The 974,013-nt window shown below is 41.8% G+C and overlaps 8 protein-coding genes, 3 long non-coding RNA genes and 10 pseudogenes across 176 annotated transcripts; 14 read left to right on the top strand and 7 right to left on the bottom strand.

The window, feature by feature from the left end:
- Positions 1 to 403: 403 nt before the first annotated feature.
- LOC147359625 (uncharacterized) lies at positions 404 to 96,030 on the top strand. 17 transcript variants are annotated; one of them, XR_015141056.1, is made up of 8 exons: positions 404 to 694; positions 44,017 to 44,154; positions 56,704 to 56,962; positions 61,863 to 61,919; positions 61,998 to 62,056; positions 63,733 to 63,791; positions 64,955 to 65,177; positions 66,396 to 66,645. XR_015141056.1 is itself a non-coding variant. In XM_086337338.1 (7 exons), exons 2-7 carry the CDS (start codon positions 60,188 to 60,190, stop codon positions 93,586 to 93,588), a joined length of 333 nt encoding a protein of 110 aa, XP_086193464.1. In that variant the 5' UTR covers positions 56,829 to 56,962; positions 60,161 to 60,187; the 3' UTR covers positions 93,589 to 93,813. The 17 variants fall into 17 exon arrangements, 1 of the variants encoding a protein (XP_086193464.1); XR_015141055.1 differs by lacking the exon at positions 404 to 694 and adding an exon at positions 36,458 to 36,641; XM_086337338.1 differs by lacking the exons at positions 404 to 694; positions 44,017 to 44,154; positions 61,998 to 62,056; positions 66,396 to 66,645 and adding exons at positions 60,161 to 60,279; positions 64,646 to 64,670; positions 93,578 to 93,813 and having other exon boundaries at positions 56,829 to 56,962; positions 64,955 to 65,043.
- Positions 96,031 to 154,858: 58,828 nt separating this feature from the next.
- On the top strand, positions 154,859 to 397,887 carry LOC147359626 (uncharacterized). Of its 46 annotated transcripts, none has more exons than XR_015141018.1 (9): positions 155,061 to 155,545; positions 155,948 to 156,045; positions 182,550 to 182,710; positions 330,744 to 331,002; positions 335,903 to 335,959; positions 336,038 to 336,090; positions 337,773 to 337,831; positions 338,993 to 339,215; positions 397,422 to 397,887. XR_015141018.1 is itself a non-coding variant. In XM_086337333.1 (5 exons), the coding sequence occupies exons 1-4, from the start codon at positions 155,314 to 155,316 to the stop codon at positions 335,935 to 335,937; spliced, it is 471 nt and encodes a 156-aa protein (XP_086193459.1). In that variant the 5' UTR covers positions 155,061 to 155,313; the 3' UTR covers positions 335,938 to 335,959; positions 367,609 to 370,061. The 46 variants fall into 46 exon arrangements, 3 of the variants coding, with proteins under 3 accessions (XP_086193459.1, XP_086193458.1, XP_086193462.1); XR_015141043.1 differs by lacking the exons at positions 155,061 to 155,545; positions 397,422 to 397,887 and adding exons at positions 318,057 to 318,194; positions 367,609 to 367,732 and having other exon boundaries at positions 155,599 to 156,045; positions 336,038 to 336,096; positions 338,993 to 339,081; XR_015141040.1 differs by lacking the exons at positions 155,061 to 155,545; positions 397,422 to 397,887 and adding exons at positions 318,057 to 318,194; positions 340,434 to 340,572 and having other exon boundaries at positions 155,599 to 156,045; positions 336,038 to 336,096.
- Positions 161,535 to 163,822, bottom strand: LOC147359627 (serine/threonine-protein kinase MARK2-like; annotated as a pseudogene). Its single transcript, XR_015140979.1, has one exon. The product of XR_015140979.1 is annotated as a serine/threonine-protein kinase MARK2-like (transcript).
- LOC147359628 (serine/threonine-protein kinase MARK2-like) lies at positions 197,458 to 199,651 on the bottom strand (annotated as a pseudogene). The gene has a single exon (XR_015140977.1). The product of XR_015140977.1 is annotated as a serine/threonine-protein kinase MARK2-like (transcript).
- Positions 216,111 to 891,530, bottom strand: LOC147359629 (uncharacterized). 50 transcript variants are annotated; one of them, XR_015140994.1, is made up of 10 exons: positions 890,842 to 891,020; positions 864,186 to 864,346; positions 731,485 to 731,622; positions 718,677 to 718,935; positions 713,726 to 713,782; positions 713,589 to 713,647; positions 711,854 to 711,912; positions 710,974 to 710,998; positions 710,470 to 710,692; positions 708,233 to 709,250 (listed from the first exon to the last, which is right to left on the bottom strand). XR_015140994.1 is itself a non-coding variant. In XM_086337297.1 (10 exons), exons 1-4 carry the CDS (start codon positions 891,491 to 891,493, stop codon positions 731,582 to 731,584), a joined length of 477 nt encoding a protein of 158 aa, XP_086193423.1. In that variant the 5' UTR covers positions 891,494 to 891,528; the 3' UTR covers positions 710,566 to 710,692; positions 710,974 to 710,998; positions 711,854 to 711,912; positions 713,589 to 713,647; positions 713,726 to 713,782; positions 718,677 to 718,935; positions 731,485 to 731,581. The 50 variants fall into 50 exon arrangements, 32 of the variants coding, with proteins under 32 accessions (XP_086193449.1, XP_086193450.1, XP_086193447.1 ...); XM_086337297.1 differs by lacking the exons at positions 708,233 to 709,250; positions 864,186 to 864,346 and adding exons at positions 752,449 to 752,554; positions 891,262 to 891,528 and having other exon boundaries at positions 710,566 to 710,692; positions 890,842 to 890,939; XM_086337301.1 differs by lacking the exons at positions 708,233 to 709,250; positions 710,470 to 710,692; positions 710,974 to 710,998; positions 731,485 to 731,622; positions 864,186 to 864,346 and adding exons at positions 682,024 to 682,081; positions 752,449 to 752,554; positions 891,262 to 891,526 and having other exon boundaries at positions 713,595 to 713,647; positions 890,842 to 890,939.
- Positions 231,759 to 234,638, bottom strand: LOC147359630 (MAP/microtubule affinity-regulating kinase 3-like). Its single transcript, XM_086337225.1, has one exon. The coding sequence runs from the start codon at positions 234,017 to 234,019 to the stop codon at positions 232,094 to 232,096; it is 1,926 nt and encodes a 641-aa protein (XP_086193351.1). The 5' UTR covers positions 234,020 to 234,638; the 3' UTR covers positions 231,759 to 232,093.
- LOC147359631 (uncharacterized) lies at positions 408,564 to 413,322 on the top strand. The gene is made up of 2 exons (XR_015141074.1): positions 408,564 to 408,691; positions 413,269 to 413,322. It is a non-coding gene; the product is annotated as an uncharacterized LOC147359631 (long non-coding RNA).
- LOC147359632 (uncharacterized) lies at positions 427,835 to 530,693 on the top strand. 50 transcript variants are annotated; one of them, XM_086337268.1, is made up of 9 exons: positions 427,835 to 428,214; positions 428,457 to 428,554; positions 444,499 to 444,604; positions 477,176 to 477,434; positions 482,363 to 482,419; positions 484,238 to 484,296; positions 485,102 to 485,157; positions 485,407 to 485,629; positions 530,228 to 530,693. In XM_086337268.1, the coding sequence occupies exons 1-4, from the start codon at positions 427,983 to 427,985 to the stop codon at positions 477,214 to 477,216; spliced, it is 477 nt and encodes a 158-aa protein (XP_086193394.1). In that variant the 5' UTR covers positions 427,835 to 427,982; the 3' UTR covers positions 477,217 to 477,434; positions 482,363 to 482,419; positions 484,238 to 484,296; positions 485,102 to 485,157; positions 485,407 to 485,629; positions 530,228 to 530,693. The 50 variants fall into 50 exon arrangements, 39 of the variants coding, with proteins under 39 accessions (XP_086193394.1, XP_086193390.1, XP_086193393.1 ...); XM_086337264.1 differs by lacking the exon at positions 485,102 to 485,157 and adding an exon at positions 486,827 to 487,004 and having other exon boundaries at positions 484,243 to 484,296; XM_086337267.1 differs by lacking the exon at positions 530,228 to 530,693 and adding an exon at positions 523,174 to 525,992 and having other exon boundaries at positions 485,102 to 485,126.
- LOC147359633 (uncharacterized) lies at positions 433,376 to 441,786 on the bottom strand (annotated as a pseudogene). Its single transcript, XR_015141353.1, has 2 exons — positions 441,762 to 441,786; positions 433,376 to 435,380 (listed from the first exon to the last, which is right to left on the bottom strand). The product of XR_015141353.1 is annotated as an uncharacterized LOC147359633 (transcript).
- Positions 541,363 to 546,141, top strand: LOC147359634 (uncharacterized). Its single transcript, XR_015141075.1, has 2 exons — positions 541,363 to 541,490; positions 546,088 to 546,141. It is a non-coding gene; the product is annotated as an uncharacterized LOC147359634 (long non-coding RNA).
- On the top strand, positions 560,701 to 624,540 carry LOC147359635 (uncharacterized). The gene is made up of 6 exons (XM_086335655.1): positions 560,701 to 560,719; positions 561,133 to 561,306; positions 561,419 to 562,383; positions 611,680 to 611,841; positions 612,006 to 612,155; positions 621,878 to 624,540. Exons 1-3 carry the CDS (start codon positions 560,701 to 560,703, stop codon positions 562,084 to 562,086), a joined length of 861 nt encoding a protein of 286 aa, XP_086191781.1. The 3' UTR covers positions 562,087 to 562,383; positions 611,680 to 611,841; positions 612,006 to 612,155; positions 621,878 to 624,540.
- Positions 568,733 to 570,761, bottom strand: LOC147359636 (serine/threonine-protein kinase MARK2-like; annotated as a pseudogene).
- LOC147359637 (uncharacterized) lies at positions 589,836 to 627,470 on the bottom strand. The gene is made up of 2 exons (XM_086337234.1): positions 627,337 to 627,470; positions 589,836 to 595,574 (listed from the first exon to the last, which is right to left on the bottom strand). Exon 2 carries the CDS (start codon positions 591,760 to 591,762, stop codon positions 590,980 to 590,982), a length of 783 nt encoding a protein of 260 aa, XP_086193360.1. The 5' UTR covers positions 591,763 to 595,574; positions 627,337 to 627,470; the 3' UTR covers positions 589,836 to 590,979.
- Positions 620,058 to 626,572, top strand: LOC147359638 (uncharacterized; annotated as a pseudogene). Its single transcript, XR_015140981.1, has one exon. The product of XR_015140981.1 is annotated as an uncharacterized LOC147359638 (transcript).
- Positions 622,766 to 623,793, top strand: LOC147359639 (uncharacterized; annotated as a pseudogene).
- LOC147359640 (serine/threonine-protein kinase MARK2-like) lies at positions 624,352 to 626,471 on the top strand (annotated as a pseudogene).
- Positions 808,345 to 815,099, top strand: LOC147359641 (MAP/microtubule affinity-regulating kinase 3-like). The gene has a single exon (XM_086337227.1). The coding sequence runs from the start codon at positions 812,841 to 812,843 to the stop codon at positions 814,764 to 814,766; it is 1,926 nt and encodes a 641-aa protein (XP_086193353.1). The 5' UTR covers positions 808,345 to 812,840; the 3' UTR covers positions 814,767 to 815,099.
- On the top strand, positions 830,529 to 837,784 carry LOC147359642 (uncharacterized). Its single transcript, XR_015141073.1, has 2 exons — positions 830,529 to 830,660; positions 837,699 to 837,784. It is a non-coding gene; the product is annotated as an uncharacterized LOC147359642 (long non-coding RNA).
- LOC147359643 (serine/threonine-protein kinase MARK2-like) lies at positions 847,260 to 850,431 on the top strand (annotated as a pseudogene). Its single transcript, XR_015140978.1, has one exon. The product of XR_015140978.1 is annotated as a serine/threonine-protein kinase MARK2-like (transcript).
- On the top strand, positions 883,060 to 885,242 carry LOC147359644 (serine/threonine-protein kinase MARK2-like; annotated as a pseudogene).
- A 16,539-nt stretch (positions 891,531 to 908,069) lies between the features above and the next one.
- LOC147359645 (serine/threonine-protein kinase MARK2-like) lies at positions 908,070 to 911,415 on the top strand (annotated as a pseudogene). Its single transcript, XR_015140391.1, has 2 exons — positions 908,070 to 910,155; positions 911,395 to 911,415. The product of XR_015140391.1 is annotated as a serine/threonine-protein kinase MARK2-like (transcript).
- Positions 911,416 to 974,013: the final 62,598 nt, after the last annotated feature.

A 974,013-nucleotide genomic window follows, 5' to 3' on the forward strand; every position in this document is an offset into this window, starting at 1 on the left:
CACAGGGTCTGTCACCTCTGTTACCCTGCTCATTGATTTTCTGCCTTTACTTATAAATGTATATTTAGACCATGATGAAGTTACTCTTGGGGCTTCTCAGGTATCTTAGTTCAGTTCAGTTGCTCAGTCGTGTCCAACTCTTTGCAACCCCATGGACTGCAGCACGCCAGGCTTCCCTGTCTATCACCAACTCCTGGAGCCTGCCCAAACTCATGTCCATTGAGTTGGTGATACCATCCAACCATCTCATCCTTTGTCTTCCCTTTCTTCTCCTGCCTTCAATCTTTTCCAGCATCAGGGTCTTTTCCACTGAGTCAGTTCTTTGCATCAGGTGGCCAAAGTATTGGAGCTTCAGCTTCAGCATCAGTCCTTCCAATGAATATTCAGGACTGCTTTCCTTTAGAATTGACAGGTTTGATCTCCTTGCAGTCCAAGGGACTCCCAAGAGTCTTCAACACAACAGTTCAAAAGCATCAATTCCAGGTGCCTCAGTAAAGAATCCACTTACTGATGCAGAAGACACAAGAGACACAGTTTCGATCCCTGAGTCAGGAAGATCCCCTGGAGTAGGGAATGGCAACCCACTGCAGTTTGCCTGAAAAATTCCATGGACAGAGGAGCCTGGTGAGCTACAGTCCTTGGGGTTGTGAAGAGTTGGACATGACTGAACACACACGCACATTACTCTTGCCCTGTAAGTAAATAGCTAAATCAAATCTTTTTCTTTTAGGAAATAAATATTGTACTGTTAGACAGCCTGATTTACGGGAGTAGTAAAGGTGTTTACTTTTAAAGGTGTTTAAAAGGTACAGTCTGTCAAGCAGTTGATTCTGCAGGGCAGCTTCTTCTGCAGGGGTGTGGAAAGAGGAGTGTCACATTCACCCCACCCCCAACCTCTTTGTCTTCCTCCTCCTGGGCAGTGCTTCTTCCTCAGCCTCTGGATTTATAAGACCATTGTGCTAACAGTGTTGTATGCAGTTTACAAGCCTTTGCTCAATTCTCGTGGTCCTTATGGAAGTGTAATATTAAACTAGTCACATAAGACTGAGACAATGAAATGCAGTAACATACATTAAGTGTTTAGCACAATGCCAGGTATAGGGTAGATTCCCCCAAATGGTAGCTGTTATTATCACAACATTACTTTATTTAGTCCTCCTACATACCCAAGGAAAGGGGCATTATAATCCTCAAATTATAGGCACAGACAGGTTAAATAACTTCTCCAGGGTCACTCTGCTAGTTTCAGTCCAAGATAGGGTTTAAATCTCAATCTGTCTAGTGCTAAAGACTGTGTTCTTTTTCTTCACATACTACCTCACTACTCTTTAATTTCCTTATATGTATAAAATGGATATAATATATATATGTGCATGTATATGTATATTATGTATGCATATGTGTACCCATATGTTATAAAGGTATTTCAATACTAAGTTATGTGAGTATATATATATATATTTATAAACTATATCAATATAAAATGGATACTTAACATGTGTTTATTTTATAAAGGTATATGTGTGCCTGTACATCTGTGTTCTTGAGATGGCATTGAGTAAAATTAAAACATTATTATTTGTTGAAATAATTGTTCATTTGAATCTGTCCTTAGGCTATTGGAGCCCTGACCAGGAAATGATATCTGGTAATGGAGGGTCTGGGCTTCCCTGGTGTCTCAGATGGTAAAAAATCTGCCTGAAATGCAGGAGACCTGGGTTTGATTCCTGACTCAGGAAGATCCCCTGGAGAAGGAAATGGCAACCCACCCCAGTATTCTGAGGGCCTGGCAGGCTACAGTCCATGGGGTCACAAAGAGTCAGGCATGACTAAGCAACTGACGATGGAGGGCCTAACCAATAGCTGCTGGGTGTTGGGTAAGTAGCCCAGCCTCCTCAGGCCTTGGCTGGAATATTCCTGGGGCAGGCATTGTTCACAACTTCCCATGTATTTCTGGAGGAATGATACTCTGGTTGTTCTCTGTGGTTACTGAGTATGTACCAAACCCCTCTTTGCCTTCCTCCTCCCGTGTCACCGTGCCGTTGCCCTGCCAGCATCTCTGACCCCTCTAAAATAAACCACATGCTGTTGCTTCTCTGCTCGGGGCCTGCTTCTGTAGTTGTTCAGTCACTCAGTCATGTAACTATTTGGGCCCCTATGGACTGCAGCGTGCCAGGCTTCACAGTCCTTCCCATTTCCCAGAGCTTGCTCCAACTCATGTCCATTGAATCAGAAATTCTCTCCAACCATCTCGTCCTCTGTCATCCCCTTCTCCTGCCTTGAATCTTGCCCAGCATCAGGGTCTTTTCCAGTGAGTTGGCTCTTCATATCAGTGGTTAAATATTGGAGCTTCAGTTTCACATCAGTCTTTCTAATGAATATGCAGGATTGATTTCCTTTAGGATTGACTGGTTTGACCACCTTGCAGTCCAAGGGACTCGAGAGTCTTCTCCAACACACCACAGTTCAAAAGTATCAATTTTTCAGTGGTTCAGCCTTCTTTATGGTCCAACTCTCGCATCCATACATGACTACTGGAAAAACCATAGTTTTGACTAGACAGAGCTTTGTTAGCAAAGTAATGTCTCTGCTTTTGAATATGCTGTCCAAGTTTGTCATAGCTTTTTTCCATGGAGCAAATGTCTTTTAAGTTTGTGGCTGCAGTCACCATGTGAGGTGATTTTGGAGCCCAAGAAAATAGAATCTATCACTGTTTCCATTGTTTCACCATCTATTTGCCATGAAGTGATGGAACCAGATATTATGATCTTAGTTTTTTGAATTTTGAGTTTTAAGACAGCATTTTCATTTTCATCCTCCTCATTCACCTTCATCAAGAGGATCCTCTTCACTTTCTGCCATAAGGGTTGTATCATCTGCATATCTGAGGTTATTGATATTTCTCCCAGAAATCTTGACTCTAGCTGTGCTTCATCCAGCCCAGCATTTCACGTGATGTACTCTGCATATAAGGTAAATAAGGAGGGTGAAATCATGCAGCCTTGACATACTCCTTTCCCAATTTGGAACCAGTCTGTTGTTCCATGTCCAGTTCTAATTGTTGCTTCTTGACCTGCATACAGATTTCTCAGGAGGCAGGTCAGGTGGTCTGGTAGTCCCATCTCTTTAAGAATTTTCCACAGTTTGTTGTGATCCACATAGACAAAGGCTTTGGCATAGTCAATGAAGCAGAAGTAGATGTTTTTTTGGGATTCTCTTGCTTTTCTGATGATCCAACAGATGTTGGCAATTTGATCTTTGGCTCTCTTGCCTTTTCTAAATCCACTTTGAACATCTGGAAGTTCTTGTTGAAGCCTGGCTTGGAGAATTTTGAGCATTACTTTGCTAGCATGTGAAATGAAAACAATTGTACATAGTTAGAACATGCATTGCCCTTCTTTGGGAGTGGAATGAAAACTGACCTTTTCTAGTCCAGTGGCCACTGCTGAGTTTTCCAAATTTGCTGGCATATTGAGTACAGTACTTTCACAGTATTGTCTTTTAGGATTTGAAATAGCTCATCTGGAATTCCATCACCTCCATGAGCTTTGTTCGTAGTGATGCTTCCTAAGGCCCACTTGACTTCGCATTCCAGGATGTCTGGCTCTTGGTGAGTGATCACACCATTGTGGCTATCCGGGCCATGAAGATCTTTTTTGTATAGTTCTGTGTGTTCTTGCCACCGCTTCTTAATATTCTCTGCTTCTGTTAGGTCCATACCAGTTCTGTCCTTTATTGTGCCCATCTTTGCATGAAATGTTCCCTTAGTATCCCTAATTTTCTTGAAGAGGTCTCTAGTCTTTCCCATTCTATTGTTTTCCTCTATTTCCTTGCACTGTTCACTGAGGAAGGCCTTCTTTTCTCTCCTTGCTATTCTTTGGAATTCTACGTTCAGATGGGTCTATCTTTCCTTTTCTCCTTTGCCTTTAGCTTCTCTTCTTTTGCCAGCTATTTGTAAGGCCTCCTGAAACAGCCATTTTGCCTTTGTGGGTTTCTTTTTCTTGGGGATGGTTTTGAGTACTGCCTCCGGTATAGTGTCACTAACCTCTGTCTATTGTTCTTTAGGCACTCTGTCTATCAGATCTAATCACTTGAATCTATTTGTCACTTCTACTGTATAGTCATAAGAGATTGATTTAGGTCATACCTGGGTGGTCTAGTGGTTTTCCCTACTTTCTTCAATTTAAATCTGAATTTGGCAACAAGGAGTTCATGATCTGAGCCACGTCATCTCCCAATCTTGTTTCTGCTGACTGTATAGAATTTCTCCATCTTCAACTGCAAAGACTGTAATCAATCTGATTTCGGTATTGACCATCTGGTGATGTCCATATGTAGAGTTGTCTCTTGTGTTGTTGGAAGAAGATTATTGCTATGACCAATGCATTCTCTTGGGAAAACTCTGTTAGCCTTTTCTCTGCTTCATTTTGTATTCTAAGGCTAAACTTGCCTGTTACTCCAGGTATCTTTTGATTTCCTACTTTGGAGACCTGGCTTAAAAAATGGGTCTGGAGGCACAGAATGTTAGAGGCTGTCCATCTCTTTAGAGAAATTATGTGAGCTACCCACATTGCCACTGTTGGCTCCTCCACCTTAGTCTCCGTTGCCTCAGTGTCTGGGATGGGACTGTAATACCCACTTTTCACAGGTGCTCAGGAGGTCTTGGAGAAAATCTCATAAAAATGCTTTGCACTTGCGCATCACTGGAAACAAGTGGAATTTTCTGCGACACCGCACCTCTTATTAGCTCTGTTATTGAATACCAACTCCTGCTGGTCTCTGTGTTATAAGCTGGTATTAAAAGCACTCAAAGAGAAGTTTGGCTGCAGAATACTTCAAATATATATCTCCCTGCTGTTGCTATACTGACTTACGAAACACATCAAACAGTCCTACCACTGCAGTGCCTGTTGAAAAAGAGGAACAGGTAAGCTCCCCTGGGCATCAGTGACAGGCCTAATAGCTCCTGTTTTTGCTGCCATCCAGCTGGTTTATGTGTTTGGCATTTAGCCTCAGCTCTTTATATGGTATTTATCACTGTGATTAAGTAAGGGGCAGAGACATTTGGAATGGCTTTGCCCGAGAAGTCACCTGAGCCTTGTTGTTTTATGTTGCAATAATGGAGCACAGGCATTGTGTGTTCCTGCTAATCCTGGGCAGGCCAAGATATGCCATTCAAATGGCAGGAAGGAAGCAAGTCTATGATGCTAACAAGAATTTATCTCCAAGATTAGAGTCCTCACAGTGCCTTTTCCTCACCCTGCTGTCCACTGAACTCTTTATGATGGTGTCTATTAATTGTAATCCCTCGTGGAAGGCATTCTGTGCATTGCTGTTGTTCAGTCTCTCAGTTGTATCTGACTTTTTGTGACCCCATGGACTGTAGCCCACCAGGCTCCTCTGTCCATGGGTTTTCCCAGGCAAGAATACTGGAGTGGGTAGCCATTTCATCCAGGAGATCTTCCCCACCCAGGGATCAAACCGACATCTCCTGCATTGCAGCACTGAGTCACTGAAGAATCCCTCTATGCATTGAGTACTTACCATTTCTTAACCTTCTCAACATTTCTATGCAATGAGAAATAGAAAATTATTTCTATTTTGTTTAAATGAGCTAAAGGACTCTCAAATAGTCTAGGATTGTTTACTAAGGGATTTATTAGATCCTAGATATGTGGACATGTATGGATGTGAAAGTTGGACCGTGAAGAAGGCTAAGCGCCGAAGAATTGATGCTTTTGAACTATGGTGTTGGATAAGACTCTTCAGAGTCCCTTGGACTGCAAGGAGATCCAACCAGTCCATTCTAAAGGAGATCAGCCCTGGGGTTTCTTTGGAAGGAATGATGCTAAAGCTGAAACTCCAGTACTTTGGCCACCTCATGTAAAGAGTTGACTCATTGGAAAAGACTCTATGCTGGGAGGGATTGGGGGCAGGAGGAGAAGGGGATGACAGAGGATAAGATGGCTGGATGGCATCACTGACTCGATGGACGTGAGTCTGGGTGAACTCCGGGAGTTGGTGATGGACAGGGAGGCTTGACGTGCTGCGATTCATGGGGTCCCAAAGAGCCGGACACGACTGAGCGACTGAACTGAACTGATGTGGACAATGGGCTAGATTTTGTGGGAGAACTAGGAGTTGACAGGCTGAGGGGGATCGTATCGGACTCTTTGTGACCCCGTGGACTGTAGCCCACCAGGCTCCTCTGTCCATGGGATTCTCCAGGCAAGAATACTGGAGTGGGTTGCCATTTCCTCCTCCAGTGGATCTTCCAGACCCAGGGATCGAACTTAGGTCTCCTGCATTGCAGGCAGACACTTTAACCTCTGAGCCACCAGGGGGTTTTATGAGGGGGATGGAGAACCTTCAAATAAAGTCGCTGACCACACTCTGTAAACTTAAAGGGTCAGGCAAATAAAAGGCATCTCAGGAAGAGAAACAGTGTTCTCTAAAATCTGTGAGACTCAGGTGTCCTGGTGTGTCGTCCTGGCTTTAGTCATGGTTAGCAAGTCTCTCATCTTTTTTAATCCCACCTCCTTTTTATTTCTTTCCTTTCCTTTCCACCTCCTTCCTTTCCTTTCAAAGGAGAGAACATGCCTGTTCTCCCATCCTCTGGGCATGATGTGCTATGCTCACTGCTCACATTGTATAGGTTGAAAGTGTTATAAAAAGCAGAGAGCATTCATTAGTTGTGGCTAACATATCTGGCTGTGTATTGGCACCGTGAACCCAGTTGCATGATCTCATTATTCATGTATCTATAAAAGAAGGCTGGGATTTTCCCAATAGTCATGTTCAAATGTGAGAGCTGGACCATAAAGAAGGCTGAGCGCTGAAGAATTGATGCTTTCGAGCTGTTATACTGGAGAAGATTCTTGAGAATGCCTCAGACAGAAAGGAGATCAAAGCAGTCAATTCTAAAGGATTCAACCTTGAATATTCATTGGAAGGACTAATGTTGAAGCTGAAGCCCCAATACTTTGGCCACCTGATGTGAAGAGCTGAGTCATTGGAAAAGACCCTGATGCTGGAAAAGATTGAGGTCAGGAGAAGGGGGCAACAGAGGATGAAATGGTTGGATGGCATCACTGACTCAATGGACATGAGATTGAGCAATCTCTGGAAGATAGTGAGGGACAAAGAAGCCTGGCACGCTGCAATCGATGGGGCTGCAAAGAGTCGGACAGGACTGAACAACAACACCACCTCATCAGCTCTGGCTCTGTGTTGGCACCATAAACCCAGTTCTATTATCTCATTATTCATGTACCTATACAAAGACCTCTTTGATGGACAGAGTCCTGCCATCTTTAATGCTGAGACAGCTGGGTGGAAACTATTTGCAGGACTGTTCTGTCAGTTCAGTTCACAAGTTTTCTGTCAGTAGCCTACTAGCTTTTCCAGGATTACACTAAGTGCGTTTATGGGTAGGGAGATGTGTGAGCATACAGGAAAAATAGGGTAGCATTTAAAAGGAAAAGGCAGCTGCTTCCATGAGATGACCAGCTCCTTGTGTTCCGCCTCCTTTCCTCACTGTTTTCTCAGCCTCTCACATCTCTCCGTTCCTGCCCACACTGAAATGCTGCAGCTCGGGGGTACCACCATTTTGGAACATTTTCTGTTCGTATTCTAAACTTACAGCCATTACCTTGAAAGAGTGGATTTCCCTGGAGTACAAGAGAAGAGAACTTTATTTCCTTATGCTTTCATATCTGCTCTCTGGGGCTCATTTCTCCTAGCCCTGAATGAAATCCAAGGCCATCCCACGATTTTTCTGATCACTCTGAGGTGGGGCTACGTGTTAGTCCTTCAGTCATCTCCTACTCTTTGTGAGCCCATGGATGTAACCCACCAGGCTCCTCTGTTCATGGAATCCTCCAGGCAAGAATATGGGGGTGGGTAGCCATTCCCTTCTCCAGGGTGTCTTCCCAACCCAGGGATCAAACCCAGACCTCCTGCATTGGAGGCAGATTCTTTACCATCTGAGCCACCAAGGAAGTCCCATAGCATCCATTAAAACCAAGCATCAAAATTAATTGAACCTAGAACCAGACATTTAAAGTATTGTATCATAAAGAATTAAAGCAAGATTTTTTAAAGGACACATTTGTTTCCATTCATTAAAGGATAATTTTCAAAAAATATAAAATCATACAAAATGAACATGTGTCAAAGATTTTATCTACTTTATTAATTAAAACAAAAATCCGTAAGATGATTAATACAATTCAAAGGAAAATCTGAAGAGCACACATATTTACAGTCAATCAAAAATGCTAAAATGAATTTGCTAATGCTTACAAAACTGGTTGATATCCTGTAAGGCAGCAAACTGTAGAGTTTCGCTGGTGGCTTAGCAGTAAAGAATCCGCCTGCCAATGTAAGAGACTCAGGTTCAATCTCTGGGTTGGGAAGGCCCTCTGGAGAAGAAAATGGCAACCCACTCAAGTATTCTTGCCTGGGAAATCCCAGGGACAGAGGAGCCTGGTGGGCTACAGTCCATGGGGTCGAAAAAGAGTCAGACATGACTTAGGAGTAAAAAACAACAACGAGGCAGCAAACCAGTTTTCTATGGGGCAGGAATCAGGTGCACCTCTGCTAGAGGCAACTCATTTGCATTTCCATGGGTAAAAATAATTTGAATTATCATCATATCCTTGCTATTAATCAGTTCAGTTCAGTTCAGTCGCTCAGTCGTGTCCGACTCTTTGCGACCCCATGAATCGCAGCACGCCAGGCCTCCCTGTCCATCACCAACTCCCAGAGTTCACCCAGACTCACATCCATCGAGTCAGTGATGCCATCCAGCCATCTCATCCTCTGTCATCCCCTTCTCCTCCTGCCCCCAATCCCTCCCAGCATCAGGGTCTTTTCCAATGAGTCAACTCTTCACATGAGGTGGCCAAAGTATTGGAGTTTCAGCTTCATCATCAGTCCTTCCAATGAACAGTTCTTCTTTGGAAGAACACCCAGTCCTTCCAAAGAACATCAGTCCTTCCAATGAACACTTCAGCATTAGTCCTTCCAATGAACAGCTTCTAATGAACACCAGGACTGATCTCCTTTAGGATGGACTGGTTGAATCTCCCTGCACTCCAAGGGACTCTCAAAAGTCTTCTCCAACACCACAGTTCAAAAGCATCAATTCTTTGGCGCTCAGATTTCATCACAGTCCAACTCTCACATCCGTAGTACTGGAAAAACCATAGCCTTGACTAGATGGACCTTTGTTGGCAAAGTAATATCTCTGCTTTTCAATATCCTATCTAGGTTGGTCATAACTTTCCTTCCAAGGACTAAGCATCTTTTAATTTCATAGCTGCAATCACCACCTGCAATAATTTTGGAGCCCCCCAAAATAAAGTCTGACACTGTTTCCACTGTTTCTCCATCCATTTCCCATGAAGTGATGGGACCAGATGCCATGATCTTCGTTTCCTGAATGTTGAGCTTTAAGCCAACTGTTTCACTCTCCTCTCTCACTTTCATCAAGAGGCTTTTTAGTTCCTCTTCTTTCTGCCATAAGGGTGGTTTCATCTGCATATCTGAGGTTATTGATATTTCTCCCAGCAATCTTGATTCCAGCTTGTGCCTCCTGCAGCCCAGCGTTTCTCATGATGTACTCTGCATATAAGTTAAATAAGCAGGGTGACAATATACAGCCTTGACGTACTCCTTTTCCTATTTGGAACCAGTCTGTTGTTCCATGTCCAGTTCTAACTGTTGCTTCCTGACCTGCATATAGGTTTCTCAAGAGGCAGGTCAGGTGGTCTGGTATTCCCATCTCTTTCAGAATTTTCCACAGTTGATTGTGATCCACACAGTCAAAGGCTTTGGCATAGTCAATAAAGCAGAAATAAATGTTTTTCTGGGACTCTCTTGCTTTTTTGATGATCCAGCGGATGTTGGCAATTTGATCTGTGGTTCCTCTCTGCCTTTTCTAAAACCAGCTTGAACATCTGGAAGTTCACAGTTTACATATTGCTGAAGCCTGGCTTGGAGAATTTTGAGCATTACTTATACTAGCGTGTGAGATGAGTGCAATTGTGCAGTAGTTTGAGCATTCTTTGGCATTGCCTTTCTCTGGGATTGGAATGAAAACTGATCTTTTCCAGTCCTGTGGCCACTGCTGAGTTTTCCAAATTTGCTGGCATATTGAGTGCAGCACTTTGACAGCATCATCTTTCAGGATTTGAAATAGCTCAACTGGAATTCTATCACCTCCACTAGCTTTGTTCGTAGTGAGGCTTTCTAAGGCCCACTTGACTTCACACTCCAGGATGTCTGGCTCTAGGTGAGTGATCACACCATTATCATTATCTGAGTCATGAAGATCTTTTTTGTATAGTTCTTCTGTGTATTCTTGCCACCTCTTCTTAATATCTTCTGCTTCTGTTAGGTCCATATCATTTCTGTCCTTTATCGAGCCCATCTTTACAATTAATAGAGTTGTAAAATAGCCTGCTCCAACCCTGGTGGCTCAGAAGGTAAAGAATCCACCTGTAATGCAGGAGACCTGGGTTCGATTCCTGTGTTGGGAAGACCCCCTGGAGGAGGGCATGACAACCCACTCCAGTAATCTTGCCTGTAGAATCCCCATGGACAGAGGAGTCTGACGGGCTATAGTCCTTGGGGTCACAAAGAGTCGGACACGACTGAGTAACTAAGCACATTCCAGCAAGACAATCAAAGATGCAAAGCTCTATAGAATCAGATAACCCTAAAGAGTTTCCTAGATTATGCTCAGCATTCCACCGAAAGGATACCTAGTAATCTTTTATGCATTTCAAAGACTTTCATAATTTTCCTAATTGCAGTACTCTCACAGGAATATTTGTAATATTATTTTTCATGGTATATATGACTGACAATTTTGGTGGTATTACTAAGCAAATTTAAAGTTATTTTAAAGCAGTTTTCATTTCATTTCCATTTCAAACCATTACATTTTGCATTTTTGTCTGTGCTTTTTAGTGTATATAAAACAATAGAACTTACAAATACCTTATACAAAAATAAACATAAATATATATTAAATATTTAGAATTAAAAAATATTTTACCAATGAAGTACCAGTGAAGATGTACTGTTGCAACTTTGAAGATCACTGTTCTGAGACTAAAAATTCTCAGTATCTTCAGAGACACAGTCTTTTAGCGAGAGTTCTCAGTCCTTTTTCCCCTTGTCAACTACACTGGCTATATCCCACACTGTTAGCTGACTTATTAGTCAGAATGGTTAGCTTGCTCAAGAACCACAGTCTCTAGCATTGAAAACTGGCTGCTTGAACATATTTCAGTAAGGGAGATCATTATATTGATAGAGTCTTAGTAGATTTATTGGAGGAGAGAAGGCAAAGGAACAAATGTGTGAGGCTACTGGGGTCTGTTTTAATGACGAGTCATTAATGAGTCATTCAATGGTTTTCTTGGGTTGGGCAAAGAGGTGACAGAATAGTTCCGGATCCGTGGCCAGAGCTAGGTGGTGATTTCTAAGCAAGTATTGAAGAGACAGTTGTTTGATGTTATTTATTGCACCAAGAAGAGTGTTTTCGCTCGAATAAGGATAAACTGACAGTAGAGTAGGCAAATTAATGGTTTTAGGAAGTGCCTTATAACAGTTTCTTGAGGCTGTAGAACAAACTGCCACAGACTTAAAACAACAGAAGTTTATTCTTTCAGAGTTGTGGAGGCCAGAAGGGTAAAACCTATGAGTTGACGGGGCCACACGCCTTACAGAGGCCCTAAGGGACACTCCTCTCCTCTTTCAGTGTCTGGTGGCTGTTGGCTTTCTTCAGCCTGTGGTTGTACCTCCCTCTGTTCCATCATCATGTCAGCTTCTCCTCCATGCCTGAATGTGTCTCTTCGCTCTCTCTCTCTTTTCTCAAAACATATTTTATTTATTTATGGCTGTGCTGGGTCTCCCTTGCTGCATGGGCTTTTCTCTAGTTGCGGTGAGCAGGGGCTACCGTACTTGCGGTGCAATAACAGAGGCTCCTCACTGAAATGGCTTCTCTTGTTGTGGGCCAAAGGTTCTAGGGCACGTGGGCATCAATAGTTGCAGCTCCTGGGCTCGACAGCAGAGCCTCACAGTTGCGTAACTCCATGGTTGTGGAAAAAAGGCTCTAGGGTGGGCGGGAATCGGTAGTTAGGGCTCCAGGCTCTAGAGCACAGGTTCCATAGTAGTGGTGCACGGGCTTAGGCGCTCCACCGCATGGGGATCTTCCCTGATCAAGGATGGAACCCATGTCTCCTGCATTGGCAGGCAGATGCTTTACCACTGAGTCAGCAGGGAAGCTCTGTCTTCTGTCTCTGAAAATCCTTAATTTAATTACATCTTTGACCATCTAACATATTATCCATTCCTTTGGTGTGAAGGTAATATTCCCAGGTTCCAGAGATACAACATGGATGTCTTTTGGGCGATATACTGGGTTGAACAGTATCCCCTCCAAACATCATGGCCACTTGGAACTGCAGAATATAGCCGTATTTGAAGTAGGGTCTTGGCAGATGTAAGTAGTCATAATGATGTCATACTGGGCTAGGGTGGGCCCTAATCCAGGGACTGGTGTCCTTATAAGAAGAGGAAAAAGACACAGAGCACACATGGAGGGGAGAATAGGACAGCTTGTGCTGAGGAGGGCAGAGACTGAAGTAGTGTGTCCACAGGCCAAAGAGCAGCACAGATGCCAGCGCCACCAGAACATAAGACCAGTTCATAGACATCTCTTTAGAGTTGGAGGCAGCACACTAAGAGAGAGATGGCTTTTGAGGAGTCATGCCTGTAGCACAAAGTTCATGCCCCCATTTCCCCTTTTCCTTCTGTTGGAGCCAATCAGGCAGAAATTAAAGATCCTCTCTGATCGGGTGACATTTCCAGCCTCTTGGCCCTGCTACAATCTGTGTATTCTTTGTGGCTTTCGGGAAGTCCTATTTGTCAGCTTTGTCCCATCCTTTTCCCCACATCCCCATAAACCTAACACTACAGAGCAGAGGCTTGGGTTGCAGAAGGTGGCAACACACTGGTAATTCTGCTCCTCCACCCAGATCCACCTTCCACCCTTGTCCCTGCTCTGTTTCCCCAGAGCCTGAGCACACGACTGAATGATCAGAATTAATGTTGGTTTTCCTTCTTTCTCCCATCTTTCTGGCTCTCATGGAAGGAGCCTTGGGTAGAAGAGGATTCCCAAACATTGAAAATAGGCCTATATCTTATCCTCTGGCTTAGACAATGGCATTGTTTTTGCATATGAATACATGTGTTTGGTTTCCTTTCAGCAGGAATTGTTTTGACATCTTCTCTTGCCCTGCCTCAAGTCAATATTTTCAAACTATACCTAACCCTGATCCGTTTTCCTTTTGGTTGGCAACCTGTCCTTTTTCAACCTGGTGCAAAGTTTTAGAAAAGAATGCCATTCTCATACATTCCAAGGAGCCACATGGAAGTGGGTGTCTATTGCTCTGTTCACTGTGGAGGGTCAAGAATGTGTGTCTGACACACCAGCCTGCTGGACATAAGTTACATCCTAAACCCTCTGTCTCCATAAATAACCCCTGGCAGTTTCATTACAGCCTGGGGTACCCCAGCTAACACTGGCAGCTAACTTAACACCAATCAATCTTTCTAATGTCTTTCATGGTTTGGTTTCATTAAGAGCCGAGGCCATCATTCACCCATGCCTGCTTGGCCACCATGTTGATTTGTGTCTCCTTACTGTGTGAACGCATATGCATCCCCGAAGACCCGAGATTTCCTCAGAAAGACAGTGCTGCTGAGTGCTCCCTATTTATGGCTTAGCATAAGAATATATATTGCCTTTTATTACATGGCCATTAGAGAGTAAAATCTGGGGAGAGATTTCCATTGGAGTGTAGTGAGCATAATTATAAACTTGGAGATGATGTGAAATATGCCCTTGCTAGAATATTCACTGAGTTTTCAAAGAGGGTTTTCTTCTGGTGACACCAATTAATCATGGCCCATGTGAGCCCATGATACTCCCCCCTCCTCGTTATTCCTGTTTTCCAGGCTTTGTTTAGCCCTTATTTCTGTCCCTGTATCTAGCCAAGAATTGGCCAATTTGAATGAAAAAGAGACCATTGATAGGTCTCTGGTAAAACCTCAGCAAAAGGAGTGTTTCTCTGTCAGTTTTGTGTAGGATTCTGAGGTGAAAATCTAGGTCTTGGGGGAGAGAGGAAGTAAAGGGAATGAAAAAAAAAAGCCTCTGTAACAGAGGGTCCAGGAACCACTTTATCCGACTCAGCACGAATACCTGCAGCATGGGCACAGCCTGCCCCCCAACCCCCCAGAGCACCCTCTTTTAGTGAAACTGGGGGTGAGGAAAATTGGTACTTAAGTTAAAGCTTCAACCAAGCAGTTTTTGATTACATAGCTAGAATTTGCTCACCAGATCCTCATGGTTCATACTAACCTTGGCAGGGTCTCAATGGCCATTTTTCACACTTGACTTATTCTTGAATAATTTCTGAAACACATTAAGCCTAGAAAGCTTTCCCTCTAACCTCACTCACGCATATTTTTCTTTGCCTCTCTACATTATCCCTAAGCCTCTTCGGGATTTTTATCATAAAGGCCACAGGAGAACCCATTCATCTTTTCTGCCTACATTTGTGTGTCCACTGCGGACATCAATGGGTGGGCTGAAATGGGCTTACTAAGGCATGCAACTGAGGGGTGGATAGAACCTAATCTTCCCAGTCTTGTCCTTTCCACCCACCTGCTCCCTTAGCCTGTGTCAGCAATTAACTCCCCCTTCCCCACACCTCCATCCCTTCCATATCCCTAGTGGCTTCACACAGCCAGCTCTCCTCTGTAATCCCTTGCTTCTCTGTCCATCACACAAGCACAAACCTTGATTAGTCTCTACACTCTCTATGACAGAAACAAAACTAAACTAAACACAAACAATTACAGCAACAAACCCTTCTGGTCCCTTTGCTTTCTGAATCAATGATTTGTGACTGAGTGTGTGTGTGTGTGGGGGGCGGGTGTATCTTAGGATGATGCTGAAAAAGTAAAATCAGAATCTGTAGTAAGGGAGTGTACCTTGAGGCCACATTCAGCATTGTGATTTTACATTTAAAAGATACAGCCTCCCTAGCAAAAACCTGGTTTTATTATCTATATTACACAATGTAAACAGAATTCGATAAGACCTGGAGAAGACTCCAGGAAAATGTCTTCTTTTTTCATTTTATGAAACAAGTTATACAATGTAAATATGACTTGGAAAAACTGGACAAGAAAGAAAAGTCGTTATCTGCCATTACCTGAGAGAAGGTTCACACTGCCTTGATGAAGGGATAAACACTTTGAGAGAGTGTATAAGGATTGTGTTTATCCATTTGTTTCACTCGTTGGGTCTGTTTGGTTAATGAGTTACCCCTCACCATATCCCCTCACCAGGATTGTTTGTAGTGAAATCCTGGTAACTTCTACTAACAAAGCAGTTTGATAGTAAGGGCTGAAAAACCAGAAATGGTGGCAACTTGAGCACTGAGCAAGTTTTCTGATTCATTTCTTCAGGGGTTAAGAAGTTTTCTATCCCATGCTCAAAAATGACCAAAACGTCAATGCGTGTCTTCCTTTCCTTGGTTTAAGATATTTGCCCCTGCTTGAAATGGAAGTATCAGTAGGAGATATTGTTCTTTTAGCCAAATTTTAGTCACTATCAGCTCAGAGTGACTGGGTTCCGTCCTAAGAACAAAAGGATGTGAGCAAAGCATGGAGAGGGTGTTAGTACAGTGAGCAGTTAAAAGAGGGAAGGGAGGTGTCCAGATTGATTTTGTGTGTGTGTGTGCCAGTACTTCTCTGCTCCTTATATCCTTATTCTTTGCCATGTAACAAAGTTGTTCTTCCCTTGAAAGGATAGGGTTGTGGGTCTGCAAGGAGATCAAACCAGTCAATCCTAAAGGAAATCAACCCTGAATGTTCTTTGGAAGGACTGATGTTGAGGCTCAAACTTCAATACTTTGGCCACCTGATGCAAAGAGCCGACTCACTGGAAAAGACTCTGATGTTGGAAAAGATTGAAGGCAGGAGAAGAGGGCAGCAGAGGATAAGATGATCAGATAGCATCACCAACTCAATGGACATGAATCTGAGCAAACTCCGGGACATAGTGAAGGACAAGGACTTTGGTGTGCTGTAATCCATGGGGTTGCGGAGTCAGACACAACTGAGTGACTGAACAACGACAGAGGAAAAGTTTCATGACACTGGATTGGGCTACAATTACTTAGATATGACACTAAAAGCTCAGGCAACAAAGGAAAAAACAGATAAATTAACCTCATCAAGATTAAAAACTTTTGTTGTATCAAAGAACAATATGATAAGATCAGGCACATTCAGGGTGATAGGACCTTAGAGACAAAACATAGTATGGACAGAGTGAAAGGCAACCCATAGAGTGGGAGAAACTATTTTCAAATTAGATACCTGATAAGAGATTAATTGGGAAAGGAAATGTCAACCCACTCCTGTATCTTGTCTGCAAATTCCATGGACAGAGCAGCCTGGCGGGCTACAGTCTATGGGGTTCACAAGAGTTGGACATGACTTGGCAACCAAACAACAACAGATGAGATTATTATACAGAATATTTAAACAGCCCCGCAACCCAAAACAACAACAAAGCAAACACCCCTATTAAAAAATGAACACAGGACTTTAACTGACATTTTTTCCAAAGAAGATGTACAAATAGCCAGAAAGATGCTCAGAATCACTAATCATTAAGGAAATGCAAGTTAAATCCACAATGAGCTACCACTTAATACCCATTGGGATCATTATTATTAAAAAAAAATAAAATAACAAGTGTTAGTGAGGATATGGAGAAATTGGAACTTTTATGATGTGCTGGTAGAAAGGTACTGTTATAGCCACTTTGAGGAACTGAAAAATGGCAGTTCCTCGAAAAAATTAAATTGAACTACCATATGATTCAGCAGTTTTTTTAACTATGTACACCAAAATTGAAAACACGGATTCAGATACTTATACACTCATATCTGTAGCATTCAGTTCACAATTGACAGAAGGCAGAAGTAACCAGTGTTAGTTGACGGATACATGAATAAACAAAATGTGGTATACACAAAGAATGGAATATTATTCAACTTTATAAATGAAAGAAAATCCGATACATGCCAAACATGGATGAACCTTGAAAACCTGCTGAGATAAGCCAGTCACAGTACTGTGCACTTAAAAAGGTAAAAGTTTATGTTATATATAAGAAGAAAAGTGGAATTGCTCAGTCATGTCCGACTCTTTGTGACCCCATGGACTGCAGCCTGCCAGACTCCTCTGACCATGAAATACTCTAGGCAAGAATACTGGAGTGGGAAGCCATTTCCTTCTCCAGGGGATCTTCCCAACCCAGGGATCAAACCTGGGTCTCATACATGGCAGGCAGATTCTTTACCATCTGAGCCACAAGAAAAATATACATAACATATATATATATATATACACACACACACATATGTTATATACATATATGTATATAGTGTGCATATTATATATGTATATATTATGTATATTTGCCACAACAAGAGGTGGGACTAGCCATAGAAGAGGAGGAAGTGATATTCATTGGAAGGACTGATGCTGAAACTGAAGCTCCAATACTTTGACCACCTGATGTGAAGAGCTGACTAATTGGAAAAGACCCTGATGCTGGGAAAGATTGAAGGTAGGAGGAGAAGGGGACAACAGAAGATGAGGTGGTTGGATGGCATCACTGACTCAATGGGCATGAGTTTGAGTATGCTCTGGGAGATAGTGGCAGGCAGGGAGGCCTGGCGTGCTGCTGTTCATGGGTCGCAAAGAGTTGGACACAACTGAGCAACTGAACAACAATAAGCCATAGAGAGGAGGAAGTGATAGTGTGCAGGACTGACCCTAGACTTTGTGAGGCCTCCTGTGCTTCTGCTTGCTGTTTTGAGCCATAGCCAAAACATAGCCATTGGGATGTTCTTTCAGGCTAAACCCTAGAATGACTAAGCACGCATGGAGCGAATTGAATCCATGCCTCAGCTAGGAATCAGGATATCTGTATCCACAGTTTAAGGTGGAACCATCTAGATGAATGCTGCCTAGGTTGGCCAACTCTTGATGACCTGCAATTGGTTAAATGAGTTTAATAATTATTATTGAAGCCTCTAATTTTGGAATAGTTGTTACACAGCCATGTTGCGAAGCAAGAATTAAGGTGGAGAAGAGAAAGTCTAGTAGAGTACTCCATGAAAGAGCAATACTTTTAGCCTCATAATTGTCCCAGTGCCAGCCATTTCTCCTCTAGTGAAGGTATGTTTAATCAGGGTTATCTCTGAGGATCACCAAAATTTCCCTTGCTGCTTCATCCATAGACTAAAAATAGACTCAAGTGCGTTAGTTCTGTTCGATGCCTATGTATCAACCACTAGCTTTGTCAAAACACTATTTATGTTGTCTTATGTGGCTCTTCATTGCTCTTAGGATAAATTCCTAGTTTCCTGATACAGCTTTTACATCTTACTTGCCTGGTAACTTCCTCTCCAGTGTCACCTCTTACTCAGTCCCTCTCATTTTTATCCCTCCTGTCATCTCTTAGTCTCTCTGTTTGTCTCTCCTTCCCTGATTTTTTTCTCTCATTCTTTCTTTGGGCTTTCAGATTTGGTACCCCTCTAACTGGAACATCCATCCACTCTGATATTTTTTCAAACTAGTTCCTGATCATCCTTCCATTAGGTCTTAATTTCAGTGTTACTTTCTTCAAAGGGTCTCCCATGAACCCTCAGAGCAGAGAAGATGGCACATACTCTGCACTGCCGTTGACCCCTGTAGCATCCTAACTTTACAAAACACATGCTTGTGCTCAATGTGTCTGTCTTCATCACCCCATCTTCTCAATTTAGCTGGTACCAAAACATAGGGGAAATGCAATATACTTTAGTTTAAAACACTATAATCAGATGAATTAATGAACCAAAGTTATGGCTCTGAGATCGCTGTGTTCTCTTGTCAAGATTCACTAATGGATTCTATTGGTCAAAATTCTTCACTCCAGCTTATAGAAATTTAAATTGAATAAAAACTTAAAGATCATATAATTCAATCCCAAATAAGCAAGCTGAAATTTCTTCGAAGATAATTTCCTGGGAGGTATTTCTGTGGTATTTCTAAACTGGCTGCTTCAAAGAGAATTATAAAATAATAAGTATTTTGCCCCTAACCTCTGGATTTACTAAATAGAGCATTTATTCTTGAACCTGCCTTTTAACTGAGTAATACAAGTCAGGGGCCCATCCATAGAAAAGGAAATTTATGGGCTTATGAATCTTCATTTGCAGTTCTTGAGAGTATAATGATGACTTCTGATTTAGACATTCCCCAGAGATGCGGCTGAGCTGGTGCTAAAAAACCTCAGCTATTTACTAGGATATCAATCCCTCTCATCAGGACATTAATTCCTAGGAATGTTTTAGTCTCTCAATTCGTAATTTCCATTACTCATTCCATGACTAGCAATTAATATTCATTAAGGGTCCATGCTGCTGCTGCTGCTGCTCCTGCTAAGTCGCTTCAGTCGTGTCCGACTCTGTACGACCCAATGGACGGCAGCCCATCAGGCTCCCCCGTCCTTGGGATTCTCCAGGCAAGAACAATGGAGTGGGTTGCCATTATCTTCTCCAATGCGTGAAAGTGAAAAGTGAAAGTGAAGTCACTCAGTCGTGTCCGACTCTTCGAGACCCCATGGACTGCAGCCGACCAGGCTCCTCTGTCCATGGGATTTTCCAGGCAAGGGCCCATAAGACACCTAATTCTCCCGTGTACTGGGCATGTATCTACTGGGGGTAAGAGAATTTGATCAAAGCACCAAATCTTCCTAGGTCATCTTATTAAATAGTCTTTTTTTTTTTTTTCAATTTAAGCAAGTTGTTTTACACTGCGACTTGATACACACACACACATTTCCACTTCAAGGGTCTAATTGATTCATCATTGTGTTACATTATTATTCACTAAGTAATGTATTATTTAATTATAATACATACAAATGAGATTATTAAATATTACTCACTAAATAATATAATAACTTATGAGAAAGTAATTTATAAATTCTGAAGAATAACATACATATTTCATAAAAGTTCTTCTAAGAGCATAAACTTGTTCATCAAATTCAGAAATATGAGGAAAAGTGGGCCTTCACTTTTCTGATCTGACTGCGTCACTCTCTGCTTGAGAATTCTTCAAGGGTAACCTTGGCATTGTAGGTGATACCCAAATCATCTTTCCGGGCCTGCTCCTGCCCCACCCCTCACCTTGTACCTTTGAGTTCCTGCTCATCCTCTCTCCTCAACCTAGGCAGCTTTTCCACCTAATGAACCCTTGTACTTTCCTCAAGGCCTAACCTGAAGTCACACTGTTCACAGGCCTTCCCTACCCTGTACTCCAGGTAGAAGGTATTCCTCTCTGTACACGTTCATAGCATAACACATGCAGTCTTGGGACAGCCCCTCTCCATAGTGACAGACGTGTCTCATTCATCTTGCCATTTCCCAGCCCCTCAAAAAATGGCTACTCACAATGCTTGTCGCCTCCCATCTTGCAGCATTATAACCAACAAGGGCGTCCTTTTCCTTCCAGAAATGGTCCCTTAAGCCTATCGTTGGTTTCAGAACAATGGGCTGGAGGGATGCTGGCCAGGGCTTGATCTAGGTTGGCCATTTCATATTGCAGTGGCTCCAGGAATTGGGGGCTTTAGGAAATAGACAATTCCAAGAGACAGGGGAAGACCCTGTATCCCACCTGGATATAGATTCCCATGCAGTGCACATTCACCATCATCCCCCAGAGAGATTTGGAAAGATCTGCTGTCATCCTGGGGCTTCCCTGGTGGCTCATCGGTAAAGACTCCTCCTGTCAATACAGGAGCTGCAGGACATTCAGGTTCGATCCCTGGGTCGGGAAAACCCTCTGGAGAAGGAAATGGCAACCCACTCCAGTATTCTTACCTGGGAAATCCCATGGGCAAAGGAGCCTGGCAGGCTATTGTCCATGGGGTTGCAAAGAGTCGGACACTGCTGAGCATGCATGCAGGCATGCCACGATCTTCCTAGTGTGGATAGCTCTGTTTCTGCAGGTACCAGACCCTCCCCTCCTGGAACACAACCACTCTTGCAATGACAGTGCTCTGAGCCCTGCTCAGAAACGAGGAGGAAAGGAAAATCTCGTCTGTGGAGCACATGCTGTGTGTTTATGAACATCAGCTCGTTATTCATAACATTCGACAGATGAGGTGACCAAAGTGCCGAGGTAAAGGCACTTGATTAGGATCACATACCCAGGGAACTGTGGGAACTCCAGTCACTAGAACTCAGTCTCATCTTTTTCCACCTCCTTACCTTTGGAGAGATCTCTTATAAAATTCCACTCCAGTCACTTGATTAAATCTCCCTGGAAACCTACCCTAGACTTGTATGCCCCTAAGCAAAATGACAAATGACTAAAGGGGAATAGAAATCATCTTTTAATCATCTTTAAGGCCATAGATGCACATAAATGACTTTCTGGGGGGAGTAACAGTGCTTTCAGAGGGCAATCTAAATTCTGGCTGAATACCATCAATAACAATAACAATAGAATAGAGAAAGCAGGGACCATGTGGAAAAGGCTGGTAAGGGCTTTAACACAGTCAAAAGTTTATATTCAGTGAGGGAAATTAATATTTCACATTCACTTTCTTTATTAGCTTAGACATCTGAAGGTCATGGGGAGAGTTTTTCAGGTTACCAGCCTGGCAGTCTTTATCTGGAGATGAGACACTGGGGACTCCGAAGGTGAGATAGAAGATATCCTCCAGGTAGCCAGATGAGATGACTAGCAAGGGATGGTACATAATAATTAGCAAGCTCATTACCACCTGCCATTTCAGAACTGCCTGTCAACCCAGATTCATCTGATGTTCAGTTACTTTTTGTGAAATGAAGGAGAAGGGTTTTGATATTTTTCTGAAGGTCCACCTAACATTGGGAGATCAGTGTGTGTGTGTGTGTGTGTGTGTGTGTGCGCCTGCGCACGCACGTGTGTGTGAATTCCTGATCAATTGAGAGCTGCTCCGGTGGGGGCTGTCTTATTTTTAATTATACTTTGAGTGAAGATTAATCAGTTAAACAGGATTTCCCGGGGCTCTTCTGGAATGTGGAACATTGAAGAAGACAGTGAAGCGGGTCAGGAAGCTCAGCGTGAGCCTTTTAAATATTTTATAAGGAAATAGGAAATAGTCTTTAATAGCAACACCTCTACAAGTATTGAATGGGTGAGATACACACGTGTTCATATGACTTTGCTCATGGTTGGATTGTCAGCTGCATAGTCAGAGTTGGATGAGATACAGCCTTTCATGGAGTATTTGTTGAGAGCCAGGGAAACTTGGGAAGATGACTAGAAGATGAACATTAAAGATGAGCAGGGGTGCAGGGGAAGAGTGGCAGCTCATAGGTCTGCTTGTCTGTTTATCCAGAGACAGAAGGTTAAAAGTTGGTTGGCTTTTGGACCCTCTGTGTTGGGAAGTTTGGAAGACTGAATGCACTGGCTTCAGCCCCTGAGGTAGTAGAGGCTGGCATTTATTCTATTAATAGCTATGCTTTGGTCTTTGCATAGATGAAAAATCACAATGCCCTGCATGTCACATGTTTCCATCTTGTTTCCTTCCACCCAGATAAGTACTCTGGGTTACAAGTTCAATAGTAGGGGGTTCATTTATTCTCTTGATCATTCATTTACTTACATGTTCATTCTATTTTTCAGCATATATTTTACTCAATAAACTATTTTGGACAACTTATTCTGTGCCAGGCATAGCATTAGCTCCTGAGGACACAGAAATGAAAATACACAGTCTTGTCCCACAGGGAACACAGAGGCTCTGCAGATAGTATATGAATTTCAATCTATCTGGGGAAAATCTCCGTAAACAACTGTTCTTCTGGTGTCTTCTGTAATAAAGGCATATCAAATATGCTTCAAATGCATACTTTCTATGATCACAGGCCTTCACTGATGCTGTTTCCTGCCTGAAACATCTTAATCATCCTACTTGTATGCCAGGATCCTCATCTGCCCCCGTTCCCTCCACAAAGCCTTCTGACCACTTGGGTAAGACTGTTTCCATCTGCATTCACTGAAACTATCTCTGATCTGTTTTGGATGTGAACTGCCTTGCGTGTGACTTAATTGCTTTAGAGGATTGTATTCTGGACAGCAGAAATGTTATATTTCTATGCCTTATAGAGCAAAGAGCTTGTAACACATTCTGATGCTTTTAAATGGTTAAAATTCTTTGACCCGCCTCATTTCAAGAGGTGATGCCTAATACCCTTACCCTTGCATATGGGCTGTACTTTGCCACTTGCTTCTATTAAACAGAATAAAGCTGAAGTGATGGTGTGCAGTATCAGAGACCAGGTACCAGAAGACACTGTGGCTTATTGCTTGCTGTCTTTCGAGTCTCTCCCTCAAGGAGAAAGCAGTGACTACGTCATGAGGAAACTCAAGCAGGCTACAGAGAAGCCAAAACAGAAACTGTGGGCTCCTACCAACCATCAGACTAATTTTCCACTGATGCGAGGGGGCCACATTGGAAGCAATTCTTCCAGTTCCATTCGAGCTTTCAGATGATGGTGCCTGAACTGATAATTTTTGACTACAGTCTCATAAACAATTCTAAGGCAGACCACTCAGTTAAGTCATTCCTGGATTTCTGACACTCAGAAAGTGTTGAGATAGTAAGTGTTTGTTATTTTAAACTATTCTCTGCAACTCTGCATTCAGTTGGGTATATCTTTCCCTTTCTCTTTTGCCTTACATTTCTCTGCTTTTCTCAGCTATTTGTAAGACCTTCTCAGACAACCACTTTACCTTCTTGCATTTCTTTTTCTTTGGGATGGCTTTAGTCAACAATTTTAAGCTATACAATCCTGACGTAATTTGGTATACAGCAATAGATTACCAATATCCAATACTCATGTATTGTTGTTGTTGTTCAGTCAATAAGTTGTGTCCAACTCTTTGTGACCCCTGGACTGTCGCTAGCCCTCGCTGTCCCTCATCATGCCCCAGAGTTCACCCAAGTTCATGTCCATTGAATCGGTGATGCCATTCAACCATCTCATCCTCTGCTGCCCTCTTCTCCTTTTGCCTTCAATCTTTCCCAGCATCAGGGTCTTTTCCAATGAGTTGGCTCTTCACATCAAGTGGGAAAAAATTAGAGCACCAGCTTCAGCATCAGTCTTTCCAATGAATATTCAGGGTTGATTTCCTTTAGGATCAGCTGGTTTGATCTCTTTGCAGTCTGAGGGACTTTCAAGAGTCTTCTCCAGCACCACAATTCAAAGGCATCAAGTCTTCGATGCTCAGCCTTCTTTATGGTCCAAGTCTCACATCCATACATGACTACTGGAAAAAACTATAGCTTTGATTGATTATAAGGACCTTTGTCAGCAAAGTAATGTATACTTGCTCATTAGAATACCAATGACATCCATGTTGCTGAATCCTATGGATACTTTTGAGTGTTCATTTTACTTGTATCAACGTGGCACTCAACACAGAAGTTGAATATGTCTTCCTTCTCTTTGAAGAAATTGTATGAAATATTCCTGGTATATAAGTCAAGGCTTTCATTAATCCCATTCTCCTTCTTACCTCCCCAGAGGTAATCATATCTTTCTACAGCTTTCTTTCTGTGAGTGCAGCATTGTTAAGTTTATTCAAATTTATTAATGTCTATGTTGACATATGTAGTACTAGAACATTCACTCTAACTGGTGTCCACTGTTCATTCTATGACTATGCCATAATTATTTATTTGTTCTCCTATGAAGGCATTTAGATGATTTTCAGTTTTTCACTCTTATTAATACCACTGTGTTATCATTCTTGTAGATGAATCCTTAATTCCACATGTAAGATTTCCCCAGGGAACACATTCATCTTTAACTTTCTAGTTATTATCAAAATAGTTCCCAATATGGCTGCGCTAATTCATGCTTCCATCTGATGTACATGTTAAGTCCTATTTTTCCTCATCCTTACAAGACTTTTATATTACAAGGCTTCTTTTTCCCCCCTCTTCCTTCCTTACTTCCTTTGAATCTAAGTTATAGTTCTTATTTAATCATTCATTTTGTGTTTCTTAGCTAGTTACATTTCTTTATCTATGACATTTATTTATATATATTGCCCATTTTTTGCCTTTGGTCACATACATTTTTTGGATTGATTGATGAGAGTTATTTACATATTTTATATACTAATGTTTTCTTAAATAAATGCACATCTTGTCTGAGACTTGCTTTATTAAAACTGTGATATATTCTATATGTGGAAATTAAGGATTTTATGATATACTGCTAAGTCACTTCAGTCGTGTCTGACTCTGTGCAACCCCATAGACGGCAGCCCACCAGGCTCCCCTGTCCCTGGGATTCTCCAGGCAAGAACACTGGAGTGGGTTGCCATTTCATTCTCCAATGCATGAAAGTGAAAGTGAAGTCGCTCAGTCGTGTCCGACTCTTCGCGACCCCATGGACTGCAGCCTAGCAGGCTCCTCCATCCATGGGATTTTCCAGACAAGAGTACTGGAGTAGGCAACTGTAAAATCTTTTGTAGTTTATGCATTTTGTGTCCTGTTCATTCCATGGCATGAAAAGAAATGATGGTGTGCAGTATCAGAGGCTAGGTCATACTTATAAATTTTTGCATACATACATTTACAATTGTTACACATTTTTGTATATGTAAATTTTATTTCTTCATATTTAGGTCTTAACATATAATGTTGACATAACTGACAGATAACATTGTGGAAGTTTAGGTATCAGATCGAATCAGATCAGTCGCTCAGTCATGTCTGACTCTTTGCGACCCCATGAATCGCAGCACGCCAGGCCTCCCTGTCCATCATCAACTCCCGGAGTTCACTCAGACTCACGTCCATCGAGTCAGTGATGCCATCCAGCCATCTCATCCTCTGTTGTCCCCTTCTTCTCCTGCCCCCAATCCCTCCCAGCATCAGAGTCTTTTCCAATGAGTCAACTCTTTGCATGAGGTGGCCAAAGTACTGGAGTTTCAGCTTTAGCATCATTCCTTCCAAAGAAATCCCAGGGCTGATCTCCTTCAGAATAGACTGGTTGGATCTCCTTGCAGTCCAAGGGACTCTCAAGAGTCTTCTCCAACACCACAGTTCAAAAGCATCAATTCTTTGGCGCTCAGCCTTCTTCACAGTCCAACTCTCACATCCATACATGACCACAGGAAAAACCATAGCCTTGACTAGACGGACCTTTGTTGGCAAAGTAATGTCTCTGCTTTTGAATATGCTATCTAGGTTTGTCATAATTTTCCTTCCAAGGAATAAGTGTCTTTTAATTTCATGGCTGCAGTCACCATCTGTAGTGATTTTGGAGCCCAGAAAAATAAAGTCTGACACTGTTTCCACTGTTTCCCCATCTATTTCCCATGAAGTGGTGGGACCAGATGCCATGATCTTCGTTTTCTGAATGTTGAGCTTTAACCCAACTTTTTCACTCTCCTCTTTCACTTTCATCAAGAGGCTTTTGAGTTCCTCTTCACTTTCTGCCATAAGGGTGGTGTCATCTGCATATCTGAGTTTATTGATATTTCTCCCGGCAATCTTGATTCCAGTTTGTGTTTCTTCCAGTCCAGTACTTCTCATGATGTACTCTACATATAAGTTAAATAAGCAGGGTGACAATATACAGCCTTGACGAACTCCTTTTCCTATTTGGAACCAGTCTGTTGTTCCATGTCCAGTTCTAACTGTTGCTTCCTGACCTGCATACAGATTTCTCAAGAGGCAGATCAGGTGGTCTGGTATTCCCATCTCTTTAAGAATTTTCCACAGTTTATTGTGATCCACACAGTCAAAGGCTTTGGCATAGTCAATAAAGCAGAAATAGATGCTTTTCTGGAACTCTCTTGCTTGCTCCATGATCCAGCGGATGTTGGCAATTTGATCTCTGGTTCCTCTGCCTTTTCTAAAACCAGCTTGAACATCAGGAAGTTCATGGTTCACATATTGCTGAAGCCTGGCTTGGAGAATTTTGAGCATTACTTTACTAGCGTGTGAGATGAGTGCAATTGTGCGGTAGTTTGAGCATTCTTTGGCATTGCCTTTCTTTGGGATTGGAATGAAAACTGACCTTATCCAGTCCTGTGGCCACTGCTGAGTTTTCCAAACTTGCTGGCATATTGAGTGCAGCACTTTCACAGCCTCGTCTTTCAGGATTTGGAATAGCTCAACTGGAATTCCATCACCTCCACTAGCTTTGTTCGTAGTGAGGCTTTCTAAGGCCCACTTGACTTCACATTCCAGGATGTCTGGCTCTAGGTCAGTGATCACACCATCATGATTATCTGGGTCGTGAAGATCTTTTTTGTACAGTTCTTCTGTGTATTCTTGCCATCTCTTCTTAATATCTTCTGCTTCTGTTAGGTCCATACCATTTCTGTCCTTTATCTAGCTCATCTTTGCATGAAATGTTCCTTTGGTATCTCTGATTTTCTTGAAGAGATCCCTAGTCTTTCCCATTCTGTTGTTTTCCTCTATTTCTTTGCATTGATCACTGAAGAAGGCTTTCTTATCTCTTTTTGCTGTTCTTTGGAACTCTGCATTCAGATGTTTATATCTTTCCTTTTCTCCTTTGCTTTTCACTTCTCTTCTTTTCACAGCTATTTGTAAGGCCTCCCCAGACAGCCATTTCGCTTTTTTGCTTTTCTTTTCTATGGGAATGGTCTTGATCTCTGTCTCCTGTACAATGTCACAAACCTCATTCCATAGTTCATCAGGCACTCTATCTATCAGATCTAGGCCCTTAAATCTATTTCTCACTTCCACTGTATAATCATAAGGGATTTGATTTATGTCATACCTGAATGGTCTAGTGGTTTCCCCTACTTTCTTCAATTTAAGTCTGAATTTGGCAACAAGGAGTTCATGTTTTTGCTGACTGTATAGAGCTTCTCCATCTTTGGCTGCAAAGAATATAATCAATCTGATTGGTGATGTCCATGTGTAGAGTCTTCTCTTGTGTTGTTGGAAGAGGGTGTTTGTTATGACCAGTGCATTTTCTTGGCAAAACTCTATTAGTCTTTGCCCTGCTTCATTCCATATTCCAAAGCCAAATTTGCCTGTTACTCCAGGTGTTTCTTGACTTCCTACTTTTGCATTCCAGTCCCCTATAATGAAAAGAACATCTTTTTTGGGTGTTAGTTCTAAAAGGTCTTGTAGGTCTTCATAGAACTGTTCAACTTCAGCTTCTTCAGCATTACTGGTTGGGGCATAGACTTGGATTACTGTGATATTGAATGGTTTGCCTTGGAAACGAACAGAGATCATTCTGTCGTTTTTGAGATTGCATCCAAGTACTGCATTTCGGACTCTTTTGTTGACCATAATGGCCACTCCATTTCTTCTCAGGGATTCCTGCCCGCAGTAGTAGATATAATGGTCATCTGAGTTAAATTCACCCATTCTAGTCCATTTCAGTTTGCTGATTCCTAGAATGTCGACATTCCCTCTTGCCATCTCTTGTTTGACCACTTCCAATTTGCCTTGATTCATGGACCTGACATTCCAGGTTCCTATGCAATCTTGCTCTTTACAGCATCGGACCTTGCTTCTATCACCAGTCACATCCACAGCTGGGTATTGTTTTTGCTTTGGCTCCATCCCTTCATTCTTTCTGGAGTTATTTCTCCACTGATCTCCAGTAGCATACTGGGCACCTACTGACCTGGGGAGTTTCTCTTTCAGTATCCTATCATTTTGCCTTTTCATACTGTTCATGGGGTTCTCAAGGCAAGAATACTGAAGTGGTTTGCCATTCCCTTCTCCAGTGGACCACATTCTGTCAGACCTCTCCACCATGACCCGCCTGTCTTGGGTTGCCCCACGGGCATGGCTTAGTTTCACTGAGTTAGACAAGGCTGAGGTCCTAGTGTGATTAGATTGACCAGTTTTCTGTGAGTATGTTTTCAGTGTGTCTTTCCTCTGATGCCCTCTTGCAACACCTACGGTCTTACTTGGGTTTCTCTTACCTTAGGCGTGGGGTGTCTCTTCACGGCTGTTCCAGCAAAGCGCAGCCATTGCTCCTTACCTTGGACGAGGGGTATCTCCTCACCACTGCCCTTCCTGACCTTCAGTGTGGGATAGCTCCTCTAGGCCCTCCTGTGCCCGCGCAGCCACGGCTCCTTGAACGTGGGGTTGGTCCTCCTGGCCACCGCCCCTGACCTCAGATGCAGGGTATACAGTTTGTTAATTAGTTAATTTTGGCCGCACTGGGTCTTCGTTGCTTCGTGCAGGCTTTCTCCAGTTGTGGTGAGTGGGGGCTATTCTTCGTTGCGGTGCACAGGCTTCTCATCATGGTGGCTTAGCTTGTTGCAAAGCACAAGCGTTAGGTGTGAGGGCTTCAGTAGTTGCAGCACATGGGCTCAGTAGTCGCGGCTCCCGGGCTCTCGAGCAGGGGCTCAGTACTTGGGGTACAGGGGCTTAGTTGCTCTGTGGCATGTGGAGTCTTCCCAAACGAGGGATCGAACCTGTGTCCCCTGCACTGGCAGGCCGATTCTTATCCACTGCGCCACCAGGGAAGTCATTGCTTTTTGCTGCCTCAGGTCTTAGTGCAAGGTTCAGTTTTTCTAGGAAATCTCTCATGACATGCTTATGTTTGACGTGTCCATGAAACCTGTGCTTCTCCTATGATAGCACTTATTCTGTTTTAAGCTGGTACTTTAAAGATTATCTGCCAACACACTGGACTTGAAAATTCTGTGTGGAAAGTTGCCACACAAATCTGACTCACATTTATTTTCCAAGAACCTAGCCCAACATTCAGTGCTCAGTCACTAGGCTGGCAACGAGCATCCTTTCAATCAGTGGATGCACATCCTTTCCCTTATAAGCACAAAGTGTCTGTGCTTCCATTAGACCAGGAGCTACTCACAACTTTGGATGGAGATCGAGGTGGGCTTCGCTTGGTATAGTAAATGTGTTTCTCAAGGAGTAAATTGAATTACGTTTAAGTGTTCTAAAAGAGATTGCTATTTAAAGGGTCCCTTTAGTAGATCTTTTCATAAAGTGAAGAATGTGATTACAAAAGCATTGCTTATCCTTTTGCGTCTCCAGGCTTTTAGAGTCTGCAGAGCCTTGGGGTGGGGCGACTGTGCCTGCATGTGGTTGTGGGGTGTGGGGGTAGCAGTTCTTGCTACACCTGAGATAAGTTTAAACACAGCTTTGATCATTAACCTAAGTGGTGCATTTTAATGAAATCAGACAGAATTTTCATCTCCTGTAACAAAGAACCTGCAGGCCAGTGCAGGAGGCATAAGAGATGACATGGGTTCAATCCCTGGATCAGGAATATCCCCTGGAGGAGGGCATGCAACCCACTCCAATATTCTTGCCTGGAGAATCCCATGGACAGAGGAGCTTGACGGGTTACATTCCATAGGGTTGCAAAGAGTCAGACATGGAATGCACCCTACTCCAGTACTCTTGCCTGGAAAATCTCATGGATGGAGGAGCCTGGTGGGCTACAGTCCATGGGGTCGCTAAGAGTCGGACACAGCTGAGCGACTTCACTTTCACTTTTCACTTCCATGCATTGGAGAAGGAAATGGCAACCCACTCCAGTGTTCTTGCCTGGAGAATCCCAGGGACGGGGGAGCCTGGTGGGCTGCCGTCTGTGGGGTCACACAGAGTCGGACACGACTGAAGCGACTTAGCAGCAGCAGCAGCAGAGACCTAATATTAATATTTTAATCTTTTAATTTACTGATGAGAAAACTGAGACCACTTACTTTTTTCTTGCAAGAAATCTAGTATTTATGGGTAGTCCCTAGAATGACCACATCCCAGAATATCAGGACTGAAATCAACCTGTTCAACCCCCTCATGATACAAATGGGGAAACTGAAGCCCAGGTGGTAAGGAACCTTGTCAAGTCCAAATGATTATTTATTGATTAGCTGGACTGCAACATAGATCTTAGATCTCTTAGCCCAAGGCTTTCTCTAAGAGTTGATTTTCTATTCAGAAGTTACAGTCCCAGGATTCAGACCCAAGTACACATCCTGGTTGGGAATCCACAATTTGAAATCAGAAAGACCTGAATTTCAGTCCAAACTCCCCTACTAAACATCTCAGTGATTTTAGGTAGTTTACACTCTTCTGTTAGTGAGAGCCTCAATTTATTTGTTTGCAAAATAGAGACAGTTATAATGTTACCCACAAGGGCTTCCATTGTGGCTCAGATGGTAAAGAATCTGCCGGCAGTGCAGAAGACATGGGTTTGATTCCTGGGTTGGGAAGATCCCCTGGAGAAGGGAATGGCAACCCGCTCCAGTATTTGTACCTGGAGAGTTCCATGGAAAGAGGAGCCTGGTGGGCAACAAGTCCATGGGGTTGCAAACAGTCAGACATGACTGAGTGACTAACATACACACACATATAATGTTACCCTTTAGAGTAGTTATGCTGCCTCTTGTGAGGCAATGCATATGGGAAGCTTGTATGAGGGCCCAGTGTACAGAGGGAGCTCAGAAGCAAAGATAATGGTAACAGTGACAATGATGATGATTTTAATGATGTTGGATCTCTTGTTACTTCTTCTCACCCTTAGATGAAAGGACACAAGTCCATTTTCTGTAATCTAAGATTACAAAATAACTAAATAACTAAAAAATGAACCCTGAATTAAAACAATGAGCTAGAAAGAGATGGTTCTTATTCTGGAATAGAAAGATATTGACTGCATTTAAACTTGTTAAAAGTTAATGTGCTTGCTAACAGCCTCCAATCTAACAGAGCTGCTGTCTAGCTCATGCATCAGAAAAAGGACTGAATAGAGACTTACATGTTTTGTTTTGTTTTGTTTTGTTTTGTTTCTCTTTTCCAGTTCTGTTTTCACTTCTGCCTTAAAAATAAACAAATATCCAGGCCTCAAATTAGTAAGTGGTTCAGACGGTAAAGAATCTACCTGCAATGCAGGAGACCCGGGTTCGATCCCTGGGTCAAGAAGTTCCCCTGGAGAAGGACATGGCAACCTACTCCAGTATTCTTGCCTGGAGAATTCCATGGACAGAGAAGCTTGGCAGGGCTTCTGGGAGGGATCCATGGGATCGAAGAGTCGGACACAACTGAGTGACTAACACTAGTACTACAAATTAATAAAGCAAAGCCTTACTTTAAATCCAACTCCCAGCAAAGGTCAGAGAAACATTCTCTAGGTTCCAGAGTTAAGGATGCTCACATTCTGACTGTCTTCTCTTCCTCTGTCTGCCAGCTTTGAATGCTAGGAAATGTGAGAGAAGAGAGTGAGTTTTGCAGCTTCCAGGCAAGCTGATGCCTAAAGCTTTCTGGTTCCCAAGAGAACATATTCTAAAGATCACTGTATTTTTCTTACACAATATCCCTATTTCTGCCTCTTTACATTTAAAAAGAAGATTTACCCTCTTGGCTGTTTCCCTATAGACTATCAGCTCACAACACGGAAGGGGAGGGCACTGTCTTGTATCATGAGATGAAATTTGAGCATGACCACGGTCATTTGGAAGAGTGTCACAAAGTATTGGAGTGATCAGTGATGGCACTTAGGCTATGGTAATGGATTTCTACCTCGAATCTGGAAAAGGTTCTGAAGCATTGAACGACTTATGTTCTCTCTACCATTCAGTGTGACCTCCGATGAGGCAGACATCATTCAGGGTAAATACCCAGCAGTCACATTGTCATTGATCACCTGGCTGAACTGAGTGGTACTCACTCCTCCAGCTTTGGCATCACCCTTGCTTGGATCTTGGCATCTTCTTTTATTCTTTCATGTTGTCCTTGACTGTCTATAGTGACACTGCTACTTGGATGGAGGACTGGTCCCATTGCTGTCTTTTAGACGCTGATACTGATGTTGCTCGGTGGTTGTTTGATTCCTTAGTCCTTCAACATGGTGAATGAAACTCTCAGTGCCCAAGCTGCCCCATACTTCTCACCATTCACCAAGCGTGTTGTTTTAACTCATCCATCAGGTTACCATCCCTTCTGCTGTAAGGATGCCAGGACAGTCCTCTTTCAGGGCCTCCACTAAACAGACAAAGCATACATCTCAGTTTAAGGGAAACAAACCATGGGGTGAGCAGCAACAAATTGGATTTCTTTTTAAAGTTTGCAGACCAAAACAGACTGTTTGTTTTCCCTAGAGAGTTTTGAGAAGAGAAAGGCTGTATGGCATAAGAGGTTGAGGGTTTAGTGTAGAGGGCCATTTTAAACCATGTGCAACTGGTGAGTAAATGGAACAATATTTTGAACAAAACCAGAACAGAGAAGACACATGTAAAAAGGCAGAGATGACATAAAAGAGGAGTGGAGACTGCCCCTTGTGTACTAGAGAGTGAACATGGCCACACTCCCATGTGTGTGGAGCCCCCTGGAGGCCTGGGAGTCAGACGCTACACTTTGAGACTCTCTTTTTCCTCCCCTACTCTCCCTTCCCCTGATCTCCCCTCTCTTTCGCGTCTTTCTTTTCCTTCTCTTCCCCTCTTTCCCTTCCTTCTTTTTCTTTTGGTTTGGATAGATTAAGTAGGTTTGTTTTCCTTACAATTACAACAATGAGATGAAATTTCAGCAAATTTCAGTTGTCTTTCCAAGCGCACGTGACATATGCTTCCCTGTGCTTTCTCTTTGCATGTGCCAGCTCTCTGACATTTCTGCCTGTCCGCCTTTATTACCTGAGAAACCCATATGCACCCAGTCATTTTAGCCATTTAGTCAAAAAGAGTCCCCGGTCATTTTCTTGCATATTCTCCAGAGAAGGAATCTGACCGATGGGCAGTGGATTGGTTCCCACTCGTCAGATTTCACCCCTAGCAGTGTGTCCTCTCCTGTCTTCAGTAAGCTCTTCTTATCGCATCCCTCTCAGGATCATCATGCCTAACACCGGGATTAGCAGAGCTCAGGTGCTTGCCACATGCAGTGAATGACTGCTAGGACCTGAGGGGGAATAAAAACAAGGTACCTCAAAGTTACCATTTTCTTGCAGTTTAAAATTTCATTTAGGGAAAAGTCTTTGCCTATATTGATTAGAAATCAATACAAACAGTGAAGAGAAGCATATGATAGATGATATTCATACAAGGAAAACATTGCCATCCTTACAATGATAAAACTTAAATACTGGCAAGAGAATCAATTTTCACGGTTACCTGTATTTACCACATTGGTGAAACCATTTACGGCAGAAGCAGCGACCTCCTGGATCGTTTTTCTTGGGTCCCGCCACAGCTGTGTGGTTATAGTGGTGGCCTGTGCTGACAGCACCTAAGTTGGCTAACGGGGCTGGGGAGTGTACGGTCAGCTGGGCTGTGTGTGCTCAGTGGCTTCAGCCGTGTCTGACTCTTCCACCCCATGGACTGTAGCCCACCAGGCTCCTCGGTCCATGGAATTCTCCAGCCCAGAATACTGGAGTGGGTGTCTGTGCCCTCCTCCAGGGGATCTTCCCAACCCAGGGATTGAACCCACATCTCCTGCGTTTCCTGCATTGCAGGTGGATTCCTAACTGCTGAGCCACCAGGGAAGCTAGGTCAATCTAAATTTTCCTCTGAGAGTATTTTGACTTCCCAAGAGAGGGAAAGCAGTCATTCTTTTTGGGTCAGGTTATAAGAGGTGGGTTCTGAGAGTACCCAGCCACCGTATTTCATCTATATTTTACCTCTGCCCAAAAGATAAAGCCAGTATGAGAGACTAAGCATGATTCTATTCCAGGAGAGAGAAGCAGAAATGAGAAATGGATGGTGGCTTGGCTTCTAGTTATTTCTGAGACCTGCTGAAGCTCAGCCCTTCATGCATTTAAATGAAGTTTGCAATCAGTTGCCCTTTGTGTTAAATGTAAACCTACCTAAAGCTGGGTTTCTGTCACTGGTCACCAAGTATTCTGATTATATAGATGCTAACTATACCACTGGCTCCTTAGGACTGGCTATGCCTGATCTCTTTCCCCAGCATCTTAATTCATTTTTCACCAACTCAAGAATACACTTTAGACCCTAATATTGGTAATACATTGCTTTTTGAAACGCTCACTATTGATCATGATAAGCCGTTATGCTGTGGCTATAATGGTTTAGACCCTAACCCTAACCCTAACCTGGGCCAAGTCACTTCTCTTACCTGGGCCTCTGTTTCGTCTGTAAGATGAAGTATGAGAATTAGATGCCATATATCTTCAAGTACAAGTTTTCATGGTATTAAATGAAAGTATTTAGAGACTAACAAAGGTTCAGAATCTAAACCAAGGATTGCCAATGGTCAGGCACAGTGTTCTCCAGGCTGGAGCTATGGAGGAAGCACAAAAAGGAATCTGAAATATTTGCTTTTTCAAGCATGCCTTCCTCTCATCCCTTACCCATTTTGATATACCCAGTGCTGGATCTTGGGAGAGAAGTTTGAAATAAACACAAAAATTACAGGCTAAAAGCACATTTATGGAGCAGGGGCCGAAGTGGAGGAAAAGGCTCTGGAAGCGATAAAACCAGATGAAACAGCCTTTCTCAGCCCAGATCCATGTTGCTCTGGCCTCTTGGTGTATCAAGTTACTTTGGATCTCTCCATCCTAGTTTATCCTTCATATCGTTACCAGGGTGATACTGCTGAAACTCAAATCCTACTGCAGCATCATTTCTGCTTAAAATTCTTCTGAGATTCCTTTTGCCTTCAGGAAAAGCCCAGACTTCTTTATGGCACATTCAAAGCTACAAGGCCCCCATCACCGTTCTCATAGCTCAACGTGCCTGCCCACCCCGTCCAACCCCAATGCCTTGTGATTGCAGGACCTGCTGGACAGCTCCCTGCTTATGAACAAGCTAAGCTGTTCATCACCTCTGTGCCTTTGAACAAAGCAGTTTCCTCTGCTTGAGGCTCTCTTCCTCCTTCCCACCCTTCTCTCCCTTTCCTGCCTGGCAAATTCCTCTCCATCTTTTTTTGCAGCTAAAATAGCATCTTCCCCATGGAACAATCCCTCACACTCTCCTCTCTCAGGCATTCAGTCTCTGCTTCTGTTTTCACACTTTCCCTGGCTTATTGTTTTTATTTATTTGCATCTCTGCCTCCCTGAGAGACTGGTAACAACTTGAGGGTCTCGTTCATAGTAGGTCGTCAGACACTCATTGATAAATAAATGCTTCTGAGATACAGGATCAACCTAATTGTCTTCTTACTTATCTAAAAGGAAGGAGGCTAAAAGGTAACAAACATATGGGTTCCCTAAGGAAATCTCGTGAAGAAACATAAGTAAATGTCGAGAATTTGGCTTTGGGGTCATGGACAAAGCCCAGAATATATGTTTTTGGTTTCTGGTTTTTCAGACTCCTGGGGCCAATGACTTCTAGAAGCTGAGCTATTTGACTGCATTAGTCATGACGGCACATCACCTGGTGAAAATCAAAAGGCTGCAAATAACCTGTGTAGTGTTAGAAGCGTTCTTACAAGTATGATTTATGAAAATCTTAAAGGACTGTGGAAGAGGCACACTCATAGAGTGTGTGATATTCAGGTAACATTTTCAGAAGATTATGGCACTTCTATCAATCACTCTGACACCGAGTGTAATGGCCTCCACCCTCTCCTTGCTACATTCTTGTCTGATACACAGATAAAATACAGGATGGAAACGAATAATAAGATGTTTCCATGGTTCTGAAAAGAGGAACGTGTCTCTTACCTAAAAATGTCCAGTTGTTTAATGGCACCTTCCTCCTGACACGCAGGGCAGGCTGGCCTGCCTCCCTGTGTGCTCACAGTCCTGCGTACCTTTCCTTCCTGGCGGTGTACTCAGTTTTCAGTGTACGCTGTCAGCGCAAGTGTTTGCGTATTGCTCTTCTCTTTCAGTGGGTGGTACGCTCCGTATGGGCAGGGGTCACAGTCTTAATACCAAGCGCCGAGTCTACCACTCAGTCGAGTCTTGCTGAATAAAGACGAGTAGAAGAACCTGTCCATGTAGCATGTGCGTGCATGTATATGTTGTGCGTCTGTGTACGTGGCGTGGGAAGTAGGGACTTGGGAGGTGGAGTACATGCAAGTGATCTGAGGAGCCGGATCTGTTAATTCTGGCCCCTTGATGCAAGTCAACAAGCTTCTTCTCCCCAACCCTGCCTGTTTACAAAAGCAAGCTGCAAATGCTCGTTAGTATTCTTGGCAAATATTCCTCAGACTGCCTTTTCTGCATGAAGACTACCCCATGCTTTACTTTCTGTAGTTTATGTTATGAGAATAATGGATTTTGTCAGCAGCTGTCCAGTAAGAATGTACAAGATCATTTGGAATGTGCTTTTAAAAAAATATGCAAGTGTCTCTTCCTTGTTTCCTTAACAACATAAAACAGGTTCATAGCAAGGGATGCCATCTGCTTTACTGATTGAGAATCACTATTCCAGGTGATGGCTAAAGGCAAGCTCCAGATTCCTTGGGGGCAGAGACCACACTGCCTCTGCTTACCATCTCATCCTCACTGTGGTATTTGGAAGAGTGCCTGACACGTGGCAGATGCATAGTAAACATTTGCTGGATGAATCACTGAATCTCCCTTTAGAGTCTGTATTTGTACCTGCTTTGAGTGGTCTGGTTTGAACTCTTGGCTCTGTACCTTAATGCCCCTCTCTGTCTCCCGAGGACGTGACTCTCATCTCGGTTTGTTTCTTATCAGCTTACACCTCAGTGCTCTTTCCTGTGGTTTGAGCCATCTGTTTGTATCATCTTGGCATCTTCCATCATTTCAGGAGAGCACCCCCTGCCTCAGCACCCTGACTTCCTGGAGCAGGTATTTGCTCCTGCCTTTTGGCTATGGTCTAAGTCTGATTATCTCCCTCTTCTCCTCGGGGTGTGAGATCTGGAAATGTTCAAGCTCCTGGAGCTGTGCAATGCACACAAGTGATGTTTGCCTACTTAACTAATACACTTGGTGGCATTTGCAGTCAGGTCGTTATTTGTTGAAAGGACACTAGATACAAAGGCTCAGGACTCACATCCTAGTCTAAAACCTTCTCCTTAGATGGTGCAGTAGTTAGAGTTCTCCAGAGAAACAGAACCAATAGTATGTGCACATGCTGTTGTTCTTCTTCAGTTGCTAAGTCATGTCCGACTCTTTGAGACTCCATGGGCTGCAGCATGCCAGGCTTCCCTGTCCTTCACCATATCCCTGAGATTGCTCAAACCCATGTCAGTGATGCCATCCACCATCTCATCCTCTGTTGCCTCCTCTTCCTCCTACCTTCAATCTTTCCTAGCATCAGGGTCTTTTCCAATGAGATGGCTCTTCGCATCAGTTGGCCAAAGTATTGGGGCTTCAGCATCAGTCCTTCCAATTAATATTTAGGGTTGATTTCCTTTAGGGTTGACGGGTTTGATCTCCTTGCAGTCTAAGATACTCCCAAGAGTCTTCTTCAACATCACAGTTTGATTTCTTATAAGGAAATGGCTCATGTAATTATGAAGGATGGGAAGTCCAAAATCTGCCCAAAGTAGTCCAAAATAGGCCCCAGGCTGGAGACAAGGATGAGCTGATACAAATCAAGTCCAGGGTTGTCTGCTGCGGCCTTCCTTCTTGCTTGGGAGAGGTCAGCCTGTTGCTTGATCAGACTTTCAGCTGATTGGATGAGGCCCACCTACATTATGGAGGTCAGTTTGCTTTCTCAGAGTCTACAGATTGAATGTTAATTTCACCCAAAAGCACCTCAGAGAAACATCCAGAATAATGTTGGGCTATGTATCTGGGTACCATAGCTCAGTCAAATTGACACATAACATTAGCCATCACAGGAAGTCTCCAAGTAATCCTGGGTCTCAGTTCTTTTGTTGAAAAATAAGAAAGTGGAATTATATGTCTTCCAACTAAAATAATGAATTCTATGTTTAGGAACAAGGCTAACCAGACAGAGTTCAGGATTCAAGGGCAAAGGATGCTCAAACAGTTCTGCCTCTTTTGATGTCTGATGTGTAACACTACCTGATGCCTGGCAGGGAATCACTAATAATTTGAGGATGGGGCCAGAAGACCTGACTTTGAAAAGAGCCCACTCACACTTTTTGCTAAATGTCAGTGGCTATCACCTTCCCATATCAAATGAGAAAAAAAAAAAATCCTAATTTTAATTTTAGACACATTGCAATGATTACATTGCTATTATTATTCCTTGCCTTTTATTTTGCTCATTAATTTCCACATGATTTCATTGGCCTTTTGGGCTTTGAAATCAATTTGGTGTCTGTATCCTGGCATCTTCAAGAAGTGTTTTTTTCTGGTGCAGTTGACTACAAATCATCCCCTTGGGGCCTGCCACCTTTTGGTCAATACTACCCCATTCAATAGAGAGGACACATGTTTTATTTGTTTTGTTTTTTTCCCTTCACACTTTGCATTTTCATCGAAAGTCTAGTGTGTGACAAATTGCCGAAGCTATGTGGCTTCTATTAAAGTATGGGCCTTGTACTTCTCCAAGAAAAGAAAAATGACCCATGATAAATTGGGGAGTGTTTGTCCAGAATTCAGAAGAGGCTGGAAGAGAAGTTAAAGTGTAAACACCAATGTCCATTGAATACTTGCGCAGCCTTTGTAGTCAACTGATGCCACAGGGCAAGTGTGTAGATTTAGATGCTACGGAGAGGACTAGGCCAGGAGGAAGAACTCCTGGCTGGGTGTGGTCTTCAGCAAACTGTAAAAGCAACCTCTAAGCTGAAAAAACAAAAACAACAAACAAACAAGCAAACAAATAACTCCTTTGTTGCCACGTGGAACACAGTGCTACTGGATTTTTCAATCAAAGCCTGAAATCTGGGGTTCTATGTAAAGTGTACTTTTTTAAAGGGCTAGCAGTTCATTCAAATTGAATGTGGGAATCCTGTGAAAACCAACACATCTTGTCTGCAAGCCTGGTCCCAGCCTGCCAGTGGCTGGTTTGTGGCCTCCCTCTGTCTTAAACTTCACAAAATTAAGAGAATGTACTAGACTGAAAAGAGACATTCCAAAGGTGTTTGTTCCTTTTCAATATATAAACAGGATGCTAAACTCAGGACTCTGCCATCCACCTCTGTGTTGGCAGGCAGGGAAGACAAGATTCATCCTGAAGCTGGTAAAGCAGAAGCTTCAGGATTCCTCAGTCGCAGGGCCGTTTCCAAGGCCATGGGAGAGCCTAGGCAAAGAGGTTATATGATTTTCTGTTTCTGTAGAATTTGCAAGAGTATTTAAAATATTCTAGCTGCAATGCTTTAGGACCATGGTCCATATCCGCTCTGGGTTTTCACTTTTTCACATTCCCCCGAGTGGGCAGTGGTGGTATAGCAGCTAGGGGCATATTTTGGAATTCCAGCTAGCAAGATCCAACTTCAAGCCTTCTCAGTCTTGGCACCCTTGACATTTGGGGCTGGATAATTCTTTGCTAGGGGTGTTGTCCTGAACACTCAAGGATGTCTGCAGCATTCCTGGTCTTCATCCACTGGGTGTCAGTAGAAACCCCCTTCCCTACCCACTCCTATAATTGGGACAAAGTCCCCTGGAAGGAAAAACTGAAGCCCAGCCATTGCAAGCACTGGCCTTGTGCTGTATCTACCTTGCATTAGAGCATAACCACGTGGCCCAGGGTCATACTCGTGTCCAGGTTTACAGTATTGCTAACAGTGTCAATACGGGCATGGCTTCCACAAATACCTGGACTCCTCTTAGTGTCAACTCACCCACTCTCGTGACACAAGAGTGCAAGACCAGGATGCCAGTATGGAGGCACACAGGACGGAGCAGAAAGAGAGGTTGGAAATGATGGCGTTCGAGGCCGTTTAGAAATTTCTTCCAAGTCTTACAAATCACGTATGCAAACAACTTGATGGAGATTTTCCAATGATGACAGCAAGTCCCTAAAAATATATGTGGTTTATTATGAATTTGAAGGTAAATGATCTAACCTATAAATAATAAAAATAAATTCCAGAGGTGAGACTGAATTATATTTCTTTTTCACACTGTTGAAAATAGTATAAAGTTGTCTTATGTAGAGGAGATAAAAGAGTCTATGGCTAAAAACAGAAAAAAGTCTTACACAGAAGGATCAAGTAGTTAAAAACAATATTATTTTCTGAGTTTTATGTTTGTAGTATTTGTCAGCTTTTTAAATATTTTGTTGTGATTTATTGTCTCGGTTCAGTTCAGTTTCAGTTCAGTCGCTCAGTCGTGTCCGACTCTTTGTGACCCAATGAATCGCAGCATGCCAGGCCTCCCTGTCCATCACCAACTCCCGGAGTTCACTCAGACTCATGTGCATCGAGTCAGTGATGCCATCCAGCCATCTCATTCTCTGTCATCCCCTTCTTCTCCTGCCCCCAATCCCTCCCAGCATCAGAGTCTTTGCCAATGAGTCAACTCTTCACATGAGGTGGCCAAAGTACTGGAGTTTCAGCTTTAGCATCATTCCTTCCAAAGAAATCCCAGGGCTGATCTCCTTCAGAATGGACTGGTTGGATCTCCTTGCAGTCCAAGGGACTCTCAAGAGTCTTCTCCAACACCACAGTTCAAAAGCATCAATTCTTCGGTGCTCAGCCTTCTTCACAGTCCAACTCTCACATCCATACATGACCACAAGAAAAACCATAGCCTTGATTAGATGAACCTTTGTTGGCAAAGTAATGTCTCTGCTTCTGAATATGCTATCTAGGTTGGTCATAACTTTCCTTCCAAGGAGTAAGCGTCTTTTAATTTCACGGCTGCAGTCACCATCTGCAGTGATTTTGGAGCCCCCAAAAATAAAGTCTGACACTGTTTCCACTGTTTCCCCATCTATTTCCCATGAAGTGATGGGACCAGATGCCATGATCTTTGTTTTCTGAATGTTGAGCTTTAAGCCAACTTTTTCACTCTCCTCTTTCACTTTCATCAAGACGCTTTTGAGTTCCTCTTCACTTTCTGCCATAAGGGTGGTGTTATCTGCATATCTGAGCTTATTGATATTTCTCCCAGCAATCTTGATTCCAGCTTGTGTTTCTTCCAGTCCAGCGTTTCTCATGATGTACTCTGCATATAAGTTAAATATGCAGGGTGACAATAGACAGCTTTGACGTACTCCTTTTCCTATTTGGAACCAGTCTGTTGTTCCATGTCCAGTTTTAACTGTTGCTTCCTGACCTGCATACAAATTTCTCAAGAGGCAGATCAGGTGGTCTTGTAGTCCCATCTGTTGAAGAATTTTCCACAGTTTATTGTGATCCACACAGTCAAAGGCTTTGGCATAGTCAATAAAGCAGAAATAAATGTTTTTCTGGAACTCTCTCGCTTTTTCCATGATCCAGCGGATGTTGGCAATTTGATCTCTGGTTCCTCTGCCTTTTCTAAAACCAGCTTGAACATCAGGAAGTTCACGGTTCACGTATTGCTGAAGCCTGGCTTGGAGAATTTTGAGCATTACTTTACTAGCATGTGAGATGAGTGCAATTGTGCGGTAGTTTGAGTATTCTTTGGCATTGCCTTTCTTTGGGATTGGAATGAAAACTGACCTTTTCCAGTCCTGTGGCCACTGCTGAGTTTTCCACATTTGCTGGCATATTGAGTGCAGCACTTTCACAGCATCATCTTTCAGGATTTGAAATAGCTCAACTAGAATTCCATCACCTCCACTAGCTTTGTTCGTAGTGATGCTTTCTAAGGCCCACTTTACTTCACATTCCAGGATGTCTGGCTCTAGGTCAGTGATCACACCATCGTGATTATCTGGGTCATGAAGATCTTCTTTGTACAGTTCTTCTACTTAGTTTTGTATTCATAGTTGTATGTGTGTGTGTGTGTGTGTGTGTGTGTGTGTGTATATATATATATATATTTTTTTTTGGTAAAGGCACATCTCCACTTGAATTACATATACTTCAGACCCCTTAAAACCTGGTTTTGTATCTGGATTTTGGATATCAACGTGAGTGGAGAGGAATCTCTGGAGTGTATATGGAAGTAATTTTCTGAGATAGTTGTTGGTGTGTCATGGATCACCCCTACTATCCCCTGCCAGCCCCACTCTCCCCAGTCACCAAGGTGAGGGAAAAGGGTGTTCTGCTTTTCGTGACAAACGAAAAGAGGATGACTCAGAAAGCTTGATGTTTAGCTCCTGCAGCTGATGTAACAACAGGACCAGTGTGTGTGACAACAGGACCTGACTCTGTTTGTTGTATGTGTGTGTGTTAGTCACTCAGTCATGTCTGACTGTCTTAGCGACTGTATTGACTGTAGCCTGTCAGACTCCTCTGTCCGTGGAATTCTCCAGGCAAGAATACTGGAGTGGGTTTCCATGCCCTTCTCCAGGGGATCTTCCTGACCAAGGGACTGAACCTGTGTCTCTTGAGCCTCCTGCACTGACAGGCAGATTCTTTACTCCTAAGCTACCAGGGAAGCCCACTTGACTCTAGGCTGGAACCTAAAAGGGAGAGTCAGGTAGCTAGCTGTTCAGGAAACTGAAGCCAAGGAGGGGTGACTGCATTGATCCATTTACACTCACAGAGTTTATTAGGGGTAAAAATTTTCCATGGGCCAGAGAGAGACCAAGTGCACCTCTCTCAAATCCTGCCCAGGAGGTCACTGTAGAGAACGATGGAGGCCCATGTGGCGACAGAGTTCATGTGGTTGATCTATGGAAGAATTAGGGGCTGCGGGGCCACTTCTGGCCAAGGAAAATGTGGCAGTGCATCACAGGAAGTCCAGCTAAGTGTTCCCAGGGGAGAAATCAGAAGATCCCTAAGGGTGCTCAGTCAGTCATGGCCAACTCATTTCGACCCCATGTACTGTAGCCCACCAGGCTCTTCTGTCCATGGTATTCTCCTGGCAAGAATGCTGGAGTGGGTTGCCATTTTCTGTCCAGGAAATCTTCCCGACCCAGGGATTGAACCTGTGCCTCCTGCATTGACAGATGGATTCATTACCCCTAGCGCCACCTGGGAAGCCCTCTAAAGAGGAGAGACTCCCCCAAAGGAATACTAAGACACAGTGACAACCATTGAACACCAGCCAGTCCCAGATGTGTGAGGCAAGGGTAAAATGGTGCCAGGTAAGTAAAAATTGTCCTGTTCCCCTCCCTCCCCTCCCTCTCCCCAGTTGCTCTGTACTCAAGGTCAGCTAATAGTTGGGAAGGAGTTAAGAAGAAAGAAAGAGGGGGACACATTTCTTTCTACACTCAGGGCAGCTAGCATTTAGAGTGACCATAGAAGCTGCTTATAAGGCCGGTCTTTGGCTGGTGTCTGGGAACTTGGATTTCAGGAGGGTTCCCGTACCTCCATCTCCTTGGAGTAGCTCGCTGGGCCTAGTCTGTTTGTGCAAACAGTACACTTTATGCTGAACTCCTGCTTTCCTCCTGGGACCCCTGAATTTTGCTACATGTTAGGCAAGGGTACCCATGAGGCAAAATCCTGAATAGTGTGTCTCTAATGAACTTCCTCAGTTGGCAACCTTTCACATATGTCATCACAGCTCATTGTTGGGAGGATTAATTTCATGCTGTGTGCCTCCACCAGGAGAGGACTGTGGAAGCTTGTGTCTAATTTACCCCAGATTTTTGCTCTGTGTGCCTTTCCCTTTGCTGATTTTGCTTTGTATCCTTCTGGGTACAGCACAACTATATGCAAATCCTGTGACAGATTCTAGGAAATCATTGAACCAGAGAGGGTCTTGGGGACCTCCCAATACCAGGTCCTGGGTATGGAAATAGAGGGAAGTTTTGCTTGTGAATGAAGCTCAAAGCTCCGCTTATTAGACAAACTAGAAGCTGAGTGACTGAACTGACAGTGTATTTTTGGCTTGAAGTAAACAGGAGTGTCATGAGATCAATCAAGTTTTCATGCAGAGATAGAACAACCAGCCCTATAAGCTAACAAAGTGGTAGAAAACAAGAATAAAATTACATTCTGCTTGCATCCTGTAAGGTAGGTTTGTTCCATATGTCGATGCTGTGCCTATTACCCCACTGAACTCTCCTAGTAACCAATGGAGACAGGAAGGACTTTACAAACAAGGAAACCAGTATAGCTAAGGGTTGAAAAGACATTCATAAGCTCGCGTGGCAGTGGAAGTATGACCCAGATATTGCAGTTTGGCCCTCTGCCTCTAAGATTTGTTTTTTTTCCCCACTTGGCCACATTGACTTTGCTGTTTAATATAGAGTGATGGGATCAACCAAAAATCTATAGTTCTCTCCTCTAAAAATAAAACTGACATTACTACTCTGTGGACTCTCTCTGTTCACATCCATTAAACATGTGTCCTTTGACATATATTTATATCCTATCTGGGAGCTTAGTTTGAACAGGCTCATCTGTCCTATTTGAACTGATGACCTTGGAGCAAACCAGCTCCTAAGAGAATACAGCCTGCACCTTTAATCTTGTAGACTGGTAGATCCCGGTAGTAGCCTGTTGTGTTTGTGTTTACATGCCTACAGAGTGGGGTGTAATTCTGTCCCACCTGAATGATATACTGAATGTGTCATGTCTGCTGTAATAGTCATCAATACACAAAAAATCTAATCTTTCCTTTAATGCTATCAGTTATGGCCTCAGCTCGATGACTTCAACAAGAGCAAAGTCCAAACCAACTTTCTCAAACTTTAACCTGTCTAACAATTGACCAACCATTTTACTAGATATTATGCTAGATATGTGAGATGCAGTAATGAACACAACAGAGCTGCTGGCCCGAGGAAGTTCAGGCTCTAGTGGGGAAGACAGGCAAGAGAGTCAGATAAAATTTCAGTGGGATATACTGTAGCAGAGTCAGGTGGACAGATGGGTCATTTATTTGTTTAGTCTTAAATGTTTATTGGAGTACAGTTGATTTACAATGTATTAGTTTCTGCTCTACAGCAAAGTGAATCGGGTATACATATACATGTGTATACGTGCTTAGTCTCTCAGTTGTGTCCAACTCTTTGCGAGCCCATGGACAGTAGCCCGTCAACGTCCTCTGTTCATGGGGATTCTCCAGCCAAGAATACTGGAGTGGGTGGCCATGCCCTCCTCACATATGTATATACATACACTCATATGTTGTCCAGTCACTCAGTCATGTCCAACTCTTTGAGACCCCCAAGCAGCTTGCCATGCGTCCCTGTCCTTAGCTGTTTCTCAGAGTTTACCCAAAGTCATGTCCATTGAGCCAGTGATGCCATCCAGCTGCCTCATTCTCTGTTGTTTCCTTTGCCTCTTGCCCTCAATCTTTCCCAGCGTTAGGGTCTTTTCCAATGAGTTGGCTCTTCGCATCAGGTGGCCAAAGTATGTATGCATATACATACACTTTTTAAAAAGTTTTTTCCCATATAGACTATTGCAGAATATTGAATAGAGTTCCTTGTGCTATACAGTATGTCCTCATTAGTTATCTATTTTATAGATAGTAGTATGTGTCAATCCCAATCTCCCTTTTTCCTTACTGGTAACCATAAACTTGTTTTCTACATCTGTGACTCTATTTCTGTTTTATAAATAAGGTCATTTGTACATTTTGGGGGGAAACAGTGGCTGACTTTATTTTTCTGGTCTCCAAAATCACTGCAGATGGTGATTGCAGCCATGAAATTAAAAGATGCTTACTCTTTGGAAAGAAAGTTATGACCAACCTAGACAGCATATTGAAAAGCAGAGACATTACTTTATCCACAAAGGTCCGTCTAGTTAAGGCTATGGTTTTTCCAGTGGTCATGTATGGATGTGAGAGTTGGACTATAAAGAAAGCTGAGGGCCGAAGAACTGATGCTTTTGAACTGAGATGTTGGAGGAGACTCTTGACAAGAGTCCCTTGGACTGCAAGGAGATCCAACCAGTCCATCCTAATGGAGATCAGTCCTGGGTGTTCATTGTTAGGACTGATTTTGAAGCTGCAACTCCAATACTTTGGACACCTGATGCGAAGAGCTGACTCATTTGAAAAGACCCTGATGCTGGTAAAGATTGAGGGCAGGAGGAGAAGGGGATGACAGAGGATGAGATGGTTGGATGGCATCACCGATTCAGTGGACATAGGTTTGGGTGGACTCCGGGAGTTGGTGATGGACAGGGAGGCCTGCTGTGCTGCATTTCACGGGATCACAAAGAGTCGGACATGACTGAGCTACTGAACTGAACTGTACATTTTTTTTAGATTCCATACATAAGCACTATCATGTACTCTTTGTTTTTCTCTGACTTACTTCATTCAGTATGATGACCCCTAGGTCCATCCATGTTGTTGCAAATACCATTATTTTGTTCTTTTTATGGCTGAGTCATACTCCATTGTATACATGTACCACATCATCTTTATCCTTTTCTCTCTCAATAGACATTTAGGCTGCTTCCATGTCCCGGCTATTGTAAATAGTGTTGCAATGAACACTAAGGTTCATGTATCTTTTCAAGTTATGGTTTTCCCCAGGTATATGCCCAGTAGTGGAATTGCAGGATCATATGGTATGTCTATTTTTAGTTTAAGGAACCTCCATCCTGTTCTCCATAATGGTTGTACCAATTTACATTCTCAGCAACAGTGTAAGAGGTTCCCTTTTCTCCACATTGCCTCTCCAGCATTTACCATTTGTAGACTCTTTGATGATGGCCGTTCTGACCGGTGTGAGGTGATATCTCATTGTTGTTTTGATTTGCATTTCTCTAATAATTAGTGATGCTGAGCATCTTTTCATGTGCTTTTTGTCCATCTATATGACTTCTTTGGAGAAATGTCTATTTAAATCTTCCACTTATTTTTTTGATTGCGTTGTTGGTTTTTTGATATTGAGCTACATGAGCAGTTTGTAAATTTTAAAGATTAATCTTTTGTTGAGTGCTTTGTTTGCAAATGTTTTCTCCCATTCTGTGGGTAGTCTTTTCATTTTTGATAGACTGCTTGCTTTGGGACATATCCTGTCTCTATTTTCTAGCTTTGTCAACTTGGGCAAATTGCTTAACCTTTTTATACCTCAGGTTTATCATCTATAAATATTCAACCAACACTGACTCTGAGACTGTTCAACTGTATGTGAACCAGTGATATGTGAGACTCTGGGTTATAATTGTGATGGGATCAAGTCTTTGCTTTTGGGAAGTTCCCCTTCTGTTGGTGAGATGCACAAGCAAATAGGTAGCCATTATAATCAATAATAAGACTCCCATGGGGGAAATTCAGAGCGGTGTGGAAGCATATCCCTATTCAGTTGTAAAGGCTGCTCTTTGTTCACGAAGAGTTCTGTCAAGTTATAGGCAGAGAGAGAGACCGGGCACCCTCAGTTATATTCAAAGGAGAATCGGCAGGATGGTGAAGGGTTGCCGAACTGGATGACATGAACAGCAAGGACATGAATGAAGGAAACTTGTTGAACCTGAGAAAGATAAGATTCTGGACACATAAGGGCAGATTTTCATTATCCAAAGGGCCTTCATCTGAAAGTTTCCTGGTTTGGGCCCTATTCCCCATGCTCACATACGGCGGTTCCTGGGACACTGATCTCACCACAGCCCTCCCTCCGTTCTGTGTGCCCATCCCACACTGTTGCCTCTCGGCCTTTCTGGCTCCTCACTCACCCTGCCCTGGCCACACAGGCACCTGTTGCTCCTTACGCACTCCAGGAGCGTTTCCTCCTTCGGATCTCGGTGTTTGCAGGAACCGCCCTCTCCCCAGCTACCTGCCGACACACTTACCTCTTTTGGAACTTGCTCAACCCTGCCGGTCTCCTTGTTGCCCTCATCTGGTTTTTCCTCTGTAAAGCGCGTCTCTTCCAACCCAGACCAGATATTTCCCATAACTCTCTTTATTGTCTGTCTTTCCCAACTGGAATGTAGTTCCATGAGGGCAAAGATATGTGTAATTTATTTAATGCTGGGTCCCAGAGCCAATGGCAGTACCTGTTGGTGGGAGATGCTCACGTCACATTTGTTAGATGAAAACACATGAGAATGGATGCTCTGACAGAGCTTTTGAAAGGCTAACTGAGAGCTTTGGGATAAAGCGAGAACACTATCATTGGAAGACTTCAGACTTAGGCTGGACAAACCTTGGCAGTGACCTTGTAGAAGTATTGAGAATTAAGTGGTAATTAAGTATTTTGTTCTTTTGAAGCACTCACTGTGTCTAGTTTCTAATTAGATGAAGGATAACTAGTAACATATTTTATTAATAAAAGAGCAATGCTCTTCCTGTCCAGATCTAAGATTGTGCTGCTAACAGAAAGATACCTAATTGCTTTTTCGGTTGGATTTAAAAATAGTTAGCAGTGATTACATATTTATAATTTATGTTAATACATGTCAATTATTAAATTATGTTTAATAATTAAATAATTTCACTAATAAATTTTTGTTAATAATTAAAAAATTAAGTTGTGCTGGCTTATTTCAGGTAGCTCATACCATCTTAAACCCAATCTTTTGGGCCACATGATCCTAACACAGGCATTACTTACCCCCAGTGGTATTTTACCTTAAGTGCATGACCCAGTCTTAAATAGGCATCTTGAAATCCAGAGATATAAATTACACTGGCAAAATAATTACAAATATATCAATCTGTGTTGTGTATTCTGAATAGCCATTCTTTTACATATTTGATTTTCTTAATGGACAGGCAACACTCAATTTTAAAAGCATATTACATTGTTAGGAAGATAGGTCATTTACTCAAATTTTTTTCTTAGTTTCAAATTACTTAAATTTTCTTCTTTTCCTATACTTGCAATGGTCCTAAATCTCTGGCCCCTTATCTTATACACTTATAGAGATACCAAGTCTTAAGCATTTTGAGTTCCTCCCAATTGAAAAGCTTGAGCATTTTCCTACACCAAATGACAATAAAGTCTGTAGTTGGTTTCCTAGGGCGTGGCTCATATACTGTATTTACAATAGGCACCTTACCCCCATATCTCACCTGTAAACCTGTATGAGACCTCTTGTGTGCAAAGACAAGAAGTATAGAATTTTGGAATTTTCAAGAGTTTTACACTATGTGTAACTTATTGTTGTTGGTGGTGTGTGTATGTGCACGTGCAAGTGTTTTAATCCCATTCTAATTAGTTGAATGTTTGAAGCATCGTAATTGTCAATATAAGCTCTAAATTAGTTAGCCTTTGAAACACTAATCAGAAGCCCACAGATTAGTAGTTCTGTTGGAAGGATTCAATTTTCTTTGATCAACACCAGAGAGTCTGTTAATTAGTACAATTGATGTTAGGCGTGATTTTTAAATTGGTGAAATGACCGGGTCCAAGATACATAGTCTAGATGGCTTACAAGGCCTTCTAATCTACTGATACAATTGCTTCACTTTGAGATAAAGCCCTGTCCTCGGGATTCCATCCAGGTCTGCGTGTAGCTTCCAGTGTGGGATTCCATCACCTCCTCTCTACTGGAGGGACAGCTGAATCCTGCCGCTAGAGTACTGTGCAGGTGTCTCAAGACAGCCTTTCATCAAATGCATGAGCTGGAGTATAGGAAAGATAAGAGAGCTGAGATTTTGTCAAGCTTGCCCAATTTGTTATATGAGTCTGCCTTGTTGTTGTTTAGTCTCTAAGTCACGCCCAGCTTTTTGCAGTCCCATGGACTGCAGCATACCACGCTTGCCTGTCCTTCACTGTCTCCCAGAGTTTGCTCAAACTCACGTTCATTGAGTCAGTGATGCCATCCAAACATCTCATGCTCTGTCACCCCCTTCTCCTCCTGCCCTCAATCTTTCCCAGCATCAGGGTCTTTTCCAATGAGTCAGCTCTTCGCATGAGGTGGCCAAAGTGTTGGAGCTTCAGTTTCAGCATCAGTCCTTTCAATGAATATTCAGGGTTGATTTCCTTTTTAGTTGGCTGGTTTGATCTCCTTGCTGTTCAACAGATTCTCAAAAGTCTTTTCCAACTCTGGTTACTGCTACATTAGTAAACATTTAAATACCCAATCGAATCTGCTCAGAGACTAGCTTTTGTGTGAATATGCCAGTTGGTAGAAAAACTGTCAAGGAGTATACCCCTCACTGCAGACTCCAACCAGGGAAGTCACTCATGTCTAATTGTTAATTGTCAACAACCACATTGGCTAATGCCAATGAAGGTATGCCCTTCATGGTTATTGAGAATTTCAAGATGTTAAAAGTCCCATAAAAGTAAGTATATGATAAATTTACAAATATTTCCCAAGAAATAAGTAAAACAACAAATCATATGATTTATACTATATCAAGTGAACTAAGAATTTTCTAAATCTGCTACACTAATAGCTTGTATCCAAGTAGAAATGATCCTACAAACGAATTATGTCCTTTAAAATGGGAGAGAGATTTTTTTCTCTCTGTTAATAGACCTACTCTTACAGAAAGCCCAAGAAATTAGGATCGTGTGGATGTTCAGAAAAGTTGCAAGGTGAGGAAGGAGATAGAGGTTCTTTAAATAACTGAATACATTATGGAGAGAGGAGAAAATAAAATTAGCTAAGGGGAATGTATATAGTTTGGACATTTTAAACAATGACCTAGGGTGGTGTTAACTTAGTGATGACCAGAGGTGAACAGTGGAGAGGAGCAAGGGAGTAGTATGACCTGGGTGATTTATCTGATGGGGAAAGAAGAGGGGAGGTTGGGGCAGAAGAAAATCTTTCTAGGGAATAGGTTTCCACACTCATCACCGGGGCACGGTTAGCTGGAAGCAAATGTTCACTTTATAGCAGTGACGACTGAGTCGTTGAGCTGGGGCATGGCAGTGCTTGCAGTGGTCCTATCTCCTTTCCATTGCTTGGGTTTGTAAGTCAGGGACTTTTAGTATTCCTAGAGCAAAACTTATTCTCTGCTTTCAAAACATCAAGTTTAAACCTGGGGGTCCTAACTTTTAGGCTTAATACTCATTTAAAATAGGTTCTACTTGTGACCTAATTTGCAATTAAATACAGTCAAATTTCAGTAATATTTCTGAGACAGCCACTAAGCAATGCAAAGCAAAACAAAAACAACAAAACTATTGACGTACAGCTAATTTATAAACTGATGTTAGTCCTTGTTTCCAAAAATAATATCTGAAGACAGAAATAAGGAACTGACAGCATTTAGAGCAATTAGGTACAATTAAGTACTGTAACAGATGCAGTCCAAGGGATGATGTAAATGCCGATTCCTTCATTTTAAATTCTCTAACAAGGAAAGGAGGGTGTCAGAGGTTGAGATGGCTGGACAGCATCACTGATGCAATGAATATGAACTTGGGCAAACTCCAGGAGATGATGAGGGACAGAGAGGCCTGGCATGCTGCAGTCCATGGGGTCGCAAAGAGTCGGACATGACTGGATGACTGAACAACAACAGCAATGAGGATATTATTTTTTTCTCCAATATAAAAACAAAAATCAGATATGGAACGTAGAAAGCAACACATACGGGTGAATGGAAGTTCTTGAATCTAGCACCCAGAGTCTGTGCCATGAAGACATGCTGTTCTTCACTGCATTAAGTTCTTAACTTCATCACCAGACAGGCATTACATCCAAAGGAAGAAAGGGTCTATCACACTTAACCTCAGAAGGCCCGAAAATCAGTCACTTTTTAGCTTTGGCAAGTGAACAGTGAGTGGGGTGGCAGTTGTTGATTGCTGTCTTTGTCATTGTTGCCAAATCCCACGGACAGACTGAAGCTCCATTCTAAAGGACCCACGAGTCCAATTGAAACAGAGGATGACCTTGTTATAGGCAAGGCTGGGAGGAAGTTCTGTGCCTGCCGAATGAGCAACGGATAGTTCCAGTCATGGTTGATGTCAAAAGCTCTATGAAACCAGGGGATGTCATGCCAACCCTGGTGCTCACATGGGGAACTCATTAACGCACCAATGGTTCTGGGCTTTTTTTTTTCATGAAAGAAAGTGCTAAAATTCAAAACAAATGGCCAAGTGCATTTTGTATTTATATCAGTCTAGTTTTTACTTGAGCATAAACGAAATCTTTCCACATATGCTAATGGAAACCAGTTTTGATTTTCTGTTTGTCTCTGGGTTTGCTTCCTAGAAAAGAAAAAAAAAAAAGGTTCATTCTCTGTCATCAAGGGTAGTGATTATAGGAAATCAAATCTGAAAGTTAATAATAGCAATTCATTGCTATAAGTATGTATTGAATGGTGTCCATTCTTTCAACAAAGATGTCTTAAGCATCTATTTTATGCAAATCCCTCAGAGGATACAAATATGAATAAGACATAGAGTGTGCTTTCAAGAATTCCAGACTTTAGAAAAGAAGATAAAGAAATTCACATCAATAGCTCTAACAGTGGGTAGAAATGATATCTGCATTATAAAGGAAGCACAAATAAAATGCTAGTGTTTGCAGTGTACTTGGAATTTAAAAAGCAGTGTGTGGGCTTTGGGATCTAAAACACCTGTGTTAGTCTCTTGCCTTGGTCATTTATTGTGACATTGGGTATATTGTTGTTCAGTTGTTAAGTCGTGTCTGACTCTTTGCGACCCTGTGGACTGCAGCATGCCAGGCTTCCCTGTCCTTCACCATCTCCTGGAGCTAAAACTCATGTCCATTGAGTCAGTGATGCTATCCAACCATCTCATCCTCTGATGCCCCCTTCTCCTCCTGCCCTCAAACTTTCCCAGCATCAGAGTCTTTTTCCAATGAGTCATCTCTTCCCATCAGGTGGCCAAAGTACTGGAGCTTCAGCTTCAGCTTCAGTCCTTCCAGTGAATATTCAGGGTTGATTTCCTTTAGGATTGACAGGTTTGATCTCCTTCATTGTAATCATGCTGCACCTGAATCCCCTATTTGTATTTAATAAAATGGTCTAGCAACACTTGCCTCAACAATGAGTTGAGGTTTAACTCAGGGTTCAAGTGCATAATGTATGTAAATTGCTTACACAGAACTAGGCAGAGATTGGTATTATAAAAGATAAAGAGGTTATTTCATGCTGAGACCATTAGGAAACATTTTATCTGAGTCTTAGAAGCTGGATAGAAAGAATTACATCATCAAAAAAGCTGGGGTGGAAGGACACTTGGCCCATTCAGGGAACAAAATGTTGCTCAGTTTTTCAGGAGTACCTTGGTGGCAAGGAATTCTGTTTACCCAGCAGTGGAGAGGATCTGAATGGGTTTGTTGGTCCAGCTTGGAGTACAGGTATATAGTAATGACCCTAAGCAAGGGGAAAGATTGGGAAATGGTCCAAAAGTTGGATTACCCGGCTTATTTCCCTCTGCATAGCAACCTGGAGCTAGTTCTCTAAGCAGATTTGCTGTCCTGGGCTGCCACTATCTGTCTTTCTTCCTCCTAGGACAAAAATCCTTTGTGAAAAGCAAATATTTATTTCGATGGAACCCTGGATGAAGAGGGAATATTTTGGGATCTAGGTCTCAGCTAAAAAGAGGCCAGCACCTTGCCAGCTCATCTCTGTCTCAGTGTTAAATATTTCAGAGACACCAGACACTGGGCAGCATTATTTACAGACCATTATCAGTAGCAGCCAGAAGAAATTAGAGGAGGCTTATCAGGCTGAGGTGTTTTGTTTATGACTAGTCATTAAACAAATTATAATTGCTTAAAAACTTTCTATGCCTTTTGCAGTTTTTAGATACACCAGTGCTGCTTTGCCATAAACAAATATTAATAGTACTAAGATGGGTTAAATGGCACGTGGATATTTATTATGTGCAGATACTGTTATTATTATTTATAACACAGTTGATTCTCATTCAAAGCAATGGCTTCTATTGGCATGGAATTCATATGCTTGGCTATTCCATGAATTTCTGGATTTCAAATGCTGTTTTCAGTTGTCTTGACAAGTTCTTTCGGTAAAGTGACCTGACCTTTTTGTCGGGTAGATAGTTATCGTGCATCTCTGGGGTATAGTTGTCAAAACTGATTTGTTGGGTTGTAATATGAAGAATTGCCTGGTAACGTGGTTTTCTAAGTTGCAGAAATGGGTCCGAGGTTCTCCAAATGTTTTAAGTAGTTCGGTGCTGGCTTCGCCACTTGCCAAGCATTGAACTTAGAGCTAATGGAGTGGACCCACTGGCTGTCTGTCTATTTCATCCCTTCTCTCTTCTTCCATCTTATAAGCACCTAACTTTTGTTCACATATACACCTCTCGTAATCACATTCAGAAGAAACTGGAGCCATCCCCAGCTCTAGGAATGGTCCTTATTACTTTTAGCATTCTAGCACATGACATTCCTTAGGAACAGTTATTGACTCAGGAGTTATATGACCTAAGTTGTCCCCGTCAGCTTGAGGGGAAAAACAGAAAAGAGAAGGGTTGTCTCTCATGTTGAGAAACAAGGAAACACGTTGCTCCAATTGTCACTGACGCATGAGGTGGACATCAGGTGGTACAGGTACAGGACGGAGCTGCCACTGAGGACAGAGAAAACAGGTCCTTGTATGACACCCGGACGACTTCCGGCCACTGTACTCTCAGTTGCAGCAGCGATGCATTTCCTTGTTGATCGGGGGTTTCTGATACTTGTGGCCAAAGCATTTTAGTGGATGGTTAAGTGTCCTGGAAACTAAGTTCACTCATTTCTAAGCATTCACCTCACAGGCCTTTTGTGAGGACTATTTGAGAATAAGTGCTCAATTAATTTAGCAAGGACTCTATTGTGTCCCCTTAGTAGATAGTATTGTTCTGGGCCCAAATAATAAATCCTTCTTCACATTTGTTGATTCACAGTTTATGTGAAACCTGCTCCACTTGCCAACTGCTCACTTGGCTTTGTTTTGATTTTATGTTTGTTTCTACATTTGCTTCAATAAACGGTGATGTTTAAGACTGGCTTTTAGAAATTAACACTCCTCCTACTTCCCAAGACTCTCTCTTTTGTCCTTTTTCCAATCTTTAAAATGAGATAGAAACTCAGAAAAGAGGTTGATTTGTCCAGAGTCTAGTGAAAGAGCTAGTCTGACGAGAAGAAGATAATTTTTACATTTTGTTTCTTATCGTGAGAATATTTTTATTTAGATTCACTATTAGCAGCAGAGTTAAAGTTAGAATCCAGCTCACACCCCTCCCCCTGTTTTTTGGTCCATTTTTATTTTCTTGTTTGTTTCCTACCTTATGGATTCTTCAAATAAGTCAATGCTGTCAGGATAGTTCTAAGAATAAGCTACTGTTGTTAGTTTTATTAATTTGCAGAATGTACAATTTGTTAGCTTGCATTTGTTAATCTGCCATTATAATTCTCTCCTGTACATATCATCTTTCTTGTATTAGCATTTGTTTACTAACCCGCATCTGGGGCTAACTGTGGGTGTGTAATTGAAATGATGTTGCTAGTCTTTGCTGGTGTAGGCCACAGGAACCCAGGTGGCACAGTCCTGGGTAATGTGTTTAATTGCCTTGTTAACTGATTATATCTCTTAGACCTTTCATTAAGTAAGTTCCCTTTGTCACATGCTTAGGACAATTGCTCTAGGCCAGTAGATTTCAAATTGCCATTACTCTAGGGAACTTTAGAGGTGCTTTGGGGAGTCATAGACTAAAATGAAGAGGAAATCGAAGTTGTGGGATGCAAGCTGGTCTCTGATAGTAGTTATGAGGGGATTGGAAGATAAATTCTCTTTATCTTATTTATAAATTCTCTTTATCTTATTTATAAAAGATAAATTCTCTTTCTCATCCTAGGTATAACATCATTTTCAAAAGTCATCTTGGAGGTTGGTTAAAGGTCAGAAGGAGAGGAGTAGGAGGAAAACGAGGATTCAGAGAAATCTGGCTGAGTTCTGACTATAGGGGACAGCATCTAACCCTTATAGTTAATCAGTATTAATCATGTGGCAGACATTGCACCGCTGCTGCTGCTAAGTCACTTCAGTCGTGTCCGACCCTGTGTGACCTCACAGACGGCAGCCCACCAGGCTCCCGAGTCCCTGGGATTCTCCAGGTAAGAACACTGGAGTGGGTTGCCATTTCCTTCTCCAATGCATGAAAGTGAAAAGTGAAAGTGAAGTCGCTCAGTCGTGTCCGACTCTTAGCAACCCCATGGACTGCAGCCCACCAGGCTTCTCCGTCCATGGGATTTTCCAGGCACTGTGTTCTAAACATGAGAGATGGAGTTTGTTGGCTTCTACTTTTTGTTCAGTTCAGTTCAGTCGCTCAGTCGTGTCTGACTCTCTGCGACCCCATGAATCGCAGCACGCCAGGACTCCCTGTCCATCACCATCTCCCGGAGTTCACTGAGACTCACGTCCATCGAGTCAGGGATGCCATCCAGCCACCTCATCCTCTGTTGTCCCCTTTTCCTCCTGCCCCCAATCCCTCCTAGAATCAGAGTCTTTTCCAATGAGTCAACTCTTCACATGAGGTGGCCAAAGTACTGGAGTTTCAGCTTTAGCATCATTCCTTCCAAAGAACACCCAGGGCTGATCTCCTTCAGAATGGACTGGTTGGATCTCCTTGCAGTCCAAGGGACTCTCAAGAGTCTTCTCCAACACCACAGTTCAAAAGCTACAATTCTTTGGCACTCAGCTTTCTTCACAGTCCAACTGTCACATCTATACATGACCACTGGAAAACCCATAGCCTTGACTAGACGGACCTTTGTTGGCAAAGTAATGTCTCTGCTTCCAGTATGCTATCTAGGTTGGTCATAACTTTTCTTCCAAGGAGTAAGCGTCTTTTAATTTCATGGCTGCAATCACCATCTGCAGTGATTTTGGAGCCCAAAAAGTAAAGTCTGACACTGTTTCCCCATCTATTTCCCATGTAGTGATGGGACCAGATGCCATGATCTTAGTTTTCTGAATGTTGAGCTTTAAGCCAACTTTTTCACTCTCCTCTTTCACTTTCATCAAGAGACTTTTTAGTTTCTCTTCACTTTCTGCCATAAGGGTGGTGTCATCTGCATATCTGAGGTTATTGATATTTTTCCCGGCAATCTTGATTCCAGCTTGTGCTTCTTCCAGCCCAGTGTTTCTCATGATGTACTCTGCATATAAGTTAAATAAGCAGGGTGACAATATACAGCCTTGACGTACTCCTTTTCCTATTTGGAACCAGTCTGTTGTTCCATGTCCAGTTCGAACTGTTGCTTCCTGATCTGCATATAGGTTTCTTAAGAGGCAAGTCAGATGGTCTGGTATTCCCATCTCTTTCAGAATTTTCCACACTTTATTGTGATCCATACAGTCAAAGGCTTTGACATAGTCAATATAGCTGAGAAATTAATGGGAGCAGGGCCTGAAAAATTGCAAAATAGAATATAGATATCAGGCACTATAGAGGTTGACTTAAGTTGAGAAACAGCTTATCTGGAGACTAAATGCAGTTTCTCTTTTCATATCAGTCACAGAGCTGGTCACTTTGTGAACTAGCTCTTAAGCATCACTTCCATGTTGAAGGCTCCCATGGCCATTAATTCACAATTAAAAATAGACCCAGGTCCTAGTCCTTGGCATTGGCCCCATCCTCCTGCCTCTTCTCTGGACCAGTCAGGCTTTGATCTTTAACTTTTCTCCTTCTTGTGGCTCAGCTGATAAAGAATCCTCCTGCAATGCGGAAGACCTGGATTCGATCCCTGCATTTATCCCCTGGAGAAGGGAAAGGCTACCCCCTCCAGTATTTTGGCCTGGAGAGTTCCATGGACTGTATAATCCATGGAGTCCTATAGAGTAGGACACGACTGAGCGACTTTCACTTTCACTTTCCTGCCTCTTCTCTGGACCAGTCAAGCTTTGATCTTTAACTTTTCTCCTTCAGACCCCTGACCAACCAGCTATGTCATCTACCTGCCCACGTATCCATATATTTCCTTATATCGGGCCACATCTCTTCCAACACAAAGTGGATCGTCAGGTACATGTACTAAAGCTGTGCTCACATAGAACCTTAAGCTCCCCGCTGTTCCCAGGGGGCACCCTCAGTGTGTCTTCAGGTTAGAAGTAGCCCATTTTCAGCCTCAAACCACATACCAAGCCAGCCCACATTGAACCAAGCCTGGCTATTTTCTTCCTCAGTCTGCTGGTCATATAGTATGAGCACCAGTGCAGGAGTGGTGGGCGCCCTGAGGAGACGGACCGCCTCCTTAGAGAGACTACCAGAACCTCACGAATGTGTCTTCTTTGCTTGTCTTTCTCAAATGGTGTGCTCGTTGAGAGCAGAGACGGTGACTCTGAAAACCTAACCCCCAGAAGAGATCCTGACACACAGTGGGTCTTTAATAAATGCTTATTGAAATGAAGTTAATGATTAGTGGGTGACAGAGATAGGACAAAGAGCCACGTGTACACACTTAGTTCAAGGTGTCTTCCACCACATATTCAGGAATAATCTCCCAGGAAATTCTTAGTGAAAGGGCTGAGGGGCAAAAAGGGGGATGGATATAGTGGAAAGTGAAAACGTTAGTCCTCAGTCATATCCGACTCTTTGCAACCCAATGGACTGTGGCTCCTTTGTCCATTGAATTCTCCAGGCAAGAATACTGGAGTGGGTTGCCATTCCCTTCTGCAGGGGATCTTCCTACTCAGGGATCAAACCTGGGTTTCCTCCATTGCAGGCAGATTTTTTATCATCTTAACCACAGGGAAATCTAGATACAGTAGGGGCAGGGGTGTTTCTCTGTGAGGCCTTGGTGATCATCCTAATTGATCAAATGACCTGGTTTTAACTCTGCAGCTCCTATTTCTCTCAATAACAGCTCAAATAAATGCACAGAATGACTGTAACTTCTGCTTTTTTCAGCTCTCTTTGGAACCTGATCTGTGAGAAGCTTCAGGCCCCAAAAGAACCCAAGCCAGGCCTTCCTCCTTTTCATTTTCTGTTTACTTCTTCCCTCTTTTTAAAATTTCTTCCCTTGTGAAGTATTGCTGAGAACACAAAGACTGAACAAGTTGTTACATAATTACATTAAATGCTCTTAATGTCTGTAATAGAGATTATTTGATAGTGCATAGTGAGAGGAACTAGGATTAGAGGAGTCCTCCCCAGGGAGACTTGAAGGTTAAGACTTTATTAGAAGCGCAGCCACACCCTGCAGTAGGAAAGGAGTGTGGTATTTTTGAGAAAGTGCTTTAAAATAGCTGGAGTCTAGAGATGGAGGAGGAAAGATAGTGAAAGTTGTGTCTGACTCTTTGCAACCCCGCAGACTGTAGCCCACCAGCCTCCTCCATCCATGGGATTTTCCAGGCAAGAATACTGGAGTGGGATCTTCCTGACCCATGGATCAAACCTGAGATGGAGGAGGAGATGTACCCAGTTACAATGGTGAGTTAGGTTGATGTCAGATCATGAAGGGCTGTTGCAAGCTGTGCGAATTTTTATCTTTGTTCTTAAGAGTGTTGAAGAGACATGAAAGTATTTTAAGGAAGAAGTTACATTTTTTAAATGTCAGATTTAGAAGTTTTTATCCTTGTAACTAGTCAGGGGAACAGACTGGAGGGAGGCTAGAGAAACTGTGGGGGGGTCAAGTTAGGCGGCTGTTGTTACAGGAACAAGATGGCTTGGATTAAGTTGGTGGCATGGGAGAAGTGGAGTGATTTGAGAGAAATAGATTCAACCTGCTAATTAATTGGAGGTAAGGCCCAGGGAGAAGGAGATGCCAGTTTTAAGTTCCAGTTTTCTGGCTTGAGTAGTTGGATGATGGTGCCAGCTACTGAGCTCAGAATGTAAGGAAAAGGAGCAGATAGAAGGACCAAAACCTGATATTCTGTGTCTTGCTCATGTTTACCTGTTCCAAGGTTTGACGCATAGACAGATCTTCCTGGAGGTCATCGTTAAACCCACTACAGTTTCCCTAGAGAATTCCTAACTATCTTTCAACTCCCACTCAAAAGTCTTCCTGCAGTGAAACCTCTGGACCTCGTCAGACCACGAAGCCACAGAGCCTTCTCCCATCATTGGTGCCAGTGCTGTTCTTGTAGAGTTGTCTGTTACAGCACTTGCCATATTTGACTGCAATTTTTGTTTTTCTGTCAGTCTCTCTATAGGCTTTGAGCTCCATGAGAGCAGAACCTCATCTTTTTTTTCTCCATGGTCCCAAACCAGCCATTGCATATGCTCAGTTAGTACTGAATCAGATGATAAGAGAGGTGGGCATTGGTGTCTAGAAGCTATGCTCTCAGGCAAGAGTTAAATCTCTTGTGTAGAAACCTCACTGGGGATGAGTCATATTTATACTTTTTGTACTCAGTACCTGAATTTGTCATTGTAGTCAGACAATCAGAGGTTTGAGAAGAGGTCTCCCTGGAATCCTCAGTGATTAACAAAAAAGCATTAGTTCATCTTCAGTCACTGTATTGCCTGGAGGAAGTCATTCATTATCATCTCAGTTTTTCTATTTAAAAAATGGAGAGAAAAAAAAAAACTTTTTTTTTTTTTAAACTTAGCTCTTTGTATCCTAAGAGCTTTATTAAACAGTCTTGACTACCTACTATATCACACAGCCAGGAAGTGACAAAGCCAGACCTTGAATCCAGAGCTATCTGATTCCAGCCACTAAACCGTATGGACTATTTTCACTCATGGTCTAGCAAACATAACAATGAAGACATCTAGTGGACGAGATAGTTGAAATGCAGCTCAAGAAGAGCAAGTAGAGACCACCAGCAGAGTCACAGACTCACATAATACAGAGTATGCTGAAGGAACAATGAGTTAAAAAAAAAAAAAAGAAAAGAAAATCATCAGGAAATGTTCTATCCAATCAACCCTTGAATTTGGCATTTCACGTTTGTGTCTAACAGATTTGCCTGGATTCTATTTTCGAGTACCCTGGGAACACTGGGGCTTCTTGCCTTGAAGGGCATTACAATGATTTCTGGTTATGTTATTTGTTTCTCACTGTTCAGGTGTGATCTGGCCATGTGCTTCTGTGGAATTATAGCATCACATCTGATTACAGGAAGGTAAGTTCTCAGTCAGGCACTGTGTACAATGAGCTCAATTTGTTTTTATTCAATAATTATTGCTTTTGATTTCCATAGGCTCAATTGTCAGACGTGACTGAGTGAGCACACACGCACCACGGCAGGAGCAGGTGATGGTACGGCAGGGCAGCAAAGGGAGGGGAGGCTATATGGGTGTATGATTTGCCTTGAAATTTGCTTTGCTTTCTGAGTTTAGGTGTCTAGTCAGTCTACATTTCAGGGCATAATTGATGGCACCATGAGTAATAGGGAGATAATTTCTTAACACCAGCACAAAGGTATTAGCAAACAGGTAGGACAAAAATAAAGCAAAGGGGACCGAAAACAACTTCAGACTATGTCTATTTTGGAAAATTCAAGTTGCTTTGTAAAACCCCTGATGCTATGCTATGCTAAGTCACTTCAGTCATGTCCGACTTTGTGTGACCCCATGGACGGCAGCCACCAGGCTCCCCTGTCCCTGGGATTCTCCAGGCAAGAACACTGGAGTGGGTTGCCATTTCCTTCTCCAATGCATGAAAGTGAAAAGTGAAAGCGAAGTTGCTCAGTCGTGTCCGACTCTTAGTGACCCCATGGACTGCAGCCTACCAGGCTCCTCCATCCATGGGATTTTCCAGGCAAAAGTACTGGAGTGGGGTGCCATTGCCTTCTCCGAAACCCCTGATGATATACTTTCAATTTTAGGCTAGAATAACCTCCTAAAGGGCTTCCCTGATAGTTCAGTTGGTAAAGAATCCACCTGCAATGCAGGAGACCCCAGTTCAATTCCTGGGTCAGAAAGATCTGCTGGAGAAGGATTAGACTACCCACTCCAATATTCTTGGGCTTCCCTGATAGCTCAGTTGGTAAAGAATCTGCCTGCAATGCAGGAGACCCTGGTTTGCTTCCTGGGTTGGGAAGATCCGCTGGAGAAAGGATAGGCTACCCACTCCATTATACTTAGGCTTCCCTTGTGGCTCAGCTGGTAAAGAATCCACCTGCAATGCGGGAGACCTGGGTTCAATCCCTGGGTTGGAAGAATACCCTGGAGAAGGGAAATACCCACTCCAGTATTCTGACCTGGAGAATTCCTTGGGGTAGCAAAGAGTCAGAGATGACTGAGTGACTTTCACTTCACCCTCCTAAAAGTGAAAGCAATAAAAGTCAATAGAGTCATAGATTTTGAAAGGAAAAAATGTTTATTTATTGACTTCTCCAAAAATCATACAAGTATTTTGGAATGTGTTCTGAGATTGTCACTGTATATGACACTTTGAATACATTGCATTCAAATGTATGGGAAGGCATTTGAAAATATGTACAAATGCATGTAGAAAAAGGTGGGTCTCTGCTTCTGGGGAGTGTTTACAATGTGTTTTTTCTTGCACATTCTGATACTTTAAAATTGAGGTAGTATTAATAATATACATACATGGGCTTTCCTGGTGGCTCAGCGTTAAAGAATCCACCTGCAATGCAGGAGAAGCAGATTCAATCCCTGGGTCAGGAAGGTCCCCTGGAGGAGGGCATGGCAACCCACTCCAGTATTCTTGCCTAGGAAATCCCATGGACAGAGGAGCCTGGTGGGCTACACTCCATGGGGTCAGGAGAATGTATATTGGACAGTATCAACAGCAGATGTTTGTGAAAGCTGGAGCACTGGAATTGGAAACTGGATCTGTTTGATACAAAGAACGATGACCTTTCCATTATTCTGGGCTGCCCACAGTAACTGGATCCCCTAAGATTAACTATCTACTCTAGAGTTGGACACTCCTGTAGCTGTACCTCCTGATTATTTTTCCTTTCGTAGAATAACAAACACACCAAATCACCCGGACCAGGTTATGAATCTGCCCCCAGAAAATCCAGGTCAGTACCTTTGTAGGATGACACAGAGATATCACTTATAAACCTAGGTAGGTGAGTAAATATTGCCTATTTCTTTCTCAACGGTTAATGACTAACCAAGCAGCATCCCCAACCAAATGTTGGTGTGACACTCCCTGTCTTTCAGGATTCTCAGGGACTTAAGGGTACGCACAGGATCAGAAGAAATGAATGTATAGTGCAGACTTTTTTTTTTTTTTTTTAGTGCAGACTTTTTTATACTACACTGTAATTTTCATTTATTTATTTATTCACTCATTTATTCAGCTAGTATATATGGAGCACATATTATGAACCAGAAATGGCTCACATTTATTCAGATAAATTAACATCAAAGCAACATTATATAAAATCATACTATATAAAAATTAATTTTAATATATACTTTTAATGACATAATATACTTTATAATGAGGCTTCCCTGGTGGCTCAGATGGTAAAGCATCTGCCTGCAATGTGGGAGACCCAGGTTCGATTCCTGGGTTGGGAAGATCCCCTGGAGAAGGAAATGGCAATCCACTCCAGCACTCTTGCCTGGAAGATCCCATGGATGGAGGAGCCTGATAGGCTACCTATTATGAACCAGAAATGGCTCACATTTATTCAGATAAATTAACATTAAGGCAACATTATATAAAATCATACTATATAAAAATTAATTTTAATATATACTTTTAATGACATAATACACTTTATAATAGTTATATAATATTTACCTATATACTTAACTTCTTATAAACAAGCATTGACTTTAAGCTCTATTTATCGCTAATGCACAGGTGGCATGTACACACTTTATCACTAAATGTATTTTTATTATTATCTCCATCTTACAGACAAGGACACTGAGGTTCATGGACTGTAAGTCGATTTCCTGATCAAGCTATTATTGTTGACTAAATTCAGCCTTTTTTTTTTTTTTTTTTTTACTAAAGTTTGTCAGTCATTTCCTTATCTGAGGTCTATAAAGTTTAACACTGAACAAAACCCTAGAGCTGTCTAATTCTAAAACAGCCCTAAAAATGCCCTTCAGTCAAGAAGTGGCCGTCCAGTCTCCAAGTTCAGGCTGTTGTATAATTCTCCTTCTCTCTCCCTCATTTATTCTTTTCTTTCTTTTCCTCTTTCCTCTTACTCTAACTTCCTAGGTGGCACAGTGGTAAAGAAGCCACCTGCAAATACAGGAGACACAAGAGACAGGGGTTTGATCCCTGGGTCGGGAAGATCCCCTGGAGGAGTAAGTGTCAACCCTCTCCAGTATTCTTGCCTGAGAAATCCCATGGACAGAGGAGACTGGCAGGCTATCGTCCATAGCGTCTCAAAGAGTCAGACACGACTGAAGCAACTTTGCATGCACACACACTCTAGCAGGTTTGTTGATATTCAGAGTCCCCAGAAGTTCCAAGGCAGATTTTATTTCTGTTAATGAAGCAGTCTGGAGTTTGAAATGATTTAAAAGATAGCTGGCATCTTGCACAGAGAGTGTAAGAGGATAAAAACATCTGGGATGTGTCTATACGAAAAGGGAAAAACTCGATTTTGATTTCAAGTTCACTGTGTTTAAGGAGGACAGTAGTTGTCAAACATCCACTTCCTGTCATTAGCTGTTGTTGCCCAGTGACATAATTCAGTGGCTACCATCAGGCACAAGTTAAGTTCCCAGAAGAGAATCAGTGGCTTGAATGACAACACTGTAGTTCAGGGGTTGGCAATTTTTTTTTCTGTAAAGGGTGAGATACAAAATATTTTGGTCTTTGTAGGCCATGCAGTTTCTCTCAACCCCTCAGCTCTGCCACTAGAGCTCAGAAGCAGTCACAGAGGGTGTGGGAAAGTGTCTTATTTCCGCAGAGAACGTCAGAGGAGGCCAACGTGCCAAGAACAGGGCTGTAGTGGGTGGTTTTTGATGGGTAACGCATCTGAAGAAGTACGCGTTACAGGATTACAGGAGATTTTAAAGGAGAGTTTGGGTAAGAAATGTTTACATTCTCTTCAAAGCAATGGGAAGCTACCCAAGGTTTTTAAGCAGCTATGTGACATAATTGGGTTTGCATTTTAAAGTAGTTATCTGGTTGGCAGCAGGGAGAGTAGATTAGACCAGAGAAGGGTAGACTCTGAGGAGTCTTTGGAAGGCCTGTTAGTAGCTTGTCTAGACAGTGGTAGTGAAGATGGAGAAAAGCAGGTAAATTCAAGAAGAGGTAGGAAGCTAGATTTGATTGGACTTGGTGATGGATGGATTCATTGTAGGGGGTGAAGGAGGCCTCAGTGAGGGCAGGGCCAGGTTTCTGACTTGCAAACTAGATTGTGGGAGGCAGGGGATGCCATTCACTGAAAAAAGAGATTTAAGGTGGGGTTCGAATATGCTGATCAAGAAAAGTGGAAGGGCTTGCTTTTGCCACATTTGAGATACTAAGTGAGTGTGCTCCTGAGTCAGGTGTAAGTCTAGTATTCAGAGGTATATTCTATGCTAAAGATAGAAATTTGCCAGTCATTGGCATGTATTTGGTTAGGGAACCGAGATATTAATAGATGGAATTTCTTGGGGAAATAATATAGAGAGGAGAATATACACATTTGTTCTTCTCTAAACAGGGTACAAGGACCCCAGAGGAATATCCTCTGTGTCCAAAAATGCTCAAGAAAGGTAAGCAGATTTCTCATTGTAGGAACCACTCAAATTCCTACAGCAACAATTTCATTTGCATCTTTGGAGTGGGGAATCCTATGGGGCCGAACACAAAACTCACAGACATCAGGCAACCAAAAGAAGGTAATTAAACGATGTGTTTGAAGCTGTTGCCTTAGGCTAAAACCTCAGTTCCCCAGCCCAGGGTGTGAGAAATAACCAGCCAAGAAGTTGGATCACAATTATAGCTGCTTATTAAACAGCTATTCCTTTTCTTTCCTTTCCATGTATACAGTTATTGATTTAAAAGGGAGGGAAGAATGTCCTGCATGTGTGACACCTGCTTGGTGACTCCAAAAATAGAGTTAGTGCACTTTAGTAGATGAGAGAGGGGGAAATTGACTGAAACCCTGTGGTCTAGCAAATGGAATTGTAATCCAAATGCTTCACAAGTAGCAAACTGAAATGTAGGATCCCAGCGACAACATAGGAGGGCTTCCCTTTCTCCCCATTTGGGTCAGTGGTTTCTTTTTCCAGACTTTTTCATGGTGGCCATTCTATCTGTTCCCTAGTGATTGCTTGTTGTCGCTGTGAATTGAATTTCTCTACCAATAATCGACATTGAGCATCTTTCCCTGTGCTGCTTGTTTGAAATCTGTATGGAAGAAATTTATACCTGCAAATGGTCTTCTTGAAAGTCCGCCCGTTAATGAATTCTCTACTATGTGCCCCAGGATGTTTGTTGAGGGCAGGTGTCATTCACAACAGGAGAGGCCTTTTGAATGTGAAGTGCCCTTTGTTGTTGTTCAGTCGCTCAGTCGTGTCCAGCTCTGCAGCCCGATGGAGTGCAGCAGGCCATGCTTCCCTGTCCTTCATCATTTCCCTGGGTGTGCTCAAACTCATGTCCATTGAGTTGATGATGCCATCCAACCATCTGGTCTTCTGTTGTCCCCTTCTCCTCCTGCCTTCAATCTTTCCCAGCATCAGGGTCTTTTCTAATGAGTCAGCTTTTCGCATCAGGTGTCCAAAGTATTGGAGTTTCAGCTTCAGCATCAGTCTTTCCAAGGAATATTCAGGACTGATTTCCTTTCGGATTGACTGGTTTGATCTTGCAGTCCAAAGGACTCTCAAGAGTCTCCAACACAACAGTTCAAAAGCATCAATTCTTCAGCATTCAGCATTTTTTATAGTCCAACTCTCACATCCATACATGGCTACTGGAAAAATCATAGCTTTGACTAGAAGGACCCTTGTAGGCAAAGTAATGTCTGCTTTTTAACATGCTATCTAGGTTTCTCATAGCTTTTCTTCCAAGGAGCGGCTTTTAATTTCATGGCTGCAGTCACTGTCTGCAGTGATTTTGGAGCCCAGGAGAATAAAGACTGTCACTGTTTCCATGAAGTGATGGGATCGGACGCCATGATCTTAATTTTTCAATGTTGAGTTTTAAGCCAACTTTTTCACTCTCTTCTTTCACTTTCATCAAGAGGCTCTTGAGTTCCTCTTTGTTTTCTGCCCCAGGGGTGGTGTCAACTGCATATCTGAACTTATTGATATTTCTCCCGGCAGTCTTGATTCCAGCTTGTGCTTCATTCAGCCCGGCATTGCACATGATGTATTCTGCATATAAGTTAAATAAGCAGAGTGACTGACAGTTAAATAAGCAGAAATGCCATTAGGCACTGGTTTTCATGGTGTAGTTATGCCAAGCAGCCACAAGGCAGCAGGATTTCCTCATGCCCCACCCAGCTTGCTAGGGTAAGCAGAGCCTTGGTGAAATTCCGCCTTCTGGCTTGTAAAGGAGAGCTGAATGTGCCAGAACAAAACGCCAAGCCCTGGTGTCCCATTTCTCCCTCCCCCGTATTTTTTACCCCATTGGAGAAATCCCAAACCCTGCAGAAGCTCTGCTGAGGGTGCTGTGTTCCGTCTGAAGTTTGGGCAACTCTAAGGAAGGAAGCAGGAGGTGAGAGCCCCAGCACCAGGAGACCTGGGGACCAGCTGGCTCCTCCGCCTTGGTTTAGTTGTAGGAGGTTCTGCATATTCTGGACACTGTTATCCAGTCCACAGAGGACCAGGCATTATAGGTCCAAGGGGATCTCACTTGCTTGCACATCCTTCAAAGCTTCTTCAGCCACATGATAGTCCAGACTTGGGAACCAAGCCTGTTCAGGCGCCAGGAATGTGAACTAGCCTGGGACACTGAAGTTTGAAGGGAATATATTAGGCATTCCATTTTTTAAAGTCAATTATTAGGTAATATTGGAGTATAGTGGATTTATTCTGTTATGTTTGTTTAAAGTGTACAGCAGGTTGTTAAGTTATATGCAGACATAGCTGTACTTGTTTTCAGTTATTTTTTTATGTAGGTTACTACTGTGTTGTGTCTAGGTCCCTCTGATATATAGTAGGTCCTTGACGATTATTCATTATATATATATATATATATATATATATATATATATTGTGGGTATGTCTCAATTCCATCCTCCTGACGCATCCTTGGCTTCCTCCTTTCCCCTTTGGTTAGAATAAGTTTGTTTTCTAAATCTGTAAGTGTATTTCTGTTAAGAAAATGTACTCCATTTCCATCAATGTTTAGTTTCCACCTGTCAGTCACAATCGGGCTTCCCAGGTGGCACCAGTGGTAAAGAACCTGCCTGCCAGTGCAGATGATGTAGGAGACATGAGTTCAGTCCCTGAGTCGGGAAGATCCCCTGGAGGAGGAAATGGCAACCCACTCCAGTATTCTTGCCTGGAGAATCCCATGGACAGAGGAGCCTGGTGGGCTACAGTCCATGGAGTTGCAAAGAGTGGGAAATGACTGAAGCCACTTAGCACAGCACAGCGTATCAGTCACATCACAGGGTGTTTGTCTTTTTCTGAACTGCATCACTTCGTGAGATCATCTCCGAGTCCATTTCTGTTGCTGCAGATGTCAGTACTGCATCCTGTTTTCTGGCTCAATCATATTCCCTTCCATATATGTACTGCATCATCTTTATCCATCTGTCCATGGACACTTTAATTATGTGTATGTTCAGGTATTGTAAGTATTGTTGAATGAAGGTTGCATTTGTCATTGAGAGTTAGCATTTTCTTCAGATATACATCGAGGAGTGGGATTAGGGGATCATTTCGCAGGTTTTTTGTTTTTTCAAATAACTTACATATGTATTAGTGGCTCTCCAGTTTACTTTCCCACCAGCAGTATGGGAAGTTTCTCTTTTATTTACACTGTCTCCAGCATTTGTTATTTGTAGTGTTTTTCATGATGGCCGTTCTGATGTGTATGAACAGATACCTTCTTGTCATTTTGATTTGCATTTCTCTCATACTGTGTGATGTTGAGAATTCTTTTTTATATGAGCTGCATGAACTGTTTGTATCTTTTGAGACTGATCTATTGTTGGTCACAAGTTTTGGAAGTGTTTTTTCCCGTTCTATAAATTGCCTTTTAATTGGTTTAATATTTTTAAAATTTTATTGATAAAAAGAATAAAATCAAGGGGAGTCATCTCTTTTTCCTCACTTAACTGATTAAGCATGTTCACTGTGATCATCAGTGGAGTGCGTCTATATATCATATGTTTATAAAAACTGGAAAGAAAATACCAAACTGAATAATTATTATTTGTGATTGTGGAAATGTGGGTGAATTTCCTTTACCTTTGTACTTTTCTGTAGTTAAAAGAAATGTTCTTTAGTAAACACATAATGCCTTTGAAATCCCCAAAAAAATGTTTACAAAATAACGTATAGGTTCTTTTTGCACCATTGGAGGGCACGTTTATCCCTTTTCCCTGACCTCAATCTCCTCTCCTGGCTCCTCAGTTTCTATAATTTTGTGTATCTTGTACAAAGCATAGTTTTATATGACTTGGATTTTTAAAGAAGAATTATACTGTAATATTTTTCTTACTTCTCAGTTATAAGTGATAAGAATGCTAATAGTTTTAAGTCAGGAAGGTTGATTCCTCCAGCTCCATTTTTCTTTCTCAAGATGGCTTTGGCTATTTGTGTTTCCATATAAACTGAATTTTTTTGTTCTAGTTCTGTGCAAATTACTATTGGTAGTTTGGTAGAGGTTGCATTGAATCTGTAGATTGCTTTGGGGAGTACAGTCATTTGCTAAGCTTCTGTTTGATCCCACAACCGTGGCTAGTAGCAGAGCTCTAGGGTCCAGCTAAGGGAAAATCAGATCTTCTGTATGAGTTTAGGAATAAAGCCACCGTTTATCGCAATGCCTGGCACACAGCACAGCAGACACTGAATCAGTGTTTACTGGATAAATAACATTTTTCTGTAAAGTTCTAAGCTGTCCAGCCATACTTCCCCCATTGCACTCCATATCATCTATAATCTCTTGCTGAACTGACTCCTCACTATTCCCCATGCTTACTGCCTCCAACCCCACACTTTGCTTCTCTTGAAACAACTTCTTCCTTGCCTCCTCATAGCTAAGTTCAAATGTCACCTCTTCCATGAAGCTCTCCCTGATCCCTCCAATTAGTAACAGTCCCTGACTCTGAGACCACTTTACAATGCTTTTAAAGTAATTCTGTACATATCTTGTATCTTCCCTAATGGCTCAGACAGCAAAGAATCTGCCTGCAATTTGGGAGACCCGGGTTTGATCCCTGGGTCAGGAAATCCTCTGGAGAAGGGAATGGCATCCCACTCCAGTATTCTTGCCTGGAGAATTCCATGGACAGAGGAGCCTGGTGGGCTACAGTCCATGGTGTCACAAAGAATCAGAGTTATTGTTATCACAGTCACATTCACCTCATTTGCCAAAGCAAAAGTTCCCCAGTGAATTGCCACTGATCTTTTTGTCTGAACATCAATGTCAGTCTTTACAGCCTCTTCTGGGACTACATGTTGGTATTTCATAAACCACCTGATGAAACATAGTAATTAATTTATTAAATATGGCCTTTGAAATATACACTAAATTCTAATTACTGCATTTAATCAGCCTTTAAGATTCTGCAAAGGAATAAGCCACAGAAAGGAAAACCATCTCCCTCAATCCACTCTTCTGCTGGAAAAAAATAAGAAAAATCTTTCTCATATAAACTGCTATCTAGTAGATAAGTCTCAAGCAAAACTCATGTAACAACCCTATGAAATATATTCTATTATCATCCATATTTTCCAGATGGCTGAGACACGGGGAGGTTAAGTGTCCAAGGTCACACTATTATATGTCAGATCCAGGACTTGAACCCAGAATATCTGGTTCCAGGGTGTATTCTCTTAACTATACCAAGCAGTATCCACGTTGGTCATCCTATGAGGTCAGCCCCCTCTGGATAACTCAGGATCAGACTCTCTTCCCAGAAGGAAAGAAGGGCAAGACAGTTCTCTACCAGCTAAGTGTTATTGCCACTGCCCCACCCCCACTTAACGATCTCCATTTACAAGGAGTATGTTTATGCTCCTCTCTCTAGTCTGCTTCTTTTTTTTTTTTAATTTAATTTTATCTTTAAACTTTACATAATTGTATTAGTTTTGCCAAATATCCAAAATGAATCCACCACAGGTATACATGTGTTCCCCCTCCTAAACCCTCCTCCCTCCTCCCTCCCCATACCATCCCTCTGGGTCGTCCCAGTGCACCAGCCCCAAGCATCCAGTATCGTGCATCAAACCTGGACTGGCATCTCGTTTCATACATGATATTTTACAAGTTTCAATGCCATTCTCCCAAATCTTCCCACCCTCTCCCTCTCCCATAGAGTCCATAAGACTGTTCTATACATCAGTGTCTCTTTTGCTGTCTCGTACACAGGGTTATTGTTACCATCTTTCTAAATTCCATATATATGTGTTATTATACTGTATTGGTGTGTTTCCTTCTGGATTACTTCACTCTGTATAATAGGCTCCAGTTTCATCCACCTCATTAGAACTGATTCAAATGTTTTCTTTTTAATGGCTGAGTAATACTCCATTGTGTATATGTACCATGGCTTTCTTATCCATTCATCTGCTGATGGACATCTAGGTTGCTTCCATGTCCTGGCTATTATAAACAGTGCTGTGATGAACATTGGGGTACACGTGTCTCTTTCCCTTCTGGTTTCCTCAGTGTGTATGCCCAGCAGTGGGATTGCTGGATCATAAGGCAGTTCTATTTCCAGTTTTTTAAGGAATCTCCACACTGGTCTCCATAGTGGCTGTACTAGTTTGCATTCCCACCAACAGTGTAAGAGGGTTCCCTTTTCTCCACACCCTCTCCAGCATTTATTATTTGTAGACTTTTGGATCGCAGCCATTCTGACTGGCGTGAAATGGTACCTGATAGTGGTTTTGATTTGCATTTCTCTGATAATGAGTGATGTTGAGCATCTTTTCATGTGTTTGTTAGCCATCTGTATGTCTTCTTTGGAGAAATGTCTATTTAGTTCTTTGGCCCATTTTTTGACTGGGTCATTTATTTTTCTGGAGTTGAGCTGTAGGAGCTGCTTGTATATTTTTGAGATTAGTTGTTTGTCAGTTTCTTCATTTGCTATTGTTTTCTCCCATTCTGAAGGCTGTCTTTTCACCTTGCTAATAGTTTCCTTTGATGTGCAGAAGCTTTTAAGGTTAATTAGGTCCCATTTGTTTATTTTTGCTTTTATTTCCAATATTCTGGGAGGTGGGTCATAGAGGATCCTGCTGTGATGTATGTCAGAGAGTGTTTTGCCTATGTTCTCCTATAGGAGTTTTATAGTTTCTGGTCTTATGTTTAGATCTTTAATCCATTTTGAGTTTATTTTTGTGTATGGTGTTAGAAAGTGTTCTTTTGTGTGTGTGTGTGTGTATTTATTTTTTTTTAATTTTATTTTATTTTTAAACTTTACATAATTGTATTAGTTTTGCCAAATATAGTTTCATTCTTTTACAAGTGGTTGACCAGTTTTCCCAGCACCACTTGTTAACGAGATTGTCTTTAATCCATTGTATATTCTGGCCTCCTTTGTCAAAGATAAGGTGTCCATATGTGCGTGGATTTATCTCTGGGCTTTCTATTTTGTTCCATTGATCAATATTTCTGTCTTTATGCCAGTACCATACTGTCTTGATAACTGTGGCTTTGTAATAGAGCCTGAAGTCAGGCAGGTTGATTCCTCCAGTTCCATTCTTCTTTCTCAAGATCGCTTTGGCTATTCGAGGTTTTTTGTATTTCCATACAAATTGTGAAATTATTTGTTCTAGCTCTGTGAAGAATACTGTTGGTAGCTTGATAGGGATTGCATTGAATCTATAAATTGCTTTGGGTAGTATACTCATTTTCACTATATTGATTCTTCCAATCCATGAACATGGTATATTCCTCCATCTATTAGTGTCCTCTTTGATTTCTTTCACCAGTGTTTTATAGTTTTCTATATATAGGTCTTTAGTTTCTTTAGGTAGATATATTCCTAAGTATTTTATTCTTTTCGTTGCAATGGTGAATGGAATTGTTTCCTTAATTTCACTTTCTGTTTTCTCATTATTAGTGTATAGGAATGCAAGGGATTTCTGTGTGTTGATTTTATATCCTGCAACTTTACTATAGTCATTGATTAGTTCTAGTAATTTTCTGGTGGAGTCTTTAGGGTTTTCTATGTAGAGGATCATGTCATCTGCAAATAGTGAGAGTTTTACTTCTTCTTTTCCAATTTGGATTCCTTTTATTTCTTTTTCTGCTCTGATTGCTGTGGCCAAAACTTCCAAAACTATGTTGAATAGTAATGGTGAAAGTGGGCACCCTTGTCTTGTTCCTGACTTTCGAGGAAATGCTTTCAATTTTTCACCATTGAGGATAATGTTTGCAGTGGGTTTGTCATATATAGCTTTTATTATGTTGAGGTATGTTCCTTCTATTCTTGCTTTCTGGAGAGTTTTTATCGTAATTGGGTGTTGAATTTTGTCAAAGGCTTTCTCTGCATCTATTGAGATAATCATATGGTTTTTATTTTTCAATTTGTTAATGTGGTGTATTACATTGATTGATTTGCAGATATTGAAGAACCTTGCATCCCTGGGATAAAGCCCACTTGGTCATGGTGTACGATCTTTTTAATGTGTTGTTGGATTCTGATTGCTAGAATTTTGTTAAGGATTTTTGCATCTATGTTCATCAGTGATATTGGCCTGTAGTTTTCTTTTTTTGTGGGATCTTTGTCAGATTTTGGTATTAGGGTGATGGTGGCCTCATAGAATGAGTTTGGAAGTTTACCTTCCTCTGCAATTTTCTGGAAGAGTTTGAGCAGGATAGGTGTTAGCTCTTCTCTAAATTTTTGGTAGAATTCAGCTGTGAAGCCGTCTGGACCAGGGCTTTTGTTTGCTGGAAGATTTTTGATTACAGTTTCAATTTCCGTGCTTGTGATGGGTCTGTTAAGATTTTCTATTTCTTCCTGGTCGAGTTTTGGAAAGTTGTACTTTTCTAAGAATTTGTCCATTTCTTCCACGTTGTCCATTTTATTGGCATATAATTGTTGATAGTAGTCTCTTATGATCCTTTGTATTTCTGTGTTGTCTGTTGTGATCTCTTCATTTTCGTTTCTAATTTTATTGATCTGATTTTTCTCCCTTTGTTTCTTGATGAGTCTGGCTAATGGTTTGTCAATTTTATTTATCCTTTCAAAGAACCAGCTTTTGGTTTTGTTGATTTTTGCTATGGTCTCTTTTGTTTCTTTTGCATTTATTTCTGCTCTAATTTTTAAGATTTCTTTCCTTCTACTAACCCTGGGGTTCTTCATTTCATCCTTTTCTAGTTGCTTCAGGTGTCGGGTTAGGTTATTTATTTGACTTTTTTCTTGTTTCTTGAGGTGTGCGTGTATTGCTATGAACTTTCCCCTTAGGACTGCTTTTACCGTGTCCCATAGGTTTTGGGTTGTTGTGTTTTCATTTTCATTCGTTTCTATGCAAATTTTGATTTCTTTCTTGATTTCTTCTGTGATTTGTTGGTTATTCAGCAGTGTGTTGTTCTGCCTGCATATGTTGGAATTTTTAATAGTTTTTCTTCTGTAGTTGAGATCTAATCTTACTGCATTGTGGTCAGAAAAGATGCTTGGAATGATTTCTATTTTTTTGAATTTACCAAGGCTAGCTTTATGGCCCAGGATGTGATCTATCCTGGAGAAGGTTCCATGTGCGCTTGAGAAAAAGGTGAAATTTATTGTTTTGGGATGAAATGTCCTATAGATATCAATTAGGTCTAACTGGTGTATTGTATCGTTTAAAGTTTGTGTTTCCTTGTTAATTTTCTGTTTAGTTGATCTATCCATAGGTGTGAGTGGGGTATTAAAGTCTCCCCCTATTATTGTGTTATTGTTAATGTCTCCTTTCATACTTGTTAGCATTTGTCTTACATACTGCGGTGCTCCCGTGTTGGGTGCATATATATTTATAATTGTTATATCTTCTTCTTGGATTGATCCTTTGATCATTATGTAGTGACCATCTTTGTCTCTTTTCACAGCCTTTGCTTTAAAGTCTATTTTATCTGATATGAGTATTGCTACTCCTGCTTTCTTTTGGTCCCTATTTGCATGGGAAATCTTTTCCCAGCCCTTCACTTTCAGTCTGTATGTGTCCCCTGTTTTGAGGTGGGTCTCTTGTAGACAACATATGTAGGGGTCTTGTTTTTGTATCCATTCAGCCAGTCTTTGTCTTTTGGTTGGGGCATTCAACCCATTTACGTTTAATGTAATTACTGATACATATGATCCTGTTGCCATTTACTTTATTGTTTTGGGTTCGAATTTATACACCGTTTTTGTGTTTCCTGTCTAGAGAATATCCTTTAGTATTTGTTGGAGAGCTGGTTTGGTGGTGCAGAATTCTCTCAGCTTTTGCTTGTCTGAAAAGCTTTTGATTTCTCCTTCATAGTTGAATGAGATCTTTGCTGGGTACAATAATCTGGGCTGTAGGTTATTTTCTTTCATCATTTTATGTATGTCTTGCCATTCCCTCCTGGCTTGAAGAGTTTCTATTGAAAGATCAGCTGTTATCCTAATGGGAATTCCTTGCTGCTTTTAATATTTGTTCTTTGTGTTTGGTCTTTGTTAATTTGATTAATATGTGTCTTGGGGTGTTTCGCCTTGGGTTTATCCTGTTTGGGACTCTCTGGGTTTCTTGGACTTGGGTGATTATTTCCTTCCCCATTTTAGGGAAGTTTTCAACTATTATCTCCTCAAATATTTTCTCATGGTCTTTCTTTTTGTCTTCTTCTTCTGGAACCCCTATGATTCAAATGTTGTAGTGTTTAATATTGTCCTGGAGGTCTCTGAGATTGTCTTCATTTCTTTGAATTCGTTTTTCTTTTATCCTCTCTGATTCATTTATTTCTAGCACTCTATCTTCTAATTCACTAATCCTATCTTCTGCCTCTGTTATTCTACTATTTGTTGCCTCCAGAGTGTTTTTAATTTCATTTATTGCATTATTCATTATATATTGACTCTTTTCTATTTCTTCTAGGTCCTTGTTAAACCTTTCTTGCGTCTTCTCAGTCCTTGTCTCCAGGCTATTTATCTGTGAATCCATTTTAATTTCAAGATTTTAGATCAATTTCACTATCATTATTCGGAATTCTTTATCAGTAGATTCCCTATCTCTTCCTCTTTTGTTTGGTTTGGTGGGCATTTATCCTGTTCCTTTATCTGCTGGCTATTCCTCTGTCTCTTCATCTTGTTTAAATTGTTGAGTTTAGGGTGTCCTTTCTGTATTCTGGCAGTTTGTGGAGTTCTCTTTATTGTGGCGTTTCCTCACTGTGTGTGGGTTTGTACAGGTGGCTTGTCAAGGTTTCCTGGTTAGGGAAGCTTGTGTCGGTGTTCTGGTGGGTGGAGCTGTATTTCTTTTCTCTGGAGTGCAACGAAATGTCCAGTAATGAGTTATGAGATGTCTATGGTTTTGGGGTGACTTTGGGCAGCCTGTATCTTGAAGTTCAGGGCTGTGTTCCTTTGTTGCTGGAGAATTTGCTTGGTATGTCTTGCCCTGGAACTTGTTGGCCCTTGTGTGGTGCTTGGTTTCAGTGTCGGTATGGAGGCGTTTGATGAGCTCCTGTCAATTAATGTTCCTTGGAGTCAGGAGTTCCCTGGAATCAGGGTTTGGACTTAAGCCTCCTGCTTCCAGTTATCGTTCTTATTTTTACAGTAGTTTCAAAACTTCTCCTTCTATACAGCACCATTGATAAAACATCTACATTAAGGATGAAAAGTTTCTCTACTGTGAGTGTCACTCAGAGAGGTTCACAGCGTTACATGGAGAAGAGAAGAGGGAGGAGGGAGTTAGCGGTGACCCAAATGAGATGAGGTGGAATCAATAGTGGAGAGAGTGGGCTAGCCAGTGGTCACTCCCTTATGTGCACTCCACAACTGGACCACTCAGAGATGTTCACGGAGTTAAACAGAGAAGAGAAGAAGGAGGAAGGAGACAGAGGTGGCCAGAAGGGTAAAAGAGGGGAATGAAAAGGAGGGAGACAGATCCAGCCAGTAATCAGTTCCCTAAGTGTTCTCCACCGTCTGGAACACACAGAAATTCACAGAGTTGGGTAGAGTAGAGAGGGGTTAGGGAGGAGACACAGGCGACCTGGTGGAGAAAAAGGAGAGTCCAAAGGGAGAGAGAGCAGTCAAGCCGGTAATCTAGTGAAAAATGGGTCCTGAAGATTGGGTTCTTAAAGGTACAAAATTGGTAACAAATACATAGAAGCAAAAATTAAAAATCTAGAGTAGAGTATGGAATTTCAAAAATATGATGTTAAAGAAAAGAAGAAGGAAAAGAAAGAGAGAAAAAACAAACAAAGAAAAACAAACAAGGTCACGAAAATTATAAAGAAAATATAGGTACAAAATCGATAACTAATACCAAACAGCAAAAATTAAAAATCTAGAGTAGAGTTTGGAATTTCAAAAATACAATGTTAAAAAAAAGGAAGAAGAAAAATAAAGAGAGAAAACAAACAAACAAACAAAAACAAACAATGTTGCAAAAACTTTAAAGAAAATACAGGTACAAAATTGATATCAAATACCAAAAAGCATAAATTAAAAATCTAGAGTAGAGTTTGGAATTTCAGATATACAATGTTATATAAAAGAAGAAGAGAAAGAAACAGAGAAAAAAAAAGTTACAGAAATTATAAAAAAAACTATAGGTACAAAATTGATAACATATACCAAAAAGCTAAAATTAAAAATCTAGAGTAGAGTTTGGAATTTCAAAAATACAATGTTAAAGAAAAGAAGAAAAAGAAAAAAAAAAGGTCAAAAAATTATAAAATATATATATATGAAGTTTGCTGAAGAAGAAAAAATAGGGTTTTTTTTTTTTTTTTGCAAAGTAATAGGTTATAAAAGTGAAAATTAAAGGAACAATAGAGGACTTAAAATTTTTTTAAAAAAATTAAAAAAAAAAGAAAGAAAGAATGATTGTAAAAATAGTAAAAATATATCTAGGACTTTCTCTGGTTTTGTTGTGAGTATTGTGGGTTCAGTTCATTTTTGGCTAGTTCCTTGGTCCGACTTATATTTCTCAAGATCTATAGGCCCCTTCCTATGTAGTCCGTAGTAACCACAGGGTTTTAATCTCCGAGGCATTTCCCTCTGTTATAACTTCTTCTGTTTGCTGGTCTCTTCAGTGTCTGGTTTCTGCCCTGACACAAAGGGCACGGTGGAGGACACTTTTTTTTTTTTTTTTTTAGGCTCACTTGTTCAGTCGCGCTGTGGGGAAGGAGGGAGGGATGCTGCAAACAAGTAACACTGGCGTGCGCTCTCAATGCCTTAGCCACCCTGCGTCTGCCCCCGCTCACGGCGCGTGTAGCCTCCCTGCCCACACTGCTCAGGCTCTAGGTTGCTCCACCGGGAACAATCCGAGGCCAGCCCTGGGCTGCATGTACCTCCCAGGTCCAAGCCGCTCAGGTTTAGGCACTCGGGTAGTCCTCAGAGGCGCAGACTCAGTTGGGCCTGCGTTTTGTGCTCTTCCCAGGTCCGAGCAGCTCAGGTGATGAGGTGTTTGGCGAGCGCCAATGCTGCGACTTACCGCCTCCCCGCCACTCGGTTATCTGGGTGTAAAACCGGCACACCTTCTCAGGCAGATGTTGACCGTCCAGACCCCCAAGAAGTTTTAGTTAGCAAAGAAGCCTGCTTACAGTTTTATAGATAATGTCTCTCTGGGGCTGTGATTGCCCCCTTCCGGTTCTGGCTGCCTGTCACCGGAGGGGGAAGGTCTGCAGCCGGCTATCTCTGTTCAGTCCTTTGTTCCGTGCGCGGGCCTGGGGGTGTCTTAGGTTAGGGCTGGCTTTTCGCATGGTAGATATCCCACCGTCTGGTTTGCTAGCCCAAATTATTTCGCTCAGATAGCACTCAGGGTATTCAGGCCAGATTCTTACTCTAAGCCATGCAGCCCGCGCCGCGCCTCCCTGCCCAGCCCCCGCTTGCCAATGGCGTGTGCAGGCATCTGCACTGCTTCTCTGCTGGGGGAGTTACCGTAGGGCTCGCAATCTGCGAGTTTTAATTGTTTATTTATTTTTTCTCCCTGTTAAGTTGCCCTCTGTGCTTCCGAAGCTCGGCACATATTCAGCACTGAGAAGGTTTTCTGGTGTTTGGAAACTTCTCTCTTTTTAAGACTCCCTTCCTGGGACGGAACTCCATCCCTCCCTCTTTTGTCTCTTTTTTTGTCTTTTATATTTTTCCTACCTCCATTCGAAGAGTTGGGTTGCTTTTCTGGGTGCCTGATGTCCTCTGCCAGCATTCAGAAGTTGTTTTGTGGAATTTACTCGACGTTTAAATGCTCTTTTGATGAATTTGTGGGGGAGAAAGTGTTCTCCCCGTCCTACTCCTCCACCATCTTCTCTAGTCTGCTTCTTGTGTTCTCAGTAGTTACAGTTCCACAACGCCATACCTTATACCTACTGCATGGAAAACCTCAAACAAAATGAGAAAGAAAAGCATGGCTTTGGATATGAAAGCCAATTCAGCAATTGTCATATGACACAACATGAGGCTTCCAGTGATGGTGGGTAATTTTCTGGGCGGAGCGAGGAGAAAAGACTAGGAGCCTATGGACACCACCTGGCTGTGTCCTTAGAACAAGACCTTTCTCAGAGGAAGACCAAAGCCTAATCAAGGTACATTGTCAAGATTCCGACAAGCAGCTTCTGTATCAGGTTGTTGCAAAAGAAGTGAATTGTTTTCTGCTGCCTCCTGGCACTTGACTCTGGGCTAAGGTGGCACATTAACAGACTGTTGACAGATAGCAGGCATTCACCTTCTGCTGCCAGTGCTCCCACTTCAGGCTCCTTTCCCACCCCAATATGCACATTAGCCCTCTCATGTATAAATTTGATTCCAATCACATAAAACTGTAATTCCTAAAAGCAACTGCTGTGAAGAGCAGAGACACAAAGCTGCCCCCTATGCGATGAAATAGCAGAAGTGGACATCAAAGATACTCATCTGGAGCCAGGTAACAGCAGGTTCAAGAGTTTTTTTTAAGGCACTACTTTCATAAATCTAATTCAAAAGACAATAGGGAATTTATGCCGGATCCAAAAATGATGTTCTTGAGGCGTGTTCTTCAATCAGGACAAAGTCAAGATGATATGGTTCAAATTCAAATTGTGATAACAGTCAGTCTATAGCTATAAGTACGTCTGTTGACACTCAGTTCAGTTCAGTTCAGTCGCTCAGTCATGTCCGACTGTTTGCGACCCCATGAATCGCAGCACACCAGGCCTCCCTGTCCATCACCAACTCCCAGAGTTCACTCAGACTCACGTCCATCGAGTCAGTGATGCCATCCAGCCATCTCATCCTCTGTCGTCCCCTTCTCCTCCTGCCTCCAATCCCTCCCAGCATCAGAGTCTTTTCCAATGAGTCAACTCTTCCCATGCACTGGAGATTCAGCTTTAGCATCATTCCTTCCAAAGAAATCCCAAGGCTGATCTCCTTCAGAACGGACTGGTTGGATCTCCTTGCAGTCCAAGGGACTCTCAAGAGTCTTCTCCAACACCACAGTTCAAAAGCATCAATTCTTCGGCACTCAGCTTTCTTCACAGTCCAACTCTCAACATCCATACATGACCACAGGAAAAACCATAGCCTTGACTAGACGGACCTTTGTTGGCAAAGTAATGTCTCTGCTTTTGAATATGCTATCTAGGTTGCTCATAACTTTTCTTCCAAGGAGTAAGCGTCTTTTAATTTCATGGCTGCAGTCACCATCTGCAGTTGACTCTAGAGTTAGAGTTTTCTGAGTTTGTCAAGACTGTGGCAACAGCCACTTAATAAGTTTCTTATCAAGACTCTTGTTTCAACCACATTTTCCACCTACTTTAAGCTTGTACAGTTAAAAATAAAAACATTATAGAGTGGTGATATATGTATCCTTAAGGCTAATTCATGTTGTTGTATGGCAGAAACCAATACAACACTGTAAATCAATCACCCTCCAATTAAAAATCAAGTACAGAGTGGTGAAAGTATTCGGCATGATCCTATGTGACATTGTCATTTATGAAACCTGACAGTAGGCCTTGGTAAAACCCATAGAACTGTTCCACACAATGAGGGAATTGAAATGTGAACTTTGGACCTTAGCGATGATAGTGATCAATAGTAGTTTATAGATTATAAAAAATGCACCGCATAGTGCACGAAGTTACTAGCAGGGGAAAGTGTGGGGAAGGAGGGAACCAGGGATTTAAAGGAATCTGCTCTACTTTCTGTGGGATTTTTCTGTAAGCCTAGAAACTGCTCTAACAGATACCACTCCCCTTTGCAAATTAAACACTCAAGTAACCTTCCCCCAGAACAGCTTGACATCAGGGTCCTACCAGAGGCTTTTTGACCTTGTCCTTTTGGGGGCTATGGCTCCAACTTGGGGAGCTTCAGCTCCATTTGTGGGGCTCCAATTTGGAGTGTTCTCCCTGTGAAGGGAAACTCTGTATAAGGCACTTCAGACAAGGGTCACAGGTCTAGTAGGACTTGGAGGTCACATTTGGGGCCATTTGCCATTGACTTTGAAGGTGACTTTCTGGTTGGTGAGGTTTTGGTTCGATTTGATTACTTTGGTTTGATTGGGCTCCCAGGTGGTGCTAGTGGTAAAGAACCCACTTGCCAATACAGATGCATGAGATGCGGGTTTGATCCCTGGGTGGGGAAGACGCCCTGGAGAAGGCCATGGCAACCCACTCCAGTACTCTTGCCTGGGCAATCCCATGGACAGAGGAGCCTTTGGACTCCTACAGTCCATGGGGTCGCAAAGAGTCGGCCACGACTGAAGTGGCTTAGCGCAAAACTGCTCTAAAAAACTAGTCTGTTCACTTAAAAAAAAAATCTGATTATATTCCTTCTCTGCATAACATTCTTCAGTAGTCTCCCACTGTTCTGAGAATAAAGCCTGTCTGGAAGAGGTCCTGTCCTGGTGGTCCAGCCCTTGCCCACACCTCCAGGCTCATTTCTCACTCTTCACCACCCTGATGGTGTCTCTGACCATAGAAGCCTTAGCTCTGTTCCTCAGAAGCAGCCAAGATCTTCAACCTGTGCCGGGCACCTGACATTTCTCTGACTGGGCGTTTTATCTCCCTTAAGTCCCCTAACTAACCCTCATCCCCTCAAACTTTGGCTTTCAGATTCAATGACACTTCTTCCAGAGAGGTGTTTCCTCACCATTCAATGAATAAAATCACTCCACAGCCTCATTCTTTTCTCTCACATCCCCCTAATCCATTCTATCATAATATTTATCATGATCTAATGAGGCACAGCGTCTATCTTATTCCCTCTCCAGTACTCAGCACTTCTTGTGGGGTTGGAATATGCAGATGCATGGGGGGAAATGACAGTAAAAGTAACACTGACCTAGTGTTCACAGTGTGCCAGGCACAGTGTTAGTCATCTTATCTACAGCTCATTAAATCCTCTTTGCAACTTAATGAAATAGACACATTATCATGCCTGCCTGACATGAGTAACCTGAAGCCAGAGAGCTTAAGGAACTTGCCAAAGGCTTCACAGCTTGGCTCTGGTGGAATGGAATTCGATTCTAGTTCTCTGGCTACAGTGTCTACACTTTGAACCAGTATGCCATGCTACCATTGTCAAGTGAATTAAGAAACGAATGAACTAGTGAACTTTGGTACATCTGACTCAAGACTGTGAAGTGAACGTCACTTAGTCATGTCTGACTCTTTGCGACCCCATGGACTATACAGTCCATGGAATTCTCCAGGCCAGAATTACTGGAGTGGGTATCCTTTCCCTTCTCCAGGGGAATCTTTCCAACTTAGGGATCAAACCCAGGTCTCCCGCATTGCAGGAGGATTCTTTACCAGCTGAGCCATAAGGGAAGCCCAAGAATAATGGAGTGGGTAGTCTTCTCCAGTGGAGCTTTCCAAGCCAGGAATCGAACCGGGATCTCCTGCATTGCAGGCAGATTCTTTACCAACTGAGATATCAGGGAAGCCCAAGGCTGTATCAGGGCCATGAAAGTGAAGTCGCTCAGTCGTGTCCGACTCTCTGCGACCCCGTGGACTATAGCCCACCAGGCTCCTCTGTCCATGGGATTCGCCAGGCAAGAATACTGGAGTGGGTTGCCATTTCCTTCTCCTGGGGATCGTCCCAACCCAGGGATCGATCCCAGGTCTCCTGCATTGCGGGCAGATGCTTTAACCTCTGAGCCACCAGGGAAGCATTACACTGTTTTTGTACTATACTTCCTGTTCCCTGATAGTCACCAAAACTTTCTTCACCATTTCTTTTTTTTTTTCTCTCTCTCTCTCTCTCTCATTTATTACTTCTCTTCTGAGTTCACAAAACTGAAGTGTCTTCATTATCATCACTTCAAATCTTCATCTTATCTTCTTTTCGATTTTTACAAAGGGCACGTGCTTTTCAGGTTGTTTGGTTAAGTGCTAATAAAGATAATACTTTTTTGTCAGCAAAGAGTGGGTGGTGTTCTGATTTTAGAAGTGATCAGTTGACTTCAGAAAGTACTGAAAGAAAATTCAGTGTGTCCCTCATTCAACTACTCTCTTAGTGGGTTTTTAGTGAAAGATCCAGCTGGATTAATGAGGGAAAATCCTCTCTAGAGAAATACTGCTGTGTTATCACATTTTGAGTCAATGGAATGCATTCTGCATTTGTTAGCTTTGGGGCTTTCTGCTCATAGTCTGGACCTGACAGTGTGGGCAAAAAGAGAGAACAGAAATAATCAAGAAGATATACAAGAGTTGGTATAGTACTATTGCAAAGACTCCTCTATAAATTTAGTTGTGGAAACACAGGCAGTAGCATTCGGAGAGATATCAACTGACTCAGAATATGATCCATGGGCTTAACTCAGAACTTTGCCAGAGGGAAGTCATACACTTAAGTGGCTGCTGAATAGTCATGATTTGAATCGTTGTTCTGCTCTGGGGGCCCAGATGACTTTAAAAAGAAACTGCAGTTCCTTTCCATTAGCTTACAGCATAGCAGCAACTGCTTCTTTAAAAGATATATCTAAATAAGATGCCAAGATGACACATGCTTTTCAAGGAATGTCGGTAGAATGTTCAACACAGCTACGGCTCTGTCTGGCACAATTCAATAGAAGTTCTCAATTTTCTTTGAAGGGAAATATTCCATATGCAAAAAGCCCACACTCTATAGAAATGACAAGTGCAGTTGTCAGATTGAAGCAATGTTTTTAGTTATGGTTTTAGGATGTTAATTTAGCTTTTCAGTGGTGGGATTACTCTTCTGGTTAGTTCATTAAGCTTGCATTGTTAGGATGTAGACTTATTGTCTGAATTTCCCTTTGGGCATCTGTGCAATGAAGATGAAGAAGGGAAGGTCAAACACAAACACATTGGGGTTAATATTTTTTAAAAGAAAATGGACAGGGAAGTAGGAGCTCTGAGCTGTAATTTTGGTACTAATCAGTGAGCTGTTTGATCTTAAATAAGTGACAACTTTTCTAGCTGTCATTTTCATAATTTGTAAATAATGAAAAATGACCTCTATTGTTGATTGGATTTAATAAAGTTCAGTTCAGTTGAGTTCAGTCGCTCAGTCGTGTCCGACTCTTTGTGGCCCCATGGACTGCAGCACGCCAGGCCTCCCTGTCCATTACCAACTCCCAGAGTTTACCCAAACACATGTCCATTGAGTCGGTGATGCCATCCAACCATCTCATCCTCTGTCATCCTCTTCTCCTTCTGCCTTCAATCTTTCCCAGCATCAGGGTCTTTTCCAATGAGTCAGCTCTTCACATCAGGTGGCCAAAGTAGTGGAGTTTCAGCTTCAACATCAGTCCTTCCAATGAACACTCAGGACTGATCTCCTTTAGAATGGACTGGTTGGATCTCCTTGCAGTCCAAGGAACTCTCAAGTGTCTTCTCCAACACCACAGTTCAAAAGCATCAGTTCTTCAGCACTCAGCTTTCTTTATAGTCCAACTCTCACATCCATACATGACTACTGGAAAAACCATAGCCTTGACTAGATGGACCTTTGTTGGCAAAGTTAATAAAGTTATATATATTATATATATATATATAAACTTTGTTAATAAAGTTACATATATATAAACTATATATATATATATATATATATATATATATATACACACACAAAAAACTGTGTAACTTTGATATCAGGGATATAATAGTGAGCAAAGAAATACATAATAAGTCCTATTATTGTGCTTACAGTCCTTTAGGGTGAAAAATCTTAAACGACTAATCCTGCTGTGTGTGTGTGTGCTCAGTTGCTTTAGTCATGTCCAACTTTTTGTGATCCTATACACTGTAGCCCCAAGGCTCTTCTGTCCATGGGGATTCTCCAGGCAAGAATACTAGAGTGGGCTGCCATGCCCTCCTCCAGGGAATCTTTCTGACCTAGAGATCAAACCTCCATCTGCTAGCCTCTCTTGCATTGAAGGCATATTCTTTACCCACTGAGCCACCTAGGAAGCCCTAATCCTTGTAATAAAGGTGTAACTATATTCTGAGCTCAGGGCTTGACAGTAAAGGAGTGTGGTCCTATGAAGCATAACTAAGGGTACTGACTGGTACAGGGAAGGCAGGGAGAGCTTGTCTACAAAGCTATCCTTTAGTTGAGATCTAAAAGAGATAGCAAAGTGAGAGAGAAACAATGTCCAACTGAGGAAACAGTCTGTGCAAATATCCTGGGGTCTGAAGAATGGTGGCTTTGGTAAACTGGAAGAAGGCCAGGGTGACTGGAACAAGAGAATGAATTGGAGCAAGTTTCTGGAGGCAAAAAGAGAGGAAAGCAAAGCCAGGATAAACAGTTTTACAGCATATTTTCAGAGTTTTTGTTTTCTTCCCAGTGACAGGAGGAACTCAGTTTTTTCAGTTAGATGTTGGGAAGATTAAATGGGACACTGTATGCAAAATGCACATTTGTGGACATAGAATAAATGTTCATTAAATGAGACCTAATTGTAATCATTTCAGGAGAATCTTTATCTAAAAAATTTAGACAATGGAGGAACTATTGTAAGTGGAAATACTGCCTTGATAAAAAATGTTCAGAATAGGTCTAGAATCATGAAAGAATCAAGCCAATGTAGGTATTTACTATCTGCTGCTGCAAAGTCACTTCAGTCGTGTCCAACTCTGTGCAACCCCATAGATGGCAGCCCACCAGGCTCCCCCGTCCCCGGGATTCTGCAGGCAAGAACACTGGAGTGGGTTGCCATTTCCTTCTCCAATGCATGAAAGTGAAAAGTGAAAGTGAAGTCGCTCAGTCGTGTCCGACTTTTAGCGACCCCATGAACTGCAGCCTACCAGTCTCCTCCATCCGTGGGATTTTCCAGGCAAGAGTACTGGAGTGGGGTGCATTGCCTTCTCCGATTTATCTATCACAACCCATAACTTGTAAGCAGGTTTTACCCATCCAAGGATCATGTCCTTGATAAATAATGAAGTCAATACATGGAAGCTTGAGCATCGTAGTTACCCTGGGCCCCTGACGCTCTCCTCCTGGCTTTACACCTGTACTGTCCTGTCCTACTTATGTGTTCACCCTTGGCATTCTCTCGTGATTTCTGAAACTCTTTTGCTCTTTGGGTTTGCACATTGATTTTGATTTTTACAAATTGACCCTTGCTGTTTTCTGTGCCTAAAACTGCAATTTTCTCTGCAAGTCTCTTCACTGCCCAGTCACCTTGTCTAGGGTCCTGTCCTTTATTTTTAGCCTACCACATCTAAAACTCGAAAGAGATTCAGATAGTCATTGTGCTGAGCATATATGGGGCATTCAATATTCAAAGATATTAATTGGCATATTGGCTGCAGATTGTAATCATGGTAATCAGTGGAAGCCTAATAATAAATTAATGCAACAAGGTCATTGGAGTGACCCTCAGAAAACTATTTGCTTGCTGCATCATTGATTACAGAGGGGAATTATAACTGCCCCAGGGTAGCTGTGAAGGGCTAATTCGTGTAATACTGTCACAGTTCTCTGACTCTCCTGCTCATCGACAATATTCAATCAAAATTCTTGCTGCACTACATGCTGATGCCAACAAGACCTCTGAGTTGTCACAGAGCTCTCCTGTGAATACAGGGAACTCGGTTACCTGGCGTCCATCACTACTCAAGTGACCTACAAACAGATGGAACTTAACATGTCCAGGGTACAACTTATTACCATATCCTAACCATTTCTCCTGTGTTTCCTAACTCCTGTCAGAAACCTGGGTATCATCTTTGATACTTCTCAACACTCACCTACCACGTTCAATCAATCTCCAAGACCTGCCTGTCTTATCAACTAGTCTCTTTAGAATTTGCCTACTTCTCTCCCTATCCACTCAGTTTTCTTAGAATGCATAGTTTCTAGTCTATAATTAACACACAAGACTTCCAACTGACATGCTTGTTTTTTAACTTGATCGCTTCATCCCCACCCATGCATTCTCCATCCTATATGTATTCCAGGAGGTCTTTCTAAATTTTATACTTGATCATGTCACTTTCCTGCTGAAAAATGCTCACATAGTTCCTTTTTGCTATTTGAACGAATTCAGGCTATTTAACATGGACTATAAATTCTTTCATGACTTTTCCCTCAGGGGGTTCATCACTCCTAAACTTTTCCTTGCCAACCATTCTGAAATATTTGCTTTTCCATGAATATGTCATTTTCTCTTCCATTTCTGGACCTTTGCTTATACTCTGACTTCCCCCAAAGCAGTCTCCCTCTCATTAAACCTTTTCTAGGCTGGCCTGGCCCCAGTTATCCTCAGATTTCCATGTCAATGTCAGCTCCTCCAGGAGGGGGATAGTTATCCTCCCCTTCTACTAGTATCCTGTACTTACTCCATCCAACCAGTTGTTGACTTTGTTGACATTACTTGTTTACTTGTCTTATCTCTCTCTCTCAAATACAAACTGGTTAAGAGTGGAGATAATCTATGTTATTTTCATTTTATTACCAGCATCAAATACGACGCATGGCCAAGTACTAACTTAAAAACACATTTGTTGAATAAATCAGTAAGTGCATGGAAAGTTAATCAAAGGCGTGCTTATAGAAAGACATCCATAAATGCCATTTTATTCTAAGATGATTGTATACTAGATACCAAACCAAAAGCATCTCTGGATTTAAAAAATACACACTTAATTCAAATTTGTCCCAGAAGAGACAGATAATCTGGCAAATGCTAGATGCTAATGGGCTGCTTTGAAGTAAATACCACATTCCAGGCAAGTCATGTTTTCTGCATGTCATGTAGAGAGGACATCGCTGACCCAATAGCATTTATTTTATTCTTTCCACAGATGTTTACTGTTTTCAACAACAACAACAAATCCAAAGATTATAAAATTGAGTTGTTTCCCATTTCTTGAAAGGCACTGTTAACTTATACCTGGAGTTATTTTTGCTATCTCAGTATCTAGTGGCTAATAGGTAGCTAGGTTAAATAAGAATGTAACTATAAATGTATGTTAAAATGTATTTGATTTGGAATCAAATGACTGGGCTTTGCCACTTACTAGCTAAAGAATATTCTATCAATTCCATCACCAAAAGACATCTTTAAATCCTTTTACTTCTCCTATCTTTCTGTTACTAAGTCCAGACCAACATTATCTATCACTTAGTCTCCTCAGTAGCCTCAGTTCCCAGTTTTTTGCTTTTGTTTTTTTGTTTGTCGTACGTCAATCCATTCTCCATTCTTCAGATGGCCAGGACTCTCTTTTCAGAGGACACACTTGGTTCTGCTCTCTCTCTGCTTAAAACCCTTCAGTGACTTCCCAGTGATTTCAGGATAAATTCGAACTCCTTATCATCATCTAGAAGGGTTTGCCTGATTTGGCCTCTGCTTACACTTTCCCACCATTTTTGTTCCATGTGATACCACATTTCCTCCAGCTCTTTTTATTTTTTTATTACCCCCACTACAGTGGCTTTTCTTGGGAAGTCATTTGAGCAATGCTCAGAGTCATTAACATCCCCTGTTGTTTGTGAACAGGTCAAACCCCTTGCTATATAGTCCACTGTCTTCTCCAGGCAGGACTTGGAGCTTCTGCTGCTCTCAGAACAAGGCCTATTTCACCCTGGGAACATGGTGAATTGTAGAATGCACAGCTCTGAACACAGACAGGCCTGGGTTCAAATAGCCAAGTAAATCACGATTTAACAATAAGAATAAAAATATTCACTTATTATTAGTGTAGATACCATATTAAGTTGGTTTTCATGTATCATCTCTTTTAGGCTTCAAAAAATCATACTATATCATTATTCCAATTTATGCATAAAAAAGTTAATTTTTAAATACTGTTTTCTCAAGTCTTAAGTGGGGATTTAAAGCAAAGTCTGGAGACTTTAGAACCAGAACTTAGCTTCTGTCATATACATCATATACAGAAATATGATATAGTCAGTACTTAGCACAGCGCCTAGCATATGTTAACCTTTTATGATAAATAACTTTCTTTGTTATTTCTCCTTTAGAGGAGGAATCACCCCTTTCCCCTCTCTGTCTAACCATATTCTTTTCTGTTCTTCGGCACTAGGTTCAGTCATGCTTTTCTCAACCGCTGGTGTGCCCTGAATCCACCACTCGTTTTGACTTTTCTCACTCACTGTGCAGGATCATAAACTCCTGCAGGGCACCGGTTGTTTTCCATGTTTTTGTGGCATTCCTCTCAGCACCTTGCACAGTGCAATGTAATTGTAGGCCAGTCAATAAATGCTTGTTGAATGAATGCGTTAAACCTCATGATCGATCTTCTGACCTTGAACTCACTACAATGTCCTAAAGAGCTGAGCTAACTTGTTAGGCCAAGCACAATTAAAAATCATATGTATATATGCATTTCTTAAAGGAGAACTTTGTGATCCCAAATTATTGGCGAGCCCAGTGGTTCTTGACTGGGGAGATTTCCCCCCAGAAGACATTTGGCAATGTCTGGAAACGTTTTTGCTTGTCGCAATTGTGGGGTGTACAACTGGCTTTCAGTGTGGAGGGATCCAGGATGCTGTTAAATATTCTACAATACACATCAGCTTCCCACACAAAGAACTATCCGGCCCCAAATGTCAACCGTGCCAAGACTGAGGAAACCTGGGTTAGATAAGATATCAAAAGAGATTATAGAATTTACATAGAATTTATCGAACACTTTATAAATATGTACTATGCATCTATGTTGCATGTGATTTTGGATCGTGTATAAATGCATGAGGGCTGCTCTGGTGCCTCAGTGGTAAATAATCCTCCTGCAATGAAAGAGACATGGGTTTGATCCCTGGATTGGGAAGACCCCTTGGAGAAGGAAATGGCAATCTACTCCAGTATTCTTGCCTGGGAAATGCCATGGACAGAGGAGCCTAATGGCTACAGTCCATGGGATCCCAAGAGTTAGATGTGACTTAGCAACTACACCACCACCACCATAAATGCATGGAAAATAGGAAGAAATCTCTACTGTTAAATTCTTTTTGAATCAAAATTTCAAAGCTACTAGGAAAAAATCATATGTTGTTAAACTCTGCTAATTCAGAAGAATGTAAGGGAAAGTCATTACCTACCATGTGATTTATATAAGAACAGCCAAGTTTATTATTTGACACAATATACAGTAATTAAATGTGGCAACTAACAAATGATGCTCATAAAGAGATTCTCAAAATGGCTATGAATTGCCTGTAATTGATGAGTTTATATTCAAAGGAGTGATGAAAAATAATTTTTTAAATTTTGGAAAGTTTTTGAAATAGCTTTTAACACTTCCCTTTCTCATACCTTTATAATCTGAACTAAAAATTGCAAACTGTGCATAAAATTCCCATCGTTGTTGTTTAGTTGATAAGTCGTGTCTGACTCTTTTGTGACCCTATGGACTGTAGCCTGCCAGGCTCTTCTGTTCATGGAATTCTCCAGGCAGGAATACTGGAATGGGGTTGCCATTTCCTTTTCCAGCAGATCTTCCTGACCCAGGGAGCAAACCCGTGTCTCCTGTACTGCAGGTGGGTTCTTTACCACTCATCCCCCAGGAAGGCCCCCAAATTCACATTAGAAGCATCCAAATTAACTAATCTTTTGATGAGAAAATCATAATCACATAGTTCTTAAATTGAAATACTTTAAAACACACACACACACACACACACACTCATAGCAGCCAGATCTTTTCATGGAAGACAGTAACAGAGATATGGGTAAAGCAAAAAGAAAAAAAAAAAAAAGCTGTAATAGAAGTCAGGCTTATTTGGTATACAGCTTATGTGTCTGCAAGAAAGATGTTTTATGTCAACTATTCTAACCTATTTTTTCAGTAGATTTTATTTTGGGGGCTTACCTGATGGCTCAGAGGTTAAAGCACCTGCCTGCAATGTGGGAGACCCGGGTTTGATCCCTGGGTTAGGAAGGTCCCCTGGAGAAGGAAATGGCAACCCACTCCAGTATTCTTGCCTGGAAAATCCCATGGACAGAGGAACCTGGTAGGCTACAGTTCACAGGATCACAAAGAGTTGGACACGACTGAGGAACTGCACTTCACTTCACTTCTTCATTCTAATCTATTTTTCAGTAGATTTTATTTTTTGGAGCAGTTTTAGGTGGACAGCAAATGAACATAAAGGATAAAGATTCCCCATATATCTTCTGCCCTGACCCCTGAACAAGGCTCTGCATCATCAACATCCCCCAGCAGAGTGATGACCTTTGTAACAACGGATGAATCTGTAGTCATACATCATTATCACCTGAAGCCATGGTCTACTTCAGGGTTCACTGTATATGTAGGATATTCTATGGGCTTTGACAAATGCTTACTGAGATGTATCCACCATTATAGTATCATCCAGGGTAGTTTCACTGCCCTAAAAGAATTATGTTTAAAATAAAAACCAGAACAAATGAGGGCTCGTAAAGTTACTAGCAGGAAGATAGTTTTCATGCTAAAGAAAAGCCCGTCTTTCTTAGGTTATTTACACAAAGAAATTTCATTTCCAAAAGAAAACTGGGACGTCTATAACTGGAAACCAGACATAGAAATGCTTGCACGTTCAACCCTAACTTTTCTTTTTACCCACATTGTCTTTTGGAATATGAAGGAATTTGCTTTATAAAAATTTCCATTCTTGGAGTATAGAGAAACTTGTGAAACTTCAGACAATGAGGAAAAGACTGGTTATAAAAGAAACTTCTTGTAAAACGGTGAGTTATAACCATAAATTCTTCCAGTTCTGAACCCTGAAAGATCAGGGAAAACTTGACAAAATGAAAATGTTAAAATTTTCAGGCAAGCCAAATGAACTTGTAAAAGCATATTTGCATCCATGTAAAAGAACCTGGTACACGAAGGTGTAACGGGGGCAGTTTGGATGAAACATGAAATTAAACACATGCATGACTGTTACCAGCAAAGCTAAAATAAAATGAAGCAGATGTCTACTTGCTTAAATAGGTGATTTCTGTGTTAGGAAGTAAAAACTGAGCTTGAGAAATAATAGCATATATATCAGGTTTAATCACTAATGACTGTATGGTTCAAATAATTCCATCACTCCTGTGAAAAGTAGACTTTTTAGTAACTTTGCTCGAAACATCTGAGACTTTTGAAAGTGAGAGTAATTCTGATAGTATGAAAAACACATTTCCAATGTCATAGTTTTTTTTTGTTTTTGTTTTTAACAAATATTAGGAGAGGCATGAGTTGGACACAACTGAAGCGACTTGGCATACATGCATGCATTGGAAAAGGAAATGGCAACCCACTCCAGTATTCTTGCCTGGAGAATCCCAAGGACACAGGAGCCTGGTGGGCTGCTGTCTATGGAGTCGCACAGAATCGGACACAACTGAAGCGACTTAGCAGCAGCAGCAGCAGGAGAGGCATGCTGGTGCCATGTAATGAGTAATGGATTAAGGGTGTAGAGGTCAGACAATCTGTGTTTTACTCAGCCTTGCTATTAACTAACTGTGTGGCCTGTTATGTAACTTCTGTGATCAACAGTTTACACATTTAAAATGTCATTGAGTATGGGGGCTCACTTCTGATTTTCTTGACTGGGAGAATGCTTGCTTAAATCCTAGGGACAGGAAAATGGAAGACAGTTGGGGATGAGGGATTGACAGGAAGACAAAGACAAGCTCAGTGCTGGAGGTGACATGTCTTTGGTTAGCAGGAGGATTAATCCACGAGGAGTTTCATTTCCTCATAAAATACAATTTTGAAACGTGCCGCTATTATGAAGGTATAGAGGTAAGACCTTCACTGGGAAAGAAGTACATGCCAGGCCTCAGTAGACTGCCTGATGGAGGAATTAAGCAATGAACGATAGATGTGCCATGTCCGCCTATACTCCCCATCCTCAGCATTGCCTGTCCTCGCATCTTTGAGTGTAAGTGGCTGTAAGCCACATGCCTTTATGAACACGGTTGGGTGGGGAAGAGAGATGAATGGGTCCTTTGATTTGGATCTTGTCTTTTAATTATTTGATGACTATCTTCTATTCCAAAACTTATGAGCCTCTCTCCCATTATAAAAATAATAATAATTGTCATCGCATGTTGGGCATAATTCACATATAAATTCAAAATTTTATGAAGTATATATTATTACTTGCATTTTACAATGAGCAAATCTATATTCAGATAGGCCAAGCAATTTGAGCAAGTCCCCACAACTGTTCAGTAAAAGAAGAAAGGCACCATCTCTTAGGTCTGATTGGATGAAATCTGAATTTTCCTGGTATTCTTTTTATGAAACCCTGTGGCTCTCTTTTATAAAACTGGAGAGGTCCTTCATGCCCGGGATGGACTCCAGGTCTATCGTTGTTTCTAATGATGAATTATGGCCTTGGTTGCCTTGTAACCCACGCTTCTCAGAACACTAGCTTTGGTGACCACCTGGCTAGAGTGATTTATTGAAAAGTGACTGTTCTTCCTTCGATGCACACAAGTGCATCGCCAGTACACCTTGGGGTAATTATATCATGGATGAAGGACTGCAATGGCAACCACCCATGGAGTTGTTTATGTCCTGGAGCTGCAGTGCATGGCACCCCAGAGGGCTCTTCCTCCTGCTGAGGTTCAAAGGCTGTGGGCATGGAGGTCAGGGTGGGGGTGGGGGATGAGCACTAACCTATTACCATGGAGACAGGGATACTGATAAAGAACAGGCATCCTGAGGAAGAAGCATCTAGAGTAGCCGTATTGCACTTCTCAGAAGGTCCTGGTGGAATTAACAAAAATGCTGACCTTTTTCAAAAGGCCCATGCATAATTTATAACCCACCTCCTAAATTGGTTCCCTCAACCTTTTTTGCTTTAAACATTCAATGGTTTATGCCACATTCAAGTTCCAGTTCAAATATATAATCAAATTCTAAAAACATTTTCACCTTAATAGGCTCTTTGGTTGAAATGAGGTGATGATGCGGCTCATCTACCTTCAATAGCAAAAGTGGACATTGGCAGATTTAGTTTTGCATTTGAATTCCCTTTGAATAAAAGCTTCACCAAAGAGCCTCTATTTTTAGCTGTATTTAATTAAAATTTTAAGAATAGGCCTTTCCTTCCACACTGAAATCCAACCAAATTTTGTGGATAAAAAGTGAAGAAGAAAGTTAACTAGTATGTATTAAGCAACATTTTTAAAAATCAATTTTATACAAGTAAAATTGTTCTCATGAAAAGGCAATACTTGCCTCGTAAAGGTGTTTCAGGGATTAAGATGTGACACAGGTATGGCAAGTTCAAAAGCCTGCAGGGAACCAAGAAGACCAAGTATTCCATGACATCCCTTGTGTGTGGAATCTAAAAAGAAATGATACAAATGAACTTATTTACAAACAGAGACTCACAGACTCAGAGAACTAACTTATTGTTGCCTATAGGAACGGATAGTTAAGGAGTTTGGGATGGATATGTACACACTGCTGTATTAAAATGGGTAACCAGTAAGGACCCACGGTATAGTACATGGGACTCTGCTCACTGTTATGTGGCAGCCTGGATGGGAGGGGAGTTATGGGGAGAATGGATACATGTATATGCGTGGCTGAGTCCCTTCACAGCATTGTTAATACCACAACATTGTTAATCAGCTATATCCCAAAATAAAGTAAAAAGTTTAAAATTTTTTTTAAAAAAACAGCGTCTTCTCTTCTTCTTAGTCTGATTTAATGAAATTTCAATGTGTTGCTTGAACTGATGTGCAAGAAAACGCACACTTCAACCTATCTCTGAAAAGAGATGTAGTTATGTAACCTGCTAATCTGCATAAAGTAGATGTCAAAAGAAAAAAAAAAAGTCTGCAGGAGCCAAGAAGACTGTATACATAGGAGAATGGGCTGAATGCCAGGCAACAGGGCAGGGTAGGGCCTGAAGCAGTTTGGAGAGTGCATGTACAATCTGAAGTAGGCATTTGCTATTCAGCTTTGCCATTGTTTAAAAAAAGAATAGCCATTAATGGAGAAAATGGTGAAATTTCCTAAGCTTTAAATAAAGGCAACTGATTCAAAATACTAAAACATCCATCAGTTAAAAAAAAATACAAATACACAAATAAATATGTCATAGACTGCCAGTGTGTGAGGCCTCAGATGATGTCTACTAAAAGCTTAGCATAGTGCCTAGCACCTAGTAAGTCTTAATAAAGGCTAACTATTCTTATTTGTTATACTTGGAGATATGCTGAGAGGTTTGAGCTTTTTTCTTGTTTATGGATCGGGAGTTTTAAGGCTCCATAACCTGAGTTGGTGGTGACAGAGCCTAGCCTAGGTTTCTTTGATCTCAAGTCTCAGTTACCTACCCAGTAGTGAGTGGTTAGGAGTGTTCTTTAATAGCTTATAGTTTTTTATGTTGACCTGATCCCCATGATATTTATGTATGCATGTATGTTTGTGTTTAAAAGGAAGAGGACTCATACACAGATGTCTCCATTAAAAAAGTTGAGTGGTTTTCCAGACTCACTGCTTCTGGGCGGAATTACTCTCATTGTGACAACATTCCAACAGGGTCTGAATTCATAGTTGTAACACCCCTTTATTATGTTCAGAGAATGAGTCTTTAAAGACCCTTTGCGGCCGCAGCCTAAATGTTAGGTTCTCTAATATTTTGCCACTTTGAAGACAAAGAGATTTCAGATAGACGGAGGTCTCTTTCACTCTTGATAACGCTCATAAGGCATGAACTATGAAGGTGATAGTCCTTATTTTCCCTGCTTCGTTTCCCAGGCTCAGTGGGAACCTATAGAACGTCTACATTCTAGTCAGGAGAGCCAAAAAGCAAATGAAAGTCAGTGAAGAGACGTGCGCTAACGATCCAGGAAGTGGAACAGTGAGTGGAAAGGTGAGCTTTTGATGCAGGAAGTAGAACTAGATCAATAAAGTGAAGGTGAACTCCTGTCCCAGGAAGTAGAAGGTGATCAGTGAGTAGAAAGGTGAGCTTGTAACCCAGAAAGTAGAATAAGGTAGGCAAATTAAAAAAAAAAAGAGAAAGTAGCTCTTAGAAGCCAAGGATGATTATTTTTTAAAATTTCTGTCCTTATGCCAAGGAAAGGCCAATAGCACCAGGGATTATTTGAAAACAGGAAGCTCAACCCAGTGTTCTTGGACAACCTAGAGGGGTGGGACGGGGTGGGAGATGGGTTCAGGAGGGGTGGGATGTATGTATACCTGTGGCTGATTCATGTTGATGTGTGGCAGAGGCCAACACAATATTGTAGAGCACTTGTCCTCTCTTAATTGTATTTTATTCTGTACTTATCAATATCATACAATTATAACCTTTGATGAATAAAAAAGAAAGAAAATCAAAGCAGAAAAAAAAAAAAAAAGAATGACTGATTACCTTAAATCAGACTTTGTAGGCTTTCTGCCTCTGCAGCTGTGAGGTTTTTACTTAACCTTTCTCTGACTCAGCTTCCTCATCTGTAAAATTGAGATAATAATACTGCTTGCCTCTCCAGTTGTTCTGAGAGTTAAAAAGTCTATGCAAGTGCTTAGTATGCTGCCTGATATATAGTAAATACTCAATAAATATTATTATTATCGGTATTATTCTCATTTTAAATGTTACAGATTGTCTTTCTCCTGCTTAATAAGCACATGCTTTCATCTACTGGAGTGTCTCTCTCACTTACCTACTGGTTTCTTTATTGCAGTGAAGCATCTATAGTTATTTAATTAATAGTTAATGAGAGAGTTTTTGGCGAGACAGGCTCTTTGCACTATTTAATGCTACTGAAAGCACATCTGTTAATTCTGTAGCACAGAGTCCCACGGTCCCAGGGCACTCTCTCAGTGTCAATCTATGATAAATTGATAACAAGTGAGTTGTTTATTTCCTGGTAAAATGATTGTGCAGGGGGTGGAAGGTGAGAGAGATTGGTTTGTACTGTAGAACAGCTTTTCATACAAAGCATAGCTTCAAATCAGGAAGGCTGGGCTTGGTACACGTAATGCCTCAGGAAGGAAAGAGAACCCAGTCTTGTTTTCTCAGGACCACCTGTCAGTTGAGTGGAAATTTCCTCTCTATTGTATAGACATAAGTATGATAGAATCATATCTACCTGGCTGGAATTCTTACAAAGATGAGTTTGGGCAAGTGCTACATAAGTATTAATAAAAAGCATACTGAATTTCTTCCCCCTATCCTCATAAAGGTGTGTGTTCCCTTCCAGTATCTCTTTTGTTATTTCCTTCTCAGTTTTCATTGCTTGTGGATGTGCATTTTATTAAAATGCTGCAAAATATATATTGGATGGGCATTTTATTGTAATACTGCAATATATATATATATATATATATAATATTATAAGGTATAATTATAGGTCTCTGGCAAAGTAAAGGTCCATATTAATATGTTGTATTTGTCCAGTGTTCATAGCCTGATTTCCACTGATTTGCTGGCTACTTAAACCTCTGCACTGTATCAAAGCAGGGCCACGGTAACAGTGTGTGCCTATGTCCTGACCCCAGTTTCCACGTCTCTCATAAAATGACTTGGGGATGTCGTTTCTGCGAAACAGTAGCCAGTCTTCCTGTGTGCCTGGTGCTCTACAGTTCCAAAAGCACTTTCCCCTGCATTTTTCACTTGATTTTCATAACAAACCTGTGAGCCCAGAAGAGCTTTATGAATTCTATTTTGTATATAGGAAAATAAGCCTGAAAGAATGGAATCAGTTCATAAAGGAACAGGGTAGGGATTTGAACTCAAGAATACATGACTCCAGGGTCCTTGCTTTGTCTTCTAGTCACAAGCAAGGAGAGGTGATTTCTCAGAAACCTCCCTATTAGTTAGAGTGCCTCTTTTTTTTCTTTTTTTAAAGGATCTGTATACCAAAAGAATGCTTAGAGGTGCAATCAAAGCAAGGAAATGAACATTTTTTATCTTCTGATCCTGTTCTGATTCTTTACCTCTTCAAAATTTTCATGATAAGGTCACAAAGGAGGGTAGATTCCTTCTGAAGTTCAGGTCTTTAGGGAAAAGAAAATCATCCATAGGTCACTGATGTCACTTGACACTGGTGAGAAGTATCAAGAAGTGAAGGGGAATCAGACGTGGGTGTGGATACTGGATCCACCGATTTCTAGTTGTAGCACCGTGGATGTTCTCTCTTAAGTCGCTATGTCTTCATCCGGTAAATGGGAAAAATGAGAGTATATGCCTTTTATGGAGGGCATAAAGATTGAAGAAAACATAGTTCCTTTAAACTACTTAGCAAAGAATTGGTGCTGTAGCCTCATAAATGGGAGAAGGCAATGGCATCCCACTCCAGTACTCCTGCCTGGAAAATCCCATGGATGGAGGAGGCTGGTAGGCTGCAGTCCATGGGGTCGCAAAGAGTTGGACGCTACTGAACGACTTCGCTTTCACTTTTCACTTTCATGCGTTGGAGAAGGAAATGGCAACCCACTCCAGTGTTCTTGCCTGGAGAATCCCAGGGAGGGGGAGCCTGGTGGGATGCCAGCTCTGGGGTCGCACAGAGTCGGACACGACTGAAACAACTTAGCAGCAGCAGCGGCCTCATAAACAATAGCTATTGTCACTATTACTTATCCTAATTTTACCTTTGATATTTGGATGTTGTAATCAGATAACACATAGGGAAATCAGACTATTGGAAGTTTCTCGAGTATATTTTGCCTTAGAGATCTTCCAGGTCTTTGGTTCTTCAGACCCAAAAATAATGAGTAAAGAAAATGATGAATAATATGTGTTCTGCACTCATGCCCTCTGTATCACATTTCAACTTCTGCAAAGAATGATCATATCACTTACTATGTCCCTTTCCAAAAAAATTCAATCCAATTTAACAAATGTTACCTGAGGGCCTACTATGTGTCCAGTACTGTGCTAGGCATTGGGAAGAGAGGTGGACACAACATGGTCTTCAGCCCCAAGAAGTTTTTGGGTGAATGAGGATGATGGAAACAGATGCTTAAAAATTGTGTTGCAAGGTCTATGATGGCTGTAAGCCCAGAATGGTATTAAAGTTATACTAGGGCCACTTAGGGAAGCCTAGAGCTTAGAAGGCAGTCAGAGGAGTCCTGGGAGCATTTTGGTATTACCAGATAGCAAACTTAAAATCAGAAGAGGTGGAAAATAACTTTTAAGAAGATTTCTGGAGCCAAGTCACGAGATCCTATGGACAAGGTGGTGGGCTTTATCTTGGAGGTTAGAAGTTACAAAATAGCATACCATAAGTCATATACACCTTAGATAGCCCATACAGATTATTTGATATCCTGGGTCTTTTAAAAAATGAATTTACATAAATATAAAATACGATTTTCTTACAAATACCGATGGCTACCTCATGGTGAAATCATTCATCCCACATTTCCAGGGAGTATCAACTAACTGGAACTGAAGTATGGATGCCTGTAAAATGCTAGGCAGGTGCTTTCAGATTTTCCACAGTCCTTACCAGTCCCTTTGAATTGTATTAGCCTAATGCACTCGTTTTTGTCATGTTTGACACCCACAGGCATTCTAGACTGCTTTCTGCTTCTTCCATTGTCCATCCTTAACAAAGGTAGGAAACTGTACCTGTAAGAAAACTGGGTATCAGTTTCTTTAATGCATGGATAGTGTCTTCAGACTACAAATAGTTTGTTCCCTGGACACCAAGTTCATCAAACCATTTCTATCCAGGTTAAGGTCAGAGCAGGAAGAAGGAGACAGCAACTTAACAGCCAAAATATTGGTACTACTAGTTATGTCTACAAATAACGGGTTCAGTTCAGTTCAGTAGCTCAGTCGTGTCCGACTCTTTGTGACCCCATGAACCGCAGCACGCCAGGCCTCCCTGTCCATCACCAACTCCCGGGGTTCACCCAAACCCATGTCCATTGTGTTGGTGATGTCATCCAACCATCTCATCCTCTGTCCTCCCCTTCTCCCCTCCTGCCCTCAATCTTTCCCAGCATCAGTGTCTTTTCAAATAAGTCAGCTCTCTCCATCAAGTGGCCAAAGTATAGGAGTTTCAGCTTCAACATCCGTCCTTCCAATGAACACCCAGGACTGATCTCCTTTAGGATGGACTTGTTGGCTCTTCTTGCAGTCCAAGGGACTCTCAAGAGTCTTCTCCAACACCACAGTTCAAAAGCATCAATTCTTCGGTGCTCAGCTTTCTTTATAGTCCAACTCACATCCATACATGATGAATGGAAAAACCATAGCCCTGACTAGACGGACCTTTGTTGGCAAAGTAATGTCGCTGCTTTTTAATATGTTGTCTAGGTTGGTCATAACTTTCCTTCCAAGGAGTAAGCGTCTTTTAATTTCATGGCTGCAATCACCATCCACAGTGATTCTGGAGCCCAGAAAAATAAAGTCAGCCACTGTTTCCACTGTTTCCCCATCTATTTGCCATGAAGTAAGTGATGGGACTGGATGCCATGATCTTAGTTTTCTGAATGTTGAGCTTTAAGCCAACTGTTTCACTGTCTTCTTTTACTCATCAAGAGGCTCTTTAGTTCTTCTTTACTTTCTGCCATAAGGGTGGTGTCATCTGCATATCTGAGATTATTGATATTTCTCCCGGCAATCTTGATTCCAGCTTGTGCTTCCTCCAGCCTAGCGTTTCTCATGATGTACTCTGCATAGGAGTTAAATAAGCAGGGTGACAATATACAGCCTTGACGTACTCCTTTTCCTATTTGGAACCAGTCTGTTGTTCCATGTCTTGTTCTAACTGTTCTTTCCCGACCTGCATATAAGTTTCTCAAGAGGCAGCTCAGGTGGTCTGGTATTCCCATCTCTTTCAGAATTTTCCAGTTTATTGTGATCCACACAGTCAAAGTCTTTAGCATAGTCAATAAAGCAGAAATAGATGTTTTTCTGGAACTCTCTTGCTTTTTTGATGATCCAGTGGATGTTGGCAATTTGATCTGATTCCTCTGTCTTTTCTAAAACCAGCTTGAATATCTGGAAGTTCACGGTTCACGTATTGCCGAAGCCTGGCTTGGAGAATTTTGAGCATTACTTTACTAGCGTGTGAGATAAGTGCAATTGTGCGGTAGTTTGAGCATTGTTTGGCATTGCCTTTCTTTGGGATTGGAATGAAAACTGACCTTTTCCAGTCCTGTGGCCACTGCTGAGTTCTCTAGATTTGCTGACATATTGAGTGCAGCATTTTCACAGCATCGTCTTTTAAGATTTGAATAGCTCAACTGGAATTCCATCACCTCCACTAGCTTTGTTCATAGTGATGCTTCCTAAGGCCCACCTGACTTCACATTCCAGGATGTCCAGCTCTAGGTGAGTGTGAGTGATCACACCTTCGTGATTATCTGGGTCATGAAGATCTTTTTTGTACAGTTCTTCTGTGTATTCTTGCCACCTCTTCTTAATAATGGATGATGTCTACTTCTATGTGCCAGCAATTCTGCTATTAAGTTTACACACATCATTTCAAGTAATAATCTTACAAGAACAGTTCTTTAGTATCCCTATTTTACAAATAAAGAAAATGACATTTACAAATGTTGATAGAATGGTCAAAGTTGGACTACCGTAAACATAGTCTTAAACAGTCTGTATTGCTGCAAGCGGGTAGTGTAATATTTCTAAGTGGCTTTATGAGTAGGAAGAGCAAGGTAAAAACAGGAAGAATATTAAAATATACTCAAGGAAAGCCTACTAAGAATTGCCTAAAAGTTGTGCATATCAAGTTGCCATTCAGGTATAGGTCTCAGTCTAACACTTGACCAGATTGTAGCTAACAGGAAACAGCGTAATAGTGATCTACTAATTTTGTCAACACATTTGGAAAGATTTTCTCCTTAAATAACAAATAAAGTGAAAAACCAGTTTTAAAAACTTTTTGGAAAATTGCAGGATAAAGAAAAGGGAACTTTGTCCAGAAGAATAGAAAGAAAATTTATTTCTTTCTATAAATAGAATAGAAAGAAAAATTATTTCTAATTAATAGAAATAAAACTATCACTATTTTAGAAACCAGTTGATATAAAAGTAAAGAAATAATGCCTCTTGGAAACAGAAGCAGATCATCATAATAAGGTAACATAAGCTGAGAGAAACAATATTAGGATAAGCTGAAAATACATATAAGTGTTGTAAAAGATGATAAGGAAACTAAAAAAGCAAAACCAAAACTTCAGTTGCATAATTAAAATAATTTGTGGGGGGAGAAAAAGGAAGGAAGTGTCAGAAATCATTCTTCCTGAATGACAGCTTATATAGTTCCAACTGACTTGCTGCTGAGAAAAAAAAATGGACAAAATATTTACAAAGCTTAAAAAATACACACTTATACACATACAAGGTGGTAAGACATAATATCAAGAAAAACAACAAATACCAGAATAAAGCATATAAAGACAAAAGAATGAAAATACAGAAAAGTGTGTAACATATATAAGCATCCAGTAAGGAAGTCTAACATGTATATAATTGGAAATCCAGAAGGAGAGGAGAAAGGGGAAAAAAGGCAAAAAGCAATACAAATTTCCAAAAAATAGTAAAGAAATTGAGCCATCAATTCCAGAAGTCCTATAAACACCATGAAGGAAGAATATAAAGAAAACTATACTGAAGAGTATCATAAAAAACTGCTAAAACTAAGAACAAAGATAAAAATCTTAAGGAAAAAGGGAAAGTGGGGAAGGCATGTTATCTTCTGAAGAGCAACAGTAAGACAGACAGCCGATTTTATCAATAGAAACTATAGGAAGCAGAAGACAAAGGAATGGTATCTTTAAAGTGCTGAAAGAAAATGAGAGACAATCTGAAATGTTAACACAGAAAAAAATCCCTGCAAGAATTATCGTGAATTTAAGAGATTCAAACAAACACAAACTAAGGGAATTCATCACCAGCAGAGCAGCTCTAATGAAACACTAAAAGGAGTGATTCAATGCCAATGAAATATCTGCCACATGGAAGCTAAGGAATGCAGGAATGAATAAAGAATATCAGAAAATAGTAAACATGTGGGTAAACATAATCGCAACATATACACAGAATTTATAGGAAACTTTTACACAACAACGAGAAAAAAGACAATCAGCGGGAATATGTACACCGTTCTCTAACCAGTCCCGTAGGAAAGTCTTCTGTGGCCAAAACCATGTGGAAGTGTTCGTCTTCGTTGGTAATCATGTGGTACAAATTGAAATAAAAACAAAGTACAACTAAATGCTCACCAGAGTACTAAAATTAAAAGACTGACAATACTGAATTGATAGCAAAGTTGTGAAAAAACAGGAGCGCTCATAGGCAGTTGGTGGAAGTTAAATTATTATAGTTGTTAAATCACTGGAGTTAAGTTAAATTATTAGAGTTATAAAAATTGAAAATTAATATGCCTTATAGCACAAAAATTCTACTTCTTATATTTATATAAGATAGAAATAGCAGCATGTGATCACAAAAAGACATTCTCAAGAAGTTTCTTAGGAGCATCGTTTGTAAAAACCCCAAGCTTGAAACAACTCAAATGCTCATCAACAGCAGAATAAATAAATTGTGGTACTCAATAAGGTACTGTAAATTAAACAGTTCTGCAAATTATAGCCCATGGGCCAAATCTGACTCACTTGCCTGTTTTTTCAAATACATCTTATTAGAATACAGTCAATCTCATTCTTCTATATATTGCTAATAGCTTGTTTCATGCTATAACAGAGTTGAGTCATTGCAGTAAAGACCATCTGTTCTTCAAAGTCAATTAAAAAAAAAATATATATATATATGTATGTTGCCTTTACAGAAAAAGTTTGCCAACCCTTCTGTAGGTCAGTGAACATAAGTGGACTACAACTATGTTTGTTAACATGTATGAATATTACAAATAAAATCTTGAGTAAAAAGAAACCACCCCTCCCCAAGAAAAAAATTACACAGATAACATTCTTCAAACAGTGTTTTTGAGCTCCTTTCTCTACCTCTCCTAGAATTTTCTCTGTTTTAAAATTTAACTCTGTCCTTCCAGTTGCCCAGGACAAGAATCTACATTCTCACTTCCAATCTATCAGAAAGTCTTATTGGTTTTTTAATGTACCTTACCTTTGAGGTACATTAAGTGTTCAACCACATCACCACTTCTTCCCTCATCATTCTGGTTCATGGCACCATCACCTCTCATCAGGACTATGGCAATAACCTCACTGGTGTCTCTCCTTCTGCCCTTGGCCCTATTCACAGCAGATAGAGCCATTCTACTAAAAAGCAAATCAGGCTTCCCTGGTGGCAGAGTCATTAAGAATCCTCCTTGCAATGCAGAGGACACCAGTTCAATCCCTGATCTCGAAAGATCTCACATGCCTAGGAGCAGCTAAGCCTGTGAGTCAACTACTGAGCCCATTCTCTAGAGCCAGTGCTCAGCAGCAAGAGAAGGAACTGCAATGAGAAGCCTGCACATCACAATTAGATACTAGCCCCTGATCACTGCAGCTAGAGAAAGGCCATGTGCAGCAAAGAAGACCCAACACAGCCAAGAAAGTAGCTAACTAGATGAATAAAAACTTTTTAAAAGTCAGCTCACTCTACTTCTTTGCTCATAACTTTTCACTGGCCTGTCTTCTGAGAGCAACTGCTAAGATTCTTACTCTTACCATCTCTTCACATGGCCTTACCTGATCTGCCTTTGTATTACCCCAGTGGCCTCCTCTCCTGCTACTCCCCTCAACCCCTCCCCTCTCCCTACCCTTGCTCACTCTCGCTCACTCTAGACCAGGCACACTGGTCTCTGCTCTTCTTTGAAACCACGCTAGTCAAGGTCAATGAACTTGCTGTTCTAACCAGTCTGTTCTTCTTTTAGATATCCCTTTGGTTCACTCCCTCACCTACTTCAGATCTTTACTCAAATGTTTCCTTCTTAGGGCTTCCCTGGTGGCTGAGATGGTAAAGAATCTGTCTGCAATGTGACAGACCCAGGTTCAATCCCTGGGTCTGGAAGATCCCCTGGAGAAGGGAATGATTACCCACTTTAGGATTCTTGCCTGGAAAATCGCATGGACAGAGGAGCCTGGTGAGGTATAGTCCATGGGGTCACAAAGAGTCAGACACAGCTGAGCAACTAACACTCTCACTTTCACTTTTCCTTCTTGGTAAGATCTTGCTTTTCCTTCCTATTTAAAAATGCAACTTTCCACACTCCTAGCACTCACTTACCTTCCTTATTTGTCTCCAGATTATTTACAAATATCTGAAATATTCTATTTTCTTTTGTAGTCTCCACAAAGGTGGGGATTTTTGTTTCTCTTATTCAGTCTTGTATTCTAAACACTTAGGACAATGTGTGGCACAGAGTAACATTTAATTAATGTCTGTCTTCTAAAGAAATAAACTTTAGGAGGAGTTCTGAAATTCTCAGAAAAATAAAAGTGAGATAAATAACAGAAAAGATAAATATGGAGGACAGAGAAAGGAATTTTACTTAAAAGTAACTAGTGTTCACAAGGAAAAAAATCAGAGTAACTACAACATAGGCATCAACAATATAATTTTTTTAAATCCTGATAAGTAATTAGATTAGAAAGTAAAGACAAAAGGGTTCTTGCTGCTCTGATGAAGTCAGGGGAAAAGAACTGACAGAAACATACCTTGGCAAAATTTATGATGGGTCAGAACAAAGAAAACTGTGACAAGTGCTCAGGTAAGAGGAACATTTTAAAAAGATAAACAGTTTACTAAACACACACACACACACACATGTCAGTCTGGCTTAGACTCCATTGTATCAGAAGTTAGGATGTAAGGAGTGACAACTGATGGATTTTAATGGAGGAGGTTTGGATTCAAAGTCTTTACATACATCCCAGTTATCTTTCAAGTATGTGACAATGGAAACACAGTCTCAGATGTGCAAAAACAAAGATATGCCACCTGTGTTTTTTTTTTTTTTTGAAAGAAATTACCTGAAAAGATACTCTGACTACAAAATAAATTCAGATTTAAACAAAATCAAGAATGGATAGGCCACAAGTTAAACATACTACTATACTTTGTTTTTTATCATTGAGTGCCTAATACTGGAGAAAGAATATATGGAACAGCAGAAGGAACTTACTATGAAACATCTGGATGTAAATCCCAGCTCTCTCACTAATTAACTTTGTGACTTTGGGCAATCACTCCAACTCTTTGAGCCTTAATTTCTTTATAACCTTAAGATAATGCTACCTAACTGTCACAGGTAGGGTAAGCTGGATGAAACTAGATCATGGATGCAAGAGATTAATAAACAACTCTAAAAATGCTAGTACTCACTATTATTCACTTAAGGGTTTATTCAGCTTCCAGATAAATTATCAGAGTAGCTTTATTATATGTGTCCCCCCCAACATCCATATGTTACCTCCCGATGTGATGGCATTAGGAGGTGGGAGGTAATTACTTTGGCAGGTAATTAGGTCATGAGGGTGGAGCCCTTATCAGCAGTATTGGTTTTCTCATATGAACAGACAGGAGAGCTTGGCTTTGCTCTCTCTCTCTGCCATGTGTGGATACGGCAAGAATCCTGAAGCAGGCTTTCACTAGACATCAGATCTGCAGGCTTCTTGATCTTGGACTTCCCAGCCTTCAGAACTGTGAGAAAAGAATGTCAGTTGTTTAAACCACCCAATCTATGGTATTCCTCCATAGCAGCCTGAACGGACTATGACAGGCTTTCAGTTTTCTTTTCAGGGGATAACCATTTCTATGAATAAGGGATTGGTTGTGACACAGTGAAGACAGCTCACTGTATGTGGAAACATAAATCTTTTTATTATAGGTCTCAGTAACCATAGTCCAGATCTAGCTACATAATGACAGGTGTTGCTTCCTTCTACAAAATTCTGTGGGCTTCCCTGGTGGCTCAGTGGTAAAGAATCTGCCTGCCAATGCAGGAGACAAGGGTTCGATCCCTGAGTTGGGAAGATTCCCTGGAGAAGGAAATGGCAACCCACTCCAGTATTCTTGCCTGGGAAATCCCATGGACAGAGGAGCTCATGGGCTGTAGTCCATGGAGTTGCAGAGAGTTGGACACAACTTAGTAACTAAACAGCAACAGAACTGTTGTTGAACTCTGTAAAACTGCATCTCATCCTCAAGTTTTTGTGATTAATCAGTCGGGTTATTCTCTTAATAGAAGCTAGAGTCTGTATCCTGAGCTCATTTCTTACATCCTTTCATTCTGACCAGAGCTGCCTTGATTTTGTGTTTTCAAATTCCTTTTCTGCATGAAGGCTTTCCACCTGTCTCCAGACACCACCATCTCTGGTCAGTCCCTTTAAATTTTTTAGTGTGAATTACACAAGTACATGATTTATAGGTTAATTACATTTAGGATTGTGATTTTAGGATTCTGTTGGTTACATTTTGCATAAACATTTACACTGGAATTCCATGAAAATCTCTTCAATGGTAAAACAATATAGCATTACAAAGGAAAAGGAAGTAAAAATTTTGTGTACCATATGATCTACACTATGTACAAATGGTAGCAAAAAGATTAAGAATTGGTCTTGAGAATGGTAATGTCTTGGGAGTTGGAATAGCAAGTTATTTCAGAAAATTGACTTTATGAAGCAGTGGTTCCCTGAGATATTCCAGCTTGTCAAAATATTCAAGAAATTCTATAAGTGAAGGCGTCATCTCAGAAATTCACATCACAAGTAAAATTATTAAGTCATATGATAAATAATTTAGTGGAAAAAATGCTGTTTGTTGTTTTTTGTTTTTTGTTTTACCCCAGATTCACAAACTTATTTGGAAGAATTCTTTAAATTTACCATCAAATACAATTCCCTGGAACACACTTTGGAAACTAAGCATTCTAAAATGTCCCCAGTGGACATAAAGTATTTACATATTTTCTTCTTTTCTCTTTTTTGTATTAAGAAAGTAACATACCCTCTTCTGAACCAAGAAAACAATGTAAAATTGTATTTAAAAATTAATGATCCTATCCCATAACATTTTCATTTCTGTCTCCCAAGATAACACATTAACAAATTGATGTGCATTAAGAACAAGTGTATACGCTCATATGCACAAATGCTTAGGGCTAATGATATTCTGTTAGACATCAGTCTTTTACAGAAGTAATATCATACTCACGTTATTCTGCCATTTAAAATTTTCACCTAAATACAGCTATCTCCCATCTGGAGATATATGAGATATGTATATGTACATGTATTCTCAAGTATAGGCCATTCTCAAACATAGGCCGTTCCTCCTGACCCTGCTTTGGTCTGACTCTCTTTGACAAGTCTTCTCTTCATCAAGTCCCTCTTACAAAGAAGACCTTACTTTGCTCAGGTTCTGGCACTCCATACCAAGCCACTCCTCAACAGGCGTGCCTCCCTCACCCTGCTTGGGATCTCACTGTCAGAGTCGCCTCCCCTCTCGTCCTGCATGGACCCCCAGCTCTCCTTGCTCTTGTTCTGATGCTCCATGCAGCAGTCCTGCTCACTATTGTCTAGTTGCTCTGTCTACACTGACGGCTTCACAGCTACATCATTCAGAGAAGGCACATGAAAGGGAAAGAAAGCATGAGAAAAAGAGGGCATGTTTTCCGTATTTTCTGGAGAGCAGATGTTTTACATGCGTTCTATTTCTTCACAACTTGTGTGTATGCTACCTTCTGGGTAATGTCCTTGATTTTATGTTTCTCTTCTTTGACACTTTCTTCAGCTATGTCTCTCATGGTAGCTTTTATATTTGTTGCATTATTTTATTTTCAATTTCCTGAACAACCAGTGGGGCTGACTACATTTTATTATGTGTTTAATACTTACTGAATTTTTCTCTTCTGTGAATTGCTTACCTATATTTGTTGCCCAAGTTTCTGTTGAGTCTAACAACATTCTAACAGTGGTTATCTCTGAATCATTGCATTCTTGTTGATTTTATTGAATTATTTATGTGTCTATTTTCTAAATGTTATTTAATACTACATTGCATTCAGCACCAGAAAATCAGTTTCAGAGCAACTAAAAAGTAGTTCTGTGATTTATGTATGTATTATTTATGTGTGTTGTTATTGTTCAGTTGCTCAATCACGTCCAATTCTTTTGCGACCCCATGGACTGCAGCCTGCCAGGCTTCTCTGTCCATGGTATTTTCCGGCAAGAATACTGAAGTGGATTGCCATTTCTCCTCCAGGGGATCTTCCCGACCCAGGGATCAAACCTGCATCTCTTGCATTGCAGGTGGATTCTTTAGCACTGACACACAGCCCAGGTGTGTGTGTGTGTGTGTGTGTGTGTGTGTGTGTTTTACCAGAAAATGACAAATGGTGAGGAGTGCGATGGGATGAGAGTGATGTTTTATCTCCTAACTGGATTATCAAGTAAGACCCATTTCCTCCATAAGCTCCCATATTTCTTCTTCAAACCCAGTAATTTATTTCTATTACGGCTTTTGAGTAATAATTAAAGCCACTGAAATATTCTACACCTGGGAATGGAGGAGGGTTAATTTTCATGAAGCCTTAGGAGAAAGCTGCTGTCAGATTGCCAATGAAGTGTAAGCCTGCTCATGAAAGGTATTACTTTATTTCAAGAATTCAGTTTCTTGCCCTTATATTTAATAGATTAATTTTGCTTTTATTGTTTTGTCACCAACACCATCCTCAATATCTGTAGCTACATGCTGTTCATAAAAGGATTCATCTTACAGAAGAACATCACTAAGCTTTAAAAGCAGAGGTGTTATGGAATTGAGAGGGCTGACAAGCCACTGTTAGGGCTCCAACTGAGATAATCAATATTCACCTACTTACTTTACTTCTTTTTCTTCTTGCTTGCTTCACTGCCCTGTCATCTCTACAAATATCTTTGTAGATTATAAACTTTTGCTTGATATATAACTCAAATCTTGAAGGTGATTTTAGCTAAAAATAACTCGAGCCACATGGAGCCTATGTGTTGTGTACTATGCTCCTGGGAAGTCAAGGACCGATCTTGGGACCCAAGAGGTGAAGAGACAAGGAAGAACAGGGCGTTGACACGAGACACACCTGAGTCTTAGCCCTACTTCGGACTGCCGCTGGAAGCCACAGTGTCCTCATCTATAAAGTACTGACTGTAAGTAACTGATTAATTCATTTGTTAACTCAGTAGGCATTTACTGTGGGTGAGTAATGTGAACCACCTAAAGTATTAAATCAGAAGACAAAGCCTCACTTTTGAAAGTTAATAAATACGAATTTCCTCCCCACATGTGAGAAGCGTGTGCAGAGTGTGTTGCACTATAAGTGTCCAGATTCCTGACGACTGTAAACTGAGGCTACCCCACTATTGGTCCATCAACTTCAGCCTTTGTCGTGAAAAGTGATTATCTCATTACTTGCAAATTGACTTGTGAGTTTAATAACTAATAACATTCACCACCCTGTAAATCCAGGAGAGAAATGATGCAGAATGTAATTGAGATATTCTCCTACAATTTATCTAGTGGCCATTGAGGAGTGAGTACAAATACCTTATGCATGAGCAAGAACTCAATATTTAAAATCCTAATAATCATCTTCATCATTTCAAATGAGATGTTTTACACTGAGATCTGGGATGGTAAAAGGATCAGAATCACACAATCAGTGCTTCAATTAATTACTCTCTTCTACATTGTGATAAACAACAACATACCTGAGACTCATATATTCAACACACACCACATACCTAGAGCTCCTTAAATGGTGGCGTATTTCCTTGGGAATTGAGAGGGAGTGATGGTTAAGAACAGGCTCCATGTATAGTCACTGTATTTGCCATAGTCCTCCACCAATCAAAATATATAGTTTGCTATTTTAAAATGATGGCTATTTTTGTTTTTCCAAGTATAAAATTATATCAGAATATTAATCCAGTATTTTCTCCAAACATGTACTCTGGAGAATTACTGATGTAGCTAATTTATAGGTTTTTTAAATTCGTAAGTTGAAGCCAAGAGAGGGGACACAATTTGCCCAAAGTACACACAGCTCGTGGACAGAGTCAGAATAAGACATAGGCTTCTTTTCTTCCAGCCAAGTGCCACTCCTTCTGTTCTTCATTCTGCCTTCTTTAGAATCAAGGGAAATGATAACAGGGTCTAAAATAAAGCCTATCTCAACTTCAGAAGTTTTCTTCGATTAATTGAATCAGTAGGCTTGAGGCTTCTTGGGAATCATTCTGTTAGACATGGGCTAGAAATAGCCTATCCCTTGGCTGAAACAGGTTACATTTAAATTGACATGCTTTCTCCAGTGTGCAATTAGCAAAGAACAGAAGCCTACTTTTGTAAATGCTGTTCAGGGAACATGGAGCAGCTGTGTCATTTCTCTAGGTCAGTCATATTCCTGAAATCTCTCTTTGTCTGGATGCCTATGGTTATTCTAATTGCCAGGAGTAATTCTCCTGGTGGCAGTTGAGGATTGCTTCCGGTGAAAAGACAGATTCACAGGGCTATAGAAAGGAGACACCTGGCATTATTCTCTACACTGGCTGTTCAGGCTTCACAATCACCCTGCATGCCAGGCAGTGTCATTCCATCATGTATTCATCCGTCCATTCCCCTAATACAGCATTATTAGCATCTGCTCTGTGCCAGTACCGTGGAAGCGATACGGAAGAAAATAGACATTATTCCTGAGTTTGTGGACCTTGCTCTCTAGCACAATAGTCAGATGATAATGAATAATTAAATATAATTATCAATATCAGCTCCATTTTAAAGATGAAGAACCTGAAGTTTAGTCCATTGACGGGACTTACACTTTACACTTATATTCACCCATCAATCAGGAGAGTTCAAAATCCACAGCTTGCCCATGTTCCACCCACTGCCTCTTAGCTGTATGCTTCCAGAGAGGACGTGTGAATGTGTGAAGTCTCAAGGGAAAATATCCTTTCACAAAACAGAGGGCTGAGGCTTCATCAGAAAAAGCGGACAAATACAAAGGATCCACAGACTGAGGGACACACCGAAGGGGGATATACCATTTTTTCAAACAGAACTCCTCAAGCAGCCCTTTCACTTTAAACAGATACATAATAGTGTGTGTCTGCCATTATTCTACGGCTTGCCAGGTGGCTCGGTGTTAAGAATCCATCCCCCAATACAGGAGACGTGGGTTCAATCCCTGGGTGGAGAAGATCCCCTGGAGGAGGAAATGGAAACCCACTCCAGTATTCTTGCCTGGAGAATCCCATGGACAGAAGATCCTGGCAGGCTACAATCCCTGGAGGCACATAGAGTTGGACGTGACTGAGCATGAGCATTTAGCATTACCATTATTCTATCCGACAGAATAGTGTCACTGCCCTAAAAATCCTCTGTGCTCTGCTGATTCATCCCTCCCCATAAGCCTCGGCAACGACTCATCCTTTTATTGTTGTCATAGTGGTACCATTTCCCACAATGTCACGTGTTGGGATTAGACAGTGTCTAGCCTTTGCAAATTGGCTTTCTTTTACTTAGTAATACATATTTAAGATTTCTCTATGTCTTTTCATGGCTTGGTAGCTCGTTTTCTTTTTAGTGCTGAATAATATTCCATCATTATTGGAGTATTCTTGCGATCTTATTCCATTAATAGTCTGATTGTATAACTGCACGATTTTAGTTCTCTTTTCCCCAACAATCATTTTTTGACATTTGGAACATAGGCTTAGTTAACAAAAGCAGGTAAAACCACAAGCATTAATAAGGGAAAACAGTCTGAAAGGGAGGGTGCTAGGATCTGTAAAGACATACTCATGTATTATGCAACTTCTCTGAGTCTCAGTCTTCTCACCTGTGAAGTGCCTATGGTAATAGCTCGCTCTGCTTTTGTGAATAAGTGAGTCGGCATACGACGGCACTAGGGGGATGCTAGGCACAGGTGCTTCTTCCTGCCTTTCTGAGCCTAGAATGCAATCCATAGTAATGTTCTTCCAGACTGTGGTGGAGGTATATAGCTGCATGTTTTTCTGGGATAAAGAAAGATCTGTCTGCCTCATAGACCGAGTATCTGCCAGACTAATATTCTGGAGACATGTTTTGGGGAAGCAGCAACCTTATTGCAGTTTCTCAAATTTACATAAAAGCACGTTTTCTTCCGTTTACTTTATTCTTGTTGTTTAGTGGCTCAGTCGTGTCTGACTCTTTGCGACCCCATGGACTGTAGCCAACCAGCATCCTCTCTCCATGGATTCTTCAGGCAAGAATACTGGAGTGGGTTGCCATTGCCTTCTTTAGGGGCTCTTCCCAACCTAGGGGTCAAACTCTTGTCTCCTGCATTGGCAGGCAGATTCTTTACCAGTGAGCCACCAGAAGCCCACTTTACTCATCGGTTGCTTTTATCCAGACACTTTTACACTTCTGTGTCCCCTGGTAGGCTGAGCTTCTGGAAATACCCTACTGTATTTTGTTCCTCCTCTTGTTTGTGCCAACAAGTCTCCTACACATTAGATGCTCAGTAAATGCTTGCTGAACAAATAAAGAAATCAGATTATCAAAATCTAATGCAGACGATATACAAATTCTAAAAACATCCTTTTTACCCCTTCCTCTAACGTAGGGTCTCTCGACTTCGCTGCTATTGACATTCTGGGTGGGATAACTCTTTGTTGTGTGTTGCAGGGTGTTCAACAAATCTCAGGATGCTTACCCAGTAGATGTCAATAGCATTTGCCTCCCCCCCTCACCCTACCTAAATTGTGACAATCAAAAGTGTCTCCAGATATTGCCAGATATCCCCTGGGGGCAGAATACCCTTGCTTGAGAATTACTATTCTAAGATAACGTGATGACTATCTCCCTCACTAAAAATTCCCAATTAAATGTTTATCCTCTCCACAAAATGCCTTTACTTCTCCTTCTTATATATAGTAGTATCCCAAGGCTCCCAGCGACTCAGGCTAACAACCTCAGAGGCATCTGTAACTTCTTTTTGCTGATGTTTTTCTCACATCAAATCCATAGTTAAGTCTTGAAGTTTCTACGCTCCAGTTGCCAGACAAAAACACAGGACACTCAGTTAAATCTGAACTCCAGAGAAGCAACAAATAATACATTTGCATAAGTATGTCTTGAATGTTGCCCAACACATATTTATACTATTGCTTGGGCTTCCCAGGTGGCTCAGTGGTAAAGAATCTGCCTGCAATGCAGGAGATGTGAGTCCAATCCCTGGGTCTGGAAGATCCCCTGGAGGAGGCAGTGGCAACCCACACCAGTATTCCTGCCAAGATAATCCATCCCAAGGACAGAGGAACCTGGCAGCTACAGTCCATGGGGTTGCAAAGTGTTATAGGCGACTGAGCACACACGATTCACTGTTTTTCTGGAATTCAAATTTAACTGCGTGCCTTTAGTTTTATTTGCTAAATCTGAGAATCTGACTCTATGCTTAAATTGCCTTTCAAATGTATTCAACTCATTCTGTTCCTGAGGACACTGTCTTTACTCAGGCCTTAATTACCCTTTGCCTGGAGAGCTGTAATGGTCTCTTATCCATCAACAAGTGTTTGGCTTTAAGTATTATATAACTTTGACCCTACTGGCTTGAATAATAAGTCCATGTATTTCTCCGTAATAAAGAATCTGAAGTGGTTCCAGAGCCAGTAGACATGGGGCCACTTCTCTGCATTCTTTTGGTTCTGTACACCTGATTGGTCAGCCTTACCCTCAGCCTGATTGGAGGATGGCGGTAGCCATTCTGGAGATCGTGCCCATGTGCTAGGTCACTTCAGTCGTGTGACTCTTTGTGGCCCTATGGACTGTGCCCTGCCAGGCGCCTCTGTCCCTGGGATTCTCCAGGCAAGAATCCTGGAGTGGGTTGCCATTCCCTTCTCCAGGGGATCTTCCTGACCCAGGGATCGAACCCACATCTCTTACATATCCTGCCTTGGCAGGCCGGTTCTTTATCACTAGCGCCGCCTGGAAAATGCCTAGACATCATACACAGACACGAAAATATCCAGAGGCATGAAAAGGGCTCCTCCTGTTTTCTTTGTGTTTCTCTAGCAGAATCCCCCTATGTCTCCCTAGGCAAGTGTTCCAGTACACACCCATGCTGAAACCAACCCCTGGAAGGACTGCCTGAATTATTCTGGCTGCTGCTGCTGCTGCTAAGTCACTTCAGTCACGTCCGACTCTGTGCGACCCCACAGACGGCAGCCCATCAGGCTCCCTGTCCCTGGGATTCTCCAGGCAAGAACACTGGAGTGGGTTGCCATTTCGTTCTCCAATGCATGAAAGTGAAAAGTGAAAGTGAAGTCACTCAGTCGTGTCCAACTCTTAGCGACCCCATGGACTGCAGCCTACCAGACTCCTCCGTCCATGGGATTTTCCAGGCAAGAGTACTGGAGTGGGGTGCCATTGCTTTCTTATTCCCTGGTGTTGGAGCCAAACTTCTCTGAAATACATTCCTTCATGGAGGAGGGAGAAAGCCAAGTTCTGTTTGAAAGGAATGGGGTGGGGTGATGGGTTTGAGTGTGTGACCAACAGTGTGTTACAGCCTCTAACTGGATTCTCTACTCGCTGCTTCTGTTTTTTCACAGCATGTTTGACTTTGCTGCCAGTCATCTAGAGAACATTTGTTGAGTATCTACGCTATGCTAGATACTGATGGATGCATTTTCCTAAGACACAAATCTGAACATATTCTCACTCAGCCTGAAAGTTTCTGTGGCTCCACTCTGTTGCCTGATTAAAGATCCACTTGTAGCTTGTCCTCAAGGGCCTAATCCTGTGTTCTTGGCTCACACTGTGCTCAGCCAGGATGCACTCAGTGTTCTCTCAGCCCTTACATTTTTCTGATCCCACTGTTGCTTATCACGTTTTCCCCTGCCTTGACAACCTCCATTCACCACGCCCATCTCCTCTGGTCAGAATTTGAAGTCATCTTTCAAAGAGTAACATGCCACCAACTATATAACAATCATCCAAATTTGCTCAGCAACAAGATCGACTATTTTCTATTTTGCCTGCTAGATTAGTGGTATTTTGTATGGTATCATTTATTCCACACAAAGAGCACAGGAAATGAATATGGTTTTCCCCACTTTCTAAGATGCTTACCTGAGATTCACATTCTTGGCAAGGTGGTGAGCCTGAACTCGCACCTAAGATTTTTTATTTACAAACTACAGTTATGTATCATAATGCTTAAACACACACACACGAGAGACAGATCTAGTTTCCAAACTCCATTCTCTCTAGCTGTGTGGCTTCAAAAATCACTGACGCCTTCTGCTTATCAGTAGTCCATTGGTTCCCTGGGCCCTAGGCAAACTGGAATTCTCTTAATTCTTAACAAAGTGCTCTTCAGAGTACCAGGTCACACACAGCCCGTCAGTTGGTCATGACCAATAATTTTTAACAGGTTTCTTTAGATATAATTCACATGTCACCCAATTCACCCATTTAAAGTGTAAAATTAAATGTTTTTAGGACATTTTCAGAGCTGAACAACCTTCATCATCGTGTAATTTAGAACTATTATTACCTACAAAAGACACCCTTTACCTTTTAGCCATCTCTGCTCCCCTACCCTTCCATCTTCCCAACCACAGACAACGATTCATCTACTTTCTGTGTCTATAAATTTGACTATTCTGGACATTTCATATAAATGCTACCATACAAGGCAGAGCTTTTTGTGACTGGTTTTTTTCACTTAGCATAATGTTTTCAAGGTTCATTCATATTGTGGCATGTATCAGAACTGTATACTTTTCTCTTCTTTTGGCCACAGAATATCCTGTTGTAAGGTTGTACCACATTTTACTTATCCATTTATCATTTCTTAGACCTTGGAGTTGTTTCCACCTTTTGGTTAGTATGGTAATCCTGCTCTGAAGATATGTATGCCAGATTTGTGTAGACATATGTTTTAATTTTTCTTGGGTATATTACATAGCTACGAGTGGAATACTGCGTGAAATGGTAACTCTATGTGAAATTCTTTAAGAGACATCCAGATTATTTTCCAAAGTAGCTAAATTCTTTTTATATTTTCTACCACTCAAGTGTGAAGGTTTTGATTTCTCCACATTCTTGCCAATACTTATTGTCTTTTTGATTATAGCTGTCTTAGCATGTGTAAAGAGGGTATTCCATTGTAGTTCAATTTGCATCCCCCTGATGTTGAAGCTGAAACTCCAATACTTTGGCCACCTGATGCGAAGAGCTGACTCATTGGAAAAGACCCTGATGCTGGGAAAGATTGAGGGCAGGAGGAGAAGGGGACGACAGAGGATGAGATGGTTGGATGGCATCATCAACTCGATGGACATGGGTTTGGGTGGACTCCGGGAGTTGGTGATGGACAGGGAGGCCTGGCGTGCTGCAGTTCATGGGATCGCAAAGAGTCGGGCACAAGCGACTGAACTGAACTGAGCTGATGACTAATGATTTTGAGCATTTTTCAGATACTGTCTTCTTTGGAAAAATATCTATTCAGTTCCTGTGCCTATATTTTAACTGGATTGTCTTTTTATTGTTGAGTTGTAAGAATTCTTTTTTTTTTTAATTTTATTTTTAAACTTTACATAACTGTATTAGTTTTGCCAAATATCAAAATGAATCCGCCACAGGTATACATGTGTTCCCCATCCTGAACCCTCCTCCCTCCTCCCTCCCCATACCATCCCTCTGGGTTGTCCCAGTGCACTAGCCCCAAGCATCCAGTATTCTTTATATATTTTAGATTCAATTCCCTTGGCAGGTATCTGATTTATAAATATTTTCTCCTGTTTTGTGATCTGTCCTTTCATATTCTTGATAGTGTCCTCTGGCAAGATCATATTAATCTACTTTCGGTTTTGGGGGTATTTTGGTGTTATAAGTAATAAATCATTGTCTAATCCAAGGTCATAAGAAGCTAATTGTATGCTTTCTTCTAGACTTTTGTAATTTTGGCTCTTAGATTTATGTCTCTGATCAATTTTGAGTTAAAGTTTTGTGTGAAGTAGGAGTCCAACTTCATTCTTTTGCATGTGGGTATCCAGTCATCCCAGGATCATTTATTGAAAAGAATATTCTTAATCAATGATTTTGATGCCTCTGTCAAAAATTAATTGAAAAAATATGTACCTATTATATATATATAAAATAAGTTAGCTCTCACTTCCATTCTGTGTATCTTGTGCCAACAATACTGTGCCTTAATTACTGTTGCTGTGTAGTAAGTTTTGCAATCAGAAAGTGTGAGTTTCAATTATACTCTTTATTTTGAAGATTGTTCAAGCTATCTTGTGTCTCTTGAGTTTCCATATTAAGTTTAGGATCAGTTTGTCAATTTCTACAAAGAAACCAACCAGAATTCTGACAGAGATTATACATAGTCTGTAGATCAGGGAGTGTTGGCATTTTAACAATATTAAATCTTCCAATCTAGAGAGCTAAGATGCTTTTCCGTTTATTTAGAACTTCTTTATTTTTAATTGATTTAAACACCATTTTATAGTCTTCACAGCATGATATTTTGTACTTTGTTAAATATATTACTATACATTTTATTATTTTTGACTCTAGTAAGCAAATTATTTTCCTAGTTTTGTTTTTGGATTTTTATTGCAAGTGTTTAGGAAATACAATTGTTTCTTATGTTTTGACCTTCTCTCTTGCACCTTTTCTGATCTTGCTTGTTAGTTCTAATAGGTGTCTAATGGATTCCTTAAGATTTTTATATGCAAGATAATCATCTGTAAAAGGAGATAGCTTTATTTCTTTTTTTCCAGTTGTATGACTTTTGTTTCATTTTCTCACCTAATTGTCCTGACTAGAACTTCCATCAAGTACAGTACTGAATAGAAGTGATGCATGCTGATCTTAGCGTAACAATATTCAGTTTTTGTTTTTTTTTAACCAATAAGTTTCATATTAACTGTGGGTATTTAATAGATGTCCTTTATCAGGTTGAGGAAGTTTCCTTTTATTTTTATTTGTTTAGTGTTTTTATCGTGAACAGGTACTGGATTTTTGTCAAATGCACCTATTGAGATGATCATGTAGTTTTTTTTTTTTAATTCAGCTAATGATATATTTTATTAATTGATTTTGAGATTTTTAAGCATATCTTGTATTCCTGGTATAAATTCCATTTGGTCATTACAACTCTCTATATAAATTCTGGATTTGGTTTACTGGTATTTTGTTGAGAATTTTCGTTTGTGTATTCATAAGATACAATGGTCTGCAATGTTCTTGTAATGTTTTTGTTTGGTTTTAATATTAGAGTCTTACTGATATTAGAGTGATACTAGAATGATTTGGAAATTTTTTTTTTAATAAAAAAAGTTTTATTTTTTGAAAGAGTGTAAATTTGGGGCATTATTTTTAAAATTTTAATTTATTTATCTATTTTTTGCATTTTTTAAAAAATAAATATTGGTGCAGTTCACTAGTGAAGCCATTTGGCCCTGGTCTTGGTGCCTTTGGACTTGCACAGACTACATTAAAGCCCCACCCCCTTCTTCTCTTTACTTGGCTAATCACTGCTATTTTTATCAGCTTAAGTTCAGATAGTACTTTCTTGAAAGGGACTTTCCTAATTCTAGCTGACAAGAGAAGTTATCTTTGCTGCATGTTCCCATAGTCCATGTAGATCTTGCTGGGATGATTTATCCCCCTCTTCCTTCCTCTACTGTAAGGCTTGTGAGACCATGGCTTGCATACACTGTGTTCACTGTTCCATCTATATCAGTAAGCAGTTGCTTGGAAAGTTGTCCATGTTCAGGAAATACTGACCATACCTAATATTATACTAAAGACTCATAAATAAATATGCCTATGAGAATTTGTTGTGTGTTAGACATGAGTGATGTACTATAGCGGTTTCCATTATATAGAGGAACAAACTGAGCCTCAAGTTAGGTAACTTGCCCAATGTTATACTGTCTTGTTTAGTAAGGAACTAACAAAAGTATTACAAGGATTTAGGAAAAAATAGATGCTCGTAGACTAGAAAGATCAGTGATGGCTTGTGACAGGAGAGGAAGCCACCCTAGACCTTGCAGAATGCTGGAATCTGGGTCAAGGTTGATGGGAAGGCAGGCAGCCAGTGTTCAGAGCTGGGGAATGGGAGAATTAAAATTCATCTCATGATCTGTGTTTGAAAATACTCAAACTCTTACCACAGCATCAACAGAAAGAAAAAAAAAATTAGAAAGCTCTCTTTCAAGTTAAAGCAAAGCAAAGATGTATTAGACTCAGTTCCTTCTCACAAGATCATCAGCAAGTAAGGCAGGCAGCCAGAATGACAAATTAGGATAGCTTTCCGGTAAGAGTCCCTCGTAAAGGACTAAATTCCCTTCTGGGCTTTTAGTGTTGTTAATGAAATGTGAAGATATTGCGCCATCTAGTGGTCTTATTGAACACACATCTCTATGACGCTGCTTTCTTGGTTGGTTGTCACTAACATTACTATATACAATGGAGACCAGTTTTCTGCAGGTTTAAGATAAAATGTGGCCTTCAAGATTCTCAAGGACTGAGATGTAGTCATACATAAACAAATGAATCAAGACTTTCAGGCACTATTGTGGATGGAGATGCCTTAAGATCTGTTTTACTGTTCCAAACATAGGGAAAATCTTGGGTTGATTAACAAAAAATTGATTGGAGATGTTATTGATCTTGAATTCCAGAAAGATAAAATTTCCAAATATCCCAACAAAGATATCTTAAAGCCAAAGCCTTTAGCTTCAAGTTCAAATCAAAGTCTCTCAGGTTATGAAAACAAATTCCATTTTCTGTCATTTCTGAGTCAGTTTTGGTTTGTTGATTTATATCCTCATTGTAGATATTATGCTGCTTTTGCACACCTGGTCATTTTTTATAGGATGCCAGACGTAGTGAATTTTGCCTTATGAGTGTTGTAATCTTTATATAAATTTCTTTGAAAATATTAAGGGATATAGAACAGTCTTATGGACTTTGTTGGAGAGGGAGAGGGTGGGAAGATTTGGGAGAATGGCATTGAAACATGTATAATATCATGTATGAAACGAGTTGCCAGTCCAGGTTCGATGCACGATACTGGATGCTTGGGGCTGGTGCACTGGGACAACCCAGAGGGATGGTATGGGGAGGGAGGAGGGAGGAGGGTTCAGGATGGGGAACAAATGTATACCTGTGGCGGATTCATTTCGATATTTGGCAAAACTAATACAATACTGTAAAGTTTAAAAATAAAATTAAAAAAAAAAGATTTCAGAGCCCACATTTACATTCACAATTCCATACTTTTGATGAGAAGGGATGTACAAATATATTTGGGTGTCTATGATCTTTCAGACACTGTGCACAATCTGTATATTTGTTCCCTCTTTTCATCCTCATCAAAGCTCAATGGTAGGTACTATTAACCTTGATTGATGGACAAGAGACTTGAGTTTTACGATAACTAAGCTGGTCATACTTCAGAATGTCAGGGATTAGAGCTCAGGTGTCTGACCTCGAACCTGTCATCTTATGTGTCATGATATACAGCTCCCCACAGCAATCAAGGAAAAACCTAGTCAGCTGCCATGCACAGTCAGCAACTTATACCTCCAACAATCTTTCCCTATTCATTCATGCGTGGTGGCCATTAGGAGCTTGAGATCATTTTTGATGAGCAAAGTCTGAGACTCCTGGCCCACAGTAACTCAGGAGTTTCCTGGGAAGAGCAATCCAGATTTGATACTTTACACATCTGATTTACTAAGGCTGAGAGCAGTGCTTTGGGGCTGGTGCCTTGATTAACACAAATGTTACTGTGAAAAATTAAATGCTCTGAACTGATACATAAAATTTGAAGATTCTCAGCAGAAATAATTGCATATGAATATTTTAAATTGATCTAGTTAAATGGCAGTTACTCTTGCTGTTAAAAAGTTTAAGCATAAAGCATAATAATCCTTTGTGTAGTCTGTCCCTGGTTTATTCATTCAGTCATCTATCGATGGACATTTGGGTTGTTTCCAATGACATGCTGTTTATAACAAACAATGTTTCCTTTGTATCAGCTTTTGCTACAAAATGCCATGTAGTAAACAACCACCAAGACTTAGCTGAATATAAAAATAATCATTTATTGTTTTTGTCTCTTAAAGCTTAGCTTTGGGGCTAGCACACTGTCGTTTCCACTGACATGGCATCATTTCAAAACAAGCCTCCAGGTCAAGCCCAACATCAAAGATGAAGAATCGCTGCACCTGCGATGAGGCCATGGCAGAATGTGGGTACTAGGAAGGCTGGAGAGAAATATAATCTACTGCTGCTGCTGCTAAGTCGCTTCAGTCGTGTCCGACTCTGTGCGACCCCAGAGACAGCAGCCCACCAGGCTCCCCCATCCCTGGGATTCTCCAGGCGAGAGTACTGGAGTGGGGTGCCATTGCCTTCTCCATAATCTACTGCAGTCTTGGGTAAAGTTTTGTCAATGTATCTTTGAAACACATTCCTAGAAGTGGGATAACTGGGATACAGATTAAGTACACGTGTAATTTTTCTAAATACCACCAAATTCTCCTTCATAGTACTTTAAACATTAAAAACATTAAAAACAAAATCAAGAATCAATATATGACGTTGTTGGGACTTCCCTGGTGGTCTGGTGGCTAAGACTCTGTGCACCCAATGCTGGGGGGCCTGGCTTGGGTTCTGTCCCTGGTCACGGAACTAGATCCCACATGCGGCAACTAAAGATTCCACAGGCTAAAAAAAAACTAAAAAAACCACAACTGAAAAAAAAAAAAAAAAAAAAAAGGTTCTGCATGCTGTGAGTAAGACCCAACACAGCCAAATAAATAAACAAATATTATATAAAAAAAAAACTGTCTTCCCACAGTCTGCTTTGTCAGTCAGTGTAGTTTTAACTGTTATTTCTCTTACTATAAGCAAGGATAAGGGTCTTTTAATGAATTGAAAGCCCTTTGCATTTCTTTTTCTTCTGTGAACACTTGGTAACTGTTGAAGGAAGTGATTGAGAGGATGTGACTCCCAGTTGACCTGAGCCCTGGGCCAGGCATTTGGAGGCTCCTCCCCTCCCCAGACCTTGGGATGTACTTTCTGCCCTCCATTCCCACTGAGGGGGCTCTTTTCAGGAGGCAGCCTGGAGAGAGTGGGGTGTGTTGAGACCCTCTGGAAAGTGTCCGTGACCAAACCCGGTTAAAGCCTCTACATAAACTTGTAAGATTCTGGTGGGTGGATGCCAAGGTCTACTTGTCCGGTGTCTGCCCCAAACGGGTCTGGTGTGTAAGTTCCCTTACTTATTAAACCCGCCACCTACTAGCTTGGAGTGGATGCCCCTGTCTTTGCTTCTTCAGGCACTCCTTACCCTCTCTGTATGGGGGTAGGTTTCAGATTTTACCCAGCAAACTTCTGGGTTTGTGAATCAACAACATTGCTGCTTACCTCCACCCCCTTTTGGTAAGGTTTTGGCCTTTTCTCTCTCTGCTGCTGCTGCTGCTAAGTCGCTTCAGTCGTGTCCGACTCTGTGCGACCCCATCGACAGCAGCCCACCAGGCTCCCCGTCCCTGAGATTCTCCAGGCAAGAACACTGGAGTGGGTTGCCATTTCCTTCTCCAATGCATGAAAGTGAAAAGAGAGCATCAAGTCGCTCAGTCGTGTCCGAATCCTCCCGACCCCATGGACTACAGCCCACCAGGCTCCTCCATCCATGGGATTTTCCAGGCAAGAGTATTGGAGTGGGGTACCATTGCCTTCTCTGTTATCTCTCTCTACAAGTTGTTTATACAATAGGGAAATTACAAGTTTGTAAATATTTTTTTCCCCTAGTTTTTTAGCTTGGCTTATTGTGTTTTGGCATTTGACAAGTGTTTTGAATTTTTATTCAATCAAATTTACCAACCATTTTCCATTTTGCTTCTGGATTTGGAGGTATAATTAGGAAATATTTCCCCCATTTGTGAAAAAAACCTACTTATGTGTTTTTCTTGAACTCATGTCATTTTTTTCCCATACTTAAATCTTTTATTCATTTATACAATATATTCTGTTGTAGGCAGTGGTTCTAATTTTAACTTTTTTACACAGGCATACCTCACTTAATTGCACTTCATAAATATCACCCTTTTTACAAATTAAAGTTTTTCAGCAACCCTGTGTTGAGCGAGGCTGTCAGTGCCACTTTTCTAAGAGCGTTTTTCTCACTTCCTGTCTCTGTGTCAAACTTTGGTAATTCTCACAATGTTAGAAACTTTTTTGTTATTATTTTAATTGCTATGATGACCTGTGATCAGTGATATTAGATGTTACTGTTGTAATTTTTGGGGTCCCATATAAGATGACAAACTTAATATGTATAAATATATGTTTTGACTGCTCCACTGTCCAGCTGTTTCCCCATCTCTCTTCCCCTCTTTGGGCCTCCCTAGTCCCTGAGATATAACAATTTTGATATTGGACCAATTATCAGACCTCTAAGTATTGAATGAAAGGAAGACTCATACATTTCTCACTTTAAATCCAAAGCTAGATATGATAAGGCTTAGAGGGGAAAGCACGGTGCAAACTGACCCGGATTGAAAGCTGAGCCTTTTGACCCGTCTGCCGAAGGCTTGCTCAACACAGGGTTGCTGTAAACACAGAGAAGTTCTCTTGAAGGAAATTGAAAGTGCTACTCCAGTGAACACACTGGTGATAAGAAAGCAAAGCAGCCTTATAGCTAAGATGGAAAAGATTTGAGTGGTCTGGACAGATGATCAGACCAGCCATAACATTATCTTGAGCCAAAGCCTGAGCAAGACCCTAACTCTTCAGTTCTGTGAAGGCTGAGAGAGGTGAAGAAGCTGTAGAAGAAAAGCTTGAAACCAAAAGAGGTGCTGGTTCATGAGTTTTAAGGAAGCCATCTTCATAGCATAAAAGTGTCAGGTGAAACGGCAAGTGCTGATACATTCATAGAAGCTGCAGCGAGTTACCTAGAAGACCTAGCTAAGATAATGGATGAATGAATGAAGCAAAAATGGTTTTCAGCGTAGATGAAACAGCCTTATGTTGGAAGAAGATGCCATCTAGGACTTTCATAGCTAAAGAGGAGAAATCAGTGCTTGACTACAGACTTTCAAAGGACAGGATGACTGTCCCGTTAGGGGCTAGCACAGCTGGTGATTATGTTAAGCCAGCGCTCATTTGTGTGTGTTCTCGGCTGCTCAGTTCTGTCTGACTCTTTGCGACCCCATGAACTGTAGCCCACCAGGCTCCTCTGTTCATGGGATCTCTGGGCAAGAGTACTGGAGTGGGTTGCATTCCCTTCTCCAGGGGATCTTCCCAACCCAGGAATCAACCTGAGTCGCCTTCATTGCAGGCAGATTTTTTACCATCTGAGCTACCATGGAAGCCTTGCATATTTGCATATGTAGGATATGTAATTATGTATAATTAAATAGAAAAGATACAGTATTTTATATGTTTAATTTGCTCTCTCTTTCAATAAAACTTTCGTTAGTTAGTAATGTGTATTTATTTGTGATATGGGCTTCCAGGTAACTCAGTGGTAAAGAATCCACCTACCAATGCAGCAGATGCAGGAGACATGGGTTCGACCCTTGGGTTGGAAAGAGTGACAACCCACTCCAGTGTCCTTGCCTGGAAAACCGCATGGACAGAAGAGCCTGGCGAGCCACAGTCCATGGGGTCACAAAAGAGTTGGACATGGCTACGCACGCACAACCCAATCCAATTCGTTTGTGGTAATGATTTCCTTTTGTATTCACAATTTTGCATGAATTTTAGTGCCTTCCTTTTCCCTAGAGTCTTCCTTTTCTCAGGTGTTATCCATCGATTTTATTATTGAGTTTGTCCTGTGACACTGTTTAACTTAGCTGATGCCCTCTTCTTTTCCCCGGCATCTGGATTGAAATAATACTTTTACCCCAAATACTGTAAAAGACTATCAGCAAGCTTAACCTACATTCTGTACATGCTCCCGTCTCCTCTCATTTTCTGGTAGTTGTACTGTATCTATCTTGCCAGAACATGAAGTCCATACATGTTCTACTGTCTCATTTAATTATGTAGTCTTACATCTACAAGCATGTATGTGTATATTGTATGTGTGTGCAGATACACACATGTATGTGAAGTGAAGTTGCTCAGTCGTGTCCGACTCTTTGCGACCCCATGGACTGTAGCCTACTAGGCTCCTCCGTCCGTGGGATTTTCCAGGCAAGAGTGCTGGAGTGGATTGCCATTTCCTTCTCCAGGGGATCTTCCCGACCTAGGAATCGAACGCGGGTCTCCCGCATTGCAGGCAGACGCTTTACCATCTGAGCCACCAGGGAAGCCCACACACATGTATACATGTACACAAATGTACTATATGTGCATATATACACACATACATACGCATATACTATCTCTTGAATCCATGCATTAAGGACCCATCTCTCATTTCCTGAGCTCTGTCTTTAGCTGCATAGAAGTGTACTGATATTAATTTGGAGAGTAAAACTGAAATTTTTTTTCTGTTTTCAGAATTTTATTCTCTCTGTCATATTGCCCAGATAGCACATTCCATTCCTGTCCACTAAATCTCAGGGAATTCCTTCTAACCAACTGGGGTATGACCCCCTTTCTTATATTCTTCCTTCATTTAGCTGAAATCCCCTAACGCCTTATTTAAAAAACCCAAAGAAAGTCCTTTGTTTTCTCACGTTTGTTGTTCAAGGTATCCTATTTCTTGCATTTTTGTCTGTAAAGCTAGATAACTTTTGGATTACACAAGGATATCTGACTTTTGCACAATTACTGGTTAAATTTAGTCACGGCCATTATAATTGCTAACCATTAAACAAAATCATGATTGTGGCATCTGGAAGCTATAAAGGTTGTGAGAATGGAAAGAGAATTAAGTAATCTAGAAAAGAGCAGACGAGAAAGCAGTAGAATGTTTTAGAGGGGATGATAATTCGGATGTGAATGGAAGTGGGCAATGCATATTTGCACATTCCTTTAGAGAGAAACTGTTGTTGGGAAACATGACATCTACTCTTCTGTAGAACTTTATTGTTTGAAAGAACAAGTTCAAATATTCAAATGTAGAAATCATCTTTAACATGCCATCAACAAACAGATTTGAATGCCAAGTCTGATGATTTCAATGTGTCAACTTTGGAGAATCGAATTTGCAGTTTTTCTTTTTCTTTTTTAATAAAAGCCCATTAATATGAGAAGCATTATTTGCCTGTATGTGTGCTGAGTGATACAGAAATGTCAGAAAATGCTACTATATCCAAACCCTTATCTGTCTAATTCAGCACTTGTCAAAAGATGGAACACAAAAATAAAAGTGGGTTTTATTGCTCTGGGTTTTATTACACATTGATTCAATGGTTATACCAAGTATACCACCTTTGAGAAATACATGCGTATTTTTAAACCAGTGATGTGATTTACCTGGGAGTTTCATTTCGGATGATGATAAGGGGATGAAAAGATTTTGGTGGCCACAAGGCAGATTTTCCTTTTACTTCAGGAAAGAACTTTTGGACCAGATGAAGTTGACTACACTCAAGGGTGAGAGATCATTACAGAATGGACCTGCTCCACTTCTCAGACCTAATCCTGGCAAGGCTCAGTTGTGTCTCTTTGTGACCCAGTGGGCTATATAGCCACCAGGCTCCTCTGTCCATGGAATTTCCCAGGCAGGAATACTGGAGTGGGTTGCCACTCCCTTCTCTGGGGGTCTTCCCAACCCAGGGATCGAACCCATGTCTCTCGTGTCTCTTGCACTGGCAGATGGCTTCTTTACCAGCTGAGCTATCAGGGAATCCCAAAGATCTATATGCTGTCTAGCTTATTAGAAGCCACAACGTCCCATTTTGCTCTCATTGAATCCAGGGTGTCTGGAAATTTGGAATCCCAACTCACCTAAACCCAGACATCTGTTTGTTCACCAGGCAGTGGATAAATCCTTCAAGGAGGATGGAGGTGTTTCTTCTAAACTCATGTAGGGCTTTTTGCTGTCTGTCATTCTTATCATCACAATTACTGTTGAAGGTATTATCATTATCTTCCTTTTGTGAATGAGACATGGCTACAGAGTGGTGAAGTGAGCTGCGAGGTGAACCTAGAGGGTCTGCCTTCTTTGCTCTTAACCACTATTCTGAATGGAGAATCCCGTGGACAGAGGAGCCTGGCAGGCTGCAGTCCATAGGGTTGCAAAGAGTCCCACACAACTAAAGGAGCTTGAGCACATGCATATCCTGAATCGCCATGGTCAAGTGCCCACAGGGTGCCTGAACAGAAGATAGCCAGTAAACCCAATACACATGCGGCTCCCAGAATCGTCGCTGAAAAAGTACTGCTGAATAGTTAGAAACCTCCATGCCGCCCTGCAGTATTTCTCAGACTTCTGTCTGTAGGCCACACACGTCAGAATATTGGACTTTACATCGCACGTACAGAATCGGAAATGCAGGGACTGAGACATACGAATGCTCAGTTTTAGACTCTTCCCTCTGGCAAATGTTTTGAACACCAAAGCTTGAAAACGCCAGTGGAGTAGGACTTGGGAGTTAGAATATCTGGGACATTCATGTAATATCTAGGGCATATTATGTTACAATCTGGGACAGCTGTCTATAATTTACTACTTATTTCTGTGTGTATATTCAAAGTCATTAAAATATGTATATGCTAACCCTAACCCTAACCCAAATAGGAAAAGGAGTATGTCAAGACTGTATATTGTCACCCTGTTTATTTAACTTATATGCAGAGTACATCATGAGAAATGCTGGATTGGAAGAAACACAAGCTGGAATCAAGATTGCTGGGAGAAATATCAATAACCCCAGATATGCAGATGACACCACCCTTATGGCAGAAAGCGAAGAGGAACTCATAAGCCTCTTGATGAAAGTGAAAGTGGAGAGTGAAAAAGTTGGCTTAAAGCTCAACATTCAGAACACTAAGACCATGGCATCTGGTCCCACCACTTCATGGGAAATAGATGGGGAAACAGTGGAAACAGTGTCAGACTTTATTTTTCTGGGCTCGAAAATCACTGCAGATGGTGACTGCAGCCATGAAATTAAAAGACGCTTACTCCTTGGAAGGAAAGTTATGACCAACCTAGATATCATATTCAAAAGCAGAGACATTACTTTGCCAACAAAGGTCCGTCTAGTCAAGGCTATGGTTTTTCCTGTGGTCATGTATGGATGTGCGAGTTGGACTGTGAAGAAGGCTGAGCACCGAAGAATTGATGCTTTTGAACTGTGGTGTTGGAGAAGACTCTTGAGAGTCCCTTGGACTGCAGGGAGATGGAACCAGTCCATTCTGAAGGTGATCAGCCCTGGGATTTCTTTGGAAGGAATGATGCTAAAGCTGAAACTCCAGTACTTTGGCCACCTCATGCGAAGAGTTGAGTCATTGGAAAAGACTCTGATGCTGGGAGGGATTGAGGGCAAGAGGAGAAGGGGACGACAGAGGATGAGATGGCTGGATGGCATCACTGACTCGATGGACGTGAGTCTGAGTGAACTCCGGGAGTTGGTGATGGACAGGAAGGCCTGGCGTGCTGCGATTCATGGGGTCACAAAGAGTCGGACACGACTGAGCGACTGATCTGATCTGATATGATGCATATTCAAAATATTTAATAGAAAATCACAGGGAACTAGCTTATGGCCAGCTCCACAACATAGTTACTACAAACAGTAGGAATGGTTTATGGTGACAAGGAAGAAATAATCCAATGATACATCACTGACAACCATCCTTTCTGCTGGACAATAGCTTTGTGGAGCCATGATCAATCCCTCTTGCTCTCTGTGTACCCTATATTAAGAACAATATTTTATGCTTCTCTGCCCATATAATTCTCCAGGTAAGAGTAGTGGAGTGGGAGGCCATTTCCTTCTCCAGGGGATCTTCCCTAACCCAGGGACTGAACCTGGGTCTCCTACATTGCAGGCAGATTCTTTACCATCTTGCCACCAGGGAAGCCCCCATCCTATATTAAGAACAATTTATATTGCCCACATATATCTGACATTTAATAATTTGAGGGAAAGAATTTTGTACAATGGAGAAAAAGTTTTTCCACCAATACCCAATCCAACTATTACACTTTTCTTGCCTAACGCCAGGAAGGTCTGTAAAACGCTTTTTACCAGAGCCAACATTTTTGTAGTGGCTTTCACAGGCAAAAGGAATTTATCAGATCAAGTTCACACTGGAGGACCTCCATGCCTTCTGACATTTCAGAATTCATCCAGGTTTTGCATTGCCAAATTAGTTCAAACTAAGGCGTACAATTACACAAGGAGATTACAAGAGCTCCCTGTCATCAGCATATTACTTCTGAGATAAGGAAGAGGCAGAACAGATGCTGAATTAGGGAAACAAAAAGAAGAGAGGGTCTTCAGTTGTTCTCTGGAGGAAAAAGGTGATATCCTAATAAAATTGATCAGGACAGTTGGTAGTGGACGCCGTAACTACACTTCAGCTAGTTTTCAAGTTGTATGGATTATAATTTGTCATGAATATAGGCACAGATCAGATGTCTGCAGGAGCAGTTATTTCCATAACTTCAACCAAAGAACTGCCCATGTTCTCATTAGCCTAACTCATAGAACAGTAAGTAAGAAATGGGAACCCATCAGCCCTGATAACTTGATTATCCCAACAACCTTGATGATCAGTTGGAGGAAGGCAATGCCAGCGAAATACTACCAGGTAAATAGCGCAGTTCAAAGAATGGTCATTGGATCTGTTCTTGCTGAGATGGGAAACCGAGACTGGAGGGGATCAATAATTTGTAGAAGGCCATACCTAGGGAAGATATGCATAGTATTCAAAAAAAGAGGTTTCCTGACATGGTACGGTGTCTTTGGGCCGCATACACTTCCTATTAACAAGCTTCACTGAGTGAGGCTCGTCATCCCCACCTTGTTCATTAAATGAATGGAGTGGAGTAGATAGATAACACTAATACTCAGTGACCTTTCTGTGTTACTGGTCTCAGCATCAGTTGCCAGCAGAGGGCGCCAGAGTCCTTTGAAAGTAGGTTTTTTGTGTCTTGTCGCAGTCTCGGCATTCAAATTAGCCAGCGTGAATCAAATTATTGCTTGGGGGTTAGAGGTGGGGGCGTCTTGGAGTTATCTGACTCCCTCTTTCACTTTCTTAAGGAGGGAGAAAAAACCCTTTTCATTAAATCAGAAGAGATATGCCGTTACAGTGTAACTTGTTAATCAAAACAGGCTTCCCAAATCCAAATGCAATTAAAATTGAGTTTTCAGACCTTTATCTCCTTCCTCCTGAGTGTGTAGTCTGCTCTGGGAACTCCTGCTGGGAATATTGCTTTGAAAACACTAATGCTGTAGCAGGCCCCTGGATATGGCACCAGGGAAGGAGCGGGGAGGATGGTGGGGAGGTCTGTACTGTCAATTAAAGTGAAAGGAATCTGAAAGATGAGGACAGACACAGTGGCGCTCTGCAGGGACAGACGTCTCTGCAAGGCTTGCCCCAGAGACCAGTAGCTCCATCATTCTGTCTTGTGGTCTTGGGTTGAAGAATTGCTATCCCAGAATCACATGTCAAAATCATGGGGAGTTATTTTGCGGGGGAGGGGGGAGAAGAGAAGTGAGGTACCCTAAAAGAGAAGTGATGTATTGGATGAATTCATGTCTGATTCCTTAGAAAGCCTCTACAGCACACTATTTAAGGACTTTACGTAACTGTGGCATTCCCAGTGATACAACTCCCCCACTGTAGAGCAATTATACTTGCAGCATCTTTGACCATCTTAGTAGCTATTTTGACTCAGTTGAGTATTTCTGAGAAGAATTGTCTGAGAAAATAAAGGTGCCAGGCTCTCCAGTCTTTGCTAATTTAAAGTCTTTTTCTTCTAAAAATTAGACTGAACTGGGGTAGACCACCTCAACATGAAGGCATTCTAGTTGCTCTGCTCACTACCAAGTTAGGTATAACTTGACATGTGCATTCCTATCCCTTTTCTTTCAAACACTGGTTTTCAAGGATACTATGGGAACAAGAAAGAATGTTATCTGTCCCAGCTTGGGGAACACAAAAGGGGTGCCAGGGAAGTGGTATCTAATTTGAAACTTGAAGGGTGTGTTAGTTCTAGCCAGACATGAAAGGGCTGGGATATGTGTTTTGGACAAGAGGAAGGCTCAGAAGGGAGACTGTGTTCTTAAAGCATGCTGTGCATTTTTCCAGACAGCAACGCAGTGGAAAATGATGACTGATCATGACACTGCTGTGACACAGAAGAGGAGTCAAATCGATTCATTAACAATATCAAATATAAGCAATGTAAGAATTTCATCTGATAGAACTTGTTTATTCCAAATCGAGAGTCAGATGTTGGATAAGGTCTAGAAAGAATTATCTATTGCTTGGAAGTCTTGTGGATACAAGAGACTTGGATCTGATCTGAAAACAACAAAAGAACAATTGATCTAAAAGGAAAATATATTTTAACCTGTATTTCCGTGAAATCTGTCAGAATGGAGAGAAGAGAAGGATCTCTGACCTCAGTAGATGTAATGGGAACTTCCTGGACTGGATTACCCACAAGACCAACTCATTTCCAGTGTAATGTGTTTGAGATGTTCCAGATCTATTGTTTCATATGTGAATGACTATCAGATGATCTTTGCCAGGCCTGTGAGCGTATGCCCTGTTTTTGTTGAAACATGCCTTTTCTTGTCACCTCAATTTCCCAACAACACCTAGTGAAGACGTCAGGAGAAAAAAATCCAAGTTTGAAGTTCTTGTTTTATTTCTGTTTTATTCACCTGGCTACAAGCAACTGAAAGATCATTATCACTAAAAAGATGTTGATATCAAGAAAGACCTGATGAAAAGTCTCAGGAAAACAGAACTACGTACATTCCTGTGGTTGTCAACTTTTGTGTTTAGAGTCTGAGGAATTGGTATGGGGTGCAAGAGAAGGGGGTAATAAAGACCATCTTCTAGGGGCGTCTGGAGGAAGTGAGTTCTGGTGATGTGAATTCTCTGCCTCTTGAGGACAATGCACATGCGTATATGCTCAGGCGCTTCAGTTGTGTCCGACACTTTGTGATCCTATGGACTGTGTAGGATGTGAGCCTATGGACCAGGCTCCTCTGTCCATGGGATTCTTCGGTCAAGAATACTGGAGTGGGCTGCCATTTCCTCCTCCAGGGGATCTTCCAGACCCAGGGATCAAGCCAGCGTCTCGTGTCTCCTGCACTGCCAGGCACGTTCTTTGACCAGGCGCGCACCACTTGGGCAGCCCCTAGAGTACAGTATTTGAGGTTAAAAGGCAATGCAGGCATCTTATGGTTCAAATCCTAAGTGTGATAAAAGGAGAAATGGAAGCCCAGACAGATTAACCAAGAGTGTTAAAGATGCAAAAAATAGGTATTTATATATTTATTTTTGGCTGTGCTGAGTCTTCGTTGCTGTGTGGGTGTTTCTCCAGTTGCAGCGCTCGGGCTTCTTCTGGCAGTGGCTTCTCTTACTGTGGAGCATTGGCCCTAGGGTGCGCAGGCTTCTGTAGCTGTGGCGCAAGGGCTCAGTAGCTACGGCTCCCAGGCCCTGAGCACAGGCTCAGTAGTTGGCGCACATGGGTTTACCTGCCCCTTGGCATGTGGGATCTTCCTGGACCAGGGATCAAACCCGTGTCTCCTGCGTTGGCAGACAGATTCTTTACCACTGTACCACCAGGGAAGCCATTTCACCCATCATTATCAGTCTTAATTCCAACTTCAGTCCCTCATATGTTCACAGCCCAGAGGCTTTGGAGACTCAGAGATGCTCCAGACATGGCCACTGCAAGCAGACAATACACAGACAATTCATGAGACTGGCAAGCATTTGATGGTAGGAATTTTGTCTTATTCTATTCATCCTGAATTTGGCGTTGCAAAAAAAAATTTTTGAGTGACTGAATACTGGGTAGTGCAGAAGGGCACAAGGAAGGTTTATGTGCGCTGGTGACCCCAAGATGACATCAGACATGCCTTCATAGGAGTGGTTTTAGCAAAACAGTGGGCTTCCCTGGTGGCTCAGATGGTAAACAATCTGCCTGCAACGAGGGAGACCCAGGTTCAATCCCTGGTACAGGAAAATCTGGAGAAGGGAATGGCAATCCACTCCAGCATTCTTGCCTGGAGAATTCCATGGACTACAGAGGAGCCTGGTGGCCCATAGTCCACGGGATTGCAGAGTCAGATATTTCTGGGAGGCTAACACTTTCACTTTCTTTTCAAAAGAGGAGAGAAAGCTTCCAGATAGACAAGGCAGGGAATGGTGTGTCAGAAAGAAGAATTAATATGTGTATAAGACTAGAAGAATTGTCAAGGTGCCTCACAGAAGAGGGGTGTTAGGTACAGAAGTCTAGAAGACGTTGGAAGAAACCCAAAGATCAGATCATGAAGGATGTGGGGTAGTCTTTGGACTTTATCGTGTAGCACCGGGCTTCTTGAACCATCTATGGTAAGAGGCAGTTGTTGGTTTTTATTCCCCAATATTTCACAGGCCAAAAGGAGGATGGGGTCTGTGATTCGTCACGTGGGTTCGGAAGCATCCTGTATTTACCCTGTTCAGTGACACAAGTCCACTCATGACACGCTCAGATATCATGGCGATGTCAAATGTTTATAGTCTCCAAATGCTTGCTCTCCGTTTCTGCACTTACTTATCATGAACAGACTGGCTGCCCCTGCCTCTGGGCCACATTTGAATGGCACAGTTGAGGATGAGAAACCACCAGGAATGATGTCAGCAGGGAAATGCTTCAATCAAATGTGTGTCCTGGGAATGTCACGCTGGCAGCAAGGTGGAGAAAGACTTACTGAGTCAGGAGATGAGGCAGGAAACGGGTGCAGAGAAGAGATGGTAAGGATCTGAACTGGGGTCGTGCCTATCCTAACGGGGAACAGATCATGCGTTTAAGAACCATTTCCGAGACAAAAATGCCAGGACTTGATGTTGGAAATACGAGATGAGGCAGAGGGAGATTTAGAGATTTCTGAAAAAACTAGGAGGGTTGAGATCCAGTTAAGAGTTTTGAGCTTTAAACTTGAAAGGGGATCCTGAAGACTGTCCCAGGGAAGAGGATGTGTGTATTCAGTCATGTCTGACTCTGTGAGACCCCATGGACTGTAGCCTGCCAGGCTCCTCTGTCCGTGGGATTTTCCAGGTGAGAATACTGGAGTGGGCTGCCATTTCCTCCTCCAGAGGCTCTTCCTGACCCAGGGATCAAACTCATGCCTCCTTCACTGCAGTATGATTCTTTACCACTAAGCCACCCGGGGAAGAAGACAGCGTCACTAAATAAGGGAACGGAGTTTTTCTTAGGCCAAAACAAAGATAACACTCAAACTTTGAGAATAAGAACCAGCACTAAGCAGCCAAATTGGCCTAAACATATATATATATATATACACATACATACACACATATACATACATACATAAAATTTAGACTTTGTTGCAGCAATGCTGTTTCCCAGCAGAACATTCCTCTGCTCTAAAGTCATGAACAAAATTACAGATTTCTCACTGTAACCAGATCCCAACTTCCTGTTTGAAAGCTTCCTATCTTTCCACAGACTCAAAAACAAGCTCCAGCTGGCCTGATAAAATTACAATTGCTCTTTAGGTGCAAAGAGTCACCATTTTTGCTGTGCTGCACAGAATGTAGTTTTGCTGCTGTGATTCATTGAGCAATTTGCTGGAGACTTGGGGGTGGGGGGACTTGTAACCCAGGACACTAGCTTTGTGTCTCCTCTATGGGGAGAAAGAATTCTGGTCTTTCCAGTTTGCTGGGCTTCCCTGGTGGCTCAGACAGTAAAAAAAATCTGCCTGCAGTACGAACGACCTGGGTTTGATCCCTGGTTTGGGAATATCCCCTGCAGAAGGAAATGGCAACCTACTCCAGCATTCTTGCCTGGAAAATCTCTTGGACAGAGAAGCCTGGTGGGCTACAGTCCATGGGGTCACAAAGAGTCGGACACGACTGAGTGACTAACGCACACTTCCAGTTTGCTAGTACATGCTCAACTCTCCCACCCATTTACACCTCTATAGTCCACACAGCTCAGATGTTCTACCCACTCGCTAGTTTCCAAATGCATGTGTGTTTCTTTCCTATGATAACTCCCAGGCTCCCAACCCTATTGCCAACATAAGGCCTGTTTTAGACAGACTGAAGAGGGCTAGCTTGAACTTCCAGTGCTATGATGAATAAGAATGGTGAGAATAGGTATCTTTGCCTTGTTCCTGATCTTAATGGTGAAAGTATTCAGTCTTTCACTTTTAAAATAATGATACTAGTGACAGGGATTTTGGTGCATTTTATTTATGAAATTAAAGTAATTCTCCTCTATTCCTAATTTGCTGAGAATTTTTATCATAAATAAGTATTGGATTTTGTCAAATGCTTTTTCTGCATCAATTGATAAGATCGTATGATTTTCTTCTATAGTCTATGGACATATTGAATTACATTAATTGATGTTTGACTATTGAACCAGACCTTACATACCCAGAATACATTGTAGTTGGCCATGACATGTAATTCTTTTTATCCATTGCTGGATTCAGTTTACTGATATTTCACTAAAGATTTTTGTATCTCAATTTATGAGAAATATTCGTATGCAGTTTTCCTTTTCTTGTACAGTCCTTTATCTGGTTTAATATTTATCATAGTAATACCACATAAAAACACGTTGAGAAGGGTTTCTTTCTATTCTATTTTTCTGGAAGGGATTATGTAAACTTGGTATTAATTCTTCTTTAAATGTTTGGCAAATTTGTTTACTGAAACTGGGCATGGAGATTTCTTTGGGGGGAGCCTTATATTACAAATTGGAGTTTCCCAGGTGGTGTGAGTGGTAAAGAACCTGTCTGCCAATGCAGGAGACATAAGAGACGTGGGTTCGATCTCTGGGTTGGGAATATCCCCTGGAGGAGGGCATGGCAACCCACTCCAATATTCTTGCCTGGAGAATTTCCATAGACACAGGAGCCTGGCAGGCTATAGTCCCTAGGGTCTCAAAGAATCGGACACAACTGAAGCAACCTAGCACACACATATTACAAATTAAAATTTTTTAGTGGTTATAGGAACCTTTACCAGCCTATTAAATCTTGACTGAATGGTGGTAGTTTGTGGGTTTTAAGGAGTTAGTCCATTTCTTTAATGTTGTCAAACTTATAAGCACAAAGTTGCGTTATTCTCCTATTATCCTTTTAATGGCTGCAGGATCTATAGTAATATCCTCTGTTTTATGCCTGATGTTGCTGATTTATGTGTTTTCATCTTGTATCTTTGTCAGTCCTGATAAAGGTTTTATAGCTTTATTGAAGAAACCAGCTTTTTGTTTCACTGATTTTCCTGTATTGTCTTCCTGTTTTGAATGGTATTTATTTCTGCTCTTATCTTTGATACTTTATTTTTCCCTCTTGCTTTGTGTTTATACTGCTCTTGTTTTTCTAGGTTTTTATTGATTTATTTTTGATAAGAATCCAGATTATTGATACCTATTATCATCTCTGATGTTTTAGGTACTATAAATTATCCTTTAAGCATGGCTTAAGATAGGCCTCACATATTTGCATATGTTGTATTTTTATTCAGTTCTGTGTATTCTTAAAAGAATTTTGCTTTGAGACTTCCTTTTTAATCCATGTGTTATTTAAAAGTGTGTGTCTTAATTTCTAAGTATTTTGAGATTTTTCCTACTGTTGTTTACTGTTGATGAGTTTTAGTTTGACTCCATTATGATTAAATAATACACCCTGTATGATTTCAGGTCTTTAACATTTGTTGAGGCTTGTTTTATGGCCTGCCATATATATGTGTACTGGTGCTAGGTCACTTCAGTCGTATCCAACTCTTTGTGACCTCATAGACTGTAGCCCGTCAGGCTCCTCTGTGCATGGGATTCTCCAGCAAGAATACTGGAGTGGATGGCCACGCCCTTCTCCAGGGGATCTTCCTGACCCAGGGATCGAACCCACATCTCTTACGTCTCCTGCATGGGTTCTTTTACCATTAGCGACACCTAGGATGCCTGTACATATATATATATATATATATATATATACAGTAAATATACAAATATTAGTAAAATCAAAAGCAACTAGATAAACTATATATGATACTCTGTTTTCATTTAAGATATTATTATCATCAATGTTTCAGTTGATATATGTCTGTATAACTGGATTTTTTTTAATGCTTTTGGTTGCAAGAGTTACACGCTGAATGGAAACTAACTTTAAGCAGCAAAGTCCGAGTTAAAAAGTTCGCATAACTGAGAAGTTTCAGAATGGACATTCTACTTTTGAATGTAGCCGAATCAAAGGAGAGAAAAGTCATTCTCTCTTGCTTTTTCTCCTTTGTCCCACCTCTGTTTTCTGTATTAACTTTATTCTCACTCATACTTTTTCCACACAGTGTCTAATATTGCTACCCACATTTCTTCACATGATCTAGCTATTTCAGATAATCTAGATAGCTTATTATTTCAGATAATCTCCCCCTCACCCGCCCACAATGGCTTCAGGGAAACATCCGAGAGTGGCTCTGATTTGCTGGGGCCTGTGTCATGTCTTCATGCCTCAGTCAGTCACTGTGGCCAGGGAAGAGATACCCTAATTGAGCAGATTGGATTGCGGTCTGACTCGATGCGCCATATGATTGACCAGCTCAGAAAGAGTAGAGTGGTGGTGGTGGGAAAAACAGTGGTGGGTAAAGAGCAACCCAAATCTTCTACAGCATCCTGAAGTCAAAAGATACTGTCACCCAAAATATATCTCCCCTTTTGTATACTTCAAGTAGAAATGATTTGAGTATGCTGCTGCTGCTGCTGCTAAGTCACTTCAGTCGTGTCCGATTCTGTGCCACCCCATAGACGGCAGCCCACCAGGCACCCCCCGTCCCTAGGATTCTCCAGGCAAGAACACTGGAGTGGGTTGCCATTTCCTTCTCCAGTGCATGAAAGTGAAAAGTGAAAGGGAAGTCACTCAGTCGTGTCCAACTCTTAGCGACCCCATGGACTGCAGCCCACCAGGATCCTCCATCCATGGGATTTTCCAGGCAAGAGTACTGGAGTGGGGTGCCATCGCCTTCTCTGTGATTTGAGTATGTGATGAGGCGATAACAGTGTGAAACCAAAATGAATCCCCTTTTATATAGGCATCTTTAACAACCATATTTATTCTCTTGTGCATTGTTAAACAAGCAGAAATTAGTTGGTGCAAAAATCTTTGCCCCATGTGTTGAAAGATAAGTGAAAAATGTTAGTTGCTCAGTTGTGTCTGACTCTCTGCGACCCCATGGACTGTGGCCTGCCAGACTCCTCTGCCCATAGAATTCTCCAGGCAAAAATACTAGAGTGGATTGCCATTTCCTTTGCCAGGGGATCTTCCTGACCCAGGGATTGAACCTGTGTCTCCTGCATTACAGGCAGAGTCTTTCCATCTGAGCCGTCAGGCAAACCCAAACAAGCAGAAATTAGTGGATGCAAAAATCCCTGTGCCATGTGTTGAAAGGTAAGGATTATTTAAAAATATTTATTTATTATTTGGCTGCACCGGGTCCTGGTTGTGGCCTGTGGAATCTTAGGTTGGGACACTTGAACTCCTAGTTGTGGCCTGTGGGGTCCAGTTCCCTGACCAGGGATCAAACCCAGGCCCCTTGCCTTGGGAGCGCAGAGTCTTAGCCACTGGACCACCAGGGAGGTCCCAAAAGATAAGTTTAAAAATAGGCAGTAACAGGAAGATAGGACTTTAATGGCGGGTGGATGAATATACTGAAAGCACTGGAGAGGGCATACCGCATGTCAGGAATGAAGTAGGTACGCGTGTGAACAGGCAGGAAGTCCATAGTAAGATGGAGTAAATTGGAAGTGGAATTGTTGAGAAGAAAAAAAAAGTTGAAAAAATTCAGAAAAGGAACAGAATACCAATTAACATTTATATGAGAAGTCGTGAAAGACCACACAAGTACAAATGCAAAAAACGGGGGGCAAAGAGACCACTGCACCCGGGCAGCCTGAGCTTGCTTTCCCATTGCCGCACGAGCCTCCCCATCTTCTTTATTCCCCATATTCAGCCCTAATCTCACCTCTCTTGGCTTCAGCGTCTGCTCACAAACCTCCACTGTAGCACACACGCCCCTGTGTTGTAGTCACCTGTTTACGCGGCGCTCTCCACCTTCTTACTGTTTGCACACTTAGTCTTGAGCTCATAAGAAAGGCAGCATTGGGGTCTGAATAGGATTTGGAGAGGTAGAAAACATGAAGAGGTAATGATGTAAAAGCCAAGAGATAGGAAAAGCAAAAGCAAGTTTGCGGAAGATGAATATAGTGTTTTGGCTGAAGCAGAGCTGCCTTAAAAGATTAATCGTGTTGCGGATTTACCTGGTGGTCCAGTGGTTAATGGAGAAGGCAATGGCACCCCACTCCAGTACTCTTGCCTGGAAAATCCCATGGACCGAGGAGCCTGGTAGGCTGCAGTCCATGGGGTCGCTAAGAGTCGGACACGACTGAAGTGACTTAGCAGCAGTAGCAGCAGCCAGTGGTTAAGACTCTGAGCTTCCAATGCAACGGGCGTGTGTTCCATCCCTGGTCAGGGAACTGAGATCCCACATGCTGTGTGTCCTTGCCAAAAACCAAAAGCATCCACACAAACAACAATAATGAAAAAGATTAACAGGGATGTAATTGGGTAGAATTAGAACAGGAAAAAATTCAAGAAGTGAGGAGGCAAAAGAGAAGTTTGTTGGGGTTATCAGTCCATGGGGTCGCGAAGAGTCGGACACGACTGAGCAACTTCACTTTCACTTTTCACTTTCATGCATTGGAGAAGGAAATGGCAACCCACTCCAGTGTTTTTGCCTGGAGAATCCCAGGGACGGGGGAGCCTGGTGGGCTGCCGTCTGTGGGGTCGCACAGAGTCAGACATGACTGAAGCGACTTAGCAGCAGCAGGCATGAGTGGTAAGGGTCAGAACAAAAGGAGCCTTGGAGGGAAGGAAACAGGGAGTGCAGATGAAAGCCTTCAAAAGAGAAATCAGCAGGGCTTGGACAGATTAAATGACAGGTGAGTAAATGGAAGAAGACAGAATAACAGCAGTATTTTCACTTAAGTTGGTATGGCATGTACGATGGCATTAAGAAGAGCGAAAGAAATATTTAGAAGGGCAATGATAGGTGTGAGTTTTTATGTTGAATATGAATTAATAGAGAAACATTTTAAGTAAAATGTCCGGGGCATTTAGAAAACTTAGATTGCTCTGGTCCACAGATGGAGTTGGAAGTCATCTGCATGGAGGACAGAACTGAAGGAGGTCTTTATTTTCCAGAGATTTAAAGTGGAAAGATCATTTAAATAACTTTGTAAAGAACAAGGCTACATACCTGTAAATAGTGGAAAAACTTAAAAGGGAAAAAGTAATTACAGTTATTTGCATCTTATATTTAAAAAAATGTCTATTCTAATTCCATCTGTCCACTAATTCCTAGAATGAGCAAAGAATTAATTTCTTATTGTCACTGTTTTGTATACCCAGTGAATCTGAGCACTAGTCTCTAGGAATCTGCACTCTGTCTTACTTTCTAAAAAGTTGTGTAAATGTACATTTATTTTCTAATCTTTTTGTCATCACAAAGTTTAAAAAAAAATGATTGGTATATTGATTTGAGTTTTGTCTGGTCTTTTATGCACAAATTTCACACATGGTAAAAAAGTCAGTCTTGACTCTTCGACATGTAATGAAATTTTAAAGATTCTTTTAGCAAGCAATCTGAATGCAAGATTCTTTGACATTTTTTATTATTGTTTCCCTTGAACTATCTTTTTGATATTTTTTTAAAAAATGTGGTAAAAGACATGTAAGATAAGTGTATTAATACCATAAAAATGTGGTAAAAGACACGTAAGATAAGTGTGTTAATACCATCAAAGCATTTTCACGTGTGCAGTTCAGTAGTGTTAATTATACTCACGTTGTCATGCAACCAATCTTCAGAAATCTATAGTCGTGCAAAACTGAAATTCCATCACCATTAAACAACAATTCTCCATGTCTCCTTTCCCCTAGCTCCTAGAAACCACCACTGTGACATTTTCTTTTCTTTCTTTCTTATTTATTTATTTATTTATTACTGTTTAACCATAGTACAAGGCATGTGCGATCTTAGTTCCCTGACCAGGGGTTGAATCCATGCTCCCTGCAGTGGAAGGGCAGAGTCTTAACCATTGGACTGCTAGGGAAGTTCCCATTATATTTTCTGTTTCTCTGAGTTTGAGTACCTAGATACTTGCTGTAAATGTAATCAAACACACAGTATTTGTCTTTTTGTTACTCGATTGCTGCTGCTAAGTCACTTCAGTCATGTCCGACTCTGTTCAACCCCATAGATAGCAGCCCGCCAGGCTCCCCTGTCCCTGGGATTCTCCAGGCAAGAATACTGGAGTGGGTTGTCATTTCCTTCTCCAATGCGTGAAAGTGAAAAGTGAAAGCGAAGTTGCTCAGTCGTGTCCGATTCTTAGCGACCCCTTGGGCTGTAGCCCACCAGGCTCCTCCATCCATGGGATTGTCCAGGCTAGAGTACTGGACTGGGTTGCCATTTCCTTCTCCGTGTTACTGGATTATTTTAGTATTCTGTCCTTTTGGTTTGTACAGGTTATAACACGTCAGAACTTTCTTTTTATGGTGAATACTATTCTGTTATATGTTTGCATCAGATTTAGTTTATCCATTCATCTATCAGTGGACCTTTGGGTGGCTTCCACCTTTGGGCTTCTGTGAGTAGTGCTGCTAGGAACACGGGTGTACAAGCATCTCTTCAAGACCACGCTTTCAATTCTTCTGAGCATATTCCAAATGTAGACTTGGTGGACCATACAGAAATTTAATTTTTAATTTTTTGAGGAACCACCATGCTCTTTCATGGTGACTACACTGTTTTACATTCCTATAAATAGTGCAAAAGGGGAGTTGTCTGGTGGTCCAGTGGTTAGGAATCTGTCTGCCAGCACAGGGGACACGAGTTCAACCCCTGGTCTGGGGAGATTTCAGATTCTGTGGGGCAGTGAAGCCTGTGGCCACAGTTACTGGGCCTGTGTGCTCTAGAGCCCGTCCTCTGCACCTGCTGAGGCCACACACTGCATCCAGAGGGTTTCCTCCACTTGTGGCCACTGGAGAAAGCCCGCATCCAGCAGCAAAGACCCAGCGCCGCCATGAAGAAATACATTTGAACATAGTGCCCAGAGACTGCCGTTTTTAGCATCCCTGCCAACAGGTGTTCCTTTTTCTTTTATTTCTGTTTTCTTTTTATAGCAGCTACTTCAATGGGTATGAGCTGGATGTGTCACTGTGGTTTTGATTTGTATTTCCCTGTTGACTAGAGAAGTGGTACATCTTTTCGTGTGCCTATTGGCCATTTGTATATCTTCTTTGGAGAAACTTCTTTCGAATCCTTTACTCATTTTTTATTATGTTCTTTTTGTTTCTGTTGTTAAATCTTAGAAATTGCCCTTATATTCTGTATTTTAACTCATTGTCAGATACATGGTTTGCAAATGTTTCCTTCCATTCCTTGGGTTGTCTTTTCACTACTGATTGTGTCCTTGATGCACAAACGTGCATCCACGTTTGTGGATCGTAATTACAATATTATATTGTACAATATTAATTGTACAATATTAATAATTACAATATTAATTATAATCCAATTAATCTCTTTTAATTTTGTTTGTCTGTGCTTTCGGTGTCATATCTTACGGAGTTCAGACCACGCTACACTAAAATATGACTCCTTGGCATATTTTATATTTTAAGTTGAAGGACTCTGAGAAAACAGCAGAAGTAGGAAGGTTACTTTGTCCCTCTGCTCACCCTTCACCCCTAAAGTAGGTCATAATACTCTTAAGTGAGAAGTGCTTTCCCTATAGAAGCAAAGGTGCGTCCTCATCTCCAAAGACAAAAGGATGCGAGAAAGACTCCAAATAGGCCTTGCTAAGTTTCCCCCAGTATACTACACTCCCCTCATGCTCCTTGGCCTGTTATATTTCTTCATGACTATCCATTCTTCATCAAATCTAGTGTGAAAACACTCAGGTTTCACTGTTTCTTCAGATCTTGGTTTTCTTATGAAGGCTCCCATGTTGCTTAAGACTTATGTTAATAAATTTATATGCTTTCTCCTATTACTCTGTCTTGGTCAATTTGATTTTCAGAGTTAGCCAAGGAATCAAAAAAGGTGTTGTAAAAAAAAAAATTACCCTGAAATTTCTAAGAAATTACGATGAAATATGTCATGAAGCTTTTCTTCTTTGTTTTCTTCTAAGACTTTTCTAGATTGAGGTCTTGCATTTAGATCTTTGATCCATTTTCAGTTCTTTTTGTCTACAGTGTAAGGTAAGGGTACAATTTGTTCTTTTGCATGTGGATATCTAGTTTTTCCACAACTGTTTGTCCAAAGGGTTCCCCCGCCTCCATTGAATGGTCTTAGCTTCCTTATCAGGAATCATTTGGCTGTGATTGTGAGGGTTCATTTCTGGGCTCTCTGTTCTATTCCATTGTTCTGTCTGTATTTATACACATACCACACTGTTTTGATTACAATAGCATTGTGATAAACTTGAAATCAGAAAGTGTGAGACATTTAACCTTGTTCTTTTCCAAGATTGTTTTGGCTATTGAAGCTCTCAGCTTTACTGTTATGGCACAGTTATAAAGAGGACAAAACATAAAATTTGCAAAACATACGTAAGGATTCATCATTTTTTTTCGAAGTCTCCTAATTTTTTGATATTCAAGTAATTTTCTGTGAAGTCTTTCAAGTCACCATTCTGTCATCAGCCTTGTAAGTTTATCTTCATTTGGTCAGTAGAGTAACTCTTCCATACGAGCGCTTTTCTAAGTATCTGAACTGTGTTTTGACATCATGAAATCCTGCATCATTTGCAGGAAGTGCAGTTCTGTTCTGAAATAGATTTGCTCTTGTATTTCATAGTGAAAATAGTTGTTTACATGTACTAACCAGTGAATGCTACCTCACTTGCCTCAATGCATTAGGAGATCTTTGTGTTAAGTAGGGAGGGATGTGAAATGGAGACTAATTTTAATAAATTGTCAGTTGTGTAGTGAATATATTTTACAGAATTAAACTGTGAATTTGGGGTTTCTGATGTTAAATAATCAGATAAAGATAAGTTGTCACTGTTAAGTCCACGAGAATAGGTATGTTCTTCAGAGTAAAGTGCTTTGTGAGAAGTGGAAAGAAAACCAAAGTACACATGAGGCCCCTGACTTTAAGAGTTGAGGACAAAAACATTGAATGTTCCTGGGTGGGGGAATGAATTTTCAAAGAATTATGAGAAGAATTTTACTAATGAAAACAGATGTTAAATAAAAATTTTCAGCTTAGTTTCTCAGGAAGACTGATTAGGGAGGAAAGAGAACTATGAGATGTGGTGTAATTCTCTAAGGAAAAAAGAGGACAAGAGGCTGATAGACAGAAAGGGAACTTGGGTTTCAATTTCTTTTCAAATGAGAGGTAAGAGATGTGTCTCCCATTGGGCTCACATTGTCACACATGTTCTTATTTTTGTGTGCAGATTTTTTGCAGAGAGACAGTTAGAGACCATACAAAGCTTCTCAGTTTTGAATTTATATTGAACACTACAGTCTCTCCATGTTTCCTGTCCCGTGAACTACTCCTGAAGGGCTTTTGTCACAGCTGGCATCCACCCACCTTGATGTTAGTTAGTAACAGCTGAGAGTATTTCCCCTTGGCTGCTACTGAGGCTAAGTCGCTTCAGTCGTGTCCGACTCTGTGCGACCCGACCCCATAGATGGCAGCACACCAGGCTCTGCTGTCCCTGGGATTCTCCAGGCAAGAACACTGGAGTGGGTTGCCATTTCCTTCTCCAGTGAATGAAAGTGAAAAGTGAAAGTGAAGTCGCTCAGTCGTGTCCTGCTCTTCGCCACCCCATGGACGGCAGCCTACCAGGCTCCTCCGTCCATGGGATTTTCCAGGCAAGAGTACTGGATGGGTTGCCATTGACTGAACTGACTGAACTGAACTGAATCTAAGTTTTCCAAATGCCCCCTGACATTTTTACTTTAAACTGTTTCTCTATTAATTCAAATTCAACATAAAAATGTCAAACCTATCATTGCCCTTCTAAATATTACTTTCCCATTTCTCAATGTCATTGTACAGGCCACACCAACTTAAATGAAAATACTGGTGTCATTCTGTCTTCCATTTGCTCACCTGTCATTTAATGTGTCCAAGCCCTGCTGACTTGTCTTTTGAAGGCTATCTTTCATCTGGACTCCTTTTTCTTCCCTCCAAGTTTCACTCTTTCTGGCCCTTACCTCTTATGCCTAAGTGAGCACCATAAACTTCTCTTTTGCCTCCTCACTTCTTCAATTTTTTCCTGTTCTAAGTCCACCCAAATACATCCCTGTTAATCTTTACAGTTGTTGTTGTTGTTGTTTATGTGGGTGTTTTTTTTGGTGTGTTTTTGGCAATGTCACACAGCATGTGTGATCTTAGTTCCCTGACCAAGGATCGAATGCATGCCCTTTCCATTGGAAGCTCAGAGTCTTAACCACCGGACCACCAGGTAAATCCCCAACACTAAAATCTTTTAATGCAGCTCAGTTAGTTCAGTCACTCAGTCTAGTCCAACTCTTTGTGACCCTGTGGACTGCAGCATGCCAGGCTACCCTGCCCATCACAGGGAATATCCACTCCTGGAGTTTGCTCAAACTCAGTTCCATTGAGTTGGTGATGCCATCCAACTATCTTATCCTCTGTTGTCCCCTTCTCCTTCTGCCTTCAATCTTTCCCAGCATCAGGGTCTTTTCCAATAAGTCAGTTCTTCACATCAGGTAGCTAAAGTATTGGAGCTTCAGTTTCAGCATCAGGCCCTCCAAAGGATATTCAGGACTTATTTTCTTTAGGATTGACTGGCTGGATCTCCTTGCAGTCCAAGAGACTCTCAAGAGTCTCCTCGAACACCACAGTTCAAAAGCATCAATTCTTCGGATTAAAGATTTACTGAACATGGCCCAACCCATCAGAACAAGATCCAGTTTCCCCCTCAGTCAGTCTCTCCCGGTCAGGAAGCTTCCATAAGCCTCGTATCCTTCTCCATCAGAGGGCAGACAGACTGAAAAACCACAGTCACAGGAAGTTAACCAATCTGATCTCACGGACCACAGCCTTGTCTGATTCAATGAAACTATGAGCCGTGCCATGTAGGGCCACCCAAGATGAACGGGTCATGGTGGAAAGTTCTGACAAAATGTAGTCCACTGGAGAAGGGAATGGCAAACCACTTCAGTATTCTTGCCTTGAGAACCCCATGAACAGTATGAAAAGGCTAGCGTGTAAGATGAGTGCAATTGTGCAGTAGTTTGAATATTCTTTGGGATTGCCTTTCTCTGGGATTGATATTAAAACTGACTTTTTCCAGTCCTGTGTCCACTCTGAGTTTTTCAAATTTGCTGGCATATTGAGTGCAGCACTTTCACAGCATCATCTTTCAGGATTTGAAATAGCTCAGTGGAGTTCCATCACCTCCACTAGCTTTGTTCGTAGTGATGCTTCCTATGGCCCACTTGACTTCCCATTCGAGGATATCTGGCTCTAGGTGAGTCACCACACCATTGTTATCTGGATCATTGAGACATTTTTTGTATAGCTTTTCTGTGTCTTCTTGCCACTTCTTCTTAATATTCTGCTTCTGTTAGGTCCACATCGTTTCTGTCCTTAATTGTGCCCATCTTTGCATGACATTTTCCCTTGGTATCTCATTTTCTTGAAGAGTTCTCTCATGCAGCTCTGCTTTAGCCAAAACGCATTATTCATTCTTCTACAAACTTTTTTCCTTTTCCTATCTCTTGGCTTTTACTTCATTGCCTCCTCCATGTTTTCTATCTCTACAAATCCTATTCAGATCCCAAAGCTGCCTTTCTTGATGAGCTCAAGACTAAATGTTCTCTCCCCAGGAACACATGTTTGCCTACATCCCTCCGAAGGCAATTCTCCATGCATGTAAACCCAGAAGTAGGCGACCAGGATACTTCTTAATTGTATAATCATGTCGAATGTGCTCAGTGCATATAATGACAACAAACAGTTGTTATTTATTGAATACCTGCTAAACACTTTGTATTTACTAATAATAGCAACCATTTGTTGAGTTTTTCTTGTGTGCTACATCCTAGACACGTTACATCAATGAGTCCACATAAAAGTTCTGGAACGTAGGCAGGATTATTAGCCCATTTTTTCCAGATGAGGAAACTAAGGTAGAGAGAAAACATACAGCCTAACAAAGAAAGTTGTTAGTAATAGTGGGCAGAGCTAGAATTCAAACCCAGACAGTCCAGCTTCTCAATCCACATTCTTGACCACTACCCTGTGTTAAATTATAATGTGTCATTTAATCCTACACTAACCCACAAGGATAAATATTAGCTTGCCCACTATGAAAATTAACAAAATGAAATCCAAAGAAGACACGAAATACCTTCAGTCACACATATGGTTAAGTGGTAATGTTCAACTTTATACCCAGGTCTGTCAGACTCCATTAAACATTATTTTATATGCTTATGCTCTTGAGATCAACACAACTATCTTAAAAGGTTACTATGGGATTTAAATAAGACCATGCCTATGTTTTACAAATGCTAATACACTATACTGATGTTGGATTGAATTTCCTGTGAGCATACCCTTATGTCACCACCATACCTATTAAAATTAGGCATATAGTCTCTAAATTTTAATCCTATATGTCTATTGGTCTGTTCATTGGTCTTACAATCTAATAGCTCATGTATATGCATTACTATACTAATACATCTTCAGTCTGTCACATATTAACTAATTGTTCCTAAGCCAGTTTCTTATTCTATCTCTGCTTGAGCTTCCTAATTCTTTAAATGGGAACAATAGCATATATATTAGCTGTTGTGAGAGTTTAATTAATATAAGTAGAATATTTGTAACAGTACAGGGTACACAATAAAATGTATAAAACATCAATTATAATTATGATCATGTCTATAAGAAAATATATAAAAATAAACCTTAAAGAAATGAGAAAATATGAGCTAAACAAATTTTATTTTAGTGTATTGATTAATGATATGCAATTTTTTGCTTTTTGTAAAAGTATTACTAATATCACTAATTTTAGCAAAGAAGTATGATTGAACATATACCATGCTTTTTAAAGTCTGGATATAACATTTTGTGATACAGTGATTTGATGGCCTGGTGATTTTGATGATTTTGATGGCCAAAATTTATTTTGGTTTTTTATTTTAATGACAGTCTCCTTGAAAAATACACTTCACAAAGAAACACAGGTCCTTATGAAAAAGCTTATTCATATACAAGTCTTATTTTTGATCAATACATTCCATCTTATATAATGGTAATCTCTTTTTTTACAAATTAAAAGAAGGTATATAATGCTTATATTTTTACAGATGATCCTAAAACCTACCTAAAGTCTTCACATGGACAGGCTTTTAACAAATTAGAAAATTTATTTTCAAAGTATTATTAATATTGAAATATGAGGGTTTTACAGGTAAAATAAATCCGTCTTAATCTCAGGAACAAAAATCACATAGTGATGGAAGCATTCTTAAACATATGCTTTCAAAATTCTTTCTCCAAACCATGAATTTTCTTCAAAGGCCATTATTTTCTCATTTATTATCAAAAAGTATCACTTTCATTCAAAAAGATTGACAAAGTGGGTATCTTTTGTCAAAAAAAAAAAAAAAAATGCTGCTAGATAACATATCACCAATAGCCTTTGTTTTTAGCTCATGATACAGCCGAGAAAGAGTTCAAACCAGGAGGGGGCATACTGTTTTTCCATTTTCTCGCTCTTCTTATTGGCTTGAATTATTAGGATCATCTTGACCAGCAGTTTCTTTGCAGAAAATATATTAAGTCACTTGTACATTTTAAGAGTGTTAATTTATCATCATCATATAGTGTAGAAATCCCTTTCACCAAGAACATGTAATCTACAACATGTCACTGTATGTTCAGAATGAGGTAGCTGCCACCAACTCTGAGTTACAGAGCTCCCATTCCTCTTGCTGGAGAAGGAAATGGCAACCCACTCCATTGTTCTTGCCTGGAGAATCCCAGGGACGGGGGAGCCTGGTGGGCTTCCGTCTATGGGGTCACACAGAGTCGGACACGACTGAAGTGACTTAGCAGCAGCAGCAGCATTCCTCTTGCAGACCATGTGACCCAGAATCATCCACCCTAGTGATTGAGTGATGGAGCCAGTATCAATCATATATTCAATACTAGCAAAGATTAGTGTATTTCTGTTTTCTCAAGATTAAAAACTAAATAGAAATTAAAGTTCTAATAACTAGTGGTTTGGTGGTTAAAAAAAAAAATCTGTTTACCAATGCAGGAGACACCAGTTTGATCCCTTGATGAGCAAGATCCCCTGGAGAAGAAAATCACAAGCCACTCCAGTATTCTTGCCTGGGAAATCCAAGGGACAGAGGAGCCTGGCGGGCTATAGTCCATGGGGTTGCAAAGAGTCAGACCTGACTTAACAATTAAACAATAATAACAAAATATTTTCTTCAGGCACCTTAAAGGACAGCCTTGCACATCCCTAGAACGTACAACCTTATTTTGGAAATGACAGTACTAAGCTGTGTCATGGCAACAGTGACAGCACATGGTCACCAAAGAATAACAGGATTCCTTTTTTCCCCCTCAGACCTCTATTCTTCCCTTTAAGGAGACTCAAGCACTCACAGCTCTCCTCTTTCTGTTCTTCACTATCCTTAGTATCAAACTCACATGTATTAACACACACACTTTTAAACTCCATTTCTCTCTTGTTTCACTCTTATCTCTCTCCCCATCCCCCATGAATGTTCCTATTTCCCACTTTTTTTTTTCCCTTTATCTGTGAACTGAAAAATTACCGAACTCATCACATGGACCACAGCCTGGTCTAACTCAGTGAAACTATGAGCCATGCCATGTACGGCCACCCAAGATGGATGGGTCGTGGTGGAGAGTTCTGACAAAATGTCTGCCACTGGAGGAGGGAATGGCAAACCACTTCTGAATTCTTGCCTTGAGAACCCCATGAACAGTATGAAAAGGCAAAAAGATACAACACTGAAAGATAAACTCCCCAGGTCGGTAGGTGCCCAATATGCTACTGGAAGAGTGGATAAATAACTCCAGAAAGAGTGAAGAGACGATCCAAAGCGAAAAAAATGCCCAGTTGTGGATGTGACTGGTGATGGAAGTTAAGTCCGATGCTGCAAAGAAGAATATTGCATAGGAACCTGGAATGTTAGGTCCGTGAATCAAAATAAAATTGGAAGTGGTTAAACAGGAGATGGCAAGAGTGAATATCAGCATTTTAGGAATCAGGGAACTAAAATGGACTGGAATGGGAAAATTTAATTCAGATGACCATTATGTCTACTACTGTGGGTTAGACTCCCTTAGACGAAATGGAGTAGCCCTTATAGTCAACAAAAGAGTCCAAAATGCAGTACTAGGGTGCAATCTCAAAAATTACAGGATTATCTCTGTTTGTTTCCAAGGCAAGTTTATTTCAGTTCAGTGGTGTCCAACTATTTGTAACCCCATGGACTGCAGCACGCCAGGCTTCCCTGTCCATCCCCAACTTCTGGAGCTTGCTCAAACTCATGTTTATCAAGTTGATGATGCCATCCAACCATCTCATCCTCTGTTGTCCCTTTCTCCTCCTGCCTTTGATCTTTCCCAGGATCAGGGTCTTTTTCAATGAATCTTTTCCAAGGCAAACCATTCAATATCACAGTAATCCAAGTCTATGCTCCAAACACTAATGCCGAAGAAACTGAAGTTGAATGGTTCTATGATAACCTGCAAGACCTCTAGAACTAACACCAAAAAAAGATGTCCATTTCATCATGGGAGACTGGAATGCAAAATAGGAAGTGAAGAGATACCTGGAGTAACAGGCAAGTTTGGCCTTGGAGTTCAAAATGAAGCAGGGCAAAGGCTAATAGAGTTTTGCCAAGAGAAAGCACTGGTAAACACCCTCTTCCAACAACACAAGAGACAACTCTACACAGGGACATCACCAAATGGTCAATACTGAAATCAGATTGATTATATATATTTTTTTCGCCCAAAGATGGAGAAGCTCTATAGAGTCAGCAAAAATAAGACCGGGAGCGGACTGTGGCTCAGATCATGAACTCCTTATTGAAAAATTCAGACTTAAATTGAAGAAAGTAGGGAAAACCACTAGACTATTCAGGTATGACCTAAATCAAATCCCTTAGAATTACACAGTGGAAGTGACAAATCGATTCAAGGGATTAGATCTGATAGACAGAGTACCTGAAGAACTACAGACAGAGGTTCATGACATTGGACAGGAGGCAGTAATCAAGATCATCTTCAAGAAAAAGAAATGCAAAAAGGCAAAATGTTTGTCTGAGGAGGTCTTACAAACTGAGAAAAGAAGAGAAATGAAAGGCAAAGGAGAAAAGGAAAGCTATAGAAAGGAGAGATAAGAAAGCCTTCCTCAGTGATCAATGCAAAGAAATAAATGAAAACAATAGAATGGGAAGGACTAGAGATCCCTTCAAGAACATTAGACATACCAAGGAACATTTCATGCAAAGATGGGCACAATAAAGGGCAGAAATGGTATGGACCTAAAAGGAGAAGATATTGAGAAGAGGTGGCAAGAATACACAGAAAAATTGTATGAAAAAGGTCTTAATGACCCAGAAAACCATGATGGCATGATCACTCACCTAGAGCCAGACATCCTGGAACGCAAAGTCAAGTGGGCCTTAGGAAGCATTACTATGAACAAAGCTAGTGGAGGTGATGGAATTCCAGTTGAGCTATTGCAAATCCTAAAAGGTAATGCTGTGAAAGTGCTGCACTCAATATTCCAGCAATTTGCAAAACTCAGAGTGGCCACAGGACTGGAAAAGGTCAGTTTTCATTCCAATCCCAAAGAAAGGTAATGCCAAAAAATGTTCAAACTATGACAGAAGTGCACTCATGTCACACGGTAGCAAAGCAATGCTCCAAATTTTCCAAACCACGCTTCAACAGTACGTGAACTGAGAACTTCCAGATTTCAAGCTGGGTTTAGAAAAGGCAGAGGAACCAGAGATCAAATGGCCAACATCCATTGGATCATAGCAAAAGCAGGAGAATTCCAGAAAAACATCTACTTCCACTTTATTGACTATGCCAAGGGCTTTGCATGTGTGGATCACAACAAACTGTGGATAATTCTTCAAGAGGTAGGAATACCAAACCACCTGACCTTCCTCCTGAGAAATCTGTATGCAGGTCAAGAAGCAACAGTTAGACCTGACATGGAACAATGGACTGGTTCCAAATTGGGAAAGGAGTATGTCACAGCTGCATATTGTCACCCTGCTTATTTACCTTACATGCAGAGTACATCTTGTGAAATGTAGGGCTGGATGAAACACAAGCTGGAATCAAGATAGGCAGGAGAAATACCAATAACCTCAGATATGCAGATGATACCACTCTAATGGCAGGAAGTCAGAGGAACTAAAGAGCCTCTTGATGAAAGTGAAAAAGGAGTGAAAAAGCTGGCTTAAATCTCAACATTCAAAAAACTAAGGTCATAGCATCTGGTCCCATCACTTGCAGAGATGGGAAACAACGAAAACAGTGAGGGAGTTTATTTATGGGCTCCAAAAATCACTGAAGATGGTGACTGCAGCCCTGAAATTAAAAGATGTTTGGTCCTTGGAAGAAAAATCTATGACCAACATGCTGCTGCTAAGTCACTTCAGTCGTGTCTGACTCTGTGCGACCCCACAGACGGCAGCCCACCAGGCTTCCCTGTCCCTGGGATTCTTATTATTTTCTACATCAAGTATAGAAGATTTTCGACATCAAGAATAGAAAGTATCACTACTTTCTACTTGTTCAAGTGATGCTTTCACTTGACTTCACATTTCAGGTCACATTCTTTAATGGCTGGGACGGCGCGCAGGGCGCGGGCGGCTGCGACGGCGCGCAGGGCGTGGCCGAGAGGAGCTACCCCACGTCCGAGGTCAAGGGCAGAAGCCTGGAGGACCCCATTCCCGAGGGGCGGCAGCGAAGAGGAGTTACCCCATATCAGAGGTCTGGGGCAGCGTCCCAGAGTGCCAGGCGGCGACGGCGCAGTAAGGGCCGGGAGGAGCTTCCCCGCGTCCGCGGTCGGGGGCGGCGGCAGGGAGGAGCTACCCCTCGTCGGAGGCCAGGGGCGGCGGCCGGGAGGAGCAGCCCCGCGTCCGAGGCCAGGGGCGGCGGCCGGGAGGAGTTTCCCCGCGTCCGAGGCCAGGGGCGGCGGCCGGGAGGAGTTTCCCCGCGTCCGAGGCCAGGGGCGGCGGCCGGGAGGAGTTTCCCCGCGTCCGAGGCCAGGGGCGGCGGCCGGGAGGAGCTACCCAGTCCGAGGCCAGGGACGGAGTCTGGGAGGAGCTACCCAGTCCGAGGCCAGGGGCGGCGTCTGGGAGGGGCAGCCCCATATCCAAGGAGCGCTGGCTGCACGGGCGCCGGAGGGCCAAAGGAGCTCTTCCACGTTCAAGGTCGGGAGGGGTGGCGGTGCGGAGATACCAGTCGTCCAAGTAAGGAGCAGCGGCTGCGCTTTGTTGGAGGAACCCTGAAGAGATACCCCACCTCCAAGGTAAGAGAAACCCACGTAAACTTAGACTGCTCTGGTCCAAAGATGGAGTTCAAAGTAATCTGTACAGAGGACATAACTGAAGGAGATCTTTATTATTTAGAGCTTTATAGTGAAAAGATCATTTAAATAACTTCATAGAGAACAATACCACTATTTACCAGTAAATAGTGAAAAACTTGAAATAAGTGATTATAGTTATCTGTATCTTATATTTAAAGCAATTTATATTCCAATTCCAACTGGCCACTAATTCTTAGAATGAACAAAGAATTAATTTCTGGTTGTTGCTGTTGCCATATACCCAGTGAATCTGTGCACTAGTCTCTGAGAATCTACAGTCTGTCTTACTTTCTGAAAAATTGTATAAATGCATATTTATTTTTTAATCTTTTAGTCATCACAAAGTGTTTTGTTTTTTTTTTAACAAATCATTGGTATATTGATTTGAATCTTGTGTCGTCTTTTATACACAAACCTAATACATAGTAAAAAAAAGTCTGTCTTGGACTCTTTATCGTGGAGTGACACTTTAAAGACTCTTTTGGCAAGCAATCTGCATGCAAGGTCATTTAGATTTCTGTCATTGTTTCCTTTGAACTATCTTTTTGATATTAAAAAAATTGTGGTAAAATACACCTAATGTAAAATGTATTAATATCATCTAAATCATTTTCAAGTGTGCAGTTCAATAGTATTAAGTTTGTTTACATTTATGTGCAACCAATCTCCAGAATTTTTTAAACTTGCAGAGTGAAACTCTATAACCATTAAACAATGCTCCATGTCTACTTCTTCTTAGTTCCTAGAAACCACCATTGCCATATTTTCTTTCTTTTTTCTTTTTTTACTTTTTGCCCCTGCTACAAGGCATGTGGGAACTTAACTCCCTGACCAGGGGTTGAATCTGTGCTCCCTGTAGTGGAAGGGCAGAGTCTTAACTGTTGGACTGCTAGGGAAGTCCCATTGTATTATATTTTCTATTTCTCTGGGTTTGAGTACCTAGATACTTCCTATAGGTGTAATCAATCACACAGTATTTGTCTTTTTCTTACGGGATTATTTTAGTATTATGTCTTTTAGGTTTATACAGGTTATAGGACATGCCAGAATTTTCTTTTTTATGTCTCAATGATATTCTGTTGTATACATGCATCACATTTTGTTTATCCAATCATCTATCAGTGGACCTTTGAGTTCGTTCCACCTTTGGGCTTCTGCCCAGCTAAGCCCGAGGGCCACAACTGCTGAGCCTGTGTGCTCCGGCGCCCATATGCTGAAACTACTGAGCCCACACAGTGTATCTAGAGAGTATTCCCCACTTGCAGCAACTAGAGAAAGCCCATGCCCAGAAACAAAGACCCAGCGCAGCCGTAAACATAAAAACAGTGCCCAAGGGTTCCAGCTTTTTCACATCCTTGTCAATGGTTGTTTCTTTTCTTTTCTTTTTATAGTAACCACTTCAATGGGTATGAGCTGGATATCTGTGGTTTTGATTTGCATTTCCCTAATGACTAGAGATGTTGTCTATCTTTTTGTATGCTTCTTGGCCATTCATTTATCTTCTTTGGAGAAATGTTTTTTCAAGTTCTTTGCTCATTTTTGATCAGGTTGTTTTTGTTTCTGTTGTTGAATCTTAGAAGTTGTCTGTATATTCTGGATTGTGACTCATTGTCAGATACATTGTTAGCAAATATTTCCTTCTGTTCCATGGGTTATCTTTTCATTCTGTTGTGTCCTTGACGCACAAGTTTTACATTTTGGTGTAGTTCAATTTATCTCTTTTAACTTTGTGTATGCTTTTGGTGTCCTGTCTTACAGAGTTCAGACCATGCTACACTAAAATATGACCCCTTGGCATTTTAAGTTGAAGGACTTTGAGAAAACAGCAGTAGCAGGAAGGTTACTTTGACCCTCTGCTCACCCTTCACCTCTGAAGTAGGTCATAATACTCTTTAAGTGAGAAGTGCTTTCTCTATAGATGGCAAAGGTGCATCCTCATCTCCAAAGACAAAAGAATGCCAGAAAGACTCCAAATAGGCTGTTTCCCTCAGTATACTACATTTACCTCTGCTCTTTGCCATATTATATTTCTCCATGACTATCTCCTCTTCATCAAATCTAGTGTAAAAATTTTCAGGTTTCACTGTTTCTTTCAGATCTTGATTTTCTTGTAAAGGCTCCCATGTTAAGACTTACATTAAATACATTTATAATTTTCTCCTATGTTTTGTCTTATTCAATTTTCAAAGCCAGCCAGGGATTACTAAGAAGGTGGAGTAAAAAAAGAAATTCACCTAAATTTCTAAGAAATTACAGTGAAATATGTCACGAAGGTTTTCTTCTGTCTTTTAAGACTTTTATAGATTTAGGTCTTGCATTTAGATCTTGATCTGTTTTCAGTTCCTTTTTGTGTATTGTGGAAGGTAAGGGTACAACTTGTTCTTTTGCATGTGGATATCTAGTTTGCCCACAACCCTTTGTTGAAAATGCTGTCTTTTTTCTCACTGAATGGGCTTGGCTTCCTTATCAGGAATCATTTGCCTATGATTGTGAGGGTTTATTTCTGGGCTCTCTATTCTATTCCATTGTTCTGCCTGCATTTATGAAAATACTACACTTTTGATTACAGTGTGAAAGCGGGATAATCACTCAGTTGTGTCCGACTTTTTGCTGCCCATAGACTATAGCCCTCCAGGCTCCTCTGTCCATGGGATTTCCCAGGCAAGAATACTGGAGTGGGCAGCCATTCTGTTCTCTAGGGGATCTTGTCGACCAAGGGATTGAACCGTGGTCTCTTGCATTGCAAGCACATTCTTCACTGTCTGAGCCACCATGGAAGCTTTGCAAGAAGCTTGAAATCAGAAAGTGTGACACCTTTAACCTTGTTCTTTTTCAAGATTGTTTGGCTATTCAAGCTCTCCAGGTTTACTGTTATGACACAGTTACAAAGAGGACAAAATCTGTAAAACATTTGTGAAGGTTCATCAGTTTTTTCTAAGAATCTTTCTTAATTTTTTGATACTGAAATCAGTGTGAAGTCTTTGAAGTATCTGTCGTGTCATCATCCCTGTAAATTTATCTTCATTTGTTCACGGAAGTAACTCTTCCATATGAGTGCCTTTCTAAGTGTCTGAACTGTGCTTTGATATCATGAAATCCTGCATCTTTTACAAGATGTACAATTCTTTCCTGAAATGGATTTGCTCTTATATTTCGTGGTGCTAACAGATGTATGCATGTGCTAAGCAGTGTATGCTGCCTCAGTTGTCTCAGTACATTAGCAGATCTGTGTGTTAAGTGGGGAGGGATCTTAAAAGTAGACTAATTGTTATAAATTGTCAGTTGTGTAGTGAATCTTTTTTACAGAATTAACCTTTGCGAGTTTGGGGTTTATGATGGTAAGTACTCAAATAAAGGTAAGTTGTCATTGTTCAGGCTATGAGAATGGATATGTTCTTGAGAATAAAGTGCTTTGAGAGAGCTGGATAGAAAACCAAAGTGCTCAGAAGTCCACTGGCTTTTAGAGAGTTGAGGGCAAAAACATTGAGCATTCATTCCTGGGGAATGAGTTCTCAAGGAATTATGAAAAGAATTTGACTAATTAAATAAAAATTGGTATTAAATAAAGAATTTCAGATTAGTTTCTCAGGAAGAATGATTACCAAGGAAAGAGAAATATGGGATGTGGTGTAATCCTGTAAGAAAGAAAGAGGGAAAAAGGATGATAGATGGAAAAGGACCTTGGGTTTCAATTTCTTTTAGAATAAAATGGAGGTAAGAGATGTGTCTCCCATTGGGCTCCCATCATCACACATGTTATTTTAACACACAGATTTTTGCAGAGAGACAATTAGAGACCATACACAGCTTTTCAGTTTTGAATTTATATTGAACACTACTGTCTCTCCATGTTTCCTGTCCCGTGAACTACTCCTGCAGGGCTTTTATCACAGCTGGCATCCACCCACCTTGACGTGCGTAACAGCTGAGAGTATTTCCCCTAGGAACTACCTGCAATTTAATGAGGGATCCTTGACATTTAGTAGAACCATATACAAAACAAAAGTTATAAATATATATGGAGGCATTTCAAGCATATGTATAAAGCCATATTGTTTTATTCATTCTCTACTTGTTTCTATTGAGGGTGTTTATTGAGTTTTGTGCTCATCACGGTATTAGACTGAGAACACGAAAATTAACCAGTCCTTAAGAAGTTTGCCATCTAAGTTCTCAACCAGGAGGCATAATAGTTTGTTCTCCATGTTTGAACATATCTGGGGACAGTTTGGTTTATTCCAGTGACTTGAGGGACGTTACTGGTATTTAGTGGGCAGAAACACTCTAGAAAAGATTTGCATAGAGCAGAATCATCCAGCCCTAAGCAATGGTGTCTCCACTGATAAACAAATGCTAGAAAAAGTATAATACTCGTAGCAATGATTTATTATACCGCACTGTCTTAAGCTTACCTTACCTGCCCTGTTTAATTTAACTTCACCTTGACATTTTGGGCTTCCCTTATGGCTCAGCTGGTAAAGATTCCGCCACAATGCGGGAGACCTGGGTTCAATCCCTGGGTTGGGAAAATCCCCTGGAGAAGGGAATGGCAACCCACTCCAGTATTCTGGCCTAGAGTGTTCCATGGTCACGACTCAGTCGGACACAACTGAGCAACTTTCACTTTCACTTGACACTTCGGAGTAAATACTATCTCCACTTTTTTGAATAGCTGAAAGGATAAACAAGTCTTTCATGGCTATGCTGCTAATTAGATGGTAGATGTTAAACAATGTTATAGATTAGACCCCAGGACCTATAATTTTAATGACAATTAAATAATTTATTATTATATTATTATTTGAATAATTTAATAACAATTTTAATAACTGGCACATAGAGCTTCTTAAGGTAGAGGTAAAACAGAACATGAATATCTGCATGCATGAGAATGCAGAACATGCGTGAGCAAACCCAGAGGGCACAGACTATGATTCATTCATCTCTCTTCCTTCTGCCTAGTGCAAGGACTGCCAAAATTCCTCTCCTCTACCCGTCATTTTATTTAGTTCAATAGACTTTAAAAATGATCCACATCAAAAAAATTTTAAAAACGCCACACATCAGGGTCCCTCCCCATAGGGGAAGGAGAGAGCCCAGCTCCTGCAGGATATTCAGGAAAGTCATCCGCACAGGAGCCTGACCACACAACACACTGGCTGGTTCACAGGACTTATTATCCTATCCTAGACGTCCCGGTCCTTTTAGCCCTAGCGCAGGGACCAAAAGTTTCCTTTGCCCCTTCTGAAAATATTAGGTAATGTTAGTGCAGGGGGATAATACACTCTTTCTGCATGTCTGGCCTGCAGTGCAGGGCAGCAATATTTGCTCTTGGGAACGATTGCACTAATTCTTAGGTCATTAACGCTAAGTACTACATGACTACACACTTCTCTAACGAGAGAGAACGCAAAGCAGTGCAATACGTATTTTTGGAGCATAAAGTTTAGTAAGACTTAACCAAGAGAAAACCAAGGAGTTGGCAATAAGTATCGCCTCCCCCACCAACATGAAAGACAGAAGTGTGGAGGATGGGGGACATGCCCCAGGGGACAGTCCAGTCTCTGAAGTTTCACCCAGCAGGGGAGGAGGGGCAGCCAGGCCAGGGTGGTGCCTCTTCTGGTCGCCCAGACCACTCCAGAGCATCATCTGAGCTGGCCAGGGTTTTCTATAGGAGGCTTTTCTGAAGGCGGTGGAGGTGCTGGATTTGAATCCCATCATCCGGGTGGGAACATGACCAGGTCTCAGGGAGCTTGGCAGGTCATCCATTGGCTGTTTCTTGTATCACTTTATTATTAGCCCTCATGCTGGGCAGCCCACAGTAAAGATATTTAGGTAGACATCTCCAGATATTCCCAGCCACCCCCTTCTTTTTCTGGGTGAGGCCAGAGGGAGTGACTGGGGACATATTCTCAGGCTGCCCAACAAGGGTGGAGCTTCCCACATCAGGCACGTCCGGGAGGCAGTGGATTCCTTCTGGGACTTTACCACCAATGTCATGGGTGCCATTGGTGTTGGAGGTGTCACAGGTGCCATGAGTGCCATCTGTGTCACGGGTGCCCCTGGTGTCACGGGTGTCTCTGGTGTCCCTGGTGAGGCAGGTGTCACTGGTGACTCTGCTGTTACAGGTATCGCAGGTACCACGGGTGTCATCTATATTGCAGGCCCCAGTGGTGTCCTGGGTGCTTAGGGCGTCACAGGTGAAGCTGGTACTTCTGGTATCGCAGCTGTCGCAGGTGCTGATGGTGTTGCAGGTGCTGATGGTGTCACGGGTGTCCCTGGTGCCACGGGTAACGCTGGTATCACGGGTGTGGCTGCTGTCACGCCTGCTGCAGGTGTCGCAGGTGAGCCTGGTCCCGCACGTGTCGTGGAGGTCACCAGCGTGATTGGTGGCTCAGGGGCTGCTGTCATCGCGGGTGTTGCAAGTGGTGGGGGCTGGGCTGGGCGTGACGGTCCTCGCTTCCGGGCAGGGTTGGGGAGTGGCAGGCTCTCTGGTCTTCTCCCTTGACTCCTGCTTTTCCTGCTGCTGAATGGTCTCCCAAAGCCAGGCAGGAATAAGCATGGACATCTCAGGGCTGGGGGTAGGCTTATGTTCTTGGCTGCTGAGGTTGGAGGTCATGGCCGGCCTCACAGTGATGGTGTGGGCCCTCACCTTGGGTTCATTCACGTCACTGCCGCTGCTTATGTCTAAGCCCTGGAGTTGGTCCCTGCACCAGCCAGTATCATCTCCACTGTCACCCCAGGGTGCTCTTCACAGGCTGGCAGGAGTGACTTCTGGCCCACTTTCAGCCATGGATGCCGCCAAACATCTTCTAATGTACCTCTGTTGGTAGGTGAGTGTTAGCATTATTTCTAGAAGTCTGTTATCTCATTAGATATTTGGGCACATGGTACTGCCCCCTAAGCACAGGCTGCCACAGCTCCCAGAAATCTTGTCCCCTGAAGACGAGGGATCCAGTTACCATGGTGTATAGGACGCCGCCACGGTTCCACACATCCAGCTCTGGGCCTGTGTAAGGCCTCCCCAGGAAGAGTTCTGGGGCCATGAACTGGGGCCGCAGATAGTGTCTAGCTTCTTTCCTGGGGGCCACTGGTCGCTAAGGCCGAAGTCGGAGATCTTGACGTTGTTTTTGGCATCGAGGAGGAGGTTGCCCAGCTTCAAGTCCCAGTGCACCTCGCCCCCTTGTGGCAGTGCTGCAGAGCCGAGACCACCTGGCGGAAGAGGCCTCGGACCTCCCCATCCGTCCTGCGGCCTCTGGCCTCCAAGTGGGTGAACACATCTCCCCCGCTGAGGTACTCCTATAGTATAAACAGAGTCTCCAGTATCAATCACTTCCAGGAATTTGACAATATTTGGGTGGTTTAAGATTCTCATGCTGTTAACCTCTGAAAACAGTTCCATTAGGCTGGAGAAGCTCTGATTTGTCTTGTTAATGGCGTTGATAGATACCTCTCCCCTGGTCAGAACATGCTGGGCCAACTTCACCTCGGCGATGTGGCCTTCACCAATTGTCTGAAATATCTCATAATAATCAATATGAGCAATCTTGTTAGCGGAGATGGCCATGAGGTCTTGCATCCGTAACTATACTAAATACCACTAAGCTATACTAATTACCTAACTATGCTAACTATACCACTAAGTATACTCACTACCACTAAGCCCTCACTAAGAATCCTAACTGTTCTAGCAATACTGCATATGCAAACAGTGCTATACAACTATATTAATGCTCACTACTGTGCTAACAGTGCTAACACTAACTATGCTAATAAAGTATTAACTATACAAACTTTTGCTAAGTATACCAATGGTACTAACAGTGCTAACACTAACTATACTATCTATGCTAACAATATTATCTATACCAAATATTCTAACTATATCAATGATACTCTCTCTACTAATACTAGCTACACTAACTAAAAAAAATAAGATAAAATGAGAAAAAGAACTAAGGGGAAAAATGGGAAAAAACAAAAAAAAATGAGGAGAAACTAGAAATGAAAGAAAAAAAATGATCAGACACAAATTTAAAAAATGAGAAAATAACAAAGGAAAAAAAGAAAAAGAAAAAAGAGAGTAAAAGGAAAAAAATCAACAAAATCACAAAATCACGGACAAAAGCTCGCTAACTGTAGGTCCAGCCATCAGGTCACCAAAATCAGCTTCCTGGGCTCTGTGGACAAAATCTGCACCCAGCTGGGGGTCTTATAAAGGGTGTTTTGTGAGTTTCATCACAGTGATTCCCTGTGCGGTCAGAGCAAGCAACAGACCAATCATGGCTAGGGATAAACCCAGGGGTTTTCTCCCTTTTCAGGTTGAAGGCCCCTTTACATTTAGGAAAAAGGTCCCAAGGAGATTTTTCTTTTAATATATTAGAGACTGGCATTCCCTTTGATAGAAATTAAAACCTGTAGGAGGCTTCAGCAACTTTTTCATTTCTAGTTTGAATAATTAATAATAATTTAAAGGACCTCATCGGAGAAGGCAATGGCAACCCAGTCCAGTACTCTTGCCTGGAAAATCCCATGGACAGAGAAGCCTGGTAGGCTGTAGTCCATGGGGTCACGAAGAGTCAGACACAACTGAGCGACTTCACTTTCACTTTTCACTTTCATGCATTGGAGAAGGAAATGGCAACCCAGTCCAGTGTTCTTGCCTGGAGAACCCCAGGGATGGCGGAGCCTGGTGGGCTGCCGTCTATGGGGTCGCACAGAGTCAGACGCGACTGAAGCGACTTAGTAGTAGTAGTAGTAGTAGTAGTAGTAGTAGTAGTAGTAAAGGATCTCATAATGTCTATACTTGAAATATTCAGTTCTTTTTCCTTAATCTCTGGTCGCAAAGTGATGATTTAACTGACTTGATGAAACTGTAGGAGAATGTCCTATTGTGTGAGACACTAGTAAAGCACATTATTAATGTTTATGAAGCTGAGAGAAGATTTTCCAGGAGGATCAAGAGCAGATTTCTCATCGGGAGCCTCAGAAGTCAGATGACACGGGTCAGTGTCTTTGAAACGTTGAAGGAAAGAAGCTGTTAACCAAGAATCCTATGTTTAGCAAAACTGTCCTTCGAAAATGAAACAGTGATTAAGGCATTCCCAGTTCATGAGAGGTGCGAGCATTCTCCACCACCCGACCTTCCTGAGCAGGGAGTCCTTCAGGTTGGAATGAAAGATCCTCAACAGTAACTCTAAGCCTTATGAAGAGATGAAGATCTCTGGTAAAAGGAGATAAATGGATGATTAGAAAAACTAGTGCTACACTGCTATAATTAAAATGGATAACCCGCAAGGACCTACTGTATAGCCCAAGGAATTCCACTCAATGATATGTGGCAGCCTGGATGGGAGAGGAGTTTGGGGGAGAATGGATACATGTGTGTGTATGGCTGAATCCCTTTTCCGGCCATCTGAAATTATCACAGTATTGTCAATCAGCTGTGTTATTGTTGTTCAGTCATCTAGTCATGTCCCGCTCTGCAACCCCATGGACTACAGCACTCCAGGCCTCCCTGTCTATCACCAACTCTCAGAGTTTACTTCAACTATTGTATCAGTGATGCCATCCAACCATCACATCCTCTGATGCCCTCTTCTCCTTCTGCCCTCATCTTTCCTAGCATCAGTGGCTTTTCCAATGAGTTGGCTGTTTGCATCAGGTGACCAAAATACTGGAGCTTCAGCTTCAGCATCAGTCCGTCCAATGAAAGTTCAGGGTTGATTTTCCTTAGGATTGAATAGTTTGATCTCCTGGCTGTCCATAGGACTCTCAGGAGTCTTCTGCAGCACCATAGTTCAAGGACATCAGTTCTTTGGTGCTCTTCCTTCTTTCAGTCCAGGTCTCACAAACTTTGGGAAGAGCAGAGCCTTTACTATATGGACCTTTGGTGGCAGAGTAACGTCTCTGCTTTTCAACACACTGTCTAGATAAAAAGATATGACCCTGAAAGATGAGTATAAAATTAGAAGCTTAGAAAAAAGAAATTGAAAAGCTAGTACTATTGTAACTGATTTGTAGCTCCACTTTTTGTTTTTAATTTGAGACTAACATATAGCAACCATTTCTAATACTTTTTGTTTGTTTGTTTACTTTGGGGGAGAAATGTGATTGGTCTCTAAAATGGTCTCTAAAATTGGTCTCTCAAGGATAGCATTTGGAAATCTTTGTCCTCCAATATGAAGGTAAACCAGGGTCAGGTCCCTTTGAATGAAGCAGCTAAATAGCAGAAGCTACAAAATAAACTCATGTGAGGCAGTAACATTACAAGCAGGCTTCAAGAAAAGGAACTGAGGAACACTAGTAATAGGTGCAGAAAAGTCTCAGAACCGGAATTCCAGATACTGCCTGAATAATATTACAGTACAAAATATCTTGGAAAAATTAAGAAATGTGTAGAACCTTGTATTAGTAAATCTGTGTGCATATGTGCCAAGTTGCTTCAGTTGTGTCCAACTCTGCAACGCTTTGGACTGTAGCCCGCCAGGCTCCTCTGTCCATGGGATTCTCCAGGCAAGAATACTGGAGTATGTTGCCATGCCCTCCCTCCAGGGTATCTTCCCAGCCCAGGAATTGAACCAGCATCTCTTGTGTCTCCTGCGTTGGCAGGCAGGTTCTTTACCACTAGTGCCACCTACTAAGCCCTAATAAGCAGGGTACCATAACAGAAAAGCACACACTTTGTGCCTTAAACAGCAGAAATTAATATTTTTTCACAGTTCTAGAGGGTTGAAGTCCACAATCAAGATTTTTGTCAAGGTTGGTTTGGATCAGACTTACTGTCTTGTAGACAGCCACCTCCTATTGTTGTTGTTGGTCAGTCGCTGAGTCATGTCCAACTCCTCTGCAACCCCATGGACAGGACTGTAGCCCCCCAGGCCCCTCTGTCACGTCCTCACATAACCTCTTCTCTGTGTACACATAAAGACAGAGTGTTCTGGTGTCTCTTCCTCTCTTTGTAAGGACACTTCCTATTGGATTAAGGCCCCACCCTTTGGCCTCTTTTAACTACTAACCTCCTTATAGACCCTATCTCCAAATACAGTCAAATTAGTGGTTAGGGCTTCAGTATATACATTTTGAGGGGGAACAGTTTGGTCTATACATTCCATCTTTTGTCCACCCCCGCCCAGATTCATGTCCTTGTCATGTGCTATTAAAATACACTCACCTCATCTGGACATCCCTAGAAGTCTTAAGCCATTCCAACATCGATTCCAAGTCCAAAGTGTCATTAAAATGTCACCTGATCAGGTATGGGTGAGAAGTGATGCACAAAATTAACCCTCACAGAACCCATAAAGAAAAATATAACACATTGTTGAAAAACAAATAACAGAAAAGTTGAACAAGTAAAGGTATTCTCAGTGCTATAAAGGAGTCCAGTCCCTTAAATGAACGGGAACATGTACCTCCAATTCAGATTGCTGTGGAATTCTTTCTTTCAGAACTTAAGATAACTTTGACATTCATATGGGAGAATGAGTGAGGACAAGAGATTTTGAGAAAAACGGATTATTACAAGTATAGAAAGACTTTCCTTTTCTGATTTCAAAGTGTCCAGCAAAGCTGTTGTAGGTAAAATAGTGCAGCATCAGTGCAGAATAGACATAGGTCGTGGAGTATAATTAGATACAGAAACAGATCCATGTTAAATGAGTGAAGTTCAAAAGAAGTTAATCATAGAGGGAGGAAGAGTTTTAAAAAATGAACAGTATTAAACCAGAGAAAGGTTTTTTATGGACATTAAAGAAGACCTAAATAAATGAAAAGGCATCATATACTGATAGATCACAAACTTAGTATTATTCACATGACAGCAAATTGATGTACAGATTCAACACAATCCCAGCATCTTTGCAGAAATTGATGAGCTGATCCTAACATTCTTATGGAAATACAGAGACCCAGGATAGCCAAAACAATTTAGAAAAAGAACAAAGTTGGAGGACTCAGACTTCTCAATTTCAAAAGACATTACATAGCTGTAAAAACCAGAACAGTATGGTACTAATGTGGGCTTCCCTGGTGGCTCAGTGGTAAAGAACCCAGCTGCCAATGCAGGAGATATGGGTTTGATCCCTAGCTTGGGAAGATTCTTGGAGAAGAAAATGGCAACCCACTCCAGTATTCTCCAGCCTGGGAAACTGCATGGGCAGAGGAGCCTGGTGGGCTACAGTCTATGGGCTCACAAAGAGTTGGACATGACGTAATGATGAAACAACAGCAATAAGACCATTTTGGGATTTTGGATATGTATGTATTTCACTTCTTATTTTGAAAGAATTTAGAACTTATAGAAACTGGAAAAATAATACAAAAGTCTGACATGCCTTCAACCAGCTTCTACTAATGTGAATATCTTATATATTACAATGATTAAAATCAGGAAACTAACAGTGAGAAAGAAGTTATTATAGACAATATTTGAATTTTATCAGTTGTTCAACTAGACTGGATCAGTCCTTTTTGCAGTCTAGGATCCAGTTTAGACTTCTTGATTAATTTGGTTATCTATCTTCTTAGTGTGCCCAATCTGTGAAATCTTTGGTCTTTTGTTACTTTCTTTTCTGCCTTTCCTTTCTTGCCTCCTCCTTCCTTCTTTCTTTCCTTTTTCACGATGACCTTGACACTTTTGAGAAATACTATCTAGTGCTTATTGGGCTTCCCTGCTGGCTCAGTTGGAGAAGGCGATGGCACCCCACTTCAGTACTCTTGCCTGGAAAATCCCATGGATGGAGGAGCCTGGTAGGCTGCAGTCATGGGGTTGGGAAGAGTCAGACACGACTGAGCGACTTCCCTTTCACTTTTCACTTTCATGCATTGGAGAAGGAAATGGCAAGCCACTCCGGTGTTCTTGCCTGGAGAATCCCAGGGACGGGGGAGCCTGGTGGGCTGCCGTCTATGGAGTCACACAGAGTCGGACACGACTGAAGTGACTTAGCAGCAGCAGCAGCTGGCTCAGTGGTAAAAAATCCACCTACCAATGCAGGGGATGTGGCTTTGATACCTGCGTTGGGAAGATCTCCTTGGAGAGGGACATGGCAACCCACTCCAGTACTCTTGCCTGGGGGAATCCATGCACAGAGGAGGCTGATGGGATACAGTCCATGGGGTTGCAAAGAGTTGGACACGACTTAGCAACTAAACAACAACAATCTACTAGTTACCTTATCAAGTGCCTCTCAGCCTGGATTTGTCTCATCAGAAGGGATAAAGGATTTTTGGCAAGATCACTACTGATGTTATGACCTTTATCCTTGTCTGTGCGTCACTTCAGAAGGTGCATGAGTGCAGTTTGTGCCACTAATGATATCGATTTTGATCACTTGGTTAAGGTGCTGAATGATAGAATTATCCACTGTAAATGTGTTTTCGCATTTGTCATGAATAAATATCTTGTGGGGAGATACTTTGAGACTATTCAAATACCCTGTTTCTCATCTCACTTTTGCCCATTAACTTTAGCATCCTTCAATGATTACTTCTCTGCAACAGTGTTCACTGTGGTGTTTTCTAATGGTCGTTTTTAATATTCATCATTCCTTATAAAATTATTAACTGAATTATACTGTAAGGAAGAGCAAGTCCTTCATCCCCACTTATTATTCATTTATTTTTTGTATTAGTATGGATTCATGGATTTTTTTTTTAAATTTTATTTTATTTTTAAACTTTACAATATTGTATTAGTTTTGCCAAATATCGAAATGAATCCACCACAGGTATACCCGTGTTCCCCATCTTGAACCCTCCTCCCTCCTCCCTCCCCTACCCTTCCTCTGGGTCGTCCCAGTGCACCAGCCCCAAGCATCCAGTATCGTGCATTGAACCTGGACTGGCAACTCGTTTCATACATGATATTATACATGTTTCAATGCTATTCTCCCAAATCTCCACCCCCCTCCCTCTCCCACAGAGTCCATAAGACTGATCTATACGTTGGTGTCTCTTTTGCTGTCTCGTACACAGGGTTATTGCTACCATCTTTCTAAATTCCATATATGCGTTAGTATACTGTATTGGTATTTTTCTTTCTGGCTTACTTCACTCTGTATAATAGGTTCCAGTTTCATCCATCTCATTAGAACTGATTCAAATGTATTCTTTTTAATGGCTGAGTAATACTCCATTGTGTATATGTACCACAGCTTGCTTATCCATTCATCTGCTGATGGGCATCTAGGTTGCTTCCATGTCCTGGCTATTATAAACAGTGCTGCGATGAACATTGGGGTACACGTGTCTCTTTCCCTTCTGGTTTCCTCAGTGTGTATGCCCAGCAGTGGGATTGCTGGATCATAAGGCAGTTCTATTTCCAGTTTTTTAAGGAATCTCCACACTGGTCTCCATAGTGGCTGTACTAGTTTGCATTCCCACCAACAGTGTAAGAGAGTTCCCTTTTCTCCACACCCTCTCCAGCATTTATTGCTTGTAGACTTTTGGATGGCAGCCGTTCTGACTGGCGTGAAATGGTACCTGGTAGTGGTTTTGATTTGCATTTCTCTGATAATGAGTGATGTTGAGCATCTTTTCATGTGTTTGTTAGCCATCTGTATGTCTTCTTTGGAGAAATGTCTATTTAGTTCTTTGGCCCATTTTTTGATTGGGTCATTTATTTTTCTGGAGTTGAGCTGTAGGAGTTGCTTGTATATTTTTGAGATTAGTTGTTTGTCCGTTGCTTCATTTGCTATTATTTTCTCCCATTCTGAAGGCTGCCTTTTCACCTTGCTAATAGTTTCCTTTGTTGTGCAGAAACTTTTAAGTTTAATTAGGTCCCATTTGTTTATTTTTGCTTTTATTTCCAATATTCTGGGAGGTGGGTCATAGAGGATCCTGCTGTGATGTATGTCGGAGAGTGTTTTGCCTATGTTCTCCTCTAGGAGTTTTATAGTTTCTGGTCGTACATTTAGATCTTTAATCCATTTTGAGTTTATTTTTGTGTATAGTGTTAGAAAGTGTTCTAGTTTCATTCTTTTACAAGTGGTTGACCAGTTTTCCCAGCACCACTTGTTAACGAGATTGTCTTTAATCCATTGTATATTCTGGCCTCCTTTGTCAAAGATAAGGTGTCCATATGTGCGTGGATTTATCTCTGGGCTTTCTATTTTGTTCCATTGATCAATATTTCTGTCTTTATGCCAGTACCATACTGTCTTGATAACTGTGGCTTTGTAATAGAGCCTGAAGTCAGGCAGGTTGATTCCTCCAGTTCCATTCTTCTTTCTCAAGATCGCTTTGGCTATTCGAGGTTTTTTGTATTTCCATACAAATTGTGAAATTATTTGTTCTAGCTCTGTGAAGAATACCGTTGGTAGCTTGATAGGGATTGCATTGAATCTATAGATTGCTTTGGATAGTATACTCATTTTCACTATATTGATTCTTCCAATCCATGAACATGGTATATTTCTCCATCTATTAGTGTCCTCTTTGATTTCTTTCACCAGTGTTTTATAGTTTTCTATATATAGGTCTTTAGTTTCTTTAGGTAGATATATTCCTAAGTATTTTATTCTTTTCGTTGCAATGGTGAATGGAATTGTTTCCTTAATTTATCTTTCAGTTTTCTCATTATTAGTGTATAGGAATGCAAGGGATTTCTGTGTGTTGATTTTATATCCTGCAACTTTACTATAATCATTGATTAGTTCTAGTAATTTTCTGGTGGAGTCTTTAGGGTTTTCTATGTAGAGTATCATGTCATCTGCAAACAGTGAGTTTTACTACTTCTTTTCCAATTTGGATTCCTTTTATTTCTTTTTCTGCTCTGATTGCTGTGGCCAAAACTTCCAAAACTATGTTGAATAGTAATGGTGAAAGTGGGCACCCTTGTCCTGTTCCTGACTTTAGAGGAAATGCTTTCAATTTTTCACCATTGAGGATAATGTTTGCTGTGGGTTTGTCATATATAGCTTTTATTATGTTGAGGTATGTTCCTTCTATTCCTGCTTTCTGGAGAGTTCTTATCATAAATGGATGTTGAATTTTGTCAAAGGCTTTCTCTGCATCTATTGAGATAATCATATGGTTTTTGTTTTTCAATTTGTTAATGTGGTGTATAACATTGATTGATTTGTGGATATTGAAGAATCCTTGCATCCCTGGGATAAAGCCCACTTGGTCATGGTGTATGATCTTTTTAATGTGTTGTTGGATTCTGATTGCTAGAATTTTGTTAAGGATTTTTGCATCTATGTTCATCAGTGATATTGGCCTGTAGTTTTCTTTTTTTGTGGCATCTTTGTCAGGTTTTGGTATTAGGGTGATGGTGGCCTCATAGAATGAGTTTGGAAGTTTACCTTCCTCTGCAATTTTCTGGAAGAGTTTGAGTAGGATAGGTGTTAGCTCTTCTCTCAATTTTTGGTAGAATTGAGCTGTGAAGCCATCTGGACCTGGGCTTTTGTTTGCTGGAAGATTTTTGATTACAGTTTCAATTTCCGTGCTTGTGATGGGTCTGTTAAGATTTTCTATTTCTTCCTGGTCGAGTTTTGGAAAGTTGTACTTTTCTAAGAATTTGTCCATTTCTTCCACGTTGTCCATTTTATTGGCATATAATTGTTGATAGTGGTCTCTTATGGTCCTTTGTACTTCTGTGTTGTCTGTTGTGATCTCTCCATTTTCATTTCTAATTTTATTGATTTGATTTTTGTCCCTTTGTTTCTTGATGAGTCTGGCTAATGGTTTGTCAATTTTATTTATCCTTTCAAAGAACCAGCTTTTGGCTTTGTTGATTTTTGCTATGGTCTCTTTTGTTTCTTTTGTATTTATTTCTTCCCTAATTTTTAAGATTTCTTTCCTTCTACTAACCCTGGGGTTCTTCATTTCGTCCTTTTCTAGCTGCTTTAGGTGTAGAGTTAGGTTATTTATTTGACTTTTTTCTTGTTTCTTGAGGTATGCCTGTATGGCTATGAACTTTCCCCTTAGGACTGCTTTTAAAGTGTCTCACAGGTTTTGAGTTGTTGTGTTTTCATTTTCATTCGTTTCTATGCAAATTTTGATTTCTTTTTTGATTTCTTCTGTGATTTGTTGGTTATTCAGCAGGGTGTTGTTCATCCTCCATATGTTGGAATTTTTAATAGTTTTTCTCCTGTAATTGAGATCTAATCTTACTGCATTGTGGTCAGAAAAGATGCTTGGAATGATTTCTATTTTTTTGAATTTACCAAGGCTAGATTTATGGCCCAGGATGTGATCTATCCTGGAGAAGGTTCCATGTGCGCTTGAGAAGAAGGTGAAATTCATTGTTTTGGGATGAAATGTCCTATAGATATCAATTAGGTCTAACTGGTCTATTGTATCATTTAAAGTTTGTGTTTCCTTGTTAATTTTCTGTTTAGTTGATCTATCCATAGGTGTGAGTGGGGTATTAAAGTCTCCCACTGTTATTGTGTTATTCTTAATTTCTCCTTTCATACTTTTAGTCTGTGGGTTATAACCCATTACTATACTTGTATTTATGTTGTTGCTCAAACTGTCCCAGATTTAGTCAGTGGGAGCTTATTCAATTTAGTCCATGTGTCTTTCTCAACGTGTTCACATCATTTGTTGAACATTTCCTTCCTAATTTTTGGTTCCATAAATATTCCAGGCTCATCTTACACATATAATTTTTAATGCTTCTGTCCTCCAATTTCCTATATCTTTAAGGATCTCTATTTCCTTTTATCCGACAATGATATTTATAAACCAAAGGATGGGCACTACTTATAGTTATTGCTACTGATATGTTAACTGCTTCTAGGATTTCTCAGCAAAGATAGCTATGAAATGATTTATTTACTAATGAAAAATATACATACATATTCATTTCTGTATCTATTTACGCACACACATATTACAACTATGAGTTCATGCTAATAGTCCTAATCCCAGTCCCACATCAGTGGATTTATTGTCACTTTCTTTCCTTATTTATAGCTCCTTTCTCTGACTGGGAGAAACTTGGCCCACATTTTTCACCACAGATTTACTTACTATAATCCAAGTATACACGTAAACTAGTTTCCGAATTTCTAACTCACAGTCTTGCACCAAAAACAAATTTGCTAATCTTAAAGAAAAAAATACTCCATGATGTGTGTTACAGATGGTAAGGCAGACTTTGTTCAGGACCATCATGGTAGGTGGAGGGACCACTGTAGTGGGATTTTACAGTGGAGTCATGAGATTGGGCTCAGCTCTGTATACAACCTGGACCAATGGGGATTTATAGCCAGAGACTAAGGCAGTGGGTGAGAAAACATTACAGGGAGAAAAAGGGGATCTGGCTAAAATGACCTAAGAGGATTCTTGCTATAACATACTCTACAGAAAACAGTTTAGACAGCTCTTTTTCACTTAAAAATCAGATCATTAAAGTCATTCCATACCAATTTGGGGAAGTTGTCCCCCCCACCCCCACACACCTCTTTTTTAACGGCTATCTACCATTCAGTGTATGGATGGAGTATAGTTTATTCAGTAACTCTTCAATTTATGGACATTTAGGTTGTTTCCAGTATTTTGCATATGCAAGCAATGCTGAAGAAATGTTCACATTTACTTTCATATTTTTGAAGGTGTAGCTGCTGGATTAGAAGTGAAATTGCTGAGTCAAAAGGTCGGTGTGTATGAAATTTTGCTAACTATCTCCAAATTCCCTTCCACATGGAGCACACCAATTTTCATTTCCACCAGCAATGTATGAAAGAAACTATCTCCTTTGGGGATTTATTTAATGGTCAGAGACTGGGCCACATAAACTTCTGGGATGCAGAGATTTTAAAATTCAATTTAATATTTGTTGAAATACTTTCTTGCTATGCTCCTCTGTATGTGTAAGCCAGCAGTGTATTAACTGTGACTTTGGGCAAGGTACTTAAACAATAAAACTAGGCTTTATTGTTTATAAATATGTACAATAATAAAACTTGCTTTTAAAAGCTTTTTTTTTTCATCTTTTTTTTTTTTCACGGCAGTTAATTTGTTGCTTTGAATATAGTACCTTTTTTTTTTTTTTACTTTCTTTTTTTTTTAATTTAATTTTATTTTTAAACTTTACAAATTGTATTAGTTTTGCCAAATATCAAAATGAATCCGCCACAGATATACATGTGTTCGCCATCCTGAACCCTCCTCTCTCCTCCTTACCCATACCATCCCTCTGGGTCGTCCCAGTGCACTAGCCTTTTTTAAGATAGTAAATGAGATTATGTATGTAGGGAGTGTATTACGGTGCCTGTCAATCAATGAGAATTTGGGATGAGTGAAGTGCTTCATAAATACATAGGGAAATAAAGTATTTAATTTTCTCCTGGCATCTTTGCACAGCACAAATGCCTCAATAAGGTGGCTCTCTTTCACAGTAGTTCATCTGTGTCTGTGCTGGGAGGTATTAGGACCCGTCCTTTGCTTTAATTGTTGGGCCCTCAACAGTAGCACAGTGTCATGTTCAAATATTTACTCAAGAATGTGGTACATCTTGATTTGGCTACATGTCCAAAATATCTACCAAACCCACCATCTCTTCTCTATCCCTAAAGACACGGCCCTAATCCAGGGCTCCATCTGTGACCTGGTCTCATGTCTTCTAACAGCTCTCCCTGACTCTGGAGTCGCTCCTCCACCTCCTTCTCTACACGGTTCTGGAGGATTCCACTTAATCTCTTGTGTAATTTCCGTGGTTAAAAGCCTTTCTTTGACTCCACATGGTTTAGGGGTTTTAAATCCCATAGGTATATTTGCCTTTTCCTTGATAATCTTTGGGCTTTCCCACCAGTAAGCTTTTGGGCATGTTATTCCATTGGCCTGGAATTCCCTGCCTGATCTTTCAGCCTGGTGAAATCCTTGTGAAATTTTAGTTTTGAGCTGTCCGTGACTGCTTGCTACTGCCAATGGCACTTTGAATGAAATCTCCACCCTAGCTCTTAACAGCTGTTCTGGCCCCCTGCTTAGACCTTAAGTACAAAATCTAGGTTCTGCTTATCCTTGTTACATGTACTAGGTTATATTGCCTTAGTCTTACTTGTTCTCTAACAGTCTCCTCAGTCAGACTTCCAGCTGCTTGAGAGCAACAGTGATGGTTTAATCACCTTACCATCTGTAAGACCTCACACAGAACCTGGTCCAGAGTGAGGGGTCAATAATGCATGCTGCTGAGTGTGTTTGCTGTGGGCCGTGGAGTCAGGGAAGAGAGACTCCCGTTTTCAAAAGCAGAAGTCTGTTCTCCACACTGATGGGACAGGCATGACGTGCTCCCTCCTGTTTTCTTTCTTTCCTCCTATGGGAGGCCAAGGGTCCCAAGACCAGGCTGCTTGTACTGAAAACTGCTCTGCTCTTTTATGCACTGCCTTAGAGAGAGCTTATCCCTGCCTCTTTAACATGAAGTGTTGAAGTTATTTTAATCTTGTTAATCGTAATTTATTTTGGGTAGTCAGCCAAACACTGATACATGTGTCTTAAACCAGTGGTTCTCATTTTTTTTTCTCCTAATGCCTTGTCCTAGAGTACACTTGAGAATTTGTCAGACTAGCATGTGGAGGAATGCAAAAGGGTTCAGAAGTCTCTAGAGGTCAGCAACAGAGCCCCTCTCTTCCGCTTAGCCAAATGAACTCACTCTGTAGGAGTAAAATACTCAGAACTGCATTAGTGAGAGCCTAACCCTCACCATACACAGGAATATGGTTTTATTTTAAAGACCATTTTAGGCATCACAGTGCATGTATTAGGAATTGCAAAGATAAGTGCTTTGGAAAATATGTTATCTGAGGAGGGTGATATTTAATGTTCTTTAGCAAAGGTAAGACTTGTGGCAACATGGTTTCTATCTTCTAGTATTTGTCTTAGGAAATTGGTATCAAACATGCCCTGTGTGTTTTTAGGAGATGAAATTTGGTCCTATGGATGAGTGAAAAAAGCACGAAGATTTTGGCTGCAACCAAGAGGTGGTGTGTGTACCCCGTGCTAGGCCACAGTGGGTGTGTGTGCTGTCACTTCAGTTGTGTCTGAGTCTGTGCAATCCTGTAGACTGCAGCCTTCCTAGCTCCTCTGTCCATGGGATTCTCCAGGCAAGAACGCTAGAGGGGGTTGCCATGCCCTACTCTAGGGTCTCTTCCTGACTGAAAGATCAAATCCGTGTCTTCTGTGTCTCGTGTGTTGGCAGGCGGGTTCTTTACTACCAGCACCACTTAGGTAGCCCAGGCTACAGTGGGTAGGAGGTATAATTTTGTTATCACTACATCTCTGTCCGTTGAAAGTTAATATTCACAGAGAAAGGCACCAAGACCCAGAAAGTATCCTGCCTGAGGTTGCTCTGCTCACTGGGCAGGAGGGACGGGTGCCCAGGCCTGAGGTCTTTCCCCTGCACCTCTCTGTCTGCTGTGGAGCTGAGCTCTTCACTAACCCCTTGGGTCATTTCTGTGTCTCCCATTACTGTCTGGCACAGGGTCCAAGGCTGCACCAAGTGACCTTTAAGACCCCTTCCAAACATCAGACCCTACTTTTAATTCAAACCAAGGAGAAAATGAACTGGTCTTAGTTAGCTTCACTCTGCTTTTAGTCTCTTCCCTGCCCTGAACCAATCGACTCATCTGTTCTTCCTAGAGTTGCCAAAGAACCGTCTGGAAAGCACATTTCTCAGTTTGTATCCCGTACTGCTCCAAAATCTTGAGCAGTTCCCATCTGCGTAGGGGATAAATAAAATAATATGGAATAAATTAAGAAAAAAACAAAATAGGTACATTTCTCTTTTCTAAGCCTGTTTGCTTTTATCTTCAGTCCCATTAGGCCCCTTTGCAGAGCCTGCCCTCCTGGGAAAGCATTTTTCTTAAATTCCAATGCTCTCTACTTTCTGGAACCTGGCTCTTGTCTCCTGCTGAAATGTGTTCCTCCCTGAAAACTCTCCTTGAATGCTATTCATCCTTGAAGGGTGTCTAACTCCAGCGCATGTGCCCAACCACTAGTGATGCCCAACTGCCCGCCCGTGATCCTTAAGGGTGTCTAAGGTCAGCGCATTGGCCAAACTGCAAGTGACGTTTGAGGCTGTGTGTAACGTCAGCGCATGCGCCCAACCCCCCCCCCTCCCCACCCCCCCCCCTCCCCACCCCCGCCCCACCCCCGCCGTCATTCCCCAGGGCCAAGACTCCTGAAGGGTGTCTAACGGCAGCGCATGCGCCCAATAGCCAGTGATTCCCAAAGGCAAAGACTCCTGAAGGGTGTCTAACGTCAGCGCATGCGCCCAACCCCCCGTGAGTCCCAAAGGCAAAGACAGGGTGTCTAATGTCAGCGCATGTGCCCAACAGCCAGTGATGCCCAACGGCCAGGAATCCTGAAGGCTGTCTAACGTCAGCGCATGCGCCCAACCGCAAGTGCTGTCTGAGGAGGTATCTAACGTCAGCGCATGTGTCCCGCAGCAAGTGATGTTTGAAGGGTGTCTAACGTTACTCATTGGAAAAGACTGATGCTGGGAGGGATTGGGGGCAGTAGGAGAAGGGGACGACAGAGGATGAGATGGCTGGAATGCGGACGACAGAGGGTGAGGTGGCTGGATGGCATCACCAACTCGGTGGATGTGAGTTTGAGTGAACTCCGGGTGTTGGTGATGGACAGGGAGGCCTGGCGTGCTGCAATTCATGGGGTCGCAAAGAGTCGACACGACTGAGCGACTGATCTGAACTGAACTGAACTAACGTTAGTTAGCACATGCACCCAGGCACAAGTGGAATCTGATGTGTGAAAGTGTGGAAGAATTATCTGTCTCAGGCATGCATGCACCCCGTTGTTCGTGGTTTTGGATTGTATGTGCTCTCATCTTGTCTCTTCACTAAACTGTGAGTTTCCTGAGAGCAGGGTATAGATCAGAGTCTTCCTGTCGGTCCGTCCCTCCCTCCTTGTGAATGTCTAAAGTGAAAATGAAGTCACTGAGTCGTGTCTGACTCTTTGTGACCGCATGGTCTGTAGCCTGCCAAACCCCTCCATCCATGGGGTTTTCCAGGCAAGAATACTGGAGTGGGTCACCATTTCCTTCTCCAGGGCAGCTTCCCGACCCAGGGACTGAACCCTGGTCTCCTGCACCACAGGCAGACTCTTTACTGAGCCACCAGGGAATGTCTAGTGCAGTAACAAATCCACACTAGATAATCAGTGTTAACAGATCTATGGAGCCGGTAACAGACAAAAGTCATCAGGTTAGCTCCCAGAGCAAACTGTTCAATATCATGTTCTAGTGCCTGAAGAATTTAGCGTTACTGACTGGAGAGGGAGAGGACGGGGAGGAATATATTTTAGCTACTAATTCTTGGCTTGGTATTTTTAGTATTTTGAAGGATGAAAAGGAAGAAAAAAAGTAAAAGCTCTGTTGACAGTTAAAAGCAGACATCTGTTCTCTTTACCAAGTAAGTGCTCAGTCTTTTCAGGAGAAACTTAATTCATCTTTACATTTTAAAAAATATCCCTATAATTGTTTTTCCTTTTTTATTCTTCTTTTTTTTGTTTGGTTCTTTTATTTATTTATTTGTTTTTTACTTTACAATATTGTATTAGTTTTGCCATACATCAACATGCATCTGCCACGGGTGTACATGTGTTCCCCATCCTAAACCCCGCTCCCACCTCCCTCCCCAATCCATCCCTCTGGGTCATCCCAGTGCACCAGCCCCAAGCCTCCTGCATCCTGCATCTAACCTGGACTGGCAATTCGTTTCTTATATGATATTATACATGTTTCAATGCCATTCTCCCAAATCATCCCCCATCCCTCTCCCACAGAGTCCAAAACACTGTTCTATACATCCTTTATAAATTTTCCATTTTCATAAGAAAATTCAGTTTCAGAGAGGCTCTTGAGTTTGCCCGAGTAAGTGGCAGAGGTGTCTAGACCCTAAGGTTTAGCTTCTGCTTGTCTTCCACTCTGCCTCCTCCTGGAGCCTGAGAGCACTTGTGAAAACAAGGCAGCCAGGGGGATGGTCAGCAGCTTCAGGAGATGCTTGAGCTCAGGTCGTGTTGCTTAGAGTTTGAAAAATACAAAAGTTAATAGTGCAACTACTGTTGAAAGTTAGCAGATTTAACTCTTTTCCATTTGTTCCTCTTTTAAGAGAATGAGAGAGAAAGAGCTCAGGAGTCACCTTCTTGTCTTTAATTTTTCACCCTTTAACCAACCATTGGGCTTCCCAGGTGGCCCAGGAGCCTGGTGAGCTATGGTCCATGGGGTCAAAAGAGTCAGACACAGGTGAAGCAACTTAGCACAGCACACAACCAGCTATTAACCCATCTTTAGAAAAATGAGTGATAAAAAAACCAGTGTCTCCACAGTGTAGTAAAATAAGCTATGTAGGTTTTTTTTTTTTTTTAAATGAAAATAGCAGGGAATCATGCTATAATCTAAGATTGTCTTTTTAGCATGAGTTTGTTTGGCCTGAGCAACCACACCAGTGCTCTGAAGAGACTTGTCCTTATTTCTGGAGTATTAATCAGTGAGGACACGAGCCTGATCTGGGAGTCAGGCCCCGGGTCTGACTCTACCACTGTTTTGGTGGGCAAGATTGAGTCAGAAATATCATCTCTTCAGTTCTCAGTTTTTTCATTAATCAAAGGGATGCAGTGAATCAGAACAGAGATTGTCAGCCTCAGCAGGGTTGATTTCTTGAGAAATTCTTTGTTATGGAGGCTGTCCTGTGTATCCTAGGCTTTCCCAGCATCCCTGACCTCTACCGGGCAGACCGCAGTGCCTCTCTTCTCCACCCCCTCCTCACGAGGTGTGATGACAAAACCTTCTCCAGACACTGTCCAGTGTCCCTTGGGGGACAAAAACATCTTCGTCTGCACCACGGGCTAGAAGCAGACTTTACGTCCTCTGGGTATTTATTGAGAATACCTGACAGGAGAGGCTCTGAGCTGTGTGCTGGGGCTATGACAATGAAGAGAGTAAATGTCCTTCTGTCTTCATGGAGCTTTGGTCTGGTGGGGAAGGGAAGTCTCCAGGCTGTGGGGAGACACTGGAACGGGTGTTATGCTCAGGTCCTGGCAGGAGTCAGGGGTCCTCTGGACCTATTACTCTGAGGACATGTAAACCTTGGAAGGACCCAATCACTTCTCAGTACAATGTGTTATCTTGACCTCTTGGCCCCTCAGATAAGTGGGGGAAATGAGCACTTCCACTTGGGGATAGCTTCTGCAGCACAGGCTCATAAGGAGGTGGAGAAATGAAGAGTTGAGTATAAAATGGGCCCCAGAGCAGAATAAAATAATTCTTCGTGCTTACAGACCATATACCTCTGGGGTAACGATTCGGGCCCGTTTATTTTCCTGTTGGTTACCATATGCATGGATAGAATGCTGCAGGGTGAGCCAGACATGGTGCCTGGAGTTACCTTTCTTAGCACTTGATTTTCTTTTGCAGTTCCACTTTCTATTTGAATAAAATCAGAATAAGCACAGCACATGCAGTGCTATTAGCACTCAATATTTCACATTTCTCTGAGGTGTTTCTATTTTCATGGGATTATGAGGACATTCTAAACCCAGTTTGAGAGGGGTCCAAAAATGAAGAAAGTGGTTCCTGCTTTAAAGGAATGCATTGATAAGGTGTAAAGTTGTAGGCACTATACCTGAGAGGGTCCAGGTCACAGGGGTGGACTGTTTGGGTCCATAGTGCTCTCCCAGCTACTTTTTAGCTGTGCAACTTCAAGAAAGTCACTTGATCTCCCTGTACTTTTTTTTTCCACTGGTAAAATCATAATCCTGATAGTATTTACCTCACCAGCTTCTTGTGAGGATTAAAGGAGTTTGAACAGAAACTGGCACATGGAAATCACTTATTAAGTTTTGAAATAGTATCTGGGAATCACTGGGTCACTTGGATAAGGTCCTAACTTATCCAAGTCACGAGCATAATTGTGCCAAGCACTCTGTTTAATGGACCTGGTGTTCTTGCCTGGGAAATCCCATGGACAGAGGAGCCTGGTGGACTACATAGTCCATGTGGTCACAAAAGAGTCAGACACAGCAACTAAACAACAGCAGGATTTCACCTGCAAATCTTTTTATTTATACAAGTGATGATCACATGCTACTTGCTCACCCTTGCGAGTAGATCTCCTCCCCTGCTCTTCAAAATCTCAACTTTATAGAGAAGTTTGAACAATTCAAAGGGTCTCAACATCACCCCAATCTCTCAAAACTACCTCCTTGAAAATGGCTCCCTTCCACAGGGAAGGACCTGTGGGCGTACATTTTAAAGCTAGAGGAGGGTGAGGAGCCTCATTGTCTGGACCAGCTCCAGGGTCAACCTGTGGTCACATCCTCTGGATGTTCAGGAGATATTGATGGTCTGTGTGGGAACTATAGCATTTCCGCTGGGGTTTCGCTGTGTCCTTTGGCCAGGCCGTGGGCTGTTGCCTCGGCGACTTGGACTGAGACAACAGCCCCTGTCACAAATCGCTTCTTACTGTCTGATTTTCCACTAGGACCCTCAGAGACCTGTCAGACTGGACAAAGGCCTCTGGAGCCCTTCCCAAGAACCTTCTTGCTTGGAAGATTAGCAGTTTCTTCTCAAGCATCGCTCTCAACTTGCTAAACACCTTGAAACAGTTCCAGCAAGACGTGTCTCCCTCAGATCCCAGGGCAGGTAAGCGCTTTGCGTGTCCAGCGCTTCTGCTCGTAGCCATGTGGTCCTGACCGTCTGGCACATACTTTGTATATTACTTATATATGTGTGCAATTTTAAGTGTGTATGTGTGCTGTGCTTAGTTGCTCAGTCATGTCTGACTCTCTGCGACCCCTTGTACTGTAGACTGCCAGGCTCATCTGTTCGTGGGGGTTCTCCAGGCCAGAATACTGGAGTGGGTTGCCATGCCTTCCTCCAGGGGGATCTCCCCTACCCAGGGACTGAACTCAGGTCTCCCACATTGCAGGTGGATTCTTCACCATCTGAGCTCCAGGGAGTGAGTATATGTGTATGTGCGTATCTATGTTTATATGTCTGTGGTTAAAAAAGTGTTGTTTCTAGAATTTACCATGACTACTGCTGTGTGCGTATCCCCAGAAGTCATAGGTTGAAATCTTAACTGCATATTAAATATATTTATAAAATGCATGTATTACAGCGAAGGGCAGGAAATCTGGTGTGCTACAGTCCATGGGGTCACAGTGAGTCCAACAGGACTTAGTGACTGGCCAACAACAATGCATATGTATGTGTGAGTGTGTGTGTCTTTGCATGTATATGTTTATATATCTGTGGTTAAAACCCACTCTAGCATTCTTGCCTGGAGAAGTCCATGGACAGAGGACCCTGGCAGGCGATAGTCCATGGGGTCTCAGAGAGTGGGACACGACTGAGAGACTAACATTTTACTTTTCATTGTTTAATTTTAGATGAAAATGGAGAGTTTCTATCTTTGGCATATGACTAATGACTATCTTTATGCTTCTAAGGAATGATTAATTTTTCAGTTCACAGAAAAATAAGCGTGGGGGAGAGGAAGATTCATGGAGGAGAGATATAAGAATGAAACGAGAGATGGAGTTTAAAAGTGTGCCTGTGTGTTAATATATTTGAGTTTGATAATAAGGATAGTGAAGAATAGAAAGAGAAAAGCTGTGAGTGCTTGAGTGCCCTTAATGGGAAGAATAGAGGTCTGAGGCAAAAATAGGACTCATGCTACTCTCTGATGACCATGCAGTGGCACTGTTGACATGAGCCAGCTTCGTGCTGTCACTTCCGAATTATGGTGTGTGCATTCTAGGGAAGTGCAAGACTGTCCCTTAAGATGCCTGAAGAAAATATTTTGTTGTTGTTGTTTAGTCGCTAAGTTGTGTCTGACTCTTTGGCAACCCCATGGAATGTAGCCTGCCGAGCTCCTCCGTCCATGGGATTTCCCAGTGCTATTTCCTTCTCCTGGGGATCTTGCCTGCCCAGGGGTCGAACTAGCATCTCTTGCATCAGCAGGTGGATACTGTACACTGAGTCACCAGATATTAGAACTCCAAACTCTATTAAGATTTTATCTTGAGAAAAGAGAAATACACTAAACTTTGCTAGTAGTGAATATGTGATTGATACTGCTTCCATCACTCATCACTCAAGTAGAGCATTCTGCATCACATGGTCTGCAAGAGGAATGGGAGCTCTGTAACTTAGAGTTGGTGGCACCTCCCTCATTCTGAACTTCCAGTGACGTATTGTAGTTTGCATGTTCTTGGTGAAATGGATTTATACACTATTACTGAGTATGATAAATTAACACTCTTAAAATGTATAAGTGACTTAAAATATTTTCTGGAAAGAAACTGCTGGTCAAGATGGTCCTAATAATTCAAGTCAATAATAAGAACAATGGAAAAATGGAAAAATAGCATGCTCCATCCTGGTTTGAACTTTTTCTCAGATATATCATGAGCTAAAAACAATGGCTATTGGTGATATGTTATCTAGCAGCATTTTTTTTTGAGAAAATATACATACTTAATCAATCTTTTTGAAATGAAAGTGATATTTTTGGTAATAAATGAGGAAATAATGGCCTTTGAAGAAAACTCATGGTTTGGAGAAAGAATTTTGAAAGTGCATGTTTAAAGATATTTTCATCACTATGTGATTTTTGTTCCTGAGATTAAGACTGATGTATTTTACCTGTACAACTCTTATATGTCAATATTAAAAATACTTTGAAAGTGAATTTTCTAATTTGTTAAAAAACGGTCCAAATGAAGCCTTTAGGTAGGTTTTAAGATCATCTGTAAAAATATAACTATTACATACCTTCCTTTAATTTGTTAAGGAAAGAGATTAACGTTATAGAAGATGGAAATTTATTGATCAAACATAAGACTTGTATATGAATATGCTTTTCCATAAGCACCTGTATTACTTTGTGAAGTATATTTTTCAACTAGGCAACCACTACAATGAAAAACCAAAGTAAGTTTAGAACCAGGCCATCAAATCACTGTGTCACAAAATGTCATATCCAGGCTTTAAAAAGCAGTGGCACATGTTCAGTCATACTTCGTTGCTAAAATCAGGGTTCCCTGGCAGCTCAGCTGGTAAAGAATCTGCCTGCAATGCAGGAGACCCCAGTTCAGTTCCTTGGTCAGGAACATCCCCTGGAGAAGGGATAGGCTACCCACTCCAGTAGCTTCCCTGGTGGCTCAGACTGTAAAGAATCTGCCTGCAGTGTGGGAGACCTGGGTTCGATTCCTGGGTTGGGAAGATCCCCCGGAGAAAGGCATGGCAGCCCACTGCAGTATTACTTAGAACCAGGCTATCAAATAGCTATATGACAAAATGTTATATCCAGACATAAAAAGCAGTGGTACTTGTTCAATCATACTTCCTTGCTAAAATTAGTGATATTAGTAATACTTTAGGGTAAGGCAGAAAAGTGTATATAATTAATCAGTACACTAAAATAAAATTTAACTCATTTCTTATTTACAGTTTATTTTTGTATATTTTTTTATGCACAATCATATTATTTTATGCATTTTATTGTTTATGCATTTTGTTTATGTACCAGGTACTGTTACAAATGCTCTACTTCTATTAGTTACTTTAACTCTCACAACACCTCATATAAATACTATTGTCCCTATTTAAAAATGAGGAAGCTGAAGCACAGATAGGATAAGAAGCTGCCAGGAGCAATTAGCTAATATGTGGCAGACTGAAGATATATTAGTATAATAATGCACGTATGTAACTTATACATAAACTATTACAGTTTAAAATCAACAAACAGACCGATAGACATACAGGATTGCAATTTAGAGACTATTTGTCTAATGCTAATAGGCATAGTGATGACTGAACGGTGTGCTCACAGGCAATTCAGTCCAACATTCAGTATAGTATATTAGCATGTATAAAACACATGGGTGGTCTTATTTAATTCCCATAATAAGCTTCCAGAGGTAGTTGTGTTGAACTCAAGAGCACAAGCATATAAAATAATGTTTAATGGAGTCTGATGGACCTGGGTATGAAGTTGAGCATTGCCACTTCACCGTATCTGTGACTGAAGGTCTTTCCTATCTTCTGTGGATTTCATTTTGTTAATTTCCAAAGTAGGCAAGCCAATATATATCCTTGTGGGTTACTGTAGGACTAAATGACACATTATAATTTAACATAGGGTCGTGGTCAAGAATGTAGATTGAGGAACTAGACTGCCAGGTTTGAATTCTAGCTCTGCCCATTATTACTGGCAACTTTTTCTGGTAAGTGGTATGTTTTCTCTCGACCTTAATTTCCTCACCTGGAAAAGTGGGCTAATAATCCTGCCTACCTTACAGAAATATATGTGGACTCATTCATGCCATGTGTTTAGGATCTAGCACATAAGAAAAACTCAACAAATGATGGCTATTATTAGTAAATAGAAAGTGCTTAAAACAGTGGGCATTCAATAAATAACAACTGTTTGTTGTGGTTATATGCACTGAGCACATTCAGTTAGGTTCAGTCCAGTCACTCAGTCGTGTCCGACACTTTGCGACCGCATGAACTGCGGCACGCCAGGCCTCCCTGTCCATCACCAACTCCCAGAGCCTCCCCAAACTCATGAGTCGGTGATGCCATCCAACTCTCTCACCTCTGTCATCCCCTTCTCCCCATGCCCTCAATCTTTCCCAGCATCAGGGTCTTTTCAAATGAGTCAGCTCTTTGCATCAGGAGGCCAAAGTATTGGAGTTTCAGCTTCAGCATCAGTCCTTCCAATGAACACCCAGGACTGATCTCCTTTAGGATGGACTGGTTAGATCTTCTTCAGTCCAAGGGTCTCTAAAGAGTCTTCTCCAACAGCACAGTTCAAATGCATCAATTCTTTAGCGCTCAGCTTTCTTTAAGTCCAACTCTCACATCCATACATGACCACTGGAAAAGCCATAGGCTTGACTAGACAGACCTTTGTTGGCAAAGTGATGTCTCTGCTTTTTAATATGCTGTCTAAGTTGGTCATAACTTTCCAAGGAGTAAGCGTCTTTTAATTTCATGGCTGCAATCCCCATCTGCAGTGATTTTGGAGCCCCCCAAAATAAAGTCAGCCACTGTTTCCATGGTTTCCCCATCTTTTTGCCATGAAGTGATGGGACTGAATGCCATGATCTTAGTTCTCTAAATGTTAAACTTTTATTTTTATTTTTTTAAATTTTATTTTATTTTTAAACTTTACAATATTGTACTGCTTCTGCCATATATCGAAATGAATCCGCCACAGGCATACACGTGTTCCCCATCCTGAACCCTCCTCCCTCCTCCCTCCCCAAACCATCCCTCTGGGTCGTCCCAGTGCACCAGCCCCAAGCATCCAGTATCGTGCATCGAACCTGGACTGCCGACTTGTTTCATATATGATATTATACGTATTTCAATGCCATTCTCCCAAATCATCTCACCCTCTCCCTCTCCCACAGAGTCCAAAAGACTGTTCTATATGTCAGTATCTCTTTTGCTGTCTCGTACACAGGGTTATTGTTACCATCTTTCTAAATTCCATATATGCGTTAGTATACTGTATTGGTGTTTTTCTTTCTCGCTGGCTTCACTCTGTATAAAAGGCTCCAGTTTCATCCACCTCATTAGAACTGATTCAAATGTATTCTTTTTAATGGCTGAGTAATACTCCATTGTGTATATGTACCACAGCTTGCTTATCCATTCATCTGCTGATGGACATCTAGGTTGCCTCCGTGTCCTGGCTATTATAAACAGTGCTGCGATGAACATTGGGGTACATGTGTCTCTTTCCCTTCTGGTTTCCTCAGTGTGTATGCCCAGCAGTGGGATTGCTGGATCATAAGGCAGTTCTATTTCCAGTTTTTTAAGGAATCTCCACACTGGTCTCCATAGTGGCTGTACTAGTTTGCATTCCCACCAACAGTGTAAGAGAGTTCCCTTTTCTCCACACCCTCTCCAGCATTTATTGCTTGTAGACTTTTGGATGGCAGCCGTTCTGACTGGCGTGAAATGGTACCTGATAGTGGTTTTGATTTGCATTTCTCTGATAATGAGTGATGTTGAGCATCTTTTCATGTGTTTGTTAGCCATCTGCATGTCTTCTTTGGAGAAATGTCTATTTAGTTCTTTGGCCCATTTTTTGATTGGGTCATTTATTTTTCTGGAGTTGAGCTGTAGGAGTTGCTTGTATATTTTTGAGATTAGTTGTTTGTCCGTTGCTTCATTTGCTATTATTTTCTCCCATTCTGAAGGCTGTCTTTTCACTTTGCTTATAGTTTCCTTTGTTGTGCAGAAGCTTTTAAGGTTAATTAGGTCCCATTTGTTTATTTTTGCTTTTATTTCCAATATTCTGGGAGGTGGGTCATAGAGGATCCTGCTGTGATGTATGTCGGAGAGTGTTTTGCCTATGTTCTCCTCTAGGAGTTTTATAGTTTCTGGTCTTACGTTTAGATCTTTAATCCATTTTGAGTTTATTTTTGTGTATGGTGTTAGAAAGTGTTCTAGTTTCATTCTTTTACAAGTGGTTGACCAGTTTTCCCAGCACCACTTGTTAACGAGATTGTCTTTAATCCATTGTATATTCTGGCCTCCTTTGTGAAAGATAAGGTGTGCATATGTGCGTGGATTTATCTCTGGGCTTTCTATTTTGTTCCATTGATCTATATTTCTGTCTTTGTGCCAGTACCATACTGTCTTGATGACTGGCTTTGTAGTAGAGCCTGAAGTCAGGCAGGTTGATTCCTCCAGTTCCATTCTTCTTTCTCAAGATCGCTTTGGCTATTCGAGGTTTTTTGTATTTCCATACAAATTGTGAAATTATTTGTTCTAGCTCTGTGAAGAATACCGTTGGTAGCTTGATAGGGATTGCATTGAATCTATAGATTGCTTTGGGTAGTATACTCATTTTCACTATATCGATTCTTCCAATCCATGAACATGGTGTATTTCTCCATCTATTAGTGTCCTCTTTGATTTCTTTCACCAGTGTTTTATAGTTTTCTATATATAGGTCTTTAGTTTCTTTAGGTAGGTATATTCCTAAGTATTTTATTCTTTCAGTTGCAATGGTGAATGGAATTGTTTCCTTAATTTCTCTTTCAGTTTTCTCATTATTAGTGTATAGGAGTGCAAGGGATTTCTGTGTGTTGATGTTATATCCTGCAACTTTACTATAATCATTGATTAGTTCTAGTAATTTTCTGGTGGAGTCTTTAGGGTTTTCTATGTAGAGTATCATGTCATCTGCAAACAGTGAGAGTTTTACCTCTTCTTTTCCAGTTTGGATTCCTTTTATTTCTTTTTCTGCTCTGATTGCTGTGGCCAAAACTTCCAAAACCATGTTGAATAGTAATGGTGAAAGTGGGCACCCTTGTCTTGTTCCTGACTTTAGAGGAAATGCTTTCAATTTTTCACCATTGAGGATAATGTTTGCTGTGGGTTTGTCATATATAGCTTTATTATGTTGAGTTATGTTCCTTCTGTTCCTGCTTTCTGGAGAGTTTTCTTTTTTATCATAAATGGATGTTGAATTTTGTCAAAGGCTTTCTCTGCATCTATTGAGATAATCCTATGGTTTTTATTTTTCAATTTGTTAATGTGGTGTATAACATTGATTGATTTGCAGATATTGAAGAATCCTTGCATCCCTGGGATAAAGCCCACTTGGTCATGGTGTATGATCTTTTTAATGTGTTGTTGGATTCTGATTGCTAGAATTTTGTTAAGGATTTTTGCGTCTATGTTCATCAGTGATATTGGCCTGTAGTTTTCTTTTTTTGTGGCATCTTTGTCAGGTTTTGGTATTAGGGTGATGGTGGCCTCATAGAATGAGTTTGGAAGTTTACCTTCCTCTGCAACTTTCTGGAAGAGTTTGAGTAGGATAGGTGTTAGCTCTTCTCTAAATTTTTGGTAGAATTGAGCTGTGAAGCCATCTGGACCTGGGCTTTTGTTTGCTGGAAGATTTTTGATTACAGTTTCAATTTCCGTGCTTGTGATGGGTCTGTTAAGATTTTCTATTTCTTCCTGGTCCAGTTTTGGAAAGTTGTACTTTTCTAAGAATTTGTCCATTTCTTCCACGTTGTCCATTTTATTGGCATATAATTGCTGATAGTAGTCTCTTACGATCCTTTGTACTTCTGTGTTGTCTGTTGTGATCTCTCCATTTTCATTTCTAATTTTATTGATTTGATTTTTGTCCCTTTGTTTCTTTTTTTTTTTCCCCTTTGTTTCTTGATGAGTCTGGCTAATGGTTTGTCAATTTTATTTATCCTTTCAAAGAACCAGCTCTTGTCTTTGTTGATTTTTGCTATGGTCTCTTTTGTTTCTTATGCATTTATTTCTGCCCTAATTTTTAAGATTTCTTTCCTTCTGCTAACCCTGGGGTTCTTCATTTCGTCCTTTTCTAGCTGCTTTAGGTGTAGAGTTAGGTTATTTATTTGACTTTTTTCTTGTTTCTTGAGGTATGCCTGTATTGCTATGAACTTTCCCCTGAGGATTGCTTTTACAGTGTCCCACAGGTTTTGCATTGTTGTGTTTTCATTTTCATTCGTTTCTATGCAAATTTTGATTTCTTTTTTGATTTCTTCTGTGATTTGTTGGTTATTCAGCAGCGTGTTGTTCAGCCTCCATATGTTGGAATTTTTAATAGTTTTTCTCCTGTTATTGGGATCTAATCTTACTGCATTGTGGTCAGAAAAGATGCTTGGAATGATTTCAGTTTTTTTTTGAATTTACCAAGGCTAGATTTATGACCCAGGATGTGTTCTGTCCTGGAGAAGGTTCCATGTGTGCTTGAGAAAAAGGTGAAATTCATTGTTTTGGGATGAAATGTCCTATAGATATCAATTAGGTCTAATTGGTCTATTGTATTGTTTAAAGTTTGTGTTTCCTTGTTAATTTTCTGTTTAGTTGATCTATCCATAGGTATGAGTGGGGTATTAAAGTCTCCCACTGTTATTGTGTTATTGTTAATTTCTCCTTTCATACTTGTTAGCATTTGCCTTACATATTGTGGTGCTCCCATGTTGGGTGCATATATATTTATAATTGTTATGTCTTCTTCTTGGATTGATCCTTTGATCGTTATGTAGTGACCGTCTTTGTCTCTCTTCACAGCCTTTGTTTTAAAGTCTATTTTGTCTGATGTGAGTATTGCTACTCCTGCTTTCTTTTGGTCCCTGTTTGCATGGAAAATCTTTTTCCAGCCCTTGACTTTCAGTCTGTATGTGTCCCCTGTTTTGAGGTGTATCTCTTGTAGACAGCATATGTAGGGGTCTTGTTTTTGTATCCATTCAGCCAGTCTTTGTCTTTGGGTTGGGGCATTCAACCCATTTATGTTTAAGGTAATTATTGATAAGTATGATCCCACTGTCTTTTACTTTATTGTTTTGGGTTCGAATTTATACACCGTTTTTGTGTTTCCTGTCTAGAGAATATCCTTTAGTATTTGTTGGAGAGCTGGTTTGGTGGTGCTGAATTCTCTCAGCTTTTGCTTGTCTGAGAAGCTTTTGATTTCTCCTTCATAGTTGAATGAGATCCTTGCTGGGTACAATAATCTGGGCTGTAGGTTATTTTCTTTCATCGCTTTAAGTATGTCTTGCCATTCCCTCCTGGCTTGGAGAGTTTCTATTGAAAGATCAGCTGTTATCCTTCTGGGAATTCCCTTGTGTGTTATTTGTTGTTTTTCCCTTGCTGCTTTTAATATTTGTTCTTTGTGTTTGATCTTTGTTAATCTGATTAATATGTATCTTGGGGTATTTCGCCTTGGGTTTATCCTGTTTGGGACTCTCTGGGTTTCTTGGCCTTGAGTGATTATTTCTTTCCCCATTTTAGGGAAGTTTTCAACTGTTATCTCCTCAAGTATTTTCTCATGGTCTTTCTTTTTGTCTTCTTCTTCTGTGACCCCCATGATTCGAATGTTGTAGCGTTTAATATTGTCCTGGAGGTCTCTGAGATTGTCCTCATTTCTTTTAATTCATTTTTCTTTTTTCGTCTCTGATTCATTTATTTCTACCATTCTATCTTCTAATTCACAAATCCTATCTTCTGCTTCTGTTATTCTACTATTTGTTGCCTCCAGAGTGTTTTTGATTTCATTTATTGCATTATTCATTATATATTGACTCTCTTTTATTTCTTCTAGGTCCTTGTTAAACCTTTCTTGCATCTTCTCAATCCTTGTCTCCAGGCTATTAATCTGTGATTCCATTTTGATTTTAAGATTTTGGATCAATTTCACTATCATTATTCAGAATTCTTTATCAGGTAGATTCCCTATCTCTTCCTCTTTTGTTTGGTTTGGTGGGCATTTATCCTGTTCCTTTACCTGCTAGGTATTCCTCTATCTCTTCATCTTGTTTAAATTGCTGAGTTTGGGGTGTCCTTTCTGTATTCTGGCAGTTTGTGGAGTTCTCTTTATTGTGGCGTTTCCTCACTGTGTGTGGGTTTGTACAGGTGGCTTGTCAAGGTTTCTTGGTTAGGGAAGCTTGTGTTGGTGTTCTGGTGGGTGGAGCTGTATTTCTTCTCTGTGGAGTGCAATGAAGTGTCCAGTAATGAGTTATGAGATGTCTATGGTTTTGGGGTGACTTTGGGCAGCCTGTATCTTGGAGCTCAGGGCTGTGTTCCTGTGTTGCTGGAGAATTTGCTTGGTATGTCTTGCCCTGGAACTTGTTGGCCCTTGTGTGGTGCTTGGTTTCAGTGTAGGTATGGAGGCGTTTGATGAGCTTCTGTCAATTAATGTTCCCTGGAGTCAGGAGTTCCCTGGAGTTAGGGGTTGGACTTAAGCCTCCTGCTTAAGTAAGTTATCGGTCTTATTTTTACAGTAGTTTCAAAACTTCTGCTTCTATACAGCACCACTGATAAAACATCTACGTTAAAGATGAAAAGTTTCTCCACCATGAGGGTCACCCAGCGTTCACAGCATTACATGGAGAAGAGAAGAGGGAGGAGGGAGTTAGAGGTGACCTGAATGAGATGAGGTGGAATCAATAGAGGAGAGAGCAGGCTAGCCAGTAATCACTTCCTTATGTGCACTCCACAACTGTACCGCTCAGGATGTTCACGGAATTATACAGAGAAGAGAAGAAGGAGGAAGGCGACAGAGGTGGTCAGGAGGATAAAAGGGGGAATGAAAAGGAGGGAGACAGATCCAGCCAGTAATCAGTTCCCTAAGTGTTCTCCACTGTCTGGAACACACAGAAATTCACAGAGTTGCATAGAGTCGAGAGGGGTTAGGGAGGAGACACAGGTGACCTGGTGGAGAAAAAGGAGAGTCCAAAGAGGGAGAGAGCAGTCAAGCCAGTAATCTCGCTCTCTACTGAAAAATGGGTACTGAAGATTGGGTTCTTAAAGGTGCAAAATTGGTAACAAATATATAAAAGCAAAAATTAAAAATCTAGAGTAGAGTTTGGAATTTCAAAAATACAATGTTAAAGAAAAGAAGAAGGAAAAGAGAGAAAAAACAGAAAACAAACCAAGTCGCAAAAATTATAAAGAAAATATAAGTACACTATTGATAACAAATACCACAAAGCAAAAGTTAAAAATCTAGAGTAGAGTCTGGAATTTCAAAAATACAATGTTAAAGAGAAGAAGAAAAAAAACAAGGTCACAAAAATTATAAAAAATATATATATGAAGTTTGCTTTAAAAAAAATAAGAGTCTTTTTTTTGTTGTTGTTGCAAAGTAATAGTAGGTTATAAAAGTGAAAATTAAAGAAATAATAGAGGACTTAAATTTTTTTAAAAAAATTAATAAAAAAATAAAGAATGATCATAAAAATAGTAAAAATATATCTAGAACTTTCTCTGGTTTTGTTTTGGGTACTGTGTGCCATGATCTTCATTTTCTGAATGTTGAGCTTTAAGCCAACTTTTCACTCTCCTCTTTCACTTTCATCAAGAGGCTTTTTAGTTCTTCACTTCTGCCATAAGGGTGGTGTCATCTGCATATCTGAGGTTATTGATATTTCTCCTGGCAATCTTGATTCCAGCTTGTGCTTTTTCCAGCCCAGTGTTTCTCATGATGTACACTGCATATAAGTTAAATAAGCAGGGTGACAATATACAGACTTGACGTACTCGTTTTCCTATTTGGAACCAATCTGTTGTTCCATGTCCAGTTCTAACTGTTGCTTCCTGACCTGCATACAGGTTTCTCAAGCGGCAGGTTAGGGGGTCTGGTATTTCCCATCCCTTTCAGAATTTTCCACAGTTTATTGTGATCCACACAGTCAAAAGCTTTGGCATGGTCAATAAAGCAGAAACAGATGTTTTTCTGGAACTCTCTTGCTTTTTCGATGATCCAGCAGATGTTGGCAATTTGATCTCTGTTGCCTCTGCCTTTAGTGGCTGTAGATAATTTGTAAACAAATAAACATGGTTGTGTTCCAATAAAACTTTATATGTAAGAACAGTTGGTGAGTCAGATTTGACCCATGAATCATACTTGCTGTTCCTTGGCCTATTTCCAGTGGTAGACTTTGTGCTTTTTAGATCAATTTATACTTGAATCATCGTTGATACCTTGGAATAAGACTGGTAAACATTTAGAACAGTATTCGTCAAAATGGCAGTTCACTGAAGACTTGAGAACTGTGTTAAGAGTGTAGATTCCTGAGTCCTGCTCCTAAAGATTCGAATACAGAATGTCTGGGAAAGAGCCTCAGCTTCTGTACTTCTGGCCCCTGGCTCTATATACATACAACAGAGTTTGAAAACCGTTAAGTGTATGGCTTCAATAGATAACTTTGCAAAGACATAATGTGAAATAAATCTCTGTGTAATTTGTTTCACCCACAATCCTAACTCCACGCCAGAACCTCTGGTTTAATGAACAGACTATCCATTCCATCTCCAAACCTCGTGTCATTGTACCTTTTCCTATTTTATTTAGAGGCAGACACATTTAAATGAAAATAATCACCATCAGAATACTATGTGCCATAAGCTGATGTCAGGATATTTATTCAGCAGAATGCAATTACCAGTAAAATTTTATGTTCCAAATGGCGTGACTATAATCCAGTGTAGGCTTTTTAACCCCTGGTGATTTTTGTTTCATTTGATTTGTGATGAGTGGCAACCAGCATGGTTGCTGGGGGCTGGCAAAGCAAGAATAAGGGGGAAATAGCCCCATGGCCCCTACAGGCAGCTTTCAACTGCAGTATGCCACTAAATCTCCATCACCACCGGGTGGCTCTACATGATTCCGTTGTTAATTGAATTTTTCCCCAAGTAGAATGAGGGCTTGTTTTGCATCAACACAGTTCCATTGTCTGATGATTGTTGTTGGTAATGTCAACTGAACTTAAGATATTTCAGCATCCACATGCACAGGCATCATTGCTGTGATTTGGAGTAAGAGTGGGGAAGTGCACAGGAGGACAGCACACAGGAGACGTGGTACTGTGCTCACTACGCTGTGTGGACGAGATGGTTGGGAAGGTCTCTGCACAGACACGATGGTATCCCCTTCCCGGTGCGTCGCATCCAGAGGTGCATGAGGTTGTTGTTTAGTTGCTCAGTTGTGTCCAACTCCTTTGCAACCCCATGGACTGTAGCCCGCCAGGCTCCTCTGTCCATGGGATTTTCTAGGCAAGAACACTGGAGTGTGTTGCCATTTCCTTCTCCAGGGGACCTTCCTGACCCAGGGATTGAACACTCAGACCCATGTCTCCTGCATTGGCAGGAAGATTCTTTATGGCTGAGCTACCAGGGAAGCTCCACAAAGGTATACGAGGTTGACACATTTTATTACTAGCGAGGTAGACTTTGACCATGTGTTTAAGGTGGTGTCTGTGAAGTTTCTCCAATGTAGATTTAAAGTTCAACTTTGTAATTAATAAGCATCTTGTAGGGAGATACTCCCAAGGCTTTGTGAATTAGTGAGTTGGATTTCAGGAAATATCCAAAATGAACACATTTCACTCTGTGCATATGAATGATGTTTATCAGAGAAATTGATGGCTGAAAGTGGTTATCCTGTGAACGAATTGAAATCCCTCATTTGAGATAGAAGGGTTCACCTAAAAGCCAGCTGAGAATGTCATCTCAGATGTGGGATGACCAGCAGCCCAGCCCATCTCCTCACATCAGATTGCTTTATTCCTTCCTGACTGCCGTTAGGATGTACCATGTATCCAGAGTTCGTTGCTCTCTGATTACCTTTGTTTTATAGTAGAGGAAGAATCCATTCAAGTCTTCCTCTCCTTCCCATCCAATTAACATAATTATTGTTTGGTCTGTCAGTGTCTCTCTTTCTCCCCCTCTGCAGTGAGAGATCTGTTTTCACTAACTTGGCACATGGGTTTTTTTTTCTGATGCAGAACTGAGAGACAGTAATGAAGAAATGAGAAGAAAGGGGAAGGATCCTTGTATACTGGGCCAGTTCCTAGGATCCCAGAATCCTTGCTACAGAATCCAGGTGAAGAGAAGAAAAAAGAAAAAAAAAAAGTCAGTGACTCTGTTGATATAGAAAACAAAGAGCTAAGAGCTGAGAAGAAAAACAGAAAGAGCCTGATTGTCTTAGAATCTTGTAGACCATTTTGTGACTGCGCCAGGAGGTGGCTCGCGGGCGAGCGGCCAGAATGCTCTGCGTGTGGAGGTGAAGAAATGCGCAGTCAGCAAGTGACATGTAAGCACACAAGAGCCCACAGAACGGTGCAGCTGATGCCTCTGAGAGGGTGTGCCCCCAGAGCGTGCGCCCCCAGAGCCAGGCCTCTGGGAAGAAGACCCTGTTCCAGTCACCCCTGTGTTCAGTGGCTCCTTGAACCAGGGAACCAGGGAACGCTGACAAATCTAATATTTTTGATAGTCAGCCAGTCCCTGTAGTCAAACCCACACAGTAAAAAAAAATTAAGATAAAAGAGGGACTTCCCTGGTGGTCCAGTAGTTAAGACTTCACCTTCCAGCACAGGGGGTTGCAGGTTCAACCTGGTTGGGGAGCAAAGATTCCACAAGCTTCCAGGTCGAAAAACCAGAATATAAAACAGAAGCAATATTGTAACGAGTTTAATAGACTTTAAAAATGATCCACATCAGAAAATTTTTAAACATCTCACACATCAGGGCCCTTCCCCATGGGAGAAGGAGAGAACCCAACTGCTGCAGGATATTCAAGAAAGTCATCTGCATGGGGACCTGACCACACCACACACCGGCTGGTTCACAGGACTTATTAGCCTATCCCAGACGTCCTGGTCCCTTTAACACAGGCTGCAGGGATCAAAAGTTCCCTTTGACCCTTCTGAAAATATTAGGTAATGTCAGTGCAGGGGGATAATAATCTTTCTGCCCTGGAGTGCAGCAATTGTTGCTCTTGGGAATGATTGTGCTAATTCTTAGGTCATTAACGCCAAGTACTACATGACTGCACACTTCTCAAACCAGAGAGAAAGCAAAACAGAGTGTGATGCATCTTTCTGGAGCATAAAGTTTATTAAGACTATGAAGAACCAAGGAGATGACAAGCATTATCCCCTCCCCAGCAACATGAAAGACAGAAGTGTGGAGGATGGAGGACATGCCCCAGGGCACAGTCCAGTCTCTGAAGTTTCACCCAGCAGGGGAGGAGGGGCAGCCAGGCCAGGGTGGTGCCTCTTCTGGTCACCCAGACCACTCCATAGCATCCTCAGAGCTGGCCAGGATTTTGGATAGGAGGCTTTCCTGAAGGTGGTGGAGGTGCTGGATTTGAATCCCATCATCCAGGTGGGAACATGACCAGGTCATCGGGAGCTTTGCAGGTCATCCTTTGGCTGTTTCTTTTATCACTTTAATATTAGCCCTCTTTATGGGCAGGCCATAGCAAATATATTTAGAGAGCCATCTCAAGATTCTTCCAGCCACCCCCTTCTTTTTCTGGGTGAGGCCAGAGGGAGTGACTGGGACATATTCTCGGGTTACCCAACAAGGGTGGAGCTTTGCGCATCAGCACATCCGGGAGGCAGGTGGTTCCTTCAGGGACTTTCCGCTGATGTCATGGGTGCCATTGGTGTTACAGGTGTTGTCACAGGGGATGTGGTTGTCCTGTGTGCCATGGGTTCTGTGAGTGTTGTGGGCGATGCGGGTCCGCGGGTGACACTGGTGTCATGGGTGCCTCTGGTGTCACGGGTGAGGCAGCGGTCACTGGTGACACTGGTGTCACAGGTATCGCAGGTGCCACGGGTGTCATATACGTTGCACGGCTCAGTAGTGGCCGGGGTGCTTAGGGCGTCATAGGTGAGGCTGGTACCTCTGGTATCACAGCTGTCGCAGGTGCTGATGGTGTCGCAGGTGCTGATGGTGTCACGGGTGTCCCTGGTGCCTCGGGTAACGCTGGTATCACGGGTGTGGCTGCTGTCACGCCTGTCGCAGGTGTCGCAGGTGAGCCCGGTCCTGCACGTGTTGTGGTGTTCACCGGCATGATCGGTGGCTCGGGCTGCTGGCATCGCGTGTGTTGCAAGTGGAGGGGGCTGGGCTGGGGGTGACGGTCCTCGCCTCCGGGCAGGGTAGGGGAGTGGCAGGCTCTCTGGTCTTCTCCATTGACTCCTGGTTCTCCTGCTGCTGAATGGTCTCCCAAAGCCAGGCAGGAATAAGCATGGACATCTCAGGGCTGGGAGTAGGCTTATGTTCTTGGCTGCTGAGGTTGGAGGAAACGCCCAGTCTCACAGTGATGGTGCGGGTCCTCACCTTGGGTTCATTCATGTCACTGCCGCTGCTTATGTCTAAGCCCGGTATTTGGTCTCTGCACCAGCCCAGTATTGTCTCCACTGTCACCCCAGGGTGCTCTTCACAGGCTGGCGGGAGTGGCTCCTCCTGGCCCCTGTTCACCCATGGATGCTGCCAAACATCTTCTAAAGTACCTCTTTTGGTAGTGTTCAGTGTTACCATACAGTCTAGTAAGTCTGTTATCTTGTTAGATGAATATTTGGGCATATGGTAGTGCCCCCTAAGCACACGCTGCCACAGCTCCCAGAAATCTTGTCCCCTGAAGGGGAGGGATCCAGGTACTATGGTGTACAGGATGCCACCGAGGCTCCACACATCCTCCTCTAGGCCTGTATAAGGCCTCCCCAGGAAGAGTTCTGGGGCCATGAACGTGGGGCTGCCACAGAAAGTGTCTAGCTTCTTTTGTGGGTGCCACTGGTTGCTAAGGCTGAAGTCGGAGATCTTGACGTTGTTGTTGGCATCGAGGAGGAGGTTGCCCAGCTTCAAATCCCGGTGCACCACGCCCCGCTGGTGGCAGTGCTGCAGAGCCGAGACCCGCTGGCAGAACAGGCCTCGGGCCTCCCCCTCCGTCAAGCGGCCTTTGGCCTCCAAGTAGGTGGACAAGTCTCCTCCACTGACGTACTCCATTACTATAAATAGAGCCTCCTCCGTGTCAATAACTTCCAGTAGTTTTACAATATTTCGGTGGCTTATTGTTTTTAGGCTATTAATCTCTTGATTGCATTCCTTGAGGCCGGAGGAGCTCTGATTGGTCTTTTGAATGACCTTAATGGCTACCACCTCCTTGGTCAGAACATGCCGGGCCAACTTCACTTTGGCGAATTGGCCTTCACCAATTGTGTCAAGGATCTCATGGTTCTCAATATGAGCCACCTTCCTAATGGAGATGGCCATGAGGTCCTGCATCCCTAACTCTATTACCAGCCCTCACTAACAGTGACTAACAGTGTGCTAACAGTGACGAGGATGCTAACAACACTGTAGAGCTGTCAGGTTGGTTTATTTCTCTTCCTCGTTTCCTGTTTTGTTGCAACAAAATTGTGGAGTGATGGACCAAAAGGTGTGGAACAGCAGACAAGTTACAGCTCAGTTCAGCTCAAGCAGACAGATCTTTTCCTAGTCCAGCGCTCCCAAAGGAGTCCTCCTCACCCCGTTGATCCCTCTTGGCTTCCCCTTTTTACATTTCCTTTTGATTATGCCCAGGTCAAATAGGGCTTGTACCCACCACCAGTCAATGAAAGGGAATGCAAATGGGCACATGCTCAAGGCTGATTGACAATTATAAGTTGTCTAGCAGCTGGCTGTGTTGTTTCTGTCTCCCCATAATTCTGTCTGTTAGATGTAGAATATTCATGAGTCCTTAATGGTCTCCTAACTGCCTAAGGTTACTAGGAGAAGCCCCTGTGGTCTTTTTGTCTCCACGGTGTGCCTAGGCGCATGTGCAGGAGTTGAAAAGTCTCTGTGGTTATTTTGTAATATATCTGTGCGCTCTCCAGGGTGTGTCTGGGATGGAGTTTAGAGATGAGTTTACATCCCTTTCAGCCAGGCCTCCCTTCAAGTTGCTCATGTTTAACTTCCTACGTAACAGTCCCCCCTCAAGTGTATGGACCCCAATTCATTGGGGAAATGGGTGTCATTCATTCTGGCTACTTCCTGCTGAGTTGGGGCAGTGAGGGGCCTTGGGGTGTCCATCACTTGCTAGCTGTCAATGAGGAGGGCCAGTAAGGGCTGCTGATGTCTATCCAAGGGGGAGTGGCTTGAGGAAGTCGTCAGAGGGGTCAGGGGTTGATATCCCTGTTGTATCAGAAGTTGAGCCTGTATTTTGTTGACCTGCTGCTGCTGCTGCTGCTAAGTCACGTCAGTCGTGTCTGACTCTGTGCGACCCCACAGACGGCAGCCCACCAGGCTCCTCTGTCCCTGGGATTCTCCAGGCAAGAATACTGGACTGGGTTGCCATGTCCTTCTCCATTGTTCACCTGAGAAGAAGTAAATTAAGTAAGTTGAGGGAAGAGGGAGCAAACAGAATTTTAGGCCCGAAGCACGGTAGGACTGTATCCTTATTGACTGAAACCAGGTTGCTGTGGGGACCTTGTCCAGGATTTGATTAGTGTTGAATAAGTTTTGGGTGCTCAGTCCTGACCTATTGATATAAGTCAGCTTGTTAAGACTTGGGTTAGAACATACCACAGCTAGTCTTATTGAGCATGTTCATGATTTCTGTGGTGGCTAGACCTAAGGAGTATATATAAGAGTAACAGCACCAGAGGTACATGAACCACATCGGGGTGTCCTGAGTATGGTCTTATGGGAACTGATAACAGACATGCAAAGGATCTCCCTGACTAACACAAACCAAGAGAGAGACAATGAAGTAGCTCAGACTGAACACAGGCACCGTCCCAAGAAAGCTTATCCCCAGGAGCTTAACTTTTTGGATATTCATCAGAATGACACTTATCTGTAGTCCTGAATAGATATCAGAAGTCTTCCAGAGGCTCGCAGATATATCAGGTATCTTCTCCTATTTTATTCCACAACTTTACTTGAGAGTGGTGAATCCAGGAGTCATGCCTTGGTAACTTGGGTGCTGTGGAGGGCGAGAGTATTACGGGGTAAGGGCCCTTCCGTGTGGGCTGGAGTTGAACTTTTGGGAAAGCATCTTTCCAAACCTTAATTAGTAGGTAGGGGTATACAGTGGAGGTCCGTCAGATTCCTTTGGGTCGTGGTTGACACCCCACAATCACATTTCTTATTGGAATTACCCAATGACCATAGTGTAAGTTCTAAGGGTTTGGGTCTCTGGATCTAAAAAGAGGTCATTGAAATAAACAAATGGTCTCTGATACAATATCTCATAGGGGCTAAAACCAACCTGTTCTCTCGGAGCAATGTGAGTTTGGAGGAGGGCTGTTGGTAAAGCCTCCTTCCATATGAGGGAGATCTCCTGGATTATCTTTTTTATTGCCAATTTTAAGAATTGGTTGGCTGCTTTTTAGTTGTGCAATTTCAAGAAACATACTTGACCTCTCTGTACTTTTTTTTTTTTTTTTCGCTAGTAAAATCAAAATACTGATTGTATTTACTTCACCAGCTTGTTGTGAGGATTAAAGGTTTTTGAACAGAAACTGGCTTATAGAAATCAGTTATTAAAAAGTTTTTGAAATAAATTTTGATGAGTCTGGGAATCTCTGGGTTACTTGGATAAGGTCCTAGCTTATCTGAGTCATAAGCATAGTTTTGCCAAACGCTGTGTATAATGGACCAGGTTATGCTCTTTTGAGGCCCTTCACACCTTTCTCACCGAATCTCAGTCCTAGAACTAGCTTGTGTTATCTATAAAATGGGGGAAATTAAGCGTTATCCAAAGTCAAGCATTTGAATGGGAAGATTTCTGGAAGATCCATCCCATCTCCAAAACCTCTGATGATTTGAATCATTCTGGATTCTTACAAACTCATTGTAGCTTCTTTGGCTCTATAAAATATGAAAAATTGATTTAATCCCCATTATGTTGCTCAAATATTAGGTGAGGGTTTAAGAAAGATGCTTCAGCTTATTGGTAGAAGGAGTACTTCGTAAATCAGGATAAAAATATACCTTGACTGACTGGTTAAACACATTTGGACTCACTTGTCTTTCTCCCTTAAGATTTTTCTCTCCTTTTACCCATTCCGCTGTATGTCCCTTCCTCTGCTATTTCCTCAAGTCCCAGTCAATACCCTTCAGAATACAGGCTTCTGATGCTTCTTCTCTGTCAGAAGCAGGGCATTTAATCTGCAGTGCGTACTTGCCTGCGGTATCTAGGGTGGTAGGTATCAGAGGAGCAGAACAGGGGTCTTGTAGAGTTGTCCATCACCCTTCTCCTCAACTAGTATAGACAGCCTGTGTCTGTTGGTTGTTGACTTGAGACTTCAACATGGCAGGATACCTACAACTTCCTGAGCTTCCTTGTGCATCTTATGTTTACTTAATCCTCTGAACCTCGTGAGGGAATTCAGAATCCCCATGGTTGGTATGAGCAATATAGTCACAAACTGATTCTGAAAGAGAAATTTCTTAGTGGGCAGGAAAGTAGCATCCTGTGCAACCATAAGAAGACCCATTCTCCTGTATTAATGAGTACGACTTCCCTGAGCACTGTGTGCTAGGCTCTGTGCTAGGTGCTGGGGATGTGAGTGAGCAAAACAAGTCCAAGTCTCTATGATAATAACGCTAGTTTTCTGGAGGAGGCTTATTGGGTAAGAAATTACACGGTTCAGTTCAGTCGCTCAGTCGTGTCCAACTCTGTGACCCCATGGACTGCAGCGCACCAGGCCACACATACAAGTGTTTGTCAGATTACGGTGGTGTTAGGTGCTATCAGAGAAAAGTTGCACAAATAATGATTGACTCCTATTGATGTGGGGTGCTAAAGACGATTACAGGGTGATTGGTTCATCTTGTAGTGGTACTTACCCCAGGTCCTTACACACACCCAGGTGACAAAGTTTCAATGTCATTTCGTGGTTCTGGACTTTTTGCAAAGGGGAAGGTTCAGATCATGGGTCTAGATGAAATGGCGTTTGAGGTTTCAATAAGGAAAGAACCTGGGAACAAGGGGTAGAATCTTCTACGATGAGCTGATGCCTCTAGATGATTGGCTTAGCTCCGGGGACTGGAGAAACACGGAGCATGGATTGTGACTGACATGTGGTCTCATCAGACTCATGCAAGGAGCCTGAGAAAATCTGTGAAGTCTGTTCAGGGGATCCCAGTAAAGTATACTCTTGACTGAGGAGCTGACATATAGCTGGGATGGGTATCCTCTCATACCTGGCTTGCAGCTTTCACATGGACATTTAAGGGGTTGGCGGGTGGTGCAACTTTCCAGGAGTCACACCAGGCCCCTCAAGATCTGTGGGCTGATAGATTGTTACAGCCTTCTCACCTGTCACAGCTTCTCACTCATTGACTGTTAGGAATGGAAAGGGGTGAGGTGATTCAAGTGAATGGTTCTCATCCCTGGAACTGGAATCACTCTGAAGTGTATAAAAATAGAGAAACCCAGGGCGTAGACTTACTGGGACAGATTTAGGATGATGTCAAGAGATAAGGATTGGGAATCTGTATATTTTTATATGTTCAGAGTAAATGCCAAGTAAGGGGAGTCTGTGAGCAAGCATGAGCCAGTCAGAAAGGGCCCCTGGTGGCTCAGATGGTAAGAAATTTGCCTGCAATGCAGGAGACCTTGATTTGATCCATGGGTGTGAAGATCCCCTGGAGAAGGGAATAGAAACCCACTCCAGTATTCTTACCTGGGGAATTCCATGGACAGAGGAGCCTGTTGGGCTACAGTCCATTGGGTTGCAAAGAGTTGGGCATGGCTGAGTGACTAACACATTATTCTTTTCATTAATTTTAAATAGTTATCATTACTGGAATATTAGAAAATCACGATTTAAATCTTTGCATTAATGTATGATTCCCAGAACCAGATCAGAATACTTCTAAGACTATTCCTCTTTGGGAAACTAAATGCCTCCTCCTAATCCTGAGGATGAATTTGTAGTTAAGGTGCTCACTATTTCTGTGGGGAAAGTGTGTGTGAGTGTGTGTTTGTGAAAGCATGCTCACAGAATGTTTTCGGCAGTTGTTTCCAAAGAGTAGGTGAGGTGAGCCTGGCGTTTCAGATGTCCTTTGACATGGCCCCGTGTGGGTTCTCTCAGTTGCATGTGGATTGCACGGATGAGAGGCAGAGCAGCATGTAGGTGAGCTGCTTTCTTCAATGTTAAAGGCTCTTGTCTGTATTTGCTCAGTCGTGTCCGACCCTTTGCAGCCCCGTGGCCTATAGCCCATGGTAGTCCACCAGGCTCCTTTGTCCATGGACATTTTCAGGAAGAATACTGGAGCAGCTTTCCATTTCCTTCTGCAGGGATCTTCCCTACCCAGAGCTCAAACCCATGTGTCTGTGTCTCTGGCATTGGCAGGTGTATTCTCTACCACTGGCTCCACCTGGGAAGCCCCTTAAAGGCGATTATTGTTGACCTAAAAAGGACACTGTTTGCCACCATAACTATTGTAAAAGGCGTTCATTGATTCCATCAGCAAGTAACAAATAGTTAGCCCAGGCCACGTGCCAGATAACTATTTCTGTTCTAGGGATTCAGAGAGAATTAGGGCCTGGACATTAGTCATATGGGACCACCAAGGTTTTGAGTTTAGTTGGGGAAGTGTATTTAGGCGAAAAGGCTGTTCCACTGCAGTGTGGTTAGGTTTATACTTAATTCTCTAGCCCCATCGCTTACACAGTGTTCATTGACTGCAAAGATCACACTGAGAGTAAACGGGACCTAGCACTAGGAGGTCCAATACCTCTTTCAAGTCCTCTGCTCCCCATGAACACTTTGGGGAATTATTCATTCTCCACTAGTAACCCAGTCTCTATGGCTCCTGTAGAGCAGGGCTGAGAGCTTCTAATTCAGCCACACATATGCTGTTTCCATAGTTAAATGATCAGAGTGACTAATTCATCAAAAGTAAGTTTCTAAAGCCTAATGTAATAGTATCTATGAGCTGATACACACTTCCTTTAAAAGTGATATATTTTTTCTATTAAAAAATACAAGAAATAATCTGGGAAGGCTTTAAAAGTCATTCAGTTTATTCCCATTTATTCCATTGCTATGCATGAGGAATATGCGGAGAGTTTTACATAGGTGATTTTAAGTTACAACAATTTTGTGAGATTTTTATTATCTCCAGATGGGGAAATAGAAGCATAGATAGCTGAACTAGTTTTCCAAAAAGACAAAGAGAAAATAACAGAATTAGGCTTCATGTTTAAGTGTGTCTAATTCTAAAGTCCACAGTTTAAAAAAGAAAACTTCTCTATGCTGTCTATTTTGATTATAGATATATATGTGTGTAGTATTGGAAGCTGTCATTCATCATCTGAATTTTAGGACCACTTGGAGAATATCTGATCTTGAGTGTAAAATATAAATCCTGTCTATAAAGATTTTGATTTGCCTTCAGACATATAGCAAGCATCTACTGAGCAAGTATTGGACATTGTGTGTACCCACACGCACACATGCACACACACGCGGACACAGCCATCAAAAGAGCAGCTGTGCAGCCAGAGACACAAAAGGCAGGGTACGATTCTTTTATTGCAGAAACATCACCCAGATTATCAGGCATGCCCTCTGTTGGACTTTGCAGATTATCCGGATTTCTTGTTAATCTTATTGGTCATGCTTTCCATGTTCCTGGTACAAACTGTGTATAATGTTCTACATTTTGTGGAAAACAAAGGATGAGATACACAGACACACACACACACATGTAATGAGTTTTCCCCCGTGATTTTTGCACATACAGACTTTCTGTAAGTTTACTTAAAAATTCATAAACATGGTTGCCTTGAGTTGGAACGTAAGTGCCAAAGGTGGGAAAGAGAATAACTATGCATTACATTCTCTTTTATCATATTTAAACCTTTTAATCACAGTATGGATTCCTTATTCAAAATAATAAACTATTAAACATACAAACAAACAAACATAAAAATGGACTGTGTTCCTGTGTCCATCTTACCTTCTGATGTTTCTATATTGGTTCCCGTGAGTGAATGGTTGATTCTGAATGTGATTTTCTCTGAGAGCATTTATGATACAGTTGGAGGCTGTTTATGATTTAGTGGAGAGAAGCAGATTGATGGAAGCCCGTTGAAGTTGGGGAGGATGGAAATGCTCCAGAGGAAAATTCCTCCATCCTCAGTCAGGAAAGGCCTGGGAGTGATGTGTCAGTAATTGTAGTAAATCAGTTAAGAAATAAACTGGACTCTTCATCTTGACACCTGATTGGAGTGGGAGTATCTAGGGGTATTAGGAGATTTGAACTGAATTTAGAGAATTTTTTTTTTTTTGAAGATAAGATGACTGTACACACCAGACTGACCCATGGCCACATAACTGAGATGCAGACTTTAAGAGGACTCGCTGACTTTGTTCAGTACTTGCATGCAGTGGGACAGATGAGTTGTCATTTGGCTGGTCTCATCTCACTTAACCTTTCAACAATCATGTCAAGGAATATCCCATTTTACCTGTGCAGAAATTAAGACCCCAGAGTTAGAGGTTGGTCAATTGGCCCAAGATGTCACAGATGATATGCTGAGGTCACAATATGGCACCAAGGACTCCGATTCCAAACCCTGGGCTCTACCTAACACTGCCTGGAAGAAAAGAAGCCACAAGAAACTGGCAGATAAGTATTCTAAGGTAGTGGCTGTCAGACACTGGCTACATCAGAATCTCCTGCATAGCTTTTTAAAGCACTTATTGCTACCCCCATGTTAGGGAAGTAAAATAGATAGTCTTGTTTAGGCTTCAGAGACAAAGCAACACAGGCCTCTGGCCTTGCTTCTAACCTGCCTAGACACTGCCCTGACTGTGAGTGACCGGGAGTGACTGCCTGCTGTGAGTGCAAGACTTGCAGCACCACAGATAAGATGGGAGATGAATCTTGAGATTGTTGAGCCCCTGGAGCGGGGCTGGCCATGAACCCAGGCTTGCAATTTGCTCACAGATTGATGATATCAGTTTGGGTCCTGGGATTATAAGCAGGAACCCCTGAACTACAGTTTTGGAAGTCTCACGCACTGAGGAGACTCGCTGCCTGGGACCTTTTCCCAATTGGTACTCCAAATACGCTGTGACACGGGACTTCCCAGCTCTGTTTAAGTCTGAATGTTGAACCCAATTTGGTGATGTATCCTCTGCTGTTTCTATTTCTGCCTTCTTTTAATGTTAGTATATTGAAATTAAGCTCTATAATTCTCTAATAATTATTTGTATTATTTATTTGCATAAAATGTGTGGCTTATCTTGTTAACAAAGTGTTTGAACCTGAGACAAAAAGGAGAACTTTCCGGCAAAACATTAATTGGTGCTGTGAGCAGGACTTGTGAAACAAAATGCCACTCTAATAATAATAAGATAGAGATTAAGATTGATGAAGTTTTTTTTATTCCCAGATGGGAAGATTCACCTTATTGCTCATTAGCTAACACATGAGACAGATTCACTGGATTGTGTGAGAATTGGAACTTTACATTAAAGTGGGCCAAACCTTTAAAAGTTATTGAATGTTTGTGGGTCACACTGACTGAGAAAGGATAAGAATGTGCCGTGCTGGATAAGAGGCTTGATCCTCCTTTCTGCCTCCTGTAAGGTACGTGAAGCTAACTTAAAATTGTCTAGAGAGAAGTTACAATTGGAAAATGAATTATGTGATCTGTGAGGATGGTTGTCCATGTTACCATGCCAAAATTATATTTAACTGATCAATCTTCATTTTCCTTTAGATCAGCTCTCCCTTGAGCCAGTCCACAGCCCTAACTCTCCTTTCTCTCTCCTTTCTTTGTCCACTTGCTATCTTGCTGCTGCCTTATCTGCCCCCCTTCTTCCTCTGTTTCCTTCTGTATCAGCTAATTGCTTTCTAGCTTCCTCTATTTCTCAGAGGAGAGGGGGAACCTAGCTTCCCCAACTCCTTCCCCCACTCTAGCAAGTTTCTTTTCTGCCCCTGTTGTCAGAGACAATGTGAACACCATTTGATCTATATTTTGGCTATAAAAGATGACACTTTTGGACACAGGATGGCCATGATATTCTTTAGATTCTGGAGCAAACTGATTGAAATGAAATTGTTTTTTTTTTACTTTGAAACTGCAAAACCAGTGCTTTTTGCATATGCAATGAAAGACAGCTAGCTGATCTGATCTGATCTGAGCTTGTTAAAAAGCCTACCTAGAAAAAAGCTTCCAGTTACCTTTGCCTGGGCTGTCCAGATGGTGCTAGTGGTAGATAAACTGACTGCCAATGCAGGAAATGCATTGAACCCATGTTCAATCCCTGGGTCAGGAAGATCCCCTGGAGGAGAGCATGGCGGCCCACTCCAGTATTCTTGCCTGGAGAATCCCATGGACAGAGGAGCCTGGTGGGCTGCATTTCATAAGGTTGCAAAGACTTGGAGATGACTGAAGTGACTCAGCACAGCAAGCGACCTTTGTCACGTCCTTGAAATGCACAGCCCAATTTGTCTGTCCTCAGTTCAGTTCAGTTTAGTAGCTCAGTCGTGCCCGACTCTTTGCGACCCCATGAATCGCAGCATGCCAGGCCGCCCTGTCCATCACCAAGTCCCGGAGTTGACCCAGACTCAGGTCCATCGAGTCAGTGATGCCATCCAGCCATCTCATCCTCTGTCGTCCCCTTTTCGTCCTGCCCCCAATCCCTCCCAGCATCAGAGTCCTTTCCAATGAGTCAACTCTTCGCATGAGGTGGCCAAAGTACTGGAGTTTCAGCTTTAGCATCATTCCTTCCAAAGAAATCCCAGGGCTGATCTCCTTCAGAATAGCCTGGTTGGATCTGTCCTCAGCCTTGTCCAAATTAGAATTTCAAGTCATGGGGGGAAACAAAAAGAGAGAGACATTTTAAGTCTCAAGGGGAAAACTATGAGATCTCTGTCTGGATTTATGTATTATGTCTCAGTGTACATCTTTGCTTTTGGGTCACATTGCTGAAGTTGGTTTGTAAATGAGCTCTAATTCAATTGACTTAAACAAAAGTAAGTGCTTACAAATTAAACAATTAGAAGAGAAGTTAACCTAAATGCATTTCAGGTTCACGTGAACTAGAGATATCTGTTTGCGAATCTAATTAAGACATGTCTTGAGTCATCAATATTGTGTAATACTTTCATTGTGCCTAGGCTTAATGTAAACTAACTTTGTCAACAAGGAAAGTAACTCGAGTGAAGAAACTTTAAAAACGAAAAATATAAATGAGACAAGAGCTTTTAGATAAACTCTATTAAGAATAATTCGAGTTTAGGAATGTCTGTCTAAATAGTCTCTCCAGATTGGGGTAATTTGGATTTCTAGGGTTGTGCTAAACTAAGTGATGAAAGTTTATTGAATAGCTAGGTCATTTCCAAATAAATAAGATTTTGAAACATTAATTACTGAACACTAACCTCCCCTTGGGGATTCCCAGGTGGCACTAGCGGTAAAGAACCTGCCTGACAGTGCAGGAGGAGCAGGAATATTAGGGTCAGGAAGATCCCCTGGAGGAGGAAATGGCAACCTACTCCAATATTCTTGCCTGGGAAATCCCATGGACAGAGGAGCCTGGCGGGCTACAGTCCATGAGGTCTCCAAGAGTCAGACATGACTGAAGCAACTTAGCGTGCATGATGCTATAACTTCCTCTTACAGAGAAACTAAAGAGATTTTGGACAATTAATGAATATGTTTGGTGCCATCCTGAGATGTTCTCTCTAAGAAAGCAAATGTTTTTAGAAATTATCACTGGTATTTATGTTCACTAATCTATAGAATGCTAATATAAAGGACAGTTCATGATTGCTTAAGGAAAAGAGAATGTGTTTTTAGTTAAAAAGTATGAGAAATATAATTACATTTTATTAAGAAAAAAGAAAGTAGGTCTGACTTACAGGTGGCTGTTTCTAAATGAGCAAAGTGATTAAAAAAACAAAACTAGAGAGAGACAGGTTTTATGGCAAGTAGACCCCAAGAAGAGGTTAGTGCATAATACAAATTTTCTTGAGATGTTGAACTGCCTTTGATAATGGGTTTTAAGTTTCTTTATGCCTAAAGTGATCTGTTCTATGTTTACTTTGAAATCTTTTGTTAACTTTGGCTAAGTGAATAACTGTTGTTGCATAGTGACCTAAATGATCCTATCTCACTAAGTATTATAAAACCTTTTGATGTTTTGGCAAAACTTCCTAAAATTAAATTCTAATGAAGTTCTTTTGACCTCTAGCTCACTTTGGGGTACTTCAGAGGATCCTTGAGACTTCTCAAAGAGAGATATTAAACTACATGGGTTCATTTGACATGTTAAATTACATGGGAAGTATTGTTTAAGGAGTGATAAATCTTCTCAGGTTAAACCCTGTGGTTGGTGTTACTGTGGATATGCTAAAAAATATGTGGAATTCATAAACACCTGATGTATCCTGATAAAATGTTGTCAGTTATAATTCCATTTATCATAGTAAAGTGTTGCATGTCAGAGTAGTGACCAGGTTGCTTTGTCAATTGCAATATAATGAGATTTTAAAAATGCCTTCTGTGGTTTTACTCTCATACCTTTGAAAGAACACTATTACTTTTTTAAGATTTATGAAGAAATCTTTCAAAGATTAACCAGATAAACAAATTTTGTTACTCACAGTGAGCTGGTACCAGACTGGAATTTGGTTTGCTCTCTCTGTTAAGAGAACAAACTTTTCTTAGAATGCAGCTTTTGAGCAATAGGTTGTGAATTTCTCCTCCTTGAAGTGATTTATGTTTGTTAAAATCTTCTGTTACTTTAGTAAAGTAAATGTGCAGTATTGCACAATGATCTATGAAGATTTTGGTACATGTAGCTAAAGGTCATTCTGCTTCTACAAAGTTAACCCCTCACTGCCAGATTGTTGCTATCCTGATGTCCTTAAAACATGGCAATAGTCTGTTCCTAAACTGGGGAATTTAAAATGGGTAAGAGGTAGCTATGAATCAGTCAGGGCTATGGGAAATCCAAGATGGCCGCTTGGCTTTTCCCAGCTCCCTGACAAACCTCAGTTTTATTTGATGGGATAAAGCCTTCCCTGGCTGCAAGGTTAATGCTCTCACAAGGAAAAATGTTTATGTTTCACTAAACATTAAATTCTAGTTTTGTTACTCACTTCTGAAATGGTTCCTTGTTAAGTGTTATTGTTAAAATTTTAGTTCAGTTATTAAAAGACACGCTAATTTTGTTTCTAAAGTTTATATCAATAGTCAATCTCTGGATAAAGATCAGATGTTCCGTGATGTACAACCAAGAGATTAATACCTGGCTGTAATCATTTAACTAAGTCAGATGATCTGGGGTATACTGGGCTGTACCTAAGGAAAGTTCTTGACTTAAATTCTTGCTTGTGACCTTACTGATAACTGCGATCTATATCATTGTCTATGTCACCTGTTGCAGAAAATTGTTATCTCTTACATTACCAAGTATGTGACTGAGCCACTGATAAAATATGAGATCAATGATTATTATAATGTAACGCCAGGTATGGGAAGAAGCAACAGAGGGAATCGTTTCCTGGCCCAAGAGGCTAGTAAGACAGGAATGGTCCAGAGACGTTTTCTATTCATAGGGCCTGGTCCTTTAATAGCACACTGAGTGGCCTGTCGATGGAATCTTCGCTAGACCTGGGAATGAGCCTTTCCAGCATCATGGGACCCGATGGCCATGAAATGCCCCCAAAACATGATCAAATCTATGGCTATGAAGGGGCCCTGCTCCCTGGAGCCTGGCACTTGCAGACTGCCACTGCAAAGATTAAATAATGGCTACTACGCTGCTGAACTTCAGCACCCCCTTAAAGGAATTCAGGGTCATATCAGAAATTAGGCACTCACTCTGTGCTCTGGGAAAAATGGGCAAAACAGGCCTTCAGATAGATGTTTTCAGGTAAAGATTTTTTTGTTTTTCCTTTTTTCTGAACCCAAACTCTTGCATCTTCTCATACCTAGAGAAACAGTAACATCCTGGGCCAAAGTCTGGTCCTGGTTTCCTGGCTAGCTTTTATTCTAGGCACCTTGACAGCTCTTCTACTTGTATGCCGCTTTAACCCTCTTGTTAAGTTTGTTCTTTGAGAATGAAGCAAATGGATCTCCACGTGGTCATACAAGAATATCACCTGGCCAACACCCAAGACAGCTTCACCTGCCCTACCATTGGCCAGTAGAAACACAAAGTCATAGACTCTTGCAGCGGTGGTTAAATTATCTAGGCTTTGATAACTGTGCCCATTTACTGACAGACTGTGACAAGCCTGTGAAAGGACCAACTTCTCGAGTTTGAGAACCCCACTTATTGGAGCACTTCATCAATTACTATGAATGGACTGTTTTCCCTAAAACCTACAATATGTTCTACATTGGTGTTTATAGAAATTAAAAAGACTGCTCATGTTATTTTGTCTTCTTCCTATGCTCTTTGGCCTAAACAATCCTGGGGCTAACTGTGAGGGAAATTAAATAAATGGTCTTGCTTAGGCTTCAGAGACAAAGAAAGCAGGCCTCTGACCTTGCTTCTAACCTGCCTGGACACTGCCCTGACTGTGAGTGACCAGGAATGACTGCCTGCCGTGAGTGCAAAACTTGCAGCACCGTAGATAAGATGGGAGATGAATGTGGAGATGGTTGAGCCCCTGGAGGGGCCTGGCCAACCAAGTCCCAGGCTTGACAACATTCCGAGTTGTACAAGACAAAACAAACAGCATTACCATGAACCCAGGCTTGCAGTTTGCTCACACATTGGTGATGGTATCTATTTGTATCCTGGGATTAATAGTGGAACTCTGAACTGCAATCTTTGAGGTCTCACACACAGACCAGACATGCTGCCTGGGACCTTTTCCCAAATGGGACTCCAGATGTGCTGTGACTTGGGACTTCCCAGCGCCATTTAATTTGGCATGTTGACTCCAATTTGGTGATTATCTTCTGCTATTTCTATTTCTCTTTTAATATTAGTATATTGAAAGTAAGCTCTATAATTCTCTAATAAATATTTGGAATATTTATTTGTATAAAACGAGTGGTTTATTTTGTTAACAAATCCTTTGAACCAGAAACGAAAGTGAAAACTTTTGGCAAAACACCCTACCACCATGGTTTGGATTCAGTAGGTTTGGGCTGGCCTGGGAATTCGCATTTCTAACAAGTTCTCCAGAGATACTGATGCTCCTGTCAGGGCCTCCACTTTGAGAACTAGTACCATAAAGTAAAGAGATTAGAATAGGGGCTCTTAAGCTTTTTTGGCATTTTTAGGATCAAATATGGGAACATGACATTTACATGCTCTTTGTATTTCTTATATGTGTGTTTTATTATTTTGGACTTTAATGAAATACATTTTGGAAGCATCCACTATCTCATGTATTTTAAGAAGGAAAATGGAAATGACTTTGTGTCTGCAGGCAAATCAGAGAGTCAAGAGGGGTCAGGCACCTCAAGGTGTGGCATTCAGAAGTAGCCAGAGGACTCCCCAGAGGAAAGCCCCAATCACTAGGCAGGACTCTTCTGGCCACAAGTGACAAAACTGTAACTTAAATCATTTGAAATTGTATTTGGCTTTGTATACCTGAGACTCACTCTACACAGTTGTCTCAGAACCAAGTTTCTGATTATGTTGTACAGTAATGAAACCATTTACCACAGATTGGGACTTGAACCCATGTCCTGGGACTTGAAGCCAGCCAAAACCCAGTTTGGGAAACGAACCCACGTGGCTGGAACTCAAATCCAGCCAAAACCCATGATACTTGGTTTCTGGACCTAATGAAACTCAGGTTCTTGATGTCTCATCACAGAAAGAATTCAGTGAGAGACAAAGTGATAGGTAAGAAGTGAATTTATTCAGATTCAGAGAGAAGGACACTCCACAGACAGAATGGTTTTTATAGGCTGGGTAATTTCACATGCTAATGAGTGGGAGGATTATTCCAACTGTTTTTGGGAAGGGGCGGAGATTTGGGCCAGCACCCACTCCTTGGTCTTTTAACGCTGCCTTGGAACTGTCAGGGCACCTTGGGTGTGTCATTTCACTTGCTGATTGAGGATCAAGGTCTTGGTCTTGCCATCTTGGTCCAATTTAATTCTCGTTTGTTGATGTTGTGCCCTTGGGGTATGTCATTCTTGGGGTGTATCTTGAGAAGTTGTGCCCTGCCACTTTCCCTTCTGTTACAGTAACATTTTTGGAGTTAGATGCTCATGGCATTGCTTTAGAAGCTCAACAATATCAGATCTGATGTCTTTTATTTTTCACTCATGGCTCATTTACTCTTTTTTTTTTTTTTCTCCCTCATTTAATCAAAGTGGCTGCTGAGACCCCAGTCATCACATCTGTGTTCTAGTATGAAAGAAGGTAGAAAGTGGAAAAGGTATGGTCTGTCTCATTGATTGTTCATATCCTTCTCTAAGGCTTTAACTGTGTCATATGATGATATCTACAGAAAGAGAAGTGGACAGAGTGAGTAGTTTACTTAGGTACATTGCCTCCCTACACAAAATGAAGATTTTGTAGTCAAAGGAAAAGGAGTGATTGACCATTAGGAAGGCACTTAATCCTACACAGCAAATTGGACAAACTGGAGAATATATTGCCTTTATGAGAAAAGCAAGAATAGAGTACCTTCAAGAAGGCTGTATGAGTCAGCTTTGTCTTCATAACAAGTCACTTGAAAATCGAGTGACTTTTAGTTTAAATTCAGACAAATCTGTACTTGATGAATCTGTGGATTGGTGACTTGGGCTGGGTTCATCTGGGAAACTCATCTCTGCTCCATGTGGTGTCACCTGGGCGTAGTGTTACTGCTGTGACCTTAGCTAGATGGCTGGAGTGTCTGGGACACCTGGGCTTTTCTTTTACCTTCCATCATGGCGTGACTGGGACCAAATGGTTTATGATGATCTTTCTCATGTCTGGCAACTGTTGCTGACTATTGGCTGGGTCATCTATCTCCAGCAGGCTGGAAGACCAAGTTCTGAAAGCAGCAAGAGAAAGTGTAGGTCCCATTGTGCAAGTGCTTTCCAAGCCTGTGCTTGCATTGCGTTTGCTGATGTCCTATGGCCAAAGCAAGTCACTTGGCCAAGACCCAACCAAGTTAATGTGGACGGGGACTGTGCAAGGCTGTGTGTCCCAGGAGGCGTGGCTTATTGGGGCCCATTATGTATCAATCCACCAAATACACCCGAGACCAAGGACCAGAATGTCTTCTTACCATGTCTTTGCCTTTCTCTGCAGGTCACCTTCATTCCTTTACACAAAGCACTTGTCCATATCTGGAACCCAGGGATCCCTTCTTCAGCTTCCCACCCAAAGGGAACAGATGTTTCCTCTTTAACTGTATTCTGAAAATCACTGGGAAGAACTTTGGCCTGCTGTGGGTCAGATGCAAACCCCAGGGTTAAGCAATTGAGATATGATCACTGGTGGTTCCCAACAGAGCCTCATATTTGGCCAGAGGTTGCAGAAGGGGCAATTTTCAGAGACATCATTCTAAAAGTGAATTGAGATCCCTCCTGGAATAATGGAGATATACTGACCAGAAAAGACAAATAGATGTGCAGTGTTGGGAGGAACCACCGAACAGAAGACCTCACAGACTCTCTTTTTTGGATAGTTTCTTTTAATATTTGTTTTGTTAGTTGATTGGGAGAGTCTGGATTTATAATAAGAACTTAAGCTAATTGAAAAATCAATTTCTATTATTCTCCAAAACATTAACTTATTAAACCAATCTACATGTTTTCCTTATTTTCTTTGAAAAAATGCAGATGAACATCCACCGCTGGCCCCCGTAGGAAGCTTTCCTGGCAAATATACAACAGAGATTACATTAGTTGTCACTCACCTCTCTTTGCAATTATGTTGGGAAAACAACACAGAAAGCAAAAGAAAGGCTTGGGTCCTTTAACTGGTACATTGGTCACATCAATGAGGATCTATTTTTCCCCTCCAATCATGTAAGGAGTTTAAGAGCATGCTACCGAGGTTCCAGATCGGGATCTGTGAACATACAGGACTTCTGGCAAAGTGAAAATGCTGGGATCACCTCTCCAGCAGGGTGTCTGATGGAGGCATTCCTGATGAGTGTCACCAAGGAAGAGTCCCAAGCATGAGTGGAGTGTACGGGCGCCCTCTTGCTTTTCAACTGGATTGAGGGACGGTTAAGAGAGGCAACCACTGGAAGTGTTGGAGAGCAGAGGGATGCTGGCCTTTGGGGAATGCTCCCCAGTTTCCACAAATAGTAGAGATTCCTGAAAGGCTTTGAGAGAGGCTCTGCTGGTAGCCATGGCGATGCTGGGTTTCTCGCATCCCCGCTGCCAGAGAATGAGTTTGTTCCCAGTTCCCAGGGGCCTTAGCTGGTGCAGCCGTGGCTTCTTTCAGAAACCTTGTAGACAGAACTGCTCAGAAGCACTTCATTAATTGGTGGAACTTGCTGCTCACTGTGTCGATGCCCTGCAGCGTTTCACAGGCGCCCCCTTCTGCCCAGCAAACCTTTGCCTGTAATTGTGGTGTCACCACTGGTAGTTAACACGCTCTGGTTCGCCTTCAAGGGGGTGTTCAGTTCTCCTTTGGATTCTTTGCTGGCACTTAGGGTCTGTTTATCAGCAGGACTGCTGAGAAGTCTCTGGGCTGTGACTTTGAATATGAAAACAGTCTGGCTTCACATATACCCAGTTCAAAATTCATGTTCCCTTCTGCCTGTATTCGTTAGTCCTGTGGTCTCCACTACCCACTGGCCTATGTGTGGATTTCTTTGAGTTTCTCCTGTCAGAGTTTTGCTTGATTTCTTGAATCTGTAGGTTTAAGTATTTTACTAAAGACTTGGGGATTTTTAAAGCCATTATTTCCCCCAGTATTTTTAGCACCATCCTCCTCCTCCTCTAATTTTGGGACTCAAGGGACCTTAATTTTAGGATTTTTGCCTTTTATTTTTGCCTCACAGGTCCCTGTGACTTGGTTAATTTTTATTCAGTCTCCTTTCTCTTTGTTGTTTAGAGTGGATGAGTTCTCTTGATCTATTTTCAGGTTCACTGTTTTCTCTGTCATCTCAGTGTCCATCTAGTGTGTATATGTCTATATGTACACATATGTAGATATGGTGGTTACACCTTACCTTTCTAAAATTTCCATTCCAGTCTTTATTTCTCTGCTGAGATTTCCTGTATTTCCAGTCATTGTGAGAATATTCCCTACTGCTTGCTGTGGCATTTTAAAAAGTCTTTGCAGAAAATGATGAGATCAGTGTGTTACTTTGCTCAGTTTGCCCTGACAGAGCGCCGTAGACTGGGTGCTTTAAACAACAGAAATTAGTTTTCTCGAAGTTCTGGTGCTGGGCGTCCAAGGTTAAGGCACTACCAGCAGGTTTGGTGTCTCCCTGCCTTACAGACAGCTGCTTTCCTGCTGTGTCTCATGTGGGCTTTCACATGGTACGTGGGCAGCCCTGGTGTCTCTGTGTGTGTGATTTTTTTCTTCTTATAAGGACACTGAGTAGATTGAATTAGAGCCAACCCCAATGGCTTATCTTGACTTAATCTCCTTTTAAGGACTCTGTCTCCAAATGTAGTCACACCAGAGGTACTGGTGGTTGGGGCTTCAGTGCCTGAATTTGGGGGCCACACACTGCAGGTCATAACCCCTGTCATCTTGAGGTCGCTGTCTGTTGCTGGTCTTTTCTTAGTGGATGGAGGACTTCCTGGATCTTCATATGCTGAGTAATCTTGAATTGAACAATATCCTGCACATTTCACATGTTACATTGGGAGACTCTTGACCTGACTTCAGATCAGATCAGATCAGATCAGTCGCTCAGTCGTGTCCGACTCTTTGCGACCCCATGAATCGCAGCGTGCCAGGCCTCCCTGTCCATCACCAACTCCCTGAGTACACTCAGACTCACGTCCATTGAGTCAGTGATGCCATCCAGCCATCTCATCCTCTGTCGTCCCCTTCTCCTCTTGCCCTCAATCCCTCCCAGCATCAGAGTCTTTTCCAATGAGTCAACTGTTCACATGAGGTGGCCAAAGTACTGGAGTTTCAGCTTTAGCATCATTCCTTCCAAAGAAATCCCAGGGCTGATCTTCAGAATGGACTGGTTGGATCTCCTTGCAGTCCAAGGGACTCTCAAGCGTCTTCTCCAACACCACGGTTGAAAAGCATCAATTCTTCGTCACTCAGCCTTCTTCACAGTCCAACTCTCACATCCATACATGACCACAGGAAAAACCATAGCCTTGACCAGACGGACCTTTGTTGGCAAAGTAATGTCTCTGCTTTTGAATATGCTATCTAGGTTGGTCATAACTTTCCTTCCAAGGAGTAAGCGTCTTTTAATTTCATGGCTGCAGTCACCATCTGCCGTGATTTTGGAGCCCAGAAAAATTATGTCTGACACTGTTTCCGCTGTTTCCCCGTCTATTTCCCATGAAGTGATGGGACCAGATGCCATGATCTTTGTTTTCTGAATGTCGAGCTTTAAGCCAACTTTTTCACTCTCCACTTTCACTTTCATCAAGTGGCTTTTTAGTTCCTCTTCACTTTCTGCCTTAAGGGTGGTGTCATCTGCATATCGGAGGTTATTGATATTTCTTCCGGCAATCTTGATTCCAGCTTGTGCTTCTTCCAGTCCAGCGTTTCTCATGATGTACTCTGCATATAAGTTAAATAAACAGGGTTACAATATACAGCCTTGACATACTCTTTTTCCTATTTGGAACCAGTCTGTTGTTCCGTGTCCAGTTCTAACTGTTGCTTCCTGACCTGCATGCAAATTTCTCAAGAGGCAGATCAGGTGGTCTGGTATTCCCATCTCTTTCAGAATTTTCCACAGTTTATTGTGATCCACACAGTCAAAGGCTTTGGCATAGTCAATAAAGCAGAAATAGATAAATCCTGTCAAAACATAAATATTCGTGTTTATCAGGCAAGTGACCTGGTTAGGTTCAGGCTACAAGTTCCAATCTGACAATTAGGATAGTGAAGAACAGAAAGAAGCAAGCTGTGAGTGCTTGAGTCTCTTTAATGGGAAGAATAGAGGTCTGGGAAAAAACATAAATTGTGTTATTCCTTGGTGACCATGTGGTGTCACTGTTGGCATGAGACAGCTTAGTGCAGTCATTTCCAATATAGGGTGTGTACATTCTAGGGATGTGCAAGGTTGTCCCTTAAGGTGCCTGAAGAAAACGTTTTGTTGTTGTTTAGGCGCTGTCATGTCTGACTCTCTGTGACCCTGTGCACTGTAGGCTGCCAGGCTCCTCTGTTCGTGGGATTTCCCAGGCAAGAACGCTGGAGTGGGTTACCGTTTTCTTCTCCAGGGGCTCTTGCCCACAAGGGATTGAAGTAGTGTCTCCTGCATTGGCACACGGATTATTTTTACCACTGAGGCACCAGGTTTTAGAACTCCAATTTCTATTTAGTTTTTAATCTTGAGAAAATAGAAATACACCAAACTTTGCTAGTATTGAATATATGATCGATACTGGCTCTGTCACTCAGTCACGAGAGTGGGTGATACTGTGTCAATGGTTTGCAAGGAAAGTGTGAGCTCTGTGACTCAGAGTTATTGATGGCCTCCTTATTCTGAACATACAGTGATATGTTCTAGTTTACATGTTCTTGGTCAAATGGATTTATACACTGCATTACTGATTATGATAAATGAACACTCTTAAAATGTGCAAGTGACTTAAAATATTTTCTGCAAAGAATCTACTGGTCAAGATGACCCTAACAATTTAGGTCAATACTAACAACAATGAAACAATGGAAGAAAAGCATAGCCCCTCTGGGTTTGAACTCTTTCTTGGATATATTGTGAGCTAAAAGCAATAGCTATTGGTGCTGTGTTATCTAGCACCAATTTTTTTGGACAAAATATGCCCACTTAACCAATCTTTTTGAAATAAAAGTGACATTTTTGACAATAAATGAGAAAATAATGGCTTAAAAAAAAAAAAAAAAAACAAGAAACCTCATGCTTTGGAGAAAGTATTTTGAAAGCATATATAAAAAAAATTTCCATCACTATGGGGCTTTTGTTCCTGATTAAGACTGATTCATTTTACCTGTAAAACTCTCATATTTCAATGTTAATAATGCTTTGAAAATGCATTTTCTAATTTCCTAAAAAACTGTCCAAATGAATACTTCAGGTAGGCTTTAAGGTCATCTGTAAAAAATATAAATACTAAATACCTTTTTTAATTTGTAAAAAAAGAGATTAACATTATAGAAGATGGAAATTCATTGATCAAATATAAGACTTATATGAAAGTGAAAGTTGCCCAATCGTGTCCAACTCTTTGTGACCCCATGGACTATACAGTCCATGGAATTCTCCAGGCCAAAATACTGGAGTGGGTAGCCTTTTCCTTCTCCAGGGCATCTTCCCAACCCAGGGATCAAACCCAGGTCTCCCGCATTGCAGGTAAATTCTTTACCAGCTGAGTCACAAGAGAAGCCCAAGAATACTGGAGTGGGTAGCCTATCCCTTCTCCAGGGGATCTTCCTGACCATGGAATCGAACTGGGGTCTCCTGCATTGCAAGCAGATTCTTTACGAACTGAGCTGTCAGAGAAGCCCCAAGACTTGTATATGGATATACTTTTCCATAAGGACCTGTGTTTCTTTGTGATGTATATTTTTCAATTAGACAGCTATTAAAAACCAAAAGAGATTTAGAACCAAGCCATCAAACCACTGTTTCACAAAGTTTTATACCCAGGCTTTAAAAAGCAGTGGTACATGTTCAATTATACTTTCTTGCTAAAGTTTTAGGTAAGACAGGAAAGTTTATATCATTAATCAGTACACTAAAATAAAATTTATTTAGCTCATATTTCTCATTTTCTTTAAAGTTTATTTTTGTATATTTTCTTATAGACACAATCACAGTTAATTTTGGTGTTTTATGCACTTTCTTGTGTACCAGGTACTGTTACAAATGCTCTACTTCTATTAATTAGCTTAACTCTCACAGCACCTAATATATATATATACTATTGTCCCCATTTAAAGAATTAGGAAGCTGAAGAACAGATAGGATAAGAAACTGGCATAGGAACAACTAGCTAATATGTGACAGACTCATGATTTATTAGTATAGTAATGCATATATTGAATTTATACATGAACTATTACATTTTAAGACCAACAAACAGACCAATAGACGTATAGGATTAAAATTTAGAGACTATTTGTTTAATGTTAATAGGCATGGTGGTGACAAAAGACTGTGTTCACAGGAAATTCAATCCAACATCATTATGGTATATTTAGCATTTATAAAACATATGCACGGTCTTATTTAATTCCCATAGCTTCCCTTGTGGATCAACTGATAAAGAATCTGCCTGCAGTGCGGGAGACCTGGTTGCGACACCTGGGTTGGGAAGATCTCCTGGAGAAGGGAAAAGCTTCCCACTCCAGTATTCTGACCTGGAGAATTCCATGGACTGTTTAGTCCACGGGGTCGCAAAGAGTCAGACATGACTGAGTGACTTTCACTTCACTTTCAGCCTTTGAACACACTTGTGTTGATCTCAAGAGCACAAGCATATAAAATAATGTTTAATGGAGTCTGATGGACCCGGGTGTGAAGTTGAGCATTACCACTTAATCATATCTGTGACTGAAGATATTTCCTGTCTTCTTTGGATTTCATTTTGTTAATCTTCAAAGTGGGTAAGTCAATATATATCTTGGTGGGTTACTGTACAATTAAATGACACATTATAATTTAACACAGGGTAGTGGTCAAGAGTGTGGATTGAGCATCTGAACTGCCTGGGTTTGAATTCTAGCTCTTCCCACTATTACTAGCAACTTTCTTTGTTAAGTTGTATGTTTTCTCTCTACCTTAGTTTCCTTGCCTGGAAAAATGGGCTAATAATCCTGCCTCAGTTCAGTACAGTTCAGTTGCTCAGTAATGTCCGACTTTGCGACCCCATGAATCGCAGCACACCAGGACTCCCTGTCCATCACCAACTCCCGGAGTTTACCTAAACCCATGACCATCGAGTCGGTGATGCCATCCAGCCATCTCATCCTCTGTTGTCCCCTACTCCTCCTGCCCTCAACCCTTCCCAGCATCAGGGTCTTTTCCAATGAGTCAACTCTTTGCCTGAGGTGGCCAAAGTATTGGAGTTTCAGCTTCAACATCAGTCCTTCCAATGAACACCCAGGACTGGTCTCCTTTAGAATGGACTGCATGGATCTTCTTGCAGTCCAAGGGACTCTCAAGCATCTTCTCCAACACCACAGTTCAAAAGCATCAATTCTTCAGCACTCAGCTTTCTTCACAATCCAACTCTCACATCCATACATGACCACAGGAAAAACCATAGCCTTGACTAGACAGAACTTTGTTGGCAAAGTAACATCTCTGCTTTTCAATATGCTATCTAGGTTGGTCATAACTTTCCTTCCAAGGAGTAAGCGTCTTTTAATTTCATGGCTGCAATCACCATCTGCAGTGATTTTGGAGCCCCCAGTAATAAAGTCAGCCACTGTTTCCCCATCTATTTCCCATGAAGTGGTGGGACCAGATGCCATGATCTTAGTTTTCTTAATGTTGAGCTTTAAGCCAACTATTTCGGTCTCCTCTTTCACTTTCATCAAGAAGCTTTTTAGTTCCTCTTCACTTTCTGCCATAAGGGTGGTATCGTCTGCATATGTGAGGTTATTGATATTTCTCCCAGGAATCTTGATTCCAGCTTGTGCTTCTTTCAGCCCAGCATTTCTCATGATATACTCTGCATATAAGTTAAATAAGCAGGGTGACAATATACAGCCTTGATGTACTCCTTTTCCTATTTGGAACGAGTTTGTTGTTCTATGTCCAGTTCTAACTGTTGCTTCCTGACCTGCATACTGGTTTCTCAAGAGACAGGTCAGGGGGTCTAGTATTCCCATCTCTTTCAGAATTTTCCACAGTTTATTGTGATCCACACAGTCAAAGGCTTTGGCATAGTCAATAAAGCAGAAATAGATGTTTTTCTGGAACTCTCTTGCTTTTTTGATGATCCAGTGGATGTTGGCAATTTGATCTCTGGTTCCTCTGCCTTTTCTAAAACCAGCTTGAACATCTGGAAGTTCCCGGTTCACATATTGCTGAAGCCTGGCTTGGAGAATTTTGAGCATTACTTTACTAGCCTGTGAGATGAGTGTAATTGTGCGGTAGTTTGACCATTGTTTGGCATTGCCTTTCTCTGGGATTGGAATGAAAACTGACCTTTTCCAGTCCTGTGGCCACTGCTGAGTTGTTCAAATTTGCTAGCATATTGAGTGCAACACTTTCACAGCATCATCTTTCAGGATTTGAAATAGCTCAACCGGAATGCCATCACCTCCACTAGTTTTGTTTGTAGTGATGCTTTCTAAGGCCCACTTGACTTCACATTCCAGGATGTCTGGCTCTAGGTCAGTGATCACACCATCATTATTATCTGGGTTGTGAAGGTCTTTTTTGTACAGATCTACTGTGTATTCTTGCCACGTCTTCTTAATATCTTCTGCTTCTGTTTGGCCATTTCTGTCCTTTATCGAGCCCATCTTTGCATGAAATGTTCCCTTGGTATCTCTAAGTTTCTTGAAGAGATCTCTAGTCTTTCCCATTCTGTTGTTTTCCTCTATTTCTATGCGTTGATAACTGAGGAAGGCTTTCTTATCTCTCCTTGCTATTCTTTGGAACTCTGCATTCAAATGGAAATATCTTTCCTTTTCTCCTTTACTTTTCACTTCTCTTCTTTGCACAGCTATTTAAGGTCTCCCCAGACAGCCATTTTGCTTTTCTGCATTTCTTTTCCATGGGGATGGTCTTAATCCCTGTCTCCTGTACAATGTCATGAACCTCTGTCCATAGTTCATCAGGCACTCTATCAGATCTAGTCCCTTAAATCTTATTTCTCACTTCTATATGATCCTGTATAATCATAAGGGATTTGATTTAGGTCATACCTGAATGGTCTAGTAGTTTTCCCTAGTTTCTTTAATTTAATTCTGAATTTGGCAATAAGGAGTTTATGAGCTGAGCCGCAGTCAGCTCCCGGTCTTGTTTTTGCTGACTGTATAGAGCTTCTCCATCTTTGGCTGCAAAGAATATAATCAATCTGATTTTGGTGTTGACCATCTGGTGATGTCCATGTGTAGAGTCTTCTCTTATGTTGTTGGAAGAAGGTGTTTGTTATGACCAGTGCGTTCTCTTGGCAAAACTCTATTAGCCTTTGCCCTGCTTCATTCCGTATTCCAAGGCCAAATTTGCCTGTTACCCCAGGTGTTTCTTGACTTCCTACTTTTGCATTCCAGTCCCCTATAATGAAAAGGACATCTTTTTTGGGTGTTAGTTCTAAAAGGTCTTGTAGGTCTTCACAGGTCTTCACAACTTCAGCTTCTTCAGCATTACTGGTTGGGGCATAGAGTTAGATTGCTGTGATATTGAATGGTTTGCCTTGGAAATGAACAGAGAACATTCTGTCGTTTTTGAGATTGCATCCAAGTACTGCATTTCAGACTCTTTTGTTGACCATGATGGCTACTCCATTTCTTCTAAGGGATTCCTGCCCACGGTAGTAGACATAATGGCATAAGAACCTGGAATGTGAGGTCCATGAATCAAGGCAAATTGGAAGTGGTCAAACAGGAGATGGCAAGAGTGAACGAAAACATTCTAGGAATCAGCGAACCAAGATGGACTGGAATGGGTGAATAATCCTGCCTACAGAACTTTTATTGGACTCATTTATGTAGTGTGTTTAGGATCAAGCACGTAAGAAAAGCTCAACAAATGGTCGGTATTATTAGTACATAGAAAGTGCTTAACATATTGTGTATTCAGTAAATAGCAACTATTGGTTGTCATACACACTGCACATGAGTCATGATTATATAATTAAGAAGTATCCTGGTCTCTTACTTCTGGTTTTACATGCATAGAATATTGCCTTCTGAGTAATACAGGCAAAAATGTGTTCCTGGGGAGAGAGCACTTAGTCTTGAGCTCATCAGGAAAGGCAGCATTGGGATCTGAATGGGATTTAGAGAGTTAGAAAACATGGAGAAGATAATGATATAAAAGCCAAGAGATAGGAAAAAAAATCATGTTTGTGGAAGAAAAGATATAGTGTTTTGGATGAAGCATAGCTGCATTAAGGGATTAACAGGATTGCGGGCTTAACTGGTAGTCCAGTGGTTAAGAGTCTGAGCTTCCTATTGAAAGGGTGTGTGTATGATCACTGGTCAGGGAACTAAGATCCCACATGCTGTGTGGCACTGCCAAAAAACAAAATCAAAGCACCCACATAAACAACAAGAGCAACACAAAAGGTTAATAGGGATGAATTTGGGTAGAATTAGAACAGGAAAAAATAGAAGGAGTGAGGAGGCAAAAGAGAAGTTTGTTGTGCTCACCTAGGCCCGAGTGGTAAGGGTCAGAATGAGAGAAACGAGGGAAGGACAAAGGGAGTTCAGATGCAAGATAGCCTTCAAAAGAGAAGTCAGCAGGGCTTGGACACATTAAATGACACATGAGCAAATGGAAGAAGACAGACTGACACCAGTATTTTCATTTAAGTTAGTGTGGCATGTATGATAACTTTGAGAAATAGGAAAGTAATATTTAGAAGGGCAATGATAGGTTTGACATTTTTATGTTGAATTTGAATTAATAGAGAAACATTTTTAAGTAAAAATGTCCAGGGGCATTTGGAAATCTTTGATTGCTTTGGCCCAAACATAGAGTTGAAAGTCATCTGCATGGAGGACAGAACTGAAGGAGGTCTTTATTATCCAGAGATATATAGTAAAAAGATCATTTAAATAGTTTCATACAGAGCACCACTGTATATCAGGAAATAGTGGAAAAATTTTAAAGGAAAAAAGTGATTACAGTTACTTGTATCTTACATTTAAAACAATTTGTATTCCAATTCCAACTGGCCACTAATCCTTAGAATGAACAAAGAATTAATTTCTTCTTGTCACTGTTTCCATATATCCAGTGAATCTGTGCACTAGTCTCTGAAAATCTACACTCCATCTTACTTTCTAAAAAACTGTATAAATGCAGACTTATTTTCTAGTCTTTTTGTCATCACCTGGTGTTTTTATTTAAAGAAATCATTGGTATGTTGATTTGAGATTTGTTGGTCTTTTATGCACAATCTCACACATAGTGAAAAAGTCAGTCTTGGACTCTTCAGCATGGATAAAACTTCGAAGACTTTTGGTAACTTATCTGAATGCAAGATCCTTTTAGATTTTTATCATTGTTTCCCTTGAGCTATCTTGATATTTTTTAAAATTGTGGTGAAAGACACATAATATAAATGTCTTAATACCATCTCAGTCATTTTCAAGGGTGCAGTTCAGTGGTGGTAAGTGCATTCACATCGTTGTGCAAACCATACCCAGGAAGTTTCAGTCTTGCAAAACTCAAACTCCATAACCCTTACACAACAGCTCTCCATGTCTCCTTGCCCTTAGCACCTAGAAACTACCATTGTGACATTTTCTTTTCTTTCTTTTTTCCCCCTCACTTTTGACCATACTACAAGACATGTGGGGTCTTAGTTCCCTGAGCAGGGTTGGAGCCTGGGCTCTCTGTGGTGTGCGTGCAGAGTCGTAACCACTGAACTGCTAGGGACGTCCCCACTGTGTGATATTTTCTGTTCTCGGAGTCTGAGTACCTAGATACTTGCTGTAAGTGTAATCAGTCACACAGTATTTGTCTTTTTGTTACTGGATTATTTTAGTATAATGTCTTTTAGGTTTATGCAGGTTATAGCACATGTCAGAATTTTCTTTTCTATGGCTGAATACTATTCTTTTGTATGCATGCATCACGTCTTGTTTATCCATTCCTATAATCAGTGGACATTTGAGTTGCTTCCACCTTTGGGCTTTTGTGAGTAGTGCTGTTAGGAACATGGGTTTACAAATATCTCTTCATGACCATGCTTTCAAGTCTTCTGAGAGTATACTCAAATGTAATTGGTGAACCAATCAGCAATTTAATTTTTAATATTTTGAGGAACTGCAATGCTCTTCCATTGTGACTGCACTATTTTTCATCCTATTAATAGTCCAAAAGGCACCTCCCTGGTGGTCTAGTGGTTAAGAATCTGCCTGCCAATTCAGGGGACAAGGGTTCGATCCCTGGTCTGGGAAGATTGCACCTACTGCAGGGCAACTAAGCCCAACTCAGCCACAATGAAGACTCAGTGCAGTCGTGAATAAATAAATATAAAATAGCGCACAAAGATTCCAAGTTTTTTACAGCCTTGTCAACAGTTGTTCCCTTTTTATGTCTTTTTATAATAGCCAGCTTAATGGGTATGAGCTGCATATCACACCGTGTTTTCGATTTGCATTTCCCTAATGACTAGAGATGTACATCTTTTCATGTGCTTTTGGCCATTCGTATGTCTTATTTGGAAAACTGTTCTTTGCTCATTTTTGAATCAGGTTGTTTTTGTTTCTGTTGTTGTGGAATCTTACAGTTTTCTGTATATTCTGGATTTTAACTCGTTGTCAGATATATGGTTTGCAAATTTTCCTTCCATTGCATGGTTGTCTTTGTACTCTATTGATTATGTCCTTGATGGACAAAAGTTTTACATTGTGGTGTAGTCCAGTTTATTTCTTTTAACTTTGTTTGTCTGTGCTTTTGGTGTCATATCATATGAAGTTCAGACCATGCTACACTAAAAGATGGCACCTTGGCATATTTTATATTTTACGTTGAAAATTTGAGAAAACAGCAGATGCTACTTTGACCCTCTGCTCACCTTTCACCCCTGAAGTAGGTCATAATACTCTTAAGTGAGAAATGCTTTCCCTATAGAAGCAAAGGTGCATCCTCATCTCCAAAGAGAAAAGGATGCCAGAAACACTCCAAATAGGCCTTGCTAAATCTTCCCCAGTGTACTACACTCACCTCATACTCCTTGGCCTGTTATATTTCTCCATGAGTATCCACTCTTGATCAAATCTAGTGTGAAAATACTCAGATTTCACTCTTTTTTCAGATCTTGATTTTCTTATGAAGACCCTAATGTTTCTTAAGACTTACATTAAATAAATTTATATGTTTTCTCCTATTACTCTATCTTGATCAATTTAATTTTCAAAGCCAGCCAGGGATCCCAAGAAGGTGGAGTAAAAAAAAAAAAAAAAAAATTCCCCCAAATTTCTAAGAATTTACAGTGAAATATGTCCTGAAGCTTTTCTTCTGTATTTTAAGACTCATAGATTTAGGTTTTGCATTTAGGTCTTTGATCCATCTTCAGTTAATTTTTTATATGGTGTAAGGTAATGAAAGAACTTGTTCTTTTGCATGTGGATATCTAGTTTTCCCACAACCGTTTGTTGAAAATGCTGTCTTTTTTTTCTGTGGAATGGTCTTGGCTATCCTTATCCTTGGCTCTCTATTCTATTCCATTGTTCTGTCTGCATTTATGAAAATACCACACTTGATTACAGTGTGAAAGCATGGTAGTCACTCAGTTGTGTCTGACTCTTTTCCGTCAATAGGCTTTGGCCCTCCAGGCTCCTGTGTCCATGGGATTTCCCAGGCAAGAATACTGGAGTGGGCAGCCATTCCGTTCTCTAGGGGATCTTGTACACCAAGGGATTGAACCATGGTCTCCTGCATTTCAGGCATGTTCTTTACTGTCTGAGCCACCATGGAAGCTTTGCAAGAAGCTTGAAATCAGAAAGTGTGATACCTTTAACCTTGTTCTTCTTTTTCAAGAGTGTTTCGCTATTCAAGCTCTCCAGGTTTACTGTTTTGACACAGTTATAAAGAGGAAAAAATGTGTAAAACATTTGTGAGGGTTCATCAGTTTTTTCTAAGAATCTTTCTTAATTTTTTGATACTCAAATCAGTGTGAAGTCTTTGAAGTATCTGTCGTGTCATCATCCCTGTAAATTTATCTTCATTTGTTCACTGAAGTAACTCTTCCATATGACTGCCTTTCTAAGTGTCTGAACTGTGCTTTGCTATCATGAAATCCTGCATCTTTTACAAGATGTACAATTCTTTTCTGAAATGGATTTGCTCTTATATTTCGTGGTGCTAATAGATGTATGCATGTGCTCAGCAGTGTATGCTGCCTCAGTTGTCTCAGTACATTAGCAGAAATGTGTGTTAAGTGGGGAGGGATCTTAAAAGTAGACTAACTGTTATAAATTGTCAGTTGTGTAGTGAATCTTTTTTACAGAATTAACCTTTGTGAGTTTGGGGTTTCTGATAGTAAGTACTCAAATAAAGATAAGTTGTCATTGTTGAGGCTATGAGAATGGATATGTTCTTGAGAATAAAGTGCTTTGAGAGAGCTGGAAAGAAAACCAAAGTGCTCAGAAGTCCACTGGCTTTTAGAGAGTTGAGGGCAAAAACATTGAGCATTCATTCCTGGGGAATGAGTTCTCAAGGAATTATGAAAAGAATTTGACTAATTAAATAAAAACTGGTATTAAATAAAGAATTTCAGATTAGTGTCTCAGGAAGAATGATTACCGAGAAAAGAGAAATATGGGATGTGGTGTAATTCTGTAAGAAAGAAAGAGGAAAAAATGATGATAGATGGAAAAGGACCTTGGGTTTCCATTTCTTTTAGAATAAAATGGAGGTAAGAGATGTGTCTCCCATTGGGCTCCCATTGTCACACATGTTATTTTAACGCACAGGTTTTTGCAGAGAGACAATTAGAGACCATACAAAGCTTTTCAGTTTTGAATTTATATTGAACACTACTGTCTCTCCATGTTTCCTGTCCCGTGAACTACTCCTGCAGGGCTTTTGTCACAGCTGGCATCCACCCACCTTGACGTTAGTTAGTAACAGCTGAGAGTATTTCCCCTCGGAACTACCTGCAATTTAATGAGGAATCCTAGACATTTAGTAGAACCATATACAAACAAAAGTTATAAATATATATGGAGGCATTTCAAGCATATGTATAAAGTCATATTGTTTTATTCATTCTCTACTCGTTTCTGTTGAGGGTGTTTATTGAGTTTTGTGTTCATCACAGTATTAGACTGAGAACACGAAAATTAATCAGTCCTTAAGAAGTGTGCTATCTAAGTTCTCAACCAGGAGGCATAATAGTTTGTTTTCCATGTTTGAACATATCTGGGGACAGTTTGGTTTGTTCCAATGACTTGGGGGACGTTACTGGTATTTAGTGGGCAGAAACACTCTAGAAAGATGTGCATAGAGCAGAATCATCCAGCCCTAAGCAATGGTGTCTCCATTGATAAACAAATGCTAGAAAAAGTACAATACTCATAGCAATGATTTATTATACTGCACTGTCTTAAGCTTACCTTACCTGTCTTGTTTAACTTCACCTTGACATTTTGGGGTTCCCTTATGGCTCAGCTGGTAAAGAATCCGCCTGCAATGCAGGAGACCTGGGTTCAGTCCCTGGGTTGGGAAAATCCCAACTGGGGAAGGCAACAGCAACCTACTCCAGTATTCTGGCCTAGAGTGTTTCATGGACACGACTCAGTTGGACACAACGGAGCGACTTTCACTTTCACACTTTCACTTTCACTTGACACTTCAGAGTAAATACTATCTTCACTTTTTTGTGTAGCTGAAGGGATAAACAAGTCTTTCATGGTTATGCTGCTAAGTAGATGGCAGAATCAGATTTTAAAGTGTTCTAGATTAGACCCCAGGACGTATAATTTTAATGGCAATTAAATAATTTATTTTTTAAGTAATTTTAAGTAATTTTTAAGTAATAAATATTTATTACTTGAATAATAATTTAATAACAATTAAAGTATAACAATTTTAATAACTGGCACAAAGAGCTTCTTAAGGTAGAGGTAAAACAGAACATGGAGATCTGCATGCATAAGCATGCAGAACATGCGTGAGCAAACCCAGAGGGCACAGACTATTCATCTCTCTTCCTTCTGCCTAGTGCAAGGACTGCCAAAATTCCTCTCCTCTACCCGTCATTTTATTTAATTCAATAGTCTGTAAAAATGATCCACATCAAAAAAATTTTAAAAACGCCACGCATCAGGGTCCCTCCCCATAGGGGAAGGAGAGAGCCCAGCTCCTGCAGGATATTCAGGAAAGTCATCCGCACAGGGACCTGACCACACCACACACTGGCTGGTTCACAGGACTTATTATCCTATCCTAGACGTCCCGGTCCTATTAGCCCTGGCGCAGGGACCCAAAGTTTCCTTTGCCCCTGCTGAAAATATTAGGTAATGTCAGTGCAGGGGGATAATACACTCTTTCTGCATGTCTGCACTGCAGTGCAGGGCAGCAATATTTGCTCTTGGGAATGATTGCACTAATTCTTTGGTCATTAACTCTAAGTACTACATGACTACACACTTCTCTAACCAGAGAGAACGCAGAGCAGTGCAATACATCTTTCTGGAGCATAAAGTTTATTAAGACTAAACCAAGAGAAGAACCAAGGAGTTGGCAATAACTATCCCCTCCCCCACCAACATGAAAGACAGAAGTGTGGGGGGTGGGGGACATGCCCCAGGGGACAGTCCAGTCTCTGAAGTTTCACCCAGCAGAGGAGGAGAGGCAGCCAGGCCAGGGTGGTGCCTCTTCTGGTCACCCAGACCACTCCAGAGCATCGTCTGAGCTGGCCAGGGTTTTGGATAGGAGGCTTTCCTGAAGGCGGTAGAGGTACTGGATTTGAATCCCGTCCTCCAGGTGGGAACATGACCAGGTCCCAGGGAGCTTTGCAGGTCATCCACTATCTTTGTCTGGTATAACTTTATTATTAGTCCTCATGCTGGGCAGCCCACAACAAAGATATTTAGATAGACATCTCCAGATTCTCCCAGCCACCCCCTTCTTTTTCTGGGTGAGGCCAGAGGGAGTGACTGGGGACATATTCTCGGGCTGCCCAACAAGGGTGGAGCTTCCCGCATCAGGCACATCCGGGAGGCAGTGGGTTCCTTCTGGGACTTTACCGCCGATGTCATGGGTGCCACTGGTGTTGCAGGTGTCACAGGTGCCGTGAGTGCCATCTGTGTCACGGGTGCCCCTGGTGTCACGGGTAACGGTGGCATGAGTATCATGGGTGGCGTGGTCACCACTGGTGTCACGGGTGCCTCTGGTGTCCCTGGTGAGGCAGCTGTCACTGGTGACACTGGTGTCACAGGTATCACAGGTGCCATGGTTGTCGTATAGGTTGCAGGCCCCAGTGGTGTCCTGGGTGCTTAGGGCGTCATAGATGAGGCTGGGGTCACAGGTGAGGCTGGTGTCACAGGTGCTGCAGGCATCACAGGTGAGGCTGGTACCTCTGGTATCGCAGCTGTCACAGGTGCTGATGGTGTCGCAGGTGCTGATGGTGTCACAGGCGTCTCTGGTGCCACGAGTAACACTGGTATCATGGGTGTGGCTGCTGTCACTTCTGCCACAGGTGTCGCAGGTGAGCCTGGTCCCACACGTGTCGTGCCGGTCACCGGCGTGATCGGTGGCTCGGGGGCTGCTGGCATCTCTGGTGCTGTAGGTGGAGGGGGCTGGGCTGGGGGTGACGGTCCTCGCTTCCGGGCAGGGTGGGGGAGTGGCAGGCTCTCTGGTCTTCTCCGTTGACTCCTGGTTCTCCTGCTGAATGGTCTCCCAAAGCCAGTCGGGAATAAGCACGGACTCCTCAGGGGTGGCGGGAGGCATATGTTCTTGGCTGCTGAGGTCGGAGGAAACGAACGGCCTCACAATGATGGTGCGTACCCTCACCTTGGGTACATTCATGTCACTGATACTGCTTACGTCTAAGCCCTGGATGTGGTCCCTGCACCAGCCCAGTATCAACTCTCCTGTCATCCCAGGGTGCTCTTCACAGGCTGGTGGGAGTGGCTCTTCCTGGCCCATGTTCACCCATGGATGCTGCCAAACATCATCTAAAGTACCTCTGTTGGTAGGACTGAGCATTAGCATTCTGTCTAAAAGGTCTGTTATCTCATTGGATAGAGATTTGGGCACATGGTACTGCCCCCTAAGCACACGCTGCTGCAGCTCCCAGAAATCTTGTCCCCTGAAGGGGAGGGATCCAGTTACCATCGTGTACAGGATGACGCCGAGGCTCCACACATCCACCTCTGGGCCTGTGTAAGGCATCCTCAGGAAGAGTTCTGGGGCCATGTACGCAGGGCTGCCGCAGAAAGTGTCTAGCTTCTTTCCTGGGTGCCACTGGTTGCTAAGGCCGAAGTCAGAGATCTTGACGTTGTTGTTGGCGTCGAGGAGGAGGTTGCCCAGCTTCAAATCCCGGTGCACCACGCCCCTCTGGTGGCAGTGCTGCAGAGCCGAGACCAGCTGGCGGAACAGGCCTCGGGCCTCCCCCTCCGTCAAGCGGCCTTTGGCCTCCAAGTAGGTGGACAAGTCTCCTCCACTGACGTACTCCATTACTATAAATAGAGCCTCCTCCGTGTCAATAACTTCCAATAGTTTTACAATATTTGGGTGGCTTAATGTTTTTAGGCTATCAATCTCTTGATTCCATTCCTTGAGGCCGGAGGAGCTCTGATTGGTCTTTTGAATGACCTTAATGGCTACCACCTCCTTGGTCAGAACATGCCGGGCCAACTTCACTTTGGCGAATTGGCCTTCACCAATTGTTTGAAGGATATCATAATTCTCAATATGAACACTGTTGTTAACAGAGATGGCCATGAGGTCCTGGATCCCTAACTACACTAACTACCACTAAGCTATACTAATTACCTAACTATACTAACTCTACCACTAACTATACTCACTACCGCTAAGCCCTCACTAAGAATGCTAACTGTTCTAACAATACCGTGTATGCTAACAGTGCTATAAACTATCCTAATGCTAATAACTATACTAACAGTGCTAACACTAACTATGTCAGTAACTATTAACTATACTAACTTATGCTAAGTGTAGCAAGGATACTAACAGTGCTAACACTAACTGTACTATCTATGCTAACAAACCACTAGCTATAACAACTATGCTAACTATATCAATGATACTCTCTATACTAGTACTGGCAACACTAACTAAAAAAAAAAAAAAAATAAGATAAAATGAGAAAAAGAACTAAGGGGAAAAAATGGGGAAAAAAAGAAACAAAAAAAATGAGAAACAAAAATGAAAGAAAAAATGATAAAAAAAATTTAAAAAATGAGAAAAAGACAAAGGAAAAAGAGAAAAATAAAAATGAGAAAAAGGAACAAAATCAGCAACACTATAAAAACACGGAAAAAATCTCGCTAACTGTAGGTCCAGCCGTCAGGTCACCAAAATCAGCTTCCTGGGCTCTGTGGACAAAATCCTGCACCCAGCCAGGGTCTTATAAAGGGTTTTTGTGAGTTTCATCATAGTGATGCCCTGTGAGGTCAGAGCAAGAAATGGACCAATCGTGACTGGGGATAAACCCAATGGTTTTCTCCCTTTTCAGCTTCAGGGCCTCTTTACACTTAGCAAAAAGGTCCCCAAGAGATTTTTCTTTAAATATATTAGAGACTGGTATTCACTTTGTTAGAAATTAAAATCTGTAGGAAGCCCCAGCAACTTTTTCATTTCTTGTTTGAAAAATTAATAATAATTTAAAAGACCTCATTATGTCTACACTTGAAATATTCAATTCTTTTCCTTAAACTCTGGTCGCAAAGTGATGATTTAACTGACTTGAAACTACAGGAAAATGTTCTATTGTGTGAGACACTAGTAAAGCACATTATTAATGTTTATGAAGCTGAGAGAAGATTTTCCAGGAGGATCAAGAGCAGATTTCTCATCGGGAGCCTCAGAAGTCAGATGACACGGGTCAGTGTCTTTGAAACGTTGAAGGAAAGAAGCTGTTAACCAAGAATCCTATGTTTAGCAAAACTGTCCTTCGAAAATGAAACAGTGATTAAGGCATTCCCAGTTCATGAGAGGTGCGAGCATTCTCCACCACCCGACCTTCCTGAGCAGGGAGTCCTTCAGGTTGGAATGAAAGATCCTCAACAGTAACTCTAAGCCTTATAAAGAGATGAAGATCTCTGGTAAAAGGAGATAAATGGATGATTAGAAAAGGTAGTGCTGCTGCTGCTGCTGCTAAGTCACTTCAGTCGTGTCCGACTCTGTGTGACCCCATAGACGGCAGTGCACCAGGCTCCCCCGTCCCTGGATTCTCCAGGCAAGAACACTGGAGTGGGTTGCCATTTCCTTCTCCAATGCATGAAAGTGAAAAGTGAAAGGGAAGTCGCTCAGTAGCGTCCGACTCTTCAGGACCCCATGGACTGCAGCCCACCAGACTCCTCCGTCTGGTGGAGTTTTTTCCAGGCAAGAAATGGGATTTTCCAGGCAAGAGTACTGGAGTGGGGTGCCATTGCCTTCTCCAAAAACTAGCGCTACACTGCTCTAATTAAAATGGATAACCAGCAAGGACCTACTGTGTAGCACAAGGAATTCCACTCAATGATACGTGGCAGCCTAGCTGGGAGAGGAGTTTGGGGGAGAATGGATACACGTGTATGTATGGCTGAGTTCCTTCTTTGTCACCTGAAATTATCACATTGTTCATTAGCTATGTTGTTGTTGTTCAGTCACGGCGGTGTATCCGACCCTTTGTGACCGCATGGATGGCAGCATGCCAGGCCTCCCTGTCCCTCACCATCTCCTGAAGTTTGCCCAAGTTCGTATCCATTGTGTCAGTGATGCCATCCAGCCATCTCATCCTCTGACGCCCTCTTCTCCTTCTGCCCTCAATCTTTCCCAGCTTCAGGGACCTTTCCAAAGAGTTAGCTATTTGCATCAGGTGACCAAAATACTGGAGCTTCAGTATCAGTCCTTCCAATGAGTATTCAGGGTTGATTTCCTTTAAGATTGACTAGTTTGATCTCTTGGCTGTCCACAGGACTCCCAGGAGTCTTCTCCAGCACCACTGTTTAAGGGCATCAATGCTTTGTCACTCTGCCTTCTTTACAGTCTAGCTCTCACAACCATATGTGACCACTGGGAAGGCTCTACAGACCTTTGTCGACAGAGTAACATCTCTGCTTTTCAACACACTGTCTAGACAAAAAGATATGACACCGAAAGATGAGTATAAAAGTTTAAAAAAAAGGAAAGCTAACACTATTGTAACTTTGATTTGAAGCTCCATTTTTTGTTTTCAATTTGATTTGAGACTAATATATAATAAACATTTCTAATACTTCTTTTTTTAATTTGGGGGAAAAATCTAATTAGTCTCTAAAATAAATGTATGTTTCTGACCTCAAGGATAGCATTTGTAAGTCTTGTCTTCCAATATGAAGGTAAACCAGGGTTGGATCCCTTTGAATGCATCAGCTAAGTGACAGAAGCTACAAAATAAACTGATGTGAGGCAATAAATAGCAATAAGAGCAGACTTCAAGAAATGGAACTGAGGAACACTAGCAATACTTGCAGTAACATCTCAGAAGCTGTATTCCGGATACCACCTTGAACAATATAGTAAAAAATATCCAATAGAATTTTTTATGAAATGTGTAGACCCTGTATTAGTAATGGTCTGTGTGCATATGTGCTAAGTCACTTCAGTCATGTACAACTCTTTGTATCCCTATAGACTATATAGCCCGACAGGCTCCTCTCTCTTTGGGATTCTGCAGTCAAGAATACTGAAGTAGCTTGCCATGCCCACCTCCAGGGGATCTTCCCAGCCCAGGAATTGAATCAGCATCTCTTGTGTCACCTGCCTTGGCAGGTGGGTTCTTTACTGCTAGCGCTACCTGCTGCTGCTGCTGCTAAGTCGCTTCAGTCATGTCCGACTCTGTGCGACCCCATAGATGGCAGCCCACCAGGCTCCTCTGTTCCTAGTAAGCCCAAATAGTCTGCAGGGCACTGTAACAGAAAAACACACTGGGTGCCTTAAACAGCAGACATTTATATTTTTTCACAGTTCTAAAGATTTAAGTCCAAAATCTAGGTGTTGTCAGGGTTGGTTTCGATCAGACTTCTCTTACTGGCATGTACACAGCCGCCTTCTAGTATTGTTGTTGTTAAGTCACTGAATGATGTCCGACTCCTCTGCAACCCCATGGACAGGACTGTAGCCCCCCAGGCTCCTCTGTCTACATCCTCACATAACCTCTTCTCTGTGTACACACAGAATGAGAGTGTTCTGATGTCTCTTCCTCTTCTTAGAAGGACATTTCCTATTGGATTAAGGCCCCAGCCTTTGGCCTCATTTAACCACTAACCTCCCTATAGAGCCTATCTCCAAATAGAGTCACACTGGTGCTTAGGGCTTCAGAATATACATTTTGAGGGAAAACAGTTTGGTCTATAGCATTCTGCCTTTCGTTCCCCCAATTCATGTCCATCCTCATGTGCTATTAAAATACAGTAATCTCAATATCCCTAGATGTCTTAAGCCATTCCAACATTGATTCCAAGTCTAAACTCGCATTAAAATGTCACCTGATCAGGTATGGGTGAGAAGTGATGCATAAAATTAACCCTCACAGGACCCATAAAGAAAATAGAACACTTTCTTGAAACATAAATAACATAAAAGTTGAACACATAAAGGTTCTTTCAGTGCTATAATGGACCCTATTCCATTAAATGAACTGAAACAGTTATTTCCAATTCAGATTGCTGTAGAATTCTTTTTTTTTTCAGAACTTAAGATAAATTTGACATTCATATGGGAGAATGAGTGAGGACAAAAGATTTTGAGAAACGCAAATTATTGGAAGTATAGAAAGACTTCCCTTATCTGATGTCAAAGGGTCCTGCAAAGCTGTTATAAGTGAAATAGAGCAGCACCCATGCATTTTGAGTAGACATGAGCAGACTCAAAATAGACATGAGTCATGGAGTATAATTAGAGTAAAGAAACAGACCCATGTTAAATGAGTTTAAAGTTCAAAAGCAGTTGATCATAGAGGGAAGAGTTTTAATAAGTAAAAAGTATAAAACCATAGGAAAGTTTTAAGGATATGAAAGAAGACCTACTAAATAAATGAAAATACATCATAAATTGATGGAGCACAAAACTGTATATTATTCACATGACAGCAAATTGATCTGCAGACTCAAGATAATGCCTATCAAAACCCTAACTTCTTTGCAGAAATTGACAAGCTGATCCTAACATTCATATGGAATTATAAAGGACCCAGGGTAGCCAAACAATCTAAAAAAAAAAAAAAAAGAACAAAGTAAGAGGGCTCAGACTTCTCAATTTCAGAACTTACTACAAAACCATAATAATCAAGACGGTATGGTAGTAACATGGGCTTCCCTGGTTAGTTTAGTGGTAAAGAACCTGCCTTCCAACGTAGGAGACGTGGATTTGATCCCTGGGTCAGGAGGATCCCTGGAGAAGGAAATGGCAACCCACTGCAGTATTCTTGCCTGGGAAATTCCATGGACAAATGACCTTGTTAGGCTATAGTCCATGGGATCTGAAAGAGTCAGACACAATTTAGTGACTAAACAACAAAAATAAGACCGTTTCCACTTATGGAAACTTGAAAAATAGCACAAAATTCCCATGTACCTTCAACCAGCTTCTCCTAATGTGGGTATTTTACACATTACAGTGATTAAAATCAGGAAATTAACATTGATGTACTAGTTATTATAGACCATATTTGAATTTTACCAGTTATTCCACTGGACTGGATCCGTCTTTTTTCCAGTCCAGGATCCGGTCTAGACTCCTTCTTTAACTTGGTTATCTGTCTTTTTTAGTCTCTCTGTGAAATCCTTGGTCTTTCATTCCCCCTTTTTTTTTTTTCCCCTCCCTTTCCTTCCTTCCCTCTTCTGTCCTTCCTTTTACCTTTTTTTCTTTCCTTCTTTTTGATGGCTTTGACATTTTTGAGGAGTACTACCAGGTAGTTATTGGGCTTCCCTGCTGGCTCAGTGGTAAAGAATCCACCTGCCAATGCATGAGATATGGCTTTGATCCCTGGGTTGGAAAGATCCCCTGAAGAGGGACATGGCAACCCCCTCCAGTATTCTTGCCTGGGGAAACCCATGGACAGAGGAGCCTGATGGGCTACAGTCCATGAGGTTGCAAAGAGTTGGACACGACTTAGCAACTAAACAACAACAACCTAGTAGTTATCTTATCAAGTGCCCCTCAGCCTGGATTTGTCTGATTAGAAGGGATAAAGCATTTTTGGCAAGATCACTACTGAAGTGATGTTATGACCTTTATCCTTGTCTGTGCGTCATTTCAGAAGGTGCATGAGTGCAGTTTGTGCCACTAATGATATCGATTTTGATCACTTGGTTAAGGTGCTGAATGATAGAATTATCCACTGTAAATGTGTTTTCCATTTGTCATGAATAAATATCTTGTGGGGAGGTACTTTGAGACTATTCAAGTACCCTGTTTCTCATCTCACTTTTGCCCATTAACTTTAGCATCCTTCAGTGATTACTTTTCTGCAACAATATTCACTGTGATGTTTACTAGTGGTCATTTTTAATTTTCATCATTCCTTATAAAATTGTTAATTGAATTGTACTGTAAGGAAGAGCAAGTCCTTCATCTCCACTTATTTATTATTCATTTATTTTTTGTATTAGTGTGGATTCATAGATATTTATTTTAGCCTACAATTTTAGCCTATAATTGTTACTACTTTTATTTATGTTGTTGCTCAAACTGTCCCAGATTTAGTCAGTGGGAGCTTATTCAATTTAGTCCATGTGTCTTTCTTAACATGTTCACATCATTTATTGAATATTTCCTTCTTGATTTTTGGTGCCATAAATAGTCCAGGCTCATTTTATACATGTGATTTTTAATGCTCCTGTCCTCTAATTTCCTACATCTTCAAGGATCTCTATTTCCTTTTATCAAATATACTTAGAAACTGAAAGATGTCCACTAGATATCCTATGTTTTTGCTGCTGAGATGTTATTGCTTCTCAGATTTCTCAGGAAAGATAGCTTTAAAAAGTATGTATTATTAATGTAAGATATGCATATATATGTTCATTTCTGTGTCTATCTATGCACACACATATTAAAACTATGAGCTCATACTGATAGTTCTAATCCCAGTCCCACATCACTGGATTTATTGTCACTTTCTTTCCTTATTTATAGCTCCTTTCTCTGACTGGGAGAAACTTGGCCCTCATTTTTCACCTCATAGTCACTTACTATAATCCAAGTATACATGTAAACTAGTTTCCGAATTTCTAACTCACACCCTTGCATCACAAACAAATTTGCTAATGTTAAAGAAAAAATACTCCATGATGTGTGTTACAGATGGTAAGGCAGACTTTGTTCAGGACCATCATGGTAGGTGGAGGGACCATTGTAGTGGGATTTTACAGTGGAGTCATGAGATTGGGCTCAACTCTGTGTACAGCCTGGACCAATGGGAATTTGTAGCCAAAGAACAAGGCAGTGGTTAAGAAAACATTAGGGGAAGGGGGGCGTCTGGCTAAATGACCTAACAGGATTCTTGCTATAACATACTCTACAGAAAACAGTTTAGACAGCTCTTTTTCACTTAAAAATCAGATCATTAAAGTCATTCCATACCAATTCGGGGAAATTGCCCCCCCCACACACACACACCTCTCTTTTTTAAGGGCTACCTAGCATCCAGTGTATGGATGGACTATAGTTTATTCAATAACTCTTCAATTCATGGACATTTCGGTTGTTTCCAGTATTTTGCATATGAAAGCAATGCTACAACAAAAAATGTTCATATTTATTTTCATATTTTTGAAGTTGTAGCTGTTGGATAAATTACTAGAAGTGAAATTTCTGAGTCAAAACATTGGTGCATATGAAATTTTGTTAAGTATCTCCAAATTCCCTTCCAGATGGAGCACACCAATTTTCATTTCCACCAGCAATGTTTGAAAGAAACTGTCTCCTCTGGGTATTTATTTAATGGTCAGAGACTTGGCCACATAAACTTCTGGGATACAGACTTTTTTAAATTCAATGTAATATTGTTGAAATATTTTCTTGCTTTGTTCCCCGATATGTGTAAGCCACCAGTTTATTAACTGTGACTTTGGTCAAGGTACTTAAAACATAAAACTTGGCTTTATTGTCTAAAAATATGTAAAATAATAAAACTTCTTTTTAAAACCTTTTTTAAGATAGCGAATGAGATTCTGTATGTAGGGAGTGTAATACATCCCAAATGAAAATTTGGGGTGAGTGAAGTACTTCGTAAATACATAGTGAAATAAAGTATTTAGTTTTGTCCTGGCACCTTTGCAGAGCACAAATGCCTGAATGAAGTGACTCTTCTTCACGGTAGTTCTCCTACACTTGTGCTGGGAGATATTAGTACCTGTCATTTCCTTTAATTTTTGGGACCCCAGTTGTAGCACAGCGTCAAGTTCAAATATTTACTCAAGAATGTGGTACATCTTGATTTAGCTATTTGTCCAAAATATCTACCAAATCCATTATCCCTTCTCTGTCCCTAAAGACACTGCCTTAATCGAGGGCCTCATCTACGACCTGGTCTTGGGTCTTCTAACAGTTCTCCTGCCTCTGGGCTTACTTCTCCAAGTCCTCTGCACAGTTCCTTGAGGATTCCACTGTAATCTGTTTTGTGTAATTTCCATGGTTAAAAGCCTTTCTTTGACTCCACATGACTTATGGATTTACAAGTCCATAAGTATATTTGCCTTTTCTAAAAGAAGCAATGGAAACAGTGACAGACTTTACTTTTGGGGGTTCCAGAATCACCGCAGATGGTGACTGCAGCCATGAAATTAAAAAACGTTTGGTCCTTGGAAGGAAAGTTATGACAAACCTAGACAGCATATTAAAAAGCAGAGACATTACTTTGCCAACAAAGGTCCAGCTAGACAAAGCTATGGTTTTTCCAGTAGTCACATATGGATGTGAGAGTTGGACTATAAAGAAAGCTGAGCGCTGAAGAATTGATGCTTTTAAACTGTGGTGTTGGAGAAGACTCTTGAGAGTCCCTTGGACTGCAAGGAGATCCAGCCAGTCCATCGTAAAGGTTATCAGTCCTGAATATTCATTGGATGGACTGATGCTGAAGCTCCAATACTTTGGCCACCTGATGCAAAAAAACTGACTCATTTGAAAAGACTCTGATGCTGAGCAAGATGGAAGGCAGGAGGAGAAGGGGATGACAGAGGATGAGATGGTTGGATGGTATCACTGACTCAATGGACATGAGTTTGAGTAAACCCTGGGAATTGGTGATGGACAGGGAGGCCTGGCATGCTGCAGTCCATGGGGTTGCAAAGTGTCAGACACGACTGAGTGACTGAACTGAACTGAAGCTATTTCTTGGGCTTTCCCACCAGTAAGCTTTCTGGCATGTTTTTCCATTGGCCTGGAATTCCCTGCCTGATCTTTCAGCCTGGTGAGATCCTTGTGAAATTTTAGCTTTGAGAAGGCATCCCCGACTCTGCTTGCTAATGCCAATGGCACTTTGAATTTCCACCCTGGCTCTTAAGAACTGTATTAAACTGAGCCATCTTTTCTGCTCTGGCCCCCTGCTTAGACCTGAAGTACAAAATCTAGGTTTCGATTATCTTTGTTTCATTTACCAGGTTATATTGCCTTAATCTTTCTTGTTTTCTATCAGTCTTTTGAGCCAGACTTCCAGGCACTTGAGAGCAACAGTGATGGTTTAATCATCTTACGATCTGTTAGGCCACACACAGGACATGGTGCAGAGTGATGGATGGATGGATTGATGCATGCTCCTGAGTGTGTTTGCTATGGGCCTTGGGGTCAGGGAAGAGAGACTCCGTTATCAAAAGCAGAAGTCCGTTCTCCACACTGATGGGACAGGCTTGACTTGCTCCCACCTGTTTTATTTCTTTCCTCCTATGCAAGGTCAAGGCTCCCAAGACCAGGCTGCTTGTACCAAAAACTGCTATGTTCTTTTCTGTGCTGCCTTAATGAGCGCTCATCCGTGCCTCTTTCACATGAAGTGTTGAAGTTATTTTAATCTTGTTAGTCTTGGTTTTTTTTCGGGTAGTCAGCCGAACACCAATCCATGTGTCTTACACCAGTGGTTCTCTTTTATTTTCTTCTCCTAGTGCCTTATCCTACAGTAAATTTGAGAATTTGTCAGACTAGAGCCTGGAGGAATGTAAAAAGGGGTCAGAAGTCTTTAGAGTTCACCAGCGCAGCCCGCTCTCTTCCTCTTAGCCAAGCGAACTCACTCGTTAGAAGTGAGATAATCGGAACTGCATTAGAGGAAGCCTACCCCTTCACCATACACAGGAATATAGTTTTATATTAAAGACCAATTTAGACATCAACAAAGTGCATGTATTAGGATTGCAAGGATAAGTGCTTTGGAAAATGTTATCTAAAGAAGGTGATATTAATCTTCCTTATCAAAGAGAGGACTTGTAGCAACATGGTCATCTAGGGGATGGTCAGCGACTTGAGGAAATGCTTGCGTTCAGGTCATGTTGCTTAGAGTTAGAAAAATACAAAAGTTGTTAATGCACCTACTGTTCAAATTTAGCAGATTTAACTTTTCCTTGTTTCAGATGACTCCCTTTAAAGATAGAATGAAGAAAGAGAGCTCAAGAGTCGCCTTCTTGTCCTTATTTATCACCCTTAAACCAACCACTGGGCTTCCCAGGTGGCGCTAGTGGTAAAGAACCCACCTGCCAGTACAGGAGACAGAAGAGACACAAGTTTGATCCCTGGATCGGGAAGATCCCCTGGAGGAGGAAATGGCAACCCACTCCAGTATTCTTGCCTGGAGAATCCCATGGACAGAGGAGCCTGGTGAGCTATGGTCCATGGGGTCACAAAGAGTCAGACAACTGAAGTGATTTAGCACAGCACACAACTAGATATAAACCCATCTTTAGAAAAATGAATGATAAAAAAGCAGTGTCTCAACAGTCTGAAGAAAACTAAAGAAGGAAAAGGCAGTCAAGTCTACATATATATGAAACATTTGCCTTATTTATATACACTAAGATATGTAGTTTTTTTTTTTTTTTTAAGTGAAAATAGCATTCTCTTTTTAGCATGAGCTTGTTTGGCCTGAGAAACCACACGAGAGCTGTGAAGAGGCTTGTCCTGATTTTTGGAGTAGTAATAAGTGAGGAAAGGAGCCTGGACTGGGAGTCAGGCCCTAGGTCTGACTCTGCCACCATTCTGAGGGGCAAGATTGAGTCACAAATATCATCTCTTCAGTTCTCAGTTTGTTTTTTTTTTTAATTAATCGAAGGGCTACAGTGTATTAGAACAGAGTTTCTCAACCTCAGCAGGGTTGATACTTTGGGAAATTGTTATGGAAGCTGTCCTGTCCATCCTAGGGTTTTACCAGCATCCCTGACCTCCACCAGGTAGCCCGTTGTATCGGTCCTCTCCACCCCTTCCTCATGAGGTATAACGACAAAAACTTCTCCAGACACTGTCCAGTGTCCCTCGGGGACAAAACTGCTTCCAGTTGCACCACTGGCTGCAAGCAGGTTTTACGTCCGTGGGGTATTTATTGAGAACACCTGACAGGAGGGGCTCTGAGCTAAGCGCTGGGGCTATGACAGCGAGGAGGGTAAATGCTCTTCTGTCTTCATGGAACTTCCGTCTGGTGGGGAACGGAAGTCTCCAGGCAGGAGTCAGGGGTCCTCTGGACCTATTACTCTAAGGACATGTAAACCCTGGAAGGACCCAGTCATTTCTCAGTACATCGTGTTATCTTGACCTGTTGCCCCCTCAGATAAGTGGGGAAATGAGCACTTCCACTTGGGGATAGAGAGCTTCTGCAGCACAGGCTCATAAGGAGCTGGAGAAATGAAGAGTGGAGTATAAAGTGGGCCCCAGAGCAGAATAAAATAATTTTTAGTGCTTACATATCATCTACTTTTGGGGTGATGATTTGGGCATTTTTAAAAGTTTGTTTCTTCTTGGCTACCATACCCATGAGTAAGAATGTCATCAGGGAGAGCCAGATCTGGTGCCTGATGTTATCTCTCTTACTACTTGATTTTCTTTTGCAATCCAATTTTTTACTTTAGTAAAATCAGAATACACACAGCACCTGCAGTGCTATTAGAACTCAATGTTTTCACATTTCTCTGAGGTTTTTATATTGTAATAGGATTATCAGAACATTCTAAACACAGTTTTCCTTGAGAGGGTAGAAAAAGGAAGAAAGTGGTTCCTTCCTTAAAAGGAATGCATTGATAAGACTTGCAAGATATGAACTTGCTAGGCACTGTAGCCTAGAGATGAAGAGTTCAGGTTAACAGTGTGGACGATTTGGGTTCTGGCTCAGCTACTTTTTAGCTGTGCAGTTTCAAGAAACTTACTAGACCTCTCTGTACTTTTTTTTTCCCACTCAGATCAGATCAGATCAGATCAGTCGCTCAGTCGTGTCCGACTCTTTGCGACCCCATGAATCGCAGCATACCAGGCCTCCCTGTCCATCATCAACTCCCGGAGTTCACTCAGACTCACATCCATCGAGTCGGGGATGCCATCCAGCCATCTCATCCTCTGTCGTCCCCTTCTCCTCCTGCCCCCAATCCCTCCCAGCATCAGAGTCTTTTCCAATGAGTCAATTCTTCGCATGAGGTGGCCAAAGTACTGGAGTTTCACCTTTAGCATCATTCCTTCCAAAGTACACCCAGGACTGATCTCCTTAAGAATGGACTGGTTGGATCTTCTTGCAGTCCAAGGGACTCTCATGAGTCTTCTCCAACACCACAGTTCAAAAGCATCAATTCTTTGGCGCTCAGCTTTTTTCACAGTCCAACACTCACATCCATATAGGACCACTGGAAAAACCATAGCCTTGACTAGACGGACCTTTGTTGGCAAAGTAATGTCTCTGCTTTTTAATATGCTATCTAGGTTGCTCATAACTTTCCTTCCAAGGAGTAAGCGTCTTTTAATTTCATGGCTGCAGTCACCATCTGCAGTGATCTTGGAGCCCAAAAAGATAAAAGTCTGACACTGTTTCCCCATCTATTTCCCATGAAGTGATGGAACCAGATGCCATGATCTTCGTTTTCTGAATGTTGAGCTTTTAGCCAACTTTTTCACTCTCCTCTTGTCCTTTATTATTGAGTGAAACTTCCCTCAGCACGGTGTGCCAGGCTTTTTGCTAGGTGCTGGGGATGTGAGTGAACAAGGCAAGTCCAAGTCTCTGTCCTCATAACAGTAGTTTTCTGGAGGAGACTTATTGGGTAAGAAAGTACACAAGTGTTTGTCAGATTACAGTGGTGTTAGGTGCTATCAGAGAAAAGCTGCAGAAAGAATTATTGGCTCCTATTGATGTGGCGTGCTAAAGAAGATTACAGGGTGATTGTCCATCCTGTAGTTGTACTTACCCCAAGTCCTTACACACACCCAGGTGACAAAGTTTCAATGTTGCTTCTTGGTTCTGGACATTTTGCAAAGAGGAAAGTTCAGATCATGGGTCTAGACGAAATGGGGTTTGAGGTTTCAATAAGGAAAGAACCTAGGAGCAAGAGATAGAATCTTCTACCATGAGCTGATGCCTCTAGGTGATTGGCTTAGCTCCGGGGACTGGAGAAACACAGAGCATGGATGGTGACTGACATCTGAACTCATCAGATTCACACAAGGATCCTGAGAAAATCTCTGAAGTTTGTGCAGGGGATCCCAGTAAAAAGTATACTCTTGACTGAGGAACTGACATAAAACTGGATGGGTATCCTCTCATACCTGGCTTGCAGCTTTCAGATGCACATCTAAGAGGCGGCCTAATGAAGTCAGATGCCTATTTCCAGGGAACCATACCAGGCATGTCAATATCTGTGGGGTGACAAGATGTTACAGCTTACTCACCTGGCTGACTCATTGACTCTTAGGAACAGAAAGGTCTTTGAGTTGATTCAAGTGAGTGGTTCTCATACCTGGAACTGAAATCAGCCTGAAGCTTCTAAAACTAGAGAAACCCAGGGCATAGACTTACTGGGACAGAATTAGGATGATCTCAAGGGATAAGGATTGGGAATCTATGTATTTTTATACATTTAGACTAAACCCCATGTAAAGGGAGCCCATGGGCAAGCATGAGCCAATCAAGCTTATTTGGTGAATGCCATCATTCTATTCATTATTTTAAATATAGTTATCATTTCTGGAATATTCCTTAGAAAATCATGATTTAAATATTCTCCATAAGTGTATGATTCCTGGAACCACATCAGAATATTTTTTATACTGTGCCTCTTTGGGAAACTGAATGTCTGTTCCTAATCCTAGGATGAATATTTAGTGAAGGTGCTCCCTACTTCTGTGTGAAATGTGTGTGCATGTGTGTGTGTGTGTGTGTATGTGTGTGTGAGTGTGAGTGTGTGTGAGTGTGAGTGTGTGTGTGAGTGTGAGTGTGTGTATGAGTGTGAGCGTGTGTGTGAGTGTGTGTCTGTGTAAGCATGCTCACACAGTGTTTTCAGACTTGTTTCCAAAGAGTGAGTGGGGTGAACCCTGTCATTTCAGATATCATTTGACATGGCCCAGTCTGGGGGTGTCTCAGTTCCATCTGGATTGCACAGAGAGGCAGAGCAGCATGTAGTGAGAAAGCAGTAATGAGCTGCTTTCTTCAATGTTTAAGGCTATTATCGTTGACCTTAAAAGGACACTATTTGCCAGCATGACTATTGTAAAAGATATTCATTGATTGCATGAACAGTTAAAAAATATTTAGTTAGCTCAGGCTACAGGCCAGGTACTAATTTTATTCCAGGGATTCAGAAATTATTAACGCCTGGACCTTAGTCGTATGAGGCCACCAAGGTTTTGAGTTTAGTTGGGGAAATATATTTAGGTTTAGAGGATGTTGCTCCATCGCAGTGTGGTTAGGTGTTTGTACTTAATTCTCTAGCCCCATGGCTTACAAAATGTTCATTGACAGCAAAGAACACCTTGAGTAAAGTGGACCTAGCACTAGAAGGCCGGACACCGCTTACAAATCCTCTGTTCCCCATGGGCGCTTTGGGGAATTAGTTCACTCTCCACTAGTAACCCAGTCTCTATGGCTCCTGTTGAGCTTCTAATTCAGCCACACATACGCTGTTCCATAGTTATATGATCAGAGTGATTAATTCATCAAAAGTAAGATTCTAAAGCCTAATGGAATAGTATCTATGAAGTGACACACCCTTCTTTTAAAATTGATATGTTTTTTCTATTTTTTAAAAAGATTAACAAAAATAATCTAGGTTTTTAAAAGTCATTCAGTTTATTCCCATTTATTGCATTGCTGTGCATGTGGAATATGCTATGTTTTACATAGGTGATTTTAATTTACAATAATTCTGTGAAATCTTTATTATCTCCATTTTACAGATGGGGAATTGGAAGCATAGACAGGTAAACTAATTTGCCAAAAAGACAAAGAGAAAATAACAGAATCAGGATTCAAATGTAAGTTTATCTGATTCTAAAGCTCACAGTTTAAAGAAGAAAACTTCTCTACGCTGGTTTGATTATATTTACACACGTATGGACTTCCCTGGTAGCTCAGCTGATAAAGAATCCACGTGTAAGGCAGGAGACCCCGGTTCAGTTCCTGGGTCAGGAAGACCCCCTGGAGAAGGGATGGGCTACCCACTTCAGTATTCTTGGGCTTCTCTGGTGGCTCAGGCAGTGAAATATCCACCTGCAATGCGGGAGACCTGGGTTTGATCCCTGGGTTGGAAAGAACCCCTGGAGAAGGGAAAGGCTACTCTCTCCAGTATTCTTGCCTGGAGAAACCCATGGACAGAGGAGACTGGCAGACTACAGTCCATGGGGTTGCAAAGAGTCGGACACAACTGACTGACTTTCCCTTCCTACACACGTATGTATGTAGTATTGGAAGCTGTCATTCATCATCTGAATTTTAGGACCTCTTAGAGAATATCTAATCCTGAGTCTAAAATAGAAATTCTGTCTATAAAGATTTTTATTTGACTTCAGACACATAACAAGCGTCTACTGAGCATGTGTTTGACATTGTGACAAACACTGGGAAGCTAACACTGAGAATTCACATGCAATCTAATAACAGACAATTACAAAAATCGAATCAAATATTTGCAATTCTGTGATTATTGCAAAAGATAAATCCTAACTTCTCTTAGTCCTGGGAGAACCTGAAGAGCAGTACTAACTATAAAAGCCCATGTCAGTACTTATGGGAAAAAAAACCCTGGATTGGGGGCACAGATAAAATCACACATAAGGGAAAATTTAAAACATGGTACAGCAACTACCTCCCTCTATTTCATCTTAAGCACATGTTTCATGTTGAGTGAATAAGTCACATGAACTTGAAAACGAAGCATGGGTTTTAGAAAGAAAAATGAGTTTGTGTGCAAAGGCCTCTATTGTTTCCTGGGATCAATGCTATTGATTTTGCTCTATGGCACACAGGAGTCGAGGCTTTGAAATGTGGATGTTGACTAGCAGCAAAAAGCCAAGGATAACAGCTTGATAATGAGAGAGAATGACTTAAAGTTTCTCTGTCTAATCTCTTTAACAAGTGGTGCTGGGAAAACTGGTCAACCACTTGTAAAAGAATGAAACTAGACCACTTTCTAACACCACACACAAAAATAAACTCAAAATGGATTAAAGATCTAAACGTACGACCAGAAACTATAAAACTCCTAGAGGAGAACATAGGCAAAACACTCTCCGACATACATCACAGCAGGATCCTCTATGACCCACCTCCCAGAATATTGGAAATAAAAGCAAGAATAAACAAATGGGACCTAATTAACCTTAAAAGCTTCTGCACATCAAAGGAAACTATTAGCAAGGTGAAAAGGCAGCCTTCAGAATGGGAGAAAATAATAGCAAATGAAGCAACCGACAAACAACTAATCTCAAAAATATACAAGCAACTCCTACAGCTCAACTCCAGAAAAATAAATGACCCAATCAAAAAATGGGCCAAAGAACTAAATAGACATTTCTCCAAAGAAGACATACAGATGGCTAACAAACACATGAAAAGATGCTCAACATCACTCATTATCAGAGAAATGCAAATCAAAACCACTATGAGGTACCATTTCACACCAGTCAGAATGGCTGCGATCCAAAAGTCTACAAATAATAAATGCTGGAGAGGGTGTGGAGAAAAGGGAACCCTCTTACACTGTTGGTGGGAATGCAAACTAGTACAGCCACTATGGAGACCAGTGTGGAGATTCCTTAAAAAACTGGAAATAGAACTGCCTTATGATCCAGCAATCCCACTGCTGGGCATACACACTGAGGAAACCAGAAGGGAAAGAGACACGTGTACCCCAATGCTCATTGCAGCACTGTTTATAATAGCCAGGACATGGAAGCAACCTAGATGTCCATCAGCAGATGAATGGATAAGCAAGCTGTGGTACATATACACAATGGAGTATTACTCAGCCGTTAAAAAGAATACATTTGAATCAGTTCTAATGAGGTGGATGAAACTGGAGCCTATTATACAGAGTGAAGTAAGCCAGAAGGAAAAACATAAATACAGTATACTAACGCATATATATGGAATTTAGAAAGATGGTAACAATAACCCGGTGTACGAGACAGCAAAAGAGACACTGATGTATAGAACAGTCTTTTGGACTCTGTGGGAGAGGGAGAGGGTGGGAAGATTTGGGAGAATGGCATTGAAACATGTAAAATATCATGTAAGAAACGAGTTGCCAGTCCAGGTTCGATGCACGATACTGGATGCTTGGGGCTAGTGCACTGGGACGACCCAGAGCGATGGTATGGGGAGGGAGGAGGGAGGAGGGTTCAGGATGGGGAACACATGTATACCTGTGGCAGATTCATTTCGGTATTTGGCAAAACTAATACAATTATGTAAAGTTTAAAAATAAAATAAAATTAGAAAAAAAAAAAAGTTTCTCTGTCTACAACAGGAAGATTTTGATTTACCTCTGTTCCTCCAGCCTCAGAGTTTAAAGCAATTGTACATGTAGCACTTTAAGCAGTGAGCCTCCCAGGAGTGACAAGGTTATACTTGGAATGTCAGGAGCAGTTTTTGGCATTTAAGAGGAAAAAGAGGGTGGTAATAAGGACAATAAAATTGTCCTCGCCTCGCCTGATCGTAATGCTCTTTGACCTCATATCAGTACTATGGCCATAATTTTGTTGTGTAACAACCACCTTACCAGTGGAACTTATTGAGCTTACCTGTTTTCTGTCAGTTGGGTGGGGGTCAGCCGGTCTACACTGAACTTGGCTTATAGGGTATCTGGTCTCCTGTCTCAGTTGGGCTGACATGAGAGTCTGCTGTCGCCTGGGAGTCATCTATTCTGAGCTGATCCCAGCTGGTTCACAAGTCTCTCATCCTTCTCCTGGGTCAGCAATTTAGAGAGGACACATTTTCCTCATGACAGTGTCAAAAGTACAAGAATAACGCTAAGGACTTTTCAAGCTTTGATTCTTTAGTGCCCACTGATACTCCATGGCAAAGAGTCAAGAAAGGGTGAAGAACTGGAACCATCCTTGCGCTCTGTCCTATGTTTTCTATTAAATATGTTAAATGTAATATTCTGAATCAGAATCTCTATGAAAGGTGCCTGAGTCTCTGACTTGTCATCGAGCAAATTTGGATCTACAATAAAAATCATATTAACTTTATTTTGACATAATCATGTATGTATTGTGGAGAAGCAAATGGAAACCCACTCCAGTATTCTTGCCTGGAGAATTCTATAGATAGAGGAGCCAGGTGGGTACAGTTCATGGGGTCACAAAGAGTCAGACACGACTGAGAAAGCACTCACTCACTCACTCACTCACTCACATATATGTAGAGATGAATATATGTTCAATGTATCCAGTCATTTTGGAAAAGGCAAGCTAACAAAAATTCTTTCCAATGAAGCTTTGAATCTTTTCCCAGTAATATTTTTTTTTTTTGGTGACAGTTTTTTGAGATAGAATTTACATACCATACAATTCACTCATTTAAAGTGTACAGTTCAATTGTTCAGTTGCTCAGTCATGTCCAGCTCTTCACAACCCCATGGACTGCAGCATGCCAGGCTTCTCTGTTCCTTACTGTCTCCTGGAGCTTGCTTAGACTCATGTCCATTGAGTCAATAATACCATCCAAGCATCTCATCCTCTGTACAATTCAGTGGCTGTTCATATATCCCCAGAGTTGGGCAGCCATTACCACAATCAATTCTAGAACATTTTCATCAACTCAAAAGGAAACCCATACTCTATAACTGTGACTCTTAAAAAACCTCTTTTCTCAGTTTTTCAACCAAAGGTTCCAATAACTTCCAAAAGGCAATTTTTTTTCTGGCTCCCCCAGAGTTTTGGAAATAACTGCATTATAGCATTTTTCACAGAGCATGGCTATTAGTGCTTTCTTTTTCTGTCTCTCCTATGCATCTGTAACTTCCTTGAAGAATACTGTGCCTTATGAAGCTTTACAGCTATACATTCAGCCTATATCTTCAGGTTCAAATAATGAAGGAAAGGAAGAGAGGAAAAAAGGAAGAAGAAAGAAATAAGAAGGAAGGAAAGAGGAAAGTTATAATCAAAATTTTGGTTTAGCCTATACGATATGATCCAGAGAAAATATCTCCATGACATATCTTGGCATATATTCCTGAAGTTAAAAAATATTTTTTTTTTCAAAGAGAAAAATTTTGAGTTTTGAGCAAAATTTTTTTGTACTAGCCACATTCTGGTAATTCTAGAGTTATTTCCTTCAGAACCCCCTAGGATTCTTCACTATATCATCATCATTTGTTTACACTGGTTACGGCTATATAATATATATATGTATGGATGGATTTTATATATATATATATATATATATATATATAATCTTTATGTGTATATTTAGTCACTTCAGTTGTGTCCGACTCTTTTCAACTCTATGGACTGTAATCTGCCAGGCTCCTCTGTCCATGAGATTCTCCAGGCAAGAATACTGGAGTGGGTTGCCATGCCCTTCTCCAGGGGATCTTCCTGACCCAGAGATCGAACCTGCATCTCTTATGTCTCCTGCATTGGCAGCGGGTTCTTTACCACTAGCACCACCTGGTAGGCCCCAATCTTCTAAAGAGACAAATTTCTATATAGAGAGAGACAATTTTCTAACTCGTTTATTTTGAATCTTTTTGTGATTAAACAAGTTAGAACTAACATAGCAATCCGTAAGTAGATGGTTCAGAACTGATGCAGAGGCCTTGCTCCATAAGATTGTCTAAGAAGCCTGTCCTGTGCTTCATCATTTCCCAGGGTACCACCTCCAATTGTACTGTCTAGGATGACCCTCCAGTATCTCTGTGTTCCAGTCAGTTGAGGAAGGTTAGGGACTTTAAGAACGTAACTCAGAAGTTACAGCATCACTTCCAGGTACACTCTTCTGGTGGAATTAATCATATGGTCATACCTAGGAGCACAGGTGGCTGTGAAATATGCTTTTTACTCTGGTTGGCTCTGTATTCAGCTACAGATTGAGTGTTACTTTCCTTTCTAAAGGAAGAAAGAGAGACTGGATGTTAGGAAGCAGGTAGATGTGATTTCCATGCTGCTTTTACAGATACTAATTGGCAACATAAAACTGAGGTCCTATTAATTTTCTTTATTTTAAATTTTGTATCCTTTTTTAAAATTTTTATTTTATTTTTAAACTTTACATAATTGTATTAGTTTTGCCAAATATCTAAGGCCTGAAAACTTATCATGACTTTTAAGTGTATTTTTGCTCTACCCTCCATGTTTAGACATGGTTTGTGGCATTAAAAAAAAAAATCAATGCCTTTACAGCATTGTTTTCTACTTTTTGTCGTTGAACATGTATTTCAGTTAAATTATGAAATAAATGGGTTTTGGTGAGCTAGCCTGGAAAACTTACAAACACAATATTGTTTCTATGGGAAAAAGACTTCAAATTCTTAAGAAAATCTGACAAAGAAATGTGCTTTTGAAATTGAACACATTTGAAAGGTGGGAACTGCTAAATGCACTCAGGTTTACACATATGAAATAACAGATGAGGTTTACTGGAACATTTTCCCAGTAATGACTTACACAACACTCCAACAGCCTCAGTACTTGGCCAGAGCTAGCCAAGTCCAGATCCAGTTTCCTCCTTTCTCCATATGTTCATCAGGCACAGAACTGTTGGTTTCTCTTTTTCACTTCAAACATTTAGCCTGTTACTGGAAAGTTGTTTAGTTGGGAAGTTGTAACAAGAGTATAAATAGAAGATTAGATAAGGATAGTTTAAGACCTTTGAGTTATAAATTTAACCAAGACTTTAGAGACCATTCATTCAGCTCCAATACTTTGGCCACCTGATGTGAAGAGCTGCCTCATTTGAAAAGACCCTGATGCTGGGAAATACAAAAGGAGAAGAGGGCAGCCAAGGATGAGATGGTTGGATGGCATCACCTATTTAATGAACATGAACTTGGATGAATTCAAGGAGATGGTGAGGGACAGGGAGGCCTGGTGTGCTATAGTCCATGGGGTCGCAAAGAATCAGATATGACTTAGCAACTGAAGAAGAACAATATTTAATTTTAATAAATGTAATGATGGGGCTTCCCTGGTGGCTCAAAGGTAAAGGGTCTGCCTGCCAATGCAGGACACACGGGTTCCATCCCCGGATGGGAAAGATCCCCTGGAGGAGAAAATGGCAGCCCACTCAGTGTTCTTGCTGGGAAATCCATAGACAGAGGAGCTCGGTGGGCCACAGTCTATGGGGTTGCAAAAGAGTCAGACGTGACTTCATGACTAAACAACAACAAATGTAATGATGGCCTTCTTACTCTAGAAAGAAAATGGTTATGGATTTTACTTTTTTAGAAGTAACAAAATGCTTATGGATGCTAATGTTAAAATAGCTACTTATCGAATAGTTTGATTTCAAATCTCTGAATAAGTTTGTCAAAGGAGTTCTATGCTTTTAACTGTCTTCTCTCCCCAACCCCCACTATTTTGCCTGCTGCTGCTACTGCTAAGGCACTTCAGTCGTGTCCGACTCTGTGCGACCCCATAGACGGCAGCGCACCAGGCTCCCCTGTCCCTGGGATTCTCCAGGCAAGAACACTGGAGTGGGTTGCCATTTCCTTCTCCAATGCATGAAAGTGAAAAGTGAAAGGGAAGTCGCTCAGTCGTGTCCGACTCTTCGCGACCCCATGGACCACAGCCTACCAGGCTCCTCCGTCCATGGGATTTTCCAGGCAAGAGTACTGGAGTGGGGTGCCATTGCCTTCTCCAACTATTTTGCCTAAGCACGCGCTTAGCCTGAGAATTGAATAATCCAGTGTTGACTGTGGAATTTAACTCCCAGTTCAGTCTCAACCAGACCAGAAAGTTTTCTTTCATATACTGAACAAATTATTTATTACGTGCCTGTTAACAAAGCATTTGAATAATGTTCCCGGTACTGGGAAGCAGAGGTTAGGTAAGAGTCACAAACCTTGCTCTCAGTGAAGCCTATTCTCTGTTGGGAAAGATAAACAATAAGCAGGTAGTTACGACAGGTGTGAGGAGGGTTATACTGGATGATGTGGGGACAGATTGCAGGGGTGGATGGTTTAGTTTAAGGGTCACAGGAAACTTCCCCCAAGAATGAATCAAAGTATAAAACAAGTTCCCTAAGCAGAGAGCAGGTTACATCCCGTTTTATTCAGAGATTACATCACTGGCAAGCAAGTGGCCTGTGAGAGGAAGAGAAGAGGTTCCTTAGCGCCCATGGACCTGCCTCTGGGAAAACATCGGGCAGAGCACTTGGCACATTCCTGTCATAAAACTGAATCAGTGAATGGTGGAATTTCAGCCAGTCTTGATGATGACAAGAAAAGTTTTCTTCACATCCAAGGAGGGAGTAATGACCTAACATATCACCTTCTTGCAGACAAGATTAATCCTCTTTAAGATAGCTTAGAAACAGTTAAGCTGGTCAGAGGTTCCGGAATCTAAGGGAGGGAAAAAAAAGCACTGTCGAAGAGATGGTAATGAAGCAGCTATAGGATTGTGAAATCAGAGTGTCAGAAGCAGTAGGCTCTCTAGAAGCAGTCATGGCCGCATCTTCCATTTTAAAGGTAGAAAATAAAGTCCTTAAATATGTATGCACATGTATGTATGTGTGTCGGGGGGGTGGTATGGGCATGTAAGGAATGTATAGGCTTTAGAGTGCAGAGCTCTGAAAATGTCTTCTACTCAACAAGGGGAGCTTTAACAACTTAGAAATAAAATGAAAAATGATAAATTCAAATTTTGGCCAGAGAGAAGGATATTTGAAGATGAATTGGGTGATGACTCTGAATTAAACACGAGGATGAATAAAGGACATAGATTCCTTCCTCTCTTGTAAGGCACCTAAGGCATTGAAACACTGGAGTAAACCATCTCAAAACAATATAGAAGAAGTTGAGATTTCATCTACTCATTTTTAAAGTCATTAGTTGATTCATTCCTTCAGTGGTATTTCTTTGAGCAGATGATAGCAAGGAAGTACTGTGGTTATTTGTTATTGGATAAGACAGGATTTGTATCCTCATGGAATGTTCAATCTAGTGGGAGATGATAGGAGATTGAACTCAAGTGTTAAATTCTAGGATGGAGGGCTCTGTGACAAAGGTACTTAAGGACAATATGGTGATGTGTGTATAGGGATTTCCAATGAGGGCTTCCTGGAGGAGGTCACCTATAATTGCATGTCTGAAAGATGAATCAGGCATAATCAGGTGAAAACAGGCAGAGAATAATGAGAGCTCAATGTCTAAGGAATAGCTTATACAAAAGCACCGAAGTCAGAGCATAATAAGTCAGGGGCAAGCAGAACATGCAGACAGTTAGTTGGCTCTAGGTACAGTGCTGGGTTTAGGTTCTTAAGACAGATGAGATATGATTCTTGTTTGTTTGTAACAGGCCATCTTCTCCACCCCATCCTTCCACCAGGATTTTTTATAGAGACTTGTATATAAAAGGCTTCCCTGGTGGCTCAGTGGCAAAGAAACCGCCTGCCAATACAGGAGATGCAGGTTCGATTCCTTGGCTGGGAAGATCCCCTGGAGAACGAAATGGCAACCTACTCCAGTAGTGTTGCCTGGGAAATCCCGTGGACAGAAGAGCCTGGCAGGCTACAGTCCACGGGGTTGCAAAGAGTTGGATTCAACTTAGCCACTAAACCACCACCACTATAGCCAATTAACCATGTTGTGATGAGGGACTCAGCCATACATACACATGTATCCATTCTCTCCCTAACTTCCCTCCCATCCAGGCTGCCACATAACACAGAACAGAGCTCTATGTGCTATACAGTAGGTCCTCATTGGTTATCCATTTTAAATATAGCAGCGTGTGCATGTCCCTAACTAGCTTTTCCCCCTGTCTACCTTCCCCCTAGCAGCCATAAGCTCATTCTCTAAGTCTGTGAGTCTCTTTCTGTTTTGTAAGTTCATTTGTATCATATTTTTCTTAAGATTCCACATATAAGGAATGTCATACAGTAGTTCCCCTCTGTCTGACTTATTTCACTCACTTTGGCAATCTCTAGCATTCTCTAAGCCAAGAAATTTTGCAACACAGAGCACAAAGTACAAGTTTCAGAGTCCCCGAATTTCCCAGGTGGCTCAGTGGTAAAGAATCTGCCTGCCAATGCTGGAGACGGAGGTTCAATCCCTGGGAAGATCCCCTGAAGGAGGAAATGACAACCCACTCCAGTATTCTCGCCTGGGAAATCCCATGGACAGAGGAGCCTGGTGGGCTACAGCCCATGGGGTCACAAACAGTCAGACAAGACTCAGCAACTAAATAACAACAGCAGCTATGGATGGCATGTTTGTATCCCTGCTTAATGCATATGTTGAAACCTTATCCATAGTATGATGATTTTTGGAGATGGAGGTAGGGCCCTCATGAGTAGGGATAGTGCCTTTATTAGAGGAAACCCAGAGAGATCTCTCATCCCTTCTGCCATGTGAGGTTGTGGTAAGAAGGCTCCCACCAGATCTGCTGGCCACTTGATCTTGGACTTCCCAACCTCTGGAACTGTGACAAATTTCTGTTGTTTCTAACCCACCCAGTCTGTGGAATTCTGTTATAGCAGTCTGAATGGACTAAAATAACTGTCTTGGTGGATTTTCTGTAAAAGTCAAATCAGGGCTCAAACAAACAAACCAAAAAAGATAAACATGCAACAGAAACACCTAGGGACCAGCCAAGCCAGGCTGGTAGCAGGAGCAGACTGTTGTTTGCTGGAAATCCTGTCTGGTGAGAGACAAGTGGAGCATCAGGCTTCTGTATGAGCTTCACATTCAGGCCTTAAGCATCTTAGTGGTCTCTCTTAGTGTCTAGAGAGGAAGCAGGGGGCAGCACGCCCACACGACACCACTGTGCTCGCTTCTAAAGAACAGAAAACTCTTAAAGCCGGGGTGTGTGGCTGGATGTGCTCCCAGTGATTTTTTTTTTTTTCAATAACTTTTTAAATTATTCTTGGTTGTGTTGGGTCTTTGTTGCTGCCTGCAGGCCTTCTCTAGTTGCGGCGAGTAGGGGCTAGAATCTAATTGTGGTGCGTGGCCTTCTCATTGCAGTGGATTCTCTCGTTGCGGACCACAGGCTCTAGGGGCGCAGGCTTCAGTTGTAGTGACATGTGGACTCAGCAGTCGCAGCGCGCGGGCTCTAGAACTCGGGCTCAGTGGTTGTGGCGTGTGGGCTTAGTTGCTCTAAGGCATCTGGAATCTTCCCGGCCCAGGGATCGAACCCATGTCTCCTGCTTTGGCAGGAGTATCCTTATCCACTGTACCATGAGGGAAGTCCTTCCAGTGGTTCTATAACAAGAAGAGAAACCTGATGGAGCCTGAGTTTTAACTTAGTACATGGCTGCTCCAGTTAGAGGGTCTGTTTTTGGTTATTTGAGTGTGGTGCAGAGTGTACATTTAGAACTTGTCCCAGTTTTCTTGAAACTTGCTCTTCTTCACCTCATTACCAACTGGTAGCCATGCATCCAAATGCTAAGTTTTCTTAATTAAATATATGACAGTTTATAAAGATGACTTCTCTTTCCATTGTAATTAGATGTAAGTGATTCTGCTGTCTATACTAATTACTGTGTATCTGCCTCCTGAAGACTATATACGTATATGCATATATATAAAACTATATATGTATTTATATGCACATAAGCATATATGTGTGAACATATGTATGTGAATACATGTATGTGTATATATATATATATATACATACATACACACACATATAGAATTGACATTTTAATAACCTGCCTCTTGGGAGAATGCATCATTATAAAAATATCCCTGCCTTGGGTTGGTGGTTTTCTGATATTTCAATTTCAGTAGCTTCTTCCATATTAGGCTGCTTTCACCTCAGAGGAAATAATTATATCCAGGTTTGACTCTGTTCAATGGGGCGTGACTACAGCAGAATGGGTCTCTTCCTGAACAGAAGAAGAAAATTGAAAAGAAAAAAAAATAATAATAGAAATCTGACACACCAAACTCCAAATTATCTAAATCCATTTTCAATGAAAAGCTTGGTGGCTTGGTAAAGATGATGACTTTTGAAGGAAAAAAGATCCATTGAAAAATTCCATTTCCCATGCTGTAAGGTTAGGAGAATAAATTGCACCCGGGGAAGAGGGGAGATGCTCCTTTTGACATGTAATAAAGCAGGTGGCCTCATTTGAATTTTCCCATTAGGTCTCCTGGAGTGATCTCAGAAATATGTTGGCATTGCAAACTGTAACTCAGCCTTGGCTCTCTGACTCCAGGACTCAAACAGGTTTTCAAACAGAAGAATTAGAGTCTGGATTACTTGAAATGTCCAGCAGAAAGTTGTTTGTTATTGTGCTGGGTTTCCTATTTGCCATAGAATATTAAACAGGTTTCTTCTTTTCCACAGAATATTAATAACTGGATTGCAAAGTGGACAAGTGTCTTCCCTCCCAACCAGCCTTTTCCTTCTGTCCTCTCATCCTGTTTTCCCACCACAAGGATAGGTGGGGATGGTTCCACCCCATGTCAGGGAGGGGCTTTCTAGATGGAGCGTCTGATACTGACAGGTTTGTGTCTACAGCCAGAGACTATCAATCCCAATGGAGGCTTGCCCATGAAAGGTGTGATAAATAAGTCCATGGAGTGTCCACTTCATCCCTTTGTTCATTCGGCAGATGGAATTTTTTTTTTTTTTGGCTGTGCTGAGTCTTTTTTTTACTGTTTGGGCTTTTCTCTAGCTGTGGCTGGTGAGGGCTACTCTTTAGTTGCGGTGCGCGTACTTCTCACTGAGATGACTTCTCTTGTGCAGAGCGTGGGGTCTAGGGCACGCAGGTTCAGTAGTCATGGAACACGGTTTCAGTAGTTGCCGCACGTGGGCTCTAGAGCACAGGGTCGATAGTTGTGGCACACGAGCTTAGTTGCTCCACAGCATGTGGGGTCTTTCTGGACCAGGGGTCGCACCCATATCTCCTGCATTGAGCAGGTGGATTCTTTACCACTGAGTCATCAGGAAAACCCCTTAGCAGATGAATGTTGAAGGAAGCTAAACAATACAACCAACACGTTCCCTGTCCTCATGTGGTACACAATCAGGAGAGAGACAATAAAGAAAAGAGTTAGCAAAACATTAACTAATTGAAATTTTGAAAAGTTCTATGAAAAAGAAGTATAAGATAAGCAATGAGAAAATGTATCAGAGGGACTCAAAAGTATAGTTGCCCCACACAAGCTAATAATTTGGTATGCTTACAAATGTATTTATTGGAGGTAGGAAGAAACTGACTTAGAAAAAAGTCATTCCATTTTAGTAGTTCAATTCAGTTCGGTTGCTCAGTCATGTCCCACTCTTTGCAACCCCATGAACTGCAGCACTGCAGGCCTCCCTGTGCATCACCAACTCCTGGAGCTTGCTCAAACTCACATCCATCGCGTCAGAGATGCCATCCAACCACTTCATCCTCTGTCGTCCCCTTCTCCTCCTGCCTTCAATCTTTCCAAGCATCAGGGTCTTTTCTAGTGAATCAGCTCCTCGTATCAGGTGGTCAAAGTATTACAGCTTCAGCTTCATCATCAGTCCTTCCAATGAATATTCAGGATTGATTTCCTTTAGGATTGACTGGTTGGATCTCCATGCAATCCAAGGGACTTTCAAGAGTCTTGTCCAACAGTTCAAAACCATCAATTCTTTGGCGCTCAGCTTTCTTTATGGTCCAACTCTCACATCCATACAAGACTACTGGAAAAATCATAGCTTGACTAGGGGGACTTTTGCTGGTAAAGTAATGTCTCTGCTTTTTAACTTGCTCTCTAGGTTGGTCATAACTTTTCTTCCAAGGAGCAAGCATCTTTTAATTTAATGGCTGCAGTTAACATCTGCAGTGATTTTGGAGCCCAAGAAAATAAAGTCTGCCACTGTTTCCATTGTTTCCCCATCTATTTGCCATGAAGTGATGGGACCAGATGCCATGATCTGAGTTTTTCTGAATGTTATGTTTTTAGCCAGCTTTTTAACTCTCCTCTTTCACTTTCATCAAGAGGCTCTTTAGTTCCTCTTCACTTTCTGCCATAAGGATGGTGTCATCTTCATATCTGAGGTTATTGATATTTCTCCCAGCAATCTTGATTCCAGCTTGTGCTTCATCCAGCCCAGCGTTTTACATGATGTATTCTGCATTGAAGTAAATAAGCAGGGTGACAATATACAGCCTTGACATACTCCTTTCCCAATTTGGAACCAGTCCATTGTTCCATGTCCATTTTACTAAAGATCTTTTCAGGATATGTATGTGAGTGAGAGTACGTATTAATGTGGTAGACAGGCATGGATTTATCAATGTGCTTTGTGAGATGATCTCAGATCTGTCGCTAGCAGCTTTTGCAGAGTGACAGATCCGCCAGGTCGGAGGAGTACAAGTCTGTCTTCCATCTTTGTTTAGGCTGGTGACCCAGTCCTAACATCTGCATTCTGGGTGCACCATTTCTTCTTCTACCATAGCTGGGAAGGTTACAGAATGCTTCCAAGCATCTCACACAACCTAATGGCTTTCTCCTTTTAGTTCTTGCTACATCTATGGGGCCCCCATATGACACTGCTAGGGACTCTCAGCAATTATCTTGCTATAACTGAGTGAGATATTTGGTGGTGGGAGGTGGGTGGTTGGAAATCACGCTAATTATTAAGGGAGGTAGAAAAGAGGCAAGAATTAAAGGAAAGCATTCTGTTCCTGGCAGTGCCACCCCATCTATAACCCATGGGCCAGTGAAGAGTTATACCTCAATTAACCAACTGATCTAATGGGCATTTGTGGGAGAGTCTGGGGGAACCTGACCTCATGCAAAATCTAAACACATTTGTCTTTTGCTCTGGTCACCCGTGTTCTCCAACAGTACCCTTACTCTTAGCCCTTGATGTCTTCCAGCGCCCCAGTATTGGCTTCCCCCATTGCTCAGTGGTAAAGAATCTGCCTGCCAAGAAGGCGATGCAGGTTTGAGTTTGGTCCCTGGGTGCGGAAGATCCCCTGGAGAAGAAAATAGCAACCCACTCCAGTATTTTGCCTGGGAAGTCCCATGGACAGAGGAGCCTGGCGGGACTACAGTCCACAGGATAGCAAAAGAATCAGACACGGCTTAGTGACTCAACAGTAACAACAACAACAATGCGCCTATGTAACCTCTGCCTGTGTCCAGACAGCCCAAGGCTCCGGCTGCAAGCTGACTACAAGGATGCACACGGTTCAGCACTACACGACGTAGGTGGTCCTCGTATGTGGCTGCATTCTTCAGTGCTGTGCGTCATTTTGATTCCTTTGAATTGCATTCCATGTGTGAGTGTTACCTGCCTACTTACCTGATCAGGGAGATCCTGATCGGTAGACTCAGTGTTTAATTCACCTGTGTCCCCTGACCCATAGTAAGTATCCCAGTAATGGCTGAAGCATGAAGAAAACTTCCTCTGTCTGCCTCTTGCTAGACTCCAGCAGACACTGGAAGCTGGTGGGAGGTCTGTGTATCCAAAAATAAAACTGATAGCAGCAGAGCCTGTAATTTGGCTTGCCTGAGAGAGGTGGGTGGAACAAACAGAGGGCACAGCCATGGAACCTGTGGCTTGCCTGTAGCCAGACTTCCGAGAAACTTATGCTAGATTAATGAAAATTGTATACCAAAATAGTTCCATCCATTAATTCACTTCCACTGACAAGCAGAATTGATAGTCTTGCATACTTTAAGCAAAATGTTTTCTACATTTCCATAGTTCTTATTCTCGCTTAAGTTTTCTTTTGCAATTTCCCGAGACAGCATCTTGTGAAACATGTTAAATGATCCAATATGTGTATATGAAAATAATTTGCTCCCATTTCACTCCATGAATTAGGAGTCCAGATCTCAGCTGACTGCTGATAATATGCATCTTTTTTTTGCCATGTATTTATTTATTGGGCAGCACCCTGTCTTAGCTGGGTCTTGTATGATCTTTGTTGTGACATTTCAACTCTTAGTTGTGGCATGTGGGGTTCAATTCCCTGACCAGGGTCTAAATCCAGGTCTCCTGTATTGAGAGCAAGGGGTCTTAGCCACTACACTACTCAGAAGGTCCCCCCCTTTCTAAAAAATTGATTAATTTATTTGGCTGTGCCCTGTCTTAGCTTGCATCTCTTAAAAAATATGCATCACAGGTGGGCTCAGCCCAGCAAGAAATATTTGCTTCAGTTTATACTCAACATATGATTAACATTTCTGAAATTAAGATTGGTTTGTGTGTTTTGTTAGTTTACTGTGTAAACCTGAGTTAATTGCTTCCAAAGTTCTATATTTCAGTGATGTCCTAGAGGAAAGGTCAGCAAACTATGGCCCACAGGTCAAATCCAGCCTGCCACCTGTTTTGGTGAAAAAGGTTGTTTTGGAACCCACAGCTACACCTGTTCGTTTATGTATTATCTGTACTGGCTTTCACACTACAGCAGCAGGATTGAGTAGATGCACCGGAAACTATACGACCCATAGAGCTGAAAATATTTACTATCTGGCTCTTCATAGGAAAATGCACTGTTGATGTTTGAACGGCCTATATAAATCAGTGCCCCGTGGCTGCCCAGTCTGATGAACTCACCTAATCTGACATGGCAGAACAAAGAAGCTCAAAAGATAAGTAGTGAAAGTGAAAGTTGCTCAGTTGTATCTAACTCTCTGAGACCCCATACAGTCAATGGAATTCTCCAGGCCAGAATACTGGAGTGGGTTGCTGTTCCCAACCCAAAAGACTAGTAGAGATAAGTCCAGTATTCTTGGGCTTCCCTTGTGGCTCAGCTGGTAAAGAATCACCTGCAATGCAGGAGACCTGGGTTCGATCTCTGGGTTGGGAAGATCCCCTGGAGAAGGGGAATGGCAACCCACTCCAGTGTTCTGACCTGGAGAACTCCATGGACTATATAGGCCATGGGGTTGCAAAGAGTCGAACACGACTGAGTGACTTTCACTCACTCAAATAAATGGCAGGGGGAGCAGCCCTGAGCCTGGAAAGCCATCAGTCAGGGAGGAATCTGTTGTATTTGAGGAATCAAAAGGAGGCTGCCTTGATCAGAGCTGAGAGTCAGAAAGAGTTGTTCACGGTGAGACTGTAAAAGCCCACCAAAGCCATATCACACAAAGCCTTGTAAATCATGAAATTTCCAGATATTTTGACCATTTTAGACTTTGAATGTCCTGAGACTGCATTGAAAGTTAAAACTACAGAGGTGTGGTGTCTTTTGTCACTTTCGTATCTTGTGTCCATGAGCTTGAAGTTGGAGCGCTGTCAGCTTTCCCCTTGCCAAGATGGCCGTTGATGTTTTGGGATTCACCCCAGTCAGCCTGGAACATCTCCTCTTATTCTGGATGTGCAGCTGCCCTCCAGCCCACCATGGGAAAGCGCAGTGGGGGAATCGACCATTCTCTGAGGGCCAGTGAGCACAGATCTGGCCAACACCTTCTGGCTTCACGAGTCTCCATTCCAGAGCTTCCATGAACCTCAGAGACCACGTCAGATTTGACTGGAGTGGGCGTGAGAGGGGAGAAGTCAGACCCACAAAGTCTGGTCTTACCGTGTCAGCTCTCAAGTGCTGATGTTATGGGGTCCACCGAGCACAAAAGCAGCAGGCTGAACTCTCAGAAAACAGAGACAAAAAGAAGTATATGGGAAATTAGTTAGAAGGAGATTTGAGTTTTAACTTTCAGCCTCCCAAGCTGTGTGAGATGTAGGCAACTGGCTGCCTCTCTCTGAGCCTGAGTTTCCCTGTCTATTAAAGGAGGATACCAATATTAAGCTGGTAGAATTATGGTGATTATATGAGATGAGATACTAGTGCAGAGTCTGGCGGCAGAACCACTGATTATTGATCAGGGATGATTTCACTGGCCTTTGGCTAGATTGTTTGCAGATCTCTTTCTCTTCCTCTGAAGGGACACATATTACACAGAATATTTGGCTGGACTGGGCTGGCAGTGGAGCAACGTCACATGCTTGCACTGGGCGGCCCGGGATTACATCAGAGACAGCATCCGCGCCTGTGCTCCCCCAGTGCGTCTCTCCCCGCCTTCAAATGAGGCCTCCTCCGTCTGTCACAAAGTCCAAGAAAAGGTTCCGGTCCCTTGAGGTTGGAGAAGAAAGCAGCTGCAAAGAAACAAGCTATTAATATTAATGTTCCAGGAAAAAGAGAAGAGAGAAAGGACACGAGCGCCCAGAAAGAATGACTCCATCTGGCTTTGATGTGTTCCTTTCCACAGGATGGCAGCAGCCCGGAGAATACTGAATAGTGAGGAGGAGGGAAGAGAGGAGGTGGAGGTGGCCTGGCAGCATCTGAGGGATTATGTGAGCTGTGGGGAGTCGGTTCTGTCTAGACAAAAAGTCAGCCAGCCACACCACCATCTGCAACTATCAGAGAACAAGCCAGCAAGGGAAAGGGGAGTCCCTGGGAGCCCTGTTTGTTCCAATGAGCGGGTGTAGGATATTCTTTGTAAAGGACTATTGTTGTGCTAAACCTGGGGAGAGGGGGCACCTGGTATTACTGAGACTCTTCCCAAAGGTCTGCTTTTTTTGTGGATCTCTTCAGCCAAAGGTATTCTTTCTTTGCCTCTCCATTGAGGTCCTGTGATACCTTTTAATTTCTCACATGGGTATCTTGTGTGATACTTAAGAGGTCAATCTGAAGTTTGACCTAGATTTAGTTCCTACCTGTATGTCTCTCTGGCCTTGCATGGTGGGCAAATCACTCTGAGGGCCTCTGTTTTCTCTTCTGTAAGTAGTGTAAGAAGTAGTGAGGTAGTAGTTTGTGTATAGGCTCTAACAACAGTGGCTGGTCTTACGACTGCTAGAGCCTGTTTTTTCTCTTCCCCAAACCAGAGACAGCAGAGGGCAAGGCAGTGAAGGAGTGACAGCAAATGGAAACATCTTGGGATAATCACTTACTAGCTGCACAGATGTTTCATATTCTGCTGAAGGAAGCAAGTTTCCTTGGAATACTTGAGGTAAGGCCTCTGTATGTTGAGTGAACTTTGACCCTTTTGCACAGTAGAAACTGAGACTCAACCTGCCAACTCCACAGAAGTAATAGAGATCTCAACACATGAAGAAGCATTTCAGACTAGATCAGCTGGGAGGTGTGACATTTAATTTAAAGAATTTAAGAATTGATAATTTGTGACATGTTGGAGGTATTAGCTAATATGATTAGTGTGATAATCACATTGCATAAGTAAATGTTTCAGATCAACATGTTGTGTATCTTAAACTTACACAATGTTGTTTGTCAATTATATCTCAACTTAAAAAATAACAGAAAAGGCAAAAGGAAGAGGAATTAGATGAGAGCTTAGACTATGTCTGGCTAACTATTTTCATTTCCTTTGTGATGAGGAATGATGGTTGGGTAGCAGAAACCCACCAAACAGTATCTGTAGTCTGTTGTACAATATAAAAATTTAGTCCATTGTTCAGTAAACCCTATGTACCATATTATATAGTGGCAATAGTCGTGTTCAGTTATATCTTTTGATCGTCTTTGTAGAAGCTCACATTAAAGAACCCTTTAGGTATGAAATTCATCTGGTTAGGACCATACCTGAATATTGTTGACAACATTTAGTTGCCCAGAGACAGGAAAATCTTATTAGGCAAATCCCCTTAAGAATGCAGCATTAGAGAAAATATGTCCTTAAGCAATCTTGGAATGGAGAGTTTCCTCCCAAACAAGTTGTAAAACCCCCCGGTGGCTGAGAGGTTAAAGTGTCTGCCTGCAGTGCAGGAGACCTAAGTTTGATCCCTGAGTCTAGAAGATCCACTGGAGAAGGAAATGGCAACCCACTCCAGTATTCTTGCCTGGAGAATCCCATGGTGGGATTCTGGGAGCCTGGTGGGCTACAGTCCACAGGGTCGCAAAGAGTCGGACACGACTGAGCGACTTCACTTTCACTTTTCTTTCTAAGAGAAAAGACTGAAAAAATTGGCTACATAAAATTATAACATTTCCGTCCAGGAGAAAAAGTGTAATGAATGACACTTAAAGGACTGTTTTTCTCAACAGATAAAGTGAGAGTGAAAGTTGCTCAATCATGTCCAACTCTTTGAAACCCCATAGACTATACAGTCCATAGAATTTTCTAGGCCAGAATACTGGAGTGGGTAGCTTTTCCCTTCTCCAGGGGATCTTCCCGACCTAAGGATCGAACCCAGGTCTCCTGCATAATGAGCTATTACAAATTAGTAAGAGATCATTTGGTCAAAAGAAACATGAGTAAGCTGATTGATTAAAAAAAAAAATTGGCTTATTAGCATATGGAAAAATGCTCAGCATCGTGTATAATTAAAGAAATGAACATTACACCACCAGTGAGGAGTTTGTCCAGGTTGGATTGGTTTGTCAGTTTGATTATCATCATATTGGTGAGGTGTGAAGAAATAAGAATTTTTATCAAGAACAGATACAGATTTTTGGAGGGCAATTTGACAGTAACTATCAAATTTAATACAAATGCTTGGTCAAGGACTAATATTTTATTTTTATTTTTTGAACTGCAAGAATTCCCTCATCATTTATTCTTCAGAAATCGAGACACAGTGTGGAAGAGAGGATGCATGCCTTTGCTTTCTGGCCTCCCTGGGATCACAAGAGGAAAGAGAACACAGACCGCTATCAGTACAGAAAGTATTTTTATAGAAGGGAGGAGGAGCTTTCCACCCCGTTTGTAAGACCTGGTCTGAAGGAGAGGGGCCAGACCCCAGGGTCCTCTTGAAGGACTAATATTTTAAATAAGGTATTTTACCCACGCATATGCACAGATGAACGTGTACTTGGATTGTTTTGTAGTATGTAAAGTTAACACCAAAGACTAGCGGCAAATTCAATCAGGAAGATACTGTGAAGTAAACTACTGTAAATCTATAAAATGGAATACTACACAGCTCTGACAAAGATGACAAAGAACAGTATGTGTGTGTGTCTGAAATATGTATATTTTGAAATGTGTGTGTGAAATATATATGGTCTTGAGATTCAGTTAAATTAATTATGTCCTTTTATACCCATCTTTAACCTTTCTTTGTTGCAAGTGTGCTACATATGTAAAATTGCACAAAGCAGAATACACAGCTCAATGAATGAGAACAAAATGAATATCATGTAACTGCTAATCTGATGAAGAAAGAGAACTCTGTCTATACCCTTTCTTTTTGTCTACAAGCTCATGGATAATTTCCGTCATTCAAAGCTTCTGTTTCCTTACCTATGATTGGGAACACTGAAAATAGTTAACACCACTGTTCTCTCCTATCTGAAAATGTCTTTGTGAGAATCACATGACTTAGTGTTAATGTTGTTCTTCTAAGTGACAGAGAGCTCTGCAAATGAGGATGAAGATAGCCATTCAGTCTGATAGATGTGTGAAGCCTGCAAGGACATCATGCTTGCAGTTGTCCTTAAGCCTTCCCTTCCTTGGGAAGACAGAATGTAAGGAAAAGAGTGGTATTCTGAACGAGACAATCTGTTGGTCATCATCCTTCCAGTAAATTTGACTTGAAGCCATATAGTCCAACCTGTGAATGAGAATGCACAAACTTCCTCATTGTTCTGAATCTCTGACTTTTGGCAGGACACTTCTGAACTGGAGCCATGCAAGCTTTTGGGAGACTTTCCCAGAGCCGTGACCTTGTAGGAATGGTCTTCAGTGACTAGGGGAGGGGATCCCTTACCAGTAATTGCTAGGGATGTGAAATAATACATGTGCCCTGCCAGGTTCCATTCTAGCTATGTGACCTCTGACGAGTCATTTAACCTCACTGAACCTGAATTACCTACCTTCTTGAGGATATACATAACCCCAACCTACCTAACCCTAACCTCACAAGGTGCTGTGAGTGTCCCCGTGAGATGGTTCATATAAACTTCTCACTGAGGTTCCTCACTTGACCAGTACTCAGAACTGTTTGCTGTGTAAACTGTCTTGGAATATCTAACTGGGTCATCACGGTGAGTGAGACTGCAGCATGTGGGCCTATATGTTTCTTACACATGAACACAGGCAGCCAGGTATGGACGTGGAGAGTGGGGTGATGGTTTTCTGACTCAGAAAACCACGATTTAGCCCTCAGCTCTCCATTGCTCCTAAGTAGGTCTTTCATGTATGAAGTCACAGAGTCTTTGTACATTCAAGATAGTGACACATGGGGCTTGCAGTGCAAAGACCAGGATCTGCCAGGCTTATATAGAAGAAATAAGAGTATGAAGTGAATGCTAAGGCTTCATGTTTGTGTGGGTAGGATGTGGAGAGCAGAGGGGAGAGAGAGAAAGGCACAGAAGTAGAAATGTATAAAGCTTGACTTTTGGCACCAGAAAGATTGGAATGGAATGTTCTTTAAGAGGAACACTAGAGAGCCCAGCAAGATGTATATTTGGGGGACCTCTCTGGAAGTCTTTGATGCCAGTCTAGGCACTTAGCATTGATCTCCTAGATAGTAGAAAAGAGCCACTGAAGGTTCTTAAACAGGGATGTGACAGGTCTCAAGCCCAGGAGGTAAAACTGAATTAGCAAATTAGTTAGGAAACAAGATAGTTATTATCCACAACTAAGGCATTATTATGTTCCGCTCAAGAACAATCCACTGGCACAGAGCCTCATGTTCTCAACAGATGCCTGCTGAATTTTTATTTTGAATATAAAATTGCTGTAGCCCAGATGTCATTTGGCCTCCCCAGCTTTTTCATATAAAGTGATGTGACATTTTAAATCTGAAGCACATGACTTTAAATCTTTCTCTTGCACAGACCCAGTCCAAGGGGTGAGATGAGTTTAGACATGACGGCAGCCCTCCATCCTCCTTACTCCCCCTCAAATGGGCCACGGGGCCTGGGTTAAGCCCCACTTCTTATTCCTCTGGTTCTTTCTCTGATACTGCCTATCACCATGTGCCAACCCCTCCAGGCTTTCCAGACTTCCACAGCGAGTGTGGTGCAAGGCTCTGATGTGAAGTAAATGAAACAAGACTAAAGGCCATGAAGTCAGCAGCATGCAGAGGTGCCGGGGACCAGCCCCGGCTGATCCAGGGTATTCGAAGGAGAGACGGCATAGGCGAGGATCAGGATACAATAGCTTCAATTAGATATTAATTAAAGATATAAAGAGTAATAGAATAAGGATAGCTCAGTAGGAAAATTCAGTGGAGAAAAGAGGCTGAGTAGCTTGGTTTACGCGGGAGACCAATAAAACTTCAAGACAAGAAGTTTGCACCACTTACGTAGGCCGCAGGCGTCCTTCCGTTCTCCCGAAGGAGAGGAGACACTGAGGCCTCCCCGGTCGGATCTTAGAAGCCCAGGCATAATTAGTAAGCATGGTGGGTTCCGCGCTCCAGATGGAGACTCAACCAGAGTGAGAGAGAGAGCGACATGGGGAGACCAGTATTTCGAGAAACTGATCCCAATTCTTTATTTTCCAGAGTCTGTTTTTATACACTGAGATGTTATACAAAAGTCACGTGGGGACAGCAGTCCTGACTTTTATTAAAGTCAGGTGCTTCACACAAATGTATACAGAGGTCTTAGGGGTGTTACATCATCTTCTGGCCAGGGGGGCCTGCTGACAATTTACGACCCTCTCCTTGTGACAGCGGTCAGTCAATCGGACACTTATTTCTCCAGGGCTGATTATTCTCAAAACAGACGCCACCCAAATAAAGTTACATTCCTACAGGGTGAGGGTGTAGTGGGTTTTAGTTAAGGAAAGAATTTACTTAACCTAAGGTCTAACGTGATTAATATCAAAGGTTAATACTTATTTCTTCTATATATTCATTAATGTGTGTAAGGGCAGGGGATGTGGAGACTTAGCAACAAACATTGGCTCAACAAATGAAAAACCCTTCACCAACACAATTTCTAATTAGCCCACTATACTTATAGTTTTCTAACTTCTCTAAAGAACCTGTTTTTAGAGGGTTTAAAGCATCTCGTGCCTCTCATGGTTGGGAGGCTGTGAGCAATCACATGTGGCCCGACGAGCCTGTCAGGCAGGCTAGAGAACCTTCAGAGGAGTTTGTAGGTTAAAACACTCTTGTCACACCCAAGAGTTTTTATTGACTGGAGCTCTAGGTTAACTCCTTCTCCAAAAGAGGTGGTGGGGGACAGCCCCCCGTAAAGTCAGAAGTGTAGGTGAGCACAAAGTAGTAAAGTAGGCAGGCTCTGGTTATGGGGGTAGATGCTCGAGGAGTTCCAGGGGGACTCCTGAGGCTCGATCCCGCCTTTGCGTATGTCGAGCCTCCTTCCTCATGACCTTTGTCACGGGCGGAGTACCTCACTCTGGCCCCCAACACAGAGGCACCACTTTAAGCGGGTGTCTGCCTTTGAAAATATCCACGAGGTTTCCTCTGCCATGGGCACAGCCCTGTCATAGGAACTGATGTACAAGAGAGCAGAATGCATAAAATACACCCCAGTCTATCCATCTCAAGCCATTGACATTTGCCTCATGGTGTCCTAATTAACTCTGGATGCTTTTTATGTCCTTTATGCGTTTTTATATCATAGAAAGTGAACTGTGTTGGTTGCCCCACGTCATTTGTGAGAGAATTGTGGAAGCTAATTAAAAACAAAACCAAAAGCCACAGATGTAATTATTACATAATGAGGTAAGGATAACATTATCAGATGCTATTACATATACCAAGAGCGAATTTTAATTAGAACCCCAGGTAGTTACTGAGAAATCAGGTATAAAGAAATTCTACCAGGACCATCTATTTGCAAAATAATCATGCATCACAATTATTGCTTGGGTATAAATCAAATTCCATGGATGTACTTCTTAAAAGGAAGACAGTTCTCTGGTCTTGGCCTGTGCAAAACAAATAAAACACATGCATTATCAAGACCAGTTTCCTCAATCTGATACTGCAGGCACAAAAGATTTAGGACCTTCTGAAACATGTAATCCTCTAGTATCAAAGATTAGATTCATTCTTTCTAGTTTCTATAAAGTATAAATATGAGCTGCGTCTGTAATGGCAATGAAATAAATATTTTAAGGCATATACTCCTGTTCTTACACATAATTTATAATCCTATTTTATGACTCTGTGTGTATATGTGTATAAAATACACAATTCATCCCAGCACAATATGTCACAATGACAGTAATATACTTGTACATATTGTGAAATAGTGCCAAGCAACTGGTAAACTTTTCAGTAAGTCATCCCTAAAGACCCTTTCTAGAACTTAAGCCATGTGTCGTCTCCATCTTGTGGCCAGGTGGCCAGGAGAAAACAAAAGAGGCAGTATGATAGAAGGCGGGGAGGCAGGTTAATCTCTCTGAACATCTATTGCCTGACGGAGGCTGACTGGAAGGCCCGCCCTGGTCCAGCGGAAGGAGAACCACTGGTGGATGATCACTGTCTTCTGTGATCACGAGGGTGTTGTGGCAGGTGGTGGTGATGTGCAGGGAATCAGTTTCCTATTTTGCGCCTAATGAAAACATTTGCTAGATTCAAATCCAGATTTTTGTGTTCTAACCTCAGCCACCTGTCTCCCCAACAACTAAATGGCTGCATGACCTTGGGCAAGCCCTTTAACTTCTCTGAACCAGAGCTTCTCTATCTTTTGAATGGGAACCGTGGTGCTCACTCAGTCCTAGTGTAGCATGAGGTCACCATAGGATGAGCAGTTTAAAATTAGTGGATTCAACTTCGATGGGTTCCCAGGTGGTGCTAGTGGTGAAGAACCCGCCTGCCAGTGCAGGAGATGTAAGACACACAGGTTCCGTCCCTGGGTTGGGAAGATCCCCTGGAGGAGGGGAGCCCAGTGGGCTACAGTCTGTAGGGTCAGAAGAGTTGATTATGACAGTGACTTAACAGCAACAGTAAAGGAATTCAGTGACATTTGAAGTGTCATGTAGTGCTAAATGCCACAAAGGACAGATGCAGCAGGACTGGGGAGAGAGCTTGCCGGTCGGGAGGACGTTGTTTTGGATAAGGTGCTGGAAGGGTCTCAGGATGCACATTTGATGACAGAAATGGATGTAGTCAGGGAGTGGGTCACATGGCTCCCTGGGGGAAAGCTGTTCCAGGTGGAGGGACAGCAAATGCCAGAACTGTGTTGCATGGGTTCAAGGGCCAGGAACAAAGCCAGTATGGCTTTTCCATTTCTGCATGCTTGTCCATTGGAGTTCATTTTGAGGTGTAGCCCTCACAAATAACCATGGATTTCAGGGGCCAGGAAAAGTCAGATGGTGGTGCTCACTCACTCACACAGCACAGTGCACAGGGTCTGTCACCTCTGTTACCCTGCTCATTGATTTTCTGCCTTTACTTATAAATGTATATTTAGACCATGATGAAGTTACTCTTGGGGCTTCTCAGGTATCTTAGTTCAGTTCAGTTGCTCAGTCGTGTCCAACTCTTTGCAACCCCATGGACTGCAGCACGCCAGGCTTCCCTGTCTATCACCAACTCCTGGAGCCTGCCCAAACTCATGTCCATTGAGTTGGTGATACCATCCAACCATCTCATCCTTTGTCTTCCCTTTCTTCTCCTGCCTTCAATCTTTTCCAGCATCAGGGTCTTTTCCACTGAGTCAGTTCTTTGCATCAGGTGGCCAAAGTATTGGAGCTTCAGCTTCAGCATCAGTCCTTCCAATGAATATTCAGGACTGCTTTCCTTTAGAATTGACAGGTTTGATCTCCTTGCAGTCCAAGGGACTCCCAAGAGTCTTCAACACAACAGTTCAAAAGCATCAATTCCAGGTGCCTCAGTAAAGAATCCACTTACTGATGCAGAAGACACAAGAGACACAGTTTCGATCCCTGAGTCAGGAAGATCCCCTGGAGTAGGGAATGGCAACCCACTGCAGTTTGCCTGAAAAATTCCATGGACAGAGGAGCCTGGTGAGCTACAGTCCTTGGGGTTGTGAAGAGTTGGACATGACTGAACACACACGCACATTACTCTTGCCCTGTAAGTAAATAGCTAAATCAAATCTTTTTCTTTTAGGAAATAAATATTGTACTGTTAGACAGCCTGATTTACGGGAGTAGTAAAGGTGTTTACTTTTAAAGGTGTTTAAAAGGTGCAGTCTGTCAAGCAGTTGATTCTGCAGGGCAGCTTCTTCTGCAGGGGTGTGGAAAGAGGAGTGTCACATTCACCCCACCCCCAACCTCTTTGTCTTCCTCCTCCTGGGCAGTGCTTCTTCCTCAGCCTCTGGATTTATAAGACCATTGTGCTAACAGTGTTGTATGCAGTTTACAAGCCTTTGCTCAATTCTCGTGGTCCTTATGGAAGTGTAATATTAAACTAGTCACATAAGACTGAGACAATGAAATGCAGTAACATACATTAAGTGTTTAGCACAATGCCAGGTATAGGGTAGATTCCCCCAAATGGTAGCTGTTATTATCACAACATTACTTTATTTAGTCCTCCTACATACCCAAGGAAAGGGGCATTATAATCCTCAAATTATAGGCACAGACAGGTTAAATAACTTCTCCAGGGTCACTCTGCTAGTTTCAGTCCAAGATAGGGTTTAAATCTCAATCTGTCTAGTGCTAAAGACTGTGTTCTTTTTCTTCACATACTACCTCACTACTCTTTAATTTCCTTATATGTATAAAATGGATATAATATATATATGTGCATGTATATGTATATTATGTATGCATATGTGTACCCATATGTTATAAAGGTATTTCAATACTAAGTTATGTGAGTATATATATATATTTATAAACTATATCAATATAAAATGGATACTTAACATGTGTTTATTTTATAAAGGTATATGTGTGCCTGTACATCTGTGTTCTTGAGATGGCATTGAGTAAAATTAAAACATTATTATTTGTTGAAATAATTGTTCATTTGAATCTGTCCTTAGGCTATTGGAGCCCTGACCAGGAAATGATATCTGGTAATGGAGGGTCTGGGCTTCCCTGGTGTCTCAGATGGTAAAAAATCTGCCTGAAATGCAGGAGACCTGGGTTTGATTCCTGACTCAGGAAGATCCCCTGGAGAAGGAAATGGCAACCCACCCCAGTATTCTGAGGGCCTGGCAGGCTACAGTCCATGGGGTCACAAAGAGTCAGGCATGACTAAGCAACTGACGATGGAGGGCCTAACCAATAGCTGCTGGGTGTTGGGTAAGTAGCCCAGCCTCCTCAGGCCTTGGCTGGAATATTCCTGGGGCAGGCATTGTTCACAACTTCCCATGTATTTCTGGAGGAATGATACTCTGGTTGTTCTCTGTGGTTACTGAGTATGTACCAAACCCCTCTTTGCCTTCCTCCTCCCGTGTCACCGTGCCGTTGCCCTGCCAGCATCTCTGACCCCTCTAAAATAAACCACATGCTGTTGCTTCTCTGCTCGGGGCCTGCTTCTGTAGTTGTTCAGTCACTCAGTCATGTAACTATTTGGGCCCCTATGGACTGCAGCGTGCCAGGCTTCACAGTCCTTCCCCATTTCCCAGAGCTTGCTCCAACTCATGTCCATTGAATCAGAAATTCTCTCCAACCATCTCGTCCTCTGTCATCCCCTTCTCCTGCCTTGAATCTTGCCCAGCATCAGGGTCTTTTCCAGTGAGTTGGCTCTTCATATCAGTGGTTAAATATTGGAGCTTCAGTTTCACATCAGTCTTTCTAATGAATATGCAGGATTGATTTCCTTTAGGATTGACTGGTTTGACCACCTTGCAGTCCAAGGGACTCGAGAGTCTTCTCCAACACACCACAGTTCAAAAGTATCAATTTTTCAGTGGTTCAGCCTTCTTTATGGTCCAACTCTCGCATCCATACATGACTACTGGAAAAACCATAGTTTTGACTAGACAGAGCTTTGTTAGCAAAGTAATGTCTCTGCTTTTGAATATGCTGTCCAAGTTTGTCATAGCTTTTTTCCATGGAGCAAATGTCTTTTAAGTTTGTGGCTGCAGTCACCATGTGAGGTGATTTTGGAGCCCAAGAAAATAGAATCTATCACTGTTTCCATTGTTTCACCATCTATTTGCCATGAAGTGATGGAACCAGATATTATGATCTTAGTTTTTTGAATTTTGAGTTTTAAGACAGCATTTTCATTTTCATCCTCCTCATTCACCTTCATCAAGAGGATCCTCTTCACTTTCTGCCATAAGGGTTGTATCATCTGCATATCTGAGGTTATTGATATTTCTCCCAGAAATCTTGACTCTAGCTGTGCTTCATCCAGCCCAGCATTTCACGTGATGTACTCTGCATATAAGGTAAATAAGGAGGGTGAAATCATGCAGCCTTGACATACTCCTTTCCCAATTTGGAACCAGTCTGTTGTTCCATGTCCAGTTCTAATTGTTGCTTCTTGACCTGCATACAGATTTCTCAGGAGGCAGGTCAGGTGGTCTGGTAGTCCCATCTCTTTAAGAATTTTCCACAGTTTGTTGTGATCCACATAGACAAAGGCTTTGGCATAGTCAATGAAGCAGAAGTAGATGTTTTTTTGGGATTCTCTTGCTTTTCTGATGATCCAACAGATGTTGGCAATTTGATCTTTGGCTCTCTTGCCTTTTCTAAATCCACTTTGAACATCTGGAAGTTCTTGTTGAAGCCTGGCTTGGAGAATTTTGAGCATTACTTTGCTAGCATGTGAAATGAAAACAATTGTACATAGTTAGAACATGCATTGCCCTTCTTTGGGAGTGGAATGAAAACTGACCTTTTCTAGTCCAGTGGCCACTGCTGAGTTTTCCAAATTTGCTGGCATATTGAGTACAGTACTTTCACAGTATTGTCTTTTAGGATTTGAAATAGCTCATCTGGAATTCCATCACCTCCATGAGCTTTGTTCGTAGTGATGCTTCCTAAGGCCCACTTGACTTCGCATTCCAGGATGTCTGGCTCTTGGTGAGTGATCACACCATCGTGGCTATCCGGGCCATGAAGATCTTTTTTGTATAGTTCTGTGTGTTCTTGCCACCGCTTCTTAATATTCTCTGCTTCTGTTAGGTCCATACCAGTTCTGTCCTTTATTGTGCCCATCTTTGCATGAAATGTTCCCTTAGTATCCCTAATTTTCTTGAAGAGGTCTCTAGTCTTTCCCATTCTATTGTTTTCCTCTATTTCTTTGCACTGTTCACTGAGGAAGGCCTTCTTTTCTCTCCTTGCTATTCTTTGGAATTCTACGTTCAGATGGGTCTATCTTTCCTTTTCTCCTTTGCCTTTAGCTTCTCTTCTTTTGCCAGCTATTTGTAAGGCCTCCTGAAACAGCCATTTTGCCTTTGTGGGTTTCTTTTTCTTGGGGATGGTTTTGAGTACTGCCTCCGGTATAGTGTCACTAACCTCTGTCTATTGTTCTTTAGGCACTCTGTCTATCAGATCTAATCACTTGAATCTATTTGTCACTTCTACTGTATAGTCATAAGAGATTGATTTAGGTCATACCTGGGTGGTCTAGTGGTTTTCCCTACTTTCTTCAATTTAAATCTGAATTTGGCAACAAGGAGTTCATGATCTGAGCCACGTCATCTCCCAATCTTGTTTCTGCTGACTGTATAGAATTTCTCCATCTTCAACTGCAAAGACTGTAATCAATCTGATTTCGGTATTGACCATCTGGTGATGTCCATATGTAGAGTTGTCTCTTGTGTTGTTGGAAGAAGATTATTGCTATGACCAATGCATTCTCTTGGGAAAACTCTGTTAGCCTTTTCTCTGCTTCATTTTGTATTCTAAGGCTAAACTTGCCTGTTACTCCAGGTATCTTTTGATTTCCTACTTTGGAGACCTGGCTTAAAAAATGGGTCTGGAGGCACAGAATGTTAGAGGCTGTCCATCTCTTTAGAGAAATTATGTGAGCTACCCACATTGCCACTGTTGGCTCCTCCACCTTAGTCTCCGTTGCCTCAGTGTCTGGGATGGGACTGTAATACCCACTTTTCACAGGTGCTCAGGAGGTCTTGGAGAAAATCTCATAAAAATGCTTTGCACTTGCGCATCACTGGAAACAAGTGGAATTTTCTGCGACACCGCACCTCTTATTAGCTCTGTTATTGAATACCAACTCCTGCTGGTCTCTGTGTTATAAGCTGGTATTAAAAGCACTCAAAGAGAAGTTTGGCTGCAGAATACTTCAAATATATATCTCCCTGCTGTTGCTATACTGACTTACGAAACACATCAAACAGTCCTACCACTGCAGTGCCTGTTGAAAAAGAGGAACAGGTAAGCTCCCCTGGGCATCAGTGACAGGCCTAATAGCTCCTGTTTTTGCTGCCATCCAGCTGGTTTATGTGTTTGGCATTTAGCCTCAGCTCTTTATATGGTATTTATCACTGTGATTAAGTAAGGGGCAGAGACATTTGGAATGGCTTTGCCCGAGAAGTCACCTGAGCCTTGTTGTTTTATGTTGCAATAATGGAGCACAGGCATTGTGTGTTCCTGCTAATCCTGGGCAGGCCAAGATATGCCATTCAAATGGCAGGAAGGAAGCAAGTCTATGATGCTAACAAGAATTTATCTCCAAGATTAGAGTCCTCACAGTGCCTTTTCCTCACCCTGCTGTCCACTGAACTCTTTATGATGGTGTCTATTAATTGTAATCCCTCGTGGAAGGCATTCTGTGCATTGCTGTTGTTCAGTCTCTCAGTTGTATCTGACTTTTTGTGACCCCATGGACTGTAGCCCACCAGGCTCCTCTGTCCATGGGTTTTCCCAGGCAAGAATACTGGAGTGGGTAGCCATTTCATCCAGGAGATCTTCCCCACCCAGGGATCAAACCGACATCTCCTGCATTGCAGCACTGAGTCACTGAAGAATCCCTCTATGCATTGAGTACTTACCATTTCTTAACCTTCTCAACATTTCTATGCAATGAGAAATAGAAAATTATTTCTATTTTGTTTAAATGAGCTAAAGGACTCTCAAATAGTCTAGGATTGTTTACTAAGGGATTTATTAGATCCTAGATATGTGGACATGTATGGATGTGAAAGTTGGACCGTGAAGAAGGCTAAGCGCCGAAGAATTGATGCTTTTGAACTATGGTGTTGGATAAGACTCTTCAGAGTCCCTTGGACTGCAAGGAGATCCAACCAGTCCATTCTAAAGGAGATCAGCCCTGGGGTTTCTTTGGAAGGAATGATGCTAAAGCTGAAACTCCAGTACTTTGGCCACCTCATGTAAAGAGTTGACTCATTGGAAAAGACTCTATGCTGGGAGGGATTGGGGGCAGGAGGAGAAGGGGATGACAGAGGATAAGATGGCTGGATGGCATCACTGACTCGATGGACGTGAGTCTGGGTGAACTCCGGGAGTTGGTGATGGACAGGGAGGCTTGACGTGCTGCGCTTCATGGGGTCCCAAAGAGCCGGACACGACTGAGCGACTGAACTGAACTGATGTGGACAATGGGCTAGATTTTGTGGGAGAACTAGGAGTTGACAGGCTGAGGGGGATCGTATCGGACTCTTTGTGACCCCGTGGACTGTAGCCCACCAGGCTCCTCTGTCCATGGGATTCTCCAGGCAAGAATACTGGAGTGGGTTGCCATTTCCTCCTCCAGTGGATCTTCCAGACCCAGGGATCGAACTTAGGTCTCCTGCATTGCAGGCAGACACTTTAACCTCTGAGCCACCAGGGGGTTTTATGAGGGGGATGGAGAACCTTCAAATAAAGTCGCTGACCACACTCTGTAAACTTAAAGGGTCAGGCAAATAAAAGGCATCTCAGGAAGAGAAACAGTGTTCTCTAAAATCTGTGAGACTCAGGTGTCCTGGTGTGTCGTCCTGGCTTTAGTCATGGTTAGCAAGTCTCTCATCTTTTTTAATCCCACCTCCTTTTTATTTCTTTCCTTTCCTTTCCACCTCCTTCCTTTCCTTTCAAAGGAGAGAACATGCCTGTTCTCCCATCCTCTGGGCATGATGTGCTATGCTCACTGCTCACATTGTATAGGTTGAAAGTGTTATAAAAAGCAGAGAGCATTCATTAGTTGTGGCTAACATATCTGGCTGTGTATTGGCACCGTGAACCCAGTTGCATGATCTCATTATTCATGTATCTATAAAAGAAGGCTGGGATTTTCCCAATAGTCATGTTCAAATGTGAGAGCTGGACCATAAAGAAGGCTGAGCGCTGAAGAATTGATGCTTTCGAGCTGTTATACTGGAGAAGATTCTTGAGAATGCCTCAGACAGAAAGGAGATCAAAGCAGTCAATTCTAAAGGATTCAACCTTGAATATTCATTGGAAGGACTAATGTTGAAGCTGAAGCCCCAATACTTTGGCCACCTGATGTGAAGAGCTGAGTCATTGGAAAAGACCCTGATGCTGGAAAAGATTGAGGTCAGGAGAAGGGGGCAACAGAGGATGAAATGGTTGGATGGCATCACTGACTCAATGGACATGAGATTGAGCAATCTCTGGAAGATAGTGAGGGACAAAGAAGCCTGGCACGCTGCAATCGATGGGGCTGCAAAGAGTCGGACAGGACTGAACAACAACACCACCTCATCAGCTCTGGCTCTGTGTTGGCACCATAAACCCAGTTCTATTATCTCATTATTCATGTACCTATACAAAGACCTCTTTGATGGACAGAGTCCTGCCATCTTTAATGCTGAGACAGCTGGGTGGAAACTATTTGCAGGACTGTTCTGTCAGTTCAGTTCACAAGTTTTCTGTCAGTAGCCTACTAGCTTTTCCAGGATTACACTAAGTGCGTTTATGGGTAGGGAGATGTGTGAGCATACAGGAAAAATAGGGTAGCATTTAAAAGGAAAAGGCAGCTGCTTCCATGAGATGACCAGCTCCTTGTGTTCCGCCTCCTTTCCTCACTGTTTTCTCAGCCTCTCACATCTCTCCGTTCCTGCCCACACTGAAATGCTGCAGCTCGGGGGTACCACCATTTTGGAACATTTTCTGTTCGTATTCTAAACTTACAGCCATTACCTTGAAAGAGTGGATTTCCCTGGAGTACAAGAGAAGAGAACTTTATTTCCTTATGCTTTCATATCTGCTCTCTGGGGCTCATTTCTCCTAGCCCTGAATGAAATCCAAGGCCATCCCACGATTTTTCTGATCACTCTGAGGTGGGGCTACGTGTTAGTCCTTCAGTCATCTCCTACTCTTTGTGAGCCCATGGATGTAACCCACCAGGCTCCTCTGTTCATGGAATCCTCCAGGCAAGAATATGGGGGTGGGTAGCCATTCCCTTCTCCAGGGTGTCTTCCCAACCCAGGGATCAAACCCAGACCTCCTGCATTGGAGGCAGATTCTTTACCATCTGAGCCACCAAGGAAGTCCCATAGCATCCATTAAAACCAAGCATCAAAATTAATTGAACCTAGAACCAGACATTTAAAGTATTGTATCATAAAGAATTAAAGCAAGATTTTTTAAAGGACACATTTGTTTCCATTCATTAAAGGATAATTTTCAAAAAATATAAAATCATACAAAATGAACATGTGTCAAAGATTTTATCTACTTTATTAATTAAAACAAAAATCCGTAAGATGATTAATACAATTCAAAGGAAAATCTGAAGAGCACACATATTTACAGTCAATCAAAAATGCTAAAATGAATTTGCTAATGCTTACAAAACTGGTTGATATCCTGTAAGGCAGCAAACTGTAGAGTTTCGCTGGTGGCTTAGCAGTAAAGAATCCGCCTGCCAATGTAAGAGACTCAGGTTCAATCTCTGGGTTGGGAAGGCCCTCTGGAGAAGAAAATGGCAACCCACTCAAGTATTCTTGCCTGGGAAATCCCAGGGACAGAGGAGCCTGGTGGGCTACAGTCCATGGGGTCGAAAAAGAGTCAGACATGACTTAGGAGTAAAAAACAACAACGAGGCAGCAAACCAGTTTTCTATGGGGCAGGAATCAGGTGCACCTCTGCTAGAGGCAACTCATTTGCATTTCCATGGGTAAAAATAATTTGAATTATCATCATATCCTTGCTATTAATCAGTTCAGTTCAGTTCAGTCGCTCAGTAGTGTCCGACTCTTTGCGACCCCATGAATCGCAGCACGCCAGGCCTCCCTGTCCATCACCAACTCCCAGAGTTCACCCAGACTCACATCCATCGAGTCAGTGATGCCATCCAGCCATCTCATCCTCTGTCATCCCCTTCTCCTCCTGCCCCCAATCCCTCCCAGCATCAGGGTCTTTTCCAATGAGTCAACTCTTCACATGAGGTGGCCAAAGTATTGGAGTTTCAGCTTCATCATCAGTCCTTCCAATGAACAGTTCTTCTTTGGAAGAACACCCAGTCCTTCCAAAGAACATCAGTCCTTCCAATGAACACTTCAGCATTAGTCCTTCCAATGAACAGCTTCTAATGAACACCAGGACTGATCTCCTTTAGGATGGACTGGTTGAATCTCCCTGCACTCCAAGGGACTCTCAAAAGTCTTCTCCAACACCACAGTTCAAAAGCATCAATTCTTTGGTGCTCAGATTTCATCACAGTCCAACTCTCACATCCGTAGTACTGGAAAAACCATAGCCTTGACTAGATGGACCTTTGTTGGCAAAGTAATATCTCTGCTTTTCAATATCCTATCTAGGTTGGTCATAACTTTCCTTCCAAGGACTAAGCATCTTTTAATTTCATAGCTGCAATCACCACCTGCAATAATTTTGGAGCCCCCCAAAATAAAGTCTGACACTGTTTCCACTGTTTCTCCATCCATTTCCCATGAAGTGATGGGACCAGATGCCATGATCTTCGTTTCCTGAATGTTGAGCTTTAAGCCAACTGTTTCACTCTCCTCTCTCACTTTCATCAAGAGGCTTTTTAGTTCCTCTTCTTTCTGCCATAAGGGTGGTTTCATCTGCATATCTGAGGTTATTGATATTTCTCCCAGCAATCTTGATTCCAGCTTGTGCCTCCTGCAGCCCAGCGTTTCTCATGATGTACTCTGCATATAAGTTAAATAAGCAGGGTGACAATATACAGCCTTGACGTACTCCTTTTCCTATTTGGAACCAGTCTGTTGTTCCATGTCCAGTTCTAACTGTTGCTTCCTGACCTGCATATAGGTTTCTCAAGAGGCAGGTCAGGTGGTCTGGTATTCCCATCTCTTTCAGAATTTTCCACAGTTGATTGTGATCCACACAGTCAAAGGCTTTGGCATAGTCAATAAAGCAGAAATAAATGTTTTTCTGGGACTCTCTTGCTTTTTTGATGATCCAGCGGATGTTGGCAATTTGATCTGTGGTTCCTCTCTGCCTTTTCTAAAACCAGCTTGAACATCTGGAAGTTCACAGTTTACATATTGCTGAAGCCTGGCTTGGAGAATTTTGAGCATTACTTATACTAGCGTGTGAGATGAGTGCAATTGTGCAGTAGTTTGAGCATTCTTTGGCATTGCCTTTCTCTGGGATTGGAATGAAAACTGATCTTTTCCAGTCCTGTGGCCACTGCTGAGTTTTCCAAATTTGCTGGCATATTGAGTGCAGCACTTTGACAGCATCATCTTTCAGGATTTGAAATAGCTCAACTGGAATTCTATCACCTCCACTAGCTTTGTTCGTAGTGAGGCTTTCTAAGGCCCACTTGACTTCACACTCCAGGATGTCTGGCTCTAGGTGAGTGATCACACCATTATCATTATCTGAGTCATGAAGATCTTTTTTGTATAGTTCTTCTGTGTATTCTTGCCACCTCTTCTTAATATCTTCTGCTTCTGTTAGGTCCATATCATTTCTGTCCTTTATCGAGCCCATCTTTACAATTAATAGAGTTGTAAAATAGCCTGCTCCAACCCTGGTGGCTCAGAAGGTAAAGAATCCACCTGTAATGCAGGAGACCTGGGTTCGATTCCTGTGTTGGGAAGACCCCCTGGAGGAGGGCATGACAACCCACTCCAGTAATCTTGCCTGTAGAATCCCCATGGACAGAGGAGTCTGACGGGCTATAGTCCTTGGGGTCACAAAGAGTCGGACACGACTGAGTAACTAAGCACATTCCAGCAAGACAATCAAAGATGCAAAGCTCTATAGAATCAGATAACCCTAAAGAGTTTCCTAGATTATGCTCAGCATTCCACCGAAAGGATACCTAGTAATCTTTTATGCATTTCAAAGACTTTCATAATTTTCCTAATTGCAGTACTCTCACAGGAATATTTGTAATATTATTTTTCATGGTATATATGACTGACAATTTTGGTGGTATTACTAAGCAAATTTAAAGTTATTTTAAAGCAGTTTTCATTTCATTTCCATTTCAAACCATTACATTTTGCATTTTTGTCTGTGCTTTTTAGTGTATATAAAACAATAGAACTTACAAATACCTTATACAAAAATAAACATAAATATATATTAAATATTTAGAATTAAAAAATATTTTACCAATGAAGTACCAGTGAAGATGTACTGTTGCAACTTTGAAGATCACTGTTCTGAGACTAAAAATTCTCAGTATCTTCAGAGACACAGTCTTTTAGCGAGAGTTCTCAGTCCTTTTTCCCCTTGTCAACTACACTGGCTATATCCCACACTGTTAGCTGACTTATTAGTCAGAATGGTTAGCTTGCTCAAGAACCACAGTCTCTAGCATTGAAAACTGGCTGCTTGAACATATTTCAGTAAGGGAGATCATTATATTGATAGAGTCTTAGTAGATTTATTGGAGGAGAGAAGGCAAAGGAACAAATGTGTGAGGCTACTGGGGTCTGTTTTAATGACGAGTCATTAATGAGTCATTCAATGGTTTTCTTGGGTTGGGCAAAGAGGTGACAGAATAGTTCCGGATCCGTGGCCAGAGCTAGGTGGTGATTTCTAAGCAAGTATTGAAGAGACAGTTGTTTGATGTTATTTATTGCACCAAGAAGAGTGTTTTCGCTCGAATAAGGATAAACTGACAGTAGAGTAGGCAAATTAATGGTTTTAGGAAGTGCCTTATAACAGTTTCTTGAGGCTGTAGAACAAACTGCCACAGACTTAAAACAACAGAAGTTTATTCTTTCAGAGTTGTGGAGGCCAGAAGGGTAAAACCTATGAGTTGACGGGGCCACACGCCTTACAGAGGCCCTAAGGGACACTCCTCTCCTCTTTCAGTGTCTGGTGGCTGTTGGCTTTCTTCAGCCTGTGGTTGTACCTCCCTCTGTTCCATCATCATGTCAGCTTCTCCTCCATGCCTGAATGTGTCTCTTCGCTCTCTCTCTCTTTTCTCAAAACATATTTTATTTATTTATGGCTGTGCTGGGTCTCCCTTGCTGCATGGGCTTTTCTCTAGTTGCGGTGAGCAGGGGCTACCATACTTGCGGTGCAATAACAGAGGCTCCTCACTGAAATGGCTTCTCTTGTTGTGGGCCAAAGGTTCTAGGGCACGTGGGCATCAATAGTTGCAGCTCCTGGGCTCGACAGCAGAGCCTCACAGTTGCGTAACTCCATGGTTGTGGAAAAAAGGCTCTAGGGTGGGCGGGAATCGGTAGTTAGGGCTCCAGGCTCTAGAGCACAGGTTCCATAGTAGTGGTGCACGGGCTTAGGCGCTCCACCGCATGGGGATCTTCCCTGATCAAGGATGGAACCCATGTCTCCTGCATTGGCAGGCAGATGCTTTACCACTGAGTCAGCAGGGAAGCTCTGTCTTCTGTCTCTGAAAATCCTTAATTTAATTACATCTTTGACCATCTAACATATTATCCATTCCTTTGGTGTGAAGGTAATATTCCCAGGTTCCAGAGATACAACATGGATGTCTTTTGGGCGATATACTGGGTTGAACAGTATCCCCTCCAAACATCATGGCCACTTGGAACTGCAGAATATAGCCGTATTTGAAGTAGGGTCTTGGCAGATGTAAGTAGTCATAATGATGTCATACTGGGCTAGGGTGGGCCCTAATCCAGGGACTGGTGTCCTTATAAGAAGAGGAAAAAGACACAGAGCACACATGGAGGGGAGAATAGGACAGCTTGTGCTGAGGAGGGCAGAGACTGAAGTGGTGTGTCCACAGGCCAAAGAGCAGCACAGATGCCAGCGCCACCAGAACATAAGACCAGTTCATAGACATCTCTTTAGAGTTGGAGGCAGCACACTAAGAGAGAGATGGCTTTTGAGGAGTCATGCCTGTAGCACAAAGTTCATGCCCCCATTTCCCCTTTTCCTTCTGTTGGAGCCAATCAGGCAGAAATTAAAGATCCTCTCTGATCGGGTGACATTTCCAGCCTCTTGGCCCTGCTACAATCTGTGTATTCTTTGTGGCTTTCGGGAAGTCCTATTTGTCAGCTTTGTCCCATCCTTTTCCCCACATCCCCATAAACCTAACACTACAGAGCAGAGGCTTGGGTTGCAGAAGGTGGCAACACACTGGTAATTCTGCTCCTCCACCCAGATCCACCTTCCACCCTTGTCCCTGCTCTGTTTCCCCAGAGCCTGAGCACACGACTGAATGATCAGAATTAATGTTGGTTTTCCTTCTTTCTCCCATCTTTCTGGCTCTCATGGAAGGAGCCTTGGGTAGAAGAGGATTCCCAAACATTGAAAATAGGCCTATATCTTATCCTCTGGCTTAGACAATGGCATTGTTTTTGCATATGAATACATGTGTTTGGTTTCCTTTCAGCAGGAATTGTTTTGACATCTTCTCTTGCCCTGCCTCAAGTCAATATTTTCAAACTATACCTAACCCTGATCCGTTTTCCTTTTGGTTGGCAACCTGTCCTTTTTCAACCTGGTGCAAAGTTTTAGAAAAGAATGCCATTCTCATACATTCCAAGGAGCCACATGGAAGTGGGTGTCTATTGCTCTGTTCACTGTGGAGGGTCAAGAATGTGTGTCTGACACACCAGCCTGCTGGACATAAGTTACATCCTAAACCCTCTGTCTCCATAAATAACCCCTGGCAGTTTCATTACAGCCTGGGGTACCCCAGCTAACACTGGCAGCTAACTTAACACCAATCAATCTTTCTAATGTCTTTCATGGTTTGGTTTCATTAAGAGCCGAGGCCATCATTCACCCATGCCTGCTTGGCCACCATGTTGATTTGTGTCTCCTTACTGTGTGAACGCATATGCATCCCCGAAGACCCGAGATTTCCTCAGAAAGACAGTGCTGCTGAGTGCTCCCTATTTATGGCTTAGCATAAGAATATATATTGCCTTTTATTACATGGCCATTAGAGAGTAAAATCTGGGGAGAGATTTCCATTGGAGTGTAGTGAGCATAATTATAAACTTGGAGATGATGTGAAATATGCCCTTGCTAGAATATTCACTGAGTTTTCAAAGAGGGTTTTCTTCTGGTGACACCAATTAATCATGGCCCATGTGAGCCCATGATACTCCCCCCTCCTCGTTATTCCTGTTTTCCAGGCTTTGTTTAGCCCTTATTTCTGTCCCTGTATCTAGCCAAGAATTGGCCAATTTGAATGAAAAAGAGACCATTGATAGGTCTCTGGTAAAACCTCAGCAAAAGGAGTGTTTCTCTGTCAGTTTTGTGTAGGATTCTGAGGTGAAAATCTAGGTCTTGGGGGAGAGAGGAAGTAAAGGGAATGAAAAAAAAAAGCCTCTGTAACAGAGGGTCCAGGAACCACTTTATCCGACTCAGCACGAATACCTGCAGCATGGGCACAGCCTGCCCCCCAACCCCCCAGAGCACCCTCTTTTAGTGAAACTGGGGGTGAGGAAAATTGGTACTTAAGTTAAAGCTTCAACCAAGCAGTTTTTGATTACATAGCTAGAATTTGCTCACCAGATCCTCATGGTTCATACTAACCTTGGCAGGGTCTCAATGGCCATTTTTCACACTTGACTTATTCTTGAATAATTTCTGAAACACATTAAGCCTAGAAAGCTTTCCCTCTAACCTCACTCACGCATATTTTTCTTTGCCTCTCTACATTATCCCTAAGCCTCTTCGGGATTTTTATCATAAAGGCCACAGGAGAACCCATTCATCTTTTCTGCCTACATTTGTGTGTCCACTGCGGACATCAATGGGTGGGCTGAAATGGGCTTACTAAGGCATGCAACTGAGGGGTGGATAGAACCTAATCTTCCCAGTCTTGTCCTTTCCACCCACCTGCTCCCTTAGCCTGTGTCAGCAATTAACTCCCCCTTCCCCACACCTCCATCCCTTCCATATCCCTAGTGGCTTCACACAGCCAGCTCTCCTCTGTAATCCCTTGCTTCTCTGTCCATCACACAAGCACAAACCTTGATTAGTCTCTACACTCTCTATGACAGAAACAAAACTAAACTAAACACAAACAATTACAGCAACAAACCCTTCTGGTCCCTTTGCTTTCTGAATCAATGATTTGTGACTGAGTGTGTGTGTGGGGGGGGGGCGGGTGTATCTTAGGATGATGCTGAAAAAGTAAAATCAGAATCTGTAGTAAGGGAGTGTACCTTGAGGCCACATTCAGCATTGTGATTTTACATTTAAAAGATACAGCCTCCCTAGCAAAAACCTGGTTTTATTATCTATATTACACAATGTAAACAGAATTCGATAAGACCTGGAGAAGACTCCAGGAAAATGTCTTCTTTTTTCATTTTATGAAACAAGTTATACAATGTAAATATGACTTGGAAAAACTGGACAAGAAAGAAAAGTCGTTATCTGCCATTACCTGAGAGAAGGTTCACACTGCCTTGATGAAGGGATAAACACTTTGAGAGAGTGTATAAGGATTGTGTTTATCCATTTGTTTCACTCGTTGGGTCTGTTTGGTTAATGAGTTACCCCTCACCATATCCCCTCACCAGGATTGTTTGTAGTGAAATCCTGGTAACTTCTACTAACAAAGCAGTTTGATAGTAAGGGCTGAAAAACCAGAAATGGTGGCAACTTGAGCACTGAGCAAGTTTTCTGATTCATTTCTTCAGGGGTTAAGAAGTTTTCTATCCCATGCTCAAAAATGACCAAAACGTCAATGCGTGTCTTCCTTTCCTTGGTTTAAGATATTTGCCCCTGCTTGAAATGGAAGTATCAGTAGGAGATATTGTTCTTTTAGCCAAATTTTAGTCACTATCAGCTCAGAGTGACTGGGTTCCGTCCTAAGAACAAAAGGATGTGAGCAAAGCATGGAGAGGGTGTTAGTACAGTGAGCAGTTAAAAGAGGGAAGGGAGGTGTCCAGATTGATTTTGTGTGTGTGTGTGCCAGTACTTCTCTGCTCCTTATATCCTTATTCTTTGCCATGTAACAAAGTTGTTCTTCCCTTGAAAGGATAGGGTTGTGGGTCTGCAAGGAGATCAAACCAGTCAATCCTAAAGGAAATCAACCCTGAATGTTCTTTGGAAGGACTGATGTTGAGGCTCAAACTTCAATACTTTGGCCACCTGATGCAAAGAGCCGACTCACTGGAAAAGACTCTGATGTTGGAAAAGATTGAAGGCAGGAGAAGAGGGCAGCAGAGGATAAGATGATCAGATAGCATCACCAACTCAATGGACATGAATCTGAGCAAACTCCGGGACATAGTGAAGGACAAGGACTTTGGTGTGCTGTAATCCATGGGGTTGCGGAGTCAGACACAACTGAGTGACTGAACAACGACAGAGGAAAAGTTTCATGACACTGGATTGGGCTACAATTACTTAGATATGACACTAAAAGCTCAGGCAACAAAGGAAAAAACAGATAAATTAACCTCATCAAGATTAAAAACTTTTGTTGTATCAAAGAACAATATGATAAGATCAGGCACATTCAGGGTGATAGGACCTTAGAGACAAAACATAGTATGGACAGAGTGAAAGGCAACCCATAGAGTGGGAGAAACTATTTTCAAATTAGATACCTGATAAGAGATTAATTGGGAAAGGAAATGTCAACCCACTCCTGTATCTTGTCTGCAAATTCCATGGACAGAGCAGCCTGGTGGGCTACAGTCTATGGGGTTCACAAGAGTTGGACATGACTTGGCAACCAAACAACAACAGATGAGATTATTATACAGAATATTTAAACAGCCCCGCAACCCAAAACAACAACAAAGCAAACACCCCTATTAAAAAATGAACACAGGACTTTAACTGACATTTTTTCCAAAGAAGATGTACAAATAGCCAGAAAGATGCTCAGAATCACTAATCATTAAGGAAATGCAAGTTAAATCCACAATGAGCTACCACTTAATACCCATTGGGATCATTATTATTAAAAAAAAATAAAATAACAAGTGTTAGTGAGGATATGGAGAAATTGGAACTTTTATGATGTGCTGGTAGAAAGGTACTGTTATAGCCACTTTGAGGAACTGAAAAATGGCAGTTCCTCGAAAAAATTAAATTGAACTACCATATGATTCAGCAGTTTTTTTAACTATGTACACCAAAATTGAAAACACGGATTCAGATACTTATACACTCATATCTGTAGCATTCAGTTCACAATTGACAGAAGGCAGAAGTAACCAGTGTTAGTTGACGGATACATGAATAAACAAAATGTGGTATACACAAAGAATGGAATATTATTCAACTTTATAAATGAAAGAAAATCCGATACATGCCAAACATGGATGAACCTTGAAAACCTGCTGAGATAAGCCAGTCACAGTACTGTGCACTTAAAAAGGTAAAAGTTTATGTTATATATAAGAAGAAAAGTGGAATTGCTCAGTCATGTCCGACTCTTTGTGACCCCATGGACTGCAGCCTGCCAGACTCCTCTGACCATGAAATACTCTAGGCAAGAATACTGGAGTGGGAAGCCATTTCCTTCTCCAGGGGATCTTCCCAACCCAGGGATCAAACCTGGGTCTCATACATGGCAGGCAGATTCTTTACCATCTGAGCCACAAGAAAAATATACATAACATATATATATATATATACACACACACACATATGTTATATACATATATGTATATAGTGTGCATATTATATATGTATATATTATGTATATTTGCCACAACAAGAGGTGGGACTAGCCATAGAAGAGGAGGAAGTGATATTCATTGGAAGGACTGATGCTGAAACTGAAGCTCCAATACTTTGACCACCTGATGTGAAGAGCTGACTAATTGGAAAAGACCCTGATGCTGGGAAAGATTGAAGGTAGGAGGAGAAGGGGACAACAGAAGATGAGGTGGTTGGATGGCATCACTGACTCAATGGGCATGAGTTTGAGTATGCTCTGGGAGATAGTGGCAGGCAGGGAGGCCTGGCGTGCTGCTGTTCATGGGTCGCAAAGAGTTGGACACAACTGAGCAACTGAACAACAATAAGCCATAGAGAGGAGGAAGTGATAGTGTGCAGGACTGACCCTAGACTTTGTGAGGCCTCCTGTGCTTCTGCTTGCTGTTTTGAGCCATAGCCAAAACATAGCCATTGGGATGTTCTTTCAGGCTAAACCCTAGAATGACTAAGCACGCATGGAGCGAATTGAATCCATGCCTCAGCTAGGAATCAGGATATCTGTATCCACAGTTTAAGGTGGAACCATCTAGATGAATGCTGCCTAGGTTGGCCAACTCTTGATGACCTGCAATTGGTTAAATGAGTTTAATAATTATTATTGAAGCCTCTAATTTTGGAATAGTTGTTACACAGCCATGTTGCGAAGCAAGAATTAAGGTGGAGAAGAGAAAGTCTAGTAGAGTACTCCATGAAAGAGCAATACTTTTAGCCTCATAATTGTCCCAGTGCCAGCCATTTCTCCTCTAGTGAAGGTATGTTTAATCAGGGTTATCTCTGAGGATCACCAAAATTTCCCTTGCTGCTTCATCCATAGACTAAAAATAGACTCAAGTGCGTTAGTTCTGTTCGATGCCTATGTATCAACCACTAGCTTTGTCAAAACACTATTTATGTTGTCTTATGTGGCTCTTCATTGCTCTTAGGATAAATTCCTAGTTTCCTGATACAGCTTTTACATCTTACTTGCCTGGTAACTTCCTCTCCAGTGTCACCTCTTACTCAGTCCCTCTCATTTTTATCCCTCCTGTCATCTCTTAGTCTCTCTGTTTGTCTCTCCTTCCCTGATTTTTTTCTCTCATTCTTTCTTTGGGCTTTCAGATTTGGTACCCCTCTAACTGGAACATCCATCCACTCTGATATTTTTTCAAACTAGTTCCTGATCATCCTTCCATTAGGTCTTAATTTCAGTGTTACTTTCTTCAAAGGGTCTCCCATGAACCCTCAGAGCAGAGAAGATGGCACATACTCTGCACTGCCGTTGACCCCTGTAGCATCCTAACTTTACAAAACACATGCTTGTGCTCAATGTGTCTGTCTTCATCACCCCATCTTCTCAATTTAGCTGGTACCAAAACATAGGGGAAATGCAATATACTTTAGTTTAAAACACTATAATCAGATGAATTAATGAACCAAAGTTATGGCTCTGAGATCGCTGTGTTCTCTTGTCAAGATTCACTAATGGATTCTATTGGTCAAAATTCTTCACTCCAGCTTATAGAAATTTAAATTGAATAAAAACTTAAAGATCATATAATTCAATCCCAAATAAGCAAGCTGAAATTTCTTCGAAGATAATTTCCTGGGAGGTATTTCTGTGGTATTTCTAAACTGGCTGCTTCAAAGAGAATTATAAAATAATAAGTATTTTGCCCCTAACCTCTGGATTTACTAAATAGAGCATTTATTCTTGAACCTGCCTTTTAACTGAGTAATACAAGTCAGGGGCCCATCCATAGAAAAGGAAATTTATGGGCTTATGAATCTTCATTTGCAGTTCTTGAGAGTATAATGATGACTTCTGATTTAGACATTCCCCAGAGATGCGGCTGAGCTGGTGCTAAAAAACCTCAGCTATTTACTAGGATATCAATCCCTCTCATCAGGACATTAATTCCTAGGAATGTTTTAGTCTCTCAATTCGTAATTTCCATTACTCATTCCATGACTAGCAATTAATATTCATTAAGGGTCCATGCTGCTGCTGCTGCTGCTCCTGCTAAGTCGCTTCAGTCGTGTCCGACTCTGTACGACCCAATGGACGGCAGCCCATCAGGCTCCCCCGTCCTTGGGATTCTCCAGGCAAGAACAATGGAGTGGGTTGCCATTATCTTCTCCAATGCGTGAAAGTGAAAAGTGAAAGTGAAGTCACTCAGTCGTGTCCGACTCTTCGAGACCCCATGGACTGCAGCCGACCAGGCTCCTCTGTCCATGGGATTTTCCAGGCAAGGGCCCATAAGACACCTAATTCTCCCGTGTACTGGGCATGTATCTACCGGGGGTAAGAGAATTTGATCAAAGCACCAAATCTTCCTAGGTCATCTTATTAAATAGTCTTTTTTTTTTTTTTCAATTTAAGCAAGTTGTTTTACACTGCGACTTGATACACACACACACATTTCCACTTCAAGGGTCTAATTGATTCATCATTGTGTTACATTATTATTCACTAAGTAATATATTATTTAATTATAATACATACAAATGAGATTATTAAATATTACTCACTAAATAATATAATAACTTATGAGAAAGTAATTTATAAATTCTGAAGAATAACATACATATTTCATAAAAGTTCTTCTAAGAGCATAAACTTGTTCATCAAATTCAGAAATATGAGGAAAAGTGGGCCTTCACTTTTCTGATCTGACTGCGTCACTCTCTGCTTGAGAATTCTTCAAGGGTAACCTTGGCATTGTAGGTGATACCCAAATCATCTTTCCGGGCCTGCTCCTGCCCCACCCCTCACCTTGTACCTTTGAGTTCCTGCTCATCCTCTCTCCTCAACCTAGGCAGCTTTTCCACCTAATGAACCCTTGTACTTTCCTCAAGGCCTAACCTGAAGTCACACTGTTCACAGGCCTTCCCTACCCTGTACTCCAGGTAGAAGGTATTCCTCTCTGTACACGTTCATAGCATAACACATGCAGTCTTGGGACAGCCCCTCTCCATAGTGACAGACGTGTCTCATTCATCTTGCCATTTCCCAGCCCCTCAAAGAACGGCTACTCACAATGCTTGTCGCCTCCCATCTTGCAGCATTATAACCAACAAGGGCGTCCTTTTCCTTCCAGAAATGGTCCCTTAAGCCTATCGTTGGTTTCAGAACAATGGGCTGGAGGGATGCTGGCCAGGGCTTGATCTAGGTTGGCCATTTCATATTGCAGTGGCTCCAGGAATTGGGGGCTTTAGGAAATAGACAATTCCAAGAGACAGGGGAAGACCCTGTATCCCACCTGGATATAGATTCCCATGCAGTGCACATTCACCATCATCCCCCAGAGAGATTTGGAAAGATCTGCTGTCATCCTGGGGCTTCCCTGGTGGCTCATCGGTAAAGACTCCTCCTGTCAATACAGGAGCTGCAGGACATTCAGGTTCGATCCCTGGGTCGGGAAAACCCTCTGGAGAAGGAAATGGCAACCCACTCCAGTATTCTTACCTGGGAAATCCCATGGGCAAAGGAGCCTGGCAGGCTATTGTCCATGGGGTTGCAAAGAGTCGGACACTGCTGAGCATGCATGCAGGCATGCCACGATCTTCCTAGTGTGGATAGCTCTGTTTCTGCAGGTACCAGACCCTCCCCTCCTGGAACACAACCACTCTTGCAATGACAGTGCTCTGAGCCCTGCTCAGAAACGAGGAGGAAAGGAAAATCTCGTTTGTGGAGCACATGCTGTGTGTTTATGAACATCAGCTCGTTATTCATAACATTCGACAGATGAGGTGACCAAAGTGCCGAGGTAAAGGCACTTGATTAGGATCACATACCCAGGGAACTGTGGGAACTCCAGTCACTAGAACTCAGTCTCATCTTTTTCCACCTCCTTACCTTTGGAGAGATCTCTTATAAAATTCCACTCCAGTCACTTGATTAAATCTCCCTGGAAACCTACCCTAGACTTGTATGCCCCTAAGCAAAATGACAAATGACTAAAGGGGAATAGAAATCATCTTTTAATCATCTTTAAGGCCATAGATGCACATAAATGACTTTCTGGGGGGAGTAACAGTGCTTTCAGAGGGCAATCTAAATTCTGGCTGAATACCATCAATAACAATAACAATAGAATAGAGAAAGCAGGGACCATGTGGAAAAGGCTGGTAAGGGCTTTAACACAGTCAAAAGTTTATATTCAGTGAGGGAAATTAATATTTCACATTCACTTTCTTTATTAGCTTAGACATCTGAAGGTCATGGGGAGAGTTTTTCAGGTTACCAGCCTGGCAGTCTTTATCTGGAGATGAGACACTGGGGACTCCGAAGGTGAGATAGAAGATATCCTCCAGGTAGCCAGATGAGATGACTAGCAAGGGATGGTACATAATAATTAGCAAGCTCATTACCACCTGCCATTTCAGAACTGCCTGTCAACCCAGATTCATCTGATGTTCAGTTACTTTTTGTGAAATGAAGGAGAAGGGTTTTGATATTTTTCTGAAGGTCCACCTAACATTGGGAGATCAGTGTGTGTGTGTGTGTGTGTGTGTGTGTGTGCGCCTGCGCACGCACGTGTGTGTGAATTCCTGATCAATTGAGAGCTGCTCCGGTGGGGGCTGTCTTATTTTTAATTATACTTTGAGTGAAGATTAATCAGTTAAACAGGATTTCCCGGGGCTCTTCTGGAATGTGGAACATTGAAGAAGACAGTGAAGCGGGTCAGGAAGCTCAGCGTGAGCCTTTTAAATATTTTATAAGGAAATAGGAAATAGTCTTTAATAGCAACACCTCTACAAGTATTGAATGGGTGAGATACACACGTGTTCATATGACTTTGCTCATGGTTGGATTGTCAGCTGCATAGTCAGAGTTGGATGAGATACAGCCTTTCATGGAGTATTTGTTGAGAGCCAGGGAAACTTGGGAAGATGACTAGAAGATGAACATTAAAGATGAGCAGGGGTGCAGGGGAAGAGTGGCAGCTCATAGGTCTGCTTGTCTGTTTATCCAGAGACAGAAGGTTAAAAGTTGGTTGGCTTTTGGACCCTCTGTGTTGGGAAGTTTGGAAGACTGAATGCACTGGCTTCAGCCCCTGAGGTAGTAGAGGCTGGCATTTATTCTATTAATAGCTATGCTTTGGTCTTTGCATAGATGAAAAATCACAATGCCCTGCATGTCACATGTTTCCATCTTGTTTCCTTCCACCCAGATAAGTACTCTGGGTTACAAGTTCAATAGTAGGGGGTTCATTTATTCTCTTGATCATTCATTTACTTACATGTTCATTCTATTTTTCAGCATATATTTTACTCAATAAACTATTTTGGACAACTTATTCTGTGCCAGGCATAGCATTAGCTCCTGAGGACACAGAAATGAAAATACACAGTCTTGTCCCACAGGGAACACAGAGGCTCTGCAGATAGTATATGAATTTCAATCTATCTGGGGAAAATCTCCGTAAACAACTGTTCTTCTGGTGTCTTCTGTAATAAAGGCATATCAAATATGCTTCAAATGCATACTTTCTATGATCACAGGCCTTCACTGATGCTGTTTCCTGCCTGAAACATCTTAATCATCCTACTTGTATGCCAGGATCCTCATCTGCCCCCGTTCCCTCCACAAAGCCTTCTGACCACTTGGGTAAGACTGTTTCCATCTGCATTCACTGAAACTATCTCTGATCTGTTTTGGATGTGAACTGCCTTGCGTGTGACTTAATTGCTTTAGAGGATTGTATTCTGGACAGCAGAAATGTTATATTTCTATGCCTTATAGAGCAAAGAGCTTGTAACACATTCTGATGCTTTTAAATGGTTAAAATTCTTTGACCCGCCTCATTTCAAGAGGTGATGCCTAATACCCTTACCCTTGCATATGGGCTGTACTTTGCCACTTGCTTCTATTAAACAGAATAAAGCTGAAGTGATGGTGTGCAGTATCAGAGACCAGGTACCAGAAGACACTGTGGCTTATTGCTTGCTGTCTTTCGAGTCTCTCCCTCAAGGAGAAAGCAGTGACTACGTCATGAGGAAACTCAAGCAGGCTACAGAGAAGCCAAAACAGAAACTGTGGGCTCCTACCAACCATCAGACTAATTTTCCACTGATGCGAGGGGGCCACATTGGAAGCAATTCTTCCAGTTCCATTCGAGCTTTCAGATGATGGTGCCTGAACTGATAATTTTTGACTACAGTCTCATAAACAATTCTAAGGCAGACCACTCAGTTAAGTCATTCCTGGATTTCTGACACTCAGAAAGTGTTGAGATAGTAAGTGTTTGTTATTTTAAACTATTCTCTGCAACTCTGCATTCAGTTGGGTATATCTTTCCCTTTCTCTTTTGCCTTACATTTCTCTGCTTTTCTCAGCTATTTGTAAGACCTTCTCAGACAACCACTTTACCTTCTTGCATTTCTTTTTCTTTGGGATGGCTTTAGTCAACAATTTTAAGCTATACAATCCTGACGTAATTTGGTATACAGCAATAGATTACCAATATCCAATACTCATGTATTGTTGTTGTTGTTCAGTCAATAAGTTGTGTCCAACTCTTTGTGACCCCTGGACTGTCGCTAGCCCTCGCTGTCCCTCATCATGCCCCAGAGTTCACCCAAGTTCATGTCCATTGAATCGGTGATGCCATTCAACCATCTCATCCTCTGCTGCCCTCTTCTCCTTTTGCCTTCAATCTTTCCCAGCATCAGGGTCTTTTCCAATGAGTTGGCTCTTCACATCAAGTGGGAAAAAATTAGAGCACCAGCTTCAGCATCAGTCTTTCCAATGAATATTCAGGGTTGATTTCCTTTAGGATCAGCTGGTTTGATCTCTTTGCAGTCTGAGGGACTTTCAAGAGTCTTCTCCAGCACCACAATTCAAAGGCATCAAGTCTTCGATGCTCAGCCTTCTTTATGGTCCAAGTCTCACATCCATACATGACTACTGGAAAAAACTATAGCTTTGATTGATTATAAGGACCTTTGTCAGCAAAGTAATGTATACTTGCTCATTAGAATACCAATGACATCCATGTTGCTGAATCCTATGGATACTTTTGAGTGTTCATTTTACTTGTATCAACGTGGCACTCAACACAGAAGTTGAATATGTCTTCCTTCTCTTTGAAGAAATTGTATGAAATATTCCTGGTATATAAGTCAAGGCTTTCATTAATCCCATTCTCCTTCTTACCTCCCCAGAGGTAATCATATCTTTCTACAGCTTTCTTTCTGTGAGTGCAGCATTGTTAAGTTTATTCAAATTTATTAATGTCTATGTTGACATATGTAGTACTAGAACATTCACTCTAACTGGTGTCCACTGTTCATTCTATGACTATGCCATAATTATTTATTTGTTCTCCTATGAAGGCATTTAGATGATTTTCAGTTTTTCACTCTTATTAATACCACTGTGTTATCATTCTTGTAGATGAATCCTTAATTCCACATGTAAGATTTCCCCAGGGAACACATTCATCTTTAACTTTCTAGTTATTATCAAAATAGTTCCCAATATGGCTGCGCTAATTCATGCTTCCATCTGATGTACATGTTAAGTCCTATTTTTCCTCATCCTTACAAGACTTTTATATTACAAGGCTTCTTTTTCCCCCCTCTTCCTTCCTTACTTCCTTTGAATCTAAGTTATAGTTCTTATTTAATCATTCATTTTGTGTTTCTTAGCTAGTTACATTTCTTTATCTATGACATTTATTTATATATATTGCCCATTTTTTGCCTTTGGTCACATACATTTTTTGGATTGATTGATGAGAGTTATTTACATATTTTATATACTAATGTTTTCTTAAATAAATGCACATCTTGTCTGAGACTTGCTTTATTAAAACTGTGATATATTCTATATGTGGAAATTAAGGATTTTATGATATACTGCTAAGTCACTTCAGTCGTGTCTGACTCTGTGCAACCCCATAGACGGCAGCCCACCAGGCTCCCCTGTCCCTGGGATTCTCCAGGCAAGAACACTGGAGTGGGTTGCCATTTCATTCTCCAATGCATGAAAGTGAAAGTGAAGTCGCTCAGTCGTGTCCGACTCTTCGCGACCCCATGGACTGCAGCCTAGCAGGCTCCTCCATCCATGGGATTTTCCAGACAAGAGTACTGGAGTAGGCAACTGTAAAATCTTTTGTAGTTTATGCATTTTGTGTCCTGTTCATTCCATGGCATGAAAAGAAATGATGGTGTGCAGTATCAGAGGCTAGGTCATACTTATAAATTTTTGCATACATACATTTACAATTGTTACACATTTTTGTATATGTAAATTTTATTTCTTCATATTTAGGTCTTAACATATAATGTTGACATAACTGACAGATAACATTGTGGAAGTTTAGGTATCAGATCGAATCAGATCAGTCGCTCAGTCATGTCTGACTCTTTGCGACCCCATGAATCGCAGCACGCCAGGCCTCCCTGTCCATCATCAACTCCCGGAGTTCACTCAGACTCACGTCCATCGAGTCAGTGATGCCATCCAGCCATCTCATCCTCTGTTGTCCCCTTCTTCTCCTGCCCCCAATCCCTCCCAGCATCAGAGTCTTTTCCAATGAGTCAACTCTTTGCATGAGGTGGCCAAAGTACTGGAGTTTCAGCTTTAGCATCATTCCTTCCAAAGAAATCCCAGGGCTGATCTCCTTCAGAATAGACTGGTTGGATCTCCTTGCAGTCCAAGGGACTCTCAAGAGTCTTCTCCAACACCACAGTTCAAAAGCATCAATTCTTTGGCGCTCAGCCTTCTTCACAGTCCAACTCTCACATCCATACATGACCACAGGAAAAACCATAGCCTTGACTAGACGGACCTTTGTTGGCAAAGTAATGTCTCTGCTTTTGAATATGCTATCTAGGTTTTTCATAATTTTCCTTCCAAGGAATAAGTGTCTTTTAATTTCATGGCTGCAGTCACCATCTGTAGTGATTTTGGAGCCCAGAAAAATAAAGTCTGACACTGTTTCCACTGTTTCCCCATCTATTTCCCATGAAGTGGTGGGACCAGATGCCATGATCTTCGTTTTCTGAATGTTGAGCTTTAACCCAACTTTTTCACTCTCCTCTTTCACTTTCATCAAGAGGCTTTTGAGTTCCTCTTCACTTTCTGCCATAAGGGTGGTGTCATCTGCATATCTGAGTTTATTGATATTTCTCCCGGCAATCTTGATTCCAGTTTGTGTTTCTTCCAGTCCAGTACTTCTCATGATGTACTCTACATATAAGTTAAATAAGCAGGGTGACAATATACAGCCTTGACGAACTCCTTTTCCTATTTGGAACCAGTCTGTTGTTCCATGTCCAGTTCTAACTGTTGCTTCCTGACCTGCATACAGATTTCTCAAGAGGCAGATCAGGTGGTCTGGTATTCCCATCTCTTTAAGAATTTTCCACAGTTTATTGTGATCCACACAGTCAAAGGCTTTGGCATAGTCAATAAAGCAGAAATAGATGCTTTTCTGGAACTCTCTTGCTTGCTCCATGATCCAGCGGATGTTGGCAATTTGATCTCTGGTTCCTCTGCCTTTTCTAAAACCAGCTTGAACATCAGGAAGTTCATGGTTCACATATTGCTGAAGCCTGGCTTGGAGAATTTTGAGCATTACTTTACTAGCGTGTGAGATGAGTGCAATTGTGCAGTAGTTTGAGCATTCTTTGGCATTGCCTTTCTTTGGGATTGGAATGAAAACTGACCTTATCCAGTCCTGTGGCCACTGCTGAGTTTTCCAAACTTGCTGGCATATTGAGTGCAGCACTTTCACAGCCTCGTCTTTCAGGATTTGGAATAGCTCAACTGGAATTCCATCACCTCCACTAGCTTTGTTCGTAGTGAGGCTTTCTAAGGCCCACTTGACTTCACATTCCAGGATGTCTGGCTCTAGGTCAGTGATCACACCATCATGATTATCTGGGTCGTGAAGATCTTTTTTGTACAGTTCTTCTGTGTATTCTTGCCATCTCTTCTTAATATCTTCTGCTTCTGTTAGGTCCATACCATTTCTGTCCTTTATCTAGCTCATCTTTGCATGAAATGTTCCTTTGGTATCTCTGATTTTCTTGAAGAGATCCCTAGTCTTTCCCATTCTGTTGTTTTCCTCTATTTCTTTGCATTGATCACTGAAGAAGGCTTTCTTATCTCTTTTTGCTGTTCTTTGGAACTCTGCATTCAGATGTTTATATCTTTCCTTTTCTCCTTTGCTTTTCACTTCTCTTCTTTTCACAGCTATTTGTAAGGCCTCCCCAGACAGCCATTTCGCTTTTTTGCTTTTCTTTTCTATGGGAATGGTCTTGATCTCTGTCTCCTGTACAATGTCACAAACCTCATTCCATAGTTCATCAGGCACTCTATCTATCAGATCTAGGCCCTTAAATCTATTTCTCACTTCCACTGTATAATCATAAGGGATTTGATTTATGTCATACCTGAATGGTCTAGTGGTTTCCCCTACTTTCTTCAATTTAAGTCTGAATTTGGCAACAAGGAGTTCATGTTTTTGCTGACTGTATAGAGCTTCTCCATCTTTGGCTGCAAAGAATATAATCAATCTGATTGGTGATGTCCATGTGTAGAGTCTTCTCTTGTGTTGTTGGAAGAGGGTGTTTGTTATGACCAGTGCATTTTCTTGGCAAAACTCTATTAGTCTTTGCCCTGCTTCATTCCATATTCCAAAGCCAAATTTGCCTGTTACTCCAGGTGTTTCTTGACTTCCTACTTTTGCATTCCAGTCCCCTATAATGAAAAGGACATCTTTTTTGGGTGTTAGTTCTAAAAGGTCTTGTAGGTCTTCATAGAACTGTTCAACTTCAGCTTCTTCAGCATTACTGGTTGGGGCATAGACTTGGATTACTGTGATATTGAATGGTTTGCCTTGGAAACGAACAGAGATCATTCTGTCGTTTTTGAGATTGCATCCAAGTACTGCATTTCGGACTCTTTTGTTGACCATAATGGCCACTCCATTTCTTCTCAGGGATTCCTGCCCGCAGTAGTAGATATAATGGTCATCTGAGTTAAATTCACCCATTCTAGTCCATTTCAGTTTGCTGATTCCTAGAATGTCGACATTCCCTCTTGCCATCTCTTGTTTGACCACTTCCAATTTGCCTTGATTCATGGACCTGACATTCCAGGTTCCTATGCAATCTTGCTCTTTACAGCATCGGACCTTGCTTCTATCACCAGTCACATCCACAGCTGGGTATTGTTTTTGCTTTGGCTCCATCCCTTCATTCTTTCTGGAGTTATTTCTCCACTGATCTCCAGTAGCATACTGGGCACCTACTGACCTGGGGAGTTTCTCTTTCAGTATCCTATCATTTTGCCTTTTCATACTGTTCATGGGGTTCTCAAGGCAAGAATACTGAAGTGGTTTGCCATTCCCTTCTCCAGTGGACCACATTCTGTCAGACCTCTCCACCATGACCCGCCTGTCTTGGGTTGCCCCACGGGCATGGCTTAGTTTCACTGAGTTAGACAAGGCTGAGGTCCTAGTGTGATTAGATTGACCAGTTTTCTGTGAGTATGTTTTCAGTGTGTCTTTCCTCTGATGCCCTCTTGCAACACCTACGGTCTTACTTGGGTTTCTCTTACCTTAGGCGTGGGGTGTCTCTTCACGGCTGTTCCAGCAAAGCGCAGCCATTGCTCCTTACCTTGGACGAGGGGTATCTCCTCACCACTGCCCTTCCTGACCTTCAGTGTGGGATAGCTCCTCTAGGCCCTCCTGTGCCCGCGCAGCCACGGCTCCTTGAACGTGGGGTTGGTCCTCCTGGCCACCGCCCCTGACCTCAGATGCAGGGTATACAGTTTGTTAATTAGTTAATTTTGGCCGCACTGGGTCTTCGTTGCTTCGTGCAGGCTTTCTCCAGTTGTGGTGAGTGGGGGCTATTCTTCGTTGCGGTGCACAGGCTTCTCGTCGTGGTGGCTTAGCTTGTTGCAAAGCACAAGCGTTAGGTGTGAGGGCTTCAGTAGTTGCAGCACATGGGCTCAGTAGTCGCGGCTCCCGGGCTCTCGAGCAGGGGCTCAGTACTTGGGGTACAGGGGCTTAGTTGCTCTGTGGCATGTGGAGTCTTCCCAAACCAGGGATCGAACCTGTGTCCCCTGCACTGGCAGGCCGATTCTTATCCACTGCGCCACCAGGGAAGTCATTGCTTTTTGCTGCCTCAGGTCTTAGTGCAAGGTTCAGTTTTTCTAGGAAATCTCTCATGACATGCTTATGTTTGACGTGTCCATGAAACCTGTGCTTCTCCTATGATAGCACTTATTCTGTTTTAAGCTGGTACTTTAAAGATTATCTGCCAACACACTGGACTTGAAAATTCTGTGTGGAAAGTTGCCACACAAATCTGACTCACATTTATTTTCCAAGAACCTAGCCCAACATTCAGTGCTCAGTCACTAGGCTGGCAACGAGCATCCTTTCAATCAGTGGATGCACATCCTTTCCCTTATAAGCACAAAATGTCTTTGCTTCCATTAGACCAGTAGCTACTCACAACTTTGGATGGAGATCGAGGTGGACTTCGCTTGGTATAGTAAATGTGTTTCTCAAGGAGTAAATTGAATTACGTTTAAGTGTTCTAAAAGAGATTGCTATTTAAAGGGTCCCTTTAGTAGATCTTTTCATAAAGTGAAGAATGTGATTACAAAAGCATTGCTTATCCTTTTGCGTCTCCAGGCTTTTAGAGTCTGCAGAGCCTTGGGGTGGGGCGACTGTGCCTGCATGTGGTTGTGGGGTGTGGGGGTAGCAGTTCTTGCTAGACCTGAGATAAGTTTAAACACAGCTTTGATCATTAACCTAAGTGGTGCATTTTAATGAAATCAGACAGAATTTTCATCTCCTGTAACAAAGAACCTGCAGGCCAGTGCAGGAGGCATAAGAGATGACATGGGTTCAATCCCTGGATCAGGAATATCCCCTGGAGGAGGGCATGCAACCCACTCCAATATTCTTGCCTGGAGAATCCCATGGACAGAGGAGCTTGACGGGTTACATTCCATAGGGTTGCAAAGAGTCAGACATGGAATGCACCCTACTCCAGTACTCTTGCCTGGAAAATCTCATGGATGGAGGAGCCTGGTGGGCTACAGTCCATGGGGTCGCTAAGAGTCGGACACAGCTGAGCGACTTCACTTTCACTTTTCACTTCCATGCATTGGAGAAGGAAATGGCAACCCACTCCAGTGTTCTTGCCTGGAGAATCCCAGGGACGGGGGAGCCTGGTGGGCTGCCGTCTGTGGGGTCACACAGAGTCGGACACGACTGAAGCGACTTAGCAGCAGCAGCAGCAGAGACCTAATATTAATATTTTAATCTTTTAATTTACTGATGAGAAAACTGAGACCACTTACTTTTTTCTTGCAAGAAATCTAGTATTTATGGGTAGTCCCTAGAATGACCACATCCCAGAATATCAGGACTGAAATCAACCTGTTCAACCCCCTCATGATACAAATGGGGAAACTGAAGCCCAGGTGGTAAGGAACCTTGTCAAGTCCAAATGATTATTTATTGATTAGCTGGACTGCAACATAGATCTTAGATCTCTTAGCCCAAGGCTTTCTCTAAGAGTTGATTTTCTATTCAGAAGTTACAGTCCCAGGATTCAGACCCAAGTACACATCCTGGTTGGGAATCCACAATTTGAAATCAGAAAGACCTGAATTTCAGTCCAAACTCCCCTACTAAACATCTCAGTGATTTTAGGTAGTTTACACTCTTCTGTTAGTGACAGCCTCAATTTATTTGTTTGCAAAATAGAGACAGTTATAATGTTACCCACAAGGGCTTCCATTGTGGCTCAGATGGTAAAGAATCTGCCGGCAGTGCAGAAGACATGGGTTTGATTCCTGGGTTGGGAAGATCCCCTGGAGAAGGGAATGGCAACCCGCTCCAGTATTTGTACCTGGAGAATTCCATGGAAAGAGGAGCCTGGTGGGCAACAAGTCCATGGGGTTGCAAACAGTCAGACATGACTGAGTGACTAACATACACACACATATAATGTTACCCTTTAGAGTAGTTATGCTGCCTCTTGTGAGGCAATGCATATGGGAAGCTTGTATGAGGGCCCAGTGTACAGAGGGAGCTCAGAAGCAAAGATAATGGTAACAGTGACAGTGATGATGATTTTAATGATGTTGGATCTCTTGTTACTTCTTCTCACCCTTAGATGAAAGGACACAAGTCCATTTTCTGTAATCTAAGATTACAAAATAACTAAATAACTAAAAAATGAACCCTGAATTAAAACAATGAGCTAGAAAGAGATGGTTCTTATTCTGGAATAGAAAGATATTGACTGCATTTAAACTTGTTAAAAGTTAATGTGCTTGCTAACAGCCTCCAATCTAACAGAGCTGCTGTCTAGCTCATGCATCAGAAAAAGGACTGAATAGAGACTTACATGTTTTGTTTTGTTTTGTTTTGTTTCTCTTTTCCAGTTCTGTTTTCACTTCTGCCTTAAAAATAAACAAATATCCAGGCCTCAAATTAGTAAGTGGTTCAGACGGTAAAGAATCTACCTGCAATGCAGGACACCCAGGTTCGATCCCTGGGTCAAGAAGTTCCCCTGGAGAAGGACATGGCAACCTACTCCAGTATTCTTGCCTGGAGAATTCCATGGACAGAGAAGCTTGGCAGGGCTTCTGGGAGGGATCCATGGGATCGCAGAGTCGGACACAACTGAGTGACTAACACTAGTACTACAAATTAATAAAGCAAAGCCTTACTTTAAATCCAACTCCCAGCAAAGGTCAGAGAAACATTCTCTAGGTTCCAGAGTTAAGGATGCTCACATTCTGACTGTCTTCTCTTCCTCTGTCTGCCAGCTTTGAATGCTAGGAAATGTGAGAGAAGAGAGTGAGTTTTGCAGCTTCCAGGCAAGCTGATGCCTAAAGCTTTCTGGTTCCCAAGAGAACATATTCTAAAGATCACTGTATTTTTCTTACACAATATCCCTATTTCTGCCTCTTTACATTTAAAAAGAAGATTTACCCTCTTGGCTGTTTCCCTATAGACTATCAGCTCACAACACGGAAGGGGAGGGCACTGTCTTGTATCATAAGATGAAATTTGAGCATGACCACGGTCATTTAGAAGAGTGTCACAAAGTATTGGAGTGATCAGTGATGGCACTTAGGCTATGGTAATGGATTTCTACCTCGAATCTGGAAAAGGTTCTGAAGCATTGAACGACTTATGTTCTCTCTACCATTCAGTGTGACCTCCGATGAGGCAGACATCATTCAGGGTAAATACCCAGCAGTCACATTGTCATTGATCACCTGGCTGAACTGAGTGGTACTCACTCCTCCAGCTTTGGCATCACCCTTGCTTGGATCTTGGCATCTTCTTTTATTCTTTCATGTTGTCCTTGACTGTCTATAGTGACACTGCTACTTGGATGGAGGACTGGTCCCATTGCTGTCTTTTAGACGCTGATACTGATGTTGCTCGGTGGTTGTTTGATTCCTTAGTCCTTCAACATGGTGAATGAAACTCTCAGTGCCCAAGCTGCCCCATACTTCTCACCATTCACCAAGCGTGTTGTTTTAACTCATCCATCAGGTTACCATCCCTTCTGCTGTAAGGATGCCAGGACAGTCCTCTTTCAGGGCCTCCACTAAACAGACAAAGCATACATCTCAGTCTAAGGGAAACAAACCATGGGGTGAGCAGCAACAAATTGGATTTCTTTTTAAAGTTTGCAGACCAAAACAGACTGTTTGTTTTCCCTAGAGAGTTTTGAGAAGAGAAAGGCTGTATGGCATAAGAGGTTGAGGGTTTAGTGTAGAGGGCCATTTTAAACCATGTGCAACTGGTGAGTAAATGGAACAATATTTTGAACAAAACCAGAACAGAGAAGACACATGTAAAAAGGCAGAGATGACATAAAAGAGGAGTGGAGACTGCCCCTTGTGTACTAGAGAGTGAACATGGCCACACTCCCATGTGTGTGGAGCCCCCTGGAGGCCTGGGAGTCAGACGCTACACTTTGAGACTCTCTTTTTCCTCCCCTACTCTCCCTTCCCCTGATCTCCCCTCTCTTTCGCGTCTTTCTTTTCCTTCTCTTCCCCTTCCTTCTTTTTCTTTTGGTTTGGATAGATTAAGTAGGTTTGTTTTCCTTACAATTACAACAATGAGATGAAATTTCAGCAAATTTCAGTTGTCTTTCCAAGCGCACGTGACATATGCTTCCCTGTGCTTTCTCTTTGCATGTGCCAGCTCTCTGACATTTCTGCCTGTCCGCCTTTATTACCTGAGAAACCCATATGCACCCAGTCATTTTAGCCATTTAGTCAAAAAGAGTCCCCGGTCATTTTCTTGCATATTCTCCAGAGAAGGAATCTGACCGATGGGCTGTGGATTGGTTCCCACTCGTCAGATTTCACCCCTAGCAGTGTGTCCTCTCCTGTCTTTAGTAAGCTCTTCTTATCGCATCCCTCTCAGGATCATCATGCCTAACACCGGGATTAGCAGAGCTCAGGTGCTTGCCACATGCAGTGAATGACTGCTAGGACCTGAGGGGGAATAAAAACAAGGTACCTCAAAGTTACCATTTTCTTGCAGTTTAAAATTTCATTTAGGGAAAAGTCTTTGCCTATATTGATTAGAAATCAATACAAACAGTGAAGAGAAGCATATGATAGATGATATTCATACAAGGAAAACATTGCCATCCTTACAATGATAAAACTTAAATACTGGCAAGAGAATCAATTTTCACGGTTACCTGTATTTACCACATTGGTGAAACCATTTACGGCAGAAGCAGCGACCTCCTGGATCGTTTTTCTTGGGTCCCGCCACAGCTGTGTGGTTATAGTGGTGGCCTGTGCTGACAGCACCTAAGTTGGCTAACGGGGCTGGGGAGTGTACGGTCAGCTGGGCTGTGTGTGCTCAGTGGCTTCAGCCGTGTCTGACTCTTCCACCCCATGGACTGTAGCCCACCAGGCTCCTCGGTCCATGGAATTCTCCAGCCCAAAATACTGGAGTGGGTGTCTGTGCCCTCCTCCAGGGGATCTTCCCAACCCAGGGATTGAACCCACATCTCCTGCGTTTCCTGCATTGCAGGTGGATTCCTAACTGCTGAGCCACCAGGGAAGCTAGGTCAATCTAAATTTTCCTCTGAGAGTATTTTGACTTCCCAAGAGAGGGAAAGCAGTCATTCTTTTTGGGTCAGGTTATAAGAGGTGGGTTCTGAGAGTACCCAGCCACCGTATTTCATCTATATTTTACCTCTGCCCAAAAGATAAAGCCAGTATGAGAGACTAAGCATGATTCTATTCCAGGAGAGAGAAGCAGAAATGAGAAATGGATGGTGGCTTGGCTTCTAGTTATTTCTGAGACCTGCTGAAGCTCAGCCCTTCATGCATTTAAATGAAGTTTGCAATCAGTTGCCCTTTGTGTTAAATGTAAACCTACCTAAAGCTGGGTTTCTGTCACTGGTCACCAAGTATTCTGATTATATAGATGCTAACTATACCACTGGCTCCTTAGGACTGGCTATGCCTGATCTCTTTCCCCAGCATCTTGATTCATTTTTCACCAACTCAAGAATACACTTTAGACCCTAATATTGGTAATACATTGCTTTTTGAAACGCTCACTATTGATCATGATAAGCCGTTATGCTGTGGCTATAATGGTTTAGACCCTAACCCTAACCTGGGCCAAGTCACTTCTCTTACCTGGGCCTCTGTTTCGTCTGTAAGATGAAGTATGAGAATTAGATGCCATATATCTTCAAGTACAAGTTTTCATGGTATTAAATGAAAGTATTTAGAGACTAACAAAGGTTCAGAATCTAAACCAAGGATTGCCAATGGTCAGGCACAGTGTTCTCCAGGCTGGAGCTATGGAGGAAGCACAAAAAGGAATCTGAAATATTTGCTTTTTCAAGCATGCCTTCCTCTCATCCCTTACCCATTTTGATATACCCAGTGCTGGATCTTGGGAGAGAAGTTTGAAATAAACACAAAAATTACAGGCTAAAAGCACATTTATGGAGCAGGGGCCGAAGTGGAGGAAAAGGCTCTGGAAGCGATAAAACCAGATGAAACAGCCTTTCTCAGCCCAGATCCATGTTGCTCTGGCCTCTTGGTGTATCAAGTTACTTTGGATCTCTCCATCCTAGTTTATCCTTCATATCGTTACCAGGGTGATACTGCTGAAACTCAAATCCTACTGCAGCATCATTTCTGCTTAAAATTCTTCTGAGATTCCTTTTGCCTTCAGGAAAAGCCCAGACTTCTTTATGGCACATTCAAAGCTACAAGGCCCCCATCACCGTTCTCATAGCTCAACGTGCCTGCCCACCCCCTCCAACCCCAATGCCTTGTGATTGCAGGACCTGCTGGACAGCTCCCTGCTTATGAACAAGCTAAGCTGTTCATCACCTCTGTGCCTTTGAACAAAGCAGTTTCCTCTGCTTGAGGCTCTCTTCCTCCTTCCCACCCTTCTCTCCCTTTCCTGCCTGGCAAATTCCTCTCCATCTTTTTTTGCAGCTAAAATAGCATCTTCCCCATGGAACAATCCCTCACACTCTCCTCTCTCAGGCATTCAGTCTCTGCTTCTGTTTTCACACTTTCCCTGGCTTATTGTTTTTATTTATTTGCATCTCTGCCTCCCTGAGAGACTGGTAACAACTTGAGGGTCTCGTTCATAGTAGGTCGTCAGACACTCATTGATAAATAAATGCTTCTGAGATACAGGATCAACCTAATTGTCTTCTTACTTATCTAAAAGGAAGGAGGCTAAAAGGTAACAAACATATGGGTTCCCTAAGGAAATCTCGTGAAGAAACATAAGTAAATGTCGAGAATTTGGCTTTGGGGTCATGGACAAAGCCCAGAATATATGTTTTTGGTTTCTGGTTTTTCAGACTCCTGGGGCCAATGACTTCTAGAAGCTGAGCTATTTGACTGCATTAGTCATGACGGCACATCACCTGGTGAAAATCAAAAGGCTGCAAATAACCTGTGTAGTGTTAGAAGCGTTCTTACAAGTATGATTTATGAAAATCTTAAAGGACTGTGGAAGAGGCACACTCATAGAGTGTGTGATATTCAGGTAACATTTTCAGAAGATTATGGCACTTCTATCAATCACTCTGACACCGAGTGTAATGGCCTCCACCCTCTCCTTGCTACATTCTTGTCTGATACACAGATAAAATACAGGATGGAAACGAATAATAAGATGTTTCCATGGTTCTGAAAAGAGGAACGTGTCTCTTACCTAAAAATGTCCAGTTGTTTAATGGCACCTTCCTCCTGACACGCAGGGCAGGCTGGCCTGCCTCCCTGTGTGCTCACAGTCCTGCGTACCTTTCCTTCCTGGCGGTGTACTCAGTTTTCAGTGTACGCTGTCAGCGCAAGTGTTTGCGTATTGCTCTTCTCTTTCAGTGGGTGGTACGCTCCGTATGGGCAGGGGTCACAGTCTTAATACCAAGCGCCGAGTCTACCACTCAGTCGAGTCTTGCTGAATAAAGACGAGTAGAAGAACCTGTCCATGTAGCATGTGCGTGCATGTATATGTTGTGCGTCTGTGTACGTGGCGTGGGAAGTAGGGACTTGGGAGGTGGAGTACATGCAAGTGATCTGAGGAGCCGGATCTGTTAATTCTGGCCCCTTGATGCAAGTCAACAAGCTTCTTCTCCCCAACCCTGCCAGTTTACAAAAGCAAGCTGCAAATGCTCGTTAGTATTCTTGGCAAATATTCCTCAGACTGCCTTTTCTGCATGAAGACTACCCCATGCTTTACTTTCTGTAGTTTATGTTATGAGAATAATGGATTTTGTCAGCAGCTGTCCAGTAAGAATGTACAAGATCATTTGGAATGTGCTTTTAAAAAAATATGCAAGTGTCTCTTCCTTGTTTCCTTAACAACATAAAACAGGTTCATAGCAAGGGATGCCATCTGCTTTACTGATTGAGAATCACTATTCCAGGTGATGGCTAAAGGCAAGCTCCAGATTCCTTGGGGGCAGAGACCACACTGCCTCTGCTTACCATCTCATCCTCACTGTGGTATTTGGAAGAGTGCCTGACACGTGGCAGATGCATAGTAAACATTTGCTGGATGAATCACTGAATCTCCCTTTAGAGTCTGTATTTGTACCTGCTTTGAGTGGTCTGGTTTGAACTCTTGGCTCTGTACCTTAATGCCCCTCTCTGTCTCCCGAGGACGTGACTCTCATCTCGGTTTGTTTCTTATCAGCTTACACCTCAGTGCTCTTTCCTGTGGTTTGAGCCATCTGTTTGTATCATCTTGGCATCTTCCATCATTTCAGGAGAGCACCCCCTGCCTCAGCACCCTGACTTCCTGGAGCAGGTATTTGCTCCTGCCTTTTGGCTATGGTCTAAGTCTGATTATCTCCCTCTTCTCCTTGGGGTGTGAGATCTGGAAATGTTCAAGCTCCTGGAGCTGTGCAATGCACACAAGTGATGTTTGCCTACTTAACTAATACACTTGGTGGCATTTGCAGTCAGGTCGTTATTTGTTGAAAGGACACTAGATACAAAGGCTCAGGACTCACATCCTAGTCTAAAACCTTCTCCTTAGATGGTGCAGTAGTTAGAGTTCTCCAGAGAAACAGAACCAATAGTATGTGCACATGCTGTTGTTCTTCTTCAGTTGGTAAGTCATGTCCGACTCTTTGAGACTCCATGGGCTGCAGCATGCCAGGCTTCCCTGTCCTTCACCATATCCCTGAGATTGCTCAAACCCATGTCAGTGATGCCATCCACCATCTAATCCTCTGTTGCCTCCTCTTCCTCCTACCTTCAATCTTTCCTAGCATCAGGGTCTTTTCCAATGAGATGGCTCTTCGCATCAGTTGGCCAAAGTATTGGGGCTTCAGCATCAGTCCTTCCAATTAATATTTAGGGTTGATTTCCTTTAGGGTTGACGGGTTTGATCTCCTTGCAGTCTAAGATACTCCCAAGAGTCTTCTTCAACATCACAGTTTGATTTCTTATAAGGAAATGGCTCATGTAATTATGAAGGATGGGAAGTCCAAAATCTGCCCAAAGTAGTCCAAAATAGGCCCCAGGCTGGAGACAAGGATGAGCTGATACAAATCAAGTCCAGGGTTGTCTGCTGCGGCCTTCCTTCTTGCTTGGGAGAGGTCAGCCTGTTGCTTGATCAGACTTTCAGCTGATTGGATGAGGCCCACCTACATTATGGAGGTCAGTTTGCTTTCTCAGAGTCTACAGATTGAATGTTAATTTCACCCAAAAGCACCTCAGAGAAACATCCAGAATAATGTTGGGCTATGTATCTGGGTACCATAGCTCAGTCAAATTGACACATAACATTAGCCATCACAGGAAGTCTCCAAGTAATCCTGGGTCTCAGTTCTTTTGTTGAAAAATAAGAAAGTGGAATTATATGTCTTCCAACTAAAATAATGAATTCTATGTTTAGGAACAAGGCTAACCAGACAGAGTTCAGGATTCAAGGGCAAAGGATGCTCAAACAGTTCTGCCTCTTTTGATGTCTGATGTGTAACACTACCTGATGCCTGGCAGGGAATCACTAATAATTTGAGGATGGGGCCAGAAGACCTGACTTTGAAAAGAGCCCACTCACACTTTTTGCTAAATGTCAGTGGGTATCACCTTCCCATATCAAATGAGAAAAAAAAAAAAAATCCTAATTTTAATTTTGGACACATTGCAATGATTACATTGCTATTATTATTCCTTGCCTTTTATTTTGCTCATTAATTTCCACATGATTTCATTGGCCTTTTGGGCTTTGAAATCAATTTGGTGCCTGTATCCTGGCATCTTCAAGAAGTGTTTTTTTCTGGTGCAGTTGACTACAAATCATCCCCTTGGGGCCTGCCACCTTTTGGTCAATACTACCCCATTCAATAGAGAGGACACATGTTTTATTTGTTCTGTTTTTTTCCCTTCACACTTTGCATTTTCATCGAAAGTCTAGTGTGTGACAAATTGCCGAAGCTATGTGGCTTCTATTAAAGTATGGGCCTTGTACTTCTCCAAGAAAAGAAAAATGACCCATGATAAATTGGGGAGTGTTTGTCCAGAATTCAGAAGAGGCTGGAAGAGAAGTTAAAGTGTAAACACCAATGTCCATTGAATACTTGCGCAGCCTTTGTAGTCAACTGATGCCACAGGGCAAGTGTGTAGATTTAGATGCTACAGAGAGGACTAGGCCAGGAGGAAGAACTCCTGGCTGGGTGTGGTCTTCAGCAAACTGTAAAAGCAACCTCTAAGCTGAAAAAACAAAAACAACAAACAAACAAGCAAACAAATAACTCCTTTGTTGCCACGTGGAACACAGTGCTACTGGATTTTTCAATCAAAGCCTGAAATCTGGGGTTCTATGTAAAGTGTACTTTTTTAAAGGGCTAGCAGTTCATTCAAATTGAATGTGGGAATCCTGTGAAAACCAACACATCTTGTCTGCAAGCCTGGTCCCAGCCTGCCAGTGGCTGGTTTGTGGCCTCCCTCTGTCTTAAACTTCACAAAATTAAGAGAATGTACTAGACTGAAAAGAGACATTCCAAAGGTGTTTGTTCCTTTTCAATATATAAACAGGATGCTAAACTCAGGACTCTGCCATCCACCTCTGTGTTGGCAGGCAGGGAAGACAAGATTCATCCTGAAGCTGGTAAAGCAGAAGCTTCAGGATTCCTCAGTCGCAGGGCCGTTTCCAAGGCCCTGGGAGAGCCTAGGCAAAGAGGTTATATGATTTTCTGTTTCTGTAGAATTTGCAAGAGTATTTAAAATATTCTAGCTGCAATGCTTTAGGACCATGGTCTATATCCGCTCTGGGTTTTCACTTTTTCACATTCCCCCGAGTGGGCAGTGGTGGTATAGCAGCTAGGGGCATATTTTGGAATTCCAGCTAGCAAGATCCAACTTCAAGCCTTCTCAATCTTGGCACCCTTGACATTTGGGGCTGGATAATTCTTTGCTAGGGGTGTTGTCCTGAACACTCAAGGATGTCTGCAGCATTCCTGGTCTTCATCCACTGGGTGTCAGTAGAAACCCCCTTCCCTACCCACTCCTATAATTGGGACAAAGTCCCCTGGAAGGAAAAACTGAAGCCCAGCCATTGCAAGCACTGGCCTTGTGCTGTATCTACCTTGCATTAGAGCATAACCACGTGGCCCAGGGTCATACTCGTGTCCAGGTTTACAGTATTGCTAACAGTGTCAATACGGGCATGGCTTCCACAAATACCTGGACTCCTCTTAGTGTCAACTCACCCACTCTCGTGACACAAGAGTGCAAGACCAGGATGCCAGTATGGAGGCACACAGGACGGAGCAGAAAGAGAGGTTGGAAATGATGGCGTTCGAGGCCGTTTAGAAATTTCTTCCAAGTCCTACAAATCACGTATGCAAACAACTTGATGGAGATTTTCCAATGATGACAGCAAGTCCCTAAAAATATATGTGGTTTATTATGAATTTGAAGGTAAATGATCTAACCTATAAATAATAAAAATAAATTCCAGAGGTGAGACTGAATTATATTTCTTTTTCACACTGTTGAAAATAGTATAAAGTTGTCTTATGTAGAGGAGATAAAAGAGTCTATGGCTAAAAACAGAAAAAAGTCTTACACAGAAGGATCAAGTAGTTAAAAACAATATTATTTTCTGAGTTTTATGTTTGTAGTATTTGTCAGCTTTTTAAATATTTTGTTGTGATTTATTGTCTCGGTTCAGTTCAGTTTCAGTTCAGTCGCTCAGTCGTGTCCGACTCTTTGTGACCCAATGAATCGCAGCATGCCAGGCCTCCCTGTCCATCACCAACTCCCGGAGTTCACTCAGACTCATGTGCATCGAGTCAGTGATGCCATCCAGCCATCTCATTCTCTGTCATCCCCTTCTTCTCCTGCCCCCAATCCCTCCCAGCATCAGAGTCTTTTCCAATGAGTCAACTCTTTGCATGAGGTGGCCAAAGTACTGGAGTTTCAGCTTTAGCATCATTCCTTCCAAAGAAATCCCAGGGCTGATCTCCTTCAGAATGGACTGGTTGGATCTCCTTGCAGTCCAAGGGACTCTCAAGAGTCTTCTCCAACACCACAGTTCAAAAGCATCAATTCTTCGGTGCTCAGCCTTCTTCACAGTCCAACTCTCACATCCATACATGACCACAAGAAAAACCATAGCCTTGATTAGATGAACCTTTGTTGGCAAAGTAATGTCTCTGCTTCTGAATATGCTATCTAGGTTGGTCATAACTTTCCTTCCAAGGAGTAAGCGTCTTTTAATTTCACGGCTGCAGTCACCATCTGCAGTGATTTTGGAGCCCCCAAAAATAAAGTCTGACACTGTTTCCACTGTTTCCCCATCTATTTCCCATGAAGTGATGGGACCAGATGCCATGATCTTTGTTTTCTGAATGTTGAGCTTTAAGCCAACTTTTTCACTCTCCTCTTTCACTTTCATCAAGACGCTTTTGAGTTCCTCTTCACTTTCTGCCATAAGGGTGGTGTTATCTGCATATCTGAGCTTATTGATATTTCTCCCAGCAATCTTGATTCCAGCTTGTGTTTCTTCCAGTCCAGCGTTTCTCATGATGTACTCTGCATATAAGTTAAATATGCAGGGTGACAATAGACAGCTTTGACGTACTCCTTTTCCTATTTGGAACCAGTCTGTTGTTCCATGTCCAGTTTTAACTGTTGCTTCCTGACCTGCATACAAATTTCTCAAGAGGCAGATCAGGTGGTCTTGTAGTCCCATCTGTTGAAGAATTTTCCACAGTTTATTGTGATCCACACAGTCAAAGGCTTTGGCATAGTCAATAAAGCAGAAATAAATGTTTTTCTGGAACTCTCTCGCTTTTTCCATGATCCAGCGGATGTTGGCAATTTGATCTCTGGTTCCTCTGCCTTTTCTAAAACCAGCTTGAACATCAGGAAGTTCACGGTTCACGTATTGCTGAAGCCTGGCTTGGAGAATTTTGAGCATTACTTTACTAGCATGTGAGATGAGTGCAATTGTGCGGTAGTTTGAGTATTCTTTGGCATTGCCTTTCTTTGGGATTGGAATGAAAACTGACCTTTTCCAGTCCTGTGGCCACTGCTGAGTTTTCCACATTTGCTGGCATATTGAGTGCAGCACTTTCACAGCATCATCTTTCAGGATTTGAAATAGCTCAACTAGAATTCCATCACCTCCACTAGCTTTGTTCGTAGTGATGCTTTCTAAGGCCCACTTTACTTCACACTCCAGGATGTCTGGCTCTAGGTCAGTGATCACACCATCGTGATTATCTGGGTCATGAAGATCTTCTTTGTACAGTTCTTCTACTTAGTTTTGTATTCATAGTTGTATGTGTGTGTGTGTGTGTGTGTGTGTATATATATATATATATATATTTTTTTTTTTTTGGTAAAGGCACATCTCCACTTGAATTACATATACTTCAGACCCCTTAAAACCTGGTTTTGTATCTGGATTTTGGATATCAACGTGAGTGGAGAGGACTCTCTGGAGTGTATATGGAAGTAATTTTCTGAGATAGTTGTTGGTGTGTCATGGATCACCCCTACTATCCCCTGCCAGCCCCACTCTCCCCAGTCACCAAGGTGAGGGAAAAGGGTGTTCTGCTTTTTGTGACAAACGAAAAGAGGATGACTCAGAAAGCTTGATGTTTAGCTCCTGCAGCTGATGTAACAACAGGACCAGTGTGTGTGACAACAGGACCTGACTCTGTTTGTTGTATGTGTGTGTGTTAGTCACTCAGTCATGTCTGACTGTCTTAGCGACTGTATTGACTGTAGCCTGTCAGACTCCTCTGTCCGTGGAATTCTCCAGGCAAGAATACTGGAGTGGGTTTCCATGCCCTTCTCCAGGGGATCTTCCTGACCAAGGGACTGAACCTGTGTCTCTTGAGCCTCCTGCACTGACAGGCAGATTCTTTACTCCTAAGCTACCAGGGAAGCCCACTTGACTCTAGGCTGGAACCTAAAAGGGAGAGTCAGGTAGCTAGCTGTTCAGGAAACTGAAGCCAAGGAGGGGTGACTGCATTGATCCATTTACACTCACAGAGTTTATTAGGGGTAAAAATTTTCCATGGGCCAGAGAGAGACCAAGTGCACCTCTCTCAAATCCTGCCCAGGAGGTCACTGTAGAGAACGATGGAGGCCCATGTGGCGACAGAGTTCATGTGGTTGATCTATGGAAGAATTAGGGGCTGCGGGGCCACTTCTGGCCAAGGAAAATGTGGCAGTGCATCACAGGAAGTCCAGCTAAGTGTTCCCAGGGGAGAAATCAGAAGATCCCTAAGGGTGCTCAGTCAGTCATGGCCAACTCATTTCAACCCCATGTACTGTAGCCCACCAGGCTCTTCTGTCCATGGTATTCTCCTGGCAAGAATGCTGGAGTGGGTTGCCATTTTCTGTCCAGGAAATCTTCCCGACCCAGGGATTGAACCTGTGTCTCCTGCATTGACAGATGGATTCATTACCCCTAGCGCCACCTGGGAAGCCCTCTAAAGAGGAGAGACTCCCCCAAAGGAATACTAAGACACAGTGACAACCATTGAACACCAGCCAGTCCCAGATGTGTGAGGCAAGGGTAAAATGGTGCCAGGTAAGTAAAAATTGTCCTGTTCCCCTCCCTCCCCTCCCTCTCCCCAGTTGCTCTGTACTCAAGGTCAGCTAATAGTTGGGAAGGAGTTAAGAAGAAAGAAAGAGGGGGACACATTTCTTTCTACACTCAGGGCAGCTAGCATTTAGAGTGACCATAGAAGCTGCTTATAAGGCCGGTCTTTGGCTGGTGTCTGGGAACTTGGATTTCAGGAGGGTTCCCGTACCTCCATCTCCTTGGAGTAGCTCGCTGGGCCTAGTCTGTTTGTGCAAACAGTACACTTTATGCTGAACTCCTGCTTTCCTCCTGGGACCCCTGAATTTTGCTACATGTTAGGCAAGGGTACCCATGAGGCAAAATCCTGAATAGTGTGTCTCTAATGAACTTCCTCAGTTGGCAACCTTTCACATATGTCATCACAGCTCATTGTTGGGAGGATTAATTTCATGCTGTGTGCCTCCACCAGGAGAGGACTGTGGAAGCTTGTGTCTAATTTACCCCAGATTTTTGCTCTGTGTGCCTTTCCCTTTGCTGATTTTGCTTTGTATCCTTCTGGGTACAGCACAACTATATGCAAATCCTGTGACAGATTCTAGGAAATCATTGAACCAGAGAGGGTCTTGGGGACCTCCCAATACCAGGTCCTGGGTATGGAAATAGAGGGAAGTTTTGCTTGTGAATGAAGCTCAAAGCTCCGCTTATTAGACAAACTAGAAGCTGAGTGACTGAACTGACAGTGTATTTTTGGCTTGAAGTAAACAGGAGTGTCATGAGATCAATCAAGTTTTCATGCAGAGATAGAACAACCAGCCCTATAAGCTAACAAAGTGGTAGAAAACAAGAATAAAATTACATTCTGCTTGCATCCTGTAAGGTAGGTTTGTTCCATATGTCGATGCTGTGCCTATTACCCCACTGAACTCTCCTAGTAACCAATGGAGACAGGAAGGACTTTACAAACAAGGAAACCAGTATAGCTAAGGGTTGAAAAGACATTCGTAAGCTCGCGTGGCAGTGGAAGTATGACCCAGATATTGCAGTTTGGCCCTCTGCCTCTAAGATTTGTTTTTTTTCCCCACTTGGCCACATTGACTTTGCTGTTTAATATAGAGTGATGGGATCAACCAAAAATCTATAGTTCTCTCCTCTAAAAATAAAACTGACATTACTACTCTGTGGACTCTCTCTGTTCACATCCATTAAACATGTGTCCTTTGACATATATTTATATCCTATCTGGGAGCTTAGTTTGAACAGGCTCATCTGTCCTATTTGAACTGATGACCTTGGAGCAAACCAGCTCCTAAGAGAATACAGCCTGCACCTTTAATCTTGTAGACTGGTAGATCCCGGTAGTAGCCTGTTGTGTTTGTGTTTACATGCCTACAGAGTGGGGTGTAATTCTGTCCCACCTGAATGATATACTGAATGTGTCATGTCTGCTGTAATAGTCATCAATACACAAAAAATCTAATCTTTCCTTTAATGCTATCAGTTATGGCCTCAGCTCGATGACTTCAACAAGAGCAAAGTCCAAACCAACTTTCTCAAACTTTAACCTGTCTAACAATTGACCAACCATTTTACTAGATATTATGCTAGATATGTGAGATGCAGTAATGAACACAACAGAGCTGCTGGCCCGAGGAAGTTCAGGCTCTAGTGGGGAAGACAGGCAAGAGAGTCAGATAAAATTTCAGTGGGATATACTGTAGCAGAGTCAGGTGGACAGATGGGTCATTTATTTGTTTAGTCTTAAATGTTTATTGGAGTACAGTTGATTTACAATGTATTAGTTTCTGCTCTACAGCAAAGTGAATCGGGTATACATATACATGTGTATACATGCTTAGTCTCTCAGTTGTGTCCAACTCTTTGCGAGCCCATGGACAGTAGCCCGTCAACCTCCTCTGTTCATGGGGATTCTCCAGCCAAGAATACTGGAGTGGGTGGCCATGCCCTCCTCACATATGTATATACATACACTCATATGTTGTCCAGTCACTCAGTCATGTCCAACTCTTTGAGACCCCCAAGCAGCTTGCCATGCGTCCCTGTCCTTAGCTGTTTCTCAGAGTTTACCCAAAGTCATGTCCATTGAGCCAGTGATGCCATCCAGCTGCCTCATTCTCTGTTGTTTCCTTTGCCTCTTGCCCTCAATCTTTCCCAGCGTTAGGGTCTTTTCCAATGAGTTGGCTCTTCGCATCAGGTGGCCAAAGTATGTATGCATATACATACACTTTTTAAAAAGTTGTTTCCCATATAGACTATTGCAGAATATTGAATAGAGTTCCTTGTGCTATACAGTATGTCCTCATTAGTTATCTATTTTATATATAGTAGTATGTGTCAATCCCAATCTCCCTTTTTCCTTACTGGTAACCATAAACTTGTTTTCTACATCTGTGACTCTATTTCTGTTTTATAAATAAGGTCATTTGTACATTTTGGGGGGAAACAGTGGCTGACTTTATTTTTCTGGTCTCCAAAATCACTGCAGATGGTGATTGCAGCCATGAAATTAAAAGATGCTTACTCTTTGGAAAGAAAGTTATGACCAACCTAGACAGCATATTGAAAAGCAGAGACATTACTTTATCCACAAAGGTCCGTCTAGTTAAGGCTATGGTTTTTCCAGTGGTCATGTATGGATGTGAGAGTTGGACTATAAAGATAGCTGAGGGCCGAAGAACTGATGCTTTTGAACTGAGATGTTGGAGGAGACTCTTGACAAGAGTCCCTTGGACTGCAAGGAGATCCAACCAGTCCATCCTAATGGAGATCAGTCCTGGGTGTTCATTGTTAGGACTGATTTTGAAGCTGCAACTCCAATACTTTGGACACCTGATGCGAAGAGCTGACTCATTTGAAAAGACCCTGATGCTGGTAAAGATTGAGGGCAGGAGGAGAAGGGGATGACAGAGGATGAGATGGTTGGATGGCATCACCGATTCAGTGGACATAGGTTTGGGTGGACTCCGGGAGTTGGTGATGGACAGGGAGGCCTGCTGTGCTGCATTTCACGGGATCACAAAGAGTCGGACACGACTGAGCTACTGAACTGAACTGTACATTTTTTTTAGATTCCATACATAAGCACTATCATGTACTCTTTGTTTTTCTCTGACTTACTTCATTCAGTATGATGACCCCTAGGTCCATCCATGTTGTTGCAAATACCATTATTTTGTTCTTTTTATGGCTGAGTCATACTCCATTGTATACATGTACCACATCATCTTTATCCTTTTCTCTCTCAATAGACATTTAGGCTGCTTCCATGTCCCGGCTATTGTAAATAGTGTTGCAATGAACACTAAGGTTCATGTATCTTTTCAAGTTATGGTTTTCCCCAGGTATATGCCCAGTAGTGGAATTGCAGGATCATATGGTATGTCTATTTTTAGTTTAAGGAACCTCCATCCTGTTCTCCATAATGGTTGTACCGATTTACATTCTCAGCAACAGTGTAAGAGGTTCCCTTTTCTCCACATTGCCTCTCCAGCATTTACCATTTGTAGACTCTTTGATGATGGCCGTTCTGACCGGTGTGAGGTGATATCTCATTGTTGTTTTGATTTGCATTTCTCTAATAATTAGTGATGCTGAGCATCTTCTCATGTGCTTTTTGTCCATCTATATGACTTCTTTGGAGAAATGTCTATTTAAATCTTCCACTTATTTTTTTGATTGCATTGTTGGTTTTTTGATATTGAGCTACATGAGCAGTTTGTAAATTTTAAAGATTAATCTTTTGTTGAGTGCTTTGTTTGCAAATGTTTTCTCCCATTCTGTGGGTAGTCTTTTCATTTTTGATAGACTGCTTGCTTTGGGACATATCCTGTCTCTATTTTCTAGCTTTGTCAACTTGGGCAAATTGCTTAACCTTTTTATACCTCAGGTTTATCATCTATAAATATTCAACCAACACTGACTCTGAGACTGTTCAACTGTATGTGAACCAGTGATATGTGAGACTCTGGGTTATAATTGTGATGGGATCAAGTCTTTGCTTTTGGGAAGTTCCCCTTCTGTTGGTGAGATGCACAAGCAAATAGGTAGCCATTATAATCAATAATAAGACTCCCATGGGGGAAATTCAGAGCGGTGTGGAAGCATATCCCTATTCAGTTGTAAAGGCTGATCTTTGTTCACGAAGAGTTCTGTCAAGTTATAGGCAGAGAGAGAGACCGGGCACCCTCAGTTATATTCAAAGGAGAATCGGCAGGATGGTGAAGGGTTGCCGAACTGGATGACATGAACAGCAAGGACATGAATGAAGGAAACTTGTTGAACCTGAGAAAGATAAGATTCTGGACACATAAGGGCAGATTTTCATTATCCAAAGGGCCTTCATCTGAAAGTTTCCTGGTTTGGGCCCTATTCCCCATGCTCACATACGGCGGTTCCTGGGACACTGATCTCACCACAGCCCTCCCTCCGTTCTGTGTGCCCATCCCACACTGTTGCCTCTCGGCCTTTCTGGCTCCTCACTCACCCTGCCCTGGCCACACAGGCACCTGTTGCTCCTTAAGCACTCCAGGAGCGTTTCCTCCTTCGGATCTCGGTGTTTGCAGGAACCGCCCTCTCCCCAGCTACCTGCCGACACACTTACCTCTTTTGGAACTTGCTCAACCCTGCAGGTCTCCTTGTTGCCCTCATCTGGTTTTTCCTCTGTAAAGCGCGTCTCTTCCAACCCAGACCAGATATTTCCCATAACTCTCTTTATTGTCTGTCTTTCCCAACTGGAATGTAGTTCCATGAGGGCAAAGATATGTGTAATTTATTTAATGCTGGGTCCCAGAGCCAATGGCAGTACCTGTTGGTGGGAGATGCTCACGTCACATTTGTTAGATGAAAACACATGAGAATGGATGCTCTGACAGAGCTTTTGAAAGGCTAACTGAGAGCTTTGGGATAAAGCGAGAACACTATCATTGGAAGACTTCAGACTTAGGCTGGACAAACCTTGGCAGTGACCTTGTAGAAGTATTGAGAATTAAGTGGTAATTAAGTATTTTGTTCTTTTGAAGCACTCACTGTGTCTAGTTTCTAATTAGATGAAGGATAACTAGTAACATATTTTATTAATAAAAGAGCAATGCTCTTCCTGTCCAGATCTAAGATTGTGCTGCTAACAGAAAGATACCTAATTGCTTTTTCGGTTGGATTTAAAAATAGTTAGCAGTGATTACATATTTATAATTTATGTTAATACATGTCAATTATTAAATTATGTTTAATAATTAAATAATTTCACCAATAAATTTTTGTTAATAATTAAAAAATTAAGTTGTGCTGGCTTATTTCAGGTAGCTCATACCATCTTAAACCCAATCTTTTGGGCCACATGATCCTAACACAGGCATTACTTACCCCCAGTGGTATTTTACCTTAAGTGCATGACCCAGTCTTAAATAGGCATCTTGAAATCCAGAGATATAAATTACACTGGCAAAATAATTACAAATATATCAATCTGTGTTGTGTATTCTGAATAGCCATTCTTTTACATATTTGATTTTCTTAATGGACAGGCAACACTCAATTTTAAAAGCATATTACATTGTTAGGAAGATAGGTCATTTACTCAAATTTTTTTCTTAGTTTCAAATTACTTAAATTTTCTTCTTTTCCTATACTTGCAACGGTCCTAAATCTCTGGCCCCTTATCTTATACACTTATAGAGATACCAAGTCTTAAGCATTTTGAGTTCCTCCCAATTGAAAAGCTTGAGCATTTTCCTACACCAAATGACAATAAAGTCTGTAGTTGGTTTCCTAGGGCGTGGCTCATATACTGTATTTACAATAGGCACCTTACCCCCATATCTCACCTGTAAACCTGTATGAGACCTCTTGTGTGCAAAGACAAGAAGTATAGAATTTTTGAATTTTCAAGAGTTTTACACTATGTGTAACTTATTGTTGTTGGTGGTGTGTGTATGTGCACGTGCAAGTGTTTTAATCCCATTCTAATTAGTTGAATGTTTGAAGCATCGTAATTGTCAATATAAGCTCTAAATTAGTTAGCCTTTGAAACACTAATCAGAAGCCCACAGATTAGTAGTTCTGTTGGAAGGATTCAATTTTCTTTGATCAACACCAGAGAGTCTGTTAATTAGTACAATTGATGTTAGGCGTGATTTTTAAATTGGTGAAATGACCGGGTCCAAGATACATAGTCTAGATGGCTTACAAGGCCTTCTAATCTACTGATACAATTGCTTCACTTTGAGATAAAGCCCTGTCCTCGGGATTCCATCCAGGTCTGCGTGTAGCTTCCAGTGTGGGATTCCATCACCTCCTCTCTACTGGAGGGACAGCTGAATCCTGCCGCTAGAGTACTGTGCAGGTGTCTCAAGACAGCCTTTCATCAAATGCATGAGCTGGAGTATAGGAAAGATAAGAGAGCTGAGATTTTGTCAAGCTTGCCCAATTTGTTATATGAGTCTGGCTTGTTGTTGTTTAGTCTCTAAGTCACGCCCAGCTTTTTGCAGTCCCATGGACTGCAGCATACCACGCTTGCCTGTCCTTCACTGTCTCCCAGAGTTTGCTCAAACTCACGTTCATTGAGTCAGTGATGCCATCCAAACATCTCATGCTCTGTCACCCCCTTCTCCTCCTGCCCTCAATCTTTCCCAGCATCAGGGTCTTTTCCAATGAGTCAGCTCTTCGCATGAGGTGGCCAAAGTGTTGGAGCTTCAGTTTCAGCATCAGTCCTTTCAATGAATATTCAGGGTTGATTTCCTTTTTAGTTGGCTGGTTTGATCTCCTTGCTGTTCAACAGATTCTCAAAAGTCTTTTCCAACTCTGGTTACTGCTAAATTAGTAAACATTTAAATACCCAATCGAATCTGCTCAGAGACTAGCTTTTGTGTGAATATGCCAGTTGGTAGAAAAACTGTCAAGGAGTATACCCCTCACTGCAGACTCCAACCAGGGAAGTCACTCATGTCTAATTGTTAATTGTCAACAACCACATTGGCTAATGCCAATGAAGGTATGCCCTTCATGGTTATTGAGAATTTCAAGATGTTAAAAGTCCCATAAAAGTAAGTATATGATAAATTTACAAATATTTCCCAAGAAATAAGTAAAACAACAAATCATATGATTTATACTATATCAAGTGAACTAAGAATTTTCTAAATCTGCTACACTAATAGCTTGTATCCAAGTAGAAATGATCCTACAAACGAATTATGTCCTTTAAAATGGGAGAGAGATTTTTTTCTCTCTGTTAATAGACCTACTCTTACAGAAAGCCCAAGAAATTAGGATCGTGTGGATGTTCAGAAAAGTTGCAAGGTGAGGAAGGAGATAGAGGTTCTTTAAATAACTGAATACATTATGGAGAGAGGAGAAAATAAAATTAGCTAAGGGGAATGTATATAGTTTGGACATTTTAAACAATGACCTAGGGTGGTGTTAACTTAGTGATGACCAGAGGTGAACAGTGGAGAGGAGCAAGGGAGTAGTATGACCTGGGTGATTTATCTGATGGGGAAAGAAGAGGGGAGGTTGTGGCAGAAGAAAATCTTTCTAGGGAACAGGTTTCCACACTCATCACCGGGGCACGGTTAGCTGGAAGCAAATGTTCACTTTATAGCAGTGACGACTGAGTCGTTGAGCTGGGGCATGGCAGTGCTTGCAGTGGTCCTATCTCCTTTCCATTGCTTGGGTTTGTAAGTCAGGGACTTTTAGTATTCCTAGAGCAAAACTTATTCTCTGCTTTCAAAACATCAAGTTTAAACCTGGGGGTCCTAACTTTTAGGCTTAATACTCATTTAAAATAGGTTCTACTTGTGACCTAATTTGCAATTAAATACAGTCAAATTTCAGTAATATTTCTGAGACAGCCACTAAGCAATGCAAAGCAAAACAAAAACAACAAAACTATTGACGTACAGCTAATTTATAAACTGATGTTAGTCCTTGTTTCCAAAAATAATATCTGAAGACAGAAATAAGGAACTGACAGCATTTAGAGCAATTAGGTACAATTAAGTACTGTAACAGATGCAGTCCAAGGGATGATGTAAATGCCGATTCCTTCATTTTAAATTCTCTAACAAGGAAAGGAGGGTGTCAGAGGTTGAGATGGCTGGACAGCATCACTGATGCAATGAATATGAACTTGGGCAAACTCCAGGAGATGATGAGGGACAGAGAGGCCTGGCATGCTGCAGTCCATGGGGTCGCAAAGAGTCGGACATGACTGGATGACTGAACAACAACAGCAATGAGGATATTATTTTTTTCTCCAATATAAAAACAAAAATCAGATATGGAACGTAGAAAGCAACACATACGGGTGAATGGAAGTTCTTGAATCTAGCACCCAGAGTCTGTGCCATGAAGACATGCTGTTCTTCACTGCATTAAGTTCTTAACTTCATCACCAGACAGGCATTACATCCAAAGGAAGAAAGGGTCTATCACACTTAACCTCAGAAGGCCCGAAAATCAGTCACTTTTTAGCTTTGGCAAGTGAACAGTGAGTGGGGTGGCAGTTGTTGATTGCTGTCTTTGTCATTGTTGCCAAATCCCACGGACAGACTGAAGCTCCATTCTAAAGGACCCACGAGTCCAATTGAAACAGAGGATGACCTTGTTATAGGCAAGGCTGGGAGGAAGTTCTGTGCCTGCCGAATGAGCAACGGATAGTTCCAGTCATGGTTGATGTCAAAAGCTCTATGAAACCAGGGGATGTCATGCCAACCCTGGTGCTCACATGGGGAACTCATTAACGCACCAATGGTTCTGGGCTTTTTTTTTCATGAAAGAAAGTGCTAAAATTCAAAACAAATGGCCAAGTGCATTTTGTATTTATATCAGTCTAGTTTTTACTTGAGCATAAACGAAATCTTTCCACATATGCTAATGGAAACCAGTTTTGATTTTCTGTTTGTCTCTGGGTTTGCTTCCTAGAAAAGAAAAAAAAAAAAAGGTTCATTCTCTGTCATCAAGGGTAGTGATTATAGGAAATCAAATCTGAAAGTTAATAATAGCAATTCATTGCTATAAGTATGTATTGAATGGTGTCCATTCTTTCAACAAAGATGTCTTAAGCATCTATTTTATGCAAATCCCTCAGAGGATACAAATATGAATAAGACATAGAGTGTGCTTTCAAGAATTCCAGACTTTAGAAAAGAAGATAAAGAAATTCACATCAATAGCTCTAACAGTGGGTAGAAATGATATCTGCATTATAAAGGAAGCACAAATAAAATGCTAGTGTTTGCAGTGTACTTGGAATTTAAAAAGCAGTGTGTGGGCTTTGGGATCTAAAACACCTGTGTTAGTCTCTTGCCTTGGTCATTTATTGTGACATTGGGTATATTGTTGTTCAGTTGTTAAGTCGTGTCTGACTCTTTGAGACCCTGTGGACTGCAGCATGCCAGGCTTCCCTGTCCTTCACCATCTCCTGGAGCTAAAACTCATGTCCATTGAGTCAGTGATGCTATCCAACCATCTCATCCTCTGATGCCCCCTTCTCCTCCTGCCCTCAAACTTTCCCAGCATCAGAGTCTTTTTCCAATGAGTCATCTCTTCCCATCAGGTGGCCAAAGTACTGGAGCTTCAGCTTCAGCTTCAGTCCTTCCAGTGAATATTCAGGGTTGATTTCCTTTAGGATTGACAGGTTTGATCTCCTTCATTGTAATCATGCTGCACCTGAATCCCCTATTTGTATTTAATAAAATGGTCTAGCAACACTTGCCTCAACAATGAGTTGAGGTTTAACTCAGGGTTCAAGTGCATAATGTATGTAAATTGCTTACACAGAACTAGGCAGAGATGGGTATTATAAAAGATAAAGAGGTTATTTCATGCTGAGACCATTAGGAAACATTTTATCTGAGTCTTAGAAGCTGGATAGAAAGAATTACATCATCAAAAAAGCTGGGGTGGAAGGACACTTGGCCCATTCAGGGAACAAAATGTTGCTCAGTTTTTCAGGAGTACCTTGGTGGCAAGGAATTCTGTTTACCCAGCAGTGGAGAGGATCTGAATGGGTTTGTTGGTCCAGCTTGGAGTACAGGTATATAGTAATGACCCTAAGCAAGGGGAAAGATTGGGAAATGGTCCAAAAGTTGGATTACCCGGCTTATTTCCCTCTGCATAGCAACCTGGAGCTAGTTCTCTAAGCAGATTTGCTGTCCTGGGCTGCCACTATCTGTCTTTCTTCCTCCTAGGACAAAAATCCTTTGTGAAAAGCAAATATTGATTTCGATGGAACCCTGGATGAAGAGGGAATATTTTGGGATCTAGGTCTCAGCTAAAAAGAGGCCAGCACCTTGCCAGCTCATCTCTGTCTCAGTGTTAAATATTTCAGAGACACCAGACACTGGGCAGCATTATTTACAGACCATTATCAGTAGCAGCCAGAAGAAATTAGAGGAGGCTTATCAGGCTGAGGTGTTTTGTTTATGACTAGTCATTAAACAAATTATAATTGCTTAAAAACTTTCTATGCCTTTTGCAGTTTTTAGATACACCAGTGCTGCTTTGCCATAAACAAATATTAATAGTACTAAGATGGGTTAAATGGCACGTGGATATTTATTATGTGCAGATACTGTTATTATTATTTATAACACAGTTGATTCTCATTCAAAGCAATGGCTTCTATTGGCATGGAATTCATATGCTTGGCTATTCCATGAATTTCTGGATTTCAAATGCTGTTTTCAGTTGTCTTGACAAGTTCTTTCGGTAAAGTGACCTGACCTTTTTGTCGGGTAGATAGTTATCGTGCATCTCTGGGGTATAGTTGTCAAAACTGATTTGTTGGGTTGTAATATGAAGAATTGCCTGGTAACGTGGTTTTCTAAGTTGCAGAAATGGGTCCGAGGTTCTCCAAATGTTTTAAGTAGTTCGGTGCTGGCTTCGCCACTTGCCAAGCATTGAACTTAGAGCTAATGGAGTGGACCCACTGGCTGTCTGTCTATTTCATCCCTTCTCTCTTCTTCCATCTTATAAGCACCTAACTTTTGTTCACATATACACCTCTCGTAATCACATTCAGAAGAAACTGGAGCCATCCCCAGCTCTAGGAATGGTCCTTATTACTTTTAGCATTCTAGCACATGACATTCCTTAGGAACAGTTATTGACTCAGGAGTTATATGACCTAAGTTGTCCCCGTCAGCTTGAGGGGAAAAACAGAAAAGAGAAGGGTTGTCTCTCATGTTGAGAAACAAGGAAACACGTTGCTCCAATTGTCACTGACGCATGAGGTGGACATCAGGTGGTACAGGTACAGGACGGAGCTGCCACTGAGGACAGAGAAAACAGGTCCTTGTATGACACCCGGACGACTTCCGGCCACTGTACTCTCAGTTGTAGCAGAGATGCATTTCCTTGTTGATCGGGGGTTTCTGATACTTGTGGCCAAAGCATTTTAGTGGATGGTTAAGTGTCCTGGAAACTAAGTTCACTCATTTCTAAGCATTCACCTCACAGGCCTTTTGTGAGGACTATTTGAGAATAAGTGCTCAATTAATTTAGCAAGGACTCTATTGTGTCCCCTTAGTAGATAGTATTGTTCTGGGCCCAAATAATAAATCCTTCTTCACATTTGTTGATTCACAGTTTATGTGAAACCTGCTCCACTTGCCAACTGCTCACTTGGCTTTGTTTTGATTTTATGTTTGTTTCTACATTTGCTTCAATAAACGGTGATGTTTAAGACTGGCTTTTAGAAATTAACACTCCTCCTACTTCCCAAGACTCTCTCTTTTGTCCTTTTTCCAATCTTTAAAATGAGATAGAAACTCAGAAAAGAGGTTGATTTGTCCAGAGTCTAGTGAAAGAGCTAGTCTGACGAGAAGAAGATAATTTTTACATTTTGTTTCTTATCGTGAGAATATTTTTATTTAGATTCACTATTAGCAGCAGAGTTAAAGTTAGAATCCAGCTCACACCCCTCCCCCTGTTTTTTGGTCCATTTTTATTTTCTTGTTTGTTTCCTACCTTATGGATTCTTCAAATAAGTCAATGCTGTCAGGATAGTTCTAAGAATAAGCTACTGTTGTTAGTTTTATTAATGTGCAGAATGTACAATTTGTTAGCTTGCAGTTGTTAATCTGCCATTATAATTCTCTCCTGTACATATCATCTTTCTTGTATTAGCATTTGTTTACTAACCCGCATCTGGGGCTAACTGTGGGTGTGTAATTGAAATGATGTTGCTAGTCTTTGCTGGTGTAGGCCACAGGAACCCAGGTGGCACAGTCCTGGGTAATGTGTTTAATTGCCTTGTTAACTGATTATATCTCTTAGACCTTTCATTAAGTAAGTTCCCTTTGTCACATGCTTAGGACAATTGCTCTAGGCCAGTAGATTTCAAATTGCCATTACTCTAGGGAACTTTAGAGGTGCTTTGGGGAGTCATAGACTAAAATGAAGAGGAAATCGAAGTTGTGGGATGCAAGCTGGTCTCTGATAGTAGTTATGAGGGGATTGGAAGATAAATTCTCTTTATCTTATTTATAAATTCTCTTTATCTTATTTATAAAAGATAAATTCTCTTTCTCATCCTAGGTATAACATCATTTTCAAAAGTCATCTTGGAGGTTGGTTAAAGGTCAGAAGGAGAGGAGTAGGAGGAAAACGAGGATTCAGAGAAATCTGGCTGAGTTCTGACTATAGGGGACAGCATCTAACCCTTATAGTTAATCAGTATTAATCATGTGGCAGACATTGCACCGCTGCTGCTGCTAAGTCGCTTCAGTCGTGTCCGACCCTGTGTGACCTCACAGACGGCAGCCCACCAGGCTCCCGAGTCCCTGGGATTCTCCAGGTAAGAACACTGGAGTGGGTTGCCATTTCCTTCTCCAATGCATGAAAGTGAAAAGTGAAAGTGAAGTCGCTCAGTCGTGTCTGACTCTTAGCAACCCCATGGACTGCAGCCCACCAGGCTTCTCCGTCCATGGGATTTTCCAGGCACTGTGTTCTAAACATGAGAGATGGAGTTTGTTGGCTTCTACTTTTTGTTCAGTTCAGTTCAGTCGCTCAGTCGTGTCTGACTCTCTGCGACCCCATGAATCGCAGCACGCCAGGACTCCCTGTCCATCACCATCTCCCGGAGTTCACTGAGACTCACGTCCATCGAGTCAGGGATGCCATCCAGCCACCTCATCCTCTGTTGTCCCCTTTTCCTCCTGCCCCCAATCCCTCCTAGAATCAGAGTCTTTTCCAATGAGTCAACTCTTCACATGAGGTGGCCAAAGTACTGGAGTTTCAGCTTTAGCATCATTCCTTCCAAAGAACACCCAGGGCTGATCTCCTTCAGAATGGACTGGTTGGATCTCCTTGCAGTCCAAGGGACTCTCAAGAGTCTTCTCCAACACCACAGTTCAAAAGCTACAATTCTTTGGCACTCAGCTTTCTTCACAGTCCAACTGTCACATCTATACATGACCACTGGAAAACCCATAGCCTTGACTAGACGGACCTTTGTTGGCAAAGTAATGTCTCTGCTTCCAGTATGCTATCTAGGTTGGTCATAACTTTTCTTCCAAGGAGTAAGCGTCTTTTAATTTCATGGCTGCAATCACCATCTGCAGTGATTTTGGAGCCCAAAAAGTAAAGTCTGACACTGTTTCCCCATCTATTTCCCATGTAGTGATGGGACCAGATGCCATGATCTTAGTTTTCTGAATGTTGAGCTTTAAGCCAACTTTTTCACTCTCCTCTTTCACTTTCATCAAGAGACTTTTTAGTTTCTCTTCACTTTCTGCCATAAGGGTGGTGTCATCTGCATATCTGAGGTTATTGATATTTTTCCCGGCAATCTTGATTCCAGCTTGTGCTTCTTCCAGCCCAGTGTTTCTCATGATGTACTCTGCATATAAGTTAAATAAGCAGGGTGACAATATACAGCCTTGACGTACTCCTTTTCCTATTTGGAACCAGTCTGTTGTTCCATGTCCAGTTCGAACTGTTGCTTCCTGATCTGCATATAGGTTTCTTAAGAGGCAAGTCAGATGGTCTGGTATTCCCATCTCTTTCAGAATTTTCCACACTTTATTGTGATCCATACAGTCAAAGGCTTTGACATAGTCAATATAGCTGAGAAATTAATGGGAGCAGGGCCTGAAAAATTGCAAAATAGAATATAGATATCAGGCACTATAGAGGTTGACTTAAGTTGAGAAACAGCTTATCTGGAGACTAAATGCAGTTTCTCTTTTCATATCAGTCACAGAACTGGTCACTTTGTGAACTAGCTCTTAAGCATCACTTCCATGTTGAAGGCTCCCATGGCCATTAATTCACAATTAAAAATAGACCCAGGTCCTAGTCCTTGGCATTGGCCCCATCCTCCTGCCTCTTCTCTGGACCAGTCAGGCTTTGATCTTTAACTTTTCTCCTTCTTGTGGCTCAGCTGATAAAGAATCCTCCTGCAATGCGGAAGACCTGGATTCGATCCCTGCATTTATCCCCTGGAGAAGGGAAAGGCTACCCCCTCCAGTATTTTGGCCTGGAGAGTTCCATGGACTGTATAATCCATGGAGTCCCATAGAGTAGGACACGACTGAGCGACTTTCACTTTCACTTTCCTGCCTCTTCTCTGGACCAGTCAAGCTTTGATCTTTAACTTTTCTCCTTCAGACCCCTGACCAACCAGCTATGTCATCTACCTGCCCACGTATCCATATATTTCCTTATATCGGGCCACATCTCTTCCAACACAAAGTGGATCGTCAGGTACATGTACTAAAGCTGTGCTCACATAGAACCTTAAGCTCCCCGCTGTTCCCAGGGGGCACCCTCAGTGTGTCTTCAGGTTAGAAGTAGCCCATTTTCAGCCTCAAACCACATACCAAGCCAGCCCACATTGAACCAAGCCTGGCTATTTTCTTCCTCAGTCTGCTGGTCATATAGTATGAGCACCAGTGCAGGAGTGGTGGGCGCCCTGAGGAGACGGACCGCCTCCTTAGAGAGACTACCAGAACCTCACGAATGTGTCTTCTTTGCTTGTCTTTCTCAAATGGTGTGCTCGTTGAGAGCAGAGACGGTGACTCTGAAAACCTAACCCCCAGAAGAGATCCTGACACACAGTGGGTCTTTAATAAATGCTTATTGAAATGAAGTTAATGATTAGTGGGTGACAGAGATAGGACAAAGAGCCACGTGTACACACTTAGTTCAAGGTGTCTTCCACCACATATTCAGGAATAATCTCCCAGGAAATTCTTAGTGAAAGGGCTGAGGGGCAAAAAGGGGGATGGATATAGTGGAAAGTGAAAACGTTAGTCCTCAGTCATATCCGACTCTTTGCAACCCAATGGACTGTGGCTCCTTTGTCCATTGAATTCTCCAGGCAAGAATACTGGAGTGGGTTGCCATTCCCTTCTGCAGGGGATCTTCCTACTCAGGGATCAAACCTGGGTTTCCTCCATTGCAGGCAGATTTTTTATCATCTTAACCACAGGGAAATCTAGATACAGTAGGGGCAGGGGTGTTTCTCTGTGAGGCCTTGGTGATCATCCTAATTGATCAAATGACCTGGTTTTAACTCTGCAGCTCCTATTTCTCTCAATAACAGCTCAAATAAATGCACAGAATGACTGTAACTTCTGCTTTTTTCAGCTCTCTTTGGAACCTGATCTGTGAGAAGCTTCAGGCCCCAAAAGAACCCAAGCCAGGCCTTCCTACTTTTCATTTTCTGTTTACTTCTTCCCTCTTTTTAAAATTTCTTCCCTTGTGAAGTATTGCTGAGAACACAAAGACTGAACAAGTTGTTACATAATTACATTAAATGCTCTTAATGTCTGTAATAGAGATTATTTGATAGTGCATAGTGAGAGGCACTAGGATTAGAGGAGTCCTCCCCAGGGAGACTTGAAGGTTAAGACTTTATTAGAAGCGCAGCCACACCCTGCAGTAGGAAAGGAGTGTGGTATTTTTGAGAAAGTGCTTTAAAATAGCTGGAGTCTAGAGATGGAGGAGGAAAGATAGTGAAAGTTGTGTCTGACTCTTTGCAACCCCGCAGACTGTAGCCCACCAGCCTCCTCCATCCATGGGATTTTCCAGGCAAGAATACTGGAGTGGGATCTTCCTGACCCATGGATCAAACCTGAGATGGAGGAGGAGATGTACCCAGTTACAATGGTGAGTTAGGTTGATGTCAGATCATGAAGGGCTGTTGCAAGCTGTGCGAATTTTTATCTTTGTTCTTAAGAGTGTTGAAGAGACATGAAAGTATTTTAAGGAAGAAGTTACATTTTTTAAATGTCAGATTTAGAAGTTTTTATCCTTGTAACTAGTCAGGGGAACAGACTGGAGGGAGGCTAGAGAAACTGTGGGGGGGTCAAGTTAGGCGGCTGTTGTTACAGGAACAAGATGGCTTGGATTAAGTTGGTGGCATGGGAGAAGTGGAGTGATTTGAGAGAAATAGATTCAACCTGCTAATTAATTGGAGGTAAGGCCCAGGGAGAAGGAGATGCCAGTTTTAAGTTCCAGTTTTCTGGCTTGAGTAGTTGGATGATGGTGCCAGCTACTGAGCTCAGAATGTAAGGAAAAGGAGCAGATAGAAGGACCAAAACCTGATATTCTGTGTCTTGCTCATGTTTACCTGTTCCAAGGTTTGACGCATAGACAGATCTTCCTGGAGGTCATCGTTAAACCCACTACAGTTTCCCTAGAGAATTCCTAACTATCTTTCAACTCCCACTCAAAAGTCTTCCTGCAGTGAAACCTCTGGACCTCGTCAGACCACGAAGCCACAGAGCCTTCTCCCATCATTGGTGCCAGTGCTGTTCTTGTAGAGTTGTCTGTTACAGCACTTGCCATATTTGACTGCAATTTTTGTTTTTCTGTCAGTCTCTCTATAGGCTTTGAGCTCCATGAGAGCAGAACCTCATCTTTTTTTTCTCCGTGGTCCCAAACCAGCCATTGCATATGCTCAGTTAGTACTGAATCAGATGATAAGAGAGGTGGGCATTGGTGTCTAGAAGCTATGCTCTCAGGCAAGAGTTAAATCTCTTGTGTAGAAACCTCACTGGGGATGAGTCATATTTATACTTTTTGTACTCAGTACCTGAATTTGTCATTGTAGTCAGACAATCAGAGGTTTGAGAAGAGGTCTCCCTGGAATCCTCAGTGATTAACAAAAAAGCATTAGTTCATCTTCAGTCACTGTATTGCCTGGAGGAAGTCATTCATTATCATCTCAGTTTTTCTATTTAAAAAATGGAGAGAAAAAAAAAAACTTTTTTTTTTTTTAAACTTAGCTCTTTGTATCCTAAGAGCTTTATTAAACAGTCTTGACTACCTACTATATCACACAGCCAGGAAGTGACAAAGCCAGACCTTGAATCCAGAGCTATCTGATTCCAGCCACTAAACCGTATGGACTATTTTCACTCATGGTCTAGCAAACATAACAATGAAGACATCTAGTGGACGAGATAGTTGAAATGCAGCTCAAGAAGAGCAAGTAGAGACCACCAGCAGAGTCACAGACTCACATAATACAGAGTATGCTGAAGGAACAATGAGTTAAAAAAAAAAAAAAGAAAAGAAAATCATCAGGAAATGTTCTATCCAATCAACCCTTGAATTTGGCATTTCACGTTTGTGTCTAACAGATTTGCCTGGATTCTATTTTCGAGTACCCTGGGAACACTGGGGCTTCTTGCCTTGAAGGGCATTACAATGATTTCTGGTTATGTTATTTGTTTCTCACTGTTCAGGTGTGATCTGGCCATGTGCTTCTGTGGAATTATAGCATCACATCTGATTACAGGAAGGTAAGTTCTCAGTCAGGCACTGTGTACAATGAGCTCAATTTGTTTTTATTCAATAATTATTGCTTTTGATTTCCATAGGCTCAATTGTCAGACGTGACTGAGTGAGCACACACGCACCACGGCAGGAGCAGGTGATGGTACGGCAGGGCAGCAAAGGGAGGGGAGGCTATATGGGTGTATGATTTGCCTTGAAATTTGCTTTGCTTTCTGAGTTTAGGTGTCTAGTCAGTCTACATTTCAGGGCATAATTGATGGCACCATGAGTAATAGGGAGATAATTTCTTAACACCAGCACAAAGGTATTAGCAAACAGGTAGGACAAAAATAAAGCAAAGGGGACCGAAAACAACTTCAGACTATGTCTATTTTGGAAAATTCAAGTTGCTTTGTAAAACCCCTGATGCTATGCTATGCTAAGTCACTTCAGTCATGTCCGACTTTGTGTGACCCCATGGACGGCAGCCACCAGGCTCCCCTGTCCCTGGGATTCTCCAGGCAAGAACACTGGAGTGGGTTGCCATTTCCTTCTCCAATGCATGAAAGTGAAAAGTGAAAGCGAAGTTGCTCAGTCGTGTCCGACTCTTAGTGACCCCATGGACTGCAGCCTACCAGGCTCCTCCATCCATGGGATTTTCCAGGCAAAAGTACTGGAGTGGGGTGCCATTGCCTTCTCCGAAACCCCTGATGATATACTTTCAATTTTAGGCTAGAATAACCTCCTAAAGGGCTTCCCTGATAGTTCAGTTGGTAAAGAATCCACCTGCAATGCAGGAGACCCCAGTTCAATTCCTGGGTCAGAAAGATCTGCTGGAGAAGGATTAGACTACCCACTCCAATATTCTTGGGCTTCCCTGATAGCTCAGTTGGTAAAGAATCTGCCTGCAATGCAGGAGACCCTGGTTTGCTTCCTGGGTTGGGAAGATCCACTGGAGAAAGGATAGGCTACCCACTCCATTATACTTAGGCTTCCCTTGTGGCTCAGCTGGTAAAGAATCCACCTGCAATGCGGGAGACCTGGGTTCAATCCCTGGGTTGGAAGAATACCCTGGAGAAGGGAAATACCCACTCCAGTATTCTGACCTGGAGAATTCCTTGGGGTAGCAAAGAGTCAGAGATGACTGAGTGACTTTCACTTCACCCTCCTAAAAGTGAAAGCAATAAAAGTCAATAGAGTCATAGATTTTGAAAGGAAAAAATGTTTATTTATTGACTTCTCCAAAAATCATACAAGTATTTTGGAATGTGTTCTGAGATTGTCACTGTATATGACACTTTGAATACATTGCATTCAAATGTATGGGAAGGCATTTGAAAATATGTACAAATGCATGTAGAAAAAGGTGGGTCTCTGCTTCTGGGGAGTGTTTACAATGTGTTTTTTCTTGCACATTCTGATACTTTAAAATTGAGGTAGTATTAATAATATACATACATGGGCTTTCCTGGTGGCTCAGCGTTAAAGAATCCACCTGCAATGCAGGAGAAGCAGATTCAATCCCTGGGTCAGGAAGGTCCCCTGGAGGAGGGCATGGCAACCCACTCCAGTATTCTTGCCTAGGAAATCCCATGGACAGAGGAGCCTGGTGGGCTACACTCCATGGGGTCAGGAGAATGTATATTGGACAGTATCAACAGCAGATGTTTGTGAAAGCTGGAGCACTGGAATTGGAAACTGGATCTGTTTGATACAAAGAACGATGACCTTTCCATTATTCTGGGCTGCCCACAGTAACTGGATCCCCTAAGATTAACTATCTACTCTAGAGTTGGACACTCCTGTAGCTGTACCTCCTGATTATTTTTCCTTTCGTAGAATAACAAACACACCAAATCACCCAGACCAGGTTATGAATCTGCCCCCAGAAAATCCAGGTCAGTACCTTTGTAGGATGACACAGAGACATCACTTATAAACCTAGGTAGGTGAGTAAATATTGCCTATTTCTTTCTCAACGGTTAATGACTAACCAAGCAGCATCCCCAACCAAATGTTGGTGTGACACTCCCTGTCTTTCAGGATTCTCAGGGACTTAAGGGTACGCACAGGATCAGAAGAAATGAATGTATAGTGCAGACTTTTTTTTTTTTTTTTAGTGCAGACTTTTTTATACTACACTGTAATTTTCATTTATTTATTTATTCACTCATTTATTCAGCTAGTATATATGGAGCACATATTATGAACCAGAAATGGCTCACATTTATTCAGATAAATTAACATCAAAGCAACATTATATAAAATCATACTATATAAAAGTTAATTTTAATATATACTTTTAATGACATAATATACTTTATAATGAGGCTTCCCTGGTGGCTCAGATGGTAAAGCATCTGCCTGCAATGTGGGAGACCCAGGTTCGATTCCTGGGTTGGGAAGATCCCCTGGAGAAGGAAATGGCAATCCACTCCAGCACTCTTGCCTGGAAGATCCCATGGATGGAGGAGCCTGATAGGCTACCTATTATGAACCAGAAATGGCTCACATTTATTCAGATAAATTAACATTAAGGCAACATTATATAAAATCATACTATATAAAAATTAATTTTAATATATACTTTTAATGACATAATACACTTTATAATAGTTATATAATATTTACCTATATACTTAACTTCTTATAAACAAGCATTGACTTTAAGCTCTATTTATCGCTAATGCACAGGTGGCATGTACACACTTTATCACTAAATGTATTTTTATTATTATCTCCATCTTACAGACAAGGACACTGAGGTTCATGGAATGTAAGTCGATTTCCTGATCAAGCTATTATTGTTGACTAAATTCAGCCTTTTTTTTTTTTTTTTTTTACTAAAGTTTGTCAGTCATTTCCTTATCTGAGGTCTATAAAGTTTAACACTGAACAAAACCCTAGAGCTGTCTAATTCTAAAACAGCCCTAAAAATGCCCTTCAGTCAAGAAGTGGCCGTCCAGTCTCCAAGTTCAGGCTGTTGTATAATTCTCCTTCTCTCTCCCTCATTTATTCTTTTCTTTCTTTTCCTCTTTCCTCTTACTCTAACTTCCTAGGTGGCACAGTGGTAAAGAAGCCACCTGCAAATACAGGAGACACAAGAGACAGGGGTTTGATCCCTGGGTCGGGAAGATCCCCTGGAGGAGTAAGTGTCAACCCTCTCCAGTATTCTTGCCTGAGAAATCCCATGGACAGAGGAGACTGGCAGGCTATCGTCCATAGCGTCTCAAAGAGTCAGACACGACTGAAGCAACTTTGCATGCACACACACTCTAGCAGGTTTGTTGATATTCAGAGTCCCCAGAAGTTCCAAGGCAGATTTTATTTCTGTTAATGAAGCAGTCTGGAGTTTGAAATGATTTAAAAGATAGCTGGCATCTTGCACAGAGAGTGTAAGAGGATAAAAACATCTGGGATGTGTCTATACGAAAAGGGAAAAACTCGATTTTGATTTCAAGTTCACTGTGTTTAAGGAGGACAGTAGTTGTCAAACATCCACTTCCTGTCATTAGCTGTTGTTGCCCAGTGACATAATTCAGTGGCTACCATCAGGCACAAGTTAAGTTCCCAGAAGAGAATCAGTGGCTTGAATGACAACACTGTAGTTCAGGGGTTGGCAATTTTTTTTTCTGTAAAGGGTGAGATACAAAATATTTTGGTCTTTGTAGGCCATGCAGTTTCTCTCAACCCCTCAGCTCTGCCACTAGAGCTCAGAAGCAGTCACAGAGGGTGTGGGAAAGTGTCTTATTTCCGCAGAGAACGTCAGAGGAGGCCAACGTGCCAAGAACAGGGCTGTAGTGGGTGGTTTTTGATGGGTAACGCATCTGAAGAAGTACGCGTTACAGGATTACAGGAGATTTTAAAGGAGAGTTTGGGTAAGAAATGTTTACATTCTCTTCAAAGCAATGGGAAGCTACCCAAGGTTTTTAAGCAGCTATGTGACATAATTGGGTTTGCATTTTAAAGTAGTTATCTGGTTGGCAGCAGGGAGAGTAGATTAGACCAGAGAAGGGTAGACTCTGAGGAGTCTTTGGAAGGCCTGTTAGTAGCTTGTCTAGACAGTGGTAGTGAAGATGGAGAAAAGCAGGTAAATTCAAGAAGAGGTAGGAAGCTAGATTTGATTGGACTTGGTGATGGATGGATTCATTGTAGGGGGTGAAGGAGGCCTCAGTGAGGGCAGGGCCAGGTTTCTGACTTGCAAACTAGATTGTGGGAGGCAGGGGATGCCATTCACTGAAAAAAGAGATTTAAGGTGGGGTTTGAATATGCTGATCAAGAAAAGTGGAAGGGCTTGCTTTTGCCACATTTGAGATACTAAGTGAGTGTGCTCCTGAGTCAGGTGTAAGTCTAGTATTCAGAGGTATATTCTATGCTAAAGATAGAAATTTGCCAGTCATTGGCATGTATTTGGTTAGGGAACCGAGATATTAATAGATGGAATTTCTTGGGGAAATAATATAGAGAGGAGAATATACACATTTGTTCTTCTCTAAACAGGGTACAAGGACCCCAGAGGAATATCCTCTGTGTCCAAAAATGCTCAAGAAAGGTAAGCAGATTTCTCATTGTAGGAACCACTCAAATTCCTACAGCAACAATTTCATTTGCATCTTTGGAGTGGGGAATCCTATGGGGCCGAACACAAAACTCACAGACATCAGGCAACCAAAAGAAGGTAATTAAACGATGTGTTTGAAGCTGTTGCCTTAGGCTAAAACCTCAGTTCCCCAGCCCAGGGTGTGAGAAATAACCAGCCAAGAAGTTGGATCACAATTATAGCTGCTTATTAAACAGCTATTCCTTTTCTTTCCTTTCCATGTATACAGTTATTGATTTAAAAGGGAGGGAAGAATGTCCTGCATGTGTGACACCTGCTTGGTGACTCCAAAAATAGAGTTAGTGCACTTTAGTAGATGAGAGAGGGGGAAATTGACTGAAACCCTGTGGTCTAGCAAATGGAATTGTAATCCAAATGCTTCACAAGTAGCAAACTGAAATGTAGGATCCCAGCGACAACATAGGAGGGCTTCCCTTTCTCCCCATTTGGGTCAGTGGTTTCTTTTTCCAGACTTTTTCATGGTGGCCATTCTATCTGTTCCCTAGTGATTGCTTGTTGTCGCTGTGAATTGAATTTCTCTACCAATAATCGACATTGAGCATCTTTCCCTGTGCTGCTTGTTTGAAATCTGTATGGAAGAAATTTATACCTGCAAATGGTCTTCTTGAAAGTCCGCCCGTTAATGAATTCTCTACTATGTGCCCCAGGATGTTTGTTGAGGGCAGGTGTCATTCACAACAGGAGAGGCCTTTTGAATGTGAAGTGCCCTTTGTTGTTGTTGAGTCGCTCAGTCATGTCCAGCTCTGCAGCCCGATGGAGTGCAGCAGGCCATGCTTCCCTGTCCTTCATCATTTCCCTGGGTGTGCTCAAACTCATGTCCATTGAGTTGATGATGCCATCCAACCATCTGGTCTTCTGTTGTCCCCTTCTCCTCCTGCCTTCAATCTTTCCCAGCATCAGGGTCTTTTCTAATGAGTCAGCTTTTCGCATCAGGTGTCCAAAGTATTGGAGTTTCAGCTTCAGCATCAGTCTTTCCAAGGAATATTCAGGACTGATTTCCTTTCGGATTGACTGGTTTGATCTTGCAGTCCAAAGGACTCTCAAGAGTCTCCAACACAACAGTTCAAAAGCATCAATTCTTCAGCATTCAGCATTTTTTATAGTCCAACTCTCACATCCATACATGGCTACTGGAAAAATCATAGCTTTGACTAGAAGGACCCTTGTAGGCAAAGTAATGTCTGCTTTTTAACATGCTATCTAGGTTTCTCATAGCTTTTCTTCCAAGGAGCGGCTTTTAATTTCATGGCTGCAGTCACTGTCTGCAGTGATTTTGGAGCCCAGGAGAATAAAGACTGTCACTGTTTCCATGAAGTGATGGGATCGGACGCCATGATCTTAATTTTTCAATGTTGAGTTTTAAGCCAACTTTTTCACTCTCTTCTTTCACTTTCATCAAGAGGCTCTTGAGTTCCTCTTTGTTTTCTGCCCCAGGGGTGGTGTCAACTGCATATCTGAACTTATTGATATTTCTCCCGGCAGTCTTGATTCCAGCTTGTGCTTCATTCAGCCCGGCATTGCACATGATGTATTCTGCATATAAGTTAAATAAGCAGAGTGACTGACAGTTAAATAAGCAGAAATGCCATTAGGCACTGGTTTTCATGGTGTAGTTATGCCAAGCAGCCACAAGGCAGCAGGATTTCCTCATGCCCCACCCAGCTTGCTAGGGTAAGCAGAGCCTTGGTGAAATTCCGCCTTCTGGCTTGTAAAGGAGAGCTGAATGTGCCAGAACAAAACGCCAAGCCCTGGTGTCCCATTTCTCCCTCCCCCGTATTTTTTACCCCATTGGAGAAATCCCAAACCCTGCAGAAGCTCTGCTGAGGGTGCTGTGTTCCGTCTGAAGTTTGGGCAACTCTAAGGAAGGAAGCAGGAGGTGAGAGCCCCAGCACCAGGAGACCTGGGGACCAGCTGGCTCCTCCGCCTTGGTTTAGTTGTAGGAGGTTCTGCATATTCTGGACACTGTTATCCAGTCCACAGAGGACCAGGCATTATAGGTCCAAGGGGATCTCACTTGCTTGCACATCCTTCAAAGCTTCTTCAGCCACATGATAGTCCAGACTTGGGAACCAAGCCTGTTCAGGCGCTAGGAATGTGAACTAGCCTGGGACACTGAAGTTTGAAGGGAATATATTAGGCATTCCATTTTTTAAAGTCAATTATTAGGTAATATTGGAGTATAGTGGATTTATTCTGTTATGTTTGTTTAAAGTGTACAGCAGGTTGTTAAGTTATATGCAGACATAGCTGTACTTGTTTTCAGTTATTTTTTTATGTAGGTTACTACTGTGTTGTGTCTAGGTCCCTCTGATATATAGTAGGTCCTTGACGATTATTCATTATATATATATATATATATATATATATATATATATATATATTGTGGGTATGTCTCAATTCCATCCTCCTGACGCATCCTTGGCTTCCTCCTTTCCCCTTTGGTTAGAATAAGTTTGTTTTCTAAATCTGTAAGTGTATTTCTGTTAAGAAAATGTACTCCATTTCCATCGATGTTTAGTTTCCACCTGTCAGTCACAATCGGGCTTCCCAGGTGGCACCAGTGGTAAAGAACCTGCCTGCCAGTGCAGATGATGTAGGAGACATGAGTTCAGTCCCTGAGTCGGGAAGATCCCCTGGAGGAGGAAATGGCAACCCACTCCAGTATTCTTGCCTGGAGAATCCCATGGACAGAGGAGCCTGGTGGGCTACAGTCCATGGAGTTGCAAAGAGTGGGAAATGACTGAAGCCACTTAGCACAGCACAGCGTATCAGTCACATCACAGGGTGTTTGTCTTTTTCTGAACTGCATCACTTCGTGAGATCATCTCCGAGTCCATTTCTGTTGCTGCAGATGTCAGTACTGCATCCTGTTTTCTGGCTCAATCATATTCCCTTCCATATATGTACTGCATCATCTTTATCCATCTGTCCATGGACACTTTAATTATGTGTATGTTCAGGTATTGTAAGTATTGTTGAATGAAGGTTGCATTTGTCATTGAGAGTTAGCATTTTCTTCAGATATACATCGAGGAGTGGGATTAGGGGATCATTTCGCAGGTTTTTTGTTTTTTCAAATAACTTACATATGTATTAGTGGCTCTCCAGTTTACTTTCCCACCAGCAGTATGGGAAGTTTCTCTTTTATTTACACTGTCTCCAGCATTTGTTATTTGTAGTGTTTTTCATGATGGCCGTTCTGATGTGTATGAACAGATACCTTCTTGTCATTTTGATTTGCATTTCTCTCATACTGTGTGATGTTGAGAATTCTTTTTTATATGAGCTGCATGAACTGTTTGTATCTTTTGAGACTGATCTATTGTTGGTCACAAGTTTTGGAAGTGTTTTTTCCCGTTCTATAAATTGCCTTTTAATTGGTTTAATATTTTTAAAATTTTATTGATAAAAAGAATAAAATCAAGGGGAGTCATCTCTTTTTCCTCACTTAACTGATTAAGCATGTTCACTGTGATCATCAGTGGAGTGCGTCTATATATCATATGTTTATAAAAACTGGAAAGAAAATACCAAACTGAATAATTATTATTTGTGATTGTGGAAATGTGGGTGAATTTCCTTTACCTTTGTACTTTTCTGTAGTTAAAAGAAATGTTCTTTAGTAAACACATAATGCCTTTGAAATCCCCAAAAAAATGTTTACAAAATAACGTATAGGTTCTTTTTGCACCATTGGAGGGCACGTTTATCCCTTTTCCCTGACCTCAATCTCCTCTCCTGGCTCCTCAGTTTCTATAATTTCGTGTATCTTGTACAAAGCATAGTTTTATATGACTTGGATTTTTAAAGAAGAATTATACTGTAATATTTTTCTTACTTCTCAGTTATAAGTGATAAGAATGCTAATAGTTTCAAGTCAGGAAGGTTGATTCCTCCAGCTCCATTTTTCTTTCTCAAGATGGCTTTGGCTATTTGTGTTTCCATATAAACTGAATTTTTTTGTTCTAGTTCTGTGCAAATTACTATTGGTAGTTTGGTAGAGGTTGCATTGAATCTGTAGATTGCTTTGGGGAGTACAGTCATTTGCTAAGCTTCTGTTTGATCCCACAACCGTGGCTAGTAGCAGAGCTCTAGGGTCCAGCTAAGGGAAAATCAGATCTTCTGTATGAGTTTAGGAATAAAGCCACCGTTTATCGCAATGCCTGGCACACAGCACAGCAGACACTGAATCAGTGTTTACTGGATAAATAACATTTTTCTGTAAAGTTCTAAGCTGTCCAGCCATACTTCCCCCATTGCACTCCATATCATCTATAATCTCTTGCTGAACTGACTCCTCACTATTCCCCATGCTTACTGCCTCCAACCCCACACTTTCCTTCTCTTGAAACAACTTCTTCCTTGCCTCCTCATAGCTAAGTTCAAATGTCACCTCTTCCATGAAGCTCTCCCTGATCCCTCCAATTAGTAACAGTCCCTGACTCTGAGACCACTTTACAATGCTTTTAAAGTAATTCTGTACATATCTTGTATCTTCCCTAATGGCTCAGACAGCAAAGAATCTGCCTGCAATTTGGGAGACCCGGGTTTGATCCCTGGGTCAGGAAATCCTCTGGAGAAGGGAATGGCATCCCACTCCAGTATTCTTGCCTGGAGAATTCCATGGACAGAGGAGCCTGGTGGGCTACAGTCCATGGTGTCACAAAGAATCAGAGTTATTGTTATCACAGTCACATTCACCTCATTTGCCAAAGCAAAAGTTCCCCAGTGAATTGCCACTGATCTTTTTGTCTGAACATCAATGTCAGTCTTTACAGCCTCTTCTGGGACTACATGTTGGTATTTCATAAACCACCTGATGAAACATAGTAATTAATTTATTAAATATGGCCTTTGAAATATACACTAAATTCTAATTACTGCATTTAATCAGCCTTTAAGATTCTGCAAAGGAATAAGCCACAGAAAGGAAAACCATCTCCCTCAATCCACTCTTCTGCTGGAAAAAAATAAGAAAAATCTTTCTCATATAAACTGCTATCTAGTAGATAAGTCTCAAGCAAAACTCATGTAACAACCCTATGAAATATATTCTATTATCATCCATATTTTCCAGATGGCTGAGACACGGGGAGGTTAAGTGTCCAAGGTCACACTATTATATGTCAGATCCAGGACTTGAACCCAGAATATCTGGTTCCAGGGTGTATTCTCTTAACTATACCAAGCAGTATCCACGTTGGTCATCCTATGAGGTCAGCCCCCTCTGGATAACTCAGGATCAGACTCTCTTCCCAGAAGGAAAGAAGGGCAAGACAGTTCTCTACCAGCTAAGTGTTATTGCCACTGCCCCACCCCCCCTTAACAATCTCCATTTACAAGGAGTATGTTTATGCTCCTCTCTCTAGTCTGCTTCTTTTTTTTTTTTAATTTAATTTTATTTTTAAACTTTACATAATTGTATTAGTTTTGCCAAATATCCAAAATGAATCCACCACAGGTATACATGTGTTCCCCCTCCTAAACCCTCCTCCCTCCTCCCTCCCCATACCATCCCTCTGGGTCGTCCCAGTGCACCAGCCCCAAGCATCCAGTATCGTGCATCAAACCTGGACTGGCATCTCGTTTCATACATGATATTTTACAAGTTTCAATGCCATTCTCCCAAATCTTCCCACCCTCTCCCTCTCCCATAGAGTCCATAAGACTGTTCTATACATCAGTGTCTCTTTTGCTGTCTCGTACACAGGGTTATTGTTACCATCTTTCTAAATTCCATATATATGTGTTATTATACTGTATTGGTGTGTTTCCTTCTGGATTACTTCACTCTGTATAATAGGCTCCAGTTTCATCCACCTCATTAGAACTGATTCAAATGTTTTCTTTTTAATGGCTGAGTAATACTCCATTGTGTATATGTACCATGGCTTTCTTATCCATTCATCTGCTGATGGACATCTAGGTTGCTTCCATGTCCTGGCTATTATAAACAGTGCTGTGATGAACATTGGGGTACACGTATCTCTTTCCCTTCTGGTTTCCTCAGTGTGTATGCCCAGCAGTGGGATTGCTGGATCATAAGGCAGTTCTATTTCCAGTTTTTTAAGGAATCTCCACACTGGTCTCCATAGTGGCTGTACTAGTTTGCATTCCCACCAACAGTGTAAGAGGGTTCCCTTTTCTCCACACCCTCTCCAGCATTTATTATTTGTAGACTTTTGGATCGCAGCCATTCTGACTGGCGTGAAATGGTACCTGATAGTGGTTTTGATTTGCATTTCTCTGATAATGAGTGATGTTGAGCATCTTTTCATGTGTTTGTTAGCCATCTGTATGTCTTCTTTGGAGAAATGTCTATTTAGTTCTTTGGCCCATTTTTTGACTGGGTCATTTATTTTTCTGGAGTTGAGCTGTAGGAGCTGCTTGTATATTTTTGAGATTAGTTGTTTGTCAGTTTCTTCATTTGCTATTGTTTTCTCCCATTCTGAAGGCTGTCTTTTCACCTTGCTAATAGTTTCCTTTGATGTGCAGAAGCTTTTAAGGTTAATTAGGTCCCATTTGTTTATTTTTGCTTTTATTTCCAATATTCTGGGAGGTGGGTCATAGAGGATCCTGCTGTGATGTATGTCAGAGAGTGTTTTGCCTATGTTCTCCTATAGGAGTTTTATAGTTTCTGGTCTTATGTTTAGATCTTTAATCCATTTTGAGTTTATTTTTGTGTATGGTGTTAGAAAGTGTTCTTTTGTGTGTGTGTGTGTGTATTTATTTTTTTTTAATTTTATTTTATTTTTAAACTTTACATAATTGTATTAGTTTTGCCAAATATAGTTTCATTCTTTTACAAGTGGTTGACCAGATTTCCCAGCACCACTTGTTAAAGAGATTGTCTTTAATCCATTGTATATTCTGGCCTCCTTTGTCAAAGATAAGGTGTCCATATGTGCGTGGATTTATCTCTGGGCTTTCTATTTTGTTCCATTGATCAATATTTCTGTCTTTATGCCAGTACCATACTGTCTTGATAACTGTGGCTTTGTAATAGAGCCTGAAGTCAGGCAGGTTGATTCCAGTTCCATTCTTCTTTCTCAAGATCGCTTTGGCTATTCGAGGTTTTTTGTATTTCCATACAAATTGTGAAATTATTTGTTCTAGCTCTGTGAAGAATACTGTTGGTAGCTTGATAGGGATTGCATTGAATCTATAAATTGCTTTGGGTAGTATACTCATTTTCACTATATTGATTCTTCCAATCCATGAACATGGTATATTCCTCCATCTATTAGTGTCCTCTTTGATTTCTTTCACCAGTGTTTTATAGTTTTCTATATATAGGTCTTTAGTTTCTTTAGGTAGATATATTCCTAAGTATTTTATTCTTTTCGTTGCAATGGTGAATGGAATTGTTTCCTTAATTTCACTTTCTGTTTTCTCATTATTAGTGTATAGGAATGCAAGGGATTTCTGTGTGTTGATTTTATATCCTGCAACTTTACTATAGTCATTGATTAGTTCTAGTAATTTTCTGGTGGAGTCTTTAGGGTTTTCTATGTAGAGGATCATGTCATCTGCAAATAGTGAGAGTTTTACTTCTTCTTTTCCAATTTGGATTCCTTTTATTTCTTTTTCTGCTCTGATTGCTGTGGCCAAAACTTCCAAAACTATGTTGAATAGTAATGGTGAAAGTGGGCACCCTTGTCTTGTTCCTGACTTTAGAGGAAATGCTTTCAATTTTTCACCATTGAGGATAATGTTTGCAGTGGGTTTGTCATATATAGCTTTTATTATGTTGAGGTATGTTCCTTCTATTCTTGCTTTCTGGAGAGTTTTTATCGTAATTGGGTGTTGAATTTTGTCAAAGGCTTTCTCTGCATCTATTGAGATAATCATATGGTTTTTATTTTTCAATTTGTTAATGTGGTGTATTACATTGATTGATTTGCAGATATTGAAGAACCTTGCATCCCTGGGATAAAGCCCACTTGGTCATGGTGTATGATCTTTTTAATGTGTTGTTGGATTCTGATTGCTAGAATTTTGTTAAGGATTTTTGCATCTATGTTCATCAGTGATATTGGCCTGTAGTTTTCTTTTTTTGTGGGATCTTTGTCAGATTTTGGTATTAGGGTGATGGTGGCCTCATAGAATGAGTTTGGAAGTTTACCTTCCTCTGCAATTTTCTGGAAGAGTTTGAGCAGGATAGGTGTTAGCTCTTCTCTAAATTTTTGGTAGAATTCAGCTGTGAAGCCGTCTGGACCAGGGCTTTTGTTTGCTGGAAGATTTTTGATTACAGTTTCAATTTCCGTGCTTGTGATGGGTCTGTTAAGATTTTCTATTTCTTCCTGGTCCAGTTTTGGAAAGTTGTACTTTTCTAAGAATTTGTCCATTTCTTCCACGTTGTCCATTTTATTGGCATATAATTGTTGATAGTAGTCTCTTATGATCCTTTGTATTTCTGTGTTGTCTGTTGTGATCTCTTCATTTTCGTTTCTAATTTTATTGATCTGATTTTTCTCCCTTTGTTTCTTGATGAGTCTGGCTAATGGTTTGTCAATTTTATTTATCCTTTCAAAGAACCAGCTTTTGGTTTTGTTGATTTTTGCTATGGTCTCTTTTGTTTCTTTTGCATTTATTTCTGCTCTAATTTTTAAGATTTCTTTCCTTCTACTAACCCTGGGGTTCTTCATTTCATCCTTTTCTAGTTGCTTCAGGTGTCGGGTTAGGTTATTTATTTGACTTTTTTCTTGTTTCTTGAGGTGTGCGTGTATTGCTATGAACTTTCCCCTTAGGACTGCTTTTACCGTGTCCCATAGGTTTTGGGTTGTTGTGTTTTCATTTTCATTCGTTTCTATGCAAATTTTGATTTCTTTCTTGATTTCTTCTGTGATTTGTTGGTTATTCAGCAGTGTGTTGTTCTGCCTGCATATGTTGGAATTTTTAATAGTTTTTCTTCTGTAGTTGAGATCTAATCTTACTGCATTGTGGTCAGAAAAGATGCTTGGAATGATTTCTATTTTTTTGAATTTACCAAGGCTAGCTTTATGGCCCAGGATGTGATCTATCCTGGAGAAGGTTCCATGTGCGCTTGAGAAAAAGGTGAAATTTATTGTTTTGGGATGAAATGTCCTATAGATATCAATTAGGTCTAACTGGTGTATTGTATCGTTTAAAGTTTGTGTTTCCTTGTTAATTTTCTGTTTAGTTGATCTATCCATAGGTGTGAGTGGGGTATTAAAGTCTCCCACTATTATTGTGTTATTGTTAATGTCTCCTTTCATACTTGTTAGCATTTGTCTTACATACTGCGGTGCTCCCGTGTTGGGTGCATATATATTTATAATTGTTATATCTTCTTCTTGGATTGATCCTTTGATCATTATGTAGTGACCATCTTTGTCTCTTTTCACAGCCTTTGCTTTAAAGTCTATTTTATCTGATATGAGTATTGCTACTCCTGCTTTCTTTTGGTCCCTATTTGCATGGGAAATCTTTTCCCAGCCCTTCACTTTCAGTCTGTATGTGTCCCCTGTTTTGAGGTGGGTCTCTTGTAGACAACATATGTAGGGGTCTTGTTTTTGTATCCATTCAGCCAGTCTTTGTCTTTTGGTTGGGGCATTCAACCCATTTACGTTTAATGTAATTACTGATACATATGATCCTGTTGCCATTTACTTTATTGTTTTGGGTTCGAATTTATACACCGTTTTTGTGTTTCCTGTCTAGAGAATATCCTTTAGTATTTGTTGGAGAGCTGGTTTGGTGGTGCAGAATTCTCTCAGCTTTTGCTTGTCTGAAAAGCTTTTGATTTCTCCTTCATAGTTGAATGAGATCTTTGCTGGGTACAATAATCTGGGCTGTAGGTTATTTTCTTTCATCATTTTATGTATGTCTTGCCATTCCCTCCTGGCTTGAAGAGTTTCTATTGAAAGATCAGCTGTTATCCTAATGGGAATTCCTTGCTGCTTTTAATATTTGTTCTTTGTGTTTGGTCTTTGTTAATTTGATTAATATGTGTCTTGGGGTGTTTCGCCTTGGGTTTATCCTGTTTGGGACTCTCTGGGTTTCTTGGACTTGGGTGATTATTTCCTTCCCCATTTTAGGGAAGTTTTCAACTATTATCTCCTCAAATATTTTCTCATGGTCTTTCTTTTTGTCTTCTTCTTCTGGAACCCCTATGATTCAAATGTTGTAGTGTTTAATATTGTCCTGGAGGTCTCTGAGATTGTCTTCATTTCTTTGAATTCGTTTTTCTTTTATCCTCTCTGATTCATTTATTTCTAGCACTCTATCTTCTAATTCACTAATCCTATCTTCTGCCTCTGTTATTCTACTATTTGTTGCCTCCAGAGTGTTTTTAATTTCATTTATTGCATTATTCATTATATATTGACTCTTTTCTATTTCTTCTAGGTCCTTGTTAAACCTTTCTTGCGTCTTCTCAGTCCTTGTCTCCAGGCTATTTATCTGTGAATCCATTTTAATTTCAAGATTTTAGATCAATTTCACTATCATTATTCGGAATTCTTTATCAGTAGATTCCCTATCTCTTCCTCTTTTGTTTGGTTTGGTGGGCATTTATCCTGTTCCTTTATCTGCTGGCTATTCCTCTGTCTCTTCATCTTGTTTAAATTGTTGAGTTTAGGGTGTCCTTTCTGTATTCTGGCAGTTTGTGGAGTTCTCTTTATTGTGGCGTTTCCTCACTGTGTGTGGGTTTGTACAGGTGGCTTGTCAAGGTTTCCTGGTTAGGGAAGCTTGTGTCGGTGTTCTGGTGGGTGGAGCTGTATTTCTTTTCTCTGGAGTGCAACGAAATGTCCAGTAATGAGTTATGAGATGTCTATGGTTTTGGGGTGACTTTGGGCAGCCTGTATCTTGAAGTTCAGGGCTGTGTTCCTTTGTTGCTGGAGAATTTGCTTGGTATGTCTTGCCCTGGAACTTGTTGGCCCTTGTGTGGTGCTTGGTTTCAGTGTCGGTATGGAGGCGTTTGATGAGCTCCTGTCAATTAATGTTCCTTGGAGTCAGGAGTTCCCTGGAATCAGGGTTTGGACTTAAGCCTCCTGCTTCCAGTTATCGGTCTTATTTTTACAGTAGTTTCAAAACTTCTCCTTCTATACAGCACCATTGATAAAACATCTACATTAAAGATGAAAAGTTTCTCTACTGTGAGTGTCACTCAGAGAGGTTCACAGCGTTACATGGAGAAGAGAAGAGGGAGGAGGGAGTTAGCGGTGACCCAAATGAGATGAGGTGGAATCAATAGTGGAGAGAGTGGGCTAGCCAGTGGTCACTCCCTTATGTGCACTCCACAACTGGACCACTCAGAGATGTTCACGGAGTTAAACAGAGAAGAGAAGAAGGAGGAAGGAGACAGAGGTGGCCAGAAGGGTAAAAGGGGGGAATGAAAAGGAGGGAGACAGATCCAGCCAGTAATCAGTTCCCTAAGTGTTCTCCACCGTCTGGAACACACAGAAATTCACAGAGTTGGGTAGAGTAGAGAGGGGTTAGGGAGGAGACACAGGCGACCTGGTGGAGAAAAAGGAGAGTCCAAAGGGAGAGAGAGCAGTCAAGCCGGTAATCTAGTGAAAAATGGGTCCTGAAGATTGGGTTCTTAAAGGTACAAAATTGGTAACAAATACATAGAAGCAAAAATTAAAAATCTAGAGTAGAGTATGGAATTTCAAAAATATGATGTTAAAGAAAAGAAGAAGGAAAAGAAAGAGAGAAAAAACAAACAAAAACAAACAAGGTCACGAAAATTATAAAGAAAATATAGGTACAAAATCGATAACTAATACCAAACAGCAAAAATTAAAAATCTAGAGTAGAGTTTGGAATTTCAAAAATACAATGTTAAAAAAAAGGAAGAAGAAAAATAAAGAGAGAAAACAAACAAACAAACAAAAACAAACAATGTTGCAAAAACTTTAAAGAAAATACAGGTACAAAATTGATATCAAATACCAAAAAGCATAAATTAAAAATCTAGAGTAGAGTTTGGAATTTCAGATATACAATGTTATATAAAAGAAGAAGAGAAAGAAACAGAGAAAAAAAAAGTTACAGAAATTATAAAAAAAACTATAGGTACAAAATTGATAACATATACCAAAAAGCTAAAATTAAAAATCTAGAGTAGAGTTTGGAATTTCAAAAATACAATGTTAAAGAAAAGAAGAAAAAGAAAAAAAAAAGGTCAAAAAATTATAAAATATATATATATGAAGTTTGCTGAAGAAGAAAAACTAGGGTTTTTTTTTTTTTTTTTGCAAAGTAATAGGTTATAAAAGTGAAAATTAAAGGAACAATAGAGGACTTAAAATTTTTTTTAAAAAATTAAAAAAAAAAGAAAGAAAGAATGATTGTAAAAATAGTAAAAATATATCTAGGACTTTCTCTGGTTTTGTTGTGAGTATTGTGGGTTCAGTTCATTTTTGGCTAGTTCCTTGGTCCGACTTATATTTCTCAAGATCTATAGGCCCCTTCCTATGTAGTCCGTAGTAACCACAGGGTTTTAATCTCCGAGGCATTTCCCTCTGTTATAACTTCTTCTGTTTGCTGGTCTCTTCAGTGTCTGGTTTCTGCCCTGACACAAAGGGCACGGTGGAGGACACTTTTTTTTTTTTTTTTTTAGGCTCACTTGTTCAGTCGCGCTGTGGGGAAGGAGGGAGGGATGCTGCAAACAAGTAACACTGGCGTGCGCTCGCAATGCCTTAGCCACCCTGGGTCTGCCCCCGCTCACGGAGCGTGTAGCCTCCCTGCCCACACTGCTCAGGCTCTAGGTTGCTCCACCGGGAACAATCCGAGGCCAGCCCTGGGCTGCATGTACCTCCCAGGTCCAAGCCGCTCAGGTTTAGGCACTCGGGTAGTCCTCAGAGGCGCAGACTCAGTTGGGCCTGCGTTTTGTGCTCTTCCCAGGTCCGAGCAGCTCAGGTGATGAGGTGTTTGGCGAGCGCCAATGCTGCGACTTACCGCCTCCCCGCCACTCGGTTATCTGGGTGTAAAACCGGCACACCTTCTCAGGCAGATGTTGACCGTCCAGACCCCCAAGAAGTTTTAGTTAGCAAAGAAGCCTGCTTACAGTTTTATAGATAATGTCTCTCTGGGGCTGTGATTGCCCCCTTCCGGTTCTGGCTGCCTGTCACCGGAGGGGGAAGGTCTGCAGCCGGCTATCTCTGTTCAGTCCTTTGTTCCGTGCGCGGGCCTGGGGGTGTCTTAGGTTAGGGCTGGCTTTTCGCATGGTAGATATCCCACCATCTGGTTTGCTAGCCCAAATTATTTCGCTCAGATAGCACTCAGGGTATTCAGGCCAGATTCTTACTCTAAGCCATGCAGCCCGCGCCGCGCCTCCCTGCCCAGCCCCCGCTTGCCAATGGCGTGTGCAGGCGTCTGCACTGCTTCTCTGCTGGGGGAGTTACCGTAGGGCTCGCAATCTGCGAGTTTTAATTGTTTATTTATTTTTTCTCCCTGTTAAGTTGCCCTCTGTGCTTCCGAAGCTCGGCACATATTCAGCACTGAGAAGGTTTTCTGGTGTTTGGAAACTTCTCTCTTTTTAAGACTCCCTTCCTGGGACGGAACTCCATCCCTCCCTCTTTTGTCTCTTTTTTTGTCTTTTATATTTTTCCTACCTCCATTCGAAGAGTTGGGTTGCTTTTCTGGGTGCCTGATGTCCTCTGCCAGCATTCAGAAGTTGTTTTGTGGAATTTACTCGTCGTTTAAATGCTCTTTTGATGAATTTGTGGGGGAGAAAGTGTTCTCCCCGTCCTACTCCTCCACCATCTTCTCTAGTCTGCTTCTTGTGTTCTCAGTAGTTACAGTTCCACAACGCCATACCTTATACCTACTGCATGGAAAACCTCAAACAAAATGAGAAAGAAAAGCATGGCTTTGGATATGAAAGCCAATTCAGCAATTGTCATATGACACAACATGAGGCTTCCAGTGATGGTGGGTAATTTTCTGGGCGGAGCGAGGAGAAAAGACTAGGAGCCTATGGACACCACCTGGCTGTGTCCTTAGAACAAGACCTTTCTCAGAGGAAGACCAAAGCCTAATCAAGGTGCATTGTCAAGATTCCGACAAGCAGCTTCTGTATCAGGTTGTTGCAAAAGAAGTGAATTGTTTTCTGCTGCCTCCTGGCACTTGACTCTGGGCTAAGGTGGCACATTAACAGACTGTTGACAGATAGCAGGCATTCACCTTCTGCTGCCAGTGCTCCCACTTCAGGCTCCTTTCCCACCCCAATATGCACATTAGCCCTCTCATGTATAAATTTGATTCCAATCACATAAAACTGTAATTCCTAAAAGCAACTGCTGTGAAGAGCAGAGACACAAAGCTGCCCCCTATGCGATGAAATAGCAGAAGTGGACATCAAAGATACTCATCTGGAGCCAGGTAACAGCAGGTTCAAGAGTTTTTTTTAAGGCACTACTTTCATAAATCTAATTCAAAAGACAATAGGGAATTTATGCCGGATCCAAAAATGATGTTCTTGAGGCGTGTTCTTCAATCAGGACAAAGTCAAGATGATATGGTTCAAATTCAAATTGTGATAACAGTCAGTCTATAGCTATAAGTACGTCTGTTGACACTCAGTTCAGTTCAGTTCAGTCACTCAGTCATGTCCGACTGTTTGCGACCCCATGAATCGCAGCACACCAGGCCTCCCTGTCCATCACCAACTCCCAGAGTTCACTCAGACTCACGTCCATCGAGTCAGTGATGCCATCCAGCCATCTCATCCTCTGTCGTCCCCTTCTCCTCCTGCCTCCAATCCCTCCCAGCATCAGAGTCTTTTCCAATGAGTCAACTCTTCCCATGCACTGGAGATTCAGCTTTAGCATCATTCCTTCCAAAGAAATCCCAAGGCTGATCTCCTTCAGAATGGACTGGTTGGATCTCCTTGCAGTCCAAGGGACTCTCAAGAGTCTTCTCCAACACCACAGTTCAAAAGCATCAATTCTTCGGCACTCAGCTTTCTTCACAGTCCAACTCTCAACATCCATACATGACCACAGGAAAAACCATAGCCTTGACTAGACGGACCTTTGTTGGCAAAGTAATGTCTCTGCTTTTGAATATGCTATCTAGGTTGCTCATAACTTTTCTTCCAAGGAGTAAGCGTCTTTTAATTTCATGGCTGCAGTCACCATCTGCAGTTGACTCTAGAGTTAGAGTTTTCTGAGTTTGTCAAGACTGTGGCAACAGCCACTTAATAAGTTTCTTATCAAGACTCTTGTTTCAACCACATTTTCCACCTACTTTAAGCTTGTACAGTTAAAAATAAAAACATTATAGAGTGGTGATATATGTATCCTTAAGGCTAATTCATGTTGTTGTATGGCAGAAACCAATACAACACTGTAAATCAATCACCCTCCAATTAAAAATCAAGTACAGAGTGGTGAAAGTATTCGGCATGATCCTATGTGACATTGTCATTTATGAAACCTGACAGTAGGCCTTGGTAAAACCCATAGAACTGTTCCACACAATGAGGGAATTGAAATGTGAACTTTGGACCTTAGCGATGATAGTGATCAATAGTAGTTTATAGATTATAAAAAATGCACCGCATAGTGCACGAAGTTACTAGCAGGGGAAAGTGTGGGGAAGGAGGGAACCAGGGATTTAAAGGAATCTGCTCTACTTTCTGTGGGATTTTTCTGTAAGCCTAGAAACTGCTCTAACAGATACCACTCCCCTTTGCAAATTAAACACTCAAGTAACCTTCCCCCAGAACAGCTTGACATCAGGGTCCTACCAGAGGCTTTTTGACCTTGTCCTTTTGGGGGCTATGGCTCCAACTTGGGGAGCTTCAGCTCCATTTGTGGGGCTCCAATTTGGAGTGTTCTCCCTGTGAAGGGAAACTCTGTATAAGGCACTTCAGACAAGGGTCACAGGTCTAGTAGGACTTGGAGGTCACATTTGGGGCCATTTGCCATTGACTTTGAAGGTGACTTTCTGGTTGGTGAGGTTTTGGTTCGATTTGATTACTTTGGTTTGATTGGGCTCCCAGGTGGTGCTAGTGGTAAAGAACCCACTTGCCAATACAGATGCATGAGATGCGGGTTTGATCCCTGGGTGGGGAAGACGCCCTGGAGAAGGCCATGGCAACCCACTCCAGTACTCTTGCCTGGGCAATCCCATGGACAGAGGAGCCTTTGGACTCCTACAGTCCATGGGGTCGCAAAGAGTCGGCCACGACTGAAGTGGCTTAGCGCAAAACTGCTCTAAAAAACTAGTCTGTTCACTTAAAAAAAAAATCTGATTATATTCCTTCTCTGCATAACATTCTTCAGTAGTCTCCCACTGTTCTGAGAATAAAGCCTGTCTGGAAGAGGTCCTGTCCTGGTGGTCCAGCCCTTGCCCACACCTCCAGGCTCATTTCTCACTCTTCACCACCCTGATGGTGTCTCTGACCATAGAAGCCTTAGCTCTGTTCCTCAGAAGCAGCCAAGATCTTCAACCTGTGCCGGGCACCTGACATTTCTCTGACTGGGCGTTTTATCTCCCTTAAGTCCCCTAACTAACCCTCATCCCCTCAAACTTTGGCTTTCAGATTCAATGACACTTCTTCCAGAGAGGTGTTTCCTCACCATTCAATGAATAAAATCACTCCACAGCCTCATTCTTTTCTCTCACATCCCCCTAATCCATTCTATCATAATATTTATCATGATCTAATGAGGCACAGCGTCTATCTTATTCCCTCTCCAGTACTCAGCACTTCTTGTGGGGTTGGAATATGCAGATGCATGGGGGGAAATGACAGTAAAAGTAACACTGACCTAGTGTTCACAGTGTGCCAGGCACAGTGTTAGTCATCTTATCTACAGCTCATTAAATCCTCTTTGCAACTTAATGAAATAGACACATTATCATGCCTGCCTGACATGAGTAACCTGAAGCCAGAGAGCTTAAGGAACTTGCCAAAGGCTTCACAGCTTGGCTCTGGTGGAATGGAATTCGATTCTAGTTCTCTGGCTACAGTGTCTACACTTTGAACCAGTATGCCATGCTACCATTGTCAAGTGAATTAAGAAACGAATGAACTAGTGAACTTTGGTACATCTGACTCAAGACTGTGAAGTGAACGTCACTTAGTCATGTCTGACTCTTTGCGACCCCATGGACTATACAGTCCATGGAATTCTCCAGGCCAGAATTACTGGAGTGGGTATCCTTTCCCTTCTCCAGGGGAATCTTTCCAACTTAGGGATCAAACCCAGGTCTCCCGCATTGCAGGAGGATTCTTTACCAGCTGAGCCATAAGGGAAGCCCAAGAATAATGGAGTGGGTAGTCTTCTCCAGTGGAGCTTTCCAAGCCAGGAATCGAACCGGGATCTCCTGCATTGCAGGCAGATTCTTTACCAACTGAGATATCAGGGAAGCCCAAGGCTGTATCAGGGCCATGAAAGTGAAGTCGCTCAGTCGTGTCCGACTCTCTGCGACCCCGTGGACTATAGCCCACCAGGCTCCTCTGTCCATGGGATTCGCCAGGCAAGAATACTGGAGTGGGTTGCCATTTCCTTCTCCTGGGGATCGTCCCAACCCAGGGATCGATCCCAGGTCTCCTGCATTGCGGGCAGATGCTTTAACCTCTGAGCCACCAGGGAAGCATTACACTGTTTTTGTACTATACTTCCTGTTCCCTGATAGTCACCAAAACTTTCTTCACCATTTCTTTTTTTTTTTTCTCTCTCTCTCTCTCTCATTTATTACTTCTCTTTTGAGTTCACAAAACTGAAGTGTCTTCATTATCATCACTTCAAATCTTCATCTTATCTTCTTTTCAATTTTTACAAAGGGCACGTGCTTTTCAGGTTGTTTGGTTAAGTGCTAATAAAGATAATACTTTTTTGTCAGCAAAGAGTGGGTGGTGTTCTGATTTTAGAAGTGATCAGTTGACTTTAGAAAGTACTGAAAGAAAATTCAGTGTGTCCCTCATTCAACTACTCTCTTAGTGGGTTTTTAGTGAAAGATCCAGCTGGATTAATGAGGGAAAATCCTCTCTAGAGAAATACTGCTGTGTTATCACATTTTGAGTCAATGGAATGCATTCTGCATTTGTTAGCTTTGGGGCTTTCTGCTCATAGTCTGGACCTGACAGTGTGGGCAAAAAGAGAGAACAGAAATAATCAAGAAGATATACAAGAGTTGGTATAGTACTATTGCAAAGACTCCTCTATAAATTTAGTTGTGGAAACACAGGCAGTAGCATTCGGAGAGATATCAACTGACTCAGAATATGATCCATGGGCTTAACTCAGAACTTTGCCAGAGGGAAGTCATACACTTAAGTGGCTGCTGAATAGTCATGATTTGAATCGTTGTTCTGCTCTGGGGGCCCAGATGACTTTAAAAAGAAACTGCAGTTCCTTTCCATTAGCTTACAGCATAGCAGCAACTGCTTCTTTAAAAGATATATCTAAATAAGATGCCAAGATGACACATGCTTTTCAAGGAATGTCGGTAGAATGTTCAACACAGCTACGGCTCTGTCTGGCACAATTCAATAGAAGTTCTCAATTTTCTTGGAAGGGAAATATTCCATATGCAAAAAGCCCACACTCTATAGAAATGACAAGTGCAGTTGTCAGATTGAAGCAATGTTTTTAGTTATGGTTTTAGGATGTTAATTTAGCTTTTCAGTGGTGGGATTACTCTTCTGGTTAGTTCATTAAGCTTGCATTGTTAGGATGTAGACTTATTGTCTGAATTTCCCTTTGGGCATCTGTGCAATGAAGATGAAGAAGGGAAGGTCAAACACAAGCACATTGGGGTTAATATTTTTTAAAAGAAAATGGACAGGGAAGTAGGAGCTCTGAGCTGTAATTTTGGTACTAATCAGTGAGCTGTTTGATCTTAAATAAGTGACAACTTTTCTAGCTGTCATTTTCATAATTTGTAAATAATGAAAAATGACCTCTATTGTTGATTGGATTTAATAAAGTTCAGTTCAGTTGAGTTCAGTCGCTCAGTCGTGTCCGACTCTTTGTGGCCCCATGGACTGCAGCACGCCAGGCCTCCCTGTCCATTACCAACTCCCAGAGTTTACCCAAACACATGTCCATTGAGTCGGTGATGCCATCCAACCATCTCATCCTCTGTCATCCTCTTCTCCTTCTGCCTTCAATCTTTCCCAGCATCAGGGTCTTTTCCAATGAGTCAGCTCTTCACATCAGGTGGCCAAAGTAGTGGAGTTTCAGCTTCAACATCAGTCCTTCCAATGAACACTCAGGACTGATCTCCTTTAGAATGGACTGGTTGGATCTCCTTGCAGTCCAAGGAACTCTCAAGTGTCTTCTCCAACACCACAGTTCAAAAGCATCAGTTCTTCAGCACTCAGCTTTCTTTATAGTCCAACTCTCACATCCATACATGACTACTGGAAAAACCATAGCCTTGACTAGATGGACCTTTGTTGGCAAAGTTAATAAAGTTATATATATTATATATATATATAAACTTTGTTAATAAAGTTACATATATATAAACTATATATATATATATATATATATATATATACACACAAAAAAAACTGTGTAACTTTGATATCAGGGATATAATAGTGAGCAAAGAAATACATAATAAGTCCTATTATTGTGCTTACAGTCCTTTAGGGTGAAAAATCTTAAATGACTAATCCTGCTGTGTGTGTGTGTGCTCAGTTGCTTTAGTCATGTCCAACTTTTTGTGATCCTATACACTGTAGCCCCAAGGCTCTTCTGTCCATGGGGATTCTCCAGGCAAGAATACTAGAGTGGGCTGCCATGCCCTCCTCCAGGGAATCTTTCTGACCTAGAGATCAAACCTCCATCTGCTAGCCTCTCTTGCATTGAAGGCATATTCTTTACCCACTGAGCCACCTAGGAAGCCCTAATCCTTGTAATAAAGGTGTAACTATATTCTGAGCTCAGGGCTTGACAGTAAAGGAGTGTGGTCCTATGAAGCATAACTAAGGGTACTGACTGGTACAGGGAAGGCAGGGAGAGCTTGTCTACAAATCTATCCTTTAGTTGAGATCTAAAAGAGATAGCAAAGTGAGAGAGAAACAATGTCCAACTGAGGAAACAGTCTGTGCAAATATCCTGGGGTCTGAAGAATGGTGGCTTTGGTAAACTGGAAGAAGGCCAGGGTGACTGGAACAAGAGAATGAATTGGAGCAAGTTTCTGGAGGCAAAAAGAGAGGAAAGCAAAGCCAGGATAAACAGTTTTACAGCATATTTTCAGAGTTTTTGTTTTCTTCCCAGTGACAGGAGGAACTCAGTTTTTTCAGTTAGATGTTGGGAAGATTAAATGGGACACTGTATGCAAAATGCACATTTGTGGACATAGAATAAATGTTCATTAAATGAGACCTAATTGTAATCATTTCAGGAGAATCTTTATCTAAAAAATTTAGACAATGGAGGAACTATTGTAAGTGGAAATACTGCCTTGATAAAAAATGTTCAGAATAGGTCTAGAATCATGAAAGAATCAAGCCAATGTAGGTATTTACTATCTGCTGCTGCAAAGTCACTTCAGTCGTGTCCAACTCTGTGCAACCCCATAGATGGCAGCCCACCAGGCTCCCCCGTCCCCGGGATTCTGCAGGCAAGAACACTGGAGTGGGTTGCCATTTCCTTCTCCAATGCATGAAAGTGAAAATTGAAAGTGAAGTCGCTCAGTCGTGTCCGACTTTTAGCGACCCCATGAACTGCAGCCTACCAGTCTCCTCCATCCGTGGGATTTTCCAGGCAAGAGTACTGGAGTGGGGTGCATTGCCTTCTCCGATTTATCTATCACAACCCATAACTTGTAAGCAGGTTTTACCCATCCAAGGATCATGTCCTTGATAAATAATGAAGTCAATACATGGAAGCTTGAGCATCGTAGTTACCCTGGGCCCCTGACGCTCTCCTCCTGGCTTTACACCTGTACTGTCCTGTCCTACTTATGTGTTCACCCTTGGCATTCTCTCGTGATTTCTGAAACTCTTTTGCTCTTTGGGTTTGCACATTGATTTTGATTTTTACAAATTGACCCTTGCTGTTTTCTGTGCCTAAAACTGCAATTTTCTCTGCAAGTCTCTTCACTGCCCAGTCACCTTGTCTAGGGTCCTGTCCTTTATTTTTAGCCTACCACATCTAAAACTCGAAAGAGATTCAGATAGTCATTGTGCTGAGCATATATGGGGCATTCAATATTCAAAGATATTAATTGGCATATTGGCTGCAGATTGTAATCATGGTAATCAGTGGAAGCCTAATAATAAATTAATGCAACAAGGTCATTGGAGTGACCCTCAGAAAACTATTTGCTTGCTGCATCATTGATTACAGAGGGGAATTATAACTGCCCCAGGGTAGCTGTGAAGGGCTAATTCGTGTAATACTGTCACAGTTCTCTGACTCTCCTGCTCATCGACAATATTCAATCAAAATTCTTGCTGCACTACATGCTGATGCCAACAAGACCTCTGAGTTGTCACAGAGCTCTCCTGTGAATACAGGGAACTCGGTTACCTGGCGTCCATCACTACTCAAGTGACCTACAAACAGATGGAACTTAACATGTCCAGGGTACAACTTATTACCATATCCTAACCATTTCTCCTGTGTTTCCTAACTCCTGTCAGAAACCTGGGTATCATCTTTGATACTTCTCAACACTCACCTACCACGTTCAATCAATCTCCAAGACCTGCCTGTCTTATCAACTAGTCTCTTTAGAATTTGCCTACTTCTCTCCCTATCCACTCAGTTTTCTTAGAATGCATAGTTTCTAGTCTATAATTAACACACAAGACTTCCAACTGACATGCTTGTTTTTTAACTTGATCGCTTCATCCCCACCCATGCATTCTCCATCCTATATGTATTCCAGGAGGTCTTTCTAAATTTTATACTTGATCATGTCACTTTCCTGCTGAAAAATGCTCACATAGTTCCTTTTTGCTATTTGAACGAATTCAGGCTATTTAACATGGACTATAAATTCTTTCATGACTTTTCCCTCAGGGGGTTCATCACTCCTAAACTTTTCCTTGCCAACCATTCTGAAATATTTGCTTTTCCATGAATATGTCATTTTCTCTTCCATTTCTGGACCTTTGCTTATACTCTGACTTCCCCCAAAGCAGTCTCCCTCTCATTAAACCTTTTCTAGGCTGGCCTGGCCCCAGTTATCCTCAGATTTCCATGTCAATGTCAGCTCCTCCAGGAGGGGGATAGTTATCCTCCCCTTCTACTACTATCCTGTACTTACTCCATCCAACCAGTTGTTGACTTTGTTGACATTACTTGTTTACTTGTCTTATCTCTCTGTCTCAAATACAAACTGGTTAAGAGTGGAGATAATCTATGTTATTTTCATTTTATTACCAGCATCAAATACGACGCATGGCCAAGTACTAACTTAAAAACACATTTGTTGAATAAATCAGTAAGTGCATGGAAAGTTAATCAAAGGCGTGCTTATAGAAAGACATCCATAAATGCCATTTTATTCTAAGATGATTGTATACTAGATACCAAACCAAAAGCATCTCTGGATTTAAAAAATACACACTTAATTCAAATTTGTCCCGGAAGAGACAGATAATCTGGCAAATGCTAGATGCTAATGGGCTGCTTTGAAGTAAATACCACATTCCAGGCAAGTCATGTTTTCTGCATGTCATGTAGAGAGGACATCGCTGACCCAATAGCATTTATTTTATTCTTTCCACAGATGTTTACTGTTTTCAACAACAACAACAAATCCAAAGATTATAAAATTGAGTTGTTTCCCATTTCTTGAAAGGCACTGTTAACTTATACCTGGAGTTATTTTTGCTATCTCAGTATCTAGTGGCTAATAGGTAGCTAGGTTAAATAAGAATGTAACTATAAATGTATGTTAAAATGTATTTGATTTGGAATCAAATGACTGGGCTTTGCCACTTACTAGCTAAAGAATATTCTATCAATTCCATCACCAAAAGACATCTTTAAATCCTTTTACTTCTCCTATCTTTCTGTTACTAAGTCCAGACCAACATTATCTATCACTTAGTCTCCTCAGTAGCCTCAGTTCCCAGTTTTTTGCTTTTGTTTTTTTGTTTGTCGTACGTCAATCCATTCTCCATTCTTCAGATGGCCAGGACTCTCTTTTCAGAGGACACACTTGGTTCTGCTCTCTCTCTGCTTAAAACCCTTCAGTGACTTCCCAGTGATTTCAGGATAAATTCGAACTCCTTATCATCATCTAGAAGGGTTTGCCTGATTTGGCCTCTGCTTACACTTTCCCACCATTTTTGTTCCATGTGATACCACATTTCCTCCAGCTCTTTTTATTTTTTTATTACCCCCACTACAGTGGCTTTTCTTGGGAAGTCATTTGAGCAATGCTCAGAGTCATTAACATCCCCTGTTGTTTGTGAACAGGTCAAACCCCTTGCTATATAGTCCACTGTCTTCTCCAGGCAGGACTTGGAGCTTCTGCTGCTCTCAGAACAAGGCCTATTTCACCCTGGGAACATGGTGAATTGTAGAATGCACAGCTCTGAACACAGACAGGCCTGGGTTCAAATAGCCAAGTAAATCACGATTTAACAATAAGAATAAAAATATTCACTTATTATTAGTGTAGATACCATATTAAGTTGATTTTCATGTATCATCTCTTTTAGGCTTCAAAAAATCATACTATATCATTATTCCAATTTATGCATAAAAAAGTTAATTTTTAAATACTGTTTTCTCAAGTCTTAAGTGGGGATTTAAAGCAAAGTCTGGAGACTTTAGAACCAGAACTTAGCTTCTGTCATATACATCATATACAGAAATATGATATAGTCAGTACTTAGCACAGCGCCTAGCATATGTTAACCTTTTATAATAAATAACTTTCTTTGTTATTTCTCCTTTAGAGGAGGAATCACCCCTTTCCCCTCTCTGTCTAACCATATTCTTTTCTGTTCTTCGGCACTAGGTTCAGTCATGCTTTTCTCAACCGCTGGTGTGCCCTGAATCCACCACTCGTTTTGACTTTTCTCACTCACTGTGCAGGATCATAAACTCCTGCAGGGCACCGGTTGTTTTCCATGTTTTTGTGGCATTCCTCTCAGCACCTTGCACAGTGCAATGTAATTGTAGGCCAGTCAATAAATGCTTGTTGAATGAATGCGTTAAACCTCATGATCGATCTTCTGACCTTGAACTCACTACAATGTCCTAAAGAGCTGAGCTAACTTGTTAGGCCAAGCACAATTAAAAATCATATGTATATATGCATTTCTTAAAGGAGAACTTTGTGATCCCAAATTATTGGCGAGCCCAGTGGTTCTTGACTGGGGAGATTTCCCCCCAGAAGACATTTGGCAATGTCTGGAAACGTTTTTGCTTGTCGCAATTGTGGGGTGTACAACTGGCTTTCAGTGTGGAGGGATCCAGGATGCTGTTAAATATTCTACAATACACATCAGCTTCCCACACAAAGAACTATCCGGCCCCAAATGTCAACCGTGCCAAGACTGAGGAAACCTGGGTTAGATAAGATATCAAAAGAGATTATAGAATTTACATAGAATTTATCGAACACTTTATAAATATGTACTATGCATCTATGTTGCATGTGATTTTGGATCGTGTATAAATGCATGAGGGCTGCTCTGGTGCCTCAGTGGTAAATAATCCTCCTGCAATGAAAGAGACATGGGTTTGATCCCTGGATTGGGAAGACCCCTTGGAGAAGGAAATGGCAATCTACTCCAGTATTCTTGCCTGGGAAATGCCATGGACAGAGGAGCCTAATGGCTACAGTCCATGGGATCCCAAGAGTTAGATGTGACTTAGCAACTACACCACCACCACCATAAATGCATGGAAAATAGGAAGAAATCTCTACTGTTAAATTCTTTTTGAATCAAAATTTCAAAGCTACTAGGAAAAAATCATATGTTGTTAAACTCTGCTAATTCAGAAGAATGTAAGGGAAAGTCATTACCTACCATGTGATTTATATAAGAACAGCCAAGTTTATTATTTGACACAATATACAGTAATTAAATGTGGCAACTAACAAATGATGCTCATAAAGAGATTCTCAAAATGGCTATGAATTGCCTGTAATTGATGAGTTTATATTCAAAGGAGTGATGAAAAATAATTTTTTAAATTTTGGAAAGTTTTTGAAATAGCTTTTAACACTTCCCTTTCTCATACCTTTATAATCTGAACTAAAAATTGCAAACTGTGCATAAAATTCCCATCGTTGTTGTTTAGTTGATAAGTCGTGTCTGACTCTTTTGTGAGCCTATGGACTGTAGCCTGCCAGGCTCTTCTGTTCATGGAATTCTCCAGGCAGGAATACTGGAATGGGGTTGCCATTTCCTTTTCCAGCAGATCTTCCTGACCCAGGGATCAAACCCGTGTCTCCTGTACTGCAGGTGGGTTCTTTACCACTCATCCCCCAGGAAGGCCCCCAAATTCACATTAGAAGCATCCAAATTAACTAATCTTTTGATGAGAAAATCATAATCACATAGTTCTTAAATTGAAATACTTTAAAACACACACACACACACACACACACTCATAGCAGCCAGATCTTTTCATGGAAGACAGTAACAGAGATATGGGTAAAGCAAAAAGAAAAAAAAAAAAAAGCTGTAATAGAAGTCAGGCTTATTTGGTATACAGCTTATGTGTCTGCAAGAAAGATGTTTTATGTCAACTATTCTAACCTATTTTTTCAGTAGATTTTATTTTGGGGGCTTACCTGATGGCTCAGAGGTTAAAGCACCTGCCTGCAATGTGGGAGACCCGGGTTTGATCCCTGGGTTAGGAAGGTCCCCTGGAGAAGGAAATGGCAACCCACTCCAGTATTCTTGCCTGGAAAATCCCATGGACAGAGGAACCTGGTAGGCTACAGTTCACAGGATCACAAAGAGTTGGACACGACTGAGGAACTGCACTTCACTTCACTTCTTCATTCTAATCTATTTTTCAGTAGATTTTATTTTTTGGAGCAGTTTTAGGTGGACAGCAAATGAACATAAAGGATAAAGATTCCCCATATATCTTCTGCCCTGACCCCTGAACAAGGCTCTGCATCATCAACATCCCCCAGCAGAGTGATGACCTTTGTAACAACGGATGAATCTGTAGTCATACATCATTATCACCTGAAGCCATGGTCTACTTCAGGGTTCACTGTATATGTAGGATATTCTATGGGCTTTGACAAATGCTTACTGAGATGTATCCACCATTATAGTATCATCCAGGGTAGTTTCACTGCCCTAAAAGAATTATGTTTAAAATAAAAACCAGAACAAATGAGGGCTCGTAAAGTTACTAGCAGGAAGATAGTTTTCATGCTAAAGAAAAGCCCGTCTTTCTTAGGTTATTTACACAAAGAAATTTCATTTCCAAAAGAAAACTGGGACGTCTATAACTGGAAACCAGACATAGAAATGCTTGCACGTTCAACCCTAACTTTTCTTTTTACCCACATTGTCTTTTGGAATATGAAGGAATTTGCTTTATAAAAATTTCCATTCTTGGAGTATAGAGAAACTTGTGAAACTTCAGACAATGAGGAAAAGACTGGTTATAAAAGAAACTTCTTGTAAAACAGTGAGTTATAACCATAAATTCTTTCAGTTCTGAACCCTGAAAGATCAGGGAAAACTTGACAAAATGAAAATGTTAAAATTTTCAGGCAAGCCAAATGAACTTGTAAAAGCATATTTGCATCCATGTAAAAGAACCTGGTACACGAAGGTGTAACGGGGGCAGTTTGGATGAAACATGAAATTAAACACATGCATGACTGTTACCAGCAAAGCTAAAATAAAATGAAGCAGATGTCTACTTGCTTAAATAGGTGATTTCTGTGTTAGGAAGTAAAAACTGAGCTTGAGAAATAATAGCATATATATCAGGTTTAATCACTAATGACTGTATGGTTCAAATAATTCCATCACTCCTGTGAAAAGTAGACTTTTTAGTAACTTTGCTCGAAACATCTGAGACTTTTGAAAGTGAGAGTAATTCTGATAGTATGAAAAACACATTTCCAATGTCATAGTTTTTTTTTGTTTTTGTTTTTAACAAATATTAGGAGAGGCATGAGTTGGACACAACTGAAGCGACTTGGCATACATGCATGCATTGGAAAAGGAAATGGCAACCCACTCCAGTATTCTTGCCTGGAGAATCCCAAGGACACAGGAGCCTGGTGGGCTGCTGTCTATGGAGTCGCACAGAATCGGACACAACTGAAGCGACTTAGCAGCAGCAGCAGCAGGAGAGGCATGCTGGTGCCATGTAATGAGTAATGGATTAAGGGTGTAGAGGTCAGACAATCTGTGTTTTACTCAGCCTTGCTATTAACTAACTGTGTGGCCTGTTATGTAACTTCTGTGATCAACAGTTTACACATTTAAAATGTCATTGAGTATGGGGGCTCACTTCTGATTTTCTTGACTGGGAGAATGCTTGCTTAAATCCTAGGGACAGGAAAATGGAAGACAGTTGGGGATGAGGGATTGACAGGAAGACAAAGACAAGCTCAGTGCTGGAGGTGACATGTCTTTGGTTAGCAGGAGGATTAATCCACGAGGAGTTTCATTTCCTCATAAAATACAATTTTGAAACGTGCCGCTATTATGAAGGTATAGAGGTAAGACCTTCACTGGGAAAGAAGTACATGCCAGGCCTCAGTAGACTGCCTGATGGAGGAATTAAGCAATGAACGATAGATGTGCCATGTCCGCCTATACTCCCCATCCTCAGCATTGCCTGTCCTCGCATCTTTGAGTGTAAGTGGCTGTAAGCCACATGCCTTTATGAACACGGTTGGGTGGGGAAGAGAGATGAATGGGTCCTTTGATTTGGATCTTGTCTTTTAATTATTTGATGACTATCTTCTATTCCAAAACTTATGAGCCTCTCTCCCATTATAAAAATAATAATAATTGTCATCGCATGTTGGGCATAATTCACATATAAATTCAAAATTTTATGAAGTATATATTATTACTTGCATTTTACAATGAGCAAATCTATATTCAGATAGGCCAAGCAATTTGAGCAAGTCCCCACAACTGTTCAGTAAAAGAAGAAAGGCACCATCTCTTAGGTCTGATTGGATGAAATCTGAATTTTCCTGGTATTCTTTTTATGAAACCCTGTGGCTCTCTTTTATAAAACTGGAGAGGTCCTTCATGCCCGGGATGGACTCCAGGTCTATCGTTGTTTCTAATGATGAATTATGGCCTTGGTTGCCTTGTAACCCACGCTTCTCAGAACACTAGCTTTGGTGACCACCTGGCTAGAGTGATTTATTGAAAAGTGACTGTTCTTCCTTCGATGCACACAAGTGCATCGCCAGTACACCTTGGGGTAATTATATCATGGATGAAGGACTGCAATGGCAACCACCCATGGAGTTGTTTATGTCCTGGAGCTGCAGTGCATGGCACCCCAGAGGGCTCTTCCTCCTGCTGAGGTTCAAAGGCTGTGGGCATGGAGGTCAGGGTGGGGGTGGGGGATGAGCACTAACCTATTACCATGGAGACAGGGATACTGATAAAGAACAGGCATCCTGAGGAAGAAGCATCTAGAGTAGCCGTATTGCACTTCTCAGAAGGTCCTGGTGGAATTAACAAAAATGCTGACCTTTTTCAAAAGGCCCATGCATAATTTATAACCCACCTCCTAAATTGGTTCCCTCAACCTTTTTTGCTTTAAACATTCAATGGTTTATGCCACATTCAAGTTCCAGTTCAAATATATAATCAAATTCTAAAAACATTTTCACCTTAATAGGCTCTTTGGTTGAAATGAGGTGATGATGCGGCTCATCTACCTTCAATAGCAAAAGTGGACATTGGCAGATTTAGTTTTGCATTTGAATTCCCTTTGAATAAAAGCTTCACCAAAGAGCCTCTATTTTTAGCTGTATTTAATTAAAATTTTAAGAATAGGCCTTTCCTTCCACACTGAAATCCAACCAAATTTTGTGGATAAAAAGTGAAGAAGAAAGTTAACTAGTATGTATTAAGCAACATTTTTAAAAATCAATTTTATACAAGTAAAATTGTTCTCATGAAAAGGCAATACTTGCCTCGTAAAGGTGTTTCAGGGATTAAGATGTGACACAGGTATGGCAAGTTCAAAAGCCTGCAGGGAACCAAGAAGACCAAGTATTCCATGACATCCCTTGTGTGTGGAATCTAAAAAGAAATGATACAAATGAACTTATTTACAAACAGAGACTCACAGACTCAGAGAACTAACTTATTGTTGCCTATAGGAACGGATAGTTAAGGAGTTTGGGATGGATATGTACACACTGCTGTATTAAAATGGGTAACCAGTAAGGACCCACGGTATAGTACATGGGACTCTGCTCACTGTTATGTGGCAGCCTGGATGGGAGGGGAGTTATGGGGAGAATGGATACATGTATATGCATGGCTGAGTCCCTTCACAGCATTGTTAATACCACAACATTGTTAATCAGCTATATCCCAAAATAAAGTAAAAAGTTTAAAATTTTTTTTAAAAAAACAGCGTCTTCTCTTCTTCTTAGTCTGATTTAATGAAATTTCAATGTGTTGCTTGAACTGATGTGCAAGAAAACGCACACTTCAACCTATCTCTGAAAAGAGATGTAGTTATGTAACCTGCTAATCTGCATAAAGTAGATGTCAAAAGAAAAAAAAAAAGTCTGCAGGAGCCAAGAAGACTGTATACATAGGAGAATGGGCTGAATGCCAGGCAACAGGGCAGGGTAGGGCCTGAAGCAGTTTGGAGAGTGCATGTACAATCTGAAGTAGGCATTTGCTATTCAGCTTTGCCATTGTTTAAAAAAAGAATAGCCATTAATGGAGAAAATGGTGAAATTTCCTAAGCTTTAAATAAAGGCAACTGATTCAAAATACTAAAACATCCATCAGTTAAAAAAAAATACAAATACACAAATAAATATGTCATAGACTGCCAGTGTGTGAGGCCTCAGATGATGTCTACTAAAAGCTTAGCATAGTGCCTAGCACCTAGTACATCTTAATAAAGGCTAACTATTCTTATTTGTTATACTTGGAGATATGCTGAGAGGTTTGAGCTTTTTTCTTGTTTATGGATCGGGAGTTTTAAGGCTCCATAACCTGAGTTGGTGGTGACAGAGCCTAGCCTAGGTTTCTTTGATCTCAAGTCTCAGTTACCTACCCAGTAGTGAGTGGTTAGGAGTGTTCTTTAATAGCTTATAGTTTTTTATGTTGACCTGATCCCCATGATATTTATGTATGCATGTATGTTTGTGTTTAAAAGGAAGAGGACTCATACACAGATGTCTCCATTAAAAAAGTTGAGTGGTTTTCCAGACTCACTGCTTCTGGGCGGAATTACTCTCATTGTGACAACATTCCAACAGGGTCTGAATTCATAGTTGTAACACCCCTTTATTATGTTCAGAGAATGAGTCTTTAAAGACCCTTTGCGGCCGCAGCCTAAATGTTAGGTTCTCTAATATTTTGCCACTTTGAAGACAAAGAGATTTCAGATAGACGGAGGTCTCTTTCACTCTTGATAACGCTCATAAGGCATGAACTATGAAGGTGATAGTCCTTATTTTCCCTGCTTCGTTTCCCAGGCTCAGTGGGAACCTATAGAACGTCTACATTCTAGTCAGGAGAGCCAAAAAGCAAATGAAAGTCAGTGAAGAGACGTGCGCTAACGATCCAGGAAGTGGAACAGTGAGTGGAAAGGTGAGCTTTTGATGCAGGAAGTAGAACTAGATCAATAAAGTGAAGGTGAACTCCTGTCCCAGGAAGTAGAAGGTGATCAGTGAGTAGAAAGGTGAGCTTGTAACCCAGAAAGTAGAATAAGGTAGGCAAATTTAAAAAAAAAAGAGAAAGTAGCTCTTAGAAGCCAAGGATGATTATTTTTTAAAATTTCTGTCCTTATGCCAAGGAAAGGCCAATAGCACCAGGGATTATTTGAAAACAGGAAGCTCAACCCAGTGTTCTTGGACAACCTAGAGGGGTGGGACGGGGTGGGAGATGGGTTCAGGAGGGGTGGGATGTATGTATACCTGTGGCTGATTCATGTTGATGTGTGGCAGAGGCCAACACAATATTGTAGAGCACTTGTCCTCTCTTAATTGTATTTTATTCTGTACTTATCAATATCATACAATTATAACCTTTGATGAATAAAAAAGAAAGAAAATCAAAGCAGAAAAAAAAAAAAGAATGACTGATTACCTTAAATTAGACTTTGTAGGCTTTCTGCCTCTGCAGCTGTGAGGTTTTTACTTAACCTTTCTCTGACTCAGCTTCCTCATCTGTAAAATTGAGATAATAATACTGCTTGCCTCTCCAGTTGTTCTGAGAGTTAAAAAGTCTATGCAAGTGCTTAGTATGCTGCCTGATATATAGTAAATACTCAATAAATATTATTATTATCGGTATTATTCTCATTTTAAATGTTACAGATTGTCTTTCTCCTGCTTAATAAGCACATGCTTTCATCTACTGGAGTGTCTCTCTCACTTACCTACTGGTTTCTTTATTGCAGTGAAGCATCTATAGTTATTTAATTAATAGTTAATGAGAGAGTTTTTGGCGAGACAGGCTCTTTGCACTATTTAATGCTACTGAAAGCACATCTGTTAATTCTGTAGCACAGAGTCCCACAGTCCCAGGGCACTCTCTCAGTGTCAATCTATGATAAATTGATAACAAGTGAGTTGTTTATTTCCTGGTAAAATGATTGTGCAGGGGGTGGAAGGTGAGAGAGATTGGTTTGTACTGTAGAACAGCTTTTCATACAAAGCATAGCTTCAAATCAGGAAGGCTGGGCTTGGTACACGTAATGCCTCAGGAAGGAAAGAGAACCCAGTCTTGTTTTCTCAGGACCACCTGTCAGTTGAGTGGAAATTTCCTCTCTATTGTATAGACATAAGTATGATAGAATCATATCTACCTGGCTGGAATTCTTACAAAGATGAGTTTGGGCAAGTGCTACATAAGTATTAATAAAAAGCATACTGAATTTCTTCCCCCTATCCTCATAAAGGTGTGTGTTCCCTTCCAGTATCTCTTTTGTTATTTCCTTCTCAGTTTTCATTGCTTGTGGATGTGCATTTTATTAAAATGCTGCAAAATATATATTGGATGGGCATTTTATTGTAATACTGCAATATATATATATATATATATATAATATTATAAGGTATAATTATAGGTCTCTGGCAAAGTAAAGGTCCATATTAATATGTTGTATTTGTCCAGTGTTCATAGCCTGATTTCCACTGATTTGCTGGCTACTTAAACCTCTGCACTGTATCAAAGCAGGGCCACGGTAACAGTGTGTGCCTATGTCCTGACCCCAGTTTCCACGTCTCTCATAAAATGACTTGGGGATGTCGTTTCTGCGAAACAGTAGCCAGTCTTCCTGTGTGCCTGGTGCTCTACAGTTCCAAAAGCACTTTCCCCTGCATTTTTCACTTGATTTTCATAACAAACCTGTGAGCCCAGAAGAGCTTTATGAATTCTATTTTGTATATAGGAAAATAAGCCTGAAAGAATGGAATCAGTTCATAAAGGAACAGGGTAGGGATTTGAACTCAAGAATACATGACTCCAGGGTCCTTGCTTTGTCTTCTAGTCACAAGCAAGGAGAGGTGATTTCTCAGAAACCTCCCTATTAGTTAGAGTGCCTCTTTTTTTTCTTTTTTTAAAGGATCTGTATACCAAAAGAATGCTTAGAGGTGCAATCAAAGCAAGGAAATGAAGTCATTTTTTATCTTCTGATCCTGTTCTGATTCTTTACCTCTTCAAAATTTTCATGATAAGGTCACAAAGGAGGGTAGATTCCTTCTGAAGTTCAGGTCTTTAGGGAAAAGAAAATCATCCATAGGTCACTGATGTCACTTGACATTGGTGAGAAGTATCAAGAAGTGAAGGGGAATCAGACGTGGGTGTGGATACTGGATCCACCGATTTCTAGTTGTAGCACCATGGATGTTCTCTCTTAAGTCGCTATGTCTTCATCCGGTAAATGGGAAAAATGAGAGTATATGCCTTTTATGGAGGGCATAAAGATTGAAGAAAACATAGCTCCTTTAAACTACTTAGCAAAGAATTGGTGCTGTAGCCTCATAAATGGGAGAAGGCAATGGCATCCCACTCCAGTACTCCTGCCTGGAAAATCCCATGGATGGAGGAGGCTGGTAGGCTGCAGTCCATGGGGTCGCAAAGAGTTGGACGCTACTGAACGACTTCGCTTTCACTTTTCACTTTCATGCGTTGGAGAAGGAAATGGCAACCCACTCCAGTGTTCTTGCCTGGAGAATCCCAGGGAGGGGGAGCCTGGTGGGATGCCAGCTCTGGGGTCGCACAGAGTCGGACACGACTGAAACAACTTAGCAGCAGCAGCGGCCTCATAAACAATAGCTATTGTCACTATTACTTATCCTAATTTTACCTTTGATATTTGGATGTTGTAATCAGATAACACATAGGGAAATCAGACTATTGGAAGTTTCTCGAGTATATTTTGCCTTAGAGATCTTCCAGGTCTTTGGTTCTTCAGACCCAAAAATAATGAGTAAAGAAAATGATGAATAATATGTGTTCTGCACTCATGCCCTCTGTATCACATTTCAACTTCTGCAAAGAATGATCATATCACTTACTATGTCCCTTTCCAAAAAAATTCAATCCAATTTAACAAATGTTACCTGAGGGCCTACTATGTGTCCAGTACTGTGCTAGGCATTGGGAAGAGAGGTGGACACAACATGGTCTTCAGCCCCAAGAAGTTTTTGGGTGAATGAGGATGATGGAAACAGATGCTTAAAAATTGTGTTGCAAGGTCTATGATGGCTGTAAGCCCAGAATGGTATTAAAGTTATACTAGGGCCACTTAGGGAAGCCTAGAGCTTAGAAGGCAGTCAGAGGAGTCCTGGGAGCATTTTGGTATTACCAGATAGCAAACTTAAAATCAGAAGAGGTGGAAAATAACTTTTAAGAAGATTTCTGGAGCCAAGTCACGAGATCCTATTGACAAGGTGGTGGGCTTTATCTTGGAGGTTAGAAGTTACAAAATAGCATACCATAAGTCATATACACCTTAGATAGCCCATACAGATTATTTGATATCCTGGGTCTTTTAAAAAATGAATTTACATAAATATAAAATACGATTTTCTTACAAATACCGATGGCTACCTCATGGTGAAATCATTCATCCCACATTTCCAGGGAGTATCAACTAACTGGAACTGAAGTATGGATGCCTGTAAAATGCTAGGCAGGTGCTTTCAGATTTTCCACAGTCCTTACCAGTCCCTTTGAATTGTATTAGCCTAATGCACTCGTTTTTGTCATGTTTGACACCCACAGGCATTCTAGACTGCTTTCTGCTTCTTCCATTGTCCATCCTTAACAAAGGTAGGAAACTGTACCTGTAAGAAAACTGGGTATCAGTTTCTTTAATGCATGGATAGTGTCTTCAGACTACAAATAGTTTGTTCCCTGGACACCAAGTTCATCAAACCATTTCTATCCAGGTTAAGGTCAGAGCAGGAAGAAGGAGACAGCAACTTAACAGCCAAAATATTGGTACTACTAGTTATGTCTACAAATAACGGGTTCAGTTCAGTTCAGTAGCTCAGTCGTGTCCGACTCTTTGTGACCCCATGAACCGCAGCACGCCAGGCCTCCCTGTCCATCACCAACTCCCGGGGTTCACCCAAACCCATGTCCATTGTGTTGGTGATGTCATCCAACCATCTCATCCTCTGTCCTCCCCTTCTCCCCTCCTGCCCTCAATCTTTCCCAGCATCAGTGTCTTTTCAAATAAGTCAGCTCTCCCCATCAAGTGGCCAAAGTATAGGAGTTTCAGCTTCAACATCCGTCCTTCCAATGAACACCCAGGACTGATCTCCTTTAGGATGGACTTGTTGGCTCTTCTTGCAGTCCAAGGGACTCTCAAGAGTCTTCTCCAACACCACAGTTCAAAAGCATCAATTCTTCGGTGCTCAGCTTTCTTTATAGTCCAACTCACATCCATACATGATGAATGGAAAAACCATAGCCCTGACTAGACGGACCTTTGTTGGCAAAGTAATGTCGCTGCTTTTTAATATGTTGTCTAGGTTGGTCATAACTTTCCTTCCAAGGAGTAAGCGTCTTTTAATTTCATGGCTGCAATCACCATCCACAGTGATTCTGGAGCCCAGAAAAATAAAGTCAGCCACTGTTTCCACTGTTTCCCCATCTATTTGCCATGAAGTAAGTGATGGGACTGGATGCCATGATCTTAGTTTTCTGAATGTTGAGCTTTAAGCCAACTGTTTCACTGTCTTCTTTTACTCATCAAGAGGCTCTTTAGTTCTTCTTTACTTTCTGCCATAAGGGTGGTGTCATCTGCATATCTGAGATTATTGATATTTCTCCCGGCAATCTTGATTCCAGCTTGTGCTTCCTCCAGCCTAGCGTTTCTCATGATGTACTCTGCATAGAAGTTAAATAAGCAGGGTGACAATATACAGCCTTGATGTACTCCTTTTCCTATTTGGAACCAGTCTGTTGTTCCATGTCTTGTTCTAACTGTTCTTTCCCGACCTGCATATAAGTTTCTCAAGAGGCAGCTCAGGTGGTCTGGTATTCCCATCTCTTTCAGAATTTTCCAGTTTATTGTGATCCACACAGTCAAAGTCTTTAGCATAGTCAATAAAGCAGAAATAGATGTTTTTCTGGAACTCTCTTGCTTTTTTGATGATCCAGTGGATGTTGGCAATTTGATCTGATTCCTCTGCCTTTTCTAAAACCAGCTTGAATATCTGGAAGTTCACGGTTCACGTATTGCCGAAGCCTGGCTTGGAGAATTTTGAGCATTACTTTACTAGCGTGTGAGATAAGTGCAATTGTGCGGTAGTTTGAGCATTGTTTGGCATTGCCTTTCTTTGGGATTGGAATGAAAACTGACCTTTTCCAGTCCTGTGGCCACTGCTGAGTTGTTCAAATTTGCTAGCATATTGAGTGCAACACTTTCACAGCATCATCTTTCAGGATTTGAAATAGCTCAACCGGAATGCCATCACCTCCACTAGCTTTGTTCATAGTGATGCTTCCTAAGGCCCACCTGACTTCACATTCCAGGATGTCCAGCTCTAGGTGAGTGTGAGTGATCACACCTTCATGATTATCTGGGTCATGAAGATCTTTTTTGTACAGTTCTTCTGTGTATTCTTGCCACCTCTTCTTAATAATGGATGATGTCTACTTATATGTGCCAGCAATTCTGCTATTAAGTTTACACACATCATTTCAAGTAATAATCTTACAAGAACAGTTCTTTAGTATCCCTATTTTACAAATAAAGAAAATGACATTTACAAATGTTGATAGAATGGTCAAAGTTGGACTACCGTAAACATAGTCTTAAACAGTCTGTATTGCTGCAAGCGGGTAGTGTAATATTTCTAAGTGGCTTTATGAGTAGGAAGAGCAAGGTAAAAACAGGAAGAATATTAAAATATACTCAAGGAAAGCCTACTAAGAATTGCCTAAAAGTTGTGCATATCAAGTTGCCATTCAGGTATAGGTCTCAGTCTAACACTTGACCAGATTGTAGCTAACAGGAAACAGCGTAATAGTGATCTACTAATTTTGTCAACACATTTGGAAAGATTTTCTCCTTAAATAACAAATAAAGTGAAAAACCAGTTTTAAAAACTTTTTGGAAAATTGCAGGATAAAGAAAAGGGAACTTTGTCCAGAAGAATAGAAAGAAAATTTATTTCTTTCTATAAATAGAATAGAAAGAAAAATTATTTCTAATTAATAGAAATAAAACTATCACTATTTTAGAAACCAGTTGATATAAAAGTAAAGAAATAATGCCTCTTGGAAACAGAAGCAGATCATCATAATAAGGTAACATAAGCTGAGAGAAACAATATTAGGATAAGCTGAAAATACATATAAGTGTTGTAAAAGATGATAAGGAAACTAAAAAAGCAAAACCAAAACTTCAGTTGCATAATTAAAATAATTTGTGGGGGAAGAAAAAGGAAGGAAGAGTCAGAAATCATTCTTCCTGAATGACAGCTTATATAGTTCCAACTGACTTGCTGCTGAGAAAAAGAAAATGGACAAAATATTTACAAAGCTTAAAAAATACACACTTATACACATACAAGGTGGTAAGACATAATATCAAGAAAAACAACAAATACCAGAATAAAGCATATAAAGACAAAAGAATGAAAATACAGAAAAGTGTGTAACATATATAAGCATCCAGTAAGGAAGTCTAACATGTATATAATTGGAAATCCAGAAGGAGAGGAGAAAGGGGAAAAAAGGCAAAAAGCAATACAAATTTCCAAAAAATAGTAAAGAAATTGAGCCATCAATTCCAGAAGTCCTATAAACACCATGAAGGAAGAATATAAAGAAAACTATACTGAAGAGTATCATAAAAAACTGCTAAAACTAAGAACAAAGATAAAAATCTTAAGGAAAAAGGGAAAGTGGGGAAGGCATGTTATCTTCTGAAGAGCAACAGTAAGACAGACAGCCGATTTTATCAATAGAAACTATAGGAAGCAGAAGACAAAGGAATGGTATCTTTAAAGTGCTGAAAGAAAATGAGAGACAATCTGAAATGTTAACACAGAAAAAAATCCCTTCAAGAATTATCGTGAATTTAAGAGATTCAAACAAACACAAACTAAGGGAATTCATCACCAGCAGAGCAGCTCTAATGAAACACTAAAAGGAGTGATTCAATGCCAATGAAATATCTGCCACATGGAAGCTAAGGAATGCAGGAATGAATAAAGAATATCAGAAAACAGTAAACATGTGGGTAAACATAATCGCAACATATACACAGAATTTATAGGAAACTTTTACACAACAACGAGAAAAAAGACAATCAGCGGGAATATGTACACCGTTCTCTAACCAGTCCCGTAGGAAAGTCTTCTGTGGCCAAAACCATGTGGAAGTGTTCGTCTTCGTTGGTAATCATGTGGTACAAATTGAAATAAAAACAAAGTACAACTAAATGCTCACCAGAGTACTAAAATTAAAAGACTGACAATACTGAATTGATAGCAAAGTTGTGAAAAAACAGGAGCTCTCATAGGCAGTTGGTGGAAGTTAAATTATTATAGTTGTTAAATCACTGGAGTTAAGTTAAATTATTAGAGTTATAAAAATTGAAAATTAATATGCCTTATAGCACAAAAATTCTACTTCTTATATTTATATAAGATAGAAATAGCAGCATGTGATCACAAAAAGACATTCTCAAGAAGTTTCTTAGGAGCATCGTTTGTAAAAACCCCAAGCTTGAAACAACTCAAATGCTCATCAACAGCAGAATAAATAAATTGTGGTACTCAATAAGGTACTGTAAATTAAACAGTTCTGCAAATTATAGCCCATGGGCCAAATCTGACTCACTTGCCTGTTTTTTCAAATACATCTTATTAGAATACAGTCAATCTCATTCTTCTATATATTGCTAATAGCTTGTTTCATGCTATAACAGAGTTGAGTCATTGCAGTAAAGACCATCTGTTCTTCAAAGTCAATTAAAAAAATATATATATATATATGTATGTTGCCTTTACAGAAAAAGTTTGCCAACCCTTCTGTAGGTCAGTGAACATAAGTGGACTACAACTATGTTTGTTAACATGTATGAATATTACAAATAAAATCTTGAGTAAAAAGAAACCACCCCTCCCCAAGAAAAAAATTACACAGATAACATTCTTCAAACAGTGTTTTTGAGCTCCTTTCTCTACCTCTCCTAGAATTTTCTCTGTTTTAAAATTTAACTCTGTCCTTCCAGTTGCCCAGGACAAGAATCTACATTCTCACTTCCAATCTATCAGAAAGTCTTATTGGTTTTTTAATGTACCTTACCTTTGAGGTACATTAAGTGTTCAACCACATCACCACTTCTTCCCTCATCATTCTGGTTCATGGCACCATCACCTCTCATCAGGACTATGGCAATAACCTCACTGGTGTCTCTCCTTCTGCCCTTGGCCCTATTCACAGCAGATAGAGCCATTCTACTAAAAAGCAAATCAGGCTTCCCTGGTGGCAGAGTCATTAAGAATCCTCCTTGCAATGCAGAGGACACCAGTTCAATCCCTGATCTCGAAAGATCTCACATGCCTAGGAGCAGCTAAGCCTGTGAGTCAACTACTGAGCCCATTCTCTAGAGCCAGTGCTCAGCAGCAAGAGAAGGAACTGCAATGAGAAGCCTGCACATCACAATTAGATACTAGCCCCTGATCACTGCAGCTAGAGAAAGGCCATGTGCAGCAAAGAAGACCCAACACAGCCAAGAAAGTAGCTAACTAGATGAATAAAAACTTTTTAAAAGTCAGCTCACTCTACTTCTTTGCTCATAACTTTTCACTGGCCTGTCTTCTTAGAGCAACTGCTAAGATTCTTACTCTTACCATCTCTTCACATGGCCTTACCTGATCTGCCTTTGTATTACCCCAGTGGCCTCCTCTCCTGCTACTCCCCTCAACCCCTCCCCTCTCCCTACCCTTGCTCACTCTCGCTCACTCTAGACCAGGCACACTGGTCTCTGCTCTTCTTTGAAACCACGCTAGTCAAGGTCACTGAACTTGCTGTTCTAACCAGTCTGTTCTTCTTTTAGATATCCCTTTGGTTCACTCCCTCACCTACTTCAGATCTTTACTCAAATGTTTCCTTCTTAGGGCTTCCCTGGTGGCTGAGATGGTAAAGAATCTGTCTGCAATGTGACAGACCCAGGTTCAATCCCTGGGTCTGGAAGATCCCCTGGAGAAGGGAATGATTACCCACTTTAGGATTCTTGCCTGGAAAATCGCATGGACAGAGGAGCCTGGTGAGGTATAGTCCATGGGGTCACAAAGAGTCAGACACAGCTGAGCAACTAACACTCTCACTTTCACTTTTCCTTCTTGGTAAGATCTTGCTTTTCCTTCCTATTTAAAAATGCAACTTTCCACACTCCTAGCACTCACTTACCTTCCTTATTTGTCTCCAGATTATTTACAAATATCTGAAATATTCTATTTTCTTTTGTAGTCTCCACAAAGGTGGGGATTTTTGTTTCTCTTATTCAGTCTTGTATTCTAAACACTTAGGACAATGTGTGGCACAGAGTAACATTTAATTAATGTCTGTCTTCTAAAGAAATAAACTTTAGGAGGAGTTCTGAAATTCTCAGAAAAATAAAAGTGAGATAAATAACAGAAAAGATAAATATGGAGGACAGAGAAAGGAATTTTACTTAAAAGTAACTAGTGTTCACAAGGAAAAAAATCAGAGTAACTACAACATAGGCATCAACAATATAATTTTTTTAAATCCTGATAAGTAATTAGATTAGAAAGTAAAGACAAAAGGGTTCTTGCTGCTCTGATGAAGTCAGGGGAAAAGAACTGACAGAAACATACCTTGGCAAAATTTATGATGGGTCAGAACAAAGAAAACTGTGACAAGTGCTCAGGTAAGAGGAACATTTTAAAAAGATAAACAGTTTACTAAACACACACACACACACACATGTCAGTCTGGCTTAGACTCCATTGTATCAGAAGTTAGGATGTAAGGAGTGACAACTGATGGATTTTAATGGAGGAGGTTTGGATTCAAAGTCTTTACATACATCCCAGTTATCTTTCAAGTATGTGACAATGGAAACACAGTCTCAGATGTGCAAAAACAAAGATATGCCACCTGTGTATTTTTTTTTTTGAAAGAAATTACCTGAAAAGATACTCTGACTACAAAATAAATTCAGATTTAAACAAAATCAAGAATGGATAGGCCACAAGTTAAACATACTACTATACTTTGTTTTTTATCATTGAGTGCCTAATACTGGAGAAAGAATATATGGAACAGCAGAAGGAACTTACTATGAAACATCTGGATGTAAATCCCAGCTCTCTCACTAATTAACTTTGTGACTTTGGGCAATCACTCCAACTCTTTGAGCCTTAATTTCTTTATAACCTTAAGATAATGCTACCTAACTGTCACAGGTAGGGTAAGCTGGATGAAACTAGATCATGGATGCAAGAGATTAATAAACAACTCTAAAAATGCTAGTACTCACTATTATTCACTTAAGGGTTTATTCAGCTTCCAGATAAATTATCAGAGTAGCTTTATTATATGTGTCCCCCCCAACATCCATATGTTACCTCCCGATGTGATGGCATTAGGAGGTGGGAGGTAATTACTTTGGCAGGTAATTAGGTCATGAGGGTGGAGCCCTTATCAGCAGTATTGGTTTTCTCATATGAACAGACAGGAGAGCTTGGCTTTGCTCTCTCTCTCTGCCATGTGTGGATACGGCAAGAATCCTGAAGCAGGCTTTCACTAGACATCAGATCTGCAGGCTTCTTGATCTTGGACTTCCCAGCCTTCAGAACTGTGAGAAAAGAATGTCAGTTGTTTAAACCACCCAATCTATGGTATTCCTCCATAGCAGCCTGAACGGACTATGACAGGCTTTCAGTTTTCTTTTCAGGGGATAACCATTTCTATGAATAAGGGATTGGTTGTGACACAGTGAAGACAGCTCACTGTATGTGGAAACATAAATCTTTTTATTATAGGTCTCAGTAACCATAGTCCAGATCTAGCTACATAATGACAGGTGTTGCTTCCTTCTACAAAATTCTGTGGGCTTCCCTGGTGGCTCAGTGGTAAAGAATCTGCCTGCCAATGCAGGAGACAAGGGTTCGATCCCTGAGTTGGGAAGATTCCCTGGAGAAGGAAATGGCAACCCACTCCAGTATTCTTGCCTGGGAAATCCCATGGACAGAGGAGCTCATGGGCTGTAGTCCATGGAGTTGCAGAGAGTTGGACACAACTTAGTAACTAAACAGCAACAGAACTGTTGTTGAACTCTGTAAAACTGCATCTCATCCTCAAGTTTTTGTGATTAATCAGTCGGGTTATTCTCTTAATAGAAGCTAGAGTCTGTATCCTGAGCTCATTTCTTACATCCTTTCATTCTGACCAGAGCTGCCTTGATTTTGTGTTTTCAAATTCCTTTTCTGCATGAAGGCTTTCCACCTGTCTCCAGACACCACCATCTCTGGTCAGTCCCTTTAAATTTTTTAGTGTGAATTACACAAGTACATGATTTACAGGTTAATTACATTTAGGATTGTGATTTTAGGATTCTGTTGGTTACATTTTGCATAAACATTTACACTGGAATTCCATGAAAATCTCTTCAATGGTAAAACAATATAGCATTACAAAGGAAAAGGAAGTAAAAATTTTGTGTACCATATGATCTACACTATGTACAAATGGTAGCAAAAAGATTAAAAAGAATTGGTCTTGAGAATGGTAATGTCTTGGGAGTTGGAATAGCAAGTTATTTCAGAAAATTGACTTTATGAAGCAGTGGTTCCCTGAGATATTCCAGCTTGTCAAAATATTCAAGAAATTCTATAAGTGAAGGCGTCATCTCAGAAATTCACATCACAAGTAAAATTATTAAGTCATATGATAAATAATTTAGTGGAAAAAATGCTGTTTGTTGTTTTTTGTTTTTTGTTTTACCCCAGATTCACAAACTTATTTGGAAGAATTCTTTAAATTTACCATCAAATACAATTCCCTGGAACACACTTTGGAAACTAAGCATTCTAAAATGTCCCCAGTGGACATAAAGTATTTACATATTTTCTTCTTTTCTCTTTTTTGTATTAAGAAAGTAACATACCCTCTTCTGAACCAAGAAAACAATGTAAAATTGTATTTAAAAATTAATGATCCTATCCCATAACATTTTCATTTCTGTCTCCCAAGATAACACATTAACAAATTGATGTGCATTAAGAACAAGTGTATACGCTCATATGCACAAATGCTTAGGGCTAATGATATTCTGTTAGACATCAGTCTTTTACAGAAGTAATATCATACTCACGTTATTCTGCCATTTAAAATTTTCACCTAAATACAGCTATCTCCCATCTGGAGATATATGAGATATGTATATGTACATGTATTCTCAAGTATAGGCCATTCTCAAACATAGGCCGTTCCTCCTGACCCTGCTTTGGTCTGACTCTCTTTGACAAGTCTTCTCTTCATCAAGTCCCTCTTACAAAGAAGACCTTACTTTGCTCAGGTTCTGGCACTCCATACCAAGCCACTCCTCAACAGGCGTGCCTCCCTCACCCTGCTTGGGATCACACTGTCAGAGTCACCTCCCCTCTCATCCTGCATGGACCCCCAGCTCTCCTTGCTCTTGTTCTGATGCTCCATGCAGCAGTCCTGCTCACTATTGTCTAGTTGCTCTGTCTACACTGACGGCTTCACAGCTACATCATTCAGAGAAGGCACATGAAAGGGAAAGAAAGCATGAGAAAAAGAGGGCATGTTTTCCGTATTTTCTGGAGAGCAGATGTTTTACATGCGTTCTATTTCTTCACAACTTGTGTGTATGCTACCTTCTGGGTAATGTCCTTGATTTTATGTTTCTCTTCTTTGACACTTTCTTCAGCTATGTCTCTCATGGTAGCTTTTATATTTGTTGCATTGTTTTATTTTCAATTTCCTGAACAACCAGTGGGGCTGACTACATTTTATTATGTGTTTAATACTTACTGAATTTTTCTCTTCTGTGAATTGCTTACCTATATTTGTTGCCCAAGTTTCTGTTGAGTCTAACAACATTCTAAAAGTGGTTATCTCTGAATCATTGCATTCTTGTTGATTTTATTGAATTATTTATGTGTCTATTTTCTAAATGTTATTTAATACTACATTGCATTCAGCACCAGAAAATCAGTTTCAGAGCAACTAAAAAGTAGTTCTGTGATTTATGTATGTATTATTTATGTGTGTTGTTATTGTTCAGTTGCTCAATCACGTCCAATTCTTTTGCGACCCCATGGACTGCAGCCTGCCAGGCTTCTCTGTCCATGGTATTTTCCGGCAAGAATACTGAAGTGGATTGCCATTTCTCCTCCAGGGGATCTTCCCGACCCAGGGATCAAACCTGCATCTCTTGCATTGCAGGTGGATTCTTTAGCACTGACACACAGCCCAGGTGTGTGTGTGTGTGTGTGTGTGTGTGTGTGTGTGTTTTACCAGAAAATGACAAATGGTGAGGAGTGCGATGGGATGAGAGTGATGTTTTATCTCCTAACTGGATTATCAAGTAAGACCCATTTCCTCCATAAGCTCCCATATTTCTTCTTCAAACCCAGTAATTTATTTCTATTACGGCTTTTGAGTAATAATTAAAGCCACTGAAATATTCTACACCTGGGAATGGAGGAGGGTTAATTTTCATGAAGCCTTAGGAGAAAGCTGCTGTCAGATTGCCAATGAAGTGTAAGCCTGCTCATGAAAGGTATTACTTTATTTCAAGAATTCAGTTTCTTGCCCTTATATTTAATAGATTAATTTTGCTTTTATTGTTTTGTCACCAACACCATCCTCAATATCTGTAGCTACATGCTGTTCATAAAAGGATTCATCTTACAGAAGAACATCACTAAGCTTTAAAAGCAGAGGTGTTATGGAATTGAGAGGGCTGACAAGCCACTGTTAGGGCTCCAACTGAGATAATCAATATTCACCTACTTACTTTACTTCTTTTTCTTCTTGCTTGCTTCACTGCCCTGTCATCTCTACAAATATCTTTGTAGATTATAAACTTTTGCTTGATATATAACTCAAATCTTGAAGGTGATTTTAGCTAAAAATAACTCGAGCCACATGGAGCCTATGTGTTGTGTACTATGCTCCTGGGAAGTCAAGGACCGATCTTGGGACCCAAGAGGTGAAGAGACAAGGAAGAACAGGGCGTTGACACGAGACACACCTGAGTCTTAGCCCTACTTCGGACTGCCGCTGGAAGCCACAGTGTCCTCATCTATAAAGTACTGACTGTAAGTAACTGATTAATTCATTTGTTAACTCAGTAGGCATTTACTGTGGGTGAGTAATGTGAACCACCTAAAGTATTAAATCAGAAGACAAAGCCTCACTTTTGAAAGTTAATAAATACGAATTTCCTCCCCACATGTGAGAAGCGTGTGCAGAGTGTGTTGCACTATAAGTGTCCAGATTCCTGACGACTGTAAACTGAGGCTACCCCACTATTGGTCCATCAACTTCAGCCTTTGTCGTGAAAAGTGATTATCTCATTACTTGCAAATTGACTTGTGAGTTTAATAACTAATAACATTCACCACCCTGTAAATCCAGGAGAGAAATGATGCAGAATGTAATTGAGATATTCTCCTACAATTTATCTAGTGGCCATTGAGGAGTGAGTACAAATACCTTATGCATGAGCAAGAACTCAATATTTAAAATCCTAATAATCATCTTCATCATTTCAAATGAGATGTTTTACACTGAGATCTGGGATGGTAAAAGGATCAGAATCACACAATCAGTGCTTCAATTAATTACTCTCTTCTACATTGTGATAAACAACAACATACCTGAGACTCATATATTCAACACACACCACATACCTAGAGCTCCTTAAATGGTGGCGTATTTCCTTGGGAATTGAGAGGGAGTGATGGTTAAGAACAGGCTCCATGTATAGTCACTGTATTTGCCATAGTCCTCCACCAATCAAAATATATAGTTTGCTATTTTAAAATGATGGCTATTTTTGTTTTTCCAAGTATAAAATTATATCAGAATATTAATCCAGTATTTTCTCCAAACATGTACTCTGGAGAATTACTGATGTAGCTAATTTATAGGTTTTTTAAATTCGTAAGTTGAAGCCAAGAGAGGGGACACAATTTGCCCAAAGTACACACAGCTCGTGGACAGAGTCAGAATAAGACATAGGCTTCTTTTCTTCCAGCCAAGTGCCACTCCTTCTGTTCTTCATTCTGCCTTCTTTAGAATCAAGGGAAATGATAACAGGGTCTAAAATAAAGCCTATCTCAACTTCAGAAGTTTTCTTCGATTAATTGAATCAGTAGGCTTGAGGCTTCTTGGGAATCATTCTGTTAGACATGGGCTAGAAATAGCCTATCCCTTGGCTGAAACAGGTTACATTTAAATTGACATGCTTTCTCCAGTGTGCAATTAGCAAAGAACAGAAGCCTACTTTTGTAAATGCTGTTCAGGGAACATGGAGCAGCTGTGTCATTTCTCTAGGTCAGTCATATTCCTGAAATCTCTCTTTGTCTGGATGCCTATGGTTATTCTAATTGCCAGGAGTAATTCTCCTGGTGGCAGTTGAGGATTGCTTCCGGTGAAAAGACAGATTCACAGGGCTATAGAAAGGAGACACCTGGCATTATTCTCTACACTGGCTGTTCAGGCTTCACAATCACCCTGCATGCCAGGCAGTGTCATTCCATCATGTATTCATCTGTCCATTCCCCTAATACAGCGTTATTAGCATCTGCTCTGTGCCAGTACCGTGGAAGCGATACGGAAGAAAATAGACATTATTCCTGAGTTTGTGGACCTTGCTCTCTAGCACAATAGTCAGATGATAATGAATAATTAAATATAATTATCAATATCAGCTCCATTTTAAAGATGAAGAACCTGAAGTTTAGTCCATTGACGGGACTTACACTTTACACTTATATTCACCCATCAATCAGGAGAGTTCAAAATCCACAGCTTGCCCATGTTCCACCCACTGCCTCTTAGCTGTATGCTTCCAGAGAGGATGTGTGAATGTGTGAAGTCTCAAGGGAAAATATCCTTTCACAAAACAGAGGGCTGAGGCTTCATCAGAAAAAGCGGACAAATACAAAGGATCCACAGACTGAGGGACACACCGAAGGGGGATATACCATTTTTTCAAACAGAACTCCTCAAGCAGCCCTTTCACTTTAAACAGATACATAATAGTGTGTGTCTGCCATTATTCTACGGCTTGCCAGGTGGCTCGGTGTTAAGAATCCATCCCCCAATACAGGAGACGTGGGTTCAGTCCCTGGGTGGAGAAGATCCCCTGGAGGAGGAAATGGAAACCCACTCCAGTATTCTTGCCTGGAGAATCCCATGGACAGAAGATCCTGGCAGGCTACAATCCCTGGAGGCACATAGAGTTGGACGTGACTGAGCATGAGCATTTAGCATTACCATTATTCTATCCGACAGAATAGTGTCACTGCCCTAAAAATCCTCTGTGCTCTGCTGATCCATCCCTCCCCATAAGCCTTGGCAACGACTCATCCTTTTATTGTTGTCATAGTGGTACCATTTCCACAATGTCACGCGTTGGGATTAGACAGTGTCTAGCCTTTGCAAATTGGCTTTCTTTTACTTAGTAATACATATTTAAGATTTCTCTATGTCTTTTCATGGCTTGGTAGCTCGTTTTCTTTTTAGTGCTGAATAATATTCCATCATTATTGGAGTATTCTTGCGATCTTATTCCATTAATAGTCTGATTGTATAACTGCACGATTTTAGTTCTCTTTTCCCCAACAATCATTTTTTGAGATTTGGAACACAGGCTTAGTTAACGAAAGCAGGTAAAACCACAAGCATTAATAAGGGAAAACAATCTGAAAAGGGAGGGTGCTAGGATCTGTAAAGACATACTCATGTATTATGCAACTTCTCTGAGTCTCAGTCTTCTCACCTGTGAAGTGCCTATGGTAATAGCTCGCTCTGCTTTTGTGAATAAGTGAGTCGGCATAGGGGGATGCTAGGCACAGGTGCTTCTTCCTGCCTTTCTGAGCCTAGAATGCAATCCATAGTAATGTTCTTCCAGACTGTGGTGGAGGTATATAGCTGCATGTTTTTCTGGGATAAAGAAAGATCTGTCTGCCTCATAGACCGAGTATCTGCCAGACTAATATTCTGGAGACATGTTTTGGGGAAGCAGCAACCTTATTGCAGTTTCTCAAATTTACATAAAAGCACGTTTTCTTCCGTTTACTTTATTATTGTTGTTTAGTGGCTCAGTCGTGTCTGACTCCTTGCGACCCCATGGACTGTAGCCCACCAGGATCCTCTCTCCATGGATTCTTCAGGCAAGAATACTGGAGTGGGTTGCCATTGCCTTCTTTAGGGGCTCTTCCCAACCTAGGGGTCAAACCCTTGTCTCCTGCATTGGCAGGCAGATTCTTTACCAGTGAGCCACCAGAAGCCCACTTTACTCATCGGTTGCTTTTATCCAGACACTTTTACACATCTGTGTCCCCTGGTAGGCTGAGCTTCTGGAAATACCCTACTGTATTTTGTTCCTCCTCTTGTTTGTGCCAACAAGTCTCCTACACATTAGATGCTCAGTAAATGCTTGCTGAACAAATAAAGAAATCAGATTATCAAAATCTAATGCAGACGACATACAAATTCTAAAAACATCCTTTTTACCCCTTCCTCTAACGTAGGGTCTCTCGACTTCGCTGCTATTGACATTCTGGGTGGGATAACTCTTTGTTGTGTGTTGCAGGGTGTTCAACAAATCTCAGGATGCTTACCCAGTAGATGTCAATAGCATTTGCCTCCCCCCCTCACCCTACCTAAATTGTGACAATCAAAAGTGTCTCCAGATATTGCCAGATATCCCCTGGGGGCAGAATACCCTTGCTTGAGAATTCCTATTCTAAGATAACGTGATGACTATCTCCCTCACTAAAAATTCCCAATTAAATGTTTATCCTCTCCACAAAATGCCTTTACTTCTCCTTCTTATATATAGTAGTATCCCAAGGCTCCCAGCGACTCAGGCTAACAACCTCAGAGGCATCTGTAACTTCTTTTTGCTGATGTTTTTCTCACATCAAATCCATAGTTAAGTCTTGAAGTTTCTACGCTCCAGTTGCCAGACAAAAACACAGGACACTCAGTTAAATCTGAACTCCAGAGAAGCAACAAATAATACATTTGCATAAGTATGTCTTGAATGTTGCCCAACACATATTTATACTATTGCTTGGGCTTCCCAGGTGGCTCAGTGGTAAAGAATCTGCCTGCAATGCAGGAGATGTGAGTCCAATCCCTGGGTCTGGAAGATCCCCTGGAGGAGGCAGTGGCAACCCACACCAGTATTCCTGCCAAGATAATCCATCCCAAGGACAGAGGAACCTGGCAGCTACAGTCCATGGGGTTGCAAAGTGTTATAGGCGACTGAGCACACACGATTCACTGTTTTTCTGGAATTCAAATTTAACTGCGTGCCTTTAGTTTTATTTGCTAAATCTGAGAATCTGACTCTATGCTTAAATTGCCTTTCAAATGTATTCAACTCATTCTGTTCCTGAGGACACTGTCTTTACTCAGGCCTTAATTACCCTTTGCCTGGAGAGCTGTAATGGTCTCTTATCCATCAACAAGTGTTTGGCTTTAAGTATTATATAACTTTGACCCTACTGGCTTGAATAATAAGTCCATGTATTTCTCCGTAATAAAGAATCTGAAGTGGTTCCAGAGCCAGTAGACATGGGGCCACTTCTCTGCATTCTTTTGGTTCTGTACACCTGATTGGTCAGCCTTACCCTCAGCCTGATTGGAGCATGGCGGTAGCCATTCTGGAGATCGTGCCCGTGTGCTAGGTCACTTCAGTCGTGTGACTCTTTGTGGCCCTATGGACTGTGCCCTGCCAGGCTCCTCTGTCCCTGGGATTCTCCAGGCAAGAATACTGGAGTGGGTTGCCATTCCCTTCTCCAGGGGATCTTCCTGACCCAGGGATCGAACCCACATCTCTTACATATCCTGCCTTGGCAGGCCGGTTCTTTATCACTAGCGCCGCCTGGAAAATGCCTAGACATCATACACAGACACGAAAATATCCAGAGGCATGAAAAGGGCTCCTCCTGTTTTCTTTGGGTTTCTCTAGCAGAATCCCCCTATGTCTCCCTAGGCAAGTGTTCCAGTACACACCCATGCTGAAACTAACCCCTGGAAGGACTGCCTGAATTATTCTGGCTGCTGCTGCTGCTAAGTCACTTCAGTCACGTCCGACTCTGTGCGACCCCACAGACGGCAGCCCATCAGGCTCCCCGTCCCTGGGATTCTCCAGGCAAGAACACTGGAGTGGGTTGCCATTTCGTTCTCCAATGCATGAAAGTGAAAAGTGAAAGTGAAGTCACTCAGTCGTGTCCAACTCTTAGCGACCCCATGGACTGCAGCCTACCAGACTCCTCCGTCCATGGGATTTTCCAGGCAAGAGTACTGGAGTGGGGTGCCATTGCTTTCTTATTCCCTGGTGTTGGAGCCAAACTTCTCTGAAATACATTCCTTCATGGAGGAGGGAGAAAGCCAAGTTCTGTTTGAAAGGAATGGGGTGGGGTGATGGGTTTGAGTGTGTGACCAACAGTGTGTTACAGCCTCTAACTGGATTCTCTACTCGCTGCTTCTGTTTTTTCACAGCATGTTTGACTTTGCTGCCAGTCATCTAGAGAACATTTGTTGAGTATCTACTCTATGCTAGATACTGATGGATGCATTTTCCTAAGACACAAATCTGAACATATTCTCACTCAGCCTGAAAGTTTCTGTGGCTCCACTCCGTTGCCTGATTAAAGATCCACTTGTAGCTTGTCCTCAAGGGCCTAATCCTGTGTTCTTGGCTCACACTGTGCTCAGCCAGGATGCACTCAGTGTTCTCTCAGCCCTTACATTTTTCTGATCCCACTGTTGCTTATCACGTTTTCCCCTGCCTTGACAACCTCCATTCACCACGCCCATCTCCTCTGGTCAGAATTTGAAGTCATCTTTCAAAGAGTAACATGCCACCAACTATATAACAATCATCCAAATTTGCTCAGCAACAAGATCGACTATTTTCTATTTTGCCTGCTAGATTAGTGGTATTTTGTATGGTATCATTTATTCCACACAAAGAGCACAGGAAATGAATATGGTTTTCCCCACTTTCTAAGATGCTTACCTGAGATTCACATTCTTGGCAAGCTGGTGAGCCTGAACTCGCACCTAAGATTTTTTATTTACAAACTACAGTTATGTATCATAATGCTTAAACACACACACACGAGAGACAGATCTAGTTTCCAAACTCCATTCTCTCTAGCTGTGTGGCTTCAAAAATCACTGACGCCTTCTGCTTATCAGTAGTCCATTGGTTCCCTGGGCCCTAGGCAAACTGGAATTCTCTTAATTCTTAACAAAGTGCTCTTCAGAGTACCAGGTCACACACAGCCCGTCAGTTGGTCATGACCAATAATTTTTAACAGGTTTCTTTAGATATAATTCACATGTCACCCAATTCACCCATTTAAAGTGTAAAATTAAATGTTTTTAGGACATTTTCAGAGCTGAACAACCTTCATCATCGTGTAATTTAGAACTATTATTACCTACAAAAGACACCCTGTACCTTTTAGCCATCTCTGCTCCCCTACCCTTCCATCTTCCCAACCACAGACAACGATTCATCTACTTTCTGTGTCTATAAATTTGACTATTCTGGACATTTCATATAAATGCTACCATACAAGGCAGAGCTTTTTGTGACTGGTTTTTTTCACTTAGCATAATGTTTTCAAGGTTCATTCATATTGTGGCATGTATCAGAACTGTATACTTTTCTCTTCTTTTGGCCACAGAATATCCTGTTGTAAGGTTGTACCACATTTTACTTATCCATTTATCATTTCTTAGACCTTTGAGTTGTTTCCACCTTAGTTAGTATGGTAATCCTGCTCTGAAGATATGTATGCCAGATTTGTGTAGACATATGTTTTAATTTTTCTTGGGTATATTACATAGCTACGAGTGGAATACTGCGTGAAATGGTAACTCTACGTGAAATTCTTTAAGAGACATCCAGATTATTTTCCAAAGTAGCTAAATTCTTTTTATATTTTCTACCACTCAAGTGTGAAGGTTTTGATTTCTCCACATTCTTGCCAATACTTATTGTCTTTTTGATTATAGCTGTCTTAGCATGTGTAAAGAGGGTATTCCATTGTAGTTCAATTTGCATCCCCCTGATGTTGAAGCTGAAACTCCAATACTTTGGCCACCTGATGCGAAGAGCTGACTCATTGGAAAAGACCCTGATGCTGGGAAAGATTGAGGGCAGGAGGAGAAGGGGACGACAGAGGATGAGATGGTTGGATGGCATCATCGACTCGATGGACATGGGTTTGGGTGGACTCCGGGAGTTGGTGATGGACAGGGAGGCCTGGCGTGCTGCAGTTCATGGGATCGCAAAGAGTCGGGCACAAGCGACTGAACTGAACTGAGCTGATGACTAATGATTTTGAGCATTTTTCAGATACTGTCTTCTTTGGAAAAATATCTATTCAGTTCCTGTGCCTATATTTTAACTGGATTGTCTTTTTATTGTTGAGTTGTAAGAATTCTTTTTTTTTTTAATTTTATTTTTAAACTTTACAGTATTGTATTAGTTTTGCCAAATATCAAAATGAATCCGCCACAGGTATACATGTGTTCCCCATCCTGAACCCTCCTCCCTCCTCCCTCCCCATACCATCCCTCTGGGTTGTCCCAGTGCACTAGCCCCAAGCATCCAGTATTCTTTATATATTTTAGATTCAATTCCCTTGGCAGGTATCTGATTTATAAATATTTTCTCCTGTTTTGTGATCTGTCCTTTCATATTCTTGATAGTGTCCTCTGGCAAGATCATATTAATCTACTCTCGGTTTTGGGGGTATTTTGGTGTTATAAGTAATAAATCATTGTCTAATCCAAGGTCATAAGAAGCTAATTGTATGCTTTCTTCTAGACTTTTGTAATTTTGGCTCTTAGATTTATGTCTCTGATCAATTTTGAGTTAAAGTTTTGTGTGAAGTAGGAGTCCAACTGCATTCTTTTGCATGTGGGTATCCAGTCATCCCTGGATCATTTATTGAAAAGAATATTCTTAATCAATGATTTTGATGCCTCTGTTAAAAATTAATTGAAAAAATATGTACCTATTATATATATATAAAATAAGTTAGCTCTCACTTCCATTCTGTGTATCTTGTGCCAACAATACTGTGTCTTAATTACTGTTGCTGTGTAGTAAGTTTTGCAATCAGAAAGTGTGAGTTTCAATTATGCTCTTTATTTTGAAGATTGTTCAAGCTATCTTGTGTCTCTTGAGTTTCCATATTAAGTTTAGGATCAGTTTGTCAATTTCTACAAAGAAACCAACCAGAATTCTGACAGAGATTATACATAGTCTGTAGATCAGGGAGTGTTGGCATTTTAACAATATTAAATCTTCCAATCTAGAGAGCTAAGATGCTTTTCCGTTTATTTAGAACTTCTTTATTTTTAATTGATTTAAACACCATTTTATAGTCTTCACAGCATGATATTTTGTACTTTGTTAAATATATTACTATACATTTTATTATTTTTGACTCTAGTAAGCAAATTATTTTCCTAGTTTTGTTTTTGGATTTTTATTGCAAGTGTTTAGGAAATACAATTGTTTCTTATGTTTTGACCTTCTCTCTTGCACCTTTTCTGATCTTGCTTGTTAGTTCTAATAGGTGTCTAATGGATTCCTTAAGATTTTTATATGCAAGATAATCATCTGTAAAAGGAGATAGCTTTATTTCTTTTTTTCCAGTTGTATGACTTTTGTTTCATTTTCTCACCTAATTGTCCTGACTAGAACTTACATCAAGTACAGTACTGAATAGAAGTGATGCATGCTGATCTTAGCGTAACAATATTCAGTTTTGTTTTTTTTTAACCAATAAGTTTCATATTAACTGTGGGTATTTAATAGATGTCCTTTATCAGGTTGAGGAAGTTTCCTTTTATTTTTATTTGTTTAGTGTTTTTATCGTGAACAGGTACTGGATTTTTGTCAAATGCACCTATTGAGATGATCATGTAGTTTTTTTTTTTTAATTCAGCTAATGATATATTTTATTAATTGATTTTGAGATTTTTAAGCATATCTTGTATTCCTGGTATAAATTCCATTTGGTCATTACAACTCTCTATATAAATTCTGGATTTGGTTTACTGGTATTTTGTTGAGAATTTTCGTTTGTGTATTCATAAGATACAATGGTCTGCAATGTTCTTGTAATGTTTTTGTTTGGTTTTAATATTAGAGTCTTACTGATATTAGAGTGATACTAGAATGATTTGGAAATTTTTTTTTAATAAAAAAAGTTTTATTTTTTGAAAGAGTGTAAATTTGGGGCATTATTTTTAAAATTTTAATTTATTTATCTATTTTTTGCATTTTTTAAAAAATAAATATTGGTGCAGTTCACTAGTGAAGCCATTTGGCCCTGGTCTTGGTGCCTTTGGACTTGCACAGACTACATTAAAGCCCCACCCCCTTCTTCTCTTTACTTGGCTAATCACTGCTATTTTTATCAGCTTAAGTTCAGATAGTACTTTCTTGAAAGGGACTTTCCTAATTCTAGCTGACAAGAGAAGTTATCTTTGCTGCATGTTCCCATAGTCCATGTAGATCTTGCTGGGATGATTTATCCCCCTCTTCCTTCCTCTACTGTAAGGCTTGTGAGACCATGGCTTGCATACACTGTGTTCACTGTTCCATCTATATCAGTAAGCAGTTGCTTGGAAAGTTGTCCATGTTCAGGAAATACTGACCATACCTAATATTATACTAAAGACTCATAAATAAATATGCCTATGAGAATTTGTTGTGTGTTAGACATGAGTGATGTACTATAGCGGTTTCCATTATATAGAGGAACAAACTGAGCCTCAAGTTAGGTAACTTGCCCAATGTTATACTGTCTTGTTTAGTAAGGAACTAACAAAAGTATTACAAGAATTTAGGAAAAAATAGATGCTCGTAGACTAGAAAGATCAGTGATGGCTTGTGACAGGAGAGGAAGCCACCCTAGACCTTGCAGAATGCTGGAATCTGGGTCAAGGTTGATGGGAAGGCAGGCAGCCCGTGTTCAGAGCTGGGGAATGGGAGAATTAAAATTCATCTCATGATCTGTGTTTGAAAATACTCAAACTCTTACCACAGCATCAACAGAAAGAAAAAAAAAATTAGAAAGCTCTCTTTCAAGTTAAAGCAAAGCAAAGATGTATTAGACTCAGTTCCTTCTCACAAGATCATCAGCAAGTAAGGCAGGCAGCCGGAATGACAAATTAGGATAGCTTTCCGGTAAGAGTCCCTCGTAAAGGACTAAATTCCCTTCTGGGCGCTTAGTGTTGTTAATGAAATGTGAAGATATTGCGCCATCTAGTGGTCTTATTGAACACACATCTCTATGACGCTGCTTTCTTGGTTGGTTGTCACTAACATTACTATATACAATGGAGACCAGTTTTCTGCAGGTTTAAGATAAAATGTGGCCTTCAAGATTCTCAAGGACTGAGATGTAGTCATACATAAACAAATGAATCAAGACTTTCAGGCACTATTGTGGATGGAGATGCCTTAAGATCTGTTTTACTGTTCCAAACATAGGGAAAATCTTGGGTTGATTAACAAAAAATTGATTGGAGATGTTATTGATCTTGAATTCCAGAGAGATAAAATTTCCAAATATCCCAACAAAGATATCTTAAAGCCAAAGCCTTTAGCTTCAAGTTCAAATCAAAGTCTCTCAGGTTATGAAAACAAATTCCATTTTCTGTCATTTCTGAGTCAGTTTTGGTTTGTTGATTTATATCCTCATTGTAGATATTATGCTGCTTTTGCACACCTGGTCATTTTTTATAGGATGCCAGACGTAGTGAATTTTGCCTTATGAGTGTTGTAATCTTTATATAAATTTCTTTGAAAATATTAAGGGATATAGAACAGTCTTATGGACTTTGTTGGAGAGGGAGAGGGTGGGAAGATTTGGGAGAATGGCATTGAAACATGTATAATATCATGTATGAAACGAGTTGCCAGTCCAGGTTCGATGCACGATACTGGATGCTTGGGGCTGGTGCACTGGGACACCCCAGAGGGATGGTATGGGGAGGGAGGAGGGAGGAGGGTTCAGGATGGGGAACAAATGTATACCTGTGGCGGATTCATTTCGATATTTGGCAAAACTAATACAATACTGTAAAGTTTAAAAATAAAATTAAAAAAAAAGATTTCAGAGCCCACATTTACATTCACAATTCCATACTTTTGATGAGAAGGGATGTACAAATATATTTGGGTGTCTATGATCTTTCAGACACTGTGCACAATCTGTATATTTGTTCCCTCTTTTCATCCTCATCAAAGCTCAATGGTAGGTACTATTAACCTTGATTGATGGACAAGAGACTTGAGTTTTACGATAACTAAGCTGGTCATACTTCAGAATGTCAGGGATTAGAGCTCAGGTGTCTGACCTCGAACCTGTCATCTTATGTGTCATGATATACAGCTCCCCACAGCAATCAAGGAAAAACCTAGTCAGCTGCCATGCACAGTCAGCAACTTATACCTCCAACAATCTTTCCCTATTCATTCATGCGTGGTGGCCATTAGGAGCTTGAGATCATTTTTGATGAGCAAAGTCTGAGACTCCTGGCCCACAGTAACTCAGGAGTTTCCTGGGAAGAGCAATCCAGATTTGATACTTTACACATCTGATTTACTAAGGCTGAGAGCAGTGCTTTGGGGCTGGTGCCTTGATTAACACAAATGTTACTGTGAAAAATTAAATGCTCTGAACCGATACATAAAATTTGAAGATTCTCAGCAGAAATAATTGCATATGAATATTTTAAATTGATCTAGTTAAATGGCAGTTACTCTTGCTGTTAAAAAGTTTAAGCATAAAGCATAATAATCCTTTGTGTAGTCTGTCCCTGGTTTATTCATTCAGTCATCTATCGATGGACATTTGGGTTGTTTCCAATGACATGCTGTTTATAACAAACAATGTTTCCTTTGTATCAGCTTTTGCTACAAAATGCCATGTAGTAAACAACCACCAAGACTTAGCTGAATATAAAAATAATCATTTATTGTTTTTGTCTCTTAAAGCTTAGCTTTGGGGCTAGCACACTGTCGTTTCCACTGACATGGCATCATTTCAAAACAAGCCTCCAGGTCAAGCCCAACATCAAAGATGAAGAATCGCTGCACCTGCGATGAGGCCATGGCAGAATGTGGGTACTAGGAAGGCTGGAGAGAAATATAATCTACTACTGCTGCTGCTAAGTCGCTTCAGTCGTGTCCGACTCTGTGCGACCCCAGAGACAGCAGCCCACCAGGCTCCCCCATCCCTGGGATTCTCCAGGCGAGAGTACTGGAGTGGGGTGCCATTGCCTTCTCCATAATCTACTGCAGTCTTGGGTAAAGTTTTGTCAATGTATCTTTGAAACACATTCCTAGAAGTGGGATAACTGGGATACAGATTAAGTACACGTGTAATTTTTCTAAATATCACCAAATTCTCCTTCATAGTACTTTAAACATTAAAAACATTAAAAACAAAATCAAGAATCAATATATGACGTTGTTGGGACTTCCCTGGTGGTCTGGTGGCTAAGACTCTGTGCACCCAATGCTGGGGGGCCTGGCTTGGGTTCTGTCCCTGGTCAGGGAACTAGATCCCACATGCGGCAACTAAAGATTCCACAGGCTAAAAAAAAACTAAAAAAACCACAACTGAAAAAAAAAAAAAAAAAAAAGGTTCTGCATGCTGTGAGTAAGACCCAACACAGCCAAATAAATAAACAAATATTATATAAAAAAAAAACTGTCTTCCCACAGTCTGCTTTGTCAGTCAGTGTAGTTTTAACTGTTATTTCTCCTACTATAAGCAAGGATAAGGATCTTTTAATGAACTGAAAGCCATTTGCATTTCTTTTTCTTCTGTGAACACTTGGTAACTGTTGAAGGAAGTGATTGAGAGGATGTGACTCCCAGTTGACCTGAGCCCTGGGCCAGGCATTTGGAGGCTCCTCCCCTCCCCAGACCTTGGGATGTACTTTCTGCCCTCCATTCCCACTGAGGGGGCTCTTTTCAGGAGGCAGCCTTGAGAGAGTGGGGTGTGTTGAGACCCTCTGGAAAGTGTCCGTGACCAAACCCGGTTAAAGCCTCTACATAAACTTGTAAGATTCTGGTGGGTGGATGCCAAGGTCTACTTGTCCGGTGTCTGCCCCAAACGGGTCTGGTGTGTAAGTTCCCTTACTTATTAAACCCGCCACCTACTAGCTTGGAGTGGATGCCCCTGTCTTTGCTTCTTCAGGCACTCCTTACCCTCTCTGTATGGGGGTAGGTTTCAGATTTTACCCAGCAAACTTCTGGGTTTGTGAATCAACAAGATCGCTGCTTACCTCCACCCCCTTTTGGTAAGGTTTTGGCCTTTTCTCTCTCTGCTGCTGCTGCTGCTAAGTCGCTTCAGTCGTGTCCGACTCTGTGCGACCCCATCGACAGCAGCCCACCAGGCTCCCCGTCCCTGAGATTCTCCAGGCAAGAACACTGGAGTGGGTTGCCATTTCCTTCTCCAATGCATGAAAGTGAAAAGAGAGCGTCAAGTCGCTCAGTCGTGTCCGAATCCTCCCGACCCCATGGACTACAGCCCACCGGGCTCCTCCATCCATGGGATTTTCCAGGCAAGAGTATTGGAGTGGGGTGCCATTGCCTTCTCTGTTATCTCTCTCTACAAGTTGTTTATACAATAGGGAAATTACAAGTTTGTAAATATTTTTTTCCCCTAGTTTTTTAGCTTGGCTTATTGTGTTTTGGCATTTGACAAGTGTTTTGAATTTTTATTCAATCAAATTTACCAACCATTTTCCATTTTGCTTCTGGATTTGGAGGTATAATTAGGAAATATTTCCCCCATTTGTGAAAAAAACCTACTTATGTGTTTTTCTTGAACTCATGTCATTTTTTCCCATACTTAAATCTTTTATTCATTTATACAATATATTCTGTTGTAGGCAGTGGTTCTAATTTTAACTTTTTTACACAGGCATACCTCACTTAATTGCACTTCATAAATATCACCCTTTTTACAAATTAAAGTTTTTCAGCAACCCTGTGTTGAGCGAGGCTGTCAGTGCCACTTTTCTAAGAGCGTTTTTCTCACTTCCTGTCTCTGTGTCAAACTTTGGTAATTCTCACAATGTTAGAAACTTTTTTGTTATTATTTTAATTGCTATGATGACCTGTGATCAGTGATATTAGATGTTACTGTTGTAATTTTTGGGGTCCCATATAAGATGACAAACTTAATATGTATAAATATATGTTTTGACTGCTCCACTGTCCAGCTGTTTCCCCATCTCTCTTCCCCTCTTTGGGCCTCCCTAGTCCCTGAGATATAACAATTTTGATACTGGACCAATTATCAGACCTCTAAGTATTGAATGAAAGGAAGACTCATACATTTCTCACTTTAAATCCAAAGCTAGATATGATAAGGCTTAGAGGGGAAAGCACGGTGCAAACTGACCCAGATTGAAAGCTGAGCCTTTTGACCCGTCTGCCGAAGGCTTGCTCAACACAGGGTTGCTGTAAACACAGAGAAGTTCTCTTGAAGGAAATTGAAAGTGCTACTCCAGTGAACACACTGGTGATAAGAAAGCAAAGCAGCCTTATAGCTAAGATGGAAAAGATTTGAGTGGTCTGGACAGATGATCAGACCAGCCATAACATTATCTTGAGCCAAAGCCTGAGCAAGACCCTGACTCTTCAGTTCTGTGAAGGCTGAGAGAGGTGAAGAAGCTGTAGAAGAAAAGCTTGAAACCAAAAGAGATGCTGGTTCATGAGTTTTAAGGAAGCCATCTTCATAGCATAAAAGTGTCAGGTGAAACGGCAAGTGCTGATACATTCATAGAAGCTGCAGCGAGTTACCCAGAAGACCTAGCTAAGATAATGAATGAATGAATGAAGCAAAAATGGTTTTCAGTGTAGATGAAACAGCCTTTTGTTGGAAGAAGATGCCATCTAGGACTTTCATAGCTAAAGAGGAGAAATCAGTGCTTGACTACAGACTTTCAAAGGACAGGATGACTGTCCCGTTAGGGGCTAGCACAGCTGGTGATTTATGTTAAGCCAGTGCTCATTTGTGTGTGTTCTTGGCTGCTCAGTTCTGTCTGACTCTTTGTGACCCCATGAATTGTAGCCCACCAGGCTCCTCTGTTCATGGGATCTCCAGGCAAGAGTAATGGAGTGGGTTGCATTCCCTTCTCCAGGGGATCCTCCCAACCCAGGAATCAACCTGAGTCTCCTTCATTGCAGGCAGATTTTTTACCATCTGAGCTACCATGGAAGCCTTGCGTATTTGCATATGTAGGATATGTAATTATGCATAATTAAATAGAAAAGATACAGTATTTTATATGTTTAATTTGCTCTCTCTTTCAATAAAACTTTTGTTAGTTAGTAATGTGTATTTATTTGTGATATGGGCTTCCCAGGTAACTCAGTGGTAAAGAATCCACCTACCAATGCAGCAGATGCAGGAGACATGGGTTCGACCCTTGGGTTGGAAAGAGTGACAACCCACTCCAGTGTTCTTGCCTGGAAAACCGCATGGACAGAAGAGCCTGGCGAGCCACAGTCCATGGGGTCACAAAAGAGTTGGACATGGCTATGCACACACAACCCAATCCAATTCATTTGTGGTAATGATTTGCTTTTGTATTCACAATTTTGCATGAATTTTAGTGCCTTCCTTTTCCCTAGTGTCTTCCTTTTCTCAGGTATTATCCATCGAGTTTATTATTGAGTTTGTCCTGTGACACTGTTTAACTTAGCTGATGCCCTCTTCTTTTCCCCAGCATCTGGACTGAAATAATACTTTTACCTCAAACACAAGCTTAACCTACATTCTGTACATGCTCCCGTCTCCTCTCATTTTCTGATAGGTGTGCTCTATCTATCTTGCCAGAACATGAAGTCCATACATGTTCTACTGTCTCATTTAATTATGTAGTCTTACATCTACAAGCATGTATGTGTATATTGTGTATGTATATGCAGATACACACATGTATGTGAAGTGAAGTTGCTCAGCCACGTCCGACTCTTTGCGACCCCATGGACTGTAGCCTACTAGGCTCCTCCGTCTGTGGGATTTTCCAGGCAAGAGTGCTGGAGTGGATTGCCATTTCCTTCTCCGGGGGATCTTCCCGACCCAGGAATCGAACCCGTGTCTCTCATGTCTCCTGCACTGGCAGATGGCTTCTTTACCAGCTGAGCTATCAGGGAATCCCAGAGATCTATATGCTGTCTAGCTTATTAGAAGCCACAACTTCCCATTTTGCTCTCATTGAATCCAGGGTGTCTGGAAATTTGGAATCCCAACTCACCTAAACCCAGACATCTGTTTGTTCACCAGGCAGTGGATAAATCCTTCGAGGAGGATGGAGGTGTTTCTTCTAAACTCACGTAGGGCTTTTTGCTGTCTGTCATTCTTATCATCACAATTACTGTTGAAGGTATTATCATTATCTTTCTTTTGTGAATGAGACATGGCTACAGAGTGGTGAAGTGAGCTGCGAGGTGAACACAGAGGGTCTGCCTTCTTTGCTCTTAACCACTATTCTGAATGGAGAATCCCGTGGACAGAGGAGCCTGGCAGGCTGCAATCCATGGGGTTGCAAAGAGTCCCACACAACTAAAGGAGCTTGAGCACATGCATATCCTGAGTCGCCATGGTCAAGTGCCACACGGGGTGCCTGAACAGAAGATAGCCAGTAAACCCAATACACATGCGGCTCCCAGAATCGTCGTTGAAAAAGTACTGCTGAATAGTTAGAAACCTCCATGCCGCCCTGCAGTATTTCTCAGGCTTCTGTCTGTAGGCCACACGCGTCAGAATATTGGACTTTACATCGCACGTACAGAATCGGAAATCCAGGGGCTGAGACATACGAATGCTCAGTTTTAGACTCTTTCCTCTGGGAAATGTTTTGAACACCAAAGCTTGAAGACGCCAGTGGAGTAGGACTTGGGAGTTAGAATATCTGGGACATTCATATAATATCTAGGGCATATTATGTTACAATCTGGGACAGCTGTCTGTAATTTACTACTGATTTCTGTGTGTATATTCAAAGTCATTAAAATATGTGTATGCTAACCCTAACCCTAACCCAAATAGGAAAAGGAGTATGTCAAGGCTATATATTGTCACCCTGTTTATTTAACTTATATGCAGAGTACATCATGAGAAATGCTGGATTGGAAGAAACACAAGCTGGAATCAAGATTGCTGGAAGAAATATCAATAACCCCAGATATGCAGATGACACCACCCTTGTGGCAGAAAGTGAAGAGGAACTCAAAAGCCTCTTGATGAAAGTGAAAGAGGAGAGTGAAAAAGTTGGCTTAAAGCTCAACATTCAGAAAACGAAGATCATGGTATCTGGTGTCATCACTTCATGGGAAATAGATGGGGAAACAGTGGAAACAGTGTCAGACTTTATTTTTCTGGGCTCTAAAATCACTACAGATGGTGATTGCAGCCATGAAATTAAAAGATGCTTACTCCTTGGAAAGAAAGTTATGACCAACCTAGATAGCATATTGAAAAGCAGAGACATTACTTTGCCAACAAAGGTTCGTCTAGTCAAGGCTATGGTTTTTCCTGTGGTCATGTATGGATGTGAGAGTTGGACTGTGAAGAAGGCTGAGCGCCAAAGAATTGATGCTTTTGAACTGTGGTGTTGGAGAAGACTCTTGAGCGTCCCTTGGACTGCAAGGAGATCCAACCAGTCCATTCTGAAGGAGATCAGCCCTGGGATTTCTTTGGAAGGAATGATGCTAAAGCTGAAACTCCAGTACTTTAGCCACCTCATGCGAAGAGTTGACTCATTGGAAAAGACTCTGATGCTGGGAGGGATTGGGGGCAGGAGGAGAAGGGGACGACAGAGGATGAGATGGCTGGATGGCATCACTGACTCGATGGACATGAGTCTGAGTGAACTCCGGGAGTCGGTGATGGACAGGGAGGCCTGGCGTGCTGCGATTCATGGGGTCACAAAGAGTTGGACACGACTGAGCGACTGATCTGATCTGATCTGATGCATATTCAAAATATTTAATAGAAAATCACAGGGAAATAGCTTACGGCCAGCTCTACAACATAGTTACTACAAACAGTAGGAATGGTTTATGGTGACAAGGAAAAAATAATCCAATGATACATCACTGACAACCATCCTTTCTGCTGGACAATAGCTTTGTGGAGCCATGGTCAATTCCTCTTGCTCTCTGTGTACCCTATATTAAGAACAATATTTTATGCTTCTCTGCCCATATAATTCTCCAGGTAAGAGTAGTGGAGTGGGAGGCCATTTCCTTCTCCAGGGGATCTTCCCTAACCCAGGGACTGAACCTGGGTCTCCTACATTGCAGGCAGATTCTTTACCATCTTGCCACCAGGGAAGCCCCCATCCTATATTAAGAACAATTTATATTGCCCACATATATCTGACATTTAACAATTTGAGGGAAAGAATTCTGTACAATGGAGAAAAAGTTTTTCCACCAATACCCAATCCAACTATTACACTTTTCTTGCCTATCGCCAGGAAGGTCTATAAAACGCTTTTTACCAGAGCCAACATTTTTGTAGTGGCTTTCACAGGCAAAAGGAATTTATCAGATCAAGTTCACACTGGAGGACCTCCATGCCTTCTGACATTTCAGAATTCATCCAGGTTTTGCATTGCCAAATTAGTTCAAACTAAGGCGTACAATTACACAAGGAGATTACAAGAGCTCCCTGTCATCAGCATATTACTTCTGAGATAAGGAAGAGGCAGAACAGATGCTGAATTAGGGAAAGAAAAAGAAGAGAGGGCCTTCAGTTGTTCTCCAGAGGAAAAAGGTGATATCCTAATAAAATTGATCAGGACAGTTGGTAGTGGACACCGTAACTACACTTCAGCTAGTTTTCAAGTTGTATGGATTATAATTTGCCATGAATATAGGCACAGATCAGATGTCTGCAGGAGCAGTTATTTCCATAACTTCAACCAAAGAACTGCCCATGTTCTCATTAGCCTAACTCATAGAACAGTAAGTAAGAAATGGGAACCCATCAGCCCCGATAACTTGATTATCCCAACAACCTTGATGATCAGTAGGAGGAAGGCAATGCCAACAAAATACTACCAGGTAAATAATGCAGTTCAAAAAATGATCATTGGATCTGTTGTCTTCTTGCTGAGATGGGAAACCGAGACTGGAGGGGATCAATAGTTTGTAGAAGGCCATACCTAGGGAAGATATGCATAGTATTCAAAAAAAGAGGTTTCCTGACATGGTACGGTGTTCTTGGGCCGCATACAATTCCTATTAACAAGCTTCACTGAGTGAGGCTCTTCGTCCCCACCTTGTTCATTAAATGAATGGAGTGGAGTAGATAGATAACACTAATACTCAGTGACCTTTCTGTGTTACTGGTCTCAGCACCAGTTGCCAGCAGAGGGCGCCAGAGTCCTTTGAAAGTAGGTTTTTTGTGTCTTGTCGCAGTCTCGGCATTCAAGTTAGCCAGCGTCAATCAAATTATTGCTTGGGGGTTAGAGGTGGGGGCGTCTTGGAGTTATCTGACTCCCTCTTTCACTTTCTTAAGGAGGGAGAAAAAACCCTTTTCATTAAATCGTAAGAGATATGCCGTTACAGTGTAACTTGTTAATCAAAACAGGCTTCCCAAATCCAAATGCAATTAAAATTGAGTTTTCAGACCTTTATCTCCTTCCTCCTGGGTGTGTAGTCTGCTCTGGGAACTCCTGCTGGGAATATTGCTTTGAAAACACTAATGCTGTAGCGGGCCCCTGGATATGGCACCAGGGAAGGAGAGGGAGGCTGGGGGGGAGGTCTGTACTGTCAATTAAAGTGAAAGGAATCTGAAAGATGAGGACAGACACAGTGGCACTCTGCAGGGACAGACGTCTCTGCAAGGCTTGCCCCAGAGACCAGTAGCTCCATCATTCTCTCTTGTGGTCTTGGGTTGAAGAATTGCTATCCCAGAATCACATGCCAAAATCATGGGGAGTTATTTTGCGGGGGAGGGGGGAGAAGAGAAGTGAGGTACCCTAAAAGAGAAGTGATGTATTGGATGAATTCATGTCTGATTCCTTAGAAAGCCTCTACAGCACACTATTTAAGGACTTTACGTAACTGTGGCATTCCCAGTGATACAACTCCCCCACTGTAGAGCAATTATACTTGCAGCATCTTTGAGCACCTTAGTAGCTATTTTGACTCAGTTGAGTATTTCTGAGAAAAATCGTCTGAGAAAATAAAGATGCCAGGCTCTCCAGTCTTTGCTAATTTAAAATTTTTTTCTTCTAAAAATTAGACTGAACTGGGGTAGACCACCTCAACATGAAGGCATTCTAGTTGCTCTGCTCACTACCAAGTTAGGTATAACTTGACATTTGCATTCCTATCCCTTTTCTTTCAAACACTGGTTTTCAAGGATACTATGGGAACAAGAAAGAATGTTATCTGTCCCAGCTTGGGAAACACAAAAGGGGTGCCAGGGAAGTGGTATCTAATTTGAAACTTGAAGGGTGTGTTAGTTCTAGCCAGACATGAAAGGGCTGGGATATGTGTTTTGGACAAGAGGAAGGCTCAGAAGGGAGACTGTGTTCTTAAAGCATGCTGCGCATTTTTCCAGACAGCAACGCAGTGGAAAATGATGACTGATCATGACACTGCTGTGACACAGAAGAGGAGTCAAATCGATTCATTAACAATATCAAATATAAGCAATGTAAGAATTTCATCTGATAGAACTTGTTTATTCCAAATCGAGAGTCAGATGTTGGATAAGGTCTAGAAAGAATTGTCTATTGCTTGGAAGTCTTGTGGATACAGGAGACTTGGATCTGATCTGAAAACAACAAAAGAACAATTGATCTAAAAGGAAAATATATTTTAACCTGTATTTCCGTGAAATCTGATAGAATGGAGAGAAGAGAAAGATCTCTGACCTCAGTAGATGTAATGGGAACTTCCTGGACTGGATTACCCACAAGACCAATTCATTTCCAGTGTAATTTGTTTGAGATGTTCCAGATCTATTGTTTCATATGTGAATGACTATCAGATGATCTTTGCCAGGCCTGTGAGCGTATGCCCTGTTTTTGTTGAAACATGCCTTTTTTTGTCACCTCAATTTCCCAATAACACCTAGTGAAGACGTCAGGAGAAAAAAATCCAAGTTTGAAGTTCTTGTTTTATTTCTGTTTTATTCACCTGGCTACAAGCAACTGAAAGATCATTATCACCAAAAAGATGTTGATATCAAGAAAGACCTGATGAAAAGTCTTAGGAAAACAGAACTACGTACATTCCTGTGGTTGTCAACTTTTGTGTTTAGAGTCTGAGGAATTGGTATGGGGTGCAAGAGAAGGGGGTAATAAAGACCATCTTCTAGGGGCGTCTGGAGGAAGTGAGTTATGGTGATGTGAATTCTCTGCCTCTAGAGGACAATGCATGTGTGTGTGTGCTCAGGTGCTTCAGTTGTGTCCGACACTTTGTGATCCTATGGACTGTGTAGGATGTGACCCTGTGGACCAGGCTCCTCTGTCCATGGGATTCTTCGGTCAAGAATATTGGAGTGGGCTGCCATTTCCTCCTCCAGGGGATCTTCCAGACCCAGGGATCAAGCCGGCGTCTCGTGTCTCCTGCACTGCCAGGCACGTTCTTTGACCAGGTGCGCGCCACCTGGGCAGCCCCTAGAGTACAGTATTTGAGGTTAAAAGGAGATGCAGGCATCTTATGGTTCAAATCCTACATGTGATAAAAGGAGAACTGGAAGCCCAGACAGATTAACCAAGAGTGTTAAAGATGCAAAAAATATGATTTATATATTTATTTTTGGCTGTGCTGAGTCTTCGTTGCTGTGTGGTGTTTCTCCAGTTGCAGCGCTCGGGCATCTTCTGGCAGTGGCTTCTCTTACTGTGGAGCATTGGCCCTAGGGTGCACAGGCTTCTGTAGCTGTGGCGCAAGGGCTCAGTAGCTACGGCTCCCAGGCCCTGAGCACAGGCTCAGTAGTTGGCACACATGGGTTTACCTGCCCCTTGGCATGTGGGATCTTCCTGGACCAGGGATCAAACCCGTGTCTCCTGCATTGGCAGACAGATTCTTTACCACTGTACCACCAGGGAAGCCATTTCACCCATCATTATCAGTCTTAATTCCAACTTCAGTCCCTCATATGTTCACAGCCCAGAGGCTTTGGAGACTCAGAGATGCTCCAGACATGGCCACTGCAAGCAAACAATACACAGAAAATTCATGAGACTGGCAAGCATTTGATGGTAGGAATTTTGTCTTATTCTATTCATCCTGAATTTGGCATTGCAAAAAAAAAATTTGGAGTGACTGTATACTGGGTAGTGCAGAAGGGCACAAGGAAGGCTTATGTGCACTGGTGACCCCAAGATGACATCAGAAATGCCTTCATAGGAGTGGTTTTAGCAAAACAGTGGGCTTCCTTGGTGGCTCAGATGGTAAACAATCTGCCTGCAACGTGGGAGACTCAGGTTCAATCCCTGGTACAGGAAGATCTGGAGAAGGGAATGGCAACCCACTCCAGCATTCTTGCCTGGAGAATTCCATGGACTACAGAGGAGCCTGGTGGACCATAGTCCACGGGATTGCAGAGTCAGATATGACTGAGAGGCTAAGACTTTCACTTTCTTTTCAAAATAGGAGAGAAAGCTTCCAGATAGACAAGGCAGGGAATGGTGTGTCAGAAAGAAGAATTAATATGTGTATAACACTAGAAGAATTGTCAAGTTGCCTCACAGAAGAGGGGTGTTAGGTACAGGAGTCTAGAAGACGTTGGAAGAAACCCAAAGATCAGATCATGAAGGATTTGGGGTAGTCTTTGGACTTTATCATGTAGCTCCGGGCTTCTTGAACCATCTATGGCAAGAGGCAGTTGTTGGTTTTTATTCCCCAATATGTCACAGGCCAAAAGGAGGATGGGGTTTGTGATTCATCACGTGGGTTCGGAAGCATCCTGTATTTACCCTGTTCAGTGACACAAGTCCACTCATCACACGCTCAGATATCATGGCGATGCCAAATGTTTATAGTCTGCAAATGCTTGCTCTCCGTTTCTGCACTTACTTATCATGAACAGACTGGCTGCCCCTGCCTCTGGGCCACATTTGAATGGCACAGTTGAGGATGAGAAACCACCAGGAATGATGTCAGCAGGGAAATGCTTCAATCAAATGTGCGTCCTGGGAATGTCACGCTGGCAGCAAGGTGGAGAAAGACTTACTGAGTCAGGAGATGAGGCAGGAAACGGGTGCAGAGAAGAGATGGTAAGGATCTGAACTGGGGTCATGCCTATCCTAATGGGGAACAGATCATGCGTTTAAGAACCATTTCCGAGACAAAAATGCCAGGACTTGATGTTGGAAATATGAGATGAGGCAGAGGAAGATTTAGAGATTTCTGAAAAAACTAGGAGTGTTGAGATCCAGTTAAGAGTTTTGAGCTTTAAACTTGAGAGGGGATCCTGAAGACTGTCCCAGGGAAGAGGATGTGTGTATTCAGTCGTGTCTGACTCTGTGAGACCCCATGGACTGTAGCCTGCCAGGCTCCTCTGTCTGTGGGATTTTCCAGGTGAGAATACTGGAGTGGGCTGCCATTTCCTCCTCCAGAGGCTCTTCCTGACCCAGGGATCAAACTCATGCCTCCTTCACTGCAGTATGATTCTTTACCACTAAGCCACCCGGGAAGAAGACAGCGTCACTAAATAAGGGAACGGAGTTTTTCTTAGGCCAAAACAAAGATAACACTCAAACTTTGAGAATAAGAACCAGCACTAAGCAGCCAAATTGGCCTAAACATATACACACATACACACACACATATACATACATACGTAAAATTTAGACTTTGTTGCAGCAATGCTGTTTCCCAGCAGAACATTCCTCTGCTCTAAAGTCATGAACAAAATTACAGATTTCTCACTGTAACCAGATCCCAACTTCCTGTTTGAAAGCTTCCTATCTTTCCACAGACTCAAAAACAAGCTCCAGCTGGCCTGATAAAATTACAATTGCTCTTTAGGTGCAAAGAGTCACCGTTTTTGCTGTGCTGCACAGAATGGAGTTTTGCTGCTGTGATTCATTGAGCAATTTGCTGGAGACTTGGGGGTGGGGGAACTTGTAACCCAGGACACTAGCTTTGTGTCTCCTATTTGTTACCTAATGATGGGGAGAAAGAATTCTGGTCTTTCCAGTTTGCTGGGCTTCCCTGGTGGCTCAAACACTAAAAAAAAATCTGCCTGCAGTACGAAAGACCTGGGTTTGATCCCTGGTTTGGGAAGATCCCCTGCAGAAGGAAATGGCAACCTACTCCAGCATTCTTGCCTGGAAAAAATCTTGGACAGAGAAGCCTGGTGGGCTACAGTCCATGGGGTCACAAAGAGTCGGACACGACTGAGCGACTAACACACACTTCCAGTTTGCTAGTACATGCTCAACTCTCCCACCCGTTTACACCTCTATAGTCCACACAGCTCAGATGTTCTGCCCACTCGCTAGTTTCCAAATGCATGTGTTTCTTTCCTATGATAACTCCCAGGCTCCCAACCCTATTGCCAATATAAGGCCTGTTTTAGACAGACTGAAGAGGGCTAGCTTGAACTTCCAGTGCTATGATGAATAAGAATGGTGAGAATAGGTATCTTTGCCTTGTTCCTGATCTTAATGGTGAAAGTATTCAGTCTTTCACTTTTAAAATAATATTAGTGACAGGGTTTTTGGTGCATTTTATTTATCAAATTAAAGTAATTCTCCTCTATTCCTAATTTGCTGAGAATTTTTATCATAAATAAGTATTGGATTTTGTCAAATGCTTTTTCTGCATCAATTGATAAGATCGTATGATTTTCTTCTATAGTCTATGGACATATTGAATTACATTAATTGATGTTTGACTATTGAACCAGACCTTACATACCCAGAATACATTGGAGTTGGCCATGACATGTAATTCTTTTTATCCATTGCTGGATTCAGTTTACTGATATTTCACTAAAGATTTTTGTATCTCAATTTATGAGAAATATTCGTATGCAGTTTTCCTTTTCTTGTACAGTCCTTTATCTGGTTTAATATTTATCATAGTAATACCACATAAAAACACGTTGAGAAGGGTTTCTTTCTATTCTATTTTTCTGGAAGGGATTATGTAAACTTGGTATTAATTCTTCTTTAAATGTTTGGCAAATTTGTTTACTGAAACTGGGCATGGAGATTTCTTTGGGGGGAGCCTTATATTACAAATTGGAGTTTCCCAGGTGGTGTGAGTGGTAAAGAACCTGCCTGCCAATGCAGGAGACATAAGAGACGTGGGTTCGATCTCTGGGTTGGGAATATCCCCTGGAGGAGGGCATGGCAACCCACTCCAATATTCTTGCCTGGAGAATCTCCATAGACACAGGAGCCTGGCAGGCTATAGTCCCTAGGGTCTCAAAGAATCGGACACAACTGAAGCAACTTAGCACACACATATTACAAATTAAAATTTTTTAGTGGTTATAGGAACCTTTACCAGCCTATTAAATCTTGACTGAATGGTGGTAGTTTGTGGGTTTTAAGGAGTTAGTCCATTTCTTTAATGTTGTCAAACTTATAAGCACAAAGTTGCGTTATTCTCCTATTATCCTTTTAATGGCTGCAGGATCTATAGTAATATCCTCTGTTTTATGCCTGATGTTGCTGATTTATGTGTTTTCATCTTGTATCTTTGTCAGTCCTGATAAAGGTTTTATAGCTTTATTGAAGAAACCAGCTTTTTGTTTCACTGATTTTCCTGTATTGTCTTCCTGTTTTGAATGGTATTTATTTCTGCTCTTATCTTTGATACTTTATTTTTCCCTCTTGCTTTGTGTTTATACTGCTCTTGTTTTTCTAGGTTTTTATTGATTTATTTTTGATAAGAATCCAGATTATTGATACCTATTATCATCTCTGATGTTTTAGGTACTATAAATTATCCTTTAAGCATGGCTTAAGATAGGCCTCACATATTTGGATATGTTGTATTTTTATTCAGTTCTGTGTATTCTTAAAAGAATTTTGCTTTGAGACTTCCTTTTTAATCCATGTGTTATTTAAAAGTGTGTGTCTTAATTTCTAAGTATTTTGAGATTTTTCCTACTGTTGTTTACTGTTGATGAGTTTTAGTTTGACTCCATTATGATTAAATAATACACCCTGTATGATTTCAGGTCTTTAACATTTGTTGAGGCTTGTTTTATGGCCTGCCATATATATGTGTACTGGTGCTAGGTCACTTCAGTCGTATCCAACTCTTTGTGACCCCATAGACTGTAGCCCGTCAGGCTCCTCTGTGCATGGGATTCTCCAGCAAGAATACTGGAGTGGATGGCCACGCCCTTCTCCAGGGGATCTTCCTGACCCAGGGATCGAACCCACATCTCTTACGTCTCCTGCATGGGTTCTTTTACCATTAGCGACACCTAGGATGCCTGTACATATATATATATATATATATACACACAGTAAATATATAAATATTAGTAAAATCAAAAGCAACTAGATAAACTATATATGATACTCTGTTTTCATTTAAGATATTATTATCATCAATGTTTCAGTTGATATATGTCTGTATAACTGGATTTTTTTTAATGCTTTTGGTTGCAAGAGTTACACGCTGAATGGAAACTAACTTTAAGCAGCAAAGTCCGAGTTAAAAAGTTCACATAACTGAGAAGTTTCAGGATGGACATTCTACTTTTGGACGTAGCCGAATCAAAGGAGAGAAAAGTCATTCTCTCTTGCTTTTTCTCCTTTGTCCCACCTCTATTTTCTCTATTAACTTTATTCTCACTCATACTTTTTCCACACAGTGTCTAATATTGCTACCCACATTTCTTCACATGATCTAGCTATTTCAGATAATCTAGATAGCTTATTATTTCAGATAATCTCCCCCTCGCCCGCCCACAATGGCTTCAGGGAAACATCCGAGGGTGGCTCTGATTTGCTGGGGCCTGTGTCATGTCTTCATGCCTCAGTCAGTCACTGTGGCCAGGGAAGAGATACCCTAATTGAGCAGATTGGATTGCGGTCTGACTCGATGTGCCATATGATTGACCAGCTCAGAAAGAGTAGAGTGGTGGTGGTGGGAAAAACAGTGGTGGGTAAAGAGCAACCCAAATCTTCTACAGCATCCTGAAGTCAAAAGATACTGTCACCCAAAATATATCTCCCCTTTTGTATACTTCAAGTAGAAATGATTTGAGTATGCTGCTGCTGCTGCTGCTAAGTCACTTCAGTCGTGTCCGATTCTGTGCCACCCCATAGACGGCAGCCCACCAGGCACCCCCCGTCCCTAGGATTCTCCAGGCAAGAACACTGGAGTGGGTTGCCATTTCCTTCTCCAGTGCATGAAAGTGAAAAGTGAAAGGGAAGTCACTCAGTCGTGTCCAACTCTTAGCGACCCCATGGACTGCAGCCCACCAGGCTCCTCCATCCATGGGATTTTCCAGGCAAGAGTACTGGAGTGGGGTGCCATCGCCTTCTCTGTGATTTGAGTATGTGATGAGGCGATAACAGTGTGAAACCAAAATGAATCCCCTTTTATATAGGCATCTTTAACAACCATATTTATTCTCTTGTGCATTGTTAAACAAGCAGAAATTAGTTGGTGCAAAAATCTTTGCCCCATGTGTTGAAAGATAAGTGAAAAATGTTAGTTGCTCAGTTGTGTCTGACTCTCTGCGACCCCATGGACTGTCGCCTGCCAGACTCCTCTGCCCATAGAATTCTCCAGGCAAAAATACTAGAGTGGATTGCCATTTCCTTTGCCAGGGGATCTTCCTGACCCAGGGATTGAACCTGTGTCTCCTGCATTACAGGCAAAGTCTTTCCCATCTGAGCCATCAGGCAAACCCAAACAAGCAGAAATTAGTGGATGCAAAAATCCCTGTGCCATGTGTTGAAAGGTAAGGATTATTTAAAAATATTTATTTACTAATTTGACTGCACCGGTTCCTGGTTGTGGCCTGTGGAATCTTAGGTTGGGACACTTGAACTCCTAGCTGTGGCCTGTGGGGTCCAGTTCCCTGACCAGGGATCGAACCCAGGCCCCTTGCCTTGGGAGCGCAGAGTCTTAGCCACTGGACCACGAGGGAGGTCCCAAAAGATAAGTTTAAAAATAGGCAGTAACAGGAAGATAGGACTTTAATGGCGGGTGGATGAATATACTGAAAGCACTGGAGAGGGCGTACCGCATGTCAGGAATGAAGTAGGTACGCGTGTGAACAGGCAGGAAGTCCATAGTAAGATGGAGTAAATTGGAAGTGGAATTGTTGAGAAGAAAAAAAAAAGTTGAAAAAATTCAGAAAAGGAACAGAATACCAGTTAACATTTATATGAGAAGTCGTGAAAGACCACACAAGTACAAATGCAAAAACGGTGGCAAAGAGACCACTGCACCCGGGCAGCCTGAGCTTGCTTTCCCATTGCCGCACGAGCCTCCCCATCTTCTTTATTCCCCATATTCAGCCCTAATCTCACCTCTCCTGGCTTCAGCGTCTGCTCACAAACCTCCACTGTAGCACACACGCCCCTGTGTTGTAGTCACCTGTTTACGCGGCGCTCTCCACCTTCTTACTGTTTGCACACTTAGTCTTGAGCTCATAAGAAAGGCAGCATTGGGGTCTGAATAGGATTTGGAGAGGTAGAAAACATGAAGAGGTAATGATGTAAAAGCCAAGAGATAGGAAAAGCAAAAGCAAGTTTGCGGAAGATGAATACAGTGTTTTGGCCGAAGCAGAGCTGCCTTAAAAGATTAATCGTGTTGCGGATTTACCTGGTGGTCCAGTGGTTAATGGAGAAGGCAATGGCACCCCACTCCAGTACTCTTGCCTGGAAAATCCCATGGACGGAGGAGCCTGGTAGGCTGCAGTCCATGGGGTCGCTAAGAGTCGCATACGACTGAGCGACTTCACTTTTCACTTTTCACTTTCATGTATTGGAGAAGGAAATGGCAACCCACTCCAGTGTTCTTGCCTGGAGAATCCCAGGGACGGGGGAGCCTGGTGGGCTGCCGTCTATGGGGTCGCACAGAGTCGGACACGACTTAAGTGACTTAGCAGCAGTAGCAGCAGTAGCAGCAGCCAGTGGTTAAGACTCTGAGCTTCCAATGCAAAGGGCGTGTGTTCCATCCCTGGTCAGGGAACTGAGATCCCACATGCTGTGTGTCCTTCCCAAAAACCAAAAGCATCCACACAAACAACAATAATGAAAAAGATTAACAGGGATGTAATTGGGTAGAATTAGAACAGGAAAAAATTCAAGAAGTGAGGAGGCAAAAGAGAAGTTTGTTGGGGTTATCAGTCCATGGGGTCGCTAAGAGTCAGACATGACTGAGCAACTTCACTTTCACTTTTCACTTTCATGCATTGGAGAAGGAAATGGCAACCCACTCCAGTGTTCTTGCCTGGAGAATCCCAGGGACGGGGGAGCCTGGTGGGCTGCCGTCTGTGGGGTCGCACAGAGTCAGACATGACTGAAGCGACTTAGCAGCAGCAGGCATGAGTGGTAAGGGTCAGAACAAAAGGAGCCTTGGAGGGAAGGAAACAGGGAGTGCAGATGAAAGCCTTCAAAAGAGAAATCAGCAGGGCTTGGACAGATTAAATGACAGGTGAGTAAATGGAAGAAGACAGAATAACAGCAGTATTTTCACTTAAGTTGGTGTGGCATGTACGATGGCATTAAGAAGAGCGAAAGAAATATTTAGAAGGGCAATGATAGGTGTGAGTTTTTATGTTGAATATGAATTAATAGAGAAACATTTTAAGTAAAATGTCCGGGGCATTTAGAAAACTTAGATTGCTCTGGTCCACAGATGGAGTTGGAAGTCATCTGCATAGAGGACAGAACTGAAGGAGGTCTTTATTTTCCAGAGATTTAAAGTGGAAAGATCATTTAAATAACTTTGTAAAGAACAAGGCTACATACCTGTAAATAGTGGAAAAACTTAAAAGGGAAAAAGTAATTACAGTTATTTGCATCTTATATTTTAAAAAATGTCTATTCTAATTCCATCTGTCCACTAATTCCTAGAATGAGCAAAGAATTAATTTCTTATTGTCACTGTTTTGTATACCCAGTGAATCTGAGCACTAGTCTCTAGGAATCTGCACTCTGTCTTACTTTCTAAAAAATTGTGTAAATGTACATTTATTTTCTAATCTTTTTGTCATCACAAAGTTTAAAAAAAAATGATTGGTATATTGATTTGAGTTTTGTCTGGTCTTTTATGCACAAATTTCACACATGGTAAAAAAGTCAGTCTTGACTCTTCGACATGTAATGAAATTTTAAAGATTCTTTTAGCAAGCAATCTGAATGCAAGATTCTTTGACATTTTTTATTATTGTTTCCCTTGAACTATCTTTTTGATATTTTTTTAAAAAATGTGGTAAAAGACATGTAAGATAAGTGTATTAATACCATAAAAATGTGGTAAAAGACACCTAAGATAAGTGTATTAATACCATCAAAGCATTTTCACGTGTGCAGTTCAGTAGTGTTAATTATACTCACGTTGTCATGCAACCAATCTTCAGAAATCTATAGTCGTGCAAAACTGAAATTCCATCACCATTAAACAACAATTCTCCATGTCTCCTTTCCCCTAGCTCCTAGAAACCACCACTGTGACATTTTCTTTTCTTTCTTTCTTACCTATTTATTTATTTATTACTGTTTAACCATAGTACAAGGCATGTGCGATCTTAGTTCCCTGACCAGGGGTTGAATCCATGCTCCCTGCAGTGGAAGGGCAGAGTCTTAACCATTGGACTGCTAGGGAAGTTCCCATTATATTTTCTGTTTCTCTGAGTTTGAGTACCTAGATACTTGCTGTAAATGTAATCAAACACACAGTATTTGTCTTTTTGTTACTCGATTGCTGCTGCTAAGTCACTTCAGTCATGTCCGACTCTGTGCAACCCCATAGATAGCAGCCCACCAGGCTCCCCTGTCCCTGGGATTCTCCAGGCAAGAATACTGGAGTGGGTTGTCATTTCCTTCTCCAATGCGTGAAAGTGAAAAGTGAAAGCGAAGTTGCTCAGTCGTGTCCGATTCTTAGCGACCCCTTGGGCTGTAGTGCACCAGGCTCCTCCATCCCTGGGATTGTCCAGGCTAGAGTACTGGACTGGGTTGCCATTTCCTTCTCCGTGTTACTGGATTATTTTAGTATTCTGTCCTTTTGGTTTGTACAGGTTATAACACATGTCAGAACTTTCTTTTTATGGCGAATACTATTCTGTTATACGTTTGCATCAGATTTAGTCTATCCATTCATCTATCAGTGGACCTTTGGGTGGCTTCCACCTTTGGGCTTCTGTGAGTAGTGCTGCTAGGAACACGGGTGTACAAGCATCTCTTCAAGACCACGCTTTCAATTCTTCTGAGCATATTCCAAATGTAGACTTGGTGGACCATACAGAAATTAGTTTTTAATTTTTTGAGGAACCACCATGCTCTTTCATGGTGACTACACTGTTTTACATTCCTATAAATAGTGCAAAAGGGGAGTTGTCTGGTGGTCCAGTGGTTAGGAATCTGTCTGCCAGCACAGGGGACACGAGTTCAACCCCTGGTCTGGGGAGATTTCAGATTCTGTGGGGCAGTGAAGCCTGTGGCCACAGTTACTGGGCCTGTGTGCTCTAGAGCCCGTCCTCTGCACCTGCTGAGGCCACACACTGCATCCAGAGAGTTTCCTCCACTTGTGGCCACTGGAGAAAGCCCGCATCCAGCAGCAAAGACCCAGTGCCGCCATGAAGAAATACATTTGAACATAGTGCCCAGAGACTGCCGTTTTCAGCATCCCTGCCAACAGGTGTTCCTTTTTCTTTTATTTCTGTTTTCTTTTTATAGCAGCTACTTCAATGGGTATGAGCTGGATGTGTCACTGTGGTTTTGATTTGCATTTCCCTGTTGACTAGAGAAGTGGTACATCTTTTCGTGTGCCTATTGGCCATTCGTATATCTTCTTTGGAGAAACTTCTTTCAAATCCTTTACTCATTTTTTATTATGTTCTTTTTGTTTCTGTTGTTAAATCTTAGAAATTGCCCTTATATTCTGTATTTTAACTCATTGTCAGATACATGGTTTGCAAATGTTTCCTTCCATTCCTTGGGTTGTCTTTTCACTACTGATTGTGTCCTTGATGCACAAACGTGCATCCACGTTTGTGGATTGTAATTACAATAGTATATTTTACAATATTAATTGTACAATATTAATAATTACAATATTAATTATAATCCAATTAATCTCTTTTAATTTTGTTTGTCTGTGCTTTTGGTGTCATATCTTACGGAGTTCAGACCACGCTACACTAAAATATGACTCCTTGGCATATTTTATATTTTAAGTTGAAGGACTCTGAGAAAACAGCAGAAGTAGGAAGGTTACTTTGTCCCTCTGCTCACCCTTCACCCCTAAAGTAGGTCATAATACTCTTAAGTGAGAAGTGCTTTCCCTATAGAAGCAAAGGTGCGTCCTCATCTCCAAAGACAAAAGGATGCGAGAAAGACTCCAAATAGGCCTTGCTAAGTTTCCCCCAGTATACTACACTCCCCTCATGCTCCTTGGCCTGTTATATTTCTTCATGACTATCCATTCTTCATCAAATCTAGTGTGAAAACACTCAGGTTTCACTGTTTCTTCAGATCTTGGTTTTCTTATGAAGGCTCCCATGTTGCTTAAGACTTATGTTAATAAATTTATATGCTTTCTCCTATTACTCTGTCTTGGTCAATTTGATTTTCAGAGTTAGCCAAGGAATCAAAAAAGGTGTTGTAAAAAAAAAATTACCCCGAAATTTCTAAGAAATTACGATGAAATATGTCATGAAGCTTTTCTTCTTTGTTTTCTTCTAAGACTTTTCTAGATTGAGGTCTTGCATTTAGATCTTTGATCCATTTTCAGTTCTTTTTGTCTACAGTGTAAGGTAAGGGTACAATTTGTTCTTTTGCATGTGGATATCTAGTTTTTCCACAACTGTTTGTCCAAAGGGTTCCCCCGCCTCCATTGAATGGTCTTAGCTTCCTTATCAGGAATCATTTGGCTGTGATTGTGAGGGTTCATTTCTGGGCTCTCTGTTCTATTCCATTGTTCTGTCTGTATTTATACACATACCACACTGTTTTGATTACAATAGCATTGTGATAAACTTGAAATCAGAAAGTGTGAGACATTTAACCTTGTTCTTTTCCAAGATTGTTTTGGCTATTGAAGCTCTCAGCTTTACTGTTATGGCACAGTTATAAAGAGGACAAAACATAAAATTTGCAAAACATACGTGAGGATTCATCATTTTTTTTTCGAAGTCTCCTAATTTTTTGATATTCAAGTAATTTTCTGTAAAGTCTTTGAAGTCACCATTCTGTCATCAGCCTTGTAAATTTATCTTCATTTGGTCAGTAGAGTAACTCTTCCACACGAGCGCTTTTCTAAGTATCTGAACTGTTTTGACATCATGAAATCCTGCATCATTTGCAGGAAGTGCAGTTCTGTTCTGAAATAGATTTGCTCTTGTATTTCATAGTGAAAATAGTTGTTTACATGTACTAACCAGTGAATGCTACCTCACTTGCCTCAATGCATTAGGAGATCTTTGTGTTAAGTAGGGAGGGATGTGAAATGGAGACTAATTTTAATAAATTGTCAGTTGTGTAGTGAATATATTTTACAGAATTAAACTGTGAATTTGGGGTTTCTGATGTTAAATAATCAGATAAAGATAAGTTGTCACTGTTAAGTCCACGAGAATAGGTATGTTCTTCAGAGTAAAGTGCTTTGTGAGAAGTGGAAAGAAAACCAAAGTACACATGAGGCCCCTGACTTTAAGAGTTGAGGACAAAAACATTGAATGTTCCTGGGTGGGGGAATGAATTTTCAAAGAATTATGAGAAGAATTTTACTAATGAAAACAGATATTAAATAAAAATTCTCAGCTTAGTTTCTCAGGAAGACTGATTAGGGAGGAAAGAGAACTATGAGATGTGGTGTAATTCTCTAAGGAAAAAAGAGGACAAGAGGCTGATAGACAGAAAGGGAACTTGGGTTTCAATTTCTTTTCAAATGAGAGGTAAGAGATGTGTCTCCCATTGGGCTCACATTGTCACACATGTTCTTATTTTTGTGTGCAGATTTTTTGCAGAGAGACAGTTAGAGACCATACAAAGCTTCTCAGTTTTGAATTTATATTGAACACTACAGTCTCTCCATGTTTCCTGTCCCGTGAACTACTCCTGAAGGGCTTTTGTCACAGCTGGCATCCACCCACCTTGATGTTAGTTAGTAACAGCTGAGAGTATTTCCCCTTGGCTGCTACTGAGGCTAAGTCGCTTCAGTCATGTCCGACTCTGTGCGACCCGACCCCATAGATGGCAGCACACCAGGCTCTGCTGTCCCTGGGATTCTCCAGGCAAGAACACTGGAGTGGGTTGCCATTTCCTTCTCCAGTGAATGAAAGTGAAAAGTGAAAGTGAAGTCGCTCAGTCGTGTCCTGCTCTTCGCCACCCCATGGACGGCAGCCTACCAGGCTCCTCCGTCCATGGGATTTTCCAGGAAAGAGTACTGGATGGGTTGCCATTGACTGAACTGACTGAACTGAACTGAATCTAAGTTTTCCAAATGCCCCCTGACATTTTTACTTTAAACTGTTTCTCTATTAATTCAAATTCAACATAAAAATGTCAAACCTATCATTGCCCTTCTAAATATTACTTTCCCATTTCTCAATGTCATTGTACAGGCCACACCAACTTAAATGAAAATACTGGTGTCATTCTGTCTTCCATTTGCTCACCTGTCATTTAATGTGTCCAAGCCCTGCTGACTTGTCTTTTGAAGGCTATCTTTCATCTGGACTCCTTTTTCTTCCCTCCAAGTTTCACTCTTTCTGGCCCTTACCTCTTATGCCTAAGTGAGCACCATAAACTTCTCTTTTGCCTCCTCACTTCTTCAATTTTTTCCTGTTCTAAGTCCACCCAAATACATCCCTGTTAATCTTTACAGTTGTTGTTGTTGTTGTTTATGTGGGTGTTTTTTTTGGTGTGTTTTTGGCAATGTCACACAGCATGTGTGATCTTAGTTCCCTGACCAAGGATCGAATGCATGCCCTTTCCATTGGAAGCTCAGAGTCTTAACCACCGGACCACCAGGTAAATCCCCAACACTAAAATCTTTTAATGCAGCTCAGTTAGTTCAGTCACTCAGTCTAGTCCAACTCTTTGTGACCCTGTGGACTGCAGCATGCCAGGCTACCCTGCCCATCACAGGGAATATCCACTCCTGGAGTTTGCTCAAACTCAGTTCCATTGAGTTGGTGATGCCATCCAACTATCTTATCCTCTGTTGTCCCCTTCTCCTTCTGCCTTCAATCTTTCCCAGCATCAGGGTCTTTTCCAATAAGTCAGTTCTTCACATCAGGTAGCTAAAGTATTGGAGCTTCAGTTTCAGCATCAGGCCCTCCAAAGGATATTCAGGACTTATTTTCTTTAGGATTGACTGGCTGGATCTCCTTGCAGTCCAAGAGACTCTCAAGAGTCTCCTCCAACACCACAGTTCAAAAGCATCAATTCTTCGGATTAAAGATTTACTGAACATGGCCCAACCCATCAGAACAAGATCCAGTTTCCCCCTCAGTCAGTCTCTCCCCGGTCAGGAAGCTTCCATAAGCCTCGTATCCTTCTCCATCAGAGGGCAGACAGACTGAAAAACCACAGTCACAGGAAGTTAACCAATCTGATCTCACGGACCACAGCCTTGTCTGATTCAATGAAACTATGAGCCGTGCCATATAGGGCCACCCAAGATGAACGGGTCATGGTGGAAAGTTCTGACAAAATGTAGTCCACTGGAGAAGGGAATGGCAAACCACTTCAGTATTCTTGCCTTGAGAACCCCATGAACAGTATGAAAAGGCTAGCGTGTAAGATGAGTGCAATTGTGCAGTAGTTTGAATATTCTTTGGGATTGCCTTTCTCTGGGATTGATATTAAAACTGACTTTTTCCAGTCCTGTGTCCACTCTGAGTTTTTCAAATTTGCTGGCATATTGAGTGCAGCACTTTCACAGCATCATCTTTCAGGATTTGAAATAGCTCAGTGGAGTTCCATCACCTCCACTAGCTTTGTTCGTAGTGATGCTTCCTATGGCCCACTTGACTTCCCATTCGAGGATATCTGGCTCTAGGTGAGTCACCACACCATTGTTATCTGGATCACTGAGACATTTTTTGTATAGCTTTTCTGTGTCTTCTTGCCACTTCTTCTTAATATTCTGCTTCTGTTAGGTCCACATCGTTTCTGTCCTTAATTGTGCCCATCTTTGCATGACATTTTCCCTTGGTATCTCATTTTCTTGAAGAGTTCTCTCATGCAGCTCTGCTTTAGCCAAAACGCATTATTCATTCTTCTACAAACTTTTTTCCTTTTCCTATCTCTTGGCTTTTACTTCATTGCCTCCTCCATGTTTTCTATCTCTACAAATCCTATTCAGATCCCAAAGCTGCCTTTCTTGATGAGCTCAAGACTAAATGTTCTCTCCCCAGGAACACATGTTTGCCTACATCCCTCCGAAGGCAATTCTCCATGCATGTAAACCCAGAAGTAGGCGACCAGGATACTTCTTAATTGTATAATCATGTCGAATGTGCTCAGTGCATATAATGACAACAAACAGTTGTTATTTATTGAATACCTGCTAAACACTTTGTATTTACTAATAATAGCAACCATTTGTTGAGTTTTTCTTGTGTGCTACATCCTAGACACATTACATCAATGAGTCCACATAAAAGTTCTGGAACGTAGGCAGGATTATTAGCCCATTTTTTCCAGATGAGGAAACTAAGGTAGAGAGAAAACATACAGCCTAACAAAGAAAGTTGTTAGTAATAGTGGGCAGAGCTAGAATTCAAACCCAGACAGTCCAGCTTCTCAATCCACATTCTTGACCACTACCCTGTGTTAAATTATAATGTGTCATTTAATCCTACACTAACCCACAAGGATAAATATTAGCTTGCCCACTATGAAAATTAACAAAATGAAATCCAAAGAAGACACGAAATACCTTCAGTCACACATATGGTTAAGTGGTAATGTTCAACTTTATACCCAGGTCTGTCAGACTCCATTAAACATTATTTTATATGCTTATGCTCTTGAGATCAACACAACTATCTTAAAAGGTTACTATGGGATTTAAATAAGACCATGCATATGTTTTACAAATGCTAATACACTATACTGATGTTGGATTGAATTTCCTGTGAGCATACCCTTATGTCACCACCATACCTATTAAAATTAGGCATATAGTCTCTAAATTTTAATCCTATATGTCTATTGGTCTGTTCATTGGTCTTACAATCTAATAGCTCATGTATATGCATTACTATACTAATACATCTTCAGTCTGTCACATATTAACTAATTGTTCCTAAGCCAGTTTCTTATTCTATCTCTGCTTGAGCTTCCTAATTCTTTAAATGGGAACAATAGCATATATATTAGCTGTTGTGAGAGTTTAATTAATATAAGTAGAATATTTGTAACAGTACAGGGTACACAATAAAATGTATAAAACATCAATTATAATTATGATCATGTCTATAAGAAAATATATAAAAATAAACCTTAAAGAAATGAGAAAATATGAGCTAAACAAATTTTATTTTAGTGTATTGATTAATGATATGCAATTTTTTGCTTTTTGTAAAAGTATTACTAATATCACTAATTTTAGCAAAGAAGTATGATTGAACATATACCATGCTTTTTAAAGTCTGGATATAACATTTTGTGATACAGTGATTTGATGGCCTGGTGATTTTGATGATTTTGATGGCCAAAATTTATTTTGGTTTTTTATTTTAATGACAGTCTCCTTGAAAAATACACTTCACAAAGAAACACAGGTCCTTATGAAAAAGCTTATTCATATACAAGTCTTATTTTTGATCAATACATTCCATCTTATATAATGGTAATCTCTTTTTTTACAAATTAAAAGAAGGTATATAATGCTTATATTTTTACAGATGATCCTAAAACCTACCTAAAGTCTTCACATGGACAGGCTTTTAACAAATTAGAAAATTTATTTTCAAAGTATTATTAATATTGAAATATGAGGGTTTTACAGGTAAAATAAATCCGTCTTAATCTCAGGAACAAAAATCACATAGTGATGGAAGCATTCTTAAACATATGCTTTCAAAATTCTTTCTCCAAACCATGAATTTTCTTCAAAGGCCATTATTTTCTCATTTATTATCAAAAAGTATCACTTTCATTCAAAAAGATTGACAAAGTGGGTATCTTTTGTCAAAAAAAAAAAAAATGCTGCTAGATAACATATCACCAATACCTTTGTTTTTAGCTCATGATACAGCCGAGAAAGAGTTCAAACCAGGAGGGGGCATACTGTTTTTCCATTTTCTCGCTCTTCTTATTGGCTTGAATTATTAGGATCATCTTGACCAGCAGTTTCTTTGCAGAAAATATATTAAGTCACTTGTATATTTTAAGAGTGTTAATTTATCATCATCATATAGTGTAGAAATCCCTTTCACCAAGAACATGTAATCTACAACATGTCACTGTATGTTCAGAATGAGGTAGCTGCCACCAACTCTGAGTTACAGAGCTCCCATTCCTCTTGCTGGAGAAGGAAATGGCAACCCACTCCATTGTTCTTGCCTGGAGAATCCCAGGGACGGGGGAGCCTGGTGGGCTTCCGTCTATGGGGTCACACAGAGTCGGACACGACTGAAGTGACTTAGCAGCAGCAGCAGCATTCCTCTTGCAGACCATGTGACCCAGAATCATCCACCCTAGTGATTGAGTGATGGAGCCAGTATCAATCATATATTCAATACTAGCAAAGATTAGTGTATTTCTGTTTTCTCAAGATTAAAAACTAAATAGAAATTAAAGTTCTAATAACTAGTGGTTTGGTGGTTAAAAAAAAAATCTGTTTACCAATGCAGGAGACACCAGTTTGATCCCTTGATGAGCAAGATCCCCTGGAGAAGAAAATCACAAGCCACTCCAGTATTCTTGCCTGGGAAATCCAAGGGACAGAGGAGCCTGGCGGGCTATAGTCCATGGGGTTGCAAAGAGTCAGACCTGACTTAACAATTAAACAATAATAACAAAATCTTTTCTTCAGGCACCTTAAAGGACAGCCTTGCACATCCCTAGAACGTACAACCTTATTTTGGAAATGACAGTACTAAGCTGTGTCATGGCAACAGTGACAGCACATGGTCACCAAAGAATAACAGGATTCCTTTTTCCCCTCAGACCTCTATTCTTCCCTTTAAGGAGACTCAAGCACTCACAGCTCTCCTCTTTCTGTTCTTCACTATCCTTAGTATCAAACTCACATGTATTAACACACACACTTTTAAACTCCATTTCTCTCTTGTTTCACTCTTATCTCTCTCCCCATCCCCCATGAATGTTCCTATTTCCCACTTTTTTTTTTTTCCTTTATCTGTGAACTGAAAAATTACCGAACTCATCACATGGACCACAGCCTTGTCTAACTCAGTGAAACTATGAGCCATGCCATGTACGGCCACCCAAGATGGATGGGTCATGGTGGAGAGTTCTGACAAAATGTCTGCCACTGGAGGAGGGAATGGCAAACCACTTCTGAATTCTTGCCTTGAGAACCCCATGAACAGTATGAAAAGGCAAAAAGATACAAGACTGAAAGATAAACTCCCCAGGTCGGTAGGTGCCCAATATGCTACTGGAAGAGTGGAGATATAACTCCAGAAAGAGTGAAGAGACGATCCAAAGCGAAAAAAATGCCCAGTTGTGGATGTGACTGGTGATGGAAGTTAAGTCCGATGCTGCAAAGAAGAATATTGCATAGGAACCTGGAATGTTAGGTCCGTGAATCAAAATAAAATTGGAAGTGGTTAAACAGGAGATGGCAAGAGTGAATATCAGCATTTTAGGAATCAGGGAACTAAAATGGACTGGAATGGGAAAATTTAATTCAGATGACCATTATGTCTACTACTGTGGGTTAGACTCCCTTAGACGAAATGGAGTAGCCCTTATAGTCAACAAAAGAGTCCAAAATGCAGTACTAGGGTGCAATCTCAAAAATTACAGGATTATCTCTGTTTGTTTCCAAGGCAAGTTTATTTCAGTTCAGTGGTGTCCAACTATTTGTAACCCCATGGACTGCAGCACGCCAGGCTTCCCTGTCCATCCCCAACTTCTGGAGCTTGCTCAAACTCATGTTTATCAAGTTGATGATGCCATCCAACCATCTCATCCTCTGTTGTCCCTTTCTCCTCCTGCCTTTGATCTTTCCCAGGATCAGGGTCTTTTTCAATGAATCTTTTCCAAGGCAAACCATTCAATATCACAGTAATCCAAGTCTATGCTCCAAACACTAATGCCGAAGAAACTGAAGTTGAATGGTTCTATGATAACCTGCAAGACCTCTAGAACTAACACCAAAAAAAGATGTCCATTTCATCATGGGAGACTGGAATGCAAAATAGGAAGTCAAGAGATACCTGGAGTAACAGGCAAGTTTGGCCTTGGAGTTCAAAATGAAGCAGGGCAAAGGCTAATAGAGTTTTGCCAAGAGAAAGCACTGGTAAACACCCTCTTCCAACAACACAAGAGACAACTCTACACAGGGACATCACCAAATGGTCAATACTGAAATCAGATTGATTATATACATTTTTTTCGCCCAAAGATGGAGAAGCTCTATAGAGTCAGCAAAAATAAGACCGGGAGCGGACTGTGGCTCAGATCACGAACTCCTTATTGAAAAATTCAGACTTAAATTGAAGAAAGTAGGGAAAACCACTAGACTATTCAGGTATGACCTAAATCAAATCCCTTAGAATTACACAGTGGAAGTGACAAATCGATTCAAGGGATTAGATCTGATAGACAGAGTACCTGAAGAACTACAGACAGAGGTTCATGACATTGGACAGGAGGCAGTGATCAAGATCATCTTCAAGAAAAAGAAATGCAAAAAGGCAAAATGTTTGTCTGAGGAGGTCTTACAAACTGAGAAAAGAAGAGAAATGAAAGGCAAAGGAGAAAAGGAAAGCTATAGAAAGGAGAGATAAGAAAGCCTTCCTCAGTGATCAATGCAAAGAAATAAATGAAAACAATAGAATGGGAAGGACTAGAGATCCCTTCAAGAACATTAGACATACCAAGGAACATTTCATGCAAAGATGGGCACAATAAAGGGCAGAAATGGTATGGACCTAAAAGGAGAAGATATTGAGAAGAGGTGGCAAGAATACACAGAAAAATTGTATGAAAAAGGTCTTAATGACCCAGAAAACCATGATGGCATGATCACTCACCTAGAGCCAGACATCCTGGAACGCAAAGTCAAGTGGGCCTTAGGAAGCATTACTATGAACAAAGCTAGTGGAGGTGATGGAATTCCAGTTGAGCTATTGCAAATCCTAAAAGGTAATGCTGTGAAAGTGCTGCACTCAATATTCCAGCAATTTGCAAAACTCAGAGTGGCCACAGGACTGGAAAAGGTCAGTTTTCATTCCAATCCCAAAGAAAGGTAATGCCAAAAAATGTTCAAACTATGACAGAAGTGCACTCATGTCACACGGTAGCAAAGCAATGCTCCAAATTTTCCAAACCACGCTTCAACAGTACGTGAACTGAGAACTTCCAGATTTCAAGCTGGGTTTAGAAAAGGCAGAGGAACCAGAGATCAAATGGCCAACATCCATTGGATCATAGCAAAAGCAGGAGAATTCCAGAAAAACATCTACTTCCACTTTATTGACTATGCCAAGGGCTTTGCATGTGTGGATCACAACAAACTGTGGATAATTCTTCAAGAGGTAGGAATACCAAACCACCTGACCTTCCTCCTGAGAAATCTGTATGCAGGTCAAGAAGCAACAGTTAGACCTGACATGGGACAATGGACTGGTTCCAAATTGGGAAGGGAGTATGTCAAGGCTGCATATTGTCACCCTGCTTATTTACCTTACATGCAGAGTACATCTTGTGAAATGTAGGGCTGGATGAAACACAAGCTGGAATCAAGATAGGCAGGAGAAATACCAATAACCTCAGATATGCAGATGATACCACTCTAATGGCAGGAAGTCAGAGGAACTAAAGAGCCTCTTGATGAAAGTGAAAAAGGAGTGAAAAAGCTGGCTTAAATCTCAACATTCATAAAACTAAGGTCATAGCATCTGGTCCCATCACTTGCAGAGATGGGAAACAACGGAAACAGTGAGGGACTTTATTTATGGGCTCCAAAAATCACTGAAGATGGTGACTGCAGCCCTGAAATTAAAAGATGTTTGGTCCTTGGAAGAAAAATCTATGACCAACATGCTGCTGCTAAGTCACTTCAGTCGTGTCTGACTCTGTGCGACCCCACAGACGGCAGCCCACCAGGCTTCCCTGTCCCTGGGATTCTTCTTATTTTCTACATCAAGTATAGAAGATTTTCGACATCAAGAATAGAAAGTATTACTACTTTCTACTTGTTCAAGTGATGCTTTCACTTGACTTCACATTTCAGGTCACATTCTTTAATGGCTGGGACGGCGCGCAGGGCGCGGGCGGCTGCGACGGCGCGCAGGGCGTGGCCGAGAGGAGCTACCCCACGTCCGAGGTCAAGGGCAGAAGCCTGGAGGACCCCATTCCCGAGGGGCGGCAGCGAAGAGGAGTTACCCCATATCAGAGGTCTGGGGCAGCGTCCCAGAGTGCCAGGCGGCGACGGCGCAGTAAGGGCCGGGAGGAGCTTCCCCGCGTCCGCGGTCGGGGGCGGCGGCCGGGAGGAGCTACCCCTCGTCAGAGGCCAGGGGCGGCGGCCGGGAGGAGCTACCCAGTCCGAGGCCAGGGGCGGCGGCCGGGAGGAGCTACCCAGTCCGAGGCCAGGGGCGGCGTCTGGGAGGGGCAGCCCCATATCCAAGGAGCGCTGGCTGCACGGGCGCCGGAGGGCCAAAGGAGCTCTTCCACGTTCAAGGTCGGGAGGGGTGGCGGTGCGGAGATACCAGTCGTCCAAGTAAGGAGCAGCGGCTGCGCTTTGTTGGAGGAACCTTGAAGAGATACCCCACCTCCAAGGTAAGAGAAACCCACGTAAACTTAGAGTGCTCTGGTCCAAAGATGGAGTTCAAAGTAATCTGTACAGAGGACATAACTGAAGGAGATCTTTATTATTTAGAGCTTTATAGTGAAAAGATCATTTAAATAACTTCATAGAGAACAATACCACTATTTACCAGTAAATAGTGAAAAACTTAAAAGGAAATAAGTAATTATAGTTATCTGTATCTTATATTTAAAGCAATTTATATTCCAATTCCAACTGGCCACTAATTCTTAGAATGAACAAAGAATTAATTTCTGGTTGTTGCTGTTACCATATACCCAGTGAATCTGTGCACTAGTCTCTGAGAATCTACAGTCTGTCTTACTTTCTGAAAAATTGTATAAATGCATATTTATTTTTTAATCTTTTAGTCATCACAAAGTTTTTTTTTTTTTTAACAAATCATTGGTATATTGATTTGAATCTTGTGTCGTCTTTTATACACAAACCTAATACATAGTAAAAAAAAGTCTGTCTTGGACTCTTTATCGTGGAGTGACACTTTAAAGACTCTTTTGGCAAGCAATCTGCATGCAAGGTCATTTAGATTTCTGTCATTGTTTCCTTTGAACTATCTTTTTTATATTAAAAAATTGTGGTAAAATACACATAATGTAAAATGTATTAATATCATCTAAATCATTTTCAAGTGTGCAGTTCAATAGTATTGTTTATTTACATTTTTGTGCAACCAATCTCCAGAATTTTTTAATCTTGCAGAGTGAAACTCTATAACCATTAAACAATGCTCCATGTCTACTTCTTCTTAGTTCCTAGAAACCACCATTGCCATATTTTCTTTCTTTTTTCTTTTTTTACTTTTTGCCCCTGCTACAAGGCATGTGGGAACTTAACTCCCTGACCAGGGGTTGAATCTGTGCTCCCTGTAGTGGAAGGGCAGAGTCTTAACTGTTGGACTGCTAGGGAAGCCCCATTGTATTGTATTTTCTGTTTCTCTGGGTTTGAGTACCTAGAGACTTCCTGTAGGTGTAATCAATCACACAGTATTTGTCTTTTTCTTACGGGATTATTTTAGTATTATGTCTTTTAGGTTTATACAGGTTATAGGACATGCCAGAATTTTCTTTTTTATGTCTCGGTGATATTCTGTTGTGTACATGCATCACATTTTGTTTATCCAGTCATCTATCAGTGGACCTTTGAGTTCGCTCCACCTTTGGGCTTCTGCCCAACTAAGCCCGAGGGCCACAACTGCTGAGCCTGTGTGCTCCGGCGCCCATATGCTGAAACTACTGAGTCCACACAGTGTATCTAGAGAGTATTCCCCACTTGCAGCAACTAGAGAAAGCCCATGCCCAGAAACAAAGACCCAGCACAGCCGTAAACATAAAAACAGTGCCCAAGGGTTCCAGCTTTTTCACATCCTTGTCAATGGTTGTTTCTTTTCTTTTCTTTTTATAGTAACCACTTCAATGGGTATGAGCTGGATATCTGTGGTTTTGATTTGCATTTCTCTAATGACTAGAGATGTTGTCTATCTTTTTGTATGCTTCTTGGCCATTCATTTATCTTCTTTGGAGAAATGTTTTTTCAAGTTCTTTGCTCATTTTTGATCAGGTTGTTTTTGTTTCTGTTGTTGAATCTTAGAAGTTGTCTGTATATTCTGGATTGTGACTCATTGTCAGATACATTGTTAGCAAATATTTCCTTCTGTTCCATGGGTTATCTTTTCATTCTGTTGTGTCCTTGACGCACAAGTTTTACATTTTGGTGTAGTTCAATTTATCTCTTTTAACTTTGTGTATGCTTTTGGTGTCCTGTCTTACAGAGTTCAGACCATGCTACACTAAAATATGACCCCTTGGCATTTTAAGTTGAAGGACATTGAGAAAAAAGCAGTAGCAGGAAGGTTACTTTGACCCTCTGCTCACCCTTCACCTCTGAAGTAGGTCATAATACTCTTTAAGTGAGAAGTGCTTTCTCTATAGATGGCAAAGGTGCATCCTCATCTCCAAAGACAAAAGAATGCCAGAAAGACTCCAAATAGGCTGTTTCCCTCAGTATACTACATTTACCTCTGCTCTTTGCCATATTATATTTCTCCATGACTATCTCCTCTTCATCAAATCTAGTGTAAAAATTTTCAGGTTTCACTGTTTCTTTCAGATCTTGATTTTCTTGTAAAGGCTCCCATGTTAAGACTTATATTAAATACATTTATAATTTTCTCCTATGTTTTGTCTTATTCAATTTTCAAAGCCAGCCAGGGATTACTAAGAAGGTGGAGTAAAAAAAGAAATTCACCTAAATTTCTAAGAAATTACAGTGAAATATGTCACGAAGCTTTTCTTCTGTCTTTTAAGACTTTTATAGATTTAGGTCTTGCATTTAGATCTTGATCTGTTTTCAGTTCCTTTTTGTGTATTGTGGAAGGTAAGGGTACAACTTGTTCTTTTGCATGTGGATATCTAGTTTGCCCACAACCCTTTGTTGAAAATGCTGTCTTTTTTCTCACTGAATGGGCTTGGCTTCCTTATCAGGAATCATTTGCCTATGATTGTGAGGGTTTATTTCTGGGCTGTCTATTCTATTCCATTGTTCTGCCTGCATTTATGAAAATACTACACTTTTGATTACAGTGTGAAAGCGTGATAATCACTCAGTTGTGTCCGACTTTTTGCTGCCCATAGACTGTAGCCCTCCAGGCTCCTCTGTCCATGGGATTTCCCAGGCAAGAATACTGGAGTGGGCAGCCATTCTGTTCTCTAGGGGATCTTGTCGACCAAGGGATTGAACCGTGGTCTCTTGCATTGCAGGCACATTCTTCACTGTCTGAGCCACCATGGAAGCTTTGCAAGAAGCTTGAAATCAGAAAGTGTGACACCTTTAACCTTGTTCTTTTTCAAGATTGTTTGGCTATTCAAGCTCTCCAGGTTTACTGTTATGACACAGTTACAAAGAGGACAAAATCTGTAAAACATTTGTGAAGGTTCATCAGTTTTTTCTAAGAATCTTTCTTAATTTTTTGATACTCAAATCAGTGTGAAGTCTTTGAAGTATCTGTCGTGTCATCATCCCTGTAAATTTATCTTCATTTGTTCACTGAAGTAACTCTTCCATATGAGTGCCTTTCTAAGTGTCTGAACTGTGCTTTGCTATCATGAAATCCTGCATCTTTTACAAGATGTACAATTCTTTCCTGAAATGGATTTGCTCTTATATTTCGTGGTGCTAACAGATGTATGCATGTGCTAAGCAGTGTATGCTGCCTCAGTTGTCTCAGTACATTAGCAGATCTGTGTGTTAAGTGGGGAGGGATCTTAAAAGTAGACTAATTGTTATAAATTGTCAGTTGTGTAGTGAATCTTTTTTACAGAATTAACCTTTGCGAGTTTGGGGTTTATGATGGTAAGTACTCAAATAAAGGTAAGTTGTCATTGTTCAGGCTATGAGAATGGATATGTTCTTGAGAATAAAGTGCTTTGAGAGAGCTGGAAAGAAAACCAAAGTGCTCAGAAGTCCACTGGCTTTTAGAGAGTTGAGGGCAAAAACATTGAGCATTCATTCCTGGGGAATGAGTTCTCAAGGAATTATGAAAAGAATTTGACTAATTAAATAAAAACTGGTATTAAATAAAGAATTTCAGATTAGTTTCTCAGGAAGAATGATTACCAAGGAAAGAGAAATATGGGATGTGGTGTAATCCTGTAAGAAAGAAAGAGGGAAAAAGGATGATAGATGGAAAAGGACCTTGGGTTTCAACTTCTTTTAGAATAAAATGGAGGTAAGAGATGTGTCTCCCATTGGGCTCCCATCATCACACATGTTATTTTAACACACAGATTTTTGCAGAGAGACAATTAGAGACCATACACAGCTTTTCAGTTTTGAATTTATATTGAACACTACTGTCTCTCCATGTTTCCTGTCCCGTGAACTACTCCTGCAGGGCTTTTATCACAGCTGGCATCCACCCACCTTGACGTGCGTAACAGCTGAGAGTATTTCCCCTAGGAACTACCTGCAATTTAATGAGGGATCCTTGACATTTAGTAGAACCATATACAAAACAAAAGTTATAAATATATATGGAGGCATTTCAAGCATATGTATAAAGTCATATTGTTTTATTCATTCTCTACTTGTTTCTATTGAGGGTGTTTATTGAGTTTTGTGCTCATCACAGTATTAGACTGAGAACACGAAAATTAACCAGTCCTTAAGAAGTTTGCCATCTAAGTTCTCAACCAGGAGGCATAATAGTTTGTTCTCCATGTTTGAACATATCTGGGGACAGTTTGGTTTATTCCAGTGACTTGAGGGACGTTACTGGCATTTAGTGGGCAGAAACACTCTAGAAAAGATTTGCATAGAGCAGAATCATCCAGCCCTAAGCAATGGTGTCTCCACTGATAAACAAATGCTAGAAAAAGTATAATACTCGTAGCAATGATTTATTATACCGCACTGTCTTAAGCTTACCTTACCTGCCTTGTTTAATTTAACTTCACCTTGACATTTTGGGCTTCCCTTATGGCTCAGCTGGTAAAGATTCTGCCACAATGCGGGAGACCTGGGTTCAATCCCTGGGTTGGGAAAATCCCCTGGAGAAGGGAATGGCAACCCACTCCAGTATTCTGGCCTAGAGTGTTCCATGGACACGACTCAGTCGGACACAACTGAGCAACTTTCACTTTCACTTGACACTTCGGAGTAAATACTATCTCCACTTTTTTGAATAGCTGAAAGGATAAACAAGTCTTTCATGGCTATGCTGCTAATTAGATGGTAGATGTTAAACAATGTTATAGATTAGACCCCAGGACCTATAATTTTAATGACAATTAAATAATTTATTATTATATTATTATTTGAATAATTTAATAACAATTTTAATAACTGGCACATAGAGCTTCTTAAGGTAGAGGTAAAACAGAACATGGATATCTGCATGCATGAGAATGCAGAACATGCGTGAGCAAACCCAGAGGGCACAGACTATGATTCATTCATCTCTCTTCCTTCTGCCTAGTGCAAGGACTGCCAAAATTCCTCTCCTCTACCCGTCATTTTATTTAGTTCAATAGACTTTAAAAATGATCCACATCAAAAAAATTTTAAAAACGCCACACATCAGGGTCCCTCCCCATAGGGGAAGGAGAGAGCCCAGCTCCTGCAGGATATTCAGGAAAGTCATCCGCACAGGAGCCTGACCACACCACACACTGGCTGGTTCACAGGACTTATTATCCTATCCTAGACGTCCCGGTCCTTTTAGCCCTAGCGCAGGGACCAAACGTTTCCTTTGCCCCTTCTGAAAATATTAGGTAATGTTAGTGCAGGGGGATAATACACTCTTTCTGCATGTCTGGCCTGCAGTGCAGGGCAGCAATATTTGCTCTTGGGAACGATTGCACTAATTCTTAGGTCATTAACGCTAAGTACTACATGACTACACACTTCTCTAACGAGAGAGAACGCAAAGCAGTGCAATACGTATTTCTGGAGCATAAAGTTTAGTAAGACTTAACCAAGAGAAAACCAAGGAGTTGGCAATAAGTATCGCCTCCCCCACCAACATGAAAGACAGAAGTGTGGGGGGTGGGGGACATGCCCCAGGGGACAGTCCAGTCTCTGAAGTTTCACCCAGCAGGGGAGGAGGGGCAGCCAGGCCAGGGTGGTGCCTCTTCTGGTCGCCCAGACCACTCCAGAGCATCATCTGAGCTGGCCAGGGTTTTCTATAGGAGGCTTTTCTGAAGGCGGTGGAGGTGCTGGATTTGAATCCCATCATCCGGGTGGGAACATGACGAGGTCTCAGGGAGCTTGGCAGGTCATCCATTGGCTGTTTCTTGTATCACTTTATTATTAGCCCTCATGCTGGGCAGCCCACAGTAAAGATATTTAGGTAGACATCTCCAGATATTCCCAGCCACCCCCTTCTTTTTCTGGGTGAGGCCAGAGGGAGTGACTGGGGACATATTCTCAGGCTGCCCAACAAGGGTGGAGCTTCCCACATCAGGCACGTCCGGGAGGCAGTGGGTTCCTTCTGGGACTTTACCACCGATGTCATGGGTGCCATTGGTGTTGGAGGTGTCACAGGTGCCATGAGTGCCATCTGTGTCACGGGTGCCCCTGGTGTCACGGGTGTCTCTGGTGTCCCTGGTGAGGCAGGTGTCACTGGTGACTCTGCTGTTACAGGTATCGCAGGTACCACGGGTGTCATCTATATTGCAGGCCCCAGTGGTGTCCTGGGTGCTTAGGGCGTCACAGGTGAAGCTGGTACTTCTGGTATCGCAGCTGTCGCAGGTGCTGATGGTGTCACGGGTGTCCCTGGTGCCACGGGTAACGCTGGTATCACGGGTGTGTCTGCTGTCACGCCTGCTGCAGGTGTCGCAGGTGAGCCTGGTCCCGCACGTGTCGTGGAGGTCACCAGCGTGATTGGTGGCTCAGGGGCTGCTGTCATCGCGGATGTTGCAAGTGGTGGGGGCTGGGCTGGGCGTGACGGTCCTCGCTTCCGGGCAGGGTTGGGGAGTGGCAGGCTCTCTGGTCTTCTCCCTTGACTCCTGGTTTTCCTGCTGCTGAATGGTCTCCCAAAGCCAGGCAGGAATAAGCATGGACATCTCAGGGCTGGGGGTAGGCTTATGTTCTTGGCTGCTGAGGTTGGAGGTCATGGCCGGCCTCACAGTGATGGTGTGGGCCCTCACCTTGGGTTCATTCACGTCACTGCCGCTGCTTATGTCTAAGCCCTGGAGTTGGTCCCTGCACCAGCCAGTATCATCTCCACTGTCACCCCAGGGTGCTCTTCACAGGCTGGCAGGAGTGACTTCTGGCCCACTTCTGACACCAATTAATCATGGCCTGTGTGAGCCCATGATACTCCCCCCTCCTCGTTATTCCTGTTTTCCAGGCTTTGTTTAGCCCTTATCTCTGTCCCTGTATCTAGCCAAGAATTGGCCAATTTGAATGAAAAAGAGACCATTGATAGGTCTCTGGTAAAACCTCAGCAAAAGGAATGTTTCTCTGTCAGTTTTGTGTAGGATTCTGAGGTGAAAATCTAGGTCTTGGGGGAGAGAGGAAGTAAAGGGAATGAAAAAAAAAAAAAAAAAGCCTCTGTAACAGAGGGTCCAGGAACCACTTTATCCGGCTCAGCAGGAATACCTGCAGCATGGGCACAGCCTGCCCCCCAACCCCCCAGAGCACCCTCTTTTAGTGAAACTGGGGGTGAGGAAAATTGGTACTTAACTTAAAGCTTCAATCAAGCAGTTTTTGATTACATAGCTAGAATTTGCTCACCAGATCCTCATGGTTCATACTAACCTTGGCAGGGTCTCAATGGCCATTTTTCACACTTGACTTATTCTTGAATAATTTCTGAAACACATTAAGCCTAGAAAGCTTTCCCTCTAACCTCACTCACGCAGATTTTTCTTTGCCTCTCTACATTATCCCTAAGCCTCTTCGGGATTTTTATCATAAAGGCCACAGGAGAGCCCATTCATCTTTTCTGCCTACATTTGTGTGTCCACTGTGGACATCAATGGGTGGGCTGAAATGGGCTTACTAAGGCATGCAACTGAGGGGTGGATAGAACCTAATCTTCCCAGTCTTGTCCTTTCCACCCACCTGCTCCCTTAGCTTGTGTCAGCAATTAACTCCCCCTTCCCCACACCTCCATCCCTTCCATATCCCTAGTGGCTTCACACAGCCAGCTCTCCTCTGTAATCCCTTGCTTCTCTGTCCATCACACAAGCACAAACCTTGATTAGTCTCTACACTCTCTATGACAGAAACAAAACAAAACTAAACACAAACAATTACAGCAACAAACCCTTCTGGTCCCTTTGCTTTCTGAATCAATGATTTGTGACTGAGTGTGTGTGTGTGTGGGGGGCGGGGGGGCGGGTGTATCTTAGGATGATGCTGAAAAAGTAAAATCAGAATCTGTAGTAAGGGAGTGTACCTTGAAGGCCACATTCAGCATTGTGATTTTACATTTAGAAGATACAGCCTCCCTAGCAAAAACCTGGTTTTATTATCTATATTAACACAATGTAAACAGAATTCGATAAGACCTGGAGAAGACTCCAGGAAAATGTCTTCTTTTTTCATTTTATGAAACAAGTTATACAATGTAAATATGACTTGGAAAAACTGGACAAGAAAGAAAAGTAGTTATCTGCCATTACCTGAGAGAAGGTTCACACTGCCTTGATGAAGGGATAAACACTTTGAGAGAGTGTATAAGGATTGTGTTTATCCATTTGTTTCACTCGTTGGGTCTGTTTGGTTAATGAGTTACCCCTCACCGTATCCTGTTTGTAGTGAAATCCTGGTAACTTCTACTAACAAAGCAGTTTGATAGTAAGGGCTGAAAAACCAGAAATGGTGGCAACTTGAGCACTGAGCAAGTTTTCTGATTCATTTCTTCAGGGGTTAAGAAATTTTCTATCCCATGCTCAAAAATGATCAAAACATCAATGCGTGTCTTCCTTTCCTTGGTTTAAGATATTTGCCCCTGCTTGAAATGAAAGTATCAGTAGGAGATATCGTTCTTTTAGCCAAATTTTAGTCACTATCAGCTCAGAGTGACTGGGTTCCGTCCTAAGAACAAAAGGATGTGAGCAAAGCATGGAGAGGGTGTTAGTACAGTGAGCAGTTAAAAGAGGGAAGGGAGGACTCCAGATTGATTTTGTGTGTGTGTGTGCCAGTACTTCTCTGCTCCTTATATCCTTATTCTTTGCCATGTAACAAAGTTGTTCTTCCCTTGAAAGGATAGGGTTGGGGGTCTGCAAGGAGATCAAACCAGTCAATCCTAAAGGAAATCAACCCTGAATATTCTTTGGAAGGACTGATGTTGAGGCTCAAACTTCAATACTTTGGCCACCTGATGCAAAGAGCCGACTCACTGGAAAAGACTCTGATGTTGGAAAAGATTGAAGGCAGGAGAAGAGGGCAGCAGAGGATAAGATGATCAGATAGCATCACCAACTCAATGGACATGAATCTGAGCAAACTCCGGGACATAGTGAAGGACAAGGACTTTGGTGTGCTGTAATCCATGGGGTTGCGGAGTCAGACATAACTGAGTGACTGAACAACGACAGAGGAAAAGTTTCATGACACTGGATTGGGCTACAATTACTTAGATATGACACTAAAAGCTCAGGCAACAAAGAAAAAAACAGATAAATTAACTTCATCAAGATTAAAAACTTTTGTTGTATCAAAGAACAATATGATAAGATCAGGCACATTCAGGGTGATAGGACCTTAGAGACAAAACATAGTTTGGACAGAGTGAAAGGCAACCCATAGAGTGGGAGAAACTATTTTCAAATTAGATACCTGATAAGAGATTAATTGGGAAAGGAAATGTCAACCCACTCCTGTATCTTGTCTGCAAATTCCATGGACAGAGCAGCCTGGCGGGCTACAGTCTATGGGGTTCACAAGAGTTGGACATGACTTGGCAACCAAACAACAACAGATGAGATTATTATACAGAATATTTAAACAGCCCCGCAACCCAAAACAACAAAGCAGACACCCCTATTAAAAAATGAACACAGGACTTTAACTGACATTTTTTCCGAAGAAGATGTACAAGTAGCCAGAAAGATGCTCAGAATCACTAATCATTAAGGAAATGCAAGTTAAATCCACAATGAGCTACCACTTAATACCCATTGGGATCATTATTATTAAAAAAAAAAAACAAACCATAAAATAACAAGTGTTAGTGAGGATATGGAGAAATTGGAACTTTTATGATGTGCTGGTAGGAAGGTACTGTTATAGCCACTTTGAGGAACTGAAAAATGGCAGTTCCTCGAAAAAATTAAGTTGAACTACCATATGATTCAGCAGTTGTTTTAACTATGTACACCAAAATTGAAAACACGGATTCAGATACTTATACACTCATATCTGTGGCATTCAGTTCACAATTGACAGAAGGCAGAAGTAACCAGTGTTAGTTGATGGGTAAATGGATAAACAAAATGTGGTATACACAAAGAATGGAATATTATTCAACTTTATAAATGAAAGAAAATCTGATACATGCCAAACATGGATGAACCTTGAAAACCTGCTGAGATAAGCCAGTCACAGTACTGTGCACTTAAAAAGGTAAAAGTTTATGTTATATATAAGAAAGAAAAGTGGAATTGCTCAGTCATGTCTGACTCTTTGTGACCCCATGGACTGCAGCCTGCCAGACTCCTCTGACCATGAAATACTCTAGGCAAGAATACTGGAGTGGAGAACCATTTCCTTCTCCAGGGGATCTTCCCAACCCAGGGATCAAACCTGGGTCTCATACATGGCAGGCAGATTCTTTACCATCTGAGCCACAAGAAAAATATACATAACATATATATATATATATACACACACACAAATGTTATGTACATATATGTATATAGTGTGCATATTATATATGTATATATTATTTATATTTGCCACAACAAGAGGTGGGACTAGCCATAGAAGAGGAGGAAGTGATATTCATTGGAAGGACTGATGCTGAAACTGAAGCTCCAATATTTTGACCACCTGATGTGAAGAGCTGACTAATTGGAAAAGACCCTGATGCTGGGAAAGATTGAAGGTAGGAGGAGAAGGGGACAACAGAAGATGAGATGGTTGGATGGCATCACTGACTCAATGGGCATGAGTTTGAGTATACTCTGGGAGATAGTGGCAGGCAGGGAGGCCTGGCGTGCTGCTGTTCATGGGTCGCAAAGAGTTGGAAACAACTGAACAACAATAAGCCATAGAGAGGAGGAAGTGATAGTGTGCAGGACTGACCCTAGACTTTGTGAGGCCTCCTGTGCTTCTACTTGCTGTTTTGAGCCATAGCCAAAACATAGCCATTGGGATGTCCTTTCAGGCTAAACCCTAGAATGACTAAGCACGCATGGAGCGAATTGAATCCATGCCTCAGCTAGGAATCAGGATATCTGTATCCACAGTTTAAGGTGGAACGATCTAGATGAACCCTGCCTAGGTTAGCCAACTCTTGATGACCTGCAATTGGTTAAATGAGTTTAGTAATTATTATTGAAGCCTCTAATTTTGGAATAGTTGTTACACAGCCATGTTGGGAAGCAAGAATTAAGGTGGAGAAGAGAAAGTCTAGTAGAATACTCTATGAAAGAGCAATATTTTTAGCCTCATAATTGTCCCAGTGGCCAGCCATTTTTCCTCTAGTGAAGGTATGTTTAATCAGGGTTATCTCTGAGGATCACCAAAATTTCCCTTGCTGCTTCATCCATTGACTAAAAATAGACTCAAGTGCATTAGTTCTGTTCGATGCCTATGTATCAACCACTAGCTTTGTCAAAACACTATTTATGTTGTCTTATGTGGCTCTTCATTGCTCTTAGGATAAATTCCTAGTTTCCTGATACAGCTTTTACATCTTACTTGCCTGGTAACTTCCTCTCCAGTGTCACCTCTTACTCAGTCCCTCTCATTTTTATTCTTCCTGTCATCTCTTAGTCTCTCTGTTTCTCTGTCCTTCCCTGGTTTTTTTCTCTCATTCTTTCTTTGGGCTTTCAGATTTGGTACCCCTCTAACTGGAACATCCATCCACTCTGATATTTTTTCAAACTAGTTCCTGATCATCCTTCCATTAGGTCTTAATTTCAGTGTTACTTTCTTCAAAGGGTCTCCCATGAACCCTCAGAGCAGAGAAGATGGCACATACTCTGTGCACTGCCGTTGACCCCTGTAGCATCCTAACTTTACAAAACACATGCTTGTGCTCAATGTGTCTGTCTTGATCACCCCATCTTCTCAATTTAGCTGGTACCAAAACATAGGGGAAATGCAATATACTTTAGTTTAAAACACTATAATCAGATGAATTAATGAACCGAAGTTATGGCTCTGAGATCGCTGTGTTCTCTTGTCGAGATTCACTAATGGATTCTATTGGTCAAAATTCTTCACTCCAGCTTATAGAAATTTAAATTGAATAAAAACTTAAAGATCATATAATTCAATCCCAAATAAGCAAGCTGAAATTTCTTCGAAGATAATTTCCTGGGAGGTATTTCTGTGGTATTTCTAAACTGGCTGCTTCAAAGAGAATTATAAAATAATAAGTATTTTGCCCCTAACCTCTGGATTTACTAAATAGAGCATTTATTCTTGAACCTGCCTTTTAACTGAGTAATACAAGTCAGGAGCCCATCCATAGAAAAGGAAATTTATGGGCTTATGAATCTTCATTTGCAGTTCTTGAGAGTATAATGATGACTTCTGATTTAGACATTCCCCAGAGATGCGGCTGAGCTGGTGCTAAAAAACCTCAGCTATTTACCAGGATATCAATCCCTCTCATCAGGACATTAATTCCTAGGAATGTTTTAGTCTCTCAATTGGTAATTTCCATCACTCATTCCATGACTAGCAATTAATATTCATTAAGGGTCCATGCTGCTGCTGCTGCTGCTCCTGCTAAGTCGCTTCAGTCGTGTCCGACTCTGTACGACCCAATGGACGGCAGCCCATCAGGCTCCCCCGTCCTTGGGATTCTCCAGGCAAGAACAATGGAGTGGGTTGCCATTATCTTCTCCAATGCGTGAAAGTGAAAAGTGAAAGTGAAGTCACTCAGTCGTGTCCGACTCTTCGAGACCCCATGGACTGCAGCTGACCAGGCTCCTCTGTCCATGGGATTTTCCAGGCAAGGGCCCATAAGACACCTAATTCTCCCGTGTACTGGGCATGTATCTACCGGGGGTAAGAGAATTTGATCAAAGCACCAAATCTTCCTAGGTCATCTTATTAAATAGTCTTTTTTTTTTCAATTTAAGCAAGTTGTTTTACACTGTGACTTGATACACACACACACATTTCCACTTCAAGGGTCTAATTGATTCATCATTGTGTTACATTATTATTCACTAAGTAATATATTATTTAATTATATATACATACAAATGAGATTATTATATATTACTCACTAAATAATATAATAACTTATGAGAAAGTAATTTATAAATTCTGAAGAATAATATACATATTTCATAAAAGTTCTTCTAAGAGCATAAACTTGTTAATCAAATTCAGAAATATGAGGAAAAGTGGGCCTTCACTTTTCTGATCTGACTGCGTCACTCTCTGCTTGAGAATTCTTCAAGGGTAACCTTGGCATTGTAGGTGATACCCAAATCATCTTTTCGGGCCTGCTCCTGCCCCACCCCTCACCTTGTACCTTTGAGTTCCTGCTCATCCTCTCTCCTCAACCTAGGCAGCTTTTCCACCTAATGAACCCTTGTACTTTCCTCAAGGCCTAACCTGAAGTCACACTGTTCACAGGCCTTCCCTACCCTGTACTCCTGGTAGAAGGTATTCCTCTCTGTACACGTTCATAGCATAACACATGCAGTCTTGGGACAGCCCCTCTCCATAGTGACAGACGTGTCTCATTCATCTTGCCATTTCCCAGCCCCTCAAAAAATGGCTACTCACAATGCTTGTTGCCTCCCATCTTGCAGCATTATAACCAACAAGGGTGTCCTTTTCCTTCCAGAAACGGTCCCTTAAGCCTATCGTTGGTTTCAGAACAATGGGCCGGAGGGATGCTGGCCAGGGCTTGATCTAGGTTGGCCATTTCATATTGCAGTGGCTCCAGGAATTGGGGGCTTTAGGAAATAGACAATTCCAAGAGACAGGGGAAGACCCTGTATCCCACCTGGATATAGATTCCCATGCAGTGCACATTCACCATCATCCCCCAGAGAGATTTGGAAAGATCTGCTGTCATCCTGGGGCTTCCCTGGTGGCTCAGCGGTAAAGACTCCTCCTGTCAATACAGGAGCTGCAGGACATTCAGGTTCGATCCCTGGGTTGGGAAAACCCTCTGGAGAAGGAAATGGCAACCCACTCCAGTATTCTTACCTGGGAAATCCCATGGGCAAAGGAGCCTGGCAGGCTATTGTCCATGGGGTTGCAAAGAGTCGGACACTGCTGAGCATGCATGCAGGCATGCCACGATCTTCCTAGTGTGGATAGCTCTGTTTCCGCAGGTACCAGACCCTCCCCTCCTGGAACACAACCACTCTTGCAGTGATAGTGCTCTGAGCCCTGCTCAGAAACGAGGAGGAAAGGAAAATCTCATTTGTGGAGCACATGCTGTGTGTTTATGAACATCAGCTCGTTATTCATAACATTCGACAGATGAGGTGACCAAAGTGCCGAGGTAGAGGCACTTGATTAGGATCACATACCCAGGGAACTGTGGGAACTCCAGTCACTAGAACTCAGTCTCATCTTTTTCCACCTCCTTACCTTTGGAAAGATCTCTTATAAAATTCCACTCCAGTCACTTGATTAAATCTCCCTGGAAACCTACCCTAGATTGTATGCCCCTAAGCAAAATGACAAGTGACTAAAGGGGAATAGAAATCATCTTTTAATCATCTTTAAGGCCATAGATGCACATAAATGACTTTCTGGGGGGAGTAACAGTGCTTTCAGAGGGCAATCTAAATTCTGGCTGAATACCATCAATAACAATAACAACAGAATAGAGAAAGCAGGGACCATGTGGAAAAGGCTGGTAAGGGCTTTAACACAGTCAAAAGTTTATATTCAGTGAGGGAAATTAATATTTCACATTCACTTTCTTTATTAGCTTAGACATCTGAAGGTCATGGGGAGAGTTTTTCAGGTTACCAGCCTGGCAGTCTTTATCTGGAGATGAGACACTGGGGACTCCCAAGGTGAGATAGAAGATAACCTCCAGGTAGCCAGATGAGATGACTAGCAAGGGATGGTACATAATAATTAGCAAGCTCATTACCACCTGCCATTTCAGAACTGCCTGTCAACCCAGATTCATCTGATGTTCAGTTGCTTTTTGTGAAATGAAGGAGAAGGGTTTTGATATTTTTCTGAAGGTCCACCTAACATTGTGAGATCAGTGTGTGTGTGTGTGTGTGTGTGTGTGTGCGCGCGCGCGCGTGCGCATGCACGTGTGTGTGAATTCCTGATCAACTGAGAGCTGCTCCGGTGGGGGCTGTCTTATTTTTAATTATACTTTGAGTGGAGATTAATCAGTTAAACAGGATTTCCCAGGGCTCTTCTGGAATGTGGAACATTGAAGAAGACAGTGAAGTGGGTCAGGAAGCTCAGCATGAGCCTTTTAAATATTTTATAAGGAAATAGGAAATAGTCTTTAATAGCAACACCTCTACAAGTATTGAATGGGTGAGATACACACGTGTTCATATGACTTTGCTCATGGTTGGATTGTCAGCTGCATAGTCAGAGTTGGATGAGATACAGCCTTTCATGGAGTATTTGTTGAGAGCCAGGGAAACTTGGGAAGATGACTAGAAGATGAACATTAAAGATGAGCAGGGGTGCAGGGGAAGAGTGGCAGCTCATAGGTCTGCTTGTCTGTTTATCCAGAGACAGAAGGTTAAAAGTTGGTTGGCTTTTGAACCCTCTGTGTTGGGAAGTTTGGAAGACTAAATGCACTGGCTTCAGCCCCTGAGGTAGTAGAGGCTGGCATTTATTCTATTAATAGCTATGCTTTGGTCTTTGCATAGATGAAAAATCACAATGCCCTGCATGTCACATGTTTCCATCTTGTTTCCTTCCACCCAGATAAGTACTCTGGGTTACAAGTTCAATAGTAGGGGGTTCATTTATTCTCTTGATCATTCATTTACTTACATGTTCATTCTATTTTTCAGCACATATTTTACTCAATAAACTATTTTGTACAACTTATTCTGTGCCAGGCATAGCATTAGCTCCTGAGGACACGGAAATGAAAATACACAGTCTTGTCCCGCAGGAAACACAGAGGCTCTGCAGATAGTATATGAATTTCAATCTATCTGGGGAAAATCTCCATAAACAACTGTACTTCTGGTGTCTTCTGTAATAAAGACATATCACATATGCTTCAAATGCATAATTTCTATGATCACAGGCCTTCACTGATGCTGTTTCCTGCCTGAAACATCTTAATCATCCTACTTGTATGCCAGGATCCTCATCTGCCCCCATTCCCTCCACAGAGCCTTCTGACCACTTGGGTAAGACTGTTTCCATCTGCATTCACTGAAACTATCTCTGATCTGTTTTGGATGTGAACTGCCTTGCGTGTGACTTAATTGCTTTAGAGGATTGTATTCTGGACAGCAGAAATGTTATATTTCTATGCCTTATAGAGCAAAGAGCTTGTAACACATTCTGATGCTTTTAAATGGTTAAAATTCTTTGACCCGCCTCATTTCAAGAGGTGATGCCTAATACCCTTACCCTTGCATATGGGCTGTACTTTGCCACTTGCTTCTATTAAACAGAATAAAGCTGAAGTGATGGTGTGCAGTATCAGAGACCAGGTACCAAAAGACACTGTGGCTTATTGCATGCTGTCTTTTGAGTCTCTCCCTCAGGGAGAAAGCAGTGACTATGTCATGAAGACACTCAAGCAGGCTACAGAGAGGCCAAGACAGAAACTGTGGGCTCCTACCAACCATCAGACTAATTTTCCACTGATGCAAGGGGGCCACATTGGAAGCAATTCTTCCAGTTCCACTCGAGCTTTCAGATGATGGTGCCTGAACTGATCATTTTTGACTACAGTCTCATAAACAGTTCTAAGGCAGACCACTCAGTTAAGTCATTCCTGGATTTCTGACACTCAGAAAGTGTTGAGATAGTAAGTGTTATTTTATACTATTCTCTGCAACTCTGCATTCAGTTGGGTATATCTTTCCCTTTCTCTTTTGCCTTACATTTCTCTGCTTTTGTCAGCTATTTGTAAGACCTTCTCAGACAACCACTTTACCTTCTTGCATTTCTTTTTCTTTGGGATGGCTTTAGTCAACAATTTTAAGCTATAAAATACTGACGTAATTTGGTATACAGCAATAGATTACCAATATCCAATACTCATGTATTGTTGTTGTTGTTCAGTCACTAAGTTGTGTCCAACTCTTTGTGACCCCTGGACTGTCCCCAGCCCTCACTGTCCCTCATCATGCCCCAGAGTTCACCCAAGTTCATGTCCATTGAATCGGTGATGCCATTCAACCATCTCATCCTCTGCTGCCCTCTTCTCCTTTTGCCTTCAATCTTTCCCAGCATCAGGGTCTTTTCCAACGAGTTGGCTCTTCACATCAAGTGGGAAAAAATTAGAGCACCAGCTTCAGCATCAGTCTTTCCAATGAATATTCAGGGTTGATTTCCTTTAGGATCGGCTGGTTTGATCTCTTTGCAGTCTGAGGGATTTCAGGAGTCTTCTCCAGCACCACAATTCAAAGGCATCAAGTCTTCGATGCTCAGCCTTCTTTATGGTCCAAGTCTCACATCCATACATGACTACTGGAAAAAACTACAGCTTCGATTGATTATAAGGACCTTTGTCAGCAAAGTAACGTATACTTGCTCATTAGACTACCAATGACATCCATGTTGCTGAATCCTATGGATACTTTTGAGTGTTCATTTTACTTGTATCAACGTGGCACTCAACACAGAAGTTGAATATGTCTTCCTTCTCTTTGAAGAAATTGTATGAAATATTCCTGGTATATAAGTCAAGGCTTTCATTAATCCCATTCTCCTTCTTACCTCCCCAGAGGTAATCATATCTTTCTACAGCTTACTTTCTGTGAGTGCAGCATTATTAAGTTTATTCAAATTTATTAAGGTCTTTGTTGACATATGTAGTACTAGAACATTCACTCTAACTGGTGTCCACTGTTCATTCTATGACTATGCCATAATTATTTATTTGTTCTCCTATGAAGGCATTTAGATGATTTTCAGTTTTTCACTCTTATTAATACCACTGTGTTGTCATTCTTGTAGATGAATCCTTAATTCCACATGTAAGATTTCCCCAGGGAACACATTCATCTTTAACTTTCTAGTTATTATCAAAATAGTTCCCAATATGGCTGTGCTAATTCATGCTTCCAACTGATGTACACGTTAAGTCCTATTTTTCCTCATCCTTACAAGACTTTTATATTACAAGGCTTCTTTTCCACCCCCTCTTCCTTCCTTACTTCCTTTGAATCTAAGTTATAGTTCTTATTTAATCATTCATTTTGTGTTTCTTAGCTAGTTACATTTCTTTATCTATGACGTTTATTTATATATATTGCCCATTTTTTGCCTTTGGTCACATACATTTTTTGGATTGATTGATGAGAGTTATTTACATATTTTATATATTAATGTTTTCTTAAATAAATGCACATCTTGTCTGAGACTTGCTTTATTAAAACTGTGATATATTCTATATGTGGAAATTAAGGATTTTATGGTGTAGGCAACTGTAAAATCTTTGGAAGTTTATGCATTTTGTGTCCTGTTCATTCCATGGCATGAAAAGAAATGATGGTGTGCAGGATCAGAGGCTAGGTCATACTTATAAACTTTTGTATACATACATTTACAATTGTTACACATTTTTGTATATGTAAATTTTATTTCTTCATATTTAGGTCTTAACATATAATGTTGACATAACTGACAGATAACATTGTGGAAGTTTAGGTATCAGATCAGATCAGATCAGTCACTCAGTCATGTCCGACTCTTTGTGACCCCATGAATCGCAGCACGCCAGGCCTCCCTGTCCATCACCAACTCCTGGAGTTCACTCAGACTCACGTCCATCGAGTCAGTGATGCCATCCAGCCATCTCATCCTCTGTCGTCCCCTATTCCTCCTGCCCCCAATCCCTCCTGCCCCCAATCCCTCCCAGCATCAGAGTCTTTTCCAATGAGTCAACTCTTCCCATGAGGTGGCCAATGTACTGGAGTTTCAGCTTTAGCATCGTTCCTTCCAAAGAAATCCCAGGGCTGATCTCCTTTAGAATGGACTGGTTGCATCTCCTTGGAGTCCAAAGGACTCTCAAGAGTCTTCTCCAACACCACAGTTCAGAAGCATCAATTCTTCGGCGCTCAGCCTTCTTCACAGTTCAACTCTCACATCCATACATGACCACAGGGAAAACCATAGCTTTGACTAGACGAACCTTTGTTGGCAAAGTAATGTCTCTGCTTTTGAATATGCTATCTAGGTTGGTCATAACTTTCCTTTCAAGGAGTAAGCGTCTTTTAATTTCATGGCTGCAGTCACCATCTGTAGTGATTTTGGAGCCCCCAAAAATAAAGTCTGACACTGTTTCCACTGTTTCCCCATCTATTTCCCATGAAGTGGTGGGACCGGATGCCATGATATTCGTTTTCTGAATGTTGAGCTTTAAGCCAACTTTTTCACTCTCCACTTTCACTTTCATCAAGAGGCTTTTGAGTTCCTCTTCACTTTCTGCCATAAGGGTGGTGTCATCTGCATATCTGAGGTTATTGATATTTCTCCCAGAAATCTTGATTCCAGTTTGTGCTTCTTCCAGTCCAGCATTTCTCATGATGTACTCTGCATATAAGTTAAATAAGCAGGGTGACAATATACAGCCTTGACAAACTCCTTTTCCTATTTGGAACCAGTCTGTTTTTCCATGTCCAGTTCTAACTGTTGCTTCCTAGCCTGCATACAGATTTCTCAAGAGGCAGATCAGGTGGTCTGGTATTTCCATCTCTTTCAGAATTTTCCACAGTTTATTGTGATCCACACAGTCAAAGGCTTTGGCATAGTCAGTAAAGCAGAAACAGATGTTTTTCTGGAACTCTCTTGCTTTTTCCATGATCCAGAGGATGTTGGCAATTTGATCTCTGGTTCCTCTGCCTTTTCTAAAACCAGGTTGAACATCTGGAAGTTTATGGTTCACATATTGCTGAAGCCTGGCTTGGAGAATTTTGAGCATTACTTTACTAGCGTGTGAGATGAGTGCAATTGTGCGGTAGTTTGAGCATTCTTTGGCATTGCCTTTCTTTGGGATTGAAATGAAAACTGACCTTTTCCAGTGCTGTGGCCATTGCTGAGTTTTCCAAATTTGCTGGCATATTGAGTGCAGCACTTTTACAGCATCATCTTTCAGGATTTGGAATAGCTCAACTGGAATTCTATCACCTCCACTAGCTTTGTTCATAGTGATGCTTTCTAAGGCCCACTTGATTTCACATTCCAGGATGTCTGGCTCTAGGTCAGTGATCACACCATTGTGATTTTCTGGGTCTTGAAGATCTTTTTTGTACAGTTCTTCTGTGTATTCTTGCCATCTCTTCTTAATATCTTCTGTTTCTGTTAGGTCCATACCATTTCTGCCTTTTATCCAGCTCATCTTTGCAGGAAATATTCCTTTGGTATCTCTGATTTTCTTGAAGAGATCCCTAGTCTTTCCCATTCTGTTGTTTTCCTCTATTTCTTTGCATTGATCTTTCTTATCTCTTTTTGCTATTCTTTGGAACTCTGCATTCAGATGTTTATATCTTTCCTTTTCTCCTTTGCTTTTTGCTTTGCTTCTTTTCACAGCTATTTGTAAGGCCTCCCCAGACAGCCATTTTGCTTTTTTGCATTTCTTTTCTATGGGAATGGTCTTGATCCCTGTCTTCTGTACAATGTCACGAACCTCATTCCATAGTTCATCAGGCACTCTATCTATCAGATCTAGGCCCTTAAATCTATTTCTCACTTCCACTGTATAATCATAAGGGATTTGATTTAGGTCATACCTGAATGGTCTAGTGGTTTTCCCTACTTTCTTCAATTTCAGTCTGAATTTGGCAATAAGGAGTTCATGGTCTGAGCCACAGTCAGCTCCTGGTCTTGTTTTTGCTGACTGTATAGAGCTTCTCCATCTTTGGCTGCAAAGAATATAATCAATCTGATTTCGGTGTTGACCATCTGGTGATGTCCATGTGTAGAGTCTTCTCTTGTGTTGTTGGAAGAGGGTGTTTGTTATGACCAGTGCATTTTCTTGGCAAAACTCTATTAGTCTTTGCCCTACTTCATTCCGTATTCCAAGGCCAAATTTGCCTGTTACTCCAGGTGTTTCTTGACTTCCTACTTTTGCATTCCAGTCCCCTATAATGAAAAGGACATCTTTTTTGGGTGTTAGTTCTAAAAGGTCTTGTAGGTCTTCATGGAACCGTTCAACTTCAGCTTCTTCAGCGTTACTGGTTGGGGCATAGACTTGGATTACTGTGATATTGAATGGTTTGCCTTGGAACCGAACAGAGATCATTCTGTCGTTTTTGAGATTGCATCCAAGTACTGCATTTCAGACTCTTTTGTTGACCATAATGGCCACTCCATTTCTTCTGAGGGATTCCTGCCTACAGTAGTAGATATAATGGTCATCTGAGTTAAATTCACCCATTCCAGTCCATTTCAGTTTGCTGATTCCTAGAATGTCGACATTCACTCTTGCCATCTCTTGTTTGACTACTTCCAATTTGCCTTGATTCATGGACCTGACATTCCAGGTTCCTATGCAATCTTGCTCTTTATAGCATCAGACCTTGCTTCTATCACCAGTCACATCCACAGCTGGGTATTGTTTTTGCTTTGGCTCCATCCCTTCATTCTTTCTGGAGTTATTTCTCCACTGATCTCCAGTAGCATATTGGGCACCTACTGACCTGGGGAGTTTCTCTTTCAGTATCCTATCATTTTGCCTTTTCATACTATTCATGGGGTTCTCAAGGCAAGAATACTGAAGTGGTTTGCTATTCCCTTCTCCAGTGGACCACATTCTGTCAGACCTCTCCACCATGACCTGCCCGTCTTGGGTTGCCCCACGGGCATGGCTTAGTTTCATTGAGTTAGACAAGGCTGAGGTCCTAGTGTGATTAGATTGACTAGTTTTCTGTGAGTATGGTTTCAGTGTGTTTGCCCTCTGATGCCCTCTTGCAACACTTACGGTCTTACTTGGGTTTCTCTTACCTTGGGCGTGGGGTATCTCTTCACGGCTGCTCCAGCAAAGCGCAGCCATTGCTCCTTACCTTGGACGAGGGGTATCTCCTCACCGCCGCCCTTCCTGACCTTCAGTGTGGGATAGCTCCTCTAGGCCCTCCTGTGCCCGCGCAGCCACGGCTCCTTGAACGTGGGGTTGGTCCTCCTGGCCACCGCCCCTGACCTCGGACGCGGGGTATACAGTTTGTTAATTAGTTAATTTTGGCCGCACTGGGTCTTCATTGCTTCGTGCAGGCTTTCTCCAGTTGTGGTGAGTGGGGGCTATTCTTCATTGCGGTGCACAGGCTTCTCATCGTGGTGGCTTAGCTTGTTGCAAAGCACAAGCTTTAGGTGTGAAGGCTTCAGTAGTTGCAGCACATGGGCTCAGTAGTCGCAGCTCGCGGGCTCTCGAGCAGGGGCTCAGTACTTGGGGTACAGGGGCTTAGTCGCTCTGTGGCATGTGGAGTCTTCCCAAACCAGGGACTGAACCTGTGTCCCCTGCACTGGCAGGCCGATTCTTATCCTCTGCGCCACCAGGGAAGTCATTGCTTTTCGCTTCCTCAGGTCTTAGTGCAAGGTTCACTTTTTCTAGGAAATCTCTCATGACATGCTTATGTTTGACGTGTCCATGAAACCTGTACTTCTCCTATGATAGCACTTATTCTGTTTTAAGCTGGTACTTTAAAGATTATCTGCCAACACACTGGACTTGGAAATTCTGTGTGGAAATTTGCCACACAAATTTCACAGTTATTTTCCAAGAACCTAGCCCAACATTCAGTGCTCAGTCAATAGGCTGGCAATGAGCATACTTTGAATCAGTGGATGCATATCCTTTCCCTTATAAGCACAAAATGTCTTTGCTTCCATTAAGCCAGTAACTATTCAAAACTTTGGATGGAGGTCGAGGTGGACTTCGCTTGGTATAGTAAATGTGTTTCTCAAGGAGTAAATTGAATTATGCTTAAATGTTCTAAAAGAGATTGCTATTTAAAGAGTCCATTTAGTAGATCTTTTCATGTAGTGAAGAATGTGATTACAAAAGCATTGCTTATCCTTTTGCGTCTCCAGGCTTTTGGAGCCTGCAGAGCCTTGGGGTGGGGCGACTGTGCCTGCTTGTGGTTGTGGGGTGTGGGGGTAGCAGTTCTTGCTAGACCCGAGATAAGTTTAAACACAGCTTTGATCATTAACCTAAGTGGTGCATTTTAATGAAACCAGACAGAATTTTCATCTCCTGTAACAAAGAACCTGCAGGACAGTGCAGGAGGCATAAGAGATGACATGGGTTCAATCCCTGGATCAGGAATATCCCCTGGAGGAGGGCATGCAACCCACTCCAGTATTCTTGCCTGGAGAATCCCATGGACAGAGGAGCTTGACAGGTTACATTCCATAGGGTTGCAGAGAGTCAGACATGGAATGGCACCCCACTCCAGTACTCTTGCTTGGAAAATCCCATGGATGGAGGAGCATGGTGGGCTGCAGTCCATGGGGTCTCGAAGAGTCGGACACAACTGAGCAACTTCACTTTCACTTTCATGCATTGGAGAAGGAAATGGCAACCCACTCCAGTGTTCTTGCCTGGAGAATCCCAGGGACAGGGGAGCCTGGTGGGCTTCCGTCTATGGTGTCGCAGAGTCGGACACAGCAACAAGTCCATGGGGTTGCAAAGAGTCAGACATGACTGAGTGACTAACATACACACACATATAATGTTACCCTTTAGAGTAGTTATGCTGCCTCTTGTGAGGCAATGCATATGGGAAGCTTGTATGAGGGCCCAGTGTATAGAGGGAGCTCAGAAGCAAAGATAATGGTAACAGTGACAATGATGATGATTTTAATGATGTTGGATCTCTTGTTACTTCTTCTCACCCTTAGATAAAAGGACAGAAGTCCATTTTCTGTAATCTAAGATTACAAAATAACTAAATAACTAAAAAATGAACCCTGAATTAAAACAATTAGCTAGAAAGAGATGGTTCTTAATCTGGAATAGAAAGATATTGACTGCATTTAAACTTGTTAAAAGTTAATGTGCTTGCTAACAGCCTCCAATCTAACAGAGCTGCTGTCTAGCTCATGCATCAGAAAAAGTACTGAAGAGAGACTTACATGTTTGTTTTTTTTTCTCTTTCCCAGTTCCGTTTTCACTTCTGCCTTAAAAATAAACAAATATCAAGCCCTCAAATTAGTAAGTGGTTTAGACGGTAAAGAATCTACCTGCAATGCAGGAGACCTGGGTTCGATCCCTGGGTCAGGAAGTTCCCCTGGAGAAGGAAATGGCAACCTACTCCAGTATTCTTGCCTGGAGAGTTCCATGGACAGAGAAGCTTGCCGGGGCTTCTGGGAGGGATCCATTGGGATCGCAGAGTCGGACACAACTGAGTGACTAACTCTAGTACTACAATTAATAAAGCAAACCTTACTTTAAATCCAACTCCCAGCAAAGGTCAGAGAAACATTCTCTAGGTTCCAGAGTTAAGGAAGCTCACATTCTGACTGTCTTCTCTTCCTCTGTCTGCCAGCTTTGAATGCTAGGAAATGTGAGAGAAGAGAGTGAGTTTTGCAGCTTCCAGGCAAGCTGATGCCTAAAGCTTTCTGGTTCCCAAGAGAACATATTCTAAAGATCACTGTATTTTTCTTACACAATATCCCTATTTCTGCCTCTTTACATTTAAAAAGAAGATTTACCGTCTTGGCTGTTTCCCTGTAGACTATCAGCTCACAACACGGAAGGGGAGGGCACTGTCTTGTATCATGAGATGAAATTTGAGCATGACCACGGTCATTTGGAAGAGTGTCACAAAGTATTGGAGTGATCAGTGACGGCACTTAGGCTATGGTAATGGATTTCTACCTCGAATCTGGAAAAGGTTCTGAAGCATTGAACGACTTATGTTCTCTCTACCATTCAGTGTGACCTCCGATGAGGCAGACATCATTCAGGGTAAATACCCAGCAGTCACATTGTCATTGATCACCTGGCTGAACTGAGTGGTACTCACTCCTCCAGCTTTGGCATCACCCGTGCTTGGATCTTGGCATCTTCTTTTATTCTTTCATGTTGTCCTTGACTGTCTATAGTGACACTGCTACTTGGATGGAGGACTGGTCCCATTGCTGTCTTTTAGACGCTGATACTGATGTTGCTCGGTGGTTGTTTGATTCCTTAGTCCTTCAACATGGTGAATGAAACTCTCAGTGCCCAAGCTGTCCCATACTTCTCACCATTCACCAAGCGTGTTGTTTTAACTCACCCATCAGGTTACCATCCCTTCTGCTGTAAGGATGCCAGGACAGTCCTCTTTCAGGGCCTCCACTAAACAGACAAAGCATACATCTCAGTGTAAGGGAAACAAACCATGGGGTGAGCAGCAACAAATTGGATTTCTTTTTAAAGTTTGCAGACCGAAACAGACTGTTTGTTTTCCCTAGAGAGTTTTGAGAAGAGAAAGGCTGTATGGCGTAAGAGGTCGAGGGTTGAGTGTAGAGGGCCATTTTAAACCATGTGCAACTGGTGAGTAAATGGAACAATATTTGGAACAAAACCAGAACAGAGAAGACACATGTAAAAAGGCAGAGATGACATAAAAGAGGAGTGGAGACTGCCCCTTGTGTACTAGAGTGAACATGGCCACACTCCCATGTGTGTGGAGCCCCCTGGAGGCCTGGGAGTCAGACGCTACACTTTGAGACTCTCTTTTTCCTCCCCTACTCTCCCTTCCCCTGATCTCCCCTCTCTTTCACGTCTTTCTTTTCCTTCTCTTCCCCTCTTTCCCTTCCTTCTTTTTCTTTTGGTTTGGATAGATTACAATTACAGTTGTCTTTCCAAGCGCACGTGACATACGCTTCCCCGTGCTTTCTCTTTGCATGTGCCAGCTCTCTGACATTTCTGCCTGTCCACCTTTATTACCTGAGAAACCCATATGCACCCAGTCATTTTAGCCATTTAGTCAAAAAGAGTCCCCAGTCATTTTCTTGCATATTCTCCAGAGAAGGAATCTGACCGATGGGCTGTGGATTTGTTCCCACTCGTCAGATTTCAGCCCTAGCAGTGTGTCCTCTCCTGTCTTCAGTAAGCTCTTCTTATCGCATCCCTCTCAGGATCATCATGCCTAACACTGGGATTAGCAGAGCTCAGGTGCTTGCCACATGCAGTGAATGACTGCTAGGACCTGAGGGGGAATAAAAACAAGGTACCTCAAAGTTACCATTTTCTTGCAGTTTAAAATTTCATTTAGGGAAAAGTCTTTGCCTATATTGATTAGAAATCAATACAAACAGTGAAGAGAAGCATATGATAGATGATATTCATACAAGGAAAACATTGCCATCCTTACAATGATAAAACTTAAATACTGGCAAGAGAATCAATTTTCACGGTTACCTGTATTTACCACATTGGTGAAACCATTTACGGCAGAAGCAGCGACCTCCTGGATCGTTTTTCTTGGGTCCCGCCACAGCTGTGTGGTTATAGTGGTGGCCTGTGCTGACAGCACCTAAGTTGGCTAACGGGGCTGGGGAGTGTACGGTCAGCTGGGCTGTGTGTGCTCAGTGGCTTCAGCTGTGTCTGACTCTTCCACCCCATGGACTGTAGCCCACCAGGCTCCTCGGTCCATGGAATTCTCCAGCCCAGAATACTGGAGTGGGTGTCTGTGCCCTCCTCCAGGGGATCTTCCCAACCCAGGGATTGAACCCACATCTCCTGCGTTTCCTGCATTGCAGGTGGATTCCTAACTGCTGAGCCACCAGGGAAGCTAGGTCAATCTAAATTTTCCTCTGAGAGTATTTTGACTTCCCAAGAGAGGGAAAGCAGTCATTCTTTTTGGGTCAGGTTATAAGAGGTGGGTTCTGAGAGTACCCAGCCACCGTATTTCATCTATATTTTACCTCTGCCCAAAAGATAAAGCCAGTATGAGAGACTAAGCATGATTCTATTCCAGGAGAGAGAAGCAGAAATGAGAAATGGATGGCGGCTTGGCTTCTAGTTATTTCTGAGACCTGCTGAAGCTCAGCCCTTCATGCATTTAAATGAAGTTTGCAATCAGTTGCCCTTTGTGTTAAATGTAAACCTACCTAAAGTTGGGTTTTTGTCACTGGTCACCAAGTATTCTGATTATATAGATGCTAACTATACCACTGGCTCCTTAGGACTGGCTATGCCTGATCTCTTTCCCCAGCATCTTGATTCATTTTTCACCAACTCAAGAATACACTTTAGACCACTAATATTGGTAATACATTGCTTTTTGAAACGCTCACTATTGATCATGATAAGCCGTTATGCTGTGGCTATAATGGTTTAGACCCTAACCCTAACCTGGGCCAAGTCACTTCTCTTACCTGGGCCTCTGTTTCGTCTGTAAGATGAAGTATGAGAATTAGATGCCATATATCTTCAAGTACAAGTTTTCATGGTATTAAATGAAAGTATTTAGAGACTAACAAAGGTTCAGAATCTAAACCAAGGATTGCCAATGGTCAGGCACAGTGTTCTCCAGGCTGGAGCTATGGAGGAAGCACAAAAAGGAATCTGAAATATTTGCTTTTTCAAGCATGCCTTCCTCTCATCCCTTACCCATTTTGATATACCCAGTGCTGGATCTTGGGAGAGAAGTTTGTAATAAACACAAAAATTACAGGCTAAAAGCACATTTATGGAGCAGGGGCCGAAGTGGAGGAAAAGGCTCTGGAAGCGATAAAACCAGATGAAACAGCCTTTCTCAGCCCAGATCCATGTTACTCTGGCCTCTTGGTGTATCAAGTTACTTTGGATCTCTCCATCCTAGTTTATCCTTCATATCGTTACCAGGGTGATACTGCTGAAACTCAAATCCTACTGCAGCATCATTTCTGCTTAAAATTCTTCTGAGATTCCTTTTGCCTTCAGGAAAAGCCCAGACTTCTTTATGGCACAGTCAAAGCTACAAGGCCCCCATCACCGTTCTCATAGCTCAACGTGCCTGCCCACCCCCTCCAACCCCAATGCCTTGTGATTGCAGGACCTGCTGGACAGCTCCCTGCTTATGAACAAGCTAAGCTGTTCATCACCTCTGTGCCTTTGAACAAAGCAGTTTCCTCTGTTTGAGGCTCTCTTCCTCCTTCCCACCCTTCTCTCCCTTTCCTGCCTGGCAAATTCCTCTCCATCTTTTTTTGCAGCTAAAATAGCATCTTCCCTGTGGAACAATCCCTCACACTCTCCTCTCTCAGGCATTCAGTCTCTGCTTCTGTTTTCACACTTCCCCTGGCTTATTGTTTTTATTTATTTGCATCTCTGCCTCCCCGAGAGACTGGTAACAACTTGAGGGTCTCGTTCATAGTAGGTAGTCAGACACTCATTGATAAATAAATGCTTCTGAGATACAGGATCAACCTAATTGTCTTCTTACTTATCTAAAAGGAAGGAGGCTAAAAGGTAACAAACATATGGGTTCCCTAGGGAAATCTCGTGAAGAAACATAAGTAAATGTCGAGAATTTGGCTTTGGGGTCATGGACAAAGCCCAGAATATATGTTTTTGGTTTCTGGTTTTTTAGACTCCTGGGGCCAATGACTTCTAGAAGCTGAGCTATTTGACTGCATTAGTCATGACGGCACATCACCTGGTGAAAATCAAAAGGCTGCAAATAACCTGTGTAGTGTTAGAAGCGTTCTTACAAGTACGATTTATGAAAATCTTAAAGGACTGTGGGAGAGGCACACTCATACAGTGTGTGATATTCAGGTAACATTTTCAGAAGATTATGGCACTTCTATCAATCACTCTGACACCGAGTGTAATGGCCTCCACCCTCTCCTTGCTACATTCTTGTCTGATACACAGATAAAATACAGGATGGAAACGAATAATAAGATGTTTCCATGGTTCTGAAAAGAGGAACGTGTCTCTTACCTAAAAATGTCCAGTTGTTTAATGGCACCTTCCTCCTGACACGCAGGGCAGGCTGGCCTGCCTCCCTGTGTGCTCACAGTCCTGCGTACCTTTCCTTCCTGGCGGTGTACTCAGTTTTCAGTGTACGCTGTCAGCACAAGTGTTTGCGTATTGCTCTTCTCTTTCAGTGGGTGGTACAGTCCATATGGGCAGGGGTCACAATCTTAATACCCAGCGCCGAGTCTGCCACTCAGTCGAGTCTTGCTGAATAAAGACGAGTAGAAGAACCTGTCCACATAGCATGTGCGTGCGTGTATATGTTGTGCGTCTGTGTACGTGGCGTGGGAAGTAGGGACTTGGGAGGTGGAGTACATGCAAGTGATCTGAGGAGCCGGATCTACTAATTCTGGCCCCTTGATGCAAATCAACAAGCTTCTTCTCCCCAACCCTGCCAGTGTACAAAAGCAAGCTGCAAATGCTCGTTAGTATTCTTGGCAAATATTCCTCAGACTGCCTTTTCTGCATGAAGACTACCCCATGCTTTACTTTCTGTAGTTTATGTTATGAGAATAATGGATTTTGTCAGCAGCTGTCCAGTAAGAATGTACAAGATCATTTGGAATGTGCTTTTAAAAAAATATGCAAGTGTCTCTTCCTTGTTTCCTTAACAACATAAAACAGGTTCATAGCAAGGGATGCCCTCTGTTTACTGATTGAGAATCACTATTCCAGGTGGTGGCTAAAGGCAAGCTCCAGATTCCTTGAGGGCAGAGACCACACTGCCTCTGCTTACCGTCTCATCCTCGTTGTGGTATTTGGAAGAGTGCCTGACACGTGGCAGATGCATAGTAAACATTTGCTGGATGAATCACTGAATCTCCCTTTAGAGTCTGTATTTGTACCTGCTTTGAGTGGTCTGGTTTGAACTCTTGGCTCTGTACCTTAATGCCCCTCTCTGTCTCCCAAGGACGTGACTCTCATCTTGGTTTGTTTCTTATCAGCTTACACCTCAGTACTCTTTCCTGTGGTTTGAGCCATCTGTTTGTATCATCTTGGCATCTTCCATCATCTCAGGAGAGCACCCCCTGCCTCAGCACCCTGACTTCCTGGAGCAGGTATTTGCTCCTGCCTTTTGGCTATGGTCTAAGTCTGATTATCTCCCTCTTCTCCTTGGGGTGTGAGATCTGGAAATGTTAAAGCTCCTGGAGCTGTGCAATGCACACAAGTGATGTTTGCCTACTTAACTAATGCACTTGGTGGCATTTGCAGTCAGGTCGTTATTTGTTGAAAGGACACTAGATACGAAGGCTCAGGACTCACATCCTAGTCTAACACCTTCTCCTCGGACAGTGCAGTAGTCAGAGTTCTCCAGAGAAACAGAACCAATAGGATGTGCACATGCTGTTGTTCTTCTTCAGTTGCTAAGTCATGTCCGACTCTTTGAGACTCCATGGGCTGCAGCATGCCAGGCTTCCCTGTCCTTCACCATATCCCTGAGATTGCTCAAACCCATGTCAGTGATGCCATCCACCATCTCATCCTCTGTTGCCTCCTCTTCCTCCTACCTTCAATATTTCCTAGCATCAAGGTCTTTTCCAGTGAGATGGCTCTTCGCATCAGTTGGCCAAAGTACTGGGGCTTCATCTTCAGCATCAGTCCTTCCAATGAATATTTAGGGTTGATTTCCTTTAGGGTTGACGGGTTTGATCTCCTTGCAGTCTAAGATACTCCCAGGAGTCTTCTTCAGCATCACAGTTTGATTTCTTATAAGGAAATGGCTCATGTAATTATGAAGGATGGGAAGTCCAAAATCTGCCCAAAGTAGTCCAAAATAGGCCCCAGGCTGGAGACAAGGATGAGCTGATACAAATCAAGTCCAGGGTTGTCTGCTGCGGCCTTCCTTCTTGCTTGGGAGAGGTCAGCCTGTTGCTTGATCAGACTTTCAGCTGATTGGATGAGGCCCACCTACATTATGGAGGTCAGTTTGCTTTCTCAGAGTCTACAGATTGAATGTTAATTTCACCCAAAAGCACCTCAGGGAAACATCCAGAATAATGTTTGGCTATGTATCTGGGTACCATAGCTCAGTCAAATTGACACATAACATTAGCCATCACAGGAAGTCTCCAAGTAATCCTGGGTCTCAGTTCTTTTGTTGAAAAATAAGAAAGTGGAATTATATGTCTTCCAACTAAAATAATGAATTCTATGTTTAGGAACAAGGCTAACCAGACAGAGTTCAGGATTCAGGGGCAAAGGATGCTCAAACAGTTCTGCCTCTTTTGATGTCTGATATGTAACACTACCTGATGCCTGGCAGGGAATCACTAATAATTTGAGGATGGGGCCAGAAGACCTGACTTTGAAAAGAGCCCACTCACACTTTTTGCTAAATGTCAGTGGGTATCACCTTCCCATATCAAATGAGAAAAAAAAAATCCTAATTTTAATTTTAGACACACTGCAATGATTACATTGCTATTATTATTCCTTACCTTTTATTTTGCTCATTAATTTCCACATGATTTAATTGGCCTTTTGGGCTTTGAAATCAATTTGGTGTCTGTATCCTGGCATCTTCAAGAACTGTTTTTTTCTGGTGCAGTTGACTACAAATCATCCCCTTGGGGCCTGCCACCTTTTGGTCAATGCTACCCCATTCAATAGAGAGGACACATGTTTTTTTTTTTTTTTCCCTTCACACTTTGCATTTTCATCGAAAGTCTAGCGTGTGATAAATTGCCGAAGCTATGTGGCTTCTATTAAAGTATGGGCCTTGTACCTCTCCAAGAAAAGAAAAATGACCCATGATAAATTGGGGAGTATTTGTCCAGAATTCAGAAGAGGCTGGAAGAGAAGTTAAAGTGTAAACACCAATGTCCATTGAATATTTGCGCAGCCTTTGTAGTCAACTGATGCCACAGGGCAAGTGTGTAGATTTAGATGCTACGGAGAGGACTAGGCCAGGAGGAAGAACTCCTGGCTGGGTGTGGTCTTCAGCAAACTGTAAAAGCAACCTCTAAGCTGAAAAAACAAAAACAACAAACAAACAAGCAAACAAATAACTCCTTTGTTGCCAGGTGGAACACAGTGCTACTGGATTTTTCAATCAAAGCCTGAAATCTGGGGTTCTATGTAAAGTGTACTTTTTTAAAGGGCTCGCAGTTCATTCAAATTGAATGTGGGAATCCTGTGAAAACCAACACATCTTGTCTGCAAGCCTGGTCCCAGCCTGCCAGTGGCTGGTTTGTGGCCTCCCTCTGTCTTAAACTTCACAAAATTAAGAGAATGTACTAGACTGGTAAAGAGACATTCCAAAGGTGTTTGTTCCTTTTCAATATATAAACAGGATGCTAAACTCAGGACTCTGCCATCCACCTCTGTGTTGGCAGGCAGGGAAGACAAGATTCATCCTGAAGCTGGTAAAGCAGAAGCTTCAGGATTCCTCAGTCGCAGGGCCGTTTCCAAGGCCCTGGGAGAGCCTAGGCAAAGAGGTTATATGATTTTCTGTTTCTGTAGAATTTGCAAGAGTATTTAAAATATTCTAGCTGCAATGCTTTAGGACCATGGTCCATATCCGCTCTGGGTTTTCACTTTTTCACATTCCCCCCAGTGGGCAGTGGTGGTATAGCAGCTAGGGGCATATTTTGGAATTCCAGCTAGCAAGATCCAACTTCAAGCCTTCTCAGTCTTGGCACCCTTGACATTTGGGGCTGGATAATTCTTTGCTAGGGGTGTTGTCCTGAACACTGAAGGATGTCTGCAGCATTCCTGGTCTTCATCCACTGGGTGTCAGTAGTAACCCCCTTCCCTACCCACTCCTATAATTGTGACAAAGTCCCCTGGAAGGAAAAATTGAAGCCCAGCCATTGCAAGCACTGGCCTTGTGCTGTATCTACCTTGCATTAGAGCATAACCACATGGCCCAGGGTCATACTCGTGTCCAGGTTTACAGTATTGCTAACAGTGTCAATACAGGCATGGCTTCCACAAATACCTGGACTCCTCTTAGTGTCAACTCACCCACTCTCGTGACACAAGAGTGCAAGACCAGGATGCCAGTATGGAGGCACACAGGACAGAGCAGAAAGAGAGGTTGGAAATGATGGCGTTCGAGGCCGTTTAGAAATTTCTTCCAAGTCTTACAAATCATGTATGCAAACAACTTGATGGAGATTTTCCAATGATGACAGCAAGTCCCTAAAAATATATGTGGTTTATTATGAATTTGAAGGAAAATGATCTAACCTATAAATAATAAAAATAAATTCCAGAGGTGAGACTGAATTATATTTCTTTTTCACACTGTTGAAAATAGTATAAAGTTGTCTTATGTAGAGGAGATAAAAGAGTCTATGGCTAAAAACAGAAAAAAGTCTTACACAGAAGGATCAAGTAGTTAAAAACAATATTATTTTCTGAGTTTTATGTTTGTAGTATTTGTCAGCTTTTTAAATATTTTGTTGTGATTTATTGTCTCGGTTCAGTTCAGTTTCAGTTCAGTCGCTCAGTCGTGTCCAACTCTTTGTGACCCCATGAATCGCAGCATGCCAGGCCTCCCTGTCCATCACCAACTCCCGGAGTTCACTCAGACTCATGTCCATCAAGTCAGTGATGCCATCCAGCCATCTCATTCTCTGTCATCCCCTTCTCCTCCTGCCCCCAATCCCTCCCAGCATCAGAGTCTTTTCCAATGAGTCAACTCTTCGCATGAGGTGTCCAAAGTACTGGAGTTTCAGCTTTAGCATCATTCCTTCCAAAGAAATCCCAGGGCTGATCTCCTTCAGAATGGACTGGTTGGATCTCCTTGCAGTCCAAGGGACGCTCAAGAGTCTTCTCCAACACCACAGTTCAAAAGCATCAATTCTTCGATGCTCAGCCTTCTTCACAGTCCAACTCTCACATCCATACATGACCACAAGAAAAACCATAGCCTTGATTAGATGAACCTTTGTTGGCAAAGTAATGTCTCTGCTTCTGAATATGCTATCTAGGTTGGTCATAACTTTCCTTCCAAGGAGTAAGCGTCTTTTAATTTCACGGCTGCAGTCACCATCTGCAGTGATTTTGGGGCCCCCCAAAATAAAGTCTGACACTGTTTCCACTGTTTCCCCATCTATTTCCCATGAAGTGATGGGACCAGATGCCATGATCTTTGTTTTCTGAATGTTGAGCTTTAAGCCAACTTTTTCACTCTCCTCTTTCACTTTCATCAAGAGGCTTTTGAGTTCCTCTTCACTTTCTGCCATAAGGGTGGTGTTATCTGCATATCTGAGGTTATTGATATTTCTCCCAGCAATCTTGATTCCAGCTTGTGTTTCTTCCAGTCCAGTGTTTCTCATGATGTACTCTGCAGATAAGTTAAATACGTAGGGTGACATTAGACAGCTTTGACGTACTCCTTTTCCTATTTGGAACCAGTCTGTTGTTCCATGTCCAGTTCTAACTGTTGCTTCCTGACCTGCATACAAATTTCTCAAGGGGCAGATCAGGTGGTCTTGTATTCCCATCTGTTGAAGAATTTTCCACAGTTTATTGTGATCCACACAGTCAAAGGCTTTGGCATAGTCAATAAAGCAGAAATAGATGTTTTTCTGGAACTCTCTTGCTTTTTCGATGATCCAGCGGATGTTGGCAATTTGATCTCTGGTTCCTCTGCCTTTTCCAAAACCAGCTTGAACATCAGGAAGTTCACGGTTCACGTATTGCTGAAGCCTGGCAGGAGAATTTTGAGCATTACTTTACTAGCATGTGAGATGAGTGCAATTGTGCGGTAGTTTGAGCATTCTTTGGCACTGTCTTTCTTTGGGATTGGAATGAAAACTGACCTTTTCCAGTCCTGTGGCCACTGCTGAGTTTTCCACATTTGCTGGCATATTGAGTGCAGCACTTTAATAGCATCATCTTTCAGGATTTGAAATAGCTCAACTAGAATTCCATCACCTCCACTAGCTTTGTTCGTAGTGATGCTTTCTAAGGCCCACTTGACTTCACATTCCAGGATGTCTGGCTCTAGGTCAGTGATCACACCATCGTGATTATCTGGGTCATGAAGATCTTCTTTGTACAGTTCTTCTACTTAGTTTTGTATTCATAGTTGTATGTGTGTGTGTGGGTGTGTGTGTGTATATATATATATATATATATATATATAGTTTTTGGTAAAGGCATCTCCACTTGAATTACATATACTTCAGACCCCTTAAAACCTGGGTTAGTGTCTGGATATTGGATATCAACGTGAGTGGAGAGGAATCTCTGGAGTGTATATGGAAGTAATTTTCTGAGAGAGTTGTTGGTGTGCCATGGATCACCCCTCCTATCCCCTGCCAGCCCCACTCTCCCCAGTCACCAAGGTGAGGGAAAAGGGTGTTTTGCTTTTTGTGACAAACGAAAAGAGGATGACTCAGAGAGCTTGATGTTTAGCTCCTGCAGCTGATGTAACAACAGGACCAGTGTGTGTGACAACAGGACCTGACTCTGTTTGTTTTGCGTGTGTGTGTTAGTCACTCAGTCATGTCTGACTCTCTTAGCGACTGCATGGACTGTAGCCTGTCAGACTCCTCTGTCCGTGGAATTCTCCAGGCAAGAATACTGGAGTGGGTTTCCATGCCCTTCTCCAGGGGATCTTCCTGACCAAGGGACTGAACCTGTGTCTCTTGAGCCTCCTGCACTGACAGGCAGATTCTTTACTCCTAAGCTACCAGGGAAGCCCACTTGACTCTAGGCTGGAACCTAAAAGGGAGAGTCAGGTAGCTAGCTGTTCAGGAAACTGAAGCCAAGGAGGGGTGACTGCATTGATCCATTTACACCCACAGAGTTTATTAGGGGTAAAAATTTTCCATGGGCCAGAGAGAGACCAAGTGCAGCTCTCTCAAATCCTGCCCAGGAGGTCACTGTAGAGAACGATGGAGGTCCATGTGGTGACAGAGTCCATGTGGTGTGATCTATGGAAGAATCAGGGGCTGCGGGGCCACTTCTGGCCAAGGAAAATGTGGCAGTGCATCACAGGAAGTCCACCTAAGTATTCCCAGGGGAGAAATCGGAAGATCCCTAAGGGTGCTCAGTCAGTCATGGCCAACTCATTTCGACCCCATGTACTGTAGCCCACCAGGCTCTTCTGTCCATGGAATTCTCCTGGCAAGAATGCTGGAGTGGGTTGCCATTTTCTGTCCAGGAAATCTTCCCGACCCAGGGATTGAACCTGTGTCTCCTGCATTGACAGATGGATTCATTACCCCTAGCGCCACCTGGGAAGCCCTCTAAAGAGGAGAGACTCCCCCAAAGGAATACCAATAAAGACGCAGTGACAACCATTGAACACCAGCCAGTCCCAGATGTGTGAGGCAAGGGTAAAATGGAGCCAGTTAAGTAAAAATTGTCCTGTTCCCCTCCCTCCCCTCCCTCTCCCCAGTTGCTCTGTACTCAAGGTCAGCTAATAGTTGGGAAGGAGTTAAGAAGAAAGAAAGAGGGGGACACATTTCTCAGGGCAGCTAGCATTTAGAGTGACCATAGAAGCTGCTTATAAGGCTGGTCTTTGGCTGCTGTCTGGGAACTTGGATTTCAGGAGGGTTCCTGTGCCTCCATCTCCTTGGAGTAGCTCGCTGGGCCTAGTCTGTTTGTGCAAACAGTACACTTTATGCTGAACTCCTGCTTTCCTCCTGGGACCCCTGAATTTTGCTACATGTTAGGCAAGGGTACCCATGAGGCAAAATCCTGAATAGTGTGTCTCTAATGAACTTCCTCAGTTGGCAACCTTTCACATATGTCATCATAGCTCATTGTTGGGAGGATTAATTTCATGCTGTGTGCCTCCACCAGGAGAGGACTGTGGAAGCTTGTGTCTAATTTACCCCAGATTTTTGCTCTGTGTGCCTTTCCCTTTGCTGATTTTGCTTTGTATCCTTTTGGGTACAGCACAACTATATGCAAATCCTGTGACAGATTCTAGGAAATCATTGAACCAGAGAGGGTCTTGGGGACCTCCCAATACCAGGTCCTGGGTATGGAAATAGAGGGGAGTTTTGCTTGTGAATGAAACTCAAAGCTCCGCTTATTAGACAAACTAGAAGCTGAGTGACTGAACTGACACTGTATTTTTGGCTTGAAGTAAACAGGAGTGTCATGAGATCAATCAAGTTTTCATGCAGAGATAGAACAACCAGCCCTATAAGCTAACAAAGTGGTAGAAAACAAGAATAAAATTACATTCTGCTTGCATCCTGTAAGGTAGGTTTGTTCCATATGTCAATGCTGTGCCTATTACCCCACTGAACTCTCCTAGTAACCAATGGAGACAGGAAGGACTTTACAAACAAGGAAACCAGTATAGCTAAGGGTTGAAAAGACATTCATAAGCTCGCGTGGCAGTGGAAGTATGACCCAGATATTGCAGTTTGGCCCTCTGCCTCTAAGATTTGGTTTTTTCCCCACTTGGCCACATTGACTTTGCTGTTTAATATAGAGTGATGGGATCAACCAAAAATCTATAGTTCTCTCCTCTAAAAATAAAACTGACATTACTGCTCTGTGGACGCTGTCTGTTCACATCCATTAAACATGTGTCCTTTGACATATATTTATATCCTGTCTGGGAGCTTAGTTTGAACAGGCTCATCTGTCCTGTTTGAACTGATAACCTTGGAGCAAACCAGCTCCTAAGAGAATACGGCCTGCGCCTTTGATCTTGTAGACTGGTAGATCCCGGTAGTAGCCTGTGTGTGTTTGTGTTTACATGCCTACAGAGTGGGGTGTAATTCTGTCCCACCTGAATGATATACTGAATATGTCATGTCTGCTGTAATAGTCATCAATAGACAAAAAATCTAGTCTTTCCTTTAATGCGATCAGTTAGGGCCTCAGCTTGATGACTTCAATAAGAGCAAAGTCCAAACCAACTTTCTCAAACTTTAACCTGTCCAACAACTGACCAACCATTTTACGAGATATTACGCTAGATATGTGAGATGCAGTAATGAACACAACAGAGCTGCTGGCCCAAGGAAGTTCAGGCTCTAGTGGGGAAGACAGGCAAGAGAATCAAATAAAATTTCAGTGGGATATACTGTAGCAGAGTCAGGTGGACAGATGGGTCATTTATTTGTTTAGTCTTAAATGTTTATTGGAGTACAGTTGATTTACAATGTATTAGTTTCTGCTCTACAGCAAAGTGAATCGGGTATACATATACATGTGTATACGTGCTTAGTCTCTCAGTTGTGTCCAACTCTTTGCGAGCCCATGGACAGTAGCCCGTCAACCTCCTCTGTTCATGGGGATTCTCCAGCCAAGAATACTGGAGTGGGTAGCCATGCCCTCCTCACATATGTATATACATACACTCATATGTTGTCCAGTCACTCAGTCATGTCCAACTCTTTGAGACCCCCAAGCAGCTTGCCAGGCTTCCCTGTCCTTAGCTGTTTCCCAGAGTTTACCCAAACTCATGTCTATCGAGCCGGTGATACCATCCAGCTGCCTCATTCTCTGTTGTTTCCTTCGCCTCTTGCCCTCAATCTTTCCCAGCATTAGGGTCTTTTCCAATGAGTTGTCTCTTCGCATCAGGTGGCCAAAGTATGTATGCATATACATACACTTTTTTAAAAGTTTTTTCCCATATAGACCATTGCAGAGTATTGAATAGGGTTCCTTGTGCTATACAGTAGGTCCTCATTAGTTATCTATTTTATAGATAGTAGTATGTGTCAATCCCAATCTCCCTTTTTCCTTACTGGTAACCATAAACTTGTTTTCTACATCTGTGACTCTATTTCTGTTTTATAAATAAGGTCATTTGTACATTTTTGGGGGGAAACAGTGGAAACAGTGGCTGACTTTATTTTTATGGTCTCCAAAATCACTGTAGATGGTGATTGCAGCCATGAAATTAAAAGATGCTTACTCCCTGGAAAGAAAGTTATGACCAACCTAGACAGCATATTGAAAAGCAGAGACATTACTTAATCCACAAAGGTCCGTCTAGTTAAGGCTATGGTTTTTCCAGTAGTCATGTATGGATGTGAGAGTTGGACTATAAAGAAAGCTGAGGGCCGAAGAATTGATGCTTTTGAACTGAGGTGTTGGAGGGGACTCTTGAGAGTCCCTTGGACTGCAAGGAGATCCAACCAGTCCATCCTAATGGAGATCAGTCCTGGGTGTTCATTGTTAGGACTGATTTTGAAGCTGCAACTCCAATACTTTGGACACCTGATGCGAAGAGCTGACTCATTGGAAAAGACCCTGATGCTGGTAAAGATTGAGGGCAGGAGGAGAAGGGGATGACAGAGGATGAGATGGTTGGATGGCATCACCGATTCAGTGGACATAGGCTTGGGTGGACTCCGGGAGTTGGTGATGGACAGGGAGCCTGCTGTGCTGCATTTCACGGGATCGCAAAGAGTCGGACACAACTGAGCTACTGAACAGAACTGTACATTTTTTTTAGATTCCATATATAAGCACTATCATGTACTATTGTTTTTCTCTGTCTGACTTACTTCATTCAGTATGATGATCCCTAGGTCCATCCATGTTGTTGCAAATACCATTATTTTGTTCTTTTTATGGCTGAGTCATACTCCATTGTATACATGTACCACATCATCTTTATCCTTTTCTCTCTCAATAGACATTTAGGCTGCTTCCATGTCCCGGCTATTGTAAATAGTGTTGCAATGAACACTAAGGTTCATGTATCTTTTCAAGTTATGGTTTTCCCCAGGTATATGCCCAGTAGTGGAATTGCAGGATCATATGGTATGTCTATTTTTAGTTTAAGGAACCTCCATCCTGTTCTCCATAATGGTTGTACCGATTTACATTCTCAGCAACAGTGTAAGAGGTTCCCTTTTCTCCACATTGCCTCTCCAGCATTTACCATTTGTAGACTCTTTGATGATGGCCGTTCTGACCGGTGTGAGGTGATATCTCATTGTTGTTTTGATTTGCATTTCTCTAATAATTAGTGATGCTGAGCATCTTTTCATGTGCTTTTTGTCCATCTATATGACTTCTTTGGAGAAATGTCTATTTAAATCTTCCACTTATTTTTTTGATTGCGTTGTTGGTTTTTTGATATTGAGCTACATGAGCAGTTTGTAAATTTTAAAGATTAATCTTTTGTTGAGTGCTTTGTTTGCAAATGTTTTCTCCCATTCTGTGGGTAGTCTTTTCATTTTTGATAGACTGCTTGCTTTGGGACATATCCTGTCTCTATTTTCTAGCTTTGTCAACTTGGGCAAATTGCTTAACCTTTTTATACCTCAGGTTTATCATCTATAAATATTCAACCAACACTGACTCTGAGACTGTTCAACTGTATGTGAACCAGTGATATGTGAGACTCTGGGTTATAATTGTGATGGGATCAAGTCTTTGCTTTTGGGAAGTTCCCCTTCTGTTGGTGAGATGCACAAGCAAATAGGTAGCCATTATAGTCAATAATAAGACTCCCATGGGGGAAATTCAGAGCGGTGTGGAAGCATATCCCTATTCAGTTGTAAAGGCTGATCTTTGTTCACGAAGAGTTCTGTCAAGTTATAGGCAGAGAGAGAGACCGGGCACCCTCAGTTATATTCAAAGGAGAATCGGCAGGATGGTGAAGGGTTGCCGAACTGGATGACATGAACAGCAAGGACATGAATGAAGGAAACTTGTTGAACCTGAGAAAGATAAGATTCTGGACACATAAGGGCAGATTTTCATTATCCAAAGGGCCTTCATCTGAAAGTTTCCTGGTTTGGGCCCTATTCCCCATGCTCACATATGGCGGTTCCTGGGACACTGATCTCACCACAGCCCTCCCTCCGTTCTGTGTGCCCATCCCACACTGTTGCCTCTCGGCCTTTCTGGCTCCTCACTCACCCTGCCCTGGCCACACAGGCACCTGTTGCTCCTTACGCACTCCAGGAGCGTTTCCTCCTTCGGATCTCGGTGTTTGCAGGAACCGCCCTCTCCCCAGCTACCTGCCGACACACTTACCTCTTTTGGAACTTACTCAACCCTGCAGGTCTCCTTGTTGCCCTCATCTGGTTTTTCCTCTGTAAAGCGCGTCTCTTCCAACCCAGACCAGATATTTCCCATAACTCTCTTTATTGTCTGTCTTTCCCAACTGGAATGTAGTTCCATGAGGGCAAAGATATGTGTAATTTATTTAATGCTGGGTCCCAGAGCCAATGGCAGTACCTGTTGGTGGGAGATGCTCACGTCACATTTGTTAGATGAAAACACATGAGAATGGATGCTCTGACAGAGCTTTTGAAAGGCTAACTGAGAGCTTTGGGATAAAGCGAGAACACTATCATTGGAAGACTTCAGACTTAGGCTGGACAAACCTTGGCAGTGACCTTGTAGAAGTATTGAGAATTAAGTGGTAATTAAGTATTTTGTTCTTTTGAAGCACTCACTGTGTCTAGTTTCTAATTAGATGAAGGATAACTAGTAACATATTTTATTAATAAAAGAGCAATGCTCTTCCTGTCCAGATCTAAGATTGTGCTGCTAACAGAAAGATACCTAACTGCTTTTTCGGTTGGATTTAAAAATAGTTAGCAGTGATTACATATTTATAATTTATTTTAATACATGTCAATTATTAAATTATGTTTAATAATTAAATAATTTCACTAATAAATTTTTTTAATAATTAAAAAATTAAGTTGTGCTGGCTTATTTCAGGTAGCTCATACCATCTTAAACCCAATCTTTTGGGCCACATGATCCTAACACAGGCATTACTTACCCCCAGTGGTATTTTACCTTAAGTGCATGACCCAGTCTTAAATAGGCATCTTGAAATCCAGAGATATAAATTACACTGGCAAAATAATTACAAATATATCAATCTGTGTTGTGTATTCTGAATAGCCATTCTTTTACATATTTGATTTTCTTAATGGACAGGCAACACTCAATTTTAAAAGCATATTACATTGTTAGGAAGATAGGTCATTTACTCAAATTTTTTTCTTAGTTTCAAATTACTTAAATTTTCTTCTTTTCCTATACTTGCAACGGTCCTAAATCTCTGGCCCCTTATCTTATACACTTATAGAGATACCAAGTCTTAAGCATTTTGAGTTCCTCCCAATTGAAAAGCTTGAGCATTTTCCTACACCAAATGACAATAAAGTCTGTAGTTGGTTTCCTAGGGCGTGGCTCATATACTGTATTTACAATAGGCACCTTACCCCCATATCTCACCTGTAAACCTGTATGAGACCTCTTGTGTGCAAAGACAAGAAGTATAGAATTTTGGAATTTTCAAGAGTTTTACACTATGTGTAACTTATTGTTGTTGGTGGTGTGTGTATGTGCACGTGCAAGTGTTTTAATCCCATTCTAATTAGTTGAATGTTTGAAGCATCGTAATTGTCAATATAAGCTCTAAATTAGTTAGCCTTTGAAACACTAATCAGAAGCTCACAGATTAGTAGTTCTGTTGGAAGGATTCAATTTTCTTTGATCAACACCAGAGAGTCTGTTAATTAGTACAATTGATGTTAGGCGTGATTTTTAAATTGGTGAAATGACCGGGTCCAAGATACATAGTCCAGATGGCTTACAAGGCCTTCTAATCTACTGATACAATTGCTTCACTTTGAGATAAAGCCCTGTCCTCGGGATTCCATCCAGGTCTGCGTGTAGCTTCCAGTGTGGGATTCCATCACCTCCTCTCTACTGGAGGGACAGCTGAATCCTGCCACTAGAGTACTGTGCAGGTGTCTCAAGACAGCCTTTCATCAAATGCATGAGCCGGAGTATAGGAAAGATAAGAGAGCTGAGATTTTGTCAAGCTTGCCCAATTTGTTATATGAGTCTGGCTTGTTGTTGTTTAGTCTCTAAGTCACGCCCAGCTTTTTGCAGTCCCATGGACTGCAGCATACCACGCTTGCCTGTCCTTCACTGTCTCCCAGAGTTTGCTCAAACTCACGTTCATTGAGTCAGTGATGCCATCCAAACATCTCATGCTCTGTCACCCCCTTCTCCTCCTGCCCTCAATCTTTCCCAGCATCAGGGTCTTTTCCAATGAGTCAGCTCTTCGCATGAGGTGGCCAAAGTGTTGGAGCTTCAGTTTCAGCATCAGTCCTTTCAATGAATATTCAGGGTTGATTTCCTTTTTAGTTGGCTGGTTTGATCTCCTTGCTGTTCAACAGATTCTCAAAAGTCTTTTCCAACTCTGGTTACTGCTAAATTAGTAAACATTTAAATACCCAATCGAATCTGCTCAGAGACTAGCTTTTGTGTGAATATGCCAGTTGGTAGAAAAACTGTCAAGGAGTATACCCCTCACTGCAGACTCCAACCAGGGAAGTCACTCATGTCTAATTGTTAATTGTCAACAACCACATTGGCTAATGCCAATGAAGGTATGCCCTTCATGGTTATTGAGAATTTCAAGATGTTAAAAGTCCCATAAAAGTAAGTATATGATAAATTTACAAATATTTCCCAAGAAATAAGTAAAACAACAAATCATATGATTTATACTATATCAAGTGAACTAAGAATTTTCTAAATCTGCTACACTAATAGCTTGTATCCAAGTAGAAATGATCCTACAAACGAATTATGTCCTTTAAAATGGGAGAGAGATTTTTTTCTCTCTGTTAATAGACCTACTCTTGCAGAAAGCCCAAGAAATTAGGATCGTGTGGATGTTCAGAAAAGTTGCAAGGTGAGGAAGGAGATAGAGGTTCTTTAAATAACTGAATACATTATGGAGAGAGGAGAAAATAAAATTAGCTAAGGGGAATGTATATAGTTTGGACATTTTAAACAATGACCTAGGGTGGTGTTAACTTAGTGATGACCAGAGGTGAACAGTGGAGAGGAGCAAGGGAGTAGTATGACCTGGGTGATTTATCTGATGGGGAAAGAAGAGGGGAGGTTGTGGCAGAAGAAAATCTTTCTAGGGAATAGGTTTCCACACTCATCACCGGGGCACGGTTAGCTGGAAGCAAATGTTCACTTTATAGCAGTGACGACTGAGTCGTTGAGCTGTGGCATGGCAGTGCGTGCAGTGGTCCTATCTCCTTTCCGTTGCTTGGGTTTGTAAGTCAGAGACTTTTAGTATTCCTAGAGCAAAACTTATTCTCTGCTTTCAAAACATCAAGTTTAAACCTGGGGGTCCTAACTTTTAGGCTTAATACTCATTTAAAATAGGTTCTACTTGTGACCTAATTTGCAATTAAATACAGTCAAATTTCAGTAATATTTCTGAGACAGCCACTAAGCAATGCAAAGCAAAACAAAAACAACAAAACTATTGACGTACAGCTAATTTATAAACTGATGTTAGTCCTTGTTTCCAAAAATAATATCTGAAGACAGAAATAAGGAACTGACAGCATTTAGAGCAATTAGGTACAATTAAGTACTGTAACAGATGCAGTCCAAGGGATGATGTAAATGCCGATTCCTTCATTTTAAATTCTCTAACAAGGAAAGGAGGGTGTCAGAGGTTGAGATGGCTGGACAGCATCACTGATGCAATGAATATGAACTTGGGCAAACTCCAGGAGATGATGAGGGACAGAGAGGCCTGGCATGCTGCAGTCCATGGGGTCGCAAAGAGTCGGACATGACTGGATGACTGAACAACAACAGCAATGAGGATATTATTTTTTTCTCCAATATAAAAACAAAAATCAGATATGGAACGTAGAAAGCAACACATACGGGTGAATGGAAGTTCTTGAATCTAGCACCCAGAGTCTGTGCCATGAAGACATGCTGTTCTTCACTGCATTAAGTTCTTAACTTCATCACCAGACAGGCATTACATCCAAAGGAAGAAAGGGTCTATCACACTTAACCTCAGAAGGCCCGAAAATCAGTCACTTTTTAGCTTTGGCAAGTGAACAGTGAGTGGGGTGGCAGTTGTTGATTGCTGTCTTTGTCATTGTTGCCAAATCCCACGGACAGACTGAAGCTCCATTCTAAAGGACCCACGAGTCCAATTGAAACAGAGGATGACCTTGTTATAGGCAAGGCTGGGAGGAAGTTCTGTGCCTGCCGAATGAGCAACGGATAGTTCCAGTCATGGTTGATGTCAAAAGCTCTATGAAACCAGGGGATGTCATGCCAACCCTGGTGCTCACATGGGGAACTCATTAACGCACCAATGGTTCTGGGCTTTTTTTTTTCATGAAAGAAAGTGCTAAAATTCAAAACAAATGGCCAAGTGCATTTTGTATTTATATCAGTCTAGTTTTTACTTGAGCATAAACGAAATCTTTCCACATATGCTAATGGAAACCAGTTTTGATTTTCTGTTTGTCTCTGGGTTTGCTTCCTAGAAAAGAAAAAAAAAAAGGTTCATTCTCTGTCATCAAGGGTAGTGATTATAGGAAATCAAATCTGAAAGTTAATAATAGCAATTCATTGCTATAAGTATGTATTGAATGGTGTCCATTCTTTCAACAAAGATGTCTTAAGCATCTATTTTATGCAAATCCCTCAGAGGATACAAATATGAATAAGACATAGAGTGTGCTTTCAAGAATTCCAGACTTTAGAAAAGAAGATAAAGAAATTCACATCAATAGCTCTAACAGTGGGTAGAAATGATATCTGCATTATAAAGGAAGCACAAATAAAATGCTAGTGTTTGCGGTGTACTTGGAATTTAAAAAGCAGTGTGTGGGCTTTGGGATCTAAAACACCTGTGTTAGTCTCTTGCCTTGGTCATTTATTGTGACATTGGGTATATTGTTGTTCAGTTGTTAAGTCCTGTCTGACTCTTTGCGACCCTGTGGACTGCAGCATGCCAGGCTTCCCTGTCCTTCACCATCTCCTGGAGTTTGCTAAAACTCATGTCCATTGAGTCAGTGATGCTATCCAACCATCTCATCCTCTGATGCCCCCTTCTCCTCCTGCCCTCAATCTTTCCCAGCATCAGAGTCTTTTTCCAATGAGTCATCTCTTCCCATCAGGTGGCCAAAGTACTGGAGCTTCAGCTTCAGCTTCAGTCCTTCCAGTGAATATTCAGGGTTGATTTCCTTTAGGATTGACAGGTTTGATCTCCTTCATTGTAATCATGCTGCACCTGAATCCCCTATTTGTATTTAATAAAATGGTCTAGCAACACTTGCCTCAACAATGAGTTGAGGTTTAACTCAGGGTTCAAGTGCATAATGTATGTAAATTGCTTACACAGAACTAGGCAGAGATTGGTATTATAAAAGATAAAGAGGTTATTTCATGCTGAGACCATTAGGAAACATTTTATCTGAGTCTTAGAAGCTGGATAGAAAGAATTACATCATCAAAAAAGCTGGGGTGGAAGGACACTTGGCCCATTCAGGGAACAAAATGTTGCTCAGTTTTTCAGGAGTACCTTGGTGGCAAGGAATTCTGTTTACCCAGCAGTGGAGAGGATCTGAATGGGTTTGTTGGTCCAGCTTGGAGTACAGGTATATAGTAATGACCCTAAGCAAGGGGAAAGATTGGGAAATGGTCCAAAAGTTGGATTACCCGGCTTATTTCCCTCTGCATAGCAACCTGGAGCTAGTTCTCTAAGCAGATTTGCTGTCCTGGGCTGCCACTATCTGTCTTTCTTCCTCCTAGGACAAAAATCCTTTGTGAAAAGCAAATATTTATTTCGATGGAACCCTGGATGAAGAGGGAATATTTTGGGATCTAGGTCTCAGCTAAAAAGAGGCCAGCACCTTGCCAGCTCATCTCTGTCTCAGTGTTAAATATTTCAGAGACACCAGACACTGGGCAGCATTATTTACAGACCATTATCAGTAGCAGCCAGAAGAAATTAGAGGAGGCTTATCAGGCTGAGGTGTTTTGTTTATGACTAGTCATTAAACAAATTATAATTGCTTAAAAACTTTCTATGCCTTTTGCAGTTTTTAGATACACCAGTGCTGCTTTGCCATAAACAAATATTAATAGTACTAAGATGGGTTAAATGGCACGTGGATATTTATTATGTGCAGATACTGTTATTATTATTTATAACACAGTTGATTCTCATTCAAAGCAATGGCTTCTATTGGCATGGAATTCATATGCTTGGCTATTCCATGAATTTCTGGATTTCAAATGCTGTTTTCAGTTGTCTTGACAAGTTCTTTCGGTAAAGTGACCTGACCTTTTTGTCGGGTAGATAGTTATCGTGCATCTCTGGGGTATAGTTGTCAAAACTGATTTGTTGGGTTGTAATATGAAGAATTGCCTGGTAACGTGGTTTTCTAAGTTGCAGAAATGGGTCCGAGGTTCTCCAAATGTTTTAACTAGTTCGGTGCTGGCTTCGCCACTTGCCAAGCATTGAACTTAGAGCTAATGGAGTGGACCCACTGGCTGTCTGTCTATTTCATCCCTTCTCTCTTCTTCCCTCTTATAAGCACCTAACTTTTGTTCACATATACACCTCTCGTAATCACATTCAGAAGAAACTGGAGCCATCCCCAGCTCTAGGAATGGTCCTTATTACTTTTAGCATTCTAGCACATGACATTCCTTAGGAACAGTTATTGACTCAGGAGTTATATGACCTAAGTTGTCCCCGTCGGCTTGAGGGGAAAAACAGAAAAGAGAAGGGTTGTCACTCATGTTGAGAAACAAGGAAACATGTTGCTCCAATTGTCACTGACGCATGAGGTGGACATCAGGTGGTACAGGTACAGGACGGAGCTGCCACTGAGGACAGAGAAAACAGGTCCTTGTATGACACCCGGAGGACTTCCGGCCACTGTACTCTCAGTTGTAGCAGCGATGCGTTTCCTTGTTGATCGGGGGTTTCTGATACTTGTGGCCAAAGCATTTTAGTGGATGGTTGAGTGTCCTGGAAACTAAGTTCACTCATTTCTAAGCATTCACCTCACAGGCCTTTTGTGAGGACTATTTGAGAATAAGTGCTCAATTAATTTAGCAAGGACTCTTTTGTGTCCCCTTAGTAGATAGTATTGTTCTGGGCCCAAATAATAAATCCTTCTTCACATTTGTTGATTCACAGTTTATGTGAAACCTGGTCCACTTGCCACTGCTCACTTGGCTTTGTTTTGATTTTATGTTTGTTTCTACATTTGCTTCAATAAACGGAGATGTTTAAGACTGGCTTTTAGAAATTAACACTCCTCCTACTTCCCAAGACTCTCTCTTTTGTCCTTTTTCCAATCTTTAAAATGAGATAGAAACTCAGAAAAGAGGTTGATTTGTCCAGAGTCTAGTGAAAGAGCTAGTCTGACGAAAAGATAATTTTTACATTTTGTTTCTTATCGTGAGAATATTTTTATTTAGATTCACTATTAGCAGCAGAGTTAAAGTTAGAATCCAGCTCACACCCCTCCCCCTGTTTTTTGGTCCATTTTTATTTTCTTGTTTGTTTCCCTACCTTATGGATTCTTCACATAAGTCAATGCTGTCAGGATAGTTCTAAGAATAAGCTACTGTTGTTAGTTTTATTAATTTGCAGAATGTACAATTTGTTAGCTTGCATTTGTTAATCTGCCATTATAATTCTTTCCTGTACATATCATCTTTCTTGTATTAGCATTTGTTTACTAACCCGCATCTGGGGCTAACTGTGGGTGTGTAATTGAAATGATGTTGCTAGTCTTTGCTGGTGTAGGCCACAGGAACCCAGGTGGCACAGTCCTGGGTAATGTGTTTAATTGCCTTGTTAACTGATTATATCTCTTAGACCTTTCATTTAGTAAGTTCCCTTTGTCACATGCTTAGGACAATTGCTCTAGGCCAGTAGATTTCAAATTGCCATTACTCTAGGGAACTTTAGAGGTGCTTTGGGAAGTCATAGACTAAAATGAAGAGGAAATCGAAGTTGTGGGATGCAAGCTGGTCTCTGATAGTAGTTATGAGGGGATTGGAAGATAAATTCTCTTTATCTTATTTATAAATTCTCTTTATCTTATTTATAAAAGATAAATTCTCTTTCTCATCCTAGGTATAACATCATTTTCAAAAGTCATCTTGGAGGTTGGTTAAAGGTCAGAAGGAGAGGAGTAGGAGGAAAACGAGGATTCAGAGAAATCTGGCTGAGTTCTGACTATAGGGGACAGCATCTAACCCTTATAGTTAATCAGTATTAATCGTGTGGCAGACATTGCACCGCTGCTGCTGCTAAGTCGCTTCAGTCGTGTCCGACCCTGTGTGACCTCACAGACGGCAGCCCACCAGGCTCCCGAGTCCCTGGGATTCTCCAGGTAAGAACACTGGAGTGGGTTGCCATTTCCTTCTCCAATGCATGAAAGTGAAAAGTGAAAGTGAAGTCGCTCAGTCGTGTCCGACTCTTAGCAACCCCATGGACTGCAGCCCACCAGGCTTCTCCGTCCATGGGATTTTCCAGGCACTGTGTTCTAAACATGAGAGATGGAGTTTGTTGGCTTCTACTTTTTGTTCAGTTCAGTTCAGTCGCTCAGTCGTGTCTGACTCTCTGCGACCCCATGAATCGCAGCACGCCAGGACTCCCTGTCCATCACCATCTCCCGGAGTTCACTGAGACTCACGTCCATCGAGTCAGGGATGCCATCCAGCCATCTCATCCTCTGTTGTCCCCTTTTCCTCCTGCCCCCAATCCCTCCTAGAATCAGAGTCTTTTCCAATGAGTCAACTCTTCACATGAGGTGGCCAAAGTACTGGAGTTTCAGCTTTAGCATCATTCCTTCCAAAGAACACCCAGGGCTGATCTCCTTCAGAATGGACTGGTTGGATCTCCTTGCAGTCCAAGGGACTCTCAAGAGTCTTCTCCAACACCACAGTTCAAAAGCTACAATTCTTTGGCACTCAGCTTTCTTCACAGTCCAACTGTCACATCTATACATGACCACTGGAAAACCCATAGCCTTGACTAGACGGACCTTTGTTGGCAAAGTAATGTCTCTGCTTCCAGTATGCTATCTAGGTTGGTCATAACTTTTCTTCCAAGGAGTAAGCGTCTTTTAATTTCATGGCTGCAATCACCATCTGCAGTGATTTTGGAGCCCAAAAAGTAAAGTCTGACACTGTTTCCCCATCTATTTCCCATGTAGTGATGGGACCAGATGCCATGATCTTAGTTTTCTGAATGTTGAGCTTTAAGCCAACTTTTTCACTCTCCTCTTTCACTTTCATCAAGAGACTTTTTAGTTTCTCTTCACTTTCTGCCATAAGGGTGGTGTCATCTGCATATCTGAGGTTATTGATATTTTTCCCGCAATCTTGATTCCAGCTTGTGCTTCTTCCAGCCCGTGCTTCTTCCAGCCCAGTGTTTCTCATGATGTACTCTGCATATAAGTTAAATAAGCAGGGTGACAATATACAGCCTTGACGTACTCCTTTTCCTATTTGGAACCAGTCTGTTGTTCCATGTCCAGTTCGAACTGTTGCTTCCTGATCTGCATATAGGTTTCTTAAGAGGCAAGTCAGATGGTCTGGTATTCCCATCTCTTTCAGAATTTTCCACACTTTATTGTGATCCATACAGTCAAAGGCTTTGACATAGTCAATATAGCTGAGAAATTAATGGGAGCAGGGCCTGAAAAATTGCAAAATAGAATATAGATATCAGGCACTATAGAGGTTGACTTAAGTTGAGAAACAGCTTATCTGGAGACTAAATGCAGTTTCTCTTTTCATATCAGTCACAGAGCTGGTCACTTTGTGAACTAGCTCTTAAGCATCACTTCCATGTTGAAGGCTCCCATGGCCATTAATTCACAATTAAAAATAGACCCAGGTCCTAGTCCTTGGCATTGGCCCCATCCTCCTGCCTCTTCTCTGGACCAGTCAGGCTTTGATCTTTAACTTTTCTCCTTCTTGTGGCTCAGCTGATAAAGAATCCTCCTGCAATGCGGAAGACCTGGATTCGATCCCTGCATTTATCCCCTGGAGAAGGGAAAGGCTACCCCCTCCAGTATTTTGGCCTGGAGAGTTCCATGGACTGTATAATCCATGGAGTCCCATAGAGTAGGACACGACTGAGCGACTTTCACTTTCACTTTCCTGCCTCTTCTCTGGACCAGTCAAGCTTTGATCTTTAACTTTTCTCCTTCAGACCCCTGACCAACCAGCTATGTCATCTGCCTGCCCACGTATCCATATATTTCCTTATATCGGGCCACATCTCTTCCAACACAAAGTGGATCGTCAGGTACATGTACTAAGGCTCTGCTCACATAGAACCTTAAGCTCCCCACTGTTCCCAGGGGGCACCCTCAGTGTGTCTTCAGGTTAGAAGTAGCCCATTTTCAGCCTCAAACCACATACCAAGCCAGCCCACATTGAACCAAGCCTGGCTATTTTCTTCCTCAGTCTGCTGGTCATATAGTATGAGCACCAGTGCAGGAGTGGTGGGCGCCCTGAGGAGATGGACCGCCTCCTTAGAGAGACTACCAGAACCTCACGAATGTGTCTTCTTTGCTTGTCTTTCTCAAATGGTGTGCTCGTTGAGAGCAGAGACGGTGACTCTGAAAACCTAACCCCCAGAAGAGATCCTGACACACAGTGGGTCTTTAATAAATGCTTATTGAAATGAAGTTAATGATTAGTGGGTGACAGAGATAGGACAAAGAGCCACGTGTACACACTTAGTTCAAGGTGTCTTCCACCACATATTCAGGAATAATCACCCAGGAAATTCTTAGTGAAAGGGCTGAGGGGCAAAAAGGGGGATGGATATAGTGGAAAGTGAAAACTTTAGTCCTCAGTCATATCCGACTCTTTGCAACCCAATGGACTGTGGCTCCTTTGTCCATTGAATTCTCCAGGCAAGAATACTGGAGTGGGTTGCCATTCCCTTCTGCAGGGGATCTTCCTCCTCAGGGATCAAACCTGGGTTTCCTCCATTGCAGGCAGATTTTTTATCATCTTAACCACAGGGAAATCTAGATACAGTAGGGGCAGGGGTGTTTCTCTGTGAGGCCTTGGTGATCATCCTAATTGATCAAATGACCTGGTTTTAACTCTGCAGCTCCTATTTCTCTCAATAATAGCTCAAATAAACGCACAGAATGACCGTAACTTCTGCTTTTTTCAGCTCTCTTTGGAACCTGATCTGTGAGAGGCTTCAAGCCCCAGAAGAACCCAAGCCAGGCCTTCCTCCTTTTCATTTTCTGTTTACTTCTTCCCTCTTTTTAAAATTTCTTCACTTGTGAAGTATTGCTGAGAACACAAAGACTGAACAAGTTGTTACATAATTACATTAAGTGCTCTTAATGTCTGTAATAGAGATTATTTGATAGTGCATAGTGAGAGGCACTAGGATTAGAGGAGTCCTCCCCAGGGAGACTTGAAGGTTAAGAAGACTTTATTAGAAGCACAGCCACACCCTGCAGTAGGAAAGGAGTGTGGCATTTTTGAGAAAGTGCTTTAAAATAGCTGGAGTCTAGAGATGGAGGAGGAAAGATAGTGAAAGTTGTGTCTGACTCTGCAACCCCGCAGACTGTAGCCCACCAGCCTCCTCCATCCATGGGATTTTCCAGGCAAGAATACTGGAGTGGGATCTTCCTGACCCACGGATCAAACCTGAGATGGAGGAGGAGATGTACCCAGTTACAATGGCGAGTTAGGTTGATGTCAGATCATGAAGGGCTGTTGCAAGCTGTGTGAATTTTTATCTTTGTTCTTAAGAGTGTTGAAGAGACATGAAAGTATTTTAAGGAAGAAGTTACATTTTTTAAATGTCAGATTTAGAAGTTTTTATCCTTGTAACTAGTCAGGGGAACAGACTGGAGGGAGGCTAGAGAAACTGTGGGGGGGTCAAGTTAGGCGGCTGTTGTTACAGGAACAAGATGGCTTGGATTAAATTGGTGGCATGGGAGAAGTGGAGTGATTTGAGAGAAATAGATTCAACCTGCTAATTAATTGGAGGTAAGGCCCAGGGAGAAGGAGATGCCAGTTTTAAGTTCCAGTTTTCTGGCTTGAGTAGTTGGATGATGGTGCCAGCTACTGAGCTCAGAATGTAAGGAAAAGGAGCAGATAGAAGGACCAAAAGCTGATATTCTGTGTCTTGCTCATATTTACCTGTTCCAAGGTTTGACGCATAGACAGATCTTCTTGGAGGTCATCATTAAACCCACTACAGTTTCCCTAGAGAATTCCTAACGGTCTTTCAACACCCACTCAAAAGTCTTCCTGCAGTGAAACCTCTGGACCTCATCAGACCACGAAGCCACAGAGCCTTCTCCCATCATTGGTGCCAGTGCTGTTCTTGTAGAGTTGTCTGTTACAGCACTTGCCATATTTGACTGCAATTTTTGTTTTTCTGTCAGTCTCCCTATAGGCTTTGAGCTCCATGAGAGCAGAACCTCTTCTTTTTTTTTCTCCATGGTCCCAAACCAGCCATTGCATATGCTCAGTTAGTACTGAATCAGATGATAAGAGAGGGGGTGGTGGGCATTGGTGTCTAGAAGCTATGCTCTCAGGCATGAGTTAAATCTCTTGTGTAGAAACCTCACTGGGGATGAGTCATATTTATACTGTCTTTTTGTACTCAGTACCTGAATTTGTCATTGTAGTCAGACAATCAGAGGTTTGAGAAGAGGTCTCCCTGGAATCCTCAGTGATTAACAAAAAAGCATTAGTTCATCTTCAGTCACTGTATCGCCTGAAGGAAGTCATTCATTATCATCTCAGTTTTTCTATTTAAAATATGGAGAGAAAAAAAAAACTTTTTTTTTTTTTAAACTTAGCTCTTTGTATCCTAAGAGCTTTATTAAACAGTCTTGACTACCTACTATATCACACAGCCAGGAAGTGACAAAGCCAGACCTTGAATCCAGAGCTATCTGATTCCAGCCACTAAACTGTATGGACTATTTTCACTCATGGTCTAGCAAACATAACAATGAAGACATCTAGTGGACGAGATAGTTGAAATGCAGCTCAAGAAGAGCAAGTAGAGACCACCAGCAGAGTCATAGATTCACATAATACAGAGTATGGTGAAGGAACAATGAGTTAAAAAAAAAAAAAAAAGAAAAGAAAATCATCAGGAAATGTTCTATCCAATCAACCCTTGAATTTGGCATTTCACGTTTGTGTCTAACAGATTTGCCTGGATTCTATTTTCGAGTACCCTGGGAACACTGGGGCTTCTTGCCTTGAAGGGCATTACAATGATTTCTGGTTATGTTATTTGTTTCTCACTGTTCAGGTATGATCTGGCCCTGTGCTTCTGTGGAATTATAGCATTACATCTGTATACAGGAAGGTAAGTTCTCAGTCAGGCACTGTGTACAATGAGCTCAATTTGTTTTTATTCAATAATTATTGCTTTTGATTTCTATAAGCTCAACTGTCAGACGCGACTGAGTGAGCACACACGCACCACGGCAGGAGCAGGTGATGGTACGGCAGGGCAGCAAAGGGAGGGGAGGCTATATGGGTGTATGATTTGCCTTGAAATTTGCTTTGCTTTCTGAGTTTAGGTGTCTAGTCAGTCTAAATTTCAGGGCATAATTGATGGCACCATGAGTAATAGGGAGATAATTTCTTAACACCAGCACAAAAGTATTAGCAAACAAGTAGGACAAAAATAAAGCAAAGGGGACCGAAAACAACCTCAGACTATGTCTATTTTAGAAAATTCAAGTTGCTTTGTAAAACCCCTGATGCTATGCTATGCTATGCTAAGTCACTTCAGTCGTGTCCGATTTTGTGTGACCCCATGGACGGCAGCCACCAGGCTCCCCTGTCCCTGGGATTCTCCAGGCAAGAACACTGGAGTGGGTTGCCATTTCCTTCTCCAATGCATGAAAGTGAAAAGTGAAAGCAAAGTCGCTCAGTCTTGTCCTACTCTTCTCGAGCCCATGGACTGCAGCCTACCAGGCTCCTCCATCCATGGGATTTTCCAGGCAAAAGTACTGGAGTGGGGTGCCATTGCCTTCTCCGAAACCCCTGATGATATACTTTCAATTTTAGGCTAGAATAACCTCCTAAAGGGCTTCCCTGAGAGTTCAGTTGGTAAAGAATCCACCTGCAATGCAGGAGACCCCAGTTCAATTCCTGGGTCAGAAAGATCTGCTGGAGAAGGATTAGACTACCCACTCCAGTATTCTTGGGCTTCCCTGATAGCTCAGTTGGTAAAGAATCTGTCTGCAATGCAGGAGACCCTGGTTTGCTTCCTGGGTTGGGAAGATCCACTGGAGAAAGGATAGGCTACCCACTCCATTATACTTAGGCTTCCCTTGTGGCTCAGCTGGTAAAGAATCCACCTGCAATGCGGGAGACCTGGGTTCAATCCCTGGGTTGGGAGAATACCCTGGAGAAGGGAAATACCCACTCCAGTATTCTGACCTGGAGAATTCCTTGGGGTAGCAAAGAGTCAGAGATGACTGAGTGACTTTCACTTCACCCTCCTAAAAGTGAAAGCAATAAAAGTCAATAGAGTCATAGATTTTGAAAGGAAAAAATGTTTATTTATTGACTTCTCCAAAAATCATACAAGTATTTTGGAATGTGTTCTGAGATTGTCACTGTAAATGACACTTTGAATACATTGTATTCAAATGTATGGGAAGGCATTTGAAAATATGTAGAAATGCATCTAGAAAAAGGTGGGTCTCTGCTTCTGGGAAGTGTTTACAATGTGGTTTTTTTTGCACATTCTGATACTTTAAAATTGAGATAGTATTAATAATATACATACATGGGCTTTCCTGGTGGCTCAGTGTTAAAGAATCCACCTGCAATGCAGGAGAAGCAGATTCAATCCCTGGGTCAGGAAGGTCCCCTGGAGGAGGGCATGGCAACCCACTCCAGTATTCTTGCCTAGGAAATCCCATGGACAGAGGAGTCTGGTGGGCTACACTCCATGGGGTCAGGAGAATGTATATTGGACAGTTTCAACAGCAGATCTTTGTGAAAGCTGGAGCACTGGAATTGGAAACTGGATCTGTTTGATACAAAGAACGATGACCTTTCCATTATTCTGGGCTGCCCACAGTAACTGGATCCCCTAAGATTAACTATCTACTCTAGAGTTGGACACTCCTGTAGCTATACCTCCTGATTATTTTTCCTTTCCTAGAATAGCAAACACACCAAATCACCCGGACCAGGTTATGAATCTGCCCCCAGAAAATCCAGGTCAGTACCTTTGTAGGATGACACAGACACATCACTTATAAACATAGGTAGGTGAGTAAATCTTGCCTATTTCTTTCTCAACAATTAATGACTAACCAAGCAGCATTCCCAACCAAATGTTGGTGTGACACTCCCTGTCTTTCAGGATTCTCAGGGACTTAAGGGTACACACAGGATCAGAAGAAGTGAATGTATAGTGCAGACTTTTTTATACTACACTGTAATTTTCATTTATTTATTTATTCACTCATTTATTCAGCTAGTATATATGGAGCACATATTATGAACCAGAAATGGCTCACATTTATTCAGATAAATTAACATCAAAGCAACATTATATAAAATCATAGTATATAAAAATTAATTTTAATATATACTTTTAATGACATAATATACTTTATAACGAGGTAAAGCGTCTGCCTGCAATGCGAGAGACCCAGGTTCAATTCCTGGGTCGGGAAGATCCCCTGGAGAAGGAAATGGCAATCCACTCCAGCACTCTTGCCTGAAAGATCCCATGGATGGAGGAGCCTGATAGGCTACATATTATGAACCAGAAATGGCTCACATTTATTCAGATAAATTAACATTAAGGCAACATTGTATAAAATCATACTATATAAAAATTAATTTTAATATATACTTTTAATGACATAATATACTTTATAAGTTATATAATATTTACCTATATACTTAGCTTCTTATAAACAAGCGTTGACTTTAAGCTCTATTTATCGCTAATGTACACGTGGCACGAGCACACTTTATCACTAAATGTATTTTTATTATTATCTCCATCTTACAGACAAGGACACTGAGGTTCATGGACTGTAAGTGGATTTCCTGATCAAGCTATTATCGGTGACTAAATTCAGTCTTTTATTTTTTTTTTTACTAAAGTTTGTCAGTCATATCCTTATCTGAGGTCTATAAAGTTTAACACTGAACAAAACCCTAGAGCTGTCTAATTTTAAAACAGCCCTAAAAATGCCCTTCAGTCAAGAAGTGGCCATCCAGTCTCCAAGTTCAGGCTGTTGTATAATTCTCATTCTCTCTCCCTCATTTATTCTTTTCTTTCTTTTCCTCTTTCCTCTTACTCTAACTTCCTAGGTGGCACAGTGGTAAAGAACCCACCTGCAAATACAGGAGACACAAGAGACAGGGGTTTGATCCCTGGGTCGGGAAGATCCCCTGGAGGAGTAAGTGTCGACCCTCTCCAGTATTCTTGCCTGAGAAATCCCATGGACAGAGGAGACTGGCAGGCTACCGTCCATAGCGTCTCAAAGAGTCAGACACGACTGAAGCAACTTCGCATGCACACACACTCTAGCAGGTTTGTTGATATTCAGAGTCCCCAGAAGTTCCAAGGCAGATTTTATTTCTGTTAATGAAGCAGTCTGGAGTTTGAAATGATTTAAAAGATAGCTGGCATCTTGCACAGAGAGTGTAAGAGGATAAAAACATCTGGGAAGTGTCTATAGGAAAAGGGAAAAACTCGGTTTTGATTTCAAGTTCACTGTGTTTAAGGAGGACGGTAGGTGTCGGTCAAACATCCACTTCCTGTCATTAGCTGTTGTTGCCCAGTGACATAATTCAGTGGCTACCATCAGGCACAAGTTAAGTTCCCAGAAGAGAATCAGTCGCTTGAATGACAACACTGTAGTTCAGGGGTTGGCAAATTTTTTTTTTCTGTAAAGGGTGAGATACAAAATATTTTGGTCTTTGTAGGCCATGCAGTTTCTCTCAACCCCTCAGCTCTGCCACTAGAGCTCAGAAGCAGTCACAGAGGATGTGGGAAAGTGTCTTATTTCCGCAGAGAACGTCAGAGGAGGCCAATGTGCCAGGAACAGGGCTGTAGTGGGTGGTTTTTGATGGGTAATGCATCTGGAGAAGTACGCAAGGAATGGATTACAGGAGATTTTAAAGGAGAGTTTGGGTAAGAAATGTTTACATTTTCTTCAAAGCAGTGGGAAGCTACCCAAGGTTTTTAAGCAGCTATGTGACATAATTGGGTTTGCATTTTAAAGTAATCCGGTTGGCAGCAGGGAGAGTAGATTAGACTTTGGAAGGCCTGTTAGTAGCTTGGTCTAGACAGTGGTAGTGAAGATGGAGAAAAGCAGGTAAATTCAAGAAGAGGTAGGAAGCTAGATTTGACTGGACTTGGTGATGGATGGATTCATTGTAGGGGGTGAAGGAGGCCTCAGTGAGGGCAGGGCCAGGTTTCTGACTTGCAAACTAGATTGTGGGAGGTGGGGGATGCCATTCACTGAAAAAAGAGATTTAAGGTAGGATTTGAATATGCTGATCAAGGAAAGTGGAAGGGCTTGCTTTTGCCACATTTGAGATTCTAAGTGAGTGTGCTCCTGAGTCAGGTGTAAGTCTAGTATTCAGAGGTATATTCTATGCTAAAGATAGAAATTTGCCAGTCATTGGCATGTATTTGGTTAGGGAACCGAGATATTGATAGATGGAATTTCTTGGGGAAATAATATAGAGAGGAGAATATACACATTTGTTCTTCTCTAAACAGGGTACAAGGACCCCAGAGGAATATCCTCTGTGTCCAAAAACGCTCAAGAAAGGTAAGCAGATTTCTCATTGTAGGAACCACTCAAATTCCTACAGCAACGATTTCATTTGCATCTTTGGAGTGGGGAATCCTATGGGGCCGAACACAAAACTCACAGACATCAGGCAACCAAAAGAAGGTAATTAAACTATGTGTTTGAAGCTGTTGCCTTAGGCTAAAACCTCAGTTCCCCAGCCCAGGGTGTGAGTAATAACCAGCCAAGAAGTTGGATCACAATTATAGCTGCTTATTAAACAGCTATTCCTTTTCTTTCCTTTCCATGTATACAGTTATTGATTTAAAAGGGAGGGAAGAATGTCCTGCATGTGTGACACCTGCTTGGTGACTCCAAAAATAGAGTTAGTGCACTTTAGTAGATGAGACAGAGGGAAACTGACTGAAACCCTGCGGTCTAGCAAATGGAATTGTAATCCAAATGCTTCACAAGTAGCAAACTGAAATGTAGGATCCCAGCAACATCGTGGGAGGGCTTCCCTTTCTCCCCATTTTGGTCAGCAGTTTCTTTTTGCAGACTTTTTCATGGCGGCCATTCTATCTGTTCCCTAGTGATTGCTTGTTGTCGCTGTGAATTGAATTTCTCTACCAATAATCGACATTGAGCATCTTTCCCTGTGCTGCTTGTTTGACATCTGTATGGATGAAATTTATACCTGCAAATGGTCTTCTTGAAAGTCCGCCCATTAATGAATTCTCTACTATAAGCCCCAGGACGTTTGTTGAGGGCAGGTGTCATTCACAACAGGAGAGGCCTTTTGAATGTGAAGTGCCCTTTGTTGTTGAGTCGCTCAGTCATGTCCAGCTCTGCCACCCGATGGAGGGCAGCAGGCCACGCTTCCCTGTCCTTCATCATTTCCCTGGGCATGCTCAAACTCATGTCCATTGAGTTGATGATGCCATCCAACCATCTGGTCTTCTGTTGTCCCCTTCTCCTCCTGCCTTCAATCTTTCCCAGCATCAGGGTCTTTTCTAATGAGTCAGCTTTTCGCATCAGGTGTCCAAAGTATTGGAGTTTCAGCTTCAACATCAGTCTTTCCAAGGAATATTCAGGACTGATTTCCTTTCGGATTGACTGGTTTGATCTCCTTGCAGTCCAAAGGACTCTCAAGAGTCTCCAACACAACAGTTCAAAAGCATCAATTCTTCAGCATTCAGCATTTTTTGTGGTCCAACTCTCACATCCATACATGGCTACTGGAAAAATCATAGCTTTGACTAGAAGGACCCTTGTAGGCAAAGTAATGTCTGCTTTTTAACATGCTATCTAGGTTTCTCATAGCTTTTCTTCCAAGGAGTGGCTTTTAATTTCACGGCTACAGTCACTGTCTGCAGTGATTTTGGAGCCCAAGAGAATAAAGACTGTCACTGTTTCCATTGTTTCCCCGTCTGTTTGCCATGATCTTAATTTTTCAATGTTGAGTTTTAAGCCAACTTTTTCACTCTCTTCTTTCACTTTCATCAAGAGGCTCTTGAGTTCCTCTTTGTTTTCTGCCCCAGGGGTGGTGTCAACTGCATATCTGAACTTATTGATATTTCTCCCGGCAGTCTTGATTCCAGCTTGTGCTTCATTCAGCCCGGCATTGCACGTGATGTATTCTGCATATAAGTTAAATAAGCAGGGTGACTGACAGTTAAATAAGCAGAAGTGCCATTAGGCACTGGTTTTCATGGTGTAGTTACACCAAGCAGCCACAAGGCAGCAGGATTTCCTCATGCCCCACCCAGCTTGCTAGGGTAAGCAGAGCCTTGGTGAAATTCCGCCTTCTGGCTTGTAAAGGAGAGCTGAATGTGCCAGAACAAAATGCCAAGGCCTGGTGTCCCATTTCTCCCTCCCCCGTATTTTTTACCCCATTGGAGAAATCCCAAACCCTGCAGAAGCTCTGCTGAGGGTGCTGTGTTCCGTCTGAAGTTTGGGCAACTCTAAGGAAGGAAGCGGGAGGTGAGAGCCCCAGCACCAGGAGACCTGGGGACCAGCTGGCTCCTCCGCCTTGGTTTAGTTGTAGGAGGTTCTGCATTTTGTGGACACTGTCATCCAGTCCACAGGGGACCAGGTATTACAGGTCCAAGGGGATCTCACTTGCTGGCACATCCTTCAAAGCTTCTTCAGCCACATGATAGTCCAGACTTGGGAACCAAGGCTGTTCAGGCGCCAGGAATGTGAACTAGCCTGGGACACTGAAGTTTGAAGGGAATATATTAGGCATTCCATTTTTTAAAGTCAATTATTAGGTAATATTGGAGTATAGTGGATTTATTCTGTTATGTTTGTTTAAAGTGTACAGCAGGTTAGTTAAGTTATATGCAGACGTAGCTATACTTGTTTTCAGTTTTTTTTTTTATGTAGGTTACTACTGTGTTGTGTCTAGGTCCCTCTGATATATAGTAGGTCCTCGACGATTATTCATTATTCATTATTCATATATATATATATATATATTTGTGTGTACGTCTCAATTCCATCCTCCTGACGCATCCTTGACTTCCTCCTTTCCCCTTTGGTTAGAATAAGTTTGTTTTCTAAATCTGTAAGTGTATTTCTGTTAAGAAAATGTACTTCATTTCTATCCATGTTTAGTTTCCACCTGTCAGTCACAATCGGGCTTCCCAGGTGGCACCAGTGGTAAAAAACCTGCCTGCCAGTGCAGATGATGTAGGAGACATGAGTTCAGTCCCTGAGTCGGGAAGATCCCTGGAGGAGGAAATGGCAACCCACTCCAGTATTCTTGCCTGGAGAATCCCATGGACAGAGGAGCCTGGTGGGCTACAGTCCGTGGAGTTGCAAAGAGTGGGAAATGACTGAAGCCACTTAGCACAGCACAGCGTATCAGTCACGTCACAGGGTGTTTGTCTTTTTCTGAACTGCATCACTGCGTGAGATCATCTCCAAGTCCATTTCTGTTGCTGCAGATGTCAGTACTGCATCCTGTTTTCTGGCTCAATCATATTCCCTTCCATATATGCACTGCATCATCTTTATCCATCTGTCCATGGACACTTTAATTATGTGTATGTTCAGGTATTGTAAGTATTGTTGTATGAAGGTTGCATTTGTCATTGAGAGTTAGCATTTTCTTCAGATATACATTGAGGAGTGGGATTAGGGGATCATTTTGTAGGTTTTTTGTTTTTTTAAATAACTTACATATGTATTAGTGGCTCTCCAGTTTACTTTCCCACCAGCAGTATGGGAAGTTTCTCTTTTATTTACACTGTCTCCAGCATTTGTTATTTGTAGTGTTTTTCATGATGGCCATTCTGATTTGTGTATGAACTGATACCTTCTTGTCATTTTGATTTGCATTTCTCGCATACTGTGTGATATTGAGAATTCTTTTTTATATGAGCTGCATGAACTGTTTGTATCTTTTGAGACTGATCTATTGTTGGTCACAAGTTTTGGAAGTGTTTTTTCCCATTCTATAAATTGTCTTTTAATTGGTTTAATATTTTTTAAATTTTATTGATAAAAAGAATAAAATCAAGGGGAGCCATATCTTTTTCCTCACTTAACTAATTAAGCATGTACACTGTGATCATCAATGGAGTGCGTCTATATATCATATGTTTATAAAAACTGGAAAGAAAATACCAAACTGAATAATTATTATTTGTGATTGTGGAAATGTGGGTGAATTTCCTTTACCTTTGTACTTTTCTGTAGTTAAAAGAAATGTTCTTTAGTAAACACATAATGCCTTTGAAATCCAAAAAAAAAATGTTTATAAAATAACATATGGGTTCTTTTTGCACCATTGGGCACGTTTGTCCCTCTTCCCTGACCTCAGTCTCCTCTCCCGGCTCCTCAGTTTCTATAATTTCGTGTATCTTGTACAAAGCATAGTTTTATATGACTTGGATTTTTAAAGAAGAATTATACTGTAATATTTTTCTTACTTCTCAGTCATAAGTGATAAGAATGCTAATAGTTTCAAGTCAGGAAGGTTGATTCCTCCAGCTCCATTTTTCTTTCTCAAGATGGCTTTGGCTATTTGTGTTTCCATATAAACTGAATTTTTTTGTTCTAGTTCTGTGCAAATTACTATTGGTAGTTTGATAGAGGTTGCATTGAATCTGTAGATTGTTTTGGGGAGTACAGTCATTTGCTAAGCTTCTGTTTGATCCCACAACCGTGGCTAGTAGCAGAGCTCTAGGGTCCAGCTAAGGGAAAATCAGATCTTCTGTACAAGTTTAGGAATAAAACCACCGTTTATCGCAATGCCTGGCACACAGCACAGCAGACACTGAATCAGTGTTTACTGGATAAATAACACTTTTCTGTAAAGTTCTAAGCTGTCCAGCCATACTTCCCCCGTTGCACTCCATATCATCTATAATCTCTTGCTGAACTGACTCCTCACTATTCCCCATGCTTACTGCCTCCAACCCCACACTTTCCTTCTCTTGAAACAACTTCTTCCTTGCCTCCTCATAGCTAAGTTCAAATGTCACCTCTTCCATGAAGCTCTCCCTGATCCCTCCAATTAGTAACAGTCCCTGACTCTGAGACCACTTTATAATGCTTTTAAAGTAATTCTGTACATATCTTGTATCTTCCCTAATGGCTCAGACAGCAAAGAATCTGCCTGCAATTTGGGAGACCCGTGTTTGATCCCTGGGTTGGGAAGATCCTCTGGAGAAGGGAATGGCATCCCACTCCAGTATTCTTGCCTGGAGAATTCCATGGACAGAGGAGCCTGGTGGGCTATAGTCCATGGTGTCACAAAGAATCAGAGTTATTGTTATCACAGTCACATTCACCTCATTTGCCAAGGCAAAAGTTCCCCAGTGAATTGCCACTGATCTTTTTGTCTGAACATCAATGTCAGTCTTTACAGCCTCTTCTGGGACTACATGTTGGTATTTCATAAACCACCTGATAAAACATAGTAATTAATTTATTAAATATGGCCTTTGAAATATACACTAAATTCTAATTACTGCATTTAATCAGCCTTTAAGATTCTGCAAAGGAATAAGCAACAGAAAGGAAAACCGTCTCCCTCAATCCACTCTTCTGCTGGAATAAAATAAGCAAAAATCTTTCTCGTATAAACTGCTATCCAGTAGATAAGTCTCAAGCAAAACTCATGTAACAACCCTATGAAATATATTCTATTATCATCCATATTTTCCAGATGGCTGAGACATGGAGAGGTTAAGTGTCCAAGGTCACATTATTATATGTCAGATTCAGGACTTGAACCCAGAATATCTGGTTCCAGAGTGTGTTCTCTTAACTATACCAAGCAGTATCCACATTGGTCATCCTATGGGGTCAGCCCCCTCTGGATAACTCAGGATCAGACTCTCTTCCCAGAAGGAAAGAAGGGCAAGACAGTTCTCTACCAGCTAAGTGTTATTGCCGCCCACTCCCCCACCCTGGTTAACAATCTCCATTTACAAGGAGTATGTTTATGCTCCTCTCTCTAGTCTGCTTCTTGTGTTCTCAGTAGTTACAGTTCCACGACACCATACCTTACACCTACTGCGTGGAAAACCTCAAACAAAATGAGAAAGAAAAGCATGGCTTTGGATATGAAAGCCAATTCAGCAATTGTCACGCAACATGAGGCTTCCAGTGATGGTGGGTAATTTTCTGGGCAGAGGGAGGAGAAAAGAATTAGGAGCCTATAGACACCACCTGGCTGTGTCCTTAGAACAAGACCTTTCTCAGAGGAAGACCAAAGCCTAATCAAGATGCATTGTGAAGATTCCGACAAGCAGCTTCTGTATCAGATTGTTGCAAAATAAGTGAATTGTTTCTGCCGCCTCCTGGCACTTGACTCTGGGCTAAGGTGGCGCACTAACAGACTGTTGACGGATAGCAGGCATTCACCTTCTGCTGCCAGTGCTCCCACTTCAGGCTCCTTTCCCTCCCCAATACGCACATTAGCCCTCTCATGTATAAATTTGATTCCAATCACATAAGACTCTAATTCCTAAAAGCAACTGCTGTGAAGAGCAGAGACACAAAGCTGCCCCCTATGCGATGAAATAGCAGAAGTGGACATCAAAGACACTCATCTGGAGCCAGGTAACAGCAGGTTCAAGATTTTTTTTAAGGCAATACTTTCATAAATCTAATTCAAACGACAATAGGGAATATATTCCAGATCCAAAAATGATGTTCTTGAGGCATGTTCTTCAATCAGGACAAAGTCAAGATGATACGGTTCAAATTCAAATTGTGATAACAGTCAGTCGATAGTGATGAGTATGTCTGTTGACTCTAGAGTTAGATTTTTCTGAGTTTGTCAAGACTGTGGCAACAGCCACTTGATAAGTTTCTCATCAAGACTCTTGCTCCAACCACATTTTCCACCTACTTTGGGCTAGGACAGTTTTAAAAATAAAAACATTATAGAGTGGTGATATATGTATCCTTATGGCTAATTCATGTTGTTGTATGGCAGAAACCAATACAACACTGTAAATCAATCACCCTCCAATTAAAAATCAAGTACAGAGTGGTGAAAGTATTCGGCATGATCCTATGTGACATTGTCATTTATGAAACATGACAGTGGGCTTTGGTAAAACTCATAGAACTGTTCCACACACTGAGTGAATTGAAATGTGAACTTTGGACCTTAGCGATGATAGTGATCAGTAGTAGTTTATAGATTATAAAAAATGCACCGAGTAGTGCAGGAAGTTACTAGCAGGGGAAAGTGTGGGGGAGGAGGGAACCAGGGATTTAAAGGAATCTGCTGTACTTCCTGTGGGATTTTTCTGTAAGCCTAGAAACTGCTCTAATAGATACCACTCCCCTTTGCAAATTAAACACTCAAGTAACCTTTCCCCAGAACAGCTTGACATTAGGGCCCTACCAGAGCTTTTTTGACCTTGTCCTTTTGGGGGCTATGGCTCCAACTTGGGGAGCTTCAGCTCCATTTGTGGGGCTTTGGCTCCAATTTGGAGTGTTCTCCCTGTGAAGGGAAACTCTGTATAAGGCACTTCGGACAAGGGTCACAGGTTTAGTACGACTTGGAGGTCACATTTGGGGCAGTTTGCCATTGACTTTGAAGGTGACTTTCTGGTTGGTGAGGTTTTGGTTCGATTTGGTTACTTTGGTTTGATTGGGCTCCCAGGTGGTGCTAGTGGTAAAGAACCCACTTGCCAATACAGATGCATGAGATGTGGGTTCGATCCCTGGGTGGGGAAGATCCCCTGGAGAAGGCCATGGCAACCCACTCCAGTACTCTTGCCTGGGCAATCCCATGGACAGAGGAGCCTGACAGGCTACAGTCCATGGGGTCGCAAAGAGTCGGCCACGACTGAAGTGGCTTAGCGCAAACCTGCTCTAAAAAACTAGTCTGTTCACTTAAAAAAAAATCTGATTATATTCCTTCTCTGCATAACATTCTTCAGTAGTCTCCCACTGTTCTGAGAATAAAGCCTGTCTGGAAGAGGTCCTGTCCTGGTGGTCTAGCCCTTGCCCACACCTCCAGGCTCATTTCCCACTCTTCACCACCCTGACGGTGTCTCTGACCATAGGAGCCTTAGCTCAGTTCCTCAGAAGCAGCCAAGATCTTCAACCTGTGCCGGGCACCTGACATTTCTCTGACTGGGCGTTTTATCTCCCTTAAGTCACCTAACTGACCCTCATCCCCTCAAACTTTGGCTTTCAGATTCAATGACACGTCTTCCAGAGAGGTGTTTCCTCACCATTCAATGAATAAAATCACTCCACAGCCTCATTCTTTTCTCTCACATCCCCCTAATCCATTCTATCATAACATTTATCGTGATCTAATGAGGCACAGCGTCTATCTTATTCCCTCTCCAGTACTCAGCACTTCTTGTGGGGTTGGAATATGCAGATGCATGGGGGGAAATGACAGTAAAAGTAACACTGACCTAGTGTTCACAGTGTGCCAGGCACAGTGTTAGTCATCTTATCTACAGCTCATTAAATCCTCTTTGCAACTTAATGAAATAGACACATTATCATGCCTGCCTGACATGAGTAACCTGAAGCCAGAGAGCTTAAGGAACTTGCCAAAGGCTTCACAGCTTGGCTCTGGTGGAATGGAATTCGATTCTAGTTCTCTGGCTACAGTGTCTACACTTTGAACCACTATGCCATGCTACCATTGTCAAGTGAATTAAGAAACGAATGAACTAGTGAACTTTGGTACGTCTGACTCAAGACTGTGAAGTGAACGTCACTTAGTCATGTCTGACTCTTTGCGACCCCATGGACTATACAGTCCCTGGAATTCTCCAGGCCAGAATTACTGGAGTGGGTATCCTTTCCCTTCTCCAGGGGAATCTTTCCAACTTAGGGATCAAACCCAGGTCTCCCGCGTTGCAGGAGGATTCTTTACCAGCTGAGCCATAAGGGAAGCCCAAGAATAATGGAGTGGGTAGTCTATTCCTTCTCCAGTGGAGCTTTCCAAGCCAGGAATCGAACCGGGATCTCCTGCATTGCAGGCAGATTCTTCACCAACTGAGATATCAGGGAAGCCCAAGGCTGTATCAGGGCCATGAAAGTGAAGTCACTCAGTCGTGTCCGACTCTTTGCGACCCCGTGGACTATAGCCCACCAGGCTCCTCCGTCCATGGGATTCGCCAGGCAAGAATACTGGAGTGGGTTGCCATTTCCTTCTCCAGGGGATCGTTCCAACCCAGGGATCGAACACAGGTCTCCTGTACTGCGGGCAGACGGTTTAACCTCTTAGCCACCAGGGAAGCATTACACTGTTTTTGTACTATACTTCCTGTTCCCTGATAGTCACCAAAACTTTCTTCACCATTTCTTTTTTTTTTTCTCTCTCTCTCATTTATTACTTCTCTTCTGAGTTCACAAAACTGAAGTGTCTTCATTATCATCACTTCAAATCTTCATCTTATCTTCTTTTCAATTTTTTCAAAGGGAAGGTGCTTTTTAGGTTGTTTGGTTAAGTGCTAATAAAGATAATACTTTTTTGTCAGCAAAGAGTGGGTGGTGTTCTGATTTTAGAAGTGATCAGTTGACTTTAGAAAGTACTGAAGGAAAATTCAGTGTGTCCCTCATTCAACTACTCTCTTAGTGGGTTTTTAGTGAAAGATCCAGCTGGATTAATGAGGGAAAATCCTCTCTAGAGAAATACTTCTGTGTTATCACATTTTGAGTCAATGGAATGCATTCTGCATTTGTTAGCTTTGGGGCTTTCTGCTCATAGTCTGGACCTGACAATGTGGGCAAAAAGAGAGAACAGAAATAATCAAGAAGATATACAAGAGTTGGTATAGTACTATTGCAAAAACTCCTCTATAAATTTAGTTGTGGAAACACAGGCCATAGCATTCGGAGAGATATCAACTGACTCAGAATATGATCCATGGGCTTAACTCAGAACTTTACCAGAGGGAAGTCATACACTTAAGTGGCTGCTGAATAGTCATGATTTGAATCGTTGTTCTGCTCTGGGGGCCCAGAGGACTTTAAAAAGAAACTGCAGTTCCTTTCCATTAGCTTACAGCATAGCAGCAACTGCTTCTTTAAAAGATATATCTAAATAAGATGCCAAGATGACACATGCTTTTCAAGGAATGTCGGTAGAATGTTCAACACAGCTACGGCTCTGTCTGGCACAATTCAATAGAAGTTCTCAATTTTCTTGGAAGGGAAATATTCCATATGCAAAAAGCCCACACTCTATAGAAATGACAAGTGCAGTTGTCAGATTGAAGCAATGTTTTTAGTTATGGTTTTAGGATGTTAATTTAGCTTTTCAGTGGTGGGATTACTCTTCTGGTTAATTCATTAAGCTTGCATTGTTAGGATGTAGACTTATTGTCTGAATTTCCCTTTGGGCATCTGTGCAATGAAGATGCTGAAGGGAAGGTCAAACACAAGCACATTGGGGTTAATATTTTTTAAAAGAAAATGGACAGGGAGGTAGGAGCTCTGAGCTGTAATTTTGGTACTAATCAGTGAGCTGTTTGATCTTAGATTAAGTGACAACTTTTCTAGCCTTCATTTTCATAATTTATAAATAATGAAAAATGACCTCTATTGTGGATTGGATTTAATAAAGTTCAGTTCAGTTCATTTCAGTCGCTCAGTCATGTCCAAATCTTTGTGACCCCATGGACTGCAGCACGCCAGGCCTCCCTGTCCATTATCAACTCCCGGAGTTTACCCAAACTCATGTCCATTGAGTTGGTGATGCTATCCAACCATCTCATCCTCTGTCATCCTCTTCTCCTTCTGCCTTCAATCTTTCCCAGCATCAGGGTCTTTTCAAATGAGTCAGCTCTTCACATCAGGTGGCCAAAGTAGTGGATTTTCAGCTTCAACATCAGTCCTTCCAATGAACACTCAGGACTGATCTCCTTTAGGATGGACTGGTTGGATCTCCTTTCAGTCCAAGGAACTCTCAAGTGTCTTCTCCAACACCACAGTTCAAAAGCATCAATTCTTCAGCACTCAGCTTTCTTTATAGTCCAACTCTCACATCCATACATGACCTCTGGAAAAACCATAGCCTTGACTAGATGGACCTTTGTTGGCAAAGTTAATAAAGTTACATATATTATATATATATATATTATATATATATTTGTTAATAAAGTTACATATATGTAAACTATATATATATACAAAACTGTGTAACCTTGATATCAGAGATATAATAGTGAGCAAAGAAATACGTAAGTCCTATTATTGTGCTTACAGTCCTTTAGGATGAAAAATCTTAAACGACTAATCCTGCTGTGTGTGTGTGTGCTCAGTTGCTTTAGTCATGTCCAACTTTTTGTGATCCTATACACTGTAGCCCCAAGGCTCCTCTGTCCATGGGGATTCTCCAGGCAAGAATACTAGAGTGGACTGCCATGCCCTCCTCCAGGGAATCTTTCTGACCTAGAGATCAAACCTCCACCTGCCAGCCTCTCTTGCATTGAAGGCATATTCTTTACCCACTGAGCCACCTAGGAAGCCCTAATCCTTGTAATAAAGGTGTAACTATATTCTGAGCTCAGGGCTTGACAGTAAAGGAGTGTGGTTCTATGAAGCATAACTAAGGGTACTGACTGGTACAGGGAAGGCAGGGAGAGCTTGTCTACAAAGCTATCCTTTAGTTGAGATCTAAAAGAGATAGCAAAGTGAGAGAGAAACAATGTCCAACTGAGGAAACAGTCTGTGCAAATATCCTGGGGTCTGAAGAATGGTGGCTTTGGTTAACTGGAAGAAGGCCAGGGTGACTGGAACAAGAGAATGAATTGGAGCAAGTTTCTGGAGGCAAAAAGAGAGGAAAGCAAAGCCAGGATAAACAGTTTTGCAGCATATTTTCAGAGTTTTTGTTTTCTTCCCAGTAACAAGAGGAACTCAGTTTTTTCAGTTAGATGTTGTGAATATTAAATGGGACACTGTATGCAAAATGCACATTTATGGACATAGAATAAATGTTCATTAAATGAGACCTAATTGTAATCATTTCAGGAGAGTCCCTATCTAAAGGATTTAGACAATGGGGGAACTATCGTAAGTGGAAATACTGCCTTGATAAAAAATGTTCAGAATAGGTCTAGAATCATGAAAGAATCAAGCCAATGTAGGTATTTATTATCTGCTGCTGCTAAGTCACTTCAGTCATGTCCAACTCTGTGCGACCCCATAGATGGCAGCCCACCAGGCTCCCCCGTCCCTGGGATTCTCCAGGCAAGAACACAGGAGTGGGTTGCCATTTCCTTCTCCAATGCATGAAAGTGAAAAGTGAAAGTGAAGTCGCTCAGTCGTGTCTGACTCTTAGCGACCCCATGAACTGCAGCCTACCAGGCTCCTCCATCCGTGGGATTTTCCAGGCAAGAGTACTGGAGTGGGGTGCATTGCCTTCTCTGATTTACTGTCTATCACAACCCATAACTTGTAAGCAGGTTTGACCCATCCAAGGATCATGTCCTTGATAAATAATGAAGTCAATACATGGAAGCTTGAGCATCGTAGTTACCCTGGGCCCCTGACGCTCTCCTCCTGGCTTTGCACTGTACTGTCCTGTCCTACTTATGTGTTCACCCTTGGCATTCGCTCGTGATTTCTGAAACTCTTTTGCTCTTTGGGTTTGCACACTGATTTTGATTTTTACAAATTGACCCTTGCTGTTTTCTGTGCCTAAAACTGCAATTTTCTCTGCAAGTCTCTTCACTGCCCAGTCACCTTGTCTAGGGTCCTGTCCTTTATTTTTAGCCTACCACATCTAAAACTCGAAAGAGATTCAGATAGTCATTGTGCTGAGCATATATGGGGCATTCAATACGTAGATATTGATTGGCATATTGGCTGCAGATTGGAATCACGGTAATCAGTGGAAGCCTAATAATAAATTAATGCAACAAGGTCATTGGAGTGACCCTCAGAAAACTATTTGCTTGCTGCATCATTGATTACAGAGGGGAATTATAACCGCCCCAGGGTAGCTGTGGAGGGCTAATTCACGTAATACTGTCACAGTTCTCTGACTCTCCTGCTCATCGACAATATTCAATCAAAATTCTTGCTGCACTACATGCTGATGCCAACAAGACCTCTGGGTTGTCACAGAGCTCTCCTGTGAATACAGAGAACTCGGTTACCTGGCATCCATCACTACTTAAGTGACCTACAAACAGATGGAACTTAACATGTCCAGGGTACAACTTATTACCATATCCTAACCATTTCTCCTGTGTTTCCTAACTCCTGTCAGAAACCTGGGTATCATCTTTGATACTTCCCAACACTCACCTACCACATTCAATCGATCTCCAAGACCTGCCTGTCTTATCAAGTAGTCTCTTTAGAATTTGCCTACTTCTCTCCCTATCCACTCAGTTTTCTTAGAATGCATAGTTTCTAGTCTATAAGTAACACACAAGACTTCCAACTGACATGCTTGTTTTTTAACTTGATCGCTTCATCCCCACCCATGCATTCTCCATCCTGTATGTATTCCAGGAGGTCTTTCTAAATTTTATACTTGATCATGTCACTTTCCTGCTGAAAAATGCTCACATAGTTCCTTCTTGCTATTTGAATGAATTCAGGCTATTTAACATGGACTATAAATTCTTTCATGACTTTTCCCTCAGGGAGTTCATCACTCCTAAACTTTTCCTTGCCAACCATTCTGAAATATTTGCTTTTCCATGAATATGTCATTTTCTCTTCCATTTCTGGACCTTTGCTTATACTCTGACTTCCCCCAAAGCAGTCTCCCTCTCATTAAACCTTTTCTAGGCTGGCCTGGCCCCAGTTATCCTCAGATTTCCATGTCAATGTCAGCTCCTCCAGGAGGGGGATAGTTATCCTCCCCTTCTACTAGTATCCTGTACTTACTCCATCCAACCAGTTGTTGACTTTGTTGACATTACTTGTTTACTTGTCTTATCTCTCTCTCTCAAATACAAACTGGTTAAGAGTGGAGATAATCTATCTTATTTTCATTTTATTACCAGCATCAAATACGACACATGGCCAAGTACTAACTTAAAAACACATTTGTCGAATAAATCAGTAAGTGCATGGAAAGTTAATTAAAGGTGTGCTTATAGAAAGACATCCATAAATGCCATTTTATTCTAAGATGATTGTATACTAGATATCAAACCAAAAGCATCTCTGGATTTAAAAAATACACACTTAATTCAAATTTGTCCCGGAAGAGACAGATAATCTGGCAAATGCTAGATGCCAATGGGCTGCATTGAAGTAAATACCACATTCCAGGCAAGTCATGTTTTCTGCGTGTCATGTAGAGATGACATCGCTGACCCAATAGCATTTATTTTATTCTTTCCACAGATGTTTACTGTTTTCAACAACAACAAATCCAAAGATTATAAAATTGAGTTGTTTCCCATTTCTTGAAAGGCAATGTTGACTTATACTTGGAGTTATTTTTGCTCTCTCAGTATCTAGTGGCTAATAGGTTGCTAGGTTAAATAAGAACGTAACTATAAATGTATGTTAAAATGTATTTGATTTGGAATCAAATGACTGGGCTTTGCCACTTACTAGCTAAAGAATATTCTATCAATTCCATCACCAAAAGACATCTTTAAATCCTTTTACGTCTCCTATGTTTCTGTTACTAAGTCCAGACCACCATTATCTATCACTTAGTCGCCTCAGTAGCCTCAGTTCCCAGTTTTTTGCTTTTGTGTTTTTGTTTGTCGTATGTCAATGCATTCTCCATGTTTCAGATGGCCAGGACTCTCTTTTCAGAGGACACACTTGGTTCTGCTCTCTCTCCGCTTAAAACCCTTCAGTGACTTCCCAGTGATTTCAGGATAAATTCGAACTCCTTATCATCATCTAGAAGGGTTTGCCTGATTTGGCCTCTGCTTACACTTTCCCACCATTTTTCTTCCATGTGATACCACATTTCCTCCAGCTCTTTTTATTTTTTTATTACCCCCACTACAGTGGCTTTTCTTGGGAAGTCATTTGAGCAATGCTCAGAGTCATTAACATCCCCTGTTGTTTGTGAACAGGTCAAACCCCTTGCTATATAGTCCACTGTCTTCTCCAGGCAGGACTTGGAGCTTCTGCTGCTCTCAGAACAAGGCCTATTTCACCCTGGGAACATGGTGAATTGTAGAATGCACAGCTCTGAACACAGACAGGCCTGGGTTCAAATAGCCAAGTAAATCACGATTTAATAATAAGAATAAAAATATTCACTTATTATTAGTGTAGATACCATATTAAGTTGGTTTTCATGTATCACCTCTTTTAGGCTTCAAAAAATCATACTATATCATTATTCCAATTTATGCATAAAAAAGTTAATTTTTAAATACTGTTTTCTCAAGTCTTAAGTGGGGATTTAAAGCAAAGTCTGGAGACTTTAGAACCAGAACTTAGCTTCTGTCATATACATCATATACAGAAATATGATATAGTCAGTACTTAGCACAGCGCCTAGCATATGTTAACCTTTTATGAAAAATAACTTTCTTTGTTATTTCTCCTTTAGAGGAGGAATCACCCCTTTCCCCTCTCTGTCTAACCATATTCTTTTCTGTTCTTCAGCACTAGGTTCAGTCACGCTTTTCTCAAAAGTGGACATTGGCAGATTTAGTTTTGCATTTGAATTCCCTTTGAATAAAAGCTTCACCGAAGAGCCTCTATTTTTAGCTGTATTTAATTAAAATTTTAAGAATAGGCCTTCCCTTCTACACTGAAATCCAACCAAATTTTGTGGATAAAAAGTGAAGAAGAAAGTTAACTAGTATGTATTAAGCAACATTTTAAAAAATCAATTTTATACAAGTAAAATTGTTCTCAGGAAAAGGCAATACTTACCTCATAAAGGTGTTTTAGGGATTAAGATGTGACACAGGTATGGCAAATTCAAAAGCCCGCAGGGAACCAAGAAGACAAAGTATCGCGTGACGTCCCTTGTGTGTGGAATCTAAAAAGAAATGATACACGTGAACTTATTTACAAAACAGAGACTCAGACTCAGAGAACTAACTTATTGTTGCCTATAGGAACAGATAGTTAAGGAGTTTGGGATGGATATGTACACACTGTTGTATTTAAAATGGGTAACCAGTAAGGACCTACGGTACAGCACATGGGACCTTGCTCACTGTTATGTGGCAGCCTGGATGGGAGGGGAGTTACGGGGAGAATGGATACATGTATATGCATGGCTGAGTCCCTTCACAGCATTGTTAATATCACAACATTGTTAATCAGCTATATCCCAATATAAAGTAAAAAGTTTAAATTTTTTTTTTAAAAACAGCCTCTTCTGTTCTTCTTAGTCTGATTTAATGAAATTTCAATGTGTTGCTTGAACTGTTGTGCAAGAAAACGCACACGTCAACCTATCTCTGAAAAGAGATGTAGTTTTGTAACCTGCTAATCTGCATAAAGTAGATGTCAAAAGAAAAAAAAAAAAGTCTGCAGGAGCCAAGAAGACTGTATACATAGGAGAATGGGCTGAATGCCAGGCAACAGGGCAGGGTAGGGCCTGAAGCAGTTTGGAGAGTGCATGTACAATCTGAAGTAGGCATTTGCTATTCAGCTTTGCCATTGTTTAAAAAAGAATAGCCATTAATGGAGAAAATGGTGAAATTTCCTAAGCTTTAAATAAAGGCAACTGATTCAAAATACTAAAACATCCGTCAGTTAAAAAAAAAATACAAATACACAAATAAATATGTCATAGACTGCCAGTGTGTGAGGCCTCAGATGATGTCTACTAAAAGCTTAGCATAGTGCCTAGCACCTAGTACATCTTAATAAAGGCTAACTATTCTTATTTGTTATACTTGGAGATATGCTGAGAGGTTTGAGCTTTTTTCTTGTTTATGGATCGGGAGTTTTAAAGCTCCATAACCTGAGTTGGTGGTGACAGAACCTAGCCTAGGTTTCTTTGATCTCAAGTCTCAGTTACCTACCCAGTAGTGACTGGTTAGGAGTGTTCCTTAATAGCTTATAGTTTTTTATGTTGACCTGATCCCCATGATATTTATGTATGCATGTATGTTTGTGTTTAAAAGGAAGAGGACTCATACATAGATGTCTCCATTAAAAAAGTTGAGTGGTATTCCAGATTCACTGCTTCTAGGCGGAATTACTCTCATTGTGACAACATTCCAACAGGGTCTGAATGCATAGTTGTAATATCCCTTTATTATGTTCAGAGAATGAGTCTTTAAAGACCCTTTGTGGCCACAGCCTAAATGTTAGGTTCTCTAATATTTTGCCACTTTGAAGACAAAGACATTTCAGATAGACGGAGGTCTCTTTCACTCTTGAGAACGCTCATAAGGCAGGAACTATGAAGGTGATAGTTCTTATTTTCGCTGCTTCGTTTCCCAGGCTCAGTGGGAACCTATAGAACGTCTACATTCCAGTCAGGAGAGCCAAAAAGCAAATAAAAGCCAGTGAAGAGATGTGCGCTAACCATCCAGGAAGTGGAACAGTGAGTGGAAAAGTGAGCTTTGGATGCAGGAAGTAGAACTAGATCAATAAAGTGAAGGTGAACTCATGTCCCAGGAAGTCGAAGGTGATCAGTGAGTAGAAAGGTGAGCTTGTAACCCAGAAAGTAGAATAAGGTAGGCAAATAAAAAAAAAGAGAAAGTAGCTCTTAGAAGCCAAGGATGATTATTTTTTAAAATTTCTGTCCTTATGCCAAGGAAAGGTCAATAGCACCAGGGATTATTTGAAAACAGGAAGCTCAACCCAGTGTTCTTGGACAACCTAGAGGGGTGGGATGGGGTGGGAGATGGGTTCAGGAGGGGTGGGAATATATGTATACCTGTGGCTGATTCATGTTGATGTGTGGCAGAGTCCAACACAATATTGTAGAGCACTTGTCCTCTCTTAATTGTATTTTGCTCTGTACTTATCAATATAATACAATTATAACCTTTGATGATTAAAAAAGAAAGAAAATCAAAGCATAAAAAAAAAAGAATGACTGATTACCTTAAATTAGACTTTGTAGGCTTCCTGCCTCTGCAGCTGTGAGGTTTTTACTTAACCTTTCTCTGACTCAGCTTCCTCATCTGTAAAATTGAGGTAATAATACTGCTTGCCTCTCCAGTTGTTCTGAGAGTTAAATAGTCGATGCAAGTGCTTAGTATGCTAACTGATATATAGTAAATACTCAATAAATATTATTATTATCGGTATTATTCTCATTTTAAATGTTACAGATTGTCTTTCTCCTGCTTAATGAGCACATGCTTTCATCTACTGGAGTGTCTCTCTCACTTACCTACTGGTTTCTTTATTGCAGTGAAGCATCTATAGTTATTTAGTTAATAGTTAATGAGAGAGTTTTTGGTGAGACAGGCTCTTTGCACTATTTAATGCTACTGAAAGCACATCTGTTAATTCTGTAGCACAGAGTCCCGTGGTCCCAGGGCACTCTCTCAGTGTCAATCTATGATAAATTGATAACAAGTGAGTTGTTTATTTCCTGGTAAAATGATTGTGCAGGGGGTGGAAGGTGAGAGAGATTGGTTTGTACTGTAGAACAGCTTTTCATACAAAGCATAGCTTCAAATCAGGAAGGCTGGGCTTGGTACGCATAATGCCTCAGGAAGGAAAGAGAACCCAGTCTTGTTTTCTCAGGACCACCTGTCAGTTGAGTGGAAATTTCCTCCCTATTGTATAGACATAAGTATGATAGAATCATATCTACCTGGCCGGAATTCTTACAAAGATGAGTTTGGGCAAGTGCTACATAAGTATTAATAAAAAGCATACTGAATTTCTTCCCCCTATCCTCATAAAGGTATGTGTTCCCTTCCAGTATCTCTTTTGTTATTTCCTTCTCAGTTTTCATTGCTTATGGATGTGCATTTTATTAAAATGCTGCAAAATATATATTGGATGTGCATTTTATTATAATACTGCAAAATATATATATATATATATATATATATATAAAATATTATAAGGTGTAATTATAGGTCTCTGGCAAAGTAAAGGTCCATATTAATATGTTGTATTTGTCCAGTGTTCATAGCCTGATTCCCACTGATTTGCTGGCTACTTAAACCTCTGCACTGTATTAAAGCAGGGCCACGGTACACAGTGTGTGCCTATGTCCTGACCCCAGTTTCCACGTCTCTCATAAAATGACTTGGGGATGTCATTTCTGCGAAACAGTAGCCAGTCTTCCTGTGTGCCTGGTGCTCTACAGTTCCAAAAGCACTTTCCCCTGCGTTTCTCACTTGATTTTCATAACAAACCTGTGAGCCCAGAAGAGCTTAATGAATTCTATTTTGTATATAGGAAAATAAGCCTGAAAGAATGGAATCAGTTCATAAAGGAACAGGGTAGGGATTTGAACTCAAGAATACATGACTCCAGGGTCCTTGCTTTGTCTTCTAGTCACAGGCAAGGAGAGGTGATTTCTCAGAAACCTCCCTATTAGTTAGAGTGCCTCTTTTTTTTTCTTTTTCTTTTAAAGGATCTGTGTACCAAAAGAATGCTTAGAGGTGCAATCAAAGCAAGGAAATGAAGTCCTTTTTTATCTTCTGATCCTGTTCTGATTCTTTACCTCTTCAAAATTTTCGTGATAAGGTCACAAAGGAGGGTAGATTCCTTCTGAAGTTCAGGTCTTTAGGGAAAAGAAAATCATCCATAGGTCACTGATGTCACTTGACACTGGTGAGAAGTATCAAGAAGTGAAGGGAAATCAGACGTGGGTGTGGATACTGGATCCACCGATTTCTAGTTGTAGTACCATGGACGTTCTCTCTTAAGTCGCTATGTCTTCATCCGGTAAATGGGAAAAATGAGAGTATATGCCTTTTACGGATGGCACAAAGATAGAAGAAAACATAGTTCCTTTAAACTACTTAGCAAAGAATTGGTGCTGTAGCCTCATAAATGGGAGAAGGCAATGGCACCCCACTCCAGTACTCTTTCCTGGAAAATCCCATGGATGGAGGAGCCTGGTAGGCTGCAGTCCATGGGGTCGCAAAGAGTCGGACTCTACTGAATGACTTCGCTTTCACTTTTCACTTTCATGCGTTGGAGAAGGAAATGGCAACCCACTCCAGTGTTCTTGCCTGGAGAATCCCAGGGAGGGGGAGCCTGGTGGGCTGCCGTCTCTGGGGCCGCACAGAGTCGGACACGACTGAAGCGACTTAGCAGCAGCAGCAGCCTCATAAACAATAGCTATTGTCACTATTACTTATACTAATTTTACCTTTGATATTTGGATGTTGTAATCAGATAGCATGTAGGGAAATCAGACTATTGGAAGTTTCTCGAGTGTATTTTGCCTTAGAGATCTCCAGGTCTTTGGTTCTTCAGACCCAAAAATAATGAGTAAAGAAAATGATGAATAATATCTGTTCTGCACTCATGCCCTCTGTATCACATTTCAACTTCTGCAAAGAATGATCATATCACTTACCATGTCCCTTTCCAAAAAAATTCAATCCAATTTAACAAATGTTACCTGAGGGCCTACTATGTATCCAGTACTGTGCTAGGCATTGGGAAGAGAGGTGGACACAACATGGTCTTCAGCCCCAAGAAGTTTTTGGGTGAATGGGGATGATGGAAACAGATGCTTAAAAATTGTGTTGCAAGGTCTATGATGGCTGTAAGCCCAGAATGGTATTAAAGTTATACTAGGGCCCCTTAGGGAAGCCTAGAGCTTAGAAGGCAGTCAGAGGATTCCTGGGAGCATTTTGGTATTACCAGGTAGCAAACTTAAAATCAGAAGAGATGGAAAGTAACTTTTAAGAGGATTTCTGGAGCCAAGTCATGGGATCCTATTGACAAGGTGGTGGGCTTTATCTTGGAGGTTACAAGTCACAAAATAGCATACCATAAGCCATATACACCTTAGATAGCCCATACAGATTATTTGATATCCTGGGTCTTTTAAAAAATGAATTTACATAAATATAAAATACGATTTCACTTACAAATACCGATGGCTACCTCATGGTGAAATCATTCATCACACATTTCCAGGGAGTATCAACTAACTGGAACTGAAGTATGGATGCCTGTAAAATGCTAGGCAGGTGCTTTCAGATTTTCCACAGTCCTTACCAGTCCCTTTGAATTGCATTTGCCTAATGCACTCGTTTTTGTCATGTTTGACACCCACAGGCATTCTAGACTGCTTTCTGCTTCTTCCATTGTCCATCCTTAACAAAGGTAGGAAACTGTACCTGTAAGAAAACTGGGTATCAGTTTCTTTAATGCATGGATAGTGTCTTCAGACTACAAATAGTTTGTTCCCTGGACACCAACAAGTTCATCAAATCATTTCTATCCAGGTTAAGGTCAGAGCAGGAAGAAGGAGACAGCAACTTAACAGCCAAAATACTGGTACTACTAGTTATGTCTACAAATAACGGCTTCAGTTCAGTTCAGTAGCTCAGTCGTGTCCGACTCTTTGTGACCCCATGAACTGCAGCATGCCAGGCCTCCCTGTCCATCACCAACTCCCGGAGTTCACCCAAACTCATGTCCATTGTGTTGGTGATGTCATCCAACCATCTCATCCTCTGTCCTCCCCTTCTCCCCTCCTGCCCTCAATCTTTCCCAGCATCAGTGTCTTTTCAAATAAGTCAGCTCTCCCCATCAAGTGGCCAAAGTATAGGAGTTTCAGCTTCAACATCCGTCCTTCCAATGAACACCCAGGACTGATCTCCTTTAGGATGAACTGGTTGGCTCTTCTTGCAGTCCAAGGGACTCTCAAGAGTCTTCTCCAACACCACAGTTCAAAAGCATCAATTCTTCGGTGCTCAGCTTTCTTTATAGTCCAACTCACATCCATACATGATGAATGGAAAAACCATAGCCCTGACTAGACGGACCTTTGTTGGCAAAGTAATATCTCTGCTTTTTAATATGTTGTCTAGGTTGGTCATAACTTTCCTTCCAAGGAGTAAGCGTCTTTTAATTTCATGGCTGCAATCACCATCCACAGTGATTCTGGAGTCCAGAAAAATAAAGTCAGCCACTGTTTCCACTGTTTCCCCATCTATTTGCAATGAAGTAAGTGATGGGACCGGATGCCATGATCTTAGTTTTCTAAATGTTTAACTTTAAGCCAACTGTTTCACTGTCCTCTTTTACTCATCAAGAGGCTCTTTAGTTCTTCTTTACTTTCTGCCATAAGGGTGGTGTCATCTGCATATCTGAGATTATTGATCTTTCTCCCGGCAATCTTGATTCCAGCTTGTGCTTCCTCTAGCCTAGCGTTTCTCATGATGTACTCTGCATAGAAGTTAAATAAGCAGGGTGACAATATACAACCTTGACGTACTCCTTTTCCTATTTGGAACCAGTCTGTTGTTCCATGTCTTGTTCTAACTCTTCTTTCCTGACCTGCATATAAGTTTCTCAAGAGGCAGCTCAGGTGGTCTGGTATCCCCATCTCTTTCAGAATTTTCCAGTTTATTGTGATCCACACAGTCAAAGTCTTTAGCATAGTCAATAAAGCAGAAATAGATGTTTTTCTGGAACTCTCTTGCTTTTTTGATGATCCAGTGGATGTTGGCAATTTGATCTGATTCCTCTGCCTTTTCTAAAACCAGCTTGAATATCTGGAAGTTCACGGTTCACGTATTGCCGAAGCCTGGCTTGGAGAATTTTGAGCATTACTTTACTAGCGTGTGAGATAAGTGCAATTGTGCGGTAGTTTGAGAATTCTTTGGGATTTCCTTTCTTTGGGATTGGAATGAAACCTGACCTTTTCCAGTCCTGTGGCCACTGCTGAGTTCTCTAGATTTGCTGACATATTGAGTGCAGCATTTTCACAGCATCATCTTTTAAGATTTGAATAGCTCAACTGGAATTCCATCACCTCCACTAGCTTTGTTCGTAGTGATGCTTCCTAAGGCCCACCTGACTTCACATTCCAGGATGTCTAGCTCTAGGTGAGTGTGAGTGATCACACCTTCATGATTATCTGGGTGATGAAGATCTTTTTTGTACAGTTCTTCTGTGTATTCTTGCCACCTCTTCTTAATAATGGATAATGTCTACTTAATTATTTGTGCCAGCAATTCTGCTATTAAATTTACACACATCATTTCAAGTAATAATCTTACAAGAACAATTCTTTAGTATCCCTATTTTACAAATAAAGAAAATGACATTTACAAATGTTGATAGAATGGTCAAAGTTGGACTACCATAAACACACTCTTAAACAGTCTGTATTGCTGCAAGCGGGTAGTGTAATATTTCTAAGTGGCTTTATGAGTAGGAAGAGCAAGGTAAAAACAGGAAGAATATGATGGAGTACAATACTAGGATGTATAATGCTTCTTATTCTATATATGTTCAAAGAGATTATCTTTTAGTCTAATTAAAATATAGTCAAGGAAAGCCTACTAAGAATTGCCTAAAAGTTGTGCATATCAAGTTGCCATTCAGGTATAGGTCTCAGTCTAACACTTGACCAGATTGTAGCTAACAGGAAACAGCGTAATAGTGAACTACTTATTTTGTCAACACGTTTGAAAAGATTTTCTCCTTAAATAACAAATAAAGTGAAAAACCAGTTTTAAAAACTTTTTGGAAAATTGCAGGATAAAGAAAAGGGAACTTTGTCCAGAAGAATAGAAAGAAAATTTATTTCTTTCTATAAATAGAATAGAAAGAAAAATTATTTCTAATTAATAGAAATAAAATTATCACAATTTTAGAAACCAGTTGATATAAAAGTAAAGAAATAGTGCCTCTTGGAAACAGAAGCAGATCATCATAATAAGGTAACATCAGCTGAGAGAAACAATATTAGGATAAGCTGAAAATACAGATAAGTGTTGTAAAAGATGATAAGGAAACTAAAAAAGCAAAACCAAAACTTCAGTTGCATAATTAAAATAATTTGTGGGGGAAAAAAAATGAAGGAAGAGTCAGAAATCATTCTTCCTGAATGACAGCTTATATAGTTCCAACTGACTTGCTGCTGAGAAAAAGAAAATGGACAAAATATTTACAAAGCTTAAAAAATACACACGTATACACATACAAGGTGGTAAGATATAATATCAAGAAAAACAACAAATACCAGAATAAAGCATATAAAGACAACAGAATCAAAATACAGAAAAGTGTGTAACATACATAAGCGTCCAATAAGGAAGTCTAACGTGCATACAATTGGAAACTCAGAAGGAGAGGAGAAAGGGGAAAAAAGGCAAAAAGCAATACAAATTTCCAAAAAATAGTAAAGAAATTGAGCCATCAATTCCAGAAGTCCTATAAACACCATGAAGGACGAATATAAAGAAAATTATACTGAAGAGTATCATAAAAAACTGCTAAAACTAAGAACAAAGATAAAAATCTTAAGGAAAAAGGGAAAGTGGGGAAGGCATATTATCTTCTGAAGAGCAACAATAAGACAGACAGCCGATTTTATCAATAGAAACTATAGAAAGCAGAAGACAAAGGAATGGTATCTTTAAAGTGCTGAAAGAAAATGAGAGACAATCAAAAATGTTAACACAGAAAAAAATCCCTTCAAGAATTATCGTGAATTTAAGAGATTCAAACAAACACAAACTAAGGGAATTCATCACCAGCAGAGCAGCTCTAATGAAACAGTAAAAGGAGTGATTCAATGCCAATGAAATATCTGCCACATGGAAGCCAAGGAATGCAGGAATGAATAAAGAATATCAGAAAATAGTAAACATGTGGGTAAACATAATCGCAACATATACACAGAATTTATAGGAAACTTTTACACAACAACGAGAAAAAAGACAGTCCAGTGGGAATATGTACACCGTTCTCTAACCAGTCCCGTAGGAAAGTCTTCTGTGGCCAAAACCATGTGGAAGTGTTCGTCCTCGTTGGTAATCATGTGGTACAAATTGAAATAAAAACAAAGTACAACTAAATGCTCACCAGAGTACTAAAACTAAAAGACTGACAATACTGAATTGATAGCAAAGTTGTGAAAAAACAGGAGCTCTCATAGGCAGTTGGTGGAAGTTAAATTGTTATAGTTGTTAAATCACTGGAGTTAAGTTAAATTATTAGAGTTATAAAAATTGAAAATTAATATGCCTTATAGCACAGAAATTCTACTTCTTATATTTATATAAGATAGAAATAGCAGCATGTGGTCACAAAAATACATTCTCAAGAAGTTTCTTAGGAGCATCATTTGTAAAAACCCCAAGCTTGAAACAACTCAAATGCTCATCAACAGCAGAATAAATAAATTGTGGTACTCAATAAGGTACTGTAGATTAAGCAGTTCTGCAAATTATAGCCCATGGGCCAAATCTGACTCACTTGCCTGTTTTTTCAAATACATCTTATTAGAATACAGTCAATCTCATTCTTCTATATATTGCTAATAGCTTGTTTCATGCTATAACAGAGTTGAGTCATTGCAGTAAAGACCATCTGTTCTTCAAAGTCAATTAAAAAATATATATATATATATATATGTATGTTGCCTTTACAGAAAAAGTTTGCCAACCCTTCTGTAGGTCAGTGAACATAAGTGGACTACAACTATGTTTGTTAACATGTATGAATATTACAAATAAAATCTTGAGTAAAAAGAAACCACCCCTCCCCAAGAAAAAAATTACACAGATAACATTCTTCAAACAGTGTTTTTGAGCTCCTTTCTCTACCTCTCCTAGAATTTTCTGTTTTAAAAAGCAGAAGCAGATTTTTCCTGGAACTCTCTTGCTTTTTTGATGATCCAAAGGATGCTGGCAATTTGATCTCTGGTCCTCTGCTATTGTTGAAGCCAAAATTGGAGAATTTTGAGCATTACTTCACTAGCGTGTGAGATGAGTGCAAAAAAAATTTAAAGAAAAAAAAAAAAAAAAATTTTAACTCTGTCCTTCCAGTTGCCCAGGACAAGAATCTACATTCTCACTTCCAATCTATCAGAAAGTCTTATTGGTTTTTTAATGTACCTTACCTTTGAGGTACATTAAGTGTTCAACCACATCACCACTTCTTCCCTCATCATTCTGGTTCGTGGCACCATCACCTCTCATCAGAACTATGGCAATAACCTCACTGGTGTCTCTCCTTCTGCCCTTGGCCCTATTCACAGCAGATAGAGCCATTCTACTAAAAAGCAAATCAGGCTTCCCTGGTGGCCGAGTCGTTAAGAATCCTCCTTGCAATGCAGAGGACACCAGTTCAATCCCTGATCTCGAAAGATCTCACATGCCTAGGAGCAGCTAAGCCTGTGAGTCAACTACTGAGCCCATTCTCTAGAGCCAGTGCTCAGCAGCAAGAGAAGGAACTGCAATGAGAAGCCTGCACATCACAATTAGATACTAGCCCCTGCTCACTGCAGCTAGAGAAAGGCCATGTGCAGCAAAGAAGACCCAACACAGCCAAGAAAGTAGCTAACTGGATGAATAAAAATTTTTTAAAAGTCAGCTCACTCTACTTCTTTGCTCATAACTTTTCACTGGCCTGTCTTCTGAGAGCAACTGCTAAGATTCTTACTCTTACCATCTCTTCACATGGCCTTACCTGATCTGCCTTTGTATTACCCCAGTGGCCTCCTCTCCTGCTACTCCCCTCAACCCCTCCCCTCTCCCTACCCTTGCTCACTCTGGCTCACTCTAGACCAGGCACACCGGTCTCTGCTCTTCTTTGAAACCACGCTAGTCAAGGTCACTGAACTTGCTGTTCTAACCAGTCTGTTCTTCTTTTAGGTATCCCTTTGGTTCACTCCCTCACCTACTTCAGATCTTTACTCAAATGTTTCCTTCTTAGGGCTTCCCTGGTGGCTGAGATGGTAAAGAATCTGTCTGCAATGTGACAGACCCAGGTTCAATCCCTGGGTCTGGAAGATCCCCTGGAGAAGGGAATGATTACCCACTTTAGGATTCTTGCCTGGAAAATCCCATGGACAGAGGAGCCTGGTGAGGTATAGTCCATGGGGTCGCAAAGAGTCAGGCACAGCTGAGCAACTAACACTCTCACTTTCACTTTTCCTTCTTGGTAAGATCTTGCTTTTCCTTCCCATTTAAAAATGCAACTTTCCACACTCCTAGCACTCACTTACCTTCCTTATTTGTCTCCAGATTATTTACAAATATCTGAAATATTCTATCTTCTTTTGTAGTCTCCACAAAGGTGGGGATTTTTGTTTCTCTTATTCAGTCTTGTATTCTAAACACTTAGGACAATGTGTGGCACAGAGTAACATTTAATTAATGTCTGTCTTCTAAAGAAATAAACTTTAGGAGGAGTTCTGAAATTCTCAGAAAAATAAAAGTGAGATAAATAACAGAAAAGATAAATATGGAGGACAGAGAAAGGAATTTTACTTAAAAGTAACTAGTGTTCACAAGGAAAAAAATCAGAGTAACTACAACATAGGCATCAACAATATAATTTTTTAAAATCCTGATAAGTAATTAGATTAGAAAGTAAAGACAAAAGGGTTCTTGCTGCTCTGATGAAGTCAGGGGAGAAGAACTGACAGAAACATACCTTGGCAAAATTTATGATGGGTCAGAACAAAGAAAACTGTGACAAGTCCTCAGGTAAGGGGAACATTTTAAAAAGATAAACAGGGTACTAAACACACACACACACACATGTCAGTCTGGCTTAGACTCCATTATATCAGAAGTTAGGATGTAAGGAGTGACAACTGATGGATTTTAATGGAGGAGGTTTGGATTCAAAGTCTTTACATACATCCCAGTTATCTTTCAAGTATGTGACAATGGAAACACAGTCTCAGATGTGCAAAAACAAAGATATGCCACCTGTGTATTTTTTTTTTTTTAAAGAAATTACCTGAAGAGATACTCTGACTACAAAATAAATTCAGATTTAAACAAAATCAAGAATGGATAGGCCACAAGTTAAACATACCACTGTATTTTGTTTTTTATCATCGAGTGCCTAGTATTGGAGAAAGAATATATGGAACAGCAGAAGGAACTTACTACGAAACATCTGGATGTAAATCCCAGCTCTCTCACTAATTAACTTTGTGACTTTGGGCAATCACTCCAACTCTTTGAGCCTTAATTTCTTTATAACATTAATATAATGGTACCTAACTGTCACAGGTAGGGTAAGCTGGATGAAACTAGATAATGGATGCAAGTGAGATTAGTAAACAACTCTAAAAATGCTAGTACTCACTATTATTCACTTAAGGGTTTATTCAGCTTCCAGATAAATTATCAGAGTAGCTTTATTATATGTGTCCCCACCAACATCCATATGTTACCTCCCGATGTGATGGCATTAGGAGGTGGGAGGTAATTACTTTGGCAGGTAATTAGGTCATGAGGGTGGAGCCCTTATCAGCAGTATTGGTTTTCTCATATGAACAGACAGGAGAGCTTGGCTTTGCTCTCTCTCTCTCTGCCATGTGTGGATACGGCAAGAATCCTGAAGCAGGCTTTCACTAGACATCAGATCTGCAGGCTTCTTGATCTTGGACTTCCCAGCCTTCAGAACTGTGAGAAAAGAATGTCAGTTGTTTAAACCACCCAATCTATGGTATTCCTCCATAGCAGCCTGAACGGACCATGACAGGCTTTCAGTTTTCTTTTCAGGGGATAACCATTTCTATGAATAAGGGATTGGTTGTGACACAGTGAAGATAGCTCACTGTATGTGGAAACATAAGTCTTTTTATTATAGGTCTCAGTAACCATAGTCCAGATCTATCTACATAATGGCAGGTGTTGCTTCCTTCTACAAAATTCTGTGGGCTTCCCTGGTGGCTCAGTGGTAAAGAATCTGCCTGCCAATGCAGGAGACAAGGGTTCGATCCCTGAGTTGGGAAGATTCCCTGGAGAAGGAAATGGCAACCCACTCCAGTATTCTTGCCTGGGAAATCCCATGGACAGAGGAGCTCGTGGGCTGTAGTCCATGGAGTTGCAGAGAGTTGGACACTGTTGTTGAACTCTAGAACTGCATCTCATCCTCAAGTCTTTGTGATTAATCAGTCGGGTTATTCTCTTAATAGAAGCTAGACTCTGTATCCTGAGCTCATTTCTTACATCCTTTCATTCTGACCAGAGCTGCCTTGATTTTGTGTTTTCAAATTCCTTTTCTGCATGAAGGCTTTCCACCTTTCTCCAGACACCACCATCTCTGGTCAGTCCCTTTAAGTCTTTTAGTGTGAAGTACACAAGTACATGATTTACAGGTTAATTACATTTAGGATTGTGATTTTAGGATTCTGTCGGTTACATTTTGCATAAACATTTACACTGGAATTCCATGAAAATCTCTTCAATGGTAAAACAATATAGCATTACAAAGGAAAAGGAAGTAAAAATTTTGTGTACCATATGATCTACACTATGTACAAATGGTAGCAAAAAGATTAAAAAGAATTGGTCTTGAGAATGGTAATGTCTTGGGAGTTGGAATAGCAAGTTATTTCAGAAAATTGACTTTATGAAGCAGTGGTTCCCTGAGATATTCCAGCTTGTCAAAATATTCAAGAAATTCTATAAGTGAAGGCGTCATCTCAGAAATTCACATCACAAGTAAAATTATTAAGTCATATGATAAATAATTTAGTGGAAATAATGCTGTTTGTTGTTTTTTGTTTTTTTTTTTTACCCCAGATTCACAAACTTATTTGGAAGAATTCTTTAAATTTACCATCAAATACAATTCCCTGGAACACACTTTGGAAACTAAGCATTCTAAAATGTCCCCAGTGGACATAAAGTATTTACATATTTTCTTCTTTTCTCTTTTTTATATTAAGAAAGTAACATACCCTTTTCTGAACCAATAAAACAATGTAAAATTGTATTTAAAAATTAATGATCCTATCCCATAACATTTTCATTTCTGTCTCCCAAGATAACACATTAACAAATTGATGTGCATTAAGAACAAGTGTATACGCTCATATGCACAAATGCTTAGGGCTAATGATATTCTGTTAGACATCAGTCTTTTACAGAAGTAATATCATACTCAAGTTATTCTGCCATTTAAAATTTTCACCTAAATACAGCTATCTCCCATCTGGAGATACATGAGATATGTATATGTACATGTATTCTCAAGTATAGGCCATTCTCAAACATAGGCCATTCCTCCTGACCCTGCTTTGGTCTGACTCTCTTTGACAAGTCTTCTCTTCATCAAGTCCCTCTTACAAAGAAGAACTTACTTTGCTCAGGTTCTGGCACTCCATACCAAGCCAATCCTCAACAGGCGTGCCTCCCTCACCCTGCTTGGGATCTCACTGTCAGAGTCGCCTCCTCTCTCGTCCTGCATGGACCCCCAGCTCTCCTTGCTCTTGTTCTGACGCTCCTTGAAGCAGTCCTGCTCACTATTGTCTAGTTGCTCTGTCTACACTGACGGCTTCACAGCTACATCATTCAGAGAAGGCACATGAAAGGGAAGGAAAGCATGAGAAAAAGAGGGCATGTTTTCCGTATTTTCTGGAGAGCAGATGTTTTACATGCGTTCTATTTCTTCACAACGTGTGTGTCTGCTACCTTCTGGGTAATGTCCTTGATTTTATGTTTCTCTTCTTTGACACTTTCTTCAGCTATGTCTCTCATGGTAGCTTTTATATTTGTTGCATTGTTTTATTTTCAATTTCCTGAACAACCAGTGGGGCTGAGTACATTTTATTATGTGTTTAATACTTACTGAATTTTTCTCTTCTGTGAATTGCTTACCTATATTTGTTGCCCAAGTTTCTGTTGAGTCTAACAACATTCTAACAGTGGTTATCTCTGAATCATTGCATTCTTGTTGATTTTATTGAATTATTTATATGTCTATTTTCTAAATGTTACTTAATACTACATTGCATTCAGCACCAGAAAATCAGTTTCAGAGCAACTAAAAAGTAATTTTGTGATTTATGTATGCATTATTTATGTGTGTTGTTATTGTTTAGTTGCTCAATCACGTCCAATTCTTTTGCGACCCCATGGACTGTAGCCTGCCAGGCTTCTCTGTCCATGGTATTTTCCAGCAAGAATACTGAAGTGGATTGCCATTTCTCCTCCAGGGGATCTTCCCGACCCAGGGATCAAACCTGCATCTCTTGCATTGCAGGTGGATTCTTTACCACTGACACACAGCCCACGTGTGTGTGTGTGTGTGTGTGTGTGTGTGTGTTTTACCAGAAAATGACAAATGGTGAGGAATGCGATGGGATGAGAGTGATGTTTTATCTCCTAACTGGATTATCAAGTAGGACCCATTTCCTCCATAAGCTCCCATATTTCTTCTTTAAACCCAGTAATTTATTTCTATTATGGCTTTTGAGTAATAATTAAAGCCACTGAAATATTCTACACCTGGGAATGGAGGAGGGTTAATTTTCATGAAGCCTTAGGAGAAAGCTGCTGTCAGATTGCCAATGAAGTGTAAGCCTGCTCATGAAAGGTATTACTTTATTTCAAGAATTCAGTTTCTTGCCCTTATATTTAATAGATTAATTTTGCTTTTATTGTTTTGTCACCAACACCATCCTCAATATCTGTAGCTACATGCTGTTCGTAAAAGGATTCATCTTACAGAAGAACATCACTAAGCTTTAAAAGCAGAGGTGTTATGGAATTGAGAGGGCTGACAAGCCACTGTTAGGGCTCCAACTGAGATGATCAATATTCATCTACTTACTTTACTTCTTTTTCTTCTTGCTTGCTTCACTGCCCTGTCATCTCTACAGATATCTTTGTAGATTATAAACTTTTGTTTGATATATAACTCAAATCTTGAAGGTGATTTTAGCTAAAAATAACTCGAGCCACATGGAGCCTATGTGTTATGTACTATGCTCCTGGGAAGTCAAGGACCGATCTTGGGACCCAAGAGGTGAAGAGACAAGGAAGAACAGGGCGTTGACACGAGACACACCTGAGTCTTAGCCCTACTTCGGACTGCCGCTGGAAGCCAGTTTCCTCATCTATAAAATACTGACTGTAATTAACTGATTAATTCATTTGTTAACTCAGTAAGCATTTACTGTGTGTCAGTAATGTGAACCACCTAAAATATTAAATCAGAAGACAAAGCCACATTTTTGAAAGTTAATAAATACAAATTTTCTCCCCATATGTAAGAAGCGTGTACAGAGTACATTGTATTATAAATGTCCAGATTCCTGATGATAACTATAAACTGAAGTTAGCCCACTATTGGTTCATTAACTTCGGCCTTTGTCGTAAAAAGCGATTATCTCATTGCTTGCAAATTGACTTGTGGGTTTAATAACTAATAACATTCACCACCCTGTAAATCCAGGAGAGAAATGATGCAGAATGTAATTGAGATATTCTCTTACAATTTATCTAGTGGCCATTGAGGAGTGAGTACAAATACCTTATGCATGAGCAAGAACTCAATATTTAAAATCCTAATAATCATCTTCATCATTTCAAATGAGATGTTTTACACTGAGATCTGGGATGGTAAAAGGATCAGAATCACACAATCAGTGCTTCAATTAATTACTCTCTTCTACATTGTGATAAACAACAACATACCTGAGACTCATATATTCAACACACACCACATACTTAGAGCTCCTTAAATGGTGGCATATTTCCTTGGGAATTGAGAGGGAGTGATGGTTAAGAACAGGCTCCATGTATAGTCACTGTATTTGCCACCAATATAGTCACCAATCAAAATATATAGTTTCCTATTTTAAAATGATGGCTATTTTTGTTTTTCCAAGTGTAAAATTATATCAGAATATTAATCCAGTATTTTCTCCAAACATGTACTCTGGAGAATTACTGATGTAGCTAATTTATAGGTTTTTTAAATTCATAAGTTGAAGCCGAAAGAGGGGACACAATTTGCCCAAAGTACACACAGCTCGTGGACAGAGTCAGAATAAGACATAGGTTTCTTTTCTTCCAGCCAAGCGCCACTCCTTCTGTTCTTCATTCTGCCTTCTTTAGAATCAAGGGAAATGATAACAGGGTCTAAAATAAAGCCTATCTCAACTTCAGAAGTTTTCTTCGATTAATTCAATCAGTAGGCTTGAGGCTTCTTGGGAATCATTCCGTTAGACATGGGCTAGAAATAGCCTATCCCTTGGCTGAAACAGGTTACATTTAAATTGACATGCTTTCTCCAGTGTGCAATTAGCAAAGAACAGAAGCCTACTTTTGTAAATGCTGTTCAGGGAACATGGAGCAGCTGTGTCATTTCTCTAGGTCAGTCATATTCCTGAAATCTCTCTTTGTCTGGATGCCTATGGTTATTCTAATTGCCAGGAGTAATTCTCCTGGTGGCAGTTGAGGATTGCTTCCGGTGAAAAGACAGATTCACAGGGCTATAGAAAAGAGACACCTGGCATTATTCTCTACACTGGCTGTTCAGGCTTCACAATCATCCTGCATGCCAGGCAGTGTCATTCCATCATGTATTCATCCATCCATTCCCCTAATACAGCGTTATTAGCATCTGCTCTGTGCCAGTACCGTGGAAGTGATATGGAAGAAAATAGACATTATTCCTGAATTTGTGGACCTTGCTCTCTAGCACAATAGTCAGATGATAATGAATAATTAAATATAATTATCAATATCAGCTCCATTTTAAAGATGAAGAACCTGAAGTTTAGTCCATTGACGGGACTTACACTTTACACTTATATTCACCCATCAATCAGGAGAGTTCAAAATCCACAGCTTGCCCATGTTCCACCCACTGCCTCTTAGCTGTATGCTTCCAGAGAGGATGTGTGAATGTGTGAAGTCTCAAGGGAAAATATCCTTTCACAAAACAGAGGGCTGAGGCTTCATCAGAAAAAGCGGACAAATACAAAGGATCCACAGACTGAGGGACACACCGAAGGGGGATATACCATTTTTTCAAACAGAACTCCTCAAGCAGCCCTTTCACTTTAAACAGATACATAATAGTGTGTATCTGCCATTATTCTACGGCTTGCCAGGTGGCTCGGTGTTAAGAATCCATCCCCCAATACAGGAGACGTGGGTTCAATCCCTGGGTGGAGAAGATCCCCTGGAGGAGGAAATGGAAACCCACTCCAGTATTCTTGCCTGGAGAATCCCATGGACAGAAGATCCTGGCAGGCTACAATCCCTGGAGGCACATAGAGTTGGACGTGACTGAGCATGAGCATTTAGCATTACCATTATTCTATCCCACAGAATAGTTTCACTGCCCTAAAAATCCTCTGTGCTCTGCTGATTCATCCCTCCCCATAAGCCTTGGCAACGACTCATTCTTTTATTGTTGTCATAGTGGTACCATTTCCCACAATGTCACAATGTTGGGATTAGACAGTGTCTAGCCTTTGCAAATTGGCTTTCTTTTACTTAGTAATACATATTTAAGATTTCTCTATGTCTTTTCATGGCTTGGTAGCTCATTTTCTTTTTAGTGCTGAATAATATTCCATCATTATTGGAATATTCTTGCAATCTTATTCCATTAATAGTCTGATTGTATAACTGCACGATTTTAGTTCTCTTTTCCCCAACAATTATTTTTTGACATTTGGAACATAGGCTTAGTTAACGAAAGCAGGTAAAACCACAAGCATTAATAAGGGAAAACAGTCTGAAAGGGAGGGTGCTAGGATCTGTAAAGACATACTCTGTGTATTATGCAACTTCTCTGAGTCTCAGTCTTCTCACCTGTGAAGTGCCTATGGTAATAGCTCGCTCTGCTTTTGTGAATAAGTGAGTCGGCATACGACGGCACTAGGGGGATGCTAGGCACAGGTGCTTCTTCCTGCCCTTCTGAGCCTAGAATGCAATCCATAGTAATGTTCTTCCAGACTGTGGTGGAGGTATATAGCTGCATGTTTTTCTGGGATAAAGAAAGATCTGTCTGCCTCATATACCGAGTATCTGCCAGACTAATATTCTGGAGACCATGTTTTGGGGAAGCAGCAACCTTATTGCAGTTTCTCAAATTTACATAAAAGCACATTTTCTTCCGTTTACTTTATTCTTGTTGTTTAGTGGCTCAGTCGTGTCTGACTCTTTGCGACCCCATGGACTGTAGCCCACCAGGATCCTCTGTCCATGGATTCTTCAGGCAAGAATACTGGAGTGGATTGCCATTGCCTTCTTTAGGGGCTCTTCCCAACCTAGGGGTCAAACCCTTGTCTCCTGCATTGGCAGGCAGATTCTTTACCAGTGAGCCACCAGAAGCCCACTTTACTCATCAGTTGCTTTTATCCAGACACTTTTACACATCTGTGTCCCCTGGTAGGCTGAGCTTCTGGAAATACCCTACTGTATTTTGTTCCTCCTCTTGTTTGTGCCAACAAGTCTCCTACATATTAGATGCTCAGTAAATGCTTGCTGAACAAATAAAGAAATCAGATTATCAAAATCTAATGCAGATGATATACAAATTCTGAAAACATCCTTTTTACCCTTTCCTCTAACGTAGGGTCTCTCGACTTCGCTGCTATTGACGTTCTGGGTGGGATAACTCTTTGTTGTGTGTTGCAGGGTGTTCAACAACATCTCAGGATGCTTACCCGGTAGATGTCAATAGCATCTGCCTCCCCCCCCTCACCCCACCTAAATTGTGACAATCAAAAGTGTCTCCAGATATTGCCAGATATCCCCTGGGGGCAGAATGCCCTTGCTTGAGAATTACTATTCTAAGATAACGTGATGACTATCTCCCTCACTAAAAATTCCCAATTAAATGTTTATCCTCTCCACAAAATGCCTTTACTTCTCCTTCTTATATATAGTAGTATCCCAAGGCTCCCAGCGACTCAGGCTAACAACCTCAGAGGCATCTGTAACTTCTTTTTGCTGATGTTTTTCTCACATCAAATCCATAGTTAAGTCTTGAAGTTTCTACGCTCTAGTTGCCAGACAAAAACACAGGACACTCAGTTAAATCTGAATTCCAGAGAAGCAACAAATAATACATTTGCATAAGTATGTCTTGAATGTTGCCTAACACATACTATTGCTTGGGCTTCCCAGGTGGCTCAGTGGTAAAGAATCTGCCTGCAATGCAGGAGATGTGAGTCTGATCCCTGGGTCTGGAAGATCCCCTGGAGGAGGCAGTGGCAACCCACACCAGTATTCCTGCCAAGATAATCCATCCCAAGGACAGAGGAACCTGGCAGCTACAGTCCATGGGGTTGCAAAGTGTTATAGGTGACTGAGCACACACGATTCATGCTTTCTCTGGAATTCAAATTTAACTGTGTGCCTTTAGTTTTATTTGCTAAATCTGAGAATCTGACTCTATGCTTAAATTGCCTTTCAAATGTATTCAACTCATTCTGTTCCTGAGGACACTGTCTTTACTCAGGCCTTAATTATCCTTTGCCTGGAGAGCTGTAATGGTCTCTTATCCATCAACAAGTGTTTGGCTTTAAGTATTATATAACTTTGACCCTACTGGCTTGAATAATAAGTCCATGTATTTCTCCGTAATAAAGAATCTGAAGTGGTTCCAGAGCCAGTAGACATGGGGCCACTTCTCTGCATTCTTTTGGTTCTGTACACCTGATTGGTCAGCCTTACCCTCAGCCTGACTGGAGGATGGCGGTAGCCATTCTGGAGATCGTGCCCGTGTGCTAGGTCACTTCAGTCGTGTGACTCTTTGTGGCCCTATGGACTGTGCCCTGCCAGGCTCCTCTGTCCCTGGGATTCTCCAGGCAAGAATACTGGAGTGGGTTGCCATTCCCTTCTCCAGGGGATCTTCCTGACCCAGGGATCGAACCCACATCTCTTACATATCCTGCCTTGGCAGGCCGGTTCTTTATCACTAGCGCCGCCTGGAAAATGCCTAGACATCATGCACAGACACGAAAATATCCAGAGGCATGAAAAGGGCTCCTCCTGTTTTCTTTGTGTTTCTCTAGCAGAATCCCCCTATGTCTCCCTAGGCAAGTGTTCCAGTACACACCCATGCTGAAACCAACCCCTGGAAGGACTGCCTGAATTATTCTGGCTGCTGCTGCTGCTGCTGCTAAGTCACTTCAGTCACGTCCGACTCTGTGCGACCCCACAGACGGCAGCCCATCAGGCTCCCCGTCCCTGGGATTCTCCAGGCAAGAACACTGGAGTGGGTTGCCATTTCGTTCTCCAATGCATGGAAGTGAAAAGTGAAAGTGAAGTCACTCAGTCGTGTCCAACTCTTAGCGACCCCATGGACTGCAGCCTACCAGACTCCTCCGTCCATGGGATTTTCCAGGCAAGAGTACTGGAATGGGGTGCCATTGCTTTCTTATTCCCTGGTGCTGGAGCCAAACTTCTCTGAAATACATTCCTTCATGGAGGAGGGAGAAAGCCAAGTTCTGTTTGAAAGGAATGGGGTGGGGTGATGGGTTTGAGTGTGTGACCAACAGTGTGTTACAGCCTCTAACTGGATTCTCTACTCGCTGCTTCTGTTTTTTCACAGCATTTTTGACTTTGCTGCCAGTCATCTAGAGAACATTTGTTGAGTATCTACTCTATGCTAGATACTGATGGATGCATTTTCCTAAGACACAAATCTGAACATATTCTCACTCAGCCTGAAAGTTTCTGTGGCTCCACTCTGTTGCCTGATTAAAGATCCACTTGTAGCTTGTCCTCAAAGGCCTAATCCTGTGTTCTTGGCTCACACTGTGCTCAGCCAGGATGCACTCAGTGTTCTCTCAGCCCTTACATTTTTCTGATCCCACTGTTGCTTATCACGTTTCCCCCTGCCTTGACAACCTCCATTCACCACGCCCATCTCCTCTGGTCAGAATTTGAAGTCATCTTTCAAAGAGTAACATGCCACCAACTATATAACAATCATCCAAATTTGCTCAGCAACAAGATCGACTATCTTCTATTTTGCCTGCTAGATTAGTGGTATTTTGTATGGTATCATTTATTCCACACAAAGAGCACAGGAAATGAATATAGTTTTCCCCACTTTCTAAGATGCTTACCTGAGATTCACATTCTTGGCAAGCTGGTGAGCCTGAACTCGCACCTAAGATTTTTTATTTACAAACTACAGTTATGTATCATAATGCTTAAACACACACACATGAGAGACAGATCTAGTTTCCAAACTCCATTCTCTCTAGCTGTGTGGCTTCAAAAATCACTGACGCCTTCTGCTTATCAGTAGTCCATTGGTTCCCTGGGCCCTAGGCAAACTGGAATTCTCTTAATTCTTAACAAAGTGCTCTTCAGAGTACCAGGTCACACACAGCCCGTCAGTTGGTCATGACCAATAATTTTTAACAGGTTTCTTTAGATATAATTCACATGTCACCCAATTCACCCATTTAAAGTGTAAAATTAAATGTTTTTAGGACATTTTCAGAGCTGAACAACCTTCATCATCGTATAATTTAGAACTATTATTACCTACAAAAGACACCCTGTACCTTTTAGCCATCTCTGCTCCCCTACCCCTCCATCTTCCCAACCACAGACAACGATTCATCTACTTTCTGTGTCTATAAATTTGACTATTCTGGACATTTCATATAAATGCTACCATACAAGGCAGAGCTTTTTGTGACTGGTTTTTTTCACTTAGCATAATGTTTTCAAGGTTCATTCATATTGTGGCATGTATCAGAACTGTATACTTTTCTCTTCTTTTGGCCACAGAATATCCTGTTGTAAGGTTGTACCACATTTTACTTATCCATTTATCATTTCTTAGACCTTTGAGTTGTTTCCACCTTAGTTAGTATGGTAATCCTGCTCTGAAGATATGTATGCCAGATTTGTGTAGACATATGTTTTAATTTTTCTTGGGTATATTACATAGCTACGAGTGGAATACTGCGTGAAATGGTAACTCTATGTGAAATTCTTTAAGAGACATCCAGATTATTTTCCAAAGTAGTTAAATTCTTTTTATATTTTCTACCACTCAAGTGTGAAGGTTTTGATTTCTCCACATTCTTGCCAATACTTATTGTCTTTTTGATTATAGCTGTCTTAGCATGTGTAAAGAGGGTATTCCATTGTAGTTCAATTTGCATCCCCCTGATGTTGAAGCTGAAACTCCAATACTTTGGCCACCTGATGCGAAGAGCTGACTCATTGGAAAAGACCCTGATGCTGGGAAAGATTGAGGGCAGGAGGAGAAGGGGACGACAGAGGATGAGATGGTTGGATGGCATCATCGACTCGATGGACATGGGTTTGGGTAAACTCCGGGAGTTGGTGATGGACAGGGAGGCCTGGCGTGCTGCGGTTCATGGGATCGCAAAGAGTCGGGCACAAGCGACTGAACTGAACTGAGCTGATGACTAATGATTTTGAGCATTTTTCAGATACTGTCTTCTTTGGAAAAATATCTATTCAGTTCCTGTGCCTATATTTTAACTGGATTGTCTTTTTATTGTTGAGTTGTAAGAATTCTTTTTTTTTTTATTTTTAAACTTTACATAACTGTATTAGTTTTGCCAAATATCAAAATGAATCCGCCACAGGTATACATGTGTCCCCCATCCTGAACCCTCCTCCCTCCTCCCTCCCCATACCATCCCTCTGGGTTGTCCCAGTGCACTAGCCTCAAGCATCCAGTATTCTTTATATATTTTAGATTCAATTCCCTTGGCAGGTATCTGATTTATAAATATTTTCTCCTGTTTTGTGATCTGTCCTTTCATATTCTTGATAGTGTCCTCTGGCGAGATTGTATTAATCTACTTTCGGTTTTGGGGGTATTTTGGTGTTATAAGTAATAAATCATTGTCTAATCCAAGGTCATAAGAAGCTAATTGTATGCTTTCTTCTCAACTTTTGTAGTTTTGGCTCTTAGATTTATGTCTCTGATCAATTTTGAGTTAAAGTTTTGTGTGAAGTAGGAGTCCAACTTCATTCTTTTGCATGTGGGTATCCAGTCATCCCAGGATCATTTATTGAAAAGAATATTCTTAATCAATGATTTTGATGCCTCTGTCAAAAATTAATTGAAAAAATATGTACCTATTATATATACATAAAATAAGTTAGCTCTCACTTCCATTCTGTGTATCTTGTGCCAACAATACTGTGTCTTAATTACTGTTGCTGTGTAGTAAGTTTTGCAATCAGAAAGTGTGAGTTTCAATTATACTCTTTATTTTGAAGATTGTTCAAGCTATCTTGTGTCTCTTGAGTTTCCATATTAAGTTTAGGATCAGTTTGTCAATTTCTACAAAGAAACCAACCAGAATTCTGACAGAGATTATACATAGTCTGTAGATCAGGGAGTGTTGGCATTTTAACAATATTAAATCTTCCGATCTATAGAGCTAAGATGCTTTTCCGTTTATTTAGAACTTCTTTATTTTTAATTGATTTAAACACCGTTTTATAGTCTTCACAGCATGATATTTTGTACTTTGTTAAATATATTACTATACATTTTATTATTTTTGACTCTAGTAAGCAAATTATTTTCCTAGTTTTGTTTTTGTATTTTTATTGCAAGTGTTTAGGAAATACAATTGTTTATTGTGTTTTGACGTTCTCTCTTGCACCTTTTCTGATCTTGCTTGTTAGTTCTAATAGGTGTCTAATGGATTCCTTAAGATTTTTATATGCAAGATAATCATCCGTAAAAGGAGATAGCTTTATTTCTTTTTTTCCAGTTGTATGACTTTTGTTTCATTTTCTCACCTAATTGTCCTGACTAGAACTTCCATCAAGTACAGTACTGAATAGAAGTGATGCATGCTGATCTTAGCGTAACAATATTCAGTTGTTTTTTTTTTTTTTTTTGACCAATAAGTTTCATATTAACTGTGGGTATTTAATAGATGTCCTTTATCAGGTTGAGGAAGTTTCCTTTTATTTTTATTTGTTTAGTGTTTTTATCGTGAACAGGTACTGGATTTTTGTCAAATGCACCTATTGAGATGATCATGTAGTTTTTTTTTTTAATTCAGTTAATGATATATTTTATTAATTGATTTTGAGATTTTTAAGCATATCTTGTATTCCTGGTATAAATTCCATTTGGTCATTACAACTCTCTATATAAATTCTGGATTTGGTTTACTGGTATTTTGTTGAGAATTTTCGTTTGTGTATTCATAAGATACAATGGTCTGCAATGTTCTTGTAATGTTTTTGTTTGGTTTTAATATTAGAGTCTTACTGATATTAGAGTGATACTAGAATGATTTGGAAATTTTTTTTTAATAAAAAAAAGTTTTATTTTTTGAAAGAGTGTAAATTTTGGGCATTATTTTTAAAATTTTAATTTATTTATCTATTTTTTGCATTTTTAAAAAAATAAATATTGGTGCAGTTCACTAGTGAAGCCATTTGGCCCTGGTCTTGGTGCCTTTGGACTTGCACAGACTACATTAAAGCCCCACCCCCTTCTTCTCTTTACTTGGCTAATCACTGCTATTTTTATCAGCTTAAGTTCAGATAATACTTTCTTGAAAGGGACTTTCCTAATTCTAGCTGACAAGAGAAGTTATCTTTGCTGCATGTTCCCATAGTCCATGTAGATCTTGCTGGGATGATTCATCCCCCTCTTCCTTCCTCTACTGTAAGGCTTGTAAGACCGTGGCTTCCATACACTGTGTTCACTGTTCCATCTATATCGGTAAGCAGTTGCTTGGAAAGTTGTCCATGTTCAGGAAATACTGACCATACCTAATATTATACTAAAGACTCATAAATAAATACGCCTATGAGAATTTGTTGTGTGTTAGACATGAGTGATGTACTATAGCGGTTTCCATTATATAGAGGAACAAACTGAGCCTCAAATTAGGTAACTTGCCCAATGTTATACTGTCTTGTTTAGTAAGGAACTAACAAAAGTATTACAAGGATTTAGGAAAAAATAGATGCTCGTAGACTAGAAAGATCAGTGATGGCTTGTGACAGGAGAGGAAGCCACCCTAGACCTTGCAGAATGCTGGAATCTGGGTCAAGGTTGATAGGAAGGCAGGCAGCCCGTGTTCAGAGCTGGGGAATGGGAGAATTAAAATTCATCTCATGATCTGTGTTTGAAAATTCTCAAACTCTCACCACAGCATCAACAGAAAGAAAAAAAAAAAATTAGAAAGCTCTCTCTTTCAAGTTAAAGCAAAGCAAAGATGTATTAGACTCAGTTCCTTCTCACAAGATCATCAGCAAGTAAGGCAGGCAGCCGGAATGACAAATTAGGATAGCTTTCCGGTAAGAGTCCCTCGTAAAGGACTAAATTCCCTTCTGGGCGCTTAGTGTTGTTAATGAAATGTGAAGATATTGCGCCATCTAGTGGTCTTATTGAACACACATCTCTATGACGCTGCTTTCTTGGTTGGTTGTCACTAACATTACTATATACAATGGAGACCAGTTTTCTGCAGGTTTAAGATAAAATGTGGCCTTCAAGATTCTCAAGGACTGAGATGTAGTCATACATAAACAAATGAATCAAGACTTTCAGGCACTATTGTGGATGGAGATGCCTTAAGATCTGTTTTACTGTTCCAAACATAGGGAAAATCTTGGGTTGATTAACAAAAAATTGATTGGAGATGTTATTGATCTTGAATTCCAGAGAGATAAAATTTCCAAATATCCCAACAAAGATATCTTAAAGCCAAAGCCTTTAGCTTCAAGTTCAAATCAAAGTCTCTCAGGTTATGAAAACAAATTCCATTTTCTGTCATTTCTGAGTCAGTTTTGGTTTGTTGATTTATATCCTCATTGTAGATATTATGCTGCTTTTGCACACCTGGTCATTTTTTATAGGATGCCAGACGTAGTGAATTTTGCCTTATGAGTGTTGTAATCTTTATATAAATTTCTTTGAAAATATTAAGGGATATAGAACAGTCTTATGGACTTTGTTGGAGAGGGAGAGGGTGGGAAGATTTGGGAGAATGGCATTGAAACATGTATAATATCATGTATGAAACGAGTTGCCAGTCCAGGTTCGATGCACGATACTGGATGCTTGGGGCTGGTGCACTGGGACACCCCAGAGGGATGGTATGGGGAGGGAGGAGGGAGGAGGGTTCAGGATGGGGAACAAATGTATACCTGTGGTGGATTCATTTCGATATTTGGCAAAACTAATACAATACTGTAAAGTTTAAAAATAAAATTAAAAAAAAAGATTTCAGAGCCCACATTTACATTCACAATTCCATACTTTTGATGAGAAGGGATGTACAAATATATTTGGGTGTCTATGATCTTTCAGACACTGTGCACAATCTGTATATTTGTTCCCTCTTTTCATCCTCATCAAAGCTCAATGGTAGGTACTATTAACCTTGATTGATGGACAAGAGACTTGAGTTTTACGATAACTAAGCTGGTCATACTTCAGAATGTCAGGGATTAGAGCTCAGGTGTCTGACCTCGAACCTGTCATCTTCTGTGTCATGATATACAGCTCCCCACAGCAATCAAGGAAAAACCTAGTCAGCGGCCACGCACGGTCAGCAACTTATACCTCCAACAATCTTTCCCTATTCATTCATGCGTGGTGGCCATTAGGAGCTTGAGATCATTTTTGATGAGCAAAGTCTGAGACTCCTGGCCCACAGTAACTCAGGAGTTTCCTGGGAAGAGCAATCCAGATTTGATACTTTACACATCTGATTTACTAAGGCTGAGAGCAGTGCTTTGGGGCTGGTGCCTTGATTAACACAAATGTTACTGTGAAAAATTAAATGCTCTGAACTGATACATAAAATTTGAAGATTCTCAGCAGAAATAGTTGCATATGAATATTTTAAATTGATCTAGTTAAATGGCAGTTACTCTTGCTGTTAAAAAGTTTAAGCATAAAGCATAATAATCCTTTGTGTAGTCTGTCCCTGGTTTATTCATTCAGTCATCTATCGATGGACATTTGGGTTGTTTCCAATGACATGCTGTTTATAACAAACAATGTTTCCTTTGTATCAGCTTTTGCTACAAAATGCCATGTAGTAAACAACCACCAAGACTTAGCTGAATATAAAAATAATCATTTATTGTTTTTGTCTCTTAAAGCTTAGCTTTGGGGCTAGCACACTGTCGTTTCCACTGACATGGCATCATTTCAAAACAAGCCTCCAGGTCAAGCCCAACATCAAAGATGAAGAATCGCTGCACCTGCGATGAGGCCATGGCAGAATGTGGGTACTAGGAAGGCTGGAGAGAAATATAATCTACTACTGCTGCTGCTAAGTCGCTTCAGTCGTGTCCGACTCTGTGCGACCCCAGAGACAGCAGCCCACCAGGCTCCCCCATCCCTGGGATTCTCCAGGCGAGAGTACTGGAGTGGGGTGCCATTGCCTTCTCCATAATCTACTGCAGTCTTGGGTAAAGTTTTGTCAATGTATCTTTGAAACACATTCCTAGAAGTGGGATAACTGGGATACAGATTAAGTACACGTGTAATTTTTCTAAATATCACCAAATTCTCCTTCATAGTACTTTAAACATTAAAAACATTAAAAACAAAATCAAGAATCAATATATGACGTTGTTGGGACTTCCCTGGTGGTCTGGTGGCTAAGACTCTGTGCACCCAATGCTGGGGGGCCTGGCTTGGGTTCTGTCCCTGGTCAGGGAACTAGATCCCACATGCGGCAACTAAAGATTCCACAGGCTAAAAAAAAACTAAAAAAACCACAACTGAAAAAAAAAAAAAGGTTCTGCATGCTGTGAGTAAGACCCAACACAGCCAAATAAATAAACAAATATTATATAAAAAAAAACTGTCTTCCCACAGTCTGCTTTGTCAGTCAGTGTAGTTTTAACTGTTATTTCTCTTACTATAAGCAAGGATAAGGATCTTTTAATGAATTGAAAGCCATTTGCATTTCTTTTTCTTCTGTGAACACTTGGTAACTGTTGAAGGAAGTGATTGAGAGGATGTGACTCCCAGTTGACCTGAGCCCTGGGCCAGGCATTTGGAGGCTCCTCCCCTCCCCAGACCTTGGGATGTACTTTCTGCCCTCCATTCCCACTGAGGGGGCTCTTTTCAGGAGGCAGCCTTGAGAGAGTGGGGTGTGTTGAGACCCTCTGGAAAGTGTCCATGACCAAACCCGGTTAAAGCCTCTACATAAACTTGTAAGATTCTGGTGGGTGGATGCCAAGGTCTACTTGTCCGGTGTCTGCCCCAAACGGGTCTGGTGTGTAAGTTCCCTTACTTATTAAACCCGCCACCTACTAGCTTGGAGTGGATGCCCCTGTCTTTGCTTCTTCAGGCACTCCTTACCCTCTCTGTATGGGGGTAGGTTTCAGATTTTACCCAGCAAACTTCTGGGTTTGTGAATCAACAAGATCGCTGCTTACCTCCACCCCCTTTTGGTAAGGTTTTGGCCTTTTCTCTCTCTGCTGCTGCTGCTGCTAAGTCGCTTCAGTCGTGTCCGACTCTGTGCGACCCCATCGACAGCAGCCCACCAGGCTCCCCGTCCCTGAGATTCTCCAGGCAAGAACACTGGAGTGGGTTGCCATTTCCTTCTCCAATGCATGAAAGTGAAAAGAGAGCATCAAGTCGCTCAGTCGTGTCCGAATCCTCCCGACCCCATGGACTACAGCCCACCGGGCTCCTCCATCCATGGGATTTTCCAGGCAAGAGTATTGGAGTGGGGTGCCATTGCCTTCTCTGTTATCTCTCTCTACAAGTTGTTTATACAATAGGGAAATTACAAGTTTGTAAATATTTTTTTCCCCTAGTTTTTTAGCTTGGCTTATTGTGTTTTGGCATTTGACAAGTGTTTTGAATTTTTATTCAATCAAATTTACCAACCATTTTCCATTTTGCTTCTGGATTTGGAGGTATAATTAGGAAATATTTCCCCCATTTGTGAAAAAAACCTACTTATGTGTTTTTCTTGAACTCATGTCATTTTTTTCCCATACTTAAATCTTTTATTCATTTATACAATATATTCTGTTGTAGGCAGTGGTTCTAATTTTAACTTTTTTACACAGGCATACCTCACTTAATTGCACTTCATAAATATCACCCTTTTTACAAATTAAAGTTTTTCAGCAACCCTGTGTTGAGCGAGGCTGTCAGTGCCACTTTTCTAAGAGCGTTTTTCTCACTTCCTGTCTCTGTGTCAAACTTTGGTAATTCTCACAATGTTAGAAACTTTTTTGTTATTATTTTAATTGCTATGATGACCTGTGATCAGTGATATTAGATGTTACTGTTGTAATTTTTGGGGTCCCATATAAGATGACAAACTTAATATGTATAAATATATGTTTTGACTGCTCCACTGTCCAGCTGTTTCCCCATCTCTCTTCCCCTCTTTGGGCCTCCCTAGTCCCTGAGATATAACAATTTTGATATTGGACCAATTATCAGACCTCTAAGTATTGAATGAAAGGAAGACTCATACATTTCTCACTTTAAATCCAAAGCTAGATATGATAAGGCTTAGAGGGGAAAGCACGGTGCAAACTGACCCGGATTGAAAGCTGAGCCTTTTGACCCGTCTGCCGAAGGCTTGCTCAACACAGGGTTGCTGTAAACACAGAGAAGTTCTCTTGAAGGAAATTGAAAGTGCTACTCCAGTGAACACACTGGTGATAAGAAAGCAAAGCAGCCTTATAGCTAAGATGGAAAAGATTTGAGTGGTCTGGACAGATGATCAGACCAGCCATAACATTATCTTGAGCCAAAGCCTGAGCAAGACCCTGACTCTTCAGTTCTGTGAAGGCTGAGAGAGGTGAAGAAGCTGTAGAAGCAAAGCTTGAAACCAAAAGAGATGCTGGTTCATGAGTTTTAAGGAAGCCATCTTCATAGCATAAAAGTGTCAGGTGAAACGGCAAGTGCTGATACATTCATAGAAGCTGTAGCGAGTTACCCAGAAGACCTAGCTAAGATAATGAATGAATGAATGAAGCAAAAATGGTTTTCAGTGTAGATGAAACAGCCTTTTGTTGGAAGAAGATGCCATCTAGGACTTTCATAGCTAAAGAGGAGAAATCAGTGCTTGACTACAGACTTTCAAAGGACAGGATGACTGTCCCGTTAGGGGCTAGCACAGCTGGTGATTTATGTTAAGCCAATGCTCATTTGTGTGTGTTCTTGGCTGCTCAGTTCTGTCTGACTCTTTGTGACCCCATGAATTGTAGCCCACCAGGCTCCTCTGTTCATGGGATCTCCAGGCAAGAGTAATGGAGTGGGTTGCATTCCCTTCTCCAGGGGATCCTCCCAACCCAGGAATCAACCTGAGTCTCCTTCATTGCAGGCAGATTTTTTACCATCTGAGCTACCATGGAAGCCTTGTGTATTTGCATATGTAGGATATGTAATTATGCATAATTAAATAGAAAAGATACAGTATTTTATATGTTTAATTTGCTCTCTCTTTCAATAAAACTTTTGTTAGTTAGTAATGTGTATTTATTTGTGATATGGGCTTCCCAGGTAACTCAGTGGTAAAGAATCCACCTACCAATGCAGCAGATGCAGGAGACATGGGTTCGACCCTTGGGTTGGAAAGAGTGACAACCCACTCCAGTGTTCTTGCCTGGAAAACCGCATGGACAGAAGAGCCTGGCGAGCCACAGTCCATGGGGTCACAAAAGAGTTGGACATGGCTATGCACACACAACCCAATCCAATTCATTTGTGGTAATGATTTGCTTTTGTATTCACAATTTTGCATGAATTTTAGTGCCTTCCTTTTCCCTAGTGTCTTCCTTTTCTCAGGTATTATCCATCGAGTTTATTATTGAGTTTGTCCTGTGACACTGTTTAACTTAGCTGATGCCCTCTTCTTTTCCCCAGCATCTGGACTGAAATAATACTTTTACCTCAAATACAAGCTTAATCTACATTCTGTACATGCTCCCGTCTCCTCTCATTTTCTGATAGGTGTGCTGTATCTATCTTGCCAGAACATGAAGTCCATACATGTTCTACTGTCTCATTTAATTATGTAGTCTTACATCTACAAGCATGTATGTGTATATTGTGTATGTATATGCAGATACACACATGTATGTGAAGTGAAGTTGCTCAGCCACGTCCGACTCTTTGCGACCCCATGGACTGTAGCCTACTAGGCTCCTCCGTCTGTGGGATTTTCCAGGCAAGAGTGCTGGAGTGGATTGCCATTTCCTTCTCCGGGGGATCTTCCCGACCCAGGAATCGAACCCGTGTCTCTCATGTCTCCTGCACTGGCAGATGGCTTCTTTACCAGCTGAGCTATCAGGGAATCCCAGAGATCTATATGCTGTCTAGCTTATTAGAAGCCACAACTTCCCATTTTGCTCTCATTGAATCCAGGGTGTCTGGAAATTTGGAATCCCAACTCACCTAAACCCAGACATCTGTTTGTTCACCAGGCAGTGGATAAATCCTTCGAGGAGGATGGAGGTGTTTCTTCTAAACTCACGTAGGGCTTTTTGCTGTCTGTCATTCTTATCATCACAATTACTGTTGAAGGTATTATCATTATCTTTCTTTTGTGAATGAGACATGGCTACAGAGTGGTGAAGTGAGCTGCGAGGAGAACACAGAGGGTCTGCCTTCTTTGCTCTTAACCACTATTCTGAATGGAGAATCCCGTGGACAGAGGAGCCTGGCAGGCTGCAATCCATGGGGTTGCAAAGAGTCCCATACAACTAAAGGAGCTTGAGCACATGCATATCCTGAGTCGCCATGGTCAAGTGCCACACGGGGTGCCTGAACAGAAGATAGCCAGTAAACCCAATACACATGCGGCTCCCAGAATCGTCATTGAAAAAGTACTGCTGAATAGTTAGAAACCTCCATGCCGCCCTGCAGTATTTCTCAGGCTTCTGTCTGTAGGCCACACGCGTCAGAATATTGGACTTTACATCGCACGTACAGAATCGGAAATCCAGGGGCTGAGACATACGAATGCTCAGTTTTAGACTCTTCCCTCTGGGAAATGTTTTGAACACCAAAGCTTGAAGACGCCAGTGGAGTAGGACTTGGGAGTTAGAATATCTGGGACATTCATATAATATCTAGGGCATATTATGTTACAATCTGGGACAGCTGTCTGTAATTTACTACTGATTTCTGTGTGTATATTCAAAGTCATTAAAATATGTGTATGCTAACCCTAACCCTAACCCAAATAGGAAAAGGAGTATGTCAAGGCTATATATTGTCACCCTGTTTATTTAACTTATATGCAGAGTACATCATGAGAAATGCTGGATTGGAAGAAACACAAGCTGGAATCAAGATTGCTGGAAGAAATATCAATAACCCCAGATATGCAGATGACACCACCCTTGTGGCAGAAAGTGAAGAGGAACTCAAAAGCCTCTTGATGAAAGTGAAAGAGGAGAGTGAAAAAGTTGGCTTAAAGCTCAACATTCAGAAAACGAAGATCATGGCATCTGGTGTCATCACTTCATGGGAAATAGATGGGGAAACAGTGGAAACAGTGTCAGACTTTATTTTTCTGGGCTCTAAAATCACTACAGATGGTGATTGCAGCCATGAAATTAAAAGATGCTTACTCCTTGGAAAGAAAGTTATGACCAACCTAGATAGCATATTGAAAAGCAGAGACATTACTTTGCCAACAAAGGTTCGTCTAGTCAAGGCTATGGTTTTTCCTGTGGTCATGTATGGATGTGAGAGTTGGACTGTGAAGAAGGCTGAGCGCCAAAGAATTGATGCTTTTGAACTGTGGTGTTGGAGAAGACTCTTGAGAGTCCCTTGGACTGCAAGGAGATCCAACCAGTCCATTCTGAAGGAGATCAGCCCTGGGATTTCTTTGGAAGGAATGATGCTAAAGCTGAAACTCCAGTACTTTAGCCACCTCATGCGAAGAGTTGACTCATTGGAAAAGACTCTGATGCTGGGAGGGATTGGGGGCAGGAGGAGAAGGGGACGACAGAGGATGAGATGGCTGGATGGCATCACTGACTCGATGGACATGAGTCTGAGTGAACTCCGGGAGTCGGTGATGGACAGGGAGGCCTGGCGTGCTGCGATTCATGGGGTCACAAAGAGTCGGACACGACTGAGCGACTGATCTGATCTGATCTGATGCATATTCAAAATATTTAATAGAAAATCACAGGGAAATAGCTTACGGCCAGCTCTACAACATAGTTACTACAAACAGTAGGAATGGTTTATGGTGACAAGGAAAAAATAATCCAATGATACATCACTGACAACCATCCTTTCTGCTGGACAATAGCTTTGTGGAGCCATGGTCAATTCCTCTTGCTCTCTGTGTACCCTATATTAAGAACAATATTTTATGCTTCTCTGCCCATATAATTCTCCAGGTAAGAGTAGTGGAGTGGGAGGCCATTTCCTTCTCCAGGGGATCTTCCCTAACCCAGGGACTGAACCTGGGTCTCCTACATTGCAGGCAGATTCTTTACCATCTTGCCACCAGGGAAGCCCCCATCCTATATTAAGAACAATTTATATTGCCCACATATATCTGACATTTAATAATTTGAGGGAAAGAATTCTGTACAATGGAGAAAAAGTTTTTCCACCAATACCCAATCCAACTATTACACTTTTCTTGCCTATCGCCAGGAAGGTCTATAAAACGCTTTTTACCAGAGCCAACATTTTTGTAGTGGCTTTCACAGGCAAAAGGAATTTATCAGATCAAGTTCACACTGGAGGACCTCCATGCCTTCTGACATTTCAGAATTCATCCAGGTTTTGCATTGCCAAATTAGTTCAAACTAAGGCGTACAATTACACAAGGAGATTACAAGAGCTCCCTGTCATCAGCATATTACTTCTGAGATAAGGAAGAGGCAGAACAGATGCTGAATTAGGGAAAGAAAAAGAAGAGAGGGCCTTCAGTTGTTCTCCAGAGGAAAAAGGTGATATCCTAATAAAATTGATCAGGACAGTTGGTAGTGGACACCGTAACTACACTTCAGCTAGTTTTCAAGTTGTATGGAGTATAATTTGCCATGAATATAGGCACAGATCAGATGTCTGCAGGAGCAGTTATTTCCATAACTTCAACCAAAGAACTGCCCATGTTCTCATTAGCCTAACTCATAGAACAGTAAGTAAGAAATGGGAACCCATCAGCCCCGATAACTTGATTATCCCAACAACCTTGATGATCAGTAGGAGGAAGGCAATGCCAACAAAATACTACCAGGTAAATAATGCAGTTCAAAAAATGATCATTGGATCTGTTGTCTTCTTGCTGAGATGGGAAACCGAGACTGGAGGAGATCAATAGTTTGTAGAAGGCCATACCTAGGGAAGATATGCATAGTATTCAAAAAAAGAGGTTTCCTGACATGGTACGGTGTTCTTGGGCCGCATACAATTCCTATTAACAAGCTTCACTGAGTGAGGCTCTTCGTCCCCACCTTGTTCATTAAATGAATGGAGTGGAGTAGATAGATAACACTAATACTCAGTGACCTTTCTGTGTTACTGGTCTCAGCACCAGTTGCCAGCAGAGGGCGCCAGAGTCCTTTGAAAGTAGGTTTTTTGTGTCTTGTCGCAGTCTCGGCATTCAAGTTAGCCAGCGTCAATCAAATTATTGCTTGGGGGTTAGAGGTGGGGGCGTCTTGGAGTTATCTGACTCCCTCTTTCACTTTCTTAAGGAGGGAGAAAAAACCCTTTTCATTAAATCGTAAGAGATATGCCGTTACAGTGTAACTTGTTAATCAAAACAGGCTTCCCAAATCCAAATGCAATTAAAATTGAGTTTTCAGACCTTTATCTCCTTCCTCCTGGGTGTGTAGTCTGCTCTGGGAACTCCTGCTGGGAATATTGCTTTGAAAACACTAATGCTGTAGCGGGCCCCTGGATATGGCACCAGGGAAGGAGAGGGAGGCTGGGGGGGAGGTCTGTACTGTCAATTAAAGTGAAAGGAATCTGAAAGATGAGGACAGACACAGTGGCACTCTGCAGGGACAGACGTCTCTGCAAGGCTTGCCCCAGAGACCAGTAGCTCCATCATTCTCTCTTGTGGTCTTGGGTTGAAGAATTGCTATCCCAGAATCACATGCCAAAATCATGGGGAGTTATTTTGCGGGGGAGGGGGGAGAAGAGAAGTGAGGTACCCTAAAAGAGAAGTGATGTATTGGATGAATTCATGTCTGATTCCTTAGAAAGCCTCTACAGCACACTATTTAAGGACTTTACGTAACTGTGGCATTCCCAGTGATACAACTCCCCCACTGTAGAGCAATTATACTTGCAGCATCTTTGAGCACCTTAGTAGCTATTTTGACTCAGTTGAGTATTTCTGAGAAAAATCGTCTGAGAAAATAAAGATGCCAGGCTCTCCAGTCTTTGCTAATTTAAAATTTTTTTCTTCTAAAAATTAGACTGAACTGGGGTAGACCACCTCAACATGAAGGCATTCTAGTTGCTCTGCTCACTACCAAGTTAGGTATAACTTGACATTTGCATTCCTATCCCTTTTCTTTCAAACACTGGTTTTCAAGGATACTATGGGAACAAGAAAGAATGTTATCTGTCCCAGCTTGGGAAACACAAAAGGGGTGCCAGGGAAGTGGTATCTAATTTGAAACTTGAAGGGTGTGTTAGTTCTAGCCAGACATGAAAGGGCTGGGATATGTGTTTTGGACAAGAGGAAGGCTCAGAAGGGAGACTGTGTTCTTAAAGCATGCTGCGCATTTTCCCAGACAGCAACGCAGTGGAAGATGATGACTGATCATGACACTGCTGTGACCCAGAAGAGGAGTCAAATCGATTCATTAACAATATCAAATATAAGCAATGGAAGAATTTCATCTGATAGAACTTGTTTATTCCAAATCGAGAGTCAGATGTTGGATAAGGTCTAGAAAGAATTATCTATTGCTTGGAAGTCTTGTGGATACAAGAGACTTGGATCTGATCTGAAAACAACAAAAGAACAATTGATCTAAAAGAAAAATATATTTTAACCTGTATTTCCGTGAAATCTGATAGAATGGAGAGAAGAGAAAGATCTCTGACCTCAGTAGATGTAATGGGAACTTCCTGGACTGGATTACCCACAAGACCAACTCATTTCCAGTGTAATGTGTTTGAGATGTTCCAGATCTATTGTTTCATATGTGAATGACTATCAGATGATCTTTGCCAGGCCTGTGAGCGTATGCCCTGTTTTTGTTGAAACATGCCTTTTCTTGTCACCTCAATTTCCCAACAACACCTAGTGAAGACGTCAGGAGAAAAAAATCCAAGTTTGAAGTTCTTGTTTTATTTCTGTTTTATTCACCTGGCTACAAGCAACTGAAAGATCATTATCACTAAAAAGATGTTGATATCAAGAAAGACCTGATGAAAAGTCTCAGGAAAACAGAACTACGTACATTCCTGTGGTTGTCAACTTTTGTGTTTAGAGTCTGAGGAATTGGTATGGGGTGCAAGAGAAGGGGGTAATAAAGACCATCTTCTAGGGGCGTCTGGAGGAAGTGAGTTCTGGTGATGTGAATTCTCTGCCTCTTGAGGACAATGCACATGCGTATATGCTCAGGCGCTTCAGTTGTGTCCGACACTTTGTGATCCTATGGACTGTGTAGGATGTGAGCCTATGGACCAGGCTCCTCTGTCCATGGGATTCTTCGGTCAAGAATACTGGAGTGGGCTGCCATTTCCTCCTCCAGGGGATCTTCCAGACCCAGGGATCAAGCCGGCGTCTCGTGTCTCCTGCACTGCCAGGCACGTTCTTTGACCAGGTGCGCGCCACCTGGGCAGCCCCTAGAGTACAGTATTTGAGGTTAAAAGGAGATGCAGGCATCTTATGGTTCAAATCCTACATGTGATAAAAGGAGAACTGGAAGCCCAGACAGATTAACCAAGAGTGTTAAAGATGCAAAAAATATGATTTATATATTTATTTTTGGCTGTGCTGAGTCTTCGTTGCTGTGTGGGTGTTTCTCCAGTTGCAGCGCTCGGGCTTCTTCTGGCAGTGGCTTCTCTTACTGTGGAGCATTGGCCCTAGGGTGCACAGGCTTCTGTAGCTGTGGCGCAAGGGCTCAGTAGCTACGGCTCCCAGGCCCTGAGCACAGGCTCAGTAGTTGGCGCACATGGGTTTACCTGCCCCTTGGCATGTGGGATCTTCCTGGACCAGGGATCAAACCCGTGTCTCCTGCATTGGCAGACAGATTCTTTACCACTGTACCACCAGGGAAGCCATTTCACCCATCATTATCAGTCTTAATTCCAACTTCAGTCCCTCATATGTTCACAGCCCAGAGGCTTTGGAGACTCAGAGATGCTCCAGACATGGCCACTGCAAGCAAACAATACACAGAAAATTCATGAGACTGGCAAGCATTTGATGGTAGGAATTTTGTCTTATTCTATTCATCCTGAATTTGGCATTGCAAAAAAAAAATTTGGAGTGACTGTATACTGGGTAGTGCAGAAGGGCACAAGGAAGGCTTATGTGCACTGGTGACCCCAAGATGACATCAGAAATGCCTTCATAGGAGTGGTTTTAGCAAAACAGTGGGCTTCCTTGGTGGCTCAGATGGTAAACAATCTGCCTGCAACGTGGGAGACTCAGGTTCAATCCCTGGTACAGGAAGATCTGGAGAAGGGAATGGCAACCCACTCCAGCATTCTTGCCTGGAGAATTCCATGGACTACAGAGGAGCCTGGTGGACCATAGTCCACGGGATTGCAGAGTCAGATATGACTGAGAGGCTAAGACTTTCACTTTCTTTTCAAAATAGGAGAGAAAGCTTCCAGATAGACAAGGCAGGGAATGGTGTGTCAGAAAGAAGAATTAATATGTGTATAACACTAGAAGAATTGTCAAGTTGCCTCACAGAAGAGGGGTGTTAGGTACAGGAGTCTAGAAGACGTTGGAAGAAACCCAAAGATCAGATCATGAAGGATTTTGGGTAGTCTTTGGACTTTATCGTGTAGCACCGGGCTTCTTGAACCATCTATGGCAAGAGGCAGTTGTTGGTTTTTATTCCCCAATATGTCACAGGCCAAAAGGAGGATGGGGTTTGTGATTATCACGTGGGTTCGGAAGCATCCTGTATTTACCCTGTTCAGTGACACAAGTCCACTCATCACACGCTCAGATATCATGGCGATGCCAAATGTTTATAGTCTGCAAATGCTTGCTCTCCGTTTCTGCACTTACTTATCATGAACAGACTGGCTGCCCCTGCCTCTGGGCCACATTTGAATGGCACAGTTGAGGATGAGAAACCACCAGGAATGATGTCAGCAGGGAAATGCTTCAATCAAATGTGCGTCCTGGGAATGTCACGCTGGCAGCAAGGTGGAGAAAGACTTACTGAGTCAGGAGATGAGGCAGGAAACGGGTGCAGAGAAGAGATGGTAAGGATCTGAACTGGGGTCATGCCTATCCTAATGGGGAACAGATCATGCGTTTAAGAACCATTTCCGAGACAAAAATGCCAGGACTTGATGTTGGAAATATGAGATGAGGCAGAGGAAGATTTAGCGATTTCTGAAAAAACTAGGAGTGTTGAGATCCAGTTAAGAGTTTTGAGCTTTAAACTTGAGAGGGGATCCTGAAGACTGTCCCAGGGAAGAGGATGTGTGTATTCAGTCGTGTCTGACTCTGTGAGACCCCATGGACTGTAGCCTGCCAGGCTCCTCTGTCTGTGGGATTTTCCAGGTGAGAATACTGGAGTGGGCTGCCATTTCCTCCTCCAGAGGCTCTTCCTGACCCAGGGATCAAACTCATGCCTCCTTCACTGCAGTATGATTCTTTACCACTAAGCCACCCGGGAAGAAGACAGCGTCACTAAATAAGGGAACGGAGTTTTTCTTAGGCCAAAACAAAGATAACACTCAAACTTTGAGAATAAGAACCAGCACTAAGCAGCCAAATTGGCCTAAACATATATATACATACACACATACACACACACATATACATACATACGTAAAATTTAGACTTTGTTGCAGCAATGCTGTTTCCCAGCAGAACATTCCTCTGCTCTAAAGTCATGAACAAAATTACAGATTTCTCACTGTAACCAGATCCCAACTTCCTGTTTGAAAGCTTCCTATCTTTCCACAGACTCAAAAACAAGCTCCAGCTGGCCTGATAAAATTACAATTGCTCTTTAGGTGCAAAGAGTCACCGTTTTTGCTGTGCTGCACATAATGTAGTTTTGCTGCTGTGATTCATTGAGCAATTTGCTGGAGACTTGGGGGTGGGGGGACTTGTAACCCAGGACACTAGCTTTGTGTCTCCTATTTGTTACCTAATGATGGGGAGAAAGAATTCTGGTCTTTCCAGTTTGCTGGGCTTCCCTGGTGGCTCAAACACTAAAAAAAAATCTGCCTGCAGTACGAAAGACCTGGGTTTGATCCCTGGTTTGGGAAGATCCCCTGCAGAAGGAAATGGCAACCTACTCCAGCATTCTTGCCTGGAAAAAATCTTGGACAGAGAAGCCTGGTGGGCTACAGTCCATGGGGTCACAAAGAGTCGGACACGACTGAGCGACTAACACACACTTCCAGTTTGCTAGTACATGCTCAACTCTCCCACCCGTTTACACCTCTATAGTCCACACAGCTCAGATGTTCTACCCACTCGCTAGTTTCCAAATGCATGTGTTTCTTTCCTATGATAACTCCCAGGCTCCCAACCCTATTGCCAACATAAGGCCTGTTTTAGACAGACTGAAGAGGGCTAGCTTGAACTTCCAGTGCTATGATGAATAAGAATGGTGAGAATAGGTATCTTTGCCTTGTTCCTGATCTTAATGGTGAAAGTATTCAGTCTTTCACTTTTAAAATAATGATATTAGTGACAGGGTTTTTGGTGCATTTTACTTATCAAATTAAAGTAATTCTCCTCTATTCCTAATTTGCTGAGAATTTTTATCATAAATAAGTATTGGATTTTGTCAAATGCTTTTTCTGCATCAATTGATAAGATCGTATGATTTTCTTCTATAGTCTATGGACATATTGAATTACATTAATTGATGTTTGACTATTGAACCAGACCTTACATACCCAGAATACATTGGAGTTGGCCATGACATGTAATTCTTTTTATCCATTGCTGGATTCAGTTTACTGATATTTCACTAAAGATTTTTGTATCTCAATTTATGAGAAATATTCATATGCAGTTTTCCTTTTCTTGTACAGTCCTTTATCTGGTTTAATATTTATCATAGTAATACCACATAAAAACACGTTGAGAAGGGTTTCTTTCTATTCTATTTTTCTGGAAGGGATTATGTAAACTTGGTATTAATTCTTCTTTAAATGTTTGGCAAATTTGTTTACTGAAACTGGGCATGGAGATTTCTTTGGGGGGAGCCTTATATTACAAATTGGAGTTTCCCAGGTGGTGTGAGTGGTAAAGAACCTGCCTGCCAATGCAGGAGACATAAGAGACGTGGGTTCGATCTCTGGGTTGGGAATATCCCCTGGAGGAGGGCATGGCAACCCACTCCAATATTCTTGCCTGGAGAATCTCCATAGACACAGGAGCCTGGCAGGCTATAGTCCCTAGGGTCTCAAAGAATCGGACACAACTGAAGCAACTTAGCACACACATATTACAAATTAAAATTTTTTAGTGGTTATAGGAACCTTTACCAGCCTATTAAATCTTGACTGAATGGTGGTAGTTTGTGGGTTTTAAGGAGTTAGTCCATTTCTTTAATGTTGTCAAACTTATAAGCACAAAGTTGCGTTATTCTCCTATTATCCTTTTAATGGCTGCAGGATCTATAGTAATATCCTCTGTTTTATGCCTGATGTTGCTGATTTATGTGTTTTCATCTTGTATCTTTGTCAGTCCTGATAAAGGTTTTATAGCTTTATTGAAGAAACCAGCTTTTTGTTTCACTGATTTTCCTGTATTGTCTTCCTGTTTTGAATGGTATTTATTTCTGCTCTTATCTTTGATACTTTATTTTTCCCTCTTGCTTTGTGTTTATACTGCTCTTGTTTTTCTAGGTTTTTATTGATTTATTTTTGATAAGAATCCAGATTATTGATACCTATTATCATCTCTGATGTTTTAGGTACTATAAATTATCCTTTAAGCATGGCTTAAGATAGGCCTCACATATTTGCATATGTTGTATTTTTATTCAGTTCTGTGTATTCTTAAAAGAATTTTGCTTTGAGACTTCCTTTTTAATCCATGTGTTATTTAAAAGTGTGTGTCTTAATTTCTAAGTATTTTGAGATTTTTCCTACTGTTGTTTACTGTTGATGAGTTTTAGTTTGACTCCATTATGATTAAATAATACACCCTGTATGATTTCAGGTCTTTAACATTTGTTGAGGCTTGTTTTATGGCCTGCCATATATATGTGTACTGGTGCTAGGTCACTTCAGTCATATCCAACTCTTTGTGACCCCATAGACTGTAGCCCGTCAGGCTCCTCTGTGCATGGGATTCTCCAGCAAGAATACTGGAGTGGATGGCCACGCCCTTCTCCAGGGGATCTTCCTGACCCAGGGATCGAACCCACATCTCTTATGTCTCCTGCATGGGTTCTTTTACCATTAGCGACACCTAGGATGCCTGTACATATATATATATATATATATATATATATATATACAGTAAATATATAAATATTAGTAAAATCAAAAGCAACTAGATAAACTATATATGATACTCTGTTTTCATTTAAGATATTATTATCATCAATGTTTCAGTTGATATATGTCTGTATAACTGGATTTTTTTTAATGCTTTTGGTTGCAAGAGTTACACGCTGAATGGAAACTAACTTTAAGCAGCAAAGTCCGAGTTAAAAAGTTCACATAACTGAGAAGTTTCAGGATGGACATTCTACTTTTGGACGTAGCCGAATCAAAGGAGAGAAAAGTCATTCTCTCTTGCTTTTTCTCCTTTGTCCCACCTCTGTTTTCTCTATTAACTTTATTCTCACTCATACTTTTTCCACACAGTGTCTAATATTGCTATCCACATTTCTTCACATGATCTAGCTATTTCAGATAATCTAGATAGCTTATTATTTCAGATAATCTCCCCCTCGCCCGCCCACAATGGCTTCAGGGAAACATCCGAGGGTGGCTCTGATTTGCTGGGGCCTGTGTCATGTCTTCATGCCTCAGTCAGTCACTGTGGCCAGGGAAGAGATACCCCAATTGAGCAGATTGGATTGCGGTCTGACTCGATGTGCCATATGATTGACCAGCTCAGAAAGAGTAGAGTGGTGGTGGTGGGAAAAACAGTGGTGGGTAAAGAGCAACCCAAATCTTCTACAGCATCCTGAAGTCAAAAGATACTGTCACCCAAAATATATCTCCCCTTTTGTATACTTCAAGTAGAAATGATTTGAGTATGCTGCTGCTGGGGCTGCTAAGTCACTTCAGTCGTGTCCGATTCTGTGCCACCCCATAGACGGCAGCCCACCAGGCACCCCCCCGTCCCTAGGATTCTCCAGGCAAGAACACTGGAGTGGGTTGCCATTTCCTTCTCCAGTGCATGAAAGTGAAAAGTGAAAGGGAAGTCACTCAGTCGTGTCCAACTCTTAGCGACCCCATGGACTGCAGCCCACCAGGCTCCTCCATCCATGGGATTTTCCAGGCAAGAGTACTGGAGTGGGGTGCCATCGCCTTCTCTGTGATTTGAGTATGTGATGAGGCGATAACAGTGTGAAACCAAAATGAATCCCCTTTTATATAGGCATCTTTAACAACCATATTTATTCTCTTGTGCATTGTTAAACAAGCAGAAATTAGTTGGTGCAAAAATCTTTGCCCCATGTGTTGAAAGATAAGTGAAAAATGTTAGTTGCTCAGTTGTGTCTGACTCTCTGCGACCCCATGGACTGTCGCCTGCCAGACTCCTCTGCCCATAGAATTCTCCAGGCAAAAATACTAGAGTGGATTGCCATTTCCTTTGCCAGGGGATCTTCCTGACCCAGGGATTGAACCTGTGTCTCCTGCATTACAGGCAAAGTCTTTCCCATCTGAGCCATCAGGCAAACCCAAACAAGCAGAAATTAGTGGATGCAAAAATCCCTGTGCCATGTGTTGAAAGGTAAGGATTATTTACAAATATTTATTTATTATTTGGCTGCACCGGGTCCTGGTTGTGGCCTGTGGAATCTTAGGTTGGGACACTTGAACTCCTAGTTGTGGCCTGTGGGGTCCAGTTCCCTGACCAGGGATCGAACCCAGGCCCCTTGCCTTGGGAGCGCAGAGTCTTAGCCACTGGACCACGAGGGAGGTCCCAAAAGATAAGTTTAAAAATAGGCAGTAACAGGAAGATAGGACTTTAATGGCGGGTGGATGAATATACTGAAAGCACTGGAGAGGGCGTACCGCATGTCAGGAATGAAGTAGGTACGCGTGTGAACAGGCAGGAAGTCCATAGTAAGATGGAGTAAATTGGAAGTGGAATTGTTGAGAAGAAAAAAAAAAGTTGAAAAAATTCAGAAAAGGAACAGAATACCAATTAACATTTATATGAGAAGTCGTGAAAGACCACACAAGTACAAATGCAAAAACGGTGGCAAAGAGACCACTGCACCCGGGCAGCCTGAGCTTGCTTTCCCATTGCCGCACGAGCCTCCCCATCTTCTTTATTCCCCATATTCAGCCCTAATCTCACCTCTCCTGGCTTCAGCGTCTGCTCACAAACCTCCACTGTAGCACACACGCCCCTGTGTTGTAGTCACCTGTTTACGCGGCGCTCTCCACATTCTTACTGTTTGCACACTTAGTCTTGAGCTAATAAGAAAGGCAGCATTGGGGTCTGAATAGGATTTGGAGAGGTAGAAAACATGAAGAGGTAATGATGTAAAAGCCAAGAGATAGGAAAAGCAAAAGCAAGTTTGCGGAAGATGAATATAGTGTTTTGGCCGAAGCAGAGCTGCCTTAAAAGATTAATCGTGTTGCGGATTTACCTGGTGGTCCAGTGGTTAATGGAGAAGGCAATGGCACCCCACTCCAGTACTCTTGCCTGGAAAATCCCATGGACCGAGGAGCCTGATAGGCTGCAGTCCATGGGGTCGATAAGAGTCGCATACGACTGAGCGACTTCACTTTTCACTTTTCACTTTTCACTTTCATGTATTGGAGAAGGAAATGGCAACCCACTCCAGTGTTCTTGCCTGGAGAATCCCAGGGACGGGGGAGCCTGGTGGGCTGCCATCTATGGGGTCGCACAGAGTCGGACACGACTGAAGTGACTTAGCAGCAGTAGCAGCAGCCAGTGGTTAAGACTCTGAGCTTCCAATGCAAAGGGCGTGTGTTCCATCCCTGGTCAGGGAACTGAGATCCCACATGCTGTGTGTCCTTGCCAAAAACCAAAAGCATCCACACAAACAACAATAATGAAAAAGATTAACAGGGATGTAATTGGGTAGAATTAGAACAGGAAAAAATTCAAGAAGTGAGGAGGCAAAAGAGAAGTTTGTTGGGGTTATCAGTCCATGGGGTCGCTAAGAGTCAGACACGACTGAGCAACTTCACTTTCACTTTTCACTTTCATGCATTGGAGAAGGAAATGGCAACCCACTCCAGTGTTTTTGCCTGGAGAATCCCAGGGACGGGGGAGCCTGGTGGGCTGCCGTCTGTGGGGTCGCACAGAGTCAGACATGACTGAAGCGACTTAGCAGCAGCAGGCATGAGTGGTAAGGGTCAGAACAAAAGGAGCCTTGGAGGGAAGGAAAAAGGGAGTGCAGATGAAAGCCTTCATAGAGAAATCAGCAGGGCTTGGACACAGTACATGACAGGGGAGCAAATGGAAGAAGACAGAATAACAGCAGTATTTTCACTTAAGTTGGTGTGGCATGTACGATGGCATTAAGAAGAGCGAAAGAAATATTTAGAAGGGCAATGATAGGTGTGAGTTTTTATGTTGAATATGAATTAATAGAGAAACATTTTAAGTAAAATGTCCGGGGCATTTAGAAAACTTAGATTGCTCTGGTCCACAGATGGAGTTGGAAGTCATCTGCATGGAGGACAGAACTGAAGGAGGTCTTTATTTTCCAGAGATTTAAAGTGGAAAGATCATTTAAATAACTTTGTAAAGAACAAGGCTACATACCTGTAAATAGTGGAAAAACTTAAAAGGGAAAAAGTAATTACAGTTATTTGCATCTTATATTTAAAAAAATGTCTATTCTAATTCCATCTGTCCACTAATTCCTAGAATGAGCAAAGAATTAATTTCTTATTGTCACTGTTTTGTATACCCAGTGAATCTGAGCACTAGTCTCTAGGAATCTGCACTCTGTCTTACTTTCTAAAAAATTGTGTAAATGTACATTTATTTTCTAATCTTTTTGTCATCACAAAGTTTAAAAAAAAATGATTGGTATATTGATTTGAGTTTTGTCTGGTCTTTTATGCACAAATTTCACACATGGTAAAAAAGTCAGTCTTGACTCTTCGACATGTAATGAAATTTTAAAGATTCTTTTAGCAAGCAATCTGAATGCAAGATTCTTTGACATTTTTTATTATTGTTTCCCTTGAACTATCTTTTTGATATTTTTTTTTAAAAATGTGGTAAAAGACATGTAAGATAAGTGTATTAATACCATAAAAATGTGGTAAAAGACACGTAAGATAAGTGTGTTAATACCATCAAAGCATTTTCACGTGTGCAGTTCAGTAGTGTTAATTATACTCACGTTGTCATGCAACCAATCTTCAGAAATCTATAGTCGTGCAAAACTGAAATTCCATCACCATTAAACAACAATTCTCCATGTCTCCTTTCCCCTAGCTCCTAGAAACCACCATTGTGACATTTTCTTTTCTTTCTTTCTTACCTATTTATTTATTTATTACTGTTTAACCATAGTACAAGGCATGTGGGATCTTAGTTCCCTGACCAGGGGTTGAATCCATGCTCCCTGCAGTGGAAGGGCAGAGTCTTAACCATTGGACTGCTAGGGAAGTTCCCATTATATTTTCTGTTTCTCTGAGTTTGAGTACCTAGATACTTGCTGTAAATGTAATCAAACACACAGTATTTGTCTTTTTGTTACTCGATTGCTGCTGCTAAGTCACTTCAGTCATGTCCGACTCTGTGCAACCCCATAGATAGCAGCCCACCAGGCTCCCCTGTCCCTGGGATTCTCCAGGCAAGAATACTGGAGTGGGTTGTCATTTCCTTCTCCAATGCGTGAAAGTGAAAAGTGAAAGCGAAGTTGCTCAGTCGTGTCCGATTCTTAGCGACCCCTTGGGCTGTAGCCCACCAGGCTCCTCCATCCATGGGATTGTCCAGGCTAGAGTACTGGACTGGGTTGCCATTTCCTTCTCCGTGTTACTGGATTATTTTAGTATTCTGTCCTTTTGGTTTGTACAGGTTATAACACATGTCAGAACTTTCTTTTTATGGCGAATACTATTCTGTTATATGTTTGCATCAGATTTAGTCTATCCATTCATCTATCAGTGGACCTTTGGGTGGCTTCCACCTTTGGGCTTCTGTGAGTAGTGCTGCTAGGAACACGGGTGTACAAGCATCTCTTCAAGACCACGCTTTCAATTCTTCTGAGCATATTCCAAATGTAGACTTGGTGGACCATACAGAAATTAGTTTTTAATTTTTTGAGGAACCACCATGCTCTTTCATGGTGACTACACTGTTTTACATTCCTATAAATAGTGCAAAAGGGGAGTTGTCTGGTGGTCCAGTGGTTAGGAATCTGTCTGCCAGCGCAGGGGACATGAGTTCAACCCCTGGTCTGGGGAGATTTCAGATTCTGTGGGGCAGTGAAGCCTGTGGCCACAGTTACTGGGCCTGTGTGCTCTAGAGCCCGTCCTCTGCACCTGCTGAGGCCACTCACTGCATCCAGAGAGTTTCCTTCACTTGTGGCCACTGGAGAAAGCCCGCATCCAGCAGCAAAGACCCAGTGCCGCCATGAAGAAATACATTTGAACATAGTGCCCAGAGACTGCCGTTTTTAGCATCCCTGCCAACAGGTGTTCCTTTTTCTTTTATTTCTGTTTTCTTTTTATAGCAGCTACTTCAATGGGTATGAGCTGGATGTGTCACTGTGGTTTTGATTTGCATTTCCCTGTTGACTAGAGAAGTGGTACATCTTTTCGTGTGCCTATTGGCCATTCGTATATCTTCTTTGGAGAAACTTCTTTCAAATCCTTTACTCATTTTTTATTATGTTCTTTTTGTTTCTGTTGTTAAATCTTAGAAATTGCCCTTATATTCTGTATTTTAACTCATTGTCAGATACATGGTTTGCAAATGTTTCCTTCCATTCCTTGGGTTGTCTTTTCACTACTGATTGTGTCCTTGATGCACAAACGTGCATCCACGTTTGTGGATTGTAATTACAATATTATATTTTACAATATTAATTGTACAATATTAATAATTACAATATTAATTATAATCCAATTAATCTCTTTTAATTTTGTTTGTCTGTGCTTTCGGTGTCATATCTTACGGAGTTCAGACCACGCTACACTAAAATATGACTCCTTGGCATATTTTATATTTTAAGTTGAAGGACTCTGAGAAAACAGCAGAAGTAGGAAGGTTACTTTGTCCCTCTGCTCACCCTTCACCCCTAAAGTAGGTCATAGTACTCTTAAGTGAGAAGTGCTTTCCCTATAGAAGCAAAGGTGCGTCCTCATCTCCAAAGACAAAAGGATGCGAGAAAGACTCCAAATAGGCCTTGCTAAGTTTCCCCCAGTATACTACACTCCCCTCATGCTCCTTGGCCTGTTATATTTCTTCATGACTATCCATTCTTCATCAAATCTAGTGTGAAAACACTCAGGTTTCACTGTTTCTTCAGATCTTGGTTTTCTTATGAAGGCTCCCATGTTGCTTAAGACTTATGTTAATAAATTTATATGCTTTCTCCTATTACTCTGTCTTGGTCAATTTGATTTTCAGAGTTAGCCAAGGAATCAAAAAAGGTGTTGTAAAAAAAAAATTACCCCGAAATTTCTAAGAAATTACGATGAAATATGTCATGAAGCTTTTCTTCTTTGTTTTCTTCTAAGACTTTTCTAGATTGAGGTCTTGCATTTAGATCTTTGATCCATTTTCAGTTCTTTTTGTCTACAGTGTAAGGTAAGGGTACAATTTGTTCTTTTGCATGTGGATATCTAGTTTTTTCACAACTGTTTGTCCAAAGGGTTCCCCCGCCTCCATTGAATGGTCTTAGCTTCCTTATCAGGAATCATTTGGCTGTGATTGTGAGGGTTCATTTCTGGGCTCTCTGTTCTATTCCATTGTTCTGTCTGTATTTATACACATACCACACTGTTTTGATTACAATAGCATTGTGATAAACTTGAAATCAGAAAGTGTGAGACATTTAACCTTGTTCTTTTCCAAGATTGTTTTGGCTATTGAAGCTCTCAGCTTTACTGTTATGGCACAGTTATAAAGAGGACAAAACATAAAATTTGCAAAACATACGTGAGGATTCATCATTTTTTTTTTCTAAGTCTCCTAATTTTTTGATATTCAAGTAATTTTCTGTGAAGTCTTTGAAGTCACCATTCTGTCATCAGCCTTGTAAATTTATCTTCATTTATTCAGTAGAGTAACTCTTCCACACGAGCGCTTTTCTAAGTATCTGAACTGTTTTGACATCATGAAATCCTGCATCATTTGCAGGAAGTGCAGTTCTGTTCTGAAATAGATTTGCTCTTGTATTTCATAGTGAAAATAGTTGTTTACATGTACTAACCAGTGAATGCTACCTCACTTGCCTCAATGCATTAGGAGATCTTTGTGTTACGTAGGGAGGGATGTGAAATGGAGACTAATTTTAATAAATTGTCAGTTGTGTAGTGAATATATTTTACAGAATTAAACTGTGAATTTGGGGTTTCTGATGTTAAATAATCAGATAAAGATAAGTTGTCACTGTTAAGTCCACGAGAATAGGTATGTTCTTCAGAGTAAAGTGCTTTGTGAGAAGTGGAAAGAAAACCAAAATACACATGAGGCCCCTGACTTTAAGAGTTGAGGACAAAAATATTGAATGTTCCTGGGTGGGGGAATGAATTTTCAAAGAATTATGAGAAGAATTTTACTAATGAAAACAGATATTAAATAAAAATTTTCAGTTTAGTTTCTCAGGAAGACTGATTAGGGAGGAAAGAGAACTATGAGATGTGGTGTAATTCTCTAAGGAAAAAAGAGGACAAGAGGCTGATAGACAGAAAGGGAACTTGGGTTTCAATTTCTTTTCAAATGAGAGGTAAGAGATGTGTCTCCCATTGGGCTCACATTGTCACACATGTTCTTATTTTTGTGCGCAGATTTTTTGCAGAGAGACAGTTAGAGACCATACAAAGCTTCTCAGTTTTGAATTTATATTGAACACTACAGTCTCTCCATGTTTCCTGTCCCGTGAACTACTCCTGAAGGGCTTTTGTCACAGCTGGCATCCACCCACCTTGATGTTAGTTAGTAACAGCTGAGAGTATTTCCCCTTGGCTGCTACTGAGGCTAAGTCGCTTCAGTCGTGTCCGACTCTGTGCGACCTGACCCCATAGATGGCAGCACACCAGGCTCTGCTGTCCCTGGGATTCTCCAGGCAAGAACACTGGAGTGGGTTGCCATTTCCTTCTCCAGTGAATGAAAGTGAAAAGTGAAAGTGAAGTCGCTCAGTCGTGTCCTGCTCTTCGCCACCCCATGGACGGCAGCCTACCAGGCTCCTCCGTCCATGGGATTTTCCAGGCAAGAGTACTGGATGGGTTGCCATTCACTGAACTGACTGAACTGAACTGAATCTAAGTTTTCCAAATGCCCCCTGACATTTTTACTTTAAACTGTTTCTCTATTAATTCAAATTCAACATAAAAATGTCAAACCTATCATTGCCCTTCTAAATATTACTTTCCCATTTTTCAATGTCATTGTACAGGCCACACCAACTTAAATGAAAATACTGGTGTCATTTTGTCTTCCATTTGCTCACCTGTCATTTAATGTGTCCAAGCCCTGCTGACTTGTCTTTTGAAGGCTATCTTTCATCTGGACTCCTTTTTCTTCCCTCCAAGTTTCACTCTTTCTGGCCCTTACCTCTTATGCCTAAGTGAGCACCATAAACTTCTCTTTTGCCTCCTCACTTCTTCAATTTTTTCCTGTTCTAAGTCCACCCAAATACATCCCTGTTAATCTTTATAGTTGTTGTTGTTGTTGTTTATGTGGGTGTTTTTTTTGGTGTGTTTTTGGCAATGTCACACAGCATGTGTGATCTTAGTTCCCTGACCAGGGATCGAATGCATGCCCTTTCCATTGGAAGCTCAGAGTCTTAACCACCGGACCACCAGGTAAATCCCCAACACTAAAATCTTTTAATGCAGCTCAGTTAGTTCAGTCACTCAGTCTAGTCCAACTCTTTGTGACCCTGTGGACTGCAGCATGCCAGGCTACCCTGTCCATCACAGGGAATATCCACTCCTGGAGTTTGCTCAAACTCAGTTCCATTGACTTGGTGATGCCATCCAACTATCTTATCCTCTGTTGTCCCCTTCTCCTTCTGCCTTCAATCTTTCCCAGCATCAGGGTCTTTTCCAATAAGTCAGTTCTTCACATCAGGTAGCTAAAGTATTGGAGCTTCAGTTTCAGCATCAGGCCCTCCAAAGGATATTCAGGACTTATTTTCTTTAGGATTGACTGGCTAGATCTCCTTGCAGTCCAAGAGACTCTCAAGAGTCTCCTCCAACACCACAGTTCAAAAAGCATCAATTCTTCGGATTAAAGATTTACTGAACATGGCCCAACCCATCAGAACAAGATCCAGTTTCCCCCTCAGTCAGTCTCTCCCCGGTCAGGAAGCTTCCATAAGCCTCTTATCCTTCTCCATCAGAGGGCAGACAGACTGAAAAACCACAGTCACAGGAAGTTAACCAATCTGATCTCACGGACCACAGCCTTGTCTGATTCAATGAAACTATGAGCCGTGCCATGTAGGGCCACCCAAGATGAACGGGTCATGGTGGAAAGTTCTGACAAAATGTAGTCCACTGGAGAAGGGAATGGCAAACCACTTCAGTATTCTTGCCTTGAGAACCCCATGAACAGTATGAAAAGGCTAGCGTGTAAGATGAGTGCAATTGTGCAGTAGTTTGAATATTCTTTGGGATTGCCTTTCTCTGGGATTGATATTAAAACTGACTTTTTCCAGTCCTGTGTCCACTCTGAGTTTTTTAAATTTGCTGGCATATTGAGTGCAGCACTTTCACAGCATCATCTTTCAGGATTTGAAATAGCTCAGTGGAGTTCCATCACCTCCACTAGGTTTGTTCGTAGTGATGCTTCCTATGGCCCACTTGACTTCCCATTCTAGGATATCTGGCTCTAGGTGAGTCACCACACCATTGTTATCTGGATCACTGAGACATTTTTTGTATAGCTTTTCTGTGTCTTCTTGCCACTTCTTCTTAATATTCTGCTTCTGTTAGGTCCACATCGTTTCTGTCCTTAATTGTGCCCATCTTTGCATGACATTTTCCCTTGGTATCTCATTTTCTTGAAGAGTTCTCTCATGCAGCTCTGCTTTAGCCAAAACGCATTATTCATTCTTCTACAAACTTTTTTCCTTTTCCTATCTCTTGGCTTTTACTTCATTGCCTCCTCCATGTTTTCTATCTCTACAAATCCTATTCAGATCCCAAAGCTGCCTTTCTTGATGAGCTCAAGACTAAATGTTCTCTCCCCAGGAACACATGTTTGCCTACATCCCTCCGAAGGCAATTCTCCATGCATGTAAACCCAGAAGTAGGCGACCAGGATACTTCTTAATTGTATAATCATGTCGAATGTGCTCAGTGCATATAATGACAACAAACAGTTGTTATTTATTGAATACCTGCTAAACACTTTGTATTTACTAATAATAGCAACCATTTGTTGAGTTTTTCTTGTGTGCTACATCCTAGACACATTACATCAATGAGTCCACATAAAAGTTCTGGAACGTAGGCAGGATTATTAGCCCATTTTTTCCAGATGAGGAAACTAAGGTAGAGAGAAAACATACAGCCTAACAAAGAAAGTTGTTAGTAATAGTGGGCAGAGCTAGAATTCAAACCCAGACAGTCCAGCTTCTCAATCCACATTCTTGACCACTACCCTGTGTTAAATTATAATGTGTCATTTAATCCTACACTAACCCACAAGGATAAATATTAGCTTGCCCACTATGAAAATTAACAAAATGAAATCCAAAGAAGACACGAAATACCTTCAGTCACACATATGGTTAAGTGGTAATGTTCAACTTTATACCCAGGTCTGTCAGACTCCATTAAACATTATTTTATATGCTTATGCTCTTGAGATCAACACAACTATCTTAAAAGGTTACTATGGGATTTAAATAAGACCATGCATATGTTTTACAAATGCTAATACACTATACTGATGTTGGATTGAATTTCCTGTGAGCATACCCTTATGTCACCACCATACCTATTAAAATTAGGCATATAGTCTCTAAATTTTAATCCTATATGTCTATTGGTCTGTTCATTGGTCTTACAATCTAATAGCTCATGTATATGTATTACTATACTAATACATCTTCAGTCTGTCACATATTAACTAATTGTTCCTAAGCCAGTTTCTTATTCTATCTCTGCTTGAGCTTCCTAATTCTTTAAATGGGAACAATAGCATATATATTAGCTGTTGTGAGAGTTTAATTAATATAAGTAGAATATTTGTAACAGTACAGGGTACACAATAAAATGTATAAAACATCAATTATAATTATGATCATGTCTATAAGAAAATATATAAAAATAAACCTTAAAGAAATGAGAAAATATGAGCTAAACAAATTTTATTTTAGTGTATTGATTAATGATATGCAATTTTCTGCTTTTTGTAAAAGTATTACTAATATCACTAATTTTAGCAAAGAAGTATGATTGAACATATACCATGCTTTTTAAAGTCTGGATATAACATTTTGTGATACAGTGATTTGATGGCCTGGTGATTTTGATGATTTTGATGGCCAAAATGTATTTTGGTTTTTTATTTTAATGACAGTCTCCTTGAAAAATACACTTCACAAAGAAACACAGGTCCTTATGAAAAAGCTTATTCATATACAAGTCTTATTTTTGATCAATACATTCCATCTTATATAATGGTAATCTCTTTTTACAAATTAAAAGAAGGTATATAATGCTTATATTTTTACAGATGATCCTAAAACCTACCTAAAGTCTTCACATGGACAGGCTTTTAACAAATTAGAAAATTTATTTTCAAAGTATTATTAATATTGAAATATGAGGGTTTTACATGTAAAATAAATCCGTCTTAATCTCAGGAACAAAAATCACATAGTGATGGAAGCATTCTTAAACATATGCTTTCAAAATTCTTTCTCCAAACCATGAATTTTCTTCAAAGGCCATCATTTTCTCATTTATTATCAAAAAGTATCACTTTCATTCAAAAAGATTGACAAAGTGGGTATCTTTTGTCAAAAAAAAAAAAAAAATGCTGCTAGATAACATATCACCAATAGCCTTTGTTTTTAGCTCATGATACAGCCGAGAAAGAGTTCAAACCAGGAGGGGGCATACTGTTTTTCCATTTTCTCGCTCTTCTTATTGGCTTGAATTATTAGGATCATCTTGACCAGCAGTTTCTTTGCAGAAAATATATTAAGTCACTTGTACATTTTAAGAGTGTTAATTTATCATCATCATATAGTGTAGAAATCCCTTTCACCAAGAATATGTAATCTACAACATGTCACTGTATGTTCAGAATGAGGTAGCTGCCACCAACTCTGAGTTACAGAGCTCCCATTCCTCTTGCTGGAGAAGGAAATGGCAACCCACTCCATTGTTCTTGCCTGGAGAATCCCAGGGACGGGGGAGCCTGGTGGGCTTCCGTCTATGGGGTCACACAGAGTCGGACACGACTGAAGTGACTTAGCAGCAGCAGCAGCATTCCTCTTGCAGACCATGTGACCCAGAATCATCCACCCTAGTGATTGAGTGATGGAGCCAGTATCAATCATATATTCAATACTAGCAAAGATTAGTGTATTTCTGTTTTCTCAAGATTAAAAACTAAATAGAAATTAAAGTTCTAATAACTAGTGGTTTGGTGGTTAAAAAAAAAAATCTGTTTACCAATGCAGGAGACACCAGTTTGATCCCTTGATGAGCAAGATCCCCTGGAGAAGAAAATCACAAGCCACTCCAGTATTCTTGCCTGGGAAATCCAAGGGACAGAGGAGCCTGGCGGGCTATAGTCCATGGGGTTGCAAAGAGTCAGACCTGACTTAACAATTAAACAATAATAACAAAATATTTTCTTCAGGCACCTTAAAGGACAGCCTTGCACATCCCTAGAACGTACAACCTTATTTTGGAAATGACAGTACTAAGCTGTCTCATGGCAACAGTGACAGCACATGGTCACCAAAGAATAACAGGATTCCTTTTTTCCCCTCAGACCTCTATTCTTCCCTTTAAGGAGACTCAAGCACTCACAGCTCTCCTCTTTCTGTTCTTCACTATCCTTAGTATCAAACTCACATGTATTAACACACACACTTTTAAACTCCATTTCTCTCTTGTTTCACTCTTATTTCTCTCCCCATCCCCCATGAATGTTCCTATTTCCCACTTTTTTTTTTCCCTTTATCTGTGAACTGAAAAATTACCGAACTCATCACATGGACCACAGCCTTGTCTAACTCAGTGAAACTATGAGCCATGCCATGTACGGCCACCCAAGATGGATGGGTCGTGGTGGAGAGTTCTGACAAAATGTCTGCCACTGGAGGAGGGAATGGCAAACCACTTCTGAATTCTTGCCTTGAGAACCCCATGAACAGTATGAAAAGGCAAAAAGATACAAGACTGAAAGATAAACTCCCCAGGTCGGTAGGTGCCCAATATGCTACTGGAAGAGTGGATAAATAACTCCAGAAAGAGTGAAGAGACGATCCAAAGTGAAAAAAATGCCCAGTTGTGGATGTGACTGGTGATGGAAGTTAAGTCCGATGCTGTAAAGAAGAATATTGCATAGGAACCTGGAATGTTAGGTCCGTGAATCAAAATAAAATTGGAAGTGGTTAAACAGGCGATGGCAAGAGTGAATATCAGCATTTTAGGAATCAGGGAACCAAAATGGCTTGGAATGGGCAAATTTAATTCAGATGACCATTACGTCTACTACTGTGGGTTAGAATCCCTTAGACGAAATGGAGAGTCCTTTTGGAGAAAAGGAGAATGGAGAAAATAGAAATACACTAAACTTTGCTAGTATTGAATATATGATTGATACTGGCTCCATCACTCAGTCACTAGGGTGGATGATTCTGGGTCACATGGTCTGCAAGAGGAATGGGAGCTCTGTAACTCAAAGTTGGTGGCAGCTACCTCATTCTGAACATACAGTGACATATAGTCAACAAAAGAGTCCAAAATGCAGTACTAGGGTGCAATCTCAAAAATTACAGGATTATCTGTTTGTTTCCAAGGCAAGTTTATTTCAGTTCAGTCGTGTCCAACTATTTGTAACCCCATGGACTGCAGCACGCCAGGCTTCCCTGTCCATCCCCAACTTCTGGAGCTTGCTCAAATTCATGTTTATCGAGTCGATGATGCCATCCAACCATCTCATCCTCTGTTGTCTCTTTCTCCTCCTGCCTTTGATCTTTCCCAGGATCAGGGTCTTTTTCAATGAATCTTTTCCAAGGCAAACCATTCAATATCACAGTAATCCAAGTCTATGCTCCAAACACTAATGCCAAAGAAACTGAAGTTGAATGGTTCTATGATAACCTGCAAGACCTTCTAGAACTAACACCAAAAACAGATGTTCATTTCATCATGGGAGACTGGAATGCAAAATAGGAAGTCAAGAGATACCTGGAGTAACAGGCAAGTTTGGCCTTGGAGTTCAAAATGAAGCAGGGCAAAGGCTAATAAAGTTTTGCCAAGAGAAAGCACTGGTAAACACCCTCTTCCAACAACACAAGAGACAACTCTACACAGGGACATCACCAAATGCTCAATACTTAAATCAGATTGATTATATATTTTTTTCGCCCAAAGATGGAGAAGCTCTATAGAGTCAGCAAAAATAAGACCGGGAGCGGACTGTGGCTCAGATCACAAACTCCTTATTGAAAAATTCCGACTTAAATTGAAGAAAGTAGGGAAAACCACTAGACTATTCAGGTATGACCTAAATCAAATCCCTTAGAATTATACAGTGGAAGTGACAAATAGATTCAAGGGATTAGATCCGATAGACAGAGTACCTGAAGAACTACAGACAGAGGTTCATGACATTGGACAGGAGGCAGTGATCAAGATCATCCTCAAGAAAAAGAAATGCAAAAAGGCAAAATGTTTGTCTGGGGAGGTCTTACAAACTGAGAAAAGAAGAGAAATGAAAGGCAAAGGAGAAAAGGAAAGCTATAGAAAGGAGAGATAAGAAAGCCTTCCTCAGTGATCAATGCAAAGAAATAAATGAAAACAATAGAATGGGAAGGACTAGAGATCCCTTCAAGAAAATTAGAGATACCAAGGAACATTTCATGCAAAGATGGGCACAATAAAGGGCAGAAATGGTATGGACCTAAAAGGAGAAGATATTGAGAAGAGGTGGCAAGAATACACAGAAAAATTGTATAAAAAAGGTCTTAATGACCCAGAAAACCATGATGGCATGATCACTCACCTAGAGCCAGACATCCTGGAACGCAAAGTCAAGTGGGCCTTAGGAAGCATTACTATGAACAAAGCTAGTGGAGGTGATGGAATTCCAGTTGAGCTATTGCAAATCCTAAAAGGTAATGCTGTGAAAGTGCTGCACTCAATATTCCAGCAATTTGCAAAACTCAGAGTGGCCACAGGACTGGAAAAGGTCAGTTTTCATTCCAATCCCAAAGAACGGCAATGCCAAAAAATGTTCAAACTATGACAGAAGTGCACTCATGTCACACGGTAGCAAAGCAATGCTCAAAATTTTCCAAACTACGCTTCAACAGTACGTGAACCGAGAACTTCCAGATTTCAAGCTGGGTTTAGAAAAGGCAGAGGAACCAGAGATCAAATGGCCAACATCCATTGGATCATAGCAAAAGCAGGAGAATTCCAGAAAAACATCTACTTCCACTTTATTGACTATGCCAAGGGCTTTGCATGTGTGGATCACAACAAACTGTGGATAATTCTTCAAGAGGTAGGAATACCAAACCACCTGACCTTCCTCCTGAGAAATCTGTATGCAGGTCAAGAAGCAACAGTTAGACCTGACATGGGACAATGGACTGGTTCCAAATTGGGAAGGGAGTATGTCAAGGCTGCATATTGTCACCCTGCTTATTTACCTTACATGCAGAGTACATCTTGTGAAATGTAGGGCTGGATGAAACACAAGCTGGAATCAAGATAGGCAGGAGAAATACCAATAACCTCAGATATGCAGATGATACCACTCTAATGGCAGGAAGTCAGAGGAACTAAAGAGCCTCTTGATGAAAGTGAAAAAGGAGTGAAAAAGCTGGCTTAAATCTCAACATTCATAAAAGTAAGGTCATGGCATCTGGTCCCATCACTTGCAGAGATGGGAAACAACGGAAACAGTGAGGGACTTTATTTATGGGCTCCAAAAATCACTGAAGATGGTGACTGCAGCCCTGAAATTAAAAGATGTTTGGTCCTTGGAAGAAAAATCTATGACCAACATGCTGCTGCTGCTAAGTCACTTCAGTCGTGTCTGACTCTGTGCGACCCCACAGACGGCAGCCCACCAGGCTTCCCTGTCCCTGGGATTCTTACTATTTTCTACATCAAGTATAGTAGATTTTCGACATCAAGAATAGAAAGTATTACTACATTCTACTTGTTCAAGTGATGCTTTCACTTGACTTCACATTCCAGGTCACATTCTTTTTTTTTTTTTACTTTTTTAAATTTTATTTTATTTTTAAACTTTACAATATAGTATTAGTTTTGCCATCAGGTCACATTCTTTAATGGCTGGGACGGTGCGCAGGGCGCGCGGGCGGTTGCGAAGGCGCGCAGGGCGTGGCCGAAAGGAGCTACCCCACGTTCGAGGTCAAGGGCAGAGGCCGGGAGGACCCCATGCCCGAGGGGCTGTGGCAAAGAGGAGTTACCCCATATCAGAGATCTGGGGCAGCGTCCCAGAGTGCAAAGCGGCGACGGCGCAGTAAGGGCCGAGAGGAGCTACGCCACGTCGGAAGCCAGGGGCGGCGGCCGCGAAGAGCTACCCCGCGTCCGAGGCCAGGGGCGGCGGCCAGGAGGAGCTACCCCAGCCTGAGGTCAGGGGCAGCGTCCCAGAGTGCCAGGCGGCGACGGCGCAGTAAGGACGGAGAGGAGCTACGCCACGTCGGAGGCCAGGGGCGGTGGCCGGGAGGAGCTACCCCGCGTCCGAGGTCAGGGCCGGCGGCCGCGAGGAGCTTCCCCGCGTCCGAGGCCAGGGGCGGCGGCCGCGAGGAGCTTCCCCGCGTCCGAGGCCAGGGCCGGCGGCCGCGAGGAGCTTCCCCGCGTCCGAGGCCAGGGGCGGCGGCCGCGAGGAGCTTCCTCGCGTCCGAGGCCAGGGGCGGCGGCCGCGAGGAGCTTCCCCGTGTCCGAGGCCGGGGCGGCGGCCAGGAGGAGCTACCCCAGCCTGAGGTCAGGGGCAGCGTCCCAGAATGCCAGGCGGCGACGGCGCAGTAAGGGCCGGGAGTCGCTATGCCACGTCGGAGGCCAGGGGCGGCGGCTGCGAGGAGCTACCCCGCGTCCGAGGCCAGGGGCGGCGGCCGCGAGGAGCTTCCCCATGTCCGAGGCCGGGGCGGCGGCCGGGAGGAGCTACCCCGCGTCTGAGGCCAGGGGCGGCGGCCGGGAGGAGCTTCCCCGTGTCCGAGGCTGGGGCGGCGGCCAGGAGGAGCTACCCCAGCCTGAGGTCAGGGGCAGCGTCCCAGAATGCCAGGCGGCGACGGCGCAGTAAGGGCCGAGAGGAGCTACGCCACGTCGGAGGCCAGGGGCGATGGCCACGAGGAGCTCCCCGGTGTAGGAGGCCAGGGGCGGCGCCAGGGAGGAGCTACCCCGTCCGAGGCCAGGGGCGGTGTCTGGGACGAGCAGCCCCATATCCAAGGAGGGTGGCTGCACGGCCGCCAGAAGGCCAAAGGAGCTATTCTACGTTCAAGGCCGGGAGGGGTGGTGGTGCGCAGATACGCGTCGTCCAAGTAAGGAGCAGCGGCTGCGTTTTGCTGGAGGAACCGTGAAGAGATACCCCACCTCCAAGGTAAGAGAAACCCTCGTAAACTTAGATAACTGAAGGAGGTCTTTCTTATTTAGAGCTTTATAGTGAAAAGATCATTAAAATAACTTCATAGAGAACAATACCACTATTTACCAGTAAATAGTGAAAAACTTAAAAGGAAATAAGTAATTATAGTTATCTGTATCTTATATTTAAAGCAATTTATATTCCATTTCCAACTGGCCACTAATTCTTAGAATGAACAAAGAATTAATTTCTTGTTGTTGCTGTTACCATATACCCAGTGAATCTGTGCACTAGTCTCCGAGAATCTACAGTGTGTCTTACTTTATGAAAAATTGTATAAATGCATATTTATTTTTTAATCTTTTAGTCATCACAAAGTCTTTTTTTTTTTAACAAATCATTGGTATATTGATTTGAATCTTGTCTGGTCTTTTATGCACAAACCTAATACATAGTAAAAAAAAGTCTGTCTTGGACTCGTTATCGTGGAGTGAAACTTTAAAGACTCTTTTGGCAAGCAATCTGCATGCAAGGTCATTTAGATTTCTGTCATTGATTCCTTTGAACTATCTTTTTGATATTAAAAAAATTGTGGTAAAATACACCTAATGTAAAATATATTAATATCATCTAAATCATTTTCAGGTGTGCAGTTCAATAGTATTAAGTTTATCTACATTTTTGTGCAACCAATCTCCAGAATGTTTTAATCTTGCAGAGTGAAACTCTATAACCATTAAACAATGCTACATGTCTACTTCTTCTTAGTTCCTAGAAACCACCATTGCCATATTTTCTTTTTTTACTTTTTGACCCTGCTACAAGGCATGTGGGAACTTAATTCCTTGACCAGGGGTTGAATCTGTGCTCCCTGTAGTGGAAGGGCGGAGTCTTAACTGTTGGACTACTAGGGAAGTGCTCATTGTATTGTATTTTCTATTTCTCTGGGTTTGAGTACCTAGATACTTCCTATAAGTGTAATCAGTCACACAGTATTTGTCTTTTTGTTACGGGATTATTTTAGTATTATGTCTTTTAGGTTTATACAGGTTATAGGACATGTCAATTTTCTTTTTTATGTCTCAGTGATATTCTGTTGTATACATGCATCACATTTTGTTTATCCAGTCATCTATCAGTGGACCTTTGAGTTCGTTCCACCTTTGGGCTTTTGCCCAGCTAAGCCCGAGGGCCACAACTGCTGAGCCTGTGTGCTCCAGAGCCCATATGCTGAAACTACTGAGTCCACACAGTGTATCTAGAGAGTATTCCCCACTTGCAGCAACTAGAGAAAGCCCATGCCCAGAAACAAAGACCCAGCGCAGCCGTAAACATAAAAACAGTGCCCAAGGGTTCCAGCTTTTTCACATCCTTGTCAATGGTTGTTTCTTTTCTTTTTATAGTAGCCGCTTCAATGGGTATGAGCTGGATATCTGTGGTTTTGATTTGCATTTCCCTAATGACTAGAGATGTTGTCCATCTTTTCGTATGCTTCTTGGCCATTCATTTATCTTCTTTGAAGAAATGTTTTTTCAAGTTCTTTGCTCATTTTTGATCAGGTTGTTTTTGTTTCTGTCCTTGTTGAATCTTAGAAGTTGTCTGTATATTCTGGATTGTAACTCATTGTCAGATACATTGTTAGCAAATATTTCCTTCTATTCCATGAGTTATCTTTTCACTCTGTTGTGTCCTTGACGCACAAGTTTTACATTTTGGTATAGTCCAATTTATCTCTTTTAACTTTGTCTATGCTTTTGGTGTCCTGTCTTACAGAGTTCAGACCATGCTACACTAAAATATGACCCCTTGGCATTTTAAGTTGAAGGACTTTGAGAAAACAGCAGTAGCAGGAAGGTTACTTTGACCCTCTGCTCACCCTTCACCTCTGAAGTAGGTCATAATACTCTTTAAGTGAGAAGTGCTTTCTCTATAGATGGCAAAGGTGCATCCTCATCTCCAAAGACAAAAGAATGCCAGAAAGACTCCAAATAGGCTGTTTCCCTCAGTATACTACATTTATCTCTGCTCTTTGCCATATTATATTTCTCCATGACTGTCTACTCTTCATCAAATCTAGTGTAAGAATTTTCAGGTTTCACTGTTTCTTTCAGATCTTGATTTTCTTGTAAAGGCTCCCATGGTTCTTAAGACTTATTTTAAATACATTTATAATTTTCTCCTATGTTTTGTCTTATTCCATTTTCAAAGCCAGCCCGGGGTTACTAAGAAGGTGGAGTAAAAAAAGAAATTCACCTAAATTTCTAAGAAATTACAGTGAAATATGTCATGAAGCTTTTCTTCTGTCTTTGAAGACGTTTATAGATTTAGGTCTTGCATTTAGATCTTGATCTGTTTTCAGTTCCTTTTTGTGTATTGTGGAAGGTAAGGGTACAGCTTGTTCTCTTGCATGTGGATATCTAGTTTTCCCACAACCCTTTGCTGAAAATGCTGTCTTTTGTCTCACTGAATGGGCTTGGCTTCCTTATCAGGAATCATTTGACTCTGATTGTGAGGGTTTATTTCTGGGCTCTCTATTCTATTCCATTGTCTGTCTGCATTTATGAAAATACCACACTTGTGATTACAGTGTGAAAGCGTGATAGTCACTCAGTTGTGTCCGACTCTTTGCCGCGCATAGACTGTAGCCCTCCAGGCCCCTCTGTCCATGGGATTTCCCAGGCAAGAATACTGGAGTGGGCAGCCATTCCGTTCTGTAGGGGATCTTGTCGACCAAGGGATTGAACCATGGTCTCCTGCATTTCAGGCACATTCTTTACTGTCTGAGCCACCATGGAAGCTTTGCAAGAAGCTTGAAATCAGAAAGTGTGATACCTTTAAACTTGTTCTTCTTTTTCAAGATTGTTTGGCTATTCAAGCTCTCTAGGTTTACTGTTATGACACAGTTATAAAGAGGACAAAATCTGTAAAATATTTGTGAGGGTTCATCAGTTTTTTCTAAGAATCTTTCTTAATTCTTTGATACTCAAATCAATGTGAAGTCTTTGAAGTATCTATCATGTCATCATCCCTGTAAATGTATCTTCATTTGTTCACTGAAGTAACTCTTCCATATGACTGCCTTTCTAAGTGTCTGAAGGGTGCTTTGATATCATGAAATCCTGCATCTTTTACAAGATGTACGATTCTTTTCTGAAATGGATTTGCTCTTATATTTCGTGGTGCGAATAGATGTATACATGTGCTCACCAGTGTATGCTGCCTCAGTTGTCTCAGTACATTAGCAGATCTGTGTGTTCAGTGGGGAGGGCTCTTAAAAGTAGACTAACTGTTATAAATTGTCAGTTGTGTAGTGAATCTTTTTTACAGAATTAACCTTTGTGAGTTTGGGGTTTCTGATGATAAGTACTCAAATAAAGAAAAGTTGTCATTGTTGAGGCTATGAGAATGGATATGTTCTTGAGACTGAAGTGCTTTGAGAGAGCTGGAAAGAAAACCAAAGTGCTCATGAGTCCACTGACTTTTAGAGAGTTGAGGGCAAAAACACTGAGCGTTCATTCCTGGGGAGTGAGTTCTCAAGGACTTATGAAAAGAATTTGACTAATTAAATAAAAACTGGTATTAAATGAAGAATTTCAGATTAGTTTCTCAGGACGAATGATTACCGAGGAAAGAGAAATATAGGATGTGGTGTAACTCTATAAGAAAGAAAGAGGAAAAAAGGATGATAGATGGAAAAGGATCTTGGGTTTCAATTTCTTTTAGAATAAAATGGAGGTAAGAGATGTGTCTCCCGTTGGGCTCCCATTGTCACACATGTTATGTTAACGCACAGATTTTTTGCAGAGATACAATTAGAGACCATACAAAGCTTCTCAGTTTTGAATTTATATCAAACACTACTGTGTCTCCGTGTTTCCTGTCCCGTGAACTACTCCTGCAGGGCTCTTGTCACAGCTGGCATCCACTCACCTTGACATTAGTTAGTAACAGCTGAGAGTATTTCCCCTTGGAACTACCTGCAATTTAATGAGGGATCCTAGACATTTAGTAGAACCATATACAAAAGTTATAAATATATATGGAGGCATTACAAGCATATGTATAAAGTCATATTGTTTTATTCCTTCTCTACTTGTTTCTATTGAGGGTGTTTATTGAATTTTGTGCTCATCACAGTATTAGACTGAGAACACGAAAATTAACCAGTCCTTAAGAAGTTTTCTATCTAAGTTCTCAACCAGGAGGCATAATAGTACTCTCTCCATGTTCGAACATATCTGGGGACAGTTTGGTTTGTTCCAATGACGTGGGGGACGTTACTGGCATTTAGTGGGCTGAAACACTTGAGAAAGATGTGCATAGAGCAGAATCATCCAGCCCTAAGCAATGGTGTCTCCATTGATAAACAAATGCTAGAAAAAGTATAATACTCATAGCAATGATTTATTATACCGCACTGTCTTAAGCTTACCTTACCTGCCTTGTTTAATTTAACTTCACATTGACATTTTGGGCTTCCCTTATGGCTCAGCTGGTAAAGAATCTGCTGCAATGCGGGAGACCTGGGTTCAATGCCTGGGTTGGGACAATCCCCTGGAGAAGGGAACGGCAACCCACTCCAGTATTCTGGCCTAGAGAGTTCCATGGACACGACTCAGTGGGACACAACTGAGCGACTTTCAATTTCACTTGACACTTCGGAGTAAATACTATCTTCACTTTTTTGAATAGCTGAAAGGATAAACAAGTCTTTCATGGCTATGCTGCTAAGTAGATGGCAGAATCAGATGTTAAACAGTGTTATAGATTAGACCCCAGGACCTATAATTTTAATGACAATTAAATAATTTATTATTATATTAAATTATTTGAATAATTTAATAACAATTTTAATAACTGGCACATAGAGCTTCTTAAGGTAGAGGTAAAGCAGAACATGGAGATCTGTATGCGTGAGCATGCAGAACATGTGTGAGCAAACCCAGAGGGTACAGACTATGATTCATTCATCTCTCTTCCTTCTGCCTAGTGCAAGGACTGCGAAAATTCCTCTCTTCTACCCGTCATTTTATTTAGTTCAATAGTGTGTAAAAATGATCCACATCAAAAAAATGTAAAAAACGCCACGCATCAGGGTCCCTCCCCATAGGGGAAGGAGAGAGCCCAGTTCCTGCAGGATATTCAGGAAAGTCATTCGCACAGGGACCTGACCACAACACACACTGGCTGGTTCACAGGACTTATTATCCTATCCTAGATGTCCTGGTCCTTTTAGCCCTAGCTGCAGGGACCCAAAGTTTAGTTTGCCCCTGCTGAAAATACTAGGTAATGTCAGTGCAGGGGGATAATACACTCTTTCTGCATGTCTGGCCTGCAGTGCAGGGCAGCAATATTTGCTCTTGGGAATGATTGCATTAATTCTTAGAAATTACTTCTAACTGAATGATAATGAAAATACAACATACCAAAATTTGTATAGGATGAAACAAAAGCAATGTTTAAAGACAAGTTTATCATTTTTTTTCTTTTTTTTTTTCTTCTGAAGGCTGTCTTTTCACCTTGCTAATAGTTTCCTTTGATGTGCAGAAGCTTTTAAGTTTAATTAGGTCCCATTTGTTTATTTTTGCTTTTATTTCCAATATTCTGGGAGGTGGGTCATAGAGGATCCTGCTGTGATGTATGTCGGAGAGTGTTTTGCCTATGTTCTCCTCTAGGAGTTTTATAGTTTCTGGTCTTACGTTGAGATCTTTAATCCATTTTGAGTTTATTTTTGTATATGGTGTTAGAAAGTGTTCTAGTTTCATTCTTTTACAAGTGGTTGACCAGATTTCCCAGCACCACTTGTTAACGAGATTGTCTTTAATCCATTGTATATTCTTGCCTCCTTCGTCAAAGATAAGGTGTCCATATGTGCGTGGATTTATCTCTGGGCTTTCTATTTTGTTCCATTGGTCTATATTTCTGTCTTTGTGCCAGTACCATACTGTCTTGATAACTGTGGCTTTGTAGTAGAGCCTGAAGTCAGGTAGGTTGATTCCTCCAGTTCCATTTTTCTTTCTCAAGATCGCTTTGGCTATTCGAGGTTTTTTAACTCTATCGTTAACTCTATATACTACGTGACTACACACTTCTCTAATGAGAGAGAACGCAAAACAGTGCAATACATATTTCTGGAGCATAAAGTTTAGTAAGACTGAACCAAGAGAAGAACCAAGGAGTTGGCAATAACTATCCCCTCCCCCACCAACATGAAAGACAGACGTGTGGGGGATGGGGGACATGCCCCAGGGGACAGTCCAGTCTCTGAAGTTTCACCCAGCAGGGGAGAAGGGGCAGCCAGGCCAGGGTGGTGCCTCTTCTGGTCGCCCAGACCACTCCAGAGCATCCCCTGAGCTGGCCAGGGTTTTATATAGGAGGCTTTTCTGAAGGTGGTGGAGGTGCTGGATTTGAATCCCATCATCCAGGTGGGAACATGACCAGGTCCCAAGGAGCTTGGCAGGTCATCCATGGGCTGTTTCTGGTATCACTTTATTATCAGCTCTCATGCTGGGCAGCCCACAGCAAAGATATTTAGATAGACATCTCCAGATTCTCCCAGCTACGCCCTTCTTTTTCTGGGTGAGGCCAGAGGGAGTGACTGGGGACATATTCTCAGGCTGCCCAACAAGAGTGGCACTTCCTCCATCAGGCACATCCGGGAGGCAGTGGATTCCTTCTGGGACTTTACCACCGATGTCATGGGTGCCATTGGTGTTGGAGGTGTCACAGGTGCCATGAGTGCCATCTGTGTCACGGGTGCCCCTGGTGTCATGGCTGACGGTGGCATAAGTATCATGGGTGGCGTGGTCACCACTGGTGTCACAGGTGCCTCTGGTGTCCCTGGTGAGGCAGGTGTCAATGGTGACTCTGCTGTTACAGGTATCACAGGTACCACGGGTGTCATCTATATTGCAGGCCCCAGTGGTGTCCTGGGTGCTTAGGTCGTCATAGTGTGGCTGGTATCCCAGGTGTGGCAGGTGTCACGGGTGCTGCAGGCGTCACACATGAGGCTGGTACCTCTGGTATCGCAATTGTTGCAGGTGCTGATGGTGTCGCGGGTGTCTCTAATACTAGTGTCACAGGTGTGGCTGCCATCACGCCTGCCGCAGGTGTCGCAGGTGAGCCTGGTCCCACATGTTTCGTGGCGGTCACTGGCACAATCGGCGGCTCAGGCGCTGCTGTCGTCCCGGGTGTTGCGAGTGTAGGAGTCTGGGCTGGGAGTGACAGTCCTCGCTTCCGGACAGGGTGGGGCGTGGCAGGCTCTCTGGTCTTCTCCCTTGACTCCTGGTTCTCCTGCTGCTGAATGGTCTCCCAAAGCCAGGCAGGAATAAGCATGGACATCTCAGGGCTGGTGGGAGGCATATGTTCTTGGCTGCTGAGGTCAGAGGAAACGCTGGCCTCACAGTGATCATGCGGGCCCTCAACTTGGGTTCATTCATGTTACTGCCACTGCTTATGTCTAAGCCCTGGATTTGGTCTCTGCACCAGCCCAGTATCATCTCCACTGTCTCCGCAGGGTACTCTTCACAGGCTGGCGGGAGTGGCTCCTCCTGGCCCATGTTCACCCATGGATGCTGCCAAACATCATCTAAAGTACCTCTGTTGGTAGGGTTGAGTGTTAGCATTCTTCCTAGTAAGTCTGTTATCTCATTGAATAGTTATTTGGGCATATGTTGCTGCCCCCTAAGCACACGCTGCCACAGCTCCCAGAAATCTTATCCCCTGAAGGGGAGTGATCCAGTTACCTCGGTGTACTGGACGCCGCCGAGCCTCCACACATCCACCTCTGGGCCTGTGTAAGGGCTCCCCAGGAAGAGTCCTGGGGCCATGAACACAGGACTGCTGCAGAAAGTGTCTAGCTTCTTTCCTGGGTGCCACTGGTTGCTAAGTGTGAAGTCGGAGATCTTGGCGGTGTTGTTGGCATCGAGGAGGAGGTTGTCCAGCTTCAAGTCCCGGTGCACCACACCCAGTTGGTGGCAGTGATGCAGAGACGAGAACAGCTTTTGGAACGGGCCTTGGGCCTCCCCCTCCATCGTGCGGCCTTTGGCCTCCAAGTGGGTGAACAAGTCTCCCCCGCTGAGGTACTCCATTACTATAAACAGAGTCTCCTCAGTATCAGTCACTTCCAGGAGTTTGACAGTATTCGGGTGGTTTAATATTCTCATGCTTTTAACCTCTCAAAATGGTTCCTGGATGCTGGAGAAGCTCTGATTTGTCTTGTTAATGGCCATGATGGCTACCACTCCCCTGGTCAGAACATGCCTGGCCAACTCCACTTTGGTGAAGTGGCCTTCACAATTGTGTGAAGGATCTCATAATTCTCAATATGAACCACCATTATTGTTGAGATGGCCATGAGGTTCGAATCCCTAACTATACTTACTACTACTGCTGCTGCTGCTAAGTCGCTTCAGTCATGTCCGACTCTGTGCGACCCCATCGACAGAAGCCCACCAGGCTCCCCCGTCCCGGGGATTCTCCAGGCAAGAACACTGGAGTGGGTTTCCATTTCCTTCTCCAGTGCGTGAAAGTGAAAGGGAAGTTGCTCAATCATGTCCAACTCTTAGCGACCCCATGGACTGCAGCCTTCCAGGCTCCTCCGTCCATGGGATTTTCCAGGCAAGAGTACTGGAGTGGGGTGCCATTACTAAGCTATACTAATTACCTAACTACACTATCTGCACCACTAACTATACTAACTACCACTAAGCCCTCACTAAGAATGCTAGCTGTTCTAACAATACTGCATATGCTAACAGTGCTACACAACTATTCTAATGCTAAGAACTCTACTCACAGTGCTAACACCAACTATGCTAATAAAATATGAACTATACGAACTTATGCTAAGTGTACCAACAATACTAACAGTGCTAACACTAACTATACTATCTATGCTAACAAACTATTAACTATACCAAATATGCTAACTATATCAATGATACTCTCTCTACTAATACTAGCTACACTAACTAAAAAAATAAAAATAAAAAATAATAAGATAAAAGAGGAAAAGAATTAAGGGGAAAAATGGGAAAAAACAAACAAAAATACGAGGAGAAACTAAAAAGAAAAAAGTAAGACATAAATTTTTAAAAATGAGGAAAAAACAAAGGAAAAAGAGAAAAAGGAAAAAGAGAGAAAAAGGAAAAAAAATCAACAAAATGGCAAAACATGGAAAAAAGCTCGCTAACTGTAGGTCTAGCCATCAGGTCACCAAAATCAGATTCCTGGGCTCTGTGGACAATGCACCCAGCTGGGGTCTTATAAAGGGTTTTTTGTGAGTTTCATCACAGTGATGCCCTGTCAGGTCAGAGCAAAAAATGGACCAAACGTGGCTGCCCTCAATCTTTCCCAGCATTAGGGTCTTTTCAAATGAGTCAGCTCTTTGCGTCAGTTGGCCAAAGTATTGGAGTTTCAGCTTCAACATCAGTCCTTCCAATGAATACCCAGGACTGATCGCCTTTAGGATGGACTGGCTAGATCTCCTTGCAGTCCAAGGGTCTCTGAAGAGTCTTCTCCAACAGCACAGTTTAAATGCATCAATTCTTTGGCACTCAGCTTTCTTTAAGTCCAACTCTCACATCCATACATGACTACTGGAAAAGCCATAGCCTTGACTAGACGGACCTTTGTTGGCAAAGTGATGTCTCTGCTTTTTAATATGCTGCCTAGGATGGTCATAACTTTCCTTCCAAGGAGTAAGCGTCTTTTAATTTCATGGCTGCAGTGCCCATCTGCAGTGATTTTGGAGCCCCCCCAAAATAAAGGCAGCCACTGTTTCTACTGTTTCCCCATCTATTTGCCATGAAGTGATGGGACCAGATGCCATGATCTTCGTTTTCTGAATGTGAAACTTTTAAGCCAGCTTTTTCACTGTCCTCTTTCACTTTCATCAAGAGGCCCTTTAGTTCTTCACATTCTGCCATAAGGGTGGTGTCATCTGCATATCTGAGGTTATTGATATTCCTCCCGGCAATCTTGATTCCAGCTTGTGCTTCTTCCAGCCCAGCATGTCTCATGATGTACTCTGCATAGAAGTTAAATAAGCAGGGTGACAATATACAGCCTTGAAGTACTCCTTTTCCTGTTTGGAACCAGTCTGTTCCATGTCCAGTTCTAACTGTTGCTTCCTGACCTGCATACAGGTTTCTCAAGCAGCAGGTCAGGTGGTCTGGTATTCCCATCTCTTTTAGAATTTTCCACAGTTTATTGTGATCCACACAGTCAAAGGTTTTTGCATAGTCAATGAAGCAGAAATAGATGTTTTTCTGGAACTCTCTTGCTTTTTTGATGATCCAGCGGATGTTGGCAATTTGATCTCTGGTTCCTCTGCCTTTTCTAAAACCAGCTTGAACATCTGGAAATTCACGGTTCAGGTATTGCTGAAGCCTGGCTTGGAGAATTTTGAGCATTACTTGACTAGCATGTGAGATGAGTGCAATTGTGCGGTGGTTTGAGCATTCTTTGGCCTTGTCTTTGGGATTGGAATGAAGACTGAGCACATTAGTCATGAGTATACAGTTAAGAAGCATCCTGGTATGTTACTTCTGGGTTACATGCATGGAAAATTCCCTTCTGAAGGATGTAAGCAAAAATGTGTTCCATACTTAGTCTTGAGCTCATAAGAAAGGCAGCATTGGGGTCTGAATAGGATTTGGAGAGGTAGAGAACATGAAGAAGTAATGATGTAAAAGCCAAGAGACAGGAAAAGCAAAAGCAAGTTTGCGGAAGATGAATATAGTGTTTTGGCTGAAGCAGAGCTTCCTAAAAGATTAATAGTGTTGGGGATTTATCTGGTGGTCCAGTGGTTAATGGAGAAGGCAGTGGCACCCCACTCCAGTACTCTTGCCTGGAAAATCCCATGGACGTAGGAGCCTCGTAGGCTGCAGTCCATGGGGTCGCTAAGAGCCAGACACGACTGAGCGACTTCACTTTTTGCTTTTCACTTTCATGCATTGGAGTAGGAAATGGCAACCCACTCCAGTATTCTTGCCTGGAGAATCCCAGGGACGGGGGAGCCTGGTGGGCTGCCGTCTATGGGGTCGCACAGAGTTGGACACGACTGAAGCGACTTAGCAGCAGTAGCAGCAGCAGCCAGTGGTTAAGACTCTGAGCTTCCAATGCAAAGGGCTTGTGTTCCATCGCTGGTCAGGGAACTGAGATCCCACATTCTGTGTGTCCTTGCCAAAAGCCAAAAACATCCACACAAACAACAATAATGAAAAAGATTAACAGGGATGTATTTGGGTAGAATTAGAACAGGAAAAAATTCAAGAAGTGAGGAGGCAAAAGAGAAGTTTGTTGTGCTTATCAGTCCATGGGGTCTCGAAGAGTCGGACACGACTGAGCGACTTCACTTTCACTTTCACTTTCATGCATTGGAGAAGGAAATGGCAACCCACTCCAGTATTCTTGCCTGGAGAATCCCAGGGACGGGGGAGCCTGGTGGGCTGCCGTCTATGGGGTCCCACGGAGTCAGACATGACTGAATCGACTTAGCAGCAGCAGGCATGAGTGGTGAGGGTCAGAACAAAAGGAGCCTTGGAGGGAAGGAAAAAGGGAGTGCAGATGAAAGCCTTCATAGAGAAATCAGCAGGGCTTGGACACAGTACATGACAGGGGAGCAAATGGAAGAAGACAGAATAACAGCAGTATTTTCACTTAAGTTGGTGTGGCATGTACGATGGCATTAAGAGCGAAAGAAATATTTAGAAAGGCAATGATAGGTTTGACTTTTTATGTTGACTATGAATTAATAGAGAAACATTTTCAGTAAAATGTCCGGGGCATTTAGAAAACTTAGATTGGTCTGGTCCACAGATGGAAGTGGAAGTCATATGAAAGGAGGACAGAACTGAAAGAGGTCTTTATTATCCAGAGATTTAAAGTGGAAAGATCATTTAAATAACTTTGCAAAGAACAAGGCTACATACCTGTAAATAGTGGAAAAACTTAAAAGGAAAAAAGTAATTACAGTTATTTGTATCCTTTTTTTAAATTTTTTTTATTATTAATTAATTTTATTTTATTTTTAAACTTTACAATATTGTATTAGTTTTGCCAAATATCGAAATGAATCCACCACAGGTATACCCGCGTTCCCTATCCTGAACCCTCCTCCCTCCTCCCTCCCCTACCTTCCCTCTGGGTCGTCCCAGTGCACCAGCCCCAAGCATCCAGTACCGTGCATCGAACCTGGACTGGCGACTCGTTTCATACATGATATTATACATGTTTCAATGCTCTTCTCCCAAATCTCCCCACCCTCTCCCTCTCCCACAGAGTCCATAAGACTGATCTATACATCAGTGTCTCTTTTGCTGTCACGTACACAGGGCTATCGTTACCATCTTTCTAGATTCCATATATATGCGTTAGTATACTGTATTGGTGTTTTTCTTTCTGGCTTACTTCACTCTGTATAATAGGTTCCAGTTTCATCCATCTCATTAGAACTGATTCAAATGTATTCTTTTTAATGGCTGAGTAATACTCCATTGTGTATATGTACCACAGCTTTCCTATCCATTCATCTTCTGATGGGCATCTAGGTTGCTTCCATGTCCTGGCTATTATAAACAGTGCTGCGATGAACATTGGGGTACACGTGTCTCTTTCCCTTCTGCTTTCCTCAGTGTGTATGCCCAGCAGTGTGATTGCTGGATCAAAAGGCAGTTCTATTTCCAGTTTTTTAAGGAATCTCCACACTGGTCTCCATAATGGCTGTACTAGTTTGCATTCCCACCAACAGTGTAAGAGAGTTCCCTTTTCTCCACACCCTCTCCAGCATTTATTGCTTGTAGACTTTTCGATCGCAGCCATTCTGACTGGTGTGAAATGGTACCTCATAGTGGTTTTGATTTGCATCTCTCTGATAATGAGTGATGTTGAGCATCTTTTCATGTGTTTGTTAGCCCTCTGTATGTCTTCTTTGGAGAAATGTCTATTTAGTTCTTTGGCCCATTTTTTGATTGGGTCATTTATTTTTCTGGAGTTGAGCTGTAGGAGTTGCTTGTATATTTTTGAGATTAGTTGTTTGTCCGTTGCTTCATTTGCTATTATTTTCTCCCATTCTGTAGGCTGCCTTTTCACCTTGCTAATAGTTTCCTTTGTTGTGCAGAAGCTTTTAAGGTTAATTAGGTCCCATTTGTTTATTTTTGCTTTTATTTCCAATATTCTGGGAGGTGGGTCATAGAGGATCCTGCTGTGATGTATGTCGGAGAGTGTTTTGCCTATATTTTCCTCTAGAAGTTTTATAGTTTCTGGTCTTACGTTTAGATCTTTAATCCATTTTGAGTTTATTTTTGTGTATGGTGTTAGAAAGTGGTCTAGTTTCATTCTTTTACAAGTGGTTGACCAGTTTTCCCAGCACCATTTGTTAAAAGAGATTGTCTTTAATCCATTGTATACTCTTGCCTCCTTTGTCAAAGATAAGGTGTCCATATGTGCATGGATTTATGTCAGGGCTTTCTATTTTGTTCCATTGATCAATATTTCTGTCTTTGTGCCAGTACCATACTGTTTTGATAACTGTGGCTTTGTAATAGAGCCTGAAGTCAGGTAGGTTGATTCCTCCAGTTCCATTCTTCTTTCTCAAGATAGCTTTGGCTATTGGAGGTTTTTTGTATTTCTATACAAATTGTGAAATTATTTGTTCTAGCTCTGTGAAGAATACCGTTGGTAGCTTGATAGGGATTGCGTTGAATCTATAAATTGCTTTGGGTAGTATACTCATTTTCACTATATTGATTCTTCCAATCCATGAACATGGTATATTTCTCCATCTATTAGTGTCCTCTTTGATTTCTTTCACCAGTGTTTTATAGTTTTCTATATATAGGTCTTTAGTTTCTTTGGGTAGATATATTCCTAAGTATTTTATTCTTTTCGTTGCAATGGTGAATGGAATTGTTTCCTTAATTTCTCTTTCTGTTTTCTCATTATTAGTGTATAGGAATGCAAGGGATTTCTGTGTGTTGATTTTATATCCTGCAACTTTACTATAATCATTGATTAGTTCTAGTAATTTTCTGGTGGAGTCTTTAGGGTTTTCTATGTAAAGGATCATGTCATCTGCAAACAGTGAGAGTTTTACTTCTTCTTTTCCAGTTTGGATTCTTTTTATTTCTTTTTCTGCTCTGATTGCTGTGGCCAAATCTTCCAAAACTATGTTGAATAGTAATGGTGAAAGTGGGCACCCTTGTCTTGTTCCTGACTTTAGAGGAAATGCTTTCAATTTTTCACCATTGAGGATAATGTTTGCAGTGGGTTTGTCATAGATAGCTTTTATTATGTTGAGGTATGTTCCTTCTATTCCTGCTTTCTGGAGAGTTCTTATCATAAATGGATGTTGAATTTTGTCAAAGGCTTTCTCTGCATCTATTGAGATAATCCTATGGTTTTTGTTTTTCAGTTTGTTAATGTGGTGTATAACATTGATTGATTTGGGGATATTGAAGAATCCTTGCATCCCTGGGATAAAGCCCACTTGGTCATGGTGTATGATCTTTTTAATGTGTTGTTGGATTCTGATTGCTAGAATTTTGTTAAGGATTTTTGCATCTATGTTCATCAGTGATATTGGCCTGTAGTTTTCTTTTTTTGTGGCATCTTTGTCAGGTTTTGGTATTAGGGTGATGGTGGCCTCATAGAATGAGTTTGGAAGTTTACCTTCCTCTGCAATTTTCTGGAAGAGTTTGAGCAGGATAGGTGTTAGCTCTTCTCTAAATTTTTGGTAGAATTCAGCTGTGAAGCCGTCTGGACCTGGGCTTTTGTTTGCTGGAAGATTTTTGATTACAGTTTGAATTTCCGTGCTTGTGATGGGTCTGTTAAGATTTTCTATTTCTTCCTGGTCCAGTTTTGGAAAGTTGTACTTTTCTAAGAATTTGTCCATTTCTTCCACGTTGTCCATTTTATTGGCATATAATTGTTGATAGTAGTCTCTTATGATCCTTTGTATTTCTGTGTTGTCTGTTGTGATCTCTCCATTTTCATTTCTAATTTTATTGATTTGATTTTTCTCCCTTTGTTTCTTGATGAGTCTGGCTAATGGTTTGTCAATTTTATTTATCCTTTCAAAGAACCAGCTCTTGGCTTTGTTGATTTTTGCTATGGTCTCTTTTGTCTTTTGCATTTATTTCTGCCCTAATTTTTAAGATTTCTTTCCTTCTACTAACCCTGGGGTTCTTCATTTCTTCCTTTTCTAGTTGCTTTAGGTGTAGGGTTAGGTTATTTATTTGACTTTTTTCTTGTTTCTTGAGGTATGCCTGTATGGCTATGAACTTTCCCCTTAGGACTGCTTTTAAAGTGTCCCACAGGTTTTGAGTTGTTGTGTTTTCATTTTCATTAGTTTCTATGCAAATTTTGATTTCTTTTTTGATTTCTTCTGTGATTTGTTGGTTATTCAGCAGGGTGTTGTTCATCCTCCATATGTTGGAATTTTTAATAGTTTTTCTCCTGTCATTGAGATCTAGTCTTACTGCATTGTGGTCAGAAAAGATGCTTGGAATGATTTCTATTTTTTTGAATTTACCAAGGCTAGATTTATGGCCCAGGATGTGATCTATCCTGGAGAAGGTTCCATGTGCACTTGAGAAGAAGGTGAAATTCATTGTTTTGGGATGAAATGTCCTATAGATATCAATTAGGTCTAACTGGTCTATTGTATTGTTTAAAGTTTGTGTTTCCTTGTTAATTTTCTGTTTAGTTGATCTATGCATAGGTGTGAGTGGGGTATTAAAGTCTCCCACTATTATTGTGTTATTGTTAATTTCTGCTTTCATACTTGTTAGCATTTGTCTTACATACTGCGGTGCTCCCGTGTTGGGTGCATATATATTTATAATTGTTATATCTTCTTCTTGGATTGATCCTTTGATCATTAGGTAATGACCATCTTTGTCTCTTTTCACAGCCTTTGTTTTAAAGTCTATTTTATCTGATATGAGTATTGCTACTCCTGCTTTCTTTTGGTCCCTATTTGCATGGAAAATCTTTTTCCAGCCCTTGACTTTCAGTCTGTATGTGTCCCCTGTTTTGAGGTGGGTCTCTTGTAGACAGCATATGTAGGGGTCTTGTTTTTGTATCCGTTCAGCCAGTCTTTGTCTTTTGGTTGGGGCATTCAACCCATTTACATTTAAGGTAATTACTGATAAGTATGATCCCCTTGCCATTTACTTTATTGTTTTGTGTTCGAGTTTACACACTGTTTTTGTGTTTCCTGTCTAGAGAATATCCTTTAGTATTTGTTGGAGAGCTGGTTTGGTGGTGCTGAATTCTCTCAGCTTTTGCTTGTCTGAGAAGCTTTTGATTTCTCCTTCATAGTTGAATGAGATCCTTGCTGGGTACAATAATCTGGGCTGTAGGTTATTTTCTTTCATCACTTTAAGTATGTCTTGCCATTCCCTCCTGGCTTGAAGAGTTTCTATTGAAAGATCAGCTGTTATCCTAATGGGAATTCCCTTATGTGTTATTTGTTGTTTTTCCCTTGCTGCTTTTAATATTTGTTCTTTGTGTTTGGTCTTTGTGAATTTGATTAATATGTGTCTTGGGGTGTTTTGCCTTGGGTTTATCCTGTTTGGGACTCTCTGGGTTTCTTGGACTTGGGTAATTATTTCCTTCCCCATTTTAGGGAAGTTTTCAACTATTATCTCCTCAAGTATTTTCTCATGGTCTTTCTTTTTGTCTTCTTCTTCTGGGACCCCTATGATTCGAATGTTGTAGCGTTTAATCTTGTCCTGGAGGTCTCTGAGATTGCCCTCATTTCTTTTAATTCGTTTTTCTTTTATCCTCTCTGATTCATTTATTTCTACCATTCTATCTTCTAATTCACTAATCCTATCTTCTGCCTCTGTTATTCTACTATTTGTTGCCTCCAGAGTGTTTTTAATTTCATTTATTGCATTATTCATTTTATATTGACTCTCTTTTATTTCTTCTAGGTCCTTGTTAAACCTTTCTTGCATCTTCTCAATCTTTGTCTCCAAGCTATTTATCTGTGATTCCATTTTGATTTCAAGATTTTGGATCAATTTCACTATCATTATTCAGAGTTCTTTATCAGGTAGAGTCCCTATCTCTTCCTCTTTTGTTTGGTTTGGTGGGCTTTTATCCTGTTCCTTTATCTGCTGGCTATTCCTCTGTCTCTTATTCTTGTTTAAATTGCTGAGTTTGGGGTGTCCTTTCTGTATTCTGGCAGTTTGTGGAGTTCTCTTTATTGTGGTGTTTCCTCGCTCTGTGTGGGTTTGTACAGGTGGCTTGTCAAGGTTTCTTGGTTAGGGAAGCTTGTGTCGGTGTTCTGGTGAGTGGAGCTGTATTTCTTCTCTCTGGAGTGCAATGAAATGTCCAGTAATGAGTTATGGGATGTCTATGGTTTGGGGGTGACTTTGGGCTGCCTGTATCTTGGAGCTCAGGGCTGTGTTCCTTGCTGCTGGAGAATTTGCTTGGTATGTCTTGCCCTGAAACTTGTTTCGACCAGAGAAGTTTACAGCGTTATATGGAGAAGAGAAGAGTGAGGAGGGAGTTAGAGGTGACTCGAATGAGATGAGGTGGAGTCAATAGAGGAGAGAGTGGGCTATTCAGTAATCTCTTCCTTATGTGCACTCCACAGCTGGACTGCTCAGAGTTGTTCACAGAGTTATACAGAGAAGAGAAGAAGGAAGAAGGTGGCAGAGGTGGCCAGTAGGATAAATGGGGGGAATGAAAAGGAGGGCGACAGATCCAGCCAGTAATCAGTTCCCTAAGTGTTCTCCACCGTCTGGAACACACAGAAATTCCCAGAATTGGGTAGAGTAGAGAGGGGTTAGGGAGGAGACACAGGCGACCTGGTGGAGAAAAAGGAGAGTCCAAAGGGAGAGAGAGCAGTTAAGCCAATAATCTCGCTCCCTAGTGAAAAATGGGTACTGAAGATTGGGTTCTTAAAGGTACAAAATTGGTAACAAATACATAAAAGCAAACATTTAAAATCTAGAGTAGAGTCTGGAATTTCAAAAATACGATGTTAAAGAAAAGAAGAAGGAAAAGCAAGAGAGAAAAAACGAACAAACAAAAACAAACAAGGTCGCAAAAATTATAAAGAAAATATAGGTACAAAATTGATAACTAATACCAAAAAGCAAAAGTTAAAAATCTAGAGTAGAGTTTGGAATTGCAAAAATACAATGTTAAAAAAAGAAGAAGAAAAAGAGAGAGAGAAAAAAAAAAAACAAGAATAAACAAGGTCGCATAAATTATATATATATAAAAAAAATACAGGTACAAAATTGATAACAAATACCAAAAAGCATAAATTAAAAATCTAGAATAGAGTTTGGAATTTCAGATATACAATGTTATTTAAAAGAAGAAGAGAAAGAAACAGAGAAAAAGGAAAAGAAAAAATAAAAAAGGGTCACAGAAATTATATAAAAACAAAAACAAACAAAAACTATAGGTACAAAATTGATAACAAATACTAAAAAGCTAAAATTAAAAATCTAGAGTAGAGTTTGGAATTGCAAAAATACAATGTTAAAGAAAAGAAAGAAAAAGAAAATAAAAAGGTCAAAAAAATTATTAAAAAAAATATATGAAGTTTGCCTTAAAAAAAAATAGGGTCTTTGTTTTTTGCAATCGGTTATAAAAGTGGAAATTAAAGGAATAATAGAGGACTTAATTTTTTTTTTTTTTTTTTATAGGCTCACTTGTTCAGTCGCACTGAGGGGAGGTAGGGAGGGATGCTGCAAACAAATAACACTGGCGTGTGCTCGCAGTGCCTCAGCCACACTGGGTCTGCCCCCAGTTCACGGCGCGTGTAGCCTCTCTGCCCACACTGCTCAGGCTCTAGGTTGCTCTGCCGCCGAACCATCCGCGGCCCGCCCTGGGCTGCCTGTACTTCCCAGGTCCAAGCTGCTCAGGTTCAGGCACTCGGGTAGTCCTCAGAGGCGCAGACTCTCAGTTGGGCCTGCGTTTTGTGCCCTTCCCAGATCCGAGCAGGTCAGGTGATGAGGTGTTTTGCGCGCGCGATTGCTGCGACTTATCGCCTCCCCGCTGCTCGGTTATCTAGTTGTGCACCGGCACACCTTCTCAGGCAGATGTTGACTGTCCAGACCCCCCAAGAAGTTTTAGTTAGCAAAGAAGCCTGCTTACAGTTTTATAGATAATGTCTCTCTGGGGCTGCAATTGTCCCCTTTTGGCTCTGGCTGCCTATCACCGGAGGGGGATGGTCTGCCTCCCGCTATCTCTGTTCAGTCCTTTATTCCGTGCACGGGCCTGGTGGTGTCATAGGTTAGGGCTGGCTTTTCGCGTGGTAGATATCCCACAGTCTGGTTTGCTAGCCCAAATTATTTCGCTCAGATAGTGCTCGGGGTATTCAGGCCAGATTCTTGCGATGCAGCCCGCGCCGCACCTCCCTGCCCAGCCCCAGCTTGCTAATGGCGTGTGCAGGCGTCTGCGCTGCTTCTCCGCTGGGGGAGTTACCGTAGGGCTCGCAATGTGCGGGTTTTAATTATTTATTTTTTTCTCCCTGTTATGTTGCCCTCTGTGCTTCCAAGGCTCGGCACAGATTCAGCAGTGAGAAGGTTTACTGGTGTTTGGAAACTTCTCTCTTTTTAAGACTCCCTTCCCGGGACGGAACTCCGTCCCTCCCTCTTTTGTCCCTTTTTTTGTCTTTTATATTTTTCCCTACCTCCTTTCGAAGACTTGGGTTGCTTTTCTGGGTGCCTGATGTCCTCTGCCGGCTTTCAGAAGTTGTTTTGTGGAATTTACTCGGCGTTTAAATGTTCTTTTGATGAATTTGTGGGGGAGAAAGTGTTCTCCCATCCTACTCCTCCGCCATCCTATTTGTATCCTGTATTTAAAAAAATGTCTATTCTAATTCTATCTGTCCACTAATTCCTAGAATGAGCAAAGAATTAATTTCTTATTGTCACTGTTTTGTATACCCAATGAATCTGAGCACTAGTCTCTAGGAATCTGGACTCTGTCTTACTTTCTAAATTGTGTACATGTACGTTTATTTTCTAATCTTTTTGTCATCACAAAGTTTTTAAAAAAACACACACAAAAATCATTGGTATATTGATTTGAGTTTTATCTGGTCTTTTATGCACAAATTTCACACGTGGTAAAAAAGTCAGTCTTGACTCTTCAACATGTAATGAAATTTTAAAGATTCTTTTAGCAAGCAATCTGAATGCAAGATTCTTTGACATTTTTTATTATTGTTTCCCTTGAACTATCTTTTTGATGTTTTTTAAATGTGGTAAAAGACACATAATAGAAAATGTATTAATATCATCTGAAACATTTTGAAGTGTGCAGTTCAGTAGTGTTAATTATATTCTCATTGTTATGCAACCAATCTTCAGAAATCTATAGTCGTGCAAAACTGAAATTCCATCACCATTAAACAGCAATTCTCCATGTCTCCTTCTGCCTAGCTCCTAGAAACCACCACTGTGACATTTTCTTTTCTTTCTTTCTTATTTATTTTTTTTTACTCTTTAACCATACTACAAAGCATGTGGGATCTTAGTTCCCTGACCAGGGGTTGAACCAATGCTCCCTGCTGTGGAAGGGCAGAGTCTCAACCATTGGACTGCTAGGGAAGTTCCCATTATATTTTCTGTGTGTCTGATTTGAGTGCCTGGATACTTGCTGTAAATGTAATCAAACACACAGCATTTATCTTTTTGTTACTGGATTGTTGCTGCTAAGTCACTTCAGTCGTGTCCGACTCTGTGCAGCCCCGTAGACAGCAGCCCACCAGGCTCCCCTGTCCCTGGGATTCTCCAGGCAAGAATACTGGAGTGGGTTGCCATTTCCTTCTCCAATGCGTGACAGTGAAAAGTGAAAGTGAAGTTGCTCAGTTGTGTCTGACTCTTAGCGACCCCTTGGACTGTAGCCCACTAGGCTCCTCCATCCATGGGATTTTCCAGGCAAGAGTACTGGACTGGGTTGCCATTTCCTTCTCCGTGTTACTGGATTATTTTAGTATTCTGTCCTTTTGGTTTGTACAGGTTATAACACATGTCAGAACTTTTTTTTTTTTATGGCGAATACTATTCTGTTATATGTTTACATCAGATTTAGTTTATCCATTCATCTATCAGTGGACCTTTGAGTTGCTTCCACCTTTGGGCTTCTGTGAGTAGTGCTGCTAGGAACACGGGTGTACAAGCATCTCTTCAAGACCACGCTTTCAATTCTTCTGAGCATATTCCAAATGTAGACTTGGTGGACCATACAGAAATTTAATTTTTAAATTTTTTAGGAACCACCATGCTCTTTCATGGTGACTACGCTATTTTACATTCCTATAAATAGTGCAAAAGGGGAGTTGTCTGGTGGTCCAGTGGTTAGGAATCTGTTTGCCAGTGCAGGGGACACGAGTTCAACCCCTGGTCTGGGGAGATTTCAGATTCTGTGGGGCAGTGAAGCCTGTGGGCCACAGTTACTGGGCCTGTGTGCTCTAAAGCCCATATACTGCAACTGCTGAGGCCACACACTGCATCCAGAGAGTTTCCTCCACTTGTGGCGACTAGAGAAAGCCCGTATCCAGCAGCAAAGACCCAGTGCCGCCATAAAGAAATAAATATCAACATAGTGCACAGAGATTTCCTTTTTTTAGCATCCTTGTCAACAGGTGTTCCTTTTTCTTTCATTTCTTTTTTCTTTTTATAGCAGCTACTTCAGTGGGTATGAGCTGGATGTGTCACTGTGGTTTTGATTTGCATTTCCCTGTTGACTGGAGAAGTGGTACATCTTTTCATGTGCCTATTGGCCATTCTATATGTTCTTTGGAGAAACTTCTTTCAAATCCTTTAGTCATTTTTTATTAATGTTCTTTTTGTTTCTGTTGTTGTTAAATCTTAGAAATTGCCCTTATATTCTATATTTTAACTCATTGTCAGATACATGGTTTGCAAATGTTTCCTTCCATTCCTTGAGTTGTCTTTTCACTATTGATTGGGTCCTTGATGCACAAAAGTTTTACATTTTGGTGTAGTCCAGTTTATCTCTTTTAACTTTGTTTGTCTATGCTTTCGGTGTCATGTCTTATGGAGTTGAGACCATGCTACACTAAAATATGACACCTTGGCATATTTTATATTTTAAGTTGAAGGACTCTGAGAAAACAGCAGAAGTAGGAAGGTTACTTTGTCCCTCTGCTCACCCTTCACCCCTGACGTAGGTCATAATACTCTTAAGTTAGAAGTGCTTTCCCTATAGAAGCAAAGGTGTGTCCTCATCGCCAAAGACAAAAGGATGCCAGAAAGACTCCAAATAGGTCTTGCTAAGTTTCCCCCAGTATACTACACTCCCCTCATGCTCCTTGGCCTATTATATTTCTTCCTGAATATCCACCCTACATCAAACACTCAGGCTTCACTGTTTCTTCAGATCTTGGTTTTCTTATGAAGGCTCCCATGTTTCTTAAGACTTATGTTAATAAATTTATATGCTTTCTCCTATTAGTCTGTGTTGGTCAATTTGATTTTCAGAGTTAGCCAAGGATCCTGAAAAGGTGGAGTAAAAAAAATATTACCCCAAATTTCTAAGAAATCACAATGGAATATGTCATGAAGCTTTTCTTCTTTGTTTTCTTCTAAGACTTTTCTAGATAGACGTCTTGCATTTATATCTTTGATGCATTTTCAGTTCTTTTTGTCTATAGTGTAAGGTAAGGGTACAACTTGTTCTTTTGCATGTGGATATCTAGTTTTCCCACAACTGTTTGCTGAAAAATTTTTTTTTTTCCCCCATTGAATGGTCATAGCTTCCTTATCAGGAATCATTTGGCTATGATTGTGAGGGTTTATTTCTGGGCTCTTTATTCTATTCCATTGTTCTGTCTGTATTTATACACATACCACACTGTTTTGATTACAATAGCGTTGTGATAAGCTTGAAATCAGAAAGTGTGAGACATTTAACCTTGTACTTTTTCAAGATTATTTTGGCTGTAGAAGCTCTCAGCTTTACCATTATGGCACAGTTATAAAGAGGGCAAAATTTGCAAAACATACGTGAGGATTCATCATTTTTTTTCTAAGTCTCCTAATTTTTTGATACTCAAGCAATTTTTGTGAAGTCTTTCAAGTCACCATTCTGTCATCAGCCTTGTAAATTTATCTTCATTTGTTCACGAGAGTAACTCTTCCATACAAGTGCTTTTCTAAGTATCTGAACTGTGTTTTGACATCATGAAATCCTGCATCATTTGCAAGAAGTGCAGTTCTGTTCTGAAATAGATTTGCTCTTGTGTTTCATAGTGCAAACAGTTGTTTACATGTACTAACCAGTGAATGCTACCTCACTTGTCTCAATGCATTAGGGGATCTTTGTGTTAAGTAGGGAGGTATGTGAACTGGAGACTAAGTTTTATAAATTGTCAGTTGTGTAGTGAATATTTTGTACAGAATTAAACTGTGAATTTGGGGTTTCTGATGGTAAATAATCAGATAAAGGTAAGTTGTCATTGTTAAGTCCACGAGAATAGGTGTGTTCTTCAGAGTAAATGCTTTGTGAGAAGTGGAAAGAAAACCAAAGTACACATGAGGCCCCTGACTTTTAGAGTTGAGGACAAAAATATTGAATGTTCCTGGGTGGGAGAATGAATTTTCAAAGAATTATGAGTAGAATTTGACTAATTAAATGAAAACAGATATTAAATAAAAATGTTCAGCTTAGTTTCTCAGGAAGACTGATTAGGGAGGAAAGAGAAGCATGGGATGTGGTGTAATTCTGTAAGGAAGAAAGAGGGCAAGAGGCTGATAGACGGAAAGGGAACTTGGGTTTCAATTTCTTTTAAAATAAAATGAGAGGTAAGAGATGTGTCTCCCATTGGGCTCACATTGTCACACATGTTCTTATTTTTGTGTGCAGATTTTTTGCAGAGAGACAGTTAGAGACCATACAAAGCTTCTCAGTTTTGAATTTATATTGAACACTAGAGTGTCGCCATGTTTCCTGTCCCATGAACTACTCCTGCAGGGCTTTTGTCAGAGCTGGCATCCACCCACATTGACGTTAGTTAGTAACAGCTGAGAGTACTTCCCCTTGGCTGCTACTGCTGCTAAGTCGCTTCAGTCATGTCCGACTCTGTGCGAACCCATAGATGGCAGCCCACCAGGCTCTGCTGTCCCTGGGATTCCCCAGGCAAGATTACTGGAGTGGGTTGCCATTTCCTTCTCCAGTGAATGAAAGTGAAAAGTGAAAGTGAAGTTGCTTAGTCGTGTCCAACTCTCCGAGACCCCATGGACTGTAGTCTGCCAGGCTCCTCCGTCCATGGGATTTTCCAGGCAAGAGTACTGGATTTCCCAGGCAAGAATATTTCCAGGCAATTACCATTGCCTTCTCCAATTTCCCCTTGGAACTATCTGCAATTTAATGAGGGATTCTAGACATTTCATAGAAGTACACACACACACACACACAAGGTATAAATATATAATGGTGGCCTTTCCAGCGTATCTATAAAGTCATATTGTTTTATTCATTCTCTACCCATTTCTATTAATGGTGTTTACTGAGTTGTGTGCTAGTCACAGTGTTATACTTAGAACACAAAAATAAACAAGTCCTTAGAAGAAGTTTGCTATGTACATAGTTCTCAACAGGGAGGCATAAGAGTATTCTCTCCATGTTTGAGCATATCTGGGGGCAGTTTGATTTGTTCCAGTGACCTGGGGGACATTCTGTAATGTGGAAAGATTACTGTGGAAAGATTTTCCTAAAGAAGAATTATCCAGCCCTAAGCAGTGGTGTCTCCATTGATATCAACAAATGCTAGAAAAAGAATAAGTACTAGTGGCAGTGATTTATTATATACCATACTGTCTGAAACACCTTGGCTGCATTGTTTAATTTAAGCTCACCTTGTCACTTTGGAGTAACTACTATCTCCACTTTCATGAATGGCTGAAAGGAGACAGTCTTTCAAGGTTATGTTGCTAAGTTAACGGCAGGGCCAGTTTTTAAACAGTGTCCTAGATTAGACCCCAGAACCTACAATTTTAATAACTGGACCATAGAGCTTCTTAAGCTGAAGATAAAACGGAACCTGGAGATCATGCTCGAGCAATCCAGAGGGCACCTACTATGATTCAGTCATCTGTCTTCCTTAAACCTAGTACAAGGACTGCCAAAATGCCTTTCCTTTAACTGTCATTTTATTTAGTCTAATCTGTCTCATTTTTATAGACAAAGAAAATTGAGGTTCAGGAAGGTTACGTCCTTCTAATATGTGGCAGAGCTGAGATTAGAATCCAAGGAAAGTGGCCTAGCCGTTATGGAAAACAGTTACAATAATAAGCCCAAAAGTGAAAGATAACTCCCATATGATCTGGCATCCCCACTTCTGGGAAATAAGCCAAAGGAAATGAAATCAGTATGTTGAAGTGCTCTCTGTACCCCAGTGTTCATTGCAGCATTATTTGAAACTACCAAGAAATAGAAGAATCTGTGTCAATTGACAGATGAATAAAGGTGGATAACAAATCTATGGTGTGTGTGTATATATATATGTATGTGTGTATATATATATATATTCATATGTATTCTATATGTATATGTATGGTGGCATATTATTCAGCCATGAGAAAGAAGGAAATCCTCCCATTTGTGACAACATGGATGAAGCTTGAGGGCATATGCTAAGTGAGATACTTCAGATAAAGACAAATAGTGTATGATCTCACATGTATGTGGAATCTAAAAATGCCAAACTCTTGGAGGAATGTTTGTTGTTTGAGGAGGGAGGGGGTTGGGGAGGTATTGGTTGAAGGACATAAACATAAGATGACTAAGTTCTAGGGGTCTAATATATAGCATGGTGACTCTAATACCATAGAGAATTGTAATGTATACTTGAGAGTTGTTACCAGAGTAGATCTTACATGTTTTGACCACAAAAGGAAAGAAAAGGGTAATGATATGAGGTGGAAGATGTGTGAACTAACCTTATTATGGAAATTCTTCTATAGCATACTTTGTTGTTATTTAGTTGCTCAGTCATGCCTGACTCTTTGGAGACCCCATGGACTATCACCCATCCGGCTCCTCTGCCCATGGGATTTCCCCGGCAAGAATACTGGAGTGGATTGCCAGTTCCTTCTCCAGGGGACCTTCCTGACCCAGGGATTGAATACTCAGACCCATGTCTCCTGCATTGGCAGGAAGATTCTTTATGGCTGAGCTCCAGGGAAGCTCCAAAAAGGTACAGGACGTTGACACATTTTATTACTAGTGAGGTAGACTTTGACCATGTGTTTAGGGTGGTGTCTGTGAGGGTTCTCCAATGTAGATTTAAATTTTAACTTTGTAATTAATAAGCATCTTGTAGGGAGATACTCCCAAGGCTTTGTGAATTAGTGAGTTGGTTTTCAGGAAATATCCAAAATGAGCACATTTAACTCTGTGCGTATGAATGATGTATATCAGAGAAAGTGATGGCTGAAAGTGGTTATACTGTGAACGAATCTTAAAGTCCCTCATTTGAGATAGAAGGGTTCACCTAAAAGCCAGCTGAGAATGTCATCTCAGATGTGGGATGACCAGCAGCCCAGCCCATCTCCTCACCTCAGATTGCTTTATTTCTTCCTGACTGCCATTAGGATGTACCATGTATCCAGAGATCATTGCTCTCTGACTACGTTTGTGTTCGAGTAGAGGAAGAATCCATTCAAGTCTTCCTGTCCTTCCCACCCATTTAAAATAATTGTTGTTTGGTCTGTCGATGTCTCTCTTTCTCCCCATCTACAGTGAGAGATCTGTTTCACTAACTTGGCCCATGTTCCAGTCACCCATGTTTTCAGTGGCTCCTTGAACCAGGGAACCAGGGGTCGCTGACAAATCTAGTATTTTTGATAATCAGCCAGTCCCTGTAGTCAAACCCAAACATCAAAAAAATTAAGATGAAAAAGGGACTTCCCTGGTGGTCTAGCAGTTAAGACTTCACCTTCCAGCGCAGGGGACTGCAGGTTCAATCCCTGGTTGGGGAGCAAAGATTCCACATGCTTCCAGGCCAAAAAACCAGAATGTAAAACAGAAGCAATATTGTAACAAGTTCAATAGACTTTAAAAATGATCCACATCAAAAACATTTTGAAAACCTCATGCATCAGGGCCCTTCCCCATGGGAGAAGGTGAGAACCCAGCTCCTGCAGGACATTCAAGAAACTCATCAGCTTGGGGACCTGACCACACTGCACACCGGCTGGTTCACAGGACTTATTAGCCTATCCCAGACGTCCCGGTCCTATTAACACTGGCTGCAGGGATCAAAAGTTCCCTTTGACCCTTCTGAAAATATTAGGTAATGTCAGTGCAGGGGGATAATACACTCTTTCTGCATGTCTGCCCTGCAGTGCAGCAATTGTTGCTCTTGGGAATGATTGTGCTAATTCTTAGGTCATTAACACCAAGTACTAAATGACAACACACTTCTCTAACCAGAGAGAAGGCAAAACAGAGGATGATACATCTTTCTGGAGCATAAAGTTTATTAAGACTATGAAGAACCAAGGAGATGACAAGCATTATCCCCTCCCCCACCAACGTGAAAGACAGACGTGTGGGGGTTGGGGGACATGCCCCAGGGCACAGTCCAGTCTCTGAAGTTTCACCCAGCAGGGGAGGTGGGGCAGCCAGGCCAGGGTGGTGCCTCTTCTGGTTGCCCAGACCACTCCAGAGCATCCTCTGAGCTGGCCTGGGTTTTGGATAGGAGGCTTTCTTTTAGGCGGTGGAGGTGCTGGATTTGAATCCCATCATCCAGGTGGGAACTCGACCAGGTCCCATGGAGCTTGTCAGGTCATCCACTGTCTGTTTCTGGCGCCACTTTATTACTAGCTCTCTTGCTGGGCAGCCCACAGCAAAGATATTTAAATATACGTCTCCAGATACTCCCAGCCAACCCCTTCTTTTTCTAGGTGAGGCCAGAGGGAGTGACAGGGGACATATCCTCGGGGTGCCCAACAAGGGTGGTGCTTCCTGCATCAGGCACCTCTGGGAGGCAGTGAGTTCCTTCAGGGACTTTCCGCTGATGTCATGGGTGCCATTGGTGTTGCAGGTGTCACAGGTGGTGTGGTTGTCCTGTGTGCCGTGGGTTCTGTGAATGTTGTGGGTGACGTGGGTGCCACGGGTGACACTGGTGTCATGGGTGCCCCTGGTGTGATGTGTGTCACAGTTGCCATGGGTGCCATCTGTGTCGCTGGCACCCCTGGTGTCACGGGTGACGTTAGTAGCATGAGTATCCTGGGTGCTGTGGTCACCACTGGTGTCACGGGTGCCTCTGTTGTCACAGGTATCTCGGTTGCCATGGTGTCATGTACGTTGCAGGCCCCCGTGGTGTCCTGGGTGCTCAGGGCGTCATAGGTGTGGCTGGTGTCACGGGTGCCCCTTGTGTCATGGGTGCCCCTTGTGTCATGGGTGCCACAGGCGTCATGGGTGAGGCTGGTGCTGCTGGTATCATAGCTGTCATGGGTTCACTGGGTTCACTGGCGTCACGGGCATCATAGAAGTCATCTATGATGCTGGTGTCACGGGTGAGGCAGGTGTCACTGGTGACGCAGGTGTCACAGATGACACGGGTGTCATCTATGTTACAGGCCCCAGTGGTGTCCTGGGTGCTCAGGGCATCATAGGTGAGGCTCGTGTCACGGGTGCCCCTTGTGTCATGGGTGCCCCTTGTGTCATGGGTGCCACAGGCGTCATGGGTGAGGCTGGTGCTGCTGGTATCATAGCTATCATGGGTTCACTGGCATCACGGGCATCATAGAAGTCATCGATGATGCTGGTGTCACGGGTGAAGCAGGTGTCACTGGTGACGCAGGTGTCACAGATGACACGGGTGTCATCTATGTTGCAGGCCCCAGTGGTGTCATGGGTGCTTAGGGCGTCATAGGTGAGGCTGGTATCCCAGGTATGGCGGGTGTCATGGGTGGTGCAGGTGTCACAGGTGAGGCTGGTACGTCTGGTATAACAGGTGTCGTAGGTGCTGATGGTGTCGCGGGCGTCTCTGGTTACACGGGCAACACTGGTATCACAGGTGTGGCTGCTGTCACGCCTGCCACAAGAGTCGCAGGTGAGCCTGGTCCTGCTCGTGTTGTGGCGGTCACCGGCGTGATCAGTGGCTCGGGCACAGCTGGCATCGTGGGTGTTGTGAGTGGAGGGGTCTGGGCTGGGGGTGACGGTCCTTGCCTCCGGGCAAGGTGGGGGAGTGGCAGGCTCTCTGGTCTTCTCCCTTGACTCCTGGTTCTCCTGCTGCTGAATGGTCTCCCAAAGCCAGGCGGGAATAAACATGGAAACCTCAGGGCTGACGGGAGGCGTACATTCTTGGCTGCTGACGTCGGAGGAAATGGCCGGCCTCACAATAATGTTGCGGGCCCTCACCTTGGGTTCATTCACGTGCATGCTGTCCCTACAACTGAGTACGTCTAAGCCCTGGATCTGGTCCCTCCACCAGCCAATATCGTCTCCACTGTTTCTGGTAATGGAATATACCAGTTGGGGAGACCTGTCTACCCCCTTAGAGGCCAAAGGCCGAGTGACGGAGGCGGAGGTCCGAGGCCCGGGAGGTATCACGGGTGGGAGTGCTCATCACAGGCTGACGGGAGTGGCTCCTCCTAGCCCATGTTCACCCATGAATGCTGCCAAACATCATCTAAAGTACCACTGTTGGTAGGATTGAGCGTTAGCATTTTTTCTGTTAAATCCGTTATCTCATTGGATAGATACTACTGCCCCCTAAAGCACACGCTGCCGCAGCTCCCAGAAACCTTGTCCCCCAAAGGGGAGGGATACAGTTGCCATGGTGTACAGGACGCCTCTGAGGCTCCACGCATCCACCTCTGGGGCTGTGTAAGGCATTCCCAGGAAGAGTTCTGGGGCTATGAACACGGGACTGCTGCAGAAAGTGTCTGGCTTCTTTCCTGGGGGCCACTGGTCGCTAAGGTCAAAGTGGAGATCTTGGTGGTGTTTTTGGTATCGAGGACGAGCTTGCCCGGCTTCAAGTCCCGGTGGCCCCTCGGCCCCTGGTGGCAGTGCTGCAGAGCCGAGACCAGCTGGCGGAATGGGCCTCGGGCCTCCCCATCCGTCTTGTGGCCTTTGGCCTCCAAGTGGGTGAACTCGTCTTCCCCGCTGAGGTACTGCCATACTATAAACAGAGTCTCCTCACTATCAATCAGTTCAAGGAGTTTCACAATATTCGGGTAGTTTACAATTCTCAGGCTGTTAACCTCTCAAAACAGTTCCTGGAGGCTGGAGAAGCTCTGATTTGTCTTGTGAATGTCCTTGATGGCTACCACTCCTATGGTCAGAACATGCCTGGCCAACTTCACTTTGACAGAGTGGCCTTCACCAATTGTGTGAAGGATCTCATAATTTTCAATATGAGCCGCCTTTTTAGCAGAGATGGCCACGAGGTCCTGCATCCCTACCTATACTAACTACGAGTCAGCTGTACTAATTACCTAACTATACTACCTATACCAGTAACTATACTAAGTACCACTAAGCCCTCACAAAGAATGCTAACTGTTCTAACAATACTGCGTATGCTGACAGTGCTATACATCTATTCTAATGCTCTCAACTATACTAAGAGTGCTAACACTAACTATACTAATGAACTGTTCACTAAACCACCTTAAGTCTGCAGCAAGTGAAGAACCAAGGTTTTGGCAATAACTATACCCTCCCCCACCACCATGAAAGGCAGAAGTGTGGGGAATGGGGGACATGCCCCACGGCACAGTCCAGTCACTGAAGTTTCACCCAGCAGGGGAGGAGGGGCAGCCAGGCCAGGGTGGTGCCTCTTCTGGTTGCACAGACCACCCCAGAGCATCCTCTGAGCTGGCCAGGGTTTTGGATAGGAGGCTTTCCTGAAGGTGGTGGAGGTGCTGGATTTGAATCCCATCATCCAGGTGGGAACATGACCAGGTCCCAGGGAGCTTGGCAGGTCATCCATTGGCTGTTTCTGGTATCACTTTAATATTAGCCCTCTTCCTGGGCAGGCCACAGCAAATATATTTAGAGAGACATCTCCAGATTCTCCCAGCCACCCCCCTCTTTTTCTGGTGAGGCCAGAGGGAGTGACTGGGGACATATCCTCGGGCTGCCCAACAAGGATGGAGCTTCCCACATCAGGCACCTCCGGGCGGCAGTGGGTTCCTTCAGGGACTTCACCGCTGATGTCATGGGTGCCATTGGTGTTGCAGGTGTCACAGGTGATGTGGTTGTCCTGTGTGCCATGGGTTCTGTGAGTGTTGTGGGCGATGCGTGTCCGCGGGTGACACTGGTGTCACGGGTGGGGCAGGTGTCACTGGTGACACTGGTGTCACAGGTATCTCGGTTGCCATGGGTGTCATGTATGTTGCAGTCCCCAGTGGTGTCCTGGTGCTCAGGGCATCATAGGTGACGCCGATGTCACAGGTGTGGCTGTTGTCAGGTCCCTCTTGTGTCATGGGTGCCACAGGCATCATGGGTGAGGCTGGTGCTGCTGGTATCATAGCTGTCATGGGTTCATTGGCGTCACGGGCTTCACTGAAGTCATGGATGATGCTGGTGTCACAGGTGAGGCAGGTGTCACGGGTGACACTGGTGTCACGGGTACTGTGGGTGCCACGGGTGACATCTGTGTTGCAGGCACCTGTGGTGTCCTAGGTGACTAGGGCGTCGCAGGTGAGGTTGGTGTCACGGGTGTGGCTGGTGAACACGGAAGCCCCTGATGTCACGGGTGCCGCTGGTGTCATGAGTTCCTGTGGTGTCCTGTGTGCTGCAGGTGTCACAGGCGAGGCTGATACCACTGGTTTCACAGCTGTCGCAGGTGCTGCTGGTGTCACGGGTGCCTCTGGTGTCACGGGTGCCTGTGGTGTCACGGGTGAGGCAGGTGTTACTGGTGATGCAGGTTATCGTGAGTGTCATGGGTGTCATCTATGTTGCAGGCCCCAGTGGTGTCCTGGGTGCCTAGGGCATCATAGGTGAGGCTGGTATCCCAGGTGTGGCTGGTGTCACGGGTGCTGCAGGCATCACAGGTGAGGCTGGTACCTCTGGTATCGCAGGTATCGGGCTGATGGTGTTGCAGGCGTCTCTGGCATCACAGGTAACGCTGGTATCACAGGTGTGGCTGCTGTCACGCCTGCCACAAGAGTCGCAGGTGAACCTGGTCCTGCACGTGTCGTGCCAGTCATTAGTGGGATCGGTGGCTTGGGCGCTGCCGGCATCGTGGGTGTTGTGAGTGGAGGGGCCTGGGCTGGGGGTGACAGTCCATGCCTCCGGGCAAGGTGGGGGAGTGGCAGGCTCTCTGGTCTTCTCCCTTGACTCCTGGTTCTCCTGCTGCTGAATGGTCTCCCAAAGCCAGGCGGGAATAAGCATGGAAACCTCAGGGCTGGCGGGAGGTGTATGTTCTCGGTTGCTGACATCGGAGGAAATGGCCGGCCTCACAATAATGTTGCGGGCCCTCACCTTGGGTTCACTCACGTGCATACTGTCCCTACAACTGAGTACGTCCAAGCCCTGGATCTGGTCCCTCTACCAGCCCATATCATCTCCACTGTTTCTGGTAATGGAATATATCAGTTGGGGAGACCTGTCTACCCCCTTAGAGGCCAAAGGCCGAGTGACGGAGGCGGAGGTCCGAGGCCCGGGAGGTATCACGGGTGGGAGTGCTCATCACAGGCTGGCGGGAGTGGCTCTTCCTGGCCCGTGTTCACCCATGGATGCTGCCAAACATCAACTAAAGTACCTCTGTTGGCAGGGATCAGCGTTAGCATTCTGTCTAGTAAATCTGTTATCTCATAGGATATGTATTTCGGCACCTGGTACTGCCCCCTAAGCACACACTGCTGCAGCTCCCAGAAATCTTGTCCTCTGAAGGGGAAGGATCCAGTTTCCATGTTGTACTGCTGAGGCTCCACACATCCTCCTCTGGCCTGTGTAAGGCATCCCCAGGAAGAGTTCTGGGGCCATGAACGCGGGACTGCCGCAGAAAGTGTCTGGCTTCTTTCCTGGGGGCCTCTGGTCACTAAGGCTGAAGTCGGAGATCTTGGCGTTGTTGTTGGCATCGAGGAGGAGGTTGCCCAGCTTGAAGTCCTGGTGCACCTTGCCCCCTTGTGGCAGTGCTGCAGAGCCGAGACCAGGTGGCGGATCGGGCCTCGAGCCTCCCCATCTGTCTCGTGGCCTTTGGCCTCCAACTGGGTGAACCTGTCTCCGCTGCTGAGGTACTCCTATAGTATAAACAGAGTCTCCTCAGTATCAATCACTTCCAGGAGTTTGACAGTATTCGGGTGGTTTAACATTCTCATGCTGTTAACCTCTCAAAACAGTTCCTGTAAGCTGGAGAAGCTCTGATTTGTCTTGTGAATGGCCTTGATCGATACCACTCCCCTGATCAGAACATGCTGGGCCAACTTCACTTTGGCAGTGTGGCCTTCACCAATTGTCTGAACTATCTCATAATTCTCAATATGAGCAATCTTGTTAGCGGAGATGGCCATGAGGTCCTGCATCCCTAACTATACTAACTACCACTGCTGCTGCTGCTGCTCAGTCGCTTCAGTCGTGTCCGACTCTGTGCGACCCCACAGAGGGCAGCCTACCAGGCTCCCCAGTCCCTGGGATTCTCCAGGCAACAACACTGGAGTGGGTTGCCATTTCCTTCTCCATTAACTACCACTGCTGCTGCTGCTCCTGCTGCTGAGTCGCGTCAGTTGTGACCGACTCTGTGCTACCCTATAGACGGCAGCCCACCGGGCTCCCCTGTCCCTGGGATTCTCCAGGCAAGAACACTGGAGTGGGTTGCCAGCTATACTAATTACCTAACTATACTAACTATACCACTAAGTATACTCACTACCACTAAGCCCTCACTAAGAATCCTAACTGTTCCAGCAATACTGCACATGCAAACAGTCCTATACAACTATATTAATGCTCACTACTGTGCTAACAGTGCTAACACTAACTATGCTAATCAAGTATTAACTATACGACCTTTTGCTAAGTATACCAGTGGTACTAACAGTGCTAACACAAACTATACTATCTATGCTAACAATATTATCTATGCCAAATATTCTAACTATATCAATGATACTCTCTCTACTAATACTAGCTGCACTAAAACAAAATAAGATAAAATGAGAAAATGAAGGGAAAAAATTGGAAAAAAAAAAACAAAAGAATGAGGAGAAACTAAAAATGAAAGAAGAAAATGATCAGGCACAAATTTAAAAAATGAGAAAATGATAAAGGAAAAAAAAGAAAAAGAAAAAAGAGAGGAAAAGGAAAAAAATCAACAAAATCATGGACAAAAGCTCGCTAACTGTAGGTCCAGCCATCAGGTCACCAAAATCAACTTCCTGGGCTCTGTGGACAAAAACCTGCACCCAGCTGAGGGTCTTATAAAGGGTGTTTTGTGAGTTTCATCACAGTGATTGCCTGTGAGGTCAGAGCAAGCAACAGACCAATCGTGGCTGGGGATAAACCCAGTGGTTTTCTCCCTTTTCAGGTCCAATGCCCCTTTACACTTAGGAAAAAGGTCCCAAAGAGGTTTTTCTTTTAATATATTAGAGACTGGTATTCACTTTGATAGAAATTAAAATCTGTAGGAGGCTTCAGCAACTTTTTCATTTCTAGTTTGAATAATTAGTAATAATTTAAAGGACCTCATAAAGTCTACACTTGAAATATTCAGTTCTTTTTCCTTAATCTCTGGTCACAAAGTGATGATTTAACTGACTTGATGAAACTGTAGGAAAATGTTCTATTGTGTGAGACACTGGTAAAGTACATTATTAATGTTTATGAAGCTGAGGGAAGATATTCCAGGAGGATCAAGAGCAGATGTCTCATTGGGAGCCTCAGAAGTCAGATGACATGGGTCAGTGTCTTTGAAATGTGGAAGGAAAGAAGCTGTTAACCAAGAATCCTATGTTTAGCAAAACTGTCCTTCGAAAATGAAACAGTGATAGAGGCATTCCCAGTTCATGAGAGTTGTGGGAATTCTCCACCACCCGACCTTCCTGAGCAGGGAGTCCTTCAGGTTGGAATGAAAGATCCTCAACAGTAACTCTAAGCCTTATGAAGAGATGAAGATCTCTGGTAAAAGGTGATAAATGGATGATTAGAAAAAAGTGCTACACTGCTGTAATTAAAATGGATAACCAGCAAGGACCTACTGTATAGCCCAAGGAATTCCACACAATGATATGTGGCAGCCTGGATGAGAGAGGTGTTTGAGGGAGAATGGATACACGTGTATGTATGGCTGAATCCCTTTTCTTGCCACCTGAAATTATCACAGTATTGTCAATCAGCTGTGTTATTGTTGTTCAGTCACCTAGTCATGTCCCACTCTGCAACCCCATGGACTACAGCACTCCAGGCCTCCCTGTCCCTCAGTCAGTCAGTTCAGTCGCTCAGTCGTGTCCGACTCTTTGTGACCCCATGGACTGCAGCACACCAGGTCTCCCTGTCCATCACCAACTCCCAGAGTTCACTCAGACTCATGTCCATCGAGTCAGTGATGCCATCCAGCCATCTCATCCTCTGTCGTCCCCTGCTCCTCTTGCCCCCAATCCCTCCCAGCATCAGAGTCTTTTCCAATGAGTCAACTCTTTGCACGAGGTGGCCAAAGTACTGGAGTTTCAGCTTTAGCATCATTCCTTCCAAAGAAATCCCAGGGCTGATCTCCTTGCAGTCTAGGGGACTCTCAAGAGTCCTGTCCAACACCACAGTTCAAAAGCATCAATTCTTGGGCGCTCAGCCTTCACAGTCCAACTCTCACGTCCATACATGACCACAGGAAAAACCATAGCCTGGACTAGACGGACCTTTGTTGGCAAAGTAATGTCTCTGCTTTTGAATATGCTATCTAGGTTGGTGATAACTTTCCTTCCAAGGAGGAACCGTCTTTTAATTTCATGGCTGCAGTCACCATCTGCAGTGATTTTGGAGCCCAGAAAAATAAAGTCTGACACTGTTTCCACCGTTTCCCCATCTATTTCCCATGAAGTGATGGGACCGGATGCCATGATCTTCGTTTTCTGAATGTTGAGCTTTAAGCCAACTTTTTCACTCTCCACTTTCACTTTCGTCAAGAGGCCTTTGAGTTCCTCTTCACTTTCTGCGATAAGGGTGGTGTCATCTGCATATCTGAGGTTATTGATATTTCTTCCGGCAGTCTTGATTCCAGCTTGTGCTTCTTCCCGTCCAGCGTTTCTCATGATGTACTCTGCATAGAAGTTAAATAAGCGGGGTGACAATATACAGCCTTGACATACTCCTTTTCCTATTTGGAACCAGTCTGTTGTTCCATGTCTTGTTCTAACTGTTCTTTCCTGACCTGCATATAAGTTTCTCAAGAGGCAGATCAGGTGGTCTGGTATTCCCATCTCTTTCAGAATTTTCCACAGTTTATTGTGATCCACACAGTCAGAGGCTTTGGCATAGTCAATAAAGCAGAAATAGATGTTTTTCTGGAACTCTCTTGCTTTTTTGATGATCCATCGGATGTTGGCAATTTGATCTCTGGTTCCTCTGCCTTTTCTAAAACCAGCTTGAACATCAGGAAGTTCACGGTTCACATATTGCTGAAGCCTGGCTTGGATAATTTTAAGCATTACTTTGCTAGCCTGTGAGATAAGTGTAATTGTGTGGTAGTTTGAGTATTCTTTGGCATTGCCTTTCTTTGGGATTGGAATGAAAACTGACCTTTTCCAGTGCTGTGGCCACTGCTGAGTTTTCCAAATTTGCTGGCATATTGAGTGCAGCACTTTCACAGCATCATCTTTCAGGATTTGGAATAGCTCAACTGGAATTCTATCACCTCCACTAGCTTTGTTCGTAGTGATGCTTTCTAAGGCCCACTTGACTTCACATTCCAGGATGTCTGGCTCTAGGGTAGTGATCACACCATCGTGATTATCTGGGTTGTGTAGATCTTTTTTGTACAGTTCTTCTGTGTATTCTTGCCATCTCTTCTTAATATCTTCTGCTTCTGTTAGGTCCATCCCATTTCTGTCCTTTATCGAGCCTATCTTTGCATGAAATGTTCCTTTGGTATCTCTGATGTTCTTGAAGAGATCCCTAGTCTTTCCCATTCTGTTGTTTTCCTCTATTTCTTTGCATTGATCGCTGAAGAAGGCTTTCTTATATACTATAGTATACTAATCTATACTAACTATAGACCCTATGTCCAAATACAGTCAAATTGGTGGTTAGGGCTTCAGTATATACATTTTGAGGGGAAACAGTTTGGTCTATACATTCCATCTTTTGCCCACCCCCGCCCAGATTCATGTCCTTGTCATGTGCTATTAAGATACACTCACCTCATCTCGACATCCCTAGAAGTCTTAAGCCATTCCAACATCTATTCCAAGCCCAAAGTCTCACTAAAATGTCACCTGATCAGGTATGGGTGAGAAGTGATGTGTAAAATTAGCCCTCACAGAACCCATAAAGAAAAATATAACACATTGTTGAAACACAAATAACAGAAAAGTTGAACAAGTAAAGGTATTCTCAGTGCTATAAAGGAGTCCAGTCCCTTAAATGAACCGGAACATGTACCTCCAATTCAGATTGCTGTAGAATTCTTTCTTTCAGAGCTTAAGATAATTTTGACATTCATATGGGAGAATGAGTGAGGACAAGAGACTTTGAGAAAAACGAATTATTAGAAGTATAGAAAGACTTTCCTTATCTGATTTCAAAGTGTCCTGCAAAGCTGTTGTAAGTAAAATAGTGCAGTATCAGTGCAGAATAGACATAGGTCGTGAAGTATAATTAGATACAGAAACAGATCCATGTTAAATGAGTAAAGTTAAAAAGCACTTAATCATAGAGGGAAGAAGAGTTTTTAAAAATGAACAGTATTAAACCACAGAAAGGTTTTTTATAGACATTAAAGAAGACCTAAATAAATGAAAAGGCATCATATACTGATAGATCACAAACTTAGTATTATTCACATGACAGCAAATTGATCTACAGATTCAACCCAATCCCAGCATCTTTGCAGAAATTGATGAGCTGATCCTAACATTCTTATGGAAATACAGAGACCCAGGATAGCCAAAACAATTTAGAAAAAGGACAAAGTTGGAGGACTCAGACTTCTCAATTTCAAATATACTGCTGCTGCTGCTGCTAAGTCGCTTCAGTCGTGTCCAACTCTGTGCGACCCCAAGATGGGAGCCCACCAGCCTCCCCTGTCCCTGGGATTCTCCAGGCAAGAACACTGGAGTGGGTTGCCATTTCCTTCTCCCGTGCATGAAAGTGAAAAGTGGAAGTGAAGGCACTCAGGCGTGTCCAACTCTGTGCGACCCCATAGACGGCAGCCCACCAGGCTCCCCCATCCGTGGGATTTTCCAGGCAAGAGTACTGGGGTGGGGTGCCATTGCCTTCTCCGTCAAATATACTACAAAGCTGTAAAAACCAGAACAGTATGGTACTAATGTGGACTTCCCTGGTGGCTCAGTTGTAAAGAACCCAGCTGCCAATGCAGGAGATATGGGTTTGATCCCTAGGTTGGGAAGATTCTTGGAGAAGAAAATGGCAACCCACTCCAGTATTCTCCAGCCTGGGAAACTGCATGGGCAGAGGAGCCTGGTGGGCTACAGTCTATGGGTTCACAAAGAGTCGGACATGACGTAATGACGAAACAACAGCAATAAGACCATTTTGGAATTTTGGATATGTATGTATTTCACTTCTTATTTTGAAAGAATTTAGGAGTTATAGAAACTGGAAAAATAATACCTTCAACCAGCTGCCTCCAACCAGCTTCTACTAATGTGAATATCTTATACATTACAAAGATTAAAATCAGGAAATTAACACTGATGTAGTAGTTATTATAGACCATATTTGAATTTTATCCGTTGTTCCACTAGACCGGTTCAGTCCTTTTTGCAGTCTAGGATCCAGTTTAGACTTCTTGATTAACTTGGTTATCTGTCTTTGTAGTGTGTCCAATCTGTGAAATCTTTGGTCTTTTGTTACTTTCTTTTCTGCCTTTCCTTTCTTGCCTCCTCCTTCCTTCTTTCTTTCCTTTTTCACGATGACCTTGACACTTTTGAGAAATACTATCCAGTGGTTATTCGGCTTCCCTGCTGGTTCAGTTGGAGAAGGTGATGGCACCCCACTGCAGTACCCTTGCCTGGAAAATCCCATGGACGGAGGAGCCTGGTAGGCTGCAGTCCATGGGGTCTCGAAGAGTCGGACACGACTGAGCGACTTCCCTTTCACTTTGCACTTTCATGCATTGGAGAAGCAAATGGCAGCCCACTCCAGTGTTCTTGCCTGGAGAATCCCAGGGACGGCGGAGCCTGGTGGGCTGCCTTCTATGGAGTCACACAGAGTCGGACACGACTGAAGTGACTTAGCAGCAGCAGCAGCTGGCTCAGTGGTAAAGAATCCGCCTACCAATGCAGGGGACGTGGCTTTGATACCTGGGTGGGGAAGATCTCCTGGAGAGGGACATGGCAACCCACTCCAGTATTCTTGCCTGGGGAAATCTATGGACAGAGGAGCCTGATGGGCTACAGTCCATGGGTTGCAAAGAGTTGGACACGACTTAGCAACTAAACAACAACAGTCTACTAATTACCTTATCAAGTGTCCCTCAGCCTGGATTTGTCTGATTAGATGGATAGAATATTTTTGGCAAGATCACTACTGAAGTGATGTTATGACCTTTATCCTTGTCTGTGCATCATTTCAGAAGGTGCATGACTACAGTTTGTGCCACTAATGATATCGATTTTGATCACTTGGTTAAGGTGCTGAATGATAGAATTATCCACTGTAAATGTGTTTTCGCATTTGTCATGAATAAATATCTTGTGGGGAGATACTTTGGGACTATTCAAGTGTCCTGTTTCTCATCTCACTTTTGCCCATTAACTTTAGCATCCTTCAATGATTACTTCTCTGCATCAGTGTTCACTGTGGTGTTTACTAATGGTCATTTTAAATTTTCATCATTCCTTATCAAATTATTAATTGAATTATACTGTCAGGAAGAGCAAGTCCTTCATCTCCACTTATTATTCATTTATTTTTTGTATTAGTATGGATTCATGGATATTATTTTAGTCTATGGGTTATAACCCATCACTATACTTGTATTTATTTTGTTGCTCAAACTGTCCCAGATTTAGTCAGTGGGAGCTTATTCAATTTAGCCCATGTGTCTTTCTCAAGATGTTCACATCATTTGTTGAACGTTTCCTTCTTAATTTTTGGTTCCATAAATATTCCAGGCTCATCTTACACATATAATTTTTAATGCTTCTGTCCTCCAACTTCCTATATCTTTAAGGATCTCTATTTCCTTTTATCAAATAATGCTATTTATAAACCAAAAGATGGGCACTGCTTATAGTTATTGCTACTGATATGTTACTGCTTCTAGGATTTCTCAGGAAAGATAGCTATGAAATGAATTATTTACTAATGAAAAATATTCATTTCTGTATCTATTTACGCACACACATATTAAAAGTATGAGTTTATACTACTAGTCCTAAACCCAGTCCCACATCACTGGATGTCTTGTTACTTTCTTTCCTTATTTATAACTCCTTTCTCTGACTGGGAGAAACTTGGCCCACATTTTTCACCACAGATTTACTTACTATAATCCAAGTATACACGTAAACTAGTTTCCGAATTTCTAACTCACACTCTTGCATCAAAAACAAATTTGCTAATCTTAAAGAAAAAAATACTCCATGATGTGTGTTACAGATGGTAAGGCAGGCTTTGTTCAGGACCATCATGGTAGGTGGAGGGACCACTGTAGTGGGATTTTACAATGGAGTCATGAGATTGGGCTCAACTCTGTGTACAACCTGGACCAGTGGGAATTTATAGCCAGAGAGTAAGGCAGTGGTTGCAAAAACATTACGGGGAGAAAAAGGGGATCTGGCTAAAATGACCTAACAGGATTCTTGCTATAACATACTCTACAGAAAACAGTTTAGATAGCTCTTTTTGACTTAAAAATCAGATCATTAAAGTCATTCCATACCAATTCGGGGAAATTGTCCCCCCCCCACCCCACCCCCTGCCTCCCACACACACCTCTCTTTTTTAACGGCTGTCTACCATTCAGTGTATGGATGGAGTATAGTTTATTCAATAACTCTTCAATTTGTGGACATTTAGGTTGTTTCCAGTATTTTGCATATGCAAGCAATGCTGAAGAAATGTTCACATTTACTTTCATATTTTTGAAGGTGTAGCTGCTGGATTAGAAGTGAAATTGCTGAGTCAAAAGGTCGGTGTGTATGAAATTTTGTTAACTTATCTCCAAATTCCCTTCCAGATGGAGCACACCAATTTTCATTTCCACCAGCAATGTATGAAAGAAACTTATCTCTTTTGGGGATTTATTTAATGGTCAGAGACTGGTCCACGTAAACTTCTGGGATGCAGAGATTTTAAAATTCAATTTAATATTTGTTGAAATACTTTCTTGCTTTGCTTCTCTGTATGTGTAAGCCAGCAGTTTATTAACTGTGACTTTGGGTAAGGTACTTAAACAATAAAACTAGGCTTTATTGTTTATAAATATGTAAAATGATAAAACTTGCTTTTAAAAACTTTTTTAAGATAGTGAGATTATGTATGTAGGGAGTGTATTCCAGTGCCTGTCAATAAATGAGGATTTAGGATGAGTGAAGTGCTTCATAAATACATAGTAAAATAAAGTATTTCATTTTCTCCTGGCATCTTTGCACAGCACAGATGCCTGAATAAGGTGGCTCTTTTTCACAGTAGTTCATCTTTTTCACAGTAGTTCAACTGGGAGATATTAGGACCCGTCCTTTCCTTTAATAGTTGGGCCCTCAACGGTAGCACAGCGTCATGTTCAAATATTTACTCAAGAATGTGGTACCTCTGGATTCAGCTATTTGTCCAAAATATCTACCAAACCCACCATCTCTTTTCTATCCCTAAAGACACTGTCCTAATCCAGGGCTCCATCTGTGACCTGGTCTCATGTCTTCTAACAGCTCTCCCTGACTCTGGAGTCGCTCCTCCACCTCCTTCTCTACACGGTTCTGGAGGATTCCACTGTAATCTCTTGTGTAATTTCCATGGTTAAAAGCCTGTCTTTGACTCCACGTGATTTAGGGATTCTAAAGCCCATAGGTATATTTGCCTTTTCCTTGATAATCTTTGGGCTTTCCTACCAGTAAGCTTTTGGGCATGTTATTCCATTGGCGTGGAATTCCCTGCCTGATCTTTCAGCCTGGTGAAATCCTTGTGAAATTTTAGTTTTGAGATGTCCCTGACGGCTTGCTACTGCCAATGGCACTCTGAATGAAATCTCCACCCTAGCTCTTAACAGCTGTTCTGGCCCCGTGCTTAGACCTTAAGTACAAAATCTAGGTTCTGATTATCCTTGTTTCATGTACCAGGTTATATTGCCTTAATCTTTCTTGTTCTCTAACAGTCTCCTCAGTCAGACTTCCAGCTGCTTGAGAGCAACAGTGATGGTTTAATCACCTTACCATCTGTAAGACCTCACACAGAACCTGGTCCAGAGTGAGGGGTCAATAATGCATGTTGCTGAGTGTGTTTGCTGTGGGCCGTGGGGTCAGGGAAGAGAGACTCCGCTTTTCAAAAGCAGAAGAAGTCTGTTCTCCACACTGATGGGACAGGCATGATGTGCTCCCACCTGTTTTATTTCTTTCCAGCTATGGGAGGCCAAGGGTCCCAAGATCAGGCTGCTTGTACTGAAAACTGCTCTGCTCTTTTATGCACTACCTTAGAGAGACCTTATCCCTGCCTCTTTAACATGAAGTGTTGAAGTTGTTTTAATCTTGTTAATCGTAGTTTATTTTGGGTAGTCAGCCAAACACTGATACATGTGTCTTAAACCAGTGGTTCTCATTTTTTTTTTTTCTCCCAATGCCTTGTCCTAGAGTACACTTGAGAATTTGTCAGACTAGAGTGTGGAGGAATGCAAAAGGGTTCAGAAGTCTCTAGAGGTCAGCAACAGAACCCCTCTCTTCCTCTTAGCCAAATGAACTCCTCTGTAGGAGTGAAATACTCAGAACTGCATTAGAGAGAGCCTAACCCTCACTGTACACAGGAATATGGTTTTATTTTGAAGACCATTTTAGGCATCACAGTGCGTGTATTAGGAATTGCAGAGATAAGTGCTTTGGAAAATATGTTATCTGAGGAGGGTGATATTTAATCTTCTTTAGCAAAGATAAGACTTGTGGCAACATGGTTTCTTTTCTTTTCTTTTTTTTTTAAATATTTTAAGCATCTTTATTTAATAAATAACTTCACTAAAACAGCATTGTAAAAAGTGAACTGTTAAAATTAAAAGGCACTTAAAATAAGAATGTGAATAGTATGAAACAAAACAGGAAACTCAAACAGTGAGAAGTAAATACACAGTGGTCTGTTATAGCACTAATGGAAAGTAAGAAATGCTTAAGTGATAGCTATTGCATGAGCCACAGTACAACTTCACATGTTCAATAAAAAGGCAAATGCACAGCTAAAACATCAATGAAAAAGTACTGATTTTTTAAAAGTCTTACCCCAAATTGCAAACCAATACATTAAATGATTAGAAGAGGTGATAAAAAGCACCAGGCTTTAAAAAGAAAATGAATAAAATAAAATTCACCCGGAGGTCCTCAATTTAGCAAATACTATGTAAATTAAGGCCTTTATGTAGATAATGCTAAATCAAGGACTTTTTGCAGAAAATTTCCCAAGACTTGAATTTACAAAGAGAAGGCATAGAAGTTACCAAAATTAAGTAACTCTTCAAATGGCACACAGGTTTTAAAGCTATGTTTTCCCTTCCTAGCTCTGACTTTCCCCTTGGCCTTTGCAGATCAAATATTTCACTATTTTACACCTGTAACTCCTAGCATACTCATCTTTCAGGTATGTCATCAGTCATGTCTAACAGGCAAATAGCAAAATAATACATTGAAAACAATTCTAAACTAGAATTTCTATGGTTTCTATCGTCTAGTATTTGGCTTAGAAAATTGGTATCAAACATGCCCTGTGTGTTTTTAGGAGATGAAATTTGGTCCTATGGATGAGTGAAAAAAGCAGGAAGATTTTGGCTGCAACCAAGAGGTGGTGTGTGTCTCCCGTGCTAGGCCACAGTGGGTGCGTGTGCTGTCACTTTAGTTGTGTCTGAGTCTGTGCAATCCTGTAGACTGCAGCCTTCCTAGCTCCTCTGTCCATGGGATTCTCCAGGCAAGAATGCTAGAGGGGGTTGCCATGCCCTACTCTAGGGTCTCTTCCTGACCGAAGGATCAAATCCGTGTCTCCTATGTCTCGTGTGTTGGCAGGCGGGTTCTTTACTGCCAGTGCCACCTAGGTAGCCCAGGCTACAGTGGGTAGGAGATATAATTTTGATATCAGTACATCTCTGTCTGTTGAAAGTTAATATTCACAGAGAAGGGCACCAAGACCCAGAGAGTAGTAGCCTGCCTGAGGTTGCCTGAGGTTGCTCTGCTCACTGGGCAGGAGAGACGGGTGCCCAGGCCTGAGGTCTTTCCCCTGCACCTCTCTGTCTGCTGTGGAGCTGAGCTCTTCACCATCCCCTTGGGTCATTTCTGTGTCCCAGTGACCCTCTCACTACTGTCTGCCACAGGGTCCAAGGTTGCACCAAGTGACCTTTAAGACCCCTTCCAAACATCAGACCCTACTTCTAATTCAAACCAAGGAGAAAATGAACTGGTCTTAGTTGAAGAGCTTCACTATGTTTTTACAGTCTCTTCCCTGCCCTGAACCAATCGACTCATCTGTTCTATCTAGAGTTGCCAAAGAACCATCGTCTGGAAAGCACATTTCTCAGTTTGTATCCTTTACTGCTCCAAAATCTTGAGCAGTTCCCATCTGCCTAGGGGATAAATAAAATAATAGGGAATAAATTAAAAAAAAAAAAACAAAAAACAGGTACATTTCTCTTTTCTAAGCTTATTTGCTTTTATCTTCAGTCACATTAGGCCCCTTTGCAGAGCCTGCCCTCCTGGGAAAGCGTTTTTTTTACATTCCAATGCTCTCTGCTTTCTGTAACCTGGCTTTTCTCTCCTGCTGAAATGTGTTCCTCCCTGAAAACTCTCCTTGAATGCTTTTCATCCTTGAAAGGTGTCTAACTCCAGTGCACGTGCCCAACCGCTAGTGATTCCCAACCGCCAGTGATCCTGAAGGGTGTCTAACGTCAGCGCATGCGCCAAACCGAAAGTGATGTTCGCTGCTGCTGCTGCTAAGTCGCTTCAGTCGTGTCCGACTCTGTGCGACCCCAGAGACGGCAGCCTACGAGGCTCCCCTGTCCCTGGGATTCTCCAGGCAAGAACACTGGAGTGGGTTGCCATTTCCTTCTCCCGTGCCTGAAAGGGAAAATTGGAAGTGAAGTCGCTCAGTCGTGTCCGACTCTTCGCGACCCCATGGACTGCAGCCTACCAGGCTCCTCTGTCCGTGGGATTTTCCAGGCAAGAGTACTGGAGTTGGGTGCCATTGCCTTCTCCGAGGAGGTGTCTAACGTCAGCGCATGTGTCCAACAGCAAGTGATGTTTGAAGGGTGTCTAACGTTAATTACTCATTGGAAAAGACTCTGATGCTGGGAGGGATTGGGGGCAGGAGGAGAAGGGGACGACAGAGGATGAGATGGCTGGATGGCATCACCGACTCGGTGGATGGGTTCACTTGAGTTTGAGTGAACCCCGGGTGTTGGTGATGGACAGGGAGGCCTGGCGTGCTGCAATTCGTGGGGTCGCAAAGAGTCGGAGAGGACGGAGCAACTGAACTGAACTAACGTTAGTTAGCACGTGCACCCAACCACAAATGGATTCTGATGTTTGAAAGTGTGGAAGAATTATCTGTCTCAGACATACATGCACCCCATTGTTCGTGGTTTTGGATTGTATGTGCTCTCATCTTGTCTCTTCAGTAAACTGTGAGTTTCCTGAGGGCAGGGTATAGATCAGTCTTTCCTGTCGGTCGCTCCCTCCCTCCTTGTTAATGTCTAAAGTGACAGTGAAAGTGAAGTCACTCAGTCGTGGCCGACTCTTTGTGACCCCATGGTCTGCAGCCTGCCAAACTCCTCCACCCATGGGGTTTTCCAGGCAAGACTACTGGAGTGGGTCAGCATTTCCTTCTCCAGGGAAGCTTCCCGACCCAGGGATTGAACCCTGGTCTCCTGCACCACAGGCAGACTCTTTACTGTCTGAGCCACCAGGGAATGTCTAGCGCAGTAACAAATCCACACTAGATAATCAGTGTTAACAGATCTATGGAGCCGGTAACAGACAAAAGTCATCAGGTTAGCTCCCAGAGCAAACTGTTCAATATCATGTTGTAGTGCCTGAAGAATTTAGGGGTTACTGACTGGAGAGGGAGAGGAGGGTGAGGCATATATTTTAGCGATTAATTCTTGCCTTGGTATGTTTAGTCTTTTGAAGGATGAAAAGGAAGAAAAAAAGTAAAAGCTCTGTTGACAGTTAAAAGCAGACATCTGTTCTCTTCACCAAGTAGGTGCTCAGTCTTTTCAGGAGGAACTTAATTCATCTTTACATTTTTTTAACATCCCTATAATTGTTTTTCCTTTAAGAAATTTTCCATTTTCATAAGAAAATTCAGTTTCAGAGAGGCTCTTGAGTTTGCCCGAGTAAGTGGCAGAGGTGTCTAGACCCTAAGGTTTAGCTTCTGCTTGTCTTCCACTCTGCCTCCTCCTGGAGCCTGAGAGCACTTGTGAAAACAAGGCAGCCAGGGGGATGGTCAGCGGCTTCAGGAGATGCTTGAGCTCAGGTCATGTTGCTTAGAGTTTGAAAAATACAAAAGTTAAAAGTGCAACTACTGTTCAAAGTTAGCGGATCTAACTCTTCTCCATTTGTTTCTCTTTAAAGAGAATGAGAGAGAAAGAGCTCAGGAGTCACCTTCTTGTCCTTAATTTTTCACCCTTTAACCAACCATTGGGCTTCCCAGGTGGCAGAGGAGCCTGGTGAGCTATGGTCCATGGGGTCACAAAGAGTCAGACACAGCTGAAGCAACTTAGCACAGCACACAACCAGCTATTAACCCATCTTTAGAAAAAAATGAGTGATAAAAAACCAATGTCTCGACAGTGTAGAAAACTAAAGGAAAATAAGCTATGTGGGTTTTTTGTTTTTGTTTTGTTTTGTTTTTGTTTTTTAATGAAAATAGCAGGGAATCATGCTCTAATCTAAGATTCTCTTTTTAGCATGAGTTTGTTTGGCCTGAGAAACCACACCAATGCTCTGAAGAGACTTGTCCTGATTTCTGGAGTATTAATCAGTGAGGAAACGAGCCTGATCTGGGAGTCAGGCTCCGGATCTGACTCTGCCACTGTTCTGGTGGGCAAGATTGAGTCAGAAATACCATCTCTTCAGTTCTCCGTTTTTTCATTAATCAAAGGGATGCAGTGGATTAGAACAGAGATTCTCAGCCTCAGCAGGGTTGATGCTTTGAGAAATTCTTTGTTATGGAGGCTGTCCTGTGCATCCTAGGGCTTTCCCAGCATCCCTGACCTCTACCAGGTCGACCACAGTACCACTCACTCCTCTCCACCCGCTCCTCACGAGGTGTGATGACAAAACTTCTCCAGACACTGTCCAGTGTCCCTTGGGGGACAAAAACATCTTCATCTGCACCACGGGCTGCAAGCAGACCTTACGTCCGCTGGGTATTTATTGAGAATACCTGACAGGAGAGGCTCTGAGCTATGCACTGTGGCTATGACAGCGAAGAGGGTAAATGCTCTGCTGTCTTCATGGAGCTTTGGTCTGGTGGGGAAGGGAAGTCTCCAGGCTGTGGGGAGACCCTGGAATGGGTGTTATGCTTGGGTCCTGGCAGGAGTCAGGGGTCCTCTGGACTTATTACTCTGAGGACATGGAAAGCTTGGAAGGACCCAGTCACTTCTCAGTACATCGTGTTATCTTGACCTGTTGCCCCCTCAGATAAGTGGGGTAAATGAGCATTTCCACTTGGGGATAGAGAGCTTCTGCAGCACAGGCTCATAAGGAGCTGGAGAAATGAAGAGTTGAGTATAAAATGGGCCCCTTAGCAGAATAAAATAATTCTTAGTGCCACATATTATATACCTCTGGGGTAACGATTTGGGCATGTTAATTTTCCTCTTGGTGACCATATATATTCGTGAGTAGAATGCCACAGGGTGAGCCAGACATGGTGCCTGGAGTTATCTTTCTTAGCACTTGATTTTCTTTTGCAGTTCCACTTTCTATTTGAATAAAATCAGAATAAGCACAGCACATGCTGTGCTATTAGCACTCAATGTTTTCACATTTCTCTGAGGTGTTTATATTTTAATGGGATTATGAGGACATTCTAAACCCAGTTTGAGAGGGGTCCGAAAAGGAAGAAAGTGGTTCCTTCTTTAAAAGGAATGTGTTGATAGGGTATAAAGTTGCCAGGCACTATAGCCTAGAGGGTCCAGGTTAAAAGGGTGGACTATTTGGGTTCATAGTTATTGCCCAGCTACTTTTTAGCTGTGCAACTTCAAGAAAGTCACTTTTTTTTTGGTCACTTGTAAAATCATAATACTGATAGTATTTACCTCACCAGCTTCTTGTGAGGATTCAGAGATTTTGAACAGAAACTGGCATATGGAAATCACTTATGAAGTTTTGAAATAGTATCTGGGAATCACTGGGTCACTTGGATAAGGTCCTAGCTTATCCAAGTCACGAGTATATTTTGCCAAGCACTATGTTTAGTGGACCTGGTGTTCTTGCCTGGGAAATCCCATGGACAGAGGAGCCTGGTGGCTCCTGTAGGACTGCAGTCCTACAGTCCATGTGGTCACAAAAGAGTCAGACACAGCTTAGCAACTAAACAACAGCAGGATTTCAACTGCAAATACTTTTATTTATACAAGTGATGATCACATGCTACTTGCTCATCCTTGCAAGTAGATCTCCTCCCCTGCTCTTCAAAATCTCAACTTTGTAGAGAAGTTTGAACAATTCTAAGGGTCTAAACATCACCCCAATCTCTCAAAACTACCTCCTTGAAAATGGCTCCCTTCCACAGGGAAGGACCTGTGGGCGTACATTTTAAAGCTAGAGGAGGGTGAGGAGCCTCATTGTCTGGACCAGCTCCAGGGTCAACCTGTGGTCACACCCTCTGGATATTCAGGAGATATTGATGGTCTGTGTGGCATCTGTACCATTTCCGCTGGGGTTTCGCTGTGTCCTTTGGCCAGGCCGTGGGCTGTTGCCTCGGCGACTTGGACTGAGACAACAGCCCCTGTCACAAATCGCTCTTTACTGTCTGATTTTCCACTAGGACCCTCAGAGACCCGCCAGACTGGACCAAGGCCTCTGGAGCCCTTCCCAAGAACCTTCTTGCTTGGAAGATTAGCAGTTTCTTCTCAAGCACCGCTCTCAACTTGGCTAAACACCTTGAAACAGTTCCAGCAAGACGTATGTCCCTCAGATCCCAGGGCAGGTAGGCGCTTGTGCGCATCCAGCGCTTCTGCTCGTAGCCATGTGGTCCTGACCACCTGGCAGTTACTGTGTATATTACTTACATACGTGTGCATATGTAAGTGTGTATGTGTGCTGTGCTTAGTTGCTCAGTCATGTCTGACTCTGCAACCCCTTGTACTGTAGCCTGCCAGGCTCATCTGTCCATGGGATTCTCCAGGCCAGAATACTGGAGTGGGTTGCCATGCCTTCCTCCAGGGGGTCTCCCCAACCCAGGGATTGAACTCAGGTCTCCCAGGTTGCAGGTGGATTCTTCACCATCTGAGGCACCAGAGAGTGAGTATATGTGTATGTACATATCTATGTTTATGTGTCTGTGGTTTAAAAAGTGTTGTTTCTAGAATTTACCATAACTACTGCTGTGTGTGTACCCCCAGAAGTCATAGGTTGAAATCTTAACTGCATATTGTATATATTTATAAAATGCATGTATTATAGTGAAGGGCAGGGAATCCAGTGTGCTACAGTCCATGGGGTCACAATGAGTCCAACAGGACTTAGTGACTGGCCAACAACAATGCATATGTATGTGTGAGTGTATGTGTCTATGCATGTATATGTTTATATATCTGTGGTTAAAACCCACTCCAGTATTCTTGCTTGGAGAAGTCCATGGACAGAGGACCCTGGCAGGCTATAGTCCATGGGGTCACAAAGAGGGGGACACGACTGAGAGACTAACATTTTACTTTTCATTGTTTAGTTTTAGATGAAAAAGGAGAGTTTCTATCTTTGGCATGTGACTAATGACTATGTTTATGCTTCTAAGAAAGGATTAATTTTTCAGTTCACAGGAAAATAAGAGTGGGGAAGAGGAAGATTCATGGAGGAGCGATATAAGAGTGAAACGAGAGATGGAGTTTAAAAGTGTGCCTGTGTGTTAGTATATTTGAGTTTGATAATAAGGACAGTGAAGAACAGAAAGAGAAAAGCTGTGAGTGCTTGAGTCCCCTTAATGGGAAGAATAGAGGTCTGCGGAAAACATAGGCATCATGTTACTCTCTGATGACCATGCAGTGGCACTGTTGACAGGAGACAGCTTCCTGCTGTCACTTCCAAATTATGGTGTGTGCATTCTAGGGAAGTGCAAGACTGTCCCTTAAGATGCCTGAAGAAAACATTTTGTTGTTGTTGTTTAGTCGCTAAGTCGTGTCTGACTCTTTGGCAACCCCATGGAGTGTAGCCTGCCAAGCTCCTCTGTCCATGGAATTTCCCAGTGCTATTTCCTTCTCCTGGGGATCTTGCCTGCCCAGGGATCAAACTAGCATTTCCTGCATCAGCAGGTGGATACTGTACACTGAGTCACCAGATATTAGAACTCCAAATTCTATTAAGATTTTATCTTGAGAAAATACAAATACACTAAACTTTGCTAGTAGTGAATATATGATTGATACTTGCTCCGGCAGTGGCACCCCACTCCAGTACTCTTGCTTGGAAAATCCCATGGACGGAGGAGCCTGTTAGGCTGCAGTCCATGGGGTCGCTAAGAGTTGCATACGACTGAGCGACTTCACTTTCACTTTTCACTTTCCTGCATTGGAGAAGGAAATGGCAACCCACTCCAGTGTTCTTGCCTGGAGAATCCCAGGGACGGGGGAGCCTGGTGGGCTGCCGTCTCTGGGGTCGCACAGAGTTGGACAGGACTGAAGTGACTTAGCATAGCACTGGCTCCGTCACTCATCACTTAAGTAGAGGATTCTGCATCACGTGGTCTGCAAGAGGAGTGGGAGCTCTGTAACTCAGAGTTGGTGGCAGCTACCTCATTCTGAGCTTACAGTGACGTATTGTAGTTTGCATGTTCTTGGTGAAATGGATTTATACACTATATTACTGATTATGATAATTTAACACTCTTAAAATGTATAAGTGACTTAAAATGTTTCCTGCAAAGAAACTGCTGGTCAAGATGGTCCTAATAATTCAAGTCAATAATAAGAACAATGGAAAAATGGAAAAACAGCATGCCCCATCCTGGTTTGAACTTTTTCTCAGATATATTGTGAGCTAAAAACAGTGGCTATTGGTGATATGTTATCTAGCAGCTTTTTTTTTTTTTTTTAGAAAATATACCCACTTAGTCAATCTTTTTGAAATGAAAGTGATATTTTTGGTAATAAATGAGGAAATAATGGCCTTTGAAGAAAACTCATGGTTTGGAGAAAGAATTTTGAAAGTGCATGTTTAAAGATATTTTCATCACTATGTGATTTTTGTTCCTGAGATTAAGACTGATTTATTTTACCTGTACAACTCTTATATGTCAATATCAAAAGTGCTTTAAAAGTGAATTTTCTAATTTGTTAACAAACTATCCAAATGAAGTCTTTAGGTGGGTTTTAAGATCATCTGTAAAAATATAACTATTACATACCTTCCTTTAATTTGTTAAACAAAGAGATTAACATTACAGAAGATGGAAATGTATTGATCAAGCATAAGACTTGTATATGAATACGCTTTTCCACAAGCACCTGTGTTGCTTTGTGAAGAATATTTTTCAACTAGGCAACGATTAAAATGAAAAACCAAAATAAGTTTAGAACCAGGCCATCAAATCACTGTATCACAAAATGTCATATCCAGGCTTTCGAAAGCAGTGGTACATGTTCAGTCATACTTCCTAACTAAAATCAGGCTTCCCTGGTAGCTCAGCTGGTCAAGAACCTGCCTGCAATGCAGGAGACCCCGGTTCAATTCCTTGGTCAGGATCATCCCCTGGAGAAGGGATAGGCTACCCACTCCAGTAGCTTCCCTTGTGGCTCAGACTGTAAAGAGTCTGCCTGCAGTGTGGGAGCCCTGGGTTCGACTCCTGGGTTGGGAAGATCCCGGGAGAAAGGCATGGCGGCCACTGCAGTATTCTTTAGAACCAGGCTATCAAATAGCTATATGACGAAATGTTATATCCAGACGTAAAAAGCAGTGGTACTTGTTCAATCATACTTCGTTGCTAAAATTAGTGATATTAGTAGTACTTTAGGGTAAGGCAGGAAAGTTTATATCATTAATCAGTACATTAAAATAAAATTTATTTAACTCATTTCTTATTTTATTTAAAGTTTATTTTTGTATATTTTCTTATACACAATCATATTAGGTGTTTTATGCATTTTATTTTTTATGCATTTTATTTATGTACCAGGTACTGTTGTAAATGCTCTACTTCTATTAATTACTTTAATTACTCTCACAACACCTAATGTAAATACTGTTGTCTCTATTTTAAAAATGAGGAAGCTGAGGCACAGATAAGATAAGAAGCTGCCAGGAGCAATTAGCTAATATGTGGCAGATTGAAGATATATTAGTATAATAATGCGTGTATTTAACTTATACATAAACTGTTACAGTTTAAAATCAACAAACAGACCGATAGACATACAGGATTGCACTTGAGAGACTATTTGTCTAATGCTAATAGGCATAGTGATGAGTTAGCGGTGCGCTCACAGGAAATTCAATCCAACATTCAGTATAGTATATTAGCATTTATGAAACACATGGTGGTCTTAATTAATTCCCATAATAAGCGTCCAGAGGTAGTTGTGTTGAACTCAAGAGCACAAGCATATAAAATAATGTTTAATGGAGTCTGATGGACCTGGGTATGAAGTTGAGCATTACCACTCAACCATATCTGTGACTGAAGGTATTTCCTATCTTCTTTGGATTTCATTTTGTTAATTTTCAAAGTAGGCAAGCCAATATATATCCTTGTGGGTTACTGTAGGACTAAATGACACATTAAAATTTAACATAGGGTCGTGGTCAAGAACGTAGATTGAGGAACTAGACTGCCGGGTTTGAATTCTAGCTCTGCCCATTATTCCTGGCCACTTTCTTTAAGTTGTATGTTTTCTCTCTACCTTAATTTCCTCTCCTGGAAAAATGGGCTAATAATCCTGCCTGCCTTACAGAAATATATGTGGACTCATTCCTGCAGTGTTTAAGATCTAGCACATAAGAAAAACTCAACAAATGATGGCCATTATTAGTAAACAGAAAGTGCTTAAAATAGTGGGCACTCAATAAATAACAACTGCTTGTTGTGGTTGTACGCACTGAGCACATTGAGTTGGGTTCAGTTCAGTCGCTCAGTCGTGTCCGACTCTTCTGCAACCCCATGAACTGCAGCACGCCCGGCCTCCTGGTCCATCACCAACTCCCAGAGCCTACCCAAACTCATGTCCATTGAGTCGGTGATGCCATCCAACCACCTCATCCTCTGTTGTCCACTTCTCCTTCTGCCCTCAACATTTCCCAGCATCAGGGTCTTTTCAAATGAGTCAGCTCTTTGCTCCAGGTGGCCAAAGTATTGGAGTTTCAGCTTCAACATCAGTCCTTCCAATGAATACCCAGGACTGATCTCCTTTAGGATGCACTGGTTAGATCTCCTTGATGTCCAAGGGTCTCTGAAGAGTCTTCTCCAACAGCACAGTTCGAATGCATCAATTCTTTGGCACTCAGCTTTCTTTAAGTCCAACTCTCACATCCATACATGACTACTGGAAAAGCCATAGCCTTGACTAGACGGACCTTTGTTGGCAAAGTGATGTCTCTGCTTTTTAATATGCTGCCTAGGATGGTCATAACTTTCCTTCCAAGGAGTAAGCGTCTTTTAATTTCATGGCTGCAGTCACCATCTGCAGTGATTTTGGAGCCCCCCCAAAATAAAAGCAGCCACTGTTTCTACTGTTTCCCCATCTATTTGCCATGAAGTGATGGGACTGGATGCTATGACCTTAGTTTTCTGAGTGTTAAACTTTTAAGCCAGCTTTTTCACTGTCCTCTTTCACTTTCATCAAGAGGCCCTTTAGTTCTTCTTCACTTTCTGCCATAAGGGTGGTGTCATCTGCATATCTGAGGTTATTGATATTTCTCCCGGCAATCTTGACTGCAGCATATGCTTCTTCCAGCCCAATGTTTCTCATGATGTACTCTGCATAGAAGTTAAATAAGCAGGGTGACAATATACAGTCTTGATGTACTCCTTTTCCTATTTGGAACCAGTCTGTTGTTTCATGTCCACTTCTAACTGTTGCTTCCTGACCTGCATACTGGTTTCTGAAGAGACAGGTCAGTTGGTCTGATACTCCCATCTCTTTCAGAATTCTCCACAGTTTATTGTGATCCACACAGTCAAAGGCTTTGGAATAGTGAAGAGAGCAGCTGCTACTGCTGCTGCTAAGTCGCTTCAGTCGTGTCCGACTCTGTGCGACCCCATATACGGCAGCCCACCAGGCTCCCCTGTCCCTGGGATTCTCCAGGCAAGAACACTGGAGTGGGTTGCCATTTCCTTCTCCAGAGCATGAAAGTGAAAAGTGAAAGTGAAGTCGCTCAGTCGTGTCCGACTCCTAGCGACCCCATGGACTGCAGCCTACCAGGCTCCTCTGTCCATGGGATTCTCCAGGCAAGAATACTGGAGTGGGGTGCCATTGCCTTCTCTGGAATAAAGCAGAAACAGATGTTTTTCTGGAACTCTCTTGTTTTGGGGATGATCCAGTGGATGTTGGCAATTTGATCTCTGGTTCCTCTGCCCTTTCTAAAACCAGCTTGAACATCTGGAAGTTCACGTATTGCTGAAGCCTGGCTTGGAGAATTTTGAGCATTACTTTACTAGTGTGTGAGATGAGTGCAATTGTGCGGTAGTTTGAGCATTCTTTGGCCTTGCCTTTCTTTGGGATTGGAATGAAGACTGAGCACATTAGTCATGATCATACAGTTAAGAAGCATCCTGGTATCTTATTTCTGGGTTTCCATGCATGGAAAATTGCCTTCTGAAGGATGTAAGCAAAAATGTGCTCCACACTTAGTCTTGAGCACGTAAGAAAGGCAGCATTGGGGTCTGAATAGGATTTGGAGAGGTAGAAAACATGAAGAGGTAATGATGTAAAAGCCAAGAGTTAGGAAAAGCAAAAGCAAGTTTGCGGAAGATGAATATAGTGTTTTGGCTGAAGCAGAGCTGCCTTAAAAGATTAATAGTGTTGGGGATTTACATGGTGGTCCAGTGGTTAAGACTCTGAGCTTCCAATGCAAAGGGCATGTGTTCCATCCCTGGTCAGGGAACTGAGATCCCACATGCTGTGTGTCCTTGCCAAAAACCAAAAACATACACACAAACAACAATAATTAAAAAGATTAACAGGGATGTATTTGCGTAGAATTAGAACAGGAAAAAATTCAAGAAGTGAGGAGGCAAAAGAGAAGTTTGTTGTGCTTATCTAGGCATGAGTGGTAAGGGTCAGAACAAAAGGAACCTTGGAGGGAAGGAAAAAGGGAGTGCAGATGAAAGATAGCCTTCAAAAGAGAAATCAGCAGGGCTTGGACACAGTAAATGACAGGTGAGCAAATGGAAGAAGACAGAATAACACCAGGATTTTCACTTAAGTTGGTGTGGCATGTACGATGGCATTACGAAGAGCGAAAGTAATAGTTAGAAGGGCAGTGATAGGTTTGACTTTTTATGTTGAATATGAATTAATAGAGAAACATTTTAAGTAAAATGTCCAGGGGAATTTAGAAAATTTAGATTGCTCTGGTCCACAGATGGAATTGGAAGTCATCTGCATGGAGGACAGAACTGAAGGAGGTCTTTATTATCTCGAGATTTATAGTGGAAAGATCATTTAAATAACTTTGTACAGAACAACAATACATACCTGTAAATAGTGGAAAAACTTAAAAGGGAAAAAGTAATTACAGTTATTTGTATCTTGTATTAAAAAAAATTCTAATTCCAACTGTCCACTTATTTCTAGAATGAGCAAAGAATTAGTTTCTTATTGTCACTGTTTTATATACCCAGTGAATCTGAGCACTAGTCTCTAGGAATCTGCACTCTGTCTTACTTTCTAAAAAAATTGTGTAAATGTACATTTATTTTCTAAACTTTTTGTCATCACAAAGTTTTTTTTAAAAAAAAAATGATTGGTATATTGATTTGAGTTTTGTCTGGTCTTTTATGCACAAATTTCACACATAGTTAAAAAGTAAGTCTTGACTCTGTGACATGTAGTGGAAGTTTAAAGATTCTTTTAGCAAGCAATCTGAATGCAAGATTCTTTGATATTTTTATTATTGTTTCCCTTGAACCATCTTTTTGATATATTTTTTTAAAATTGTGGTAAAAGACACATAATATAAACTGCATTAATACCATCTACAACATTTTCAAGAGTGCAGTTCAGTAGTGTTAAGTATATTCACGTTGTTTTCAACCAGTCTTCAGAAATCTTAGTCGTGCAAAACTGAAATGCCATCACCATTAAACAACAATTCTCTATGTCTCCTTTCCCCTAGCTCCTAAAAACCGCCTTGTAACATTTTCTTTTCTTTCTTTCTTATTTATTTTTTTTAATGTTTAACCATACTGCAGGCATGTGGGATCATAGTTCCCTGATCAGGGGTTGAACCCATGCTCCCTGCAGTGGAAGGGCAGAGTCTTAACCATTGGACTGCTAGGGAAGTTCCCATTATATTATATTCTCGGTGTCTCTGAGTTTGAGTACCTAGATACTTGCTGTAAATGTAATCAAACACAGTATTTGTCTTTTTGTTACCGGATTGCTGCTGCTAAGTCGCTTCAGTCGTGTCCAACTCTGTGCAACACCGTAGACAGCAGCACACCAGGCTCCCCTGTCCCTGGGATTCTCCAGGCAAGAATACTGGAGTGGGTTGCCATTTCCTTTTCCAATGCGTGACAGTGAAAAGTGAAAGTGAAGTTGCTCAGTTGTGTCTGACTCTTAGCGACCCCTTGGACTGTAGCCAACCAGGCTCCTCCATCCATGGGATTTTCCAGGCAAGAGTACTGGGCTCTTGTTGCCAAAACAAAGTCAAGCTCTCCAACTTCGGCCTAACAACCAGTGGCACCCAGGAAAGCAGCTAGACACTTTCTGCGGGAGCCCCGCGTTCATGGCCCCAGAAGGATTCCTAGGGATGCCTTAGGCAGGCCCAGCCGTGGACGTGTGAAGCCTCGACGGCGTCCTGTACACCATGGTAACTAGACGCCTCCTCTTTGGGGGACAAGATTTCTGGGAGCTCCAGCAGCGTGTGCTTAGAGGGCAGTAGCATGTGCCCAAATACATATCCAATCAGATAATAGACTTACTCTGAAGAATGCAAACGCTCAACCTACCAACAGAGGTACTTTAGATGATGTTTGCCAGCGTCCATGTGTGAACATGGGCCAGGAAGAGCCACTGCCGCCAGCCTGTGAAGAGCACTCCCTCCCAGGTTACCTCCTGGGCATCGGGCCTCTGCCTCCGTCGTGCGGCCTGTGGCCTCCAGGTGGTAGACAGGTCTCCCCAGTGGACAAATGCCATTACTAGAAAGTGTGAGATGATCCTGGGCTGGTGGAGGGACCAGATCCAGGGCTTCGACGTACTCAGTGGTAGTGACAGCGTGCACGTGAATGAACCCTGCATGGGGGCCCGCGCCATCGTTGTGAGGCCAGCTTTTTCCTCCGACCTCAACAGCGAAGAACATACACCTCCCGCCAAGCCCTGAGATGCCCATGCTTAAACCCGACTGAATTTGGGAGACCATCCAGCAGCAGGAGAACCGGGAGTCACGGAGAAGGCCAGAGAGCCTGCCACACCCCAACCCTGCCCGGAGGCAAGGACCGTTACCCGCAGCCCAGCCCCTCCACTCACAACACCCACGATGCCAGCAGCGCTCTAGCCACAGATCACGCCAGTGACCGCCACGACACGTGCGGGACCAGGCTCACCTGCGGCACCTGCGGCAGGCGTGACAGCAGCCACACCCGTGACACCAGCGTAACTCGTGACACGAGAGACGCCCGTGACACGATCAGCACCTGCGGCAGCTGCGATACCACGGGTACCAGCCTCATCTGTGATGCCTGCACCAGCCGTGACACAAGCCACACCTGGTACACCAGCCCTCCCATGAAGCCCTAAGCACCCAGGACGCCACTGGGGAATGCAATATTGATGACACCCGTGCCACCCACGATACCTGCATGACCAGGGACACCAGCCTCGCACGTGACCCCAGAGGCACCCCTGACCCCAGAGGCACCCATGGCCCCCGTGGTGACCACGCCATCCATGATACTTCTGTCACTAACAACCGTGACACCAGGGGCACCCTCAACACTGAGGGCACTCACAGCACCTGTGACTCCTGCAACACAAATGGCACCCATGACACCGATGGTAAAGTTGCAGAAGAAACCTACTGCCTTCTGCATGTGCCTTGGGTGGCAAGCTCCACTCTTTTTGGGCACCCCGAGAATATGTCCCCAGTCACTCCCCGTGGCGTCACCCAGAAAAAGAAGGGAGTGCCTGGGAGAATCTGGAGGTGTCTGAGTATATTTGCTTGGACTGCCCAGCAAGAGGGCTAATAATAAAGTGGTACCAGAAACAGCCAATGGATGACCTGCCAAGCTCCCCAGGACCTGGTCATGTTCCCCCCTGGATGATGGGATTCAAATCCAGCAGCCCTACCACCTAAAGCAAAGCCTCCAATCCAAAATCCTGGCCAGCTCAGACGATGCTCTAGAGTGCTCTGGGCATCCAGAAGAGGCACCACCCTGTCCCGACTGCCCCTCCTTCCCTGCTGGGTGAAACTTCAGAAACTGGACTGTGCCCTGGGGCATGTCCCGCATCCCTCAAGCTTCTGTCTATCATGTTGGTGGGGAGGGGACAGGTGTTGCCAACACCTTGGATCTTCTCTTGGTTCACTCCTGAGTTGGTATAGTTAATAGTTTATTAGCATAGTTAGATTTATCACGATTGATATAGATGTGAGGAATAGAATACTTGTATAGCACTGTTAGCATACTCAGTATTGTTAGTACAGTTAGCATTCTTGTTGATGGCTTAGTGGAACTCCGTATAGTTACTGGTATAGTTGGTACAATTAGGTAATTAGTATAGCTTAGTGGTAGTTAGTATGGTTAGGGATTCAGGACCTCATGTCCATGTCTGTTAAAAAGGTGGCTCGTACTGAAATGTATGCGTTCCTTCACACAGTCATTGAAGGCCACGTTGTCAATGAGAAGTTGGCCCAGTGTGTTCTGACCACAGGAGTGGTAGCCATCAAGACCATTACCAAGACAAATCAGAGCTTCGCCAGCATCCAGGAACTGTTTTGAGAGGTTAACAGCATGAGAATCTTAAACCACCCGAATGTTGTCAACCTCCTGGAAGTGATTGATACTGAGGAGACTGTGTTTATAGTAATTGAGTTCCTCCGCGGGGCAGACTTGTTCACCCTCAGGGACGCCAAAGACAGAGGCGGAGGCCCAAGGCCAGTTCTGCCAGCTGGACTCGGCTCTGCAGAACTGCTAGCATCCCTGTGTGGTTCCCGGGGACTTGAAGCTGGGCAGCCTCCTCCTTGATGCCAACAACAACGTCAAGGTCTCCGACTTTGGCTTAACAAGCAGTGGCACCCAGGAAAGCAGCTAGACTCCTTCTGCGGGAGCCCCGCTTTCATGGGCTCCAGAATGCTTCCTATGGATGCCTTAGGCAGGCCCAGCCATGGACGTGTGAAGCCTCGACGGCGTCCTGTACACCATGGTAACTAGACGCCTCCTCTTTGGGGGACAAGATTTCTGGGAGCTCCAGCAGCGTGTGCTTAGAGGGCAGTAGCATGTGCCCAAATACATATCCAATCAGATAATAGACTTACTCTGAAGAATGCAAACGCTCAACCTACCAACAGAGGTACTTTAGATGATGTTTGCCAGCGTCCATGTGTGAACATGGGCCAGGAGGAGCCACTGCTGCCAGCCTGTGAAGAGCACGCCCACCCAGGTTACCTCCTGGGCATCCAGCCTCTGCCTCCGTCCCGGGGCCTGTGGCCTCCAGGTGGTAGACAGGTCTCCCCAGTGGACAAATGCCATTACTAGAAAGTGTGAGATGATCCTGGGCTGGTGGAGGGACCAGATCCAGGGCTTCGACGTACTCAGTGCTATTGATAGCGTGCACGTGAATGATCCCTGCATGGTGGCCCGCGCCATCGTTGTGAGGCCAGCTTTTTCCTCCGACCTCAACAGCGAAGAACATACACCTCCCGCCAAGCCCTGAGATGCCCATGCTTAAACCCGACTGAATTTGGGAGACCATCCAGCAGCAGGAGAACCGGGAGTCAGGGAGAAGGCCAGAGAGCCTGCCACACCCCAACCCTGCCCAGAGGCAAGGACCTTTACCCGCAGCCCAGCCCCCTCCACTCACAACACCCACGATGCCAGCAGCACCCTAGCCACAGATCATGCCACTGACCGCCAGGACACGTGCGGGACCAGGCTCACCTGCGGCAGGCGTGACAGCAGCCACACCCATGACACCAGCGTTACCCGTGGCACCAGAGACGCCTGTGACACCATCAGCACCTGCGACAGCTGCGATACCACAGGTACCAGCCTCATCTGTGATGCCTGCACCAGCCGTGACACAAGCTACACCTGGTACACCAGCCCACCTATGAAGCCCTAAGCACCCAGGAGGCCACTGGGGAATGCAATATTGATGACACCCGTGACACCCACGATACCTGCATCACCAGTGACACCTGCCTCGCACATGACCCCAGAGGCACCCGTGACCCCAGAGGCACCCGTGGCCCCCTTGGTGACCGCACCATCCATGATACTTCTGCCACTATCACCCGTGACACCAGGGTCCCTGCGACACTGAGGGCACTCACGGCACCTGTGACTCCTGCAACACCAATGGCACCCATGACACCGACGGTAAAGTTGCAGAAGAAATCCACTGCCTTCCGCATGTGCCTTGCGCGGCAAGCTCCACTCTTTTTGGGCACCCCGAGAATATGTCCCCAGTCACTCCCCGTGGCGTCACCCAGAAAAAGAAGGCAGTGCCTGGGAGAATCTGGAGATGTCTGTCTGAGTATATTTGTTTGGGCTGCGCAGCAAGAGGGCTATTAATAAAGTGCTACCAGAAACAGCCAATGTATGACCTGCCAAGCTCCCCAGGACCTGATCATGTTCCCAGCTGGATGATGGGATTCAAATCCATCACCCCCACCGCCTAAAGCAAAGCCTCCTATCCAAAATCCTGGCCAGCTCAGACGATGCTCTAGTGTGGTCTGGGCATCCAGAAGAGGCACCACCCTGGCCCAATTGCTGCTCCTTCCCTGCTGGGTGAAACTTCAGAGACTGGACTGTGCCCTGGGGCATGTCCCGCATCCCTCAAGCTTCTGTCTATCATGTTGGTGGGGAGGGGACAGGTGTTGCCAACACCTTGGATTTTCTCTTGGTTCACTCCTAAGTTGGTATAGTTAATAGTTTATTAGCATAGTTAGACTTATCACAATTAGTATAGTTGTGAGGAATAGAATACTTGTATAGCACTGTTAGCATACTCAATATTATTAGAACAGTTAGCATTCTTGGTAAGGTCTTAGTGGTACTTCGTATAGTTACTGGTATAGGTGGTACAGTTAGGTAATTAGTATAGCTTAGTGGTAGTTAGTATAGTTAAGGATGCAGGACCTCATGGCCATCTCCGCTAGGAAGGTGGCTCATATTGAGAATCATGAGATCCTTCACACAATTGGTGAAGGCCAATTCGCCAAAGTGAAGTTGGCCCGGCATTTCAGACCAAGGAGGTGGTAGCCATATCAAGGTCATTCAAAAGAGAAATGAGAGCTCCTCCAGTCTCAAGGAAGAAAATCAAGAGTTTATTAACCTAAAAACCGTAAACCACCAGAATATTGTGAAACTACTAGAAGTGTTTTATACTGAGGAGGCTCTATTTATAGTAATGGAGTACGTCAGTGGAGCAGACTTGTTCACCTACTTGGAGGCCAAAGGCCGCTTGACGGAGGGGTAGCCCGAAGCCCGTTCCACCAGCGGGTCTCGGCTCTGCAGCACTGCCACCAGCGGGGCGTGGTGCACCAGGATTTGAAGCTTGGCAACCTTCTCGGCACCAACAACAACGCCAAGATCTCCGACCTCGGCCTTAGCAACCAGTGGCACCCACAAAAGAAGCTAGACATTTTGCGGCAGCCCCACGTTCATGGCCCCAGAAGTCTTCCTGGGGAGGCCTTATACAGGCCTAGAGGAGGATGTGTGGAGCCTCGGTGGCATCCTGTACACCATGGTAACTGGATCCCTCCCCTTCAGGGGACAAGATTTCTGGGACCTGTGGCAGCGTGTGCTTAGGGGTCACTACCATGCGCCCAAATATCTATCTAACAAGATAATAGACTTACTAGACAGAATACTAACACTCAACCCACCAACAGAGGTACTTTAGAAGATGTTTGGCAGCATCCATGGGTGAACCTGGGCCAGGAGGAGCCACTCCCGCCAGCCTGTGAAGAGCACCCTGGGATGACAGTGGAGACAATACTGGGCTGGTGCAGGGACCAACTCCAGGGCTTAGACATAAGCAGCGGCAGTGACATGAATGAACCCAAGGTGAGGGCCCGCACCATCACTGTGAGGCCGGCCGTTTCCTCCGACCTCAGCAGCCAAGAACATAAGCCTACCCCCAGCCCTGAGATGTCCATGCTTATTCCTGCCTGGCTTTGGGAGATCATTCAGCAGCAGGAGAACCAGGAGTCAACGGAGAAGACCAGAGAGCCTGCCACTCCCCTACCCTGCCCGGATGCGAGGACCATCAACCCCAGCCCAGCCCCCTCCACTTGCAACACACGCGATGCCAGCAGCCCCTGAGCCACCGATCATGCCGGTGAACACCACGACACGTGCAGGACCAGGCTCACCTGCGACCCCTGCAGCAGGCGTGACAGCAGCCACACCCGTGATACCATCGTTACCCGTGGCACCAGAGACGCCCGTGACACCATCAGCACCTGCGACAGCTGCAATACCAGAGGTACCAGCCTCACCTGTGATGCCTGCAGCACCTGTGACACCAGCCACACCTGTGATCCCAGCCTCACCTATGACGCCCTGAGCACCCAGGACACCACTGGGGCCTGCAACATAGATGACACCCATGGCAACTGAGATACCCGTGACACCAGTGACACCTGCCCCACCCGTGACACCAGAGGCACCCGTGACACCAGTGTCACCCGTAGCACCTGCGTCGCTCACAGCACTCACAAACCCATGGTACACAGGACAACCACATCACCTGTGACACCTGCAACACCAATGGCACCCATGACATCAGCGGTAAAGTCCCTGAAGGAAGCCACTGCCGCCCGGAGGTGCCTGATGTGGGAAGCTCCACCCTTGTTGGGCAGCCCGAGAATATGTCCCCAGTCACTCCCTCTGGCCTCACCCAGAAAAAGAAGAGGGTGGCTGGGAGAATCTGGAGATGTCTCTCTAAATGTATTTGCTGTGGGCTGCCCAGCATGAGGACTAATAATAAAGTGATACCTGACAAAGAAAATGGATGACCTGCAAAGCTCCCTGGGACCTGGTCATGTTCCCACCTGGATGACGGGATTCAAATCCAGCACCTCTACCGCCTTCAGGAAAGCCTCCTATCCAAAACCCTGGCCAGCTCAGAGGATGCTCTGGAGTGATCGGGGCGACCAGAAGAGGCACCACCCTGGCCTGGCTGCCCCTCCTCCCCTGCTGGGTGAAACTTCAGAGACTGGACTGTGCCCTGGGGCATGTTCCCCACCCCCCATACTTCTGTCTTTCATGTTGCTGGGGAGGGGATAATGCTTGTCATCTCCTTGGTTCTTCATAGTCTTAATAAACTTTATGCTCCAGAAAGATACATCACACTCTGTATTGCCTTCTTTCTGGTTACAGAAGTGTGTTGTCATGTAGTACTTGGCCTTAAGACCTAAGAATTAGCACAATCATTCCCAAGAGCAACAACTGCTGCACTCCAGGGCAGACATGCAGAAAGAGTGTATTATCCCCCTGCACTGACATTACCTAATATTTTCAGAAGGGTCAAAAGGAACTTTTGATCCCTACAGCCAGTGTTAAAGGGACAGGGACGTCTGGGATAGGCTAATAAGTCCTGTGAACCAGCCGGTGTGTGGTGTGGTCAGGTCCCCATGCAGATGAGGTCTTGAATGTCCCACAGGAGTTGGGTTCTCTCCTTCTCCCATGGGGAAGGGCCCTGATGTGTGAGATGTTTAAAAATTTTTTGATGTGGATCATTTTTAAAGTCTACTGAACTTGTTACCATATTGCTTCTGTTTTATATCTGGTTTTTCCGCCTGGAACCATGTGGAATCTTTGCTCCCCAACCAGGCATTGAACCTGCAACCCGCTGCGCAGGAAGGTGAAGTCTTAACTACTGGACCACCAGGGAAGTCCCTCTTTTATCTTAATTTTTTTGCTGTGTGGGTTTGAACACAGGGACTGGCTGACTATCAAAAATACTAGATTTGTCAGCGTTCCCTGGTTCAAGGAGCCACTGAACACAGGGGTGACTGGAACAGGGTCTTCTTCCCAGAGGCCTGGCTCTGGGGGCACACCCTCTCAGAGGCATCAGCTGCACTGTTCCGTGGGCTCTTGTGTGCTTACCTGTCACTTGCTGACTGCGCATTTCTTCACTACCAAGATGCAGAGCACTCTGGCCACTCGCCCGCGAGCCATCTCCTGGGGTAATCACAAAATGGTCTACAAGATTCTAAGTCAATCAGGCTCTTTCCGCTTTTCTTCTCAGCTCTTAGCTCTTTGTTTTGTGTATCAACAGTGTCATTGACTTTTTTCTTTTTTTTTCTTTTTTCTTCTCTTCACCTGGATTCTCTAGCAAATGGGAGCCTAGGAACTGGCCCAGTATGCAAGGATCCTTCCCCTTTCTTCTCATTTCTTCATTACTGTTTCTCAGTTCTGTATCAGGGGGAAAAAAAAAAAAAAAACCATGGGCCAAGTTAGTGAAAACAGATCTCTCACTGCAGAGGGGGAGGGACATCGACACACCAAACTACAATTATGTTAATTGGGTGGGAAAGAGAGGAAGACTTGAATGGATTCCTCCTCTACTATAACACAAATGTAATCAGAGAGCAACGAACTCTGGATACATGGTACATCCTAAAGGCAGTCAGGAAGGAATAAAGCAGTCTGAGGTGAGGAGATGGGCTGGGCTGCTGGTCATCCCACATCTGAGATGACATTCTCAGCTGGCTTTTAGGTGAACCCTTCTATCTCAAATGAGGGACTTTAAGATTCGTTCACAAGATAACCACTTTCAGTCATCGATTACTCTGATATACATCATTCATATGCACAGAGTGAAATGTGTTCATTTTGGATATTTCCTGAAATCCAACTCACTAATTCACAAAGCCTTGGGAGTATCTCCCTACAAGATGCTTATTAATTACAAAGTTGAACTTTAAATCTACATTGGAGAAACCTCACAGACACCACCTTAAACACATGGTCAAAGTCTACCTCACTAGTAATAAAATGTGTCAACCTCGTAAACCCTTTTGGAGCTTCCCTGGTAGCTCAGCCATAAAGAATCTTCCTGCCAATGCAGGAGACATGGGTCTGAGTATTCAATCCCTGGGTCAGGAAGGTCCCCTGGAGAAGGAAATGGCAACACACTCCAGTGTTCTTGCCTAGAAAATCTCATGGACAGAGGAGCCTGGCAGGCTACAGTCCATGGGGTTGCAAAGGAGTTGGACACAACTGAGCAACTAAACAACAACCTCATGCACCTCTGGATGCAACGCACCGGGAAGGGGATACCATCGTGACTGTGCAGAGACCTTCCCAACCATCTCGTCCACACCAGCGTAGTGAGCATAGTACCATGTCTTCTGTGAGCTGTCCTTCTGTGCACTTCCCCACTCTTACTCCAAAGTCACAGCAATGATGCCTGTGCATGTGGATGCTGAAATATCTTAAGTTTAGTTGACATTACCAACAACAATCATCAGACAATGGAACTGTGTTGATGCAAAACAAGCCCTCATTCTACTTGGGGAAAAATTCAATTAACAACGGAATCATGTAGAGCCACCCGGTGGTGATGGAGATTTAGTGGCATACTGCAGTTGAAAGCTGCCTGTAGGGGCCATGGGGCTATTTCCCCTTTATTCTTGCTTTGCCAGCCCCCAGCAACCATGCTGGTTGCCACTCATCACAAATCAAATGAAACAAAAATCACCAGGGGTTAAAAAGCCTACACTGGATTATAGCCATGCCATTTAGAACATAACATTTTACTGGTAATTGCATTCTGTTGAATAAATATCCTGACATCAGCTTATGGCATATTAGTATTCTGATGGTAATTATTTTCACTTAAATGTGTCTGCCTCTAAAACAGGAAAGGGTACAATGACACGAGGTTTGGAGATGGAATGGATAGTCTGTTTGTTAAACCAGAGGCTCTCGCGTGGAGTTAGGGTTGTGGGTTAAACAAATTACACAGAGATTTATTTCATGTGATGTCTTTGCAAAATTATCTATTGAAGCCATACACTTACAGTTTTCAAACTCTGTTGTATATATATAGAGCCAGGGGCTAGAAGTACAGAAGCTGAGGCTCTTCCCCAGACATTCTGTATTCGAATCTTTAGGAGCAGGACTCAGGAATCTACATGCTTAACACAGTTCTCCAGTCTTCCAGTGAACTGCCAGTTTGACGAATACTGTTCTAAATGTTTACCAGTCTTATTCCAAAGTATCAATGATGATTCAAGTATAAATTCATCTAAAAAGCACAAAGTCTACCACTGGAAATAGACCAAGGAACAGCAAGTATGATTCATGGGTCAAATCTGACTCAACAACTGTTCTTACATATAAAGTTTTATTGGAACACAACCATGTTTATTTGTTTACAGATTATCTACAGCTACTATATTCATTAAAAAAATTTTTTTTTGTTACTTTCTTGTTAAAACAGAAAGCAGTTGTGACAGAGACCATATAACCTGCAAAGCCTGAAACAGTCACCACCTGGCCTTTGTGGAAAAAAGTTTGCCAACACCTGATATAAACAGATATCGGGGACTGAGGGACCAGGAAACTGAGTAAACTAAGAGAGACAGGCAGGTTGAGCCGCTGGCTCCTGCCAAATTGTCAAATCCCTTCTTTGCTTTCTTCTTTTTTTTAAAGTGGTGGATGCACTCTGTAATTTTTGCAGATTTACTGAAATGTAATTGATATAATGTGGATGTACAATGACATTGAGAAATGGGAAAGTAATATTTAGAAGGGCAGTGATATGTTTGACATTTTTATGTTGAATTTGAATTAATAGAGAAACAGTTTAAAGTAAAAATGTCAGGGGGCATTTGGAAAAGTTAGATTCAGTTCAGTTCAGTCAGTTCAGTCAATGACAACCCATCCAGTACTCTTGCCTGGAAAATCCCATGGACAGAGGAGCCTGGTAGGCTGCCGCCCATGGGGTGGCGAAGAGCAGGACACAACTGAGCGACAACCCACTCCAGTGTTCTTGCCTGGAGAATCCCAGGGACAGCAGAGCCTGGTGTGCTGCCGTCTATGGGGTCGCACAGAGTCGGACACGACTGAAGCAACTTAGCCTCAGTAGCAGCCAAGGGGAAATACTCTCAGCTGTTACTAACTAACATCAAGGTGGGTGGATGCCAGCTGTGACAAAAGCCCTGCAGGAGTAGTTCATGGGACAGGAAACATGGAGAGACAGTAGTGTTCAATATAAATTCAAAACTGAGAAGCTTTGTATGGTCTCTAACTGTCGCTCTGCAAAAAATCTGCACACAAAAATAAGAACATGTGTGACAATGTGAGCCCAATGGGAGACACATCTCTTACATCTCATTTTAAAAGAAATTGAAACCCAAGTTCCCTTTCTGTCTATCATCCTCTTGTCCTCTTTCTTCCTTAGAGAATTACACCACATCTCATAGTTCTCTTTCCTCCCTAATCAGTCTTCCTGAGAAACTAAACTGAAAATTTTTATTTAATATCTGTTTTCATTAGTAAAATTCTTCTCATAATTCTTTGAAAATTCATTCTCCCACACAGGAACGTTCAACATTTTTGTCCTCAACTCTAAAAGTCAGGGGCCTCATGTGTACTTTGGTTTTCTTTCCACTTCTCACAAAGCACTTTACTCTGAAGAACATACCTATTCTCGTGGACTTAACAACAACAACTTATCTTTATCTGATTATTTAACATCAGAAACCCCAAACTGACAGTTTAGTTCTGTAAAATATATTCACTACACAACTGACAATTTATAAAAATTAGTCTCCATTTCACATCCCTCCCTACGTAACACAAAGATCTCCTAATGCATTGAGGCAAGTGAGGTAGCATTCACTGGTTAGTACCTGTAAACAACTATTTTCACTATGAAACACAAGAGCAAATCTATTTCAGAACAGAATTGCACTTCTTGCAAATGATGCAGGATTTCATGATGTCAAAACACAGTTCAGATACTTAGAACAGCGCTCGTATGGAAGAGTTACTCCAGTGAACAAATGAAGATAAATTTACAAGGCTGATGACAGAATGGTGACTTCAAAGACTTTACAGAAAATTACTTGAATATCAAAAAATTAGGAGACTTAGAAAAAAAATGATGAATCCTCACGTATGTTTTGCAAATTTTATGTTTTGCCCTCTTTATAACTGTGCCATTACAGTAAAGCTGAGAGCTTCAATAGCCAAAACAATCTTGGAAAAGAACAAGGTTAAATGTCTCACACTTTCTGATTTCAAGTTTATCACAATGCTATTGTAATCAAAACAGTGAGGTATGTGTATAAATATAGACAGAACAGTGGAAAAGAATAGAGAGCCCAGGTATGAACCCTTACAATCACAGCCAAATGATTCCTGATAAGGAAGCTAAGACCATTCAATGGGGGGGGGGGGGGGAACGGGGAACCCTTTTGAACAAACAGTTGTGGACAAACTAGATATCCACATGCAAAAGAACAAATTGTACCCTTACCTTACACTGTAGACAAAAAGAAGTAAAAATGGATCAAAGATCTAAATGCAAGACCTCAATCTAGAAAAATCTTAGAAGAAAACAAAGAAGAAAAGCTTCATGACATATTTCATTGTAATTTCTAAGAAATTTCGGGGTAATTTTTTTTTTTTTTTACAACACGTTTTTCGGATCCTTGGCTAACTCTGAAAATCAAATTGACCAAGACAGAGTAATAGGAGAAAGCATATATGTTTACTAACATAAGTCTTAAGAAACATGGGAGCCTTCATAAGAAAACCAAGATCTGAAGAAACAGTGAAACCTGAGTGTTTTCACACCAGATTTGATGAAGACTGGATAGTCATGAAGAAATATAATAGGCCAAGGAGCATGAGGGGAGTGTAGTATTCTGGGGGAAACTTAGCAAGGCCTATTTGGAGTCTTTCTCGCATCCTTTTGTCTTTGGAGATGAGGACGCACCTTTGCTTCTATAGGGAAAGCACTTCTCACTTAAGAGTATTATGACCTACTTTAGGGGTGAAGGGTGAGCAGAGGGACAAAGTAACTTTCCTACTTCTGCTGTTTTCTCAGAGTCCTTCAACTTAAAATATAAAATATGCCAAGGTGTCATATTTTAGTGTAGCATGGTCTGAACTCCATAAGATATGACACCGAAAGCACAGACAAACAAAAGAGATTAATTGGACTACAATTAATATTGTAATTATTAATATTGTACAATATAATATTGTAATTACAATCCACAAACGTGGATACACGTTTGTGCATCAAGGACACAATCAGTAGTGAAAAGACAACCCAAGGAATGGAAGGAAACATTTGCAAACCATATATCTACAATGAGTTAAAATATAGAATATAAGGGCAATTTCTAAGATTTAACAACAATAGAAACAAAAGGAACATAATAAAAAATGAGTAAAGGATTTGAAAGAAGTTTCTCCAAAGAAGATATACGAATGGCCAATAGGCACATGAAAAGATGCACCACTTCTCTAGTCAACAGGGAAATGCAAATCAAAACCACAGTGACACATCCAGCTCATACCCATTGAAGTAGCTGCTATAAAAAGAAAACAGAAATAAAAGAAAAAGGAACACCTGTTGACAAGGATGCTAAAAACGGCAGTCTCTGGCACTATGTTCACATGTGTTTCTTCATGGCGGCACTGGGTCTTTGCTGCTGGATGCGGGCTTTCTCCAGTGTCCAAAAGTGGAGGAAACCCTCTGGATGCAGTGAGTGGCCTCAGCAGGTGCAGAGTACGGGCTCTAGAGCACACAGGCCCAGTAATTGTGGCCACAGGCTTCACTGCCCCACAGAATCTGAAATCTCCCCAGACCAGGGATTGAACTCGTGTCCCCTGCACTGGCAGACAGATTCCTAACCACTGGACCACCAGACAACTCCCCTTTTGCACTATTTATAGGAATGTAAAATAGTGTAGTCACCATGAAAGAGCATGGTGGTTCCTCAAAAAATTAAAAATCAAATTTCTGTATGGTCCACCATGTATACATTTGGAATATGCTCAGAAGAATTGAAAGCGTGGTCTTGAAGAGATGCTTGTACACCCGTGTTCCTAGCAGCACTACTCACAGAAGCCCAAAGGTGGAAGCCACCCAAAGGTCCACTGATAGATGAATGGATAGACTAAATCAGATGTAAACGTATAACAGAATAGTATTCACCATAAAAAGAAAGTTCTGACATGTGTTATAACCTGTACAAACCAAAAGGACAGAATACTAAAATAATCCAGTAACACGGAGAAGGAAATGGCAACCCAGTCCAGTACTCTAGCCTGGACAATCCCATGGATGGAGGAGTCTGGTGGGCTACAGCCCAAGGGGTCACTAAGAGTCGGACACAACTGAGCAACTTCACTTTCACTTTTCACTGTCACGCATTGGAGAAGGAAATGGCAACCCACTCCAGTATTCTTGCCTGGAGAATCCCAGGGACAGGGGAGCCTGGTGGGCTGCTGTCTACGGGGCTGCACAGAGTCGGACACGACTGAAGCGACTTAGCAGCAGCAATCCAGTAACAAAAAGACAAATACTGTGTGTTTGATTACATTTACAGCAAGTATCTAGGTACTCAAACTCAGAGACACAGAAAATATAATATAATGGGAACTTCCCTAGCAGTCCAATGGTTAAGACTCTGCCCTTCCACTGCAGGGAGCATGGATTCAACCCCTGGTCAGGGAACTAAGATCCCACATGCCTTGTACTATGGTTAAACAGTAAAAAAAATAAATAAGAAAGAAAGAAAGAAAAGAAAATGTCACAATGGTGGTTTCTAAGAGCTAGGGGAAAGGAGACATGGAGAATTGTTGTTTAATGGTGATGGAATTTCAGTTTTGCACGACTATAGATTTCTGAAGATTGGTTGCATAACAACGTGAGTATAATTAACACTACTGAACTGCACACTTGAAAATGCTTTAGATGGTATTAATACATTTATATTATGTGTCTTTTACCACATTTAAAAAAAAAATCAAAAAGATAGTTCAAGGGAAACTAATAAAAAAATGTCAAAGAATCTTGCAGATTGCTTGTTAAAAGAATCTTTAAAATTTCATTACATGTCAAACAGTCAAGACTGACTTTTTTACCATGTGTGAAATTTGTGCATAAAAGACCAGACAAAACTCAAATCAATATACCAGTCATTTTTGTTTTTCGTTTTTTTTTAAACTTTGTGATGACAAAAAGATTAGAAAATAAATGTACATTTACACTTTTTTAGAAAGTAAGACAGAGTGCAGATTCCTAGAGACTAGTGCTCAGATTCACTGGGTATACAAAACAGTGACAATAAGAAATTAATTCTTTGCTCATTCTAGGAATTAGTGCACAGATGGAATTAGAATAGACATTTTTTTAAATATAAGATACAAATAACTAATTACTTTTTCCCTTTTAAGTTTTTCCACTATTTACAGGTATGTAGCCTTGTTCTTTACAAAGTTATTTAAATGATCTTTCCACTTTAAATCTCTGGAAAATAAAGACCTCCTTCAGTTCTGTCCTCCATGCAGATGACTTCCAACTCCATCTGTGGACCAGAGCAATCTAAGTTTTCTAAATGCCCCGGACATTTTACTGAAAATGTTTCTCTATTAATTCATAGTCAACATAAAAAGTCACGCCTATCATTGCCCTCCTAAATATTACTTTCGCTCTTCTTAACGCCATCGTACATGCCACACCAACTTAAGTGAAAATACTGCTGTTATTCTGTCTTCTTCCATTTACTCACCTGTCATTTATGTGTCCAAGCCCTGCTGATTTCTCTTTGAAGGCTTTCATCTGCACTCCCTTTTTCTTTCTTTCCAAGGCTTCTTTTGTTCTGACCCTTACCACTCATGCCTGCTGCTGCTAAGTCGCTTCAGTCATGTCTGACTCTGTGTGACCCCACAGACGGCAGCCCACCAGGCTCCGCCATCCCTGGGATTCTCCAGGCAAGAATACTGGAGTGGGTTGCCATTTCCTTCTCCAATGCATGAAAGTGAAAAGTGAAAGTGAAGTCGATCAGTCGTGTCCGACTCTTAGCAACCCCATGGACTGCAGCCTACCAGGCTCCTACATCCATGGGATTTTCCAGGCAAGAGTACTGGAGTGGGGTGCCATTGCCTTCTCCATTAACCACTGGACCACCAGGTAAATCCGCAACACGATTAATCTTTTAAGGCAGCTCTGCTTCGGCCAAAACACTATATTCATCTTCCGCAAACTTGCTTTTGCTTTTCCTATCTCTTGGCTTTTACATCATTACCTCTTCATGTTTTCTACCTCTCCAAATCCTATTCAGACCCCAATGCTGCCTTTCTTATGAGCTCAAGACTAAGTGTGCAAACAGTAAGAAGGTGGAGAGCGCCGCGTAAACAGGTGACTACAACACAGGGGCGTGTGTGCTACAGTGGAGGTTTGTGAGCAGACGCTGAAGACAGGAGAGGTGAGATTAGGGCTGAATATGGGGAATAAAGAAGACGGAGAGGCTCGTGGGGCAATGGGAAAGCAAGGTCAGGCTGCCCGGGTGCAGTGGTCTCTTTGCCCCCCGTTTTTTGCATTTGTACTTGTGTGGTCTTTCACGACTTCTCATATAAATGTTAACTGGTATTCTGTTCCTTTTCTGAATTTTTTCAACTTTTTTTTTCTTCTCAACAATTCCACTTCCAATTTACTCCATCTTACTATGGACTTCCTGCCTGTTCACACGCGTACCTACTTCATTCCTGACATGCGGTACGCCCTCTCCAGTGCTTTCAGTATATTCATCCACCCACCATTAAAGTCCTATCTTCCTGTTACTGCCTATTTTTAAACTTATCTTTTGGGACCTCCCTCGTGGTCCAGTGGCTAAGACTCTGCGCTCCCAAGGCAAGGGGCCTGGGTTCGATCCCTGGTCAGGGAACTGGACCCCACAGGCCACAACTAGGAGTTCAAGTGTCCCAACCTAAGATTCCACAGGCCACAATCAGGACCCGGTACAGCCAAATTAATAAATAAATATTTTTAAATAATCCTTACCTTTCAACACATGGCACAAGGATTTTTGCATCCACTAATTTCTGCTTGTTTGGGTTTGCCTGATGGCTCAGATGGGAAAGACTTTGCCTGTAACGCAGGAGACACAGGTTCAATCCCTGGGTCAGGAAGATCCCCTGGCAAAGGAAATGGCAATCCACTCTAGTATTTTTGCCTGGAGAATTCTGTGGGCAGAGGAGTCTGGCAGGGCACAGTCCATGGGTCACAGAGAGTCAGACACAACTGAGCAACTAACATTTTTCACTTATCTTTCAACACATGGGGCAAGGATTTTTGCACCAACTAATTTCTGCTTGTTTAACAATGCACAAGAGAATAAATATGGTTGTTAAAGATGCCTATATAAAAGGGGATTCATTTTGGTTTCACACTGTTATCGCCTCATCACATACTCAAATCACAGAGAAGGCAATGGCACCCCACTCCAGTACTCTTGCCTGGAAAATCCCATGGATGGAGGATCCTGGTGGGCTGCAGTCCATGGGGTCGCTAAGAGTTGGACACGACTGAGTGACTTCCCTTTTACTTTTCACTTTCATGCACTGGAGAAGGAAATGGCAACCCACTCCAGTGTTCTTGCCTGGAGAATCCCAGGGACGGGGGGGTGCCTGGTGGGCTGCCGTCTATGGGGTGGCACAGAATCGGACACGACTGAAGTGACTTAGCAGCAGCAGCAGCAGCATACTCAAATCATTTCTACTTGAAGTATACAAAAGGGGAGATATATTTTGGGTGACAGTATCTTTTGACTTCAGGATGCTGTAGAAGATTTGGGTTGCTCTTTACCCACCACTGTTTTTCCCACCACCACCACTCTACTCTTTCTGAGCTGGTCAATCATATGGCGCATCGAGTCAGACCGCAATCCAATCTGCTCAATTAGGATATCTCTTCCCTGGCCACAGTGACTGACTGAGGCATGAAGACATGACACAGGCCCCAGCAAATCAGAGCCACCCTCGGATGTTTCCCTGAAGCCATTGTGGGCGGGCGAGGGGGAGATTATCTGAAATAATAAGCTATCTAGATTATCTGAAATAGCTAGCATCATGTGAAGAAATGTGGGTAGCAATATTAGACACTGTGTGGAAAAAGTATGAGTGAGAATAAAGTTAATAGAGAAAACAGAGGTGGGACAAAGGAGAAAAAGCAAGAGAGAATGACTTTTCTCTCCTTTGATTCGGCTACGTCCAAAAGTAGAATGTCCATCCTGAAACTTCTCAGTTATGTGAACTTTTTAACTCGGACTTTGCTTCTTAAAGTTAGTTTCCATTCAGCGTGTAACTCTTGCAACCAAAAGCATTAAAAAAAAATCCAGTTATACAGACATATATCAACTGAAACATTGATGATAATAATATCTTAAATGAAAACAGTATCATATATAGTTTATCTAGTTGCTTTTGATTTTACTAATATATATATATTTACTGTATACACACACACACACACACACACACACACACATATATATATATATATATATATATATATATATGTACAGGCATCCTAGGTGTCGCTAATGGTAAAAGAACCCATGCAGGAGACGTAAGAGATGTGGGTTCGATCCCTGGGTCAGGAAGATCCCCTGGAGAAGGGCGTGGCCATCCACTCCAGTATTCTTGCTGGAGAATCCCATGCACAGAGGAGCCTGACGGGCTACAGTCTATGGGGTCACAAAGAGTTGGATACGACTGAAGTGACCTAGCACCAGTACACATATATATGGCAGGCCATAAAACAAGCCTCAACAAATGTTAAAGACCTGAAATCATACAGGGTGTATTATTTAATCATAATGGAGTCAAACTAAAACTCATCAACAGTAAACAACAGTAGGAAAAATCTCAAAATACTTAGAAATTAAGACACACACTTTTAAATAACACATGGATTAAAAAGGAAGTCTCAAAGCAAAATTCTTTTAAGAATACACAGAACTGAATAAAAATACAACATATGCAAATATGTGAGGCCTATCTTAAGCCATGCTTAAAGGATAATTTATAGTACCTAAAACATCAGAGATGATAATAGGTATCAATAATCTGGATTCTTATCAAAAATAAATAAATCAATAAAAACCTAGAAAAACAAGAGCAGTATAAACACAGAGCAAGAGGGAAAAATAAAGTATCAAAGATAAGAGCAGAAATAAATACCATTCAAAACAGGAAGACAATACAGGAAAATCAGTGAAACAAAAAGCTGGTTTCTTCAATAAAGCTATAAAACCTTTATCAGGACTGACAAAGATACAAGATGAAAACACATAAATCAGCAACATCAGGCATAAAACAGAGGATATTACTATAGATCCTGCAGCCATTAAAAGGATAATAGGAGAATAACGCAACTTTGTGCTTATAAGTTTGACAACATTAAAGAAATGGACTAACTCCTTAAAACCCACAAACTACCACCATTCAGTCAAGATTTAATAGGCTGGTAAAGGTTCCTATAACCACTAAAAAATTTTAATTTGTAATATGTGTGTGCTAAGTTGCTTCAGTTGTGTCCGATTCTTTGAGACCCTAGGGACTATAGCCTGCCAGGCTCCTGTGTCTATGGAGATTCTCCAGGCAAGAATATTGGAGTGGGTTGCCATGCCCTCCTCCAGGGGATATTCCCAACCCAGAGATCGAACCCACGTCTCTTATGTCTCCTGCATTGGCAGGCAGGTTCTTTACCACTCACACCACCTGGGAAACTCCAATTTGTAATATAAGGCTCCCCCCAAAGAAATCTCCATGCCCAGTTTCAGTAAACAAATTTGCCAAACATTTAAAGAAGAATTAATACCAAGTTTACATAATCCCTTCCAGAAAAATAGAATAGAAAGAAACCCTTCTCAACGTGTTTTTATGTGGTATTACTATGATAAATATTAAACCAGATAAAGGACTGTACAAGAAAAGGAAAACTGCATACGAATATTTCTCATAAATTGAGATACAAAAATCTTTAGTGAAATATCAGTAAACTGAATCCAGCAATGGATAAAAAGAATTACATGTCATGGCCAACTCCAATGTATTCTGGGTATGTAAGGTCTGGTTCAATAGTCAAACATCAATTAATGTAATTCAATATGTCGTAGACTATAGAAGAAAATCATACGATCTTATCAATTGATGCAGAAAAAGCATTTGACAAAATCCAATACTTATTTATGATAAAAATTCTCAGCAAATTAGGAATAGAGGAGAATTACTTTAATTTGATAAATAAAATCCACCAAAAACCCTGTCACTAGTATCATTATTTTAAAAGTGAAAGACTGAATACTTTCACCATTAAGATCAGGAACAAGGCAAAGATACCTATTCTCACCATTCTTATTCATCATAGCACTGGAAGTTCAAGCTAGCCCTCTTCAGTCTGTCTAAAACAGGCCTTATGTTGGCAATAGGGTTGGGAGCCTGGGAGTTATCATAGGAAAGAAACACATGCATTTGGAAACTAGCGAGTGGGTAGAACATCTGAGCTGTGTGGACTATAGAAGTGTAAACGGGTGGGAGAGTTGAGCATGTACTAGCAAACTGGAAGTGTGTGTTAGTCGCTCAGTCGTGTCCGACTCTTTGTGACCCCATGGACTGTAGCCCACCAGGCTTCTCTGTCCAAGATTTTTTCCAGGCAAGAATGCTGGAGTAGGTTGCCATTTCCTTCTGCAGGGGATCTTCCCAAACCAGGGATCAAACCTAGGTCTTTCCTATTGCAGGCAGATTTTTTTTTTTTTTTTTTTTTACTGTTTGAGCCACCAGGGAAGCCCAGCAAACTGGAAAGACCAGAATTCTTTCTCCCCATCATTAGGTAACAAATAGGAGACACAAAGCTAGTGTCCTGGGTTACAAGTCCCCCCACCCCCAAGTCTCCAGCAAATTGCTCAATGAATCACAGCAGCAAAACTCCATTCTGTGCAGCACAGCAAAAACGGTGACTCTTTGCACCTAAAGAGCAATTGTAATTTTATCAGGCCAGCTGGAGCTTGTTTTTGAGTCTGTGGAAAGATAGGAAGCTTTCAAACAGGAAGTTGGGATCTGGTTACAGTGAGAAATCTGTAATTTTGTTCATGACTTTAGAGCAGAGGAATGTTCTGCTGGGAAACAGCATTGCTGCAACAAAGTCTAAATTTTATGTATGTATGTATATGTGTGTATGTATGTGTATATATATATATATATGTTTAGGCCAATTTGGCTGCTTAGTGCTGGTTCTTATTCTCAAAGTTTGAGTGTTATCTTTGTTTTGGCCTAAGAAAAACTCTGTTCCCTTATTTAGTGATGCTGTCTTCTTCCCGGGTGGCTTAGTGGTAAAGAATCATACTGCAGTGCAGGAGGCATGAGTTTGATCCCTGGGTCAGGAAGAGCCTCTGGAGGAGGAAATGGCAGCCCACTCCAGTATTCTCACCTGGAAAATCCCACGGACAGAGGAGCCTGGCAGGCTACAGTCCATGGGGTCTCACAGAGTCAGACATGACTGAATACACACATCCTCTTCCCTGGGACAGTCTTCAGGATCCCCTTTCAAGTTTAAAGCTCAAAACTCTTAACTGGATCTCAACACTCCTAGTTTTTTCAGAAATCTCTAAACTTTCCTCTGCCTCCTCTCATATTTCCAACATCAAGTCCTGGCATTTTTGTCTCGGAAATGGTTCTTAAATGCATGATCTGTTCCCCATTAGGCTAGGCACGACCCCAGTTCAGATCCTTACCATCTCTTCTCTGCACCCGTTTCCTGCCTCATCTCCTGACTCAGTAAGTCTTTCTCCACCTTGCTGCCAGCGTGACATTCCCAGGACGCACATTTGATTGAAGCATTTCCCTGCTGACATCATTCCTGGTGGTTTCTCCTCCTCAACTGTGCCATTCAAAATGTGCTCCAGAGGCAGGGGCAGCCAGTCTGTTCATGATAAGGTAAGTGCAGAAACGGAGAGCAAGCATTTGGAGACTTTATAAACATTTGACATCGCCATGATATCTGAGCATGCTATGAGTGGACTTGTGTCACTGAACAGGGTAAATACAGGATGCTTCCGAACCCACGTGATGAATCACAAACCCCATCCTCCTTTTGGCCTGTGACATATTGGGGAATAAAAACCAACAACTGCCTCTTACCATAGATGGTTCAAGAAGCCCGGTGCTACACGATAAAGCCCAAAGACTACCCCAAATCCTTCATGATCTGATCTTTGGGTTTCTTCCAATGTCTTCTAGACTTCTGTACCTAACACCCCTCTTCTGTGAGGCACCTTGACAATTCTTCTAGTGTTATGCACATATTAATTCTTCTTTCTGACACACCATTCCCTGCCTTGTCTCTCTGGAAGCTTTCTCTCCTCTTTTGAAAAGAAAGTGAAAGTCTTAGCCTCTCAGTCATATCTGACTCTGCAATCCTGTGGACTATGGTCCACCAGGCTCCTCTGTAGTCCATGGAATTCTCCAGGCAAGAATGCTGGAGTAGGTTGCCATTCCCTTCTCCAGATCTTCCTGTACCAGGGATTGAACCTGAGTCTCCCACGTTGCAGGCAGATTGTTTACCATCTGAGCCACCAAGGAAGCCCACTGTTTTGCTAAAACCACTCCTATGAAGGCATTTCTGATGTCATCTTGGGGTCACCAGTGCACATAAGCCTTCCTTGTGCCCTTCTGCACTACCCAGTATACAGTCACTCCAAATTTTTTTTTTGCAATGCCAAATTCAGGATGAATAGAATAAGACAAAATTCCTACCATCAAATGCTTGCCAGTCTCATGAATTTTCTGTGTATTGTTTGCTTGCAGTGGCCATGTCTGGAGCATCTCTGAGTCTCCAAAGCCTCTGGGCTGTGAACATATGAGGGACTGAAGTTGGAATTAAGACTGATAATGATGGGTGAAATGGCTTCCCTGGTGGTACAGTGGTAAAGAATCTGTCTGCCAATGCAGGAGACACGGGTTTGATCCCTGGTCCAGGAAGATCCCACATGCCAAGGGGCAGGTAAACCCATGTGCACCAACTACTGAGCCTGTGCTCAGGGCCTGGGAGCCGTAGCTACTGAGCCCTTGCGCCACAGCTACAGAAGCCTGCGCACCCTAGGGCCAATGCTCCACAGTAAGAGAAGCCACTGCCAGAAGAAGCCCGAGCGCTGCAACTGGAGAAACACCCACACAGCAACGAAGACTCAGCACAGCCAAAAATAAATATATAAATCATATTTTTTGCATCTTTAACACTCTTGGTTAATCTGTCTGGGCTTCCAGTTCTCCTTTTATCACATGTAGGATTTGAACCATAAGATGCCTGCATCTCCTTTTAACCTCAAATACTGTACTCTAGGGGCTGCCCAGGTGGCGCGCACCTGGTCAAAGAACGTGCCTGGCAGTGCAGGAGACACGAGACGCCGGCTTGATCCCTGGGTCTGGAAGATCCCCTGGAGGAGGAAATGGCAGCCCACTCCAGTATTCTTGACCGAAGAATCCCATGGACAGAGGAGCCTGGTCCACAGGGTCACATCCTACACAGTCCATAGGATCACAAAGTGTCGGACACAACTGAAGCACCTGAGCACACACACACATGCATTGTCCTCTAGAGGCAGAGAATTCACATCACCAGAACTCACTTCCTCCAGACTCCCCTAGAAGATGGTCTTTATTACCCCCTTCTCTTGCACCCCATACCAATTCCTCAGACTCTAAACACAAAAGTTGACAACCACAGGAATGTACGTAGTTCTGTTTTCCTGAGACTTTTCATCAGGTCTTTCTTGATATCAACATCTTTTTGGTGATAATGATCTTTCAGTTGCTTGTAGCCAGGTGAATAAAACAGAAATAAAACAAGAACTTCAAACTTGGATTTTTTTCTCCTGACGTCTTCACTAGGTGTTATTGGGAAATTGAGGTGACAAAAAAAAGGCATGTTTCAACAAAAACAGGGCATACACTCACAGGCCTGGCAAAGATCATCTGATAGTCATTCACATATGAAACAATAGATCTGGAACATCTCAAACACATTACACTGGAAATGAGTTGGTCTTGTGGGTAATCCAGTCCAGGAAGTTCCCATTACATCTACTGAGGTCAGAGATCTTTCTCTTCTCTCCATTCTATCAGATTTCACGGAAATACAGGTTAAAATATATTTTTCTTTTAGATCAATTGTTCTTTTGTTGTTTTCAGATCAGATCCAAGTCTCTTGTATCCACAAGACTTCCAAGCAATAGATAATTCTTTCTAGACCTTATCCAACATCTGACTCTCGATTTGGAATAAACAAGTTCTATCAGATGAAATTCTTACATTGCTTATATTTGATATTGTTAATGAATCGATTTGACTCCTCTTCTGTGTCACAGCAGTGTCATGATCAGTCATCATTTTCTACTGCGTTGCTGTCTGGAAAAATGTGCAGCATGCTTTAAGAACACAGTCTCCCTTCTGAGCCTTCCTCTTGTCCAAAACACATATCCCAGCCCTTTCATGTCTGGCTAGAACTAACACACCCTTCAAGTTTCAAATTAGATACCACTTCCCTGGCACCCCTTTTGTGTTTCCCAAGCTGGGACAGATAACATTCTTTCTTGTTCCCATAGTATCCTTGAAAACCAGTGTTTGAAAGAAGAGGATAGGAATGCAAATGTCAAGTTATACCTAACTTGGTAGTGAGCAGAGCAACTAGAATGCCTTCATGTTGAGGTGGTCTACCCCAGTTCAGTCTAATTTTTAGAAGAAAAAAATTTTAAATTAGCAAAGACTGGAGAGCCTGGCATCTTTATTTTCTCAGACGATTCTTCTCAGAAATACTCAACTGAGTCAAAATAGCTACTAAGATGCTCAAAGATGCTGCAAGTATAATTGCTCTACAGTGGGGGAGTTGTATCACTGGGAATGCCACAGTTACGTAAAGTCCTTAAATAGTGTGCTGTAGAGGCTTTCTAAGGAATCAGACATGAATTCATCCAATACATCACTTCTCTTTTAGGGTACCTCTCTTCTCTTCTCCTCCCTCCCCCGCAAAATAACTCCCCATGATTTTGGCATGTGATTCTGGGATAGCAATTCTTCAACCCAAGACCACAAGAGAGAATGATGGAGCTACTGGTCTCTGGGGCAAGCCTTGCAGAGACGTCTGTCCCTGCAGAGTGCCACTGTGTCTGTCCTCATCTTTCAGATTCCTTTCGCTTTAATTGACAGTACAGACCTCCCCCCCAGCCTCCCGCTCCTTCCCTGGTGCCATATCCAGGGGCCTGCTACAGCATTAGTGTTTTCAAAGCAATATTCCCAGCAGGAGTTCCCAGAGCAGACTACACACCCAGGAGGAAGGAGATAAAGGTCTGAAAACTCAATTTTAATTGCATTTGGATTTGGGAAGCCTGTTTTGATTAACAAGTTACACTGTAACGGCATATCTCTTCTGATTTAATGAAAAGGGTTTTTTCTCCCTCCTTAAGAAAGTGAAAGAGGGAGTCAGATAACTCCAAGACGCCCCCACCTCTAACCCCCAAGCAATAATTTGATTCACGCTGGCTAATTTGAATGCCGAGACTGCGACAGACACAAAAAACCTACTTTCAAAGGACTCTGGCGCCCTCTGCTGGCAACTGGTGCTGAGACCAGTAACACAGAAAGGTCACTGAGTATTAGTGTTATCTATCTACTCCACTCCATTCATTTAATGAACAAGGTGGGGACGAAGAGCCTCACTCAGTGAAGCTTGTTAATAGGAATTGTATGCGGCCCAAGGACACCGTACCATGTCAGGAAACCTCTTTTTTTGAATACTATGCATATCTTCCCTAGGTATGGCCTTCTACAAACTATTGATCCCCTCCAGTCTCGGTTTCCCATCTCAGCAAGAAGACAACAGATCCAATGATCATTTTTTGAACTGCATTATTTACCTGGTAGTATTTTGCTGGCATTGCCTTCCTCCTACTGATCATTAAGGTTGTTGGGATAATCAAGTTATCGGGGCTGATGGGTTCCCATTTCTTACTTACTGTTCTATGAGTTAGGCTAATGAGAACATGGGCAGTTCTTTGGTTGAAGTTATGGAAATAACTGCTCCTGCAGACATCTGATCTGTGCCTATATTCATGGCAAATTATAATCCATACAACTTGAAAACTAGCTGAAGTGTAGTTACGGTGTCCACTACCAACTGTCCTGATCAATTTTATTAGGATATCACCTTTTTCCTCTGGAGAACAACTGAAGGCCCTCTCTTCTTTTTGTTTCCCTAATTCAGCATCTGTTCTGCCTCTTCCTTATCTCAGAAGTAATATGCTGATGACAGGGAGCTCTTGTAATCTCCTTGTGTAATTTTATGCCTTAGTCTTTGAACTAATTTGGCAATGCAAAACCTGGATGAATTCTGAAATGTCAGAAGGCATGGAGGTCCTCCAGTGTGAACTTGATCTGATAAATTCCTTTTGCCTGTGAAAGCCACTACAAAAATGTTGGCTCTGGTAAAAAGCGTTTTACAGACCTTCCTGGCGATAGGCAAGAAAAGTGTAATAGTTGGATTGAGTATTGGTGGAAAAACTTTTTCTCCATTGTACAGAATTCTTTCCCTCAAATTATTAAATGTCAGATATATGTGGGCAATATAAATTGTTCTTAATATAGGATGGGGGCTTCCCTGGTGGCAAGATGGTAAAGAATCTGCCTGCAATGTAGGAGACCCAGGTTCAGTCCCTAGGTTAGGGAAGATCCCCTGGAGAAGGAAATGGCCTCCCACTCCACTACTCTTACCTGGAGAATTATATGGGCAGAGAAGCATAAAATATTGTTCTTAATATAGGGTACACAGAGAGCAAGAGGAATTGACCATGGCTCCACAAAGCTATTGTCCAGCAGAAAGGATGGTTGTCAGTGATGTATCATTGGATTATTTTTTCCTTGTCACCATAAACCATTCCTACTGTTTGTAGTAACTATGTTGTAGAGCTGGCCGTAAGCTATTTCCCTGTGATTTTCTATTAAATATTTTGAATATGCATCAGATCAGATCAGATCAGTCACTCAGTCGTGTCCGACTGTTTGTGACCCCATGAATCGCAGCACGCCAGGCCTCCCTGTCCATCACCGACTCCTGGAGTTCACTCAGACTCATGTCCATCGAGTCAGTGATGCCATCCAGCCATCTCATCCTCTGTCGTCCCCTTCTCCTCCTGCCCCCAATCCCTCCCAGCATCAGAGTCTTTTCCAATGAGTCAACTCTTCGCATGAGGTGGCCAAAGTACTGGAGTTTCAGCTTTAGCATCATTCCTTCCAAAGAAATCCCAGGGCTGATCTCCTTCAGAATGGACTGGTTGGATCTCCTTGCAGTCCAAGGGACGCTCAAGAGTCTTCTCCAACACCACAGTTCAAAAGCATCAATTCTTTGGCGCTCAGCCTTCTTCACAGTCCAACTCTCACATCCATACATGACCACAGGAAAAACCATAGCCTTGACTAGACAAACCTTTGTTGGCAAAGTAATGTCTCTGCTTTTCAATATGCTATCTAGGTTGGTCATAACTTTCTTTCCAAGGAGTAAGCATCTTTTAATTTCATGGCTGCAGTCACCATCTGTAGTGATTTTAGAGCCCAGAAAAATAAAGTCTGACACTGTTTCCACTGTTTCCCCATCTATTTCCCATGAAGTGATGACACCAGATGCCATGATCTTCGTTTTCTGAATGTTGAGCTTTAAGCCAACTTTTTCACTCTCCTCTTTCACTTTCATCAAGAGGCTTTTGAGTTCCTCTTCACTTTCTGCCACAAGGGTGGTGTCATCTGCATATCTGGGGTTATTGATATTTCTTCCAGCAATCTTGATTCCAGCTTGTGTTTCTTCCAATCCAGCATTTCTCATGATGTACTCTGCATATAAGTTAAATAAACAGGGTGACAATATATAGCCTTGACATACTCCTTTTCCTATTTGGGTTAGGGTTAGGGTTAGCATACACATATTTTAATGACTTTGAATATACACACAGAAATCAGTAGTAAATTATAGACAGCTGTCCCAGATTGTAACATAATATCCCCTAGATATTATATGAATGTCCCAGATATTCTAACTCCCAAGTCCTACTCCACTGGCGTCTTCAAGCTTTGGTGTTCAAAACATTTCCCAGAGGGAAGAGTCTAAAACTGAGCATTCGTATGTCTCAGCCCCTGGATTTCCGATTCTGTACGTGCGATGTAAAGTCCAATATTCTGACGCGTGTGGCCTACAGACAGAAGCCTGAGAAATACTGCAGGGCGGCATGGAGGTTTCTAACTATTCAGCAGTACTTTTTCAACGACGATTCTGGGAGCCGCATGTGTATTGGGTTTACTGGCTATCTTCTGTTCAGGCACCCCGTGTGGCACTTGACCATGGCGACTCAGGATATGCATGTGCTCAAGCTCCTTTAGTTGTGTGGGACTCTTTGCAACCCTATGGACTGCAGCCTGCCAGGCTCCTCTGTCCACGGGATTCTCCATTCAGAATAGTGGTTAAGAGCAAAGAAGGCAGACCCTCTGGGTTCACCTCGCAGCTCACTTCACCACTCTGTAGCCATGTCTCATTCACAAAAGGAAGATAATGATAATACCTTCAACAGTAATTGTGATGATAAGAATGACAGACAGCAAAAAGCCCTACGTGAGTTTAGAAGAAACACCTCCATCCTCCTTGAAGGATTTATCCACTGCCTGGTGAACAAACAGATGTCTGGGTTTAGGTGAGTTGGGATTCCAAATTTCCAGACACCCTGGATTCAATGAGAGCAAAATGGGAAGTTGTGGCTTCTAATAAGCTAGACAGCATATAGATCTCTGGGATTCCCTGATAGCTCAGCTGGTAAAGAAGCCATCTGCCAGTGCAGGAGACATGAGAGACACGGGTTCGATTCCTGGGTCGGGAAGATCCCCCGGAGAAGGAAATGGCAATCCACTCCAGCACTCTTGCCTGGAAAATCCCACAGACGGAGGAGCCTAGTAGGCTACAGTCCATGGGGTCGCAAAGAGTCGGACGTGGCTGAGCAACTTCACTTCACATACATGTGTGTATCTGCATATACATACACAATATACACATACATGCTTGTAGATGTAAGACTACATAATTAAATGAGACAGTAGAACATGTATGGACTTCATGTTCTGGCAAGATAGATAGAGCACACCTATCAGAAAATGAGAGGAGACGGGAGCATGTACAGAATGTAGGTTAAGCTTGTATTTGAGGTAAAAGTATTATTTCAGTCCAGATGCTGGGGAAAAGAAGAGGGCATCAGCTAAGTTAAACAGTGTCACAGGACAAACTCAATAATAAACTCGATGGATAATACCTGAGAAAAGGAAGACACTAGGGAAAAGGAAGGCACTAAAATTCATGCAAAATTGTGAATACAAAAGCAAATCATTACCACAAATGAATTGGATTGGGTTGTGCGTGCGTAGCCATGTCCAACTCTTTTGTGACCCCATGGACTGTGGCTCGCCAGGCTCTTCTGTCCATGCGGTTTTCCAGGCAAGAACACTGGAGTGGGTTGTCACTCTTTCCAACCCAAGGGTCGAACCCATGTCTCCTGCATCTGCTGCATTGGTAGGTGGATTCTTTACCACTGAGTTACCTGGGAAGCCCATATCACAAATAAATACACATTACTAACTAACAAAAGTTTTATTGAAAGAGAGAGCAAATTAAACATATAAAATACTGTATCTTTTCTATTTAATTATGCATAATTACATATCCTACATATGCAAATACGCAAGGCTTCCATGGTAGCTCAGATGGTAAAAAATCTGCCTGCAATGAAGGAGACTCAGGTTGATTCCTGGGTTGGGAGGATCCCCTGGAGAAGGGAATGCAACCCACTCCATTACTCTTGCCTGGAGATCCCATGAACAGAGGAGCCTGGTGGGCTACAATTCATGGGGTCACAAAGAGTCAGACAGAACTGAGCAGCCGAGAACACACACAAATGAGCACTGGCTTAACATAAATCACCAGCTGTGCTAGCCCCTAACGGGACAGTCATCCTGTCCTTTGAAAGTCTGTAGTCAAGCACTGATTTCTCCTCTTTAGCTATGAAAGTCCTAGATGGCATCTTCTTCCAACAAAAGGCTGTTTCATCTACACTGAAAACCATTTTTGCTTCATTCATTCATTCATTATCTTAGCTAGGTCTTCTGGGTAACTCGCTGCAGCTTCTATGAATGTATCAGCACTTGCCGTTTCACCTGACACTTTTATGCTATGAAGATGGCTTCCTTAAAACTCATGAACCAGCATCTCTTTTGGTTTCAAGCTTTTCTTCTACAGCTTCTTCACCTCTCTCAGCCTTCACAGAACTGAAGAGTCAGGGTCTTGCTCAGGCTTTGGCTCAAGATAATGTTATGGCTGGTCTGATCATCTGTCCAGACCACTCAAATCTTTTCCATCTTAGCTATAAGGCTGCTTTGCTTTCTTATCACCAGTGTGTTCACTGGAGTAGCACTTTCAGTTTCCTTCAGGAGAACTTCTCCTCTGTGTTTACAGCAACCCTGTGTTGAGCAAGCCTTCGGCAGACGGGTCAAAAGGCTCAGCTTTCAATCCGGGTCAGTTTGCACCGTGCTTTCCCCTCTAAGCCTTATCATATCTAGCTTTGGATTTAAAGTGAGAAATGTATGAGTCTTCCTTTCATTCAATACTTAGAGGTCTGATAATTGGTCCAATATCAAAATTGTTATATCTCAGGGACTAGGGAGGCCCAAGGAGGGGAAGAGAGATGGGGAAACAGCTGGACAGTGGAGCAGTCAAAACATATATTTATACATATTAAGTTTGTCATCTTATATGGGACCCCAAAAATTACAACAGTAACATCTAATATCACTGATCACAGGTCATCATAGCAATTAAAATAATAACAAAAAAGTTTCTAACATTGTGAGAATTACCAAAGTTTGACACAGAGACAGGAAGTGAGAAAAACGCTCTTAGAAAAGTGGCACTGACAGCCTCGCTCAACACAGGGTTGCTGAAAAACTTTAATTTGTAAAAAGGGTGATATTTATGAAGTGCAATTAAGTGAGGTATGCCTGTGTAAAAAAGTTAAAATTAGAACCACTGCCTACAACAGAATATATTGTATAAATGAATAAAAGATTTAAGTATGGGAAAAAATGACATGAGTTCAAGAAAAACACATAAGTAGGTTTTTTTCACAAATGGGGGAAATATTTCCTAATTATACCTCCAAATCCAGAAGCAAAATGGAAAATGGTTGGTAAATTTGATTGAATAAAAATTCAAAACACTTGTCAAATGCCAAAACACAATAAGCCAAGCTAAAAAACTAGGGGAAAAAAATATTTACAAACTTGTAATTTCCCTATTGTATAAACAACTTGTAGAGAGAGATAACAGAGAAGGCAATGGCACCCCACTCCAATACTCTTGCCTGGAAAATCCCATGGATGGAGGAGCCCGGTGGGCTGTAGTCCATGGGGTCGGGAGGATTCGGACACGACTGAGCGACTTGACGATCTCTTTTCACTTTCATGCATTGGAGAAGGAAATGGCAACCCACTCCAGTGTTCTTGCCTGGAGAATCTCAGGGACGGGGAGCCTGGTGGGCTGCTGTCGATGGGGTCGCACAGAGTCGGACACGACTGAAGCGACTTAGCAGCAGCAGCAGCAGAGAGAGAAAAGGCCAAAACCTTACCAAAAGGGGGTGGAGGTAAGCAGCGATCTTGTTGATTCACAAACCCAGAAGTTTGCTGGGTAAAATCTGAAACCTACCCCCATACAGAGAGGGTAAGGAGTGCCTGAAGAAGCAAAGACAGGGGCATCCACTCCAAGCTAGTAGGTGGCGGGTTTAATAAGTAAGGGAACTTACACACCAGACCCGTTTGGGGCAGACACCGGACAAGTAGACCTTGGCATCCACCCACCAGAATCTTACAAGTTTATGTAGAGGCTTTAACCGGGTTTGGTCATGGACACTTTCCAGAGGGTCTCAACACACCCCACTCTCTCAAGGCTGCCTCCTGAAAAGAGCCCCCTCAGTGGGAATGGAGGGCAGAAAGTACATCCCAAGGTCTGGGGAGGGGAGGAGCCTCCAAATGCCTGGCCCAGGGCTCAGGTCAACTGGGAGTCACATCCTCTCAATCACTTCCTTCAACAGTTACCAAGTGTTCACAGAAGAAAAAGAAATGCAAATGGCTTTCAGTTCATTAGAAGATCCTTATCCTTGCTTATAGTAGGAGAAATAACAGTTAAAACTACACTGACTGACAAAGCAGACTGTGGGAAGACAGTTTTTTTTAATATAATATTTGTTTATTTATTTGGCTGTGTTGGGTCTTACGGCATGCAGAACCTTTTTTTTTTTTTTTTTTCAGTTGTGGTTTTTTTAGTTTTTTTTTAGCCTGTGGAATCTTTAGTTGCCGCATGTGGGATCTAGTTCCCTGACCAGGGACAGAACCCAAGCCAGGCCCCCCAGCATTGGGTGCACAGAGTCTTAGCCACCAGACCACCAGGGAAGTCCCAACAACGTCATATATTGATTCTTGATTTTGTTTTTAATGTTTTTAATGTTTAAAGTACTATGAAGGAGAATTTGGTGGTATTTAGAAAAATTACACGTGTACTTAATCTGTATCCCAGTTATCCCACTTCTAGGAATGTGTTTCAAAGATAACATTGACAAAACTTTACCCAAGACTGCAGTAGATTATGGAGAAGGCAATGGCACCCCACTCCAGTACTCTCGCCTGGAGAATCCCAGGGATGGGGGAGCCTGGTGGGCTGCTGTCTCTGGGGTCGCACAGAGTCGGACACGACTGAAGCGACTTAGCAGCAGCAGCAGTAGATTATATTTCTCTCCAGCCTTCCTAGTACCCACATTCTGCCATGGCCTCATCGCAGGTGCAGCGATTCTTCATCTTTGATGTTGGGCTTGACCTGGAGGCTTGTTTTGAAATGATGCCATGTCAGTGGAAACGACAGTGTGCTAGCCCCAAAGCTAAGCTTTAAGAGACAAAAACAATAAATGATTATTTTTATATTCAGCTAAGTCTTGGTGGTTGTTTACTACATGGCATTTTGTAGCAAAAGCTGATACAAAGGAAACATTGTTTGTTATAAACAGCATGTCATTGGAAACAACCCAAATGTCCATCGATAGATGACTGAATGAATAAACCAGGGACAGACTACACAAAGGATTATTATGCTTTATGCTTAAACTTTTTAACAGCAAGAGTAACTGCCATTTAACTAGATCAATTTAAAATATTCATATGCAATTATTTCTGCTGAGAATCTTCAAATTTTATGTATCAGTTCAGAGCATTTAATTTTTCACAGTAATATTTGTGTTAATCAAGGCACCAGCCCCAAAGCACTGCTCTCAGCCTTAGTAAATCAGATGTGTAAAGTATCAAATCTGGATTGCTCTTCCCAGGAAACTCCTGAGTTACTGTGGGCCAGGAGTCTCAGACTTTGCTCATCAAAAATGATCTCAAGCTCCTAATGGCCACCACGCATGAATGAATAGGGAAAGATTGTTGGAGGTATAAGTTGCTGACTGTGCATGGCAGCTGACTAGGTTTTTCCTTGATTGCTGTGGGGAGCTGTATATCATGACACATAAGATGACAGGTTCGAGGTCAGACACCTGAGCTCTAATCCCTGACATTCTGAAGTATGACCAGCTTAGTTATCGTAAAACTCAAGTCTCTTGTCCATCAATCAAGGTTAATAGTACCTACCATTGAGCTTTGATGAGGATGAAAAGAGGGAACAAATATACAGATTGTGCACAGTGTCTGAAAGATCATAGACACCCAAATATATTTGTACATCCCTTCTCATCAAAAGTATGGAACTGTGAATGTAAATGTGGGCTCTGAAATCTTTTTTTTTTATTTTATTTTTAAACTTTACAGTATTGTATTAGTTTTGCCAAATATCGAAATGAATCCGCCACAGGTATACATTTGTTCCCCATCCTGAACCCTCCTCCCTCCTCCCTCCCCATACCATCCCTCTGGGGTGTCCCAGTGCACCAGCCCCAAGCATCCAGTATCGTGCATCGAACCTGGACTGGCAACTCGTTTCATACATGATATTATACATGTTTCAATGCCATTCTCCCAAATCTTCCCACCCTCTCCCTCTCCAACAAAGTCCATAAGACTGTTCTATATCCCTTAATATTTTCAAAGAAATTTATATAAAGATTACAACACTCATAAGGCAAAATTCACTACGTCTGGCATCCTATAAAAAATGACCAGGTGTGCAAAAGCAGCATAATATCTACAATGAGGATATAAATCAACAAACCAAAACTGACTCAGAAATGACAGAAAATGGAATTTGTTTTCATAACCTGAGAGACTTTGATTTGAACTTGAAGCTAAAGGCTTTGGCTTTAAGATATCTTTGTTGGGATATTTGGAAATTTTATCTCTCTGGAATTCAAGATCAATAACATCTCCAATCAATTTTTTGTTAATCAACCCAAGATTTTCCCTATGTTTGGAACAGTAAAACAGATCTTAAGGCATCTCCATCCACAATAGTGCCTGAAAGTCTTGATTCATTTGTTTATGTATGACTACATCTCAGTCCTTGAGAATCTTGAAGGCCACATTTTATCTTAAACCTGCAGAAAACTGGTCTCCATTGTATATAGTAATGTTAGTGACAACCAACCAAGAAAGCAGCGTCATAGAGATGTGTGTTCAATAAGACCACTAGATGGCGCAATATCTTCACATTTCATTAACAACACTAAGCGCCCAGAAGGGAATTTAGTCCTTTACGAGGGACTCTTACCGGAAAGCTATCCTAATTTGTCATTCCGGCTGCCTGCCTTACTTGCTGATGATCTTGTGAGAAGGAACTGAGTCTAATACATCTTTGCTTTGCTTTAACTTGAAAGAGAGCTTTCTAATTTTTTTTTTCTTTCTGTTGATGCTGTGGTAAGAGTTTGAGTATTTTCAAACACAGATCATGAGATGAATTTTAATTCTCCCATTCCCCAGCTCTGAACACGGGCTGCCTGCCTTCCCATCAACCTTGACCCAGATTCCAGCATTCTGCAAGGTCTAGGGTGGCTTCCTCTCCTGTCACAAGCCATCACTGATCTTTCTAGTCTACGAGCATCTATTTTTTCCTAAATTCTTGTAATACTTTTGTTAGTTCCTTACTAAACAAGACAGTATAACATTGGGCAAGTTACCTAACTTGAGGCTCAGTTTGTTCCTCTATATAATGGAAACCGCTATAGTACATCACTCATGTCTAACACACAACAAATTCTCATAGGCATATTTATTTATGAGTCTTTAGTATAATATTAGGTATGGTCAGTATTTCCTGAACATGGACAACTTTCCAAGCAACTGCTTACTGATATAGATGGAACAGTGAACACAGTGTATGCAAGCCATGGTCTCACAAGCCTTACAGTAGAGGAAGGAAGAGGGGGATAAATCATCCCAGCAAGATCTACATGGACTATGGGAACATGCAGCAAAGATAACTTCTCTTGTCAGCTAGAATTAGGAAAGTCCCTTTCAAGAAAGTACTATCTGAACTTAAGCTGATAAAAATAGCAGTGATTAGCCAAGTAAAGAGAAGAAGGGGGTGGGGCTTTAATGTAGTCTGTGCAAGTGCAAAGGCACCAAGACCAGGGCCAAATGGCTTCACTAGTGAACTGCACCAATATTTATTTTTTTAAAAATGCAAAAAATAGATAAATAAATTAAAATTTTAAAAATAATGCCCCAAATTTACACTCTTTCAAAAAATAAAACTTTTTTTATTAAAAAAAAAATTTCCAAATCATTCTAGTATCACTCTAATATCAGTAAGACTCTAATATTAAAACCAAACAAAAACATTACAAGAACATTGCAGACCATTGTATCTTATGAATACACAAACGAAAATTCTCAACAAAATACCAGTAAACCAAATCCAGAATTTATATAGAGAGTTGTAATGACCAAATGGAATTTATACCAGGAATACAAGATATGCTTAAAAATCTCAAAATCAATTAATAAAATATATCATTAGCTGAATTAAAAAAAAAAAACTACATGATCATCTCAATAGGTGCATTTGACAAAAATCCAGTACCTGTTCACGATAAAAACACTAAACAAATAAAAATAAAAGGAAACTTCCTCAACCTGATAAAGGACATCTATTAAATACCCACAGTTAATATGAAACTTATTGGTTAAAAAAAAAACAAAAACTGAATATTGTTACGCTAAGATCAGCATGCATCACTTCTATTCAGTACTGTACTTGATGGAAGTTCTAGTCAGGACAATTAGGTGAGAAAATGAAACAAAAGTCATACAACTGGAAAAAAAGAAATAAAGCTATCTCCTTTTACAGATGATTATCTTGCATATAAAAATCTTAAGGAATCCATTAGACACCTATTAGAACTAACAAGCAAGATCAGAAAAGGTGCAAGAGAGAAGGTCAAAACATAAGAAACAATTGTATTTCCTAAACACTTGCAATAAAAATCCACAAACAAAACTAGGAAAATAATTTGCTTACTAGAGTCAAAAATAATAAAATGTATAGTAATATATTTAACAAAGTACAAAATATCATGCTGTGAAGACTATAAAATGGTGTTTAAATCAATTAAAAATAAAGAAGTTCTAAATAAACGGAAAAGCATCTTAGCTCTCTAGATTGGAAGATTTAATATTGTTAAAATGCCAACACTCCCTGATCTACAGACTATGTATAATCTCTGTCAGAATTCTGGTTGGTTTCTTTGTAGAAATTGACAAACTGATCCTAAACTTAATATGGAAACTCAAGAGACACAAGATAGCTTGAACAATCTTCAAAATAAAGAGTATAATTGAAACTCACACTTTCTGATTGCAAAACTTACTACACAGCAACAGTAATTAAGACACAGTATTGTTGGCACAAGATACACAGAATGGAAGTGAGAGCTAACTTATTTTATATATATATAATAGGTACATATTTTTTCAATTAATTTTTGACAGAGGCATCAAAATCATTGATTAAGAATATTCTTTTCAATAAATGATCCTGGGATGACTGGATACCCACATGCAAAAGAATGCAGTTGGACTCCTACTTCACACAAAACTTTAACTCAAAATTGATCAGAGACATAAATCTAAGAGCCAAAATTACAAAAGTCTAGAAGAAAGCATACAATTAGCTTCTTATGACCTTGGATTAGACAATGATTTATTACTTATAACACCAAAATACCCCCAAAACCGAAAGTAGATTAATATGATCTTGCCAGAGGACACTATCAAGAATATGAAAGGACAGATCACAAAACAGGAGAAAATATTTATAAATCAGATACCTGCCAAGGGAATTGAATCTAAAATATATAAAGAATACTGGATGCTTGGGGCTAGTGCACTGGGACAACCCAGAGGGATGGTATGGGGAGGGAGGAGGGAGGAGGGTTCAGGATGGGGAACACATGTATACCTGTGGCGGATTCATTTTGATATTTGGCAAAACTAATACAGTTATGTAAAGTTTAAAAATAAAATTAAAAAAAAAAAGAATTCTTACAACTCAACAATAAAAAGACAATCCAGTTAAAATATAGGCACAGGAACTGAATAGATATTTTTCCAAAGAAGACAGTATCTGAAAAATGCTCAAAATCATTAGTCATCAGCTCAGTTCAGTTCAGTCGCTTGTGCCCGACTCTTTGCGATCCCATGAACTGCAGCACGCCAGGCCTCCCTGTCCATCACCAACTCCCGGAGTCCACCCAAACCCATGTCCATCGAGTCGATGATGCCATCCAACCATCTCATCCTCTGTCGTCCCCTTCTCCTCCTGCCCTCAATCTTTCCCAGCATCAGGGTCTTTTCCAATGAGTCAGCTCTTCGCATCAGGTGGCCAAAGTATTGGAGTTTCAGCTTCAACATCAGGGGGATGCAAATTGAACTACAATGGAATACCCTCTTTACACATGCTAAGACAGCTATAATCAAAAAGACAATAAGTATTGGCAAGAATGTGGAGAAATCAAAACCTTCACACTTGAGTGGTAGAAAATATAAAAAGAATTTAGCTACTTTGGAAAATAATCTGGATGTCTCTTAAAGAATTTCACGTAGAGTTACCATTTCACGCAGTATTCCACTCGTAGCTATGTAATATACCCAAGAAAAATTAAAACATATGTCTACACAAATCTGGCATACATATCTTCAGAGCAGGATTACCATACTAACCAAAAGGTGGAAACAACTCCAAGGTCTAACAAATGATAAATGGATAAGTAAAATGTGGTACAACCTTACAACAGGATATTCTGTGGCCAAAAGAAGAGAAAAGTATACAGTTCTGATACATGCCACAATATGAATGAACCTTGAAAACATTATGCTAAGTGAAAAAAACCAGTCACAAAAAGCTCTGCCTTGTATGGTAGCACTTATATGAAATGTCCAGAATAGTCAAATTTATAGACACAGAAAGTAGATGAATCGTTGTCTGTGGTTGGGAAGATGGAAGGGTAGGGGAGCAGAGATGGCTAAAAGGTACAGGGTGTCTTTTGTAGGTAATAATAGTTCTAAATTACACGATGATGAAGGTTGTTCAGCTCTGAAAATGTCCTAAAAACATTTAATTTTACACTTTAAATGGGTGAATTGGGTGACATGTGAATTATATCTAAAGAAACCTGTTAAAAATTATTGGTCATGACCAACTGACGGGCTGTGTGTGACCTGGTACTCTGAAGAGCACTTTGTTAAGAATTAAGAGAATTCCAGTTTGCCTAGGGCCCAGGGAACCAATGGACTACTGATAAGCAGAAGGCGTCAGTGATTTTTGAAGCCACACAGCTAGAGAGAATGGAGTTTGGAAACTAGATCTGTCTCTCGTGTGTGTGTGTTTAAGCATTATGATACATAACTGTAGTTTGTAAATAAAAAATCTTAGGTGCGAGTTCAGGCTCACCAGCTTGCCAAGAATGTGAATCTCAGGTAAGCATCTTAGAAAGTGGGGAAAACCATATTCATTTCCTGTGCTCTTTGTGTGGAATAAATGATACCATACAAAATACCACTAATCTAGCAGGCAAAATAGAAAATAGTCGATCTTGTTGCTGAGCAAATTTGGATGATTGTTATATAGTTGGTGGCATGTTACTCTTTGAAAGATGACTTCAAATTCTGACCAGAGGAGATGGGCGTGGTGAATGGAGGTTGTCAAGGCAGGGGGAAATGTGATAAGCAACAGTGGGATCAGAAAAATGTAAGGGCTGAGAGAACACTGAGTGCATCCTGGCTGAGCACAGTGTGAGCCAAGAACACAGGATTAGGCCCTTGAGGACAAGCTACAAGTGGATCTTTAATCAGGCAACAGAGTGGAGCCACAGAAACTTTCAGGCTGAGTGAGAATATGTTCAGATTTGTGTCTTAGGAAAATGCATCCATCAGTATCTAGCATAGAGTAGATACTCAACAAATGTTCTCTAGATGACTGGCAGCAAAGTCAAACATGCTGTGAAAAAACAGAAGCAGCGAGTAGAGAATCCAGTTAGAGGCTGTAACACACTGTTGGTCACACACTCAAACCCATCACCCCACCCCATTCCTTTCAAACAGAACTTGGCTTTCTCCCTCCTCCATGAAGGAATGTATTTCAGAGAAGTTTGGCTCCAACACCAGGGAATAAGAAAGCAATGGCACCCCACTCCAGTACTCTTGCCTGGAAAATCCCATGGACGGAGGAGTCTGGTAGGCTGCAGTCCATGGGGTCGCTAAGAGTTGGACACGACTGAGTGACTTCACTTTCACTTTTCACTTTCATGCATTGGAGAACGAAATGGCAACCCACTCCAGTGTTCTTGCCTGGAGAATCCCAGGGACGGGGAGCCTGATGGGCTGCCGTCTGTGGGGTCGCACAGAGTCGGACGTGACTGAAGTGACTTAGCAGCAGCAGCAGCCAGAATAATTCAGGCAGTCCTTCCAGGGGTTGGTTTCAGCATGGGTGTGTACTGGAACACTTGCCTAGGGAGACATAGGGGGATTCTGCTAGAGAAACACAAAGAAAACAGGAGGAGCCCTTTTCATGCCTCTGGATATTTTCGTGTCTGTGTATGATGTCTAGGCATTTTCCAGGCGGCGCTAGTGATAAAGAACCGGCCTGCCAAGGCAGGATATGTAAGAGATGTGGGTTCGATCCCTGGGTCAGGAAGATCCCCTGGAGAAGGGAATGGCAACCCACTCCAGGATTCTTGCCTGGAGAATCCCAGGGACAGAGGCGCCTGGCAGGGCACAGTCCATAGGGCCACAAAGAGTCACACGACTGAAGTGACCTAGCACATGGGCACGATCTCCAGAATGGCTACCGCCATGCTCCAATCAGGCTGAGGGTAAGGCTGACCAATCAGGTGTACAGAACCAAAAGAATGCAGAGAAGTGGCCGCATGTCTACTGGCTCTGGAACCACTTCAGATTCTTTATTACGGAGAAATACATGGACTTATTATTCAAGCCAGTAGGGTCAAAGTTATATAATACTTAAAGCCAAACACTTGTTGATGGATAAGAGACCATTACAGCTCTCCAGGCAAAGGGTAATTAAGGCCTGAGTAAAGACAGTGTCCTCAGGAACAGAATGAGTTGAATACATTTGAAAGGCAATTTAAGCATAGAGTCAGATTCTCAGATTTAGCAAATAAAACTAAAGGCACGCAGTTAAATTTGAATTCCAGAAAAACAGTGAATCGTGTGTGCTCAGTCGCCTATAACACTTTGCAACCCCATGGACTGTAGCTGCCAGGTTCCTCTGTCCTTGGGATGGATTATCTTGGCAGGAATACTGGTGTGGGTTGCCACTGCCTCCTCCAGGGGATCTTCCAGACCCAGGGATTGGACTCACATCTCCTGCATTGCAGGCAGATTCTTTACCACTGAGCCACCTGGGAAGCCCAAGCAATAGTATAAATATGTGTTGGGCAACATTCAAGACATACTTATGCAAATGTATTATTTGTTGCTTCTCTGGAGTTCAGATTTAACTGAGTGTCCTGTGTTTTTGTCTGGCAACTGGAGCGTAGAAACTTCAAGACTTAACTATGGATTTGATGTGAGAAAAACATCAGCAAAAAGAAGTTACAGATGCCTCTGAGGTTGTTAGCCTGAGTCGCTGGGAGCCTTGGGATACTACTATATATAAGAAGGAGAAGTAAAGGCATTTTGTGGAGAGGATAAACATTTAATTGGGAATTTTTAGTGAGGGAGATAGTCATCACGTTATCTTAGAATAGTAATTCTCAAGCAAGGGTATTCTGCCCCCAGGGGATATCTGGCAATATCTGGAGACACTTTTGATTGTCACAATTTAGGTAGGGTGAGGGGGGGAGGCAAATGCTATTGACATCTACTGGGTAAGCATCCTGAGATTTGTTGAACACCCTGCAACACACAACAAAGAGTTATCCCACCCAGAATGTCAATAGCAGCGAAGTCGAGAGACCCTACTTTAGAGGAAGGGGTAAAAAGGATGTTTTTAGAATTTGTATATCGTCTGCATTAGATTTTGATAATCTGATTTCTTTATTTGTTCAGCAAGCATTTACTGAGCATCTAATGTGTAGGAGACTTGTTGGCACAAACAAGAGGAGGAACAAAATACAGTAGGGTATTTCCAGAAGCTCAGCCTACCAGGGGACACAGAAGTGTAAAAGTGTCTGGATAAAAGCAACCGATGAGTAAAGTGGGCTTCTGGTGGCTCACTGGTAAAGAATCTGCCTGCCAATGCAGGAGACAAGAGTTTGACCCCTAGGTTGGGAAGAGCCCCTAAAGAAGGCAATGGCAACCCACTCCAGTATTCTTGCCTGAAGAATCCATGGAGAGAGGATGCTGGTTGGCTACAGTCCATGGGGTCGCAAAGAGTCAGACACGACTGAGCCACTAAACAACAAGAATAAAGTAAACGGAAGAAAACGTGCTTTTATGTAAATTTGAGAAACTGCAATAAGGTTGCTGCTTCCCCAAAACATGTCTCCAGAATATTAGTCTGGCAGATACTCGGTCTATGAGGCAGACAGATCTTTCTTTATCCCAGAAAAACATGCAGCTATATACCTCCACCACAGTCTGGAAGAACATTACTGTGGATTGCATTCTAGGCTCAGAAAGGCAGGAAGAAGCACCTGTGCCTAGCATCCCCCTATGCCGACTCACTTATTCACAAAAGCAGAGCGAGCTATTACCATAGGCACTTCACAGGTGAGAAGACTGAGACTCAGAGAAGTTGCATAATACATGAGTATGTCTTTACAGATCCTAGCACCCTCCCTTTCAGACTGTTTTCCCTTATTAATGCTTGTGGTTTTACCTGCTTTTGTTAACTAAGCCTATGTTCCAAATGTCAAAAAATGATTGTTGGGGAAAAGAGAACTAAAATCGTGCAGTTATACAATCAGACTATTAATGGAATAAGATCGCAAGAATACTCCAATAATGATGGAATATTATTCAGCACTAAAAAGAAAATGAGCTACCAAGCCATGAAAAGACATAGAGAAATCTTAAATATGTATTACTAAGTAAAAGAAAGCCAATTTGCAAAGGCTAGACACTGTCTAATCCCAACACGTGACATTGTGGGAAATGGTACCACTATGACAACAATAAAAGGATGAGTCGTTGCCGAGGCTTATGGGGAGGGATGAATCAGCAGAGCACAGAGGATTTTTAGGGCAGTGACACTATTCTGTCGGATAGAATAATGGTAATGCTAAATGCTCATGCTCAGTCACGTCCAACTCTATGTGCCTCCAGGGATTGTAGCCTGCCAGGATCTTCTGTCCATGGGATTCTCCAGGCAAGAATACTGGAGTGGGTTTCCATTTCCTCCTCCAGGGGATCTTCTCCACCCAGGGATTGAACCCACGTCTCCTGTATTGGGGGATGGATTCTTAACACCGAGCCACCTGGCAAGCCGTAGAATAATGGCAGACACACACTATTATGTATCTGTTTAAAGTGAAAGGGCTGCTTGAGGAGTTCTGTTTGAAAAAATGGTATATCCCCCTTCGGTGTGTCCCTCAGTCTGTGGATCCTTTGTATTTGTCCGCTTTTTCTGATGAAGCCTCAGCCCTCTGTTTTGTGAAAGGATATTTTCCCTTGAGACTTCACACATTCACACATCCTCTCTGGAAGCATACAGCTAAGAGGCAGTGGGTGGAACATGGGCAAGCTGTGGATTTTGAACTCTCCTGATTGATGGGTGAATATAAGTGTAAAGTGTAAGTCCCGTCAATGGACTAAACTTCAGGTTCTTCATCTTTAAAATGGAGCTGATATTGATAATTATATTTAATTATTCATTATCATCTGACTATTGTGCTAGAGAGCAAGGTCCACAAACTCAGGAATAATGTCTATTTTCTTCCGTATCGCTTCCACGGTACTGGCACAGAGCAGATGCTAATAACGCTGTATTAGGGGAATGGACGGATGAATACATGATGGAATGACACTGCCTGGCATGCAGGGTGATTGTGAAGCCTGAACAGCCAGTGTAGAGAATAATGCCAGGTGTCTCCTTTCTATAGCCCTGTGAATCTGTCTTTTCACCGGAAGCAATCCTCAACTGCCACCAGGAGAATTACTCCTGGCAATTAGAATAACCATAGACATCCAGACAAAGAGAGATTTCAGGAATATGACTGACCTAGAGAAATGACACAGCTGCTCCATGTTCCCTGAACAGCATTTACAAAAGTAGGCTTCTGTTCTTTGCTAATTGCACACTGGAGAAAGCATGTCAATTTAAATGTAACCTGTTTCAGCCAAGGGATAGGCTATTTCTAGCCCATGTCTAACAGAATGATTCCCAAGAAGCCTCAAGCCTACTGATTCAATTAATCGAAGAAAACTTCTGAAGTTGAGATAGGCTTTATTTTAGACCCTGTTATCATTTCCCTTGATTCTAAAGAAGGCAGAATGAAGAACAGAAGGAGTGGCACTTGGCTGGAAGAAAAGAAGCCTATGTCTTATTCTGACTCTGTCCACGAGCTGTGTGTACTTTGGGCAAATTGTGTCCCCTCTCTTGGCTTCAACTTACGAATTTAAAAAACCTATAAATTAGCTACATCAGTAATTCTCCAGAGTACATGTTTGGAGAAAATACTGGATTAATATTCTGATATAATTTTATACTTGGAAAAACAAAAATAGCCATCATTTTAAAATAGCAAACTATATATTTTGATTGGTGGAGGACTATGGCAAATACAGTGACTATACATGGAGCCTGTTCTTAACCATCACTCCCTCTCAATTCCCAAGGAAATACGCCACCATTTAAGGAGCTCTAGGTATGTGGTGTGTGTTGAATATATGAGTCTCAGGTATGTTGTTGTTTATCACAATGTAGAAGAGAGTAATTAATTGAAGCACTGATTGTGTGATTCTGATCCTTTTACCATCCCAGATCTCAGTGTAAAACATCTCATTTGAAATGATGAAGATGATTATTAGGATTTTAAATATTGAGTTCTTGCTCATGCATAAGGTATTTGTACTCACTCCTCAATGGCCACTAGATAAATTGTAGGAGAATATCTCAATTACATTCTGCATCATTTCTCTCCTGGATTTACAGGGTGGTGAATGTTATTAGTTATTAAACTCACAAGTCAATTTGCAAGTAATGAGATAATCACTTTTCACGACAAAGGCTGAAGTTGATGGACCAATAGTGGGGTAGCCTCAGTTTACAGTCGTCAGGAATCTGGACACTTATAGTGCAACACACTCTGCACACGCTTCTCACATGTGGGGAGGAAATTCGTATTTATTAACTTTCAAAAGTGAGGCTTTGTCTTCTGATTTAATACTTTAGGTGGTTCACATTACTCACCCACAGTAAATGCCTACTGAGTTAACAAATGAATTAATCAGTTACTTACAGTCAGTACTTTATAGATGAGGACACTGTGGCTTCCAGCGGCAGTCCGAAGTAGGGCTAAGACTCAGGTGTGTCTCGTGTCAACGCCCTGTTCTTCCTTGTCTCTTCACCTCTTGGGTCCCAAGATCGGTCCTTGACTTCCCAGGAGCATAGTACACAACACATAGGCTCCATGTGGCTCGAGTTATTTTTAGCTAAAATCACCTTCAAGATTTGAGTTATATATCAAGCAAAAGTTTATAATCTACAAAGATATTTGTAGAGATGACAGGGCAGTGAAGCAAGCAAGAAGAAAAAGAAGTAAAGTAAGTAGGTGAATATTGATTATCTCAGTTGGAGCCCTAACAGTGGCTTGTCAGCCCTCTCAATTCCATAACACCTCTGCTTTTAAAGCTTAGTGATGTTCTTCTGTAAGATGAATCCTTTTATGAACAGCATGTAGCTACAGATATTGAGGATGGTGTTGGTGACAAAACAATAAAAGCAAAATTAATCTATTAAATATAAGGGCAAGAAACTGAATTCTTGAAATAAAGTAATACCTTTCATGAGCAGGCTTACACTTCATTGGCAATCTGACAGCAGCTTTCTCCTAAGGCTTCATGAAAATTAACCCTCCTCCATTCCCAGGTGTAGAATATTTCAGTGGCTTTAATTATTACTCAAAAGCCGTAATAGAAATAAATTACTGGGTTTGAAGAAGAAATATGGGAGCTTATGGAGGAAATGGGTCTTACTTGATAATCCAGTTAGGAGATAAAACATCACTCTCATCCCATCGCACTCCTCACCATTTGTCATTTTCTGGTAAAACACACACACACACACGTGGGCTGTGTGTCAGTGCTAAAGAATCCACCTGCAATGCAAGAGATGCAGGTTTGATCCCTGGGTCGGGAAGATCCCCTGGAGGAGAAATGGCAATCCACTTCAGTATTCTTGCCGGAAAATACCATGGACAGAGAAGCCTGGCAGGCTGCAGTCCATGGGGGTCGCAAAAGAATTGGACGTGATTGAGCAACTGAACAATAACAACACACATAAATAATACATACATAAATCACAGAACTACTTTTTAGTTGCTCTGAAACTGATTTTCTGGTGCTGAATGCAATGTAGTATTAAATAACATTTAGAAAATAGACACATAAATAATTCAATAAAATCAACAAGAATGCAATGATTCAGAGATAACCACTGTTAGAATGTTGTTAGACTCAACAGAAACTTGGGCAACAAATATAGGTAAGCAATTCACAGAAGAGAAAAATTCAGTAAGTATTAAACACATAATAAAATGTAGTCAGCCCCACTGGTTGTTCAGGAAATTGAAAATAAAACAATGCAACAAATATAAAAGCTACCATGAGAGACATAGCTGAAGAAAGTGTCAAAGAAGAGAAACATAAAATCAAGGACATTACCCAGAAGGTAGCATACACACAAGTTGTGAAGAAATAGAACGCATGTAAAACATCTGCTCTCCAGAAAATACGGAAAACATGCCCTCTTTTTCTCATGCTTTCTTTCCCTTTCATGTGCCTTCTCTGAATGATGTAGCTGTGAAGCCGTCAGTGTAGACAGAGCAACTAGACAATAGTGAGCAGGACTGCTGCATGGAGCATCAGAACAAGAGCAAGGAGAGCTGGGGGTCCATGCAGGACGAGAGGGGAGGCGACTCTGACAGTGAGATCCCAAGCAGGGTGAGGGAGGCACGCCTGTTGAGGAGTGGCTTGGTATGGAGTGCCAGAACCTGAGCAAAGTAAGGTCTTCTTTGTAAGAGGGACTTGATGAAGAGAAGACTTGTCAAAGAGAGTCAGACCAAAGCAGGGTCAGGAGGAACAGCCTATGTTTGAGAATGGCCTATACTTGAGAATACATGTACATATACATATCTCATATATCTCCAGATGGGAGATAGCTGTATTTAGGTGAAAATTTTAAATGGCAGAATAACGTGAGTATGATATTACTTCTGTAAAAGACTGATGTCTAACAGAATATCATTAGCCCTAAGCATTTGTGCATATGAGCGTATACACTTGTTCTTAATGCACATCAATTTGTTAATGTGTTATCTTGGGAGACAGAAATGAAAATGTTATGGGATAGGATCATTAATTTTTAAATACAATTTTACATTGTTTTATTGGTTCAGAAGAGGGTATGTTACTTTCTTAATACAAAAAAGAGAAAAGAAGAAAATATGTAAATACTTTATGTCCACTGGGGACATTTTAGAATGCTTAGTTTCCAAAGTGTGTTCCAGGGAATTGTATTTGATGGTAAATTTAAAGAATTCTTCCAAATAAGTTTGTGAATCTGGGGTAAAACAAAAAACAAAAAACAACAAACAGCATTTTTTCCACTAAATTATTTATCATATGACTTAATAATTTTACTTGTGATGTGAATTTCTGAGATGACGCCTTCACTTATAGAATTTCTTGAATATTTTGACAAGCTGGAATATCTCAGGGAACCACTGCTTCATAAAGTCAATTTTCTGAAATAACTTGCTATTCCAACTCCCAAGACATTACCATTCTCAAGACCAATTCTTTTTAATCTTTTTGCTACCATTTGTACATAGTGTAGATCATATGGTACACAAAATTTTTACTTCCTTTTCCTTTGTAATGCTATATTGTTTTACCATTGAAGAGATTTTCATGGAATTCCAGTGTAAATGTTTATGCAAAATGTAACCAACAGAATCCTAAAATCACAATCCTAAACGTAATTAACCTGTAAATCATGTACTTGTGTAATTCACACTAAAAAATTTAAAGGGACTGACCAGAGATGGTGGTGTCTGGAGACAGGTGGAAAGCCTTCATGCAGAAAAGGAATTTGAAAACACAAAATCAAGGCAGCTCTGGTCAGAATGAAAGGATGTAAGAAATGAGCTCAGGATACAGACTCTAGCTTCTATTAAGAGAATAACCCGACTGATTAATCACAAAAACTTGAGGATGAGATGCAGTTCTACAGAGTTCAACAACAGTTCTGTTGCTGTTTAGTTACTAAGTTGTGTCCAACTCTCTGCAACTCCATGGACTACAGCCCATGAGCTCCTCTGTCCATGGGATTTCCCAGGCAAGAATACTGGAGTGGGTTGCCATTTCCTTCTCCAGGGAATCTTCCCAACTCAGGGATCGAACCCTTGTCTCCTGCATTGGCAGGCAGATTCTTTACCACTGAGCCACCAGGGAAGCCCACAGAATTTTGTAGAAGGAAGCAACACCTGTCATTATGTAGCTAGATCTGGACTATGGTTACTGAGACCTATAATGAAAAGATTTATGTTTCCACATACAGTGAGCTGTCTTCACTGTGTCACAACCAATCCCTTATTCATAGAAATGGTTATCCCCTGAAAAGAAAACTGAAAGCCTGTCATAGTCCGTTCAGGCTGCTATGGAGGAATACCATAGATTGGGTGGTTTAAACAACTGACATTCTTTTCTCACAGTTCTGAAGGCTGGGAAGTCCAAGATCAAGAAGCCTGCGGATCTGATGTCTAGTGAAAGCCTGCTTCAGGATTCTTGCCGTATCCACACATGGCAGAGAGAGAGAGCAAAGCCAAGCTCTCCTGTCTGTTCATATGAGAAAACCAATACTGCTGATAAGGGCTCCACCCTCATGACCTAATTACCTGCCAAAGTAATTACCTCCCACCTCCTAATGCCATCACATTGGGGGGTAACATATGGATGTTGGGGGGGACACATATAATAAAGCTACTCTGATAATTTATCTGGAAGCTGAATAAACCCTTAAGTGAATAATAGTGAGTACTAGCATTTTTAGAGTTGTTTACTAATCTCTTGCATCCATGATCTAGTTTCATCCAGCTTACCCTACCTGTGACAGTTAGGTACCATTATCTTAAGGTTATAAAGAAATTAAGGCTCAAAGAGTTGGAGTGATTGCCCAAAGTCACAAAGTTAATTAGTGAGAGAGCTGGGATTTACATCCAGATGTTTCATAGTAAGTTCCTTCTGCTGTTCCATATATTCTTTCTCCAGTATTAGGCACTCAATGATAAAAAACAAAATATAGTAGTATGTTTAACTTGTGGCCTATCCATTCTTGATTTTGTTTAAATCTGAATTTATTTTGTAGTCAGAGTATCTTTTCAGGTAATTTCTTTCAAAAAAAAAAAATACACAGGTGGCATATCTTTGTTTTTGCACATCTGAGACTGTGTTTCCATTGTCACATACTTGAAAGATAACTGGGATGTATGTAAAGACTTTGAATCCAAACCTCCTCCATTAAAATCCATCAGTTGTCACTCCTTACATCCTAACTTCTGATACAATGGAGTCTAAGCCAGACTGACATGTGTGTGTGTGTGTGTGTTTAGTAAACTGTTTATCTTTTTAAAATGTCCCTCTTACCTGAGCACTTGTCACAGTTTTCTTTGTTCTGACCCATCATAAATTTTGCCAAGGTATGTTTCTGTCAGTTCTTTTCCCCTGACTTCATCAGAGCAGCAAGAACCCTTTTGTCTTTACTTTCTAATCTAATTACTTATCAGGATTTAAAAAAATTATATTGTTGATGCCTATGTTGTAGTTACTCTGATTTTTTTCCTTGTGAACACTAGTTACTTTTAAGTAAAATTCCTTTCTCTGTCCTCCATATTTATCTTTTCTGTTATTTATCTCACTTTTATTTTTCTGAGAATTTCAGAACTCCTCCTAAAGTTTATTTCTTTAGAAGACAGACATTAATTAAATGTTACTCTGTGCCACACATTGTCCTAAGTGTTTAGAATACAAGACTGAATAAGAGAAACAAAAATCCCCACCTTTGTGGAGACTACAAAAGAAAATAGAATATTTCAGATATTTGTAAATAATCTGGAGACAAATAAGGAAGGTAAGTGAGTGCTAGGAGTGTGGAAAGTTGCATTTTTAAATAGGAAGGAAAAGCAAGATCTTACCAAGAAGGAAAAGTGAAAGTGAGAGTGTTAGTTGCTCAGCTGTGCCTGACTCTTTGTGACCCCATGGACTATACCTCACCAGGCTCCTCTGTCCATGGGATTTTCCAGGCAAGAATCCTAAAGTGGGTAATCATTCCCTTCTCCAGGGGATCTTCCAGACCCAGGGATTGAACCTGGGTCTGTCACATTGCAGACAGATTCTTTACCATCTCAGCCACCAGGGAAGCCCTAAGAAGGAAACATTTGAGTAAAGATCTGAAGTAGGTGAGGGAGTGAACCAAAGGGATATCTAAAAGAAGAACAGACTGGTTAGAACAGCAAGTTCAGTGACCTTGACTAGCGTGGTTTCAAAGAAGAGCAGAGACCAGTGTGCCTGGTCTAGAGTGAGCGAGAGTGAGCAAGGGTAGGGAGAGGGGAGGGGTTGAGGGGAGTAGCAGGAGAGGAGGCCACTGGGGTAATACAAAGGCAGATCAGGTAAGGCCATGTGAAGAGATGGTAAGAGTAAGAATCTTAGCAGTTGCTCTAAGAAGACAGGCCAGTGAAAAGTTATGAGCAAAGAAGTAGAGTGAGCTGACTTTTAAAAAGTTTTTATTCATCTAGTTAGCTACTTTCTTGGCTGTGTTGGGTCTTCTTTGCTGCACATGGCCTTTCTCTAGCTGCAGTGATCAGGGGCTAGTATCTAATTGTGATGTGCAGGCTTCTCATTGCAGTTCCTTCTCTTGCTGCTGAGCACTGGCTCTAGAGAATGGGCTCAGTAGTTGACTCACAGGCTTAGCTGCTCCTAGGCATGTGAGATCTTTCGAGATCAGGGATTGAACTGGTGTCCTCTGCATTGCAAGGAGGATTCTTAATGACTCTGCCACCAGGGAAGCCTGATTTGCTTTTTAGTAGAATGGCTCTATCTGCTGTGAATAGGGCCAAGGGCAGAAGGAGAGACACCAGTGAGGTTATTGCCATAGTCCTGATGAGAGGTGATGGTGCCATGAACCAGAATGATGAGGGAAGAAGTGGTGATGTGGTTGAACACTTAATGTACCTCAAAGGTAAGGTACATTAAAAAACCAATAAGACTTTCTGATAGATTGGAAGTGAGAATGTAGATTCTTGTCCTGGGCAACTGGAAGGACAGAGTTAAATTTTAAAACAGAGAAAATTCTAGGAGAGGTAGAGAAAGGAGCTCAAAAACACTGTTTGAAGAATGTTATCTGTGTAATTTTTTTCTTGGGGAGGGGTGGTTTCTTTTTACTCAAGATTTTATTTGTAATATTCATACATGTTAACAAACATAGTTGTAGTCCACTTATGTTCACTGACCTACAGAAGGGTTGGCAAACTTTTTCTGTAAAGGCAACATACATATATATATATATTTTTTTTTAATTGACTTTGAAGAACAGATGGTCTTTACTGCAATGACTCAACTCTGTTATAGCATGAAACAAGCTATTAGCAATATATAGAAGAATGAGATTGACTGTATTCTAATAAGATGTATTTGAAAAAACAGGCAAGTGAGTCAGATTTGGCCCATGGGCTATAATTTGCGGAACTTCTTAATCTACAGTACCTTATTGAGTACCACAATTTATTTATTCTGCTGTTGATGAGCATTTGAGTTGTTTCAAGCTTGGGGTTTTTACAAATGATGCTCCTAAGAAACTTCTTGAGAATGTCTTTTTGTGATCACATGCTGCTATTTCTATCTTATATAAATATAAGAAGTAGAATTTTTGTGCTATAAGGCATATTAATTTTCAATTTTTATAACTCTAATAATTTAACTTAACTCCAGTGATTTAACAACTATAACAATTTAACTTCCACCAACTGCCTATGAGAGCTCCTGTTTTTTCACAACTTTGCTATCAATTCAGTATTGTCAGTCTTTTAATTTTAGTACTCTGGTGAGCATTTAGTTGTACTTTGTTTTTATTTCAATTTGTACCACATGATTACCAACGAAGACGAACACTTCCACATGGTTTTGGCCACAGAAGACTTTCCTACGGGACTGGTTAGAGAACGGTGTACATATTCCCGCTGATTGTCTTTTTTCTCGTTGTTGTGTAAAAGTTTCCTATAAATTCTGTGTATATGTTGCGATTATGTTTACCCACATGTTTACTATTTTCTGATATTCTTTATTCATTCCTGCATTCCTTAGTTTCCATGTGGCAGATATTTCATTGGCATTGAATCACTCCTTTTAGTGTTTCATTAGAGCTACTCTGCTGGTGATGAATTCCCTTAGTTTGTGTTTGTTTGAATCTCTTAAATTCACGATAATTCTTGAAGGGATTTTTTTCTGTGTTAACATTTTAGATTGTCTCTCATTTTCTTTCAGCACTTTAAAGATACCATTCCTTTGTCTTCTGCTTCCTATAGTTTCTATTGATAAAATCGGCTGTCTGTCTTACTGTTGCTCTTCAGAAGATAACATGCCTTCCCCACTTTCCCTTTTTCCTTAAGATTTTTATCTTTGTTCTTAGTTTTAGCAGTTTTTTATGATACTCTTCAGTATAGTTTTCTTTATATTCTTCCTTCATGGTGTTTATAGGACTTCTGGAATTGATGGCTCAATTTCTTTACTATTTTTTGGAAATTTGTATTGCTTTTTGCCTTTTTTCCCCTTTCTCCTCTCCTTCTGGATTTCCAATTATATACATGTTAGACTTCCTTACTGGATGCTTATATATGTTACACACTTTTCTGTATTTTCATTCTTTTGTCTTTATATGCTTTATTCTGGTATTTGTTGTTTTTCTTGATATTATGTCTTACCACCTTGTATAAGTGTGTATTTTTTAAGCTTTGTAAATATTTTGTCCATTTTCTTTTTCTCAGCAGCAAGTCAGTTGGAACTATATAAGCTGTCATTCAGGAAGAATGATTTCTGACTCTTCCTTCCTTTTTCTCCCCCCACAAATTATTTTAATTATGCAACTGAAGTTTTGGTTTTGCTTTTTTAGTTTCCTTATCATCTTTTACAACACTTATATGTATTTTCAGCTTATCCTAATATTGTTTCTCTCAGCTTATGTTACCTTATTATGATGATCTGCTTCTGTTTCCAAGAGGCATTATTTCTTTACTTTTATATCAACTGGTTTCTAAAATAGTGATAGTTTTATTTCTATTAATTAGAAATAATTTTTCTTTCTATTCTATTTATAGAAAGAAATAAATTTTCTTTCTATTCTTCTGGACAAAGTTCCCTTTTCTTTATCCTGCAATTTTCCAAAAAGTTTTTAAAACTGGTTTTTCACTTCATTTGTTATTTAAGGAGAAAATCTTTCCAAATGTGTTGACAAAATTAGTAGATCACTATTACGCTGTTTCCTGTTAGCTACAATCTGGTCAAGTGTTAGACTGAGACCTATACCTGAATGGCAACTTGATATGCACAACTTTTAGGCAATTCTTAGTAGGCTTTCCTTGAGTATATTTTAATATTCTTCCTGTTTTTACCTTGCTCTTCCTACTCATAAAGCCACTTAGAAATATTACACTACCCGCTTGCAGCAATACAGACTGTTTAAGACTATGTTTACGGTAGTCCAACTTTGACCATTCTATCAACATTTGTAAATGTCATTTTCTTTATTTGTAAAATAGGGATACTAAAGAACTGTTCTTGTAAGATTATTACTTGAAATGATGTGTGTAAACTTAATAGCAGAATTGCTGGCACATATAAGTAGACATCATGCATTATTAAGAAGAGGTGGCAAGAATACACAGAAGAACTGTACAAAAAAGATCTTCATGACCCAGATAATCACGAAGGTGTGATCACTCACACTCACCTAGAGCTGGACATCCTGGAATGTGAAGTCAGGTGGGCCTTAGGAAGCATCACTATGAACAAAGCTAGTGGAGGTGATGGAATTCCAGTTGAGCTATTCAAATCTTAAAAGACGATGCTGTGAAAATGCTGCACTCAATATGTCAGCAAATCTAGAGAACTCAGCAGTGGCCACAGGACTGGAAAAGGTCAGTTTTCATTCCAATCCCAAAGAAAGGCAATGCCAAACAATGCTCAAACTACCGCACAATTGCACTTATCTCACACGCTAGTAAAGTAATGCTCAAAATTCTCCAAGCCAGGCTTCGGCAATACGTGAACCGTGAACTTCCAGATATTCAAGCTGGTTTTAGAAAAGACAGAGGAATCAGATCAAATTGCCAACATCCACTGGATCATCAAAAAAGCAAGAGAGTTCCAGAAAAACATCTATTTCTGCTTTATTGACTACGCTAAAGACTTTGACTGTGTGGATCACAATAAACTGGAAAATTCTGAAAGAGATGGGAATACCAGACCACCTGAGCTGCCTCTTGAGAAACTTATATGCAGGTCGGGAAAGAACAGTTAGAACAAGACATGGAACAACAGACTGGTTCCAAATAGGAAAAGGAGTACGTCAAGGCTGTATATTGTCACCCTGCTTATTTAACTTCTATGCAGAGTACATCATGAGAAACGCTAGGCTGGAGGAAGCACAAGCTGGAATCAAGATTGCCGGGAGAAATATCAATAATCTCAGATATGCAGATGACACCACCCTTATGGCAGAAAGTAAAGAAGAACTAAAGAGCCTCTTGATGAGTAAAAGAAGACAGTGAAACAGTTGGCTTAAAGCTCAACATTCAGAAAACTAAGATCATGGCATCCAGTCCCATCACTTACTTCATGGCAAATAGATGGGGAAACAGTGGAAACAGTGGCTGACTTTATTTTTCTGGGCTCCAGAATCACTGTGGATGGTGATTGCAGCCATGAAATTAAAAGACGCTTACTCCTTGGAAGGAAAGTTATGACCAACCTAGACAACATATTAAAAAGCAGCAACATTACTTTGCCAACAAAGGTCTGTCTAGTCAGGGCTATGGTTTTTCCATTCATCATGTATGGATGTGAGTTGGACTATAAAGAAAGCTGAGCACCGAAGAATTGATGCTTTTGAACTGTGGTGTTGGAGAAGACTCTTGAGAGTCCCTTGGACTGCAAGAAGAGCCAACAAGTCCATCCTAAAGGAGATCAGTCCTGGGTGTTCATTGGAAGGACGGATGTTGAAGCTGAAACTCCTATACTTTGGCCACTTGATGGGGAGAGCTGACTTATTTGAAAAGACACTGATGCTGGGAAAGATTGAGGGCAGGAGGGGAGAAGGGGAGGACAGAGGATGAGATGGTTGGATGACATCACCAACACAATGGACATGGGTTTGGGTGAACCCCGGGAGTTGGTGATGGACAGGGAGGCCTGGCGTGCTGCGGTTCATGGGGTCACAAAGAGTCGGACACGACTGAGCTACTGAACTGAACTGAACCCGTTATTTGTAGACATAACTAGTAGTACCAATATTTTGGCTGTTAAGTTGCTGTCTCCTTCTTCCTGCTCTGACCTTAACCTGGATAGAAATGGTTTGATGAACTTGGTGTCCAGGGAACAAACTATTTGTAGTCTGAAGACACTATCCATGCATTAAAGAAACTGATACCCAGTTTTCTTACAGGTACAGTTTCCTACCTTTGTTAAGGATGGACAATGGAAGAAGCAGAAAGCAGTCTAGAATGCCTGTGGGTGTCAAACATGACAAAAACGAGTGCATTAGGCTAATACAATTCAAAGGGACTGGTAAGGACTGTGGAAAATCTGAAAGCACCTGCCTAGCATTTTACAGGCATCCATACTTCAGTTCCAGTTAGTTGATACTCCCTGGAAATGTGGGATGAATGATTTCACCATGAGGTAGCCATCGGTATTTGTAAGAAAATCGTATTTTATATTTATGTAAATTCATTTTTTAAAAGACCCAGGATATCAAATAATCTGTATGGGCTATCTAAGGTGTATATGACTTATGGTATGCTATTTTGTAACTTCTAACCTCCAAGATAAAGCCCACCACCTTGTCAATAGGATCTCGTGACTTGGCTCCAGAAATCTTCTTAAAAGTTATTTTCCACCTCTTCTGATTTTAAGTTTGCTATCTGGTAATACCAAAATGCTCCCAGGACTCCTCTGACTGCCTTCTAAGCTCTAGGCTTCCCTAAGTGGCCCTAGTATAACTTTAATACCATTCTGGGCTTACAGCCATCATAGACCTTGCAACACAATTTTTAAGCATCTGTTTCCATCATCCTCATTCACCCAAAAACTTCTTGGGGCTGAAGACCATGTTGTGTCCACCTCTCTTCCCAATGCCTAGCACAGTACTGGACACATAGTAGGCCCTCAGGTAACATTTGTTAAATTGGATTGAATTTTTTTGGAAAGGGACATAGTAAGTGATATGATCATTCTTTGCAGAAGTTGAAATGTGATACAGAGGGCATGAGTGCAGAACACATATTATTCATCATTTTCTTTACTCATTATTTTTGGGTCTGAAGAACCAAAGACCTGGAAGATCTCTAAGGCAAAATATACTCGAGAAACTTCCAATAGTCTGATTTCCCTATGTGTTATCTGATTACAACATCCAAATATCAAAGGTAAAATTAGGATAAGTAATAGTGACAATAGCTATTGTTTATGAGGCCGCTGCTGCTGCTAAGTTGTTTCAGTCGTGTCCGACTCTGTGCGACCCCAGAGCTGGCATCCCACCAGGCTCCCCCTCCCTGGGATTCTCCAGGCAAGAACACTGGAGTGGGTTGCCATTTCCTTCTCCAACGCATGAAAGTGAAAAGTGAAAGCGAAGTCGTTCAGTAGCGTCCAACTCTTTGCGACCCCATGGACTGCAGCCTACCAGCCTCCTCCATCCATGGGATTTTCCAGGCAGGAGTACTGGAGTGGGATGCCATTGCCTTCTCCCATTTATGAGGCTACAGCACCAATTCTTTGCTAAGTAGTTTAAAGGAACTATGTTTTCTTCAATCTTTATGCCCTCCATAAAAGGCATATACTCTCATTTTTCCCATTTACCGGATGAAGACATAGCGACTTAAGAGAGAACATCCACGGTGCTACAACTAGAAATCGGTGGATCCAGTATCCACACCCACGTCTGATTCCCCTTCACTTCTTGATACTTCTCACCAGTGTCAAGTGACATCAGTGACCTATGGATGATTTTCTTTTCCCTAAAGACCTGAACTTCAGAAGGAATCTACCCTCCTTTGTGACCTTATCATGAAAATTTTGAAGAGGTAAAGAATCAGAACAGGATCAGAAGATAAAAAATGACTTCATTTCCTTGCTTTGATTGCACCTCTAAGCATTCTTTTGGTATACAGATCCTTTAAAAAAAAAAAAGAAAGAAAAAAAAGAGGCACTCTAACTAATAGGGAGGTTTCTGAGAAATCACCTCTCCTTGCTTGTGACTAGAAGACAAAGCAAGGACCCTGGAGTCATGTATTCTTGAGTTCAAATCCCTACCCTGTTCCTTTATGAACTGATTCCATTCTTTCAGGCTTATTTTCCTATATACAAAATAGAATTCATAAAGCTCTTCTGGGCTCACAGGTTTGTTATGAAAATCAAGTGAAAAATGCAGGGGAAAGTGCTTTTGGAACTGTAGAGCACCAGGCACACAGGAAGACTGGCTACTGTTTCGCAGAAACGACATCCCCAAGTCATTTTATGAGAGACGTGGAAACTGGGGTCAGGACATAGGCACACACTGTTACCGTGGCCCTACTTTGATACAGTGCAGAGGTTTAAGTAGCCAGCAAATCAGTGGAAATCAGGCTATGAACACTGGACAAATACAACATATTAATATGGACCTTTACTTTGCCAGAGACCTATAATTATACCTTATAATATTATATATATATATATATATATATATATATATATTGCAGTATTACAATAAAATGCCCATCCAATATATATTTTGCAGCATTTTAATAAAATGCACATCCACAAGCAATGAAAACTAAGAAGGAAATAACAAAAGAGATACTGGAAGGGAACACACACCTTTATGAGGATAGGGGGAAGAAATTCAGTATGCTTTTTATTAATACTTATGTAGCACTTGCCCAAACTCATCTTTGTAAGAATTCCAGCCAGGTAGATATGATTCTATCATACTTATGTCTATACAATAGAGAGGAAATTTCCACTCAACTGACAGGTGGTCCTGAGAAAACAAGACTGGGTTCTCTTTCCTTCCTGAGGCATTACGTGTACCAAGCCCAGCCTTTCTGATTTGAAGCTATGCTTTGTATGAAAAGCTGTTCTACAGTACAAACCAATCTCTCTCACCTTCCACCCCCTGCACAATCATTTTACCAGGAAATAAACAACTCACTTGTTATCAATTTATCATAGATTGACACTGAGAGAGTGCCCTGGGACTGTGGGACTCTGTGCTACAGAATTAACAGATGTGCTTTCAGTAGCATTAAATAGTGCAAAGAGCCTGTCTCGCCAAAAACTCTCTCATTAACTATTAATTAAATAACTATAGATGCTTCACTGCAATAAAGAAACCAGTAGGTAAGTGAGAGAGACACTCCAGTAGATGAAAGCATGTGCTTATTAAGCAGGAGAAAGACAATCTGTAACATTTAAAATGAGAATAATACCGATAATAATAATATTTATTGAGTATTTACTATATATCAGGCAGCATACTAAGCACTTGCATAGACTTTTTAACTCTCAGAACAACTGGAGAGGCAAGCAGTATTATTATCTCAATTTTACAGATGAGGAAGCTGAGTCAGAGAAAGGTTAAGTAAAAACCTCACAGCTGCAGAGGCAGAAAGCCTACAAAGTCTGATTTAAGGTAATCAGTCATTCTTTTTTTTTTTTTCTGCTTTGATTTTCTTTCTTTTTTATTCATCAAAGGTTATAATTGTATGATATTGATAAGTACAGAATAAAATACAATTAAGAGAGGACAAGTGCTCTACAATATTGTGTTGGCCTCTGCCACACATCAACATGAATCAGCCACAGGTATACATACATCCCACCCCTCCTGAACCCATCTCCCACCCCGTCCCACCCCTCTAGGTTGTCCAAGAACACTGGGTTGAGCTTCCTGTTTTCAAATAATCCCTGGTGCTATTGGCCTTTCCTTGGCATAAGGACAGAAATTTTAAAAAATAATCATCCTTGGCTTCTAAGAGCTACTTTCTCTTTTTTTTTTTAATTTGCCTACCTTATTCTACTTTCTGGGTTACAAGCTCACCTTTCTACTCACTGATCACCTTCTACTTCCTGGGACAGGAGTTCACCTTCACTTTATTGATCTAGTTCTACTTCCTGCATCAAAAGCTCACCTTTCCACTCACTGTTCCACTTCCTGGATCGTTAGCGCACGTCTCTTCACTGACTTTCATTTGCTTTTTGGCTCTCCTGACTAGAATGTAGACGTTCTATAGGTTCCCACTGAGCCTGGGAAACGAAGCAGGGAAAATAAGGACTATCACCTTCATAGTTCATGCCTTATGAGCGTTATCAAGAGTGAAAGAGACCTCCGTCTATCTGAAATCTCTTTGTCTTCAAAGTGGCAAAATATTAGAGAACCTAACATTTAGGCTGCGGCCGCAAAGGGTCTTTAAAGACTCATTCTCTGAACATAATAAAGGGGTGTTACAACTATGAATTCAGACCCTGTTGGAATGTTGTCACAATGAGAGTAATTCCGCCCAGAAGCAGTGAGTCTGGAAAACCACTCAACTTTTTTAATGGAGACATCTGTGTATGAGTCCTCTTCCTTTTAAACACAAACATACATGCATACATAAATATCATGGGGATCAGGTCAACATAAAAAACTATAAGCTATTAAAGAACACTCCTAACCACTCACTACTGGGTAGGTAACTGAGACTTGAGATCAAAGAAACCTAGGCTAGGCTCTGTCACCACCAACTCAGGTTATGGAGCCTTAAAACTCCCGATCCATAAACAAGAAAAAAGCTCAAACCTCTCAGCATATCTCCAAGTATAACAAATAAGAATAGTTAGCCTTTATTAAGACTTACTAGGTGCTAGGCACTATGCTAAGCTTTTAGTAGACATCATCTGAGGCCTCACACACTGGCAGTCTATGACATATTTATTTGTGTATTTGTATTTTTTTTAAACTGATGGATGTTTTAGTATTTTGAATCAGTTGCCTTTATTTAAAGCTTAGGAAATTTCACCATTTTCTCCATTAATGGCTATTCTTTTTTTAAACAATGGCAAAGCTGAATAGCAAATGCCTACTTCAGATTGTACATGCACTCTCCAAACTGCTTCAGGCCCTACCCTGCCCTGTTGCCTGGCATTCAGCCCATTCTCCTATGTATACAGTCTTCTTGGCTCCTGCAGACTTTTTTTTTTTTCTTTTGACATCTACTTTATGCAGATTAGCAGGTTACATAACTACATCTCTTTTCAGAGATAGGTTGAAGTGTGCGTTTTCTTGCACATCAGTTCAAGCAACACATTGAAATTTCATTAAATCAGACTAAGAAGAAGAGAAGACGCTGTTTTTTTAAAAAAATTTTAAACTTTTTACTTTATTTTGGGATATAGCTGATTAACAATGTTGTGGTATTAACAATGCTGTGAAGGGACTCAGCCATGCATATACATGTATCCATTCTCCCCATAACTCCCCTCCCATCCAGGCTGCCACATAACAGTGAGCAGAGTCCCATGTGCTATACCGTGGGTCCTTACTGGTTACCCATTTTAATACAGCAGTGTGTACATATCCATCCCAAACTCCTTAACTATCCGTTCCTATAGGCAACAATAAGTTAGTTCTCTGAGTCTGTGAGTCTCTGTTTGTAAATAAGTTCATTTGCATCATTTCTTTTTAGATTCCACACACAAGGGATGTCATGGAATACTTGGTCTTCTTGGTTCCCTGCAGGCTTTTGAACTTGCCATACCTGTGTCACATCTTAATCCCTGAAACACCTTTACGAGGCAAGTATTGCCTTTTCATGAGAACAATTTTACTTGTATAAAATTGATTTTTAAAAATGTTGCTTAATACATACTAGTTAACTTTCTTCTTCACTTTTTATCCACAAAATTTGGTTGGATTTCAGTGTGGAAGGAAAGGCCTATTCTTAAAATTTTAATTAAATACAGCTAAAAATAGAGGCTCTTTGGTGAAGCTTTTATTCAAAGGGAATTCAAATGCAAAACTAAATCTGCCAATGTCCACTTTTGCTATTGAAAGTAGATGAGCCGCATCATCACCTCATTTCAACCAAAGAGCCTATTAAGGTGAAAATGTTTTTAGAATTTGATTATATATTTGAACTGGAACTTGAATGTGGCATAAACCATTGAATGTTTAAAGCAAAAAAGGTTGAGGCAACCAATTTAGGAGGTGGGTTATAAATTATGCATGGGCCTTTTGAAAAAGGTCAGCATTTTTGTTTAATTCCACCAGGACCTTCTGAGAAGTGCAATACGGCTACTCTAGATGCTTCTTCCTCAGGATGCCTGTTCTTTATCAGTATCCCTGTCTCCATGGTAATAGGTTAGTGCTCATCTCCCACCCCCACCCTGACCTCCATGCCCACAGCCTTCGAACCTCAGCAGGAGGAAGAGCCCTCTGGGGTGCCATGCACTGCAGCTCCAGGACATAAACAACTCCATGGGTGGTTGCCATTGCAGTCCTTCATCCATGATATAATTACCCCAAGGTGTACTGGCGATGCACTTGTGTGCATCGAAGGAAGAACAGTCACTTTTCAATAAATCACTCTAGCCAGGTGGTCACCAAAGCTAGTGTTCTGAGAAGCGTGGGTTACAAGGCAACCAAGGCCATAATTCATCATTAGAAACAACGATAGACCTGGAGTCCATCCCGGGCATGAAGGACCTCTCCAGTTTTATAAAAGAGAGCCACAGGGTTTCATAAAAAGAATACCAGGAAAATTCAGATTTCATCCAATCAGACCTAAGAGATGGTGCCTTTCTTCTTTTACTGAACAGTTGTGGGGACTTGCTCAAATTGCTTGGCCTATCTGAATATAGATTTGCTCATTGTAAAATGCAAGTAATAATATATACTTCATAAAATTTTGAATTTATATGTGAATTATGCCCAACATGCGATGACAATTATTATTATTTTTATAATGGGAGAGAGGCTCATAAGTTTTGGAATAGAAGATAGTCATCAAATAATTAAAAGACAAGATCCAAATCAAAGGACCCATTCATCTCTCTTCCCCACCCAACCGTGTTCATAAAGGCATGTGGCTTATAGCCACTTACACTCAAAGATGCGAGGACAGGCAATGCTGAGGATGGGGAGTATAGGCGGACATGGCACATCTATCGTTCATTGCTTAATTCCTCCATCAGGCAGTCTACTGAGGCCTGGCATGTACTTCTTTCCCAGTGAAGGTCTTACCTCTATACCTTCATAATAGCGGCACGTTTCAAAATTGTATTTTATGAGGAAATGAAACTCCTCGTGGATTAATCCTCCTGCTAACCAAAGACATGTCACCTCCAGCACTGAGCTTGTCTTTGTCTTCCTGTCAATCCCTCATCCCCAACTGTCTTCCATTTTCCTGTCCCTAGGATTTAAGCAAGCATTCTCCCAGTCAAGAAAATCAGAAGTGAGCCCCCATACTCAATGACATTTTAAATGTGTAAACTGTTGATCACAGAAGTTACATAACAGGCCACACAGTTAGTTAATAGCAAGGCTGAGTAAAACACAGATTGTCTGACCTCTACACCCTTAATCCATTACTCATTACATGGCACCAGCATGCCTCTCCTGCTGCTGCTGCTGCTAAGTCGCTTCAGTTGTGTCCGATTCTGTGCGACTCCATAGACAGCAGCCCACCAGGCTCCCATGTCCTTGGGATTCTCCAGGCAAGAATACTGGAGTGGGTTGCCATTTCCTTTTCCAATGCATGCATGTATGCCAAGTCGCTTCAGTTGTGTCCAACTCATGCCTCTCCTAATATTTGTTAAAAACAAAAACAAAAAAAAACTATGACATTGGAAATGTGTTTTTCATACTATCAGAATTACTCTCACTTTCAAAAGTCTCAGATGTTTCGAGCAAAGTTACTAAAAAGTCTACTTTTCACAGGAGTGACGGAATTATTTGAACCATACAGTCATTAGTGATTAAACCTGATATATATGCTATTATTTCTCAAGCTCAGTTTTTACTTCCTAACACAGAAATCACCTATTTAAGCAAGTAGACATCTGCTTCATTTTATTTTAGCTTTGCTGGTAACAGTCATGCATGTGTTTAATTTCATGTTTCATCCAAACTGCCCCCATTACACCTTCTTGTACCAGGTTCTTTTACATGGATGCAAATATGCTTTTACAAGTTCATTTGGCTTGCCTGAAAATTTTAACATTTTCATTTTGTCAAGTTTTCCCTGATCTTTCAGGGTTCAGAACTGGAAGAATTTATGGCTATAACTCACTGTTTTACAAGAAGTTTCTTTTATAACCAGTCTTTTCCTCATTGTCTGAAGTTTCACAAGTTTCTCTATACTCCAAGAATGGAAATTTTTATAAAGCAAATTCCTTCATATTCCAAAAGACAATGTGGGTAAAAAGAAAAGTTAGGGTTGAACGTGCAAGCATTTCTATGTCTGGTTTCCAGTTATAAACGTCCCAGTTTTCTTTTGGAAATGAAATTTCTTTGTGTAAATAACCTAAGAAAGACGGGCTTTTCTTTAGCATGAAAACTATCTTCCTGCTAGTAACTTTACGAGCCCTCATTTGTTCTGGTTTTTATTTTAAACATAATTCTTTTAGGGCAGTGAAACTACCCTGGATGATACTATAATGGTGGATACATCTCAGTAAGCATTTGTCAAAGCCCATAGAATATCCTACATATACAGTGAACCCTGAAGTAGACCATGGCTTCAGGTGATAATGATGTATGACTACAGATTCATCCGTTGTTACAAAGGTCATCACTCTGCTGGGGGATGTTGATGATGCAGAGCCTTGTTCAGGGGTCAGGGCAGAAGATATATGGGGAATCTTTATCCTTTATGTTCATTTGCTGTCCACCTAAAACTGCTCCAAAAAATAAAATCTACTGAAAAATAGATTAGAATGAAGAAGTGAAGTGAAGTGCAGTTCCTCAGTCGTGTCCAACTCTTTGTGATCCTGTGGACTGTAGCCTACCAGGTTCCTCTGTCCATGGGATTTTCCAGGCAAGAATACTGGAGTGGGTTTCCATTTCCTTCTCCAGGGGACCTTCCTAACCCAGGGATCAAACCCGGGTCTCCCACATTGCAGGCAGGTGCTTTAACCTCTGAGCCATCAGGTAAGCCCCCAAAATAAAATCTACTGAAAAAATAGGTTAGAATAGTTGACATAAAACATCTTTCTTGCAGACACATAAGCTGTATACCAAATAAGCCTGACTTCTATTACAGCCTTTTTTTTTTTTCTTTTTGCTTTACCCATATCTCTGTTACTGCCTTCCATGAAAAGATCTGGCTGCTATGAGTGTGTGTGTGTGTGTGTGTGTGTTTTAAAGTATTTCAATTTAAGAACTATGTGATTATGATTTTCTCATCAAAAGATTAGTTAATTTGGATGCTTCTAATGTGAATTTGGGGGCCTTCCTGGGGGATGAGTGGTAAAGAACCCACCTGCAGTACAGGAGACACGGGTTTGCTCCCTGGGTCAGGAAGATCTGCTGGAAAAGGAAATGGCAACCCCATTCCAGTATTCCTGCCTGGAGAATTCCATGAACAGAAGAGCCTGGCAGGCTACAGTCCATAGGCTCACAAAAGAGTCAGACACGACTTATCAACTAAACAACAATGATGGGAATTTTATGCACAGTTTGCAATTTTTAGTTCAGATTATAAAGGTATGAGAAAGGGAAGTGTTAAAAGCTATTTCAAAAACTTTCCAAAATTTAAAAAATTATTTTTCATCACTCCTTTGAATATAAACTCATCAATTACAGGCAATTCATAGCCATTTTGAGAATCTCTTTATGAGCATCATTTGTTAGTTGCCACATTTAATTACTGTATATTGTGTCAAATAATAAACTTGGCTGTTCTTATATAAATCACATGGTAGGTAATGACTTTCCCTTACATTCTTCTGAATTAGCAGAGTTTAACAACATATGATTTTTTCCTAGTAGCTTTGAAATTTTGATTCAAAAAGAATTTAACAGTAGAGATTTCTTCCTATTTTCCATGCATTTATGGTGGTGGTGGTGTAATTGCTAAGTCACATCTAACTCTTGGGATCCCATGGACTGTAGCCATTAGGCTCCTCTGTCCATGGCATTTCCCAGGCAAGAATACTGGAGTAGATTGCCATTTCCTTCTCCAAGGGGTCTTCCCAATCCAGGGATCAAACCCATGTCTCTTTCATTGCAGGAGGATTATTTACCACTGAGCCACCAGAGCAGCCCTCATGCATTTATACACGATCCAAAATCACATGCAACATAGATGCATAGTACATATTTATAAAGTGTTCGATAAATTCTATGTAAATTCTATAATCTCTTTTGATATCTTATCTAACCCAGGTTTCCTCAGTCTTGGCACGGTTGACATTTGGGGCCGGATAGTTCTTTGTGTGGGAAGCTGATGTGTATTGTAGAATATTTAACAGCATCCTGGATCCCTCCACACTGAAAGCCAGTTGTACACCCCACAATTGCGACAAGCAAAAACGTTTCCAGACATTGCCAAATGTCTTCTGGGGGGAAATCTCCCCAGTCAAGAACCACTGGGCTCGCCAATAATTTGGGATCACAAAGTTCTCCTTTAAGAAATGCATATATACATATGATTTTTAATTGTGCTTGGCCTAACAAGTTAGCTCAGCTCTTTAGGACATTGTAGTGAGTTCAAGGTCAGAAGATCGATCATGAGGTTTAACGCATTCATTCAACAAGCATTTATTGACTGGCCTACAATTACATTGCACTGTGCAAGGTGCTGAGAGGAATGCCACAAAAACATGGAAAACAACCGGTGCCCTGCAGGAGTTTATGATCCTGCACAGTGAGTGAGAAAAGTCAAAACGAGTGGTGGATTCAGGGCACACCAGCGGTTGAGAAAAGCATGACTGAACCTAGTGCCGAAGAACAGAAAAGAATATGGTTAGACAGAGAGGGGAAAGGGGTGATTCCTCCTCTAAAGGAGAAATAACAAAGAAAGTTATTTATCATAAAAGGTTAACATATGCTAGGCGCTGTGCTAAGTACTGACTATATCATATTTCTGTATATGATGTATATGACAGAAGCTAAGTTCTGGTTCTAAAGTCTCCAGACTTTGCTTTAAATCCCCACTTAAGACTTGAGAAAACAGTATTTAAAAATTAACTTTTTTATGCATAAATTGGAATAATGATATAGTATGATTTTTTGAAGCCTAAAAGAGATGATACATGAAAACCAACTTAATATGGTATCTACACTAATAATAAGTGAACATTTTTATTCTTATTATTAAATAGTGATTTACTTGGCTATTTGAACCCAGGCCTGTCTGTGTTCAGAGCTGTGCATTCTACAATTCACCATGTTCCCAGGGTGAAATAGGCCTTGTTCTGAGAGCAGCAGAAGCTCCAAGTCCTGCCTGGAGAAGACAGTGGACTATATAGCAAGGGGTTTGACCTGTTCACAAACAACAGGGGATGTTAATGACTCTGAGCATTGCTCAAATGACTTCCCAAGAAAAGCCACTGTAGTGGGGGTAATAAAAAAATAAAAAGAGCTGGAGGAAATGTGGTATCACATGGAAGAAAAATGGTGGGAAAGTGTAAGCAGAGGCCAAATCAGGCAAACCCTTCTAGATGATGATAAGGAGTTCGAATTTATCCTGAAATCACTGGGAAGTCACTGAAGGGTTTTAAGCAGAGAGAGAGCAGAACCAAGTGTGTCCTCTGAAAAGAGAGTCCTGGCCATCTGAAGAATGGAGAATGGATTGACGTAAGACAAACAAAAAAACAAAAGCAAAAAACTGGGAACTGAGGCTACTGAGGAGACTAAGTGATAGATAATGTTGGTCTGGACTTAGTAACAGAAAGATAGGAGAAGTAAAAGGATTTAAAGATGTCTTTTGGTGATGGAATTGATAGAATATTCTTTAGCTAGTAAGTGGCAAAGCCCAGTCATTTGATTCCAAATCAAATACATTTTAACATACATTTATAGTTACATTCTTATTTAACCTATCTACCTATTAGCCACTAGATACTGAGATAGCAAAAATAACTCCAGGTATAAGTTAACAGTGCCTTTCAAGAAATGGGAAACAACTCAATTTTATAATCTTTGGATTTGTTGTTGTTGTTGAAAACAGTAAACATCTGTGGAAAGAATAAAATAAATGCTATTGGGTCAGCGATGTCCTCTCTACATGACATGCAGAAAACATGACTTGCCTGGAATGTGGTATTTACTTCAAAGCAGCCCATTAGCATCTAGCATTTGCCAGATTATCTGTCTCTTCCGGGACAAATTTGAATTAAGTGTGTATTTTTTAAATCCAGAGATGCTTTTGGTTTGGTATCTAGTATACAATCATCTTAGAATAAAATGGCATTTATGGATGTCTTTCTATAAGCACGCCTTTGATTAACTTTCCATGCACTTACTGATTTATTCAACAAATGTGTTTTTAAGTTAGTACTTGGCCATGCGTCATATTTGATGCTGGTAATAAAATGAAAATAACATAGATTATCTCCACTCTTAACCAGTTTGTATTTGAGAGAGAGAGATAAGACAAGTAAACAAGTAATGTCAACAAAGTCAACAACTGGTTGGATGGAGTAAGTACAGGATACTAGTAGAAGGGGAGGATAACTATCCCCCTCCTGGAGGAGCTGACATTGACATGGAAATCTGAGGATAACTGGGGCCAGGCCAGCCTAGAAAAGGTTTAATGAGAGGGAGACTGCTTTGGGGGAAGTCAGAGTATAAGCAAAGGTCCAGAAATGGAAGAGAAAATGACATATTCATGGAAAAGCAAATATTTCAGAATGGTTGGCAAGGAAAAGTTTAGGAGTGATGAACCCCCTGAGGGAAAAGTCATGAAAGAATTTATAGTCCATGTTAAATAGCCTGAATTCGTTCAAATAGCAAAAAGGAACTATGTGAGCATTTTTCAGCAGGAAAGTGACACGATCAAGTATAAAATTTAGAAAGACCTCCTGGAATACATATAGGATGGAGAATGCATGGGTGGGGATGAAGCGATCAAGTTAAAAAACAAGCATGTCAGTTGGAAGTCTTGTGTGTTAATTATAGACTAGAAACTATGCATTCTAAGAAAACTGAGTGGATAGGGAGAGAAGTAGGCAAATTCTAAAGAGACTAGTTGATAAGACAGGCAGGTCTTGGAGATTGATTGAACGTGGTAGGTGAGTGTTGAGAAGTATCAAAGATGATACCCAGGTTTCTGACAGGAGTTAGGAAACACAGGAGAAATGGTTAGGATATGGTAATAAGTTGTACCCTGGACATGTTAAGTTCCATCTGTTTGTAGGTCACTTGAGTAGTGATGGACGCCAGGTAACCGAGTTCCCTGTATTCACAGGAGAGCTCTGTGACAACTCAGAGGTCTTGTTGGCATCAGCATGTAGTGCAGCAAGAATTTTGATTGAATATTGTCGATGAGCAGGAGAGTCAGAGAACTGTGACAGTATTACACGAATTAGCCCTTCACAGCTACCCTGGGGCAGTTATAATTCCCCTCTGTAATCAATGATGCAGCAAGCAAATAGTTTTCTGAGGGTCACTCCAGTGACCTTGTTGCATTAATTTATTATTAGGCTTCCACTGATTACCATGATTCCAATCTGCAGCCAATATGCCAATCAATATCTACGTATTGAATGCCCCATATATGCTCAGCACAATGACTATCTGAATCTCTTTCGAGTTTTAGATGTGGTAGGCTAAAAATAAAGGACAGGACCCTAGACAAGGTGACTGGGCAGTGAAGAGACTTGCAGAGAAAATTGCAGTTTTAGGCACAGAAAACAGCAAGGGTCAATTTGTAAAAATCAAAATCAATGTGCAAACCCAAAGAGCAAAAGAGTTTCAGAAATCACGAGAGAATGCCAAGGGTGAACACATAAGTAGGACAGGACAGTACAGGTGTAAAGCCAGGAGGAGAGCGTCAGGGGCCCAGGGTAACTACGATGCTCAAGCTTCCATGTATTGACTTCATTATTTATCAAGGACATGATCCTTGGATGGGTAAAACCTGCTTACAAGTTATGGGTTGTGATAGATAAATCGGAGAAGGCAATGCACCCCACTCCAGTACTCTTGCCTGGAAAATCCCACGGATGGAGGAGACTGGTAGGCTGCAGTTCATGGGGTCGCTAAGAGTCGGACACGACTGAGCGACTTCACTTTCACTTTTCACTTTCATGCATTGGAGAAGGAAATGGCAACCCACTCCAGTGTTCTTGCCTGCAGAATCCCGGGGACGGGGGAGCCTGGTGGGCTGCCATCTATGGGGTTGCACAGAGTTGGACACGACTGAAGTGACTTTGCAGCAGCAGATAGTAAATACCTACATTGGCTTGATTCTTTCATGATTCTAGACCTATTCTGAACATTTTTTATCAAGGCAGTATTTCCACTTACAATAGTTCCTCCATTGTCTAAATTTTTTAGATAAAGATTCTCCTGAAATGATTACAATTAGGTCTCATTTAATGAACATTTATTCTATGTCCACAAATGTGCATTTTGCATACAGTGTCCCATTTAATCTTCCCAACATCTAACTGAAAAAACTGAGTTCCTCCTGTCACTGGGAAGAAAACAAAAACTCTGAAAATATGCTGTAAAACTGTTTATCCTGGCTTTGCTTTCCTCTCTTTTTGCCTCCAGAAACTTGCTCCAATTCATTCTCTTGTTCCAGTCACCCTGGCCTTCTTCCAGTTTACCAAAGCCACCATTCTTCAGACCCCAGGATATTTGCACAGACTGTTTCCTCAGTTGGACATTGTTTCTCTCTCACTTTGCTATCTCTTTTAGATCTCAACTAAAGGATAGCTTTGTAGACAAGCTCTCCCTGCCTTCCCTGTACCAGTCAGTACCCTTAGTTATGCTTCATAGGACCACACTCCTTTACTGTCAAGCCCTGAGCTCAGAATATAGTTACACCTTTATTACAAGGATTAGGGCTTCCTAGGTGGCTCAGTGGGTAAAGAATATGCCTTCAATGCAAGAGAGGCTAGCAGATGGAGGTTTGATCTCTAGGTCAGAAAGATTCCCTGGAGGAGGGCATGGCAGCCCACTCTAGTATTCTTGCCTGGAGAATCCCCATGGACAGAAGAGCCTTGGGGCTACAGTGTATAGGATCACAAAAAGTTGGACATGACTAAAGCAACTGAGCACACACACACACAGCAGGATTAGTCGTTTAAGATTTTTCACCCTAAAGGACTGTAAGCACAATAATAGGACTTATTATGTATTTCTTTGCTCACTATTATATCCCTGATATCAAAGTTACACAGTTTTTTTTGTGTATATATATATATATATATATATAGTTTATATATATGTAACTTTATTAACAAAGTTTATATATATATATATAATATATATAACTTTATTAACTTTGCCAACAAAGGTCCATCTAGTCAAGGCTATGGTTTTTCCAGTAGTCATGTATGGATGTGAGAGTTGGACTATAAAGAAAGCTGAGTGCTGAAGAACTGATGCTTTTGAACTGTGGTGTTGGAGAAGACACTTGAGAGTTCCTTGGACTGCAAGGAGATCCAACCAGTCCATTCTAAAGGAGATCAGTCCTGAGTGTTCATTGGAAGGACTGATGTTGAAGCTGAAACTCCACTACTTTGGCCACCTGATGTGAAGAGCTGACTCATTGGAAAAGACCCTGATGCTGGGAAAGATTGAAGGCAGAAGGAGAAGAGGATGACAGAGGATGAGATGGTTGGATGGCATCACTGACTCAATGGACATGTGTTTGGGTAAACTCTGGGAGTTGGTAATGGACAGGGAGGCCTGGCGTGCTGCAGTCCATGGGGCCACAAAGAGTCGGACACGACTGAGCGACTGAACTGAACTGAACTGAACTTTATTAAATCCAATCAACAATAGAGGTCATTTTTCATTATTTACAAATTATGAAAATGACAGCTAGAAAAGTTGTCACTTATTTAAGATCAAACAGCTCACTGATTAGTACCAAGATTACAGCTCAGAGCTCCTACTTCCCTGTCCATTTTCTTTTAAAAAATATTAACCCCAATGTGCTTGTGTTTGACCTTCCCTTCTTCATCTTCATTGCACAGATGCCCAAAGGGAAATTCAGACAATAAGTCTACATCCTAACAATGCAAGCTTAATGAACTAACCAGAAGAGTAATCCCACCACTGAAAAGCTAAATTAACATCCTAAAACCATAACTAAAAACATTGCTTCAATCTGACAACTGCACTTGTCATTTCTATAGAGTGTGGGCTTTTTGCATATGGAATATTTCCCTTCAAAGAAAATTGAGAACTTCTATTGAATTGTGCCAGACAGAGCCGTAGCTGTGTTGAACATTCTACCGACATTCCTTGAAAAGCATGTGTCATCTTGGCATCTTATTTAGATATATCTTTTAAAGAAGCAGTTGCTGCTATGCTGTAAGCTAATGGAAAGGAACTGCAGTTTCTTTTTAAAGTCATCTGGGCCCCCAGAGCAGAACAACGATTCAAATCATGACTATTCAGCAGCCACTTAAGTGTATGACTTCCCTCTGGCAAAGTTCTGAGTTAAGCCCATGGATCATATTCTGAGTCAGTTGATATCTCTCCGAATGCTACTGCCTGTGTTTCCACAACTAAATTTATAGAGGAGTCTTTGCAATAGTACTATACCAACTCTTGTATATCTTCTTGATTATTTCTGTTCTCTCTTTTTGCCCACACTGTCAGGTCCAGACTATGAGCAGAAAGCCCCAAAGCTAACAAATGCAGAATGCATTCCATTGACTCAAAATGTGATAACACAGCAGTGTTTCTCTAGAGAGGATTTTCCCTCATTAATCCAGCTGGATCTTTCACTAAAAACCCACTAAGAGAGTAGTTGAATGAGGGACACACTGAATTTTCTTTCAGTACTTTCTAAAGTCAACTGATCACTTCTAAAATCAGAACACCACCCACTCTTTGCTGACAAAAAAGTATTATCTTTATTAGCACTTAACCAAACAACCTGAAAAGCACGTGCCCTTTGTAAAAATTGAAAAGAAGATAAGATGAAGATTTGAAGTGATGATAATGAAGACACTTCAGTTTTGTGAACTCAGAAGACAAGTAATAAATGAGAGAGAGAGAGAGAAAAAAAAAAAGAAATGGTGAAGAAAGTTTTGGTGACTATCAGGGAACAGGAAGTATAGTACAAAAACAGTGTAATGCTTCCCTGGTGGCTCAGAGGTTAAAGCATCTGCCCGCAATGCAGGAGACCTGGGATCGATCCCTGGGTTGGGACGATCCCCAGGAGAAGGAAATGGCAACCCACCCCAGTATTCTTGCCTGGCGAATCCCATGGATGGAGGAGCCTGGTGGGCTATAGTCCACGGGGTCGCAGAGAGTCGGACACGACTGAGCGACTTCACTTTCATGGCCCTGATACAGCCTTGGGCTTCCCTGATATCTCAGTTGGTAAAGAATCTGCCTGCAATGCAGGAGATCCCGGTTCGATTCCTGGCTTGGAAAGCTCCACTGGAGAAGGGATAGACTACCCACTCCATTATTCTTGGGCTTCCCTTATGGCTCAGCTGGTAAAGAATCCTCCTGCAACGCGGGAGACCTGGGTTTGATCCCTAAGTTGGAAAGATTCCCCTGGAGAAGGGAAAGGATACCCACTCCAGTAATTCTGGCCTGGAGAATTCCATGGACTGTATAGTCCATGGGGTCGCAAAGAGTCAGACATGACTAAGTGACGTTCACTTCACAGTCTTGAGTCAGATGTACCAAAGTTCACTAGTTCATTCGTTTCTTAATTCACTTGACAATGGTAGCATGGCATACTGGTTCAAAGTGTAGACACTGTAGCCAGAGAACTAGAATCAAATTCCATTCCACCAGAGCCAAGCTGTGAAGCCTTTGGCAAGTTCCTTAAGCTCTCTGGCTTCAAGTTACTCATGTCAGGCAGGCATGATAATGTGTCTATTTCATTAAGTTGCAAAGAGGATTTAATGAGCTGTAGATAAGATGACTAACACTGTGCCTGGCACACTGTGAACACTAGGTCAGTGTTACTTTTACTGTCATTTCCCCCCATGCATCTGCATATTCCAACCCCACAAGAAGTGCTGAGTACTGGAGAGGGAATAAGATAGACGCTGTGCCTCATTAGATCATGATAAATATTATGATAGAATGGATTAGGGGGATGTGAGAGAAAAGAATGAGGCTGTGGAGTGATTTTATTCATTGAATGGTGAGGAAACACCTCTCTGGAAGAAGTGTCATTGAATCTGAAAGCCAAAGTTTGAGGGGATGAGGGTTAGTTAGGGGACTTAAGGGAGATAAAACGCCCAGTCAGAGAAATGTCAGGTGCCCGGCACAGGTTGAAGATCTTGGCTGCTTCTGAGGAACAGAGGTAAGGCTTCTATGGTCAGAGACACCATCAGGGTGGTGAAGAGTGAGAAATGAGCCTGGAGGTGTGGGCAAGGGCTGGACCACCAGGACAGGACCTCTTCCAGACAGGCTTTATTCTCAGAACAGTGGGAGACTACTGAAGAATGTTATGCAGAGAAGGAATATAATCAGATTTTTTTTTTAAGTGAACAGACTAGTTTTTTAGAGCAGTTTTGCGCTAAGCCACTTCAGTCGTGGCCGACTCTTTGCAACCCCATGGACTGTAGCCCATCAGGCTCCTCTGTCCATGGGATTGCCCAGGCAAGAGTACTGGAGTGGGTTGCCATGGCCTTCTCCAGGGCGTCTTCCCCACCCAGGGATCAAACCCGCATCTCATGCATCTGTATTGGCAAGTGGGTGCTTTACCACTAGCACCACCTGGGAGCCCAATCAAACCAAAGTAATCAAATCGAACCAAAACCTCACCAACCAGAAAGTCACCTTCAAAGTCAATGGCAAATGGCCCCAAATGTGACCTCCAAGTCCTACTAGACCTGTGACCCTTGTCTGAAGTGCCTTATATACAGAGTTTCCCTTCACAGAAAGAACACTCCAAATTGGAGCCCCACAAATGGAGCTGAAGCTCCCCAAGTTGGAGCCATAGCCCCCAAAAGGACAAGGTCAAAAAGCCTCTGGTAGGACCCTGATGTCAAGCTGTTCTGGGGGAAGGTTACTTGAGTGTTTAATTTGCAAAGGGGAGTGGTATCTGTTAGAGCAGTTTCTAGGCTTACAGAAAAATCCCACAGAAAGTAGAGCAGATTCCTTTAAATCCCTGGTTCCCTCCTTCCCCACACTTTCCCCTGCTAGTAACTTCGTGCACTATGCAGTACATTTTTTATAATCTATAAACTACTATTGATCACGATCATCGCTAAGGTCCAAAGTTCACATTTCAGTTCCCTCATTGTGTGGAACAGTTCTATGGGTTTTACCAAGGCCTACTGTCAGGTTTCATAAATGACAATGTCACATAGGATCATGCCGAATACTTTCACCACTCTGTACTTGATTTTTAATTGGAGGGTGATTGATTTACAGTGTTGTATTGGTTTCTGCCATACAACAACATGAATTAGCCTTAAGGATACATATATCACCACTCTATAATGTTTTTATTTTTAACTGTACAAGCTTAAAGTAGGTGGAAAATGTGGTTGAAACAAGAGTCTTGATAAGAAACTTATTAAGTGGCTGTTGCCACAGTCTTGACAAACTCAGAAAACTCTAACTCTAGAGTCAACTGCAGATGGTGACTGCAGCCATGAAATTAAAAGACGCTTACTCCTTGGAAGAAAAGTTACGAGCAACCTAGATAGCATATTCAAAAGCAGAGACATTACTTTGCCAACAAAGGTCCGTCTAGTCAAGGCTATGGTTTTTCCTGTGGTCATGTATGGATGTTGAGAGTTGGACTGTGAAGAAAGCTGAGTGCCGAAGAATTGATGCTTTTGAACTGTGGTGTTGGAGAAGACTCTTGAGAGTCCCTTGGACTGCAAGGAGATCCAACCAGTCCATTCTGAAGGAGATCAGCCTTGGGATTTCTTTGGAAGGAATGATGCTAAAGCTGAATCTCCAGTGCATGGGAAGAGTTGACTCATTGGAAAAGACTCTGATGCTGGGAGGGATTGGAGGCAGGAGGAGAAGGGGACGACAGAGGATGAGATGGCTGGATGGCATCACTGACTCGATGGACGTGAGTCTGAGTGAACTCTGGGAGTTGGTGATGGACAGGGAGGCCTGGTGTGCTGCGATTCATGGGGTCGCAAACAGTCGGACATGACTGAGCGACTGAACTGAACTGAGTGTCAACAGACGTACTTATAGCTATAGACTGACTGTTATCACAATTTGAATTTGAACCATATCATCTTGACTTTGTCCTGATTGAAGAACACGCCTCAAGAACATCATTTTTGGATCCGGCATAAATTCCCTATTGTCTTTTGAATTAGATTTATGAAAGTAGTGCCTTAAAAAAAACTCTTGAACCTGCTGTTACCTGGCTCCAGATGAGTATCTTTGATGTCCACTTCTGCTATTTCATCGCATAGGGGGCAGCTTTGTGTCTCTGCTCTTCACAGCAGTTGCTTTTAGGAATTACAGTTTTATGTGATTGGAATCAAATTTATACATGAGAGGGCTAATGTGCATATTGGGGTGGGAAAGGAGCCTGAAGTGGGAGCACTGGCAGCAGAAGGTGAATGCCTGCTATCTGTCAACAGTCTGTTAATGTGCCACCTTAGCCCAGAGTCAAGTGCCAGGAGGCAGCAGAAAACAATTCACTTCTTTTGCAACAACCTGATACAGAAGCTGCTTGTCGGAATCTTGACAATGCACCTTGATTAGGCTTTGGTCTTCCTCTGAGAAAGGTCTTGTTCTAAGGACACAGCCAGGTGGTGTCCATAGGCTCCTAGTCTTTTCTCCTCGCTCTGCCCAGAAAATTACCCACCATCACTGGAAGCCTCATGTTGTGTCATATGACAATTGCTGAATTGGCTTTCATATCCAAAGCCATGCTTTTCTTTCTCATTTTGTTTGAGGTTTTCCATGCAGTAGGTATAAGGTATGGCGTTGTGGAACTGTAACTACTGAGAACACAAGAAGCAGACTAGAGAAGATGGTGGAGGAGTAGGACGGGGAGAACACTTTCTCCCCCACAAATTCATCAAAAGAGCATTTAAACGTCGAGTAAATTCCACAAAACAACTTCTGAATGCTGGCAGAGGACATCAGGCACCCAGAAAAGCAACCCAACTCTTCGAATGGAGGTAGGAAAAATATAAAAGACAAAAAAAGAGACAAAAGAGGGAGGGATGGAGTTCCGTCCCAGGAAGGGAGTCTTAAAAAGAGAGAAGTTTCCAAACACCAGAAAACCTTCTCAGTGCTGAATATGTGCCGAGCTTCGGAAGCACAGAGGGCAACTTAACAGGGAGAAAAAATAAATAAACAATTAAAACTCGCAGATTGCGAGCCCTACGGTAACTCCCCCAGCAGAGAAGCAGTGCAGATGCCTGCACACGCCATTGGCAAGCGGGGGCTGGGCAGGGAGGCGCGGCGCGGGCTGCATGGCTTAGAGTAAGAATCTGGCCTGAATACCCTGAGTGCTATCTGAGCGAAATAATTTGGGCTAGCAAACCAGACGGTGGGATATCTACCATGCGAAAAGCCAGCCCTAACCTAAGACACCGCCAGGCCCGCGCACGGAACAAAGGACTGAACAGAGATAGCCGGCTGCAGACCTTCCCCCTCCGGTGACAGGCAGCCAGAACCGGAAGGGGGCAATCACAGCCCCAGAGAGACATTATCTATAAAACTGTAAGCAGGCTTCTTTGCTAACTAAAACTTCTTGGGGGTCTGGACGGTCAACATCTGCCTGAGAAGGTGTGCCGGTTTTACACCCAGATAACCGAGTGGTGGGGAGGCGGTAAGTCGCAGCATTGGCGCTCGCCAAACACCTCATCACCTGAGCTGCTCGGACCTGGGAAGAGCACAAAACGCAGGCCCAACTGAGTCTGCGCCTCTGAGGACTACCCGAGCGCCTGAACCTGAGCGGCTTGGACCTGGGAAGTACATGCAGCCCAGGGCCGGCCTCGGATTGTTCCCGGTGGAGCAACCTAGAGCCTGAGCAGTGTGGGCAGGGAGGCTACACGCACCGTGAGCGGGGGCAGACCCAGGGTGGCTAAGGCATTGCGAGCGCACGCCAGTGTTACTTGTTTGCAGCATCCCTCCCTCCTTCCCGACAGCGCGACTGAACAAGTGAGCCTAAAAAAAAAAAAAAAAGTGTCCTCCACCGTGCCCTTTGTGTCAGGGCAGAAACCAGACACTGAAGAGACCAGCAAACAGAAGAAGTTATAATAGAGGGAAATGCCTTGGAGATTAAAACCCTGTGGTTACTACGGACTACATAGGAAGGGGCCTATAGATCTTGAGAAATATAAGTCGGACCAAGGAACTAGCCAAAAATGAACTGAACCCACAATACTCACAACAAAACCAGAGAAAGTCCTAGATATATTTTTACTATTTGTACAATCATTCTTTCTTTTTTTTTTAATTTTTTTAAAAAAATTTTAAGTCCTCTATTGTTCCTTTAATTTTCACTTTTATAACCTATTACTTTGCAAAAAAAAAAAAAAAAAAACCCTATTTTTTCTTCTTCAGCAAACTTCATATATATATATTTTATAATTTTTTGACCTTTTTTTTTTCTTTTTCTTCTTTTCTTTAACATTGTATTTTTGAAATTCCAAACTCTACTCTAGATTTTTAATTTTAGCTTTTTGGTATATGTTATCAATTTTGTACCTATAGTTTTTTTTATAATTTCTGTAACTTTTTTTTTCTCTGTTTCTTTCTCTTCTTCTTTTATATAACATTGTATATCTGAAATTCCAAACTCTACTCTAGATTTTTAATTTATGCTTTTTGGTATTTGATATCAATTTTGTACCTGTATTTTCTTTAAAGTTTTTGCAACATTGTTTGTTTTTGTTTGTTTGTTTGTTTTCTCTCTTTATTTTTCTTCTTCCTTTTTTTTAACATTGTATTTTTGAAATTCCAAACTCTACTCTAGATTTTTAATTTTTGCTGTTTGGTATTAGTTATCGATTTTGTACCTATATTTTCTTTATAATTTTCGTGACCTTGTTTGTTTTTCTTTGTTTGTTTTTTCTCTCTTTCTTTTCCTTCTTCTTTTCTTTAACATCATATTTTTGAAATTCCATACTCTACTCTAGATTTTTAATTTTTGCTTCTATGTATTTGTTACCAATTTTGTACCTTTAAGAACCCAATCTTCAGGACCCATTTTTCACTAGATTACCGGCTTGACTGCTCTCTCTCCCTTTGGACTCTCCTTTTTCTCCACCAGGTCGCCTGTGTCTCCTCCCTAACCCCTCTCTACTCTACCCAACTCTGTGAATTTCTGTGTGTTCCAGACGGTGGAGAACACTTAGGGAACTGATTACTGGCTGGATCTGTCTCCCTCCTTTTCATTCCCCCCTTTTACCCTTCTGGCCACCTCTGTCTCCTTCCTCCTTCTTCTCTTCTCTGTTTAACTCCGTGAACATCTCTGAGTGGTCCAGTTGTGGAGTGCACATAAGGGAGTGACCACTGGCTAGCCCACTCTCTCCACTATTGATTCCACCTCATCTCATTTGGGTCACCGCTAACTCCCTCCTCCCTCTTCTCTTCTCCATGTAACGCTGTGAACCTCTCTGAGTGACACTCACAGTAGAGAAACTTTTCATCTTTAATGTAGATGTTTTATCAATGGTGCTGTATAGAAGGAGAAGTTTTGAAACTACTGTAAAAATAAGACCGATAACTGGAAGCAGGAGGCTTAAGTCCAAACCCTGATTCCAGGGAACTCCTGACTCCAAGGAACATTAATTGACAGGAGCTCATCAAACGCCTCCATACCGACACTGAAACCAAGCACCACACAAGGGCCAACAAGTTCCAGGGCAAGACATACCAAGCAAATTCTCCAGCAACAAAGGAACACAGCCCTGAACTTCAAGATACAGGCTGCCCAAAGTCACCCCAAAACCATAGACATCTCATAACTCATTACTGGACATTTCGTTGCACTCCAGAGAAAAGAAATACAGCTCCACCCACCAGAACACCGACACAAGCTTCCCTAACCAGGAAACCTTGACAAGCCACCTGTACAAACCCACACACAGTGAGGAAACGCCACAATAAAGAGAACTCCACAAACTGCCAGAATACAGAAAGGACACCCTAAACTCAACAATTTAAACAAGATGAAGAGACAGAGGAATACCCAGCAGATAAAGGAACAGGATAAATGCCCACCAAACCAAACAAAAGAGGAAGAGATAGGGAATCTACTGATAAAGAATTCCGAATAATGATAGTGAAATTGATCTAAAATCTTGAAATTAAAATGGATTCACAGATAAATAGCCTGGAGACAAGGATTGAGAAGATGCAAGAAAGGTTTAACAAGGACCTAGAAGAAATAGAAAAGAGTCAATATATAATGAATAATGCAATAAATGAAATTAAAAACACTCTGGAGGCAATAAATAGTAGAATAACAGAGGCAGAAGATAGGATTAGTGAATTAGAAGATAGAGTGCTAGAAATAAATGAATCAGAGAGGATAAAAGAAAAACGAATTCAAAGAAATGAAGACAATCTCAGAGACCTCCAGGACAATATTAAACACTACAACATTTGAATCATAGGGGTTCCAGAAGAAGAAGACAAAAAGAAAGACCATGAGAAAATACTTGAGGAGATAATAGTTGAAAACTTCCCTAAAATGGGGAAGGAAATAATCACCCAAGTCCAAGAAACCCAGAGAGTCCCAAACAGGATAAACCCAAGGCGAAACACCCCAAGACACATATTAATCAAATTAACAAAGACCAAACACAAAGAACAAATATTAAAAGCAGCAAGGAATTCCCATTAGGATAACAGCTGATCTTTCAATAGAAACTCTTCAAGCCAGGAGGGAATGGCAAGACATACGTAAAATGATGAAAGAAAATAACCTACAGCCCAGATTATTGTACCCAGCAAAGATCTCATTCAACTATGAAGGAGAAATCAAAAGCTTTTCAGACAAGCAAAAGCTGAGAGAATTCTGCACCACCAAACCAGCTCTCCAACAAATACTAAAGGATATTCTCTAGACAGGAAACACAAAAACGGTGTATAAATTCGAACCCAAAACAATAAAGTAAATGGCAACAGGATCATATGTATCAGTAATTACATTAAACGTAAATGGGTTGAATGCCCCAACCAAAAGACAAAGACTGGCTGAATGGATACAAAAACAAGACCCCTACATATGTTGTCTACAAGAGACCCACCTCAAAACAGGGGACACATACAGACTGAAAGTGAAGGGCTGGGAAAAGATTTCCCATGCAAATAGGGACCAAAAGAAAGCAGGAGTAGCAATACTCATATCAGATAAAATAGACTTTAAAGCAAAGGCTGTGAAAAGAGACAAAGATGGTCACTACATAATGATCAAAGGATCAATCCAAGAAGAAGATATAACAATTATAAATATATATGCACCCAACACGGGAGCACCGCAGTATGTAAGACAAATGCTAACAAGTATGAAAGGAGACATTAACAATAACACAATAATAGTGGGAGACTTTAATACCCCACTCACACCTATGGATAGATCAACTAAACAGAAAATTAACAAGGAAACACAAACTTTAAACGATACAATACACCAGTTAGACCTAATTGATATCTATGGACATTTCATCCCAAAACAATAAATTTCACCTTTTTCTCAAGCGCACATGGAACCTTCTCCAGGATAGATCACATCCTGGGCCATAAAGCTAGCCTTGGTAAATTCAAAAAAATAGAAATCATTCCAAGCATCTTTTCTGACCACAATGCAGTAAGATTAGATCTCAACTACAGAAGAAAAACTATTAAAAATTCCAACATATGCAGGCGGAACAACACACTGCTGAATAACCAACAAATCACAGAAGAAATCGAGAAAGAAATCAAAATTTGCATAGAAACGAATGAAAATGAAAACACAACAACCCAAAACCTATGGGACACGGTAAAAGCAGTCCTAAGGGGAAAGTTCATAGCAATACACGCACACCTCAAGAAACAAGAAAAAAGTCAAATAAATAACCTAACCCGACACCTGAAGCAACTAGAAAAGGATGAAATGAAGAACCCCAGGGTTAGTAGAAGGAAAGAAATCTTAAAAATTAGAGCAGAAATAAATGCAAAAGAAACAAAAGAGACCATAGCAAAAATCAACAAAACCAAAAGCTGGTTCTTTGAAAGGATAAATAAAATTGACAAACCATTAGCCAGACTCATCAAGAAACAAAGGGAGAAAAATCAGATCAATAAAATTAGAAACGAAAATGAAGAGATCACAACAGACAACACAGAAATACAAAGGATCATAAGAGACTACTATCAACAATTATATGCCAATAAAATGGACAACGTGGAAGAAATGGACAAATTCTTAGAAAAGTACAACTTTCCAAAACTCGACCAGGAAGAAATAGAAAATCTTAACAGACCCATCACAAGCACGGAAATTGAAACTGTAATCAAAAATCTTCCAGCAAACAAAAGCCCTGGTCCAGACGGCTTCACAGCTGAATTCTACCAAAAATTTAGAGAAGAGCTAACACCTATCCTGCTCAAACTCTTCCAGAAAATTGCAGAGGAAGGTAAACTTCCAAACTCATTCTATGAGGCCACCATCACCCTAATACCAAAATCTGACAAAGATCCCACAAAAAAAGAAAACTACAGGCCAATATCACTGATGAACATAGATGCAAAAATCCTTAACAAAATTCTAGCAATCAGAATCCAACAACACATTAAAAAGATCATACACCATGACCAAGTGGGCTTTATCCCAGGGATGCAAGGTTCTTCAATATCTGCAAATCAATCAATGTAATACACCACATTAACAAATTGAAAAATAAAAACCATATGATTATCTCAATAGATGCAGAGAAAGCCTTTGACAAAATTCAACACCCAATTACGATAAAAACTCTCCAGAAAGCAAGAATAGAAGGAACATACCTCAACATAATAAAAGCTATATATGACAAACCCACTGCAAACACTATCCTCAATGGTGAAAAATTGAAAGCATTTCCTCTAAAGTCAGGAACAAGACAAGGGTGCCCACTTTCACCATTACTATTCAACATAGTTTTGGAAGTTTTGGCCACAGCAATCAGAGCAGAAAAAGAAATAAAAGGAATCCAAATTGGAAAAGAAGAAGTAAAACTCTCACTATTTGCAGATGACATGATCCTCTACATAGAAAACCCTAAAGACTCCACCAGAAAATTACTAGAACTAATCAATGACTATAGTAAAGTTGCAGGATATAAAATCAACACACAGAAATCCCTTGCATTCCTATACACTAATAATGAGAAAACAGAAAGTGAAATTAAGGAAACAATTCCATTCACCATTGCAACGGAAAGAATAAAATACTTAGGAATATATCTACCTAAAGAAACTAAAGACCTATATATAGAAAACTATAAAACACTGGTGAAAGAAATCAAAGAGGACACTAATAGATGGAGAAATATACCATGTTCATGGATTGGAAGAATCAATATAGTGAAAATGAGTATACTACCCAAAGCAATTTATAGATTCAATGCAATCCCTATCAAGCTACCAACAGTATTCTTCACAGAGCTAGAACAAATAATTTCACAATTTGTATGGAAATACAAAAAACCTCGAATAGCCAAAGCGATCTTGAGAAAGAAGAATGGAACTGGAGGAATCAACCTACCTGACTTCAGGCTCTACTACAAAGCCACAGTTATCAAGACAGTATGGTACTGGCACAAAGACAGAAATATTGATCAATGGAACAAAATAGAAAGCCCAGAGATAAATCCACGCACATATGCACACCTTATCTTTGACAAAGGAGGCCAGAATATACAATGGATTAAAGACAATCTCTTTAACAAGTGGTGCTGGGAAATCTGGTCAACCACTTGTAAAAGAATGAAACTATATTTGGCAAAACTAATACAATTATGTAAAGTTTAAAAATAAAATTAAATTAAAAAAAAATAAATACACACACACACACACACACACAAAAGAACACTTTCTAACACCATACACAAAAATAAACTCAAAATGGATTAAAGATCTAAACGTAAGACCAGAAACTATAAAACTCCTATAGGAGAACATAGGCAAAACACTCTCTGACATACATCACAGCAGGATCCTCTATGACCCACCTCCCAGAATATTGGAAATAAAAGCAAAAATAAACAAATGGGACCTAATTAACCTTAAAAGCTTCTGCACATCAAAGGAAACTATTAGCAAGGTGAAAAGACAGCCTTCAGAATGGGAGAAAACAATAGCAAATGAAGAAACTGACAAACAACTAATCTCAAAAATATACAAGCAGCTCCTACAGCTCAACTCCAGAAAAATAAATGACCCAGTCAAAAAATGGGCCAAAGAACTAAATAGACATTTCTCCAAAGAAGACATACAGATGGCTAACAAACATATGAAAAGATGCTCAACATCACTCATTATCAGAGAAATGCAAATCAAAACCACTATCAGGTACCATTTCACGCCAGTCAGAATGGCTGCGATCCAAAAGTCTACAAATAATAAATGCTGGAGAGGGTGTGGAGAAAAGGGAACCCTCTTACACTGTTGGTGGGAATGCAAACTAGTACAGCCACTATGGAGACCAGTGTGGAGATTCCTTAAAAAACTGGAAATAGAACTGCCTTATGATCCAGCAATCCCACTGCTGGGCATACACACTGAGGAAACCAGAAGGGAAAGAGACACATGTACCCCAATGTTCATCACAGCACTGTTTATAATAGCCAGGACATGGAAGCAACCTAGATGTCCATCAGCAGATGAATGGATAAGAAAGCCATGGTACATATACACAATGGAGTATTACTCAGCCATTAAAAAGAAAACATTTGAATCAGTTCTAATGAGGTGGATGAAACTGGAGCCTATTATACAGAGTGAAGTAATCCAGAAGGAAACACACCAATACAGTATAATAACACATATATATGGAATTTAGAAAGATGGTAACAATAACCCTGTGTACGAGACAGCAAAAGAGACACTGATGTATAGAACAGTCTTATGGACTCTATGGGAGAGGGAGAGGGTGGGAAGATTTGGGAGAATGGCATTGAAACTTGTAAAATATCATGTATGAAACGAGATGCCAGTCCAGGTTTGATGCACGATACTGGATGCTTGGGGCTGGTGCACTGGGACGACCCAGAGGGATGGTATGGGGAGGGAGGAGGGAGGAGGGTTTAGGAGGGGGAACACATGTATACCTGTGGTGGATTCATTTTGGATATTTGGCAAAACTAATACAATTATGTAAAGTTTAAAAATAAAATTAAATTAAAAAAAAAAAGCAGACTAGAGAGAGGAGCATAAACATACTCCTTGTAAATGGAGATTGTTAAGGGGGGGTGGGGCAGTGGCAATAACACTTAGCTGGTAGAGAACTGTCTTGCCCTTCTTTCCTTCTGGGAAGAGAGTCTGATCCTGAGTTATCCAGAGGGGGCTGACCTCATAGGATGACCAACGTGGATACTGCTTGGTATAGTTAAGAGAATACACCCTGGAACCAGATATTCTGGGTTCAAGTCCTGGATCTGACATATAATAGTGTGACCTTGGACACTTAACCTCCCCGTGTCTCAGCCATCTGGAAAATATGGATGATAATAGAATATATTTCATAGGGTTGTTACATGAGTTTTGCTTGAGACTTATCTACTAGATAGCAGTTTATATGAGAAAGATTTTTCTTATTTTTTTCCAGCAGAAGAGTGGATTGAGGGAGATGGTTTTCCTTTCTGTGGCTTATTCCTTTGCAGAATCTTAAAGGCTGATTAAATGCAGTAATTAGAATTTAGTGTATATTTCAAAGGCCATATTTAATAAATTAATTACTATGTTTCATCAGGTGGTTTATGAAATACCAACATGTAGTCCCAGAAGAGGCTGTAAAGACTGACATTGATGTTCAGACAAAAAGATCAGTGGCAATTCACTGGGGAACTTTTGCTTTGGCAAATGAGGTGAGTGTGACTGTGATAACAATAACTCTGATTCTTTGTGACACCATGGACTGTAGCCCACCAGGCTCCTCTGTCCATGGAATTCTCCAGGCAAGAATACTGGAGTGGGATGCCATTCCCTTCTCCAGAGGATTTCCTGACCCAGGGATCAAACCCGGGTCTCCCAAATTGCAGGCAGATTCTTTGCTGTCTGAGCCATTAGGGAAGATACAAGATATGTACAGAATTACTTTAAAAGCATTGTAAAGTGGTCTCAGAGTCAGGGACTGTTACTAATTGGAGGGATCAGGGAGAGCTTCATGGAAGAGGTGACATTTGAACTTAGCTATGAGGAGGCAAGGAAGAAGTTGTTTCAAGAGAAGGAAAGTGTGGGGTTGGAGGCAGTAAGCATGGGGAATAGTGAGGAGTCAGTTCAGCAAGAGATTATAGATGATATGGAGTGCAATGGGGGAAGTATGGCTGGACAGCTTAGAACTTTACAGAAAAATGTTATTTATCCAGTAAACACTGATTCAGTGTCTGCTGTGCTGTGTGCCAGGCATTGCGATAAACGGTGGCTTTATTCCTAAACTCATACAGAAGATCTGATTTTCCCTTAGCTGGACCCTAGAGCTCTGCTACTAGCCACGGTTGTGGGATCAAACAGAAGCTTAGCAAATGACTGTACTCCCCAAAGCAATCTACAGATTCAATGCAACCTCTACCAAACTACCAATAGTAATTTGCACAGAACTAGAACAAAAAAATTCAGTTTATATGGAAACACAAATAGCCAAAGCCATCTTGAGAAAGAAAAATGGAGCTGGAGGAATCAACCTTCCTGACTTGAAACTATTAGCATTCTTATCACTTATAACTGAGAAGTAAGAAAAATATTACAGTATAATTCTTCTTTAAAAATCCAAGTCATATAAAACTATGCTTTGTACAAGATACATGAAATTATAGAAACTGAGGAGCCAGGAGAGGAGATTGAGGTCAGGGAAAAGGGATAAACGTGCCCTCCAATGGTGCAAAAAGAACCTATACGTTATTTTGTAAACATTTTTTTGGGGATTTCAAAGGCATTATGTGTTTACTAAAGAACATTTCTTTTAACTACAGAAAAGTACAAAGGTAAAGGAAATTCACCCACATTTCCACAATCACAAATAATAATTATTCAGTTTGGTATTTTCTTTCCAGTTTTTATAAACATATGATATATAGACGCACTCCACTGATGATCACAGTGAACATGCTTAATCAGTTAAGTGAGGAAAAAGAGATGACTCCCCTTGATTTTATTCTTTTTATCAATAAAATTTTAAAAATATTAAACCAATTAAAAGGCAATTTATAGAACGGGAAAAAACACTTCCAAAACTTGTGACCAACAATAGATCAGTCTCAAAAGATACAAACAGTTCATGCAGCTCATATAAAAAAGAATTCTCAACATCACACAGTATGAGAGAAATGCAAATCAAAATGACAAGAAGGTATCAGTTCATACACATCAGAATGGCCATCATGAAAAACACTACAAATAACAAATGCTGGAGACAGTGTAAATAAAAGAGAAACTTCCCATACTGCTGGTGGGAAAGTAAACTGGAGAGCCACTAAAACATATGTAAGTTATTTAAAAAAACAAAAAACCTGCGAAATGATCCCCTAATCCCACTCCTCGATGTATATCTGAAGAAAATGCTAACTCTCAATGACAAATGCAACCTTCATTCAACAATACTTACAATACCTGAACATACACATAATTAAAGTGTCCATGGACAGATGGATAAAGATGATGCAGTACATATATGGAAGGGAATATGATTGAGCCAGAAAACAGGATGCAGTACTGACATCTGCAGCAACAGAAATGGACTCGGAGATGATCTCACGAAGTGATGCAGTTCAGAAAAAGACAAACACCCTGTGATGTGACTGATACGCTGTGCTGTGCTAAGTGGCTTCAGTCATTTCCCACTCTTTGCAACTCCATGGACTGTAGCCCACCAGGCTCCTCTGTCCATGGGATTCTCCAGGCAAGAATACTGGAGTGGGTTGCCATTTCCTCCTCCAGGGGATCTTCCCGACTCAGGGACTGAACTCATGTCTCCTACATCATCTGCACTGGCAGGCAGGTTCTTTACCACTGGTGCCACCTGGGAAGCCTGATTGTGACTGACAGGTGGAAACTAAACATTGATGGAAATGGAGTACATTTTCTTAACAGAAATACACTTACAGATTTAGAAAACAAACTTATTCTAACCAAAGGGGAAAGGAGGAAGCCAAGGATGCGTCAGGAGGATGGAATTGAGACATACCCACAATATATATATATATATATATATATATATATATATATATATAATGAATAATCGTCAAGGACCTACTATATATCAGAGGGACCTAGACACAACACAGTAGTAACCTACATAAAAAAATAACTGAAAACAAGTACAGCTATGTCTGCATATAACTTAACAACCTGCTGTACACTTTAAACAAACATAACAGAATAAATCCACTATACTCCAATATTACCTAATAATTGACTTTAAAAAATGGAATGCCTAATATATTCCCTTCAAACTTCAGTGTCCCAGGCTAGTTCACATTCCTAGCGCCTGAACAGGCTTGGTTCCCAAGTCTGGACTATCATGTGGCTGAAGAAGCTTTGAAGGATGTGCAAGCAAGTGAGATCCCCTTGGACCTATAATGCCTGGTCCTCTGTGGACTGGATAACAGTGTCCAGAATATGCAGAACCTCCTACAACTAAACCAAGGTGGAGGAGCCAGCTGGTCCCCAGGTCTCCTGGTGCTGGGGCTCTCACCTCCTGCTTCCTTCCTTAGAGTTGCCCAAACTTCAGACGGAACACAGCACCCTCAGCAGAGCTTCTGCAGGGTTTGGGATTTCTCCAATGGGGTAAAAAATACGGGGGAGGGAGAAATGGGACACCAGGGCTTGGCGTTTTGTTCTGGCACATTCAGCTCTCCTTTACAAGCCAGAAGGCGGAATTTCACCAAGGCTCTGCTTACCCTAGCAAGCTGGGTGGGGCATGAGGAAATCCTGCTGCCTTGTGGCTGCTTGGCATAACTACACCATGAAAACCAGTGCCTAATGGCATTTCTGCTTATTTAACTGTCAGTCACTCTGCTTATTTAACTTATATGCAGAATACATCATGTGCAATGCCGGGCTGAATGAAGCACAAGCTGGAATCAAGACTGCCGGGAGAAATATCAATAAGTTCAGATATGCAGTTGACACCACCCCTGGGGCAGAAAACAAAGAGGAACTCAAGAGCCTCTTGATGAAAGTGAAAGAAGAGAGTGAAAAAGTTGGCTTAAAACTCAACATTGAAAAATTAAGATCATGGCGTCCGATCCCATCACTTCATGGAAACAGTGACAGTCTTTATTCTCCTGGGCTCCAAAATCACTGCAGACAGTGACTGCAGCCATGAAATTAAAAGCCGCTCCTTGGAAGAAAAGCTATGAGAAACCTAGATAGCATGTTAAAAAGCAGACATTACTTTGCCTACAAGGGTCCTTCTAGTCAAAGCTATGATTTTTCCAGTAGCCATGTATGGATGTGAGAGTTGGACCATAAAAAATGCTGAATGCTGAAGAATTGATGCTTTTGAACTGTTGTGTTGGAGACTCTTGAGAGTCCTTTGGACTGCAAGATCAAACCAGTCAATCCGAAAGGAAATCAGTCCTGAATATTCCTTGGAAAGACTGATGCTGAAGCTGAAACTCCAATACTTTGGACACCTGATGCGAAAAGCTGACTCATTAGAAAAGACCCTGATGCTGGGAAAGATTGAAGGCAGGAGGAGAAGGGGACAACAGAAGACCAGATGGTTGGATGGCATCATCAACTCAATGGACATGAGTTTGAGCACACCCAGGGAAATGATGAAGGACAGGGAAGCATGGCCTGCTGCACTCCATCGGGCGGCAGAGCTGGACACGACTGAGCGACTGAACAACAACAAAGGGCACTTCACATTCAAAAGGCCTCTCCTGTTGTGGATGACACCTGCCCTCAACAAACATCCTGGGGCACATAGTAGAGAATTCATTAACGGGCGGACTTTCAAGAAGACCATTTGCAGGTATAAATTTCTTCCATACAGATTTCAAACAAGCAGCACAGGGAAAGATGCTCAATGTCGATTATTGGTAGAGAAATTCAATTCACAGCGACAACAAGCAATCACTAGGGAACAGATAGAATGGCCACCATGAAAAAGTCTGGAAAAAGAAACCGCTGACCCAAATGGGGAGAAAGGGAAGCCCTCCTATGTTGTCGCTGGGATCCTACATTTCAGTTTGCTACTTGTGAAGTATTTGGATTACAATTCCATTTGCTAGACCACAGGGTTTCAGTCAATTTCCCCCCTCTCTCATCTACTAAAGTGCACTAACTCTATTTTTGGAGTCACCAAGCAGGTGTCACACATGCAGGACATTCTTCCCTCCCTTTTAAATCAATAACTGTATACATGGAAAGGAAAGAAAAGGAATAGCTGTTTAATAAGCAGCTATAATTGTGATCCAACTTCTTGGCTGGTTATTTCTCACACCCTGGGCTGGGGAACTGAGGTTTTAGCCTAAGGCAACAGCTTCAAACACATCGTTTAATTACCTTCTTTTGGTTGCCTGATGTCTGTGAGTTTTGTGTTCGGCCCCATAGGATTCCCCACTCCAAAGATGCAAATGAAATTGTTGCTGTAGGAATTTGAGTGGTTCCTACAATGAGAAATCTGCTTACCTTTCTTGAGCATTTTTGGACACAGAGGATATTCCTCTGGGGTCCTTGTACCCTGTTTAGAGAAGAACAAATGTGTATATTCTCCTGTCTATATTATTTCCCCAAGAAATTCCATCTATTAATATCTCGGTTCCCTAACCAAATACATGCCAATGACTGGCAAATTTCTATCTTTAGCATAGAATATACCTCTGAATACTAGACTTACACCTGACTCAGGAGCACACTCACTTAGTATCTCAAATGTGGCAAAAGCAAGCCCTTCCACTTTTCTTGATCAGCATATTCGAACCCCACCCTAAATCTCTTTTTTCAGTGAATGGCATCCCCTGCCTCCCACAATCTAGTTTGCAAGTCAGAAACCTGGCCCTGCCCTCACTGAGGCCTCCTTCACCCCCTACAATGAATCCATCCATCACCAAGTCCAATCAAATCTAGCTTTCTACCTCTTCTTGAATTTACCTGCTTTTCTCCATCTTCACTACCACTGTCTAGACAAGCTACTAACAGGCCTTCCAAAGACTCCTCAGAGTCTACCCTTCTCTGGTCTAATCTACTCTCCCTGCTGCCAACCAGATAACTACTTTAAAATGCAAACCCAATTATGTCACATAGCTGCTTAAAAACCTTGGGTAGCTTCCCACTGCTTTGAAGAGAATGTAAACATTTCTTACCCAAACTCTCCTTTAAAATCTCCTGTAATCCTGTAACGCGTACTTCTTCAGATGCGTTACCCATCAAAAACCACCCACTACAGCCCTGTTCCTGGCACGTTGGCCTCCTCTGACGTTCTCTGCGGAAATAAGACACTTTCCCACACCCTCTGTGACTGCTTCTGAGCTCTAGTGGCAGAGCTGAGGGGTTGAGAGAAACTGCATGGCCTACAAAGACCAAAATATTTTGTATCTCACCCTTTACAGAAAAAAAAAATTGCCAACCCCTGAACTACAGTGTTGTCATTCAAGCCACTGATTCTCTTCTGGGAACTTAACTTGTGCCTGATGGTAGCCACTGAATTATGTCACTGGGCAACAACAGCTAATGACAGGAAGTGGATGTTTGACAACTACTGTCCTCCTTAAACACAGTGAACTTGAAATCAAAACCGAGTTTTTCCCTTTTCGTATAGACACATCCCAGATGTTTTTATCCTCTTACACTCTCTGTGCAAGATGCCAGCTATCTTTTAAATCATTTCAAACTCCAGACTGCTTCATTAACAGAAATAAAATCTGCCTTGGAACTTCTGGGGACTCTGAATATCAACAAACCTGCTAGAGTGTGTGTGCATGCAAAGTTGCTTCAGTCGTGTCTGACTCTTTGAGACGCTATGGACGATAGCCTGCCAGTCTCCTCTGTCCATGGGATTTCTCAGGCAAGAATACTGGAGAGGGTTGACACTTACTCCTCCAGGGGATCTTCCCGACCCAGGGATCAAACCCCTGTCTCTTGTGTCTCCTGTATTTGCAGGTGGCTTCTTTACCACTGTGCCACCTAGGAAGTTAGAGTAAGAGGAAAGAGGAAAAGAAAGAAAAGAATAAATGAGGGAGAGAGAAGGAGAATTATACAACAGCCTGAACTTGGAGACTGGACGGCCACTTCTTGACTGAAGGGCATTTTTAGGGCTGTTTTAGAATTAGACAGCTCTAGGGTTTTGTTCAGTGTTAAACTTTATAGACCTCAGATAAGGAAATGACTGACAAACTTTAGTAAAAAAAAAAAAAAAAAGGCTGAATTTAGTCAACAATAATAGCTTGATCAGGAAATCGACTTACAGTCCATGAACCTCAGTGTCCTTGTCTGTAAGATGGAGATAATAATAAAAATACATTTAGTGATAAAGTGTGTACATGCCACCTGTGCATTAGCAATAAATAGAGCTTAAAGTCAATGCTTGTTTATAAGAAGTTAAGTATATAGGTAAATATTATATAACTATTATAAAGTGTATTATGTCATTAAAAGTATATATTAAAATTAATTTTTATATAGTATGATTTTATATAATGTTGCCTTAATGTTAATTTATCTGAATAAATGTGAGCCATTTCTGGTTCATAATAGGTAGCCTATCAGGCTCCTCCGTCCATGGGATCTTCCAGGCAAGAGTGCTGGAGTGGATTGCCATTTCCTTCTCCAGGGGATCTTCCCAACCCAGGAATCGAACCTGGGTCTCCCACATTGCAGGCAGATGCTTTACCATCTGAGCCACCAGGGAAGCCTCATTATAAAGTATATTATGTCATTAAAAGTATATATTAAAATTAATTTTTATATAGTATGATTTTATATAATGTTGCTTTGATGTTAATTTATCTGAATAAATGTGAGCCATTTCTGGTTCATAATATGTGCTCCCTATATACTAGCTGAATAAATGAGTGAATAAATAAATAAATGAAAATTACAGTGTAGTATAAAAAAGTCTGCACTAAAAAAAAAAAAAAAAAAGTCTGCACTATACATTCATTTCTTCTGATCCTGTGCGTACCCTTAAGTCCCTGAGAATCGTGAAAGACAGGGAGTGTCACACCAACATTTGGTTGGGGATGCTGCTTGGTTAGTCATTAACCGTTGAGAAAGAAATAGGCAATATTTACTCACCTACCTAGGTTTATAAGTGATGTCTCTGTGTCATCCTACAAAGGTACTGACCTGGATTTTCTGGGGGCAGATTCATAACCTGGTCCGGGTGATTTGGTGTGTTTGTTATTCTACGAAAGGAAAAATAATCAGGAGGTACAGCTACAGGAGTGTCCAACTCTAGAGTAGATAGTTAATCTTAGGGGATCCAGTTACTGTGGGCAGCCCAGAATAATGGAAAGGTCATCGTTCTTTGTATCAAACAGATCCAGTTTCCAATTCCAGTGCTCCAGCTTTCACAAACATCTGCTGTTGATACTGTCCAATATACATTCTCCTGACCCCATGGAGTGTAGCCCACCAGGCTCCTCTGTCCATGGGATTTCCTAGGCAAGAATACTGGAGTGGGTTGCCATGCCCTCCTCCAGGGGACCTTCCTGACCCAGGGATTGAATCTGCTTCTCCTGCATTGCAGGTGGATTCTTTAACGCTGAGCCACCAGGAAAGCCCATGTATGTATATTATTAATACTACCTCAATTTTAAAGTATCAGAATGTGCAAGAAAAAACACATTGTAAACACTCCCCAGAAGCAGAGACCCACCTTTTTCTACATGCATTTGTACATATTTTCAAATGCCTTCCCATACATTTGAATGCAATGTATTCAAAGTGTCATATACAGTGACAATCTCAGAACACATTCCAAAATACTTGTATGATTTTTGGAGAAGTCAATAAATAAACATTTTTTCCTTTCAAAATCTATGACTCTATTGACTTTTATTGCTTTCACTTTTAGGAGGGTGAAGTGAAAGTCACTCAGTCATCTCTGACTCTTTGCTACCCCAAGGAATTCTCCAGGTCAGAATACTGGAGTGGGTATTTCCCTTCTCCAGGGTATTCTTCCAACCCAGGGATTGAACCCAGGTCTCCCGCATTGCAGGTGGATTCTTTACCAGCTGAGCCACAAGGGAAGCCTAAGTATAATGGAGTGGGTAGCCTATCCTTTCTCCAGTGGATCTTCCCAACCCAGGAAGCAAACCAGGGTCTCCTGCATTGCAGGCAGATTCTTTACCAACTGAGCTATCAGGGAAGCCCAAGAATATTGGAGTGGGTAGTCTAATCCTTCTCCAGCAGATCTTTCTGACCCAGGAATTGAACTGGGGTCTCCTGCATTGCAGGTGGATTCTTTACCAACTGAACTCTCAGGGAAGCCCTTTAGGAGGTTATTCTAGCCTAAAATTGAAAGTATATCATCAGGGGTTTCGGAGAAGGCAATGGCACCCCACTCCAGTACTTTTGCCTGGAAAATCCCATGGATGGAGGAGCCTGGTAGGCTGCAGTCCATGGGGTCACTAAGAGTCGGACACGACTGAGCAACTTCGCTTTCACTTTTCACTTTCATGCATTGGAGAAGGAAATGGCAACCCACTCCAGTGTTCTTGCCTGGAGAATCCCAGGGACAGGGGAGCCTGGTGGCTGCCGTCCATGGGGTCACACAAAGTCGGACACGACTGAAGTGACTTAGCATAGCATAGCATCAGGGGTTTTACAAAGCAACTTGAATTTTCCAAAATAGACATAGTCTGAAGTTGTTTTCGGTCCCCTTTGCTTTATTTTTGTCCTACCTGTTTGCTAATACCTTTGTGCTGGTGTTAAGAAATTATCTCCCTATTACTCATGGTGCCATCAATTATGCCCTGAAATGTAGACTGACTAGACACCTAAACTCAGAAAGCAAAGCAAATTTCAAGGCAAATCATACACCCATATAGCCTCCCCTCCCTTTGCTGCCCTGCCGTACCATCACCTGCTCCTGCCGTGGTGCGTGTGTGCTCACTCAGTCACGTCTGACAATTGAGCCTATGGAAATCAAAAGCAATAATTATTGAATAAAAACAAATTGAGCTCATTGTACACAGTGCCTGACTGAGAACTTACCTTCCTGTAATCAGATGTGATGCTATAATTCCACAGAAGCACATGGCCAGATCACACCTGAACAGTGAGAAACAAATAACATAACCAGAAATCATTGTAATGCCCTTCAAGGCAAGAAGCCCCAGTGTTCCCAGGGTACTCGAAAATAGAATCCAGGCAAATCTGTTAGACACAAACGTGAAATGCCAAATTCAAGGGTTGATTGGATAGAACATTTCCTGATGATTTTCTTTTCTTTTTTTTTTTTTTTAACTCATTGTTCCTTCAGCATACTCTGTATTATGTGAGTCTATGACTCTGCTGGTGGTCTCTACTTGCTCTTCTTGAGCTGCATTTCAACTATCTCGTCCACTAGATGTCTTCATTGTTATGTTTGCTAGACCATGAGTGAAAATAGTCCATACGGTTTAGTGGCTGGAATCAGATAGCTCTGGATTCAAGGTCTGGCTTTGTCACTTCCTGGCTGTGTGATATAGTAGGTAGTCAAGACTGTTTAATAAAGCTCTTAGGATACAAAGAGCTAAGTTTAAAAAAAAAAAAAGTTTTTTTTTTTCTCTCCATTTTTTAAATAGAAAAACTGAGATGATAATGAATGACTTCCTCCAGGCAATACAGTGACTGAAGATGAACTAATGCTTTTTTGTTAATCACTGAGGATTCCAGGGAGACCTCTTCTCAAACCTCTGATTGTCTGACTACAATGACAAATTCAGGTACTGAGTACAAAAAGTATAAATATGACTCATCCCCAGTGAGGTTTCTACACAAGAGATTTAACTCTTGCCTGAGAGCATAGCTTCTAGACACCAATGCCCACCTCTCTTATCATCTGATTCAGTACTAACTGAGCATATGCAATGGCTGGTTTGGGACCACGGAGAAAAAAAAGATGAGGTTCTGCTCTCATGGAGCTCAAAGCCTATAGAGAGACTGACAGAAAAACAAAAATTGCAGTCAAATATGGCAAGTGCTGTAACAGACAACTCTACAAGACCAGCACTGGCACCAATGATGGGAGAAGGCTCTGTGGCTTCGTGGTCTGACGAGGTCCAGAGGTTTCACTGCAGGAAGACTTTTGAGTGGGAGTTGAAAGATAGTTAGGAATTCTCTAGGGAAACTGTAGTGGGTTTAACGATGACCTCCAGGAAGATCTGTCTATGCGTCAAACCTTGGAACAGGTAAACATGAGCAAGACACAGAATATCAGGTTTTGGTCCTTCTATCTGCTCCTTTTCCTTACATTCTGAGCTCAGTAGCTGGCACCATCATCCAACTACTCAAGCCAGAAAACTGGAACTTAAAACTGGCATCTCCTTCTCCCTGGGCCTTACCTCCAATTAATTAGCAGGTTGAATCTATTTCTCTCAAATCACTCCACTTCTCCCATGCCACCAACTTAATCCAAGCCATCTTGTTCCTGTAACAACAGCCGCCTAACTTGACCCCCCCACAGTTTCTCTAGCCTCCCTCCAGTCTGTTCCCCTGACTAGTTACAAGGATAAAAACTTCTAAATCTGACATTTAAAAAATGTAACTTCTTCCTTAAAATACTTTCATGTCTCTTCAACACTCTTAAGAACAAAGATAAAAATTCGCACAGCTTGCAACAGCCCTTCATGATCTGACATCAACCTAACTCACCATTGTAACTGGGTACATCTCCTCCTCCATCTCAGGTTTGATCCATGGGTCAGGAAGATCCCACTCCAGTATTCTTGCCTGGAAAATCCCATGGATGGAGGAGGCTGGTGGGCTACAGTCTGCGGGGTTGCAAAGAGTCAGACACAACTTTCACTATCTTTCCTCCTCCATCTCTAGACTCCAGCTATTTTAAAGCACTTTCTCAAAAATACCACACTCCTTTCCTACTGCAGGGTGTGGCTGCGCTTCTAATAAAGTCTTAACCTTCAAGTCTCCCTGGGGAGGACTCCTCTAATCCTAGTGCCTCTCACTATGCACTATCAAATAATCTCTATTACAGACATTAAGAGCATTTAATGTAATTATGTAACAACTTGTTCAGTCTTTGTGTTCTCAGCAATACTTCACAAGGGAAGAAATTTTAAAAAGAGGGAAGAAGTAAACAGAAAATGAAAAGGAGGAAGGCCTGGCTTGGGTTCTTTTGGGGCCTGAAGCTTCTCACAGATCAGGTTCCAAAGAGAGCTGAAAAAAGCAGAAGTTACAGTCATTCTGTGCATTTATTTGAGCTATTATTGAGAGAAATAGGAGCTGCAGAGTTAAAACCAGGTCATTTGATCAATTAGGATGATCACCAAGGCCTCACAGAGAAACACCCTTGCCCCTACTGTATCTGGATTTCCCTGTGGTTAAGATGATAAAAAATCTGCCTGCAATGGAGGAAACCCAGGTTTGATCCCTGAGTAGGAAGATCCCCTGCAGAAGGGAATGGCAACCCACTCCAGTATTCTTGCCTGGAGAATTCAATGGACAAAGGAGCCACAGTCCATTGGGTTGCAAAGAGTCGGATATGACTGAGGACTAACGTTTTCACTTTCCACTATATCCATCCCCCTTTTTGCCCCTCAGCCCTTTCACTAAGAATTTCCTGGGAGATTATTCCTGAATATGTGGTGGAAGACACCTTGAACTAAGTGTGTACACTTGGCTCTTTGTCCTATCTCTGTCACCCACTAATCATTAACTTCATTTCAATAAGCATTTATTAAAGACCCACTGTGTGTCAGGATCTCTTCTGGGGGTTAGGTTTTCAGAGTCACCGTCTCTGCTCTCAACGAGCACACCATTTGAGAAAGACAAGCAAAGAAGACACATTCATGAGGTTCTGGTAGTCTCTCTAAGGAGGCGGTCCGTCTCCTCAGGACCACTCCTGCACTGGTGCTCATACTATATGACCAGCAGACTGAGGAAGAAAATAGCCAGGCTTGGTTCAATGTGGGCTGGCTTGGTATGTGGTTTGAGGCTGAAAATGGGCTACTTCTAACCTGAAGACACACTGAGGGTGCCCCCTGGGAACAGCGGGGAGCTTAAGGTTCTATGTGAGCAGAGCCTTAGTACATGTACCTGATGATCCACTTTGTGTTGGAAGAGATGTGGCCCGATATAAGGAAATATATGGATACGTGGGCAGGCAGATGACATAGCTGGTTGGTCAGGGGTCTGAAGGAGAAAAGTTAAAGATCAAAGCTTGACTGGTCCAGAGAAGAGGCAGGAAAGTGAAAGTGAAAGTCGCTCAGTCGTGTCCTACTCTATGGGACCCCATGGATTATACAGTCCATGGAACTCTCCAGGCCAAAATACTGGAGGGGGTAGCCTTTCCCTTCTCCAGGGGATAAATGCAGGGATCGAATCCAGGTCTTCCGCATTGCAGGAGGATTCTTTATCAGCTGAGCCACAAGAAGGAGAAAAGTTAAAGATCAAAGCCTGACTGGTCCAGAGAAGAGGCAGGAGGATGGGGCCAATGCCAAGGACTAGGACCTGGGTCTATTTTTAATTGTGAATTAATGGCCATGGGAGCCTTCAACATGGAAGTGATGCTTAAGAGCTAGTTCACAAAGTGACCAGCTCTGTGACTGATATGAAAAGAGAAACTGCATTTAGTCTCCAGATAAGCTGTTTCTCAACTTAAGTCAACCTCTATAGTGCCTGATATCTATATTCTATTTTGCAATTTTTCAGGCCCTGCTCCCATTAATTTCTCAGCTATATTGACTATGTCAAAGCCTTTGACTGTATGGATCACAATAAAGTGTGGAAAATTCTGAAAGAGATGGGAATACCAGACCATCTGACTTGCCTCTTAAGAAACCTATATGCAGATCAGGAAGCAACAGTTCGAACTGGACATGGAACAACAGACTGGTTCCAAATAGGAAAAGGAGTACGTCAAGGCTGTATATTGTCACCCTGCTTATTTAACTTATATGCAGAGTACATCATGAGAAACACTGGGCTGGAAAAGCACAAGTTGGAATCAAGATTGCCGGGAAAAATATCAATAACCTCAGATATGCAGATGACACCACCCTTATGGCAGAAAGTGAAGAGAAACTAAAAAGCCTCTTGATGAAAGTGAAAGAGGAGAGTGAAAAAGTTGGCTTAAAGCTCAACATTCAGAAAACTAAGATCATGGCATCTGGTCCCATCACTACATGGGAAATAGATGGGGAAACAGTGTCAGACTTTACTTTTTGGGCTCCAAAATCACTGCAGATGGTGATTGCAGCCATGAAATTAAAAGACGCTTACTCCTTGGAAGAAAAGTTATGACCAACCTAGATAGCATACTGGAAGCAGAGACATTACTTTGCCAACAAAGGTCCGTCTAGTCAAGGCTATGGGTTTTCCAGTGGTCATGTATAGATGTGACAGTTGGACTGTGAAGAAAGCTGAGTGCCAAAGAATTGTAGCTTTTGAACTGTGGTGTTGGAGAAGACTCTTGAGAGTCCCTTGGACTGCAAGGAGATCCAACCAGTCCATTCTGAAGGAGATCAGCCCTGGGTGTTCTTTGGAAGGAATGATGCTAAAGCTGAAACTCCAGTACTTTGGCCACCTCATGTGAAGAGTTGACTCATTGGAAAAGACTCTGATGCTAGGAGGGATTGGGGGCAGGAGGAAAAGGGGACAACAGAGGATGAGATGGCTGGATGGCATCCCTGACTTGATGGACGTGAGTCTCAGTGAACTCTGGGAGATGGTGATGGACAGGGAGTCCTGGCGTGCTGCGATTCATGGGGTCGCAGAGAGTCAGACACGACTGAGCGACTGAACTGAACTGAACAAAAAGTAGAAGCCAACAAACTCCATCTCTCATGTTTAGAACACAGTGCCTGGAAAATCCCATGGACGGAGAAGCCTGGTGGGCTGCAGTCCATGGGGTTGCTAAGAGTCGGACACGACTGAGCGACTTCACTTTCACTTTTCACTTTCATGCATTGGAGAAGGAAATGGCAACCCACTCCAGTGTTCTTACCTGGAGAATCCCAGGGACTCGGGAGCCTGGTGGGCTGCCGTCTGTGAGGTCACTCAGGGTCGGACACGACTGAAGCGACTTAGCAGCAGCAGCAGTGCAATGTCTGCCACACGATTAATACTGATTAACTATAAGGGTTAGATGCTGTCCCCTATAGTCAGAACTCAGCCAGATTTCTCTGAATCCTCGTTTTCCTCCTACTCCTCTCCTTCTGACCTTTAACCAACCTCCAAGATGACTTTTGAAAATGATGTTATACCTAGGATGAGAAAGAGAATTTATCTTTTATAAATAAGATAAAGAGAATTTATAAATAAGATAAAGAGAATTTATCTTCCAATCCCCTCATAACTACTATCAGAGACCAGCTTGCATCCCACAACTTCGATTTCCTCTTCATTTTAGTCTATGACTCCCCAAAGCACCTCTAAAGTTCCCTAGAGTAATGGCAATTTGAAATCTACTGGCCTAGAGCAATTGTCCTAAGCATGTGACAAAGGGAACTTACTTAATGAAAGGTCTAAGAGATATAATCAGTTAACAAGGCAATTAAACACATTACCCAGGACTGTGCCACCTGGGTTCCTGTGGCCTACACCAGCAAAGACTAGCAACATCATTTCAATTACACACCCACAGTTAGCCCCAGATGCGGGTTAGTAAACAAATGCTAATACAAGAAAGATGATATGTACAGGAGAGAATTATAATGGCAGATTAACAACTGCAAGCTAACAAACTGTACATTCTGCAAATTAATAAAACTAACAACAGTAGCTTATTCTTAGAACTATCCTGACAGCATTGACTTATTTGAAGAATCCATAAGGTAGGGAAACAAACAAGAAAATAAAAATGGACCAAAAAACAGGGGGAGGGGTGTGAGCTGGATTCTAACTTTAACTCTGCTGCTAATAGTGAATCTAAATAAAAATATTCTCACGATAAGAAACAAAATGTAAAAATTATCTTCTCGTCAGACTAGCTCTTTCACTAGACTCTGGACAAATCAACCTCTTTTCTGAGTTTCTATCTCATTTTAAAGATTGGAAAAAGGACAAAAGAGAGAGTCTTGGGAAGTAGGAGGAGTGTTAATTTCTAAAAGCCAGTCTTAAACATCACCGTTTATTGAAGCAAATGTAGAAACAAACATAAAATCAAAACAAAGCCAAGTGAGCAGTTGGCAAGTGGAGCAGGTTTCACATAAACTGTGAATCAACAAATGTGAAGAAGGATTTATTATTTGGGCCCAGAACAATACTATCTACTAAGGGGACACAATAGAGTCCTTGCTAAATTAATTGAGCACTTATTCTCAAATAGTCCTCACAAAAGGCCTGTGAGGTGAATGCTTAGAAATGAGTGAACTTAGTTTCCAGGACACTTAACCATACACTAAAATGCTTTGGCCACAAGTATCAGAAACCCCCGATCAACAAGGAAATGCATCGCTGCTGCAACTGAGAGTACAGTGGCCGGAAATCGTCCGGGTGTCATACAAGGACCTGTTTTCTCTGTCCTCAGTGGCAGCTCCGTCCTGTACCTGTACCACCTGATGTCCACCTCATGCGTCAGTGACAATTGGAGCAACGTGTTTCCTTGTTTCTCAACATGAGAGACAACCCTTCTCTTTTCTGTTTTTCCCCTCAAGCTGACGGGGACAACTTAGGTCATATAACTCCTGAGTCAATAACTGTTCCTAAGGAATGTTATGTGCTAGAATGCTAAAAGTAATAAGGACCATTCCTAGAGCTGGGGATGGCTCCAGTTTCTTCTGAATGTGATTACGAGAGGTGTATATGTGAACAAAAGTTAGGTGCTTATAAGATGGAAGAAGAGAGAAGGGATGAAATAGACAGACAGCCAGTGGGTCCACTCCATTAGCTCTAAGTTCAATGCTTGGCAAGTGGCGAAGCCAGCACCGAACTACTTAAAACATTTGGAGAACCTCGGACCCATTTCTGCAACTTAGAAAACCACGTTACCAGGCAATTCTTCATATTACAACCCAACAAATCAGTTTTGACAACTATACCCCAGAGATGCACGATAACTATCTACCCGACAAAAAGGTCAGGTCACTTTACCGAAAGAACTTGTCAAGACAACTGAAAACAGCATTTGAAATCCAGAAATTCATGGAATAGCCAAGCATATGAATTCCATGCCAATAGAAGCCATTGCTTTGAATGAGAATCAACTGTGTTATAAATAATAATAACAGTATCTGCACATAATAAATATCCACGTGCCATTTAACCCATCTTAGTACTATTAATATTTGTTTATGGCAAAGCAGCACTGGTGTATCTAAAAACTGCAAAAGGCATAGAAAGTTTTTAAGCAATTATAATTTGTTTAATGACTAGTCATAAACAAAACACCTCAGCCTGATAAGCCTCCTCTAATTTCTTCTGGCTGCTACTGATAATGGTCTGTAAATAATGCTGCCCAGTGTCTGGTGTCTCTGAAATATTTAACACTGAGACAGAGATGAGCTGGCAAGGTGCTGGCCTCTTTTTAGCTGAGACCTAGATCCCAAAATATTCCCTCTTCATCCAGGGTTCCATCGAAATCAATATTTGCTTTTCACAAAGGATTTTTGTCCTAGGAGGAAGAAAGACAGATAGTGGCAGCCCAGGACAGCAAATCTGCTTAGAGAACTAGCTCCAGGTTGCTATGCAGAGGGAAATAAGCCGGGTAATCCAACTTTTGGACCATTTCCCAATCTTTCCCCTTGCTTAGGGTCATTACTATATACCTGTACTCCAAGCTGGACCAACAAACCCATTCAGATCCTCTCCACTGCTGGGTAAACAGAATTCCTTGCCACCAAGGTACTCCTGAAAAACTGAGCAACATTTTGTTCCCTGAATGGGCCAAGTGTCCTTCCACCCCAGCTTTTTTGATGATGTAATTCTTTCTATCCAGCTTCTAAGACTCAGATAAAATGTTTCCTAATGGTCTCAGCATGAAATAACCTCTTTATCTTTTATAATACCAATCTCTGCCTAGTTCTGTGTAAGCAATTTACATACATTATGCACTTGAACCCTGAGTTAAACCTCAACTCATTGTTGAGGCAAGTGTTGCTAGACCATTTTATTAAATACAAATAGGGGATTCAGGTGCAGCATGATTACAATGAAGGAGATCAAACCTGTCAATCCTAAAGGAAATCAACCCTGAATATTCACTGGAAGGACTGAAGCTGAAGCTGAAGCTCCAGTACTTTGGCCACCTGATGGGAAGAGATGACTCATTGGAAAAAGACTCTGATGCTGGGAAAGTTTGAGGGCAGGAGGAGAAGGGGGCAGCAGAGGATGAGATGGTTGGATAGCATCACTGACTCAATGGACATGAGTTTTAGCAAACTCCAGGAGATGGTGAAGGACAGGGAAGCCTGGCATGCTGCAGTCCACAGGGTCTCAAAGAGTCAGACACGACTTAACAACTGAACAACAATATACCCAATGTCACAATAAATGACCAAGGCAAGAGACTAACACAGGTGTTTTAGATCCCAAAGCCCACACACTGCTTTTTAAATTCCAAGTACACTGCAAACACTAGCATTTTATTTGTGCTTCCTTTATAATGCAGATATCATTTCTACCCACTGTTAGAGCTATTGATGTGAATTTCTTTATCTTCTTTTCTAAAGTCTGGAATTCTTGAAGGCACACTCTATGTCTTATTCATATTTGTATCCTCTGAGGGATTTGCATAAAATAGATGCTTAAGACATCTTTGTTGAAAGAATGGACACCATTCAATACATACTTATAGCAATGAATTGCTATTATTAACTTTCAGATTTGATTTCCTATAATCACTACCCTTAATGACAGAGAATGAACCTTTTTTTTTTTCTTTTCTAGGAAGCAAACCCAGAGACAAACAGAAAATCAAAACTGGTTTCCATTAGCATATGTGGAAAGATTTCGTTTATGCTCAAGTAAAAACTAGACTGATATAAATACAAAATGCACTTGGCCATTTGTTTTGAATTTTAGCACTTTCTTTCATGAAAAAAAAAAGCCCAGAACCATTGGTGCGTTAATGAGTTCCCCATGTGAGCACCAGGGTTGGCATGACATCCCCTGGTTTCATAGAGCTTTTGACATCAACCATGACTGGAACTATCCGTTGCTCATTCGGCAGGCACAGAACTTCCTCCCAGCCTTGCCTATAACAAGGTCATCCTCTGTTTCAATTGGACTCGTGGGTCCTTTAGAATGGAGCTTCAGTCTGTCCGTGGGATTTGGCAACAATGACAAAGACAGCAATCAACAACTGCCACCCCACTCACTGTTCACTTGCCAAAGCTAAAAAGTGACTGATTTTCGGGCCTTCTGAGGTTAAGTGTGATAGACCCTTTCTTCCTTTGGATGTAATGCCTGTCTGGTGATGAAGTTAAGAACTTAATGCAGTGAAGAACAGCATGTCTTCATGGCACAGACTCTGGGTGCTAGATTCAAGAACTTCCATTCACCCGTATGTGTTGCTTTCTACGTTCCATATCTGATTTTTGTTTTTATATTGGAGAAAAAAATAATATCCTCATTGCTGTTGTTGTTCAGTCATCCAGTCATGTCCGACTCTTTGCGACCCCATGGACTGCAGCATGCCAGGCCTCTCTGTCCCTCATCATCTCCTGGAGTTTGCCCAAGTTCATATTCATTGCATCAGTGATGCTGTCCAGCCATCTCAACCTCTGACACCCTCCTTTCCTTGTTAGAGAATTTAAAATGAAGGCATCGGCATTTACATAATCCCTTGGACTGTGTCTGTTACAGTACTTAATTGTACCTAATTGCTCTAAATGCTGTCAGTTCCTTATTTCTGTCTTCAGATATTATTTTTGGAAACAAGGACTAACATCAGTTTATAAATTAGCTGTACATCAATAGTTTTGTTGTTTTTGTTTTGCTTTGCATTGCTTAGTGGCTGTCTCAGAAATATTACTGAAATTTGACTGTATTTAATTGCAAATTAGGTCACAAGTAGAACCTATTTTAAATGAGTATTAAGCCTAAAAGTTAGGACCCCCAGGTTTAAACTTGATGTTTTGAAAGCAGAGAATAAGTTTTGCTCTAGGAATACTAAAAGTCTCTGACTTACAAACCCAAGCAATGGAAAGGAGATAGGACCACTGCATGCACTGCCATGCCACAGCTCAATGACTCAGTCGTCACTGCTATAAAGTGAACATTTGCTTCCAGCTAACCGTGCCCCGTGATGAGTGTGGAAACCTATTCCCTAGAAAGATTTTCTTCTGCCACAACCTCCCCTCTTCTTTCCCCGTCAGATAAATCACCCAGGTCATACTACTCCCTTGCTCCTCTCCACTGTTCACCTCTGGTCATCACTAAGTTAACACCACCCTAGGTCATTGTTTAAAATGTCCAAACTATATACATTCCCCTTAGCTAATTTTATTTTCTCCTCTCTCCATAATGTATTCAGTTATTTAAAGAACCTCTATCTCCTTCCTCACCTTGCAACTTTTCTGAACATCCACACGATCCTAATTTCTTGGGCTTTCTGTAAGAGTAGGTCTATTAACAGAGAGAAAAAAATCTCTCTCCCATTTTAAAGGACATAATTCGTTTGTAGGATCATTTCTACTTGGATACAAGCTATTAGTGTAGCAGATTTAGAAAATTCTTAGTTCACTTGATATAGTATAAATCATATGATTTGTTGTTTTACTTATTTCTTGGGAAATATTTGTAAATTTATCATATACTTACTTTTATGGGACTTTTAACATCTTGAAATTCTCAATAACCATGAAGGGCATACCTTCATTGGCATTAGCCAATGTGGTTGTTGACAATTAACAATTAGACATGAGTGACTTCCCTGGTTGGAGTCTGCAGTGAGGGGTATACTCCTTGACAGTTTTTCTACCAACTGGCATATTCACACAAAAGCTAGTCTCTGAGCAGATTCGATTGGGTATTTAAATGTTTACTAATTTAGCAGTAACCAGAGTTGGAAAAGACTTTTGAGAATCTGTTGAACAGCAAGGAGATCAAACCAGCCAACTAAAAAGGAAATCAACCCTGAATATTCATTGAAAGGACTGATGCTGAAACTGAAGCTCCAACACTTTGGCCACCTCATGCGAAGAGCTGACTCATTGGAAAAGACCCTAATGCTGGGAAAGATTGAGGGCAGGAGGAGAAGGGGGTGACAGAGCATGAGATGTTTGGATGGCATCACTGACTCAATGAACGTGAGTTTGAGCAAACTCTGGGAGACAGTGAAGGACAGGCAAGCGTGGTATGCTGCAGTCCATGGGACTGCAAAAAGCTGGGCGTGACTTAGAGACTAAACAACAACAAGCCAGACTCATATAACAAATTGGGCAAGCTTGACAAAATCTCAGCTCTCTTATCTTTCCTATACTCCGGCTCATGCATTTGATGAAAGGCTGTCTTGAGACACCTGCACAGTACTCTAGCGGCAGGATTCAGCTGTCCCTCCAGTAGAGAGGAGGTGATGGAATCCCACACTGGAAGCTACACGCAGACCTGGATGGAATCCCAAGGACAGGGCTTTATCTCAAAGTGAAGCAATTGTATCAGTAGATTAGAAGGCCTTGTAAGCCATCTAGACTATGTATCTTGGACCCGGTCATTTCACCAATTTAAAAATCACGCCTAACATCAATTGTACTAATTAACAGACTCTCTGGTGTTGATCAAAGAAAATTGAATCCTTCCAACAGAACTACTAATCTGTGGGCTTCTGATTAGTGTTTCAAAGGCTAACTAATTTAGAGCTTATATTGACAATTACGATGCTTCAAACATTCAACTAATTAGAATGGGATTAAAACACTTGCACGTGCACACACACACACCACCAACAACAATAAGTTACACATAGTGTAAAACTCTTGAAAATTCCAAAATTCTATACTTCTTGTCTTTGCACACAAGAGGTCTCATACAGGTTTACAGGTGAGATATAGGGGTAAGGTGCCTATTGTAAATACAGTATATGAGCCACGCCCTAGGAAACCAACTACAGACTTTATTGTCATTTGGTGTAGGAAAATGCTCAAGCTTTGCAATTGGGAGGAACTCAAAATGCTTAAGACTTGGTATCTCTATAAGTGTATAAGATAAGGGGCCAGAGATTTAGGACCGTTGCAAGTATAGGAAAAGAAGAAAATTTAAGTAATTTGAAACTAAGAAAAAAATTTGAGTAAATGACCTATCTTCCTAACAATGTAATATGCTTTTAAAATTGAGTGTTGCCTGTCCATTAAGAAAATCAAATATGTAAAAGAATGGCTATTCAGAATACACAACACAGATTGATATATTTGTAATTATTTTGCCAGTGTAATTTATATCTCTGGATTTCAAGATGCCTATTTAAGACTGGGTCATGCACTTAAGGTAAAATACCACTGGGGGTAAGTAATGCCTGTGTTAGGATCATGTGGCCCAAAAGATTGGGTTTAAGATGGTATGAGCTACCTGAAATAAGCCAGCACAACTTAATTTTTTAATTATTAACAAAAATTTATTAGTGAAATTATTTAATTATTAAACATAATTTAATAATTGACATGTATTAACATAAATTATAAATATGTAATCACTGCTAACTATTTTTAAATCCAACCGAAAAAGCAATTAGGTATCTTTCTGTTAGCAGCACAATCTTAGATCTGGACAGGAAGAGCATTGCTCTTTTATTAATAAAATATGTTACTAGTTATCCTTCATCTAATTAGAAACTAGACACAGTGAGTGCTTCAAAAGAACAAAATACTTAATTACCACTTAATTCTCAATACTTCTACAAGGTCACTGCCAAGGTTTGTCCAGCCTAAGTCTGAAGTCTTCCAATGATAGTGTTCTCGCTTTATCCCAAAGCTCTCAGTTAGCCTTTCAAAAGCTCTGTCAGAGCATCCATTCTCATGTGTTTTCATCTAACAAATGTGACCTGAGCATCTCCCACCAACAGGTACTGCCATTGGCTCTGGGACCCAGCATTAAATAAATTACACATATCTTTGCCCTCATGGAACTACATTCCAGTTGGGAAAGACAGACAATAAAGAGAGTTATGGGAAATATCTGGTCTGGGTTGCAAGAGACGTGCTTCACAGAGGAAAAACCAGATGAGGGCAACAAGGAGACCTGCAGGGTTGAGCAAGTTCCAAAAGAGGTAAGTGTGTCGGCAGGTAGCTGGGGAGAGGGCGGTTCCTGCAAACACCGAGATCCTAAGGAGGAAACGCTCCTGGAGTGCGTAAGGAGCAACAGGTGCCTGTGTGGCCAGGGCAGGGTGAGTGAGGAGCCAGAAAGGCCGAGAGGCAACAGTGTGGGATGGGCACACAGAACGGAGGGAGGGCTGTGGTGAGATCAGTGTCCCAGGAACCGCCGTATGTGAGCATGGGGAATAGGGCCCAAACCAGGAAACTTTCAGATGAAGGCCCTTTGGATAATGAAAATCTGCCCTTATGTGTCCAGAATCTTATCTTTCTCAGGTTCAACAAGTTTCCTTCATTCATGTCCTTGCTGTTCATATCATCCAGTTCGGCAACCCTTCACCATCCTGCCGATTCTCCTTTGAATATAACTGAGGGTGCCCGGTCTCTCTCTCTGCCTATAACTTGACAGAACTCTTCGTGAACAAAGGGCAGCCTTTACAACTGAATAGGGATATGCTTCCACACCGCTCTGAATTTCCCCCATGGGAGTCTTATTATTGATTATAATGGCTACCTATTTGCTTGTGCATCTCACCAACAGAAGGGGAACTTCCCAAAAGCAAAGACTTGATCCCATCACAATTATAACCCAGAGTCTCACATATCACTGGTTCACATACAGTTGAACAGTCTCAGAGTCAGTGTTGGTTGAATATTTATAGATGATAAACCTGAGGTATAAAAAGGTTAAGCAATTTGCCCAAGTTGACAAAGCTAGAAAATAGAGACAGGATATGTCCCAAAGCAAGCAGTCTATCAAAAATGAAAAGACTACCCACAGAATGGGAGAAAACATTTGCAAACAAAGCACTCAACAAAAGATTAATCTTTAAAATTTACAAACTGCTCATGTAGCTCAATATCAAAAAACCAACAACGCAATCAAAAAAATAAGTGGAAGATTTAAATAGACATTTCTCCAAAGAAGTCATATAGATGGACAAAAAGCACATGAAAAGATGCTCAGCATCACTAATTATTAGAGAAATGCAAATCAAAACAACAATGAGATATCACCTCACACCGGTCAGAACGGCCATCATCAAAGAGTCTACAAATGGTAAATGCTGGAGAGGCAATGTGGAGAAAAGGGAACCTCTTACACTGTTGCTGAGAATGTAAATCGGTACAACCATTATGGAGAACAGGATGGAGGTTCCTTAAACTAAAAATAGACATACCATATGATCCTGCAATTCCACTACTGGGCATATACCTGGGGAAAACCATAACTTGAAAAGATACATGAACCTTAGTGTTCATTGCAACACTATTTACAATAGCCGGGACATGGAAGCAGCCTAAATGTCTATTGAGAGAGAAAAGGATAAAGATGATGTGGTACATGTATACAATGGAGTATGACTCAGCCATAAAAAGAACAAAATAATGGTATTTGCAACAACATGGATGGACCTAGGGGTCATCATACTGAATGAAGTAAGTCAGAGAAAAACAAAGAGTACATGATAGTGCTTATGTATGGAATCTAAAAAAAATGTACAGTTCAGTTCAGTAGCTCAGTCGTGTCCGACTCTTTGTGATCCCGTGAAATGCAGCACAGCAGGCCTCCCTGTCCATCACCAACTCCCGGAGTCCACCCAAACCTATGTCCACTGAATCGGTGATGCCATCCAACCATCTCATCCTCTGTCATCCCCTTCTCCTCCTGCCCTCAATCTTTACCAGCATCAGGGTCTTTTCAAATGAGTCAGCTCATTGCATCAGGTGTCCAAAGTATTGGAGTTGCAGCTTCAAAATCAGTCCTAACAATGAACACCCAGGACTGATCTCCATTAGGATGGACTGGTTGGATCTCCTTGCAGTCCAAGGGACTCTTGTCAAGAGTCTCCTCCAACATCTCAGTTCAAAAGCATCAGTTCTTCGGCCCTCAGCTTTCTTTATAGTCCAACTCTCACATCCATACATGACCACTGGAAAAACCATAGCCTTAACTAGACGGACCTTTGTGGATAAAGTAATGTCTCTGCTTTTCAATATGCTGTCTAGGTTGGTCATAACTTTCTTTCCAAAGAGTAAGCATCTTTTAATTTCATGGCTGCAATCACCATCTGCAGTGATTTTGGAGACCAGAAAAATAAAGTCAGCCACTGTTTCCCCCCAAAATGTACAAATGACCTTATTTATAAAACAGAAATAGAGTCACAGATGTAGAAAACAAGTTTATGGTTACCAGTAAGGAAAAAGGGAGATTGGGATTGACACATACTACTATCTATAAAATAGATAACTAATGAGGACCTACTGTATAGCACAAGGAACTCTATTCAATATTCTGCAATCGTCTATATGGGAAAAAACTTTTTGAAAAGTGTATGTATATGCATACATACTTTGGCCACCTGATGCGAAGAGCCAACTCATTGGAAAAGACCCTAATGCTGGGAAAGATTGAGGGCAAGAGGCAAAGGAAACAACAGAGAATGAGGCAGCTGGATGGCATCACTGGCTCAATGGACATGACTTTGGGTAAACTCTGAGAAACAGCTAAGGACAGGGACGCCTGGCAAGCTGCTTGGGGGTCTCAAAGAGTTGGACATGACTGAGTGACTGGACAACATATGAGTGTATGTATATACATATGTGAGGAGGGCATGGCTACCCACTCCAGTATTCTTGGCTGGAGAATCCCCATGAACAGAGGAGGTTGACGGGCTACTGTCCATGGGCTCGCAAAGAGTTGGACACAACTGAGAGACTAAGCACGTATACACATGTATATGTATACCCGATTCACTTTGCTGTAGAGCAGAAACTAATACATTGTAAATCAACTGTACTCCAATAAACATTTAAGACTAAACAAATAAATGACCCATCTGTCCACCTGACTCTGCTACAGTATATCCCACTGAAATTTTATCTGACTCTCTTGCCTGTCTTCCCCACTAGAGCCTGAACTTCCTCGGGCCAGCAGCTCTGTTGTGTTCATTACTGCATCTCACATATCTAGCATAATATCTAGTAAAATGGTTGGTCAATTGTTAGACAGGTTAAAGTTTGAGAAAGTTGGTTTGGACTTTGCTCTTGTTGAAGTCATCGAGCTGAGGCCATAACTGATAGCATTAAAGGAAAGATTAGATTTTTTGTGTATTGATGACTATTACAGCAGACATGACACATTCAGTATATCATTCAGGTGGGACAGAATTACACCCCACTCTGTAGGCATGTGAACACAAACACAACAGGCTACTACCGGGATCTACCAGTCTACAAGATCAAAGGTGCAGGCTGTATTCTCTTAGGAGCTGGTTTGCTCCAAGGTCATCAGTTCAAATAGGACAGATGAGCCTGTTCAAACTAAGCTCCCAGATAGGATATAAATATATGTCAAAGGACACATGTTTAATGGATGTGAACAGAGAGAGTCCACAGAGTAGTAATGTCAGTTTTATTTTTAGAGGAGAGAACTATAGATTTTTGGTTGATCCCATCCCTCTATATTAAACAGCAAAGTCAATGTGGCCAAGTGGGGAAAAAAAACAAATCTTAGAGGCAGAGGGCCAAACTGCAATATCTGGGTCATACTTCCACTGCCACGCGAGCTTATGAATGTCTTTTCAACCCTTAGCTATACTGGTTTCCTTGTTTGTAAAGTCCTTCCTGTCTCCATTGGTTACTAGGAGAGTTCAGTGGGGTAATAGGCACAGCATCGACATATGGAACAAACCTACCTTACAGGATGCAAGCAGAATGTAATTTTATTCTTGTTTTCTACCACTTTGTTAGCTTATAGGGCTGGTTGTTCTATCTCTGCATGAAAACTTGATTGATCTCATGACACTCCTGTTTACTTCAAGCCAAAAATACACTGTCAGTTCAGTCACTCAGCTTCTAGTTTGTCTAATAAGCGGAGCTTTGAGCTTCATTCACAAGCAAAACTTCCCTCTATTTCCATACCCAGGACCTGGTATTGGGAGGTCCCCAAGACCCTCTCTGGTTCAATGATTTCCTAGAATCTGTCACAGGATTTGCATATAGTTGTGCTGTACCCAAAAGGATACAAAGCAAAATCAGCAAAGGGAAAGGCACACAGAGCAAAAATCTGGGGTAAATTAGACACAAGCTTCCACAGTCCTCTCCTGGTGGAGGCACACAGCATGAAATTAATCCTCCCAACAATGAGCTGTGATGACATATGTGAAAGGTTGCCAACTGAGGAAGTTCATTAGAGACACACTATTCAGGATTTTGCCTCATGGGTACCCTTGCCTAACATGTAGCAAAATTCAGGGGTCCCAGGAGGAAAGCAGGAGTTCAGCATAAAGTGTACTGTTTGCACAAACAGACTAGGCCCAGCGAGCTACTCCAAGAAGATGGAGGTACGGGAACCCTCCTGAAATCCAAGTTCCCAGACACCAGCCAAAGACCAGCCTTATAAGCAGCTTCTATGGTCATTCTAAATGCTAGCTGCCCTGAGTGTAGAAAGAAATGTGTCCTCCTCTTTCTTTCTTCTTAACTCCTTCCCAACTATTAGCTGACCTTGAGTACAGAGCAACTGGGGAGAGGGAGGGGAGGGAGGGGAACAGGACAATTTTTACTTACCTGGCACCAATTTACCCTTGCCTCACACATCTGGGACTGGCTGGTGTTCAATGGTTGTCACTGTGTCTTAGTATTCCTTTGGGGGAGTCTCTCCTCTTTAGAGGGCTTCCCAGGTGGCGCTAGGGGTAATGAATCCATCTGTCAATGCAGGAGACACAGGTTCAATCCCTGGGTCGGGAAGATTTCCTGGACAGAAAATGGCAACCCACTCCAGCATTCTTGCCAGGAGAATACCATGGACAGAAGAGCCTGGTGGGCTACAGTACATGGTGTCGAAATGAGTTGGCCATGACTGACTGAGCACCCTTAGGGATCTTCCGATTTCTCCCCTGGGAACACTTAGCTGGACTTCCTGTGATGCACTGCCACATTTTCCTTGGCCAGAAGTGGCCCCGCAGCCCCTGATTCTTCCATAGATCAACCACATGAACTCTGTCGCCACATGGGCCTCCATCGTTCTCTACAGTGACCTCCTGGGCAGGATTTGAGAGAGGTGCACTTGGTCTCTCTCTGGCCCATGGAAAATTTTTACCCCTAATAAACTCTGTGAGTGTAAATGGATCAATGCAGTCACCCCTCCTTGACTTCAGTTTCCTGAACAGCTAGCTACCTGACTCTCCCTTTTAGGTTCCAGCCTAGAGTCAAGTGGGCTTCCCTGGTAGCTTAGGAGTAAAGAATCTGCCTGTCAGTGCAGGAGGCTCAAGAGACACAGGTTCAGTCCCTTGGTCAGGAAGATCCCCTGGAGAAGGGCATGGAAACCCACTCCAGTATTCTTGCCTGGAGAATTCCACGGACAGAGGAGTCTGACAGGCTACAGTCAATACAGTCGCTAAGACAGTCAGACATGACTGAGTGACTAACACACACACATACAACAAACAGAGTCAGGTCCTGTTGTCACACACACTGGTCCTGTTGTTACATCAGCTGCAGGAGCTAAACATCAAGCTTTCTGAGTCATCCTCTTTTCGTTTGTCACGAAAAGCAGAACACCCTTTTCCCTAACCTTGGTGACTGGGGAGAGTGGGGCTGGCAGGGGATAGGAGGGGTGATCCATGACACACCAACAACTATCTCAGAAAATTACTTCCATATACACTCCAGAGATTCCTCTCCACTCACGTTGATATCCAAAATCCAGATACAAACCCAGGTTTTAAGGGGTCTGAAGTATATGTAATTCAAGTGGAGATGTGCCTTTACCAAAAAAAAAAAAATATATATATATATATATACACACACACACACACACATACAACTATGAATACAAAACTAAGTAGAAGAACTGTACAAAGAAGATCTTCATGACCCAGATAATCACGATGGTGTGATCACTGACCTAGAGCCAGACATCCTGGAATGTGAAGTAAAGTGGGCCTTAGAAAGCATCACTACGAACAAAGCTAGTGGAGGTGATGGAATTCTAGTTGAGCTATTTCAAATCCTGAAAGATGATGCTGTGAAAGTGCTGCACTCAATATGCCAGCAAATGTGGAAAACTCAGCAGTGGCCACAGGACTGGAAAAGGTCAGTTTTCATTCCAATCCCAAAGAAAGGCAATGCCAAAGAATACTCAAACTACCGCACAATTGCACTCATCTCACATGCTAGTAAAGTAATGCTCAAAATTCTCCAAGCCAGGCTTCAGCAATACGTGAACCGTGAACTTCCTGATGTTCAAGCTGGTTTTAGAAAAGGCAGAGGAACCAGAGATCAAATTGCCAACATCCGCTGGATCATGGAAAAAGCGAGAGAGTTCCAGAAAAACATTTATTTCTGCTTTATTGACTATGCCAAAGCCTTTGACTGTGTGGATCACAATAAACTGTGGAAAATTCTTCAACAGATGGGACTACAAGACCACCTGATCTGCCTCTTGAGAAATTTGTATGCAGGTCAGGAAGCAACAGTTAAAACTGGACATGGAACAACAGACTGGTTCCAAATAGGAAAAGGAGTACGTCAAAGCTGTCTATTGTCACCCTGCATATTTAACTTATATGCAGAGTACATCATGAGAAACGCTGGACTGGAAGAAACACAAGCTGGAATCAAGATTGCTGGGAGAAATATCAATAAGCTCAGATATGCAGATAACACCACCCTTATGGCAGAAAGTGAAGAGGAACTCAAAAGCGTCTTGATGAAAGTGAAAGAGGAGAGTGAAAAAGTTGGCTTAAAGCTCAACATTCAGAAAACAAAGATCATGGCATCTGGTCCCATCACTTCATGGGAAATAGATGGGGAAACAGTGGAAACAGTGTCAGACTTTATTTTGGGGGGCTCCAAAATCACTGCAGATGGTGACTGCAGCCGTGAAATTAAAAGACGCTTACTCCTTGGAAGGAAAGTTATGACCAACCTAGATAGCATATTCAGAAGCAGAGACATTACTTTGCCAACAAAGGTTCATCTAATCAAGGCTATGGTTTTTCTTGTGGTCATGTATGGATGTGAGAGTTGGACTGTGAAGAAGGCTGAGCACCGAAGAATTGATGCTTTTGAACTGTGGTGTTGGAGAAGACTCTTGAGAGTCCCTTGGACTGCAAGGAGATCCAACCAGTCCATTCTGAAGGAGATCAGCCCTGGGATTTCTTTGGAAGGAATGATGCTAAAGCTGAAACTCCAGTACTTTGGCCACCTCATGTGAAGAGTTGACTCATTGGAAAAGACTCTGATGCTGGGAGGGATTGGGGGCAGGAGAAGAAGGGGATGACAGAGAATGAGATGGCTGGATGGCATCACTGACTCGATGCACATGAGTCTGAGTGAACTCCGGGAGTTGGTGATGGACAGGGAGGCCTGGCATGCTGCGATTCATTGGGTCACAAAGAGTCGGACACGACTGAGCGACTGAACTGAAACTGAACTGAACCGAGACAATAAATCACAACAAAATATTTAAAAAGCTGACAAATACTACAAACATAAAACTCAGAAAATAATATTGTTTTTAACTACTTGATCCTTCTGTGTAAGACTTTTTTCTGTTTTTAGCCATAGACTCTTTTATCTCCTCTACATAAGACAACTTTATACTATTTTCAACAGTGTGAAAAAGAAATATAATTCAGTCTCACCTCTGGAATTTATTTTTATTATTTATAGGTTAGATCATTTACCTTCAAATTCATAATAAACCACATATATTTTTAGGGACTTGCTGTCATCATTGGAAAATCTCCATCAAGTTGTTTGCATACGTGATTTGTAAGACTTGGAAGAAATTTCTAAACGGCCTCGAACGCCATCATTTCCAACCTCTCTTTCTGCTCCGTCCTGTGTGCCTCCATACTGGCATCCTGGTCTTGCACTCTTGTGTCACGAGAGTGGGTGAGTTGACACTAAGAGGAGTCCAGGTATTTGTGGAAGCCATGCCCGTATTGACACTGTTAGCAATACTGTAAACCTGGACACGAGTATGACCCTGGGCCACGTGGTTATGCTCTAATGCAAGGTAGATACAGCACAAGGCCAGTGCTTGCAATGGCTGGGCTTCAGTTTTTCCTTCCAGGGGACTTTGTCCCAATTATAGGAGTGGGTAGGGAAGGGGGTTTCTACTGACACCCAGTGGATGAAGACCAGGAATGCTGCAGACATCCTTGAGTGTTCAGGACAACACCCCTAGCAAAGAATTATCCAGCCCCAAATGTCAAGGGTGCCAAGACTGAGAAGGCTTGAAGTTGGATCTTGCTAGCTGGAATTCCAAAATATGCCCCTAGCTGCTATACCACCACTGCCCACTCGGGGGAATGTGAAAAAGTGAAAACCCAGAGCGGATATGGACCATGGTCCTAAAGCATTGCAGCTAGAATATTTTAAATACTCTTGCAAATTCTACAGAAACAGAAAATCATATAACCTCTTTGCCTAGGCTCTCCCAGGGCCTTGGAAACGGCCCTGCGACTGAGGAATCCTGAAGCTTCTGCTTTACCAGCTTCAGGATGAATCTTGTCTTCCCTGCCTGCCAACACAGAGGTGGATGGCAGAGTCCTGAGTTTAGCATCCTGTTTATATATTGAAAAGGAACAAACACCTTTGGAATGTCTCTTTTCAGTCTAGTACATTCTCTTAATTTTGTGAAGTTTAAGACAGAGGGAGGCCACAAACCAGCCACTGGCAGGCTGGGACCAGGCTTGCAGACAAGATGTGTTGGTTTTCACAGGATTCCCACATTCAATTTGAATGAACTGCTAGCCCTTTAAAAAAGTACACTTTACATAGAACCCCAGATTTCAGGCTTTGATTGAAAAATCCAGTAGCACTGTGTTCCACGTGGCAACAAAGGAGTTATTTGTTTGCTTGTTTGTTTGTTGTTTTTGTTTTTTCAGCTTAGAGGTTGCTTTTACAGTTTGCTGAAGACCACACCCAGCCAGGAGTTCTTCCTCCTGGCCTAGTCCTCTCCGTAGCATCTAAATCTACACACTTGCCCTGTGGCATCAGTTGACTACAAAGGCTGCGCAAGTATTCAATGGACATTGGTGTTTACACTTTAACTTCTCTTCCAGCCTCTTCTGAATTCTGGACAAACACTCCCCAATTTATCATGGGTCATTTTTCTTTTCTTGGAGAAGTACAAGGCCCATACTTTAATAGAAGCCACATAGCTTCGGCAATTTGTCACACACTAGACTTTCGATGAAAATGCAAAGTGTGAAGGGAAAAAAACAAAACAAATAAAACATGTGTCCTCTCTATTGAATGGGGTAGTATTGACCAAAAGGTGGCAGGCCCCAAGGGGATGATTTGTAGTCAACTGCACCAGAAAAAAACACTTCTTGAAGATGCCAGGATACAGACACCAAATTGATTTCAAAGCCCAAAAGGCCAATGAAATCATGTGGAAATTAATGAGCAAAATAAAAGGCAAGGAATAATAATAGCAATGTAATCATTGCAATGTGTCTAAAATTAAAATTAGGATTTTTTTTTTTTTCTCATTTGATATGGGAAGGTGATACCCACTGACATTTAGCAAAAAGTGTGAGTGGGCTCTTTTCAAAGTCAGGTCTTCTGGCCCCATCCTCAAATTATTAGTGATTCCCTGCCAGGCATCAGGTAGTGTTACACATCAGACATCAAAAGAGGCAGAACTGTTTGAGCATCCTTTGCCCTTGAATCCTGAACTCTGTCTGGTTAGCCTTGTTCCTAAACATAGAATTCATTATTTTAGTTGGAAGACATATAATTCCACTTTCTTATTTTTCAACAAAAGAACTGAGACCCAGGATTACTTGGAGACTTCCTGTGATGGCTAATGTTATGTGTCAATTTGACTGAGCTATGGTACCCAGATACATAGCCCAACATTATTCTGGATGTTTCTCTGAGGTGCTTTTGGGTGAAATTAACATTCAATCTGTAGACTCTGAGAAAGCAAACTGACCTCCATAATGTAGGTGGGCCTCATCCAATCAGCTGAAAGTCTGATCAAGCAACAGGCTGACCTCTCCCAAGCAAGAAGGAAGGCCGCAGCAGACAACCCTGGACTTGATTTGTATCAGCTCATCCTTGTCTCCAGCCTGGGGCCTATTTTGGACTACTTTGGGCAGATTTTGGACTTCCCATCCTTCATAATTACATGAGCCATTTCCTTATAAGAAATCAAACTGTGATGTTGAAGAAGACTCTTGGGAGTATCTTAGACTGCAAGGAGATCAAACCCGTCAACCCTAAAGGAAATCAACCCTAAATATTAATTGGAAGGACTGATGCTGAAGCCCCAATACTTTGGCCAACTGATGCGAAGAGCCATCTCATTGGAAAAGACCCTGATGCTAGGAAAGATTGAAGGTAGGAGGAAGAGGAGGCAACAGAGGATGAGATGGTGGATGGCATCACTGACATGGGTTTGAGCAATCTCAGGGATATGGTGAAGGACAGGGAAGCCTGGCATGCTGCAGCCCATGGAGTCTCAAAGAGTCGGACATGACTTAGCAACTGAAGAAGAACAAGAGCATGTGCACATACTATTGGTTCTGTTTCTCTGGAGAACTCTAACTACTGCACCATCTAAGGAGAAGGTTTTAGACTAGGATGTGAGTCCTGAGCCTTTGTATCTAGTGTCCTTTCAACAAATAACGACCTGACTGCAAATGCCACCAAGTGTATTAGTTAAGTAGGCAAACATCACTTGTGTGCATTGCACAGCTCCAGGAGCTTGAACATTTCCAGATCTCACACCCCGAGGAGAAGAGGGAGATAATCAGACTTAGACCATAGCCAAAAGGCAGGAGCAAATACCTGCTCCAGGAAGTCAGGGTGCTGAGGCAGGGGGTGCTCTCCTGAAATGATGGAAGATGCCAAGATGATACAAACAGATGGCTCAAACCACAGGAAAGAGCACTGAGGTGTAAGCTGATAAGAAACAAACTGAGATGAGAGTCACGTCCTCGGGAGACAGAGAGGGGCATTAAGGTACAGAGCCAAGAGTTCAAACCAGACCACTCAAAGCAGGTACAAATACAGACTCTAAAGGGAGATTCAGTGATTCATCCAGCAAATGTTTACTATGCATCTGCCACGTGTCAGGCACTCTTCCAAATACCACAGTGAGGATGAGATGGTAAGCAGAGGCAGTGTGGTCTCTGCCCCCAAGGAATCTGGAGCTTGCCTTTAGCCATCACCTGGAATAGTGATTCTCAATCAGTAAAGCAGATGGCATCCCTTGCTATGAACCTGTTTTATGTTGTTAAGGAAACAAGGAAGAGACACTTGCATATTTTTTTAAAAGCACATTCCAAATGATCTTGTACATTCTTACTGGACAGCTGCTGACAAAATCCATTATTCTCATAACATAAACTACAGAAAGTAAAGCATGGGGTAGTCTTCATGCAGAAAAGGCAGTATGAGGAATATTTGCCAAGAATACTAACGAGCATTTGCAGCTTGCTTTTGTAAACAGGCAGGGTTGGGGAGAAGAAGCTTGTTGACTTGCATCAAGGGGCCAGAATTAACAGATCCGGCTCCTCAGATCACTTGCATGTACTCCACCTCCCAAGTCCCTACTTCCCACGCCACGTACACAGACGCACAACATATACATGCACGCACATGCTACATGGACAGGTTCTTCTACTCGTCTTTATTCAGCAAGACTCGACTGAGTGGTAGACTCGGCGCTTGGTATTAAGACTGTGACCCCTGCCCATACGGAGCGTACCACCCACTGAAAGAGAAGAGCAATACGCAAACACTTGCGCTGACAGCGTACACTGAAAACTGAGTACACCGCCAGGAAGGAAAGGTACGCAGGACTGTGAGCACACAGGGAGGCAGGCCAGCCTGCCCTGCGTGTCAGGAGGAAGGTGCCATTAAACAACTGGACATTTTTAGGTAAGAGACACGTTCCTCTTTTCAGAACCATGGAAACATCTTATTATTCGTTTCCATCCTGTATTTTATCTGTGTATCAGACAAGAATGTAGCAAGGAGAGGGTGGAGGCCATTACACTCGGTGTCAGAGTGATTGATAGAAGTGCCATAATCTTCTGAAAATGTTACCTGAATATCACACACTCTATGAGTGTGCCTCTTCCACAGTCCTTTAAGATTTTCATAAATCATACTTGTAAGAACGCTTCTAACACTACACAGGTTATTTGCAGCCTTTTGATTTTCACCAGGTGATGTGCCGTCATGACTAATGCAGTCAAATAGCTCAGCTTCTAGAAGTCATTGGCCCCAGGAGTCTGAAAAACCAGAAACCAAAAACATATATTCTGGGCTTTGTCCATGACCCCAAAGCCAAATTCTCGACATTTACTTATGTTTCTTCACGAGATTTCCTTAGGGAACCCATATGTTTGTTACCTTTTAGCCTCCTTCCTTTTAGATAAGTAAGAAGACAATTAGGTTGATCCTGTATCTCAGAAGCATTTATTTATCAATGAGTGTCTGACGACCTACTATGAACGAGACCCTCAAGTTGTTACCAGTCTCTCAGGGAGGCAGAGATGCAAATAAATAAAAACAATAAGCCAGGGAAAGTGTGAAAACAGAAGCAGAGACTGAATGCCTGAGAGAGGAGAGTGTGAGGGATTGTTCCATGGGGAAGATGCTATTTTAGCTGCAAAAAAAGATGGAGAGGAATTTGCCAGGCAGGAAAGGGAGAGAAGGGTGGGAAGGAGGAAGAGAGCCTCAAGCAGAGGAAACTGCTTTGTTCAAAGGCACAGAGGTGATGAACAGCTTAGCTTGTTCATAAGCAGGGAGCTGTCCAGCAGGTCCTGCAATCACAAGGCATTGGGGTTGGAGGGGGTGGGCAGGCACGTTGAGCTATGAGAACGGTGATGGGGGCCTTGTAGCTTTGAATGTGCCATAAAGAAGTCTGGGCTTTTCCTGAAGGCAAAAGGAATCTCAGAAGAATTTTAAGCAGAAATGATGCTGCAGTAGGATTTGAGTTTCAGCAGTATCACCCTGGTAACGATATGAAGGATAAACTAGGATGGAGAGATCCAAAGTAACTTGATACACCAAGAGGCCAGAGCAACATGGATCTGGGCTGAGAAAGGCTGTTTCATCTGGTTTTATCGCTTCCAGAGCCTTTTCCTCCACTTCGGCCCCTGCTCCATAAATGTGCTTTTAGCCTGTAATTTTTGTGTTTATTTCAAACTTCTCTCCCAAGATCCAGCACTGGGTATATCAAAATGGGTAAGGGATGAGAGGAAGGCATGCTTGAAAAAGCAAATATTTCAGATTCCTTTTTGTGCTTCCTCCATAGCTCCAGCCTGGAGAACACTGTGCCTGACCATTGGCAATCCTTGGTTTAGATTCTGAACCTTTGTTAGTCTCTAAATACTTTCATTTAATACCATGAAAACTTGTACTTGAAGATATATGGCATCTAATTCTCATACTTCATCTTACAGACGAAACAGAGGCCCAGGTAAGAGAAGTGACTTGGCCCAGGTTAGGGTTAGGGTTAGGGTCTAAACCATTATAGCCACAGCATAACGGCTTATCATGATCAATAGTGAGCGTTTCAAAAAGCAATGTATTACCAATATTAGGGTCTAAAGTGTATTCTTGAGTTGGTGAAAAATGAATTAAGATGCTGGGGAAAGAGATCAGGCATAGCCAGTCCTAAGGAGCCAGTGGTATAGTTAGCATCTATATAATCAGAATACTTGGTGACCAGTGACAGAAACCCAGCTTTAGGTAGGTTTACATTTAACACAAAGGGCAACTGATTGCAAACTTCATTTAAATGCATGAAGGGCTGAGCTTCAGCAGGTCTCAGAAATAACTAGAAGCCAAGCCACCATCCATTTCTCATTTCTGCTTCTCTCTCCTGGAATAGAATCATGCTTAGTCTCTCATACTGGCTTTATCTTTTGGGCAGAGGTAAAATATAGATGAAATACGGTGGCTGGGTACTCTCAGAACCCACCTCTTATAACCTGACCCAAAAAGAATGACTGCTTTCCCTCTCTTGGGAAGTCAAAATACTCTCAGAGGAAAATTTAGATTGACCTAGCTTCCCTGGTGGCTCAGCAGTTAGGAATCCACCTGCAATGCAGGAAACGCAGGAGATGTGGGTTCAATCCCTGGGTTGGGAAGATCCCCTGGAGGAGGGCACAGACACCCACTCCAGTATTCTGGGCTGGAGAACTCCATGGACCGAGGAGCCTGGTGGGCTACAGTCCATGGGGTGGAAGAGTCAGACACGGCTGAAGCCACTGAGCACACACAGCCCAGCTGACCGTACACTCCCCAGCCCCGTTAGCCAACTTAGGTGCTGTCAGCACAGGCCACCACTATAACCACACAGCTGTGGCGGGACCCAAGAAAAACGATCCAGGAGGTCGCTGCTTCTGCCGTAAATGGTTTCACCAATGTGGTAAATACAGGTAACCGTGAAAATTGATTCTCTTGCCAGTATTTAAGTTTTATCATTGTAAGGATGGCAATGTTTTCCTTGTATGAATATCATCTATCATATGCTTCTCTTCACTGTTTGTATTGATTTCTAATCAATATAGGCAAAGACTTTTCCCTAAATGAAATTTTAAACTGCAAGAAAATGGTAACTTTGAGGTACCTTGTTTTTATTCCCCCTCAGGTCCTAGCAGTCATTCACTGCATGTGGCAAGCACCTGAGCTCTGCTAATCCCGGTGTTAGGCATGATGATCCTGAGAGGGATGCGATAAGAAGAGCTTACTGAAGACAGGAGAGGACACACTGCTAGGGGTGAAATCTGACGAGTGGGAACCAATCCACAGCCCATCGGTCAGATTCCTTCTCTGGAGAATATGCAAGAAAATGACCGGGGACTCTTTTTGACTAAATGGCTAAAATGACTGGGTGCATATGGGTTTCTCAGGTAATAAAGGCGGACAGGCAGAAATGTCAGAGAGCTGGCACATGCAAAGAGAAAGCACAGGGAAGCATATGTCACGTGCGCTTGGAAAGACAACTGAAATTTGCTGAAATTTCATCTCATTGTTGTAATTGTAAGGAAAACAAACCTACTTAATCTATCCAAACCAAAAGAAAAAGAAGGAAGGGAAAGAGGGGAAGAGAAGGAAAAGAAAGACGCGAAAGAGAGGGGAGATCAGGGGAAGGGAGAGTAGGGGAGGAAAAAGAGAGTCTCAAAGTGTAGCGTCTGACTCCCAGGCCTCCAGGGGGCTCCACACACATGGGAGTGTGGCCATGTTCACTCTCTAGTACACAAGGGGCAGTCTCCACTCCTCTTTTATGTCATCTCTGCCTTTTTACATGTGTCTTCTCTGTTCTGGTTTTGTTCAAAATATTGTTCCATTTACTCACCAGTTGCACATGGTTTAAAATGGCCCTCTACACTAAACCCTCAACCTCTTATGCCATACAGCCTTTCTCTTCTCAAAACTCTCTAGGGAAAACAAACAGTCTGTTTTGGTCTGCAAACTTTAAAAAGAAATCCAATTTGTTGCTGCTCACCCCATGGTTTGTTTCCCTTAGACTGAGATGTATGCTTTGTCTGTTTAGTGGAGGCCCTGAAAGAGGACTGTCCTGGCATCCTTACAGCAGAAGGGATGGTAACCTGATGGATGAGTTAAAACAACACGCTTGGTGAATGGTGAGAAGTATGGGGCAGCTTGGGCACTGAGAGTTTCATTCACCATGTTGAAGGACTAAGGAATCAAACAACCACCGAGCAACATCAGTATCAGCGTCTAAAAGACAGCAATGGGACCAGTCCTCCATCCAAGTAGCAGTGTCACTATAGACAGTCAAGGACAACATGAAAGAATAAAAGAAGATGCCAAGATCCAAGCAAGGGTGATGCCAAAGCTGGAGGAGTGAGTACCACTCAGTTCAGCCAGGTGATCAATGACAATGTGACTGCTGGGTATTTACCCTGAATGATGTCTGCCTCATCGGAGGTCACACTGAATGGTAGAGAGAACATAAGTCGTTCAATGCTTCAGAACCTTTTCCAGATTCGAGGTAGAAATCCATTACCATAGCCTAAGTGCCATCACTGATCACTCCAATACTTTGTGACACTCTTCCAAATGACCGTGGTCATGCTCAAATTTCATCTCATGATACAAGACAGTGCCCTCCCCTTCCGTGTTGTGAGCTGATAGTCTATAGGGAAACAGCCAAGAGGGTAAATCTTCTTTTTAAATGTAAAGAGGCAGAAATAGGGATATTGTGTAAGAAAAATACAGTGATCTTTAGAATATGTTCTCTTGGGAACCAGAAAGCTTTAGGCATCAGCTTGCCTGGAAGCTGCAAAACTCACTCTCTTCTCTCACATTTCCTAGCATTCAAAGCTGGCAGACAGAGGAAGAGAAGACAGTCAGAATGTGAGCATCCTTAACTCTGGAACCTAGAGAATGTTTCTCTGACCTTTGCTGGGAGTTGGATTTAAAGTAAGGCTTTGCTTTATTAATTTGTAGTACTAGTGTTAGTCACTCAGTTGTGTCCGACTCTGCGATCCCATGGATCCCTCCCAGAAGCCCTGCCAAGCTTCTCTGTCCATGGAATTCTCCAGGCAAGAATACTGGAGTAGGTTGCCATGTCCTTCTCCAGGGGAACTTCTTGACCCAGGGATCGAACCCGGGTCTCCTGCATTGCAGGTAGATTCTTTACCGTCTGAACCACTTACTAATTTGAGGCCTGGATATTTGTTTATTTTTAAGGCAGAAGTGAAAACAGAACTGGAAAAGAGAAACAAAACAAAACAAAACAAAACATGTAAGTCTCTATTCAGTCCTTTTTCTGATGCATGAGCTAGACAGCAGCTCTGTTAGATTGGAGGCTGTTAGCAAGCACATTAACTTTTAACAAGTTTAAATGCAGTCAATATCTTTCTATTCCAGAATAAGAACCATCTCTTTCTAGCTCATTGTTTTAATTCAGGGTTCATTTTTTAGTTATTTAGTTATTTTGTAATCTTAGATTACAGAAAATGGACTTGTGTCCTTTCATCTAAGGGTGAGAAGAAGTAACAAGAGATCCAACATCATTAAAATCATCATCATTGTCACTGTTACCATTATCTTTGCTTCTGAGCTCCCTCTGTACACTGGGCCCTCATACAAGCTTCCCATATGCATTGCCTCACAAGAGGCAGCATAACTACTCTAAAGGGTAACATTATATGTGTGTGTATGTTAGTCACTCAGTCATGTCTGACTGTTTGCAACCCCATGGACTTGTTGCCCACCAGGCTCCTCTTTCCATGGAATTCTCCAGGTACAAATACTGGAGCGGGTTGCCATTCCCTTCTCCAGGGGATCTTCCCAACCCAGGAATCAAACCCATGTCTTCTGCACTGCCGGCAGATTCTTTACCATCTGAGCCACAATGGAAGCCCTTGTGGGTAACATTATAACTGTCTCTATTTTGCAAACAAATAAATTGAGGCTCTCACTAACAGAAGAGTGTAAACTACCTAAAATCACTGAGATGTTTAGTAGGGGAGTTTGGACTGAAATTCAGGTCTTTCTGATTTCAAATTGTGGATTCCCAACCAGGATGTGTACTTGGGTCTGAATCCTGGGACTGTAACTTCTGAATAGAAAATCAACTCTTAGAGAAAGCCTTGGGCTAAGAGATCTAAGATCTATGTTGCAGTCCAGCTAATCAATAAATAATCATTTGGACTTGACAAGGTTCCTTACCACCTGGGCTTCAGTTTCCCCATTTGTATCATGAGGGGGTTGAACAGGTTGATTTCAGTCCTGATATTCTGGGATGTGGTCATTCTAGGGACTACCCATAAATACTAGATTTCTTGCAAGAAAAAAGTAAGTGGTCTCAGTTTTCTCATCAGTAAATTAAAAGATTAAAATATTAATATTAGGTCTCTGCTGCTGCTGCTGCTAAGTCGCTTCAGTCGTGTCCGACTCTGTGTGACCCCACAGACGGCAGCCCACCAGGCTCCCCCGTCCCTGGGATTCTCCAGGCAAGAACACTGGAGTGGGTTGCCATTTCCTTCTCCAATGCATGGAAGTGAAAAGTGAAAGTGAAGTCGCTCAGCTGTGTCCGACTCTTAGCGACCCCATGGACTGTAGCCCACCAGGCTCCTCCATCCATGAGATTTTCCAGGCAAGAGTACTGGAGTAGGGTGCATTCCATGTCTGACTCTTTGCAACCCTATGGAATGTAACCCGTCAAGCTCCTCTGTCCATGGGATTCTCCAGGCAAGAATATTGGAGTGGGTTGCATGCCCTCCTCCAGGGGATATTCCTGATCCAGGGATTGAACCCATGTCATCTCTTATGCCTCCTGCACTGGCCTGCAGGTTCTTTGTTACAGGAGATGAAAATTCTGTCTGATTTCATTAAAATGCACCACTTAGGTTAATGATCAAAGCTGTGTTTAAACTTATCTCAGGTCTAGCAAGAACTGCTACCCCCACACCCCACAACCACATGCAGGCACAGTCGCCCCACCCCAAGGCTCTGCAGACTCTAAAAGCCTGGAGACGCAAAAGGATAAGCAATGCTTTTGTAATCACATTCTTCACTTTATGAAAAGATCTACTAAAGGGACCCTTTAAATAGCAATCTCTTTTAGAACACTTAAACGTAATTCAATTTACTCCTTGAGAAACACATTTACTATGCCAAGCGAAGTCCACCTCGACCTCCATCCAAAGTTGTGAGTAGCTCCTGGTCTAATGGAAGCACAGACACTTTGTGCTTATAAGGGAAAGGATGTGCATCCACTGATTGAAAGGATGCTCGTTGCCAGCCTAGTGACTGAGCACTGAATGTTGGGCTAGGTTCTTGGAAAATAAATGTGAGTCAGATTTGTGTGGCAACTTTCCACACAGAATTTTCAAGTCCAGTGTGTTGGCAGATAATCTTTAAAGTACCAGCTTAAAACAGAATAAGTGCTATCATAGGAGAAGCACAGGTTTCATGGACACGTCAAACATAAGCATGTCATGAGAGATTTCCTAGAAAAACTGAACCTTGCACTAAGACCTGAGGCAGCAAAAAGCAATGACTTCCCTGGTGGCGCAGTGGATAAGAATCGGCCTGCCAGTGCAGGGGACACAGGTTCGATCCCTGGTTTGGGAAGACTCCACATGCCACAGAGCAACTAAGCCCCTGTACCCCAAGTACTGAGCCCCTGCTCGAGAGCCCGGGAGCCGCGACTACTGAGCCCATGTGCTGCAACTACTGAAGCCCTCACACCTAACGCTTGTGCTTTGCAACAAGCTAAGCCACCACGACGAGAAGCCTGTGCACCGCAACGAAGAATAGCCCCCACTCACCACAACTGGAGAAAGCCTGCACGAAGCAACGAAGACCCAGTGCGGCCAAAATTAACTAATTAACAAACTGTATACCCTGCATCTGAGGTCAGGGGCGGTGGCCAGGAGGACCAACCCCACGTTCAAGGAGCCGTGGCTGCGCGGGCACAGGAGGGCCTAGAGGAGCTATCCCACACTGAAGGTCAGGAAGGGCAGTGGTGAGGAGATACCCCTCGTCCAAGGTAAGGAGCAATGGCTGCGCTTTGCTGGAACAGCCGTGAAGAGACACCCCACGCCTAAGGTAAGAGAAACCCAAGTAAGACCGTAGGTGTTGCAAGAGGGCATCAGAGGAAAGACACACTGAAAACATACTCACAGAAAACTGGTCAATCTAATCACACTAGGACCTCAGCCTTGTCTAACTCAGTGAAACTAAGCCATGCCCGTGGGGCAACCCAAGACAGGCGGGTCATGGTGGAGAGGTCTGACAGAATGTGGTCCACTGGAGAAGGGAATGGCAAACCACTTCAGTATTCTTGCCTTGAGAACCCCATGAACAGTATGAAAAGGCAAAATGATAGGATACTGAAAGAGAAACTCCCCAGGTCAGTAGGTGCCCAGTATGCTACTGGAGATCAGTGGAGAAATAACTCCAGAAAGAATGAAGGGATGGAGCCAAAGCAAAAACAATACCCAGCTGTGGATGTGACTGGTGATAGAAGCAAGGTCCGATGCTGTAAAGAGCAAGATTGCATAGGAACCTGGAATGTCAGGTCCATGAATCAAGGCAAATTGGAAGTGGTCAAACAAGAGATGGCAAGAGGGAATGTCGACATTCTAGGAATCAGCAAACTGAAATGGACTAGAATGGGTGAATTTAACTCAGATGACCATTATATCTACTACTGCGGGCAGGAATCCCTGAGAAGAAATGGAGTGGCCATTATGGTCAACAAAAGAGTCCGAAATGCAGTACTTGGATGCAATCTCAAAAACGACAGAATGATCTCTGTTCGTTTCCAAGGCAAACCATTCAATATCACAGTAATCCAAGTCTATGCCCCAACCAGTAATGCTGAAGAAGCTGAAGTTGAACAGTTCTATGAAGACCTACAAGACCTTTTAGAACTAACACCCAAAAAAGATGTTCTTTTCATTATAGGGGACTGGAATGCAAAAGTAGGAAGTCAAGAAACACCTGGAGTAACAGGCAAATTTGGCTTTGGAATATGGAATGAAGCAGGGCAAAGACTAATAGAGTTTTGCCAAGAAAATGCACTGGTCATAACAAACACCCTCTTCCAACAACACAAGAGAAGACTCTACACATGGACATCACCAATCAGATTGATTATATTCTTTGCAGCCAAAGATGGAGAAGCTCTATACAGTCAGCAAAAACATGAACTCCTTGTTGCCAAATTCAGACTTAAATTGAAGAAAGTAGGGGAAACCACTAGACCATTCAGGTATGACATAAATCAAATCCCTTATGATTATACAGTGGAAGTGAGAAATAGATTTAAGGGCCTAGATCTGATAGATAGAGTGCCTGATGAACTATGGAATGAGGTTTGTGACATTGTACAGGAGACAGAGATCAAGACCATTCCCATAGAAAAGAAAAGCAAAAAAGCGAAATGGCTGTCTGGGGAGGCCTTACAAATAGCTGTGAAAAGAAGAGAAGTGAAAAGCAAAGGAGAAAAGGAAAGATATAAACATCTGAATGCAGAGTTCCAAAGAACAGCAAAAAGAGATAAGAAAGCCTTCTTCAGCGATCAATGCAAAGAAATAGAGGAAAACAACAGAATGGGAAAGACTAGGGATCTCTTCAAGAAAATCAGAGATACCAAAGGAACATTTCATGCAAAGATGAGCTAGATAAAGGACAGAAATGGTATGGACCTAACAGAAGCAGAAGATATTAAGAAGAGATGGCAAGAATACACAGAAGAACTGTACAAAAAAGATCTTCACGACCCAGATAATCATGATGGTGTGATCACTGACCTAGAGCCAGACATCCTGGAATGTGAAGTCAAGTGGGCCTTAGAAAGCCTCACTACGAACAAAGCTAGTGGAGGTGATGGAATTCCAGTTGAGCTATTCCAAATCCTGAAAGACGAGGCTGTGAAAGTGCTGCACTCAATATGCCAGCAAGTTTGGAAAACTCAGCAGTGGCCACAGGACTGGATAAGGTCAGTTTTCATTCCAATCCCAAAGAAAGGCAATGCCAAAGAATGCTCAAACTACCGCACAATTGCACTCATCTCACACGCTAGTAAAGTAATGCTCAAAATTCTCCAAGCCAGGCTTCAGCAATATGTGAACCATGAACTTCCTGATGTTCAAGCTGGTTTTAGAAAAGGCAGAGGAACCAGAGATCAAATTGCCAACATCCGCTGGATCATGGAGCAAGCAAGAGAGTTCCAGAAAAGCATCTATTTCTGCTTTATTGACTATGCCAAAGCCTTTGACTGTGTGGATCACAATAAACTGTGGAAAATTCTTAAAGAGATGGGAATACCAGACCACCTGATCTGCCTCTTGAGAAATCTGTATGCAGGTCAGGAAGCAACAGTTAGAACTGGACATGGAACAACAGACTGGTTCCAAATAGGAAAAGGAGTTCGTCAAGGCTGTATATTGTCACCCTACTTATTTAACTTATATGTAGAGTACATCATGAGAAGTACTGGACTGGAAGAAACACAAACTGGAATCAAGATTGCCGGGAGAAATATCAATAAACTCAGATATGCAGATGACACCACCCTTATGGCAGAAAGTGAAGAGGAACTCAAAAGCGTCTTGATGAAAGTGAAAGAGGAGAGTGAAAAAGTTGGGTTAAAGCTCAACATTCAGAAAACGAAGATCATGGCATCTGGTCCCACCACTTCATGGGAAATAGATGGGGAAACAGTGGAAACAGTGTCAGACTTTATTTTTCTGGGCTCCAAAATCACTACAGATGGTGACTGCAGCCATGAAATTAAAAGACACTTATTCCTTGGAAGGAAAGTTATGACAAACCTAGATAGCATATTCAAAAGCAGAGACATTACTTTGCCAACAAAGGTCCGTCTAGTCAAGGCTATGGTTTTTCCTGTGGTCATGTATGGATGTGAGAGTTGAACTGTGAAGAAGGCTGAGCGCCAAAGAATTGATGCTTTTGAACTGTGGTGTTGGAGAAGACTCTTGAGAGTCCCTTGGACTGCAAGGAGATCCAACCAGTCTATTCTGAAGGAGATCAGCCCTGGGATTTCTTTGGAAGGAATGATGCTAAAGCTGAAACTCCAGTACTTTGGCCACCTCATGCAAAGAGTTGACTCATTGGAAAAGACTCTGATGCTGGGAGGGATTGGGGGCAGGAGAAGAAGGGGACAACAGAGGATGAGATGGCTGGATGGCATCACTGACTCGATGGACGTGAGTCTGAGTGAACTCCGGGAGTTGATGATGGACAGGGAGGCCTGGCGTGCTGCGATTCATGGGGTCGCAAAGAGTCAGACATGACTGAGCGACTGATCTGATTCGATCTGATACCTAAACTTCCACAATGTTATCTGTCAGTTATGTCAACATTATATGTTAAGACCTAAATATGAAGAAATAAAATTTACATATACAAAAATGTGTAACAATTGTAAATGTATGTATGCAAAAATTTATAAGTATGACCTAGCCTCTGATACTGCACACCATCATTTCTTTTCATGCCATGGAATGAACAGGACACAAAATGCATAAACTACAAAAGATTTTACAGTTGCCTACTCCAGTACTCTTGTCTGGAAAATCCCATGGATGGAGGAGCCTGCTAGGCTGCAGTCCATGGGGTCGCGAAGAGTCGGACACGACTGAGCGACTTCACTTTCACTTTCATGCATTGGAGAATGAAATGGCAACCCACTCCAGTGTTCTTGCCTGGAGAATCCCAGGGACAGGGGAGCCTGGTGGGCTGCCGTCTATGGGGTTGCACAGAGTCAGACACGACTGAAGTGACTTAGCAGTATATCATAAAATCCTTAATTTCCACATATAGAATATATCACAGTTTTAATAAAGCAAGTCTCAGACAAGATGTGCATTTATTTAAGAAAACATTAGTATATAAAATATGTAAATAACTCTCATCAATCAATCCAAAAAATGTATGTGACCAAAGGCAAAAAATGGGCAATATATATAAATAAATGTCATAGATAAAGAAATGTAACTAGCTAAGAAACACAAAATGAATGATTAAATAAGAACTATAACTTAGATTCAAAGGAAGTAAGGAAGGAAGAGGGGGGAAAAAGAAGCCTTGTAATATAAAAGTCTTGTAAGGATGAGGAAAAATAGGACTTAACATGTACATCAGATGGAAGCATGAATTAGCGCAGCCATATTGGGAACTATTTTGATAATAACTAGAAAGTTAAAGATGAATGTGTTCCCTGGGGAAATCTTACATGTGGAATTAAGGATTCATCTACAAGAATGATAACACAGTGGTATTAATAAGAGTGAAAAACTGAAAATCATCTAAATGCCTTCATAGGAGAACAAATAAATAATTATGGCATAGTCATAGAATGAACAGTGGACACCAGTTAGAGTGAATGTTCTAGTACTACATATGTCAACATAGACATTAATAAATTTGAATAAACTTAACAATGCTGCACTCACAGAAAGAAAGCTGTAGAAAGATATGATTACCTCTGGGGAGGTAAGAAGGAGAATGGGATTAATGAAAGCCTTGACTTATATACCAGGAATATTTCATACAATTTCTTCAAAGAGAAGGAAGACATATTCAACTTCTGTGTTGAGTGCCACGTTGATACAAGTAAAATGAACACTCAAAAGTATCCATAGGATTCAGCAACATGGATGTCATTGGTATTCTAATGAGCAAGTATACATTACTTTGCTGACAAAGGTCCTTATAATCAATCAAAGCTATAGTTTTTTCCAGTAGTCATGTATGGATGTGAGACTTGGACCATAAAGAAGGCTGAGCATCGAAGACTTGATGCCTTTGAATTGTGGTGCTGGAGAAGACTCTTGAAAGTCCCTCAGACTGCAAAGAGATCAAACCAGCTGATCCTAAAGGAAATCAACCCTGAATATTCATTGGAAAGACTGATGCTGAAGCTGGTGCTCTAATTTTTTCCCACTTGATGTGAAGAGCCAACTCATTGGAAAAGACCCTGATGCTGGGAAAGATTGAAGGCAAAAGGAGAAGAGGGCAGCAGAGGATGAGATGGTTGAATGGCATCACCGATTCAATGGACATGAACTTGGGTGAACTCTGGGGCATGATGAGGGACAGCGAGGGCTAGCGACAGTCCAGGGGTCACAAAGAGTTGGACACAACTTATTGACTGAACAACAACAACAATACATGAGTATTGGATATTGGTAATCTATTGCTGTATACCAAATTACGTCAGGATTGTATAGCTTAAAATTGTTGACTAAAGCCATCCCAAAGAAAAAGAAATGCAAGAAGGTAAAGTGGTTGTCTGAGAAGGTCTTACAAATAGCTGAGAAAAGCAGAGAAATGTAAGGCAAAAGAGAAAGGGAAAGATATACCCAACTGAATGCAGAGTTGCAGAGAATAGTTTAAAATAACAAACACTTACTATCTCAACACTTTCTGAGTGTCAGAAATCCAGGAATGACTTAACTGAGTGGTCTGCCTTAGAATTGTTTATGAGACTGTAGTCAAAAATTATCAGTTCAGGCACCATCATCTGAAAGCTCGAATGGAACTGGAAGAATTGCTTCCAATGTGGCCCCCTCGCATCAGTGGAAAATTAGTCTGATGGTTGGTAGGAGCCCACAGTTTCTGTTTTGGCTTCTCTGTAGCCTGCTTGAGTTTCCTCATGACGTAGTCACTGCTTTCTCCTTGAGGGAGAGACTCGAAAGACAGCAAGCAATAAGCCACAGTGTCTTCTGGTACCTGGTCTCTGATACTGCACACCATCACTTCAGCTTTATTCTGTTTAATAGAAGCAAGTGGCAAAGTACAGCCCATATGCAAGGGTAAGGGTATTAGGCATCACCTCTTGAAATGAGGCGGGTCAAAGAATTTTAACCATTTAAAAGCATCAGAATGTGTTACAAGCTCTTTGCTCTATAAGGCATAGAAATATAACATTTCTGCTGTCCAGAATACAATCCTCTAAAGCAATTAAGTCACACGCAAGGCAGTTCACATCCAAAACAGATCAGAGATAGTTTCAGTGAATGCAGATGGAAACAGTCTTACCCAAGTGGTCAGAAGGCTTTGTGGAGGGAACGGGGGCAGATGAGGATCCTGGCATACAAGTAGGATGATTAAGATGTTTCAGGCAGGAAACAGCATCAGTGAAGGCCTGTGATCATAGAAAGTATGCATTTGAAGCATATTTGATATGCCTTTATTACAGAAGACACCAGAAGAACAGTTGTTTACGGAGATTTTCCCCAGATAGATTGAAATTCATATACTATCTGCAGAGCCTCTGTGTTCCCTGTGGGACAAGACTGTGTATTTTCATTTCTGTGTCCTCAGGAGCTAATGCTATGCCTGGCACAGAATAAGTTGTCCAAAATAGTTTATTGAGTAAAATATATGCTGAAAAATAGAATGAACATGTAAGTAAATGAATGATCAAGAGAATAAATGAACCCCCTACTATTGAACTTGTAACCCAGAGTACTTATCTGGGTGGAAGGAAACAAGATGGAAACATGTGACATGCAGGGCATTGTGATTTTTCATCTATGCAAAGACCAAAGCATAGCTATTAATAGAATAAATGCCAGCCTCTACTACCTCAGGGGCTGAAGCCAGTGCATTCAGTCTTCCAAACTTCCCAACACAGAGGGTCCAAAAGCCAACCAACTTTTAACCTTCTGTCTCTGGATAAACAGACAAGCAGACCTATGAGCTGCCACTCTTCCCCTGCACCCCTGCTCATCTTTAATGTTCATCTTCTAGTCATCTTCCCAAGTTTCCCTGGCTCTCAACAAATACTCCATGAAAGGCTGTATCTCATCCAACTCTGACTATGCAGCTGACAATCCAACCATGAGCAAAGTCATATGAAAACATGTGTATCTCACCCATTCAATACTTGTAGAGGTGTTGCTATTAAAGACTATTTCCTATTTCCTTATAAAATATTTAAAAGGCTCATGCTGAGCTTCCTGACCCGCTTCACTGTCTTCTTCAATGTTCCACATTCCAGAAGAGCCCCGGGAAATCCTGTTTAACTGATTAATCTTCACTCAAAGTATAATTAAAAATAAGACAGCCCCCACCGGAGCAGCTCTCAATTGATCAGGAATTCACACACACGTGCATGCGCACGCGCACACACACACACACACACACACACACACACTGATCTCCCAATGTTAGGTGGACCTTCAGAAAAATATCAAAACCCTTCTCCTTCATTTCACAAAAAGCAACTGAACATCAGATGAATCTGGGTTGACAGGCAGTTCTGAAATGGCAGGTGGTAATGAGCTTGCTAATTATTATGTACCATCCCTTGCTAGTCATCTCATCTGGCTACCTGGAGGTTATCTTCTATCTCACCTTGGGAGTCCCCAGTGTCTCATCTCCAGATAAAGACTGCCAGGCTGGTAACCTGAAAAACTCTCCCCATGACCTTCAGATGTCTAAGCTAATAAAGAAAGTGAATGTGAAATATTAATTTCCCTCACTGAATATAAACTTTTGACTGTGTTAAAGCCCTTACCAGCCTTTTCCACATGGTCCCTGCTTTCTCTATTCTATTGTTATTGTTATTGATGGTATTCAGCCAGAATTTAGATTGCCCTCTGAAAGCACTGTTACTCCCCCCAGAAAGTCATTTATGTGCATCTATGGCCTTAAAGATGATTAAAAGATGATTTCTATTCCCCTTTAGTCATTTGTCATTTTGCTTAGGGGCATAAAAGTCTAGGGTAGGTTTCCAGGGAGATTTAATCAAGTGACTGGAGTGGAATTTTATAAGAGATCTCTCCAAAGGTAAGGAGGTGGAAAAAGATGAGACTGAGTTATAGTGACTGGAGTTCCCACAGTTCCCTGGGTATGTGATCCTAATCAAGTGCCTTTGCCTCGGCACTTTGGTCACCTCATCTGTCGAATGTTATGAATAACGAGCTGATGTTCATAAACACACAGCATGTGCTCCACAAACGAGATTTTCCTTTCCTCCTCGTTTCTGAGCAGGGCTCAGAGCACTGTCATTGCAAGAGTGGTTGTGTTCCAGGAGGGGAGGGTCTGGTACCTGCGGAAACAGAGCTATCCACACTAGGAAGATCGTGGCATGCCTGCATGCATGCTCAGCAGTGTCCGACTCTTTGCAACCCCATGGACAATAGCCTGCCAGGCTCCTTTGCCCATGGGATCTCCCAGGTAAGAATACTGGAGTGGGTTGCCATTTCCTTCTCCAGAGGGTTTTCCCGACCCAGGGATCGAACCTGCATGTCCTGCAGCTCCTGTATTGACAGGAGGAGTCTTTACCGCTGAGCCACCAGGGAAGCCCCAGGATGACAGCAGATCTTTCCAAATCTCTCTGGGGGATGATGGTGAATGTGCACTGCATGGGAATCTATATCCAGGTGGGATACAGGGTCTTCCCCTGTCTCTTGGAATTGTCTATTTCCTAAAGCCCCCAATTCCTGGAGCCACTGCAATATGAAATGGCCAACCTAGATCAAGCCCTGGCCAGCATCCCTCCAGCCCATTGTTCTGAAACCAACGATAGGCTTAAGGGACCATTTCTGGAAGGAAAAGGACGCCCTTGTTGGTTATAATGCTGCAAGATGGGAGGCGACAAGCATTGTGAGTAGCCGTTCTTTGAGGGGCTGGGAAATGGCAAGATGAATGAGACACGTCTGTCACTATGGAGAGGGGCTGTCCCAAGACTGCATGTGTTATGCTATGAACGTGTACAGAGAGGAATACCTTCTACCTGGAGTACAGGGTAGGGAAGGCCTGTGAACAGTGTGACTTCAGGTTAGGCCTTGAGGAAAGTACAAGGGTTCATTAGGTGGAAAAGCTGCCTAGGTTGAGGAGAGAGGATGAGCAGGAACTCAAAGGTACAAGGTGAGGGGTGGGGCAGGAGCAGGCCCGGAAAGATGATTTGGGTATCACCTACAATGCCAAGGTTACCCTTGAAGAATTCTCAAGCAGAGAGTGACGCAGTCAGATCAGAAAAGTGAAGGCCCACTTTTCCTCATATTTCTGAATTTGATGAACAAGTTTATGCTCTTAGAAGAACTTTTATGAAATATGTATGTTATTCTTCAGAATTTATAAATTACTTTCTCATAAGTTATTATATTATTTAGTGAGTAATATTTAATAATCTCATTTGTATGTATTATAATTAAATAATATATTACTTAGTGAATAATAATGTAACACAATGATGAATCAATTAGACCCTTGAAGTGGAAATGTGTGTGTGTGTATCAAGTCGCAGTGTAAAACAACTTGCTTAAATTGAAAAAAAAAAAAAAGACTATTTAATAAGATGACCTAGGAAGATTTGGTGCTTTGATCAAATTCTCTTACCCCCGGTAGATACATGCCCAGTACACGGGAGAATTAGGTGTCTTATGGGCCCTTGCCTGGAAAATCCCATGGACAGAGGAGCCTGGTCGGCTGCAGTCCATGGGGTCTCGAAGAGTAGGACACGACTGAGTGACTTCACTTTCACTTTTCACTTTCACGCATTGGAGAAGATAATGGCAACCCACTCCATTGTTCTTGCCTGGAGAATCCCAAGGACGGGGGAGCCTGATGGGCTGCCGTCCATTGGGTCGTACAGAGTCGGACACGACTGAAGCGACTTAGCAGGAGCAGCAGCAGCAGCAGCATGGACCCTTAATGAATATTAATTGCTAGTCATGGAATGAGTGATGGAAATTACGAATTGAGAGACTAAAACATTCCTAGGAATTAATGTCCTGATGAGAGGGATTGATATCCTAGTAAATAGCTGAGGTTTTTTAGCACCAGCTCAGCCGCATCTCTGGGGAATGTCTAAATCAGAAGTCATCATTATACTCTCAAGAACTGCAAATGAAGATTCATAAGCCCATAAATTTCCTTTTCTATGGATGGGCCCCTGACTTGTATTACTCAGTTAAAAGGCAGGTTCAAGAATAAATGCTCTATTTAGTAAATCCAGAGGTTAGGGGCAAAATACTTATTATTTTATAATTCTCTTTGAAGCAGCCAGTTTAGAAATACCACAGAAATACCTCCCAGGAAATTATCTTCGAAGAAATTTCAGCTTGCTTATTTGGGATTGAATTATATGATCTTTAAGTTTTTATTCAATTTAAATTTCTATAAGCTGGAGTGAAGAATTTTGACCAATAGAATCCATTAGTGAATCTTGACAAGAGAACACAGCGATCTCAGAGCCATAACTTTGGTTCATTAATTCATCTGATTATAGTGTTTTAAACTAAAGTATATTGCATTTCCCCTATGTTTTGGTACCAGCTAAATTGAGAAGATGGGGTGATCAAGACAGACACATTGAGCACAAGCATGTGTTTTGTAAAGTTAGGATGCTACAGGGGTCAACGGCAGTGCAGAGTGTGTGCCATCTTCTCTGCTCTGAGGGTTCATGGGAGACCCTTTGAAGAAAGTAACACTGAAATTAAGACCTAATGGAAGGATGATCAGGAACTAGTTTGAAAAAATATCAGAGTGGATGGATGTTCCAGTTAGAGGGGTACCAAATCTGAAAGCCCAAAGAAAGAATGAGAGAAAAAAATCAGGGAAGGAGAGAGAAACAGAGAGACTAAGAGATGACAGGAGGGATAAAAATGAGAGGGACTGAGTAAGAGGTGACACTGGAGAGGAAGTTACCAGGCAAGTAAGATGTAAAAGCTGTATCAGGAAACTAGGAATTTATCCTAAGAGCAATGAAGAGCCACATAAGACAACATAAATAGTGTTTTGACAAAGCTAGTGGTTGATACATAGGCATCGAACAGAACTAACGCACTTGAGTCTATTTTTAGTCTATGGATGAAGCAGCAAGGGAAATTTTGGTGATCCTCAGAGATAACCCTGATTAAACATACCTTCACTAGAGGAGAAATGGCTGGCACTGGGACAATTATGAGGCTAAAAGTATTGCTCTTTCATGGAGTACTCTACTAGACTTTCTCTTCTCCACCTTAATTCTTGCTTCGCAACATGGCTGTGTAACAACTATTCCAAAATTAGAGGCTTCAATAATAATTATTAAACTCATTTAACCAATTGCAGGTCATCAAGAGTTGGCCAACCTAGGCAGCATTCATCTAGATGGTTCCACCTTAAACTGTGGATACAGATATCCTGATTCCTAGCTGAGGCATGGATTCAATTCGCTCCATGCATGCTTAGTCATTCTAGGGTTTAGCCTGAAAGGGCATCCCAATGGCTGTGTTTTGGCTATGGCTCAAAACAGCAAGCAGAAGCACAGGAGGCCTCACAAAGTCTAGGGTCAGTCCTGCACACTATCACTTCCTCCTCTCTATGGCTTATTGTTGTTCAGTTGCTCAGTTGTGTCCAACTCTTTGCGACCCATGAACAGCAGCACGCCAGGCCTCCCTGCCTGCCACTATCTCCCAGAGCATACTCAAACTCATGCCCATTGAGTCAGTGATGCCATCCAACCACCTCATCTTCTGTTGTCCCCTTCTCCTCCTACCTTCAATCTTTCCCAGCATCAGGGTCTTTTCCAATTAGTCAGCTCTTCACATCAGGTGGTCAAAGTATTGGAGCTTCAGTTTCAGCATCAGTCCTTCCAATGAATATCACTTCCTCCTCTTCTATGGCTAGTCCCACCTCTTGTTGTGGCAAATATACATAATATATACATATATAATATACACACTATATACATATATGTATATAACATATGTGTGTGTGTATATATATATATATGTTATGTATATTTTTCTTGTGGCTCAGATGGTAAAGAATCTGCCTGCCATGTATGAGACCCAGGTTTGATCCCTGGGTTGGGAAGATCCCCTGGAGAAGGAAATGGCTTCCCACTCCAGTATTCTTGCCTAGAGTATTTCATGGTCAGAGGAGTCTGGCAGGCTGCAGTCCACGGGGTCACAAAGAGTCGGACATGACTGAGCAATTCCACTTTTCTTCTTATATATAACATAAACTTTTACCTTTTTAAGTGCACAGTACTGTGACTGGCTTATCTCAGCAGGTTTTCAAGGTTCATCCATGTTTGGCATGTATCAGATTTTCTTTCATTTATAAAGTTGAATAATATTCCATTCTTTGTGTATACCACATTTTGTTTATTCATGTATCCGTCAACTAACACTGGTTACTTCTGCCTTCTGTCAATTGTGAACTGAATGCTACAGATATGAGTGTATAAGTATCTGAATCCGTGTTTTCAATTTTGGTGTACATAGTTAAAAGAACTGCTGAATCATATGGTAGTTCAATTTAATTTTTTCGAGGAACTGCCATTTTTCAGTTCCTCAAAGTGGCTATAACAGTACCTTCCTACCAGCACATCATAAAAGTTCCAATTTCTCCATATCCTCACTAACACTTGTTATTTTATTTTTTTTTAATAATAATGATCCCAATGGGTATTAAGTGGTAGCTCATTGTGGATTTAACTTGCATTTCCTTAATGATTAGTGATTCTGAGCATCTTTCTGGCTATTTGTACATCTTCTTTGGAAAAAATGTCAGTTAAAGTCCTGTGTTCATTTTTTAATAGGGGTGTTTGCTTTGTTGTTGTTTTGGGTTGCGGGGCTGTTTAAATATTCTGTATAATAATCTCATCTGTTGTTGTTTGGTTGCCAAGTCATGTCCAACTCTTGTGAACCCCATAGACTGTAGCCCGCCAGGCTGCTCTGTCCATGGAATTTGTAGACAAGATACAGGAGTGGGTTGACATTTCCTTTCCCAATTAATCTCTTATCAGGTATCTAATTTGAAAATAGTTTCTCCCACTCTATGGGTTGCCTTTCACTCTGTCCAAACTATGTTTTGTCTCTAAGGTCCTATCACCCTGAATGTGCCTGATCTTATCATATTGTTCTTTGATACAACAAAAGTTTTTAATCTTGATGAAGTTAATTTATCTGTTTTTTCCTTTGTTGCCTGAGCTTTTAGTGTCATATCTAAGTAATTGTAGCCCAATCCAGTGTCATGAAACTTTTCCTCTGTCATCGTTGTTCAGTCACTCAGTTATGTCCGACTCTGCAACCCCATGGATTACAGCACACCAAAGTCCTTGTCCTTCACTATGTCCCGGAGTTTGCTCAGATTCATGTCCATTGAGTTGGTGATGCTATCTGATCATCTTATCCTCTGCTGCCCTCTTCTCCTGCCTTCAATCTCTTCCAACATCAGAGTCTTTTCCAGTGAGTCGTATCTTTGCATCAGGTGGCCAAAGTATTGAAGTTTGAGCCTCAACATCAGTCCTTCCAAAGAACATTCAGGGTTGATTTCCTTTAGGATTGACTGGTTTGATCTCCTTGCAGACCCACAACCCTATCCTTTCAAGGGAAGAACAACTTTGTTACATGGCAAAGAATAAGGATATAAGGAGCAGAGAAGTACTGGCACACACACACACAAAATCAATCTGGACACCTCCCTTCCCTCTTTTAACTGCTCACTGTACTAACACCCTCTCCATGCTTTGCTCACATCCTTTTGTTCTTAGGACGGAACCCAGTCACTCTGAGCTGATAGTGACTAAAATTTGGCTAAAAGAACAATATCTCCTACTGATACTTCCATTTCAAGCAGGGGCAAATATCTTAAACCAAGGAAAGGAAGACACGCATTGATGTTTTGGTCATTTTTGAGCATGGGATAGAAAACTTCTTAACCCCTGAAGAAATGAATCAGAAAACTTGCTCAGTGCTCAAGTTGCCACCATTTCTGGTTTTTCAGCCCTTACTATCAAACTGCTTTGTTAGTAGAAGTTACCAGGATTTCACTACAAACAATCCTGGTGAGGGGATATGGTGAGGGGTAACTCATTAACCAAACAGACCCAACGAGTGAAACAAATGGATAAACACAATCCTTATACACTCTCTCAAAGTGTTTATCCCTTCATCAAGGCAGTGTGAACCTTCTCTCAGGTAATGGCAGATAACTACTTTTCTTTCTTGTCCAGTTTTTCCAAGTCATATTTACATTGTATAATTTGTTTCATAAAATGAAAAAAAGAAGACATTTTCCTGGAGTCTTCTCCAGGTCTTTTCGAATTTTGTTTACATTGTGTAATATAGATAATAAAACCAGGTTTTTGCTAGGGAGGCTGTATCTTCTAAATGTAAAATCACAATGCTGAATGTGGCCTCAAGGTACACTCCCTTACTACAGATTCTGATTTTACTTTTTCAGCATCATCCTAAGATACTCACCCCCCGCAACACACACACACACACTCAGTCACAAATCATTGATTCAGAAAGCAAAGGGACCGGAAGGGTTTGTTGCTATAATTGTTTGTGTTTAGTTTTGTTTTGTTTCTGTCATAGAGAGTGTAGAGACTAATCAAGGTTTGTGCTTGTTTGATGGACGGAGAAGCAAGGGATTACAGAGGAGAGCTGGCTGTGTGAAGCCACTAGGGATATGGAAGGGATGGAGGTGTGGGGAAGGGGGAGTTAATTGCTGACACAAGCTAAGGGAGCAGGTGGGTGGAAAGGACAAGACTGGGAAGATTAGGTTCTATCCACCCCTCAGTTGCATGCCTTAGTAAGCCCATTTCAGCCCACCCATTGATGTCCACAGTGGACACACAAATGTAGGCAGAAAAGATGAATGGGCTCTCCTGTGGCCTTTATGACAAAAATCCCGAAGAGGCTTAGGGATAATGTAGAGAGGCAAAGAAAAATATGCGTGAGTGAGGTTAGAGGGAAAGCTTTCTAGGCTTAATGTGTTTCAGAAATTATTCAAGAATAAGTCAAGTGTGAAAAATGGCCATTGAGACCCTGCCAAGGTTAGTATGAACCATGAGGATCTGGTGAGCAAATTCTAGCTATGTAATCAAAAACTGCTTGGTTGAAGCTTTAACTTAAGTACCAATTTTCCTCACCCCCAGTTTCACTAAAAGAGGGTGCTCTGGGGGGTTGGGGGGCAGGCTGTGCCCATGCTGCAGGTATTCGTGCTGAGCCGGATAAAGTGGTTCCTGGACCCTCTGTTACAGAGGCTTTTTTTTTTTTCATTCCCTTTACTTCCTCTCTCCCCCAAGACCTATATTTTCACCTCAGAATCCTACACAAAACTGACAGAGAAACACTCCTTTTGCTGAGGTTTTACCAGAGACCTATCAATGGTCTCTTTTTCATTCAAATTGGCCAATTCTTGGCTAGATACAGGGACAGAGATAAGGGCTAAACAAAGCCTGGAAAACAGGAATAACGAGGAGGGGGGAGTATCATGGGCTCACACAGGCCATGATTAATTGGTGTCACCAGAAGAAAACCCTCTTTGAAAACTCAGTGAATATTCTAGCAAGGGCATATTTCACATCATCTCCAAGTTTATAATTATGCTTACTACACTCCAATGGAAATCTCTCCCCAGATTTTACTCTCTAATGGCCATGTAATAAAAGGCAATATATATTCTTATGCTAAGCCATAAATAGGGAGCACTCAGCAGCACTGTCTTTCTGAGGAAATCTCGGGTCTTCGGGGATGCATAGTCGTTCACACAATAAGGAGACACAAATCAACATGGTGGCCAAGCAGGCATGGGTGAATGATGGCCTCGGCTCTTAATGAAACCAAACCATGAAGGCATTAGAAAGATTGATTGGTGTTAAGTTAGCTGCCACTGTTAGCTGGGGTACCCCAGGCTGTAATGAAACTGCCAGGGGTTATTTATGGAGACAGAGGGTTTAGGATGTAACTTATGTCCAGCAGGCTGGTGTGTCAGACACACATTCTTGACCCTCCACAGTGAACAGAGCAATAGACACCCACTTCCATGTGGCTCCTTGGAATGTATGAGAATGGCATTCTTTTCTAAAACTTTGCACCAGGTTGAAAAAGGACAGGTTGCCAACCAGAAGGAAAACGGATCAGGGTTAGGTATAGTTTGAAAATATTGACTTGAGGCAGGGCAAGAGAAGATGTCAAAACAATTCCTGCTGAAAGGAAACCAAACAAATGTATTCATATGCAAAAACAATGCCATTGTCTAAGCCAGTGGATAAGATATAGGCCTATTTTCAATGTTTGGGAATCCTCTTCTACCCAAGGCTCCTTCCATGAGAGCCAGAAAGATGGGAGAAAGAAGGAAAACCAACATTAATTCTGATCATTCAGTCATGTGCTCAGGCTCTGGGGACACAGAGCAGGGACAAGGGTGGAGGGTGGATCTGGGTGGAGGAGCAGAATTACCAGTATGTTGCCACCTTCTGCAACCCAAGCCTCTGCTCTGTAGTGTTAGGTTTATGGGAATGTGGGGAAAAGGATGGGACAAAGCTGACAAATAGGACTTCCCGAAAGCCACAAAGAATACACGAATTGTAGCAGGGCCAAGAGGCTGGAAATGTCACCCGATCAGAGAGGATCTTTAATTTCTGCCTGATTGGCTCCAACAGAAGGAAAAGGGGAAATGGGGGCATGAACTTTGTGCTACAGGCATGACTCCTCAAAAGCCATCTCTCTCTTAGTGTGTTGCCTCCAACTCTAAAGAGATGTCTATGAACTGGTCTTGTGTTCTGGTGGCTCTGGCATCTGTGCTGCTCTTTGGCCTGTGGACACACCACTGCAGTCTCTGCCCTCCTCAGCATAAGCTGTCCTATTCTCCCCTCCATGTGTGCTCTGTGTCTTTTTCCTCTTCTTATAAGGACACCAGTCCCTGGATTAGGGCCCACCCTAGCCCAGTATGACATCATTATGACTACTTACATCTGCCAAGACCCTACTTCAAATACGGCTATATTCTGCAGTTCCAAGTGGCCATGATGTTTGGAGGGGATACTCTTAAACCCAGTATATCGCCCAAAAGACATCCATGTTGTATCTCTGGAACCTGGGAATATTACCTTCACACCAAAAGAATGGATAATATGTTAGATGGTCAAAGATGTAATTAAATTAAGGATTTTCAGAGACAGAAGACAGAGGTTCCCTGGTGGCTCACTGGTAAAGAATCTTCCTGCCAGTGCAGGAGACATGGGTTCCATCCTTGATCAGGGAAGATCCCCATGCGGTGGAGCACCTAAGCCCGTGCACCACTACTATGGAACCTGTGCTCTAGAGCCTGGAGCCGTAACTACCGATTCCCGCCCACCCTAGAGCCTTTTTTCCACAACTATGGAGTTATGCAACTGTGAGGCTCTGCTGTTGAGCCCAGGAGCTGCAACTATTGATGCCCACGTGCTCTAGAACCTTTGGCCCACAACAAGAGAAGCCATTTCAGTGAGGAGCCTCTGTTATTGCACCGCAAGTACGGTAGCCCCTGCTCACCGCAACTAGAGAAAAGCCCATGCAGCAAGGGAGACTCAGTACAGCCATAAATAAATAAAATATGTTTTGAGAAAAGAGAGAGAGAGCGAAGAGACACATTCAGGCATGGAGGAGAAGCTGACATGATGATGGAACAGAGGGAGGTACAACCACAGGCTGAAGAAAGCCAACAGCCACCAGACACTGAAAGAGGAGAGGAGTGTCCCTTAGGGCCTCTGTAAGGCGTGTGGCCCCGTCAACTCATAGGTTTTACCTTTCTGGCCTCCACAACTCTGAAAGAATAAACTTCTGTTGTTTTAAGTCTGTGGCAGTTTGTTCCACAGCCTCAAGAAACTGTTATAAGGGACTTCCTAAAACCATTAATTTGCCTACTCTAGTGTCAGTTTATCCTTATTCGAGCAAAAACACTCTTCTTGGTGCAATAAATAACATCAAACAACTGTCTCTTCAGTACTTGCTTAGAAATCACCACCTAGCTCTGGCCACGGATCCGGAACTATTCTGTCACCTCTTTGCCCAACCCAAGAAAACCATTGAATGACTCATTAATGACTCGTCATTAAAACAGACCCCAGTAGCCTCACACATTTGTTCCTTTGCCTTCTCTCCTCCAATAAATCTACTAAGACTCTATCAATATAATGATCTCCCTTACTGAAATATGTTCAAGCAGCCAGTTTTCAATGCTAGAGACTGTGGTTCTTGAGCAAGCTAACCATTCTGACTAATAAGTCAGCTAACAGTGTGGGATATAGCCAGTGTAGTTGACAAGGGGAAAAAGGACTGAGAACTCTCGCTAAAAGACTGTGTCTCTGAAGATACTGAGAACTTTTAGTCTCAGAACAGTGATCTTCAAAGTTGCAACAGTACATCTTCACTGGTACTTCATTGGTAAAATATTTTTTAATTCTAAATATTTAATATATATTTATGTTTATTTTTGTATAAGGTATTTGTAAGTTCTATTGTTTTATATACACTAAAAAGCACAGACAAAAATGCAAAATGTAACGGTTTGAAATGGAAATGAAATGAAAACTGCTTTAAAATAACTTGAAATTTGCTTATTAATACCACCAAAATTGTCAGTCATATATACCATGAAAAATAATATTACAAATATTCCTGTGAGAGTACTGCAATTAGGAAAATTATGAAAGTCTTTGAAATGCATAAAAGATTACTAGGTATCCTTTCAGGGGAATGCTGAGCATAATCTAGGAAACCCTTTAGGGTTATGCGATTCTATAGAGCTTTGCATCTTTGATTGTCTTGCTGGAATGTGCTTAGTTACTCAGTCGTGTCCGACTCTTTGTGACCCCAAGGACTATAGCCCATCAGACTCCTCTGTCCATGGGGATTCTCCAGGCAAGATTACTGGAGTGGGTTGCCATGCCCTCCTCCAGGGGATCTTCCCAACACAGGAATCGAACCCAGGTCTCCTGCATTACAGGTGGATTCTTTACCTTCTGAGCCACCAGGGTTGGAGCAGGCTATTTTACAACTCTATTAATTGTAAAGATGGGCTCGATAAAGGACAGAAATGATATGGACCTAACAGAAGCAGAAGATATTAAGAAGAGGTGGCAAGAATACACAGAAGAACTATACAAAAAAGATCTTCACGACTCAGATAATGACAATGGTGTGATCACTCACCTAGAGCCAGACATCCTAGAGTGTGAAGTCAAGTGGGCCTTAGAAAGCCTCACTATGAACAAAGCTAGTGGAGGTGATAGAATTCCAGTTGAGCTATTCCAAATCCTCAAAGATGATGCTGTGAAAGTGCTGAACTCAATATGCCAGCAAATGTGGAAAACTCAGCAGTGGCCACAGGACTGGAAAAGGTCAGTTTTTATTCCACTCCCAGAGAAAGGCAATGCCAAAGAATGCTCAAACTACTGCACAATTGCACTCATCTCACACGCTAGTAAAATAATGCTCAAAAATCTCCAAGCCAGGCTTCAGCAATATGTGAACTGTGAACTTCCAGATGTTCAAGCTGGTTTTAGAAAAGGCAGAGAGGAACCAGAGATCAAATTGCCAACATCTGCTGGATCATCGAAAAAGCAAGAGAGTTCCAGAAAAATATTTATTTCTGCTTTATTGACTATGCCAAAGCCTTTGACTGTGTGGATCACAATAAACTGTGGAAAATTCTGAAAGAGATGGGAATACTAGACCACCTGACCTGCCTCTTGAGAAACCTATATGCAGGCTAGGAAGCAACAGTTAGAACTGGACATGGAACAACAGACTGGCTCCAAATAGGAAAAGGAGTACGTCAAGGCTGTATATTGTCACCCTGCTTATTTAACTTATATGCAGAGACATCATGAGAAACACTGGGCTGGAGGAGGCACAAGCTGGAATCAAGATTGCCGGGAGAAATATCAATAACCTCAGATATGCAGATGAAACCACCCTTATGGCAGAAAGAAGAGGAACTCAAAAGCCTCTTGATGAAAGTGAAAGAGGAGAGTGAAACAGTTGGCTTAAAGCTCAACATTCAGGAAACTAAGATCATGACATCTGGTCCCATCACTTCATGGGAAATAGATGGAGAAACAGTGGAAGCAGTGTCAGATTTTATTTTGGGGGGCTCCAAAATTATTGCAGGTGGTGATTGCAGCTATGAAATTAAAAGATGCTTAGTCCTTGGAAGGAAAGTTATGACCAACCTAGATAGCATATTGAAAAGCAGAGATATTACTTTGCCAACAAAGGTCCATCTAGTCAAGGCTATGGTTTTTCCAGTAGTACGGATGTGAGAGTTGGACTGTGATGAAATCTGCGTGCCGAAGAATTGATGCTTTTGAACTGTGGTGTTGGAGAAGACTTTTGAGAGTCCCTTGGACTGCAGGGAGATTCAACCAGTCCATCCTAAAGGAGATCAGTCCTGGTGTTCATTGGAAGGTGTTCATTGGAAGGACTAATGCTTAAGTGTTCATTGGAAGGACTGATGTTCTTTGGAAGGACTGGGTGTTCTTCCAAAGAAGAACTGTTCATTGGAAGGACTGATGCTGAAACTGAAACTCCAATACTTTGGCCACCTCATGCGAAGAGTTGACTCATTGGAAAAGACTCTGATGCTGGGAGGGATTGGGGGCAGGAGGAGAAGGGGACGACAGAGGATGAGATGGCTGGATGGCATCACTGACTCGATGGACGTGAGTCTGTGTGAACTCCGGGAGTTGGTGAGGGACAGGGAGGCCTGGCGTGCTGTGATTCATGGGGTCGCAAAGAGTCGGACACTACTGAGCGACTGAACTGAACTGAACTGATTAATAGTAAGGATATGATGATAATTCAAATTATTTTTACCCATGGAAATGCAAATGAGTTGCATCTAGCAGGGGTGCACCTGATTCCTGCCCCATAGAAAACTGGTTTGCTGCCTCGTTGTTGTTTTTTACTCCTAAGTCATGTCTGACTCTTTTTCGACCCCATGGACTGTAGCCCACCAGGCTCCTCTGTCCCTGGGATTTCCCAGGCAAGAATACTTGAGTGGGTTTCCATTTTCTTCTCCAGAGGGCCTTCCCAACCCAGAGATTGAACCTGAGTCTCTTACATTGGCAGGCGGATTCTTCACTGCTAAGCCACCAGCGAAACTCTACAGTTTGCTGCCTTACAGGCTATCAACCAGTTTTGTAAGTATTAGCAAATTCATTTTAGCATTCTTGAGTGACTGTAAATATGTCTGCTCTTCAGATTTTCCTTTGAATTGTATTAATCATCTTATGGATTTTTGTTTTAATTAATAAAGTAGATAAAATCTTTGACACATGTTCATTTTGTATGATTTTATATTTTTTGAAAATTATCCTTTAATGAATGGAAACAAATGTGTCCTTTAAAAAATCTTGCTTTAATCCTTTATGATACAATACTTTAAATGTCTGGTTCTAGATTCAATTAATTTTGATGCTTGGTTTTAATGGATGCTATGGGACTTCCTTGGTGGCTCAGATGGTAAAGAATCTGCCTCCAATGCAGGAGGTCTGGGTTTGATCCCTGGGTTGGGAAGACACCCTGGAGAAGGGAATGGCTACCCACCCCCATATTCTTGCCTGGAGGATTCCATGAACAGAGGAGCCTGGTGGGTTACATCCATGGGCTCACAAAGAGTAGGAGATGACTGAAGGACTAACACGTAGCCCCACCTCAGTGTGATCAGAAAAATCGTGGGATGGCCTTGGATTTCATTCAGGGCTAGGAGAAATGAGCCCCAGAGAGCAGATATGAAAGCATAAGGAAATAAAGTTCTCTTCTCTTGTACTCCAGGGAAATCCACTCTTTCAAGGTAATGGCTGTAAGTTTAGAATACGAACAGAAAATGTTCCAAAATGGTGGTACCCCCGAGCTGCAGCATTTCAGTGTGGGCAGGAACGGAGAGATGTGAGAGGCTGAGAAAACAGTGAGGAAAGGAGGCGGAACACAAGGAGCTGGTCATCTCATGGAAGCAGCTGCCTTTTCCTTTTAAATGCTACCCTATTTTTCCTGTATGCTCACACATCTCCCTACCCATAAACGCACTTAGTGTAATCCTGGAAAAGCTAGTAGGCTACTGACAGAAAACTTGTGAACTGAACTGACAGAACAGTCCTGCAAATAGTTTCCACCCAGCTGTCTCAGCATTAAAGATGGCAGGACTCTGTCCATCAAAGAGGTCTTTGTATAGGTACATGAATAATGAGATAATAGAACTGGGTTTATGGTGCCAACACAGAGCCAGAGCTGATGAGGTGGTGTTGTTGTTCAGTCCTGTCCGACTCTTTGCAGCCCCATCGATTGCAGCGTGCCAGGCTTCTTTGTCCCTCACTATCTTCCAGAGATTGCTCAATCTCATGTCCATTGAGTCAGTGATGCCATCCAACCATTTCATCCTCTGTTGCCCCCTTCTCCTGACCTCAATCTTTTCCAGCATCAGGGTCTTTTCCAATGACTCAGCTCTTCACATCAGGTGGCCAAAGTATTGGGGCTTCAGCTTCAACATTAGTCCTTCCAATGAATATTCAAGGTTGAATCCTTTAGAATTGACTGCTTTGATCTCCTTTCTGTCTGAGGCATTCTCAAGAATCTTCTCCAGTATAACAGCTCGAAAGCATCAATTCTTCAGCGCTCAGCCTTCTTTATGGTCCAGCTCTCACATTTGAACATGACTATTGGGAAAATCCCAGCCTTCTTTTATAGATACATGAATAATGAGATCATGCAACTGGGTTCACGGTGCCAATACACAGCCAGATATGTTAGCCACAACTAATGAATGCTCTCTGCTTTTTATAACACTTTCAACCTATACAATGTGAGCAGTGAGCATAGCACATCATGCCCAGAGGATGGGAGAACAGGCATGTTCTCTCCTTTGAAAGGAAAGGAAGGAGGTGGAAAGGAAAGGAAAGAAATAAAAAGGAGGTGGGATTAAAAAAGATGAGAGACTTGCTAACCATGACTAAAGCCAGGACGACACACCAGGACACCTGAGTCTCACAGATTTTAGAGAACACTGTTTCTCTTCCTGAGATGCCTTTTATTTGCCTGACCCTTTAAGTTTACAGAGTGTGGTCAGCGACTTTATTTGAAGGTTCTCCATCCCCCTCATAAAACCCCCTGGTGGCTCAGAGGTTAAAGTGTCTGCCTGCAATGCAGGAGACCTAAGTTCGATCCCTGGGTCTGGAAGATCCACTGGAGGAGGAAATGGCAACCCACTCCAGTATTCTTGCCTGGAGAATCCCATGGACGGAGGAGCCTGGTGGGCTACAGTCCACGGGGTCACAAAGAGTCCGATACGATCCCCCTCAGCCTGTCAACTCCTAGTTCTCCCACAAAATCTAGCCCATTGTCCACATCAGTTCAGTTCAGTCGCTCAGTCGTGTCCGGCTCTTTGGGACCCCATGAAGCGCAGCACGTCAAGCCTCCCTGTCCATCACCAACTCCCGGAGTTCACCCAGACTCACGTCCATCGAGTCAGTGATGCCATCCAGCCATCTTATCCTCTGTCATCCCCTTCTCCTCCTGCCCCCAATCCCTCCCAACATAGAGTCTTTTCCAATGAGTCAACTCTTCACATGAGGTGGCCAAAGTACTGGAGTTTCAGCTTTAGCATCATTCCTTCCAAAGAAACCCCAGGGCTGATCTCCTTTAGAATGGACTGGTTGGATCTCCTTGCAGTCCAAGGGACTCTGAAGAGTCTTATCCAACACCATAGTTCAAAAGCATCAATTCTTCGGCGCTTAGCCTTCTTCACGGTCCAACTCTCACATCCATACATGTCCACATATCTAGGATCTAATAAATCCCTTAGTAAACAATCCTAGACTATTTGAGAGTCCTTTAGCTCATTTAAACAAAATAGAAATAATTTTCTATTTCTCATTGCATAGAAATGTTGAGAAGGTTAAGAAATGGTAAGTACTCAATGCATAGAGGGATTCTTCAGTGACTCAGTGCTGCAATGCAGGAGATGTCGGTTTGATCCCTGGGTGGGGAAGATCTCCTGGATGAAATGGCTACCCACTCCAGTATTCTTGCCTGGGAAAACCCATGGACAGAGGAGCCTGGTGGGCTACAGTCCATGGGGTCACAAAAAGTCAGATACAACTGAGAGACTGAACAACAGCAATGCACAGAATGCCTTCCACGAGGGATTACAATTAATAGACACCATCATAAAGAGTTCAGTGGACAGCAGGGTGAGGAAAAGGCACTGTGAGGACTCTAATCTTGGAGATAAATTCTTGTTAGCATCATAGACTTGCTTCCTTCCTGCCATTTGAATGGCATATCTTGGCCTGCCCAGGATCAGCAGGAACACACAACGCCTGTGCTCCATTATTGCAACATAAAAACAACAAGGCTCAGGTGACTTCTCGGGCAAAGCCATTCCAAATGTCTCTGCCCCTTACTTAATCACAGTGATAAATACCATATAAAGAGCTGAGGCTAAATGCCAAACACATAAACCAGCTGGATGGCAGCAAAAACAGGAGCTATTAGGCCTGTCACTGATGCCCAGGGGAGCTTACCTGTTCCTCTTTTTCAACAGGCACTGCAGTGGTAGGACTGTTTGATGTGTTTCGTAAGTCAGTATAGCAACAGCAGGGAGATATATATTTGAAGTATTCTGCAGCCAAACTTCTCTTTGAGTGCTTTTAATACCAGCTTATAACACAGAGACCAGCAGGAGTTGGTATTCAATAACAGAGCTAATAAGAGGTGCGGTGTCGCAGAAAATTCCACTTGTTTCCAGTGATGCGCAAGTGCAAAGCATTTTTATGAGATTTTCTCCAAGACCTCCTGAGCACCTGTGAAAAGTGGGTATTACAGTCCCATCCCAGACACTGAGGCAACGGAGACTAAGGTGGAGGAGCCAACAGTGGCAATGTGGGTAGCTCACATAATTTCTCTAAAGAGATGGACAGCCTCTAACATTCTGTGCCTCCAGACCCATTTTTTAAGCCAGGTCTCCAAAGTAGGAAATCAAAAGATACCTGGAGTAACAGGCAAGTTCAGCCTTAGAATACAAAATGAAGCAGAGAAAAGGCTAACAGAGTTTTCCCAAGAGAATGCATTGGTCATAGCAATAATCTTCTTCCAACAACACAAGAGACAACTCTACATATGGACATCACCAGATGGTCAATACCGAAATCAGATTGATTACAGTCTTTGCAGTTGAAGATGGAGAAACTCTATACAGTCAGCAGAAACAAGATTGGGAGATGACGTGGCTCAGATCATGAACTCCTTGTTGCCAAATTCAGATTTAAATTGAAGAAAGTAGGGAAAACCACTAGACCACCCAGGTATGACCTAAATCAATCTCTTATGACTATACAGTAGAAGTGACAAATAGATTCAAGTGATTAGATCTGATAGACAGAGTGCCTAAAGAACAATAGACAGAGGTTAGTGACACTATACCGGAGGCAGTACTCAAAACCATCCCCAAGAAAAAGAAACCCACAAAGGCAAAAGGGCTGTTTCAGGAGGCCTTACAAATAGCTGGCAAAAGAAGAGAAGCTAAAGGCAAAGGAGAAAAGGAAAGATACACCCATCTGAACGTAGAATTCCAAAGAATAGCAAGGAGAGAAAAGAAGGCCTTCCTCAGTGAACAGTGCAAAGAAATAGAGGAAAACAATAGAATGGGAAAGACTAGAGACCTCTTCAAGAAAATTAGGGATACTAAGGGAACATTTCATGCAAAGATGGGCACAATAAAGGACAGAACTGGTATGGACCTAACAGAAGCAGAGAATATTAAGAAGCGGTGGCAAGAACACACAGAACTATACAAAAAAGATCTTCATGGCCCGGATAGCCACGATGGTGTGATCACTCACCAAGAGCCAGACATCCTGGAATGCGAAGTCAAGTGGGCCTTAGGAAGCATCACTACGAACAAAGCTCATGGAGGTGTTGGAATTCCAGATGAGCTATTTCAAATCCTAAAAGACAATACTGTGAAAGTACTGCACTCAATATGCCAGCAAATTTGGAAAACTCAGCAGTGGCCACAGGACTAGAAAAGGTCAGTTTTCATTCCACTCCCAAAGAAGGGCAATGCATGTTCTAACTATGTACAATTGTTTTCATTTCACATGCTAGCAAAGTAATGCTCAAAATTCTCCAAGCCAGGCTTCAACAAGAACTTCCAGATGTTCAAAGTGGATTTAGAAAAGGCAAGAGAGCCAAAGATCAAATTGCCAACATCTGTTGGATCATCGGAAAAGCAAGAGAATCCCAGAAAAACATCTACTTCTGCTTCACTGACTATGCCAAAGCCTTTGACTATGTGGATCACAACAAACTGTGGAAAATTCTTAAAGAGATGGGACTGCCAGACCACCTGACCTGCCTCCTGAGAAATCTGTATGCAGGTCAAGAAGCAACAATTAGAACTGGACATGGAACAACAGACTGGTTCCAAATTGGGAAAGGAGTATGTCAAGGCTGCATGATTTCACCCTCCTTATTTACCTTATATGCAGAGTACATCACGTGAAATGCTGGGCTGGATGAAGCACAGCTAGAGTCAAGATTTCTGGGAGAAATATCAATAACCTCAGATATGCAGATGATACAACCCTTATGGCAGAAAGTGAAGAGGATCCTCTTGATGAAGGTGAATGAGGAGGATGAAAATGAAAATGCTGTCTTAAAACTCAAAATTCAAAAAACTAAGATCATAATATCTGGTTCCATCACTTCATGGCAAATAGATGGTGAAACAATGGAAACAGTGATAGATTCTATTTTCTTGGGCTCCAAAATCACCTCACATGGTGACTGCAGCCACAAACTTAAAAGACATTTGCTCCATGGAAAAAAGCTATGACAAACTTGGACAGCATATTCAAAAGCAGAGACATTACTTTGCTAACAAAGCTCTGTCTAGTCAAAACTATGGTTTTTCCAGTAGTCATGTATGGATGCGAGAGTTGGACCATAAAGAAGGCTGAACCACTGAAAAATTGATACTTTTGAACTGTGGTGTGTTGGAGAAGACTCTCGAGTCCCTTGGACTGCAAGGTGGTCAAACCAGTCAATCCTAAAGGAAATCAATCCTGCATATTCATTAGAAAGACTGATGTGAAACTGAAGCTCCAATATTTAACCACTGATATGAAGAGCCAACTCATTGGAAAAGACCCTGATGCTGGGCAAGATTCAAGGCAGGAGAAGGGGATGACAGAGGACGAGATGGTTGGAGAGAATTTCTGATTCAATGGACATGAGTTGGAGCAAGCTCTGGGAAATGGGAAGGACTGTGAAGCCTGGCACGCTGCAGTCCATAGGGGCCCAAATAGTTACATGACTGAGTGACCGAACAGCTACAGAAGCAGGCCCTGAGCAGAGAAGCAACAGCATGTGGTTTATTTTAGAGGGGTCAGAGATGCTGGCAGGGTAACCAGGTGACACGGGAGGAGGACGGCAAAGAGGGGTTTGGTACATACTCAGTAACCACAGAGAACAACCAGAGTATCATTCCTCCAGAAACACACGGGAAGTTGTGAACAATGCCTGCCCCAGAAATATTCCAGCCAAGGCCTGAGGAGGCTGGGCTACTTACCCAACACCCAGCAGCTATTGGTTAGGCCCTCCATCGTCAGTTGCTTAGTCATGCCTGACTCTTTGTGACCCCATGGACTGTAGCCTTCCAGGCCCCCAGAATACTGGGGTGCGTTGCCATTTCCTTCTCCAGGAGATCTTCCTGAGTCAGGAATCAAACCCAGGTCTCCTGCATTTCAGGCAGATTTTTTACCATCTGAGACACCAGGGAAGCCCAGACCCTCCATTACCAGATATCATTTCCTGGTCAGGGCTCCAATAGCCTAAGGACAGATTCAAATGAACAATTATTTCAACAAATAATAACGTTTTAATTTTACTCAATGCCATCTCAAGAACACAGATGTACAGGCACACATATACCTTTATAAAATAAACACATGTTAAGTATCCATTTTATATTGATATAGTTTATAAATGTATATATATACTCACATAACTTAGTATTGAAATACCTTTATTACATATGGGTACACATATGCATACATAATATACATATACATGCACATATATATATTATATCCATTTTATACATACAAGGAAATTGAAGAGTAGTGAGGTAGTATGTGAAGAAAAAGAACACAGTCTTTAGCACTAGACAGATTGAGATTTAAACCCTATCTTGGACTGAAACTAGCAGAGTGACCCTGGAGAAGTTATTTAACCACAGACGTGCCTATAATTTGAGGATTATAATGCCCCTTTCCTTGGGTATGTAGGAGGACTAAATAAAGTAATGTTGTGATAATAACAGCTACCATTTGGGGGAATCTACCCTATACCTGGCATTGTGCTAAACACTTAATGTATGTTACTGCATTTCATTGTCTCAGTCTTATGTGACTAGTTTAATATTACACTTCCATAAGGACCAAGAGAATTGAGCAAAGGCTTGTAAACTGCATACAACACTGTTAGCACAATGGTCTTATAAATCCAGAGGCTGAGGAAGAAGCACTGCCCAGGAGGAGGAAGACAAAGAGGTTGGGGGTGGGGTGAATGTGACACTCCTCTTTCCACACCCCTGCAGAAGAAGCTGCCCTGCAGAGTCAACTGCTTGACATATTGCACCTTTTAAACACCTTTAAAAGTAAACACCTTTACTACTCCCGTAAATCAGGCTGTCTAACAGTACAATATTTATTTCCTAAAAGAAAAAGATTTGATTTAGCTATTTACTTACAGGGCAAGAGTAATGTGCGTGTGTGTTCAGTCATGTCCAACTCTTCACAACCCCAAGGACTGTAGCTCACCAGGCTCCTCTGTCCATGGAATTTTTCAGGCAAACTGCAGTGGGTTGCCATTCCCTACTCCAGGGGATCTTCCTGACTCAGGGATCGAAACTGTGTCTCTTGTGTCTTCTGCATCACTAAGTGGATTCTTTACTGAGGCACCTGGAATTGATGCTTTTGAACTGTTGTGTTGAAGACTCTTGGGAGTCCCTTGGACTGCAAGGAGATCAAACCTGTCAATTCTAAAGGAAAGCAGTCCTGAATATTCATTGGAAGGACTGATGCTGAAGCTGAAGCTCCAATACTTTGGCCACCTGATGCAAAGAACTGACTCAGTGGAAAAGACCCTGATGCTGGAAAAGATTGAAGGCAGGAGAAGAAAGGGAAGACAAAGGATGAGATGGTTGGATGGTATCACCAACTCAATGGACATGAGTTTGGGCAGGATCCAGGAGTTGGTGATAGACAGGGAAGCCTGGCGTGCTGCAGTCCATGGGGTTGTAAAGAGTTGGACACGACTGAGCAACTGAACTGAACTAAGATACCTGAGAAGCCCCAAGAGTAACTTCATCATGGTCTAAATATACATTTATAAGTAAAGGCAGAAAATCAATGAGCAGGGTAACAGAGGTGACAGACCCTGTGCACTGTGCTGTGTGAGTGAGTGAGCACCACCATCTGACTTTTCCTGGCCCCTGAAATCCATGGTTATTTGTGAGGGCTACACCTCGAAATGAACTCCAATGGACAAGCATGCAGAAATGGAAAAGCCATACTGGCTTTGTTCCTGGCCCTTGAACCCATGCAACACAGTTCTGGCATTTGCTGTCCCTCCACCTGGAACAGCTTTCCCCCAGGGAGCCATGTGACCCACTCCCTGACTACATCCGTTTCTGTGATCAAATGTGCATCCTGAGACCCTTCCAGCACCTTATCCAAAACAATGTCCTCCCGACCGGCAAGCTCTCTCCCCAGTCCTGCTGCATCTGTCCTTTGTGGCATTTAGCACTACATGACACTTCAAATGTCACTGAATTCCTTTACTGTTGCTGTTAAGTCACTGTCATAATCAACTCTTCTGACCCTACAGACTGTAGCCCACTGGGCTCCCCTCCTCCAGGGGATCTTCCCAACCCAGGGACGGAACCTGTGTGTCTTACATCTCCTGCACTGGCAGGCGGGTTCTTCACCACTAGCCCCACCTGGGAAACCAACCAAAGTTTGAATCCACTAATTTTAAACTGCTCATCCTATGGTGACCTCATGCTACACTAGGACTGAGTGAGCACCACGGTTCCCATTCAAAAGATAGAGAAGCTCTGGTTCAGAGAAGTTAAAGGGCTTGCCCAAGGTCATGCAGCCATTTAGTTGTTGGGGGGACAGGTGGCTGAGGTTAGAACACAAAAATCTGGATTTGAATCTAGCGAATGTTTTCATTAGGCGCAAAATAGGAAACTGATTCCCTGCACATCACCACCAGCTGCCACAACACCCTCGTGATCACAGAAGACAGTGATCACCCACCAGTGGTTCTCCTTCCGCTGGACCAGGGCGGGCATTCCAGTCAGCCTCCGTCAGGCAATAGATGTTCAAAGAGATTAACCTGCCTCCCCGCCTTCTATCATACTGCCTCTTTTGTTTTCTCCTGGCCACCTGGCCACAAGATGGAGACGACACATGGCTTAAGTTCTAGAAAGGGTCTTTAGCGATGACTTACTGAAAAGTTTACCAGTTGCTTGGCACTATTTCACAATATGTACAAGTATATTACTGTCATTGTGACATATTGTGCTGGAATGAATTGTGTATTTTATACACATACACACACAGAGTCATAAAGTAGGATTATAAATTATGTGTAAGAACAGGAGTATATGCCTTAAAATATTTATTTCATTGCCATTACAGACGCAGCTCATATTTATACTTTATAGAAACTAGAAAGAATGAATCTAATCTTTGATACTAGAGGATTACATGTTTCAGAAGGTCCTAAATCTTTTGTGCCTGCAGTATCAGATTAAGGAAACTGGTCTTGATAATGCATGTGTTTTATTTGTTTTGCACAGGCCAAGACCAGAGAACTGTCTTTCTTTTAAGAAGTATATCCATGGAATTTGATTTATACCCAAGCAATAATTGTGATGCATGATTATTTTGCAAATAGGTGGTCCTGGTAGAATTTCTTCATACCTGATTTCTCAGTAACTACCTGGGGTTCTAATTAAAATTCGCTCTTGGTATATGTAATAGCATCTGATAATGTTATCCTTACCTCATTATGTAATAATTACATCTGTGGCTTTTGGTTTTGTTTTTAATTAGCTTCCACAATCCTCTCACAAATGACATGGGGCAACCAACACAGTTCACTTTCTATGATATAAAAAAGCATAAAGGACATAAAAAGCATCCAGAGTTAATTAGGACACCATGAGGCAAATGTCAATGGCTTGAGATGGATAGACTGGGTTGTATTTTATGCATTCTGCTCTCTTACACATCAGTTCCTATGACAGGGCTGTGCCCATGGCAGAGGAAACCTCGTGGATATTTTCAAAGGCAGACACCCGCTTCAAGTGGTGCCACTGCATGCTGCTGACTTCATGGCCTTTAGTCTTGTTTCATTTACTTCACATCAGAGCCTTGCACCACACTCGCTGTGGAAGTCTGGAAAGCCTGGAGGGGTTGGCACATGGTGATAGGCAGTATCAGAGAAAGAACCAGAGGAATAGGAAGTGGGGCTTAACCCAGGCCCCGTGGCCCATTTGAGGGGGAGTAAGGATGGAGGGCTGCCGTCACGTCTAAACTCATCTCACCCCTTGGACTAGGTCTGTGCAAGAGAAAGATTTAAAGTCACTTGCTTCAGATTTAAAATGTCACATCACTTTATATGAAAAAGCTGGGGAGGCCAAATGACATCTGGGCTACAGCAATTTTATATTCAAAATAAAAACTCAGCAGGCATCTGTTGAGAACATGAGGCTCTGTGCCAGGGGATTGTTCTTGAGCGGAACATAATAATGCCTTAGTTGTGGATAATAACTATCTTGTTTCCTAACTAATTTGCTAATTCAGTTTTACCTCCTGGGCTTGAGACCTGTCACATCCCTGTTTAAGAACCTTCAGTGGCTCTTTTCTACTATCTAGGAGATCAATGCTAAGTGCCTAGACTGGCATCAAAGACTTCCAGAGAGGTCCCCCAAATATACATCTTGCTGGGCTCTCTAGTGTTCCTCTTAAAGAACATTCCATTCCAATCTTTCTGGTGCCAAAAGTCAAGCTTTATACATTTCTACTTCTGTGCCTTTCTCTCTCTCCCCTCTGCTCTCCACATCCTACCCACACAAACATGAAGCCTTAGCATTCACTTCATACTCTTATTTCTTCTATATAAGCCTGACAAAGCCTATATAACCTTTGCACTGCAAGCCCCATGTGTCACTATCTTGAGTGTACAAAGACTCTGTGACTTCATACATGAAAGACCTACTTAGGAGCAATGGCGAGCTGAGGGCTAAATCGTGGTTTTCTGAGTCAGAAAACCATCACCCCACTCTCCACGTCCATACCTGGCTGCCTGTGTTCATGTGTGAGAAATATATAGGCCCACATGCTGCAGTCTCACTCACCGTGATGACCCAGTTAGATATTCTAAGACAGTTTACACAGCAAACAGTTCTGAGTACTGGTCAAGTGAGGAACCTCAGGGAGAAGTTTATATGAACCATCTCACGGGGACACTCACAGCACCTTGTGAGGTTAGGGTTAGGTAGGTTGGGGTTATGTATATCCTCAAGAAGGTAGGTAATTCAGGCTCAGTGAGGTTAAATGACTCGTCAGAGGTCACATAGCTAGAATGAACCTGGCAGGGCACATGTATTATTTCACATCCCTAGCAATTACTAGTAAGGGACCCTCTCCCCTAGTCACTGAAGACCATTCCTACAAGGTCACGGCTCTGGGAAAGTCTCCCAAAAGCTTGCGTGGCTCCAGTTCGGCAGTGTCCTGCCAAAAGTCAGAGATTCAGAACAATTAGGAAGTTCGTGCATTCTCATTCACAGGTTGGACTATATGGCTTCAAGTCAAATTTACTGGAAGGATGATGACCAACAGATTGTCTCGTTCAGAATACCACTCTTTTCCTTACATTTTGTCTTCCCAAGGAAGGGAAGGCTTAAGGACAACTGCAAGCATGATGTCCTTGCAGGCTTCACACATCTATCAGACTGAATGGCCATCTTCATCCTCATTTGCAGAGCTCTCTGTCACTTAGAAGAACAACATTAACACTAAGTCATGTGATTCTCACAAAGACATTGTCAGATAGGAGAGAACATCGGTGTTAACGATTTTCAGTGTTCCCAATCATAGGTAGGGAAATAGAAGCTTTGAATGATGGAAATTATCCATGAGCTTGTAGACAAAAAGAAAGGGTATAGACAGAGTTGTCTTTCTTCATCAGATTAGCAGTTACATGATATTCATTTTGTTCTCATTCATTGAGCTGTGTATTCTGCTTTGTGCAATTTTACATATGTAGCACACTTGCAACAAAGAAAGGTTAAAGATGGGTATAAAAGGACATAATTAATTTAACTGAATCTCAAGACCATATATATTTCACACACACATTTCAAAATATACATATTTCAGACACACACACATACTATTCTTTGTCATCTTTGTCAGAGCTGTGTAGTATTCCATTTTATAGATTTACAGTAGTTTACTTCACAGTATCTTCCTGACTGAATTCGCCGCTAGTCTTTGGTGTTAACTTTACATACTACAAAACAATCCAAGTACACGTTCATCTGTGCATATGCGTGGGTAAAATACCTTATTTAAAATATTAGTCCTTCAAGAGGACCCTGGGGTCTGGCCCCTCTCCTTCAGACCAGGTCTTACAAACGGGGTGGAAAGCTCCTCCTCCCTTCTATAAAAATACTTTCTGTACTGATAGCGGTCAGTGTTCTCTTTCCTCTTGTGATCCCAGGGAGGCCAGAAAGCAAAGGCATGCATCCTCTCTTCCACACTGTGTCTCGATTTCTGAAGAATAAATGATGAGGGAATTCTTGCAGTTCAAAAAATAAAAATTAAATATTAGTCCTTGACCAAGCATTTGTATTAAATTTGATAGTTACTGTCAAATCGCCCTCCAAAAATCTGTATCTGTTCTTGATAAAAATTCTTATTTCTTCACACCTCACCAATATGATGATAATCAAACTGACAAACCAATCCAACCTGGACAAACTCCTCATTGGTGTTGTAATGTTCATTTCTTTACTTATACATGATGCTGAGCATTTTTCCATATGCTAATAAGCCAATTTTTTTTTTTAATCACTCAGCTTACTCATGTTTCTTTTGACCAAATGATCTCTTACTAATTTGTAATAGCTCTTTATGCAGGAGACCTGGGTTCAATCCTTAGGTCGGGAAGATCCCCTGGAGAAGGGAAAAGCTACCCACTCCAGTATTCTGGCCTACAAAATTCTATAGACTGTATGTCCATGGGGTTTCAAAGAGTTGGACACGATTGAGCAACTTTCACTTTCACTTTATCTGTTGAGAAAAACAGTCTTTTAAGTGTCATTCATTACACTTTTTCTCCTGGACCGAAATGTTATAATTTTATGTAGCCAATTTTTTCAGTCTTTTCTCTTAGAAGGAAAAGTGAAAGTGAAGTCGCTCAGTCGTGTCCAACTCTTTGCGACCCTGTGGACTGTAGCCCACCAGGCTCCTCCGTCCATGGGATTCTCCAGGCAAGAATACTGGAGTGGGTTGCCATTTCCTTCTCCAGTGGATCTTCTAGACCCAGGGATCAAACTTAGGTCTCCTGCATTGCAGGCAGACACTTTAACCTCTGAGCCACCAGCGGGTTTTACAACTTGTTTGGGATGAAATTCTCCATTCCAAGATTGCTTAAGGACATATTTTCTCTAATGCTGCATTCTTAAGGGGATTTGCCTAATAAGATTTTCCTGTCTCTGGGCAACTGAATGTTGTCAACAATATTCAGGTATGGTCCTAACCAGTTGAATTTCATACCTAAAGGGTTCTTTAATGTGAGCTTCTACAAAGACGATCAAAAGATATAACTGAACACGACTATTGCCACTATATAATATGGTAAATAGGGTTTACTGAACAATGGACTAAATTTTTATATTGTACAACAGACTACAGATACTGTTTGGTGGGTTTCTGCTACCCAACCATCATTCCTCATCACGAAGGAAATGAAAATAGTTAGCCAGACATAGTCTAAGCTCTCATCTAATTTCTCTTCCTTTTGCCTTTTCTCAGTTATTTTTTAAATTGAGATATAATTGACAAACAATATTGTGTAAGTTTAAGATGCACAACAAGTTGATCTGAAACATTTACTTATGCAATGTGATTATCACACTAATCATAGTAGCTAACACCTCCAACATGTCACAAATTATCAATTCTTAAATTCTTTAAATTAAATGTCACACCTCTCAGCTGATCTAGTCTGAAATGCTTCTTCATGTGTTGAGATCTCTATTACTTCTGTGGAGTTGGCAGGTTGAGTCTCAGTTACTACTGTGCAAAAGGGTCAAAGTTCACTCAACATACAGAGGCTTTACCTCAAGTATTCCAAGGAAGCTTGCTTCTTTCAGCAGAATATGAAACATCTGTGCAGCTAGTAAGTGATTATCCTGAGATGTTTCCATTTGCTGTCACTCCTTCACCACCTTGCCCTCTGCTGTCTCTGGTTTGGGGAAGAGAAAAAACAGTCTCTAGCAGTCGTAAGACCAGCCACTGCTGTTAGAGCCTATACACAAACTACTACCTCACTATTTCTTACACTACTTACAGAAGAGAAAACAGAGGCCCTCAGAGTGATTTGCCCACCATGCAAGGCCAGAGAGACATACAGGTAGGAACTAAATCTAGGTCAAACTGCAGATTGACCTCTTAAGTATCACACAAGATACCCATGTGAGAAATTAAAAGGTATCACAGGACCTCAATGGAGAGGCAAAGAAAGAATACCTTTGCCTGAAGAGATCCACAAAAAAGCAGACCTTTGGGAAGAGTCTCAGTAATACCAGGTGCCCCCTCTCCCCAGGTTTAGCACAACAATAGTCCTTTACAAAGAATATCCTACACCCGCTCATTGGAACAAACAGGGCTCCCAGGGACTCCCCTTTCCCTTGCTGGCTTGTTCTCTGATAGTTGCAGATGGCAGCGTGGCTGGCTGACTTTTTGTCTAGACAGAACCGACTCCCCACAGCTCACATAATCCCTCAGATGCTGCCAGGCCACCTCCACCTCCTCTCTTCCCTCCTCCTCACTATTCAGTATTCTCCGGGCTGCTGCCATCCTGTGGAAAGGAACACATCAAAGCCAGATGGAGTCATTCTTTCTGGGCGCTCGTGTCCTTTCTCTCTTCTCTTTTTCCTGGAACATTAATATTAATAGCTTGTTTCTTTGCAGCTGCTTTCTTCTCCAACCTCAAGGGACCGGAACCTTTTCTTGGACTTTGTGACAGACGGAGGAGGCCTCATTTGAAGGCGAGGAGAGACGCACTGGGGGAGCACAGGCGCGGATGCTGTCTCTGATGTAATCCCGGGCCGCCCAGTGCAAGCATGTGACGTTGCTCCACTGCCAGCCCAGTCCAGCCAAATATTCTGTGTAATATGTGTCCCTTCAGAGGAAGAGAAAGAGATCTGCAAACAATCTAGCCAAAGGCCAGTGAAATCATCCCTGATCAATAATCAGTGGTTCTGCCGCCAGACTCTGCACTAGTATCTCATCTCATATAATCACCATAATTCTACCAGCTTAATATTGGTATCCTCCTTTAATAGACAGGGAAACTCAGGCTCAGAGAGAGGCAGCCAGTTGCCTACATCTCACACAGCTTGGGAGGTTGAAAGTTAAAACTCAAATCTCCTTCTAACTAATTTCCCATATATTTCTTTTTGTCTCTGTTTTCTGAGAGTTCAGCCTGCTGCTTTTGTGCTCGGTGGACCCCATAACATCAGCACTTGAGAGCTGACACGATAAGACCAGACTTTGTGGGTCTGACTTCTCCCCTCTCACGCCCACTCCAGTCAAATCTGACATGGTCTCTGAGGTTCATGGAAGCTCTGGAATGGAGACTCGTGAAGCCAGAAGGTGTTGGCCAGATCTGTGCTCACCGGCCCTCAGAGAATGGTCGATTCCCCCACTGCGCTTTCCCATGGTGGGCTGGAGGGCAGCTGCACATCCAGAATAAGAGGAGATGTTCCAGGCTGACTGGGGTGAATCCCAAAACATCAGCGGCCATCTTGGCAAGGGGAAAGCTGACAGTGCTCCAACTTCAAGCTCATGGACACAAGATACGAAAGTGACAAAAGACACCACACTCTGTAGTTTTAACTTTCAATGCATTCTCAGGACATTCAAAGTCGAAAATGGTCAAAATATCTGGAAATTTCATGATTTACAAGGCTTTGTGTGATATGGCTTTGGTGGGCTTTTACAGTCTCACCGTGAACAACTCTTTCTGACTCTCAGCTCTGATCAAGGCAGCCTCCTTTTGATTCCTCAAATACAACAGATTCCTCCCTGACTGATGGCTTTCCAGGCTCAGGGCTGCTCCCCCTGCCATTTATTTGAGTGAGTGAAAGTCACTCAGTCGTGTTCGACTCTTTGCAACCCCATGGCCTATATAGTCCATGGAGTTCTCCAGGTCAGAACACTGGAGTGGGTTGCCATTCCCCTTCTCCAGGGGATCTTCCCAACCCAGAGATCGAACCCAGGTCTCCTGCATTGCAGGTGATTCTTTACCAGCTGAGCCACAAGGGAAGCCCAAGAATACTGGACTTATCTCTACTAGTCTTTTGGGTTGGGAACAGCAACCCACTCCAGTATTCTGGCCTGGAGAATTCCATGGACTGTATGAGGTCTCAGAGAGTTAGATACAACTGAGCAACTTTCACTTTCACTACTTATCTTTTGAGCTTCTTTGTTCTGCCATGTCAGATTAGGTGAGTTCATCAGACTGGGCAGCCACGGGGCACTAATTTATATAGGCCGTTCAAACATCAACAGTGCATTTTCCTATGAAGAGCCAGATAGTAAATATTTTCAGCTCTATGGGTCGTATAGTTTCTGGTGCATCTACTCAATCCTGCTGCTGTAGTGTGAAAGCCAGTACAGATAATACATAAACGAACAGGTGTAGCTGTGGGTTCCAAAACAACCTTTTTCACCAAAACAGGTGGCAGGCTGGATTTGACCTGTGGGCCATAGTTTGCTGACCTTTCCTCTAGGACATCACTGAAATATAGAACTTTGGAAGCAATTAACTCAGGCTTACACAGTAAACTAACAAAACACACAAACCAATCTTAATTTCAGAAATGTTAATCATACGTTGAGTATAAACTGAAGCAAATATTTCTTGCTGGGCTGAGCCCACCTGTGATGCATATTTTTTAAGAGATGCAAGCTAAGACAGGGCACAGCCAAATAAATTAATCAATTTTTTAGAGAGGGGGGGACCTTCCGAGTAGTGTAGTGGCTAAGACCCCTTGCTCTCAATACAGGAGACCTGGATTTAGACCCTGGTCAGGGAATTGAACCCCACATGCCACAACTAAGAGTTGAAATGTCACAACAAAGATCACACAAGACCCAGCTAAGACAGGGTGCTGCCCAATAAATAAATACATGTTACAAAAAAGATGCATATTATCAGCAGTCAGCTGAGATCTGGACTCCTAATTCATGGAGTGAAATGGGAGCAAATTATTTTCATATACACATATTGGATCATTTAACATGTTTCACAAGATGCTGTCTCAGGAAATTGCAAAAGAAAACTTAAGCGAGAATAAGAACTATGGAAATGTAGAAAACATTTTGCTTAAAGTATGCAAGACTATCAATTCTGCTTGTCAGTGGAAGTGAATTAATGGATGGAACTATTTTGGTATACAATTTTAATTAATCTAGCATAAGTTTCTTGGAAGTCTGGCTACAGGCAAGCCACAGGTTCCATGGCTGTGCCCTCTGTTTGTTCCACCCACCTCTCTCAGGCAAGCCAAATTACAGGCTCTGCTGCTATCAGTTTTATTTTTGGATACACAGACCTCCCACCAGCTTCCAGTGTCTGCTGGAGTCTAGCAAGAGGCAGACAGAGGAAGTTTTCTTCATGCTTCAGCCATTACTGGGACACTTACTATGGGTCAGGGGACACAGGTGAATTAAACACTGAGTCTACCGATCAGGATCTCCCTGATCAGGTAAGTAGGCAGGTAACACTCACACATGGAATGCAATTCAAAGGACTCAAAATGACGCGCAGCACTGAAGAATGCAGCCACATACGAGGACCACCTACGCCGTGTAGTGCTGAACCGTGTGCATCCTTGTAGTCAGCTTGCAGCCGGAGCCTTGGGCTGTCTGGACACTGGCAGAGGTTACATAGGGGCATTGTTGTTGTTGTTACTGTTGAGTCACTAAGCCGTGTCTGATTCTTTTGCTATCCTGTGGACTGTAGTCCCGCCAGGCTCCTCTGTCCATGGGACTTCCCAGGCAAAATACTGGAGTGGGTTGCTATTTTCTTCTCCAGGGGATCTTCCGCACCCAGGGACCAAACTCGAACCTGCATCGCCTTCTTGGCAGGCAGATTCTTTACCACTGAGCAATGGGGGAAGCCAATACTGGGGCGCTGGAAGACATCAAGGGCTAAGAGTAAGGGTACTGTTGGAGAACACGGGTGACCAGAGCAAAAGACAAATGTGTTTAGATTTTGCATGAGGTCAGGTTCCCCCAGACTCTCCCAAAAATGCCCATTAGATCAGTTGGTTAATTGAGTTATAACTCTTCACTGGCCCATGGGTTATAGATGGGGTGGCACTGCCAGGAACAGAATGCTTTCCTTTAATTCTTGCCTCTTTTCTACCTCCCTTAATAATTAGCGTGATTTCCAACCACCCACCTCCCACCACCAAATATCTCACTCAGTTATAGCAAGATAATTGCTGAGAGTCCCTAGCAGTGTCATATGGGGGCCCCATAGATGTAGCAAGAACTAAAAGGAGAAAGCCATTAGGTTGTGTGAGATGCTTGGAAGCATTCTGTAACCTTCCCAGCTATGGTAGAAGAAGAAATGGTGCACCCAGAATGCAGATGTTAGGACTGGGTCACCAGCCTAAACAAAGATGGAAGACAGACTTGTACTCCTCCGACCTGGTGGATCTGTCACTCTGCAAAAGCTGCTAGCGACAGATCTGAGATCATCTCACAAAGCACATTGATAAATCCATGCCTGTCTACCACATTAATACGTACTCTCACTCACATACATATCCTGAAAAGATCTTTAGTAAAATGGACATGGAACAATGGACTGGTTCCAAATTGGGAAAGGAGTATGTCAAGGCTGTATATTGTCACCCTGCTTATTTACTTCAATGCAGAATACATCATGTAAAACGCTGGGCTGGATGAAGCACAAGCTGGAATCAAGATTGCTGGGAGAAATATCAATAACCTCAGATATGAAGATGACACCATCCTTATGGCAGAAAGTGAAGAGGAACTAAAGAGCCTCTTGATGAAAGTGAAAGAGGAGAGTTAAAAAGCTGGCTAAAAACATAACATTCAGAAAAACTCAGATCATGGCATCTGGTCCCATCACTTCATGGCAAATAGATGGGGAAACAATGGAAACAGTGGCAGACTTTATTTTCTTGGGCTCCAAAATCACTGCAGATGTTAACTGCAGCCATTAAATTAAATGATGCTTGCTCCTTGGAAGAAAAGCTATGACCAACCTAGAGAGCAAGTTAAAAAGCAGAGACATTACTTTACCAGCAAAAGTCCCCCTAGTCAAGCTATGATTTTTCCAGTAGTTTTGTATGGATGTGAGAGTTGGACCATAAAGAAAGCTGAGCGCCAAAGAACTGATGGTTTTGAACTGTTGGACAAGACTCTTGAAAGTCCCTTGGATTGCATGGAGATCCAACAAGTCAATCCTAAAGGAAATCAATCCTGAATATTCATTGGAAGGACTGATGATGAAGCTGAAGCTGTAATACTTTGACCACCTGATACGAGGAGCTGATTCACTAGAAAAGACCCTGATGCTTGGAAAGATTGAAGGCAGGAGGAGAAGGGGACGACAGAGGATGAAGTGGTTGGATGGCATCTCTGACGCGATGGATGTGAGTTTGAGCAAGCTCCAGGAGTTGGTGATGCACAGGGAGGCCTGCAGTGCTGCAGTTCATGGGGTTGCAAAGAGTGGGACATGACTGAGCAACCGAACTGAATTGAACTACTAAAATGGAATGACTTTTTTCTAAGTCAGTTTCTTCCTACCTCCAATAAATACATTTGTAAGCATACCAAATTATTAGCTTGTGTGGGGCAACTATACTTTTGAGTCCCTCTGATACATTTTCTCATTGCTTATCTTATACTTCTTTTTCATAGAACTTTTCAAAATTTCAATTAGTTAATGTTTTGCTAACTCTTTTCTTTATTGTCTCTCTCCTGATTGTGTACCACATGAGGACAGGGAACGTGTTGGTTGTATTGTTTAGCTTCCTTCAACATTCGTCTGCTAAGGGGTTTTCCTGATGACTCAGTGGTAAAGAATCCACCTGCTCAATGCAGGAGATATGGGTGCGACCCCTGGTCCAGAAAGACCCCACATGCTGTGGAGCAACTAAGCTCGTGTGCCACAACTATCGACCCTGTGCTCTAGAGCCCACGTGCGGCAACTACTGAAACCGTGTTCCACGACTACTGAACCTGCGCGCCCTAGACCCCACGCTCTGCAACAAGAGAAGTCATCTCAGTGAGAAGTACGCGCACCGCAACTAAAGAGTAGCCCTCACCAGCCACAGCTAGAGAAAAGCCCAAACAGTAAAAAAAAGACTCAGCACAGCCAAAAAAAAAAAAAATTCCATCTGCCGAATGAACAAACGGATGAAGTGGACACTCCATGGACTTATTTATCACACCTTTCATGGGCAAGCCTCCATTGGGATTGATAGTCTCTGGCTGTAGACACAAACCTGTCAGTATCGGATGCTCCATCTAGAAAGCCCCTCCCTGACATGGGGTGGAACCATCCCCACCGATCCTTGTGGTGGGAAAACAGGATGAGAGGACAGAAGGAAAAGGCTGGTTGGGAGGGAAGACACTTGTCCACTTTGCAATCCAGTTATTAATATTCTGTGGAAAAGAAGAAACCTGTTTAATATTCTATGGCAAATAGGAAACCCAGCACAATAACAAACAACTTTCTGCTGGACATTTCAAGTAATCCAGACTCTAATTCTTCTGTTTGAAAACCTGTTTGAGTCCTGGAGTCAGAGAGCCAAGGCTGAGTTACAGTTTGCAATGCCAACATATTTCTGAGATCACTCCAGGAGACCTAATGGGAAAATTCAAATGAGGCCACCTGCTTTATTACATGTCAAAAAGAGCGTCTCCCCTCTTCCCCGGGTGCAATTTATTCTCCTAACCTTACAGCATGGGAAATGGAATTTTTCAATGGATCTTTTTTCCTTCAAAAGTCATCATCTTTACCAAGCCACCAAGCTTTTCATTGAAAATGGATTTAGATAATTTGGAGTTTGGTGTGTCAGATTTCTATTATTATTTTTTTTTCTTTTCAATTTTCTTCTTCTGTTCAGGAAGAGACCCATTCTGCTGTAGTCACGCCCCATTGAACAGAGTCAAACCTGGATATAATTATTTCCTCTGAGGTGAAAGCAGCCTAATATGGAAGAAGCTACTGAAATTGAAATCTCAGAAAACCACCAACCCAAGGCAGGGATATTTTTATAATGATGCATTCTCCCAAGAGGCAGGTTATTAAAATGTCAATTCTATATGTGTGTGTATGTATGTATATATATATATACACATACATGTATTCACATACATATGTTCACACATATATGCTTATGTGCATATAAATACATATATAGTTTTATATATATGCATATATGTATATAGTCTTCAGGAGGCAGATACACAGTGATTAGTATAGACAGCAGAATCACTTACATCTAATTACAATGGAAAGAGAAGTCATCTTTATAAACTGTCATATATTTAATTAAGAAAACTTAGCATTTGGATGCATGGCTACCAGTTGGTAATGAGGTGAAGAAGAGCAAGTTTCAAGAAAACTGGGACAAGTTCTAAATGTACACTCTGCACCACACTCAACTAACCAAAAACAGACCCTCTAACTGGAGCAGCCATGTACTAAGTTAAAACTCAGGCTCCATCAGGTTTCTCTTCTTGTTATAGAACCACTGGAAGGACTTCCCTCATGGTACAGTGGATAAGGATACTCCTGCCAAAGCAGGAGACATGGGTTCGATCCCTGGGCCGGGAAGATTCCAGATGCCTTAGAGCAACTAAGCCCACACGCCACAACCACTGAGCCCGAGTTCTAGAGCCCGCGCGCTGCGACTGCTGAGTCCACATGTCACTACAACTGAAGCCTGCGCCCCTAGAGCCTGTGGTCCGCAACGAGAGAATCCACTGCAATGAGAAGGCCACGCACCACAATTAGATTCTAGCCCCTACTCGCCGCAACTAGAGAAAGCCTGCAGGCAGCAAAAAGACCCAACACAACCAAGAATAATTTAAAAAGTTATTGAAAAAAAAAATCACTGGGAGCACATCCAGCCACACACCCCGGCTTTAAGAGTTTTCTGTTCTTTAGAAGCGAGCACAGTGGTGTCGTGTGGGCGTGCTGCCCCCTGCTTCCTCTCTAGACACTAAGAGAGACCACTAAGATGTTTAAGGCCTGAATGTGAAGCTCATACAGAAGCTTGATGCTCCACTTGTCTCTCACCAGACAGGATTTCCAGCAAACAACAGTCTGCTCCTGCTACCAGCCTGGCTTGGCTGGTCCCTAGGTGTTTCTGTTGCATGTTTATCTTTTTTGGTTTGTTTGTTTGAGCCCTGATTTGACTTTTACAGAAAATCCACCAAGACAGTTATTTTAGTCCATTCAGACTGCTATAACAGAATTCCACAGACTGGGTGGGTTAGAAACAACAGAAATTTGTCACAGTTCCAGAGGTTGGGAAGTCCAAGATCAAGTGGCCAGCAGATCTGGTGGGAGCCTTCTTACCACAACCTCACATGGCAGAAGGGATGAGAGATCTCTCTGGGTTTCCTCTAATAAAGGCACTATCCCTGCTCATGAGGGCCCTACCTCCATCTCCAAAAATCATCATACTATGGATAAGGTTTCAACATATGCATTAAGCAGGGATACAAACATGCCATCCATAGCTGCTGTTGTTATTTAGTTGCTGAGTCTTGTCTGACTGTTTGTGACCCCATGGGCTGTAGCCCACCAGGCTCCTCTGTCCATGGGATTTCCCAGGCGAGAATACTGGAGTGGGTTGTCATTTCCTCCTTCAGGGGATCTTCCCAGGGATTGAACCTCCATCTCCAGCATTGGCAGGCAGATTCTTTACCACTGAGCCACCTGGGAAATTCGGGGACTCTGAAACTTGTACTTTGTGCTCTGTGTTGCAAAATTTCTTGGCTTAGAGAATGCTAGAGATCGCCAAAGTGAGTGAAATAAGTCAGACAGAGGGGAACTACTGTATGACATTCCTTATATGTGGAATCTTAAGAAAAATATGATACAAATGAACTTACAAAACAGAAAGAGACTCACAGACTTAGAGAATGAGCTTATGGCTGCTAGGGGGAAGGTAGACAGGGGGAAAAGCTAGTTAGGGACATGCACACGCTGCTATATTTAAAATGGATAACCAATGAGGACCTACTGTATAGCACATAGAGCTCTGTTCTGTGTTATGTGGCAGCCTGGATGGGAGGGAAGTTAGGGAGAAAATGGATACATGTGTATGTATGGCTGAGTCCCTCATCACAACATGGTTAATTGGCTATAGTGGTGGTGGTTTAGTGGCTAAGTTGAATCCAACTCTTTGCAACCCCGTGGACTGTAGCCTGCCAGGCTCTTCTGTCCACGGGATTTCCCAGGCAACACTACTGGAGTAGGTTGCCATTTCGTTCTCCAGGGGATCTTCCCAGCCAAGGAATCGAACCTGCATCTCCTGTATTGGCAGGCGGTTTCTTTGCCACTGAGCCACCAGGGAAGCCTTTTATATACAAGTTTCTATAAAAAATCCTGGTGGAAGGATGGGGTGGAGAAGGTGGCCTGTTACAAACAAACAAGAATCATATCTCATCTGTCTTAAGAACCTAAACCCAGCACTGTACCTAGAGCCAACTAACTGTCTGCATGTTCTGCTTCCCCCTGACCTATTATGCTCTGACTTCTGTGCTTTTGTATAAGCTATTCCTTAGACATTGAGCTCTCATTATTCTCTGCCTGTTTTCACCTGATTATGCCTGATTCATCTTTCAGACATGCAATTATAGGTGACCTCCTCCAGGAAGCCCTCATTGGAAATCCCTATACACACATCACCATATTGTCCTTAAGTACCTTTGTCACAGAGCCCTCCATCCTAGAATTTAACACTTGAGTTCAATCTCCTATCATCTCCCACTAGATTGAACATTCCATGAGGATACAAATCCTGTCTTATCCAATAACAAATAACCACAGTACTTCCTTGCTATCATCTGCTCAAAGAAATACCACTGAAGGAATGAATCAACTAATGACTTTAAAAATGAGTAGATGAAATCTCAACTTCTTCTATATTGTTTTGAGATGGTTTACTCCAGTGTTTCAATGCCTTAGGTGCCTTACAAGAGAGGAAGGAATCTATGTCCTTTATTCATCCTCGTGTTTAATTCAGAGTCATCACCCAATTCATCTTCAAATATCCTTCTCTCTGGCCAAAATTTGAATTTATCATTTTTCATTTTATTTCTAAGTTGTTAAAGCTCCCCTTGTTGAGTAGAAGACATTTTCAGAGCTCTCCACTCTAAAGCCTATACATTCCTTACATGCCCATACCACCCCCCCGACACACATACATACATGTGCATACATATTTAAGGACTTTATTTTCTACATTTAAAATGGAAGATGCGGCCATGACTGCTTCTAGAGAGCCTACTGCTTCTGACACTCTGATTTCACAATCCTATAGCTGCTTCATTACCATCTCTTCGACAGTGCTTTTTTTCCCTCCCTTAAATTCCGGAACCTCTGACCAGCTTAACTGTTTCTAAGCAATCTTAAGGAGGATTAATCTTGTCTGGAAGAAGGTGATATGTTAGGTCATTACTCCCTCCTTGGATGTGAAGAAAACTTTTCTTGTCATCATCAAGACTGGCTGAAATTCCACCATTCACTGATTCAGTTTTATGACAGGAATGTGCCAAGTGCTATGCCCAATGTTTTCCCAGAGGCAGGTCCATGAGCGCTAAGGAACCTCTTCTCTTCCTCTCACAGGCCACTTGCTTGCCAGTGATGTAATCTCTGAATAAAACGGGATGTAACCTGCTCTCTGCTTAGGGAATTTGTTTTGTACTTTGATTCATTCTTTCTTGGGGGAAGTTTCCTGTGACCCTTAAACTAAACCATCCACCCCTGCAATCTGTCCCCACATCATCCAGTATAACCCTCCTCACACCTGTCGTAACTACCTGCTTATTGTTTATCTTTCCCAACAGAGAATAGGCTTCACTGAGAGCAAGGTTTGTGACTCTTACCTAACCTCTGCTTCCCAGTACTGGGAACATTATTCAAATGCTTTGTTAACAGGCACGTAATAAATAATTTGTTCAGTATATGAAAGAAAACTTTCTGGTCTGGTCGAGACTGAACTGGGAGTTAAATTCCACAGTCAACACTGGATTATTCAATTCTCAGGCTAAGCGCGTGCTTAGGCAAAATAGTTGGAGAAGGAAATGGCAACCCACTCCAGTGTTCTTGCCTGGAGAATCCCAGGGACGGGGGAGCCTGGTGCGCTGCCGTCTATGGGGTCGCACAGAGTCGGACACGACTGGAGTGCCTTAGCAGTAGCAGCAGCAGGCAAAATAGTGGGGGTTGGGGAGAGAAGACAGTTAAAAGCATAGAACTCCTTTGACAAACTTATTCAGAGATTTGAAATCAAACTATTCGATAAGTAGCTATTTTAACATTAGCATCCATAAGCATTTTGTTACTTCTAAAAAAGTAAAATCCATAACCATTTTCTTTCTAGAGTAAGAAGGCCATCATTACATTTGTTGTTGTTTAGTCATGAAGTCATGCCTGACTCTTTTGCAACCCCATAGACTGTGGCCCACCGAGCTCCTCTGTCTATGGGATTTCCCAGCAAGAACACTGAGTGGGCTGCCATTTTCTCCTCCAGGGGATCTTTCCCATCCGGGGATGGAACCTGTGTGTCCTGCATTGGCAGGCAGACCCTTTACCTTTGAGCCACCAGGGAAGCCCCATCATTACATTTATTAAAATTAAATATTGTTCTTCTTCAGTTGCTAAGTCATATCTGATTCTTTGCGACCCCATGGACTATAGCACACCGGGCCTCCCTGTCCCTCACCATCTCCTTGAGTTCATCCAAGTTCATGTTCATTAAATAGGTGATGCCATCCAACCATCTCATCCTTGGCTGCCCTCTTCTCCTTTTGTATTTCCCAGCATCAGGGTCTTTTCAAATGAGGCAGCTCTTCACATCAGGTGGCCAAAGTATTGGAGCTGAATGAATGGTCTCTAAAGTCTAGGTTAAATTTATAACTCAAAGGTCTTAAACTATCCTTATCTAATCTTCTATTTATACTCTTGTTACAACTTCCCAACTAAACAACTTTCCAGTAACAGGCTAAATGTTTGAAGTGAAAAAGAGAAACCAACAGTTCTGTGCCTGATGAACATATGGAGAAAGGAGGAAACTGGATCTGGACTTGGCTAGCTCTGGCCAAGTACTGAGGCTGTTGGAGTGTTGGGTAAGTCATTACTGAGAAAATGTTCCGGTAAACCTCATCTGTTATTTCATATGTGTAAACCTGAGTGCATTTAGCAGTTCCCACCTTTCAAATGTGTTCAATTTCAAAAGCACATTTCTTTTTTTTTTTTTTTCTCTAATTTTATTTTATTTTTAAACTTTACATAATTGTATTAGTTTTGCCAAATATCAAAATGAATCCGCCACAGGTATACATGTGTTCCCCATCCCGAACCCTCCTCCCTCCTCCCTCCCCATACCATCCCTCTGGGCCGTCCCAGTGCACCAGCCCCAAGCATCCAGCGTCATGCATCGAACCTGGACTGGCAACTCGTTTCCTACATGATATTTTACATGTTTCATTGCCATTCTCCCAAATCTTCCCACCCTCTCCCTCTCGCACAGAGTCCATAAGACTGTTCTATACATCAGTGTCTCTTTTGCTGTCTCGTACACCAGGTTATTGTTACCATCTTTCTAAATTCCATATATATGCGTTAGTATACTGTATTTATGTTTTTCCTTCTGGCTTACTTCACTCTGTATAATAGGCTCCAGTTTCATCCACCTCATTAGAACTGATTCAAATGTTTTCTTTTTAACGGCTGAGTAATACTCCATTGTGTATATGTACCACTGCTTTCTTATCCATTCATCTGCTGATGGACATCTAGGTTGCTTCCATGTCCTGGCTATTATAAACAGTGCTGCGATGAACATTGGGGTACACGTGTCTCTTTCCCTTCTGGTTTCCTCACTGTGTATGCCCAGCAGTGGGATTGCTGGATCATAAGGCAGTTCTATTTCCAGTTTTTTAAGGAATCTCCACACTGTTCTCCATAGTGGCTGTACTAGTTTGTATTCCCACCAACAGTGTAAGAGGGTTCCCTTTTCTCCACACCCTCTCCAGCATTTATTATTTGTAGACTTTTGGATCGCAGCCATTCTGACTGGTGTGAAATGGTACCTGATAGTGGTTTTGATTTGCATTTCTCTGATAATGAGTGATGTTGAGCATCTTTTCATGTGTTTGTTAGCCCTCTGTATGTCTTCTTTGGAGAAATGTCTATTTAGTTCTTTGGCCCATTCTTTGATTGGGTCGTTTATTTTTCTGGAGTTGAGCTGTAGGAGTTGCTTGTATATTTTTGAGATTAGTTGTTTGTCGGTTGCTTCATTTGCTATTATTTTCTCCCATTCTGAAGGCTGCCTTTTCACCTTGCTAATAGTTTCCTTTGATGTGCAGAAGCTTTTAAGGTTAATTAGGTCCCATTTGTTTATTCTTGCTTTTATTTCCAATATTCTGGGAGGTGGGTCATAGAGGATCCTGCTGTGATGTATGTCGGAGAGTGTTTTGCCTATGTTCTCCTCTAGGAGTTTTATAGTTTCTGGTCTTACGTTTAGATCTTTAATCCATTTTGAGTTTATTTTTGTGTGTGGTGTTAGAAAGTGGTCTAGTTTCATTCTTTTACAAGTGGTTGACCAGTTTTCCCAGCACCACTTGTTAAAGAGATTAGACAGAGAAACTTTAAGTCATTCTCTCTCATTATCAAGCTGTTGTCCTTGGCTTTTTGCTGCTAGTCAACATCCACATTTCAAAGCCTCGACTCCTGTGTGCCATAGAGCAAAATCAATAGCATTGATCCCAGGAAACAATAGAGGCCTTTGCACACAAACTCATTTTTCTTTCTAAAACCCATGCTTCGTTTTCAAGTTCATGTGACTTATTCACTCAACATGAAACATGTGCTTAAGATGAAATAGAGGGAGGTAGTTGCTGTACCATGTTTTAAATTTTCCCTTATGTGTGATTTTATCTGTGCCCCCAATCCAGGGTTTTTTTTCCCATAAGTACTGACATGGGCTTTTAATAGTTAGTACTGCTCTTCAGGTTCTCCCAGGACTAAGAGAAGTTAGGATTTATCTTTTGCAATAATCACAGAATTGCAAATATTTGATTCGATTTTTGTAATTGTCTGTTATTAGATTGCATGTGAATTCTCAGTGTTAGCTTCCCAGTGTTTGTCACAATGTCAAACACATGCTCAGTAGATGCTTGTTATGTGTCTGAAGTCAAATAAAAATCTTTATAGACAGAATTTCTATTTTAGACTCAGGATTAGATATTCTCTAAGAGGTCCTAAAATTCAGATGATGAATGACAGCTTCCAATACTACATACATACGTGTGTATGAAGGGAAAGTCAGTCAGTTGTGTCCGACTCTTTGCAACCCCATGGACTGTAGTCTGCCAGTCTCCTCTGTCCATGGGTTTCTCCAGGCAAGAATACTGGAGAGAGTAGCCTTTCCCTTCTCCAGGGGTTCTTTCCAACCCAGGGATCAAACCCAGGTCTCCCGCATTGCAGGTGGATATTTCACTGCCTGAGCCACCAGAGAAGCCCAAGAATACTGAAGTGGGTAGCCCATCCCTTCTCCAGGGGGTCTTCCTGACCCAGGAACTGAACTGGGGTCTCCTGCCTTACACGTGGATTCTTTATCAGCTGAGCTACCAGGGAAGTCCATACGTGTGTAAATATAATCAAACCAGCGTAGAGAAGTTTTCTTCTTTAAACTGTGAGCTTTAGAATTAGATAAACTTACATTTGAATCCTGATTCTGTTATTTTCTCTTTGTCTTTTTGGCAAATTAGTTTACCTGTCTATGCTTCCAATTCCCCATCTGTAAAATGGAGATAATAAAGATTTCACAGAATTATTGTAAATTAAAATCACCTATGTAAAACATAGCATATTCCACATGCACAGCAATGCAATAAATGGGAATAAACTGAATGACTTTCAAAAACCTAGATTATTTTTGTTAATCTTTTTAAAAAATAGAAAAAACATATCAATTTTAAAAGAAGGGTGTGTCACTTCATAGATACTATTCCATTAGGCTTTAGAATCTTACTTTTGATGAATTAATCACTCTGATCATACAACTATGGAACAGCGTATGTGTGGCTGAATTAGAAGCTCAACAGGAGCCATAGAGACTGGGTTACTAGTGGAGAGTGAACTAATTCCCCAAAGTGCCCATGGGGAACAGAGGATTTGTAAGCGGTGTCCAGCCTTCTAGTGCTAGGTCCACTTTACTCAAGGTGTTCTTTGCTGTCAATGAACATTTTGTAAGCCATGGGGCTAGAGAATTAAGTACAAACACCTAACCACACTGCGATGGAGCAACATCCTCTAAACCTAAATATATTTCCCCAACTAAACTCAAAACCTTGGTGGCCTCATACGACTAAGGTCCAGGCGTTAATAATTTCTGAATCCCTGGAATAAAATTAGTACCTGGCCGGTAGCCTGAGCTAACTAAATATTTTTTAACTGTTCATGCAATCAATGAATATCTTTTACAATAGTCATGCTGGCAAATAGTGTCCTTTTAAGGTCAACGATAATAGCCTTAAACATTGAAGAAAGCAGCTCATTACTGCTTTCTCACTACATGCTGCTCTGCCTCTCTGTGCAATCCAGATGGAACTGAGACACCCCCAGACTGGGCCATGTCAAATGATATCTGAAATGACAGGGTTCACCCCACTCACTCTTTGGAAACAAGTCTGAAAACACTGTGTGAGCATGCTTACACAGACACACACTCACACACACGCTCACACTCACACACACACTCACACTCACACACACACTCACACTCACACACACTCACACTCACACACACATACACACACACACACACACATGCACACACATTTCACACAGAAGTAGGGAGCACCTTCACTAAATATTCGTCCTAGGATTAGGAACAGACATTCAGTTTCCCAAAGAGGCACAGTATAAAAAATATTCTGATCTGGTTCCAGGAATCATACACTTATGGAGAGTATTTAAATCATGATTTTCTAAGGAATATTCCAGAAATGATAACTATATTTAAAATAATGAATAGAATGATGGCATTCACCAAATAAGCTTGATTGGCTCATGCTTGCCCATGGGCTCCCTTTACATGGGGTTTAGTCTAAATGTATAAAAATACATAGATTCCCAATCCTTATCCCTTGAGATCATCCTAATTCTGTCCCAGTAAGTCTATGCCCTGGGTTTCTCTAGTTTTAGAAGCTTCAGGCTGATTTCAGTTCCAGGTATGAGAACCACTCACTTGAATCAACTCAAAGACCTTTCTGTTCCTAAGAGTCAATGAGTCAGCCAGGTGAGTAAGCTGTAACATCTTGTCACCCCACAGATATTGACATGCCTGGTATGGTTCCCTGGAAATAGGCATCTGACTTCATTAGGCCGCCTCTTAGATGTGCATCTGAAAGCTGCAAGCCAGGTATGAGAGGATACCCATCCAGTTTTATGTCAGTTCCTCAGTCAAGAGTATACTTTTTACTGGGATCCCCTGTGCAAACTTCAGAGATTTTCTCAGGATCCTTGTGTGAATCTGATGAGTTCAGATGTCAGTCACCATCCATGCTCTGTGTTTCTCCAGTCCCCGGAGCTAAGCCAATCACCTAGAGGCATCAGCTCATGGTAGAAGATTCTATCTCTTGCTCCTAGGTTCTTTCCTTATTGAAACCTCAAACCCCATTTCGTCTAGACCCATGATCTGAACTTTCCTCTTTGCAAAATGTCCAGAACCAAGAAGCAACATTGAAACTTTGTCACCTGGGTGTGTGTAAGGACTTGGGGTAAGTACAACTACAGGATGGACAATCACCCTGTAATCTTCTTTAGCATGCCACATCAATAGGAGCCAATAATTCTTTCTGCAGCTTTTCTCTGATAGCACCTAACACCACTGTAATCTGACAAACACTTGTGTACTTTCTTACCCAATAAGTCTCCTCCAGAAAACTAGTGTTATGAGGACAGAGACTTGGACTTGCCTTGTTCACTCACATCCCCAGCACCTAGCCAAAAGCCTGGCATACAGTGCTGAGGGAAGTTTCACTCAATAATAAAGGACAAGAGGAGAGTGAAAAAGTTGGCTAAAAGCTCAACATTCAGAAAACGAAGATCATGGCATCTGGTCCCATCACTTCATGGGAAATAGATGGGGAAACAGTGTCAGACTTTATCTTTTTGGGCTCCAAGATCACTGCAGATGGTGACTGCAGCCGTGAAATTAAAAGACGCTTACTCCTTGGAAGGAAAGTTATGAGCAACCTAGATAGCATATTCAGAAGCAGAGACATTACTTTGCCAACAAAGGTCTTTCTAGTCAAGGCTATGGTTTTCCAGTGGTCATGTATGGATGTGAGTGTTGGACTGTGAGGAAAGCTGAGCACCGAAGAATTGATGCTTTTGAACTGTGGTGTTGGAGAAGACTCATGAGAGTCCCTTGGACTGCAAGGAGATCCAATCAGTCCATTCTTAAGGAGATCAGTCCTGGGTGTTCTTTGGAAGGAATGATGCTAAAGGTGAAACTCCAGTACTTTGGCCACCTCATGCAAAGAGTTGACTCATTGGAAAAGACTCTGATGCTGGGAGGGATTGGGGGCAGGAGGAGAAGGGGACGACAGAGGATGAGATGGCTGGATGGCATCCCCGACTCGATGGATGTGAGTTTGGGTGAACTCCGGGAGTTGGTGATGGACAGGGAGGCCTGGCGTGCTGTGATTCATGGGGTCACAAAAAGTAAGACACGACTGAGCGACTGAACTGAACTGAACTGAACTGAATTGAATGGGTCTTCTTCTGGTTGCACGGGATGCTAGTTTCCTGCCCTGCAAGATAATCACGATGGTGTAATCACTGACCTAAAGCCAGACATTCTGGAATGTGAAGTCAAGTGGGCCTTAGAAAGCCTCACTACAAACAAAGCTAGTGGAGGCGATGGAATTCCAGTTGAGCTATTTCAAATCCTGAAAGATGACGCTATGAAAGTGCTGCACTCAATATGCCAGCAAATTTGGAAAACTCAGCAGTGGCCACAGGACTGGAAAAGGTCAGTTTTCATTCCAATCCCAAAGAAAGGCAATGCCAAAGAATACTCAAACTACCGCACAATTGCACTCATCTCACACACTAGTAAAGTAATGCTTAAAATTCTCCAAGCCAGGCTTCAGCAATACATGAACCGTGAACTTCCTGATGTTCAAGCTGGTTTTAGAAAAGGCAGAGGAACCAGAGATCAAATTGCCAACATCTGCTGGATCATGGAAAAAGCAAGAGAGTTCCAGAAAAACATCTATTTCTGCTTTATTGACTATGCCAAAGCCTTTGACTGTGTGGATCACAATAAATTGTGGACAATTCTGCAAGAGATGGGAATACCAGACTACCTGACCTGCCTTTGAGAAACCTGTATGCAGGCTAGGAAGCAACAGTTAGAACTGGACATGGAACAACAGACTGGTTCCAAATAGGAAAAGGAGTTTGTCAAGGCTGTATATTGTCACCCTGCTTATTTAACTTATATGCAGAGTACATCATGAGAAATGCAGGGCTGGAAGAAGCACAAGCTGGAATCAAGATTGCTGGGAAAAATATCAATAACCACAGATACGCAGATGACACCACCCTTATGGCAGAAAGTGAAGAGGAACTCAAAAGCCTCTTGATGAAAGTGAAAGTGGAGAGTGAAACAGTTGGCTTAAAGCTCAACATTCAGAAAACGAAGATCATGGCATCTGGTCCCATCACTTCATGGGAAATAGATGGGGAAACAGTGGAAACATTGTCAGACTTTATCTTTTTGGGCTCCAAGATCACTGCAGATGGTGACTGCAGTCATGAAATTAAAAGATGCTTACTCCTTGGAAGGAAAGTTATGAGCAACCTAGATAGCATATTAAAAAGCAGAGACATTACTTTGCCAACAAAGGTCTTTCTAGTCAAGGCTATGGTTTTTCCAGTGGTCCTGTATGGATGTGAGTGTTGGACTGTGAAAAAAGCTGAGCGCCAAAGAATTGATGCTTTTGAACTGTGGTGTTGGAGAAGACTCATGAGAGTCCCTTGGACTGCAAGAAGATCCAACCAGTCCATTCTTAAGGAGATCAGTCCTGGGTGTACTTTGGAAGGAATGATGCTAAAGGTGAAACTCCAGTACTTTGGCCACCTCATGCGAAGAATTGACTCATTGGAAAAGACTCTGATGCTGGGAGGGATTGGGGGCAGGAGGAGAAGGGGACGACAGAGGATGAGATGACTGGATGGCATCCCCGACTCGATGGACGTGAGTCTGAGTGAACTCCGGGAGTTGATGATGGACAGGGAGGCCTGGTATGCTGCAATTCATGGGGTCGCAAAGAGTCGGACACGACTGAGCGACTGATCTGATCTGATCTGATCTGAGTGGGAAAAAAAAAGTACAGAGAGGTCTAGTAAGTTTCTTGAAACTGCACAGCTAAAAAGTAGCTGAGCCAGAACCCAAATCGTCCACACTGTTAACCTGAACTCTTCATCTCTAGGCTACAGTGCCTAGCAAGTTCATATCTTGCAAGTCTTATCAATGCATTCCTTTTAAGGAAGGAACCACTTTCTTCCTTTTTCTACCCTCTCAAGGAAAACTGTGTTTAGAATGTTCTGATAATCCTATTACAATATAAAAACCTCAGAGAAATGTGAAAACATTGAGTTCTAATAGCACTGCAGGTGCTGTGTGTATTCTGATTTTACTAAAGTAAAAAATCGGATTGCAAAAGAAAATCAAGTAGTAAGAGAGATAACATCAGGCACCAGATCTGGCTCTCCCTGATGACATTCTTACTCATGGGTATGGTAGCCAAGAAGAAACAAATTTTTAAAAATGCCCAAATCATCACCCCAAAAGTAGATGATATGTAAGCACTAAAAATTATTTTATTCTGCTCTGGGGCCCACTTTATACTCCACTCTTCATTTCTCCAGCTCCTTATGAGCCTGTGCTGCAGAAGCTCTCTATCCCCAAGTGGAAGTGCTCATTTCCCCACTTATCTGAGGGGGCAACAGGTCAAGATAACACGATGTACTGAGAAATGACTGGGTCCTTCCAGGGTTTACATGTCCTTAGAGTAATAGGTCCAGAGGACCCCTGACTCATGCCTGGAGACTTCCGTTCCCCACCAGACGGAAGTTCCATGAAGACAGAAGAGCATTTACCCTCCTCGCTGTCATAGCCCCAGCGCTTAGCTCAGAGCCCCTCCTGTCAGGTGTTCTCAATAAATACCCCACGGACGTAAAACCTGCTTGCAGCCAGTGGTGCAACTGGAAGCAGTTTTGTCCCCGAGGGACACTGGACAGTGTCTGGAGAAGTTTTTGTCGTTATACCTCATGAGGAAGGGGTGGAGAGGACCGATACGACGGGCTACCTGGTGGAGGTCAGGGATGCTGGTAAAACCCTAGGATGGACAGGACAGCTTCCATAACAATTTCCCAAAGTATCAACCCTGCTGAGGTTGAGAAACTCTGTTCTAATACACTGTAGCCCTTCGATTAATTAAAAAAAAAAAAAAAAAACAAACTGAGAACTGAAGAGATGATATTTGTGACTCAATCTTGCCCCTCAGAATGGTGGCAGAGTCAGACCTAGGGCCTGACTCCCAGTCCAGGCTCCTTTCCTCACTTATTACTACTCCAAAAATCAGGACAAGCCTCTTCACAGCTCTCGTGCGGTTTCTCAGGCCAAACAAGCTCATGCTAAAAAGAGAATGCTATTTTCACTTAAAAAAAAAAACAAAAAACTACATATCTTAGTGTATATAAATAAGGCAAATGTTGCATATATATGTGGACTTGACTGCCTTTTCCTTCTTTAGTTTTCTCCAGACTGTTGAGACACTGCTTTTTTATCATTCATTTTTCTAAAGATGGGTTTATATCTAGTTGTGTGCTGTGCTAAATCACTTCAGTTGTCTGACTCTTTGTGATCCCATGGACCATAGCTCACCAGGCTCCTCTGTCCATGGGATTCTCCAGGCAAGAATACTGGAGTGGGTTGCCATTTCCTCCTCCAGGGGATCTTCCCGATCCAGGGATCAAACTTGTGTCTCTTCTGTCTCCTGTATTGGCAGGTCGGTTCTTTACCACTAGCGCCACCTGGGAAGCCCAGTGGTTGGTTTAAGGGTGATAAATAAGGACAAGAAGGCGACTCTTGAGCTCTCTTTCTTCATTCTATCTTTAAAGGGAGTCATCTGAAACAAACAAGGAAAAGTTAAATCTGCTAAATTTGAACAGTAGGTGCATTAACAACTTTTGTATTTTTCTAACTCTAAGCAACATGACCTGAACGCAAGCATTTCCTCAAGTCGCTGACCAACCCCTAGATGACCATGTTGCTACAAGTCCTCTCTTTGATAAGGAAGATTAATATCACCTTCTTTAGATAACATTTTCCAAAGCACTTATCCTTGCAATCCTAATACATGCACTTTGTTGATGTCTAAATTGGTCTTTAATATAAAACTATATTCCTGTGTATGGTGAAGGGGTAGGCTTCCTCTAATGCAGTTCCGATTATCTCACTTCTAATGAGTGAGTTCGCTTGGCTAAGAGGAAGAGAGCGGGCTGCGCTGGTGAACTCTAAAGACTTCTGACCCCTTTTTACATTCCTCCAGGCTCTAGTCTGACAAATTCTCAAATTTACTGTAGGATAAGGCACTAGGAGAAGAAAATAAAAGAGAACCACTGGTGTAAGACACATGGATTGGTGTTCGGCTGACTACCCGAAAAAAAACCAAGACTAACAAGATTAAAATAACTTCAACACTTCATGTGAAAGAGGCACGGATGAGCACTCATTAAGGCAGCACAGAAAAGAACATAGCAGTTTTTGGTACAAGCAGCCTGGTCTTGGGAGCCTTGACCTTGCATAGGAGGAAAGAAATAAAACAGGTGGGAGCAAGTCAAGCCTGTCCCATCAGTGTGGAGAACGGACTTCTGCTTTTGATAACGGAGTCTCTCTTCCCTGACCCCAAGGCCCATAGCAAACACACTCAGGAGCATGCATCAATCCATCCATCCATCACTCTGCATCATGTCCTGTGTGTGGCCTAACATATCGTAAGATGATTAAACCATCACTGTTGCTCTCAAGTGCCTGGAAGTCTGGCTCAAACGACTGATAGAAAACAAGAAAGATTAAGGCAATATAACCTGGTAAATGAAACAAAGATAATCGAAACCTAGATTTTGTACTTCAGGTCTAAGCAGGGGGCCAGAGCAGAAAAGATGGCTCAGTTTAATACAGTTCTTAAGAGCCAGGGTGGAAATTCAAAGTGCCATTGGCATTAGCAAGCAGAGTCGGGGATGCCTTCTCAAAGCTAAAATTTCACAAGGATCTCACCAGGCTGAAAGATCAGGCAGGGAATTCCAGGCCAATGGAAAAACATGCCAGAAAGCTTACTGGTGGGAAAGCCCAAGAAATAGCTTCAGTTCAGTTCAGTCACTCAGTCGTGTCTGACACTTTGCAACCCCATGGACTGCAGCATGCCAGGCCTCCCTGTCCATCACCAATTCCCAGGGTTTACTCAAACTCATGTCCATTGAGTCAGTGATACCATCCAACCATCTCATCCTCTGTCATCCCCTTCTCCTCCTGCCTTCCATCTTGCTCAGCATCAGAGTCTTTTCAAATGAGTCAGTTTTTTTGCATCAGGTGGCCAAAGTATTGGAGCTTCAGCATCAGTTCATCCAATGAATATTCAGGACTGATAACCTTTACGATGGACTGGCTGGATCTCCTTGCAGTCCAAGGGACTCTCAAGAGTCTTCTCCAACACCACAGTTTAAAAGCATCAATTCTTCAGCGCTCAGCTTTCTTTATAGTCCAACTCTCACATCCATATGTGACTACTGGAAAAACCATAGCTTTGTCTAGCTGGACCTTTGTTGGCAAAGTAATGTCTCTGTTTTTTAATATGCTGTCTAGGTTTGTCATAACTTTCCTTCCAAGGACCAAACGTTTTTTTAATTTCATGGCTGCAGTCACCATCTGCGGTGATTCTGGAACCCCCAAAAGTAAAGTCTGTCACTGTTTCCATTGCTTCTTTTAGAAAAGGCAAATATACTTATGGACTTGTAAATCCATAAGTCATGTGGAGTCAAAGAAAGGCTTTTAACCATGGAAATTACACAAAACAGATTACAGTGGAATCCTCAAGGAACTGTGCAGAGGAGTTGGAGAAGTAAGCCCAGAGGCAGGAGAACTGTTAGAAGACCCAAGACCAGGTCGTAGATGAGGCCCTCGATTAAGGCAGTGTCTTTAGGGACAGAGAAGGGATAATGGATTTGGTAGATATTTTGGACAAATAGCTAAATCAAGATGTACCACATTCTTGAGTAAATATTTGAACTTGACGCTGTGCTACAACTGGGGTCCCAAAAATTAAAGGAAATGACAGGTACTAATATCTCCCCGCACAAGTGTAGGAGAACTACCGTGAAGAAGAGCCACTTCATTCAGGCATTTGTGCTCTGCAAAGGTGCCAGGACAAAACTAAATACTTTATTTCACTATGTATTTACGAAGTACTTCACTCACCCCAAATTTTCATTTGGGATGTATTACACTCCCTACATACAGAATCTCATTCGCTATCTTAAAAAAGGTTTTAAAAAGAAGTTTTATTATTTTACATATTTTTAGACAATAAAGCCAAGTTTTATGTTTTAAGTACCTTGACCAAAGTCACAGTTAATAAACTGGTGGCTTACACATATCGGGGAACAAAGCAAGAAAATATTTCAACAATATTACATTGAATTTAAAAAAGTCTGTATCCCAGAAGTTTATGTGGCCAAGTCTCTGACCATTAAATAAATACCCAGAGGAGACAGTTTCTTTCAAACATTGCTGGTGGAAATGAAAATTGGTGTGCTCCATCTGGAAGGGAATTTGGAGATACTTAACAAAATTTCATATGCACCAATGTTTTGACTCAGCAATTTCACTTCTAGTAATTTATCCAACAGCTACACCTTCAAAAATTTATCCAACAGCTACACCTTCAAAAATATGAAAATAAATATGAACATTTTTTTGTTGTAGTATTGCTTTCATATGCAAAATACTGGAAACAACCGAAATGTCCATAAATTGAAGAGTTATTGAATAAACTATAGTCCATCCATACACTGGATGCTAGGTAGCCCTTAAAAAAGAGAGGTGTGTGTGTGGGGGGGGGGGGGGCAATTTCCCCGAATTGGTATGGAATGACTTTAATGATCTGATTTTTAAGTGAAAAAGAGCTGTCTAAACTGTTTTCTGTAGAGTATGTTATAGCAAGAATCCTGTTAGGTCATTTAACCAGACGCCCCCCTTCCCCTAATGTTTTCTTAACCACTGCCTTGTTCTTTGGCTACAAATTCCCATTGGCCCAGGCTGTACACAGAGTTGAGCCCAATCTCATGACTCCACTGTAAAATCCCACTACAATGGTCCCTCCACCTACCATGATGGTCCTGAACAAAGTCTGCCTTACCATCTGTAACACACATCATGGAGTATTTTTTCTTTAACATTAGCAAATTTGTTTGTGATGCAAGGGTGTGAGTTAGAAATTCGGAAACTAGTTTACATGTATACTTGGATTATAGTAAGTGACTATGAGGTGAAAAATGAGGGCCAAGTTTCTCCCAGTCAGAGAAAGGAGCTATAAATAAGGAAAGAAAGTGACAATAAACCCAGTGATGTGGGACTGGGATTAGAACTATCAGTATGAGCTCATAGTTTTAATATGTGTGTGCATAGATAGACACAGAAATGAACATATATATGCATATCTTACATTAATAATACATACTTTTTAAAGCTATCTTTCCTGAGAAATCTGAGAAGCAATAACATCTCAGCAGCAAAAACATAGGATATCTAGTGGACATCTTTCAGTTTCTAAGTATATTTGATAAAAGGAAATAGAGATCCTTGAAGATGTAGGAAATTAGAGGACAGGAGCATTAAAAATCACATGTATAAAATGAGCCTGGACTATTTATGGCACCAAAAATTAAGAAGGAAATATTCAATAAATGATGTGAACATGTTAAGAAAGACACATGGACTAAATTGAATAAGCTCCCACTGACTAAATCTGGGACAGTTTGAGCAACAACATAAATAAAAGTAGTAACAATTATAGGCTAAAATTGTAGGCTAAAATAAATATCTATGAATCCACACTAATACAAAAAATAAATGAATAATAAATAAGTGGAGATGAAGGACTTGCTCTTCCTTACAGTACAATTCAATTAACAATTTTATAAGGAATGATGAAAATTAAAAATGACCACTAGTAAACATCACAGTGAATATTGTTGCAGAAAAGTAATCACTGAAGGATGCTAAAGTTAATGGGCAAAAGTGAGATGAGAAACAGGGTACTTGAATAGTCTCAAAGTACCTCCCCACAAGATATTTATTCATGACAAATGGAAAACACATTTACAGTGGATAATTCTATCATTCAGCACCTTAACCAAGTGATCAAAATCGATATCATTAGTGGCACAAACTGCACTCATGCACCTTCTGAAATGACGCACAGACAAGGATAAAGGTCATAACATCACTTCAGTAGTGATCTTGACAAAAATGCTTTATCCCTTCTAATCAGACAAATCCAGGCTGAGGGGCACTTGATAAGATAACTACTAGGTTGTTGTTGTTTAGTTGCTAAGTCGTGTCCAACTCTTTGCAACCTCATGGACTGTAGCCCATCAGGCTCCTCTGTCCATGGGTTTCCCCAGGCAAGAGTACTGGAGGGGGTTGCCATGTCCCTCTTCAGGGGATCTTTCCAACCCAGGGATCAAAGCCATATCTCATGCATTGGCAGGTGGATTCTTTACCACTGAGCCAGCAGGGAAGCCCAATAACTACCTGGTAGTACTCCTCAAAAATGTCAAAACCATCAAAAAGAAGGAAAGAAAAAAAGGTAAAAGGAAGGACAGAAGAGGGAAGGAAGGAAAGGGAGGGAAAAAAAAGGGGGGGGGGAATGAAAGACCAAGGATTTCACAGAGAGACTAAAAAAGACAGATAACCAAGTTAAAGAAGGAGTCTAGACCGGATCCTGGACTGGAAAAAAGACTGATCCAGTCCAGTGGAATAACTGGTAAAATTCAAATATGGTCTATAATAACTAGTACATCAATGTTAATTTCCTGATTTTAATCACTGTAATGTGTAAAATACCCACATTAGGAGAAGCTGGTTGAAGGTACATGGGAATTTTGTGCTATTTTTCAAGTTTCCATAAGTGGAAACGGTCTTATTTTTGTTGTTTAGTCACTAAATTGTGTCTGACTCTTTCAGATCCCATGGACTATAGCCTAACAAGGTCATTTGTCCATGGAATTTCCCAGGCAAGAATACTGCAGTGGGTTGCCATTTCCTTCTCCAGGGATCCTCCTGACCCAGGGATCAAATCCACGTCTCCTACATTGGAAGGCAGGTTCTTTACCACTAAACTAACCAGGGAAGCCCATGTTACTACCATACCGTCTTGATTATTATGGTTTTGTAGTAAGTTCTGAAATTGAGAAGTCTGAGCCCTCTTACTTTGTTCTTTTTTTTTTTTTTTTAGATTGTTTGGCTACCCTGGGTCCTTTATAATTCCATATGAATGTTAGGATCAGCTTGTCAATTTCTGCAAAGAAGTTAGGGTTTTGATAGGCATTATCTTGAGTCTGCATATCAATTTGCTGTCATGTGAATAATATACAGTTTTGTGCTCCATCAATTTATGATGTATTTTCATTTATTTAGTAGGTCTTCTTTCATATCCTTAAAACTTTCCTATGGTTTTATACTTTTTACTTATTAAAACTCTTCCCTCTATGATCAACTGCTTTTGAACTTTAAACTCATTTAACATGGGTCTGTTTCTTTACTCTAATTATACTCCATGACTCATGTCTATTTTGAGTCTACTCATGTCTACTCAAAATGCATGGGTGCTGCTCTATTTCACTTATAACAGCTTTGCAGGACCCTCTGACATCAGATAAGGGAAGTCTTTCTATACTTCCAATAATTTGCGTTTCTCAAAATCTTTTGTCCTCACTCATTCTCCCATATGAATGTCAAAATTATCTTAAGTTCTGAAAAAAAAGAATTCTACAGCAATCTGAATTGGAAATAACTGTTTCAGTTCATTTAATGGAATAGGGTCCATTATAGCACTGAAAGAACCTTTATGTGTTCAACTTTTATGTTATTTATGTTTCAAGAAAGTGTTCTATTTTCTTTATGGGTCCTGTGAGGGTTAATTTTATGCATCACTTCTCACCCATACCTGATCAGGTGACATTTTAATGCGAGTTTAGACTTGGAATCAATGTTGGAATGGCTTAAGACATCTAGGGATATTGAGATTACTGTATTTTAATAGCACATGAGGATGGACATGAATTGGGGGAACGAAAGGCAGAATGCTATAGACCAAACTGTTTTCCCTCAAAATGTATATTCTGAAGCCCTAAGCACCAGTGTGACTCTATTTGGAGATAGGCTCTATAGGGAGGTTAGTGGTTAAATGAGGCCAAAGGCTGGGGCCTTAATCCAATAGGAAATGTCCTTCTAAGAAGAGGAAGAGACATCAGAACACTCTCATTCTGTGTGTACACAGAGAAGAGGTTATGTGAGGATGTAGACAGAGGAGCCTGGGGGGCTACAGTCCTGTCCATGGAGTTGCAGAGGAGTCGGACATCATTCAGTGACTTAACAACAACAATACTAGAAGGCGGCTGTGTACATGCCAGTAAGAGAAGTCTGATCGAAACCAACCCTGACAACACCTAGATTTTGGACTTAAATCTTTAGAACTGTGAAAAAATATAAATGTCTGCTGTTTAAGGCACCCAGTGTGTTTTTCTGTTACAGTGCCCTGCAGACTATTTGGGCTTACTAGGAACAGAGGAGCCTGGTGGGCTGCCATCTATGGGGTCGCACAGAGTCGGACATGACTGAAGCGACTTAGCAGCAGCAGCAGCAGGTAGCGCTAGCAGTAAAGAACCCACCTGCCAAGGCAGGTGACACAAGAGATGCTGATTCAATTCCTGGGCTGGGAAGATCCCCTGGAGGTGGGCATGGCAAGCTACTTCAGTATTCTTGACTGCAGAATCCCAAAGAGAGAGGAGCCTGTCGGGCTATATAGTCTATAGGGATACAAAGAGTTGTACATGACTGAAGTGACTTAGCACATATGCACACAGACCATTACTAATACAGGGTCTACACATTTCATAAAAAATTCTATTGGATATTTTTTACTATATTGTTCAAGGTGGTATCTGGAATACAGCTTCTGAGATGTTACTGCAAGTATTGCTAGTGTTCCTCAGTTCCATTTCTTGAAGTCTGCTCTTATTGCTATTTATTGCCTCACATCAGTTTATTTTGTAGCTTCTGTCACTTAGCTGATGCATTCAAAGGGATCCAACCCTGGTTTACCTTCATATTGGAAGACAAGACTTACAAATGCTATCCTTGAGGTCAGAAACATACATTTATTTTAGAGACTAATTAGATTTTTCCCCCAAATTAAAAAAAGAAGTATTAGAAATGTTTATTATATATTAGTCTCAAATCAAATTGAAAACAAAAAATGGAGCTTCAAATCAAAGTTACAATAGTGTTAGCTTTCCTTTTTTTTAAACTTTTATACTCATCTTTCGGTGTCATATCTTTTTGTCTGGACAGTGTGTTGAAAAGCAGAGATGTTACTCTGTCGACAAAGGTCTGTAGAGCCTTCCCAGTGGTCACATATGGTTGTGAGAGCTAGACTGTAAAGAAGGCAGAGTGACAAAGCATTGATGCCCTTAAACAGTGGTGCTGGAGAAGACTCCTGGGAGTCCTGTGGACAGCCAAGAGATCAAACTAGTCAATCTTAAAGGAAATCAACCCTGAATACTCATTGGAAGGACTGATACTGAAGCTCCAGTATTTTGGTCACCTGATGCAAATAGCTAACTCTTTGGAAAGGTCCCTGAAGCTGGGAAAGATTGAGGGCAGAAGGAGAAGAGGGCGTCAGAGGATGAGATGGCTGGATGGCATCACTGACACAATGGATACGAACTTGGGCAAACTTCAGGAGATGGTGAGGGACAGGGAGGCCTGGCATGCTGCCATCCATGCGGTCACAAAGGGTCGGATACACCGCCGTGACTGAACAACAACAACATAGCTAATGAACAATGTGATAATTTCAGGTGACAAAGAAGGAACTCAGCCATACATACACGTGTATCCATTCTCCCCCAAACTCCTCTCCCAGCTAGGCTGCCACATATCATTGAGTGGAATTCCTTGTGCTATACAGTAGGTCCTTGCTGGTTATCCATTTTAATTAGAGCAGTGTAGCGCTAGTTTTTGGAGAAGGCAATGGCACCCCACTCCAGTACTCTTGCCTGGAAAATCCCATTTCTTGCCTGGAAAAAACTCCACCAGACGGAGGAGTCTGGTGGGCTGCAGTCCATGGGGTCCTGAAGAGTCGGACGCTACTGAGCGACTTCCCTTTCACTTTTCACTTTCATGCATTGGAGAAGGAAATGGCAACCCACTCCAGTGTTCTTGCCTGGAGAATCCAGGGACGGGGGAGCCTGGTGCACTGCCGTCTATGGGGTCACACAGAGTCGGACACGACTGAAGTGACTTAGCAGCAGCAGCAGCAGCACTACCTTTTCTAATCATCCATTTATCTCCTTTTACCAGAGATCTTCATCTCTTCATAAGGCTTAGAGTTACTGTTGAGGATCTTTCATTCCAACCTGAAGGACTCCCTGCTCAGGAAGGTCGGGTGGTGGAGAATGCTCGCACCTCTCATGAACTGGGAATGCCTTAATCACTGTTTCATTTTCGAAGGACAGTTTTGCTAAACATAGGATTCTTGGTTAACAGCTTCTTTCCTTCAACGTTTCAAAGACACTGACCCGTGTCATCTGACTTCTGAGGCTCCCGATGAGAAATCTGCTCTTGATCCTCCTGGAAAATCTTCTCTCAGCTTCATAAACATTAATAATGTGCTTTACTAGTGTCTCACACAATAGAACATTTTCCTGTAGTTTCAAGTCAGTTAAATCATCACTTTGCGACCAGAGTTTAAGGAAAAGAATTGAATATTTCAAGTGTAGACATAATGAGGTCTTTTAAATTATTATTAATTTTTCAAACAAGAAATGAAAAAGTTGCTGGGGCTTCCTACAGATTTTAATTTCTAACAAAGTGAATACCAGTCTCTAATATATTTAAAGAAAAATCTCTTGGGGACCTTTTTGCTAAGTGTAAAGAGGCCTTGAAGCTGAAAAGGGAGAAAACCACTGGGTTTATCCCCAGCCACGATTGGTCCATTTCTTGCTCTGACCTCACAGGGCATCACTATGATGAAACTCACAAAAACCCTTTATAAGACCCTGGCTGGGTGCAGGTTTTTGTCCACAGAGCCCAGGAAGCTGATTTTGGTGACCTGACGGCTGGACCTACAGTTAGCGAGATTTTTTCCGTGTTTTTATAGTGTTGCTGATTTTGTTCCTTTTTCTCATTTTTATTTTTCTCTTTTTCCTTTGTCTTTTTCTCATTTTTTAAATTTTTCTTATCATTTTTTCTTTCATTTTTGTTTCTCATTTTTTTTGTTTCTTTTTTTTCCCATTTTTTCCCCTTAGTTCTTTTTCTCATTTTATCTTATTATTATTTTTTTTTTAGTTAGTGTTGCCAGTACTAGTATAGAGAGTATCATTGATATAGTTAGCATAGTTGTTATAGCTAGTGGTTTGTTAGCATAGATAGTACAGTTAGTGTTAGCACTGTTAGTATCCTTGCTACACTTAGCATAAGTTAGTATAGTTAATAGTTACTGACATAGTTAGTGTTAGCACTGTTAGTATAGTTATTAGCATTAGGATAGTTTATAGCACTGTTAGCATACACGGTATTGTTAGAACAGTTAGCATTCTTAGTGAGGGCTTAGCGGTAGTGAGTATAGTTAGTGGTAGAGTTAGTATAGTTAGGTAATTAGTATAGCTTAGTGGTAGTTAGTGTAGTTAGGGATCCAGGACCTCATGGCCATCTCTGTTAACAACAGTGTTCATATTGAGAATTATGATATCCTTCAAACAATTGGTGAAGGCCAATTCGCCAAAGTGAAGTTGGCCCGGCATGTTCTGACCAAGGAGGTGGTAGCCATTAAGGTCATTCAAAAGACCAATCAGAGCTCCTCCGGCCTCAAGGAACGGAATCAAGAGATTAATAGCCTAAAAACATTAAGCCACCCAAATATTGTAAAACTACTGGAAGTTATTGACACGGAGGAGGCTCTATTTATAGTAATGGAGTACGTCAGTGGAGGAGACTTGTCCACCTACTTGGAGGCCAAAGGCCGCTTGACGGAGGGGGAGGCCCGAGGCCTGTTCCGCCAGCTGGTCTCGGCTCTGCAGCACTGCCACCAGAGGGGCGTGGTGCACCGGGATTTGAAGCTGGGCAACCTCCTCCTCGACGCCAACAACAACGTCAAGATCTCTGACTTCGGCCTTAGCAACCAGTGGCACCCAGGAAAGAAGCTAGACACTTTCTGCGGCAGCCCTGCGTACATGGCCCCAGAACTCTTCCTGAGGATGCCTTACACAGGCCCAGAGGTGGATGTGTGGAGCCTCGGCGTCATCCTGTACACGATGGTAACTGGATCCCTCCCCTTCAGGGGACAAGATTTCTGGGAGCTGCAGCAGCGTGTGCTTAGGGGGCAGTACCATGTGCCCAAATCTCTATCCAATGAGATAACAGACCTTTTAGACAGAATGCTAATGCTCAGTCCTACCAACAGAGGTACTTTAGATGATGTTTGGCAGCATCCATGGGTGAACATGGGCCAGGAAGAGCCACTCCCACCAGCCTGTGAAGAGCACCCTGGGATGACAGGAGAGTTGATACTGGGCTGGTGCAGGGACCAAATCCAGGGCTTAGACGTAAGCAGTATCAGTGACATGAATGTACCCAAGGTGAGGGTACGCACCATCATTGTGAGGCCGTTCGTTTCCTCCGACCTCAGCAGCCAAGAACATATGCCTCCCGCCACCCCTGAGGAGTCCGTGCTTATTCCCGACTGGCTTTGGGAGACCATTCAGCAGGAGAACCAGGAGTCAACGGAGAAGACCAGAGAGCCTGCCACTCCCCCACCCTGCCCGGAAGCGAGGACCGTCACCCCCAGCCCAGCCCCCTCCACCTACAACACCAGAGATGCCAGCAGCCCCCGAGCCACCGATCACGCCGGTGACCGGCACGACACGTGTGGGACCAGGCTCACCTGCGACACCTGTGGCAGAAGTGACAGCAGCCACACCCATGATACCAGTGTTACTCGTGGCACCAGAGACGCCTGTGACACCATCAGCACCTGCGACACCATCAGCACCTGTGACAGCTGCGATACCAGAGGTACCAGCCTCACCTGTGATGCCTGCAGCACCTGTGACACCAGCCTCACCTGTGATCCCAGCCTCATCTATGACGCCCTAAGCACCCAGGACACCACTGGGGCCTGCAACCTATACGACAACCATGGCACCTGTGATACCTGTGACACCAGTGTCACCAGTGACAGCTGCCTCACCAGGGACACCAGAGGCACCCGTGACACCAGTGGTGACCACGCCACCCATGATACTCATGCCACCGTTACCCGTGACACCAGGGGCACCCGTGACACAGATGGCACTCACGGCACCTGTGACACCTGCAACACCAGTGGCACCCATGACATCGGCGGGAAAGTCCCAGAAGGAACCCACTGCCTCCCAGATGTGCCTGATGCGGGAAGCTCCACCCTTGTTGGGCAGCCCGAGAATATGTCCCCAGTCACTCCCTCTGGCCTCACCCAGAAAAAGAAGGGGGTGGCTGCGAGAATCTGGAGATGTCTATCTAAATATCTTTGTTGTGGGCTGCCCAGCATGAGGACTAATAATAAAGTTATACCAGACAAAGATAGTGGATGACCTGCAAAGCTCCCTGGGACCTGGTCATGTTCCCACCTGGAGGACGGGATTCAAATCCAGTACCTCTACCGCCTTCAGGAAAGCCTCCTATCCAAAACCCTGGCCAGCTCAGACGATGCTCTGGAGTGGTCTGGGTGACCAGAAGAGGCACCACCCTGGCCTGGCTGCCTCTCCTCCTCTGCTGGGTGAAACTTCAGAGACTGGACTGTCCCCTGGGGCATGTCCCCCACCCCCCACACTTCTGTCTTTCATGTTGGTGGGGGAGGGGATAGTTATTGCCAACTCCTTGGTTCTTCTCTTGGTTTAGTCTTAATAAACTTTATGCTCCAGAAAGATGTATTGCACTGCTCTGCGTTCTCTCTGGTTAGAGAAGTGTGTAGTCATGTAGTACTTAGAGTTAATGACCAAAGAATTAGTGCAATCATTCCCAAGAGCAAATATTGCTGCCCTGCACTGCAGTGCAGACATGCAGAAAGAGTGTATTATCCCCCTGCACTGACATTACCTAATATTTTCAGCAGGGGCAAAGGAAACTTTGGGTCCCTGCGCCAGGGCTAATAGGACCGGGACGTCTAGGATAGGATAATAAGTCCTGTGAACCAGCCAGTGTGTGGTGTGGTCAGGTCCCTGTGCGGATGACTTTCCTGAATATCCTGCAGGAGCTGGGCTCTCTCCTTCCCCTATGGGGAGGGACCCTGATGCGTGGCGTTTTTAAAATTTTTTTGATGTGGATCATTTTTACAGACTATTGAATTAAATAAAATGATGGGTAGAGGAGAGGAATTTTGGCAGTCCTTGCACTAGGCAGAAGGAAGAGAGATGAATAGTCTGTGCCCTCTGGGTTTGCTCACGCATGTTCTGCATGCTTATGCATGCAGATCTCCATGTTCTGTTTTACCTCTACCTTAAGAAGCTCTTTGTGCCAGTTATTAAAATTGTTATACTTTAATTGTTATTAAATTATTATTCAAGTAATAAATATTTATTACTTAAAAATTACTTAAAATTACTTAAAAAATAAATTATTTAATTGCCATTAAAATTATACGTCCTGGGGTCTAATCTAGAACACTTTAAAATCTGATTCTGCCATCTACTTAGCAGCATAACCATGAAAGACTTGTTTATCCCTTCAGCTACACAAAAAAGTGAAGATAGTATTTACTCTGAAGTGTCAAGTGAAAGTGAAAGTGTGAAAGTGAAAGTCGCTCCGTTGTGTCCAACTGAGTCGTGTCCATGAAACACTCTAGGCCAGAATACTGGAGTAGGTTGCTGTTGCCTTCCCCAGTTGGGATTTTCCCAACCCAGGGACTGAACCCAGGTCTCCTGCATTGCAGGCGGATTCTTTACCAGCTGAGCCATAAGGGAACCCCAAAATGTCAAGGTGAAGTTAAACAAGACAGGTAAGGTAAGCTTAAGACAGTGCAGTATAATAAATCATTGCTATGAGTATTGTACTTTTTCTAGCATTTGTTTATCAATGGAGGCACCATTGCTTAGGGCTGGATGATTCTGCTCTATGCAAATCTTTCTAGAGTGTTTCTGCCCACTAAATACCAGTAACGTCCCCCAAGTCACTGGAACAAACCAAACTGTCCCCAGATATGTTCAAACATGGAAAACAAACTATTATGCCTCCTGGTTGAGAACTTAGATAGCACACTTCTTAAGGACTGATTAATTTTCGTGTTCTCAGTCTAATACTGTGATGAACACAAAACTCAATAAACACCCTCAACAGAAACGAGTAGAGAATGAATAAAACAATATGACTTTATACATATGCTTGAAATGCCTCCATATATATTTATAACTTTTGTTTGTATATGGTTCTACTAAATGTCTAGGATTCCTCATTAAATTGCAGGTAGTTCCGAGGGGAAATACTCTCAGCTGTTACTAACTAACGTCAAGGTGGGTGGATGCCAGCTGTGACAAAAGCCCTGCAGGAGTAGTTCACGGGACAGGAAACATGGAGAGACAGTAGTGTTCAATATAAATTCAAAACTGAGAAGCTTTGTATGGTCTCTAATTGTCTCTCTGCAAAAACCTGTGCGTTAAAATAACATGTGTGACAATGGGAGCCCAATGGGAGACACATCTCTTACCTCCATTTTATTCTAAAAGAAATGGAAACCCAAGGTCCTTTTCCATCTATCATCATTTTTTCCTCTTTCTTTCTTACAGAATTACACCACATCCCATATTTCTCTTTTCTCGGTAATCATTCTTCCTGAGACACTAATCTGAAATTCTTTATTTAATACCAGTTTTTATTTAATTAGTCAAATTCTTTTCATAATTCCTTGAGAACTCATTCCCCAGGAATGAATGCTCAATGTTTTTGCCCTCAACTCTCTAAAAGCCAGTGGACTTCTGAGCACTTTGGTTTTCTTTCCAGCTCTCTCAAAGCACTTTATTCTCAAGAACATATCCATTCTCATAGCCTCAACAATGACAACTTATCTTTATTTGAGTACTTACTATCAGAAACCCCAAACTCACAAAGGTTAATTCTGTAAAAAAGATTCACTACACAACTGACAATTTATAACAGTTAGTCTACTTTTAAGATCCCTCCCCACTTAACACACATTTCTGCTAATGTACTGAGACAACTGAGGCAGCATACACTGCTGAGCACATGCATACATCTATTAGCACCACGAAATATAAGAGCAAATCCATTTCAGAAAAGAATTGTACATCTTGTAAAAGATGCAGGATTTCATGATAGCAAAGCACAGTTCAGACACTTAGAAAGGCAGTCATATGGAAGAGTTACTTCAGTGAACAAATGAAGATAAATTTACAGGGATGATGACACGACAGATACTTCAAAGACTTCACACTGATTTGAGTATCAAAAAATTAAGAAAGATTCTTAGAAAAAACTGATGAACCCTCACAAATGTTTTACACATTTTTTCCTCTTTATAACTGTGTCAAAACAGTAAACCTGGAGAGCTTGAATAGCCAAACACTCTTGAAAAAGAAGAACAAGGTTAAAGGTATCACACTTTCTGATTTCAAGCTTCTTGCAAAGCTTCCATGGTGGCTCAGACAGTAAAGAACATGCCTGAAATGCAGGAGACCATGGTTCAATCCCTTGGTCTACAAGATCCCCTAGAGAACGGAATGGCTGCCCACTCCAGTATTCTTGCCTGGGAAATCCCATGGACACAGGAGCCTGGAGGGCCAAAGCCTATTGACGGAAAAGAGTCAGACACAACTGAGTGACTACCATGCTTTCACACTGTAATCAAGTGTGGTATTTTCATAAATGCAGACAGAACAATGGAATAGAATAGAGAGCCAAGGATAAGGATAGCCAAGACCATTCCACAGAAAAAAAAGACAGCATTTTCAACAAACGGTTGTGGGAAAACTAGATATCCACATGCAAAAGAACAAGTTCTTTCATTACCTTACACCATATAAAAAATTAACTGAAGATGGATCAAAGACCTAAATGCAAAACCTAAATCTATGAGTCTTAAAATACAGAAGAAAAGCTTCAGGACATATTTCACTGTAAATTCTTAGAAATTTGGGGGAATTTTTTTTTTTTTTTTTTTTTTTTACTCCACCTTCTTGGGATCCCTGGCTGGCTTTGAAAATTAAATTGATCAAGATAGAGTAATAGGAGAAAACATATACATTTATTTAATGTAAGTCTTAAGAAACATTAGGGTCTTCATAAGAAAATCAAGATCTGAAAAAAGAGTGAAATCTGAGTATTTTCACACTAGATTTGATCAAGAGTGGATACTCATGGAGAAATATAACAGGCCAAGGAGTATGAGGTGAGTGTAGTACACTGGGGAAGATTTAGCAAGGCCTATTTGGAGTGTTTCTGGCATCCTTTTCTCTTTGGAGATGAGGATGCACCTTTGCTTCTATAGGGAAAGCATTTCTCACTTAAGAGTATTATGACCTACTTCAGGGGTGAAAGGTGAGCAGAGGGTCAAAGTAGCATCTGCTGTTTTCTCAAATTTTCAACGTAAAATATAAAATATGCCAAGGTGCCATCTTTTAGTGTAGCATGGTCTGAACTTCATATGATATGACACCAAAAGCACAGACAAACAAAGTTAAAAGAAATAAACTGGACTACACCACAATGTAAAACTTTTGTCCATCAAGGACATAATCAATAGAGTACAAAGACAACCATGCAATGGAAGGAAAATTTGCAAACCATATATCTGACAACGAGTTAAAATCCAGAATATACAGAAAACTGTAAGATTCCACAACAACAGAAACAAAAACAACCTGATTCAAAAATGAGCAAAGAACAGTTTTCCAAATAAGACATACGAATGGCCAAAAGCACATGAAAAGATGTACATCTCTAGTCATCAGGGAAATGCAAATCGAAAACACGGTGTGATATGCAGCTCATACCCATTAAGCTGGCTATTATAAAAAGACATATAAAAAGGGAACAACTGTTGACAAGGCTGTAAAAAGCTTGGAATCTTTGTGCGCTATTTTATATTTATTTATTTACGACTGCACTGAGTCTTCATTGTGGCTGAGTTGGGCTTAGTTGCCCTGCAGTAGGTGCAATCTTCCCAGACCAGGGATCGAACCCTTGTCCCCTGAATTGGCAGGCAGATTCTTAACCACTAGACCACCAGGGAGGTGCCTTTTGGACTATTAATAGGATGAAAAATAGTGCAGTCACAATGGAAGAGCATTGCAGTTCCTCAAAATATTAAAAATTAAATTGCTGATTGGTTCACCAATTACATTTGAGTATACTCTCAGAAGACTTGAAAGCATGGTCATGAAGAGATATTTGTAAACCCATGTTCCTAACAGCACTACTCACAAAAGCCCAAAGGTGGAAGCAACTCAAATGTCCACTGATTATAGGGATGGATAAACAAAACGTGATGCATGCATACAAAAGAATAGTATTCAGCCATAGAAAAGAAAATTCTGACATGTGCTATAACCTGCATAAACCTAAAAGACATTATACTAAAATAATCCAGTAACAAAAAGACAAATACTGTGTGACTGATTACACTTACAGCAAGTATCTAGGTACTCAGACTCCGAGAACAGAAAATATCACACAGTGGGGACGTCCCTAGCAGTTCAGTGGTTACGACTCTGCACGCACACCACAGAGAGCCCAGGCTCCAACCCTGCTCAGGGAACTAAGACCCCACATGTCTTGTAGTATGGTCAAAAGTGAGGGGGAAAAAAGAAAGAAAAGAAAACGTCACAATGGTAGTTTCTAGGTGCTAAGGGCAAGGAGACATGGAGAGCTGTTGTTTAAGGGTTATGGAGTTTGAGTTTTGCAAGACTGAAACTTCCTGGGTATGGTTTGCACAACGATGTGAATGCACTTACCACCACTGAACTGCACCCTTGAAAATGACTGAGATGGTATTAAGACATTTATATTATGTGTCTTTCACCACAATTTTTAAAAATATCAAGATAGCTCAAGGGAAACAATGATAAAAATCTAAAAGGATCTTGCATTCAGATAAGTTACCAAAAGTCTTCGAAGTTTTATCCATGCTGAAGAGTCCAAGACTGACTTTTTCACTATGTGTGAGATTGTGCATAAAAGACCAACAAATCTCAAATCAACATACCAATGATTTCTTTAAATAAAAACACCAGGTGATGACAAAAAGACTAGAAAATAAGTCTGCATTTATACAGTTTTTTAGAAAGTAAGATGGAGTGTAGATTTTCAGAGACTAGTGCACAGATTCACTGGATATATGGAAACAGTGACAAGAAGAAATTAATTCTTTGTTCATTCTAAGGATTAGTGGCCAGTTGGAATTGGAATACAAATTGTTTTAAATGTAAGATACAAGTAACTGTAATCACTTTTTTCCTTTAAAATTTTTCCACTATTTCCTGATATACAGTGGTGCTCTGTATGAAACTATTTAAATGATCTTTTTACTATATATCTCTGGATAATAAAGACCTCCTTCAGTTCTGTCCTCCATGCAGATGACTTTCAACTCTATGTTTGGGCCAAAGCAATCAAAGATTTCCAAATGCCCCTGGACATTTTTACTTAAAAGTGTTTCTCTATTAATTCAAATTCAACATAAAAATGTCAAACCTATCATTGCCCTTCTAAATATTACTTTCCTATTTCTCAAAGTTATCATACATGCCACACTAACTTAAATGAAAATACTGGTGTCAGTCTGTCTTCTTCCATTTGCTCATGTGTCATTTAATGTGTCCAAGCCCTGCTGACTTCTCTTTTGAAGGCTATCTTGCATCTGAACTCCCTTTGTCCTTCCCTCGTTTCTCTCATTCTGACCCTTACCACTCGGGCCTAGGTGAGCACAACAAACTTCTCTTTTGCCTCCTCACTCCTTCTATTTTTTCCTGTTCTAATTCTACCCAAATTCATCCCTGTTAACCTTTTGTGTTGCTCTTGTTGTTTATGTGGGTGCTTTGATTTTGTTTTTTGGCAGTGCCACACAGCATGTGGGATCTTAGTTCCCTGACCAGTGATCATACACACACCCTTTCAATAGGAAGCTCAGACTCTTAACCACTGGACTACCAGTTAAGCCCGCAATCCTGTTAATCCCTTAATGCAGCTATGCTTCATCCAAAACACTATATCTTTTCTTCCACAAACATGATTTTTTTTCCTATCTCTTGGCTTTTATATCATTATCTTCTCCATGTTTTCTAACTCTCTAAATCCCATTCAGATCCCAATGCTGCCTTTCCTGATGAGCTCAAGACTAAGTGCTCTCTCCCCAGGAACACATTTTTGCCTGTATTACTCAGAAGGCAATATTCTATGCATGTAAAACCAGAAGTAAGAGACCAGGATACTTCTTAATTATATAATCATGACTCATGTGCGGTGTGTATGACAACCAATAGTTGCTATTTACTGAATACACAATATGTTAAGCACTTTCTATTTACTAATAATACCGACCATTTGTTGAGCTTTTCTTACGTGCTTGATCCTAAACACACTACATAAATGAGTCCAATAAAAGTTCTGTAGGCAGGATTATTCACCCATTCCAGTCCATCTTGGTTCGCTGATTCCTAGAATGTTTTCGTTCACTCTTGCCATCTCCTGTTTGACCACTTCCAATTTGCCTTGATTCATGGACCTCACATTCCAGGTTCTTATGCCATTATGTCTACTACCGTGGGCAGGAATCCCTTAGAAGAAATGGAGTAGCCATCATGGTCAACAAAAGAGTCTGAAATGCAGTACTTGGATGCAATCTCAAAAACGACAGAATGTTCTCTGTTCATTTCCAAGGCAAACCATTCAATATCACAGCAATCTAACTCTATGCCCCAACCAGTAATGCTGAAGAAGCTGAAGTTGTGAAGACCTGTGAAGACCTACAAGACCTTTTAGAACTAACACCCAAAAAAGATGTCCTTTTCATTATAGGGGACTGGAATGCAAAAGTAGGAAGTCAAGAAACACCTGGGGTAACAGGCAAATTTGGCCTTGGAATACGGAATGAAGCAGGGCAAAGGCTAATAGAGTTTTGCCAAGAGAACGCACTGGTCATAACAAACACCTTCTTCCAACAACATAAGAGAAGACTCTACACATGGACATCACCAGATGGTCAACACCAAAATCAGATTGATTATATTCTTTGCAGCCAAAGATGGAGAAGCTCTATACAGTCAGCAAAAACAAGACCGGGAGCTGACTGCGGCTCAGCTCATAAACTCCTTATTGCCAAATTCAGAATTAAATTAAAGAAACTAGGGAAAACTACTAGACCATTCAGGTATGACCTAAATCAAATCCCTTATGATTATACAGGATCATATAGAAGTGAGAAATAAGATTTAAGGGACTAGATCTGATAGAGTGCCTGATGAACTATGGACAGAGGTTCATGACATTGTACAGGAGACAGGGATTAAGACCATCCCCATGGAAAAGAAATGCAGAAAAGCAAAATGGCTGTCTGGGGAGACCTTAAATAGCTGTGCAAAGAAGAGAAGTGAAAAGTAAAGGAGAAAAGGAAAGATATTTCCATTTGAATGCAGAGTTCCAAAGAATAGCAAGGAGAGATAAGAAAGCCTTCCTCAGTTATCAACGCATAGAAATAGAGGAAAACAACAGAATGGGAAAGACTAGAGATCTCTTCAAGAAACTTAGAGATACCAAGGGAACATTTCATGCAAAGATGGGCTCGATAAAGGACAGAAATGGCCAAACAGAAGCAGAAGATATTAAGAAGACGTGGCAAGAATACACAGTAGATCTGTACAAAAAAGACCTTCACAACCCAGATAATACTGATGGTGTGATCACTGACCTAGAGCCAGACATCCTGGAATGTGAAGTCAAGTGGGCCTTAGAAAGCATCACTACAAACAAAACTAGTGGAGGTGATGGCATTCCGGTTGAGCTATTTCAAATCCTGAAAGATGATGCTGTGAAAGTGTTGCACTCAATATGCTAGCAAATTTGAACAACTCAGCAGTGGCCACAGGACTGGAAAAGGTCAGTTTTCATTCCAATCCCAGAGAAAGGCAATGCCAAACAATGGTCAAACTACCGCACAATTACACTCATCTCACAGGCTAGTAAAGTAATGCTCAAAATTCTCCAAGCCAGGCTTCAGCAATATGTGAACCGGGAACTTCCAGATGTTCAAGCTGGTTTTAGAAAAGGCAGAGGAACCAGAGATCAAATTGCCAACATCCACTGGATCATCAAAAAAGAAAGAGAGTTCCAGAAAAACATCTATTTCTGCTTTATTGACTATGCCAAAGCCTTTGACTGTGTGGATCACAATAAACTGTGGAAAATTCTGAAAGAGATGGGAATACTAGACCCCCTGACCTGTCTCTTGAGAAACCAGTATGCAGGTCAGGAAGCAACAGTTAGAACTGGACATGGAACAACAAACTCGTTCCAAATAGGAAAAGGAGTACATCAAGGCTGTATATTGTCACCCTGCTTATTTAACTTATATGCAGAGTATATCATGAGAAATGCTGGGCTGGAAGAAGCACAAGCTGGAATCAAGATTCCTGGGAGAAATATCAATAACCTCACATATGCAGACGATACCACCCTTATGGCAGAAAGTGAAGAGGAACTAAAAAGCTTCTTGATGAAAGTGAAAGAGGAGACCGAAATAGTTGGCTTAAAGCTCAACATTAAGAAAACTAAGATCATGGCATCTGGTCCCACCACTTCATGGGAAATAGATGGGGAAACAGTGGCTGACTTTATTACTGGGGGCTCCAAAATCACTGCAGATGGTGATTGCAGCCATGAAATTAAAAGACGCTTACTCCTTGGAAGGAAAGTTATGACCAACCTAGATAGCATATTGAAAAGCAGAGATGTTACTTTGCCAACAAAGTTCTGTCTAGTCAAGGCTATGGTTTTTCCTGTGGTCATGTATGGATGTGAGAGTTGGATTGTGAAGAAAGCTGAGTGCTGAAGAATTGATGCTTTTGAACTGTGGTGTTGGAGAAGATGCTTGAGAGTCCCTTGGACTGCAAGAAGATCCATGCAGTCCATTCTAAAGGAGACCAGTCCTGGGTGTTCATTGGAAGGACTGATGTTGAAGCTGAAACTCCAATACTTTGGCCACCTCAGGCAAAGAGTTGACTCATTGGAAAAGACCCTGATGCTGGGAAGGGTTGAGGGCAGGAGGAGTAGGGGACAACAGAGGATGAGATGGCTGGATGGCATCACCGACTCGATCGTCATGGGTTTAGGTAAACTCCGGGAGTTGGTGATGGACAGGGAGTCCTGGTGTGCTGCGATTCATGGGGTCGCAAAGTCGGACACGACTGAGCAACTGAACTGTACTGAACTGAGGCAGGATTATTAGCCCATTTTTCCAGGCAAGGAAACTAAGGTAGAGAGAAAACATACAACTTAACAAAGAAAGTTGCTAGTAATAGTGGGAAGAGCTAGAATTCAAACCCAGGCAGTTCAGATGCTCAATCCACACTCTTGACCACTACCCTGTGTTAAATTATAATGTGTCGTTTAATTGTACAGTAACCCACCAAGATATATATTGACTTACCCACTTTGAAGATTAACAAAATGAAATCCAAAGAAGACAGGAAATATCTTCAGTCACAGATATGATTAAGTGGTAATGCTCAACTTCACACCCGGGTCCATCAGACTCCATTAAACATTATTTTATATGCTTGTGCTCTTGAGATCAACACAAGTGTGTTCAAAGGCTGAAAGTGAAGTGAAAGTCACTCAGTCATGTCTGACTCTTTGCGACCCCGTGGACTAAACAGTCCATGGAATTCTCCAGGTCAGAATACTGGAGTGGGAAGCTTTTCCCTTCTCCAGGAGATCTTCCCAACCCAGGTGTCGCAACCAGGTCTCCCGCACTGCAGGCAGATTCTTTATCAGTTGATCCACAAGGGAAGCTATGGGAATTAAATAAGACCGTGCATATGTTTTATAAATGCTAAATATACCATAATGATGTTGGATTGAATTTCCTGTGAACACAGTCTTTTGTCACCACCATGCCTATTAACATTAAACAAATAGTCTCTAAATTTTAATCCTATACGTCTATTGGTCTGTTTGTTGGTCTTAAAATGTAATAGTTCATGTATAAATTCAATATATGCATTACTATACTAATAAATCATGAGTCTGTCACATATTAGCTAGTTGTTCCTATGCCAGTTTCTTATCCTATCTGTTCTTCAGCTTCCTAATTCTTTAAATGGGGACAATAGTATATATATATATTAGGTGCTGTGAGAGTTAAGCTAATTAATAGAAGTAGAGCATTTGTAACAGTACCTGGTACACAAGAAAGTGCATAAAACACCAAAATTAACTGTGATTGTGTCTATAAGAAAATATACAAAAATAAACTTTAAAGAAAATGAGAAATATGAGCTAAATAAATTTTATTTTAGTGTACTGATTAATGATATAAACTTTCCTGTCTTACCTAAAACTTTAGCAAGAAAGTATAATTGAACATGTACCACTGCTTTTTAAAGCCTGGGTATAAAACTTTGTGAAACAGTGGTTTGATGGCTTGGTTCTAAATCTCTTTTGGTTTTTAATAGCTGTCTAATTGAAAAATATACATCACAAAGAAACACAGGTCCTTATGGAAAAGTATATCCATATACAAGTCTTGGGGCTTCTCTGACAGCTCAGTTCGTAAAGAATCTGCTTGCAATGCAGGAGACCCCAGTTCGATTCCATGGTCAGGAAGATCCCCTGGAGAAGGGATAGGCTACCCACTCCAGTATTCTTGGGCTTCTCTTGTGACTCAGCTGGTAAAGAATTTACCTGCAATGCGGGAGACCTGGGTTTGATCCCTGGGTTGGGAAGATGCCCTGGAGAAGGAAAAGGCTACCCACTCCAGTATTTTGGCCTGGAGAATTCCATGGACTGTATAGTCCATGGGGTCACAAAGAGTTGGACACGATTGGGCAACTTTCACTTTCATATAAGTCTTATATTTGATCAATGAATTTCCATCTTCTATAATGTTAATCTCTTTTTTTACAAATTAAAAAAGGTATTTAGTATTTATATTTTCTACAGATGACCTTAAAGCCTACCTGAAGTATTCATTTGGACAGTTTTTTAGGAAATTAGAAAATGCATTTTCAAAGCATTATTAACATTGAAATATGAGAGTTTTACAGGTAAAATGAATCAGTCTTAATCAGGAACAAAAGCCCCATAGTGATGGAAATTTTTTTTATATATGCTTTCAAAATACTTTCTCCAAAGCATGAGGTTTCTTGTTTTTTTTTTTTTTTTTTTTAAGCCATTATTTTCTCATTTATTGTCAAAAATGTCACTTTTATTTCAAAAAGATTGGTTAAGTGGGCATATTTTGTCCAAAAAAATTGGTGCTAGATAACACAGCACCAATAGCTATTGCTTTTAGCTCACAATATATCCAAGAAAGAGTTCAAACCCAGAGGGGCTATGCTTTTCTTCCATTGTTTCATTGTTGTTAGTATTGACCTAAATTGTTAGGGTCATCTTGACCAGTAGATTCTTTGCAGAAAATATTTTAAGTCACTTGCACATTTTAAGAGTGTTCATTTATCATAATCAGTAATGCAGTGTATAAATCCATTTGACCAAGAACATGTAAACTAGAACATATCACTGTATGTTCAGAATAAGGAGGCCATCAATAACTCTGAGTCACAGAGCTCACACTTTCCTTGCAAACCATTGACACAGAATCACCCACTCTCGTGACTGAGTGACAGAGCCAGTATCGATCATATATTCAATACTAGCAAAGTTTGGTGTATTTCTATTTTCTCAAGATTAAAAACTAAATAGAAATTGGAGTTCTAAAACCTGGTGCCTCAGTGGTAAAAATAATCCGTGTGCCAATGCAGGAGACACTACTTCAATCCCTTGTGGGCAAGAGCCCCTGGAGAAGAAAACGGTAACCCACTCCAGCGTTCTTGCCTGGGAAATCCCACGAACAGAGGAGCCTGGCAGCCTACAGTGCCCAGGGTCACAGAGAGTCAGACATGACAGCACCTAAACAACAACAAAACGTTTTCTTCAGGCACCTTAAGGGACAACCTTGCACATCCCTAGAATGTACACACCCTATATTGGAAATGACTGCACTAAGCTGTCTCATGCCAACAGTGACACCACATGGTCACCAAGGAATAACACAATTTATGTTTTTTCCCAGACCTCTATTCTTCCCATTAAAGAGACTCAAGCACTCACAGCTTGCTTCTTTCTGTTCTTCACTATCCTAATTGTCAGATTGGAACTTGTAGCCTGAACCTAACCAGGTCACTTGCCTGATAAACACGAATATTTATGTTTTGACAGGATTTATCTATTTCTGCTTTATTGACTATGCCAAAGCCTTTGACTGTGTGGATCACAATAAACTGTGGAAAATTCTGAAAGAGATGGGAATACCAGACCACCTGATCTGCCTCTTGAGAAATTTGCATGCAGGTCAGGAAGCAACAGTTAGAACTGGACACGGAACAACAGACTGGTTCCAAATAGGAAAAAGAGTATGTCAAGGCTGTATATTGTAACCCTGTTTATTTAACTTATATGCAGAGTACATCATGAGAAACGCTGGACTGGAAGAAGCACAAGCTGGAATCAAGATTGCCGGAAGAAATATCAATAACCTCCGATATGCAGATGACACCACCCTTAAGGCAGAAAGTGAAGAGGAACTAAAAAGCCACTTGATGAAAGTGAAAGTGGAGAGTGAAAAAGTTGGCTTAAAGCTCAACATTCAGAAAACAAAGATCATGGCATCTGGTCCCATCACTTCATGGGAAATAGACGGGGAAACAGCGGAAACAGTGTCAGACATAATTTTTCTGGGCTCCAAAATCACGGCAGATGGTGACTGCAGCCATGAAATTAAAAGACGCTTACTCCTTGGAAGGAAAGTTATGACCAACCTAGATAGCATATTCAAAAGCAGAGACATTACTTTGCCAACAAAGGTCCGTCTGGTCAAGGCTATGGTTTTTCCTGTGGTCATGTATGGATGTGAGAGTTGGACTGTGAAGAAGGCTGAGTGACGAAGAATTGATGCTTTTCAACCGTGGTGTTGGAGAAGACGCTTGAGAGTCCCTTGGACTGCAAGGAGATCCAACCAGTCCATTCTGAAGATCAGCCCTGGGATTTCTTTGGAAGGAATGATGCTAAAGCTGAAACTCCAGTACTTTGGCCACCTCATGCGAACAGTTGACTCATTGGAAAAGACTCTGATGCTGGGAGGGATCGAGGGCAAGAGGAGAAGGGGACGACAGAGGATGAGATGGCTGGATGGCATCACTGACTCGATGGGCGTGAGTCTGAGTGTACTCAGGGAGTTGGTGATGGACAGGGAGGCCTGGCACACTGCGATTCATGGGGTCGCAAAGAGTCGGACACGACTGAGCGACTGATCTGATCTGATCTGATCTGAAGTGAGGTCAAGAGTCTCCCAATGTAACATGTGAAATGCGCAGGATATTGTTCAATTCAAGATTACTCAGCATATGAAGATCCAGGAAGTCCTCCATCCACTAAGAAAAGACCAGCAACAGACAGCGACCTCAAGATGACAGGGGTTATGACCTGCAGTGTGTGGCCCCCAAATTCAGGCACTGAAGCCCCAACCACCAGTACCTCTGGTGTGACTACATTTGGAGACAGAGTCCTTAAAAGGAGATTAAGTCAAGATAAGCCATTGGGGTTGGCTCTAATTCAATCTACTCAGTGTCCTTATAAGAAGAAAAAAATCACACACACAGAGACACCAGGGCTGCCCACGTACCATGTGAAAGCCCACATGAGACACAGCAGGAAAGCAGCTGTCTGTAAGGCAGGGAGACACCAAACCTGCTGGTAGTGCCTTAACCTTGGACGCCCAGCACCAGAACTTCGAGAAAACTAATTTCTGTTGTTTAAAGCACCCAGTCTACAGCGCTCTGTCAGGGCAAACTGAGCAAAGTAACACACTGATCTCATCATTTTCTGCAAAGACTTTTTAAAATGCCACAGCAAGCAGTAGGGAATATTCTCACAATGACTGGAAATACAGGAAATCTCAGCAGAGAAATAAAGACTGGAATGGAAATTTTAGAAAGGTAAGGTGTAACCACCATATCTACATATGTGTACATATAGACATATACACACTAGATGGACACTGAGATGACAGAGAAAACAGTGAACCTGAAAATAGATCAAGAGAACTCATCCACTCTAAACAACAAAGAGAAAGGAGACTGAATAAAAATTAACCAAGTCACAGGGACCTGTGAGGCAAAAATAAAAGGCAAAAATCCTAAAATTAAGGTCCCTTGAGTCCCAAAATTAGAGGAGGAGGAGGATGGTGCTAAAAATACTGGGGGAAATAATGGCTTTAAAAATCCCCAAGTCTTTAGTAAAATACTTAAACCTACAGATTCAAGAAATCAAGCAAAACTCTGACAGGAGAAACTCAAAGAAATCCACACATAGGCCAGTGGGTAGTGGAGACCACAGGACTAACGAATACAGGCAGAAGGGAACATGAATTTTGAACTGGGTATATGTGAAGCCAGACTGTTTTCATATTCAAAGTCACAGCCCAGAGACTTCTCAGCAGTCCTGCTGATAAACAGACCCTAAGTGCCAGCAAAGAATCCAAAGGAGAACTGAACACCCCCTTGAAGGCGAACCAGAGCGTGTTAACTACCAGTGGTGACACCACAATTACAGGCAAAGGTTTGCTGGGCAGAAGGGGGCGCCTGTGAAACGCCGCAGGGCATCGACACAGTGAGCAGCAAGTTCCACCAATTAATGAAGTGCTTCTGAGCAGTTCTGTCTACAAGGTTTCTGAAAGAAGCCACGGCTGCACCAGCTAAGGCCCCTGGGAACTGGGAACAAACTCATTCTCTGGCAGCGGGGATGCGAGAAACCCAGCATCGCCATGGCTACCAGCAGAGCCTCTCTCAAAGCCTTTCAGGAATCTCTACTATTTGTGGAAACTGGGGAGCATTCCCCAAAGGCCAGCATCCCTCTGCTCTCCAACACTTCCAGTGGTTGCCTCTCTTAACCGTCCCTCAATCCAGTTGAAAAGCAAGAGGGCGCCCGTACACTCCACTCATGCTTGGGACTCTTCCTTGGTGACACTCATCAGGAATGCCTCCATCAGACACCCTGCTGGAGAGGTGATCCCAGCATTTTCACTTTGCCAGAAGTCCTGTATGTTCACAGATCCCGATCTGGAACCTCGGTAGCATGCTCTTAAACTCCTTACATGATTGGAGGGGAAAAATAGATCCTCATTGATGTGACCAATGTACCAGTTAAAGGACCCAAGCCTTTCTTTTGCTTTCTGTGTTGTTTTCCCAACATAATTGCAAAGAGAGGTGAGTGACAACTAATGTAATCTCTGTTGTATATTTGCCAGGAAAGCTTCCTACGGGGGCCAGCGGTGGATGTTCATCTGCATTTTTTCAAAGAAAATAAGGAAAACATGTAGATTGGTTTAATAAGTTAATGTTTTGGAGAATAATAGAAATTGATTTTTCAATTAGCTTAAGTTCTTATTATAAATCCAGACTCTCCCAATCAACTAACAAAACAAATATTAAAAGAAACTATCCAAAAAATAGAGTCTGTGAGGTCTTCTGTTCAGTGGTTCCTCCCAACACTGCACATCTATTTGTCTTTTCTGGTCAGTATATCTCCATTATTCCAGGAGGGATCTCAATTCACTTTTAGAATGATGTCTCTGAAAATTGCCCCTTCTGCAACCTCTGGCCAAATATGAGGCTCTGTTGGGAACCACCAGTGATCATATCTCAATTGCTTAACCCTGGGGTTTGCATCTGACCCACAGCAGGCCAAAGTTCTTCCCAGTGATTTTCAGAATACAGTTAAAGAGGAAACATCTGTTCCCTTTGGGTGGGAAGCTGAAGAAGGGATCCCTGGGTTCCAGATATGGACAAGTGCTTTGTGTAAAGGAATGAAGGTGACCTGCAGAGAAAGGCAAAGACATGGTAAGAAGACATTCTGGTCCTTGGTCTCGGGTGTATTTGGTGGATTGATACATAATGGGCCCCAATAAGCCACGCCTCCTGGGACACACAGCCTTGCACAGTCCCCGTCCACATTAACTTGGTTGGGTCTTGGCCAAGTGACTTGCTTTGGCCATAGGACATCAGCAAACGCAATGCAAGCACAGGCTTGGAAAGCACTTGCACAATGGGACCTACACTTTCTCTTGCTGCTTTCAGAACTTGGTCTTCCAGCCTGCTGGAGATAGATGACCCAGCCAATAGTCAGCAACAGTTGCCAGACATGAGAAAGATCATCATAAACCATTTGGTCCCAGTCACGCCATGATGGAAGGTAAAAGAAAAGCCCAGGTGTCCCAGACACCCCAGCCATCTAGCTAAGGTCACAGCAGTAACACTACGCCCAGGTGACACCACATGGAGCAGAGATGAGTTTCCCAGATGAACCCAGCCCAAGTCACCAATCCACAGATTCATCAAGTAAAGATTTGTCTGAATTTAAACTAAAAGTCACTCGATTTTCAAGTGACTTGTTATGAAGACAAAGCTGACTCATACAGCCTTCTTGAAGGTACTCTATTCTTGCTTTTCTCATAAAGGCAATATATTCTCCAGTTTGTCCAATTTGCTGTGTAGGATTAAGTGCCTTCCTAATGGTCAATCACTCCTTTTCCTTTGACTACAAAATCTTCATTTTGTGTAGGGAGGCAATGTACCTAAGTAAACTACTCACTCTGTCCACTTCTCTTTCTGTAGATATCATCATATGACACAGTTAAAGCCTTAGAGAAGGATATGAACAATCAATGAGACAGACCATACCTTTTCCACTTTCTACCTTCTTTCATACTAGAACACAGATGTGATGACTGGGGTCTCAGCAGCCACTTTGATTAAATGAGGGAGAAAAAAAAAAAAAAAGAGTAAATGAGCCATGAGTGAAAAATAAAAGACATCAGATCTGATATTGTTGAGCTTCTAAAGCAATGCCATGAGCATCTAACTCCAAAAATGTTACTGTAACAGAAGGGAAAGTGGCAGGGCACAACTTCTCAAGATACACCCCAAGAACGACATACCCCAAGGGCACAACATCAACAAACGAGAATTAAATTGGACCAAGATGGCAAGACCAAGACCTTGATCCTCAATCAGCAAGTGAAATGACACACCCAAGGTGCCCTGACAGTTCCAAGGCAGCGTTAAAAGACCAAGGAGTGGGTGCTGGCCCAAATCTCCGCCCCTTCCCAAAAACAGTTGGAATAATCCTCCCACTCATTAGCATGTGAAATTACCCAGCCTATAAAAACCATTCTGTCTGTGGAGTGTCCTTCTCTCTGAATCTGAATAAATTCACTTCTTACCTATCACTTTGTCTCTCACTGAATTCTTTCTGTGATGAGACATCAAGAACCTGAGTTTCATTAGGTCCAGAAACCAAGTATCATGGGTTTTGGCTGGATTTGAGTTCCAGCCACGTGGGTTCGTATCCCAAACTGGGTTTTGGCTGGCTTCAAGTCCCAGGACATGGGTTCAAGTCCCAATCTGTGGTAAATGGTTTCATTACTGGACAACATAATCAGAAACTTGGTTCTGAGACAACTGTGTAGAGTGAGTCTCGGGTATACAAAGCCAAAGACAATTTTAAATGATTTAAGTTACAGTTTTGTCACTTGTGGCCAGAAGAGTCCTGCCTAGTGATTGGGGCTTTCCTCTGGGGAGTCCTCTGGCTACTTCTGAATGCCACACCTTGAGGTGCCTGACCCCTCTTGACTCTCTGATTTGCCTGCAGACACAAAGTCATTTCCATTTTCCTTCTTAAAATACATGAGATAGTGGATGCTTCCAAAATGTATTTCATTAAAGTCCAAAATAATAAAACACACATATAAGAAATACAAAGAGCATGTAAATGTCATGTTCCCATATTTGATCCTAAAAATGCCAAAAAAGCTTAAGAGCCCCTATTCTAATCTCTTTACTTTATGGTACTAGTTCTCAAAGTGGAGGCCCTGACAGGAGCATCAGTATCTCTGGAGAACTTGTTAGAAATGCGAATTCCCAGGCCAGCCCAAACCTACTGAATCCAAACCATGGTGGTAGGGTGTTTTGCCAAAAGTTTTCACTTTCGTTTCTGGTTCAAAGGATTTGTTAACAAAATAAACCACTCGTTTTATACAAATAAATATTCCAAATATTTATTAGAGAATTATAGAGCTTACTTTCAATATACTAATATTAAAAGAGAAATAGAAACAGCAGAAGATAATCACCAAATTGGAGTCAACATGCCGAATTAAATGGCGCTGGGAAGTCCCAAGTCACAGCACATCTGGAGTCCCATTTGGGAAAAGGTCCCAGGCAGCATGTCTGGTCTGTGTGTGAGACCTCAAAGATTGCAGTTCAGAGTTCCACTATTAATCCCAGGATACAAATAGATACCATCACCAATGTGTGAGCAAACTGCAAGCCTGGGTTCATGGTAATGCTGTTTGTTTTGTCTTGTACAACTCGGAATGTTGTCAAGCCTGGGACTTGGTTGGCCAGGCCCCTCCAGGGGCTCAACCATCTCCACATTCATCTCCCATCTTATCTACGGTGCTGCAAGTTTTGCACTCACGGCAGGCAGTCATTCCTGGTCACTCACAGTCAGGGCAGTGTCCAGGCAGGTTAGAAGCAAGGTCAGAGGCCTGCTTTCTTTGTCTCTGAAGCCTAAGCAAGACCATTTATTTAATTTCCCTCACAGTTAGCCCCAGGATTGTTTAGGCCAAAGAGCATAGGAAGAAGACAAAATAACATGAGCAGTCTTTTTAATTTCTATAAACACCAATGTAGAACATATTGTAGGTTTTAGGGAAAACAGTCCATTCATAGTAATTGATGAAGTGCTCCAATAAGTGGGGTTCTCAAACTCGAGAAGTTGGTCCTTTCACAGGCTTGTCACAGTCTGTCAGTAAATGGGCACAGTTATCAAAGCCTAGATAATTTAACCACCGCTGCAAGAGTCTATGACTTTGTGTTTCTACTGGCCAATGGTAGGGCAGGTGAAGCTGTCTTGGGTGTTGGCCAGGTGATATTCTTGTATGATCACGTGGAGATCCATTTGCTTCATTCTCAAAGAACAAACTTAACAAGAGGGTTAAAGCGGCATACAAGTAGAAGAGCTGTCAAGGTGCCTAGAATAAAAGCTAGCCAGGAAACCAGGACCAGACTTTGGCCCAGGATGTTACTGTTTCTCTAGGTATGAGAAGATGCAAGAGTTTGGGTTCAGAAAAAAGGAAAAACAAAAAAATCTTTACCTGAAAACATCTATCTGAAGGCCTGTTTTGCCCATTTTTCCCAGAGCACAGAGTGAGTGCCTAATTTCTGATATGACCCTGAATTCCTTTAAGGGGGTGCTGAAGTTCAGCAGCGTAGTAGCCATTATTTAATCTTTGCAGTGGCAGTCTGCAAGTGCCAGGCTCCAGGGAGCAGGGCCCCTTCATAGCCATAGATTTGATCATGTTTTGGGGGCATTTCATGGCCATCGGGTCCCATGATGCTGGAAAGGCTCATTCCCAGGTCTAGCGAAGATTCCATCGACAGGCCACTCAGTGTGCTATTAAAGGACCAGGCCCTATGAATAGAAAACGTCTCTGGACCATTCCTGTCTTACTAGCCTCTTGGGCCAGGAAACGATTCCCTCTTGTTGCTTCTTCCCGTACCTGGAGTTACATTATTATAATCATTGATCTCATATTTTATCAGTGGCTCAGTCACATACTTGGTAATGTAAGAGATAACAATTTTCTGCAACAGGTGACATAGACAATGATATAGATCGCAGTTATCAGTAAGGTCACAAGCAAGAATTTAAGTCAAGAACTTTCCTTAGGTATAGCCCAGTATACCCCAGATCATCTGACTTAGTTAAATGATTACAGCCAGGTATTAATCTCTTGGTTGTACATCACGGAACATCTGATCTTTATCCAGAGATTGACTATTGATATAAACTTTAGAAACAAAATTAGCGTGTCTTTTAATAACTGAACTAAAATTTTAACAATAACACTTAACAAGGAACCATTTCAGAAGTGAGTAACAAAACTAGAATTTAATGTTTAGTGAAACATAAACATTTTTCCTTGTGAGAGCATTAACCTTGCAGCCAGGGAAGGCTTTATCCCATCAAATAAAACTGAGGTTTGTCAGGGAGCTGGGAAAAGCCAAGCGGCCATCTTGGATTTCCCATAGCCCTGACTGATTCATAGCTACCTCTTACCCATTTTAAATTCCCCAGTTTAGGAACAGACTATTGCCATGTTTTAAGGACATCAGGATAGCAACAATCTGGCAGTGAGGGGTTAACTTTGTAGAAGCAGAATGACCTTTAGCTACATGTACCAAAATCTTCATAGATCATTGTGCAATACTGCACATTTACTTTACTAAAGTAACAGAAGATTTTAACAAACATAAATCACTTCAAGGAGGAGAAATTCACAACCTATTGCTCAAAAGCTGCATTCTAAGAAAAGTTTGTTCTCTTAACAGAGAGAGCAAACCAAATTCCAGTCTGGTACCAGCTCACTGTGAGTAACAAAATTTGTTTATCTGGTTAATCTTTGAAAGATTTCTTCATAAATCTTAAAAAAGTAATAGTGTTCTTTCAAAGGTATGAGAGTAAAACCACAGAAGGCATTTTTAAAATCTCATTATATTGCAATTGACAAAGCAACCTGGTCACTACTCTGACATGCAACACTTTACTATGATAAATGGAATTATAACTGACAACATTTTATCAGGATACATCAGGTGTTTATGAATTCCACATATTTTTTAGCATATCCATAGTAACACCAACCACAGGGTTTAACCTGAGAAGATTTATCACTCCTTAAACAATACTTCCCATGTAATTTAACATGTCAAATGAACCCATGTAGTTTAATATCTCTCTTTGAGAAGTCTCAAGGATCCTCTGAAGTACCCCAAAGTGAGCTAGAGGTCAAAAGAACTTCATTAGAATTTAATTTTAGGAAGTTTTGCCAAAACATCAAAAGGTTTTATAATACTTAGTGAGATAGGATCATTTAGGTCACTATGCAACAACAGTTATTCACTTAGCCAAAGTTAACAAAAGATTTCAAAGTAAACATAGAACAGATCACTTTAGGCATAAAGAAACTTAAAACCCATTATCAAAGGCAGTTCAACATCTCAAGAAAATTTGTATTATGCACTAACCTCTTCTTGGGGTCTACTTGCCATAAAACCTGTCTCTCTCTAGTTTTGTTTTTTTAATCACTTTGCTCATTTAGAAACAGCCACCTGTAAGTCAGACCTACTTTCTTTTTTCTTAATAAAATGTAATTATATTTCTCATACTTTTTAACTAAAAACACATTCTCTTTTCCTTAAGCAATCATGAACTGTCCTTTATATTAGCATTCTATAGATTAGTGAACATAAATACCAGTGATAATTTCTAAAAACATTTGCTTTCTTAGAGAGAACATCTCAGGATGGCACCAAACATATTCATTAATTGTCCAAAATCTCTTTAGTTTCTCTGTAAGAGGAAGTTATAGCATCATGCACGCTAAGTTGCTTCAGTCATGTCTGACTCTTGGAGACCTCATGGACTGTAGCCCGCCAGGCTCCTCTGTCCATGGGATTTCCCAGGCAAGAATATTGGAGTAGGTTGCCATTTCCTCCTCCAGGGGATCTTCCTGACCCTAATATTCCTGCTCCTCCTGCACTGTCAGGCAGGTTCTTTACCGCTAGTGCCACCTGGGAATCCCCAAGGGGAGGTTAGTGTTCAGTAATTAATGTTTCAAAATCTTATTTATTTGGAAATGACCTAGCTATTCAATAAACTTTCATCACTTAGTTTAGCACAACCCTAGAAATCCAAATTACCCCAATCTGGAGAGACTATTTAGACAGACATTCCTAAACTCGAATTATTCTTAATAGAGTTTATCTAAAAGCTCTTGTCTCATTTATATTTTTAAAGTTTCTTCACTCGAGTTACTTTCCTTGTTGACAAAGTTAGTTTACATTAAGCCTAGGCACAATGAAAGTATTACACAATATTGATGACTCAAGACATGTCTTAATTAGATTCGCAAACAGATATCTCTAGTTCACGTGAACCTGAAATGCATTTAGGTTAACTTCTCTTCTAATTGTTTAATTTGTAAGCACTTACTTTTGTTTAAGTCAATTGAATTAGAGCTCATTTACAAACCAACTTCAGCAATGTGACCCAAAAGCAAAGATGTACACTGAGACATAATACATAAATCCAGACAGAGATCTCATAGTTTTCCCCTTGAGATTTAAAATGTCTCTCTCTTTTTGTTTCCCCCCATGACTTGAAATTCTAATTTGGACAAGGCTGAGGACAGATCCAACCAGGCCATTCTGAAGGAGATCAGCCCTGGGATTTCTTTGGAAGGAATGATGCTAAAGCTGAAACTCCAGTACTTTGGCCACCTCATGCGAAGAGTTGACTCATTGGAAAGGACTCTGATGCTGGGAGGGATTGGGGGCAGGACGAAAAGGGGACGACAGAGGATGAGATGGCTGGATGGCATCACTGACTCGATGGACCTGAGTCTGGGTGAACTCCGGGACTTGGTGATGGACAGGGCGGCCTGGCATGCTGCGATTCATGGGGTTGCAAAGAGTCGGACACGACTGAGCGACTGAACTGAACTGAACTGAGGACAGACAAATTGGGCTGTGCATTTCAAGGACGTGACAAAGGTCGCTTGCTGTGCTGAGTCACTTCAGTCATCTCCAAGTCTTTGCAACCTTATGAAATGCAGCCCACCAGGCTCCTCTGTCCATGGGATTCTCCAGGCAAGAATACTGGAGTGGGCCGCCATGCTCTCCTCCAGGGGATCTTCCTGACCCAGGGATTGAACATGGGTTCAATGCATTTCCTGCATTGGCAGTCAGTTTATCTACCACTAGCACCATCTGGACAGCCCAGGCAAAGGTAACTGGAAGCTTTTTTCTAGGTAGGCTTTTTAACAAGCTCAGATCAGATCAGATCAGCTAGCTGTCTTTCATTGCATATGCAAAAAGCACTGGTTTTGCAGTTTCAAAGTAAAAAAAAACAATTTCATTTCAATCAGTTTGCTCCAGAATCTAAAGAATATCATGGCCATCCTGTGTCCAAAAGTGTCATCTTTTATAGCCAAAATATAGATCAAATGGTGTTCACATTGTCTCTGACAACAGGGGCAGAAAAGAAACTTGCTAGAGTGCGGGAAGGAGTTGGGGAAGCTAGGTTCCCCCTCTCCTCTGAGAAATAGAGGAAGCTAGAAAGCAATTAGCTGATACAGAAGGAAACAGAGGAAGAAGGGGGGCAGATAAGGCAGCAGCAAGATAGCAAGTGGACAAAGAAAGGAGAGAGAAAGGAGAGTTAGGGCTGTGGACTGGCTCAAGGGAGAGCTGATCTAAAGGAAAATGAAGATTGATCAGTTAAATATAATTTTGGCATGGTAACATGGACAACCATCCTCACAGATCACATAATTCATTTTCCAATTGTAACTTCTCTCTAGACAATTTTAAGTTAGCTTCACGTACCTTACAGGAGGCAGAAAGGAGGATCAAGCCTCTTATCCAGCACGGCACATTCTTATCCTTTCTCAGTCAGTGTGACCCACAAACATTCAATAACTTTTAAAGGTTTGGCCCACTTTAATGTAAAGTTCCAATTCTCACACAATCCAGTGAATCTGTCCCATGTGTTAGCTAATGAGCAATAAGGTGAATCTTCCCATCTGGGAATAAAAAAAACTTCATCAATCTTAATCTCTATCTTATTATTATTAGAGTGGCATTTTGTTTCACAAGTCCTGCTCACAGCACCAATTAATGTTTTGCCGGAAAGTTCTCCTTTTTGTCTCAGGTTCAAACACTTTGTTAACAAGATAAGCCACACATTTTATGCAAATAAATAATACAAATAATTATTAGAGAATTATAGAGCTTAATTTCAATATACTAACATTAAAAGAAGGCAGAAATAGAAACAGCAGAGGATACATCACCAAATTGGGTTCAACATTCAGACTTAAACAGAGCTGGGAAGTCCCGTGTCACAGCGTATTTGGAGTACCAACTGGGAAAAGGTCCCAGGCAGCGAGTCTCCTCAGTGCGTGAGACTTCCAAAACTGTAGTTCAGGGGTTCCTGCTTATAATCCCAGGACCCAAACTGATATCATCAATCTGTGAGCAAATTGCAAGCCTGGGTTCATGTTAATGCTCTTTGTCTTGTACAACTTGGAATGTTGTCAAGCCTGGGGCTTGGTTGGCCAGCCCCGCTCCAGGGGCTCAACAATCTCAAGATTCATCTCCTATCTTATCTGTGGTGCTGCAAGTCTTGCACTCACAGCAGGCAGTCACTCCCGGTCACTCACAGTCAGGGCAGTGTCCAGGCAGGTTAGAAGCAAGGCCAGAGGCCTGTGTTGCTTTGTCTCTGAAGCCTAAACAAGACTATCTATTTTACTTCCCTAACATGGGGGTAGCAATAAGTGCTTTAAAAAGCTATGCAGGAGATTCTGATGTAGCCAGTGTCTGACAGCCACTACCTTAGAATACTTATCTGCCAGTTTCTTGTGGCTTCTTTTCTTCCAGGCAGTGTTAGGTAGAGCCCAGGGTTTGGAATCGGAGTCCTTGGTGCCATATTGTGACCTCAGCATATCATCTGTGACATCTTGGGCCAATTGACCAACCTCTAACTCTGGGGTCTTAATTTCTGCACAGGTAAAATGGGATATTCCTTGACGTGATTGTTGAAAGGTTAAGTGAGATGAGACCAGCCAAATGACAACTCATCTGTCCCACTGCATGCAAGTACTGAACAAAGTCAGCGAGTCCTCTTAAAGTCTGCATCTCAGTTATGTGGCCATGGGTCAGTCTGGTGTGTACAGTCATCTTATCTTCAAAAAAAAAAAAATTCTCTAAATTCAGTTCAAATCTCCTAATACCCCTAGATACTCCCACTCCAGTCAGGTGTCAAGATGAAGAGTCCAGTTTATTTCTTAACTGATTTACTACAATTACTGACGCATCACTCCCAGGCCTTTCCTGACTGAGGATGGAGGAATTTTCCTCTGGAGCATTTCCATCCTCCCCAGCTTCAACGGGCTTCCATCAATCTGCTTCTCTCCACTAAATCATAAACAGCCTCCAACCGTATCATAAATGCTCTCAGAGAAAATCACACTCAGAATCAACCACTCACTCACGGGAACCAACATAGAAGCATCAGAAGGTAAGATGGACACAGGAGCACAGTCCATTTCCATGTGTGTGTGTTTGTATGTTTAACAGTTTATTACTTTGAATAAGGAATCCATACTGTGATTAAAAGGTTTAAATATGATAAAAGAGAATGTAATGCATAGTTATTCTCTTTCCCACCTTTGGCACTTACGTTCCAACTCAAGGCAACCATGTTTATGAATTTTTAAGTAAACTTACAGAAAGTCTGTATGTGCAAAAATCACGGGGGAAAACTCATTACATGTGTGTGTGTGTGTCTGTGTATCTCATCCTTTGTTTTCCACAAAATGTAGAACATTATACACAGTTTGTACCAGGAACATGGAAAGCATGACCAATAAGATTAACAAGAAATCCGGATAATCTGCAAAGTCCAACAGAGGGCATGCCTGATAATCTGGGTGATGTTTCTGCAATAAAAGAATCGTACCCTGCCTTTTGTGTCTCTGGCTGCACAGCTGCTCTTTTGATGGCTGTGTCCGCGTGTGTGTGCATGTGTGCGTGTGTGTACACACAATGTCCAATACTTGCTCAGTAGATGCTTGCTATATGTCTGAAGGCAAATCAAAATCTTTATAGACAGGATTTATATTTTACACTCAAGATCAGATATTCTCCAAGTGGTCCTAAAATTCAGATGATGAATGACAGCTTCCAATACTACACACATATGTGTCTATAATCAAAATAGACAGCGTAGAGAAGTTTTCTTTTTTAAACTGTGGACTTTAGAATTAGACACACTTAAACATGAAGCCTAATTCTGTTATTTTCTCTTTGTCTTTTTGGAAAACTAGTTCAGCTATCTATGCTTCTATTTCCCCATCTGGAGATAATAAAAGTCTCACAAAATTGTTGTAACTTAAAATCACCTATGTAAAACTCTCCGCGTATTCCTCATGCATAGCAATGGAATAAATGGGAATAAACTGAATGACTTTTAAAGCCTTCCCAGATTATTTCTGGTATTTTTTAATAGAAAAAATATATCACTTTTAAAGGAAGTGTGTATCAGCTCATAGATACTATTACATTAGGCTTTAGAAACTTACTTTTGATGAATTAGTCACTCTGATCATTTAACTATGGAAACAGCATATGTGTGGCTGAATTAGAAGCTCTCAGCCCTGCTCTACAGGAGCCATAGAGACTGGGTTACTAGTGGAGAATGAATAATTCCCCAAAGTGTTCATGGGGAGCAGAGGACTTGAAAGAGGTATTGGACCTCCTAGTGCTAGGTCCCGTTTACTCTCAGTGTGATCTTTGCAGTCAGTGAACACTGTGTAAGCGATGGGGCTAGAGAATTCAGTATAAACCTAACCACATTGCAGTGGAACAACAGCCTTTTCGCCTAAATATACTTCCCCAACTAAACTCAAAACCTTGGTGGTCCCATATGACTAATGTCCAGGCCCTAATTCTCTCTGAATCCCTAGAACAGAAATAGTTATCTGGCACGTGGCCTGGGCTAACTATTTGTTACTTGCTGATGGAATCAATGAACGCCTTTTACAATAGTTATGGTGGCAAACAGTGTCCTTTTTAGGTCAACAATAATCGCCTTTAAGGGGCTTCCCAGGTGGAGCCAGTGGTAGAGAATACACCTGCCAATGCCAGAGACACAGACACATGGGTTTGAGCTCTGGGTAGGGAAGATCCCTGCAGAAGGAAATGGAAAGCTGCTCCAGTATTCTTCCTGAAAATGTCCATGGACAAAGGAGCCTGGTGGACTACCATGGGCTATAGGCCACGGGGCTGCAAAGAGTCGGACACGACTGAGCAAATACAGACAAGAGCCTTTAACATTGAAGAAAGCAGCTCACCTACATGCTGCTCTGCCTCTCATCCGTGCAATCCACATGCAACTGAGAGAACCCACACGGGGCCATGTCAAAGGACATCTGAAACGCCAGGCTCACCTCACCTACTCTTTGGAAACAACTGCCGAAAACATTCTATGAGCATGCTTTCACAAACACACACTCACACACACTTTCCCCACAGAAATAGTGAGCACCTTAACTACAAATTCATCCTCAGGATTAGGAGGAGGCATTTAGTTTCCCAAAGAGGAATAGTCTTAGAAGTATTCTGATCTGGTTCTGGGAATCATACATTAATGCAAAGATTTAAATCGTGATTTTCTAATATTCCAGTAATGATAACTATTTAAAATTAATGAAAAGAATAATGTGTTAGTCACTCAGCCATGCCCAACTCTTTGCAACCCAATGGACTGTAGCCCAACAGGCTCCTCTGTCCATGGAATTCCCCAGGTAAGAATACTGGAGTGGGTTTCTATTCCCTTCTCCAGGGGATCTTCACACCCATGGATCAAATCAAGGTCTCCTGCATTGCAGGCAAATTCCTTACCATCTGAGCCACCAGAGGCCCTTTCTGACTGGCTCATGCTTGCTCACAGACTCCCCTTACTTGGCATTTACTCTGAACATATAAAAATATACAGATTCCCAATCCTTATCTCTTGACATCATCCTAAATCTGTCCCAGTAAGTCTACGCCCTGGGTTTCTCTATTTTTATACACTTCAGAGTGATTCCAGTTCCAGGGATGAGAACCATTCACTTGAATCACCTCACCCCTTTCCATTCCTAACAGTCAATGAGTGAGAAGCTGTGACAGGTGAGAAGGCTGTAACAATCTATCAGCCCACAGATCTTGAGGGGCCTGGTGTGACTCCTGGAAAGTTGCACCACCCGCCAACCCCTTAAATGTCCATGTGAAAGCTGCAAGCCAGGTATGAGAGGATACCCATCCCAGCTATATGTCAGCTCCTCAGTCAAGAGTATGCTTTACTGGGATCCCCTGAACAGACTTCACAGATTTTCTCAGGCTCCTTGCATGAGTCTGATGAGACCACATGTCAGTCACAATCCATGCTCCGTGTTTCTCCAGTCCCCGGAGCTAAGCCAATCATCTAGAGGCATCAGCTCATCGTAGAAGATTCTACCCCTTGTTCCCAGGTTCTTTCCTTATTGAAACCTCAAACGCCATTTCATCTAGACCCATGATCTGAACCTTCCCCTTTGCAAAAAGTCCAGAACCACGAAATGACATTGAAACTTTGTCACCTGGGTGTGTGTAAGGACCTGGGGTAAGTACCACTACAAGATGAACCAATCACCCTGTAATCGTCTTTAGCACCCCACATCAATAGGAGTCAATCATTATTTGTGCAACTTTTCTCTGATAGCACCTAACACCACCGTAATCTGACAAACACTTGTATGTGTGGCCTGGTGCGCTGCAGTCCATGGGGTCACAGAGTTGGACACGACTGAGCGACTGAACTGAACCGTGTAATTTCTTACCCAATAAGCCTCCTCCAGAAAACTAGCGTTATTATCATAGAGACTTGGACTAGTTTTGCTCACTCACATCCCCAGCACCTAGCACAGAGCCTAGCACACAGTGCTCAGGGAAGTCGTACTCATTAATACAGGAGAATGGGTCTTCTTATGGTTGCACAGGATGCTACTTTCCTGCCCACTAAGAAATTTCTCTTTCAGAATCAGTTTGTGACTATATTGCTCATACCAACCATGGGGATTCTGAATTCCCTCACGAGGTTCAGAGGATTAAGTAAACATAAGATGCACAAGGAAGCTCAGGAAGTTGTAGGTATCCTGCCATGTTGAAGTCTCAAGTCAACAACCAACAGACACAGGCTGTCTATACTAGTTGAGGAGAAGGGTGATGGACAACTCTACAAGACCCCTGTTCTGCTCCTCTGATACCTACCACCCTAGATACCGCAGGCAAGTACGCACTGCAGATTAAATGCCCTGCTTCTGACAGAGAAGAAGCATCAGAAGCCTGTATTCTGAAGGGTATTGACTGGGACTTGAGGAAATAGCAGAGGAAGGGACATACAGCGGAATGGGTAAAAGGAGAGAAAAATCTTAAGGGAGAAAGACAAGTGAGTCCAAATGTGTTTAACCAGTCAGTCAAGGTATATTTTTATCCTGATTTACGAAGTACTCCTTCTACCAATAAGCTGAAGCATCTTTCTTAAACCCTCACCTAATATTTGAGCAACATAATGGGGATTAAATCAATTTTTCATATTTTATAGAGCCAAAGAAGCTACAATGAGTTTGTAAGAATCCAGAATGATTCAAATTATCAGAGGTTTTGGAGATGGGATGGATCTTCCAGAAATCTTCCCATTCAAATGCTTGACTTTGGATAACGCTTAATTTCCCCCATTTTATAGATAACACAAGCTAGTTCTAGGACTGAGATTCGGTGAGAAAGGTGTGAAGGGCCTCAAAAGAGCATAACCTGGTCCATTATACACAGCGTTTGGCAAAACTATGCTTATGACTCAGATAAGCTAGGACCTTATCCAAGTAACCCAGAGATTCCCAGACTCATCAAAATTTATTTCAAAAACTTTTTAATAACTGATTTCTATAAGCCAGTTTCTGTTCAAAAACCTTTAATCCTCACAACAAGCTGGTGAAGTAAATACAATCAGTATTTTGATTTTACTAGCAAAAAAAAAAAGTACAGAGAGGTCAAGTATGTTTCTTGAAATTGCACAACTAAAAAGCAGCCAACCAATTCTTAAAATTGGCAATAAAAAAGATAATCCAGGAGATCTCCCTCATATGGAAGGAGGCTTTACCAACAGCCCTCCTCCAAACTCACATTGCTCCGAGAGAACAGGTTGGTTTTAGCCCCTATGAGATATTGTATCAGAGACCATTTGTTTATTTCAATGACCTCTTTTTAGATCCAGAGACCCAAACCCTTAGAACTTACACTATGGTCATTGGGTAATTCCAATAAGAAATGTGATTGTGGGGTGTCAACCACGACCCAAAGGAATCTGACGGACCTCCACTGTATACCCCTACCTACTAATTAAGGTTTGGAAAGATGCTTTCCCAAAAGTTCAACTCCAGCCCACACGGAAGGGCCCTTACCCCGTAATACTCTCGCCCTCCACAGCACCCAAGTTACCAAGGCATGACTCCTGGATTCACCACTCTCAAGTAAAGTTGTGGAATAAAATAGGAGAAGATACCTGATATATCTGCGAGCCTCTGGAAGACTTCTGATATCTATTCAGGACTACAGATAAGTGTCATTCTGATGAATATCCAAAAAGTTAAGCTCCTGGGGATAAGCTTTCTTGGGACGGTGCCTGTGTTCAGTCTGAGCTACTTCATTGTCTCTCTCTTGGTTTGTGTTAGTCAGGGAGATCCTTTGCATGTCTGTTATCGGTTCCCATAAGACCATACTCAGGACACCCCGATGTGGTTCATGTACCTCTGGTGCTGTTACTCTTATATATACTCCTTAGGTCTAGCCACCACAGAAATCATGAACATGCTCAATAAGACTAGCTGTGGTATGTTCTAACCCAAGTCTTAACAAGCTGACTTATATCAATAGGTCAGGACTGAGCACCCAAAACTTATTCAACACTAATCAAATCCTGGACAAGGTCACCACAGCAACCTGGTTTCAGTCAATAAGGATACAGTCCTACCGTGCTTCGGGCCTAAAATTCTGTTTGCTCCCTCTTCCCTCAACTTACTTAATTTACTTCTTCTCAGGTGAACAATGGAGAAGGACATGGCAACCCAGTCCAGTATTCTTGCCTGGAGAATCCCAGGGACAGAGGAGCCTGGTGGGCTGCCGTCTGTGGGGTCGCACAGAGTCAGACACGACTGACGTGACTTAGCAGCAGCAGCAGCAGCAGGTCAACAAAATACAGGCTCAACTTCTGATACAACAGGGATATCAACCCCTGACCCCTCTGACGACTTCCTCAAGCCACTCCCCCTTGGATAGACATCAGCAGCCCTTACTGGCCCTCCTCATTGACAGCTAGCAAGTGATGGACACCCCAAGGCCCCTCACTGCCCCAACTCAGCAGGAAGTAGCCAGAATGAATGACACCCATTTCCCCAATGAATTGGGGTCCATACACTTGAGGGGGGACTGTTACGTAGGAAGTTAAACATGAGCAACTTGAAGGGAGGCCTGGCTGAAAGGGATGTAAACTCATCTCTAAACTCCATCCCAGACACACCCTGGAGAGCGCACAGATATATTACAAAATAACCACAGAGACTTTTCAACTCCTGCACATGCGCCTAGGCACACCGTGGAGACAAAAAGACCACAGGGGCTTCTCCTAGTAACCTTAGGCAGTTAGGAGACCATTAAGGACTCATGAATATTCTACATCTAACAGACAGAATTATGGGAAGACAGAAACAACACAGCCAGCTGCTAGACAACTTATAATTGTCAATCAGCCTTGAGCATATGCCCATTTGCATTCCCTTTCATTGACTGGTGGTGGGTACAAGCCCTATTTGACCTGGGCATAATCAAAAGGAAATGTAAAAAGGGGAAGCCAAGAGGGATCAACGGGGTGAGGAGGACTCCTTTGGGAGCGCTGGACTAGGAAAAGATCTGTCTGCTTGAGCTGAACTGAGCTGTAACTTGTCTGCTGTTCCACACCTTTTGGTCCATCACTCCACAATTTTGTTGCAACAAAACAGGAAACGAGGAAGAGAAATAAACCAACCTGACAGCTCTACAGTGTTGTTAGCATCCTCGTCACTGTTAGCACACTTAGCACGCTGAGTGAGGGCTGTAGTAGAGTTAGGGATGCAGGACCTCATGGCCATCTCCATTAGGAAGGTGGCTCATATTGAGAACCATGAGATCCTTGACACAATTGGTGAAGGCCAATTCGCCAAAGTGAAGTTGGCCCGGCATGTTCTGACCAAGGAGGTGGTAGCCATTAAGGTCATTCAAAAGACCAATCAGAGCTCCTCCGGCCTCAAGGAATGCAATCAAGAGATTAATAGCCTAAAAACAATAAGCCACCGAAATATCGTAAAACTACTGGAAGTTATTGACACGGAGGAGGCTCTATTTATAGTAATGGAGTACGTCAGTGGAGGAGACTTGTCCACCTACTTGGAGGCCAAAGGCCGCTTGACGGAGGGGGAGGCCCGAGGCCTGTTCTGCCAGCGGGTCTCGGCTCTGCAGCACTGCCACCAGCGGGGCGTGGTGCACCGGGATTTGAAGCTGGGCAACCTCCTCCTCGATGCCAACAACAACGTCAAGATCTCCGACTTCAGCCTTAGCAACCAGTGGCACCCACAAAAGAAGCTAGACACTTTCTGTGGCAGCCCCACGTTCATGGCCCCAGAACTCTTCCTGGGGAGGCCTTATACAGGCCTAGAGGAGGATGTGTGGAGCCTCGGTGGCATCCTGTACACCATAGTAACTGGATCCCTCCCCTTCAGGGGACAAGATTTCTGGGAGCTGTGGCAGCGTGTGCTTAGGGGGCACTACCATATGCCCAAATATTCATCTAACAAGATAACAGACTTACTAGACTGTATGGTAACACTGAACACTACCAAAAGAGGTACTTTAGAAGATGTTTGGCAGCATCCATGGGTGAACAGGGGCCAGGAGGAGCCACTCCCGCCAGCCTGTGAAGAGCACCCTGGGGTGACAGTGGAGACAATACTGGGCTGGTGCAGAGACCAAATACCGGGCTTAGACATAAGCAGCGGCAGTGACATGAATGAACCCAAGGTGAGGACCCGCACCATCACTGTGAGACTGGGCGTTTCCTCCAACCTCAGCAGCCAAGAACATAAGCCTACTCCCAGCCCTGAGATGTCCATGCTTATTCCTGCCTGGCTTTGGGAGATCATTCAGCAGCAGGAGAACCAGGAGTCAACGGAGAAGACCAGAGAGCCTGCCACTCCCCTACCCTGCCCGGAGGCGAGGACCGTCACCCCCAGCCCAGCCCCCTCCACTTGCAACACACGCGATGCCAGCAGCCCGAGCCACCGATCATGCCGGTGAACACCACAACACGTGCAGGACCGGGCTCACCTGCGACACCTGCGACAGGCGTGACAGCAGCCACACCCGTGATACCAGCGTTACCTGAGGCACCAGGGACACCCGTGACACCATCAGCACCTGCGACACCATCAGCACCTGCGACAGCTGTGATACCAGAGGTACCAGCCTCACCTATGACGCCCTAAGCACCCCGGCCACTACTGAGCCGTGCAACGTATATGACACCCGTGGCACCTGCGATACCTGTGACACCAGTGTCACCAGTGACCGCTGCCTCACCCGTGACACCAGTGGCACCCATGACACCAGTGTCACCCGCGGACCCGCATCGCCCACAACACTCACAGAACCCATGGCACACAGGACAACCACATCCCCTGTGACAACACCTGTAACACCAATGGCACCCATGACATCAGCGGAAAGTCCCTGAAGGAACCACCTGCCTCCCGGATGTGCTGATGCGCAAAGCTCCACCCTTGTTGGGTAACCCGAGAATATGTCCCAGTCACTCCCTCTGGCCTCACCCAGAAAAAGAAGGGGGTGGCTGGAAGAATCTTGAGATGGCTCTCTAAATATATTTGCTATGGCCTGCCCATAAAGAGGGCTAATATTAAAGTGATAAAAGAAACAGCCAATGGATGACCTGCAAAGCTCCCGATGACCTGGTCATGTTCCCACCTGGATGATGGGATTCAAATCCAGCACCTCCACCACCTTCAGGAAAGCCTCCTATCCAAAATCCTGGCCAGCTCTGAGGATGCTATGGAGTGGTCTGGGTGACCAGAAGAGGCACCACCCTGGCCTGGCTGCCCCTCCTCCCCTGCTGGGTGAAACTTCAGAGACTGGACTGTGCCCTGGGGCATGTCCTCCATCCTCCACACTTCTGTCTTTCATGTTGCTGGGGAGGGGATAATGCTTGTCATCTCCTTGGTTCTTCATAGTCTTAATAAACTTTATGCTCCAGAAAGATGCATCACACTCTGTTTTGCCTTCTCTCTGGTTAGAGAAGTGTGCAGTCATGTAGTACTTGGCGTTAATGACCTAAGAATTAGCACAATCATTCCCAAGAGCAACAATTGCTGCACTCCAGGGCAGAAAGATTATTATCCCCCTGCACTGACATTACCTAATATTTTCAGAAGGGTCAAAGGGAACTTTTGATCCCTGCAGCCTGTGTTAAAGGGACCAGGACGTCTGGGATAGGCTAATAAGTCCTGTGAACCAGCCGGTGTGTGGTGTGATCAGGTCCCCATGCAGATGACTTTCTTGAATATCCTGCAGCAGTTGGGTTCTCTCCTTCTCCCATGGGGAAGGGCCCTGATGTGTGAGATGTTTAAAAATTTTCTGATGTGGATCATTTTTAAAGTCTATTAAACTCGTTACAATATTGCTTCTGTTTTATATTCTGGTTTTTCGACCTGGAAGCTTGTGGAATCTTTGCTCCCCAACCAGGTTGAACCTGCAACCCCCTGTGCTGGAAGGTGAAGTCTTAACTACTGGACCACCAGGGAAGTCCCTCTTTTATCTTAATTTTTTTTTACTGTGTGGGTTTGACTACAGGGACTGGCTGACTATCAAAAATATTAGATTTGTCAGCGTTCCCTGGTTCCCTGGTTCAAGGAGCCACTGAACACAGGGGTGACTGGAACAGGGTCTTCTTCCCAGAGGCCTGGCTCTGGGGGCGCACGCTCTGGGGGCACACCCTCTCAGAGGCATCAGCTGCACCGTTCTGTGGGCTCTTGTGTGCTTACATGTCACTTGCTGACTGCGCATTTCTTCACCTCCACACGCAGAGCATTCTGGCCGCTCGCCCGCGAGCCACCTCCTGGCGCAGTCACAAAATGGTCTACAAGATTCTAAGACAATCAGGCTCTTTCTGTTTTTCTTCTCAGCTCTTAGCTCTTTGTTTTCTATATCAACAGAGTCACTGACTTTTTTTTTTTTTTCTTTTTTCTTCTCTTCACCTGGATTCTGTAGCAAGGATTCTGGGATCCTAGGAACTGGCCCAGTATACAAGGATCCTTCCCCTTTCTTCTCATTTCTTCATTACTGTCTCTCAGTTCTGCATCAGAAAAAAAAACCCATGTGCCAAGTTAGTGAAAACAGATCTCTCACTGCAGAGGGGGAGAAAGAGAGACACTGACAGACCAAACAATAATTATGTTAATTGGATGGGAAGGAGAGGAAGACTTGAATGGATTCTTCCTCTACTATAAAACAAAGGTAATCAGAGAGCAACGAACTCTGGATACATGGTACATCCTAATGGCAGTCAGGAAGGAATAAAGCAATCTGATGTGAGGAGATGGGCTGGGCTGCTGGTCATCCCACATCTGAGATGACATTCTCAGCTGGCTTTTAGGTGAACCCTTCTATCTCAAATGAGGGATTTCAATTCGTTCACAGGATAACCACTTTCAGCCATCAATTTCTCTGATAAACATCATTCATATGCACAGAGTGAAATGTGTTCATTTTGGATATTTCCTGAAATCCAACTCACTAATTCACAAAGCCTTGGGAGTATCTCCCTACAAGATGCTTATTAATTACAAAGTTGAACTTTAAATCTACATTGGAGAAACTTCACAGACACCACCTTAAACACATGGTCAAAGTCTACCTCGCTAGTAATAAAATGTGTCAACCTCGTATACCTTTGTGGAGCTTCCCTGGTAGCTCAGCCATAAAGAATCTTCCTGCCAATGCAGGAGACATGGGTCTGAGTGTTCAATCCCTGGGTCAGGAAGGTCCCCTGGAGAAGGAAATGGCAACACACTCCAGTGTTCTTGCCTAGAAAATCCCATGGACAGAGGAGCCTGGCGGGCTACAGTCCATGGGGTTGCAAAGGAGTTGGACACAACTGAGCAACTAAACAACAACCTCATGCACCTCTGGATGCGACGCACCGGGAAGGGGATACCATCGTGTCTGTGCAGAGACCTTCCCAACCATCTCGTCCACACAGCGTAGTGAGCACAGTACCACGTCTCCTGTGTGCTGTCCTCCTGTGCACTTCCCCACTCTTACTCCAAATCACAGCAATGATGCCTGTGCATGTGGATGCTGAAATATCTTAAGTTCAGTTGACATTACCAACAACAATCATCAGACAATGGAACTGTGTTGATGCAAAACAAGCCCTCATTCTACTTGGGGAAAAATTCAATTAACAACGGAATCATGTAGAGCCACCCGGTGGTGATGGAGATTTAGTGGCATACTGCAGTTGAAAGCTGCCTGTAGGGGCCATGGGGCTATTTCCCCTTTATTCTTGCTTTGCCAGCCCCCAGCAACCATGCTGGTTGCCACTCATCACAAATCAAATGAAACAAAAATCACCAGGGGTTAAAAAGCCTACACTGGATTATAGTCACGCCATTTGGAACATAAAATTTTACTGGTAATTGCATTCTGCTGAATAAATATCCTGACATCAGCTTATGGCACATAGTATTCTGATGGTGATTATTTTCATTTAAATGTGTCTGCCTCTAAATAAAATAGGAAAAGGTACAATGACACGAGGTTTGGAGATGGAATGGATAGTCTGTTCATTAAACCAGAGGTTCTGGCATGGAGTTAGGATTGTGGGTGAAACAAATTACACAGAGATTTATTTCACATTATGTCTTTGCAAAGTTATCTACTGAAGCCATACACTTAACGGTTTTCAAACTCTGTTGTATGTATATAGAGCCAGGGGCCAGAAGTACAGAAGCTGAGGCTCTTTCCCAGACATTCTGTATTCGAATCTTTAGGAGCAGGACTCAGGAATCTACACTCTTAACACAGTTCTCAAGTCTTCAGTGAACTGCCATTTTGACGAATACTGTTCTAAATGTTTACCAGTCTTATTCCAAGGTATCAACGATGATTCAAGTATAAATTGATCTAAAAAGCACAAAGTCTACCACTGGAAATAGGCCAAGGAACAGCAAGTATGATTCATGGGTCAAATCTGACTCACCAACTGTTCTTACATATAAAGTTTTATTGGAACACAACCATGTTTATTTGTTTACAAAGTATCTACAGCCACTAAAGGCAGAGGAAACAGAGATCAAATTGCCAACATCTGCTGGATCATCGAAAAAGCAAGAGAGTTCCAGAAAAACATCTGTTTCTGCTTTATTGACCATGCCAAAGCTTTTGACTGTGTGGATCACAATAAACTGTGGAAAATTCTGAAAGGGATGGGAAATACCAGACCCCCTAACCTGCCGCTTGAGAAACCTGTATGCAGGTCAGGAAGCAACAGTTAGAACTGGACATGGAACAACAGATTGGTTCCAAATAGGAAAACGAGTACGTCAAGTCTGTATATTGTCACCCTGCTTATTTAACTTATATGCAGTGTACATCATGAGAAACACTGGGCTGGAAAAAGCACAAGCTGGAGTCAAGATTGCCAGGAGAAATATCAATAACCTCAGATATGCAGATGACACCACCCTTATGGCAGAAGTGAAGAACTAAAAAGCCTCTTGATGAAAGTGAAAGAGGAGAGTGAAAAGTTGGCTTAAAGCTCAACATTCAGAAAATGAAGATCATGGCACACAGTACCCAAAACAAAACCAGAGAAAGTTCTAGATATATTTTTACTATTTTTATGATCATTCTTTATTTTTTTATTAATTTTTTTAAAAAAATTTAAGTCCTCTATTATTTCTTTAATTTTCACTTTTATAACCTACTATTACTTTGCAACAACAACAAAAAAAAGACTCTTATTTTTTTTAAAGCAAACTTCATATATATATTTTTTATAATTTTTGTGACCTTGTTTTTTTTCTTCTTCTCTTTAACATTGTATTTTTGAAATTCCAGACTCTACTCTAGATTTTTAACTTTTGCTTTGTGGTATTTGTTATCAATAGTGTACCTATATTTTCTTTATAATTTTTGCGACTTAGTTTGTTTTCTGTTTTTTCTCTTTTCCTTCTTCTTTTCTTTAACATTGTATTTTTGAAATTCCAAACTCTACTCTAGATTTTTAATTTTTGCTTTTATATATTTGTTACCAATTTTGCACCTTTAAGAACCCAATCTTCAGTACCCATTTTTCAGTAGAGAGCGAGATTACTGGCTTGACTGCTCTCTCCCTCTTTGGACTCTCCTTTTTCTCCACCAGGTCACCTGTGTCTCCTCCCTAACCCCTCTCGACTCTATGCAACTCTGTGAATTTCTGTGTGTTCCAGACAGTGGAGAACACTTAGGGAACTGATTACTGGCTGGATCTGTCTCCCTCCTTTTCATCCCCCCTTTTATCCTCCTGACCACCTCTGTCGCCTTCCTCCTTCTTCTCTTCTCTGTATAATTCCGTGAACATCCTGAGCGGTACAGTTGTGGAGTGCACATAAGGAAGTGATTACTGGCTAGCCTGCTCTCTCCTCTATTGATTCCACCTCATCTCATTCAGGTCACCTCTAACTCCCTCCTCCCTCTTCTCTTCTCCATGTAACGCTGTGAACGCTGGGTGGCCCTCATGGTGGAGAAACTTTTCATCTTTAACGTAGATGTTTTATCAGTGGTGCTGTATAGAAGCAGAAGTTTTGAAACTACTGTAAAAATAAGACCGATAACTTACTTAAGCAGGAGGCTTAAGTCCAACCCCTAACTCCAGGGAACTCCTGACTCCAGGGAACATTAATTGACAGAAGCTCATCAAACGCCTCCATACCTACACTGAAACCAAGCACCACACAAGAGCCAACAAGTTCCAGGGCAAGACATACCAAGCAAATTCTCCAGCAACACAGGAACACAGCCCTGAGCTCCAAGGTACAGGCTGCCCAAAGTCACCCCAAAACCATAGACATCTCATAACTCATTACTGGACACTTCATTGCACTCCACAGAGAAGAAATACAGCTCCACCCACCAGAACACCAACACAAGCTTCCCTAACCAAGAAACCTTGACAAGCCACCTGTACAAACCCACACACAGTGAGGAAACGCCACAATAAAGAGAACTCCACAAACTGCCAGAATACAGAAAGGACACCCCAAACTCAGCAATTTAAACAAGATGAAGAGATAGAGGAATACCTAGCAGGTAAAGGAACAGGATAAATGCCCACCAAACCAAACAAAAGAGGAAGAGATAGGGAATCTACCTGATAAAGAATTCTGAATAATGATAGTGAAATTGATCCAAAATCTTAAAATCAAAATGGAATCACAGATTAATAGCCTGGAGACAAGGATTGAGAAGATGCAAGAAAGGTTTAACAAGGACCTAGAAGAAATAAAAGAGAGTCAATATATAATGAATAATGCAATAAATGAAATCAAAAACACTCTGGAGGCAACAAATAGTAGAATAACAGAAGCAGAAGATAGGATTTGTGAATTAGAAGATAGAATGGTAGAAATAAATGAATCAGAGAGGAAAAAAGAAAAACGAATTAAAAGAAATGAGGACAATCTCAGAGACCTCCAGGACAATATTAAACGCTACAACATTCGAATCATGGGGGTCACAGAAGAAGAAGACAAAAAGAAAGACCATGAGAAAATACTTAGGAAGTTGAAAACTTCCCTAAAATGGGGAAAGAAATAATCACTCAAGTCCAAGAAACCCAGAGAGTCCCAAACAGGATAAACCCAAGGCGAAATACCCCAAGATACATATTAATCAGATTAACAAAGATCAAACACAAAGAACAAATATTAAAAGCAGCAAGGGAAAAACAACAAATAACACACAAGGGAATTCCCAGAAGGATAACAGCTGATCTTTCAATAGAAACTCTCCAAGCCAGGAGGGAATGGCAAGACATACTTAAAGCGATGAAAGAAAATAACCTACAGCCCAGATTATTGTACCCAGCAAGGATCTCATTCAACTATGAAGGAGAAATCAAAAGCTTCTCAGACAAGCAAAAGCTGAGAGAATTCAGCACCACCAAACCAGCTCTCCAACAAATACTAAAGGATATTCTCTAGACAGGAAACACAAAAACGGTGTATAAATTCGAACCCAAAACAATAAAGTAAAAGACAGTGGGATCATACTTATCAATAATTACCTTAAACATAAATGGGTTGAATGCCCCAACCCAAAGACAAAGACTGGCTGAATGGATACAAAAACAAGACCCCTACATATGCTGTCTACAAGAGATACACCTCAAAACAGGGGACACATACAGACTGAAAGTCAAGGGCTGGAAAAAGATTTTCCATGCAAACAGGGACCAAAAGAAAGCAGGAGTAGCAATACTCACATCAGACAAAATAGACTTTAAAACAAAGGCTGTGAAGAGAGACAAAGACGGTCACTACATAACGATCAAAGGATCAATCCAAGAAGAAGACATAACAATTATAAATATATATGCACCCAACATGGGAGCACCACAATATGTAAGGCAAATGCTAACAAGTATGAAAGGAGAAATTAACAATAACACAATAACAGTGGGAGACTTTAATACCCCACTCATACCTATGGATAGATCAACTAAACAGAAAATTAACAAGGAAACACAAACTTTAAACAATACAATAGACCAATTAGACCTAATTGATATCTATAGGACATTTCATCCCAAAACAATGAATTTCACCTTTTTCTCAAGCACACATGGAACCTTCTCCAGGACAGAACACATCCTGGGTCATAAATCTAGCCTTGGTAAATTCAAAAAAAAACTGAAATCATTCCAAGCATCTTTTCTGACCACAATGCAGTAAGATTAGATCCCAATAACAGGAGAAAAACTATTAAAAATTCCAACATATGGAGGCTGAACAACACGCTGCTGAATAACCAACAAATCACAGAAGAAATCAAAAAAGAAATCAAATTTGCATAGAAACGAATGAAAATGAAAACACAACAATGCAAAACCTGTGGGACACTGTAAAAGCAATCCTCAGGGGAAAGTTCATAGCAATACAGGCATACCTCAAGAAACAAGAAAAAAGTCAAATAAATAACCTAACTCTACACCTAAAGCAGCTAGAAAAGGACGAAATGAAGAACCCCAGGGTTAGCAGAAGGAAAGAAATCTTAAAAATTAGGGCAGAAATAAATGCATAAGAAACAAAAGAGACCATAGCAAAAATCAACAAAGACAAGAGCTGGTTCTTTGAAAGGATAAATAAAATTGACAAACCATTAGCCAGACTCATCAAGAAACAAAGGGGAAAAAAAAAAAGAAACAAAGGGACGAAAATCAAATCAATAAAATTAGAAATGAAAATGGAGAGATCACAACAGACAACACAGAAGTACAAAGGATCGTAAGAGACTACTATCAGCAATTATATGCCAATAAAATGGACAACGTGGAAGAAATGGACAAATTCTTAGAAAAGTACAACTTTCCAAAACAGGACCAGGAAGAAATAGAAAATCTTAACAGACCCATCACAAGCACAGAAATTGAAACTGTAATCAAAAATCTTCCAGCAAACAAAAGCCCAGGTCCAGATGGCTTCACAGCTCAATTCTACCAAAAATTGAGAGAAGAGCTAACACCTATCCTACTCAAACTCTTCCAGAAAGTTGCAGAGGAAGGTAAACTTCCAAACTCATTCTATGAGGCCACCATCACCCTAATACCAAAACCTGACAAAGATGCCACAAAAAAAGAAAACTACAGGCCAATATCACTGATGAACATAGACGCAAAAATCCTTAACAAAATTCTAGCAATCAGAATCCAACAACACATTAAAAAGATCATACACCATGACCAAGTGGGCTTTATCCCAGGGATGCAAGGATTCTTCAATATCCGCAAATCAATCAATGTTATACACCACATTAACAAATTGAAAAATAAAAACCATAGGATTATCTCAATAGATGCAGAGAAAGCCTTTGACAAAATTCAACATCCATTTATGATAAAAAAGAAAACTCTCCAGAAAGCAGGAACAGAAGGAACATACCTCAACATAATAAAGCTATATATGACAAACCCACAGCAAACATTATCCTCAATGGTGAAAAATTGAAAGCATTTCCTCTAAAGTCAGGAACAAGACAAGGGTGCCCACTTTCACCATTACTATTCAACATGGTTTTGGAAGTTTTGGCCACAGCAATCAGAGCAGAAAAAGAAATAAAAGGAATCCAAACTGGAAAAGAAGAGGTAAAACTCTCACTGTTTGCAGATGACATGATACTCTACATAGAAAACCCTAAAGACTCCATCAGAAAATTACTAGAACTAATCAATGATTATAGTAAAGTTGCAGGATATAACATCAACACACAGAAATCCCTTGCACTCCTATACACTAATAATGAGAAAACTGAAAGAGAAATTAAGGAAACAATTCCATTCACCATTGCAACTGAAAGAATAAAATACTTAGGAATATACCTACCTAAAGAAACTAAAGACCTATATATAGAAAACTATAAAACACTGGTGAAAGAAATCAAAGAGGACACTAATAGATGGAGAAATACACCATGTTCATGGATTGGAAGAATCGATATAGTGAAAATGAGTATACTACCCAAAGCAATCTATAGATTCAATGCAATCCCTATCAAGCTACCAACGGTATTCTTCACAGAGCTAGAACAAATAATTTCACAATTTGTATGGAAATACAAAAAACCTCGAATAGCCAAAGCGATCTTGAGAAAGAAGAATGGAACTGGAGGAATCAACCTGCCTGACTCCAGGCTCTACTACAAAGCCAGTCATCAAGACAGTATGGTACTGGCACAAAGACAGAAATATAGATCAATGGAACAAAATAGAAAGCCCAGAGATAAATCCACGCACATATGCACACCTTATCTTTCACAAAGGAGGCCAGAATATACAATGGATTAAAGACAATCTCGTTAACAAGTGGTGCTGGGAAAACTGGTCAACCACTTGTAAAAGAATGAAACTAGAACACTTTCTAACACCATACACAAAAATAAACTCAAAATGGATTAAAGATCTAAACGTAAGACCAGAAACTATAAAACTCCTAGAGGAGAACATAGGCAAAACACTCTCCGACATACATCACAGCAGGATCCTCTATGACCCACCTCCCAGAATATTGGAAATAAAAGCAAAAATAAACAAATGGGACCTAATTAACCTTAAAAGCTTCTGCACAACAAAGGAAACTATAAGCAAAGTGAAAAGACAGCCTTCAGAATGGGAGAAAATAATAGCAAATGAAGCAACTGACAAACAACTGATCTCAAAAATATACAAGCAACTCCTACAGCTCAACTCCAGAAAAATAAATGACCCAATCAAAAAATGGGCCAAAGAACTAAATAGACATTTCTCCAAAGAAGACATGCAGATGGCTAACAAACACATGAAAAGATGCTCAACATCACTCATTATCAGAGAAATGCAAATCAAAACCACTATCAGGTACCATTTCACGCCAGTCAGAACGGCTGCCATCCAAAAGTCTACAAGCAATAAATGCTGGAGAGGGTGTGGAGAAAAGGGAACTCTCTTACACTGTTGGTGGGAATGCAAACTAGTACAGCCACTATGGAGACCAGTGTGGAGATTCCTTAAAAAACTGGAAATAGAACTGCCTTATGATCCAGCAATCCCACTGCTGGGCATACACACTGAGGAAACCAGAAGGGAAAGAGACACATGTACCCCAATGTTCATCGCAGCACTGTTTATAATAGCCAGGACACGGAGGCAACCTAGATGTCCATCAGCAGATGAATGGATAAGCAAGCTGTGGTACATATACACAATGGAGTATTACTCAGCCATTAAAAAGAATACATTTGAATCAGTTCTAATGAGATGGATGAAACTGGAGCCTTTTATACAGAGTGAAGCCAGCGAGAAAGAAAAACACCAATACAGTATACTAACGCATATATGGAATTTAGAAAGATGGTAACAATAACCCTGTGTACGAGACAGCAAAAGAGATACTGACATATAGAACAGTCTTTTGGACTCTGTGGGAGAGGGAGAGGGTGAGATGATTTGGGAGAATGGCATTGAAATACGTATAATATCATATATGAAACAAGTCGGCAGTCCAGGTTCGATGCACGATACTGGATGCTTGGGGCTGGTGCACTGGGACGACCCAGAGGGATGGTTTGGGGAGGGAGGAGGGAGGAGGGTTCAGGATGGGGAACACGTGTATGCCTGTGGCGGATTCATTTCGATATATGGCAGAAGCAGTACAATATTGTAAAGTTTAAAAATAAAATAAAATTTAAAAAAATAAAAATAAAAGTTTAACATTTAGAGAACTAAGATCATGGCATTCAGTCCCATCACTTCATGGCAAAAAGATGGGGAAACCATGGAAACAGTGGCTGACTTTATTTTGGGGGGCTCCAAAATCACTGCAGATGGGGATTGCAGCCATGAAATTAAAAGACGCTTACTCCTTGGAAAGTTATGACCAACTTAGACAGCATATTAAAAAGCAGAGACATCACTTTGCCAACAAAGGTCTGTCTAGTCAAGCCTATGGCTTTTCCAGTGGTCATGTATGGATGTGAGAGTTGGACTTAAAGAAAGCTGAGCGCTAAAGAATTGATGCATTTGAACTGTGCTGTTGGAGAAGACTCTTTAGAGACCCTTGGACTGAAGAAGATCTAACCAGTCCATCCTAAAGGAGATCAGTCCTGGGTGTTCATTGGAAGGACTGATGCTGAAGCTGAAACTCCAATACTTTGGCCTCCTGATGCAAAGAGCTGACTCATTTGAAAAGACCCTGATGCTGGGAAAGATTGAGGGCATGGGGAGAAGGGGATGACAGAGGTGAGACAGTTGGATGGCATCACCGACTCATGAGTTTGGGGAGGCTCTGGGAGTTGGTGATGGACAGGGAGGCCTGGCGTGCCGCAGTTCATGTGGTCGCAAAGTGTCGGACACGACTGAGTGACTGGACTGAACCTAACTGAATGTGCTCAGTGCATATAACCACAACAAACAGTTGTTATTTATTGAATGCCCACTGTTTTAAGCACTTTCTATTTACTAATAATAGCCATCATTTGTTGAGTTTTTCTTATGTGCTAGATCCTAAACACATGGCATGAATGAGTCCACATATATTTCTGTAAGGTAGGCAGGATTATTAGCCCACTTTTCCAGGTGAGGAAATTAAGGTCGAGAGAAAACATACCACTTACCAGAAAAAGTTGCCAGTAATAATGGGCAGAGCTAGAATTCAAACCTGGCAGTCTAGTTCCTCAATCTACATTCTTGACCACGACCCTATGTTAAATTATAATGTGTCATTTAGTCCTACAGTAACCCACAAGGATATATATTGGCTTGCCTACTTTGGAAATTAACAAAATGAAATCCACAGAAGATAGGAAAGACCTTCAGTCACAGATACGGTGAAGTGGCAATGCTCAACTTCATACCCAGGTCCATCAGACTCCATTAAACATTATTTTATATGCTTGTGCTCTTGAGTTCAACACAACTACCTCTGGAAGCTTATTATGGGAATTAAATAAGACCACCCATGTGTTTTATACATACTAATATACTATACTGAATGTTGGACTGAATTGCCTGTGAGCACACCGTTCAGTCATCACTATGCCTATTAGCATTAGACAAATAGTCTCTAAATTGCAATCCTGTATGTCTATCGGTCTGTTTGTTGATTTTAAACTGTAATAGTTTATGTATAAGTTACATACGTGCATTATTATACTAATATATCTTCAGTCTGCCACATATTAGCTAATTGCTCCTGGCAGCTTCTTATCCTATCTGTGCTTCAGCTTCCTCATTTTTAAATAGGGACAATAGTATTTATATGAGGTGTTGTGAGAGTTAAAGTAACTAATAGAAGTAGAGCATTTGTAACAGTACCTGGTACATAAACAAAATGCATAAACAATAAAATGCATAAAATAATATGATTGTGCATAAGAAAATATACAAAAATAAACTGTAAATAAGAAATGAGTTAAATTTTATTTTAGTGTACTGATTAATTATATACACTTTTCTGCCTTACCCTAAAGTATTACTAATATCACTAATTTTAGCAAGGAAGTATGATTGAACAAGTACCACTGCTTTTTATGTCTGGATATAACATTTTGTCATATAGCTATTTGATAGCCTGGTTCTAAGTAATACTGCAGTGGGCTGCCATGCCTTTCTCCGGGGGATCTTCCCAACCCAGGAATCGAACCCAGGTCTCCCACACTGCAGGCAGATTCTTTACAGTCTGAGCCACCAGGGAAGCTACTGGAGTGGGTAGCCTATCCCTTCTCCAGGGGATGTTCCTGACCAAGGAACTGAACTGGGGTCTCCTGCATTGCAGGCAGATTCTTTACCAGCTGAGCTGCCAGGGAACCCTGATTTTAGCAACGAAGTATGACTGAACATGTGCCACTGCTTTTTAAAGCCTGGATATGACATTTTGTGACACAGTGATTTGATGGCCTGGTTCTAAACTTACTTTGGTTTTTCATTGTAGTGGTTGCCTAGTTGAAAAATATACTTCACAAAGTAATACAGGTGCTTATGGAAAAGCATATTCATATACAAGTCTTATGTTTGATCAATAAATTTCCATCTTCTATAACGTTAATCTCTTTCCTTAACAAATTAAAGGAAGGTATGTAATAGTTATATTTTTACAGATGATCTTAAAACCTACCTAAAGGCTTCATTTGGACCGTTTTTTAACAAATTAGAAAATTCACTTTCAAAGTATTTTTAATATTGACATATAAGGGTTGTACAGGTAAAATACATCAGTCTTAATCTCAGGAACAAAAATCACATAGTGATGAAAATATCTTTAAACATGCACTTTCAAAATTCTTTCTCCAAACCATGAGTTTTCTTCAAAGGCCATTATTTCCTCATTTATTACCAAAAATATCACTTTCATTTCAAAAAGATTGATTAAGTATGTATATTTTCTCAAAAAAAAATGCTGCTAGATAACATATCACCAATAGCCATTGTTTTTAGCTCATGATATATCTGAGAAAAAGTTCAAACCAGGATGGAGCATGCTATTTTTCCATTTTTCCATTGTTCTTATTATTGACTTGAATTATTAGGACCATCTTGACCAGCAGTTTCTTTCCAGAAAATATTTTAAGTCACTTATACATTTTAAGAGTGTTAATTTATCATACTCAGTAATAGTGTATAAATCCATTTCACCAAGAACATGCAAACTACAATACGTCACTGGAAGTTCAGAATGAGGGAGGTGCCACCAACTCTAAGTTACAGAGCTCCCATTCCTCTTGCAGACCATGTGATGCAGAATGCTCTACTTGAGTGATGAGTGATGGAAGCAGTATCAATCACATATTCACTACTAGCAAAGTTTAGTGTATTTCTCTTTTCTCAAGATAAAATCTTAATAGAGTTTGGAGTTCTAATATCTGGTGACTCAGTGTACAGTATCCACCTGCTGATGCAAGAGATGCTAGTTCGACCCCTGGGCAGGCAAGATCCCCAGGAGAAGGAAATAGCACTGGGAAATCCCATGGACGGAGGAGCTCGGCAGGCTACATTCCATGGGGTTGCCAAAGAGTCAGACACAACTTAGCGACTAAACAACAACAACAAAATATTTTCTTCAGGCATCTTAAGGGACAGTCTTGCACTTCCCTAGAATGCACACACCATAATTCGGAAGTGACAGCACGAAGCTGGCTCATGTCAACAGTGCCACTGCATGGTCATCAGAGAGTAGCATGAGTCCTATTTTTGCCTCAGACCTCTATTCTTCCCATTAAGGGCACTCAAGCACTCACAGCTTTTCTCTTTCTATTCTTCACTATCCTTATTATCAAACTCAAATATATTAACACACTTTTAAACTCCATCTCTCGTTTCATTTTTATATCTCTCCTCCATGAATCTTCCTCTCCCCCACGCTTATTTTTCTGTGAACTGAAAAATTAATCATTCCTTAGAAGCATAAAGATAGTCATTAGTCATATGCCAAAGATAGAAACTCTCCATTTTCATCTAAAATTAAACAATGAAAAGTAAAATGTTAGTCTCTCAGTCGTGTCCCACTCTCTGAGACCCCATGGACTATCGCCTGCCAGGGTCCTCTGTCCATGGACTTCTCCAGGCAAGAATGCTAGAGTGGGTTTTAACCACAGATATATAAACATATACATGCAAAGACACACACACTCACACATACATATGCATTGTTGTTGGCCAGTCACTAAGTCCTGTTGGACTCATTGTGACCCCATGGACTGTAGCACACCAGATTTCCTGCCCTTCGCTATAATACATGCATTTTATAAATATATTTAATATGCAGTTAAGATTTCAGCCTATGACTTCTGGGGATACGCACACAGCAGTAGTCATGGTAAATTCTAGAAACAACACTTTTTTAACCACAGACATATAAACATAGATACGCACATACACATATACTCACTCCCTGGAGCTCAGATGGTGAAGAATCCACCTGCAATGTGGGAGACCTGAGTTCAGTCCCTGGGTAGGGGAGATCCCCCTGGAGGAAGGCATGGCAACCCACTCCAGTATTCTGGCCTGGAGAACCCCCACGAACAGATGAGCCTGGCAGTCTACAGTACAAGGGGTCGCAGAGAGTCAGACATGACTGAGCAACTAAGCACAGCACACATACACACTTAAAATTGCACACATATATAAGTAATATACAAAGTAAGTGCCAGACGGTCAGGACCACATGGCTACGAGCAGAAGCGCTGGACACGCAAAGCACTTACCTGCCCTGGGATCTGAGGGAGACACGTCTTGCTGGAACTGTTTCAAGGTGTTTAGCAAGTTGAGAGCGATGCTTGAGAAGAAACTGCTAATCTTCCAAGCAAGAAGGTTCTTGGGAAGGGCTCCAGAGGCCTTTGTCCAGTCTGACAGGTCTCTGAGGGTCCTAGTGGAAAATCAGACAGTAAGAAGCGATTTGTGACAGGGGCTGTTGTCTCAGTCCAAGTCGCCGAGGCAACAGCCCACGGCCTGGCCAAAGGACACAGCGAAACCCCAGCGGAAATGCTATAGTTCCCACACAGACCATCAATATCTCCTGAACATCCAGAGGGTGTGACCACAGGTTGACCCTGGAGCTGGTCCAGACAATGAGGCTCCTCACCCTCCTCTAGCTTTAAAATGTACGCCCACAGGTCCTTCCCTGTGGAAGGGAGCCATTTTCAAGGAGGTAGTTTTGAGAGATTGGGGTGATGTTGAGACCCTTTGAATTGTTCAAACTTCTCTATAAAGTTGAGATTTTGAAGAGCAGGGGAGGAGATCTACTCGCAAGGGTGAGCAAGTAGCATGTGATCATCACTTGTATAAATAAAAAGATTTGCAGGTGAAATCCTGCTGTTGTTTAGTTGCTGTGTCTGACTCTTTTGTGACCACATGGACTATGTAGTCCACCAGGCTCCTCTGTCCATGGGATTTCCCAGGCAAGAACACCAGGTCCATTAAACATAGTGCTTGGCACAATTATGCTCGTGACTTGGATAAGTTAGGACCTTATCCAAGTGACCCAGTGATTCCCAGATACTATTTCAAAACTTAATAAGTGATTTCCATGTGCCAGTTTCTGTTCAAACTCCTTTAATCCTCACAAGAAGCTGGTGAGGTAAATACTATCAGGATTATGATTTTACCAGTGGAAAAAAAAAGTACAGGGAGATCAAGTGACTTTCTTGAAGTTGCACAGCTAAAAAGTAGCTGGGAGAGCACTATGGACCCAAACAGTCCACCCCTGTGACCTGGACCCTCTCAGGTATAGTGCCTACAACTTTACACCTTATCAATGCATTCCTTTAAAGCAGGAACCACTTTCTTCATTTTTGGACCCCTCTCAAACTGGGTTTAGAATGTCCTCATAATCCCATGAAAATAGAAACACCTCAGAGAAATGTGAAATATTGAGTGCTAATAGCACTGCATGTGCTGTGCTTATTCTGATTTTATTCAAATAGAAAGTGGAACTGCAAAAGAAAATCAAGTGCTAAGAAAGGTAACTCCAGGCACCATGTCTGGCTCACCCTGCAGCATTCTATCCATGCATATGGTAACCAACAGGAAAATAAACGGGCCCGAATCGTTACCCCAGAGGTATATGGTCTGTAAGCACGAAGAATTATTTTATTCTGCTCTGGGGCCCATTTTATACTCAACTCTTCATTTCTCCACCTCCTTATGAGCCTGTGCTGCAGAAGCTGTCCCCAAGTGGAAGTGCTCATTTCCCCCACTTATCTGAGGGGCCAAGAGGTCAAGATAACACATTGTACTGAGAAGTGATTGGGTCCTTCCAAGGTTTACATGTCCTCAGAGTAATAGGTCCAGAGGACCCCTGACTCCTGCCAGGACCTGAGCATAACACCCGTTCCAGTGTCTCCCCACAGCCTGGAGACTTCCCTTCCCCACCAGACCAAAGCTCCATGAAGACAGAAGGACATTTACTCTCTTCATTGTCATAGCCCCAGCACACAGCTCAGAGCCTCTCCTGTCAGGTATTCTCAATAAATACCCAGAGGACGTAAAGTCTGCTTCTAGCCCGTGGTGCAGACGAAGATGTTTTTGTCCCCCAAGGGACACTGGACAGTGTTTGGAGAAGGTTTTGTCATCACACCTCGTGAGGAGGGGGTGGAGAAGAGAGGCACTGCGGTCTGCCCGGTAGAGGTCAGGGATGCTGGGAAAGCCTAGGATACACAGGACAGCCTCCATAACAAAGAATTTCTCAAGGTATCAACCCTGCTGAGGCTGACAATCTCTGTTCTGATTCACTGCATCCCTTTGATTAATGAAAAAACTGAGAACTGAAGAGATGATATTTCTGACTCAATCTTGCCCACCAAAACAGTGGTAGAGTCAGACCCGGGGCCTGACTCCCAGATCAGGCTCATGTCCTCACTGATTAATACTCCAGAAATCAGGACAAGTCTCTTCAGAGCACTGGTGTGGTTGCTCAGGCCAAACAAACTCATGCTAAAAAGACAATCTTAGATTATAGCATGATTCCCTGCTATTTTCATTTAAAAAAAAAAAAAAACCTACATAGCTTATTTTACTACACTGTGGAGACACTGGTTTTTTTATCACTCATTTTTCTAAAGATGGGTTAATAGCTGGTTGTGTGCTGTGCTAAGTTGCTTCACCTGTGTCTGACTCTTTTGACCCCATGGACCATAGCTCACCAGGCTCCTGGGCCACCTGGGAAGCCCAATGGTTGGTTAAAGGGTGAAAAATTAAAGACAAGAAGGTGACTCCTGAGCTCTTTCTCTCTCATTCTCTTAAAAGAGGAACAAATGGAAAAGAGTTAAATCTGCTAACTTTCAACAGTAGTTGCACTATTAACTTTTGTATTTTTCAAACTCTAAGCAACACGACCTGAGCTCAAGCATCTCCTGAAGCTGCTGACCATCCCCCTGGCTGCCTTGTTTTCACAAGTGCTCTCAGGCTCCAGGAGGAGGCAGAGTGGAAGACAAGCAGAAGCTAAACCTTAGGGTCTAGACACCTCTGCCACTTACTCGGGCAAACTCAAGAGCCTCTCTGAAACTGAATTTTCTTATGAAAATGGAAAATTTATAAAGGATGTATAGAACAGTGTTTTGGACTCTGTGGGAGAGGAATGGGGGATGATTTGGGAGAATGGCATTGAAACATGTATAATATCATATAAGAAACGAATTGCCAGTCCAGGTTAGATGCAGGATGCAGGAGGCTTGGGGCTGGTGCACTGGGATGACCCAGAGGGATGGATTGGGGAGGGAGGTGGGAGGGGGGTTTAGGATGGGGAACACATGTACACCCGTGGCAGATGCATGTTGATGTATGGCAAAACTAATACAATATTGTAAAGTAAAAAACAAATAAATAAATAAAAGAACCAAACAAAAAAAAAGAAGAATAAAAAAGGAAAAACAATTATAGGGATATTTTTTAAAATGTAAAGATGAATTAAGTTTCTCCTGAAAAGACTGAGCACTTACTTGGTAAAGAGAACAGATGTCTGCTGTTAACTGTCAACAGAGCTTTTACTTTTTTTCTTCCTTTTCATCCTTCAAAATACTAAAAATACCAAGCCAAGAATTAATAGCTAAAATATATTCCTCCCCGTCCTCTCCCTCTCCAGTCAGTAACGCTAAATTCTTCAGGCACTAGAACATGATATTGAACAGTTTGCTCTGGGAGCTAACCTGATGACTTTTGTCTGTTACCGGCTCCATAGATCTGTTAACACTGATTATCTAGTGTGGATTTGTTACTGCACTAGACATTCCCTGGTGGCTCAGTAAAGAGTCTGCCTGTGGTGCAGGAGACCAGGGTTCAGTCCCTGGGTCGGGAAGCTGCCCTGGAGAAGGAAATGGTGACCCACTCCAGTATTCTTGCCTGGAAAACCCCATGGATGGAGGGGTTTGGCAGGCTACAGACCATGCGGTCACAAAGAGTCAGACACGACTCAGTGACTTCATTTTCACTTTAGACATTCACAAGGAGGGAGGGACGGACGGACAGGAAGACTCTGATCTATACCCTGCTCTCAGGAAACTCACAGTTTAGTGAAGAGACAAGATGAGAGCACATACAATCCAAAACCACGAACAACGGGGTGCATGCATGCCTGAGACAGATAATTCTTCCACACTTTCACACATCAGATTCCACTTGTGCCTGGGTGCATGTGCTAACTAACGTTAGTTCAGTTCAGTTCAGATCAGTCGCTCAGTCGTGTCGACTCTTTGCGACCCCATGAATTGCAGCACGCCAGGCCTCCCTGTCCATCACCAACACCCGGAGTTCACTCAAACTCACATCCACCGAGTTGGTGATGCCATCCAGCCACCTCACCCTCTGTCGTCCGCATTCCAGCCATCTCATCCTCTGTCGTCCCCTTCTCCTACTGCCCCCAATCCCTCCCAGCATCAGTCTTTTCCAATGAGTAACGTTAGACACCCTTCAAACATCACTTGCTGCGGGACACATGCGCTGACGTTAGATACCTCCTCAGACAGCACTTGCGGTTGGGCGCATGCGCTGACGTTAGACAGCCTTCAGGATTCCTGGCCGTTGGGCATCACTGGCTGTTGGGCACATGCGCTGACATTAGACACCCTGTCTTTGCCTTTGGGACTCACGGGGGGTTGGGCGCATGCGCTGACGTTAGACACCCTTCAGGAGTCTTTGCCTTTGGGAATCACTGGCTGTTGGGCGCATGCGCTGCCGTTAGACACCCTTCAGGAGTCTTGGCCCTGGGGAATGACGGCGGGGGTGGGGCGGGGGTGGGGAGGGGGGGTGGGGGGGGGGGTTGGGCGCATGCGCTGACGTTACACACAGCCTCAAACGTCACTTGCAGTTTGGCCAATGCGCTGACCTTAGACACCCTTAAGGATCACGGGCGGGCAGTTGGGCATCACTAGTGGTTGGGCACATGCGCTGGAGTTAGACACCCTTCAAGGATGAATAGCATTCAAGGAGAGTTTTCAGGGAGGAACACATTTCAGCAGGAGACAAGAGCCAGGTTCCAGAAAGTAGAGAGCATTGGAATTTAAGAAAAATGCTTTCCCAGGAGGGCAGGCTCTGCAAAGGGGCCTAATGGGACTGAAGATAAAAGCAAACAGGCTTAGAAAAGAGAAATGTACCTATTTTGTTTTTTTCTTAATTTATTCCATATTATTTTATTTATCCCCTACGCAGATGGGAACTGCTCAAGATTTTGGAGCAGTACGGGATACAAACTGAGAAATGTGCTTTCCAGACGGTTCTTTGGCAACTCTAGGAAGAACAGATGAGTCGATTGGTTCAGGGCAGGGAAGAGACTAAAAGCAGAGTGAAGCTAACTAAGACCAGTTCATTTTCTCCTTGGTTTGAATTAAAAGTAGGGTCTGATGTTTGGAAGGGGTCTTAAAGGTCACTTGGTGCAGCCTTGGACCCTGTGCCAGACAGTAATGGGAGACACAGAAATGACCCAAGGGGTTAGTGAAGAGCTCAGCTCCACAGCAGACAGAGAGGTGCAGGGGAAAGACCTCAGGCCTGGGCACCCGTCCCTCCTGCCCAGTGAGCAGAGCAACCTCAGGCAGGATACTTTCTGGGTCTTGGTGCCTTTCTCTGTGAATATTAACTTTCAACGGACAGAGATGTAGTGATAACAAAATTATACCTCCTACCCACTGTAGCCTGGGCTACCTAAGTGGTGCTGGTAGTAAAGAACCCGCCTGCCAACACACGAGACACAGAAGACACGGATTTGATCTTTCAGTCAGGAAGAGACCCTAGAGTAGGGCATGGCAACCCCCTCTAGCGTTCTTGCCTGGAGAATCCCATGGACAGAGGAGCTAGGAAGGCTGCAGTCTACAGGATTGCACAGACTCAGACACAACTGAAGTGACAGCACACACACCCACTGTGGCCTAGCACGGGGTACACACACCACCTCTTGGTTGCAGCCAAAATCTTCGTGCTTTTTTCACTCATCCATAGGACCAAATTTCATCTCCTAAAAACACACAGGGCATGTTTGATACCAATTTCCTAAGACAAATACTAGAAGATAGAAACCATGTTGCCACAAGTCTTACCTTTGCTAAAGAACATTAAATATCACCCTCCTCAGATAACATATTTTCCAAAGCACTTATCTTTGCAATTCCTAATACATGCACTGTGATGCCTAAAATGGTCTTTAAAATAAAACCATATTCCTGTGTATGGTGAGGGTTAGGCTCTCACTAATGCAGTTCTGAGTATTTTACTCCTACAGAGTGAGTTCATTTGGCTAAGCGGAAGAGAGGGGCTCTGTTGCTGACCTCTAGAGACTTCTGAACCCTTTTGCATTCCTCCACATGCTAGTCTGACAAATTCTCAAGTGTACTCTAGGACAAGGCATTAGGAGAAAAAAAAATGAGAATCACTGGTTTAAGACACATGTATCAGTGTTTGGCTGACTACCCAAAATAAATTACGATTAACAAGATTAAAATAACTTCAACACTTCATGTTAAAGAGGCAGGGATAAGCTCTCTCTAAGGCAGTGCATAAAAGGGCAGAGCAGTTTTCAGTACAAGCAGCCTGGTCTTGGGACCCTTGGCCTCCCATAGGAGGAAAGAAAGAAAACAGGAGGGAGCACGTCATGCCTGTCCCATCAGTGTGGAGAACAGACTTCTGCTTTTGAAAACGGGAGTCTCTCTTCCCTGACTCCACGGCCCACAGCAAACACACTCAGCAGCATGCATTATTGACCCCTCACTCTGGACCAGGTTCTGTGTGAGGTCTTACAGATGGTAAGGTGATTAAACCATCACTGTTGCTCTCAAGCAGCTGGAAGTCTGACTGAGGAGACTGTTAGAGAACAAGTAAGACTAAGGCAATATAACCTAGTACATGTAACAAGGATAAGCAGAACCTAGATTTTGTACTTAAGGTCTAAGCAGGGGGCCAGAACAGCTGTTAAGAGCTAGGGTGGAGATTTCATTCAAAGTGCCATTGGCAGTAGCAAGCAGTCACGGACAGCTCAAAACTAAAATTTCACAAGGATTTCACCAGGCTGAAAGATCAGGCAGGGAATTCCAGGCCAATGGAATAACATGCCCAAAAGCTGACTGGTGGGAAAGCCCAAAGATTATCAAGGAAAAGGCAAATATACCTATGGGATTTAAAACCCCTAAATCATGTGGAGTCAAAGAAAGGCTTTTAACCACGGAAATTACACAAGAGATTAAGTGGAATCCTCCAGAACCCTGTAGAGAAGGAGGTGGAGGAGCGACTCCAGAGTCAGGGAGAGCTGTTAGAAGACATGAGACCAGGTCACAGATGGAGCCCTGGATTAGGGCCGTGTCTTTAGGGATAGAGAAGAGATGGTGGGTTTGGTAGATATTTTGGACATGTAGCCAAATCAAGATGTACCACATTCTTGAGTAAATATTTGAACATGACACTGTGCTACTGTTGAGGGCCCAACAATTAAAGCAAAGGACGGGTCCTAATACCTCCCAGCACAGACACAGATGAACTACTGTGAAAGAGAGCCACCTTATTGAGGCATTTGTGCTGTGCAAAGATGCCAGGAGAAAATTAAATACTTTATTTCCCTATGTATTTATGAAGCACTTCACTCATCCCAAATTCTCATTTATTGACAGGCACCGTAATACACTCCCTACATACATAATCTCATTTACTATCTTAAAAAAGGCTAGTGCACTGGGACGACCCAGAGGGATGGTATGGGTAAGGAGGAGAGAGGAGGGTTCAGGATGGCGAACACATGTATATCTGTGGCGGATTCATTTTGATATTTGGCAAAACTAATACAATTTGTAAAGTTTAAAAATAAAATTAAATTAAAAAAAAAAAGAAAGTAAAAAAAAAAAAAGGTACTATATTCAAAGCAACAAATTAACTGCCGTGAAAAAAAAAAAAGATGAAAAAAAAAAGCTTTTAAAAGCAAGTTTTATTATTGTACATATTTATAAACAATAAAGCCTAGTTTTATTGTTTAAGTACCTTGCCCAAAGTCACAGTTAATACACTGCTGGCTTACACATACAGAGAAGCATAGCAAGAAAGTATTTCAACAAATATTAAATTGAATTTTAAAATCTCTGCATCCCAGAAGTTTATGTGGCCCAGTCTCTGACCATTAAATAAATCCCCAAAGGAGATAGTTTCTTTCATACATTGCTGGTGGAAATGAAAATTGGTGTGCTCCATGTGGAAGGGAATTTGGAGATAGTTAGCAAAATTTCATACACACCGACCTTTTGACTCAGCAATTTCACTTCTAATCCAGCAGCTACACCTTCAAAAATATGAAAGTAAATGTGAACATTTCTTCAGCATTGCTTGCATATGCAAAATACTGGAAACAACCTAAATGTCCATAAATTGAAGAGTTACTGAATAAACTATACTCCATCCATACACTGAATGGTAGATAGCCGTTAAAAAAGAGGTGTGTGGGGGTGGGGGGGACAACTTCCCCAAATTGGTATGGAATGACTTTAATGATCTGATTTTTAAGTGAAAAAGAGCTGTCTAAACTGTTTTCTGTAGAGTATGTTATAGCAAGAATCCTCTTAGGTCATTTTAGCCAGATCCCCTTTTTCTCCCTGTAATGTTTTCTCACCCACTGCCTTAGTCTCTGGCTATAAATCCCCATTGGTCCAGGTTGTATACAGAGCTGAGCCCAATCTCATGACTCCACTGTAAAATCCCACTACAGTGGTCCCTCCACCTACCATGATGGTCCTGAACAAAGTCTGCCTTACCATCTGTAACACACATCATGGAGTATTTTTTTCTTTAAGATTAGCAAATTTGTTTTTGGTGCAAGACTGTGAGTTAGAAATTTGGAAACTAGTTTACGTGTATACTTGGATTATAGTAAGTAAATCTGTGGTGAAAAATGTGGGCCAAGTTTCTCCCAGTCAGAGAAAGGAGCTGTAAATAAGGAAAGAAAGTGACAATAAATCCACTGATGTGGGACTGGGATTAGGACTATTAGCATGAACTCATAGTTGTAATATGTGTGTGCGTAAATAGATACAGAAATGAATATGTATGTATATTTTTCATTAGTAAATAAATCATTTCATAGCTATCTTTGCTGAGAAATCCTAGAAGCAGTAACATATCAGTAGCAATAACTATAAGTAGTGCCCATCCTTTGGTTTATAAATATCATTGTTGGATAAAAGGAAATAGAGATCCTTAAAGATATAGGAAATTGGAGGACAGAAGCATTAAAAATTATATGTGTAAGATGAGCCTGGAATATTTATGGAACCAAAAATTAGGAAGGAAATGTTCAACAAATGATGTGAACACGTTGAGAAAGACACATGGACTAAATTGAATAAGCTCCCACTGACTAAATCTGGGACAGTTTGAGCAACAACATAAATACAAGTATAGTAATGGGTTATAACCCACAGACTAAAAGTATGAAAGGAGAAATTAAGAATAACACAATAACAGTGGGAGACTTTAATACCCCACTCACACCTATGGATAGATCAACTAAACAGAAAATTAACAAGGAAACACAAACTTTAAATGATACAATAGACCAGTTAGACCTAATTGATATCTATAGGACATTTCATCCCAAAACAATGAATTTCACCTTCTTCTCAAGCGCACATGGAACCTTCTCCAGGATAGATCACATCCTGGGTCATAAATCTAGCCTTGGTAAATTCAAAAAAATAGAAATCATTCCAAGCATCTTTTCTGACCACAATGCAGTAAGATTAGATCTCAATTACAGGAGAAAAACTATTAAAAATTCCAACATATGGAGGATGAACAACACCCTGCTGAATAACCAACAAATCACAGAAGAAATCAAAAAAGAAATCAAAATTTGCATAGAAACTAATGAAAATGAAAACACAACAACTCAAAACCTGTGGGACACTTTAAAAGCAGTCCTAAGGGGAAAGTTCATAGCCATACAGGCATACCTCAAGAAACAAGAAAAAAGTCAAATAAATAACCTAACTCTACACCTAAAGCAGCTAGAAAAGGACGAAATGAAGAACCCCAGGGTTAGTAGAAGGAAAGAAATCTTAAAAATTAGGGAAGAAATAAATACAAAAGAAACAAAAGAGACCATAGCAAAAATCAACAAAGCCAAAAGCTGGTTCTTTGAAAGGATAAATAAAATTGACAAACCATTAGCCAGACTCATCAAGAAACAAAGGGACAAAAATCAAATCAATAAAATTAGAAATGAAAATGGAGAGATCACAACAGACAACACAGAAGTACAAAGGACCATAAGAGACCACTATCAACAATTATATGCCAATAAAATGGACAACGTGGAAGAAATGGACAAATTCTTAGAAAAGTACAACTTTCCAAAACTCGACCAGGAAGAAATAGAAAATCTTAACAGACCCATCACAAGCACGGAAATTGAAACTGTAATCAAAAATCTTCCAGCAAACAAAAGCCCAGGTCCAGATGGCTTCACAGCTCAATTCTACCAAAAATTGAGAGAAGAGCTAACACCTATCCTACTCAAACTCTTCCAGAAAATTGCAGAGGAAGGTAAACTTCCAAACTCATTCTATGAGGCCACCATCACCCTAATACCAAAACCTGACAAAGATGCCACAAAAAAAGAAAACTACAGGCCAATATCACTGATGAACATAGATGCAAAAATCCTTAACAAAATTCTAGCAATCAGAATCCAACAACACATTAAAAAGATCATACACCATGACCAAGTGGGCTTTATCCCAGGGATGCAAGGATTCTTCAATATCCACAAATCAATCAATGTTATACACCACATTAACAAATTGAAAAACAAAAACCATATGATTATCTCAATAGATGCAGAGAAAGCCTTTGACAAAATTCAACATCCATTTATGATAAGAACTCTCCAGAAAGCAGGAATAGAAGGAACATACCTCAACATAATAAAAGCTATATATGACAAACCCACAGCAAACATTATCCTCAATGGTGAAAAATTGAAAGCATTTCCTCTAAAGTCAGGAACAGGACAAGGGTGCCCACTTTCACCATTACTATTCAACATAGTTTTGGAAGTTTTGGCCACAGCAATCAGAGCAGAAAAAGAAATAAAAGGAATCCAAATTGGAAAAGAAGTAGTAAAACTCACTGTTTGCAGATGACATGATACTCTACATAGAAAACCCTAAAGACTCCACCAGAAAATTACTAGAACTAATCAATGATTATAGTAAAGTTGCAGGATATAAAATCAACACACAGAAATCCCTTGCATTCCTATACACTAATAATGAGAAAACTGAAAGATAAATTAAGGAAACAATTCCATTCACCATTGCAAAGGAAAGAATAAAATACTTAGGAATATATCTACCTAAAGAAACTAAAGACCTATATATAGAAAACTATAAAACACTGGTGAAAGAAATCAAAGAGGACACTAATAGATGGAGAAATATACCATGTTCATGGATTGGAAGAATCAATATAGTGAAAATGAGTATACTACCCAAAGCAATCTATAGATTCAATGCAATCCCTATCAAGCTACCAACGGTATTCTTCACAGAGCTAGAACAAATAATTTCACAATTTGTATGGAAATACAAAAAACCTCGAATAGCCAAAGCGATCTTGAGAAAGAAGAATGGAACTGGAGGAATCAACCTGCCTGACTTCAGGCTCTATTACAAAGCCACAGTTATCAAGACAGTATGGTACTGGCATAAAGACAGAAATATTGATCAATGGAACAAAATAGAAAGCCCAGAGATAAATCCACGCACATATGGACACCTTATCTTTGACAAAGGAGGCCAGAATATACAATGGATTAAAGACAATCTCGTTAACAAGTGGTGCTGGGAAAACTGGTCAACCACTTGTAAAAGAATGAAACTAGAACACTTTCTAACACTATACACAAAAATAAACTCAAAATGGATTAAAGATCTAAATGTACGACCAGAAACTATAAAACTCCTAGAGGAGAACATAGGCAAAACACTCTCCGACATACATCACAGCAGGATCCTCTATGACCCACCTCCCAGAATATTGGAAATAAAAGCAAAAATAAACAAATGGGACCTAATTAAACTTAAAAGTTTCTGCACAACAAAGGAAACTATTAGCAAGGTGAAAAGGCAGCCTTCAGAATGGGAGAAAATAATAGCAAATGAAGCAACGGACAAACAACTAATCTCAAAAATATACAAGCAACTCCTACAGCTCAACTCCAGAAAAATAAATGACCCAATCAAAAAATGGGCCAAAGAACTAAATAGACATTTCTCCAAAGAAGACATACAGAGGGCTAACAAACACATGAAAAGATGCTCAACATCGCTCACTATCAGAGAAATGCAAATCAAAACCACTACCAGGTACCATTTCACGCCAGTCAGAACGGCTGCCATCCAAAAGTCTACAAGCAATAAATGCTGGAGAGGGTGTGGAGAAAAGGGAACTCTCTTACACTGTTGGTGGGAATGCAAACTAGTACAGCCACTATGGAGACCAGTGTGGAGATTCCTTAAAAAACTGGAAATAGAACTGCCTTATGATCCAGCAATCCCACTGCTGGGCATACACACTGAGGAAACCAGAAGGGAAAGAGACACATGTACCCCAATGTTCATCGCAGCACTGTTTATAATAGCCAGGACATGGAAGCAACCTAGATGCCCATCAGCAGATGAATGGATAAGCAAGCTGTGGTACATATACACAATGGAGTATTACTCAGCCATTAAAAAGAATACATTTGAATCAGTTCTAATGAGATGGATGAAACTGGAACCTATTATACAGAGTGAAGTAAGCCAGAAAGAAAAATACCAATACAGTATACTAACGCATATATGGAATTTAGAAAGATGGTAACAATAACCCTGTGTACGAGACAGCAAAAGAGACACCGACGTATAGATCAGTCTTATGGACTCTGTGGGAGAGGGAGGGGGGTGGAGATTTGGGAGAATAGCATTGAAACATGTATAATATCATGTATGAAACGAGTTGCCAGTCCAGGTTCAATGCACGATACTGGATGCTTGGGGCTGGTGCACTGGGACGACCCAGAGGAAGGGTAGGGGAGGGAGGAGGGAGGAGGGTTCAGGATGGGGAACACGGGTATACCTGTGGTGGATTCATTTCGATATTTGGCAAAACTAATACAATATTGTAAAGTTTAAAAATAAAATAAAATTAAAAAAAAATCCATGAATCCATACTAATACAAAAAATAAATGAATAATAAGTGGGGATGAAGGACTTGCTCTTCCTTACAGTATAATTCAGTTAATAATTTTATAAGGAATGATGAATATTAAAAATGACCATTAGAAAACACCACAGTGAACACTGTTGCAGAGAAGTAATCATTGAAGGATGCTAAAGTTAATGGGCAAAAGTGAGATGAGAAACAGGGTATTTGAATAGTCTCAAAGTATCTCCCCACAAGATATTTATGCATGACAAATGCGAAAACACATTTACAGTGGATAATTCTATCATTCAGCACCTTAACCAAGTGATCAAAATCGATATCATTAGTGGCACAAACTGCACTCATGCACCTTCTGAAGTGACGCACAGACAAGGATAAAGGTCATAACATCAGTAGTGATCTTGCCAAAAATCCTTTATCCCTTCTGATGAGACAAATCCAGGCTGAGAGGCACTTGATAAGGTAACTAGTAGATTGTTGTTGTTTAGTTGCTAAGTCGTGTCCAACTCTTTGCAACCCCATGGACTGTATCCCATCAGCCTCCTCTGTGCATGGATTCCCCCAGGCAAGAGTACTGGAGTGGGTTGCCATGTCCCTCTCCAAGGAGATCTTCCCAACGCAGGTATCAAAGCCACATCCCCTGCATTGGTAGGTGGATTTTTTACCACTGAGCCAGCTGCTGCTGCTGCTAAGTCACTTCAGTCGTGTCCGACTCTGTGTGACTCCATAGACGGCAGCCCACCAGGCTCCCCCGTCCCTGGGATTCTCCAGGCAAGAACACCGGAGTGGCTTGCCATTTCCTTCTCCAATGCATGAAAGTGAAAAGTGAAAGGGAAGTCGCTCAGTCGTGTCTGACTCTTCGCAACCCCATGGACTGCAGCCTACCAGGCTCCTCCATCCATGGGATTTTCCAGGCAAGAGTACTGAAGTGGGGTGCCATCGCCTTCTCCAACTGAGCCAGCAGGGAAGCCCAATAAGCACTAGATAGTATTTCTCAAAAGTGTCAAGGTCATCGTGAAAAAGGAAAGAAAGAAGGAAGGAGGAGGCAAGAAAGGAAAGGCAGAAAAGAAAGTAACAAAAGACCAAAGATTTCACAGATTGGGCACACTAAGAAGATAGATAACCAAATTAATCAAGAAGTCTAAACTGGATCCTAGACTGCAAAAAGGACTGATCCAGTCTAGTTGAACAACTGATAAAATTCAAATATTGTCTATAATAACTACTTTCTCACTGTTAGTTTCCTGATTTTAATCATTGTAATATATAAGATATTCACATTAGTAGAAGCTGGTTGAAGGCATGTCAGACTTTTGTATTATTTTTCCAGTTTCTATAAGTTCTAAATTCTTTCAAAATAAGAAGTGAAATACATACATATCCAAAATCCCAAAATGGTCTTATTGCTGTTGTTTCATCATTACGTCATGTCCAACTCTTTGTGAGCCCATAGACTGTAGCCCACCAGGCTCCTCTGCCCATGCAGTTTCCCAGGCTGGAGAATACTGGAGTGGGTTGCCATTTTCTTCTCCAAGAATCTTCCCAAGCTAGGGATCAAACCCATATCTCCTGCATTGGCAGCTGGGTTCTTTACCACTGAGCCACCAGGGAAGCCCACATTAGTACCATACTGTTCTGGTTTTTACAGCTATGTAATGTCTTTTGAAATTGAGAAGTCTGAGTCCTCCAACTTTGTTCTTTTTCTAAATTGTTTTGGCTATCCTGGGTCTCTGTATTTCCATAAGAATGTTAGGATCAGCTCATCAATTTCTGCAAAGATGCTGGGATTGTGTTGAATCTGTAGATCAATTTGCTGTCATGTGAATAATACTAAGTTTGTGATCTATCAGTATATGATGCCTTTTCATTTATTTAGGTCTTCTTTAATGTCCATAAAAAACCTTTCTCTGGTTTAATACTGTTCATTTTTTAAAACTCTTCCTCCCTCTATGATTAACTTCTTTTGAACTTCACTCATTTAACATGGATCTGTTTCTGTATCTAATTATACTCCACGACCTATGTCTATTCTGCACTGATGCTGCACTATTTTACCTACAACAGCTTTGCTGGACACTTTGAAATCAGAAAAGGAAAGTCTTTCTATACTTGTAATAATCCGTTTTTCTCAAAATCTCTTGTCCTCACTCATTCTCCCATATGAATGTCAAAGTTATCTTAAGTTCTGAAAGAAAGAATTCCACAGCAATCTGAATTGGAGGTACATGTTCCCGTTCATTTAAGGGACTGGACTCCTTTATAGCACTGAGAATACCTTTACTTGTTCAACTTTTCTGTTATTTGTTTTTCAACAATGTGTTATATTTTTCTTTATGGGTTCTGTGAGGGTTAATTTTGTGCATCACTTCTCACCCATACCTGATCAGGTGACATTTTAATGACACTTTGGACTTGGAATCGATGTTGGAATGGCTTAAGACTTCTAGGGATGTCCAGATGAGGTGAGTGTATTTTAATAGCACATGACAAGGACATGAATCTGGGCGGGGGTGGACAAAAGATGGAATGTATAGACCAAACTGTTCCCCCTCAAAATGTATATACTGAAGCCCTAACCACTAATTTGACTGTATTTGGAGATAGGGTCTATAAGGAGGTTAGTAGTTAAAAGAGGCCAAAGGGTGGGGCCTTAATCCAATAGGAAGTGTCCTTACAAAGAGAGGAAGAGACACCAGAACACTCTGTCTTTATGTGTACACAGAGAAGAGGTTATGTGAGGACGTGACAGAGGGGCCTGGGGGGCTACAGTCCTGTCCATGGGGTTGCAGAGGAGTTGGACATGACTCAGCGACTGACCAACAACAACAATAGGAGGTGGCTGTCTACAAGACAGTAAGTCTGATCCAAACCAACCTTGACAAAAATCTTGATTGTGGACTTCAACCCTCTAGAACTGTGAAAAAATATTAATTTCTGCTGTTTAAGGCACAAAGTGTGTGCTTTTCTGTTATGGTACCCTGCTTATTAGGGCTTAGTAGGTGGCACTAGTGGTAAAGAACCTGCCTGCCAACGCAGGAGACACAAGAGATGCTGGTTCAATTCCTGGGCTGGGAAGATACCCTGGAGGGAGGGCATGGCAACATACTCCAGTATTCTTGCCTGGAGAATCCCATGGACAGAGGAGCCTGGCGGGCTACAGTCCAAAGCGTTGCAGAGTTGGACACAACTGAAGCAACTTGGCACATATGCACACAGATTTACTAATACAAGGTTCTACACATTTCTTAATTTTTCCAAGATATTTTGTACTGTAATATTATTCAGGCAGTATCTGGAATTCCGGTTCTGAGACTTTTCTGCACCTATTACTAGTGTTCCTCAGTTCCTTTTCTTGAAGCCTGCTTGTAATGTTACTGCCTCACATGAGTTTATTTTGTAGCTTCTGCTATTTAGCTGCTTCATTCAAAGGGACCTGACCCTGGTTTACCTTCATATTGGAGGACAAAGATTTCCAAATGCTATCTTTGAGAGACCAATTTTAGAGACCATTTTAGAGACCAATCACATTTCTCCCCCAAAGTAAACAAACAAACAAAAAGTATTAGAAATGGTTGCTATATGTTAGTCTCAAATTAAAAACAAAAAGTGGAGCTACAAATCAGTTACAATAGTACTAGCTTTTCAATTTCTTTTTTCTAAGCTTCTAATTTTATACTCATCTTTCAGGGTCATATCTTTTTATCTAGACAGTGTGTTGAAAAGCAGAGACGTTACTCTGCCACCAAAGGTCCATATAGTAAAGGCTCTGCTCTTCCCAAAGTTTGTGAGACCTGGACTGAAAGAAGGAAGAGCACCAAAGAACTGATGTCCTTGAACTATGGTGCTGCAGAAGACTCCTGAGAGTCCTATGGACAGCCAGGAGATCAAACTATTCAATCCTAAGGAAAATCAACCCTGAACTTTCATTGGACGGACTGATGCTGAAGCTGAAGCTCCAGTATTTTGGTCACCTGATGCAAACAGCCAACTCATTGGAAAAGCCACTGATGCTAGGAAAGATGAGGGCAGAAGGAGAAGAGGGCATCAGAGGATGTGATGGTTGGATGGCATCACTGATACAATAGTTGAAGTAAACTCTGAGAGTTGGTGATAGACAGGGAGGCCTGGAGTGCTGTAGTCCATGGGGTTGCAGAGCGGGACATGACTAGATGACTGAACAACAATAACACAGCTGATTGACAATACTGTGATAATTTCAGATGGCCGGAAAAGGGATTCAGCCATACACACACATGTATCCATTCTCCCCCAAACTCCTCTCCCATCCAGGCTGCCACATATCATTGAGTGGAATTCCTTGGGCTATACAGTAGGTCCTTGCGGGTTATCCATTTTAATTATAGCAGTGTAGCACTAGTTTTTCTAATCATCCATTTATCTCCTTTTACCAGAGATCTTCATCTCTTCATAAGGCTTAGAGTTACTGTTGAGGATCTTTCATTCCAACCTGAAGGACTCCCTGCTCAGGAAGGTCGGGTGGTGGAGAATGCTCGCACCTCTCATGAACTGGGAATGCCTTAATCACTGTTTCATTTTCGAAGGACAGTTTTGCTAAACATAGGATTCTTGGTTAACAGCTTCTTTCCTTCAACGTTTCAAAGACACTGACCCATGTCATCTGACTTCTGAGGCTCCCGATGAGAAATCTGCTCTTGATCCTCCTGGAAAATCTTCTCTCAGCTTCATAAACATTAATAATGTGCTTTACTAGTGTCTCACACAATAGGACATTCTCCTACAGTTTCATCAAGTCAGTTAAATCATCACTTTGCGACCAGAGATTAAGGAAAAAGAACTGAATATTTCAAGTGTAGACATTATGAGATCCTTTACTACTACTACTACTACTACTACTACTACTACTAAGTCGCTTCAGTCGCGTCTGACTCTGTGCGACCCCATAGACGGCAGCCCACCAGGCTCCGCCATCCCTGGGGTTCTCCAGGCAAGAACACTGGACTGGGTTGCCATTTCCTTCTCCAATGCATGAAAGTGAAAAGTGAAAGTGAAGTCGCTCAGTTGTGTCTGACTCTTCGTGACCCCATGGACTACAGCCTACCAGGCTCCTCTGTCCATGGGATTTTCCAGGCAAGAGTACTGGACTGGGTTGCCATTGCCTTCTCCGATGAGGTCCTTTAAATTATTATTAATTATTCAAACTAGAAATGAAAAAGTTGCTGAAGCCTCCTACAGGTTTTAATTTCTATCAAAGGGAATGCCAGTCTCTAATATATTAAAAGAAAAATCTCCTTGGGACCTTTTTCCTAAATGTAAAGGGGCCTTCAACCTGAAAAGGGAGAAAACCCCTGGGTTTATCCCTAGCCATGATTGGTCTGTTGCTTGCTCTGACCGCACAGGGAATCACTGTGATGAAACTCACAAAACACCCTTTATAAGACCCCCAGCTGGGTGCAGATTTTGTCCACAGAGCCCAGGAAGCTGATTTTGGTGACCTGATGGCTGGACCTACAGTTAGCGAGCTTTTGTCCGTGATTTTGTGATTTTGTTGATTTTTTTCCTTTTACTCTCTTTTTTCTTTTTCTTTTTTTCCTTTGTTATTTTCTCATTTTTTAAATTTGTGTCTGATCATTTTTTTTCTTTCATTTCTAGTTTCTCCTCATTTTTTTTTGTTTTTTCCCATTTTCCCCCTTAGTTCTTTTTCTCATTTTATCTTATTTTTTTTAGTTAGTGTAGCTAGTATTAGTAGAGAGAGTATCATTGATATAGTTAGAATATTTGGTATAGATAATATTGTTAGCATAGATAGTATAGTTAGTGTTAGCACTGTTAGTACCATTGGTATACTTAGCAAAAGTTTGTATAGTTAATACTTTATTAGCATAGTTAGTGTTAGCACTGTTAGCACAGTAGTGAGCATTAATATAGTTGTATAGCACTGTTTGCATATGCAGTATTGCTAGAACAGTTAGGATTCTTAGTGAGGGCTTAGTGGTAGTGAGTATACTTAGTGGTATAGTTAGCATAGTTAGGTAATTAGTATAGCTTAGTGGTATTTAGTATAGTTACGGATGCAAGACCTCATGGCCATCTCCGCTAACAAGATTGCTCATATTGATTATTATGAGATATTTCAGACAATTGGTGAAGGCCACATCGCCGAGGTGAAGTTGGCCCAGCATGTTCTGACCAGGGGAGAGGTATCTATCAACGCCATTAACAAGACAAATCAGAGCTCCTCCAGCCTAATGGAACTGTTTTCAGAGGTTAACAGCATGAGAATCTTAAACCACCCAAATATTGTCAAATTCCTGGAAGTGATTGATACTGGAGACTCTGTTTATACTATAGGAGTACCTCAGCGGGGGAGATGTGTTCACCCACTTGGAGGCCAGAGGCCGCAGGACGGATGGGGAGGTCCGAGGCCTCTTCCGCCAGGTGGTCTCGGCTCTGCAGCACTGCCACAAGGGGGCGAGGTGCACTGGGACTTGAAGCTGGGCAACCTCCTCCTCGATGCCAAAAACAACGTCAAGATCTCCGACTTCGGCCTTAGCGACCAGTGGCCCCCAGGAAAGAAGCTAGACACTATCTGCGGCCCCAGTTCATGGCCCCAGAACTCTTCCTGGGGAGGCCTTACACAGGCCCAGAGCTGGATGTGTGGAACCGTGGCGGCGTCCTATACACCATGGTAACTGGATCCCTCGTCTTCAGGGGACAAGATTTCTGGGAGCTGTGGCAGCCTGTGCTTAGGGGGCAGTACCATGTGCCCAAATATCTAATGAGATAACAGACTTCTAGAAATAATGCTAACACTCACCTACCAACAGAGGTACATTAGAAGATGTTTGGCGGCATCCATGGCTGAAAGTGGGCCAGAAGTCACTCCTGCCAGCCTGTGAAGAGCACCCTGGGGTGACAGTGGAGATGATACTGGCTGGTGCAGGGACCAACTCCAGGGCTTAGACATAAGCAGCGGCAGTGACGTGAATGAACCCAAGGTGAGGGCCCACACCATCACTGTGAGGCCGGCCATGACCTCCAACCTCAGCAGCCAAGAACATAAGCCTGCCCCCAGCCCTGAGATGTCCATGCTTATTCCTGCCTGGCTTTGGGAGACCATTCAGCAGCAGGAAAACCAGGAGTCAAGGGAGAAGACCAGAGAGCCTGCCACTCCCCAACCCTGCCCGGAAGCGAGGACCGTCACGCCCAGCCCAGCCCCCACCACTTGCAACACCCGCGATGACAGCAGCCCCTGAGCCACCAATCACGCTGGTGACCTCCACGACACGTGCGGGACCAGGCTCACCTGCGACACCTGCAGCAGGCGTGACAGCAGCCACACCCGTGATACCAGCGTTACCCGTGGCACCAGGGACACCCGTGACACCATCAGCACCTGCGACACCATCAGCACCTGCGACAGCTGCGATACCAGAAGTACCAGCTTCACCTGTGACGCCCTAAGCACCCAGGACACCACTGGGGCCTGCAATATAGATGACACCCGTGGTACCTGCGATACCTGTAACAGCAGAGTCACCAGTGACACCTGCCTCACCAGGGACACCAGAGACACCCGTGACATCAGGGGCACCCGTGACACAGATGGCACTCATGGCACCTGTGACACCTCCAACACCAATGGCACCCATGACATCGGTGGTAAAGTCCCAGAAGGAATCCACTGCCTCCCGGACGTGCCTGATGTGGGAAGCTCCACCCTTGTTGGGCAGCCTGAGAATATGTCCCCAGTCACTCCCTCTGGCCTCACCCAGAAAAAGAAGGGGGTGGCTGGGAATATCTGGAGATGTCTACCTAAATATCTTTACTGTGGGCTGCCCAGCATGAGGGCTAATAATAAAGTGATACAAGAAACAGCCAATGGATGACCTGCCAAGCTCCCTGAGACCTGGTCATGTTCCCACCCGGATGATGGGATTCAAATCCAGCACCTCCACCGCCTTCAGAAAAGCCTCCTATAGAAAACCCTGGCCAGCTCAGATGATGCTCTGGAGTGGTCTGGGCGACCAGAAGAGGCACCACCCTGGCCTGGCTGCCCCTCCTCCCCTGCTGGGTGAAACTTCAGAGACTGGACTGTCCCCTGGGGCATGTCCCCCATCCTCCACACTTCTGTCTTTCATGTTGGTGGGGGAGGCGATACTTATTGCCAACTCCTTGGTTTTCTCTTGGTTAAGTCTTACTAAACTTTATGCTCCAAAAATACGTATTGCACTGCTTTGCGTTCTCTCTCGTTAGAGAAGTGTGTAGTCATGTAGTACTTAGCGTTAATGACCTAAGAATTAGTGCAATCATTCCCAAGAGCAAATATTGCTGCCCTGCACTGCAGGCCAGACATGCAGAAAGAGTGTATTATCCCCCTGCACTGACATTACCTAATATTTTCAGAAGGGGCAAAGGAAACTTTTGGTCCCTGCGCTAGGGCTAAAAGGACCGGGACGTCTAGGATAGGATAATAAGTCCTGTGAACCAGCCAGTGTGTGGTGTGGTCAGGCTCCTGTGCGGATGACTTTCCTGAATATCCTGCAGGAGCTGGGCTCTCTCCTTCCCCTATGGGGAGGGACCCTGATGTGTGGCGTTTTTAAAATTTTTTTGATGTGGATCATTTTTAAAGTCTATTGAACTAAATAAAATGACGGGTAGAGGAGAGGAATTTTGGCAGTCCTTGCACTAGGCAGAAGGAAGAGAGATGAATGAATCATAGTCTGTGCCCTCTGGGTTTGCTCACGCATGTTCTGCATTCTCATGCATGCAGATATTCATGTTCTGTTTTACCTCTACCTTAAGAAGCTCTATGTGCCAGTTATTAAAATTGTTATTAAATTATTCAAATAATAATATAATAATAAATTATTTAATTGTCATTAAAATTATAGGTCCTGGGGTCTAATCTATAACATTGTTTAACATCTACCATCTAATTAGCAGCATAGCCATGAAAGACTTGTTTATCCTTTCAGCTATTCAAAAAAGTGGAGATAGTATTTACTCCGAAGTGTCAAGTGAAAGTGAAAGTTGCTCAGTTGTGTCCGACTGAGTCGTGACCATGGAACACTCTAGGCCAGAATACTGGAGTGGGTTGCCATTCCCTTCTCCAGGGGATTTTCCCAACCCAGGGATTGAACCCAGGTCTCCCGCATTGTGGCGGAATCTTTACCAGCTGAGCCATAAGGGAAGCCCAAAATGTCAAGGTGAAGTTAAATTAAACAAGGCAGGTAAGGTAAGCTTAAGACAGTGCGGTATAATAAATCATTGCTACAAGTATTATACTTTTTCTAGCATTTGTTTATCAGTGGAGACACCATTGCTTAGGGCTGGATGATTCTGCTCTATGCAAATCTTTTCTAGAGTGTTTCTGCCCACTAAATACCAGTAACGTCCCTCAAGTCACTGGAATAAACCAAACTGTCCCCAGATATGTTCAAACATGGAGAACAAACTATTATGCCTCCTGGTTGAGAACTTAGATGGCAAACTTCTTAAGGACTGGTTAATTTTCGTGTTCTCAGTCTAATACCGTGATGAGCACAAAACTCAATAAACACCCTCAATAGAAACAAGTAGAGAATGAATAAAACAATATGGCTTTATACATATGCTTGAAATGCCTCCATATATATTTATAACTTTTGTTTTGTATATGGTTCTACTAAATGTCAAGGATCCCTCATTAAATTGCAGGTAGTTCCGAGGGGAAATACTCTCAGCTGTTACGCACGTCAAGGTGGGTGGATGCCAGCTGTGATAAAAGCCCTGCAGGAGTAGTTCACGGGACAGGAAACATGGAGAGACAGTAGTGTTCAATATAAATTCAAAACTGAAAAGCTGTGTATGGTCTCTAATTGTCTCTCTGCAAAAATCTGTGTGTTAAAATAACATGTGTGATGATGGGAGCCCAATGGGAGACACATCTCTTACCTCCATTTTATTCTAAAAGAAATTGAAACCCAAGGTCCTTTTCCATCTATCATCCTTTTTCCCTCTTTCTTTCTTACAGGATTACACCACATCCCATATTTCTCTTTCCTTGGTAATCATTCTTCCTGAGAAACTAATCTGAAATTCTTTATTTAATACCAATTTTTATTTAATTAGTCAAATTCTTTTCATAATTCCTTGAGAACTCATTCCCCAGGAATGAATGCTCAATGTTTTTGCCCTCAACTCTCTAAAAGCCAGTGGACTTCTGAGCACTTTGGTTTTCTATCCAGCTCTCTCAAAGCACTTTATTCTCAAGAACATATCCATTCTCATAGCCTGAACAATGACAACTTACCTTTATTTGAGTACTTACCATCATAAACCCCAAACTCGCAAAGGTTAATTCTGTAAAAAAGATTCACTACACAACTGACAATTTATAACAGTTAGTCTACTTTTAAGATCCCTCCCCACTTAACACACAGATCTGCTAATGTACTGAGACAACTGAGGCAGCATACACTGCTTAGCACATGCATACATCTGTTAGCACCACGAAATATAAGAGCAAATCCATTTCAGGAAAGAATTGTACATCTTGTAAAAGATGCAGGATTTCATGATATCAAAGCACAGTTCAGACACTTAGAAAGGCACTCATATGGAAGAGTTACTTCCGTGAACAAATGAAGATAAATTTACAGGGATGATGACACGACAGATACTTCAAAGACTTCACACTGATTTCAGTATCAAAAAATTAAGAAAGATTCTTAGAAAAAACTGATGAACCTTCACAAATGTTTTACAGATTTTGTCCTCTTTGTAACTGTGTCATAACAGTAAACCTGGAGAGCTTGAATAGCCAAACAATCTTGAAAAAGAACAAGGTTAAAGGTATCACACTTTCTGATTTCAAGCTTCTTGCAAAGCTTCCATGGTGGCTCAGACAGTGAAGAATGTGCTTGCAATGCAAGAGACCACGGTTCAATCCCTTGGTCGACAAGATCCCCTAGAGAACAGAATGGCTGCCCACTCCAGTATTCTTGCCTGGGAAATCCCATGGACAGAGGAGCCTGGAGGGCTATAGTCTATGGGCAGCAAAAAGTCGGACACAACTGAGTGATTATCCCGCTTTCACACTGTAATCAAAAGTGTAGTATTTTCATAAATGCAGGCAGAACAATGGAATAGAATAGAGAGCCCAGAAATAAACCCTCACAATCATAGGCAAATGATTCCTGATAAGGAAGCCAAGCCCATTCAGTGAGAAAAAAGACAGCATTTTCAACAAAGGGTTGTGGGCAAACTAGATATCCACATGCAAAAGAACAAGTTGTACCCTTACCTTCCACAATACACAAAAAGGAACTGAAAACAGATCAAGATCTAAATGCAAGACCTAAATCTATAAAAGTCTTAAAAGACAGAAGAAAACCTTCGTGACATATTTCACTGTAATTTCTTAGAAATTTAGGTGAATTTCTTTTTTACTCCACCTTCTTAGTAATCCCTGGCTGGCTTTGAAAATTGAATAAGACAAAACATAGGAGAAAATTATAAATGTATTTAATATAAGTCTTAACATGGGAGCCTTTACAAGAAAATCAAGATCTGAAAGAAACAGTGAAACCTGAAAATTTTTACACTAGATTTGATGAAGAGGAGATAGTCATGGAGAAATATAATATGGCAAAGAGCAGAGGTAAATGTAGTATACTGAGGGAAACAGCCTATTTGGAGTCTTTCTGGCATTCTTTTGTCTTTGGAGATGAGGATGCACCTTTGCCATCTATAGAGAAAGCACTTCTCACTTAAAGAGTATTATGACCTACTTCAGAGGTGAAGGGTGAGCAGAGGGTCAAAGTAACCTTCCTGCTACTGCTGTTTTCTCAAAGTCCTTCAACTTAAAATGCCAAGGGGTCATATTTTAGTGTAGCATGGTCTGAACTCTGTAAGACAGGACACCAAAAGCATACACAAAGTTAAAAGAGATAAATTGAACTACACCAAAATGTAAAACTTGTGCGTCAAGGACACAACAGAATGAAAAGATAACCCATGGAACAGAAGGAAATATTTGCTAACAATGTATCTGACAATGAGTCACAATCCAGAATATACAGACAACTTCTAAGATTCAACAACAGAAACAAAAACAACCTGATCAAAAATGAGCAAAGAACTTGAAAAAACATTTCTCCAAAGAAGATAAATGAATGGCCAAGAAGCATACAAAAAGATAGACAACATCTCTAGTCATTAGAGAAATGCAAATCAAAACCACAGATATCCAGCTCATACCCATTGAAGTGGTTACTATAAAAAGAAAAGAAAAGAAACAACCATTGACAAGGATGTGAAAAAGCTGGAACCCTTGGGCACTGTTTTTATGTTTACGGCTGTGCTGGGTCTTTGTTTCTGGGCATGGGCTTTCTCTAGTTGCTGCAAGTGGGGAATACTCTCTAGATACACTGTGTGGGCTCAGTAGTTTCAGCATATGGGCGCCGGAGCACACAGGCTCAGCAGTTGTGGCCCTCGGGCTTAGTTGGGCAGAAGCCCAAAGGTGGAACGAACTCAAAGGTCCACTGATAGATGATTGGATAAACAAAATGTGATGCATGTATACAACAGAATATCACTGAGACATAAAAAAGAAAATTCTGGCATGTCCTATAACCTGTATAAACCTAAAAGACATAATACTAAAATAATCCCGTAAGAAAAAGACAAATACTGTGTGATTGATTACACCTATAGGAAGTATCTAGGTACTCAAACCCAGAGAAATAGAAAATATAATACAATGGGACTTCCCTAGCAGTCCAACAGTTAAGACTCTGCCCTTCCACTACAGGGAGCACAGATTCAACCCCTGGTCAGGGAGTTAAGTTCCCACATGCCTTGCAGCAGGGGCAAAAAGTAAAAAAAGAAAAAAGAAAGAAAATATGGCAATGGTGGTTTCTAGGAACTAAGAAGAAGTAGACATGGAGCATTGTTTAATGGTTATAGAGTTTCACTCTGCAAGTTTAAAAAATTCTGGAGATTGGTTGCACATAAATGTAAACAAACTTAATACTATTGAACTGCACACTTGAAAATGATTTAGATGATATTAATACATTTTACATTAGGTGTATTTTACCACAATTTTTTTAATATCAAAAAGATAGTTCAAAGGAAACAATGACAGAAATCTAAATGACCTTGCATGCAGATTGCTTGCCAAAAGAGTCTTTAAAGTGTCACTCCACGATAAAGAGTCCAAGACAGACTTTTTTTTACTATGTATTAGGTTTGTGTATAAAAGACGACACAAGATTCAAATCAATATACCAATGATTTGTTAAAAAAAAAAAAAAACCACTTTGTGATGACTAAAAGATTAAAAAATAAATATGCATTTATACAATTTTTCAGAAAGTAAGACAGACTGTAGATTCTCAGAGACTAGTGCACAGATTCACTGGGTATATGGTAACAGCAACAACCAGAAATTAATTCTTTGTTCATTCTAAGAATTAGTGGCCAGTTGGAATTGGAATATAAATTGCTTTAAATATAAGATACAGATAACTATAATTACTTATTTCCTTTTAAGTTTTTCACTATTTACTGGTAAATAGTGGTATTGTTCTCTATGAAGTTATTTAAATGATCTTTTCACTATAAAGCTCTAAATAATAAAGATCTCCTTCAGTTATGTCCTCTGTACAGATTACTTTGAACTCCATCTTTGGACCAGAGCAGTCTAAGTTTACGTGGGTTTCTCTTACCTTGGAGGTGGGGTATCTCTTCAGGGTTCCTCCAACAAAGCGCAGCCGCTGCTCCTTACTTGGACGACTGGTATCTCCGCACCGCCACCCCTCCCGACCTTGAACGTGGAAGAGCTCCTTTGGCCCTCCGGCGCCCGTGCAGCCAGCGCGCCTTGGATATGGGGCTGCCCCTCCCAGACGCCGCCCCTGGCCTCGGACTGGGTAGCTCCTCCCAGACTCCGTCCCTGGCCTCGGACTGGGTAGCTCCTCCCGGCCGCCGCCCCTGGCCTCGGACGCGGGGAAACTCCTCCCGGCCGCCGCCCCTGGCCTCGGACGCGGGGAAACTCCTCCCGGCCGCCGCCCCTGGCCTCCGACGAGGGGTAGCTCCTCCCTGCCGCCGCCCCCGACCGCGGACGCGGGGAAGCTCCTCCCGGCCCTTACTGCGCCGTCGCCGCCTGGCACTCTGGGACGCTGCCCCAGACCTCTGATATGGGGTAACTCCTCTTCGCTGCGGCCCCTCGGGAATGGGGTCCTCCAGGCTTCTGCCCTTGACCTCGGACGTGGGGTAGCTCCTCTCGGCCACGCCCTGCGCGCCGTCGCAGCCGCCCGCGCCCTGCGCGCCGTCCCAGCCATTAAAGAATGTGACCTGAAATGTGAAGTCAAGTGAAAGCATCACTTGAACAAGTAGAAAGTAGTGATACTTTCTATTCTTGATGTCGAAAATCTTCTATACTTGATGCAGAAAATCTTCTATACTTGATGTAGAAAATAATAAGAATCCCAGGGACAGGGAAGCCTGGTGGGCTGCCGTCTGTGGGGTCGCACAGAGTCAGACACGACTGAAGTGACTTAGCAGCAGCATGTTGGTCATAGATTTTTCTTCCAAGGACCAAACATCTTTTAATTTCAGGGCTGCAGTCACCATCTTCAGTGATTTTTGGAGCCCATAAATAAACTCCCTCACTGTTTCCATTGTTTCCCATCTCTGCAAGTGATGGGACCAGATGCTATGACCTTAGTTTTATGAATGTTGAGATTTAAGCCAGCTTTTTCACTCCTTTTTCACTTTCATCAAGAGGCTCTTTAGTTCCTCTGACTTCCTGCCATTAGAGTGGTATCATCTGCATATCTGAGGTTATTGGTATTTCTCCTGCCTATCTTGATTCCAGCTTGTGTTTCATCCAGCCCTACATTTCACAAGATGTACTCTGCATGTAAGGTAAATAAGCAGGGTGACAATATGCAGCCGTGACATACTCCTTTCCCAATTTGGAACCAGTCCATTGTTCCATGTCAGGTCTAACTGTTGCTTCTTGACCTGCATACAGATTTCTCAGGAGGAAGGTCAGGTGGTTTGGTATTCCTACCTCTTGAAGAATTATCCACAGTTTGTTGTGATCCACACATGCAAAGCCCTTGGCATAGTCAATAAAGTGGAAGTAGATGTTTTTCTGGAATTCTCCTGCTTTTGCTATGATCCAATGGATGTTGGCCATTTGATCTCTGGTTCCTCTGCCTTTTCTAAACCCAGCTTGAAATCTGGAAGTTCTCAGTTCACGTACTGTTGAAGCGTGGTTTGGAAAATTTGGAGCATTGCTTTGCTACCGTGTGACATGAGTGCACTTCTGTCATAGTTTGAACATTTTTTGGCATTACCTTTCTTTGGGATTGGAATGAAAACTGACCTTTTCCAGTCCTGTGGCCACTCTGAGTTTTGCAAATTGCTGGAATATTGAGTGCAGCACTTTCACAGCATTACCTTTTAGGATTTGCAATAGCTCAACTGGAATTCCATCACCTCCACTAGCTTTGTTCATAGTAATGCTTCCTAAGGCCCACTTGACTTTGCGTTCCAGGATGTCTGGCTCTAGGTGAGTGATCATGCCATCATGGTTTTCTGGGTCATTAAGACCTTTTTCATACAATTTTTCTGTGTATTCTTGCCACCTCTTCTCAATATCTTCTCCTTTTAGGTCCATACCATTTCTGCCCTTTATTGTGCCCATCTTTGCATGAAATGTTCCTTGGTATGTCTAATGTTCTTGAAGGGATCTCTAGTCCTTCCCATTCTATTGTTTTCATTTATTTCTTTGCATTGATCACTGAGGAAGGCTTTCTTATCTCTCCTTTCTATAGCTTTCCTTTTCTCCTTTGCCTTTCATTTCTCTTCTTTTCTCAGTTTGTAAGACCTCCTCAGACAAACATTTTGCCTTTTTGCATTTCTTTTTCTTGAAGATGATCTTGATCACTGCCTCCTGTCCAATGTCATGAACCTCTGTCTGTAGTTCTTCAGGTACTCTGTCTATCAGATCTAATCCCTTGAATCGATTTGTCACTTCCACTGTGTAATTCTAAGGGATTTGATTTAGGTCATACCTGAATAGTCTAGTGGTTTTCCCTACTTTCTTCAATTTAAGTCTGAATTTTTCAATAAGGAGTTCGTGATCTGAGCCACAGTCCGCTCCCGGTCTTATTTTTGCTGACTCTATAGAGCTTCTCCATCTTTGGGCGAAAAAAATATATATAATCAATCTGATTTCAGTATTGACCATTTGGTGATGTCCCTGTGTAGAGTTGTCTCTTGTGTTGTTGGAAGAGGGTGTTTACCAGTGCTTTCTCTTGGCAAAACTCTATTAGCCTTTGCCCTGCTTCATTTTGAACTCCAAGGCCAAACTTGCCTGTTACTCCAGGTATCTCTTGACTTCCTATTTTGCATTCCAGTCTCCCATGATGAAATGGACATCTTTTTTTGGTGTTAGTTCTAGAGGTCTTGCAGGTTATCATAGAACCATTCAACTTCAGTTTCTTCGGCATTAGTGTTTGGAGCATAGACTTGGATTACTGTGATATTGAATGGTTTGCCTTGGAAAAGATTCATTGAAAAAGACCCTGATCCTGGGAAAGATCAAAGGCAGGAGGAGAAAGGGACAACAGAGGATGAGATGGTTGGATGGCATCATCAACTTGATAAACATGAGTTTGAGCAAGCTCCAGAAGTTGGGGATGGACAGGGAAGCCTGGCGTGCTGCAGTCCATGGGGTTACAAATAGTTGGACACCACTGAACTGAAATAAACTTGCCTTGGAAACAAACAGAGATAATCCTGTAATTTTTGAGATTGCACCCTAGTACTGCATTTTGGACTCTTTTGTTGACTATAAGGGCTACTCCATTTCGTCTAAGGGAGTCTAACCCACAGTAGTAGACATAATGTGCCGGGGACCAGCCCCGGCTGATCCAGGGTATTCGAAGCGGGGACGGCGTCGGCGAGGATCAGGAAACAACTGCTTAATTAAACGTTAATTAAGGATATAAAGAGTAATAGAATGAGGATAGCTCAGTGAAGAAATTCAGTGGAGAAAAGAGGCTGAATAATTCAGCCAGAAGGTAAGAGAAAGAACGACATGGTGAGACCAAGTTTCGGTGAACAAGGCCCACACTTTATTTTCCAAAGTAGTTTTTATACCTTAAGTTATGCATAGAGGATAATGGGGGAAGGGGTAGAGTCATGCAGTAAGCCAGGCTTTCTTCCTGCAAACTTATCATATGCAAAAGTTTAGGTGATTTGCATCATCTTCTGGCCCGGAGGCCTTTTTCTCTAAAGGTGATTATTCTAAAGTCAGGCGCCAGCCTCCAAAAAGCATTAGATAAAGTTGCATTCCTACAGAGCAAAGGTGTGGTGGGCTATAACAAGAAAAAGAATTAATTCAAGGGTCCCAGGTTACAAACATTAAAGCTACTATTTACACCAATTATATTAATCAATACACTGCCAGGGACACAGCAGGTAAGGGATATGGAGACTTAGCAGCAAACATTGGCCCAACAAGTGAAAATCCCTTCACCAATACAATTTCTAATCAATCTTTTGACTGCTCAAAGGAATCTGTATTTAGACAGTTTAGAACATCTCATGCCTCTCACAGTTTGGAGGCTCTGAGCAATCACATGTGGCCGGAAAAACCTATTCAGGCAGGCTAGAGGACTTCCAAGGGAGTTTGTAGGTTGAAACACTGTCACACCCAGGAATTATTAACTGGAGCTATAAGCTAACTCTTTTTTCAGAGAGGTAGTGGGGGACAGCCCCCCGTAAAGTCAGAGGTGTAGGTGAAAGCACAAAGCAGAAAGTAGGCAGACTCTGGTTTGGGGGGTAGATTGCTCGAGAATTTCCAGGGAGACTCCTGAGGCTTGATCCCGCCTTTGCGTATGCCAAGCCTCCTTCCTCATGACCTTTGCCAGAGGCGGAGCTCGCTCCCCGCAATAATGGTCATCTGAATTAAATTTTCCCATTCCAGTCCATTTTAGTTCCCTGATTCCTAAAATGCTGATATTCACTCTTGCCATCTCCTGTTTAACCACTTCCAATTTTATTTTGATTCACGGACCTAACATTCCAGGTTCCTATGCAATATTCTTCTTTGCAGCATCGGACTTAACTTCCATCACCAGTCACATCCACAACTGGGCATTTTTTTCGCTTTGGATCGTCTCTTCACTCTTTCTGGAGTTATTTATCCACTCTTCCAGTAGCATATTGGGCACCTACCGACCTGGGGAGTTTATCTTTCAGTCTTGTATCTTTTTGCCTTTTCATACTGTTCATGGGGTTCTCAAGGCAAGAATTCAGAAGTGGTTTGCCATTCCCTCCTCCAGTGGCAGACATTTTGTCAGAACTCTCCACCACGACCCATCCATCTTGGGTACATGGCATGGCTCATAGTTTCACTGAGTTAGACCAGGCTGTGGTCCATGTGATGAGTTCAGTAATTTTTCAGTTCACAGATAAAGAAAAAAAAAAAGTGGGAAATAGGAACATTCATGAGGGATGGGGAGAGATATAAGAGTGAAACAAGAGAGATATGGAGTTTAAAAGTGTGTGTGTGTTAATACATTTGAGTTTGATACTAAGGATAGTGAAGAACAGAAAGAAGAGAGCCCTGAGTGCTTGAGTCTCCTTAAAGGGAAGAATAGAGGTCTGAGGGGAAAAAAGGAATCCTGTTATTCTTTGGTGACCATGTGCTGTCACTGTTGCCATGAGACACCTTAGTACTGTCATTTCCAAAATAAGGTTGTACGTTCTAGGGATGTGCAAGGCTGTCCTTTAAGGTGCCTGAAGAAAATATTTTGTTATTATTGTTTCATTGTTAAGTCAGGTCTGACTCTTTGCAACTCCATGGGCTATAGCCCGCCAGGCTCCTCTATCCCTTGGATTTCCCAGGCAAGAATACTGGAGTGGCTTGTGATTTTCTTCTCCAGGGGATCTTGCTCATCAAGGGATCAAACTGGTGTCTCCTGCATTGGTAAACAGATTTTTTTTTTTTTTTACCACCAAACCACTAGTTATTAGAACTTTAATTTCTATTTAGGTTTTAATCTTGAGAAAATAGAAATACACTAAACTTTGCTAGTATTGAATATATGATTGATACTGGCTCCATCACTCAGTCACTAGGGTGGATGATTCTGGGTCACATGGTCTGCAAGAGGAATGGGAGCTCTGTAACTCAAAGTTGGTGGCAGCTACCTCATTCTGAACATACAGTGACATGTTGTATATTACATGTTCTTGGTGAAATGGATTTCTACACTATATGATGATGATAAATTAACACTCTTAAAATGTACAAGTGACTTAATATATTTTCTGCAAAGAAACTGCTGGTCAAGATGATCCTAATAATTCAAGCCAATAATAAGAGCGAGAAAATGGAAAAAAAGTATGCCCCCTCCTGGTTTGAACTCTTTCTCAGCTGTATCATGAGCTAAAATCAAAGGCTATTGGTGATATGTTATCTAGCAGCATTTTTTTTTTTAACAAAAGATACCCACTTTGCCAATCTTTTTGAATGAAAGTGATACTTTTTGATAATAAATGAGAAAATAATGGCCTTTGAAGAAAATCCATGGTTTGGAGAAAGAATTTCGAAAGCATATGTTTAAGAATGCTTCCATCACTATGTGATTTTTGTTCCTGAGATTAAGACAGATTTATTTTACCTGTAAAACTCTCATATTTCAATATTAATAATACTTTGAAAATAAATTTTCTAATTTGTTAAAAAAACTGTCCATGTGAAGACTTTAGGTAGGTTTTAAGATCATCTGTAAAAATATAAGCATTATATACCTTCTTTTAATTTGTAAAAAAAGAGATTACAATTATAGAAGATGGAATGTATTGATCAAAAATAAGACTTGTATATGATAAGCTTTTTCATAAGGACCTGTGTTTCTTTGTGAAGTGTATTTTTCAAGGAGGCTGTCATTAAAATAAAAAACCAAAATAAATTTTGGCCATCAAAATCATCAAAATCACCAGGCCATCAAATCACTGTATCACAACTTGTTATATCCAGACTTTAAAAAGCATGGTATATGTTCAATCATACCTCTTTGCTAAAATTAGTGATATTAGTAATACTTTTACAAAAAGCAGAAAATTGTATATCATTAATCAATACACTAAAATAAAATTTGTTTAGCTCATGTTTTCTCATTTCTTTAAGGTTTATTTTTATATATTTTCTTATAGACACAGTCATAATTGATGTTTTATACATTTTATTGTGTACCCCATACTCTTATAAATATTCTACTTATATTAATTACACTCTTACAACAGCTAATATATAGGCTATTGTTCCCATTTAAAGAATTAGGAAGCTCAAGCAGAGAGAGAATAAGAAACTGGCTTAGGAACAATGAGTGAATATGTGACAGACTGAAGATTTATTAGTATAGTAATGCATATACATGAGCTATTAGATTTTAAGACCAATGAACAGACCGATAGACATATAGGATTAAAATTTAGAGACTATATGTCTAATTTTAATAGGTGTGGTGGTGACGTAAGGGTATGCTCACAGGAAATTCAATCCAACATCAGTATAGTGTATTAGCACTTATAAAACATATGCATGGTCTTATTTAATTCCCATAGTAACCTTTTAAGATAGTTGTGTTGATCTCAAGAGCACAAGCATATAAAATAATGTTTAATGGAGTCTGACAGACCTGGGTATAAAGTTGAACATTACCACTTAACCATATGTGTGACTGAAGGTATTTCGTGTCTTCTTTGGATTTCATTTTGTTAATTTTCATAGTGGGCAAGCTAATATATATCCTTGTGGGTTAGTGTAGGATTAAATGACACATTATAATTTAACACAGGGTAGTGATCAAGAATGTGGATTGAGAAGCTGGACTGTCTGGGTTTGAATTCTAGCTCTGCCCACTATTACTAGCAGCTTTCTTTGTTAGGCTGTATGTTTTCTCTCTACCTTAGTTTCCTCATCTGGAAAAAATGGGCTAATAATCCTGCCTACCTTTCACAACTTTTATGTAGACTCATTGATGTAATGTGGTTCGGATGTAGCACACAAGAAAAACTCAACAAATGGTTGCTATTATTAGTAAATACAAAGTGTTTAGCAGGTATTCAATAAATAACAACTGTTTGTTGTCATTATATGCACTGAGCACATTCGACATGATTATACAATTAAGAAGTATCCTGGTCGCCTACTTCTGGGTTTACATGCATGGAAAATTGCCTTCGGAGGGATGTAGGCAAACATGTGTTCCTGGGGAGAGAACATTTAGTCTTGAGCTCATCAAGAAAGGCAGCTTTGGGATCTGAATAGGATTTGTAGAGTTAGAAAACATGGAGGAGGCAATGAAGTAAAAGCCAAGAGATAGGAAAAGGAAAAAAGTTTGCAGAAGAATGAATAATGTGTTTTGGCTGAAGCAGAGCTGCATGACAGAACTCTTCAAGAAAATGAGATACCAAGGGAAAATTTCATGCAAAGATGGGCACAATTAAGGACAGAAACGATGTTGACCTAACAGAAGCAGAATATTAAGAAGAAGTGGCAAGAAGACACAGAAAAGCTATACAAAAAATGTCTCAGTGATCCAGATAACAATGGTGTGGTGACTTAGATGAGCCAGATATCCTCGAATGGGAAGTCAAGTGGGCCATAGGAAGCATCACTACGAACAAAGCTAGTGGAGGTGATGGAGCTCCACTGAGCTATTTCAAATCCTGAAAGATGATGCTGTGAAAGTGCTGCACTCAATATGCCAGCAAATTTGAAAAACTCAGAGTGGACACAAGACTGGAAAAAGTCAGTTTTAATATCAATCCCAGAGAAAGGCAATCCCAAAGAATATTCAAACTACTGCACAATTGCACTCATCTTACACGCTAGCCTTTTCATACTGTTCATGGGGTTCTCAAGGCAAGAATACTGAAGTGGTTTGCCATTCCCTTCTCCAGTGGACTACATTTTGTCAGAACTTTCCACCATGACCCGTTCATCTTGGGTGGCCCTACATGGCACGGCTCATAGTTTCATTGAATCAGACAAGGCTGTGGTCCGTGAGATCAGATTGGTTAACTTTCTGTGACTGTGGCTTTTTAGTCTGTCTGCCCTCTAATGGAGAAGGATACGAGGCTTATGGAAGCTTCCTGACTGGGGAGAGACTGACTGAGGGGGAAACTGGATCTTGTTCTGATGGGTTGGGCCATGTTCAGTAAATCTTTAATCCGAAGAATTGATGCTTTTGAACTGTGGTGTTGGAGGAGACTCTTGAGAGTCTCTTGGACTGCAAGGAGATCCAGCCAGTCAATCCTAAAGGAAATAAGTCCTGAATATTCTTTGGAGGTCCTGATGCTGAAACTGAAGCTCCAAATACTTTGGCTACCTGATGTGAAGACCTGACTTATTGGAAAAGACCCTGATGCTGGGAAAGATTGAAGGCAGAAGGAGAAGGGGACAACAGAGGATAAGATAGTTGGATGGCATCACCAACTCGATGGAACTGAGTTTGAGCAAACTCCAGGAGTGGATATTCCCTGTGATGGACAGGGTAGCCTGGCATGCTGCAGTCCACGGGGTCACAAAGAGTTGGACTAGACTGAGTGACTGAACTAACTGAGCTGCATTAAAAGATTTTAGTGTTGGGGATTTACCTGGTGGTCCGGTGGTTAAGACTCTGAGCTTCCAATGGAAAGGGCATGCATTCGATCCTTGGTCAGGGAACTAAGATCACACATGCTGTGTGACATTGCCAAAAACACACACAAAAAAACACCCACATAAACAACAACAACAACAACTGTAAAGATTAACAGGGATGTATTTGGGTGGACTTAGAACAGGAAAAAATTGAATAAGTGAGGAGGCAAAAGAGAAGTTTATGGTGCTCACTTAGGCATAAGAGGTACGGGCCAGAAGGAGTGAAACTTGGAGGGAAGAAAAAGGAGTCCAGATGAAAGACAGCCTTCAAAAGACAAGTCAGCAGGGCTTGGACACGTTAAAAGACAGGTGAGCAAATGGAAGACAGAATGACACCAGTATTTTCATTTAAGTTGGTGTGGCATGTACGACATTGAGAAATGGGAAAGTAATATTTAGATGGGCAATGAGAGGTTTGATATTTTTATGTTGAATTTGAATTAATAGAGAAACAGTTTTAAGTAAAAATGTCAGGGGGCATTTGGAAAACTTGGATTCAGTTCAGTTCAGTCAGTTCAGTCAAAGGCAACCCATCCAGTACTCTTGCCTGGAAAATCCCATGGACGGAGGAACCTGGTAGGTTGCCGTGCATGGGGTGGCGAAGAGCAGGACACGACTGAGCGACTTCACTTTCACTTTTCACTTTCATTCACTGGAGAAGGAAATGGCAACCCACTCCAGTGTTCTTGTCTGGAGAATCCCAGGGACAGCAGAGGCTGGTGTGCTGCCATCTATGGGGTCACACAGAGTCGGACATGACTGAAGCGACTTAGCAGCAGTAGCAGCCAAGGGGAAATACTCTCAGCTGTTACTAACTAGCATCAAGGTGGGTGGATGCCAGCTGTGACAAAAGCCCTGCAGGAGTAGTTCATGGGACAAAACATGGAGAGACAGTAGTGTTCAATATAAATTCAAAACTGAGAAGCTTTGTATGGTCTCTAACTGTCTCTCTGCAAAAAATCTGCACACAAAAATAAGAACATGTGTGACAATGTGAGCCCAATGGGAGACACATCTCTTACGTCTCATTTTATTTTAAAAGAAATTGAAACCCAAGTTCCCTTTCCGTCTATCCGCCTCTTGCCCTCTTTCTTCCTTACAGAATTACACCACATCCCATAGTTCTCCTTCCTCCCTAATCAGTCTTCCTGAGAAACTAAGCTGAACATTTTTATTTAATATCTGTTTTCATTAGTAAAATTCTTCTCATAATTCTTTGAAAATTCATTCTCCCACCCAGGAACATTCAATGTTTTTGTCCTCAACTCTAAAAGTCAGGGGCCTCATGTGTACTTTGGTTTTCTTTCCACTTCTCACAAAGCACTTTACTCTGAAGAACATACCTATTCTCGTGGACTTAACAATGACAACTTACCTTTATCTGATTATTTACCATCAGAAGCCCCAAATTCACAGTTTAATTCTGTACAAAATATTCACTACACAACTGACAATTTATAAAAATTCGTCTCCATTTCACATCCCTCCCTACGTAACACAAAGATCTCCTAATGCATTGAGACAAGTGAGGTAGCATTCACTGGTTAGTACATGTAAACAACTATTTGCACTATGAAATACAAGAGCAAATCTATTTCAGAACAGAATTGCACTTCTTGCAAATGATGCAGGATTTCATGATGTCAAAACACAGTTCAGATACTTAGAAAAGCGCTCGTATGGAAGAGTTACTCTACTTAATAAATGAAGATAAATTTACAAGGCTGATGACAGAATGGTGACTTGAAAGACTTCACAAAAATTTACTTGAATATCAAAAAATTAGGAGACTTAGAAAAAAAATGATGAATCCTCACCTATGGTTTGCAAATTTTATGTTTTGCCCTCTTTATAACTGTGTCATAACAGTAAAGCTGAGAGCTTCAATAGCCAAAACAGTCTTGAAAAAGAACAAGGTTAAATGTCTCACGCTTTCTGATTTCAAGCTTATCACAATGCTATTGTAATCAAAACAGTGTGGTATGTGTATAGATACAGACAGAACAATGGAGTAGAATAGAGAGCCCAGAAATAAACCCTCACAATCATAGGCAAATGATTCCTGATCAGGAAGCTAAGACCATTCAAGGGGGGGGGGGGGGAAACCCTTGTGAACAAACAGTTGTGGAAAAACTAGATATCCACATGCAAAAGAACAAATTGTACGCTTACCTTACACTATAGACAAAAAGAACTGAAAATGGATCAAAGATCTAAATGCAAGACCTCAATCTAGAAAAGTCTTAGAAGAAAACAAAGAAGAAAAGCTTCATGACATATTTCATTGTAATTTCTTAGAGATTTCGGAGTAATTTTTTTTTTTACAACAGCTTTTTCAGATCCTTGGCTAACTCTGAAAATCAAATTGACCAAGACAGAGTAATAGGAGAAAGCATATAAATTTATTAACATAAGTCTTAAGAAACATGGGAGCCTTCATAAGAAAACCAAGATCTGAAGAAACAGTGAAATCTGAGTGTTTTCACATTAGATTTGATGAAGAGTGGATAGTCATGAAGGAATATAATAGGCCAAGGAGCATGAGGTGAGTGTAGTACACCTGCAGAAACTTAGCAAGGCCTCTTTGGAGTCTTTCTGGAATCCTTTTGTCTTTGGAGATGAGGACACACCTTTGCTTCTATAGGGAAAGCACTTCTCACTTAAAAGTATTATGACCTACTTTAGGGGTGAAGGGTGAGCAGAAGGACAAAGTAACCTTCCTACTTCTGCTGTTTTCTCAAAGTCCTTCAACTTAAAATATAAAATATGCCAAGGTGTCATATATTAGTGTAGCATGGTCTCAGCTCCGTAAGACATGACACCAAAAGCATAGACAAACAAAGTTAAAAGAGATAAATTGGACTACACCAAAATGTAAAACTTTTGTGCATCAAGGACCCAATCAATAGTGAAAAGACAACTCAAGTAATGGAAGGAAACATTGCAAACCATTTATCTGACAATGATAATGCAATGTCAGATAATGCTGTGCAAGGTGGAAGGTGCTGGCTGGGGCTCCTAGGCCGGGTCATCATACCCAGCGGATACGGCCCAAGTGCCTGCCAGGGTCACTCAGTTGTGTTTCTGTATTTCAGGAACACAAGTTGTTAAGCTTATTTTGAAATAGCCGTGAGCATCATCAGACATGCAGGTGGGCGCCCGTTCTCAGAAACTACCCTGCGTGGTAATATAAGGGCAATTTCTAAGATTTAACAACAACAGAAACAAAAAGAACATAATACAAAATGACTAAAGGATTTGAAAGAAGTTTCTCCAAAGAACATATACGAATGGCCAATAGGCACATGAAAAGATGTACCACTTCTCTAGTCAACAGGGAAATGCAAATCAAAACCACAGTGACACATCCAGCTCATACCCACTGAAGTAGCTGCTATAAAAAGAAAAAAGAAATAAAAGAAAAAGGAACACCTGTTGACAAGGATGCTAAAAAAAGGAAATCCCTGTGCACTATGTTGATATTTATTTCTTTATGGCGGCACTGGGTCTTTGCTGCTGGATACGGGCTTTCTCTAGTCGCCACAAGTGGAGGAAACTCTCTGGATGCAGTGAGTGGCCTCAGCAGTTGCAGTATATGGGCTTTAGAGCACACAGGCCCAGTAACTGTGGCCCACAGGCTTCACTGCCCCACAGAATCTGAAATCTCCCCAGACCAGGGGTTGAACTCGTGTCCCCTGCACTGGCAAACAGATTCCTAACCACTGGACCACCAGACAACGTCCCTTTTGCACTATTAATAGGAAGGTAAAATAGTGTAGTCACCATGAAAGAGCATGGTGGTTCCTCAAAAATTTAAAAATCAAATTTCTGTATGGTCCACCAAGTCTACATTTGGAATATGCTCAGAAGAATTGAAAGCGTGGTCTTGAAGAGATGCTTGTACACCCGTGTTCCTAGCAGCACTACTCACAGAAGCCCAAAGGTGGAAGCAACCCAAAGGTCCACTGATAGATGAATGGATAGACTAAATCTGATGTAAACATATAACAGAATAGTATTCGCCATAAAAAGAAAGTTCTGACATGTGTTATAACCTGTACAAACCAAAAGGACAGAATACTAAAATAATCCAGTAACACGGAAAAGGAAATGGCAACCCAGTCCAGTACTCTTGCCTGGAAAATCCCATGGATGGAGGAGCCTGGTTGGCTACAGTCCAAGGGGTCGCTAAGAGTCAGACACAACTGAGCAACTTCACTTTCACTTTTCACTGTCACGCATTGGAGAAGGAAATGGCAACCCACTCCAGTATTCTTGCCTGGAGAATCCCAGGGACAGGGGAGCCTGGTGGGCTGCTGTCTACGGGGCTGCACAGAGTCGGACACGACTGAAGTGACTTAGCAGCAGCAATCCAGTAACAAAAGACAAATACTGTGTGTTTGACTACATGTACAGCAAGTAGCCAGGTACTCAAACTCAGACACACAGAAAATATAATATAAAGGAACTTCCCTAGCAGTCCAATGGTTGAGACTCTGCCCTTCCACAGCAGGGAGCATTGGTTCAACCCCTGGTCAGGGAACTAAGATCCCACATGCCTTGTACTATGGTTAAACAGTAAAAAAATAAATAAATAAGAAAGAAAGAAAAGAAAATGTCATAGTGGTGGTTTCTAGGAGCTAGGCGGAAGGAGACATGGAGAATTGTTGTTTAATGGTGATGGAATTTCAGTTTTGCACGACTATAGATTTCTGAAGATTGGTTGCATAACAACGAGAAGATAATTAACACTACTGAACTGCACACTTCAAAATGTTTCAGATGGTATTAATACATTTTCTATTATGTGTCTTTTACCACATTTAAAAAAAATCAAAAAGATAGTTCAAGGGAAACAAAATAAAAAATGTCAAAGAATCTTGCATTCAGATTGCTTGCTAAAAGAATCTTTAAAATTTCATTACATGTTGAAGAGTCAAGACTGACTTTTTTACCACGTGTGAAATTTGTGCATAAAAGACCAGATAAAACTCAAATCAATATACCAATGATTTTTGTGTGTTTTTTTAAAACTTTGTGATGACAAAAAGATTAGAAAATAAATGTACATGTACACAATTTTTTAGAAAGTAAGACAGAGTCCAGATTCCTAGAGACTAGTGCTCAGATTCACTGGGTATACAAAACAGTGACAATAAGAAATTAATTCTTTGCTCATTCTAGGAATTAGTGGACAGATGGAATTAGAATAGACATTTTTTTAAATATAGGATACAAATAACTGTAATTACTTTTTCCCTTTTAAGTTTTTCCACTATTTACAGGTATGTAGCCTTGTTCTTTACAAAGTTATTTAAATGATCTTTCCACTTTAAATCTCTGGATAATAAAGACCTCTTTCAGTTCTGTCCTCCATTCATATGACTTCCAATTCCATCTGTGGACCAGACCAATCTAAGTTTTCTAAATGCCCTGGACATTTTACTGAAAATGTTTCTCTATTAATTCATAGTCAACATAAAAAGTCAAACCTATCATTGCCCTTCTAAATATTTCTTTTGTTCTTCTTAATGCCATCCTACATGCCACATCAACTTAAGTGAAAATACTGCTGTTATTCTGTCTTCTTCCATTTGCTCCCCTGTCATGTACTGTGTCCAAGCCCTGCTGATTTCTCTATGAAGGCTTTCATCTGCACTCCCTTTTTCCTTCCCTCCAAGGCTCCTTTTGTTCTGACCCTCACCATTCATGCCTGCTGCTGCTAAGTCGATTCAGTCATGTCTGACTCCGTGGGACCCCATAGACGGCAGCCCACCAGGCTCCCCCGTCCCTGGGATTCTCCAGGCAAGAATACTGGAGTGGGTTGCCATTTCCTTCTCCAATGCATGAAAGTGAAAGTGAAAGTGAAGTCGCTCAGTCGTGTCTGACTCTTCGAGACCCCATGGACTGATAAGTACAACAAACTTCTCTTTTGCCTCCTCACTTCTTGAATTTTTTCCTGTTCTAATTCTACCCAAATACATCCCTGTTAATCTTTTTCATTATTGTTGTTTGTGTGGATGTTTTTGGCTTCTGGCAAGGACACACAGAATGTGGGATCTCAGTTCCCTGACCAGGGATGGAACACAAGCCCTTTGCATTGGAAGCTCAGAGTCTTAACCACTGGCTGCTGCTGCTACTGCTGCTAAGTCGCTTCAGTCGTGTCCGACTCTGTGCGACCCCATAGACGGCAGCCCACCAGGCTCCCCCGTCCCTGGGATTCTCCAGGCAAGAATACTGGAGTGGGTTACCATTTCCTTCTCCAATGCATGAAAGTGAAAATGAAAGTGAAGTCGCTCAGTCGCGTCCGACTCTTAGCGACCCCATGGACTGCAGCCTACCAGGCTCCTATGTCCATGGGATTTTTCCAGGCAAGAGTACTGGAGTGGGGTGCCATTGCCTTCTCCATTAACCACTGGGCCACCAGGTAAATCCCCAACACTATTAATCTTTTAAGGAAGCTCTGCTTCGGCCAAAACACTATATTCATCTTCCGCAAACTTGCTTTTGCTTTTCCTATCTCTTGGCTTTTACATCATTACCTCTTCATGTTTTCTACCTCTCCAAATCCTATTCAGACCCCAATGCTGCCTTTCTTATGAGCTCAAGACTAAGTGTGGAACACAATTTTGCTTACATCCTTCAGAAGGCAATTTTCCATGCATGTAAACCCAGAAGTAACATACCAGGATGCTTCTTAACTGTATAATCATGACTAATGTGCTCAGTCTTCATTCCAATACCAAAGAAAGACAAGGCCAAAGAATTCTCAAACCACCACACAATTGCACTCATCTAACACGCTAGTAAAGCAATGCTCAAAATTCTCCAAGCCAGGCTTCAGCAATACCTGAACCGTGAATTTCCAGATGTTCAAGCTGCTTTTGGAAAAGGCAGAGGAACCAGAGATCAAATTGCCAACATCCGCTGGATCATCAAAAAAGCAAGAGAGTTCCAGAAAAACATCTATTTCTGCTTTATTGACTTTGCCAAAACCTTTGACTGTGTGGATCTGACCTGCTGCTTGAGAAACCTGTATGCAGGTCAGGAAGCAACAGTTAGAACTGGACATGAAACAGACTGGTTCCAAATAGGAAAAGGAGTACTTCAAGGCTGTATATTGTCACCCTGCTTATTTAACTTCTATGCAGAGTACATCATGAGACACGCTGGGCTGGAAGAAGCACAAGCTGGAATCAAGATTGCCGGGAGAAATATCAATAACCTCAGATATGCAGATGACACCACCCTTATGGCAGAATGTGAAGAACTAAAGGATCTCTTGATGAAAGTGAAAGAGGACACTGAAAAACCTGGCTTAAAAGTTTCACATTCAGAAAATGAAGATCATGGCATCTGGTCCCATCACTTCATGGCAAATAGATGGGGAAACAGTGGAAACAGTGGCTGACTTTATTTTGGGGGGCTCCAAAATCACTGCAGATGGTGACTGCAGCCCTGAAATTAAAAGATGCTTACTCCTTGGAAGGAAAGTTATGACCAACCTAGACAGCATATTAAAAAGCAAAGACATCACTTTGCCAACAAAGGTCTGTCTAGTCAAGGCTATGGCTTTTCCAGTAGTCATGTATGGATGTGAGAGTTGGACTTAATGAAACCTGAGTGCCAAAGAATTGATGCATTTGAACTGTGTTGTTGGAGAAAACTCTTCAGAGACCCTTGGACTGCAAGGAGATCTAGCCAGTCCATCCTAAAGGCGATCAGTCCTGGGTGTTCATTGGAAGGACTGATGTTGAAGCTGAAACTCCAATACTTTGGCCACCTGACACAAAGAGCTGACTCATTTGAAAAGACCCTAATGCTGGGAAAGATTGAGGGCAGCCACGACTGATCCTTTTCTTGCTCTGACCTCACAGGGCATCACTGTGATGAAACTCACAAAAAACCCTTTATAAGACCCTGCTAAGTCACTTCAGTCGTGTCCGACTCTGTGCAACCCCATAGACGGCAGCCCACGAGGCTCCCCCGTCCCTGGGATTCTCCAGGCAAGAGCACTGGAGTGGGTTGCCATTTCCTTCTCCAATGCATGAAAGTGAAAAGTAAAAGTGAAGTTGCTCAGTCGTGTTCGATGCTCAGCGAACCCATGGACTGCAGCCTTCCAGGCTCCTCCATCCATGGGATTTTCCAGGCAAGAGTACCGGAGTGGGATGCCATTGCCTTCTTCGTATAAGACCCCAGCTGGATGCATTGTCCACAGAGCCGAGGAATCTGATTTTGGTGACCTGATGGCTGGACCTAAAGTTAGCGAGCTTTTTTCCGTGTTTTGCCATTTTGTCGATTTCTTTCCTTTTTCTTTTTCATTTTTCTCTTTTTCCTTGGTCTTTTCCTCATTTTTTAAATGTCTTTTTTTTCTTTTTAATTTCTCCTCATATTTTTCTTTGTTTTTTTTTGTTTTTTTCCCCACTTTTTCCCCTTAGTTCTTTTCCTCTTCTATCTTATTTTTTTTAAGTTAGTGTAGGTAGTATTAGTAGAGAGAATATCAATGATATAGGTAGCATATTTGGTATAGTTAATAGTTTGTTAGCATAGATAGTATAGTTAGTGTTAGCACTGTTATTATTGTCGATAAACTTAGCATAAGTTCATATATTTAATACTTTATTAGCATAGTTGGTGTTAGCACTGTTAGTATAGTTCTTAGCATTAGAATAGTTGTATAGCCCTGTTAGCATACAGAGTACTGTTAGAAAAGTTAGCATTCTTAGTTAGGGCTTAGTGATAGTATAATTAGTGGTGTAGATGGTGTAGTTAGGTAATTAGTATAGCTTAGTAATGGCACCCCACTCCAGTACTCTTGCCTGGAAAATCCCATGGATGGAGGAGCCTGGAAGGCTGCAGTCCATGGGGTCGCTAAGAGTCAGACACGACTGAGCAACTTCCCTTTCACTTTTCACTTTCATGCACTGGAGAAGGAAATGGAAACCCACTCCAGTGTTCTTGCCTGGAGAATCCCAGGGACAGGGGAGCCTGGTGGGCTTCCGTCAATGGGGTCGCACAGAGTCGGACAGGATGGAAGCGACTTAGCAGCAGCAGCAGTAGCAGTTAGTATAGTTAGGGATGTGAACCTCATGGCCATCTCAACAAAAATGGTGGTTCATATTGAGATTTATGAGATCCTTCACACAATTCTGAAGGCCACTTCGCCAAAGTTGAGTTGGCCAGGCATGTTCTGACCAGGGGAGTGGTAGCCATCATGGCCATTAACAAGACAAATCAGACTTCTCCAGCATCCAGGAACCGTTTTGAGAAGTTAAAAGCATGAGAATATTAAACCACCCGAATACTGTCAAACTCCTGGAAGTGACTGATACTGAGGAGACTCTGTTTATAGTAATGGAGTACCTCAGCGGGGGAGACTTGTTCACCCACTTGGAGGCCAAAGGCCGCACGATGGAGGGGGAGGCCCAAGGCCCATTCCAAAAGCTGTTCTCGTCTCTGCATCACTGCCATCAGCTGGGTGTGGTGCACCGGGACTTGAAGCTGGACAACCTCCTCCTCGATGCCAACAACACCGCCAAGATCTCCGACTTCACACTTAGCAACCAGTGGCACCCAGGAAAGAAGCTAGACGCTTTCTGCGGCAGTCCTGCGTTCATGGCCCCAGGACTCTTCCTGGGGAGCCCTTACACAGGCCCAGAGGAGGATGTGTGGAGCCTCGGCAGCATCCAGTACACCGAGGTAACTGGATCACTCCCCTTCAGGGGATAAGATTTCTGGGAGCTGTGGCAGCGTGTGCTTAGGGGACAGCAACATATGCCCAAATAACTATTCAATGAGATAACAGACTTACTAGGAAGAATGCTAACACTCAACCCTACCAACAGAGGTACTTTAGATGATGTTTGGCAGCATCCATGGGTGAACATGGGCCAGGAGGAGCCACTCCCGCCAGCCTGTGAAGAGTACCCTGGGGAGACAGTGGGGATGATACTGGGCCAGTGCAGAGACCAAATCCAGGACTTAGACATAAGCAGTGGCAGTAACATGAATGAACCCAAGTTGAGGGCCCGCACGATCATTGTGAGGCCAGCGTTTCCTCTGACCTCAGCAGCCAAGAACATATGCCTCCCACCAGCCCTGAGATGTCCATGCATATTCCCACCTGGCTTTGGGAGACCATTCAGCAGCAGGAGAACCAGGAGTCAAGAGAGAAGACCAGAGAGCCTGCCACGCCCCACCCTGCCCGGAAGCGAGGACTGTCACCCCCAGCCCAGACTCCTCAAGTCCCAACACCCGGGATGACAGCAGCACCCGAGCCGATGATCATGCCGGTGACAGCCATGACATTGTGACATTTTCTTTTCTTTCTTTCTTATTTACTAACTTATTTATTTTTTTACTGTTTAACCATACAACAAGGCATGTGGGATCTTAGTTTCCTGACCTTGGGTTGAACTCATGCTCCCTGCTGTGGAAGGGCAGAGTCTCAACCATTGGACTGCTAGGGAAGTTCCCATTATATTATATTTTCTGTGTCTCTGAGTTTGAGTACCTAGATACTTGCTGTAAATGTAATCAAACACACAGTATTTGTCTTTTTGTTACTGGATTGCTGCTGCTAAGTCACTTCAGTCGTGTCCGACTCTGTGCAGCCCCGTAGACAGCAGCCCACCAGGCTCCCCTGTCCCTGGGATTCTCCAGGCAAGAATACTGGAGTGGGTTGCCATTTCCTTCTCCAATGCGTGACAGTGAAAAGTGAAAGTGAAGTTGCTCAGTTGTGTCTGACTCTTAGTGACCCCTTGGACTGTAGCCAACCAGGCTCCTCCATCCATGGGATTTTCCAGGCAAGAGTACTGGACTGGGTTGCCATTTCCTTTTCCGTGTTACTGGATTATTTTAGTATTCTGTCCTTTTGGTTTGTACAGGTTATAACACATGTCAGAACTTTCTTTTTATGGCGAATACTATTCTGTTATATGTTTACATCAGATTTTGTTTATCCATTCATCTATCAGTGGACCTTTGAGTTGCTTCCACCTTTGGGCTTCTGTGAGTAGTGTTGCTAGGAACATGGGTGTACAAACATCTCTTCAAGACCACGCTTTCAATTCTTCTGAGCATATTCCAAATGTAGACTTGGTGGACCATACAGAAATTTGATTTTTAAATTTTTGAGGAACCACCATGCTCTTTCATGGTGACTACACTATTTTACCTTCCTATTAATAGTGCAAAAGGGACGTTGTCTGGTGGTCCAGTGGTTAGGAATCTGTTTGCCAGTGCAGGGGACACGAGTTCAACCCCTGGTCTGGGGAGATTTCAGATTCTGTGGGGCAGTGAAGCCTGTGGGCCACAGTTACTGGGCCTGTGTGCTCTAGAGCCCATATACTGCAACTGCTGAGGCCACACACTGCATCCAGAGAGTTTCCTCCACTTGTGGCGACTAGAGAAAGCCCGTATCCAGCAGCAAAGACCCAGTGCCGCCATAAAGAAATAAATATCAACATAGTGCACAGGGATTTCCTTTTTTTTAGCATCCTTGTCAACAGGTGTTCCTTTTTCTTTTATTTCTTTTTTCTTTTTATAGCAGCTACTTCAGTGGGTATGAGCTGGATGTGTCACTGTGGTTTTGATTTGCATTTCCCTGTTGACTAGAGAAGTGGTACATCTTTTCATGTGCCTATTGGCCATTCGTATATGTTCTTTGGAGAAACTTCTTTCAAATCCTTTAGTCATTTTTTATTATGTTCTTTTTGTTTCTGTTGTTGTTAAATCTTAGAAATTGCCCTTATATTCTACATTTTAACTCATTGTCAGATAAATGGTTTGCAAATGTTTCCTTCCATTCCTTGAGTTGTCTTTTCACTATTGATTGGGTCCTTGATGCACAAAAGTTTTACATTTTGGTGTAGTCCAGTTTATCTCTTTTAACTTTGTTTGTCTATGCTTTCGGTGTCATGTGTTACGGAATTCAGACCATGCTACACTAAAATATGACTCCTTGGCATATTTTATATTTTAAGTTGAAGGACTCTGAGAAAACAGCAGAAGTAGGAAGGTTACTTTGTCCTTCTGCTCACCCTTCAACCCTGACATAGGTCATAATACTTTTAAGTGACAAGTGCTTTCCCTATAGAAGCAAAGGTGTGTCCTCATTGCCAAAGACAAAAGGATGCCAGAAAGACTCCAAAGAGGCCTTGCTAAGTTTTCCCTAGTATACTATACTCACCTCATGCTCCTTGGCCTATTATATTTCTTCATGACTATCCACTCTTCACCAAATCTAGTGTGAAAACACTCAAGTTTCACTGTTTCTTCAGATATTGGTTTTCTTATGAAGGCTCCCATGTTTCTTAAGACTTATGTTAATAAATTTATATGCTTTCTCCTATTACTCTGTGCTGGTCAATTTGATTTTTAGAGTTAGCCAAGGATCCTAAAAAGGTGGAGTTAAAACAAAATTTTTCCCCCAAATTTCTAAGAAATTACAATGGAATATGTCATGAAGCTTTTCTTCTTTGTTTTCTTCTAAGACTTTTCTAGATAGAGGTCTTACATTTAGATCTTTGATCCGTTTTCAGTTCTTTTTGTCTATAATGTAAGGTCAGGCTACAACTTGTTCTTTTGCATGTGGATATCTAGTTTTCCCACAACTGTTTGTTGAAAAGTTTTTTTTTGTTTTTTTCCCCATTGAATGGTCATAGCTTCCTTATCAGGAATCATTTGGCTATGATTGTGAGGGTTTATTTCTGGGCTCTTTATTCTATTCCATTGTTCTGTCTGTATTTATACACATACCACATGTTTTGATTACAATAGCGTTGTGATAAGCTTGAAATCAGAAAGTGTGAGACATTTAACCTTGTACTTTTTCAAGATTATTTTGGCTATAGAAGCTCTCAGCTTTACCATTATGGCACAGTTATAAAGAGGGCAAAATTTGCAAAACATACGTGAGGGTTCATCATTTTTTTTCTAAGTCTCCTAATTTTTTGATACTCAAGCAATTTTTGTGAAGTCTTTCAAGTCACCAATCTGTCATCAGCCTTGTAAATTTATCTTCATTTGTTCACTGGAGCAACTCTTCCATACAAGTGCTTTTCTAAGTTTCTGAACTGTGTTTTGACATCATGAAATCCTGCATCATTTGCAAGAAGTGCAGTTCTGTTCTGAAATAGACTTGCTCTTGTGTTTCATAGTGAAAATAGTTGTTTACATGTACTAACTAGTGAATGCTACCTCACTTGTCTCAATGCATTAGGAGATCTTTGTGTTAAGTAGGGAGGCATGTGAAATGGAGACTAATTTTTATAAATTGTCAGTTGTGTAGTGAATATTTTTTACAGAATTAAACTGTGAATTTGGGGTTTCTAATGGCAAATAATCAGATAAAGATAAGTTGTCATTGTTAAGTCCACGAGAATAGGTATGTTCTTCAGAGTAAAGTGCTTTGTGAGAAGTGGAAAGAAAACCAAAGAACACATGAGGCCCCTGACTTTTAGAGTTGAGGACAAAATTATTGAATGTTCCTGGGTGGGACAATGAATTTTCAAAGAATTGTGAGAAGAATTTGACTAATTAAATGAAAACAGATATTAAACAAAAATGTTCAGCTTAGTTTCTCAGGAAGACTGATTAGGGAGGAAAGAGAACTATGGGATGTGGTGTAATTCTGTAAGGAAGAAAGAGGGCAAGAAGATGATAGATGGAAAGGGAACTTGGGTTTCAATTTCTTTTAAAATAAAATGAGAGGTAAGAGATGTGTCTCCCATTGGGCTCACATTGTCACACATGTTCTTATTTTTTGTGTGCAGATTTTTTGCAGAGAGACAGTTAGAGACCATACAAAGCTTCTCAGTTTTGAATTTATATTGAACACTAGAGTGTCGCCATGTTTCCTGTCCCATGAACTACTCCTGCAGGGCTTTTGTCAGAGCTGGCATCCACCCACATTGACAGTAGTTAGTAACTGCTGAGAGTATTTCCTCTTGGCTGCTACTGTTGCTAAGTCGCTTCAGTCATGTCCGACTCTGTTCGAACCCATAGATGGCAGCCCACCAGGCTCTGCTGTCCCTGGGATTCCCCAGGCAAGATTACTGGAGTGGGTTGCCATTTCCTTCTCCAGTGAATGAAAGTGAAAAGTGAAAGTGAAGTTGCTCAGTCGTGTCCAACTCTTCGAGACCCCATGGACTGTTGTCTACCAGGCTCCTCCGTCCATGGGATTTTCCAGGCAAGAGTACTGGATTTTCCAGGCTAGATTTTCCAGGAAAAAAAATTTCCAGGCACTTTTCCAGGCAATTGCCATTGCCTTCTCCAATTTCCCCTTGGAACTACCTGCAATTTAATGAGGGATTCTAGACATTTAATAGAAGCACACACACACACACACAAAAGGCATAAATTTATAATGGTGGCATTTCCAGCATATCTATATAGTCATATTGTTTTATTCATTCTGTACCCATTTCTATTAAAGGTGTTTACTGAGTTGTGTGCTAGTCACAGTGTTATACTTAGAACACAAAAATAAACAAATCCTTAGAAGTAGTTTGCTATGTATGTAGTCCTTAACCGGGAGGCATAAGAGTATTCTCTCCATGTTTGAACATATGTGGGGGTGGTTTGGTTTATTCCAATGACCTGGGGGACGTTACAGGAACTCTTTGGAAAGATTTTCCTAAAGAAGAATTATCCAGCCCTAAGCAGTGGTGTCTTCATTGATAAATGCTAGAAAAAGAATAAGTGCTAGTGGCAGTGATTTATTATATACCATACTGTCTGAAACACCTTGGCTGCATTGTTTAATTTAAGCTCACCTTGTCACTTTGGAGTAACTACTATCTCCACTTTCATGAATGGCTGAAAGGAGAAAGTCTTTCAAGGTTATGTTGCTAAGTTAACGGCAGGGCCAGTTTTTAAACAGTGTCCTAGATTAGACCCCAGAACCTACAATTTTAATAACTGGACCATAGAGCTTCTTAAGCTGAAGCTAAAACGGAACCTGGAGATCATGCTCGAGCAACCCAGAGGGCACCTACTATGATTTAGTCATCTGTCTTCCTTAAACCTAGTACAAGGACTGCCAAAATGCCTTTCCTTTATCTGTCATTTTATTTAGTCTAATCCGTCTCATTTTTATAGACAAAAAGAAGTGAGGTTCAGGAAGGTTAAGTCCTTTTAATATGTGGCAGAGCTGAGATTAGAATCCAAAGAATGTGGCCTAGCCGTTATGGAAAACTGTTACGATAATAAGTCAAAAAGTGAAAGATAACTCCCATATAATCTGGCATCCCCACCTCTGGGAAATAAGCCAAAGGAAATGAAATCAGTATGTTGAAGTGCTCTCTGTACCCCAGTGTTCATTGCAGCATTATTTGAAACTACCAAGAAATAGAAGAATCTGTGTTTGTTGACAGATGAATAAAGGTGGATAACAAATCTATGGTGTGTGTATATATATATATATTCATATGTATTCTATATGTATATGTATGGTGGCATATTATTCAGCCATGAGAAAGAAGGAAATCCTTCCATTTGTAACAACATGGATGAAGCTTGAGGGCATATTCTAAGTGAGATACTTCAGATAAAGACAAATAGTGTACGATCTCACTTGTATGTGGAATCTAAAAATGCCAAACTCTTGGAGGAATGTTTGTTGTTTGAGGGGGGAGGGGGTTGGGGAGGTATTGGTCGAAAGACATAAACATAAGATGACTAAGTTCTAGGGGTCTAATATATAGCATGGTGACTCTAATACCGTAGAGTATTGTAATGTATACTTGAGAGTTGTTACCAGAGTAGATCTTACATGTTTTGACCACAAAAGGAAAGAAAAGGTAACGATATGAGGTGGAAGATGTGTGAACTAACCTTATTACGGAAATTCTTCTACAGCATACTTTGTTGTTGTTATTTAGTTGCTCAGTCATGCCTGACTCTTTGGAGACCCCATGGACTATTACCCATCCGGCTCCTCTGCCCATGGGATTTCCCCGGCAAGAATACTGGAGTGGGTTGCCACTTCCTTCTCCAGGGGACCTTCCTGACCCAGGGATTGAACACTCAGACCCATGTCTCCTGCATTGGCAGGAAGATTCTTTATGGCTGAGCTCCAGGGAAGCTCCAAAAAGGTACAGGATGTTGACACATTTTATTACTAGTGAGGTAGACTTTGACCATGTGTTTAGGGTGGTGTCTGTGAGGGTTCTCCAATGTAGATTTAAATTTTAACTTTGTAATTAATAAGCATCTTGTAGGGAGATACTCCCAAGGCTTTGTGAATTAGTGAGTTGGTTTTCAGGAAATATCCAAAATGAGCACATTTAACTCTTTGCTTATGAATGATATATATCAGAGAAAGTGATGGCTGAAAGTGGTTATACTGTGAACGAATCTTAAAGTCCCTCATTTGAGATAGAAGGGTTCACCTAAAAGCCAGCTGAGAATGTCATCTCAGATGTGGGATGACCAGCCGCCCAGCCCATCTCCTCACCTCAGATTGCTTTATTCCTTCCTGACTACCATTAGGATGTACCACGTATCGAGAGTTCATTGCTCTCTGACTACATTTGTGTTCGAGTAGAGGAAGAATCCATTCAAGTCTTCCTGTCCTTCCCACCCAATTAAAATAATTGTTGTTTGGTCTGTCGATGTCTCTCTTTCTCCCCCTCTGCAGTGAGAGATCTGTTTTCACTAACTTGGCCCATGGATTTTTTTCTGATACAGAACTGAGAGACAGTAATGAAGAAATGAGAAGAAAGGGGAAGGATCCTTGTATATTGGGCCAGTTCCTAGCCTCCCCTTTGCTAGAGAATCCAGGTGAAGAGAAGAAGAAGAAAAAAAAAATATCAGTGACACTGTTGATATACAAAACAAGAGCTGAGAAGAAAGCAGAAAGAGCCTGATTGACTTAGAATCTTGTAGACCATTTTGTGACTGCTCCAGGAGGTGGCTCGTGGGCGAGTGGCCAGAGAGCTCTGCATGTTGGTGGTGAAGAAATGCACAGTCAGCAGGTGACAGGTAAGCACACAAGAGCCCACAGAACGGTTCAGCTGATGTCTCTGAGAGTGTGTGTCCACAGAGCGTGCCCCCCCAGAGACAGGCCTCTGGGAACAAGACCCTGTTCCAGTCTCCCATGTGTTCAGTGGCTCCTTGAATCAGGGAACCAGGGGTCGCTGACAAATCTAGTATTTTTGATAATCAGCCAGTCCCTGTAGTCAAACCCACACATCAAAAAAATTAAGATGAAAAAGGGACTTCCCTGGTGGTCTAGCAGTTAAGACTTCGCCTTCCAGCGCAGGGGATTGCAGGTTCAATCCCTGGTTGGGGAGCAAAGATTCCACATGCTTCCAGGCCAAAAAACCAGAATATAAAACAGAAGCAATATTGTAACAAGTTCAATAGACTTTAAAAATGATCCACATCAAAAACATTTTGATAACCTCATGCATCAGGGCCCTTCCCCATGGGAGGAGGAGAGAACCCAGCTCCTGCAGGACATTCAAGAAACTCATCAGCCTGGGGACCTGACCACACTGCACACCGGCTGGTTCACAGGACTTATTAGCCTATCCCAGATGTCCCGGTCCTATTAACACTGACTGCAGGGATCAAAAGTTCCCTTTGACCCTTCTGAAAATATTAGGTAATGTCAGTGCAGGGGGATAATACACTCTTTCTGCATGTCTGCCCTGCAGTGCAGCAATTGTTGCTCTTGGGAATGATTGTGCTAATTCTTAGGTCATTAACACCAAGTACTACATGACAACACACTTCTCTAACCAGAGAGAAGGCAAAACAGAGTATGATACATCTTTCTGGAGCATAAAGTTTATTAAGACTATGAAGAACCAAGGAGATGACAAGCATTATCCCCTTCCCCACCAACATGAAAGACAGACGTGTGGGCGTTGGGGGACATGCCCCAGGGCACAGTCCAGTCTGAAGTTTCACCCAGCAGGGGAGGCGGGGCAGCCAGGCCAAGGTGGTGCCTCTTCTGGTTGCCCAGACCACTCCAGAGCATCCTCTTAGCTGGCCAGAGTTTTGGATAGGAGGCTTTCTTGAAGGTGCTGGAGGTGCTGGATTTGAATGCCATCATCCTGGTCGGAACATGACCAGGTCCCAGGGAGCTTGGCAGGTGATCCACTATCTGTTTCTGGTGTCACTTTATTATTAGCCCTCTTGCTGGGCAGCCCACAGCAAAGATATTTAAATATATGTCTCCAAATTCTCCCAGCCACCCTCTTCTTTTTCTGGGTGAAGCCAGAGAGACTGACTGGGGACATATTCTAGGGCTGCCCAACAAGGGTGGAGCTTCCTGCATCAGGCACATCTGGGAGGCCATGGATTCCTTCAGGGATTTTACTGCTGATGTCATGGGTGCCATTGATGTTGCAGGTGTCACAGGTGATGTGGTTGCCCTGGGTGCCAGGGGTTCTGTGAGTGTTGTGGGCAACGCGGGTGCCACAGGTGACACTGGTGTCATGGGTGCCCCTGGTGTGATGTGTGTCACAGTTGCCGTTGGTGCCATCTGTTTTGTGCTCATAATGGCCTTGATGGCTACCCCTCCCATGGTGGTATGGGTGGATTGGGCCTCAGGTTTCCAAGTGGGTGATTACTGTAATCACAGCCTTCTCAGTATCAATCACTTCCAGTATTTTTGCAATATTCCGGTGGTTCAACATTCTCATGCTATTATCCTCTCAAAACATTCCTGGAGGCAGGAGAGGCTCTCTTTCGTCTTGTTAATGACCTTTTGGTTACCACTCCCCTGGTGGCATGCGCAGAGTGGGCCTCGGTCCTCCTCCTCTGGCTTTGGCCTCCAAGTGGGTGAACAAATCTCCCCCTCTGAGGTACTCCATTACTATAAGCAGAGTGTCCTCAGTATCAATCACTTCCAATAGTTTCACAGTATTCAGGTCGTTCAACATTCTAATGATGTTAACCTCTCGAAACAGTTCCTGGACGCTAGAGAGTCTCTCTCGTCTGTTAATCGCTTTGATGGCTACCATCCCTTGGTGGTGCGGGCCCAACGGGCCTCAGGCCTCTGCCTCTCTCTTTGGCCTCATAGTGGGTGAACAGGTATCCCCCGCTGAGGTACTCCATTAGTATACAGAGTCTCCTCAGTATCAGTCACTTCCAGTACTTTGACATTATTCCAGTGGTTCAACATTCTTATGCTGTTAACCTATCAAAACTGTTCCTGGAGGTTGGAGACGCTCTCTTTTGTCATGTTAATGTCCTTGAATGCTACCACTCCCCTGGTGGTATGGGCGGAACGTGCCTCAGGCTTCCAAGTCTGCCTTTGGCATTCAAGTGGGTGAACAAGTCTCCCCCGCTGAGGTACTCCCTTACGATAAGCAGAGTCCCCTCATTATCAATCACTTCCAGTAGTTCCACAGTATTCAGGTGGTTCAACACTCTCAAGCTGTACACCTCTGAATACAGATATTGGAGGCTGTAGATGCTTTGTTTTGTCTTGTTAATGGCCTTGATGGCTACCACTTACCTTCTGGTATGGGAGGATCGGGCCTCAGGCTTCCAAGTTGGGGATTACTATAAACACAGAGTGCTTAGTATAAATGACTTCAAGTAGTTTCACAATATTCGGGTGGTTCACCATGCTCATGCTATTAACCTCTCAAAACAGTTTCTGGATCATGGAGAACATCTCTTTTGTCTTGTTAATGGACTTGATGGCTACCACTCCCCTGGTGGTTCACGCAGAATAGGCCTCAGGCCTCAAACTCTGGCTTTGGCCTCCAGTAGCTGAAAAAGACTGCCCGGCTGAGGTACTCCATTATTATAAGCAGAGTCTCCTCAGTGTCAATCACTTCCATTAGTTTCATAATATTCCAGTGGTTCAACCTTCTCATGCTGTTAACCTCTGGAAACAGTTATAGGAGGCTGGAGATGCTCTGTATTGTCCTGTTAATGGCCTTGATGGCTACCAATCACCTGGTGGTATGTGTGGGTCGGGCCTAAGGCTTCCAAGTGGGTGAACAAGTCTCCCCCGCTGAGGTACTCCACATCATTCACTTCCAGTAGTTTCACCATATTTGGGTGGTTCAACATTCTCATGCTGTTAACCTCTCAAAAGACTTCCCTGATCCTGGAGAAGCTCTCTTTTGTCTTGTTAATGGCCTTGATGGCTACCACTCCCCTGGTGGTTCACGCAGAATAGGCCTCGGTCCTCAAAATCTGGCCTAGGCCGCAAGTGGCTGAAAAAGTCTCCCCCGCTGAGGTACTCCATTACTATAAGCAGAGTCTCCTCGTGTCAAACACGTCCAGTAGTTTCACAATATTCGGGTGGTTCAACGTTCTCATGCTGTTAACCTCTGAAAACACTTTTGAAGGCTTGAGGAGCTCTTTTTTTTTCCTTGTTTTTGGCCTTGATCGCTACCACTCCCATGGTGGTTTGGGCCCAACGGGCCTTGAGCCTCAAAGTCTGGCTTAGAACTCCAGTGGCTAAAAAAGTCTCCCCCGCTGAGGTACTCCTTTACTATAAGCAGAGTCTCCTCAGTGTCAATCACCTCCAATAGTTTCACAATATTCGGGTGGTTCAAGATTCTCATGCTGTTAACCACTTATGGCATTTAAACACGTATAATATCATGTATGAAACGAGTTGCCAGTCCAGGTTCGATGCACGATACTGGATGCTTGGGGCTGGTGCACTGGGACAACCCAGAGGGATGGTATGGAGAGGGAGGAGGGAGGAGGGTTCAGGATGGGAAACACATGTATACCTGTGGTGGAATCATTTCAATAATTGGAAAAACTAATACAATATTGTAAAGTTTAAAAATAAAATAAAAGTAAAAGTAAAAGAGTTCCTTGATCATGGTGAAGCACTCTTTTGTCTTGTTAATGGCCTTGATGGCTATCACTCCCCTGGTGGTTCGGGCATAACAGGCCTCGGGCCTCACAGTCTGGCTTTGGACTCCAGTGGCTGAAAAAGTCTCCCCCGCTGAGGTACTCCATTACTATAAGCAGAGTCTCCTCGTGTCAAGCACGTCCAGTAGTTTCACAATATTCGGGTGGTTCGACATTCTCATGCTGTTAACCTCTGAAAACACTTTTGAAGGCTTGAGGAGCTCTTTTATTCCCCTTGTTTTTGGCCTTGATCGCTACCACTCCCATGGTGGTTTGGGCCCAACGGGCCTCGGGCCTCAAAGTCTGGCTTTGCTCACCAGTGGCTGAAAAAGTCCCCCCCGCTGAGGTACTCCATTCCTCTAAGAAGAGTCTCCTCAGTGTCAATCACTTCTAGGAGTTTCACAATATCCGGGTGGTTCAAACTTCTCCTGCTGTTAACCTCTCAAAAGAATTCCTTGATCCTGGAAAAGCCCTCTTTAGCCTTGTTAATGGCCTTGATGGCTTCCACTCGCCTGGTGGTTCACGCAGAACAGGCCTCGGGCCTCAAATTCTGGCTTTGGCCTCCAGTGGCTGAAAAAGTCTCCCCCGCTGAAGTACTCCATTACTATCAGCAGAGTCTCCTCAGTGTCAATCACTTCCAGTAGTTTCACAGTATTCGGTTAGTTCAACATGCTCATGCTGTTAACCTCTGAAAAGAGTTTTGGAGGCTGAAGATGCTCTGTTTTGTCTTGGTAACGGCCTTGATGGCTAAGTCTCACCTGGTGGTTCGGGCAGAACAGGCCTGGGTCCTCAAAATCTGGCTTTGGCCGTCAGTGGGTGAAAAAGTCTCCCCCTCTAAGGTACTCCATTACTGTAAGCAGAGTCTCCAGTCTGTCAGTCACTTCCAGTCGTTTCACAATATTGGGGTGTTTCAACATTCTCATGGTGTCAACGTCTCAAAAGAGTTCCTTGATCCTGGAGAAGCTCTCTTTTGTTTTGTTAATGGGCTCGATTTTTGTTTTGTTAATGGGCTTGCTGGCTATCACTCCCGGGGTGGTTCGGGCAAAACAGGCCTGGGGCCTCAGAGTATGGCTTTGGCCTCCAGTGTCTGAAAAAGTCTCCCCCGCTGAGGTATTCCATTACTATAAGCAGAGTCTACTCAGTGTCAATCACTTCCAGTAGTTTCACCATATTTGGGTGGTTCAACATTCTCATGCTGTTAACCTCTCAAAAGACTTCCCTGATCCTGGAGAAGCTCTCTTTTGTCTTGTTAATGGCCTTGATGGCTACCACTCCCCTGGTGGTTCACGCAGAATAGGCCTCGGTCCTCAAAATCTGGCCTAGGCCGCAAGTGGCTGAAAAAGTCTCCCCCGCTGAGGTACTCCATTACTATAAGCAGAGTCTCCTCGTGTCAAACACGTCCAGTAGTTTCACAATATTCGGGTGGTTCAACGTTCTCATGCTGTTAACCTCTGAAAACACTTTTGAAGGCTTGAGGAGCTCTTTTTTTTCCCTTGTTTTTGGCCTTGATCGCTACCACTCCCATGGTGGTTTGGGCCCAACGGGCCTCGGGCCTCAAAGTCTGGCTTAGAACTCCAGTGGCTAAAAAAGTCTCCCCCGCTGAGGTACTCCTTTACTATAAGCAGAGTCTCCTCAGTGTCAATCACCTCCAATAGTTTCACAATATTCGGGTGGTTCAAGATTCTCATGCTGTTAACCACTTATGGCATTTAAACATGTATAATATCATGTATGAAATGAGTTGCCAGTCCAGGTTCGATGCACGATACTGGATGCTTGGGGCTGGTGCACTGGGACAACCCAGAGGGATGGTATGGAGAGGGAGGAGGGAGGAGGGTTCAGGATGGGAAACACATGTATACCTGTGGTGGAATCATTTCAATAATTGGAAAAACTAATACAATATTGTAAAGTTTAAAAATAAAATAAAAGTAAAAGTAAAAGAGTTCCTTGATCATGGTGAAGCACTCTTTTGTCTTGTTAATGGCCTTGATGGCTACCACTCCCCTGGTGGTTCGGGCATAACAGGCCTCGGGCCTCACAGTCTGGCTTTGGACTCCAGTGGCTGAAAAAGTCTCCCCCGCTGAGGTACTCCATTACTATAAGCAGAGTCTCCTCGTGTCAAGCACGTCCAGTAGTTTCACAATATTCGGGTGGTTCAACATTCTCATGCTGTTAACCTCTGAAAACACTTTTGAAGGCTTGAGGAGCTCTTTTATTCCCCTTGTTTTTGGCCTTGATCGCTACCACTCCCATGGTGGTTTGGGCCCAACGGGCCTCGGGCCTCAAAGTCTGGCTTTGCTCACCAGTGGCTGAAAAAGTCCCCCCCGCTGAGGTACTCCATTCCTCTAAGAAGAGTCTCCTCAGTGTCAATCACTTCTAGGAGTTTCACAATATCCGGGTGGTTCAAACTTCTCCTGCTGTTAACCTCTCAAAAGAATTCCTTGATCCTGGAAAAGCCCTCTTTAGCCTTGTTAATGGCCTTGATGGCTTCCACTCGCCTGGTGGTTCACGCAGAACAGGCCTCGGGCCTCAAATTCTGGCTTTGGCCTCCAGTGGCTGAAAAAGTCTCCCCCGCTGAAGTACTCCATTACTATCAGCAGAGTCTCCTCAGTGTCAATCACTTCCAGTAGTTTCACAGTATTCGGTTAGTTCAACATGCTCATGCTGTTAACCTCTGAAAAGAGTTTTGGAGGCTGAAGATGCTCTGTTTTGTCTTGGTAACGGCCTTGATGGCTAAGTCTCACCTGGTGGTTCGGGCAGAACAGGCCTGGGTCCTCAAAATCTGGCTTTGGCCGTCAGTGGCTGAAAAAGTCTCCCCCTCTAAGGTACTCCATTACTGTAAGCAGAGTCTCCAGTCTGTCAGTCACTTCCAGTCGTTTCACAATATTGGGGTGTTTCAACATTCTCATGGTGTCAACGTCTCAAAAGAGTTCCTTGATCCTGGAGAAGCTCTCTTTTGTTTTGTTAATGGGCTCGATTTTTGTTTTGTTAATGGGCTTGCTGGCTATCACTCCCGGGGTGGTTCGGGCAAAACAGGCCTGGGGCCTCAGAGTATGGCTTTGGCCTCCAGTGTCTGAAAAAGTCTCCCCCGCTGAGGTATTCCATTACTATAAGCAGAGTCTACTCAGTGTCAATCACTTCCAGTAGTTTCACCATATTTGGGTGGTTCAACATTCTCATGCTGTTAACCTCTCAAAAGACTTCCCTGATCCTGGAGAAGCTCTCTTTTGTCTTGTTAATGGCCTTGATGGCTACCACTCCCCTGGTGGTTCACGCAGAATAGGCCTCGGTCCTCAAAATCTGGCCTAGGCCGCAAGTGGCTGAAAAAGTCTCCCCCGCTGAGGTACTCCATTACTATAAGCAGAGTCTCCTCGTGTCAAACACGTCCAGTAGTTTCACAATATTCGGGTGGTTCAACGTTCTCATGCTGTTAACCTCTGAAAACACTTTTGAAGGCTTGAGGAGCTCTTTTTTTTCCCCTTGTTTTTGGCCTTGATCGCTACCACTCCCATGGTGGTTTGGGCCCAACGGGCCTCGGGCCTCAAAGTCTGGCTTAGAACTCCAGTGGCTAAAAAAGTCTCCCCCGCTGAGGTACTCCTTTACTATAAGCAGAGTCTCCTCAGTGTCAATCACCTTCAATAGTTTCACAATATTCGGGTGGTTCAAGATTCTCATGCTGTTAACCACTTATGGCATTTAAACATGTATAATATCATGTATGAAACGAGTTGCCAGTCCAGGTTCGATGCACGATACTGGATGCTTGGGGCTGGTGCACTGGGACAACCCAGAGGGATGGTATGGAGAGGGAGGAGGGAGGAGGGTTCAGGATGGGAAACACATGTATACCTGTGGTGGAATCATTTCAATAATTGGAAAAACTAATACAATATTGTAAAGTTTAAAAATAAAATAAAAGTAAAAGTAAAAGAGTTCCTTGATCATGGTGAAGCACTCTTTTGTCTTGTTAATGGCCTTGATGGCTACCACTCCCCTGGTGGTTCGGGCATAACAGGCCTCGGGCCTCACAGTCTGGCTTTGGACTCCAGTGGCTGAAAAAGTCTCCCCCGCTGAGGTACTCCATTACTATAAGCAGAGTCTCCTCGTGTCAAACACGTCCAGTAGTTTCACAATATTCGGGTGGTTCAACGTTCTCATGCTGTTAACCTCTGAAAACACTTTTGAAGGCTTGAGGAGCTCTTTTTTTCCCCTTGTTTTTGGCCTTGATCGCTACCACTCCCATGGTGGTTTGGGCCCAACGGGCCTCGGGCCTCAAAGTCTGGCTTTGCTCACCAGTGGCTGAAAAAGTCCCCCCCGCTGAGGTACTCCATTCCTCTAAGAAGAGTCTCCTCAGTGTCAATCACTTCTAGGAGTTTCACAATATCCGGGTGGTTCAAACTTCTCCTGCTGTTAACCTCTCAAAAGAATTCCTTGATCCTGGAAAAGCCCTCTTTAGCCTTGTTAATGGCCTTGATGGCTTCCACTCGCCTGGTGGTTCACGCAGAACAGGCCTCGGGCCTCAAATTCTGGCTTTGGCCTCCAGTGGCTGAAAAAGTCTCCCCCGCTGAAGTACTCCATTACTATCAGCAGAGTCTCCTCAGTGTCAATCACTTCCAGCAGTTTCACAGTATTCGGTTAGTTCAACATGCTCATGCTGTTAACCTCTGAAAAGAGTTTTGGAGGCTGAAGATGCTCTGTTTTGTCTTGGTAACGGCCTTGATGGCTAAGTCTCACCTGGTGGTTCGGGCAGAACAGGCCTGGGTCCTCAAAATCTGGCTTTGGCCGTCAGTGGGTGAAAAAGTCTCCCCCTCTAAGGTACTCCATTACTGTAAGCAGAGTCTCCAGTCTGTCAGTCACTTCCAGTCGTTTCACAATATTGGGGTGTTTCAACATTCTCATGGTGTCAACGTCTCAAAAGAGTTCCTTGATCCTGGAGAAGCTCTCTTTTGTTTTGTTAATGGGCTCGATTTTTGTTTTGTTAATGGGCTTGCTGGCTATCACTCCCGGGGTGGTTCGGGCAAAACAGGCCTGGGGCCTCAGAGTATGGCTTTGGCCTCCAGTGTCTGAAAAAGTCTCCCCCGCTGAGGTATTCCATTACTATAAGCAGAGTCTACTCAGTGTCAATCACTTCCAGTAGTTTCACCATATTTGGGTGGTTCAACATTCTCATGCTGTTAACCTCTCAAAAGACTTCCCTGATCCTGGAGAAGCTCTCTTTTGTCTTGTTAATGGCCTTGATGGCTACCACTCCCCTGGTGGTTCACGCAGAATAGGCCTCGGTCCTCAAAATCTGGCCTAGGCCGCAAGTGGCTGAAAAAGTCTCCCCCGCTGAGGTACTCCATTACTATAAGCAGAGTCTCCTCGTGTCAAACACGTCCAGTAGTTTCACAATATTCGGGTGGTTCAACGTTCTCATGCTGTTAACCTCTGAAAACACTTTTGAAGGCTTGAGGAGCTCTTTTTTTTCCCTTGTTTTTGGCCTTGATCGCTACCACTCCCATGGTGGTTTGGGCCCAACGGGCCTCGGGCCTCAAAGCCTGGCTTAGAACTCCAGTGGCTAAAAAAGTCTCCCCCGCTGAGGTACTCCTTTACTATAAGCAGAGTCTCCTCAGTGTCAATCACCTCCAATAGTTTCACAATATTCGGGTGGTTCAAGATTCTCATGCTGTTAACCACTTATGGCATTTAAACACGTATAATATCATGTATGAAACGAGTTGCCAGTCCAGGTTCGATGCACGATACTGGATGCTTGGGGCTGGTGCACTGGGACAACCCAGAGGGATGGTATGGAGAGGGAGGAGGGAGGAGGGTTCAGGATGGGAAACACATGTATACCTGTGGTGGAATCATTTCAATAATTGGAAAAACTAATACAATATTGTAAAGTTTAAAAATAAAATAAAAGTAAAAGTAAAAGAGTTCCTTGATCATGGTGAAGCACTCTTTTGTCTTGTTAATGGCCTTGATGGCTACCACTCCCCTGGTGGTTCGGGCATAACAGGCCTCGGGCCTCACAGTCTGGCTTTGGACTCCAGTGGCTGAAAAAGTCTCCCCCGCTGAGGTACTCCATTACTATAAGCAGAGTCTCCTCGTGTCAAGCACGTCCAATAGTTTCACAATATTCGGGTGGTTCAACATTCTCATGCTGTTAACCTCTGAAAACACTTTTGAAGGCTTGAGGAGCTCTTTTATTCCCCTTGTTTTTGGCCTTGATCGCTACCACTCCCATGGTGGTTTGGGCCCAACGGGCCTCGGGCCTCAAAGTCTGGCTTTGCTCACCAGTGGCTGAAAAAGTCCCCCCCGCTGAGGTACTCCATTCCTCTAAGAAGAGTCTCCTCAGTGTCAATCACTTCTAGGAGTTTCACAATATCCGGGTGGTTCAAACTTCTCCTGCTGTTAACCTCTCAAAAGAATTCCTTGATCCTGGAAAAGCCCTCTTTAGCCTTGTTAATGGCCTTGATGGCTTCCACTCGCCTGGTGGTTCACGCAGAACAGGCCTCGGGCCTCAAATTCTGGCTTTGGCCTCCAGTGGCTGAAAAAGTCTCCCCCGCTGAAGTACTCCATTACTATCAGCAGAGTCTCCTCAGTGTCAATCACTTCCAGTAGTTTCACAGTATTCGGTTAGTTCAACATGCTCATGCTGTTAACCTCTGAAAAGAGTTTTGGAGGCTGAAGATGCTCTGTTTTGTCTTGGTAACGGCCTTGATGGCTAAGTCTCACCTGGTGGTTCGGGCAGAACAGGCCTGGGTCCTCAAAATCTGGCTTTGGCCGTCAGTGGGTGAAAAAGTCTCCCCCTCTAAGGTACTCCATTACTGTAAGCAGAGTCTCCAGTCTGTCAGTCACTTCCAGTCGTTTCACAATATTGGGGTGTTTCAACATTCTCATGGTGTCAACGTCTCAAAAGAGTTCCTTGATCCTGGAGAAGCTCTCTTTTGTTTTGTTAATGGGCTCGATTTTTGTTTTGTTAATGGGCTTGCTGGCTATCACTCCCGGGGTGGTTCGGGCAAAACAGGCCTGGGGCCTCAGAGTATGGCTTTGGCCTCCAGTGTCTGAAAAAGTCTCCCCCGCTGAGGTATTCCATTACTATAAGCAGAGTCTACTCAGTGTCAATCACTTCCAGTAGTTTCACCATATTTGGGTGGTTCAACATTCTCATGCTGTTAACCTCTCAAAAGACTTCCCTGATCCTGGAGAAGCTCTCTTTTGTCTTGTTAATGGCCTTGATGGCTACCACTCCCCTGGTGGTTCACGCAGAATAGGCCTCGGTCCTCAAAATCTGGCCTAGGCCGCAAGTGGCTGAAAAAGTCTCCCCCGCTGAGGTACTCCATTACTATAAGCAGAGTCTCCTCGTGTCAAACACGTCCAGTAGTTTCACAATATTCGGGTGGTTCAACGTTCTCATGCTGTTAACCTCTGAAAACACTTTTGAAGGCTTGAGGAGCTCTTTTTTTTCCCCTTGTTTTTGGCCTTGATCGCTACCACTCCCATGGTGGTTTGGGCCCAACGGGCCTCGGGCCTCAAAGTCTGGCTTAGAACTCCAGTGGCTAAAAAAGTCTCCCCCGCTGAGGTACTCCTTTACTATAAGCAGAGTCTCCTCAGTGTCAATCACCTCCAATAGTTTCACAATATTCGGGTGGTTCAAGATTCTCATGCTGTTAACCACTTATGGCATTTAAACACGTATAATATCATGTATGAAACGAGTTGCCAGTCCAGGTTCGATGCACGATACTGGATGCTTGGGGCTGGTGCACTGGGACAACCCAGAGGGATGGTATGGAGAGGGAGGAGGGAGGAGGGTTCAGGATGGGAAACACATGTATACCTGTGGTGGAATCATTTCAATAATTGGAAAAACTAATACAATATTGTAAAGTTTAAAAATAAAATAAAAGTAAAAGTAAAAGAGTTCCTTGATCATGGTGAAGCACTCTTTTGTCTTGTTAATGGCCTTGATGGCTACCACTCCCCTGGTGGTTCGGGCATAACAGGCCTCGGGCCTCACAGTCTGGCTTTGGACTCCAGTGGCTGAAAAAGTCTCCCCCGCTGAGGTACTCCATTACTATAAGCAGAGTCTCCTCGTGTCAAGCACGTCCAGTAGTTTCACAATATTCGGGTGGTTCAACATTCTCATGCTGTTAACCTCTGAAAACACTTTTGAAGGCTTGAGGAGCTCTTTTATTCCCCTTGTTTTTGGCCTTGATCGCTACCACTCCCATGGTGGTTTGGGCCCAACGGGCCTCGGGCCTCAAAGTCTGGCTTTGCTCACCAGTGGCTGAAAAAGTCCCCCCCGCTGAGGTACTCCATTCCTCTAAGAAGAGTCTCCTCAGTGTCAATCACTTCTAGGAGTTTCACAATATCCGGGTGGTTCAAACTTCTCCTGCTGTTAACCTCTCAAAAGAATTCCTTGATCCTGGAAAAGCCCTCTTTAGCCTTGTTAATGGCCTTGATGGCTTCCACTCGCCTGGTGGTTCACGCAGAACAGGCCTCGGGCCTCAAATTCTGGCTTTGGCCTCCAGTGGCTGAAAAAGTCTCCCCCGCTGAAGTACTCCATTACTATCAGCAGAGTCTCCTCAGTGTCAATCACTTCCAGTAGTTTCACAGTATTCGGTTAGTTCAACATGCTCATGCTGTTAACCTCTGAAAAGAGTTTTGGAGGCTGAAGATGCTCTGTTTTGTCTTGGTAACGGCCTTGATGGCTAAGTCTCACCTGGTGGTTCGGGCAGAACAGGCCTGGGTCCTCAAAATCTGGCTTTGGCCGTCAGTGGCTGAAAAAGTCTCCCCCTCTAAGGTACTCCATTACTGTAAGCAGAGTCTCCAGTCTGTCAGTCACTTCCAGTCGTTTCACAATATTGGGGTGTTTCAACATTCTCATGGTGTCAACGTCTCAAAAGAGTTCCTTGATCCTGGAGAAGCTCTCTTTTGTTTTGTTAATGGGCTCGATTTTTGTTTTGTTAATGGGCTTGCTGGCTATCACTCCCGGGGTGGTTCGGGCAAAACAGGCCTGGGGCCTCAGAGTATGGCTTTGGCCTCCAGTGTCTGAAAAAGTCTCCCCCGCTGAGGTATTCCATTACTATAAGCAGAGTCTACTCAGTGTCAATCACTTCCAGTAGTTTCACCATATTTGGGTGGTTCAACATTCTCATGCTGTTAACCTCTCAAAAGACTTCCCTGATCCTGGAGAAGCTCTCTTTTGTCTTGTTAATGGCCTTGATGGCTACCACTCCCCTGGTGGTTCACGCAGAATAGGCCTCGGTCCTCAAAATCTGGCCTAGGCCGCAAGTGGCTGAAAAAGTCTCCCCCGCTGAGGTACTCCATTACTATAAGCAGAGTCTCCTCGTGTCAAACACGTCCAGTAGTTTCACAATATTCGGGTGGTTCAACGTTCTCATGCTGTTAACCTCTGAAAACACTTTTGAAGGCTTGAGGAGCTCTTTTTTTTCCCCTTGTTTTTGGCCTTGATCGCTACCACTCCCATGGTGGTTTGGGCCCAACGGGCCTCGGGCCTCAAAGTCTGGCTTAGAACTCCAGTGGCTAAAAAAGTCTCCCCCGCTGAGGTACTCCTTTACTATAAGCAGAGTCTCCTCAGTGTCAATCACCTTCAATAGTTTCACAATATTCGGGTGGTTCAAGATTCTCATGCTGTTAACCACTTATGGCATTTAAACATGTATAATATCATGTATGAAACGAGTTGCCAGTCCAGGTTCGATGCACGATACTGGATGCTTGGGGCTGGTGCACTGGGACAACCCAGAGGGATGGTATGGAGAGGGAGGAGGGAGGAGGGTTCAGGATGGGAAACACATGTATACCTGTGGTGGAATCATTTCAATAATTGGAAAAACTAATACAATATTGTAAAGTTTAAAAATAAAATAAAAGTAAAAGTAAAAGAGTTCCTTGATCATGGTGAAGCACTCTTTTGTCTTGTTAATGGCCTTGATGGCTACCACTCCCCTGGTGGTTCGGGCATAACAGGCCTCGGGCCTCACAGTCTGGCTTTGGACTCCAGTGGCTGAAAAAGTCTCCCCCGCTGAGGTACTCCATTACTATAAGCAGAGTCTCCTCGTGTCAAACACGTCCAGTAGTTTCACAATATTCGGGTGGTTCAACGTTCTCATGCTGTTAACCTCTGAAAACACTTTTGAAGGCTTGAGGAGCTCTTTTTTTCCCCTTGTTTTTGGCCTTGATCGCTACCACTCCCATGGTGGTTTGGGCCCAACGGGCCTCGGGCCTCAAAGTCTGGCTTTGCTCACCAGTGGCTGAAAAAGTCCCCCCCGCTGAGGTACTCCATTCCTCTAAGAAGAGTCTCCTCAGTGTCAATCACTTCTAGGAGTTTCACAATATCCGGGTGGTTCAAACTTCTCCTGCTGTTAACCTCTCAAAAGAATTCCTTGATCCTGGAAAAGCCCTCTTTAGCCTTGTTAATGGCCTTGATGGCTTCCACTCGCCTGGTGGTTCACGCAGAACAGGCCTCGGGCCTCAAATTCTGGCTTTGGCCTCCAGTGGCTGAAAAAGTCTCCCCCGCTGAAGTACTCCATTACTATCAGCAGAGTCTCCTCAGTGTCAATCACTTCCAGCAGTTTCACAGTATTCGGTTAGTTCAACATGCTCATGCTGTTAACCTCTGAAAAGAGTTTTGGAGGCTGAAGATGCTCTGTTTTGTCTTGGTAACGGCCTTGATGGCTAAGTCTCACCTGGTGGTTCGGGCAGAACAGGCCTGGGTCCTCAAAATCTGGCTTTGGCCGTCAGTGGCTGAAAAAGTCTCCCCCTCTAAGGTACTCCATTACTGTAAGCAGAGTCTCCAGTCTGTCAGTCACTTCCAGTCGTTTCACAATATTGGGGTGTTTCAACATTCTCATGGTGTTAACATCTCAAAAGAGTTCCTTGATCCTGGAGAAGCTCTCTTTTGTTTTGTTAATGGGCTCGATTTTTGTTTTGTTAATGGGCTTGCTGGCTATCACTCCCGGGGTGGTTCGGGCAAAACAGGCCTGGGGCCTCAGAGTATGGCTTTGGCCTCCAGTGTCTGAAAAAGTCTCCCCCGCTGAGGTATTCCATTACTATAAGCAGAGTCTACTCAGTGTCAATCACTTCCAGTAGTTTCACCATATTTGAGTGGTTCAACATTCTCATGCTGTTAACCTCTCAAAAGACTTCCCTGATCCTGGAGAAGCTCTCTTTTGTCTTGTTAATGGCCTTGATGGCTACCACTCCCCTGGTGGTTCACGCAGAATAGGCCTCGGTCCTCAAAATCTGGCCTAGGCCGCAAGTGGCTGAAAAAGTCTCCCCCGCTGAGGTACTCCATTACTATAAGCAGAGTCTCCTCGTGTCAAACACGTCCAGTAGTTTCACAATATTCGGGTGGTTCAACGTTCTCATGCTGTTAACCTCTGAAAACACTTTTGAAGGCTTGAGGAGCTCTTTTTTTTCCCCTTGTTTTTGGCCTTGATCGCTACCACTCCCATGGTGGTTTGGGCCCAACGGGCCTCGGGCCTCAAAGTCTGGCTTAGAACTCCAGTGGCTAAAAAAGTCTCCCCCGCTGAGGTACTCCTTTACTATAAGCAGAGTCTCCTCAGTGTCAATCACCTCCAATAGTTTCACAATATTCGGGTGGTTCAAGATTCTCATGCTGTTAACCACTTATGGCATTTAAACATGTATAATATCATGTATGAAACGAGTTGCCAGTCCAGGTTCGATGCACGATACTGGATGCTTGGGGCTGGTGCACTGGGACAACCCAGAGGGATGGTATGGAGAGGGAGGAGGGAGGAGGGTTCAGGATGGGAAACACATGTATACCTGTGGTGGAATCATTTCAATAATTGGAAAAACTAATACAATATTGTAAAGTTTAAAAATAAAATAAAAGTAAAAGTAAAAGAGTTCCTTGATCATGGTGAAGCACTCTTTTGTCTTGTTAATGGCCTTGATGGCTACCACTCCCCTGGTGGTTCGGGCATAACAGGCCTCGGGCCTCACAGTCTGGCTTTGGACTCCAGTGGCTGAAAAAGTCTCCCCCGCTGAGGTACTCCATTACTATAAGCAGAGTCTCCTCAGTGTTAATCACTTCCAATAGTTTCACAATATTCAGGTGGTTCGAGATTCTCATGCTGTTAACCACTCAAAAGAATTCCTTGATCCTAGAGAAGCACTCTTTTGTTTTGTTAATGGCCTTGATCGCTACTACTCCCCTGGTGGTTTGGCACAACAGGCCTCCGCCCTCAAATCTGGCTTTGGCCTCCAGTGGCTGAAAACGTCTCCCCCACTGAGGTACTCCATTAGTATAATCAGAGTCTCCTCAGAGTAAATCACTTCCAGTAGTTTCACAATATTTGGGTGATTCAACATTCTCATTGTGTTAACCTCTGAAAACAGTTTTGGAGGCTGGAGATCCTCTGCTTTGTCTTGTTCATGGCCTTGATGGCCTCCACTTCCCTGGTGGTATGGGCAGAACGGGCCTTGGGCCTCTGCCTCTGCCTTTGGCCTCAAACGGATGAACAAATCTCCCCTGCTGAGGTACTCCATTAGTATAATAGAGTCTCCTCTGTGTCAATCACTTCCAGTAGTTTCACAATATTCGAGTGGTTCAACATTCTCTTGCTTTTAAACTCTAAAAACAGTATTGGATGATGGAGATGCTCTTTTTTGTCTTTTTAATGGCCTTGATTGCTACCACTCACCTGGTGGTATGGGCGGATCGGGCCTTAGGCTTCCAAGTGGGTGAACAAGTCTCTCCCACTGAGGTACACTCCATTACTATAATCAGAGTCTCCTCACTCTCAGTCACTTCCAGTAGTTTCACAATATTCGGGTGGTTCAACATTCTCATGCTGTTAACCTCTCGAAACAGTTCCTGGATGCTGGAGAGTCTCTCTCTTGTGTTTTTAGCCGCCTTAATGGCTACCACTGCCCTGGTGGTACGGGCCAAACGGGCCTCGGGCCTCTGCCTCTGTCTTTGGCCTCCTAGTGAGTGAACAGGTCTCCCGCGCTGAGATAGTCCATTACTATAATCAGAGTCTCCTCAGTACCAATCACTTCCAGTAGTTTCTCAATATTTGGGTGGTTCAACATTCTCATGCTGTTAACCTCTCAAAACAGTTCCTGGATTCTGGAGAAGCTCTCCTTTGTCTTGTTAATGGCTTGATGGCCACCACTCCCCTGGTCAGAACAAGCTGATCCAACTTCCCTATGGCAAAGTGGCCTTCACCAATTGTGTGAAGGATCTCATAGTGCGCATTATGAGCCACCTTTTTAGCAGAGATGGCCATGGTGTCCTGCATCCCTAACTATACTACCAAGCCTCAGTAAGAATGCTAACTGTACTAACAATGATGAGTATGCTAACAATACTATAGAACTGTCGTATTTGTTTCCTTCTTTTCATTTCTTGTTATGTCGAAACAAAAATTTGGATTGATGGACCAAAATATGTGTCACAGCAGGCACGTTACAGCTCAGTTCAACTCAAGCAGACAGATCTTTTACTAGTCCAGCACTCCTTGAGTCCTCACCCTGTTGATCCCTCTTGGCTTCCCCTTTTTACATTTTCTTTTGATTATGCCCAGGTTGAATAGGGCTTGTACCCACCAGCAGTCAATGAAAGGGAATGCAAATGGGCATATTCTCAAGGCTGATTGACAATTCTAAGTTGTCTATCAGCTGGCTATGTTGTTTATGTCTTCCCATATTTCTTTCTGTTAGATGTAGATATTCATGAGTCCTTAATGGTCTCCTAACTGCCTAAGGTTACTAGGAGAAACCCCTGTGGTCTTTTTGTATCCATGATGTGCCTAGGGCCCATGTGCAGGAGTTGAAAAGTCTCTGTGGTTATTTTGTAATGTATCTGTGCGCTCTCCTGGGTGTGTCTTGGTTGTAGTTTAGAGATCAGTTTACTGAACGCTGAAGAATTGATGCTTTTGAACTGTGGTGTTGGAGAAGACTCTTGAGAGTCCCTTGGACTACAAGGAAATCCAAGCAGTCCATTCTGAAGGAGATCAGCCCTAGGATGTCTTTGGAAGGAATGATGCTAACACTGAAACTCCAGTACTTTGGCCACCTCATGCGAAGAGTTGACTCATTGGAAAAGACTGTGATGCTGGGAGGGATTGGGGGCAGTAGGAGAAGGGGAAGACAGAGGATGAGATGGCTGGATGGCATCGCTGACTTGATGAACGTGAGTCTGAGTGAACTCCAGGAGTTGGTGCTGGATAGGGAGGCCTGGCGTGCTCCGATTCATGGGGTCACAAAGAATCGGACACGACTGAGCGACTGATCTGATCTGATCTGATCTTACATCCCTTTCAGCCAGGCCTCCCTTCAAGTTTCTCATGTTTAACTTCCTAAATAACAGTCCCCCCTCAAGTGTATGGACCCCAATTCACTGGGGAAATGGGTGTCATTCATTCTGTCTACTTCCTGCTTAGTTGGGGCAGTGTGGGGCCTTTGGTGTCCATCACTTGCTAGCTGTCAGTGAGAGGGGACAGTAAGGGCTGCTGATGTCTATCCAAGGGGTGTGGCTTGAGGAAGTCATCAGAGGGGTCAGGGGTTGATATCCATGTTGTATCAGAAGTTGAGCCTGTATTTTGTTGACCTGCTGCTACTGCTGCTAAGTCCCATCAGTCATGTCTGACTCTGTGCGACCCCACAGACAGCAGCCCACCAGGCTCCTCTGTCCCTGGGATTCTCCAGGCAAGAATACTGGAGTGGGTTGCCATTTCCTTCTCCATTGTTGACCTGAGAAGAAGTAAATTATGTAAGTTGAGGAAAGAAGGAGCAAACAGAATTTTAGGCCAGACACATGGTTGGACTGTATTCTTGATTGACTGAAACCAGGTTGCTGTGGTGACCTTGTCCAGGATTTGATTAGTTTTGAATAAGTTTTTGGTGCTCAGTCCTGACCTATTGATATAAGTCAGCTTTTTAAGAATTGGGTTAGAACATTCCACAGCTAGTCTTATTGAGCGTGTTCATGATTTCTGTGGTGGCTAGACTTAAGGAGTGTATATAAGAGTAACAGCACCAGAAATACATGAACCACATCAGGGTGTCCTGAGTATGGTCTTATGGGAACCGATAACAGACATGCAAAGGATCTCCCTGACTAACACAAACCAAGAGAGAGACAACGAAGTAGCCCAGACTGAACACAAGCACCATCCCAAGAAATCTTATCCCTAGGAGCTTAGCTTTTTGGATATTCATCAGAATGACCCTTATCTGTAGTCCTGAATAGATATCAGAGGTCTTCCAGAGGCTCGCAGGTATATCGGGTATCTTCTTCTATTTTATTCCACGACTTTACTTGAGAGTGGTGAATCCAGGAGTCATGTCTTGGTAACTTGGCTGCTGTGGAGGGCGAGAGTATTGCAGGGTAAGGGCCCTTCAGTGTGGGCTGGAGTTGAACTTTTGGGGAAGCATCTTTCCAAACCTTAACTACTAGGTGGGGGTATATAGTGGAGGTCCCTCAGATTCCTCTGGGTCCTGGTTGACACCCCACAATCACATTTCTTATTGGAATTACCCAATGACCATAGTGTAATTTCTAAGGGTTTGAGTCAATGGATCTAAAAAGAGGTCATTGACATAAACAAATGGCCTCTGATTTAACATCTCATAAGGGCTAAAACCAACCTGTTCTTTTGGAGCAATGTGAGTTTGGAGGAAGGCTATTGGTAAAGCCTCCTTCCATACAAGAGAGGTCTCCTGGATTATCTTTTTTATTGCCAGTTTTAAGAATTGGTTGGCTGCTTTTTAGCTGTGCAATTTCAAGAAATGTACTTGACCTCTGTGTACTTTTTTTTTTCCCACTAGTAAAATCAAAATACTGATTGTATTTACTGTGCCAGCTTGTTGTGAGGATTAAAGGGTTTTGAACAGAAACTGGCTTATAGAAATCAGTTATTTCTGACGAGTCTGGGAATCACTGGGTCACTTGGATAAGGTCCTAGCTTATCTGAGTCATAAGCATAGTTTTGCCAAACACTGTGTTTAGTGGACCAGGTTATGCTCTTTTCAGGCCCTTCACACCTTTTTCACAGAATCTCCATCCTAGAACTAGCTTGTGTTACCTATAAAATGGGGGACATTAAGCATTATCCAAAGTCAAGACTTTGAATGGGAAGATTTCTGGAAGATCCCTCCCATCTCCAAAACCTCTGCTATTTTGAATCATTCTGGATTCTTACAAACTCATTGTAGCTTCTTTGGCTCTATAAAATAGGAAAAATTGATTTAATGCTCATTATATTGCTCAAATATTAGGTGAGGGTTTAAGAAAGATGCTTCATCTTACTGGAAGAAGGAGTACTTTGTAAGTCAGGATAAATACATACCTTGATCGGTTAAACACATTTGGACTCAGTTTTCTTTCTCCCTTAAGATTTTTCTCTCCTTTTACCCATTCTGCTGTATGTCCCTTCCTCTGCTATTTCCTCAAGTCTCAGTCAATACCCTTCAGAATACAGGCTTCTGGTGCTTCTTCTCTGTCAGAAGCAGGGCATTTAATCTGCAGTGCATACTTGCCTGCAGTATCTAGGGTGGTAGTTATCAGAGGAGCAGAACAGGGGTCTTGTAGAGTTGTCCATCACCCTTCTCCTCAACTAGTATAGACAGCCTGTGTCTGTTGGTTGTTGACTTGAGACTTCAACATGGCAGGATATCTATAACTTCCTGAGCCTCCTTATGCATCTTATGGTTACTTAATCCTCTGTGAACCCGGGCGAGGGAACTCAGAATCCCCATGGTTGGTATGAGCAATATATTCACGAACTGATTCTGAAAGAGAAATTTCTTAGGGGGCAGGAAAGTAGCATCCTGTAAGAAGACCCATTCTCCTGTATTAGTGAGACTTCCCTGAGCACTGTGTGCCAGGCTCTGTGCTGGGTGCTGGGGATGTGAGTGAGCAAAACAAGTCCAAGTCTCTGTGATAACAGGGCTAGTTTTCTGGAGGAGACTTACTGGGTAAGAAATTACAGAGTTCAGTTCAGTCACTCAGTCGTGTCCAACTCTGTGACCCCCATGGACTGCAGCACACCAGACCACACACACAAGTGTTTGTCAGATTACAGTGGTGTTAGGTGCTATCAGAGAAAAGTTGCACAAATAATGATTGACTCCTATTGATATGGGTGCTAAAGAAGATTACAGGGTGATTGGTTCATCTTGTAGTTGTATTTACCCCAGGTCCTTACACACACCCAGGTGACAACATTTCAATGTCATTTCGTGGTTATGGAATTTTTTCAAAGGGGAAGGTTCAGATCATGGGTCTCGATGAAATGGGGTTTGAGGTTTCAATAAGGAAAGAACCTGGGAACAAGGGGTAGAATCTTCTACCATGAGCTGATGCCTCTAGGTGATTGGCTTAGCTCCGGGGACTGGAGAAACACGGAGCATGGATGGTGACTGACAGCTGGACTCATCAGATTCACACAAGGATCCTGAGAAAATCTCTGAAGTTTGTTCAGGGGATCCCAGTAAAGTATACTCTTGACTGAGGAGCTGACATATAGCTGGGATGGGTATCCTCTCATACCTGGCTTGCAGCTTTCAGGTGGACATTTAAAGGGGGGTGGTGGCTATCAGGTGTGCCTTTTCAGGGAGCTACACTGGGCCCCTCAAGAACTGTGGGCTGATAGATGTTACAGCCTTCTCACCTGGCTGACTCATTGATTGTTAGGAATGGAAAGCTGCTTGAGATGATTCAAGTGAACGGTTCTCATACCTGGAACTGGAATCACTGTGAAGCTTATAAAAATAGAGAAACCCAGGGCATAGACTTACTGGGACAGATTTAGGATGATCTCAAGAGATAAGGATTGGGAATCTGTATATTTTTATATGTTCAGACTAAATGCCAAGTAAGGGGAGTCTGTGGGCAAGCATGAGCCAGTCAGAAAGGGCCCCTGGTGGCTCAAATGGTAAAGAATCTGCCTGCAATGCAGGAGACCTTGATTTGATCCATGGGTGTGAAGATCCCCTGTAAAAGGGAGTGAAAACCCACTCCAGTATTCTTACCTGGAGGAATTCCATGGACAGAGGAGCCTGTTGGGCTACAGTCCATTGGGTTGCAAAGAATTGGGCATGACTGATGACTAACACATTATTCTGTTCATTAATTTTAAATATAGTTATCATTACTGGAATATTACTTAGAAAATCACGATTTAAATCTTTGCATTAATGAATGATTCCCAGAACCAGATCAGAGTACTTTTAATACCATTCCTGTTTGGGAAACTAAATGCCTCTTCCTAATCCTGAAGATGAATTTTTACTTAAGGTGCTCACTATTTCTTTGGGAAAAGTGTGTGAGAGTGTGTGTGTGTGTGTATGTGTGAAAGCATGCTCACAGAATGTTTTCAGCAGTTGTTTTCAAAGAGTAGGTGAGGTGAGCCCTGTCGTTTCAGATGTCCTTTGACATGGCCCAGCGTGGGTTCTCTCAGTTCCATCTGGATTGCACGGATGAGAGGCAGAGCAGCATGTAGGTGAGCCGCTTTCTTCAACATTAAAGGCTCTTGTCTGTATTTGCTCAGTCGTGTCCGACTCTTTGCAACCCCATGGCCTATAGCCCATGGTAGTCCACCAGGCTCCTTTGTCCATGGAAATTTTCAGGCAGGCATACTGGAGCAGCTTTCCATTTCCTTCTGCAGGGAACTTCCCTGCTGCTGCTGCTGCTGCTGCTAAGTCGCTTCAGTCATGTCCGATTCTGTGCCACCCCATAGACGGCAGCCCACTAGGCTCCTCGGTCCCTGGGATTCTCCAGGCAAGAATACTGAAGTGGGTTGCCATTTCCTTCTCCAGGGATCTTCCCTACCCAGGGCTCAAACCCATGTCTCTGCGTCTCTTGCATTGGTAGGTGTATTCTCTACCACTGGCCCCACCTGGGAAGCCCCTTAAAGGCAATTATTATTGACCTAAAAAGGACTCTGTTTGCCAACATAACTATTGTAAAAGGCATTCATTGATTCCATCAGCAATTAACAAATAGTTAGCCCAGGCCATGTGCCAGATAACTATGTCTGTTCTAGGGATTCAGAGATAATTAGGGCCTGGACATTAGTCATATGGGACCACCAAGGTTTTGAGTTTAGTTGGGGAAGTATATTTAGGCGAAAAGGCTGTTGTTCCACTGCAGTGTGGTTAGGTTTATACTTAATTCTCTAGCCCCATCGCTTACACAGTGTTCATTGAATGCAAAGAATACACTGAGAGTAAAGGGGACCTAGCACTAGGAGGTCCAATACCTCTTTCAAGTCCTCTGCTCCCCATGAACACTTTGGGGAATTATTCATTCTCCACAAGTAACCCAGTCTCTATGGCTCCTGTAGAGCAGGGCTGAGAGCTTCTAATTCAGCCACACATATACTGTTTCCATAGTTATATGATCGGAGTGACTAATTCATCAAAAGTAAGTTTCTAAAGCCTAATGTAATACTATCTATGAGCTGATACACACTTCCTTTAAAATTGATATATTTTTTCTATTAAAAAATACCAGGAATAATCTGGGAAGGCTTTAAAAGTCATTCAGTTTATTCCCATTTATTCCATTGCTATGCATGAGGAATACGCGGAGAGTTTTACATAGGTGATTTTAATTTACAACAATTTTGTGAGACTTTTATTACCTCCAGATGGGGAAATAGAAGCCCAGAGAGCTGAACTAATTTGCCAAAAAGACAAAGAGAAAATAACAGAATCAGGGTTCAAATTTAAGTGTGTCTAATTCTAAAGTCCACAGTTTAAAAAAGAAAACTCCTCTACGCTGTCTGTTTTGATTATATATAGACACATATGTGTGTAGTATTGGAAGCTGTCATTCATCATCTGAACTTTAGGACCACTTAGGGACTATCTGATCTTGAGTCTAAAATATAAATCCTGTCTATAAAGATTTTGATTTGTCTTCAGACATATAGCAAGCATCTGCTGATCAAGTATTGGACATTGTGTGTACATACACACATGGACATATGCACACACATACGGACACAGCCATCAAAAGAGCAACTGTGCTTCCAGAGACACAAAAGACAGGATAAGATTCTTTTATATTGCAAAAATACCACCCAGCTTATCAGGCATCCCCTATGTTGGACTTGGCAGATTATCAAGATTTCTTGTTAATCTTATTGGTCATGCTTTCCATGTTCCTGGTACAAACAGTGTGTATAATATATTCCATTTTGTGGAAAATAAAGGATGAGATACACAGACACACATAGACCTATAATGAGTTTTTCCCCCATGATTTTTGCACATATAGACTATCTGTAAGTTTACTTTAAAAATTCGTAAACATGGTTGCCTCTGAGTTGGAACCTAAGTGCCAGAGGTGGGAAAGAGAATAACTATGCAGTACATTCTCTTTTATAGTATGTAAACGTTTTAATCACAGTATGGATTCCTGATTCAAAACAAACTATTAAACATACAAACAAACATAAAAATAGACTATGTTCCTGTGTCCATCTTACCTTCTGATGTTTCTGTATTGGTTCCCGTAAGTGACTGGTTGATTCTGAATGTGATTTACTCTGAGAGCATTTATGATACGGTTAGAGGCTGTTTATGATTTAGTGGAGAGAAGCAGATTGATGGAAGCCCATTGAAGGTGGGGAGGATGGAAATGCTCCAGAGGAAAATTCCTCCATCCTCAGTCAGGAAAGGCCTGGGAGTGATGTGTCAGTAATTCCAGTAAATCAGTTAAGAAATAAACTGGACTCTTTCTGGGAGTATCTAGGGGTATGAGGAGATTTGAACTGAATTTAGAGAACTTTTTTTTGTTTTTGGAAGATAAGATGACTGTACATACCAGACTGACCCACAGCCACATAACTGAGATGCAGACTTTAAAAGGACTAGCGGACTTTGTTCAGTACTTGCATGCAGTGGGACAGATGAGTTGTCATTTGGCTGGTCTCATCTCATTTAACCTTTAAACAATCATATCAAGTAATATCCCATTTTACCTGTGCAGAAATTAGGAGCCCAGAGTTAGGGGTTTGTCAATTGGCCCAAGATGTCACAGATGATATGCTGAGGTCACAATATGGCACCAAGGACTCTGATTCCAAACCCTGGGCTCTGCCTAACACTGCCTGGAAGAAAAGAAGCCACAAGAAACTGGCAAATAATTATTCTAAGGTAGTGGCTGTCAGACACTGGCTACATCAGAATCTCCTGCATAGCTTTTTAAAGCACTTATTGCTACCCCCATGTTAGGGACGTTAAATAGATAGTCTTGTTTAGGCTTCAGAGACAAAGCAAAACAGGGCTCTGACCTTGCTTCTAACCTGCCTTGGACACTGCCCTGACTGTGAGTGACCGGGAGTGACTGTCTGCTGTGAGTGCAAGACTTGCAGCACCACAGATAAGATGGGAGATGAATCTTGAGATTGTTGAGCCCCTGGAGCGGGGCTGGCCAACCAAGCCCCAGGCTTGACAACATTCCAAGTTGTACAAGACAAAGAGCATTAACATGAACCCAGGCTTGCAATTTGCTCGCAGATTGATATCAGTTTGGGTCCTGGGATTATAAGCAGGAACCCCTGAACTACAGCCTTGGAAGTCTCACGCACTGAGGAGACTCGCTGCCTGGGACCTTTCCCCAATTGGTACTCCAAATACACTGTGACACGGGACTTCCCAGCGCTGTTTAAGTCTGGATGTTGAACCCAATTTGGTGATGTATCCTCTGCTGTTTCTATTTGGGCCTTCTTTTAATGTTAGTATATTGAAATTAAGCTGTATAATTCTCTAATTATTTGTATTATTTATTTGCATAAAATGTGTGGCTTATCTTGTTAACAAAGTGTTTGAACCTGAGACAAAAAGGAGAACTTTCCGGCAAAACATTAATTGGTGCTGTGAGCAGGACTTGTGAAACAAAATGCCACTCTAATAAGACAAAGATTAAGATTGATGAAGTTTTTTTTATTCCCAGATGGGAAGATTCACCTTATTGCTCATTAGCTAACACATGGGACAGATTCACTGGATTGTGTGAGAATTGGAACTATACATTAAAGTGGGCCAAACCTTTAAAAGTTATTAAATGTTTGTGGTTCACACTGATTGAGAAAGGATAAGAATGTGCCATGCTGGATAAGAGGCTTGATCCTCCTTTCTGCCTCCTGTAAGGTACGTGAAGCTAACTTAAAATTGTCTAGAGAGAAGTTACAATTGGAAAATGAATTATGTGATCTGTGAGGATGGTTGTCCATGTTACCATGCCAAAATTATATTTAACTGATCAACCTTCATTTTCCTTTAGGTCAGCTCTCCCTTGAGCCAGTCCACAGCCCTAACTCTCCTTTCTCTCTCCTTTCTTTGTCCACTTGCTATCATGCTGCTGCCTTATCTGCCCCCCTTCTTCCTCTGTTTCCCTTTCTATCAGCTAATTGCTTTCTAGCTTCCCCTGTTTCTCAGAGGAGAGGGGGAACCTAGCTTCCCCAACTCCTTCCCCCACTCTAGCAAGTTTCATTTCTGCCCCTGTTGTCAGAGACAATGTGAACACCATTTGATCTATATTTTGGCTATAAAAGTATGACTACGGAAAGGAAAGATGACACTTTTGGACACAGGATGGCCATGATATTCTTTAGATTCTGGAGCAAACTGATTGAAATGAAATTGTTTTTTCCTTTGAAACTGCAAAACCAGTGCTTTTTGCATATGCAATGAAAGACAGCTAGCTGATCTGATCTGATCTGAGCTTGTTAAAAAGCCTACCTAGAAAAAAGCTTCCAGTTAACTTTGCCTGGGCTTTCCAGATGGTGCTAGTGGTAGATAAACTGACTGCCAATGCAGGAAATGCATTGAACCCATGTTCCATCTTCCTGGGTCAGGAAGATCCCCTGGAGGAGAGCATGGCAGCCCACTCCAGTATTCTTGCCTGGAGAATCCCATGGACAGAGGAGCCTGGTGGGCTGCATTTCATAAGGTTGCAGAGACTTGAAAATGACTGAAGTGACTCAGCACAGCAAGCAACCTTTGTCACGTCCTTGAAATGCACAGCCCAATTTGTCTGTCCTCAGTTCAGTTCAGTTCAGTCGCTCAGTCGTGTCCGACTCTTTGCAACCCCATGAATCGCAGCATGCCAGGCCGCCCTGTCCATCACCAAGTCCCGGAGTTGACCCAGACTCAGGTCCATCGAGTCAGTGATGCCATCCAGCCATCTCATCCTCTATCGTCCCCTTCTCCTCCTGCCCCCAATCCCTCCCAGCATCAGAGTCCTTTCCAATGAGTCAACTCTTCGCATGAGGTGGCCAAAGTACTGGAGTTTCAGCTTTAGCATCATTCCTTCCAAAGAAATCCCAGGGCTGATCTCCTTCAGAATGGACTGGTTGGATCTGTCCTCAGCCTTGTACAAATTAGAATTTCAAGTCATGGGGGGAAACAAAAAGAGAGAGACATTTTAAATCTCAAGGGGAAAACTATGAGATCTCTGTCTGGATTTATGTATTATGTCTCAGTGTACATCTTTGCTTTTGGGTCACATTGCTGAAGTTGGTTTGTAAATGAGCTCTAATTCAATTGACTTAAACAAAAGTAAGTGCTTACAAATTAAACAATTAGAAGAGAAATTAACCTAAATGCATTTCAGGTTCAGGTGAACTAGAGATATCTGTTTGCGAATCTAATTAAGACATGTCTTGAGTCATCAATATTGTGTAATACTTTCATTGTGCCTAGGCTTAATGTAAACTAAATTTGTCAACAAGGAAAGTAACTCGAGTGAAGAAACTTTAAAAACGAAAAATATAAATGAGACAAGAGCTTTTAGATAAACTCTATTAAGAATAATTCAAGTTTAGGAATGTCTGTCTAAATAGTCTCTCCAGATTGGGGTAATTTGGATTTCTAGGGTTGTGCTAAACTAAGTGATGAAAGTTTATTGAATAGTTAGGTCATTTCCAAATAAATAAGATTTTGAAACATTAATTACTGAACACTAACCTCCCCTTGGGGATTCCCAGGTGGCACTAGCGGTAAAGAACCTGCCTGACAGTGCAGGAGATATGGGTTTGATCCCTAGCTTGGGAAGATTCTTGGAGAAGAAAATGGCAACCCACTCCAGTATTCTCCAGCCTAGGAAACTGCATGGGCAGAGGAGCCTGGTGGGCTACAGTCTATGGGCTCACAAAGGGTTGGACATGACTTAATGACTAAACAACAGCAATAAGACCATTTTGGGATTTTGGATATGTATGTATTTCCCTTCTTATTTTGAAAGAATTTAGAACTTATAGAAACTGGAAAAATAATACAAAAGTCTGACATGCCTTCAACCAGCTTCTACTAATGTGAATATCTTATATATTACAATGATTAAAATCAGGAAACTAACACTGAGAAAGTAGTTATTATAGACAATATTTGAATTTTATCAGTTGTTCAACTAGACTGGATCAGTCCTTTTTGCAGTCTAGGATCCAGTTTAGACTTCTTGATTAATTTGGTTATCTATCTTCTTAGTGTGCCCAATCTGTGAAATCTTTGGTCTTTTGTTACTTTCTTTTCTGCCTTTGCTTTCTTGCCTCCTCCTTACTTCTTTCTTTCCTTTTTCACGATGACCTTGACACTTTTGAGAAATACTATCTAGTGCTTATTGGGCTTCCCTGCTGGCTCAGTTGGAGAAGGCGATGGCACCCCACTTCAGTACTCTTGCCTGGAAAATCCCATGGATGGAGGAGCCTGGTAGGCTGCAGTCCATGGGGTTGCGAAGAGTCAGACACGACTGAGCGACTTCCCTTTCACTTTTCACTTTCATGCATTGGAGAAGGAAATGGCAAGCCACTCCGGTGTTCTTGCCTGGAGAATCCCAGGGACGGGGGAGCCTGGTGGGCTGCCGTCTATGGAGTCACACAGAGTCGGACACGACTGAAGTGACTTAGCAGCAGCAGCAGCTGGCTCAGTGGTAAAAAATCCACCTACCAATGCAGGGGATGTGGCTTTGATACCTGCGTTGGGAAGATCTCCTTGGAGAGGGACATGGCAACCCACTCCAGTACTCTTGCCTGGGGGAATCCATGCACAGAGGAGGCTGATGGGATACAGTCCATGGGGTTGCAAAGAGTTGGACACGACTTAGCAACTAAACAACAACAATCTACTAGTTACCTTAACAAGTGCCTCTCAGCCTGGATTTGTCTGATTAGAAGGGATAAAGCATTTTTGGCAAGATCACTACTGAAGTGATGTTATGACCTTTATACTTGTCTGTGCGTCACTTCAGAAGGTGCATGAGTGCAGTTTGTGCCACTAATGATATCGATTTTGATCACTTGGTTAAGGTGCTGAATGATAGAATTATCCACTGTAAATGTGTTTTCGCATTTGTCATGAATAAATATCTTGTGGGGAGATACTTTCAGACTATTCAAATACCCTGTTTCTCATCTCACTTTTGCCCATTAACTTTAACATCCTTCAATGATTACTTCTCTGCAACAGTATTCACTGTGGTGTTTTCTAATGGTCATTTTTAATATTCATCATTCCTTATAAAATTATTAACTGAATTATACTGTAAGGAAGAGCAAGTCCTTCATCCCCACTTATTATTCATTTATTTTTTGTATTAGTATGGATTCATGGATATTTTTTTAAATTTTATTTTATTTTTAAACTTTACAATATTGTATTAGTTTTGCCAAATATTGAAATGAATCCACCACAGGTATACCTGAATTCCCCATCCTGAACCCTCCTCCCTCCTCCCTCCCCTCCCCTCCCTCTGGGTCGTCCCAGTGCACCAGCCCCAAGCATCCAGTACCGTGCATCGAAGCTGGACTGGCGACTGTTTTATACATGATATTATACATGTTTCAATGCTATTCTCCCAAATCTCCCCACCCCCTCCCTCTCCCACAGAGTCCATAAGACTGATCTATACATCGATGTCTCTTTTGCTGTCTCGTACACAGGGTTATTGTTACCATCTTTCTAAATTCCATATATATGCGTTAGTATACTGTATTGGTGTTTTTCTTTCTGGCTTACTTCACTCTGTATAATAGGTTCCAGTTTCATCCACCTCATTAGAACTGATTCAAATGTATTCTTTTTAATGGCTGAGTAATACTCCATTGTGTATATGTACCACTGCTTTCTTATCCATTCATCTGCTGATGGACATCTAGGTTGCTTCTGTGTCCTGGCTATTATAAACAGTGCTGCGATGAACATTGGGGTACACGTGTCTCTTTCAATTCTGGTTTCCTCAGTGTGTATGCCCAGCAGTGGGATTGCTGGATCATAAGGCAGTTCTATTTCCAGTTTTTTAAGGAATCTCCACACTGGTCTCCATAGTGGCTGTACTAGTTTGCATTCCCACCAACAGTGTAAGAGGGTTCCCTTTTCTCCACACCCTCTCCAGAATTTATTGCTTGTAGACTTTTGGATGGCAGCCGTTCTGACTGGCGTGAAATGGTACCTAATAGTGGTTTTGATTTGCATTTCTCTGATAATGAGTGATGTTGAGCATCTTTTCATGTGTTTGTTAGCCATCTGTATGTCTTCTTTGGAGAAATGTCTATTTAGTTCTTTGGCCCATTTTTTGATTGGGTCATTTATTTTTCTGGAGTTGAGCTGTAGGAGTTGCTTGTATATTTTTGAGATTAGTTGTTTGTCAGTTGCTTCATTTGCTATTATTTTCTCCCATTCTGAAGGCTGCCTTTTCACCTTGCTAATAGTTTCCTTTGTTGTGCAGAAACTTTTAAGTTTAATTAGGTCCCATTTGTTTATTTTTGCTTTTATTTCCAATATTCTGGGAGGTGGGTCATAGAGGATCCTGCTGTGATGTATGTCGGAGAGTGTTTTGCCTATGTTCTCCTCTAGGAGTTTTATAGTTTCTGGTCTTACGTTTAGATCTTTAATCCATTTTGAGTTTATTTTTGTGTATGGTGTTAGAAAGTGTTCTAGTTTCATTCTTTTACAACTGGTTGACCAGTTTTCCCAGCACCACTTGTTCAAGAGATTGTCTTTAATCCATTGTATACTCTTGCCTCCTTTGTCAAAGATAAGGTGTCCATATGTGCGTGGATTTATCTCTGGGCTTTCTATTTTGTTCCATTGATCAATATTTCTGTCTTTGTGCCAGTACTATACTGTCTTGATAACTGTGGCTTTGTAATAGAGCCTGAAGTCAGGTAGGTTGATTCCTCCAGTTCCATTCTTCTTTCTCAAGATCGCTTTGGCTATTCGAGGTTTTTTGTATTTCCATACAAATTGTGAAATTATTTGTGCTAGCTCTGTGAAGAATACCGTTGGTAGCTTGATAGGGATTGCATTGAATCTATAAATTACTTTGGGTAGTATACTCATTTTCACTATATCGATTCTTCCAGTCCATGAACATGGTGTATTTCTCCATCTATTAGTGTCCTCTTTGATTTCTTTCACCAGTGTTTTATAGTTTTCTATATATAGGTCTTTAGTTTCTTTAGGTAGGTCTATTCCTAAGTATTTTATTCTTTCAGTTGCAATGGTGAATGGAATTGTTTCCTTAATTTCTCTTTCAGTTTTCTCATTATTAGTGTATAGGAGTGCAAGGGATTTCTGTGTGTTGATTTTATACCCTGCAACTTTACTATAATCATTGATTAGTTCTAGTAATTTTCTGGTGGAGTCTTTAGGGTTTTCTATGTAAAGGATGATGTCATCTGCAAACAGTGAGAGTTTTACTTCTTCTTTTCCAGTTTGGATTCCTTTTATTTCTTTTTCTGCTCTGATTGCTGTGGCCAAAACTTCCAAAACTATGTTGAATAGTAATGGTGAAAGTGGGCACCCTTGTCTTGTTCCTGACTTTAGAGGAAATGCTTTCAATTTTTCACCATTGAGGATAATGTTTGCTGTGGGTTTGTCATATATAGCTTTTATTATGTTGAGGTATGTTCCTTCTATTCCTGCTTTCTGGAGAGTTCTTATCATAGATGTTGAATTTTGTCAAAGGCTTTCTCTGCATCTATTGAGATAATCCTATGGTTTTTATTTTTCAATTTGTTAATGTGGTGTATAACATTGATTGATTTGTGGATATTGAAGAATCCTTGCATCCCTGGGATAAAGCCCACTTGGTCATGGTGTATGATCTTTTTAATGTGTTGTTGGATTTCTGATTGCTAGAATTTTGTTAAGGATTTTTGCATCTATGTTCATCAGTGATATTGGCCTGTAGTTTTCTTTTTTTGTGGCATCTTTGTCAGGTTTTGGTATTAGGGTGATGGTGGCCTCATAGAATGAGTTTGGAAGTTTACCTTCCTCTGCAATTTTCTGGAAGAGTTTGAGTAGGACTGGGGTTAGCTCTTCTCTAAATTTTTGGTAGAATTGAGCTGTGAAGCCATCTGGACCTGGGCTTTTGTTTGCTGGAAGATTTTTGATTACAGTTTCAATTTCCGTGCTTGTGATGGGTCTGTTAAGATTTTCTATTTCTTCCTCATTCAGTTTTGGAAAGTTGTACTTTTCTAAGAATTTGTCCATTTCTTCCACATTGTCCATTTTATTGGCATATAATTGCTGATAGTAGTCTCTTACGATCCTTTGTACTTCTGTGTTGTCTGTTGTGATCTCTCCATTTTCATTTCTAATTTTATTGATTTGATTTTCGTCCCTTTGTTTCTTGATGAGTCTGGCTAATGGTTTGTCAATTTTATTTATCCTTTCAAAGAACCAGCTCTTGTCTTTGTTGATTTTTGCTATGGCCTCTTTTGTTTCTTTTGCATTTATTTCTGCCCTAATTTTTAAGATTTCTTTCCTTCTACTAACCCTGGGGTTCTTCATTTCATCCTTTTCTAGTTGCTTTAGGTTTAGGGTTAGGTTATTTATTTGACTTTTTTCTTGTTTCTTGAGGTATGCCTGTATGGCTATGAACTTTCCCCTTAGGACTGCTTTTAAAGTGTCCCACAGGTTTTGAGTTGTTGTGTTTTCATTTTCATTCGTTTCTATGCAAATTTTGATTTCTTTTTTGATTTCTTCTGTGATTTGTTGGTTATTCAGCAGGGTGTTGTTCATCCTCCATATGTTGGAATTTTTAATAGTTTTTCTCCTGTAATTGAGATCTAATCTTACTGCATTGTGGTCAGAAAAGATGCTTGGAATGATTTCTATTTTTTTGAATTTACCAAGGCTAGATTTATGACCCAGGATGTGATCTATCCTGGAGAAGGTTCCATGTGCGCTTGAGAAGAAGGTGAAATTCATTGTTTTGGGATGAAATGTCCTATAGATATCAATTAGGTCTAACTGGTCTATTGTATTGTTTAAAGTTTGTGTTTCCTTGTTAATTTTCTGTTTAGTTGATTTATCCATAGGTGTGAGTGGGGTATTAAAGTCTCCCACTGTTATTGTGTTATTGTTAATTTCTCCTTTCATACTTTTAGTCTGTGGGTTATAACCCATTACTATACTTGTATTTATGTTGTTGCTCAAACTGTCCCAGATTTAGTCAGTGGGAGCTTATTCAATTTAGTCCATGTGTCTTTCTCTACGTGTTCACATCATTTGTTGAACATTTCCTTCCTAATTTTTGGTTCCATAAATATTCTAGGCTCATCTTACACATATAATTTTTAATGCTTCTGTCCTCCAATTTCCTATATCTTTAAGGATCTCTATTTCCTTTTATCCAATAATGATATTTATAAACCAAAAGATGGGCACTACTTATAGTTATTGCTACTGATATGTTACTGCTTCTAGGATTTCTCAGCAAAGATAGCTATGAAATGATTTATTTACTAATGAAAAATATACATATATATTCATTTCTGTATCTATTTACGCACACACATATTACAACTATGAGTTCATACTAATAGTCCTAATCCCAGTCCCACATCAGTGGATTTATTGTCACTTTCTTTCCTTATTTACAGCTCCTTTCTCTGACTGGGAGAAACTTGGCCCACATTTTTCACCACAGATTTACTTACTATAATCCAAGTATACACGTAAACTAGTTTCCGAATTTCTAACTCACAGTCTTGCACCAAAAACAAATTTGCTAATCTTAAAGAAAAAAATACTCCATGATGTGTGTTACAGATGGTAAGGCAGACTTTGTTCAGGACCATCATGGTAGGTGGAGGGACCACTGTAGTGGGATTTTACAATGGAGTCATGAGATTGGGCTCAACTCTGTATACAACCTGGACCAATGGGGATTTATAGCCAGAGACTAAGGCAGTGGGTGAGAAAACATTACGGGGAGAAAAAGGGGATCTGGCTAAAATGACCTAACAGGATTCTTGCTATAACATACTCTACAGAAAACAGTTTAGACAGCTCTTTTTCACTTAAAAATCAGATCATTAAAGTCATTCCATACCAATTTGGGGAAGTTGTCCCCCCCACCCCCACACACCTCTCTTTTTTAACGGCTATCTACCATTCAGTGTATGGATGGAGTATAGTTTATTCAGTAACTCTTCAATTTATGGACATTTAGGTTGTTTCCAGTATTTTGCATATGCAAGCAATGCTGAAGAAATGTTCACATTTACTTTCATATTTTTGAAGGTGTACCTGCTGGATTAGAAGTGAAATTGCTGAGTCAAAAGGTCGGTGTGTATGAAATTTTGTTAACTATCTCCAAATTCCCTTCCAGATGGAGCACACCAATTTTCATTTCCACCAGCAATGTATGAAAGAAACTATCTCCTTTGGGGATTTATTTAATGGTCAGAGACTGGGCCACATAAACTTCTGGGATGCAGAGATTTTAAAATTCAATTTAATATTTGATGAAATACTTTCTTGCTATGCTCCTCTGTATGTGTAAGCCAGCAGTGTATTAACTGTGACTTTGGGCAAGGTACTTAAACAATAAAACTAGGCTTTATTGTTTATAAATATGTACAATAATAAAACTTGCTTTTAAAAGCTTTTTTTTTTCATCTTTTTTTTTTTCACAGCAAAGTTAATTTGTTGCTTTGCATATAGTACCTTTTTTTTTTTTACTTTCTTTTTTTTTTAATTTAATTTTATTTTTAAACTTTACAAATTGTATTAGTTTTGCCAAATATCAAAATGAATCCACCACAGATATACATGTGTTCCCCATCCTGAACCCTCCACTCTCCTCCTTCCCCATACCATCCCTCTGGGTCGTCCCAGTGCACTAGCCTTTTTTAAGATAGTAAATGAGATTATGTATGTAGGGAGTGTATTACGGTGCCTGTCAGTAAATGAGAATTTGGGATGAGTGAAGTGCTTCATAAATACATAGGGAAATAAAGTATTTAATTTTCTCCTGGCATCTTTGCACAGCACAAATGCCTCAATAAGGTGGCTCACTTTCACAGTAGTTCATCTGTGTCTGTGCTGGAAGATATTAGGACCCGTCCTTTGCTTTAATTGTTGGGCCCTCAACAGTAGCACAGTGTCATGGTCAAATATTTACTCAAGAATGTGGTACATCTTGATTTGGCTACATGTCCAAAATATCTACCAAACCCACCATCTCTTCTCTATCCCTAAAGACACTGCCCTAATCCAGGGCTCCATCTGTGACCTGGTCTCATGTCTTCTAACAGCTCTCCCTGACTCTGGAGTCGCTCCTCCACCTCCTTCTCTACACGGTTCTGGAGGATTCCACTGTAATCTCTTGTGTAATTTCCGTGGTTAAAAGCCTTTGACTCCACATGATTTAGGGGTTTTAAATCCCATAGGTATATTTGCCTTTTCCTTGATAATCTTTGGGCTTTCCCACCAGTCAGCTTTTGGGCATGTTATTCCATTGGCCTGGAATTCCCTGCCTGATCTTTCAGCCTGGTGAAATCCTTGTGAAATTTTAGTTTTGAGCTGTCCGTGACTGCTTGCTACTGCCAATGGCACTTTGAATGAAATCTCCACCCTAGCTCTTAATAGCTGTTCTGGCCCCCTGCTTAGACCTTAAGTACAAAATCTAGGTTCTGCTTATCCTTGTTACATGTACTAGGTTATATTGCCTTAGTCTTACTTGCTCTCTAACAGTCTCCTCAGTCAGACTTCCAGCTGCTTGAGAGCAACAGTGATGGTTTAATCACCTTACCATCTGTAAGACCTCACACAGAACCTGGTCCAGAGTGAGGGGTCAATAATGCATGTTGCTGAGTGTGTTTGCTGTGGGCCGTGGAGTCAGGGAAGAGAGACTCCCGTTTTCAAAAGCAGAAGTCTGTTCTCCACACTGATGGGACAGGCATGACGTGCTCCCTCCTCTTTTATTTCTTTCCAGCTATGGGAGGCCAAGGGTCCCAAGACCAGGCTGCTTGTACGGAAAACTGCTCTGCCCTTTTATGCACTGCCTTAGAGAGAGCTTATCCCTGCCTCTTTAACATGAAGTGTTGAAGTTATTTTAATCTTGTTAATCGTAATTTATTTTGGGTAGTCAGCCAAACACTGATACATGTGTCTTAAACCAGTGTTTCTCATTTTTTTTTTCTCCTAATGCCTTGTCCTAGAGTACACTTGAGAATTTGTCAGACTAGCATGTGGAGGAATGCAAAAGGGTTCAGAAGTCTCTAGAGGTCAGCAACAGAGCCCCTCTCTTCCTCTTAGCCAAATGAACTCACTCTGTAGGAGTAAAATACTCAGAACTGCATTAGTGAGAGCCTAACCCTCACCATACACAGGAATATGGTTTTATTTTAAAGACCATTTTAGGCATCACAGTGCATGTATTAGGAATTGCAAAGATAAGTGCTTTGGAAAATATGTTATCTGAGGAGGGTGATATTTAATGTTCTTTAGCAAAGGTAAGACTTGTGGCAACATGGTTTCTATCTTCTAGTATTTGTCTTAGGAAATTGGTATCAAACATGCCCTGTGTGTTTTTAGGAGATGAAATTTGGTCCTATGGATGAGTGAAAAAAGGAGGAAGATTTTGGCTGCAACCAAGAGGTGGTGTGTGTACCCCGTGCTAGGCCACAGTGGGTGTGCGTGCTGTCACTTCAGTTGTGTCTGAGTCTGTGCAATCCTGTAGACTGCAGCCTTCCTAGCTCCTCTGTCCATGGGATTCTCCAGGCAAGAACGCTAGAGGGGGTTGCCATGCCCTACTCTAGGGTCTCTTCCTGACTGAAAGATCAAATCGTGTCTTCTATGTCTCGTGTGTTGGCAGGCGGGTTCTTTACTACCAGCGCCACTTAGGTAGCCCAGGCTACAGTGGGTAGGAGATATAATTTTGTTATCACTACATCTCTGTCCGTTGAAAGTTAATATTCACAGAGAAAGGCACCAAGACCCAGAAAGTATCCTGCCTGAGGTTGCTCTGCTCACTGGGCAGGAGGGACGGGTGCCCAGGCCTGAGGTCTTTCCCCTGCACCTCTCTGTCTGCTGTGGAGCTGAGCTCTTCACTAACCCCTTGGGTCATTTCTGTGTCTCCCATTACTGTCTGGCACAGGGTCCAAGGCTGCACCAAGTGACCTTTAAGACCCCTTCCAAACATCAGACCCTACTTTTAATTCAAACCAAGGAGAAAATGAACTGGTCTTAGTTAGCTTCACTCTGCTTTTAGTCTCTTCCCTGCCCTGAACCAATCGACTCATCTGTTCTTCCTAGAGTTGCCAAAGAACCGTCTGGAAAGCACATTTCTCAGTTTGTATCCCGTACTGCTCCAAAATCTTGAGCAGTTCCCATCTGCGTAGGGGATAAATAAAATAATATGGAATAAATTTAAAAAAAAAATAGGTACATTTCTCTTTTCTAAGCCTGTTTGCTTTTATCTTCAGTCCCATTAAGCCCCTTTGCAGAGCCTGCCCTCCTGGGAAAGCATTTTTCTTAAATTCCAATGCTCTCTACTTTCTGGAACCTGGCTCTTGTCTCCTGCTGAAATGTGTTCCTCCCTGAAAACTCTCCTTGAATGCTATTCATCCTTGAAGGGTGTCTAACTCCAGTGCATGTGCCCAACCGCTAGTGATGCCCAGCCACTAGTGATGCCCAACCGCTAGTGATGCCCAACCGCCCGCCCGTGATCCTTAAGGGTGTCTAAGGTCAGCGCATTGGCCAAACTGCAAGTGACGTTTGAGGCTGTGTGTAACGTCAGCGCATGCGCCCAACCCCGCCCCCCCCCCCCCCCCGCCCCCCCGCCCCCCCCCCCACCGCAGTCATTCCCCAGGGCCAAGACTCCTGAAGGGTGTCTAACGGCAGCACATGCGCCCAACAGCCAGTGATTCCCAAAGGCAAAGACTCCTGAAGGGTGTCTAACTTCAGCGCATGCGCCCAACCCCCCGCCCCGCCCCCCCCCCCCGTGAGTCCCAAAGGCAAAGACAGGGTGTCTAATGTCAGCGCATGCGCCCAACAGCCAGTGATGCCCAACGGCCAGGAATCCTGAAGGCTGTCTAACGTCAGCGCATGTGCCCAACCGCAAGTGCTGTCTGAGGAGGTATCTAACGTCAGCGCATGTGTCCCGCAGCAAGTGATGTTTGAAGGGTGTCTAACGTTACTCATTGGAAAAGACTGATGCTGGGAGGGATTGGGGGCAGTAGGAGAAGGGGACGACAGAGGATGAGATGGCTGGAATGCGGACGACAGAGGGTGAGGTGGCTGGATGGCATCACCAACTCGGTGGATGTGAGTTTGAGTGAACTCCGGGTGTTGGTGATGGACAGGGAGGCCTGGCGTGCTGCAATTCATGGGGTCGCAAAGAGTCGACACGACTGAGCGACTGATCTGAACTGAACTGAACTAACGTTAGTTAGCACATGCACCCAGGCACAAGTGGAATCTGATGTGTGAAAGTGTGGAAGAATTATCTGTCTCAGACATGCATGCACCCTGTTGTTCGTGGTTTTGGATTGTATGTGCTCTCATCTTGTCTCTTCACTAAACTGTGAGTTTCCTGAGAGCAGGGTATAGATCAGAGTCTTTCCTGTCGGTCCCTCCCTCCCTCCTTGTAAATGTCTAAAGTGAAAGTGAAGTCACTGAGTCGTGTCTGACTCTTTGTGATCACATGGTCTGTAGCCTGCCAAACTCCTCCACCCATGGGGTTTTCCAGGCAAGAATACTGGAGTGAGTCACCATTTTCTTCTCCAGGGCAGCTTCCCGACCCAGGGATTGAACCCTGGTCTCCTGCACCACAGGCAGACTCTTTACTGTCTGAGCCACCAGGGAATGTCTAGTGCAATAACAAATCCACACTAGATAATCAGTGTTAACAGATCTATGGAGCCGGTAACAGACAAAAGTCATCAGGTTAGCTCCCAGAGCAAACTGTTCAATATCATGTTCTAGTGCCTGAAGAATTTAGCGTTACTGACTGGAGAGGGAGAGGACGGGGAGGAATATATTTTAGCTATTAATTCTTGGCTTGGTGTTTTTAGTCTTTTGAAGGATGAAAAGGAAGAAAAAAAGTAAAAGCTCTGTTGAAAGTTAAAAGCAGACATCTGTTCTCTTTACCAAGTAAGTGCTCAGTCTTTTCAGGAGAAACTTAATTCATTTTTACATTTTTTAAAATATCCCTATAATTGTTTTTCCTTTTTTATTCTTTTTTTTTATTTGTTTGGTTCTTTTATTTATTTATTTGTTTTTTACTTTACAATATTGTATTAGTTTTGCCATACATCAACATGCATCTGCCACGGGTGTACATGTGTTCCCCATCCTAAACCCCCCTCCCACCTCCCTCCCCAATCCATCCCTCTGGGTCATCCCAGTGCACCAGCCCCAAGCCTCCTGCATCCTGCATCTAACCTGGACTGGCAATTCGTTTCTTATATGATATTATACATGTTTCAATGCCATTCTCCCAAATCATCCCCCATTCCTCTCCCACAGAGTCCAAAACACTGTTCTATACATCCTTTATAAATTTTCCATTTTCATAAGAAAATTCAGTTTCAGAGAGGCTCTTGAGTTTGCCCGAGTAAGTGGCAGAGGTGTCTAGACCCTAAGGTTTAGCTTCTGCTTGTCTTCCACTCTGCCTCCTCCTGGAGCCTGAGAGCACTTGTGAAAACAAGGCAGCCAGGGGGATGGTCAGCGGCTTCAGGAGATGCTTGAGCTCAGGTCGTGTTGCTTAGAGTTTGAAAAATACAAAAGTTAATAGTGCAACTTCTGTTCAAAGTTAGCAGATTTAACTCTTCTCCATTTGTTTCTCTTTAAAGAGAATGAGAGAGAAAGAGCTCAGGAGTCACCTTCTTGTCTTTAATTTTTCACCCTTTAACCACCCATTGGGCTTCCCAGGTGGCCCAGGAGCCTGGTGAGCTATGGTCCATGGGGTCACAAAGAGTCAGACACAGCTGAAGCAACTTAGCACAGCACACAACCAGCTATTAACCCATCTTTAGAAAAATGAGTGATAAAAAACCAATGTCTCCACAGTGTAGTAAAATAAGCTATGTAGGGTTTTTTTTTGTTGTTGTTTTTTTAATGAAAATAGCAGGGAATCATGCTATAATCTAAGATTGTCTTTTTAGCATGAGTTTGTTTGGCCTGAGCAACCACACCAGTGCTCTGAAGAGACTTGTCCTGATTTCTGGAGTATTAATCAGTGAGGACACGAGCCTGATCTGGGAGTCAGGCCCCGGGTCTGACTCTGCCACTGTTCTGGTGGGCAAGATTGAGTCAGAAATATCATCTCTTCAGTTCTCAGTTTTTTCATTAATCAGAGGGATTCAGTGGATTAGAACAGAGATTGTCAGCCTCAGCAGGGTTGATACCGTGAGAAATTCTTTGTTATGGAGGCTGTCCTGTGCATCCTAGGCTTTCCCAGCATCCCTGACCTCTACCGGGCAGACCGCAGTGCCTCTCTTCTCCACCCCCTCCTCACAAGGTGTGATGACAAAACCTTCTCTAGACACTGTCCGGTGTCCCTTGGGGGACAAAAACATCTTCATCTGCACCACGGGCTAGAAGCAGACTTTACGTCCACTGGGTATTTATTGAGAATACCTGACAGGAGAGGCTCTGAGCTATGTGCTGGGGCTATGACAGCAAAGAGAGTAAATGTGCTTCTGTCTTCATGGAGCTTCAGTCTGGTGGGGAAGGGAAGTCTCCAGGCTGTGGGGAGACACTGGAACGGGTGTTATGCTCAGGTCCTGGCAGGAGTCAGGGGTCCTCTGGACCTATTACTCTGAAGACATGTAAACCTTGGAAGGACCCAATCACTTCTCAGTACAACGTGTTATCTTGACCCGTTGGCCCCTCAGATAAGTGGGGAAAATGAGCACTTCCACCTGGGGATAGCTTCTGCAGCACAGGCTCATAAGGAGGTGGAGAAATGAAGAGTTGAGTATAAAATGGGCCCCAGAGCAGAATAAAATAATTCTTCGTGCTTACAGACCATATACCTCTGGGGTAACGATTCGGGCCCGTTTATTTTCCTGTTGGTTACCATATGCATGGATAGAATGCTGCAGGGTGAGCCAGACATGGTGCCTGGAGTTACCTTTCTTAGCACTTGATTTTCTTTTGCAGTTCCACTTTCTATTTGAATAAAATCAGAATAAGCACAGCACATGCAGTGCTATTAGCACTCAATATTTCACATTTCTCTGAGGTGTTTCTATTTTCATGGGATTATGAGGACATTCTAAACCCAGTTTGAGAGGGGTCCAAAAAGGAAGAAAGTGGTTCCTGCTTTAAAGGAATGCATTGATAAGGTGTAAAGTTGTAGGCACTATACCTGAGAGGGTCCAGGTCACAGGGGTGGACTGTTTGGGTCCATAGTGCTCTCCCAGCTACTTTTTAGCTGTGCAACTTCAAGAAAGTCACTTGATCTCCCTGTACTTTTTTTTTCCACTGGTAAAATCATAATCCTGATAGTATTTACCTCACCAGCTTCTTGTGAGGATTAAAGGAGTTTGAACAGAAACTGGCACATGGAAATCACTTATTAAGTTTTGAAATAGTATCTGGGAATCACTGGGTCACTTGGATAAGGTCCTAGCTTATCCAAGTCATGAGCATAATTGTGCCAAGCACTATGTTTAATGGACCTGGTGTTCTTGCCTGGGAAATCCCATGGACAGAGGAGCCTGGTGGACTACATAGTCCATGTGGTCACAAAAGAGTCAGACACAGCAACTAAACAACAGCAGGATTTCACCTGCAAATCTTTTTATTTATACAAGTGATGATCACATGCTACTTGCTCACCCTTGCGAGTAGATCTCCTCCCCTGCTCTTCAAAATCTCAACTTTATAGAGAAGTTTTAACAATTCAAAGGGTCTCAACATCACCCCAATCTCTCAAAACTGCCTCCTTGAAAATGGCTCCCTTCCACAGGGAAGGACCTGTGGGCATACATTTTAAAGCTAGAGGAGGGTGAGGAGCCTCATTGTCTGGACCATCCAGGGTCAACCTGTGGTCACACCCTCTGGATGTTCAGGAGATATTGATGGTCTGTGTGGGAACTATAGCATTTCCGCTGGGGTTTCGCTGTGTCCTTTGGCCAGGCCATGGGCTGTTGCCTCGGTGACTTGGATTGAGACAACAGCCCCTGTCACAAATCGCTCTTTACTGTCTGATTTTCCACTAGGACCCTCAGAGACCTGTCAGACTGGACAAAGGCCTCTGGAGCCCTTCCCAAGAACCTTCTCGCTTGGAAGATTAGCAGTTTCTTCTCAAGCATCGCTCTCAACTTGGCTAAACACCTTGAAATAGTTCCAGCAAGATGTATCTCCCTCAGATCCCAGGGCAGGTAAGCGCTTTGCGTGTCCAGTGCTTCTGCTCGTAGCCATGTGGTCCTGACCATCTGGCACTTACTTTGTATATTACTTATATATGTGTGCAATTTTAAGTGTGTATGTGCGCTGTGCTTAGTTGCTCAGTCATGTCTGACTCTCTGCGACCCCTTGTACTGTAGACTGCCAGGCTCATCTGTTCATGGGGATTCTCCAGGCCAGAATACTGGAGTGGGTTGCCATGCCTTCCTCCAGGGGGATCTCCCCTACCCAGGGATTGAACTCAGGTCTCCCACATTGCAGGTGGATTCTTCACCATCTGAGCTCCAGGGAGTGAGTATATGTGTATGTGCGTATCTATGTTTATATGTCTGTGGTTAAAAAAGTGTTGTTTCTAGAATTTACCATGACTACTGCTGTGTGCGTATCCCCAGAAGTCATAGGTCGAAATCTTAACTGCATATTAAATATATTTATAAAATGCATGTATTATAGTGAAGGGCAGGAAATCTGGTGTGCTACAGTCCATGGGGTCACAGTGAGTCCAACAGGACTTAGTGACTGGCCAACAACAATGCATATGTATGTGTGAGTGTGTGTGTCTTTGCATGTATATGTTTATATATCTGTGGTTAAAACCCACTCTAGCATTCTTGCCTGGAGAAGTCCATGGACAGAGGACCCTGGCAGGCGATAGTCCATGGGGTCTCAGAGAGTGGGACACGACTGAGAGACTAACATTTTACTTTTCATTGTTTAATTTTAGATGAAAATGGAGAGTTTCTATCTTTGGCATATGACTAATGACTATCTTTATGCTTCTAAGGAATGATTAATTTTTCAGTTCACAGAAAAATAAGCGTGGGGGAGAGGAAGATTCATGGAGGAGAGATATAAGAATGAAACGAGAGATGGAGTTTAAAAGTGTGCCTGTGTGTTAATATATTTGAGTTTGATAATAAGGATAGTGAAGAATAGAAAGAGAAAAGCTGTGAGTGCTTGAGTGCCCTTAATGGGAAGAATAGAGGTCTGAGGCAAAAATAGGACTCATGCTACTCTCTGATGACCATGCAGTGGCACTGTTGACATGAGCCAGCTTCGTGCTGTCACTTCCGAATTATGGTGTGTGCATTCTAGGGAAGTGCAAGACTGTCCCTTAAGATGCCTGAAGAAAATATTTTGTTGTTGTTGTTTAGTCGCTAAGTTGTGTCTGACTCTTTGGCAACCCCATGGAATGTAGCCTGCCGAGCTCCTCCGTCCATGGGATTTCCCAGTGCTATTTCCTTCTCCTGGGGATCTTGCCTGCCCAGGGGTCGAACTAGCATCTCTTGCATCAGCAGGTGGATACTGTACACTGAGTCACCAGATATTAGAACTCCAAACTCTATTAAGATTTTATCTTGAGAAAAGAGAAATACACTAAACTTTGCTAGTAGTGAATATGTGATTGATACTGCTTCCATCACTCATCACTCAAGTAGAGCATTCTGCATCACATGGTCTGCAAGAGGAATGGGAGCTCTGTAACTTAGAGTTGGTGGCACCTCCCTCATTCTGAACTTCCAGTGACGTATTGTGGTTTGCATGTTCTTGGTGAAATGGATTTATACACTATTACTGAGTATGATAAATTAACACTCTTAAAATGTATAAGTGACTTAAAATATTTTCTGGAAAGAAACTGCTGGTCAAGATGGTCCTAATAATTCAAGTCAATAATAAGAACAACGGAAAAATGGAAAAATAGCATGCTCCATCCTGGTTTGAACTTTTTCTCAGATATATCATGAGCTAAAAACAATGGCTATTGGTGATATGTTATCTAGCAGCATTTTTTTTTTGAGAAAATATACATACTTAATCAATCTTTTTGAAATGAAAGTGATATTTTTGGTAATAAATGAGGAAATAATGGCCTTTGAAGAAAACTCATGGTTTGGAGAAAGAATTTTGAAAGTGCATGTTTAAAGATATTTTCATCACTATGTGATTTTTGTTCCTGAGATTAAGACTGATGTATTTTACCTGTACAACTCTTATATGTCAATATTAAAAATACTTTGAAAGTGAATTTTCTAATTTGTTAAAAAACGGTCCAAATGAAGCCTTTAGGTAGGTTTTAAGATCATCTGTAAAAATATAACTATTACATACCTTCCTTTAATTTGTTAAGGAAAGAGATTAACGTTATAGAAGATGGAAATTTATTGATCAAACATAAGACTTGTATATGAATATGCTTTTCCATAAGCACCTGTATTACTTTGTGAAGTATATTTTTCAACTAGGCAACCACTACAATGAAAAACCAAAGTAAGTTTAGAACCAGGCCATCAAATCACTGTGTCACAAAATGTCATATCCAGGCTTTAAAAAGCAGTGGCACATGTTCAGTCATACTTCGTTGCTAAAATCAGGGTTCCCTGGCAGCTCAGCTGGTAAAGAATCTGCCTGCAATGCAGGAGACCCCAGTTCAGTTCCTTGGTCAGGAACATCCCCTGGAGAAGGGATAGGCTACCCACTCCAGTAGCTTCCCTGGTGGCTCAGACTGTAAAGAATCTGCCTGCAGTGTGGGAGACCTGGGTTCGATTCCTGGGTTGGGAAGATCCCCCGGAGAAAGGCATGGCAGCCCACTGCAGTATTACTTAGAACCAGGCTATCAAATAGCTATATGACAAAATGTTATATCCAGACATAAAAAGCAGTGGTACTTGTTCAATCATACTTCCTTGCTAAAATTAGTGATATTAGTAATACTTTAGGGTAAGGCAGAAAAGTGTATATAATTAATCAGTACACTAAAATAAAATTTAACTCATTTCTTATTTACAGTTTATTTTTGTATATTTTCTTATGCACAATCATATTATTTTATGCATTTTATTGTTTATGCATTTTGTTTATGTACCAGGTACTGTTACAAATGCTCTACTTCTATTAGTTACTTTAACTCTCACAACACCTCATATAAATACTATTGTCCCTATTTAAAAATGAGGAAGCTGAAGCACAGATAGGATAAGAAGCTGCCAGGAGCAATTAGCTAATATGTGGCAGACTGAAGATATATTAGTATAATAATGCACGTATGTAACTTATACATAAACTATTACAGTTTAAAATCAACAAACAGACCGATAGACATACAGGATTGCAATTTAGAGACTATTTGTCTAATGCTAATAGGCATAGTGATGACTGAACGGTGTGCTCACAGGCAATTCAGTCCAACATTCAGTATAGTATATTAGCATGTATAAAACACATGGGTGGTCTTATTTAATTCCCATAATAAGCTTCCAGAGGTAGTTGTGTTGAACTCAAGAGCACAAGCATATAAAATAATGTTTAATGGAGTCTGATGGACCTGGGTGTGAAGTTGAGCATTGCCACTTCACCGTATCTGTGACTGAAGGTCTTTCCTATCTTCTGTGGATTTCATTTTGTTAATTTCCAAAGTAGGCAAGCCAATATATATCCTTGTGGGTTACTGTAGGACTAAATGACACATTATAATTTAACATAGGGTCGTGGTCAAGAATGTAGATTGAGGAACTAGACTGCCAGGTTTGAATTCTAGCTCTGCCCATTATTACTGGCAACTTTTTCTGGTAAGTGGTATGTTTTCTCTCGACCTTAATTTCCTCACCTGGAAAAGTGGGCTAATAATCCTGCCTACCTTACAGAAATATATGTGGACTCATTCATGCCATGTGTTTAGGATCTAGCACATAAGAAAAACTCAACAAATGATGGCTATTATTAGTAAATAGAAAGTGCTTAAAACAGTGGGCATTCAATAAATAACAACTGTTTGTTGTGGTTATATGCACTGAGCACATTCAGTTAGGTTCAGTCCAGTCACTCAGTCGTGTCCGACACTTTGCGACCGCATGAACTGCGGCACGCCAGGCCTCCCTGTCCATCACCAACTCCCAGAGCCTCCCCAAACTCATGAGTCGGTGATGCCATCCAACTGTCTCACCTCTGTCATCCCCTTCTCCCCATGCCCTCAATCTTTCCCAGCATCAGGGTCTTTTCAAATGAGTCAGCTCTTTGCATCAGGAGGCCAAAGTATTGGAGTTTCAGCTTCAGCATCAGTCCTTCCAATGAACACCCAGGACTGATCTCCTTTAGGATGGACTGGTTAGATCTTCTTCAGTCCAAGGGTCTCTAAAGAGTCTTCTCCAACAGCACAGTTCAAATGCATCAATTCTTTAGCGCTCAGCTTTCTTTAAGTCCAACTCTCACATCCATACATGACCACTGGAAAAGCCATAGGCTTGACTAGACAGACCTTTGTTGGCAAAGTGATGTCTCTGCTTTTTAATATGCTGTCTAAGTTGGTCATAACTTTCCAAGGAGTAAGCGTCTTTTAATTTCATGGCTGCAATCCCCATCTGCAGTGATTTTGGAGCCCCCCAAAATAAAGTCAGCCACTGTTTCCATGGTTTCCCCATCTTTTTGCCATGAAGTGATGGGACTGAATGCCATGATCTTAGTTCTCTAAATGTTAAACTTTTATTTTTATTTTTTTAAATTTTATTTTATTTTTAAACTTTACAATATTGTACTGCTTCTGCCATATATCGAAATGAATCCGCCACAGGCATACACGTGTTCCCCATCCTGAACCCTCCTCCCTCCTCCCTCCCCAAACCATCCCTCTGGGTCGTCCCAGTGCACCAGCCCCAAGCATCCAGTATCGTGCATCGAACCTGGACTGCCGACTTGTTTCATATATGATATTATACGTATTTCAATGCCATTCTCCCAAATCATCTCACCCTCTCCCTCTCCCACAGAGTCCAAAAGACTGTTCTATATGTCAGTATCTCTTTTGCTGTCTCGTACACAGGGTTATTGTTACCATCTTTCTAAATTCCATATATGCGTTAGTATACTGTATTGGTGTTTTTCTTTCTCGCTGGCTTCACTCTGTATAAAAGGCTCCAGTTTCATCCACCTCATTAGAACTGATTCAAATGTATTCTTTTTAATGGCTGAGTAATACTCCATTGTGTATATGTACCACAGCTTGCTTATCCATTCATCTGCTGATGGACATCTAGGTTGCCTCCGTGTCCTGGCTATTATAAACAGTGCTGCGATGAACATTGGGGTACATGTGTCTCTTTCCCTTCTGGTTTCCTCAGTGTGTATGCCCAGCAGTGGGATTGCTGGATCATAAGGCAGTTCTATTTCCAGTTTTTTAAGGAATCTCCACACTGGTCTCCATAGTGGCTGTACTAGTTTGCATTCCCACCAACAGTGTAAGAGAGTTCCCTTTTCTCCACACCCTCTCCAGCATTTATTGCTTGTAGACTTTTGGATGGCAGCCGTTCTGACTGGCGTGAAATGGTACCTGATAGTGGTTTTGATTTGCATTTCTCTGATAATGAGTGATGTTGAGCATCTTTTCATGTGTTTGTTAGCCATCTGCATGTCTTCTTTGGAGAAATGTCTATTTAGTTCTTTGGCCCATTTTTTGATTGGGTCATTTATTTTTCTGGAGTTGAGCTGTAGGAGTTGCTTGTATATTTTTGAGATTAGTTGTTTGTCAGTTGCTTCATTTGCTATTATTTTCTCCCATTCTGAAGGCTGTCTTTTCACTTTGCTTATAGTTTCCTTTGTTGTGCAGAAGCTTTTAAGGTTAATTAGGTCCCATTTGTTTATTTTTGCTTTTATTTCCAATATTCTGGGAGGTGGGTCATAGAGGATCCTGCTGTGATGTATGTCGGAGAGTGTTTTGCCTATGTTCTCCTCTAGGAGTTTTATAGTTTCTGGTCTTACGTTTAGATCTTTAATCCATTTTGAGTTTATTTTTGTGTATGGTGTTAGAAAGTGTTCTAGTTTCATTCTTTTACAAGTGGTTGACCAGTTTTCCCAGCACCACTTGTTAACGAGATTGTCTTTAATCCATTGTATATTCTGGCCTCCTTTGTGAAAGATAAGGTGTGCATATGTGCGTGGATTTATCTCTGGGCTTTCTATTTTGTTCCATTGATCTATATTTCTGTCTTTGTGCCAGTACCATACTGTCTTGATGACTGGCTTTGTAGTAGAGCCTGGAGTCAGGCAGGTTGATTCCTCCAGTTCCATTCTTCTTTCTCAAGATCGCTTTGGCTATTCGAGGTTTTTTGTATTTCCATACAAATTGTGAAATTATTTGTTCTAGCTCTGTGAAGAATACCGTTGGTAGCTTGATAGGGATTGCATTGAATCTATAGATTGCTTTGGGTAGTATACTCATTTTCACTATATCGATTCTTCCAATCCATGAACATGGTGTATTTCTCCATCTATTAGTGTCCTCTTTGATTTCTTTCACCAGTGTTTTATAGTTTTCTATATATAGGTCTTTAGTTTCTTTAGGTAGGTCTATTCCTAAGTATTTTATTCTTTCAGTTGCAATGGTGAATGGAATTGTTTCCTTAATTTCTCTTTCAGTTTTCTCATTATTAGTGTATAGGAGTGCAAGGGATTTCTGTGTGTTGATGTTATATCCTGCAACTTTACTATAATCATTGATTAGTTCTAGTAATTTTCTGATGGAGTCTTTAGGGTTTTCTATGTAGAGTATCATGTCATCTGCAAACAGTGAGAGTTTTACCTCTTCTTTTCCAGTTTGGATTCCTTTTATTTCTTTTTCTGCTCTGATTGCTGTGGCCAAAACTTCCAAAACCATGTTGAATAGTAATGGTGAAAGTGGGCACCCTTGTCTTGTTCCTGACTTTAGAGGAAATGCTTTCAATTTTTCACCATTGAGGATAATGTTTGCTGTGGGTTTGTCATATATAGCTTTATTATGTTGAGGTATGTTCCTTCTGTTCCTGCTTTCTGGAGAGTTTTCTTTTTTATCATAAATGGATGTTGAATTTTGTCAAAGGCTTTCTCTGCATCTATTGAGATAATCCTATGGTTTTTATTTTTCAATTTGTTAATGTGGTGTATAACATTGATTGATTTGCGGATATTGAAGAATCCTTGCATCCCTGGGATAAAGCCCACTTGGTCATGGTGTATGATCTTTTTAATGTGTTGTTGGATTCTGATTGCTAGAATTTTGTTAAGGATTTTTGCGTCTATGTTCATCAGTGATATTGGCCTGTAGTTTTCTTTTTTTGTGGCATCTTTGTCAGGTTTTGGTATTAGGGTGATGGTGGCCTCATAGAATGAGTTTGGAAGTTTACCTTCCTCTGCAACTTTCTGGAAGAGTTTGAGTAGGATAGGTGTTAGCTCTTCTCTCAATTTTTGGTAGAATTGAGCTGTGAAGCCATCTGGACCTGGGCTTTTGTTTGCTGGAAGATTTTTGATTACAGTTTCAATTTCTGTGCTTGTGATGGGTCTGTTAAGATTTTCTATTTCTTCCTGGTCCAGTTTTGGAAAGTTGTACTTTTCTAAGAATTTGTCCATTTCTTCCACGTTGTCCATTTTATTGGCATATAATTGCTGATAGTAGTCTCTTACGATCCTTTGTACTTCTGTGTTGTCTGTTGTGATCTCTCCATTTTCATTTCTAATTTTATTGATTTGATTTTCGTCCCTTTGTTTCTTTTTTTTTTTCCCCTTTGTTTCTTGATGAGTCTGGCTAATGGTTTGTCAATTTTATTTATCCTTTCAAAGAACCAGCTCTTGTCTTTGTTGATTTTTGCTATGGTCTCTTTTGTTTCTTATGCATTTATTTCTGCCCTAATTTTTAAGATTTCTTTCCTTCTGCTAACCCTGGGGTTCTTCATTTCGTCCTTTTCTAGCTGCTTTAGGTGTAGAGTTAGGTTATTTATTTGACTTTTTTCTTGTTTCTTGAGGTATGCCTGTATTGCTATGAACTTTCCCCTGAGGATTGCTTTTACAGTGTCCCACAGGTTTTGCATTGTTGTGTTTTCATTTTCATTCGTTTCTATGCAAATTTGATTTCTTTTTTGATTTCTTCTGTGATTTGTTGGTTATTCAGCAGCGTGTTGTTCAGCCTCCATATGTTGGAATTTTTAATAGTTTTTCTCCTGTTATTGGGATCTAATCTTACTGCATTGTGGTCAGAAAAGATGCTTGGAATGATTTCAGTTTTTTTTTGAATTTACCAAGGCTAGATTTATGACCCAGGATGTGTTCTGTCCTGGAGAAGGTTCCATGTGTGCTTGAGAAAAAGGTGAAATTCATTGTTTTGGGATGAAATGTCCTATAGATATCAATTAGGTCTAATTGGTCTATTGTATTGTTTAAAGTTTGTGTTTCCTTGTTAATTTTCTGTTTAGTTGATCTATCCATAGGTATGAGTGGGGTATTAAAGTCTCCCACTGTTATTGTGTTATTGTTAATTTCTCCTTTCATACTTGTTAGCATTTGCCTTACATATTGTGGTGCTCCCATGTTGGGTGCATATATATTTATAATTGTTATGTCTTCTTCTTGGATTGATCCTTTGATCGTTATGTAGTGACCGTCTTTGTCTCTCTTCACAGCCTTTGTTTTAAAGTCTATTTTGTCTGATGTGAGTATTGCTACTCCTGCTTTCTTTTGGTCCCTGTTTGCATGGAAAATCTTTTTCCAGCCCTTGACTTTCAGTCTGTATGTGTCCCCTGTTTTGAGGTGTATCTCTTGTAGACAGCATATGTAGGGGTCTTGTTTTTGTATCCATTCAGCCAGTCTTTGTCTTTGGGTTGGGGCATTCAACCCATTTATGTTTAAGGTAATTATTGATAAGTATGATCCCACTGTCTTTTACTTTATTGTTTTGGGTTCGAATTTATACACCGTTTTTGTGTTTCCTGTCTAGAGAATATCCTTTAGTATTTGTTGGAGAGCTGGTTTGGTGGTGCTGAATTCTCTCAGCTTTTGCTTGTCTGAGAAGCTTTTGATTTCTCCTTCATAGTTGAATGAGATCCTTGCTGGGTACAATAATCTGGGCTGTAGGTTATTTTCTTTCATCGCTTTAAGTATGTCTTGCCATTCCCTCCTGGCTTGGAGAGTTTCTATTGAAAGATCAGCTGTTATCCTTCTGGGAATTCCCTTGTGTGTTATTTGTTGTTTTTCCCTTGCTGCTTTTAATATTTGTTCTTTGTGTTTGATCTTTGTTAATCTGATTAATATGTATCTTGGGGTATTTCGCCTTGGGTTTATCCTGTTTGGGACTCTCTGGGTTTCTTGGACTTGAGTGATTATTTCTTTCCCCATTTTAGGGAAGTTTTCAACTTCCTAAGTATTTTCTCATGGTCTTTCTTTTTGTCTTCTTCTTCTGTGACCCCCATGATTCGAATGTTGTAGCGTTTAATATTGTCCTGGAGGTCTCTGAGATTGTCCTCATTTCTTTTAATTCGTTTTTCTTTTTTCCTCTCTGATTCATTTATTTCTACCATTCTATCTTCTAATTCACAAATCCTATCTTCTGCTTCTGTTATTCTACTATTTGTTGCCTCCAGAGTGTTTTTGATTTCATTTATTGCATTATTCATTATATATTGACTCTCTTTTATTTCTTCTAGGTCCTTGTTAAACCTTTCTTGCATCTTCTCAATCCTTGTCTCCAGGCTATTAATCTGTGATTCCATTTTGATTTTAAGATTTTGGATCAATTTCACTATCATTATTCAGAATTCTTTATCAGGTAGATTCCCTATCTCTTCCTCTTTTGTTTGGTTTGGTGGGCATTTATCCTGTTCCTTTACCTGCTAGGTATTCCTCTATCTCTTCATCTTGTTTAAATTGCTGAGTTTGGGGTGTCCTTTCTGTATTCTGGCAGTTTGTGGAGTTCTCTTTATTGTGGCGTTTCCTCACTGTGTGTGGGTTTGTACAGGTGGCTTGTCAAGGTTTCTTGGTTAGGGAAGCTTGTGTTGGTGTTCTGGTGGGTGGAGCTGTATTTCTTCTCTGTGGAGTGCAATGAAGTGTCCAGTAATGAGTTATGAGATGTCTATGGTTTTGGGGTGACTTTGGGCAGCCTGTACCTTGGAGCTCAGGGCTGTGTTCCTGTGTTGCTGGAGAATTTGCTTGGTATGTCTTGCCCTGGAACTTGTTGGCTCTTGTGTGGTGCTTGGTTTCAGTGTAGGTATGGAGGCGTTTGATGAGCTTCTGTCAATTAATGTTCCCTGGAGTCAGGAGTTCCCTGGAGTTAGGGGTTGGACTTAAGCCTCCTGCTTAAGTAAGTTATCGGTCTTATTTTTACAGTAGTTTCAAAACTTCTGCTTCTATACAGCACCACTGATAAAACATCTACGTTAAAGATGAAAAGTTTCTCCACCATGAGGGCCACCCAGCGTTCACAGCGTTACATGGAGAAGAGAAGAGGGAGGAGGGAGTTAGAGGTGACCTGAATGAGATGAGGTGGAATCAATAGAGGAGAGAGCAGGCTAGCCAGTAATCACTTCCTTATGTGCACTCCACAACTGTACCGCTCAGGATGTTCACGGAATTATACAGAGAAGAGAAGAAGGAGGAAGGCGACAGAGGTGGTCAGGAGGATAAAAGGGGGGATGAAAAGGAGGGAGACAGATCCAGCCAGTAATCAGTTCCCTAAGTGTTCTCCACTGTCTGGAACACACAGAAATTCACAGAGTTGCATAGAGTCGAGAGGGGTTAGGGAGGAGACACAGGTGACCTGGTGGAGAAAAAGGAGAGTCCAAAGAGGGAGAGAGCAGTCAAGCCAGTAATCTCGCTCTCTACTGAAAAATGGGTACTGAAGATTGGGTTCTTAAAGGTGCAAAATTGGTAACAAATATATAAAAGCAAAAATTAAAAATCTAGAGTAGAGTTTGGAATTTCAAAAATACAATGTTAAAGAAAAGAAGAAGGAAAAGAGAAAAAACAGAAAACAAACCAAGTCGCAAAAATTATAAAGAAAATATAGGTACACTATTGATAACAAATACCACAAAGCAAAAGTTAAAAATCTAGAGTAGAGTCTGGAATTTCAAAAATACAATGTTAAAGAGAAGAAGAAAAAAAACAAGGTCACAAAAATTATAAAAAATATATATATGAAGTTTGCTTTAAAAAAAATAAGAGTCTTTTTTTTGTTGTTGTTGCAAAGTAATAGTAGGTTATAAAAGTGAAAATTAAAGAAATAATAGAGGACTTAAATTTTTTTAAAAAAATTAATAAAAAAATAAAGAATGATCATAAAAATAGTAAAAATATATCTAGAACTTTCTCTGGTTTTGTTTTGGGTACTGTGTGCCATGATCTTCATTTTCTGAATGTTGAGCTTTAAGCCAACTTTTCACTCTCCTCTTTCACTTTCATCAAGAGGCTTTTTAGTTCTTCACTTCTGCCATAAGGGTGGTGTCATCTGCATATCTGAGGTTATTGATATTTCTCCTGGCAATCTTGACTCCAGCTTGTGCTTTTTCCAGCCCAGTGTTTCTCATGATGTACACTGCATATAAGTTAAATAAGCAGGGTGACAATATACAGACTTGACGTACTCGTTTTCCTATTTGGAACCAATCTGTTGTTCCATGTCCAGTTCTAACTGTTGCTTCCTGACCTGCATACAGGTTTCTCAAGCGGCAGGTTAGGGGGTCTGGTATTTCCCATCCCTTTCAGAATTTTCCACAGTTTATTGTGATCCACACAGTCAAAAGCTTTGGCATGGTCAATAAAGCAGAAACAGATGTTTTTCTGGAACTCTCTTGCTTTTTTGATGATCCAGCAGATGTTGGCAATTTGATCTCTGTTTCCTCTGCCTTTAGTGGCTGTAGATACTTTGTAAACAAATAAACATGGTTGTGTTCCAATAAAACTTTATATGTAAGAACAGTTGGTGAGTCAGATTTGACCCATGAATCATACTTGCTGTTCCTTGGCCTATTTCCAGTGGTAGACTTTGTGCTTTTTAGATCAATTTATACTTGAATCATCGTTGATACCTTGGAATAAGACTGGTAAACATTTAGAACAGTATTCGTCAAAATGGCAGTTCACTGAAGACTTGAGAACTGTGTTAAGAGTGTAGATTCCTGAGTCCTGCTCCTAAAGATTCGAATACAGAATGTCTGGGAAAGAGCCTCAGCTTCTGTACTTCTGGCCCCTGGCTCTATATACATACAACAGAGTTTGAAAACCGTTAAGTGTATGGCTTCAGTAGATAACTTTGCAAAGACATAATGTGAAATAAATCTCTGTGTAATTTGTTTCACCCACAATCCTAACTCCACGCCAGAACCTCTGGTTTAATGAACAGACTATCCATTCCATCTCCAAACCTCGTGTCATTGTACCTTTTCCTATTTTATTTAGAGGCAGACACATTTAAATGAAAATAATCACCATCAGAATACTATGTGCCATAAGCTGATGTCAGGATATTTATTCAGCAGAATGCAATTACCAGTAAAATTTTATGTTCCAAATGGCGTGACTATAATCCAGTGTAGGCTTTTTAACCCCTGGTGATTTTTGTTTCATTTGATTTGTGATGAGTGGCAACCAGCATGGTTGCTGGGGGCTGGCAAAGCAAGAATAAAGGGGAAATAGCCCCATGGCCCCTACAGGCAGCTTTCAACTGCAGTATGCCACTAAATCTCCATCACCACCGGGTGGCTCTACATGATTCCGTTGTTAATTGAATTTTTCCCCAAGTAGAATGAGGGCTTGTTTTGCATCAACACAGTTCCATTGTCTGATGATTGTTGTTGGTAATGTCAACTGAACTTAAGATATTTCAGCATCCACATGCACAGGCATCATTGCTGTGATTTGGAGTAAGAGTGGGGAAGTGCACAGGAGGACAGCACACAGGAGACGTGGTACTGTGCTCACTACGCTGTGTGGACGAGATGGTTGGGAAGGTCTCTGCACAGACACGATGGTATCCCCTTCCCGGTGCGTCGCATCCAGAGGTGCATGAGGTTGTTGTTTAGTTGCTCAGTTGTGTCCAACTCCTTTGCAACCCCATGGACTGTAGCCCGCCAGGCTCCTCTGTCCATGGGATTTTCTAGGCAAGAACACTGGAGTGTGTTGCCATTTCCTTCTCCAGGGGACCTTCCTGACCCAGGGATTGAACACTCAGACCCATGTCTCCTGCATTGGCAGGAAGATTCTTTATGGCTGAGCTACCAGGGAAGCTCCACAAAGGTATACGAGGTTGACACATTTTATTACTAGCGAGGTAGACTTTGACCATGTGTTTAAGGTGGTGTCTGTGAAGTTTCTCCAATGTAGATTTAAAGTTCAACTTTGTAATTAATAAGCATCTTGTAGGGAGATACTCCCAAGGCTTTGTGAATTAGTGAGTTGGATTTCAGGAAATATCCAAAATGAACACATTTCACTCTGTGCATATGAATGATGTTTATCAGAGAAATTGATGGCTGAAAGTGGTTATCCTGTGAACGAATTGAAATCCCTCATTTGAGATAGAAGGGTTCACCTAAAAGCCAGCTGAGAATGTCATCTCAGATGTGGGATGACCAGCAGCCCAGCCCATCTCCTCACATCAGATTGCTTTATTCCTTCCTGACTGCCATTAGGATGTACCATGTATCCAGAGTTCGTTGCTCTCTGATTACCTTTGTTTTATAGTAGAGGAAGAATCCATTCAAGTCTTCCTCTCCTTCCCATCCAATTAACATAATTATTGTTTGGTCTGTCAGTGTCTCTCTTTCTCCCCCTCTGCAGTGAGAGATCTGTTTTCACTAACTTGGCACATGGGTTTTTTTTTCTGATGCAGAACTGAGAGACAGTAATGAAGAAATGAGAAGAAAGGGGAAGGATCCTTGTATACTGGGCCAGTTCCTAGGATCCCAGAATCCTTGCTACAGAATCCAGGTGAAGAGAAGAAAAAAGAAAAAAAAAAAAAAGTCAGTGACTCTGTTGATATAGAAAACAAAGAGCTAAGAGCTGAGAAGAAAAACAGAAAGAGCCTGATTGTCTTAGAATCTTGTAGACCATTTTGTGACTGCGCCAGGAGGTGGCTCGCGGGCGAGCGGCCAGAATGCTCTGCGTGTGGAGGTGAAGAAATGCGCAGTCAGCAAGTGACATGTAAGCACACAAGAGCCCACAGAACGGTGCAGCTGATGCCTCTGAGAGGGTGTGCCCCCAGAGCGTGCGCCCCCAGAGCCAGGCCTCTGGGAAGAAGACCCTGTTCCAGTCACCCCTGTGTTCAGTGGCTCCTTGAACCAGGGAACCAGGGAACGCTGACAAATCTAATATTTTTGATAGTCAGCCAGTCCCTGTAGTCAAACCCACACAGTAAAAAAAAATTAAGATAAAAGAGGGACTTCCCTGGTGGTCCAGTAGTTAAGACTTCACCTTCCAGCACAGGGGGTTGCAGGTTCAACCTGGTTGGGGAGCAAAGATTCCACAAGCTTCCAGGTCGAAAAACCAGAATATAAAACAGAAGCAATATTGTAACGAGTTTAATAGACTTTAAAAATGATCCACATCAGAAAATTTTTAAACATCTCACACATCAGGGCCCTTCCCCATGGGAGAAGGAGAGAACCCAACTGCTGCAGGATATTCAAGAAAGTCATCTGCATGGGGACCTGATCACACCACACACCGGCTGGTTCACAGGACTTATTAGCCTATCCCAGACGTCCTGGTCCCTTTAACACAGGCTGCAGGGATCAAAAGTTCCCTTTGACCCTTCTGAAAATATTAGGTAATGTCAGTGCAGGGGGATAATAATCTTTCTGCCCTGGAGTGCAGCAATTGTTGCTCTTGGGAATGATTGTGCTAATTCTTAGGTCATTAACGCCAAGTACTACATGACTGC

This window comes from Bos grunniens, chromosome 14 (genome assembly GCF_055505025.1).
Source record: "Bos grunniens cultivar Pamir isolate PY7600 chromosome 14, Bosgru_T2T1.0, whole genome shotgun sequence".
Classification (NCBI taxonomy): Eukaryota; Metazoa; Chordata; class Mammalia; order Artiodactyla; family Bovidae; genus Bos; species Bos grunniens.

What these genes read in the sequence shown, in the direction of transcription:
- LOC147359625 (XM_086337338.1), top strand. Translation starts at nt 60,188, where the DNA reads ATGGGATTTTCCAGGCAAGAATACTGGAGTGGGATCTTCCTGACCCAT. An exon ending in AGATGTACCCAGTTACAATG is followed by an intron (nt 60,280 to 61,862) that starts GTGAGTTAGGTT and finishes CTCACTGTTCAG; the next exon opens with GTGTGATCTGGCCATGTGCT. An exon ending in TCACATCTGATTACAGGAAG is followed by an intron (nt 61,920 to 63,732) that starts GTAAGTTCTCAG and finishes TTCCTTTCGTAG; the next exon opens with AATAACAAACACACCAAATC.
- LOC147359632 (XM_086337268.1), top strand. Translation starts at nt 427,983, where the DNA reads ATGCTTTCACTTGACTTCACATTTCAGGTCACATTCTTTAATGGCTGG. An exon ending in TGCCAGGCGGCGACGGCGCA is followed by an intron (nt 428,215 to 428,456) that starts GTAAGGGCCGGG and finishes TCCACGTTCAAG; the next exon opens with GTCGGGAGGGGTGGCGGTGC. An exon ending in AGAGATACCCCACCTCCAAG is followed by an intron (nt 428,555 to 444,498) that starts GTAAGAGAAACC and finishes CTATGATCACAG; the next exon opens with GCCTTCACTGATGCTGTTTC.
- LOC147359637 (XM_086337234.1), bottom strand. Translation starts at nt 591,762, where the DNA reads ATGCACGTGAATGAACCCAAGGTGAGGGCCCGCAACATTATTGTGAGG.
- LOC147359626 (XM_086337333.1), top strand. Translation starts at nt 155,314, where the DNA reads ATGCTTTCACTTGACTTCACATTTCAGGTCACATTCTTTAATGGCTGG. An exon ending in TGCCAGGCGGCGACGGCGCA is followed by an intron (nt 155,546 to 155,947) that starts GTAAGGGCCGGG and finishes TCCACGTTCAAG; the next exon opens with GTCGGGAGGGGTGGCGGTGC. An exon ending in AAAGCCTTCTGACCACTTGG is followed by an intron (nt 297,236 to 335,902) that starts GTAAGACTGTTT and finishes CTCACTGTTCAG; the next exon opens with GTGTGATCTGGCCATGTGCT.
- LOC147359630 (XM_086337225.1), bottom strand. Translation starts at nt 234,019, where the DNA reads ATGGCCATCTCTGTTAACAACAGTGTTCATATTGAGAATTATGATATC.
- LOC147359641 (XM_086337227.1), top strand. Translation starts at nt 812,841, where the DNA reads ATGGCCATCTCTGTTAACAACAGTGTTCATATTGAGAATTATGATATC.
- LOC147359635 (XM_086335655.1), top strand. An exon ending in TGCAAAGCGGCGACGGCGCA is followed by an intron (nt 561,307 to 561,418) that starts GTAAGGGCCGAG and finishes CCCCAGCCTGAG; the next exon opens with GTCAGGGGCAGCGTCCCAGA.
- LOC147359629 (XM_086337305.1), bottom strand. Translation starts at nt 891,493, where the DNA reads ATGCTTTCACTTGACTTCACATTTCAGGTCACATTCTTTAATGGCTGG. An exon ending in TGCCAGGCGGCGACGGCGCA is followed by an intron (nt 890,940 to 891,261) that starts GTAAGGGCCGGG and finishes TCCACGTTCAAG; the next exon opens with GTCGGGAGGGGTGGCGGTGC. An exon ending in AAAGCCTTCTGACCACTTGG is followed by an intron (nt 718,936 to 752,448) that starts GTAAGACTGTTT and finishes TTCTCATCCTAG; the next exon opens with GTATAACATCATTTTCAAAA.